Source organism: Tenrec ecaudatus, chromosome 9 (assembly GCF_050624435.1).
Source record: "Tenrec ecaudatus isolate mTenEca1 chromosome 9, mTenEca1.hap1, whole genome shotgun sequence".
Taxonomy (NCBI): Eukaryota; Metazoa; Chordata; class Mammalia; order Afrosoricida; family Tenrecidae; genus Tenrec; species Tenrec ecaudatus.
In genome coordinates this window covers 147,135,209-148,258,797 of record NC_134538.1, presented here as the reverse complement: position 1 = coordinate 148,258,797, position 1,123,589 = coordinate 147,135,209, and the positions used below count along the sequence as shown (strand labels likewise).

The window sequence follows — 1,123,589 nt, the reverse complement described above, 5'->3', positions numbered from 1 at the left end:
CCGTTTTGGCCACACTGCAGATCCTCTCAGGGTGGGGGTGGGTTAGCTGGACAGAAACTGGAGAACCTTTCTCAGAGTAACCCTGGGGTAGGGGAATGTACCTGGGGCAGGGAGAGCCCCCAAAAGCCAGCCAGGACACCTAGGCAGGACAGGGCTCAGGGTCAGCCAGGGAAAGATTGAATGGTGGTGACAGGGAAATTGAGGCACCCAAATGACAAGGTGGCCTGGGGGGTGAGGAACAGCTTTACATCGAGAGGTGGGACCTCCTGCGGCAGCATGGCAGACGTGCATTCCTGGCATCTTGGATGCACCTTAGTCCATCTTTCTGCAGCTTTCTAACCCTTCTAGGCCCAGTAAGTTTGGGGTAGCATATTGGGAGAGGGTCCGGAAGGAGCAGACCAACCCTTATATCACCCAACTGCCAGCAGGGTTGGCTGGGAGGCCAGGTCTGAGGCTGAGAAGTTTCTTCAAGCCAGCCCCCAACTCAAGCCTTGTGACCACAATGGCGGCTTTGGACTGTTCTGGGACCTGATGGGGAAATGGTCATACCCAGGCCTTCCCCTGTCCCCCAAGCTTAGTGAAAAGTAAGGAGATTGTGGGCATTTTGGGGGTATGTAGGGGAGGCTCACTCTCCAAGGGCAGAATGAGGTCAGTCAGTCTCCCTCATGGTGTTGAGAGAGACAAGTTCCAGGGCTTTGATGGCGGAGAGCGCCCTATCATTGTGAGGCCTACAAGTGGCTTCTCTTCCTCCTCATTTCACGAGATGGCAGGGTCCCTAGGGAGGGAGGGGGAGGAGAAGAGAAGGTCCCAGAAACAGAAAAGGGTCTTGCCTTGCCAATGGGGGAGGGGCGCTGGGGCCCTGATAGTGACAGGAGAGGTATAAATAGCATAGGCCCTGCCGGCTCATGTTCTGTCGGCTGCTGGTGACGAGGTGCTCAGGAATTCCACTCCCCTGCTGGCAAACCCTCTCCCCATCTCCAGAATGCTCAAACACACCCTTACCCCCCAAAGCCACCTTCATCTAGTGGCCCAGAGCAGCTGAGAGGCATTACGGCTACCCAGCTACTTGTCAAGTTGCGCTCCCCTAAGAAGAGACACCTGGCTCCCAGATGCCTAGCTCCTGGGCACACAGAGCGGGGTCTCTCCGGGGTTTGTGTGTGTAAGGTGCTGGTAGGGGGAGGGGAGATGGACCCTCAATCCTGAGGGTACAGGAGTGATGAAGCCCTGATGGAGAAACTGAGGTACACATCTGAAAACAGAGAAAGTCCCCACTCTGGGCTGCTGGGGAGGAAGTGGGGCACCTTTCCAACTTGAAGGGTTCATATGTCTGTTTTGTGGGCATCCCGATCCCCGTGCCCAGTGAGCTGGGGGCCTCCCTTGAGGGGAGGAGAAGCCAGCGACTCACTAACAGAGAATTCCCAAGTATAGTCTCCCCTCATGCCTTCCTTTGGCTCATGATGTCATTCCGGGAGAGACCAGTGGGCCTGCTCAGGAGACTTGAGTAAATGGTGGTGGTGGCAGAAGGTCTGGGGTGCCAAGAGATGGTTCCCGGCACCTACTGCTTCAAACCGCCCCCCCCTGGTTCCCCGAAACTTGAGCTTGTTGCTCTCCAGGATAAATCGGGGCCTGACTCAGTCCCCAGCCAGCCAGTCACAGTCAGCCAGACCCAGGCGCAAGCTGGTGACTCAGCCCTCAATATAGCACCATGAGCCCAGGCTCTATGGGCAGGAACAGACCGTGCACAATGCTGCCTCTCGACCTGCCAAGTGGGGCCCCCTCCCAGAGCAGAGCCAACAGAGGTGATGTTCCCCCTAGAGCCAGTAGGGGCACCCAGAGGGGTTTGCAGGGGCTTTCATCAGCTGAGAACTTGGGGCAGCCTTGGCTGGGACCACAGTCTGTTTATAACCCCCTGACTCACCACCCGCTGACCTGCCTCAGGAGACCAGGCCCCGGCTTTTACCTGCCCTGCCTCTCCCAGCTGGGAGCCCCAACAGGGGCCAGAGTTAACTGGGCTGAGCAGACCCCAAGTGAGCTGGTCCACTATGCCACATTGGAAAACCCCATCTTTCTGGAAGCAGAGGCCATTTCCACAGTCCCCTCAGATGACAAACTCACAGCAGGCACCTTGATGGATCTGTGGCCCTGACCCAGGTGCTAGGGACAGAGCGGAGGAATCTGCAGGCTGAATTGCAGCCTCTTCTCTTTGGCTCTGTAACCTTGGGCAGGTGACGTAGACATTTCTGGAGCTCAGTTTTTTCACCTATAAAACAAAGTTAATAGTGTTCTCAAAAGTTTCATCTTTTTTTTCCCCCCATGCGTGGAGATAATGTTAGGTTTCTGGGGTGGGTTACACCTCGGTTCTCTGCTTTGCGTGTGGAAAGAATTCACATAGAAGCATGTTGTGTGATCCACGTGGGTTTTTATGAAGGACAGGGCAAGTTTCAGGTTTTACCATCTCAAAAGGGTACATGCTATTGCTGGAAAGTGTGCCAAGCTGCATGGAAGGCGGGCTGGGGTTCACAATGGGTAACGAGAAACCACATGGAAAAGAGCACCCACACGTGTGGAACTGGGGGCGTGGCGGGGAAGGCCAGGAGGCCAGAAGCCCAAGAACCCTAGAGGCTAAGAGCATGTGGGTCAAGCGGCTGTGGGCCCCAAGTAGGCCTGGAGTGGGCACATGGGTGCTCGCACCGGGGAGGGAGACCCTCATCTTCCACCTGTCGCTGACCAGGAGCAGGGTAAGAGAGTGAGCCTCTGAGCCCAAGTGTGTGTGGGCCCTGAGCAGGCCCGGAGTGGGCCCTGAGGGGGCATGCCCGGGCAGCATGTGTGTGCCACCACCCTCCGACCTGCCACAAGACCAGAGCAAGGTAAAAGCTCTAGGCCTTCCTACAGCCAGGATATTTCAAACCTCTGGCTGGGGAAGCGTGGTTCATAGTTTGGTTGACCCTATTGGCTGAGTTAGGCCCACCTGTGTAACGCACCTAAGGTGGGTGTGTCCAAGACATTGATTTTACCTGGGCCTTCAGGGCTTGTGTCTGCGCATGCTCAGTGTGCGGTCTTCATAGGTGTCCAATGCTTGCCTGATTTCTTTCCAACTTCCTCTGTGGGGGCCGTTGCAGGCCTGGAAGGGACAGCCCCACTGACCCTAAACCTAGCTACCTAACAGTAACATGTACAATGTTTAGCATGGTGCTAGATGACCTGGTATCTAGTGAGTGCTAACAACTGTTGGTCTCTTGGGGCCTGGTGCACCCCTTCCTCACAGTTCTGTCTCTCCACCCATTGTAGAGACCACTGTGGGAATCTCCACACTGCTTGCCTCTTCCCTTCCCCAGGAAATCTGTGTGCTAACCCCCCACCTGCCCAAGCCAGTGCCCACCACACTTCTGAGCTCTGGAACCGTGCACGGCTTCCCAGGAGCGGATGGTCCTTGGCAGGCGTGGACGGCAGCATGCTCTACCCTGCACCCTGGGCTGAAAGAGTAGAGAGCATTGGTCGTCAGGGAGAGAGGAGGAAGGAAGCAGTTGTGCAAGGGGCAGCTGGGGGCTTGTGAAGGGGCTCAAAGTCTTTGGTTCCCTGGATCCATAGACCTGGCTGCATGCCTGCCCTAAAAGACATCCCGTACACTCCAGATCAATGTGTGCGCTCTTGTGGGGTTTTTCCCCTTAAACTAGATAAGGGACTGTTCCATACTAACTAAAAGGTTTATCGGTAAGACGAGGAGCCACCAAGTTCAAGCCAGATGAAGTCCACGAAGCTCTAGAACAGCGGTTCTCACCCTGTGGGTCGTGACTCCTCTGGGGATCGAACAACCCTTTCACAGGGGTCACCTAGACCACCAGAAAACACCTATTTCCGATGGTCTTAGGAACCGAGACACGGCTCCTCTATTGGTCTCCAGGCGGGCCTGCCCACATGCAGGTACACCCACATACGAGTATCTAGCATGAAGAGTGTTACCCATGCTAAATATTTCATAATCTATAATGACATTGTTTTGTGATGAATAACGATGTTTTCATTATGTTCAATTTGTAACAATCAAAATACATCCTGCATATCAGATATTTACAGGATGATTCATAACAGTAGCAACATGACAGTGATGAAGTAGCAATGAAAATAATGTTATGGTTGGGGGTCACCACAACATGAGGAACTGCATTAAAGGGTCGTGGCATTAGGAAGATTGAGAACCTCTGCCCTAGTGTGGGCAGAAAGGGCCTTATACTCCTCCATAAAGGCAAGTGCCCCCTAGGGAAGAGGTCTGTGTGGTTGTCGGGCACCATGGAGTCGATCCCCCTGTACAACAGAACAAAACACTGCCCCGTCCTGCGCCGCCCTCACAACTGCGCCCGTTTTTGAGCCCATTGTTGCGGCCACTGTGTCCATCTATCTCCTTGAGAGCCTTCCTCTTTTTTGCCAATCCTCCATTTTTACCAAGCAGGATGTCCTTCTCCAGGGACTGGTCTCTCCTGATGACATGTCAATAGTACATGAGACGAAGACAAAGAGGTCCGTGCTCTAAGTCAAAAGATGTAGGGGAGAGGCTGGGCCACACTCTTGGTAACTCTTTGTGTTATGGATGGAATTGTGTCCCCCGCCCCCAAATATGGGGGTCCTAGCCCAGATAGCTACCCAATTGGGGATAGGGTTTTTCTTTGGTATGCTAATGAGGCCATCTTCATCTAGGGCAGTGGTTCTCAATCTTCCTAATGTCACACCCTTTAACACATCCTCATGTTGTGTTGACCCCTAATCATGAAATTATTTTCATTTTTACTTCATAACTGCAATTTTGCTACTGTTATGAATCATAATGTAAATATGTGATAAGTAGGATGTATTTTCATGTACAGATTGAACATAATTAAAGCATAGTGATTAATTGCAAAAATATGTAATTATATATTGTGAAATATTTATCTCTAATTACAAATAAATGAAATTTTGTCTTGAAGCATGGTGTAGCATGGGTAACATTCTTAATATGACGACAGTAAATTGCATCACTACATTTTGCGACAGTATGCACAAAACGCCAACGTCAGGGTGAAGGTTGAGATAGCTTCTTTCTCACTAGATCAGAAATTCTCGGGGCAGTCTTTGCAAGAGCACAACAAAGGTCATCTTCCACAATGTCTACTTCTGTATTTAGACTTGATAACCAACAAGCTGGAAAACCCTGTTTCACAAAGATAGGTTGTTGGAATTGGAAGAAGAAGGCACGACACAGTATCAGACAGAACAGGATATGACTGCAAACATTTGATCCAGAATTTTGTAACTGGCATTGTAGAGAAATCAGTTCTCCCTGCATCACTGTTAATAAGGTCAATGAACTGCTCTTGTGCTGTCTCAGGAACATCTTCAACTTTGACTGTGAATAGGCTTCTGGCAAGTACAAATGGGATGTCAGGTATATTTGGAAAGTACAATGAAATTTTATCTGCAAGCACGTGCAAGTGTTCTTTCACAGAAATTATCATCGTAATCTTTTTGTCTGATTCAATGTCATGTTCCTCAAAGAAAGCAGATAAGACAGGCAACGTGTACATTTATTTTCATCCATTTTTTTGGTGTTTTTTTTTTTTGCCAAAGCTGGTTTCATTTGGAATGATTGAAGCTTTTCAGACAAATTGAGGCATGTTGCATTTGGTCCTTGCAGTGATAAATGTAACACATTCAAGGTGGCAAAGATGTCAACCAAGTAAGCTATTTTCTGCAGTTCACTTTTATTGCTGAAAAGGGCTTCAAATTATGGTTTTGCTTTCTGATTTGAAACGTTTGAGTTCATCACAAAGCTCAAAAACACATTTTAAAACTTTTCTTCTCGACAACCATCTCATTTCAGTGTGACATAGCAGGGCATTATTCAGCGCATTCAACTCGTTGCACAGTTGTGAAAACACTCAACTGTTTAAAGTGCTTGCCTTTACAAAATTGACAGAACTTATGATGCTTTTTATTACTTCTTGTAACTCTTGTGGCAGCATCCTCGTTGCTAATATTTGCCAATGAATCATATAGTGAATTCCAATGACTTTTGGTGATCCGTTCAGTACCAAACGTTGAAATCCAGATTGATATCCTAGCATAGCTGGAACACCATCTGTGCAAACACCACAAACCTTTTCCCAAGAGATCTTATGCTCTTTCAGAAATGAACCAACTGTGTCATACATCACATGTAGTTGTCGTTTCAAGAGGTTTGCAAAAAAGAAACTCATCTTTAAAGTCGCCATCATTAATTACCTCACGTAAACCAGTCACTGCGAACAGTTTGCAACATCTGTGGATTCATCTAGTTGGATGCTAAATATATGAAGTGGGGAAGATTTAATTTCAAGAATATCAGCAGACATGTCATCTATTCTTCTGTGGACAGTGTCATAAGGAAATTGCACTCAATTTCTTAACAAATTTGACTCTAATCATAACTCAAACAATGTCTTTAGGCGCTGGCAACAATAAATCTTCAGCAATGGTGTGAGGTTTCATAGCTTTGGAGATTCTGGGTGCCACCAAATATGAAGCTTCAACGGCTGCTACATTTTGTTTGTGTTACTTGCCACCAGTGTCAAGTCTGGCTTGCTTGAGTCTATCAGCTTTGCTTCTAAAATAGTTGATATCCTTGCTGGCAAAGCTAAGATGCTTGCTATCAAAATGGTGTTTCAGTTTGTTCAGCTTTATAGATTTGGCTGATAGAACTTCCCAACAAATAACACATTGTGGTTTCTCAATTCCTACTGTAATTATTGAAGTAAAACCATACTGTAAAAAAATCCTTGTGGGGAAGGAGGGGAAAAATGAGGAGCTGATATTAAGGACTCAAGTAGAAAGCAAATGTTTTGAGAATGATGATGGCAACAAATGTACAAATGTGCTTGATACAATGGATGTATGTATGGATTGTGATAAGAATTGTATGAGCCTCCAATAAAATGATTTTTTAAAATCCTCATTATATTTTCTTTTCTTAACATTTTTCTCAACATGGTCCATTGTCACGAGATGGTTTGCTAATGAAAATAATATATAACAATAACTTTAATAACACAAAAGATGATACATGGCATAGTTCAGTCAATACAGTTTGTTAAAGTTTCCTATGATTTACCATTCTCTGTGTTGGGTTTTTTTACGTACCTGTTACTATCACAAGGGAGCAGTATTCACATCAACCACAGCAGAATATAAAAAGACTGATTAGCATCCAGATTAAGTTCCCATGGTACAGATATTTTTTTGCAGTAGTTGATGATTTTACAGTACATGATTTTACATTTACCCAGTAATTATAATTCATGAAGTGTTTTACCTCTGATACTGCTACTTTCAACACAGCAGCTGCTTTCTACACAGTAGCTGCTCTCTATACAGTAGCTGCTCTCTACACATGTGTGACTAGTCCACATAAGTGCATTATGGTGCCACTCTGTCACATACACCTGTATTTGTATGGGGTGTACGTGATCGGGTTGGCGTGATGATGTCATCACGCTGGGTACTCTTATGTGGGCGTATCTGCATTTTGGCAAACCCGCTTGAAGACAGATAGAGGAGTTGTGTCTCGGTTCCTAAGGCCATTGGAAATATGTGTTTTCTGATGGTCTTAGGCGACCTCTGTGAAAGAGTTGCTTGACCCCCAAGAGTAAGGTGACCAGATTTGAACACTGGTAAAGCGGGACACCATTGACCAGGGGGCAGGGGGGTTGGTTCTTGATTAAAATTTTGGTCTATATGGAGCAACAAAAATTTTCATAGAATGCAAAAATAGTATTGTAATATATTTTTAAATTTTCAACATAAGTACAATTTGCATATATAATACATTTAAAAATTATGTATAGTATTATTTTATTTGGCATATTTCTCATTTGAGTGAATTTTTTTAGTAGATTGCTGTCGTTGTTTAAAAGGTCATGAAAATTTTCACAAGAATTTGTTAAACTATATTTCACACATAAAATGGCTTTCAAAGTCTCAACACTTAATTGTGATTTTTCTGATGTCCACACTTTATTTACCGCAGAAAAAGCACGTTCAGTCGCAGCATTAGTTCCTGGTAAGGACAGCGCGTATTCCACAATTTTTAGTGCATTATTGTATGGAACATGGTTTGTTTCAATATCATGAAATATTTCTAACCATTTGTTCTCTATTGTGATTTTTGCTGATGCCCAAGATTTAACCTTTTCCTTATCAATATATGTATTTTAAAATAATGATACCTCATTATAAAGATCATTTTTGGAAATATTACTATGTGGAAAATTTTGAGTAATATGATCGAATGACTTTTGCACATCATTCCAATTAAGTTCTTGTTTTAATGAAACCCAATGAAAATGTTCAATATCATTGTAATGTACCGTCCACTCTTCTAAACAATCTACGCAGTTACTATCGAACTTTTTTACGTGATTCAAGATATCTGCACGATTTATTGCACCTTGTTCTTCTAGCTGGTTTATATTATTACGGATAGTTAATGGAAGAAAATTATTTTCTAACCGCTCTCAACACTGAAATTTTAAATTATTAACTTCATTTGCTACTTTGATTACCGAAATTTTGTCACCTTCTCTGATATTTGACTTCCACAGTTTCACAAAATTCTTTAATCATTTCGACATGCACAGTGTATATATATAGAAATAAAAATATATTTTAATAACAATATTTTCCACATCTATGGGCAACAAATCAGCAGCTGTTTGAATGGCATTATGTATTATGTGCGCTGCACAACCAACACCAGTAATGATTTAAGGTTTTTGTTTAATTTATAAAAAATATTATTTGTACCTTTCTCACTTTTCCTCCAAAATTTACGTTCATGTTGTCTGCACAACATGCAATCATTTTATGTTTTAAATTTTCCCCAAAAGTATTAATGATGGAACTGAAATTATTTCAGAAGGTTCACTGGGCACAGAAACGAAATCTAAATTTCTGATTTTTATTCCAGTTTCTGAAACAAAAACTCTAATAATGGTTGGAAATAACTTTATATTCTTATGATTAGATGCATCAGAATACATGTATATAAAATTAATTTTTCTAGATTTTTATTTAATTCTGAAAATGCATATGGGAAAGCACATTACACACAATTGCCTTAGATTTTGTTCTAACACAGGCAAATTTTTTGTTGAGTAACTTTTTGACAATTTGTGATGTAGATCTAAAGGAATGATTGTGATTAATAGCATGAAAAGACATAAGTCCTTCTGCTAATGCTAATTTCTTTTCTTCATCTCCAGAAGATGTTTTCCAAAAAAATTCCTGTATTTTGGAGGAAGATACAGCAGTATTTAAATATCTTTTATGTTTCTGTGTCTCCAAGTGCTTTGAAATATCATTCTTCCCGCCACACGAAATAGAAAATTCACCATTACATTTCTCACATTTTACCATGTAATTGCTTTTGGGTTTTTTTTTAATACAAGAAAATTCACTTCTTAGATCATTGTTGAATTTGCATCCTCTTTTCTTACTTAATCATTATGTAAAAAAATCTAAAAAAATAATTTTAAATTATATTATAAATTATATACATATTGCTTAAAACACAGCAAGTAGGTACATATTATATGAACATATTTTATTGTTAGTTTATAAATTAAATTAATCTGATTGCTATAAAGTAACTATTTTTAAATTATTTTAATTTTAATCCTAGATTTCTTTCCTTTCTTTCATATCTCTTAAGACATTTAATTTATGTTAATGGTCCTGGGCTGTTATATATATATATATTTTATATGCATATATATTTCAACAAGTGTAAAAATTTTTAAAAAGAAATCACAGTCAGCACTCTTAGCTGTTACATGAGAAGGTGTTAGGGTTATTAAGGTGTCACTATTATGCTTCTGCAAATTTTGTAAAAGACTGAAAATGCCACATCAAGAAATGATGAAATTCTTATTAGATGTCCATTTCATTTATCTTATGAGTGATATGTCAAATCAATGCCTTTGATTCCCTTTCTCTTCGCTGAGTTTATCCTTTCTTTTTGGATCCAGTTCTGGGGTCCCTTCATTCTCTTGCTGTCCTTGAAATCATTTTCCCGGGTCAGTTAAAGATCAGGAAAGCGGCTTGGATCTTCCTTGTAGTCATCAGGAATAGTGAAGATCGCACTGTCAAATTCCGCATATTGAAACTCCTGAAATGTCACTGTGGCTGTGATCGTAGGAAACACGGGTATATCTAATTTTACAGGAAAGCCTGGAGGAAGCTTCATCTGAACACATTCTCTAAGTTTGTTAAAGTGCTTGAAGGGGGCTATTACTTCTAAAACATTCAATAACGACTCAATTCCTAAGGGAAATTCTCGGCTCATGGCTATCGTAGCTTTAAATGTTTTCTTACTCTCTTTGCACCCTAGTTCTCTACCCAGATGAGGAGCTTTTCCATTCTCAGCAGAAATATACTCTTCCCGTGTGATCGTGTTCTGAGGAGGAGGGGTAAGAGACTGTCTTCATTATGTTTCCACCTTTACTCAGACTCTCCACGATGGCCTTATTTCGAAGAATATCCTCTGCACTGAGATGTTCTCTTCTTTTTCTTGATTCCAAAACAAGTCCATTCACCAGATAAAAATCTGCCAAAAAATTTCCTTCTCTTTCTGTTTTATCTTCCCGAAAGAGCCATCCTGTTTGGGCCCGGGTGAAAGAAATTGGTTTAGTTGACAAAGTTGCAGAGTAAATATCGCTGCTCATTAAAATGTCAGCCTCTTCTTCTGTTTCCATCTCTGAGTCCTCCTGGTGTATTCACTGATAAACTTTCTGTTCAGTGTCTAATACGACAAAAGATTTAGAGGGCGCTGCCTCCCCATTTAAAATGAAGCTTCAATTCCCTCGCTGGCACTTCATGTCAGTAAAGTCTGTGAGAGTTGTGTCAAGCCTGATATCGATACCTTGTTTGTATATTTTACATGCATCAGAAGGCAGAATTCGGGAAAGTAAAGGCACCCAGATTTGAAAGTCCCAGTGAAGTTCTAAATAATAACAATACTAACTTGTTTTTTCTCTGGATTTGCCGTAATGTAAGTCATAAGTGTCACTTTCAAGGCTGGTGCTAGATTTTTTGCCGCCACGATAAAATATAAATAATACGAGTACTGTCTGCTAAATTCAAGAAAATTTATGTATTTATGAAATAAATAAATAAATTACTTGCCTAAATTATCTGACTAGCTGATTTGTTGACATCACTTGTTTAACCAGCACTAGCACGCAGTACGATGTGTATTGTCTGAGAGACAGTTACAAAATGTTTTCATCGTTGCCAATGCCAAAAAATGCCATTGTTCATTAAGTCCAAACAATGGTGGTTGCATTCTAACAGCTGATCAGCAATGTGAACTTTGATAAGCAGTTCTCGATAATCAGTTCTCAACAATTATTTGTTATTATTAAAGTTTAACATTATAAAATTAACAAAAATAATATAAAACTCATATCCTGGCAAAATAGCCACATGGCAGCCGAAAACCGTATATTCCCTTCCCGTTCTCCCGCCGCTCCCTAGCTTGTCGTGCATTCTTTCCCAAAATCGGGACTTTTTAAAAACGCTGTGGGATGCGGGACAAATTGTTAAAAATCAGGACATTGGTCACTTTACCAAGAGGGGTCATGACCCACAGGTTGAGAACCACTGGTCTAGGGCTTGTCTGAGACCTAATGACTTTGGGATATCAAATGAGTTCATTAGACACAGAGAGAAGCTGTGCAGATGGGGGAAGGATAGATACCCCCCACTCCGGCCAGGAAATGGCCAAGGAACTGAAGAACAAAAGAACTGAGGCAGATTTCACCTCCCCCAAATCCCACTGAGACCCTTTCTCTAGAGCTGGTGCCCTGAGCTCAGGCTTCCAGTTACCTAACCCAGGAGAAAAGATATTTGTGTTCCCTGAAACCATCCACATGTGATGTTTCTGCTACAACAACACTGTAGCTCAGAATTGGTTACTGCTAAGTGGCGGGGGGGTGGGGGGGGTTGGGGGTGGATGGGAGGTGTGGGGGTGCTGTTCTAACAAGTGTAGAAGTGGTTTTGAAATTGGGTCTTGGATGGAATTAGGAGGAAGTTCATAGTCAGGGCCTAGAGTGCTTTGAAGAGACTCTTGATGGGATTATGGGGCTAAAGGGCAATCTGAGGAGGGTTCAGAAAAATGAGCACCCTGTGGGGCCAATGTCAAATGCTTTGAACAGAAAGTTGCTGGGCATGTGGGTGTAAATGTGCTTCCAGGGACACGTCTAAAGGAAAACGATGGGCAGGTTCTTGGACAAGCAGGGACAGGGTGGTGCTTTTTCTAAGGTGCCAAAGAACCCATCTGAACGTTTGGGAGAAGGTGGAACTTTGTAAGGAATGAACTTGGATATTTGACTGAGATTTCTCAGCAAGACTGCTACTTACAGTAACATGTGGGAGGGGACAGAGAGAACTGTACAAAATGAAACCAGAACCTGAAAAGAAGGGGAAAGCTTTTGTATAAACTAAAGACACCTGTCCTGAAATTTCCACCAAGGGTTTGACCTGTGAGTGATGGGCTTAATAAGCCACCACAGCAGAAATCTTGTCCACTTAGACAGGAAGGGACAGGATGGTGCAGCAGGAAGGAAAGCTACTGGAGTCCCCCAAACGAAACAAGAAAACCAAACTTAGTGCCATTGAGATTCATGGAGACCCTACAGGACAGAGTGGAACTACCTGCCCGCCTCCAGGGTTTCCAAAGTCGTCAATCTGTACAGACAGGCTGCCACATCTTTCTCCCATGGAGCAGCAGTGGGGGGTGTGGGGGTGTGTGTGTTGACCTGCCAGTCCTTTGGCAAGTGTCTGAGTGCTTTAACCACTGTGCCATTAGGGATCCGTCTCCTGGAACCCTGCAGGTAGGAAATAGGTCCAAAGTGGCACAGTTGCAAACATCTGTTGTCCGGTAAGAAAAGGCACCATCCCAGAACAATTCAGAGATCAGCAGACCTGTTGGAGGGACCCTGGCAGGCAAGGCTGCCTTGTTTCAAAAAGTGGACAAATTGCCTCCTAGGATTCAAAGGGAGCTCTGGTGGCACAGTGGTAACATGCTAGGCTGCTAACCACAAGGTCATCAGTTCAAAACCACCAGCAGTTCTAAGGAAGAAAGATGAAGCGTCCAACTCCCGTAAAGAGTTACAGCCTTGGAAACCCACAAGGCAGTACCACTCTGTCCTACAGGGTCACTATGTGTCAGAATAGATTCGATGGCCGCGAGAGGTTTCAAAGAGTTGACCCCACCATCAGTTCTGGAGTCTGGGCTAAGAGGATGGGGCCCCTTATCCAGAGTTGAGGGGGAGGGGCTGTCACGCCAAAGGACCAGGAGAACAGAATCACTCAGGTCCAAAGAGTTGGGGGGTCGCCACTCAGGTAGATCAGGAAAACAGGGCTTCCCCAAAGTTGAAGGGGTTTCCATTCAGTGGGCCTAGAAGGAGGGGGCTGAAGCCCAGGGCCAAGAGTCCTATAATCCAAATCCCAGGAGTCTGGAGGTTGGGGCCATCGTTCAAATGGTCCTGGAAAACAGAAGATTCTTTTTAAGTCTTGAGAGCTAATGATGCTTACTCTGCCGGTCTTGGGACTTGTTCGGTGCCCATCCCCGCCCCTCCCCTCCAATTGCTCATTTGAGCTGGGAATGTCCGCCTTGGGCTTGCACAACATTGTCCCTGGGACACAGGTCACTTGTAGTCAAGGTGTTACAGGCCCACAAAGGAAAGAAAGCTTGTCCCAGAATGGAGCATACCCAGAGTGTCACTTAGCCATGCTGGATGAATGGTTCCCAAGCCAAGATTTGGGACTTAAAGGGTTCCACTAGACTGGGCTAAGGCCATGGGTCTGATGACCCACATAGTGATTGTGTTTTGCTTGTGTGAAGGGCATGGAGTTGGGAGGGTCCAAAGGGTGGACTGTTAGGGATTGGACTGTGCCCGCTTACAGTGTAATTAGTAAATCCTAGACCTGTGGATGTAACCCCATTTGGGGGGAGGAAGGTGTTCTTGATTATGCCCATGAGGCCCTATCAGGAGAGGGAGAGAGGTCACCTGGAGATGGATGAGGAATGCCGGAGACGTTGAGCCAAAGGAGGTCCGTTCCTCAGAGGGGACAGGGCAGGTGTCCAGAACTCGAGCTTTCACCAGCTCCACCATGAGAAAGTAAATGTATTCTTTAAAGCCACCTGCCGGTGGCATTGGTCACCGTCCTTGGTAGCTAAGCAGCAAAGGGGGCTCCAGGCTTGGTAGGGGTCATGTGTCTACCACATCCAAACCTCCCTCTTGGCTTCCAACACCAAATTGAAATCAGTGACCCTCAGCTGCAGGTCATCACCGCCCCCACCCACCAGCACACACCCCGTGGCTAGAGTGGACGTGGAGTAGCGGCCTTCTCCCGCACTCAAGCACGAGGGGCCCTGGGCACCAGGAAAGCGCCGAAGGAAGCTCCTTAGGTTACAGCGGAGAACATGGCCTAAGGAGAGGGACTGGACCAGGCCCCTCACACTTGACGGCCCCTGGACTCTGCAGAAGCGCGGGGTCTGTTTCGGCCTGCCTTTCGGACATGCTCCCAGGTGATGACGGGGCTGCTGCTCTGTGGACCATACTTTAGAGAGACGTCACTTAGGAGGAAGAGTGGAAGGGACAGGCCAGGCGGCACAGCCCTCCCTTTCCCCAGGAAGCTCCAGCCGTGTTTATAGGGCGAGGACTCCCAAGCTGGCCACCATTGCAGCAGGGTCTAGACAGGTCTCTAACCCCGTCTTGTCACTCCTCCGGGCGCCATGCAGTGTCCAGATCTCCTGATTCTCCGTGCCCTGCCGCTCTGCCCCCCCACCCCACCCCCCGCCCACGTAGTGCTTCAGGGCACCCGCCTCAGTGCACATTCCACCAACACGTGCTGCGTCAACTGTTTGGTGGAAAGAATCAAATTCCTTTGACCCCCTAGTATGAAGGAGGCACAAAGCGGGTTCCCTATGACATGCGGTGTCATGGGGCCCGCTGTGTCCTTTGTGGTGGACGCATAGCCTGGGGTCTTTTAGGAGGTGGACAACCAGTCACAAAAGGGGCCCTCCTGCATGAGTCACTTTCTTTGTTCCCACCTTTATTCATTCCATTTCTCTCTACCCCCAGCTCTGAGCTTGGGGGGGGGGGGGGAAGGGTCACCTCCAGAGATGCCGGAATACGGGCACTTTCACGCTCATACTCCTGGCTCACTGGCCAGGGTGGCACCGGAGGAAAGAACCTGGCAGGTGGGCAGGGAAAGTCTGGAATGGAGAAGCCCACTTCATGAGGGTTCTGGAGGGGGACTGCAGCCCCCTGCGGCCACCGTTCCTGTCTGGGGCCCCTCCCCAGGGCCTTGGCTTCCCATCGGGCCAGGGGTGGGGGCCTCGGCTCTCCACTGTTGTTAGTGCCCAGTGCTTCTCCCTCCATTGAACGCTCTTCAGTTCAACAGTCTGAGCGTGCCGTTAGGGGCTTGGCTCCTCAATGACTGGCTCCTCTGGCAGGGAAGCCCTAGAAAAGCCCATGGACCAAGCCGCAAAGGCTTCCACAGGGATAATTTCTCTCTTGGTGGCCATGGACGTGGGCACCCCAAGGGAGGTCATCTGCACACCTTCTCCCCTCCAGGGCACAGCTCATTCCATTTCTTCACGTGCAGAGTGGCTTAAGATAAGCTCAATGCAAGCCAATCCAGCTGGCAGCGAGAGGCAGGGAGGCAGATTCTTCTGTGAGGGACTTGGCTGGAAGGGAAATCGCTTGCTTGCTGGGTGTGGCGTGTGAGGCACAGAGCAAATGAGAGGCCACAGGGTCTCGTGTAATTAGGTTGACATTTAATTACAAGGTTGCTAGGCGGGGCAGGAAGAAGATGGGAGCCAGGAGCCTGCCACAAGCCTTTCCAGCCGGGGTGATCAAGGCTAAGGAGCTGGAGCGAGTGGGGCAGACGGGTGGGCTGGGGCTCAGGCACAGTGTCCTGCACGGAGCTGAGGGGGGTGGGGGGCACTGGGGATATGCCCCCTCGGCGGGCCCAGGTCTGCCATCAGTCCAGGAAGCAGAAATCCGTCTCCTGCTGCCGCATGCCGGGTAAAAAGTACAGAGCCACGGCTGCGATGGCCAAGAACACCACGGGCTTCCACATCCCAAACATGTTCTGTGGGACCAAAGGAGAACGGTGAGTGCCCAGCCCCCGGCAGCTTCTCAAAGCCAGACAGCACGGAGACCCCCTCAGGATCACTGGGGACCAGCCCCTCCTCCTTCCCGTCTAACTGTTGGAGGTGATGAGGCCTCTTAGCCCTGCACCCAAAGTACCTGAAATACTAGCTATAGCTATCTATAGATCTATCTATCTATCTATCTATCTATCTATCTATCTATCTATCTATCTATCTATCATTTCCTGTGATTGCCTCAGTGCGTGTTTCAATATCTCCTGATGAGGTAAAAGGAATGCCGGTTCCTACACGTGGAGAGGCAGGCTCAGGAGCCAGACCTCAGAGACCCTCCAAGTGGCCTCCTTGAGAAAGGGGCTGGCTGTCCTGTGGAGTCAGGCTTTTGGGAGAGCAGCAACTCTGGCTTTATGGAGGAGAAAGGACCCTGGAACCAGTAAGGATGGGGGCAGATAAGGTATAGGGGAAGTGAAGGAAGTACGCCCGGAGTCCAGGTCGATAGGGGACAGGGAAGGGTCATGAAAACGCCCTTTGTCGCCAGGTGTGTCGACTGACTCCATGGGGCGGGTGACCACCAGTGACGCCTGTCAGTTCCTGGGCCCATGGATGACGCCATCGGAAAGCACTCAAAGAAGCATCCTGTGGGGAACATGAAGTCTTGGACGCGAACAAGCGCCCTGGGGAAACGAGTTCTTGGAAGGGTGGGATCCGATTCCTGCAAAGACAAGCGCTGGCTCTGGAGCCACTGAGCATCAGCTCGAGAGAGCAGACAGAAGGGTTCGGGAGGGAGTGGGTCTCGTCGGAGCCAAGAAGGCCTGGGCTCCGGGATGACTGACGTAGAGAGGGCTGTTGAGGCAGCTATCCAGAGCAACGACGACCCGAGCGCTGTGGCCAGCGGCGCTGAGAACAGAGGTGAGGAAACGGAGGGGCACACAGACAAGCCCGTGGTGTGAGAAAAATACCTCACTGCAGACAGCTAGGAACGATATTGATGCGCTCCGATGTTTCTGCACTGATAGAAATGCCCGTCTGGTGACCTCACCGGAAGAGGGAGTTGAAAATCCCTAAATGTCACCAGGGGCGCTTCGCACTGGGCAGAGGGAAGGTTCTAGACTGGCTGAGTGAAGAGCCGAGCTGGGTGTCCCCAGGGGTAAGTCCTGCAGGACTTGGCTTGTCGGCTGGGTCCCTCAGCTGGTGGAGCAAGCCGATGAGTCTGTGGGGCTTAGGCAAGGCGTGGGACCAGCTCTCCCACGGTGCGCTTGCAGGCACTCTGAGAGAGCACGGGTAGGACAGTCGTGCACCTTGCTGGATGACTGTGGTTAGATGGCCCACAGGGGAGTGAGGAGAACCTGGAGGACCTGCCCTGACCCTGTGGAGGCTCAGTCCGCACCTGTCACTTGGCTGAAGGTCTGGAAGGTGGGCTTGGCCGCCCCCGAGGGCGACTTGAAGCCAGCAGGGAAACTGAGCAGGTTCAGTCTCCAGGCCGAGACGGAAGATGGAAATGTCACAGGTTAGGAGAATGGACAGCAGGTAATAGGATGAACGTCAAGAGGGATGAACGGGCATATTTCCACCCTTGGGTCAAGACAATCACCTGTGGGCAGCTCTCTCCAATTGAGCCTGGCCGAACGTGAGTTTGCAAGAGGTTCAGGCCCAATGCTTTGGGGCCCCCGAATCCCACAGCGGGGTAGCTATCTGGGAGCTCACAGAGGGAGGAGAGCAGGTATAGGGCGTGACCTCTGTCGATAAAAGCATGCAGACGGTCCACGTCCACGGGAGAGAGGGGAGAAAGGCTGGCAAGGGAGAACAAAGGGAATGGGGAATCAGAGAGGAGAGAGGAGAAAGTAAGTGTTGAGAAGCCCTTGTTACTCTTGCGCCGGCAGATTCGGGCACCTCACTCCTGTGGGGTGCAGGTAGGGGTGGGGAAGAAGAGCACAAGAAAGCAGCCCAAACAGGCCAAGAGGGAAGAGTTTGTCATTTCTAGAAGGCAGGAGGAATCCTGGGCTTCTACCTGAGACCACCAGCCACATGCTGTCTCCTGAATCCTGTGGGCAGAGCATGTGACATGGACAGAGGTCAAGTGGGAGGCTGCCGGGAGGGTATCAGAACGCTTCCATCTCTGGCTGGGGAGAAGCCAACCTCAGAGAAAGCTGGCCTCCAGCAGGGACAAACGGAGCCCTGCCAACGTTTCCCTTCTCGTTCTGATTTCTCCAAAGCCCCGAAGCTGAGGTTTGGTGGAAGGGGTAGAGCGGCCAGGACCGACCCGGAGGAGGGTTATAGTTCTCCAGCCCTCCCCTCCCCATATGTCACACACCCACTGCGAGAGCGTGGGCAGCCTCCGTGGGGTAGGAGAGCTTGACTCCGGGTCAGAGAGAGCCCAGGCCAGACCAGCCTCACAGACAACCGCCAGCACATCAGAAGTCAGGCGGCTTTGAGTGCGGGAGCCATGCTGGGCTCAGTCTATCTTTCCCAGCTCGGACATGTCTCTGGAAGCATCCCGGCTCCCCGGGCACTACAAAGGCATGTGCAGGGATTCTAAGGGTTTCGTGGGTGCCCGAGGGAAAGCCCAGGGCGATAAGCCAACCTGCTGTGCACTGACAAAAGCAAGAAGCAAGGAGCAGAGAGGAAAGGGACCGGGGGAGAGGCCAGGCCAACAGGCCACCCCTTCAGAAAGAGAGGAAGCTGTACCAGTACCTGTGTTAAGACGCCGTCTCTGCCCACCAGCACCAGAGCAAAGCCGATACGACCACCAGGCCTACGAGAGGCAGGGAGAAGATGGGGGGCTCGAGGGCAGGGGATGGCTGCAACACACGGAACAGGACAACAGCACGAGGAGTGGCCGGGGGGCGGGTGAGAGGTGGCGGTGAAGCAAGACGTGGACGCATGGATCCAACAGAGAATGAGGGTGATCAGACATGGGGGAGAGAGAGAGAGGAAGCGAGAGGTTAAAAAGCAGGTCAGCTTGCGCAGTGGTCCTTCTGCGAGGCCCCTACACGGGACCCTGGTTCTTCCCACGGACACCCATCAAAGATGCACCACGGATGGGTCAGGCAGTACAGTGGAGCCCAGTTTCCTGTCTCATTGAGTGCGTCAATCTTGCCAATCGCTTGGGGGCACGCACACCCAGACCCTTCATGCAGGTGAGTGACTCTGGATGGGTGGAGCTCCAGAGAAGAGCTTGGGGTGGGGTGGTGGCGGAAGGACGTGGCTTGTACATGTCCTGGCTCATTGAGGAGCTGGTCATGGGCCGGGCTGCTGCTCCGCTCACTTTGGTAAGTCCCACATTCTGATCTGCTTCCCTGCACCCCTCTGAGCACTTGGGGATTGGGTGCGACAGGCGGCTGAGAGCCTCCCGTGGTCAGGAAAGCGAGTCAGAGCCAACCAGGGAGAGGGGCTGGTGCTCTGTGTGCACCCTCTCCAGAGGGGGGATGGGAGCCGCAGCTGCTCATGTCATGTACATGTCATGGCAGAAGAGGTGGGGTCAGCCACCTGGTAGCTCTTCCTGAGGTATAACTCAAGTAGGCACTAAGTCAGCATTGGCTAGACCCCCTGGAGTTCAAGGAAATCCCATGGTGGGCTGGGATGCTGCCCTTGCTGAGGAAGGGCCCCTTCCCACGGGGTTAACAGAGGGCTGGGAGGCAGGCGCTGGGCCCTCGCCAGTGCTGCCTTGGACGGAGTTGAGGGAAAACTCGCTACCCCTCGGCGTGACTGCATTCCTGCCACCCGGGACTTGGTTTAGAGGGCAGACAAACACGCTTTAAACTGTCACCGGCAAACTGACCCCAGAAGTCGTCAAGCTCATCACAGAATCGGGGACCCCAGGGACTTCAAGCAGGGTGGGGACTGAGCTGGCACGTACCCGTACAGATGGGCCAGTTGCTAACACACTGAGAACACTTCTGCACGATCGGTAAACCACCCCTGCCATTCTGACACCTCTCCCAGGACATCACCCGCAGGCCAAACTGGCACAGATCCAGCGACAACAGAAGAGTGAGAGTCGTGGTGGTCTCCTGGGACTGACTGGCCTGGGTCCCCTGCGTAGACTGTGAATTACTCTGAATCTCTCCCTTGACCACCCCGAGGCTGGCCTCCTGTCAAACCTGCGAAGAGATTTACCTCCCTCCCCTGTACCCCTAACAATGACACTGATAACCAGAAGGTTTAAATCTAATAGGGCACAGCAGTAGAGCTGGCTGAGTGGCTTGCCTTGGGCAACAAGTGTACCCCGAAAGCTCCACACTACCCATGTACTTAGTGCAGGTCTAAGGAGGGGGTGAGGAGATGCCCTGACTGGAGTAAGGCAGCCAAGGGCTACCATGGAAGAGGAGGGAGAGAGGATTCCATTGGCCTGCATTGGCCAAAGCGGCTTTGCCAGAAGGTTCCACAGCAAACTGACCTAGGCTTGCCGCAGAAAGCATGTTCTTGGGGCCCCTCTCCACCCATTCCCACTGCCCCCCACCCCTCACCCCGAGTGCACACATCAGGACTCATGCCTGCCCTCTTTCCCAAGGGAGTCTGCTCTCCGGCAGGGCACCTGGAGCACCTGAGCCCCACAGCCATTTCCCACCTGGCCCAGCCTTTGCCGTCAGTTACCTTTCTGCTCTCAGACATTCTGAGAGGGTTTTCCTCGGAGCCTTCGGGGCAAGCGTTGTCACCCCCTTCCTCTTTGTTCTCTGGGCCAGGGAGCTCTTCCCTCTCTTCGGGATCCTCCACCGATGCCACTTCAGTGTCGTCTGTTGCCTCAGAGAGTTGATCCCAGGCCTCTTCCTTCTTCTCTTCCTCCTCCTCCTTGCTCCTTTCCTGCTCTTGCGGGGGCTCTTCTAAATCATTCTGGCTGGCCTTGTAGTACAGAACCACCTCCAGACTCTGCGGGGCGGATGCAGGGCGGGTGGGGATGCTGCTATCCAGACATGGCCTACCCTCTCATTTGTCCCGTCCCCCCCCCAACCCACCCCTGTGTCGCAGTGCCAGGGTGGAGCACTGTGCCCTGGGACTCTGAGCAGTCATCCTAGGATCTCTGGACTAACACATCTATTTGGTGATTAAGTGGTAGCCAATAGCAAGCAGAGCTCAAGATTCTTGGTTCATACCTCAATGGTACTTCCAATCTTTGCATGGCAACACCCATCTTACCCAGTCCACGGCTACTTGGAACATGTCCCCCACGCTTCCTAGATTTGGCTCTACGGGGCTCATAAGCCAGGAAGAACAGAAGCCCCGGCAAAGGAGAGTCAGGGGATGGAACCAGTGGTTGAAGCTGGGGCTGTGGCCATGGGGACGGTCCCTCTAGTCTGTACTCCTCCCTGTGGTGTCACAGGAAAGGGGAGCACCCCTTATCTGCTCAGGCAAACCCCTTCAGATGCTGCAGTCACGCCACCTCACTTGGGCGCATCCCTCCACTTACAGGGGGAGAAGCATCTCCCAGGCCCTCCTCCACCTTGCTGCTGAGCTGGCCACCCAGGCCATACTCACGCTGTGCCTGTCCTCACACAAGTCCAGATTGCGCGTCTTACTCTTCTCCCCGCTGGCGTTCTTGTTGGTGTTCTGATTGCAGTTCTTGCTCTGCAGGTCCGAGGAGAAGGAACACTTCCTCTCCTTGAGCTGCCGAAGCTCTTCTTGGCAGCACTGCAGCTGCCCCTCCAGCTGCTCCTGCACAGCCAACAGCCGCCCCTGCTCATCCATGCTGGCTTGGTACTGCAGCTGCAGCTCCCGCAGCTTGCTCTGCAGCTCTTTGATCTGCAGACGGTGGGGGGCTGGTTACCAGCAGACAGGCTGCCCCAGTGGTGGTGGTGGTTTGTGGGGGGGGGGGGTTCACTGCCTGGGATGGCTCCCAGCTCAAGCCTGCCCCAGGCATGGAGGCCATGAACACTCGGACCACAAGCCTGGGAAACAGATATCCAGATTGCTGCTCCCTACTGTGAGGCCTCGGTGATTTCTAACCTAACCAGCAGTGACTACACTTTTCCTGGGGCCTCGTGCGTGCGTGCGCAATGTCCCCCCGCAGGGCTGCCTTCCGCCATCCTTTGTTACGGGGTGCTTCCTTGACCTCATCCACGGCTGTGGGAACACAGGCCAGCTAAGGGGCTGTCGGAAGCTCCTGGGCCTACGGAAGGTCACGTGAGCCCGAGGCAGAGTTGCTAGGCCCCTACTCCCTACCCTGGTCCTGCCTGTTTTCACAGACGGCAGCAGACCAGGATGTCCTCAGCAGGCCCCGACGTGGACCAGTCTACACCCTAGGTGCCCAAACTTATTTGGGCTACCACCCCCTTTTCAGAAAATAAAAAAATCACTCCGTGCCCCCACCCTGGCAACAAAAAGGCTTTGCACCGAGGCCCGCCATCCAGGATCAAGTGAAGGCATCTGCTTTCGCAGCCCCCTGGGATTGTCCCAGCGACCCCCACAGGTGGAGGTGTCACACGGACGGAAGCAGCAAGCGGTTCCAAGGGAGGACCCTTGTGCCCAGTCGGTCTCTGTGGCTGGGGTTCCACGGCTCAGTGGGTGGCCAAGGTCAGCAGCGCCTCCCTGGGCCAGCGAGGGGCCCTCCAATGGTCTGGCAGCCAGGCCCTCCTGCCCGCTTTAGAGGCGGCTGCGCCCTCCTCTGGCTCTCCAGATTCCTAGAAGGCAGCCTGCCTCACGGCGAGTGGGCGGTTACCTCGTTCTTGTCGTTTTGGGGTGTCTCGGAGCCTTCCATGCACTCTGCAAATTCCCTTTCGCGGGCATCCAGCTCCTCCTTCAGCACCTTCTGCTTCTGCAGCAGCTTCAGCAGCTCCTTCTGCAGCAGGCTGTGCTCCTCCTGGCTGACCTGGTACATGGCCTGCACTGCTTGCAGCTTGGTTAACACCTGGGCAACCATCTCCTCAAAGTGCTGTGGAGGGCGGGGCGGGGATGGGGCGTGGGGTGGGGAGACTCTTTATTTCTTCCCAGAAAGAACACCGCCAGTGTTGCCAAAAAAGTCCCAAGTCTCAGGTAGGCCTCCATCCAGACGGGAGCTCCCCTTCTGGGTTGGTCAGAGGGGCTTGGGAAGGTGGCTTGTAGCCAGCTATCGGGCTCAGCTGCTGCACCCGTTCCCAACCTCCTCCTTGGGGCCTCCCTTGGGTGACCTGGCCACGTTGACCTCTGGCCGCCTGGCTGTCGTTACCTCTAGGTCTTCAGGCTCAGCGGTGTCTTGGTCAAGGCTGCTGGTGTAGCTCTTCTGATAGGAGACGCTGCTGCTGCTGCTGCTGCTGGTGTAGCTCTTCTTGTTGGAGAGCTCGCTGCTGTGGCTGCTGCTCTGGTAGCTCTTGGCGAAGCTCCCTGTGCTGCCCTCCTGCTCGCTGCTCGTGTAGCTCCTGTGGAAGCTCTCGGCAGTCTCGGGGGCGGGCAGGCTTTCGCAGCTCTTCCTGCACGACTCCAGGCTCATCCTGATGGCCGGGGACTGGTTTTGAAGCAGGTGCATTTCTTCCAGGCAGAGCTGCAGGTCGGCCTGCAGCCGCCGGCGCTCCTCCAGGAGGCGGCCCTGCTCCTGCTGCAGCAGCTCCTGCTGGGCCTCCCCAGCCTGGTACAGTGCCTGCAGACCCTGCAGCTTCTCGCTCAGCTCCTTGGACTGCCCAGCAGCAGGGGAGGGAGGGGCGGAAGACATGGGCGTTAAGCTCAGCCTGTTCTGCTGCCGCAGCCCCGCACGCCCCCCGTGCCTTGCAGTTGACCTCAGGAGGATGGGCTCCAGGGCTCGCACTGTGGTTACCTTGCTGGGATTGTACTTTGAGGACTTGGACGACTTGCAGTTCTTGGGCTTCTCCAACACCTCCTGGAAGCACAACTCCTTATGGAGCCCCAGTTCTTTGTGCAGCTTCATTTGTTCCTCCAGCAGGGCCCCTTGATTCTGAAGCAGGATCTTCTGGTCTCCCTGCATGCCTTGGCAGAGCACCTGGAGCTCACAGAGGTCCTGCAGCTTCTGAAGCAGCTCCTGACTCTGTGAGGGAGAGCAGAGCCCAGGAGAGGGGAGTGCGATGGGGACTGACGGGGGCAGGCCTCTGTTCTGGCCGAGGGCCTCCTGCCTCCCTCTGGGGCCCCATCCATCCATCCGTCCCTTCAGAGTCTAGCATGGCCATCTGGGGATGGGGAGTCTTTCAAGAGAGCTCTGCTAATGAAGCGGCAATCACTTGTGATACTGGGTCACACTGTCATTCAGAATTTACAAAGCGCTTGCCAAGACATTTCCTTCCGAGGGAGACCAGAGCGAGAAATGTGTGTTCAGCTCACAAACCCTCCTGAGAGCCACCCTGAAGGGCTGTCACTCTGTGCTGTGGTTTGGGGTGCCCGGGGGAGGAAGGCCGGGCAGGCGTGCCCAAGCAGTGGCAGGTGGGAACGTCCTTGGCCGTTACCTTCTGGACAAGCCCCGACTTGGGGAGGGGGAAGGTGAGCCGGTGCAGCTCTTCCTGCAGCTGGCCCTGCTCCTCCTGCAGCCGCCGCTGGTCCTCCAGGAGCTGGCACTGCTCCACCTGCAGCTGCCCCAGCTCCTCCTGGCTGGCCTTGTACTTCTCCTGCACCGCCCTCAGCTTGCACAGCAGCTCCTCACACTGCGGGCAGGGGTGGGTGGGTGTGACCGGAAAGGAGTCTCCCTGGTGCTGCACGGTGCTGTGTGGCGGGCCATGCGCTTCTGCACCCATGTGGCCACCTGCCAGTCACTGGGGCCTCTGAGAGCCCGCCCTTCCCGCCAGGCCAGGCCCAGATGCCTGGGGTGGGGAACCCCAGCTGGTGCCATGCCTTTGGTATTTCTCCTACTATCCCCTTTGGAGTCCAGGTGAGCGGCGCATTTTCCCTGCCCCCCCCCCCTCCTTTTCTCTGGGTACCAGCTGGGCATGGTTGCTGCTCCTCAGCCCCCACTGGCCTCTGGGCCTGGCCCTTCCTTTCACTCTGATGGCCTCGTTGTCATAATCAGCTCTTCAGTCTCTAGAAGTGACAGAATCACTCCAAGAATCCAGCAACCTACATCTAGCACCAAAGCGCCCTCAATGGGAACTAGAGAAGCAGCTGGTTGTGGGGCCAGCAGGCTCTTCTTCCCCAGGACAGGAGGTGCTGGCAGATGGGGTGTAAACCACCAAGTAGCCCAGGGGACCTGACTCTGAGTGGGGGTGGGAGTAGGGGAGAGGAGCCTGTGGAGGCTGAGGTGGCCCACTTCTCGATCCTGTGTCTTCTGCAGGGGCATGGTCATCGCGTGCTTCTGTCAGAATGGGCCGTGGAGATCATGTGCTTGTTCTCCCATATGCGCCCTGACCTCTCCATTTCCTATCCGTCACTGGGCGCGCCGCACGCCCAGCACAAGGTAGCTCTTAACGGCTTGCATGACTCAAGATGGATTAGGAGCCAGGGCTTGCTTGTCATTACCTCAAGCGATGACGGACAGGAAGTGAGCTGAGAGCCCGTGAAGAGGCTGACATTCGTGCTGAGAGAACTGGACTACCCTGAAGTCACAGGCTCCATCTCTGGCCGTGCCTCAGGAAACTGGACCTCTCGGCTTCCATCAGGACCATGTGTGTGGTATGTGGTGTGTGTGTGTGTGTGTGTGTGTACCCATTTCACTTTCTGGCCATCAAGGTGATTGACTCCTAGTGACCCCACAGGAACAGGGAAGAACAGCCCTGTACGTTTCCAAGACTGTAACTCTTTCTGGGAGTAGAAAGCATCCTCTTTCACCCCCAGAGTGGCTAGTGGTTTCAAACTCCTGACCTTGAGGGTAGCAGCCCAAAGATTAACCCCCTATGCCAATGGGGCTCTCTTATGGACTGATGCATATGTTCTTTTCCATGAATCACTCAAAGAAACGCACTGCCATCGAGTCGATACTGACTCACAGCAAGCCGGTAGGACAGGGTCCAACTGCCCCCATGGGTTTCCAAGACTTTAAAGAGACTTCTACTCTTGACAGGAGTAGAAAACCTTATCGTTCTCCCACGGAGCCACGGCTGGTTTTGAAGTGCTGACCAATGTGTCAGCACTTCCAGGGTTCCCAGTTGCCAACATGGTCCTACCATCAGTGTAGGAAGGCCTGCATACAGGGAGATCGCAGGTAAAGCCTCCGGTGGGTGTTCAGACTGGTGTCTAGATGTTGTGACGTCTGGACCCGATGGCTCTGGTTCGAAGCCCAGGCCAAGGCCAAGGGTTCACCTCCCTCAGGTGAGCCGCCCACGGCTCAGCCTCTGCTCCAGCCGTGCTCACTCAGTTGTGGCGGAAGCCGATGTGACTTGGCCTCTGTGACCACGTTCTCCTGGGGAGCCCTCACCCCTCCGGTGATGATTACCTTCATGGGACATTTGATCTTGTCCTCTTTAAGACCCTGGGTGCACTTGAGTTGCTGTAGCTCCCGCTGGCAGTTCAAGAAGTCCTGCTCCAGCTGATCGTACATGTGCATCTGATGCTCCCGCTCCTTCTTGCTGGTCTGGTACAGATGCTTCATTTCCTGGAGCTGGGCGTGCATCTCTCTGTTCTGGGGCCGGGAGGCAGGTCTGCCATCACCCAGGACTCTCTGTCCTCCCAGCCAGTGAAGGACCAAGGTGTCTGACCCTGGACTTTTCAGCCCCGACTTCCTCCCGTGGAGGCAGGAGAGCCCCACCAGGAACCCTCCTTGACAGAATCCCACATAGGTCGCCTGGGAGGCGGGGGAGGGAAAAGGCTTCCCATCTAGAGGCTGGTTCTCTGATTTAAAATCAAAGGAAGCGGAGACCGACCGCCTTTCTGGACAGAATCCTGTTGGGCTGTGAGTGTCTCCTGCATCCGCCTCACCGGCACACAACTTGTCCCCATCAGGGCCCTTGGCGGGAGACTGCCTCGCCTCACGCTCCTTTTACCTTCTCGTCACTCTCGCGGAAGGAGGCCTCCATGTTGCGGAGGCGCTGCAGCTCGGCCTCGAGGGCCCCCAGGTCTTCCCGCAGCTGCCGCTGCACTTCCAGCAACCTCTCTTTCTCATGCGTGAGGCTCTGGTACTGGTGCTGGAGCCTCTGGAGCCGGCACAGCAACTCCTGCGGGGAGGGGGCTCTGGGCAGTGCCTTCTGTCTCCCTCAGCCCTCTCTCCAGCCGGCCAGGCCCTGCCCGGCACCAGTGGCAGCAGCGGCTCCTCTTCTGCCCTAATGTAGATGCTCCTCAACCTGAAGTCTGCCTAGGTGAGGACTGGGGTTACTGTACCCCTCTACCCTGGAGGCTCAGGAGGGTGCTCTGGGACCCTCACCGGCCCTCTGCTTGCCTGTTACCTTGTCTGCTGGGCTCTCTATGACCGTGGGCTTCGCAACTCGCAGCTGTCGCAGCTCTGTCTGCAGCTGGAGCTGCACCTTCAGGAGATCCTGGAGCTCGTCCTGGCTGGCATCGTACTTCGTCTGCAGGGCACAGAGCTTGGTCTTCAGCTCCTCGTTCTGCAGGGGTAGGTCGAGGCAGAGTGGTTACCTTGGCAGCCACAGGCTCCCCCGGGCTGCCTGTCTCGCTCGCTGGCTCTCTTCTCAAACACACTGCTAGACGGTCCTCATGTCGGTCCTCAGGGCCCTCTGCAGCGCCCAGGGGGTGGGGTGGAGTGGGGCATGGCAGACGGCTGCCTTCCCCCGTCCATCTGTCCATCCATCTGTCGGTCCGTGTTTACCTGGGTGAAGCTGTGGCACGTCTGGAATCTCAGCACTTCAGTCTGCGCCAACTTGAGCTCCTTCTGCAGCCGCCGATGTTCCTCCTCGCTGGCCCGCCGCTGGTGCTGCATCTCCTGCAGCTCCCCGCAAAGCTCCTTGCACTGAGAGGGGGAAAGCCAGGCTGACCCGGGCGGGCAGGCCTCAGGCTAGCAGGCACCCCCTCCAGGGGACCGTCCCCAGCTGGCCATCCATCGGGCATGCCCCCATGTCCGCCCTTGGCCCCAGCCAAGGAGGCGTCCCAGCTAATGAGTGGCAGGCGGTGCAGGGGGCCGCCTACCTGCCCTCCGCGGGGCGCGGCCCGGCCTACCTTGCTCTTCATGCCCACCATCTGCTCCTCAGCGCCCAGCAGCCGCTGTCGCAGCAGGTGGGTCTCGGAATCAGGCTCGAGGAAGTCCATTTCTAACGTCTGCGACTCGACGGACGCCATCGACTTGAGCGTCTGGGACTCCAGCCACCTCTCGGTTGCCCGTCGTGTTCTGTAACACACAGGTCCAGGGCTGGGTCTGCCTTCACTTCGGCAAAAGTAGGGGCCGTGGGCTCAGGATTCCTGCCTCAAAGCAACTTGTCTAAGAGGTGACAGGAGAAGCCCTCAGCACTTCTGGCTGGCACTGGGAGACCCTGGGAGCCAGGCCTGCTGGACCTGAGGAGGGGACCAGGGGCCAGCCGCCCCAGCTCGGAGGCATGCTTTGGGGAGACTGCTCAGCTCTGTGCCCACAACGAAGGACTCACTCCTCAAATCTGCAAACCAAAAGCTCACTGCCGAAGGGTTGGTCTGCCTCGGAGTGGCCCGACAGGTCAGAAGAGACGGGCTGCCCGTGGGATCCCCAAGGCTGTACTCTGTACGGAAGCAGTCGGTCACATTTTTCGCCCATGCAAACAACTGATGCTTCGGTTCATGGCTGAGTGCTTAACCACTGTACCACCAGGGCTCCTTTAATACACTCCAGGCAGCTGTGGTGGGGTAGTGGTTATGTGTCGGGCTGCTAACTGCAAGGGCAGCAGTTCGAAACCAGCAGCCGCTCCTCAGGAGAAAGATGGGGCTTTCTAGCCCTGTAGGGCTACCGTCTCAGAAACCCACAGGGGCAGTTTGACCTTGTCTAAGGGTCGTGATGAATTGGCAGGTAGGTAAGCCCATGGCAGTGAGTTTGGCGTAGTGGTTATGTGTTGAGTTGCTTAACCACAGAGGCCACAGTTTGAAACCACCAGCCACTCCGTGGGAGAAAAGGGAGGGTACCTACTCCTGGGAAGAGTTGCAGTCTCGGGGCAGTTCTACCCTGTCCTATCGGGTCTCCATGAGGTGGCATCGACTGCATGGAGTGACTGGTATTTTGGAGGGCAAAGCAAACCAGAACTCAATGTCTAAAAGCTTTTTGGACTTACTCAACTCTGGTCCTAAGACAATGGGTTGTCCGCCGCCCATGCTGCTTCTAGGCCTTTGTCTCCTGAGAGCCCCATGAGAGGTTCGGCTCCCCAAAAGCAGAGGGATGCAGGCTCTGCGGGCTTCTGTCCAAGGCCGAGCACCTGGGGCCCCTGCCAGCCTCCTCCTGGCTTACCGCTCACTTTCCAGGTTGGCAAGTTGTCCCGTCAGGCTGCTGTTGCTCTCCTTCAGGGCCTGGTACTCCTCGTTCAGGTACCGGCAGCGCTCCCGCAGCTGCTCCAGTTCTTCTGCAGAGGACAAGCAGAGAGAGGTGAGGCCCAACTTCCCCACTGAGAAATGGAGGGCAGAGGCCGTGCTGAGGGAGCATGTGCAGGGAGAGAGGAGGCAGGGTCCAGAACCTCCCACCCTGCGAGGGGCTTTCTCTCCACCCTCTCCCAGATGGCTTTACTGTGTGCTCATGTTCAGAGCCCAAACCAAGGCTGGGACTTGAAATTGCAGCTTCGGAGGGTTTCAGTAAAGGGCCTGGTTGGTTGTGGTGAAAGGCTTACTGAGCCGTTTCTGACTCTTCTTCTTATGGCCTCATTGCAAAAACCCGAGAGCAGGAAACTGCCAGATGCCGCACTGCCAGGCCTAGCTGCTCAGAGAGGACCCAGGTACTCGGGGGGTCCTTTGTCACCAGGCCGAATACACTGGCCTGGATGGGCCCAGGGATTCTTTCCAACGGTCTTTCATCTGCTAACCGAAAAACCCACTGCCACCAGCCCCACATCTCGTCCTCCTTCTAACACTGACGCTGACAATGCCATCAGTATCTCAGGGATAGTCACTTGCTTTAGTGGTAGCGTGGTTACACACCTGGCTGCAATCTGCAAGGTCAGCAGTTCAAAGCCACCAGTCCCTCTGGGTAGGGGGGGCGGGGGAGAAAAAGGAGGCTTTCTACTCCCATATCGGAAACCCACAGGGGCAGTTCTACCCTGTCCTACGGGATCACTATGAGTCAGACTTGACTCGATAGCAGTGTGTGAGGACTTGCTTTAATTTGGACCCTTTACTTAGAATCTACCGTACCTACCATAAGGCTCAACACCCTGAAAGTTACCTCTACTGCGTCCTCTATAGTCCTCGGGGTACTGAGGTTGCCACGAGAGAGGAAGGAAATGAACCATGGAAACCAACCATGTGCTAAGCACGCAACGTGGCTGTTTCCGCCTCACATTCATCTCCTGTGCGAGCGCTTTCGACATGGCAGACATTGCATTCAGCCCCACCCCACCTAAGACCCGGGTGCCATGGAGTTGGCTCCAACTGGCAGGGACCCAACAGACAGAACAGAGCAGTTACAGAGGCCCCCCCCCCCCCCGACTGCCTCATCTGTTTCCTGCCGAGCAGGATGCAGCCCAGTGCTTCCCCCCACTGCACCACCAGGTCTCCTAAACAGCCCTCTGCATTCTCTTTTTCTTTTTTGAAACCATTTTGTTGGGAGCTAATACAGATACCATATGATTCCATAGTTCAATCACATCAAGCAGCGTTCGCTATTGCTGCCACAAGCAGTTTCAGAGTGTCTCTGCCTTTTTGAATTCCTTGGTATCAGCTCCCCTCCCTCTCCCTTCCCCTACTGTACACCCCCACCCCAGGAACCCTTTTTCTATTTGTTGTCTCTGTAGGGTCATCAATCCTGGGTTTCATATATCGAAAACCAGAAAAACATGTAACAAAAACTCAACATATAGCAAAATACACAATCCGATATAAAAACACACAGACATAGACATACAGAGAAAATGCTGACAACCACATCAGGCCCAACATGTATCAAGTGACAAAGTTTTAACTGTTCAGGTCAGGTTTATTATTTTGATCTCCTATAGGCATCTCTCCAATACTCGCTGTTGCCCCTCTAAGGTTTTAAAATATAAATGTTTCATTTTAGAAAATTTTTCGGTTTCTGGGAGAGTTCCCATCCTAGTTCTGATGGTTGACATTCTGTGTGCCTGGGTGCATGTGGCCCACCCACGGACTCGACTCTGGTACTTCATGATCGACCCAGATCCACTCTTGTCCCCATCTGGATTTCACACCATCTTCCCAAATGCCCTTGTCCTGTTCCTGAATCCCACCCAGCAGTGGTCTTTCGTGCAAGAAATCACTTGACAGGTAAAGACTAGCTCTAAGCCTACAGCCTCAGAAACTGAGGCTCAGCACGCTACCAACCAGATGTTCAACCTGCTAATTAGTGGAGCGGGCACCAAGCTGGGTCTTGAACTTGCCTGAGGCCTTTCCACTGTGCTAGGCTGCCTCTCCGAGCCCCACCAGTCCACAGGCTCCAGGCAGCTGGGAAAATGTGCTCTGCTTGGATGACCTCATCCACAGCCTCGGCTTGGTCTAGCCTAAATAGGCTTCCATTATCCCCAGATCATCAATCTAGCGTCGGAATAAAGGCAAGCTCTCCAACATCATGAGTCCTAGCAACTAGCCGGAGCCTCTCCGTCTGAACAGAGCCAACCCTTTGAGAGTCCATGCATTACTAGAAATAACATGCTCCCTCTCCAGCTGGCCTGTGCTCTCATCTGATGCTCCCCGATGTGTCTACTTCAGTGAGAACTAAGGGAGTCGAAGAAGTGGGGCACAGGGCTGGGGGCCCACCATCCAGCAGTCTGGGCAAAGGGCCACGTGCCAGAGCTGCAAGAAGGTTCCTGAGGTGACAGGCCCCTCTGGTCCCTCTTCCGGGAACTGGACACTTGCCCGGAAAGGACATTCTCTCGGTCAAAGAAACAGCCTGCTGACGAAGCCTGGATTCCCAGGCCATTCCACCTGCAACTCATCAGGATGAGTGAGACTCCTTCACAGTCTTACATTCAACCTGGGTGGTTTTTGTTTGTTTGTTTTTTGGGTTGGTTTTTTTTTTCCTTCTAGATGATTCTAACGAAGGGCCTAACAAACCACCGGCTGCGAAGGGCAGGTGGGACTGGCGCAGGGCAGGCCTCCTACCTTGCAGGTCGCAGAGCTCAGAGGCCGTGAGGCTTTGGGAAGTGTCCGGGGAGGAGCCCTTCATGTCCATTTCGGCTCGCAGGGATGCAATCTCCATCTCGTACTCGCCACGGATGCGGTCCATGTCGTCCAGCTCCACCTGCATCCGCAGCAGGTCCTCCTGCAGGGAGGCCAGGTCGCTCTCATGCTCCGTGGCAGAGTCTTCCGCCGCTTGCCGCAGAGTCCGGATCTCCGTCTGGGCCAAACGCAGCTCCTGCTCGATGTCCTTCAGCTCAGTATCCTTCTCCCTCTCGAGCAGGGCGATCTCCTCGCGGAGGGACCGCAGCTCACCTGGGGAGGGGAGGCCACGGTCAGAAGGCTCCGCTGCAACCCACCTAGACACAACCCCCTGCTTCCAGCCCCAGGGGAGGAGCAGCCTCCTCTGGTAGAGAAGGGAACCCCAGAGGGAGTAGAAACAACTCGAACTACTGCCAACAAAAAGTACAAGCTAGGGGCTCGTCAGACAGTTAAAATGCCAAACGTTATTTTACAGTAATTCGCTGGTGATGTCCTGAATCTTTGCAAAAAACTCGCAGATTCCAGAAACATTCACGGGGACAGAAAGGAGGAGGGATGGAAACCGGAAGCTCTGGGAGGAAGTGGGATAGTGCTGAGAGGGTCGCAATGGATGAGTTGACTCCGATGGTATATGAATTATTGAGTGTAAAACTGTGATGTGCTCTGAATACCTTCACCTAACTTTACAAAAGGCCTTTTGTTTAGTATGTTTTTTAAGTGGTAGATCAATAGAGAAGATATGACAAGATGCCCACGGTAGTCTAACTAGAAAGAAACAAGCTGGAAAAATAGATAGTCTTGTTTTTTTTTTGTTTTTTTTTTTGATAGTCTTGTTTTTAAAAATAATACATCTAGGATATGTATTGACAGAAATATAGAGACAGAGAGCGGTCTCAAGAGACCCGTGCCCCAACCATGATGAGTGGCTTCTTCTGAAAAGGCATCCTGGGCTTTAACTTCTACATCACATATGCCTGTGTTGTTTGTCCTTTCACCACATGCTAACATTTTATAATTCATGATTATTTTCTAAGTTATGGAGGGAACATGTCAGTGCATGTAAATCTCTGTATTTGTGGATCTGCTCGGGGCCTCTGAGCCCAGGTGCCCATCTGGGATCCGAGGAACTGAGAAAGTACAGTAAAGGCACCGCCACGGTACTGAGCTCAGGCATAATGCAGCTCAGCAAACATCTGCTGTCTGTATGCATGTCTCAGGCACAGGAGGAAGGCTTATTAACTATCTGCGAGAAGCAGATGACACAACCTTGCTGCTGAAAGCAAGGAGGACTTGAAGTACTTGCTGACGAAGAACAAGAACTGCAGCCTTCACCGTGGAGCAGAATGCAGTGTAAAGAAAACCCAAATCCTCCAACGGGACCAACGGACAACATCACGACAAACAGAGAAAAGACTGAAGTTGTCAAAGATTTCATTTTGCTTGGCTCCACAGTTGGTGCTCATGGAAGCAGCAGTGAAGAGATCCAACAGAGCCAGGAAGGTTGGGGGGGGGTTGGTAACTTGGAGGAGATTCAAGCTCCAGGCAGGATGATCGAGGTGGTTTGCAACGACCGTCTGGGGAAGAAGGTCCGTGTCAGATGCAGCATGGGTGACACCATCGGGGATCTGAAGAAGCTGATCGCAGCCCAAACGGGCACCCATTGGAACAAGATCGTCCTTAAGAAGTGGTACACCATCTTTAAGGGCCACGTGTGTCTGGGTGACTATGAAATCCATGGTGGGATGAACTAGGAGCTTTTTTACCAAAAAGGCAGAATTCCTTCCTCCTCCTCTGCCTTGACCCTGCCCTGCTCCCCCCTACCCACACTGGTATGGATGTTTGTTTTTAATAACTCAACATTAATAAACACTAAGATGCTTCTTAACAACAACAACAACAACAACAACAAAGAGATCCAACGATGAAAAGTTTGATGCACAAGATCGCATTGAAGTCCTGAAGAGCAGAGATGTCACTTTGAAAACTAACGTGTGCCTGATCCAAACTAGAGCATTTGCAATGGCCTCATATGCGTGTGAAAGTTGGAGAATGAGTTTGGAAGACTGCAGACGAATCGACATTTGAACTGTGGTGGCGGGTGAAGGAGATCGAAAGTACTGCAATCTGTCTTGGAAGAAATATGGCCAGAATGCTGCTTAGAAAGGAAGATGGTGAGACCTTGTCTCACAAACTGTGGACATGTTATCAGGAGCGAACAGTCCCTGAAACAACTTGATAAAGTGGAGGGGCAGTGAAAAAGAAGCAGACCGTCAAGAGATGGCTTGAGGCAGTGGCTGCCACAACGAGCTCCAAAGCAACAACTGTGTGCAGATTGAGTGGGACAGGCGGTGAATTGTGTGCAGATTGAGTGGAACGCCGGTGCTTTGTTCCATTGTACACAGGGGCCCTGTGAATTGGAACTGACTTGACAGCACCTAACAAGAACAACGTGTGGATAGAATTCAATGTTTGGTTGTTTTCTTTACGCTAGGATAGAGCACACACTTGAGAAACCAATTGTGGACAGATTGGGATATACTAGTGCTGAGTGGACAGGGGGCTTAGGGGGAGATCTCTTGCCCTTCTCTCTAGCTCACACGTGAAGTTCCAGGCACATCTGTTGCCCATCCTTTCTGTTCCAGAATATTCCTAGCTGCGTCTACTCTCTGGTTCAAACAGCGGTACTTATTGATCATCAGCTCAGTGCCACAACCGAGCTTCGTCACTCCATTTGGATTCTCAGACTTCCTAGTTCCAATCCTCACTCGACCCCAAGGAGCCCTGGGGCACAGAGGGTTAAGCTAACTGCAAAACCTGCAATTCAAACCCACCAGCCAATTGGGAGACAGAAGAGGCTCTTGCAGCTCTCATAAAGAGTCTCTGAGTCCCCTACCCTAAGGAGCAGTTCTGTTCTGCCTTACAGGGTCATCAAGAGTGGGCTTTCTCCCCGCTGTCGGGCACCACGCTGCGACCAAGACAGAGCTGATCACTCTCTTGGAACTTAGTCAAATGAGTCCACTACCTATTAAGATAAAGGTCCCAGAACCTAGGGTGGGCTTTCTGTGGGGAGCGGACCAGCATCTACTTCCCTGACGCTCACTTGACCTTAGATTCAAATGGTTCCCAGGTTCTCTGAAGTCTGGTTCCTAGAAATTGACCTTGTCTGGGGAGTGCTCAGAGCCTAGCCAGGGTGGTGTCGGTGTTATGTGGTCATGCGTTGGGCTGCAGACGCAAGGTCAGCAGTTTGAAACCAGCCGCAGCTCCGTGGGAGGGGAAAGACTGGGTTTTCTACTCTGTATGGCAGTGATTTGATTTGGGGGGTTTGATTGGGGAAAGGAGGAAGGGGCGAGTCTGGTGGGCGGGTGTCCACTCGGCCTGGGCAGACGCTTCCTTGGGGACGGGGGCGGGGTCTGGCCTGGACGGGGGCGGGGTTGGGACCGAGGGCGGTGCCTATCCGGAAGCCGGAGGGGGCGGGCTCCGGCGGGGGTTGGCTCGGCCGACCGGGCTGGGCCGCCGGTTGACAGGGGGGCTGGGACCGTCGGGGCGGGGCCGAGGGCCCGCGCGTCGTCGGCTTGCGGGCCTTATAAGTCGAGATCCTCACTCACTGGTTATAGCCTCCATCTCGTCGGCCCCCCACAAGCTGTCTTCCTGGGGGGCCTCCCGCCGACCGGCCGGTCCCGGCCCCCCGAGGGGCTGTGGCGGCCGGAACCGCCTAGCAACACCCGCTGCTTCTGGATGCGCGCGCGCCCCCTCCCGGCGGAAACGGGCAAAGCGCGCGCGCGGACAGCCAGAGGTCCTCCTTCACCAGCCCCACCCCCGCCCTCCCCCGCCCCCGGCCGACCAGCGGGGCTCTCGTCCTAGACGCCACCCCGCTGAGTAGCAGCCGTCCACGGACTTTTCCCAGGTGATGCATCTCCTCGTACAGCTCGGACTCCCCCTCTACCTGAAGAAATGCCCTTGGTCCTTGCAAAGGATCTTGCCTTTCCTGGTCTAGAGATGCACACAGAGCTAGTCTTGCTCACTTTAAAAAGACAAAGTATGGAGAGCAAATGCCTTGAGAATGATTGGGGCAGGGAATGTATGGATGTGCTTTATACAATTGATGTATGTATATGTATGGATTGTGGTAAGAGTTGTATGAGTCCCTAATAAAATGTAAAAGAAGAGGAAAAAAATGATTAGGGCAAAGACTGTACAGATGTGCTTTATACAATTGATGTATGTATATGTATGAACTGTGAAAAGAATTGTATCAGCCCCAATAAATTGTTAAAATAAATAAATAAATTTAAAAATAATTTAAAAAATAAAATAAAAAGACAAAGTACTCCCGGGGCCACACCTTACTCTTTCCCTGCTTCTCTCTCCTGGAAGCACTCTTTGCCCTGGACTTCAGGGGCTTCAGCCCCACGCCTGTCTATTTCGTTTCTTCTTCTGTACTGGACCTCAGTGTGCCAGGATGTCCCAGAGCCCGAGCCCTTTCTCCCCACTTCTTCTACTTCTCCCGCCATCTCTCCTAGATCCTAATCCATCTCTACTCTGACAACCAAAATTGTACCTCCAGCCCTGCTTCCTCCCCTCTCTTGGGTCTAGAGTGGACTTCCATGTTGACTTGGACTCTGATCTTCCAACTCAATTAGATAACTCACTGCCATTGAGCCGATGCCGACTCATAGCGGCCCTTACAGGACAGGGCAGAACTGGCCCTGTGAGTTTCCAAGACAGGAACTCTTTATGGGGTAGAAAGCTCCCCGTCTTTCTCCCGAGGAATGACCGTTGGTTCTGAACTGCTGACCTTGCGATGAACAGCCCAGCGTGTAACCACTACGTCATCAGGGCCCCTCAACAATTAGATAGCAATTCCTAATGACTCCCTTAGCAGCCCAATAAAGCCCCATCTCACTCTATCCAGGTTGTATCAGATTATTTTCATAACATTTATTGTCACTGAGCTGGTATCATTGTTTATCCATTTATTTTCTGCCTCTTCCCAGTAAACACACTCTTCATTCCCACGGGGATCTGATCTGCCCTGTACATGGCTGGTCTTCCAAGCACATCTAAAAAAAAAACCCACTGCCTTGGAGCCAATTCTGACTCATAGTGACCTTACAGGACAGGGTTGAACTGCCCCTGTGGGTTTCCAAGACTTTAACTCTGTACAGGACTAGAAAGCCTCATCTTTCTCCCACAGAGTGGCTAGTTGTTTTGAACTGCTGACATTGAGGTTAGCAGTCCAACTGGTAACCCACTACACCACCAGGGCTCCCTCAAGCATAGAGCCATTCACTAAATGGCTGATAAACAAATGAATGTACCCCATCTGAATGCCCCAGGTGAGAAACTGAGTCTCAGAAAAATACAAGCGGCTTTTCCAAGATTATCAAGCTTATGATCGGCAGAGCTGGGCCCAGTATGATCGGCTGAGCTGGGCCCAGGAATCTAGGGGACCTGAGGCCAGTGCCCAGTCTCTCTCTCTTCCCTCCCTCCTTCTCTTTGAGTCTCCACAAAGGCAGATTGTCAGGCGGCCTGTGCTCACATCTTCCCCCTTCCCATCGCCTCCCCAGGCCTCCTTCCTGGCTTGCCTTTCCCATTTATACTTCACTTTGGGCTTGATCTCATTTCTCTCTGGAGAGGCCCTGCTGTTTTCTAGGACAGCTCCCCCAAACCTTCTGGAAGCCCACAGAACTCATCAAAGCTTCCCCTGGATTTGGTGATGTGGTTGAATGCAGAACACCTGTCTTGCTGCTTCCCAGAGACAAAGGGCCGTGCGTGTCAGAGGAAAGGATTCTGGGCCACAGGCTCAGGACCTCAAGGCCCTGTTCCCCTTAAACAAACACAGGGGCTCCCTTAGTCACTTCGCATTGGCTCGCTGCCCTTTGCCATGGTGTCTTTGGTGGGACAGGAGAAGAGAACTGGGCTGGAATCGAACCTTGATCTCCCACCCCTGGCATGGTTCTCTGGGCACTGAAGTGGAGGGAAGAGGAAGCCAGGGAAAAGAAAGAGAAGCTGTGAGGTGACAGGGCAAGAAGGGGGAGGAAAGGATGGAAGAGTCAGCTAAATATGTCAAGAAGATAAGAGAAGTAGGGAAAGAGAGGAGATAAAAAATGGAAAGGAAGAAATAAGACTAAAGTACTGAATTGGGTTGTTTCTTTTAGCCAGTCAGTCAAACCCTCTAGAAACAAGTACTCGGCTGCCCACCTCCCTTCCAGCCCTGTTGCTGTTCTACGTGTCCCCCCTCCCCCTTTGACTGAGTAGAACATCCGATAGGGCATCTGGAGGCAGAGCACCAGGCTTCTCGGAGGAGTTGGGGATGGCTCGTAGTGCAGAGCCTGCGGTTAGCATCTGGGCGCCTCACTCCCGTATTCAGGGTCCCGGGCCGGCCTGGAGTTACCTTGCAGCTGCTGGATCTGCTTGGTGAACAGCTCGGCCTGCTGGGCGCTGGCCAGCCTCTCATCCTCCAGGAGCCCTGCAGGGGAGGGAGCCCAGTCACGCCTGCAGTCCGGGCAGAGCCCTCAAGCCCAGGTCCCAGGAGTCTTGGGCTCTCACCTTGCAGCTCCAGGGAGTCATCCTCATGCTGCCCGGCCAGTTCCCGAGTCTCCTCCAGTTCTGCCACCAGCTGTAGCACCTGCGCCCTCAGCTCGTCCAGCTCCGTCTCGGTGAGGCTCAGGCCCCGGTGCTTGCCGAGGGATAGGGAGCCCGTGCTGCCACCCTTCTGCACAGATTCTTCCTCCTCTTCTACCTCCTCTTCCTCCTCCTCCTCCTCCTCTTCCTCCTCCTCATAGAGAGCTGGGAGTAACACCTCCCCTAGGAGAGACACCCACCCAACAGGGGGTCAGGCCCAGGTTCTTCCTGGCCCCAAGGCACTGCCAAAGGCAAAGATGGTCTAATAGTGCCACCTGGTGTCCCCTGAGAAGCTCCTGGCAGGACCTGCACTGGTGACTAGTCAGGTGTGTCAAGTGTAGAGAGCCCTCTGCCCAGTACTGCACTCAGTGGCCCCCTAATACTGCCGTCCATGGGAAGCTGGCACAAGATGCCTGCTTCTTCTAGGCCTGGCCTCTGGGGATCAGGCCAAGAGGTCAAGCGAAGTGACCAGCCATCAGACAGATCTTTAGGCCAAATGGGCCAGGGTTTAGTTTGGGGGTGGGTGGGTAAAAACTATCCACTCCATGGTAAGAAAGGAGATGTGCTGGCCTAGCGGCTGTGTCGAGCTGCCAACTGCGAGTTAGCAGTTTGAAACCACCAGCTTCTCCACAAGAGAAAGACAGGGCTTTCTACTCCCACAGACGTCAGTGTCGGAAACTCACACAGCCAGTTCTAACCTGACCTGTAGTTGGCAGTGATTTGCTGTGTGTTGGGTTGGCTTCGGAAAGTCAGTAGTGGAAGAATGGAGCTGAAGTTGAAAAAGAACGGGGCGTGTGTGTGTGTGTGTGTGTGTATGTGTGTATTCATATTAAGAAAGGATTGCATGTCAATAGGTAAAGAGAGAATGCCGAACGAGATGATTCTAAATGTTCTGGATGCACACTGCAGCCCTTGCGGAGGCATATTAACAAACAGGCTTTTTGAAGTGTCCAACCAGGTCCTTCCTCCACTCCCTGCTCGGTGTCATGAGGTCTCCCTTCCCCTGTCCTGCCGGAGCGTTCCCGGGGCCTGGCCTGCTGGCCACATGGCGGTGCTCAGGCAAGTCTTAGGTCAGACTTGAATGTAACACAAAATCTGGCCACTTTCCTGTGTTCAGAAACTGGGGTGTGCCTGCCCTAGCCTCCGGCGCTGAGCACCCCTCCTTACTGCAATGCAGCTTCCCTAAATAGCAAACTCTTCTCTGCATGGCCCCTGCTTGCGCTTTATTTTAATCCGGACTCTCTGGCCTCAGATCTGCCAAAATCCAAAGCTCGAGGCGCATCTGGGGCCCCTTGGTCCATCTGTCCTCATGAGAGGGGCAGTGTTGTCCATACCGAGTCTGCAGAGGGGTCTAGGGGCACTTCGCAGGAAGTCCTAAAAACAGACTGGCAGCCTTCCAGAGGGGCATGGGCTGGCAGCCGCTGCCAAGTCACACGGTTGTGATAGGGACCGGTGGGGGGAGGCTGGCCTTAAGTGGCCTGGCTCAGGCAGCCCTTGCAGGCAGTAAGACTAGGGAGGACACAAGCCACAGGCCCCATGAAGTGCACAGGCCCCCAGCCCTGCCCTTTAGAAGAGACCTTTGGGGTCTGGGTCAGTGGCAGTGAGAGCAGTCCCCTGCCACAAGACCTCTCTGTCTGTCTGGTAGCTCTCCCAGGGAACATAACCTGGTCCCATGGGCCTGCCTGGAGCCCCCATGGGATGCCCCCCACTGGACCTCCCCAGGGAAGGGTGGGCTCAGGCCAGGGAGGAGGGGCAGGAATGAATTAAGGGAAGGGTTGTGTCCTGAGGCCAGGCTGGGGGGTGAGGTGGCATGAGGGGTCAGAGGAAGGAAGACAGATGGCAAGTGCATTTGGGGAGACTCACCCTCCATAGCTTGCATCCCCCGCCGTTCCAGGGACCCCCAGCGTTGGCCTTTCTTCCTGTCGCCTCCCTCAGAGGACTCATAGGAGCCCAGGGTGGTCACCGTGGCCCCTGTGAGTGGGGGAAGGAGCGTGTGGGGCCCAGAAATGTTTAACCCCGAGGAAGTCCCTGCCTTTCTCTGCCACCATCAGCACCCAAGTTCCAGGCGCCTGGCCCCGCACTGATCAAAGAAAGGCGTGTAGATTGAGGCGGCAGGCAGGGAGGGGGTGGGCCTGGGATGAGAGGGTGGGGCGGCTGGGGAAGGGGCGGCAGATGAGGGGAGCTGGAGAAAGGGCTGGGCCGTGCGTCAGAACCTCCATTCTCCCTCCGGACCTCGCTCATCCCGCACCTCCCCACTCTCAGGTGCAGGAGCCTCCGGGCCCGAGCGGGTGCGCAGGGGATGCAGGGTCGCACGGTAGGCAGATCCGGGGCTCTCGGGAGGGTGCGGTTGGGGTGGGGAAGACGGAGACAGGCCAGGCTGGGGGGTGCCCTACGGGGCGCAGGGTCGGGGGTCGGTGGCGGTGGGAGAGGGGCCGTGGCTCTAACCTGGGCCCGGGCAGCTCCAGCCCGCGGCTCCCGCGCCGGCCCCGGCGCCCGCCTCCATGGCCGCTCCGCCACCGCGCCCGCGCCCGCGCCCGCGCCAGCGCCGGGAGCAGCCGCCGCACCGCCAGGCCGGGGACCGAGGCCGGTGCGCAGGAGGCGGGGGCGGGGCCTGGCGGCCACCTGACGCCACCGCCCGGAAGCCCGCCCTCCGCGCTGCTCGGGGACCCGGGCTGGCGGGCGCGCCGGGTGGGGGCGCGACCCTGACCCGCCGGCAGGCCGCATTGTGCCGGCACCCAGGGGAGAGGGAGCTGCCGGCAGCCTTGCGGACGAGAGCTCCCCGCGGGGGGTACGCGGGCCCAAGAGGTCTGGACAAGCCCCCTGGTCCGAGCCGGGGATCTTGGGTGGCGCGGAGCCCCGGTGCGCCACGGGTCGGTAGCGCGCTGAGAAGAGCAAACCTGTAAACCGACAGTGCTCGCGGCCCTGACCACCTCCCCGCGCCCCCCGACGTCTGCACGTCCTGTCTCCACCCGCAGGCAGCGCAGACCCGGCTCGGTGGCCCCCCAGACCGGTGCTGTGGCCTCCCGGCCCCTGAGCACCAAGAGGGTTGGAGGCCGGGTAGCCTTGGTCTGGGACTTGGATGGCCCGGATCTCACCCAGCCTGAGCCAGGAACCCATCTAGGAGAAGTCTCCGGGGACCCCAGGCAGCCCTGTACCCTAGCCTCTGGGCTACCACCCCCACCCTGCTCTGAGCCTACACCCAGCTGGCGCTGCCTTTACACTCTGACAAAGGGAGATTATGGGGAGTCCAGAGAGCTGGTCTCACGTATTCTTTCATGCAGTGTCGCCCTGTGTATTTTGGCCAAGCACTTGTCCTGGAATCTCTGCGGGTCTGAGCCAAAGCAGGTGTGGGAATTTGTACATAGGACTTCCACTAGATACGACAAGTTGGGTGGCAGAGCAGGCCCATGTCGCCTCTCAGTTTGGGCGTGCCCTGCAGCTCTGGTGCGGGCCTCTCCCTCTGCGGCAGCTTCCGGTAGCTCCAGGGTCGCTGGGCTCACAGCTGTGCAGCTGCAGCGTCCCAGTCCCTATGTAGCATCTCTGGATGAGGGCCCACCTAACTCAGCTATGACTCCAGTTACCCCCACTGATAGCATTGTCAAAGACCCCATTTCCAAACAGGGTCCCACGGACAGCACAGCGTTTAGGGTTTCAGCATGTCATTTGGGGAAGATACAGTTCAATCCATCACGGCTTGGGAAGGGGGATTTCCCAACACGCCCAGAACAAATACTGAAACCAGGGGCATATCCAGTCTCTCCTCTTGCATATCCACTCACAAGACTCTGGGCATGTCCACCGCGACCTAGGCCCACAACCCTCCACACAAGAAAGATGTCTTCCCCTGGACGCCCCTACTTACTACAATGAGTTCCAGAATCAGCCTTCCCTAATGTCCGCCTGGACCCCATCAGATCCCCCACTCCAACTGTGCGCTCTTACAGTCCCTGACCTCTTCCTCCCTGGGTCTGGCTGGTCAGGTTCTTGAAGGTCTGGGGCATCTCTCAGCCACACAGTCCAAATTGTTGTTTACAAGATGACTTCACACTTAGGAATTTACTCTTTTGTCTGTCATCCCCACCACACCACACTGCCCCCAGCTGGGAGCTCCGGGAGACAGTGCTCTCCCACAGGACCAGCGACTGGGGTCTGGAGGAAATGTTGGGGAGCATCTTTGTAGACCTCAGGTCTGTGAGGACTTGGCTGGAAGGCGGCTCACCTGGGGCGCTGAAAGAGCACGCAGAACCCCGTGCTGGCAGCAGTGGTGGTTCATTCTGCTTTGGCACAGTGCCTCTTGGCTCAGGCTCCACTGCCATGGCCAGATGAGCTGCTGACCTCTTGACTGATGGAGGACAGGGCAGGCCACTGTTAGCTGTGATATCTGGGGACTCTGAGAGCTCTGACCCCGAGGATCAGAACCAGTCTCTCACTTGGCCCTGGGACATAGTGCATAATTCACGCTGAACCTGGGGATCATTCAGAGGAGACCTGAGACTGTTTATTTCTCAGAAGGGTGGTGAGTTGGGGAGGAAAGCTTAGCAGGGGTCAGGTGGGGTGAAGAGTGGTCTCCGGTTGCCTCCCTGAAGGACCAGGTAAAGTCACTGGCCATCAAGTCGATGCTAGCTCATCATCACCCGATAGGGCAGAAGAGAACTGCCCCTGTGGGTTTCCAAGACTCTAACTCTTCTGGAGAAAGCTGCTGCTTTTGAACAGCTAACCTTGCAGTTGGCAGCCCAACTTGCAATCACTACCCCACCAGGCTCCTTCAAAGGACCCTGAGAGTGGGGAGGCTATTAGCTGAGGGGAAGGATGCTCTGAATTAATCCCCATAATCCCTGGATCAGGATTCAGCCCTCCCTACTAATCCCAGAGGATCATCCTTCCTTAGGATTGAGGTAACCCTTTATGCCCCATTACCCTTATTTCTCAGGGGCCCTGGTGGTTCGGTGGTTAAAGTGCTCCACTGCGAGCTGAAAGTTTGGCTGGTCACTAGCTGGGCCACTGACGCAATCTACATCCATGAAGACTACAGCCTTGGGGTGGTTCTCCCCTGACCGACAGGATCTCTGAGTCAGAAGTCCTAACGGTCCCTTATGCTTGTAAGGTGTCGCTGTGTTTCAATGAGTCTTCCCAACAGCCCTGAGCAGTGAGTAGCATTTGCCCCATTTTGTCTAGGGGAAGCGGAGACTGCATTTTAAACTTAATCCTGGCTTTGGGACTTCGAGACCAGGGCATGCTGTAGCTGGGGTTTTATGTCAAGGACTTCCCTCTTGCCGAGTTCCATCTCAGGCCTACCTCCCATGTGCCCTGATGACTCACTCTTCACCTGAGGCCCCTGGGGAGGCTGCCCTTCCATTGCAGCCAGACACCAATGCCTGTCCTCTGCTGGGCATGGGCATAACAGGGCTCACACAGGCCAGGACTAATAGCGAAGCTGCCTGCCAGCTGGTCCTTAGGGCACTTGGACCACATACCACACAGCTACCGCTGCTTCTGCCCTAGAGGTGGTGTTTCTTTCTCTATGTGTGTGCTGGTGGTGGAGTGTGTGTGTGTGTGTGTGGGGGGCAGGGGTAGGCGATGGAGTTGGCAGGAAAACAGAAGTCATGGAAAAAACAGGGCTCGTCCGGGATTTGAACCCGGGACCTCTCGCACCCTAAGCGAGAATCATACCCCTAGACCAACGAGCCACTGGTGGATATTAGTGGCCAGAGGTGCCTACTCTGCCACATCAGCAGCAGCAGCAGTAGCACCAGCATTTGTGGTTTCTACAGGCTGCCTCTCTCCTCCTTCCTTCGGGCTGGCTCCCAGCCCAGTCGGGCTGTACTCCAGCAGGGCTGCCCCTCCGCTCCCTTGGCTCCTCCCTCAGTGCCTGTCCTCTGCAGAGCCACACAGACAGGCAGGGCTCATCCTTCCTCCGGCCAGCCAGTTCTCCCCCAGAGATGCCTAGCAGGGTGTGAGGGGGGATCAGGGGTGGGCTGCAAGCAGTGGGCTGTGCAGGAACGGGGGGGCCCAGCACCCAGCCCTTTCCAGGGTAAGCCCAGGGCCCAGGGAGCCTGCGTGGGACCTCCTGCACCCAGTTCCAACCTCATGAAGCAGTCCTCCAAACCCTGGGCAAATGTCCCCTGATACTGAGACAGTTGCGGAATGACTCTTTCTTCATGGACGGGGTGAGGCCGGGGAGACCTGGCCTGGCCTCCTTCTGGAGCAGTAGTGAGCAATGGTGAGGCGGGCACAGAGCCCTGGGCCAACGGGGAGGGCTGGACAGAGGCAGCAGGCCATCACGAAAGCAGTGGGCAGAGGAAAATGGCCATGGGGAAACTTCCAGAAGACACCTCCTGTGGGCCAGCTGGGTGCTTTCCACATGGAATTTGACCCTGAAAACCCTCTGGGAGGTGGCATTGGCCCCACTGTCCTATAAAGGCCCTTCCCTGATGGCAGGGCAGCTGTGGAGAATGCACTGAACCAGCAAAGGGTGGCAGTGTGGGGGAAAGGGAGGCCCTTCAGCCTGGGAGTTTCCCACATGAGAGGGAGTAGGGCAAGCTACACCTCAGAAGCACCATGTGGTGCCTCCACTATCCGGGCGCCCCCTCACCACTCTGCCCTCTCTTGGTTACCCAGTGGGCTGTCATCCGGGAACTCCATGGAATGTTTGCTGTTAGCTGCCTCCCCGTCTGCCCCTGACTCAGGACAACCCTGTGCCCCCAGGAAACAAAACGCTGCCTGGTCCCTTGCCAGCCTTTGATCAGATCCTGGGGAGCCATAGGGTCTACATCAGCGGACTCGGGTAGACGGGATCCAGGCCATTCTTCTTGGCCCATCCTCTTCTGGAAGCTCTCTGGAAACCCATGGAGCACCACTGCAACGTGCATGCCCCTCTGGGTCTCTCAAGTACAGGGTGAACATTCCGCTGCTGGACCCCTGTTGGCCTCTCCATGGGACAGAGAGCCACCACATCGGTTGTTGGGTGCAGTCCCGTGTCCACACCTGGCCATCCTGCTGCTGATGACAGCGATGCCCAAGAACCCAAGTGCCCCCGTGTTCCAGCCGCAGATGAGCACTTGGCTAACGCCCTCACCACTTCTCCAACGCCTGTGGAGGGAGGGGGTGGGCAAGTGGGAGAAAGTCCAGGCGTGTCCCCAGTCAGCACGGGCAACAGGCTCTCAGCTGAATCCACGGTACTCGGGTTAGCCTAGAACCAACAGTTCTAGACTGGCTCCCCCTGTCATTCTTCTCCAGGGGCTTCACCATGCGCCTTCCCAGTACCTGGACCTCATCCCGAACCTTCTGAGTGGAGGGTTGACAAACAAAGTGGATGGACGGGTGGAAGGACAGACACAGCGGCCGCAACGATGGGTTCAACTATAAGTGTCATGAGGGTGGCCCAGGCCGGGGCAGTGCTCCGTTCTGTTGTCTGTAGGGTCACCTTGTCTCTGACGGCACCTCTCAACCTGTCATGAACCTGTCACTCCCTCTTTTAAATGAATCAGAAGAACCCCCCCTCTGCACACCCCACTTTGGAGAATGGATTGACCCGCAGGGGAGTTTCAGTATTTCCCTCTAGAACAGTCAGGAACCGACAGCTGGCTCCGCTGAGTAACCGGGGCCAGAATGCCAGGCCGGCGCTCATCGGTCTCAAACCAGAGACTTTTTTGGGTAGCTGTTGCCCCGGCCTCCCACTGGCTTATAAATGAAAGTGCACTCAAAGCGTCATTCCATGACCTCAGCGCACATTCCCCACACGCCTCCTCTAGGGGCCACGCCAGGAGTGACTGGGCTGAAAGTTAGCACTTGTGGGGTGGGGTGGGGGGGGCGCTGAAAATGTTTCAGGGCTGAGACCCGCGCTGGGCCCCGCCAGTGCGCCTCGGTTGGGGTGGAATTTGGGCCCAGACAATTCTTTGTATGGCCTGCCTGGAGTGTTGTCCTGCCCACTGCATGCCAGTCATCACTGCCCGCCTGCCCCCTCCCGCCCCCCATTATGACAGCAGTGTGCCCCTCTGTCCACACCGACTTCCAAATGCTTCTGGCAGGAATCCAGGGGCCTTGGTGTTCTTGCTTTTTCAGGTTAAAATGACTGGCTTTGCCATAGGAGGGGGACTTAGTGCCTCGACCCGCTTGCCTGTCCGTGCCTTTCAAAGACATTTCTTAGAGAGACTCTTTGGGTAGCTGTTCCCCAGCTTTCAACCGGCCTCTGGGAGCCTTCTCAGACTCCCTCCCAGGGCCCAGGACTGCATCTCCTCAGACAGATCCGGGCCGGGTCCTCGTTTCCACAAGCTTGTGTCGGTTCTGCCCTCCTGCCCCAGTTTTCTGGAGAACTGGGTGTATGGGTGTGCCTGCATTGAACAAACAGCCTTGGAAACCCCCTGCCCCCACTATTTATAAGGAGCCCCAGTGGCATACTGGTTACGCATTGGGCTGCTAACCTCAGGGCAGTAGTTCAAAACCACCGGCCATTCTGAGGGAGAAAGATGAGACTGTCTACTCCCATAGTTACAGTCTCCGAGACCCACAGGGGCCGTTCTACCAGGACCCTGTCCTCTAGGGTCGCTGTGTGGTATCACCACTGACTCCATGGCCGTGACTTTGACTTGATTCTGCTCTTCCTAAGGTTTCCAGCGGCGAATTGTCTGTTCTTTCTTCCTAATGTGCTCTGCTTAGCCTGGCAGTTTGACTGAAATCTATCCCGTATGAGGGATCTGGCTGGCATTTGTAATACTGGTGGTAGCTTCTGACATCCAAGCAACAGGAAAGCCCCCACGGGACGACACACAAGGACATAAGGATGGCGATACTTCATCTCATGTTGGCAGGAGAGCCCCGTCCCTGGTGAAGGACATCAGGCTTGGTAGAATAGAGGCTCAGTGAAAACGAGGCTGACCCTTAAGGAGATGGATTGACAGTGGGGCTTCCACAAGGGGCTCAAACATAACCAGGATGAGCCAGGCACAGACCGGGCAGTGTTTCATCCGGCTGTACACAAGGTCGCTATGAATTGGAGCCAACTCGACAGCAAAGACAGTTACCAAAATACAGCAGCTCCGACTGCTGGTGTTGCCACTGGTCACCTCTAGAGTGGAGAACTAGGTGGCTGCGGAGGGAGGTGGCCGAGAAAGAAACATTTTTCACACTGTCAATTTTTGTACCTTTGACATTGGAGGCCTGAAATTGGCAGACAGACAGCTGCCAGCAGGCCCATTCCAACTCACAGAACCTCGCGCGCACTCTCCTGCGTCACCTGCCCGGTCGCCATATGTGGGAATCTGTTCTTGCAGCATCTCCCCAGGGGCTCCCACATCGCTCCTCTGCCTCAGCTGGCATGTCCTCCGCCGGCATCTAGCCCCTCCTGGTGACGTGTCCAAAGCCTGTGAGCTGGGCAATGTCTGCTATGGTCCATAAAGCTTTGATTGGCTGATTTTCAGAAGTCTGCCACGCCCTTCTTCATAGTAGAAGTTTTGGTGGGCGCGTACACACACACACACACACACACACACACACACACACACACATACAGAGAGCAATTGTGAGGATGGCGCAGGAGTGGACGGTGTTTAGTTCTGTTGACATAGTGTCGATATGAATTGGAGTCTATTGGAAGGCACCTAACAGTAACAACATTGTGTGTGTGTGTATGAAACCTACTGCCATTGAGTCTGTTTCAACCCATAGCAGCCTGTACTGGATTTCTGAGATCTCAAACCTTTATGGGAGCACATAGCCTCATCTTTCTTCCTGAGAGCGACTGGTGGGTTTGAACCACTGACTTTGTGGTAATGGAGATGATGCCAGAATCGCATGAGAGAATTTGGCAACACGAATGCCCTATTCAGGGCAAATAACGTCTTTCACGGCATCCTGGCGACCACAAATGTGGACCTCACCAGACGGACTGCAGGGGAGTGTGTGGAAAGAAACGACGAGGAAACTCAGTCTCATCAGTCAACAAAAGGCTAGGCACCAACTGCTAAGCAATCCATCTACTGTTCATATAAATATATATAAATGTAATTTTTTTTACGTTAAAAAAATCATTTTATTGGGGGCTCATACAATTCTTATCACAATCCATACATCCATCCATTGTGTCAAGAACATATGTACATTTGTTGCCATCATCAATCTCAAAATATTTGTCTTTTGATTGAGCACTTAATATCGGCTGCTCATTTTCCCCCCTCCTTCTCATTCTCCCTGCTCCTTCATGAACCCTTCATAATTCATAAATTATTAATATTTTGTCATATGTCATACTGTCTGACTTCTCCCCCTGCCCTCTTCTTTGCTGTCCATCCACCAGGGAGGAAGCCATTCACAGATTCTTGCCATCGGTTCACCTTTCTACCCCATATTCCCTCCACCAACCAGGCATCATCACTCTTACGACTGGTCCTGAAGGAGTCATCTGTCCTGGGTCCCCTGTGTTTCCAGTTGCTATCTGTACCAATGTACATCCTCTGGTCTAGCCAGATTTGTAAGGTAGAATTGGGATCATGATAGTGGGTGGTGAGGGAAGGAAACATTTAAGAACTAGAGGAACATTATATGTTTCATCTTTGCTACCCTGCACCCTGACTGGCTCATCTCCTCCCCACAACCCTTCTGTAAGGGGGTGTCCAGTTGCCTACGGATGGGCTTTGGGTCTCCACTCCTCACTCCCCCTCATTTACAATGATATGATTTTTTTGTTCTGTGGTGCTTGATACCTGATCCCTTCAACAGCTCATGGTCACACGGGCCAGTGTGCTTCTTCCATATGGACTTTGATATTTCTCAGTTAGATGGCCACTTGTTTATCTTCAAGCCTTTAAGACCCCAGACATTATATCTTTTGATAGCCGGGCACCATTAGCTTTCTTCACCACATTTGCTTATGCACATGTTTTTCTTCAGTGATTGTATCAGGAAGGTGAGCACCTACTGATATAATTTTTTAGTTCTTTTATAAATGTAATTTTAAAAATGAAGCAGAGAGAAGCGACTATAGAGATGCTGGGGAGAAATGCATGGCAATCTGTCAGACAGCTAACATTTATTTCCCCTGGCTCCAAGTGGCTCGCAGCCCGGTGCCTGGGAAATCGGAGTTTTCACATGAGGGGTTCTGGGCGGCCCTGCATGTGGTGCTTTGTGATGTTGATTCAGTCATAGACCATACCTGTGGAGCTGGCCCTTGGGTCTCTCAGGAATGTTGGTGAGGCCATCACAGGTCTGTCTCCTTTGCATCGTTTCGGGGAGATTTCCTTCAGTCTGCCATATCACCGTTGGCTTGGATCTGCTTTCTGGACCCTTGGAATTAGGAAGACGAGCATGGAAAAGCCTGGAGACTGGATGGCCCCAGGGCAGTAAGTGCGCAGTGTGGTCACCCCGCACTTGATTTCATGACTCCTTAATGCCCCACAGTTGTTTCTCCTTCTCCTCTTGCTCTTATTTTTGAGTCACAATTCCTTGTTGTGTCCCTGTATTCCCACAGGTCCACACTCCCCCCAAACAATGCCAGGGAAAGGTGGAGTCTAATTCACTAATCCAAAGCGAAGGGAGAATGAAACCCTGAGACTCTCAGAACACACCCACCTTTTGTAGGCCTTCCTTTTGGGCAATTACAATGGCTGTAGGAACACAGTTCTTGCTAGTTTTCCCTTCCGTTCTGGGTGTTTGTAAGTCTCAATCTAAATCAGTGGTTCTCAATGCCCTAAATCGGTGGTCTCTAGGGCACATTTTGTCATGTCTGGAGGCATTTTTTCAATATCATGACTTAGGTAGATGCGGGACTGGGGCCATTGACTCTAGGTTGAGTATGTCGAAGCAAGGGATGCTGTTAAACTTCTTATAAGGCACAGGACAGCCCTTCACCACACGGAATGATCTGGCCTGCTATGTCCATAATGCTGAGGTCTTCCAAACAACTGGTCTGAATACACCTGGCATAACCTTCTGCAAAGCCTTAGTGCGTCTCTTGTTCCTCCATCAATAACACGTGCCTCTGTGATGGAGATGGTGACAGAATCATGACATAATGTTGCAAGGCCAAATGACCTATTCATGGCAAATTCCCTTTCTTTCTTTTTTATTAGTTGGCATTTAATACATGTAGCATTCCAAATTTCAGTCACGTCAAGGTGAATTGTGCATTTGCTACCATAATCCGTTTCCAACCATTCTTTTTCTACACGGACTCCTTTGACATCACCTCCCTTCTATCCTACCACCACACTGTACACCCCCCCACCCCAAGCCCCTAATTTGACTTGCTGTCTCTACAGGCTCAGCAATCCTGGGTTGCGTATACCGAAAAATGGAAAAGTATATAACACAGCTTCCAGAGGGTGACTTCCGCTGACTCAGCACAAAGCCTCTGAGATACACGCTCCTGTGAATGAATGAAAACCACACAAAACACAAACCAAAACCACAGAAAAATTTGGAAAACAGATCCGGCTCAGCCTGCACCATAGGGGGGAATCTACTGACAAAGTTTCAACTGTTCAAGTCCTATTCATGCCTTTGATCTTCTATAATCTTCTCTCCCAAGCACTCTGTTTAGGGACCACGTTCCTCCCACCCCTCGATTTTAGACAGGGCGGGGTTCTCTGCAGGCTTATTTCCTAAGTAGTTCTACAAAGGACTCCTGGGCTCCCACTGTCACCCGTCGCCTTCTGCACACTGGAGTCCCACAAGTTAGGCTCTGACACTAATCCCTCCTCTGACTTTGGATTTGATATGGATTCCAATTCTTTGACTGCTGATGGTGTGCTTCTTCTAGGTGGCCTTAGTTGACATCTCTTGTAGATGGCGGATTGTTTAGAGAGAGGCCTTTAAAGACCCCAGATGCTATTTTAGCTGATATCTGGCCACCATCTAAAGTCTTTGCCACGTTTTGCTATAGCACCCATGTCTTCTGTGTTCCCTTCATGAGGGCAAGTATCGAGCAGGGTCATGATTTGGAGCTAGGATTCAGTGCGAGCCCAGGCAATACCTTTTCAACAACGCAAAGGCGACTACACATGTTGACCTCGCCAGATGGAATACATAGGAGTGAAATCAACTGCATCTGTGGAAAGAGATGACAAAGCTCAATGCCATCAGTCCAAACAAGGCCGGGTGCCAATTGCTAAGCAGTTGCAATTGTTTATATGCAAGTTCCTATCAAAGACAATTAAAACCAGTCCATGAGGGTCAAAGTGTGGCCTTGAGTAGATCTTACCTGGAGTTAGAGACCACCTCAAGAATAAATTGACATACTGTCTAGTAATGACCGAGGACCAGAGGAGTCGTGGGATGTCATCATTCACATCGTACATGAATGCAAATCGTCGTTAAAAAGACAGAAACAAACGAGCCAATGAATTGTCAGTAGAGACTCTGAAACTTGCTCTTGAACACAGAGGAGCAAAAGCAAATGGAATCGGTGAGGAAGTAAAGTCACTGGACAGACTATTTTGAAGGGTGACTTGAGAAGACAGAATAAAGAATTATACCGACGTGCGTGAAGACCCGGAGTGAGAAAATCAAACGGGCAGGGCAGACTTGGCATTTCTCCGTCTGAAAGAAGAAGAAAGCCAAGTCTTGGCTGCAATACTGAAGAGGTCGAACGGACAACACCTGAGATGGTGCGAAACACAACAAAGGAAGATGGAAGGAATAGACCAAGTCTCTACCCAAGTCTCTACCCAAGTCTCTACCCAAGTCTCTACCCAAGTCTCTACACCAAGTCTCTACACCAAGTCTCTACCCAAGTCTCTACCCAAGTCTCTACACCAAGTCTCTATACAAGTCTCTACACCAAATCTCTACCCAAGTCTCTACCCAAGTCTCTACCCAAGTCTCTACACCAAGTCTCTACCCAAGTCTCTACACCAAGTCTCTACCCAAGTCTCTACCCAAGTCTCTACCCAAGTCTCTACCCAAGTCTCTACACCAAGTCTCTACCCAAGTCTCTACCCAAGTCTCTACCCAAGTCTCTACCCAAGTCTCTACCCCAAGTCTCTACCCAAGTCTCTACCCAAGTCTCTACACCAAGTCTCTATACAAGTCTCTACACCAAATCTCTACCCAAGTCTCTACCCAAGTCTCTACACCAAGTCTCTACACCAAGTCTCTACACCAAGTCTCTACACCAAGTCTCTACACAAGTCTCTACCCAAGTCTCTACCCAAGTCTCTACCCAAGTCTCTACCCAAGTCTCTACACCAAGTCTCTACCCAAGTCTCTACCCAAGTCTCTACCCAAGTCTCTACCCAAGTCTCTACACCAAGTCTCTACCCAAGTCTCTACACCAAGTCTCTACACCAAGTCTCTACCCAAGTCTCTACCCAAGTCTCTACCCAAGTCTCTACACCAAGTCTCTACCCAAGTCTCTACCCAAGTCTCTACCCAAGTCTCTACACCAAGTCTCTACCCAAGTCTCTACACCAAGTCTCTACACCAAGTCTCTACCCAAGTCTCTACACCAAGTCTCTACCCAAGTCTCTACCCAAGTCTCTACCCAAGTCTCTACACCAAATCTCTACCCAAGTCTCTACACCAAGTCTCTACCCAAGTCTCTACCCAAGTCTCTACACCAAGTCTCTACCCAAGTCTCTACACCAAGTCTCTACACCAAGTCTCTACCCAAGTCTCTACACCAAGTCTCTACCCAAGTCTCTACACCAAGTCTCTACACCAAGTCTCTACCCAAGTCTCTACCCAAGTCTCTACCCAAGTCTCTACACCAAGTCTCTACCCAAGTCTCTACCCAAGTCTCTACACCAAGTCTCTATACAAGTCTCTACACCAAGTCTCTACCCAAGTCTCTACACCAAAAAGACAGCCCAGCCATCTCCAGAAGTAGCACATAGGATCAAGGGTCCTCAAGGAAGAAGTTCAAACCACACGGAAAATCTTAACAACAACCAAAACACAACACTAAAAACATCAAAAACTCTAAAAGCAGGCTGATTGCCATGGCGTTGATTCTGATTCCTAGGGACCCCAGACGGTCAAAGTTGGGGTTCCACTGTGTGGGGTCACTATGCGTCAGAATCCACTAAATGGCAGAGGGTTTGTTTTTAGCTTGTTGATGTTTCAGCTGTTTTTGTTGTTTGCTTGTTGTGTGGACCATAGCAAATGATGTAAACCTTGAGAAGAATGGGAATTCCAGAACACTTCCTTGTGCTCATGAGGAACCTGTCCATGGATCAAGAGGCCATTATATGGATAGAGCAAAGGGATGCTGCATCATTTAAAATCGAGAGGTGGGCCTCAGGGATGTACCCTCTCACCATGCCTACTCAATGCGTATGCCGAGAAAATCATCGGAGAAGTTGGATGTACGAAGAAGAATATGATAGCAGGATTGGAGGAAGGGTTATTAACAGCCTGCAATATACAGATGCCACGACCTTGTTTGGTGAAAGTGAGGACTTGTAGCACTTGCTGATACAGATCAAGGACTCAGCCTTCAGTATGGAGAGTTTACATTGCATTATAGTTACATTTCTCTACATTACAACGCAATGTAAAGAAGACCAGACTCCTCCCAACTGGATCCATATGTAGCATCATGATAAACAGGGAAAAGATTGACGTTGTCAAGGATTCCATCTTTCTTAGATCCATAATCAATGCTCCTGGAAGCAGCAGACGAAAGATCAAATGACACATTGCATTGGTGAATCTGCTGCACACGACCATTGTAGCGTGACTGTGGAAAAGCAAGGATGTCACTTTGTGGACGAGGGCATGCCTGACCCAAGCCATGGTTTTTTTTCAATCACCTCCTATGCAGGTGAAAGTTGGACATTGAAAAAGGAAGACCAAAGAAGAATCGAATTTGAATTTGCATTTGAATTACGGTGCGGGTGAAGATGATTGAGGGCACCATGGACTGCCAAAAGAACAGACAAATCTGCCTTGGACGAAGTACGGCCAGAATGCTCCTTAGAGGCCAGGGTGGTGAGACTTCAGTTTATATACTTGGACATGTCATCAGGCCAAACAGGTCCCACAAAAGAACAGCCTACTTGGTAGAGTGGAGGGTGATCGAAGAGAGGAAAGCCCTCAACGAGATGGGTTGACACAGTGGCTGCAACAATGGGCTCGAACATACCGATAATTGTGAGGATGGCGTAGGACGGGGCCCTCTGTCCTTCTGTTGTGCACTGGGTCTCTATGAGTCAGAACCCAGTCAACGGCACTTAACAACAATATCAACAATAGCAGGGTTTCTGAGACTGTGGATCTTACGGGAGTAGACGGTCTTGTTTTCCCCAGGGAGCTAGTGAGTGTGAACCACTGACCTTGTGGTTAGCCACCAACACAGCACCTCAGCCCTCGTTTAATAGACGAGCAAAGCCAAAGCCAGACTCTCTGCCCTTGGGTGCCTTCGAACTCCAGTGTCCTGTCAACATAACTTCCATGTGCACTGGGAAACCACAACATTCCTGTGACTTTATTCGATATTCACTTGATTGCAGAGCCTGGAACGAAGCCTTCCGTCTCCACAGCATGTCTGTAATCCAAGAAGCTGGAATAGCTGAAGGGCGCAGCAGCAAGGTTAGAGGAAGGTTCGTGAAAAAAACTAGGACATCAGATGGCAAAGCCTTGCCTGCTGAAAGCAAAAATTTGCAAGTCAAACCAAACAAGGATTGAGGCATTTACTGATGAAGACCAAAGATGCTGTATATAGCCTTCTGCATGGATTACACCATAACTGGACCGATCACTAACACCAGACTGGTCAAGGATTTCATATGACTTGGGGTCACCATCAATGACCATGGACACAGCAGTTACTAAAGCAAACGATGCATTGTTTCGGGCAAAATCTGCAAACAGTCTCTTTTACATGTTCAAAAGCCACTTAGATGACCCAAGCCGTGATGTTTTCAATGATCCACTGAGCATGGGAGGCACCCTAGTGACCTACGCAGAATCGACAGTGGTTTGCACCCAGCAGCTGCTACCCAGGAGAAAAAGGAGACCGTCTGCTCCTGTACAGGTGTGACGTCTTGGAAAGCCATGGGCAGTTCTGCTCGGCCCCACTGGGTGGCTCTGAGGTAGGACGGACTCAGCGGCAGAGAACATTTGGGTTTGGGTTTTCCTGTGCCTGTGAAAACTGGACCATTCATAAAGAAGACTGGGGGAGAACAGACCTCTTGGAGTTAGTGTTGGAGAAGAAGGTTGCCTGTCAAAAGGACACACCACGTGTGTTGGAAGAAGTACAACCAGAACGCACACGTGTGTTGGAAGCGAGGATGGCGAGACCTCCTCTCACACACACTGGGTGAGGTACTCCGAAAGAGCAGTCCTTGGGAAGGACATCCTGTTTGGTAAAGTAGGTGAAAACGAGGCAGGCTCTCACTGAGCTCCATGGACACAGGGACTGCGATGTTGCTCTCAAGGAGATCAGCGAATGTGAAGATGATGTTGGATTGGAGGGGGCAGAGGTGGGGGGGTGCTTTCATTCTAATGTATCAGTTGAAACTGATCCAGTGGCTCCTAAACAACAAATTAATGTGGTGAATTTAAATTGGAAAAGGATACTGTCTATATTAAATATATTAAAGCATCTCTAATTTTCCTATCATTACCCTCCTTCTTGGCCCCATGCCTTTTTTCAACACCCCCTGCCGCCGCCACCACACACACACACACACACACACACACACACACACACACACACACACCATGGCTTCAATGCCTGAAGATTTTTAGTCCCTGGCCTGAGTGCCAGTGAGATCCAATACTTGGGTAAGGTTCTTTCTGTTACTCAGGGACATATTCCTCACCCCATATGGGCCCTTTGGCCCTCCCTCTGACATGGGGATGCCATAGGGGGCAGCTGTCTGGGGGAAGTAGCCAGGGCAAGACTAGGAAAGACCAAGATGTAGCTGTCTGGCTGGGCAGAGGAATGAGAGGGTCTGGGTGTCTTGTCCACACCCCCATTGGGAGGCAGGCTCCTGTCAGAACTATGAGCAGAGTTGAGTGGACCTGCAGACAGCTGGTGCCACCTTGCTTTCCTCAGACACAAATGACTCAGCATGTGCCCTGCCCAGGGATGGCATCGTGAACACTGCTTTCAGAGGGGCTGGCCCTGGGGTCCGGGCCAGGGCAAAGCACCCACTTAGCTGACCGTGTTAGAATCAGGGACCCAGCCAATCTGGTGGAGACCAAGTAGTCTCGCAATCCCCGGGTCTTTGCAGGGTATTTCCAGGAATCTCTGCTGGTAATCCTACCTGCAGGTGAGTGTGTTTGTGTGTGTGCATGTGGGTGTGTGTGTGCCTGAGTGTTTGCTTGCATAGGGTGCCAGCCTTTCAGAATGGAAGACTAGTCTCTAGCCAGCCCTTCTAGATCAGGCTAATCAGCCCTTCTAGAGCCAAATTTTCTCCAAGAATTGGTCAAGGGAAATCAAGATATGTTCCAAGCCTGGGACATGGCCCTGTTCTTACTAATCCAAATCCACGTATCAGAAGAGACAGTGAGGCCGTGCAGAGGGGCCCAGGCTGGCTGATCGAACAGGCTCCTGCAGGTGAGGTGACTGGTCGGCTCTTGGTCTGTAAATGTAGAAAAGAATAGCTTCACTCATTGCTTTAGAATGCTTTTGATAGACCTAAGAAGATGGCCTTCTGGGACAGAAGGCATCTGGCCTTCAGGGAGGGCTTTGATCCATGTGCTCAGTGCAGCCGATGAACGTTAGCTGGCCAAGCGTAGGAGAGGAAGAACAAGACCCAGCGATGTGAACCAGGAGCGAAGACTTCAGTGGAGTGCTACAGGTTGGTTGTCTCTGACTCTCACGCTTGCGTTAAAGCTTTAGTGGAAGACAAAGATCTTGAAATCGCCTTCCATCCTCGCAAGGAGGGAGGACGAGGCTTGCCTTCTCTTCTGCTAGGTCCCAAGAAGATTAGGGTTATTACCATGGTTCATCTTGGGTTGACCAGTGGCCCTCGATGGCCAGGCTTAGATGTTGACCCTGGTCCCTTGTTTGGAGGGGACTGTGGCCAAGAGGAGGTGGGAAAAGGTGGGGGGCAGGGGGCTAGAAGGTATGAATCAGTGGGCCTCTTGCTGAGCAAGAGCCACTTGTCCTTGTTCGTGGTGGAGGATGTTCTGAGAAATACCTGTGCTAAGGATGAGTAAGGGGCCTGGGAAGGCTGTCCCTTTCGTTCCCACCTGGACTAGAGAGAAGAGGGAGAGGCTGAACCCCTCCTCTGGATGTCCACTGGGGGGAGCATACCAGCTCACCAGGAAGAAGTAGCAGCCAGGTGGACAAGCCTAGGGGAGGAGCACAGAGTGGCCAAGACCTTGCCCCCACCCCTCCTTACCCCCAGAGCATGCATGCTCCGAGCTTCCTGGCCAGCCTGGTTCCTCAGCCTTGCGGATTGGTCTCCTGTGTGCTCTGTAAGGACCTGGCCGAACTGGAATGCCAAGCGTAAGGCAGACTGAGCTCGGCACCAACCCGTAGCAGCAGTTATGGGGCCTCGTGTGTAGAGTTCACCAACTGGGAGTCCACACTGCTGGTGACTGCCAAAACCCCCTAGCACAGGCTCCGACGTGATAACTGGGCCACACAGAGGGGAAGCCTCCGTTGGATTGAGGTACCCTATTCATCAGCGGCTTAGTCAGTCATCAGCTGGAAAGACTGGTGGGGTTTCTAATGTTTGACTACTAGGACTAAGCCGATAGGATCCTTCCTGTGTAGGCTCGTGTGTCAATGTGCATTCATTTCTCTTGGAGTTATCCAGGAATGGGATTACTGCGTGGCCCCATGGACCCACCAATCTGGGATGGAATGTGGCCAGAGTGCCCCCTTAGAGGCAAGGCTTCGTTTTAACATCCTTTGGACATACTGTCGGGAGCGACCTGGCCCTGGAGAACGACATCCTGCTTGGTAAGGTGGAGGGGCGGTGACAGAGAGGAAGGCCTCCATGAGCTGGACTGACACCGTGGCTGCAACAACGGGCTCAGGCATGACAGCTGTGAGGACAGCACAGGACGGTGCCGTGTTGCCTTCTGTTGGGCACAGGGTCGCCAGGGGCCAGGACCAACTCGATGGCCCCTAACAGCACCACCCAGTGATGATTCAGCAGGTCCAGTGCCACAGTGGGCCACTCACTGGCTGCTAACTATAAGACCGCTCCACAGGAGAATGCAGAGGCTGCCTGCTCCTGTAACTATTCAAAAGTTTGAGAATCCAAATAGGCAGTCTGCTCCGCCTTAACAGGGTTGATTTGGTGGCAGCGAGTGAGACGGTGGTTGGTAGTTGCTGTGGAATCGATCGGTCCCGACTCGTGGACCTGCTCCGTGGAGGACAACGGGATCACCAGGCCAGTCTTCCCAGGCTTCTCTGGATGGGTTTGGCCTCTTAGTTATATGTTCAATTTCAGAAAAAGCAGACGGAGGAGCCTAACGTTGCCCTACCTCTTCTCTGAGACTTGGGATTCTCAGCTTTTGATGTGTTAGTCCTTTCAGGTGGATGTGTAGCGGTCTGAACGACTCGTTTCCTTCAGCAGCCTGTCTTTGGGGAAGGGTCTGTTTGATTCATTGGCACGTTTTAAGAGCAGTGTTGCTTTGCTTGAGTTTCAAGAGTCCTTTTTTGGGGGGCTGGGGTGCGATAGGGGAACAGTTTTATTGGCACCGCATCCACATATCCGACCACCAATAGTTTGATCCTATCAAGCAAGGCGGCACAATGATGACCACAATCCATTTCAGGTTTTCTTCCTCCTTGTTCTCGCTGTACTTCGTGCATCAAGGGGTCTTTCCAGGTAGAGTCTGGATACACGTCGTCGATTAGATGCGCCTTTTGCCAAGACCTCTTGCTATCAGCGACTTGTCTTTTTCACTTTCTCAGCGTATTGTCTGGCGAGCAGAAGTCTCACACTGGAATGAGAAACATACACTTAGGTTTCTTCTTTTATGGTTTGGGTGCTGTCCATCCGGTTTGCCTGAGAAACGTTTGCTTATGCCAAGGTCAGCAATACTTTCCCTTGTGGCTTCTTCTGTCAATTTCCTAAGCTTGACTCATCCTTCGGCCTGTCATCCACGTCTGTCCACTTTGGGATATGGTGTGAGGTGAGGGTCACGGTTCCCCACTCCCCTCCATTCTTCCTGGCATTTGGGAAGCTCCAGCTCCAGCAGCACTGTTTGTAATCCCAGTGTCCCCTCGCCAGATGGGTAACCACGGCATGTGTGTTGAAAGACAATGATACATGGGTTTTCTTCTGGCCTCGCTTCTAGTCCAAGTTTTATGTCTTATCTAGTTTTCATTCCGATTTGCCTCATCTTGATTACTGCAGCTGCACCGTTACTTTGAAAATCAGGGAGCCTAAGCCCCACAAGCTTGGTTTTCTATTTCACTTTATTTTCTATTTTAACATTGTTCTGGATAGACTAGATTCTCCGTTTCACTTAGATGTATTCTAAGCTTTTGTGTTTCTACAGAAAAAATTTTAAAAGCATGCTGGATTTTTACTGGGATTGTGTTGAATCTAGAAAGCTGTGGGGAGGGGGCGGGGCGAGAATCCACATCTTAATAATTTTCCTGTCCCGTAAACACGATGATCTAGCTTTCCATTTAGGTGGGCTGTCATTTCTTCCAGCAAGTTTCTATAGATGCTAGAAGACAGATGGAGAGGACTGGCCTCTAGAGCAACACTCAAAGGCCAGAAGGAAAGCCACGTAGTGGGACGCATCTTCATTAGGCATGGGTCAGGATTGCCCGGGCCCCCGGGAGCCCACTCCTGCTCACCCTAGCACCCAGCACTGCACTGCTGGCCGTCTGGGGCCCAATCTGTTCTCCTTTGAAGAACAATCGGCTTTGGGCTTGGTAATCGCCAACTTTGCTCCTAGGAGGCTTAGGATAAGTACTGATCCTTCCCAGAGCCCCAAAGTGGCTTTGGAGGAGGGGTTCTGTGACGGAGATGTGGGTGGGGGGAGGGTTAGGCAAAGGATAAACTATAAGAGGCATCAGCGGGGTGGGGGCATCCCATGAGCAAGATGTCAGGGGAAGAGGACTTTTATCTCTTCAAGAACATCTCCTCGGTGGGGCCGTGGGATGGGCCTCAGTACCACATTGCTCCTGTCTGGGCCTTCCACCTGCAGGCCGCTTTCATGGGCTTCGTCTTCTTCGTCGGGACACCACTCAACGCCATGGTGCTGGTGGCCACACTGCGCTACAGAAAGCTGCGGCAGCCGCTCAATTACATTCTGGTCAACGTGTCCTTGGCGGGGTTCCTCTTCTGCGTCTTCTCTGTCTTCACCGTCTTCATTGCCAGCTGTCACGGGTACTTCATCTTTGGTCGCCATGTTTGTGCTTTGGAGGCCTTCCTGGGCTCTGCAGCAGGTACTGTCGGGAAAAGCCCAGGGCGAGGAGGCAAAGGTCAGGCTCCAGGGTTGGAATCAGGAACAGGCTGTTGGGTTGGAGGGCGTCCCGAAAATGGAGCCAATGAGAAAGGGGCTGGGTGTTCTTTTATTGGGCTGAATAGAGGCATCTGAGACCCACATTTTTTTCCCCACCACCAGTCCAACCCTCTCTGACTCTGCTGGTTGAGCAGGGCTCTGTCTACTCCACTAAATCTCACCGCAGGTCTGGTGACAGGATGGTCCCTGGCCTTCCTGGCCCTTGAACGCTACCTCGTCATCTGTAAACCCTTGGGCAACGTCCGCTTCAGCTCCCAGCATGCACTGATGGTGGTCTTGGCCACTTGGATCCTCGGGATTGGTGTCTCCATCCCGCCCTTCTTTGGCTGGAGCCGGTGAGCAGGCAGGGCCGTGGTGCTGACTAGCTCCGAGCTTGGGCTGATGTGGGTGGAGAGAGAGCTTGGGTAGCAGGCCTTTGAGTCTCTGGCCTCCACTTTTTTAAGTGTTGATGGAGTAGGTGAGGCTATGGGGCTGTGGGAGACACACGCCAACATGTCCTCCACGGCTGGAATGCATCGAGCCCTTTGCTGGGGAGGACAGAGTATCCCGCCCGAAAGCTTGCAGCATCTTCGGGTTCCATGTGGAGAACGTGACGCGGGCCCCTCTCCACTGAGTCTTGTGTTGAGCCCCACAGGGAGCAAGGAAGGGCTTGCACTATAGCTGGTACCCTTGTCCCTCGCAGGTTCATCCCGGAGGGGCTGCAGTGCTCCTGTGGCCCTGACTGGTACACCATGGGCACCAAGTATCGCAGCGAGCACTACACCTGGTTCCTCTTCATCTTCTGCTTCATCGTGCCCCTGTCCCTCATATGCTTCTCCTACTCCCAGCTGCTGAGGGCCCTCCGAGCTGTGAGTGGCTGTTGTGAGGGCCAGGGGGGCGCAGGCCGGGGCTGGAGTGGGCGGCTCCAGGTGGAAGATGCTCCCAGTCTGGTGATGGGACGATGACACGAAGAGTAGGCTGGTGTCATCCTTGGTCCCAGGGGTGTCTAAATGTCAGGTGCAGGAGATCCCTTTCAAGATCACAGACCCAGAGAGCAGCGCCCCGTCCTGCCACCCTGTAAGAATATAGAGCCTAGGCCAGAAGCTGGCATGAGAATGCCAATTGGAGTAGATGGTCCCGGAGAGAAATGTCCAGAGAATTGGGACTGGATGGCCAGGGAGGAAGGACATGATGGCCTCACTGTGTGCTCTGCCCCAGGTTGCAGCTCAGCAGCAGGAGTCAGCTACGACCCAGAAGGCCGAGCGGGAGGTGAGCCGCATGGTGGTGGTGATGGTGGGATCCTTTTGTCTCTGTTACGTGCCCTATGCTGCCTTGGCCATGTACATGGTCAACCATCGTAACCACGGGTTGGACTTAAGGCTCGTCACCATTCCTGCCTTCTTCTCCAAGAGCGCTTGTGTCTACAACCCCATCATCTACTGCTTCATGAACAAACAGGTAAAGCGCCTTCCTCACACACCTGAAGCTTCCAGAAACCCTTAGCTCCCTTCTCACAGGTAACTTTCAACCAGGGCTCAGAATCGGTTCCTCCCAGTTCCAAACCATGCTTTAAACTCAGTCATCTTCCCAGGGATGGCTGAGGACAGGCTGGGCAGCCAATGGTTCAGCACAAGGAAAAATGGTCATTCTGACACTGCAACCAGGATAGGGTAGGGGTGGAGCAATACAAAGCCAAGTTGCCCCCAAGGGCAGGATGAGAAGTGGACTCTGGGGCTGGCCTTGAAATACGGATCTTTCATTGCCATCAAGTCAATGTTGGCTTAGCGGTACCGGAGACAGGGGAGAACTGCCCTTGTGGGTTTCTCAGGCGGTGACTCTGTGGGAGTAGAAAGTCCCATCTTTTTCCCGAGGAGCAACTGGTGGTTTGGCACAACTGCCCGTATGCCCAACGCGTCAGAAGCCCTCAGCCACTGGGGCTCCGGATGATCATTTCCCTAGATGCCCAGTCCTTTCATTGTATGAGCTTGTAATCTCTTCCAGCTTCTGGCCTGCAGCATGCCAGATACCCCTAGATCACAAGGCTCCATCTCGAAGAGGGGCTCATCTGAGGGGGGCCACACCCTGAAACTGGACTAAGTAGCCACCAAAGACTCCTGCTTCGAGTGCTTGGTCCTGTCATTCCCTCAATCTAGAGATGGGCCCGTTCTCATTTGAAACCCAGGTAGAAACCCGACTGGCTGTCCTTCCCAGTCAAGTGGAGTTGTGTGCCGTTGACTGGATCTCAACTCACAGCGATGCCATCGTAGACGGCCCCACGGGGCTCTCTAGGCTGTCATCTTCCCTGAGGTGGGCTGACGGGGCTTTCTCCTGTGTGGTACCTTACTGGATTTGAACTGCCAACCATAGGATCAAGTTCTGTTGTCTCACCAGAGCGCCTGTGTGTAATCTAGTGGTGGGATGGAGGGTCCTAACCTGGGGCCCCTTTGGACCGTGTGCTCATGAGGCAGCTTCATTAAGTTTGTGAGGTTCCCCAATAGTGTGGCCTCCAGAGTTAAGCAAGACCGGGATGATGGCAGACCCAGAGTAGCTCCAAGCTATGGCAGCTGGCTTTCACGATTGGGGAGACTCCACAGCACCCACGTACACTTTGGGAGGCTTTGCAGGGGGGTGGGGGGTTGTCTACAAATAAGCAGCCCTTCTGTCCACACTTGGTGGTGACGTCTCCCTAGGACTGGCTCGCCTAGAGCGCCGCCTCTGACTCTTGTCCTTCCCTCCAGTTCCGTGCCTGCATCCTGGAGATGGTGTGCGGGAGGTCCCTGGTGGATGAAGCTGACATGTCCAGCACCCAGAAAAAGGAAGTCAATACGCTCTCGTCCAGCCAAGTTGGTCCCAACTAAAGCACACACACAGGCCTGTTTGCAGCAACCAGAATCAGTCCCCTAAAGGTTCACTTTTTCTAGAACAACCTAGTAACGAAAGAGGGACCGTGGGTTGGGAATGTAGTTTTCCTTTGCTTCTTCTCTGCCCTCTTCTGCCCCCAGCGCACGCCACAGGACACTGAAACAAGCCCCTCTCCCCCCGGCAGCACCATCCCGGCCCCTGGAGGACTAACTAATCTCTGCACATAATGTCCTGAGAACACATGGGATGTCACATGGACTTCTGAGGGCCTGCTCTGATGGCACTCCTCATTACAACAAACTCAACACCTGCAAAATAGGCGAGACAGGGAAAATCCCCAAACCCTTCAGAACCCCCCAGGTACGAGTCAGAGCTTCTTGGTTTCTCTGCAGGGCATTAACTGCTGATCTGGTCAGGGTGGCCATTCCCATAAGCCCCTGAGCCAACAGGAATGATCCCAGGAACCTGTTTGGCCACCCTACTCCGGGGACTTCACAAAGGCATGGGAAAACATTCCATTACCTTTAAGTTCCATTTTTGAAGGCCCCGTGTATTAAGCCCTTGTGTTTCTCAAGGTCTTAAACTCCCCAAATATACTCAAGATGATTATGTACCTTTTAATATTTTTATTAAAGTTTATAACGAAACACTTACAAAATTGTTACCTGAAGTGTCACAGCCCGCCCAGTCCCTCCCCGCAAAGAGCCCTTGGAATAGAAAGCAGCGTGCGCGCCCGGAGTGGCTTGTGTGCGGCCACCAGATGATTCCGCACCGAGTGGAGTGGCTGCTGGCAGATCCCGGAAATCAGAGGAGCAGCTCCGTTTGGGAGGTGGAGGGGGTGTGGGAAGCCTTCTGGGCCATTTCACAACACTCCCCGTTCTAAGCGGGAGCCCCCTACCTCAGAGAATGAAGGACACACCCCGCAGGGAATGTAAACAGTTTTATTCAGAAACAGAGAAGAGACTGAATGGTAAAATAGAAAACGTGGTTTACATTCTATAAAAAATAAGCAGTATCCAAATTCAAGAAGGCTGGTGTCCATAGCAACCCCACCCCACCCCCCGCGGGCTGTGTGTCTGTGTGCACGTGGTGGCTGGCCTCTGGCTTGGTTTAAACCAGACCGACTCCAGGGAAGTCACGGGTGTACATACACGCTGCGGAGCACCTGGCCACCATGGCAGGGCAAGGTCTTCGTTCTAAGTGGGTGCCTCTCACTAAGGCCTGGGCTCCACGCTCCTCGCACCACGATTGACGACGCACCCCGTGAACTAAGTCAGGGCTGGTGGCGTGGATGCGCTCTCCTCTCTGAACAATACAAGTAGGAAGCTGGAAGGGGAAGGGGGGAGACTTTCACCTCCCTTCCTTGATGTTGGGAAATACAGGAAAGCCTTGTGTTTCCCCTGAAAACAGGGGCCCCCCCACTAGTGAGAGCCCATTTCCAAGGCTGTGGGGAGTCCCACGCTACTGGCTTCCCACCCGGCCGGGCTCATGGAAGAGCAAAGGGCAGACATAGGTTCAGATGAGGACAGTCACCCAGCACCGCCTGGCGGTGTGTCCAGAAAGATACATGAAGTAATACAGGTTACAGATACATACACTTGTCTTAGTAACCTGAGGACTAAAACCTTGTGATATCATTTATTTCGGAAGAGGCCCGCCTGTAAGAAAGGGGCCAGAGAAGACAAGAGCACCGGCTCTGAGATTCTCGTGGAGTGGCAGTGGAGAGTGCTGTCTCTTCAGCTCTTTCCACATCTCTTGGATGAGGATGGGCAACTGGATGGATCCACAGCAAACATCTGGGGGAAGAGCATGGGGCGATTCCAGGACAGGCAGGCAGGGGAGCTGTGGTCCTCAAACCAAGAACCCCTCACCTTGGAGAGCCGCTCAGCCAGAGGCCCGGGCAGGAAGTGGTTTGCATTCTGAGGTATGAGGGTCCCTGGGAAATTCAGCAGCACGTGGGGTGGACACCAGCCTGTAAGGTGAGAATACTGCACCCAGCTCCTAACTAATACTGCTATTTAACCACTGTCCACAGACAGAGGGAGGAGGGGAGTCTCCTTATGTGGGGGGTGGGGGAGCCTTCAGCTTTCATGGAAGGTGGTCCAAATGACTGTTCTACTTTCTCTTCGGGTCTCTCAAGAGAATTCTCCTTCGGTGATCGTTTCTCTTGTCACTTAAAGGCACTTTCAATGACATGATTTGGGAGAAGGAATTTTAATGGCCGTGAAAACAAAATTGACCCCTTGATCGTGGACGGCTGGAGCGGGAAAGAGGGGCCAGACTGGGCCCCTCCCAGCCATCTCGGCAGGCAAGACAATCTCTAGCATTTCAAAAGCTGCACGCCCAGGGGGAAATGTACACCCCACAGGCTTGCGTGTCTGAGTTTCCCGGCGGTTCCGATTTGTAACACGTAGAGCTTGCACTCGCCACTCACTGACTTTCAAGGCGCTGCTCGGAACTCTTCCCACCACAGCTGTGCCACGAGAGTAGCCACCGGCCAGGCCTACAGGGGCAGGGGCACTACAGGGAATTCAATCAAGCGGGGCCACGGTTTCTTCTGGCACAAAGATCACTCCTTGCCCAGATCCCTCCAGGAGCAGTGCTGGATCCATAGCCCGTGGCCCCGCCCTCCCCGGTGACAGGATCAGGGCAGGGGTTGGTTTTCTAAACTGGAACTCCGAGGTGTATGTGTGTGTTTTAATTCTTCTCTTTTGCACCCCTGGACATTTCTTCTTGTTCTCAGGCTGCCGTTCGAGCTAACCAACGAGAGCCACGTGAGGGGACGAGGAAGAGGGAAGCACTAGCCCTGCCTCTGCGTGTGAGGGGAGGGTGGCAGCCTTCCTGCAGGACCCCCAACCAAAGAGCAAATACAAAACAAACGCAGGTTCTACGTAATACAAGTGTCAATCTAGCCACACAAGTGTAAGGATTACGAGCTGTCCCCTCGGGTCCGCTGGGAGGAAGAGGAACGGGGACAGGACGGGACTGTTTTTGTTCCACGTCTGACAAGTCTGTGACAACAGTCTCAGTAGCGAACACAATCTCCCGGAAGCTGTCAAAATAAATTACTTGTGAAGAGAGGTGGGCTCCGCCGTGTGCAGCTCAGAACTCATCATGCCGGTTCAGCGCCTCCCCGAAGTCTGTGGCCTGGCTGCCCACGAACAAATCGTACTTGTCAACAATCTCCTCCTTGGTGAGCTTGCCGTCCTGAAATGAGGGCCGAGCAGTCAACGGACTCATAGTCTCTGTGTGTGTGTGTGTGTCTGTCCAACCACAGCTCAGGACCCCAAGTCCCATCACATGAAAAGCAAGCAGAGCCCTAACCCGGAGGCAAGGCCCAGGAGGGAAGAAAAAACAATTCACACATTTACCTCATCAAGAAAATCAGGGATGGGCACTAGAGGGGCCAGAGCCACGCGACAGACAGGCCAGTTTCCTACGGAAGACAGTCTACCTCCAGGGACACTGTGGGCAGCTCCACGTGGACTAAGAGGTGGTGGCCAAGAGCTAGACAAATTTTTCAATGTGAGTCTGCTGGGGCCCCTGCATCCCTTCTGCCCGAGGGCCCAGCTACAATCCCTGAGGAGGGCACAGCACTTACCCCAAAGGGGGGTCAGGCCAGGCCCCCAAGGGAGGGCTGAGTCAGCGGCCTTTTCTTGCCTCCCTTGGGACAGACTGAAATGACTGAGCAAGCACTCGGGGGGTGGGCCCTCAGCCAGGCCGCCCAGACCGGATGCAGCCGTTACCAGGCCGACCCTGTTAGTGCAGCACAGCCCTCGGGTCTCAGAGGGGAGCAGCAGCCCACTGAGGACGCCAGCACTCCTAATGCCGCTCAAGGACACCTGCAGCAGGCTCCAGGGGAAAGCTGGTTTCTCCCGGGATCGACTCGGAGGAAGCATATTTGATCTCAGGAGGAAATAATCAGCTTTCAGGGCAGACTGGGCCTGGAGTAGGTGTAACAGCAAAAGGAAGAGCAACCTCCACCCCACTCCCACCAAAAAGGGGCAAAGGAGATTTCCCATGGGTCCAGTGGTAACAGGCCAACACATGCAGAGCACAGGACAGAGGAGCTGCTACAAGCCCTGGACCCAGGAGGTCCTGAAATGAGATCAGACAGCAGCCAGTGCTGTGCCAAAAGGCTGCCCGTGCCAAACTTGGACTCATGCCCACTTCAGTGTTCTATGGTCCCTACAGGAATTTGCTAGGCAACCTCCGAGACCCGGCCTCAGTGGGCATGGCTTGTCTAGGTCTGGCCACTGTACCTTGTTTTGGTCGGATTCGTAGACCAGGTGCCGGGCTTCTGCCTCTGCATGATCGTAGTCTGAGGGGAGGATCCAGTCTTTGGTCTCTTCCTTGTCCATCTTCCCATCTCGGTTCTTATCTCGAAACTCCATAAACTGCTCTCGCTCGGTCTTCACCCACTCAGGTTCGTCGGCCTTTCCGTCATGGCTGTACATGTCACCTGTGATCACACCCCACCCCCCCGACAGTGTGTGTGACTGCTTTCAATGCCTGCGCCAAGCCAGTCTGGCCCCACCCTCATCCTCGGCACCTCTGGAACCTAGCAGCAGCTCCGAGGGCTTTACAGCCTGAGGGGAATCACTGGTCTTACGGTCCTTGGACAGGGCTGTTAGGGGCTTATCACGACCCCCTGCTCCCCACACTCGCCTCGCCTCACCACCTGCTGTGAGCTGACCGCAGAGGACACTGTCTCAATGGGTGAGCATGTCTTGCAAAGCACCCCGGCCTCTTCTAAGGGAAACACTGGGGACCGACTTACCGATGTACTCTTCCAGGTCGATGAAACCATCGGCATTCTTGTCAATGTCCTCCATCGTCTCCTACACCGGAGAGCGAGAGGGACAGGAGGAGGGGGAGGAGGAAAGGGGAGAGGAAGAGGACATCAGTCTCGGAGGGAGCTTGCCCAAAGAGTAGTGAGTGGATGGCAACTCGTCTGGGCAAATATTTATCTTTTAGTGGAAGAAACCCGAACCCACCACGCCCCAGGCTGGTGGCCTAGTCACACTGAAGTCACACCAGTGGGAGGTGTGGCCAGTGAGTTCGTCCACAGGTACAATCAGTGCCGCAGCTAATGGCCTCCCATGAGAGCGCTTCATTATTGCGGCATATCGCTCAGCATCTCATTCAACATCATGGAGTATTTTAAATAAATAGATGACCGCCCCCTCCCCATAGTTTTACACTGTAAAGCCACCCAGGAAGCTGCCACCAAGACACCTGAGAGGAAGGACTTGCTCCTGGCCACAGAGGGCCAGGCGGGCTTGGACACTGGATTGGGCCAGCACTACGCATGACCAGGTTGCTGTCCAGTGCAGAGAGGCACAGAGGAAGGGGGCTGGACAACAGGGAGCAGCCCCATGCCTGTCACACACGGCCTCCCACCCACCTGCACGACAATGTCTTTCATGTAGTCATACTCCTCGGGGTGCAGGAAGGCCGTGAACTCCTCCTTGGTGGCAATGAGGTCACCATCCTTGTCTGCCATCTTAAACCTCCGCTCATCTCTGACCATCATCTGCTTATAGTTAAACCCATCATCCGGGTCCGGATCATCTAGAGAACAAGATTCAGGTCAAATCCGCAGAGGCTTCCAGAACACACGAACACTGTGTGAGCGGGGGAATCAATTTCCAAGAAAGATGAAGCAAGCAACAATGAGGTAACACTGCCCCCCGCCCCTTTAAGGTAAACCTTTAAGAAATTCAGTTTGCTGAGATTTGACTCTATTTTGTCTTTGGAAAGTTTAAGAAGGCAGTCAATGGAGCTGGCAGCCCACGCTGGTTTTGAAGGTGAAGGTGGTGCACAGGGCACTGGCAGACGTGGCTTCTGTTTGGAGGGGGTCCGCAGAGGAGGCTGCGCTGCTCAGAATCCAGTGCTGCTGTCTTTTCCAGGGTGGTCTTCAGCCCATGCATTCCTTGTGGTCCCAGAGGAAGGGTGCAGTTACGGCACGAGAGAACGGCACATCTGCCCTCAGCCACACCTGCATTTGCTCCTCCACCCTTCCCAACGCTGCTTCAGCTACGGCAAGTGCAGCCCCACACTCACTACCCGGCAACCACCCCCAACCTGCCCCCGCTGCCTTTTCAATGTCAACGTTGACCATGTGCGGTCTGGCCAGATACTGTTCCAGAAGTTTGGGTTTTGAAAATCCATCCACCGTTTGCTAGTTCCTTAAGCCTTATTAGCTGCTCCGCATCAGTGACTGCTTGGGCCGGGCGCTGGAGGGAGGGAGAAGTGCCCCACGGCCACACCGGCAAAGCTCCAGCAGCAGAGACATGTGCCAGTCAGGTCCAGGCTGAACACAACGCTTGCCCATGGACATGGGAACCTGCACCCTGGACTCTGCAGTCCAACGTGGAACTCACCACCACCGTTGGCTGGTCTTAAGGAGGTCGGAGGGCTTCTAGTCTCAACGTGGGAGACAGCAGTGGTGTCAAAGTCACGCTGGGCCAAGCCCAAAGGCTACTACTTCTGAGCTGAGTGGCCTTGGGCAATTAACTTAATTGCGCCCCAGTGCTGTCACCTGTAAAATGAGGCGGTAAGTGTGCCCGCCACAGGATTGTTGGGAGGTCTAAATGCCACAGTACATTTAATTACCTGCTGTACAAAGGTTAGCCGCCGCGTCATTCCAAGTTAAAAACCACAAAAAAGCCTCAAACTCACTCTGGAGCAGCCGCGGTCTCACAGCCCAGACTCTAGCGCATGACAGAACCGCCCGTACAGGTTTTGAAATGTTGACTGTTTACGGGAGCAGAAAGCCGTCGTTCTCCCATGGAGCTGCGAGTGGTTGAAGACTGAAGCCCAAGGCATCCCCCTGCAACCATCAGGGCTCCTTCTTAAAAATTAGGCTCTGGTTGCGTTTCCACACGGCTACACCCGTCTAGTGCACGTTAGGCGCGGCTGGGATTCCCGTGACAGCACAGCACCACGCTGAAAGGCCACATCCCTGCTCCAGCCAAATCGGCTGAATTCCAGGGAAGCTCCTCCCCATGTCCGTAAAATTCCAGGCCACACAAACGGACCTAGGGTCCCAGAAAGTAGATCAGTGACTGCCTGGGGACAGGGACATTGGGACGTGAGGTGACTTCTTAGGGAGAAGGACAGGTTTGTGCTCTTGACTGGAGTGCTGGCTTCATGGTGTCTATCTCGGCCTACACTCGCCGTATGCACCCTTTCGATAGGCGCCGTTTGTAGTGTGTCAGTTCAACCCCCAAAATGGAGTGGTTTCGAGGCGTAACAAGAGAAACCGCATTCGACTGCAACCTAAGGGAACACCAAGGGCCCCGAGTCAAGGCTGAGCCTGTGCGGAGGAAGCCAGACGATGACGCTCACTGCGGCCGGTGAACCGTGGAGGAGGGCATTAAGGGTGGGATGAAAGCGCCGTCATCCGAGGACAACAGACAAGCCCTCCTATGCTGGGGGCCAGTCTCGCCCGACTCACAACTTTTAAAAGCCAGTGCTGTTCTGAGAGGTAGGAGCTTGTCGTTGGGTTCTTTTTACTTTGGGATTGAAAACAAAGGTGACTTCCTAAGAGAGCCCCTGGTCACACCTGGTGCTGGTCCTCGGTCATCAGGGATACCTCCTCCTTTGCTGGGTTCAATGATGCAGAAGGCCGGGGGTCCTTTCAAAACACTCGTGGGAAAACACTGGTACCTTTTAGTTCCATTTCAGCACGGATTTTCAGAAGCCTCCTTGTATGTACACTCCAGTCCCAGAGCTTTGGAGCTGGCAGGTCTGGAAAAGGGCCCCCTGTCTGGCTACTAAGGCCCCGCTCGTTCGCCCAGTGTCATTAAGCAACAGCAGGAAGAGATGCGCAGGCAAGGCTGCTTCTGAGGCGGGCAGCTCCCCTCCTCGGGTCACTCTAGGAAGCAGGGTGGCACGGCTGGGCACCATCTGTGGTGACTCCCGGCGGGCCTGAGCCCATCAGAGTTTAACTGTGGCAGACACAGGGTTGAATGTTCCTTCAGTGCACAGCTGCGCCCCCAAGGCCAATGTGAGGGACAAATGAAGAGGACGTATTCCTGACTTCACTCACTCAAGCCGCGACGTGTTCAAACACCGTGAGCGCTGTCCTGTAAGTTGCCTTACAGCCTTGAAGAGGCCGGCCACAGGCAGGCTCAGCCTGAGCTCACTCGGTACCCCAAGAGGTCAAAGGCTTGGGGCCATGTCCCACGCAGGCTCACAAGCAGAGTGGAAAGGCAGGTCATTCTGCCAGACCCCTCCACCCGCCTCAGATTCATCTTCTGAATTCCAAAGAAGCCAGAGGGTGGGTTGGGGCCAGGGTCAAGCAGCCACTGGCTTTGCCCACCCACATTCCTGATCGGGGAGGGAGAGGCCTGGTCTTGGCCGAGTGGCAAGCACTGGGAGGGAGTTCCACTTGCGCCTCAGAAGTGTCTTCCCCAGAAAGCGGCAGTTCTGCACTGAGCTCCAACAGCTGTCCATCTGGTGGGGTAGGGACCCGGCCACCACACACCCTAGGTGAGCACCCTTTCTGGGGTGAAAACGTACCCAGTCTTGTTTGTGCCCTCTTGTCTCCAACTGTAGCCAAGTGCAACAGAGGGACCTGGCCGGCCTGGTCAGCTTGCCCCCAAGCACTCAGCAGCAGGCAAGTGCCACAAGTGAAAGGCCGTTCCTAGCATGTGGCCCAGGCACCCGAGCCACCAGACCAACAGAAAGCAGTCAGAGCAACATGGATTTGCCTGGAAACATGGCGAAGCAGCTGGCAGACTCATTCAAGAGCCAGAGAAAACAAATGGGAACTTTTCAGTGCCAAACCGGAGCAAACCAAACGGTGCTGGGGCCACGGACTTTCACAAGGCGGGCCGTCTGACGGGCTCTTTGCAGTCTGCTAGCGCAGGACCGTCACTGTCCTCCACGTCTCCCAGTGGGGTTTCAATTTTGGGGCCAGCACTTGTGTGTGACTGTCTCAAGAGACATCTCGACGCCTCTCGACACACTGCTGGCTTTGAAAGACTGTACCCCAGAAGCATGGTACGAGGGGCAGGAAAACAAGAACCCAAAAGCCCACACAGAACATAGAAATGGGAAAATATTGAAGTCCTAAAGATGTAGGAGATCCAACATTTGGAAAACCAGAATAAAAAAAAACATAGCCCATGAGAGTAACAACAAAACTGAGGAGGATGAGCTCAGCACTGAACTGTGTGGAGGGAAGTACAATTCCTTTCCCGTCCTGTGTGACCCACTTGTTTCTCTGACTCAAGACCACGAGGTCTGCCAGGCTGCCATCAAGCCCCTTACCCAGGTAAGTGCCATAAGTCACGTTCCTGTACTCATCCCAGGAGATTGAGCCGTCGTGATTCAGATCAAACTCCTGCCACTGGTTTTCAACATTGCCATATATGTATTTCTTCTGGGCGTGCTTAATCCAGGTTTTCATCTCCCCCTCCGTCACAAACCCATCTTTATCGGCGTCTATTTTATCTACAATCATTCTACAAGACAAAACAGGTACGTTTCAAGGTGCCGGCTCCACAAGGCCCTTGCCCCGGGCCAGAGGGACCTACCTAAAACGTGGCCGTAGGTGGCATTTTTATACTCGTCCCAGGAAATGAGGCCGTCCTCATTGAGGTCATGCCCCTTCCACTGCCGCTCTACATCCTCGTAAATCCAGCGCTTTTGGGCAAACTTAATCCAGTCTTTGAGCTCATCCACAGTGACAAACCCGTCCTTGTCGTCATCTATCTTACTTACAATCTTTCTGTAGAAAATGCAGAGAAATCCAGCAAGAGGTTAAAGGGACACAGGGCTCTTGGCGTGGCCGTGTGTGCTGTGACCATAGGTACTGCCCAGGACTAAAGCATTAAAAAAAAATTTTTTTTTAAATCTCAACACGAAACTGCCCCAGAAGGCAAGGAACATTTTTCTGCCAAGTCTGGGCCCTGGTTTGTGATGAGCCCCCAGGGAAGACAGGCTCGGGGCCCAGCTGGCACACGTGGACCTAACAGCCACGTCCTCCCTTTCCAGGGTGGCTTCAGCCCTGGGTCAGAACGTGTGCTCAGTGGCTGCTCCTTGCTGGGCTCTCGTTCTGGCATCAAAACCGTGCCGGTCTTTATGGCTTCCTTCCTGGCTCTCAAAGGAGGATCCCAGGGGTGGCGGTAGGTAAGTAAGGTATAACCACTGATAGGACAGGATTTTCTAAAAAGGCCAAATTTTCCCATCAAACTTAACTGTAATAAAAAAGGGTGACATTTGTTGGTTAAAAAATGAATTTATTCTGCAATCTTTTGCCCAAACCATTTTTTAAAAAAGAAAAAAGAAAATCCATCAAAAAGTACAATATTTCATATATATATATATGTAACATTTAAAAAAAGAATAGATATCAAAAACCGTTCTGGGACCTCAAAACAAAAATTAAAGAACCGACCCCCCCCCACAAAATAAGAGGACATTTATTTTCTAATCTAGCTGGTAGCTCCCAATACACGAAGACATTGAGCAAGATTTTCCCATACAAGCATGAGCACGGGGCTCCGAGGAAGCAAGGTGGGGAGAGGGTATGATCTGATTATGAGAATGTTAATAAGCTGAGAGGGTTAGCACGCAGATGATAAATCAAAACAACAGAGCAGCGATATGAAGGGGCTTCAAAAAGGTCATGGAAAATTGTCAAGGGCCTGTTCGTTTGAGTTTGAAGTCTACCCCCGACAAGCATCTTTCTCCCAACTGTGCTAAGTAGCTGAGGAAGTCACCAACAACCTGCGACCAGCCACAGGAGCAAGGGCGTGGTACTAAAGCGAGCCTTCAACAGGAGCAAGCTCTTGGCATCCGTGCCTCCTAACTGCAACACGGAAAGGGGCTGCCATTTGGTGCCGAGAATGCCTTCTCCCAGCCTGTGTTCATTTCAACAACACCCAAGGACAGGGACGGAGGGCAGCCAGCGTGCTCGTGCCGCCGGGAAGAGTCATCTTGACAGTCACATGGGGCCAGTTCACAGCCTGTGCTGAACCAGCACGGCCTCTAAGACACGGGGGCTTCCAGCCTTGGCTCTCCCTACACTAACAGGCAAGGGGAAGCGGGAAGCAGCCGTTTCTCAGCCAACTCCTCTATCCCCTCCTCCAACAATGCAAACAAATGCAGGTTCTGTGATGGGATCCAGTCTGTGCCCAAATGGTGCCTTCCATTACGTCCCCGTGCGATCAAGAAAGAAAGAACCTCTCCCCCACCATGCTGGAAAGAAATTATCCATGATCAAAAAATAGTCCAAAGAGACTAGCCGGGATCTGGAAAAAAGCACATGACTGTGAAGCTGGGCCCTCGTAATGCATGTGGCTGGATGCCATGCTATTTATTCCACCAGAAATAACCCAGGGGCTAAAGCAGGGCACAGAAAACATTTCTCTAACGGGACACACCCAGTCACTATTCGGGGCTTTGCAGACCATATGGACTCCTGCACGCTGCTCTCACTTTCTAAACCCTTTAAAACTGTCAAAGACGGTCTCGTCCAGCTGGCCAACTAGCCTGCAGGCAGTTGTGCGCGCTCACTGGCGAGTCCAAGTCCTATCTCAGGCACGAGGTCTGTGAAAACTTGGGTATTCCTTCCTCCTGAGGACAGACACCGGGGCTCTCGCTGGACGCAGGGAGGCCGCTAAGTGAGCGTGTTCTCACAGGCAGCCCTCTGCTGTTCCTCCTAGAAGACAGCGCGCGCCTAGACATGTCAAGGGGCATAAAGCAACTCCTTTGTGTGGCTAAGCCGCCAGGTCAATACACTGATTGTCACCTTCAGCCCGTACACTGTCCTGCTGCTCTGAGGAAGCATCCTCAGTCTCCCCTACACTCCCAAAGGGGTTGGACGTGTCACCCGCACAGCAAGTCTCTCAAGGGAGGTGGGGGCAGAATTCTGTCAAGGACACGGGAATGACGTGTACTCAGTGTCCTTTTGGGAGGGGAGAAAATGGTTATATTCACATAGGTATTAAGATTGCTTGTATAACTGCTTCCTGTGGTCTTTTGGCTTTACTATTTAGGATCTGACAACACGGAAATACTTCTAACTCAAGTATTAACAATGACCTCACCCCTAATTAAGCTGTCTTATAGGTAGATGGAGTAAGAGGAGGAAGCCTCTTTAGGTGCGCAGTCACCAACCAACAGGACATAGAGATGCCCCAGGATTTAAATAAAGACAATGTGCCCGGGATGTTGGCTTCTCACAGCCTGGCACTGTAAAAACAAGGGCTATTTCCCACGATCGCCAACATTTGGAGAAAACCACTAATTCATTGTGCAGTTCATGAAAAACGGGAATTTTACCATTTTCTCCTAACAAACGTAGGGTCCGTGCTGTGTGGAATTTTAAATAATAGTGGCGACACCAAAAGGCCATCTTCTCGTCCCTGAGAACCGTTGGCAGAACCATTCAGGAGCCGCAGAGAGCCAGGGTTTCCTTTGCACTCCAGGCCCGTCTACCTTACAGACCCCTTTGTTCCTGAAAAGCAACCCTGTGAGGCGCTAAACATGGATGAAAGCCTGGGCTAGACACGCACGGGGTTAAGAGGCACAACACGGAGAACACGACCCCGCACGCAGGCCGATTCCGGAGCCTGGAATACTAGCCCAAGTTAACGCCAGCGTGAGCGTGGTCTGACAGAGAAGCAACTTAGCGCAAGACAGTCTTTCATTAGTTAGCCTTTCTCTGCCTACTTTCAAATGTTTGGGGTAAGTACCAGTCTACACAGCAAAGCCTTTTCATCCTTTCTGCCCGGTCAAAGGGTAAAAACATCGTGTCCACCAGCCAGCAGAGCCCGTGGGCTCCTCCAGCATTTCTGCCGCACGGCTGCCTGAGAAGCAGTGTATGGGCCACGTGGCCACACCAGGAGGAAAGGGCCCAAAACTTCTCTGACGAACCTCTAAAATGTAGTTCAGGAAACAGCCCCAAGGTGCCCAGCTGAGTAGACAATTATTTTTTCCTTTTCTCCCACCGACCTGCATGTGCTGAAAGAATCACGGGTTTGATAGAACCAAGAGTCCGAGACCCCCACCCGGGATTCTGTCAAATGGATTCTTCAGACTTGATTGTGGTAAGCAGCCACTGAGCCAACGCTTACTCATGGCGGCCCCTCGTGCGCAGACTAAAACTGCTTCCAGGGGTTTACAAGGCCAGATGACCTTTTGGAAGCACTCGCTGGGCCTTACTTCTAAGGGCCCTCTAGCTGAGTTCAAACTGTTGGCCTTTTCTTAGGAGCCTAGCGGTTAACCCCTGACGCCGCTTAGGGACTCTTCGTTCAGATGGATATCTGGAAGAAAGCTGCCTGCTCGCCAGCTTAGGTGGAGAGCAGATGTTTTAAGAATTATGAGGGCAATGAATCTACAAGTGTGCTTTACATATCTGCTGTATGGATTACGATAAGAGTTGTATGAGGCCCTAATAAAACGATTAAAAAAATTCTAGATCAGACAGATATATAAACAGGCTAAAAGGTAGATCCACCTACTTGGGGATAGGGATATTATCACCTGCTAACTCTGTAACCTTGAAAATATCAATTATACTTGCTAAGCCTCTATTTTTTCTGATAATATTCTCTTTCTGCTGTTGTGAAAGTTAAATTTAGCAGTTCATATAAAACACCAAGTATAATGATTGGAAGAGAGTTTCTTCTAAATTATTTCTAGCCACCACTGTTATAGAGCTATTTTAATACTTTTATGATATTCTATCTTTAGCTATAAAATAGGCCTAAAGTAAATATGCTTATGATTTTCAATGGGAAGTTTAGGTACCTGTATGTAACTACATCTTCCCAGTCCTGTGAAAGCTATTTGATTTTAAATTATTGGCCTAATTAAATGATGCTAGCATATCAAAAAAGCAAGCTGCCTGCTGAGTGAAGTCCAGACTGGGCCCTGGCCCAGCACTTCCTACATCAGCAGCTTCTGCTCGGACAGGCAGCCCCTGCACAGGGCCGACGTGCAGCGGGCAGGGCTAGCCGGCTGGTGAAGGAAACAAATATCTGAGAGTGAATGCAAAAGGGTCTGGGGAATCATACATCTCACAGAAGTCAGCCGGGGCAGGGGTGGAGCCGTGTGCCATGTCCTTGTCACAAAGACACACCACTATTGTGTTCTTTGGGGAGCAGCGCAAGCCGGGGCCTGCGATACTTGGCATGTGAGGTCAAAAGGGCTTTGCTGTGTAAAATGAGGTGCAAATCGTTATTCAGCGGAGACATGCATTAACGCAGGCTCTGGGTTAATCTGAATGGGTCGCCATTCTGTGGTCAGCTTTCAGAAGAGGCCATCTGAAGAATCAGATGCATGACACACACGTCCCTACCCGACCATCCCCAAGAAACGGCACCTCACCCCAGCCTCTCCTTGCTCTCTTCCTGTGTCAGCTGGTCAAAGGTCTTGGCTTCTTCCGCTCCTAGGAAGGCATCGTGGTCATAATCGAAGCTCTGTGCGTCATTGTGGACCTTGTCGCTGAGCTGAGGCTCATGGTGAACACGGTCCTTTTTTTCTGTGGGCTTGCTCAGGGCCAAGGCTGTGCACAGGGACAGGCACATGAGGAACTGCCGCAGGTCCATGGTCAGCGATCTGAGGGAAACGAGGGACAGCTCAAATGCCAGCAATGGTTAAGTGGACACACAGGCAATCTATGCAGGTCACTCCTGCTCTCCCCAGTAGTACTTCCTGGCCCACTGAAGCTCACCGCCGTTGCAAGCCTGCGGGTAGCTGTGCTCTGTTCCACAGAGCAGCTTTGCATCAGGGTGGACTAGACGGCCCAACAGCCGCAGGGTGTGGAAAGTAGCAAGGCAGACTGAGGCTCTCCACTAGCTTACCAAGCAGCACTATCAGTTTCTTCACCCGACTGAGCCAACAGAGGACTATAGGCAGAGTCCCCTTCAAAACCACCAAGGAGAGCTTGAATCTGGTCACCCAAGTTCATGAAGACTTAAAAGAGGCTGGACCAACATGTGCATCCATGTCCTTCCCTCTTTCTACCACACAGGGGTCTGCTCTCCACCCCCGGGTTTAAAACTGTTGCCCTTCTGAGTGGGAGCCTCTGAGGGGGACCCCAGGAAGCTGTGGGTTAAAATCCCTCCTCGGCAAGCCAATTAACCCGAGTGCACCCAGTGAGCGGTCCCCCACCCAGGCAACACCCTGGCTCAGTCTCCATTGACCTTCAAAAATCAAGCTACTTGATGGTTCTGGGCAAGGACCCCCTCATCAGTCTCTCCACTAGGGCTTCCCAAACCTGTTTGTGGCCACAAACCCCACCTGGAGAACGGGTTTTAAGTGCAGCTCCTGGGCACTCCTGCATATTGCCCCACAGCCCCCGTGGAAGCACAGAATAGTCTTAGGAACACGCACAAGGATGAAATCTTTGGCTGAAAAGCAGGCAAACAACCCTGCAGGAAGCTGGTGCAAGATACATGCAGGACACTTGACAGATGTGCCCTGGCGGTGTGCCAAGAGTATGATTGTAGAGGAAAAGGGGGACAGCTACAGTTCCATTGTAAGATGTCCCCCCAGGATCTCACGTGAGCTCATCCATGGATTGTGAGTTGCACCCTCATGCCCAACCTGGGAGAACAGGCTTTTGGAATGTTCCATCATCCCTAACTCATCTCCCTTGTAACCAACGGACCCCTTACTGATGAGCAGATGGCTGCTGGGGTGAGGCTCCAGGACTCAGGGACCCCACCTCACATGCAAGTTAAGTGGTTCGTCAATCACAGAACAGTCGCCTGGTCCTGTGCCGACTTCATGATCACTGGTGTGTTCCCCCTGGGTGGGGTTGCAGCATTTTGTCAGCCCTTTTATTGAGGTAAGGGCTTGGGGGCCACAATGGGCCTCCTCTGGCCACACAAAGGATGTTTCCAACAAGGCAGAGGCCAGACACACCTGTACCCGCCATCCTGATACCACCCCACCCCCCACTCCCACCCTTCTTTAGTGGGCTCAATAAGCCATTGCAATGGCCCCACAGAACTCACAGACAATACTATTACAACGTTTGCTAAAGAATCTAACATGTTAATAATTTGTTAACGTCACAATTCTTTTGTCTGCTCAATACTTCTTCTCAGCTATGCTGGCAGGCATGTCTCTCTCCGGTGCCTGACCTCTGCCTCATCCTGTGGGCTGGGTAGACCACCCCGTACTGTCTCCTGCTTTTCTGCTCTGGCCGCAGATCCTCTGCTCTGTCAAGCAGGGATCTCCCATGTACGCCACTGGTGGCTTCTTTCATGGTGGTCATGGGACTGCCCTTCCTGCTTTTGAAACGGCACACTCTCCTACCCAGCAGAACAACCCCCTTACACATGCTCCTGCCCCGTGGTTTGGAGCATTTCAGAGAGACAGGAGGCAAGCGCCATCCTGCATCCTTTCACTTCCCTGAAGAGGGCTGGCATTACCGAAGTGTCCTTTCCTAGGGATTGGTCTATTCTGGGGATATGTTCAAAATTATAGAGAAAGTACACATATCATCTTTGACCTCTTTGTTTTTATAACATTTTAAAGAAGTCTTGGAAAAGGAGCTGATACCAAGGGCTCAAATAAAAAGTAAATAGAAAATGATGATGGTAACGTATGTACAAATATGCTTCATACAATCGATGTATGGAATGTTATAAGAGCTCTAAGAGCCCCCAATAAATTGATTAAATACATAAAGAAGTCTTTGGCAGAAGACTGACCCAATGGAATATGTCCTTTGCTTTCTCTATTGCTGTTGCCATGGGCATTGTTAGTCCAAGTAGAATGAAATCCCTAGTAATTTCATTTCTTTTCTCCATTATGATGATGTTTACTGGTCTAGCTGTTGAGGACTTGGGGCTCCATATAGTTCTTTTCAGGTAACTTATTTAGCATATGAATCGCATAGATAAGGTGAAAAGATACAATCCTGGTGCGCATTTTTCCCTGGTGCAGTTTTGAATCAGGCACTCTGGTCTTGCTCTGGTCAACAACAGCCTCTTGCCCATGTACACGTTCCATATGAACACAATGAAGTGTTCTGAGTACACATTCTGGGGAATGGTGCCCCATCATTTCTATGACCCACATGGCGAATGCCTTCAGTGTGGTAGTCTCTGCTTCCAGTCAAAATCCACCCTCCATCACCAAGGATATCCCTTAGTCCCCCATCCTGCTCTGAGTCTGCCTGAATTTCTGGCAGTTCTTGTGTCAATGGCCGATGGAGGGCTGTCGTCTTTTTTGAAATACTGTCTTCAACCTATTTATCTGCTTTTTTCTGAAGATAAATGTACTACTACTACATTCTAATCAGCAGATAAGAGAAAACCAGCCAGATCTCCATGTCTCCCAGAAGTCCCTAGTGGAGGCCACCCATTGTCAAGTAAACCCTGACAAGTAAGAGCTCCTTCTGCACAGCTTCCAACTCAATGCTGTCACCCAGGCTGCATCCCAGAATCACCAGGAGTGGGTTGACTCCCGCATGCCAGCCCTCACCAACTGAGTAAGAGCAGCTGAATAAGAGAGCCTAGCCCCCGCAGAGATCCTTTTTAGAGTCTCGGCTCAGCATGGCTGAGCAGCACCAGTTGAACCAAAGCCTCAATCAGTCGTAGCAATAATAAATGTGAACTGACTCCCAAACTGAGCACCTTAAGGCATCAAGAGTGGCTTGAAAAAAAACCTTAAGAAATTTGAAAGTGAAAAAAAATTTAAAGTGATGTTACGCTGAGGGACTTTCAATGAATGAAATGCCTACAAGTTGTTGAACGTGACATTCATGATCTCTTCTGTAACCCATCATCTAATGAAAAATAAAAGCAAAGCCAGTTGACCCTCGAGTGTATTTAATGTGAATACACTGCAGGATTTGGTCCTCTCTCAAAATCTGGGGAACCAGACCGACGAGGGTGACTTGTGCTGGGGTATGGGCATAAGGAAATGAAATATGCCTATGGAGTACACGAGGGGGTGCACAAACATATTAACCTCAAGGTTGGTTCGAACCACTCTTGGTGCCTTCAGGTGCTCAGTTCAGGAGTCAGTTCACATTCGTGATTGCGGCAGCTGGTTGAGGCTTTGGTTCGACCAGTGCTGCTCAGTCAAGCTGAGCGGAGACTCACGGTAGAGCACAGTGCGGAGAAGTCTGCGCGACAGTTCTCCTCTGTAAACAGCTACGGTCGCAAGTCCCAACGGACTCGATGGCAACGAGCTGGGTTTTTAACAGAGGGCACAGGAGCCCCTGGAGGTTGGGAGGGGGCAGTTAAACAAAACAAGCCCCTTCTATCAAGTTGATTTCAACTCACAGCAGGCCATGTGCAGTGCGGCTGCCACCTTTGCAGAAGAAGGGTACCAAACCTCTCGTTAAGGCACCTCTAGCTGGATTCCATCACAGGGAGGAAGGACACACTGCCTGTGTCAGATGACAGGGCCCTGACAACTCTATGGAGCAGCCAGCCTTTGGCGACCGACACAGGAGGGGCCAGGAGTGAGCCATGCACGCCACTACAGTGAGGTGGTTTACACGGATCCCATGTAGCCACTCCTCTTCTAAGCCCACCAATAGGAGCCCTATGAAGTTACAGTGTATCTGCTTAAGATGGCAAAGCTTTCCATGAGCCTCTCTGTGGGACAGAAGGGGAACGAGTTTGGCTAGCAAAGTAAAGATCCCAGGCCACCTGGAGGCACTTCAGAAGAAAGGTCTGGCACTCTACTAAAAACCCTTGGAGCACAGTGCTACACTGCACACCGCACCCCACCCCCCCAAGTCAGAATTATTAGTCTATTACAGAATACCACCACCAAGTTAGAAAAATGAGGTGGGGCTACTTCACTGAAGCAAGAAACTTCTCACGCTGTGTTAGTGAACCACCCAAAAAATGCAAGTCGCAGAGCATTGTTGAGAGCTTATTTATAAAAAAAAAAAAAGGCAAAACAAAACCACCTCCCTGATTATTTCTAGTTCCTCCCATGGTGACATGCTTATGTTTGTATGAGATACAACAGGAGGTGAAGCTTCAAAAAGTGTATGGAAAAATCCCATTATCTTTTCATTCCATATTTCCCATGAACTTTTTTGAAATGTGCAGACCATCTGTACCCAGTGGTAGCCCAGGCTTTAGGGGAGCACACAGGGCCGGCTGGGCTCGAGGCTGGCGGGAAGGGAAACCTTTAACAGGAGGTCTGGCTCATTCAAAAAAAAAAAAAGTGAGCACGCACTCAGAACATTGCAGGACATTTTTCCAGAATGAAAACCAGAAATCCCAAGGGAAAAGCACATATTGCTATCCCAAAGACACGAAACAAACACTGTTAGGGAAATAATTCAACGGATCCAACCAATTAATGGAAGTGCCGAGAGCAAACACTCCTTACGATTTCATGGCTCACTTAATGAAACGTGGAGGCAGTATTTTAGGGCAAAACGGAACTTCTCTTTCAAACCACAAGTAATTCTTTGGACAAATAAAACTCTTTTGAGACAAGGTACAAGATTATTCCTTGTTTTCCGGTATCTCTAAGCACTATACTGGTAAGTAACAGAAACGGAACAGCTTGATCACTCTGCTATTTAGATGGAACGCTACATTTAAGTTGGAGGCTTAACCTCCCTTTACAAGAGAAGAGGTGAAGAGCGAAAACTGGGTGGTCTGACTTTACCATGCAGCCCCCTCTCTTCCGGCTCCTCCCACTGAAACTCTCTCTGTAACCCAGGGCCTGAGGATTGATTCTGACCCACAGCAGCCTGAAGGACAGGAGAGAACACCCCATGCCACATCTGCTCCTGCTTGGGCACCTGGTGGGGTTCAACCACTGATCTCTTGGTTATCAGTGGTGCACCTCAACCACAGCGCCACCAAGGCTCCTCACCAGCTTTCCTAGACCGTTGACCCTTCCTGCTGGCTCTGGACGGACGGCACCTCTGCTCCTCCACCTTGTCACTCTGAAACTTGCTTTGTCTTGCGAGCTCAACCCCAAACACAGTGGAAAGAACTGTTCCTGGCCAGGTGTCAAACTCATGACCACGGGTGCAGCATATCACCGAGTCATGCCATTTCCGTGGTCCAGACACCATGTTTACCAGGTACTTCTAGGTAGATGTGAAGCTCTGGTCAGTCAGTCGGTTAGGTTTACACCATCCAGGAGCTTTCCCCGTCACCACCAATGAAGCAGGGTGCCTCCAGGGGCACCCACGCCCACCCGGTAGACAAAGCCAGTAGTGGTCTTTGCTCACCTTCTACACCCGTCCGCACTGGGCAATGAAAAACTGCAGTGTAACACCTGCCTTTTAAAGTGTTATTTTAAATATCGGCTCTTTGTGCGCATGCATAACACACAAACTCCCAGTGGTGAGCCATGTTAACAAAAAGCCTCTTGTTTGATGACCTCAGACCCTAGAAGACACTGTCCTACACTCATCTGCCCCGTAGGTTCCCACAGAGAGGGAATGCTCAAGCAGAAAGAAGGGCATCCTAAGACAAAAGATGCTTTTTCATGTGGAAATGATACAAAATAACTTCGGACAGCATTAACCTAGTGCAGTTCACTTCTGAAGACTCATTCTCTTTCAGCCAAAATGAAGTCACACAACCCTTCTCTCCTCCAGCTCCTTGGCGCTTCCCGGCAGTGGCTGTGGGCATTAGGGGAAAGCGGAGAGCGTACAAGAACTGTGCCATGAGATCGAGAGGGTGGTGAAAGAGCCATCTCCCCACCTCCTGCTGCCCCAAGGACCTATGAGGGGGGGCCCTGAGTGGGCACTCGCACACACTGGGCAAGGGTCACACCATTTCTTAACGGAAAGTCTAAACTTAAGCTGTCCAGTCCGCAGGGGTGCCGCCTGTGGCTATAATCACTTGACATGTGGCCAGTGAGAATTAACATGTGGTATGTGTCACATCTGAAAGGGAGTCTTTTGGCTATAAAGATTAAATAAAACATAAAATTAAAATTAATTTCACCTGCTTCTTTTTGATGAGTGTACCTGAAAATTTTAAATGGTACACTGGCCAGGGTTGAGTGGCTTTAAAAGTTCAAGGAAAAATTCCATTGTCTTTCCATTTTTCCAAGAAAATTTTGAAGCCCCCTTGTATTTCTATTGGGCAATATTATTTTGGAAGTGTTTCCTAGAGTGAACAAGATTGCCCGAGGGCCACCGGGACAATCCAGTGGGTCTGCAAAAGCAGATTCCTACACTTTATGGCCTCGAGCACAAAAGTTTTCCACTGCCAGGGAGTGCTGAGAATATTTTATTATTTTTCTGAAAAGGAGGCAGTGGACCAAATAAGTTAGGATACACACTAAAACGTTAAAATAGAGAAGATGTTAAATAGGTAATACCCAAGGAGCCCTGGTTGTATAGTGGTTATGCACTGGGCAGCTAACTACAAGGTCAGCAGTTCAAAACCACCAGCTGGTCCATGGGAGAAAGGGACTTTCCACTCTGTGTAGAACTAGTCTTGGAAACTCAGAGGGGCAATCCTACCCTGTCGAGCAGGGTCACTAAGACTTGGCGTTGACTGAACAGCAGTGAGTTCTGTGAGTTGGTTTTTTTCATCCAAGGGCCCTGGTGGCACAGGGGTTATGTGCTGAGGTTACTAACCGAAAGGTCAGTGGCTGAAACCCGCCCCTTCATCTGTGGGAGAAAGCAGGGCAGTCTACTTCGGTAAAGGTTACAGATGCGACTCTGTCCTTTAGGGTCACTAGGGGTCAGAATGCTCGAGGAGCAAAGGGGTTGGGGTTTTTGGTTTATTGTCGCTTTGTAGTATATTATCAATAATCGTCTTTTGCAAAGAGGTTTTTCATGAACTGTTCCAAACATTTGCAAGAAGAAATGGTAGAAGGTTGAATTTCTTTTAATAGAGTGATAAATCTTAACCAGTATACTGTCTGTATTCAAAAATTTCTTTGAAAACGCTTAAGTTCCTATCATCCCTCACCCCCTTCCTTCCCAGTATTTTTGGTAAAAAGCCTTTGCTTCAAAGAAAACAAAGTGTCTGTATCAAAGCCAGTCTTCAAGAACATCAGGACACAGTGGTCCCACAGCTGGTTGCCTGACCATCATTCACTGCTCAGTGTGAACCCGGGAAGATTCGGAGCAGGACATTCAGCAGAAAAGGCATTTCTCTACTTCATAGCAGCAGGAGTCCTCTGGCTTAGTGCCCAGCAACTGCCCCTCCCCTGAGAGCAACAGCTTTCTGAAAGCCCAGGGCTGGAAAACCTACAAACAAAGGGTTCCTGGCTCTCCCCCCCTGACCAAGGGACTTCACTGAGACCTCAGTGCACAGACCACTCAACCAGCATGTTAAAGCCATGTCGTCACCTTTTCCAATTTGTCCTGGTGACACAATCTTTTGTGGCTTTTATTTACAAGGCAGTTGACTATATAGAAGTGCAACATTTGGCCAGGGAAGAGAAGCTTTGCTAGTGAGGGAAAGTGCTAATCCAGCTTTGTTAGCCCTACCTCCAGAACCACCCAATACAACCGGAAAATGGGTCTGGCTCCGGGAAGGCAAAAAAAAAAAGTCCTAGGAATTCTGAAACTCAAATACTTTTGGATGATGCAATATATTAATTGCCACACAAAGAGCTTTGGTTTTTCTTTTCCCCTTTTGCTTGTGTGCATGCATGTGTTTAACATGAAGTCCTTGAGAATTTGGTTGTCATTTTATTCAACCTCTCTTCAATGCAAATGTCTAATTGTCTAAGATCCTAGATGAAAAAAAGATCTACCTACTATGATCACTCCAGCTGGAAGTGATCTCTACCTACCCCACTAAATGTGTATAAAATTAGTTTGTACCACAATAACAGGCCACTTCAAGCTGTCTCCTTCACTCTGTTACAGTGGCATACTATCGGAAGGATTGGGTCTCAGTGCACATGTGTTAATGTCCCTATGAGGTCCTTCACACTCTCTTGTACTTCTTAGGTATCAATTCATTTTCCTAGATTGACTGGACAGTATTTGGCAGTAATGTGGTTCCTGCCTGCCTATGTTCCTCACACACAATTCTTCCCACCGGATCTGGCTACCAGCCAGCAATAGGCCAAAGTGTAATTTCAGCTGTCTTAATGCTAACACAAAAATCAGAGAAACAAGAGTTCAGAGAGAGCGAGAGCGAGAGAGACTATATATATGGAGGGCTTTGGGGTCTAGCAAGCATCTTTAATTCTGCCCAACACCCAGTACCCCAAACCTGTATCCCTGTGTTCTCAACAACGTACTGCCCTCCATGGCAGCCCAACTGCATGTCCACAGCCCTGGATGAAAGGAAAGCAAAACAGAAAAACTTTCACTGGCACGGAGTCAATGGCAACTCACAGCAACCCTGTAAGAGTAGAAATACCCTTGTGAGTTTCCATGACTGGCACTGTTAACAGTAGTAAAAAGCCCTTTCCCACACAGAGGTGGTGGTTTTGAACAGGTGACCTTGAGGATCAGAGCAACACATACACACTACTGCAGCAGGGCTCCCTGAATGAAAAGGAAGCAAACGAGTGATGAGGAGCTGGTTTCAAGGCAATGGAGTACCTACCATACATTCCCGACAGACCTTCGAGAGCACAGTTCTCCCTGCTACTTCACAGCCTGAGTTGTGACCTCACAAGAACCCTTACAGGAGACCCTGGATTTTGGGAATTCCCAGTTGTTATTACATGACAATTTTACTGCTCCCGGGGAGGGGTTGGTGGTGGTTCAATCGTTTCTGTTGATATCCCAGCACTTAATGCAACTCAAACCAAACTCCCAGCCGTGGAGTCAATACTGACTCATAGCCAAACATTTCCTCTACCCACTAACACAATGTAAGGGCTGTTTCTAGAGCGCCACTGGGCCTGTACTGCAATTCTTCAGCAATCATCGTGTCTGCCATCATCTGTCTGGTTTCCATGAACTAAACATGGTCAACCGTGTGTCCATCAAGTCCTACTCTAAGGCAAAGAAGAGGACCAAAGATTCCAAAGCCGGCCACTTCCAAGCTGAGTAAACTCAGCACAAAAACCAACCAGACGCGACCATAGGCCCTTTCTCCTCGACGTTGGGGTCGACGCTAGGACGTGAACCACAAAGAACTGTTCTACACACAGCGTGCAGATCAAGGGCCCAAAGTTTAGCAGAATCCCACCCAGGGAGCCCTGGCCTAGATGCAAAAAAAAAAGACAAACCAAAAAACATTTCCCCCACTTAAGTGCCGGCAGCTGTACGGAATTAAGCTGATGGGCCAAAAGTCAGAACTAGGCTCTGGGGTTGGAGGCCAGCCAAAAGAGGTCGTTAACCCAAGTTTTAGAGTACAGCCAAACCAATCATGAACGCACACGATATTTGGCTTTTCTTTTCAACGACAGAGTGGTTTCCTGAAGTATCACGCAGAATATCTTCATTCGGGCTTTTCTGCCCGGGTTCTACTACACCCTTCCGGTCATCGAACACGACTTTCTTGGCAGAAGCTCCCTCCCGCGGGGCTGGGGTCTTGGGGCGGGCCTGCCGGCTGCCAGCAGGGTGGCCGGCCGGAGGTGCAGGGGCCTGTACCAAACCGCTGCAGCGCCCGAATGCCCTCCGACCTTCCGGAGGCAAAGAGTGACCCTCTGGTCCGAGGGACTCGGGGAGAGGCGGGGCCCGGCGGGGGAAGGGCGAGGGCGGCCAGACACAAAACCGTGCCCAGCCGGGCGCAATGCCGGCCGCTGGCGAGGGGACCGGCCTCCAGACCAAGCGCGCGCAAAGCGACGGCGGCCTGCTAGCCAGGCGGCTCACCCAGGCCCCGGGACCCCGAGCGGGCTCGGGCCGCGCGCTCCCAGAAACACGAACCCCGAGGGAGGGACGCTGCTGCCGCGCCGGGAGCGAGGCCCAGAACCACGGAGAAGGCCGCGGCGGCGGCAGAGGGGCTGAGCTCCCGCGCTTACCTTTGCCCCACGGTCGCCGCCCGCTGCTGTGGCCGCCGCGCACCCACCGGCTCTGCTCACACGCGCAAGCACAACCCAACCGGAAGCGGTGCCGGGCCCCGCCCCCATCCGCCTCGCTTCGACATTCTGACCAATCAGCAACAGACTCGCCACTGACGTCGAGCCTTCCCGGACGGCCATTGGTGGTGCCATCGTGTAGCTGGGATTGGCTGGGAAGCGCCACGTCCCCGCGAGCGCGCCGGGACGCGTGGACCGGATTCCCGCCCAGCTCTGCTCGGGGCCTGTAGGGCGGCGGGCCCCGGCCCTTACTCGGGCGGCAGTGGGCGCGGCCGCACTGCCGCCACGTCCCCATTCAGAACGCCAGACTCGGCCTTCCCAGGGCGTCCACCCGCCGCCCCAAGGCAGCCTTCATCCGACTGTATCAGTCGCCGGGCGGCCTGAACGACTCCAGCCTCTCCTTTTCCCAGCACCCGCGGCCCGAGTCTATTTCGGCTTCTTTACACCACGCTCCCGCCCTTATCTTGCCCAGTGGCCACCATCGTTTCGCGCCCCTGAGAGCCTTACTTGGTCACTTGCCTCTGGGCTTTGTTCGGAGAAATAAATGCCCTTTCTCTTGCGCGTAAGCGCGAAGGAAAGTCCCCGCTCAGAAGGTCGCGTTGGAAACCTTACCTGACCCACCCAAAGACACAGAAAACAGCTGGCGTGGATCCATCCCGGTTCATAGCGGCCCTCTAAGACTGTGTAGAAGTAACTGGCCTATAAGGTTTTCAAAACTACATCTTTATGGAAGTAAATTCTCTCTCCAGCACAAGAGCTCATTCTTGACGCAGACATAATGACAGCACACTTGGGGGGTTTAGGTTTTTATTTGCTTCCCAAACCAACATTGTTTTCAGATCTTCATTACACTTTCCCAGCTTTTATTATAAACCACCGCTCTTCGATTCTTTACAGACTAAGGCCAGGGCCGAGGCTGCTTTAGTATCTTCATCTTTGTATGGCTCTGAGTTTACTGACCCCTTCAAAGTAAATGGTTAATTACCATGCCGTACATGAACTGAGGGGTGTGGAACCAGAAGTTGCCTGTCCATCGTTATAGACAACATACTGTAGATGATTCGCTCACTCATTCTTTTCATGTCATCCAAACAAGTATGTTTTCATGAAAACATGTTCACCACACAAATGGGTCATCAACCTGTAATCTAAGCACCTACATCACAGAATTTGAAAGTTGAAAATCCAGCAGGACGCTGGGACCAATTGAAGACTCATAAAAGAATCAAATACAATGCAAAGCTGTGTAATTTTTAAAAAAAACAAAGATTGGTTTGCTTTTAAAGTGCCAAGTTGAGAGTTCACAACCAAGGCTACCGGAATTCAGACAAAAGTGACTGTAAACTTTGGTGATAGAGCAGACTGCATGAGAAAGTATGACTCAGACAGGACCAAGAAAGTCCCAAGAAGATTGTGACAAAAAAGGTATGACAGGAACAAGAGCAAATGATTGGAAGAGGAGAGGAAGGGTATGTAAATTTCAGGCCTGGTCAGGCAGTGTGGTATGCTGAGGGAGATGGAAAAGAAATGGCTCTGGAGGGAAGGTGGCGTTCTGTGGAGAAAGGACAATCAACCTGAGGAACCTGAACTGAAAGCTAAGGGATTGGTGGGGCCTTAGAAGATTTCCAAGCTTGGGCTGTGTTAAGCTGGGTTCTCTGGAGAAACAAAATCAGTGTTGCTTAAATACATCTATAAGGAATTTTCTCTCAAAGATGTGGCTCACCATTGTTGACATGGGTAGGTCCAGTCCAATGCAAGTTCATGGGTCAGAGGTCAAGCTGGAGACTCAAGTAGCAGCTGGGGCTAATGAACCAGGAGGCAGGCAAACAAAGCCAGAAGGGAATGGCTGGTGGACACAGAGGCAAATGAGTCAGATTGGCAGGTCAGATGTTAGGCTCTGATGGATCTCAAGGTTGGCAAGCAATCTGATGGACCATTGGCACAAGTCTCAAGAACAGGAGGTTCAGGAGCCAGTTTCAGGAGGTTCCAGACCAGCAAGAAGCTCTCCGTAGTGCCAACTCATACAAAGCTGAAGGAAGCTTCCCTCACTATCTCTTACAACGAATCTTCTTACACCTGCTTGGCTGGCCACAGCAGAGACCATCATGAAGTTGATTACACTGTGTTGGCTCACATCATGGCGTATTATTACCAGGTCCTAACTGCCAAACCGCTGAGGACCCTGGTTGACCCGAAACCGAACCATCACGTGCTATGTGAGCCATGCCAGGAGGTTGAAAGGGGTTATTTCAGGGAGGTGTGTCTCCTAATAGGGATTAATTACAGGAACTGCCTATGTCTCTAGGTTATATATTTTAAAGACCTCCTTAAAATTAGACACTGGGCTTGGAGCTATTGAGACCATAATGAAGTAGACTTTGTCTCTCTTCCCAAAGGACATCTGGCTAGTGAGAGGGCCACTCATCCTGGAAAGGATGATGGAGGCTGGATGGGGACATGGGATCTTGGGAGAGATGGGGCCCTCCAGCCCTGAGCTTCTCTATCGACAAGCACCCGACCTAGGGAGGACAAGGGGCATATACGTGAACCATATGAACCATGACATACAAGATCGTTTCTAAACATAGCAATCAGTCCTGCACCTAAGAGTGCTTGGTTGAAGACATGGGAGAGAAGAGCACTCAGAAATGAACAGCTTGCTCATGGAAGGCTGAGAATGAGCCCAATGACTAGAAGATAAGGGAGCAATTTGCTGAGTCAACATCTGCCAGGAGAAAGAGCCAATAAGCAGCATGGTATTCTTCAACTCAGAAGCGGGGTCACTGACCAAGTAGCAACGGGTTCCCAGGAGAGAAAAACAGGCTGGGCTTCAAGGAGCCTTAGAGGCAGAGGGCCAATGGAAGAGCAGGACCCAAGGGTGGCCTCACCGAGCCCTGGATGCTGTCTCTGAGAGAGGCCCTAAAGGATTGGTTGTGGCAGGTCTGGTGGCTTCTATCTTCTTCAAATGCCCCAGCTCTGCTCATTTGATGCCGCTGAACACTCTAGAAGGCTCAGTGAGTGAAGCATTGGGATCCTCACAGCAAGGCCAGTGGTTTGATTTTACCAGTGCTCCACCAGAGAAAGAATGAGGCTGTTTGCTTCCATAAAGAGTTACAGTCTTGGAAACCCTGTGGAGAAGTTCTACTCTGTCCTATAGGGTCACTGTGAGTCCCAATGGACTCAACAGCCAGGCTGTGTGTGTGTGTGTGTGTGTGTGTGTGTGTGTGTGTGTGTGTGTCAGATGGAGCCCTGGTGGTATAGTAGGTTCTGCGTTGGACTGCTAACTGCAAGGTCAGCAGTTCAAATCCAACAGCTACTCCAAGGGAGAAAGATCGGCTTTCTATTCCCCTACAGAGTTCCAGTTTCAGAAACCCACGGAGGCAGTCCTCTTCTGTCCTGTAAGATAGAACTCTGAGTCTCCATCAACTCCGGGGCAGTGAGAGTTTTCTAAGTCAGAAACTGTAGGCACCAAGGAGATGGGCAGTGGACAAAATGATTTGACCTGCCTCCTGGTTTTTATCGTCTGGTGGGAGGGAGAGCTGCGCCCAGTTGGCTGTCAGTTGGTCGTACCGTGGTGACTTGTGTGTTGCTGTGATGCTGGAGGCTGTGTCCTTGGTGTTTCAAATACCATCAGGATCACCCAAGGGGTGGTAGGCCAGGTTGTCTAGAGAAACAAACCCAGTGGCCGACACGCGTCTGTGTACAAGAACTTTACATTAAGAAGCGACTTCACATGAAGAAGGCATTCAACCAAGTTGAACTCAAGCCCCTAAATCTGATGCTAGTCCATATGCTCCTCTTCAGTCCACATGCCAGTGACAGAGGATGATCACAGGCCTGAGGGTGCTGAGTCCTGGGCTCCAAAGTCAGTAGAAATGTGGTGCGGCACCCACAGCTCTTAGAGTTGGACAGCCCAAGTGGGGCCACCCTGAAGGCAGACAGAGAGTCCCAGGGAAGTCCCAGCGAAGAAGAAGGTGAAGTGGCAGGAAGAGAGGGATTGTCTCTGTTCCTCTAGCTCTTTTATAAAAGGTTTATGACATCAAGGAGGTGTTATCGGGCTGCAACTTGATTCCCAGGCTTGACTCCATTCCTAGTCAGGAATGCTTCATCGACCTAATCCCTAACAGCCACGTGAGGTGAACTGGCTTCAGCAGTTTCCAGCTGAGAGCTGACTATGAAGAAGAAATAGGCTGTTCGTTTCAGAGAGATTACTCACTGAAAATGTGATGCATAGCAGCAAAACATTGTCGGAAACAGAAAACTTCATGAGTAGCAGCCGAACATAGTCAGAGAGACTGCCAGAAGTTGAGGCCCTCAGGTCAGAAGGCACTCAAAACATGGCGGAGGAAACGCTGCCTTCTCTCACTCCCCTCTCACTGGCACTGGGATGAGCTGACTCATCGTGATCCGAGAGGGCGGGGTGGAACTGTGTGTATGGGTTTCTGAAACTTCAGCTCTATATGGGAGTGGAAAGCTTCATCCTTCTCTCAGGGAGCAGTTGGTGGTTTTAAACCACTGGCCTTGTGGTTAGAAGCTAGTCCATAAGCACTCCAGTGGCAGGGCTGCTCTCTAAGTATAGGCGACCATGTGTGCATGGAGCAAAAGCCTTTGGGACCTTCATTGGTTGTTGGGGCCTGACTCAAAGTGAGAAAAGAGCTGGAAGCATCGATTGATAATTGGAACTTGGAATGTATGAAGTATGAATGTAGGAAAATTGGAAGTTGTCAAAAATGTAAGGAACCACATAAAGATCAATATCTTAGGTTCTTTTTTAAAAATCATTTTATTGGGGCTTATACAACTCTTAACAATCCATACATACATCAATTGAGTAAAGCACCCTTACACATTCATTGCCCTCATCATTCTCAAAATTCGCCTTCTGCATGGGTTCCTGGAATCAGCTTATTTTCCTTTATTCCCTCCTCTTCCCTCCCCGCTTCCCTCTCCCTCATGAACTCTTAATAATTTATAAATTATTATTTTATCTTATCTTACACTGCCTGGTGTCTCCCTTCACCCACTTTCCTGTTGCCCATCCCCCAGAGAGGAGGTTATATGTACATCCCCGAGATCGGTTCCCCCTTTCTACACCGCCTTCCCTCCCGGTATCGCCACTCTCACCATTGGTCCTGAGGGGTTCATCTGTCCTGGATTCCCTGTGTTTCCAGATCCCAACTATACTGCTGTGCATCCTCTGGTCTAACCAGGTTTGCAAGGTAGAATTGGAATCATGATAGTTGGGGGGGAGGACATCTTAGCTTCTTATGAGCTGAAATCGGTGGACTGATATTGGCCATTTTCAATCAGGTAGTTGTATGGTTTACTGTGCCAGGAATAATACATTCAAGAGGAATGGTGTCACATTCATCGTTAAAAAAGGACCATTCAAGATCTATCTTGAAGTACAATGTTGCCTGTGATAGGATAATATCTATCCCCATACAAGGACATCTGGTCAAAACAGTCAATGCACCCATTGTGGTGATGCACCAATCATTAAAGATAATGATGAAGAAACTGAATGGAGGAAATGGAATCATTTTACCAAGGCCTTCAGTCTAAAATGGACCAAACATGCAATCAAGCTGCATTGATAATTATTGGTGATTTGGAATGCAAATGTTGGAAAGGTTGGAAACAAAGACGAAGAAGAAGCCGTAGTTGGAAAATCCAGTCTTGGCAACAGAAACGAAACGGGAGCTTGCGTGATAGACTTTTGCAAGGCCAACAACCCCCTCAGTGCAAGTAATCTTTCTCAACACCGCCAAAGGCAATTCCACATGTGACCGCCTCCACATGGAATACACGGAAATCAAATTGACAACATCTCTGGGCAGAGAGGATGATGATATGGAATGATAGATATATGTATTCACTCCAAATTGATAATAAATTTTAAAAGAGAGAGAAATGATAGCGAAACTTAATATCAGAAGCTAAAACCAGGCCAGGGGCTGACAAGTGTAGCACACCGTCGATTGCTCAAATGTAGGTTCAGGTCAAAGCTGAAGAAACGTAAAATGAGTCCACAAGAGTCAAAACACAACCTTGAGTCTACCCCTCCATAATAAACTATAAATAGCCTTGAAATAATGGGAATTCCGGAACACTTCATCATGCCCATGTGAAACCCGTCCGTGGATCAAGAGGCAATCGTGCAAACATTCGGCATCATCTCATGTGTTCATGAATCTGAAGAGGAATTTATGGATTGGTATCGGACACATGAGCTAGTATCGGACTTGTGGACGTGGTCTGGACGGGGTGGGGATGTTTTCTCAATGTTCAATTGCTCTTGTGTATGGAGCTCTTTCTTGTTCACATATGAGTCTCCCTGGATTTGTTTCTCTAGCCCACCTGGGCTAACACACACCGGCAGTTGGAAAGATTCTATATGAACCTTAGTGGGCCGTGAGTTAAGGAAGAGAAAGGACTCAGAAAGGGAAGGTGAGGATGTTTAATCAGTGTCACTGAACTATAAATGCAGAAGGGGCTATAGTGCATCCGTAAAGGACAATGATGAGTCTGTCATACAGCCCACGGCAGGGACATCAATGGAAACCATGATGCTCAGCAAAGTCAGTCAATCTCATCAAGATAACAATTTTATGACACCACTGTTATAAAGGAAGAAAGAAAAATGAAAGGTGATTTTCACCCCAAAGGAAAAGACTTGAAAGACTATGATAAAAACCGGGCAGGGGTGAGAGGAAGAGAGGAAAGAGACTGGTAGGTAAGGAGGAAGGGTGGATGGGAAAGAAAGGGGAAAAAAAAGAAGAAAAGCTACCCCATATACAGGGGATTTGCTGGGATACTGTCACTGTTTTTGATGAGATGGGCTGAGAAGCTACATACAGTGTGCTTTTCTTTGTATATGTTATATTCCACAAAGAAAAGGGTCAAGTGGAAATAAATTTTAAACTTTAAAATAAAGGAGAGAGAAGGGTTCACAGCCTTAAAGACACCCCCCCTCCCCGCCGATTGCTCATCCGTTAGTTCTGAACACCGGTCTGAGTGATTATAAAGGAGGGAAAATAAAATCGAAACCGTCTTCAATGCTCTGGTGAAACACCGCTGGTTTCAAATTACTAAGTAAAAGTAAAATACAGATCCGTGATTTCCAGCGACTTAGAGTTAAAAACTAAGAACTCGTTGGCATTAAGTCAGTTCTGAGTCATTAGATTCTGTGGGACAGAGCAGAACTGCCCTTTTGGGGTTTCCAAATCTTGACAGGAGCAGGAAGTCTCGGCTTTCTCCATCGGAACAGCTGGTGGCCACAGGAAGTGAGGCAGAAGTGAATATCGCTTCCAGGCCTGGCCCCACAAGCCTGCCACGACGGTTCTCCAAGCTCTCCCCCTTTGTGTGGCAACCCTGGCAGCCACGTACTGCAGGTGTCAGCTCTACAGACGGAAGGGGTCCTCATTCCCATCAAAGAGTTGCTCAAGGCTATTTAAACACCCTTGTTGGTTGGGGTGATTCCGTTCCACTGGCAGGTTTGGGGTAGAGAGTGATGAGATCTCAGGTGGTAAGAGAATGGTGTTCCGATAAAAGCGGGAAAGGTCCGAAAGGTCAATGCCCCCTTAGGAGGCATAAACAATCCAGGTGAGTGCTGGTGATGGCGTGGTTCAGAGTGGTGGCCGCGGAAGTAGTGAGAAGCCGTCTGAGTCTGAACCCAACGAGAGTAGAGTTGAAAGAATTTCCCAAGGGGTCAGCAATGGGGTGGGAGAGAAGACGTCAAGGATACGGCCAAGGTTCTGAGCAACTAGAGAACAGAGCCGGGAAGATGGGGGAAGAACAGATGAGGAAGACCGTCGGAGCCCGTTTTGAGGATAATTGTGAGATAGTAGTTGGGGACATGCTGAGATGTCGACTAGACAAACCAATGGAAAGGAATGGTTGGGTAAAGAGTTGGTTATGTATCTCTGAAGGTTGGAGAGGTCTGGGACAGTGATCGAACTCTGGGATCTACTGGTATGTATGTGGCACGAAAGCCATGCAAGGACTGAGACCAGGAGCGTCTTTAGGAATCAGCCAAGGGAAAGTCAGGGAGGGAGAGGAAAGCCAGGGGGCTGTGAGGTCCTGGAAGCCAAGAGAAGGAGGTGTTCCAGAGAGAAGGGAGTGACCACGTAGGTCACACAGAGACGGAGAATGGGACAGGCTGGCCATTGGCTTTAACAAAGTGGGGAACTTTGGTAATTTGGGGAGGCTCACAGTGTAGCGGTTACTAATTGGGCTGTGTGGCAGTTACATAATCTCTTGTCAACTTGAGAAGGGGTGGAGTCTAACCTGTCAATCAGGCCATAGCTAAAGAGGCCTCCATGTGGGCATGGCCTTCTCCTGAGGATTCTGGGAACTCCTGTGGTCCTCGTTGGAGGTGAGACACACACACTTTCTGCTTCCTGCTGGCAAGACACATGGAGCTACGATCTGGAGCTGGAGGAACCACATGGAGACCCACGTCAGTGGTGAGATGCTTCCACTGCCACTGGATCCACAAGGCTTTCCGCCCACTGGCCTGTGATCTTCCTGCATTTGATGTCATTGCATGTGTTGCCTGAGTCTGAAGAGAACTTTATAGATTCGTATCAGGCATATGGGCTAATATCAGACTTATGGACTTGATCTGGACTGGGCTGAGATATTTTCCTAATGTACAATTGCTCTTTGATATAAAGTTCTCTCATACACATGTGTCTATGAATTTATTTCTCTAGTCTACCCAAGACTAGCACTGTTTGCTAACTGCAAGGTCAGCAGTTTGAAACCATCAGCTACTCCAAGACAAGGCTTTCTAGTCCCATAAAGAGTTAGTCACACGGGCATTTCTACCCTGTCCTCTGGGGTTGCTATGAGTCACTCGATGGCAGTGAGTTTGGTGGTTTGGGAAGAGAGAATGAGGGGCAACAAATCAGAACCCCTTCAAGGACTTATTACAAAGGGTGGAACCCCTCTGCCTGCCTTTCCGTTTGAAGCCAAGAGCTCACTGGTGTTGCCAGGGCTCCTTCTCCTGACTTCTAGGCTATTTAAATCAAACTGAAACATCCAGAAACCTCTCTAGTTGGACATAGTCTGTCTAGCGGACATAGTCTGGTTTTTACTGAATGTGAAATACTGCCCATTTTAAAGAGGCGGGGCCACAAGCTTCTCCAGTTCACAAATAATTTGTCAGCCTCTGATGCAACTAGGCTTGGAGCCTGTGTTTTCTCTCTTTGCAATCAATGATTTAACGAGTGCTACAGAGCCCAGGTAGTGTAGCATTGAGCTGCTCACCACAAAGTCAGCAGTTCGAAGCCAGCAGCCTCTCCTTGGGAGAAAGATGAGGCTTTCTACTCCTGCAAAGAGTTGCAGTCTTGGAAATACTGGGGGGTGAGGAGGATGCAATTCTACGATGGAGGAATGCTGGCGGTGCCCTTGGTTAGCACTGGGTGTGGAGGGCAGCTAATCTAAAGGGAGGTGATTTGAATCTGGCAGCCCCTCCCTGGGAGAAAAAATGTGGCCGTCTGTTTCCATAAGGATTTCTATCCCCCCCCCCCCCAACCACCAACTACCATGATCTGAATTTTACCTTGCAGGACTGGATAGGGCAGAGGTTGTACACTGGTGTATATGGGAGCTGGAGGCACAGGGAATCCAGGGGGGACGATACCTTCAGGACCAGGGGTGTGAGGGGCGATACTGGGAGAGTGGAGGGTGAGTGGGTTGGAAAGGGGCACACGATTACAAGGATCTACATGTGACCTCCACCCTGGGAGATGGAGAGCAGAAAAGGGGGTGAAGGGAGACTCCAGATAGGGCAAGATATGACAAAATAATAATCTATAGATTATCAAGGGCTCATAAGGGTGGGGGTAGCAGGGAGGGAGGGAAAAAAAAGAGGACCTGATGCAAAGGGCTTAAGTGGAGAGCAAATGCTTTGAAAATGATTAGGGCAAAGAATGTACAGATGTGCTTTATACAATTAATGTATGGGTTGTGATAAGAGTTGTATGAGCCCCTAATAGAATGTTAAAAAAAAAAAGGATTTCTATCCTTGAAACCCTTCTGGGAAATGCAAGGGTTGCTATGAATTGCAGCCAACGAGGTAGCAATGGGGTTATTTGTGTGTGTGTGTGTGTGTGTGTGTGTGTGTGTGTGAACAAAGTATAGAGGTGCCCAGGTCCGTCCAGGCTTAGTTGCACATGCAAAGGTCTGTGGTTTGAACCCACTTGGTGTCCCACAGCAGAAAGACGTGGCCATCAGTTTCCCCAAAGACTGCCGTCCATGAATACTCTGAGGCAGGCCCGCTGCAGCCACCGAGACCCTTATGAGAGGGAATTGACACAATGGCCAGGGGGGCTGGGGGGCTTCTTTGTACAAGGTGTTTCAATGGTTCAAGGGGGGGGGCGGGTGCTGCCCATACCAGAAACTGAGCCAAGCATTTGTAGGATTGAGAAAGTAGGCAAGCTTCAAAAATTTGATCCCCAAAGAGAAATTCACCCCACCTACCAAGCTTTGTCTTATTGCTTCCCAAGGGCATTTTCCCCCTCCCTCCCACCTCAAGTCATCTGGGGATACGACGTCCAAGTCAGCAAAAGTGGGGTGTGGGGGCAGAGAGATGTGAGGGTGTTGAGGAGGACATTTAAGGGGAAGCCCCTGGCTGGGAGGATTTGTGCCCTCTCCCCCTGGTCCAGAGTGGCTTGAGCAGAAAAGAAAAACAAACTTTTTTTTGGTCTATGGCTTTACTCTTCCGCTCTAACCGAGATAAATAGCGGCTTGGTGAGGCCATGCTCAGCAGTGGATCTCTTCTATCAATCTCTCCATCTCTCCCAAGTCTCTTCGCTTCTGTTTTGTTTTCTTTTTCTTTTTTTCTGTTACCGCTTTTGGCATCTTGCCACTGACCTCCTCCCTCCACCGTCCCCTGCACCGCCACCGGCTCTGCTGGCGGCAGCCTAGCCTTTTCTCCGCTCTGAGTTCTGAGCTCGAGGCTTCCCAGGTTGGGCCCCCGGGGAGTGGAGTTGGCGGTGGGGTGTGGGGATGTGTGACGTGAGGACGTGCAGCTCCATGCCGCTGGAATACGCCTTCGATCCACGAGGCCTGCTTCTAGATGGTTCTCCGAGGCAAGGAGGGGGCTTGCTCTTCCTTAGTTGCATCTCTCTCCCCTCCTGGAGGAGGGGTCCCTCCGAAAGCTGAATGCCGCGGAGTGGCGGCCCGGGCTGTGTGCGTTCTCCCCTGCGGTGAAAGGATGGCTCAGATAGACTTTCCTGTGGGTCAAGGGAGAAAAATGTCCAAAACACCAAACCCTTTGCATGCTTTTGCGCAAGTCCATGTGACCTTAGAGGTCAGAGTAGCACGGCCCCCCTACCCCCACCCCCGGGTGCTCATCTTTAAGAAAGCAGTCTGCTACCTCTTTCTGTGTAGCAGGAAGTAGCACAACCCATCCCACAGTGTCTCACGGCTTAGATTTCAACTGCTGACCTTGCAGCTCGCTGCCTAGCACTTCAACCAGTGTGTTACTGCTCAAATCACCAAACCCACTGCCGTCGGGTTCATTCCAACTCAGCACAGGGTAGGGCTGTGCAGGTGGGTTTCTGAGACTGTTGCGCTTCAAAGGAGGAGGAACCCTCGCCTTTCACCATTGGGGTGGCCGGTGGTTTCGAACTGCTGACCTTGCGGTTAGCAGTCCAACGCATAACCACCAGGGCCATCCCCAAAGTGTTCCACGGGACGTAAATCACATCAAAAGCTCTTCTGCTGGCCCAGAGGGACTTAGTTACGTTTTCAAATTGTCCGCTACTAAGAACAGGTAACTTACAAGAACAAGTGGTTGATCAATCGTGTTTACTTTAGAAACAGAAAGCAGCCCTCCAGGACTCGGAGCACAGTTCAAGTCCAATGTGTGTGGGGCTGTCATGAGTTGGAATTGACTAGAGGTCAACTGGTGGTTACTCTCTTTCGGGATCTACCCATGGTCAGTCAGGCACATAGGACGAACTTAGCAAATATGCGTTGGATGGATGGATGGATGGATGGATGGATGGATGGATGGATCTTGGGACATGAGGGGAAAAGGATTTGGGCCCCAGGGAAATTGGGTCCCATCTCAGCTCTCCCAGGCTAGTTCCTTCGGATTCTGCACCCTGCAAAGAGAAAGGCCCCCTAGGAGCTCACGGAAGAGGAGATCCATCCGCTCACCCCACTAGGAGGGAGATCTCAGGAACCCCTAAAGGAGCCCTCTGTCACCTCCCCACACAGCAGGGAGAAAGCAGCTCTAGTCATCACAGTGACAGCCCCCACCCCAAGTCTCTACCCCTTCAGAGGTACTTGTAGGAGCCCCCAGGAGGCTCTGGAGGTGCCACACCTCAGGGCTTCCTTCGGCCAGTTGGAAAGAGGACAGATACAGAGGACAGAGAACAGGAGGAGTGCGGGGGCTATGGCTGGAGGCCATTGCAGCAACCAGGAATCAGAATCTGGGAGTCAGCCCGAGGACCCCAGGACCCCAAGCCAGGCCTGCAGTGGCACCCCAGGGCTACCCCATCACCGCACCTATGGGTGGGGCCAGCTTCGGCCCGGTGTAGGCTGCCAGCGTGCTGAGGAGCGAGAGGGGCTGCAGCCCAGAGGGGTTCTCCCGTTCCCACTCTCCGAAGGTGAAGGCATCCCTCCAGCTGAGGTCTCGGGTGCAAGGGATGCTCTCTTCGCCGGAAGAGTCTTTCTCTAGGTCAAGAAAAAACATGTGTTAGTTCGCTCTTTCAGCCCACGGAGCGCCTGCAGGCAACGGCCCACGCTCATGGGGTGCTTATGATGCCCTCTGACCCTCACAATAGCCCCAGCACCACAGTCACCATGGAGGCCCCAACAAAAAGCCAAACTCACTGCCACGGAGTCAGTTCTGAGGCATAGCGATCCGACAGGACAAGAAGAAAGTGTCTTGTGGGCTCCCAAGACAATAACTCTGTATCGGAGTAGAAAGCTTTGTCTCTCTTCCTCGGAGATGCTGGTGGTTTCAAACTGCTGACCTTGTGCTTAGTAGCCACATGTATAACCATTATGCCACCAGGCCTCTTCATGGAGGTCCAGCAAGGCTAAATAACTCACCCATGTCCACAGGAGGAGGCAGCAGAATCACTATTAAAACCCAGAGCCCATGTGCTCTACCACTACTTCCGGTGAGTAGGCAGTGCCAGGAAAAGGAGGGGGCTTGGACTGGTCAGGTTTAATGAGCGAATTCCCCCAGAATAGTCAGCTGGCTGAATGGGCCTTGACTTCAGATGGCTTTGTCCCTCTTGCACTTGACCCAACACTTTGATTTGACCTGGAAACTGCTAGCAAGGCAGACTCACAGAGCAGAATCTACATTTTAACAAGATCCCCACTGGGGAACACCAGAATTGCCTACTCCCACCCCCTATGGTGAGTTGGGCATTTCAGCCTAAAAGTAAGCTTTGGGCTGGTGGTTTTTCCAAAGGCAGAGAGAGGTGGCCCTCTCTCTTCTTTAAGACAAGAGTTCTGAAAGGTTGTACTTCCTGGACTGTCCTTCTTCAGCCCCCAAGGGAAGAGAAGGTTCGACAAACAAGACACATCTGGGAGTGGTCACTCTGAGATGTCACAGAGCTCGTGCCTCTGCATTTGTGGCTGTTCTCAGCAGTCGCGGGTGTAAGTGCGAAATGTCTCGTTTTTCTCAACCCTCACCTTTTGGGGTGTACTTAGAGGATGCAGGTGGGGGGCGGTAATTGTAAATATGTCAAAACAGATACATTCACCACCCCTGTATTCATTCATAGTCACCCAGGATGAGAAAAGACTTGGGAAAAACATGGGTCTGTCCTTGCCACTCAGAAACAGGGGGTGTGAGGGTAGCTTCCCAGCTCAATTTGGCCTGAAGAGTGCCCAGCCAGGCGTGGACCTATAAACCTGTTGCTGCGGCTGCTGTATAAACCCTGACTCACAGGGAGCCCTGAAACTCAGACCTCACTGTCGGTGAGACAATGCTGACTCATAGGGAGCCCCTGTGGGTTTCCAGGGCTGTAACTGTTTACAGGAGTAGAAAGCCCAGTCTTCCTCCCTCAGTGCAGCTGGTGGTTTTGAACTACCGACCATGTGGACCACAGCCCAACATGTAACCACCACACCACCAGGGCTCCATCTAGTAAGCTGCTCCAGGGGGTTGCTTAGGTTATGAGCATCCTGACAGCAGGAGGCCTCATCTCTACTCTCTGGAAAATTGATGGGATTAAATGGTTAGTGGCTGAGTACTTCACATCTGTAAGGCCAGGGCTCTTGGCGGGTCCATCATCCAACCAACCCATTGCTAGCGTGTCCATTTTGACCCACAGTCACCCTGTGTAGGGTTTCCTAGACAAATTACAAGAGGTCAGCCTCATTTCCCCCCTGAGGAGAGGCTCATGGGTTTGAACCTTCAAACTTAGAGTTAGCGACCCAATACCTAAGCCCCAGTACGACCATACCTGTGCTATAATGAACCCTAATTTGGGGAGGTGGTGGAAGGGTATATTACAAAAATTTCCAGATTTGGAGCTTCTGTTGAAAACTTAAGAGTATTTGACAATGTGTGGTCTACCCTGCAACACAACTGGCATAACCTGAGCACAGCTGGGGACACCAGGTCCCCGGGCCTCTGGCTCAGTGCAGCTGACAGTTCCTGGGCTCTGCTGGGTAGCCTTTACTTCCTTGTTGCCACTATGACTACCACTTCCCAGAGTCCCCCAGGACTGAAACCAAGTGTCGACTGCCAGCTGTCGTTTCACTTATGACCAAGCCAAGCGGGAAGTTAACCATGTCCTCTGGAGGAGCCCAAGTGGTTACACATTGGGCTGCTAACTACAAGGTCAGCATCTCAAAACCACCAGCTGCTCCTCAGGGGGGAACCACTCCCAGCCAGAGTTACAGTGTCAGAAACTCACAGGGGGCAGGTCTACTCTGTCTTAGAGGGTCACTAGGAGTCGGCACCAAGCCAATGGCTGTGTTTGGTTATTTCTAAACACAGGACCCCTGGTGGCCCGATGGTGAAGCACTTGACTGCCAACGGAAACGTTCATTTAAGCCCACCAGCCATGCCAGTGCATAAAGATGAGGCCAGCTGTTTCTGTAAGTATTTACAGCTTTGGGAACCCTCTGGGGCAGTCTGTCAGGTCACTGTGAATCAGAATCCACTCAACAGCAATAGGTTTTCTTTGTTGGTAGGTTGACTGGTTGGTTGGTTGGTTACATCCATGTCCCCCATAGTCTTTACTATTGGGAGCTCCTGCAAGCATTGGAGCATGTCATCCCTGGTGTGGGGGCGGGGGACATAGGAAGAAGCCCCACGGCTTTTCCCCTTGGGGGTTTTATATACGCTTTTACATTTTGCACTAGTGATGATATTCTGCCTGCCTCCTGGTCCAGTTCTAGTTTGGAGAAGTAAAGGAGCTCCTGCCGTGTTCCCAGCCCTTAGTGGATGACATTCAGAGACATGAATGACAAAGAAAAAGCAATCTTGGTCGAATAAACAAGATGTAGACAGCAAGAAAAGGATGTGTTGTCATGTGAGCGATATAGGAGAGCTTATGATGGAGGAAAGATTAGTCTGGGGAGGAAGAGTGGGGAGGGGATCCGGAAGGAGAGGTAGAGTTTAGAATGGAGGATGATCATGGCAGAGGACAGGAAGGGAAGGGAAGATGGCTAAGACAGGACTCCAGGGAAAGCTCTGGTCTGGAAAGGAAGAGGAAGCAGAGGGCTCCTGGTTCAGGGACTCGTGATCAGGTGAGGCTGGGAGTTGGAAGATGTTCATGCAGACCCATACATGCCAACGGGAGTAGGTTTGGGGTGGACTGTCGTTGTTTAGGTGCTATCGAGTTGCTTCTGCCTCCCAGCGACTCTGTGCAACATAAGGAAACACACGCAGGCCAGTCCCGTGCCGTCCTCGCAATTGCTGGTGTGTTTGAGCCCATCTTTGCAGCCGCTGTGTCACTCCATCTTGTCCAGGGTCATCTTCTTCTCTACCTTCTACTGTACCAAGCATGATGTTCTTTTCCAGGGACTGGTCGCTCCTGATAACCTGTCCACAGTATGTGAGGCGAAGCCTCTCCAGGTTTGCTTCTAAGGAACATTCTGGCTATTGTTCTTCCAAGACAGATTTGTTGTTTCCTTGTTTTCTGTTTTGCATCCTTCCCCATCATTCAAATGCTTCCATTCTTCTTAGGTCTTCCTTCCTCAAAGTCCAGCATTCACATGCACATGATGTGATTGCAAATACTGTGGGTTGGGTCAGACACACCTTAGCCCTAACAGTGACATACATGCTTTTCAAACCTTTGGAGAGGTCTTAGGCAGCAGATTGACTCAATACAATGTGTCCTTTGGGCTCTTGATGGCTGCTTCCGTGGACATGGACTCTGGATCCAAGCAAGATGAAACCCCTCTACAAGTTCAACCTGTTCTCCGTTTATCACGAGGTGGCCTACTGGGCTCGTTGTGAGCCATTTGGTTTTCTTTACAGTAAGCTGTCATCCATACGGAAAGCTGCCGTCCTTGATCTTCATAAGCAAGGGCTTCAAGTCCTCCTCGCTTTCAACGAGCAAGGTTGTGTCATCTGCATATTGCAGGCTGTTAATAAGCCTTCCTGCGACCCTGATGCCACATTCTCCGTCATGTAATCCGGCTCCTCTGAGGATTTGCTCAGCACACAGATGGAATCAAGAGGATACAACCACATTGACAAATACCTTTCTTGATTTTAAATCATAGAGTATTCCCTTGTTCTAGCTGCCTAGCTGTCTCTTGATCCATGTGCATGTTCCACATGAACACAATTACTCACTCAAAACTCATTGCCACTGATTCGATTCTGACCTGTGGGATTCTACCCTGCAGAGCTCTCCCCTGTGGGCTTCTGAGACTAACTCTACAGGAGTAGAAAGCCTTGTTTTTCTCCTGCAGAGGGCCTGGTAGTTTCTTGTGTAACCAGTACATCACCAGGGCTCCTTGAGCACAATGAAGTGTTCTAGAATTCCCACTCTCCTCAGAGCTACCCATAGGTTATGATCCACAGCCAAATGCTTTTACATAGTCAATAAAACACACACACACACAAATAAACCTCTTCCTGGTATCAACAATGATATCCCTTGGCCCACATTCTCTTCTGAATCCGGCCTGAATTTCTGGCAGCTTCCTGTCAATGTACTATTTTCAACCATTGTTGAATGATTTTCAGCAAAATTTTACTTACACGATGTTAATGATATTGTTCTATGGTTTGCACATTCTGTTGAGTCACCTTTCTTTGGAATAGGTACAAATATGGATTTCTTCCAGTCAGTTGGCTAGGTAGCTGTCTTCCATAGTCCTTGGCATAGATGAGTGAGTATTTCCAGTGCTTATTAAAACATTTCTATTGATATTCTGTCCATTTCTGGAGCCTTAGTATTTGCGAATGCCTTCAGCACAGCTTGGACTTCTGCCAGTTAAGAATCATTGGTTCTTGATTATGTCCTACTTCTTGAAATGGTGAATGTTGACTGGTTCTTTTTGGTACCATGACTCTGTATTCTTTCCATCTTCCACTGTTGCTTCCTGTATGAGTCGGCATTTGGCCCATAGAATTTCTCAGTATTGCAAGTTGACCCTAGAAATCACCTGGAGGACTGAGATTCGCCCTAACAAAGCCATGGTATTTCCAATCGACTCATATGGATGTGAAAGCCAGATGATGAAGGAGGAAGACCACGGAAGAGCTGCTGCAGTTGAGTTGTGTTTGTCGGGGAAGAACACTGAAAGTACTCTGGATTGTCTGAAGGACAAACCGATCTGTCTTGGAAGAAGTGCATCCAGCAAGCTCCTTAGAAGGGAGAACGGTGAGACTTTGTCCCAGTATTTGAACATGTTGTCAGGAGAGACCAATCCCTGGAAAAGGACATTGTACTGAGTGAAGCAGGCCATCGAAAAAAGAAGGCGGCTCTCAAGGAGAAGGCTTTGACACAGTGGCTGCCCCAATGAGTTCCAGCCTAACGCCAGTGGTGAGCACGGCGCAGGATCAGGCCGTTTTTCATTCTGCTGCCCACCCGGTTGCTCTGAGTTAGAAGCAACTCGACAGCACTTAACAACGACAGAACCGAGAACCAGAGATCCAGCCGCTGTTTCTGGGAGGCTCCTGCTCCCTCACCCCCACTCTGTCTCCACTTCCCAAGATGTCCCGCTGCACTAACCCATACTACCTCCTTTATGCTCATCCTCCTGTCCACGCAGAGACCAGGTCTTCCAGAGAGCCTCCTGCGCGAAATGAAGCCCCCTTTCTTTTTGGCTCCTTTGCCCCCCACCCCCACCCCCCAGTGTGAGCTTTGGATGTTTCCATGAAGCCGACTCGACCAAATCATCAGCTCCTTGGAGGAGGGTTTGTGACGTTCCTCACCGTAGCCCCACGTCCACCTCAAAGCTGCGGGCAATTACCTAGAGGTCCTCCCTGCTTGTGAATGGAGTGATGTGTGAGCGAGTTGTAGTCTAGGAGGGAGGTGATAAAGGCCCGGACTAGGGAAGGATCTATAGGCACATAAATGAGTGTAAGAAAGGGGGAGGGAGCGCTAGAACGGAGTGTGATTACCCAACTCATTTTGTAGGTGAGTTAACCATGGGACGGGGGTGAAGGGGGGATGCTCTGAAATTGATTGTGGTAATGATTGTACCCTTCTTTTTGAGATGATCGAATTATTGAATTGCTTGATATGTGGATTATGTGCCAATAAAGCTGTAAAAAGGGAATGTAAGCTGCCTCTCAAAGAGCCATTAGGAAGACTTGGTATCTAATTGAATCTGGTGACCAAAGAACTTAGAGGAACGCAAATTAAGGCATGCAGAGCCAGGGCCACCCTGACTCCCAATTCTCTGGCGGGTTGCAGAGCCGGAGGGACTCTTCTGTCTATACAGGTAGCGCAGAAGAGTCTGGAGACAGGGTGCCCAGGGCCTTCCTTTACCTGAGCTGTGCTTGTTGGTCTCCATCTTTTTACTGCTCCTGGAACAACAGCCATTCAGGTTCAAAGGAGGTCAAAGGGAAAAGAACAGCATTAAACTCTTATTTCAAACCTAGTGTGGTAGCTACATAAAGTGGTGTCAACTGGAGACTATTAAGAGCGAATGGGGTGGAGTTTAGCCTGTCAATCAGGTCGCAGCTTGATGACCTCATTTGGAGGCACTAGAGAGATAAATAGCTCACTGGAGGCCGGACCCCCACATGCTCTGCTTCATCTTCCTGCGAGACATTCCTGTTGACAAGCCACATGGAGCTACGCTGATGGAGCCAGAGCCCTGGAGCTGAAGGAGCTTTGTGGAGACCCACACCAGCACTGAGATGCTTCTACCACCACTGGATCCACAAGACTTTCCACCCACTGACCTGTGATCTTCCAGCATGCTGCATCATTGCATGGGTTGGGTGAGTCTGAAGAAGAATTTACAGACTGGTATTGGACATATTGGCTAATATCAGACTTATGGATTTGATCTGGACTGGGCTGGGATGTTTTCTTAATACACAATTACTCTTTATATAAAGCTCTTTCTTATAGACATATGAATGTCTCTGGATTTGTTTTTCTAGTCAACCCAAACTAACACACCTTACACTTTTACATCGACTTTGCCTGATGTACAAGCTTTAGAGACATATAGATGTAAATATGAAATTGGCTGGCTGGGGGTGCGATGTAAGTAACAAAGAAAGAAATAGGAAAGGGGGAGGTGGGGCGAGTGGAGGGCCGAGAGCTGGGTGTGGGTTGCTGGGTTTATGGAGGGAGAGTGGGTGTAACTCCATCTGCTCCAGCTGGTGTCTCAGCCATTGACTTTATTTGTGTGTTATATGTTGCTGCCAATGTGCAGAAACGGCTCTAATTGCAACCAGACCAGCTAGAATGTGCCAGAATGAGGACGGGGGGGGGGGGGGGGGGAACAACACGATTCAGGCCTTTGTTCTGGGCCATTAAAGAGAAGCAATGGAATGACTGTGTAAAGCAAAGATAACAGAGATGCAACAAGAGGCAATTTCCCTGGTTTCTTGGACCCCACCCTGGCCCGTTTGGGACATTCCTGTCCATGACAGCCCCCAAAAGCTTTCGTCCAAGCTATGAAATCATCTCTTGTCATCGCTTCCTTGAGCCTCTCCGCACCTCCCCACACCGACCTATCCCTCACATCACTGTCAATGCCGCGGCCAGGGTGGCCCCTGCAAAATACAAATGAGATCACCTCACTTCCTGTGCAAAATACAAATGAGATCACCTCACTTCCTGTGGAAGACCTGCTAAGGTTTAGCATCATCCAAGCCACAGAGTGGGATGTGTTCGCACTGGTGAATGGGAAACTCCTTTGCTCTACAAGCGGTCCCTCAACCTATCATAAAATATTGTAAAAGAATCAGAATAAGCAAAACCTGCTCAGGCTCCCATGACGCTTAAAATAAAGGCTAATTCATTCGTCTGGCTACTTCATCGGCCTGCCCACTTTGACTTATTGCTTCCTTCCCCAACCCGCGTCCCCATTGGCCGGCTCTCCCTCTCTCTAACTCTGTCTTCACTGGTAGGTCCCTTGACTTGTGAAGCTCTTCCCTACAGTGTACTTGCCTATTGTCTAGTCCTCCTCCAGGTCTTAGCCTGCTCCGACCTTCCAGTGCTTAACGTTGTTCTCCTTGTCTGCTAAGCCCCAACGTGTCCTAAGGTACTGGGTCTCCTTTTACCTTGGCTCCCTGGCCACGGTGTCCTATGGCTTAAGTGGACTCAATGCCCACCTCTCCCACACCAACCCCTCTCAAGACTCACCGCTAAGGGCTCCATCTGCACCCCCAGGGCCATTTTCTCTGGGAGGAGCCCGAGATGCTTCCGAACCATCAGGCTTTATCCAACCAGCTCTATGTTTAGAAAACGCCCACTGAGGTGTGGCCTAAGCCGAGACTAGCGGCCAATAGACCCCAATAGGTTTAAAATCCATGTTTGACACAGTGCTTCAGGGAGTTCTCTGCTGGACTGGGGGCCGCACTGGAAGTGACCAGTTACCAGTTGCCACCAAATCCATCCCGACTCATGGCCACCCAGGAGTGTAGAGCTCTGCCCCGTAGGGGTTTCAGTGTCTGACTTTTCAGAAATATATTACCAGGCCTCTCTTTTCAAGCACCTCTGGGAGGACTTGAACTTCCAGCCTTTCACTTAGCAGCCAGACGCCAGAAATTGCTGCCTTAAAAGTTAGCTTGTGCTTTCTCTCCTCTGTTACCAAATTCTTATTGGACAGTTACTTTTCTTTTTGAATTCCTCCCCTCGAGTCAAGCAGGTCAGTCCTTGCTCTCTGTGTGCAGGAGGGAGATGGAGCAAAGATGGAGGTGGGCTCCTGGGGGGCAGCGTGCTATGCCCCTTCCTGTGTTCAGGAACCAGGTGACTTGGCTTCTGGCACGCAGCCCAGACCATCTGGGTTGCAGGGAGTGATGTCCAGAACTGACCTGATGTAAATCACATACCCGTACTGGTTCTGCTGGTGCAAGTCGGCAAAAATCTGGGCGAGGGCCTCACTCTCTCCTTTCGCCATCAGCTGCATGAGGCTCTCGCTGGGCTGGGAGGCTGGAAGGTCCTTCTGGGGAAAAAGCCAAGCCAAGCGATTAAGACCTGAGGTTTAGGACCACGTGTTCCTAAGACCCTGAAGTGCTGGGACTCGAACTTGGTTCCTTGGAACAGTCGCGCCAGCTGGGCAGAGAAGCAATTCAGGACCATAGCCATTTCTTTATGCCCCCTCAGCGTGAATACCTGGTGGTGTGGTGGTTATGCCTGGGGCTGCTAACCGTGGCAGTTCAAAACCACCAGGTGCTCCATAGGAGGAAGATGACGCTATCTACTCCTATAAAGAGCTACAGTCTCAGAAACCACAGGGGCAGCTCTGCCCTGGCCTCTAGGGTCACCATGAGTTGGAATCGACTTGATGGGTGTGAGTTTGATAACGTGTTGTTGCCGTTGTGAGCTATCCAGCTGGCTCCAAGTCATAGTGACACTCACAGAGACACCAAAGAACGCACCCTGTGGATGTCCCAGGTGCTCACCTGCCTGAGAGCAGACTGTCACTGAGGGGAGGGGAGGGGCTTCCAACCGCTGCTCTTTGGGGCCTCAGTGTGATTGGTGACCTGGTAACATAAGCCTCAATAAGGGTTATGCTACTTCATCTTATTGTCCAATTTAGGGCTATTGTAGGAATCAAACGAATGCTTAAAATGCTAACCTAGCTGAGGATAAGCCTATATGGAGTTATTCCTGGGGAAAGTGGCTTTCTTCACTGCTGTCTGTCTGTAATACCCAGCTGTGCTCCAGTTGTGCATGTTATCTATACTCCCTCCTTCCTATTACTGGTAGAGATGCAAATGGGACAGCTGTTGTGGAAAGCAATGAGGTGGTCCCTCTCAATATTAAAGATATGTGACCCACCAATTCCCCTCCTGGGTATCGACCCGAAACTGAGATTCGACAAGAGACTTGCACTACAATGTTCACTGCGGCAGTGTTCACAGTAGCCCAAAGGTGAGACTCAACAAGTGAGTGGGTCAACTAAATGCGCCACACACAACACGCAGGGACTAGTCGTCTGCCAGCAGGAGCAACGAAGTCTTGACACACGCTACAACATAGATGGAGTTGGAAGGCATTCTGCTAACCGAAATAAGTGAATCACAAAAATGCCCTACGACCTCACTTATATAAAAAGACCAAGAGCAAGCAAGCAAGGGTATAGGGACTACCAGGGGCAGAAGTGAGGGAGAAGAGGGGGATTAAGAGTGACGGAAAAATCACCTTCGTCGAGGGCAGGGTTGTACCACTGATGATTATATTTGCTTAATCAGTTCGACACCCGCAAAAAGTGGAATTGGCAAAAGCTGTGTGATACAGTTACAACGACAACAAAATAGACGCCGAGGCTGTTGATGTGCACCCTGGGATTTGCTCCCTTGGTTTGGAGCTTCAGGGTCATAGTTTCCCGGGACAGTCCAGTTAGCTGACCTACTATGTGACCTACTATGTGTAGTTCTTCTAGTCTACTTCTCAGTTCGGTGCATAGTACCTGGCATCCGATGGCCATCCAATGACCGTCCAAGGCACAACCGTTGAGCTCTATTCTCCTGGAGCAACAGAGGAAGAAGGAGAATTGGGAAGCAAAGCAAGATAGGGAAGGTGTGGCTGTCTCCACCAACAACTTCCTCCTCCGCCTAGAGACCAGAAGAACCGGGCGGGACCCAGCTGCCATTACTGAACCTTTTCATCAATAATTCCACAGAAGCATCCTGATGAAAATGGAGAAAATGCAGAACAGAATGTAAATTTCTCCTGACTCTAGACTTCCTGGAGCCACGGAGAGTGGAGGAGCTCCTGAAATGATTATTGCCCTGAGATGTTTAAACTTTAAACCAAAAATGCTCCCTCTGAAGCTATCTTACAACCAAACGGTAGGGTATGGGAAGTTGTGGGGGAAAGACCGGGAGGTAATAGCAAGAAAGAAGATACTGTTTTAAAATTGATTGTGGTAATGATTGTGCAGCTCTTCTTGATATGATTGAATTGGATGAGATGTGAATGATGTGCCAATAAACTAAAAAAAAGCAGTAGATTAGCTTAATTAGTTAAAAAAAGGCTGCCTTGGGCATTGTGCTCTTTTGAAAGGAACTCTATGGGCTCAAACTAGCAACAGCAACTGGACAGACTACAAAAGAGCCCTAGGAAACAGTAAGTTCATGTTACTGGATGGAACAACTTGGAAAGAATGGTTACACAACTCCAAGATTGTGATCACTAGTCACGAGCATGTACGTGTAGAAGCTATTGAATTGGTGTGCATCTGACTGTATATTCTCAACAGAAACAACGAAAGAAAAACATTTAGGGGTAGCTACAACGGAAAGATGCTGCCAGTGTTGGCAAGAATGTGGAGGAACAGAAATCCTCGTGCCCTGCTGGTCGGATTGTCACCCTGAAGCACAGTTTGCCAGTTCCTTTAAAATTTACACAGAACCTCGTCCTATGACTCAGTAATTTAATTCCTTGAACTCCACCCAAAACAAATGAAAGCATGTGAGTAGTATGTTTACACAAAAACCTGTATAAAAATGTCCTTAGCAGCATTATTCACAATAGCTCCAAGCTAGAAACTGTCTTCCGCTCCATCAACAAACGCATGGATACACGAAACATGATCTACTTAGACAATGGTGTATTATTCAACAATAAAAAGGAATGCACTTAATAAAAACCCAAGATTGGAGGAGGGAACTGTATTAGAGCTTAAATTCTGAGCCCCTGATTTTCAGAGAACTATGGAAGATAACGAAAGCCCCCAAATCCACTTTACAGAGTTTCCAACTGGATTAAGCCTTGGGAGAATCGCCCGTGACCACTGACCAGGGGTGTAAATAGCCTTCTATCAGACAGTGTGCACTGGAAAGTGGAGTCATGAGGATGTCAAAATAAGACCAAACTCACTGGCATCGAGTCATTGCTCACCCTTAGCAAGCCCCTGTAGCTTTCTGAGACTTTAATTGTTTACAGGAGTAGAAAGCCCAGTCCTTATCCCTCCAAGCTGCTGGTGGTTTTGAACTGCCAACCATGTGGATTGCAGCCCAATGCATAACCACTACACCACTAGGGCACTCAAACAGATGTCGTTAGGTTAAAATTTAGCACCTAATTTTTATTCTCTTTTTGACCCATTTTAAATGTGTTCTAGTTTTTATTATTTTCGGCATTCTTTTGGATTAAGGTTTTTGTTTTATTTTGTTATTAATGTTGATTTGTGTATGTGTGTGTGTGTTTTTTATATGAAATCTAAGATAGGGAAATCTATAGAAACAGTGACTGGATTAATAGTTTCTTGGAGTTAGAGTAGGGGAAGTTAGAGGGGAGTGGGGAGCTAATAATGAGTACAAGAATGAAAAAATGTTCTAACTTTTATTGTGATGAAAATTGCACAATTCATTTCAATATATTTAGACCATTGAACTGCCTAATATGTGAATTATATGTCAGTAAAACTTTAAAAAAGGGAATGAACCTTAAAAGCATCATGCTAAGCGTAAGAAGCCAGGTGCAAAAGATTATTCATTGTACAATATTTGTAGTTTATAGTTGCATGGAATCGTTTGTTGGGAATACAGACCACGGGTTGCCTAGGACTCGGGAGAAGCCGGGAATGAATGCATTCTCATTCAAGAGGACTTCTTACGGGGCTGAAAACGTTCTACACTCCGTGTGCGGTGATGGTGCCCCAACTCTGCATTTACTGGAAAAGGCTCAACTGCACATTCACTGCGGGTTCTGTCTGACTGAGTGGGACCTCTATTCGCTGTTAGGAAAGAAGAGGCCTGAGGCAGAGCTCAGGGCATCCCCAAACCATCTGGACTAGCATTCCGCCCAGGCCCTGGCTGCCCCACTAACCTTGTAGTCCCCCGGTGGACTGCAGCAGCTCTTGGGGACCAGGCAGTGAGTGACCAGAATGCTGGGGTCCTTGGTCGTGATGGACAGACCCCTCCGCAGGATCTGCACCAGCCGGATCCAGAAGTGGAACACGGTCTCCGGGTGGTCAGGGTGGAGCTTCAGGTAGTAGATCTTCTCGGAGACAGTCCTCAACCGCAGGATGCGCTGCAGGTGGTCACAGACCTGAAGCTCCACGAACTTCAGGGGGAGAATCCTGAAGGTGCCACGGAAGACACCCACTGACGACCCTGCTGCTCCTCAGAAGACCCCCACCCTCATACAAACCAGGGGTGTCCTCTTCAAGACAGAGGCTTTGGGGGGTGGGGGGAGTTAGGGAGAGAGGGCTTAGCTCCGTGGGGATCCCATTTGGGGGAGAGTGGATTCCTCTGGAGAGCGTGTTTGAAAAGCAGGCACTTGACTCCCAGCCCCAAAGATTCAGACTCAGTAAGTCTGAGTGGGGCCCTGGAATCTGAATGTTTCATTCTCGTCCACTAGATCGGGAGTCTGAGATTGGTGTCCCCTGGACCCTGCTTAGAGAGACATAGCTGGGACGAGGGGCTTGGGGTCCTAGGGGTTGAGTACAGAGGAAGCTGCTCTTCGCCAAGGTTGGCCCCACTGTCCAGCTGGTCTGTTCATTGACCTTATCGACTCAACTATTCTTCCCCAAGGGGCTAAAGCCCAGGACTGGCTTTAGAGTTACTATTAGTTAACTGGGGCTGGATATACCTTGGCAGTAGGGAGAAAGGTTTGTCCTCATACAAGGCTTTCCTGGATTTTATCGATATCCTGATTCTTTTTTTTTTCTTTTTCTCTATCTTCTTCTAATAATAGTTTTTCCATTGTAAATCAGGTAAGGGGTTACCTTTCAGATCATCAACTTGGAAACTACGAATCAACCCGCCACATTAGTTTACTGGTCACCTGAATCTAGATTTCTCTTCTCCCTCTTGTTGGACTGCTAACTTCAACTTTATCCATCAATAATCCATCCCAGGGGTGGGGGACATCCGGCCTCCGGTCCATATAAGACCCGCAAAATCATCACTACCGGTGAACATCAATCACATGCCTCGGCAGTTTCCTTGTCACATCAGCGGTGGCGAGTCCATGACATGTTTGACCGTGATGGCACCATAAATAGACAAATGACCTTGGCTGGAAAAAGTCCCCCCCTGGAAGTCTAGTTCCTGGTTTTATCTTCCCTCCCAGGTCCCCCCATCCCCACTTTCTCTTGTGCTTCTTGAGCTATGCCGCAGATTACTTGAAGAGGCGCAGCCATCCCAAAGACACATTTGGGAAGCGTGAAGTCACTGCCCAGCCAGCGATGTCACCATTCTAAGAGCCATTCAGTCCCATTCATTTTAGAGAGGGGAAAGCAGAGGGCCATCAAGTAACTGACCCTTTTCAAAATTACTTGCATCTAACGAGTTAGTGGCATGCCCAGAACGAGAACCGGCGTCTCCCAACCAGGGCTCTGCCTGCCGGACCTCACTGCCTCCTGGGGCCCTGGCCAAAGGCGGACAGATTTCCAGCGCCTTCACTGGTCGAACATAGCAGGGGGGAAAGTGGGTCCACAGGCAGGATCATTTCCATTCTGTCCACTCAGTGCCATCCTGGCCCCTCAGCTACCCCGTGGCCAGGGCATTGCTGCTGGCTCCTCAGCTTTCTCCACGTCCCCTTGGGTTGTCACAACATGCCCCCCCTCCCCCAGCCCCATTCGCCTCTGAGTTGTTTACCTCTTCAGGATGATGGTTGGGGCTGTCGATGGCTGGTTCCATGTCTGGCTCTGTCCCTGGTGCCACTTGACACTGGCCATGAGGAGGATGTTGGGAAGGGGTAGGCAGGGTACAGAGGAGGTCACCCCCAGGGCCGTGGTGTTGGAGGCCTTGTAGACGTCTATCCAGTTTTTGCCCCTCCTGACCTGCAAAGCAGCCCCGCCCCCAGCACGGTCTGAACTGGGGCAGCTCGGGGGTCTAGCCCAGGGTCCCCTACACTCAGCTCCAAGAACGTTGCGGGTAGGGCACTTTCCCATTGCAGGGACACGGGGGAGAAGAAGGAGGCTTGTACAATATCCTGTAGCAGGATTAGCAGCGTCCTGACCCCTGCCTCCTCCTCCAAGTTGTAACACCCCAAAATCTCTCTAAACCATCAGTTCTCAGCCTGTGGGTCATGACCCCTTTGGGGGTCAGATGACCCTTTCATAGTAGCAAACAGTAGCAAAATGACAGTGATGAAGTAGCAATGAAAATAATGTTATGGGGTTGGGTCACCACCACATGAGGAGCTGTCTGAAAGGGTCGAGGCATTAGGGAGGCTGGGAACCACCGCCCTAAACCGAACTAAACCAACAGGAACGTCAAAGCCATCGCTCCATCAAGCAGACTCTAACCTGCGGGGACCCCCCACCTGTTCTGGGCTTCGCTCAGTTGTGATCTTTGCAGAAGGTCTTTCTTTGGCCTCGCTGACCTCTGGGCTAATCACCAAACACAAACAACCTTTGCACAGACCTCCCGGAGAGCAGGAGGGCAGATTCACAGCCAGGTAAGAACCGCTCCCCACCCCCCCACCCCTTAGCTTTAGCCCTGTATTCCTCCTCTGAAGGGCTCTCGCTTGGTCCACACCCCCACGGCACCCTGAGGTCCCTTTCATCTCCCAAGGGCTCTCTGAAGGTCGGAGAGCCTGGGACCAACATTCCGACAGAACTAATTCCTTGGCGCTTTGCTGCTGCTGCCTGTTGACCACCTCGACAGGAAGCCGTGGGACCACCCTGAGTCCCACGAGGCTACCGGTGCCATGTTTCCAGCTGCGCCTCTCGGGGTCACATTTGACCCTTGTCCCAATCCGTCACACGTTCCCACCCGTGTTGCCCACGTGATCGACTGCAGTCTAATGTAGCTGTCCCTTCTCTCTGCCCTGGGACACCGAACTATGGGTGACTTGTTTTATTGTAGTCTTTGTTTCATTACCCAGGTCTCGAACTGAACTCTAAATCCTTCCCGGGTCTGTCCGTACTCAAGACCCTTGTATTTGCATGTGACTCAAGGGACAAGTCAGCCCCTTTTAGAGGCTGTGGATGGCACAAGACCTCTCAAAAGCAGGGAGGTTGCTTTGAGGATGGAGGCACGCCTGACCCAAGCCCTGGTATTTGTGAGCACCTCAGATGCAGGTGTGAAAGTTGGGCATGGAATCAGGAAGATCAAAGAAGAATCGATGCATGTGAATCATGGTGCTGGCAGGAATATGCAAAGTACCGTGCACTGCTGAAAGAACAAACAACTTTCCTGGGAGGAGGACAGCGAGAATGCTCCTTACAGGCAAGGAGGGCGGGGCATAGTCTCAGGTCCTTTGGACATAGGATCAGGAGCGGCCAGTCTTTGGAGAAGGACATCACATTTAGCAAGTTAGAGGGGCAGCAAAGAGAAAGCCCTCCACAAGATGAATTGGCGCAATGACTGCAGCAATGGGTGCGAGCACGGGAAGCCTCGTGAGGATGGGGCCGGACTGGGCAGTGTTCCGTTCTGTTGGGCACAGGGTCACCACCGTGGGTCGGAACCAACTCGGTGGTGCCTGATGCCTCCCCGCCAGAGGCAACAGGCTGGAATGGGAGCCCTGGACTCCATCCCTAATGGCAGCATTTTGGCTTAACCTTCTGTGGAGATCTCATTTCCCCTCCTCTGCTCACCTACTTGGGCTGGCACCCTGAGCCAAGCGTAAATTGGGGGATCCCAGCACTCTATCCAAGAGTCCTGGTTTACGTAGTGGTTACATGTTGGGCTCTTAAGCTCAAGGTCAACAGTGTGAAACCACCAACCGCTCCGGGTGGGGGAGATGAGGCTCTCTGTTCCCCTAAAGAGTTACAGCCTCTTCTATAATGCTCACCCTCCCGACACAACCGCTGAAGACAAATGGGTGAATAAGCAAATGTGGAAAAGAAAGTTGATGGTGCCCGGCTATTAAAAGAGATAGCGTGTGGGGTCTTAAAGGCTTGAAGATAAACAAACGGCCATCTAGCTCAGAAGCAACAAAACCCACATGGAAGAACACACCAGCCTGTGTGATCACGAGGTTCCGAAGGGATCAGTTATGAGGCATCAAAGAATAAAAAATCATATCATTGGGTGCACACCTCCATGATACGATCGCTGAGGACAAATGGGTGCATAAGCAAATGTGGCAAAGAAAGCTGATGGTGCCCGGCTATCAAACGATATAGCATCTGGGATCTTAAAGGCTTGAAAGTAAACAAGCGGCCATCTAGCTCAGAAGCAACAAAGCCCACATGGAAGAAACACACCAGCCTGTGCGATCACGAGGTGTCGAAGTGATCAGTTATAAGGCATCATCAGAACAAAAAATTCTTACCATAGTGAATGAAGGAGGGAGTGCAGAATGGAGACCCAAAGCCCATTTGTCAGTGCAGAGGAGTCTAGGGAAGGAGACGAGCCAGTCAAGGTGCAGTGTAGCACCGATGAAAAATACAACAGTCTTCTAGTTCTTAAATACTTCCTCTCTCCTCCCCCCACTATCATGATCCTTGCAAGTCTGGCTAGACCAGAGGATGTACACTGGTACAGATAGGAGCTGGAGGCACAGGGAATCCAGGGCGGATGATCCCTCCAGGACCAGCGGTATGAGTGGCAATAGTGGGAGGGTAGAGGGAGAGTGGGTTGAAAAGAGGGAACCGATTACAAGGATCTACATGTGACCTCCTCCCTAGGGGAAGGACAACAGAAAAGTGGGTGAAGGGAGACGTCAGACAGGGCAAGATATGACAAAATAATAATTTATAAATTATCAAGGGCTCATGAGGGAGGGGGCATCAGGGAGGGAGGGGAGAAAAGAGGGCCTGATGCCAAGGGCTTAAGTGGAGAGTCAAATGTTTTGAAAATGATGAGGGTAAAGCATGTACAGATGTGCTGTATGTATGGATTGTGATAAGAGTTGTATGAGCCCCTAATAAAACGATTTTTTTAAAAAAAGTTACAGCCTCAGAATCCCACAGAGGCAGTTCTACCCTGTCCTATTCAGTGGCTGTGAGTCAGAATCAATCCAGTGGCAGTCAGTAGCTGAGCCCTCCGAGCTGAGAGTGCCTGACCTCTTGCCATAAAACGATTCATGGCGACCCCATGTGTGCAGAGAAAAACTCCACTGGGTTAAGGCTGGGACCTTTCCAAAGGAGGTTGCCAGACCTGTCTTCTAAGGCCCTCTCCAAGGGTTTGAACTAGCCATCCTTTAGCTAACCGCTGAGCCCTTGACCAGTAGTACTTTGCAGGGATGCCATCTGAGTTCTCTCCACGTGAAAACTGTCTGCAGAACCCCTGCCTAGGGCCCTGTGAAACTAGACACAGAGGCAGTGGCCTTGTGTGCTGGGCTGGCCAGCTTATCTGGGCCTCAGCTCTCTCTCTTGGGCTCGCCCAGGGATAGCTTGGAGCAGCCCGATCGTACCTGGACAAAATTGCTCTCAAACACCACTGAGTCCGGAAAGAGGTTGAATTCCGGAGAGCGCACCATCTGGCAAAGCAGACCCTCCTCCACACCGAAGCCCACCCCAGGGTTCGGCTCCTCATCGGCAGGCCAGCTTTGGTCCCAGGCGCTCAGGGGAGGGAAGACCGGATAGGATCTTGTGATGTTGACTGTCTTCTTCCATTTCCACCAGGGCTTTCTTTGTGGCGTGGATGACATTTCTACACATGCTCTGGGGCCTGGTGCGCGTGTGTCCTGGGATCCCTCTCTTCCTCCCGGCCCTGGGCTGCTGGCCTGGGCCTGGACCTGCCTCGCAGCTCACAATGATGCATGGGTGACATCATGAGAAGCCAGGCTGGCCTGCAGCAGAGGGAGGGAGGGGGCGGGGGTGGCCCCCGCCCTTGCCTGGAGGCTCTTGGGAGTGCTGACGCCCTGAAACTCTGCAGCCCTCCTCTCTCTTCCAGAAAGCGCTGAGACAGCTGGGAGCCAGAGCGGCTCCTTCCACTGCCAAGAGGAAGATACCCCCACTGCCTTCAACCCTCAACTTCCTCTTCAACCAGCCCTAAAAGTTTAGTTTCTTTCTTTTTTTTTTTTTTAAACATAATCATCATACAGTCTGTGGGAAGGAGTAGTGTGGCCAGAACCCCTGTTCCCCGTCTCCCCCTTGGTACTACCTCTCACTATTCCAGATTCATATCACAACCAGGATTTTGACAAGGCGGCCACTCACTGATCTTCATCACACCAAAGCTCCCTGGTACCTGGTGGGTGTAACGGGTCCCACCTTGGGCTGTGTGCGAGCCACAAGGTCGGCAGTTCAAAACGACTAGCCACGCCACGGGAGAACGATGATGCAGTCTGCTCCTGAAAGATTTACAGCCTCGGAAAACACAGGGGTAGCTCTTCCCTTGTCCCGTGGGGTCGCCATGAGTCAGGATCAACTGCACAGCAGCGAGAGATGGGTGTCCTCGGGCTGCAGACAAAATACCACAACTGGGGGTGGTGGGGAGGTGGTGACTCCGAAGAGATTTATTGTCTCACAGTTTTGGAGGTGGAGGGTCCAGATCAGGGTGTCGGCAGTGCTACTGGCTCCTGAGGGACCCCTAAGGGGAGTCAGCCCCAGACCACTGTCCCAGCTGACCTCTTCCGTGGTGGCAGGTGATCCTTGGTGTTCCTTGGCTCGAAAATCACTCCAGCCTCTGCCTCCGCCTTTCCCTGTACTTATCTGTCTTTTCTCCTCTTTTATAAGGAGACCTCGCAGACTGGAGGAGGATCCACCCTCCTCCATTATGACTTCACGCTTGCTGGTAGCATCTTCAAAGGCCCTCTTTAAAACAAACAAGGCTATGGGCCAAAAGATAAGTTGGTTTGGGGGTGGGCACAGCTAGTGACCTCCTATCTGTTAGAGGGGCCCCCTTCCAATCCGTGAGATGACCAGAGGGCACTGCTGTGGGGGCACCAACAATATCTGGGAACCACCGAGGCCCGGTCCTCTCTCCCTTTGACCCTCATTGGCTGGCTTCACCATCATCCCATGATCAACCGCATGGGACATGCCACTGTGATCCGGCCTCTGCGTGCCTCTCCCACGAGAGCCCAAGTCCCGCGAGGTCAGCGATGGTCCTCTTTCTGGTTCTCTGTCATATTCCCGGCCCTGGAACACTGCCTGATGTTTCCAATGAAGGATGCATGGGCACGCAGCCCTGCAGCATTTTCCTGAACTCCATTGTTTTTCGTTGTGGTCAATGTGTGGTGCGTGTGAAACATCCCCCTGCACAGATCGGTGACACTCATGACACTCATCACCTTGTCCAACCGTGACCGCTATCCGTCTGCGGTTTGCTCCAGGAGTCTTATCAGAAGATGAGCTACATTTAAAAAAATTCTGCTACCTGGGCTCATGGGTAGCCATCCGCTGAGAAAGCTGTGGTTGGAAGTGGCCCAAATTCCCTGCACCTGTGCGCAGCAGCCCTCCCCACCCCCCACCCAGAAGAGTTTGGAGACCTGCCTGGCCGTATGTCTGTCTGAACAGGGGTGCAAGCAGTGGGCCTCTTTGGCTGCCCATCAAAAGGATGGCGGTTTCAAGTTCACCCAGGGCACCTTGGAAGAAAGGCCAGGCAATCTTCTGAACCATCGGCCACTGGAAACTCCTTGGAGTGCCGTCCGAGGACGCACGCCTGGTACCGGACCGTCTGCTAGACAGCCAGCCTTGGTGAAGTTGCCCGCCCCTGGCTGTGAGCCGACCCCTTCTCTGGCTGTGACCAGAGTTGCTTGGCTGCTACAGCAGGGCTCCTGCCCCTGAGGAGTTCAGAGGTCACACAGAAATTATTTATTTCTTGCCCAGAGGCTGGTGCTGGGAGGGGGCCATCTGGGAGCCATCTGGTCATATCTCTGTCCCCCTCTCTCTAGCTCAGCCTTTCCCCTCTGCCCTGGGCTGGGGAGCAGGGTGAACCCCTGCTTGGCTAGATCAGGGAAAAGCAGCAAGGGGATCTATGACCTCTATTCCTATCCATTTCCCTGAGAAATGTATTCATTTGGGCCAAACCCTCGAGCTTATTAAATTTAATAACCCCTGAGGTCAAATGAGATAGATGGAGGAAAAGAACTTTTGACTAGCAACGTGGCAAAGTCCCCGAAAGGAAGGTTGTTTCTCCTTTACATGGTAACATCTGGGGGAGGGCTGAAAGGTCAGAGGCTCCCTGCTTCTGATGCCTTCAGCCCTACTGACAGGTCATCCCTGCTACTCCTCAGTTCCCAGGCCCTGCCAGTTACTGCCTGAACCCAAACCAAACTGCCACTCAGTCAAGACTGACTCACAGCGACCCTGGAGGGCAGGGGAGAACTGCCCCCCACCACCCCAACCCACCCCCGTGAGCTTCTGAGACTGTCATTCTTGACAGGAGTAGAAAGCCCCATCTTTCTCCCTGGGAGCGGCTGGTGGCTTCAAACAGCTGACCTTGTGGATCACAGCACAGCGTGCAACCCCGACACCACCAGGGTTACAAAAGCAACCCCCAAGCTCAGGTGCCTGGTTCTCTTCTGTGGACCTGTAGGGAAAATGTCCTATGTGGGACATGCTTATAAGATGGCACCACAGGCGAAGACCTGCGGTGTGCACCCTCACCCCCCCAACCCCCCACCCCCCCTGGGGAAATAGATCAGAAGGGATTTGGCAGCTCCCCCGGGAGAGAAATTACCCACTCATAGCTGCCCCAGCCGCCGGGGCTGGGAGACAGCCGGGGCTGGGAGACACGGCCGGTGACTGGGAGTGGGCGTGGGATGCCTCCTTCCCTGGGTGCTGAAAATGCTCTAAGGTGCTGGTGGTCATGGTTACACACTCCTGGAATTTATTCAAAAGCCACATCCGTAGAGCTTGCTGCAAACCCAGACTCCAGCGGTTTGCTCCATGTGCCCAGACATCCAGATGGACAGACCTGCGGCCATAGAGTCCATCCCAACTCAGAGCCGCCCTGGAGGGCAGTTTTAGACCTGCCCCGTCGTGTTTCTCAGGCCGTGCATCTTTTTTTTTTTTTAATAAATCTTTTTATTAGGGCTCATACAACTCTTATCACAATCCATACACACATCAATTGAGCAAAGCACCCTTATACATCCGTTGCCCTCGTCATTCTCAAAATTCGCCTTCCACTTGGGTTCCTGGCCGTGCATCTTTAGCGAAGCCGACTGTCACGCGTCTTTCTCCCGAGCTGGAGCTGGCTGCTGGTCTTGGCTTAGCAGCCGGTGCTTTCAGCCCGGTGCCACCGGCCTTCGCGCAGTCCCCTGCCATTGGCAAGCGGCTTCTTTAGCTTTCCATACGGTCTCTGGAGCCCATTGCGGGCGCTAGTCCCCATCCCTCTGTGCGAGCAGCGTCAGCACCCAGTCTAGAAAGGGGACTGGGAAGAGCCGAGATCGCCGTTTTAACACGGCGGGAAGCCATTATGTAGGACGCTTGCTGTCCAGTCAGTTCCTCCTCAAGGCGCCAGAGTAGAACTCCACCCCATAGTCTTTTCAGTGGCTCATTTTTTGCACACAGATCACCAGACCTTTCTTCCAAGGCACCTCTGGGCAGACTCAACCCGCCAACCCTTGGTGAGCAGAGCTGTCGAGCAGGCGGACTGCTTGTTTCGCTCCAGGCAATCTACAAAAGGGGTGCTCAGCCTCCCCTTCCATTTCTTCCCTACCCACCACCTCAAAAAGCGAACACACAGCATCTTTTTAAAAGCCATATGCCAGACACATCCATCTTCTTTAGTTATAGAATGCTGGCTGTCTCATTGGGAGCAAAGTCTCCCTCCTGGGACATCGTTACATGTGCAACCATGGCGCACAGCTGGTAAGGCCACGTGGCTAAGTCCTGGCAAAGAGATGTGAGCTGAAGTGTTAGGTGCAAGTTCTCTGAGGAATCCTTAAAGGGGGGGGGGGGGGGGGGCTGGGCATGGTCTTTTTTACTCCTCGGTTTTCCCTTCTGTCTGGAATACAGACATGACGGCTGGAACAACCTTCTTGGGCCACGAAGGAGCAACCTGTGCCTGGGCCTTCAGTCCCTTAACGATCATCAAAGCACCACGCTGTTGTCCAGTGGACCAAGGTCATACCGACATCTGTGCCCACAACCCTGAGGCCAGAAGAAGTAGATGGTGTCCAGCTACCACCCCCAACTGCTCTGAAAAGGATCATGTTAGAAGGATCATGTCAGAACAGCAGTTCTCAACCTGGGGGTCGCAACCCCTTTGGGGGCTTGAATGACCCTTTCACAAAGGCCGCCTAAGACCATCAGAAACACCTATTTCCAATGGTCTTAGGAACCAAGACTCCTAACCATCTCCAGGCAGGTCCACCCACATGCAGATACGCCGACAGATGAGTACCCCACGTGAAGACTGTTACCCATGCCACACCATGCTTCAAGACAAAATTTCATTGATTTTTCATTAGAAATAAAGAGTTCACAATCTATAATTACATCTTGTTTTTGTGATTCATCACTATGCTTTCATTATGTTCAATTTGTAACACTGAAAATACATCTTGCATGTGAGATAGTTACATGATGATTCATAACAGTAGCAACAGTGATGAAGTAGCAATGAAAATCCTTTGATGGTTGGGGTCACCACCACATGAGGAGCTGTATTCAAGGGTCGCGGCATGAGGAAGGTTGAGAACCCCTATGTTAGAGTGAAAGGAACATGTGGAGCAAGGTCAAGATTATAACAAGCCAGGCTTACTGGTTAGATGGAAACTATGGGGACACCCTCCTCCCTCTCCCACCCCTATCCTCCCCAAGACGATGACCTTGACCCTAAAGGGTCTGAAACTGAACTCCCTTCCATGTTAGAATAATCGACCATTTAAGATGCAAACAGCAGCCTTTACAGAAGGACAAAGTTCAGGGAGTGAGGAAGGAAGGGGGATGCAAACAGGAAGCGTTTCCTGAAGCGGACTAATGTGTGGAGCAGGATGTCAGGGATGAGTCGCCTCCGCGGTGTCTGACTGAGGGAATGTCAAACCAAGGTCACCGTCCAAGGTTCACACCAGCACGACCGGCTGCTGGGGTCTGTTCTTTTCCAGGCCATCCACTCTGCTCGTGCCACCTTGTGGGCACAGTGGACCGGCTTCACGGGTTGACAAGGCTGGGATCTTTCGGGAGCGGCTCACCAGGCCTGTGACACCGTGCCCCTTCTGGGTAGATGCAAACCTTCAGCCTCTGGGTTGGTCGTTGAGTGCTTAACTCTTTGTGCCACCAGGGACTCTAAACCTATTAGCCTTGTGGTCTCGAGTCTCTCCAGATTCACTCGAACACGGGAGAGAAATAAATGTGGGGTTTCTGTTCCATTGGAACCCAAGTGAGCTGCTGCGCCAGGAGAACTGGTGGCCGAAAGGGGTGTGACCCCGGTTCTGTAGGACTCGCAGCTTGTGCAGTTTGGGAGGGTCTTCAAAATACAGAGAACCCCGGGCGCAACATGGGCCTTGGCAGGGCCTGTGTCAGTGAGGGCCCTGAGGCTGAGACCTCCTTGCTGCTGGGAAAACCACCTCCTTCTAGTCCGTTTCCACTGCTTTGGAACAGGACCAAAACTTCGGCCTTTCACAAGCCGAGCATGTAGGTTAGAAACACAAAACTGACTCACTCCCTCGCCCCCCATCAAGGGGACGCCGACTCACAGTGACTCCATGGGACAGGGTAGAGCAACCCCTGAGTTTCCAATATGGGAATAGAAAGCCCCGTCTGTCTCCCGTGGATCAGCAGGGGGTTTGGAACCGCTGACCCTTCAGATCGTAGCCCATCTCGTAACCATTACACCAGCAGGGCCCCTCCGTATGCTATAGAAAAATTTGAAAATACAGACAAGCGAGAAGGAACCAGCAGCATGTTCCTACCACTCAGGGAATTGCCCTGTCGTAACGGCATGCGTGTGTGTGTGTTCAGAACGACTGCAGATGCTGAAACATCGTTCGTTGCGGCACGACTCCGTCAGCACGCAGCCCTGCTGGCACAGTCGTAGAGTCGTGGGCTGCCCAGCGAAAGGGGGGCAGCTTGACCCCACCAGCCACTCTCAGGGAGCACTTGCCTGAAGGTGACAGCCTTAGAAGGCCCGTGGGGGCGGTTTTACTCAGTCACCTAGGGGCACGATGAGTCAGAATGCACACCACAGTCCTGAGTTTAATTTAGTTAATGAGTGTTTCTGTGTATGGTCATCTCATCTGATCCCAGCGGTGATGAACTAAACGGCCTCCTCCCCGTAATACGCAGTGTGTCTTGAACCTGTACACATGATCCTGTTGGAAACAGGGCTTTCCTTCTGTTGTGCTGACACAGTCACACCAGAGTAGGATGGGTCCCAAACCTCATCACTTCGAAAAGAGGTCTAGTAAATGAACAGGAGACACACAGAGACACACACAGCAGGGAGACCGTGGCCACGGAGGACTTCTACACGGATTGCCGACAGTCACCAGAAACTCGGAGAGAGGAGAGGCGCAGAGAGGAATTGACACGGGCATGGTGCTGACTTGACAAGGGCATGGTGCTGACTTGCCTTTCAGCCGCCAGCACAGTGAGAATAGAAACGCCTGTTCTCTAAAGTCACTTGCTTGTGATATTTCCATCACAGCAGCACCAGGAGACTAAGATACCGTCTACCTTCTTGGCCCCATTAAAATTTCTTCAATGAATTCCACTTACTTTTAATGGTTTATCCAAATCAGTATCCACTGCAGGACCACACATATTCTTCTGGGCTGTTTCCCTCTAGCCCAAGCCTCTGTGAAGTCACCTGGGAGTGAAAGCCACTTAGTCTATTTGCCTACAGAGCAGCCCGCCTCCTGGACTTGCCTAGTTGCTTCCTTGTGTGATGGCGTGTTGCCGGCTTCTCTAGCCCCTGCCTCTTGTGAAACAGAAGTCCCGTTTAAGCCTCCCTGTAAGACAGAGGGCCTTAGAAAGATGGTTGCCACTGTGTTAGGTTAAAAGCCAACCCAGTATCCTTTCTTCTCCCTTTTGACTCATTTTAAATTTGTTCTAATTTTTATGCCTTTCTGTTTTCCTCTGGACTGACGTTTCTCTCTTGTTTTTGCTGTTGGTCTTTTTAAGTGTTTGAGGTGTTTCTCTTTATATGAAATCCAGGAGAGGTAAATCTACAGAAACTGTAGCAGGATTAATAGTTTCTTAGGTTCTGGCTGGGGAGGTTGGGGGACAATGGGGAGCTAATAACAATTGGCCTATAAAATGCAAGTCAGTAAAAGTATGAGTAAATAGAAACACAAGAATGAAGAAATGTTCTCCAGCTGGCCGTGGGAAGACTGCACAACTCTTGACCCTGTTTAAACCATACATCTCTGGTATGTGGACTATGTCATTAAAACTGTTAACACCGGGAGGGCAGGGAATGTAGAAAGGGAGAACCGATCTCGATCTCCGGGATCTGCTTGTAGACTCCTCTCTGGGGGATGGGCAACAGGAAGGTGGGTGAGGGGAGACGCCTGGCAGTGTAAGATAAGATAAAATAATAATTTATAAACTATTAAGGGTTCATGAGGGAGGGGGGAATGGGGAAGGAGGGGGAGAGAAAAAAAGGAAAATGAGCTGATTCCAGGTACCCAAGTGGAAAGCAATTTTGAGAATGATGTGGGCAACAAATGCATAAGGGTGCTTTACTCAATTGATGTATGTATGGATCGTGATAAGAGTTGTATGAGTCCCAATAGAATGATTTATTAATAAAATTTTTAAAATTGAAAAAAAAAGTGTTAACATGATTTTTTAAAAGGAGTTATATTTGAAGGGTTGGTGGATCGAAGCAATTTTCTCTTTAAAAAGTTAAAACAGTCACTATTTCTTAATGGAGATCTATAATGAAATGGACCTAAGATCTCACTTTCTTCTCCAGAAAGTCAGGAGGGAAATACTTGTAAATATTAATAATACATAACAGAAGAAGAATGAGTACAGGAAACAGAAGAACACGTGCTGAGCACCTTCCCTGCATTGAACTCTAAAATGGACCATGTGAAATAAAATGTGAAAATCAGAGATACAGGAATACAGTGAAAAGGAGGCTAAGAGAGGCAAGGAAAGAAACGGGTGAGAAACCTACTATTTGAGGTCACATTAGAAGTCACAGAAAGCAGAGGCAACGTGGCAGAAACCTGGGTGGGTGACACAGTAAGAGGATTGTGAAAGTCACACAAAGCCCATGAAGAAGGTGGGCCCGTGTGGGTGGACTAGAGAAACAAATCCACAGATCCTCATGTGTATAAGAAAGAGCTTTATGTACAAGAGCAATTGAATATTGAGAAAACATCCCAGCCCAGTCCAGATCAAGTCCATAAGTCTGGTATTAACCTCTATGTCCAGTACAAATCTGTAAAGTCCTCTTCAGACTCACGAAACACATGCAATGATGCCGAATGCAGGAAGATCACAGGCCAGTGGACGGGAAGTCTTGTGGATCCAGTAGCGGTGGAAACATCTCACTGCTGGTGTGGGTCCCCCGGGGCATGGCTCCTCCAGTTCCAGGGCTCTAGCACAGTTCCATGTGTCTCACAGGGAGTGAGTGAGTATCCACCTCCACTGAGCTATAAATGAGGTCAGTAAGCTGTGACCTGATTGATAGACTAAACTCCACCCCTTCACTCTTCAGTCTCAAGTTGGCAACAGATTACGTAACTACCACAGAAGGTTACAGAGGCAAAGTGATCCTGAAAATGTGGCCGAAGAGACATTTGTCAAGCCCCATCACACAGAGTCCCTGGTGACAGGCAAGCAAACAGATCATAATTTTAAAATCATGAAAAACATGAAAGAAAAAGAAAAGGCCTCTCCTGAAACAATACTAAAAATGCAGCTGGGCAAATGAACAGGATTTACTGTCTCTGAGTTACAGTAAGTCCCGTCAGGAAGCCACTGAGACCAGAACAGCTCTGGTGAAGTCCCATACCTAAGAGATGACAAGAGCGCCTTACCACCGAGCCAGGGGGAATAAAACGTATCTGGTTTCAGAAGCCTTTTAAGCCAGTTCGGATGAGCTAAGACAATGAAACAATGTGGAAAGAATGCTGAGGAGCAAAGGGTGAGATTAAATAATTCTGTAAATGGCTAAAAATTCATTCATGTATAAAAACTCCCCAAAACCCATCTGCAGAGATCTGAGTCAGACTGAGCCACGGGCAGATCCGCTGTAGCCACAGCAAGCGGCTCGAACAGCCTGACCAGCAGGCGGAGACCATTGTCATCTGGATCGTGCTGGTTTGAACTTGACACGCGGCCCGTGGACCACCCTAGAGACGCGACCTGAATCTGTTCTGGGTGCCAGTGGCTGACTGGTTCCACGACAGCCATTTCTTCCCTGGCTTTTTGAATGTGGTTGGGGGTTCTTCTTAGCACATCATTTGTATTTTTGTCTGTCTATCATGATGTTTTTAACCTTACCACCTCAATGCGATTTTTGTTATTGTTTCTGTTGGGTCTCCCAGGTGTGAAGCACAGGAGGAGTGGATGCATACTGATCATAACTGATACAAGGGGATATGGGGGAAACAGGGGTGGGTGGGGTGATAGGGAGGGAAGGGATTTCTGGAGTCAATATGAAGGGGGTTGGGGGAGGAAACACTAGAATGGATTGTGACTGCAAAACTCATTTTAAAGGCAATTTAACCACGAGGGGCGGGATGTTCTCTAGAGTGGATGTGGTGATGACTGTCCAGTTCTCCTTGATATGACTGAACGACGGGACTATTGAATTGTGTGCTATGTAAGGTATGTGCCCATAAAACTGCTAAAAAATTAACCACACTCACCTCGCTGCCATCGAGCCCATGCCCACTCACAGGGACCCTAGAGGGCAAGGTAGAACTGCCCCTGTGAGTGTCCGAGACTGTAACTATTTGCAGGAAGAGAAAATTCTATTGTTTCCTGTGGAGCAGCTGGTGGTTTGGAACTGATGAGCTTTGGGAGCACAGACCAGCATGTAGCCACTAGCATCAAGGGCAGTGGGGACAAAAATGAGCAAATACAGCCACAGCTGTCCCGTGGGGGGGGTGGTGAGCCACAGCTGGCCCGTGGGGCGTGGGGGGTGGGGAATGAGCCACCAGCTGGCCCGTGGGGTGTGGAGGGGGGTGGGAATGAGCCACCAGCTGGCCCGTGGGGGGAGAAGAAGGCGTGAATCAGAAAATGTGAAATAAGAAATCATAAGAGAAGGTAGAGGCTCTGGAGAAAAGGTAGCGGTGTAAAGCTGCAATCAGGAGAGTCCGTGTAGGTTGTGGAGAGACATCTAGATGCAGTGGGTTCAACAAGATAATGGCCTCCATCTCTGGGTTCCAAGGTAGCTGCACCAGCTCCTGCCATGGGCATCCCGGCCAAGAGGAATGGGGAAAGGCCTTTTAAAGGCCTGGCCTGGAAATGGCTTGAATCACATTTGCTCACATCCTATGGGTCAGAATTCAGCCACGTAGCCACACAAGAGAAGATGGAAAATGGAGCTTTTACCTGGTGGCCATGGGCCCGGCTAAAACGGCGGAGTTCCATTATGATTCAGGCATCTTTCGGGAAGAAGAGGCCCAGGGCTACTGAAGGCAGTCAACCCCTCTCGTGGCCTTTGCTAAAAAGCTAGGGCACTTTTCAGTGACTCTGTTACGTGCATGCTGAGTACACAGGCCATCTTTCTCAAGTACTTTGCTAGAAGAGCATGGTTATTTACGTATATTAAAAATCATTTTATTGGGAGCTCTTACAGATAGTATAACAATCCGTAATTCAATTAGATCAAATAAAATTACATAATTGCTGCGACCAAAGATTTCAAAAACATTTTCTTTCTTCTTGAATTCTTTGATATCAGCTCTGCTTTACCCCCTCCCTCCCCCACCCTATCCCCCAGGAGCCCTTGTTTTTAGTTTATATATTATTATTATTATTTGGCCATATCTTACACCACCCATTGTATCCATTCACCTATAACTCTGTTATTCATTCCCCTCGAGTGGGGTTATACAGTCATGATTGCTATCTGCTCCCCCTAACCCCATCCCCCCCTTTCTTCCCATACCCTCAGGGAATCATTACTCCCATTACTATTTTTTAAGGATTTATCCATCTTGAATGTCATGCACCAAACAATCTTTATTATACAAATGAACATACGCAAGTCTAACAAGATTAATGGGGTAAAACTAAAACCATAATAGTAAGGGGAGGAAATATTAAAGAACCAGAGGATAGTGATGTGTCTTATCAGTCCTATACTGGATAATCCTTTCCATGTGATCCTAGAAGAGAATTTTTAGATTTATAAACCAAATATGCAGAAAGCACAGAGAATTCCTAGACGCTCCACTCCCTCTGTATACAGCTTTTTCTACCATTGGTGTCTCGTATTAGTGTGACCAAAGTTTAGTGGTTCAAACCCACCACTTGCTTCAAGAGAGAAAAACTGTTAAGATTGAGTTCCAGAAGACCTCCATAGAGTGATCATGAGTTGGAATCAATTCGATGGCAGTTGATTTGTCTTGTTTGTATTGTGTTAAAATGAATCAACCCTGTGATCACTGTTATGTAAGCCCATAGCTTACATTAGAGTTTGCTCTTCGTGTTGCCTCAGTCTACCATTGGGACAAATTTGTGTCATGGCTCCGCCATGACAGTGGTATGCAGAAGAGTATGTCTGAGCAGGGAAACATTTCTGTTTCCTTTAAATAGCAAAAAAATAAACCAGAAACAACCTAATAAGTAAAAAGGCAACATCTGGGCTCGATCATGGGAAGAACAGTTCATTCTATGTGTTGGCTTGTCTGGGCTCTGGTGCCAGGTGTCTGGTCAAACACGACTGTAGATGCTGTGGGTGAAGTAGTTGCAGGTGCTGAAATCAGTTGGCTTTAAGTAAGGCAGATTGTGCCCCATAAATGGATGAGCCTCAGCCAATTAGTTGAAGGCCATAAGAGCAACAACAACAACAAAAAAAGGTTTTTTTTTCCTCCTGGATGTATCCTGTCTCCAGACTATAAATAGACATCCTTCCAGAATTCCTCTCTTCCCATCACCTGGCTTATGGAGTTTGGAGCTCAAGACTGGAGGAATTCCAGCTTTGGCAGGGACTTGTGGACTTTAGACTTGCCAGTCCTCTAGACCCAATGGGACGATGGGAGAGGCTCAGCTGGCTGGAGTAGGAATGGGGTCCTGAGAAGGTGTTGCAACTCAATGCTGAAAATTCAGGGCATGTTGACCTGATCCCTCACCTGATCCAGAAGAGACTGAAGATGAGGACTGAGTTGGGGGTGAGGGTGGGACAGGTAGAGACAGTGGCAGGTAGACCCTGAGCAGCCAGTGCTGACAGGGATGTATTTCCTTGAGAGACAAGGAGAAGGCGTGGGAAGGGCAAAAGAGGAGGCTGAGGGAGCAGAGGAGCAGTGAGGGGTCAGTGAAAATATCTCTGAAGTCAGCAGGAAAGGACCATGAAGAAGCCAGGGTCCCCCATGGGGTTCTCCACCCTGTCCAGCCCAGACCCCCACTCCATGACAAATCCTTGGTGGCACCCTTTCCCCCTCATAAAATGAAAGAAATGCACGTGAGTATTGTCTACTATACCCATCAACTAAAAAAATCAGTATATTGCTCAGTTGTAATTCAAAGGACATTTTATTATTTTATCTTAAAAATAGTTTTAGTGAGGGCACATCCAGCTCTTATCCCAATCCACCCATCCATCCATTGTGTCGAGCACATTTGTACATACGTTGCCATCATCACTTTCAAAACATTCCCTTTCTACTTGAACCCTTGGTATCAGCTCCTCATTTTCCCCTCCCTCATGAACCCTTGATAATTTATAAATTATTATTATTTTGTTGTGTCTTACACTGACCGATGTCTCCCTTCACCCACTTTTCTGTAGTCCATCCCCCTGGGAGGGAGTTATATGTAGATCATTATGATCGGTTCCCCCTCAAAGGACATTTTAATAGTAAAACCACATATATGTCACTATATGTTATGTGTTGTGGGCATGGTTCTACTCAAAAGCATAAATGTAATCGGATGTCTCCAGAATGCAACCGTGAAGGTGTATAGAATCGACTGCTCAAAGCAGTGAATCTCTACTCCAGATGGATAACCAAAGACCAAACTCAGTACCATTGGGTCAAGGTCAACTCATAGCCACCCTCTTTGGCAGAGTAGAACTGCCCCTGTGAGTTTCCCAGACTGTAGCTGCTAAAGGGCGGAGAAAGCCCCGTCTATCTCCAGAGTAGTTTCAAACTGCTGACTTTCAGGATTGCAGCCCAATTAATGAATGGAGTCCAAAATACTCCATCAGGTGATAAGGGAGGTGTAATGCTGTGAGGTTGATAAGATGCCTGGGGTTAGCCTGCTGAGCTCAGGGGCCAGGTTGTGTGGGCATTCCCTCAGGAGTCCAGCTGTGGTGTGGAGCCATCTGGTGGCGGTGGGTGAAGAATGGGGCCCGGTGGCTTCCTGCAATTTCCAAGACATCCACAGCCATTCAGGACCCTCTGGTTACTGGGGTCCATTTCCTCAGCTGATCTGAGGTGAATACTGGACCCAGAGGAGTGGTCTTCTGCCTCCAAGGTTTGTTGCCTACCTTTCCTTACACACTGCACACCTTGGAGATGAGCCTCTATTAAGAAGGGGGTTGGGTAAGGGGTGGGAACAATGGCCTGTTAGGTTTTATCTGCATTCTCTGAACGTGCAACTAAAGGCTCAGTGAAGACCACTGAAGGGGTGGGCCATCTGGGGGCTGATGCTGGGGGAAGAGGACCAGAGGCCACTGCTCTGTTGGCCACTGGGCTTTGAGAGGCACTTGCAGTGGTTCAAACCCACCAGCCTCATCGATTGAGAAAGACGAGGTTTTCTTCGCCTGTAAAATGTTACAGGGTCAGAAACCCACAGGGGCAGTTCTGGCCTGTCCTACAGGGTCGCTCTGCGTCGGCATCGACTCAATGGCAGTGAGTTGGGTTTGGGGAACCTCAGTGCAGTTATCAGCTCACGGTCACACCTGGGGCACCATCCTGTGTCATCTCCAGGATCATGTTCTGTGATCTGTGGGATCCACAGCCTTTTCATTGGCTGGCTGTCCAAAACTGAGCTTGAGTCCCCTAACTGGAAATTGAGAATTCCACCAGGGGTCACCAGTACCTCCCACCCGCTACACTCAGACCGTAGCTTTCAGTCCCCGTGGAGTCAGCTTCAATGCGTGGCGCCCCCTGTGTGTGCACAGTAGAATTGTTCCGTAGGGTTTTTTCAAGGGTAAGACTTCAGAAGCAGATCATCAGGCCTGGCTTCTGGGATATCTCTAGAAGGATACACAGGATCAATCTTCCTGTGGCAGTTACATTTATCTCCTGTCGACTTGAGGAAGGGGAGGGGTCTGGCCTGCCAATCAGGTCGCAGCTTGATGACCTCATTTGGCAGCATGGCAGAGATAAATAGCTCACTGGAGGCCAGACACTAACTCTTGGCTTTGTTTTCCTGCTGACAAGACATGTGGAACTAATCTGATGGAGATAAAGCCCTGGAGCTGGAGGAGCCACGTGGAGACCCCTGCCAGCACTGAAATGCTTCCACCACCACTGGATCCACAAGACTTTCCACCCACTGGCCTGTGATCTTCCTGCATTCTGAGTCATTGCATGTGTTGTGTGAGTCTGGAGAGGAATTTATAGACTGGTATTGGAATATGGGCTAATATTGGACTTAAGGACTTGCTTTGGACTGGGCTAGAGTGTTTTCTCTATCTACGATTGCTCTTTTATATAAAGCTCTTTCGTATACACGTATGAGTGTCTATGAATGTGTTTCTCTGGTCAACCTGGACTAACACCCTTCCCATTTGTACGTAACCATCTATGCCACCAGGCCCTCCTTCCCAACTCATCTCTCTGGTGCTGTCAAGGGGATTCTGACTGTGCAACGGAACGGAACAGCGCCCAGTCCCGCACTATCGACATGGTCGTTCTGATGCTTGCACCCACGGTCGCAGCCGCTGTAGCCTCGCATCTTGTCAAAGATCTTCCTCTTTTCTCTCGGTCTCTCGGCTTTACTAAGCACGGTGCTCTGCTCTTTTCCAGGGACTAGTCTCTCTGGAGAACATGTCCAAAGTCCATGAGACGAAGTCTCCTAGAGTCTCCAAACTCGAAAGGCTTACACATACATACATCAATTGTATAAAGCACATCTGTACATTCTTTGCCCTAATCACTCTCAAAGCATTTGCTCTCCACTTAAGCCCTTTGCATCAGGTCCTTTTTCCCCCCCTCCTTCCCCGCTCCCTCCTCCCTCATGAGCCCTTGATAATTTATAGATTGTTATTTTGTCATATCTGGCCCTATCCGGAGTCTCCCTTCCCCCCCTTCTCTGCCGTCCATCTCCCAGGGAGGAGGTCACATGTGGATCCTTGCAATCAGTTCTCCCTTTCCAAACCACTCACCCTTTACTCTCCCAGTATCACCCCTCACACCCTTGGTCCTGAAGGTATCATCCACCCTGGATTCCCTGTGCCTCCAGCTCCCATATGTACCAGTGTACAACCTCTGCCCTATCCAGTCCTGCAAGGTAGAATTCGGATCATGGTAGTTGGGGGGAGGAAGCATCCAGGATCTGGGGGAAAGCTGTGTTCTTCATCGGTACTACATCGCACCGACTGACCCATCTCCTCTCCTAAACCCCTCTATGAGGGGATCTCCAGTGGCCGACAAATGGGCCTTGGGTCTCCACTCTGCACTTCCCCCTTCATTCACCATGGTATACACACATATATACATATATACACACACATACACACACACACACATATATATTTTTTGCATGATACCTTATACCTGGTCCCTTTGGCACCTCGTGATGGCACAGGCTGGTGTGCTTCTTCCATGTGGGTTTTATTGCTCCTGAGCTAGATGGCCGCTTGTTTACTTTCAAGCCTTTAAGACCCCAGACACTATCTCTTTCGATAGCCGGCACCATTAGCTTTCTTCGCCACATTTGCTTATGCACCCATTTTTCTTCGGCGATCGTATCATGGAGGTGTGCAGCCAATGATATGATTTTTTGTTCCTCGATGCCTGATACCTGATCCCTTCAGGACCACGTGATCACACAGGCTGGTGTGTTCTTTCATGTGGGCTTTGTTGCTTCTGAGCTAGCTGGCCACTTGTTCACCTTCAAGCCTTTAAGACCCCAGACACTATCTCTTTTGATAGCCGGGCACCATCAGCTTTCTTCACCACATTTCCTTGTTCACCCGCTTTGGCTTTAGCAGTTGTGTCGGGAGGGTGAGCATCGTAGAGTGCCAATTTAATAAAAGAAAGTATTCATGCATTGAGGGAGTGCTTGAGTAGAGGCCCAAGGTCCTTCCGCCACCTTAATACTAAACCTATCAACATAGACACATAGATCTACTTCCCCATCCTCACATATATATTTGTATGTACATGTCTTTGTCTAGACCTCCATAAATGCCCCTTGACTCCTAGCTCTTTCCTCCATCTCCCTTGACTTTCCTCTTGCCCCACTACCATGCTCTGTCCCCACCTGGGCTACAGCTATACCTCTTCGAAAGGTTCATTTTAAATTAGGAAGTGGGACTACTCTCAGTGGTTGCTTCCTCCTTTGAAACCAGCCAGTAGGTTCCTAGACCTTGATGACCATGGTGGAGGGTTCATTAACGTACCCCTTGGGGGCTCCAGGCTGCAGGGCAGAGCCCCTTCATTCTGTTTATTGCGTTTCCCCGGTGTCTCTGCTCCCTGACCAGCTCTCCCCACAGGGTAGCAGAGTCTCAATGGACCAGCTGCCTGTTACCTTTCTTAAGACGTAGAAGGGCCATTGTCTGATCACATTTCCAATAGGTTCATCTTGGAATTAGTCCTTGAAGACATCTTCTCTCTTCCCTAATTCCAAACTGCCTTTCAATGGTTCTTTAAAGGGCATTTTGCATTGTGTGTGTGTGTGTGTGTGTGTGTGTGTGTGATTTCTGCCCTGCTGAGGCTTAACTGGCTCTGGGAAACCATTCTGTCATTCTTTTCTCATTGAAATGGCCTATTTATTGCCCAACAGAAGCGTTAGTGGTCTCTGACCTGGTGGTCTTTTTGTCTGAGAAAGAGGGCTGGAAAGCAGGGGAGGGGCTAAGTGAATTCAACAAAAACTCTAGTTTCCTCCCTTATGTGGGGAGAGGCACCACCTGGGCAGCCAGGGCTGGTCCTGGCAGCAGTGGATCTGCGGGCAGCATCTCATAGTGTCTGATAGGAAGTGGGCACTTTGTCTGGGGGTCCGGAGGTGATTAAAGGGAACAACACACTTTGGTTGCCATCTCTGTCTACACAGCATCCGCTAGTCTCTGTGTACACAGCATTCGCTAGTCCCTATAGGCCCCGCACCCACTGGGCTCCATGGTTATGTGGTGGTGAACACAGAAAGCCAAAGGGAACTTAATTAGAAGGTTCTGGGGCATTCTTGATCTCCATCAGCTGGAGGCTGAGGGAACCAGGCTTTGGGTATCAGCAGACACTAAAGGAGCCCTGGTGGTGTAGTGGGCTACAAGTTGGGATGCTAACCACAAAGTCAGCAGTTTGAGGCCACCAGGTGCTCCGGAGGAGAAAGATGAGGCTTTCTGCTCCTATAAAGATGCTCGGCTTCTGAACCCCACCGAGACCATTCTACTCTGCCCTGCGGGTCACTAGGAGTCAGTGTGACTTGAAGGCAGTGAGTTAAGTAATGGTGTTCTATGACCAGCCGTCTTGAGGCCCACCCGAAACCCAGTCGACCCAGTGAGGGGCAGGGAGGGTGAGAACATCCCCGTGTCAGCCCAGGAGCATTGCTTGTCCCGGACACAGCTGCTGATGTCTGAGTTCACACTGCCCTCCAAGGCACTGCCTGGAAAAGAGGCTGGGCTGGGCCTGACACCACGGGTTGTCGGCAGTGACAGCTGAGAGCAATGGGCGAGCTGGGCACTGTCACAGGGAGAAAAGGAACAGAAGTCATCGCCCCACTGCCTGCTGGGCTTGGAGAAGCATAACCACCCAAAGCCCCTGCCTCTCCTCATGCTGCTGTCAGCTGCCTTCGAGTTTGCCCCACTCTGGCAACAAGGAGCATCAGCCCTTTGTGACCCAGGGGTTTGTCATAGGCTAACCTTTCGGGCTTAGCTCTCCAGGTCTCTCATCCTAGGTTGTCTTAGTGCAGGAACTCCCTTGAAACCTGTTGTGCATCTTAGGACCACGCAAGACTCCACTCATAGACAGGCGGAGGCTGTGTAGGCCATGCACTGGCCAAGAATCCGTCACAGGCCTCCCTCTTGGAAGGCAAGCATTCTGCCGCTAACCGACCAGTTCACACGTCCACTGGCAACGGAAGTCAGGGAGCTCTCTGCAATTTCACCAACACCTGCTATTTTTGAGATGTCCGGAGAGACTCATCCTAATGGGGGTGAAGGGGCACAGGGCCACTGGAGGACGCACTGGTACACACAATGACACGAAGACCACAGGCCTGTCTTCCCAGGATGCCCATCTCAGCTCACTTTCCAGGAACACTGGCGGCGGCGTGGGTGGCAAGGTCAGCAGTTCCAACCCACTAGGCATCCCCTGGGGGAAAGAGGAGGCTTTCTGCTCCTGCAGAGATCTACAGCTTCGGAAACTTGAAGGGGCAGTTCTCCTCTGTCCTACAGGGTCCCTCTGAGCCCAGAAACCCAGGAGAAGGCAGCAGGGTTGGGTTGCGTTTCAGTGAGTTCATCTTGTAAATCACCAGCATCCGCACCTGTCGCTTGGATTTGAACACTCAAAGGGGAGTTTGTTTTGCTTTTATTTTTCCTGGGAACAGGAAGAAACACAAGCTCTCCTCTGGCTCAGACAGCTTTCCCAGGCCAGCCTACCGGAGCATGCGTAGACAAGAAGCCTCAACTCCTCAGACGTGGATGCGTCCTACCTTCTCAGAACAGGGCTGCGTATCCACATCCGCTTCCTAGGGCCTCCGTAACAAAGTCCCACAAACAAGGTGGGTTAAATAATAGCACTGTATTCTCCCACGGCTCTGGAGGCCAGAAGCCTGACATTAAGAAGCCAGCTGGGAATTCCATGGCCTAGGGGAGAAATCTGTTGCAGACTGATTTCCTCGTAGTTTCTTGCAGTAACCTAGCTGAACATGAGGAGCTCCAAACTGCCTTTAACCCCTGCTAGCAGTCAGCCCCGCTTCTCCTCGTCCCTCTCCCGGCTCTCCAAACAAGAGTTTGAGACGTCTCCAAACTCTGCCTGCCCCACCAGCAAGAGATGTCCACTCATTTGTAAGACCTTGAATCAATACCTGCAGCTGTTCTGTCCCCCCCACCCCGTTACCCTGGCAACCTGTCAACAATGCAACAGCCGCACTCTCTCCCCCTTTGAGCCAGCCCACTACCTTGAACTATAAAAGTCATGGAATTTCTTTGTTCTGGATCGAGAGGGTTCCAGGCACTAGCCTACCCTTGGCCCAGGCATTTAATAAAGGCTTTAATTAGTAACAGTGGGGTGGCTGATCTCGCCCCTATACAACACTCTGCTGGTGTCGGCAGTCCCTGGCGTTCTTGTCCCGTAGACTCTGGCCTCCACCCGGCCTCTGTTGTCACATGGCTGCATCCCTGTGTCTCTTCTCTTCCTCTTAGGAAGACGGGAGTCATGTTGGACCCGGGCCCACGGTAGTGACCTCATCCTAGCTTGATTTCACAGCCTATTTCCTAATAAGGTCGCCTTCACAAGTACTGGGGATTAGGACTAAACCAAACTTTTATGAAACACAAATCAACCCTTGACAGTGCTTCCCCCCAGCCCTTCCCTCTAAGGCAGTGGTTCTCAACCCTCCTCATGCCGCGACCCTTTCATACAGTTCCTTATTTTCATCACTACTTCATCACTGTTATTTTGCTACTGTCATGAATTGGGTGACCCCTGTGCAAGCGTTGTTTGACCCCCAAAGGGGTCGCGACCCACAGGTTGAGAACCACTACTCTAAGGCAAGTCCTGCATCTATCTCTCTGGCTCCCTCTCTATTTTCACGGGTATCAGCATGGTGTCTGGCACTCCACAGGCACGCAGTAAAAACTTGTTGAACATTCTGGTGTTACTTTTCAAGTAAACATTCTCTCCTTGTCTCAAGTCTGCCCGACATTCCCCCCTCCGCCCCCAACACCACAGACACCAGGTCTTCTAGGGAACTTCCCGTTGGCCTTGGGTAGGACCAGTCCTCTCAACCAGGGCTCCTGGTGAAGGTTACCATCGTTCTGATCAGAAGTCACGTCTTCATGAGCAGCCAAAGTCTGTGTGACCCACAGTAAGCCTTCGCTTCCACTAGCACAAGAGTGGGGAGGTGGAGGCTCTGTTTCTGGCCCGAGACAGATGGAACAACACAAAGGAGACTCCCAGTGGCCCCACCGTCCGTATACTGGTAGCCATCCTGCCTCTGTTTGCCTCAACACCCACAGGGAGATGAGCCTTACTCAGCTTTGTTTGCCTGGCTGGGGAGTTCACCTAGTAGGCAGAAACTACTTCTTCTTCTTTTTTGACTTATTTTCCCCAAAGAGCCAGCTCCTGCTCCTAACCCTGTCTCCCCTCAGGTCCCTACAGCACGACCTGTTACAATTGCAGCCTCCCCAGGAAGTTTATTGGTGGAAGTATGGAAGGTCCTTGCTGTCAATGCCGTCTGGCCTCTCCCACTTCACTTGGGAGAAGAGCATCATGGGTAGCGGTGGCACTTGCAGGGAAGCCCAGGAGAAGCCACTCTGGTTCAGCTGGCTGTCAGGGTCCCCAGAAGTTCTCCCCCAGGGAACTGGCTACAGGCGCCTCCCATATTTGCTCGTCGGAGTTCTCTTGCTCCCACAGGCTGTGGCTCAAGGCGGCTCTCATGGGTACGTTCGAGATGACTGGAGTCGGCACTGGGGAGGGGGTCTTGCGGTCGCTCTGGCAAAGGTCCATTTCAATGGTCATGCTGTTGTCTCTGTTGGAGGCCAGGGGGTGCAGAGGCATTGATGCAATAGGAGAAAAAAGGGGAGAAAAAATGTTTTAAAATTTAATTTTAAAAACCTCAATTCTAATCCAATCAGGGTGGTCTTGGCTATGAAAATCGACACGATGAGCAGTGATCTATGAAGCCCTGAGGGCCAAAAATGAGAAAAGGAGGGGTAGGCTGGCTCTGCCGAGCTGGATGGAGCAGACACCTTTCCAAACCCTAAGCCCTGCTTTCTTGCTTCAAGAACCTCACGACTGACAACTCAAAAACAAGCTCGGAATCCGCCAATACTCGGAGAACACCCACCAGAGGGGGCACCAGTCTCTAAGTACCAAGACCGGCTTAAACCAGTTCTTCAGAATCGTAACAGCTTCCCCGAAAGTCACAGTCACTTTTTTTGAGTGTGTTTAAACAAAGACAACAAAACAAACCCCAAAATTCTGATGACAAATAGAACATACGCTTATTGTAAAAGGAAAAACAGAGACTGAAGAAACGTAGCCCTGGACCAGTGGTAAATAAACGCCACTGACACTCTTGCCGCTCAAAGACCAATGCTGTTTTTGTGTTGCTTTTTCAATAAAAATAAGTTTGTCATATTGAACTAAAGGCTCGTGGCTAGCAATATGACCACATCACTTAGAAAACCTCATTGCTACAGAACGCCTAGAAATGCTAATTTGGTATTGTAGGCATAACTCTAAATACATTCTTGAACACACACACACACACACACAACCCCAGAAACCCTGAGGGACCAAAACCGAAGAGTCACCTAACGACCAAGAAGCAGGTGTGGGCTGAAGCTGAGGTTGCCCAGAGAGACTTGCCAGTCTCCGTAAGCAGGGCCTTGGGTTGTCATGGCCACAGAGACAGGCGAGGAAGTGGAGGGATGGAGTCTGACTGAGATATTTGCATGCCACCAGGACTGTCGGAGCTGAAAGGCTTGCTGAAAGGCTACCCTAGGAAGAAATCTATCCGGTTCCCCAGGGAAACTCCGTGGTCTCCAGCCAAAGGAACGCGTCTACCACAACTTACATCTCATGCTGGCTAGGGGCTTGCTCTTACACACGGGTCATCACCTCCCAAATTGAGAAATGAATCAGAACTGAACATGCTCTCCTGCGGCATCTGGCAGAAGCAAACCTAGCATGGCTCAGCAGGACCGGCCACCTCAATTCAGGCAAACAGGAGTCCTGCAGATAAAGACTCGTATGGGATCATCAAAACGTACAGCTACCAACGAACAACCACAAGGCCCAAAAGGCATCAGTATCTGGGTGTTGGGAAGCAGACAGAAGCAACAGGATAGAATTCAGTGACTGTAATGCCCATGAGCCCTCTCGGAGGCACCTGTGAAAAGACAGCCTTTGCATGGCGCCCCAACAGACTGGACTGGAAAACACTCCTAAAGGCCAACAAACGATCCTTGAACTAACCACAAGCTTTTCTTTCTTGAAAAAAAAAAAGCCTTCAAATAATCCAAATAATTGTATAAATAGCCATGTAAGAACTGAAATGTGCCCACACGTAGACCTAAACAGGAGAACTTCTAAATCTCAATCTCCCACCATCATCGACAGACACGTGACAGGCCAGCTTCGGGAAAGCGACACCTCTCACCCGGCAAACTCTGACTGGCCTGGACCACGATACCTGCCTTTGGGACTTTCTAAACCAGGCAGGACAGAGCCTCCCCCTAAGGACAAACCACTGCTATGGACTTTGAGCCCAGGTGGAGGAGGAACGGGACCAAAGAAGCAACGAGAAAGAAAACAGCGAGAGCGAGGACCTCGGGAAAGCAGAGGGCCACAAACATCTCACAAAAACAACACCCAAGGGGGCCCTCGGGTTGAGCGACACACTCTAGCCTGAGTTGCCCCTTCTTCCTATAGGCGCAGAGACACCCAATTCCATAAGAATCTCACATCAAAAATCCACAATCCACTGCCGGACCAAGTTCCGTAAGAACGCGCGAGGCACGTTGACTTGGCAGTGAGCACACTGGGGGCGGCGTGGGTAGACGCTGGCACCCGGCCTCGTAAGGCAAGCTGCAAGGAAGGAGGCCGGTGCTGAAAGATGCCAGAGGACACGAAGCAAACTGGAAAGGGCTTATCAATCAGGTGATAGACCTGAGAAAATCATTTTGTGAATTGTAGGAGTTCAAAATGGTGACAAAAACCAAGTCCAAAACGAGAAAGAAGAAGACAAGAACCAGCCCCACAGATAGTGCCTTTAATGGAACGAGATGGATGGGACAAGAGGTTTTTTGTTTTTATTTTTAAGATCATTTTATTGGGGGCTCTTCTAGCTCTTCTAGCAATGCATACATCAATTGTATCAAGCACATTTGTACATATGTTGCCATCATCGTTTTCCAAACATTTACTTTCTATTTGAGCCCATGGTATCAGCACCTCTTTTTTCCCTCTCTGCCCTCCACTCCCACCCTTGTGACCCCTTGATAAATTAGACATTATTATTATTATTTTCATATCTTACACCAACCGCTGTCTCCCTTCACCCACATTTCTGTTGTTTGTCCCCCTGGGGTGGGGGTGGGGGTATGGGGGGGGTTATGGGTTGATTATTGTGCTTGGTTCTCCCTTCCTCCCCTTATTCCCCCACCTTCTCCCTCCCTTCCTGGTATTGCTACTCCCATTTCTGTTCCTGAGGGATTTATCTGTCCTGGATTCCGTGTGTCCTGAGCTCTTTTCTGTACCAGTTCAAAGTATGGACAGTATAGAAGAGTCTTAGCATTGAGGTAGCCAGTCGTACCAACCTCCCAAATACAAACACAACAACAACAACCACAACAAAGGAGGATAAACCACACCAATGCAAACAAACCATGGCCTTGCTGTGGGGAAAGGGTGCCTGCTAGAATGCCGGGGTACTCACATGACGGCCGGGAGCGGCTCTGAGAATGGCAGGGAACTCCCACTGGTCTGCTCTGCCTTTAGCAGCCTGAGGTTTTCACTGGGCTGGGAAGACGGCAGGAGGCTGCTTTCAGTCTGTGCGGAGAAATTCAGAGCCGGGTTACTAGGTTTTCTCACTCGTGCTTGGCCTCCCGGGAGCCTCCCGGGAGCAGAACTTTGAAAGAACTCTTGGAGTCATGCCTGGGTTGTGTGGATGGATTGGTTTGTGGCCCCCTCCCCTAAACCCGCATTGAGTGCCTCTCCCTTGTACCAGGGGAATGTAATCCTCTTTGGAAATACAAGTCCTGGATTATGAACTCACGACGGAGTGCTGAGTTGACTGTTCAAACCCATCCAGAGGCACCTCAGAAGAAAGGCCTGGAAGGGCCTTGAAGCCCCTATGGAGTGCAGCCCCAGGAGGTCAGCAGGGGTCGGAATGAACTTGGCATTTGCTTTGGAGTTTGTGTTGCCCGTGGATGAGATATTGCTTGAAAACAGAGCTTTTTCTCATGTGATGGTATTAAATTCCAACCCGTGTCAGGTGGGTCCTCATCCCAATCACTTCTATATTATGTGGGGGTGGGGGGGCAGGGTGGGGAACAGGCATAGAAGCACACACATGGACGGTAAGGATCATCAACAAGCCAAGACATGCCAAGGAACCAAGGAGCCATGTGGTCTACTGACAAGAAAGGACCCCACACAGCTAAGGTCCTCCCCAGTTTGGACATTCAGCCCCAGAACGATGAGCAAATGAAGTTCTGTTCTTTAAAGCCTCCCACGTGTGGCATTTGGTTCCAGCAGACCCAGGGAAGGAGGACACTGGGTTTCACAGTGGAGCCCTGGGAACCCGGTCCTGGAACATTAGGCCCCAGAATTAACAGACCCCAAATAAGGCCCCAGGCAGGAGCCTGTCCTCTTCATGATGAGCTGCTGGGGCTCCTTTGAAGCATAAGGGCTGAACGTTAGGAACCAGTACAGGCAGGTTAGAGAACCAGTGGTCCATCAATGTGCTGGATTTTAAAATTGGTAGTAAGGCAGTTAAAGCATATAACTTGCATGATAGGAGGGGACTGTTTACATCTTGAAATCTGAAGGCTTCACGCCACCCCGTCTCGCAAGTGCTTCCTTTCCATCGTCCACACCGAGCAGTTCCAGGGAAGGCCTTGTGTGTGCCCAACAATGCCTTCCATCAACTGTAACCCACACCCGTTGCACTGAGTCCAGTCCAAGTCATGGTGGTACTGCAGGTCAGAGTATCCTGCCCCTGAGGGTTTCCGGGCTGTAAATCTTTGCAGAAGCAGGCCCAGGAAATCGCCAACCATTCGGTTAGCAACCAGTGGTTCCACCCCCGTGCCACACAGGCTCCGGAAGGGTAAAGCCCAACTCCTTTGGGAAATAGGTTGTGAGAGAATTGCAATCAATTGGCATGCTGGAGGCAAAAGAGCTTTCTTTGCTTGATAAGTCAATTTAGAAAAACACAAGAAGGCCAATGGAAAGACGGTCAAAGAACACTTTCACCAAACTCACTGTCCTTTGGTGGATTCCCACACGCAGCGAGCCCACGGGACAGAGGAGAACTGTCCCTGTGGATCTTCTAGGACGCAGGCAGTCTCATTTTCCTTCTGCTCAGAAAACACAGATGATGCAATAGAAAGAGCGCATTGATACAGATATGGATAGAAATGGTCAAATCCATTGGAAACCAAATAAATATCCCTTCTTACCTAGCACAATGAGAACACTGATCAAAAACTGCATATTGCTCAACACGATAAAGATCCAGTGATAAAGATGTTCACATTCCTGGTGCCAGGACCCTACTTTCATGCAGAGAAAGCATGTTTTGCCACCTGCAACTTCCCTTCAAGGTATTCAGTCAGGACACGATGCTAATTTTTTAACATGTTGCATAGATGGCATGCTTATGAAAATGCCCTAAGAGAGGGCAAAGTTGACCAGAAAAAGACAACGCGGGACTATCTATGTGAAAAGAATGGTGTATTCAGTCTGACAACAAGCATCAAGGCCCTCAAGCCTGTTCATGCCCTTTGAACTACGAATCCTACTTTCGGAAATTGTGCCAGAGGGATCACCACAAATGTGGCACAATGTAAGAAGCTTTCAAAAAGTTCCCGGAGATGTGGGATGGAAAGATAATGGAATTTCCCCCATGAACTTTTTGAAGCCCCTTCATATGTAAACGCTTGTGTGAAGCATTATGTAGGATGAGAACAAATCACAAACAACCCTGCATTTCTAATCTTTGGCGAGAGCGGTTCAGTATCTTAATTCACTCATGCAATTGAGTTGTCTGATACGTGCAAAGAGCTTTCGACAGGCAGGCCAAAACAAACCCAACCTACTGCCACAGGGTCAATGCTGCCTCATTGCAGCCCTGTAGGACCAAATAGAACTACTTCCTAGGGTTTCTGAGGCACCCTAGGAGCACACAGCCTTCTCTTTCCCCTGAGGAGCAGTTGATGGTTTGATCACCGACCATTAGCAACCCAATGGCTAACCCACTAAGCCACCAGGCCCTTAACAGACAGAAAAGTGCTTAAAATAGAAGATGGGAAAAGCAGCCATCAGAAATGTATGCAGATGTGATGTCTTCACGTATGCAGGTCAACATTCAGTGTGGCTCTGATCAGAGCTATTGGCAGTGGTGACTGGGCACCATCTAGTTCTTCTGGTCTCAAGGAAGATGAATCGATGGCTCTTGTAGGCAATTAGCCCTGTACACTACTTTCTCCTCTGAGACTTTGGCTTCCATCTTTCTCTTTTGGCCCCTAATGAGTATAGAATCTATAGACCAAGAGTTGTATACTATATGGCTGTGTTTAAAGATGACCCACCTAACTTGAATGTAGATCATGAACTTCGTGATGCCTATTGATTGAGATGTCCCATGAGATTACCTCAGACTCTTTTTAAAAACCTTTTATTGTGAATTAGTTGGTGGTTTATGTTCCAGATCATCATCTTTGTATTCAGCAACTTATCCACCCTCACAATAGCTTGGCCTGCTCCTGCTCTTTTCTCCTCTTCCCCCTTTTGTGGGATATAATCTCCCCTTCACCCAAGTGAATGCCCTTTGCCCTCTAGCCTCCTGCTTCCCCCTTCCTTCCCTTGCCCTCCTCCCCCACCCCATGTTTATATCAAAGTCTGTTTCTCATCGTATGAAAACCTTTATCTTGATGTTTTTTTCTTGTATAAAGTGGACATGTACAATACCTGTCCTTTTGTGGTTGAGTGACCTCACTCAGCATCATGTCCTTTAAACTGATCCAAGTCATGTGGTGTCTCTCTCTTTTTTTTAGGATTAGGGTTAGTTTTAGGGTTAGGGTTTGTGTTAGACTTAGGGTTAGGATTAGGGTTATTCTTAGGGTTAGGGTTAGGTTTAGAATTAGTCTTAGGGCTAGGGGTAGGGGCAGGGTTACAGTTAGGGTTTTATTTAGGGTTAGGGTTAGGGTTAGTGTTAGACTTAAGTTTAACTTTAGGTTGAGGGTTAATGTTTGTGTGAGGCTTAGGGTTAGCATTAGGCCTAAGGTTAGTTTCAGGGTTAATGTTAGGCTTAGATTTAAGGTTGGTTTTAGAGTTACATTTAGTTATATTTAAGGTTGGTTTTAGAGTTACATTTAGGACTAGGGTTGGTGTTAGATTTAGGACTGGGTTAGGGTTCTCTGCCATGACTCTGGAGTGATGCTCCATTCCCACTGGACATTTCTGCCAAATATGGAGGAGGGACCCACTTACTGTTGAATCGGTGGAGCTGCTGGACACCTTGGGTACCAGACAATGAGTGAATTGGATCCGGGGGTCTTTGGTGGTGATGGACAGGCCCTTTTGCAGAATTTTCACCAAACGGACCCAGAACTGGAACACAGCCTCAGGGTGTTTGTCGTGGAGCTTCAGGTAGTAGATCTTCTCCGTTACTGTCCTCACCCTCAGGATGCGCTGATGTCGGTCACAGACCTGCAGCTCCACATACTTCAGGGGCAGAACCCTGCACACGAGTGGGAAACCCGCGGCATGACTCAGGATTTGACTCAGCCTTGTTGGCGCCTATCTAGAGCCAAGAGCCTGACTCTGCTCACCCGCCTCCCCCTCTGCTCAGAGGGGGACCCCAGGGAGAACGCTCGGGAACCTCCAGGACTCACTTCTTATTAAAGATTAAGGAGCGGCTAATTCAATAGTCTGCCCACATCCATGACCATGGCTAACAGTTGGGCGATAGTGATCTCATGTCATCGTCCAACAACTTGTTGATGAAGGAAGAGGGAGAATTCATTCCGTTTCCCTGGTTGGGAAACAGGGGCTCAGAAGAGCTAAGTGATTTGCCCAAGTTGGATCTCAGTAAGAGAAGCGACGGAGGGTTTCGGACTCTTCTTCCTGGTCTCTCTCTGCTATCTCTTAGGACGTTTCTGTACACCACCACTGGGTTATCAGGGCCCAGAGAGGAGGGACTCTCTGCCTTCTGTCTCCTCAGTGTCGAATATCTGTTATTTTATATTTCAACGCCTCAAGATCCGGGGCGACTCTCACCTTCTGCACCTTTTCTTTGGAAACGCTCTAGAGCAGCGGTTCTCAACCTTCCTCATGCCTCCGCAAACCTTTCATACAGTTCCTCATGTGGTGGTGACCCCCAACCCTAAAATTATTTTCATTGCTACTTCATCACAGTCATGTTGATACTGTTATGAATTGGGCATGACCCCTGTGAAAGGGTTGTTTGACCCCCCCAAAGGGGTCTCGATCCACAGGTTGAGAACCGCTGCCCTAGACTATTTCGTCAATATAGTCTGGAGTCTATGTACTTGATCGACACAATCAATGTAAACTGAGCTCTCTAAGATCCTTGGAAACTAGACTCTCCCAAAGCAGACCGGTGCACCCTGCTCTAGCTCCAGCTCCAAGCACAGTGTTCAGTGAATTACTCACTGTCATCGAGTTGATTCCAATTCATAGTGGCCCGACAGGACAGGGTAGAACCGCCCCTGGGGCTTTCCAAGACTGGAACTGCTTATGGGAGTTGAAGGCTCTGCCTTTCTTCCTCAGAGCAGCTGGTGGTTTTGAACTGCTGCCCTTTCAAATCACAGGCCAAGAGGCAACCACGACACGGCCAGGGCCCCTTCAGCCCAGGAGGAGTGGCTAAATAAAATGTGTTGAACGAAGGAATTCCTTCTACACAGCGCATTCCCTAAAGAGCTCTGCCCTTCCTTTTTTATCTAAGACCCAACTGCAAAGCAATGCAGACCAGTCAGGTGCCCCGCCCCCTCAGGGTCCCCGCCCCCCCGCCCCCACCCCAGCCTTAAGCCTTTCTTTACCTGTTGAGAGTGATGACTGGAGCATCCGCAGGTTTTCTCCAGGGGGAAAAAGGACTCCGGGACCAGGTGACCTTGGCCATTAGGAGGATGTTGGGCAGTGGCAGGGAGGGCACAGAGGAGGTCACCCCAAGGACCATGGTAGTAAACCCTCCGGAGACAATCGTCCATTTCTCAGGCTTAGTGACCTAGAAACCAGCCCCCAGGCAGCCGAGTCAAAGAGAGGCAAAAACAAAGGCGGAAGGATGAGGGGGCCTGCAGAGGGACTAGATCTCCTCGGTGACACGCGTGGAGCCCCTGTGCCTCTTACAAGTGGGCAGCACACGGGGTGGGGCTGTGACCTATTAGCCATCCTTTCTGGTGGTGGCCCCCAAGACACCCCTAAGCTCATGGTGTCCTCTGCATTCCCTGACTGAATGCAGATGCACCAGTACCAAAGTCCAGGGGGCATTGCGACTTCCCTCCCCCTGTGTGGGGGGCATTTTGACTTCCCTCCCCCAGTGGGGGGGCATTGAGACTTCTCTCCCCCCGTGTGGGTGGCATTGAGACTTCCCTCCCCCAGTGTTGGGGAGGAAAGGCCAGGTCCTTTCGAAGGACCTGGAGGAAAAGTTGTACAGAGAAAGTTCCAGAAGGGGTGGGGATCGAGGCAAGAGCTGATGTAAGGTCCAGATGACCCACTTGGAGGGGGATTTGGGCACTTCCCCAGGATGAGGGGGTTGGGGGACTGTTGGACCCTTTTGATGTCCTCCCATCCCCACAATGGCATGCTGGGACAGGAGGATGGGACGTTTTGGCTAAGACTCTCCTCACTGTGCAGGTAGTGGAGAAGCACTGGAACACAACCTCTGTAGAGCCACAAAGGCCCATCAGAGTAAGGGCCATATGAGGGTGACCCAACGTCCCCAAGACGAGGGAGCCGCCTTCCAGTGCAAGGTCCCGGCCTGGCCTCCAGTGAGGAGGAGAGCTCGTCTAAAGGAATGAACTTCATATCCACCACATAGCGCAGGCAGTCCATGGGTGTTGGTGATGGTTCAAGTCCTTGCCTGCTGGAGGGGTGAGTGTTCTCCCAGGGGTGTCTTAGAAGAAAGGCCTGGCGATTTACTCCTGAAACAGCAGCCAGTCTTCCGCTGGCACACCTGGGTGCCCATGAGTCGGCGTCAACCCAATGACAATAGGCTGTTTTTCCATGGAGTATAGGGACAGGCTGGGCACTTGGAGGGAGGGAGGTGGCCCGTTGGTAAGACTGGATACATGTAAAAATGACCCCTCTCGGTGACCAGTGGCGTCAGGCTTCCCGCAGCCCCCAAGGTTCACCCCCACCCCTCAGAGCATCACTCTTCTGGGGGCTGGGAGAACTGAGCAGGGCCAACGTGCTCGGCGGGGGGGAGGGGGGGCTTGATTGTAACCAGCTCGGAGAGAGGGCATTGGGTTCAGAGCAGGGATTCCCTTTAACCATGCCCTTTGGGCCACAGGCCCTGCCCGGGCACTCCCGGACCCTGCTCCAATTGCCCCTTTTGCAATCTACCAGTCTCATCCCTGCGGGAGGCATCCCTGGGTGGCGCCATCACTGAAAGGTGAGTGGTATGAACCCACATACAGAGGTCTTGGGGAGCCCTGGTGGTGTAGTGGGTTATAGGTTGAGCTGCAACCTCAAAGTCGGCATTCAAATTGAAACCACCAGCCGCTCAGTGGGGCAAAGGTGAGGCTTTCTGCTCTCACAAAGATTTACAGCCTCAGAAACTGGCTGGGGCAGTTTTACCTGCTCTCTCCTCTAGGCTTGCTATGAGGAGGAGGAGTCAGAAACGACAAGACACCTTGGAAGTAAGGCCTGGTGGTTCTGTTTCTGAAAGGCCCCTGCCTTGAACACACTATGGGAGGCAGTGCTAATGTGCACACACAGTCTTGTCAGAAGGGCGAATGACTCCGGGACAGAGGGTCTGGATTTGGGAGGCTTCCATCTGCTGCAGGTGCCCCCAGGATGTTGTGGACACAGACTGAGGTGGCCATGCGACCCAGACCCTCTGACTAGGCTAGGTCCATCTAGTCGGTTCTGACTCATAGTGACCCGTCATGCGCCATTGTCACAAGTGCTCCTCTCTTGCAGCCACTGCGTCCGTCCATCTCGTCAAGGGCCCACCTCTGTTTCACTGCCCACTCCGCTTTAACAGGCCACTTAGTGGCTCCTTTCTGCCCCAAGGCTTTCAAAGGGCCCAGCCTCTCTGGCCTATGCCTGGGAGCAGGTTTTGGAAAAGCTGCCCCTGAGCTGCACGAGGGTACCTGGATGAAGTGGCTTTCGAACACCGCCGAGTCGGAGAAGAGGTTGAATTCCGGAGAATGAATCAGTTGACACAGAAGGCCATTTTCCACCCCGAGTTCCACGCCAGGGCCAGGGTCCCGAGTCTCCGGAGGGAGACCCCGAATCTTACTCATTGGTTCTTGGGAAGAAGAGGCTGGCAGTGCATTTCTGGGGCTCCACGCAGGCCCAGCCCACCTCCAAGGTGTTGGTGTGACTGAGGCTCCCAGCCTCCCCCCAGTCCATTTCCCATCCTGAGTATGGAGGGTCTGTGGGCTCACAATGGCTGGAATGACATCAAGGACAAGCAGCATGCAGTTGGCCTCATCTTTTAAACAGAGCCAAGGGTTGTGGGGAGACATCGGGGAGCTGGCCAGATGGTAAGAAGGTTCTCAGAGGAGGGTTTTCAAGCAACTCACAGCTTCTCATCTTCTCCCTCAGGGTGGTGCCTCCCAGAAATACTCTCTCACAAAGCAGAAATTCCCCACCTAAGGCCAAGCCCTTACCAGGACAGAGGAGTTGGGGACCAAAGAAAGCTGTTTATCCAAACTTCCCCTACCTTGTCTCATGAACTAAGGAGCCCTGGGGGGGGGTGTTATTTATTGACCTGCTAACCCCTATGTCAAAGGTTCAAGCCCACCAACTGCTATGATGGAGAAAGATGAGGCTTTCTGCTTCTGTAAAGATTTAACGTCTCAGAAACCCAAAGGGACAGGTCTCCTACAAGGTCACTTTGAGTCAGGTTGTGAGTTTTCTCTCTTGGAATACCTCGAGCCTGTTTTAAATTTCAGATCGTTAACAAAGAGGTTTGGTTAGCAGTGGCCCTGGGCATGCTCAAAATAGATTTCAAGAGCCAATTGGGAAAGTTTTAAGAGGTTTACAAGCTAGTTGTGAAACACCACAAAAAACCAAAGATGCCAACTCATAGCAACCCTCTAGGACAGAGTAGATCTGCCCTTGTGTGTTTCTTAGTTTAATGGAGATTGTAACTGTTTGTGGGAGTAGAAAGCCTTGTCTTTCTCCCAAAGACAAGCTGGTGGTTTTGAACTGCTGCTCTTGTGGATTTTAGCCCAATCTGTAACCGCTAAGTCACCAGTTGAATTCTATTTGTAAACCACAGGCACAATTAAAATTAGATTAGATACTCTTATAATTAAATGAGCTTATAAAAGACCATGGCAATAAATATCTAAAAGCTATCACATATATACATATATATTTATGGTCTGAGGTTATTTGCATCTGTGACGTCTGCCTAGCTACACAATATATTTTAAAATATTTTATTAGGGGCTCACACAACTCTTATCACAATCCATACATACATCAATTGTGTAAAGCACATTTTTACATTCATTGCCCTCATCATTCTCAAAACATTTGTTCTTCACTTAAGCCCCTGGCATCAGCTCCTCATTTTTTTCCCCTTCCTCCCCACTTCCCCCTCCCTCATGAACCCTCGATAATTTATAAATTATTATTTTGTCATATCTTACAGTGTCCAACATCTCCCATAAGCCACTTTTCTGTTGTCCATCCCCCAGGGAGGAGGTTATATGTAGATGCTTGTAATCGGTTCCCCCTTTGCACCCCACCTTCCCTCCATCCTCCCAGTATCACCACTCACACCACTGGTCCTGAGGTATCATCCGTCCTGGATTTCCTGTGTTTCCAGTTCCTATCTGTACCAGTGTACATCCTCGGGTCTAGCCAGATTCGTAAGGTAGAATTGGGATCATGATAGGGGGGGGGGGCGGAGAGGAGGAAGCATTTAGGAACTACAGGAACGTTGTATGTTTCATCATTGCTGCATCGCACCCTGAGTGGCTCGTCTCCTCCCCGCGATCCTTGGGTCTCCACTCTGCACTCCCCTTCATTCACAATGATATGATTTTTTTTTATTCTGATGATGCCTGATACCTGATCCCTTCGACACCTCATGAATGCACAGGCTGGTGTGCTTCTTCCATGTGGGTCATGTTGCTTCTGAGCTAGATGGCCGCTTGTTTACCTTCAAGTCTTTAAGACCCCAAAGGCCATATCTTTTGATAGCCGGGCACCATCAGCTTTCTTCACCACATTTGCTTATGCACCTGCTTTGTCTTCAGCGATCGTGTCAGGAAGGTGGGCATGATGGAATGCCAGTTTAATAGAACAAAGTATTCTTGCATTGAGGGAGTACTTGAGTGGAGGCCCAATGTCCATCTGCTACCTTAATACTATATATATATATATATATATATATATATATATCCCCATAGATCTATTTCCACATCCTAATATATAAATATATTTACATATGTACACGGCTTTACTTAGACTTCTATATATGCCCTTTGCCTCTTAGGTCTTTCCTCTATTTCCTTTGACATTCCTCTTGTCCCACTATCATGTTCAGCCTTCATTTGGGTTTCAGTAATTCCTCTCGGTTACATTACCCTTGGTTACGCCTTACCAGGCCTCCTACATCCTCTGCACCACTGATTTGGATCACTTGTTATTCTCTTGTTCCTGGGTTTGTTAACACCACTTCCTTTCCCCCAAGCTACACAACATTAAAGCGCAAACTTGTGCACGCTTTTTCCCGGTGTGTGTCCAGTAGGTTTATGTTGGTAGCTAGCTTGAAATACACCATGTTGAAATAATTTACACCCTGGCAATCAAATATTACAAATCAGGGAATGGTTTATCATTTTATTGACTCTCTAGACCACACCACCTGCCATCGAGTAGATTCTGATTCATAGTGGCCCTATCTGCATAGGGTTTCTGGGACGATAATTCTTTATGGGAGCAGACAATCTCATCATTCTCCCTTGGAGGGGCTGTTAAGTTGGCCCCCCACCTTGCAGTCAGCAACCTAATATCTAACCCACTACATGAGAGAATAATTGTTGGTTGTTTAAAGCTAGCTTTAGGAGCAATTTCTACAAGTAGACCACTGACACACTAAAAAAAGAAAAGATGAAACTTTACCATCATGGCCACTAACCAGACTAAACGGCTTTAAAAGAGGGAGAGGTTTCCATAAGAAGGGAAGTGGGAGCTGGTATCTCTTTCAATTACAGAATGAGAGTCTGCATTTCCTCACGAGCACGTTTAGCTCATTTCCAGTAGATATTGCCTTGCTTTCCTGAATTCTTTTTTCGTTCCCACGGACCTAATATCCAGAAAACTTGAGATTGCATTTATTTATATCATATTTTATTTGCTAAACAATCTTATGAGTATCATGATCTCCAGTATAGAATCCCTTATGAATCCAAATTGGCAGCCACGAACAACATAAAAGCATCTACTTTGATCAATGATCTAATTTCACATGTCATCATGCACTTGAAATTAAAAACAAACGAACAAACAGGAGAGTCCAATATTCCACAATATAGAAATGCCTTCATGGATGGATACGTTCTGGAAAGAAACATACGGCTAAGAGTAAGTAGGACAGCAAGATGGCACCCAGGTAAGCAGCCCATACTGGGAGCTCCGGGGTGATCAGTGAGCCCCCTAATCCCCCTGGCCTGGTTGCCACACCTGAGTCACCCATAGTCGTGGTTGTACCACCACACACCTGCTGTCCACCGCAGCACTCCCCTAGGGAAGGTACTCCCTTCTTCCATAGTTCACCTCTCTCCCACCGCCAAGGCCAGGTCCTTCCCACCACCCACCCGGGGCTCCAGGGGCCAACTTGAAGCACACCTGCAGTAAGTTTGGTCACCTGCAGCTCCTGGGGTCTCCACACCATTGCCTGAGACACAGCTGTGTCTCCCATGCCCGCAGGGTGCAGTGCTGGTCACGTCCCTGGCAGTGCAGCTCAGCACTGCCCCAGCCAATCCCAGCAGAGTGGAGCACTGGAGAGTACGTTCTTGGTACCGAAGGCATCCTCCTCCCACAGCTAGCCTCACTCCAGAACCCAGGGGATCAGCGACCTGGTCCCTGGGGCTCCTGAGCCCACTCTGGTCACACTACTTCAGACCCCAATGTGGCCACCATCCAGTGATTTCCCCCCACCCACCTTATCGCTGCACCTGGAGCCAGCCAGCAGTCATATTGAGTTCCCCACAACTGCAGCTGGACCCCCACATGGTAACAGTCTGCCCGCTGCACTCTCCACCGTGAGCTGGTCCTTCCCACCACCTACCCGTGGCCCCAGTGGCTGTGGCTAAACCCTTTCTGTAGTCGCCTGCAGGAATTTTAATCACCTGAAGCTGTGGCACATCTCCCCAACATTGCACGACATCCCCCACAACCCCATGGCAGCAGCAGCTCCTCTCCTCCCACCACCCAAACAGCAGCACCATGTCCCACACCTGAGTGGCACACCCCACCCACAGCAACGACACCTGCCCCTGCAGGTGCCCAGCACCCCCACCCTGTGGAGGTTTTCCCCTGTCATCTGCACCAGCGGCATTGGGGTTGTCCCCACCTTCTCTCAGCACCCCTTCCAGTGGCAGTGAGATCTCCTCCGCTGTTGTCTTCTATTAGGTGCCTTAAAAAAAGGCAGCAAATCGTGGCCTGATAGCCCAGACCAACCCCGCCCCCCCAGGGGCATATATACAGTCATCAGCCTCACCCCAGTCTCTGAAGCCCCTCATCATTGTTGGCCACTGAGTCATCACAGCACCCTGCCCACACAGCAGTCCGACCCACCACCATAGTAGGCTACAGGCATCCCTCAAAAACACTCTTACCAGTCACACAGAGAAAGAACCTAGGACCCTTTGGTCTCCCCAGTTCTACTAAAATGTCATGCAGACACCAACATACCGCAATACCCCCAACAAGAAAACAAGAAAGACAAAACACAACAGCAGAGTTAAGAATGCTAATAGAAAAATCAGACATGGGTCTGCCACAAAAAGAAATCTTCAGAAGGCTGCTTGAAGTAATACAGGAGATGAGGGAAACAACACAGAATAAGGGCACAATGATAGAGGAGATGAAGCCCACAATAGAGGGGATGAAGTCTACTCAACAAAGGGAAATACAGGAACTAATGGATGAGGCAAGAGAAGCTACACACAAGATCACAGATCTCACAAACAGACTAGAGGAGGCAGAGAATTGTACCAGTGATTTCAAGACATTGAGGTAGACTTCAGCAAATGAGAAAGACAGTCAAACAAGATAATAAAAGAGGCAGAAGAGAGCCTGAGATCAATAACAGATGCTATTAAGAGAAACAATATTCGAATAATAGGTCTACCAGAACAAGACACAACAAAGAAGCTAACAGCTAAATTAGCAAGGGAATTTCTGGATGAAAACTTTCCCACCTGAATGAATGAGAACCAGACACTCAAACAGGAAGCAGAGAGGACACCAATTAGACTAAACTCCAAGAAGAACTCACCAAGGCATATAATAGTTAAATTGTCCAACTTCGAGGAAAAAGAAAATGTTAAGAGCAGCATGAGAAAGAAAGGTGGTCACATACAATGGCATGCAGGTAAGAATATGCTCAGACCTATCAGCAGAAACCATGAAGAGGAAAATTGAGTGTAGTTATATCTTCCAAAACCTGAAAGGAAAAAACAAAACACTTGTCCAAGAATACTCTACAAAAAAAAAAAGAATACCATGCCAATTTATCTATTAAGCTAGAAGGAGAGATAAGGGTCTTCCAAGACAAGGAAAAACGCAAGGAATACACTGTAAGACACCCAACCTTGTAGATAATCCTTGCTGACTCACTATAGTCAGAAGACCAACATCCACCAAGCACAAGCAGGAGACCACCATATAGCCAACTCCATCCAGAAGCCAATGTGACAATAAAAATTACCAAGATAACATAGCCTCAGAGGGAAAAGAAAGCAAGAATGAAGTCCCACACACAAACACAGCACCCTGAGATGAAGGGAGACAGGAAAACACCCAACATAAAAGGCACAAGATGACAGCAATGAATGTGATAATAACTCAATGTCAACGGTCTCAATTCATGCACTAAAAGAAAAAGGCTAGCAGACTGGCTCAGAAAACATAACCCATCAATCTGTTGCCTGGAACAGACACATCTAAGCTCGCAGACAAAAATAAACTAAGAAGAAAAGGTTGGTGGAAAATATAGGAGGCAAACAACAACTTATAAAGAGCAGGGGTTGTAATCCTAATCTCCGACAAAATTGTCCTCAAGGTGTAAACCATACAAGAGACAAGGAGGGGCACTATATAATGCTCAAAGGATCAGTAAACCAGCAACCAGTGAGCATAATAAATGCACATGTGTCCAATGAGAGACCTGCAAAATTGGTCAAACAAACTATTCAAGAGATGAGAAAATAAATCACAGATTCAACAATCATAGTAGGTGACTTTAATACACTGCTATCAGAGAAAGACAGATCACTGGGAAAGAAGCTCAGCAAGGAGGCTACAGAGCTAACACTATAGTTAGGCAACTGGATCTGATAGACACATATAGAGCTTTCCATCCAAATGCAAAATAATTCACATTCTTTTCAAATGCTCAAGACTCATTTTTGAAAATAGACCGCATGCTGGGACACAAGTCGAGCCTGAATAAATTCAAACAGATAGAGATTACTCTACTGTCCTCCTTGGATCACCACACCATAAAGCTGGAGATTAATAAAAAGATGACCAGAAAAACAAGGGCAAACAATTGGAGGATGAATAACGATCTTTTGCGACAAGAATGGGCACTGGCCCAGATTAGAGAGGAGTTTAAGAAGTTTCTAGAAACTAATGAGGATGCTTCAATGTATCAGAACTTATGGGATACTGTGAAAGCAGTTATCAAAGGTAGCTTGATATCACTAAGTGTATATATGAAAAAGGAAGAGAGCCTTCTGGCGGATACGCTATTACAAGACCTCCAGCAACTAGAACAGAGTCAGCAGAACAACCCCTCTACTAGTGGGAAGACAAGAAACTTATTCAAAAGATGAATGCAGCAAAAAGCTGGTTCTTTGAAAGGATCAAGAGAATCGACAGACCACAGGCAAACCTAACCAAGGAAAGGAAGGCATAATCATCAATAGCCAGGATGAGGGCTGAAACAGGGGACATCACAACAGACTCCAACTAGATTAAAAGATGATCACAAAGTACGATGAAAGTCTGTATTCTAATGAATTCAACAATGTGGAAGACATGGATAAATACTTGGAAAAACAATCCCTTCCTGGACTGTCCCAGATAGAGGTCAAGAACCTCAACAGACCCATGGCAAAAGTAGAAAGATATGGTTATCCAAAAGCTACCAACCAAAAAAGCTCCTGGACTAGGCGGCTTCACAGGATAATTTTAATGAACATTCAGGGAAGAGTTGGCATTGATCCTCCACTTATTATTCCAGAGCATAGAAAAGGATGGCAAACTCCCAAACTGATTTTATGGAGCCAGTATAACTTTGATACTCACAGGAATAGAGAACTACAGACTGATATCTCTAATGAACATAGATGCAAAAGTCCTTAAGAAGATATTGGCTAGAGAAGGCAGGTCCCTCGGGCCCGAGGTGACTGCGGCTCCGGGGCCCTTGCGAGGCACGAGGCGTGCGCTGCGGCGGGGTGGGCTGCGGCACACAGGATCTGGGTTTCTTCGCCATGGGAGTGTGGTCCATCGGTGCAGGGGCTCTGGGGGCTGCAGCCGTGGCCCTGCTCCTGGCCAACACAGACCTCTTTCTGTCCAAGTCGCAAGAGGCTTCGCTGGAGTACCTCAAAGGCATAGATCTGAAAACGCTGGGGAAGGAACCTAGGACTTTCAAAGCAAAGGAGCTCTGGGCGAAGAACGGCGCTGTGATCACGGCTGTGCGCCGGCCGGGCTGTTTCCTCTGTGGAGAGGAGGCCGCAGACCTGTCCTCTCTGAAGACCAAGTTGGATGAGCTGGGTGTCCCCCTCTACGCAGTGGTGAAGGAGCACGTCAGGACTGAAGTGGAGGACTTCCAGCCGTATTTCAAAGGAGAAGTCTTCCTGGATGAAAATAAGAAATTTTACGGACCCGAAAGGCGCAAGATGATGTTTATGGGATTTGTCCGTCTGGGTGTCTGGTACAACTTCTTCCGGGCCCGGAACAGAGGCTTCTCTGGAAACCTGGAAGGCGAAGGCTTTATCCTCGGAGGAGTTTTTGTGGTGGGATCGGGAAAGCAGGGCATTCTTCTTGAGCACCGAGAGAAGGAGTTTGGAGACAAAGTAAACCCACTGTCTGTTCTGGAAGCTGCTAGGAAAATCAAGCCACAGACCTTCGCCCCGCAGGAAAAATGATCTTGTTGAAACAGCCCAGCTCAGGGATCACTGGGGCACTCACTTGTGTTCTTAGGAACTCGTGTTCCTGAGGAGCTAGAAAAGTATCCGTACCTTATTCCCAGCATGGACTCTTAATGTAATTTACAGGTGTCATCTGTTTAGGCCCCAAAGGCAAAATAGTTCCCAAGATAAGACTGACAAAAATCTAAGAAAGTGGTGAGGGTTACTTCAGCTACACCCTGAAAAATAGGAGGCTTAAAAAGTTGACTACGGCACAGCCTTACAGATGCACATTGTGTCTGAGTGCTGTCCATTCGAAATCAGAATATGGTTTTGGGCTTGTGTTTTATATTACTGACTTATTACAGAACACACGCATGATGAAATTAATGTGCTTCAGTATCATTTGATAAAGACAGATTATAAAGTAAAATTTATTTTTTCACTGTTTCCGTTCTTAACTTCAGAGGTTATCATTCTAGAAGAAATGACACCTCAGAATCATGCCTTTTAAGATCACGGGTTTTTCTGATAAAACAATAAAACTGTTTACCATTAAAAAAAAGAAGAAGAAGATATTGGCTAATAGAATACAAAAATATATAAAACATATCATCCACCATGATCAGGTAGGATTCATTCCAGGGAAGCAGGGATGGTTTAACATTTGAAAATCCATCAATATTAAACACCACATTGATAAGAAAATGTATAAGAATCACATGATAATATCGATAGATGCAGAAAAAGCATTTGACAACACCAAATACCCATTCCTAATTAAGAACTCAAGAAGATAGGAATGGGAGGAAAATTCCTCAAGTTAATATAAGCAATTTATGAAAAACCAACAGCCAATATCATAGTCAATAGGGAAAAGATAAAAACAATCCCACTGAAAAAGGGTACAAGACAAGGATGTCCCTTGTCTCCACTTCTATTCAATATCGTACTGGAGGTTCTAGCTAACACATAATACAGCAGAAGGTATTAAAGGTATCCAACTGGGAGAAGAAGAGGTGAAACTATTACTATTTGCAGACTACATGATTCTATACATTGAAAATCCCAAAAGCTCCACAACATGAGTAGTGACAGCAATAGAGGAATATGGAAGAGTGGCAAGATAAAAGATCAACAAACAGAAGTCTATTGGTTTGCTATAACCATCAGACAAGACTGTGGAAGAGGAGATCAAGAAGATATTACCCTTCACAATACCCAAGAACAAATTGAAATGTCTAGGGACATATTTAACCAACACACACACACACACACACACGGAAAGCTATAAGACTCTACTACAGGAAACCAAAAGCAACCTCCACAACTGGAAGAATGTCCCATGCTCGTGGATTGGAAAACTGAACATAGAAAGATGTCACTCTTACCCAAGGCACTTTGCAAATTTAATGTTATCCTGATTCAATACCAACATCCTTCTTCAAAGAACTGGAAAAACTGACCACCAATTTCATATGGAGAGGGAAGAAGCCCAGAGTTAGCAGAGAACTCCTCAAGAAGGAGGACAAAGTCGGAGTGCTCACTTTACCTGATTTTAACACCTACTATATAGCCACAGGGGTCAAAACCACTGCATTAGGGTCACAACCCTGCAAATTCACAAAGCATTACAAGACATGTTCCGGCGATCTCAGAAAGCTCCGCTAGAAGGCGCTAGAGTTCACCCCTCACACTGGAAAATTGAAGTGTGTGTTTCCAGTGTCCCTTGCATTGGTCTTGCTCCATCCCCTTGCTCACATTGTTCTCTTCCTGGGAAACTTTTCCTAACTTGGCCATCAGGCTCACAAACCTCCTCATTTAAAAAATGCAGCCAGTTCCTCTAGGAAGCTTTTTCTTAACATCCCCCTGTTGCCTGCAAAGAACTCATTGTCCCCCTGCCTTATTCAGACCCCTGCCTTATTTGGACTCCCTGGGTTGCACCGTTAGGTGCTTGACGATTCCTTGAAACAAATGTGGTGGTTCAAAACCAATCAGAGGTGCTTCAGAAAATAAGGCCTGCCAACCTGCTGCCAAAAGGTCAGCCCCCCCCAAAATAAATAACCAAACTCACTGCCACAGAGTTGATGGCGACTCATAGCAACCCTATAAGACAGGGTAGAACTTCCCCTGTGGGTGTCCAAGGCCGTAACTGTTTGCCAGAGTAGAAAGCCCTGTCTTTCTCCAGCAGAGCTGCTGGTTGGTTTGGAACGTCAGACCTTGAGGTTAGCAGCCTAGTAGGCATGACCATGATGACACCAGAGCGCCTATCCAAAGATCACAGCCTTTTTTATTCAAACAAGCAGCCATCTGAGCAAGGAGTCAACTGGGTCCACACAGAAGAAGCACCCCAGCTTGTGTGACCCAAAAGATGACGGTTACAAAATTTGAATATGGTGAGGAGAAAAGCATCAGAGATGCACTTCTGAACAACCAGTGTGTGGAGGGTTACGGGCGATGGTGGCAGCCCAAACCCCATCTGCAGAGAGCCAGTCAGACTGAGCCACGGGCAGATCCGCTGTAGCCACAGCAAGCGGTTCGAACAGCCTGACCAGCAGGCGGAGACCATTGTCTTCTGGATCGTGCTGGACTGAACTTGACACGCGGCCCGTGGACCACCCTAGAGACGCGACCTGAATCTGTTCTGGGTGCCAGTGTCTGACTGGTTCCACGACAGACATTTCTTCCCTGGCTTTTTGAATGTGGTTGGGGGGTCTTCTCATTTGTATTTTTGTCTATCATGATGTTTTTAACCTTACCACCTTAATGCGATTTTGTTTTTATTGTTTCTGTTGGGTCTCCCAGGTGTGAAGCCCAGGAGGAGTGGATGTATACTGATCGTAACTGATACAAGGGGATATGGGGGAAACAGGGGTGGGGTGTGTGGGAGTGATAGGGGGGAGAAAGGGGATTTCTGGAGTAAATAGTGAAGGGGTGAGGGAACACGAGAATGGATTGCGATTGCAAAACTCATTTTAAAGGCAATGTAATCACATGAGGGTAGGAGGTACTCTAAAAGTGATGTGGTGACGATTGTACAGTTCTCCTTGATGTGACTGAACGATTGAACTACCGAATTGTATGATATGTAAACTATGTGCCCATAAAACTGTTGGGGGAAAAAGATCAGCGTCCTGAAAATTCTCTGACACACATGGGGTGCTCAGGGCTCCATCGGGACTCAAGTAGTAGCTGTTGGTTTGGCACACTTTGGGGTCTTCCATGCATACAAGTTGTGTCTTGTTTTTGTTTTTCACATGTGTTTTCTTCTACTATATTAGGTACATTACCTGAGTGAAGTAATAGATCTCAGTCCATGTCTAGCAGCAGGGTTGTGTGTAACTTGCCAGACAGAATAGGTCATGCTATGCTGCAGTAACAGCCATGAACAACCCTGCCTCATTAATATAACACATCAAATGTCTCTTTCTCATAACACCCCCGCAAAAAAATTAAATAAAGGGGGAAAAAACGGTGGGTGGAACTTTCATAGTACCTATTTTCCCCACTAGGTGAACATCTAGCAACTCAGTCTGAGATAGTGCACCCAGTGGTGTCACCACTATGGAAAAACTCAACTGTACAAAGTGTACGAGTGTTTTTCTTGTTTCAAAAAAAAGTAAAATGTTGATTGATGACAAATCTCATTCTGGACATCTGTCAACTTTCATCTGTAACAGATGAAAATGTCAACAAAATTCGTGCACTTGTGCTCAAAGACCGATGACGGGGAAGTTATCTGGACTATCTTGGAGCTCAGGTCAGCTAATTTTAATGGGAAATTTGGGAATGAGAAGGGTCTCTTTGAAATTGGTGCCTCGGGTTCTGACTGAGCAGGAACCAGAGCGTTGAGTGGCAGCAGGTTGTGCTTTGAAAAAACAGTTCTGAAGAGACCCAGACTTTTTCCCTAGGGTCATTAGTGGTGACGAGACCTGGTGCTGTTCTTACAACCCCCAAACCAAACAGCAATCAGGTCAGTGGAAGACACCACCTTCACCTGCCCCCCTCAAAACTCATCAAGTGAAATCAAAGATCAAGATGATGTTCCTTTGTTTTTTTTGGATGTGAGGGAGATAGTGCATTTGTTGTTAGTCCACCAGGTCAGACTGTTAATCAAGCTTTCTAGTTAGACGCTCTGAAAAGATCGTGTAACAATGTATGACAAAGAAGGGCTGACTTGTGGCAGACAGGAGGCTGGTTTTGCCACTATGACAATGCACCTGCTCATGCAGCCAACTCAGTGCACCAGTTTTTGGAAAAAGACAACATGTCTCTCTTGCCCCATACACCTGACTCACCTGACCTCACTCCTGGGACTTCTTTTTGTTTCCACGAATGCAGAGGGACATGAAAGGACAGCGATTTGATGACATAGGGGCGAAAAGAAAAAAAAAAAAGAGGTGAAGAAAAAAAACAAGGGAGGTGCTGTCGGTCATCTAAAGGATGAGTTTGAAAAGTATTTCCAAGAATGGAATCGCAGATTTGACAAATGTATTAAGTGTAATGGAGAGTACTTTGAAGTTGATAAAGTTGCTTTGTAAAAATATTTAAATACATAGTTTTGAAACAAAAATCTGTTTTATGGGGGGTAACCCCCTTGTATATATAGTCTCGAATATATATGTATATATAGTCATAAACACACCCACATATATTTGACATGAGTCCCTTCCACTCAGAATTCATTGGGAGGAGCGGCTTACAAGGCTGCTGACAGAATGAAGCCTGTAGCGATGTGATCCAACCTCAAGGGTGTCAGGAAGGACAATTCTACCCTGTGCCCGGAAACCCTACCTAACCATCCCTAATGACGCTTTACATCACTCATCTGCAGCTCACTATCCCTCCTGTAAGTGGGGTGCACTCACTCTCCCCAAAAGTTACAACCTAAAGATTACATCCAAATTAAACTCCAAATGTAAGTGCCCGAATTTCACGTCCACTTTCACCTGCAACTTGAAATGGAGAGCGCAACATGAAGGTCAAGGCCTGCAGCTTTCAGTATGGATCGCAACTCCATGTCAGGAGGACCCAAATCATCCCAGGATAAATGGAGAACACACCAAAGTTGTCAAAGATTTTTGTCTGGCTTGCATCTCCAATTAATGCTCATGGAAGCAGCCATCAAGAGATCAAAGAATGGAGAGCGAGAGTGGGTGGGGGGAGAGAGATATCATCATTGCACTGGATAAATCCTCTTTAAAGTATCAAAAAGAAAGGATGTTAACTTTGGACATTAAGGTGCCCTTGACCCAAGCCATGGTATTTTCCATTGCCTCCTATGCATGTGAAAGTTGAATGTTGAATAAGAAAGACGGGAAAAGAATTGATGCATTTGAATTATTATGCTAGCAAAAATATTGTAATATCACAGACTGCCAAAAGAAACAATAAACCTGTCTTGGAAGAAGTACAGCCAGGAAAAGACTGAGAGTTCATCTCACGTGCTTTCGACTTGCTGTCAGGAGAAAGGAGTGCCTGGGAGAAGGGCATCGTGCTAGGAAGACCCTCGACAAGATGCACTGACACAGTGGCTGCAACTATGGGCTCAAACACAAGAATAATGATGAGGGTGGCACCGGACCGGGCAGTGTGAGTCGGAACCAGCTGGATGCCACCTAATGACAAACCTAAAGGTAGTCTCTGTGTTAGGATTCCAACATTTGGGGATAAAGGGGGCCCTGCTTGTGCAGTGAGTTAAGCAATGGGCTGCTGCTCTTAAGGTTGTTAGTTCAAACTCACCAGCAACTCCACGGAGGAAAGATGAGGCTGCCTGCCTGAGCCCCTAACAGTGTAGCCTTAGAAACCCTGTAAGGAAGAGCTCTACTCTGCCCTATAAGGTTGCTATGCATCTGAATCAACTCAGAAACTGTGAGTTATACCGACAGATGTAATCTTGTTTGAGAATACAAATACCAGCCCACTTATCAACTCTCTTATCATCAGACATTTCACTATTTACAATAGCCTGCTGTCTGTTCGGCACTTAACATTGTCCATCTGTCGAGAACACATGCCTGGGAGCCTGGCAAGAGTAACCCTGGTGACGATGGCTTTGAGCAGGTGTCAACTTAGCTAGGTCCTGTTTTCGCAGAGGTCTGGCGGTTACATGATGAGATGATGTGATGGCTGGTTATGTCATGATGTGAATGTCATCCTCCATTTGTATATTGTTTTTTTCTCATTAACACTGTGGTCTCTGGAACCTAACTCTGTTGGTGAGTGCGGCAGGGGTGTAGTGTGTTCTTTGCTGTGTTAATGAGGCCCTGGGGTCGTTACATGATTTTATGTCAACTCGCTCTGTATGAAAGCGTAAGGCAGGAATCTAACCTGTCAGCTGGTCTCAGTCTGATGATGCCTCCTTGGAGGTGTGGATTTCGTATCCATGGGAACCCTGGGAAGCACCCTCTGACTGTCCCCTTTGCCTCCCTGCTTGTTGGGACCCAACCACCGACCCTGAGAGCTGCCAGAGCCCTGCCATGTTTTCCCCAACCTTGGACCCCCCAACTCTGCACCCACCAGCCGTGATCTTTCCACAGGCCTTCTGCATCACTGCATGTGGCTGTGTGAGTCGGAAGAGGAACTTCAGGATGAGTAGCAGACGTATGGACGTGAGTTGGGCCGGGATAGGAGGTTTTCTTGATATATAATCACTTCTTGGCCTAAAGTTCTTTTGTATACATATATGAGTGTCACTGGATTTCCCTGGTCAACCCAGCCGAACACAAGCCCTATCTACGTAGAGTGTGTCTTAAATGTAGCCACTTTTGCTATAAAAAGAGCAAATTAAGCAGAGACAAGCCAGGAGATACCTGGGGCAGGCCTGGCACTATCTGAAGGTTTGGGAGCCAGGCCAGTCTACGAACAGAAAAAACGCCAAAGATTAGAAGCTACTAGAAGCTGAACTAGACAAGAATGGGGCTCTCCCAATATCCAGTACCCCGAACTCACACTTTGACTCTCTTTAATTGTAAAGAAGTAAATTTCTGTTCTGGAAAGCCACCCACTTGGGCCTTTGTATTGCTGCAGCATTAGAGACAAGATCACGGGCCCTACCCAGCCAATCTACAGTGGCCAGACAGGGACAGGGCAGCTGCAATGAGCAGGACCAAGGAATGGGAGCCGCAGCATCAGGGGGATACTGAAATCACACCGAGCATCGATGCTGAAGGTCTTAGTCTGGGAGGACACCTCTGGGATCCGGCTCCAGTTCAGCTCAGGTGATCCTAGTGTCCTTCTCCAGTATCGTCTTCCTCGCCTGCCTTCCCTAACACTGACATGGGCATTGGGCAACTTTGTAAATCAACTTCCTGCTCAGTCAGTGATCGGGGTTGGTTGAGTCCAGATTCCATGGGTCTGGATCCCAAAGTTGAGGACAACCGTAAGCAAAGCCTAAAGAGGGCCTGTGATGGGCGTGGAGCCTGCATCAGGAAACGGGTGGCAATCTGAAGGCGCCGCGAGTCCAGGGTTACATTGTTGCAGCATCGCCTAACCTAATGTGTCCTGCTCCGGAAACTGGAATCCAGAAGGGGAGTCAATACAACAATCACCGAAAGCCCGCATTCATGGGACATGAACCTAGTTGGAAGGCAGCAAAGACAAATATCTTGTTGGACGCTGGAAGGGTGTCAAGGCATGTGGTTTAATAGCACAAATGTCTGGCAGAACTGCCAGCTGCAGCAACTCAGACACCTATTGGGAGAGCTTGCAGAGGGAGAAACAGGCAAAGAGCAGACTGTCAGTGGCATCCATCAATTGGCTGTCGTTGGCTGTCCTTCACAAAGCCCAATGAGGGATGAGTTCAGAAGAGAACAGACCAGTTTGCAAGGAGAGCTCGAGATTTGGAGTCCTCAGAAATCAGGAGCCTCAGAGTTGACAGAAGCAACTGGGTCACTTCCCTCTCTGGTCATAGATGTAAGGCTGAGAATGGGCTTTTGTCTGGCGTCTAGTTTCAGCCTTGTAGGTAGTATGTTCAACCATCCTGGTGTGTGTAGGACGGGCCCTGGTTTTGCCCCCCCTGAGTCCCAGGAAAGCCCTCTCCTGGGCAAACCAGGGCAGTAGGTCACTCTGCCCACTTAAGACAAGATGAAAATGATCAGGCCAGTAGAGCTGTTGCGGAAATCTGCAAGTGAGTTATGTTGGAACAAACTTCCCCGCAAGGTCATGCCGCCTCATGAACCACCCTGATGACATACTTTGGGAAAGCCAAGGTGCAACTCAGGGGCACGAGGTTGAGAAAACACATCCAATTCCAGAAGCATGTCCAGAAAAGAGCTGTGCAGTAGAATTAGTCGCAGGCACATGAAGCTGCTTACAATCAGCAATGGACACAGAGGTACCCTGCACTTTCCTTCCCCATCATCCAAACACCAGGCTGGGTGCTTACAAGAGGAGGAGCAACACTGAAACGAACTTCAGCGACTTTGTAGCGCAAGAGCTAGTTACAAAGACACTAACAGGCAAAAGGAATGCTTTCGAGTTGAATGGATGCTACAAGGAGTCACATAAGCCCAGCTGAGCACAAAGGGGCAAAGTGGTAAAATTCTAACAGGTGCCCCAAAGACCAAAAGTTGGAAAGACCTGGTAAGCAGCATGAGTGCCTGCCAGGGTATGGAATTTTTAAAAAAGGTGTGTGTGTGTCTAAACCACTGGCTCTATGATAAAGGTTCAAGCCGACCCAGGGGGGGCAACTGGGCGAGCAGAAATACCTGTGGAAGCAGAGGGCTCCACGCTCCTTTCCCAAGCAGCCGTATAATGGCATACACGCTAAGCCAAGAGTCTAGGGGTTTGACTCCAGGCAAGGGAGTGAACTCGCTTGCCTGGGGTGGGGAGCGGAGCAGTAGTAAATACAAAAGGCCATTTCTGAGCACAGCCTACACTGCTCAGACCCGAGGGAGAGCGTAGAGATGATCCCGTGGCCTGCAGGCCTGACTAGTTGACCTGGACGTCAATCAGAATTAAGCTGTCACTTGGGTGAGTAAAGAGCACTTGTCTGTCCTCCACTGCCCTCTCTCCCACCCCAAGACTGAGGTCTCATTTTCCTTATTCTTTAGAGACGGGTAGAGTCCAGAGAGGACTGTCATCTGTGGTCTGGGCTCAGGCACTGCTTAAGAACAGAACCAACTGTATGTTTTAAATTAAGTGCTGAAAGCTCTTTGCTGGTTAAAAGTGGGACGATGTTAAAACCCGCCCCCGAAGAGTGAGGCGCCTTCCCTACCACTGATTTCAAGGGCAGAAGCCACTGTGCCACGGAGTGAAACAGACTCAACTTTTATTACATTGGAAAAAGTCATCTCAGCCACATGGTGGCCATCGCGCCTGTGTCCTGAGCAGGTGTCACGTCACCCCGTGCCCTTTGCAGACCAACACACACACACAGAACACATGTTGGATGAAGGACTTACAAATGTAAAGCATGACACTGCTTCATCCTCCTCCTTGCAGCCCACCAGTCACTGTGATCTCTTAGCAGAGAAGCCCAACACCAAATCAAATGGCCCCAAATCCCAACCAGCGCAGTATCTGGAAGACGCGTGTGGAGCTGGGGGAGACAGCACCACTTCCCAACAGCTGCAGCCACCGCCTCAGCAGCCCTCTGGGCGGAGCTGGAAGCACCCTGTTGGGGACCGCAGATCATGCAGCAGATCCTGAAGACTGGGCCTGCTGCTCCACAGCCACGGCCCCCACTCCCACTGTGGCCTAAACAAGGCTCTTCTCCTGGGTTATCACTCAGAGGATAACCCCTTTCAAGGGACAGTCACATCAGTACTCAGAGCCGTGCTGCTCAGAGTCTGCCTGCCGAGGCACCAGGGCAGCTGACAGGATTCATTCAGTGTGATGAGGTTCCGGTGGGTGGAGGAGGGTTTATCGCAGTCCTTTGGGCTGAGAGGGATGGTCCGGGAGGCCTTTGGGACCCTCTGCTCGGCCTAGTTGGCCTCTATTGGTCCAGGCACTCCCAGGCGATGGGCCTTCCAGTAAGCCCTCCAGTACCTCTATCAGTCTACCGAAGATGGAAAACAGGGTGAGCACCGCCCCCAGCAAGTAGAGCTTGAACACATGGTGCATGGCTGACGGGCCTCTCTTCCTCAGCAGAGCTGTCTTCTGCTTCTGGAACCTACAAAAAGAGAGGAGAGGTTAGCCTCCAGCCTTTGGGGACATGCCAGTGGCTGGCTCTGGTTTCCGCTGGTTCTCTCCCTGTGGACCCAGGAAAAAGGCTTATACCAGCCAAGGAGCCAAGGGCTGGCAGATGTCCCGCCACCACGGTGGACTCTAAGGCACTGCACAGCCCCCAGCTGCAGGGCCAGCCTGGCTTCCTGATGAGGTCCAGAGCATCTCTCCACCAGTTTCCTTCTCCTGCAGACTCTTGTCAGGAGCTAAACCCGGTCCCTGCGTGCCCAAGTCAGGGAAGAGTACCCACCCTCAGGAATAGACAGTCCTTTCTTAGTTGGTGGGGAGTGTAGGGGAACATGCGCCTGAGAAAGCCAGCTGCCTAGAAGTCTTCCAGATCTATCTCCATTAGAGCTGAGTTACATAGTAACTTTTTCTCCTGCTTGTGGCAAGTAAGTAACAACCACAGAGGCCAAGAATACCTCAAGCTCACTGCTATGAGGTTAAGGATAACCCATAATGATCTTGGAAGACAGGGTGGGTTTCCCAGATTGTGAGACCGTTGAGTGTAGAAAGCCTTGTCTTTCTCCCGGTTAAGTACATAAGTAACAGAATATTTACCATAAAAAAAAAGAATATTTACCATAAATGCCATTTTCACATGTGACAAGGGTCCTGTCCACCATGTTGCAGGACCATCACCATTAATCAATCCCAGAAGCTTAGTATTCCATATACACGATCTAATTCTTTAACCACAAACGTTTTGAAACTCAAAATAACCCCCAGAGGATCAAGTTCTTCTACAAATATTCCTACAACACAATTTGGGGGCACCCGGAAGGTTCTAAAAAGCCCGGTAAACCCAGCAACTATGACCCTTGCCGCGTGGAGCTTATGGTCAGTCCAGGGACCGGAGCGGCAAGAAAGCAGGCAGAGACCAGACCACTTCATAACAGGCCAAGTGCAGTGAAAGGACTAGGGCACAAGCGAGGTGCCGATGAGCTACGTATATTCCCACCCTCCCGGGAGAAAACGAGGCCCGGGCGGCTGAGGACCCAGAGGAGGGCGGGAATGAACAGCGGGTCCCAGCCCGGGAAGGAGCTCGGCCAGGTGGGCACTCGGCCTGAAGAGTGGGGCAGGGTGCCAGGGCCCGTGAAACCCCACAGGGCCGCTCACCTAGAGGACACAGGCTCCGGAGAGGTCCGATCGCTGCAGTAGCAGGTCGTGCAGGAGTCGGGAGGAATGTCGGCCACGCGCAGCGTCGGCTCTCACCAGCAGGAGAGTTGGAAGGGCAAAGGCACCGTGAGCAACGTAGCACTTCCCCCGGCCACCCACGCACCGCCCCTTTCTGCTCGGTCCGCCCCCGAGACGCGCGCACGCGCACACATTGGGTCCCACACTGCCCTTCCCGAAATGCGCGCACGCGCACCGCGGCCCCCATTTACGCGTCCCGACGCACGTACGCGGCCCCGCCCAGGGGCCTGGGGCTTGCCAGGCCCCGGACCTGTGTTTGACCACGCAGCCTGTGTGGTTGTGAGTCACGGAGGTCCTGATTAAACCTCCAAAAAACAAACCCAGGGCCACCAGATCATCTCTGAGTCATGTCCTTATAGGGCAGCCTAGAACTGCGCCTAATGGTTCCTGAGATTGAAAATCAATGGGAGCAGACTGCTGCATTCGAACCGCCTACCTGGCCAGTAACTGTTTTTGGTGACCAGATTTTAACATTGGTAAAGCGGGACACCAGCGGGACACCATTGGTAAAACTCAGATCCTGGCGAAATAGCCACATGGCAGCCCGAAAACCGTATACCCTAGCTTGTCGTGCATTCTTTCCAAAAATCGGGACTTTTAAAAAACGCTGAGGGACTCAGGAAAATTTGTTTAAAATCGAGACTGTCCCGCTCAACTGAGTTGAGCCCGATGCTTAACCCACAACACCACCAGGACTCCTTAGAGTGGGGTTATTCATGTGTCCCACTGACTCTTCCTGCTGTAGGAAACATTTGAGGGCGTCAAAAAGCACCTTCAAGCCCAGCCCCAGTCGGTGGAAAGTACACCTGACCCGGATGAATCCGAGTGCCTTGAAGTTCACCCACCCGAGCTTTAGACAGAGCATCAGTCGCCCGCATAGCCCCTGTTCTCCTTATTTCAGGGGTTGAAGAGACCAGGGCCCACTGCCTCACTTTCTTAAGGAACCAAGATTCCAGGCACCACCTTCCCGCATCATTCCAAGCCGAGGTTTCATGCCCCATGACGTCTCTGGGATGGTGACGCTTTTTGCAGTGGGCTCCATTCTGCCCAGCTTGCCGTCTTAAGAAACTGTGAGCTGGCCAGTTAGCTTTGGGGTCGGCTCCTTACTCCGCCTGGGCAAGCCACGTGCCCCCATTGGGCCTGTTTCCCTATCACACCTGGCACCGTTTCCCCATCGGGCCAGGCCACTGTGTTTAAGGACGCTTTCAGCAGGAACTAAAGAGCTAGAGGTCCCACCTCATTCCAGATGTGGGGGCTCAGAACCCTCAACATATTGCCCCACTTACAGCCCCAGCACCCCATTAAGGGGGATGTCAGAAGATGGGGCGCTGAGGAGACACAGGAATGGGGAGGCCTTTAAGAAGGAGCACCCACACCTTGAAGGGAAAGGCTGTTTGTTGGGGTGAGGGGGAGCCGGGGGAGGGTGGTCAGAGGTCGGCCAGGTGGACTCCGGCAGGTCCCTGGCCAGGAACCGTGGTCCAGGGAGGGGTGGGGGAAAGCAGGCGTCCCCGCAGCGCCCCCGGGGCTCTGCTGACTCGGGGAGGAAAGGAGGAGCCCCGTGACTCCTCCGCAGCCTTTCCCCCAGCTTTCCCCCAGTGCCCGGAAGGCGGGGGGGGGGGGGGGGGGGGGGGCGGAGGTTGGGGTTGGGGCCTTGCCAGCCAGTGAGCTGGAACCCGCTTCCCGGATCCGGCGGGCGGAATCTTTGGTTTTTCAATACACCGGAGTTTCCTCTGTATTTTTGGACTTGACCCAGTGAATCTTTTATTGCACTGTCTTCCGGAGCGACTCAGGCTCTGAAAGCTCACTCCATGCCAGGCTGTGGCATCACTGCAGGGGAAGTGTAGATCGAATGGGTGACACTCTAGGGTGTTGGGGGGGGGGGGTTGACATCAAAATGACTGTCTAAAAAATATTTGTGCACCGTTTCAGCAGAAATGTACCCCATTTCATAAAATTATCCCAAATTTTGTTGTTAGTTATAACCACAAAACACCTTTCTTAAGCCCACGTACTTGCATCAGTACACCTGGGATTGGTAGGTGCCAATCAACACAACAAAACACTGCCTGGGCCCTGTGGGGTCCTCACAATCCTTTCTACATCTGATCTTATCGTCGCAGCGGCTGAGGTCAATGGTTCTCCTGGAGGCGTCTTCCTTGTTTCTCCATCTTTACTTTACCAAACATGATCTCCTCCGGACCAATGCTTCCAAACAGCATGTCCTAAGTATGTAGGACCAAGGCTCTGGATGGTCCCTTCTAAGAAGCATTCTGTTTTTACTTCTACCAAGACAGATTGTTCTTCTCACGGTCCCTGACAACATTCTTCACCAGGATCATAATTCAAAGTCTTGCATTCTTCTTCGGTCTGGCTTATTCATTGTCCAGTTTCCTCAGATAATCCCATGGGTTGGATCAGGCTCACCTTAGTCTTCAAAGTGACATCTTGCCTTTTCAATACTTGAAAGCAGTCTTTTGCAGATTTGTCCATTTACAATACATTGTTTCTTTTCCTTTTTAAACGTTTTATTAGGGGCTCATACAACTCTTATCACAATGCATGCATACATCAATTGTGTAAAGCACATTTGCACATTCATTGCCCTCATCATTCTCAAAACATTTGTTTTCCACCTAAGCCCCTGGCATCAGCTCCTCATTTTTCCCCCTCCCTGCCCACTCCCCGTGGGGATATATTTTCATTGTTACAAATTGAACAGAATGAAAGCATAGTGATGAATCACAAAAACAATGTGTAATTGTATACTATGAAATATTTATTTCTAATGACAAATGAATGAAATTTTGTCTTGAAGCATGGGTATCAGTCTACACACCAAATACTTGTAGGTGGGTGTATCTGCCTGTGGGTGGCCCCACCTGGAGACAGATAAAGGATCCCTGTCTCCTTTCCTAAGACCATCAGCAATCTGTGTTTTCCGATGGTCTTAGGCCACCCCTGTGAAAGGGTCTAAAGTTGAGAACCGCTGACTTAGTGGCTGTGGATAGTCTTGCCCTCACGGACAATACCTTGGAGCATGGACCCTCTCCACCTTTCTCTGGCAGGCCCCAGGAGTGGCAGTCTCTTACAGGCTAGTTTAGCTGTGTCCTTGATGTAGGTCACCAGACAAGGGTGGAGGTACAGGGCGGTCACATAGTCATGAGTGTTTCCTATCAGTTGGGCCCTGGCCACCTTGTTCCTTAAGCCTTGAAAGTCTTTGAAGCTTTCCTATGATTAGAGGAATCCCAACCATGGCCCCGCCCGGCCCTGTTTCTGTAGTCCCATGTTACTGTGATAAATTGATCTGCCACCAATCATTTTATGATAGTTTAAACACACGTGCACACACACACACACACGCACCTTGTTTATCTAGAGCAGTGGTTCTCAACCTGTGGGTTTCAACCCCTCTGGGGATCAAACTCAAACAACCCTTTCACAGCGGTCGCCTATGGTCTTAGGAACTGAGGCACCAGGTCTCCAGGCAGGTCCACCCACAGGCAGATACACCCACCTACGAGGACCCAGCATGAAGATGGCTACCATGCTCCAAGACAAAATGTCATTTGTCATTAGAAATACATAGTTAACAATATAGAGTTACATTGTTTTTGTGATTCCTCACTATGCTTTCATTCTGTTCAATTTGTAACAATGAAAATACATCCCGCATATCAGGTACTTACAGGACGATCTGTAACAGTAGCAAAATTAGAGTTATGAAGTAGCAACAACAGTGTAAGATATGACAAAACAATAATTTATAAATGATCAAGGGCTCATGAGGGAAGGGGGAGCGGGGAGGGAGAGAAAAAAATGAGGACCTGCCACCAGGGGCTTAAGTGGAGAGCAAATGTTTTGAGAATGACGAGGGCAATGAATGTACAAATGTGCTTTACACAATTGATGTATGTATGGTTTGCGATAAGAGTTCTATGAGCCCCTAATAAAATGATTAAAAAAGAAAAAAATAAGTAGCAACGAAAACAATTGTATGGTTGGGGGGTCACCACCACATAAGGCACTGTGTTCAAGGGGGGCAGCATGAGGACAGTTGAGAACCACTGAACTCATTTGTGAACCCTCAGACGCCATGTGAACCGAGTGTTGGGGCCTCCCTCATGCAGATGGATTGTCCGTCTTTGCCTCTTTTAAGACCTACTAAATGTTCTCTTTATAGTACATTCACAATGGGGTCTCTTTTGTACCCTAAAACAAAATCATATGTCCTCCAAGTTATGTGAGTGGTTTTTTTTTTTTTATGCGGGTGTTTATGTTGCAGGCAGCCTAATGCTCTGACCCACCTCTGGCTTATTTTATCATAGAAAACTTTTAACTGCTTTCATGCCCTAAGACATGGCTTTTAAGTCACCAACAGGCACCCAGGCCCATAGTTTTATTTACAGCTTTATTAATCAACTCACTGTGTCCTATGGGGAAATCATCACCAGATGATAAACAAACAAAAACAAAATGTCAGTGTCATCGAATCCATGCTGACTCATAGCCACCCTGTAGGACAGGGTAGAAGTGTCCCCTTTGAGTTTTCCTGATGGTAACTGTTTGCGGGAGTGGAAAGCCGGTCTTTCTCCCAAGGAGCGGCTGGTGGTTTAGAACTGTCGGCCTGTGGATCGCAGCCCGACATGGGAGAAAATACCGCAAAGAGAAAAGAGCGATGGGAAACAGAATGACACCCCACCAAGGTTGTCTTGCTGAAACTGAGAAACCAAACAGGACTTGTTCTTATTCTACGGAGTTGGTGGTGGTTTGGTTCTTACACTAGAGGAGATAAACATGGAATGTAGTAACTCCTTCAAAACCTGTGTTCAAGGCTTTCTGATAAACACAGTCAGGGGTCTTGTGGATCCACCAGGCCAGAACTGGAGAGGACAAAGGAGCGGTCCCTGTCCTGTGTGCATATCTAAGTCTCCAGGAGGAACGTCCTTACAACTCACTGATCCTTCCTGTACGTTCCTCCTTCACCTGACTACTCTGCTTCTATGTTCCTGTCTGATCACTGTCGATTCCTCCTTCATCTATCTTTCCGGCCTGCTCCTCCCTGCTTTCTGGGATTACTGAGAAGACTGCTCAGCACACCTGTGCTTTCCTGTCTTCTGAACTTCCCTTTGGCAGCTTGGTGGTCAGAAAGTGAGGACTAATTTCAGTGCGTAGGATAAAACCAGGCCTTTGCGCAGGGAATCAAGGGCGGATGATGACCAGGGGTGTGAGTGGCAATACTGGGAGGGTAGAGGGTGAGTGGTTTGGAAAGAGGGAACCAATCACAAGGATCTACATGTGACCTCCTCCCTGGGGGACGGACAACTGAAAAGGGGTGAAGGGAGACATTGGACAGGGCAAGATATGACAAAATAATCATTTATAAATTATCAAGGGCTCATGAGGGAAGGGGGAGCAGGGAGGGAGGGGGAAAAAAGAGGACCTGATGCCACAGGCTTAAGTGGAGAGCAAATGTTTAGAAAATGATGAGGGCAATGAATGTACAGATGTGCTTTACGCAATTGATGTATGTATGGATTGTGATAAGAGTTGTATGAGCCCCTAATAAAACATCTTAAAAAAAAAAACAACCCCAAAACCCCAGGCCTTTGCTTTGAGTCACCTGCCTTCGAGTCCAGGCAGACTCGTGGTGGGTCCATAAACCTGCCCTTGTGAGTTTCCAAGACTGGAAATCATTACAGGAGTTTCAAACTGCTGATCTCACCACTACACCACCAGGGCTCCTGCTGCTACACCACCTGGGCTGATTAGCCATGAGACAACCACCACGGTAAGAGCCACTCCAAGATAAACTGGGTAATGAACTCATCCACATATTCAGAGCATGAACTGAAAATGAACGTATAAGAAAACGCCAGTAGCAGAGGTTCTGGTGGAGAAGTTTCCTAGCCGAGGCACTCCCCCAAAACAGGGGAGAACAGTGAGCTCAAAGGACTCCACTCCTTCCAGGAACCTGCAATCCACAGTGTACTGTGTGCTACCCAAGGTAAGGCATCTCTGAGTGCCCTGGATCTGACACCCAGAACCAAAATCGAAGAAGGCATGTGGCAGGTGCTCCAAAGCATGGTCGGGGGTGGGGAGGAAGGTATGCCTTTATAGGAAAGATGGGGCATACATGGTGGTCACAAAGGGGAGTATGTCATTCAAACAAAAAGGCTGTAGATCCATGTGACCTCCTTCCTGGCGGACGGACAACAGAAAAGGGGGTGAAGGGAGACGCCGGATAGGGCAAGATATGACAAAATAATAATTTATAAATTATCAAGCGCTCATGAGGGAGGGGGGAGCGGGGAGGGAGGGGAAAAAAGAGGACTTGATGCAGAGGGCTTAAGTGGAGAGCAAATGCTTTGAAAATAATTAGGGTAAAGCATGAACAGTATGTATGGGTTGTGATAAGAGTTTTGAGGCCCTAATAAATTGTTAAAAGAAAAAAAAAAGGCTATAGATCTTTACCAGAGCAGAAAGCCTCATCTTTCTCCCTCAGAGAGGCTGCTGGGTTAGAACAGCCAATCTATGGCTAGCAGCCGAACACATAACCCACTGTGCCACCAGGGCTTCTCAGTAGGTCCTTAGGAGGCTCAGAGGGTTATGCTTACATGTTGGGCCACTAACCACAAGGTTAGCAGTTCAAAATTACCAGTTGTCCCATGGGAGAAAGACTAGACTTTCTACTCCTGTCAGGTGTTACAGTCTTAGAAATTCACAGGGGTAGTTCTAACTCTGCCCTGTAATGCTGCTAAGAGCCAAATCGGCTCTAAGACAGTGAGTTTGGAGTTCCTTCCAGGAACATCTTGGGTAAGAGACATACAATCCCATTCCTGACCTCCACCCTCACTTACCAAAACCAAAACCAGACTCCCTGCTCTCGAGTTGAAGTTGTTGACTAATGGTAACCCTATCAGCACAAGGTAGAACTGCCTCTTTTTAGTTTCCTAGTCTGCAAGCAATCATGTTCCTGGCTTCCACCCTTATTTACTAAGAGTAGTTAGAGGGAATTCTTTAAAAACTGTTGATTTGGCACTTCCTCCACATCTCACACCATTCAATACAATTGAATCTCATTCAATTCAATACAATAGCTCAACCATATCAAGAAGAGTTGTACAATCTTTACCAGCAACAATTTTAGAATATTTTTACCCCTTTGGTACTCATTATCATTCACGTAATTTTGGCACAAATACAATAAAACCTCCGATTCAACAACTTCTACATGTGTAATTTAGTGCTATTGATTATACTCTTCATATTGTATGGCCATTATCATTTTCTCTCTCCAAACTATGCCAACACCATTAAAATGAAGTCATTGGCCCCTAAGCAAAAACTCTTCCTCCTTCACCATGGTAACCATAGGTCAAGTTTGGTTTATCTTTTTTAAGTAGTTTTCTTGATATAATATTCACATAGCATACACTTCCATAGTTAACCCACTTCTAAAAAGAGTTGTGAGACTGAATTTCTTAATGTACCCTATTACTACTTGGGCAATTAAAAAAATTTTTTTATTGAGGGCTCTTAACAGCTCTTTTCACAATCCATACATCAACCATATCAAGCACATTTCTATATATGTTGCCATCATCATTTTCTTTTAAAAAATGTTTTATTAGGTGCTCATTCAACTCTGATCACAATCCATACATACATCAATTGCGTAAAGCACATCTGTACATTCATTGCCCTCATCATTTTCTAAACATTTGCTCTCCACTTAAGCCCGTGGCGTCAGGTCCTCTTTTTCCCCCTCCCTCCCTGCTCCTCCTTCCCTCATGAGCCCTTGATAATTTATAAATGATTATTTTGTCATATCTTGCCCTGTCAGACATCTCCCTTCACCCCCTTTTCTGTTGCCCACCCCCCAGGGAGGAGGTCACATGTAGATCCTTGTAATCGGTTCCCTCTTTACAACTCACTCTCCCTCTACACTCCCAGTATTGCCACTCACACCACTGGTGCTGAAGGGATCATCTGCCATGGATCCCCTATGTTTCCAGTTCCTGTCTGCACCAATGTACATCCTCTGGTCTAGCCAGACTTGCAAGGTAGAATTCGGATCATGATAGTGAGAGAGGGGGAAGAAGCCTTTAGGAACTAGAGGAAAGTTGTATGTCTCCTCATTGCTACATTGCACCTTGACTGGCTCATCTCCTCCCCTAGCCCGACAAATGGGCTTTGGGTCTGCACTCTGCACTTCCTCCTTCATTCACTATGGTAAGATTTTTTTGTTCTGGTGATGCCTGACCCTTTGATACCTCGTGATTGCACAGGTGTGCTTCTTCCATGTGGGCTTCGTTGCTTCTGAGCTAGGCCATCATCATTTTCAAAACATTTCTACCTGAGCCCTTGCTATCAGCTACCTTCCTCCCCTCCCCCACCCTCGTGAACCCTTAATAACTTATAAATTCTTAATTTCATATCTTATATGGTTCACTGTCTCCCTTCACCCACGTTTCTGTTGTTCATCCCTGGAGGTGGGAGGGCGGTTAATATGTCGATCATTTCGTTCAGTTCCCCCTTTCTCCCCCCACATCCCACTACACTTATGGTACTGCTACTCCCCTTACTGCCCCTGAGGGGTTTATCTGTCCTGGATTCTGTGTGTCCAGAGCTCTTATCTGTACCAGTGTGCATGCTCCAGTCTAGCTAGATTTCTAAGGTAGAATTGGGGTCACGATAGTTGCGGGGAGGAAGCATTAAAGAACTAGAGGAATGTTGTGTTTCATCGGTGCTGTGTTCTACCCTGTTGGGAGCCGATAGCCATTAAGACCCTGGCCTCAGACATGTAGCAGAAACTTGGACGCTTTCTAACAGCAAGGCTTTGTTTCCTGCCCAACTTCGCCCCCACGTTCCAAACTACGTGCTCAGTAGTATGGGCAGTTGCGATAACTGGCCTTGTTGCCATTAGTCAAAGTACTGAGCACCCATTGAACTGCAGCTGTGCCACATTAGGAACATAGTGATAAGTTCACCCGGTAAGCCTTGATTTGCATGCGGACGTCACCACGGACGTTTTTGAGTACTGTTGCGCACCCTTTGTACCTTATTGGGAACATGTGGCTGCTTGTTTGTTGTACAGTGTGCGGTTGTTACACAGTGTGTTTCATTGGAATATGTGCCTCCCACTTCCTTCTCTGTTGTGAATATATACCCAGAGTTTTGGCGAAATAAACGGGCTTGATCAGCACTTGTCTTGCCCCATGTCTCTCTTTCTTTTTCCCATCCAGGTTCGTTGCCCCTCCGGGTCACTGTGTGAGGGTCTCGCTGGACGAGACCCTAACACTACCCAGCTGAAATAGTATGTCTTGAGGCAAGAGGCAGGCTGGTCAAACAAGAGAGACTTCCAGGTCTTCTGATCCGACTCACCCAGAGGCAGAACCACGAGCACCTGGATGAGAACCTGGCAGTGCTACATTCTCAGGAACGTGATCCAGCCCTTGTGTCAGCCGTTTCATTATCCCAAGCGCCTCCAATGTCAAGGTTTGCTAGCTCGGTGAGGCTGTGGAGAAACTGGAACCCCACACACTGCTGGTAGGGGTATAAAACTGTATCAGCTCAATGGAAAACAGTTCTTCAAAAAATGAAATGCAGAGTGACCATATGACCCAGCCATTCCTTTCCTAAGTATGCTGGAGACTAAGTCCAGAAAGTATTCCTGTGAATCGTAGAAACCTTGATGAAACAAAAATATCAAAATGTGAAGATATTGCTTCTCAACATACCTTCCATCTAGACTTGTACATCTTTCCGAAGGTGGTGTTTTCCTCGGTCTAACTCTTCCCCCAAAGAATTCTGCAAGCTCTTGATTTTGACCAAGTCAAATCCTCCAGGGATCCCTGGCACCTTTTTGGAATGTTCTTTGCATCTGGGGGGGCGGGGGGGCGGGGACATAAGTGAAAGAGCACAGGGGCAGGACTGTAGGGTGGATTGGGTTTTGCCAATGAACTTTTCATGGGACACAGATGAGCAAGTTCATTGTCATGAGGAAGCCAGGAAACAGTGATAAGGGAAAGCCTTTCACTGATTGGCCAAAGACAGAGGCATGGCTGCGTATTTCTACAAGCACTTCCAGACCAGCAGAGTGAGGTTTACGATCTCCAAATTGCTTCACGAATACAGGGAAAAGCAAGCAAGTTCTATTGAAGCAGGCTGGCCACAGAGATTCCATTTTGTTGACTGCTGAATTGTGGGGGTGACCAGCCCCTCCCAACTATCACGGGTTCAGTAGGTGCAACTGTATGGTTATGATATACAAAGATTATAGTGAAGTCATAGAGCATAGGAGAGATAGGAAAGAGAGTAAAATAAAGAAGTCAGACATGTTTCATGGTAGCATGCTCACCTCCTGAATGCCCAGGATCTCATCAGCCAGGTCTGCACACAGCACACATGGGCAGAGAGGGCAGGAGAGTCGAGGCTCTATTTCTGGCCAAGGCCCTTGCGGATGCCCTAGGGAAATGACTCCATATCCAGATCTGAAAAATGGTTCTCCTTCACTTTCAGATTCCATGGGGGGCGCTGTTGCTTCCCCACAACAGCATTCCAAAAGGCCCTTTGATTTGAAAAGTGGTCAGCTTTCTCAAGTACTCTTTCCTGATAGGTATAAATTTTAACTCTAGAAATGCAAGACATGGCAAAATAATAATAATTTATAAAGTATCAAGGGTTCATGAGGGGCAGGGAGGGAGGGGGAAATGAGCTGATATCAAGGGCTCAAGTAGAAAGAAAATGTTTGGAGAAGATGATGGCAACAATGTACAAATGTGCTTGACACAATGGATGGATGGGTGGATTGTGATGAGACTTGTACGAGCCCCCAATAAAATTATTTAAGGAAGAAAGGAAAAAGAAGTGCAAGGAAACAAAAATTGGCTTAAGCGATCTTCCTCCTTTATGAGCCACGGTATATCAGATATAATCACTGCCTCTATTTCTTCTTCATAATCTTGATTAAGAATTTCAGTAACAATCTGAACACTGAGAATTTAGGTTGGACTTTCTAATAAATGTCCTACATAGTTCTTTTAGTCTATCTAAAAGACCCCAAATACCATTCTTAATAATTGCTGGATTCATTACAGGTTTTGGCTTTCCTTCATAACGTTGAATAACTCCAGCACCAGTTTGAATTCCTTGAGTACTTAGGTTAAATTTCCTGGAAAAAAAACCGTATTTCTCTTTCAAGCATCAACAGGCTGCTGCCAGGGCTTCTGAGACTTCTCTTGGTTGGTCAAACTTACAGCATCCAGAACAGAGGCGGGGCTTTTGCAAGTTTGGTTAGGTCTGGTCTCCTGCTGTGAGGCTGGGAGATACCTGCGACTTCTTTCTACAATTTTCCCTGCTAGGCCAGGCGTTGCCTTCTGCTCTGTTGGGCGGGGTCTGGATCAAGCTCCCTTTAATTCCCTGCCGGGAAGGGTTTACTAATGGAAATATCTTACTGGTGTATCTTGAGGGGCATTGACTCGCCCAATGAGTTCCTTTCCTGAAGCGGGAGCAAAATCCAGGTACTTTTTTTTTTTTTTTGGTAGTTAAAAATTCCTTAATTTTTATTCCTGGTACCACTACCACAATTTACAGGGCAATATACCTGATGTAACGAAAAGACAAAGACAAAGCAATAACAGATAAAAGACCACAGGAATGTATATCTAATTGACACTACATTGCATTAATCAGTAGCTGTATTTTTTGCAGACTGTGGCTATGACAGTCCTGATCAAGAAGGGTTTCCTGTTGCGGCTGCCGTCACTTTCTGACTGTGGATCATCGCTCCTTCTGTGGCAGATTTCTACAGCTCCTCTAACGCATTTGGGACGACTGTCTCAGAGTAACCTGCAGCTTTCCTGATAACTCCTCGCTCTCTCTCCTGCTAAGAACTATAGCCCTTTTCTTCTGAATTGTTAGAACCTTCTGCTACCATATCCACCACTTCTACCTCCAGATCCAGAACCACTACCACAAGGAGTGCCAGAGCTTCTTCCACCAAAACTACCCACCCTTTCATGGGTCCATAATTTGATTGCTGTTGTCCACTGTAATTTCCAAAATCATTATAGTTCACACCACCACCATAGTTACCACCGCCAAAATTTCCTCCTCCATTGTAACCATCATACAATCCAGGTACTTTTAAACCTGAGCTCCATGGTCCTGGCCCAGGCTCTGGTGCAGGCCACAGCTCACTTTTTACAGCCGGGCTGATGGTCCTTGCTGTTTATTAATAATAGGAAAAGCCATTCTAATCTCTAAATCGCCTTCCTCTGCAATCTCTTTCTACCTTTGAAAGTAAAAGTGCTTCCCTACTCCGTGTCACTTCCCTGTCACTTCCAGAACCTCATCTTCTGTGTTAAATCTCTCCCTCCACCTCATCTTCTGTGTTAAATCTCTCCCTCCGCATTTCTTTGGAATTAATCTTATCTCTCCCTCCAGCACTGACTTGCTTGTTTCACAAGCGCTGGTCTTCTCTACACTATAGTCCAGCAGGGAGCAGATACTTTTACTACATCTCCTTCTGATTCAGGCTTAGTCTTCTGAGCCTTCTTAATCTGTTTAAGATCCCTTCATCTGCCTGATACCCATTCTGCCTGCCTCTCTAGTTTGGGTCTTTTAAAGACTTCTCACTACTTTGCTGGTTTTGTTTCTGTGCTTTCTCTCCCTTTGAAAGCATAGGCACTTTGTCACTGCTTAGGTTCCCCTGTGCCCTTATCTGCCCCCTTTGTTTTAAGATCTTCTGTCCTCTCTGAATTGCCTTCTTCAGGTGGGGTCAACGCCGAAGAAGAAGACAGGTTCTCTGGAGTGTTCCTAACAGAAAGCTTGAAGTCGGGTGAGTGGTCTTGAGAAAAAAGGAGAATATAAAAAAAGTAGGGTTCAGGAGGACCAAAGAAACATTCTCAAGCGTGAATGTATGCAATGGCACTTTATTAAAAGCTGAGTTTCTTTTTATACCCCATTTCTTGGCTTCTAACATATTCTTCTGAGACAACAGCCAAATCCAGACACCTGGATTTTGCAGACACTTTCTTGTCAGTCAAGGTTAAGCAAAATAGTCTGTTCTATCATATCTTAACAAAGACACACTTTGTAAGTCAAGGTTAAGCAAAATAATTTGTTCTATCATATCTTAACAGTTCCAAGAAGCCAAGTTATTTTTCTAAATACAAAAGTTCATTTAACCCCAAGTGAACTTTTTTAACTAAAAGTGAAGTCCCACTCTTTTTACCCATTAGGCCAGTTAGGATAGGGTTTTCACCCTCTCCGTTCCCTAAGACCATGGGGAAGAAATGGGAAATCACACTACAGGCCAAGGCATGAGCCATTAGGCTAGCCTTTACTTTTTAAAAATTTATTTTAAAAAATAATTTTATTGGGGGATCATGTAGCTCTTATCACAATCCATACATACATCCATGTGTCAAGCACGTTTGCAGATTGGTTGCCCTCATTCTTGAGACATTTGCTTTCTGCTTGAGCCCTTGGTATCAGCTCCTCATTTCTCCCCTCTCTCCCTGTCCCCCCTCCCTCATGAACCCTTAATAATTTACAAATTATTATTATTTGTCATGTCTTACACTGTCTGACGTCTCCTTTCACCCACTTTTCTGTTGTCTGACCCCCAGGGGTTATATGTAGATCCTTATAATTGGTTCCACCTTTCCACCCCACCTTCCCTCCACCCTCGTTGTATCACCACTCTCACCATTGGTCCTAAAGGGATCATCCTTCCTGGATTCCCTGTGTTTCTAGTTCCTATCTGTACCAGTTTATATCCTCTAGTCTAGCCAGATTTGTAAGGCAGAATTGGGATCATGATAGTGGGGGAGGGGGGGAGGAAGCATTTAAGAACTAGAGGAAAGTTGTATGTTTCATCGATGCTGTACTGCACTCTGACTGGCTCGTCTCCTCCTTGTGGCCCTTCTGTAAGGGGATGTCCAGTTGCCTACAGATGGGCTTTGGGTCCCCACTCCACACTCCCCCTCATTCACAATGATATGATTTTTGTTTGTTCTTTGATGCCTGGTACCTGATCCCTTCGACACCTCATGGTCACATAGGTTGGTGTGCTTCTTCCATGTGGGCTTTATTGCTTCTCATTTAGATGGCCCCTTGTTTATCTTCAAGTCTTTAAGACCCCAGAGGCTATTGTTAGATTGGGGAATGGAATGTGAACTCACCTTGGACGCATGGAAGAATTACGACCAGTTGAGATGCAAATATGGCAAAAGGAGTTTATTTTCTATCTCGAGCTAGGGCTTCCCTCCCTCCACTGCCCAGCACAGCGGGGACCCAGCGTCCAAAGGGAATCAACCCCGAGTTCTTTGTTCTCCAGTCTTTTATAGGGTTAGGGGGCAAGGGCAGTCCAGAGTTATTATTCTTTAAATTTATTGGAGAATATTTCAGGTGCCAGTCTCGTCCAGCAGTGACTGGCCAGTAGGGTCGCGTGTGTCCTCCCGATTGGTCTGCCAATGGTGGGTGGTCGCCTGTTGGACACTGTGTCCCATTGGTCAGCTTGGGTCAGGCGACATCAGGCAGTGGTTTACGTCTGTTCCAAGAACCTGAAACTGAACCTTAGGCCCTTTCCAAGAAACCGAAACTTAGGCCCACCTCAAACTTTGGTTTTCCACAGCCTATTCTAGCCCTAACCCAGTTGAATTATATTTGTGCCCCACACTTTGTCTTTTGATAGCCAGGTACCACCAGTTTTCTTTACCACATTAGCTTATGTACCCACTTTGTCTTCGGCGATCGTGCTAGGAAGGTGAGCATCATGGAATGCCAGTTTAATAGAACAAAGTGTTCTTGCATTGAGGGAGTACTTGAGTGGAGACCAAATGTCCATCTGCTACCTTAATACTAAACATATATATATATGTGTGTGTGTTTATATATATATGCACATAGATCTATTTCCACATCCTCATATATAAATATATTTACATATGTACATGCCTTTTTTTAGAACTCTATAAATGCCTTTGCCTACTAGTTCTTTCCTCTGTTTCCTTCTATTTTTCTCTTGTCCCACTATCATGCTCAGCCTTCATTTGAGTTTCAGTAATTCCTCTCAGTTACATTGCACTTGATCCAGCCCTACCAGGCCTCTTACACCCTCCTCACCACTGATTTTAGATCACTTGTTGTTCCCTTGCCGCTGGGTTTGTTAATACCACTTCATTTCCCCCACCTCCCCCTCTCTCATGTCCCCCCGGAATCATCAGTCCTGTTGGTTTCTCCTCTAGGTTGTTTTAATTCCTTCAGTTTTTTTTTCTAAAACCTTCTCAAGTATGTCATGCTCATTTTGGATCACTTGGGCCTACTTCTGTAATGCAGGGTAGTTTACTTCAGGCCTTTCCTCACCTATTCTGTCTGCAGGGGTTCTAGAACTATCTTAACTTGAGTCCACAGAGACCAGGTCTCCAGGGGATACTCTGCCCATCTCTGTAGGGCTTCTTTAAATGTGTACCTACTTCTTCTCAAGTTCATAGATCTAAAGTTCCTTTCTCTGGGAACCGTGGATTATACTTTTTCACCACTTGTAGAAAACCTTGCATCTTTTTATTTGTTACTGCTACGTTCTGTGTGTGTTTCCCCCTCCGCCCCCAGTAAATGCGCGAGAGTAATAGCAGAAGTCTTAGGTTTACTTTCGTCTTGCCCCATTGTCCTCTTTAAAATACGATACTATTATTCTTATTCCTGCTTATCTGCTAATCCCCCAACCGGATCCTCACTTCACACCATTTTCCCGATTCACTCTACTGTCCAGTGGGGCCATACAATTGTCACATGGGGTTTAACTGAAAAGAGTTATTTTCCTACTGCCACACAATGGGCACCATTTGTGGGGTAACCAGCCCCTCACAACTATCACGGGTTTGGTCAGTGCAACTGTACGGTTATGCTCTGCTAAGATTATAGTAAAGTCATAGAGAATAGGAGAGATAGGAGAGAAGGTAAAATAAAGGAGTCAGACACATTTCATAGTAGCATGCTCATCTCCTGAATGGGCGTGATCTCACCAGCCAGGTCCGTGCACAGCGCACATGGGCAGAGAGGGCAGGAGAGTCTCTCTCTTTATTTCTGGCCAAGGGCCATATATACTTAGGGGCATGATTACAGGTAACCACATATGTCACAGGAAGGGGCTGTCCAATAGACGTACACATCACAGGAAGGGGTTACACAATCGGCACAAGCGTGACAGGAAGGGGATAAGCCAGGGGTGTGCACATAATAGGAAGGGGAGGGACAAGGGATGCACATGTGACAAGATGGGTGGACCCTACACTCAATATGGCAGCCTAACCTTGGTCACCCTTGAGTGGGCTTGACCTCCCTGGGCTCTCCTTCAGGGAAACAATCTACTATCCTTAACAGTAGGGAGTGGGACCTACTTAGGGTGGGACAGACTATGGTCTGATTGCTCTAGATGGCTGATACGGGAGGACAGCATCTGATCTGCTTTTTTGTTCACCTCTAAGTGTATAGCCCTTACCATGTGTAGCAAGTAGTGTCTTAGGTTTGGCATACATTTGGGGGAGACAACTTGGGAGACATCTCTCTGTATCCCACACTGCATGACCTGCCTCCTTCCCTCTCCCATCCCGGAAAGTGCCACTAGTGACTGATTTTAGAGCGTGCTCAGGATCAGGACGTTGCAATTGATCTTGATTATTCTTCATATTGTTCCTTTTGATGTTGTAAGCAGTATATTATAATTAATGTTACTATTCTTATCTTGTTAACCAGGATGCTACAATCAATCCTGCCCTTGAAGTTTAATAGATGTATCCTGCGAAGCTTGTTTGCTTGAAAAGAATGTTGACAACAATTTTGTTTTTTGCTTTTGTTGTATACTTGCTTAAGTCCCTGACACATGATAAGTGAGTTTTTGTCTTTATTGGGGAAAGGTTGGAGATGGCGGCATGGAACAGAGATAGAATTTAGCCAGGAATGTGAAGTTGAGAAACATTTTATTGAGGCAGGGAAAGAACTCCAAGGAGGGGAGGGAGGGCAGGGAAAGGGATGAGGGCATATTGAGCCCCCGGGCGGGTTCCACGACCCAAAGAGTTAGGTCAGGGAAGTTGTACCTGGTACTGGGGCAGCAGGACTGATATACGGCATGAGCTTAAAGGCATATGAGCCAGTAAGGGGGAGGGAGGGTCTTTGTGCTGCGGTTCCAAGTTTCGGGCCAAGTGAAGTCTTGTCAGTAAATCATGTTGTTCCCAGGAAACAATGCTAGGGAGAGGGGGGCTGTGTTCTGTCTGGGGAGGTAATCTTGTTCTTAGGAAACAATGCTAGGGAGAGGGGGGCTGTGTTCTGTGCAGGGAGGTAAGCTCTGTGAAACCCTGAAGTTCAGGTGCTTTGAAATTCACCCAGGTCATTTGTCTTCTCGGGAAGCTGGTACAAGGGGCTGCCTTGGTCCGGACTAGCCCAAACAATTGGCTCGCTGAGATTTCCACTCAGGACTGCTCTGAAGGGAAATACTTTCAGTTGCTCAGTAGCCCACCTACCTGAATAAAGATTCTTCTAAATTTCAAGACATTATCGTGGCTGCCATGTATTTGAACTCACAACAATATACCTTAAATTATAGGACGTATGCTATTCTTTTTATCATAATCACTGGAAGAGATAGATGAGTTTTTACAATGTCACAGGTGCAATGGATAGTCTACGAAGCACGTTTTTTTCCCACTGATCATTGGGAAATTATCTACACCTATATTTCTCCAGGGGTCATTAGACCACCCTCCCTCCCTGAAGCTTCAGGTGGCCTTGTTTATCTCAATTGAGGGTGCTTCCAGGCCTGGCTTGACTACTTATCTGAATGGCCTTGCTAGCCTGCTTGCTGATTTAGGACCTTCCTACCGATTAAGCTTAAAAGGAGTTTTGACTGCAAGAGAAGAGGCTGTCACATTTTAAAAAACAAAAATTATGCTCTATTTCTAGTACTTTCACTAACAGCCAGTGCAAGGGCAGTGAGTTATTTAATATGGCTTTTCTAGTCAAAGCCTCTTTCCTGCCTGGCCTTGGGAAGAAGCGGGTGAGGGAACCTACCGATAGAATTCACCTGTGGCTAATTGTGAAGCAGATTCCTGCAATGCCGCCCTACTGGGTATAAAATGAGCCCTCAGAGAAGCAGGGAGAGTCAGGAGTGTGTTGTGTCCTCTAGACCGGAGCGCCGTGCACAGTGAACCTCTGGATCCAGATGACAGCTATCACATCAGAGGAACAGCAGCAGAACCAGGAGCCAGAGTACAGAACAGAGGGATGGACTCCCAACCCACGGACCAAGTAAAGCTGAGTGCTTTTGTGCAGGAGGCTGACTTTCAGAGTAGGCTTCTTCTTGGCACATAACTCTGAGAGCTGGATTTGCTGACCCGCAGAGCTTGAGTTGAATGTCTTTGGGTGTAGGCTCAGAGCCGAGTGGTGTGCCCGTTGGGCATTTAGTAGCAGGCCTGAACAAACTTTGTAACATGCCCCGAGAAACAGCCCTGACCATCTCTCACTGGCATGACAACTGTTCACTTCCTTAAAAACCCCTTGGATCATGGATTTTGACTGTGCTTTCTGGGAAGTCATTGCAGTGTCAGTCAGAAGCCATCGAGGTAAAGTCGAGAACATTAATTAAGGGCTAATTCTTTCACTCTCTGTCACTGATGGGGACCAAATTCCATGGAGCAACTTTCCTGACCTTTTTCTCACCACTGCAAGTTTTCAATTTCCCCAAAGTCCTTTATGATAAGCCCCTCTCATCATCCTGTATCCTTTGAGAAAACCTATCATGAGTTGGAATCCCCACCCACCCACCCCCAAACAGTCATGAGAACTTTCCAAGCTAACCTCTCTGCCTGGGCTTTGACGGATTAATGGATCTCCCTCAAAAGTCACTTTTTTTGGTTGGACTTTTTGTTTTTGGTTTTTTTTGAAGCAGCCTCCGGCAATGGAAATACAAGGATTGTTGAGAGCACTTGTCTGCTGCCATCCACTGCACTCGGAGACGCAGATTTTGCCACAGGTTCTGTGCAGAATAACCCCAAGCATGTATGACGCCTGGGAGCACTACATTTCACTGGCCCTCCTGTATCACAGCGAACTGAAAACATAGCTACCGACCCAGACTACATGAAGGGCATCGCAGCATTAGCCACAGCGGAAATCATCCAGACGCCCATCATCGGTGGAGTGGAGTGAGTACACCGCGGTGCTTCCCCACGATGGAATGAAGTCCTGATCCAAGCTGCACCCTAGACAAACCTTGAAAACATTCAGTGAAAGAAGACAGGCACACGTGACACGGTTCTATTGACAGGAACGGTTCAGAGAAGGCAAATCCACAGAGACGCAAAGCTCAGTGGTTACCAGAGGCTGGAGGAATGGGCTCAATGGCAGTTGGAGTGGGTGAGAGGCTAGAGGTGGCGGAGAGTGGGGAGTCCATGTGTTCTTTTAAAACTAAATCCTTTGCCGATGAGACAAGTCCATTCAGACTCATAACAGCCCTGAAAGATACAGTCAGCCACCACCGTATAGCTTTCACGCCATGTCTTCCTTCATCAGAACAACCAGTGGGTTCAAAGCTCAGAGCGTCCGACTGGCAGCCAACCATTTAACCGCTGTACCATCAGATTTCTTTGGGGGCTGATGAACATTTTCTGAAATCAAGGGTGATGGTTGCATAACTTTGTGAATATACTTAAGCCCACTTTAGGGGTACACTTCTAAAGGGCAAATTTGATGAGAGGTGAATTCTCTCTCAGTAAACCTTTTTAAAAGTGAGGGCCAATTCAAGACATCTTCAGATGACAAAAAGAAACAGAGTTCGCTATCAGAGGTCACCAGGAGCAGGTCGGCCCCTAAGAAAGAAGAAAACTGAACTTGGTCATGAATCCCAAGGAGGAATGGGGAGCGATCAGTAGACAATATCTAGATAAACCTAAACAAACGATCACCGGGTCGGGAAGAGGACGTGCCACGAGAAGGGTTGACACCGTGGCTGCAACAATGAGAGAAACACAACCACAGTGGTGAGGCTGGCACAGGACCGGGCAGCGTTTCATCCTGTTGTACTAGGATCACTGTGATTAGAAATCAACTCAGTGGCACCCAGCACCAACCACAGCAAACACATGACGACTACTCAAAACCATGAGAAAGGGAGAAGGACAAAAATGGCCAGACGGCCTTGTGAATCATTTTATTGGGGGCTCTTACAGCTCTTATGATAGTCCATACATCAGTTGTATCAAGCACATGCGTACAGAGATTGCCATCATTGTTTTCAAGACATTTTATTTCTTCTTGAGCCCTTGGTATCAGATCCCCTCCCCCCCCCACCTCCCCCTCCCTCATGAGCCCTTGATAACGTATAAATTTTCAGTATGTTTATCTCTTACACCATTCACTCTCCCTTCACCCACCATCTGTTGTTCATCCCCCTGGTGGCGGGGACGGGTGACGGGAGGGTTTCACATCTCTCTTCCCTGTTAGTTGGCTCCCGTGTGGTCTTGGCAGACTGCCCCTCTCCTTGGGCTGTATCGTCAATGCTGCCCTCTGAAGTGCAATATTCTGGGGAGGGGGTCAGCATAGCTTGGATTGGGGCCAGCCCCCAACCCCAGACTTCTTCTCTGTTAATTCGCTGCTTCATGCCGGTATGGTATGCTGCCCTCAAGGCTTGGTGCACCAGGTTGAAGTCTGGTCCCTCTCTCCCTTTCCTGTGGAGACATAAGCAATATCCTTCCCATCGGTAGGTTAGTGTCCTGTTCTGCCACTACCCACATTCTCTGATAACATTCCTTTTATTTGGAAAGATGCTGATTAAATTTAGACTTTTTAAACCTTCCCATTAGAATCTTTTAAAAAATCATTTTATTGGGGCTCATACAACTCTTATCACAATCCATACATACATCAACGGAGAAAAGTACCCTTATACATTTGTTGCCCTCATCATTCTCAAAATTTGCCTTCTGCTTGGGTTCCTGGAATCAGCTCCTCGTTTTCCTTTTTTCCCTCTCCCTCCCTCCCCACTAGAATCTTAAGAGTAGCTCTTCCTCTTCTCCTCCTGAACAATCTCAAGTATAGTCCATTCAGTGGAGCAGAGCAGGTTGTTGTGAAGGGGAGACAGTGAAGTGGGGAGTGGGGATCCAGAGTGCACCATGTCCTCAATGACTTCCACATGGTGTTTGCTCAATATTTGTTTCATTACTAAGTGAATGACTCACTTCTTCCTGGACCCTGACAGACGTCATTTCTCAGGAGGCCTCCCTAAACATGGTCTATAAGGCATGACCCCATACCAACACTCTCTGTCTCACCCTCCTTTCCCCTTACTCTGCTTCATGTTTATTCATAGACTCAATGCCTATTTTATATTTATTTGCCTACTATCTATCTGCCTTTCCCTAAATGTAGCTCCTTAGGGCAAAGACTGGGATGATTGAAACAATTGCTATCATCTAAATGTAGCCCAGTGGCTGACATAAAGTAGGTGCTCAACAAACATTTTCTGAATACAGAAATAATAGTTTGGGATATCTGAAATATGTTTTGATATATATATGCTAAAGTTCAGCTGCCCAATGACTCATTCTATGTATTTAGATTTGTTGCGGTACGACATCTTAATATTCACCATCTGCCTCCGTGTTCGTTTGGGCTCTCCAGAGAAGCCACACCAGTGATGCTTATGTGTGTCTATAAAGAAAGAAACTTTTATCAAGAAAATGGTTCACACAGTTGTAGAAAGGAGTAAGTCCAATCTAGTCCAGGTCAAGGTGGTGGGTCATATGTTAAGTTGGAGGCTGTTCCTGACCCCAGTAGCTACCGGAGCTGAGAAAACAGGAAGCAGGAAGTTGAAACCAGAAGAAAGAAGGTCACAGGCTAGTGAGGCAACGGTGGATGAGTCCAAGTCAGCAGGTTGGCAGGCAATCTAGTAGGCTACTGATAGCTCCCAGGGTTGTCAGGCAACAGGTCAGTCCAATTGACTCCAGTCTAAAGAATTGGATGTAGGGAAGACAAATGCAGGATCCAGACCAGCAGAACAGAGCAAGCGGCCCCACAAAGTCTGCTTAGATAAGAGTTGGCCACACTCCTGTGAAAACTTCCTTTCAATTGCAGCAAAGGCTGTGACCTGCAACCTCGCTAATCCTCTTATGACTGCTAAACTGCTGACAGCTGATTCCTTCATGGAGTTGATTGCATAATGTTAGACCACATCGTGGGGCACCTCACTTGTCAAACTAGTGAGAATCCTGGTCCAACCAAGTTGACACAAAACCTGACCATCAACTGGTGCACATTGACAAAGAGCTGCCAGAAATTCAAGCCAATTTCAGAAGAGGACTTGGCACAAGAGATCTCATTGCTGAGATCAGACAGATCTTAGCTGAAAGCAGGGAATGCCACAAAGGCGTTTACTTGTGCCTTATTGACTGCATAAAGGTATTTGACTATGTGGACCATCATAAACTATGGATCACATCGAGAAGAGTGGGAATTGGGAGGGAGGGGAAAAAGAGGAGCTGATACCAAGGGCTCAAACAGAAAGTAAATGTTTAGAAAATGCTGATGGCAACATATGTACAAATATTCTTGATACAATGGATGAATGGAATGTGATAAGAGCTGTAAGAGCCCCCAATAACATGATTTTATAGAGAAAAATTAAATTTTAAAAAAGAAAAAGAGTGGGAATTCTAGAACACTGCGTTGTGTTCATGGGGAACCTGTACCCAGACCAGGAGACATTCGAACAGAGCAAGGTAACTCTGCAAGTCTCCAAATCAGGACAGGTGTGCATCAAAGTTGTATCCACTCACCATACGTATTCAGTCTGTACACGGAGCAAGCAACGGGAGCGGCTAGCGTATCTGAAGAAGAACGTGGCATCGGGGCTGGAGGAAGGCCTACGAGCCACCTGAGTGAGGCAGATGACACGGCCTTGCTTGCTGGAAGTAAGGCGGACTTGAAGCCCTCTATGAGAAAAATAAAAGGCTGCCGCCTTCAGGAGTCTCACTCGGTGTAAAGAAAACCAAGGCCCTCACACCTGGCCCAATGGACAACCTCATAGGAAAGGGAAAAAGAGATCGAAGTTGTCAAGGATTTCATGTGGCTCAGCTCCACGATCAAGGCACATGGAAAAACCAGTCAAGACATCAAAGGATCTATTGGATGGAGCATGTGTGCTGTACGAGACCTTGGAAGTGGTGAAGGGCAAGGACATCATCTGGAGGACAAAGGCGTGCCTGACTCAGGGTCAGGACACGAACACTCGCAAATGAGCACACTTCAGCCTAGGTAGACATTCCCGGTGCATCCTTTAGCTCTTAACCCTGCAGGTAGCCCCGGGCATTGCTCAGCCAGACGCACCTGTGAGTGTTTCTGCCTTGGCTCTAATTACACTAGCCTGATGCATACTTGGCTGTGCGCTGCCCAGAGGGCTCTGAATGTGTGTGTATTAGGACAGGTGTGTGTTCCTTGGGGAAGGTGTGTGTACACTTGGGACCTTTGCACCTGGTGATGGCTCAGAGCCTGTTGATGTAATTGTCTTGGGGACTGGTGATGCCTGGGAGAGTCCGAGCTTGGGTAAGGGCTTTTGTTCGGTCTCCAGGTGCAGGTCTCATCTCCGTCAGAGCCACCTGATTGACTATGGATGTTTTTGTACCTGAAACCACATGCTGGGCACTTTGCTTCAGCAGCTTTAGGTGCTTTTATGGTATTAGTGAATCACCCAGGAAGTAGTGACCCTGAGCTGCCCGCAGCTCCCCTAATTTTCCCACGCCATGAAAGGAGAGTCCCCCTGTAAGCCCAGGGCTCAGCACACCTGAACAGCTTCTACCTAAAAGGGGTCCACCATGAAAAGTCACCCTAATCTCCTGAGGAGGGGTCTTTGCAATGGGGGTCCTTCACCCATTCATTGCTCGCATGTCAGTTCTGACTCGAGGTGACCCCACTTGGACGGAGCAGATCTGCTCCACTGGCTTTTCAAGGTTGGGGACTGGCCTGTCTCCTGAGGTAACCCTGGATTCAACTGCCAGCCTCTCCGGCCCCAACCACAAGGAGCTACATTCTCTGTTCTCAAGAAGCCAATTGATATAGACCCAGTCTATATCTAATTGATATAGACCCAGTCAAAATGAAATTGCTTAGGGGCAGAGGGAGATTGTCTGCCAGGATGGCCACCAACAACTGCCATCCCTACCCCTGCATGCAGTTCCTCCCATCAAGGGACAAGTCTATTTTCCCTGCCCTTGAGTTCTGTGTTAGTCCAGGTAGACTAGAGAAACAAATTCATAGACACTCATATGTGTATAAGAAAGAGCTTTATATAAAAGAGCAACTGTAGATTGAGAAAACAACCTACCCCAGTCCAAATCAAATCCTTAAGTCTACTATTAGCCCATATGTCTGATATTAGTCCATAAATTCCTCTTTAGACTCACACAGCACATGCAATGATGCTGAATAAGGAAGGTCACAAGCCAGTGGGTAGAGGTCTTATGGATCCAGTGGCTGTGGAAGCACCTCAACGCTGGTGCAGGTCACCGAGTGTCTCCTCCAGGTTTCAGAGTTTCATCAGCAGGAAAGGAAAGACAGAGATATAGGATCTGGCCTCTAATGTGTCATTTATCTCCGTCACTCCTCCAAATGAGGTCATCAAGCTGTGACCTGATTGACAGGCTAGATAGACTCCATCCCTTTGCTCAAGTTGATAGGAGATCATGTAACTGCCACAAGCTCCCACTGGCTTTGTGACTACCTGTGATCAATATGATGTGGGGGTGTGGCTGTACTTATCCTCAGCTAAGGTCCTGGCAGCCACTGCTTTAATTTTGTTGGATCCCTGCATTATCACATGGAGAAATCCAACTCCCGGGCTGGAGAGAGAGAGAAAGAGGTCAAGCCAGCCCACAGCTGTCCTAGCTCCCCCACCTGCAGTGTCAGGTCAACAGAGGCTAACCTTCCCTGATGGGTTCAACTTGAATATCTAACCCACAGAATCCTGAGCAATAAAATTGTTTCTTGTTTGAAACCACTGAACCTTAGGGAAGTTTTTTTTTTTTTTTTTTTTAGCAATAGATAACTGGAGCAGAGTCCGTAACTCTTTTACAAACACCCAGGCATTAGTGAGCCCCATACTCTCGAAATCATCAACCCCCTCAAATCCACAGCCATTGGGTAGGTGAGAGCTCATGGCAACTCTCTGTAGGGTTTCTGAGATTATAAATCTTTATGGAAGCAGACAGTCTCATTTTTCTCCCCCAAAGCGACCGATGCGTTTGAATCACCCGACGGTTTGGTTAGCCAAATGCCTAACCCACAGACCCACCAAAACTCCTTTAAGAAACCACCAGTTCTTCCAAATAATACAAATCCACAGTGGTTCTTGGTTTTCAGTGGTTCTTACTCCTAGCAAGCCTATGTACAACAGCAAGAAACCCCGCCCAAGCCTGTACCATCCTCACAATTGTATGGTTGAGTGCAGCCGCTGGGTCAGTCCATCCCATTGAGGGTCTTCCTCTATTGGTGCTGACCTTCTGGTGCATCAAGCATGATGCCCTTTTCCAGGCGCGGTCCCTCGTGACAACATGTCCCAAGTCCATGCGATGACATATTGCACCCTCTCTCCTAAGGAGCCTCCTGGCTGTACATCTGCCAGGATAGATTTGCTTATTCTTCTGGAAGTCCAGCCCATTCACTGTTCTTCGCCAACATTCTAATTCAAAGGCATCCTTTCTTCTTTTGGTCTTCCTTATTAATTGTCCAACTTTCACCTGCATGTGAGGTGATTGAAAATACCATGGTGAACCTTAGCTTTCAAGGGACATCTTTGCCCTTTGAAGAGGTCTTTTGCGGCAGACTTGTCCAATAAAACGTCTTTCGATTATTCAGTGGTTTTTGTGGTGGTGGTTAGGTACTATGGAGTTATTTCTGACAGGGAGCGACCCTATGCACAGCAGAATGCAACATTGCCCAATCCTGCGCCATCCTCACAAACGTACTTAAGCCCACGACCTCAGGGACCCATCCTGTGACACTGTATCGGCCAGTGTCCTGCTACTATTTATAAGGTAGTCAGTGGCTAATCCCTCAGAAGTTGATCACCTATTCCTTCCTCCTGGTCTGTTCGTAGTCTGAAAACTCTGTTGAAACCTGTTCTCAGTGGGTGATCCTGCTGCTACTTGAAATACCGGTGCCATAGATGCCAGCATCCCAACAACACGCAAGCCAACAGCACAACAAACTGCCAGACGGATGGGGGGTTAAGTGGTTCACTCACTCACACTCATTCACATTTTTTTTTTGCCCTCTGTGAGGCTGGATAAATTATTGAATTTTATTTTATTTTTTTTGTTTTTTTTTTTAACAATTTATTGGGGCTCATACAATTCTTTTCACAGTAAATTATTGAATTTTAAACGTGGAAATTACAGTAGATAAGCCCTGAAGGGGACTTCTGGTGGCATAAGGGTCATGTGTTGGGCTGCTAACTGGAAGGCCACCAGTTCAAAACCACCAGCTGCTACCTGAGAGAAAGATGAGGCTTTCTATTCCCGTATAGAGTTCGTTACCATTGACCATATGCTCACCTTGCTCAGGGAAGTGTCTTTGTGGTTTACATTTTTATTTAGTTATATTTCAGCTTTCCTTGTCAAAACTTTTTTCTTGGAAGGTTGTGTAGCCTCTGTGAAGGTGTGGCTCCTCCAGAGGTTTCCTTTCTTTCTCCCTTCCCCCTCGGGCTCTGCTGCTCATGGAAAATAAAGTCAAGTCAAGTGGGTTACCACAGGCAGCTTTGCAAAATTGCGTAGGGCACATGCAACTAGGTTAAAGTGTAACAGCTTATCATTTGATGGTACTCATCTTAAAGTTGTTTCCTCTAAAAACAAGTGAAGAGGAAATGCACATGAACTAATTCTGGTGAATTCCCTCTGACCTCTTTTGAGTATTGAAAAGCAGAGAGGTTACTATGAGGGCTAAAGTGTGCCCGATCCAAGCTATGGCATTCTCAATTGCCTCATATGCATGTAAAAGTTGGATATTGAAGAAGGAAGACCAAAGAAGAATTGATTTATCTGAAATATGGTGCTGGCGAAGAATATTGAAATACTGTGGGCTGCCTAAAGAATACACATATCTGTCTTGGAAGAAATACGGCCAGAATGCTCCTTAGGATGGCTAGACTTTTTTTTTTATTGTGGGGGGCCCATACTTTGTAGTCAGGAAAGACAAATACCTTGAGAAGGACATGCTTGGTAAAGTGTAGGGACAGTAAAAAAGAGGAAGTCCCTCAAGGAGGTGGAGTCACACCGTGGCTGCACTTGAATTTTGTTGCCTGGCGAAGAACATTCAAAGTACCCTGGACTGCTAAAAGGGCAAACTGATCTGTCTTGAAAGAAATACGGCCAGAGTTCTCCTTAGAGGCAAGAATGGCAAGACTTCATCTTACATACTTTGGACACGTCAGGAAGGACCCATCCTCGGAAAAGAACATCATGCCTGGTAAAGTGGAGGGCCACCGAAAGAGGAAGGCTCTCAACAAGACTGATTGACCCGGGTGTTAGATACCTCGGTCCTTGGCTTCATTCAAGAAAGAATTCACTCCGAAGCCTGGATCGTGATCCGAGTGAGTTTTAGGAAAGCTAGAAGAAGCTTCAGGTTCACACGGGCACCTGAGGGCCCTTCACCCCGCACGTGGAGTCCTGAGGCCAGAGGAGATCGCTGTCTCAAGGAGCAGCTTCAGAAGCAGAAGGGGCCTCAAGGCTCTGGATTCTGGCTTTTCAGGTCCTCCGCTGGGAGGCGTGGTGGGCAACCCTGATCCAATGCATTGGCTGAGTTGAAGTCACCTGGCCCAGATGGGCCAATCCAGGTGTAATGCCCACCTAAGTGGCCGGAAGCTCAAACCTCCGAGCATGTGCAATGGATGCCCAGTCCCTGGGCTAGCACCTAGCAGCAGTAGCTGCATTAGGCTCAATACAGGAACAGTTGTGGGGATGGCACAGGACAGGCGGTATTTTGTTGCATTGTGCAGAGGGTTGCTGTGGGGCAGGACCGACTCAATAGCACCTAACAACAACAATATATTACCCAACATGCAATTCTCAAGGGGAAAAGTCCCCACTGAAGCCCAAGGTGGGGAACCGGGCGCTCCAGGAGCATCTCTTCTTACATTCATTTTGGTTCTTCTTTGTCTTCTCTTTCTCTTCCTCCTCTTCCTCCTCCTTTCTTCTTTCTTCTTTCTTCTCTGCCTTTTTAATGATCTCTTGCTTTCTTCATGTATGATGTCCTCGATAGCCCGCTCCATGTCTGCTCTGGGCCATTCATATTCAATGCATCAAGTCCATTCTTGAAATGCTTTCTAAGTTCCACTGTGGGATATACTCAAGGCTGTACTTCAGGTAGAATGGGTTTGTTTTAATTTCCTTCAGCTTGAAACTAAATTTGCCTGAGCAATTGGTGGCCTGTTCCGCAGTCACCTCCTGGTCTGGTTCTGACTGAAGTGGCGCTTATCCACCCTCCCCTTCCACTGAGCTGGTCCATTCAATTCCCTTGGATGAGATGAGATCCCCGTGTGTAGTGACTGCTTCTATTGCTGAAAGTGGAATTTTCCACGAATGAGTCATTAGTCTTCCAGCTGTAGTCATGCCCTCGCTGGCATTGTGTCTGTCACCTAGCCCACATCTCCTACTTTCACATTCCAATCACCAGCAATCATCAGTGTATCTTGATTGCGTGTTTGATTGACGTCCTGCTACAGAGGTTGATAACAAGATTACATTTCTTAATCGTTGGCTTTTATGATTGTGTGTAAATTTCAATAAGCGTCACCTCAACTTGTCTTCCCTGTAGGTGTATGGGTATAAGTCTGTGACTGATCATGTGGTGCTTTGGGACAGACCTCGAAATGCTCTTTTTAATGAAGAATGCCATGCCGCTTTCCAGTTTGTCATTGCTGGACTAGTAAGCAGACCATGTCATTGTCTGATTCAAAGTGGCTAATGCCAAATCATCTCAGCTCACAGATGCCAAGGACATTGGTCTTGTGCCACCCATTTCTGACTGATCCAGCTGAGTGAGGAGCAACTCCCGGCCATTCACCAGTGTCTTTTTCCCCCTGCTGCCCCCTTCTCCTCTTCCTGCCAGCCAGGGAATTCCTATGCTCTTAAAAGGACTGCATTCCTAGCCTCATTCAAACTTCCCAATCAGGAGAATGCACAGTACTTTTACAGATTTAATGATTAATTATTCCTCCCTCCTCCCCCCCTCTCTTTTCCTCTCTCTCCCCCTCTCTCCTTCTTTCCCTCCCTGCCCCCAGACTCACTTGTTGGCCTAGGCGGCAGGACTGTTTTACCTCTTTTGTCTCTTTTCTACTTTGTCTGCTGTTTCTGTTTCCGTGTGCCCTCTGGGTCAGCTCCCTCCCTCCTTCTGTCAGCCCAGTTAGCCCTCTGGCTTCTGGCTTAGTCGGGGCTCTAACTTCCTGCCAGGCAACCACCCTAATTCCTTTCACCCTACTTTCTTTGATCTCCCTGTAGTTTGAATATAGCCCTGTAGGTCCCACTCCAAAATAAATAGATCCTATTACTGATACTCCAGTTCCATCGCTATCTCTAAAATCTCTTCCAATGTCATTTTGACAACTTCCCGTTTTTCTAGGGAAGATCCATCCTTCACACGTTCGGATTATGACTGGATGCTGCTGCTTCTCGTTTTGAGTCATGCCCAATAATCAAATGAAGGTCATTTCAAAAAGCAGGAACAGGGGGAGGGGAGACTACAACGGATGTCAGAAGAGATGCTGAAACTTGCTCTTGAACTTAGGGTAGCTAAGACCAATGGAACCAAAAATGAAGTCAAAGAGCTGAATGGAGAATGTCAAAGGGGGGTTCAGGAAGACAAACTAAGGCATTGTAATAAAACATGCCAAGTATGCAGTCAGAAAACCCAAGGGGAGGAACGCATTTGTCTCTTCTTGTGTTGAAAGAGCTGCAGAAAGAATTCAAGCTTTAAATTGGAATATTGAAAGATTCTGTGGTAGTGGTTCTCAACCTGTGGGTCGCGACCCCTGGGGGTGTGTCGAATGACCCTTTCACAGAGGTCGCCCGATTCATAACAGTAGCAAAATGACACAGAAGTAGCAATGAAAATAATATTATGGTTGGGGGGTCACCACCCCATGAGGAACTGTATTAGGAAGATTGAGACCCACTGGTCTATGGGAAAATTACTGACTAGCAGACGAATCATCATAAGAAAATGAGAAGATTAAGAGCTCTCAACACATGGAATTCAGGGCAGATCTAACCCTTAAGAACAGTGGTGGGAGCAGCGATATCTTGACAGTAGAGAGATGGTGAGGGCTGTGGTGGGGGGAGAAGGGGGAGAAAAGAGGAACCCATTATATATAGCCCCACCCCCACTCAGGAGGACAAATTAAAGAAATGTGGGTGGAGGGAGACAGCGGACAATGTAAGACACGAAAGAAATATATAACAATATATAATTGATCAAGGATTCATGAGCGTGGGGTGGGGACGGAGGGGGGAAAGGGGAGCTGATACCAAAGGCTCAAGAAGAAAGAAATGTTTTGGAAATGTTGACGACAACATATGTATGAGTGTGCTTAATTCGATTGAATGGTGGATTGTTATAAGTAAGACTTGTAAGAGCCCCCCCCCAATAAAATGATTTTAATGAGAATACACAGAGTCACTGTACCAAAAAGAACTGGTTGACATTTAACCTTTACAGGAGGTAGCATGTGATTCAGAACCCATGGCACAGAAGTCACTGAAGGTATTGTTGAAAAGCAAACCTCTGGAAACTGACTGAACAACGGAGATGTTGACACACACACACGTAACACCACGATTGGAGGAAGCTCATTAACTACCTGTGTTTGGCATATGACACAATCTTGCTCTCTGAGATCAGACAGGGCTGAAGCACTTATTTTAAAAAACAACAACAAAAACCTATAGCTTTCGGTGTGGATTATAGCTCCATTTAAAGAAAACAAAATCCTCACAACTAGAACAAGAAGCAACACCATGCTACAGCAGAAGCTAATTGAAATTGTCAAGGATTTAATTTTACTTGGATCCACAATCAATGCTCATGGAAGCAACAGTGGAAGGAAGGAAGGAAGCAAGTAAAGAAAGAAATCAGTGTGTTGCACTGGGCAAATCTGCTGCAAAGACTTCCCTAAAATGTTAAAGACGTCACGTTGAGGACTGAGGTGTAACCTAATTTAAGCTGTGGTATTTCCAATCACATCATATGCATGTGAAAACTGGGCAATGCCCAAACTATTAGGGCCACCAATGAGGGAATTGGGACCAACGTGAGAACTTTGGCACAGGGAATACATAGGCTATCAGAAATAGGGAAGGACACAAACACAGAGCAGGCACAAATTGACAAGTGGGATATACTGAAGATAAAATACCTGTGTACGGAGGGGGAAGATGGCCGACAGGGACACCCGCATACTCTGAGAGCTCCTCCAAACAAAGCGGGATTGGCGACCAGGTAGCTGAATAGTAAGAGTCTGGTGAGTGAAATATCCCCCTGGGACAGCACCCCAGTCCTACCCCACGTATTTGTCCGGAGCAGGGGTCTAGGTGAAAGAGGACCGGACTAGTGGGACATCTCTGGCCACTAAGCTGCCGTGAGCTCACTGGCGACCGGCTTAGGCTCCATCCCCAAACCGGACGCCAGCCCAGAGCCACTTGCCTGCCCTGCCTACTCCAGCGGCCCACTCCCCACTCCCCACTCGCGGATCTCCACTGGGAGAGAAGCTTTCCTCTCCCGCAGTTCCCCTCTCCCCGCAGGGCAGCGATCTGCCCTCGGGCCCACGTCCCTCCCTCCATTCATCCAAGCTCAGGGGAGCGGACCCGCGGGTTGTCTGGCGACCCCCACGGGGGACCATCCACCTGCACCGCTGCCGCGGACCTCTCCACCTGCCCTCCGTGCGCCGGCCTCCCACCCCCGCCCGCCCCCGCCAGCCCCTGGCAGCCTAGCGCCAGCTCCACTCCTGGCGGGGACCCTGCGCTGAGCACTTCCCGCCAACAGGAGCCATAGCCCAACCCGCGCCTGTCCCGGACCCTGAGCTTCCGCGGAGCGCCGCGCCCGCGCTGCTGAGTCTGCCCACCAAGGGCCCCCCCCTGCGCAAGGCACAAGAGTAGGTGCCCTCCCCAGGGTGCTGAGGGGACCCCGGCAGCCGCGACTCTGAGCCTGAGCAGAAGAAGGGCGCCATTGCCCCCTGTGGTTTCGCGCCAAGCCTCCTTTGCCAGCGCCATTACCCCCCCCCCCCCCCCCCCCGCGGTTTCGCGCCAAAAGGGCGGAGAGCGAACACCATTGTTCCCTGCAGTGTCCCGCAGCTGCCTGCGCAGCTATCCAAGGGGCCTCCCCGCGCCCACTCACAGCCCGGGCAGATCAAACACTCCACCTGCAGTGGAGCCTGGGTCTCGACTTTGCAGTCCCTGAGGAGCCGTCAGTGAGCTCCAGCCAGCTCTCACCACCTGGGGCCCTGTTGGGTCCCCAGTGCCAGCCCTAAGCCTGCCGCAGCCCGCCCCAGCCACCCCAGGAGACGGCACAGTGGCCTGAGCCTCCACACAATAAGGTTACTCCTGTCTCCCAGAAGCATGGGGCCTATTAAAGGATCAAGGAAAAATCAACAGACCACATCACTCCCAACAAAAAAATCAGAAAAACGAGGCACTTTAACAGACCTAACGTCACTCATAGAAGAAACAGATATAGATCAGCCACAAAAGGAAATCTTCAGAACTCTGCTTGCAGTAATACAGGAGCTAAGAGAAGCAAACCAAAATAAGGATGCAACGATAGAAGGGATGAAATGCACAATAGAGGGGATGAAGTCCACAATAGAGGGGATGAATACTATCCACCAAAAGGAACTGCAGAAACTAACAGAGGAGGTAGCAGAGGCCACACAAAAGGTCACAGAAGCTATATCTAGGCTTGAGGAGGCTGAGAACCGTATCAGTGAACTCGAGGACGCTCAAACCAAACGAAGCAAGCGAGAAAAACAATCAGATAGGAAAATTAAAGAAACAGAAGACAGCCTGAGATCAATGACAGATGCTATGAAGAGGAATAATATTCGAATAATCGGTCTACCGGAACACAACATAACACACAAATCGACCGCCAAGATAGCAAAGGAATTCCTGGAAGAAAATTTCCCCAACCTAACAAAGGAGAATCCGACTCTCATACAGGAAGCAGAGAGGACGCCGGCTAAGCTAAACACCAAGAAGAACACGCCAAGGCATATAATTGTAAAATTATCCAACTTAGAGGAAAAAGAGAAAATTCTACGAGCATCAAGAGAAAGGAAGACAGTCACATACAAAGGAGCGCAGGTAAGGGTATGCTCAGACTTATCAGCTGAAACCATGAAGAGGAGGAGAGAATGGAGCAGCATCTTCCAAATTCTGAAAGATAAAAATGCCTCCCCCAGAATCCTATACCCTGCCAAGTTATCCATTAAGATAGAGGGTAAGATCAGGGTCTTCCAGGACAAGGAAGAACTCAAAAAATATACTGCAAGTCACCCGACCCTGCAGAACATACTGGCTGACTCACTATGGCCAGAAGATCAAGCTCCAACTAGAACCTCCAGGAGACCACCATATAGCCCATCTCCATCTAGAAGCCAACATGCCAGCAACACGTACCAGGACAACACGGTCTCAGATGGAAAAGAGGACAGGATAGAAACCCTCCACTCAAACGCAGTACACTGATATGAAGGAAGATAGGCAAAGACCCAAAACATAAAACAGAATATGGCAACCATGAAGCCAGAGATTGTAATAATCACTTTGAATACAAATGGGCTCAATTCATATGTTAAAAGAAAGAGGCTGGAGGATTGGATTAGAAAACATAACCCATCAATCTGCTGCCTGCAAGAGACACACCTTAAGCAAGCAGACAAGCATATGCTGAGAATAAAGGGCTGGAAGAAAGTTTACCAAGCAAATGGTAACTCCAGGAAGGCAGGAGTGGCTATCTTAATCTCCGACAAAATGGATCTCAAGATCCAAAACATAAAAAGAGACAAAGAGGGACATTACATAATGCTCAAAGGCTCAGTAAACCAGGAAGCAATAAGCATACTGAATATTTACGCACCTAATAATGGTGCGGCAAATTTCGTCAAACAAACTATTAAAAAAATGACAGAAGAAATCACGGAAACAACAATAATAGTGGGGGACTTCAACACTCCACTATCAGAGAAAGACAGGTCACAGGGAAAGAAGCTCAGCAAAGAGGCCAGAGAGCTAAACAATGTAATTAGGCAACAGGGCCTGATAGACATCTATAGAGCCTTTCATCCAAAAGCAAAAGGTTTCACATTCTTCTCCAATCCACACGGATCTTTCTCAAGAATAGATCACATGCTGGGGCACAAGGCCAGCCTGAGTAAATTCAAACACATAGATATTATCCAGACGTCTTTCTCAGACCACCATGCCATAAAGCTGGAGATTAATAGGAGGGCACCCAGAAAAGCAAGGGTCACCAATTGGAGAATAAACAACGATCTCCTGCGACATGAATGGGTTAAGGTCCAGATCAGAGAGGATATCAGGAAATTTCTAGAAACTAATGAGAACGAGCATACAACATATCAAAACTTATGGGACACTGCAAAGGCAGTTATCAGAGGTAGCTTGATATCACTGAATGCATACATGAAAAAAGAAGAAAGGCGTATGACAGATATGTTAACACAAAACCTCCAACAACTAGAACAGAGTCAACAGAACTACCCCTCCAATAGCAAGAGAAAAGAAATAATAAAAATCAGGGCGGAGTTAAACCAGTGGGAAGACAAAAGAACAATGCAAAGGATTAACGCAACTAGAAGCTGGTTTTATGAACGAATTAATAAAATTGACACTCCCCTGGCAAAGCTTACCAAAGATAGAAAGGAACAATCATCAATAGCCAGGATAAGAGATGAATCGGGGGCAATAACAACAGACCCCAATGAGATAAAAAGGATAATCACAAAGTACTATGAAGGTTTGTATTCTAATGAATTCAGAAACCTGGAAGACATGGATAAATATTTAGAAAAACAATCTATCCCTAGATTATCTGAGACAGAGATCAAGAACCTCAACAAACCCATAGCGAAGGAAGAAATAGAGAGTGTCATCAAAAACCTACCAAGGAAAAAGGCCCCAGGGCCAGATGGCTACACAGCAGAATTTTACCAAACATTCAGGGAAGAGCTGACACCGATCCTCCACAAAGTATTCCATAACATAGAAAAGAACGGCAAGCTCCCAAACTCATTTTACGAAGCCAGCATTACTTTGATACCCAAACAGGGAAAAGACCCCACAAGTGTAGAGAATTATAGACCAATATCTCTAATGAACATAGATGCAAAAATCCTTAACAAAATATTGGCCAATAGAATACAAAGGAACATCAAACATATCATTCACCACGACCAAGTAGGATTCATCCCAGCGATGCAGGGATGGTTTAACACCCGAAAATCCATCAATATCATACACCACATCGAGAAGAAAAAGGATAAAAACCATATGATAATATCCATAGATGCAGAAAAAGCATTTGACAACATCCAGCATCCATTCCTAATCAAAACACTCATGAAGATAGGATTGGAAGGTAAGTTCCTCAAGCTCATACAAGCTATCTACGAAAGACCAACAGCCAACATCATAGTCAATGGAGAAAAGACAAGAACAATACCACTGAAAAAGGGTACAAGACAAGGATGCCCCCTGTCCCCTCTTCTATTCAATATCGTTTTGGAGGTTCTGGCTAACAACATAAGACAGCGGAAGGACATCAAAGGGATCCAGTTGGGAGAGGAGGAGGTGAAACTATCGTTATTTGCAGATGACATGATCCTATACATTGAAGACCCCCAAAACTCCACAGTTGGAATACTTACAGCAATAGAGGAATACGGAAGGGTAGCAGGATACAAGATCAATAAACAGAAGTCGGTAGGGTTTCTATACACATCGGACAGGGCCATGGAAGAGGCGATTAAGAGGGAAGTACCCTTCACAGTAGCCAAGAACAAACTGAAATACCTAGGAATATACTTAACAAAAAATACTAAAGACCTTTATAAGCATAATTATAAAACCCTATTACAGGAAACTAAAAGTGACCTTCACAAATGGATGAAGCTCCCCTGCTCATGGTTAGGTAGGCTGAACATAGTAAAGATGACAGTTCTTCCTAAAGCACTCTACAAGTTCAATGCTATACCAATCCAATTACCATCAACCTTCTTCAAAGAATTGGAAAAACTGACCACCAACTTCATATGGAGAGGGAAGAAACCCAGAATTAGCAGAGAACTCCTCAAGAAGAAGGACATAATTGGAGGACTCGCCCTACCTGATTTTAATGCCTACTACACAGCTACAGTGGTCAAAACAGCATGGTACTGGCACAATGATAGACACTCAGACCAGTGGAAAAGAATAGAAAGCCCAGGAGTAAAATCATCAGCATATAGACAACTGATCTTCGACAAGGGTCCCAAAAACGTCAAGTGGGAAGCAGATGCCCTCTTTAATAAGTGGTGCTGGAAACAATGGATATCCACATGTAGAAAGTTGAAACAAGACGTCTACCTCACCCCATGCACAAGAATACACTCAAGGTGGATCACAGATCTAGAAGTCAAACCCCAAACCATCAGGACCATTAAGGAAGGAATCGGGACTAATCTCAGAGCACTGGCCCAGGGAGCACATAGGCTCACTGCAACAGGGAAGGGGACACACACAGGTGATCTGGAAATCGACAAATGGGATCTAATAAGAATAAAACACCTGTGCACCTCGAAAGACTTTGCCAAGAGGGTGACAAGGCAACCCACAGACTGGGAGAAGATTTTTAGTAATGACACGTCAGACAAAGGGCTCATTACTAAAATCTACAACACCATCATGACCTGCAAAAAGAGGAAAACAGTTAACCCCCTAAGGAAGTGGGCAAAAGAAATGAGAAGAACTTTCACTAGAGAGGAGATCAATATGGCCAATAAATATATGAGAAAGTGCTCGAAGTCCCTTGCCATAAGAGAAATGCAAATCAAAACAACCATGAGATACCACCTAACACCCCTGAGGCTAGCCCAGATCAGTAAATCAGAGAGCAACAAGTGTTGGAGGGGCTGTGGTGAAATAGGAACCCTCCTCCACTGCTGGTGGTCGTGCAGATTTGTACAGACACTGTGGAAAGCAATCTGGCGATACCTAAAGAAAATGGAAATTGATCTACCTTACGACCCAGCCATCCCTCTACTGGGCATATACCCGGTTGAAGCAGCAAATAAAACACGACCAGTCATATGCGCTCCAATGTTTATTGCGGCACAATTCACAATAGCAAAGACTTGGAAACAGCCTAAGTTTCCATCGATAGACGAGTGGATTAGCAAACTTTGGCACATACACACAATGGAGTATTATGCAGCACTGAAAAGCACCGATGAGCACATGAAACACGTTATTTCATGGGAAGAGCTGGAAGGAATTATGCTAAGCGAGGTAAGCCAGTCCCAAAGGGACAGGTACAACATGAGTCCCCTGAGGTAAGTACAATCAGCATGACAGAAATGGGGCATTAATCCACCCAAGGGGAGGGTATTGTTTATATCTCCACAGGGAAAGTGGGACCAGACTTCAACCCAGTGTCGCAAGGTGTGAATGCATTATCCCGGCGTGGAGGACGGAACCGGTGGAGAGGTCTGGGAGGCAGGCCCCAGCACCATAAATTAAGTGGATTCATGCCCCTCCCCCGAAAAGAACTTGTTCCAAAGGACGACATTGACCCTGCAGCTATGGGAGATGGACATATTTGATCAGAGCAGATGAAGGGGCAGGAGGAGAGAGTGGAGCACAGCCTCGCCCACCAGGCCGTGATGATGATGTTCCTGAGTAGAGCAGCCAGTCCACAGAGAGAACAACATGGCTGGCCCTACTATGAGACATGATGCCCCTCAGTGACTAAGGGCGATACAGGGGACAGCACCGGAGACACAGTGTGGGAATTGCACCTGACCTGATCCCACCACACCGAGGCAATGCACTGGGGGAGTGCAGCGGAACAGCAAGGGAATGGAGTGGCAAGGTCCCCAGGGAATGCTGAAAGTGGACTTTGGGGCCAGGGCGTGGTGCCCCAACAGACTGGACTGGAAAACGCTCCTAAGGGCCAGCAAACGATCCCTGAACTAACTACAAGCTTTTCTCTTGTGAACTGTTTTGTTCTGTTCTTTTTCAGTGGTTTGTTTTGGTTGTTTTGTTGTCTGGTTATATACTGTTGCTTTGTGTTCCTCTGTCTAGTTTTCGTGCATGTTAGTGACTCCACAGGTCTGTCTGAATAGGACAGGCTGGATGAACTATCTGGATGAAAAACAACGGGACCGACAGTTCCGGGGGGACTTGGGGTGGGGGGTAGGGGGGGGTAAGGAAGTGGTGTTAACAAACCCAGGGACAAGGGAAAAACATGGGACCCCAAAGGGTAGAGAAGGGGGAGTGGCAGGCCTGGTGGGAAATGATCAAGGGTAAGGTTGCTTAGAGAAGAGGTATACTCTAGCCCAGGTGGCAATGAAGCATGGTAGTAGGGCAGGAGGAAGGTCAAGGGAGATGGAGGAAAGAGCTAGGAGTCAAAGGGCATTCATGGAGGTCTAGACAAAGACATGTACATGCAAATATATATAGGAGATTGGGGAAATAGATCTTTGTGTCTATATTTATAGGTCAAGTATTAAGGTGGCAGAAGGACCTTGGGCCTCTACTCAAACACTCCCTCTATGCATGAATACCTTCTTTTATTAAATTGGAACTCTATGATGCTCACTCTCCCGACACAACAGCTGGAGCCAACATGGGTGAACAAGTAAATGTGGTGAAGAAAGCTGATGGTGCCCGGCTATCAAAAGAGATAGTGACTGGGGTCTTAAAGGCTTGAAGATAAACAAGCGGTCATCTAGCTCAGAAGCAACAAAGTCCACATGGAAGAACACACCAGCCTGTGTGATCGAGTGGTCCCAAAGGGATCAGTTACCAGGCATCAAAGAACAAAAAATCATATCATTGACTGCACACCTCCATGATAGGATCGCTGAAGACAAATGGGTGCATAAACAAATGTGGTGAAGAAAGCTGATGGTGCCCGGCTATCAAAAGAGATAGTGTCTGGGGTCTTAAAGGCTTGAAGGTGAACAAGCGGCCATCTCGCTCAGAAACAAATAAGCCCACATGGAAGAAGCACACCGGCCAGTGCGATCACGAGGTGCCCAAGGGACCAGATATAAGGCATCATGCAAAAAAAAAAAAGTTATAAGTGTGTGTATGTATGTGTATTTATGTGTATATGTATATATGTATGTGTATATATATATTATATTAAATGAAGGGGGAAGTGCAGAGTGGAGACCCAAGGCCCAAGTGTCAGCCAATGGAGATCCCCTCATAGAGGGGCTTAGGAGAGGAGATGGGTTAATTAGGGTGTGAGGTAGTATCGATGAAGAACACAGCTTTCCCCCAGATCCTGGATGCTTCCTCCCCCCAACTACCATGATCCGAATTCTACCTTGCAGGGCTGGATAGGACAGAGGCTGTACACTGGTACATAGGAGGGTTGGAGATACAGGGAATCCAGGGTGGATGATACCTCCAGGACCAAGGGCGTGAGGGACGATGCTGGGAGAGTGGAGGGTGAGTGGGTTGGAAAGGGGGAACTGATTACAAGGAGCCACATGTGACCTCTTCCCTGGGAGAGGGACAGCAGAGAAGGGGGGAAGGGAGACCCCGAATAGGGCAAGATATGACAAAATAACGAGGTATAAATTACCAAGGGCATATGAGGGAGGGGGGAAAAGGGAGGGAGGGGGGGGGAAAAAGGAGGACCTGATGCAAGGCTTAGGTGAAGAAGAAATGCCTTGAGAGTGATTGGGACAGGGAGTGTATGGGTGTGCTTTGTACAATTGATGTATGTATATGTATGGATTGTGGTAAGAGTTGTTGGAGTCCCTAATAAAATGTAAAAGAAGAAAAAAAAAGATAAGATAAAATAATGATTTATAAACTATTAAGGGTACAGAGGGAAGGGGGAGCAGAGAGGGAGCAGGAGGAAAAAAAAGGAAACCGAGCTGATTCCAGGAACCCAAGTGGAAGGCGAATTTTGAGAAGGACGAGGTCAACGAATGTATAAGGGTGCTTTGCTCAATTGATGTATGTATGGATTGTGATAAGAGTTGTATGAGTCCCAATAAAAAGATTTATTCATTTAAAAAAAAATACCTGTGTACATCGAAAGAATTCACCAAGAGAGTAATAAGAGAGTCCACGGACTGGGAAAACATCTTTAGCAATGACACATCAGACAACGGCCTTATTACTAAAATCTACAATATTCTGCTAGCTTTCAAAAAGCAAAAACTAATTGCCCACTTGAGAGGTGGGCAAAGGACTTGAACAGAAGTTTCACAGGGGCAGAAATCTGAATGGCCAGCAAGCATATGAGAAAATGTTCCTGATCTTGAGTCATAAGAGAAATAAAAATTAAAACAACAATGAGGTACCACCTAACACCCTCAAAGGTAGCCCAATTTAAAAAATCCGAAAGCAACAAGTATTGGAGGGGCTGTGGGGAGACAGGAACTCTCATCACTGCTGGTGGACCTATAAGTATTTACAGCCACTATGGAAATCGATCTGGCAATATCTAAAACAGATGGAAATCGAGTTACGCTATGACCCAGCAATCCCCTACTGGGCATATACCCAGAAGAGGCAAGGAACAAACCAAGGCCAGACATCTGTGCTCCAATGTTCCTTGTGACACAGTTCACAATTGCAAGGATTGGAAGCAACCCAAATTTCCATCAACTGGTGATTGGATTAAAAAACTGTGGTATATACATTCAATAGAGTACTACGCATCGCTAAAAAGCAGTGATGAACGTATGAAGCACATCGCAGAATGGGAAGAACTGGAGGAAATCATGCTAAGCGAAGTAAGTCAGGCATAAAAGGATAAGTATAACATGAGTCCGCTGAGGTAAGTGTTAAAAAAAATGCAAAAGGAGCATGGGGAAAAGCTACTGTATACAAACATTCTTGGGGTGAGGACCGTGTAGTATGGCAGGGACCAGATAAAATGCAGGGGTGCACATGGTAGACAACTGGGGAGGAGGTGGGGAAAGGGGGGAAAAAAGGATGAAAATAAGGAAGAAATGGGTAGCGGGGCACGGGACACTAACCCACCCAAGGGGAGGGTATTGTTTATATCTCCACAGGGAAAGAGGGACCAGACTTCAACCCAGTACTCCAGGGTGTGAATGCAACATTCCAGCGTGGAGTAGGGAACCAGTGAAGAGGTCTGGGGGGCTGGGCCAGTACCAAATATGAAGTGGACACCTGCTCCTCCCCCCAGAAGAATTTATTCCAAAGGACGAAATTTAATCTGCAGCTCCAGGAGAGGGACATAGCTGATTGGAGCACATAGGAGCAGATGAAGGGGGAGTAGGAGAGAGTGGAGCACACCCTGACCCATCAGACCTTGAGGACAATGACCCCAATTAAAGCAGCCAGTCCACAGAGAGGACCACATGGCCAGCCCCACTGTGAGACATGACATCCCTCACTGACCCATGTCCCTGCAAGGGACAGCAACAGAGACACAGTGTGGGAATTGCGCCCGACCTGATCCCACCACACCGAGGCAAAGCACTGGGGGAGTGCAGCGGAACAGCAAGGGAATGGAGCGGCAAGGTCCCCAGGGAATGCTGAAGGTGGACTTTGGGGCCATGGCGTGGTGCTCCAACAGACTGAACTGGAAAACACTCCTAAAGGCCAACAAACGATCCTTGAATGAACTACAAGCTTTTCTTTCTTGTTGTGTTTTGTTTTGTTCTTTGTCAGTGGTATGTTGTTGTTTTGTTGTACATTGTTGCTTGTTTTGCTCTGTCTTGTTTTTGTGCTATCATCTCTGCAGGTCTGTCTAAATAAGATAGGCTGGATGAACAATCTGGAGGAAAAACACGGGACTGACAGTTCCGGAGGGAAATGAGATAAGGGGAGGTGGGGGGAAAGGAAGTGGTGTTAAAAAACCCAGGGACAAGGGAACAACAAGTGATCCAAATTGGTGGTGAGGTGGGTGTGGGAGGCCTGATAGGGCATGCTCAAGGGTAATGTAACGAAGAGTTATTGCCGAAACCCAGGTGAGGACTGAGCATGATAGTGGGGCAGGAGGAAAGTCAAAGGAAATAAAGGAAAGAGCTGGGAGGCAAAGGGCATTTATAGAGATCTAGACAAAGACATGTACATATGCAAATATATTTATATATGAGGATGGGGAAATAGATCTATGTGCCTCTATTTATAGGTTTAGTATTAAGGTAGCAGAAGGACATTAGGCCTCCACTCAAGTACTCCCTCAATGCAAGAATACTTTCTTCTATTAAATTGGCATTCTATGATGCTCACCCTCCGGACACAACCTCTGAAGACAAAGCGGGTGAATAAGCAAATGTGGTGAAGAAAGATGATGGTGCCCGGCTTTCAAAAGATATAGCATCTGGGGTCTTAAAGGCTTGAAGATAAACAAGCGGCCATCTAGCTCAGAAGCAACAAAGCCCACATGGAAGAACACACCAGCCTGTGTGATCACGAGGTTTCGAAGGGATCAGTTATGAGGCATCAAAGAACAAAAAATCATATCATTGTCTGCACACCTCCATGATACAATCGCTGAAGACAAACGGGTGCATAAGCAAATGTGGCAAAGAAAGCTGATGGTGTCCAGCTATCAAAAGGTATAGCGTCTGGGGTCTTAAAGGCTTGAAGGTAAACAAGTGGCCATCTAGCTCAGAAGCAACAAAGCCCACTTGGAAGAAGCACACCAGCCTGTGCGATCATGAGGTGCTGAAGGGATCAGATATAAGGCATCATCAGAACAAAAAAATCTTACCATAGTGAATGAAGGGGGAAGTGCAGAGTGGAGACCCAAAGCCCACTTGTTGGCCACTGGATATCCCCTTGCAGAGGGGTCTAGGGGAGGAGATGAGTCAGTCAAGGTGTGATATAGCACCAATGCAAAATACAACTTTCCTCTAGTTCCTAAGTGCTTTCTACCCCCCCCCCCCAACTATCATAATCTGAATTTCACCTTGCAAGTCTGGCTAGACCAGAGGATGTACACTGGTACAGATAGGAACGGGAAACACAGGGAATCCAGGGCGGATGATCCCTTCAGGACCAGGGGTGTTAGTGGCGATACTGGGAGAGTAGAGGAAGAGTGAGTTGTAAAGAGGGAACCGATTACAAGGATCTACATGTGACCTCCTCCCTGGGGAATGGACAACAGAAAAGGGGGTGAAGGGAGATGTCAGACAGGGCAAGATATGACTAAATAATATTTTAAAGATTATCAAGAGCTCATGAGAGAGCGGGGAGCGGGGAGGGAGGGGGAAAATGAGGACCTGATGCTAAGGGCTTAAGTGGAGAGCAAATGTTTTGAAAATGATGAGGGCAATGAATGTACAGATGTGCTTTACACAATTGATGTATGTATGGATTGTGATAAGAGTTGTATGAGTCCCTAATAAAATGATTTTTTTAAAAAGGAAACAGGACAATGAATAAGAAGCCCGAAAAAGAATTGACGCCTTGGGTTATGGTATTGGCAACGAATATCTCAATATTCTTTGATTCGATTATTCAATATCCATATGCCAGGGACTGCTAGAAAAGGAACAAATCTGTCTTGGAAGAAGTACAGCCAGAATGCTCCTTAGAAGGGAGAAGGGTAAGACTTGGTCCCATCTACTTTGGACCTGCTATCAGGAGGGACCAATCTCTAGAGCAGGACGCTATACATGTAGAAAATAGAGTGAGGATCCATGGGAAAGAGGGAGACCTTCAATGAGACTGACTGACACAAGGATTACAACCCTGAGCTCGTGCCCAGCACTGTTTGTGAGGATGGCACAGGACGGGCAGGGTTTCCTTCTGTTGCCCGGAGGCCCTCTTGTTCGGAATCTATTCAATAGCCCCTAACCATAGCAGCATCCAGACAATGAGTTAATCAAATACGAGAATGCCTACTGCTGTTAGGTGCGCAATGTGTGGTCACTCTGGGTAGCATAGAAACTGGATTCTAGGTTCTGACCCAGTCAAGAGCCATCATCCTTAAGAGGGGCTTGAAGAAGTGGGGCTGGCAGTAGACAGGACTTCCCAGACATGGGAGACAAAATCCAGTCTTTCTGAGAGCCTTGTATCAGTCACCCCACAGACCTCCACTGACACCTGATCCTCGGTCCATGTTTGTTGGCTGAAGGTTGGCTAATGAGTCACTGTACGTCAAAAGACAAGCCCTCTCTGCTTCCCTGCAGTTGACTTCCCTCTCTTTTGCCGCGATCAATACTCCACCCAAGGTTGGGGAGTAGTGCATGAGGTCATGGACACAGGGTAATGAGGGTGAGCGAGTGTGTTCCCAGAGTGTGACGGATGAGTAAGCAAAGGAACAATGGCTATACCATCTGTGACAAAGGAGCTGACCCACAACCTGCAGTCATTGTCCAGGAAGTCAAATGACAAACCTTGTCACAAGGTGCCCGAAAGGACCAGGGTTGATTAATCAACCTGAGACCCACTGGAGAAAACCAACTAGACTTCCTTAAGTAATTCCATCCAAATGCCCCTCCTAATGGGCCGGCCTCCAGCCCAGGTCACAGCCTCCCCTCAGGACGTACTGGAAGCCTTCCCTCTTTTCCCTAGAAGGCATTCCCGCTCCTTTGCCTACTGGACGCAGGTGATGGTGGTGGGCTCCCATTCCAGCAAGCTCTGGATAAACAGTCTTTGCTTGTTCCGTGCCTCTTTCCACAAAGGAAAGCGTCCTCTGCCGGGCGTCCTTGGGGGTAGATGGGGAAAGAGAGGGGTGGCCTGGTCCAGAGCTTACGCAGACACTGCAGGAAGTTATCACGGATATCGCTGGAGCACTCTCCCCATTCAGCAATTCCCAATAACCCTAGCAGAGGTCCGGCATGAGGATCCGATGTTTCAGAAGCAGTTGCCTTGTAGTGGAGTCTGACTCCCGGCGACCCCAGGTGTGTCAGAGTAGAACTGTGCTCCAGAGGGGGTGTTCCATGGCTGGGTTTTGGAAGGAGATAGCCAGGTCTTTCTTCCAAGGCACCTCTGGATAGACTCGAGCTGCGCATCACTTGGTTAGCTGCCGAGCAAACTGACCATTTGCCCCACCATCGTCTTGTTCACACATGGATCCGGTGCGACTGAGACATTGGGACGAGTGGATGGAGCTGGCATCCATGCCCAGGCAGCCCCGCTCTGGAGAGATCACACACTGAACGAGTCTGCCACAGAGTCTCGGTGGGACCTTGGTTCCTATACCCAGACCTGCATGCCGTTCCCTAGGGCACCAGGGTGTGTGGCATCTCTAAACCTTGCCCTGCTCAATCCCAGACACAACCCCAACCCTCCTCATCCCCTGACTGCCTATCTGACACTCGGTCCGCTGCATCTGTTGGAGATGTTTGCGTACCCCCAAAAAATATCTCTAGTTTGGATCAGACCAACCAGGAGAAAGAGAAGTTCTTCTTGGTGATTGGAAAAGCAAAGCAATGGATTTTGTTGCCTCCTGCCCGTGGCTCTGGTAAACAAACAATCAAACTCACTGCCAAACACTGTAAGAGGGGGAGCCAGGGGTCTGAGAAGCCCCGGAGTCTGGCTGAGGGTGAGGCGGTTCAGGAAGTGGCTCCATAGGAGTCAACCTGAAGGTCTGGGTGCTGAAACGCATGCTAGAATCGTCACGCTTCCTTCTGGGGTCCGTCATACGTACACCTTCCACGTGTCTAGGGCCTGCCATCACACCACCAGGGGAGAGAGCAGGGCCTTCATGGCAAGAGCCAGCCTATGCTTGCACCGTCCGAAGCCCGGGGAGTAGGGAGCTCTCCACACAAGTGCCTGTCTCCGGAAGGAAGGGGCAACTGAGCAGACACCTGGCCCTGCCCCAGCTCCTGCCTGCCGCTGTCCCCAGCCTGCAGGGCCAGGGGAGGAAGTGAGTCTGTCAGACTGAGCCACGAGCAGGTCCCAGAACGATGCTCTTCCTGCAGGGCTGGCTCACCCAGGAACTGCCCCGGTCAGCTCTAGCGGGAAGGAGCCTGTCTTCACCTTTACCCTGGAGCTGAGGTGTCCACAGGGGAGCACCCCGGCCACCGCAGGGACAGGAAATCCAGCTTGTAGAGGTTGTGAGGTAATAGGTCTGCCCTGCCCAGGGCACAGGCCAGGCTCCTAGTCATCTTAGAAATGGTTTTCTCAGGCCCCGGGGAGGTTTGTGGGACCCTCTCTGTGGCAATCCTCAGCAGGCAGGGTGGAGGGGCCCTCCAGAAGGCGACCGTCCTAGAACTCAGAGGGTATCAGCCTGACTGGGCATGTACCTACCTACAGTCACTGGGCTGCCACCGGCTGGGGAAAGGGCAAGAAGAAGAGATTTCTGTCCGGCAAAGCCCCCACCTGTACCCACGAGGTTGGCACACTCGGACTAGGCTGGTAGAACCAAAGGTCTTTCTTGCAGACAGAGCAGAGCAGAGATCATGCCCTGGTCCCCAGCAGGTCAAGGACTGAGCTGCCCGTCAAAGCCTCCAGCACCTTCCTAGGGCAGCTTCTCTTCAGAGGACAACTTCTAAGATGACTAATTTTGTTTATACTAAATATTCCAAGGCGGGGCGGGTGGATTATGTTGGGGTGAGGATGGGACTAGCTTGAGACATCAGGTCAGAAGCACCAGAGAGGAATGTGTTGGGGCGGCTGCTGTCACAACACCCACTCCTGCCCCCTGCATTGAACCACAGAGGGCTACCAGGGGTCAAAGCCACAGCCAGAATCCCTGCATCCACCCCAGAGACAAAGCCAAACACGCTCTTCCCTGCCCCCACTACAGTTTGTGTTGGAAACAGTGAGTTGTCTCCAAATCTCTCAAACTCAGATGAGCTGCAGTGCCACACGCTCTGCGTCACCAGACTCTGTCACCTGTGACCCATGACTGCAAGGTCAATGCAGGTCCCACTGAAGGCCGCACTTTCTCATTCGGGCGGATGGAATGCAAAGTATGAACCCAGCTGGCATGACTGCAAGACACCAGCCAGGTGGCCAGGCTTCCCTGGGGGGTTGGGCAGGGTGGACAAGAGAGAAGTGTGACCCCCCCCCTCACACACACTGCCAGGGAACTCATGTTCCCTGCCACCCTCGGGAGCTCGCTCTGTATTTGTCCAGAAGAAATTTGGAGCTCAGTGTTGGGTGTCGTGCCCTCAGGACTTGGACTCGTGGAAGGAGATTGCCAGGCCTTTCCTCTGGGGCACCTCGGGGTGGGCGCAGACCTCCCACCTTTGGCGTCAGCAGCCAAGGTCGTGAGCCCTTTGCCTCACTCCGTTGTGAGGTGTGTCTGGTTCCCAGAACAGACCAGGCCCTGCCATCTCTGGGCCAGAACCTGCCCACCTCTTTCACCTGGTCCATGCTTCCTGGGTCCCTCACTTCCTCCCAGATGCCTCTCCTGGCTGGTAGTGTTTGCCGACTCTCTGCGTCCGGGTTCCCTGTGCACCGCTAATGCCTGACCGTCCTTGCTGTACCAGCAGTTAGCATCTGGCATTTATAACAGCCTGCTTAGAGATTGAATTCAGTACCCTCCCCAAACCAAAGAAGTAGGTATCAATATGTTGGGTTTCAAATTGCAAGTCAGCCTTTCCAAACCACCAGGTGTTTCTGAGAGAAAGACAGTGGTGTCTACTCCCGTGACAGCCTCAGAAACCCACGGTAGCAGTCCTACCCTGTCCTACAGGGTCACTATGAGTTGGCATCGACTTGATGGCAGTGAGTATTTTTGTGTTAAAAAACCATTTGATTGGGGCTCTTGCAGCTCTTATAACAATCCATACATCTGTTGTGTCCAGCACATTTGTACATATATTGCATCATCCTTTCCAAAACCTTTTCTTTGTACTTGTGCCCTTGGTGTCAGCTCCTCATCTTTTCCCTCCCTCCTCCACTCTCCCATCCTCACAAACCCTTGATAATTTGTAAATTATTACTACCTGGTCCTTTCGTCATGGAACGAGACAATTTGGTATAATCCAATCAGATCCTCGGTGAGCCTTCCTATTCCTGTAGTCTCAGAAACCCAGGGCAGTTCTACTTGATAAAAAAAAAATTTTTGTAAATTATTATATTCGTATCTTACATTGTCCGCTGTCTCCCTCCACCCATGTTTCTGTTGTTTGTCACGCTAGGGGGTAGAGGGGGTGTTATACGTCGATCATTGTGATCAGTTCCCTCTTTCTCCCCACACCTTCCTCCTACCCTCTTGTTATCCCCACTTTCATTATTGTTCCTGGGGGGTTTATCTGTCCTGGATTCTGTGTGTCTAGAGCTCTTATCTGTACCAGTGTACATGCTCCGGTCTAGCTGAATTTGTAAGGTAGAACTGGGATCATGAAAGTCGGGGCAGGTGGGGGGAGCATTAAAGAACTAGAGAAATGTGTTTTGTCTGTGCTATATTGCACCCTGGGTGGCTTGTTCCTTCCTTGTGACCCTTCTGTGAGGGGATGTCCAATTGTCTACAGATGAGTTTGGATCTCCACTCTGCCTCTCTCTATTCCCCTTGAATCAGACAGTGGGTTGTTTTTGTTTTTTCAGTAAACCCCAACCTCTGAGCCTTTGCCTAGTTTCCCCTCTGCGCTCTGGAATAGGCTGTCTTCCTTGTGTTAATGAGGTAGGATTCCTGTAGGATGCGTCCTGAATGGATGGCTTCCGAGGCAGAAAATAGATTGAACAAGTGAGCAGAACGGCGATGGGGGAAGATCAATCTCCCCCACAAAGCATCGCACGGAGACCATGAAGGAGCAAAGGCACGCAGACGGTCACCAGAGCCAACAGAGCGGCAATTGTGCCCAAGCCGGTGCTCTGAATCTGGACTTCTAGCTCCACCATGACCAGAGAATGCCCCTGGGGGTGGTGGTGGTGATTAGATGCCCTGCAGTCGATCCCAGCGCAGAGCAACCGGTGTAGCACAAAGCAGTTCCTCTTTCTCACTGCCCCTCCACTTGACCAAGCATGACGTCCTTCCCCAGGACTGGTTTCCCCTGACAACATGTCCAAAGGACAGGAGACGACTTGCCATCCTCTCCCCTAAGGAGCACCGTGGCTGCACTTCTTCCAAGGCAGATGTGTTTGTCTTCTTGGCAGTCACTGGACTTCCCGTATGCTTCTCCAGCACCACCATTCAACGCATCGATTCTCCTTCTGTCTTCCTAATTCAATGTCCAACCCTCACAAGGATGTGAGGCTATTGTAAACACCACGGCTTGGGTCAGGCCCACCTTAGTCCTCACTGTGACCTCCTTGCCCTTCAACACCTGAAAGAGGCCTGGTGCAGCACATTTGCCCAGTGCCACGCCTCATTTAAGCTCTTGACTGCGGCCTCCATGAGCAGTGATTGTGGATCCAAGCAAGGGGAGACCCTTGACAACTTCCATCTTGTCTCATTTCTCGTGATGTCAACGCCACGGTCATGTGGTTACAACAGCCACGGAGAACTCAGACCAGCCTATTTCCCAAGCTGCCTGGAGGGCAGGGACTGGTTCTTTTTAATACCCTCGTGCACAGCACATAGTAAATGCTCACTAAATACTTGTGGGATGAATACTCGAGGGACACTGTTTCTTTTTCCCTTCCTCCTCAGCAGCTGATATAGGTGCTCAACCACCTGTTGGGTGAGGCCCAAGACTTACCTTTTCCAGGGAGAGGTCTATTGGATAAAGAACCATCAAGCCCAAAGCAGTTATTCTGACGTGAACATTCAGGCATCTAGACCAGTGTATGTAGGGCAGTTGGCTCTGGGGCTCCTAAAACCAATGGCTGAGCCCAAACTATGTTGAGGTGAGATGGGAGAGGATCTTTCTAGGTCACTGGCAACTAGGAAAGGAGGGGATATGGGCCCATTAAGTGGACACTGGACTGTGGACCACAGGACAGCAGTAGCTGTCCATAAAGGGTGTATGGAGAGAGAAGAGGGGGTTAAAGATTCATATGTATTTTTGCATCACTGCTCTGCCATTTTATTTGGTGTTGATTAGCCAGCCAGGTGACTGAGATAGATGGGTTATGGGTGTATGCATGGCTGTGTGCTTGAGGACTGGGCAGCGACAGAAGGTCAGATTGTGTGTGTTTTGTGTGTGTGTGTGTGTGTGTGTGTGTGTGTGTGTGTGTGTAGACTCATGTGGCTCTACACCTTTGGGGTGTCAGGGAAACCAGGGAAGAAGAGGTGTGAACAAACATTTCCTAAGTGCCTCTTCTATGCCGGGGGCTTGACAAGTCTTAGTCCCTTGAAGCCCCTCACAACCCTGTCGTGTAGATGTTGTCATCTGCATTTCATAGATGAGGAAAGTTATGTAACTTGCCAAAGAATTTTATAATAGCTGGTGGCTCTGGTGGTATTGTCCTGCTAAGTCAATGGGCAGCAATTTGAAAGATGAGGCTTTCTACTCTCATCGAGAGTGACAGTCTTAGAAACCCACAGGGCAGTTCCACCGGGTCTTACAGGATCACTCTAAGTTGGCATCGACTCAAAGGGAAGGAGTTGGGTTTCTTATCTCGGGGGCCATTGTGGTGTTCTTGTTACGTAGAATTGAGCCAGTTCTGATGCTTAGCAGCCTTCTTGGAACAGAAAAAAACTGTGTGAGGTGACAGCCTGAACGGGATTGCCCTGTCCAATCACCAGGCGCCAAGGGCCAGGGAAACAGACCAGGGGACACCGTGAGAGACATGGGCTGTATTACTTAGATGGTTACTTGTAGAGGTGGAGTACTGCCTGTCACCCTGTGACAGCTAATAGGGAGATGTTTCACCCTCCCCACCCCAGGCCTCCCCACCCCCAGCAAGAGAAGGTTTTACACTGTTTTAGGCAGGGAAGGCGATGGGGGCTGTGAGGCAGGCCCAGGGCAGCTGTGCTGGCTGAGGGCTCTCTGGGAATTGCTTCTCCAAGGCCGGCCCACAGTCGGTGCCTAGAAAGGCCCTTGGTGACAAGGTGTTCTGGTGGTCATCGCTATGCCTCGAAGGAGAGGGGGAGTCTGGGGGAGACCACGGGTAGATACCCAAGGATGCTCATTTATCCTACTCACTGTAAGCCCAGTTTGGTCGCAGATGATTTTACTGTTGGAAGAGCCAGTTTTGCGAAACATGGGGACATGGTTTGAAACCGCCAGCTGCTCCGTGGAAGAAGGACAAGGCTCTCTACGCCCATGAAGAGTGACAGTCTCAGAAACACACAGGGCCAGCCCTCCCCTGTCCTGCAGGGTCATTCACTCAATGGGAGAGAGTTTGATTTTTGTTTGTTTTTTGAGAAACATGTTGATGTGAAAGGAATATAGTGCCATCTACTGTAGAAATGGCAAACTACCCTGAGCTACTAATTCATGTGATATTCCCCAGTTGATGCTATTGATGCGTTTTGTTATAATTTTTGAAATTACTGGGGGAATCCCTAAGAATTCACTGTGGCAATCTGCATAATTGAGGGACCAACGTAAGGACAGTTTGCTTACCTTTAATTTCCACAGGCGCCCTGGTGGTGCAGTGCATACACATTGGGCTGCTAATTGGTAGGTCAGCAGTTTGAAATCACCAGCCGCTCCTCCGGAGAGAGATGGGGCTTTCTACTCCCATAAAGGGTTGCTATGAGTCAACATCGACTCAATGGCAGTGATTTTGAGTTTAATTTCCACATTGGTGGATTCGACTTACAGTGACTCTAAGGAAAGACAAGGTAGACCTGCCTAGCCGTGAGGGGTTCCTGGGCTGAAATCTAAGTAGCAGATCTCAGACCTAGAAGCAGGTGGGCAGGAACCTCTGAACTTTCAGTTAGCTGTCAACCACTTAAGCATTGTGCACGAGCGCCGCTCCTAGATGTAACATATGAATAACATCACCCGGCTGGTAGAGCTGTGTCAGTCCGGGCAGACTAGAGAAACAAAGCCATAGACACTCACATGTGTAGAAGAGAGTTTTATAGAAAGGGTAATTTTACATTAAGAAAGCATCCCAACCCAGTCTAGTCCAAGCCCATAAGTCTGGTATTAGCTCATATGTCCGATACCAATCTATAAAATCCTCTTCAGACTCAGGAAACACAGGTAATGACACTGAATGCAGGATGATCACAGCCAGTGGGTAGAATCTCTTTGGATCTAGTGGCGTAAGCGTCTCAGCGCTGGCAGGGGTCTCCACAGGGTCTATCAGTGTAGTGCCATGTGTCTTATCAGTAGAGTCTCCACGGGAGGGAGCCGAGAGAGAGAGAGTCTCTCCCACCTCCAAGGAGGAAATCCAGTTTTCAAAATTCTCAGAAGGCCATGCCCACACAGAGACCTCATTGTCTATGACCCGATTGACAGATTAGACTCCACCCTTTCTCTCTTAATCCTCTCAAGTCCCACATTGACACCAGGTTATGTAACTAGCACAAGCTGTGATGAGGTTGAAATCAAACCGTGGTTATAGAGACCCCACACACTGGCTCTGAATGCTATGCATCAGTCACCTGAGATGATTAAAAAAAAAAAAAAAGAACAACAACCCCCCAAAAAGAACAAGAGAGCACTGTTATCAGCCAATGTTATCAGTCAAACAATTCCCACTGCCATTCTGACTCACAACAACCGGAGTAGAACTGCTTCTTGGGGTTTCTGAGTCTGTGAAACTTTATGGGGAAAGAAAATCTCATCTTTCTTCCCACCAGCCAAACAACAGACAGATCTATGGGTGAACAGGGCAAGCAGGTCTGTAGAGACCATCTCTGAAGGAGCCCCAGGGGCACAGTGGGCTGCTAACCGCAGCCCTCAGTGTTCAAATCCACCAGCCGGTCCACAGGAGAGAGGCGAGGCTTTCTGCTCCCATAAAGGTCTATGGCCTCAGAATCCCACAGGGGCAGTTCTGCCCTGTCCAATAGGGTCACTATGGATGAGTTTGGATGTTTCAATAAGGGGAAGACCTACAACGGGAGGTCTGCACTCCTGAGAGCATTGGGATCACAGGGGCAGCTTTTAGCCAAGGACAAAGCTCAGAAGGATGGGAAGAAAGAATAGCAATGGGAACAGGAAGGGAGTGAGATGCCAGACCTTACCTGGCAGGGATTGTAATTCATGACTTGAAACTACATGTGTGTGAATGACTGAGAGGAAAACCAAAATGATAAAAGAAAAAATAGAGTCACATGCTGCAGATCAGTGGTTCTCAGCCTCCCTAATGCCGCGACCCTTTCATACAGCTCCTCATGGTGTGGGGACCCCAACCATAACATTGTTTTCATTGCTACTTCAGCACTGTCATTTTGCTACTGTTCTGAATCGTCATGTAAATCTCTGAAATGCAGGATGCATTTTCATTGCAACAAATTGAACACAATGAAAGCATCGCGATGAATCACAAAAGCAATATGTAATTATATATTGTGAAATATTTATTTCTAATGACAAATCAATAAAATTTTGTCTTGAAGCATGGTGTAGCATGGGTAACAGTCTTCACACCGGCGCTCGTAGCTGGGCCTATCTGCATGTGGGCGGACCTGCCTGGAGACAGATCGAAGAGCGGTGTCTTGGTTCCTAAGACCATCGGAAATATGTGTTTTCTGATGGTCTTAGGCGATCCCCAGGTTGAGAACCGCTGCTGTAGATGATAAAGCAGCAGGAAAAAAGAAAAGAAAGAAAACTTCTCTGTAAACCTACACAAAAAAGAAAAGAGAGAGAGAGAGGAAGAAAGAAAAAGGAAAACCAAACGGCAAGTGCCTAAGACACTCCACGCCAAGAGGAGTGAGTCAGTGAGTCAGGACGGCGCCCAGGCCCAGGTGTCTCTTGTGAACACGGTCTCAGGAGAGTTTAGTGTGAAGCCAAGGTTGAGAATCGTTACCATGGAGTCGATGGCGACTGACAGTGACCCTACAGGACAGGGTGGAATTGCCCCTGTGGATTTCCAAGACTGTAACTCTTTATAGAAGTTGAAAGCCGTGTCTTTCTCCCAAGGAGCAGCTGCTGGTTTCAAACTGCTGGCCTTGCCGTTAACAGCCCAACACATAACCACTATGCCACCGGGGCGTCTATCATGCATCTAGCCTTAGGTAGTAACTAGACCTCTTTACTTAAATGAGAGAATCTCCTCTTTGGCATGGGTGTGCTGATCCAGGAGCAAGAACAAAACCCAGAGGGCCAAAGACCTGGGTTCCAGAACGTCTTTACCCCTGCTGCGTAACATCATTCACTGCTGTGGGCTTTAGTAGCCGCCATTGATCAGCTCCCAGTCAAAGCCACCTTGTGTCTACCCAATGGGACACTGCCTGTCTGATGCCCTCGTCATGACCATTGGCAGGCTGGCACCCAGTGTTGTGTTGGTGTGTCAGTCTGTCTCCTTGAGGGCGTCCCTCATTTTCATGGACACAGTGCTTTATTCCGACCCGAGTCTGTCACACTGGTGGATTTATTCGGTCTTTCTCTAATGATTGGTCTTGCCTGCTAAAGCGTCCAAAGTACATGTGCCAAAGTCTCGCCCTCTTGGCTTCTACAGAGTACTCTGTGTTCTCTGTCAGATGTCCCTTGACTAGTTTTCAGAAGTGCGATCACCAGGCCCTCCTTTCTTCCTAGACTGTCTTAGTCTGGAAGCTCCACTGAAAACTGTCTGCCTGAGGGACTGTCTGCGTCGCAGCAATGCACAAGCCACCGCAAACTGGCAGACAGGTGGTGGGGCAACTCGCTATCTAGAACCCAGTGTTTCCCTAAGTGGGCGACCCTGAGCCCCAGGGAGCACTGGAACGACACAGGGGGGCTGCACAAGCAGATACCTACACTTTATCTTGGATTGTGGGCTAGCTAACAAATGTTCTCAAGTGCCAGGGAGCCACTCGGTAATGTTTTTTTCTGAAAAGGGAACAGTGGCCAAATAAGTTTGGGAATACCTGTGTGTATTCTTTTAAAAAAATCATTTTCTTGAGGGCTCTTACAACAATCCACGCATCAGTTGTATCAATCACATTTGTGCAGATGTTGCTATCCTCATGGTCAAAGCATGTTCTTTCTACTTGAGCCCGTGATGTCAGTTCTTCTTTTACCCCCCCCCCACCACCTATGTGTTTTCTTGCTTGTAAAATGAAAACAATAACTGGTGTCCAGTCTCAACAGTTATCACGAGGTGTGAAAAAATATCTGTGGAATGTCAGGGGAGCGAGCCCCTAACAAATCATCATGGGTCCGGTAGGCGCAATTGTACCGCGATAAGTAAAGATTATAGTAAAATCATAGAAAATAAGGAGAGAAGGGAGAGAGGGTAAAATAATGGAGTCAGACACATTTCATAGTAGCATGCTCACCTCAGTCCCGCTTGGTGGTCCACGTCAGGATGTGGAAGGTGGGAATTGCAGGAGAGAGCGATTTATTGCTAACCAAGGCTTATATATCTTTAGGGGCCTGTAGGCCCCCTAATTACAGGTAAAGACATATGTCACAGGAAGGGGCTGTACAATAGGCAATACAAACAATAGGAGGGGGATATACAATGGGCATAAGTGTAACCGGAAGGGGATGAGCTAGGAGTGTACACATGACAGGAAGGGGAGGGACTAGGGGTACACTTGACAAGAAGGGCGGACCCTAGATTTATGATGGCAGCCTGACCTTGGCCGCACTTGAGTGGGCTTGGCCTCTCTGGGCTCTCCTTCAAGGAAACAATCTACTATCCTTATCAGAAGGGAGTGGGCCCTACTTAGGGTGGGACAGACTATACACTCTGATTGTTCTAGATGATTGATAGTCCTTAGGGTGAATACCCTCTGACCTACTTTCATTGACCTCCAAGTGTATAGTCATTTACCATGTGTAGCAACTAACTAAGTTTGGCATATATCTGGAGGAGACAACGTGGGAGAAATTGTTCTGTATCCCACAGTGGAAATGCCTTTTCACTGCACGGCACTCTCCCCCTGGAAGACATTATTGAGAAGGACCTGGATATCATCTCTTTTCTCAAAGAATAATCCAGAAAGACGTCCCCAAACTCCTAACTTGTGAAGGCCTCTGACCTCGCTTGGCTGGTCTGTGGACCCTGGAGAAACCCGCACACCCACAGCTGGAGGAACCCCATTCACCCACTGCCTCCTCCCAGTCACAGAAGGTTGAGCTGACCAATGGAGTCACTTGTTGCTGCCAGATGACAAATTGGCTCCAATTCGTAGAGAGATTATGTATAAACACAGCAAGATGTTGCTGGTCCTGGGCCACCCTCCCGTTCTGGCTACGTTGGATGTCAATCCATCTCAATGCGAGTCCCCTTCTTTTCCCCTGACCCTCTGCTCTACAAGCTTGATGCACTTCTCCAGCCACTGGCCCCGTTCTGATGACCTGTCCAGAGAAAGCCAGATGAAGTCGGGCACCCTGGCTTCTAAGGAGCGTTCTGGTTGTCTTCCGCCAACATAGATGGGTTCTTGGTCGCTTGGAGTTATTGCAGTGCTGAAAAATCCCAGAAGGGGGCAGCTTTGTCTCAGCTCCAGACATGGGTTTGCATAAAGCCAATTTGTTTTGGAGAGAGAGGGGGAGGGAGGGAGGTAAATATTTATAGAGTCTTTTATTTTTATTAGCCACTGCACCCAGACCCACAAATTAATGATAAGCTCCCGGATGAAAACCAGCTGGAAGGTGATTCAGCCCTAGGAAGGAATATGGCATTTGCTGTAAGTCACCACCTGGCTCGCACACCTCTCAAACACTGTGTTAAATGGAAGAAGTCAGATGCCAAAGCCATGTGGAGGACTGCATGTATATACACTATTCACAATCTCCAAACCCACGACAACAGAGGACAGACGGCAGTTGTCAGAGTTGGGCAGAAGGAACCCGGGGAGAAGCTGTTTAATGGGCCGTGAAGGGGGTTTACTGCAGCGACGGGACGACTTGGGAAGCAGAAAAGGGACGGTGAGCAAATATTGGGAAGGCACTAAACACCTCTTTACAAGGTTCTTTGTAAATGTGCCGTGACGTTCACCTCGGTAAATTCAAATCCCGATGACAACCAGAGCCACAATGTAAAACGTGTGGGGAAACAAACCGAATACACGTTCAAGTTCCTTTTCCCTTCTTCAGATTCTTCGGCAGATGTTAGCAAAAAAGTTTCTCAGGATCCTTGATTTCTAATCGCCATTTAGACTTTGGATGATTATCTCTGGATTGACCTTGAGTTTATATCTCACCCATGCGAATTGGGTGTGCACGGAACAGTTGCCCGCTGAACTCCTTATTTCAATGGTTTAAGCGATAAAGCACTTATTGGGACCCATTAGCAATAAAAAAAAAAAAAAGAACACGTCGTCTTGCCCATAGCCCAAGACCCAGGGAAATCAAATCCAGGCCCCCCAAGTCCTTCTCTGGTATCTGTTTTGTGGAGTCCAATTAGCCTCACACATCCTGATGATGGAGCCCCCTAGTGGTGCAGTGCGCAAGCCCTTGGCTGCTAACTGAAAGGTGGGTCATTGGAACCCACCAGCTGGTGACAAAAGATTGCTGTTGTTGCTCGGTGACATCGAGTCTGTTCCAACTCATAGCGACCATATGTACAACAGAAGGAGATACGGCCTGGCCCATCCTCACAATGGTTCCTTGTTGGAGCGCATCGTCGCAACCACTGCAGTCAATCCATCTCATCAAGGGCCTTCCTCTTTCCCAGTGCCCCTGCACTTGACCCAGCATGATGTCCTTCTCCAGGGACCGGACTCTGCTAACAGCATGCCCAAAGTGGGTGAGACCCAGTCTCACCGTCCTTGCCTCCTTGGAGGCATACTGGCTCCCAGCAGTCTGCCTGTACTGCTTTCCAACAAGTTTGCTTGTTCTCTTGGCAGCCCATGGTGCTTTTAGCACTCTTCCCCAGCACTGTTATTCAAACACAGCAGGGCTTCTTCAGTCTCCCTTAGTCAATGTGCAACGCCCACTTGCATATGAGGTGCCGGAAAACACCACAGCTAGGGTCAGGCTCCCCATCGTCCTCAACGTGACCTCCTTGCTTTTCAATACTTTGAAGAAGTCTTGTGCAGTACATTTAGCCATGGCAACGCATCTTGTGATCTCTCGGCTGCTGCTTCCATGAGCACTGAGGGCGGATCCAAGCAAAACAAAACCCTTGACAACTTCAATCTTGCCTCCGCTTATCATGATGCTACCTCTTGGTCCAGCTGGGAGGATGTGGGTCTTCACTACATCGAGTGTAATCCATAGTGAAGACTGGCGTTCTTGGTCTTCATCGGTAAGTGCTTCGAGTCCTCCTCGCTTTCAGCAAGCAAGGTTGTATCATCAGCATATCACAGGCTGTTTAATAATCCTTCCTCCAGCTTTGATGCCAGCTTCTTCTTCATATAATCTAGCTTCTCTGAATATTTTCTCAGCATCTCAAAACTCACTGCCATTGAGTCTCTTCCAACTCGTGGCAGCTCTCTGGAACAGAGTAGAACTGCCGCTGTGGGTTTCCGAGATGGTAACTCTTTATGGGGGCAGAAAGCCTCAACTTTCTCCCACAGAATGGCTGGTGCTATTGACCTGTTGACCTGGCGATGGATAACCCAATGAATAACCATAAATATGGTGAGAGCATACAATCCTGAGACACACACCCCTTTCCTGATTTTAAACCACGCAGAATTCCTTTGCTCTGTTACCACAACTGCCTCTTGATTCATGTACAGGTTCTGGATGAGCACAATGAAATGTTTTGGAATTACCATTCTTTTCAAGGCTATCCATCATTGGTTATCATCCACCCAGCCTCTGCATCATCAAAAAACACAAGGAAGCATCTTTCTGGTCTTCTTTGCGTTCATCCGAGATCCAAAAGATTATAGCCTTAGAAACTCTGTGAGGCAGTTCAACTCTATTCAATAGGTCACTGTGAAATGGAATTACCCCAAAGGTCATTTTTTTTGCTTGGTTTGGTTGGTTGGTTTCGTCATGATGATAGGAGACACTGATGGTTTCATGGTAGAATTCTTCCTCCCACCAGGAGGCCCAGATTCCATTCCCAGCCAGTGTACTTTGTGTACAGCTAACCCTCGTCAACAAGTGGGGGGGGGGGATTTTGCTATGATGCTGAACAGGTTTCAGCAGTTCCCAGATAAGAGGGACAAGGAGGAAAAAAACCTGTCAATCAACTTCTGAAATTCAGCCAGTGAAAACCCCACAGGCCAAGGGGTCAACCTGGAAGAAGTACACCAGCCTGTGTGATCCAGGGGTTATAAATAATATCATCCAGATTCAAAGGAGAGAATGGTCTCAGCACTTCAATTGTGAACAGCTGGTTTTCAGAAGGTCATGGATGACAGAGGAGCCCCCAAATCCATCTGCAGGGTCCAACGTGGTTTGACCCTTCAGTAAATTCCTTATGACCATATGGATAGCCTCGTTACCAGACAGAGATCATTGTGAAGTCAGTTATGGCAGATATCGTTATGGTAAAATGCAAAATCTTATCATTTGATCGCCCTGGGGACCCACAACGAAGTTGCTTCAGTTAGAAAAAAGAAGCAAAGGAAAAATAAATGTGCCTGAAACCTCCAGTGAATCCCCTCTGACCACAGACCAGGGATATGCACAGTCTTGCTGTCATGCAGAGTGCCCTGGAAAGTGGATTGTTGCAGATACAGTTAGGGTAAGATGTAACACCTTACCATTTGCCTCTCTTTTGACCCATTTTACATTTGTTCTAGTTTGCAATATTTTCTACTTCCTTTTCGACTGAGGCTTTTTTCTGTTTTACTTTGCTGTTGTTCTTAGCTTTTTTCTTTTCATGTTTTCCTGAATATGAAACCCGGGATAAGTAGATCTATTGAGATAGTAATTGGACGAACGGTTTCTTGGGGGTGTGGCAGCGGAAGGTTGGGGTAGATGGGGAGTTAATAATGAGTACAACAAAGAAGAAAATGTTCTAAAATCGATTGTGGTGAGGATTGTACGTTTCTTGAGCTGACTGAATTGTGCGATCTATTACCGTATATACTCATGTATAAGCCGAGTTCTTCAGCACATTTTTAATGCGTTTTTTGTGGTAAAATTAGGTGCCTCGGCTGATATTCAGGTTGGCTTATACTTGAGTGTATACAGTATGTACCAATAAAACTTTTAAAAAGGGAACAAAAACCATGGATCCTAACGGTTCCATCTGGTCATGGGTGGACACAGGACTGGACAGCACTTTGTTCCGTGTACATGGATGACCAGCTCAGCAATAGCTACCACCACCATCGTGATGATACCTAAAACCAGACCCACTGCCGTCAAGTCTGTTTTGACTCATAGCAACCCAATACAGGGTCTCGGAGACTCAGTGTTTACGAGAGCAGACAGCCTCTTTCTCCTACAGAGTGGCTGGTGGATTCCGATCACAGACCTTGAAGTGAGCTGCCCAATGTCTAGGTCAGAGTGCCACCAGGTTCCCTATCATAATGGCCTGTGGTAGTTACATAATTTCATGTCAACTTGATAAATAGAGTGAAGGGGTGGAGTTCAGCCTGTCCATCAGGTCACAGCCTGATGATGCCTCATGAGGATTCTGGGAACTTCCTCTCTTTCTCCTTGGAGGAGGACCACACTCTCTCTCTCTCTCTCTCTCTCTCTCTCTCTCTCTCTCTCTCTCTCTGCCTTGGCCTTCTGATGGCAAACCACGCTGATGGCAGTCTGAGCTCTGGAGAGGCATCCACTGCCATCGGATCCAAAGATTGTTCACCCACTAGCCTGTGATTGTTCGGCATTCTGCATCATTGCATGTGCTGTGTAAGTCTGAAGAATTTATAGACTAGTATGAGACATGTGGAGCCAACATCGGACTTATGATCTTGATCCGGTCTGGGCTGGGATGTTTTCTCCATATACAATTGCTCTTTGATAAAAAGCTCTCTCTTCCTTACACACATATGAGTGTCTCTGGACTTGTTTCTCTAGCCGCCCTTTTGTTAAGCCATGACTGTGTGCCAGGTGCTTCATTTACAAGCTGTGATTCTTTTTTTATAAATATATTTTTAATTGTGAGTTAATACATGTATCATTCCATAGTTCAATCACGTCAACAGAATTGTTCAATTGCTACCGCAGTTTCCAAATATTCTTTTTCTTCCTGGATTCCTTGACATTGTCTCCCTCTTATGGCCCCCACCCCCAATGCACACCCACCCCCCGAAACCTTTATTCTACTTGCTGTCCCTATAGGTTCATCAAGCCTGGGTTTTTACATATTATAAAGTGGAAAAACATATGACACAGCTTCAAGAGGGTGACCTCCTGTGACATAACACCTCTGAGACACACCCTCATAGGAACAAAAACAAACAAAACAGAAGATGTGGAAAACCACATCAGGTCCAGCATGCATCAGAGGGGAGATGAACTGACAAAGTTTTAACTTGTCTCTCCAATGCCCTCTGTTCAGTAGCTACTCTCCTCCCATGCCTCAATTGTGGAGGGAGGGACTTCACCAGAGGCTTATTTCCTACATAGTTTCCACAGATGAATCTTGGGCTCCCACTGCCATCCATAGTCTTTTGCAAACCGAATGCTCACAATTTAGGCTCTGATACTAATCCCTCCTTCAACTTTGGATGATATGATTTACAATCCTTCAGTGACAAGCTGCTACTCTGGAGAGAGGGCCAATGTCCTCCCTAATTTCTCAGGTGTAAAACACCACCTGGCCCCAGTCACACCACTGGTATGGGGAAAAGCAAATATTTCAACAAGGTCTTTGCCTACCAAGTTCAGAGTCCCTCGGGGTGCCTCTCAGGTGTCCTAGTCCCAGCTACACTCTCTAAGACCTTGTCCAAGGCCCAGGCAGTGCAATGTGGAAGTGCCCATCCCCTCATGACCTACCCTATGACTTTATGAACCTGAAGCTCAGAAGGTACCAGTCACCCACCTCTTCAGAGAGGTGAAGGCTTTGCCCATCGTCCCTGTGGTCATTACATAATCTGGTGTCAATTTGGGACTTGAGAAGATTAAGAGTGAAGGGGTGGCATCTAGTCTGTTAATCGGACCACAGCCAATGAGGCCTTCTGTGGGCATGGCCTTCTCCTGAGGATTCTGGGAACTCCAATTTCTTCATTGAAGGCGGGAGACACTTCTCTCTCTCTGCTCACTCCCTTGGAGACTCTCTTCTGATAAGACTCTTGGCAGATAGACCCCGTGGCCTGGGAACTGGGGAAGCCATGTGGAGACCCATGCCAGCACTGAGATGCTTACAACGCCACTGGATCCAAAGACTTTCTACCAACTGGCCTGTGATTGTCCTGCATTCAGCGTCATTGCACGTGTTTCATGAGTCTGAAAAGGAGTTTATAGATTGGTATCGGACATATGGGCTAATATAGGACTTATGGGCTTGGACTGGACTGGGTTGGGATGCTTTCTAAACGTACAATTACCCTTTATATAAAACTCTCTCTTCTACACATCTGAGTTTCTATGGATTTGTTTCTCTAGTCTACCAGGACTAACACAGTCTCACCCCAGCCCTACCCTAATCCATCAAAATGGCTGGGGTGAGTCTATGAAGCCAAGGGATGGAGTAAGGGGCAGAAGGGGTTGGTGTGGGGTCTTTTGCAATCACTGCTTGGGGCCTCTTCCTGAGCCCAGGATGAGGCAGCTGCACAGCTTTGCTGGGGCATCTGTGTTGCTGCTCTTAGGTGCTGCCAGTCAGTTCTATCTTATAGTGACCTGTGTACAACACAGCACAACACCACCCACCCTGCGCCATCCTCACAATTGCAGCGATGAGCCCATTGTTGCAGCCACCATGTCAGTCCAGCATATCAGGGGGCATCCTCTTTTTCTCCATCCCTCCACTTTACCAAGCAGGATGACCTTCTCCAGAGACTGGGCTCTCCTGATGACAAGTCCAAAGTACACGAGATGAAGTCTCACCATCCAGAGTCCTCAGGAGCATTCCGACTGTCCTTCTTCCAAGAGAGATTTGTTTGTTCTTCCGGGGCCTGTGGTTCTTTCAATATTCTTTGCAGCATCATTCAAATGCATCGTTCCTTTTTGGGAGAATCCTGGGCAGAACCAACTTTCCGAATAATACCATGCTCTGTATGGATGCCTCTTTACACAGGGTTACCCACATCCTCTATGGCAGTGGTTCTCAACCTGTGGGTCTCGACCTCTTTAGGGGTTGAAAGATGCTTTCACAGGGGTCGCCTAAGACCATCGGAAAACACAGATTTCCAATGGTCTTAGGAACTGAGACACCGCTCCTCTATCCGTCTCCAGGCGGGTCTGCCCACATGCAGACATGCCCACCTACAAGGACTGGCATGAAGACTGTTACCCATGCCACACCATGCTTCAAGGCAACATTTCATTGATTTGTCATTAGATATAAATATTTCACAGTATATAATTACATATTGTTTTTGTGATGAATTGCTACGCTTTAATTGTGATCAATTTATAACAACGAGAATATATCCTGCATACCAGATATTTACATGATGATTCATAACAGTAGCAAAATGACAGTGATGAAGTAGCAGCAAAAATATGGTTGGGGGTCACCACCACATGAGGATCATGGCCTGAGGAAGGTTGAGAACCACTGCTCTAGAGGAACCTCGCATTTGTTGTGCATATGGTAGACAAGAAAGCTCTTCACCAAATGTGTCCTCTCTGCCTCTGGCCACCTGGGCACATTGCCCACTCTGGTCTCTGGTGTCTTGGTCCCTCTGATTGGGTATAGCAATGAGAGGGAGATGGAAAGGACGGCTGACTCCTAGACTGCTGAATGGAATAGGCCCAGTGACACCTCCCCAACGCTCTTTCTCTCTGCACACCAACTGAGTCCTGGAGTGACAACATGGAGCAGAAACCACATCTGTCGCACAGGGGACACATAGGACGTAGAACTATGTCATTGTTAGGTGCTGCGGAGTCCGTTCCGACGCGTGGCGATCCTATGTGCAACAGAACGACATGCCGCCCGGTCCTGTGCCATCCCCACAATTGGTCTTATGTTTGAGCCACTCGGTGCATCTGTCTCATCTTGAAGGGCTTCCTGTTTTTCACTGAGCGGCTACTCTGCCAAGCACGTTGTCCTTCTCCAGGGACTGGTCTCTCCTGACCATGTGTCCAGGCTCTGTGAGATGAAGTCTCGCCATCCTTGCCTCCCAGGAGCACTCTGGCTGTACTTCTTCCAAGGTCGGTCTGTTCTCGGGGCAGTCCATGGGACTTTTGATAGTCGTTGCCAACACCTTCATTCAAATATCGTGTCTTCTTTGGTCATGAGCCATCACCCTTAGTTGTGTGAAGCCACGGAGAGTTGAGTTTTGTCGCCATCATTCTGTTGGGGCAGTAGGAGGTGGCAGCTTGATGAGTCTGTCATCAGCTGTCATCCAGCCGAGGCATTCTTGTCAGAGACTGTGTAATCACCAACCCCGGCACTGTCCCTTGTTGCTGCTGTCCGTCCTGACTCATAGGGACCCCTGAGACAGAGCAGAAGTTCCCCCAGAGGGCTTGGTTGCTTTTCATCTCCACGGAAGCAGACCGCCACATCTTTCTTCGGCACAGTGGCTGGGTGGGTTTGAACCACCAACCTTTCTCTTGAATAACAGACAAGAGCTTAACAGCTGTACCACCAGGGTGCTTTCCGCCCTGCATTCCATGAATGGTGTGAGGGGCCCGATAAGCAGTAAAAAAAAGAGTAAGTTTTCATGACAGAGAAATGACAATGACAAAAACCGACATGGAAGCAGAGCAAGTAGAACTTTCAACTTTGCTGATTGGGAGGCACAGTGTTCCAGGGACTTTGAGGCAGTTTAGAGCAGCGGTTCTCAACCTATGGGTCGCGACCCCTTTGGGGGTGGAACGACCCTTACACGGGGGTCGCCCAATTCAGTAGCAAAATGAGAGTGATGAAGTAGCAGCGAAAATAATGTTATGGTTGGTGAGGGGTCAACACAACATGAGAAACTATGAAAGGCTTATGGCATTAAGAAGGTTGAGAACCATTGGTTTGGACATTTCTTAGACAGTTTACACATATACTTAACCACATCATCCACCAATTCCACTGCCATTACTCAAGAGAAAGGAAATGTATATTACGTAAAAATGTGCGTGTCCAAGTTTATCACACACACTGTCAGCATGGCCCCAAACTGGAAATTACCCAAATGCCCTTCAGTTGGTGAATGGATGAGCAATCTGTGGTCTATCCATGTCACTTCCTGCCACCGAGTCGATGCCAGCTCACGGCGACCCTATCTGTAGGACGGGTAGAAAGGCCTCTGTGGGTCTCCAAGACTATACCTCTTCACAGGAGCAGAAAGCCCCGTCTCTCTCCCAGTATATCCACATACTGGAACATGATTTGGCAATGAACGGAAGGAACTCCCTGCCGAGCCACGATACAGCTGGATTGTAAATGAATCATGTTGTGGAAAGAAGTCAGACTCAGTGGCTGTAGGCTGTATGGTTCCATTCAGAGAGCACTCTGGAGAAGACAGAATTATGGGAACACATAGGAGATTAGGGGTTGCCCGGGACTGGAGAGGGAAGGGTTGGCCAGAAGGGGTTAGATGATTTTAGGACAATGTGAAGATGTAGGAAAGCGTACAACCTGTCAATCAAGTCACAACCTGTTGATACCTCCTTGCGGGTGTGGTCTTCTTATAAGTGTGTGTGCAGGGGGCGGGGGGCGCGGGGGGCAAAGGGTAGAGGAAACCAGAACCTTACTCTCTTTCTCTGCGACTTTGCGTTCCTGCTTGCTGGGACTCTGCTAGGTACCTTGAGAGCTGTCAGCGTCTGCCACGTTCCCACCAACTTTGGAGCCATGGGACTCTGTACCCACCAGCCTGTGCTCTTCCTGCTTCCCCATTCAGCATTCGGGGCCACTGGCCCGCATCAGGTGAGTCTGGAGAGGGACTTACAGACTTGGGTTGCAGGGGGCTGGGGTGCCTTCTAGATATATAATCACTTCTTGATAGAAAGCTCTTTCTTGTACACAGATGTGCCACGGGGTTTGTTTCTCTAGAGAACCCAGCCTCACACGAGGAGCTAGTGGAAACATCTCCATTTGGATGGTGTGAGAGGTCAAAAGTCAGAACTTTCCAAAATTTCGGATTTGACTGGCTTATCATGTAGAACTAACGATCGTCTATGTAAAGCAACAAGATGGATGGGCACTGTGGCTGCAACAATGGGCCGAAGTGGAACAATGGTGGGAACGGCGCCATGGTTCGTTCTGTTCCGTTGAGCGGGGAGAGGCGACCGGTTGGCGGCAGCTTGTGTAAATAACAAGATTTGAAGTGGACGCGAGAAGACCAGCCCCACAGGCCACGCGGGGATGAGGGGCTTCCAGAGGCTTGTGGACACGTGGAATGACAAGACAGTGGGATGTGCCTGTGAATTTTTGGAAACCTCTGCCTCTGATGATTCCGTTGCTGTGAGATGTCTCCAGACTTGGCAAATCCAGGGAGACAGGAAGTAGATCAGGGAATGGCAGGGCCTTGGAAAGGAGAACGGGCAATGACTGTCAGCGGTGGCCTTTTTTTTTGAGCGGATGAACACATTCTGAAATTGGGTGGTGGTGAAGTTCACCTAACCTGTTGAATCTACTGATGCCACCAACTGGTACTTTGAAATGGTGACTTTGGGGTACATGGCTTATAGTCCAATTTTTAGAGAGGGAATGAAACGTTTTCTCCCAACCAGGGCTTCCTCGTCTAGAAAATGCATTTCCTTCTGGGCCAAGTTGTTCTGTAGAATGGGCAGCGCGTAAAGCAGGCACGTGCTCAGTGCGCCCTGCAGGCGAGGCTGCCTGTCCTGGGTTCTGGTCAGGCCTTAATTGTCCCCTGTGACCTTGAAAGAACCACTTCAAGTCAGTGCACCTCAAATGTCTCATTTGCCACATGAAGGCGTGGGACGAGATGAGCTCCAGGATCCAGTGGGGGCCTCTTGAACACTCTCTTGATTTATGAAAACAGCGAACATCATAGCTGGTGATTTGTGTCACCAGACGTTTGCCAGCTCGCTCTCAGGTAACTGACTTCATTGGTTGCCTTGCATAGCATCTCCTGTGTCCTGCAAGAGGACGAGCCAACTGGAACCTCTACAGTGCACGCCTGAGAAACGTTTGAAATGGCAAATGCTGCCTTCTATATATTTTTACAACAGAAAACAAACTTTTATAAAAAATGACAATCCATCTTCAGATAAATGAATGTTGAACCGCCAGGAAGCAGGAAGGTCCAGTGGGAGATCTACGGACGGGGCAGCACAGGTGCCCTCCCAGTCCACCTCCCAAGGCAATAGCCCCAGAGCCCTGCTCCCCTCCTCACCCAGCAGGCTCCTGTTTCTGGGGGCCACAGGGACCCATTTTTTCAGGTCAACAGTGATGTCGCTTTTCCAAATCCCTTCAGAAATCTCATGACTTTAGGGAAGGCCTGTTTTGTATTTTTTTTCTAGCTGAGAGTAGACAGTGGGTTACTTCCCCTCAGTTTGCCTGCAGGGTTGATGGCAGATTCTCTTTCTTTTATTTTCCAGTGCTTGTAGGGAGAGGAAGGAGCCCTGATAGTATGGTGGTTAAGAGTTGGGCTGCTAACTGCAAGGTCAGCAGTTCAAAACCACCAGCTGCTCCATGGGGGGAAAAAAAAACGAGGCTTTCTGCTCCAGGAAAGAGTTACAGTTTGGAAAACCCACAGGGGCAGCTCTACCCTACCCTACAGGGTCCCTATGAGTCAGTTTTGTTAGTTTGTTTTTGTATCAGAGTAGGGAGAGGGAGAAGTCTCTGTGTGGTGCACACTGTTGAGCTGCTTCTGCACCCGGCTGCTAATGGGAAGGTTGGGGGTTCGAATCTGCCGAGAGGTACCTTGGAAAAAAAGACCTGGCAAGTCCCTAAAGAGAATCATGTCCTCGGGAGCCATATGGAGTGCAGTCCCTCTCTGACACACAGGCGGCGGAACTAATGGGACAACAACCCGGACACCCATATGCACCCACTCACATGCGTACTCCTTCCTAGTTCAGCCTAGGAGCTGGCCTGTGGGGTGGGATTGCATTGAAGGAGTCTACAGCACAGATGGGGAAGGTGGGGATTTTGTTGGAGTACAGTGGGAGGAGGGTGGGGTGGGGTGGAGCAGGGAGGTATGCAGGCCCCCACACAAGTCACTGGGGCCTGGGGTTGCCAGGCCCATCCCTGTGGCCCCCGGGGGAGCAATGCTGCTGTCCCCTCTGCCTCCCCAGTTGCTCTTCCTGGAAACATTGTGCCAAGATCTCCCCAGAGTCTCCAGGTTGAGCCGCAGACGGCGAGCGGCCCAAGGGAGGGAGAACCAGCAGTGCTGTAGCTACAGCTCCTGGTTCAGGTAACCAGGTGAGGCAGAGGCCAGGCAGGGCCCCGGGGACGAGACAAGAGGTCCAAGTCTCCAGCCAGGAAGTCCTGGGCAGCCCCTTCTGCAGCGCTCAGGACTGAGGGACTTGCTGCCCAAGGCCCTGCTGCTGAGTCTAACGGCAGGGCCTCCAGCAGGTGCCCCGAGGCTCAGGGAACTCCAACAGAGCCCGGAGGCCAAGAGGGTCTTGGATGGAGGCAGGCCTGAAGGTGGGCAGTGGCACTCCCAGATGTGCACTTGGGCTTAGCAGGCACACTGGAGGTGCAAGCAGGGAGGTGAGGGGCTTTGGCAGAGATGGGTTGGGATGCCATCATCTCATTTCCCCTCCAACATCCGAGCCTTTGTCTCCAAGTCTCCAAGTGGAAGCCCCTGTCCCCTTCCCGCCCTGCCTCCTCCATTCTCATACCCAGCACCTGCTTGCAGCTGGCAGGGCAGAAGACAGGAAGGGGCGGGGCCTTTCCAAATTGGGGGCCCATCTGCTCTCCGAAAACTGGATCGAAACATCTTTCCTTTCCTGCCCACCTGGCACCTGGGGACTGAGCTGCACCCACAGCAGCCATTGCTTCAGGTTGGACACTGGGGTGGCCTCAGTTCTGCCCTGCAGCCCTGGGCACTGGCAGGAGTGGGCGGGGTGAAGATCAGTTTTATTGTGGCACTGAGGATGTCAGGGTCACGCAGGCAAGAGAGGGTGCGTGCTGCACATAGCTTACCTTTCTCTCCTGAGGCCAGCCTGGGGGACGGCCAGGGAGAGAAAGACAAGGGAGGGTGGGCATTGCGGTTCCCCAAGACAGGCTCCTGGCACACCTGGTGTCCCAAGGCAGCGGGGAGGGTGGCTCCGTGGGGACCCAGCCTAGGAGCACAAGGCACTCCTGAAGCAGCCATCGCCCCACAGACTGCACAGGACCCCTTCATCTTGAATGGGACACAGAAGCAGACGACAGCTGGGGGGAAGCAAAGAGACTTCCCAAAGCTCTAAAGGCCAGGGCTGGGGGTGGAGTGGGGAACCAGCAAGGGGCTCACCGGGATATGGTGTGGAGGGCTGGCTGGGAGTAAGACCACTTCTCATTCTACCTTACGCACTCCCCCAGTGCCAAGGCACAGAGAGGTGGTCAGGCAGCCCCCCAACCCTATGCCCATGTCAGCTCCTCCTTCCCTGTCTGCCCTTAGTTTTTCACTCCCCTCTCATTCCTCCACATCCCTCCTTCCCCAGATAGAGATTGGAGAGGAGGGGCGTGGCCCCCACACAGACTCTGGAGGTGTGTGAGTTCCCCGTGGACCTCGGCCCTCTCTCTCTGAGAGATGCAGCAGCCTTTGCCCTATCCCTCAGCACGCCTGCCAGGTGAGAGTCCTCCCAGCGTGCTCTGCTCCCTGGACCCTGAGCACCATCTGTCCCAGCACTTCCTTCCCCCGCTTCCGGTGCTACCACAGGCTTCTTAGAGCACTGTGACAACAAGGGTGAAGACGACTGGGATCACGTCCAGGGCTGTTCTGCTTCCATCGTACAGTGGGGCTGCTTCTGGACAAGTCTGTTCAGGATGGTCCTGTATCACTGATACATTTGTTCTCTTGAGAGCTTGATTCCATTTTCTACCAGCTCCTCCATTTCTTGCTGAGGGATGTGTGTGTGTGTGTGTGTTTGTGTGTGTGTGTGTGTGTGTTTGTGTGTGTGTGTGTTGTGTTCTTTTCAGATAAAGAGAGAGTGATGTCCTAGAGCCTCTTAGTGGTGCAAAAGCTTACCGTGCTCAGCTGCTCACGGAAAGGGTGGCAATTCAAGTTCACCCACAGGTGTCTTGGAAGAAAGGCCTGGCAGTCTACTTCAGAAAAAGTAGCCTCTGGCAAATTTATGGAGCACATATTCCATATGGACTGACTTCAAGGCAGTCAAGGAGACCTGAGGAACTGTGGGAGGACATCGAGAACATCATACGTGAAGAAAGGTAAAAGTCATTAAAAAGGGTAGGGTTCAAGTAGAAAATGTTTTGGAAATGATGGTGGCAACGTATGTACAAGTATGCTCAATACAATTGATGCATGCGATGTTATAAGAGCTGCAAGAGCCCTCAATAAAAAGATTTTTTTTAAAAAAAGAAAGACAGGCAGAAAAGATCAAAGTGGCTGTTGGAAGAGACCCTGAGATTTTCTTTTAATTATGGAGTAGTAAGGCAAATAGAACAGAAGACAAAGGAAGGCAAAAGAAGACAAAGTAAAGGATCATAATGAAATATGCAAAGGCCTAGAGTCAGAAAGCCAAAAAGTAAGAACACATTTAGCATTATCTTAAACTGAAAGAACTGGAGAGAAAAAAGCCAAGCCTCAAGCTGCAATATTGAATACATTTTATGGGGAAAAACTGAATGCTGCAGGAAGTATCAAAATAAGATGGAAAGAATACAGGGTCACTGTGCCCAAAAGAACTAGTCAACTTTCCACCATTTCATGCGGCAGCACGTGAGCAAGAAGCCACTGTACTGAAGGATGAATTCCAAGCTTTGAAGGCATTAGTCTCAAACAAGGCTCCAGGAATCGATGGAAGACCAGCTGCAAGTTTCAACAAGCGGATGAAGTGCTGGAAGCACTCACTCTTCTCTGGCAGAATCTTTGGAGGACAGCTACTTGGCCAACTGACTGGAAGAGATCCATATTTGTACCCATTCCAAAGAAAGGTGACCCAACAGAATGCTCAAACTGTAAGACAATATCAGCGATCTTGCATGCAAGCAAAATTTTGCTGAAGATCATTCAACAAAGGTTGCAGCAGTACATTGATGGGGAGCTGCCAGCGCTTCAGGCTGGATTCAAAAGAAGACGTGGAACAAGGGATATCCTTGCTGATGTCAAATGGATTTTGAATGAAAGTAAAGAATACCAGAAAGATGTTTACTTGTGTTTTATTGTGTTTTGTGCAAAGGCGTTCAACGGTGTGGATTAAAACAAACTCTGGGTGACATTGTGAAAGTTGGGAATTCCAGAATATTTAACTGGGCTCCTGAGGAACCTGTGCATGGATCAAGAGGCAGTTGTGCAAACAGAACAAGGGAAGGTCACATGGCTTCAAATCAGGAAAGGCGTGCATCACGGTTGTACGTATTCGATCTGCATGCTGAGCAGATAATCGGAGAAACAGGGCTCTATGAAGAAGAATGTGGCATCAGAATTGGAGGAAGGCTTATTAACAATTCGCAGAATACAGATGACACACCCTTGCTTGCTGAAAGTGAGGAGGACTTGGAGCATTTGCTGATGAAGATCAAGAATGGCCACCTGCAATATGGATTACAATTTAGAGAAAACCCACACATTCACAGAGTTGTCCGGGATTTCATCTAGCCTGGATCCACAATCAATGCTCATGGAAGCAACAATCAGCAATTCGAACAACACATTGAGTGCGTTAAGTCTGCTACGCAAGATCTCTTTAAACTAAGTGTTGAAGAGCAAGGATGTCACTTTGAGGACTCAGGTGTGTCTGACCCAAGCCATGGTGCTGCCAATCAACCGCATGTGCATGTGACAGTTGGACATTGAATAACGGACACCAATGAAGAATCAGTGCATTTGAATGACGGTGCTGGGGAAGAATGTTGAATATATTATGGGTTGCCGAAAGAACACACAAATCTGTCCTGAAGAAGTCTGGCCAGAGGGCTCCTTGGAAGCAGACGGTGAGACTTTGTCTCACGTACTTTGGACACGTCAGCAGCAACAAGTCTCTGGAGAAGGACATCATGCTTCGTAAAGTTGAGGGGCAGTGAAGAAGAGGAAGACAGGCTCAGACACAATAATTGTGTGATTCCCCGGGACCAGGCCGCGCTTCCAGCTGTTGTACATCGGGTCACTGTGCGTTCAAACGGACTCGATGGCACCGGACAATAGCAACCACGATTGATAGATTGTTCAAAGGAATGATGACAAGCTTTAATAAAATGCTCACATTCGTGCGCAAAGGGCCAGGAAAACGACACACAGGGATTTCTCCCATCCCGTCAGTGCCCTTGCTTGCTCTTTGGGGGCAGACTGGGCTGTCCAAGGAGAATTTTGTTGGGAAAACTTACCCCCATCCACCCTGACCTTGCCCCTGACTTTTTTTCCCTCCAAACTCCCAGAGCATTACAAAGGAACAAGATTTGAGCCCCGGGAGGAGGGCAGAAGGGCTAGTTGGATGTGGTGAGCATTGAAGAGCACAGAATTTCTCAAGGAAGTGGGTAAGAGATGGACACCCCTCCTTCCCAAGTGTATTGACCTAGGTGGTGACAATGTCGGGGAAAGAATAGCTTCCCAGTGTGACAGTTGTGTGTCATAAAGGTTGCGCTGATTTTGTAGCAATAATTTTTGACACCCCCTCGTATTATCTGTATCTATCCGATACACACAGAGGGAAGTCACCGAATTTCAGGGCAAATTGGCCCCTGCACTCTCCAAGACTAGAGCCTGGGGCTTACAGACTTGTACTTACCTTTGGCTGCCTCTGGGCACCCTGGAGGAATCCTGGTGACATGATATTACACATTAGGCTGTGACCCGGAGCGTAAAGCAGTTCAGACTACCAGCTGCTGTGTGTTTGCTTTCATCTCTCGGTCTCCTCCAACAATAGTGACTCATTTTTCCTCTTCACCTTTGCTAGGTGTTCAGTGCCTTGGTGGTGATGTGGTTATGCATTGGGCTGCAATTCCCATGGTGGGCGGTTCAAAACCACCACCAGCAGTTCCGTGGGGGAAATGACTGGGCTTTGTACTCCCTGAAACATTGACCGTCTCAAAATCCACAAGGGGCCATTATGAGTCAACATTGACTTGATGGCAGTGAGTTTGTTTTTTTGGTTCAGTCCTGGCTCACAATGACAATGACCAGATGACATAGGAAGAGGCGGGCTTTCCAGTCAGGCCAGGACCTTCAAGTGTCCAGCAGTACTCCCTGGTTATAGAGTACCCTAAATGAGGGGAAACAAAGTCCCCATCTTGAAAGGAGCTTGCAGGCTTGTCAGTTACTTTCCCAGGTATTGGAGGTAAAATCTTTTTGTCTCTGGTCTAAAATGAGTTTGCCCTCCTCAACACCCGCCACCCCCCCCCACTCACCCAACTAGAAGAAGTAGTCAGGAGCCATGGTGTTGCCGTGGGGTGAGCATTGGACTGCTAGCCAAAAGGTGAGCAGTTCAAATCTACCAGTGCTCCTCAGGAGAGAGATGAGGCAGTCTTTGGTAGAGATGTATGGCTTTGGAAAACTTAGGGAGTTCTACTTGAAAGGTCACTGGGAGTCAATCTATTCAATGCAAGTGGCTTTTTTGTTTTTTTGAAGGTAGAATCAGGGACCCCTGGTGGTGCACTGGTTAAGCTCCTCGGCTGCTAACAAGAAGGTTGGGGGTATGAAGCTGAGGCAGCTTCGAGGTAAAGAATGTGGCAGTCAGCCTCTGGAAGAGGTACACACACCCTGGGAAACCCTGTGGGAGAGGGCAGGTGGAGTCTGTGGAGGCACCGAGGCGAAAGGAGATGATGGCCCCCCTATCTGGCCCAAGTGAGGAAAGGGTGCGGACCAGGAGCTAGGAGGCACTTCAGGAGACCACGCCACTTTTGGTCCAAGCCAAGGAATCCCAGCTCCCAGGCGCCCTGCAGGAAGAAAGGAGTTCCTCTCTGGCTTTCCCCAGACAGGTTCCCCAGCCCCCAAGGCCGGTATAAGGCGGGGTCCTTCCCAGTTCTACCCTGGACGACACTTGCCACCTCCGCCTCCGGGTACCCCTGGCAGACCCCGAGACTGGACAGGAACCACAGCCCAGACTCTTGGAACACCACCGACTCCGGGCTGCAACCCAGCTCTCAGGCACCACCCACCCCCTGCCCTGTCATTGCGACCCCCACCTGGCCCTCCGCCGCGATCCACCCGAGCCCTCCAGTGGCCCCCGCTTGCCCCGCCTCCAGTCCCGCCCAGGAGATTCCGCCCCGCTACGCCTGGGTTCCGCCCCGGGATCCCGGCCCCGCCCCGGCATTCCTGCCCCGCCCCGCAGCCCGGCCCCACCCATCGGCCCCGCCCCCGGCCCGGGACCCCGCTCAGCGGCGCGCACTCCCCAGCGGGGCCCAGGGAGCCTCCAGGCGGAGAGGCTCCCGCCCACCCTGAGCGCGGCCTCCGCATGGAGGGGCCGCCGCCGCCGCCGGGGTCGGGGCCGCTGTCGCCGCCGCTGCAGGGAGGCGGAGCCGCCGCGGTTCCAGAGCCCGGAGCCCGACAACACCCGGGACACGAGACGGCGGCACAGCGGTACAGCGCCCGCCTACTGCAGGCGGGCTACGAGTCCGAGAGGTGACGCCGTTGGGCCAAGCGCGGGGAGCCTGGGGCGGGCGGCGAGGGGCACGTAGCGGGAAGGGTGGGCCGGCTGGCTAGGCACCCTTGCCTTCTCGCCCCATCTCTAACTTCCTGAAACGGGGTTGCAGACGCCACGCACCGGCTTTGCTTGGGGCTGCCGGCGGGTATTAGGCAAAGGGCTTGGCGAGGCGTTGCACTGGGGGCCCAGGGCAAAGGACAGGGAGCAGGTGGTAAAAACTCTCCCCAAAGCCTTAGCTCTGACTGGCCCTTCTACGACACCTGGTCCTTGGGTTTCAGTAGCGCTCACTGGAACTCCTGCCCAACTTTGCGGCCTCCTTAGCAGGGTCGTTCTGGAACTGCCCCCAGCCCTGCTTGCCGGTGTGGATGTCCAGGGCATCACCTCCTTGGCTTGGTGAGATCACTGCCCCATTTTTCTTAGTCCACCTTAGGGGCTATGGGTCAGCACCCCACCGGGGACTGTGTGGGAATATGTGGAGGAAGGGTGGGGTACTGGCCGGCCCTAGGGGACAGGCTGCAAGGAGACAGCGGCTAATCTCTGGGATTGTATCGCAGCTTGAAACGCAATCTCCTCTGGTCCAGCGGATTTGAACTTCTTTTTCTGCCCATCTGCTGGTGCTCAGCAGCTTGGGGAGGTGACCTGACAGCTGGGCCTGGGTGAGGGTGGGGGTGGGGTCCCTGAGAATGAGTTGCCTCTGCACAAGGGCTGGTGCTTACTTACATAAGAACTTTTACCGGCTTAACTGGCCTCTGGGTAGCCCTGGGCGCTCTCCCACAGGCTGCTTCTCCTGCAATGGCTCGCCCATCTCCTGCCCACTCTACAGCTCCAGCTTCTGTAGGGAGGGCCCCAAAGAGCTGAGGTACAGCTGAGCCCTTGGGGGCTTACAAGAGGCAGTCAGGTATTGGAAAAGTGTGGCCCCAGAGTTCAGGCCAGGGCCATGGCAGACCAGGGTCTTCCCTTGACCCCCCACCCAGGCTCAGGAAAGCCAAAAACCAAACCCACTACCATCAAGTGAATTCTAGTCTTAGAGAACAGCAGAACTGTGCCTACACATCCGTCATGGGAGCGGAGTCTCATCTTTCTGCCAAAAAGCATTGGTAGTTTTGAACCACCAACCTTGCAGTTAACAGTCCAAATAACCCACGATGCCACCAGGACCTGTGCACAACCTGAGCTCGTGTAATGAAGCTCAGAACTACCAGCTAGTCCACCACCAATCCAGAGATGTTGGTTCTATGACAAGTCCCGGTTTGGGGTGACGGGATTATTGCTTCTGGGCTTGAACTTGGGCAAGCTTCTCCCCTATCTCAGCACCATATCCCCTAAAATGTTTTTATATTCCTTCTAACAGCTTGAAGGACCTCCCTGCCCAGTGGGGTGCTGTTCCCCCAAACCTGAGGAAGGGACCGCAAGGGGCTTAGGCCTGCCCTCATCCGCCTGTGTCCCTCAGCGGCCAGGCCAGGTGGGAAGCCTCAGGGGACCAGGCCTTCTTAGGTTGCAGCCCACTGGTTGCCTGGGTGTCTCCTCCCAGAGGAGGAAGCAGCTGGGGAGGATCAGGAAGGGGGGCAGGGGAGGAAGGCTGGGCCTGGGGTGGGGGTGGTGGAATCAGGCTGTGGAGAGGACAACTCAGCCCTCAAAGGAGCCTACAGCTCAGTATCAAAGCTGGAGGCTGGCAGAGGGGGCAGGGGATGCTGTGAGGCCTGGCCACATCCTCTCCTGGGTCTCAGAGTTCCAGTTTGGGGCAGATGACACATTAAGGTCACCTGAGATGACAGACTCAGCACTGCCCTGGTGCAACCCTAGCCTTTCCTGACTTTAGGGGGTATGGCCCCCGAGCAGGTCCTGTAGGGGACCACAAAGGTTCAGGCACCTCCATGCTCTGTCTGCCTAGTGACCCAGCCCTGGCTTTATGGCCAGGAAGCAGTTTGGGATGGCCAGGAGCTTCCACGGGCTGCTTTCATGGCTGGGCAACTCGTGGCCCCAGGCCCCTGAGTGTGTAGAGAGGAGTGCTGGGGAGTCAGGGAGTCTGCCCACGTGCTTCTAGCCAGCTAATCAAGCACCCACTCTGCAGACACCCCCACCCCTGTCCCTAGCCAGCTCCCTTCTCTCCCAGGCCTCTGAGGGGGGGAGGACATCTGTAAGCATCCTCTACCACCCTGCCTCACTCCTAGCTCTGTGGGAGTCCTCCCATTTCTCCCCTCTGCACACAGATGGACCGGCCTGTGTTTGCCTGGCAGGGTCCCGGGGGCATCACTGGAGGAGGCTGCCATCCCAGGGAGCCTTGTGGCTTGGAGGCAGAGGCCCTTCTGGTCTGGCTGCCTCCACACCACTAAGAGGTAAACAAGCTCAGCCTCTTGGGGCTGAGGAGGGAGGAGCCAGGGCCATAGGCTGCTGCCATGCCAGGAGGCCTGTGCCCCTGGCTTTTCCTCCCACCTCAGAGGAGCCCTAGGGCTCTCTGGGTGGAAGCTCAAACCTAGCATTTGCTCCAGGGCAGTATTAGTGAACCTGGCTACAATGGGAAGGGTCTCCCCAATCAGCCCACTCTATCCACTTGTGAATCAATTTGCGGTCCCCCCCCCCTCGCAGTCTTACCACCCGGTACAGAGCTGGGTCTTGTTAGGCACACAGGCCACCACACTTCTGCTTAGGGTCGTTTTCAGAAGTTCCCCAACATTGCATTGTATGCTCTACGATGCCCTCCTAAATGCAGATCCATTTGACTGAAAAGGAGCCCTGGTGACATAGTGGGCTATCTCTTGAGCTAATAACTGCAAGCTCAGCGGGCCAAACCCACCAGTGGCTCTTTAGGAGCTGTTTGATCCTGTAAAGACTTAACGCATTGGAAGCCCCAATGGGCAGGGCTGCTGTGCCCTGTAGAATCGCTATGAGTCAGAATGGACTCAATGAGTGGATGATTTAGTGAGTGAACTTCTCTGGAAGGAGTCCTGGTGCGACCGTGGTTAAGTACTTGACAGCTGGCTGATAGGTCAGCCCCATTCGATCTCACTCTGTGGGATAAAGACGAAGCAGTCTGCTCCCATGAAGATTACAGCTTTGGGAACCCTTTGGGGACAGTTCTATGTCCTTTAGGGCCCCCAATCAAGAGTCAGTTGTAGCAGGCTTGCCACCCATCTCCCCATCACAACCATATGCTCTGCACCTGTCAGGGAAAACGAAGCAAAAAACTTCCCTGCCATCAAGGAAGTAGGTTCCGACTCATCCGGACCTTATGGGACAGGGTCGAACTGCCCCTGCAGATTTTCAAGGCAGTGCATATTTCACTGAAGTGGAAAGCCTCATCTTACCCCCCTCCCCCAGAGGCTGGTGGATTCCAACTGCTGGCCTGGCAGACAGCAGCGCACCAGAGAGGTTCCCAATAACTGGCAATTGATAGATTGTGGAGTAAGTGAGCTCATCTATGAAAATGCTTCGGGAACTGCAGAGGGCTCCAAGGCCACTCAAAGGTCAGCGAGTGCCATTGCTGAGAATGCTCTTCCCCAGAGGTGATAGGGGAGGGGTGGAGCCAGGCTGCACTGCTGGAGGGTGCACCCTCAGCCCAGGTGCTTCAGGGGCTGATCCGAGCCCGGGGATTCTTTAGTGGAGGGGGCGGTGGGGTGGGAGAGGCAATGCCTTGGAGACACCCCTAGGGGTGGGGAGACTCACGCCGCCCGGGCGCGCTGCTGCTCCCCTTCACCCCCACTCCAAGGCTGGACCACGAGGGCAGAGGGGCGTGTCCGGCCTGGGCCGGCCCCCTCCCCGGCCGGCGGGTCCCAGGGACTGCACGGTGCGCCGGGCGTGCGCGCGGCGAGGCTGGCGGCCTTTGTGCGCGCGGGAGGGGCGGAGGAGGGCGGCGCCCGGCCCGCCCGCTGCCGCAGCCCCCGCCCCGGCTCGGCCGGCCGGCAGCGGCAGTGGCGGCGGGGTCGCGGCGTCAGCGGCAGTAGCGGCAGCGGCAGCAGCGGCGGCGGCGGCGGGGCGGCCCGCGCGGAGGTTTATGTCGGGCCGTGGTGTCTCGCAGCAGCATGGCGGACTACCTGATCAGCGGCGGCACCGGCTACGTGCCGGAGGACGGGCTCACCGCGCAGCAGCTCTTCGCCAACGCAGACGGCCTCACCTACAAGTAAGGGCCGCGGCCCCGGCTGGCCCAGCACGTGCGCGCGCCCCTGGCCGCCCCTCCGATCGCCGCGGTCCGCGGCCGGGCGGAGGGGGGCTGGGAAGGCGGCTCACGCCACGAGAGAGACGTGGCAGATTGACATCGTGGCCAGGCTGTCATGCCCTATCCTGTCCGGGTCTGCTCAGGCCTGCCCCTTTCCTCTTCCTCGTGGGCATCTGCTTGCAGCCGGGGGCTGAGGGCGTCCGGGGTGGAAGGGGGGCAGTTCTAAAGCGTGGGAACTAGAGGTGTGAGAGCAACGGGGAGACTTTTCCCAGACCTTCGTCCAAGGCGCCTCTCCTCCCAGGAAGGCAGAGTAGTTGATGCTCCCTGCTGCCTTCTGAAGAGGCCCCGCTGGGTGGATGGGATGGTGCCCTCGTTTCCCCACCTGTGCCCCTGGCTGCCCACAGGTGGGCACTGGTGCCCCCTTGGCAATGAGGGTTCCGTGACTGCCACCTCACCAGGGAGTGGAGAGGAACACTCTGGGCCTTGGCCGCTTGTCCCGCTAGCTGCAAGCAGAGCATCAGCCCTCCTTCTGGCTGCAGGCCCGTGCTCATGCCAGGAAGGGGCATCTGAGCCTAGAGTTGATGGGATGCTGGGAATCTAGTGACTCCTGCCAGCCCCTGTCCCAGTCCCAAGCCTGGGGATGCCCAGTCACTCCTGCAGAGCACCTCCTTGCCTCCCTGTAGCTGGATGTAGGCCAGGTTGGCGGGGGTGGGGATGAGGGAACAGGGCACAAATGCCTAGAGAATCTGGCAGCCCAGCAGAGATCCCTAGACCCCTGGTGAGCCCAAGGCTTCCCCTCCTTTTGGGGGCCTTTGGTGATGAAGAGAGGTGTGGCTTTGGGATACTTTTCTTAGGAATCTCTTAGAGAAACCCTGAGGGATGCTCCCAGGAGATCATCTGCCTTAGGGCAGATTAAAGATTGCTCTCTCCCACCCTTAAGTCAGCTCCTCCGTGGAGCCCTCCCTCCACTCCCTTCACTGGGGGAGCTGAACTGGTGAGGGCACTGGCCACTGAGTGTGTCTGTCCAATAGGGCAGTTTGATTCTGTCCTGTGGGGTCAAAAAGGACCAGTTGGCCCCCCTCTATGGCTGTAATTTCAGGCAGATGGGTGCTGCTGGGCCCCCTGACTCAGTGCTGCACCTAGACACACTCCCCAGTTGGGAGTTCGCAGGGATGCTGGTGCGCGCTGCTGTGGGCAGTACGGCAGGGGCTCCAGTGTCAGCCAGGGCAGGGGTCCCAGTATCTGACTTTAGTGGTAAGGCTTCCCTTCCCCTTGGCCCACATCTGTTGGCTGCTCCAGTTCAGCTCAGCCGATGCTCCCCAGGTGCTGGCTGTACCCGCACATGCCCGCATTCAGCCCCCTCCTCGCAGTGTGATTTGGCCCATGCTCTGCGGGGCCACAGAGCCAGCTGGCTTCCCCCTCCCCGAGGCTTGCTCTCTCCTCCTTCAAGAGGGGGAGATTTGCATGGAAGGTCAGGCCCCATGGCTGCTGTGTGAATTCCACCCTCACCTAGAAAGTTCTGTGTCCCTCAGCAAGTCTGGGCCTTGAGGCAGTGACTGTGTGGGGCAAGTGACCCGGGTCCACAGACCCTCCGCTGTCCCTGGTGGAGGAGGAGCGGGAGCTGTAGCCCCTCTGCCTTTGCCCCCTCCCCACCTTGCAGCCCTCGCTCTTGTTTCTTCCAGCGACTTCCTGATCCTGCCAGGCTTCATCGACTTCATAGCTGATGAGGTGGTGAGTGCCCCCTTCCTCAGGGGGAGGGGGGATTGGAGTTGGGACAGGTGGGGTTGGGTGGGACTGGTGAGGGAAGGCATGGGAGGAGGCTGGCTACTTAAGGGCAGGTGTGTGGGGGGTAGATGTGTGTGACATTTGTTACTGCCTGAGAAACACTGCGGGCTGTGCCTCGGGGCAGAAGCCACCCTGTGTGTGCCTGAGGTGGGGGCTTGGAACTGGGCAGGAGGACCCCCTGACACTTATGGTTGGGTCCCTTAGAAACACTGGCTTTGACTGTGACTATCATTCAGAGTCGTACCTGAAAAAGAACTGGATTTTATCTGAAGCCTCGAACAAGGACCAACCCCACCTAGCCACCCAAACTTCTGCCATCCATTTGATTCCAACTCCTAGCAATCCTGTAGGACCGGGTAGAACTGTCCCTTGTGTTTCCAAGAGTGTAACTCTTTAGGGCAGGAGAAAGCCTCATCTTTCTCTGGAGGACCTAAGCGAAGCCGGGGAATTATTGACACACTTGGTCACTGAGTCACAAAGTGTAAGATGAGCACAGAGCCTGGAAGGAGCAAGGGTGGGACAGACCATTAACATGCTTGGCTGCTAGGGGGTTAATTGACCAAGGTCACCCAGAGCAGTGGTTCTCAACCTTCCTTGTGCCGCGACCCTTTCATACAGTTCCTCATGTTGTGGTGACCCCCAACCATAACATTATTTTCATCGCTGCTTCATAACTGTCATTTTGCTACTGTTAAGAATTGTCATGTAAATATCTGATATGCAAGAAGTGTTTTCATTGTTACAAATTGAACATAATGAAAGCATCGTGATTAATCACAAAACAATATGTCATTATATATTGTGAAATCTTTCTAATGACAAATAAATGAAACGTTGCCTTGAAGCATGGTGTAGCATGGGTGACAGTCTTCACACCGGGTGCTCATCGGTGGGTGTCTCTGCGTGTGGGCGGACCTGCCTGGAGATAGAGGAGCGGTGTCTCAGTTCCTATATTAAACATATTTCCGATGATCTGAGGCAACCCCTGTGAAAGGGTCGTTCAATCCCCAAAGGGCTCTCAACCCATAGGCATCAGAAGCAACTTCTGAAAAGTCAGGTTGGAAACCTTATGGAGCCTCGTTTCTCTCTGACGTGTGGGGGGTCACTGGGAGTTGGAGCTGACTCCCCACAATGGCAAGGCTTTGTCCATGTGAGGAAACAGGACCCCGGGTTTTACTCTAGCTACAGCCGTGGCTCCCAACCTGTGGGTCTCGACCCCTTTGGGGGTCGAACGACCCTTTCACAGCGGTCGCCCGATTCAGAACAGAAGCAAAATGACAGTGATGAAGTAGCAATGAAAATAATGTTATGGTTGGGGGTTGGGGGTGGGTCACCACAACATGAGGGACTTTCTGAAAGGGTCACACCATTAGGAAGGTTGAGAACCACTGCTCTACAGAAAGGGCTTAGCAATTAAGCCAGTTAACAATTTCCTTTGTCAGTCATCCCGACTACAGGAGAGCCAGACTACAGGACTCTCCTGTTTTGCGGGTGCTTGCCTGGTGTCTGCCTCTAACTGGGTTCTCAACTGCTTTTCTATTGGAAAAACTGTTTTTCCTCTGACAAGTTTCCACTTGATATAGGTTTCTGCTTCGGAAGGTTTTCCCATGCAGTGAGTTGAGGATCAAGGCCTGGTGTCAGGCACAAATCATTTTAATCAACTCTATCTGGAAATCATTGACTTTTAAAAGGAGCTGGTTTCTTGGCGGTAGCTCTTCTCGATGACAGTTCCTGCGCCCCTTCTGCACTGGGGACACTCAGCTCCTGTGGCCTGCGCTGCCTCATCCAGTCTTGATGGGAATGGTGGGCTGTTCTGGGTATTGTCCTCATGACAGCAACCAGAAGCGTTCACAACTCTGTGCTGGACTCTGGGACTGGGTGTGAGGAGGAGAGGGGGGACACGATAGCCCCGCCTGGCTGCCAAGGTCCCCTTGGGCCTGTACGACTCTCTTGGGGCTGGTAGAGGAGAGGGGGAGGTGGAGGCTTTTAGACTCTGGGGCCTAGGCCCTGAACAGGTCCTGTGGATGGACTTTGAGGGCCTGCAGGTACCCAAAGAGGATACAGGTAGCACAACCCCAACTTAGGACAGGTCTCATTCTGACATTTTCATTTTCATGATGGCTGTCTTTTATTAGCAGTTGCTTTAGACGCCTGGCCTTTATTTCTCTTTAGGGCAGCGGTTCTCAACCTGTGGGTCTCGACCCCTTTGGGGGTCGAACAACCCTTTCACAGGGGTCGCCCGATTCATAACTGTAGCAAATTGACAGTCATGAAGTAGCAACGAAAATAATGTTATGGTTGGGGGGCCTCACTACAACATGAACTGTATGAAAGGCTCGAGGTAGGAGGGGGGTTGAGAACCACTGCTTTAGGGTCTAGGAACATTATATACAAACATACAGATGCATTTTAACATGTACGTACGTGTATTTTCAAATGCACCCTCAAGAAAATAATAAAGCAGCTGGGACTGGCCTACCTTGTAAGTCAGAGGCCTGCCTGTATCCCAGCGTCCCATCCCTGTGTGTTATGGGGTGAGGATCCACAGCGCAGCCCCATGGGGGCCGGGGAGGGCTGTGCCCCATGGGATTTTCCTGGTTGTTTCTTCTGTAGATAATCAGGCCTTTCTTCCAAGGCACTTCTGTGTGGGCTTGAGCCCCAAGCCTCTTGGTTACCAGCAGGGTGCTACCCAGAGAGCCCCTCAGGTACAGAGGACTAGCCCACCCCATGTGTATTTGTTCCTGGTTTCTCCCCAGAGCACCAGGTCCTCATTTTTCTGGGCGCCTGTCTGGAGAGGCCACCTGGCCAAGTGGCCTTTTTTTTTTCCCCCCAAGTGGCCTTTGTAGAGCCCCGACTTTCCCTAAGTCACTCTGTGGCCAGCCTGCCCTTATTTTCCACCCAGGGCCCCAGTGTGCACAGCTCTCTGCATACAGGACACACTGGGGCCCATGGTTCCTGCGTACCCTCTTTCTTTGTGATGAGAAGGTCAGCTCCTTTATAGGGAGCAGGGACTTGCCCTGGCTCCATCCAGGCCCCACCAGGCCTGACCCTCTCAGCCTCGACCTGTGGCTGAGGGTGGGGCAGAGTTTCACAGGGCGGGGCCTCTGCCCGCAGGACCTGACGTCAGCCCTGACGAGGAAGATCACCCTGAAGACGCCCCTCATCTCCTCGCCCATGGACACAGTGACCGAGGCGGATATGGCCATCGCGATGGCGGTGAGTATGGGGACTAGATGTAGAGGCAGGGGCTGCAGAGGGATGAAGGGCAGAGTGGGCTGGGCTGGGTGGAGGGTGCACCCTGACCATTTCTTGTCCCCCACCAACACCACCCCAGCTGATGGGAGGAATTGGTTTTATCCACCACAACTGTACCCCGGAGTTCCAGGCCAATGAAGTGCGGAAGGTCAAGGCAAGTACAGGGCCCGAACCCAGAGGGAAGATGCTGCCTGGTGGGGGCACCCCCTATACACCAACCTCCCTGTCCCCATCCTTGCTGCCCCACGCCCCACTGTGGGCCTGGCTGCTGGCTGAAATCCCCAGCGCCCCATTCCCGGTCTCCTGCAGAAGTTTGAGCAGGGCTTCATCACGGACCCAGTGGTGCTGAGCCCTGCGCACACCGTGGGCGACGTGCTGGAGGCCAAGAGCCGGCATGGATTCTCCGGCTTCCCCATCACAGAGACGGGCGCCATGGGCAGCAAGCTGGTGGGCATCGTCACCTCTCGAGACATCGACTTCCTTGCCGAGAAGGACCACACCACCCTCCTCAACGAGGTGCCCGAGGGGGAGGGAGAGGGGCAGGCCCCATTCACTGGGGGCCTCTGACAAGGGACCGGAGGGGAGGCCTGGCTCCCTTCTCTCTTTCACCTGCCAACCTTCAGGCCAATGTTCCCTGCCCCACAGGTGATGACACCTCGGAACGAGCTGGTGGTGGCACCGGCAGGCGTGACATTGAAAGAGGCAAATGAGATCCTGCAGCGGAGCAAGAAAGGTGCTGGGAGTGGTGTCGGGCAGGCCCGGTCCCGGGTCCCCAGGGCCTCACCTAGTCCCCAGGGAGACTGGACAGGCCCGGGCTAGAGCATGGACCCTGAGGACCGACCTTTTCCCGAGTTAGGAAGACCTGTCCTTGACACCAGAGTCCTGCTGGCACGGTGGTTGTGCGTGGGGCTGCTACAGACATGGCTTTCTGCTCCTTTAAAGAAGACTGTCCCGGAAATCCACAGGGGCAGTTCTGTTTGGCCCTGCGGGTTCAGTAAGAGTCCAAGTTGACTTGACGGCAGTGAGTCCCTGACTCCTCATCCTCACGGCAGGGCTTCCAAGCCGTAACCGGAAAGCAGACGCACTGCCATCAAGTTGACTCTGACTGATGGGGGCCGGACAGGACAGGGCCGGGCTGCCCGTCGGCGGGTTTCCAAGGTTGTGCTCTCGACTTACAGGAAGAGTTGTTTGTTGGCTCATCGGGTTGGCAAAGTGAAGGGTACTTGATTCTCATTGCTGTTAGGTCCCATGGGGTACTCTGATAGTGACCCGGGGTGGCATGGCACTGGCCATGGGCTCCCCCTGCAGGACAACCTCATGCTTGTACCCTGGCTAGATGTGTTTGGTATTTGTGGCCCAAACTCACTGCCAGTAAGTCAATTCTGACTCTTAGGGACCCTGTTGGGCTTACTGTCACATCCGCATGGGAGCGGCGAGCCTCATCTTTCTCCTGCGGAATAGCTGGTGTTTTGATCTCTCCGTTAGCTGCCTGAGACATAACCCACGATGCCACCAGGGTCTCTAGATGGAGCCCAGCTGGTTGAAAAGTGGCAGAAAGGGCCCAAGAGCCCTGCTGTCGCTGCCATCAAATCTGCCCTGACTCACAGTGACCGTACAGTGCAGGGTAGAACTGCCCTGTGGCTTCCCAAGACTGCAAATCTTTGTGAGAACAAAAAGCCTCATGTGGCTGCCTCCACCAGGCCGCTGGTCAAGCCACTGGCCAATTCATAGCCCACTGCCCTCCAGCGCTCCCTGAAGCTCCCTTGGCTGGTGGGTGGTTTCTTTGCTTCCTGTTCTTGGGGGGAGGTCCTGGCCCTCAGGAGTATGCCCTCAGTGGGTGCTGTCACCTAGTGGCAGGTCTTGTTACTTCCAGTGACCCCTGCAAACAAACAGCCCATCCACCCAGCTACTGGGAGGTCTGGGACAGAGAGACTCCTGCCCCCTCATCTTTGCTTCTGCTTCCCTCGACAGGGAAGCTGCCTATTGTCAATGACCGAGACGAGCTCGTGGCCATCATTGCCCGCACCGACCTGAAGAAGAACCGGGACTACCCCCTGGCCTCCAAGGACTCCCACAAGCAGCTGCTGTGTGGGGCTGCCGTGGGCACCCGCGAGGACGACAAGTACCGCCTGGACCTGCTCACCCAGGCGGGCACCGACGTCATTGTGCTGGTAGGGCGCCCCCTGGGGACGGCTGTGGGGAGAGCCCTGGGGAGACCTTTCTGCAGAGGAGAGGCTTATAAAGAGCAGGCGTGTCCTGGATCCATCTAGGTGCCTCCCTCAGCTGCCTGCACTGGTGTCTGAAGGACTGCTGCCCCGTGACAGCTCAGACTGCAGGGAGCCCCACTCCTTGGCTGACAGGGACAGCCCAGCTCAGGGGCATGGAGAGCCTGCCAGTAGCCAGGCACCACGCCCACACCTTGATGAGTTTGAACTCATTCAATCCTCAGCCCCCAGAAAGGGACTGTTTATGGGACAAAGGAACAAGGTGCAAAGGGGTTGAAAGACCTTCTTTTCAGTTTGTGAGTTTCTGGGACCAGGACCTGACAGGACCCACCCTCGGGGTCTCAAAGCTCCTGCAGCAGGAGAGTCCTGTCAGGTTTGTTCAGGGAACTCCACCAACAAACCCCACGGCCATTCAGACACATAGCACCCCTGGGTAGGAGTTCTGTAACCCCTTTAGAGCATACAGCCTCATCTTTCTACCGAGGAGCAGCTGGGGGGTCTGAACCACCAGCCAGTGCCCAACCAGGGCTCCCCCAGCAGCCAGTGGAGCTTAGTCTTTTGGAGAAAGCAGGTCTGAGTCGGGAACCAGCTGTAAGCACTCCAGGATCTTCCCTGAGAAGGAAAAGAAAGTCCTGTCCTGGCCATTGTCCTGGCTTCCAGGGCCCCCTCCCCTGTCCACTCATCAGCCTCTTGTCCCCTCCTCACAGGACTCCTCCCAGGGGAACTCGGTGTACCAGATAGCCATGGTACACTACATCAAGCAGAAGTATCCCCACCTCCAGGTGATTGGTGGGAACGGTGAGTGCGGGGCCCCTCGCCGGGTCATGTTTTCTGTCCTTCAGAGCTCTGGGTGCCGGCATCACAGTGGCACGGGGGCAGGGCTGGACGGGCATGGGGTTTTGTAGGGGCCCAGGCAGAGCGAGGCATCTTGTGCTCACATGGTACTCCTCCCTCCCCTGCAGTGGTGACGGCAGCTCAGGCCAAGAACCTGATCGACGCGGGTGTGGATGGACTGCGCGTGGGCATGGGCTGCGGTTCCATCTGCATCACTCAGGAAGGTAGGTGCCAGACTCGGAGCTTTCCAGGGCCAGTGGACTGGCCCAGGCACAGACCCAGCCCCATGGGCACCAGAGATCAAGGGAAGGAGGAGGGGTAGGCAGATGCATCTGGTCCAGGCTGCCCAGTCCAGTCGGGAGGCCCCAGGCTTCTCCGAAGTGCTGGTGGGAAGTCAGGTGGGAGGCTTGGATGAGATCCTTGATAAGGAGTGGATACTTAATGACCAAGCCTGAGACAATGGGGTCCTAACTCTGTAAGGTGGTGCTGTGGACCTTGGGGCTGTATCAGGTTCATGTGTCTCATGGAAGAAAGGCCTGGCAATGAAATGATGAAAAGCCAGCCACTGAGATCCCTAGGATGCATAGGTCTAGGTTCACACACAAGGAACTGCCATAAGTTACGACTGATGTGATGGCAACTAGTTTTAGTGTGTGGGAAGGGGCATAGTGGGTTCAGCATTGGGTTACTGACCACAAGGTCAGCAGTTTGAACCCACCAGCTGCTCCATGAGAGGAAGATGAGGCTGTCTGCTCTCAGGAACCCACAGGGGCAACTCTGTTATCCTATAGGGCTGCTATGAGTCAAAATTGACTTGAAGGGTGTTCAGTGTTTTTGGTTTTTCGTTTTGTTTTTTGCTAGTGGTGGGGTTCCACTGAGCTCTGAGGCCTTGGGGGAGTGTTCTTGGCACACAGAATGGGGAGGGAAGACCCTGCCATGTGTCCCTCTCTGGCTTGAGGGAGGCTAGTGCCTTGAGATAGGGGGACTGAAGGAGGTGGGTCCCCTCTTGGGTAGAGTGGGTGTACCTGTGGCCTCTAGGGAAGGATCCCTGTTCCTGAATGCTGAGTGACCCCCACCCCGACCCCCTGGGTCTTCCAGTGTGGCTCCCTCCCCCTCGCTGACCTTGGTGGTAGAACATGCCTCTCCAGCTCCCTGTAGAGGCCCTGCTCTGCCCTCTGGTGGGCCCCTGCAAGCCTAACTCACCCTGCCAGGCCTCAAACCGTTCCATGTAGAGAGATGTAAATGCTTTAGAGAGAGACCTGTGGCCTTAGGGATCCTTAAGAGACCCATAGTTCCCTAACCCCAGCCTCACAGAAGAACCCTTCTGCCTACAGCAGGGGAGGCCGGGGTCGGGGGGGCTGTCCTGTCCTTGAAGGGTGCCCTGTCCCCATCGGACTCCCCTAGCTAGCTGCCCTACGCGGTGCGGCCTTTGTTGTCATCCACTCGCCTGTGAGTGGCCCTGGCGGCACAGTGGTTATGCACTGGGCTGCCGTCCTCAAGGTCGGCAGCTTGAAACCACCACTGGAGAAAGAAGGGGCTTTCTGCTCCCATAAACAGTGTCCGTCTTGGAAGTCCAAGGACCAGGTCTACTCTGTCCTACAGGGTATATGTATATATGCATTGGTCTTCAAAGACTCCCTGGGCACCGTCAGGTGCTCAACTAATAAAGGAACCAGAGGCTGGCGGTGGGAGCCCCCTGGGGAGGCAGCTTGGAAGAAAGACCTGGCAGTCTCCTGCAAACTCAGTCCCTGAAAACCCCAGAAGCACAGAGCAACTCTGTCACCCGGAGGCCGAGTCCATGGTCAGCCCACCCAGTGTGGAGGCAGTGTGCCCGGGAAGGGCTGACGGGGCCTGTGTTGCTGACAACACATCTTTGCCTTGTCCCCCGTGCCTGTCCCTAGTGATGGCCTGTGGCCGACCCCAGGGCACAGCCGTGTACAAGGTGGCCGAGTACGCCCGGCGCTTCGGCGTGCCCATCATAGCCGATGGCGGCATCCAGACGGTGGGCCACGTGGTCAAGGCCCTAGCCCTTGGCGCCTCCACAGGTAGGGGGCTGTGGAGTGGAGGGTGGGGAAGGAGGCGGCCTTGGGCTGCTGGCACTGACCCTCGCCCCCTGCAGTGATGATGGGCTCCCTGCTGGCTGCCACCACCGAAGCCCCCGGGGAGTACTTCTTCTCGGACGGGGTGCGGCTCAAGAAGTACCGGGGCATGGGCTCGCTCGACGCCATGGAGAAGAGCAGCAGCAGCCAGAAGCGCTACTTCAGGTGCCGCCAGGACCCCGATCCTCTGCCTGCCTGGGACCCCAAGCTGGGAGGGAGTAGCTGGCGGGGACCAGCGCTCGGATTTGTTTGCTGCTGTAGCCCAGCAAGTGGAGGCTTTGAGGGGTGGGGACACTTGTGGGTGCATCCCTCTGCCCGTGGCCATGAGAGGTGTGTGGGTGGGGGTGCTCCCCTGAGCCCCAGGCTCTAGTTCAGTGAACCTTGTGCTCCCGCAGTGAGGGGGACAAGGTGAAGATTGCACAGGGCGTGTCCGGCTCCATCCAGGACAAAGGCTCCATCCAGAAGTTCGTGCCCTACCTCATTGCGGGCATCCAACATGGCTGCCAGGACATCGGCGCGCGGAGCCTGTCTGTCCTGCGGTGAGGGCCGGGCATGCGGGGCCTTCCTGCTGCTGTTTCCTCCCTTCCTCTCCCTCCCCAGGTTGGGGGGGTGGGTAGAGGGATGGCAGACGACTGTTCCACCCTTCCTTCAGCACAGGGAGCCGGTCCCATCCTGATGTGACAGCCCAAGCAGATAGGAAGCTCCTGGGACCTTCCTGCTGCCTCCTCCCTCTCCCTCCCCGGGATGGCGGGGGTGGGGGTGGGGGCGCTGACCACTGCTCCACCCCTCCTGCCAGGTCCATGATGTACTCAGGAGAGCTGAAGTTTGAGAAGCGGACCATGTCGGCGCAGATCGAGGGGGGCGTCCACGGCCTGCACTCGTAAGTGGGGTACCACGGCTGGCTGGGACTGGGTTGGGCAGGTGGGGCCCTGGGTCAAGGTCCCCCCACCTCATGCAACATGTCCACAAGGGACAGAGGCTATTGCAGATTCCCGCTCTCCCCGCTCTCCCGCCTTGAACCTGGACTCAGTCCCTGTGGGCTGGCTTGGAGGTGTGGCCACTATGCAGCCCCACCCAGCTCCTTGGCCCTGGCTTGCTCAGAATCATGGTGGCAGGGGCTGTGGGTGCTGGGTTCTCTCTCGTTGGTGGTGGCACTAGGCAGGTGGCAGAGGCAGGGGGCCTGGCCCTCAGGGCAGTGAGCTGTAGCTGTAGTGCCAGGCCCGGGGCCTCCCCTGGCCAAGAGGGCCCGTCTCCCCTGCGTGGCGGGCATCTAACCTGTGTCTCTTTCTGCCCCACCCTCCCATAGCTATACCCTTCTGCCGTGTAAGTAACCTCGCTGCCCGGACCAAGCGTAGAGTAGAGCAGGGGCAGTCTGGGTGGGACCTGGGCCAGGGTGGTGGGTAGTGGGCTGGGACGGTGCTCAGGGTGGGCTCTCCTGTTCCCTGGCCCAGCACCATGGTGGGGGACACCAGCAGTGTCCCCTTGTCCCCTTCCTTCTGGGGTACAGAGGTGCCCTGGCCACAGACCTGAAGCTGCCTGTCTGGTCTGGGACCTGAGCAGCGGGCCAGGGAGGCCCAGAGCTCTGTGTGGGGTCGGCTGAGGCTGGCAGTGCCTTCCTGGGCTGACTCCGTGGGGCACCACCAAGGCCACTCAGCTCATTGGGGTGCCCCAGTCCTGCCAATAGAGGCCCAGGGCCAGTTCTGCCCAGTGCTGCCGCCCATGGCTCCACCTGGCTTCTGTGGCCTAGGCCTGGGCAGGTGGGATGTGGGAAGGGAGCCAGGTCCACATGCCCACGGCTGCCCCCTCTCCCCCATGCCTTGTCCTGCAGTTACGAGAAGCGGCTGTACTGAAGATACCAGTGGCAGTAGTGGTGGCCAACGTGGTGGGGGCGTGCCCCCCAGCCCTCCTTCTGGCCCCGCCTCCCTCCATAACTGAGCAGCCCACAGACCTGTGCTACCGATTCCCCAGCTCCTGCCGGGGGAGAGGAGGGGCTGGGGCCGTTCCCTGGGCACCCCGGAGTCAGGAATACTCCTGGGCTAGGCTCGCCCTCACCCACAGGGTCCCCCGTCCAGTTCCCAGCTCGGCTGCCCAGGCTCTCAGGCCTAATGCCTGCCTCAGGTCTCTCACCGCAGCCTGCTCCAGCCAGCTCGCAGCCCGGGCAGGTGGCCCCTCCTGGCTTCCGTAGGCACCCTCGACCCTCCCAGGAAGAAATGGTGCTCTTCTGGCCCTGCCTCTGGCCCGTCCCCGGGCTGCTACCCCCTCAGGCACGTGGCACTTCTTCTGGGCTCTTGGCCCAGGCCAGGGGGAGGTCTCTGCCCCCTTCCCCTGGTCACCAGGCTCTCCTGGGCACTGAGCTCAGGCCACCCTCCTACCCAACCTCCACCCAGGGGAGCAGGTTGCCCTGGCCACGGCTGCCTGCCTTCACATCCCAATGTCCCTTTCCTGCCCTCTCCTCTCAGCTGCAGTCGAAGGCTTTAACTTTGCACACTCTGGGGTCCCGTTGGCATCATTGTATATTGAATCTGAATAAATCAAGCTGGTCCCAATGCTGCTCTCTGCTGTTGTTCCTGTCGCCATCCAGTGGGCCATGACCCAGGCCCCATCAGAGCCGGGCTGGGGGAAGGGCCAGGCCCAGTCTCCCCAGGAAGGTGGTGAGGGCCTCTTGGTATTCCCGGGGGTGCTGGCGCAGGTGGGCGGCATGGCGGGAGGTCTCCCAGGCCTGGGACCACACAGGTATGCCTGCCTGCCGCCAACTAGCCAGCAGCTCCTGCAGGCGAGCAGTGTCACTGAGGGGATCATCATGGCTGTAGAAGACAAGCGTGGGGGGCCTCACGGGTGGCTGCCAAAAAGCCCCCAGGGCCGCCTCGTACTGCCGGACGGTGCAGCGGGGACACAGGCGGAAGTAGAGCAGGGCTGTGGCCCTGATGGCGGAGCCCAGGGCGCGAGGACCCGTCAGCTGAGAGACACCTGAGGAGGAGACAGGAGTGAGGCCCCGCTCATGGTCAGTGTAGGCTTCCTCCCAGCCTCACACCCTTCCCCTTGAGGGGGCGGGCAGCGCTGATATCCAGGCTGCTGGAGACCACCCCCCACCTGAGTTGGGGGTCCTGGGATAAAGCCTTCTTGCGTTGCTCTTGTCGCTGAGCAGTGGGCACGTTGTCGCTGTGAAGGCAGATGCCACTCCAATAGGCATAAGCCAGGAACGGGGCCTGGAGCCTCCCATGGATGGCAATGAGCGGAGTGGTGGAGAGGCCCTCATCTGGGACCCCGAAGAGCTGGGACAGCCTACTGCCCACACACCATGCTGATACACCCTCCCCAGGCCAATCCTTGGTCAGGGGCCAGCGGTCTGTGGACCTTGTCTGAACTGACCTTTCCTGTGGCAACTCCAGGGCTGAGGAGGGCAGGGCTCGGCGGCGGGGCTGTTGGGTGTGCTCAAAGCTGGTTTAAAATGAGTGAGAGTCCCTGGGAGGCCAGAAGCCTGTGGCCAACTGAGCCCTTGCGGGAGAAGGAACTAGGATCCCGGGCTGGTAAGAGGAGATGGGCTACAGAGAGGCCACGCTGGACCTTGGTCTTGTTAGGTATCGGGTGAGTTTGACACTGACTCATAGCGACCCTGTGTCCAACAGAACGGAGCACTGCTCGGTCCTGTGCCATCCTGACCATCGTCCTGAGCCCCTGTGTCAGTCCACCTCTTGGGGGACCTTCCCATTCCTCCAGGAATGGGTGCCCCCTGGTGACATGACTAAGTCTCACCAGGCTATCTCACATCTAAGGAGCTATCTCCCCAGACAGATTTCGTTGGTTCTTTTGACGGTCCCGTGTTATGTTCAATATTCCTCACCAGCACCTTAATCCAAATGCATCTTCTTGTCCTGTCTTCCATATTGTCCAGCTTTCTCCTTCTATAGGAGAGGCTTGAAGATATCATGGCTTGAGTCAGACACACCTTAGTCCTCAAAGTGACATCTCTGTTCTAAAACAAGTCAAAGAAGTCTTGTGCAGCAGGTTGGCCCAGTGCAGTGTCTTCTTATTTCCTGGTTGCTGCCGTTGAGTGTTGTTGATTATACATCCAAGTGAAAGAAAATCCTTGGCAACCTTGCCTCTGTCGTTATGTTGTCTGTCGGTTCAGTTGAGGATTTAGGTTGTCTCGATGTTGTCATCCATACGAAAGCGACCTTTGGTCTGCACCGGTAAGTGAGCCTTCTTCCCTTTCAAGCAAGTTTGCGCCATCTGCGCATGTAAGTCGTTAAGGGGCCTTCTTCCAATCCTGATACCACATTCTTCAGTGAGTCATCTGTTCAGAACACGGGTGGAGTACAGCACCAACGTACACCTTTCCTGATGTTAATCCATGCGGGATCCTCCTGTTCCATTCGAACAAGAGCCTCTTGGAACGAGTACAAGTTCCATATATGCACACTGAAGTGTTCTGGAATTTCCATTCTTGTCTACGTTTGAGTCCACACGGTCGAATGTCTTTGCTAGATGGCAGCAAGTTTGTCAGAAACAGCTGTCCTAAGAGACGAGCAAACGTCCTTCCAGTATTCTCTTTCAATCCAGTTCCATCTGATGGTTCCTGATATTCCTCGTTCCGTGTCCTCTTCTGAAAGCAGTTTGAGGTATCCCCTGCATGACCTTAAAAATACCTACAGGAAGCAGCTTAACTCGAAATCAGGGTGGGATGAACTAAATCCTTTATCCAATGTCAAGTCTCTGCATCAAGGGCATGAGCTGACTTACAGGGCTCAAACCCACCTGGCTGCTGTTGAGAAAGGCCAGCTGGTCCACTTGGTAGCAATGATGAAAGATAAAACACCAATTCACTGCCATCGAGTTAAGTCTGACTCATGACCCTATAGGACCTTATAGGACAAAGTAGAGCTCGCTCTCTGGGTTTCCAAGACTGTAACATTCCGGCAGGACTTTCAAACCACTGACCTTATGGTTAGCAGCCCAACACGTAACCTGCTCATCCATCAGTGCTCCTCCACAGATAAAGCGCACCCTAGAACACCCTAGGCTGTTCTACTCCCACACAGGGTCCCTATGAGTTAAGAATAGGCTTGACTGCACCCAACAACACGTGGGCTAGGTGAGTTTGTAAGACAGAATACTCATTCCTTGAGGTGCACTTGCGTGATCTGACCGGTGTAGAGGGAGTATGATGCTCATTTGGGGGTGGTGTCAGAACCACAGGAGTGTATTAAAATCATCCAGAGAGCGGTCAGAGCCTGGGTGGTGCAAGTGGGATGGGGCCTGCACCCTGGACTCAGGCCTCATTCCTGGCCACGGAAGCTGCTCCCAGCTGTTCAGAAGCCCTGTTTCAGAGGAAGTCCCTGTATTCCGCTGTGTGACTTCAGAGGTTCTTTCCAGAGCTGGTATTCTGAGTTTCAGGGCACCCCACAGCCTCCTTGAAAGGATAGAACCCGCCAGAAGGAAGGCCACAGAGGGTGATCAGCTGGGACGCAGGCAGAGAGGGCAGGTCTCTGGTGTCTTGCCTGAGTGTGGAGCCCGCCTCCTTCCCCACCCCCTGCCACACTCACCCAACGCCATTCGCTCCAGGCTGCCCACCACCAAGCTGTCAAAGATGTGGCCCCGAAGCTGCTGCAACACGCTGCTATGGCGCCCCAGGTCTTGGCTCATGAGCAGCAGCATCTGAGCGAAGGTGTAGCCTCCCAGGGACAGGGCATGCACTACCAGCGGGCGACCAGCCAGTGCCCCCGGGGCCTGCAGCAGTGCCAGCAGGCGGGCCGCGTGGCCCAGGCCCCGGCGCGGGCACAGGAAGTGGCCTAGCGCACTCTCAGCAACCAGCACATCGAAGCCGCGTGGCAGATACAGCTCCAGGTACTTGGCCTGGGCTGCAGGCCGAGCCCCCAGCCAGGGCAGGAGCAGGAGCAGCGGACGCGGGCCTGGGGAGCCGGGTGGTCCTGGCAGATCCGGCCGGCTGTACAGGCAGGTGGAGCGGGAGAGGCGGGCCACCGTCACATCAGGGGGCAGCAGCGGGGCCACCGACATCGCTGGAGCTCCTTGGGAGACAGAAGGGAAGTGTGGCAGGAGGCTGGGCTTGGAGTTCCGAGGGGCTAGAGCCACGGCCCCTTTCTGCGCCTGTGATCGGCTGCCAGTCAGGAAGTGGGCAGACGGCCCAGAACTGGGGCAGCAGGGTCAGTGACCTCTGGTCTGATTGGGGGGCACTCAACCCTCTCTCTTCCCCTCTGCACTAACGGGAATGGCCCAGGAGGGACCAGCTGTGAGGAGAGGTCTATGGGCCCAGGAGAAGGGGGAGTGGAGGGTGGAGGGCCAGGAGGACTGCGCCCCCAGTTCCCTGGCCCCTCCAGCAGGGATCTCTCTGGACTTGCGAAGACACACAGGGCTCCCCTTTTTAGGGTTTGGGGACACCACCCCACTCCCTGGCTCTCCTGCTTCCCTAGAAGAGTTTGGGGGCAGGGATCTGGTTAGACCGTGGGAGTAAGGGGGGGGCAAAAGTCCAGTCTCTGCAACCTGCTCTCAGCCAGCTGTTAGCCCTGGACCCCAGCCCCCACCCCCGGCCCTGCTCACACCTGTGGTCCTCAGGACTGGCTCCCTTCAGGCGCAGGAGCCTCCGCCATCAGCTGCCTCTTCTCTGGCTTCTTCGTTTACCTTCCGCCCCGGCTCCATAGGGAAGAGAGGCGGGGTCGTCCCCAGGCTCCAAGCCTCGCTCTTAATCTCATTGGCGACAAGGGTTTCTGGGCTCAGAGCCAGGGTGTCTGGCTCCTGGGTCAGCCATGCCCCCAGGCCAGCCAGAACTGGGAGAGTGCCCCTGGGTAACGAAGTCCAGAAGTAGTCACCCCCTCCACCACCTCCACCCCACCCCTCGTGCCTCAGTTTCTCTGTGATCGGAGAAAGAGGAACATCCGTCAGAGCCGCCCCAACAGCGCCCCATCTGCTGACCCCGCCCCTGCCTCCGATGCTCAGGCTCCACCTCCCGGGGCTGGCTGGGCGCAGGGTGGTCAAGGGGGGGGGCGTGGGGGCGGGGCGCCCTGCCTCCGCCCCGCCCCCTCCCGCCCAGTGTCTTCCTGCTTCTGCGGTTGCCCCTGGTTCCCTCTGGGAGGAGGTTCCGCGGGGCTCGTGCGACCAGCTGCCTTCGGTGGGTGGGCTGGAAGGCTCTCCCCAGAGCAGGCTGGGAAAGCAGGATCTCGGGAGCCCAGCTGGAGGGGAGGAGCGAACCGGGAGGGGGTGTTGTGACCCCACGTCACGCTTTCACCGCCAATGTTAACCTCTTCGTCCCCGCCGCTCCCTCCCCGGGTCCGCACGGTGCAGCCCAAGCTTCCCGGAAGACCATTGGGGACGTCCTTCCAAGGAGTCCCCGCCCCCTGCCCTCTTGCCCTTTTTTGGGGGGTGTGTGGCAGGACTTTGTTCCCACCGCCCCGGGTGCCCCCTGCTTCCAGCTCCTGTCCCGGCCGCGGGTCTCGGGAAACGCCGGGGATGAAAAGGAGCGGAGACCGTTAGGCTAGGGAGAGGCCGGGGCGAGGCCCGGGCGGGCCGAGGGGGTGGGCTCCTGCTCCCGCGCCGGGCGCCCCGCTCCAGTCGGGGTGCCTCGGCTGCAGTGCGGCATCGCGTCCAGGAGATGGCGCGAGGGCCCGCGAACCCCAGGCCCCGGGGAGCCCAAAGCGGGCCAGTTTCCCAGGCAACAGGCTGTTTTTCCGAACGCCCAGGCACGAGCAAGCAGAGTTGCCCCCAAGCATAGAAGATCTGGTTTCTGGAGGAAAAGGGAGGGAGGGGGCGCAAGGAGGTAAAAGGATCCAAGTCTCAGAAAGGAGAGAGGTGGCTGGGCTGCAGGAGAAACGTCTTAAAGACCCCAGGGTTCCAGTGTTCCACGCCGCCGTTTGCGGTGACTTTGCACCAGTCCACTGTTGGGGCGCATCTGCCTACAGCGACCCTACCGGGAAGTAATGAGTGTCCCATATCGCGGTAGCGCAAACTGAGACCCGGAGAGACAGGGATGTGCTTGAGTTGCCAGCTGGTTAGAGACTGGGCCAGCTTGGGTGTGTCCTCTCCATACCACCCCATCTCAGGGGGTGTAAATGTTCCCGAGTGCATCTAGCTCCAATAGGACTAGGGTAAGTCTTGTTGGTAGACCAGGAGCAGAGGCGGTGGGTACACAGCAATGAGGACAGATCCAACCCGTTCTGGTGAGTTATTTTCTTGCTCATCCTGGGTGGGCAGCCCCCCTGGTCAGGGTCTCCAGGACCATGCTCCGGGGTTTCCGCCTGTCACAGAAGGATCACAGAATCCAAGGGAGATGAGTTAGGAATTCTGGAGACTACTTGAACCTGCCTCCTCCGCGACACCTCTGAAAGTTAGGGCTGGAGAAACTTGAAGAAGGGTGGGAAGGGCTGTATTCTGGGGAGTGGGGAACCAGACAGGGCTTGATTTCAGGGTCGGCCAGTGAGGCATCGACTTCAGCTGGGCTGAGGAGCAGAGATTCAGAGGATTCTGATTCAGCCCCAATTTGGAGTTCCTACTCGCGCTAGTTCCTACTCATCTGTCTCCCCAACCCCAAAGGTGGCAGCCCCTGTTCACCAAGCAGCTCCTCAGAAGAGCTGCAAAAGCAGTCACTGCAAGCCCCGTGGCGCATAGCTCCCCTGGGACACCCGAGGGGTCACTGTGAATAGAGTCCACTCAATGACCATGGGATCCAGTTTGGGGTTTTCCTCACTCCTGAAGGATCCTCCCGACCACCCGCCTGCTCTGCGTCTCCACCTGGATACGGAACAGGGTGCTCACATGTAATCAATACAGACTTCAGGCACCCTTGCCCCAGCTCCTGAAGGCTACCTCACCTCAAAACACTGGGATCCTTCTTCCAGCTGCGCAGATGAAGCCAGCCAACCCACCCACCTTGAATCCATCAGCAAATCACTGCCCTCAGGATCCATCCCAGCCTGACCACTTCCTCCCACCCCTCACCCAATAGCCCCACCCATGTGACCATCATCTCAGGCCTGGTCACTGTGAGGGGCTCTGGCTTACCAGCTCCGCACTGTGGCCCCTTCTAGAGTATTTTTAACACAGCAGGCATGGTGAGCCTTAAAGTCGAAGAGTCTTTGGTTCCTCTGCTCAGAAGCCTTTAGCAGTTTCCCATCACCCACAAAGAGCAATGCTAAGACTTGCCTGTGGCCTACGTGATCCAGCCATCACCATCTGAGGCCTGTCCCCACCCCCCAAGTTGCAACCCTTCCAGCCAAACTGGCCCTCATGCTGGTCCTCAAGGCCCCCCCCGCCCCCCCCCGTTAGTGCCCTCTCCTCCCATAGACACCCCCATGCTCCCTCCCTTCCTGAGACCTCAGCTCAAGTGACTGACTTGTTAACCCTTCCCTGCCCACATTAACCTCTTCATCTCTGTACAAAGTAGTAGACAACTCTCTCTCTCTCTCTCTCCTACACACACACACACACACACACACACACATATTCTTCTATGGTGGATTGCAAACACACTCTTTGGTGACATGTATAGCATGCCTGGCTTTGGCTTCATTGTGCTTCCCGGATAATGTGACTTTTTGATATATATAGAAACTGGAAGTTTGTGGCCACCCTCTGTCAAGCTAGTCTAACGACACCACTTTTTCCAATGACACATGCACACCTCGCATCTCTGTGACACCTTTTGTTTATCCCACAATTCTTCAAGCATTTTCATGATGCAGTTGCGCACTCCAGAGATTGCAGTGTGGTGGAAACATCATTTTCATTTACAGTGGGAAAGCACAATATCCCCGTGACTGGCTTTTCTACAAGGAGTCCTGGTGGCATAGTGGTGATGGGTTGGACTGCAGGCTACAAGGTTGGCAGTTCAAAGTTACCAACTGTTCTGAAGGAGAAAGATGTGGGCTTTTTACTCCCATACAGAGTTATAATCTTGGGACCCCCAAATCCACCTGCAGAGTGTCGAGTCAGATTAATCCTCTGGCAGATCCCTTCCAGCCATAGGCAAGAGACTCAAACAGTTTTACAATCAGACAGAGATCATTGTAAACCTGAATATACTGGATCCAACTTGATACTTGGTCAGTTGACCTTCCTCTTGACCCAACCTGAATTTCGTCTAGGCTCAAGTATATCCAGCTTGTTCCATGACAAAAACTTCTTCCCTGGCTCTTAAAATACTGATGACAGTCTTTTCTTTCTTATTTGTTATCTGTATTTTTATCTTTCTATTATTATTATTTTATCCTTGCCATTTTATTTAGATTTTTAGAGTTTCTGTTGGGTTTCCCAGTTTGTGAAGCGCAGACGGAGGAGATGCATACAGACAATAACTGATGCGAGTGTCGACAGGGCTGTGTGGGGCTGGGAGGGGGGTAGGGAGAGTGATGGGGATTTGGGGAGCAAACAATGAATGTGGGAGGGGGAAGGAGCACTAGAACTGATTGTGGTGTGTATGCAACTCATTTTAAAGCGATTTCGCCACGGAAGTGTAGGATTTGTGGATACTCTGTCAAGGAAATGGTGAGAAAAATACAAGAAAGGAACCAAACTTGACCAATAGGTAGCATAGGTGAAGGGAAAGCGTTGCTGTGTTGGTGGCATTGAGTTTATGTCAATGGTGGAAGAATAATTTGGAAAAGGACATCAAACACGGCTGTACAAGATGAGGAGCAGAATCCATAACACTGAATTATACAGGTAGAAGTTGTGGATTTGGAGAATGTTTTGTTGCGTATATTTTTGCCACAATTGAAAAAGAAATTACATGAATAACAATGATGACAAAGACAAAGAAAATGCTCTAGAATTGAATGTGGTGACAACTGTACAACTCTTTTTTGATGTGGCTGAATTATTGAATTGTATGACAGGTAGATGAAGTGCTAATAAAACTTAAAAAACCAACCAAACAAACAGAAAAACCGAAGTTACAGTCTCAGCAACTCCCAGGCGCAGTTCTACCCTGTCTTATGGAGTCACCATGGACTCAGTGCCAACGAGCGCAGGGTCTGGGTCTGGGCTTTACTGTGATCCTCACTTCCTCACCGTGATCTGGAAGGAGGCCCACCATACCTCCTTCCATGTTGTGTGCATTGCTGCTTCTTCATCGCCTTCAAACACGTGCTCACCACCTGATGTCCGTGGCCAGCGCCCCTGGGAAGTGCAAATGGTTCAGTGCTTGACCACGACCTGAAAAGATTGAAGCTGTCAAGGATTTTGTCTTGCCTGGATGCACAGTCAACGCTCATGGTAGCAGCAGTCGGGAGATCAAATGACACTGCATTGGGTCAATCTGCTGCACAAGACTTGACAATGTTGAAACGTGAGGATGTTACCTTGAGGGCTAAGATGCACCTGACCCACGCCATGGGATTTTTAATGGCCTCCTGGGCATGTGAAAATTGGACATTGAATAAGAAGAGTGAAGAGGAATCTAGATGCTGGCAAGGAATCTTAGTGCCAGGGAGCCAAAAGAACAAACAAATGTGTGTGGGAGAAGGCCAGCCCAAAGCTCCTGGGAAGCTGGAATGGCGAGGTTGCGTCTCACCTACTTTGGACATGTTGTCAGGGGAGACCAGTCCCTGGTGAAGGTTATTGTGTAGTCTGGGTGGACTAGAGAAACAAATTCATAGACACTCATATGTGTATAAAAAAGAGCTTTCTATACAAGAGCGATTGTAGATTGAGAAAAACATCCCAGCCCAGTCCAGATCTAGTCCAGGAGTCCCATATTAGTCCTATGTCTGATACCAGTCTACAAGTCCCTCTTCAGACTCACACAACACATGCAATGATGCTGAATTCAGGAAGATCACAGAGCAGTGGGTGGAAAGTTTTGTGGATCCAGGGGCGGTAGAAGCATGTCAGTGCTGGCGTGGGTCTCCATGTGGCTCCTCCAGCTCCAGGGCTCTGGCTGCATCAGAAGAGCTCCACGTGGCTTGTCAGCAGGAAGGTGAAGCAGAGAGTGTGGGTCTGGCCTCTGGTGAGAGTTATTTATCTCCCTAGTGCCTCCAAATGAGGTTATCAAGCTGCGAGCTGATTGACAGCCTACACTTCACCCCTTCACTCTTCAGGGTCTCAAGTGGACACCAGCTCTGGCCTGACACCCTGGAGTCTCCCGGAGTCAGAACCAAACTTGGGCAGCTGGTTTGGGTTCTTATAATTCATTTCATCGCAGCGTGGAGTCATGCAGAGAGCGCAAGGTAAACAGGCCTCGTCCCTGTGGAACCCAGCAGGCTAGATGCAAGCTCCTCCCATGCATGCGGAGGTACAGCCCATGCAGGACTGGCTGCCCTGGCAGGCTTCCTCTTGCCTGATGCAGGGTTTCCACAGTTTCCCTCACCGAAGGCAACCCTGTGACCTGGGGCCAGAGGTCATCCTCATTCCCAGAGGAGACAGCAGACCCAGAGAGGCAAAGGAGGTCACTAAGGTCACAACTCCATAGCCACAGCCAGATTTCTAACCCCCAAGTCCCTGTGCCTCTTGTGCCCCCAGGCTAAGGCTCAGGTAAGCCAGAGTTCTTTCAAAGGGGAAAGACAGGAGGAGGAGAAGGAGAAAGAGGAGGAGGAGGAGGGGGTCTCTCCAGAGTCACCTTCCAGGAGGGTGCTTCATGGACAGCAGGAGAGGTGGGCTGAGATGACAGGAGGCCAGGTTATAGGACACCTCACCAGTCCTTGATGGCCTCTGCTCTCTACTCAGCTATCTTCCTCTCTGCAGCCCCTAAGAGACACTGGGCTCCCTCCCCTGACCTGGCCTTCTGGGACACACCCCACTGCCACAGGGCCCCTTTATGACTCATTCAGCCGTGGATCCTGGGCTGACAGGCATCTGTCCGGAAGCCAGGCGGCTGTGCTGGCCAAGGGTGAGGTCACAGGCTGAATGCCGCCTGCTGCCCCATCGTTGCCCCATCCAAGGTGGCTCTTTGCCCTGACGACTGGCCAGCCCCCTCAGTCCTCCCTGCCCTCCCTGTAGCCTCTTTCTACAGTGACCCCCACCAACGCAGGGCTTTAGAGCTACACGCTGTTATTCTCTTAGCATCCTGGAAGTCATCAGTACCCATGCCCTTTTCCAGCTTCTGCAGTGTTTCCCAGAGTGGATGAGAGCACCCCCTGGAGGCACTGAGCCCACCCAAACCTCGCTGCCACTGCGTCAGCCCCGACTCCTAGTGACCCTGTAATGGCATAGTGGGTGTGGTAGTTACATAATCTGGTGTCCACTTGAGACCCTTAAGAGTGAAGGGGTGAAGTGTAGGCTGTCAATCAACTCGCAGCTTGATTAACCTCATTTGGAGGCACTAGGGAGATAAATAACTCGCCAGAGGCCAGACCCACACTCTCTCCTTCACCTTCCCGCTGAAAAGCCACATGGAGCTCCTCTGATGGAGCCAGAGCCCTGGAGCTTGAGGAGCCCCGTGGAGACCCACACCAGCGCTGAGATGCTTCCACTGCCACTGGATCCACAAGACTTTCCACCCACTGGCCTGTGAGCTTCCTGCATTCGGCATCGTTGCATGTGTTGTGTGAGTCTAAAGAGGGACTTATGGACTGGTACCGGACATGTCGGCTAATATCGGACTTGTGGACTTGAACTGGACAGGGCTGGGGTGTTTTCTCAATCTGCAATTGCTCTTTCATATAAAGCTCTTTCTTATACACACATGGGTATCACCGGATTTGTCTCTCTAGTCCACCCGGACTAACACAGTGGTTACGTGTTGGGCTGCTAACCACAAGGCCAGCCCATCGGAACCACCTGCAGCTCTTCAAGAAGAAGCCGAAGCTCTCTACTCCCGGGAAGAGCTAGTCTTGGAAACTCGCGGGGCCAGTTCTATCCGGTCCCAGGGACCAAAATCCTGTGAGTCCGCATGAGCCGTGCCCACACTTTATCCTGGACGAAGGGCTGCAGGACAAACCGTTTGCACGGCCAGGGAGGTGCCCAGTCTTTTTCTCTTTCTCTCTCTGAAAAAGGAGTGTGGCGGGTTAAACCAGGGCACCTATGTGAGCTGGTAACTCTCAGCTGCTCAGGGAAAGTCAGGAGCTTAGAGTCCCCTCAGAGGAACCAGTGTCGGAAGATCCCACGGAGCTCAGTGCTCCCCTGCAGCCTCGCCCTGAGGCCTGCTCAAACTTGACAGTGACCTTTCTTCTCCTTCCTTCTTCGTTTTTAACCACCTGTGCATTTCTTTACCTCGTTTTACAGCAACTAGTTTGGTCGAGGGCCTGGGCCCACCTCTCGCCCTTTGTCCTCCTCATCCTCACCCGATGATGCAGTATTCTGGGGGCTCTGTAGGCAAGCCACCTTCCTCTTTCCCTCCTGTGTCTCCCTGGCAGAGCCCGTCCCGCACCCAGGTACCAGGATGGTGTGGACTCGGCTTCCCACCCTGGGTTCCCCGACACCTGCTGAGGTCCGGCCAGCCCGAAGCTCCAAGGTCCGGCCTTCCATCTTCTCCTGTCCTTGACCCAGTAGACAAACCCTCACTGGGCAGAAGCCACGCCCAGAGAGAAGGGAGTTCATCTTTGCAGCTTTGCCCCCAGGGCCGATCCAGGCAACTCATGGGTGTTCCAGGGTTTAGAGATGGGGCTCCAGGCCTGGCTTATGTCACCTGGTCCAACAGCAAGGGTGTCTTCAGCAAGTGCTCCCAGCGCCAGAGCCACTGCTACTTCCGGTTGTCCCCTGAGCATAACCCAGCTCAGTCAGGACCCACCTTGTGGGGGGTGGATGCAAAGTAGTCCTTAGTGGGATCTCCCTCCGCCTGCACCGTGTCACACTCGAACCACCTGCCCTGGAGCGTGAGGGCCCTAGGGGAAAATCAGAGTGTCTAGCATTGGTGGGAGGGGCAGGAGGAGCTGGCCTCTCTTCTAAGCAGGTTGGTGACTTTTCGCAGGGACCTGGGAACCAGGACAGTCCTCCCTGGAGCCTTGTGTGCCCTACAAAACTTAAAAGCGACGGCATGGTGGCTGCTCCCAGCCCCCAGCCCACTCCTCCTCGGTCTACAGCTCAAAGCGCTCCTGCAAGCTCTGCAGAGAGCACTCCTCTCTCAGCCACCTGTTTGCCCTGCTTGTGAACCCCCCACTACGACCACTGCCACCATCACGGCTGACCCACCCTCTTCCAGTCTCCTCTGTTCCCTGACCCCAGCTTGTCACCCTCCATCCCCGCATGGGGCTTCGTTTTTCACTTCTGGCTCATCACACCACAGACGGTCACGGTCACAGCAGACACCTAACTCGCGTCTGTAGGCCCCAGAGACTGCGCCAAGTCTTCCCACGTCTCCCCTCACGTAGCGGCCTGGTCACTCGGTGAAAGCTGGTTCCTACTAAGTCCATTCCAACTGCCGGTCGGAGCAGAACCGTGCACCACGACGGGGTTTCCAATGGCTGGTTTGTCAGAAGTGCACCAGGCTTTCTTCTGCGGTCAGGATGAGCAAGGGCATCCTCTAGGGAAGCGGCCAAGGGCACGAAGCTGCACCACGTCCAGACACCGAGAGTCCCACCATTGTCGCTTCTAAGGAGCACACTGGCTGTATACTTAGAAGACAGGTCTCTTTGCCCTTCTGGCTGTCCACAGAACTGTCTGATTCTTCGCCGGCCCCACAACTCAAAGGCAGCCATTCTTCCTTTGTCTTCCTTCTCCATCGCCTGGCTTTCATGGACACACGAGGTGATTGAAAGTGTCATGATTTGGGTGTGGCGTACCTAGATCTTCAAAGCGGCATCCTTGCTCCTCAGTATTTTATCTATCTATCTATCTATCTATCTATCTATCTATCTATCTATCTATCTATCTATTTTTGCTCCTCAGTATTTTAAAAAGGTCTGTCTCATGCAGCAGATTTGCTTTGCAGTTTCTGCACCTGCTTCTGTGAGCACGGACTGGGTTCAAGCCAGGTGAAATGCTCGTCTCTGAGTCAGAGGCAAAGGCAGTGAGTTTGGGCTTTTGAGTGTATGTTCACGGTGGTGGGGTATTTTGGAGAAGAAGACCATTAGCGGTGGTGCAGCGTGAAAAATATAATCAGCACCATGACTGTCAATTCGGGTTGGTGAGTTGGGTGTGTACATTGTTACCACATTAAAAAGCAAACGAGAGTGACCTACAAGGGGCTTCAAAATGTTTGAGGGAAAATGGAATTGAAAAATCATGGGATCTTCCCACAACCTCTTTAAAGCCCCCTGTATGCTCTGGCAAGAAGATCAAGAAAGCGAAACATATCCAGAAGGACGTGAAAGCCATCTAGTATCTTAGCAACCTAAGACAACCACCGGATGCTTTGGTGTGTTTCCTTCCTGTCGCTTTTCTAGATGTGTCCACCTAGAAGCAGACAAATGTAACATAATTATGATACAATTACAGAAATGCTTTCATCCTCCCACTTTGTTCTTTTATTGTTGTTGATTTTTTAATTCCCCCTGCTTCCAAAAATTAACACTGTAGCCTGAGTATCTTCTATTACAGATCTGTATGGTTAGATTAGAGATGTACCAAAATGTGTTTATCCATTTCCCTGTTATTATTTTTTATTTCCCTATTTTTGGACCACGTATGAATGCCCAGTGCTCTGGTATTATAAATAATGATGTCATGAATATTCATGCACAAAGATTTCCCCTAAATATCTGGGAGTCTGTTGTCTTTGTCTCACACAGAGGAACAATTCTTGCATCAAATATTATGCGCATCTTAGAAGTTTCTGCTGCCGGCTGAGGAATTACATTCATGCATTACATTCATCCATTACATTCATGCATTACTGACCCAGTCATGCAGGTATGTACTTGCTTAATTATAGGCACCACGAACTCTAGAAGGGACCCCCAAAACGTGATCCCTTTGACAAGAGAACATAGTGTTCAGTCTCATATCCACTCTTCAGGATTTTGTTGGCCATGGCTATGTCTCTAGAGGGTTGCCTAGTCTTCTCTACAGGATCTGAAGCCAGACCGCCTGGATTCAGATTCTGGCCCTGCCACGTCTTGGGTTTAGGGCCTTAGACAAATCACCTCACCCCAGTATCACAATGCTCACACCCAGCTGTAAAATGGGGACAACGTTCTGAGGATTGATGCGCTGATGCATGTAAAGCACTGAAAACACTGATTGGAGCCGACCCCCCAAATGAGTCAGCATCAAGTGGATTCTGATGCATGGCGACCCCGTGTATCGCAGAGTCTAACTGCGTTCCATAGTTTTACATACTTTGGACATGTCATCAGGCGAGACCAGTCCTTGGAGAAGGACATCATGCTTGGTGGAGTGGAGGGGCGGCGACAAAGAGGAAGGCCCTCAAAGAGTTGGATTGACACAGTAGCTGCAAAGACAGGCCGGTGTTTTGTTCCCTTGTGTGTGAGGTCGCTGTGGGTCGGAGTCGACTTGATGGCCTCTGACGGCCACCTCGCATGTTCATGGTTTGACCTTTCAGAAATAGATCACCAGGACTTTCTTCCAAGGCACCCCTGGGTGGGTTTGAACAGCCAACCTGTCAGGAGTAATCGCTAGCACTACTCAGGGACTCATGCAAACGAAGCACCCAGTAAGATTTGGTTGTTATTGCTAATTTGGTTGCAAGGAACAGAGATCCACAAAAGTTAGCCCAATGGCAGGGAAGTTTGAGGAAGGGGCATATGTGAGCAGGCACTGGAGCCTGGTGAGAAGCAGGATGACTCTGCCTATTTTCTGTTCTTCTGTCTGTCTTTCTCCAATGCTCTCTGAAATTATGCACCCTCTTCTGTGAGAGTGGAGGTGTTGTGTCAACTTGGTTGGGCCAGTATCCTCAATGGTTTGGCCCTTAGCACCTATGAGTCCCCATGACTTGACCTAACACAATGTAATCACAGTCAATCAGTTGTAAGCCTCTATAATGGGATAAGATTAAGGTGAATGGCAATATCAAGTCACAGCCCTGGGCAATTCACAGTCTCAGGGGTCTGAGCTGCTTCCAATATAAGTGGATGGTGTGCAAAACTTGTTTGCTTTGTACCTGGTCTGGATCCTGCATCTGGCTCATCAAGCTGTGGCTCACGAACTTGAACAAATGGTGTATGATATTGCCTGCCAAATTGTCAGCAACCTGTTATCTAACCTATGGATTTGAATTCATTGTCTCTGCAGTCACAAGTCTAACTTGCTGACCTCGAATTCATTCTCCTCTGTCCTCACCAGCCTGTGTCTACCTGCCAATCATCAACCCCCACAGCGACAAAAGTCAGGAAAAGCTTCCAGCCTAATATCTGACCCACGGACTTGGAACCTGCCTGGACTTGGACTTGCCTTCTTCAACAACTACATATAGTTACTCTATCTATGTTATATATTATCTCGATATGTTATTCCATATATTCTCTCTCCATAGTTATCCTGTCATACTTCTGAGATAGCTAAGGTTTATTGTGTCAACCTGGCCAATAAACATGTGGGATTAATTGAAGGGCAGAGAGATAAATGGCTCAGTGAGCCTCGCATTTCTAGTTTTCAGGCCTCTTGCTTTGTGATGGTCGGACCAGGATGCAGCTGCCTTAGTCAGTTCCCTGCTTCAGCTGGCAAGGCTCACTTCCTGCAAGACATCCCTGAGGAGAGGCCACAAAGACTTACTCTGATGAGCCCTGGGTGCTGGAGCAGCTGTGTGGAGACCCCTGCCAGCGTTGAGATGCTTACACGCTTACTGATTCAGCTTTCCCCCCGCAGTCGGCATCATTGCGTCTTTTGTGAGATGGAGGAGGACTTTGTAGATTGGTGTCGGACACATGGGCTAATTTTGGACCTATGGGCTTGGGCAGCACTGGGTTGGGATGCTTTCTTAATGTACACGTACCCTTTATATAAAACACTCTCTTATACATATGAGTTTCTGTGGATTTGTTTCCCTAGTTTAGCTAGACTAACACAACTTTACAAGAGTAGAGTATGGGTTTCCCAGAGAAGCAAAATCACCGATATATAGGTATATGCGATATATATGTGTGTGTATATATATGCATTATATGTGTGTGTGTATATATATATATATATATATATATATTACACACACACATATCAGTGATTTTGCTTCTCTGGGAAACCCATAGCCTACTCTTGTAAAGAGTTACAGTCTCAGAAACCCACACAGCTTTCAACCCTGTCTTACAGGGTTGCTATAGATCAGAATCGACTTGATGGCAGTGAATTTTTGGTTTGGGTTTAGAGCAATATAAAACACCTGCTAACTCAAATGGCCTGGTTTGCATGTGAAGAACATGAGCAGTTTTGTACAAACATAGGGGATGAGTGGAGAAAGTGGAAGTAGGTTTTCAACAGGTCAAGTCTGAGGTGCCTATGAGACTGCTGAGAGGATGCATCTAATGTCAATGACTGGCTAAACACGGACTCTCACTGGGAATCCTGGCAGAGTTCAGTTGCTAACTGCAAAGTCAGCATTTCGAAACCATCAGCTGCTCCTTGGGAAAAACACGAGGCTTTCTACTCCCATAAAGAGTTAGTATCTCCTCCCCTTGCAGAGGGGTTTAGGGGAGGAGATGAGTCAGTCAGGGTGCGATATAGCACCGATGAAGAATACAGCTTTCCTCCAGTTCCTAAATGCTTCCTATCATGATCCGAATTCTACCTTGCAAGTCTGGATAGAGCAGAGGATGTGCACTGGTGCAGATAGGAGCTGGAGGCACAGGGAATCCAGGGCGGATGATACCTTCAGGACCAGGGCTGTGAGGGGAGATACTGGGAGGGTAGAGGGTGAGTGGGTTGGAAAGAGGGAACCAATTACAAGGATCTACATGTGACCTCCTCCCTGGGGGACGAACCACAGAAAAGGGGGTGAAGGGAGACGTCGGACCGGGCAAAATATGACAAAATAATAATTTATAAATTATCAAGGGCTCATGAGGGATGGGGGAGCAGGGCGGGAGGGAAAAAAGAGGACTTGATGCCAAGGGCTTAAGTGGAGAGCAAAGCTTTGAAAATGATGAGGGCAAAGAATGTACAGATGTGCTTTACACAATTGATGTATGTATATGTATGGATTGTGATAAGAGTTGTATGAGCCCCTAATAAAATGTTTTAAAAAAAAGAGTTAGCATCTCCAAGACTCACAGGGACAGTCCTACCCTGTCTTATAGGGTCACACGATGAGTCAGAATCAAGTCAATGGCAGTGATCTTGTTTATGTTTGTTGTTTTGAGTATCCAAAAGATCAGGCTTTCACCCTGTAACCTGTTGACCATTCTTTTTCAAAATGTTCTAGGCTATTTTTGCCTGTTAGTCTTCCGTATATGCATCATTAGAATTATCTCAAAAATTGGAAGGAAATCTCATTACTGTTTTAATGACTAGTACTAAGCATGTAAATCAAATCAGAAAGGACGAATGGCCTTATAAAATATTGAGGAGTGAAGCAAGGATGACCTGCCGGCACCTGATGACACCAACATCCAGAAAGAAAACCTGGTCCTTCAATCATTGTTGGCAGGTTTGATTCTGTGCTCCTCCCCACTCCCCCACCCCAAATACATTGAAATCCTAACCTCTGTGCCTGTTAGGAATTGCGGTTTACTTTTGTTGTGTTCATGTTCATGAGGACCCCCCGCCCCAAGTACGATGGGTCCTAAACCTAATCACTTCTGAATGGTGTCTTATAAGATGAGGACACAAACAGAGAGACAGACAGGGATTGAGAGAAGTGAGGAACCGTTTAGAAGCCAAGGAATTCTTGAGAGTACAACAGGGAGGGGTGCTCACGCACACACACACACACACACACACACACACACACACACACACACACACACACACCCCGCCAAGGCTCTGATTGGAAATTGCAGCATCCCCAGCCGTGGGACAACAGCTTTCTGTTCTTTAGGGGTACTTGTTTGAGGTATTTCTGCTGCGGCAGTGCTAGCCAATGAAGACATTCGTCGAGGTTTCTCTTGTTATCCTTTCCTCCCGTGGGTTCTTCCCATTTCTTGATAAGTTTCTTCCAAGTGCTTCACAAAAGAGTTTGGCTTCTCTTTTATGCTTTTCCAATACTGTATACTCATTCATTCTCTCCCTCCTGCTGCCTCTCCTTCCTTTTCTGCACCTCTTCATCCATCTGTCTTCTTTGGGTTGGCTGTGACTTGCCAAACAAAGTTGAATGTCAGCATGTGTGTTAGTTGGATGATGTTGAGTCAACTAGACATCCCCGGCTAGGGGTAGAGGCAAACCTGTCAATCAAATGGAAGTGTGATGACACCTCTGTGGCAGTTACATAATCTGTCAACTTGAGGAAAGGGGTGGAGTCTTGCCTGTCGATCAGGTCATAGCCAATAATGCCTCTCCTGAGAAGTCCTGTCATCCTCCCTGGAGGCGCGACACACACTCTCTCTGCTATCCATTCCTGTAGACGAGCCACATGGAGCTATGCTGACAGAGTCAGACCCCTGAAGCTGGAGGAGCCACGTGGAGACCCACACCAACACTGAGATGCTTTCACTGCCACTGGATCCACAAGACTTTCTACCCACTGGCCTGTGGCTTTCCTGCATTCGGCATTGTTGTATGTGTAGCATGAGTCTGAAGAGGAATTTATAGACTGGTATTGGACATGTGGGCTAATATCAGACTTATGGACGTGATCTGGACTGGGATATTTTAATAGACAATTGCTCTTTGATATCAAACTCTCTCTTACACACATATGAATTTGTTTCTCTAGTCAACCCAGACTAATACAACCTCCTTGGGGGATGTGGCCTTTTGTATGTGAGTGAGGGTCTCTGGGAACTGCCTCTCTCTGCCCCTAGCCTTCCTGTCTGCTGGGACTCTGAGGTGACCCGTGCAGGCTGCCCGGCCCTGGGAGCTGTCAGCACCCTGCATGGCTCCAGCAAGCTTAGGCCCATGGGAGTCGGCACCCACCAGCCTGTGATCCTCCTGCTTCCTGCTTTACTTTCCTGCATCACATGAGTCGGAAGAGGGACTCGCGGACTAGCATCGAATTTATGGACTTGATTGAATTGGATTGGGCTGGGATGTCTTCTTGATATAGAATCACTTCTTGCAGTAAAGCTCTTTCTCCTTTTTTAATTCTCCATCGTTCATTTTGCTTTTGCCAAGCTTTTGTCCGAAGCATGGCTGATCTGTTAGGCTGTCTCATTCTTGTTCTTGTTTATTAGGGAATGACATGTTGATTCCAACTCATAGCGGTCCCCTGTGTGCAACAGAACCAAACACGGGTCCTAGGCCAATTGCAGCCACTGTCTCGGTCCATCGTGTTGAGAGTCTTCCTTCTGCTCGGACACCCTTCAGATTGCTACACATGGTGACCTTCTCCAAGGATGAGTTTGTTTGGATTCTAGGCAAAGGATGCGTGGTACGAAGCTTCAGAAGAGCATTCTCATCTTACTCCTTTCCAGAGAGATTCGTTTATTCGTCTGCCACACCATGGCATATTTAGTATCCTTCACCAAAATAACAATTAAAAGGTGCTAATTCCGTAGTCTTCCTTATTCATTGTCCAGCTGTTGCATTTATATGAGGCATTTGAAAACCCCATGGCTCGAGGCAGGCAGCTCTTTCTGATACTCATATGCCACGATGTTTCTTTGGGCAACCCACCTCACACAGCGTGGATTTCAGAGTCTCTCTTCAGTGTGATTTTAATAGGAATTCTCTTTGTGCTTCACCATTTGGGATGGGATTGGCTGCTCTTTCCACATCGGTTTCATTATTATTCATTGAGAACGTATCCTTCCATTCCTCACTTAAAAAAATCATTTTAATGGGGGCTCGTACAATTCTTATCACAATCCATACATCCATCCATTGTGTCAAGCACATAGGTACATTTGTTGCCATCATCATTCTCAAAACATTTGCCTTCTACTTAAGCCCTTAATATCGGCTGCTCATTTCCTCCCTCCTGCCCCCCCCTCCCTCATGAACCCTTCATCATTCATAAATTATTATTATTTTGTCATATGTTACACTGTCTGATGTCTCCCCCCACCCTCTTCTCTGCTGTCCATCCCCCATGGAGGAGGCTATACGTAGATTCTTATAATCGGTTCCTGCTTTCTACCCCACATTCCCTCCACCCTCCAGGCATCGCCACTCTCACCACTGGGCCTGAAGGAGTCATCTGTCCTGGATTCCCTGTCTTTCCAGTTGCTATCTGTACCAATGTACATCCTCTGGTCTAGCCAGATTTGTAAGATAGAATTAGAATCATGATAGTGGGGGGAGAAAGTATTTAAGAACTAGAGGAAAGTTATATGCTTCATGGTTACTACCCTGCACCCAGACTGGCTCATCTCCTCCCCACAACCCTTCAGTAAAGGGGTGTCCGGTTGCCTACCAGTGGGTTTTGAGTCTCCACTCTGCACTCATTTACAATTATATGATTTTTTGTTGTTTGATGCTTGATACCTGATCCCTTCGACAGCTCGTGGTCACACAGGCTGGTGTGCGCCTTCCATGTGGACTTTGTTGCTTCTGAGCTAGGTGGCCACTGTTTATCTTCAAGCCTTTAAGACCCCAGATGCTATATCTTTTGATAGCCAGGCACCATCCAGTTTCTTCACCACCTTTGCTTATGTACACATTTTTATTCAGCACCATTCCTCACTTTTGAAATTTAAAATTTTTATCCAATATGAGAGCTACTTTTTACCAAATACTGTTTGAGTATCTTTTCAAATAACTATGTCATTTTATTCTTTAACCTATTGAGGTGAAGAATTTTATCCATGCATTTTTAAAAGTTTACTGTGATATGTATCAGATATTCAAGAACGTTCATAAAAAAATACACCAAAGAAGTATGTATACTTTTTCAATCATAAAACGAACATCCAATTTAAAAAAAAAAAAGCAAATGCTTTGAAAATGATGAAATGATGATGACAACAAGTGTACAAATGTGCTTGACACAATGGATGGATGGATGGATTGTGATAAGAGCTGTATAAGGCCCCAATAAAATTATTTTTAAAAACCACAAAAATGAACATCTATGTATCTATTGCATCAAGGCCCACTGCTGCCCAGTAGAATCCAACTCACAGTGACCGTACAAGACAGAGGAGAACTGCCCCACAGGGTTCCTAGCTGTCATTCTCATGGTATCAGACTGCCACATCTTCCTCCTGAGAAGTGATTCGGGGGTTCAAACAGCAGACCTTTGGGTTAACAGTCTAGTGCCCAATTGCTGCATCACTGGGACCCCTTCACCATCACATATGTGGTAGTTACATACCCTGGTGGCAATTTGAGGATTACGAGTGAAGGGGTGGAGTCTGGCCTGTCAATCAAGATAGAGCCAATGAGACCTCTATGTGGGCATGGCCTTCTCCTGAAGATTTTGGGAAATCTAATATTTCCTCCTTGGGGGCGGGAGACACCTCTCATTCTCTGCTGACTTCCTGTGAGACATCCCTGAGGAGAAACCACATGGACCTACCCTGATGCAGCCCTGGGAGCCGGAGAAACCACGTAGAGACCCCTGCCAGTGCTGAGATTCTTACAACGTCACGGGATCCAAAGACTGTCTACCCACTGGCCTGAGATCTTCCTGCATTCGGCATCATTGCATGGATCACGTGATTCTGAAGAGGAATTTACAGCTTGCTATCAGACATATTGGCTAATATCGGACTTATGGACTTGATCTGAACTGGCCTGGGATGTTTTCTTGATGTTCAAGTCCTCTTGCGTATAAAACTCGATCTTATACATATGCGTGTTTATGAATTTGTTTCTCTAGTCTACCTGAACTAACAACATAATTACAGAAACAGAACGTGACCGATTCCTATGAGCCAGACTGAAATGGAACTCACTGGCCTCGAGTTGATTGCAACTCATAGGGCCCTTCCAGACAGGGTAGAACTGCCCCTGCGGGTTTCTGAGATGGCAAGTCTTTTCCGGAGTGGAAAGCCTCATTTTTCTCCCATGGAGCCACTGACTTTGCGGTTGGCAGCCCAATGCATAACCCACCACAACAGCGGTTCTCAACCTGTATGTAGGTCACGACCCCTTTGGGGGTCAAACAACCCTTTCACAGGGGTCACCTGATTCATAATAGTAGCAAAACTACAGTTATGAAGTAGCAACGGGAATAATTTTATGATTTTGGGGGGGGTCACCACAACATGAGGAACTGTATACAAGGGTCGCCATGAGGAAGGTTGAGAACCACTGCACTACACCATCAATAAACCAAAAACAACAATAACCAAACATTCACTGCCATTGAGCTGATATTGACTCAGCCACCAGCTGCCCAAATTTCCACCTCAATCATACATAGCCACTCCTTCCTTGTCTCCTCCGCCCTTGGTTTTGAAGTTAACCCTTCTCTGGCTTTTATTTATAGTTTCACCACAGATGTGTGTGTTCCTAAACAATACTGAGAAGCAACACAACTCAAATGTGAAAGGCCAGGGCCATTTTTCACCCATCCAGCAAGAGGGACGCGGGGACAGGATGGTGCTCTTGGGGAGGCTTTAGGTCAGGAGCCCTGGTAGCATAGTGGGTTTCCAGTTGCCCTGATAACCTTAAGGTCAGTCGTTTGAAACCACCAGCTGCTCCTTGGGTGAAAGATGAGACTTTGTACAATCTTGGAATCCCACAAGGGCAGTTCTACTCTGTTCTATAGGGTTGCTACCAGTCCAAATCTACTCAATGGCAGTGAGTTTGGAGTTGGGTGGGTGGGAAGGTCACAAGGGCAGCAGTGAAGGCATTTGGAAGGGCTGTCGTAGTGACCAGAACACTGACATCTGGCTGGAATACGGCACACTGTCAGAGACAGTGGGTTGCTCTGTGTATTCTGCTTTGGGGCTCATACCTATGCCCCTGTCTCAGGAGGAGGTCAGATCAGAACACTTCTGTGCAGCAAAGAATTCGGCTTTCCCAAAAGGAAGGTGGAGGTGGCCTTTGACCTTGGCTCCTGAGAAATAACCTTTGAGGGACTTGGAATGTGTTGGCTGTGAACTTCTAGACCACATGGCTAATATGTGCTGACAAGTGCGGGACCAGCCAGACAGAAAAGACCCCCCCGGGAGACTGGTTGGTGACACTGTCCTCTGGGAGGGGGTGGCGCTGGAATGATATAGGGGGGCTGCAAAAGCAGATACCTACACTTTACCTGGATTGTGGACTATAGTGCAAATGTTTTTAATTGCTAGGGGATGCTGAAGTGTGTGTGTGTGTGTGTGTGTGTGTGTGTGTGTGTGTGTGTGTCCAACAAGGGAGCTGTAGGCCATATAAGTTTGGGAAACCTATGATTTAGCCTATCAGGCAGGACTGGCTGATACACGTCCCAAGCATGAAGACTGGGAGAGCTTTCTGGTTGGCGGAAGACATGAACACATCTGAGAAGGCGGTATGCTCTCTGAGACGAGGAAGCTCTGTGTTGGGGACCCTCCTTGCCCTTGCCTGTATGTCTTCTTTGTGATGGTCCTGCTTTGTGTCCCTTTGCAGTAATAAATCTATAGTCTAGTGCTCTCGTGAGTTCTGTGAGCCGTTCCAGCAAATTATCAAACCCAAAGGAGAATGGGGAGCCAATGGGTGAGGTGGGCGGGGCATCTGCTTATCCCTGGTGGCATTGAGGGTTACGAGTTGGGCTGTAAACTCAAGGTCAGCAGTTGGAAACCACCAGCAGCTCCAATGGAAAACAGTGAGGTTTTCCAGTTCCGTCCAGAGTTATGGTCCAGGAAACCCACGGGGGCAGTTCTACCCTGAACGGTAGGGTCACTATGAATTGAAATCAACTCTGGCAGTGAATTGAAGTGTGTTGTTGTTGTTGTCTGGTGCCATTGAGATGGCTCCAACCCTTATCAGCCTGGACGAAACCCTGTCTGGTCCTGCACCATCCTCCCCATTGCTGCAGTCACTGTCACCCCCTTTCCCCAGAGACTTCCTCTTCCTCCTACTTTGCCCCTCTCGTTTCAGTATGTGCCAGCAAGACGGGTTTGAACATATAACAGGTTGAGGTCCCTTTCGCCTGTGAGTTCTGCTCTAGTGCCAAGTGACTAAGGTCAGGGAGTGTGCCCTGTGGACAGCTGGTGTCAGAAGGGATTAAGAAGTAGGAAGGCGAGGGTCGGATCTAGCTCCATATTTTGGTGCACAGCAGCCTCCAAGCACTTGGTCAAGACCAGGTAAGGACAAGGGAGAATCTGGGCCAGGCTTCCGTAGACATTCTGACCCGGGATCCCCAAGACAAGTCAAGATGACAGCGGTCCATATAGCCACCTCCTGAGCTAGTTGCACTGTTCCCATCTGGGCGGTTCCCCTATACACGCAGTGCGTGCTAATGCCCTTCCAAGGGCCATCTCTGTCCAGTCCCCCGTCCCCCCCAGCATCTTGCCTGTAACAGATCTCCTGCTTTCTGCATTCCATACCTTCTATATTCTTGGCTTCTTCTGGGTTTCAGGTAACATTTTTCCCTCTGGTCACTTCTTTATAAACTACACGTGGGAGGTCATCAAAAAATTATTTGATTGGTAGCTTGGAGGATATAAATTCTAAGCCCAAAGCCCGATTGCTCAAGAATTTTGAAGGCAATGCTTCTAGCTCCCAGGGCTGCTGCTGAGAAATCTGAAAACTTTCTGATCAGGGATCTGTCATATCTTGCGTGTTCTTTCTCCTGCAGGTTTGCAGGATGTCCTCTTTAATTTGCCCGAGTGAGGGTTGATTTGTATTCCTGGTGTTGGGAAGTGGAGGGGCCCAGCCTTACACTTTCATTACTCGTATCTTTCACTTGCAGAAAAATCTCAGGAATTAGTTCATTGATGAGTTTCTTCTTTTTTTGGAAAAATCCCATTTTGAAGTTGCACTCGAAGACTGGCATTCTCCTGTTCTCTTTGTTTGATTCTCTCCTAAAATCCCCACCTCTTAGACTGCTAACTGCAAGGTCAGCGGTTCAAAGCCATCAGCCGCCCCATGGGAGGGAGATGAAGCTCTCTGCTCCTGTTAAGTTTTACAGCATCGGAAATCCTAGATAGGGTCACTATGAGTCAGAAGCTACTGGATGGTAGTGGGTGAGTGCATTTGGTTTAGTCTGTTTACTTCTGAGGGAGATTTAATTAATCTTATCTTTCAATCTTCCTAAGGAAGTTTTGGTTTCTATTATTGTGATTTTCTTTTCTAAGAAGCCATTGTTAAAGGAAATAAAAAGATGTCATTGTTGCTCTTGCCCCTCTCCGATGTTCCTTTGCATAGCATCCTGTTCTTGTTTCATCGATTTGAGCTAAGATACCTTCTCTTATCTCTCTAAGGATATTAACATTTTGGGGGAAGCTTTTTCTCTCTAAATAATTCATTTTCCCTGGATCACTGACAATTTGTCTGATGTGTTTGTCTTTCTCCCATGTTAGATTTCCTGAATGTCTGCTATCCTTATCTGTTGGCCATGATCAAGAGGAGCTGGTCTCGGGGTGGACTTGCTGCTTTAGGGTGATCCATCTATTGCTGCAGTTCTTATGTCAGTCGGTATCTTCAGGTCTGAGGCTGGAGAAATATCCTGGGGTAGAGTCTTTTATTTCGACAAGTTGTGAGTCCAGAGTGCCCCTGCTTTCCCCATTTTCAGTATGGTATCTCCACTCACAAATTGTGCCGGAAGCTTCCCTCAGCTAGAAGAAACCGCCAGAGGAATATTCTCCATACTGGCATAGGGCCCTACCAGTTGCCCAGGAGCTTGGAGTTCGGGAAGAGATCGAGGGCCCTAACATCCCTTCTCCAGTTGCCATCAAATGCATTATTGCTCGTGGCAACCCCATCTGTGTGTGTCACAGTAGAAATGTTCTCCGTAGAGTTTTCAGCGACTGGATTTTGGCTGTAGAGGGTCAGGTGTTCTTTTCCCAAGGGGTCTCCAGGCAGATTTGAATCTCCAACTTTGAGGTTTATAACCAAGTACCTTAACTATTTGCCCCAGGAGCTCCTGGAATGCCTAGTTTCCCACCCTCTCTACCCACAGTTCTGGAGATACCTTGAACTACCAGCTCTGAACCTCCCCAGAATCTCGCCGTGTCAATCAAGCTGTCCCTCATTTAAAAAAAATCATTTTATTAGGGACTCATACAACTCTTATCACAATCCATCCACACATAAATTGTACAAACCATATTTGTACATCCATTGCCCAAATCATTCTCAAAACATTTGCTCTCCACTTAAGCTCCTGGCATCAGCTCCTCATTTTCCCCTCCCTCCCCGCTCCCCGCTCCCCTCTCTGTCATTAACCCTTGATAATTTATAAATTACTATTTTGTCATACTGCTGCTTTGGTCTGTCTTTTCTTAAACTGCAAAGACAGTAGCCACATGGCTGTCCCTCCCCACCCTGCCAGCGATTCCATTACTGTTGTCCCCTTTCGTGTCTCCCTATCCGCAGACGCTTCTATCTTGGTTTAAAAATCTCTTTACTGGCGTTTTAGTGGAGTTCTGGGAAGGACTAAGATGAGATGAATGTATTCAATCTCCATCTTAACTCAGAACTCTGGCTTCCCGTTGCGGTACATATTGGAGTGTAATTCCCGGGTAAACCCTGCTTGGCCAGGAGGAGTGCCTTAGCATGCACAGGGGGTTGTTCATGTCTTCCTTTCCACTTGCAAGTCTTTATTGAACATGATTAGCAGGAAATGAACCTTTCTAAGAGAAGGATTCAAGGAAAATGTCTCCAGCAGGAGAGCTTTTATTAAGTATAATAGAGAAACACCGGGGGCTGAATCAGAGCAGACAGCCCCTAAAGGACTGGGGGTGGGGGCAGGGGTGAGAAGGGACCTACTGAGACCCCCCCCCCAGGAGGCTTTGTTTAGGGACTCAACATAAGCTCCAGGCTGCACCACTGACAAACCAGTGGGGGGGGGCATAAGTGCTCCTTCCTAAACTGGGGGACTCTGTGACAAGAGACTGTCCCACGGGCCTTTCTGAACAACAATCCACTGTCCAAATGGGGCCCAGAGTCATGCATTTATTTATTTATCAAATATCCAATGGGTAGCAACCATGAGTTAAATGCTAGGCTAACGAAATCAAAACAAAGATACCCCCCATCCCCCACTGTGTTGGGTAGAAAAGAGAAACAAATTCATAAACGCATATGTGAATTCCAGATGAAGTCCATAAATCCGATACTAGCCCATGTGTCCTTTACCAATCTATAAAGTCCTCTTCAGACCCACGAAACACATGCAATGATGCCAAATACAGGAAGATCACAGGCCAGTGGGTTGGAAGTCTTGTGGATCCAGTGGCATCGTAAGCCTCTCAGTGCTGGCAGCGGTATCTGCGCGGCTTCTCTGGCTCCAGAGGTCTGGTTGCATCAAGGTAGGTCCATGTGGCTTCTTGAGCTCCCAGGCATTGCACCACGTGTCTTGTCAGTAGAGCATCTCTCAGGGAGTGAGCAGAGAGAGAAGTGTCTCCCGCCTCCGAGGAGGAAATACAGGAGTTCCCAGAATTCTCAGGAGAAAGCCATGCCCACAGAGAGGCCTCATTGGTGATATCTTGATTGATAGGTCAGACTCCCCCCCCTTCACTCGCAATCCTCTCAAATAGACACCAGATGATGTAAAGACCAACCCACCTCCCACAAAACAAAAACAAAACCATGGCTATCGATTGGATTCTGACTCCGGGCAGCCTGTGTGCCCCAGAGTTAGACTGCACCCTTCTTCCTGACTCCCGGTGACCGCGCTCCATAGACTTTGCCGTGGCTGCGATAGGGTGGGGGTGGATTCCCCTGCTGGCCTGTAGCACACTCTGCAGCACCCCGCAGGGTGCTAAGCTAGCCCTCACACAGTAGGACAGCTGAGCTTTGAGGACAACTTTTTTTTTCTTTCCCGATTAAAGAGTGGTGTGGTTATTTAAGAATCGAACAGGTTCCCACAGACTGCCACAAGAACCCACAAATCTGTGTCGGAAGAAGTACAGCCAGAGGCCCCTTCGGTGCCAGGCTGGCGAGAGGCTTTGTCTTACGTACTTTGGACATTTTGTTAGGAGAGACCGGTCACTGGAAAAAGGACATCGTGCTTGCTAAGCAGAGGGGCAGTGAAAAAGAGGAAGGAAGGCCCTTGGCAAGGTGGATGGACGCAGTGGCTGTAACAAAGGGTCGAAGCGAAGAGCAATCATGAAGGCGGTGCAGGACTGGTGGTGCTACGCTCTGGTGTACATCCGGCGGCTGTGAATCAGAATCGACTTGATGGCGCCTGACAACTGCCAGCATCAGAATACAGTAAGGACGCAGTCATGGGTCTGAAGCAACACCTCTCCTCAGCCAGGAGCCACGTTTCAATGTAGTCCTCAGCCCTATCGCCATGCGGTCCCCTGGCTTCTGTCTCTGAGCTAGGAAGTAAGTGGAGCCTGCTGCTTTGCCTCATAGTCCCAGCATGGCTCCTTTGTTCTGTCTCCTCGCCTCTGCCACTGGTGCCTCTGGGAGGCTCTTCTTCCAACCAAAACCAAGCCCGATCCACTGCCATCGAGTGGATTCTGACTCATAGTGACCCCTGTAGGACCAGGTAGAAAGCCTCCTTCTTTTCCTGTGGTCCTGGGATTTTGGTCTCAAGAGGATGGCTTTTTATGGTGGTGGGGGGGGGGTATTCTTAAACACTTGAACTTGGGTGGGACTTTTGAAAGGATCTGAGCCTCCAAACAACATAAAGGAACCCCAGCACTACTTAGCCCAGTCACTAGTGCAGCCCCACGGGGTCCATGAAATGCCCCGTGACCACGTGTTCCACGCGTGTCATGCTTTGCCCGTGACTCTGGTCCAGTGAGGCTGTACACCATCTGGGGATATTGTTCTCCAGTACACCCTGTTGGAAACAGGTGGGACCCCTCCTCTCACCAGCAGCTTAGTTCATGGTTCCTCCAGGAAGACACGTGGGCACCTCCAGGGACCTTTGAGATCAGTTGGAGTAGAAAGACGTGCTGCACCTGGATTAATACCTAGCAGCTCACCTGTGAGCCATCAGAGGGAGGGTCCCTGAGGAGCAGTACAGTGAAGGAAACCCATCCGGGTAGGCAGAGACTGGGTCCAAATCTCTCTGAGCCAAGCTGGGTCCTCTTGGGCAAATGCGGGCATTTCCCTGTCTGCACAGTGGGAACAGTGTCAGCCGTCCACGGGGCTGTGGAGACGCGGAAGAAATAAACGCCCTTTGCCTCAACCCCTGGCACTCAAACCAAAGCCTTGCTAGCTAGTTGGTGGCGAGTTGGGGCAACCCCGTGTGTCCAGAAAGTGGAACTGCTCCCTAGGGCTTCTCTGCGGTAACCTTTCCGGCTCTCCAGGTCGATCTTCAGTGGGACGCTGGGCTGGTGGTTTCGAACTGACAGCCTTTAGGTTAGTGGTCAAGCGCCTACTGCGTGCGCCATCCAGGGGGCTCTACCTGTGGTGGTTGTGGCTTTAGAAACCCAGTGGCTTTTAGCGCCAAGGTGCCATCTGGGGCAGACTGGTGGAGGGGCGGGGGAGAGGTGTGTGCGCGCGAGCGTGTGTGTGCGTGCCTGTGTGTGTGTGTGTGTGTGTGTGTGTACCCACGCGCGCGCGCGCGCGCGGGGGGGCGCGCCTGGGCCTGCGGTGTGTTTCCCAGGAAGCGTGCGTGGGGCTGAGCGCCCGCCGCCCGGGCGTGCGCGGCTGCGGTGCTGGCTGAGCCGAGCGCCCGCTCCGCCGCGGTGATCAGCGCGTCCCGGTGGCGGAGCGGAGCCGGCGGACCGCGGGCGGCGGGAGGAGGGAGCAGGGAGGGCGGGCCGGGCGGCCGCGCGCGGGGCTGCGGAGCCGGGAGGCGGTGCCGCGCGAGGAGCGCCGGGCGCCGCGCGAGCCGAGGGTCGTCGGGGCCGCGAGCTGCAGCAGGGGCTCCGGAGAGGACCGGGAGGCTCGGCCGACTCAGCGCTGCCCAGCCGGGCCCCCGGGCCGCCGCGGCCGCCGCTTCACCGAGGAGCTTGCGGGAGAGCGCAAGCGGAGCAGGTTGGGGGCCGGGCAGGGGGGCGTGTGTGTGTGTGTGGGGGGGCTCGCGCGTGTAAGTGGGGTGCGGGGCATGGAGGGGTGTGCGTGTGGGGACGGCAGAGTGTGGCTGTCTATACAGTGTGTGAGTGTGTAGGGGTGTGCTTTTTGGTGACTATGCTGTAGTCTGCCAAGGCGCGCACGCGTGCGTGCTAGTGTGTGTGCGCGTGTGTGTGTGTATGTGTGTACACGAGCGAGAGGGACAGTCAGCAGACACAGAGAGAGGCTGCTGGGAGCCTGGAGCTTGGGTCAGAACCTGTAAGTGGGGGGGAGGACAGAATGCGCGTGCCTGTGCGTGTGTGCGCGTGCACGTGTGCGCAGGGGGTTGTGAAGGGTGAGTGGGAGAGTGTCACGGGTGCTAGGTGTGGCCCTGTGTGTGATTGTATGGGTGCTGGTGCATGTGTGCTCCCTGGCTCTCCATCCCCTCCCCCCACCAGATGTGTGTGCTGGGGCTCTGGTGGAGGGGATAGGGGGCTGGGAGGCCTCAACCACAGCAGGCCTGCCTTTTCCAAGCTGCCCCTCCCCAGATACGTCTAGGGTCTGGGGTAGGGGCGTGGTTGAGGGGACCCAGCCCTGCCTACCAGCGCTCCCCTCAGCTCTGCAGACCCTTATCTCTGCCCTCTGCCCTCCCAGGGTCTGTGACCAGTGGTCTGAGCCAGCTCCAGGGCTAGGTCTCAGATTGGGGCAGGGGGTGGGTGGGGGCAGGACTAGGTTTGGCCCTATCAGGAAGTGAGGTTTTGTTTGTTCACAGCATGCAGGGTGCTCCTCTGCCTCAGTGGAAATTTGGGGATGCAGGAAGGTGGGGAGGGAAGGGGGACTGAGTTTAAGCCCACCCCGTGGGGTAATTATATCCAAGCTCACGCTGTGGGGTAATTGAGCAATGCAGTCTGGCCCAGCCCCAGGCCAAGCAGGTGGAGGCAGGGGTGGCCAAATGCAGAGCCAGCATGTCACCCTTGCCTTAGACAGAACTTTGTATGCCCCCACCCCCTCACCAGGCCGACATGGGATCCTGGAAAGGGAAGGCCCCAGCCAGTACTCATGAGTCTCTCCTTTATCCAGGACCCTCGAGCTCAAAGGTGCTGAAGACCTGCGCCCACCCCACCCCCTCCCCACCCCTGGTGCTCCCCCCACCCCCAGGCCTGGCTCCAGCTAGAGGTGTAAGGCCATGGCCAGCTGTGGCTGCCTGGGGCTAGGGCTCTTCTGCTGGGCCCTGCTAGCCGTCCCTGTGGGCCCCCAGCTGGCCCCCCCAACCCCAGGTGTCACTCTCACCACCTTGAGCCCCCCACCTCAGAGTGAGGCCTCGATGCTGTCGCTCAACCTGGGACTTAACTTCAAATTCCACCTTCGGGGCCCGGCTGCTGCCTGGGGGAGCCCTGTCACCGAAACCCAGCGACTACCTCCTGGACTGGGCCGGGAGCCTGAGGAGGAGGAAGTGACCAGTGGGCTGAGGATGGATCCCCTTTGGGAACTGCTGATGGGCTCTCTGGGGAACTCTCCCCCTGAGTGGGGCTCCGCTGAAGGTAGCTCTCTGCCCTGGGCCTCCTCCCTGCCCTTGGCATCCACATCCCCACTCTCTGGGCCCCAGGCCCGGCCCACAGCTCCCTCCCAGCCCCAGATGGGCTCTGTGACCTGGGGCTCTGCCCTGACAGCCACAGCGCCTCCATTTAGTGCACCCAGGCCCCACCAGAGTGAGCTGGAACTGAAGTTTGATATGGCAGTGAGAGCCGGTGCTGCCCCCACGCTTGGGCACCGGACGTTGCCCCTGCTGCCTAGCCTACGGGCCAGCCTGGCAGAGATTGCTGGGCGCCTGGGACCCTTTGGTGAGTACTCTCTACTCCTGAGGGGGAGCTCCTGCTAGATGGCCCTGGCAGCAGCTGCTTCAGCAGGCCTCCTTTGGCAGGGTTCTTTGGCACCACTCTATCACCCCTCCGGAACGTCTCAGGGCCGAGCCTCCCAGGCGCAACGACATCCCCAAACTCTGCCTCTGGAGTTTCAGAATCCCCAGGTGAGTGTTGGTTTCAACAAATGTTTAGGCAGCCCGGGGCCTCTGCCTGCTGTGGTGGTCTGGTGGTGAAGTCTGTGTCTTATATGCAGGGGACCCTGTTTGATTCCCAGACAATGCACCCCATGCACAGCCCAAACACCCCCATCTGTCAGTGGAAGCTGGAGTGTTGCTCTGATACTGAGCACATTTCTGCAGAACTTCCAGACAAAGACAGACTAAGAAGAAAGGACTGGGGACCTACTTATGAAGATCTCAAACCAAGACCACAGTCACTGCCACTGGGTCCATGCCAACCCACCATGGGGACCCTTTAGGGCTGGGTAGAACTGCCCCTGGGACTGTAACTCTGTACAGGAGTAGAAACTCCCTCCTTCCTCCTGAGGAGTGACTGGTGGTTTCAAACTGCTGCCCTTGAGGTTAGCATCCCAATGTGGAACCACTGTCACTACACCATCTGAGCTCAGCCAAAGAAAACCGGGAGGAGGATTGTTCATAATGGTCGGATCCTGCTGTTTGTGCAGTCCCATAACAACAGCAGCCAACAATGACGGCTGCATGCTAAGCCCTGAGCTTGGGGCCTGCTCAGCCCCGCCCTTTCCTCTGTGCCTCTGTGGCCGCCTGCATTGTTCTCTTGACTGGCACACGGGCCACTGCTCTTGCAGGGTAATGTCCTCCCTGCCAGGCCCAGGCTGGCTCCATCCTTGCTGGCTGAGCTCTGGTGTGCATGCAGCTAGCCTTCCTGGGATAGTGGCATTTGTGGGACCAGCACGAGGGCAGGATGCTCTCCGAAGTCCCAGCCCAGCAGGGAGGGTGGCAGCTGATCCCCATGTGCTCCCTCCACAGGGTTCTTTGGCACCACGCAGTCCCCGTCCTCCCATCCTCCAGAGAGGAAGCTTTCCAGGCCGAGCCTGCTGGATCCAGCTGCCTCCCCGAGCTCTGTCACCGTTGCAACGGAGTCACCAGGTAAGGGTTCCTTTCACGGGAACTCGGCACTTTGTGACTGAGCACGTATTATGTGCTAGCCCCTTTGGGGACTCTTTTATTTCATGGCCATCACCATGTCATCCTCATTCTCTTCCTCCTGACCATGGACAGAAATATTCCTGGTCTGAGACCCAGCGTGGCTGGAGAAGGGCCTCAGAGCTGGGTCAAGGGTCCTCTGCAGGCTTCGCAGTCACAGGCCGACAGGGCAGGGGGTAGAAAGTGGATTAGGGGCGCACAGCACTGACCTCACCCTCACGACAGTCAGCCTGGCCCACCTTTCCACCCCACCCCACCCCCAAGGGGCTCTCTCCTTTGCATCTGATCCGACTTGACATGCTATTGGCTCTGAGCAGAGCAGGGCCTAGGCCACTCACCTGGAAGACACTGAAGAGAGTGCCTTAAACAGACAGGTGCCTCCCTCAATCAAGGGAACCTCCCAGAACATGCATGCAGACAAGCGAGCTGGCGGTGCAGAGGAGGTCCCTGCGCTCTGGAATCTTTTTTTTTTTTTTAACAATTTATTGGGGCTCATACAATTCTTATCACAGTTCATACATATACATACATCAATTGTATAAAGCACATCTGTACAGTCTTTGCCCTAATCATTTTTTTCTCCTCTTTTCTTTTTTTATATTTTATTAGGGACTCATACAACTCTTATCACCATCCATACATATACATACATCAATTGTATAAAGCACATCCATACATTCCCTGCCCCAATCATTCTCAAGGCATTTGCTCTCCACTTAAGCCCCTTGCATCAGGTCCTCTTTTTTTTTTTCCCCTCCCTCCCCTTTCCCCCCTCCCTCATGTGCCCTTGGTAATTTATACATCGTTATTTTGTCATATCTTGCCCTATCCGGAGTCTCCCTTCCCCCCTTCTCTGCTGTCCCTCTCCCAGGGAAGAGGTCACATGTGGATCCTTGTAATCAGTTCCCCCTTTCCAACCCACTCACCCTCCACTCTCCCAGCATCGTCCCTCACACCCTTGGTCCTGAAGGTATCATCCACCCTGGATTCCCTGTACCTCCAGCCCTCATATGTACCAGTGTACAGCCTCTGTCCTATCCAGCCCTGCAAGGTAGAATTCGGATCATGGTAGTTCGGGGGAGGAAGCATCCAGGATCTGGGGGAAAGCTGTGTTCTTCATCGATACTACCTCACACCCTAATTAACCCATCTCCTCTCCTAAACCCCTCTATGAGGGGATCTCCATTGGCCGACACTTGGGCCTTGGGTCTCCACTCTGCACTTCTCCCTTCATTTAATATGGTATATATATATACATATATACATATACATATATACACATACATACACACACTTATATCTTTTTTTTTTTGCATGATGCCTTATACCTGGTCCCTTGGCACCTCGTGATCGCACTGGCCGGTGTGCTTCTTCCATGTGGGCTTATTTGCTTCTGAGCTAGATGGCCGCTTGTTCACCTTTAAGCCTTTAAGACCCCAGACACTATCTCTTTTGATAGCCGGGCACCATCAGCTTTCTTCACCACATTTGCTTATGCACCCATTTGTCTTCAGCGATCCTATCATGGAGGTGTGCAGTCAATGATATGATTTTTTGTTCTTTGATGCCTGGTAACTGATCCCTTTGGGACCACTCGATCACACAGGCTGGTGTGTTCTTCCGTGTGGACTTTGTTGCTTCTGAGCTAGATGGCCGCTTGTTTATCTTCAAGCCTTTAAGACCCCAGTCACTATCTCTTTTGATAGTCGGGCACCATCAGCTTTCTTCACCACATTTACTTGTTCACCCACTTTGGCTCCAGCCATTGTGTCGGGAGAGTGAGCATCATAGGCGCCCTGGAATCTTGCAGACCTGACGTTGAGTCTTAGTGACTAGCTGAGGGGCCTTGGGTAGGTTCCTTAACCTCTCTGAGCCCGAGTCTTCTCATCTCTACAATAAGCCTATTGCCATCACGTCGACAAGCTCACAACAAACTCAGCAAACTCACGTGTGTCCGAGGAGACCTGGGCTCCTTAGGGTTTTCAAAGGCTGAGTTTTTGGTGGGGGTAGTGGGGTTGATCATCAGCACTTTCTTCTGAAGTGCCTGCCTCTGGGTAAGCTTGAACTACCAGCCTTCCTGTGAGCAGCCAAGTAAACTCACCATTTGCACACCCAAGAACTGCCTTTTGTACAATAAGGTTTCATGGTTAGCAGCTCTTCTGCAGAGTTATGGTCATGCTTCCAGACATCCGACCGGGCACAAGTTAAATGCTCACTGAATGATAGCCATTGACCGTGGTCTTTCTCCCACATACCCTTCCAGACCTCACACTCAGATGCCCCCACCCTGGGGCCCAAGGCAGCAGTGGGACTTCTTGTCTACCTCAGAACGCCACCCATAGTGCGAAAGGCCCATCTGCGGTTGGTGGGTGGGCAGGGGGCGGCTTTTGACAGGTGAAGGTGTGTGCCCAGGGCCTGCAGAGTCCACTTTGCTTCTGCAGAAGGTTGACTGTGGCTGGGAGCTCAGCAGTGGAACCCCGTGCCCCCTGCTCCCTTCAGCAACAGATTTAACAAGGCACCGGCGAGCTCACTGGCTCTAGCTTGGACTCTCTATGGTCCCTCTGGTTCCCATGCACCCTTAGTGGGTCACAGTTTCGAGTCTGCTGTGGGGTGGGGGGCTGGCTCTGTGCCTCAGGGGAAGGATGCTGGTAGCGGTGTGTCAGCCTGGGTGACAGAGATGGCTAGGCAGGTTTAATGAGTCTGGACAGTGTCAGAGCGAGCCTGGCTTGGCAGGTTGGCATCCTCCCCCCTTCACTGGGGCTGCAGGAACCCAGCCTCTTCCTGCCTTCTCCTCTTGGATAAACCCAGGAGGACTGGACTGCACCCGTGGGAGCAGAGTGCCAAGCAGATAGGGGACCGAGTGAGTCTCCTCTAGGTCCTCAACAAGGTAGGTGAGGTTAGCCTTCAGCCCTTGGGGGTTCTCTCACATTAGGTATGCATGGACAGAGCTGGGCTCTGCCAGTACATATCAATCAGGGCAGCTGTCCACTTGGCTAACGTACTGAGACACTTCCAGACAAGTTGTTAGGGACCCACTGCCTTTAGTGCTCTGACACTCCTCCCTGCCCACCCCCGCCTCCCACCACCCTGCCTGGCTCCTTCTGATTGATGGGTGCCCATGCCATTCTTGTTGTGAATGATGCCACCCCCACCCCAGAAGGATATTAGTCTCAATGACATGGAGGTATTGGGGCTCCAGTGGGGCGGGGATGGAGACAGCTGAGGCTTCACAGTGGAGCAGGGACACCTCCCCCCACCCCGGCCCTGTGATCCAGGCTGCTGGCAGATTGACCCTAAAGTAGCTTGTCCCAGCCCACACCTCTCTCCAGCCTCCTCCTGCCTCACTTATGAGATCACCCACATAGACATCCCATCTGTGCCCCCCCCACCCCCCAGAGGTCAAGAGGGGCTGCAGGGCCACCTTGGAGGGAGGGTTGTTCAGGAGAGGGGTTCTGGGAATGGAGACCAGAGATCACTGTCTTCTGTGAGAAACGGAAGGCTCCAGTGGGGTGCCAGGAGACAGATCAAGTGAACCCCTCAAAGACAAAAGCTGGGGTTTCTTCTCCCTGTCCCCACCCCCAGCTCACCTGCCCAGCTCTGGGCACCTGGACTTGCTCTGAGCCCTGGCAGCAGTGCTTCCCATTCAGCACAGCCTTCCCTGTGCCTGCAGGCTGTGTTTGCGGTTTGTCAAGAGTTCCTGGTAAACGGTGCCAGGGGGTTACACACTTAACTACTGAACTGACAGGCCGCTGGTTTAACCCCCCCCCCCCCCCCAGAAGTGCCGCAGAAGAAAGGTCTGCTGATTGGCTTTCAAAAGGTCCCACCCTGGACAGCCGTCCACGCTGCAGCAGGCTTGGTCCACTTTCTGGTTAGAATTCATTTCTTTCCTGGCTTCCAAGGAATGTTGACGTTTGTTCTAGCCGCCACTGTGCTCTGGGACAGAGGTGAGAGATGGGGCTCCCTGTGGGCCCTGGTGAAAAGTGAGGCTGGAAGAGGGCAGACCTCTGTGGATTCCAAGAGCCTGGACACATCATCTCACTGAGCCTCTGCACAGTCCTGTGCGCTAGGCCTCCTACCCATTTCTGATGTGAAGAAGGTGATGGAACCGGACCCGGGCAATGCTGCCATATTCCTCTAAGAGGCAGTGACAGCTGGCTCATTGTTGACCCCGCCTTGTCTGCCTCCCCTCATGTCTGATTCCATTGTCTCTTCTCTCCAAGCCAGAGCTCTCTGGCCCTTCCCTCCTAGTCCCTGTTCTCAGGACTGCTCTGTTGGGCGTGTTCCCAGTGTGAGCTGGTCCCACCTGGGGTCGGGGTGGAATTTCCCTGGGGCTGGCAGGACAGGGCCAACAGAACAGGCTTCTCCAGCACTCCCCATCTGCCTCCAGTCTGCAGTCTGCCCCCCGCCCTGCCCTCTGAGGCTGCCCCCATCCTTCTCTACCTCTCTTTCTCCCTCCATTCTCCCCAGCATCTGCAGGTCTGCAGAGAGAGGCTCAGCCTCCAGCATCTTCCCTGACTTCCTGATTATGAAAAGAACCCCTGATGTCACCCTTTCTCACTCCCCTCTGGGCCCAGGCATCTTACTCTTCACCCTGTCTCATCATGGTTGATTCCCGCTCCCCCCAAGTGGAAGGTGCTGGCATCCAACATGGGGCTGAGGGGCTGAGTGAGCAAGCCCCAGGGTACCTGAGGGACTCACTCAATCGCCCAAATTGCTCCTTCCTGAGGTTCAAGGGAAGCCTCTTTGGGAAGCTGTTTTTAGGCTAGTGAGTCCATCTCAATGTCACCTTCTGTAAAATGGGCTAAGAACCAAAGGGCTATTTATACACACAGCCTTTGACCAATGGCTTTGTGGGTGAGTCAGGATCTGATCCACAGCCACAAGGTTGAGAGTTTAGCAGGCAGGAAGGCCAGTGAATAAGGAGAAGTGTGTTCTCCAAGCACTGGAACAGGAGTGGCTTCTCTCTCCTGCTGTGTGTGTCTGTCTGTGTGTCTGTATGTGTGTATGTGAGTGTGTCTGATTGTGCCTGTGTGTGTGGATGGATGTGTGTATGTGTCTCTGTGTGTATGTCTGTATGTGAGTGTGTCTGCTTATGCCTGTGTGTGTATGTATGTGTGTATGTATCTGTGTGTGTGAAGGGGGCCAGTGTTTCCTGGCACCAGGGTTGAATGTTAGGGGCACAGAACAAGAGATGGGCAAACTCGTAGGGAGAGGTTTGGAATCATTGGACCAGCGCTCAGGCCTGCAGGCTAGCTATGGTCCTGACCTTTTGCTATCCTGGACAAGTATTTTGCCTCTTGGAACCTCAGCGTCTGCATCTGGCGAACCGGTTTATTCGTGTACTTAAACCCTTGAACCGTTTCAGTGAGAGAAGTCAGCTGAGTACAAACCCTTGTTCTCCAGGTGGGGGCGGGGTGGGGGCTGTAGCAGCTGTACAGTCCCTTTCAGTTCTAGAATCCGTTGCCTTCTTTAGGAAATGCACCCTGTTCTGCGCAATCACATTGTGATACGGGGAAGGAACAACACAGGGAACTGAAGGGGGATGTGGTGGGAGTTCACACCACAGCAGGAGCCTGTGCAGCGGCTTGCCTGGGGGTGGGGGTGGGGGGGGCAAGTCCTGGGTATCCCTTGCTTCCACGGGTTCTTTTCCCACAGACCCGATCATCCCCACCTTGGGCCCAGATGACCCTTCTCCCACCGACCTCGACAACGCTTCTGCGCAGCCAGAGTGTGGGCCAGAGCCCTGCGACCTCGGACAACCACAGGACTCGGAGCTGCAGCCTCCGGCGGCGCCGCCTCTGCCGCTCTTCTTCCTGACCCTCGGGGCCGACTGGGCCGAGGCCCGGGCTCGCTGGGGACTGGCCTGGGAGGCCCACGTGTATGGGGTGGGCGCGCTCTTCGGCCTGGTGGCTCTGCTGGCTCTACTGGCTCTAGCCCTCTTGCCCTGGCGCTGCCCGCCCGGGGCGCCCTGCCTGGCGCTGCTGGACCTGCTGCTGCTCTCGGCTGGGGCCACGCGGGCCTTCCCGCTCTTCTACGACGCCTACGGGCACCGGGCCCGGCTGCCCGCGCTGGCCTGGCTGCTGCTGCAGGACCTCCCGCTGCCCTGCCTGGCCTCTGGCCTGGGGCTGGCCTGCCTCCTGATGGCCCGGCCGCGGCCGCCGCGGTGCCCCGGAGGGCTGGCCGCGCTGCTGCTCCTGGGCCTGGGGCTGGCGGCCGCCGCTGCCCTGGGGAGCGCCGCGCACCGCCCGCTGCGGCCCCTGCGGCTCGCCGCCCGCGGTCTGCACGCCCTCCTGGCCGCGCTGCTCTCCGGGCTCCTGCTGGCGCTCTCCTGCTTGCGGGGCCGGCGGCGGAGGGCTGGGGCGCCCCTGGGGGGATCCGGCTTCAAGGGCGCCACCCCGCTCCGCCAGGCGCGCAGCCCCTTCGCCCCGCGGGAATCGTGGCGGCGCGCGGCGCGCACGGCCCCAGTAGCGGGCACCTTCGGGCTGCTGAGCGGAGCCTTGCAGGGCTATGAGGTGCTGCACGCCCTGGGCTACGGCGGCCAGCCCGGTCTGGAGGGGCCCTGGCCCTGGTGGGCCTTCCAGCTGGGCCTGCGCCTTGGCGAGGTGGGTGTTGCCCTGCCCTTGGCCTTGCTGGGTCTCTACCCGGCGCTCTGCAGCCCGCGGGTGCCTCCGCGCTGCTGGGCCAAACTCTTCCGCCTGTCCCCGGGCCATGCGGCGCCGCTGCTGCCCGGGAGCTGGGGCCCCGGCCTCCCTGCCAAGGAGCCCCTGGGCAGCACCCTGGTGCGCGGCGGCGAGGCGGAGCTGCTGCAGTTGTGCGCCCTGGCCGGCCCGGGCCCCGACCTCCTCCTGCAGGGAGGCGGCTGCCTGGGCTTGGAGGGCAGGGCCGCCCACCCGGCATCTTCGCACGCCTCGTCCCCCAGCAGCGACTGCACCGTGGACTTTCGGCCGCCCTCCCCGATCAACCTGCGGCGCAGCATCGAGGAGGCGCTCTGCAGTGAGGCCCTGCTGGCTCCCGGCCTCTTCCAGGGGCCCGCCTTCGGAGAAGCCCTGCCGGGGCTCGGCCTCTACCGCGCTGTCTCCCTGGGGCCCCAGGAGGGGTCCGCAGCCAGCGGGAAGGCTGAGGAGGAGGCCCCCACATCCCCCACGTCCCCAGAGCCGCCCTCTCCTGGGGCCTGGCCAGTGGGCAGCAGCGCTTCGTCTGGCTCCCTGTGCGGACTCTCCCGGGACAGCTCCTCCATGCTGCTCTGCTCCAGCCCAGACAGACCTCCGCGCTGTCCGCTAGTCTGCGTCCTTAGTCCCCCACGGCCAGCCGCAAGCAGCCCCAGCCTCCCCGCCTCAGGCTCCTACCAGGCCCTGACCCCTCCATCCCGCGACTCCCCGGAGCCTGCCCGCCAGCTGCGGGCTGAGGAGGCCTTGCTCCAGGAGCAATTCCTGGACGCCTGCCGGCAGATCGATGAGCTGAGCATGGGCAGTGACACTGTTGACCTGTGAAGGGGTGGTCTCTCGCCCCTCATCCTGCGCTCCTGCTCCTTCCCCGCGCCGCCCTGCCTGAGACCTGCACACTGTAAGCCTCCCCAGTCCCACTGGGCTCAGATGTTTACCTGCCTCCTCCTGCATTCAGGGACTCCTGGATGGTGGAGGAGGCCCCGTCAGCAGTCAGGCTCTGGTGATCGGAGACTAGTGCCACCTTCTCTGGAGCCCTGGGCACGGATGCCCCAAGCTGCAATTCTTGCCTGGCAGGGGATCCTACTGCCCTGGCCAGTCACCAGCAATAAAGGTCCAAGGTGCTTCACTGGCCACTCTGGTGCTGAACAGGAGTGGTTGGTTTCTGGAGGCTGTACATGCCTCAGTTCCCACATCCACCTCCTGGGGTGAGCACCACCCCTGGTCCCCCAACTGACCCCTCCCCAGAGGGCCTCGAGACCCACCAAGGAGCTGTTGCCCAAGTTGGGTGGGAGGCGAGCGCATTCAGAGTTAATTTATCAATAAAATATTTTCAGAGGACAAAGGTCTGATCTTTATTGGGAAGGCTTAGGTAAGTCAACAGCTGTGGGAGAGAAGCAACCCTTGGGTGGGTGGGCCACCTTAGACTTGCACTCCCCGCCAGCAAGTAGATTCTGACTGGTAGCGACCCTGTAGAACAGAGTGGAACTGCCCCCGTGGGTTTCTGACACTGTCAATCTTGATAGTAGAAAGCCTCATCTTTCTCCTGCCTCTGAGCAGTGGCTTTGAACTTGTGGATAGCATCTCAAGGCCTCACCATTATGCAGCCTGACAGGAGAGAGGAGCCTTGTCCTGTGGCTGAGATTCGCGAGAGTCCTGGACGTCCCCCCTGAGGACCTTCTGACTATTTGGGAAGGGGCTTTTTCTAGAAATGGGTCACAACTCCCAAGAGACGAGATCTTCGGTGGAAATACCTGTCCTGACTTCACTTCCTGGTGGACACCTGGCTAGAGAATAACCAGTGGCTGTGGTGCTGACCCAAAAGAACCCATATAGGTCAGAACAGAACTACTGTTCCACGGGGTTTTCAGCAGGTCACCTGCATAGGCATCCTGGTGGTCTCAAATCTCCACGCTGTTGTACCTTCAAGGCCAAGTGCTTTAACGGTTTGCATGCTCCTCCCTGTCTTGGGACTAAAACCCACTGCTCGTGCGTCAATTTTGACTCATAGTAACACTATAGGACAGAATTTCCCAGGCAGTAACTCTTTGTGGAAGCAGATGCCTCATCTTTCTTAGGTAGATCCAGAGGGTTTGAACTGTGGATCTTGAGGTTAGCAGCCCAATGGAAACCACTCCACCCCCAGGGCATCTAGCCCGACAGGCTCTAGTCTAGAAATCAGTGAAGGAGACGTGGATACACATGCATGAGGGCCAGGTAGCCCTGAGCTGGGATTTCCCAGCAATACCCCTGCCAGGTTTGCACAGCTTGGGATTCATAAAGAGGAGACCTTCTTCAACACCAGCAGAAGCTCTTCAAGGTAGGTTGGGCACACACACACACACACACACACACACACACACACTATATATATATATATATATATATATATATATATATATATCCAGCAGCAGCAGCAGCATCTCCCATGGGTGCTGGTCCTTTCTGGAGAAAACCTGCTTTCCCAAGCCTCCTACTCCCAGTTCCCAAGCATAACTCCCAGTGCAGAGACCCATGGTCATGCCAGCCACTAGGCTAGGGCTCCATCTCAGAGCATTTGGCTCTGAGCTGTGTGAACCAGGGTGGAATGGACAGCTGGGCAGGGCTTTGACAGGTGAGCCCCACAGCACGGGACCCTGCAGGGCACACACACTGGGCCTGATGCGGAAGGACAGGAGTCCAAGTGGGTGTCCTAACTCTGCATGTCAGGCTTTGGGAAACCTGGAGGCAGACCAGGGGCCACTGCAGGGACTTGTCAGGGAGCAAAGCTGCTGCTCCCTTGCAGAGGAAGCTCCCTCCCTTGCAGAAGAGGGGGAGGAGGGTCAGACAGTGGGGAGTGAGGGAGAGATGGAGAGGCGCAGGCACAGCTGAGGAACCAGGACTAGTGTCTCCTCTATCACCCGGCTTGGCTTGACTTGCCTCAGAAATTCTTGCTGCATCGCCACTCTGGGCTGAGGCCCAGGGAACTGCCAGACTCCTAATTATGGGTATTTCTCACTGGTGTCAGAGTGGCCGTGGCTGGATGCTTTGGCACTGCTTCCTGTCATGGAAGGAGCGCTGGTGCTCTGAGCAATCGCTCCTTCTCTTTCCCACATCTGCCTCTGGTTAGGACACTCCCTTGGGCCATGCCATCCTGTCCTCACCTGAGCCTCTGTACACTCCTCACCAGGGGTCTTGGTTCTCTCTCTCTCTCTCTCTCTCTCTCTCTCTCTCTCTCTCTCTCTCTCTCTCTCTCTCTCTCTCTCTCTCTCTCTCTCTCTCTCTCTCTCTCCTTTTCTGTCTGGAAGCTCTGGATGGGGCTACTTAGGGCTGTGTGTAAGTTGGATGCAGGATTTGGCTGCTAAACACAAGGTGCCCGTTCCAGCCCATCAGTCTGTCTTGGAGAGAAAGAGGCTGGCACAGGCTTTGGAAACCCCCTGGGGCTGTTCTCTGCCCCTCAGTGTCCCCATGAGTAGGAGCGGCCTGGGCTGGGTGGTGTTTGTTTTTTGTGTGTTTGTTGGGTGGGTGGGTGGGGATTCCACATCCATCTTCACCAGCCCCAACACTCCCTTTACCTGAAGCTGTGGTTTTCCTCGGCAAGCATGACCTCAACCCTGGGACTTCACGAAGAGGCCAAGACTTTGGTTAAGCAGCCTCTTGTTTCACACCTCAAGCCTCCTGCAAAGCAGCTTTCCCAGGCAACGCCCAGGTAGATTCTAATGCGTGCGTACACGCCTCTGTTCCAATCCTAAGTACTTCGGGGGATGGAGAGGCACACTCTCATTCATTCAGTTGCCTAATAAATATTTGGGAATTTTTTTGAGTGTTTAGAATGTGCTAGGTGCTGACACCAGCCTTGAATTTATGAAGTCGAAACAACTCATGGCATGAATAATGAATCACAATGGTGCAAGCAATTAATTGCAGTTGTGAGGCATGCTGAGAAGTCCTGGCTTGTAAGAGAATGGGGTCTGGGAGAAGCTGGCTGCACCAGCGCAGTGACGCAGTGACGGATGAGGGGGTGCCGGCAGTTAATTTTCCCTGGAAGTCACGTTGCTAGTGTGGGGCAGGGCATGCTGGCTCCTGCTATTTAATAAAGGACGCTGCATGAGTCCTAGGCAGATGGATGAGCATATATTCTTGATGGAAGAATCATGTGCCCTCCTGCATGTGAATGGATGGGAAGGGGTGGGACTGAGGCGGAGGCTGGGAAATAAGATGGGGAGGGTTGAAGGGTCAGCTATACCGCGGTCCTCCCCTGGGAGCTAGAACTCCACACACAGTGGGTGGCTACTGGCCCCTGATGGGCACAAGGACACAGTTTGGTTTTCTCCTCGAGGGAAGTGGGTCCAAAGCATTAGGGGTTAGGAGCCAGTCAGCAGTTCAAAACCATCAGCCACTCGGAGGGAGAAAGTTGAGGCTTTCTATTTCCGTAAAGATGTACAATTCTCAGAAACCCACAAGAGCATTTCTACTATGTCCTATCGGGTTGTTATGAGTCTGAATCGCTGGGTTGGTGAGTTTGGTTTTGGATGGTAGCCCGGTGGCAAAGTACTGGGTTGCTAACCACTGAGTGAGTAGTTCAAACCCAGTAGGCAGTTCTTAGGAAGCCTATGTGGCAGTCTGCTTCTGTAAAGATTCACTCACCTCAAATGCCTCTGGAACCATTCTTCTCTGCCCTATACGGTTTCTATAGGGTCACTAAGAGTTGGAATCAAGCAGTTAGCAGTGGATTTTCTTTTTAGGGTGAGTATGGCTTGAAAAGGGATATTGGAACAGATTTCTTGGGGTTCTATGCAAGAACTGTTCAGGCCTTCCCCCACAGCTAGGGCCCTGAGCTTGCCTTCAGCCTTTGGGGATGGAATTTTGATTCCTGGGGGGGGGGGGAGGGGAGGAGAAAGGAGAAGAAGAAGAAGAAAGGGTGAAAGTTAGAACCCCAAACCAACTTTACGCACATGACCTGCTGCTCCAATTTCTTTGTCTATTTGTCTATTAACCCAGTAGCCTTAAAAACATGTTTGCAATTTCAATGTTGCCCCTCATTGTCATGTGTTTCAAAAGAAAAATAGCTGCGGCATTCCCTTTGTAAGCATACACTCCTGACCTGAAGCTAGATATTTATAAAATCATGGTCAGCGCTTCCCACTTACGCCTAATCGTCATCAACTATTATCAACCCGTCCATTCATCTGTCTTGGACAAAATGGGCGCATAAACCAATATGGCGATGAAAGCAGATGGCACCTGAGTGTTAAAAGATACAGCATCCGGGGTCTTAGAGGCTTGAAGCTAAACAAGCAGCCATCCAGCAGGGAAGCAAATAAGCCCACATGGACGAAGCACACCAGCCTGTGTGATCATGAGGTGTCGACTGGATCAGGCATCAAAAGATCCAAGATAAACATCGATGCGAACGAGGGGGTCAGAGTGGAGACGCAAAGACCATCTGTAGACAAGTGGATATTCCCCTCACAGTAGGGTCACAAGGAAGGGACGATTCAACCACGGGGCAGCATAGCACCGATGAAACACACAACTGTCCCTCTAGTTCCTGAACACCCTCCCTTCTTGCCTCCACTATCATGGCCCATCTCTACCTTACAAATCTGGCTAGACATTGGTACAGACAAGAGCTCTTGACACATGAAATCCAGGACAGATAAAACCCCCAGGAACAGTAGTGGGAGTAGCAAAACCATAAGGGGAGGGGGGGAGGAGTAGGAGAAAGGGGGAACTGACCACAAGGTTTGATATATGAAACCCACCCTCCCCTCTGAGGGGGACAAATAATAGAAATGTGCCTTAAGGGAGAGAACAGGCCGTGTAAGATATGAAATAACCATATATGTGGTCAAGGATTCACAAGGATGGGAGAGTGGAGGAGGGAGGGGGAAAAAGAGGAGCTGAAATCAAGGGCTCAAGTAGAAAGAAAATGTTTTGGAAATGATGATAGCAACCTATGTACAAGTGTGCTTAATACAATTGAATGATGGATTGCTATAAGATCTGTAAGAGCCCCCCAATAAAATGATTAATAACATTATTTTTAAAATGTCTTGGAATTGGGTGGGGTTTGGGGAGAGAGCTAAACTTCCATTTCTCAGTATCTTTCATGGTTTGTAAATGTTCTACTCTCCGTATTAAGAGCCCTGATTCTCAGTGAGCCATGTGTAGGGCTGCTAACTGTAAGGTCAGCTGTTAGAAACCAACAGCCTCTTCATGGGAGGAAACCTTGACCTCTACTCCTGTCAGGGTTACAGTCTCGGAAACCCACAGGGACAGTCCTCTGTCCTCTGGGGTCTCTTATGATTTGGAATTGACTCGATGGCAGTGTGCTGAGAGACTCACCTGGTAGCTCACTGCCACAGTGAGTTAATTGTTAGGCTGCTAACTGAAAGGTTAGTGGTTCAAGTCCACCAGCACTCCAAAGGAGAACAATGAGACAGTTTGCTTCCATCAAGATTCACAGGCTCAGAATGCCGGTGGGGCACATCTACTCTGTCCTACAGGGTCGCTATAACTGGATGCCATGGATCTGGGGCTCCGCACACTATGTGCTCACACAACTACCATGGAAAAGTAATAAGTTTAGAAATGCACTGAATACTTTCATCAGCTAAACATCCTGTGGGGTTCAGAGGTATCCCCCAGGGATGGGTTCCTGAATGTGTTGGGATGGCAGACACCCTCTGTGTTCCAGGACCATGAGCACCTCAGACCCAGTCTGAGACTCAGATCTTGGGTCTGGCTGATAAGCTGACCTGAAGGTAGCTCTTTGTCTGTCTCTTGGAAAGACCTGGGTATGTTTGCTTTGGGCATGTCAGATGTGAAGTCCCCAAGCTGTGGTTCCTGTGTAACGTTAATGCCTGTCCACTCCTACTACGCTGTGTTATCCAGGATGGCAGGGACCAGTTTTAGCTCACCAATTTTCTCCCTCAGGACCTAGCACATAGTGGTAAATAATTACTGAAAGGATTATTGTGACTGATATATGTCTATGTGTACTTTAACATCTATAATTTTTTCATCCCCTGAATTGTTTGCCTGATCTTGACAGATGCCTCCTATTTTCTGAGACTAGACTTGTCTGAATGATACATGTGATATACTGGGTCTGAACCTTCTGGCTGCTTCTGGTGCTTGTAATCTGGGAAGCAGTTTGTGTGTTAAACTGCTAACCGAAAGATTGGAGGTTCAAATCCACCAGGGGTGCCTTGGAAAAAAGGCCTGGTGATCTAATTCTGGAAGAAAACAAACAAAACAACAGCCATTGAGGGCCCTGAGCAGAGCTGGACGACAAACTGAAGCGTCGGTGTTTCAAACCCACCATCGGCAGAAGTAAGGCCTGGAAGTCTGCTTTTGTAGATTATGACCAAGAAAACCCCAGGAGGCAGGTCTACTCTGTAGCGCATGCGTTACCCTGAGTGGGAATGAGTTTTGGTTTAATCTTGAAATCTGTTGGATTTGCTTCAGAAAAGTTAAAAAATAATTTTATTGGCATATGATTTACATATCATACAATTTAACAGTTCCATCATATTAAAAAGAGTTAAAGTTATCACCACAATCCATTTCAGAACAGTTTCTTCTTTCTTGTCCTTATTGTTATAGCTGCCATTCCTGTCCTCCCAACTCGCCCTGCTGTACCCTCAAGCCACTATTAATCCTTGATGAATTGTTACAAGATTTGTAAGAGCACCCCTAAATAAAATGATGAATTAAAAAAGGAAGAAAGTATTAATCCAGTTAGTGTCTCTCTAGATTTACCGATCCTAGATTTCTTTTTTTTTTAATTTTAACAATTTATTAGGGGCTCATACAATTCTTATCACAGTTCATACATATACATACATCAATTGTATAAAGCACATCTGTACAGTCCCTGCCCTAATCATTTTTTTCTCCTCTTTTCTTTTTTCACATTTTATTAGGGACCCATACAACTCTTATCACCATCCATACATATACATACATCAATTGTATAAAGCACATCCATACATTCCCTGCCCCAATCATTCTCAAAGCATTTGCTCTCCACTTAAGCCCCTTGCATCAGGTCCTCTTTTTTTCCCCCTCCCTCCCCTTTCCCCCCTCCCTCATGTGTCCTTGGTAATTTATACCTCGTTATTTTGTCATATCTTGCCCTATCAGGAGTCTCCCTTCCCCCCTTCTCTGCTGTCCCTCTCCCAGGGAAGAGGTCACATGTGGATCCTTGCAATCAGTTCCCCCCTTCCAACACACTCACCCTCCACTCTCTCAGCATCGTCCCTCACACCCTTGGTCCTGAAGGTATCATCCACCCTGGATTCCCTGTACCTCCAGCCCTCATATGCACCAGTGTACAGCCTCTGTCCTATCCAGCCCTGCAAGGTAGAATTCGGATCATGGTAGTTGGGGGGAGGAAGCATCCAGGATCTGGGGGAAAGCTGTGTTCTTCACCTAGATTTCATATACAGAAAAATATACAAACAACAAAAGCTCAGGAACAATAGCAAAACAAAACAGAGAAAAACAAGACGAAAAAAAGCAGAAAATATTAAAAATTAGAACAAATTAAATATTGGACCCTCCAACACCAAATTCAGTGTTATGGAGTCAATGCCAACTGACATCAACCCTATAGGGCAGGGTAGAACTGCCCCCAGAGAATTTCCAAACTGCATCGGAGTAGAAAGTCCCATCTTTCTCCCACAGAGCAGCTGGTGGTATCGAACAGATGACTAAGCGGTTAGTAGCCCAACTCAAAAACCATGAAGCCGCCAATCTGCGATGCTGTGTTCCTCATTGAGATGGGGCAGGTAGGGAATCAAGGGGGCGGGGCGGGGCTGGGACCGGAGGTGGAGCCAGGTCCCAGGAGCTCCGCCTCCCGTCCGACTACGTTTTCCTTCCGGAACCTTTGTGCTGCGCGCCACTCACTTTCCTCCGGACCCTTTAGAGCCACGAGCACGTGCGCTTCCGGTGTCTCCGGGCCACCCAGCGTGGCCCTCGCGTTTTTTGGCTCGCGTGTGCGGGCCGGTTCCCTCGCGGCCTCACGCGCTTCGGGGGCCTAGAGTCATGGCGGGGCTGACGCTGTTTGTGGGCCGCCTCCCGCCCACGGCCCGCAGCGAGCAGCTGGAGGAGCTGTTCAGCCAGGTGGGGCCCGTGAAGCAGTGCTTCGTGGTGACTGAGAAAGGTAGGCGGGCGGCGGCGGAGAATCGGGCGCGGGGAGCCGGGGAGTGGGGCCGGGTTGACGATCGCGTCTCCACCTTAACCTGCCCTCAGAAACGGACTAGGACTTCAGATTCTGTTCCAGACGGACTCTGCGTTAGTTATGACGGTCGGTTCATTCGTGCAAATGAGGGCATCCTTTTGCGTTTCTAAAGCACTTTCGGTTTGTTACTCACCTGTTAACGCCTTCCTTGATAGTAATGAGAACCACCCCCAGACCCGCTGGCATCGGGTCATAAATCACGCATAGCAATTCACAGTTAAGGGGACTAACTTTATGAGAGCAGACTGCCTCATCTCCCATGGAGGGAGGGGCTTGTGGGTTTGAATCACTCACCTCGCAGTGAGGAGCCAAATGCTTATACTACGGCGCCACCAGGGTATCCTAATAGGGATTTAATGAAGTGCCAGAAAAACTTCTTGATCGAGGTGGGTGGTATGTTGAGCGGCTAACCACCAAGGTCGGGGCTCAAACTCACAGCTCCTTGATGAAGCGTTCTGCTCTCTAAAGGTTTACAGTCTCAGAAACCCATGGAGACAGTTCTACTCTGCCCTTGTAGGGTCACTATAAGTCAGAATCAACCCAATGGCAATGACCTTGCCTTTTTTTTTTTTTGGTGGGGTCAGGTATATTGAGAGGCAGTTGATTGCCAGACCCTGGGCTGAAGTTTATATGTTTAGCTCATTTATATTCTCAAGACTCTTGTTGAGTGGAGATGCTTCATTTCACAGATGAGGAAACGGGGGTTTAGAGAAGTTCAGGAACTTTAAATCAAGTGTTTATGATAACTAGTACGTAGTAGACCTAGAATTTGATCTCCAGACTTAAAAGTTCTTAACCATTTGTGCCTCTGTTTATTCTGAAAATGATAGCCTACTGTGTGGCAGGCGCTGTTCTCGATCCTGGGAATCTAGCAGCAAACCATTGCTTTCAGGTTTTCCTGGTGGGGAAAGCTCCAAATAAAGTAGAGCGTGATAATGATAGTTGCTCAGGAGAAGGAACAACCCGGGAAGAAGGATCAGGAGTGTGTGCATTTGTATGGGGGTGGGTGTGAAGTGACAAAATAGATAGGGTGGCAGGGGAAGGCCAGAGGGAATGAATGAGGTTGAGGGAATGAATGTGTACAGCTCTCAGGGGAAGAGCCATCCAAGCAGAGGAAACAAGTTCAAGGACACTGCAGCAGGCGTGTGCTTGGTATGTTGGAGGTATAGCATGAGTCCAGGTGTGGAGTGGAGTGGGTAAAGGGAAGAGAATTAGGAGCTGAGAGCAGAGCGGGAACAGGGTACCAGATCATGTAGGACCTTATAAGCTACTTACTGCGTGCACTTTGGTTTTTCCTCAGAGTTGGAAACCAATGGAAAGTTTTGATCAGAGAGTGCTGTGTAATAACTTAGATTTTGGAAAGTTCTCTGGGGCTGCTGTGTCGAGAGTAGAATGGTGGAGAATAGGACCGAAACAGATGGCGGGCTTTTGCAGTCATCCAGGGGAGAGGTCACGGTGCTTTGAACCAGGGGTGGTAGCAATGGGAGTAGTACAAAGTGCTTGGAAGGCTGATGCTTTTGAAGGCAGGACTGAGAGGATTTGCTGAAGGGTCAGAAGTGGGGGGTGACGGCAAAAGAGGACTCGGAGCTGACTGCTGCACTCCCCTCTGGCCTCCCCACCCCACTGCCTGAGTATATGAATGTGCAGGCTAACCCCCAAACCACACCCACTGCCAGTGCATTGATTCCAACCTAGCAACTCTGTAGGACAGAGGAGAACGACCCCATGCGGTCCCTAAGACTCCTCGTAATGGAAGCGAACTGCTACTGCTGTCTCCTGCAGAGTGACTGGGGTTGACACTGCTAGCCACGTCCTTAGCCACTGTGCCACCAGGGATCCGGAGGGATAACAGCTTGCTAATCATTACGGAACAAAGGAATGCATGTGGCTCAAAACAGGAAAGTTGTGCGCCAGGGTTGTATCCTTTCGGTATACGTACCCAGTCTATCATGAGCGAATACTCAGGACCTGAAGAAGAGCATCGCATCTCAGGATTGCACAGCCTTCGATCTGCAGGTGCTACAACCTTGCTCATCGAAAGCAAGGAGGACTTGTACTTGTGGCTGAAAGTCAAAGACTGCAACCATCACTATAGACTGCAACTGAATAGAAAGGAAACCCAAATCCTCACAACTGGACCGACAGACAGCTTCATAATAGATGAAGACAAGAATCCGTATCAGTCATCAAAGAACAAAAAATCATATTGTGAATGAGGGGAGTGCAGATTGGGGACCCAAAGCACATCCGTAGGTAATTGGACATCCCTTACAGAAGGTTTTCAGGAAGGAGACAAGCCAATCAGGGTACAGTGTAGCAACTATAAAACGTACAACTTTCTTCTAGTTCTTTAATGCTCTCCCCACTATCATGATTCCAATTCTACCTTACAAATCCGGCTAGACCAGAAGAAGTACACTGGTACAGATAGGAACTGGAAACACAGGGAATCCAGGACAGATGAACCCCTCAGGACCACTGATACGAGTGGTGATACCGGAGGGTAGAGGGAAGGTAGGGTAGAAAGGGGGAACTGATTACAAGGATCTACATATAACCTCCTCCCTGTGGGATGGGCAACAAAAGTGGGTGAAGGGAGACGTCGGACAGTGTAAGACATGACAAAATAATAATTTATAAATTATCAAGGGCTCACAGGGCGGGAGGGAGGGGGAAAATGAGCTGATACCAAGGGCTCAAGTAGAAAGCAAATGTTTTGAGAATGATGAGGGCAACAAATATACAAATGTGCTGGACACAATGGATGTGTCTATGGATTGTGTTGAGTTGTATGAGCTGCCAATAAATGATTTTTAAAACATAAATGGAGACAAGATTGAAGCTACCAGGAATTTCATCTTGCTTTGATCCAGTCATTGCTTCCAGAAGCAGCAGAGAAGAGACCGAATGCCATTGCACTGGGCAACACAAGAGCAAGCATATCATTCTGAGTGCCTGACCCGAGCCACGATACCTTCACTCCCCTCAAATGCGTGTGTGACAGTTGGACAGTGAAGGAAGACCATAGAGTGGATGCATTTGAATTATGGTGTTGCATCTCAGTGCTGGTACCGGTCTCCACGTGGCTTCTCCAGCTCTGAGGCTCTGGCTGCCGTCAGCCTGTCTCTGTGTGGCTTGTCATCAAGATTGTCTTGCAGGGACTGAGCATGTGTCCCACCTCCAGCAAGCTATTCATACCCTTAGCACTTCCAAATGAGGTCATCAAGCTGCGACCTGATTGACAGGCTAAACTGCACCCCGTCACTCTTCAGTCTCAAATTGACAACAGATTATGTAACTTCCACAGGCATCTTGCTTGGTAAAGTAGCACATCAGCACTAAGAGGAAGGCTGTCCAGGAGATGGATCGACACAGTGGCTGTCAGGATAGGAGGGTGCAGTACTGGGCACTGCTTCATTCTATTGTCCATAGGATCACTGTGAGTCAGAACCAACTGGACTGCACCTAGCGACAGCAATCACTCCATCCTCACATTTTCTTTGGTTGGCAACAGAAACTGTAGTTCAGACTGTTGGGGCTCTGGTGGCTATGCAAGCATGGCCCTAGCTTGGGTCTGTCATTTCAAAGAGAGAATGGAATGCTGAGCCTCACCCAGTGGTAGATCAGTCCTGGGTCGTGACTAGATAATTTTTTAATGAACCAGGCTGGAACAGAAGGACTGTCCCCCACACATGGCGCGAGACTGTTGCTGGTAGGTGCCGTCAGGTTGGTCCGGTGGTCCTGCATCATCCTTGCATTCCTGTGTCTGCCTCATTTGGTCTCCGTCGCCTTTTAAAGGAGCCTGGTGGCATTGACTCCGTAGGCAGTGAGGCTTTCTTCTTTACCAAGCGTGTCAACTGCTATTAGTGGCCTGTCCATTTCCACTGTGTTCAGACACTCGCTGTGTGTACCAGATCTGTTTGAGGAGCGCTGCTGGACCCTGCCCTGTGTTTGGTTCCAGGAAACGCTGCCCGGGGTCCTCGGAATCCAGGCTGCCTGTAATCGTACACTTGCTGTGCGTGGTGTCGGTCCTTAAACCCTTCATTCCTTCTGTTACAGTCCTCTTTGCTCGCCAGATGGTGTCCTATCGGGAAGAGTGCTGGAGGGAGGGATGGAAGGAGGGAGGGGGGAGTTCGCCCTCACTGGTGGTGACTCAGGCCCTGTCACTGCGCCATGAGGCGGGGCTCACTTTCTCAGGTGGGGAGGACTTGAGAAGGGGGTGTGTCAGTGTCGGCATCCACTGCGCAGCACTCAGTGAGCACACCTGCGCTTTTTTGTGGGGTGCTGACCGCCTTTCCAGTTGACCTGCTCGGGGTAGGGCCTTAGTTTGATTGTTCCTGTTTGCTGAAAGACGAAGGAGTAGGCTTTGTGAGAGAGAAGCCAGCTCTGGATTTCCGTAAGCTTTTCCTGGGCCAAGGGCCAGCTGTAATCCGTCCACATCATTATTTCCCAGAGTGGCTGATACCACCCCCTGGGGGCACTAGCGCCATCGGGGGTGCTGTGAAAGCAGGCACCTACACTTTATCCTGGTTATAGGGATTGGTGTGGGGGTGGGGCAAGTCTTTTACTTTCTGAAAAGGGGGCAGAGAAGTCTGGAGACTAGGCTTCGGTGGCTGGGCAGGGTGTCAGAGGGCGCACCCCCAGGCAGACACAGGTGCAGGTGAGAGCCGCGGGTGCCTTTCCTTTCTGCTGAGTTTGGTAAGAAAGAACAAAGGGAGGTTGCAGTTGGAACTTGAAGCTGTTCATCAGCTTGTCCCCACTTCCTTCCCTGTGGCCCTCCTGTCAGTCTTGCTTCTTTCCCCCGTGAGGCTGGCCGATGCTGCAGTGGCCTGAAGGCATCTGCGCGTTTGCTGTTAGCTGCCATGGAGCCAGACCGAGTTTTCAATGCCAGATTTTCCCCTAGTCTGCCCTGAACCTCTTCTGAATCTGGCCCTGGTCCAGCACCATAGCCACTCACAGGCCTTCCTTGGCAGACAGGTGGGAACGGAGCCCACCGCTCTCCCCGCTGATTTGGGCTTTAGAACTTCCTGCCGTGGGGCTCTTATTGAGACCCGTTGCCCCCACTGACGTGTATTCCCCACCTGCTGCAGGGGGCAAGGCGTGCCGAGGCTTTGGCTATGTCACGTTTTCCATGCCGGAAGATGTCCAGAGGGCCCTCACTGAGGTCACCACCCTCGAAGGCTGCAAGATCAGCGTCACTCTGGCCAAGAGAAAACTGAGGAACAAGTCCAAGGACAAGGGAGAGGGTGAGTGCCTGGTCTTGGAAGGTCTTCCCTGGGTGAGCAACAGCCCTGCAAATAAGAGTGTGTGGCAGCGGGGTCTTCTAGAATGGGAAGCTGCCTCTGTTTCTCTGTCAGGCCCCAAATCAGCCTCTGCCTTTTGCCTTAGCCCTCGTTCACTTCCCAAGTCTGGATACGTGGTGTTCCTGTGTGCTGCTCCACTTAGCCCCATGGCCAGTGGCATCTGTAGCTAGGAGCTGTAGCTCTTTTCCTGGGATGCTCAAGGACTAAAGGTGGGTGTTTGGGAACACAGACTTTCTATTGCTTCTTTTTAAAGAAAAACTGGAGTCCCCAAAGAAGGCACCGAAACCCCCAAAAGCCAAAGTGGCAGATAAGAAAGCCAGATTAATTATCCGGAACCTGAGCTTTAAGGTAAGTGGCAGTAGAAAAGGGGGCTGGGCCAGCATTCGAGGTGCTGGGATGCCTTACCAAGATGGCATAATGGCCTGCCTCCCTCCCTCTCTCCCTCCCTCCCTCCCTCCCTTCCTTCCTTCCTCCCTCTCTCCCTCCTTCCCTTCCTCACATGGGTTCAGAAGAGTGGGCCTGGGTAAACGAGACTGTTAAGGATACAGGTGAACAGTGTAAGGATGCAATGCTTTCTGAGGGTGACTTTGGAGAAAGGGCATGAGGCTGGGGGCTCTGTCACTTGTGCCCTTTTTGCCTTTAGAGATGTTGTAAGTTGTCCTCTGTCAAGCCATGTCACCGGTGCCCTAGTCTTAAAAACGACAGGGGAACCAAGCTCTCTGGCTCTTGTTTCGCGGTGTTGGCTTGCTTGTCTCACGCTGCCCTTCCTTCACCTTTGCCTCAGTGTTCAGAAGACGACTTGAAGACGGTGTTTGCTCAGTTCGGAGCTGTCCTCGAAGTGAACATTCCGAGGAAGCCAGGTACTGGCAGGCCGGCCTTTGGTCTGGAGAGAATGAGAAGGGTCTGACGTCCCCTCAGCTAAGCATCACATGAACTAGAAGTGCGAGCTGAACGGGGCTTCCTTGTCAGAGTGTGGGTATGGCCTGGAGACAGTGAGTGAATGTGATTACTATTATGAACTAAACCCTATTTGAAATAGAAATATGAGTGAGGGGACATTCAAAGTTGTTGGGAAAGTGGAATTAAAGGCTAACGGGGCATGTCGCTCTCCTTGTGAGCCCGGGTGGAGGTGGTGTGGACAACGTACCCGGCACAGTGCTTGTCCAGTAGTGGAGACTCAAGTTATAGTGCTCACTCCCCAGGGGAGTTCTAGCTCTGGTTTGATCAGAAGTCGCCTGAGAAGGCTCCCCGCAGTGCGAGGAAAGCCCTGCCTCCCCGGGCCTGAGTTAGGGGTTCCCGGCTGGTTGATGGGACTCTGGCCATCCTGCCAGGCCGAGTGAATGTACTTTGCCTTTTCAATCTCAGTGTTCTGTCAGCTCCCCGCCTGCTAGCTCTTAACTTCTCTGTGCATATGTCTGCACACAGATGGGAAGATGCGTGGCTTTGCTTTTGTTCAGTTCAAGAACCTCCTAGAAGCAGGGAAAGCTCTCAAAGGCATGAACATGAAAGAGATCAAAGGTAAGCTCTCTAGACCACGTCGTTGGCCCAGATATCGCTGGTGTGTAGGGGAACTGGCACAGTGACCCACTTTCTACGTGGCCCGAGAGGAGTGCTTGCTCTGCTGAGAGCCTGGAAGCCGTACTGCTCTTGGTCCCAAGGTCAGCAGGGTCAGGACCCATTGTGGTGTTCCTTGCCCGTCCTTGGTGATGAGGGTATGGCTGAAGAAAGCTGTCCTTGGAATACTCAGGGAAGGTGAAGGTGCAGGCGCAGGTGCAGGCGGGAGTTAGGGAACATGGGTGGCAGGTTTCTCTTTGGGCTAAATTTTCATAACTTTGCCCCCTGCGTGCGCCACCACATTCCTGGGTATATTTGCAGTGAAGGTAAATACCCGTTTCCTAATATCCTCTCTGGAACCTGGAAGCATGTGTAGGCGTGCTCCCTTTCTCTCCCACACCACCTCAGTGTACCTGCCTATCCTGCTCTGCGTCTGCTCAGAGTGCACTGTTGTTGCAGGATGGTCTATGTAATGTGGAGCCCTAGTGGTGGTGTGGTACACATTGGGCTGCTAAGTACAAGGTCCGCAGTTTGAAACCACCAGTCTCTCCACAGGAGAAAGATGAGGCTTGCTACTGTAAAAAGTTAACAGTCTCAGAAACTCACAGGGGCAGTTCTACCCTGGCCTGTAGAGGTCAGAATTGACGCAATGAGTCAATTGACTCACGACGGCAGTGAGTTTGGTCTATGTAACAGTAATCCCCCCTGGGAAAGGCAACATTTCTGTTCTTGGATGAATGGGTTAAGGGTTATCAGATTAACTCGATGCTGGGAGTTTGATTTAAGGACTAGCATTCCCTGACCTGCCACTGTCTTTGACCACACTGGTTCCGTTGCTGTCTTTGGTGGTCAGACATTGGCAGGAGGACAGCTTTCCAAGTGACGCTTGTGTCTGGCAGGGCGGACAGTGGCTGTGGATTGGGCTGTGGCGAAGGATAAATATAAAGGCTCTCATGCTGCCCCCGCCGAGGCCGCAGGTAAGATGTGGGCTGGGATGTGGACACATCCCGTGGCTGGATTCGAGGTTTAAGGCAGCAGTGGGCAACCTGCAGGTCAAGACTCTTGGTGGGAAGGAGGGGGTGTCAAACACCCTTTCATGGGGGTCGCCAGATTCATAACAGTAGCAAAATTACAGTTATGAAGTAGCAGTGAAAATAATGTTATGGTTGGGGCGGGGGCACCACAACATGAGGAATTGTGTTAAAGGGTCGCGGCATGAAGAAGGTTGAGAACCACTGGTTTAAGGGAAATTCTGGGCTGGTGTCCAAAGCACAAGATTCACCAAACCTGAGAGAAGAGAACAGGCGTTTCTGTTGGCCCAAGCGTTTGTCATGCAGTCCCTGGCCTCCGAATGTCGGATCCTCTCAATGGAAAGCCACTCCTTGAGGGTGGGCACTGCAGAGAGCAGGGTCTGAGTCATGGTCCCACCAAGCCCTGCCCGTTCCCAGCATCATCCTAAGAGAGAGCGATGGAACATCAGGGAGAGGGAAACTTTCCACTTGAGTGCCACTCAAAAACCAATTGGCCTTTAGCACCAGAATCCAGAGAAGCTCACTGGTTTCAAGCTGACAGCCAGGCCCCGGTGTGAGCGCCATGCTGGCCCTGAGCCTCAGCCGGAGCCAGAGCTGTGGATGGTGGCGGAGGGCTCAGTGGCTGCGTCTCCCATTCTGGGCCAGGTAGCCTTTAGTCTTCTTTCTGATGAGGGCACAGACACCAGAGGTGTGCGGGTGACGACAGTTTTGTTGTCGGTCCTGCTTTCCCCTGATGGTGATTCCTGGTATACAGAGTGAGGTCTGTCCATCTCTTATGACAGTAACCTTATTGTGATACCCAGCTTTCTGGACCTTCCTCTGTAGGAGACAGACGGAACCCTGAACCGAAACAGCAAGGGTCAGGAAAAGAGAATGGCAGGGAGGAGGAGGAGGATGACAGTGATGATGACGATGATGGAGATGAAGCTGAGGAAGAAGAGTCAAAGCTGCCCAAGCCGGTGCAGGTTCAGAAGAGGTGAGCAGCTCAGCCTGGAGCCACAGGGGACGTCCTGAGATGCTCTTGTCTCTGAGAAGGCACAGGATCCTCTCTGTCCCTCTCTCCCCCTCCCCCCCCTGCAGTGTGCAGCCACCAACAGCAGGCACGCGGTCAGAACGGGGAACGCTCAGCAAGCGGACCCCGAAGGGCTTGCGTGGTCTGCCAGAGCTCTTAGCGTGGGCGAGTTAATTGTGGGAAAATGTGGAGTGCGGTCCTGGTGCCAAATGGGCTCCTTGGGCAGCCCGGGTCCTGAGTCCTGGCCTTGCCGTTCCAGGGCCGCCAAGAGAGCTGCACCTGCAGAGAGCAGCGAAGAGGATCCCTCCGACGACGAGGACAGCGACAGTGACCTGGAGCGAGGGGACGGGACCGATGATGACGGCGAGGACACTGACGAGCAGGAGGATGAAGGTTTGTCCCCCATCGCTGACGCTAGAGGCCTCTTGGAATTGGCCCCATAGTGTTCTATCTTTGTGGAACGCTGACAGTGAAGCGGCCTGCCCCTCGTTTCTTCAGATGGCTGGTTTGGAGTACTGCTTGAGGGTTCGGCTCTTGTCTCAGAGAATTGGACACCTAGGCCAGTGCTGAGCCCCCGGCCTTTCTTTCTGGGGTATCCCAGTTGAGTGAATCACAGGATGTTGCCTCTCAACGGCAAGGTGGATTTTAGGCAATGTGTGTTGCGTTGGAAGGGGGGAAAGACGAGCAGGGCCATTGTGAAGAGCTGTAACCAGTCCCTCTGGTGCCATTATGGAGACTAGGGGTGTGCACGTGTCACGCACTGAGAAAGGCAGGCTGCTACCGAATGAGGACTTGTGTGGGGGAACCCTCTATTCAGTTACCTGCTTCCGTTTTTGTAAGAAGCTGAGCTGCGGTGACGAACCCCCGCCGTGAGGAGGTGGTCTCTGGTGAAGCACCACGCCGCCCCTCTGCAGGAGGGCGGTGAGGCCAGGCCGGTTGCTTCAAGGTTTCCAGCTCCGGGTCCCTGCGGAGCAGTTCTGCCCTGTGCCGTGGGCCACTGCGCCCTGCGGCAGGCTCCATGGCGGCGGGTTGTGGAATGGAAACTTGAACCCTGCAGGGGCTGAGAGCCTGCCCTCTGTTGCCCACTCCTTACGGGCTTGGATACATGGTTATGAGAGGAAGTTGGGGTTTAAAGTTACAGTGTGGAGAGTGTCACACAGCAAGTCAGCGCTCCTCACCGGTCTCCCGGCAGCCTCCCAGGCACCCTTGTTTCTTGTGTAGTCTTCCGGAACATGGGAAATGTCTGTTTGTCTAAGCAGAAATGATGTCTCTTCTTGAGGGGAAGCAAGTATCCTGTCCCCCAGATTCCCACACTTCAGGCCCCGACCCCCCCAGAAACCCCCACTGTTACAGCCTTCCCCTGTGTGTGTGGACGTGAGTGTATGCATATATATATATTGCATATAATATATATATTAGCAAACGCACACATACACACATGGATGCGGTAGGACATTTTAAATGACCTTTTTATTGTCTGCTCAAGAGTTTAAAATTATATCAAACTAGAATTACATTTCAAGACATGCGTCTGCTCCCAGCAGCGTCTGGGTCTCCCCTGCCTTACCCTGGGGCTCGCCTGGTCTGCTCTGGTTCCCCTGTATGCAGCTTTCCTTCACGGGAGAGTGAGTTTGAGCCTCCTTCCATTAAGAGTTGCAGACCCTTCATCCGTTAGAGTGGTTTTTCTTACTGATTTTAACGAGACCTTTAGAGATTGAGGCGGTTAGCTCTCTGTCTCTGTGGTTTGCACTGTCTTCTATCCCCGTTTGTTGTTTGTCTTTTCCCATTAGATGTTCAAATCTCCAAGAAAAAGCAGAGGACACTGCCCTCTGATGTGACTGAAGGGAAGACTGTCTTTATCAGGTACGTGTCTGCCGCCAACGTCGATTCCTTCCCTTGTCCCTCCCTCCCTCCCTCCTTTCCTTCCTCACTGGGCGTGGGACCCAGGCCAGGGAGCACCTCTGATCCCAGGAACATTCCAAACACTGAGAAGTGCTTGGATATCCAGACCGCCAGGGTCCGGATATCTTGTTCTCATGTGGATTTCATTGAAGCTGGTGACATCACTGGGACAAATGGTCCTGCGGCGCCTGCTGTGTTAGGGAGGGCCGGTTGGGGAGTGGCGCCCTTTGCCCCAGACATCCTCTTCTCCTGTAATGCGTGTCCAGAACAGAGGATGCCTTCCCCGCTGATTCTCGGACGCCTGGGCCTGGGAGTGGGCTGACTGCCCTGCCAGTCTGCTGGCTTCCCGAGGTTGGCATAGTTCTGAGTCAGGACCTGTCAGCGCACCTGACTGTGAGCGCCCAGCTGCTTGAGCAGGCCAGGTGGGTCTTAATTCAGAGGTTTGTATTTTACCCTCTGTACAGAACAGTTAAAACTAGGCAGTTTTGTCATGCCAGTAAGCTTGTTTTATTTTTAATTTTAGAAAATTTAGAGAATAGGTGAGCAAAAAAAAACCAACCCTTCCAAAAATAACCACTTTTCAGAGGACCCCTCACTCTGATCCCCATCACCACCGTTTGACTCTCGGGCCGTGCTCAGCCGTTCAGTCTCTCAGCAGCATGTCTCGGAAGAAGGACCATGTAAATGACTTGACGGGAGGCGGAGGCAGTGGGGGGGTGGGCGGTGAACTGGATCTTGAGGCTCAGAAAGAACACAGGGAAACAGGGATGAGAGAGAGGCCACGAGGTTGGCGGTGGGGCAGGCTGGAAGACATTGTGCGGCTAGGAAGTGTCTTAGACCACTTTTACCTGGCCTGCTCTGTGAGAGGTAGGACCATCTGAGAGAAAGGGGAGGAGCTACGTGTCAGGGGCTGTTTGTCTTACTCCTGGGGGAGGTACACAGCAGGGATTGAGGACCTCTCACTGTGGGTTGACATTTCTGACAAATTCGCCCTCACGTCTCTTGGTCCCTCTGAGAGCAGTACGGAGAGTCCTCATTTTGCGTTGGCTAGAAAGCCGCTGCTTTTCCTTGTAAGATTTTAACTGAAATGCTGATTGGCCTTCAGAGCCACCCAAAACAACAGCAAGCCTAAACTCCATGGCTGTCGAGTCTGATCTGACTGAGAGCGACCCTCGGCAGGGTTTCTGAGGCCGAACATGGTTGTGGGCGTGCACAGCCCCGTCTCTCATCCGGGGAGCAGCTGGGGGTGAATGGCCACTTTGTGGCTCTGAGCCCAAGGCTCACCCGACAGCGCCACCAGGGCTCCACAGCGCCGAGGGGAAAATGGTGACGTTAATTGTTCACGATGTGTCATCTCACAGGCTGGAAGGTGGGGGCCCAGTTGAGGGGGCTGGGAGCTTTCTCTCCGGGTGGTGAGCACCGTGCAGAACCTGCTTTGTCTTGCGCATTCGCCTTCGCCCACAGCTCAGTGAAATGTCTCACGTGTGCAGCCCCTCCCCCACCGATCAGATGTAGCACTGCATTCGCAGCACCCAGGGATCTCCTGGGGGGCCCTGCTCTTCTGAAGTGAACCTGAGTCCCTAACTTGGGGGTTCTCTGTATGGCCCCGTTTCAGATTGCTGGGAGAGAGATTCGGGTTCCGGGGCGGCCTCATGCGGCACAGGCCTGTCTGTTGGGCGCCACCCCTGCGTATGGAGCTGTGCCTGGGCAGTGGAACGTGGTGGCGAGCCAGGGACCCCTGCTCCAGATGTCGGACTCACTGAGCCCATTCCAGAAGCCAGGCTCTCACTTTTGAAATGGGCCTTGCCTCTGAGCGTCTGGTTGTCTCCCACAGAAACCTGTCCTTTGACTCGGAAGAAGAAGACCTTGGGGAGTTGCTTCAGCAGTTTGGGGATCTCAGATACGTCCGCATCGTCTTGCATCCGGACACAGAACACTCCAAAGGTAACGGCTGCCCACGGGCCGGGGGCCCTGCCGGAGGGGCCCTGGCCCTCTCGCCCAGGCCTCTCTCCTGTAGAAGCCTTGTCAGCCCTGGCTGACTGCCGTTGGGGTAGTGGAGCCCATGTGGTGTTTCACGTGGGTTTCAGTGTAAGTTCATCTCGGGAATTCAGCACTCCACAGTGCTGGCGATTCTTGGCGTGCCTTTTGGTTGCTTTGGTGAGATGGGTGCTGCCAGATCCCGTGTTGCCGTGGCAGTCGTCAGGGGAGCTAGGTGGCAGGAGGCTCCTCTGACCTGCAGCTGGCAGGTCAGCAGCTCTCTGCTCGTCCCGAGTCTGATTTCACCGACTCCAGTTCTCAGGAAGCAGTGAGTCCAGACTTCTGACTCCTGGTTCCTGGGAAGTCTAGCAGGAGGGCTGTGAACTCCAGGAAGATGCCCCACTGCTGGGTCCTTGCCGGGAATAAGAACCTCCTTCCAAAAGCCTCGTGTTGAGATGTGGCTGCTGGTTTTCCCCTCAGCCCTCTAGGATGTGCCCAGGAGGAATGATGGATGGAGTACAGAGCCTTCTAGCCCGGCCAGGCTGTGGACCAGCTCCACCTGGGGGCGCCTCCCTCAGGTGCCTGTACTCGTGAATGTTCAGTTACCCATCTTGGACGTCTCCATTTTCACTCTCATTTTCTGAGAACAGGACTCCTGAGTTGCACAGTGTCCCCAGTACTGGCCGCTTGCCGCTGCCCCCTGCTGACACCCGCACCTTTGTCTCGTCTCGGCTGCCAAGGGAAACGGGGTGGACTGACTTGCTGCATCTCTTTCTTGGTCTCTTAATGTGAGCTGAGAGTTCCTGGTTTTCATAGCTGCTCCCGCGCTGTCTTTCCTGAGCTCACATGAAATCTCCCTGACACCTCTCTGCCTGGGGCTCCTCCAACGGCTCCTCTGCCTGCCCGAGCTCAGTGCCACCTGGTGGCTTTCAGTGGAACAGTAAGAGAATGCTGACCCGTGGAGATGGCACGAGCACAATTCTTACCCACTCGAGAAGGCCCTGCTGTCTTTCTACAAACAGTCTGGTTGGCCTGTTAGGGACACTGGCCCCACATTGCTATCACCTTGTCTCTTTGTATAAGCCAGGCACTGGGCCAAGTGCAAGGAAGAAAGGTCCTTATTCCTGAGCTGTGCCGTCTCTGGAAAGTTCCCTCCTGGCTGGCAGAGCTGTGGATGAGGGGACTCAGAAGGGGGACCCTGAGGAGGGAAGGCTGCCCAGGTGGTGACCTTTGTCAGTGGGAGCCACTCCTTGGGCAGGAGGGCGGTGCCTGAGCAACTCCAGGAAACTGGCGTCAGGTCCGTGGGGGTGTGAGAGGAGGCACAGGGTAGAGATACCGACAGCGTACGAGACTGTCTGCTGTCAGATGGACTTCTGGAGTCCTGCTCTCTGCTGAAAGCTGCTGCTTCATCTCCTGGCCGAGGTTGGGGGTGGAGAGGCCAGACTGTGATCAAGTGCTCAGCTCCTGCCTCTCTGATCCCTGCTGGAGGCCCCCAATCTTTCTCTGGACTTCCTCCCCCCGCACACACCCCCCATGCCCCAGTTGCGAGTGCTGGCCTGTGCCACCAAATATCACTGTTGTCCCCACTGGGCACCCGGTCCCGCTTCCTGTGGAGAGCGCGCAGCAGGAGGGAGGGGGTGCCTTCGCCCTACAGTGCGGCTGTGCAGAAATGTACTTCCCAGTCAGGAAGCCTGGTCTGAGTTCAGGGTGCCGGCTCTGTGGGTGCACTGCCTCTCACTTCTGGAGAAAAGGCCTGTTTCTCTGGATCTTTCCTTTGCGGTGGTCGTGGATCTGGGCTTCCAGCTTCCCTCAGCACTGCTGGCTTCGTCTGCTTTTTAGACCTCAGAGGAGAGCGAGTCGAGACAGGCCCAGACGAACACTGCGCCCCACGCATAACACGGGGAACAGCACACTGGCATATTTGGGGAGGAGCATGATTTAGTCCATAACCGATGGCGAGGCTGAAGCTCGAGGAAGCGCTGGAATCGACTCCAGAAGTATTACGGTTCCACTGAGAGTGCAGCTCCTGCTGCCGCCCCCCGCCTGTCCAGTGGGCCTGACGGGAGGAGCCTGCCCCTCTGCCCCGTCAGGTGGCCCGCCTGTAGTGTTTGCCTTTGGCCTTCGGGCAGGTCAGCAGAGCGTGCATCACCTGGACTGTGTTTTTATGCAAATAGCGCCCGTTCCGTGCACGTGCTGTGAGCAGGTGCCTCAGATGTCTTTCATGGTCTTTCTGCAGGCTGTGCCTTTGCCCAGTTCCTGACTCAGGAAGCAGCTCAGAAGTGCTTGGCTGCTGCTTCTCCAGAGACCGAGGTAAGGAAGCCGTGGGCCTCCAGCGTCCATGCAAATGGCTCCGGCAGGCCGCGGCTGATGGGCACACAGGGCCCCCTCCAGTTCTCCCCAGGGATGATGGCGAGTGAATAAACTAGCTTACTGAGCACTTCGCCAGAGTCGGCACGGCGCTCAGCGCGTCTCCTGCCTGCCGTGGGCAGGCCTCCCCGCAGCCATGGGCTTAGGAAACAGGTGTGATAATAGTGTCTAGTGTGCTTGGATTGACCTGGGCTGCAGAGATGAGAGACCGCCATCGGGGAAGTGCAGCGAATGTCGGAGAACGTGTGGCCCACAGGGAGTTTTTCGGTGCGGCCTCTAATCCCACAGGTTCCGTGTTTGGGGCCCTCACATCCACAGAGCTGTTGTGACACACATCCCTGAATGGCGTCAGCACGCAGCCATTTCAGCTTTCTTAGGAGACAGGAGTCCGCTTGTGCCCAGAGCATTTCCCGGAAGTTGGGGTTAGGTGGGCACCGATCAGCCCCAGGAAAGAAACCGTTTGCTGCTGGCTGCCGTGTGTGCTCACGGGTTGTGTATACAACTCTCCTCAGTGTTGCAGGCTCTGTGACCCAGGAGAGTGGCCTGGCAGCCCGTTGAGCAGATGCATCCTGGGAACTGAGTTCTGGAGCAAAACCGGGGTGGTGGGGTGTGCTATGACATCCTTGCGGCTCTTTGATTCTCACTGGTTCGTACTGACCGATGGGGTGGCTCTCTTCCGCAGGGTGGCGGGCTGAAGCTGGACGGCCGGCAGCTCAGGGTTGACTTGGCCGTGACCCGGGACGAGGCTGCAAAGCTTCAGACGAAGAAGGTGAAGAAGCCCACCGGCACACGGAACCTCTACCTGGCCAGAGAAGGCTGTGAGTAGCGCAGCGAGGCTGAAGCACGCACGGCCTCTGAGCTGCTGGCACGGACTCTGGCTTTCCGTGAGGGAGCCGGGACCTGGTTGTCAGTGAACCTGCCCCGCTCCCGAGCCTGCAGAGCAGCAGGGCAAAGAGGGAGGAGAACCCAGATTATCTTGGCCTGTTTCATCCCAAGGAAGCTCTCGGGAGGAGTTGCAAATGATGATGAAAGCTGCTGTGTGGATATTCAGGGAGGGGAAATTTGCCCCCAGCCTCAGAGTCAGAGATAAGCTCTCACTACCCCAAAAAGCCCATCTCCTTGGTCACACCCACTGGTCAGCCTGCCTCTGCCCAGCTGCGCTGGCTTCTGGCACTGGGCCCTGAGGACTCTGGGCTCTGGGGCTGCCTTCAGCACAGTGATGGCCCCTAGGGCCAGGACAGGGGCAGCCTCAAGGGGGATCTGCTGACGCCTCACAGCCGACAGGGAACCTGTCTCCAAGCTCCTGGGCCTGTGTGTGGACTCGGGGTATGTACGTGAGGAGGAGGGCCAGACAGAGTACAGAATGTTCACCCTGCGAGCACCTCAGGGCCCAGGTTGGTTTCTGGGCCTCCCCAATGCTGCTGTGTCCTGGCCCAGAGAGTCCTCTGGATGCTGGACAGGGTCCAGTCACCTGTTGTCCCCGTGAAAATCCTGGCTGACAGGCCGTTCTTTCTCCTGCTTGCAGTGATCCGGGCTGGGACGAAGGCTGCAGAGGGCGTGAGCGCTGCGGACATGGCCAAGAGAGAGCGGGTGAGTGGGCGGGGCCCCGGCCTTGGGCTCTGTACAGCTTAGCATGGCCCCTCACAGAACCTCCAACTTCATGGTGCCCTCAGTAGGGTGAATTTCCAAAACGCTACCCTGCTTCCTGTCTGTGTTAAAGAAGCCACCGGGCTGCTGGGTATTGCATCCGCCGTGAGGCCACTGCACGCACAGGCCAGGGTCCCTTGTCCCAACAGTGCCCGGCACTGCATATTTGCTGAAGAGTATCATGGGAGTGTCCACGTCACGGAATCCAGCTGGACTTGCTACTGTTAATTGGTGCCTTTCCGATCCTCTGCTGTTCGATGCTGTTAGTTCCCGCTGACTTATTTTCACCCGTAGAGCTTACCTTCTGAGGACTCTGGGTGATGTAGAGGTTACGTGTTGGGCTGCTAACCACAAGGTCCGAAGTTTGAAACCACCAGCCGCTCTGCAGGAGAAAGGGGTTTATTTACTCCCGTTTCAGTCTTAGAACGCCCAGGGCAGTTTTGCCCTGTCCTATAGGGTCACTCTGAGTGAGCATCCACTCAGTGGCAGTGGATGAGAGCTTACCTTCTAGAAGCTAAGGCAGATGAGAATAGTTAAGATGCGCAGGCGTTCACAGAACTAATTTGCTTGGAACCCTAAAGTGCAATTGATGCTGAGCAGGGAGGAGACAGTGGTGGCAGCAGGAGGCTAGATACCTTCTTCATGGGCCTCAGCTCTAGGTGAGGTTTCCGAGCCTTTTGGAGGGACAGGGGTCCTAGGAATTGGGCGCCTCACCTGGGGCCTCTCCAGCCTTTTTCCGATCATAGTGACACTATGGACAGCATAGTGACGTGTGGTGTTTCTCTTAGCAACAACTTTGCCAGCGAGAACACTCTGGTAGCTATGCTCTGCAGGGAGCCAAACCATTAGCCGAGGCCTACTGGGTCCTCCGGTCTGGATCGGCTTCCAAGGGCTGGGGGTCAGTAGTGTGTTAGCACCTTATCAAACACGGTGCAGCAGGAAGCAGGAGACTTGAGCAGAGGGAACGACAGATATATTGAAGGCCTTTATCTGTGAGCCTTTTTAAAGACAAGTCGGCAGAAGGACGCCGTCCTTTGGCTGTAGACCCAGATCCGCAGCCCTGGGTTGGGCGGCAGCACAGTGGCAGCAGGGTATCAGGGCAGAGTGCGCTTCTGTGGTGGTGGAAAGAAAGCCCTTGGCCTCAGGGTGGCAGCACTGAGGCGAGACCCTGTTCGCTCACAAGATCTTTGAATAAATTCCATTTCCTTGTGAAAGGACTAGGTTCTGGTTGGAGCTGGGGGGTGACTAAGGTCTGGCACCCAGCTGTGTGCCGTAGCAGTCTTGGGCCTTTGCTTAGAGCTGGGTTTCCAGCGTGTTCTCACTTAGGGCTCCTGGCAGGCTGGGAGGTGGGCATGTGTTACACTTGGAGTTACAGTTCTGTTTGGTAGGTGGGAAAATTGATGCTTACTTGCCGCTTCTGCAGGGAGGGCTGGATTTTGACACCCACCCCTTTCTTCCCATGGTCTCCCCTCTCCCCACCTTACCTCCTTGTCCCGTGGCTCCCCCCACCCCCAACCATGTGAGCACTCAGGCTGGGCAAAGCCCTCCTCTTCTGGCGCGTTTGGTTGTGGCGGGACCTTGGTGCTCCTCTGCAGAGAGCTGGGTCTGCCGCCAACCGTGTGTTCTGCTTTCAGTTTGAGCTGCTGAAGCACCAGAAACTCAAGGACCAGAATATCTTCGTCTCCCAGACCAGGCTGTGTCTGCATAACCTCCCCAAGGCCGTGGACGACCAGCAGCTGCGGAAACTGCTGCTGAGTGCCACCCGCGGACAGAAGGGGGCGCGCCTCAAGGAGGTGAGTGCTGCCCACCCGCTGCTGCTGACCGAGGCTCCTTGGACTCTTGTCGGGTTGGGAGACGGGGTTGCCGGTTCTCACCTGTTCCCACATGAGAACTGCCTGTCATGTCCCGAGGGCCGGAGGCACTGCTGTCTGCTGGGCATGGAGTGAGCAGGTACCAAGTCCGCTGTGTACACTGCCCTTCTGAAGGGCATTGAACTCCCTGTTAGGCTCTGACCCCATCAGAGGGCTCCTCGGAGCCACCCGAGTCTTCAGCCGGGAGCAGAACCGTGGCTGCACACAGGCCTCCCCTGCCCAGCTCCTGGCTCCTGTCCTCAGTCAGTGTGTTCAGTACAGTCACCGTCAGCCTCACTCTGGGCCTCACGGGAAGCCCCCTTCAGAGTGCCTGGCTTGGGGTCTGGGGGAGCACGGAGCAGACACAGCCCAGCCCACGGCCCACATTGCTGGTGGACAGCTGGGTGTGTGACTTCTTGTGTTAGCGTCCACGTCCTTACAAAGGGGCTGATGTTGAAACCTGCTGGAATTAGAGGGGTGTGTTTGTCTTCGATCGTGGCATGGCACCAGGTTTGCCTTACGTGTTTTGTAGGTATAAGTTTATTTATTTTGAAATAAAAAACCAAAAACAAAGGCTGAGCACCCCTCCGCCGGCCATTAAAAAAAGTGTGTGCATACAAAACCCATCCTTAGGGATGAAGTGTAGGTGGTCTACTCTTGCGGCCCCAGCATCCTCCCAGCATCCACCAGGGGGCAGTATCGCCCACTCTGGGAAACTGGCTCAGCATCTGGGGAAGATTGCACCCTCATTCTCCCTGAGGGCAAGGCCTCCGTTGGGCAGCGCTTGACCCCCCTCGGCTCACACCTCAGTTCCAGGCCCTGAGCAGGCCCCCACCCGCAGGCCCAGACCCTGAGCTGCTCCAGTCTGCGAACAGCAGCTTCCAAGGGCAACAACATGTCAGTGAACAGTTTTCCCTAAGCGCCCTGCCATGCCTGGCCCCGGGATGGGCTGGGGGCGACGCTGAGCACCCCGGCCTGCAGTGTCTCTGTCTACAGCTGCCAGGCCTCTTCCACCACCCCACTCCCTCAGCGGGCAGCAGGAGGTACCAGCGACCTCTCAGCTTGTCCACACATGGAAAGGAAGTGTCTCTCACTTGGGTGCATATTTGTAGTTCTGTGCTGAGAGCCGTGTGGACCGGGAGCCTATGGAAAGCAGGCTCCCTGTTTGGTGTGCTGGCCACACTCAGCACAGGCCTTCCTGACCGCCCTGGACCTGCGCTGGGTGCCCCGGGCAGCTGCTCACTCAGTAACGACTGCTGTCTGCTGCTTCGTTGCCCAGTGCAGGGTGATGCGAGACCTGAAAGGCGCTCATGGGAACACCAGGGGCCAGTCGCTGGGCTACGCCTTTGCAGAGTTCCAGGCCCATGAGCACGCCCTGGCCGCCTTGCGCCACCTCAACAACAACCCTGACATCTACGGGCCGCAGAAGGTGAGCCTGCTGCTTGTGAACCTGCCTCTTCAGTCAAGGGGAGGAAGCCTGTAGTGGGGCTATTGGGGGGCAGCTCTGTGCCTTGGCTGACGGCTGGTCCGTCTCCCTCCAACAGAGGCCGATAGTGGAGTTTTCTCTGGAAGACCGGAGGAAGCTGAAGGCGAAGGAGCTCAGAATCCAGCGCAGCCTGGTAGGAACCCCCCTCTCCTTCCCCGCAGCCTCCAATTCTGCTCTGTTCAGTGGGCGGCTCTGCCTCATGGACTAGACCCCTGTCGGCTCCTTCAGGAGGTTCTTGGCCACGGTCACGTGCTCTCGGGGCCCTCAGACCCCCTCTGTGGCCTGCCTTGTAATCGCCAGGAATCTGTTCAGGAAGGGATGGGGGAGTCAGACCCCTCAGCGGGGCCCAGAAGGAGGTTGTCCATCACCCCATGGAGAGTGACTGTGGGGAGCCCACAGGGGCAGTGCTTGGCCCTGGAAGGGCTGTGAGTCAGGGTGAGCTGTCGTTCTTGCTTCCTCTTGGATGGCCTAGGAAGGGTGCTGCCCCAGGGCATCAGCCCTGTTCTTCATCCAGTGTGGGGCCAGGGCTGTACCCATACCCCGCTCCGCCCCTTTCTCACTGCGTGTCCCTCTGTGAGGTAGGACCTCTCTGTGTGTCAAACCTGGGTTTTCAGGGAGATTGACGTCAGTCACGCTAGGGTTCCAGGAGCTAATACATGGAAGGAAGGTGCTCGTGTCCCATGTGGTCAGCATTTCTGAGCCCAGGACCCTCGCATGCCGGCTCACCAGCACAGAGTGCACCGCTGGTGCAGGGTCCTCAGAACAGGGCCGCAGAGGGGCGGTTGCCGTGGCGAGCGTGGTGGCTGGCTGTTACAGAGACAGCGAGCTGCTTGCTGCCTTGCGCCTGCGCCATTGCTTCCAAGGAGATACCGGACTGTGCCTGCCTTGGTTCTTCCCTCACAGGATGAAGCTGGGGTTGTCGCTCCCATCCTCTGTTCCCCGGCGCTCTTGGGAACTGCTTATCATCTCTCCTGTTGATGAGACGTCCCCTGTATCCCACTCACAGAGCTTCTCTTCTGTGGAATGTTTCTATCAAAGACCCCTTGTCCAGAAACCTGACTGTGTCTTCTGGTTTTGTGCAGCAAAAATCAAGGCCCGAGCCTGCCCCTGGAAAGCCGGTGCCCCCCAACCCTGGGAAGCAGCAGCCTCAGAAGCCAGCTCCCCACCAGGCCCACGGCCAAAGCCAGGCCCCCCCGGAGCAGGAGGGGACGGCGTGGGCGGGCTTCCAGACCAAGGCTGAAGTGGAACATGTGGAGCTCCCCGGTGGGAAGAAGAGGAGGAAGGTCCTGGCGCTCCCCTCACACCGAGGCCCCAAGATCAGGTGAGCGGGGCCGGGCACCGCGGGGTGCTGCGCTGCGCCACACCTCTTCTGCACCGCTGGCTTGGTGCCCTCCCGCTCCCACACCGAGGGGCCGGCAAAGCTGTCGCTCAGGTCCCTGTTAGCTGGGGGCTCCTCCCAGGGTGTCCGTGGGGGCCACACTTGGGGGATGCCCAGGAGGGGACCTCTATCTGGCTTGGTGAAGGCCCCGCAGGTGTGAAGGCTGGAATCAGGTGCAGAGGCCTGCTGAAGGCACTCCTTTCAGGGCTCAGCACTTCACGGAACAAGAGGCCCTATCGGAGCCCTGACCGCTGTCTTGTTGCAGGTTGCGGGACAAAGGCAGGGCGAAGCCTCTCCCGCCCAGTAAGCTGAAGCCCCAGACCAAGCAGAAGCGGCAGGAAAAGCAGAAACTGCCGTCGAAGCAGGTGAGTTCTGTAGGAGGTGGCTCCGGGCTGGCAGCCACTCCGTGTCCCAGCTTCTGCACAGGTCACAGCCAGAGTACAGGCCGGCCCTGTCACTGTGCTGCCACCAGGGCTTAGTTTTCCCGGCTTCCCAGATGGGCTCACCCTAGAGCATGTTCATGCCGGCCCAGTTCATGTGACCAGGCCTCAGAAATGACATCAGGTCATGACCGGATCAGAATCAGAATCCGTGTGTTCAGGAGCCTTGGTGGCATAGCGGGTTACAAGTTGAGCTGCCAACTGCAGGGTCAGCAGCTGAACCCACTGGGCGCTGTGTGGGAGGAAGGTGAGCCCTTGCTCTCCCGTAAAGATGTGGACGTGATCCTGGAACTCCCACGTTGCACAAGCCCAAACCCAATCGCACACCTGATGCGTTTCTATGCCAGGTACTTCCTGTTGCCGCTGTCATGGGGCACCTGGTGTCCAGCTGCCTTTTCTCTGTGATGCCGAGATCAATCAGAAGCCCTAGTGATTGCCTGTCTTATCCCTCCATTGATCATTGCCTCGGCCACCGTCCCCTGATGGCCTGAGTGTTACCTGAGCCCCCTGTTTCCTTACAGGCAGCAGAATAATGCTTCTGAGTCTGTCATTCCTTTTGCATTTTTCAGCTGCTAACCGCAAGGTCAGTGGTTCAAAACCACCAGCCACTCCAAGGGAGAAAGACTAGGCTTTCTACTCCCATCAAGAGTTACAGTCTGCTCCTGTGTGGGAAAGAGACATTCCAGATAATGAGGAAACAGTATCTTATGATCCCAGCTGAGGCGAAATGAATATCTCCTACATGAAAAATAAATACTGAACGTTACTGTATATACGTAGTTTCTGAGTTAGTTACAGTCTCAGAAACCCACAGGAGCAGTTCTGCGCTGTCTTGTAGAGTGCTTGTGAGTCGTCGGCATCGACTCGGGGGCAGTGACTGAGTGCGCGAGTGAGCCAGTGTGTAGAATTCAGGAAGCTCTCCCTCGTGAACGTGGTGACTACCAGGGGTCAGCAGCAGACGTACCTGCCTGAGCCTCCCCGCAGCCCTTGCAGAGGCATGAGTTGGGGCCTTCTTCCGCGGTGACCAGGGAGATTTCTCAGTGCCGGGTGTTGCTGGGTTTGTAGAAACCTGACCTGTGTCGGTCAAGTGCAGTCTTGTTTGCATCCCATCCTCGGCCAGCAGGAGCCCTTCAGGCTGCGGAGCTCTTGGACAGCTGTCTCTGAAGGTGTCCTTGCTTTCCAATGCCACAAGGAGGCGCACCAGAGTGGCTCCTCCTCTGCAGGTGGTTCCTCCCTGAGTGGGTGGGCAGGCGAGTGGGCAGTCAGCCTGTGTCCTAGCAGCTGAGGTCCTCTCAGCAGGAAATGGTGGTCCTGAACTCGGCACTCTGAGATCAAGCTTGCTTTAATGTGAGTTGGCATCGACTCAATGGTAGTGAGGTGGTGTTTCTTTTCCCTTCCCCAGCCTGTCCTTCAGAGGTCAAAGCAGCCCTCTTACCTCTCCTGGGCACAGATCTGTGGCCTCTGCATACCCTGGGCCATGTGCTTGGGGCGGGAGAAATTCACAGGACTGGCCCGGTGACTGCTGCCCTGGCTAGAGTGGGCCCCCAGCTGAGGTCACCGGTGGGTGGCTCCGCTCCGCTGGAGTTTTTTTGCTGGAAGGCCACCTCCATCTGGTGTATCTCTCTACCGGCTAGGCGTCATGCTACCTGAGACTGACCCTTGTGTGTTGCCTTCCCTTTGTAGGTGCCCAAGAAGAAAGCCAAGGGCAATAAGACAGAAATCCGCTTCCACCAGCTGGTCGAGCAATATAAGCAGAAGCTGCTGGGTCCTTCCAGAGGTGTGCCCCTGGCAAAGAGGAGCAAGTGGTTTGACAGTTGACCCACCAGCAGCCTGGCCCCGAGCCGCGTGCATGAAACTTGGAAGCCCCGGTGAAGGCCCAGCAGCCCGCCTCCGCGTGTCTGTCTGAGGGCTGCTTGCGGAGGATCCTAGGCTGTGCCCGCCTGGACCCCGTTCCCCTCAGAGGCCCGGGGATGTGGGCGCCTCAGGACATGCCGGGAGCAGTGTGTTGGGGTGCCCCCGGGAAATGGGGCGGACTTTGAAGATGTGTGTTCTGGGTTTTTTTTCTGCCTTTTGTTCTTTTTAAATCATTTTATTAGGGGCTCATACAACTCTTATAGCAATCCACACATACATCAAGTGTGTAAAACACATTTGTACCTTCATTGCCCTCATCATTCTCAAAACATTTGCTTTCCACTTACGCCTTTGGCATCAGCTCCTCATTTTCCCCTCCCTCATGAACCATTGATAATTTATAAATTATTATTTTGTCATATCTTACACTGTCTGACGTCTCCCTTTACCCATTCTTCTGTTCTCTGTCCCCCAGGGAGGAGGTTACATGTAGATCCTTGTAATCAGTTCCCCCTTTTTACCCCACCCTCCCTCCACCCCCCTGGTATCGCCACTCTCACCACTGGTCCTGAAGAGATCATCTCTCCTGGATTCCCTGTGTTTCCAGTTCCTATCTGTACCAGTGTACACCCTCTGGTCCAGCCAGATTTGTAAGGTAGAATTGGGATCATGATGGGAGGGGGGAGAGGATGCATTTAGGAACTAGAGGAAACTTGTTTCATCGTTGCTACACTGCACCCTGACTGGCTCGTCTCCTCCTGTGACCCTTCGGTAAGGGGATCTCCAGTTGCCTACAGTTGGGCTTTGGGTCTCCACTCCACACTCCCCCTCATTCACAATGGTATGATTTTTTTGTTCTGATAATGCCTGATACCTGATCCCTTTGACACCTCGTGATCACACAGGCTGGTGTGCTTCTTCCATGTGGGCTTTGTTGCTTCTGAGCTAGATAGCCACTTGTTTACCATCAAACCTTTAAGACCCTAGATGCTATATCTTTTGCTAGCTGGGCACCATCAGCTTTCTTCACAATCTTTGCTTATGCACACATTTGTCTTCAGTGCTCTTGTGGGGAAGGTAGGCATCATGGAAAACCAATTTAATAGAACAGAGTGTTCTTGCATTGAGGGAGTACTTGAGTGAAGGTCCAATATCCATCTGATACCTTAATACTAAACTTATATGCACATCGATCTATTTCCCCATCCTCATACATACATATATTTACATATGTACATGCCTGTATTTAGACCTCTATAAATGCCCTTTGCCTCCTACTTCTTTCCTCTATTTCCTTTTACTTTCCTCTTGTTCCACTATCATGCTCAGTCTTCATCTGGGTTTCAGTAATTCCTCTTGGTTACATTACCCTTGATCATGCCCAACCAGGCCTCCTGCACTCTTTACCACCAATTTGGATCACTTGTTGCTCCCTTGTCCCTGGGTTTGTTAACACCATTACCTTTCCCCCACCTCCCCCTTTCCCATGACCCCCCGGAACTGTCGGTCTCGTTGTTTTCTCCTCCAGATTTTTCATCCAGCCTATCTTATTTAGACAGACCTGTGGAGATAGTAACATGCACAAAAACAAGACAGAGCAAAACCAAGCAACAATATACAACAAAGCAACAACAAACCAATGACAAACAAAACAAAACACAACAACAAGAAAGAAAAGCTTGTAGTTAGTTCAAGGACTGTTTGTTGGCCTTTAGGAGTGTTTTCCAGTCGAGTCTATTGGGGTGCTAAGCCCTGCCCCCAAAGTCTATTTTTGGTATTACCCAGGGACTTTGTTGCTCTGTTCCCCTTGCTGTTCTGTTGCACGCCCTTGGTGTTTTGCCTAGGTGTGGTGGGATGAGATCAGACAGAATTCCCACACTGTCTCCAGTGTTGTCCCTGTAGGGCTATGGGTCAGTGAGGAATGTCATGTCTCATAGTGGGGCCGGCCATGTGGTCTTCTCTGTGGATTGGCTGCTCTGAGCGGCAACATCCTCCTCAAGGCTTGGTGGGTGAGGATGTGCTCCACTCTTCCTCCCCCTTCATTTGCTCCCGTGTGCTCTGATCAGACATGTCCCTCGGAGCTGCAGATTTAGTGCTGTCCTCTGAAATAAATTCTTGGGAGAAGGGCAGGGGTCCACATAGTTGGGACTTGGGCTGGCCTTCAGACCTCTCCAGAAGATGTGTGCTCTGATAAGCAAAAGGGACCCTTTTGTGACTTTTTAAATAAGAGCCCATCTCATGTCTTTTACGTGCGGGTCCTTTGTCCCTTACGAGCCTTTGGAGCCATCTTCCCAACTCCTTCGGTGGCGAGGTCCTGCAAGCTGTGGGAGGGAGCCCAGTCAGGACCCAGACACAGGGTTCCTGTGACCCCAGCAGGACCTGTGGGAGGTGGCTGAGGGCAGCAGAGCCTGAGAGACCAATACTTGGTCATTGTTTGCCACACAAGCCCTGACTAGTTCCACTCTCAGAGGTCAGGGATGCTGGTCTGGTCTGTGCCAACCCCCTGTTCTCTCGTGAGCCCCAGGTGGTCACTGGCGGAAGCAGGAGGCCCCAGCTCCAGCCTGGCCCACTGTAGCTGCTGTGAAGACTGCATCAGACCTCACCTCCAGCCTTGCTTGTTCCTGGGGTCTTGTTGGGTGCGGGGCCTGGCTGAGAGCACTAGGCTGGGCTCGTGGTTAAAGCTGCTTGTGGTCCTGCTGCCCTCTTCCCTCCAAGCTTTCCATAACCGAGCAGGCAAATGACTGACTGGGGAAACTGGTGCGGACTTGTCTGGAGGGGCTGGGGAGGCAGATGGACAGGCGCACGTGGAGGCAACCTTAGATGGGGAACGGCTTGTGAGCGGACCTGCCCGAGGGGCCTGAATCCACCTCCATCGGTGCAGGTCTGGGCGGGGTGAAACCATGGGAAATCACATGGGCCGGGAAGGTTGCCAGCTCCTTGCCGCTTGGCCCCAAGACAAGCGGAAGTTGTGCCTCCTCCTCTACCGGGTCCCTGGGCCCCTTCCTGGAGTCTTCCCTGACCATTGGTCTGGCCAGTGCCCCTTGGTCAGCTAGCTCCTGCTGAAAGCCGTGATGAGCCCTTAACTCTCCTGGGTTGACATCCTCTCCCGGAACGGGCGACAGTGCCCTTGGTGCCCAGCCTTAGCTTTCTCCCCGCCCCCTCGCCCCCTGGCTCTGCCCTTCACCGTCTTCTGCACAACAGTATCTTTCTGAGGTCTCTTTGTCTCCCCCGGTGGGGAGGGAGGCTCGGGGGCTCTTTTTCACACAGTAGACACGGCACCAAGCACTGGGGACCCAGGCAGTATTGTTTGGTTGGACCAATAAGGGTTGATGATGCGCTGACTGGTTTGGAGATGGAAGAAGGGCCCATGAAAATACTGAGAGCTGCTTTAGGAGAAAGCCACAGGCAGGGCTGTCTTCAGGCTCACCTGGCTGATGGGGGCAGTGAGGGGCTCAGACTGTTTCAAGGGTGGCGGTGGCCATAAGCTGCCTGTCACTTGACTGCTTTTCTCTAGGCCAGTGTTCTCCACCAGCGATACAGTCTGTATAAACACACCTAACTTAGCATTCAAACAGTGAACACAGGGCAGATAGCAGTGGTCCATTCAGGTCATCTCCTGGTTCTCCCAGGCCCGGATGTATCCCTCCTGCTGGCTTTCGGTGGCGTTGGAAATTGCCACCCCCGTCCTTGAAGAGTAGTGTGGGGACACACTGTCCTCTTGGTCAGCAGCCAGCTCCTGGGGGACCCCTTCCATGCTCACATCAGGACCCTTGGAGCACCCTGTCCCGTGAAGTGGGGCTTTCTGAGTTCACAGGACGTTTGCAGCAGGCTGAGTTGTAAGGACAAATGTCTTGTTTACCTCTAAGCCTGAAGACCGTCCGTCTCTGTCCAGCCACATCCCATCTCCAGCAGCTTCCCCCCCATCCGGCCTCACGGAGCTGGCTCAGCCCGAGCTTGCTCCGTTAAATAAAGGAGCGTGGCTTCTCTGCCAGCTGCGTCTCAGCTTGTCTGGGTGGATGGGAAGACCCTGCAGGAAGTTCTGTCCTCTCTGAGAGCCAGTTGGCAGCAAACCTTATGCTTCCCTTGCCCTGCGTGGTGTGCCGTAGCATTCCTGCTGCAGAGTGAAACCAGACCACGCAGCCACCCTGTAGGACATGGCGACCTGCCCCCTGGTTTCCCAGTCTCGCGGGTTTGAACTGCCAACCGTGCCATTCGCAGCCCAGCACTTCGCCACTGTTTCACAAGGGCCTGGGAATTCATCCTTCAAATATACCCCAAAGCCCAGAATGCAGGGCCCCAGAGAGCCCCTTCCCACCATGCCCATGCATTTGGCCTTCAGTGCCTGAGAGGCAGGAGCTCAGGCGGCCTTCCAGCCGTGTTGCAGCCTGCAGCGCGCCATGACCAGCAGCGAGCAGCATCTCTCAACGCCAAAGCCAATCCATCAAGTCGATTGCAGTACAGAGCTGCCCTGTGTAGCATTTCCGATACTTAGCCTTTGGATGTTTTGTTTTTAATTTAAGCAAACTTTATTGTCCAGCAGACAAGTGTGCAAGCATGTTCTCTGTGGTCGTGAAATGAGGTCAAGTAAGAGATGTGCTTGCGGTACACACCCCTTGAAGCATGGAAGCGTTCTTAAAATCCCACCAAGCAAAGACCTTGAACAGCTACACCGGCAGGATGTCGTTTTGGGTCCACCTGTAGTTGTCATCTAGCGGTTTCTCCATAGCCATTCTTCCTGACACATTTGTGATGGTCTTGATGTATCTTCAACGCTCAGACTTGGTTGCAGATGGAAGAGGCCGGCCGCAGGGCCCACGCGCTCTACCTCCAACACCCAGCCGCATGGCTGAGGCTGTGCAGGCTGCCAAAAAGCTCAGAGACTGAGTCTGAATGGGCATAGACAGCCGCCAGCCTGCCGAGGACCAGCTGGTGGATTTGAACTGCCGCTCTTAGGATGAGCAGCCCTGTGCCTAGGAGCGGCAAAGGTGTTGCCTGCTCTGTCAGGTAAGGAGCCACTCTGCCTGCACAAACTCGGGGCGTTCTTGGAGAACTCTGCTCTCTGGGGAGATCACGGTGCCAGGGGACGGTGGAGCCCCGCATGTCCCTGGCGTTGCCCACTCCTCCCCCTGGCTCTGCCTCCCCTGGCTTGGAGGGGTGGGGTGGGGTTTCTCACTGCCCAAGGCTGCCCAGTTTAGAAGACACCCAGTGTTTGCCCGGCACCCCTCCCTCGTCAGCATTCTTTGCAGTCAGAACCTTGCCCGTGGCGTGTCGGTGGCCCAAAGAGGAGGCCAGTTGCAGTACAGGCTACAGGTGGTTGGGCTACGCATTCTGCACAGGTTTATGCGGTACCGTTTCCAGGAGTCCCGCCTTCACCTTAATACCGCCTAGCAACAATGCGGGGAGCAAAGTCCACTTCGTCCTACCCAGCAAGCAAAGCAAATCCCAGTGATGATGGTGTTCAGTTTGGGAGCGAATTGGCCCAGGGCAGGCGGCAGGTTCTAGAGGGCTAGAGTAAGCCTGGTGTGAGCCCTGGGCACACGGCTGCCAGCCTGTGGGGTGCTGCCAGACCCACTCGCAAGAGCCCACTGCTGACAGTGCAGCCACAACACAAGTCCAAAGCGTTGCTTCAAAACCACAGATGCTGTCGCTCAACAGAAGCGTCAGCGTGGGAAGCTGTTGTCTCTGGACACTCCATCAACCTCTCTCCGCTTCTGAAGGTGGGGTCCACGCTGGAAGGCTTCCCCCAGAGAATTCTGCACTCTGGTTATACCAAATGGTCAAAATGACAGTTTGGGCCAATTGTTCCTTTTTTAATATTGCTAGAATTGGGTGCACAGAGAAGTCTGCAAGGACAAGATCAGGACTGTGGTGGATGAAGAAGGTTCTCGAAGCACAACACTTGCTGCGCTCAGTGAGCAGGTGCTTGTGATGGGAAACATCCCTGGGCACTATTTTGGGGCCTTTTACTCAAACAAATTGACCGCCATCGAGTCATTGCCAACTCATAGCGACCATATAGGACAAGGCAGAACTGCCCCCATAGGTTTCAAAGTCTGCCAATCTCAACGGGAGTAGAAAGTTGTGTCTTTCTCCCACTACAGTTCTCTTAAAAGTTATTTTTATTCAACTCTCATGTCCCCACCCCGTGCCCCTCAATAATACCGATCACCATTAGCCTTTGGAATTCCACCCCCAAAAGTCACCACAGCTTGATCTGGCCCCTGTCCCTTGAATGCCGCTGTCCCTACAGATCCCACACGAAGCCACGGTTTAGATCAAACCTCATTTTTGATGGTACCCTGAGGAGACTAAGATACCCGTGTGGCTGAGCGAGCTTGTCTGCACCCATCCACTGACTGAGAAGACACGTTGACACACGTTTTGTGCAGAGCAAACCAGTGCAGACACATTTTGTGCCGAGTAAATAGGTGCGCGCGTGGACTGGGACCTTAACAGCCATACCTCTTCACGTAACTTCTATAAAAGTCTGTGTTTGGTGCCACCGAGGTGGTCTGGCCCATAGCGGCCCCATGCACAACGGAACGAGACACTGCATGGTCCTGCACCATCTTCCCCATGGCCCCTGTGCCCGAGAGCACTGCTGCAGCCCCCGGGGCAGTTCATCTTATTAAGGGTCTTCCTCTCCTCCGCTGCCCCTCCGCTTTACCAAGCCTGGTGTCCTTCTAGAAAGCATGGGGCCACTTTAAAAACAAAAAACCAAGGTCATAAATCCCGATCACTTCCGAATCTCTAGCTCAGATGTACTGTCATGGTCATGTACATGTCATGCTTCGTGGCCATGAATGTGGGGCCTTCAGGACAGAAACCATGCACGTGCTGCCTCCACTGCTGCTGCCCATCTCTTCCCCGCCCGGGCCGATGCCAGGCACGCGGAGAGCCTCCCAACAACCAGGGAGTGGAGGTTTACACCACAGCGATTGGCACCTGCTGCGAACTGGGGGCGTTGTGAGTTCCATCTTTGTCTGGACGGGGGTCAGCAAACTTGAGATTCAAGAGCCATTCCTGTCCCTCACCACAATTTACAAATTATCCTAGAGCCATAAGGCTATGTGTACAAACAAATGGAATCACCATGATCTGAACGATAGCCTTTAAAAAGGTTATAAATGAAACAGTTTTATTTTCAATTTTATGCCAGATCCACACGTAGGTACTGAAAGAGCCGCAGTTTGCCGACCCCCAGGGCTAGACCTAAGAAAGTGGTGGAGAAAGTGGTAGCCATGCAGCTGCAGCTTAAGCAAAGGACATGCCATTATGTCCTGCATAGTAAAAGGGGGATAGGGTGGGAGTGGGGGCATCCTTCCCATTCAAAAACTCAGCAGGTTTTGGCCAAGGGATTGAGACATCGCTGACAGACAAATGCAGTTGTGACTCGGGTGTTTACCGCCTCACTTGTTACGTCAACGAACGTCAGCCAACATCCACGGCCACTGACTCATCCGTCCATGTCCCTGCGGGATCAGGCGGTCACCCGACACTTGCTGTATTCTGCTCTGGTCACAGCATGGTCCAGTTGCAAGCCCATCGACCGGAAAGCCAGCCAAGCCACCGTGCTAGAATCAAGAGCACTGTTTGTCTTAATGCTGCTTGTACATGAAGGGCTTCAACTCTTGAATGGGTAACACCATCAGATTTATGTATGGGTGCATATCTATTATTGTGGCAGGACATCAAGTCCTTTTCCCTCAGCAGCACCATGTCTTAGAGTCCGGCAGCCACGTCGGGGTTTCCGGCTCTGATCCTCACAGACATGGGATGCCCAGGTCTTCCTTCCCTAGAATCACGAGGGGGTTTGAACCACCAACCTTTCGGTCAGCAGCCAAGCACTCAACCCATCTGCACCATGAAGGTGTACATAGCTTCTGTTTCCCGAGACCAAGCTGTGAAACCCCAACCTTTACACCCTACCACACACCTTGGCCTCCTCATCCCATCTTTGCGGGGCAAACGGCTTTAAAACTGCCTGCCTGGAAGCAGCAGGGCCCAATTGCTATGATAAATTATGATGTAGAAAAGCAAGTCCTTTGCTGGCCAAGCTCTGCTCCGCTGTCCCAGGGCAAGAGTTTTGCTTTTTACCTTCTCTCCCGGTGCCAACAGAAGCCAAGTGCGCTCAGATACATAAAAATTGGCGAAAACCAGCTCTTCTGTGAGCTCCTGAGCAGCAGCCAGGGCTCACTACCTGGCTTGGTACTCACTAGACTTGCCAACATAGAGAGGCTGAATCAGCTCCTCTGGGTTTCCTGACAGTCTTTCCCAGAATCCTGCAGGCCCCTTCAGTCCCCTGGAGTTCATATAATGGCTATTCATTTTCTGTAGATGTGGAGCCCCCCTGGGGAATGCCAGGGCAATTTGACGAGGACTATTAAAGGGACATTAGGATGGAAGTGGCTGCGATCTCTGTAGGGCCAGTGGCCAGGAGGAGCTCACAGGCTGGCTTTGCCAGCTGAATGTGGGTGTGGCCAATGCCCATGCGCTGGAGCCGCAAGGCTGCTGTAACAAGCACCCCAAGGGGGTGACTGACAAACCACTGTTTGCTCATCGTTTAGGAGGCTAGACATCTGGATTCAGGGTACCAGCCCTAGGAGAAGGCTCTGGAGGAAAGGCTTTGCTTCTTGGAGCTCCTGGATGATCTTCATGCAGAACCTCTCCCCATTGCTGCTTCATTAGCCTGCTTGATCTCTTATATCTCAATAGATGTCAACTCAATGCACACCCTGCATTAATCCTCCCTGGATAACATAATGCCGAGAATCCATTCCCGAGTGAGATTAGAATCACAGGCATACCAGAAACAAACAAAAGAAGCAACCCACTTCCATGAAGGTAACTCCAACTTTGAGAGGCGCTCTCTGGTGCTTCTTTTTCTTCTTCTTAAAAAAAATTTTAAAACATTTTATTAGGGACTCATACAACTCTTATCACAATTCATACATATCCATACATCAATGGTATAAAGCACATCTGTACATTCTTTGCCCTAATCATTTTCAAAGCATTTGCTCTCCACTTAAGCCCTTTGCATCAAGTCCTCTTTTTCCCCCTCCCTCCCCACTCCCCCTCCCTCATGAGCCCTTGATAATTTATAAATTATTATTTTGTCATATCTTGACCTATCCGGCATCTTCCTTCACCTGCTTTTCTGTTGTCCGTCCCCCAGGGAGGAGGTCACATGTAGATCCTTGTAATCGGTTCCCCCTTTCCAACCCACTCACCTTCTACCCTCCCAGTATCGCCCCTCACAGCCCTGGTCCTGAAGGTATCATCCACCCTGGATTCCCTGTGCCTCCAGCTCCTATCTGCTCTATGGTGCTTCTTGATGGAACCGTGAGGCCTCATCTTTCAAGAAGAAGCTGGTGGGCTTGAACCACTAACCTTATGATTAAGAGCCCAGCACCTAACCCACAGTTCCACCAGGGCTTCTATGCTACAGGCATACTCACTGCCATCGAGTCGATGCCAACTCATAGCGACCCTCTAGGACTGGGTAGAACTGCCCCTGCGAGTTGCCGAGACTGTAGCTCTTCATGGGAACAGGAAGCCCTTTCTCCCTTCGGAGTGGCTGGTGGTTTCAAACTACTGACCTTGAGGATCCCAGCCTGATTTGTAACCATTATACCACCAGGCCTTCTGATATGACAGGGATAAAGGGTAGAATTTACAGCACCTAGCTTGGCAGGGGCAGTGGACTGGGCAATAATTCAATCCATGACATTGTACTCTTGGCCTCCCCCAAATTCATGTCCTGTCCACGTGTAAACAATCCATCGTAACACTCTGAAAGTCTTACAAATCAACTTGACCTCAAACTTTCGTCTTCCAAGTCATCTAAAGATATGAGTCAGGTATTTTCTATCTTGGTGCAAAATTGCCCTTCATCTGTGACCCTGTGAGCTCTAGATGACGGTTTATCTGTTTCCAAACCCAGGGATGGAACAAGCACGAGGCAACATTTTCCTTACAAATGAGAGAAGTTGGAGGAAAAGAGGCGTAGGAGGCACCGTGCGGGTGGTGTGACACTCTACGTTAGCTCGCGGACTAGAAGGCAATCCTTCGTTCACCGAGACCGTGATGCAAAGGCCCAGCCCTCCAGACAAGAATTTGAAACAGCTAGTCATGGCCCACTAACTAAGTGGGACCAGAACAGACTTGACCATGTAAAATGTGGGTGGTTCAGAACACTAACCAAGAATTGGAAAGCATTCCAGGGACCAGAGCCCTGGAATGAGAGACTTCAGTGTGGTGGGGACCGTTCGTTTAGACACTGCTGATCAAGAGATTTGGTTGCTATAGAACGTGGGTGCTGCCCTTGTTTTCTCAATTAAGTTTCTGATGGCTTTGACCCATAATTTTTTCCATTCTTGTTATCCTTCCAGATCATCCACTTAAAAAAAAAAGAAAAGAAAGGTCTAATCTGGTGTTGCTTCTCTGTTATGACTAAATCAGGCTGAACTGGTTTGGGTTTGAAGCCCTGTCTTCAGACTCTGGGTACTAGCCATGCTGTCTGGATTCTGGGTGGAGATCTCTCAGCCCTGGACTTCAGCTTCACATTCCAGGCCTACGGGGTGGGTCCTTCTGCTCCCCCAACTTTGGGTGGCTCATTCTCCCGGTCTGTCCAAGTGGCAACCTTACACCCTCCCTGCCCCCCCCCCCCCCGTGGCCCCAGCAAACCTCCTTTTTCTGTCCCTTTGGGCATGGCAGCCCAACTCCCACCTTAATGGGAACTCCACCCCTTGGTTATATTGTATGTCAATTTGAGAGGATTGAGAGCGAAGGGGCAGAGTCTGGCCTGTCAATCAGGTCATAACCAATGAGGCCTCTCTGTGGGCATGGCCGCCTCCTGAGGATTCTGGGAACTCTGATATTACCCCCTGGAGGTGGAAGACTCTCTCTCTCTCTCTCTCTGCTCATTCCCTGGGAGACATTGCAGCTGACAAGACACATTGAGCTACGCCAGTGCCCTGAGCTGGACAAGCCACGTGGTAGAGAGCCCTGCCAGCGCTGAGATGCTTACAACACCACTGGATCCACAAGACTCCCCACCCACTGGCCTGTGATCTTCCTGCATTTGGCGCCATTGCATGTGTTTCATGAGTGTGGGGAGGACTTTATAGATTGGTATCGGACATATGGGCTAATATCGGACTTATGGACTCAATCTGGACTGGGCTGGGATGCTTTCTTAATGTATAATTGCTCTTGGATGTAAAGCTCTTTCTTATACACATGTGTCTATGACTTTGTTTCCTTAGTCGACCAGGACTAACACACGCTGATGAAGATCTGATTCATCACCAGTGGTCCCACCCTTTGAAACCTGGAAAGCCCCGTTTCCCATTCTCCCAGCAGTTCTGCTGAAGGCCAAATTGCTCCAGGGATGGTCCTTTGATTTTCCTGGAGGACAACAGATGCAGAATTCCAAGAGGCAGACAGCCTTTTATTCTTATATTTCCTCTCATTCTTGCTTTCCCCCCTGCAGTCTAAACTGATGGTTTCTACTGTGTCAGCCCCATCAATCACAGGCTTCCCCTCTTTAACAAAAGGTCGTGTAGTCGCGTCCTTGGTGAACATTATGAGACACGTGTCCATAGTTTGTACAACGAAACTTTCCAAGGCTTTCGGTTCGGTTTTCGTTTTGGCCCATTCCTCCGGAAGCCTTACCTCTTTTCCTTCACGTTTTACCGTGAGTGATGCGGAGGGACCACATGACCTCTTTAAGGTGTCGCTTACAAGCCCCATCAGCTAGCTAGTCAAGGCCATCACTTACAAACTCTACCTTCCACCAAGCAGTCGAATGGAATTCTGACCCGTTCTTTGCCACTATAGAAAGCATGGCCCATAAAAAAAAAAAGAAAGAAAGCATGGCCCTTCCACTGTCCAGTCACACATTGATCATTTTCCTTCAAAGCCTGTCCTGAAGCACATTTAATGGCCACCTTTCTGGCAACATTATGTTGCTGGAGTCATTTGTATGCCCTGAGAGGATGCTGTCCCTCTTCCTCAGCTCAAGGGTCTTTGACCTCCGTAACCCCACCAAGTCTGTCCTAGACAATCTAGACTTTTACTATAAGACACCTGAAAACTCTTCCAGCCCCCACCCATTGCCCAATTCCAAAACCACTTCCACATTTGGTGTCTGTTATAGAAGTACCCTGCTCTTCCGGCACCAAGTTCAGTCTTAGTTCTCTAGTGCTGCTGGAATAGAAAAGTATTTTCTCGCAGTGTGAGGGAGCTAGTCATTCCGATCCAAGGTATTGGCTTTAGAGGGGGGCTTTTTTTTCCCCTGTGGCCTCTGGAGGAAGGTCCTTGTCTGAATTTCTGCTCCCAGGTGCTCTGCCTCTGGCTTGGCACCTCTCTTCTCGCCCCCCTCTCCCACCCCCACCCGTCTCTGCTCTGCGTGCTTCTTTAAGTTTACAAGAGGGCTGCGTTAAGAAGGAGGCGCTCTGGTGGTGTAGTGGTTACATGTTGGGCTGCTAACTGCAAGGTCAGAAGTTTGAGACCACCGGCGGCTCCGCAGGAGAAAGAGACGGCTTCCTATTCCTGCAAACAGTCGAGTCTCGGAAACTCGGAGGGGCAGTTCGACTCTGCCCTATAGGGAAGCTGAGTCAACATTGACTCCGTAGCAGGGAGTTGAGAAGTTCAGCAGTATTGTACACATCCGTGGAAACCTTCATTAAACAAAGCAATCAAGGTGTGACTGTTTATTGACGGATCCTCCACCTAGGGCTACACCCTTCTGGGCGTGGTATTTCTGTCTCTCTAACGCTTCCCGGGGGATTCAGCACTCCTTCATTGACACCAGGCCCAATGATCATTTTGGCCCCTCAAGGGACTTGAATCACATTCCTTTTACATGTTCTCTGAGATTCCTGAGTAGAACGAAGTTGAAGGGATGAGAGCAGAGCTGTGGGGGTGGATGGGGTCAGGTTTTCCAATGCCATTCCTTCAGGACAGCCCGTGACACCCTCAGAATGAGCAAGTGCATTTTTTGAGATGGAAAAAAAAGGGAAAAAGAGATTCTCAGAGCAACTTTCCTGGCATTATTGCCCCTCACCAATGTCGTTTTCAATTTCCTTAAAAAAAAAAAACCCTTGCTAATAAGTCCCAATGATCATCCTGTGTTCTCTGGGGGAAAAAAAATCTATTCGGCTCATCCCTTTGGCATTTCAAGAGGAGCCACCCTAAGCACTGAGCTGACCTGTCTGCCTTGGATTAACTGACCCAGCTGATCCTCCTGGGAGCCATGGACTTGACTGGACCACAGTCTCTGCAGTCACCTCAAGGAGGCTAAGAGGAGGGTGCTATTTTGAGAACTTGCCTGCAGCCGCCCCCTGCTCACGGAGAGACCTGTCTTATAACCCCCCCTGCAGGTAGGAACTGCAACTCCAGTAGCAACACGTTGCGATTTATCTTTGAGCTCAAAAGCACATTGAGTCAGGGTATACCGACACAAATCCTGCCTCACAAAGACAGCCAACCCATCACCACATGGAATTCTAACAGGGGGGCATCCAGGTGGGGGTGTGGAGCCCATACTTTGAGGGACGCAATTCACAGGTTTTTAACAGGAAGATAAGTTCTTGGATAAGTCCTGACCCTCCCCAGTGGAATGGGCTCTCATAAACGGAATAAATACGGCGATGACTAGTAGGATGGGCCAACTTAGCCAGGTCGCCATGCCTAGTGTGGAAGAAGTCTTCCCTTTTGTGACCTGATGTCAGTATCCTTCACTCTGTGGGGTTCATCCGAACCTCTGGATCTTGATGATGCAGGTTGAGTGTGGGGGGGTGTACCTCGAGCCACACCCTTAAGGTAGACCTTGACTCAAGTGTTTGACACGCGAGGACTTCCTTGAGGGGGTAGCCTGCATCCAGTGTACATAAGGGGCTTCGAAACGTTTGTGAGGAAATGGAAGGGAAGATAACGGAGTTTCCCCTGAAGCTTTTGGTGGCCCCTGGACTGGACGTTCTGGCAAAGCTCTGGGTCCAGCCTCTGACTCATCATCCATCCCCTGACCTTCAATTCTCGGCTCGTGAGATTTGAGTTTGTCAGCCTTCTGATTTTGAGTTTGTCAGCCCCTGCAAGGAGCCATGGGAGAAAGACCAGGCTCCCTGCTCCCGTAACAATCCCCAGCCTCAGAAACCCATTGGAGTGAGTGGGGTCGCTCTGGGTCACCATTGACTCGATGGCAGTGAGTTTGGCGTTTTGGTGAGTGAGGAGTCAAGAGACACCTTCTGCCTGACACCTGGCCCATATATTTGGGCTTTACCAGCCTCCACAAGTGCACGAGTCATTTCCTTGAATTAAATCCCCCCCCCAATATGGCTATGCTTAGAGAGAAAGAAAGAGGAATATATCAATTTAAATACACGCTATAATGATTTTGCTGCTTGAGTGAGCCCAGCCTAAAACATATAGTAACTGCCTTTGTTTTCTAAACCACTTAGCACTGAGCCGACACTGGTGCACAGTGAGCCCATGGGACCCAGAGTGCACCATCTCTGCACAGGGCCCTTGTTGAGCAATTGCCTTCTTGCGTTTTCAGTGAAGGTGTACCCTGCAGTCTAGGTTTCCGTGTGAAATTTTCTACTCCAGCCATTTGGCGCTCCTTTCTTCTCGATGCTCCAATCTTCCCCACATTTCTGTTCCGGTGGTCTTGTTTCCCAGTCTTGTTTGGCAGTGGGAAGCCAGGCCTTTATTCTGAGGCACCTTAGGGTAGACTCGAACCGTTAACCTTTTGGTTAGCAGCAACGTGTGTTCACTGTTTGCACCACCCAGCAGCTCCACTTCATAGATAATGGGCAGCGAGAGGAAGGAGATGGAGGAGACCTCATTTCAAGAAATATATTTGTTCCTAGGGCAGCAGCTTTGTGCCTGCGGTAGTTACATAATCCATTGTCAATTTGAGAGGATTAAGAGTGAAGGGGGTGGGTTTAGCCTGTCAATCAGGTGGCAGCTTGATGACCTTATTTGGAGGTGCTAAGGAGATAAATGAGTTTTCTGGAGGTGGGACACACACTCACTCCCTGAGAGACATTGCAGCTGACAAGACACATGGAAGTATGCTAGTGCCCTGAGCTGGAGGAGCCACATGGAGACCCCTGCCAGTGCTGAGATGCTTACAATGGCACTGGATCTGTAAGACTTCCCACCCATTGGCCTGTGATCTTCCTGCATTATGCATCAGTGCATGTATTTTGTGAGTCTGAAGAGGACTTTATAGATTGGTATCAGACATATGGACTTGATGTGGACTGGCCTGGGATGTTTTCTTAATGTACGGTTACTCTTTATATAAAACTCTTTCTTACACACATGAGTCTCCCTGGATTTGTTTCTCTAGTTTACCCAGACTAATCAGTGCCCATGCCTTCTGACCCCCCAGAAGTGCAGGAGGCAGAGGCTGCATGCAGGGACCCAGCAGGGCCATATGGGCTCCCAGGGACCAGGCACAGCAGGTCTGGGGTTTGAGTCCTAAGTGAGATTTAGCAAAATTGAATCTTAACAAGGGGCCAGTGTCCATCCTTGCCAGGGAGGCAGTGCAGGGACCAGGGCTGCTCTAGAATGACAAGGAGCACAAGCGGAAATGGAGCGAGAGGTCAAGTTGGGAAGCATGGGAAGCACAGAGTTGGCAAGGCCAACTGGTGAGCAGGTGTGTGATAGTTTGGTTTATTGTGCCAACCTGGCCAATAGGAACATGTGGGATTAATCAGGTCACAGTTTGGAGAGCAAAGAGATCAATGGCTCTGCAAGGCCCGCCCCCTCTCTCTTGCTCTCTGGTGGTTGGAGCGTGCTGGAGCATGCGTGCTGCTAGTCCTCCGCCTCAACCTGTGAGCTCACGTCCTGTGGGCCAGGCCAACCCGTGGATCATGTCACTAGAGCTAGAGGCTCCTTCGAGGCAGGCTTCACCATGGTGCTGGTGCGTCCTAAGTCCTAGAGCGTGAGGCTGGTGGATCCTGTGGCCTTGCATTAGTTGAGTGTGACATCCCATCCGGGCCTGCTTCACGGAGCTCCCGAGCCACTGACTGTGGGTGACCCTCCCTGCTGCTTGTTGCCTGTGGGCAGACTGCTTTCCTTGCCCTTGGGAGGACTCTGCTGTTTCCTTGACCTTGGACCCGGCAGTCCAAGTGAGTTGAAGGCCTTCCAGTATATTCACTGTTCCACAGAAGTGAGTTGAACTGAGCTCTCTGTACTGCTGTGTGGACCAATTAGCTGTTATAATCCTTCTTGCTGCATAAATAAATAAATAAAATCATAAGTGTACTGGGTTCCTTTCTCTAGAGAACCCTGCCTAACACAGCAGGGAAGAGGGAGGGGCTATGACTAAGCACCTCCCAGAGACTGAAGCTTGGCTCCGCCCACCTGCCAACCCACCCTCCCCTGGAGCCTGCGAGGAGGTAGGACCAAGGCCAGGGGACAAGGATGTGGCCTTGGGCAAATCACTCAGACCCCCCCCCCCCAATGGCAAAGCTTTATAGAACTGTTACCCCAAAAAATGTTTTTAAGCCTCAACACAAAACTCCTTGCTGCCCAGGCAGTCCTGATTGATGGCCACCGTAAGACTGCCAATCGCCACTTTTCCAGAAATAGATGGCTCGGCTTTCATCCTAGTTCCTCTGGGGAGACTTGAACCTCCAGCCTTTTGGCGAGCATGTTGACTATGTACCTGAGATGGATTAGCCAGCCCATCTCTTCGACAGGAAGGTAATTGGTTTCCAATTTTGTGCACTTGCTAACTGCTGCCAAGAGAAAGCTTGCCTGGATGTCATTTTGTGCACATTCAGCCCTTAGTTTCAGTTAAAGGGGACACTAATGAGAAATCCTTTGCTTGGCTCCTGGGGACCCGGTGCCTGACGGTGGCGAAAAGAGAGAAAAACATCTAAACAGAAAGTTGTTCATTTTTCCTGATTAAGAAAGTCATAATACAGGCTCAAGAGTGAACATCTATAAGAGTCAGAAGAACATTAAAATTTTTTTTATTTTAATAAATCATTTTATTGGGGGCTTGTACAGCTCTTATCACAATCCTTCCATCCATCCATTGTGTCAAGTACATTTATACATTTTTTTGGAAGGTGAAACCACCCAGGAGTCAATCTTCCCAGAGGAAAGATAAAGGTTTTGACTCACGTTGACCCCTGTATCCCCTGCAGGGGCGGCTTCCTCAAGTTTGCATGATGACACACATGGAGCGGTGTGCTTTCCCATGCAATGGGTTTATTTTGACGGGTGGCCTGGTCATCAATGATACTGAGATGACCCCTGAGTTTTTATCTTGCCGGCATTTCCCTTGCTTTCCCTCCTCCATTTCCCTGTGACCATCCAAGCCCGCTTCTCTTGGTACGCACCCTTTTGTTCTTGCTTTCTTGCTGAGCAGTGGTCTCATGAGCATATTGGTCTTTGTGGGATTGGCTAAGCTCCGCATATCTTCCAAATCCATCCTTGTCCTGAAACGGTAGACGCTTTCACCCTTACTCTTCAGCGATGTGAACTATCCCCTTGTGGGCATAGACCAGAGTGGACTTTCCCATTCCTCCATCCAAGGCATTTTGGTTATCTTCGTCTTCTCACTATTGTGGATAAAGTGTGTGGTTATGGGTCAATTATTGCAATCGGTGCCCCCTTCCTCCCCTCCTCTCCCCACCTTCCCCCTCCCCTCCTGGTATGGCTACTCCCATTTCTGTTCCTGAGGGATTTATCTAACCTGGATTCCGTGTGTCCTGAGCTCTTATATATACCTGTGTACATGCTCCAGTCTAGCCCGAAGTGAAAGGCAGGACTGGGGTCATGATAGTGGGGGGGGTGAGAAAGCCTCAAGGAACCAAAGGAATATTGTGTGTTTCATCAGTGCGATTAGAATTGGGCATTTCTAAACAAGGGTTTATGTCATGCTATCTTCTAAACAATGGCTACTATGTCATTCATCAAATAACACTCTCTGCTCATAACTGCCATGTTGCCTTCCTTGGACACTAGATTGCTGCCCAGTAAGTTCTATCTGTGAGGCTGATCCACCTATGTGTCTCTCGGTTCTTGCCTCAGTGCTACACTCTTTCCATCAATTTAGCTTTGGCATACATTTTAAGATTGGTATTTTAAAAAATCGTGTGGAAGCCACATCTCATCTCCTTTGACTCCCAAGCCTGATTCCCACACGGCAGAGGTGAGACATGCCTCCTCTCTCTATCCCCTATTAAGCCTATTCTGACATCAACTGTCCCTCCCACAGTGCTCTACTTCTGTGGCTGGGTTGGAGAATCCATTGCAATGGCCACACAGAGCTCACAGACTGTGGGGTGTATTAGGGAAGTTAACAGGTTACAATTCAGGTGAGAAATGCCTGGCCTACAGCTCCTCAGTCAGGACAGCTCCTTTTCTGCAGTGCCTGCAGTCAGGCCTCTCTGGATCTTCACCACTGGCCTGGTCTCTGTTCTGCTCTGGCAATGTTACAAACCTGTTTTTTGGACCTGCCAATAAATGCCCAAAGGGCAAGATACTCCGCTATAAATCTCAAACCAAAGACACTGAGCTCCAGGTCCAGTTGAGTCAGCAAACGAGCACCCCCAATTAAATGTCCAGAGGAACCCTACTCCACAAGCCAACTTCCTTCCCCAAAGCACTCAGCTTCCCTTGCTCTGTGGGCTGGAAGTCCACTGCTCTGTCTCCTGGTTCTGCCACAGCTGTGCCTCTGCCACTCTGGTGTCACAGCTGTCTCCTGGATCAAGGACAGTCAATGTGTGGGAATCTCTAGGTCCAACGGACAACCTTGACACCTGGCTCTTTTCTCTGGGTGGTAGTGAGCATCCCCTCCTGCTTCTGAGATGACTCATTTTATACCCAGCAGGATGACAATCACCATGAACCCTGGCACCAGTCCCTCACAGCTGAATCCTGTCATCTTGTCAGTCTCTTCATCTGCCGCCTTCTTCAGACCCATCAGGAAAATGAAAGTCATTTGATGGGAGTCCCAAAGGTGATGTCGAGAAGAGCCGTATTAAATAATTCTCTGCCTTGCAATAGGACAGGACAATATTCCTCCTCTCCCACGGTCTTTGTTTACTACTGTTACTACTACTGTTACTACTTTGTTACTACCATGTGTCTACCGCTCATCGTGATCCTATATACAACCGAAGGAAACGCCACCGGCACTGCCATCTTCACCACTGTTCTTATGTTTGAGCCCGCTGTTGCAGACACCATGCCAATCCATCTTTTTCTTGCTGCCCACTCTACGTTAGCAAGCACACTGCCCTTCTCTGGGACTTCTCTCTCCTGGCAGCATGTCCAGGGTCCGTGGGGTAAAACCTTGAAACATTCTTGTCTTGAAGGAGGATTCTGGCCTTACTTCATCCAAGACAGATTTGCTTGTGGTTCTGACAGTCCGAGGTACTTTTAACATCCTTCCCCAGCACCATAATTCAAATTTGTTTCCTGCATCTGCCACAAAGCAAAAATACCACAAAGTGGTCACGTTAAAGGACGTAGATTCCCCTTCTCTCAAGTCTGTCACCCCCAAACCAAAGTCACTGCCATCCATTTAATGTGGACTCACAGCGACCCTACAGGACAGGGTAGACCTGCCCTGAGTTTCCAAAACTCTTAACTCTTTATGGGAGTAAAATCCTCATCTGTCTTCCTCGGACTCGCTGATGGTTTCCAACTTCTGACCTTGCAGTTCGCAGCCCAATGTGTAACCACAAGTGGCGCCCCCCCAACCGGGTCCCTTCTCTGTAGCTCTGGAGGGCAGCAACTCAAATCCAGGGTGTCAGACAGGTTACGCTCTCTTTCTCTGGGCTGAAGGAGGACAGTTCTTCCGTGACTTTTTCAGTTTCTGGTGGCCTCAGGCATTTCTTGGTGCTCCGTGGTGTTAGCGGTCTTCCCCTTGGGAGTGACAATTTCTGTGTCTGTCTGGTTTCCTAAGATGCCACTCAGAAGGAGCTAGGATCCACGCCAGTCCTGTCTGATCCCACTAACTTAACGGGTACCCAAAGGAAACCCCTGTTCCTAAGCAACTTCACATCCAAAGATCAAGATTGGCAACATATCTTTGGGGGACATGGGGTGGCGCACAATTCATGCAGACATGCAGACCACCCATCTTCAATGTTTGCCCCCTTATCTATGCTTGTAGATCTATCCTTATCTCTCTCTCTATCTATCTATCTATCCACCCGTCCATCCATCCATCCATCCATCCATCCATCCATCCATCCATCCATCCATCTATCCATCCATCTCAGTGTATTTCTTCTGAATAAAGCACAGCATCACTACGGCATGTTGAACAGCCCCTTGGCCTTTTCAGTGGAACTTCAGCCCAACGCAGCGAACTCTTCATTTAAAATTTTATTTATTTGTTTGTTTGTTTGTTTGTCTGTTTAAACACCTCTTGAGGGCCTTCAGCCTGCCCATTTAGAAACCTGGCACGCCTTTCCAGGTCATTGGGGATTTGAGGTGTTCGTTTCAAGCTTTCAACTCTGGGTGCAGTTGTGAGTGCCGCTCATGCTGAGTGTTTTTGCTGTTATTGTGACTGGTGGGGGCCGGGCCCCTCCATCAGCCAGCCCCTGTTGTATTTTCTAATTGGCTATTGCTAGCTGATGAGGAAGCTATTGGATTTTTGCATCCAGCCACTCTATTAAATTCTCCTGTTTGTTCTAATAGCTTTTCAATTTATTCTCGTGGGCTCCCGGGGGCCTTTTGCACAAACCAATTGGAATAAATAATTAACTCTCCAGCCAAATCAATGGCCTTCCTCAAATCAGGCCTCTTGTAAACATAGGGGTTCAGCGGGAGGAGAATCATGGGTAAGCGCAATGTGAAACTGGCGCCTTAGAAGGGCTGGTGAACCTCAAGAATGCTCGTGGTCTTTGACTCACCATTTCTCGCCTCTGAAGCCTATCCTAGGAAAGGTGATTGGAACCGTGAACCAAAGCACAGGGGGGAGGGGGGATTGGGTCCTGTATTGTTATGTTTTTTAATGCATAGCAAGGAGCACTGAAGACAGCTCAGATGATGGCTACTGGTGCGTTGGTTAAATCATGCTGGAAACAGCAGACTTGGTTTTCCCTCCCAGGGAATTTCACCCCGCCCTTCCCTGCTCACAGGCTTGGGCCACTCCCTCAACTCTTTGCCTCCCAAATCCAGCTGCTCGGAAGCCCTTCTAGATCCCCGGAGGGGCTCATCTTCTTCCTCCCTTAAGCCAGCCTGGCCATGCTCCTGGGGAAACCACTCTGAGACAGAGGTTTTTGGGGATGGGGGCACTCTTGGAACAGCAGCCATAAGCGGGGTGGCAAGTGGGGGCGGCGGGGGAGAAGCATATTTGGGCAGAAAATGATGCAGCCTCATCAGGAGCTCCAGAGCTGAGGTAGCTCCACATTTATTTTTTAAATGTTTATTTATTTTATTAAAAGATCATTTTATTGGGGGCTCTTACAGCTCTTAAAACAATCCATACATCAATTGTATCCAACATATTCGTACATATGTTGCCGTCATTTTTTCCTAAACATTTACTTTCCATTTGAGCCCTGGGTATGAGCTCCTCTTTTTTCCTTCCCTCCCCACCCCACCTTCGTGACCCCTTGGTAAATGATAAATTATTATTATTTTTGTATCTTACACTGACCGCTGTCTCCCTTCCCCTACTGTTTCTGTTGTTCGTCCCCTTGGCGGGGGGTGGTGGTGGTGGTGGTCATTATGTGTCGATCATTGCGATCGGTTCCCCCTTCTTGCCCTCCTCTCCCCACCTTCCCCCTCCCTCCTGGTATCGCTACTCCCACTCCTGGTCCTGGGTTCTGTGTGTCATGAGCTCTTATCTCTTATCTCCAGTTATTCTTGAACGTCATTCCCTCTAGCCACTGGATGCTGGGAGAGGGTGCCTGTGGGGGTGTGGGGGGTTTGTTTTTTTGGGGAGACCATTCCTGAAGAAGCCATAACTGTGAGCTTCCCTCAGTCCTCTCAGGGCCAGAGCTCTGGGGGACTGGGTGGGGGTTCGCGCTCATCACTGAGGTAGACTACACTAAAGATGGTGGTGGAGAATGGACCTCGCTCCTTGCCCCACATCACCTGTTCCAGGTTGGGGCACCCCAATCCACCGATCATCCAAGCTAGACACCTTGAAGTTGACTCTGTCTCCTTCCTCCCCAAGGTCTGCCAAGTCTGCCTCCTCTGTCTTCAGATGGCCTCTTCTCTCATTTCCTGCTGCCACCAATGTGTGAGCACAGACCCTTGACATCCACACTCTGACAGGTGTCATGGTAGCCACACGGGCCACCTCAAGTAACGTCCTTGGCTGGGCGGATGTATGACCCCTTCTCCTTTCTTCCTCTCGTCCTGATGAATCTCCGTCAACTGTGGGATGAAGGCCCAGCCTTAGCCAGACGCACTACAGGCTCTTCTTAGTTGGCCAACTTGCCCACAAACTTCAGACCTCAGCAACACAGAACTCATAGCTCCGGCCACTCACGAATGTCTTCTCTTCAGAATGCCACTTCCTCTCTCCTCCCCCCAGATTCTCAGGGCACACCCCCTTTTCTGGAAGCCATTCGCCCCCTCATCCCCAACATCCACTGCACATACCGGACTGGCTGCTCTTCCAGAATGTTCATTATTCTCGTTGGAGTTACGTCATATCGTCGTTTTGTGTCATTTGTTTCCTCAATTAGGACAGGACCTCCTGGAGGGAAGAAAACGGAGGCTTTCTAGTCCCAGCAAGTGCTCTAGCTGTCACTTTAAACCGCTGGTAGACCCCTCTAGCCACGGTGAAGGTCTGGAACAGCCTTACTGGCAAACAGACCATGGCCATCCTGATTAGGCTGGATAAACCTGATCCTTGGCCAGTTGACCTCCCTCTGGACCCAACCTGAACTGTTCTAGGTGCAAGGATCCATGACAAAACTTCTTGCCTGGTTTTTAAAATATTGATGGTGGACCTTTTTCTTACTCATTGTTTGTATTTTTATCTTTATATTACTATTGTTTTATCCTTGCCACTTCATTTCATTTTCTTTATTGTTCCTGTTGGTTTCCCAGTTTGTGAAGCGCAGAAGCAGTGGATGCACAGAAATAATAACTGATGTGAGGGTTTGTAGGGGATGTGGGGGGGAGGGGGTGGATTTGGGGAGTAGACAATGAAGGTGGGAGGGAGAGTGAGCACTACCGAAGTCATTAAAATGGTCATTAGGGCAGGGAACTGGTTGTTAAATTATTTGAATATCCCCCTTCCCCACTGCATTATCCCCTATGCTTAGTTACAGATGAAGACCATGAAGAGGTAACTCACCAACCCAAGACTGCTGAAGGTCAGTAGGAGAGAGAAGATTTGGACGCCAGAGCCTGCTGTGGAGTCCGGGTGTCTAACAAAAGCAGGACTGGGCCTGGGGCATGAGTTTTGCCTTCCAGGTGGGAGGCCTGGGTTTGATTCCACATGGATAGGCACCACCTACCTATCTGCCCAACGTTGCTATGATGCTCAGTCGGCATCAGTAGGGCTTCCAGACTAAGATGCCTTGCAACATGTCCAAAGTATGTAGAACAAAGTCTCCCCATCCTTGCCTCTAAAGATAGATACACGGAGAGATATGCCTTTTAAAAACATATACAAATTATCTAACATTCCTGGCAACAGCTGCCTCCAGGCAGACTATTGAATGGTGCAGGAAGCATCACAGACACAGAGTCACTGTACCAAAAAGAACTAGTTGATGCTCCACCATTTCAGGAAGGAACATATGAGCTGAAGGAAGATGTTTAAACTGCACTGAATACATCAGCCAAAAACAAGGCTCCGGGAATTGATGGAACACCCACTGAAATGTTTCAGAAAGCTGAAGAAGCACCGGGAGCACTCCCTGGTCTATGCCAGGAAATTTGGAAGACAGCTACCTGGCCAATTGACTGGGAGAGAGCCATATGTGTGCCCATTCCAAAGGAAGGTGACCCAACAGAAAAATATCACACACAAGTAAAATTTTGCTTAAGATCATCCAATAGCAGTTACAGCTGTCCATTGACGGAGCTGCCAGAAGTTGAGGTGGGATTCAGAAAAGGATGTGGAACAAGGGACACTGCTGATGGCAGACGGATCTAGGCTCAAAGCAGAAGGCTGTTTACTTGACTATACAAAAGTATTCGACTGTGTGGACCATCATAAACTGTGGATCACTTTGAGAAGAGTGAGATTCCGGAACGCTTCCTTGTGCTCACCAGGAACTTGTACACGGGTCAAGAAGCAGTGGAATGGATCGGGAACAAGGGAATACTGCATGGCTTAAAACAGGAAAGGTGTGTACCAGCATTATATTCTCTCCCATATTTGTTCACTTTGTATGCTGAGCATGTGCGTCAGAGAAGCTGGATTATATGGGAAAGAGTGTGTCTTCAGGATTGGAGGAAGGCTGGTTAACAACCTGCAATATACAAGTGACTCAGCCTTGCTTGCTGAAAGTGAGTAGGACTGAAGCGCTTGCTGATGAAGATGAAGGGTTGCTGATGAAGATCAAACCTTCAGTGTGGATGACAACTCAATGTCAGGAAGACCCAAGTCCTCACAACTGGACCAATGGTAACACCATGATAAATGGAGAAAAAGTTGAAGCTGTCACGGCTTTTGTCTTACTGGGATCCACAACCAATGCTCAGGGAAGCAACAGTCAAGAGATCAAAAGACTTACTCCATTATTGTGGTAGTTGCCTAATTTCATGTCAACTTGATAAATAAGTATAGGAGTGGAAACTAACCTGTCAATCAGGTCACAGACTGAGGATGCCTCCTTGTGGGCGTGGCCTTCTCATGAGGATTCTGGGAACGTCCTCTTTCTTGATTCTACCCCCAGAAGAGGCGGACCACTGTCTCTGTCTTTCTGCTTTCATCCCCCTATTGATAAGCCATGCGGCAGAGACCGCCAATGGACAAAGCCCTGGATGCTTCCACTGCCATTGGATCCACAAGGCTTTTCCCCCACCAGCCTGTGATCTTCCTGAGTTCTGTGAGTGGCAACGTGGGTCTGAAGAGGAATGTATGGGCTAGTATCAGTCATATGGGCTAATATTTGACGTATGGACTCGATCTGGACTGGGTTGGGATGCTTTCTCAATATACAATTGCTCTTTGATATAAAGCTCCCTCTTACATATCTACGAATGTTTTGGGATTTGTTTCTTTGGTCAACCCAGCCTAACACCATTATGTAAATCTACTGTACGAGACCTCTATAGAGTATTGAAGACCAAGGATGTTCCTTTGATGACTAAGGTGCACCTGATCCAAGCCATGGATTCTCCATTGCCTGATATACATGTGACATTGTACGTTGAATAAGGAAGACCATAGAAGGGTGGATGCATTTGAATTGTGGTGCTGGAGAAGATGATTGAAAATACCATGGACTGCTAAAGGGACTCAACAATCTGTCGTGGAAGAAGTAAGGCCAGAGTGCTCCTTAGAGGCAAGGATGTAAGACTTCATCTTACATACTGTGGGCATCTTGTCAGGAGAGACCAGTCCCTGGAGGACATCCTGTTTGGTAAAGTGGAGGGGCGGTGAGAAAGAAAGCTCTCGACGAGATGGATTCCCACGCTGCCTGCTTCAATGAGCTCAGTGAGGTGAACACCTTTGAGGATAGTACAGGGCCATGCAGTCTTTCACTCTGTTGTGCATGGGGTCACTAGGGTCAGAGCCGATGGCAGCTCACGCCAACAACAGCTTATCGGCTGATCCTGGACCGTTAAGAAAATACCAGCCCTCCACAAGTTTAAGAATGCAGCCTTGTCTCATCAACGACAAGACAGAGCAAGCTGAGAAGCTTGGAGGACAACAGGGTCACTGTGACTGGCGGTTGTGTCTGGTTAATGGCAGGTCAGTCTGTTGTTCTGCGTCTGTACATTTCCCAGCACCTCTCGTATTGTCACTCTGAGGAGGCCCATTGCAACCCTCAATGAGATGGATGGCCACCGAGGCCACAGCCATGGGCTCAAACCTAGGGCCAATTATGAGGGTGTCTCAGGGCAGGGTAGCGTTTCGTTCTGTTGTGCACAGGGGCACCGAGTCGACGCCGACTTGATGACACTTACCCACAACAATGACCACTGTGATAAGGAAAAGATGTAAAATAAAACACACCTCAAGGGCTTGGACTGCCTTCTCTCTGATGCCCAAGAGGCGGTCCAGGGAGCCTCAGCTGGGCAGTGCCCCACTGCCCCCTCCTCAGTGGGGAACATCCTCTTCAAAGAGGGAGGGATCAAGTTGCCACAGGTCCTACTGGGCCTGGGGTGCCAGAGGTCCCCCCACCAGGACCTATCCCAAGAGTACTGAGCACATGAAAGGGAGGCAGAGGGCATGTGTGTGAGTCTGGGTACATGGGGGGCAGGGAGGTGACCTGGCTGGTGGGAGACCAAGGGAAGCCAAGAGCAAGGGGATCCTGCGCACACCCTTCCTGCCCTGGAGGAAGTCCAGAGGGAAGTCACTGTAATGAAATCTGTACCCACAAACACCGTCAAAGTCCAGGAACCTCTTGACCGCAGACACTACCCCACAGGACCCGGGCCTGGGCATGTTTTGGGCTGCCGGCGGTGAGTAAGCTGGAGGTGGTTGGTGAGCCCGAGGGGCAGACAGATTGGACGTGAATCTCGGCCCAAACGAGACGGGTGGTGTGGGCAAGTCTTTTCCTGGTTCAGTTCCAGGTGTTGGGGAAGAATGCGGCTTCGAGGGCCTAAAGCAACATTTCTCAACTTGTGGGTTGTGACCCCTTTTGGGGTCGAACAACCCTTTCACAGGGGTTGCCTGATTCATAACAATAGCAAAATGACAGTCATGAAGTAGCAACAAAAATAATGTTATGGTTGGGGGGATCACCACAACATGAGGAACTGCATTAAATGGTCGTGGCATTAGGAAGGTTGGGAACCACTGTCCTAAAGGATGCCTTCTCCCTACCAGCTCCAGGAAGAGGCTGGGCCTACTTTAGCCAGGAAGGAGAGGCCCTCTTCTCCCGCCACACTGGAAGTGATGTAACACTGTCCCCACCCCCACCCCCAGCCCAATCTGCCCCTGGCCCTTATAATTTTACCCTGACTACCTACTTTCTCAAGGTGCCCAAGGGGGCGTAGTAGCTACGTGTTGCTCTGTGCAAGAAAGGCAGGGCTTTCAACTGCCGTGAAGAGTCACAATCTTGGAAATTCACAGAGCCAGTCTTCTAGACCCTGTCCTGTAGGGTTGCTATGAGTTGACATAGACTTGGTGGGAGTGAGTCTGGGGTTTTTGGACCTACCTACTCAGTCATGACCCTGCTTGGCTGCTCCCCAAAGGGTTGGTGGTTCGAACCTGGGTTTGGAAAGGGTCATTCTGGTTTGACCCCCTGCGGAGAACTTGCATTTCCATCCAGGATGTACTGAGTCAGAATCACACTGTGACAAGATCCCCAGGTGAGTCTTCAGTGTTAACCTGGACACTTAGAGTCAATGTATCTGGGGGGGGGGGGTCGAAAGGCAAATTCTCAGCAGGGGGTGGAACTGGAATGAACCCCTCAAAACCAGTCTGAACCCGCGAGGTGCTCCCATGGAGATGACCGCTTTGGAAACCCAATGGGACGGGTCTCCTCTGCTTGAAGGGGTCACTCTGGGCTGCAGTCAACTTAGTGGTCAAGCTTTTGCTTTTACCCAGACCACGGGACCCAACAGACAATTCAGGGGCCCTGAGGTGGTTATTCTGACAAATCTGGGTCTGCCTTAGGCCTGGTTGAAGTGGTAATAGTATTTCATGTGGAGGGAGAGCATTCCGTGGCTGTGGCTGTGGTATTCAGTGGCTGGAGTATTGCGTGCCTGTAGTATTTAGTGCCACTGAGTATGTGTAGCAGGTAGTAAGGAGCGCTGGCAGTGTCATGGGTTGCATGTTGGGGGCAAACAGTGACAGTCTTGGAAACACAGTGGGGACACTACGAGTCAGCACGGACTCAATGGCAGTGAGTTTTGTTTTGAGCTTGCTCACCACAAGGTCAGCAGTTTAAGCCCACCAGTCACTCCATGGGAGGAAGGTGAGGCTGTCTCCTCTTGTAGAGATTTACAGTCTTGGAAACCGTGACTGGGAGGAGGGCCAACATTTCAAGCCTCTACACTCCTCAGTTCTTGTCTTGCTCCCAAGAAAGATTTCAGGCAAGGGATGAAAATTCAAACCAGAGTCTGAGAGAAGGTCTGAACAGAAAGAGTGAGTTTATTGAAGGGGGTACTTTGGGGGTGGGGGTGGGGGCAGGAATGTCCAAAGGGCCCTTAGCTAGTCTAAAAGACCCGGCAGAATGTGGAGCTGAACCTTATGTTCTGCTACTGGTGGACACCGCACACCCTCCCCCAACACACACGTACCATAGCCAGGTCTCCTGGCAGCTCTTCTGCTATTGGCTGGTTCTAGGCAGTGTCCCTCCTCTTTCCACACGTGTGCATCCCAGTCCTCCAGTCTTTACGTGGAGCCCTTGTCTCAGATGCCAAACCCCAGAGTCTGTTCAGGCATTGTGGGGGGAGTGTGAAGATCTTGTCTTTCTCCATCCAGATTTTCCACTCTCTCTGCTCTCACCCATTGATAAGGAAATGTGTCGTCTCCACCCTTCACCTTCCTTTGTGCTGGACAGGTATTGAGGGTGCCTTAGGGGTTGGCTTGTGTCTCCACCTTGACTTTGTGTTACAATTTCTGCCAAAATTCCTGCCATCCTCAGCTCGTCTCCCTTTGCCAGCCTCTGTCTACCTAACAGGAACCACCGGGTAAAGTGCCGCAGTGTCCTGCAGGGTCACGATGAGTCAGAATTGCCTCCACGACAGTTGTTTTTTGTCTTTGCTTTTTATTGTCGGCAGGCTCTGTTGTAGTTAGTAGCTGGCAGGTTAGGGGCTGTAATATTCAGTGGCAAATAGTGCTCACCTGGAGCGTTCACTGGCTGTAGGATCGAGTGCCAGAAGTGTCTAGTACCTATAGTATTTTATGTCACGTTTCATGGACGCAGTGTTTATATCGTTTGTATTTGAGGGAACACATAGTAAGTCTTAAATGGGACAGGGACAAGATAACCACAGACACTTGTCATCCAGAGGAGGGAGACTGTCAGCTCGAGGTTATAATGGGCTCCAAGTGTTTGCTAAGATACTGAACTTTCAAAAGGGTTTAGGATGTCGTGTTAGCGGCCATGACATGCAGTGGCTGCAATGCTCAGTGGCCGAGTGGTTGTTGTGCTTAGTTCCTGTAGTTTTTAGCACCAGTGGTAGTTAGTATCTTTAGTAATGCCGTAGCTAGACCGACTGCGCTCAGCGACTCAGTAGTGGCTGTAGTGTTCGGCGGCTGTCGTATCAAGGACTCATAGTATTTACTATCTACAGTAGGTAGTTCATCGTACTTGGGTCCACAAGCGGTGTTCACTGAAGCAGGCATCAAGAAATCAAACAGCACGTTGCTTGATTGGGCCAATCTGCTGCACAAGATCTCTTTAAAGTGGGGCCCGGCAAAGGGGTCACTTGAAGGACTAAGGTACATCCGACCCGAGCCCGGCTATTTGCTTTCTTCTTCTTTTTTTAATCGTTTTATTAGGGGCTCATACAACTCCTATCACAATCCATACATACATCAATTGTGTAAAGTACATTTGTACATTCATTGCCCTCATCATTCTCAAAACATTTGCTCTCCACCTAAGCCCCTGGCATCAGCTCCTTATTTTTCCCCTCCCTCTTCCTCATGAACCCTTGATAATTTATAAATTATTATGTCATATCTTGCCCTGTCCAATGTCTCCTTCACCCACTTTTCCCAGGGAGGAGGTCACATGTAGATCCTTGTAAGCGGTTCCCCCTTTCCAACCCACCCTCCCGCCACATTCCCAGTATCACCACTCACACCACTGGTCCTGAAGGGATCATCTGCCCTGGATTCTCTGTTTCCAGTTCCTATATGTACCAGTGTACGTCCTCTGGTCTAGCTGGATTTGTAAGGTAGAATTGGGATCATGATAGTGGGGTAGGAAGAAGCATTTAGGAACTAGAGGAAAGTTGTATTTTTCATCAGTGCTACATCACACCTTGACTGACTCGTCTCCTCCCCGAGACACTTCTGCAAGGGGATCTCCAGTGGCTGACAAATGGGCTTTGGGTTGCCAGTCTGCACTCTCCCTCACTCACTATGATATGATTTTTTGTTCTGATGATGTCTGATATCTGATCCCTTCAACACCTCGTGGTCGCACAGGCTGGTGTGCTTCCTGGACTTTGTTGTTCTGCTTGTTTACCTTCAAGCCTCGAAGACCCCAGACACTATATCTTTTGATAGCTGGGCATCATCAGCTTTCTTCACCACATTTGCCTAAGCATCCATTTGTCTTCAGCGATTGTATCAGGGAGGTGAGCACATAATGATATGATTTTTTGTTCTTGAATGCCTGATAACGGATCCCTTTGGCACCTCATGATCACACAGACTGGTGTGCTTCTTCCATGTGGGCTTTGTTGCTTCTGAGCTAGATGGCTGCTTGTTTACCTTCAAGTGTTTAAGACCCCAGACGTTATATCTTTTGATAGCGAGTCCAGCTATTTCAATCGCGTTCTCTGCCTGTGAAAGTTGGACATTGTACAAGGGAGACCACAGAAGGATCAATGCGTTTTGAACAGTAGGACGTGGCTGGCGATGAAGACGGAAAGTGCCGTGGCCTGCCAAAAGAACACACCAATCTGTCTTGGGAGAAGTCCCACCAGCGCACTCTTTAAAGTCCAGGATGGCGAGACTGTCTCACATCCACTGTCGTGTCATCAGGAGAGATCTGTCCCTGGAAAAAGACAGCCCGCTGGGTAAAGTGGAGGGGCAGTGGCAAAGAGGAAGGTCTTTGACGAGATGGACCGACATGGCGGCTACATCAATGGGCTGGAATAGACCAGTTGTGAGGATGGTGCGGGACTGGGCAGTCCTTGGTCACTGTCAGCGACAACAGCAGCGTAGCATTTCCTTTGTGGCAGTGGCTGTTAGTATCTGTGGGCTCCACGGAGTGGCTGCCATGCCCAGGGTTGCAGTGGCCGGAGCACGGAGTGGCCCGTCCCTTAGTGGGGTAGAGACGAGTGACCTCCTGGAAGTGGGTGATTAAGAGGGTGCTCGGAGCTGCCTTGGCGGCTGTGCACAAACTGTCCTCCCAGCAGTTCCCCTGTCTGCCTGTCAGCTGAATGGCTCCCCGAGCCCATGTCCTCTGCGCATAAGCAATTTTTCAGTCCCTTGGCACGGCTTCATTTAAAAATGCACTCCTTTGCAGCGCCCGAGAGATTTTTCTTCAGTTTTTCAGAGTTCAGCTGTTTCAGAATCATTTCATAGCATTTTCGCCCCCTTGCCCCCAAGTGGAGGTTCTTTGGAAAGTGGATTTTTCCATCCAGCAGAACGTGAGGAGTGATTTGGCAGAAACTCTGTGACCAGGTGTGGCAAGTGCTGTGCTCAGGGGTCAGGGGGAGGGCAGGTGCTTGTCCTGCTGGGCCACCTGGAGGAGCTCGGCACAGGTAAGAGAGGGCGGCCAGCTTGGACTTCAGCCCCTGGGGGTGAGGAGCAGGTGTGGCCATGGGTTTAACCCTGCCTCGGGTGAGCAGGGGCGCCCTGATCCTTCTGAACCTGAAGACTGGAGACAACCATAGCCCCTTTCTGAGAGGGCCTCGGTGCGACTGAAAGGAAGTGGGTTGTGGTGCAGAAGCAGGCACCCCTAGTTAGCTCATAGCGGACTCGCTGTGCTCCTGAGGGGTGCAGGCCTGTGCCCTGGTGACATTTGAAGAACCCACGGAGGGGTCTCCCCATTTGTTCTCTGCCAGCAAGCAAGCCCCTGCTGAGGGCCCACCTTCCAACTCTCCTGCCTCTCTTATCTGCACGGGAAATCTGGCTGGAGGGGGGCGGGCATTTCATCCTAGTTCTCTGGTTCTAAGGAGCCCTTAGGTGTAGTGGTTACACATTGGACTGCTACCCACAAGGTCACTATTTCGAAACCACCAGACTCTCCAAGCAAGAAAGATGAGGCTTTCTACTCCCATCAAGAGTTAGTCTTGGAAACTCGGAGGCAGTTATAGGGTTGCTATGAGTCGGAATTGACTGGACAGCGGTGAGCTCTCTGGTTGGGGTTTCTCTCATTAGCAATCCCATCAAGTCTTCCCGTGTTTACTGAGCACCTACTATGCCCTAGTCCCTGGACTGGGCTCAGCCCATCACATTTGAGTAAGAAAGGTATGGTTTCTAGAACTTCCCCTGGTCTGGGTTCAGTCAATCACATTTGAGCAAGAAAGACATGGTTTCTAGAACTTGAACTTCCCACCATCCTTCTAGTCCACAGGCTCGAAGGAGGGCAGTTTCCTGGGTCCCCATTTAGGCCCGTGGAGGAATCAGACTTTTTTTTCCCAGTTGAGATTGAGTTGGGCCTCCTCTGTTCTGGCTCAAGTTGCTCTGAAGAAGCGGTTCTCAACCTGTGGGTCGAGACCCCTTTGGGGGTCAAATGACCCTTTCACAGGGGTTGCCCGATTCATTACAGTAGCAAAATGACAGTGATGAAGTAGCAATGAAAATAATGTTATGGTTGGGGGGTGTCACCACCCCACGAGGAACTGTACGAAAGGGTCGCGGTGTCAGAAAGGTTGAGAACCACTGCTCTGAAGCCGCTTCCTTCAGACCAGCCCAAGAGCGCCGGGCAGCTGCCACAGAACAGCCAGCGCTGGTCCCAGGGAACCACGAGGACGGTCCAGGCCTCCCTTCGTGTCCCGGAGTTCCCTCGTCCTGTGATTTGGCATGTTCTCTGTCAGTTCCAACAACTGTAGATTGACGCTGGCTCAACTCTTGAGGGCAGGCGCTGAGCCTCATCTCTGGGGTGGTTTGTCATCTCGATCAGGCTGTTAGCCACTTGGACTCAGCGGAGAGGTTGAAGGAGGCCCCACCGTGTCCTCCAAGTCTGCCCGTCATCACTCACCTGGCCTCCCCTAAGAAGCCAGCATTTCTTCCTGTTCTCTTGTGTTCCCCCACCTTCTCCCCGCTCCTGTGCTCCACATCCGCCTACCACCCCTGGCCTCTGGGATCCTTGGCCTCCTCTCCTCAGGGCCTCTCCCCCACCTACTCCCCACTCGTCCCGTGACCCCGTGGCCAGGCTGTAGATAGATGCTGGCCTCCTGGCACCATGCTCTCTGCTGCCCTCATTCAGTTCTGGCTCTCACCTGCAACGCACCTGCACGCAGTTCCTTTTGAACCTCATCCCTGATGTCCCCATGGCCCCCACTCTGCTCCTTTTTTAGCCCAGCCTCTGGACTCCAGCATCAGGTGCTTCAGTCTTGCCCTTCCTTCTGCCGGCTGTTCTTTCTGGGCTGGGACAAACACAACCAAGACTCTCAATTGTGCCAAGCCCACAGGCCCACCATGCCTGTGTCTGCCGTCCACTCTTGCTGCCCTCTTCCAAGATGGTACCACTTCCACGGACGTCCTCATTCGACACAGGGCCCCCAGTTTGCACAAGAGGAAGCCAGGACTCTGAATGTTTGGGATTGCCTGACAACACGGAGCTGCGGGCAGAATCGAGGATTGTTGGTTCCAGTCTTCTTGGGTTGTGAGAGTGGTGGGTGTCATGTCAGGCAGGACCCCTCGGCTCGCTGTGGGGTGTGGAAAAGGCTTGAGGAAGAAGCAGCCCCAGAGTCTGTCCACGTTGGTGGGATCAGTGTCCCTCAGCCCCTGTCCTAGGTGGCCACCTGCAGCAGGTTCTTCCCCTAGGGTAGGTGGGCGGTGGCCTCTGAACTTGGGAACATTCAGAAACATCCTGGGTTGGTGCACCTACTGGAATGGGGCAGAAATGACGTTCCTCCAGGCTCCCCCACATCTCAGGGACCTTCTGACATGGGCCTTTGTGTTAGTCTGAGTAGACTAGAGAAACCAATTCATAGACTCTCATGTGTAAAGGAAAGAGCTTTATATACAAGAGCAATTGAATATTGAGAAAACATCCCAGCTCAGTCCTGATCAAGTCCACAAGTCCGATATTAGCCCACATGTCCAATACCAATCTATAAAGTCCTCTTCAGACGCAGGAAACACATGCAATGACGCTGACTGCAGCAAGATTACAGGCCAGTGGGTGGGAAATCTTGTGGATCCAGCGGTTATGTAAGCATCTCAGCACTGGCAGGGGTCTCCATGTGGCTTCTCCAGCACCCAGGGCTCTCGCCGCCATCAGCATAGCTTCACATATCTTGTCAATAGAGAGTCTCTCAGGGAGTGAGCAGAGAGAGTGTGCCTCCCACCTCCAAGAGGAAAATAGGATTTCCCAGAATCCTCAGGAGAAGGCCATGGCCACACAGAGGCCTCATTGGCTATGACTTGATTGACAGCCTAGACTCGACCCCTTCACTCGTAATCCTCTCAAATTGATAACAGATTATATAACTACCACAGTCGTCTACAGGCTGATGTTGGCTGGGCCTCCAGTGCCAGCTTAGCAGCTCCAAGAAGACCACCTGCTCTACCGTGGTGTTGGCAGATCCCAGGAGAGACAGATCCCTGACCAGGGCAACTGCTCTGATCTGCCAGCACCTTGGAGGAGGCCAAGGCAGCAGGTTGGTGGCGGTCTCCACCTCAGAGCCCACCTAGAAGCATAAGCTAGGGCTGTCACCAGTGTCCACAGACCCCAAGTCTGGACAAGCAGAGCCCGGGTTTTATTTTCCCTACTGGCAAAAGCTGGGCATCCTCAGCAGGCAGGGCCCAGAGAGCAAATAAAAACAGAGCTCCCAGTTAAGTTGGAAGTTCAGGTGGAGAATGGAAAATTCTTTTAGCGTATGTCCCCAGTTAACAATAGTTTTTTTGCCTCTTAAGTAGAAATCTCTCCCCAATATTGCATGAGATATACTTGAGGACAGTGCAGACTCTTCTGCCCAAGTCTGGACAGCAATTTCTTCCAAGGAAAGAAGCATGCGATAGGTAGGAACATGTGGGATTAATCAGGTCACTGTTTGATTGGAGGGAAAAGAGATAAATGGGCTCAGCAAGGCCCACTCCTCTCTCTCTAACTTTCTTGTGATTGGACTAGAGTACTGCTGCTTTAGCTAGTTCTCTGTTTCATCTTGTGAGCTACACTACCGGTGGGACAGCCAACCCATGGACCATGTCTCTAGAAGTTGAGGTTCCTTTGAGACCTGCTTGGCCACGCTGGTGTATACATTGCTTGAGCTTGAGGCTGGTGAATTCTGTCACCTTGAGTTGCTTGCATTATCCCATCTGGGCCTGCTTCGCTAAGCTACTGAGCTGCTGACTGTTGGTGACCCGCTTGCTGTTTGCTACCTTTAGCCAGACTCTGCCTGTATTGCCCGAGGGAAGATTCAGCTGTCTGCTTTCTTGACATTGGACCCAGAAGCCCAAGTGAGTTGAAAGACTTCCAGTATATTAACTGTTCCACAGAAGTGAGTTGAACTGAGCCCTCTGAACTGCTGCGTAGCCTAATTAGCTGTTATATTCCTTTGTGCTGTATAAATCTATCCATATATATACAATCATAACTGTCCTGATTTCGTTTCTGTAGAAAACCCTGCATAACACAAAGCAGGAGTGGTAGATCCTTAGACCTGAGGGTAATACTTTGTGTGGGCAGAGACCTTCCAACTCTCCCTTCAAGCCTTTAAGCTCCGGTGAAAATACAGTTCTCTCTCCTCTGCTGTCTGAGGATCACTTCTTGGATTTAGAGCTGATGATGGCCACCCATAACAACAGCAGGACCCACTCACAGAGGGGAGCAAACTAGAGCGCTTACAAAGGGTCTTAGTTCCTGCAGGGCCCTTCCCTGGGGACAGGAAGCCTGGAGGCAACAAGGTAGTCTTGGCATCCACCTTTGCCCAGCGCCAGTTTCCATTGGTCAGGTCCCCTTGGCAGACACTAGGTGGCGTGGGTGGAAAAGTGGCCAGGGAACGAGGATCCTGGGGCAAAGGGAGTCACTGAGCTAGGGCCTGGGGGAACCCAACAGGTCTCAGGCCCTCAGCCCCATCTGGTCCCTGGACTGGACGTTGCTGACCTGGGAAGAGAAAACCAAGAAGAGTGGGGAGGCGACAGCTAGCACCAGTGATGGAGAGAAAGGTGTCACCCACCCCCTGCGCCCACCTCTTTGCCAGTCTGTCCGAAAGGGCAGAACTGCCCCATGCATCTCAGGCAAGCTCACTGTCACCTCTTTCTCCTGTGAATTGGCTCATTCCCTCCAACTGCCCATTTTTGGTTAGCGGCCAAGCACTTAACTTCTGCGCCACTAGGCTCCTTGAGTGGGTGGAAGATGTTTTCCCCACATCCAGTGGGGCTGGCTGGCTGGGTTCCGGCACACAGTAACTGGCAGCAGAACTGGACCAGTGAGTCCCAGGAGACTGTACTATGAGAGGGGGCACAGGGGCAACCCCCCAGGAAGGGGGGAAAGATTCAGGAGCAACTCAATGGTGTCTCTGTAGTTTGGCAGGAGCTTGGGCACACCATGGTGGCTTCTCATCAGAGTTGGCCCAACTCAAATCTATCACATGGGTTACCGAACAAGATAACAGGAGGGAGAAGACTCTCTCGGAACCATCGCCACCTTTGCCGGGCACCCTACTCCCATCCTCTGGGAGGCAGATAAGGCATCGTGCACGCCTATGCTGAGGCTTATAAGCACAATCCCACTCTATCCTTAAGCAACCCACAGAGGCAGGCACCTCCCAACCTGGCTCTAGGAGGTCAAGTCATTTGTCCAAGGACACACAACTGGCAGTGGTACCCCTTGGGTTATATATAGCATCAGGTTAAAATCCCCATTGCCAAGGAGTCGATGCTGACTTACAGAGACCCCACAGGACAGGGCAGGACTGGCTCTGTCTGGGGTTTCCGAGCTGGTCTATTTTCACGACAGACGACTGCCACACCTTTCTTCCACGGAACAGCAGGTGGGTTTGCACCAACAAGCAGAGAGATGCTTCGCCTACTGTGCCACCAGGGTTCATTTCTGGGGGTCCAGTCCATCTGTTAGCCCTGGAGCAACCTTCTCCCCCCCCCTCCCCCCGCTGACCAGAACTGGCTTCAGGCTGGACAGCACATCAGTCAGTCAGCACAATTAACAGAGCGGATGTTTCAAACTAGTCACCCAGGCAGCTTGACCTGGATATCCGCCTCGGACGCACCTACTTCTCACATGGCCACCTAGATCAGAAGATGTAGCCCGAACAATGATTGTTCTGATGAGAAAACAGGCCCAGAGAAGCGAGCACATTTGATCAGCGCTGAGCGCAGCAGGTTCATTCTCTCCCCTTCGGGCAAGTCCTGACCTTGACTGTCAGGCTCAGCGGGACAGGAGGTGGGGGGATGGGGATGGGGCGTGGGGCGGGACGGGAGGCGGTGAGGAGGGGACTTTCCCCAGAGATCTTGGAGTCTCTTGCCCTGTCCATGCCTCCCGGTCGCCCGGCTGCTGACGCAGTTCCGGGACTGGCCGGAGGGGGGCGGCAGAGCCGCTGGAGAGGTTCCCCTCTGGAGCTCGGAGGGGAAGTGGGGCTCAAAAGGAGAGGCCCCTGCGGCTCAGTTCCTGCGGCATCCAGGCTCCTTCTGGGGTTTGGGGAGAACATGGGGACATGAGGAGTTGTTTTCTGGGCAGCCACCTGACACAAATCAGGGGTGGGAGGTCAATTACCTGACCCACGCAACGGGGGTTCTGGGTAGTCCTGTTGGAGAGAACCCTGAAACTGCCTTTTCAGACCCCAGGGCCCTTGTGGCAGTCACAGAGACCACTATGCCTGCTTGCACCGCATTCTTCTCTGCACTACCAGTGGACCACCTGGCTTCATCGTGTAATGGTTATGGCTGGCTCCTTCTGAGAAGGTGTGGGGGGCAGGCAGGGACACCAGGAAGAAGCTCCCTTGTCCCTCTGCACCTCTACCAGGCCACCAGGGCACGGTGCACCTCTGTTCCGCTTCTCTGCAAGCCTGCCTTAAGAAAACTGTTTGCCAAACAATTGCCTTTGCCCCAGTCCCTCGCTTACCATCATGCAGGCTGTCCTATTGGTTTCCATTTGCCCCCTTCCCAGCACCCCCTTCTCCCAGCAGTCCAAGGATGAGCAGCATGGCAAGGGAGGCCCAAAGCTCCCTCTCGAAGGGCATTCGGGGCTCCAGCCAGGGACTTGGGACTTCCTTAAACAGCTACTGTGCATCTGCGCAGAAACACTTGGCCTGCCAGCTCCCAGCATGTCTATTAAAGACATCCATCACCTCTCGCTCCGGGCTGGGCTGGGCTGGGCTGCCCCAGACCGCCAGGTGCTGGACCAAACCCTGGGGGGCGGGGGCTGCTCATCCCCACTCAGGACTCCCTGCAGGTCTCAGCTGGTCCCCTAGACACCAGCGGCTCACTCTCCCTCTTGGGCGGAAGGCAGGGGCGGGCACACTCATTTGGCAGTGCCCAGATGAATGCCTATTACCTCCCTTGCTGACTGCGCAGGAACTGAGCAATTCCTCCAGTCCCCGCCCCCATCCCCTAGGACCCCCCCCCCCCCCCCGAATGTTCCTGCAGCCAATGGCCTCCCTAAGCAAGGAGCTTATGGCTGTGTCAGGTTCTAGGAGAGCGCTGCCAGAGTGCTGTTGGGATCCCACCTCGCCCACAGGGGGCTTGTGAGCCAGGCTGGGACTTCGAAGTCCAATGTGAGCGAGGGTGGGGAGTCGGGGAGGGCTGGCGGGGAGGGGGGACCAGGAAGCAGGAGGTGAGCTTCTTTTGCAGGAGATTGTATTGATTCCTCTCTTCTTTCAAGCTAGACTTCAAGTGCAACCAGGAGAGAGCATCTGTGAAGAGGCAGGGAGGGGAGACGTGGAAGCCTCAGTCACAAAGAAATGTGTTTCGAAGCTCAGTGGGGGACCCTTGACCCCACACCAAAGGCCAGAAGCCTGGAATTGCCCCACCTTCAGGGACCCATTTTGAACTTTTGATAGAAAGTTCATCCTGACAGCAGGGACCCTGGCTCTTTGTCTCATGTCTGTGTCCCCGGCGCCTAGTACAGAGCATGGCATACAGAAGCTGCCCAGTAACTGTGTGCTAGGAGGCCCTGGTGTCATAGTGCGGCACATATTGGGCTGCAAACCACAAGGTCAGTAGTTTGAAACCACCAGCAGATCCACAAGAGAAAGACGAGCTTTCCACTCCCACAAAGAATTCCATCTCAGAAACCCCTAGGGGCAGTTCCACTGTGTCCTACAGGGCCTCTATGAGTCAGCAGTGAGTTTGAAGAGCTATCTGAGCCCTGGCGGTACTGTCAGGTAAGCGTTGGACTACTAACCTCAAGGTCGGCTGTTCAAACCCACCAACCCCTCTGACTGGACTTGACTGGAGGCTGTGGGCAGTGCTCGGCTAAGGTGTTCAGTTGTTAGCCAAAAGGTTGGTGGTTTGCGTGTGAGTAGTCAGAAGCTCCTCAGAAGAAAGGCTTGGACAATAAGAACGTGTACAGGGGGATAGAAAGGGGTTTTAAATGGATGTCGAGGAGGATGTAGCTTTTCTGGTGTCTGATCATTAGAATTGTCTCTGAGAGGGATTACTGAGAGGTGAACTATGGGTAAACATGATAGTGAGGCAGGAGGCAGAAAAGAAAAAATATAGATATACATATATATGTAAATGTATAATTATTTAAATATAGATATATATGTTTATATATGAATGGTACCCCCAACATTATTTCCCTAAAGTTATGTATTTATATATTTTATACAAAACAACCTTATCCCCTTCAAAGTACTTTCCATTACACTTAATACATTTGTCAAATCTGTGATTCCACTCTTAGAAACATTTTTCAAACTCCTCTGTTTGAATGGTTGACAGCACCTCCCTCATTGTTTTTTCTTACCTCTTCTACGCCATCAAATCGCTGTCTTTTCATGTCCGTTTGCATTCTCAGAAACAAAAACAATTCCCATGGAGTGAGGTCAGGTGAGTCAGGTGTGTGGGGCAAGAGAGGCGTGCTGTTTTTGCCAAAAGCTGGTGCATGGAGATGGTTGTGTGAGCAGGTGCACTGTCATGGAGGCAAAACCAATCCCCTACCTGCCACAAATCAGGCCTTTTTTGTCATACACCGTTAAGCAATTATTTCCAAACCTCTAAATAGAAAGCTTGATGAACAGTCTGACCTGGTGAACATAAAAAACAAAAACAAATGAGCATCAGGTTTTTGGGGGTACCTCCTCATATGTATATAAATTAAAATGCAACAAGGAAGCAGATGGACTTTGGGCCTCTACTTAAATCTTACTTCAGTTCAAGAATGTTTTTTTCCCCCCAATAATGTGGCATTGTATGATACTCACCTTCCTGACATGGTCGCTGAAGACAAAATGGGTGCATAAGCAAATGTGGTGATGAAAGCTGATGGTCTCCGGCTATTAAAAGACATAGTGTCTGGGCTCTTAAAGGCTTGCTGTTAAACAAGTGGCCTTCTAGCAGGGAAGCAACAAGGCCCACAAGGAAGAAGCGCACCACCTTGTGTGGACGGGAAGAGATATCATCTTACCTTTTCACAGACAATTCGAAACGACTGTCCTCATTTCACAGATGAGGCTGTGGAAGCACAGAGAAATTCAGTTGCTTGCTCACTGCCACACAGCCGGGAACCAGCAGGGTTTGAAAGCCTGCGCGTGTCTTCGCCACGCTGCCCCCGTACAAGAGTAGAAAGCGAGAAGACCAAGCTGTTCTAGATTTCAAAGAGGCCCTGGATGCTATCGAAACCAACTCCTCTTTCATTGATTTCTTTTTCTTTTTACTGACTGTGGGCGAGAGAAGGGAAGGGACTTATCCAAGACCCTTGTCACCAGCTAGCTCCTGGCAGGACTGAGATGAGAACTGGCATCTTCTAACCCCCCCGCCCCAGGAGCTCTCTACTTCACCGCCTCATCTGGGACAACAGCATTCAGGGCCCTGCAGGGTTTGTAAACTGACCTCCCCACAGGATGAGTGCCACTTAGCCTGGGGAAAGGGCCAGAAATAAATGGCCTCTTCTCTTCTGGTGGGCAGGGGCTCTCGTTGAAGGAAGCAGCTAAGTTGGTGCCCAGGAATCAGGGCTCTGAGGCTCCATCCTGGGGGGTAGGGGCCCATGCTGGGACGGGTGGGTGCCCGGTGTGAACTTTCTGGGTTTGGAATACAGCCCCAATCCTTCACATTGCCAGGGTAACTTTGTCTCCCAAGGTGTTTGTTTTGAGCACTAATGTCTAGTACATAGAACCCGTTTTTGATGAACATATTTAAAACTCCTTTTTCGCAGAGATGAGACAAATTGAATCTGCAGCTTCCCAGAAGGGGATTTTCAAAGAAATTGTCGCTGGGACCCAGTGGGGCCCCTCAGTGATGCCATCTGATTAGTCCAAGCCTTCTTTCCCCACTTCTGGGAGGGGGAGTGTAATTGCACGTATTCCAGCGGGAAGGCAGTGATTGGGTTTGTCTCCTGTGGGGAAAACAAATCCTATCAGATGAATGACTTTCTGGAGTGGTTTTCTCCGCTGCCTGTCAGCACACACAGCCTGCTCGTCTGGGTACGTTGGGCATCTCTGCCCAGGAGGGCGCCCGGCGTGAGCCGACAGCCCCGGTCCGTCTTCCTCAGCTGAGTTTCATTCATCTCCAAGGACGCCTGGTGGCGCAGTGGTTGTGCATTGGGTTGAGATCTGCAAAGTCAGCAGTTCTAAATCCCCAGCCACTTCCTGGGAGAAAGACAGAGTTTTCTACACCAGGAAAGTGCTATAGTCTCAGAGACCCGCAGGAAGGCAACATAGCCTCAATGGTGGTGAGTTTGGCTTTGGGTTTTTATTCACCTTGGAAACACAAAGCTGGAAGGAGCTGTGGGCTACTCAAAGACCAGCCTGGGCCCCAGCAGCTTTCCCAGAGAACATCTGGGGCAGGTCATTGCCCATCTGGCCAGTCAGGTCTGCAAAGCTACCAGGACTTCCACCAGAGGCCTAGGGACAGGGCAATGCGGGGGTGGGGCATACCCCCCAACCTCGACCATCCCTGGCCCATTTATGTCGTGGGTATCATTTTTCCCATTAGCAAGTCCAAGGAGGCCAAGTGGCCTAGTGGCTTAAGGGTTGGACTGCTAACCACAAGGTTAACAGTTCACAACTACCAGCCCCTTCCTGGCGAGAGATGAGGCTTTCTACTCCTGGAAAGCTTTACAGTCTCGGAAACCCCCAGGGGCAGGTCTCTGCGAGTTGGGAAGGACTCAATGGCGGTAAGTTTGGTTTTGAGTTTGAGGGGTTCATGCTGACCGAGGCAGAGTACCCAGCAGACAGAGAGCTGGTTGTAGGCTTCTAGGGGTAGGGCAAGGTACAGAAAGGGGCACCCCGTTTCCCAAAGGCTCTTCCTCCCCAAGAGGAGAGACTGCAGGCACACTGCCTCCTCTGGCTCCCTTGGCTTTCTGTTCTTCTTAGAGGATGTCAGTTATGTGGAAACCCAACAGGACAGCCAGCTCTCCTGGCTAAGCCACTTCTGGGCAGGCCACTGACAGAGAGGGAGGTCAAGGGGATTGCTGGGCGAGAGGAGGGTCCTCAGGGAAGTCCCCGGTGCACCAGATTCTAGTGTCCATCCAGCTCTTGAGATACGGCCTGAAGCCAGGGAAATGGTAAGATGCTCAGGCCCTGGCAGAGAATCCCTCCCTTCTCAGTGACCTTGGAGGAGAGGCACTCTGCAGAGTCCCGGCCTTGGTGTGGGCTTCTGAGCGCTTGTGCTGGGCTAAGGACTGCTCTCCAGGGAGTTGGGTGAGCCCAGGCTGGCCCCTGGGCCAGGCTCCAGCCGAGCTGTCACGGGCATGGTATTTGTGTGGGGGTCTTTCTGAGCTGCTGTAGTTTGGCTAGTGCTGCCACGAGAAGTGGGGCCGAGGCGGTATCTCTGAGGAGCTCCACAGCTCTAAAGCTTGGTCTTGTTCCATAAACCCTCGAAGAAAGGCTTGCTTTTACTGGCCGGTGCTTTCCTGCTCCCTCAGACAACAAGGCTGGCCGGCCCGGCAGTCAGGCAATTAACCTCTCTGAGTCTATTTTCATATCTATGGAAAATGTGGACAATACTATCTGCCCTCTTCCCCTCTGGTTATTAGGGCTCAGAGATAATAAGGTGTGAAAGGCCTTTATAGACGGTCAGGTGCTGATCTACAGGGAGCGATCATGATCCGCCGCATGCTTTCTGCAAAGCGACCAGAACAGCCGTCCCTTATAACACAAAGTGTCAGCAACCTGAGCTCCATTATAAAGGAGGTTAAAAAAAAAAACCCAAAACAACAACCAATTTTCTCAGTGGAAAACAGTGACCCCGGACGAAACCGAGAGAGCAGGGAACAGACTTCAATGATCATTTGATTTAATATCAAGGCTGGCCCTGTGAAACCAATAACAAAAACACTCCCTGTCCTTACGAGAAGTGGCTCTCAGAGCCAGAGACAATCATCCCACCCTCTTTGAAGCCCAGGGTCAGACGTGGTATTTTATGTGATGCTGTCTGGCTGAGGGGAAGAGTCAGCCGCGGCGGATGGTGGTTCTCAGCGTGAAAGGCGACCTTTTCCCTCTCTCCGAGGGAGGAACGGGTTTTGCACGGTTGCCAGGAATAAGCAAGAGCAGGGAAGAGAAACTTTGTGAATTCCTGGAATGGCTCTCTGTTGTTTCTGTCCTTCCAGAATCCCTCCCCGTGCCCCCTTTGGGCAGTACAAACCTCTTTTCCCTTGAGGACCTACCCTGGCTCTATTCTTATTTCAGACAGGATGGATCTCCTGTGGTTTGGGGGGCAACTCAAATCGGTTCCCTCTGCAGTGACTGGTTCAGTAAGAGACATGTGATCTGCACCAGGCCAGTGAGAGTCAGCCCTGCTACTTTCGCTGGAATAAGGAAAGGCCAAGTTCTCTTTCCTTCAGAGTGGCTGAGCTGATGGACTGGAGCTCACGGTGGTCACCCTTTCTACCGGCTAAGCATGACTGTGCCTTCATGGTGGATTTCTTCCCTGCCATTGGGGAGACTCACGCTTCAGTTCCATCCAAGGCACCTGGGGCCGCTGCCAGCTGTCTGTCAGTGGAGGCTGGCATGTGGCTGTGATGCTGAACAGAAGCTTCCTGAGTAAAGCAGATGAAGAAGAGAGGCCTGGCAGCCTACTCCCCTCAGATCAGCCAACGGAAAACTTTAAGAATCTTGAATGCCTCCAACAAGAACAATGATGCCAACATTGAAGGAAGTGGAGCTGAGAGAGAGAGAGAGAGAGAGAGAGAGAATAATTCCTATTGGTATTGTTTGAGTACTGGTTCATTGGAACCCAGACATCTGGAATTTTTAAGTCTTTGTGCCAATCAATTCCATCGTAGATGCTTCAGCCACTTTGATCCAGGTTTCTGCCACTTGCAGTGTAATTGTCAGTGGCCATGGAGTCAGCGCTGACTCGCAGAGACCCCGTGTGCAACAGAATGAAGCCCTGCCTGATCCTGCACCAGCCTCGCGGTTGTTTGCGATGTGCGAGCTCGTTGATTTGCTTTGTGTTGTTAAGCCCGTTGATGCAGCCACCATGGCAGTCCACCTCATAGAGGGTCTTCCTCTATCTCAGCGACCTTCTATTTTTCCAGACATGATGTCCTATTCCAGGAAGTGCTCTTTCCTGATAATATGGGCGACCAAGGCTCGCCTTCCTTTCTTCTAAGGAACATTCTGGCCGTCCTTCTTTCCTTCGGGACAGATTTGTTTGTTCTTCTGGAAGGACACGATACTTTCAATGTGCTTCGGCAACATCATAATACGAACGCATCAAGCCACTGACCAGTTTTCATATGTGTACAAGGTGACTGAACATACCAGTGCTCGGGCCAGGTGCCCCTTAGTCTTCAAAGTGGCACCTTGGCCCTGTCGCACTTGGGAGAGGTCTTAGGCAGCGGTCACGTATGCGGTGACACACATCATTTGATAGCTTGATGGCTGCTTCCAGGAGAGTTGCTCCATCCGGATTATTAAAATTGACTCGACGTTGAGGAGCCAGCTCTTCCCCAGCCATAGTTTGCGTGCCTTCTGACGTGAGGGACTCATCTCCCGTCGCTATATCAGCCAGCGTTCTGCGGCTGCTCAGTGACTAATTCCTCAGACATGGACCGATTCCATTTGCAGTTTGGAAGCTCTGCTGGGACCTGTTGATCATGACCGACCATGCTGGCATTTGGGACACGGGTGGTTTAGCGGCTGGCATCACAGCAGCACGCCACCACTGTGTGACGAAAGAATGGTGGCGAATGAGAGTTCTGATCAGTACAGTCCCTACCTTGTAGGCATGAGGTGCTGCTTGAACATCTCCATAAGCTCAATAAGCTCACTGTCTCAAAGAGAGCTTATATTAGTTAGCTTTTCCTGCATACCCCAATACCTCCCCCCGCCACACACAGACACATACCTTCAATGGCTCAATACAACCATCATCTATTATCTCTCCCTTTAGCTCACGTGGCTGGGTGGTTCTTCTGGCCTTGGCTGGATTGGCTGGGAGTGGATCATCTGGCACAGCCTCACATGACCAGGCATCTTCTGGCAACAGTTCTAATTCCACGTGGTCCCTAGCTTCTGTGCCTGGTCCGGTTGTGACTTGGTCACATGGTATCTGAAAGGTCCCCAGCAGCAAGAGTAGACAAGTCTCCGAGAACAAGCACCTTTCTAGCCTCTGCCAGCACCAAGTTTGCCATTGTCCCCCTGAGCAGCCTCTCCCAAGGCCAAGCCCAGAGCCGTGAGGGAGGGGACTGAGGGGGTGGATTCCAGGATACATGGCTCACGGGCACCACCATTGCTGTAAACTACCCCTGGTTCTTTTCCAGGTGTGGCATTTGTATTAGAACTTAAATTCTGAGCACCCCAATTTGCAAAGGGCTATGCGTGGCAGCAACAGCCCCAAACCCATTTGCCGAGTCCCCAAACAGAAGAAGCCTTGACTGACTTATTCTGATCATTAACTGAGAATGTAGATGATGTTGTCTTCAGGCAGAGTCCATGCGGGGAGTGTGTGTGTGTGTGTGTGTGTGTGTGTGTGTGTGTGTGTGTGTGAGACTGGGTTGACCAGAGAAACAAATCCAGGGTGAGAGGGAGCTTTATATCAAAAAGCAATTGAATATTGAGAAAACATCCCAGTCCAGTGCACATCAAATCCCTGAGTCCGCTATTAGCCCAAATGTCCAATACTAACTAGTCCATAAATTCCTCTTTAGATTCACGCAGCACATGCAATGATGCCGAATACAGGAAGATCACACGCCAGTGGGTGAAAAGTCTGTGGGTTGGATGGTGGCAGAAGTATCACAGGGCTGGTGCGGGCCTCCGCCATGGCTCCCTCAGGTCTCAGCTTGTCTCCACATGGCTTGCCAACAGGAAGGAGAAGTGGAGAGAGAGTGGAATTTCCCAGAATGCTCATGAGAAGGCCACGCCCACAAGGAGGCCCAATCAGGCTGTGCTCTGATTGACAGCTAGACTCCACCCCTTCACTCTTTTTAAAAAATCATTTTATTAGGGGCTCATACAACTCTTATTACAATCCATACATACATCAGTTGTGTAAAGCACATTTGTACATTCATTGCCCTCATCATTCTCAAAACATTTGCTCTCCTTTTAAGCCCCTGGCATCAGGTCCTCATTTTCCCCCTCCCTCCCTGCTCTCCCCTCCCTCATGAACCCTTGATAATTCATAAATTATTATTTTGTCATATCTTGCTCTGTCCCACTTCTCCCTTCCCCCACTTTTCTGTTGTCTGTCCCCCAGGGAGGAGGTCACATGCAGATCCTTGAAATAGGTTCCCCCTTTCCAACCCACCCTCCCTGTGTCCTCCCAGTATCGCCACTCACTCCACTGGTCCTGAGGGGATCATCCACCCTGGATTCCCTGTGTTTCCAGTTCCTATTTGTACCAGTGTACATCCTCTGGTCTAGCCAGACTTGCAGGATAGAACTGGGATTATGATAGTGGGCGGGGGAGGAAGCATTTAGGAACTAGAAGAAAGATGTATTTTTCATTGTTGCCATACTGCACCCTGACTGGCTCATCTCCTCCCCGAGACCCTTCTGTAAGGGGATGTCCAGTGACCTACAAATGGGCTTTGGGTCTCCACACCACACATCCCCCCTCATTCACTATGGTAAGATTTTTTGTTCTTTGATGCCTGATAACTGAGCCCTTTGGCTCCTCGTGATCACACAGGCTGGTGTGCTTCTTCCATATGGTCTTTGTTGCTTCGGAACTAGATGGCCACTTGTTTACCTTCAAGCTTTTAAGACCCCAGATGCTATATCTTTTGATAGCTGGCACCATCAGCTTTCTTCACCACATTTCCTTGTTTACCCTCTTTGTCTTCAGTGGTTGTGTCAGGAAGGTGAGCATCATAGAATGCCAATTTAATAGAAAAAAGTATCCTTGCATTGAGGAAGTACTTGAGTGGAGGCCCAATGTCCTTCTGCTACCTTAATACTAAATCTATAAATATATGGACATAGATCTATTTCCCCATCCTCATATAGAAATATATTTGTATATGTACATGACTTAAATGCCCTTTACCTCCCAGCTCTTTCCTCTGTTTCCCTTGACTTTCCTCCTGTCCCACTATCATGCTCAGTTCCCACCAGGGTTTCAGCAATTCCCCTTGGTTACATTACCCTTGATCATGCCCTACCTGGCTTCCCACACCCTCCTCACCACCAATTTGAAACACTTGTTGTTCCCTTGTCCCTGGGTTTGTTAACACCACTACCTTTCCCCCCGCTCCCCCTCTCCCATGTCCCCTTAGAGCTGTCAGTCCGTTGTTTTCTGCTCCAGATTGTTCATCCAGCCTATCTTATTTAGACAGACTTGCGGAGATGATAACATGCACAAAACCAAGACAGAGCAAAACCAAGCAACAATATACAACAAAACAACAACAAACCAATGACAACAAAACAAAACAAGAAAGAAAAGCTTATAGTTAGTTCAAGGATTGTTTGTTGGCCTTTAGGAGTGTTTTCCAGTCCAGTCTGTTGGGGCACCATGCCCTGGCCCAAAAGTCCACCTTCAGCATTCACTGGGACCTTGCTGCTCCATTCTCTTGCTGTTCTGTGGCAACCCCTTAGTGTTTTGCCTCGGTGTGTCAGGATCCAATCAGGTACAATCCCCACACTGTGTCTCTGGTGTTGTCCCCTGTAGGGCTATGGGTCAGTGAAGGGTGTACCCCTTCACTCTTGATATCCTCAAGTTGACTCCAGATGATGTAACTACCACAGAGTGGCAGTCTCTTTCTTAGGGCCCTGCTGGAGGTCAGCCTTCTGGAGATAGGCTGGGTGGGGGGGTGCGGGGGGTGTCTCTTGAACCATGTCCTATCAGTCTCACCTCAACTATCTTGGTCAGAAGGTCCTGGACTGATCCTGTCAGCTCTTCTGTCTAACAATGTTACTCCCACGCATGGCCCTGTGCCTGCTCCTGCTGCTGTAGTCCTACTGTGTGTGATGCCGTGATCTGCTGCCAGTCATGAATTTGTGACAGTTTCCTTTGTTCCATGCCTGATTTAACAAGTGTCCCCACTTGAATCTCCATTTTGACCTTGGGTTGCCGTGTCTGTTTTTATGTTGTTTTTTTTATCCCTCTAAGACTTAGTAATAAATTTTCTCCTTAAATCACATTTGAAGATTGGGGGGTCTCTTTTGTACCCAGTGCACGTGAGGGTTCAGTTCTTGGATCTGGGCATTGATTCAGTTGATCCGTATTTGCTTCAGACCCACTCTGTGCTGAAGTTCCTGGCTGGCACTAGGTGGAGTATGAGGTTAAAACCAGAAGGCTGACTGCTCACAAAGGCCTGGCAACCTGCTTCTGAAAGTCTCAGCCACCGAAACCTCATGCAGCGCAGTTGTACCTGGACAGCTGGGGTCGAGCTGGCTTGGCATTGATCTGTAGGTAACTGGTCCTGGTGTGTTCCAGGGATCTGGTGCAGATGCCATGGCTACGACAGTAGCCCCCACAGCCCCACCTGCTGCAGCTGGCGTGGGGGAGCAGAGCATTAATACATGTATTGACAAGCCAAGTCTATGGAGATGAGGGAGGGCAGATGGGTGGGAAGGGGAAGTGATGCTGGGGTTAGAAGTTCCCATTGTCCCTCGAGGACTTCGCAGGGCAGGAGACTAATGGAGAGGTTGATAGGAGGGGTGATGGGAAGGCAGGCAGGCCTTCGCATTGGTGCATGTGTACGGGTGTGTGCAGTCCAACTGACCTAGACTGCGTGCTCCTTAGCTTGAGGACAGTGATGAACCAGCAAGTGTTTTCCTGACAGCTTCCCTTCTGATGGAGTGAGGCAATGTGGGATAGTCCATAGAGAAACCCACTGCCTTTGGAGTGGCTGGTGGTTTTGAACTCCTGACCTTTTGGTTAGCAGCCAAGTGCATAACTCCCTAGGCCACCAGAGCTCCTATAGACAATGGAAGACAGCTAAAATGATGTGTGTGTGTGTGTTTAGGGACAGGGTAGAAAAAGACAGGACTAGAGTACCTGGTATTGCAAGTCCAGAAGTTCACGTTCTATTGCTTGGATGTGAGTCTATGGGCAGGCCTTTCAAGGCCACTAAGCCCCATTTCCATCATCCAGTAAGTGGGGTGAATAGTAAACGCCTTTCCCAGGGTGGGAAAGACCATAAGTCTCTCCATCCTGAAGCACAAAGGGAGGTTCCTCATTGTTTCTCATGGGTCCCAAGTCATCACTGGGCTGGGAGGACCAGTTACAGACTTGAGATTAGACACCTCCTCCAAGGCCAAGTGAAGTGGGGTACAGTCCCCGCCTCCACGAGTGTCTCAGGCTTGTGTAGGGGGTGTCAGTTTTGGGGGTGAAAGACTGCTGCCTGTGGCTCACACTGTATCTGCTAGTTAGTCCTCGGAGACCCCAGAAAGCCAACCAATGCGGCTTTCCTCTGATCCATTTTGTCATTGTTGGTGTTTGTTTGCGTGGTTGTGTTTTGTGTGATTTTCTGTAGAGGAAATTCAGGATGGGTACTTTTATAGAGACAATCATGGATCACTCATTCCCTGGGGTCACGGCAGGGGAGCTTAGTGGGAAATGAATACGAGAAAGAGAACGCTCTAAAATTGATGGTGGTGGTGCTTTTAGACCCCTTCTTAGTCCAAGTGAACGATTGGATTGCGTATGTGAATTCTATGCCAATAAAACCTTTTTTTTTAAAAAAAGGAGAGCCACTGAGTCCATGCTGAGGCTCGAGGCCCTGTAAGACAGAGAAGCGCTGCCCTGGAGGGTGTTCCAGGCTGCAGTCTTCACGACAGACGCAGACGGCCACTTCTTTCTGGTTTGGAGCAGCCGGTGGGTTTGAACCTCTTGGTGAGCAGGCGGTGCTTAGCCACCGTGCCTCCTGAGCTCCCCAGCCCTGGATGCACACACCTGCTTGACAGAGGAGATGGAGCTGTGAGGTTTGGCGCTCAATGCATGAATACCTTCTTTTATTAAATTGGAACTCCATGATGCTCACTCTCCCGACACAACGGCTGGAGCCAAAATGGGTGAACAAGTAAATGTGGTGAAGAAAGCTGATGGTGCCCGGCTATCAAAAGAGATAGTGACTGGGGTCTTAAAGGCTTGAAGATAAACAAGCGGCCATCTAGCTCAGAAGCAACAAAGTCCACATGGAAGAACACACCAGCCTGTGTGATCGAGTGGTCCTAAAGGGATCAGTTACCAGGCATCAAAGAACAAAAAATCATATAATTGACTGCACACCTCCATGATAGGATCGCTGAAGACAAGTGGGTGCATAAGCAAATGTGGTGAAGAAAGCTGATGGTGCCCGGCTATTAAAAGAGATAGTGTCTGGGGTCTTGAAGGCTTGAAGGTGAACAAGCGGCCATCTAGCTCAGAAGCAAATAAGCCCACATGGAAGAAGCACACCGGCCAGGGCGATCACGAGGTGCCCAAAGGACCAGGTATAAGGCATCATGCAAAAAAAAAAAAAGATATAAGTGTGTGTATGTATGTGTATATGTATATATGTATGTGTATTAATGTATATATGTATTAATATATCATATTAAATGAAGGGGGAAGTGCAGAGTGGAGACCCAAGGCCCAAGTGTCGACCAATGGAGATCCCCTCATAGAGGGGTTTAGGAGAGGAGATGGGTTAATTAGGGTGTGAGGTAGTATCGATGAAGAACACAGCTTTCCCCCAGATCCTGGATGCTTCCTCCCCCCAACTACCATGATCCGAATTCTACCTTGCAGGGCTGGATAGGACAGAGGCTGTACACTGGTGCATATGAGGGTTGGAGGTACAGGGAATCCAGGGTGGATGATACCTTCAGGACCAAGGGTGTGAGGGACGATGCTGGGAGAGTGGAGGGTGAGTGGGTTGGAAAGGGGGAACTGATTACAAGGATCCACATGTGACCTCTTCCCTGGGAGAGGGACAGCAGAGAAGGGGGGAAGGGAGACTCCGGATAGGGCAAGATATGACAAAATAACGATGTATAAATTACCAAGGGCATATGAGGGAGGGGGGAATGGGGAGGGAGGGGGAAAAAAAGAGGACCTGATGCAAGGGGCTTAAGTGGAGAGCAAATGCCTTGAGAATGATTGGGGCAGGGAATGTATGGATGTGCTTTATACAATTGATGTATGTATATGTATGGATTGTGGTAAGAGTTGTATGAGTCCCTAATAAAATGTAAAAGAAGAAAAGAGAAAAAAATGATTAGGGCAAAGACTGTACAGATGTGCTTTATACAATTGATGTATGTATATGTACGAACTGTGAAAAGAATTGTATGAGCCCCAATAAATTGTTAAAAAAAAAAAAAGAAAAAGAGGTTTGGCGCTTCCTTGGATCAAAGCCCCAAAGCCTGCATTTTGGGGCTGTCAGTCACCACGATTTTAGGGCTAGTTTTCTAGATCATGGTACTTCTTGGGGCCCTTGGATACATATGAAAACATATTTAAATATATAATAGAGGTAAATCGTTGGGTTGATCTCTGTTGCTGAGACCTCGCGCAGCCCAGCATACCGCACTCCAGCAGTTCAGGGACGTTGAGAGCGTTCTGCCTGAGCTGAGCTTCCTGAGCTGCGTGTGTGGTGGGGAGGGTAGAAGGTGAATCATGATCGCCTCTTGGCCCTGCGAGAGGCTCTGGTTGCTGCGAAGGATTAACATGCTCAGCTGCTAACGGAAAGGTTGGAGGCTAAAAGTCCACCCAGATGTGTCTTGGAAGAAAGGCCTGACATCCCCCTTCTGAAAACACAGCCATTGAAACCCTCACGGAACACATAGGCACTTGGACACACGTGGGATTGCCCTGAGTGGGAGGGGGCTGACGCTGCTCCTGACAGCTGCCAGACCCAAGACCCTGAGGACTGGGGTTTGGAAGGTGGGGGTAAGGGTCCTGTTTTACAATACAGGGGAAAGAGAGGAAAAAGAGACAGGTGCCCAGGTCCCTACAGGGCGTCACTCCCTCCTCTGTCTGTCTAGTGGAGGAGGCTGCCAAGCCACAGCTTTACCAGGCCCCTGGGGCAGGGACTGGGGGGTTGGCATCCACTTGGTCCCTTGGGACTCAGCAGAGAAGGGCCAAGCCAGGGGCTGAGTCTCCTTGGGCTGTTAGGACACGCCCTGAAACGTGCCGCTGGCTCCTGCCACTCGTTTCTTGTTTGATCTGCTAAGTCGTGGTTTTAATTCACCATTTCACATCCAAACCAACAGTCTGCGGTCTCCCCAAGGCTCTGGGACATCTGCCAGGCAATGAAATCCAATTATAAGTCAAATACAACTCAGCTCCTCTCCCACCGCCTTCCCCTTTCTCCTTCCTGCCCAAAGATACCAGCTGCCGGATTGTGGTGGGGAGGTTGGGGGTAGATCCAACTTTGCTTCCCCCCAAATGGTTGTTCTGGAAACGTTAGCCCTAAGTTGAGGGCCTTGCAGTCCTAACCTCCAAACCAAAAGAACTCCCAGCCACCTCAAAGCCGACTGGAGGGCGAAGTCGCACTGCCCTGTGGGTTTCTGAGACTGTAATTCTGTACGAGAGTTGAAAGCCTCATCTTTCTCCCTAGGAGCAGCTCGTGGTTTGGAACTGCTGACCTCACAGTTGGCAGCCAAATCCATTCCCACTATGCTACCAGGGCTCCTACTCCAGCTCGCACAATATCAATGGTTTGCTGCTCGTGTTTATCGAACCCGTCACGTCTTTTCCTTTTTCAGCTTAAGTATTTGAAGTAAATCGCAGACACCCTGCCCATGTGACCCCCGAGACACTTCCATCTGCATCTCTAACAACCAAAAAGGCATTGACAAATAATTAAAGACTCTGCCAACATTACACCTACTAGATTACCTCCTACAGTTCCCTGATATCATCTAATAGGGGATTCATATTCAAACACGCGTCCTTATCTTGAGGTTGTATTTCACTGCTGGTTTGGGTCTTTACCTTCGAACTCAACAAGAAAGGGTGTGCTGACAGGATTAAACTCCCAAGAAGTTTAGTCTTTGAGTGACCAGAATCAGCTACAGCTTTTTCTGCAACCTTGCAGAAAGAATGGGCTAGTTATGCAAGCACCTCAATTCATTTTTGGATCGCTTTGTGTGCCCTACAAAGATATGCCAAAATTCGAGCCCCTGCATCTGTGACTGTGACCCTGTTTGGGGAAATAGGGTTTTTTCTTTGTAGCTGTTAACCTGGTCATACCGGAGCATCCTTCACCCTGATCCTACACCTTTGGTCGTTTGACAGCTTAAGAAGTGGTTGGCAGTTATAAAAGAGGGCAGATGAAGAAACAGAGTGACATGCATATGAGGATCCAGGGAATGCCAAGAATGGCCAGCAGCCACCAGAAACTAGGAGAAAGGCATGGCTCAGTTCCTCTCTCAAAGCCCCTTGCAGAAGTCAACATGGCAGAGACCCTCATTTGGATGTCCAGCTTGCAGGACTCAGAGAAAAGGCATCACTGTTGGCATAAGCCAGGCACCAAATGGTGTTTTGTGGTGGCAGCCCCAGCAAACCAAGACAAGCCCCCAACAGTAGTGGGGCCTGAAACAGTGCCAGATACTGCAAACAAGCCTCAAGGGCTCATGGTCTCCCCAAGCTAAGCCAGAAACGCCACAGCATTCCAGAGAACATGACATGTTGTGGTGGGTATAAAAATTCACACGACTCCTTCCATTCTTTGCCCATGGGGCTCACATAGGACTGTCCCATCCGTGGCAATTGTGGTGGGCATGTGATCCAGGCCTGGCCAACAAGAGCCTTCTTTAAAACTTCTGTTGGGCCTCCTGGGAAACACATGCCTTCCCCTGAGGTCAGAGGCACCAGCTGAGGACACCATAGCCGCAAGATGCTGGAAGATGTCTTGGTCATCCCCGGGAGAGAGAGGCTGCCTGGGACAGAAATAAGTGCTGATGAAATAGCAGAGCTGTGATTTGACAGGTCCAGCCTGTCAGCCACGTGGGCCAATGAGCTCTCTGGTTTTGCAAGTGTGTTTGCCTGGAGTTTCATCATGTGCAGCTCTAGGAATCCCAACTGGTACCGCAGCCAGCTCCTTCCTCAAGATGCCACGTGATCAATTTAGGCTGCTCCACTGAGTGCCCACTGCTGTGATCTCGTTTGGGACCTCGGTGGACCACTCCTCCACTCCCATTTCATCCACGTTCTCACTGCAAGGCAAGAGGAACTTGGACCTTGGGTGCCCTGGCCCAGAACCAGACCCTTCAAGTTGTTGCTACTTGTGACACAAGAAAGACCCTGACGTTCTGTTGGGCCACTGTCTCATTTTATCTTCTGAACAGCCAGCAACCAGGGGTTTGGTTCTGTCTTACACAGCTTCTTGATTGTGAATTAGGTGTGTGTGTGTGGTGGTGGTGGTTACATTTCAGATCATCAACACTGTATTCAATAGTTTAAAATGCTAACACCTACCTCCCAGGGGCTCACCCTCCCCCTAATCCTTGATTTCTCTTTTTCCTCTTGTGGACCACCATCTCCCACTTCATCTGAGTAAACACCTATCGACTGTCTAGTCCATTGCATCTGGAAAACTCCAAAGTCTGTTTCTTTCACTGTGGCAATCTTTATTTGTCTTAATTCTCTTCCAGCAGTGGTCTCATAATGTTTTCCCTTTTGTAATTGGCTAATTTCACTCTGCATAATGTTCTCCAGAGGAGCCCAGGTGGTGTAGTGGTTATGCGTTGGGCTGCTAACTGCAAGGTCAGCAGTTCAAAGCCACCAGGAGAAAGATGAGGCTTTCTACTCCCATAAAGAGTTACAGCCTTAGGTCTTATAATGTGACCCTGCTCGATACTCGCCTTCACAAAGAGACCACTGAAGATGAGCATACACAGCAAAGCGGCGAAGAAAGCAGATGGTGCCCGGCTGTCAATCGGAAAAGCGTCTGGGTCTTAAAAGCTTGTGTGCAAACAAGCAGCCATCTAAGTCCACATTGAAGAAGCATACCAGCCTGCGGGTGATCCAAAGATGACAGCAACAAAATCCAAATATGACGAAGGGAAAAGTAGCAGAGCTTATGTCGTAAACACTCAGTTTGTAGAAGGCTATGGGGTTCAGTGGGAGTCCAAAACCCGTCTGCAGAGCATCCGGTCACGTTAAACCTCTGGCAGATCCCCTCTAGCCACAGGCAAGGGACTCACACAGCTTTACTCTCAGACCGAGATTATTGTAGACTTGATTATGGTGGATCAAATCCTGGTATAACATGGACCTTTCTCTGGACCCAGCCTAAATTTGTTCCAGGCCCAAGTATTTCTTACTTGTTCCAGGACAGAAATTTCTTCTCTGGCTTTTAAAATATGAATGGTGGTCTTTTCTTACTCTATATTTTAAGCTTTATATATATTTTTTCTTGCTGTTAAAAAAATTTTTTTCCTGTTGGATTTCCCAGTCTGTGAAGCACAGAAGGAGTGGATGCATAGAGACAGTAACTGATGAAATTGTTGATCAGGGACACGGGTGAAGGGTGGAGGGTAGGGAGGGTGAGGAGATTTGTGGAGCAAACAATGAATGTGGGAGTGGGGAGGGAGCATTAGAACTGATTGTGATGATGTATATACAACTCTTTAAAAGCAATTTAGGGAAGCGTATGATATGTGAATACTCTATCAAGAAAACTACTAAAAAACAGCAATAAAGAAACTTAACTTGACCAGTGGTTACCATGGGTGAAGGAGGAAGCGTTCTTGTGTAGGGCACTGGGTTTGCGTTCGTGGTGGCGGGGTGATTTGGAAAAGGACCTCAATGATGGATGTACAGCGTGAAGCGTGTAATCAATGGCACTGAATGATATGTGCAGAATTTGTGAAGACTGTTTTGTTGCGTATATTTTTGCCACACTTAAGAAATAATGATTACATGAGTAACAAGGAGTACAAGGAAGAAGAAAGTGTACTTGGATCAATTGTGGTGATGACTGTACAACCCGTCTCGTCGTGATTGATTATTGAACCGTGTGGCATGAGGATGAAGTGCTGATAAAACTGTGTGAAAATAAAAAGAGAATTGCAGGCTGGGAAAGCCTCAGGGTAGTTCTATGCTGACGCTGTCTCACACGGGGTTGGCGTGAGTCAGCCTCTATGTGACGGCAGGGGGCTGGCGGTTTCTGTCATGCCCTCCGGGCCAATCTGTACCAGTGACTGCTCCGTGGTTTCATCCCTGCTTTGTTGGGCTGTTTGCATCTTCTTTCCGTTATAAACGATGCTGCGATGAACACGGTGTCTTTTTTATTATTATTTAATTAGTCATAGTTTAACTTTCCATTTTTTTCTTATAGTAGTTTGCAATCATTTAAAAAAAGAAGAAAAAACCAACTACGATAGAGTTTATGGTATGCATGTTTGACCTTCCATCAATGTTGTTGGGTGTCCTGGGATACTGCTGAGTCTCTGCCCACTCACAGCGACCTCATGCGTGGAACACGGGAGATGCCCCCTGAGAGTGTCCAAGGCTGTGATCTTCACAGAAGCCGGTTCCGGCTCACAGAGGCCCTGTGCACAACAGACGGAAACACTGCCTGGTCCTGCGCTGTCCTCACGGTTGTTCCTGTGCCGGAGCCCATCGATGCGGCCACTGTGCCCATCCATCTTGTTGGCCTCTCTTTAGCTGCCCCACTACTTTACCACGCATGATGTCCTTCTCCAGGGGCTGGTCTCTCCTGACAGCATGTCCAAAGCCTGCGAGACGAAGCCTTGCCACCTCCCGGGTCAGTTCTACCCTGTCCCGTAGGGTCGCTATGAGTCAGAGGTTACTGGTTTGGTTGGATGGATTTACTTGGACGTGATAGTTGGGATACATTGTATGTGACATGAGCACTGATTCTTTTTTTAATTATTTTATTGGAGGCTCGTACAATTCTTATCACAATCCACACATCCATCCATTGTGTCAAGCACATTTGTACATTTGTTGCCATCATCATTCTCCAAACATTTGCTTTCTACTTGAGCCCTTAATATCAGATCCTCATTTTCCCCCTCCCTCCCCGCTCCCCACTTCCTCACGAACTTCCCTCATGAACCCTTGATAATTTATAAATTATTATTATGTTGTCATATCTTACACTGTTCGACATCTCCCTTCACCCGCTTTTCTGTTGTCCATCCCCCAGGGAGGAGGTTATATGTAGATCCTTGTAATTGGTTCCCCCTTTCTACCCCACCTTCCTCCACCCTCCAGGTATCACCTCTCTCAGCACTGGTCCTGAAGGGATCATCCACCCTGGATTCCCTGTTTCCAGTTCCTATCTGTACCAGTGTCCTCTGGTCTAGCCAGATTTGTGAAGTAGAACTGGGATCATGATAGTCGGGGGGAGGAAGCATTTAAGAACTAGAGGAAAGTTGTATGTTTCATCGTTGATACCCTGCACCCTGACTGGCTCGTCTCCTCCCTGAAACCCTTCAGTAAGGGGGTGTCCAGTTGCCTACAGATGGGCTTTGGGTCTCCACTCTGCACTCCCTCTTATTTACAATGATATGATTTTTTTTTTGATGCCTGATACCTGATCCTTTCAACACCTCATGGTCACACAGGCTGGTGGAACACTGATTCTTGAAGCCACCCTGGAAATGATTCTTTGTGACATGTGTCTTTGCCAGCCAAGTCCTCTTGAGTCCCACTGGCCCGACGACTTAGTCTGAAGGGACCAGGTCCCAGCGGTACTGGGAGACAACTTGCTGTGCTCTATGCCTGTGGACCTGACGGACACTTGTCTCTTTGACTCTACGGTCCGGGCTGGGTGTGTGACTGGGGGGCTGGGGTTGGTGTGAAATTGCTGGGTACATCCCGAGGCTGGGCTGCAGCACTCGGGGTGTGTGGAGTTGTGGGGGTGACCCTTTTGTCCCAGAGAATTGGTGGCTGACTGTGACCACATTGGGGGTGGACGGAGGGGAGCCATGACCTGTTACACACAGATGGCTCCTCTGAAGCCCCTCTGGAATGGTCACAGAAAGAAAAGAGCAGGGGCCAAAGGAACTTTATTGACGGGTTTTTATTTTTAATAAACAATAGACATGTTTATTTTAAGGTGAATAAAGTAGGCCGTTGCTGACATGTGGGAGGTTTCAGAGCATGGGAGAAACCCCCAATGGCAGGTGCTGTGAGGCTGACAACACGGAGAGGGGGAGAAAGAAAAGATGGAAACGAGGCAAGCTGCGGGGAGGTTGGTGAGCTACTGAATACAAAACGACCTCACCCCCACCCGATTCATAATAAAAAGTTTAAAAAGGAGATCTCATCTGTAAACCTTCACCCAATTCATAATAAAAAGTTTGAAAGCGAACAACAACAAAAAAAGAAACCACTTCCTCCTGACTCGGGGGCCACAATCCAGGCCATGCCCATCAAAGCAGGACTGGCTGTGTCCATCCCACAAGACACTGTTCTAGAACTTTCCATGCAATGTTCTCTCAATAGCCGACTTGGCTGTCCTTCAAGATCACCTCAGTACAACCACGTCCCTCTCCTCACTTTCTCCAGGAGGCACCTCACAAAGCACAACAAAGCTTCCTGTTAACCAGCCTCCCTCCTTCCGGGCCATTGCCAATCCTCACACATCCGCCTCCAAGCTCATTCCTTTTGGAAACCGGTCCTCACCCAGCTCGGTCTGCACCACCGAGAGCATCTCTGGGGGTCGGAGGACCTGAAGCTTCTTCCTGCTTCCATCCACCCATTGGCTGCACCCGTCTAACATGCTTTCTTACCTCGAAATCCTCAGTTATCAAGCTATCAAAGGAAATATGGCTACATAGTAATCAAGGCAAATGTGCCTTGAACACTAACAATGCTAAGAAGTGCAAGCAGGGATGGCCTGTGGGCCCTGGGCACCGCCTCCCTCAGTTCACACCCTCTCCCACCTGTGGGGGACCGTGACCGCTCTGTACCCCTGAGGCGGGGTCAACCGTGTGCCATGCGGGTCCCTGAGGGCAGGATTGACTCTGTCAGGACTGTTTTGTGAGCGTCTCTCGCCCATAGCACCAGTCAAAGCTGAGCACGTGGGAGGTGCTCAAAGTTTATTGCTTTAATTTGAATTTCTTTGGAAAGGTTCGGCACCCCTGTGCTATAGAACAACGCCCACCTCCTTGTCCATCCCTCTGGACGGCCCACCTGGGTTGGGGTCCTGCCTCATCCAGTGGCGCAGGTGCCGCCTCTGGCCCCCAGACTCCAGGCCCTGCGTCTGCTCCATTCAGAATCTTCCCAGACCAGGTGGGGAATGGGCCAAACAGAGGAGAGCCACAAGGCAGCATGCAAATCTTAGGTGGGACACCGCCATTAAAACAAAACAAAGAAACCACTTGCTCTGGCTGGTGGTTGAGGAAGACCAGAGCTCACCACTGCCTCATCCACAGGCTCTGTGCCAGCCCCAGCCTCCAAGGACACCGGCTAGACCCCACGTCCCCTCAGGAGAGTCATTCTATTTCCACAGAAAGCTCCCTTCACGTAGCTGCAGAAGATGCGAAACTGACCTCACCCCAGCTCTAGGGCTGGCTGCAAGAACCCTCAGAAGACCAGCCTCCAGCCCATGCACATACCTACAGGGTTCAGCTTCTCCTTCGGACAAACAGCCTTGGCTGCCCGCCCAAGGCCCTGGCCTGGCAAACACTTGAAATCAATTCCAGTACAAACAAAGGCGACACCTCAATGGTTGGCTCTTGTCTGGAAGACTCTGACCCTCAGGACACGCCACGTGAGTTTGTGTCCTCGCCTTGGAAATAGCACCCTAGAGAACCCTGCTCTTGTCTTATTCGGAATAAAATACATCATCAAAAATTTTAAGTGTTTCCAACTTGTGTTGCTGGAGAGTGTCCAGTGCAGAGAGGATCCAGAGGGTGCCCCCCAAGAGTTCTCAAATGGAACCTGCTTCCGTTCTGCCGAGGCTCTGTTACCCTCTCAGCAAGCCCCTGGATCTCCCCAAATGGAGTGGCCAGAGACGAGCAGGATGGGGAGGGGACAGAATGCTCCCTGCAGGTGACCGGAGACTGGTGAGACCCACAGAGAGAGAGTGTCCAAGGGTCGCTGGTAGGGCCCAATGCCGGTGACCGCGGAATCGTATTTATTGATCTTTGGTTTCAAGCAACAAACCTTGAGTCTTACGCCTGGGCAGTGTTGAGAGGAGTAGCAGAGAATGGGCTAGAGCCCTAGACTAGGCACAACCGCCCCAGCTTGCCTCTTCTCTGAGCGACGCAGGCAGGCAGCGGGGCTTCAGCACTGGGGGCTGAGGTCAAGCTGCCGCAGCATATCCTGTAAAAAGCCCTGCAGCCGGCTCAGGGCCACCACCTCGGTGGAGTAGAGCGAGGCCTCCAGGACCCCATCGAGGGTCTTCAAGTTTCCCAGGCCATTAGCCTTGGGGACAGGGCAGCTCTTGGACGCCGCCAGCAGGTGTAGCAGGTCACGGAGGTTCTCCAGGTCGTTGGTTATTTGGATCATGCTGGTGGAAGGCAGATTGGCGAGGACCTGCTGGTAGATCGCCAAGGTCTCGCCCATCTTTGACAGGCTCATGACAGGGTGGGGCCCGGGGAGGAAGTCCAAACCGGCGACCCTGGGCTTGGAGTAGACGGACTGCTGTGGGAAGGAGAGGGAGGGAGAGGACTCAGCACAGAGGGGGGAAGCTGTTCTGCCATACACCCTCACCCCTGGCCTTTCCCATGAGATAGAGATAGCAGGCCACTGCCCCGGCTGCCTAGTGTCCATTACTCGCCCTCCCAGACCCTGAGTTGCTGCACTCAGCTGCCCGCTGAGCACCTCTCTGTCTTCCCGACCTTCCCAGACTGCTCCCCCTCCACCTGCAGGCCTGTCTTCCTGGGCCGCTCCCATCTCCCAGAGTCCTCTGCTGAAGAGCCCTCATGATCCCCTGTGTTGTACTTCAGTCTAAACCCATTGCCACTGTCCAGTCTGGCTCCTGGTGACCCTACGCACGACAGAGCACACTGGTCCACTGGCGTTTCAGGTGGCAAACTTCATGGAAATGGGTAGGTGAGCTTTTCGTCCATGGTGCCTTGAAGTGGGTTTGAATCGCTAACCTTTAGGTTCCTGGTGGAGGGCAGACTGTACTACTGAAGGACCTTTATACAAGGCCCTCAACCCCCACCCCTGTCATTCCCATTGGCCTTATTCCTTCCCATCCTCAGCCAACCGCATCCCTCCCCTCCAAACCCCCCCCCCCCAAGCCAGGTCCTCACTGCTCCATTCTCCAGGAAGTCCCCGCAACTTGGGAACTTGGGGATGAAAGTCTAAACCCACAAACAGCCTGCTTCCTTTCTCTGCATCCAGAACTGCACTGACACGGAGGGCTTCTCCCTCCCCTGACTCTGTGCACAGGGCTGCCTGGGCCCCTGGGGTGTCACACTCTGGGCCCAGGACGGGTAGCCATGATGGGCTATTTTAAAAGCAAGGAGACTTAAGGGTTCCTTCCTGTAAGATGTCCAAGAGTCTCTCTGCTTCTAAACTCTCTGTGTCTCTGGAGATCGTCCTTCTCCCGGGCTTCCCGTTGGACACACACAGTGGCCAGGAGGCATGGAGACCTCCAGACAACTCTGCTCAGGATGGACCTGTCAGGGGGCCACCGAAATCCACAAGGGCAGGCTCTTACCCAAGGTGCACTCTGTTCTGGGCTTCATGGGGGCGGGAGGGGGTGCGGTGTTCTCACATATTTCACCTAACTTCAGAGGCCCTAGGTGTGCCAATGACTAAGGCTCTTGATGGCTAAGCCAAGGTTGGATGTTTGAGTCTACCCTGAAGCAAGTGTTTCTGAGAATCAACCATCGAAAACCCTCAGGAGCCTAATTCTACACACACACACACACACACACACACACACACACACACACACACACACACACACACACACATGGGTTGCCATGAGAAACAACTGACTTTCTGAAAACTGGCTGATTTGGTTATCTACCTTAAGACTCCTAGCAACCTGGGGAAGGGCTCTGTTATAATCCCAGTCCCTCAAAGATGCAACTAAGACTTAAAGACACCAGGAGACTAGTCTGAGCTCTCACTGTGCACAGATCTATGAAGGCTCACAGGCTTCCTAATTCCCAATGGGGGCTATAGGCGGGGAAAGGCTGAAGGTATAGGTCTGTTGACCTCAGAGGAACAATCTAGGTGGGTGTTGGGGTGTGGGGAGGGGGGAGCTGGATGCAGGGGTGCAAATGATAGAGGCAGACTCCATCTTCTGTGGGGCCTTGGGAAGCAAGGCTAGCAGTAATGCGGGGAGCCGCATGGGTCAGAGTTCAGCTCAAAGGAGGAAAAGTGGCCAATGATAAGGTCAGATGGAGCCCACCTGGTGAGGGTCAGGGAGGGTGCTGCTGGGGTCTGGTTTCCACCCCTGGGACACAGGACCTTTATAGATCCCTCGGCTCCTAGCACTAAGGTTTAGGGGAACAAAGTCAGAGATAAGGGGAGCGGGGGGCAAGGGACAGAGGGCGTAGGTGTCAAGGCCACCCAGGACCGCTTGTGTCAGTACACCTGCCACCACTAACCTCTGAACACAAGTGAGCATATGCGGGCCCATAACATCAGAGGGTCATGTGAGTTTTAGTGGAAACATAGCAAAGTTAAACACTTTCAGGGTGGCTTAAAATGGGGTCCTCTTGGGCCTGGAGCCCAGTAGGAAGGCAGGCTATGAGGACCACTAGAGAGAGCAGAGGGCGCCCTGAGCTGGGTTTAGGAGACGCTCAGTCTGTGCTTCTTGAACAATCTGCTTCTAGCCCCTCTGAGAATCATTGCGGAGTTAGGGTTACTCCAGGTCATGGGCCCTGACACCCCCAGACTACCCCCTACCATATGGGAGATGTCATTGATCCTGGTGACGATGGTCTTGATGAGGGTCCTGGTGTCATCTTGGACCCTCTGGATGGGCACCGAGTGGATGTTGGTCAGGAGGGGCACAAGCCACAGGAGCTGGAACAGGGTGGCACACCGCATCTTCTCAGATCTGGGGACAGAAGGAGCTACACATCACAAGATGCTGGCATCTCAAACCCAGGAGCAGAGCACACGTCTGCTAGGGGAGCACAGGCTTCCGTGTGCTTACTTCCTAGTCTGCAGTGGACAGTTTCCTGTGGGTCTCACCACATCTGTGGCGAAGAACATGGGCCACTTTGTATGACACAAGGAAGCCTGTGCGCACCTGGCTTCCTGGCTCCTCCATCCCTGTCGGTGCCTGGACACTTTGAAAAGAGGCTTTGATTCTGTAGAAGGTGCTGCGAGGTTGAGAGAAGCAGACTCTGAGAGGGTGAAAACTATGTGACATCATTCACTACAGGTGAGTAAGTAAACACAAGCCAGCTCATGCTTACTTGCTGGCTGGAGAGTCAGCACTGCTCAGAGCACCCCCACACGCTCTAGCAGGAGCCACATGACCAGAAGTGGAAGACACAAGATCGGCCTTCTGTCCTGCCTACCTTCTCCTCAATGCCAAAGGCAGGTCATTGTCCAGACATATGTCAGGGAAATGCTTTCTCTCAGAAGAGGCAGGGCCCAATGGGCACCCACAAGGCCACCAAGCAGTGTGCTAGGGGTCACCAGGTGCACGCCATGGTGGCCGGGTGGACTTGACGGTGTGCTTCAAGCAAAAGAGAAGAGGCTACTGAGGTCTGGTCTGATTCCCGCCCTTTCCTGGCTGCCCGGCTGTAGGTGTTTTGCATAATTGCTAGCCATCCACCTCATCCCCTGGCAACATACCCATCTCCTGGGTTTATGAGGACCAGATTAGATAATACATGTGAATGAGCTTGAAAGGCTATCGTTAGAGACCAGTGCCTGGCCCCATTGCTCGCTGCAGTCCCGTGACAGCAGCAACGCAGAGTAGTGTTATTGCTCCCTCTCTGCTCCACTGGAGCAGGCTGAATCCGACTCTCATTGTGAGAGGGTCCACTTTGCAGTCCAACTCAGCGGTAGGCAAAGAGGGTGGAAGAACGAACAAGATTATAAGTAGTTTTGAGTTTGGTAGAAGAGAAAGCCAAGTCAATGAGAAACTCTTATACTGACGGAGAGAGTTTGGCTGGGATTATAAGATGCCTTCAAAACCAAAACCAAACTCACAGCCATTGAGTTGATTCTGACACACAGTGATCCTATAGAACAGGGTTGAATTGCCCTTGAGGGTTTCTGAGACTATAGATCTTTCCCAGAGTAGAAAGCCTCATCTTTCTCCCACAGAGCAGCTGGTGGTTTCAAACTACTGACCTTGAGGCTAGCGGTCCAACAGGTAAGTCACTCTACCACCATGGCTCCTATAAGACATCATGGGGTATGGGATTATAAAGAGACTTTTCCCCAGCTTTGTCTCCCCCAAAAGACATGGCAAACAGAGACTATTTGCCAGCATATGGTGGGAGGCTAGATGCTTACAGACATACTCCCTGAAGCCAGTCAGTTGCCAGACTGCTGTCTGGTTCCACCACAGGTAGGCCTGCTCCCTGCTGTTAAGGACAATGGGCTACTTCTCCCTAAAGGCTTGCAGTCATCATTTGGTTCCTGTACTTGGGGTTTACACCCAACTGATAATGGTTTCTATGGAGATCCAGAGAACAGGTTAAACCTGCTCAGTGCCATCCAAAGTTAGGCTGCTATTCTGAATCTAGGATCCGCCCTTCTTGTCACATGTATACCCCCAATCCTTCCTCTTCCTATTGCATGGATACCCCTAGATCATGCCCCTCCCATTACTGTATTACCTGTAGCACAACCCTTTCCTGTGTGGTATGTCCTCACCTGTAAATAGTAACCTTGCATGCCCCCCAAAGGTATATAGGCCTGGGTTAGCAATAAAGATCTCTCTCGGGTTCCCTCCTCTTGGCCTCTCTTCAGTTCTCCCTCTCCTCTCCTCTCCTGGCTCCCCTGTTCCCTTTCTCCTTGTCCTCCCCCTCCCCCTATCTCTATGTGGACCACCAAGCGGGGCTGACGTGAGCATGCTACCATGAAATGTGTCTGACTCCAGTATTTGAATCTCTTTTATCTCTCATGCTCTCTATGACTTTATTATAATCTTTATATATCTCAACCGTACGACTGCACCTATCGAACCCGTGATTAGTGGTGGGGGGCTGGCCCTTCCCCCACAATGGGGGCCCCCCTGAAATAGGTGTCCCCTGAGTTGAGTATGAAAGACAGTAGGATGTTGTGGTGGGTTCCATGTTGGGCTGTCAGCAGGTGTGCAGACAGGGCTGCCTGCCCCTATAAAGAGTTACAGTCTTAGAAAACCCAAGGGCAGTTCTACTCTGCCATTTTGGGGTGCTAGGAGTCAGTGTCGGCTGGGAGCAGTGGGTTTTTGGAGGCATTCATAAGAGCACAAGGCAAGCGGCACCTGGTGGCAAGCAAAGGGCTTGTTTCAAGACACGGTTGCCAAGAACACTGCGTGTTCACCCGGAATATGCCAACCTCTCACAGTCATGGCACCGTGAACTCTAAAAGGACCATGACGCAGAACCTTGATTAAGCAGCAGTATCGTGATGAGATCCCCGGGGCCAGTGGCAATCCCATTGAATGTGTGGGTCTGTGGCCAACGGTCCATGCTAAGGGTGAGTGCGTGAGCCTGGCATCATAATGACACAGAAGCAAATATTAGGAAGAAGACGCTGAAGAGGGTAAATGATGAACATCGGCTCTTGTTCATCCTTCAAGTGGGGGGAGGCAGTATCTTGATAGACACAGGGAATATGGTTTCTTTCCAAAAGGACCTTGGGGGGAAGCCTGAAACTACCCATTTTGGGATCACTGTGATATTGGGTCTCTGCCAAACGCAGCCAAGCACAACGCCAGCTCAGTGCACCCTGTCACCATCAGAACAGAGTGGCTGTCACGTCTTTTTGGTTCTTCAGTGAGACATACTGTATGTCTCCCTACTTGCACCTGAGCCAAAGTCCCTGGGTAGGGCCTGGTTATGGCCCTAGAAGGCAGGGGGTGGGGAAGGGAGATGGTGGAAAGGGAAGGGCATAAGGTCTGAGAAGCAGAAGGAAGGGGTCATTGGAGACGACAAACACAATCCCACTTAGCACAGTGCCAGCCGGCATGGCTTCCCAATAGCTATTTGACCCCTGACAACGAAATGTTCTTGTAATTACCACCCATTGTGGGCCAGGCACAGAGATGCCATGGAGACAGGAAAGTGGGCCTCAGGAGTGGGTAGGAGGCTTCTGGCTTTCCCAGGAAGCTTGATAGCATATTCATCTTATTAAACCAGGATTTGATCTGGCCGATCACTTTCATATATTATTTGTAAAATCAAATGAATATTTTCTTTGAATCATTGCATCCAACAAAAGTATAAAATCAAACTATGCTCTCAGGGCACCGGCTTAAGAATCAGCTCTGTATACAATTAACCACAATACAAGGGAAAACGTTTAAAGAGATGAAATGCCTTGGGCAACTCACAGGAGGGAGTCACCAGGCTCCAGATGAGGAGCTCTCCAGTTAGCAGAACTGCACCTGAGCTCCAGGAGTCCTGGTGGTGGTATGGGTTTTCTTCTAGGGTCAGCTGTTCGAAACCACCCACCTCTCCTCAGGAGAAAGAGGAGGCTTTCTGTTCCCGTCAGAAGTTTGCAAACTTCTTGGCAGGTTAGCAGTGTTAGCTGAAACGGGGGTGACACACATGCTAATTGCTGGATGTGGCCGTTAGGGGGGGAACCGAGACCACTACCTCTGCACTTGGATCGAAGAAGGCAGTGCTGTGCTGACGATCCAAAGGGTGTCAGTTCCATCCAATGTGCTTTGGGAAAGATCCCCAAACCCCAATCGAAACCTGTTGCCATCAAGCCGATTCCCACTCAGAGCGACCTGACAGGCAGAGTGGAGCTGCTCCTTGGGGTTTCTGAGACTGCGAATCTGTACGTGAACGTGCAATCTCTCCTTTTTCCCACGGGGTGGCTTACAGGTTAGAACCAGGGACCTTGTGGTGAGCAGCCCAACACTTAGCCCACAGTGCCGCAAGGGCTCCTTCCTAGAAAACCTGAGAAGGTAGTTCTCCTATGTCCTATTGGGTCACTGCGAGTCAACGTGGACTCAGCTCACCAGATTTTGGGGGTTTGGTTCACAGTCAGCCCCAATAAAAGTTAGCAGCCATCACAATGGTGTTGTTAAGAGAGCAGGGAGACTTCCTGGAGGAGGCAGTGCTTATGAAGACCCCGAGAGTGAGTGGGGGCTTGGGCTACACTGGCAGGCAGTGCAGAGGCAGAAGGACCTAGCGGGGCTCAGTTGGCATATGAGGTGTGCCTGGGCTGGGTCGGGCAGTAGGGGGAGGAAAGGATTGGGCTGGGATTGCTGAAGGCTGCCAGTGCAGGGGAAGGAGTGAGATGGGGAAAGAGACTCAGAGACTGGGATGTTTGCAGCCAGAAAGGCTGGTGACAGATGTTGGGTGAGGCAGAAGAGATTTGGGGGAAAGGGCCTTCAGGGGGACTGTGGGATCTGGAATCTGAATTCAGCTGCACGGTGGGACTGGGGAGGGGTGGGCTGAGTGGAGAGATCATGGGGCTGGGGGAGGGGAGGAAGGAGAAAGGATGCTGTCAGCTGTCAGCCTGGGCTGCAAAACCCTGGAAGCTTCTAAAGTGGTTTTAAATGTTTGAGAGCTGTCATTGTATAAGAATTAAAAGATAAAGGCACTGAAACGTTGGCCCAACAGCACCCTGTCTCCTAGGTCTCTAAGCCAGCGGTTCTCAACTTGTGGGTCTCAACCCCTTTGGGGGATGAATGACTCTTTCACAGGAGTCGCCTAAGAGCCATCGGAAAACACATATTTCCGATGGTCTTGGGAACTGAGAAACCGCTCCTCTATCCGTCTCCAGGCTGGTCCGCCCACATGCAGGTACGCCTACATACGAGTACCCAGCATGAAGACTGTTACCCATGCTACCCCAGGTTTCAAGACAAAATTTCATTTATTTTTAATTAGAAATAAATAGTTCACAATATATAATTACAAATTGTTTTGGTGATTAATCACGATGCTTTCATTATGTTCAATTTATAACAATGAAAATACATCCTACACATCAGATGTTTACATGACGATTCATCACAGTAGCAAAATGACAGTGATGAAGTAGCAACGAAAATAACGTTATGGTTGGGAGGTCACTATAACCTGAGGAACTGCATACAAGGATCGAGGCATGAGGAAGGTGGAGAACCGCTGCTCTAAGCAGAGCCTGCAGGGGCAATGGGAAGCCTGGAGGCAGGGGTGTGGCAGGAGGAGAGAGGAGGGGGACTGGCCTGCACCCTGCAACCACCCCTCAACACTCAACACTCGCTCTCCTCTGGGGCCACCCTGATGACCAGGTCATGCTTCAGGCGCCTCCCTTCTCCCGTCATCCCCACCCCCATCTCTGCCATCGCCCCATCCCCCGGGGAAGAGAAACCAGATCCATAGGGCAACATTGGGAATGAAACGCAATGACAGGTGTGCTGGGGCCATCCATGGTGCTGGTGTCACTCTGTCTAATTTCATGTGGATGGACCCCCTTTGTTCAGGCTGGCTGACCTCCCTGCCCCTCCCCACCCCACCGCTGCTCCCCCACTAAAAAAAAAACCTGGCTTCCCAATTCCCAGAAGCTGACAGTCCTCAAGAGGTGGGCTCCCTCAACTTCCCTCCCCGACGTGTCTTTCTCCCACCCCAGATGCTGAGGCGGACAAAGCCGGGCCTCTTGAGCAAGGGTGGGACAGGAACAGAGTTGTCTGGATGATTTGCTAGCTCCTGGGAGAAGGGCTTGTCAGCCCCTCCTGGCCTGGTCCTCCCACAGCCTTTTGGCAATGGTGGGGGTGGGGGTGGGACCTCTGGATCACAGAGTGGGTTGCTGGTGGTTGCCGATAGCCTTGAGCTTGGCCCAGACCTTTGGCAGTCTTCTGCCGGACGTCCCTTCCCTTCTGTGTAAGACAGGCAGGCTTTCTAAACTGCTCTCTCTTGGTAGTCTTTTGCATGCTTGTGGGAATGACACCAGGGGGACTGTGAGTCTGACTCAAGCCATGGTGTGTTCGGCCCCTAGGTGCATGCGAAGGCTGGACCTTGAGCAAGGCAGGCAGGAGAAGGACGGACGTAACTGCACGGCAGGGTGGGTGGAGAACACTGAAAGTATGATGGAGTCGGAAGAACAAACACATCTGGGCCGGAAGAAGTGCACTCCCCATGCTCCTTGACAGTGAGGATGGTGTTTTGCCTCCTGTGCTTGGGACATGGTATCGGGTGGGACCACTTCTGAGGCCAGTGAAAAAGAGGAAGACCCTCGTGGAGATGGCTTGGCACTATAGTGGGCCCAACAAGAGTTGTGAGGATGGCGCAGGATCAGGCAGAGTTTCAATCTGCTGTACGGAAGGTCCCTATGAATCAGAATCGGCGCTCTGACACCTGATGACAGCAGGAGGGAAAAAATGTGTTTGGTCTAAGCCATAGGTTCCCAACCTTTTTTGGGCCGACCATCCTCTCTTCAGAAAAAAAAATTACTCAGCCCCCTCCCCAAGTAAAACATTTATACTAGGGAGCCCTGGTGGCAGAGTGGTTTCAAACTGGGCTGTAAATCTGAAAGGTTGACAGTTCGAAACCACCAACTGCTCCCCAGGGAAAGACGAGGGTCTCAACTCCTGTTTACACTTTCAGAAACGGACAGAGCCAGTTCTCCCCTGTCCTGTAGGGTCCTTAGGAATAGGCGTGGATCGATGGCAGAGAGTTGGGTTGAGTACAGCCCATAGTTCCTGATAAACTGTAAACATCGGCTTTTGCAGCCCTTCCTGGGTCATTTCAGGGGTCCCCACGGGGTGATACGCCCCACTTTGGGAAACACTGGTTAAGCCTTCTCCCCACAGAGACTCTCCCTGGGACTTCCTTTCTCACATAGTTCCAGTGGAACGGACACTTGAGGATGGGGACAAGGCAGACCAAGGAGGAAACAGACGGCTAGGCGTGGTTCTTAAAGTGACCCAGGTCCTGTGGAACAGGCAGAGGTTTCAAACAAATCATTTGGACCCAACGGGGTAAAAATTATGAGGTGGGAGCCCAGGGCCAGGGGAGACAGAGGAAGGGTTGGCAACTCTGGGGAGGAGAGGAGGAGAGCTTCTCAAAGTGGCCTGATGGGCAGGATTCTCCAGGGAGGAGGCGGGAAGCAGGGCGCCCCAGGAAGAAGGGCAGAGCTTGCGTGGCTGCAGAGCTGTCCCCAAGCAGTGGTTCTCAACCTTCCTCATGCCACGACCCTTTCTTTCATACAGTTCCTCATGTGACCTTAAAATTCTTTTCATGGCTACTTCATCACTGTCATTTTGCTACTATTATGAATTGGGTGACCCCTGTGATAGGGCCATTCAATCCCCCAAAGGGGTCGGGACCCACAGGTTGAGAACCACTACCCTAGGGCGTCTTGAGTTTGATTCCCTGGGTAGGAACACGTGCTGGAGGATCGACGTGACTCTAAGAGACCAGGCTGTACCGGCGCACGCGCACACGCATGCACACACGTGGAGTACGCTGGCCACTAGGCTCTGTGGGGGAGGTAAGTGAGAATCCAGAATGCTCTTCTCTCCTCCCTTGCCCCACCCTTCCTCCTCCAGTCCCGGATAGAGGGTTCTAGGGGTAGCTTCTGATGGAGAGGAAGGGGGTCCAGGGCGACCTCCTGAGGACTTCAGGGTTCAGTGGTTTCTGTTGAGGGCCCGGGGCCCCCACCCTTCCCTTTGAGGTCCGGAGCGCTCACCCACCTCGGGCTCCAGGGTGATCTGTCTTCCCCACTCAGCCTCACGTAGGTAACGTTTGGCTTTCTGAGTGTGTTTACCTCCCAGGAGACTTCAAGAAATGGGGTAAAAGCCCACGGGTGGCTGGGGCTACGTGGGAGAAGTGCTTGAGGTGGGCTTTCTGGGCGCTGCTGGTGGCTTCCAACTGCCAAGTCTTCCTTTATAGTCTTCACGGCACCCACTGCCCTCCAGCCGATCCCGACTCTCAGCGACCCAACAGCCCCACCCTACGGACAGAAGGGGCGTCAGCGGCTGTAACTCGACTGGAGTAGACAGCCCCATCTTTCTAACACGGAGGGCAGCTGGGGTTGAACTGCTGACCTTGCTGTGAGCAGCCCCCCCCCTATACGCTATCAGGGCACTATTTTCTTAATAGTAGAGTGCTTACATTTGTGCACCCAAGGACCCGGAATGAAACCAGGGTCCCTGTAAGCATGTACCCTTCCTGTGGGGGCATGCACACGCTTGGCTTTGGGTCTCTTTGGGTCATGTTACTCTCCACATACATTTTCGAAAATGCTGAGTTAACAGGACGGGGTTCCTGTTTTCATTCATTCTGAACTGATAAGTGGGGTGTGGGCATGGGGGTTCGATTCCTTGGCCCATCTGAAACGCTCCCAAGAGTTTGCCATCAGGGATGGTAAGTGGGGGTCCATGCCTGCCTCCCTGCTGGTCTGAGGGCAGCGGTTCCCTGAGTGCTGTCTGTGTGGTGGAGGTGCAGATCTGACCTCTGTTCAAACGCAGCGGGACAGGGTGCCACAATCAACTAATACTGTCTGCCTAGTGTAGGGGACCCCCTCCCCACCCCCACCCCAGGTGATACATTTAGCAGCCTCAGCTGCTCACCCAAAGGTTAGTGGTTCCAGTTTGCCCAGCAGTGCCTTGGAAGAAAGGTCTGGTGATCTACTTTACGATGACGGTTCTTGAAAACCCTGTGCAGCATGACTCCATTCTAACACACGTGAGGTTGCTGTGCGTCGGTGTTGACTCCATGCCAGGAGAGGTGGACACACCCTGCATGCCACCATCCCCCAGTTCTTCAGTTAATGGGGACCTGGCACAGAGCAGGTGCTCACCAAAAAGTGCAGGGCATACACGATCCGTTTCCACCCTTCTGTCACCAGGTCAGTCTCTGAGATGGCTCAGCTGCACCCACCCTGGGCTTCATGAGCCCAGGACGCATTCCGAAGATGCTTTTTCAATACGGAGAGGAAGACTTCAATGGCCAGGTTTCTGGTCAGTCCTTGTGGACCCCATGCCCCTCCAGCGTCTGAGCTCACCTCTGCCTTTGCTGTCATGCAGGGTGTCCTGCTTTGGCCCCATCCTTGAGCCTGGCTCTTGACCTCCAGGGCTGCTCCTACTCTGCCCTGTGGCTTCGCTGCTCTGCGGTAGGGCGTGGGGAGTGGGAGTGTGCACTCCCTGTGCAAAGCTGGGACTCTTGTCTGACTAGGCGACACTGCCCCAGGGCTAACCGATGGAGCAGGGAGCTGTGGGAGGCCGTTTGCTGGGAAGCCAGGCTGGTCTGTGCTCTTACATGTCATGGGTGCATGTTCTGGGGCTCAGGCACAGTGTGCCAACTGAGCAACATGTCCCCAGTTCTCTGGGACAACTGTGTGGACATGCGCATCCATGTGCTCCGCAGCTACTGGAATCCCACCCCCGTGGATGAGGCCCAGTGACCCCCTGTCCTCCACCTGAGGCTTTGGCTCCCTTTGCCATGCAGCCACGCGCACGCTGGTCCAAGGAGGCACACTCCACCAGCTTCTCCCTCCCGCAGTCCCCTCTCTCTCCCTGACCCCCATGCTGCTTTGGGAGGCATTTAGCGAGGGAGTGGTTGGATAACCGACTGGGCTCTGTGAGGAGAGCTCTCCCAAGGGGCTGCCACCATTCCTGCACGGGTCACTCAGCCACGGGAGGCATCTGCCTGGCACCCCATTGCAACCGCCTTGGCTCAGTCCTGGGCACTTGGAGCCAGTTCCTGGAATGGAGGGGGAGGAACACATGACTCTAAAATACCAGGAAGAGTTATTTTGGGTAAAAGATGTACACAATAGGAGAAGGGTGCTCCTTTGGCCAACACGGTCTTGTTCCTCAGCCAGTGTCCTCGGGATGCTTGCAAAAGGGAGTGGGGGACCTGCCCCCAAAGTGGTGCCCTCCTGCCCAGAGGCCCGGAGGGGCAAACTGTTCATGCACCGGGCTGCTAACTGAGAGGGCGGCCACTTGCGTCCACCCTGGGGTGCTTCGGAAAAATTTCCGTAGATCTGCTTTGTGAAATCCAGACCCTAAAGACCTCTCAGGCTACAGTTCCACTCAGACCCACGGGGGAGGGGGGAGGGTCAACTCAGCAGCAATAGTTTTCTCTCCTGCCCACACGGGACGACTGGTCAGCTCAGCCTTTCTGTCCATGGATGGGGAGGGATAGGCTGGCTGTTGCAAACCGCCCTCCTTGGGTGTGTGGTTCGGCAGCGCTTCCTCGTAGGAAAGAGAGGAGGACCCTCTTGCTGACTGGTCCCAGTGGGTCACTGCCCATCTGGGAACTCTATGTGAGGAGATAGACGCGAGAGCCTACCAAGAGGCATTCCTACTCCGTCAGGGGTAGCTGGCAGCCTGTGCCCCTGGGCTGGTTCTGGAAGCCCCCTGCCATATCCAGCTCATAACCTGGCCCTGGCCCAGTCTCCCCTGAGGCCTATGTGATCAGCAGGAATGGCTGTGCGTGAACCTTTCAGGTGACAGATGGGCCGCTGTCTCTCTCAGATCCAGCCGGACGAAGTCCCTTTTCCAAAATGCCACCATCTCGAAATGCCAAAAACCAGGACAGCCAAGGCTGTACCACCAACAAAGAACCAACCCAACCCACTGTCCTGTGGATTCTGACTCCTGACGACCTCCAGTGGGTCCCAGGGAACAGCATGCTCTAGGTTGTTCAGTGGCTGTGTGAACTGGAAGGTCTGTGGTTTGAAACCACCAGCCGCTGCTTGGGAGCAAGATGAGGCTTTCTACTCCTGTAAAGAGTAACAGACTCAGAAACCCACTGGGGCAGTTCGGCGCTGTCCTATCAGACAGCTAAGAGTCAGAATTGACTGGGTGGCAGTGAGTGAGTTTTGTGAGTCTGAGTGACCCTTCAGAAGCTGGGTCCTAGACTCCTCCCCACCCCAAGAAGCTGTTGGGTGGTTTCAAACAACTGACTTTTGGGTTCATAGTCAAAGGGCCCTATTTGAAGAGTTTGCCACTAAATTGACAATCCCGAGGAGCCCTGGGGGCGTAATGGTGACCGGTTGAACTGCTAACCTCAGGGCCATGGGTTTGAAACCACAAGCTGCTCTTTGGAAGAAAGGCGGGACTTTCTACTTCAGTAAAGATTAAAGCGTTAGTCTCAGAAACCCCACAGCGGCAGTTGCTGAGTCAAAATAGACTCTATAGCAGGGAAATTATTTTTGTGGTGTTTTTTTTTGCGGGGGGGGGGGGTGTTAGAAGTTGGCAATCTTCAGGGCTCTGAAACCAGCCCATCCAGGCTCAATTTTGCTGGACGATTTCGAGTCTTCTTAAATGTTTCATTGCCCTCTGCTCTGCCACCATCCTGTCCTTAGATTCCAGCAGCCCCTCCAGGCTCAGAGTCCAGAGGTTAGACCCTCACTGAATGTTCAGGGCAAGGCTACATCTCTCCCTGCCTCTCTCTCTGTCCAGCCATACCCACTCACAGCCACCCTACAGAGAGGGCAGAACTGCCCGCCTAGGTTCCCAAGACTGTCACTCTTTAGGAGAAGGGAACATGGAAAGTTTTATCTTACTCCCGAGGCTGTATCTAGTGCTCAGAAACGAAGCCTGGCAGCCAGCACCCTCTCCAAAGGGAATGGGGCTGGGGGCGTGGGGAGATCCCTGGTCTTTGGGGATGTGCACAAGGCTACTTCCAGAGCATCCCAGCCCCGCAGTGACAGTGACAGCGGTCTCCCCCGGCTCAGCTGGTGGGATGCTGGTTGTCTTAGCCGCTTCCCCTCGGGTGGAACTCAGACAAAGTTACCTTGTTCTCCAGCCAGTCTATCAGCCTGCCTCCGTTCCCAGGGTGCCGTGGGGGAGCCCAGCAGGCCTTCCTTGCCGCCGCCGGTGCAACACCGCCTCCGTGCTCGCTCCATGCATGTGGACTCCTCTTATAACCACCCGCACCGCTTGCGCAATGGCTGGGCGGCCTGCCCCCAGCCTCTGCCCCCGCCCCACCCAGATCACTGTGGATAGCGACCTCAGGGAGGCACCCTGCGGCGCTGGAGCCCGTGCGCCCTCCAGCCCATCTTAGGGAGGACAGGGACTGACGGGGGACCTGGCAGCCTTGAGAGATCCTTCAGGTCCCCCGAGGGCCTTGAAGCGGTGTCCCCACCAACAGATGACGGACGCTCAGGCTGGCCTGGCCCTTCTGGAATGCTGGCAGGTCCCCTCGTGGGGTCCCCTCACCCCGCCCCGCCAGACAGCCAGCCGGGCTTTCTGCAAGCTCAGCTCCGAAGGGGCACGGGCACACACACAACCTCTCCTCGCCCACCCACCCCCAGGGCAACCGGCACTCACTCCCGGATAGGGGCCCTGCAGCCCGGCATGTGGAGAACCAGGACCCCCAGCTCTGCGGCGCATTTTCTGGTCGACACTCCCAGAGACAAGAGGCTCTTGGTAAGAAGCCATGTGCAGCAAGGCCATTGGCGAGGCGCAGCTCCAGAGCCTGGGCGGAGGACCCTGGATGTAGGTTTGGGGCCCTCTGGAAGCCCCTCTAGGCTTGTTGCACATGCGCAACCCTTACCTGGAAGTGAGCCTGCTGCTTCACAGACCAGGAAACAGGTACAGCGAGGGTGAGGGTCTTTCCCCAGGCCCCCGTGGGGTAAGGGGTAGCTATTGGGCCAGCAATCCCCAAGCGAACAATGAAATCAGGCCTCGATCTGTCCAGTCATCACGGCCAACAAGCAGCTCAGCAAAGGAAGCCATGTCTTCAGAAGGAGCGCATCTTCAAAGGCTCCCTGGGTATCCAGTTCCCGGGAGACAGCCCCGACCCATGGAGACCCACGTGTTTCAGGGCGGAACTGCCCCAGCGAGGATTTGACACGCGGCTAGCACTGGGGTGCCTAGGACCCCTGGTGGAGTAGCGGGTTACTCGTTGGTGCGCGGTCAGCCTCGGGCACCCTACTTTTGGGGGGTGGGGTAAGGTGCGGCTTTCTTCTCCCTGACAGTCTCAGAAACCCGCAGGCGGCAGTTCTGCCCATAGGATTACCATGCGTTGGAGTCAGCTCAATGTCAACGAGTTTGGTTTTTTGTTTATGTTCAGTGTTGTGCCTAAAGTTTGGGGCTTTGACCAACCTTTTTTTCCTCCATGGGAGAAGGACCCCTACTATTCCGGGAGAACAGCCCCTGTGCTGTTCGAAGCCTGCCTCTCTCTCCCGGGGCAGCTGGTGGTTTCAAACTGCCCACCTGGTGGTTAGCCCAGGTTGCTGAGCCAGCGCTCCTGAAGGAAAGGCAGGGGTCTGTAAGGAAAGATGACAGAGAGACTTTCTTTGTGATTTACTGACCTATCACACGTCTTTCATTTTCCTTCTTGGGCTGCAAAGCTTAGAATATTTAATACTTAGAGGTAAAGGAGACCTTGCCCACGCTGAGCAGAGGGACAGGGACAGCCATTTTCCAAGTCCTGGCACCTTCGCAGTGTGGGGGCAGAGGGGCCCCCAGGAAAAGTCCCAGGGAACAGGCTTTGGATGGTTGTTAGGTTCCTGCCCAGGTCCCCATGGGGCAAACAGGGAGGCTAGAGGCAACTGACAGCTGGCGTGTGCTTGACCTGTAGGACTGTGCCTCACACTTGGGGGATCCTGTGGCCCAAAGACCCTGGGGTTGGGGGACACCTTATAAAAACATGGAGAAATGTGGGAGCAGAGATGCTGATGGGGGCAGAACAGGAAGACATCTGCAGTGGGTCAGGCAGCGGCCATCAGCGCCCAAATTCCTGGCAAGAAACTGGGCTCCCCCACACTGCGCCCCACTGTGGGGTGGATCTGTTTGTGCCACGGCCCTATTTCTAGTTCGAGGCACAGAAAAGACATTTATTTATTTAGTCATTCATTCCTTTATTTATTTGGTCATTTATTCCTTTATTTATTTATTTGGTCATTCATTCATTCATTAGTTCATCCATAATTTATTTGTTCATTTAATGAACCATTTAAACATAAAGTAGCACAATTTAAACATAAAAGCTGGTACAACATACCGATTGTTGTACAACAATGAAGTACAACATACCGATTGTTGTAGTCTTACCAGTTGGCTGCATTTTACTGATTTATTGTTCCTTAAAGGACCCGCGGCTGCCCAGCAGTTACTGGCTGCTAATAGCAGGCAAGGCTGGTGGTTTGGACCCACCCAGCAATGATCTCTCAAGATTTGCAGTCTGGAAACCCCCACAGGGAAGTGCTGCTCTCCATTATTTGGGGTCCTTACAGGTCAAAAATCCGTCCCCCTAACGTAACTTGGTTCGCGCCCCTTTTCTGGCTCCACAATTTTAAATGGCATGTGCTGACAAGATGGCTCTTCTTTTTAGTTTCTCCCCCTCCATTTGGGACTTGCTGTCCTGGCTTCCCTCTGCCTTATCAGCTTCGTAGCCCTGCATCAGAAACAGAAACCAGTGGCCGCTAGTGGATTCTGGCTCCCAGCGACCCCACCTGTACATCAGAGTCCTTCTGGAGCTTGATCACCAAGCCTTGCTTCTGAGACGCTTCTGCGTAGACTTGACCCTCCAGCCCAGCGGTTCTCAGCCTTCCTAATGCTGCGACCCTTTCATACAGTTCCTCATGTGGTGATGACCCCCAACCATCAAATTGTTTTCTTTCTTTAAAAAAAATCATTTTATTTATGGCTCATACAACTTTTATCACAATCCACACATACATCAACTGTGTAAAGTACATTTGTACATCCATTACCCTCATCATTCTCAAAACATTTGCTCTCCACATAAGCCCCTGACATCAGCTCCTCATTTTCCCCCTCCCTTCTCGCTCCCCCTCCCTCATGAACCTTTGATAATTTATAAATTATTTTGTCATTTCTTACACTGTCCCACTTCTCCCTTCACCCACTTTTCTGTTGTCCGTCCCTAGGGAGGAAGTTATATGTAGATCATTGTAATCAGCTCCCCCTTTCCAACTCACCTTCCCTCCACCCTCCCGGCATTGCCACTCGCGCCATTCGTCCTGAAGGGATCATCCTCCCTGGATTCCCTGTGTTTCCAGTTCCTATCTACCAGTGTACATCCTCTGGTCTAGCCGGATATGCAAGGTAGAATTGGGATCATGCTAGTGGGTGGGGAGGAAGCATTTAGGAACTATAGGAAAGTTGTATGTTTCATCATTGCTACCTCACACCCTGACTGGCTTGTCTCCTCCTGAGACCCTTCTCTAAGGGGATGTCCACTGGCCTACAAATGGGCTTTGGGTCTCCACTCTCCACTCCATCCCTCATTCACAATGATATGATTTTTTGTTCTGATGATGCCTGATACCTGATCCCTTTGACACCTCGTGATCGCACAGGCTGGTGTGCTTCTTCCATGTGGGCTTTGTTGTTTCCATCAAGTTATTTTCATTGCTACTTCATCACTGTCATTTTGCAACTGTTAGGAATCGACTGATCCCTCTGAAAGCGTTGTTCAACACCCAAAGGGGTCTTGACCCACAGGTTGAGAACCGCTGCTTGAGCCTTTGGCATGGTTAACGATTCGCAAAGGCTTTGGCTGACTGGCTTCAGGAGCACCTTTGCTAGAGACATTATCTATTAAACACACACACACACACACACACACATGAGAGAGACTACCCGCAAGACTGTCCATTTTTTTCCCTTTAATTTTTTAAAGATAATTTCAGTCCCTAATAAAATGTAAATGAAGAAAAGAGGAGAAAAAAATGATTAGGGCAAAGACTGTACAGATGTGCTTTATACAATTGATGTATGTATATGTATGAACTGTGAAAAGAATTGTATCAGCCCCAATAATTTGTTAAAAAATAAAAAATAATTAAAAAAAAAAAAAAAGAAAGAAAGAAAAAAAAAAGATAATTTCAAATACCTATTTATAAGAAAAAAATGACTCAGGGTTTCATAGCCTATTGTTGTAAGTACTGTCAATAAATTGTAGACCAATAAAAAGCTGAATTAACAAAAGTTGAATTAGTAAAAAGTTTTTAATGATGACAAAATTTTATTAATTTATTTTAATAAATCATTTTATTGGGAGCTCATATCAATCCATACACGAATTGTATCAACCACATTTGTACATAAGTTGCCATCATCATTTCCAAAACAATTTCTTTCTACTTGAGCCCTTGGTATCAGCTCCTCTTTTTTCGCCTCCCTCCCCTCCCACCCTTGTGAACCTTTGATAATTTATCAATTATTTTTATTTTCATAGTATACGCTGTCCGCAGTCTCCCTTCACCTACCTTTCTGTTGTTCATCCACTGGGGGGGGGGTGTAGTCAATCATTGCGATCAGTTCCTCCTTTCTCCCCCTTTTCCCCCTGCCTTCCCACTAGCCTCATGGTATCGCTACTCTCAATATTGATCCTGAGGGGTTTATCTGTCCTGGATTCTGTGCATTGGTAGCTCTTATCTGTAGCAGTGTATACAATCTGGTGTAGCCATATTTGTAAGGTAGAACTGGGGTCATGATAGTGGGGGGGGGGTGGTTTAAAGAGCTAGAGGAATGCTGTTTTGTTTCATCAGCGTTATACAAGACCTGGCTGGCTTGTCCCTTCCTTGTGACCCTTCTGTGAGGAGATGTCCAATTGTCTACACTTGGACTTTGGAGCTCCTTTCCGACCCCTCTGTTCACATCAAAATGGCTCTTTGTTTTGGGTCTTCTGATGCTTGATATCATGACTAAAATATAAAGCCAACCACTGCTGAGATTTTTTATGTCCAGCCAGACACCTCATGGTATTTGGTTCCTTGGTTTGGTAGTTCAAGGTCATCATTTCATGAGCCATCCCAGCTAATTGGCCTAGTGGTGAGTACTTTGATCAATGATTTTATAAACGAATCCTGGGCAAAAGGGGAGAAATGGAGAACAGATGTTCAAATTCTGGCAGCTTCAGCCTTTCCTGGAACTGTGGAGGCTGGATGAACTCCTGAAACTACCGTGCCAAGATAGTCTTTAAACCTTTAACCAAAAATATCCCCTGAAGTCGTCTTTAAACCAAACAATCATTAAACTTCACTAGCAGAGAATGTAAAGAGCCTTGGTGATGATGCCATGGATTATATGCTGAGCTGCCACTGTAAGGTCAGGAGTTTGAACCCACCAGCTGCCTCACGGAAGGAAGATGAGGCTTTCAGCTCCCACGAAGGATTACAGCCTTAGAAACCAAGTGAGGCGAGTCACCCTGTCCTATGAGGTCACTATGAGTCAGAATGGACTCGATGGCAGTGAGTGGGTGAAGAATGTCTGTCCTGAGCATTGTGTTCTTTCAAGATCTAGTTCTAGGAGCTTAAGCAGATCATAATACGAGATAGCAGTGAGCTCATGTCCGTGGGGGAGGAACAACTCAAGGAAGTGAGAGTAGTCACCCAACTCACAGACCACAGTCCACGTCACTACCTTGTACGCGTGGAAACTTGGTGTGTGTTCTGTTGTGTGTATTCTTTTTTAAAATTTCATATTTTTTAGAATCATTTTTATTGGGGTCTTTTACAGCTCTTATAACATTCCATACATCAATTGTATCAAGCACATTTATACGTATGTTGTCATCATCATTTCCAAAACATTTTCTACTTGAGCCCTTGGTATAGGTCCTCTTTTTTCCCCTCCCTCCCCCACCCTCCTGCCCTCGTAAAGCCTCGATCAATGATATATTGTTATTATTATTTTGTATCTTACACTGGCCGTTGTCTCCCTTCACCCACATTTCTGTTATTGATCCCCTTCTGGGGGTGGATAGATATCCAACCTTGTGATGGGTTCCTCTTTCTCCTCCTTCCCCCTCCCTGACCATGCCCCTACCCTCATGATATCATTACTCCCATTACTGTTCCTGAGGGGTTTATCTGTGCTGAATTCCATGTGTGGAGAGCTCTTATCTGTGCTAATGTGTGTTCTCCGGTCTAGCCAGATCTGTAAGGTAGAACTGGGTCATGGCAGGGGGGTAGAGGGAAACATTCAGGAACTAGAGGGATGCTATATATTTTGTTTGTGCTGTACTGTACCTTAGTTGAATCATCCCTTCATCATGACTCTTCTGTGTGTGTGTGTGTGTGTGTATCCAATTGTCTACAGATGGGCTTTGGGTCTCCACTCCAACCTCCCTTGTTTGCATCAATATAGATATTTGTTTTGGATCTTTTGTGTGTATTCTTTTTTGGGGGATATTAAAAAATATTTTATTGGGGGCTCATACAATTCTTATCACAATCCATCCATACATACATACATTGTGTCAAGTACATATGTACATTTGTTGCCATCATCATTCTTAAAACATTTGCCTTCTACTTGAGCTCTTAATATTGGTTGTTCATTTTCTTCCTCCCTCCCCACTCCCCCTACCTCACGAACCCTTCATAATTAATAAATTATCATTATTTTGTCATATGTTACACTGTCCGATGTCTCTCCCCGCCCTCTTCTCTGTTGTCCATCCCCAAGGGAGGAGGCTATACATAGATTCTTGTAATCAGTTCCCCGTTTCTACCCCACATTCTCTCCACCCTCCAGGCATCACCACTCTCACCACTGGGCCTGAAGGAGTCATCTGTCCTGGATTCCCTGTGTTTCCAGTTCCTATTTGTACCAATGTACATCCTCTGATCTAGCCAGATTTGTAAGGTAGAATTGGGATCATGATAGTAGGGGGAAGGAAGTATTTAAGAACTAGAGGAAAGTTATATGCTTCATCGTTGCTACCCTGCACCCTGACTGGCTCATCTCCTCCCCACAACCCTTCAGTAAGAGGGTATCCAGTTGGCTACCGATGGGCTTTGAGTCTCCACTCTGCACTCACCTACCTTTACAATGATATGAGTTTTTGTTCCTTGATACTTGATACCTGATCACTTTGACAGCTTGTGGTCACACAAGGGAGCAACAAGTAATCCAAAATCAGCAGCAAGGAGGGTGTGAGAGGCCTGGTAGGGATTCAGCAAGGGCAAGGTAACCGAGAGAAATTACTGAAACCCAAATGAAGGCTGAGCATGATAGTGGGACAAGAGGAAAGTAAAAGGAAATAGAGGAAAGAACTAGGTGACAAAGGGTATTTACAGAGGTCTAAAGACTGGAATGTACATATGTAAATATATTTATGTAAGAGTGTAGGGAAACAGATCTATGTGCATATATTTATAGGTTTAGTACTAAGGCAGCAGATGGACATTGGGCCTCCACTCAAGCACTTAATAAATGCAAGAACACTTTGTTCTATTAAATTGGCATTCCAGGATGCACACCTTCCCGACACGATTGCTGAAGAAAAATGTGTGCATAAGCAAATGTGGTGAAGAAAGCTGAAGGTGCCCGGCTATCAAAAGAGATAGCGTCTGGGGTCTAGGAGGCTTGAAGATAAACAAGTGGCCATCTAGTTCAGAAGCAACAAAGCCCTCATGGAAGAAATATGCCATCATCATTTTCAAAACATTTTATTTCTACTTGAGCCCTTGGTATTAGCTCATTTCCCCCCTCCCTCACTCTCCTTCCCTCATGAACCCTTGATAATTTATCATTGTTTTTTCATGTCTTACACCAACCTCTGTCTCTCTTCACCCACTTTTCTGTTGTCCGTCCCCCTGGGAGGGGGTTATATGTAGGTCATTGTGATCAGTTGCCCCGTTCTCCCCTCACCTTCCCCTTCCTCTCCTAGTATTGCTACTCTCATTATTGGTCTTGAGAGGTTTATCTGTCCAGGATTCCATGTTTTGAGAACTCTTATCAGTACCAGTGTACATGCCGCATTTGTAAGGTAGAATTGGGGTCATGAGAGTGGGGCGGGAGTGGGGGTGGGGGAAGGAAGCATTAAAGAACTAGAGGAAAGTTGTATAGCACCCTGGCCTGGCTCTTCTCTTCCTTGAGACCCTTCTGTAAAGGATGTTCAATTGTTTACAGATGGGCTTTGGGTCTTCACTCCATGCTCCCCCTCATTCACATCAATGATTTTTTGTTCTGGGTCTTTGATGCCTGATACCTGATCCCATCCACACCTCGTGATCACACAGGTTGGTGTGCTTCTTCCATGTGGCTTTGTTGCTTCTCAGCTAGATGGCCACTTGTTTATCTTCAAACCTTTAAGACCCAAGATGCTATGTCTTTTGACAGCTGGGCACCATCAGCTTTCTTCACCACATTTGCTTATGTACCCATTTTGTCTTCAGCAATGATGTCAGGAAGGTGAGCATCAAAGAATACCACATTATTAGAATAAAGTGTTCTTGCATTCAAGAGCGCTTGAGTAGAGACTCAATGTCCATCTACTACCTTAATACTTAACATATAAATATATGTACATAGATCTATTTCCCTATTGCTATATATAAATATGTTTACATATGTACATGCCTGTATTTAGACCTCTATAAATGTCCTTTGCCTCCTAGTTCTTGCCTCTATTTCCTTTTACTTTCCTCTTGTCCCACTATCACGTTCAGCCTTCATTCGGGTTTCAGTAATTCCTCTCGGCTATATTGCCCTTGGTCAAGCCCCACCAGTGTGTGTATTCTTAACAAAAAATAAGCGGAGCACAGTCCTAGTCTGACGCTCTATGAAAATTAATTAACAATATCATTATTATCACATTTGAGTAAAATTTTCCTGAAGATGATTTGAAAATGGTCGCAACAGTCCCTTCACTGAGAGCTGGGTTCAGAAGACAACCCGGGACCGGGGGCATCATTGCTGATGCCAGAGTTTGGCTAAAAGCAGAGACTTACCAGAGAGACGGTGACTTGTGTCTTACTGACAATGCAAAGGCATTGGGCAGCATAGCTCGCAGTGCATTGTGGACAACATTGCCATGCATGGGAATTCCAGGACACTTAATTGTACTCATGTAGAACCTGTACACAGACCAGTAGGCAGTCATGTGAGCAGAACCAGGGCGTACTGCCTGGTTTAAAATCAGGAAAGGCGTGTGTGAGAGTTTTCTTCCTTCGCTGTGCTTACTCAGTCTCTATGACGAGCAAGTCATCCAAGAAGCTGGACTCTCTGGCGCAGGAAGCGGCATCAGGAGGAGCCGAGGGCTCATTGGGAAACTGTCATATGTACTTGCTTGCTGAAAGCAAAGAAGACTTGAAGCGGTTATTGATGGAGATCCCAGACTACCGCCTCCGGTTTGGATTTCGCCTCCGTGAAAGAAAACATGTAGCCTCACTACCGGACCAAGAAGCAGCATCCGAGGTAGAGAAAAGGCTGGCGCTATCAGAGATTTCTTTCTACTTGGATCCGCAATCAACGTCCAAGGACACTGCACCCAACAGATCAAACGATGCATTGCATTGGGCAAATCTGCCGCAAAGTACATCTTTACAACGTTAAAAAGCAAAGATGTCATGTCGAGGATGTAGGTACGCTGAAACCCAAAACCCAAATCCACTGCCACTGAGTTGATTCCCACGTTCATCAAGCCCTGCTCTTTAGGATTTGGGAGACCATAAATCTTTATGGGAAGAGACAGCCTCATCTTTCTCTTACACTCCCGATCTAAGCTATGACGTTCTCAACCACCTCCTAACTAGGCAGGTGCTAGACAATGAGTAAGGAAGTCTGGAGAAGAATTGATGCATCGGAATTATGGCATTGATAAAGAATGTGGAATCTACCATAACGGAAGGAACAAAGCTGTCTGGGAAGAAGTACTGCCGGGATCCTCCATAGAAATGAATACGGCAAGACTTCCTCCTATCATATGTCCTTTGACCATGTTATAAGAAGGGACCGGTCCCTAGAAGACAAGTAGGTAACAAAAAATATCAGAGAAGAGCAGAAAGCCCTTTAATGACATAGATCAGGGGTCCTCAAACTTTTTAAACAAGGGACCAGTTCACTGTCCCTCAGACTCGTTGGAGTGCCAGGCTATAGTTTTTTGTTTTGTTTAAAAAAAAAAAAACTATGAACAAATTCCTATGCACACTGCACATATCCTATTTTGAAGTAAAAAAAAAAGGGGGGGGGGAAACACCCGGCTGGCCAGATAAATGTCCTTGGTGGGCTGCACGTTGCCCGCGGGCCATGGTTTGAGGACCCCTGACAGATTGACAGAGATGGCTGAAACCAGGGACTGCACCATCACCGCGACAATGAAGATGACATGGGCTGCACCATGTGTCATTCTGTGTTAAACCGGGTCACTAGCAGCACCTATCAATGACCACGTGAGCAAAGTTCTACTCTGATCTTCATGAGACGTCATGCAGTAAGTGGGAGCGTCCAGTGGAGGGGGGACATGCTGGGAAGACTGGATGGCGCTCTGAGCCGGTGCAGAGCCCCCGTGGAGTTGAGCAGGTGGCACAAGGTTGAGCCAAGAGCCCTGTGAGGAGCAGAGAAAGCACAGCAGCTCTTCCCTCCCTCTAATTATGTAATTGGCAAAAATCACCATTCTCATGGCAGAAAATGAGAAAATGCAAAGGAGCGGAGCCATGATAAAAGTCGCCCCTAATCCCTCCACGCAGAGATAACCCCTGCGAATACGCTTGTGTTGATTTGCCCAGACTTTAGAAACAGCCTCTGACATCCCGCCTTGGAACCCAGCCTGGAAACCCTGCAGGAAGAACTGGCAGCCAAGAGGTGGCCCCAGCAGGCTCACGCCCGGCTGCATGCAGTTTCCCACCTGAGCTCTTGCTGGAGGGAAGGGTGGGGCCCGTGAGCCCCACAATAGAGCCCACAATAGACAGCTTGGGGTGGACGCCACCCCTCTTCCTGCAGTTAGAGGAAGAAAGAAGGTGGGCTTCAGGGGCCCAGACCACAGGTCTCTGAGAAGTCTCGTGGACCCACCCTGCGTGGGATTCTGTGTCCATGGAAGCGAGAGTTGCAATCTTCCACAGAAACGTGGCAGCCGTGGCGGAAGCCATGTCTACCAGAAAGGCTTCAAGGCCCGGCCTCCGTGAGTGCTGTCACGTTGGCAGGTGCCATTGAGTGCATTCTGACTCGCGGTGTCCCCACGTGCTCAGAGAGGACCTGCTCCACAGGGTTTCCAACGCCTTTGACGGTAAGCCACCAGGCCCGCCTTCCAAGACTCCTGAGTGGGTTTGAACTGCCAACCTCCCAGCTAGTTGTGTGGCATCTACCCATTCGTGCCACACAGGGACTCACGGACCCCTTATTAGTGCGTGAGTTACTTTCACTCTCTCTGCCTCAGTTTCCTCCTTTGCAGCCATAGCGTTGCAGCTCTACCTCCCAGGAGGACCTTATGGGAGACTTGATACCCATCTGGTACCCATCTGGTAGGTACTCTACAAATGTTCACTGTTCATTATCAGGGCGGGGCCATACCAGACACCCCCCCCCCACCCGCCTCCCCCCTCCAGAGAAGCTGTCTGGCTGGGTTTGCATGTCAAGGGGGAAGGTGTTCCTATGCGCCTGCTCAGCGGTCAGGAATGCGGTGAGCGGCCAATCCATCCGTCCTGCTTACACAACCACTGGCCTGGGGCCTGGCTTGTCCCATTGTGGCCTGAGACAGGACCTCGAAGCTGGAAGGGCCACTTGCCCAGGGCCCAGGACACCCCTCCGGGAGCGTTTCTCCTCATTGCACAAGTAGGTTAAAGCGGATTGCTGCCCAGCGCCCTGTGAGGAAGCAACACAGAGCAGCGTGCTCAGCCCCGGAGCTTGGGGGACCCTGCCGAACTGGGCTCTTTGTTCCTGACAGTGTGTTTCCCACCTGGGCATGTCACCTGAAAAGAAATCGTATCGTTTATTCTGATTACACAAGGACTCAACATTTCTTGTAGAAACCCCCAGAGACAATCATTTCAATTTCTTGTCATTCTACTGCCCTGTAAGCTCCAAGATTTGTATGTTTGCTGCATAGACTTTTCCGTCTTCCTTATGTCCATGTATCTCTCTCTATTTTTTTCCCATCAGAAGTAGGCTCACACAGTCATACTGTTTTACAGAGCGATATTTTCAACACGCTGTTTCATATCTTTAAGTGTTCCTCTGCGGTGTAATTTATAATGGCTGCTGTGTGTGGCGGCACCATCAATTATTTAACCTATTCCCTGTCGTTGAACATTTAGATCGTTTGCAATGATTTTCTTTCCTATCATAAACAATGTTCTCATGCAGAGTCTTGGAGCGAAATCTCTGCAGAGAGCCACGCTTCTTTCCCGAGGATCATTTTCAGAGCTGGGTCTGTAAATGTGCGGATAACTGCGGTCTCCGGGGTCTGCTGCACACCGCCTCCCTAGTCAAGGGCTCTGGTTCCTGCTCTCCTGCCTTTTGCGGAGTCCCTGGGAGGTGTAAAGGTTACAGAACTCAGCTGTGAACCAGAAAGTTGGAAGATCTAGTCCAGGGGCCAGCAAACGTTCGAGACGGATGCACCAATCCTGCCCCTCACAACAGTTTAAAAATGATTTGAGAGCCATCAATGCATTTTTACAAACACATGGAATCACCATTACCTGAATAATATCCTTGAAAATGTTTCCGTTTCACTTCAGAGCCACATGTATGTATCGAAACAACCACACGTGGCTCACACGTCCAGAGGCCCTAGGAAGAAAGGCCTGGTGATCTCACTTCTAAAATCAGCCACAGAAACCTTTATGGAGTATAGTCTTCTGCTACCCCCCCAGTGGGGGAGGGGATCAGGTATTAGGCGGTGTCTGTAGGGCAAGTGGTTCACTGCTGCCAGGAAGTGACGCCAATCGAAAGGAAGTGGGCAGGAGCCTTGGTTGTGCTTTGGGCTGCGATCCACATGGTCGGCGGTGCGAAACCACCAACAGCCCCATCACCAGCAGCTCCTCAGGAGAAAGACTAGGCTTTCTACTCCTGTAAAGAGTTACAGTTCTGGAGACACCCAGGAAGCCATGATGCGTCAGCATTGCCACGTTGGCGGTGAGTTAGATTTGGGGTTGGGTCATCCTCCCCACACCTTAGAAATGCCTTCTGAGCTGAGCGAAAGTAGCTGGACTGGACCAGGAACATGTTGGAAAACAGGGTCAGCCAGTTGTCATGTGTGAAGACAGTGAGACCAATGAGCACACCCACCTGGGAGAGAGGAGCTGGAGTGAGATGCTCTGCAGAGGGCCCTCGGGGCTGCAGAGAGGAAGAAGCCCACCTGCCAGGGAAGATGCTTTCCAGTTCAAAAGGCTGCTGGCTTGTAACATGTCAGGGAGGACCGAGTCATCCGGGAGAGGAACTCCGAGTCCACCGGGCTGTGCTCTGTCTCCCCCAGCAGATTGGAAGGTGCCCCATTAATCCCTGCCCCAGCCTGGGGATCTGGAAAGCTTACTGAGCTGAATGAGAAGCTGCGGCCCCTGCACTGCCTACTGGTGCTTTTCAGATTCAGACAACTGACATCCGACGGCCTGACCGAGCGGATGCCAGAGCATCCTTTCTGGAGGCCACTGGGCAGTGTATGCCCAAGACCCCAAAATACACACACCTCGAGAGAAACTCTGTCTCTGCACGCACCCCTGCCTGCCTTCCTACCCCTGCCCTGAGAACCGGAACCACCTCCTCTCCACTCACCCCTGGGCTCCTGGGAATCCTTGATGTTGGGAGGTCGGCATTTCAAACCCTGCTCCTTGAGGGCTGTGAGCGTGCCACCCTGTTAGGCTCCAGGGAGCCTGTCTGTGCTCTTTTACCTGGGTGTCGCTTACCGGCACTTCCAGACCCGGCTTTTTTGAGGCCAGCAGGCAGGTTCTGGGAGTCTGATGGACAAGTACATTGAGGCAAAGGGCATTCTTCCTAATGCTTCCAAGTCCCACCCTGCAGGCTTTTGGAACTTTGCTCTTGGTGGCATGTGCCACGGAAATGGAGCACCTGGGATCGGGGGGGTGGGGGGTGGAGGTTGTGAGGCTCTGTGCAGTCGGAGCAGCCCTGTGTAGAACAGCGTGAGATACTGCCCGGTCGTGGCCTCACCATATTGGCTCCCTTTGAGCCCATTGTGTCAGTGCATCTCACCGGGACCTCCACTGCCCTTCCACCTGACCGAGCAGTGTCCTCCAGAGACTGCTCCCGCCTCATCACATGCCCAAAGTGGGTGAGCGGTCTCACCATCCTGGCTTCTAAGGAACATTCTGCTTGTGCTTCTCATAGGACACATTTGTTCATTCGTCTGGCTCAGCCGTGGCAACTGCGCAGGGTGGAGCAGAACTGCTCTTGGGGTTTTAGAGACCAGACAGTCTCATTGCCTTCCCACGGGGTGCATGGTGGCTTCAAACTGCTGGCCGCGCAACTCGCTGCGTCCCCAGAGCTCCTCCGGCGGTCTATGGAAGCATCCATTCTCTCTCAATTCTCTTTATTCATTTTCTAATTTTCACACGAATGTGAGGTGCTTGAAACGATCATGACAAGCCCCCTTCGTCCTCCACTTAGTTGTTAAAGTGACATCTTGAACAGCACGACTGTCCACGTAGTGGTTGGTGGTGGGGTGGCAGTGGTCGTTTTGGTGGTACGAGCCGGGGTGGCAGTAGTCGTTGTGGTGCTAGAGGTTGTGGTGGCAGTGATGGTGGTAGGGGTGGCCATGGCCGTAGCAATGGTGGTGGTGGTGTGGGTGTCGTAGTGATAGTAGGGGATGGTGGTAGTAGTGCAATAGTGGTGGGAGTGGTGGTTGTCGTAGCAGTGGTGGTAAGAGCGGTGGTGGTGCTAGTAATGGTGGTAGCAGTATAATAGTATCATATAATAGTGATAATATTAGTGGCAGTAGTAGTAGTGATAATAGTGGTAGTAATAGTAATAGTAGTTGTAATAGTGGCAGTAGTGGTGGTAGTAGTAATAGTGGTAGTCGTAGTAATGGTGGTAGTAGTAATAGTTGTAATAGTGGTAGTAGCAGTGGTAGTAGTAATAGTGGTAGCAGTAGTAATGGTGATAGTAGTAGTGGTTGTGGTAGTGGTGATAGTAGTAATAGTAGTAGTGGTGGTGGTGGTAATAGTGGTAGTCATAGTAATAGTGGTAGTAGTGATGGTGGTAGTAGTGGTATTAGTAATAGTGGTAGTCATAGTAACGGTGGTAGTAGTAGTGGTAGTCGTAGTAATAGTGGTAGTGGTAGTAGTAGTAATGGTGGTAGTAATAATAGTGGTAGGATACTAGTGGTGGTAGTAACAATAGTGGTAGCTGTAATAGTATCAGTGGTAGTAGTGATGGTGGTAGTAGTAATAGTGGTAGTGATAGTGGTGGTAGTAGTAATAGTAGTTGCAATAGTGGTAGTAGTGGTGGTAGTAATAGTAGTGGTGGTGGTGGTAGTAGTAATAGTGGTAGTCGTAGTAATAGTGGTAGTAGTGGTATTAGTAATAGTGGTAGTAGCGGTGGTAGTAATAGTGGTAGTGGTAGTCATAGTAATGGTGGTAGTGGTGCTGGTAATAATAGTGGTAGCTGTAATAGTATCAGTGGTAGTAGTAGTGATGGTGGTAGTAGTAATAGTGGTAGTGATAGTGGTGGTAGTAGTAATAGTAGTAGTGGTGGTGGTAGTGGTGGTAGTAATAGTGGTAGTGGTAGTAGTGGTGGTCGTGGTGCTGGTAATAATAGTGGTAGCTGTAATAGTATTGGTGGTAGTAGTAGTGATGGTGGCCAAGTGCTTGTGATGATTTGGTTTTAAGTTCAAGGTTAATTCTCTGACCAAATTGCTCCATATTTATATTATGATACAAATGCAATTCTTTCTAATAACTCATTTCTTTACAATAATATCTAGTCTACATGGCTTTGGAGCTCTGGTCATCCCGTTGGGTCAGCAAGGCCTGCTAACCACAAGGTCAGTGGTTCAAACTTTCCAGCTGCTGTGCAGGAGACAATCGAGACTGTCTGCTCCCATTAAGAATTGGCAGGCCTAGAAATCCGAGTGAGATAGGGTCCCTATGCGTGGGATGTGCCTCCATGGCAGTGGGGAGACAGGACTTGAGTTACATACGGAGTTCCCCTCGTGAGTTTCAGTCAGGATTAAGAACTGAAGCTTAAGTTCAAGTGCCAGTGCCCTGAAGTGGAGTTTGATGAGCTAAATGCCTGCAATCCTGATACTTCCCTGATCCTGGGGGACAGGCACCCCTTTTTCATGCCCACCCCCTGCCCAGAGCAGCACCTTTTTATTGATAAGAACTAAATGGACAATTTGCCATAGACAAGGGACAATCAAGGCTGAGCAAGGGGTGCAGATGGCATCAGTCCTGCCAGGAGGTGTGTGTGTGTCACATCTTCCTGACATTAGAGATAGGAACATTGAGAAGTTAGTTGACCTGCTCAAAGCCCCCAGCAGAGCCCCCTGGCCAATCTGGCTGCAAAGTCAGGGTTCAGTCCTGTTCTGGGGCATCGCACCACCTGGTTGTTCTCAGGGGCTCCCAGTGTCCCTGCCCAGCCCACTTAAATCAGACCTGCAGGGCTTGGGGCCGGGCAGCAGTCTCCCTTAAATGCAGCAACCAGTGTGACCAGCTGCTCTAAGACCTCACAGAAGTGGCAGGGACTCCTCATTCCACCTTTAGAGCAGGGGTCCTCAAACTTTTTAAACAGGGGGCCAGTCACTGTCCCTCAGACCCGTTGGAGGACCGGACTATAGTTGCAAACAAAAAATAAAAACTATGAACAAATTCCTATGCATACTGCACATATCTTATTTTGAAGTAAAAAACAAAACGGGGAAAAAACAGCCGGCGGGCCACATGTGGCCCGTGGGCCGTAGTTTGAGGACACCTGCTTTAGAGTGACCCGGGGCCAGAGATGACAGAACTCCTGGGGTGGAACCTGAGCCCAAGCAGATAGCCTTGCAAAGCTCCTGGGGGTGGGGTGGTGGTGGTGGTGTTAATGCAGCTAGTCCTGGTGGAAAGCTGGCTCAGGTTTCCGGTGCCCAGGTTCAGCCTCACTGCCTGTGTGGGCTAGCGCAGAAAGTGGGCCCCTGTCCTTCCTGGGGAGGACAGGGAACAGGGTCCTGGTGGGGCAGAGGGCCCATCTGGCTGGGGGCAGGCAGGATGCAGAAGAAAAGCAGGCAACTCCACCCACCCAGCACCAGTTGCTGAAGTTGCCTTAAGAGGCTGCTCTCAGACACTGGAGGCTGCCTGCTTTCCTCGCAGAGAAGCAAATGGGCTTTTAGGCTGGTTTAACGGGGGACCAGAAGAAAGAGGTTGCTGTGGGTATAAAGGGTGCCCAGGGGGCACAGGCCCCACCTCCACCCTTATACAGAGCTTGGTGCCCAGCCGAAAGAATGCCAAATGGGAGAGGGAAGGAAGATGGGAGGGCCGAGGCTGCCCTGGTCCCGGGGAGGCTTGGCTCAGTTTCTTCAGGTTCCACCAGGCTCCCAAAGAGGCTGACCTTGATGGAAACCCTCATTTCTATTCCCACCCTCTGGCAGACCACCTCCTCCCAGAGCCCGAGCTCCGGGAATTCCAGCTGTGTGGCCCTTCTGCGGTGCCTGCTGGGTAAAACCACACAACCAAACCCTTTACCTATTCTGATTCCCCGGAGAACCCACGTGTCCCTGGGAAGACCTGGGCTTTCCAGGCCCTTTTGCTGTGACTCCCCCCTCCACCCCCCACCCCAACAGGAGCCCTGGTGAAAGAGGGGCTTTCTACTCTCGCAAACAGTTATGGTCTGGGAAACCCACAGGGGGCGGGGCTGTGAGTCCGCCCTGACTCAATGGCAGTGAGTCTGTTTGTGGGAGTCCTGGTGGGTGACTGGCTACTTAGAAAAGGTCCACGGTTGAAACCCACCACCCTGGGCGGGAGAAGGATGGGGCCGTCTGCTTCTGCAGAGACTTACAGCTTTGGAAATCCAACCTAATGGTCGCAGTAGACTTGAGGGTCATGGGTTTTCTGTTTGGGGCTTATCCTCAGTGAAGCAAATTGTCATTCGGTCTTTCCTGGTGCCACTGGGTCGGTTCAGAGGACCTACCTGGGGGGTAAAGTGAGTCGTGGAGCCAAGATAATTTGCCATTTCTCCCCCCTAGAAACGGAATCAGACTGCACTTTAACCAGCTCCCCAAGAGATCCTTACTGATTACCAGGCATTCTTACCTGTACCCGGGAGCTTGTTAACATGGGGCCTCGCATTCAGTCTACCTGCGGTGGAAATGTAAATTCTCAGCAGTGGACAGAAACAGAAACGTGCAGGAACCTTTCCAAAGTCTTGGATCGACCCCAGGCCAGAGCCCTTCCAGACTTCCTGGGCTGGGCTGGGCTAGGCAGTTCGTGGTGATGGGACGTCGCTCTAACCTGACCCTGTCCTCCTGCCCACCCCGTGCCCTGTGTCACTGCCACCACACACACTCGGGTGCCCCTCAGCTCCCTCTCTAGGAGGAAGGCTGGTTTGGGACCCTGGACTGGAGTGGCAGCAGCTTGTAGTGTCTTCTCTCCCCCGACATCCTAGCAAGACTCCTGAATTCTCCACTCCAATTAGACTCTAACCCACTGGCAGCTGCCGCCAATTCGGTGGAAAGTTCAAATCTACAGGGACTTCATAAATTAGCCTTCCCAACTAAGTGCTGGCCAGAAAAAAAGATTGGGGTGAAGGGAGGTGGCAAAGCCCAGCCCACTTGCTGCTTATTCTTCCCCGGTTGTGTGGGAAGGATGCAAATGATCAGAGTAGGGCCATCCCAGCCTGCAGGCGATGGGGTGGGGTGTGGATGCCTGGAGCGATAACTGGCAGAGGGGGCTGGGTGACTGGGCAGGTGGGGGTACAAGTGTGGGTGTGGGGTGGGGGGGGATGGACAGTTCCACGGTGCTTGACAGCTCCTGAGCAGGACCTCTAGTTTTGTGTGCACGCACGCGCACACGGGGTTGTATTCCGCTTGTTCCGCAGCGCAGGCGTGTGTCCAAGCATGTGTTGTGTGGCTGGCCGAGTGTCCTGCATGTATGGCTATTCTTGTACTAGGTGCAGAGACCCTGTGCCAGGTGCCATGGGGCCTAGTGTGAGTCCTGCCAACCTTGCATGTGATGGAGAAGAACTGGGCCCGACAAGTTTTCCTGGCTGATGTTTGGGAAGTGGATTGCCAGGCCTTTCCTGTGCGGTGCCTCTGGGATCCATGTTCATCGAATGCTAACCCCTTGCACCACCTGGTGTCGCGGGGAAAGGAGCCTAGTGACTGGTTTGAGCTTTCTGGCAGTTCCCTTCTGTAAAAACCCCCGGCCACCCTGAAGGGCATTTGGACTCTGTCCTCTGGGGTCTCTCTCTGAGTGGGAATGGACTTGACTGTAGTGAGTTTGGTGCACAGGGGCGGAGTGTCTGTGGGCCCTGCCTTGTGCACGGTGGCCTGGGCAAGTTCAGGTGGGTAATAGTCTGCGCCGAGTGGGAAGGGGTTATGGGGGGGGGGGAGTCCATTGGCTGATTTTCTCATCTCGCAGAGACTGCACCTCCTGCAGGAAGCCAGCCCCAACCCGGCAGGATACAGTCACCCTCCCCAGGGCTCCCAGTGTACCCCAGCACATCTGTCACAGCCCTTAACACACCTACAGTATAATCAGGGAGTCTGTGTGTCTGTCTGTCGGACCCCCAAGCTCCTTGAGAACAGATTACATCTCCCCTCCCTGCATGCCCACCCCGGGCGCAGCTGCAGGCAAAATGTCGGGTAATCTAACCCAAACCAAGCCCCAAGCCAGGAAGTCCATGCGAGCCAGCAACCTCACAGGACGGAGTGGGCTTCCCAGGCTGTAAAACTCTACAGAAGCAGACTGCCACATTTTCCTTCCAGAGGAGCAGCTGCTGGGTTTGAACCAGGGTGGACCTTTCAGGATCATTGCTGAGCACTTTGACCATGGCATGACTGTTGTTGGGTAATTGAGACAAACACTGCCATCCGGTTGATCCTGACCCAGCGTGACCCACTAGGACAGAGTGGAACTGCTTCTTAGGCTTTGGGGCTTGAGGATGGGGTGGACAGGAGCATCTTTCTCCTAAGGAGCAGTTAGGGAGTTTGAACAATCAGCCTTGTTGTGGGTATTGCCCAGCGCTTAGCCTGCTGCACCACTAGGGTTCCTTGGGCAGTGGCAGCTCGTGTTTGCACTGCTCTTGTTTATTCACCAAGCACTTCCACATATGGCCTTCTTCCTGATTCTCCTAACCCCTGCAGGGTGGGGTGGGGGGGGGCGGCGGCTGGAGAGACTGATATTTCCATGGGCTCAATGGGGATCCTGAGGTTGGAACGTTTAGCTATTTCCCTATGTCTCCTGATCCCTAAATGCCTTACGATCATACCACCTCTGGGCTGCTTTCTGGCCCAGAAGCTGTCTTCACCTTGGGGCCAGGGCCCACGGAGCTAAGGTGGCTGTGAACTGGGACAAGCAGACCAGGGGTGGGGCTGGGGAGCAGTACTCGAAAGCCCCAAGCTCCAAACATTCTCATTGCTAGGCTGGGTGGACCTGGTTCATGTTCTCGGAAGTAGATAGAGGAGGATGCCCATGATCCTGTGCTGCTGTCCCTGTGAGATGCCCCTGGGCGGGCGCATGTGACCTATCACACTCTGGCTCAGGGACCTGGGCTACTTTCCCCTGGGAGCTGCCCCAGACACAGGCAAGGGGCGGTGACCCGCTCCGTCCCAAAGACTGTTTCAGCTACTCTGGCTCCCTTTGGAATGAATCAGAAGCCAAATGGACAGGATGATGCCAGGGAGGATGGGTGGATGGGAAGATGAGAAAATGGGTGGGGTGATGGGAGATGGATGGATAGGGGATGAAAGGATGGGTGGGTGGGTAGAAGGATAAGAGAATGGTTGAATGAGAGGTTGAAAGGATGAGCAGACAAATGGGTGGGCAGAGAAGGTAGCTGGGTAGACTGAGAAAGAAACTGATCTTGGAAACTAGTTACTTGTCAATCAATAGACTGGAAACATTAAAGAAAGAATGTTTCATAACGACAAAGCCCAAAGTTCAACTTGCCCAACTCTAAATTCCTACCTGAGGAGCATGAGACCCGGAGAAGGATGGCTTTCTGAAGACCAGCCAGGGAGGTGCTACTAGAGGGTATGTTGTCCCCTGATCTGGCGGCCGAAATGGACACAGGTTTGGGGTATAGCTACATAGGATGACAGGGGGCTGAACTCCAGGAGCCCATGAGCTCTGAAACGGGGGCACTGTGCCCTCTGAGGAGTAGCACTCAGCTCACCCTGCACCTCCACTTGTGGTCTCCGTGGCCCCGAGGGGGAGGAGAGGAAGTTGGGGTACCAGCTCTCTCCATGCTCCATCCCAGAAGCAACATCTGCCTCTTCTAAGAGCCACGAGCCCAGAAGAGAGGGCCGGACTGGAACAGAGCACGTGGACACTTGGCTGGAAAGGAAGGCGTGTGCCACATAAACCTTTGCTATCTCTGTGGGGATGCCACGATGCTCTGCAGTTTGGAGTCCCCAGGGACTTCGTGAAACCCCAAGCCGCTCTTTGGCCCCTGGACTTCCCATGGTTTGACCTTTCCCCGTGGCAGAACCGGGACGTGCTTTTCTCTGTGTGAGGCTCTGGGTCATCTTCCTTTCATCTCTTCCATTCAGACAGATGACGCCCGCAGAGGGGTCCCCAGGAGTCCGCCGTCCCCATGAAGGTGCCGTCTGAACCACTGTGTTAGTCTGGGTCGACTAGTGGAACAAATTCACAGACACTCAGATGTGTATAAGAAAGGACTTTGTATACAAGAGCAGTTGAATATTGAGAAAACAGCCCAGCCCAGTCCAGGTCAAGTCCATAAATCCGATCCTAACCCATATGTCCTATACCAATCTATAAAGTCCGCTTCAGACTCATGCAACACAAGCTATGATGCTGACTGCAGGACGATCACAGGCCAGTGGGTGGAAAGTCTTGTGGATCCAGTGGCGGTGGAAGCATCTCAATGCTGGCAGGGGTCTCCACATGGCTCCTCCAGCTCCAGGGCTCTAGTGTAGCTTCATGTGTCTTATCAATGGAGATGTCTCACAGCTAGTGAGCCTGCGTCCTGCCTCCAGAGAGCTATTTATTTCCCTAGCGCCTCCAAATGAGGTCATCAAGCTGGGACCTGATTGACAGGCTAAACTCCACCCCTTCAGTCTTATTCCTCTCAAACTGACAACAGATTAAGTAACTACCACAACCACTCAACCTCCTTTTTGCCTAATGCAGCAAAACAGCATCCCTACTTTTCACCCTCACTGTTATGTGTGGGTCCTTAGGACCTTGGCTTTCCACATGTGCAGGCTTTTAAACCCTGCAGTTTGTTAATAGGTATCGACCAAAGTACCTTATATACTCAAATAGAAGCCAACCCCAAAAAGCAGCCGAGGCACCTAATTTTACCACAAAAACTGCATGAAAAAAAATGTGCTGAAAAACTCAGTTTATGCACGAGTATATACAGTTTGATGACAGATAGGACCACTTTATAGGCTTGTATCATTCATAAATAAACACAGGCTCTTTATTTCCTCTGAGGTTCCTTGACAGTAATTAGAACACACCATTATGAGCCAGAAGTGACTGAAGGGCAGCGTGGAGGACCAGGCATTTCCCACGGTCACACACTGCCATTGAGTTGATTCCGGCCCCTCTGGGTTTCTGAGACTGTGATTCTTCACTCATAGGAGTGCAAAGCCTCATCTTTCTCCCTTGGAGCAGCCGGTGGTTTCAAATTGCTGACCTTGTGGCCGACAGCCCAATATCATAACCACTAGGCCAACGGAACTCTTCTTAGCTGGGATGACATGGTTTGGCTTCCCAGAGACATTAGTCATTGACACCCACTTTTCTAGTGCCATCGACATGATTTGCAGCTATGGAAATGGGGTTCTATTAAAGTAACCAAGAGCAAAGGCTAATGCATGGGCCTCTGAAACAGGTTTTGCAGTGGCAGCTGGACCCGAGGAACTGTGGTCTCCTGGACGAAGACCAGCTTCAGTGTTCTGGTTCTCCTTCTGAGGTGACTCTGACACTTCTACCCTTTGCTTACTTTCAGCCTGGTGTTTCCTGGGCGTAGGTAGAATTGACCATATGATTTTCTTCCCTGTTGGCCAAATCTAGTTGGATGTGTCAAGAGTCCTGGTAGGCCGTTTCTCTCCAGTCTAATCCAAGACCCCCTTCCTGACCCCCCAGCTCCTCTGAAGAAGACCTTGATTTCTCTGGAGAGAGGGAGAGGGAGGAAAGTAGAATGAATGTGATATTTCCAGAAGGTGAAACATGTGACCACCTTTTTTTTTTTTTGAGTCAGCAGGAAGCTAAGCCCTGCCCCGCCCCCACTCCTTTTCCACCCTCAGCGCTTTGCTGAGTTTTTTTATCACCCATCTCCACCCAAAGGTCCCTTAGCAACCAGCTCCCCGATGAGATGAAGTGAGATTGTAAACTGCCCGTGAGTGTTGCCCGTTCTGCAGAGCTTACTCTTGGGGAGTTACACAGCCAACCGTCCCACGAACATGACTTTCTAAGCACTTTTAAGCAGACGGCAACGCAGTGACACAGAGTGGCTCTGACCTGTGCATCCAGGGTGTCCAACAAGACCCCAGGAGATAAGAGAGAGTAAAGTGCCATAGGAGTTCTCAGTCAATTTAGGGGTCCTCCCGCACCCCAGAGTCAGTACAGGGCCCCCTGCCCTAAGTGTCACAGAGTTGACTCAATGTGACAAAATCCAGCATAACCCAGGTCCTCATGCTTCTCTCAGACCACCTGTGGTGGAAGACTCTGCTCTGGTCCAAACCCTCCTGTCAGGAGCCAGGGCACCTGCCAGCTCCTGTTCCCTCCCCAGGCTGCAGTGCTCCTGCCGGGGGTTGGGGGTGGAGGGGGGGGTGGCTAAGGAGCTTGGAGGAGAGGGGAGCACAGGGCTGAGCCCACTCTCTGCAGATGTGACAGGAGGCCAGGGACTCAGGAGGCAACTTCCCTGGTGGGTTTCACCGGGTCCGGATGTAGCAGCATTCTGGGGGAGTCCAGCCTGCTGAATCCTGGGGAGCTCAGGAGGGCTGGGGGAGGCCTTTGACATGAATGGAGCTCTTCTCCCCAGTGAGACGGCCCGAGTTGGTCAATAAAGTTACTCAATGCTGTTCCTATCAGAAGTGTCCAAATTAGGCCTCAACTCTGTGTCCACAGCTGCGCTTGGGAGGGAGGTCGGGGGTGGGAGAAGGGTAGAGCCTGCTTGTGAGAATTGTATATACAGAGAGCTGGCTGCGATCTGTTAAAATGTTGCTTGATCATCTTTTTTTGTGATGGTGATTTTTTTTCCTTTTTTTTTTTAACAATTTATTGGGGCTCATACAATTCTTATCACAGTTCGTACATATACATACATCAATTGTATAAAGCACATCTGTACAGTCTTTGCCCTAATCATTTTTTCTCCTCTTTTCTTTTTTTACATTTTATTAGGGACTCATACAACTCTTATCACCATCCATACATATACATACATCAATTGTATAAAGCACATCCATACATTCCCTGCCCCAATCATTCTCAAGGCATTTGCTCTCCACTTAAGCCCCTTGCATCAGGTCCTCTTTTTTTTTTTCCCTCCCTCCCCTTTCCCCCCTCCCTCATGTGCCCTTGGTAATTTATACATCGTTATTTTGTCATATCTTGCCCTATCCAGAGTCTCCCTTCCCCCCTTCTCTGCTGTCCCTCTCCTAGGGAAGAGGTCACATGTGGATCCCTGTAATCAGTTCCCCCTTTCCAACCCACTCACCCTCCACTCTCCCAGCATGGTCCCTCACACCCTTGGTCCTGAAGGTATCATCCACCCTGGATTCCCTGTACCTCCAGCCCTCATATGTATCAGTGTACAGCTTCTGTCCTATCCAGCCCTGCAAGGTAGAATTCGGATCATGGTAGTTGGGGGGAGGAAGCATCCAGGATCTGGGGGAAAGCTGTGTTCTTCATCGGTACTACCTCACACCCTAATTAACCCATCTCCTCGCCTAAACCCCTCTATGAGGGGTTCTCCATTGGCCGAAACTTGGGCCTTGGGTCTCCACTCTGCACTTCCCCCTTCATTTAATATGGTCTATATATACATATATACATATACATATACATATATACATATACACATACATACACACACTTATATCTTTTTTTTGCATGATGCCTTATACCTGGTCCCTTGGCACCTTGTGATCGCACTGGCCGGTGTGCTTCTTCCATGTGGGCTTTTTTGCTTCTGAGCTAGATGGCCGCTTGTTCACCTTCAAGCCTTTAAGACCCCAGACACTATCTCTTTTGATAGCCAGGCACCATCAGCTTTCTTCACCACATTTGCTTATGCACCCATTTGTCTTCAGCGATCCTATCGTGGAGGTGTGCAGTCAATGATATGATTTTTTGTTCTTTGATGCCTGGTAACTGATCCCAGCTTGATCGTCTTTTTATTAAGGCGCCACGCTGTCCAGAGGAAGATGGGGTCTTCCTGTTTGAGAACAACCAGAAGAGGTAAGAACTCCACCAGGGACAGGCCTCGGTGCCCCAAAGTGCTATCTTGCCAAGGTGACTGTTTGCCTACAGTGCAGGTCCCCGGGTGATGGCAGACCCTGTGGCCTAGGCTTCCTACAACCACCCAGTCTCAGGCCCGTCTGCTCGTCTCCAGTCAGGCAGCGCCCAGGCTGGCCATCCTTCACGAAGGATCATTTGCTGAGCAATGTCCTACACGCTTCTCATCACTTTATCTCCGTGGACCCTCACCATAATCCTATGAGAGAGAGCTGTGCACGTACTTGGAGTCTGTGAAATAGGCATTGAAATCCTAACCTCTGAAGGTGGCCCAGTTCGGAAACAGTGTCTTGCTGTGTTAATTAGACCTGATCTGTATAGGGTGGGTCCTAGCCCTAGTCATTTCCAGGTTCCAAAGACCAGAATGGACACACAGAGACACAGGGAGACACATGTCATGGAAGCTAAGGTTCGCTGGCAAAGAGGAGAGAGACCTGTAGAAAGGATTGGTTTATCTATTACCTATCTATTTTAATGGTTTTATTGTCATGTCTTCCACATACCATACAATTCGATAATTTAATCATATCCAGAAGAGTTGTACAATCATTACCACGATCAATTTTATAATTTTTTTCTTTCTTGTACTCATGGTTATTTGTGTAATTATTATTTTTTAATTGTGGCAAAATATCCATGGAAAAATATTCTCCAATTTCTACATGTAAAATCCAGTGCTATGGATCATACTCTTTGTGTTGTGAGACCATTATTGATATCCATTTCCAAATTATTCCACCACCATTAACATAAACTCAATACCCCCTGAGCAAAAAACTTCCTCCTTCACCCTTGGTAACCATCAGTCAATTTGGGTTTCTTTTATTTTTCCCAGAAGTTTTCTGGATACAAATTTCATATATCATACACTTCCTTAGTTAAATAGCTTTTTAAAAGAGCTACATATACATCATCACAATCAGCTCTTGTGCTCTCTGCCCCTCCCACATTCATTGTTTGCTCCCCAATTCCCTTACCACCACCCCATCACTAATAAACCATTGCATTAGTTATTGTCTCTATGCATCCACTCCTGTGCTTCATAAACTCAGAACCCTAACAGAAACAATACAAAACAAAATGAAAGAGAAAGCAGAAAACAATAGGAATAAAAAAGATAAAAATTAAAAGTAAGAAAGGTCACCAACACTATTTTAAAAGGAGTTCCCACTTTCCCCCAAAGCTTCCTACAAATTGGGTGTTCACAATTTAAGCTCTGATACTTTTCCCTTTGTCATATTTGGATTTTGTTATTGTAAGACCTTGTGTTAGTCTGGTAGACAGACTAGAGAAACAAATTCATAAACACTCCCGGGAGTATAAGAAAGAGCTTTCTATACAAGAGCAATTGAATATTGAGAAAACATCCCAGCCCAGTCCAGATCAAGTCCATAAGTCTGATATGAGCTCATATGCCTGAGACCAATCTATAAAGTTCTCTTCAGACACATGAAACACACGCAACGACACTGAATGCAGGAAGATCACAGGCCAATGTGTGGGAAGTCTTGTGGATCCAGTGGCCGTGGAAGCATCTCTGCGCTGGCAGGGGTCTCCATGTGGCTCCTCCAACTCCCAGGGCTCTGGCTGCATCAGGGTAGCTTCATGTGGCTTGTCGTCAGAAATGTCTCCCAGGGAGTGAGTCTGTGTCCCACCTCCAGTGAGCTATTTATCTTCTTAGTGCCTGTAAATAAGATCATCAAGCTGCAACCTGATTGGCAGGCCAAATTCCACTCTTTCACTCCCAAGTCTCAAATTGACACCAGATTATGTAAGTACCACAGACCCCGATTTGGACATTGAGCTTCCAGAACTGGGAGGGAATCAATTTCTATTCTTTAAAGCCTCACACTTGTGGTATCTCTCTTAGGGCAGCACTAGCACACTTGCTTGTTTTGGACTTTCACTCAGTGAGTTCCAACTCAGAGAGAGCCTGTGTACAACAGGATGAGACACTGCCTGGTCCTGTGTCATCCTCACAATGGTTCAACCCATTGCTGCAGCCACGGGGTCAATCCATTTCTTTGAGTGTCTGTCTCTGTCTTCTCTACCTTACCAAGAATGACATCTCTCTCCGGGGTCTGCTCTCTCCTGATAAAATGTCCAATGTACATGAGAAGAAATCTCACCTTCCATACTTCTAGGAGCATTCTGAAAGTGTACAGAACTGTGGATTATATTTGATCTTCATCGATAAGTACTTCAAGACTTCTTGGCTTCCAGTATGCCAGGTAGTATCATCTACATATTGCAAGTTGTTAACGAGTCTTCCTCCGGTCTCGAAGCTGCATTCTTCTTCATAAGTCCAGCTTCAAGGATTATTTGCTCAGCATACAGATCGATTGATTCTGGTGAATGGATTCAACCTTGACATACACCTTTCTTGACCTCAAACTGGGTAGTATCTCCTTGCTCCGTTCCAAAGGCTGCTTCTTGGTCTATGTATAGATTCTATACGAGTACACTTAAGTGTTCGGGAATTCCCATTCATCGACATGCTGTCCATCATTTACTAGGGTCCCTTCTGTCAAACGTCTTTGCGTAGTCAATAAAAACACAAGGAAAGAGCTTTCTGACATCCCTGTTTCAATAGTGATTAACCTGAGGCGATGATACTTCTCATTCCCGGACCGCTTCAGCATTGAGCTCAATTTATGCACGTTTCCTGTCTATGGATTTTCTCCAGCAAGCCTTGACTTATATGTGAAATTCATGCCACTGTTGAATACGTTGTGCATTCCGTTTGGGTCACCTAATTTGGAATAGGCACAAATAAGGATCTCCTCCAGGCAATGGCCAGGGAGCTGTCTTCCAAATCTTGATGTAGACGAATGGGTGTCCCCGGCATTACATCGTTTGTTGAAACAGCTCAGTCGGTATTCCCTCGGTTCCTGGAATCTGGAGCCTTGTTTTTCACGACTGCCTTCGTGCAACTTGGACTTCTTCCCGTGATATCACCAGTTCTTGAGATGGTTGAATGCCAACCGATTATGTTTTGGTACGGTGACCTGGGGTAGTCCTTCCATGGTCTACTGATGCTTCCCGCGCCCATCACTCACTTTCTCCCATCTCAACCCAAACTCATTGCCATCGAGCCAATCCTGACTCATCTCAACCCTAGATTCCTTTTAATGTCGCAACGCTCAGCTTGAACTTGATCTTCTGTCCTTTCAGCTTGAGAAATGCTGAGCACATTCTTCTCTTTTGATTTTTCTTTTTGACTCCAAGCCTTTGGGCGTCTCATTCTCATATTTCACTTTGTCTTCTGGAGTCACCCATTGAAATATTTATACAGCTCCTCGGCATCATCATTTCTTCCTTTAGCTTTAGACACTCTCTGGTCAAGAGCAAATATCAGAGTGTCTTCTCTCTCTCTCTCTCTTTCTCTCTCTCTCTCTCTCTCTCTCTCTCTCTCTCTCTCTCTCTCTCTCTCTCTCTCTCTCTCTCTCCCTTCCCCCTCCCAGAGTCTCGATGTCTTCCTACAGCTCATCTGGTCTTTGGGAGTGTTCTATGTGTCAAATTCATGCTCGAGATGATCCCTCAATTCATGCCCGATTCAAAATGCTCAGTCCATTTAGCTCACTAAGGCCTTCTGCCTCACTTTTGACAACTTCTTGTGTTCCTAGATCGATACTGTGTACATCCTGCTTTCCAATGATTACCCTAGGTTTGCATCTGTTTCTTCTCACTGCATCCCACACCGGCGAAGGGACCTTCTGGAAGCGTTCCCCTGTCCACACTGTTAGGGTGGACTCCACTTTGGGGCAGTACCTCTTCCTTCGTCATGTTTTGAGTGACTTCCAGCCTGAGAGGTGTATCTTCTAACAGTGTAGCAATGCTCTGCCACTGTGCATAAGGTTTTCATTGGCCAGCTTTTTAGAAGCATGTTGCCTGCTCCTTCTTCCTAGTCTGTCTTAGTCTGGAAGCTCCGCTGAAACCTGACACCCGCCCCTTCCCCCAGCATCTCCAACCCCCAGGATGCTGCTGGTATTTGAAAGACTGGTGACATGGCTTCCAGCACCACAGCCATGCAGTCTGCCAGCATAAGACAATCAGGAGCGAGGCGTGGTGATGCAAATGAAGCCCAAGGGGAATATTTTTGCTCCTAATTTCCAGAGGACACCGAGGCCCAACGGTCCCACAGCCAGAAGGTGGGGCGACACTTGTCCCACTCAAGTTCAATCTGCCCGCAAAGCCTCGGTCCACCCAAGGCTCACCTGCCGAGGTTCTGCTTCGGTCTGGGTGTCCCCCCCCCCACTCCATCTGGCCTCAGAAGATTGGAAGAATTCTGTTATGTCTTCAGCCATCCTATAAAAAACGACGAGTAAAGGGACAAGAATGCGAAACCATGATGTCACCTTTGCACAGGCAAAGCCACAATTGAATGAAAATCTCTCAAGAGAGCGCTGTGTCCCTCCCCCCCTCCCCAGCAACCCCATGGCCTCAGCACTATCAGCTGCAGATCGGGGCCCATTGCAAGGGGGGTTGGGGCTGCGAAACCCTACCCCTGGGAAGCTACGTCAGTGAGATACCACCGTTCACTTGACAAGCCACTAAAGGCCTTTCCAGAGCATCACTGTAGATTCCTGCAGCTCTACCCAGTCTTACCTTCCCCCTCCAGCTACAGCTTGGCAATGTACAATCTCAGCACAGGGACCCAGCTACAGCTGTCTTGTCAAATTTCTCTCCATGCTAGAGGCTTTTTGTTTATGTTTTAAAGAGTCCTTGACATTGGCTCAGGCTCCAGAGGGCTGCTTCTTTCCCGTATAAAACGGATCTCATCCACAGACTAGCAGGCTTCTGTTTCAAGGAAGGCAGTAGCTTTCCCAGAAGCCATGTTGATCAATAAACACCCTGACTTGCAGGGTTTGTCCATGCCTGTGGCGCAAACACCCCAACAGCAGTGGATCACAGGCTGCCAGCAGCTTAATATGTGGCTCACAACATTTCTGAATAAACTCAACTCCCAGGGACCAGTCAGATTCTCATCCAGCACCCAGAAGGCCATCTCCTGGATTCTAACCTGGGACCATCTGTATCACCTCGGATCTTGATCAAAATGCGGTTGGGCAGCCACTCCTGGGCTCAGTCCCACAGTCTGGTTTTCTGTACCCATGCTGCTGGAATTCCCTGAGCACAGGGCGTTGTTGGATCTGGATCTGTGTGTCTTGCATCCTTGTGTCTGCTAAGCCTGCCTAACTTCAAAGAGTTTCCCATTGGCTGAAAAGCAGACTCACCACCTTGGCCATGGGAATTCTATGTCACCTTTGCACAGGCAAAGTCACAAGTTGAATCCAGAGCGAGTCAGGGTCAGCAGGTGTAAAAGCTCTTCGAGCAGATGGTGCTCTGTCCCAAACTGGTCATCTCTTCCTTTGTTCATCAGCAAAGGCTGTGGGGGCCTCCACCATGGTCGAGGCCACGGCCAAGAGTGTGTTCTCCGTGTTGTGACTACAGTCAAGGAGTTTCCACCCTGGAAGTATAACCGAGACATGACACAGAGCTGTGTGGCATATTACTCTGCTCTGCAGAAAGGGACCAGTGGTCAAGCCAAGGTCATGGCCACACACAACAATGATAACATGACGGGGCGGGCCACCGAATGCTCACCATTCCAAGTCCATGGCCAGGAGGTGGCATTTCAGAGAAGAAAGATATGGGAGCGGACCCTGAAGAAAACTGCATTTAGGGGTGACATACGCCAAGAAGTTAAATGCAAGTGGAAGTTGAAGCAAGCTTTGGTCCCGGAATATGACAGTGGTAAGGAGCCAGTGTGGTGGGGGGTAAGGACACTCAGAACTGGAATGGTTTCCCCACCTCCTTCCCTGATGGTGCTCCTGCCAGGCCGGGTGGGGCAGGAAGAAGACAAGGTCAAGCTTGAGGACACGAAGAGCCCCTGAACTTGCCCTGCCCCAGGCACATGAGTCAGCCAGGGTGCAGCATAGCACCCATGGAACACACAACCTTCCTCTCGTTCTTGAATGCTTCCTCCCTCCACTATCACGATCTCAGGTCTACCTTACAAATCCGGCTAGACCAGAGCACGTACACGGGTACAGATCTGAGCTGGGAACACACGGAACCCAGGACAGATAAACCTCTCAGGAACAGCAATGGGAGTAGCAATGCCATGAGGATAGGGAGGAGGTGGGGTGAGAAGGGGGGACTGATCACAATGATCGATGTATAGCCACCCCCTGCCTCCCACAAGGAGGACAAACAACAGAAACATGGGCGATGGTAAACAGCGGTCGCTGTAAGATATGAAAACAATAACAAGTTATAAATTATCAAGGGTTTGTGATGGAGGAAGGGAAGGAGGTGTAGGAGGGAGGGGGAAATGGAGCTGATAGCAAGGGCTCAAGTAGAAAGAAAATGTTTTGAAAATGATGATGGCAACATATGCCCAAACGTGCTTGATACAATGGATGTATGGATTGTGAGAAGAGCTGTCAGAGCCCCAATAACATGATTAAGAGAGAACTCTCCAGGTCACTCCCCGGTCCCAGCAAGCCCGTTGAAGCAGTCACGGCAATATTGATCATACTTTTTAGAGCTGACCTCCTTGGACCTTTGGGAAAGACCGGCACTTGCTTTGGTGAAACTAGCGGGAAGCTTAGCCTCCTCTTCCACACAGGAACACAGTCTGGAATCACTCCTGGGGGGTTGTCATATTTCCTCTGCTCCCCCATGCCCACCCCCTCCAACCTGTGGGTTGAGACCCGTTTGGGGGTGGAACGACCCTTTCACAGGGGTCGCCTAATACATCCTGCATATGCATCTCCAATATTTACATGATGTTTCATAACAGTAGCAAAAGGACAGTGATGAAGTAGCAATGAAAATAACTTTATGGCTGGGGGTCCCCACTACACGAGGAACTGTCTACAAGGGTTGAGGCATGAGGAAGGTTGAGAACCGCAGTTCTAGAGGGAGGGTCTCAGAGCAGACCCTCAGGCTCGTCTTTCTCCCACGGCCTGGTTGGTGGGTTTGGACGGCCTGCCTTGCACTCAGCAGTCCTCTGCTCATGACAGGACCAGCAGGGTCCCGAGAAGTTAAATGGACCCCCGAGCCTCCTTTCCCGTCTGGTTTCTCTGAGTTCAGGGAAGGGTTTACACAGGACAACTCCACACAGCCTCTTATGCCCGGCATCTCCCGAATGTACCGTGTCATTTTAAATGTCAATCCCGAATTGGCTTTCTCTGACACGATACGGTTTTGCCACGTCTCCTTGGGGATAATGGGAAGAATGGATAAGATAATGCTAGTAGAAAAATGCTAGCCTTACAGATACTGTGTCTTCTAGATCCTCTCCCCAAAGCGCCTAGCATAACGCACGGGGATGCGCGCTGCCATTTTGGAGGCGGAGAAGCTGAGACTCAGAGAAGGCCCGGGAATGGTCCAAGGTCAGGGAGTGCGGATTAGACCTTCATCATCCTCAGGTTCGCATCGGCCTGCTTTGTTACCGTGATGTGTAAAACATTGTATCCGTCAGCACAGGCTGGGTCTTGCTACACCCCTGATGGCTTACATGACACGGACGTTTGACTTCATTTTCGCACATGCTTCATTACACACATGTGTGGGGCCCCAGGGGCTTTGCTCCTCAGTAGCACCCCAAGATTCCAGCCGATGATGGACGAGCCACCAGGCTGTTGCTGGGCCCTGTGGTAGAAAGAGAGGGAACCTGGAAGGTTGACAAGGAACAGTTACCTGGCACCGATTTGCCTGCCACTGATGGCTTTGGCTCACTGCTCTCAGCCCGAGCAGGACTCGAAATCCTCCCGGATCCCAGCGTGGCGGAAGCACACATACGGGAGCAGTGTTAGGTGGGCCGTGGGGATGAGAGTCTGGCACGGGCTCCGCACTTAGATACTCATTACATCGCTTTCATACCCTTGCCTTCCCTAGCTAGGATCAGATGATGGGAAGATCACCCTTTTGGGGGCCAAGAGGCAGGCATGGCTGAAGGGGCCTTCAATTTGTCACCTGCTGGCTTGTGACTGGATCGCAGGATGCTGGGGAAGTCCGCGTGTTCCCCCTTCAGCCAGGGCCTGACCGCCCCCCCCAACCCCCCCGGTGCCTGAAGTCCAGCAGCTGGCAGGACTCTCCATCATTTTCCTTCGTGCCATGCTGCAGGCTATGACTGACATTCACTTGAAGGTCACACGACACCTCCCTTGGGCACCCCCACTGGGCTTAGGGTGACAGGCAACCCCTGCCTGCTGGCTGGACTGCCAGAGGGGAAACTTGAGAAGGCAAGAGGATGGCAGAAGCATTCTGGAGGAATACACTGGGTCTGTCTTAATTGATAAACAAGCCCTCAGTCATCCAGGGAGCTCAGCAGTGGATTATTAATAGCAAATTGCCTGTGACACACCTCATAAATGCCCCAGGCATGCAGCCTGTCAGCCCACTGCACGGAGGCACGGCTGGGCATGGCGCTGCCAGAGGAACGCGTTGTGAAATGGGACGCCGTGTCAATTTGCCGCTGGTTTGTCCACAGGGCGCCAAAGAATCGGTTGGAGAGAACATTCTGTCCGCACTGACTGAGCAGGCCAGTGGTCATGGCACTGAGTGGGCCCCGCCTGGGCAGGAAGAGGGCCTGCCTGGTGGCCCCAGGTGTCAGACGTCACCGGGAAGAAAGTGTCCCAGACAGCTCCCAAGTGACAGAAACTGAGGGGCAGCCAGGTACAAAGATGTTCTTCCAAGCTCCACGGGTGCCTCTTGTTTCAGAAGGGAATTCATGAGGGTCCACGGCATTTTTAACATTTCCAGAGACGGTGTCAGCCTCCAGTGGTGCGCTGAATAGCACCGCATACTTTCTAAAAGTAGACAGGAATTTGAGAAACGCCCGTGGGGCAACCAGCTCATTGCTTAAACTCGCTGCTGACCCATTTGCCCTCCTCCACGTCTGTACCAACCCGGCCTGGGCCTTCTCACTGTAGCTGGCGCACTTCCCCACCTTGTCTGGGCTGGGAAACAGGACGGACAAGGTGATGTCATCTCCGTACACCCCCATTGGTGGGGGAGCCTCAGGGGAGGTCTTGATGGGATGGCCTTGGCCTGTACCTGGGCCTCCTGTCCTCCAGCTGAAACCGCTTGGGTCCATGAGGCCAGACTCTTCAGAGCCCAAAGGAGTCCGAGGGACAAGGCAACCCAGGGCTTAGGGCTTCGCCCATTTGAGAAAGAGCATCACGCCCCCACAAGTAAATAAATCCGTGAGCCAGACATGCCGTGCTCGGGCACAAAGTCCCATTCAAAACTAGTCCTGGGAGCTGCTACGAGCAAATCTCCAGGTTGATAAGGCAACATTGACTTGGTGGCTGATATAGTTAAAGTTTATTGTGCCAACCTGGCTGATAAATACATGTGGGGTTAATTGAAGGGCAGAGGGATAAATGGCTCGGTGAGCCTTGCCTTTCCAGTTGTCAGGTCTCTTGCTTTGTGATGGTCGGACCAGGGTGCAGCTGCCTTAGCCAGTTCCCTGCTTCAGCTGGCAAGGCTCACTTCCTGCAGGACATCCCTGAGGAGAAGCCACATGGACCCACCCTGATGAAGCCCTGGGTGCTGGAGCAGCCGTGTGGAGACCCCTGCCAGAGCTGAGATGCTTACACATTCACTGACTCGGCATTCCTCCTGCAGTCAGAATCATAGTGTGTGTTTTGTGAGATGGAGGAGGACTTTGTGGATTGGTGTTGGACATATGGGTTAATGTTGGACTTGTGGGCTTGGGCAGCACTGGGTTGGGATGTTTTTTTGATGTGCACTTACCCTTTATATAAAACTCTCTCCTATACATGATTTTCTGTGGAATTGTTTCTCTGAAGTACCCAGACTATCACAGAGGCAGTGAAAGCGATGTCCCAGGGGAATGATTGATCATATCTTCTAACATAAAATGACAACGATGTCTCTAAGGTGAACCAGAGACATAGAAACCTTAGAGGCACCAACAGATTTGGGGCTTGCACTCAATTCTAACCCCAATCTAAGAACAATTGGTTCTTATGACATGATCCTGCATGATGCTCCCTCTAATGAAGAGATCACTGAAGATACAGGTGCTATAGCAAAGTGTGGTGAAGAAACTTGATGGTGCCCGGCTATCAGAAGGAATAGTATCTGGGGTCTTGAAGGCCTGATTTCAAACAAGCAGACATCTAGTGAGACATCAACTAAACCCACCTGGAAGAAGCACATCAGTCTGTGTGATCCAAGGATTGTAAATGACAGAATCCAAATCTAAAGCAGGGAATGAACTCAGAGCTGACATTGTGAGCACCTGGTTTGCAGAAGGCTATGGATGACAGCGGAAGCCCACGATCCATCTGCAGGGTCCACACGTGGATCCAGCCTGTGGTGAACAACCCTCCGATCATCGTTGAGGGATGGGAACAGGCCTGTGAGCAGAGAGACGGCATTGTAAAGTCGATTTGGGGAGATGTAGTTAAGTCATAATGTAATGTATTGTCATTTGATTTCCACGTAGACCCATTTTAAAGCTGTTTCAGTTCTTTATAAAATTAAGGACGTGCACGTAGATGAAGCACCCCGTGAACCCCTTTGCCCACGGGCCAGAGATGCAAACAGCCTCGGACATTCAGGATGCGTGGGAAAGCGGATCGCTGCTGGTGCAGTTAGGTAAAATTTAAGCCTATGATTTGATCTTCCTCATGATCCATTTAAATGTGCTCTAATCTTTAGTATTTTCTGCTTTCTTTGTGATTGAGTTTTTTTTTTAAGTCTGTTTCAGTTTGTTATTCTTGTTTAGTTTTTGTTGACTTGTTTTTCTGAGTATGAAACCCAGGATAAGCAAATCTCCAGAGACAGTGACTGGATTAATGGTTTCTTGTGGGGGAGGGGGGTGGCAGGGGAGACAGGGGGGGCGTGTTCTAAAATGGTTTGTGGCAATGGTACAGCTCTTCTTGATGTGATTGAACTATTGAGTTGGATGATATGGGAATCAGATGCTCATAAAACTACTGGAGGAAAAAAAGATCCTTAGACTGGGTCCCTCCACATGGTGGCTCGATGGTGAATGAGATACCTTCATTCACTTCAGTTTCTTATCTCCCGAAATGTCTTTGAATTGAGATAATTTTGTGATTGCCGAATTTCCTCTAACTCTACTCCCCACCGTCGCGTGCAGAGGCCTGGAAGCCACCTTTCCCCAGCCCCCACCCCCATCTCAGGGTCCTGAGGGAAAGAACTCCAGACTAGATCTGTAAGACCCTGGGCTGGAGGAGCTGGGCTCTCCGCTCTCACTGTCCAGGTCAGCACTTGGGCAGCTGTGCCCAGCCCACAGGCTCCGATGCCTCCAGAGGCAGCCCTTGGGGACGCGCAGGGGGCTTTTCGGCAGATGAAGCACGTGAGCTTGTCCCTCGAGCCCACAACATCCCTCTTCCTCTCTCCCCTGCGAGAGAAGTTGTTTGGAGTCTGACGGCAGAAAGAGAGTGGGGAGGATGGGAAGAAAGGGAGCTTTTCAGGGGCAACCCCACCCTGTCACCCCGCTGGATGAGAGGAGGGGAGGAGAGGACGACAGAGGCTTTCTGAGTCACCCCGAATAACTCTGTCTCCGTTTCCTGGGTTCGCTGCATTACTGAAATGATTCTGTAGAAAGTCTAGTCCAGGCCTTTATTCTTGCTAGCTTTGGAACAAACACAGCCGCAAGTCTCTCCCACATGCCTGCTCGGCTCGCACGCACACGTAGCCTCCACTGCATGGTACACAGACCAGGTACCGCCAGGCTTGGCTTCTGGAAAACACGATGGGTAGGAGAAGTCCCGGTGGAAGGTTTTAAGAAAGGAAAAGCAGAATTTGAAGAGCAGAGATCCGTCATGAGCTAGCAAAATCCTTCAAACTGGTTTTGCTTTCAAGGACCCTTGGCGGCACAGCGGCTGCACGTTGGGCTGCTAGCCACGAGGCCAGCAGTTCGAAACTACCAGCCACTTCTCGAGAGAAACACGAGGCTTCCTACTCCTTGATCTACAGTCTGGGAGAAACCCACAGGGGCACGTCCGTGCTGTCCTGCTGGGTGGCCGTGAGTCAGAACCAACTTGATGGCAGAGAGCCGGGGTCGGGTGGTTTGCGAGCACAGTGGAGGAGCTCACTGAGGACAGCGTGTTGTAGGATTTACTGAACGCACCGGGGAAAGAATGAAGTGGCCCAACCACACTAGTGGGCAGTTCGGCAATGTGCCCTTGTGGTCACCTGTGGGGTTGCGATCCACAAGGGACAGAGTTGGAAACCACCAGAGAAAGATGGGGCTTTCATTTGTAGGCCACTGGACACCCCCTTACAGAAGAGTCTCAGGGAGGAGATGAGCCAGTTGGGGTGCAGTGTAGCAACGATGAAACACACAACTTTCCTCTAGTTCCTAAATGCTTCCTCCCCACCCCCCCACCCCCCACTATCATGATCCTAATTCTTCTTTGCAAGTCTGGCTAGACCAGAGGATGTACACGGGTATAGATAGGAACTGGAAACACAGGGAATTCAGGGTGGGATGAGCCCTTCAGGACCAGGGGTGTGAGTGGAGATACCGGGAGGGTAGAGGGAGAGTAGGTTGGAAAGGGGGAACCGATTACAAGGATCTACATGTGACCTCCTCCCTGGGGGACGGACAACAGAAAAGTGGGTGAAGGGAGATGTCCGACAGGGCAAGATATGACAAAATAATAATTTATAAATTATCAAGGGTTTTGAGGGAGGGGGAAACGGGGAGGGAGGGGAAAAGACGAGGAGCTGATGCCAGAGGCTTAGGTGGAGACCAAATGTTCAGAGAATGATGAGGGCAATGAATGTACAAATGTGCTTTACACAATTGATGTATGGATGGATTGTGATAAGAGCTGTATGAGCCCCTAATAAAACAATTTAAAAAACAAAAGAGATGGGGCTTTCTACTCCCTGAAGAGTCGCCATCTCAGTAACTCACAGGGCGCAGTTCTACCCTGTCTCTCACGGTCGCTGTGGCAGGGCATCAATCCGGAGGCACGGAGTCTGGTTTGAGTGGATGTGGAGATGGTGGACGTGGATGTGGAGATGGGAACTGGCGTGGCCCAGCCAGTGGGCACTTTGGCAATGTGCATCCTTGGGATCCTGTCACAAATGTAATTCCTTGCATCTCAGAGCCTGGGGGCATGCTGGGGACTGTTCACATCACCATCCCATGCTGTAGGGGCAAGGCAACACTAGGGGCATGCTCTAGGCTCAGGATAAGCATATTCAAAAATGTCCCACCCCCCAGAATCATGTGTGCCAGTGAAAAACGGGACCCCACTCTGATATCCATCAGACAGTGAGTGCATAAAGCATGCTCTTTTTCATATTCCAGTGTTTGGATAATTGAATACTCTTCAGGAGTTACAGCAGATGAGCTCGATCTACACCCAGCAGCACGGACAGAGGCGAACAACAGAGCCGCAGGACGGGCCCAGTGTGGCGCCGTTTATGTGAATTAGGCAACTCGGAGCATGGGAAGGGGGGCTGGACGGGCACTTACTAAGGATGCAGAGAGAGGAGCCCGGGCAGGAAGGGCATCGCCCAGTTGTAGGGCGTTGCTGAGAAGGGTACAAAAGGGACTCCAGTTTTATTTCTTTTAAGTCATCTGCCATCACTGTGGCGAGGATTGTCAGCTGCTGTCGAATTGGCCCGAGCGGTGGCCTCCCGCCGGAAGGCACTGCTCCCTGGTCCTGTGTCATCCCCAAGGTCAGTGGAGGACTGGACCTTGGTGCTCTGTACAGTGAAGATTGGGTGGTTTGGGGGGAAAGTAGATCACCAGGCCTTTCTTCCTGGTTCATGTCCGTCTGGAAGCTCCTCTTCAACCTGTTTGGCAACCTAGCAGCACTCACGCCGCCACTGGAAACTGGGGGCTTCTCATGAAGGACCTTGGCCAGGAATCGAACCCAGGTCTGCTCTCTCGTGGAAGGTAAGACTTTGACCCTGAAACAACCACTGAGGATCAGCCCAGGCTGTTTCTGGGTGGCAAGTCCATGGTTTTTGTTATAACCATGCCTTATATTTTTCTGTGAGGTTGGAAATAGTTTACAATTGTTAAAAGAAAATTCCCAATGGCATTTTTCACCTGAATCATAATGGCTAGGTGTGTTAGTCTGGATGGACTAGAGAAACAAATTCATAGACAAGCATATGTGTGTGAGAAAACTTTATATCAAAGAGCAATTGTACATTAAGAAAACATCCCAGCCTAGTCCAGATCAAGTCCTGAAGTCCGATATTAGCCCTTATGTCTGATAGCAATTTATAAAGTCCTCTTCAGACTTCTGAAACACATGTAATGATGCCAAATACAGGAAGATCACAGGCCAGTGGGTGGGAAGTCTTGTGGATCCAGTGGTGGTGGAAGCATCTCAGCGCTGGCAGGGGTCTCCACGTGGCTTCTCCAGCTCCAGGGCTCTGGCTGTATTAGTGTAGCTCCATCTGGCTAGGCAACAGGAATGTCTCCCAGAGAGAGTTTGTCTGGTCTCCAGTGCGCTATTTATCTCCTTAACGCCTCTAAATGAGGCCATCAAGTTGAGACCTGATTGACAGGCTAACCTCCACCCTTTCACTCTTAATATTCTCAAGTTGACACCAGATTTTGTAACTACCACACTAGGGTACTGTGATTTCCACTTCCCATCCCTTTTCTGAAAGCAACGTCCCAGGACCTGCTTCCTTGCCGCTCCAACAGGAAGCCTATTGAGGAATGCGCCTTTCTTCACGGCAGAAATATGCATCCTCTGGATTCCGCGAGAAACAAGAGCACTTCCAGTAGGCTGCATCCAGGCTGCTGGGCAGCTTCACCTTCCTTTTCATCCCTGGGCTATTTCACCTTGCGGGGAAGCTTCCTGAAATTTGCTGGGAGGGAGGTGGGGCTGCCCTCTGCCTGGAAGGCCCCTGCAGTCTGATTGACTGTCCCTGTTTCACTGCCTCCCCAGGCTTCCTGGGAAAACTCTGCCCCTCTGACAGCCCAACATCCCCCTCTCCCACCCTGGCTCTTTTACCGAGCTCCCCCAGAGCTGGCCCACTGGAACTGTGGCTCCCAAACTCGAGTGTACATCAGAATCACGTGGAAGGGAGACTTACTAAAACACACCTTGTGGGAGGCCCTCACCCAAACACAGGACTCTCCGAAACAAAGAAGCGCTGACATGTTGCGTTTGCCAATTTCCATGGTGTAAGTATTCCCACCAGGGCTGATTTTCTCTCTCTCTCTCTCTCTCTCTCTCTCTCTCTCTCTCTCTCTCTCTCACACACACACACACACACACACACACACACACACACACACACACCCTGGTATGCCTGTCCCTAGACCATCTCTAGCGCATCCCTGGTTCTGAGGCCTGAGATTTTGCATTCCTAACAAGATCCCAGATTGTAGCGGATTTTATGTCATTCTGAATGTATATGAACATGTGGGATAGAATCCAACCTGTCCACCAGGTCACAGCCTGATGATGCCTCATTAGGGGAGTGGCCTTCTTATAAGATAGACACTGGGAATTTCTCTCTCTCTCTCTCTCTCTCTCTCTCTCTGCCCTTTTGCCTTCCTGCTTGCTGGGACTCTGTGTCTGCCTCCAGGGGTGGTCCCACTGGCTTTGTTCCTCTGGACCACCCAGCCTGACCCCTGATGACACTAAAGCTGCTGCTCCCAGAAGCACACTTCCACACTTCCAGATCCACTTCCATAGAAGGCAGCACTGAACACAGGTACACGGGAGCGGAATTCCTGGACCTCAAAATCCCATCCCCTTAAAAGGTGCTCCCTGGCCCAAGAGCACAGCCCCAGGAATCCTGGGCTCTCTGGAGGTTAAAGGCCTAGCCCCTGCACGGAGGAATGTAACCCCATTTGCAGAAACAGGGCTTCCCCTGGGAGATGCCATGAACTAAATGCACAGAGTCTCACCAGCAGAAAGAGCCAAGGATCTTCCACTAGAATGGACAGACCAGGGAGCAGAGCCTCTGGGGCACCGAACTCAGCCTCTGAGGCATCTGGAACTCCAAGAAAGAAATTCCTGTTTAACAAGAAGGAGACTGCCGGGACCCGGGGCGCTGTGGCCCAGAACAGATCTCACCCCCAGGGCTCAATTCTTAGCCGAACAATAGATAGGTCTATAGGGAGGTATGCACACCTTCGGTTTGTCATGGCAGCGGGGGGGGGGGGGGGGGGGCGGGGGGGCGGGGGGGGGCCTGGGGGGGGACAGGACCAGGAAAGTAGGTGTGAGGGAGAGAAGAAAACCATGGGGAGGGGTGGTGGTGGCTTCCAGGGGCTTTAGGCTAAACCCCAGGTTGGGCAAAAATGAGTCTCACCCACTCTTTTTGGGGACTCCCACTCCGCAGCCCTGGTGACCCCATGCATGGAAAGAGCCAGGGAAGCTCTGTGGGCCCTGCTGAGATAGCTGAGGGCATCCTGGGGGGGAAAGGCAGTATGGCATGCCCTGGCACCTCAGGTTGCATGTCATTAGCATTACAGGGAGTGACAGCCCCGGGTGGCTTTGGCAGCCCTATTTAAACTGTCCTTGGGGGAGACCTACAGGTTTTCCTTGCTGCTAATTGCTCTGAAGTGCTCCCAGACTCACAGCCCCCACAGCAGGGAACTGAGCTGGGGCTTCTCTGGCCTCTGGTGCTCCCCCTCCAGGACACTCTTGGGGCTGCAGCCCTTGCTGCCAACCCCAGTGGGAGGTGAGGGTGGAGGGCAGAGGGTGGAGGGAGGAGGCGACGACAGACCTCTGCTGCCCTGTCCCACTTGGGCATTCTTGTCTGTTGGGGCAGGAGCAGGACAAACAACTTCGGCTTCTTCCAAACCAGCATCTCCTTGATCGGTCAAGCACTGTTGTTCACTGATGAGTGGACGCAGACCCACAAATGTAGTCCCAATCAAACAGACGTGCCTGAGGCTGGCTGCCCGGCCAGAGCTGGAGTCTTCCTGTGCATGACTATGACCATTCTCCGAACCTGGAAGTGGGCATGATCATGGACTTGTTACAGACGAGTCCTTGGAAGCGCATAGAGGGTGGGGGACTTCCCCAAGGTCACACCTGCGATGTGAACCCCGAGCTGAACAGTTCTCACATCCACTCTGCATGAACTGTGGGTATTAGAACCTCTTCTATGGGGAGCGATCGTAGGCAGCGTGTCCTCTCCCCGGGTGGAGTGGGGGTGGGAGTGGGTCCATCCCAGAATGGGACTCAAGGGACAAGAAACCTCAAGACTGGAGCTCTGTGGCGCACTAGCCCACTCTGGCCACACAGGGTCACTCTTGAGCTGTGCACATATTCCCTGAGCGCAAGCAGGCGCCCCTGGGCCTGGAGGAAATTTGCTCTGCCTCTGGATGGGCTGGGAGGGCCAGAGGGGAGGGGGAGGGGTTCTAGGTCACAGGATGATCGCCCCCAAATTGAAGCCTATTGCGTCACCCCACCGGGCTCTTCGGTGGCCTCACACTCCACAGAAGCTCCAGATCCCAGAGACCCAACTCTGTCCCAAACTCGCAGGGACCACACTGGCTCACTATGCCTGGGAGTAGTGCCTTGCTCTTTGGGGAGGTGGCTCCTGAGTGGCAGAAACCTGAAGCCAAGGCCCCATCACAGGTGAGGGATTGAGGGGCCTGACTTGCCCGCCATCGTAACCTCCCTTCCACCCCCTCCTAGAAAATCAGCTCCCATCTCCCTCGGTCTCCACACCGCCTGGGTCCCCTCTGGCCTTTGGTGTCACCTTTGGAAAATGTTCCTTGAAGTCAACCCCAGCCCTTGTATGGGACGGGACAGCCGCCCTCACCTCGAGACTGCAGCTCCAACCATGGCACGGGACCTCTGACCCGTTTTCTGCTGGGCCAGCAATCCCACGAGCGCTCTCTAGAGGGCGCTGAATCTGAGGCAAGCAATAGCATGGACTCTGCTGAACTTAAGCAGTAAAGGCATTTATTCGAAGGATTATGATCACAGGAAGGAAGGGTGGTGGGAGGCTGGATCAGGGAAGGGCCGATGCCAGACATTCAAGGGGCTGTGCAGGGCGGAAGCTTGTTGCCAGCCTGCCAGTGCAACTGCAGCAGGAATCTGCTTCCATCATTCTGAGCCCGATTTCTAGCCTCTGGACAGAACTCCAGCTCCCAGGGTATCCTGGGTCCGTGCCTGCCCAGTAAGTGGAGAGATCAAGGCACCATAAGTGACCTTGAATGATGGAGCACAGGAAATGGGAGAGCCAGTGTCCTGTTTAGTGGTCTCCTGGATCGAACCACCCCTTCCTTGTCTGATCACCTGGTGGCACAGCGGGTAAGCCTGGGCTGCCAACCTCAAGGTCAGCAGTTCAAAACCACCAGCCAGCTTGGAGGGAGAAAGATGAGGCTTTCTACTCCTTTAAAGAGTGACAGTCTTGGAAACTCACAGGGCCAATTCTGCCCTGTCTTGTAGGGTTGCTACGAGTCAACATGATGGCGGGGATTTCAGTTGTGAGTTTTCGTGGGGTCTCCCACTGGGCATTCTCCCAGTCAATTGTTACAGATTCGGCTCAACACTCTGAGGCACAGAGAGGCTCTGCACATCACCAACATGAGGCATGCCAACCCCACCCCATTGCTTTTGGGTTTGCTGTGTGACTCCGCCGGGGCCCTCGCCGTCTGCCCGTGGACAAGGCCTCCCGCAGATACTTTTTGGGGTAAGGGCTTCCTGACTACTGTGGAGAGGAACAGCAAGCCCAGACCGCAAAAAGACCCAAAGGAGACAGTAGACCTGCGCCAGGCAGGGCTCGTGGAGCACTCCGGAAGCCGGAACCAGGACCTGGGAGAAGAGAGGAGAGATGAGTGCTCAGAGCGTCCACAGCTGGCATCCCGATGGCTGTGGTCCCTCTTCCCCACCCACCTACTGACCAGCTGGTAATGGGCAGTTCAGCAGAATGGAAGAGCTGTCCTGGGCCCCCAGGTGAAGGGGCTATTTGAATCTTTCATGTCTCCCATTTTCCAGTTCTCCCCACATTCTCTCCTACCTCAGAGAATGTTCTAGTCTCCTATGAGTTTGGTGGCTCAGTCTGATATTCTCAGCTGGGGGGGTCTTTCTGAGACCTTGGTAGTACCAGGAAAGGAGAGCACACACAGCCCCACCCAGCATCAGCTCCCCCAGGGGACTCTCCCTTGATTTACAGCCAGCCCAGAGCCTTGTCGTGGGGTGAGTTGTGTCCCCCCAAAATGGTGGGCTGAACTTCTAATTCCCAGGACCTGGGAATATGACATGATTTGGAAAGTGGTTCTTGGCAGATATAATTAGTTAATATACACCCACACTGGACGGTGGTAGACTAGGAGCCCTTGTGACACACTGGTTACGCATCAAGGTTGTAAACCACGACACTCATATGTGTGTAAGAGAGAACTTTATATCAAAGATCAGTTTTATATTGAGAAACTATAGCAGCTCAGGCCAGTTCAAATCCATAAGTTTGATATTAGCCCATATGTCTGACACCAGTCTATAAATTTCTCTTCAGACTCACGCAATACCAGGCAATGACGCTGAATGCAGGGAGGTCACAGTCCAGTGGGTGCAAAGTCTTGTGGATCCAGTGGTGGTGGAAGCATCTCAGTGCTGGTGGGGGTCTCCACGTGGCTGCTCTGGCTCCAGAGCGCTGGCTCCATCAGCATAGCTCCATCTGGCTTGTCATTAGGAATGTTTTGCAGCAAGTCTGTGTGTCCTGCCTCCAGGGAGGACCACAGGAGTTCCCAGAATCCTCAGGAGAAGGCCACACCCACACAGAGGCATGGTTGGCTATGACCTGATTGCCAGGCTGGACTCCACCCCTTCTCAAGTTGACAGGAGGTGATGTAATTGCCATAGGCTTGTTGCTGCAGCCACTGCCTCAGTCCACCTCAGGGAGGGACCTTCCTCTTTTTTGTTGACTTCTATCTTACCATGCATGATGTCCTTCTCCAGGGACTGATCTCTTGGACATGTCCAAATGATAGGGGATGACGTCTTCAGGAACATCATGGCTTCGATATGTACTGAGTGAGTGAGTGAATGAGTGGGACCCCAACTGAGACTGGGTTGGCAAGTTCCACCAAAGGGGCCCCGCCCTCCCTCTCTCATGACCCCTTGTTTCAACTGCACTCCCAGATCAGGTCTGGCCCTGGCACTTCCGGCTGCTCCATCAACGGAAGGGCTCCAAGTGGCATCCCCCTGCTACAGCAAACTGGACTCACAGCCGTTCCTCCAAAAGCATTCATGGTGTGTGTGTGTGTGTGTGTGTGTTGGTAGTGACCGGGTCTTCACAGAAGGGATTGATTTCCTTTCACCCCCCAACTCCCACTCTCCCAAGCTCTGCTCTCCCACCTCAGCAGGAGCGTGGTGCCCCTCTCTTGGGAGGGGTCAAGAAGCCTAGTCTGCAGCCCCTCCGGTTGAGGTGCTCAATGGCTGACATCACGGTTCTCCCTCTCCCAGCTCAGTACAGTTTTGCTGGAGAGGAAGCGAGGAAGGGGCAGTGGGGCCTGAAGCCCTGGGGTGGGATAGGACAGGCGCTCGAGGAGCCAGGCATGTAGACTGCAGAAAGAGGCTCCACTTCCCTCGGTCAGCACTGTGCCACTCTCTAGTGGGCCCTCCGTGCCCCTGCTCTGACACCAGTGCCCTGCAGCAGGATCTGCACACAGTCCTGGCCCCCGGGGTTGTGCGCTTTGCTGAAATTCTCAACATCCCTCCTGGGACTGCACAAACAGAATACAGGAGCGGAGAAGAGGTTTCTACTTCCTCCCCATCTCCAGCTCCATTCAAGCATTCAGTGCACCCAGGCTGGGCAGCATCTCTGGTCCAGGGGGCTGAGGGTCAGGATGACCCTATCCTCCCAGCACTTCTGTCTGACATTCTCTGCCCATCAGATATCCCAGGCCCCCTAATCTCCTCCAGGTCCACCCAGAGCGCCTCTGCTGGCCCCTCGAGGCAGTTTCGCTCCCCTGCCCCTGCCTCTCCTTCTCCCCAGAGGCCTTCCTCCTTCCCCTCTGGTCCTTCCTGACCCTGCTCCATGCCCACCAACTCCACCTCCTTCAGGAAGGGACCCTAGAGGCCTCCACCCACCTGCGGGCCACGTGCTCCATGAGCTGTTCACCTGGCGGACACACGGGACACAGGCCTGCCCTGTACCACAGGTCTCATGATACACCAAGGAATACACCTGCCCTCCAGTCCCCAGTGGAGCCCAGCCCCTTAGCCTGAGCTCTGCAGGGCATGGAGCGCTCCGCCTCTCCGGCACCCAGGCCAAGGTGGTGGGAGGCTGCACCGAGGGGCAGGCTTGGGCTGCAGAGCTGGGAGGAGAAATGGGTGGTCTGAGTGGACCCTGGCAGGGATGGGGAGCTGGCTGTGGGTGCAGGAAGGGGGAGAAGTCAGTTTGGTCTTGGGCCTCCTGAGGCCCTGAAGTGTTCTGAGGGGGGAAACTTGGTACTTGACCAGAGGCCATGCTGAGCACTAACTCTGTAGGCAGGGGCTGGAGGATGGAAGTGGGAGGTGGCAAATTCAAGGACTCTAGACAGGGTCGTCCCACCCTCCCCCTATCCCCCTAGGGAGGCAGGTGGTCCCCTCCATCACCACCTAGGTAGCGAGTTCATTGGCAGACATGAAAGTCCCGCCCTGCCCCACCCCTCTCCTCCGTGCCTCCAGGGGGTCCCCGAGGTGTGGAAAGGGATCCTGATGAAGTCCCGCAAAGGGTAGGAACAGGGACACAGAAGTGGGAGATGAAGCAGGTGGGAGGGAGCCCCCAGCCTGGCTCTGTTGGTGCCTGGAGACCCTTCCAATGCGCCCTGATCTGGAGTAGGCAATAGCAGGGCAGGCCTCAGAAGGGTAGGCCTCAGAAGGGTCACCCAGGTGTGATGCAGGACACGCCCACTACAGGTGCGATGGACATGGCCTCTAGCTGCCAGCACAATTCCAATTCTGCCATCTGGCTGGGTGCTGGATGCTGTGGCAGATCCCAGCATCCATCTTTAAAAAGGTCATGCTACCTGTCCTCAACTGCCCCCCATTGCAAGCTCAGGACACACAAAGGGGAAGGTGTCCTCACCGCTCTGAGTAGAGCCTCCCCACCAGACCCTTCCTGCCCCAAACCTAGAAGTCTCCACAGGCACCCGACTTTCCCCACCACACTCCCACATCCAACCTATTTCAACCTCCAGCGCCTAGATGTCTTGAATCTATTGCCAATCAAAGAGAGAAAGCCGGGCTTGCTATTCCTGTGCAGACTTACACTCGCAGAAACTCACGGGGCGATTGTACGTGTCCTGCAAGGTCCCTAATGAGCCGGAACAGACTTGATGGCAGTGAGTTTGAGCCCCCAACCCCAACCCCACTGTGCCCTCTTTAGGCTACCCTGCACCTGTGTCTGACATGAAGCCTGCCATGGCTTCCTCCCTGACTGTCCTGTCCACTCGCCAGTTTAAACATGCAAACACGCAGTCACAGCTGCTTGAAACATGCAAATCAGCTCATGTCCTTCCCTTGCTTAAAACATCCCTTACATGGTTTCTTCTCAGTCTTACAAGTAAGCCACACACCTGTCCCTGCCTGGCTCCCTGGGTGCATGCCGGTATAGCTTCCTCTCCCTGTGGCACCCCAGCCACACTGGCATTTGACCGGTGCCTGGAACCCACAAACCTGGCCTCAGGGTCAGCCCCTCTGCCAGGATCCTCACCTCTCCCACCCAGAACCTTCCCCGACACCCAGACGAAGAAGTCCACCCTATGATCTACTGCACAGGGCCTTTGGTACATCTCAGCCCGCAATGTCCTTTTGCAAATCTGTATTTGTCGGTGGTTTTCGTTGATTTCATTCCTGTCTGTCCCACAGAGCCAGACACAAGAGCAAGAACGTTGTCTGTCTTGTTAAGTGCCGTGTCCCCCAACATCCACAGTGTGGAGGGAATGAGGCAGGAAGAGACAAGGAAGGGGAGGGGAGGGTTGGAAATGGAGGTGGAGACTGAGGCTGGAGGCTCTCGTTCGGAGCAGAGTCTGTCAGGATGTTGAGATTTGTGCTTCCAGGATGAGGCCCATTAGTCAGTGTCCACAAGGAAACCCACCCTAAGCAGCCTGCCCTTCACCACGAGGACCCAGAAGCAGGGCTGGGACGCAGGCCCTGGGCCTCTTCTCGGCTACTAACTCTGGACTCTTTCCATTGGGGCCTGGTCATGCTGCAGGGGTGGGGCTGGAGGGGAAGGGGAATCCGTCACCAGGAGAGACCTCGGAGGGGCAGCCCAGAAGTGTGACCAAGAGAGAGGATGTAGACAAAGACAGACAGACAGGTGACCGCAGGACTGACAGGAGTCCTCAGGACCAAAGGGGCAGAGTCCAGCAGGGGAGCTGGGGCCCCAGTCCGCAGAGAGCCACACGGCTGCCACCCAGAGCTGCTTCTCTGCTTGGAGCTCTGGAGTCGCCTGCTGAGCGCTCCCCCAGGACATGCTAACTGCTGTGACCCAGATGACCTTTCTGTTGGTGCCCAGAGCATTGTGGAGAGGGATGCTTCAAATGTCCAGCCATCCCATACCTGGAGGGAGAACGGCTGTGACCTCACCACCTGCCGCATCACCTGGATTTGCCACCTTCTAGACCAGTAGCCCCTGGTCGTTCCCTTCAGCGAGAATAGTTTCTCCTCAACCCCAAACCAAACCTACCCCCCACCCCGCGGAGCAGATTCTGACCCATAGCAACCCAGTCTAGGGTTTGGGAAACTGCTGGGTGGTTTGAACAGCTGACCTTGCTGGTAGCAGCCTGATGCTTACCCAGCCTCCTTAGTATGCTCATTCCCATGTGCGTGCTGTTCATTCTAGGCCCCCCTCCCCCAGTTCACATAAAATAGAAACGATTCTTATTCAAGCTCTTGTCATTAATTTATATACCGGTATTTATATTCTTCTTATCAGCAGGGTAATAATATTTTCCAGATCACTTATAACTTCTTATTGTCCTCTCAGTCTCATTAGCCAGAAATGAAGCGAAATCAAGCAACAGTTGTTCAGTTTAACATCTGAATCTTATTCTTATTCAGGAAATAATTTAGATAAAAATAACCATTGTATACCCTGAATGGCGTATGAATCGGGGTACTGCAGTTTATAGAATTCCATTCTATTAATAATGGAGGAGTTTCCGGATTTGTTTCTTTCTGACGCCCACACCCACTCACCCAGCTGAACTTGCAAAATCAGGGAAGTTCGATTCTGAGGGGAGGTCCTTCCAGATCCGAGGGCTGCCTCGTGTCTGTGGGATGCCCCCGGAGCTGACCTGCAGGAAAAAGAACCTTTTCCCAAAGGCTGACGAGTCACGCGTGCAGAAGACAGGAGTCGGGGCCAGTCCCAGAAACATCCCATGAGCTGGAAGAGAACCAGAAGCCACATCAAGACCTGCACAGGCATGCGCACAGCCGTCCCGGGTGCAGTAGCTCACAGTGCAGTAACCAATGTCCACCAGCCACTGGGTGGGTCTCCATACACATTGGGATGCCAAGCTGCAGGGTCAGCAGTTCGAAACCACCAACCACCCATTGGGAGACAGAGGAGGCTTTCTACTCCTGAAAAGGGTTGTGGTCTGGGAACCTCACGAGGGCAGTTCTACCCTGTCCTGTAGGGTTGAGAGGTGTCAACTTCCACTTGATGGCAGTGAGTTTGGTTTTTTTGTTTTATATAAAAATGGAAAGGAACCCTGGCAGCACTATGGTGAAGCTCCCAGCTGCCAACCAGCAGGTCTGTGGCCAAACTCACCAGCTGGGGGGGGCGGGGGGGTGGGGACGTGGCTGGCCGCTTCTGTAGAGATGACTGCTTGGGAAGCTCTGCGGGTGGTTTTGCAGATGGTTGTGAGTCGGGATGGGTCTTTTTGGAGGGGTGGTTATAAGACCTAATGAAGGACCGCTACATGCTCCACCACGGACGGACCTCGCAGAGAGGATACAGAGTGTAAGAAGTCAGGCAGAAAAACCCACCTCTGATTCCACGCGTGAGAGATGCCCAGATGGTCAGAACAGCCGGGTACTGGTACAGCAAGGGATACACAGACTGGCGGAAGAGAATAGCGAATCCAGAAATAATTTCACCCACCTACAGACAACTGATACTTGACAAAGCTGAAATCCTAGTAAGTGAGGAAGAGATTGTCTCTTTTAACTAAGATGCCAGCCCAACTGGGCTTCCATCTGCAGAAGCCTGAAGCAGGACCCACACCTCACTCCATTTACCAAAAAAGTGAACTCAAAGACCTAAATGTAAACCGAAGGACTGTCAAGATCATCAATGAAGAACTAGGGATCAATCCAGGGGCCCTAACACACACGACAGACATAACAACCACAAGACACACACCAGAAGACAAACGATGACTGGAACTTCCTACAAAGAACACGCTGATGCGCATCAAAGACTTCACCAGGGAGAAGAGAAAACTCAAAGAGTGGGGGACATTTCTTTGGACAATGACTACTTGTCACTGACGGGCAAGAGCCAAGTCTTGAACATGTATAGAATGTGTCAACACCTCCACAAGAAAAAGATGAGCTATCCATGGGGCAGAACGGGCAGAAGACACCGACAGACAGCTGGTCCACTAAGACGTCAGGTGTCCCACAAACATGAAGAAACGCTGAGACCCCTAGCCATCAGACAGACGCAAATCAAAACACCGCTGAGCTATTACCTCACCCCTGCATTGAAACAAAGTTAAAAAGAAAAGAAGTAACCAGAATAAAACAAAACCAAGAGCTGGAGGACTTGTGGTGAGATTGGAAGCCTGCTACACTGTGGGGGCGGGGGGGGGGTACTGTGAAACAGTCACATGTGTCAGGCGGAACCACCTGACAGGGATGGCGTGGGAGGAGTTCTGCCCGGTGCATCAGGCTTGGTAACAGAGAGGGGCAGCAGAGAGAGGCCAGCCCTCAACAAGCTGGGTTGACACCGTGGGTGTAAGACGGGCTCAGGCACAGGAACAATGGTGAGGATGGTGAGGATGGCGCGGGGGGAACGGCCTCCAGGACACCGGACAGCCACGGCAGGCTGAGTGCGATTGATCAACCACAGGACAACTGGTCCATGAGACAACTTACCGAAAACAAAACAGGAAAAGGTTTTCACTCCAAAAAGAAATCGATTTTGATGGTTACCAGGGAAGGAAGGGGAGAGGCCATCACAGGCTAGAGACTAGCCAGGGGCTCCCTTGGGTGAAGGGGAGCCAACAGTCCAGAGGACGAGGGGCAAGAGGAGGGTGGACGCAGGGCAAGCCGCGGGCAGTTTGATGTGCTGTTGAACTTGAAACTGACAGTCTGCTCTGTGCATTCTCACCGCATCCACAAGAAAACAGGTTAAAGAAAGAAACCTTTCTAACAGGTAGCTCCACACAGACGTAAAGTGGATAGGTGGTTGTTTAAGGCAGAGAGCATGGGGGAGAAGGGGTTAAGAGCTAAAGGGAACAGGGCTTCTTTTGGAGGTGATGAACATGCTCAGAAATCGATCGTGACACTGTGAAAATTGCACTCAGTGTCCCGAAACAAGATGTGTATGAATTGTGGAATGAAAAACCAATTCGCTCTCTAAACTTCCGTTCACATCACCGTTCTCGGATCTGACTCACAGCGACCCTGTTGGGGAGGGTAGAGCTGCCCCTGTGGGTTTCCCAGGCTGTCACTCTTCACAGGAGCAGAAAGCCCCGTCTTTCTCCCGCCAAACCACAATAGACCGTCACAGTAATGTACCACCGGAAAGCCCCCATCCCTCTTATGCATTGTTTTAGCTTTCAAATCACAACAGAACATTTAAAAATGCAGTAGATAGTGGCTCCAGTGCCCCGTGACTGTCAAGATACGGAGAGCTGGTGGGTTGTATATTCTAAGTGGGTCAGTTGTCTGATGTACGAATTGTATATCAATATTTTAAAAAACCTCCCGGGATTGAGTCCAACTCAAGCAATTCGATAGCAACCCTCGGAAGTTATTTACATAAGGAAAGAGCCAACACAAAAGGAGCTGTCTTGAGAGCATGCCACCCTAGGGGTTGTCTAGGGGGACCCCCTAGGTGTGGCACGGGGCGGAATCTGCAAAGCCACTCAGGGGGCTGTAGGGAGAGGTGAACTGAGTGACCCCAGGTCCCAATGGCCTGGGAGACGGAGTTCTAAGACTGACTCACAGCAAACACCTCTAACATTTGACAGGCTGCCCCAAAGGCCACCGCTTAGGAGTAATGCCTTGGTCCTGGGTACAAACCATACTGCAGACCAGGAAAACCCACCAAACACTCCTAAGGAAATGGGGCAGGGGGTAAAAAAACAAGCAAATAAGCCTGACGGGATCGAGACTTTCCAATTATTCTTTAACTACCCCCCACAGCAGAACCCAACAGCCTGCAAAACAGCGGTTCTCAACCTGTGGGTCAAGACCCCTTTTGGGGTTGAACGACCCTTTCACAGGGGTTGCCTGAGACCATTGGAAAACACATCAATATTTCACAATATATAATTACATATTGTTTTGTGATGATGCCTTAATTAGGTTCCATTTTTAACAATGAAAATACAGCCTGCGTATCAGATATTTACATGATGATTCATAACAGTAGCAAAATGACAGTGATGAAGTAGCAACGAAAATAATGTTATGGTTTGGGGTCACCCCAACATGAGGAACTGTCTGAAAGGGTCGCAGCATTAGGGAGGTTGAGAACCACTGCTTTAAAGGAAACAACATGCACTGGACTAACCTACAACGGACCATCCATCGGGCCAGCATACGGCCCCAAGTGAGTAGGCATTAGAAGAAGCAGGCTTCTGGAGAGGGGAGGGGCACAGGGCCACCAAGTGCGGATACTCCGCCCACATGCTCCTCCCCTCTGAGATGGTGTGGGGCAAGTACCCACATGGCACTGCTCGCCACGTCAAACCATATGAAACCGTTTCTTAGTAAGCACAAGTAAGCCCGTGCTTACTTTCCTTTCGGGTGCTCCACCCTGTGGGCCAGCAGGATGGCGTCCTGGAGACAACTGAGCTTCCCCCACGGATGAACAGGAGCCCCCGGTGGTGGAAAAGGTTACAGCGTGCATTTGCTAGCCAACAGGTTGGTGAGGCACCTCTGAAGAGAGGCCTGGTGATCTCCTGCCCCTTCCGGAGCTGGACTCGAGAGCAGCCGCTCTGGGTTGGGTTGGTCTGGACACACTGGCTTGTTGATCTGGGAAGGTGCATTTGCCTTGAGGCCTGCATTCCTGCCGGCCTGAGGCAGACAGAGAAGCAGTCTTGCTGGGGCAGGGGTTGGGGGGGGGCTTGCCCAGGGAGTGATTTGGGGAAGTCTGAGGTGACAGGAGCTCTTCCTATCAGGCATTTTTCTCAGGGCCCTAGGAGCACGCCCCCTGCCATCAGGACTGGAGTGGGGAGCAGAGCTGGGCACCCCTGGCTCTGAGCTCTCTGGCTAAGGGCATCTGGTGTGTCGGGAGAGGCAGACACGAGCAGAGGACGTGTGAGGAAGAGACCTCAGGAAGCAAGGGATTCTGGTTTATGAAGTACCTGCTCTGGCCCACACACATAAAGGGTGTGTCCCTTACCCAGCGCATTAGCCCACATCCAACGTACAGTGCCAATTCGTCCCTGTCACAGGCTGGCCCAAGGCCACAGAAAGGGCAGGAGATGGTGGGGGCAGGCCTTAAACCCGGGGTTCAGTGCCACATGGAGCCCTGGTGGCACCGTGGCTTAGCTCTCGGCGGCCGTTTGACCCACCAGCTGCTCTGTAGGAGAACGCCGTGGCTGCCCTCTGCTTCAGTCGGAATGACTGCAGTTCCGGAACCGCTTTGGGGCAGTTCCACGCTTGGAAATGGCTCACTAGGACTCAAAGTCAACTTGAGGACAAAGGTCTTGCTTTGACGTGGGCGCCCACGTCCTCCCCTGACCCTGCCTTGGTTCCTTGGCTCCGCCCGCTGGCATTCCCGAGGAGCAGGGGGTGCTGGGTAAGGAGATCCCAGGGACCCAGAGGGAGCTTCCCTGAGGCAGTTGGAGCACGGGGGCACATTCTCCACTTGGAAAGTGACCATACAGTAAGGATCCCTCAACACCGGCATCGCAGAGCCCTTTGGGAAACATGAAAATGGGACTCCCCCACCTAGCAAGGATGCGCAGACGTTTTCATATGACATCAGGGGTTCGCAGCAACCCCCTCCCCACAGCAGGTCTATGCATGGACTGAGACCGACTGGCTCTGACGCTGACACTGTGGTGAAGGCTCAGCCTGGGTAGATGCTTCATGCTCAAGTTCAGGACTTCTCTGTGCTGACGGACTCACCGTCCTCACTGAGGGTCTATGAGCCAGGAAGACTGCAATGCTTTTCTGGAGAATCATCCTTGACCAAGGTCATGTCTCTTCAAGGGCAATGCACATGTATGAGCACACTGCCCTCTCCTCAAGCAGCTCAGGCCTCAGCCTCAGCCTCGGGGTCCTGGGGGACCCGCTGAAATCTTCAGGGCCTGCATGCAGCCTGTACCCTCCCCTCCCCTCTCCTCCTGGTGCTTCCATGCAGATCACTCCTCACCAGCAGTCCAGGGGTGCACGAACGCTCCCTCACTCATGCCAGCCTAGCTGGGGAAACAAAAGAATGATGGGGATGCCATCGATCCCATTTTACAGTGTAGCAAACTGAGACTCGTCCACGGGGACCTGTCAGGATTCGAACCAAGCGCCATGCACACCCAGCTGTGAGGACAGCCCCACTGGATCATGCTTGGAATGTGTGGACCACCGGAAGGGCTGGACCACCTGTGCGCTGGTGATGCGGCCACCTCCAGGGCCCAACTCCTTTTCTGGGATCAGAATGATGGGCAGAGGTGCCCACATCTCTCAGGACAGGTGAAGGCCACCTGCTGGCTCCATGGGGCCCAGACCTACCTGAGTTTGTGTGTTGACCCTTCTGTTTACTGGTCCCTGCTCAAGTGGGGCCCCATTTCCCTCTGGAGGCATCTCAGGCAGGCCGCAGGCAAGTCAGCATTTTTCTGAAATCCCCACTGCCACCTCCCACCCTAACCACCTCCTTTGAAGCCCTGCCTCCAGCCTCCCTGTGCCACCCTCCCAGGGCTGCCCCCCCTCCATCAGAGTGCCCGGGCTCCCTCCCTCTCTCCTGTCTACTCTGGGCCCAGGCATCATTTAGGAGGATTCAAGATCCACACACACACACACCCCCGCCCCCAGTGGTAGCTGCGTGTTGCGGAATGCTGCTAGTATTTCAAAGACCATTGAACGGAGCCCCCAGACTAAGGCAGACGAGGAGGAAACCAGGGCTTAGCAATCCGTCAGTGAAAGAAAGCCCCGTGGGCCCCAACAGAAGACCCTCAAACATACAGTGGGGCCAACGAAGGGCTGGAACCCACCATGACTGTGAAGACAGCACAGGGCCAGGCCAGGCCTCATTCTTAGGGTGGGGCCCCCACGAGTCTCAGCACCAAGGACAAGGGCCGGGTGGGCAGCTCATTCTGCACACCCTCCAGCCCCTCACTGCCCGCCTGTCCCCTTCAGCCACCCACACCCTGAGCCCATCCTGAGACGGTCCCCGGGCCAGCGCCTCTCAGCACCCCACCTGCCCAGGCCCCTCGCCACTGTCCCATTAGCCCTCTAGCTGCCCTCTGTGGAACATGGGGCTGCCCCTCCCCAGCATGGCGTTGGCCCCCTATTAGAACAGGAAGCATGTTCCTGTTGTCCCAACACAATGCCCCAGGCGCCCAGAACACAGACGTTTTGTAACTGTCAGAAACGTGGCAGGGCATGAAATCCGTTACATAAGTTAGGGAGCTTCCACCACGGTGCCTTCGGTTTGCTGTTGTGACAGAAAGAGGGGACTTTTGCCTCAAGGAGGCAATTGAAAACGAAGACAAACGGGCCACCGTCCCTTGGAGAGGCCTACTGGTCGGTGCGTCCTCCCCTGGCACCTGCCACAGCAGGACTCCCTTGGAGGACCTGCTCAACGCCTGCCTCCCTGTCTGTCACACCTGCCCCTCAACCACCCCCCCGCCCCCCGCCTCGCCCTGTTCCACCCCACAGTGCTCCTAGAAAAAAAAAATTGCATAATGCTCAACCGGATAACACACGAACTCCAGGTCTCCGCCCTCAGCCCGGCCTCAGCACCACGTGGCCATCCTGTTCCCGCCCCCACGCCCCAAATTCTCTCAGCAACTGCTCCCGACTTCCACAGCTCACCTCTCCCTCCCATTTTACCAGACAACCCCTGGCCTCCAGGTGCAGCGCTGACCAAGGTGGCCCGTCTCCCCTCCCCTGCCCCCTTCTCTCTGGCCTCAGACCACAGCTGCCCCTCAGCCTGCTCAGGGCCACTGGTTGGTCCCCGGCTTGCTTTTTCTGCAGGGGCCTTGTCTCCGGATTAACTCCCTCTGTGGCTTATCATCCAAGTTCTCGCTCTCTCTCCTGGCCATGACCCTGAAGCCTATCGATGGGCTTGCAAGCTGTCTTTTCTTAACTGGGAGTCTTTCTAGGGCAGGGATTCTCCACCTTCCTCACGCCGCGACCCTTTCATACAGTTCCTCATGTGGTGGTGAACCCCCCCCCCAACCATAAAATTATTTTCGTTGCACTTCCTGTCATCTTGCTACTGTTATGAATCGTCAAGTAAAGATCTGATATGCAGGATGTATTTTCATTGTTACAATTGAACATAATGAAAGCATAGTGATTAATCACAAAACAATATGTAATTATATATTGTGAAATATTCATGTGCTTTCCAATGGTCTTAGGCGACCCCTGTGAAAGGGTCTTCTGACCCCCAAAGGGGTCGCGACCCTCAGATTGAGAACCTCTGCTCTAAGGCTTCCCCTCTCTCTTCCTCCCCTTTCCAGCTACGGTTCTTCAAAGAGCCATTGGTCTCTCACCGACATTTGTGGAGGGGATGAAAGCAAACATGACCCACATGGATGAATGGATGGATTGCGATAAGAGCTATACGAGCCCCCAACAAAATGAATTATTTTTTTAAGAATAGGAGACTTGACCAAAGCAAGTTTGGCCGAAGGGTATTAAACAGGAGCATATCAGTGGCAAAGTGGACGAGATCTGAAAATGGTCAATGTTAAGGAGTCCTTCATACAAGGTATCTCATGACTAGATTACAGGGAAAAGCCACACGCAGGTATTCAAGTTACTGCCCATCATAATTAGGACCCTCCGCTTCGTTCCTTTTCCATATCTTCTCGTGGGTAATATTGAGTAGTATGCACTGTGTACCAGGTTGCAGGGAATAGCATGCCAATGTTATTCTTCTCAGATGTTGGCTGGCAGATGTTCAGTGTCAGAATGCTGCCGTATGGCAGGCTGGATGATACCGCAAACAGAGAGAGATGGAGATGTGACTTGCATCAGTACCTACGTGTGAGGGGGTGGTCAGGAAGGAGCCTCATCCTCTGTCAGGGTCCTCACTTAAAAGACATCAAAAAGGCATTTGATGGAAGCTAAGAGGCATTAAGGAGAAATCCTCTTAGCGAACTAGGAGCAGAGGAATTGCTCCAAAGTGAGGCATAGACTGGCTCTAACCCCGGGGCTAACGTCACACTCACAGATGAAACCCGAGCCTATAATTGCCCAAGATCATCCTCGATTAGAACTATCATGAAGCTATCATTTTGGAAACAAGTTCTAGCCAACGTAATCATAAAAGAGAAATTAAGTGAAATATAATCATTGGAAAGAGAGAGTAAAAAATCTGATTGAATCCAAGAAACCTCAGGAGGATCCAGGGAAAATTATTATAATTAATAAGAAGGCTTAACAAGGCAGGCAGTTACAAAAGAAATGTAGAAAACTTTGATAGCTTTTTCTATATAGTAGCAATAACCAGTTTAAAGTATATATAATGGGGAAAAGGGTGGTATTCACAACACAGCCAACTCTCTGGGAAGAATCTTCACAAGAAGATGACAGAACCTCATTTAAAAAAAAAGCTATAAGACTCCACTGAACAATGCAAGCGAAGGGAGAGCCCCGGTATACTTTGAGATCAAGGGGCTGTTTTGTAAAAATGTCAATCTGCCCCTAATTAATCTATGCATTTCCCATCATGGTAATCAAAGCCTCGAATTTATGGGTAGAATTCGATAATGAATCCAACATTAATCTGAATGAGGTCATGTGGGTGAACCCACAAGAAAACTAGAGGCAGACACTGAATGAGAGCAGGGGACCCCTGCCATGTTAAAAATGAGCAACACTCACGTGGACCCTGCAGCCACTGCAGTATCAAGTGCTGGTGTGCAAATAGATCCAAGGAAGAGGATAGAAAATCCAATTGGCGTTCCACATCAGCGGGGAGAGAGGGGGTTAGTCGAGAAAGGCGGCTGCGTGGTACAGACGGCTACCTTCTGATTTGATTTGATTTGATTTACTGAAGCATTAAGAGTTTCCATATATCAAAACGACACCTAACTGAAATATTTACAGATAAAATAATGATATGATGCCTGGGATTTGCTTCCAAATAATAGCGGGGAATGGAGATGGGACAAGCTCAGTACTGTGGGACGACGGTTGAAGACGGTGACGGGTGCGTAGGGGTGGATGACAGTGCTTGAAGTCTCTAGGTGGTACAAATGATTAACGTGCTGGGCCACTTACCAAGCACTGTAGAGAAGTTTGAGCTCATCCAGAAAGGTTAGGCAGTCTACTAAAACGATGCTGGGGTGCGGTCGCTGTCTTCCTCTGACGGACGTGGCCCCTACACTGTTTCCTCCACGGTCTGGCTGGCTATTCCCCCAAAGCCTTTCCATGGCAGTTATACTTCCACATATGAGAGAGCTGAGCTTCTTTATGAGAATTTGCTAGACGCTCATGCATGCTTATTCTTCCGTTAGGAACTTGAGAATCGGCTTATCTGGTTCCAAGAGGGGTGGGGGCTAGCTAGGTGTTTTTATTGGCTGACTGCTGGGTGTAAAGCATGAGTTAGGGAGAAGCCACATCTTTACGACACTTAGAGTCCACATCTTCCCATCCAAGAGCCAGGCTGTTTGGTCCCTCCCCTCCGTAATATAAAAACCTTCCCTTGGACGCTGCAGTTTTAGTACTAATACAGTCCGTTTTCCTCGTCCATCCTATTTTTAAACCGCAAAAAAACCGTTGTGGGAAAATTCCATGATCTCTTCGTAACTTTTGGTTGAGAACTGGGTGAAGGCTGACAGAGTGGATCATCAGCTCCACGTCCCACGATGCAGATAGCTTTTGCATCATTGCGTCCACTGCAATCTCCTCCGTGTGACCTTCCGTCTCCCTCTCCCTCTGCTCCCTGTCTGGCCCTCCTTATCTCCTGACTCTTCTGAGCTCTGCCCTTTGGTACACGCTGCCCTTTGGATCTCAAATGGTTGGCATGCCAAGGCGTGCATAGCTCACGAGTGTGACTGCCATAGACCTGCGTGCTGTCTGCCTCAATGTGGAGTCTTCAGTTCTAGACTTAAGGGATGTCTAAGGGCCAGCTTCTTGGGGGTTCCACCAGCTTCTCTCTGACTACTAAGCCTGACCTCTTCCCACTATATTTTAATTCATTTTCCCATGACCCTGGTATATGTGTAAGACAGAACAAGGGACGTGTCCAGTTAAGTTCACCTCAGGGGGCCCCACATGGGTCAGCGTAAAACTGCATTTGAGAGCATTTTTCTTTTTTTAAAAATCATTTTATTGGGGGCTCGTGCAACTCTTATCACAATCCATCCATCCATTGTGTCAAGCACTTTTGGACATTTGTTGCCATCATCATTCTCAAAACATTTGCTTTCTGCTTGAGTCCTTGGTATCAGATCCTCAATGCCCCACCCTCCCTCCATGCTCCCTCCTCCCTCATGAACCCTTGATAATTTATAAATTTTTTTTCATGTCTTACACTGTCCAACATCTCCCTTCACCCACTTTTCTGTTGTCCGTCCCCCAGGGAGGAGGTTATATGTAGATCCTTGTCATTACCCCACCTTCCCTCCACCCTCCCGGTATCGCCACTCTCAGCACTGGTCCTGAAGGGACCACGTGTGCTGGATTTCCTGTATTTCAGGTTCCTCTCTGTGCCAGAGTGCATCTCGAGGGCACTTAGCAATGGTGGGCTTTTGGGATGTAAATCACCAGACTTTCCTTCTAAGTAGCCTCTGAACCCCCAGTAGATCTGAACCCCCAGCCTTTCAGAGGGTAGCTGAGTAGATAAAAATGCTAAGAATGTGCCCTACTAATGTCTGATCAGCAACCTGACAGAATTCTTACTATTTGTCCTTTATTCAGTTCTTGGGATTTCAAGTTATGTAATCAGATCCCTTCGCAGTAATGATAAAATTTCACTTCCTGTGTTCTCGTTTGATGCTTTATTTTTTTTCTCCCATTTACCTGCTGTCGTTAGTACTGCATCTAGCCGCTCTTCACTCTAATGGGACCCTTTCAATGTTTCCGTCATTAAGCTAGAAGACAGCTTGGGTTAGAAATAGCAAAGTTCCCCAGACCCATGGATAGGTACCTCGCAAAAGAGGGAGTATAAATGGCTCCCACCAAAACCAAACCAAGCTCTCTGTCATCACATTAATACTGGCACATGGCAACCCATAGGCCCGGGGAGAACTGTCCCTATGGGTTTGCAGGACTGGAACTCTCGATGGGCATACAAAGCCCCATCTTCCTCCCTCAGAGCAGCTGATGGATTTGAACTGCTGACCTAGTCAGCAGTTGGAGTCACCACTATGCCACCAGGGCTCGCTAGAAATGGCTCGTACGTGTGTGAAAAGGAGCCGAGTCTCATCTGGACCACTATCTGCTTGTCCTTTAAATGCGCACCTCTGAATCTTGTCCTTGCTCCCCTGCCTTTCCAAATGGCTGGTGACTTCATTCCATCGCTCCAGGATTCCCTGATCCCGAGAGCACACCATCCGCTGGATCCTACAGATCTCTAGGCCACCCCACCGTGTTTCTGGCCAACACCTCAAAGCCAGCGCCTTCTGTGAAAGGCACTGTCCTTTCTTCTGGAAGGTTCCTACCAGGCCATCTCGGTCTCTCCCGGCTCCTCCCCAGCTGCCAGCCTGCCACGGCTCCTTACTGCTCTCCCGGTCTGAGTCACGGCACCTGCCTGTCTCAGCATCTGCCTCCTCAATTCTGCAGAAGCCTTGCCCTGACCTATCTGAACAGGTCTGTATCACACTCGGTGACGAAATCCCTTGAGATTCTATTTTCTGGGAGCTTCCCTCAACTGCATCATCCAATTTCTTTGAATCTTGATTTTCTGTTTCCTGCTCAGTAGAGGGTCAGCACAAGAGAGACAGGCCCTCACATGGGCTGGACGGACGCGGTGACTGCAGCCATGGGCTTACCCGAGGCAATGCTGGGAAGGGTGGCGCAGAGGTGGGCAATTGTCCTTCTGTCGCCCACAGGGCTGCTGCGAGCTGGCACTGTCGCCACAGCATCCAGCAACAGCTTCCTGAGAGACTTCCTTCGCCTCATCTCCCATGCTGTTGAACGCTTTTTTTTGGCAGCTATTTTTTTTAATGTTTCCATTTCCAAGAGCCCATTCTTGGCTCGTCAGTGCTCATCGCCTCTCCGCAGATGTGAGTCAGAGGCTGCATTGAGTCTGCTTGGAGTTCTTCTCGGTTTCTGTGCCATCCTGGCTCTTCTCTCAGCCTCGAGCGTGTTGGAGCCTTGCTTTGTGAGTGTGTCAGACTTCCAGCTCCGAGACATGGCCAAGACACTCACAAGTCATGTGGTTACATGGGTGGGTTGTTTTGGGTTTTGTTTTCCAGTGGCTTGGATATTGGATGTTCACCAGGACCTGGGCCCTCCCACATGCCTGCTTTCTGTGGTCATTCAAGTTTCCGGAGAAGAAGCCTCCAATCGCCTGTACAATGTGGCCATTGTTTTTTATTGGTGGGGTGGGTCGATTGTTGTGGAAGCGGGCTTGGTGGAATTGCCCTTGTGGGTTTCTCAGACCGTAACTCTTTATGGGAGTTGGAAGCCTAATAGTTCTCCTGCATAGAGTTGAACTGCTGACCTTGCAGTTAGCAATCCAGTGTGTAACCACGATGCCACCAGGACTCCTTACTGTTCATATATGACTGTAGATTTTAAAAATTAAATTCTGATTGTGTGTGTGTGTGTGTGTGTGTATGAAGCGGGCTTACAAAACGGCCCTTATTCTAGGTATCAGCTCGCAATCCTGCCTCTGGCCCCACAGGGACCACCCTTCAGGGCTTCTACAGGGGGTGGGGAGGGGGCAATAAGCCTTTTCTGTTTTTCCACTTTGTGAGAAAGCGCTCGTTTTGAGTGCTCTCCGCTGATGAAGATCAAGGACTGCAGCCTTCCGTATGGATTACGACTCAATGTAAGGAAGACCCAGCTCCTCCCACGTGGATCTCAGAGTTCCACTGTGATGAACAGAGAGAAGGGCGAACGTCTCAAGGATCTCCTGTTGCTTGGATCCGCGAGCAACGCTCCTGGAGGTAGCCGTGGTGAGATGCAGACAAGCCACCGCATTGGGTAACCCTGCTGCACGAGACCTCTTAGAGTACTGAAAAGCAAGGAAGTTTCTTTGAGGACGAAGATGCACCTGACCCAAACCATGGAATTTTACATGGCCTCATATAGGTGGGAAAGTTAGACATTAAACAAAGAAGCCAAAGAAGAAGCCGTGCATTTGAATCGCGGCGCTGAAGAATGCTCAAAGTACCATGAACTGCTAAAAGGACAAACTGCTCTGTCTTGGAAGAAGTATGGCCAGAGAGCTTCTCGGAGGCCAGGATGGCAGGACTTCATTTCACATACTTTGGCCATGTTGTCAGGAGAGACCGGTCCCCGGAGAAGGGCATCACGTTCGGTAAGGTAGAGAGGCAGCAGAGGATGGGAAGGCCCTGGGGGAGAGGGATTGCCACCGTGGCTGCAGCAATGGGCTCGAGAATATAGGGACGATTGTGAGGATGGCGCAGGGCCTTGCAGTGTTTCTCTCTGCTTCACATACAGTCGCTAAGGGGGTCGGGACCGACTAGACAGCACCGAACAACAAGCCGAGAGTCCTCCCCCCTCCCCCGGGCCATCCCAGGCCTCCGCCTGCCCTTAGTCTCCCGTGGAAACTCTCCATTTGCTGGTGGTCTCCCTCGCTCTCTCCATCGTTGCCTGATGGTCGTGTTTGGTTTTCATTCTGTTTCTATACGTGAAGGGAGTCGGGAGAGAGAAGAGGAGGTCGGAGGGTATTCCGTTTGCAGTCTCATCGGTTTTCCTGCCGGGTGAGCTCCCAGGCCCTCGAGTGTCTCCTCCTCATCTTTGCATACCCACAGCTGAGCACAGTGAAGGCCCAAGGTCAGTTGTCCTGTGTGAGAATCACGGGACGGACTTGAACGTACTGTTGTTGTTGGATGCCTTCGAGGCGGTTCTGGCTGAGACCCTGTGCACAGCAGGAGGAACCCCACCCCCCAGCCTGGTGGCCCCCTCATAATTGTGACTATATTTGGAATAAGGCTTGCCGTCAGTGTGTCAATCCATTTCCTCTGCAGCCTTCCCGATCTTTGCTAACGCTTCACTTTACCAGGTGTGATCTTCTTTTCCAGGGACTGGTCTCTCCTGATATCATGTCCAAACTGCACAAGTCTTGCCACCATTGATTCTAAGAAGGATTCTGGCTGTACTTCTTCCAAGACAGACGTGTCTGTTCTTCTGGCAGGCCGCAGTATTTTCAACATTCTTCACCAACGCATCAGCCCCTTATTCATTGTCCAATATTCACGTGCGTGTGAGAGGACTGAGAACACCGCGACTAGAGTCCAGCGAACTTTAGTCTCCAGAGAAACCTCTTTGTTTTTCAAATATTTTGAAGAGGTTTCGTACAGATGTGCCCAGTGAGATACGTCATTTGATTTCTTTAAAAAAATGTTTAAGTTTAAAAACTGTTTGATATATTATCATTATTAATATAGAATTCTAATTAGAAAAACTGAAGTGTTGTTGAAACATAATTTGTGCATCGCCCAAGTCAATGGCTAGACCCTATTTAAAAGAGTCTAGACCCTATTTAAAAGAGTCTTTCATTTCCTGACCGCTTCTTCCACTGGACTCCCTGGAGCCCGAGGTGTAGTACAGAGCCTGGTTGGCCAGGATCACAAAGAACAGAGATCAGGTCACCTACCGGCCGGAGGATGAGCGTGGCGTTAGGCTGTGTGGAGAAGAGAAGGTGGCCGAGGGGCAGGGGCCGGTGTGGGGTATCTGTTGGGCATCTCCCTGATCAGGGTGTCCCTAGGGTGGTGCCAACAAGGAATAAACGTGCTTGGCTGCTAACTGGAAGACTGGAGGTTCAAAGTTCAAGGGTCCCCCAACTACTCTGACCAATCAACTCTTGAAGACCCTATGAAGACCCCACTGCTCTGCCACACAGAGAGTTGCCACGAATAGGAATCGGCTCAGAGGCCACTCTTTGGTTTTCGGTGCGCATGCTGTCAGCGAGAGCTCGGATAGAGAAAGGATGTACACTCTCAATGTGGGGGAGGGAGAGGGGGATGTGACAGTGAGAGCGGGGAGATACCCGGTGACAAATTTGGCTCCTTCTATGCATTCACCTGTTAGCAGCCAGCTCCCTGATGCTGGAAGAATTTTCCTGGAAAGACCTTGAGCTCCCTGCCCTGGAAACACACACCAGCAGACCTGGTCAACCAGCCAGTAGAGTTGCTGTCAAGGGAATTCAACTCACCGGTTGGGGGACTGAACTAGTCCCTATAGGGGTTAGAGTACCCTCTTTGGGAGCAGTATTTACAAGACCCCTTTACTATCAGACAGAGGAACGATTTTGAGGATGGCACCGGGCTGGGCTGGGTTTCATACACAGTCGGAAACCGACTCAGACAACAACGACCGCATCCGGCCATGAAATAGAACTTACTCCTTTAAAAGGGGTATATATGTATGTGTGTATATTAAAATCCATGCAATTTCCCAAATACGGGTCATGACATAAAGGCAGCATCGCAGCATCGTGTATAGTGCAGGAGTACGTGCTCCCACATGCACATGCCCGGCCACAACCACGTCTGCCAGGCGGGGCATCAGATGCTCGGCCCTCTACGGATGCACGATCGTCACACCCGGAACGGGTGCAGATGCAGGCTGATCCCAGCAGGCTGTGTGGGCGACTCAATTACCACGGGGAGCTTCGCCTCCAGATGTGATTTTTTACCAAACAGCTCTTAGTAAAATTCTGAAGTACAATCTCCCTTGATTCATAGGCAGGAACATTCCTAGAAAACTCCACCATGTTTACATGTACACAGAGTTCACCGGTAATTTTTGTTGGTCTGTTTGTGTTTTATGCTTGGCAAGACACCTGGGAGTCAGAGGACGTGTGGGGGGCGGGGGCACGCAGAATGATTTTGTGTCTTGCACAAGCACCGTCATACTTGGTCTCTGTCTGCCTACTGGATCAGTGGCCCTCCCCCAACCACGCTGACAATCCGGAGTCCTGCCACATTATTTCCCAACAGGCCACTACTGCGCTTGCAAGAACTGATAGGCTAGATGTTCACTGACATCCCGTCAGGGTCCTCGGAGTGTTTTAGGAGCATCAGGGAGTCGGTAGTGGGGACAGATGGGCCCGCAGGCATTCCCTAGACTCCAGAGCCATCTGGTCGGGTGGACACAGAGCAGGCTCTGCCAGGGTGTGGGAACTTCTTTCCACACATATCTGGAACCGTCCTCATTGCCCGTGGACTCCAAGTCTTCCCAGCTACCCTACCCCCATGCGTGAAACCTTCTCCATGAGAACAAAGGCAGGAGGGCTTGGCCCCCCGCAAGGATGACCTCGCCTGTGTTCTGCAGCACCCTTGATGTCCCTCAGCCAACCAATCCCTAACTTGGAAGGACACTGGCCACCTTCATTCTCTTGCAAGAGGCGCAGATTGAGGAGGCCACTGCTGAGGGGGCTCCCTTGGCAGGTTCTCATACCTCTCTCCACTCCCAGAACCTCCCTGACCCCTCAGGCTGCCCACCCCACCGCCTCCTCCCCGCTCGCAGCTGACAACCTTGCTTTTTGTCAGAGAACCTGGATGAGCATGACAGGAATGCCTGTTCCTTTAGGACAGCAGTTCTCAACCTGTGGGTCGCAACCCCTTTGGGGGTCTTAAGACCCTTTCACAGGTGTCGCCCGATTCATAACAGCAGCAAAATGACAGTGATGACTTGGCAAGGAAAATAATGTTATGGTTGGCGGTGGGGGGTCACCACCCGTGAGGAACTGTATGAAAGGGCGGCGGCATCAGGACCGCTTCTCTAACCTAATGGTCTAGTCCCTTTTCTGACCCATTCGGCCTGTTTGTCATTGCTGGTTGCTCTTCACTTCCCTAACTGCCTTCCTGCCTTCTTCTGTTCTCTGCCTCTCCAATCAACCTCTCTCCAAACAGCAAATCAATCGCAGTGTCTGTCTCTTCCTTCCTCCCCTTCCTGGCTTTACGTGGTCGCCCTTAGGGCTTCAACAACCTCTTGGATGTTACTGTCTCCCAGATCCACACCGGCCCTCAACTCCGCTCCTGAGCTTTTATCTTTAAGGCACCGCTGCCTGCCCAGCCCTCTCTCTGCACCCTGCCTCCTTCCCCTGGTCATGCTCAGCCTCTCCTCACCATCCCCACCGGAGGCAATCTGCCTCTATACCCTGAAGATTCACTCCTAAACTGTCTCCTGATCCAGGGCCTCCTCTCTGTGCCCTATGCCCACCACCCTTCACATCGGACCTCTACACTCTTTGCACGACAGTTCCATCTAACCCTCATGCCCCCAAACACAACCAAACTCACTGCCACCAAGCCCATTCTTACTCAGGGCAAGCTTATCGGACTGGGCAGAACTGCCACGTGGTTTTCCAAGACTAGAACCTATTTATGTTCGTGGCATGCTGGTGCGCAGGAGCCTGTGTGGAAGCTTGGAAGTAGGCTGCAACCAGGAAACAGTGGCCTGGAGACAGGCCTGTTCTGCGCTGCACGATATGGCACCAGCAAGGAGCGAGAAGGCAAAGTAAAATATTATGATGAAATGTGCAGACACCTAGTTCGAGTTAGAAAACCCAAAGGAAGAATATGTTCAGCATATCTTCAACAGGAAGAACTCAAGAAAAAATTCAAGCCTTGAATTGCAATACTGAAAGTTTCAATGGGCAAAACATTGAATGATGCAGGAAGCATCCAAAGAAAATAGAAAGAAGACACCGCATCACTGTAACAAAAATAACTAGTCAGCATTCAACCACTGCAAGTGGTAGCCTGTGACCAAGAGGCAAAGGTCCAGAAGGAAGTAGTCCAAGCTGCACCGAAAGCATTAGCCCCGAACAATACCCACTGAAGAAGCATAATAAGCTGATGAAGCACTCATCTCTGCCAAGAAATTTGGAAGACAGCTAGCTACTTGACCAACTGATTGGAAGAGATACATATTTGTACCCATTCCAGAGAAAGGTGGCCCAACAGAATGCTTTAAATTATAGAACAATGTCATTGATATCACATGCAAGTAAAATTTGCCTGAAGACCATCCAACAATGGTGACCACAGTATATGGACAGGCAGCTGCCGTGGGCTCAGGACAGATTTAGAAGAAGACGTGGAACAAGGGATACAAATCATCGCTGCTGTCAATCGGATCGTGGCTGAAAGCAGAGAATACCAGGAAGATCTTTACTCGTGTTTCATTCAAGGCGTTCGACTGTATCATAACAAACTGTGGATAGCCTTGAGAAGATTAGGAATCCCAGGACATACACTTGTGCTCATATGGAAACTGTGTGTGGATCAAGAGGCAGCTGTGCTGACAGAACGAGGGACTACGGCATGGTTTAAAATCAGGAAAGGTGTGTGTCAGGGTTGCATTTTCTCACCATACTTATTCAATCTGTATGCCGAGCACGTCATCAGAGAAGCTGGATTGTAGGAAGAAGAATGTGGTATTAGGACTGGAGGAAGGCTTCTCAAACTGTGATCCACAGCTAGCTTAACATCCTGTGAACTGCAGATGCCATAATTGTGCTTGCTGAAAGTGAGGAGGACTTGAAGCATTTGCTGATGAAGATCAAGGATAGCAGTCTTCAGTGTGGGTGACCACTCAATAATGGAAACTAAAAACCTCACAACTGGACCAACATCACGATAAATGGAGAGATTGAAGTTGTCAAAGATTGGATCTCACCTGGATCCACAATCAATGCCTATGGAAGCAGCCGTCAAGAGATCAGAGGACACGTTGCAATAGGTAACTCTGCTGCACAAGACCTCTTAAAAGGTGTTGAAGAGAAAAAGTGTTACTTTGAGAACTTAGGTACCCTGACCCAAGTCATGCTATTTTCCATTGCCTCATATGCATGCGAAAGTTAAATGCTGAATGAGGAAGAGTGAAGGAAAAAAATGGATGCATTTGAACAATGGTGTTGACAAAGAATATTGAAAGTGCCGTGGACTTCTGAAATAGCAGCTACATCTGTCTTGGAGCAGTATAGCCAGAGTGCTCCTTAGAGGCCAGGCTGGCAAGACTTTGGCTCACATCCTTTGGACAGGTGATTAGCAGAGACCAGTCCCTGGAGAGAGACACCATGCTTGATAAAGCAGAGGGGCAGCAAACAAGAGTAAGGCCCTCCATGGCGTGGACTTAGAGGGACACGGTGGCTGCAACGATCGGCTCCGACTGAGCAGGGCACGGGGCTGGGGGATGTTTCGTTCTCCCGTACGTAGGGTTGCTACGAATCAGAGCTGACTCCCTCAATGGGGCCGAACAATTCCCTGGAGTTCTTTCCCAAAAAGACCAGGCTGACTTGGAACTTCTTCTTACCTGAAGTCTCCACAGGCACCTGTTTGTCCACAATGAAAGCCCACCCTCCTCTGAAGGCAGAGAGCACCCTCCACCATCCTGCCCCACTCATCTCTTGGGCAGCCGTGCTGAGCCCGGGGGCTCGGAAGGCACTAGTCCCTCACCTGTTCCATGCGCCCAGAAGGTTCTGATGCAAAGCCTTCCTGTAAGCGTCATCCCATTCCCCAATTGCCAGCTCCAGTGTCTCCTGTGCAGACGTCTGACTCCCAGGGCAGGCCACTCTCGTGCGTGCCCTGTGCTCTTCAGGCCCCTGCCCTGGTGGCAGACTGCCAGCCACACTCCTGCCTCCCCTTGCCACTTCCTTCATCTTTGCCAACTCAGTCTGCCGCACCTTGTGAGCACGTAGCGGGTGCTGGGCGATTATCTGTAAACTGAATGAATACATGAAGGTACAGATGGATTGATTTAAAAAATCATGCCCTTGTCCGCCTCTTCATTACCTCGTTCCCTGGGCTGTATTCCTCACATTTTAATATGCACATGCAAATTATCTGGAGATCTTGTGAAGATTTAGATTCTGATTCAATTTAGGTCCAAGGTGAGGTCTGGGAGTGCACATTTCTTTAAAAAACAAAACAAAACCCTTCCAAGGTGATATCTGTGTGGTGTGCCTGCCGACCAGGCAACCAGGCGTGGAGAGCTGGGGTCCTCCTCTAGGGTCACTGGTGTCCACACTTGGTTGAATAGCCGAGTCCCCTGGGCAGCTTTCCAAATCCCCACTAATTCCATCTGAATGTCTAGGGGGGGACAGCCAGGCTCCCGTCGTTTTTCAAAAGAGCCCCAAATGATTTCCGAGCACTGCAAAGGCTGCGAGTCACTGCCCTCCATCACCTCTCATTCCATCAGCCATTCTCCGCCCACACTGCACAGGGAGAATTGCCTGGGGGAGCTTTTAATATCCCGGGATGCCTGGGCCCCACCCTGGTTCAATTAAATCAGTCTCTGGAGGCTTAACCTGCTCCCCAGATGATGCTAATCTGTACCCAGGGAAGTGAGTCATTGTTCCCAGGCCCCAAGGACATCAGGGCCTCAGAGGGGCCCTGAGTTGAGGCTGCTGAAAGATCTCCAGAGAATACACAGAGAGCTGTGAAGTCAGGTTCAGTGAGCCACCCGCCCCCTCCCCTTCCTGCCCAGTTGTAGATTGCCTCATCTTGAAGATGTTCCTTTAGCCTCATGGCTACAGTGAGCTTGAAAGGATTTCCTACGGCCCCAATTTTAGTGAAACTGCATGCAAATCCAGGCCAACATGCAATTCTGGAAAGCCTGTCTTTGTCTATGGCATATACAGGTGCCACCTCTCTCCCACACCCATCAGCTTGGCTCCACAGGCCCTGTCCCCTCCGGAGGGGGTGGGGAGCCTCTCCCACACCGCGGGCTCCCTGATGCAGGCCCACCTGGAAGCAGATGGCTCTGTCACAACCCAGGCCACCAAGGGGAAGCCACAAGGCCTTCCACCCACAGGCAAGCAGAGCGTCCTTGCAAAGCAGCCTGGCCTGCAGCCTGGACACCACATGGCCAGCCCTTCACCGGGACAAGGCACACTGCCATGGGCCACACTCACGCAGGGCTGCCACCTGACCGTCGCAGCCAGGCTGTGTCTGCAGCAGCCTCCCTTGCTGTAGCCAACTGCAAATGTGCATGGCTCTGTGCGAGAGCTGAGGGAAGACACAACACAAGTTCAAGTCCTGGCCTCCTCGCGCAGCATCCTCACATGACACCTTGTTCCTGACATAGCTGAAGTTCAAATTCACATTTGGCTGGGCACCCTGCACACACATGTGCTAAATCTGACCATGCTCCATAGGAGGGAGAGGGGATACTCTGGCCGGTTCTGGCTGAGCTGGTGGGCACTGAAAGACAGATAGAAGATGACCCCAAGGTCTCCAGGCCCAGAGCACCTTTTAGAAATGTTACAGTGTGTGCAGTGTCAAGTGGATTCTGACCCACAGCCACGCTACAGGACAGGGCAGAGCCACCCTCTGGAGTTCCCACAGCGGCCACATTTGCAGAAGCACACTGCCACGCCCCTCTCTCACAGGCAGCTGGTGGGTGCTAACTGCCTCCATTCCGTTAGCAGCCAGGCACTTAACCTCGGCACCACCAAGACTCCTCTTTCTAGAAACAGGTGTTGGCAAAGCCCAGTCAATGCCCAGAGCCAGGCAAGGGCTGGGGCTGGAGACTACGGCCGAGGGCAACCCTGGTGGGACCACTCCTGGCATCCCACCACTACTGCCCTCAGAGGGGCTAAGTCAGTTTGACCCTGCACCTGGCCACCTGTCTGGGTGCCCCTTGCCCCACAGATGAACCCCCAGACTGCAGTTGGAAAAACTCATCCGGTGGGGACTTCAGCCAACAGGGCCCACTTAGAGATTTGCAGCTGCTTATCCTAAGCCAAGGAGCCACTGAAGGGCTGGACCGGAACCTACCTCTCCTCGACTGGCAGGTGCAACCCCAGGCTCTGGTCATCATCATGACCTTCCGAATAGAACCAGAAATGACTTCATACGCGGGTTTATTGACCAGCTCTACAACTTACGGTCAAATCAGAGAGGCTTAGGTTACTCCAGGTGGCGGGAGTCCAAACCTCCAAGGACAATGGGGGTTTTACCTCCTGGAGGCCAGGCTGCGGGAGCCCCCAGGTGCTGCCTGGAGGAGGAGGAAGGAGGGTGATGGGGTAGAGGTAGGGTGGAGTGAGCCTTGGGGCCCACATTGCTGGCTCCAGGCCTGATCTGGACATTCTGGGCCAATTGCCCAGCCTCAGTTTCCTCCTCTGATGTGTCCCTGGCCTGGGAAGGCTGGGTGGCAATGAACCAACAGAGGTCAGGCAGGTACCGTTAGCTCGGTGGACTGTGTGTTCTGCAAGTGCACAGACACTGGAACCCAGCCATCATGGTGTTCTTGAACCCAGCACCTAGGCTTGGAGGAGGCAGCACGGGCAGGAGGGCACCTGGCAGCGGGGAGCTTGGAATGAGGCCATCTGGGTTCAACTGGGTCTGTGCAAGGTCAGCAGGGACACATGCACCCCAGCCATACACCTCTCCATCTCTCTGAGGGGATCCAGCAGCCCTTTCTTCTGTCTCCCTGATGGGAGGAGAAATAACCAGCCCAAGTCACAAGACAGCTGTGCCCCCTACATGGCTCCAGCACCCCTGGGAACACAAGCACTGCCCACAGGGCTTCTTCTTCTGCGGAGGCAGAAGACAGACCTGCCTGTCGCCCCAGTGTCACCTTCTGGAAGGTGCTAGGAGCCATCTCCTGCTGAGAGAGCCCCATGAAGTACAGAACCAGAGGCCAGCTCTGGTCTGTGGTCCACAGCCTGCCTGGAGAGTCCTTGGGGACTCCCCGTGGAGTGCAGGATGGGGTGGCCCTGCACTAGCTCCCTCAGATTTGGAAGCCCTCAAGCTCCCCAGGACCAGAGTCTGGCTGAGCAGGAGGGTCTACGGCAGCAGTTCTCACCTGTGGGTCACGACCCCTTTGAGGGATCGAAGGACCCTTTCACAGGGGTCGCCTAAGACCATTGGAAAACACATTATGGTCTACATTACAATTCATAACAGTAGCAAAATTAGTTATGAAGGAGCGATGAAAATAATTTTATGGTTGGGGGTCATCACAACATGAGGAATGGTATTAAAGGGTCGAGGCATTAGGAAGTCTGAGAACCACTGGTCTACAGGAACCCCTGCAGGAGGGAGTGCCTGGGATGCTGGTCCTAGGCGTCAACTTCTGGATGGTTGCCACTTTGCCACAGGCCCACTGTCCCTTGTTGGAGGGCATCGAACGGCCAGTGGCAACCCTGAGTTGGGAGCCTGGGCTGTGGGAGCAGTTCCTCACCCACTCTGAAGTCCTAGGTTCCCGAATAGTGAGGCCCAGAGATCCTGGCAATGGGAGACCCTGGTCAGGAGCTGGCAGAGTGTACATTGCACCTGAGGTCAGCCTTTCCCACTCCCAGGAATCTAGGTTGTCAATAAACAGAGGGGAGGGCTCCCTGCTTTCTCTGACTTCAGATGCGGAGGTAAGGTTGAAGGTGGCAGTACTTCAATGCCCCACTGCTAACCGGAAGTCCTCCCTTCCAGCTCACCAGCTCTTCGGAAGGAGAAAGATGTGGCAGTCTGCTTCCTTCAGGATTACAGTGGAGCCCTTTTGGGGAGTTCTACTCTGGTCCACAGGCTCTCGATGGGTCGAAATCAACTCGATGGTGGTGAGTTTGGTTTTTTTGGGTAGTACACATCCATTCTCTCTCTTTCCCTTCTGCGCATGCGTTCATCGCCAGGAGCCCTGGTGGTGTCCTGGTTAAAGCACTCAGCGACAAACTAAAAGCCCACCAGCTACTGCAGCTCTGGAGAAGGGCATGGCAGTCTGCTCCTATCAAGATACAGCCTTGGGAGCCTGGTGGGGCAGCCCTGATCTGGCCTATGGTTGCTGGAAGTTAGAAAAGACTCTAGGGATCTATTTGGCCCTAAGAAGCATGGTTCCGTTGGGGAGAACATCTTCAGCTACTTGCCAGTATGTGGATGGGGAAACTGAGGCTCATCTCAGATTCCCAGACTAGCTTAAACAGTTAGCTTGGAGCACAGGAGAAGTTGACCCTGGGCTGGGAAAGGCGCTGCATCAGACAGCTCTCTGCTAAGCACCTGACTCCAGACTCAAAACCAGCAGTGCCTCTCACCCATACACACAGCCTGGGCATAAGCAGAGGCCCTGACTTTCCCCTCGCCTGGGCAAGGTCACACGCAAGCTTCCTGCAAGGGTGGGGTGGCATAGAGACTCCCTGGTTGTCCTCTCTGGGGTCCCTGCTGCCACAGATGGGGGCAGAAGGAGAGGGCAGGAGACCTGGCTCAGAGCCACGGGGTAGATATTCCTGTACCTGCTCACCTTGGCCAGCTACCCCCACCCCTAGCCCCCAACACCATCAGAGTCCACAGGCAAATGCATCAGGAGGGTGGAGAGCAGGCGCTGGGAACGTGAGCGGGTGTGGGCCCAGGGGGAGAGCAGCACAGTTACATCTTGGCTGCAGTGACCCCAGCGAGGCTCCATCCTCCCGTGGAAGCGTGCCCCCCTGCTGTTGGCCTGCTTCACCCACACACCTACTTCCTTAACTGGGTCACAGCAGCTCTGCTTGCCATGGAAATAAACAAATTTGGGAGCATACCCATGCTTAGCTCCCCTCGAGACCCCAGAAAATCCAGGATGTCACAGGACCTGGGCTTAGGACTCCACCCTGCGAGAAAAGGGTACCACCCTCCCTTCTGTGTCACCAGCCCATCAGCAGGCAGGACAATGGCCGTTTCAGAGAAAAGGCCTTCTCCAGGCTGCAGGGCGCTCCCTGAGCCCAGACTTCCTCTAGGTCCCTGGGGGCCAATGCACAAAGCCCACACCTGCGTCTGCCCTGGGCCACCTACTGGGCTCACTGGTATCCACTGCCTGCCACAGGGGAGTGGCTCAGAAGAGCAAGTCTGGGTCTCATGGAGGGAAAGGGGCTCACGGGCACAGTAGACCAGGGGTCTCAGAAACAGAGGGTGAGGTGGGACAGAGAGGTGACAGCTCCAGGGTTTGCTTCACCCATCCTCCAGTCAAATGGGAGTGCGGTGGGACATCACCTTTCTGATCTTCCTGAAGGGGTGGGGGTGACAAGGGAACAGCTGAGCAAAGAGAAAAGCGGTGTTGGGGGAATATTCCTGCATCCTCTCCGGGTACTTCATTGGCTAAAGGGGCCCAGGTGCTGAGAGGAGCTGTAGGTCAGCCAGCCACACGTAGTTCCAGCTGTGGTGGGGGCCAAGGGACACTCTTTCTGAGGCCCTCCCTGTGACCACAGCCCAGCAGAGGGTCTCTAGGGGGCTTTGCCATCTCAGAAACCATGCTGTATCTCTCGCCTGCCTCTCACAGGCCAGGCCAGGGCACCTTTCAGGTGAGAATTCACAGGACATCATTCCTCACCTCCCCACACACACCCAGAGCCCCTGCAGGGAGGGGAGGCTCTTGACCCCTAGGAGGAGCTGAGACAATAGGGTTCCTCCCATCCCTGGTCCACAGGCACAGGACTGAACTTGGGGAAACGGGCCTGTGCTCAGGGTCCAGAAGGGGAGCTTCCTCTTTGGGGGAGGAATCTAGCTCTGTTCGCAGCGGCATGAGTTGAGATGGCGACACGGGGCTTGTGACAGGGCCTTCGCAGTATCTTTTCAGAACTGCTACCTCTCAGAGGCAGCCAGGCCCCTGCGAGTGACGAGTGACGCCTGCCAGTCAGCCTCTGGAGATTTCGCAGGCTGGTCTCGCCCCTCCTCTCTCAACCGAGGTCCGGGAGGCGGGCGCAAGACTAGTGGGGGCGGTAGGAGACCCCCCCCCGAGATTGGACTGGAGTCGGTGCCCAAGCTAGCGAGGAGCCGGGAGGCCAGGACGGGTGCAGAATCCCCCAAACCCAGCTCCATGGCTGCGAGGACACAGAAGGAGCAGGGCGGGCGTGGAGCTGTCCGGACAGGGGTGCTGAACCCGAACGAGCCGGCGGCGGCGGCAAGCAACCAGCCAAGAGGGGGCGGACGGAAAGGGCTTTCCCCCGACCCACCCACCACCTCCCGCCTTCCACTCACGCTTCAAGGAGAGAAGGGCACAGGGTGTGGGGCAAGAAGACGGGCTGAGCTCTGCGAAGTTGCCAGCTACTCGAAGCTGCGGACGGCGCGAGGAGACCAGCGTGGCAGGGTGGGGGTACAGGGCCATCCGGGCAAGCTGCAGGGGGTCGCAGAATAGGGAGAACGGGGGTGGGGGTGGGGGGGACGCGTTCTTCCGCCTCCATCGGCCCACAATTCGGTCAGGTACCCAGGGCGTACGTCGAGGAGGGGGCACTGGCTGTCCTCACGCGTATGGCACAGAGACGCGCACCCCGGACTCCGTGGGCGCATACGCACCCCCGCGGGTAGGGGGGAGACACAGGGCGCGCTCCCAGTCCGGTACACACCAAGCACACGTTAGCAGTCCCGACACGCGCGCCCCTCCCGCCGGCCAGGTTTCGCCCCGCTTGCTCCCGGCTCGCACCCACACGGCCAATCTGGCGTGGACGTCTCTCCACTTTGGTTTCTCGGCTCCCGACGGTGTTCCCAAGGGAGGCATGACCAGTGGGAAGCCCCCAGGTCTGACCTGTAGCCCCCAAAGAGGTTGCACAGGAGCAGGTAGAGAAGGCGAGACAGGTGGAAGGGACAGGTCGCACACACCCTCCTCCTACATCCCAAAGTAGTTCTGGTGCCAGAACCCGCCAGGAGTGTGGCTGGGAGTGTGAGCGTGAGGGTCCCTCCCCCCCCCCCAACCGAGGGCACCCCGAAGGCCAGCGCGTACCTGTGCGTGGGGGGCCTCGCGTGGGACCCCTTAGCGGCACCAAGCCTGCTGGCTCCTTGGGGTGAAGGCAGGTGGGAGTGGGGGTTACCTCACCTGCCCTCCGCGCCGCCTCCGGCAGAAACTCCGGCCTGGGCGGCTGGAAGTTGCCAGGGTCTCGGCGTGGGGAGCGGGCGCCCGGGCGTCCCGGGGTCTGGCCGGGGCTCCGCGCCCCCGCGCCCGCCACCCTCGCCGGCACCCGCCCGCCCGCAGACTGCGCGGAGCCCGCGCCGGGAGCCCGCGCGGCCGCCCGGAGAGTCTGCCGCTGACCTGCATTGACGTCATTGCGTCATTAGGTTTCCCCTGGAAACACTGGCGCGCCCGAAATAGTAACATATTAATTCAGGCCGCGGAGGCAGGAGACTGTTTGTAACCCTGCGGCTCCCTCCGCGAGCCCCGGCCGCGCCGGCGACTATTTTGAGAACAAAGGCTGGGGAAATCGAGCCGCCCGGCTGGGGCGCGGTGGACGCCGAGCCCTTCTGCTCGCACGCCGCACACACCCGCGGGCACGCCACACCTAGGACTGTCCACGCGGGCGGGCGGGCGCGCCCAGGTTCCGCGGCCCACGACTGCGCCGGGTCAAGGTCCCCGCCCTGCTGGGCAGAAGACCGCGCCCGCTCCCAGGCCACTCGCCTCCGCCCCCATTCTCGGGGGCCCGCAGGCCGCCCTGCGAGCGGAACTCCCTTTGCTGGGCGCACCTGCCCCTCCCTGGTCCGCCTGGACCCCGTGCCAGGGACCCCGCAGGACGACAGCCGCCACCGTTCCATCCCTGGCTGCGCGCAGGCCGGAACCCACTCCGCACCGCACGCCTTTGGCCCCAAGGGGGAAGGACAGATTCCAGATCGGGTCGGGGTGGCTGTCACAGGTTCCAAGGTCTTTGGGCCTGGGAGCTGCCAGCTCTTTAGTCGTGGCACCACTCGCTATGGCCACTGCCTGGGCGACAGGAGTCCCATGCCTTAGAGCGCGGCCCTGGGAAGGGGAGGAGCCAGAGCAGCCAGGGAGTTGCTGCCCAGACTCGGAGCCTCAAAGCGGGCAAGGTGCGCCCTGAATGTTAGTGGGGGACGCACACGGGGTCACCTGAGCGGTCTCTTACTCGCCTTACTCTGAGACCCCGTTCGGGACCCCGGAAAGGACGCGGAGAGCTCTGAGTTTGCTTTCTCCAGGGCCTGGTCTGTCTGGCTAGAGGGCTGTGGGGGGAGTTTGGGAGCACGTCACTCACTCGCGGCCTTTGGCTTTTCCTCTGGGGCACAGCCCAGGCTGTGATTTGGCTCACAAGCACCTCTTGGCCTTTGTCCCTCTGCCCACAGAGTTGATGGGCGGACTCCAGGTGGCCTTTGCAGACACACCCAGATCCTGGCAGGTGAGAGCCTGGGAGACGCTCACAGAGGGCCTAGCTCTGGCCCCAGTGGGCTGCTGTCTCTGCAGACGCTTTCCCCTCCTCCACCCGCAGCCCTGCAGCGACCTGGTGTGTGAAACATGCTGTCCTGAAGGTTGCCAGGATGCGCTATCGAAATGGCATGATTCCGACGCCTCCACCTTTGGGTGGCTCTCTGAGCTGTGAGTGAAGCTACCCACCTATCATGTGCACACTCCCTGGGGACATTTGGAGGGATCTAGCGTCATGGTCCCCAAAAGGATGTCACCCACCACACCCTCAGCCTCTGATCGGCAGCCGTGCCACAAGGAAAGCTGCTGTGACATCATTCCAACTAAGGACAGCCTGGCCTGTGGAGTTGGGCACCAGAGGGTTCCCGATGGCTGATTTTTCAGAAGTGGAATCCCAGGCTTTTCTTCCAAGGTGCCTCTGAGTAATCGACTCGAACCTCCAACTCTGTTCATCAATAAACACCCTTCTCCACCATGAATTCCTTTCAGCATCCAGAACCCCAGAACCCCAAAGCAGCTCTAAATGCTTTCCAAGCCAAGCCCTACAGCAGCAGGGCGGTGCCCTGGCTCCTCTCTCCAGGTCTTATTTCCCAGCAGGAACCAACTTGAAGGTTGGTGAAGCGAAGATTGACACTGTGTTCTTCCTTTGGGGACCTCCTCCCCAGCCCCTTGGCTCCCACTGGCAAAGTCCACCCCATAGCAAAGTCTACCCAGCCCCCAAGACCCAGGTCAAAGGTCACCTTCCCTGGAAGGTCTTATCCTACCATTCACCTTGGTCAAACCCGAGTTACCTTGAACTGCTGTACCTCTACGCCCGTTCTTGCTGGAATCCTCACAGCTGGCAGTTCAAAACCACCAGCAGCTTCTCCAGAAAAAAGACTGGGCTCTTTCTACAGGTACAATCATGGTGGTGGTGGTGCAGGGGGGGAGGGGGATGTCGCCATGAGTCAGCATTAACTCGATGGCAGTGAGTTTGGTTGTGGTTTGATTTGAGGAATTGGAGTCCTGGTGGCAGAGTGCTTACTCATTGGATAGTCAACTGTAAGACCAGCAGCTAAGAACTACCCTCTGCTCCTCGGGAGAAAAGCCAGGCTGCCTACTCCTGTAAAGAGTGACAATCTCAGAAACCCACAGGGGCAGTTCTACCCTGTCCTGTAGGGTCATTATGAGTCAGTTTCAACTTGATGACTGAGTTTTGTTGGGTTTTTTTTGTTTGTTTGTTTGTTTGGTTGGTTGGTTTTGGTGTGAGCAGGACCTTCCCCTGCTCAAAGGAAGAACTGGGTCTCAACCACCCCGCATGGCCCATGTGAGCCCAGCCTTGCCCAGCACAGCACATTGTAGGCCTGCTCCTTCTCTCTGCTAAGGGCCTTCACCAAGCTGTAGAGTGAGCTCTGGAGCGATATTGCTGCAGACCTGGACCTGGATTGATCCTGACCCCAAAGAGGCAGGTCCTGGAGAAGGGCACGTCTTGCTTTTCTTCCACCCCGGGGAAAAGTGCCCAGAAGCACCTCAGAAGAAAGGCCTGACTACCAACTTCTGGAAAAATCAGCTGCTGGAAAGCCCTGTGGAGCACAGTCATATTCTGACGCCCAGGGCTTAGCAGAAGCCAGACATGACTTGATGGTAACTGGTTTACTGGCTTGGGGGGCAAATAACTCGTGGGTCTGGCAACCTTGCAGGAGGAGGGGAGAAAGGAAGAGGAAGAGGGGTTCCTTTTTCCCACCAGGGTCAAGGCTACAACCTGCTGTAGACTAGAGGGACGTTGCGGGAGCCATCCGGGACCTCTGGAACCCGGAAGATTATTCCTTGTACATTTGACTCCTTTGATGGACTAGATCTCTCCATGGCCCCATGCTCCGGGACCCGACCTCCCCAGACTGTCTGTGTCCTCCGCTGGGATTGTTCACTGCCTGCTTCCTTTCCTGGTGGAACGAGATCATTAAACAGGCTTGTCAGCTCAGACCCAGAGACCTGGCAACACCTCAACTTCAGCAGAAATGGCCCAGCTAGTGGGTGTCCTGTGAGCCTCCAGCCTGGAGCTGCTGGTGCGCCGGTGGCAGAGTGGCTTGCTCTCTTGGCATTTAAGCGCTGGTTAGCTGGACCTTGGTGCTGCCTGCCCTCCTCTGCCAGCTGGCCTCTGGTGCCCTTGTAACGGTTCTAGCCACTGTTCCAAGTAAGCGAGTCTCAGGCCTTATGTGATGAGGCCTTTCACTTGGTCATTCACAACCTGCATGGGTCAATTCCACTTTTCTCCACTCATTCCCTCCTGACGCCCGTTCCCTGGCCACTGGCTGTGTCCCCAGGCCCTGCCCAGGCTTTGCTCTGTATTTCCTACCCCAGTGGGTCCAACCTGACCCCTACAGGCATCACAATCTCCATCACCTGCTCACCAGACGCCAGATCTGCATCTGAGAGGCCCGGACATCTCCATCCGGACCATGTTCCACCATGCCGGTGCCCCTGCCACTCAGTGATCTGCTTCCCAATGTATCCACTGCCCACCCACCGGCTTCCATCCAGGTAAGGAATCCTTGAGCTAAGGACTGCACACTGCAGGTCCCTGGCTCCAGCTCTTCTTTCTGATACAGGCACAATTGTGTTTGTGGCCCTGTGGGGCAGAGGTGGAGGTAGCTGAGAGTGAAGGGTCATGTCAGGAAAGCCTGCCCAGGCTGAGCCAAGAAGTGCTAGATTCAATCTCAGGGTACCACGCTTGGCTGGATGCGTTTAAGTTTTTGCAACTGGAGTTCAGAAGAGAGGGACGACTGTGACAGGCTGAAGAAAGGAGATGGCATTGGAGTGAACTCCAAAAGACAAGTCAGACCTCCATCAGGAGATGAGGATGGAAGAAACAAGGCTCCCCATTGCTGTTGAGTTGATTCCAACTGAGTAACTTTCTCCTACTGAGAGGCTGGCAGCTTGTCTTTTGGCTGGCAGCTGAGCACTTAAGCATGCCACCAGGGCCCTTTGCTATGTTAATTAACCCATGGCCAGAGTAGGGTGTGTTCTGAAGCTTATGAGTTTCAAAGAGAGCAAATTACAGACACACACACACACACACACACACACACGATAGGTGCCATACGAGGACGGCCAAGGGCTGCCAACGAAGGAGAATTGACCCAGCTGAGACTTTGGTTTGGACTTAGAGTGTCCTGATTTACAAGAAAACTGATTTCTGTCCTTAAAAGTCATCCCCTTGTGATGGACCTGTTGGAAGTGAAGACACCCAAGCACCTTAGTGTTTTCAACATTTCATTCGTACTTTGTGCGTTGGGGACAATGTGACATGATTTTTGATTTGTCATATTGTTCAGGGGATTATAGAATTGCAGTTCAGAGCAAAGCTTCCGGAGTCTTCTCCCCCAGAAGCCTGGCTCCCCACTCACTGACCATCTTACTCAGATGTTGATCAAATAGCAATCTGGATTCCCAATCTCCCTACATTTCTTGTTTCCTCCTCTGGAAGCTGCTGACATCACGATCTCCCATCTCACAGGGCATTTTGTGGGTCGCAAGAGAGGGTGCATTTGTGATTACAATACGATCATCTGGGCACCGGAGACGTCTAATGGCGCCCAAATGAGTCTAAATGTGCAGCTGGGATTGAGAACCTCTAGCAAAAAGCTAAGGCAAGAAAAGATGGGGACCGGATGGGCAGGGGAGCAATCTTTCCTGGGGGCTGGGGAAAATCCATAGCAGAAGGAGATGAAGCTGAACCATTAGGTCGGAGCTACTCAGAGGAATGGTGTGACACGGTACAAGGCCGGGACTTCCCCTGTGAGGCAAACCAGGAGCCTGCGTGTTGGAGGCTGAGGACAATGATGAACAGAATGAGGCATGATGAATGCAAGGCCTCCAGGATCTGGGGTAATGCAGCCTGGATGCAGGGAGGAGGATGGATCAGGAGGGCCAGGGCAGACGATGGAACCTGGAAAGATGGGGTGAGAGCCTAAGAAAGAGTGTGAAGGCAGAATCAACAGGCGTCGGGCGAGACCTTCAGGACATACGAGCTTAGAGATACAGACGGAATGAGAATAAATATAGGTAAATGTTTAGGTCTGAGGGACTAAGAAAATAACTCCTCTCCTGGTTAGGATTATAGTTAGCCAGGAGTGTCAGATGGCTCAGATCAAGAGAGCAAATGCTGGTAGGCAGCTGTGCTCCCCAAGCCCTCTGAGAGCCAGCTGCTTTCCAGAGCCATCACCTGCCGCTTTCTTCCAACTATGTCCTAATCCTCCACACCTGCTGTTCTGACCGCTGCGGCCCGCCTGCAGCATTTTCACTTGTTGCCCCTTTTTCTGACGAACCCCCAAGCCCCTTCCCTGACTCGGCTCAGACATCACACTTTTCTGGGAAACCTTTCCCATCCCCAGGGGCAGCTGGATGTCTTTCCATTGTACCCCGGCCACGTGAGCCCAGCTCCATCTCTGGAAGTATTCAGTGACCAGAGTGTCGCCTTGTGTCTGAGTTTGGAAGGAGCCCTGGTGACACAGTGGTTAAGGATCCAGCTGCTAATTGAAAGGTCAGCGGTTCAAACCCACCAGCTGCTCTCCTGGAGAAAGCGTGGGCACCTGCTTCTGTAACTGTGGCGCCCTTGGAAAGCGCTTGGGGGTACCTCTAGTCTACCCTAGAGATTGCCTTCTTTACAGAGCTACACAACGAACCAGTTGTCCTGGAGTCGCTCCCCCAACTGGTGGTGACACCTTGCGGATTAGTGTAGAACTCTCCTCCATTGGATTTCCAGGGACAAATTTTTCAGAAGTAGATTGCCAATCTTTTCTTCCAAGGCACCTCTGGATGGATTCAACCCTCCTACCTTGTGGTGAGCAGTCAAGTGCTCACCATTGGCATCACTGAGTTCGCATCATTTGAACTGACTGGAGTGGGGGAGGCAACAATAAAGCTAGTATTAAATCTAAAACATAACCACAAATCTCAACTGTAATGAGGGGCTGTCCGGTTTTGAGGAAGGATTTGGGGTGGGGGCTGGGAGGCTCTTTCTTTCTCCCAGTGGTCAAGAACGCAAACAGTTGCATTGGGGGTAAATCTACACAAGATCTCACTAAAATGTTGCAAAGCAAAGACTTTGCTCTGATAACTAAGGTGCCCCAATCAGTCGCCTCATATATATGTGAAAACTGGGCAAGGAGAGGAGGCTTTAGAGGAAAGGATTGACTCTTTTGAGTGGTGGTGTGGCAAGGAAGGTTGACTGTGCTGCAGACTGCCACACAATCGACCAATTTCCCTTTGGAAGATGGATAGCCAGAATGCGTCCTTGGGAGCAAGGAAGGCATGACTTGGTCTTGCCGACTTTGAGCGCGTCCTCAGACATGGCCTAGAGAAGGACAGCTCGTCTGGTGAAGCAGCGGGTCAGCAAAAGCCCTTGGGGAGATGGACGCATACATTTGTCTCAAACATTTCCAAGGTGATTAAGAAGGCACGGGGCTGGCGAATGGCTTGCTCGGTTACCCAAACAGTCACCAGGAATAAGAACAGACTCCAACCCAAACCAAACGCATTGCCAGTGAGTCGCTTCTGACTCATGGTGACCCTGTAGGACAGGGTAGAGCTGCCCCGCCCGTGGGTTTCTGAGACTGTGACTCTTTACTGGAGCAGAAAGCCTAGGTTCCTCCTGAAGAGCAGACTAGATGCAACCTCAGTTCAAGTCAATCCTGTGGGGCAAATATCAACGGATAACCTACTGTGTGCTAGAGTATTTTCTGCTGCAGAAGCCTGGCCTTAGGGTACAGCTGGGAACAAGATGAGTGCCGGCTCTGGGCTCATGGGTGAAGGAAGACAGAGAGTAAAAAGCAGCTTCCGTGATTGAAGTGTGATGAAAGTGGTCCATTGCCACTTTCCATGGCCTCCTGGGTCTCCTGTCCTCCATCCATCTCTGACCTCAGCCACAGCTTTGGCGAGCTGTTGTGGTGAGCTTTCCAAGGCGGTAAATCTTTAAAGGAGCAGACAACCTCTTCTTTCTCCAGTGGAGTGTCTAGTGGATTTGAATTATTAATCTTGTGGTTGGTAGCCCAATATGTAGCAAATGTGTCTAGGGCTGCCTGCCTCTTTTCACAAACGGAGCTCATTCATTCCTGAGTAGTCTGTCTGGCAAGGCCCACACATGCAGTCATTGTTGTTGAAAAAGGTATTTGCAATGATGAAGCCTTCATTAGTCATGCTAAATTCTTTCGTGCGGTCTGTAGCTTCATCTCTATCACCAGGGCCATACTGTCCACTACGGAGCCTTCCTCTTTATTTCTAACTTCCACACTCTGATCACCGGTATTGATCATGCAGCTTGAGTGCGTGCTTGATCAAGTTCAGGTTGAAAAAGCTGGTAGAGTTTCCCGACTTCTTCATCGCCAGCTTTAGTGATTGTGACATAAATCTGAATAGCAGTTACCTTAGCTGGGCTTTCTTGTAGGCATACAGATACTGTCGTATCCCAGACAGCATTGTACTTCAAGACAGATCTTGAAAAGTTCTTTTGGATGCTGAATGTGACAACATTCTTCTTGAATTTGTCATTTCCAGCATCGCAAGCCATATGATCAGAATGGCCAATTCCAGTTTATTCATGCCTACACTGTAAATCTTTTATGTGTTCCATTTCATTTTTGATAACTTCCAATTTTTCTAGATCCATACTATGTACATTTCATGTTCCAAATATTAGTGGATGCTTGAAGCTGTTTCTTCTCGTTTTATGCCATGCCCCACCAGTCAATGAATGTCCTGAAAGTTTGCTCCCACCATGGCCTTAAAGTTGACTCCACTTTGAGGAGACGGCTCTTTCCAAGTCATGTTTGGAATGCCTTCCAACCTGACAGGCTCATCACCCGGCGTGACATCTGGCAATGTTTTGCTGCTGTTCTTAAGATTTTCCCTGACTAATCCCTCAGAAGTGGACAGTCAATTCCTGCTTCTGAGTCTGTTGAAGTTCTGCTGACCTTGAGTGACCCCACTGGTATCTGAAATATGGTGGCATAGCAGCACCTACAGTATGACACACTGACGACATTGCTTTGGGGGAACCCAAACCATGGCCATGGAATGGCAAAGTGATCAGGAAGAATGTAACAGAGACTTAACCTGGTGGATGGGCCAGAAAAGGTACCCTGGGGATGGGATGTGGAGCCGTTGCCCAGAGAAAGAGTCGAGGGTGGGAAAGGGACAGAGATTGGCATGGGCTAAGATCCAGAGCCCACCCTTGCCTGATGCCTTAGAAGGGCTGAGCAAAGTGGACTCTAGCACTCTCTGAAGGAAGAGAGGAAGAGGAGGGGAGAGGAAGAAGAGGGGAGAGGAAGAGGAGGGGAGAGGAGAGGAGAGGAGAGGAGAGGAGAGGAGATGGGAGGCAGAGCAGTATGTGTTGGAGAACCTTGTGGCCACAGTAAGAATCTTAAACTTAATCCTGGGGCAGCGGGTAGCAATAGAAGGGTTTGAAGTAGGCATGAGACACAGCCAGAGTGTTTTAAGGGTCATGCCTGCAGTACAAGAAGAGATTTGGAGCTGGGGAGATGTGAAAACAGTGAACAGGCTGTGAGAATAATCCAGGGGAGCGCAGCAAGGGTCAGGCCGTGGAATGGAGAGACGTGAGCAGACTCAAGGAGACAGGACTGGAGCACTGGTGTTTGACTGCATGTGGGTGGTGAAAAGGATGGCGGAGGGATAACTTGGGCTTCTGACTCAAGGAACCAGCGATTCAAAGAAAAACACTGGCCAAGAAATTGGGTTGAGAGTGAAGACTACCGGCTTAGGGTACGTTGATTTGCGGTGTCCCCAAGAACACCAAGCGGAGAGGTCCTGGAAACAGCTGTCTGGAGGGATGACTTTGGAGGCTCTTTCCGCTCCACCTTTATGTCCTCGTGCGGCCATAACAAAAATCCCCCAAAGAGTGGCTTGGCAGGACAGGAGTTTATTCTGGAGACCAGACGTGTGAGCCCATGCCCTCAGCAGGCCTCTGCACGCACTCAATGGGCTGTACGGGAAGATGCTTTCTGGTCTCAGCGTCTGGTAGCATTTCTTGGCATTCCTTGACTTGTAGATGGAGCCTCACGGGGTGTCCTCCCCTTGAGTGTGATTGTATTTCCGTCTATTTTGTAAGATGGCACTCAAAATGGGGTGGGGGTGGGGGTGCTGTGTGGCCTAGTGGTTAGGTATTGGGCTGTCATGCGTGAGAACTGCCATGTAAAACCATGTGTCACGTTGTGGGAGAAAGATCGGGCTTTCTACTCATGTAAACAGTCGTGATCACAGCGGTCCACAGGGGCAGCTCTCCCCTCTCCTATGGGGTCGCAACGATGAGTCAGTCTCAGCTCCAGGGCAGTGAGTTCGGAGATTTTGAGTCAAAATGGGTTAGGACAAGGACCCACCTTGTTCCAGTAAGACGCAATTCTGAGGTCTTCAAAGAAAGGCCTCCTCTCCTTGAACCATGTCACAGTCACAGATGCAGGGCCTAAGTCAGTTACCCATCTCTTGGGGGACACAATTCCATCAATAACACACACACACACAAACACACACACACACACACACACACACACCCCTTTTTTGGTCAATGAGCACTTCCGTGGGGCGGCAAGTCTGAATTCATTCACAGGAAGCCTGGCTCCGCCTGCAGCCCAGTTCCACACAGGGCCTTTTCTTTCGGCCACTGCCTGGACCAGAGAGCTCCCACCTACACAGAAGCGCCTTCCTTCCCTGTCTCCTTGGCCCACCCCGAAACAGAACCGTGTTAAGATGGACCCAGTGCCTCTCAGCCCGATGGTTCCAGCTCATTGTGTCCATCAGGCTGTGTGCAACAGACTCTGGGAAGAAGGCGCAGGAAGCCATCTGTTTTTAGCCTGGAAGGGGCAGGCGGAAGAGCTGGTACCGGGAATGAACCTGCCCTTTCCCTCAAGGAGGCCAGAGAAGACAGCAGTGGGTGCCCACTGGCTCTTTGCAGGGGCAGAGGGGTGGTGAGAGAAGGGAAGCTGGTGAGGTTGCCCACAAGGGGCATTTAGTAGCATTGAGAGACAATTCTTTCTTTTTTTTTTTTTGTCGGAGGTAAGGGGTGCTACTGGTATCTAGCGGATAGAGGTCAGGAATGTTTTTTTTTTTCAATTAAATAGCATGTATTCTGCATATATATTTATTTTTTTAATTATTTTATTAGGGGCTCATACAACTCCTATCACCATCCATACATACATCAATTGTGTAAAGCACATTTGTATATCCGTTACCCTCATCATTCTCAAAACATTTGCTCTCTACTTAAGCCCCTGACATCGGGTCCTCATTTTTCCCCTCCCCCCTCCCTCATGAATCCTTGATAATTTATAAACTATTATCTTGTCATATCTTGCTCTGTTCAACGTCTCCCTTCCCCCACTTTTCTGTTGTATGTCCCCCAGGGAGGAGGTCACATGTAGATCCTTGAAATAGGTTCCCCCTTTCCAGCCCACCCTCCCTGTGTCCTCCCAGTATCGCCACTCTCACCACTGGTCCTGAGGGGATCATCAGTCTTGGATTCCCTGTGTTTCCAGTTCCCATCTGTACCAGTGTACATCCTCTGGTCTAGCCAGACTTGCAAGGTAGGATTTGGATCATGACAGTGGGGGGAGGGGGGGAGCATTTAGGAACTAGAGGAAAGTTGTGTTTTTCATCACTGCTATATCGCATTCTGCATGTCTCGTCTCCTCCCCAAGACCCTTCTGTAAGGGGATGTCCAGTGGCCTACAAATGGACTTTGGGTCTCCACTCCGCACTCCCCCACGCATTCACTATGGGAAGAATTTTTTGTTCTGATGATGCCTGATACCTGATCCCTCGACACCTTGTGATCACACAGGCTGGTGTGCTTCTTCCATGTGGGCTTTGTTGCTTCTGAGCTAGATCAGGGATGCTTCTGAACACCCCACCGTGCACGAAGACAGTGTGTCTGCTCAGCATGCTGAGAGAGCCTGGACTAGAGGGATGTGAGTTACTTCACTTCTAGTACAGCAAAAAACAAATGATCAGGGTCTACCTTAAGGGAAAAAATACAGTTCTCTAAAGGGAGAAACAAACAAGCAAGCTCTGATTCACGGAAACCCACCTATCTGCTGGTCTGTTAATGAGCATTAGCCTCTCCAAGGTATCAGGAACCCAGTTCTTCTCCCACAATACCTTTGATTGTCTCTATTTGCCTGCTCCCACCTCCTCTCAGTGGTGAATGGCCAAACCTTTTTAAATTCCGAAGGAAGAGCCTGATAGATTCAGCCAATCATCACTGCTCCTACAAAGACTGCTGACCGACCACCTCCCCTGGCTCTGGCTCTGCTGTAGATGGAACATCCTCTGGTCAGAAAACACCCCCACCACCACCACCACTTCACCCCACAATTCCTTTACAAGCCGTTCTTGTACAAGGGTGCTTTGGACATGACATGTTGTCAGGAGAGACCAGTCCCTAGAGAAGGACATCATGCTTGGTAAAGTAGCAGGGCAGAGAAAGAGAGGAAGGCCCTCAACCCAGATGGACGGACACAGTGGCTGCAGCCAGGGGCTCCAGCACAGGAACGATGGTGAGGATGGTGAGGACGGCGCAGGACCGGGCAGTGTTTGCTTCTGTGGTGCACGGGGTTCGTATGGGTTAGCACCGACTGGACGGCACTAACAACCACAGTCCAGACCAGCGGTTCCCAACCTGTGTGTCGAACGACCCTTTGGGGGTCGAACGACCCTCTCACAGAGGTCCCTAAGACCATCGGATAACATATTTCCGATGGTCTTAGGAACCAACACCGCTCCTCTATCCATCTCCAGGCAGGTCCACCCACATGCACATATGCCCACATACAAATACCAGGCGTGAAGACTGTTACCCATGCTACACCATGCTTCAAGACAAACTTTCATTTATTTTTCATTAGAAATAAATATTTCACAATATATAATGACATATTGTTTTTGTGATTCATAACTATGCTTTAATTATGTTCAATTTGTAACAATGAAAGTACATCCTGCATATCAGATATTTACATGATGATTCATAACAGTAGCAAAATGACAGTTATGAAGTAGCAACGAAAATAATTTTATGGTTGCGGGAGTCACCCCAACATGAGGAACTGTACTAAAGGGTCACAGCATTAGGAAGGTTGAGAACCACTGCTCTAGACATCTCCCCTGGACCAGAGACTGAGTTAGGCAGTGAGTTAGTTAGCTTATTGTGCCAACCTGACCGATAAACACATGTGGGGTTAATTGAAGGGCAGACGGATAAATGGCTCAGTGAGCCTCACCTTTGAAGTTCTCCAGTCTCTTGCTTTCTGATGGTCAGACCAGGTTGCGGCTGCCTAAGCCAGTTCCCTGCTTCAGCTGGCAAGGCTCACTTCCTGCAAGACATCCCCAAAGAGAAGCCACATGGACCTATCCCGGTGCAGCCCTGGGTGCTGAAGCAGCCGTGTGGAGACCCCTGCCAGCGCTGAGATTCACTGACTCGGCTTTCCTCCTGCAGTCGGCATCACGGTGTGTGTTTTGTGAGATGGAGGAGGACTTTGTGGATTAGTGTTGGACATATGGGTTAATGTGTTAATGTTGGACTTGAGGGCTTGAGCAGCACTGTGTTGGGATGTTTTCTTGATGTGCACTTACCCTTTATATAAAACTCTCTCTTATCCATGAGTGTTTGTGGATTTGTTTCTCTAAAGTACTCAGACTAATACATCATGGTACCTTGGGAGTGGGGTACTGGAGAAACAAATCATAAGATGGAGAGTAGATGTTTGACCTCTCCCTCATGGTAGTTTTTCATTGTCTAGCCAGAGGTCAGATAAAGCCACACTTTACTCAGTTGTTTTCTGGGGGAAAATATGGGAAGTAGGAAAATAGAAAGTTTGTAAGCCCACTTATTTTCAGCCATTAAAATTTGATCTTTAGATGGGTTTAGGTTATGCCTGCAAAGAAAGCTTTGAAAAGATATGCCCTACCCAGTGCTTTGGAGTACTCAGGAACCAGTAGTCTTTGTCAGAAGCTGGAAAACATCTGGAACCATGAAGAAAACTCCCCTCTAGGACTGAATGTTAAAGGGAGCCTGTGAGCAGGCTGAGATGCTTGCTAGGTGACCACCTGGATCTACTTGTTGAGTGGAAGTGGGAGAAATGCAGCAATAAAGAGACAGGTTGAGTTTGGCCACTGACACCTGAGGACTTGGTTTACAGGGAAAACAAAAGGAGAAGACGAGAGCAGGTTGACTGGTCTACAGTTCATAACCTAGCACGAGGGGGCTAGGCTTGTTGAGTATCGGTGAGAGCCCATGGTCTAAAGGCACGGCGACCAATGGGAAGCCTGTGGAGGCTGAGTGAGGCAGCCCACATTGAGTTGACCAGAACCCCACCAGATGGAGAGTTTTGAGCCTGTGAACTGGTGCATATTGTTGCTGACTTCATGGATGGCCTGTCCAGATTTGACTTTGCTTATGGATGCAGACTTCACAAGGTTCCAACTGGAATGAAGACTCTTGATGTCAAAAAAATATGACTGTCTTCTCAGAGAACTGGATTGACATAAATGGGCAGTATATAAATTGGCTAGTCAAAATTGAGAGGATAAAGGCATGAAGTGGTTGGCTTACAAACTTTCATAGGTAGGGGAACATATTCACAGGATTATAGAATTAAGGTGTAGATGTTACTTAATTGCAGTTGTGAGGCTACATGATGTGCAGGTGCCAGGTTGGCAAGGGGTGGGTTGAGTTAGTTTATTGTGCTAACCTGGCCAATAAACACATGTGGGATTAATTGAAGGGCAGAGGGATAAATGGCTCAGTGAATCTTTCCTTTGGAGTTCTCTGGTCTCTTGCTTTGTGAGGGTTGGACCAGGGTGCAGCTGCCTTAGCCAGTTCCCTACTTCAGCTGGCAAGGCTGACTTCCTGCAAGACATCCCCAAGGAGAAGCTGCATGGACCTACCCCAATGCAGCCCTGGGTGCTGGAGCAGCCTTGTGGAGACCCCTGCCAGCACTGAGATGCTTACACATTCACTGACTCAGCTTTCCTCCTAAAGTTGGCATCAAAAATCACAGACACCTTTACTAAAAGAATAATTTCAAAAGGTGACGCTATTGTTTCTCAACATAGTCTCCAATCTAGGTCCCTGCCATCTGAAGGCCATGTGTCCATCTCGCTACCCTCCCCAAAGAACCCCGTGCCCTTCCATTCACACCATGTGGAGAGGATAGGACTGCATCCCCAAAGGACTCAAGTCACATCACTTTGCAAGGCTGTTTGAGTTCGGGGAACCCAAGGAAGTCTGATGGGGCAAGGTCAGGGCTGTAGGGTGGATGGGGTGAGGTTTCCCAGGAACATTCTCATAGGCTAGCCCTTGGTGCCCTTGAAGAAGAAGCAGGCACATTATCGTGAGGGAAACCAATTCTTCAGGCTGCGTTCTTGGACTTTTTCTCACCGATACAGTTTTCAGTGTTCTTAAAGCTGCTTCCTAACAAGCCCCACTGATCCCTCTCCATGTCCTTTAAGAAAATCTATTAAGATTATCCCTTTGATCCCCTCAAAACAGCACCAGAACCTTCTGAGCTGACCCCTCTGCTTTGGATTTAACTGTCTTAGTGGCTGCAACAATAGGTTCAAACATAAGTACAACCTCAACACTAGTGTGGGACCAGGTGGCGTCTCCTTCTGTTGTGCTAGAGACCTCCATGAGTGGGACTCGACTCGGTGGCACCTCATAACAACAACAACAGAGATGTCCTCAGAAACGGTGCTTTGACTGGATCTCCTTCATGCGTGGAGACGTCCTCAGCAGACAAAGACGACTGTGTGACTGAAGCACCATTGATGACAGAAGCATGTTTACATGGGTTTTGTTGGGAGGAAGCCCACGCATGTACGCAGTGGAACCCTAGTCGGGATATGTTTGGACTTAACCTCGTTGTTCTAGCTCAAGGCCATCTTTTGGCTGGCTTGGCGAAAACAGGGGCGAACGCTTTTGTGTCTTCGCATTCTGAAAAATGCGCTGTCCAACCTGGTCGCCAGGAGCTGTGTCTGAGAGTTCCTGGTAGTGCAAGCAGTTCACATGCTCAGCTGCCACCCAAGAGGTTGGAGGTTCGAGCCCATCCAGAGGCTCTTGGGAAGCATGGTCTATGATCCACTTTCCAAACAACCACCAGCCCACATATGGCGGTGCCATGAGTTGGAATCAACTTGACAGTCACTAGGAAACTGGAAAGCCATATTTAAATAACATACAACTAAACGCGATGAAAACCTCTGTCTCTTAGCTGTCCCAGGCAGAGGCACAGGTGGCTCCTGGCTACCATTGAACAGCACAGGCATGGGACATTCCACCTTTGCAGCCACTGCTCCAAAGGACAACACTAGCTAAACGGGAATGGTAGGACATGCATGGGAACGACAGTTTAGGGTCAGCCCCAGAGAGAGAGCCAGGTCCCCGTGCATTCCTTCAGATTCCTTACTGTGTGCTCTGCAGGTTAGAGTCCCTGCCTTCTTTTGGTCTGTGAGGGCTCTAAGCACTGAGACCTGAGCTCAGAGAATGCTTTCACCTGGGGAGGCGTGCAGAGACTTGCCCATTCAGAAGGGCGTTGGGACCCCGGGGCCGGGGGTGGACTACACTGGGGGCCCCCAAATGACCATTGTGCACCGCATTCTAGCAGAAATCTCTGGTCTTTATCAGAATCTCCTCGCAGGGAAGCAAATGTTCTACCATTGATTGTAGTGATGATGGCATGATTCTCTTTAATATGATGAAGCCAGTGAGTCGTATGCCATGTGAATTATACATTGACGAATGTGATCAAGGCTATCACTGGAGTCAGAAATGCAAATACATATTTTGTAAGCCCAGCTTATGTGCATCAAAAGACGTGGACACCTCTCTGCTCATGTGCTTCTTGAGCCTGCTGCAGCCTTCTGGTGGGAGCTGTCACTGTGGCCCAGGTACAAAGCCCTTGGCGGGCCTGGTTATGTCCACAGGGCCCACACGCACGGTTACTAGGGCCATCGATGCCAGGCTTTGTATCGTCGTTGATTTGGTCAGATTTTCTGGTATTTAGCTGCAATTTTGCAGTAATTAAGATTTGTTAGCCTGTCTCGAGCACTTGGGGTGGGGGTGGGCGGATGGGCTGGTCATGAAAGGAAACGAAGGAGAAAATATTTTTTAAAGACTTCTGCTCATTTACGAGTGAGACTGACACTCACCGTGTTATCATGCAATCGGAGCTCTAACAAAGCAATTTTGTGGTAAGTATTCATGTCATCTGAGGAATATTCCATTTGAGCATTTACGGCTCCATGACACATTATTCTATGATTACGATGTATGTTCAACTACTGAGAATTCTATTTGGTCTTGTGCCATTTATTCCATCGGGCCCATGTGTAGCACAAGGCGAATCGAGAGTGTTGAGAAGTAAGGGCAAAGGTGGACCTGCCCCGAGACATGGTGCTTTCCATCGCCTCCTCACGCACCTGTGGAAGCTGGACATCGAAGAAGAATCCATGTATTTGAAGCCTGTGGCTGGTAAAGAATCTTGAGAGTACCATGGGCTGCCGAAAGAACCACCAAATCTGTCTTGAAAGTACCACCAGAAGGCTCCTTCGAGGCAAGTTTGCCAATCCAGGCCCAGGGCCTTCTGCTTAGTCATGCTCCTGGACTAATGCCTATGATGCTACAATTGGGGTGTTTGTTTGTTTTTAATCTTTTTTTAAATGCTATTGTTTCTTGCTATTTAGAAAAACAAGTGGGTTGAATTTTTTTATATGTGTGTGTGTCTGCCAATCACTAAACGTGGATGTTTACATGACTAATCTTTTAAAATTTTGTTTTCAGTCTCCTGGATCTTTTGATTGTAGAAGGGGCTCCTTCATCTGTCAAAAAGGAAGCATTTCCTCCATCACCTGGTTAAGGACCAGCTGTCTGATGATTCCTTGTAGAAAGGTCTGCAAGCTGACAGGCTTCTGGGGAGAGAAACACCCAGTGGTTCAGAACTGCAATGGGTCTGGGAGGAGAATAAGACTCTGGTGTTATCCCAGGAGGAGCCCTCCTAGGGTGAGGTAGTTCGTTTATTGTGCCAACCTGGCCAATAAACACATGTGGGGTTAATTGAAGGGTGGAGAGATAAATGGCTCAGTGAGCCTCACCTTTCAAGTTCTTGGTTGTCTTGCATTGTGAGGGTAGGACCAGGGTGCAGCTGCCTTAGCCAGTTCCCTACTTCAGCTGGCAAGGCTCACTTCCTGCAAGACATCCCCAAAGAGAAGCCACATGGACCTACCCCAATGCAGCCCTGGGTGCTGGAGCAGCCGTGTGGAGACCCCTGACAGCGCTGAGATGCTGACACATTCACTGATTCGGCTTTCCTCCTGCAGTCGGCATCACGGTGTGTGTTTTGTGAGATGGAGGAGGACTTTGTGGATTGCTGTTGGACATATGGGTTAATATGTTAATGTTGGACTTGTCGGCTTGGGCAACACTAGGTTGAGATGTTTTCTTGATATGCACATACCCTTTATATCAAACTCTCTCTTATCCATGAGTGTTTGTGGATTTGTTTCTCTAAAGTACCCAGACTAATACATAGGGGAAGGACACTTCACTCTGCCCAAGAAAGGCCTGTGTCCATTCATTCATTCATTCATTCATTCATTCACAACGGTTCATGAGCAGCTGGAGGTGCTCTGCCAGAGAGGATTGAGGTCCTGGTGGGAGTCACTGGAAATAACAAGGAAATAAATCTGATAGTGTGAAAGCCACCAGGCCTGCCATGAAGGACATGCACGGGGACGGCGATGGAGTAACGGGGGGGGGGGAAGCCGGCGACATAGAAAACCCCTCTGAGGTGCTGATGGCCGAGCCAAGAGGTAGAGCAAAGAGAGCCAGTCACACACGGAGCAGAAGAGCCTTCAGAGAGAGAGAGAGAGACTGTGGGAAGAAAGGGCTTCGCAGATATGCTCCGTGAGGAGAGAGCAGCACCGGGAGGTGCTTTGTATGGTTGTCCGTCGTGTCCCGATGAGTCAAACCAACTCAACGGCAACAACCACGTTCCCTCTTGAACGAAGTACAGTCATACTATACCTTCCACTCAGTGGCCGTGAGACGTTGTCACGCACACTTCAGCCATGCGATCAGGGGAGACGAGACCCGGGCAAAGTAAGTCGAAGGGCAGTGAAAACGAGGAAGCCCCTTCAGGAGGCGCATTGAGGAGTTCACAATAAGAACGGTCGCGAGGCTGGTGCAGTGGGTAGACGGGCAGGGAGTTTCCTTCTGTTGTGCACAGGGTCTCTCTGGGTCGGAACTAAGTTGATGGGGGCACCTCACCACACACATGTGCTCATGTGATCCAGCCTTCTGGTTCGGGATGCATAATCCTGTTCTGCCACCCTCCGTCAGACTTCCAGATCTGGTCATCCGTGTCTCCGAAGCAACCAAGGGGAACCTAGGTTCCCAATAGGCCGCCTGACATCAGCTGCAAGGTGAAGCCTGGATTGGAAGACACGCAAAATACAAGCAGGCTTCAAAAAGTCCATTCCACAATTGTGTAATGCCATTTTTCCACGAACTTTTTGAAGCCCCTTGGAACACAGTAGCGGCAGCAAGGGATTCGAGCTTCTCCGTGATTGGGAAGATGGCTCAGGACACGGTGGCATGGGGTCACCATGAGTTGTCACCAACTCCACTGCCGCTATCAGCCACAGTCTTTTGCTGCCTGTTAGTGACAATCACTTCCCCCTTCTCTCCCCTAAAGACCTTCACAAACCGGCCAGGCAAAGGCCTAGGGCAGGTGATGGAGGAGTCCAGCCTTCTTGCAAACACCTGGAGCTCACTGCTGCCTTGAAGGACCGTGGGAGGGGCTCGCTCTCCAGAGGTTGCTCAGCTGTGAAGCTGTTACTCTATTGCCAACGAGGAAGCCATGGATCTAATTTGCAGTCCGGCCAGCACCGTGTGAGGGCGCTCTTTCTTCACATCAGCGGCCACCCTGGAAATTGTCAGCCTTCCATTTTTCTTACTTAGCCTCCTCCATCCAGGAGCCCTGGTGGTGTACTGGTTATGCGTTGGCTGTGATCCACATGATCAGTTCAAAACCACCAGCAGCTCCTCAGGAGAAAGACTAGGCTTGCCACTCCTGTAAACACTCACAGTGACTGCGTGGCAGTGACTTGGGGAGTTGTGTTATTGTTTTGTTTTTAATCTGCACATCAGGGCAAAACAAAGCATTAATAACAATCTGCATCCAGCTCTTACACAAGTCCAAATCTAAAATTATCATCCCTTCCCACTAGCCTCTCCCCCGCCCTCCAAAACACCCAAACCTGCTGCTGTCCCGTTGCTTCTAACTCATGGTGACCTCAGGTGTGACGGTCTAGGTTTAGAACTGAGCTCCACTCTAAGAGCAAAGATGTCTCTGCTGCCATCTTTATGGCAGGAGATTGCCAGACCTTTCTTCGTCGGAAGCAGCCTTTTGGCTGGTGACCCCTGGTCCCTTTTGTCACTCACAGCATCGCAAAAACCACTGGCCGACCTGACGTCCTTCTAATCTGCACTTGAGAAAGTGGAGTGCTTTTTCCAAAATGACATATTTCCAAAATCAAAACAAGTGAGGAGAATAGCGTATAAAACACCCATGTGGCCGCTCCGTCAAATTATTCAGCCTGATTCGTGTTTAACATCTTCTTGTATTTACTTCCCAGGCATGTTTTTACACCTTCTCTACAAATTTATGTAGCAATATAACCATAAATAATATATAGAATTGTTTTACATAGTTTAAAACTTTTTACAAACGGCATCATCTAACATGCATCCCTTGGCAACCTGCTTTATTCAGACACTGTGGGTTTTGATGCTTCCACCTTGATATATGTGGCTTGTGTTCTTTTGCTCTGACGGCCGCCTGGCTGCTGTGAGGTGATGCATCACGCATGGCTCATCCATCCTCCTGGGGCTCTGCTTTCTGCTTATCACCAACAACGCTGGGGGAGCATCCCTGTCCACGGATTCCTTAGGAATATGCTAATCATTCCCCCCCCACCCCCGGGAGCAAGCCTGCAAGTGGAATGTGAGACACCCCTGCGCTGCTAGACTTTGCGAATTGTTCTGGAAAGGGGCTCAGCTAGTTTAGAATCCTCCAAGCCTTGTACGAGACACTCCATTGTTCCACAGCCTCATTCATACTTAATATTAATATCAAATATTTAATATCGGACCATAAGACCTGGGTGGGTATTTAATACGTGGCTTCCTGATTGCTTTTGGGGTCAAGCAGCTTTACAGATGCCTGCCAACCATGTGAGCCTCCCTTTCTGGGAAATGCCCGATTGTGTCACGAGCCTTCATCCTCGTCATCGTCATTATATCTTCTAAAATGGATCCGTATGATTTTTAAATGTATTCTGGATAGCCAGCTCATTCTTGGTTATTTGTATTGAAAAAGCTGTTTCCTAACCTGTGTCTTGTCTTGAACTGCGTTTCCTAGCTTTGGGGGCTGTACTCGAGTTTTCGATGCAAATGAAGGGAAGTTACCGATCATTTGTAATGGTTGACAGGTCTGAATGCTTTGTATACATCTTTTCTTTCCCAAATCGAGTTCACAAAGATAGTTTACTATGTTTTGTTTTCTGAAAATGAGAAAGTCTAGCTTTTCACATTAGAGTCTTTGGCCCACATGGAATTTTGTATGATATTCCTAGAGATTAATCACCCCATAAAGATGATCATTTGTCTCATCATCAGTTATTAAGCAGCCTTGTTTATGGATCACCCCATCCCCAGCAGCCAGACAAGTGTAATACCAACCCCTTCATAGAGCCAGTTTCCACCTAGGATTAGGCTGTTGGGGGTCTCTAGTCTATGGCATTGTGGGTCACTCACTGGATTGCTCACCCTAAGGTCAACAGTTCAAATCCACCAGCTGCTCCGTGAGAGAAAGATGAGGCTGTCTATTCCCCTAGGGATTTACAGCCTTGGAAACTCCCGGGTACTATTCTACCCTCATCTTATAGGGTCATTAGGAGTTGGGATTGACTCAATGGCTGTGAGTTTGGGGTGTTTTCTGGTTTAGCCTATTCGAATTTACGGGCCTGTCCCTGGATCAAGATCACATTGCTTCAGTGTAATTTTACACTGAATCTTCATGTCTTGTAGGGAAAATGCCTCTTCCCATACTTTACCATAGGCTTAGCTCTCTTTCTCCCTTTGTTCTTCCTCATTAATATTAGAATAAGCTTGTCAAGTTTCACTTACAAAGTCTGCAAAATTTTCGTGGGTTTACATTGAATTTATAGACTATATGAAGAAGCCCTGACACCTTTATGAGAGCATCTTCCAACCCACAAATGTTATCCAGGAACATTTAAAAATCTCCATTTATCCTGAGCTTCTTTTATGTCCCGTGATTTTTCTTCATAAAAGTCTTCCTTGTCTTTTGATGGAATTATTCCTAAGTGTCTTAAGGTTTGGTGTCGGAAGGATCTCGGGTAGTCCAAGTGGCTACAGTTTCTTGTAGCTGTGAAGATGACATTTAGCTTCTGATTGATATGAAACTGCTGGGCTGACCTTTTTCAGCAACTTTGCCAAATTATTGCCCTTTCTTATTTGTTTCTTCCTGAATATTTGTGGGGTAAAGAGTTCCCAAGGCTTCCACTTCTGGAAGTTGTGGCCTAAATACGCTGATGAATTGTACTGCCCCAATCCTACTGAAAACGTGGTTCTTACTGCCCAGCTGTCCCCGTGCAGAGTAACCGGAACCAAAGTGACCAGTTGACGCATCTAGGGAAAGCAGGTTGCCTTGAGTGTCAATGTCCCTCAGGACAAGTGCAGGGAGATAAACTCTGAGCCAGCAGCAAGGAGCTGAATGCAAGACGCCTGCCATAAATGGAGACCCTGGAAGGTGGCTAGAGTGGTCTCAGGTGGGTGCATGCTTTAGAATCCAGAAACAGCAAACAAAATCTCTGGAGAAAGTAATCCTCAATGAAAGTCCACACAATCCCTGCGAATCAATATCTTCCAAGGTGAACAAACAATCCCAAATCACTAAACATACAAGGAACAACCTTCCAGGAGCAAGAGTCTGGGGAAACAGTCAACAGTGGAGTTGGGTCTCCAAGGATGTCAGGTATGGAATCATCAGCTCGAGCGCATAAATATTCCTATGTAAGGAGGGTATAATAAAGATTAAATTCTTAAACTGGACCAGCAATGAAAAATGATCAAATGTGGGTATGAAAGACTGAGAAGTAGAACTTTAGAGATGGGGGGGGGGAGAAGAAAAAAACACTATAATTTTTAACTTAAAAAGTCAGGATTGGGTGGATAGCAGGTTAGATCCTAATGACATAGTTGAAGAGAGAAGTAGTGACCTGGAAGATAAACCTGAAGGAATTAGCAATAATTCAGTAGAGACTTGGACACACAAACTGTGAAAGAGGTTGAGAGATATGAGATAATCTGATATATGTCTAGTAAGATTCCCAGAGTAAAAAATAGAAAGGATGGAGGGAAGACAACAATTAAAGAGATGATAGCTAAGATTTCTTATAATTGTTGCAAGATATCAACCCTCCTTTATCCCAAGCACATACATTAAAATATATCCACAGGGGAACCAATTATAAGGATCTACATATAACCTCCTCCCTGGAGGTCGGTCAACAGAGAAGAGGGTGAAAGGAGATGTTGGACAGTATAAGATATGACAAAATAATAACAACTTGTAGATTATCAAGGGTTCATGAGGGAGGGGGGAACAGAGAGGGAGGGAAAAAATGAGGAGCTGATGCCAGGGGCTCGAGTGGAAAGCAGATGTTTTGAGAATGATGATGGCAACAAATGTGCAAATGTGTTTGACACAACGGATGGATGGATGGTGATAAGCGTTGTACGAGTCCCCAATAAGATAATTAAAAATGAATTATAAAGTATATGTGTGTGTGTGTATGTGTGTATCCACAAAGTCTTCTACACTTCTTTCAAAAGCTGGAGCCAAATTCCACCCCTCCCCCATCCCTAAGGAGCCCAGGTGGTGTGGTGAGATGCTGAGCACAAGCTGTTCCGGGAGAAAGATGGAGCTGCCTGCTCTGGTAAAGATTTCCAGTCTCAGAACCCACTGTGGACATTCTGCTCTGTCCCATAGGGTTGCTTCAAGCTTGAATTGACTCGATGGTCATGAGTTTGACTCAGACCCTCCCCTTGTATGAGTAGGGGATTGGCTTCATGACCTCCAGATCTCTGAGTTTTTCTTTCTATGTATTTGTCCTTTCCTTCTCCTGTCTTACAGATGTCCCCAATCTGATCTTCTACGTCACTCCTCAGCCTTTGATTATCCTCTTGATTTTGCTGTTCATTTTAGTGATGACATTTTCCACATCTAATGTGTGATTTCAACTATTGTAATTCTCCCACTACGTGTCAGTCTGTTAGTCCTACTGCGGTGGCTTGTGGTCTCTGGGATGTCGGAGGCTGTGCCACTGGTATTTCAAATGCCAGAAGGGTCGCCAAAAGCAGATAGGTTTCAGCAGAGCTTCCCGGCTACGAAGAGATGATGAGGAAGGACACAGCTCCCCACTCTGGAGGAAGAAGTGGCTAAAACCTTCTCAGAGCTTCGAAGCATTTCCAAAGACTGAGAGCCTCAACAAAGGAGACGGGACATTGCCGGAGATATTGCCGGCAGATGGGGCCCTCTGGTCCGAGGGCACTTGAAATGTGACTGCAGAGGAGACGGTTTCTTGGAAGGGAGTAGACCACGTGAATCCAGTAAAGGCTGTGGGAGAGGACCCTTTGGGGTCTTCATTTGCTGATGGGGCACAAATCAAGGTCAAGAGAAACAGCTGCCCCCCCAAATCTTCTAATGATTGGAACTTGGACTGTACAAAGTACAGATTTAGGAAAATTGGAAGCAGTCAACAATAAAATAGAGCACATGAAGATCCATAGTCTAGGCATTCGTGAGCTGAAATGGACTGAGGTGGGCTATTTTGAATCAGAAAAGCAGCTGACTTACTACGGCAGGACTAACACAAGCAAGAGGAAGGGCATGGTGTTCACGGTCAGAAAAGGTCTTCCTAAATCCCCCAGGAAGCACCATGCCACCTGTCACCGGAGTATACCTGTCTGCCTTCAAGGAAGTGTAGCCCAGACAAATATTACTCAGATTCATCACACAAGCTAGTGATGCAAAAGGTGACGAAGTCTACCGACGACTCCAGTGGGAAATTAATCGATGCAACCGAGACGCAGTGATAGTTATCGGTGATTGGAACGCGAAAGTTGGAAACACAGGAAAGAACAGTAGCTGCCGAATATGGCCTCGGTGATAGAAATGAAGCTAGAGATCGCATAATAGAGCAGTGCAACCCCAACAGCTGGTTTGTAGCAAATGTGTTTTTTTCGACAACACAGAAGGCAACTATACGTACACACGAACTTCCCCAGATGGGATATCCAGAAATCAAGTGGACTACCTCTGTGGGAAGACACGCTGGAGAAGCTCAATCTCCGCAGCTAAAGCCAGACCAGGGACCACTGTGGAACAGACCATCAACTGCTCCTATGCAAGTTCAGGATAAAGCTGAAGAACATGAAAATAAGCCCACAGAGCCAAAATATGACCTTGAGTCCAGCCCACCTGAATGCTGAGAACCCCTCAGGAATAGATTTGACGCACTGACCACTAAGGACAGAAGACCCGAGGAGCCGTGGGAGGACAACAGGACCATCCATCACTCAGGAGGAGAGCAAAAGGTCCTTCGAAAGAGAGGGAAGAAAGAAAAGGTTCGAGAGGATGTCCTATGAGGTTCTGAGCCTTGCTATTAATCAGAGAGCAGCTGAAGCAAAGGGAAGGAAGGGTGAAGTCAAGGAGCCGAATAGAAATGTTCAAAGGGCAGCTCGAGAAGACAAAGTAAAACCTGACAACAAAAACGTGCGCGAACTTAGAATGAGAAACCAAAAGGGAAGAACAGGCACAGCAGATCTGAAACGGAAAGCACTCTAGCTCTCCACTGCATCACACGCGTGGGAAAGTTGGACACGGAACAAGGAAGGCCAAGATGAATCGATGCATTTGAATGGAGGTGCTGGAGAAGAATATTGACAGTACTATGGACTACGCAAAGGACAAACCGATCTGTATTCAAAGAAGTAAGGCCAGAGTGCTCCTTAGAGGCGAGGGTGGCAAGACTAAGTCTTACATACGTTGGACATGTTGTCAGGAGCAGCAAGTCCCTAGAGAAGGACATCATGTTTGGTAAAGTAGAGGGACAGTGAAAAAGAGGAAGTCCCTTGACAAGACAGACAGACTCAGTGGCTGCATCAAAGTCCTTAAGCACAGGAACAATCGTGAAGATGGCGCAGAACCGGGCAGAGTCCATTCTGTTGTGTAAGGAGGCGCTATGGGTCGGAGTCAACTCAACGGCACCGGACAAGAACCACCACCACCTTGTGGTTTTCACACCTAGTAGTGTGTTTCTGCTTGGTTTACAATATATTTTTTGTTTCATATTGGCAATATTTTTGACATCCTACATTATTAGGCCAACTAAAATCTTTTAGTCTGTCATTCTAATATTTCCTCTCCTAATGGAATTTGAAGTCCAATAGGGCTGTTTCCCCTACTGATATATTTGCGTTTCTCAGCGTTCATTTTCCCTTGAGGCACTGGCTATCCTGCCAAGGGCTGCAGAAGGCCAGCCCTGTGTGATTGTCAATCTTCATGAGCTCCGTGGGGATGTGGTGTGGGGCTGATGAGATTTGGAATAGGGAGTCCCAGATATCAGAAAACCTCACCCATGTCACTTTCATGCCTCCCCACCCCCCTCCCGCCACCCCCCAGCTCTAGGGGAAAGAAGGATTAGTAAGCAATGCTCTTCGATGATAATTCAACAGCCTTGGGGATTTGGAGGGTCAGGGATGGGAAACAAGCTACCAGGTGTGACTGTTTTGAGATTCCATCCAGTCAGTTCCAACTGAGAGCAACCCCATGTATAAGAGAATGAGGCCCCACAGGGCCCTGCGCCATCCTCACGATTATTCTTACGTTTGAGCCACTGTGTCGATCCATCTGTGGGAGACCGGGTTGACTAGAGAAACAAATGCAGGGACTTCCATACATGCATAGGAACGCGCTTTAGCGCAAACAGCAATTGTATATTGAGAAAACATGCCAGCCCAGTCCGCATCAAGCCCATAAGTCTGATATTAGCTCATATGTCTGATCCTGGTCCATACATTCCTCTTCAGATTTACGCAGCACATGCAATAACATCGAATGCAGGAAGATGACAGGCCGGTGGGTGAAGTCTTGTGGATCCAGTGGCAGTGGAGGGGTCTCAACACTGGCGTCCAGGTGGCTTCTCCGGCTTTCTGAGTGGCTCCTCCACAGGAGGGTGAAGCAGAGAGAGGGCGTGGCTTTCCACCAGGGAGAAAGAGAAGTTCCCCGAATCCTGCTTAGAAGGAGGTATTATCAGGCTGTGACCTGATGGACAGACTAATAGACTCCTTCCCCTTCATCTTAATATCCTCAAGTTGACACGAGATTATGGAACTGCCACACCATCTCATACAGGGTCTTCCCCTCTTTTGCTGCCCCTCTCTTCTCCAGGGAATATGTCCAAAGCATCCTTACCACTAAGGAGCATTCTGGTTGTACATCTTCCAGGATAGATCTGCTTGTTCCTTTGGCTGTCCGTGGTTCTTTGGATATTCTTTGCCAATGCCATAGTTCAAATGCATTGATGTTTCTTCAGTTGTCCTTATTCAATGTCCAACTTTCACAGGCATGTTGGGTAACTGGACATTTCCATGGCTCGGGTTCAGTCTCTTTTTCTCAGTTTCCCACAAGTTTAAGGCCTCTAGTGTTATTCAGGAGGGACCCTGAGCAAGGCGATCTGAGTCCCAGCCGATGTGCAGAGGACAGATACACTGATCCCTCAGGAGTGGTAGAAGAGAAGCAAATGACAACACCCGACCGTTTCTAGGAGTCCCTTGGACTTGTCTCAGTGTTGTCTCTCATAGAACTCCTGATAAGGAGCCAGACACTGTTAGTTTGGTATCCTGATAAGACATGGACTGCATCCGGTTCTCATTTCATGGATGAAATCTCTTCTATTTTGTCTCTGCATTTATTTACGATTGCTCTCTCTTTTTAAAAGTTTTCTTTTGCTTTGATAGTCTCTGTCTCTGTCGGTCTGCTTTGACATGTTGGCTTGATCCCTGTCTTGTTAGAGATGCTCGTGGTCATCCTTAGTTGTCTGTTTCTCGTCAAGAGTGAGAGACCACAAAGCTGTTTGGAAACTTGGAGCCCAGGGGAGGGGGAGGGAGGCCCATTGACTCTGAGCCTCTTCATGGCGTCCTCAACTGCATGGACTCCATCACTGTCTGTCGGGCTTCCTTTTGGGGAACCAGGAAGGGAAGGCTAGGCAGTTTCAACATGCATCCACTTAAAAATGCATGTATGTACCTATAGTCTTCACACCCTTGCTCTTGCTTCCTCAGATCCCAACATAACCCCCCAGATTTCTGCTCCTATGGGAGGGGCGATGCTCAGTACTGAGATGTCGGGGAGGGCTGAGATCCAGAATCTAACCACTTCCTGAACAACTTCCAACCAATTCCCCCGCCCCTCCTCCCCTCCCCCCACCACAGTGCCAGGACTGACAATTCTTGTGCCTTTTGAGGTGTCTCAGGTGGTGTCCCATTTGACCACTGTCAGTTTCGGATATGGCTTTCATGGATCTGCTAAGTCAGGAACTTCTTGACCATCTGCTTCCAGGTTCTAAAATTACTGCTGTTCCCTCCCCTCTTTCTCTTCTTGTCCTTATGTAGGTTGATGTCTATTTCCCTAAAGCCCTCTGCCATTACTGGGGTAGCCTTTTACCAGGAAGTAAAATTAGATCCAAGTGGGCATCCTTCATCTTTACCCGGAAGCCGACGTTTTCTATGTAGATGTTATGACATCTGCACCTGAGAGCAGTTTTGCTCATTCATTCTCTCTCTCTCTCTCTCTCTCTCTCTCTCTCTCTCTCTCTCTCTCTCTCTCTCATTCAATTCCTACACTTCTCCTCTTCTCTCAAACATTTTCTAACTACTTGGGCCTTGGTATCAGTTCCTCTCCCACCCTTGTGACCTCTTGATAAATGATAAATTATCATTATTTTCCTATCTTACACCATCTGTTGTCTCCCTTAGCCCACGTTTCTGTTGTTCATTCCCCCGTGGGGGCAGGGGTGGTCTTCACTTGGTCGATTCTTTCTATGGTTTCCTTTGCTTTTACGCTTATCTTGATGAGGCCTTCCAACTTTTAAAGTTTCCAACATGTCTTATTGTGCGGTTGAGAAGAGCCACAAGAAAACATCCACCAATACAACTGTTTCTCCACGTACAGTTCAGTGGGATTGATTGCATTACTGAACTGTGGGACCCTTCTTACTCCCCATTAACATACGGGCATGCTCCCTAAGACGCCTGCCTAGCTGTTGTCAGTTTGTGTTCTATTAACTGTGCAGAGGGACCTTAACAAAGTATGGGCATCATCGAAAATAATGGGAATTCCAGAACGCTTCATTGTGCTCATGGGACTTGTACACGGATCCAGAGGCAGGTGTGCAAGCAGAACAAGGGAATGCCGCATGGTTTAAAATCAGGAAGGTGCGTGTCAGGGTTGTATGAGCACATCATCAGAGAAGCTGGAGTTTATGAAGAAAAAATGTGGCATCAGGATAAGAGGAAGGCTTATTAGCAACGCGCGGTATGCAGATGACCTCACTTTGCTTGCTGAAAGTGAGGGGAACGTGAAGCACTTGCTGGTGGAAATTAAGGATGGCAGCCTTAAGTGTGGACTACAACTCAGTGTTAAGAAAACCCAAATCCTCACAACTCGCCCAACAGGTAACATCATGATAAATAGAGAAAAGATTAAAGTTGTCAAGAGTTTCGCCTTGTGTGGATCCACAGCAACGCCCAAGGAAGCAGCAGTCAAGACGTCACAAGGCGACTTGCATTGGGTAGATCTGCGAAAGAAGACCTCTTTCAAACATGGAAAAGCAACTCTGGTGCTTTGAGGACCAATGTGTGCCTGACCCAAGCCATGGCATTTTTAATTGGCTCATGTGCATACGAACGTTGGACGCCGAGTCAGGAGAATCAAGGAAGAATCACTGCATTTGAACGAGGGCGCTGAAGAAGAACATTGCCAGTGCCGTGGACTGCTAAAAGGGCAGATAAACCTATCTCGGAAAAAGTGCAGCCAGAATGTTCCTTAGAGGCAAAGATGGTGCGACTTCATCTGACATACTTTGGGCATGTTGTCGGGGGAGGTGAGTCCTGGAGGAGAAACATCGTGTTTGGTAGGGTAGAAGGCCATGGATGAGGTGGACTGACAGCGTGGCTGCGACAGCGGGCTCAAGCATAGGAGCAGAGGTGAGGACAGGACAGGACCGGGCAGTGTTTTGCTCTCTTGTGCCTGGGGCCCCTTGATGGCGCCCAACAACAAAACCATAGTTCTTAAAAGAGCCTCATGTTCAGGCAGGTTATTTTTGTTGTACTTGTTAAAGTTAAAGAATTTTCTGGCTTTAAGATGATTCCAGGGATATTTTTTATTTAAGTTGAAAAGATTATCCCAGGGTAGACGCTTAGCTAGACATACAGCTGAACACGCGTGGGAGGAAGAGGGGGCGTATACTCATGAATAGATATAGGTTTGACAGAGCATATTTGTGTGTGTGTATTTATATTTGCTGAAAATATATTCATGAGTGTGAGGGAGCCTACAGGAGGCAACGTTATCAATATTTCTTCAACAGAACCGAACTCTGAGGGAATGAGTCGCCGAGCTGGAGGAGTCAGGACCACAGTCTCATACGGCACCCCAGTCTGTTGGCGCCCCATGGCATAGTTCACAAAGACTGTTCCATATGCTACTCAGGTGACTGCTCTTAAAAACCCCAGAGCAGCCGTCCAAGGTGCAACCATTGGTCTCTCCCTGAGATAGTTAAGGTTCATTGTGCCAACCTGGCTGATAAACACATGTAGGATTAACTGAAGGGTGGAGAGATAAATGGCTCAGTGAGCCTCGCCTTTCTAGTTCTTGGGTCTCTTGTTTCTGATGGATGGACCAGGGTAAAGCTGCCTTAGCCAGTCCCCTGCTTCAGCTGGCAAGGCTGACTTCCTGCAAGACATCCCTGAGAAGCCACATGAACCTACCCTGATGCAGCCCTGAGTGCTGGAGCAGCCACGTGGAGACCCCTGCCAGCGCTGAGATGTTTACACATTCACTGACTCGGCTTTCCTCCTGAAGTCAGCATCATTGTGTGTCTTTTGTGAGATGGAGGAGGGTTTTGTGGATTGGTGGTGGACATATGAGCTAATGAAAGCCAGAAGACATAGGGAAACAATTACAGTCCAGTACACTAACAGACCAGGCACACACCCGCCTCCACACAACCCTGAACCCAGCAGAACTGCGTGGCGTCTGCCAACTGCTCTCAAAAGATCACATGAGAAGGTCCTGCATAGAGTGGGAAAAAAGCCCAGAACAAAACTCAAAATCATAAAAGAGACCAGACTTCGGGATCAGATAGAGACTGGTGGAACCTCAGAGACTGTGACCCTTCACCTCCCTTCAGGTTCTGGGCCTGAAGTCACCCCCTTGGTAGAATCATCAGCCATTTCAGACCCCCAGAGCAGCACGTCCCAATGGTAAGAGTTGAGAGGGTTAGCAAAGAAGGAAGAGTGGGCCCAGGAAGTACAGGGAGAAGTCGGGGTCTGTGACGGGATCCAAGTGGAAGGGTTGCAATGGATGTGCTGGAACAAAGAGTGTATGGATGGTTGAATGTGGGACCGATGAGCTGCTCTGTAAGCCTTCACCCAATTCACAATAAAACATGGAAAAAATCACCTCTGGGCAATAGTCTCGGGGGTTCTCTGGTCCTCGTGGGTCCAGCAGTCAGTTGTTTTCTCATAACTGAGTTTGTTTTTTGTTTTTCAGTTAAATGACATAAACATTTTAACTCATTTATTATTGATCCTTCTTGCTTCTTCATGAAGTCATTTAAGGCGATAAACTTATCATTGAGTATCGCTTGAGCTGTATCTCTGTCTTAAGTTTGATATGGAGCGCTGTTATTTCTATTCCACTCTAAATGCTTTCCTAAATCTGTTTTGTTTTTCTCATTGAGCCAACATTACATAGGGGTTCATTTTAAAGTTTTCAAAAACGTGAAGGTCATATTTGCTCATTTGTTGTTTTTGTTTGATTATGTTTTAGTACAGGGCCGCTGTGAGCTCAAGAATGGACTTGATGATATTGAGTTTGCTTGCTTGTTATGCTTTCAATAATGGTTTAAAATCTGATTGCATTGTGATCAGGGAAAGTAGTTTGTAGGATATAAAAAAATTGCAATTCATTTAAAATTGTTCTTGTGTTCTTGAAAATAATGTGCATTCTCTCTTTGCTTTGTACAGAGTTCTGTTGAGTCCCCTGTTAATTCAACTACTGATTTATTAGTTTCTACAAGAATTATATTAACATCTCACCGTATGATTACGGTTTTATCGTTTCCTCCTTGTAAATGCTGCTAGACTGTACATATGCGGGGCTGTGTTGCAAGGTGCACACAGAATGTGGATTTCAAACCTTTGTGGATGACTTGCTTCTGCTATTATACGATGCCTTTCCGTACCCCTATGAATAGGTCGCCATTAAGACATATTTTGCCTGACACTAGTTTTGCTATGCCAACTTACTACACTAATATTTCCATCACTTATCTTTTTCGATCTTTAATATCCCATGTCACTGTTACTGTACGGCCTCGTTTCAAGAGGGCACTTACAAGCAGTGTAAAGCTAGCCTTTAAAAAATTAAACCCAATGAAGTTAATCACTCACATTTAATTTTAATCTTCAACTTAAGTTGAATATTTCATTTGAATTCATTTCCACCACCTTATTTATCATTTCTATTTGTCATCCCTCTCCCCGATTAATGCTCTCCAGTGGATTGATAATATCGCCTACAGTTCTTCTGCTGCTTTGGAAGATGAGAGTTGCATTCCTCTTACTAAGTGCCTTTATATTTTTAATATGCTTGCTTGTCTGTAAGTGATCAGCACCAGGTCAAAGTTGCACCGCCTCTAGTCTCCTTCTAAACACAAGCCCAACATCATGCCAGCTGGTGTTTTCATTGACTTCTTTTTTTTGCCCGTCCCTCTCCTCATTGTCTTTTTAGAGTTGGTGCCTGACCTTTTTTTAATGACAAAAATGTTCCTCGCTGAGGTCAGCAGTGAATTACACGTGTGAAGCATTTTATCCATATCTGTGCTCACTGTAGTGTATTTCTCCCCCCCCCTCCCTGCCCCGCTTCCCTTCTGGTTCATTTCTCATCTTGCTATAATCGTTCTTCATGCAGCGAGCATCTGTGGGGGGTAAACCTTCTTAGTCCTTGTATGCCTGAAAAGATGCCTATTTTGTCTTGGCTTATGAATGATCATTGAGCGGCATGTGAAACGGGGGCTTGGAAGATAAGACTTCATTGTCTGTGGCAGGTTTTGCTGCTGATGAGGTCTGCCAACAGCCTAATGAGCATGCCTTTTGGGGAGCTTTATCTTTTGCCATGAAATCTTTTCTGATCATCTTGTAATCCTTCGTGTTCTGTAGACTCAGGTATAGATTTGTTTATGTTTGCCTTGCCGTCACCTTGAGTACACTTTCCACGAAAGAATCCCTGTCCTTTTCCACCTAGGAAATTCCCACCTATCATGTCTCCAAATATTACGTCCTTCGGACCTCCGTTCTCGTCGAAACTCCCATTTTGCGTATGTTGGGAATGCTCCCAATCAGTCAGCACAGGTTTATGTCTCCATCTCTCTGCGCTGCAGTCTCAGCTTTTTTGGTCAATATCCTCAAATTTTACTACTTGACTCTGTTTTGATGCTGAATCTTATCCTGTTGCATTTTGCTCCCCAATGGTTTCTATCTATTTATTGCCAAGATATGTACTGTTTGGTCAATGTCTGCCTCGTTCAACATCTTGTTACTTTTTCCACATGTAGTCTTGCCTTCCGTGATCTCCTTCAACCTTTTAAACATAGTGATTTTAAGAGATGTGTCCAATTGTTTAGGTAGCTTCTGTAGTCTGTCTTCCCAGCACTGGAATTCCTCATGGTGGTAGTGTCTGGTGCCCTGGAGTTGATTTTTAAAAATTTATAGTGATTCTATGCGGCCGAGAGCAGCCCCGTCATCTTCTGGAGGCTGGAGTCTTTCTGGGAGCAGATAGACTCTCCCATGGAGCCGACAGCCTTCTAGCCATCAGCCAAGTGCTTCACCACTGTGCCACCCAGCGCCCTGGAATTCTTCATCTTGTCATTTCCGTGGGAAATGTTGTTCTTTTTGTCTCTGTCCCTTTCTCTGTACTTCTCTCTCCTTTCTCTTTGGCATTTGTCGTTGTTGTTGTTGTAATGTCTGCCTGGCACCCTGAGGGCTCCCAGCCCACCACTAGATGGTTTAATAAATCAATGTCCCTGCTTTACGGGGCTTGAATGTGAATGGAGAAAATCAAACAATAGACAAATACCTACATGTCTAATGCATCCGGTGGCCACAAAGGTTACGGAGAAAAATAAGGCAGGGAAGCGAGGTGAGGATTAAAGGGCTGGGAGCACGCTGGAACAGCGACCTGAAGGAATCGAGTGGTGACTGGGGAGTGGGGTGGGAGGCGTGAGCATACAAAGCAGAGAACAGATAGATGAGTCAGGGATTTTCTTGGGCAGGGTGATAGAGGAGGTTCAGGAGGTTAGAGGCTAGGGAGCATCCGTGGAATGTGTCAGGCATTGGAAAGACTTCTGGTTTTACGCTGAGGAAATACATTTGGTGTATTAAGCAGAAGAGCGAAAAAGCCTGCCTTGTGTTTTCAAAGGAGCTGATCACGACCCCAGTGGCTTCCCATCTTCCTGACCTACATGATCAGACTTCTCCAGTTCCAGCTCCCGTCCCTTGCCCCAGCATCCTCTCTGCTCCAGTCTCCCACTCGTGTCTCTGCTATGGCTTGAATGCTCCAAACGCCTTCCCGCTCATCCACAGGGACTTTCTGATCCACCTTACTCTCTCCCTTCGTAAAACCCAAACCCACCGTGATCAAGGTGATTCTGACCCATGTTTCTATTTCCTCTAGCACTTAGCACAAGCAGTTCCGTTTTCTCTACCTGCTATTTGCTCATTGTTGTTCTCCCCCAACTAGCCTAGGCTTCTGGTTGGCAGAAGTCAGCTGGGTTCTGTTTGTTTTGAAACTACAGCATTTAACAATGATGTATCAATGGGCCGGTAAATGGGCTACATGGACAATGAGCAAGAAACTGAACGGTGAGTAAGGGAGACTGAAGAGTTATGGCATGGGTGAAGAACATTAAACAGCCCACGAACCACCATAAGAAGAAACCAATCTGTCCTGGAAGAAGCCTCACCAGACGGCCCCTTAGAAGGGAGGATGGTGGGACTTGGTCTCCCGGACTTTAGACATGTTAGACGGAAGGACCATTCCCTGGAGAAGAACATCTTGCTTGATAAAGCAGAAGGTCGGCACAAAAAAGCAAGAGGAAGACCCACAACGAGGTCAGTTGGAATAGTGTCTGAAAGGATGGGCTTCGATCCAGTTTAGAATGGTTACTGCTATTATAAGCAAAAGTCCCATGTGTACTGCAGAGCAACCAGATCTGCTGCCCATGGTATTTGGACCGAGTTAAGAAAAAGGAGCCGTGGGAGTAGAGTGGATCACACTTTGGACTGTTAACCACAAGGTCAGCAGTTTGAACCCACCAGCCACTCTGCTGGGGAAAGATGAGGCTTTCTGTTCCCATAAAGGTTTACTGTCAAGAGGACAGTTCTACTTGGTCCTGTGGAGTGGCGATGGGTTGAGATCAACTTGATAGCAATGAGTTTGTGCATTTATTTTGGTTTGAAGAAACAAATGTCCCCACTCAGAGATGGTGGCCGACCATGTGACTCTGAACGTGTGTAGCTCATCAGCACGTCACTGACAATGTTCCTCTACAAGAGTCCCAACATGGTCCTTCTCCTGGAAAGTCTCAGGAGCCTGTTGGGAGAGATTGGTTTATTCCCCACTAGGGGACTTCAATTATTTGTGGGAAGATAATTCCTTATCTTTTCATCCCATTTTCCCACAAACGTTTTGAAGCCCTCTTCTACTTGGATCAAAACACTATGGTCAACTCACTTTCTGTGCAGCGCCCATGTGGCCCTCACTTATCGTAGCAATGGGCTGAAAGGCCTCGCTCACACAGAGCAACCACTGTGAGAATGGCGGCCAACAGAGCAGCGCTTCCTCCCCATGTTCATTGTACACAGTGTCACTACGGATGAGTTCCCAGCTCCGAGGCACCTAACCCCAACAAATGGTTGAAAGAACACAGAGGCGAGGTCTCTAAGAGCCGGGCTCTGTATGGAGATTGTTTATGGCTGAAGTTCAGGGTCCAGAGCATGGATGAACCTCCAAGAGGGGACGCAAGACTCAGTGGGTGGTGGCCCCTGGTCCTCACACAGGGGACTAGCAGCAGTGGAGACCATCGCCCTATCTCAGACTCAAATCACTGTCAACCAGAAGTATGCAGTCCCTCGAGAGCAGTAAGGCCAGCCCGCTCTCACAGACCCCGGGGGCAGTTTGTCATCCCAGACTGAGCCCTGGGACCCAGCTGTCTCTTTCCTGGAAGAATGTTCCATGTATACAGGCCTCTCTCTTCCTGGAGGGCCCCACCATGTGTGCCCTTGGCCTCCAGGTCCAGTGCAGTGGCCCAGAGATGACAGGAAGCCGCCGAGCAGAGGCAGCAGTGTATCTGCTTCAAACGTCCTGGGGTACCCTGGGGCAACCAGGGAGCTGTGGCGGAACTGCTGGTGTGGCGGTAGCTCTCTGAGGATACAGGCTGGGATACAAAGGATGCTGCGGGAAGGGCCAGACCAAAGGGCCTGTCGTGCTTCCAGGCCCACCAGTCCTCTCAGCCCTCCCAGACTCCTGGTTCCTGAAGGGAACATTCCTGAGGCCCAGGAGCACCTCAGCGTGTGCAGGAAGAGACAGCGAAGGCCATCGCAGCAGACACTTACAGTGGAGCATGGGCGATGAGGACGCCCTCTGGGCCAGGGGTCCCCTTCTAGGACCTTCTGCTGCCTTGTTGGGCAGCGCGGGGCCAGGAGGAGGAAAGAGGAGGAGACGGGATCTCAGAGGAGAGCTGAGGTGGAGGGCCCTCGACCAGGCCCAGAGGACTCCACATCACAGGTAAGTCTCCGGTGAGCAGCTGGGAGTGAGACCAGACGGGAGCCTCGCTGGCCTGTCTACTGCACTGGCGGGAGCCAAGGTCCTGGTGAAGGGGTTCTGGGGAGAAGCGTCCCTGGGGGCTTGAAGCCGTCGCCCTGTCCAGGTGTTATCTCCCCCTCACCCGGCACCATCCCAGGAGACCGTCTGGCTAAGGAAGTATACACTGGGGCTAGGGGTCATCTCCGTGGGCCTTAGAGTCAAACTGGGCACCCCCTGACCTGTGGGCACAGCTGCCCTGCCCGAGCTGGGATGCCCCCACGAGGGCGCAGCTGCTCCCTGGGCCGCTTCTACTTGGTGACCTTGGGAGCATCGGGGCCCAATGGGGGGCTGGGGTTTGTCGGTGTAACTGGACGCCTGCTACGGGGACGCGTGGTTTCGGGGACCCGTCGGGTGCGGGGCGGGGCGCGGATGGTCCCCCTCTCTCCTTCCCGTGCCCTCGCCGGGGCCTCGCGGGGCTCATGCTGAGATCGCGTGCCCCCTCGAGGAGCCTCCAGGCACTGCGATGAGCCGAGCCGAGCCGAGCCGAGCCGAGCCGAGCCGAGCCGAGCCGAGCCGAGCCGAGCCGAGCCGAGCCGAGCCGAGCCGAGCCGAGCCGAGCCGAGCCGAGCCGAGCCGAGCCGAGCCGAGCCGAGCCGAGCCGAGCCGAGCCGAGCCGAGCCGAGCCGAGCCCTCGGAGCGGCCCTGCACGCGGGGTGGAGGGGCAGGGCCACGCTCAGAGCGCGCTGGGGACCCGATCCGATCCGCAGCATCTCGTCGTCCGCTTCCAGGACTTGCTGCCGCAGAAGGCGGGGTTTTGGAAGGAGCAGCTTTTCAAATCAAGACCCCCAAATTAGGTTCCTGCTTTCAGATCCCTCCACCGCTCTACCCCTCTGTCCGTCTGTCTATCCTCCAGGTTCTGTTAGGATCTTTCGCTTCTCTCTAACTTAGGAAAGAAGCCTTCTCTTCTTGAAACGACAGAAAGGGGCAGGCGGGGGTGGGGCTGGGGGTGGGGTCGCCCCGGGAGGCCTGAGTGCCTGGGCATGGTTGCTCAGCCTGGTGGGCGTACATAATTAATAGCACCGAGTTACACACTGAACGTGGGCGAAATGCCCGTTTTTATCATATGCCTATGTGGTTGTTATTAGTACCGTCAAGCCCAAGAATGACCCCACGCGACAGTAGCACTGCTCCGTAGGGTTTTCTCGCCTGTCATAACCGTTAGGGAAGCAGACTGCCAGGTGCTGTCACCGCATCTCTGGGTGCGTGCCAACAACCCGCCTTTCCGTTAGCGTTTGCACCTTCAGGGAGCGATCTCCATACGTTTACGTAAAAGCCCTTCCCCAAACATTTTCCTTTCCACCCACTTAAACAAAAACAGAAACCAAGGGATGGGAAGCTGGGCATGGCTACAAATACAGCAGAGTTTAAATAGCTCATTAGAGAACAATGCCAAGAATTTAAGGCACTACATTTGCTAACCTGGGCAAGACCTGAAACAAAATAGCAGCAAAGCAAATCTAGCAGTGTTTTCAGAAGACTTCACCGTGAAAATCAAACCCTGCTGCAGCTCAGAAACACCATGCCAGTGTAGCAGAAAACGTTACCAGCGAGCAATCGACATGCCATGCTGCTCAGCCTCAGCCCCCCACCAGTGACCATAGCACACCCACCAGACTGGCCAAGCTTAAGATCTGGCAATTCCAAAAGTTGGCAAGAATGGCGTTCAGCAGGGTCTCTGCTGTCTGGTTTCCCTTCGTGTTCATGATCCAACCCAAACGACCAAACCCCTGACCTCCCAGTCTCTTGTAACTCACATTATCACAGGTGTGTGCTAGAGCAGAACTGGGCCCCGCAGGGTTTTTCTTGGCTGTAATCTTTATGGAATTACCAGGCCTTTCTTCTGCGGTGCCCTGGGAGGCTCCAACTGCCTGCCTTTAGGTTAACCGTGGAGCACAAACCATTGATCCCACCAAGGGCCTTTTTCTGTTTCTTGGTTTTTGTTTTTTGTTTTTGGCTTTTAGGCTGACTATTCTTACTTGAAATTCCTGAACGCAACCCACTCGTTCCTGCCATGCCGCCTACCATTCCCTGTTGGAGTCTCTCTCCCTGCACCCTCCCAGCGGAACCGTTCTCACCTGCTCCCCCAGATCTCCCAGCACATCCCTGCCTCAGCTAACGCAGGCCCTCCACCGGGATCTCACAGAGGAGATGCAAGAAAAGGTTTGGGGCTGAGGGTGGGGGTATGAAAAAGCATGGGATTTATCCATGAACTAGTTGAAGGGCTTGTGCAGAATCCACTGGGAGAGGGTTTCCCCACTCTCACAAACCACTTGCACCTACATTCAGTGCCCTCTGGCTAAACTGACAGGCAATTATCCTTGCTTTCTTCCATCAACAGGTAGAACCGGTCCATCCAGCTCTGTTCAATTCTGTGCTGACAGGAACCTGTGTGCACTACTTCTTCCCCTGCCCCTAACCAACCGAGCAAAGTCAGATCTCACATGCCAAGGGCGCCTTCCAGTTTTCCATGTGGGCCCCAGAATCAGAAGCCAGCTGCACGCTTGCCCCCATCCCCCCAGCGCCCACGCTTCTGACCCGCTGACTCTCGCTACTCCAGGGCCATGATTTATTAGCACATGCACAGGACTCAGGCAATCGCCTGATCCCAGTTAATTACGGCAAAAAAGGAGAGGCAAGAAGAGCAAAGTCCCGGATGCAGACCTTGCATGTCCTCAAAAAGGAACATGTCCCCAGTCCCTGATGTCCTTCACCAACCTGGTAGCCCACAGACATTCGGTGTCCAGCACTGTTATCTTGCGGTCCCGTGATGTAGGGACCGTGTGATTGAAGTCCATCTCCGGCTTCCCTCCCTCGAGGTGGGGCTGAGACCTCGGGAGAGGGGAGTGCTTTCTAACGTGGCTAGCCCCCACTCAGAGGTCACCCTGCTAACATAAACTCTCCAGTCCAGAGGCTTCATAGACACCCATCTGGGGAAAGTCGAAGGATTTGGAGTTTATCGCTCAAGAACCAAGGACAATGGTTGAATTCTTTGGGTAAAGTTAATCGTAAACTCCCTGATCAGTTATAAAATTTCCTGTCTACTGGATCTTTCCTAGTTGCATAAACTATGCCCTAATAACCATTATTTAAAAAACAAACAAACAAATACTCCCTTAACCCCATAACCCACCTCAAGTTACGGTCCTTCTCTGATACTTTCTGCAACAAAAGAGTCACCCTCCGTGGCTTGCTCCGCTGTTTCTGAATTTATTCTTCCCTTTCCCTTGATTTTGGAACCTTGACAAATGTGAGATTGTGGCATCGTGAACCCCCGCGTGCTTGACATCAAAGTCCAATATCTGTAAAGGTTTCCTCTACTTGAGTGGTCTAGTCTCCTTGTGTTCCAAAGTATTTTTTACAGCCAGTTCCAAACCTCATGTCATTCTGTTCCCAGGTGCTGATGTATGCATATGGCCTTGCTCATCTGCTGCTGCTATTACAGAGGGACCCACGTGAATGGCTGTAACCAGCAGACGTGCATTCTCTCACGGTGTGAACTCAGGAACTCACTCACTGCTGTCGAATGGCCACCAACTCACAGTGACCCCGTTGTAAGGTTTCCGAGACTGTAACTCTTTCTTTTCTTAAAATGGGTCATTTTATTGGGGGCTCTTACACATATTCTAACAACCCATAGATCAATTACCCCAAGGAACGTGTACAGAGGCTGCCACCATCATTTTTTCAGAACATTTCTTTCCACTTGAGCCCCTTGATATCAGCTCCTTTACTTCCTCCCTCCCCAACCCTACTACCCTCATGAACCCTTCATAAATTATATATTATTAGCTTTCCATATCTTACACCATCCAATATATCCCTTCAGCCACAATTCTGCTATCTGTCCCCTTCAAGCGGGGTTGCATATCCATCATTGCTGTCAGTTCCCCCTTCCTCCTACTCCCTTCCCGTATCCTCACAGGATCATTACTCCCATTACTGCTTCCGAGGGGGTTATCTATCCGGGATTCCATGTGTCAAAGGGAGCGGGAGGGGAGTAGAAAACTCCATCTCTTTCCTTCAGAGTGACTGGTGGTTTCGAACATGTAACCACTAGGCTCTCATTCAAGAAGATAAAATCCTTTATAATTTTAAGATTTTCTCCCGTTATCATGATGGTATCTTTGCGTCCAGCTGTGATTCTTGAATTATAGTCCATATTGTAAGCTGCCATCCTTGATCTTCATCAGCAAGTGCTTCAAGTCCTCCTCGGTCTCAGCAAGCAGAGTTGTGTCAGATGACAAATGTGTCATCTGCAGGTTTTTAGTAAGCCTTTCTCCAATTCTGGTGCCACCCTCTTCTTCATCTGATCCAGCAAGTATGGTGACAGAATACAACCCCGATGCGCACCTTTCCTGTTTTGAAGCCACGCAGCATTTCCTGGCTCTGTTCATGCAACTGCCTATTCGCTCATGAGATTCCACATGAGCACAGCAAAGAGCTCTGGGCTTCCCAGTCGTCTCAGTGTGACATAGTTGGCCAGGATCCTCACAGTCAACTGCCTTGGCATAAATAAAACAAATGGCATTTCATGCTTTTAGTCAAGAGCCTTTTGATGTCAGCCAGGCTCTACCTTGTGCCATGCCCTCGTCGGAATCCAGCATGAATTTTGGCAGCTCCCTGTCAAGGTGCTGCTTGCGGCCCTTGTTGGATGACCTTCAGCAAAATTTTGCTTGCAAGTGCTTTTAATGATAGTCTTTGATAATGTCCACATTCTCTGGGGTCGCCTTTCTTTGGAATAGGTATAAAGATGGATCTCTACTATTCAGTTGGCCAGGGAGCTGTTTTCCAAATTTTTGGTTGGCAAACTGGGACACTCTGGAGCCATATTTGGTTCTTTCAGTGCAAACATGTGACTCTGATGTAAAATCGAAAAAAAATCAAAGGACATTATTCAGATAATGGTGATTTTATTTGTTATGTATATATATATGTATATATATATATATAATACTTTTAAAATTGTGAGGGACAGGCCTGGCCCTTCCATCTCCAAAGTTTGCTGACCCCTGGACCAGGTGCGTGAGCGCTTCCAGTGCTTCCGCCTGTTGGAACCTTTCAACAGGAATTCCTTCAACTCCTGGAGCCTGGCTTTTTGACGGATGCTTTCCGTGCAGCTTGGACTTCCTCCTTCGGTAGCATCAGTTCTTGATCATATGGTATCCCTTGAAATAGTTGAATGTCGTCGGCCCCACTATGAGCCATGACATCCCTCACTGACCCATAGCCCTACAGGGGACAACACTGGAGACACAGTGTGGGAACTTCACCCTATCTGACCCCACCACACCGAGGCAAAACACTAAGGGCATCAACAGAACAACAAAAGGATCAGAGCAAGGAAGTCCCTGGGGAATACCAAAAATAGACTTTGGGGCCAGGGTATGGCACCCCATCTGACTAGACCTGAAAACACTCCTAAAGGTCAACAAACACACCTTGAACCATTTACAGGCTTTTGTTGTTGCTTTCTTTTCTTTTGTTGTTTTGCTATCTTGTTTTTATGCATATTATTATCTCTGCAGGTCTATCTAGATAAGATAGGCTGGAAAAACAATCTGGAGGAGAAAACAATGGGACCCATGGTTCCAGGGGGGCATGGGAGAGGGGGAGGTGGGGGATAGGAAGTGGTGTTAACAAACCCAGGGACAAGGGAACAACAAGTGATCCAAAATCAGTGGTGAGGAGGGTGTAAGAGTTCTGGTATGGCTTGATCAAGGGCAATGTAACCGAGAGGAATTACTGAAACCCAAATGAAGGCTGAGCATGATAGTGGGACAAGAGGAAAGGAAAAGGAAATAGAGGAAAGAACTAGGAGGCAGAGGGCATTTATAGAGGTCTAAATACAGGCATGCACATATGTAAATATATTTAAATATGATGATGGTGAAATAGATCTATGTGCATATATTTTAGGTTTATTATTAAGGTAGCAGATGGACATTGGGCCTCTACTCAAGTACTCCTTCAATGCAAGAACACTTTGTTCTATTAACCTGGCATTCCATGATGCTCACCTTCTCGACATGATCACTAAAGATAAATGGGTGCATAAGCAAATGTGGTGAAGAAAGCTGATGGTGTCTGGCTACCAAAAGATAATAGTATCTGGGGTCTTAAAGACATGAAAGAAGCACACCAGCCTGTGTGATCATGAGGTGTCAAAGGGATCATGGATCAGGCATCAAAGATTAAAAAAAAATCATATCATTGTGACTGAGGGGGAGTGCAGAATGGAGACCCATAGCCCATCTGTAGGCAATTAGACTTTCCCTTACAGAAGGGTCTAGGGGAGGAGATGAGCCAGTCAGTGTGCAGTGTAGCAACGAGGAAACATACAACTTTCCTCTAGTTCTTTAATGCTTCCTCCCCTCCACTATCATGATTCCAATTCTACCTTACGAATCCAGCTAGACCAGAGGATGTACACTGGTACAGATAAAAGCTGGAAACAGAGGGAATACAAGACAGATGAACCTCTCAGGACCGAAGGTGGGGTAGGAAGGGGAACTGATTACAAGGATCTGCATATAACCTCCTCCCTGGGGGCCGAACAACAGAAAAGTGGGTGAAGGGAGACATCGGACAGTGTAAGACATGACAAAATAATAATTTATAAATTATCAAGGGTTCATAGAGGGGTGGCGGGGAGGGAGGGGAAAATGAGGAGCTGATACCAAGGGCTCAAGTAGAAAAAATTGCTTTGAGAATGATCATGGCAACAAATGTACAAATGTGCTTGACACAATGGATGGATGTATGGATTGTATGAACCTCCAATAAAATGATTTGGGGAAAAAATAAAGAAAGAAAAACAATAATTTTGAAAAGTGAAGTACTTCCCAGAGGGATAAGACAAGTCTTAGTCATGGCCATCAAGTGGCTTCATAGCAGCCTGTAGGACAGAGCAGAACGACCCTTTTGACTTTCCAAGATTGTAACTCTTTATGAGTCGACTAATCTTTCTCCCAAGGAGCAGCTGATGGTTTCAAACCGGTAACCTTAGGGCTAGCAGGTCAATGTGTAATCCACTATACCATCAAGACAAAAATCACCAGAGAGCGTTGGCTTTCTCTCCTCTACTCAGGACAAAGAGAAGATGGTTTACCTGAAGACATGAGAGGGCTGGAAGTGGGGTTTTTATTCTCTTTCAAAATAACTGGCCAATTAAAACACATACTAATGAATTGGGATAACTAATCTTTGAATGTGAGCCAAAGATAGGAAGGGCAAGACAGAAAATTTTGAAGAAATTTTCCCAGCTAGGTGCAGTTATTTTAAGAAATCTCTGGATATGAAACACAGCTTTAGGAAAGTGGATGAGAGTTTGCATGAAAAACAGCATTTTTGAACAAATAACTGCAGCAGTCATTAGGTTTTGTAATATGTTAAGTCATTTCGAGATCTTTATGTAATTGGTATTAATGTGGGATAGTGGTGGTCTGTCACTGGCGTTTGTTCTGAAGGTCACCCTGAGCTGCCAGCATTTTCAGGGCGGCTTTAGGAGTCACCACCATGGCAGAAGACATCAAGACCAAAATCTAGAACTGCCCAAGTGCCCCTTTTGATAGCCGCTTCCCCAACCAGAACTACCTGGGGGTCCACTGCTGGAGAAGGAGATGAACCAGCGGCGGTATCTGTGTGTACGAGTCTCTGCCCCTTGTCCTGGATGTCTGCCTGGAGAGACCGCCGGCGAAAAGGCACATTTCCTGGGAAGGTCGGAACTGGTCTACTTCTCTCCTGGATTCTGACTCATCACTTAACTAACAAAACAACTCACTGGAAAAGTGTACAAGACAAATAACTTGAATTAGTGAGAAAAAGAGAGAAAGAAATAGTTGGCTGTCAATGAATTCTTTTTCGATACAATGACTGTGTTCCTCTCATCTCCTCTTGATGCTTGCTTTGTTCAATATTTATTTCCGATAGAACCTTTTAATGTTGCAACTCGAGGTCCACTTATTTTCTTCAGTCCTTTCACATTGAGCATGTCTTTCTAACTCCAGGCCTTTGCGCATTTAATCATCTCAGAGGCGAAGACCTAGGACACAACAAACAGAGGACAACCACAGAATACTTGTTGGGAATCACAGCCTAGCCACCACCGTGACACATCTCTCGGTGGGTGGGAAAGGGTTGCTATTCAATCCCTGACAAATACTTCATTTTACTTAACCACAGGGACTTTCACACACTTTCAATATTAGTAGTAATAATTACTTGATAATATCTAGCACTAGTTCCATTTACAGACTTTCCTGAATGTCTTTAAAGTATCCTCAAACTCACCTGTAGCCCCTGAACTTAAGGCCCAAACCATATGGTATGAGAAGAAACAGCAGACAGCTAGACCAAAGGCACAGAACTGGCGGGTGTTGGACTAACATCTACTTACTACTTCAATGCCCTTCTTGCTTTATGAAGATTCATAGTGATCTGGTAGGCCTGGTTCTGTCACTGTCAATGAACATGATTGGAAGTTTTGTCTTCCCGCTCACCCCCATTGCCTGTGTAAATAGTGTCTAGTCACTTAAGCATGTAGTCTGTACAAGTCAATCGCTCATGTATTTGACTCTATAACTAGCCTACACCTGTATATTCTTCCTTTCTCAACTGTGGTTTCAATTCTTTAGCAGTGGCTGAATTAGTGACATTATCAGCAGAATGACCTTATGCTCCAGAGAGATGACTGACAATGCCCCCTGGAAGGACAAACCGATCTGTCTCCGAAGAAGTAATGCCAGAGTGCTCTTTAGGGGCAGGGACAGTAAGCCTTCGTCTGACATACTTTGGACATGTTGTCAGGAGAGACCAGTCCCTGGAGAAGGACATCTTGTCTGGTAAGGTGGAAGGGAGGCGGGAAAGAGGGAGGCCCTTGAAGAGAGGGATGGGCACAGTGACTGCATCGGTGGGCGCGGCTATAGGCACCATGGCGAGGCTGGCACAGGGCCGGGCAGTGTTTCGTTCTCTGGTATATAAGGTCACTATGAGTCTGAGCTGACCCATCTGTGGCACTTACATAATCTGTCAACTTGAGCGATGGGGTGGAGTCTAGCCTGTCAATCAGGTCATAGCCAACGATGCCTCTGTGTGGGCATGGCCTTCTCCTGAGGATTCTGGTAACTCCTATCTTCCTCCCTGGAGGCTGGACACACCTTCTCTCTGTTTCTCATTCCTGTTGACCAGCCACAAGGAGCCACGCTGATGGCAGCCAGAGACCTAGAGATATGTCCACCATCCTTTCCACCCACTGGCCTGTGATCTTCCTGCTTTTGGCAGGCTGTCACATCTCTCTCCCAAGTGACTTCAAACCACCAACCTTTCGGCCAGCAGCCAAGTGCTTCACCACCACACTGCGCCCTTACTGAACTAAAAAGCAGTTTTTTTCCGGGAGCAGGGACCTCTCCGTTTGGGTCCATCTGATGCTTCCTCTGATGAGATCCCGGTTCTGCTCTTTGGCAGGAGTGCCACGGAAGGGATGCCAGGGCTCGTCAAGCACTGGCACGTGGTGCGTGGCTTCAGCGGGTCCATTGCTGATGGTGTTTGCCTTGATGCGTTGAATGGGCGGGTGTCTGCCAGGTTTCTCCGCCGAAAAGTCACTCTTTCCCCTTCGTAATCAGTAAGTATAGTGCAGCTGTGTAATCGCCGGCCACCCTTCTAAACCTTCCCTTGCTACTTTCAGCCTCCACTGATGTTTCTTGACTGGTTTAATTATAATTATGAAGCCTGCCAAAGTTTTGGATCCCGTCTCTCCTACCGTATTTATTAGCTGGCATTCTGTTATAAGGAAAAGCTTTGTCATCTCCTTATCTATTTATGTAAGTGCAGACTCATGGATTCCTATTGTATTGACTGGGTCGCAATTGTGATTTACTTTGATGCTCAAATAACCTGACACTTGACCTGGGAGAGCCCCCAGCCTAGCTTTGGGGTCCTGCTGACAAGCTCTACTCATTCTCAGAGTGTGCCCTGGATGTCTGATACACAAGAGGCTCCAGGCTTGTCTTAAGCAATTCATTCCCCAGACCTGGTGCCAGCCTCTTCTCTAAGGACCTCTGGTTCCTTTTCAAGATGGTAGTGTTTCGAAGCCATAATCTGGGCACTTGGTGCACCCTTTGCTATTAGATATCACTGCTCCCAGGCTCTCTCTGTGGACAGGATTAACAAATGAACCTCTTCCTCTGTACAAAAGTTTACCTGTGTTTATTTTTATCGCTATCTCTACTTGCAGATTGGAAACCATTAATGATATGTTCAATTCCAATCCAATATCATAGAGTTTGCTCCCCCGTTCATAACTCCTTTCTCCAACAGCTAGTACCCTAAATCCCATCGTCCTTAATACACTTGCTTCTTTGAGCAACGCCCGTAGGTACCCAGCCTCAGGTTGACGCTGCACAACCGCTCCCGTACAGATGCCTTCTGACCCTTCCCAGTCTACCTCTAACGCTTCCCAGTCATGGCCAGCTGACTGGTCCGGGCACACCTAGTGGCTCTCGGACTGAATAATTCAAGAAGGAAGGAAACAGCAGAGGGAAGGCGGGAGAGAGATATGGAGGGAAAGAGGGAAGAGAGGAGGGAAGGAAGGTGGAGGGAAGCAGGGGCGGAAAGCAAGGCTCCATTGGTTCTTGAATCTACTCGAAGCAGAAAACAGTGCAAGGCCACCAGTCACTTTGCTAGGGTTGGTTTCTCCATCCTCGCCATCCCTGCACTCGCAGCAGCTGTCCATGTGGTTGTCTCCGCCCCCTTGGTCCTCCATCACTGGCAGGACCTCATCTTCATGACCTTCACCTGCCGAGGGCCCAAGGCTGTGCTTAGATCTCTTCTCTGCCCACACCTGGCGCCTGATTTCTTCCAGTTCCAAGCATACCCTACGGCACGCCAACGTTGTTACCCAACCCCAACCTCTCTCCTAACTCCAGACGCAAATATCCAGTGGCCTTTCCTTCAATTATATGCTTAACACAGCCAAAGCCAAACTCCTCATTGTCCCTCCCAACATGGGTCTTTCCACGGCATTTCCCATCTAAGGAAATGACCCCTTCATCCTCCTGGAGGCTCGATTGCTTGATTTTCAGCTCCCATCCAGTCATACCTAACTTAACAAGGGGATGGCTAGGTTTATAAGCGAACTTGACCGAGTCATGATCCTCCGTGTTATGTGATATCCTCCATTTTGTGGATTCGAGGCAGTTGTATTAATGAGGCAGAATACGACCTATAGGATTAGTATGTATCTCGAGTCTGTTTGTTTTGAGATATAAAAGAGATTAAACAAGGCAGCAGATACCAGGAGGCTCTAATCACCACTAAGAAAGAAGAGCTGAAAAAGAAGCCTGTCCTTTGGACCTGAGGTCCTTGTACTGAGCTCTTCCTCCATCCTGGGAAGAGAGATGCCAAGATACAGGTAGAGCGCCAAGGAAGGATGCACTCACAGATGTTGGAATGGGATAAGGACCTTTCTCCAGGGCATGCGTGCTGCTAGAGTCTGCACCCTGAATTTAGACTTGGGCCTCCTGAACTATGAAAGAATAGTGTTTTGTTTGCTAAAACCACGCACTGTTGTTTCTGCTGCAGCAGCATGAGATAACTAAAACTGAACTTGGTACTGGGAGTGGGGTTTGAATCCATGTGGGCGCACAGCCACGCACTGGCCGGTCATCGTACGGTCAAGTGGTTGGGCAGCCTGGGTGGCAGCCTTAGCTTGTTGCAGCACCTTCTCTTGCTCCGGATCCCATTGCAAACCAGCAGCTTTTCACTCACTCGACAAATAGGCTGGAGTAACACACCCGAGTGCCGCCTATGTTGCCTCCCAAATCCAAAGAGTTCCACTAAGTATTGTATCTCCTTTTTGTGTGTACGACGCAATACCTCGACACGCACGTGCCTCACACCACTGTACTCCTAGAGATTTCACTGAGGTGCCTGAATTTGTGTCTGGTTAATTTTCTACCCTCTATCATGAAAGTGCCTTACCAATAAGTCGAGCGCCATGGTACTTCTTTCCTGTGAGGTGATATGGGCATGTCAGCCTTTTATGAGAATGACTGTTCATTTGGGAAAAGGAAATCATCAGAGTTTTGTGTGATGGCTGGACGTTGTCTCTGAATTGATACTAATCCGAAGAGACCCAGTATGTCACTGTAGCTTGATCGTCAGAACGGGGATGTACATTAAAAGAGGCTTAGCTTGTGTCCATTTCACAGTCAGTGCAGTGGACCCAGGAGCCCATCCAGTAATGAGGTCCCTACCCTACACTGCATAATTGGAATAGACACACTCAGCAAGCAGCAGAACCCCCCCCCCCCCACACACACACACAGGATCACTGGCACCTGCAGTAAGCTATTAAGGGGTGAAAGGCCAAGCGGGCATCATTAGGACTGCCCCTGCCTATGGAAAGCATAAACCCAAAGCAATGCACCATTCCTGGAGGAAGTGTGGAGATGACTGCACCATCAAGGACAGGAGGGATGCAGTGGAAGGGATCACCATGCCACCGTTCAACATGTCTACTTGGCCTTCGCGAAAGACAGAGGGAGCTTGAAGAATGACCATGGACGCTGTAAACTTAACCAGATGGGACTCCAGTTGCAGCTGCTGTTAAAGATGCGGTTTCAGTGCTTGAGTAAGTGAAGACATCTCCTGGTAGCTGATATGATTTCCGTTTGGAAGGAATGCCAGAAGCAACTTGCTGGCAAGCCCAACAATACACATCAGAAGTATATCAACTCTTTAACCCTAGGTCACAATTTGGTCCACAAGGACTACTGCAAACAAGAAGGAAAAATTGGGAGAAGAGCACTTCCCTTGGACCCAGAGCCCCTGTGCTAAGAACCTCCTAAACTGAACTTAATCATTGAAGTCCAAATTCCTTGGGCATTAAGTGTCCAAGGAACACTGGGTCCTCAGATGTTGAAAGGAGGAAAGGACCTTTTTCTCGAACCAACAATATTCTCCTAAATTTGGTGCCCTGATCTCTACTCCTAGCCTATGATATATAAGACCATAATTTCTGTTGGTTAAAGCCATTGGCCTAGGTATTTGTGTTACAGCAGCAGTAGGTCACTAAGACAAACAATATATCATGTCTGCTCTTGTTAGGTGCCATTGCATTGGTTTTGACTTGTAGCAACCTGATGTACAGCATCTGGTCTTATACCATCCCCACAATGATTGTCATGCCACCACTGAGCCCATTGTTGCAGCCACGGTGTCAATCCACCTTGTTGAGGTCTTCCTCTTCTTCACTATCCCTCTGCTCTGTCAAATATGACATGGTAGAATATGATATCATATCATATCATGTAGGATATGTTTTTCCAGGGATTGGTCTCTCCTGATAACATATCCGTATGAACTAACATTTTTCAACATTTAAATAGAGATAGAAATAAATACAGTTAAATTTTGTGGCGAGAACGAGTTTGATTTGTTAACAACATCCACAGAGAAGGTGTGTTAGGCAAGGTTCTCTAGAGAAACCAAAACCAGGACACTTATGATTATATATGGATATATATGGATAGGTTTATTTAATGAGAAGGAATACAACAGCTAATTAGTCCACACAGTAGTAAGGAGGGCTCTCTTCAACTCACTTTCTAGAAACAGTTCATTTACTGAAGGTCTTTCAGCTCACACTGACTGATGGCCAAGGTCAAAGAAGCAGACAGTGGAATCTGCCCTCAGGCAAGATGAGTAGAGTGGGCCAGCAGGCAACAGACACAGCAGGATAGGGTGGCAACATCAAGAAGATGACAAGTTGAGGCCCAGCAGAGGCCAGAAGCTCGGGAGCTTAGTGAAGCAGGTCACAATGGAGCTTGTGCTGCACAGCAAGGCAACACAATCCACGGGTTGGTTTGCCCACACGTAGTGCAGCACATGGTTGAGACAGAGGACTCACTCAGGCATCAGCACTCTGGTCCCATCAACCAGGGAGAAAGACAGGAAGACGCCAGCCTCAGAGAGTCACTTATCTCAGTCACCCTCCTATCAAGCTTCGACCTGATGAAACTCTGTCCACATGTTCCTATGGAAGCCTAGTGGGCACAATAAACCTAGCTATCACAGAGGGCCTGCAGCAGTAAAATCTAACAGCAAAGAGTGCGCTAACTGCCCAGATCATAGTTTCTAAACATCAGAAGAAAGGTCTGGAGATCTCATTTGGAAAAATCAGCCACTGAAAAGCCCAGAGGGCACAGTTTGCCCTGCCACACATGGGGCGGCCATGGGTCAGTTGGCTTAATGGCAGCTGGTGTTCCAAAGGGATGAGGTAGTAGTGGTTCAGGGGTAAGAGCCTCACCATCAGTGCAGGAGGTCTGGCCAATACACCTTAATGGGCGTCACCTCCCGTCTGTCCCTGCACAAGTGTCAGCGAAGCTTCTAGATTAAGAAGGAATAGAAAGACAGGTCTGGTGGTCGACTTCTGAGAATCCGTCTGTGAGAGCCCCGTGAGCGCTCAGACATTGCTAGGGGCCTGTCGAATTTTACGACCACTGTGGAAATCAGGATGGCACTTCCTTAAACAAATGCAAATGCAATTACCTTCTAATCCTCCATTCCTCTACTGGATATATTCCCTAAAGAAATAAAGAACACAACACAAGCAGACACAAGCACACCTATCTTTATTGCAGCAATTTCCCTAATAGCAAAAAGATGGAAAAAACCCAAACTCTGACTATGGAGGCATGCATAAAACGTCTCTGCTACATTCAGGTAACGGAATATTGTGCATCAATAAAAAACAGTGCTGACACTCTTAACCACCACAAGATACGCACAAATCCAGCGAACACTGTGTTTGGCAAAGCAGTTGATCTTATAAAGATGAATATTTAATGGTGCCATTATTGTAAGAAGAAGAAAAGTGATTTTCACACCAAAGGATAAAATCTTTAAAGGCTACGAGGAGGCCAGGACCAGGGGCATGTCTCTCCTCTCAGGGAGGGACAGGGAATTAGGGAGGGAGGGAAGGGGAAAGATGGGAGGGAAAACACAACACATTTATGGGGGTTTCACGGGATACAATTACTGATTTGATTTGATGAGATGGCTGTGCAACTACACAGAATGTTTTTCTTTAAAAACCCAAATAAAGTGATTTTTTTTTGAGTGAAGGCTCAGAGGTTTTTGGTTTTTTTAACCTTCAGATTCCTTCCCCATTCCTATCTAAACATTCGTCTGAGTGGTTATCAAAGGAGGGAACGTAAAACACGTGGCCTTGGAGTCCTTAATGACGTACAAGCCAGAAATAAATCAATAGAGGCAAAGAAGAGGGAAGTCTGGTGCCAGGGTGGCGAACGTGTCCCCATCCCTAAGCAATCCTAGAGGGCAGGGGGCGGCGGGCGCCCAGGCCTGGACGTGTTTAGTTGCCGGTAGGTGCACCGGGTCGTCTGGCGTCCCTGGCCCACTCAGTGGCAGCTATCAAGGACACTCATTCAAACCCGTGGCAGTACTCCTACTATGGCCTAGCGGGTGCATGTCGCGTCCTCAGGGCCCGAGACGCGTTTGCACACGGAGGGAGGCACGCACATGCACACTGGGCATTCCCCGTAGTGATTCTGACATGAGTGAAACATGGAAACGGAGCCACAAAGTCTCACGATCCACATGAAATGCAGGAACGCAACGCAGGTGCTGTGAGGTGCCCTTGAATGGATTCCGACCCATAACAGCCCTGCGGCAGCAGAACGAATGGAGCCCAGTGGCTCCTGCAGCCCCCACACCAGCATGGTTGGGTTGGCGCCCCTTCTCACGGCTCCGTGTCAGCCCAGCGCCTTGAAGGCCTCCTCCTTCTTTGCTGCCCATCTGCTGAATCAAGCACGATGTCCTTGCCCCCTGGCAACACGTCCAAAGTACATGGGTGGAGTCTCGACATCTTGGCTCGAAGGGATCACTCTGGCCATACTTCTTCGGAGGCAGATTTGTTTGTTCCTAGGCACTCCGGGCACTTTCAGTGTCCTGACAGCACCACCCTCCTAAGGCGCCCACCCTCCTTCGCGCTCCCTCCACACGGCTGTTTTTCACAGGCACAGGAGGCCGTTGGAAACACAGTGACACTCTTGCTCGTCAGCACTGTCCTGTCGCTGCGTAGGCAGACGTGAAAAGCGCCATCGAGGGAAAGGCTAGTGAGCATCCACACGGGCCATTCCTCTCTCTTAGCAGAGTACACGCCCCAAACAATGTACATTTCTGTGGCTAAAGCTGCATGGATTTAAAACACACACACATATTTTTAGTAGAAATGTTCTTTCTTTTTCTCATGTTTTTCATAAACCACTTTAGTGGGGGCTCTTACAGCTCTTATAGCGATCCATCCATCCATTGTGTCAAGCACATTTGTACATCTGTTGCCATCATCATTTGCAAGACATTTCCTTTCTACTTGAGCCCTGGGTATCAGCTCCTCTTTTTCCCCTCCCTCTCCCATCCTCTTACCCTCGCGACACCTTGATAAATTATACATTGTTATTACTTCCGTATCTTACACCGTCCACTGTCTCCTTTCACTCATGTTTCTGTAACTCGTCCTCCCAGGGGGGTGGAGTGGGGGGGTGGTTATACGTCGATCACTGCAATCGGTTCCCCTTTCCCCCTCCACCCTCCTGGTATCGCTACTCTCATTATTGTCCCTGAGGGGTTTATCTGTCCTGGATTCTGTGTGTCGAGAGCTCTTTCATGTCTGTACCAATGTACATGCTCCGGCCTAGCCGGATTTGTGAGGTAGAACTGGGTATGCCTATATTTTAATACTGGAAATTTTTACACTAGAATCACAGTGCTGGCCACTCTGGAGAGGCGAGTGGAGCCAGAGAGCTGGGTCAGTGGCGCCTTCAGAGTGACTTGTGCTGGTTGGCAGGTCGCTCGCTCCCGTACTGAGGAATTCCACTGCGTGAGAAAACACGCCCGGACAGGCTGGAGGACGACTGTGCGACCCTCACAGCTCCTGGCGCTTGACTGCGTGGCAAACGGTGGTTCTCCAGCCGGCAAGTTTCTTTTCCTTCTGAAAATTTATTTTATTTCTGCCGTGGTCGTCCTTGTTGGGATCAAACACTGATTCAGCGGTGGCTCCGTGCACGGGGCAGAGACACGGGCGGCATCCTGACACTCCGATTCTGAGTTGTTCTTCTGTGTGAGCATCACCTCGCTACCCACTAGGCTCCCCGGTAAACCAGGCGTGTTCAGTGAGCCCTTGGCTGTCTACTTAAGGGCCCCTTCTCCCACTGCTCCTTTATCGAGGGGCTCTGGGCTGGCCTGGGGGTTCTGCCATCTCTGTCTCAGGTTGAGCCAGCCCCGGGCCATGGTGGAGGGTCTGCTAGTGGCTACCTGACATCCCTGAATGTCTCACCCTCAGGGTCCACACAACCTCAGAACCTCTGCAGCTGTCCGCCCTGGTCAGGAGCATAAGCCCCCCAATGTCACTGCCCCAACTGGACCTCAGTATTCTCTGGCCCACCTTGTCTGCCCAGTGCCAGTGCGTGGGAGGAGCCAAGCTGGGGAAAGGAGCCCCTCAAACCATAAGGTGGGGTGTGCGGGGAGGAAGGTGCTGGACAGGAAGGTGTCATGAAGTCCAGGGGGTGTGACCCACTCACCTGTCCCCCACTCCTGGTCCAGACCTGTGCCTGGGTCTGAGGAATCCCCAAACAAAAGTCACAAGCTGGGTGGCTTTTAATAGCAGGCCTGGAGGCTGGGGTGTGAGGCCAGCCAGCAGGGGTGTAGATTCCCCAAGGGCCCCGAGAGTCTGTCCCATCTCAGCCTCACTCACAGAAGACAAGAACCCACCTGACTTCAGGGGAGGAGCCTGGGGGCACAGTGGTCACATGGTGACTGCTAACTGCAAGGTCAGCAGTTCCAAACCACCGGTCTCTCCCCCAGACAAAAGCGGGGCTTTTTCCTCCTGGACATAGTTGCTGGCAACAATATATAATTGATCGAGGATTCACAAGGGTGGGGAGGGAGGGGAAATAAAGACGAGCTGATACCAAGGGCTCAAGTAGAAAGAAAATGGTTTGGAAATGATGATGGCAACATATATACAAATAGGCTCGATACATTTGATGTATGGAATGTTATAAGAGCTGTAAGAGCCCTCAATAAAAAATGATTTTAAAAATAGTTGCAGGTTCAGTAACTCACAAGGGGCAGTTCTACCCTGTCCTACAGGGTTGCTATGAGTTGGCATAGACTCAATGGCAGTGAGTTTGGTTTTTTTTGGGGGGGGGGGGTTATTCTGGGTGATCTCATTCTCACCTCACTGATCTCCACGCAATCAACAGAGCTGCCATGTGACCATGGACAGAGCCCAGCCCTCGCCCCCTCTACCTGCTCTCTCACCAAACCAAACCCAACCCAACCTCTGCCACCTGTTCCATGGGGAAAAGACCCTAAATTAAAGTGGACCTTACAGAGACCCCTTTGTTATTGTTCTTGGTCCTGACCCAGGGCGACCCTGCGCACAACAGAATAAGACACTGCATTCCTACGCCTGCGCTCATGGCTACAGCCCCGGCATCAGTCCATCTCAGTCTATCTCAGTCCAGAGGGCCTTCCTCCTTTTTGCTGCCTCTCTGATAAACATGATGTCCTTCTCCAGGGGCTGGTCACTGCGGACAACATGCATGTAAGCATAAGTATGTAAGACAGAGTCTTGCCATCCCTGCCTCTAAGGAGCACTCTGGCCGTACTTCTTTGGAGACAGATCGGGCTGTCGGTTTAGCAGTCGCGGTGCTTTCGATGTCCTTCCCCAGCACCACCATTCGCACGCATCGATCCTTCTGCAGTCTTCCGCAGTCAGTGTCCACCTTTCACATGCCGAGGAGGCAACGGAGAATGCCTCTAATAAGTCTTCATCGGGACAATGACAAAGACCATCCAGTTGAGGGAGGCCACCCGCGAGAGGCCATAGTGGTGTGGGAGGAACTCATAGGCATGCCGCTACTTCTCTGGAACATGACGTGCCAGGGACCTGGGCACATCATCATGCTAGTCGGGAGACCGATTTATTGTAGTCACAGGTAGGCAGGACTACGCGATCAGAAAAGGGACCGTGGCTGGGAGACGCGCATGACTGCCGGCTTGGCAAGTTTATGGGACTGGTGCTGAGGCCCTCGGGCCATCTTGGTCAGGGCTTGACTCATAAGCTGTTGATCCTGGCACCCCATGTTCCAGGAGCCCTGGTGGCGTAGTGGTTACACATTGGACTGCGATCTGCTCTTCGAGCGGCAGTATCGGAAACCCACTGAGCCATTCAGTCCCTGGCCTGTCCTATAGGTCGCCGTGGATTCAGATCTCTGGCCTCTCAGAGCTGAGTGCTTTAACCACTGGGCCACTCTCTCACACCTCCCCTCCAGTGCACCCTAAGCCTGGGCCTTGAGGGGGAGCAGGAGCCCGGACTCCCCCAGCCCAACCCAGTCTTGGCAGCTTTAATTAACGCCGAGAGACACTCACCAGGCCTGGGTGGTGGGGCTATAAAAATTGCCGAGTCTGATTAAAAATAATGAGAATGCCTATTGCCCATTAGCCTGTGCCTGCGCCCTTAATGAGGGTTAATTAATTAATCAGCCTTCTTAGCCTGGGAAGGGGGCAGGGGTGAGCGGCACCCTCTTTGACTAGGGTGGGGGAAGCTTGGACTAGACAAAGGGCTGTGCTGACTCACGGCAGAAGAGCTGGGGGACCCGCGGGGCGGGGGGCACCGTCAGCCCTGGGCCTTCTCCCCTGCATCGTGAGAGGCTGCCCAGGCTCCTTCAAGCCGGTGGCTGAGGGGTGCGTTCCTGGAGCAGGGCCTAGAGGGCAGCCTGGTGGCCCGGTCCGGCCGTCACACAGTAAGATGCAGATGTGTTGAGCCCTGGCGTCTGGGTTGTCCAGTCAGAACTTGTCTTCTTTCTGAGTCCAGTCTGGTTTGAGGGGTGGCGAGTGTGAGGGAAGGGGTAGGGAGGACAAGGGTGAGATCTGGGGCAGCAGGGGTGCCCTGGCTGGTGGGGCTGCCAGGTCTGTGGCGGCGAAGAGCCAGGATCAAGGGGCCCAGCCTCTGGGCCTGTCAGTTTCACTCATTGGTGAGCACGCTAAACCATTGCAGATGAAAATAAACACGCATATATTATGGAGCAGAATGCAAAGTGCACGTGAATGCACGTGAAATGTTTCACTCAATAGGGAGACTTGAAAGGAAGCGTGTGCTGCTGGCATATGGTTTCCCACTCACCTAGAGGAGAGGGAGTCTGGAAACCTGACTGGCTTTGGCGGGCAGCTGGGGCAGCCTTCGGGCAGGGAAGGACTGGGGCCCCGGGGGCAGAGGGGCAGGCAGCACTCTCCCCTCCCACACAAACACACTCCATATTAGGGGGGGAGCCTAAGGGGTTAAAATGGCGTAGGCCTGGTCAGTGGTACACAGGGTTTGTGCTACTCGACAGCCTAGCAGGGTCCTCAAACTTTTTAAACAGAGGGCCAGTCCACTGTCCCTCAGACCCATTGGAAGGCTGGACTATAGTTTTTTTTTAAAGCAAACACTATGAACAAATTCCTATGCACACTGCACGTATCTTATTTTGAAGTAAAAAATCAAATGGAGCAACAACACCCAGCGGGCCAGATAAATGTCCTCGGCGGGCCACATGTGGCCCATGGGCCATAGTTTGAGGACGCCTGGACAGGTTGCCCGCTTAACCACTGCCCCACCCTGATGGCCTGGTCAACTGCATCGATCAAAACTTCGAACCAGGAAAGTCCAACCTCATTGCCTCAAGTCGATGCTGACTCATAGCAACCCTACAGGACAGGGTCGAACTGCCTGCATGAGGTTCCTAGAGTGAAGCTCTTTATGGGAGTAGAAAGCCCTGTCTGTCTCCTGGGGAGCGGCTTGGGGTCTCGAACTGCTGACGTTGCAGTTAGCAGCCAAATGTGTAACCGCGACATCATTAGGGCTGGTGGAGCATCACGGGGCGGCTCTGTGGAGGACTGCTCTCAGCCCCGCACTGTCCAGAGACCTTTTGCTGTGGGCAGTAGGTCCTGGGTTAGAGTCTAGGGTGGCAGGGAGGTGGAGGTGAAAGCAGCAACTTGGAACCTCTGCTCCCCAAGCTCCTGACAGTTGTCCTCCCAGCCAGGAAAGGGCCCGCCCCAGGCCTGGTCTCAGGGGGAGCCACACCAGGGCCAGAAGCCTCCACGATCTTGGCCTGAGAGATGAGGACCAGAAAGCTGCTGGTTTAATTTAATCTGTTTCAATTTAATTTTAATTTAAGCTATTCCACATTTGCTCCCCCAGCTATCTTTTTTTTTTTTTTTTTTGGCTCCCAAGGTTGTTAAATGACTGCAGCTTGTGAAGAAAGAGAAGCTGAAAACCGGAGGACCCCAGGGCATCCCTGGGGGGGAACTGTCGCCGCGTCTGGCCAGACCCTCAGCTCCACAGAAAAGTACAATGCCGCTGCGTTAGGAGTCCTGGCGGCCTAGTGATTGGTTGCGTGCTGGGCTACGAACCTCGTGGTCAGCAGTTTGAAACCACCAGCAGCTCCTTGGGAGAAATATTGGGCTTTCTGCTCCTGTAAACAGTTAGTTTCCAGCCCCACAGCGGGGTCCCTGTGGGTCCGCATCAACTCGATGGCAGTGGGTTTGGTTTTTGGTTTGGGTGCGGGGAGCCCAGCCAGGAGTCTTCACCGCGGTGCCCTGCCGGGACGCTGCTCCCATCCTCAGGGGAGCACTCCAAGGCTCCGACGGACTCACAGTCTCAGGTCGCTGGAAGGTCAGTTGGAGGAGTCCCGCCTTCCTTGTGGGACAAGCAGGTTCGATTCCAGGCAGAGCCCCTTGTGCACAGCGCCGCCCCCACCTCTGCTGGTGGAGGCTTGGGGGCCCTGTGGTGCAAAGCCAAGGTGAACACGACAAATGTGGCTGCAATGGAAAAATTCTGGAGCTCAGGGATCTGACCCGGAGCTGGTGCTGGAGCTGGACGGGTCAGTGTTCTGATCCAGGTTGTATTGGTGGGGAGCAGGAGCGGGGGTGGGGATGTGGTTGGGGGGTGGTGGCGACAGGTGCAGAGAGTGAGGGAAGGAGGGAGCTGGAGGCATGGCGTGAGGGCCTGCCAGTGTCTGGGGGTTTGCGAGTGGCCATCGCTGGACCCTGCAGGCCTCTTCCAGAGCTCCAGATGCCCTGGGTGTGGGGCTCCTCTGTCTGCAGAGCCCCTCTATTTGTAGAGCTCCCTGTCCCCCTTAGCCTGGTCCCCGTGACCTTACCCCAGCAGGCAGGCCTGTTGTCACGGGGACAGGACATGTGGCCACGGGCCAGGTGGCTACTGCTTCTTCTCCTATCTGCCCCCTGCCGCCCCCAGCACGCCAGCATCCCTACCTTCCCCGAGTGTTTTAGCTTCATAAGTGGTGGGACTTCGTCTTCTTCAGTTGGTCAGGGAGGCCTGGCCTGGTCATGTACAGGGTAGTCCCTGCACCCAGGGTCATTTCCACAGGGCCACGCGACAGAGTGCCTTAGGGACACCTGCAGAGATACCTAGCAGAGTGTGTGTGTGTGTGTGTGTGGTGGGTGGTGCTTAGGCACACCTGCGGAGATGGGAGTGTGTTTGTATGTGTGGGGGGGTGCTTAGGAACAGCTGCAGAAATACCTGGCAGAGTGTGTGTGGGGCGGGGGGTTGCTTAGGGATGCCTGTCCTGATCATTTGCATATGAAAGGATGATCACAGCACCTCTGAGCTCTTTTTCAAGTGGCCACGACCCACAGGTGTGTGTGTGCATGCATGTGTGTGACCTCATGTGACTTCGGAGGCACTGTCATACAAAGCCATGCCTCGTGGGCCTTGCTGGCTGGAACTGGTTCTTGCTCTGGACATAGTCCACCGCCACACCAGTTGTCCCACTGCCCCAAGGCTGCCATACTGTGAAGAAGTCACACTGACCCACACAGAGTGACCTCAGGAAGGCCAAATGGCTAGCCAGATGCTTCCAGCCCCCACCTTCTGGTCCAGTGAGGCCAGGACACTAGGCCACAAGGCTGCATTCAGAGGTCTGGCTGCTCCTTGCTGTCCCGCTGCCCCTCAACCCCTCTCTCTTCCTGCCTCCCCCATCCCTTTCTCCCTTGCCCCATCCCTCTCTCCCTGCCTCTCTCTGCTGCCCTCATCCTCTCCTGTGGCCCCCTACCTTGGTTTGAGGTCTCCAGACAGGACAGACACCCCCTCAAAGCTGACCTGGGAGGGCTGCATGGGTCTGGCAGGTGGGGACAGTGGATGTCCAGGGCCCAGGATGCCAATGACAGCTGAGGCCCCACACTCAGACCCAGCCAGCACCAGGCAGGCCTCAGGTCTTTGGAGCTGCATCTCAGAACAGACATGAGCCAGCACCAGGCTGTCCCCTGCCAGACTCCCTCCTGGGGACGGCTGAGAGCCCAGGGACTGAGAACTGTTTCCTGTGGAGCTGACCCTCCTTAGCCACCCCTCAGCCCAGCCCCCACCTGGGTGCTCAGGCCCCCAGTCTCCTGGTTTGGGCTCATTCAGCTGTCGCCTGCTGTTTCCTCATCAGGCTTCAAGTGTCTCTGGGTCAGCCCTCCCCCAGCCCCTCGGGATCCCACAGGTCCACAGAGAACAGTTTAGCAGAGTATGAGCAGGAAGAACTAGCTGGCGCCCAGCTCCCACCGCCAAAGGCTCTGAAAAGGACCGCATTAGAAGCTCCTGGATGGGGAGGGAGAAAACATGCAACAAAACCAAAAATCATCAAAGAGACCAGCTTGATTGGTCAGAGGGAGAGTGGGCGAGGGGGCGGGGGCAAGACTACAGCCCTTAGTCACCCTTTGGGTCCAGAGCTGATCTCCCTGCGTGGTAGAAAGATCAACGGCATCAGATCCGGCACACAGAGTCCCAGGCCAGGAAAGCAGGAGGAGCCCGGGGAGGATCAGGGAGACTTGCTGGTGCTCTCAGGGGGTGCCAGGGGGTGAAGCAAAATGTACAAATTTGCATATGAATTTGTTGAAAGTAAAAATGATGATCTGCTCCACAGCCTCTGTGAAATCCACAATAAAAAGTTAACAACAAAACACACTTCGACTTCCCAAACAGAAACTCACGGGGAAGCACTAGCCTTGTGGTAGAAGCTCATCGGAAGCCGGGGACAGGGAAGCCTGGGACAGGAACCGAAAGGGCTGATCCTGCTGGGGTGAGCTGGGAGAGGGGGTCCATGGGAGTCTGGAAGCCCTTGGAAGGCAGAGAAGACGGGAAGGGGATTCCAGGAAGCCAGGGCGGCCGTGGAGCAGGCCCAGGGGTGAGCAAAGATGGAGCCTGCGGACAGTGTGCAGGGGGAGGGGGTGCTGGCTGCAGACTGCCCAGGGTCAAGTCCAGCTGTTCAAGTCCCCCCCCCCAGGAGTGTAAGCTGGAGGGCACTGGGTAGGGCAGAGGCGGTGCTGCAGCAAGCTAGTCGGGACACAGCCGGTGGGGCAGGCAGTGCCGGATGTGTGCCCCGAGGGCGGAGGCGGTGGAAGCCCCTGTGGACCCCAGCAACCTAGGGGACGCTCTGTAGGCCGCTGGAGATTCCTCACTGGGCCCACACTGCCCACTAATCCATCTGTCACTCAGACATTTGTGTTTGGCTGTGCAAGGCCTCCTGCTTCCCCATGTAGCCACATGTGCCGGCTGGTGGCCCTAGGTTGGGGAGGCCCAGAAAGCCAGCCCAGGAAGGGTCTGCTCCCCTAGCCGGACAAGTGGGTCCTGAGCCCCAGCTCCAAGGGGGCCGCTCAGCACGAGTCCCTGCTGGTGAGAGTTGGGGGTTCAGGGCTGTTGTGCTGGTGCTGGGTCATCAAGAGCCTCAGCAGCCTCCTCCACATCCTCCCCTTCCTCTCTGCCAGCACTCTCTGCACCAGGATCCACCCCCCCCCCCCACCTTGACCCCCTCATTGCCCCGCTGAGCTGCTGAGGAGCAGACAGGCGGCTGCCTGGAGGGACAGGAGAGACCCACATCTCGGCCCCAGCAGAGCACTGCGTCAGGGGCAGGGTGTCGATTTTTAGCCAAATTATAGGGCCTTCCTTTGCTATGAGCTCCTCAGGCTGAGTTCTCCCCCCAGGGCTGGGGATCAGCTCCTGCCTCCACTCACCCACCCACCCCAGCGAAGAGCACAGGCCTGGGGACTCTAGTAGTTTCACCACCCGCCCGCCTTATAGAACCTGGAACCAATGTGAACGCTGCCAGGGCTGCTTCGGGGAGAGACGCTCAGGAGGTGGCTGACTCCTAGAGGGGCGGTCCCAGGCAGCTCCAGCCTCTGACCCTGGCGCAGACACTGGGGACTGCAGTTGGAAGGAGGCCTGGTCTCCAGCCTGCCGTCCCAGCCTGGTCAGGCCTGGCTGGTGTTCTAAGCTCTCCAGGCCCAAGGGAGCCTAGACAGCCGGTGCCTCACTTGTTCTTTTCTGTGATGGGGAGGGACAATGGTCCATGGTCCCGGCAGGGGCTTTCGGTCACAGAATGGTGCTCTCTCACCATCCTGGACCCAGAAACCCCAAAGCCAAGCATTGGCGGGGCCCATTTCTCTGAAGGCCCCATGGGAGACTCCTTCCCATCATCTCCTGCTTCAGGGGCTCCTGGCTCTCCTCGGCTTCCGGCCACCTGTCCCTCCAATTTCTGCCTCTCAGCCTGCACCATCCACAGGGCCCCCATCTGAAGCATCCTCTTCTTGTTCTTATTGGACAGCAGTGACTGAGGGCAGGCCCACCCCAAAGCCAGGCTGACCGCATCCTTCACAGTCTAGTCGTGTCTCCAGGTACCACGGTTTGGGGTCTTGGGGAAGCATTAGGTAGCCCACTCCTCCAGGCTCTGATTGGAGGGTGCTATTGCAGGCCACGGGTGGCAGGGCCCGTGGATGCAAGATGCCAGGAAGAGGCTGTCAACCAGACCCTCATCATGCTGCACGAGGCCTGAGTGCCGAGGCAGGGCAGGAAATAGGAAGACACCCCCCCCCGCCCACCCCCTTCTGCACTCCCCGATCCCCTGGTCTACCCGCTGGCGACATTGTGGGGGCTGGCATGTTGCTGGCACACTGATCACTGTGCCACTCCAGGCTGTAATACCAGCAGCATCTGTCTTGGGAGCAGGTTCAGCAGAGCTTCCAGTGGTTCTCAACCTTCCTGATGCCGCGGCCCTTTAAGACAGTTCCTCATGTTGTGTTGATCCATTAACCACAGCATTATTTTCATTGCTACTTCATAACTGCCATTTTGCTACTGTTATGAATTGGGTGACCCCTGTGAAATGGTCATTGGATCCCCAAAGGGGCTGCGACCCACAGGTTGAGAACCGCTGCTCTAGACTAAGGCAGACCTATTCCCAGGGCCAGTCCATGAGGGCATGCGGAGCCATTCTTACCCTGTTTGAGTAGGAAGAGGTGCTGGAAGCCGGGGCCCAGGACAGAGGGCGCTTGTCATGTGACCAGCAGTGGCCACAGCGATGTGTTGGAGCAGACCACAGGGGACATGGAGTCACCCAGAGGTGGAGATGCCACACGGTCTGCAGTCACTGAACAGTGAAATGGGAGGACTGAAGGGAGGAGGCCAAGACCCTGAGCAGAGCAGGGGAGGGCAGGACCTCCCAGCAGCTCTTTGTCAGCCCCTCCCCTGTCTCCTCCAGAGACCCCCTTCCCTTGAGAGCCTGCCCCCTGCAGCCGCCAGAACACAGTGCTACAGCTCCCTCCCCTTTCTGACATCACACTCAGCAGACCCTCCTCTCCTTCCCTCAGGCCTGTTTTCTCAGCTTTGCAGGTGACAGCGAGCTAATCCCACAAACAATTTCAACCAACTTGGGAGTTAATGATGGAAACTGTGAACGACTGCTAGAGACAGACAGTGAGCGCGTGACTGGGAGGGAGGGAGGAGGGAGGAGGGTGTGTGTGTGTGGGGGGGACCCTGGCAGTGCTATTGGGTAAGCCTTGGGAGGGAGGGAGGAGGGTGTGTGTGTGTGGGGGGGCTGGAGCCTGCCAGTGCTATTGGGCAAGCCCTGGGAGGGAGGGAGGAGGGAGGGTGTGTGTGTGTTTGTAGGGGAGGGGGGGACCTGGCAGTGCTACTGGGTAAGCCTTGGGCTGCTAGCCCAAGGCTGGGAGTTCAAACTACCAGCTGCGTGCTCTGGTAGGTCCCCAAATGGCCTCCAAGACCAGGGGGTCCAGTTTGTTGGCCGGTGGTTCAGTGTCTGCTCGGTGACAGGATTTTCGGGTTAGGGGCCTGGTCCGAGTTCTCCAGGCCACCCTGCGGCTGCTGGTGGCTCCGCTCCCACTTCCAGGGCCTGGGACCCTTGAGGTCCCCACCTGGGAGCAGGTCTCCTAGGGTCCGAGGCTCAGCCTGGTGACAGAAATATGCCTCCAAACACAACTCATGCTGGTTGTCACCAAGTTGACTCGACCCATGGTGAGGCCGGGTGTGAGCCCGACTGAGCTGGTGGGGGTTTCAGTTAGCAAGTACTTGCTTCACTCTTTGCCCCACTCCCCTGCGTCTTACCCGGGCCTTGGGGTATGTGTACTCCTGGACCCCCTAACCTACAGAAGGAGCCACACAGGCCCCCAAGACCACAGCAGAGCTTGAGCGCTCTCTTGATTTGTAGAGAAGCCAACAAACCCCTCCTCCCTGCAGGCGAGTCGACCCGACTCATGCTGTCCGTGTTGTAGTTCCGTGCCGTTGGGTCAGTTCTGACCCACAGGGACCCTGTGCACGGCAGAACAAGATGCTGCCCGGCCCCAGGCCATCCTCCCCGTTGTTCCTGTGCCTGAGCCCATCGAGGCAGCCCCAGTGTCCGTCCATGTCATCAAGAACCTTCCTCTCTGCCATTGCCCGTCTTCTTCACCACATGAGAGGCCTTTCTCCAGGGACTGGCCCAGCTGACAAGAATTCCAAAGTGCGCCGTCCTGGCCTCTCCGGAGCTGTCTGGCGGTCCTTTCTCCAGGCCAGATGTCTTGTCTTTTTTGGCAGTCTGTGGCAGTTTCAATATTCTTCTCCAGCGGCACAATGGAAATGTACCCGTTCTTCTTCGGTCTCCCGTACTCAACGTCCAGTGGTCTGTGCAGCAGAGTCACCTCCTGCAACACATCTTCAGCTCTCTGGGCTGCTGTTCCCGTGAGTGCCGACTGTGGAGGCCAGCGAGACAAAACTCAACACCTTCCGTCTTTTCTCTGACTCCTAGAGACCCAATACAGGGTTCCCGAGGCTGGAAATCTTTCAGGAACTGGTTGGCCCATCATCAAAGCCACAGCCGCTGGTAGGTTTGAACCACCGACCTTGTGGTTTGCAGCCCAGCGCCTGCCCCACAATGCCCCCAGCGTTTGTGTTACTTATACGCTGCTTATTTCCATGTCCCCTTTGAGCACCGCCGCCTCCCTCTCCTCTCAGAAGCCGATCTTTCCGAAGTGGGGCGGTGTGTAAGCCGGGTCCATACCCTCCCACCCGCCGTCAGCCTGGCTCTAGGAAGCCCCTGGGCTGTGTGACCGCGCACCGTGTCAAGGCTGCCACTGAGTCTAAGCTCCGGGGAACCACACGGTGACACGTGGACAAGTGAGACGTCCCTGTCTGTTTAGGATCACTCCTCCTCATCCGTCACTGTGTGTCTTACATTCCCGCCTGGCCTCTCATCCAACGCTGGTCTCTGTGGGCGGCACCAGCACCCTCTCTGGTTTCCGGCTGCCATGGCCCTGGGGGGGGGGGCACTGGTGGGGTTACTTCCCCCTGCCTTATTTTCACAGCTTTCTAGGAGGTAGGGACATGCATGGGGTGTCTCCAGGCCCGCCTCAGGGTCTCCTCACCTGCTTCCCTCCAACCACTCTCCAGGCTGAGGGGCGGTAACAGCTCCCCTTTCTTGCCCGTCCTGCCCCCCAGCATCACCTCTTTCTCACTTCTCTCTGTCCTTTCCCGGTGTGCCCGCATGCGCGTGCACACACACGCACATGCAGTCCGAATGTGTCTGTTTCCTGCTGGGATGCCGACTGGCACAGGGACTCCTGGCGGCGGTGTGGTTATGCGTTGGGCTGCTAATCACAAGGTCAGCAGTTCGAAACCACCTGCCAGAGAACAGTGAGGCTGTCTACTATAAAGAGCAGGGGCAGTTCTACCCTGTCCTATGGGGGGCGCACTGAGTTGGCATGACTCCGTGGTGGTGAGTTTATGGTCAGGACCATTCTGTATCGATAGTTCCATGGGAGAATCCGCACCTTCCATGGGAGCCTGGCCAGCGCACCACCACCTGTCAGTGGACGCTTGTGGGCTGCTGTGATGCTTTAGTGAGCTCTGACTGAGAGACTAGGAAGAAAGGCCTGGCAATTCACTTCCAAACAGCAGCCACAATGGTCCACTCTGCAGCCGGCCATGGGGCTGAAACAGGGCTGGGCAGTGCTTCATTCGGTTGTGGGTGGGGTCGCCTGGACCCGGGGTCACCATGAGATGGGGATGCTGACATGATGGTGACTAACAGCAGCCACAACCACGTGTTCGGACGGCCTGGCTGCCCCAGTCAGAGACATGACCAGACTTGCATGCAGAATTCGGACCCCACTCCTGCCAGCAGGAGCCTCGGGCAATGCTCCCCCCACCTGGTCCAGTCCTGCCTTGTGGTTGCCACCTTGTGGTTGCTAGGTCCAGACAGTAGCATCGCTGTCTGGGCACAAGGTCCTAGGCCCAAGTGCTTGCCTGGCCCACAGCTGGCAGCTGGTAGTTGAGCCTTGTTGGCCTGTGGCATTGAGCCCATGGGGCTTCTCCTTGGCCCCACAAGGCCAATGATCAGTGTTGGTCTGACCCCTTCACCACCCTGTCCTGGTCCCATTGCCACCTTAGGGAAGGCCTTGCCAATGGCAGCTGGAAGGTGTGGTTGGGAGGCCCGGCGGGGCCGAGAGCTAGCCCTTTAATTGCATAATTATTCCCTCTGCACCGATGGTGCCCAAGGATGGATGGTGTAAAGACGGCTGAGCTATATTTTCTCAGATAAAAACGCCGATTGCCTATAAACTCTGATTCTGCCTGATGGAAAAGCCGCTTTATGGTACGCCCAGAAATTACTGCCTATATAAAGGTGCATTATTGTGATGTAAAAATAGATTTTCATATGATTTTTTTTTTCATGCCGCCACCTTGTAATTCCTCATTTCCCAGCACCCTGATTGCACGGTCATTTGTTTTTCTCTTTTAATTTTTCTCCATGGCATGCCAACTTATGCTGAGATATTTGCATAGAGATCAGGACAGGGCAGGAGAAAAAATATCAGCCCTCTCTTCACGGGGAGACGTCCGGCCCCATGATGTCTGTCACCTCTGCTTCGCAGGGGCTGGAGTGCCCTGCTCACCTGAAACCTTCCTGTAAGCAAGCAAGGGGCAGGGCTCCATCCCTCCCACGTGACCCGGAGATGACCATGCCTCTATGGGCTTCCAGGGCCTGACACAGCCCCCCAAAACGTGTGCCCCCATGGCGACCTAAGTCCCACTGGCCTGGCCCATCTGCTTCTGGGGATGCCCCTCCCCTGTGTTCTCACGGTACCCACTTCAGAACTGCGACCTTGTCCAAGGACTCTTCCCAGGCGCACCCCTCATGGAAAGAAATCTGCCCAGCCAGGGGCCTCCCCTCTACAAATGGCAGACGCCTGATCCCAGACACTGTCCTCACCAGCGGGGCAGGCAGAAGGTCACCTTTCAGTCTTTATGCAGTTACACGTTGAATGGGGCCTATGAGCCAGGGCAGCCCCCAGCCAACCCCGCAGCCCCCTCATGCCTGCCCACCTTCCTATTCCCAGACCAGACCTCCCAGTGGCTCTGCCTCATCCCAAAGCCACTGTGCCTCATCCCGAAGCCACAGGACCTGAGGGATGGTCAGCTGGTGTGGCCGGGCTAACCCTCCCCTGGCAGCACTGGGCAGGTCAAGGGAAGAATCTACTTGGGTGTGTTTCAGAAATCACCTGCTGAGCCCCACCCAAGTCTCCCTGGCTCCACCCTGAATTTTTAACCTGCTGCTGGTGGTCTGGGGAGCGCTCTTTGGGAGCCGCCAGCCCCGCTAAGGGCTCAGGTGTCTCTGCCCTCCAGGGAGTTGGGAACTGTAATATGATCCATTGAGAGGTGGGCAGCCACTTGGACCTCCCTGGGGACAGGGCTGGGGAGGGTTGTTAGGTAAGGACATTGGGCAGGAAGTCTCCAGAGACCTCGGGCCCTGTGCAAGCAGGTGCCGGTGGAAGGACCAAGGGACTGGGTGACATCCGGGTCACCCCAGGGTGTGCGCGCTTCCAGTCCCCGCGGGTTGGACGTGTACCTGCAGGCTCTGCCACTAAGCCGTATGAGGGGTGGCGAGGAGGCCGGTATTGCCCCCCCTAGCTGCCAGGATGCTCTTGCGCCCAGCAGGTAGGTGTCCTGGCTTCAGACCCAGGTGTCAGGGCACAGAAGGTGGCATGGGGGCTGGAGGGAGGCTTGTCAACCTGTGCCCTGCAGATGACACACCTCCATTTGCTCACTTGAAGCACTTACTAATGAAGATCAGACTATCGCTTCCGTGTGGTGTACAGAAAGCCCAAACCCTCAGCACTGGACCCCTTGGGGCAGCGGTGTCTGTGGAGCAGATTGAAGCTGGAAGGATCTCCTTTACTTGATCCACAACCCCCACCCCTAGAGGCTGCTGTCAGAGATCCAAGAACACCCCGCACTGGACGGACCTGCTGCCCAAGGCCTCTGTGCAGTGGCAAGAAGCAGACAGGGCCACCTGGAGCACGAAGGTACACCTGGCCCAAGCCCTGGTGTCTAAGTTGCCTCATATGCCTGTGAAAGCCATGTAAAGAACATAGATGGCTCGCGAAGAACTGATGCATGTGCATGTGGGTGTGGGTGAAGAATATTAAGTGTATCGTGGACTGCCAGAAAAACGAACAAATCTCCCCCCACTATCATGATCCCAATTCTACCGTACGAATCCGGCTAGACCGGAGGATGTACACTGGTACAAACAGGAACTGGAAACAGGGAATCCAGGGCAGATGATTCCTTCAGGACCAGTGGTGAGAGTGGTGATACCGGGAGGGTGGGGTAGAGAAAGGGAACCGATTATAAGGATCTACATATAGCCTCCTCCCTGGGGGACGGACAACAGAAAAGTGGGTGAAGGGAGACGTCGGACAGTGTAAGATATGACAAAATAATTTATGAATTATGAAGTGTTCATGAGGGAGGGTTGGGGAGGGAGGGGAAAAATGAGGAGCTGATATCTGGGGCTCAAGTAGAAAGCAAATGTTTTGAGAATGATGACGGCAACCAATGTACAAATGTGCTGGACACAGTGGGTGGATGGATGGATGGTGTTAGTCCTCGTATGTTCAGGGCTAGGACGGTCTTTACATTAGTAAACTCTGTCTTTTTTTGGCCAGGCCCCTGGGTGTGTTGGAACCACCAATCACCACACAAGGGAGCACTGTGTGCAGGCCATTTGCACCAGGCAGCACTCCTCTCCCGACAGGGTGCTCCGTGGACTGTGGAGCTGGCGGGATTGCCCCGAGGCCCAGTGACCCAGCAGGACTTGCTGGCTCTAGGTAGTGGTCGTTGTGTTCTCCTGACTCCAAACTCAGGCCATGGTCAGATCTCACAGGAGAGGGCTGTGGGGCCTGGGGCCTTCTCTCCCTCCCTCCGAGACCCCTCTGGACTGAATGGGGGCTGGGGCTTGGCCCAGGAATGGCCCAAGGCCCAAGTGCCTCCCTGGAGCGCCCTGGAAATGCAGACAGTGGCCCTCACCATGGATTCTGAATTTGAGTCGGGCTTCATGGCAAGGTGTAGGCCCAGGCTGCCTCAGAGGCACATGGGGAGGGAGCAGTGCTGCCCTAGAGCCTCCCTGTCAGAGGAAAATTCAGCCTCCAGCCATCCCTCTGCAGAACAGCAAGGCTTGCCTTCAGGGGCCACACCTTCTGTAGAAAAACGGATGCCACTAAGATTGACCAGGCTCAAAGTGCCCCAGTTGGCTGGCGCAGCGAGGGTCCTGTGCCCAGCCCAAGTATGGGCTTCATCTCTGCAGGCCATGGTCACAAACTCCGCAGCTGCTGCAGGGTGAGAAGGGACAGGTCTGCACCAGGGCCTGCAGGGAGCGTTTCCAGTTGTCAGGGAGCTGTGGCTGTAATCTGCTTTGGTGGGGCTGGGCTGTGTGTGTGTGTGTGTGTGTGTGTGTGTCGTTGCACCCCCTTCCCAGGGAAACCCAGGCCAAGGATCACAGGTGTCAACACCCACATGCCCGCCCTGTGCACGCTCTTGGCAGACATCACTAGTTGGTTTTGCTGTCTTTCTGTCCTGACTTCTGAGTTCTTTCCTGACCCTCTAGGGGGCCACTCTCCATTGATCTGGTGACTCTGCCTGGGGTCCCCACTCCCCCTACTATGTCCTCTCCAGGCCCCACAGCTGGCATTGTGATTTCACCAGCCCCTTCACTGGTGGGGCTGGACCACTGTGGGGGCCTCATGCCTCTCAGCCCCCCGGGAACTTTGGCTCCAGCACGGCCCCTCCAGCCTCCACCCCCCTGTCAAACAGCTTCCCCAGCAGTCATAACAGGGTCTATGAGGGGCCCCCGCAGTGTCAGTGGGCCCTGCCTGGGACCCAGGGACGTCTCCTGCCCAGCCCAGCTCTGGCTCCGTTCTCCTGGCCTGAGAACCACATTTCTGAACAGTGGCAGTGGCAGGGGGAGAGTTGGCTAGGCTGGGCACCAGGGCCAAATGGCTAGATCATGGCCCCTCACACTCAGCTGACAGGACCTGAGGCACCTGGACTCCCGGTCTGTCTGTCTGCAGCCACCTCACTGCCCTGCCAAGAAGCTCATCGCCAAGTTGCCCACCTGCAGCCATGCACTACTGACCTGGCTGGCTTTCCCCCTCCTTCCTCCTCCCTCTCTTGGTGCCGCCAATTCATGCAGCACGCAGCCTAAGGCCTGGCAAGGAAGCCTTTGAGACCTGAACTCTTAACCAGCCTCTGCAGCTCTGCCTGAGAAGAGAACAGCTCAGAGCCCCCCACCAGTCCCCCTCACCTCCCGTGATACTGCCTGCAGGTGGGAGGACCAGCTGCTACCCTCTCCTCCACCAAGACTCTGCATGGGAGGCTTGGGCAGGTGCCACATCCCACAACAATCCTTGTAGAGTAGCAGCAGCCCCGGCCACCTTCCCTCCTGGAAAAATGAACTGCAAATGCCACAGGCTGTCTCCTCAGGCATGCACCTGGCAGGACCTTGGCAGCCCAGTGCATCTGTGGCAATCCCCTCCACCCCCATCCCCAGCAGAGGGACAGAGAAGGGCTCTCTCTTGGTCTATCCCCCCCCCCCACCGCTCCCACCTAAGACTTGGTGGTTGGAGCCCCTGGCTCACTCCCTGTGGTGCCAGGAACAATTGGTCATGGGGGTAGGGCAGGGGTATATGGGAGCTCAGCCCTCAGGCTGGATGGAGCGGCCTCCTGTGGGCCTTGACCAGGCTCCTGAGGCAGCTGTGGTGGGCTTGGAGGCAGAATCCTGCAGGGTGCAAGCCAGCCACTAGCCCCACACTTTGTGGGTCCCTCATCCCACAGGGTTGCTTTGAGGAAAATGTCTCTCTCAAAAGACACTAAGCGTTCTGCTTGGGGCTGTGGTGGGCATCAAGGGCCCTTTGGTGAGGTCTCTATCCTGTTCTGAGTGGTGGTTTCCTGGATGGAAACACACACACACACACACACACACACACACACACACACACACACACTCACAGCCACCAAGTGATTCCAACTCATCATGACCAGAGAGATTGTAGATCTGCTTCGGTGGGTTTTCAAGACCGTAACTCTTTGCAGGAGTAGAAAACCTCATCTCCCAAGGATCGGCTGGTGGTTTCAAACTGCTGACCTTGGGGCTGGTAGTCCAATACACAATCAGGATGCCACCAGGCAGTTTCCCTTCATGGGTGAAGGCTGCAAAAATCCCTTGAAGCCAAGTGGGGGTCTAGGCAGCTCTCCTCAGCTCCCCGCCTGCCATGGCCAAGGGGAAAGGAGCCTTAGGGTGCTCCCACCCAGGGCTGCAGAGGGGGAGCCCAAGGACACAGGGACCCTGGGGCCCTGGTCAAGAGACCCACCGACCATGAAGAGAGGAAGGAGGCTAGGAACAGTGATGGAGGCGAGGAAGGCCACAGGAAGGAGGGTAAGAGTGACAAGCAACAGAAGCCAACACTGGCACCTGGGCAATCCTGCAGGATTGGGGTCCACAAGGAGATGTCTGGCCAAACCTGCAGGCCGAACAGATTGGGTGAGTGGGGACAGACCACGAATAGACACAGGTTCGACAGAGGATGTGTGTACATGTGCTTACCTTCGCTGCAAATAGAGCCATGAATGTGATGGAGCAGACAGGAGGCAAAGTTAGGTTGATGGCTGGGGTGTGACCAAATACTGAGGGAACGTGTTGTCGGGCTGGGGCATCTGGACTACAGTCTTGGGGAGCACTAAGGTCAAGGACCAGAATACAGTTCCCAAGTCAGTTTTCCGACTCCTCCTTTGGTGAGAAGTGACCGGAGTATTTAAAGTTCGTAAGCAGCCATCTAAGCCGCAAATATTGGCCTCTCCGCATCTGGAGGACAGATGAGGCATGAACATTCGGAGATCCCATTGCAAGCATCAGCCTGTAGCCCCAAGAGCAAAAGTAGACGGGGCCCCGTCCTCACTACCACAGGCTCTGAGGCGGTTCCCAGTAGGCGGCCGGACAGGGTAGAGAAAGGCCACTCCGGAGACACCACTGACTGGTGTCTCAGTGGCCCCCTCCCCCTACAGCTACGGCCGAGTCACCCTTCAGGCCTGGGACTGAGCTGAGCCCAGTGGTAGAATAATGAGCCGGTTCGGATCTAGAGGGCAGCAAGTACCCAGGGAGAGTTCAGGGGTCAGAGAGGAGGCCTGGATCGGGGGAAACGGGGTGGAGTGGGGGTGAGCAGGTGAAGGTCCATGGAAAGGACTGAAAGGGATGATGTGCTCCGAGAGTTCTCTAAAGCACGATAAGTTGGAGGGGCCCTTGCACCACCAGAAAAAGTTGGAGGGCTTTGTCCAGGTGGCCCCTCAACCAGAGCAGTGTGGCAGGCGTTTGTGGGTGTTGTCACACCCTGACTGTGAGACTATGGCGCTGACCTTGGAATTCTGCCCACTCTCGTGGGCGCAGGGCCCTTTAGGCACACAGCTGGGGCATGGGCGGGGGGAGGCGGGGACTGCTGGACCTGGAGCAGGTGCACCAATGGACAAGTTGACTCCCTGCACATGTGCAGGTAACTTTCACGGTAAAGTGGGTTGTTTTCCCTAGGGTCCGGCAGCCCCACGAAGCCTGGGTGACCCGTCTTTGAATTCCAGCTCTCGGGACTCGTCATCACCATGGTGATCTGGCAGTGCCATGGGCACTTGGGTTTGCCAGGCTTGGACCCGCTGGGATCAGAGTGGTTGTGTGGGTTGGAACCGATGACCTCTCGTGGTTTAACTGTTTTGACGTCCCATTTGGAGCCCTGGTGGTACAGTGGTTGCGAGTTGTGCAGTCAATAGCAAGGTCAGCGGTTCAAATGCACCAGCCACTCCTCAGGAGAAAGATCAGGCTCTCTACTCCTATCAAGAGCTACAGTCTCAGAAGTCCACAGGGGCAGCTCTACCCTGTCCCATTGGGTCACTAGGGTCAGCATGGGCTGGATGGCCATGAGTATTAGGAGCTCAAACCCTAAACCAGGCTACAGTGACCCTGCAGGGCAGCGGGGAACTGCTCCACGGGGCTTCCTGCGCTGTCACCTTTACAGAAGCAGACCGCCTCCTCTTTCTCCTGCGGGGGTGGGGGGGTGGGGGGACAGCAGTTGGCAGGTTTGAGCCAACAAACTGAATAGTGGGCCACCGCTTAATTCAGTGTACCACCAGGACACACACACACACACACACACACACACACCCTGCTGAGGAGATGAAGGTGGCAGCGGTGCCCATCTCTGCAGAAGGCTTGTAGACAGCTAAGTGCCACCAACTAGGGGTCCAAGGAATCTGCTCATGCGGGGCTCTGGACCACTGGTTGAAGAGCTCTGCTCCCTGGATCCAGGCCAGGGAAGCCTAATCGCCCACAAGTCTACCTCCGGGGGTCAGGCCCTCCAAGATGGGCACCCACCCACCAGGGTCAACTGCCACAGTGAAGGGGAAACCATCTCAGCTGGCTTTTGGCCAGGAGGCCCTGCCTTGAATAAGCCAGGGACCTTGGGCCAGTAACTTGGTCCCCACCCACATTTTGCCCAGTGAGTTTGGACAGGGATGGCTGGTTCTTGAAAGCTCGTGGGAATGGCTGGGAGGGCTGGGTGGGTCCCTAGGCCCCACCCAGAGGTGTTCTGAGGTTGTAGATGGGCCCAGAAAGGCACTCATTCATTTACCTGCTGGGAAATCAGATATATTAAGCCATCAGATCAGAAATGCCGGCAGGTGATAAGAAGCCACGAAGCTGCTCCCCCTATAGGCTGCCACGATGACTCCTGTTCTCCATTTCCAGGGTCCCGGCTTACTGCAGGGCAGACCAGCTCCCCTCCCGCCGCCCCTCCTCCTCCTGCTACAATGGGTAAAGAGTTGGTATCCTGCTCCCACCAGTCCTGGCACTCTTTTTGGAAGGGGCAGTTTAACACACAGCCTGGGTGATCCTGCTGCTGTGGCAAACTTGAGAGGCACGGGCCTGGGGACACTGGGGGTAGGGGGCACCCACACTTAAGCCCCTCACACCTTCCCTTCAGCCCCTGGCCCCACCTAGGGGTGCTCAGGAAGGCTGGGCATAGGAGCTATGCTTGCCTGGTGTGGGTGGAGTTGCCCTTGTCAACCCCCCATCCCCCAGTCCCTGGGGTCACTAGGAGGCTGAGCTGCTTTCTCCTCAGGGAGGGGCAGGCTTGCTCTGGCTCAGCTGTCCGATTTCTAAAAGCTGAGAAGGCCAGCCACCCAGCGGCCTGCACACGATGCGCCTGTAGAGCAGCACTCAGTGGCCCAGAGGGGCCGCAGGCTCCTCAGGGTGAAAGGCAGGTACACAGGAGGGTGCACACTGGGAGCCCAGTGTTCAAATATCTCTCTCTCTCACACACACACACACACACACACACACACACACACACACACACACACACACAAAATCTACTAGAACCCAGGTCTAGAGGCCGTGGGGACTTCCCAAGCTGCTTTCCTCCCTACCACCCCCTGCCCCCGTTAACCAAGCCCTCCCTGCACCCTGGCCCTGTCTGTGTTGGGGAGGGCAGGGCGGGGCAGCGGCCAACTTGGCTGGTTTGATGCAGCTCAAAGCACCAGCATGGCTGGCATCCCACAGTGAGGCGGCCTGCTGGGTTGAGCAAGTGGCTGGTAGTGAGGCCCAGGCGTGGCCCCTGGGAAGGGGGTAAGATAAAAGGCGTCCAGGACTCTGGTGCCAGGTTCCCCACCTGCTAGCAGCCCAGCTGTCTGGAGGGAGGGTGGCTATGAGCCCCCAGCCCACTTCCCCAGGCTGCTGGCCAACCTCGTGTAAATATTATTATACTCCCACGCATCCGAAGGACGTTCATTACTAAAACACACGCCACCCAGGGCAGCCGCATGGTAATTAGGTTCAAATTAAATTAGCATCCTCTTGTAATTAGGACATCAATAACCACTCTTGAAGCACCAGACCTCCAGCCCCTCCCTGTTACTTCCCACCCACCACAGGCGGATGCTTGGGAGGGGTCCACTGACTGGATCCCGGGGCATGGGATAATCAAACCCGTAAATAAGGTGTGGTGGCCATGCTGGCTTCCAGCAGGTCCCTCGGGCGTGGGGATGAGGGCCAGGGTCCTGGGGAGCAGCCTCAGTACATTGCTGGTAACCCTTGGGCCCTGTGGAGATACCCAACATGTGGCCAGGGAAGCCATGCTGCCCACCCCCTCCTGCACGTTGTCTTCCTAGCCCCCCAGCTGGACCACTGTCTCTTTTAGATCCCTTGGCCTTCTGTCCCTGCTGCGTGGCTCCTGGACCACACGGCCCAGAAGAGCCCCCGTGATTGTCTGCATCTCTGTGGGAGGGTGTGTGAGGGGTGAAGGGAGGTGGTGGGTCAGCTGGGAGGGATGGTGGGCAGAGTGAGCCCTAACCCAGGGCGACCTGACCTGCGAGGCTGTGCAGTGGCCCCCGCTTCTTGGACTCCGTGTCAGAGATCGAGCAGCCATGCAGCTGGGCTGCTCTGTGCACAGGTGTGCCTCTTCTCAGAGCACCGGGTGGAAGGGATGTGGCCAAGACAGGGACGCTCAGTCGGGGTCCGAGTGGACAAGCAGCTTCACCAGCGCCTGCCTCGGGCCCGCGGACCTCTGTCCACAGCAGCCTTGGAAGCGAGAGGAGTAAGCAAGGCCTTCAGTCCTCATTCCCATGAAGGAGAGCCTATCCTGGGGCATCGATGTAACCACGGCAACCACAGAGCCAGTGAGATGATTTCAGACCCTTTGACAGAGAAGGGGCTGCCCTCTTGTCCCCCTGCCATCTGAGCTCAGGGTGGGGCAGAAAACAGAGAGGGCGGGGTGACTCCTGCTGCCCACTGCTGGCAAACAGGCCGAAGGAACGTCAGGGTCCCACTGTGGAGCCGGAGTGCCTGGCACTACCGCCCGGGCACAGGCAGCTCCATCTCACTGGGACCAGCAGCAGACGATGCAGGGGAGCCTTGGCCACAGCGTACTGGGAGGGGCGTCAGGCTCAGGCTGGCTGGCCACACCTGCCATCTGCCAGCTTCCTGAGACCCTGGACTGACGTAACAGGACAGCCTGCGTGGGAGTGGGTGGGGAGCTTGACTGGATGGACACCAAAACTCAGTGGCTCGAGAGGTGCTGCTGGCCAGGGGTGTGGGTGAGACCTGGCCCTCGAGGGTCAGTCACAAGGACTGTGCCTGGAGGGACAGAACCACATGGAACCTGAGATCCACTGCTGAGGACAAGGAATGGGCCCCAGGGACTGCTGCCCCCCCCACCCTGCCAAGCCCAGCAGTGGGGTCCCTGCCCTTCCTGGGAGCTAAAGGTAGCCCGGGGTTTCTGAGCATGGGGCCCACGCAGCCTTGGAGACCTTGAAAGCTGAGCAGAGCAAGGATGGCCTGCAGAGACTGGTCCCTGACCCCAAGTGCTCTTGCCTTCCTAGCACCTCCTCGCCCACCTTGGGCACAGGACACAGGGACATCACACCTTCCTCAGGGAAGCTGAGGACAGCCCACGGGTACAACCAGGCTGGCTGTGCATGCTGGGTGCATGCTCCCTGCTGTGTCTCGGCTCCACAGCGTGGCGGTCTGGTGACCAGACCTCCAGCCTCCTGAAGGGTGCGTATGGCCCCTAGGGTGGCCCCTCCCTCCCCATCCTCAGCTCTCCACACTTGCAGGGGACATGGCTAGTCACCTGGGTGATGACCTAGGGGTCTTTTCAGAGCCAGGGCCCCTCCTTGGCCTTGGGCACCACAGGGAGAGAGGCCAGGGTGCTGCAGACGCACAGACGGCTTTATTGGGCCTGGAAAGCGTTAAATACAGACCGAGGGGAGGGCTGGTGAGCAGGCAGTGTGGACACGCTGGCCTCTGGATGCACAGAGAATCACAATCAACAGGGCGACAGAGGGCAGGGGGCAGGGGGGCCTCGGGCACCACCTTGGGTGGCCGGGCCACCCTCCATGGGGGCTCTGACACGTTGCTTCCTGATTTGAGGACAATTTAAAAAACCACAAAATCGCAATAAAAACACGAAACCAGAAGGTGGGCTGGTGGGGGGCTCTGCCCGTGACCCCAGGAGGCTGGCTGACCCCACCCACTCGCCAGTCGACGAGACGATGCTGCCATACAATGAAGCAAAGCTGGGCCCGCGGCGCGGCAGGGTCTGGACCGAGCTAGGGGCACGGTGTGAGCGGTGCTGGGGCCCACTCGGACCTCCTTAGCGGCTGTAGCCAAACTCGTCCGCATCGTCGGCGCGGAAGTCTCCGTAACGCCACAGGTTCAGCTGTGAGAGAGAGCAGAGACCGGTCACCTGGGCCAGGCAGCCCCTGCCCTCAGCACCTACTGAGGCTCCGAGCCTGACACTCACCCTGGCGCTCTTGGCCGACTCCTGGGCGTTCAGGTATTCTGTGATCTGCAGGGGAGACGGGGACAGACTGTCACCTAAGCAGCCAGAGGCCTGGCCAGACCCTAATGCCACTGTTCAAACCCTGCCCCCCATCACTCAGGAGAACCCCAAGTCCCCTATGGAAAATTCAAGGGGCATAGCCACATCAGGGAGCTGGGTAGCCCCACTTTGCACCGGCTCTTCCATCTCCTGGACATCTTGGCCCCCCTCCCCACATCCCACCCCTCCAGATCATCTTACGGAGCCTCCAGTGACCCCCCAGCATCAGGCCCACCCGCCCTGTATTCTGCATCTAGCTCTTTTCCCCCCGCTGTGTGTCCACGCGTGATGTGTGTGCTGGATTTATTTTGCGTGTTTATCCCCTCTGCTCCCTGGGACTCAGGCTGAGTGACAGGGACACTGCAGTCATCACTCCATCAGGGCCATGCCCACCCCAGGGAGCTCCCGTCCGTGACAGGGCTTCCTCAGCGGTGGTCTTTGTGGGGGCGGGTGCCCAGGTCTTCTGGTGGCAGCTGAGTGCCTGCTTAACCACGGTGCTCCCTGGCCTTGTCATGCAGGACCAGATCTCTCTCGCTACAGGGAATGGGGCATCTATGGGGAGGGGTCCAAGCCCCTCTACAGTGGGGTCCACACTGGACTGTTCCCCAAATGGGTCTCAAACTGGACAACCAGTGCTGCTGTGGACCCATCAGGCCTCAGGAGGTCGACAACTGGGGAGCAGAGGATAGGCAGAGGGCCAGCCACAGGCAGGGGGGAGAGGGAGGAGATGGAGGAGGAGCCGGGTACTTTTCCCATAGCCTATCCACCCTCCCTGCTTCACCCTCCCTGCTTCACTGCTACCCTCTGTCCACACTGCTTCCAGACACCTGTGCTCCAGGTGACAGTCCTGTCCTGACTGCGGGCTGGGGACAGGCCAGGAAGGGCAAGGGGTATGAGGGGCCCAGCCCTGAGAAGGCCAGGTGGGCACAGGGACCAGCTGTCCCAGCACCTGGAGCAGTCCTGCAGGTGGTCAGGCATGCCAAACCAAAACCCGAACTCCTTGCGGTCGAGTCGGTGCTGACTCACAGTGACCCTGTAAGGACGGGGCTATGGGTTCCTGAGACTGGAGCTCCTCATGGGACTAGCAAGCCCTGTCTTTCTTCCCTGGGGCGGCTGGTGGTTTCGAACTGCTGACCTTGGAGTCAGCAGCCCAACACGTACTCACTACACCACCGGGGCTCCTTGGCAAGGAGCATCATGGAAGGGATCTGGCACTGACAGGGGGACTAGGCCATGGCTCCAGCCCCCATCCCAGGACCTCCCCCGCAGGACTGGGAGACGGTGGGTTAGGGTGGTGGGGTGGGCTGTGGCCCCTGCTCGTCCCATCCGTCCACCCCACAGGAGCCAGCAAGGACTGGGAGGTGAGCAGGGCCATCTGCACTGTGCTCCCCCAACCCCTCCCCCACAAAGGCAAACTTTTCGCTCCAGTTTGCAGCTACACTCTTGCTCCCAGCCAGCCCCGCAGCCAATTAATCTGGGAAGTAATTAGCTTTTTTCTTCTTCTTTTTTTTTTTTAATCCAACAAACCCAAATCCATTATCTTCCCCCAGCAGGCGTGTAGGACAGGGGTCCCGGGGCCGGGGCTGCCCTCCCCCTGGCGCACGTACCACTTTCTGGAACTGCTTCTCCTTGCGCACCTCCACCATCACCAGCCCCTCCTTCACCAGCCCTAGTCCCACGTCGCCCTTGGAGTCGGCAAACTGCAGGGTGACGTGGGGGCAGCTGGCGCTCAGGTGCTCCACGTTGAGCAGACACTGCGTGTTCTGGATGTCCCGAACTACACTGTCCACGGCGTCTGTGCGTGCGTCTTCCTGCAGCAGGGGTGAGCGCCAAGCCTGTCACCTCCCCTCTGCAGGGTCACTAGGCCCCTATCAGGCAGGGTCCGGCCCGGGCTCGGCACCTCCACAAGACCCTTTCCGCGTGGAATGTCAGTGAGCCTCCAGATGCCCCCTGGGGACACCTGTCCCACAGCTCCCTTCCCCACAGGTGGGAGCAGGGAGTCTCCAGTGGCACACCCGCTCATTCCCGCCCTCTCAGGACCACCTCCCGCCTGGATGGTGAGGTGGTAGCCCAGCTATTCCTCCAGATCTCCCTGCTCAGCCACCAGAACATACTTTGAAGCCCCCCTGACACCCCGTCACACCTTTGCCAGGAACCTGCCAGACCCAGCTCCCCCCTCTCTGGGCTCCTCAGCAGCCCTCTCCTGGGCACGCCGGCTCCTGACAGGGCCTCATGGGTGGAGCAAGCTGCCCAGGAAGGAAGACATCTAGACTCACATCTTGGGGCACCTGGATGAAGGCGAAGGCGTACTCTGTGGCTTGGGCGGGCAGCGTCCGTGTGCTGAAGGCGGGGGGCAGGGCTCCCAGGCGGGTGGACGGCAAGACCTCTCTCTGCAGAGGAAGCCAGGGGCAGTGGCACCACTCACGGCTGGTCTCAGCTAGACCACCCTGACTGGCTGCGCTGCTCCTGCTCGCACCGAGAGGTGGCACTTCTGGAAGTGCTGATGACCAGAGCTCTGTGTCCTTCCAGGACCGGTGCCTTGGTGACTTTTCCAGAAGCGGGGTGCTCCTGGCTCAGGCTTGGAGCACAGACCGAGACCGCCCAAGGTCCCGCCTGCAAGTGTCAGCCCAGCCCTCAGCCCCTGGGGTCCTGCTCCTCATGTGTTCCTGCAGTCCTGGGGCCCCCTCCCCCGTGCTCCCAACACTCACGTTGCCGTAATCAATGTAGAAGACATGCACTTTGGCAGGAGACTCCACTTTTTCTATGCGGGCACGGTACCTGTAACGGCAACAGGTGGTTTCAGGGTGCGCCCAGAGGGGGCTGATTGCCTTGGCCACTGGGATGCAGGCTCAGCGTGACACCAGGGCCTCTGTGGCCACCTAGGATGGTGCTGGAGTCTAGCAGGGAGCAGCCAACGCTGCCCTTGGGGCACAGGCAGACTGCGGGGTGTGTATCCAAACATCCATCTGGGACATCTGTCTGGGAGGTCTCAGCAGGGAGCATGCTCCAGTCGAGTTGTCACCTTGGGAAGGCCACGGCCCGCCTTCACATCACACCCGGTGACCACTTCCTGCCTGCTCACATCCCAGACAGGCAGCTGGGTGGCCCTGACACCATCTTCTCATGTGGGAAAGGGGAGTGCCAGAGGCTCCTGACTGCCAGCCAGGGTGCCCACCCCAGAGGGACCCCACCTCTGGAATGCAGGGGGCTCCCAGGACAGCAGGCAGGCCCTGGGGGTGGGGTGGGGCTGTGGACAGCCAAGGGGACACTTGGAGAGCTGGCCTGGAGAAAGGCAGAGTTCTCAGGCATGGGCCGTGTGCATCTCGTGAACGTGAGGGCAGTCCCTGTGCAGGCTGGCCTCTCTCCGTGGGTTCTGGCTCACCACTCTCCGTCGATGAACTTGGCGATGCAGAACTCTCCGCGGCGTGGGGCGTAGGAGCCCTCCACAGGGGGGTGGCTGGCGATGTCCGTGCGCATATTCTCCATCAGCTTCTCCAGCTGGGTGCCTGCGGTTGGAGGGGGTGGGTGGAGGAGGGGGTGGTGAGGCCAGGGCCCGGGTTTCCTCTAGTCCGGTCTTGGACTCAGGCCTGGTAGCTCACTGACATTCAGGCCTCGCTATGAGAGGCCCTGGAACTTGCGTGGCTGACCACAGGGGCAGAGAAGTGGATGGACCTCCCCTCACGAGCCCAGTGGGCTTGCCGGCCAGCATGCCACTCCCATGAAGGCCAGTGAGGTGGTGTTGGGCGGCAACCACTCCTGAAGGACAGGCCCTGACCCTGTGGGAGGGGGCCGGCCTCGGGATGTGCTCCTCCTGACAACACCCCTGCCCCCCCCCCAACCCCACGGTCCTCTTCTCGGGGCAGGGTCTCCTCTTAGGGAGTTGGACCAGGAGTCGCAGTGCCCACTGCCCCTGTGTGCTGTGTCAGGTCAGGTCTGCTACCATGTAAGGCTGCCCACTGTTCTCCTTTTTAAGGCATCCACCTTTATGACTGTAACTCATAGACTGTCGGAAACAGAATGCAGCACACGGTTAGGGCTGTATGGCAGAGAGCAGGCTGTTGCGTCTACATCTGGGTAGGACTTTTTCCCATCAGGCACAGCAGCGAGGGTGCCCTTTTTTCCCGTCGCAGTGTAAGTGCTCCGGGACCCCCACTCCACTGAGCACCAGCTCCCCGCGGTGCTGCCCTGGAGTGGCGCTCAACTTCAAACCCCCTTGCCATGCCCCTTCAAACCGGTGAGGGGAGACTGCGCATGTGGGGCCAGCACTAGGCCGAGGCTCTGTGTTGTGTACAAGCCCTGGGCCGCTCTGTGGGGCTGAACGGAGCTCCACAACCCCCTGCGTGGCACTGTCCCCACCCACACCGGGGACTGCAGAGCCTGCTGCCAGACCTCCCTGGCTCCCGAGAGAAGCCCCTGCAGACTCGCCCACCCCTCCTGGCTGGAGAGGGGCAGAGGCAGGGCTTGGCCTCCAGGGAAAACCTGGCCCAGGAGGGCATTGCCCGGCTGCTGGTCATGTGGCCATCCTCTCATCTGGCCCTTCCCAAAGGCAGATGGGGTGACAGGAGGCCCCAGGGAAGTGGGGGTGAGGGGATCAGAGGAAGGTGCTCTGTGGCGCCCCCATCCCCCTCATCCAGGAGTACAGAGTGTACTCTCCGCCCACCTTCTCCCCCTCCTCTGAGACACTCATGCCCAAGCCCTGGGGACAGGGCTGTCAGGGGGAGCCTTTGAGGCCAGAGCCCTGGAGTCCCTCCCTGCCAGTAGCCCTGGTCCTGAAGACACCAAGACAGGTCCCCCTCCACAGGCCCAGTGGCCAGGGTGGCCTGCCCCAGTCAGTGTGCCTGGACAGGGCACAAACTCTGGGACTGTCCTGCTGGCCACACAGGGCTCCTTCCCTGTCACCACCCCCAGGCCCAGGAGCAGGCCACCCGCGTTCCCGCCAGGCAGGTGCTGGGGTGATGTCCACCAGGGATGGGCGGCCTCAGAGAGGTGGATTCCAAAAGTTCCTCAGTGCTGCCCACCTTTCCCCCAGGGCGAGGGGCCCACAGGGCAGCTGTGCAGGAGCCGCCTCCCACCATCCCTGGCTAGGGGATCCAGGCCGCAGGCATAAGGCGAACAGGTTAGAGAGGGTCCTTCAGAAAGGCTGCCCGTGGGATGTGCGGCCGGTTTCCATGGAGACAGGCTACCACTTGGCTGTGCTAACCTCTGGAGAAGGAGACAGCTCTGGCATCCCTCATCCTGTTCCCCCAGAAAGCTGGGGGCTGGGGCCTGATGGTCAAGGGTACCACGTCCTGACCACACACAGACTGTCAGTCCACTCACTGGTGGCTTCCTACGGGGCTCAGAGGCCACATACCCCACCGTCCACCCAGGCAGGCCATCTGGGAGCCACACGAGTCTCCAAGGGGCACCCAGCCCAAACCTGGTACCTTGCCAGGCCTCAGAGGGGCTGCCGGGCAGTGCCCCTTGGGCTGCCCAGGTCCCGGTAGCAGGGTGGTAGGCGGCACTCACCGGTCTCCACGTCCTGCACGTAGAAGTGGAGGTCGTCGGTAATCTCGGTCACAAACACGGGCTTATAGCTGGCCGAGCGCTCCTTCTCCTCCAGCACGGGCACCTCGTCCTCCACAGGCTGCTCCTCGTAGTGGGCCCACACCTGCAGGCCGGCGGACAAGCAGGGCAAGGGCTCTGAGCAGGCTGAGCTGGCCTGCTGCTGGGGGTCTGGGGGGTGTCCTGGAATTCTGGCCTATATCAGAAGCAACTACACAACCTGTTACTAAGATCCTGGAGAGACGTAACCAGGCACAAAGGGCGGCCCCCAGGCGCTGCTGGAGCGCAGGGGATATGAGAGCAGGTGAGCAGCCCCGGGTCACACCTCTGCACCCTCAGGCCCAGGTCCTGCTGTCTTCCTCACCTCACCTGGAGCAGGACCACTCCGCCTGCCTTCTCCCAGCTCGGCTGCTAGGGTGGCAGCCACCCAGAGGCTGATTCAGCAGGACAGCTCTTCAAGTCCAATCCCGAGACCAGCGGATTACTCAGGTAGTGTGCCGGTCAGAGCAAGGCATGAGGTGGCTGCCAGGCAAGCAGCAGGCAGGGTGTGGGCTGGGGACTGGACCTGGCACAGGGATGGGACAGTGGGAGCCCAAACCTCTGCCATGGTACAGTCCATCTGATCCTCACAACTGCTGAGTGGGGACTGTCTTGTTGGCTGCCTTGGAGCCACTGCCACCACGGTAGCCACCACGGTAGCCACCACGGTAGCCACACACGTGAGACGAAGAGTGGTTGAGCACGAGGTGCTGGCCACTGTGTGACTGACTGCTGTCAATCATCTTAGGGAGGGCTGCCCTTGGTTTTGCTGTTTTGCTTCTCTGTCAAAGTGGTCATGTGACTCCACCCTGGGGGACTGGTGGCCTGCAAGCCTGCCCACGTCACCGTGCCAGGCTGTCCAGGACTTTCAGGGGCCTCTGGGAGGAGGGGCAGCACTGAGTGGTGCCAGGCACTACCCCTTGTAACCCTTCATCTGCCCAAGCAGAGTCCTCTCTCTGGGCCTTTCATCCCCAAGCTCAAGAAGGGGGCTAGTTTGACTCCGTCGCTGAGTCTGTCCCTGGGGGCACATGCAGGTTTCTGGGTAGCACAGGATGCAGCTGAAGAGAAGGAAGATGGGGATGGCTGGCTGGTTGGTCTTCCGCTGAGCAGGAGTGAGGGGGGAAGGGCTCCCACCTGGAAGGCTGTAGGTGGTGAGATGACCCAGAAGGGTAGAGACTGCATGTTGGCCGTGGGGCTGTGGTGGGCCCTAACCCACCTCCTCCTGACCCCACTCACTGTCCAAGCTCAAGAGGCACAGTCCCATGCCCCCTCCACCCCCAGAGGCTGGTGCACATTCAAGTAAGTGCTAGGGGCTCCAGACAGACTGCAGGCCCCAGGCCCTGCCCGCCCATAGATGGACTTGACCTTTTAGACTTGCCCAGAAAGAGCCTCTGGGGACACCCCGTGGCCTCTCCGGCTGGGCGCTCCCATCGATGTCTAGTCCGCCAGCCAGAACATGGATATCTGTGCTCCCAGTCCTTGGGGATGGACAGGCTTCCTCCTCTCCCAGACACTGCCAGCACCTCCTCCCAGGAGCTGGAGCTGTGCCTGCCCCTGCCCTGCCCAGTGGGTGCCAGCCTGCGGCATTCCCTCTGCTTTCTGTTCCACCCTCGCTACCCCTGCCTCATTCTCCTGGTGCCCCACTCGAGGCCCAGGCCTCCCGAGAGGGCTAGGATCCTGGGAGCCTCTGGGGGTATGCAGGGAGTCCCGCTTCCCCCAGCAGTGGGGGAGGGGGCGAGTCGGCTGGGAGAGCTGGGAACAGAGTGCCGTGACAGGGTGAGAGCAGAAACCGCTAATGGGGCCTCCAGTACCGGCGCTGGGCCACGGGGGACCTCCTTCTCAGGGGAGGGCTGCGGCTGCCTTCTGGGAGGCTCTGCAGGGCAAAGCCAACCAGGCAGGCAGTGGGGCTCCTTGCCCAGCCCGAAGTGCACTGCCAGGTCTCTCCACACAAAGTGGAAAGGGACTAGGTGGGGGTGGGAGTGGGGCCAGGCAGCTTCCCGGACAGAGAGCACAGTGGGGTGGGGAGGCAGCAGGCCTTCTTGTTCCCTAGAGCATCGGTTCTCAAGCTACGGGTCTAGACCCCTTTGGGGTTCAAACAACCCCTTCATAGGGCTCGCCCGATTCATAACAGTAGCAAAATTACAGTTATGAAGTAGCAACGAAAATAATTTTATGGTTCAGGGTCACCCCAACATGAGGAACTATATTAAAGGGTCTTGGCATTAGGAAGGTTGGGAACTACTGTCCTAGAGGATGTGGTGGCCAGCTGGGACGGGCAGACAGAGGCTCTGGCAGTGGTAAAGGCAGTGGCGGGGGGGACACTCCCTGCTATAGGGGAGCCAAGGGCAGGCTGCCATGCCCTGCGCACACGTCTATGATGCTGCAGAGCTAGTGTGTGGGGCAAGCGGCTTCCCTAGGCGCCACCCCTGACCCCATGGCTGGCGTTCATCATCGTAGGCCTCCGGGGACCCTGTGGGGACAGCCCTCCGACCTGCCAGAGGGTTAGTGGGCAGAGGCCGGGACCCTGAGCCTCTGGGAGCAGCCTGGAGATGCTGGGGACCACCATGAGGGCCTTCCCTGCTCTGACACTAGCTCCAGGGCCACGGAGGGGGCTGCCCATGGACGATCACTAGGGCCTGGTGAGTGGCCAGCAAGCCCATGGCCTGTCCCGGGCACAGCGCAGTCCCTGCTATAGACCGGTGATGTCTGAGACACACTCCCCCTCTCCCACCCCCTGGCCTCTGGCTGCTCTGCCTCAAGTTCCTGGCTGGCACAGACAGCCCTCCAGACAGGCTTCTCCCACTGTCCTTCCTGGCTGGAGCCTGTCCTCTGCAGCCAATGTCGAGGCTCTGGGACAGGGCTGGCATGGTGCCAGGTGGTGGAGGCCTTCAAGCCACAGTGGGAAGAGCCCAATAAAACCGAATCAATGGCTTACCCAGCCTGTCCAGGGCCTGCTGGGATCCAGGGGAGGGGGAGCCCAGGCAGCAGCCCCCCCGCCCAGTCATACCGACATGCGTTTGTCTCTCCTGGCTAAGGTGGCCTTCGCGACACAAAAGGGGAAGGGGTGGGCTCTGGGGACATCCCAGCTGACCACTGAAGCTTGGCTCCCAGTGCCTCAGAGGAAAGAGGAAGCCCCATCCCCATCTTCTCAGAGGTCACGCTGGAGTGGAACCCACCCTGAGACCCTGCCTGGAATGGGACCAGGTGGGTTGGTAGTTCTTCTCATCGTGTCACATGCAGGCAGTAACGAATCAACAGCATCGGGTCCCACCTTGGTTCCCTTGGCTATTTCTGAGCGGAGAAGCCTTCCGTGCTGCAGGGCACTGTACTCTCCTAGCCATGGTCTGTGTCATGCCCACCACAGGGCCCTCCCTGATGCATCTGGGCAAGGGGCTGATAGGCTTATAGGATCCCAGGAGGAGTCATTAGAAGGATTTGTGGGGATTGCCACCCTGCTGGGTACAAACGCAGTCCTCTCAGATGTTACTGGTGGGGAAGAGCCCGGTGTGGAGTGTGCTCTAGGCAGAGAACGTGCGTGATTCTGGAGCAGCAGCAGACGGGGCCAGCTCGGGTCAGCACACGGAAGAAGAGAAGCCGGTGCCGCAGACAGGAGGCTGCCTGTGGACAAGGGTCCCTCCAGGCACTTATAAGGGGACCTCAGCTTGCTGCCCCACGGAGCTAGGGCTGAGGCTTACGGCGGCGGCGGCGTGGCATGGTGGCATGCCCCTTGCTCATTTATTCGCAGCCCTAAACAACCTTTGCAATATTGACCCAGCAGGGCAGAGGCCAGGCCAAGAGGCTGAGGGTCAGAGAGAAGGCTTGCGGGGGTGGGAGGTGGGGGGCGGTGGTGCATAACCTCGACTGTGTGAAGGTCCGCTGATCATTCTCAGCTGAACGGTAACTGTTAACCTCCCTAAAACGCAAAAGCCAAACTCACTGACGTGGAGTCAACGCTGACTCACAGCGACCCCACAGGACAGGGCAGAACTACGTTTAAGTTTCTCAGGCTTTAATTCTTTATGGGAGAACACAGCCCTATCTAAGTGCCCCACAATCGTGAGCATCGACTGTGCTGGGTGGCCACGTGAGTTGCAGTGTTACCGAACCCAGCCGAGCAGCAGAAAGTACTCTGGGGGGCATGGCTGCCGGACAGAGGCTTGTCTGACCTGGATTTCTTTCCCCTTTGTGTAGCTGGAGGGGTCAGATGTCCCCCCTATGTCATTTCTTTGCTACATAGATTCACTTGCTGGGCAGCCGGGGGCTTGTCAGGCTCAGGCCCCGGGTACCTCAGAACCTGGGTCTTCTGGCTCGTGCCTGCCACACTGAGCCACTGCCAACCCTTCTTGAAGGTCCAGCCTGTGCATCCCAGGCATTACCTCTCCCGCTCCCACTCCCACTCCCACCACCCCCTGAAGCAGGCAGACAGGACTCTTTTTCTCAGAAACTGCAGCAGATGGAACCCCAAGAGGGTGCCGTGCAGGGGCCGAGGCTGCTCTAGGAAGGTGACATGGAGGCTCCCAACGGCTGCACTTCAAGGTGGGGACCCTTCAGACCCCTGGATTCCTCCCACAGCAAAGGGCTGGCAGCTTGTGCCAAATGCCAGGAGCAGGAAGGAAAGCTGCTGCAAGAACTGGGGGCAGAAGCGAGAACAGAGAGGTCCTGAGAGGCGGTGGCTGCTCAGACAGGCCTAGAAGGCTCCCGGTCATTTCAGTAGGGTCTGGGCCCCGGCTTGGGGTCTCCAGTTTGGACCCACTGGGCAGCCCGAAGTAATGAGCTTATGGCTCGACTGTCCTACAGAATCCTCCTCGGGCCTGGAGGCCCTGACAAACAGGTGGTTTGCTGATTTATCCCTGTCTTTGGGACTGGGCCCCAAGTCAGAGGCGACAGGCTGAGGGCGGTAGTGTCCAGGCTGGCTCCCACTACCAGACAAGTGGCTTCCTTAATCGTCTATTTGCTTCCCAAAGTGCCCCCCTTCCCCCTCCTCAGTGCAGTGTCTGCAGATACTGATGAGTGGGGAATCTGCCTCCCAAACAGCTTTATTCCTCTCCCGGGGCAGCTTCCAGAATGGGCTTCCCTTCAGGGCCAGGGAGGGAGGTTCAGATGTAGTGAGTGTCCAGTCCTCCGGGGCCTGAGGCAAGATTGTGGCAGGTAGGAGAGTGTCCCCAGGGCTCGGGCCCCGGGGGTTCCCTGTAGCTCCTCACTGCTCCTATGACACCCCTAGGTCCATCCGAGCAGGGAGGATTGCCAGTTGGAGCCTGTGTCCCACTCAGCTCTGAAGAGGCCCAGCCAACAACACTCGCAGCCAGGCCCCTGGTCCAGGGTCCGAGATGACCACCAGCATAGCCCCTCTGAGGGGAGAGCGCAGACTGGCCACCTGTCCCAGGGAGGCAGCAGAGATTCGAGGGTGAGCGAAGAGTGGTGCCCGTGTCCCCCTGCCCCTCCCCACCCCCCATGAGGCCGACTTCCAGGCCTACCTTCTCCTTCTTCTGCTTGGCGGCATCCTCAGCAGACAGCAGGGACTTGTAGTAAGCGCTGCGTTCGGCCGTGAAGTGGACCTTGGAGAGCGCTTGCTCCACCAGCAGGACAGACAGGTTAGAGCCCTCGGTGTGCAGCCAGCCGATGAAGTTGCCGGCCTTGTCCATGCTTTCCACCTCCACCTCCACCTGGAGTCAGGAGAAGGGCATCAGCCGACGGCCTGCAGGGGGCAGGCTGAACAGGCAGGGGCTGTGCGCACAGGCACGGGGAGGAGGGAAGGCCCAGCTGAGGCTGTACTCCTACAGTCTTGGAAGTTGGGTCTGAGCTTCTTAGCTCCTCACTTGATAGATCTGTCCACGAGGAACCCTTCGAGCGCCCCTCCCTTGACAGACCCCTGCTCTCCCTCTCTCAGGAGGGTGCTTCTGGGACAGGACAGGCCTCTCAGAGGGTCAGCTGGGAGGCGGGAGCACCATGCACTGTGGCACACGGCCCGTTTTCAGCACCTCCCCGCCCCCTACCCAGCTCTGAGCTGGAAGAGGGGCGGGCCCCAGGGAGAGGGTGCCTGTGTGCAGCCTTAAGAACAGAATGAATTTCCGTTTAATGAAGGTAATTAAGGAGGTTGCCATGAAAGCCAGGCTTGGAGGGCAGAGGAAGGGGGTGGGGGGCAGAAACCAGGCAGGAAGACAGCCACCCTGGGCAGGTGTGCTGGCTCTAGCAGGGCACGTGGAACATAAGCCTAGCCTGTGGCTGTCACACTCCCCAGGGCTCCAAGGGGGCCCCACGGGGAGGGGCCCCAGTCCTGCTGGCTCCCAAGAGGACAGTCATTATGATGACGCACCTGGGCAGGGTCCTACCCGCTACCCCCTCCTCTGAGAGCCCACGCCGGCAGTGGCCCAGGCAAGCGACTTCCTAGATTCTTCCCCAACTTCTCGCCACCTCTGCTAAAGGGGACAATAAACGAGTTTGCTGCTGAATATAAAAACTTGTATTAATTTAAACAGCTTCAAGCTCCATTAAGCAATAAACTCAATGTCTAAATATCTGGGCATTCACTGGAGCCTGGGCCGGAGCCAGTGACACTGGCCAAAGGCAGGGGGCTAGGGAGAAGGCATGGGGGTGAGCAGTCCACCTCTGCCTGACAGAGCAGGGTACACAGGAGTCCCCAAGAGGGGACAGAGGTGTTTGGTGCAAGCGGCCAGGGCCGGGAGGCAGGACTCTGGGCCTTCCTGTCAGGCCTGGGCATCCTCTTCCCAAGGTGAAGTACTCTGGTGGAGATGCCCGGTCTACAGTAACTGCCCCGTGCTGCGGGTACAGGAGGTGAGATGCGGGGCTAAAGGGCTATAACAACGGTGCTGTAGGTGATACGACGCTTACACTGTGGGCCTAGGATCTAGTCCAGGGTGCTGTTAATGGGGAAACTGAGGCGTGCAGAAGGGACGCACAGTCAGCAAGAGGCAGGCCTGAGAGCAGAATCAGGCCTGCTTACTTCCAGGCTGTGGGCACCAACTGTTACCATGCTGGGCTGCTCATGGAGGTTGGCGTCCACCCAGAGGCGCTTCAGAATAAAAGCCTGGCGACTACAGAAAGTCAGCCGAGAGTTGGAATCGACTGGGCAGCCACTGCCGCAGCAGCAGCCACCCGCTGAGGGGCACAGCCTGACTGCCCATGTAGGGAAGCCACAAGCCAGCAGGGTTGCTGGAGAAGAGACGGACTGGACAGCCGGGCATTCGGCTCCCATCCCCACCCTGCCTCCTCGTGGGGCGACAGCACACCTTCTCTCACCAGCCCCTTTTCCATTGCCTTCTGCTTTGGACACAGCCCTCCCTGCCCTCAGGCCAGCTCAGGGGTGGGGATTCCGAGGCTGGGACCCTGGGCGCTCGCTGCCTCTCTGCTGAGCGGGGTCTACCCAGCACCAGGGCTGTGGGGCTGGCGCAGGGACACGTGAGCATGTTCTCTGGTCCTAGGTTGTGGCAAGGGCCTTTCTGCAGGTCTTGTTCCTGTGGGGAAATGGAGGGAGGCCCTCACCAGCAGGGAAGCGCCTGCATTCAGTGAGGCGAGGGGAGTGGACACCCAGGCTGGAGGGGAAGCTGGCCACGGGGTGGACAGACCCAGTCGTCCTTCAGGAGGAGGGCCAGGCTGCTGGGCAGCATGGGTGAGACGAGAGTGGCACATGGCAGTGCTCTGCTGGCTTCTCTTCACCGGCCCAGCTTTCTCAAACAGGCGCAGGCCCTAGAGCAGCGGTTCTCAAACTGTGGGTCGGGACCCCTTTGGGGGGTGGGGTGTGTGTGTCGAATGACCCTTTCACATGGGTCACCTGATTCATAGCAGCAGCAAAATTACAGTTATGAAGTAGCAAGGAAAATAATTTTAATGGCTGGGGGTCACTACAACATGGGGAACTGTAATAAAGGGTCGTGGCATTAGGAAGGTTGAGAACCACTGATCTAGAGCAATGCTGGGAAACTAGAGGGGCCTCCTGCCTGCACTGGGTGAGCCACATGGGCAGCTTGTCGCCACTCTCCTGGACACCCGGCTATGAGGACTGAGGCACAGGACAACCTGCAAGCCCTCCACAGTGAAGGCTGAGGTCACAGAATGCAGCAGCTCGCCCTGAGGCAAGGGGCCCATAGCTGTGCCTGGGACCGCTGGAGCCAGCAGCAGCACAGGCCTCTCCAGCAGGTGAAGGCTGGCCTCGACAACCCCCCCCCCCCCACCTGCGATCCATGTACTAATTTGGACTTGACAAGTCCCTGGGCCCGGCCCTCCACAGGAAACCGTCTCTGGCCTTGGGTACTGTGCTGGCACAATAAACTACTGCACCGTTATATCCATCTCAGGTCGTTCGTAGAGGGAGACAAAGCTGTCACTGCGTGCCTCAGCTTCCCTTTATTACAGCCACCCAGCTGCCGCCACAGTAATTTCTCAATTCAAGCCAAGACTCTTGGGAAGGTCGGTTGAGTGGGCGCTGGGAATCCTCCCCCCACCCCGCCTCCACCTTTTGGACATGCCTCAGCTTTGAGAACCACACAAAGGTCAGGAAGACTGAAGCATACGCTCTGCTCAGCTCTGAGGTCGCAGGGAGGGTGCATGCAGAAGGTCAAGCAGGGACTCCTGGTTCCAGGGTGTCCAGCTCCACTGCTTCAGTAGCCTCAACCAGACACCAACGGGAGGCCCATTGGGGCCATGGTGATGCATAAGCGGGACTGTGTAGGAGCTTGTGGTGCAGAGGGGAGGGGAGGGGAGGCCTAGGGGGAAGTCACTGGGATACGAGAGTAACACATGTCTAAATGCAAACCATGTGTTCTTGATCATATGGACCTCTGGGAATCTGCAACTGACCTAGGCTGCTGTGGGTCCACGCTACCCCTGTCTGTCTCTGACACTCCCCTTTATCACCATAAGTCCCTGAAGGTGGCCTGTCAGAATGGAGCTGGTAGAACTTCAGTCCCGCCAGGAAGCCTTTTCTCTCCGACGAGCAGGTCACTGCATCCACCCACGGAGGTGTGGGGGTGCTGGGTAAGCTGGGGAGTGCTGTACAAATGTGCACAACATTCTACCTCACTTCTTGGTGTCTCTGTTTACCTTTCTGTCAAACTGGACCCCCAGTCCTATCAGCGTCAGAGGACTTGCTGTGACGACCAAGCGCTGAGCTGCAGTGCGCACCTAGGAGGAGCGCACAGGGGCTCTTTCACCCTCGTGAGCGTCCATCACTTGCTTCCTGCTGGGAGCGGATGAGGAGCCGAGTGGTGCCCCAGACAACGCTGGACTACAAACCCAATCGGTGGAAGAGAGGCGGTCTGCTCCCGGGAAGACTGCCGTCCAGAAACCTTGCGTCGTTCTGTTCTGTCCTACAAGCTCGCTATGAATCACATTCGACTCAGGGGCAGTGGGCTTGGGGTTGTTGCAGCAGTGACTGCATTTTCAATGTCCTTGTTCTTCAAGGGACGGAACGCCATGAAGAATAAGGACATTGCAGAGAGGAGCCGCATAGATTCTGAAGCCTGACAGGCTTGAATTCGAATCCTAGGTGGGGCGGGGGGTGGGCTGTGTGTGTGCATGTGTGTGGGGGGGTGTCTCACGGTCTCTCTCCTACCGTGTTTCCTTAGCTGTGAGATGAGGAGAATGGCCTCCCCCTGAAGGGTTCTGTGAATTAAATGAGGCAGTGCAGAGCTGCTTCCTCTGCCCATCAGCGACTGAGTCGGCCTTGCCAGGTCCTGTGCCCCTGGATGGCGCAGTATGCAGCCATCCTGCTCGGCCTGCTGCGTCCTGGGATTCACCCACCTCGTCACCCTTCTACTGAGCAAACATGCTGGCTTCTTACACCCTAGTGTCTTCACACTGGACACAGGAGTGGAAACTGGCCAGAAGGGCTGGCTATCCCCACCCCCTTACCCCCACTATGGGCAAATGCCCTCTGCTGGCTGAGGAGCCCACCGTGGTATCCAAGTAGGGGGTGGGCTGGGTGGCCAGGGCCCTGCTGCCTCACAGTGGGACACGTCCTCCTTCTCCTAAGCACATTAATGTTGCTAATGAAATTGTTCTGGCTTATTTACCAAATTAATACAAACGGTCCAGGCTGTTAATTTGCATGTCTCCTAATTGCCGAGGGAGGAAGAGCACTCTGTGCCCGGGCACCATTTGCCCCTCAGGGCCCACTGGCCAGGATGGGTGGGTGAAGGGGGGCGGTGACGTGCAGAAAACCAGAGCCCCCCCAGCTTTCCAGAGCTGGGGTGTTGGAAGAGTTCATGCAGTGCCCTTGGCTCCAGGACTACAGACCCACACTGCCCCTGTCCCTTTGCCCACAGCTGCCCAGCTCCTTCCAGCAGGCCATTGAAGGTTGGGGGTGGGGTGGGGTGGGGGGATGAGAGGAGCCCCAGGCTTCGGATGTACAGATATTACACCTTGAGTGCACATCTCCCCCAAGCCCATGGCCCGTGGGGTTCTGGGTCTCCCGTGGGACGTGGCGCTGTGTGTGTAGGGGGGGCGGGGGGGGGCGACAATGAACTCCCTGAGGCAGGGCTAGCCACCTGGGCCTTTGTTGCTTGCCACTCTGGACCCTCAGTGCATCTCAGCTATAGCTGGAAGACCTCCCCAGGTCAGGCTGAGGCGGGCTGAGGCAGCCAGGAGCATTTTAAGGTGAGGGCCCCTGCTGGGGCTCAGGGCCCTAAGGAAGGGTTCCACACAGGTGCATACCCACAGACCTGGAAGAGGAGGGAGCCCTAGCTTTCCCCAGGGTGCTGGCATGTCTGAGCTCGGCGCCTGAGGCTGCACAGGAAATGCTGCTGCTGCTGCGCCAGCCTCAGCCTGCAAACAGCCTGGGGCGCTCCCGGTCTGCTCCCCAAGCCACCCCCACTGCCCCCAACGAGGCTGTCCCAGGAGAGACAGAGCTGCAGCACCTGACACCCCTCAGCCATAGTGCAGGGGACTTGGTTCCTTCTGTGGAGTGAACCAGGGCTCCAAGACCGGGACCCCCCAAGGCCCAAGCCTCCGTCAGCAGTGGGCACTGCCGGGCCTCTGAAGCTGGGAGTAGAACGGGAGTTGTGAGCTCAGGTAGCAGTTTCCACCTTCGCCCCCTAAAGGCTGGCCCTGCACAGCTCTCTGGGCGCTGTCTCCTCATCTATAAAGCGGGAGGAGAACCCAGGTCCTCGGCAGCCTCTCTCTGAAGTGCAGGAAGTGATAGGTGGGAGGCCAGGGCTTGGAGCTGGTGAGGAGCCAGAAAGGACAGTGAGGTGTCTTGTGTGAATGTGAGGACACACTGGGGGAACCAGGAGGAAGTGACTCCCACACTGCTGGATGTGAGATGCTGGGGCCTCTTCACAGCCTTCAGCCTGGCCTGGCTCTCTGAGAGCACAAGGAGCTAGTGTGCGCGCGCATCCCCCCGCCCCACACACACACACTTGACTCCTTCCTGTTCACGGGCAGGGCCACTGCCACAGCTGGAGCTGTGGTGGACCTGCAGAGACACCACCTCCGCAAAGTGGCCGCTCCAGTGCCGGCTCGGCTCTCCTTTCCGGGCCACACGGGCTCGGGCTTTTCTCAGCGGATGAGCAGTAACACCACGCAATTAATAAGGCAGTACTAAGCTTGAGGGGGCGTGCTCTGGGGTGCTGAGAGGCAGCACCTGCGGACGGACGCCTCCTGGGCCTCACAATACCACCCCAGGGGGGCCAGAGTGGGTCTTTCCTGGCTGCCCTTCACTGCCATATCACAGAAAACTTCTTTCCTATGTCCACTCTGCTCTGGCCCATCCCAGCTCTAAGAATTCCGGAAGCCAAGCTCAGAGTGGCACTGTCACAAGAGGGGCTTTCGGGCATGAAGAGGCAGCTGGCAGCTGGGGGCTACCTTCCCCCCAATTTCTGGGCTGAGGGTGGGATGGCGGTGGGGTGGGGGCAGGGAGCGCTGGTCCTGCTTGGGGCCAGGAGGCACAGCCAAGCACAGGAGGAGTCTGCCCTGCCGGGAAATGCAAACCTGCTGACTGCAGGCCTTTGCAAGCGAAAGCACAGTTTACAAACTGATGCAATCTGATCCTCCGTGCAGACAACCAGGAGAGCAGGCTGCTAGCTGCCCAGGAAAGCCAGGGGCTGGGGGCTAGAGGGAGATGGAGGAGTCTCTCTGCTGAGAGTCAGGCTCGGAATGAGGCTCCACCAAGCCCTCCTTCAGCCCTGGGCCCCGGGGGGGCCACTCTCTGGGCCTCCTTCCCCAAAGGCTTCCTGAGCTCAGGCTTGCGTTGCACTGCCTTCTGAGAGCGGCCTGCTCGGGAGGCTCCAGGCAGCAGGCTTCACCCCAGACCTCCATGGAGGCCATGGAGTCAGCCAGGAGCGAGCCCCCCGCCCCCCACCGTCTGGTCAGAGGACCTCTCCCTGCAGGGCCTGAGCTAGGACTGAGGAGAGGAGTGGTGGTGGTGGGGGTCTCTTTGGTGTCCCTGTGGTGGGGGGAGTCAATGCAGGAGGCTGCGGACCCTGGACTGGCACAGCGACTCAAACACAGGCGGGAGGGTGAGGAGGCACAGGGCGGGCAGCGTGGGGTCTAGTTGCACATGGGGTTGCTGTGGGTTGGAATCAACTCAAAAGCACCTACCGGAACCACGTTCTATCTCGGACCTGGGCTGAACACACCCACATCTTGTACAACCCGTTCAAGTCCAAGTGCCAGTTCCCCTCCACAGGCGCCCCTCTGCGTCATGTTGGACCATCTCCGGAGGAAGATCCGCAGCCTTGGAAACCCACTGGGGTTCTACTCTGTTATGTAGACAGCAGTGGTTTCAGCTGCCACTGTTATCACGGACCCCACGGCTTGCTTCTAAGACCCCTGCCCTGTGCACCTCACTTCTCCATCTTCTCTACCTGGACCACCCTGGGTTCCCACGCGTCTCACAATTTCTTCCCCTTGTCTTAACAAGCTCTTTGGCTGAGATCCATAATGACTTCTTTCCCTGCCATCTTGGAAAAAATATTTTTAATTAACCTGGGCTTAGATGGCACCCATCCTCTGCTCCCTTGGAAACCAACCTATCTGCATCAGCTATCTTATCTCTTATCACTGTCTTCCAATCTCCTTTCACCAGGTGTCTTTCTTCCTGTAGGAACAGCTTGCTCACTACGTCTGTCTCCCTTCTCTCGTCACTTGTGTAGTATGTCATCCCACACCCTTTGGAACCCCGTCAACACCCTACCATCACTACTGTTCCAAAGGTCATGGAGGACCTCTTAGTCACTAATGTCACCATTTCTGCCCAGAGGCCACCACTTCTGACCTTCAAATGAGCTGGCAGAGCTACGCTGCCCCTGTTGGTACGGAAGCCCTCGCTAGACTTCCATGATTCCCAATCTTGGCTGCGTCTCTCTGCTCTTTACTGCTTTGGATTGTGACCGCCTCTCCAGCCGCATCTCTCTCTCTCAGGGCTCTTACCCAGGACACCAGCCTCCCACCTCCAACCAGCCCACTTTCCCAAACTCAGCACCAGTAGACCGAGACCAAAGGCGGGTCCAACCCTGAACACACTGCCTTCGCCAGGAAACCTGCTCTCCCACCAGCCTTTCTCGTCCCACTGGTGGCAGGGGCAGCTTGGGAGCCACCCTCGGTGCCCCATTTCCAGGCCACACGGCTTTGACAGCCTCACCGCTGTGTGGAACAGTTTCACTCCAAGGCAGAAGGTGGGAGTCCACCCGGGCATGCCTCGGAAGAAAGTCCAGGGGAGCTGCTTCTGAGAAACCCGTGGAGCCCCTCGTGTCAGTCCTGCGGACACACGCAGGGTCGCCTGGAGTCACGACGGACCTGACAGTGCCTGCAAACTGGCTGGCCCTTGTCCTTAGTGCCCCTCCCTGAGCTGGCAGTCCTGTTGGTGACCCTCCGAATGGTGTCCCTGCTGCCGGCTTTACTCACACTCTATCAGGAGCACCCCAGTCTCAGGTCCTGCTCTTTGGCTTACGGCAAGTTACTGAACCTTGTTGGGTCTAGGCTTGTTTCCCTGTCTGTCAAGGGGGCACAATCATAGCACGTACTACCTCAAGGGGGGTTTGTAAAGATCAAGTGAACTGATTCAAGTTAAACACTGCCTCTCACTCAAAAACTCACTGCCATTGAGTCGATGCTGACTCAGAGCAACCCTATAGGGCAGGGCAGAACTGCCCCTGGGAGTCTCTGAGCCTGTAGCTCCTGACTGGTGGAGAAACTCTGTAGCTCTCCTGAGTAGTTGCTTGCTGGTGGTTTGAACTGCTGATCTCGCAGTTCACAGCTCAAGGGGTAACAATGACACCAAACCCTGCCCGGCACATAGTAAGGGACAGTCAGACCCTCCGACGAGGCGAGGACAACGAGACCTGGTCTCAGGTACCTGGCGAGGGACACCATGCTCAGCAAAGTGGAGGGGCAGCGAGAGGAGAAGGTGGCCCTCGCCTAGATGGAGGGACACAGTTGCTGCAACAACGGTGAGGACAGTGCAGGACCGGGTGGTGTTCCACTCTGTTGTGCATCAGGAGCGGCTTGAGGGCACACCTAATAGCTGCAGTTTACCATAAGGGCTCAATAAGTGCTATCTTGGGGGGAAATCCCAATCTGACCCCTTCTCTCTTCTGCTGAAACATTTTCCTTGATCCCTGATAAGAGTTCCAACCCCCAAGCACAATGCATATGCTTCAGTCTCGGCTCTCGTTGGCTCTCGTCACACCAAAGGGCTCCCCGACCGCCCATGCCATTCCACCCTCTGGACATGCTAGTCTTGGGGGCTAGAAGGCTTGTCCGACTACTTCCACACCAGCACCACCCATCCCTCCATCATCACAGGGGTGAGTGCATCCAAGTAAGGCCGTCACACTACAGGTTGATGTCAGGTGCAGTTTTCCTCCTCAAATTCTGCTTCGAACTGACAACCTTTCCGTTAGCAGCTGAGCTCACACCCATTGTGCCACCAGGGCTCCTTACTGACCTAGGCGGTGCTTTCCTCCCACCACTGTGGCCATGCCATGACAGGGCCTCGAAGCAGTCACTGACACATGGCACGTGGCAGGCATTTGGAACAGTGATGAGAGAGCTGAGACTCCCCAGCTCACAGCTGTGGTCCCGGAGAAGGAACAGGCCTGGGACAGAGCACCTGAGTGGGACCAAGCTGCACCAAAGAGGCCTGCTCCCTGTGGCTCGTGGGACCCCTGAGGGACAGAGCCTCGCGTCGGCTGGGGCAGCCAGCCATACTGACTCCAGCAGCCCAGGCCGATGGGTGGCAGGGCTGTGTGCAGTCAGCTATATTTTGCAAGCCCGGGCCCTAACAGCGAGGATGGGCGCCTCTCCTCCTCCTGGCCCAAGTGCAAGAGCAGTAGCCACAAATACCCTCTAATCTCTTACTGCATCCTTCCCTCAGCAAGGAAAGGTGGTGGGCACGATGGCCCCGGGCAGCTAGAGGAAGGAGTTAAGGGGGCAGGAGGCTGTGAAGGCCAGGTCCTGGGGCCCACACCCTCTAGCACATGGGACCCTGAGTCTGGCCTGGCTGGAAGGGGTCAGGTCCTGAGGTGGGGGTGGGGTGGTGGTGGTGAGCAGCTGCTTGGCATTAGTGGAGGGAATTTGGCCTGGGTCGAGAAGCCCTGCTTGATTGGGGATGGGGCAGGGGGAGCTACTCATAAGCTGGGGGCTGCAGGACAGCTGTCCCCTTCCTTCACTGACACTTGGTCACTAGGAAAGGGGCCCAGATGCCTATCCTGCTTGCAGGTCAGAAGAAGCAGGCAATGTCCTTGTCTCATGACCCTGACCCCAACAGATGGCAATCTCCATGCACCACCCTCCCTCCCCCCATGCCCCCTGTAGAGCAACCCGGGGAGGGGGTGGGTTGAGACAGGGTGGCATGGTATTTGGGACCTTTATCCCCTTTCCTCTTTTGTCACCAGGCTTTCCCTATCTCCATCAGACCTCTTATGAAGCCCCTATCCCTTTGCCCTTCCCCTTCCTCACACTCATCCTTCCCTGTCTGTCAACCTGGGTCTGGGATGGCATCTGAGGAGGGCTGGCACTGCCACAGGCTGGCAGCAGCTGGTGAAGCCTTAACCCTTGCCTTGCCTACTGATTTTGAGTACAGGGGACACTGGGCACCGAGGGACCGGCCTGTGTCTGCCACAGATATGCTCCCAAATTCGGCTCCTGACTGGCCTGCCAGAGCAGGGTGTGCACCTCATTTTTCGAGGGGCTGCTAAGTCCTAGATGGTGACCTCTGGGCTCTACCAGCAACTGACGGGAGGGAGAGGAGTTCCTGAGCACAGCATGGCGGTGAATCCTGTGACTGCCTTCTAGAGCAGAGAGCCTGTGGGGGGAAGCCAACCTTCGAAGGTGGGCACACACACACAGGCGGCCTGCGTAACTGCAACTGTCCCCGGGCGTCAGCGGGGGCCCGGCCTCGGCCGCTGGTCTCTGGTGCTGACCACTGGTTTGTTAGTGCTAACAGCAGTTAAAGTCTCCCACCTCTCACTCACTCCCGCCCGTCTCTGTCTCTGCCTCCTAGTGCCCACGGCCCATGCGCTGTCTGGCTGCTCTCTCTGCCCTGTGATCAGAGGCAGGAAAGGCACACAGGATGAGCCAGTAGCTCACTGCTGATCCTGCTCTCAGCCCAGCCTATTGATGAAGAGGAGGGGGGCACTAACTCCCTCTAACATCTCAACCAAATGATCCGCGGTCCCAGGAGCACCTGGGTGGCCCCTCAGGCCATGGTCTGGGCAGGCTGATTGCATCCCTTCTCCAGAAGGGTGAAGGGTGATACCGAGCGGGAGGTCTCATGGGTCACAGGGTGAGGCTGCCAGGGGGAGTGTCCCAGCACCACACAGCCTCCGGGGAGCCCGCCCAGATTCATGCTTCTGTCAAAAGCACTCCACGGAGCATCATGCCATCCTGGTGCCACCTGCTCTTCTGAGCCCACTGTCTTCTATACAGGATGTCCCTGGATGAGGCCGCTTCCCTGTGTCCCCTGGCCCCAGTACCCTGTCTGGGCAGTGCTGGGAGGTGTGCCTGGCAGAGCTCCTTTGCTTCTGGGCAGTGCCTGCCCTGTGGCAACATTCCTGGTTGCTATCCATAGCTCTCCTCATGATGCTCCCAAGGCCAGGCAGGCAGCAGGAATGCAGACCAGCCTTGGGATGGAGCACAATGCGCTCTGCGAGGAAGGGCTGTTGTGCTGGGAGCATCAGCTCCAGAAGGATCCAGCAGGGCTGGAGAGGGGCCAGGGAGGCCCAGCGGGGCAGATTACAGAGCCGAGAACGTCTCACGGTGATTAGGGTTCTTCAAAATGGGGAGACAAATGCAGAGGCGTGGAAATGCTCAAGAATCACTGGGGGTGTGGACAGAGACGTTGGCCCCACTGCCATCAACTATGCAGGGAAGAGTTCTTTGCATCTGTGAAGTAGAAAAGCATGGCCTTCCACTGCGGTGGATGGCAAAAAAGGACAAAGACGGGCCTGCTGGCTGTAAAGAGCTTGGATTTAGTTGAGATGACACGACAAAACTGCAGCATGTCTGCCGGTGACAAAGGCTGCATAAAACCCATGACCCTCGAATGGTCCAGGCAGCAACTACGAGAGCGAGGTAAAGGAGAGCCATTATCCTAGGGCCGGTGAGTCGTGAAACTCCTCAGGGAGGGGCTGGCCCTAAAGGAGAAGCCGGGAGTCCCAGGTGGAGAGAAAGGCAACCTCTTCCCGCAGGTGGAATGCCTTGGGTCTTGCTCTGGGAATAATGAGAGGAAGTGGAAGCTTGCCACTCTCGTGAAGAGGCGTGGTCTTGGACAGCCAGAGAGGCTGTTCTATTCTACCCTGCCCTGCAGGGTCGCTGTGCGCAGGAGTCCATCGATGGCAGTTGGGTTTGTTGGGTTTGGGTTTGGTGGATAAGGGAAGGCAGTCCCACTGCCACCAAGTCAGTTAGGACTCAGAGCGACCCTGTGTTGCTGAGGTTCCCAAACTCGGCTGGCCATGGGAATCATCTGGGGATCTGGTGAACTGCAGATCCCCGGGCTCTGTTTGCAACCCAATGAATCAGAATCTCTAGGGGGAGGAGCCCAGGGATCTATTGTGTCACCAGATCCTCGGTGACTCCAGTATCAGCCAAGTCTGGGAACGCTGGCTATGCTGGGTTTCCTAGGCTGTAAATCTTTTCAGGAGAAGGCAGCCTCCTCTCCCTCCCATGGAGTGGACTGGGGGATTTGAAGCGCCAGCCTTGTACTTAGCAGTCCAGTGCTTACCCAGCAGCACCACCAGGGCTCCTCGGGAGAAGGAAAGGGGCGGCGTTTAGGTGAGAAAGATGGCAGATCAGTGGAGGGACAGGCAGCGGTTGACCCAGGTCAGCCCTTGGGATATAGATCTGTAACAGACCACCCAGGGGGTGGAGTTGGCACACAGAGGAAGCGGGGTGTGGCATGAGGGAAAGACGGCGAACACCTGAACAAGGTGTCTAGGAATGCTGAGCAGTGATGGCCGTGGGAGGCAGGAATGAAAGCGCAGAGTGGTAGCTTTTAATGGACTGTTCTGAACTAGCACCAGCATGCAGAGATCACAGGCGAGTTTTCTAAGCTCAGGCAGACAGCGTGCCTCGCCACCGCTCCCCGTGCAAGAGACTGGCAGGATGCTGTGCTGAGCCACCGCTCCCTTCACCCACTGAACCCAACGTCCTCCCCTCCTGATCTGGGGTGGAGAAGGCACATCCCCTGGCACACTGGCACAGGCCAGACTGTTGCTGTGCAATCCCACCGAGTCAGTGCTGGCTCGTAGCAACCCTGAACACGGCGGTACCTGTGGATATAGTGGTCCTGTGCTGTCCTCACACCCACGGCTATGCCGACACCATTGTTGCAGCCACTGTGTCAAGCCATCTCCTTGACGGCCTTCCTCTTTTTGGCTGACCCCCTACTTTACCCAGCCACGCATGATGTCCTTCTCCATGGACTAGTCTCTCCTGGTTTCATGTCCACAAAGTTCCCGAGATGGATGCCTCACTGTCCTGAATTTGGAGCACTCTGGCTGTACTCTTCCCCCAAGACTGATCCACTTGTTCTCTGTCCATTGAGGCCTCACTCAGTGTGCTCTGTTAAGACCACAAGTCAAGCAAATCACTTCTTCTCTTGGCTTCCTGACTCACCGGTGGGCTCTCACGTGCGAATGGGAGAACACCGTGGCTTGGGCAGGCACACCTTTGTCCTCAGAGAGATCTGCTGCAGATCTGCCCAATGTAATACATTGTTGGCTTCTTGGCTGCTGCTGCCACGGGGGCTGCTTGCGGGTCCAAGTGAAGGGAAAGCCTTGGTGTCGCAGCAGGAAAGCAAGGCTGGGGTTGGAAGCCACCCACGGTCTCTGGGGATCTATCTGCTTCCATAGAGTCCCAAACCAGCCAGGGAGGGCAACACTGCCAGAACAAGCCACCACACAAAAGGGCAGCCTTTGCTGGGGACAGCACACGGGAGGCAGGAAGGGGTAGAAAGAAAGACAGATGGACTAACCATAAAGACAGGGCAGCAGGAGAAGAGTATGGTCACGTGACAGGGTTTTCACCCAAGGCCATGAACCAAAATAGGTATGAATGGTTCAAAGGAAAACCTACCTGTGATGTACTCTTGAACAAACTCAGTACGCGCTTTCAGAATGTAGACATTGGTTAGCTTTTAACTTTGAGTCTGAGAACTTCACAAGGATCGGGTTTTATTTTCCATAAAAAAAAAAAATGAAGATTCTAAAACCACCACCAAAAAAACCAAACTCACTGCCATCGAGTGATGCCAACTCACCGCGACCATATAGGTCACGGAAGAACTGTCTGGGGTTTCTGAGACCGTAACTCTTTACAGGGACAGAAAGCCTTGTCTTTCTCCCATGAAGCGGCTGGTGGTTTTGAACTGCTGACCTTGCAGTTAGCTGCCCAATGCCTAACTACTGCACTACAGCCTAGGAAATTCCATGGGGATACTTGGGCTTTGCCACGTGGTGTCACTGATTGAAAATGCAGTGGATGTCACCTAAAAGCCACAATCTCCTTTCTACTGTGCTGGCTGGGGGTGGAACCACAGCCCTTTGGGTCAGTAGACAAGTACAAACTGCTTATGCCACCCAAGGGAGCTTGACTGATGCCTCAACCACTCAGAGCCACTGCGTCGATGCCAATTCATAGCAACCCTATGGGGCAGAGCAGAAGTGGCTCTGTGGGCTTCAGAGACTGTCACTCTTCCCAAGCGCAGAAAGCCCGAGCTTTCTCCTGGCTGATGCCCACTCCTCCATAGCAACTCAGCAGTCTTTTCTGGCCCCTGTGGGTACTCTGAGCGCCTCCTGTGGGCCCCCTTCAGGGTGGGGGCCATGCTGCACTCTGCCTGCCTGTGGAGAGCCCAAGGCTGCAGCAGAGAGCAAGGCGGCCCACCTGCCTTGCTGGCCCCACAGTGGACGGTCAGTCTGAGTTTGCTAAATGGACAGAACCACCAGGAAACAGCTGCCAATCACTGGCACTTGCCTATCGATCTGTCTTTTTGTTTGAGTCACAGAACATAAAAGCCAGTCAACCTCCGCGAGGCAAGGCCGCTTCCCCTCATTTTGGTGACGTGGGGAGGCACAGTGAGCTGCTGACTTTGAAGGCAGTGGCTTGAAGCCACCAGACACCGAGGGAGAAAGACAAGCTCCTGCGCCGGTAAAAGATCCCATGTCTCGGGAAACCCAAAGGGGTGGGGTGTTCCCATGTGTCCACAGGTGGCCGTGAGTGGACTGGACCTGGTTCAGACCACGCAGGCACATCAGAAGAAAGGCCTAATGGCCTGCTTCAACAGTGGACATAGGTGGTCGCCACAAATCAAGAGCCGATTAGTTTAGGTTTGGATTTAAGCACAGTCCCTGGCATCCTGGTTCTTGGAGAGCAAAGGCCCCGCCCCAGGATGGCTGAGGACTATAGCCTTGCGGCAGCTTCCCTGACTCAGATGCATCCAACAGGCCGGGTCAATGGGGAGGAACATGGAGGGCCCATGGCAGGCCTCGTGATGGGCTGAAAGGGAAGTGCCTGCCTCAGATGTGTGTGTGTGTGATATGCGCTTATTGTTAGCCCCTTCTGATGGCCAGGTTTCAGCACTTGCCCAAGGCCATCGAGAGGTGGAGATGCCAGCCATAGAGCTTTAGCCCCTCTGGGCACTAACCAGGGGCTGCTGAGCCGGCTGGCACCTGGGCGTGTGATTCTTCCAGCTGCCTCCAGTTTCCCCAGGAGGCTGAGGTGGTGGGGAGATCCGCCGGTGCTGTGGGTAGAGGAAGCTGGCCTGGCCCTTGTTGGGCAGGGCAGAGGGGTGCTGTGTCATATGAAGACGACGGGAAGTCATTAAGGGCACTGTGACTTCCCTAGCTTGTCCCGAGAGCCCACGCTGGGCCGCCAGTTAGCAGTGTTCTGGGCTCATTACCTCTGGGACTTGGTGCCTGCTCTCTGCAGGGCACACAGCAGGAGCCCATCCTGGGGCACAGCTTCACCTCCTGCTGCAGCCTGTCTCTGGGGCCCTGGCAGGGGGGGCGGGGGCTGGGATCGACTCCCCTTCCTTCCAGGGGGCTCTATCAATGTCCTTGCTCTCTGACAGGGGGAGGCTCTGGCAGCAACCCAGGGCGGGGCTCGAACCTTTGAAGTCAAGCCTCTGATTCTACAGGACTCCTGCGGTGGGATCACGGGCCATGAAGATGAAGAGCAGGGGCGCCTGGTCCCACAGAGCTACCTGCAGAGAGCCCTGGCACACGGGCCTGCCTGCTGCTGCGCCTCTCTGATCCTTTGGTGGGACACAGTCCTCCCTTCCAGCTGGCCCACAGAAAATGGAGTTTGCGACTGAGAAGCCCTATGGATGAGGCACTCCCAAGCGCATGACCACGCTGCCGGCCCTCCCTCATTCAAACGGCCCTCTCCTGCAAACCTCCAGCTTGCTGAGCTGGGGGGCGCTCAGGAACCTGACTCTTGGCTAGGATCAGCTCGCCTTCCAAGGGGTGTGTTCCTGGACCTGCAGAGGCTGAACACGGCCGGCCTTTGAATCACAAACTGTGGACGGGCAGCTGGAGTCTTAAATTAAGCATTCACCATTGCAGGTGAGCCTGGGATGATAGCGGGTCACCGGGTGAGCAGGCAGGCTGGGGAGATCTAGAGGCTCCTGGGGGGAAGAGCCAGCCTCATCAACCAGCCTGCAGCCAGGCCAGCGGCTGGGGCTGAGGGGCCCTCGCAGGGAGAGCTGGGAGGATAGATATAAACACATGCTCTGGTCAAAGGACCCAGACATGCCACATGACAAAAGGAAAATTATTGGGGACTTTAAGTCATGGCTAATGCTGACCTCCATGCCAGGCATAAATATCTGCTGTACAGAGAAATGTGGATTGGGCCCTGGTAGGGCAGCTGCGTCCCTGTGGGCACTTACAGGCCCATGCACCACCTCTTCCAAGGGGTTGGCTGTGACAGACACTATGCGATGCTCTCTGCCTTGCTAAGGTCGGGCTATGAAAGCGCACCCCCCACAGCCTCATGCTTTTCCACCCAAGTGACACCTCGTGCCTGTCCCTTCACCACTGGAGCGGTCCCTGGAGTGCAGACCGATCCTGCCCCAGCTGACCCTCATGGGTCACTCACTCAGGCCCTGGGGGCGGCCCAAGGGGCCCTCGGCTGACTGGACAGTGAGTGGTCTTAGCGATAGTCTGGGCAGTGGCTGCCCCACTGCACCAGCCACCCACAGGACCTTGCTGGATTTTCCTGTAGTGCAGAGTGGCTCCTGCGGGCAGGGTACGAGCTGATGGAACTGGACATGCAGGCGGATACAGACAGGGTGGCAGGATAGCAGGCCATGCCGGAGTAGGTCCTGGCAGTGCATCCCCAGGGAGCAGCATCCAGTCTGGAAGGTCCCTGGAGGACTGGCAGGAAGGAGGCAGAGCCCTGGGTAGCTCATCTCTTTCCGGGCTGCTTTCTGTCCTCACCTCCTCACCCCAACCCCCTTACTCCCATGGCCTTGACACCCCACTCTACCTGCAAAGTGGTTTTATGTTCCAAGGTCTCATCCCTTGTGGAACCAAGATCCCCTTCCACAGAAGCTGGCCACCTGCAGGGTCACGTGGCACAGCCTGTACAGACAGGGTGGGGGTGGGGTGGGGCCGGCCGCCAGGGAATGGCAGTGCTGGAAAGCGAGGCGAGGTCTTCTTGCTGTCTGAGTACAGACTTGTATGGGATAAAAGAGGCTTTAGCCAGGCGAAAGAGACGCAGCTACTGGCTTATTGCCAAGACTCAGGGTGACAAAGCTTCCAGAGCCCCTGCTGACTTAAAAACACAAGACCTGTGGCCAAACGTGTCCTAGTCAATTCTGAAAGCCTTAAAATGCCACAACTGCCCTGTGGCCCGTGTCCTCCAATGAGATCCTTCCCCCAAGCACTGGCGACACACTCACATAGCCTGGCATGCCCTACTCAAAAGACAGCCACACCTTTTGTGTGTTAAGGTCCCTTGATTCAGACTCCAGGTTGTACCTGACAGTCCTTGCCTTTCTATCAGCAGAAGAGGCCACACCAGACCCGCATAATCCACACAGCGGGCATTTGCTGGTCCATTTGTCCACATCATTTTATTGCCTCCAATTATCCTGCCCCAGGGGACCCATCACATCATGTAACAGTAGCCCCCCCCCTCCCAGGGGGACTGATGCCCAGGACACTAAAGCAGAGTGGGCGCACGAATGCCCATCTCTGACACAGCCCCCAGGGCCCTGCCGCGGACAGGAGATGGATTTGGTCTGATTTCCGCTGACTGATATGTGTGTTCAGCAAACAGCCTGGCTGCAGCTGCCACTATGTGCGGGGCACTGACAGCCACGCGCGGGCCATGTCAATGTCGCTGGGAGAGGCAGCTCTGTCTGGGGCCAGGGTGGGCGCAGGGACAAAAGGAGAGGAGGCTCCTTAAATTGCCCTTGGGGGCCTGCAGACAAGCCACGGTAGCGGCAAGCAGGAGCGCCCTTGCCCAGGTGAGACCTGCTCCCGGGTCTAAGCTGAGTGGCTGGGGGTTTGAGCTAGCTATTGCCAGGCTGAGGCATCTGTATCTGAAATCTGTTTGTCTGAGCAGAAGAAAGGGCTGGCTGACACACCAGCCTTCCCTCCCCGCTGTTCTCAGGAAGCCAGAGGGCACAACACCCTGATGGAACCAGAGATCCGGTGGCTACTCTCCTGGCCCCTCCAGCTGCTTCCCTAGAATAGGCCAGTGGCAGGCAGAGCTCTGCTTCCGGAAGCACCCATCCTGATTTCATAGAACTCTCTTTCCACGTGAGGCCAGGGTTCGATTCCTGGCCAATGTATCTGATGTTCAGTCACCACCCATCTAGCAGTGAGGTGGCTTTCAGCCGACTATGAAGTAATAGGAAGGAAGATAGGTCAAGCCTTCTCACCGAGGCCTGGACATAACTGATCATGATCATGGGCTAGGGAGCATTTCATTCCCTTGTGCACGGACTGCGCCAAGTTGGAGCTCCACTCAATGGCTGGGAACAACGGCAACTTTGGAAAAGTTCTCTGGGCCCAGATAGCACTGAGCTCGGCGGGAAACGCTTGGTGAGGCACTAGGCACCGTGTTGGGCAGGAGCAGGGCACACAGTCCGTGGCTGCCTCCTTCCACCCACTGTCATTCAAATGACTCGTCGCCATTGCCGCTGGCCTCTCCCATCACTGCTGGACCTGGAGCCCATGCCGGCCACTACCCTGGGCCCTTCCTAGTGCTGCTCCTCGGCTGATCCAGGACCCTCTACAAACACAGCACTTCCGAGCCAAGCACAATATCCCAGATGTTGTTTAAGCAGAGTAATTACCTCCTTCAATCCATACTATTTCTCTATTAATGCAATTTTTATCAGTCACTTCACACTGTTGTTAGCGCACACAGTTTGTAGTAAACAAAACCCCCTGGGGTAATTTTCAAATGAATTGCTGCCAAGCTAGGTCACCTTCAACTTGTAATTGAGTAACTGCTTTTTTGAACTTAATACAGGACTGTGCATTTGTTGCAGCTGGTAAATTATAACTCAGACTGGAGAGTGCAGCCCATCTCTCGCCATTCTGCTCAGACACTTGGAGCCTTGACTGTTCTGTTCTAACGCCCTTTATACCAATTTGCTCATCGGTAACCTGGGCCTCCACTTGGGGCCTTGGCAGGGTGGGCTGAGGGGTTGGACCACAAAGGATTTCATGGACACCGACAAGAAGAGCTGTACCTGGTGGGACTGTTCAAGCGCGCGGCTGCTAGCTGATAGGCTTCTGCACACCCGGCCACTGGAAACCCCCTGAGCACAGTCCTGCTCTGACCCCATCGGGCTGCCATACTCAGAGTAGACTTGATGGCAGCTGGGGGAGCCTCTAGGGGCGGGTCACGCTGGGCAGAACCAGAGAAGGGCAAGGTGCCCGTGCCCTCAAATCTACAGGACCTGCGGCTTTCTAAACCAGAGGAGCGACTGCATCCTTGCCGTGGAACCGGGTGGACGTGGGGAAGAGGCCACTGTGAAAATGGAGATGAGAGAGCAGAGCTTGCTGATATCCAGGAAACGGCGCCCTCCCTCCTCTCTTTGTCCCTTCCCAGCAGCTCTGCCTACCTCTTGGAACAATGGCTCTCTCCAATAATTAAGGAGGCTCTCTGGGGAGGGCTGGGAGGTCACAGGTAGAAAGACAGCACGGTGAGGAACTTGGCAGAGGCGCAGCCTGTGGACACGCAGGCAATATGATAAATGGGTGAGGGATTTGGGCCCAAAGGCCAGGGGGAAGCGGTGTGAAGAGGTCCAGGAAGACAGGTAGGGGCTTAAGGCTGAACGCAGCCTTCTCAGAAGCTTGATGGTAAAGCCGCAGGGCCCCATGCGATAGGCCGGGCCGTGAGAGTCCAGATGCCCAAGGTCAGCAGCCACTATCTCCCCACTCTGGGCCAGTGCCTGGACTACGGAAGTTGGTGGGCTCAAATGGGGGTGGGGTGGGGGTGCTTTCTTCCCCCCCCCCCCGCACAGTGAGGTATCTGGGGAGGAGGGGCAAGGAGAAGATGAGGTGTGGGACGCTGGCCCTAGTTTGTTCTTCAAGACCTGCGGGGCCAAGTGTGACTCCACTGTCTGCAATACAAGGGGGAGTGATCTTTGCACAAATCCCTGATCTCCTCAGGGCATTCAAAGGCATGGGTGCAGACAAAGGCTCCCCATGCCCCAAAGTGGAGAGCATGGTGAGCTGGGTGAACCAGGGGCTGCAGGCAACTTGCAGGCAGGCAGGGTTTTGGCCTAGGACAGCGACCACACTGAGGTCAAGCCTTCAGACAGCATGCTGCGCCCTCTGGAAGCTTCCCTATGCCAGTGCCGACTCTGGCCTCCCCTGCTTCCGCTGACCTTCCCAGCCATGGGCTCCAGACCTCCCATCTTCATGTCTCCCCAGGGACCCCTGCTTTCCTGACCCTCCTCCCATCATTGTAATTCTCCCCATCACCCCCATTGCTCGGATAAGGCTAAAGGATTAAGTGCCTTTGAGCACCTAGACCCCGGCTCAAAGCTCACAGCATGCGTGCCACCTGCTGGTCTGGCTGACACCTGGGAGGTGGTTTCAGAGCTGGGTGGGCGCCACAGGGGACTGGCAGGAAGGAGGGACTGCCACCAGGAAATGGGCAGGTAGAAGCGGGCTGAGCCGAGCCGGGCCTGGGCTTCTTCCCCCAGAGTGGGAAGGGACCCTGGCCCATTGGGACTTGGTCAAGCAATCGGTCAACAGCAGAGCCCTCCCAATCCTCCCGTGCTGTCAGGGCAGAAGAGATTCTGGGGTGCACATGAAGCTGGCTGTGTGGGGGGCAAAGCAAAGGGGGTGATAGGAAAAGAAGACTGGGGAGGGAGCCGGCTTTCCAGGCCCATGTCTGACCCCACATCTCCCCTTAACAAAAGTTTGGGGCTGTGAGGGGTGTAGTGGCAGGCTGCCACAGCTCTGCGAGGAAGACCGAGGCCCGCGGCAACAGGGGAACCCCACCTCTAGCAACCAGTCTGTACGGTGGTGGGGTGGATGGGCTCTGGGTGGAGTGGTGCTTCCTGTGGGGGATGAGCAGCGGGGTCAGGGCAGCTGCACCTGGAGTTGGTTGGGGACTGGATACTACCTCGCTCCTAACAGTCTGCTCTCGGGCCGGGTGGCTCTCCTCAGGCACACAGCTGGCCAACCCCCACTTCCCCAGTGGCTTTCCCAGCAGCACCTTCCCTCCACCCCCCAGTTCCCCAGGATGTTACCAAACAGGCTGTGTTTCCCCAGTTCATCCCACTCTTTCCAATCAGTGCTAATTGAACCACTTAACTCAAAGACAATAACATTTGTCGTTTCAAACCATTAAGAGAAGCATCTCAGCTGAGGCGTTATGCAGGCGGCCCCCCTCGGGGAGCTGGGAGTCCACACCCGCATACAAACATGCACACAAATGCCCTGGAGGCTGGCTCTGTGCTGAACACACGCAGCATGCGGGGGCCCTCACTGAGGGATTTCGCAAGAGTGAAGTCAGCAAGTCTCTTTCTCAACAGGGGATCCAGAGTTAAAGAAAAAAAAAAACAACTACAAGACAAAACTGGGGATCCAGAGTTAAAGAAAAAAAAAAAATCAACCATAAGACAAAACAAACCCCAACCCCTGCCAGTTCTGACTCAAGGCCTGGAAGCTGCAGCTGCAGCTGATGGTCCCAGGCCTGGGGTCCCCATTCCGCACCACACACGTGACTGGACTCTGCGGGTGGGGCAGGGTGGCACTGGCTGGACATAAAAGGTGCCTGTGGGCAACAGCATCTCCCCCAGTGAAGGACCACAGCACACAAGGACTTACAGAAAACACCCTCCCCTCCAGAAGGCTCTGGAAGGCGAGGAGAGGTCCTGGGAGAAACAAGGCTACAGGTGAGGCAGGGGCTGAGATCTATGTGCAGGTGAGGTGGGAGAGGAAGTGAGCAAAGGAGGAAGGAAACTACGATGGGGGATGGGACGGCGGGGAGAGACCCCCTCCTCACTGACAGAAGATAACTGAACTTTATCAGGGTGGACCCAAGGAAAAGCGTGCAGGAGCTAAGTCAGAAAGTCCTGCCGAGGGCTCCGGTCCGAGTCCTGCACTGGCTTGGTCCACAGCAAGTGGGTTTAACATGCCTCTGCCAGCAGGGCTGGGACCAGGAGCACTCACTGGTCTCTGTCACGACAGCGCCTTGTCAAAAGGGCCAGTCCAGCAGTGGTCCCTGAGAGGCAGAGAGGTCAACTCAGAAGGTGATGGTGGCTGGTCTTTAGGATTCCCAAAGGGTCATCGTGGTGGAGCTTCTCAAAGGACATCGGTGATCATGGAAGCTTATTAGGAAGAAGTTTTAAATAAAACGGAAAACTGAAGTGGTGAGAAAAGGGCCAGCCAAGTTGTATGAGGAATTCCTCCCCTGCCCCACCCCCTCATGGCCACACCCCTGCTTTATTATTGGACAATTCCATGGGGAGACCTTGTCCCATCCACCCTACAAGTCCTGATCTCTCACTTCCAAAAAAAAAGCATGCAGAATTGGGGGTGGGGGTGGAGGTGGGGACAGAAACCGCCTTCACAAGTGTCTAGATCGAGATGGAAGACGTGGAGAACCCACAGCCGTACATTTTAATGTATATTCATCCTTTGGCTGTGAATGAGCAGGTTTACAGAGCTGCTCTGTGGGGCCCTGGGGTTTGGCTTTGGTGCCCTGGGGTCTGCAGCAGGCCTTGTTTGAGCCTCTGCTGCTGTGAGCTCCAAGGCGGATTCCTTCTCCAAGGCCCGCTAGGAGCGTCAGCCCAATCAATGAACCAATAGCTGCTGAAGCCCGGCTGCTGCGGTCAGAGAACAGCAGAGATGCCGCTGGAATGCAGACGAGCAAATGATAGTCGACCTTTCAGGAGAAGGAGGGGGAAAACAGCACATGGGACAGGGGAGGCAGGGAGTTCATGACCCAAAGGCAAGAGGGCAGTGTCCATCCGTCTGACCTGGAGGAAGCCTCAGAGAGCGGTTTCTGGTGAGCAGTTGGTGCGCCCTCGGATGAAAGCCGTTAGTCAAGAATGCTCCAGGCGCACCCAAACTGGTGATCGTCAGATTTCCAGGAGGGGCCCTGAGTCCGTACGGTGAGCAGGCACCATCTGGGCTTCCTGAGGGGTGGGGAGGTTTTAGCTGAGCGATGACAGGGGCGGAGTGGCTCTGAGCACACACTGACGGCTCCCTTTCCAGTAGACGAAGGGGGCTTAGGGCCCTCCCAGCCCCACGCACTGGAGTAGGACTGCCTGGGGCGGCGGGGTGTTGGAGGATGCTGTCTTCTCTTGGCAGATCAGAGTCTCTTCCCCTGTGGCGCCAACAGTTGAAAGCCATAGCATTCTGGCTAGTATCTAAGCACCTGACCCTTGGGCCACCAGGGCTGCGACATGGGTCCCTAGCACTTCTCTAAGAGCGACCAAAAGAGGCAGCGCACTGGCTCTGTATTTACGTTTATAGTTTCGTTTCGTCTATGGTAGGTGATCTATTTCCATTTAAGGACATTTATTTCTTTATTTTTTAAAAAGTTAATTTCAGCCAGAACAAAGTGATTTAAATAAAACTATCAAGGAAATAATCTCTCAGCGAGTTGGCCGACTTGGTGAACGTTGTGTGGGTGAACATAAGTGTGCCCGAAGGGTGCTGTGAATGGAAGGTGGCAGGGCAGTGGCAGGGGTGGCCGCTCATTGACCACTCCCTGCTGACAGGCGCCCATCGGTGTGCCCTGCACTATCTGTGTGTAGCTAAGGTGAATGTGGACTGGCTTTGGCCATCTCGTACATAAACCCCTTCCCCTCCCAGAATGACACACTTAAAACACTGGGACCCAGTGTGTGGGACTGTGCAGGAAGGAGGAGACTGGTCATGCTGAATACAGATATTACAGTGCTTTTAAAATCTAGTCCATCAGGATCTAGTAAACATGCCTGCCCCATGATTGACATATGAAATAATAAGATTCTGAGCCCTGGCTGCTAACCAAAAGATTGGTAGTTTGAACCCACCAGCTGCTCTGTCAGAGATAAAATATGAGTCTCTGTAAAGACTGACAGCCTTCTCTGGGGGTGAGTCTGCTGTGACCCTACAGGGTTGCTACGAGTCGCCATCAAATGACTCAACGACCACGATGGTCTGAAAACGACTGTAATTTCAAGGTGGTGATAAGAATAAGCTGAAATTCATTCCACCACTTCCTGCAATGTGAGATGAAAATGTCTGGTTTGACTGGGGACAGTCACAGGCACACAACTTGTAGCTAGAAGTTCAAAGTAAAGGTAAGATGTCTTTCGAGGTAAGATAGGAGGGAGAAACAATTTGGAAATGAAGGTTCCAGGGGGATATGGAAGAAGTGGAGGTGGGAGAAAGGATGTTGGGGGGTGGGGGACCCAACCCAGGGTCAAGAGAACAACAAGTGAACTAAAATCAATGGAGAGAAAGGCATAGGATGCTTAGTGGGGCTTAATCAAGGGCAATGTAGCAGCAAGGAATTACTAAACCTGAATGAAGATCAAGCATAATGGTGGGACAAGAGGAAAGGAAAAAGAGGAAAGAATCAGGAGGCAAAGGACATTTATAGAGGTCTAAATACAAGCATGTACATATGTAAATATATTTATATATAACAAGAGGGGAAAAGATCTATGTACTATATATGTTAAGAATTAAGGTTGCAGATAGATATTGGGCCTCAACTTGCATACCTCCCAACACAAGAACACTTTATTCTACTAATCTGATGCTCACCTTCCCAACACTATCACTGAAGACAAAATGGGCGCATAAGCAAATGTGGTGAAGAAAGCGGATGGTGTCCAGCTATCAAAAGATATAGTGTCTGGGGTCTTAATGACTTGAAGATAAAAAAGTATCCATCTAGCTGAAAAGCAATAAAGTCCACATGGAAGAAGCACACCAGCCTGTGTGATCATGAGGTGTCAATGGGATCAGGCAGCTAAGACCCTGAACAAAATGTGAATGGTGTGTGTGTGTGTGTGTGTGTGTGTTGGAAACCCATTTGTAGATAATTGGACATCCCCTCACAAAAGGGTCACAAGGAAGAGATGAGTCAGTCAAGGGGCAGTATAGCACCGATGAAACACACAACTTTCCTCTAGTTCTTTAATGCTTTCTTCCTCCCACTATCATGACCTCAGTCCTACCTTACAAATCGGATTAGACCAGAACATGCACACTGCTACAGATAAGAGTCCACAACACAGGGAATCCAGGATAGATAAACCCCTCAAGGTCAACAATGAAAACAGAGATACCAGGAATGTGGGGAGAAGGGGGGAATCAATCAATCACAAGGATTGATATATAACCCCCTCCTAGGGGGACAAACAACAGAAAAGTGGGTGAAGGATGATAGAGGATGATGTAAGATATGGAAATAATAATCTATAATTTATCAAGTGTTCACAAGGAAGGGAGGGAAAATGAGGAGCTGATATCAAGGGCTCAAGTAGAAAGAAAACGCTTTGAAAATGATGATGGCAGCATATGTACAAATGTGCTTGACACAATGGATGAATTGATTGTGATAAGAAATGTAAGAGTCCCCAATAAAAGTATTCAATAAAAAAAAGAAAAACAAAGGTGTCATGGTTTGTGCTCATCCAAATTCATGGTCCCTGTGGATCTCTGGTCTCAGCCAATTACTGGGAAAGGGGTGCTCCTTTCTCACCCCCACATGTCAGTTTAGGGGTGGCCGTGCCGCTCAAGTCTAAGCAACAAGATGGAGGGAAGTCAGTGGGGAGGCTGTGCACAGGCTCTTTTGCTTTTAAAACAAGATGCATAAACACACACAAGCACCAGTGACTCTTCGGCCTTTGGAGAATGGTGTGCGCGCAGGCAATGGCTGGGGCTTCGGCACGCAGCCAAGACAGGCAGGCAGCGCGGGTCATGCAGCCAGGAGGAGGCAGAGGCCAATGACAGAATGAAGCAACAGGAGCCTGGCGTCTGCCCTGGGCGCTAGTTCCGTTAAACCAGGCCACCCTGGAAATGCCTCACCTGGAACTGATAAAGTGTTAGATGAGACCATCAGCCTCATGATGTATTGGGTTGCTTGGATTTCCTAGGATTTGCGGTAGAAAACAGCCATCTATCACCTAACGTGATGACTAACCAGGAGCCTTTCCCAAAGTTACTAATGTTCTTCCAACCCTCCAGAACAAAGCCAACTGACCAGATCCCTGAATACGATAGAGCCACGGGGGAGGAGGGGAGGCCCACCTCTGCCTTTTCCCAGCCTCTAGGGCGCCTTGTTGTTGAACAAAAGAGCTGACTAATGAGAACTGACAAGACAGAGACTGCAGGGACGGCTGGTGACAGCTGAGCTCCCAGCAGAGGGCGCTGGCCTGAGAGCAGGGCTGTGGCTTAGGCTCCACTCTGGGTGCGGCGACTGGGGTGGGGAGAAGAGGGCAACATCTGGGGGCCCCTGCAGCCAAACAGGGCTGGGATCCTAGGTTCCCAGGTTCTTAGAGAACTGACCCACGCTCGGGGCAGATACCACTCCATCTTTCCCTGTGTCTGCCTTTGCTTTCCAGCTGATGGACATGCTAAGTCCTAATTTTGTAGCCACCAATCTGATCGAAAGCTACAAGACGACATCAGAGAAACCCTATAATCTCTGCTAACCCTGTAATCGGGAGCTAAACCCAGGACACAAGTGGATTTGCAAAATAAGGATTTTAGAAATGTCAATGGCATTAGCAGCTGCAGAGACAAGGAGACCATCCGTGTGGAAGTGGACACTCTTCCTACCCCATGTGAACTGTCAGGGGCAAGGGGCTGAGTGGTGAATGGTCAGAACACGGCTGAGCACAGGGCGCAGCCCCTCCTTCCTGGAGGCCCTCTGGGTTGTGTGTGCTGGGTGAACTGAGAGGAGATGTAAACGGCGGGAGAGGGGAGGGCAAGGATAGGGATAGTTTTGAAACCACAAGCTTGTTGCACACGCACGGAGCCTGGGCAAAAACTCTGAGGCAACCAGCATTCTGGTTCTGTCCCTGGTTCTAATTTTCTGCTCCCCTCCCCCCCACCCTTTACCCCTGCTCCCGGACAGAGGTCTGTGGGAACGGGCAGGGCTGTCCGGCTACTCGAGCCTGCTCATCCCTTTGTGGGTGGGCTGGGGTCAGTCCTTGGGGCAGCCTGTTAGGGCTGCCAGCTTTTAAGAGTGCATCTAGCAGTGGAGGTGTGAATGACACCCATCAGGCCACTGGGGGGGGGGGTCTGGAGAGGTCTCCTTTCTTCAGGCATACAGAGAAACGTCCCTGCTTTTCTATTCTCCCCAAAGTTTCCACCTGGGAAGCATGGGTCTGGGGGGCTCCTGATGGGGGAGGTGAAGGTTTTCCCTTCTTTCCAAACCCTTTGAAGAGCGTCTGAGATGAAATGAAAGCACAACCCCAGCAACCGCAAGGATCTGTCCCGTTCAAATGTCCGACCGGCTGTTGGGGTGGTCTCTGCCTTGTGGCAACCCATGCGGAATGATGGCAAATGAGATGCAAAGGGGCGTTCGCTCTAGCAAAGGTGACATCCTCAGGTGAGAAGCCTAGCAGCACTGGAACTTGGGGAGCCCTGATGCCATCATGGGGCTGGGCCACCTCCGAGCCCCTTCTCTGGAAAACGCCACTCTGCTTGCCCGAGCTCGCATCCTGCAGGCGCACAGTGGAGGGACCTGAGTCCATTCTTCAACCACCGCTTCTAGCCGTTCCTAAAGGCAGCACTCCTACCCAGATCGGTCTGCTTCACCCGTGCAAATGAGTCAAGGTTATGTGTTTAGATGCCACATTCATAGCAAATACCATTCGAAAGAGACAGGCATCCCTCCAGCACCCTGAGCCGGGGGTGGGGGGGTAGGGGGTGGGGGTGGGGGTGTATGCCTTAGGGTCTTCAGCTTGATACTGAACTTCACCCTGCAATCGCTCAGTGTGCAACACCAAGGGTCTCACACCTCCCTTCTCAGACAACAGGAGCCAAAGACTGCCGTGATTGGCTTGAGCATGTGGCCCAGAGAAAAATGTCCCTGACCCCGCCCCTCCCCGGCAAAGGCCACACCTTCCTCAGGCCTTGGAGGTTTCCAGAGAGAAACCGTGAACTGTCCCAGCCTATCGGCTGGCTGGTTGCTCTTCTATCTCCTCGTGGCCTTGAATGGCGCCTCCTGACTGGTGGGTGGGGGCAGGCAGCCAGAAGCCAGGGCAGGAAGACCTGAGCACAGGCTGACGGGTAAATCTGGGACACCAAGGTGGTCTCCTCTTGGGGAGGGATCCCCGATGGCTCAGGGACAGAGAGGCAGCCCCTGTCCAGCCCTGTCACTCACTCCCCACACAAAGCCGGCCTTCACAGTTAGAGGCTGGCACAGCCCCTCACAGGCGCTTTGTCCTGGGGCCTGTGCCGGGCATACAAATCAAGCAGCCTCCCTGGCTGCTACAGACTGGCCCCAGTCACTGTGGCAGCAACACAGAGCAGGGCTCCTCTGGCCAGGCCACCAGCTAGTGTCCAGGCAGTGCTGCCAGAGCCCCACACCCCCAGCTGATAGCCCATAGCTGGGGCTTCGGCATTCCTGCCCAGAAGCAGCCATCTCAGCCTGGTGTCCATCGGAGAATACTCTGAGACCAACACACAGGCTCAGGAGAATACGGTGCTTAGCATTCCTGGCTGGCAGCAAGGCAGAAACCAAAGGCGGGTGCGGAACTCCTGGTCAGGGGCGGTATCCTGGGAGAATGAGGTGCAGGGCAGTAATATTGTGTCTGCGTGAAACAAATACACAAAGCAGCTCACTGATTCTGGCCAAATTCAGAACCTCGGGCAGTCAAACCACGTGGGAAACACCGAACCTGGCTCTGAGCAGGTCAGCCCTGAGGAGGCCCTGCGGGGCTTTTCTACCACCTCCCTCACAATCGGATGGAGAAGCGGAGAACACCAGCTCCTGCGCTTCATGGCCACCCATGCCCAGCTCCTCCAGAGGGGCAGCGAGTCCCACGGATGCATTTAGACGGTCACCCCTAAAACCACAGACCCAGAGCAGGCTGGAGAGCTTCATGCCATCTTGAAGCAGCCAGGAGCCCGGTGTGGCGGATGATCAGGGTGGAGCCAGCGGTATGAGCTCCAGACTGGCTTTCTCCTGACATTCCCAATGCTGCACCCCATTGAGAGCGGAGGGTAGGGCGCTTGGGTGGGGTGTGGTGGGGTGAGGATGGTTCCTTTAGCAACTGAGACAATCCAAGTCCACGTGTCCTTCACAGGCCCTGAAGGTCCCCCCGACATTCAAGAGACCAATGAACACCCTGAGGAGTCCAGATGGCTAGAACACAAGTGAACAGACTGGGGTCATACCAACTGGAAGTGGGGAAACCTAGTCTCTTAGCTGGAGCGGCAGCATCCACCCAGACCAACGAACAAACTGTGCGAGGCAGGCAGCCGGGGGCCACAGATGCTGAATCACAGAGAGACGGACCAAGTCGAGGAGATGGGAAAAGTGAGAAGCAGTGTCAACGTGACACGCCCGACAAACTCGGGCACGGAGGCCACGGGCGAAGATGCCAGAAGAAACCACGCAGGGTACAAAAGGTCACGAGCCAAATCGGACCAATGAAAGACGTGGACAAAGTTCTGAGCCGTTTCGTGCACTGGAGTCCCCCAAACCATGTGTCAACTTGGCTAGGCCACGGTTTGCTGTGATATGTAATCATCCTCCATTTCGTGATCTGATGAAATTAACCCCTGCGTTACAGTCCCAACTGCAATGATGCTACGGAATTAGGATAGACGCTGTAGAATTAGGTTATACCTCAAATCAAATTTCAAGGCCACAGAGGACTCAGTACCAACTAGAAAGCCAGGAAAGCAACCTTTGAACCAGGCGACTGTCCTGAGAGGCTCCTAGATCCAGAAGAGAGAGAAGAGAAGTAGAGGGGAGGGGAGGAGAGGAGAGACCAGTAACACACACACACACACACACACACACACACACGCTCGTACACGCACAACCTTCCCCTGTAGTACGTCAGGGCCTGAGTTCAGACTTCTAGCCTCCTGGATGGCATGATAATAGAGTTCTGGTTACCCACACCATCCACTTGCAGTATTTCTGTTTAAGCAATGCGAGAGTACTGTGAGACGGAGGGTCCCAAGTCACGTGACTTAAAAGGAAACCGGTCTGTGCTGTACCAGGTGGGGGGAAATGAAACCCACAGGAAGTCATCTTCGCTCAAAGCAAACCGGGAAGGCAGTGGAGGGCGAGCTGGAGAAGGACCCAGGCAGTCGGGCTCCCAGTTTGTGCCACCACACAGCTGCTGGCGTTGGCTCCCCAGGAGCGATTCAAATTAAGAGTTTGCTAATGGAATTGTTTGTTCTTTAGGCATACAAAATTTGGAGAGTGACAGCTAATAGAGTGGAGGACCCTGGGCATGGGTGGGGGGGAGAGATACCCAGAGCTCCTCTCCTTGGCCATCTAGCCCCCCCCCCACTGGCCCACCCACTGTGTTGGAGCTCGGGCACTCAGTGGGATATTTATAGCTGCCTTTAAATTTACCCAGCTCTCCATAAAGCGAGGTAATGGGGCGCCCTTTACTGCTGCTAGTGGCGATTGTCCTAACATTCTTTAATTAGCAAAAAGCGTTGGCACAGCCACTTTCAAAGCATTTGATCTTACTGTCCTGGTGTTCCCTATCTCAGGCTCCAAAGCCCCCACTCCCTCAGGGGAAAATTCACTGGAGCAAATCTGAATGACAGGCATAGACATAGACACACGTGGGCACAGATGTGTGCATCTGTGGGCCCCCTCACTCTTCTGCTTGCTCCTTGCATAATTCAACTGCCAAGGACCCGTGTATCCCTGGAGACCTCCATGAAGCTCTTTCGTACACCGATCTTCCAGGGGCTTCCCTATGTCATCGATTCCAACGCAGGGTGACTCTGTGGGGCACTCTGGACAGAGAACAGGGTACGGCTGTCCTATAGGGTTTCCATGGCAGCAGACTAAGGTGGCCCAGTAGCTGGTGGGTTCCAGCTGCCAACCTTCCCGTGAGTGGCCGAGTGCTTGATCTCTGTGTGACTAGGGCTCCTTTGCACGGGGGTTGGGCCAAGACCTGGAAATAGGACACACAGGGAGGAGGTAGAAGGGATGGAACCTTGAAGGGATTGCAATCGAAGAGTTCAAACAGAAGAATGTATAAATTGTTGAATACAGAATTAATGACTTGCTCTCTAAACTTTCACCTAATAGTTAAAAAAAAAATCCAATACCCCCCACCACACATTTTTGTACAAATAAGATTATCCTTACTTTACCCAGGCCTAAAAACCAAAACAAAATAAAATTGAAAATGAAGCTATTCACTTTGTACCTACCCTTCAAAGAACCAGAGTAAGGCTAGGGTTGATTCGATCGGCTATCTGCACTCGGAATCACATGGGCCATCCAAGAACGGCCTTGTTTCCTCTGAAATAATGAATCCACACAACAGATGTGCACCCCTCATGACCTAGATATTGGAAACCAGACAGGGCAAACCTCTGCGCTCACACACAAGCAAACTCCTGGAAAAAGCCTGAGAGAGAACGGAGAATGTTCGCTGTGAGATGAGGCCATGGTGGTTGGCAGAAGGGGGGAGCCCGGGTGGTGCATGGTCAGCAGTCGTGCTGAGAGGCTGCACTGTGCTCCACAAGGATTCGGCCTTGGCAGCCCCGCCGGACAGTTCCTGCTACTCTGTTCCGAGCCGGCACCTGCTCGATGGCAAAGATTTTAGTCATGGAGCACCTCTCTGAGGGGACCTGCTCACAGGAGAACATTCCAGACAGGAGAGGGTGATGAAAGCCCTCGTGGGCAGAAGCGGCTCAGATATTGCAGGAGAAGAACCAAGGTCAGCAGAGCTGGGGGCGAGCTGGCAAGGAGAGAAACGGACAGCACCGGAGCTCCGGGGTGTAGGGCAGGAGGATTCGGGTCCACAGGCGATGGAGCCATTTGGTTTCCACTGACATGAAGAAACGCAAGCACTTTAAACAAACAACAGAATCTGATGGAAGTGGCCCAAAGAGCACCCTGGCTGCTTTGACAAATAGATTCTAGGGAACAAGAGCAGAAACCTATCCCCTAAATAGGTTCTTTTCTGAACTCTGACCAAGGTTCTGTGGCTATGTGAGATGTGAATGTAACAGAAGGCTGGGGACTGGGTCCCCGGAACCTCTAGTGGTTTTGTACCTCTAAATCCAGGGACTACCTCAAACACATAAGACGATCTCAAAGATACAGCACCCTTTGAGCACAGAATGAGCAGTTCTAATGTAGAAGCAGTGCCAAGGGCAGACGAGTCAAAAACATAAGCAAAAGCCCAGGTCCTCTTACTAACTCTGGACTGAAGACTGTTTCTGCGTTATTTTCAAATCCGAACCGAATAGCTCCAGCTACTACTTGTTGTGACTGCCTGTGAAGCCCCTCACTTGTTTCTATCCCGCCACCATCACCAGGAAAGCAAGAAGCGTGTTAGCAGCCCATGTCACACACAAAGCACCTGAGGCTTAAAGAAGAAAGTGTGAGGGTGCGTCAAAAAGTACAATGGGGGTGCTCATACTCGCAGTTTACGCCAAACAAAAAGCATTCACACGTTTCTGTGCCCAGTGGGTGGCTTCAGACAGGTTCGCTCAGTGATCCACTTGCTGCTAGGTGTCCTCAAGGGCAAAGGGCCTGCCAAACAGTGGCTGCGAGGGGACTTGCTGGGCCAGTTAAGCTCAAGGCAGTGAAGTCAGCTCAGAGGCCATGGAGACTGCTTTTCAGGACCCCCAGGGGTCATGGTGATAGATTTCCTTAAAGAGCATAGGATTCTGGGGGTTCGTTATCAGGGAAGTTTAAGGACAAGGAAAACAGCATTGGCGAGAGAAGGGCAGGACAAGATCTGTTGGAGGAAGTCCGTGCGCCCGCTGCCCCATCACAGCAATGCGCATGCCCATTCTTTAAGAGCAGCAAGGGCGGTTCTACAAGAATTTCCCTAGGGAACCTGACCGCACCCACCCTCCCTCCAGGCCCGCTCTTGCCCCTTTAGATGCCTTTTTGGTGCCCCCAACTCCGAAAACATTCAAGGGATACGATTTGCGTCCCTTGAGGATGCCCGTACTGCCCCTTTAAGTGAAGCAGACTAGAGAGCATGGTGTTCTTTGGGGAAGGGTTTGAGAGATGGGAATACTGCCTTCAGAATTGTAATGGGTTGAGCCCGGGGCACATTGAGAAACAATAGTTCACATTGTGATATTTTTGTTTAAAAAAGGCTTCTATGATTTTGTAGTAATACATTTTTGACTTCCCTGGTAAGTTACAGAAGTATGTGCTAGGCTGAACTAGAACTTGAGCCGTATTTTCAGACGCCAGAGATAGGTTCATAAGTACTATGCTGTATTGTTTGATAGACTAGGCATAGGTTCCCAAATTTACCCTTTTCTGGGAAAAAAAATTCTGTGCCCTCCAGACAATTAACTTTTGTACTACAGCCCACAATCCAGGATAAAGTGTGGGTATCTGCTTCTGCAGTCCGCTTGGTGGTTCCCGCACCAGCCAGGGGCGGTATCGCCCACTCTGGGAAAACACTGAGCTCAAGGAATCACACAGAAGGTATCACTTGTGTAGCATCAGTTTGTAAAAATCAGGCTGAGGGGGGAAAGGTTTGTGCTTCCTTAGCCAAATATGAATTTCTACATACAGCGTGAGTGAGGGGATGTGTGGGTGCTGGTAGGTACAGAGCCCTAGATTAAAGATCACACGTATGGATGAGGGATTTGAAAAACCCGATCATACATTTCAGTTTGACATCTATGCCTGCTGCCTCTGATCCTGAGGGGACCCCCATCTCCAGTGAACAAGCAGCTCACCATTGCTGTGACTTAGTTGTGTAGCAAGGCCAAGAGGTATGTTTCTGACTAGTATGCTTGATGCTTCCCTCACTGTGGATAAAATCTAGACATCGTGAAAGAATGGGGACAGGACTGAGAGTGTCAAGAGAAAGGGGCAGTGTCCTCTCTGTCCTGCAGCCCGCTCCTTCTGTCATCTCTGCATCCTTTTGTACCGACTGCTGGTCCTCTCACTTCCCGGACAGAAGACCCAAGGGCATCATGGCTCCCACTGGACCCCCAGGAGCATGGGCAGCAGTCATCTGCTGTCTGTCAATGCCCTTCCACTTCCTCTAAGAGGGCACATCACAGCGGCTTCCAGATTCGACTCTGGACAGATGAAACTAACCTGTCACTATAGTGGGTTGGATAGTAGCAAAAGACATGTCCCCAGCCTTGTAACCTGTGTGACTCTTGAGATGAGATCATCCTGGAATATCCAGGTCAGCTTTAAATTCATCATCATAACAGAAATACTGGGGTGAGGGGGGGCAGTGGCGGCAACTGACCACAGGAGCAGGGACTGGCGTGACGCAGTCACGAAGCAAGGAGTGCTAATGGGCACCAGAAGCTGGAAGAAGCAAGGAGTGGATTTCACTCACCCTACCCCGGGGTAGAGTATAGCCCTACTAGATTTTGCATTTTGAACCCCAGAATTGTAACAGAATGTTTGTTGTCTGAAGCCACCAACTATGTGGCAATTTGTTATGGCAGACTCAGGGAACAAGTAGTATCCCTCACTTGTTTTGTGATCTTAGGAGAGATCCTTCTGTCTGCCAATAGGGGAATCTCATGGCGATCACCTCGCAGAGTGGTTGGGAGAGTTTAATGTGAGGAGTTGGGGAGGGTCATGTGCTTACAGGCCCAAGCACCTAGCGACAGCTGTGTCCGTGTCAGCATGATCATTGACTCCCATACACAGACCAGGTAAGTGACGGGCAAGCCCCATCCATGACCTGTAATTGGCCAGTGCCCTGCAGAGGTCAACACTTTCAAAGCTCCTGTTAGAGCATCCTGGGACTGGTTAGAGGCCTCGGAGGGAAGGGACGGTTGGAGGCTCCCCCTTCACACAGGCCTGGCGGTCCGGAGTGCACCAACAGAGCCTAGGAAATCAACCTCAGAGCAGAGGGCAGGCCCTTCCATCCCCCAGTTCTTTGCTCTTCTTTCTCATCAAGCACCCCACCCTCTTTTAGCCAAGGTCTTTCAAAATGGTTCTGGGCGGGACCTGTGAGAAGGATGTCTTTTTGTTTCATCCCTTCCCACTTTCTTAAGAGCCTTTGGGGGTAGGCACAGCAGCTTCAGGGGGCACTAGGGAGATGGGCAACTCTAAGGCAGCAGAATTGTCTTTCCCTTTGTGATATGGGAGGGGGGTGGCGTGAGTAATTGCACAGCCATAACCTCAGAGGGGATCCCAGGCGAGGGAAGGAATGCTTTTGTGACAGTGATGGGGCATTTCATGACTGTGACTCAGAAGGGGTACTTGTACATGTAGATGACATTGAGATGGAAATTCCTCCCTCCCTCTCTCTCTCACACACATATGCAGTGTATCCACTAGCTTAGGTAGGAGTGACTATTTCCATGAACATCATTTCTTAACAGTTTGATCATTACTAATTCCCCAATCAGCTGGCCTCAGTCCTTCCCCCTGAGGACAGTCTCCACACTAGACTTTTCCCTTCTAACTTCTTAATTGCCCTTTTCTTCGTTCTGTTCTTATCTCAAACAGAAGCATAAGAGAGAACAAAAACGGGAAGAGGCACTTGTGTAGGTTGTGGCAATCCAAGACGACCGCAGATGGGGATTTCAGGGTATAGGAGCATGCTCTCTGCCACCATGGGCCCAGCTTAAGGGTCACCCAAAGCCATGGAAAACAAGCTGCCAAAGACAGCTCACCTGGGGCAAGCCTTGGAGGGCACCACAGACATCTAGTGGCTACTCAGGAGATGGGGAGTGGGCCAGTCTGCGCCTTCCCAGGTGCCCCAGTATCTTGGCGGGATCCAGTAGGTCTGGATCCTTTAAGAATTGGCCCTTGGATGGTGACATTTCTGCTTCCGATTATGGATTTAAAGTTACCTAGGATGATAGGCTGGCTCTACCAGACCCATCTTTATCCCCACCCAGCAAGTAGAACCAGAACACCTTCAGAAGACAGGCACTTGGAAACTGCTCCAAGCCTCGGCTTTAAATGCCAATTGGCCACACCTGGTCTGTCTCCTTGACTTAGAAGCTGAGCTTGGAAGCCAGCCTCTTCCGTTAATTATGTGGCTTCAGAAGTCACCCTGGCTCTCTGGGCTTCATTAAGGGAACCTGTAAAACAAGAGGTTAAGTCCTGATGATCTCCTAGGTCCTGGGGAATGTGAATGTCCTGTGATCTATGAGCCTTTTTAGTAGCTAGGAAAACGGCAGGGTCTGATTTGCTTTGGCATGGAGGATCTCTTAAGTTCAGTGGTTCTCAACCTTCCCAATGCCGCCACCCTTTAATACAGCTCCTCATGTTGTGGTGACCCCCCCACCATAAAATTATTTTCATTGCTACTTCATAACTAATTTTGCCACTGCTATGAATTGGGCCACCCCTGTGAAAGGGTCATTTACCCCCAGGTTGAGAACTGCTCTTAGCTTAACCTGAAGGAAGCACTCCCTCAACTCCATGGCTCACTTCCAAGCCCCAAGGACCAGCTTCCCTTCACAGAGCAATGCATCTGAGGAGGGGGAACTGTGGTCTGAAGGCGCTTTCCAGTCCATTGCCTACGTTTGCAGATGAAGAAACTGGTGCTCAGAGCCATGTTAGGATTTGGTGCTTTTTTCCCCAGTGGCTCGAAGGGACCAGCGCTTGGGCTTCCCCATCCTGGCGCCAGGGTCATCCCGTGACACCAAGCTTCAGACTACCTACTAGCCTTGCCGTCTCCGGAGCCCTTTCCAGCACTCTGGGCGCTGCCGACCCTGTGTTTCTTCCATCTTGTCCACTTCCCTTTGTATTCCTCAGTGGCACCACACCAAGACAAAGAAGTGGTCTGAAACCAGGGCTGGCGCGGAGTTAGGGACCATGTCCAGATGGTCCTCGGGTTACAGTGCCACTTGCCGGTGCTGCCACGGGCTGTTTCCTCTGGTGCTCTACTTGCTCAGTGGGCCCACAGAGGGCAAAGCAGAGCCCCCCCTCACCCCCACCGACGGCCTGCACCATGCCACCACTATCAGCCTGTTCACAGAGAGACCAATGCTTTATTAAGTGCTGGCTTGCCCCAAGTCAGCCCATCCTGCTATAACCTTCACTGTCCAGGGGCAGAACCTTTCCTTTGCTAAGACTGGAGCTGAACAGATGGGGCCTGAGTTTGCCTGCACCAGCAGGAAACCAGCCCAGGCAGGGCCCTCTCTGACCCAAGGAGGGGCTGCCAGTGGCACTCGAGTGTGTCAGCCAGATCCTGGCCAGTCTTCTCTGGCACCAGACCACCTGACCAGCTCAGGGCCAGGTGTGCAGAAGGAGGAGCTGCTTGCTAGCAAGCGTCTGCTCTTCTGTTAGGCTGGGCCCACATGTCCTGGGCAGACAAGTGGGCCATGTCCTGCTTGAAGGCGAGCACCTACAACTGCTTTCTTTAGTGAAGGCTGCAGAGAGCTGCCCAGAGCCCGGATGGAATGCAAACCCATCTCTGGCTTTGACTGACTGCCATCTAGCTCATTTTTGCTCGTACTAGGGAATGATGACAGAAACAAGTGACTCGAGTTGTCATTTCTCAGCCCATCACTCCTATCCCTCACTTCTCTTCTCTCTCTCCCTGCCAGCTCCTCACTGCACAGACCCTCCACTGACTCTGCAGAGCAGAGACCTGGGCAGCTTTTGCTACAGGAATCAAACATTGGGTTCAGGGTCTGAAGACCTGTATTGAAACGCTAGTTTTGTGTATGACCTTGAACGAGTGACTTGCTTTCCAGAGGGTCAGTGTTTCTTCTGCAAAGTAGAGACCACTATGAAAGTTAAACCTTTCAGAAAAAAAAAGATAAAGTTATACCTTTCATCTACACCAAACTTGGCCCCCAAACTTGGCTGACCATTGGTGAACCGACAACCTAATGAATCAGATTCTCCAGGGGAAGAGGCCCAGGCACCTGTGGTTTCACTAAATCCTCAGGTGATTCCAATGGTCAGCTAAGTTTGGGGACCAAGGATGTACAGACAGCTCCGAGTGGATTCTCAGCACGTGGACAGTGCAGAGTGGATAAACACAGTTGTACGCGCTGAATGAAACCCGAGTTCTCATCCCACTGGGACAGACTATGGAGTCACATCCATGTCCTGGTTCCTAGACAACTGCGCCCTGCCAGGGTTCCAAGCCCAGCTCTGTGACTCCGGACAACATACCTTATACGATAACGGGTGAGTGACACACAGAGAAACAGACCAGTAGCTATCATCACATGATGCAAATGTGTAGTTTAAAAGATCCTGGTAAAGAAGGAATTCTGACTTGCTTACAATGGAACCGTATCCGGGACGTCACGAATTCCATGACAGATTTAACAAGGTTCGGGTTTCTGGACCAAATCCCCAGGGTTTAGCTACAGACCGCCCCGCCCCAACCCACCCGCTAGTAGTAGCTTTTTTGGGTGCATCGTTCCACTGCTCTTTCACTGGGATCTGTCAAATGCTGGGGTCTTCTCCAACTAGAAACATGGGCTCCGACACCCTTGCCCTTCCCAGCAGGCGCTGGCTACTCCAGATGGCCAGGCACCTGTCGGAAGACCCTCCGAGGTCTCTGGGTGCGGGCCAGTGGAAAGGGGCGGCCCTGCGAGGAGTGAGACCGCAACTCCGGGGAGTTCACCTCCATCCTGGCTGGCGACCGGCCGCCGCGCGGTCCCAGCTCGTCTTCCCCCGCCCCTCCCCTCCCCAGCTTCTCGCACTTGGTCGTTCCTTCCACTGCTTCCCAGCCCCGCAAGCCTCCTTAAGAAAACTAGTATCAACAGCCTAGTTAACCCCAAGGAGGGGCGAGGAAACCCGCGGGTGGTGGGGGGCAGCCGTGCCGCAAGCTGCGCCTCTGCCCGGGGTCCCCAGCATGCCGCTCCCAACTCCGAGTGGGCCGCCCGGGCTGCGCGTCCAGGCGCGCCGGCAGCGGGCGGGCTTGCGGGGTGGGGTGGGGTGGGGTGACGCGGTCCTGCCGGCGGCCGGCCAACTGCAGCCGCCCCGCCGCGGCCCTCCTCGCCCCGGGGCCCCGGCCCGAGCCCAGTGCGCTCGGAGCCGGAGCCCCAGCCAGCGCGGGGCGGAGGGCGGGGGCCCCCCAGGCCGCACCAGCCTATCAGCGGCCGCCCAGCGGCTCCCTCCGACCGGACCAAAATAGCTGCGAACGCCTGCGACTTGCGCGGCCCTCACTCGCCGCGCGCCCGGCCCGCCGCGCGCCTCGAGGGGCGGAGGGCCGCGGGGGCGGCGCGCGGAGGCCGCGGAGGGAGGCGCGGGCTCGGCGGGCGCGCTGGCCGGCCCGCGTTAACCCCTCGAGGGCAGGCGGCGGCGGGCGCGGCGGGCGCGCAGACGGGCGAGCACTGCATCACGCTAATCTTCTCCCCGAACAGTATGCGTCAGCAGTACATTCACGTTCCGACTGAAGGACAAAAGGATGAGAGAGCGGTCTGCGCGGCTGCCGCCTGCACCACCGCGAGCCCGGCGCGAGGAGGAGACGGTGGGCGCCGCGCGCCGGGGGCCCGCTGCTGCCGCTAGCCGCCGGGGACCATGTTCTCGGGCTCCGGAGCGCTCCCTGCCGCCGCGACCCCCGCTGCTCACGCCGCAGCCCGCGCGCAGCCCGCCCTCTGAAGGCGCCGCGCTCGGACGCCGCGAGCTCGCTCCCTCCGCCCCGAGGCCGGGCGGGCAGCGCGCCGAGGGCCCGGCCGTGGCGGGGGACGGCGGGCGGCCGCGCGTTCTCGGGGGCCGCCGCCGGCCCCGCGCCCGCCCCCGGACTCCCTGAAGGCCTGCGGTGCGGCGCGCTTCGCCGCGCGTTTCCCGGCGCGGACCTGGTGCGGCGCGCCCTGCCGCTCGGGGCCGCCGGGACTGCTGCTCCCCGAGCCCGGAACGCGGGCTGGAAACTCCGCCAGTTTCCCTTTTTAACCCTTGCGCGCAGGCCCAGGCCGCGAAGGGGGGGTGTGTCTGGGGAGGGCGCGGAGCCGGACGCCTCCTCTTAACCCTCGCGGCCCCGCGCGCCGACGACTGCAATCCGCGGCGCCAGGCGAGCGGCCGACAAAGGAGAGCGCAGCGCAGCGCGGCGGCCGGCCGGCCGGCTGGCTCGGGCCTCGCTCCGTCCGCGGAGCCGCGGGCTGGGGGCGCCGGAGGCGCACTTTGGCGATGAAGCGGCTGCCCCCTAGGCTGGCACGAGCCGGTGCCAGGGTCCAAGGACAAAGCAGGGAAGCGCTGGTGGCGCTGTGCCCCGGGCGGAGGGGGGGGCATGCACCTGCATAGCCCGCCGGGCCTCGGCTCTCCCGGGTGCGCCTCAACTCCGCGGCTTCGCCCGATCTGGCTCGGGATTGACTAGAAGCCATTTTGTCTCCCCCACCCCGCCCCTCCACCCTCCCTGCCCCCACCACTTCCCCCCGTTTTGTTAATTAAAACTAAGAAGTGAGAATGGGAAGGAGGTGGCCGGGCCCCGTGGAGAAAGCTTGAGGAAACCAAGCCAATCCCTTCCTTCCAAGGTAGGTGCCGGCGAACAGGGTGGGGAGGGTGCATGTGGGATAAAGTCCTAGCTTTGGGGGCCGGGGAGGTTGGGGGGTGGGGGGATTGGCCGAGCTAGTTTGGCGTGGTGGCAGTGGGCTGGTGGGTCAGCTCCATCTCTAATCGCCCCCTCCCCACCCTTCTCCAGATGGAAAGAGGCGCTCCTAGCTGGCTTAAGCCGGGGTAGGGCTGGTTCTCCTTCTCGGGCCACAATCCCAGGCGATGGTGAATTATGAACGTGCCACACCATGAAGCTCTTGTGGCAGGTAACTGTGCACCACACCTGGAATGCCGTCCTGCTCCCCGTCGTCTACCTCGCGGCGCAAGTGTGGATTCTGTGGGCAGCCATCCCTGCTGCTGCCTCCGCTGGGCCCCAGAACTGCCCCTCCGTCTGCTCCTGCAGTAACCAGTTCAGCAAGGTGGTGTGCACTCGTAGGGGCCTCTCTGAGGTCCCCCAGGGGATCCCTTCCAACACCCGGTACCTCAACCTCATGGAGAATAACATCCAGATGATCCAGGCCGACACCTTCCGCCACCTCCACCACCTGGAGGTCCTGCAGCTGGGCAGGAACTCCATACGGCAGATTGAGGTGGGGGCCTTCAATGGGCTGGCCAGCCTCAACACCCTGGAGCTTTTCGACAACTGGCTGACCGTCATCCCCAGTGGGGCCTTCGAGTACCTGTCCAAGCTGCGGGAGCTCTGGCTCCGGAACAACCCCATAGAGAGCATCCCCTCCTATGCCTTCAACCGGGTGCCCTCCCTCATGCGCCTGGACCTGGGGGAGCTCAAGAAACTGGAATACATCTCCGAGGGGGCTTTTGAGGGGCTGTTCAACCTCAAGTACCTGAACTTGGGCATGTGCAACATTAAAGACATGCCCAACCTCACCCCGCTGGTGGGGCTGGAGGAGCTGGAGATGTCCGGGAACCACTTCCCTGAAATCAGGCCTGGCTCGTTCCATGGCCTCAGCTCCCTCAAGAAGCTCTGGGTCATGAACTCGCAGGTCAGCTTGATCGAGCGGAATGCCTTTGACGGGCTGGCCTCGCTTGTGGAACTCAACTTGGCCCACAATAACCTCTCCTCTCTGCCCCACGACCTCTTCACCCCACTGAGGTACCTGGTGGAGTTGCATCTGCACCACAACCCGTGGAACTGCGATTGCGACATCCTGTGGCTAGCCTGGTGGCTTCGGGAGTACATACCCACCAACTCCACCTGCTGTGGTCGCTGCCACGCTCCTATGCACATGCGAGGCCGCTACCTGGTGGAGGTGGACCAGGCCTCCTTCCAGTGCTCTGCCCCCTTCATCATGGATGCCCCTCGGGACCTCAATATCTCAGAGGGCCGGATGGCAGAGCTTAAGTGTCGGACCCCCCCAATGTCCTCTGTGAAGTGGCTGCTGCCCAATGGGACAGTGCTCAGCCACGCCTCCCGCCACCCGCGGATTTCTGTCCTCAACGACGGCACGCTGAACTTTTCCCACGTGCTGCTCTCGGACACTGGGGTATACACATGCATGGTGACCAACGTGGCAGGCAACTCCAATGCCTCGGCCTACCTCAACGTGAGCACGGCCGAGCTCAACACCTCCAACTACAGCTTCTTTACCACGGTCACGGTGGAGACCACCGAGATCTCGCCTGAGGACACGACGCGCAAGTACAAGCCCGTCCCTACCACGTCCACTGGCTACCAGCCGGCGTACACCACCTCCACCACGGTGCTCATTCAGACCACCCGTGTACCCAAGCAGGTGGCGGTACCCACGGCAGACACCAATGACAAGATGCAGACCAGCCTGGATGAGGTCATGAAGACCACCAAGATCATCATCGGCTGCTTCGTGGCTGTGACTCTGCTCGCGGCCGCCATGTTGATCGTCTTCTACAAACTGCGGAAGCGGCACCAGCAGCGGAGTACAGTGACAGCCGCCCGGACAGTTGAGATCATTCAGGTGGACGAAGACATCCCGGCGGCAGCGTCGGCATCATCAGCGGCTCCTGCCGGTGTATCAGGTGAGGGGGCGGTAGTGCTGCCCACAATTCATGACCACATTAACTACAACACCTACAAACCAGCACATGGGGCCCACTGGACAGAAAACAGCCTGGGGAACTCTCTGCACCCCACGGTCACCACCATCTCTGAACCTTACATCATTCAGACCCACACCAAGGACAAGGTACAGGAAACTCAAATATGACTCCCCCCGCCCCCAACTTACAAAATGCAATAGAATGCACACACATACATGCACACAGTCACACACACAAAGACAACAACTTTTGTACAGAGCGGGGAGAGACTTTTTCTTGTATATGCTTATATATTAAATCTATGGGCTGGTAAAAGAAAACAGATTATATTAAAATTTAAAGACAAAAAAATCAAAAGAAAACCTATTTTCTAACTTGTAAGTTCTATTTAAAGGGGGTGGGGGCAGGGGACCGGGGCCACCTTGTGGGGTAGAAGCCACAGTCAGTTTGCTCTCCCTGCTGCCGGCAGGGACTTCTGGCAGAAGGGGGAAACTGCTTAAGACAAAAACCAACAAGCAACATCCCCAAAGAGGTGGAGCGCGGGGTGCCGAGGGGGCGGGCTAGAGAGACGGAATCGGTCCTTTTTTAGAAGCTGCTCCTTAGGATACAGGAAATACCCATTTCTACAGACATCTTTCTTAAGCCGAAAGCCGTCTTTGCAAATTTATCTTAAAAAAAACGGGGGAAAAAATTACCCAAAAAAAAGGGGAGGAAAACCCCTCCAAATCCATTAAGCATTTGTACTGTGCCAAAACATTGACAGGCAATAATTTATTTCCCCCCCCCTTTAGAGACCAAGGGGCAGATAAGTCTGTAAGCATGTTAGGTAGGAAAGCACCTAGATTTCCAAGACTCCGTGCAGGGAGTGAGCGGGTCTGTGTGTGCCCATGTCGCCGGCTAGAGCACTGGGGCACGCATGTGCCTCGCCTGATGGAGCTCCAGGGAGGAGGACAGTGCAGGCTCAGCAGCCGCTCCCACTGCACCAGATCCTGCAGCTGGCTTAACCCCCTCTGGGCAAGGCCTAAGTGGAGTTTCCCGTCCCCCCCCCCCACTCCCCACCCCAGGTGGCAGCCCCTGAGAGGGCAGGGGAGCAGAGGAGATGTACTCTGGAGGCCCTGGATGAGCCCCCGGGGTCACGTCCACCTGTTGTTCTGGGCGTCTGACAAATGATTGTAGACAATGATGGCATCTGATGATTCTTTTAAAAGGGTTTGTTGGTTTTAGGGTGCTGCGGGGGTCGGAGAGGTGGGGAGCTTGGGGGAGTGGAAGCTTTTCTCATGCTTTCCATTTGGTGACTATTCTAAATGCTGATTCATTAGGGGTTACTCCAGCTGGTATCAACTGGTTATGGGGACTGGCTGGGAGGGGACTGCCCGTGAGACCACCAGAAAGGGCTCAGGCGTGTTTAAAGAGAGGCCGCCTTTCTCAACCAGGAGGGTGTACAACCCACAGTGCCAAGTGGCACACGTGTGTCCCGAAGGGGCTGCAGGGAAGGCTTCCCTCCCCCAGGCCTCCTCCCAGGAGGGGGTGCAGCCAGGGGCGGGGGCGGGAAGGCAGCGCGTGTGCTCTTATTCTGGTCCGTTTTATGATGTAACTTCTTTCATTTATTATTTTAGCTTTAAAAGGAAATAAAGGGGTCCGTTTTGAAAGGGGGGATGGGAGGGGGGAATGCCAACAAGAACACTGATTGTAATGTGAGAAAAGTGTATTTTTGTATTTTAATAAATATTGTTCAATTTTTAATCCAATGTCCCCAAAGGGTTAAATTGCATAAGACCCTACATCCATAGGTTCTCCTAAGCAACCAAGGCATTTGTTTCCAGGCTGAGAAAAAAAGAAGGGGAGGGCAGAGGTGAGGTGTGAGGGGGAAGGACATGCTCCTTTGGGAGGAAAGCCCTTGGAAAACCCTACAGCTGTCGACACCGTGTCCTTAGGGCAAAGAAAAGCGCCCTCCCCCAGGAGCTCAGGGTCTGACCCGTTTTGTGAAGTGAGTGAGTGAGTGAGTGAGTGAGTGGGTGGGTGGGTGGGTGGGTTGGGGAGCAGCCACATTCCCTATGCCCTGGAAATGCAAGGGAAGTGGGTCAGCCTCAGCTCCTGGGACCTGGCCAGAAGTTAAATGCCACCTCAGCAGAAGCTGCTGGTCAGGCAGCCTGGCTCTGCCCAAGGACCCTGGGGGCCTGGATCCATGAGGGCCGCAGTAATGTCGCTGGGCTGGAGCGTCCACCCCATGGGTGGGGTTGGTTCTGTTGTCTGGGTGCTAGGCCGTCATCAGCCTCATCTTGGTGGTGGGTGTCTATCTCCTGATGCTGACTGAGGCGTGACGTCCAGGAGGCTGCAGGCGCCGAGGCCCTGGGCTGCCTTAGCGTGTGGTTTCTACCAATGCAGGGGCTGGGGCTGAGTGGGTGTGAGCCGGCCAGGCTCTGCTGTGGGGGAGAGACAGGCAGCGCTTTGCAGCAGGTAGGGAACAGCTAAGGGCAGCCCGATGGAGTCTTCATCCTCCAGGGGTTCAAGCTGCTTCTGGGCCTGGGTGGCTGTGGCAGCTTGGAGGCACGGGCATGTGTCGAAATTGCCCCTGAGATTTCCAGGCTCCATATCTGGGCCCCTTTCTGCTCTCCAGAGAGACACAGAGGAGAGAGAGAACTGCATCAGAGGAGAGGGTGGGACTTGCTAGGACTCGTTAAAACACCAGGAAATTACCCATTTTACTAGTGCCCCAAGACGGTCTGGCCTTTTCCGAGCAGCCTTCTGGGCAAGCTCTCGGGGGCCGAGGTGGGGGCTAGCTGCAGGCGGGGAGCCAATTTCCTAGCATTCCTCCCTCCTTTATAGGCAGCGATGGGCGGCCAGGGCTGCAGTGCTGGAAGGATTGGGTGCTGTGCTGAACAAGGTCTGAGGGGAGCTGGAAAGAAGGGGGCCTAACAAGAGGGGGCAGGTGGAGCTGGGCAGAGGAAGCTGGCATCTCCCTATTATGCCAGTGGTCGTAGGACTGAGGGAGAATTGCTCCCCTGAAAGACCGATCTCAAAGGACCCTGAGCCTCGGGAAGACTCCTCAGCCACAGGGGAGTTTCTTTTGCACAGGGCCCACCCCTAGGACGGGGCTCTGCGCGGCTCCAGCCTTGGAAGCAGTGACCCTCCTCTGCTGAAATACGGGGAGGGTCGGCATGTGGGAAAACTGTGCAAGAAGGCATCCCATAAACACCTGCGTGCAGCCCTTCTGCTGAGGGGGCACCCAACTGAGGCCTGGCCACACTGCAGGGCTTGTTACCTGAGCAGGGAAGATGGGCTGTAGCTCGTCAGTGGGGTAGTTATAGCAACACGTTACAGAGAAAGACGGCTGCTGACTGCACCCAGTCCGAGACTCTTCCTTTCGGAATTCTGTTAAGGCTGTGAAAAAACCATGTAGTCTAATCCCTTCACATGTAGCGGTCAAGGAAGCTGAGCCCCAGAGAAACTGAAAGACACATCCAAGGTCACAAGGCTAGTGCGTGATGAGGTAGGACCGAGGTCAAGGTCTCAGCCTCCCAGGCCTCATGAAGGTTCTGCCCCAGGCTCTGCCTGACCATCAAGAACACATTTATTTCCTGGCCAATAGACAGCTAGTAAGGGGACACTCCTCATGCCCCTCCAGTTCCCTTCAGAACCAGCCCCTTCTGAGCCAGCCTGAGCATGAGCCTAAAGGTGCCTCAGCCACTGTGCCTGCCCAGGGGTCAGGTTCTCAGATCACACACACCAGCTTCCTGACCCCCAGGCCTGGTGGCAGACAGAAAGAGGGTGCTAGCTACATGGGGAAGGAGATCAGGCAGCTGGGTGGCAAAGGTGGTCTGCCCTCCCCCTGCTTGGCCTCGGAAGATGATTGACTGACTTTGGTGAGCAAGTTCTCTATAGTGTAGAGAGGGGTGTTCTGCTTATTTGGCTCAACTAGTGGGGCTCCCTTCTGCAGTGTACCCCAGCTGTCACTGCAGAGCTGTGGCTGCAAATCCCATGCTCCACCAGACCCTTGGGTGCCAAGCTGCTTCCTACTGGCATGAAAGCAGAGACAGGCGAGTTTTTTAGGTCTTGAGACATGAGCTGTATCTTGGCTCGTTTGCATGTATTGAGGCCAACAACGTGGGGCATGCTGAGTGGGGGCCATACAGCCGAGTCCCTGTAAGACCATCTGTAGTTGTTGGGAAGCAGGACAGAGCCCGTGGCCACTAGTTGCCAGACTTCCCTCAGGTTCCACCTCAGGGGCCACAATTAGGCACCAACAAAACAGCAGGGGCTTAAAATGAGAAGAGGCGGGGAGAGGGCGAAAGGAGACCTCTCTATCCCCTTTGCCGGCACGGGCCACTTGGTGCCACTGGCTACTGTAGGCACTACTCACGCCATTTCTAATCCTGCCTTGGCTAAACTGAAAGGTAGCTTTGGGCTCAGAGGGCCTTTCCTGGCCTCCCAGCCCTTCAGAAATCTCCCTTCTCCCTTGCAAGAGGGAACAGTGGTTTGGAAAGTGCCCTGGGATGGTTTTCAGCTTTGCTTCTGGGAGCTGGGCTAAAGGCTACCGAAAGCAGAAAATAGGACCTACGTGCCTGCAGGGTGTGTAGCCTGGGCACCACACGTAAATGTAGGAGCCCAGCTCCTGGATGGGCTCCAGCTTTGCTGCTTGCTCCCTATGCTCACTCTGGGCACACTCTTGACCTCTTGGTGCCTCAGCTTCTTCATCTGTAAACTGGAAACAATATTGCTATCTACCTCACCACTTCAGAGATTAGTGAGTGCAGGAAAACCAAAGTGTAGATTTTTTTCATGCTCAGAACCGTCCCTGGCAGTCAGAAGGTCAGGCGCTATCTCAGGGGCATTCTCATGACTACGGACACAGAGTGTGTCCTCCATTAACGCCTCTCTTGTTGAATGCCATTGTCGGTGTCAAAGAGAAGGTGCCGAAGGAACTGCTCCAGGCACAAGTCCAAGTGCTGTACGTTCCTTCCCAGGAAGGCTCTGCTGTGTGTGCCCATCACTAGAGCAGTTCTGTAGATGGCCCAAGGGACTGTGTGTGTCCAGCAACAGCCGCCTTGCCCTGGGGTAAGCCGGAAGAAGAATGTGCTGTGCTGGGCAGGGCAGAGGGCTGGGACAAGACACAGTTCCTCTGGGAAGCAGTGGTCCTTTACCAATGAATGGTATGCTTTAGAAGGTCAGTGGGGTGATCCTCCCCAACTCAGAAGGATTAGCAGGAGAAGGTATGGGCAGGGCAGGACCTGGAGGAAGCAGTTAGCTCAGAGGTGGCTGAGCGCTTCTTTGCAGTGGAATTAAAACCCCCTAGAGTAAGCAAATGCGAGAGAATGGGGTTCTATGGCAGATACAAGCTAAGGGTCTGCAATGCAGTTGAGGAGGCAAGCTGGGAGCTTTCTCTATCTTAGCAAGCAAGAAGGCTGCTAGCCCATGGCTGGGGGGTTTGCATGGATGGTAGAGCAGAGAAGAAAAGCAGGGAGGATAAACTCCCCGAGAGGAACCTAGAAAAGAAGGCATCTGATTTCCTAATGAGAGGCTGGAATTAGATTTTAGGATGATCACTGGCTTGGTGTTCTGTACGTGCCAGCTCTGCCGTCAGTACTCAGGCCAAAGCACCTACCCAAGGCCGCCCAGGCTCTCCCAATCCTGGAGTTGGTCCATGCTGGGGAACACACGCTGGCCCTCGGGGCTGTAATCTAATCCTGCCACTGCCAGGCTCGCTTCATGCCAGGGTCTGCTCTGGACCTTCCGTTTCATGCTTTGAGGCACACTCTTGGGGGAGGCACCCCCTGTTTACCCTGGATGAGCATTGTTGCAGAGAGAGGGTGTTATATAAACCAGGTTTTCCCATCACAATGATGACGACTCTGAGCTCTGTGCACGTGGACCCTGGTTGTGAGTCAGAGAGGTCTCGGGGTGGCGGGCGGGAGAGAGTGTGGAGTGTGTGTGTGCTTCCCTGGAACAGCTGGACTGTCAAAGGAGAAGGTGGCCTTGTCTTCCCTAGTTTATCTCATGAAGACGTGTGACCTGACGGCCAGGAAGCACTGAGCTGTGGGGCTATGTGCATGCCAGGTGTGGGGGCTCTCAGCCTGCCAGGTCCACTCCTGGGTACTGTAGCTAGCACGAATGGTAGGCCAATGGAGCAGACCTAGAGCAGTCCTGGAGCCCACCCTCTTAGACCCCACCCCCACTAATAACAGCTACTCTCCAGTTAAGCCTCATGCCAGCTCTTCTCCCCTGGTCCCCACGTGGACACAGGCCTCGGGCATGACAAGGCCAAGGGCACCCCGCAAGAGCCTCCTATTCCAGAAGGAGGTGGCTCGTCCGTCCTTCAACAGTTCTCATGCTGGCTTCTCTCTCCTCTGTGGCTCTGGATGGTTCCTTTAAGGTCTCCAAGTCGAGCCTCGGAGCTGGTGCCAATTTAGTCACTGGATAAGTCACTCTACCTGTTCCGTGAGTCAGCAAGGAAGGCCGGGAGGAGCTTTCACACACTGTTCCTTGGGCAACGTTTGGTTTCCTGGCCTCCGGCTACTCCTTTTGAGTCTTCTAGGCCTGGCTTCCTCCCTGTATTACCTGCCCACTCACCCAGGTTCATTTAAGACCGTTCGGGCCGCTTCTCTCACTTGGGTTCCCCCTGTAGGTGAACTGAGCAGGCTGCAGGTGGTGTGCCCCGGAGGCAGGCCCAACAGGGAGGAGCCTTCTGTAGGCCTAGCCCAGACCAGGAAATGGAGCCCAGGCCTGGACACCAACAGTTAGCCAGCCAGCCGCAGTGGTCACAAGTCATAATCTATTACAATTTGGAGAAGACTTAATTTCTGGACTTAAAGGAAGTCCACTAATACTTGATCCTATTAGTGTCTGCCTGCGTGAATTGACAATGGTTTCCTCCTGACATGACAGCATATTCTTCTAATTCATCTTCTTAAGGCTGTGTAGAGGGGAATCTGGAGGAAGTGGGGAGGGAGGAAGAGAAGCGCCCAAGGAATAGACTGCTAAAGGCACCGGGGGGGGGGGCTGTCTGTTTTCCTTGCCAGATGGTTTTCCTATTAGGAACGGAGACAGGGGCCTGGGGGGGACGAGGTCTGTGTGAAATAGGTCAGCGAGGGCACTGGAGAGGAGGGGAGACAGCAGTGGCCTGGTGTGTGCATGTGGGTCAGAAACACGGTTCTCTGGCCATCCACACTAGGTTAGTAGTTCAAGCCACACGGTCAGCAGTTCGAACCCCAGTAGCTGTTCCGAGGGAGCGTGATGAGGCAATCTGCTCCTGCGAAGATGTACAGCCTTGGGATCCCCACTCAGGTTCCCTGTGGGCCTTGGTGACTCAACTTGGCAGCAGTGGGTTTTGGTTTGCTTTGGGGTTCTCATCTGTTGTGCCTGCTGGAAGGCCGTCTCCTCTCTTGACCTCTCCTCCCCCTCTAATGGGAACATCCACATCTGCTCTGACTGGGGGGGGGGGGTCTCATGGCAGCAGAGGGCACCTTCTTAGCTGAGTGCCACCAGGGTTGGCTGACTTTACCACCATTGATCCCAGAATGGAATGAATGAGGGCTTCTAACTTCAGGGATGTGGAGACAGTGGAGAGCACTGCTCTGTTGATTCTGAAATGGAGTTGAGTCTCTCTCTTTTCTGTGAGCCGTGTCCTGTGAAGGATCAGGCAGCAGGGCTCTGGATTGGAGCTGCCACATTCGGATATGGCGGCAGGATGTGTGCCCCTTGGAGTCTGCTAGTGGGTGCAGCCCTTAAGTTTACTTCCAGGGAGGAAAGCAGAGCAGAATGCCTCTCAAGCCGGCGAGAGCCCATGCATTGGTTCCAGCCAGCCAGCTGCAGTGGGGAAACGGGCTGTGTTGGTTCTCTCTTCAGCTCCCAGGGCTGCTTTCCGGGGCAGGTGAGGCCCAGCGGCAGCCCAGCCGCTCATCTCTACAGGGAGGCCTTGCTGTTTCCACTGCCTCGCCTTCTCCTGCCCGAGTGAGGAGGCGTGAGTCAGGTAAACCCTACCTACCCCGGTGGGGAACGTGGAGTAGAGACGTCTAGGTCTTGGTTGGCTGCCCTGCTGTCATGAGAGAGGACCCTCACAGGACCGTCAGCTCCTTCCCCACTCAGTAAACCATGCGTAGGAGAGGGGCCAGGCCCTGGCTATCCCCCGACACGTTTGCACAGACCCAGTCTCCTTCATGATGGTTTCAGGTGCAGTTCCAATAAACACCCTAAAGGACACCCCTTTGTGGCCCAGGATCTCTTTTAACCAAGTTAGTTTAGCAGAAATTTGCCATCTTGGATTGGGCGGAGTTGCGGGGAAGAGGAAGGCGGGTGAGTGCAGAGAAATGAGGAGGGCGGGGGCTTCCGCAGATGAGTTTCCATCTCCTAGGGCGATGAGCTGGCTGGCTGGAAGCTTCCCTGGAGACTGGTCCCTTCCACTTGAACACTCTCTCCTCCACAGCGACAGCCTGTGTGCTGCTGCTGCTGCTGCTGCTCAGAGGAATGCTGCCAGAGAGATTTCCTCTCAGAAGGGCTGCCGTCCACTCGCCCCTCACCCCCAGGGGAGACCAGGCAGTGTGAGGGTGTGCTCCTGGAGGGCAGAGAGCCCAGCAGGCTGCTGCATCCTCCCGGCTGTGGCCGAGCTGGAGCCACCGTGTCCGTACATCTCGTGGGGGCTTCCCTACACAAGAGACCACTCTTCCCTAGCAGGTGTGGCGCTGCTGCTCCCAGACATGGGGGGTGGCGAGCAGGAAGATGGAAGGACAGCCACTCTGGACAGAGGAAGGGAAAGGAGAACGGGTCAGCCCTGAGCCCTCCTGGTTGGGCAAGAGGAACTGGCTGGTTGGGAGGTAGTGGTGCCTTGGGGGAGAGTGGCCCTGGGCGAAGGACATCAACTGCCAGGCTGAGAGTAGAACATGGTACTAAGTTCACTGGGAGCTGGGGGGTGGACAATCACTCTCAAGTGCTGAAATTATGCTGATTCACAGGTGAGGTCCAGGGCAGGGGGCTGATTCAGAGGGAAGGACCAAGGCAGAAGCTAGCGGAACGCCAGTATTCCCTTCCCTTCTTATAGACTGCACCCCAGAAGACACTCATGGGGCGGCAGAAGTTACTGCTGACCCCAAGTGGAGGGCAGGGTGGCCCTGAGGCAGAGGTGGGCTCCTTCCAGAAGCTGCCTGAGCAGATGTGCCAGCAAGCAGCTCCGCCAGAGAGCCTGCAGTGCAGACAGATGCCCGGGGCCGGGCTCGGGATGGCAGGCCCCTTTATGGCACTGCGGCCTGGTGCTGGGGCAGTGCCAGAGCAGCAGGGCAATGTGCTCGGCCAGGCTCATGCCCCTCAAACCTCTGCAAACATGTGGGCCAGGGAGAGAGGCACATCTAATTAAATTACTGGGTCGTGGACTGCCCTGCCTGGGCCAGGACACAAACCGGACTCTTGCCGACTCGCAGAGCCATCTGTGTACACAGAGCAGGCGCTCCTCCCGGCCGGGCAGCCAGCAGCTGATGGGGCTGGTGGTGGCGGGCCCAAGGCCCAGAACCACACCAAGTCAGAGTCAACACTAATCCAAGCCAGGCCCCCTATGGCCCTCATGACCTTTCCTTTCCACTTAAAGAGATGACCCAGCGGCACTCTCCCTTCCGACATCAATTTCTCCTCAGAAGCCTCTCCTGCTGGCAGCCAGGGCTTTCCCGTCAGAGCAGCCCCGCCGTGTGATGCGAGGGAGGTGTGCTCGGTTGGCCCTGGGGAGCTTGGCAGGGGACACAGGGGTCTCCCTGGGGACTCTTTGTCCCAGCTGGAGTGCAGTGCCGGCAAGACAGCAGTTCTCAAGTGCCAGAGCGGAGGGGCAACGCTAACGCGACACCACGCCACAGTGCCTCCATGGGCCTGGGACCTGACCACCAGGGCCCTGGGCACGTGGAGAGCAGCAGCTGAAGCAAATGGTGGCTGTGGCTGTGGCCCTGCTGACCCCACTGGGTTCATCCTTCTCTGTCCAGCCCGCCAGGGCCTTGCGCTGGCACGAGTTGCATGCTATGATGGATCCGCTGGGGTCTTTGCCCAGCAAAGGACAGAGCTGTGTCCAGGCAGCCAAAGCTTCAGTGAGTGCACCACGTGGACCTGTGAGCCCCTGGCTGGGACGGGACACACTTCCTGGGCAGCCCTAGTGGCTGGGACAGCCTCCACTAGGCCCCTCTCTAGCCAGGCGAAAGGCAGGGGTGCAGGAGTGGAGGATCAAGGACTAGGCAGGATGGGGAGATGACACTAGCCTAGAGCTATAGCCTCCTGACTACAGGGGTGACCCAGGCGGCCCTGCACCATGTGTAACAGGAAGAGCAAGTGGGCACATGATCATGGAGGTCATCTCTCAAATGGTTCCTTCTGGGGCGCTCACGCAGGGAAGGCGCCTTTCTTCCTTCCCTAGACCCATGGGACACAGCAGGCCCCATCCCGCCCCACCTCTTCCATAGCAGGCTGCCACACCCACCAGGTCACCAGGGCTCACTAAGGCAGACAACCAGGGACCTCTTCAGGCAGCCTCTATCTTTAGTAGGCATGGTATTGGTCCTTGGAGCCAATCAGGGCATTTGCTTACAGATTAGAAGTCAATATTCCGAGCTGTTTCTCGAGAAGATAATATATCCCAATCCTGATAAGGGTTGCAATGAGTCAGGGTTTGGTCTGGGGGTAAAACCAGCCACTGCCATCAAGTTGAGTCTGACTCCCAGGGACCAGGCAGGACGAGCACGACTCCCAGTGTTCCAGGCCTACATCTTTACAGAAGCAGACTGCTATACTGTTCTCCCTTGGAGCAGCTGGTGGGTTCAAACTGCCAGCCTTCCAGTTAGCACCAGAGTGCTTTAACCATGGTGCCACCAGGACTCCTTGTTTTCTGAACAGTCCCTTATAAAAAGGTTAGGTTTGGGGGACTTAGATTCTGTGCTTTTTAAGCAGCTTAGGACCGAAGACAGCTTTCTCGAATGGGGAAATTGCCTGAAGGCATGTGGGGACCGGGCTGGCATGGGGGAGGCGGAGGCAGGGAATGAGCTGAGTATGGGCAGCCCGGTTCCAATGGCATTCCAGTGGCTGCTGGGCCCTTGGGCTGTCGGAGGGCTTACAAGACCAGGGCCAGCTGACGTGTGCCCCATAGGCAGGCCAGGTGAGTGGTGGTCTGTATGCTGCCACCGAGGCCCTCTTTTCCTCCTGCTGTCACCAGGACACAGCTGTGGACTCTGTAGGGCCTGCTGGGTGGGACATCCTGATCCTAGCGGCTGGCTGCAGCCCCAAGCCCCTCTGCTCAGCAGGATGCTGACATGATGGAAAGAGCAGAGGGGCACCTGAGGGCCCTTGACCCTCACACTTGTCATCAGTCACAGAGTGCCACCTTGCAGCACCTTGACCCCAAGTCAGAAGCTGAGAGCAGGTTGGGAAGGTGGAAGTCTGTGGTAAAAGGGGGGAAAGGATGAGCTGATGATCCAGCTGGCTGCCCGTTCCCTGGCTACCTCACAGAGACAGACCTCAGAGACACGGCAGGCTTGGTGCAGGACATCACCCTGAAGTCAGCACAGCAACCAGCAGGTTCCTCAGCCCAAGGAAATGTCACGCTCACCCTCCTGTGTCACCTGTGCAGTGGATGCTATGGAAAATCTGGGAATACAGCGAGCAGGATCAAAAAGCTCCCCAGTCACATGAAGTGGGCCCTCGCCGTTGGAACCACAGTGCCAGGAGACTTTGGTGGCGCGGGCTTTCTAGCAGCCTTTAGTTAGTAAAAAGGCAGTTCATCTTCACAGTGCAACATGGTGAAGCCCAGTGAACCACAAGATTGACCAAGGGCACAGTGGTGGCCCAGCCCCGAGATCACTCACACACGGACCCAGTGCCACACAGCTGCAAATTGTTCCCCGCCTGAAGTTGGGCCTTGCTGTGCCCTGCCTGACCTCTGTGGTCCAGGGGAGTCTTTTTGCCACGTCACTTCAGTGAAGATGATGCCAGAGTCTCGCCTCTTGCCCCCGTGAGGCAAGCCTGGCAGGGGATGGGAAGGGAGTGGCAGATGTCACCAGGGGCTATGTGCACTCCTGCGCATCAAGGTTGGCTCTGACAGAAGGCGCCAGGGAGGAGGTGCAGCTACTGCTGGCTTGAACCTGTCCCGGCAAGCACAGTTAGCCAAGCGGCGGAGCACCAGCATGGACTCGACCAGAGATGGAGGGCACGGAGGCCGCTGTCGGGGCCAGCAGTGTGGACTAGCCTGGCCCATGGGGTGGGGTGGTGGCATTGCCTGAACTCAGATTTTTCAAAACTTCATTTTTGGAAACCAGCTACAGAGGCAGCCCTGGACCGCTCTCCTTCACTGAGGCTTCTAAACGACATTACAGCCTGCCCCGAGAGGGCAATCTCCCCTGCCCTCCCCTGCTCTGTGTGCTGTGTGGGGAGGGGGAATGAGAATGGAGGGATGGAGTGTGTGTGTGTGTGTGTGGGGTGCCGCACCATCATCATGTGGTACAGGGGCCCAGCTGGCTGAGGAGGGCAGGGCAGCACAGGGTGCTCAGCCCCTGGAATGGAGGAATCTGTGGTAGCATCTGAGATGGCCGGCTGAGTTTCACTGACTGGAGGCCGTGGTGGACAGCCCTCAACAACCCCGGGCTGGGGAAGTGGGAGGGCAGAGGGCTCCAAGGCCTCTGGGTAGTAGTAAGTGGAACAACTGAGGCAGAGAGAGACTGACCACCAGCCAGAGACCTTCCCTCACTAGTCCCTTGAGCATGCTCAGGCTTGCAAGCCCAAACGAACGGGGCCCCTGCTGAGTGGCACATGGACCCACACGTGCTTGCTTATAGCCAGGACAAGGGGCTGTGGAACTGCCAGGAGGCCTGTGGGCACAAGAAGACAGGGGATGAGATAGGAACCCTAGAGCACTGGGCAGACAGCTAGGCTGGTCAGGGATGATGGTTCTGAGGAAAGCCAAAGGGCAGGAAGTCTCCGGCTGGCATTCTGATGTGGGCCGTGTGTCGGAGAGCCCCATGACTGACTCAGACCCTGGGAGGGAGACCACAGGGCTCCCCACTGGAGCAGGAAGGGGTATGGCATTCTTGCCAGTTCTGGGGGCAGCAGAGCGCCAGACTGGCCCAGTGACCTGAGCCATCTGTAGTCACCCTCCCCTCTGCTTCATCAGCACCGCAAAAACTCGCTCCATGTTCAGTTCTTTTGAAACAACACCTGCCTGCCATGGAGTGGATGCTGACTCACAGTGACCCTATAGGACAAGGTAGAACTGTACCTGTGGGGTTCAGAGACTATCTCTCTTGACAGGAGTAGAACACCCGCCTTTGTCCTATAGAGTGGCTGGTGCTTTCAAACAGATGACCACACGGTTAGCAGCCCTATGGTGTAATCACTAGGCCAAAATCAGAAAGCCCCTGAAGAAGAGAGGCGGAACCAGGGTCCTAAGCAAGGTTATGGCAGGCAGAAGCTTCCAGCCTCAGCTCCAGTGCACCATACAGTTTGACTGCAGCAAGCGCTCACCTGCTGTGCCGCCAGAGCAGAACGCTGAGCCCCGAGGTGGTGGTGGGCACTCAGGGTCTATTTCCCTGGTGGATGTGTGGCAGGATGTTGCCTGCAAATAGAGGCAGAGGGCAAGGCAGGGGAGTACGGGACACAAAGGCTTTCCAGGCTGTAAAGGAGAAGCTCCGGAGAAGGAGCTGTCTAGTTGACTACTGCTGAATTCCATGCCCCACCTGACCGAGGGGACTGCTTCCTGAAAGCCTGGTCTTGGGTCAGCAGGGCCAAATGTATCCCCTTAACCCGGGGTTCTCAGTCTTGGCTGTGCATTAGAATCATTTCAGGAATGTGTGTAAAAATCAACAAGTTTAATATAAAACTGTGCAAACACTGGAAGCAGAAGAAGAATGAGCTCCCACATACCCATCACCCAGAATCAGCACCAGCCAGCATGATGACCCCGGCTGAGGAGTTCTCCAGCACCCCCAGACATGATGTCACCTCATCTGACATCCCTGAGCTGCATCCCACAAAAAGTCCCGCCATTCCTTACGTAACTGCGAGGCTATTATCACAAATCGTGTTAACAGAATTAACAATTATTCCTGTGTCGCCTCATAGACCCCAAACTTGGGCACTTAGAACTAGAGGCTGGTGCCCAGCAAAGCCAGCACCCCGATGGAGACCTGGGCTCACTTTCCTAAGCCACCTCCCTCCCCTTCTCAGCTGGACCCCGCCACTCCAGGGGCTCTGATGAACAGCAGGGTTAAGAGCTACTGCCTGTCAGCCCAGACACCCACATCCCTGGGTGTCCCCCATTATGCGGCACATAACATAAAAGTCAAGGAAATGGTGACAAGTCCCAGAATTGACTGAAGGGAAGAAAAAGTGGGATCTTGGGAACCAAGAGCGCCAGGGCCTGCTCTCTGGTCGAGTCCAGTCCACAGACTTGCTCCATCAGGCCAAATGTCACCCCAGCAGTCTGCAGGGCCAGCCCACACCTCCTCACCTCCATCTGTAGCCCTTCTACTTCTGCACACAGTCTCCCAGTCCTAGGATTCCAGTAAACTCTGCACCTTCGCCTCAGCGCCTGCAGAGGACCCATTACCCAGGTCTGGTGAAGGGGTGCTCTGAAACTTCCAGGGTCCTAGCACTGGGGTGTAGGGACCAGTCTTCAATTCTAAATTATTTATTTCATTTTGAAAAATAACAAAACATCCTGCAAAAAGACGAGGCTGTATCATCACAGCTAAAAATACCTCCACTGAGGGCGTCGGCACACCAGCTCCTCAATTAGAGATGCTACAGGGCCCTTTGTGAGCCATGCAGTGTTGGCAGCTCGGCAGGGGCTCTGGGCGGCTGGGGACAATCCCTGGAGCAGTGACTAGTGACTGCTGGGTGGAGGGGGCTGGCAAATAGCACAGAGCCGCACTCCTCCTCAGGTAACGCCCAGGCTGTTCTGCCTATGTTCTGGAAGAAGGAGGCCAGGTGCCCTCTCCCAAGGATGACCCACAGCAGTCAGGGGCTGTTGGTGAGTTCTTGGAAGTTGACGTCAACACAGTAACCAGGAGTTGGCCCTGCACTCCAGTCTGGAAGCGTTGACCAGCCTTGGGGAGGCACAAAGAGTTTGTCAGGGTCACTGAGTTTGGAAATGGAGGAGCCAGGACTAAGCATGGGGTCCCCCCCACCTCTGGCACTGTTCTTTGTCATCCTGCTGAGCTGTCCCCATGAAGGCCCACACTCCACAAGTGCTCAGAAACAAATGGGAAAGTAGCCTCAGATCTGGTGCCAAAGGGACCATCGAGTGCCTGTGGGTGAGCGCTCCGGGTGACTGAGGAATGGTGTGTGGGCCCAGACTCAGCCACGGAGTCAGTGGCCGGCAGCAACAGGGAGGACTCTGCAGCTCGCCAGCCCGAGATCCAATGCCCTTGCCTTCCTTTCTGTTGGAAGAGTGGGAAGCCTGGCCGGAGCGAGCGGGAGGAATGGGGGGTGGGGGTGGGGGTGCGGTGCGAGAAGGCCGATCCCCTTTCTTGTGTCTTGGCAGTCTGTGTAACCTTCATGAGAACACACAGCAGCTCACCTGCATGTGGGTCACAGAGCGGGGACTGAGGAAGGGCACTCAGGTGTCCGGGAAGGTGCAGAGCTGCTGAGGCAGGAGACGGGGGTGAGCTGAACGTTCTCCCAGTGTTTGCTGGGGGCAGTCCCCTGTGGTCTGAAACAGTGGCCGCTAGCGACACGGGGCCAGTTACTGAAATAAAAGTTAATGAAATTCTACTAAAAGTTCTCTTCCTTAGTTGACCTAACTACTAAGTCTTGAGTGCGCAGTGTCTGTATGCGGCAGCAGCTTCCGAACTGGCCAGGGCGGACCAGGACCTTTCCCAGCAAGGATGGCGGAAAGTTCTACTGGACAGCACTGGGCGCCCCGGCAACACTCGCCTGTTCTTGCCGGCCCCAGTGAATGGGTGCTTAGACTCCTGTGACGAGGAACTACCTGCTAAGCCGGGGGTCGTGGAGAAGTCAGAGCAACTGGCACGTGGCCCCCCGGGCCGGGCCCTAACCCTTCTTTCCCGGGGCCCTCTGGGCCTGTTCAGTCACTCTGACCTTTGCATCGTTTACTCAGCTTCTATTTTACGCCGTTTTAATTGATGTTGAATATAGCTTAACTCTGCATGGTGTTCCAAGCCCCTCACCAGGGGGCCGCTCACAGGCAGAAGCACAATTAATAGCAATCCCCAGAAAATTATGCCCTGCATCAGAGTTGTCATTGCACCATATAAATGCTTATTATGACTATTGAATTCTCCAGCCCTGACACCTCCCTGTTTACTAGGTAGCAGAACCTCTGTTGGTGTCTTCCCTACACTAGCACACCACCACGGCTAAATATAGCCTGTGTGTGTATGTTTAGCTCCATTTAGCTGAGTTTTGGGAAAAGGCTGGGGGTGGGGGTAGGGTGGGATCTGAGTTAATAAAATTAAATTGTCGGAAAATGCGATATGGCCCTCCCCCACTGCCAACCCCTGAGAAGCTGAGCAGACATCAGTGTGAACAAGGTGGGTAAGCGGCTTTACTGACTGGGTTTGGGGAGCAGGTTCCTGTGATGGGGGAAAGAAAGGCTTGGGGTTCCTGGGTAGAGTGTCCAGTTTGAAGGCAGACCCTGTTGAGAAATCTGACTTTCCCTCAGGGGTCTCAGTAAGACACAAATGTGACTGACCCTTGAGTAAAAGAAACAAACACACATCTATATATTTCACTGAAAAAGGGGGTGGGCGGGAACCCCTGGATAACGTAGGAGTCTTTAGCTGCCTTCCTCCATCCCTTTGGGCTCCTCTGGAACTTGCTCGTGACAGAAGAGACGGCTACTTTTCCAGGCCCTCCGATCTGGAAAATTCCGGGTGTATCAGCCCCCTTGCATACAGCGGCATTGCCGCCCTGGCCCAGGAAGAGGGGCCTCTCTAGATCATACAGGACCTAGGGGCTTCTCCCTGGCCCATTCTCAGGACACCGCTTGGGAGAGTTCGCCTTTCTCTCTTCTCTCTGCCTCGTTCACATGCAACTGCCCTGAGCGTACCTTCCAATTCTGACTTGTGTTCCTGGTGGGCGGCTAGCAGGTAGTGGCTGTGGTCTGGGCGGGGGTGGAGACTGCAACAGGAGCTCTTCCCTGGTCTGCTGGGTGGATCAGTGCAGTGATGAACTTCCTCATGCCCCCATCTCCTCAACTACTGTGTGAGCGCTTGGATTGGCATAGGAAACCTCTAGAGCCCTTATAGCTCCAATAGGCTCTAATTCAGTATTAGGAGGCTGTGTACGCAAGTCCTTGGAAACGGAATGGGTCATGCTCATTTCTATTTATATTCATTTCTATGTGGCTTTTTTGCACTTGATACTCTGTGGAGAAATGTAGACCGCAATTCTGAATTTTTCTAGCCGACAAAGAAAAACCTCTACGTCATGCCTGTTTGCTGGGGAAATGTGTCTAACCAGATTGAGCGTTTTGTGTTACAAGGGTTTTGCTTTCTTCCATCTTTGCTGAAAGCACAAGTTTCTGAAAACTCGGAAACACTCTCTGTACTCAGGCTGAGCAGGAGCAAGCTGCCTTGGTGGAAGGGAGAAGATGGTGCGACCGGGTCTCAGTGGAGTGGGGCTGTTTGCCATCTGCTGCGCTGGTTGCCTGTCTCCAAGCAGGTTTGGCCTTCAGTTTGCTGCGCACATTAGGAGCCAAGCCTTGAACTCTTCACACTCCAGCTGCCAAACCCGAGGCCACGTTCCAGCTCAGGAGAAAAAACACACGTCCGATGGGAATGGGTGCTTGCAGCCCCCAGTCATTTTTAAAGCTGTAGACTGAAAGGAGGAAGACCTGGCTGACAACGGCGGGGAGGGTGATGGCCCTGCTGGAGACGTCTCCCACGACACCTAGGTGGGCCAGGACTGCTTATTCATGATCTGTCGGAAGAAAACCATCGCCCTGCTGGCTGCTCCACATGTCATTAAGCAGCCTCACAGAGAGCTGGCTGGCTTTGCCAGGCCTGGCCTCAGCAGACTGCAGAGCGGCCTGGAACAGCAACGAGGGGTTTCTAGAGAAACCTCCCCCGAAACAGGGGCCTCACCCTGGTAGGTGCCAAGCCTGGCTGGGCTCTGTCTTTGCTGGCCGCTGAGACCCCCTTGGGGCACTGGCGACCTGCCTGCTCAGGTAAGTGGCTCCCTCTGCTGGGAGGGAGGGAATGCCAAGCAGGGGCAGCTTCCAGGCTGCGGGGAGGGGCCCAGGGCTGCCAACCTGGCTGGAGAACAGCTGTGCTTGAGTAAGTGTGTGCACTCCAGAACCAGCAAACTCCACATGGGCTGGCTCCAGAGAGCAGCAGCAGCTGGGCGGCCCAAGCTGGCGGTCATCGCCAATCTCTCCCTTCCACCAGCCTTGGGGCTCAAAGAGCTTGTTCTTCCCACCCACCAGGGGAGTGAGGTTCCTAAGTGACTGTCCTTCAAAAGGCCGAGATGGAGGGAGGAATCCACATGGAGGAAAGTTTAGATGAAGAGATGCAGAGTTTTGAAAATGAGCTCTCTGCTATGTGGAAGCTGAAAGGTCATTGGCGGTGGGGGGTGGTTTGCGGGAGGAGGCCACATTCAAGGTGCTGACAAGAACTGTCTCCATCATTCGTCCCCGGGTGGAGACGGACCCCCTTCTGTGCATAAGCCCTTCCTTTAACCTGGGCAACTCAGAGCTACTCCTGAAAGGTTCATGCACCTTCGGCGAGATGGAGCCAAGTTCCCAAGGGTCGTGGACTTTTCACTCAGTACACTGAATTTTCATTCTGGACAAAGTGCAATCACGGGGGGCACTGCCCTTTTGAGAAACAGGGAGGAGGGAAGTGCTGGGCACTGCAGCAGGATCCACAGGGCAACGTACTCTCGTCTCCCCAACGACCCACAGAAAGCGCCAGAGCCAGAATCCCGGCTCCACAGCCAATTTTTTTGCCAGCTTTGATGATGGCAGCCAAGCACAGTGGTTCTCTGGCTCCCATTGGGGCAGCCTGAAAGCTGGGGAGACCCCAGGTGCAGGGGACCATCACTGGCAGTGCAGGGGGTGGGGGGCAATCTCACGATACAGGAACCCGTGCTGCCTGCCATTTTTCCTTGCCGTCACTTGGATCAATAAGGGAAAAGGTGAATTGCTATTGATCCCTTCAACACCTCTCAACGATACTGTACAAATTACAGAAACACAAGGGGGAGGGCCAAAGAATGAAAGAAGAGGAACAAATGAGGGCATGTTTGGGCAGGGGGAGGGGTATCCCTGGAGCCACTCGCCCAGGCAGTGTGGGCTGCCTCAGGGGCACATGCCACGAAGAGTCACGAAGAGCCCCCTCAGCCCTGTGGGCTGGCCATGGAGCAGGCCCAGTGCTCCCCCTGTGCCTCAAGTGTTTATCTGATCACCAGAGCTTCAAGGTGCAGGCAGCCAGGTGGGGTTTCTTACTGCAAGGCGAGAGGGCTGAGCCTGAGGGGGGCGGTGGAGCCCAAAGCCCGTACATGAGTGGAATGGGGCTGGGCTAGTGCAATGGAGTAATTCCTAGAATCAAAAGCCTGCCATCTCTAACTGTCTTACCAACCTCACCCCGTATCGCATGCCAAGAAAAGCTGGGCAGCAGCAGACAGGGCAACACTCTCGTGCTCGTCAGACTGGATCGCAACAAAGATCACGGCTCTGAACGCAGAGGCCTGTCTGCTGAGGAGACAGGGCCAGGAGGCCAGAGGCCTGGTCCACAGCGGTCGAGGGCTGATCTGAACACTGAGGCCAAAGGGACAATGGCCACGCTCTGCCAAGATGACAAACAGCATGTGGACACGTGATCTTCCCCGAGAATCAGGAAGCAGGACGCAGCTCCTTTCTTCAGGAAAACAGAGCATTTGGTGCCTGGGTTCAGCTTCCCCTCAGGGCTTAGTCCAAGCAGGTGGCTAGCAGGCAATTTCAGAGAGCCCGGCAATCCTCCTCTCGGGATATGCTGCTCCCTAGGAAGCAAAGTCTGGAGCCTGGTCAGGGCAAAAAAAGGGCAAGGGCCCAGACAGACACTTCTGCAGAGACCAAAGACTGAGTGACTAGAGAGCTCAATAGGGTAAAGAGTGGGCAGATCTGCGGTCTAAGACCACCGCCCTCCTGCACTTTCAGGTGGTGGGCCTAACTATTCAGATGCTGGTAGAGAAGACCCTGCCTGGCTGCAGGGCCCTTTCCAGGCCTCAGGCACCCCCAGCTTGTGTACAGTGCTTGGCACCCCTTTACTTCATTGGGAGTCACCGGGGTCTCCTGCTCAGGAACCTCACACGACACCTCAGTATGTACCGAATGCCTCTTAAACAATCCTCTCAGTCTTCTCCAGGCAGAGCAGGACCTCGTGCCCCCATTGTGCAGATGGTAAAACCAAGGCAGGCAGTCACTGAGCACACCAACAGCCTCCCTCCTGAAGAACCCATGTGTGCAAACAGCGAGGGCGCGTCAGGAGGCTCCTGGCAGCCCCGTTCGGAGGAGCCCCCAGAGGCGATGACTCAGGGTGCAATTGTGTCATTCTAAAACCAGTGACAGCCCCGCTCGCCAGGCTTCCTCCCACAGATACCTGAAGGGCCAAAACACAGAGCAAAATAAAATGCAAGTTACAAAGCTGCTGATGTGTTTGGAGTGGAAGTGCTGAGATTAGGAGGAAGTGGTTAGGTGCACCCTGGCCATTTAGAAACGGCCACGTCTGCAGGCCTGTAAGCTGATGACGGATGAGCTCTGGCCTCTCCGCCGGGTGGACCAGGAGGCCAGCCCTCCGTCCAGGAAGCGGGTGGCTCCGCCGTCAGAGGAGACAGCGCGCTAAGAAACCATGCCCTCCGACAAGGGATCTTCCAATTCCAAGAGTGACCCCATTCTAAAATTACCAAGTGGCAGGTGGCCAGGCCCAAAATCCATATCCAATCAGTGGTAATGGATTATTTGTTGTATTGCTTCATCTACGGTCGCAGCACTGCTGTCAGAGCCCTGGGTCAGTGGTTTCAGAATTACTTAACTGGAGAGCCAGCACCACAGGCGGCCCCGCTGGCTCCCACCCGAGTCTTCGGAGGAGAAGTGAGTGGGGGTGCAAGGCACCTACTGATCGTCTTTGTGTGGTCTCCCACCTCTAGCGCCCCGTCCAATGCCAGGCTTATGCTAACCTGGGAGGACAAAGGGACACACGGGAAGTGGTTTGCTGCTAAACCTTTGATTCCAGGCTTGGTGGACTGCTTTTGTTCCCACTGCACTCCCTGTACCTAAGGCTGCTGCTTGGAGAGTCCTGGTGAGCATGTAGATCTTTCTTAGGGCTCCTGCCTGGCATGCCACCATCTTCAGATCTTCCAATTCCATAGTGGTCAAGGGCAAATCTAGGGCGATCTTGAGCTGCTCTGGTCATGGCTTGTCCATCAGAAGTTTTGGCAGTCTGGGCCTGCCAGATAAGCGACCCCATCTACCTCCTCCTTCATTAGGTTATGGGGGCCGGGAAACGAGTGGCGCCAGAGGCCCCGTGCAGATAGGGAGCTGAGCCTTTGGGGTTGGCAGCCTCATTTGCCAGGTTCCCCCAAGGCACAGGGACGGGGCCCTTAGTTCTTAGATGTCTATGAGGTATCTGAGGGGTCCTGGCCTCGCCCATTGGTGATGGTTGCTCTCAGTCCTTGTACACAGTGAAGGCTCTTGGGGATCATCCTGGACCTCTGCTTCTCCCCAGAACACACTCTGGTTCCCTGTAGACTCGGCAGCAGGCGGCAGCAGCAAGACTCTGGCCTTTAACTCACTTGGGAGAGAGTGACTGACCCCTGATAGGATACAGACAAACGCTTTCTGGAGAACGTAGACTCAGATGGGCAAATGGGCTTCAATGCATGCTCCAAATCTCTGGAGACCCTGCTTTGAAAAGGATCCGAGCCCCTGGCAGTGGAGCAGTGGGCACCTGAGCCTTTGTGGACGCTGGCTTCACAGCCAGGCATGGAGAGGGAAGAGTCACTGCTCATGGCACATGCCTACCCTCTGTCCAGCCTGCCTCCTTCCTGTGGGCAGGTCTACCCAGAGTGCCCATCTTAGATTCTGCTAAACTCTGACGAGATTTTCATTAACAATAAAAACGATGATATTAAGTTGCTGTTTATGGAGTGTTTAATACTGGCCATATTCCATGGTGGATGATTTATATGTACTTGAGTACAGACGAGGCCAGGCACTGCACAGCAACCACAAACACACCCGTGCACCCAGACCTGTGCAGCCTATCAGCAGCAAAGTTTGAGGCACATATACGGGCTTGCAGTAACAAAAGGGTGCTACTTGGCGACGAATATCAAAACATTATTGCATCATTACTGTATCATTAGGTTAAAGCTGTCTTAATGTATGTGGATGTCTTCAATGTTTTCTATGCATAGAAAGGTACACTGCAAACTAAGACCCAATTGTCCTGACTTATATATATAAATTCGACTTTAAGATAGAACAAAGCTCGTTAATCATGTGGGAATGGTGTATACAATACAGTATTAGAGCGACTTTGGAACTGTATCACGCCCTATTTTATAGAACGTACGTATGTATGTGTGCACGCAGGCCCACACGCCGATGCACATCCCTTCATACTAACCCTAGCAACAAAGCACTCTCTTCAGACAGGGGAGGGAGTGGTGGCTCGGCAGGCCTGTTGCGTCTTACAGCCATCCCTGGGGCGCCAGGCGCACTACATCCTTTCATGCACCCCAACTGCCCAGGGTTTCAACGCTGAGGAACTTGTCCAGGGCGCAGAGTCTACACTGAAGCTGGAGTGAGAACACAGACTGAGTCTTCCCATGTGGCTCTGTGAAGTGATGCGGAAGGGACAGAGGCCCTAAACTATTCTGGAAATGTGTCTAAGAATGAGCTCACTCTTCCTGAAGATGGGACACAGGTGGTCTCGTCCAGGTGAGGCCAGGGTACCAATGCTGTTAATTCTGAAGCTTGCTCATAATCTTATTTCACGCACCGCAGCATTTCCTAACAGACTATTGGTCACTTTCACTTTTAAAATCCATTTCAGCTCCGCCGACCAGGGACCGTCACGGGTAGAGGGGCACGGGGGAAGTTCATCAGTAAGGCCAGCGTTGGAACGCAGAGGTTCTCTCGGAGTCCTTGGCCACAGACCCAGGCGGTGAGTGTAGCCATGGCCAGATGAGGGCAGGGTTAAGGTCGGCTCATTCACCAGCACAGTCACTCCCGTGTCCTTGGGGGAGTCACATGTGAGACACTAGGAGGATGTGCACATTAACTGGAGGTCAAATGCAATCTACAATCTGCTTACTCTCTGCCTGTGGCTCAGGCAGCCTTGCTAGTGGGAGACAGTAACAACCCGTCCTAAAAACGTATCCGTTCAATTATGTAATTCCCAGGGGAAATTAGTAGCAGCCAGGCAGTAGGTGTGGCTGCGAATGGGCAGGATAAGCACAACGGGTGGAGGTGGGCTGGGGAGGGGAGGCTGAAGCCACCCCAGGCAGGCCAACATCAGGGCTCACTCTCAGGCTCCAGCTGTGCTGGCTGGGGTCCCGTTTGTGAAGCTGTCCTGGAGACCGATTTGGGGCAGGTCTGTTGTGAGGACATGCTTACTTTGGAAGGAAAACCTGATCTGCTTGTCAGGAGGCATTTGTGAAAGAGAACTGTGTTCCAGGTTCGGCCTCCAGAAGGGAATGGACAGACTTCCTAATAAATTAGTTCACTTTAAAGACAAACATTCTGAGCCAACTTTCTGTAGCCCTTTATTATTTATATTATAAACATCAGCGTCTGATCCTGTTAGAGAAGCCTCGCCACAGGCCCAGAAACAGCGACTCTTCCGGATGATTAAAGAGCTAGGAGAACCCAGGAGCCCTTGCTGCCGGGGGCATCTGATAATCGAAATGAAACTAAATGGTGCCCAGCTCTCCTAGCACCATTCTCACTCCAGAGTCCAGCAGTTTCTTCCTCACCATGGCAATTCTGCATCTGTTTGGGGTCACAAGGCCTGCAGCTACAAGGGAGGTAGGTCAGGTGGCGGACCGCCTGACAATAGCTGTCTTCCACAAGGCTGGCTCATAAAGAGCATATTCCTTTGTGTCGGACAGGTGGATCGTATCAAATACCATGGGGGTAGGGGTTTCTTCTTCTCGGGGGTCTGTGAAGGATTTCCATGACCTTGTGTTTGTTAGGATAATTGTACCGTGAACTGGTAATCACTGCCCACTAGCCTCAAGAGCCCCCTCCCCACCTCAGTTCAGATGGGGTTCAATGCAAGTACTGTGGACCATTCTAGGAGAAAGTTAGATGCAAGAGGAAATTTGCTGTCAGCCTCTCACATCTCTCCTCTGGTATTGGTCTGGGTCAGAACTAAAGGAACACTAAGTGCCAGGGACACCACTGGCCCAGGCTTCTACTGCTTTTACTTGGGGAAGGCACCAAAAGTGTTGGGTCCAAGAACTATTCCTTTTCATTTCCTTTAGGGAAAACCAAAGTGACCCAGCAGAGAGAGAAAATCAGCGAGTTTCTTTTACAGTAATAAGGAGTTCCCCAGGAGTGGGGAGGAGAGATTTCTACTGAAAAGGATGTTCTTTCCTAGGGTGGAGTAGAAAGCTCTAAACATTCGTGAGATCTTCTCACATGTCCCAAGGAAGCCAAATCTGGATGGTCTGGAATAAGCCCGGCTTCATTCCGCGTAGTCCCACAGCCAGAGTGGGCTGGTGAACACTGGCCTCTGGAGGGCAGTGAGGCCTGTCCAACCAACACCAGTCAGCCAGCAGGACATCACTGCGGGTAACAGGATCTTGGCCAACCCAATGAAAGATGAGACCCAGCAGCTATTTCAGAAGAACGGATGCAATCCTATGTTTGACTGGCTATCAAAGTTTCACACAGAAGCACAGGGAAATGGCTAACAGGCTAGCTGAGCTGGCAACGTTGAGAATGGAATCCCACTGGAGCCAGGCTGGGGTTGGCACCCATGGGCACAGCCTACTGAGTGAACTTGGGGAAGGCCACTTGGGGAGCTTAGCTCAAGCTACTGCAGGATGCTAGAAGCTGACAAGGGAGACCCAGCATCAGGGAACCTAAGGACTGGAGGAGGGGTGGGTAAGAAACGGGCTGAACCGGGATTTGAGGGCCCTCTGGACCATCTTTGGGTACCTGGCAAGGACCAGGAAGCCTAGAAATGGAGAGACTGTAACTGGATAGGTAGCAACCTGGTATCCACATGGCACTTATAACCCATCTCCAAATAGGAATTTGTTGGCTTGAACTACGAAATAATCCCTTCGCCTCAGTTAACAGTCTGAGCCACGTAAGCAGGGGATATGGGAAAGCGCTGGGGGTGGGCTGGACGATGAGCACCCTATATTAGGACACCAGGTGCCGGGGCACTACGTTTTCTACTGGAACACCGGCATTGAAAACAAACACGTGAGTACCCCATCTCCCGCCTTTCCAGGATCGTGGTTGGGCAGGCAGAGAGGCCCAGGGAAGAGAGGCCCCACAATAAGTGTACCGTCAGGCCTTGGTTCTTGACTTTTTCAGTGAGTAGGTACTCAGCCAGAAGCTGTGGGTCCAGCCCTCCCAAGCCCTCTGCCCGCCACCAGACACGCGTAACTTTGAGAGCTTCGCCAGAGAACTGTAAAGGGCACCCAAGGAGGAGGTCTTCCCAAGCTCTTAAAGTCAGCCACAGGAATCAATGGATTGCTTTGACAACTGTCCACTAAGCATGTCTCCTAGTTAGCAGGAACTGGAAACACATACACACCCATGGTGATGTCCCGAGGGCTTGCAGTCCAGGGGGTGGGGCCTGCACACAGGCAGATCCCTTTGGTACAGCTGCTAAATGCACACCGGGTACACACAGGTGTACAGGTGCCAGAGGGCCAACAGAGGGCATCTTACCAGCCTGGGTAATCAGAGGAAGGCTTCTTGGAAAAGACGATGGATCCTAAATGGCAGGTAGGCACGGGCCACACAAGGACAGGGGCTAGATGACGTTCCAAGTGGCGAGTAGGGGCTGACCTAGCAGATGGGTACGATGAAATGGGATGACACACATAGAATTGCTGGTGTAACAGGCCGTTCTCAGAGACAAAGGGAGTAATGGAGAAGGAGGGGAGAGGTTGGAGAGGCAATCGAGGGGCTTCTAAACATGTCATGGGAAAACCCCATTGCCTTTCCCCCACCAGTGCGAACTCCCAAGGCAAATAAACCTTATCCCAGAGACGAGGGGAAACCTGTGGTTTGAAACAACACACGTACACAGCTTTGTCTTTTGGGAAAGATGAGAGAAAGTTGGAGATACATGATCGGACTGAAATGAAGAGGCTACCAAGCAGTCAACGCACGAAAGGCGCAGACCCAGTAAGGTCCGGCCACAGACTGGCTCGTGACTGGACGGTCAGAGAGTCAAAGGTGGGAGGCCTGTGACCTGAGTGGTGCCATGGCCACCACAGGGCCCTGAGCCTCCCTGCAGCCTTGAGAACACCCAGAGGCAGAGCCAGTGGTTCTCGTCAGTGGCAAGCCTTCAGGGAGGCCCTTCACAAATGGACTAGTCCCAGGGAGTCCGCGGTTGAGAAGGGTAGTAGCAAAATGGCCACGTGGTCTGGAATGCAGAGACACTGGAGTTTCAACGTCTAGCCTGCAGGTGGCTCTGGGCAGAGGGGTGGTGGGGTCATGCCGTCTGTGCCACCAGCCTGGAAAGTACAATGAGGATGGGATTCTTACAGGTTTGCTGTGAAGCAAACACGGAACCTTGGTCATGGAAACACTTTAAAACTAGAAAATGGTACATGAAAGTAAGCCTGGATCAGGACTGAAACAGGAGTTCTTCCCCCTGCCCTGCTCGGAATGCTAATCCACGCAACAAGGTCTTTTATTATATACGCCACCCCCCCCTTTCTTTAGTCTCTCCATACACCAACAAATAGAAGAGCGCCATTCCAACACATCCTCCCACAACAGGGGTCCTTACTCTCAAAGGAAACCGCCCCAACCAAGCTCCCTGAGTGCGGAAGTCTGGCGGCTGATGAACTGCCAAGAGCACACGTGTGGGGAGGTGAGCAAGCCTCACCCACCAGGCCTGGAAAGTCTCCAGGATCAGAGGGCTGTTAAGGAAGCCGCCATCACGCATTCCCTCTGTCCTGGGCGGTGGCGAGATGCTCTACAATAAGGTGTCTTTGTGCAAACAAATGAAGCAAATTGCCAGGCGGCCTACTTGCTTTTCCAGCAGGTTCTTAATAGCAGTTCAGCAAAGGATACCCAGGAGAGGCAGCCAGGGAGTCAGGGCCAAGATTGCCTGCCTGCACCCTGACCAGGTGTCCTGTGCCCTCCTGGTCTCCTTGGCACTTGAAGGATCCTGTCACGGTGACCCAGAGGGACGATGGTGCTGCTGCACCTCCTCCTGCGTCTTCTCAGTAGGGAGGGGCCCCAAGCAGGATGCAGCCCACAAACCTCAGTACTTAAGGGTCAACATGGGGATAATACAGGAGGGAAAACGACACATGCACACACACACCAGGCCCACTTTCAACCACTTAAGATGGCTAATCCTTGCCAAGTAGGATGAGTGGACTTGGTGCTGACATGCAAAGGGCAGTCACTTTCCTTTCCGGTTCCCTGCGAATATACCCCAGCCTCCCCTGCCGAGCCCCCACGTCCCTGCAATACAAGGGGCACGCTCCTCAGGCAGCACTCTGGCTTGCGGTGCTCTTTCTGAGTCCTGGTTTTACAAAGCAAGGGGCGCAGTGGAGCAGGATCCAGGACTGTGGCCTGGCCGGGGTGCCTGCAGGCAGCAGGAGCTCCCCTGGGGACCAGGTGCCCATTGGATGCCAGCAGGCAGAGGGAAATAGGTCAGCGCCGCGGCTGCGAGCTCAGCTGGGCTGTCCAGTAGGCGGGCACTGTTTCCCGGGCAGCACTGAGAGGACACAGGGTCATGGAGAAGGGGAATATCCCTAGTCCACCCCCTCCCAGGGTGGCACCACCACAACTGGGAGCCGTGAAGAGAGTTAAACTGTGGCATCGATCTTCCAACACCTCGGGTGCAGGGTTTCTATCTATCGCAGTGGTGATGCCAGTGCCTGATGGGCGCCCGGGAGCTGCTCCGTGGGTGTGAGCGGGCTGGGCTGGTTGGCCCTTGGTGACTCGGGAGGTGTGATCCCAAGCGGTTCTCCCTTATTCCCAGGGAGGGGCCCCCCGAGGAGAGGATGCCGTGGGGTGCTGGGGGGATGTTTGAAACAGGCATTGCAGGGTAGGAGAGAGCCCTTAGCTGGGGCCACTTGAGACTGGAGTGTGACCGCCTGGCAGTTCTCACTCTGAAGCCACCCCTTAGCTAACACTGCCTCTCCCACTGCTTCTGGAAGATGCTGACGGCGGGCACAACTCCCCATCTGGGAGAGGCCGCCAGCGCCTCCTGTCCTTGGCAGCATGGCAGCGACTCGCCTGAAAGAGGGGCAAGGAGGGTCACACGAAGCCTGTGGGGCACCGTACTCGCAGCTCAACAGCACCGCCCTATCGGCAGACCCCAGAGCTGACTCTCATTTCTAGGCTTATACCCTGCCTGAACCCATTAGTGCCTTATCTAACCTCAGTTCAGCATCCCTTCCACTGCAGGGGCCGGCAGCCGGCGAATACGGTGTATCAGCTAGCCACTGATCCAACTACTCGATTCCGAGGCTGCAGGGTGCTAGCAGTCGCCGGTAAATCCAGGAATGAATTGGTGTGGCTGTTTCAATAAACTTTTACTCACAAAAACAAGCGGTGGGCCGGGTTTGCCCACTCCTGCTAGACACCAGCAGAGTCAGGCTGGGAAGAGATGCTGAGCATATTGGATAAACTGGGAGTTGAAGTGGAAGCTAGGTCTAAGGTGACCAGATGTCCCGTTTTTTGGCAGGACAGTCCCAACTTTTGGAAAGAATGCACGGTGAGGGTATACAGTTTTCGGCTGCCACATGGCTATTTCGCCAGGATCTGAGTTTTATCAATGGTGTCCCGCTTTACTACTGTTCAAATCTGGTCACCTTAGCTAAGTCCCATGGGCTGCTTTGGGCTTCGAGGCCACAGAGAAGACGATGGTTAAGGATACGGCAGCCCCGTGCCCTGGAGCTGACAACACCGCCACATCTGCCTCAGCTCCCAAGGCAGGGGAGGAACAAACACCAGTACCACGTAGAGAGATGGAGAGACGGCAGAAATGCAGTGAAATGTGGCAGGTGAGAATCACAGAACGCAGGGCGCGTGATGCTGGAAATGGCAGCCGCCTGGTGCTGACTACTGCCAATGTAACACAACTCGAGGGAGGCAGCAGCACGGTCTCAGGTCATGGGGCCATGTCCGCCCCAAGCTTCACCACTGGGCAGGAACTCCTGGCCCGGCCGAGACGAGGCCCTTAGTAAGCATGGCGTCACTTTTTGGCATCACGCACCCTGCCTGCTTGCTAGCTCTCTGTCCTCCTTCTGGCAGGGGCCACAGTCCTCCCCCTGCTGGATCATCCTCCAAGCAGTCCGAGAAGAAACCATCGCAACAAAATTTTTAAAAAGAGGGAGGGGGCAGCGGGGCAAAAGCAGTCACAGCTGCATCATCCAGGGCTCATCTGAGTGACACCTGGCTCCCAGGGTGCTCACCTCCAGCTCGATGGTGGTCACCACAGCAGCAGCCCAGTTCCTGAAGTTCAAAGTTGTGCTGCGGAGGCCTACCTATGGATAGGCAGCCCAGGGAGCAGGATGCCACTGGCCCACACTCAGGTGTCCATGCAACCAATCACACTCCCCTTGGCAGTGGGCTTGGGGGCCCCTTCTTGTCCAGGGGTGGCATGGGTCAAGAGCACCTGCAAGGATGCTGTGCAACCAGGGTGGGGATGGGGGGGTTCCTTCTATTGTGGACAAAGTCGCTGTCAGTGGGAACCAACTTGGCTGAACTTAAGGACAATGGGGTGGGGGTGGGGGTGGGGCAGGGCAAAGAAACACCCAGCAAGTCAACTTCCAGGAGAAAACAGAACGAACCAGAGGGAAAAGCCAATCAGTAAACCCTACATAAGACAAACACCTCATCTCATCCTCCCGCTGTTCATCCACGACGTGAAGGGACGTGCCTGGTGAGTGGACTACAACGGACTCCTTGGGTCAAAATCCTAAATTGTCCTTATTTTGGCCCCCGCTCCTTTCTTCTGGGGAAAGGCAAAAGGGAAAGGCCTTTTGCGACAGGCAGGCCAAGTGATTGTGTGAGCATCTAAGAAAAGGCCAAGAGGCTCTTTACCTTGACACGCGGGCACAGGGCTATGACTGGCCAGGTCACCACAAACAAGAACACCAAGTAGTAACGCGGGATCAGAGCGAGGGTCTGCCAACGCCCCCTCAGGCCCAGGCCATCAGAGAAGAAGGCAACAGCCTTTCTTTCCCAACAAGCAGAAAGCAAACATGCAAAGGTGAGGTCGCAATGCCCAACAGAGTCAGGGCACAGTGGGCCCTTCCTGCCTCTTAGTGGTCAGTAGTCTTTGCCTCCTTGCACTTTTGGATGTCACCAGTGAGTCAGAAATGTCATCAGGAGGAAAAGCGGGTGGGGACACAAGAGTTGGAGAAGAAAGGGGAAAGAGATGCAAAACAACAGGAGGCGGAGCCAAGTGAGAAACGGTGGCCAACCAGGAATGTGATTTTGACAGGACGCGGTGGGAACAGTGCCAGCACACTCCAAGGGCACCGATGCATGTCTGTCATCTCTCCCTGTAATTAGCTCACCCAGCCAACATAACAATCAAGAAATGTGACGTGTTGTACAGTCTTTAGGAGCCCTGGTGGCATCGTGGTTACACATTGAGCTGTTAATGGCAAGGTCAGCACTTCGAAACCATCTGCTGCTCCATGGGAAAAGATGGGGCTTTCTACTCCTATCAAGAGCGCCAGTCTTGGAAACCCACAGGGGCAGCTCTGCACTGTTACCAGGAGTCGGAATCAGCTCGATGACGTGGAGTTTGGTGTGTGTTTACACTCTGGCGTGGAGTGCACCGGACCTGCCTTTCTCAACATGGCCACTCACCACCGAGGATCGGAGCAGGATTCCCACCATCGGCGCCATGCCCCCTACTCCTCTGTTCCTGCTCACACTAGAACCACCAGGGGAGAAGGGGGCTCCCAGGCGCCTTGTATTCCAACAGGCTAGTCCGCAACTGAAAATGCATCAGCACAGAAACAAACAGAGAAGAAGGCAACAGTGGGGCGACCATCAAGGAGCGGGGCCTCCTCTCAGCTGCACCGGCATGGGAACCGAAACTTGATGTTCCTCTACAGGGAGAACTCAGCTCTGTTTTGCCACATAACTTACAAAATGAGCTCAAAAAGCAGAGGGCCAGTCCTGAGCAGGACCTTCCAAAGAGGGGGAGGCCAGCAACAGCGCAGGCACTTGAATCACCCACAGAAGTCCACACATCCAATCTCAAGGATTCACAGGACCATGAAACCGAAACTTCTCGGGCCCCATAATCCTACCATGACCTGGAGGCTGAAAGGACCCCATGGATTCAACTGTAAGAGAAATTAAGACAAAAGCCCACCCCTCAGACCCTAAGCCTGAGCATAGCCCCCCCCCCCTGCCCCATCTCCCATTGGTTACTCCTGGAAACAAGAGGGAGCTGATGGTAGCGATGAGAAGGAGCAGGTAGAAGGGCCTGGGTGCCTGGAGCCTGACTCTGCCTGCCAGAGCCTGCCCAACAGGCAGAAACAGAAATACAATTAAATTAAGTCAGAAAACCCGCTACAGAAAATGCAATTACTCAAAGATACAAATAAATGTTCAAAGAAAATTGGCCCCTGACAGGGTTAGTCAAGCTTCTAAATCCAGCTGGCTGCAGGCAGCGGGGGCTAATCCACCGAAGCAGGGCTGCAAAGCAGCAAGTGCCCGGCACGCGGACGCTGCCAGGGCTGGCCTGGTGGCTGCCACACAGCCGGGTGCTGAAGGTGAGGCGCACCGGCTCACAGAAACGTGCGCACTGTGGGCAGGAGCAGAACAGATGTGGCAGTGAGGCGCCCCGCTCCCACTGTCCCCAGCCCAGACCAGCGGTGCCCTCGGCCTTACCTCTCGCTGCAGAACCAGCTCCTTGGTGAAGAGAGTGGCTTCCTCGCTGAAGGGCTCGCCCTCCTGCACCAAGCCGGGGAGGTTCCGGGCTCCTCGGGGGCACTCGATGCCTGTGTCAGAGAAAAGGAGAGTTTGTGACGAAAAGGGACCACCAGCTCAGCGTTCGACCTGAAGTTCCTCACAGCAGAGATTGAGGAAGCCACGGGGGTAGCTGTGGAGGAGGAAAGCAGGCCCCCAGGTAGGGCAGCGAAGAAGAACAAAGCCCTCAAGGAGATGGACTGACCCAATGGGCAACAATGGTCTAGGGCACAGGAGCAACTGTGAGGCTGGTGCAGGACCGGGCAGTGTGTCCTCCTGTTGTACATAAGGTCGCTGTAGGTCGGAGCCGACCTGACGGTACCTAACAGCAACAAGGTGGACAAAGCCAGGCTGCTCGCAGCAGCAAGGGACAAGGGCTCAGCTTGTGCCTCAGGGAGTCATCTGACACACTCAGCCTCTGGTCTGGGACAAACTCCCTGGTCATCATGTTTCCATCACTTACATAGTAACCGCCTCTCGATAAGGAACTATATGGCCCTAGCTTCATTTGGACAGTAATACCATGATGGTTGTTTTTCCCACTCAGGAGAGAAAACAAACTTGATTCCTGGTGAGGAATCAGGTGTCTGCAGTCAGACCTGGGCTCACGCCTGACCCTTGTCACTTCCAAGCTCTGTGACCTTGGCTGAGTTATGCAACTTGTCAAATCCTCAATTTCCCTGTTTGTTGTGCACACTAAGGGAGAAGAAGCGTGTGAAAACCTGCCCCACATGGAAGGGCCCAGGGCACTATCGCTGTTGCTCTTAGCACCCCCCTATGGTCCCCACCCGACACCCCAACTAGTGTGGGAGATGCCTGGAGATGCTGGTTGTAGCCCAGGACAGTGTCGTCCAAAGCAGGTGCTCACTGACCAACTTTTCTTTCATTCAGTCTCTCATTTCACAACTATTCACCATCAACGCAGTTATCTGGCACTGGCCAGGAGCTATGCTGTGTTTTCTTGTAGGAACAGGACTTGTAAATGCTCAAAGATATTGAGACTGCAGCTGTGAGTGTAAGTCACAAACACAGAGACAAAGGAAAAGGCGCACTTCAAATACGGGGAAGGATTACGCATTTAGGGCAGGAACCTGGCTCTTGCAGGTCTCGCACTTAGTAATCTGGGATAACTGGGAGGAGCCCTGGGTGGTGCATGGCCACTAGCCCAAAGATGAGCAGTTCAAATCCAACCAGGAACACCTGGGAAGGCAGGTACATTTGATTCTTCTGACAGGTCACACGGCCTTGGGAATCACCCTGCATGGTTGGATCACCACAGTAACCCCTTATTCACAAAGCACATCAAGGAAAGGTGGGGAAGGAGGCACCATGAGGCCTGGCACAAAGTGACTACCGCCACTGGCTGCCCAGTGGAGCCTCTCAGTCTCTAGCCTACTGCCCCCACTGCGGGGGCACAACACAGATCCACTGCTGCAAAGCTCCGAGGAGAGGGATCTGGATCAGGGGTTCGAACATATGGAGGCTTCTCTCTGAGCCTCAGTGCCTGGCATTGTACCAACAGGCAATGCCAATGCAGCAGGCAGGCCTGGCTAGTCCTATCAACATGGGGCATTTGAGGGCCCTACTCCAGCCACCTGGGTCAGAAGCTCACCAGGGTTGCCATGCCAGGCTGAAGAGAGCCACCGAGCCTGCGATTAACCTGAGAGGGAGGGACAGGGCTACGGCAGAATGGAAGAGAGCCTGTGACTTTCACAACATCCACAGCCAAAACCACTTTTCATTTCCTATCTGCACACTAAGCAGGAATAGAATTGTCAGGAGAGAAAGAAGAACACAGCTTTGAACGGCCCTGCCACACAACCAAGAATAATACTTAAAAAAAAAAAAAAGATTTTCCGATACTAAAGATACTGGCCCTTAGAATCCACTTGGTAGGAGAGCGTCCCAGTTCCAGCCTTCCAGGTAGGGAGACCTCAGTGTAGTTCCATCAGAGCTGAGAGTTGACAAAGAATGTTCACTGACGGGACAAGAGATTTCTGCGTCTCCCTGACTGAGCACAAGTCCCCACTCTGGTCTTCTGCCACTCCCTTGGTATTCTGAGGTTGCAAGAGGTGCCCAGTGGGCCCAGGGAACGAAACCAAGGCAGCCCAATTGCCCTCTGCAGACCCAAAGGGCAAAGCCAGGTCAAAGTGCCAGAAGGCAGAGAGGGCAACAGTGACTATGCACTGAGAAGCTGTGACTGTCTACAGACGGAGACTTTGATTTTACAGATGAAGAACAAATGGTTGCAAATCACACAGCTACTAAGTGGAACAGCTGCACCGCAGAGTCTGGCGCCGAAGCCACTGAGATGCTCGGTTTAGAAGACTGAACGCTGTAATCAGAGAATGTCGTGACCTATACTTCAGGTGAGGGGCCAGACCCCGTGGGACCCCAGTTACTTATTGGGCAGGCGAGGAGAGTCAGAGAACCAGGCATAACTGTTGCTCAGAGGCCCCAGGCCTGGGCCAGCAGAACTCTAGCTGCTGTCCTGGGGCTGAGAGGTGAGGCCGAAGTCTCTAGGTAGGGGAATGACAAGCTAAAGCATGGGGTGTGGGAGGGAGGGAGGAGGTACGCCAAAGCAGGGTACCAAGACAGGCACCCTGAGAGACCAGGTTCCCAGTGAGGGCCAGGCGGGCACCCTGGGTTTTGTGACACTGAATGGGTGGGTTTCAGCGATCTGCTGAGCCAAGCTACTGTGAGAAGGAGGAATGATGTGGACCTGCGCCAGCCGGGGTCTTCCCTGTGCCCCCACCCCTTTACATGCAGGCATATGGACCTACTGTAAGTAGGCATCAGCTCAACGATAAGAATGCCGCATCATGACTGGAGGAAGACTCATGAACAACCTGTCAGATGCAGCTGACACACCTTGCTTCTGGAAATCGAAGCAGACCCAAAGCACTTAGGATGAGAACCCAAGCAGCCCCTTCAGCCAGGATGACAACCGTCACACTAAGACGGCCCAAACTGCACACTGGGCCAGTAAGGCACACCATGATAAATGGAGAAAAGACTGAAATTGTCAAGGACTTCATTTCACTCAGAGCCATAATCAGGGGCCACGGCAGCAATAGTCCGGAAACCACTGGGTGCACTGTGGTGGGCAAATCTGCTGCCACAGAGCTCTTTGGAGTATTAAAGAGCAAAGATGTCACCTATAGGGCTGAAGTGTGCCTGACCTCAGTCGGGGGCTTTTGATCACCTCACCTAAGCTAAGCAATGAATCAGGAAGACCGGAGAAGAACCGACGCACTTGCGTTGTAGTGTTGGCATAGAATACTGAGAATGCCATCCACTGCCAAAGAATGCTTCTGTCTTAGAAGTACAGACAGAGGGTTCCTTAGAAATGAGGATGGTGACACTTAATCTCACATGCTACCAGGCATGATTGGGTCATAGAGAAGGACTTCCTGCTTGGTAGTAGTTGTTGGGTGCTATCGAGTCAGTTCCGACCCATAGCAACCCTATGTACCACAGAACCTGGCGCTGCCTGGTCCTGCGCCATCCTGTCATTCCTATGCCCACTGCTGCAGCCACGGTGTCAGTCCATCTCCTGGAGGAATTTGTCGCCTTCACTGCCCCCTGAACTGTACCAAACGTGATGTCCTTCTTCAGAGACTGGCCTTTCCTGACATTATGCTCACGGTATAGAAGGTGAAGTCCCGCCATTCTTAACTCTAAGGAGCACTCTGGTCCTATTTCTGCTAAGAATGCTTGCTGGACAATCAGTAAAACAGAGGAAGGCCTTCACTGAGATGGACTGGCCCAGTGGCAGCAACCACTGGGTCAAACACAGTGATCACTGAGATGGTGCAGGACCTGGCAGTGCTTTGTGCTGCTGCTGTACACGGGGTCGATGCTGAGTTGAGTTGATGGTACCAAAGAGGAGCCTTCAGAAAGTTCTTGAAAAAATCCAATTACCTTTTAATTCCATTTTCCATGAACTTTGTAACGCCCCCTCATATACCCTTATATAATAATGTCTGCCGCAAAGGTTATCTTGATTACATGTGATATATTTTGATGCGTGCCCATCTAGTTTACTTTATTAAAGAAAAAGAAAGAGAAGCTACAACTATACGTTGATTTGAAACCTCAAGCCAGCATAACCCCCAACGAAACCTGCTAATTCTAACCCACGGCAGTCTGTGTGGCTGTGATCTCCATGACCCACGTCAGTCTGTATGGCGGCGATCTCCATGACGCATGTCAGTCTGTATGGCTGTGATCTCCATGACACATGTCAGTCTGTATGGCTGTGATTTCCATGACACATGTCAGTCTGTATGGCGGTGATCTCCCTGACGCATATCAGTCTGTATGGTGGTGATCTCCATGACCCACGTCAGTCTGTATGGCTGTGATCTCCATGACGCATGTCAGTCTGTATGGCGGTGATCTCCATGGAAGCAGATCACTGGGTCTTTCTTTCGTGGCAGCATTGGGTGAGTTTGAACCACCAACCGTTGTGAGTAAACCGTTTGAACCACTCTGCTAGAGTACAAACCCCAGGCTGAAAAACTGGTGCTGGTGCGGAGAGGAGGCTGGGAGAGATGGAGCGGTCCCTGCTGGTCTTCTAGGAGAACTGGAAAGTCGCCAAAACCCAGTGCTTACCAGCTTCCAGGTTTGCTGACGTGTCCTTCCCTCCAAGGGACCAGGGAAAGAAACATGCCATCCACTAGCAGAGAGGAGACCATTCAATGCCCACACACCAGGCAGAAAGACAGCTGTCACTGGTAAAAGTCAGGTGACACTTGCTGTCGGTGAGTAGTGCTCTGGGCTCGAGTCGGGAAGCTAGGACCTCGCAAGTCGAACCCCAGGTGTAAGAGGCTGTGCTGGGTGGGCAGGCGGCAGTGGAGCCCTCCCAAGCTGCTGGGGCTGTCAGGACGAAGTGAGGAGCTGCCATCAACTGGGGGCACGGACTTCCCAGAAGGCACTGGTGCAGAGCTGCCTGCAGATCAGGGCACGCTGGAACTCTGCACCACTAACACTGCCTCCCCTGACACTTGCAAGCCATGCGGAAACAAAGACAACTCTAACTTTCGAAATGAAACCACCACCACCACTGCACCTCAGTCTCCTCCAGCAGCCCTGCGCGTTTCCTCTGCTCCTGTGAGCTGTGTCGGCCGAAGAAGTCCGGCAACAGCCAGACGCCCAGCCCCACCCCGGCCCCTCACAGACCACAGGCTGTCGCTTACACCATAGTCTCTTTCAACCTTTCCTGGGATTCAGAGTTGCCACAGTCTACTTAAACCAAAGTGATCTGCCTGTGGGCCCGGCTTTGGCTGCTTGGCGGCAAGCCTGGCTAGGCGGCCTGCAAGGCGCCTTTCGACACCCTCGCCCTCGCTGGGCCGCTGGATTCCTCACCGGAGACGTGACTCGCATCCGGGTGCTTCTTTTCAAACTGAAAATGTGGGGTTGCCCAGCAATCTTTCTATTAAAAAAAAATTATACATTTGGAGACATTGACTAACTAGGTCAATTACCACCAACACTTTGGGCGGTCAGCTTTGGAGGCAAGAAGGACAAATTCTTGTTAATGACCTGCTAATGGTGGCATCAGAGATCCTAGGGGGGGGGGGGGCGCGCTCCTGCGGGTTCCCAGGGCTGCTTGTGCTGGCTGCAGGGCAGTGAAGGCTCTATTCGAGAGCACCCTTGTCTTGGCCTTCACTGGGGAATCTGCCTGGGCTGGCGTGACAGCTGCAGCGAAAGCAAACCAGTGGCATGTGGTCCAGCACACAAGGGACCAGGCAGGCACTCGTCAAAGGAAATAAAAACGCAGTAGAAAGAATAACCCACCTAAGGAGTCATACATGGTGCTTCTAGTAGGTCCACTGGGTTCCAATGATGGTGTGAGACGCCACAGAGGTAGCGGAACATTGTTCTTGTGCCTGTGCAGGACACTCAACGTGCCACTGTCCCTGTCACAGACCTGCCTGCACCCACTTTGGAAATACTTGGTGCCCCTCAGGGCTAGGTGCTGTGCTAGAAGGTGAGATTCCAGGCAAAAAGACTTGGAGTCGGTGAAGCTTAATTAGCTGTCAGAGGCTGTCTTCTGCCATTGTACAAGGTACTTTACCAGTGAACGAATTTTCCCATGCAGCCACAGCTGGCCAGAACTGGACGTGAGAACGTCCAGAAGGCTGGAGGTGAGTCAGTCAGTCAGTCCCGGGCTCCCATGCCGCACCCCTTGCCCACCCTGGTCTGGAGAAAGCAGGCCACAAGGAACAGCAGGAAAAGGTGGGAGAGTGACATCAAGGCGAGTCAAGCTACAGGCCTGCTGGCCGTGGCCAGGACAGAGTCATAGCAGAGGAACTAAGCTCAATCTTGGAACAACTGTGTGGACAGCAACCTCAGCCCCAGCATCACCCTCCAGGTCCCAGGAGTCGTGCGGTCTGGGATTCTGTTAGGTTGTTCCCACAGATCTGCTCGCTCCAGCACCGCTACCATAAGGCAGTGAGGTGGGTGTTAGGCTCAGGAAGCCCGTGAAAGCCAGAACCTGACAACTCAGGTATTTCCCAAGGGGAGCAGAGTGGTCAGACGGCACCCCGGCAAAGCAGGGAGCGGAGGAGACCTGGAAGAACAAGGCAGTCATGCAGAGCTCCAACTTCACTGCAGCTGCCACACCCAGGTGCCACTCCTGCCAGCTCCCGAGACTCTCAGCAGACGCTGGAAGGATGGTGCTGATGAAAATGCCCCTCGCTCCCGCCCCAAATGTGCATACCCTAATGACAGAGCCTGCCTTGGGACCGGGAGTTCTGGATGCAGCCGGCCAGGCTTTTCTTCTGTGGTGCTCTGAGGGGGTGGAGCTGAGCCTGTAACAGGTGATGCCACCGGGGACTGCTTCCTGAGCGGCTGGTGTGCTGGCAGAGGAGAGGTGGTCAACACACTCCCTGCTTCCCCCGGGTTCCACGACATGTCAGTCAAGGAAGAACAGAGCAGCTGCACCCATTTAGCTCTCCGGCCTTTACTTGAGTACTTCCTGGCCGGCATGCCAGAGCCCAGAGCCAGAACACAGCGAGGGCACTTGGTTTCCACTGGGACAAAAGGGGAAAGAGGGCCCACTTGCCACCCCTCTGGCAGCTCTGGAAGGTGGCTGGCTACATGGAAACTGCAAAAAAGTGGAGCAGAATAAAAGAGGATGGGGCGGGAGGCCTGCCTTTACAGGGAAGATAAAAGGTGCTAAATCTGTAAGCTGGCAGAGCAGTGACTAAGCGGGACACGACAGTCTGCGAGGAGTGTGAAAGGTGTAAACACAAGAAAGGAGGGAAACAGCTTAGCCTGAAAACAGGGGGTGTAATTATTAGGGGAAAGAAAATCTGGACTAACTACCAGGAAACAGAGCTCGGGGATGAGTCCTGGGTTAAAAATAAGTTCCCAGGTGGGGCTGCAAGAGGCCCGCCATGTGATCCTGGAGCTGAGCAGTGGGCACAAGTGCACCCCTCTGCGGATGGTGACAGCAGCTAGCCCGAGCCGTCACTACGGTATTTAGGGAAAGCCTTCCAAAAACACACCCAACCCACTGCCATCGAGTCAATTCCAACTCATAGCCTTCATGACCCTAAATTTCAACATTGTGTTTCTGGTTCAAGCCACAGGAGACAGAACATGGTAGATAAGGGTGGGACTTTCAGAACAAAACCAGGCTTTAACCAGTGTGGGTGCTGTGAATTATGTAATGTGGCCCAAATGGCGGGGGCTACCCAACCAGGTGCTGGTAGCTCATCAAAGGGATCAGAAAGCTTGCTAACAATGTGCATGGCCACCGGTGGGGGTGTGTTCCTTAGGGGCCTTTGAGTTGGGTCAGACTCACAGTGACCCCTCAAATAACAGAGTGAGCAACTGCCTGGTCCTGCGCCTCCTCACAATTGTTTTTACGTTTGAACTCAGTGCGGTTGCCATGGGGTCAACCCACTGTGTGCATGGGCTTCCTGTTTTTCACTACTTCTCTGCCTTACCCAGCATGGTGTCCTTCTCCAGGGACGGGCCTTTCCTGACAATCATGAGCAAAGTATGTGAGATGAAGTCTTGCCATCATTGCCTCTAAGGAGCACTCTGGCTGTACTATTCTAAGAAATGAGGGTGGGACCATGGAAATAAGATAAGCCATTTAAGACGTGAAAAGACGACCTCCTGATCCCCAAGAAGGAAAGAAAACAGCATAATGTCCCTTTGGATCCAGGGTCCCTACATTGAGCACTTCCAGCAACCAGGAGACACACAGAGCTGTGACACTAGATGGTGAAGTGATGAGCAACAGTAGGAGAGAAACTGGGGAAGCAGAACCAGGGACCAGCAGGAGATGGTACTGTGGGTTTCGTGGCTCACAGATCAAGCTCACAATGCTCACAGTTGGGCGTTTTCAGGGCAGGAGGCTTTCTGGTGAAGTAGGGTTCTTTGGCAGAGCTTTTTAAATGTTGCCCAAGCAGGGCAGGGACTGAGGGGCTAAGGGGCAGAGAGAGGTGTGTGCACAGCTGAGGAGAAGCTATTCTGACCAAGGAACTGTATCCTAAGCTGTTCCTGATCCTGACTTGCACAGTATTGCCCTGAGCAAGCCCCATTAAGTGTGAGTATTGTCTGTGAGTTCTACGTGCCATCATACAGAATTATCGAAGCGAGTAGAAGGAGAGAGTGCTGTGGTAGGAATGCTGCTGTGGTAGGAATGCTGATGTCAGAGTGAGTGAGTAAAAAAATTTCTTTTAAATGGTGGGAGGGTGGGGGCCTGCTTGACCTCGGTCTCCTAGGAATCAGCTTTGGGCTGATGTTGATGGTGCTTCTCTCTGCGTCTGGTGAAGGCAGAGGAGGTCAGGCGAGGCGCCTTCCCACCACGCCAGTTTTATAACCTGGTAGCCGTCTGCCTAGCTGCCAGATAAAGTGGGGCTGAGAAGACCCGGGGACAATGGCTAGGAAAGAGACTGCGGCTAGAGCGGGTCACCTTCCTCTTGGGTCTCTCAGACCCTGGGGGTGGCCCTTCTGGCAGTGGAAAAGCTTATGGGCTGGGAAATACGAGCCCCTCTCCCTGCTGTCTATCCACACAGCCCCCTGGAGTAGACGTCAAGGGTTAGACACAGAAAACACACCACAATTGGCTTCCGTTACACTCCTGACACTCTACCGGTCTCCTGAGCTTCTGCTGCAGCAGCTAGCCAGCTGAAAATCCACAGGCTCTCTCAGCAGAGCTTGACCCCTAGACTCAATTAGTTCTGTTTTAGTTCCCGTGCCCAGACCCACCCTCCCTAGAAGACAAACCACACCACAATGAAGAAGCCCACCACACACAGAGAGATACCTAAATCCTGTATGTAGTCTGGGGAAAGCACTATTTGTAGTGATTTCCAGGCTGACTGCAACTGTCACTGGCTTAAGCAGTGTCAAGGCACTCTGTCCACAAGCACCGAGGACATGACCAGGCACTCCCTAAGCTGTCAACCAGGAAATGCAGAAGAAGACACGCACCCCATCAGCCCCAGCTGGAGTGGATGTGGTTATTGTCCAGAGTGACGCACAGCGCGCTCTATAGTCTTAGAACTAACTGTACCACCATGCTCTGAGCACTCACCAGATGCTTTAAAGCAGAGAAGAGAGTGTGGAGGTCTCACGTTGTAAACGAGGTCAACGAACTAGTCAGCAACGGTGACCTGCAGATCAGCCCACTCTGACCCAGCTGGTTTGGGATCATTTCAATGCTCCCAAAATGGCCCCAAAGAGTCAAGCCAATGGTAGGTCAGTTGGTTCTTATGAGTTAGTTCTCCATGGCATGAAGATGCAATTTGTTTTAAAAGGTACAAGGGCTTGGCTTTGTCTCAAATCCTTTCTTCTCGGCCTTGTTCTCTAAACCTCTACTTGGGTACCTCGCGGGGAGGCAGCATCTTGTGGCCAATTTTGGAACACGTCTTTGCTAAAGCTTTTTCAGTGATCAGAGTAGAGGGATAAAAGAACGAAGGGATTCTAATTAAGAGGGATCAGGCTCCTCAGGTAATTGCAGGCAGGGGAGTTAGAACTGGGCAGACTCGGAGTTGGAGGCTGGTGGTGGCTTGTCGTTCTAATTTTTTTAGGGTCTACTTTGGAGGCTGCTCTGATTTCTGTGCTGTTTGATGCATTTGTTGAAAGACCAGAAACCGACATTAATTGGGAAAAGGAGCAAGAAGAGGGAGTCTTCACAATGGGGTGGGCACCCCGGCTCCCTTTGAAGAAAGGAAGCAGGGAGGGTAGGCAACCAGGAAGGGAGTGCAGTGCTTGGCTTTAAACAAGCCTTAGTTTCCCTGCTCCACGTGGTGACAGTGCTGCCACCAGGGGCAGGGAGATTTCCCAGGCCCCATCTCTGGGGGTTAGCAGTCCCTTAGTAGCAGATGCTCAGGGTGGGCCCCTGGGGCACAAGATGTCCCAGGTCTCTCGGTATCCAGGGTCGGGTACCCAGATGCTCAATAGCTGTTTGCAACACAAATGCTAGAGAGGAGAAGACCTAGTAGAAATAGATCAAACCAACTTGTTGAGGCAATCTACTAGCTCCTCGTGCAAACTCATTCCTGCTTTGGGTGGGCTTTGGTGGGATTCCAGTAATGCTCTTTCCAGGAATTTAAGGTCAGCGAGACTTCAATGTGAATGCACTCTCACACTGCCCAAGGAGGAGGCCGGCAGGGAAGGTGTCCGTTGGACTTCTGCCTCTTGGTCCAGTCAGGCCAAACGCAGAACCAGCTCCCCAAAGCCTGAGTTCTCACTGGCTGTAGTCCCTGCAGTCAGTCCCCAAAGAGAGTAACAGCTTTTCAACCCGGGGCTGGTGCAGCAGATGACAATCCGGCTGGCAACAGAATAACCTTTTATAATTCTCTCCATTGCAGAGCAAGATCTGAAAACAATGATTTTTTTTTAAGGGAAGAAAAAACCTCCTGCTGATTAACAAGTCTGTCCCTGGCCCTGCCCCACGCTCTCCTGTCATGTCCTAAGATCATGACCATAAAAAAAGCCAGCCAGGCTGCCTTTGGGGTGCATATGGGAAGGAGGACGGATGGAGGGGACAGGCAGCCTGCTCCCCCATACATACGCACACTCACGTTAGGTGTGCTGGAAGCGGCAGCTGCAAGCCTGTCAACTGGTAAGAGGAAGCAACTGGGCGTCAGGAAAAGTGGGGCCACCAGATCCTGTCCCCAAGGTTCCCATCAGTGCTCACACAAAACATCATACTTTTATCACCACACTCAGAAAACACAGCATCCGTGGTTACAGTCTTGGGGCAGGAAAGCTCTATGCGGCTCTGGCTTTTATGCAACCCAGCAGCCTGCCAGGAACTGGGGCTTCGGACCAGTTTGTCAGTCGTGGCTGAGGAAGGCAAACTGGAATGCACCCACATTTTCAAAATATGGGTGAAAACCAGAAAGGAGAGTAATTATGGGCTGATGCCCTGCTGTAAACGCAATCTTCCTGTTAGAAACCAAGGGCAGCGTATGCAGTGCCTCGCATGGAATCTCTTGCACAGCAGAGTCAGAGTCAGTGGTCTCCTGCTCAAAGAAGGCAGCCAGGCAGCAGCTGACTGCAGTGCTCGGAAGGCGAGCTGCTCTCGGCGGCCTGGGCAACAATGCGTCTCCTGCAGCAGGCTCCTCGAGGTGCTCACTCGGGTTCTTCTTCTGAGTCTGCTGTCGGGACGTGGACCCACCGTTTTTATTTGTGTTCCAGTTATTTTAATGCTTCACTCAAAAAGTTTAAAAATTTAGGTCTGCTCCAATTTCATTTCATTGGTCAAGACTGAGTTAGTCTAAACTGACTCAAAGTTCTGAACAAATCCCCCATCTGAGCAACAATGAGGCGTTGGTTTCTATAAGAACCTTTAACTTCTGCTCCCGCCCCCCCTGACTTATGTTAACATGTAACGTTATATTTGATAACACAAATATTTCCCTTGCCTTTTCCATTTTCAGCATTCAGGAGCTCCCAAGCATGGTCTCTTAACAACACCATGTTGAAGGCTAACAAGAAAAATTTGAATCTACTGTCCAGGTTGGTAGAGATCAGCTTTGGGGTGGGTGGGGAGGAAGTCACTGGGAGCACCTGCCAGTACAAGTTCCCAGAAGGCATTCTGGAACACACCTGGCAACCGAATGGAAAACTACTTACTTGCATAAATTTAGAGCAACTTCTAAACTAAGCTGTGTTATTTGAACAAAAGGGTTCTGAGCATACGTGGCGTGCACTTCCAAAGTGCTTACTGCTTTTCTGGAACTTTCTTTCCCAGCAATGTTAGTGAACCGAAGTGTCCAGAGTCCCGTCTCCTTGGCAAGGAGAGCTGGCGAGAGAAGTAGCTCGTGATGGGAATATGCAAACCCAGGAACCAAAGAGAATGAGTAAAAAAAATGAGCACTGAGGAACTCTTAGCAAGGGGCCCTTTACATCACTAACTTCATTTTAAAAAAAGAAAAAGGAAGGAAGAAAGGAAAGAAATTCTGAAAAGCGAAGGCTCTTTAAGAGCGCAGACCGCTCTCGGGCACACACACACATTCTATCAAAATGCCTAGCTTGCATTCCAGGCTGTGGGTAAAAACATACGTACGCACGTGTGAGTGTGAGCATACAACAGAGCAAGGGCCAGCAAGCTGCTATCTGTGAGCTGTTGCTTTCTGTATGAGCCACGAGCCAAGAGTCTTTACAGTTTTAAATTGTGTGCACGCGCGCTCACAGGAACAAACAACAAACAACACATCAAGAGTGATGCTTTGTGGCATATGCGAGTTGTCTGAAATCGACATTCCATCAATCACAGCCACGGCGGTGGGAGAGCACAGCTCCACTCCCTGGGTGTGCACACGGCCCCGGCCCCCAGACAACGGCATTTACTCCCCGCACCTGTACAGAAACAGTCTGGACTCTTAACTCCACAGGATCCTGTCTGTTGGTTCACAAAACAAGCAAGTCCAGGGGAAGAATCTCGCTTCCTGTAACTGCAACATCAAGCTTCAGGGCAGCTAAAATGACAAGAAGCTGGTGGCCAAGGAAGCCAGCAGGGGAAGGGAAGCACACTTCCTGGGACACACTCTGTGGCAGGTGACAACAGCCCAGGCCCGCATGCTCAATCCTTCTCGGCTGGATCTGTTCTACTAACCCCATGCCCCGTTCTGCCCCACTTCCACAAACTCACCACAACCACAGGCAGAGAACTGCCCCTGGGGGTTTCTGAGACTGTAAGTCTTCACGGAGTAAAACGTTCTCTCTTTCTCCCACTGAGTAGCTGGCTGGTATCAAACTGCTGACCTTGCGTATCGCAGACCCACCAAGCTGCCAGGGCTCCCAGACAGACTCCGCCTTTCCCACTGAAAACTTCCAACCCTACAGTTGTCCTTCATCCTAATGGCTTGTCCCCAAACCCCGGCAGCATCCTTCCCTCTCCTCCTGTGTGGGACTCCGCGGAGCCTCAGACCTCAGCCTTCCAGTCCTGACATAGCTCATCACCTCCTCTCAGTAGACATCTGACCAGAGCGCTACCTGGCATTCCACATGGTGCACCACCTCAGAATGACCTACTTCAGGTGCCTGGTGCCACCTGTCCTCCCCCCCCCAAACCCCGATGCAAACTATGTATGTAACCAACACTTGCCATTTCCACAATCTTCACATGTACGAGGGGGTATCCCTGAAAAAACTCGGAACCCACCTCCCAATCTATATATTTAAATATTTTTTTACCAAACAATGTTATCACCTTTAAGTACTCTCCATTACACTTAATACACCTGTCAAATCTTCAAGTCCATTCTTGGAAATGCTTTTTCAAACTTATCTGTTTGCATGGCTGAGAGCACCTCCCGCGTTTTGTTTTTTCACCTCGTCTAAGTCATCAAATTGCTGTCCTGTCCTGTCCCACTGCATTATGGGAAACAAGAAGCAGTTGCAAGGAGCACGGTCAGATGAGTAAAGTGCACGGGGCAAGAGATGCATGCTGTTCTTGACCAAACGGGTGCACTGAGATGGCTGTATGCATGGTCGTGGTGGCAAAACCAGTCCCTCGTCTGCCACAAACCAGGCCTTTTCTGTTGCACTCGGTTATGCAATCTTTTCAGAACCTCTACATGGGAAGCTTAATGACCAGTCTGACCTGGTGGAATGAACTCCAAAGGCACTACGAGTCAACATTTTCATCTGTTCGGGAAGTTGATGGACGTCCAGAATAAGGTTTGTCATCAATTAACATTTCACCTTTAAAAATTTTTTTAAATCATTTTATCGGGAGCTCTTATAACAATCCATACATTAATTGTATCATGCATACTTGTACATATGTTGCCATCATCATTTCCTAAACATTTACTTTCTATTTGAGCCCTTGGTATTGTAACTCTTTAAAAAATTCTTAAATCATTTTACTGGAGGCTCGTACAACTCATCACAATCCATACATACATTTTTCACTTGTACACTTGAGTTTTTCCTGTAGCGCTCTGTCCTTGTAATCTGTGTTCAACAGTTTCTGCAGCATGTTTTCACTGAGCAGGAAACAAAATTTCACAGTCCCACACTGTTCTCTTAAATGAGCCATCACAAAAAATGAGGTTTGAGCAAAACTGCTTTCATGAAAAAATTCACTGTGACCAGAAAGAACCTTCCCAGGAGATGCCACTGGGTGCACTAACTCAGAGTGAGTTGCTCAATGCGTGACCTCCACACTCTCTTCTCTGCTTTAAAGCATCTGGTGAGTGCTCAGAGCATGGTGGTACAGTTAGTTCTAAGACTATAGAGCGCTCTATTCCAGCGCTGTGCGTCACTCTGGACAATAACCACATCCACTCCAGCTGGGGCTGATGGGGTGCGTATCTTCTTCTGCATTTCCTGGTTGACAGCTTAGGGAGTGCCTGGTCATGTCCTCGGTGCTTGTGGACAGAGTGCCTTGACACTGCTTAAGCCAATGACAGTTGCAGTCAGCCTGGAAATCACTACAAATAGTGCTTTCCCCAGACTACATACAGGATTTAGGTATCTCTCTGTGTGTGGTGGGCTTCTTCATTGTGGTGTGGTTTGTCTTCTAGGGAGGGTGGGTCTGGGCACGGGAACTAAAACAGAACTAATTGAGTCTAGGGGTCAAGATCTGCTGAGAGAGCCTGTGGATTTTTGGCTGGCTAACTGCTGCAGCAGGAGCTCAGGAGACCAGTAGAGTGTCAGGAGTGTAACGGAAGCCAATTGTGGTGTGTTTTCTGTGTCTAACCCTTGACATCTACTCCAGGGGGCTGTGTGGATAGACAGCAGGGAGAGGGGCCCGTATTTCCCAGCCCATAAGCTTTTCCACTGCCAGACGGGCCACCCCCAGGGTCTGAGAGACCCAAGAGGAAGGTGACCCGCTCTAGCCGCAGTCTCTTTCCTAGCCATTGTCCCGGGCACTAAAAAAATGGAAAAAGCTCTGCTGGGCAGAGCTTTCAGAATCTGCATTTTTTTAGCATACCCCTCATATACACTTTGGGAAGAATGGGTTCATCACCTTGTCCAAACCTCACCCTTCAGCATCCTCAGATTGTTCCAGCCTCCTTACCAGAAGGTCAGTGTCCCCTAAGAAGGCGGCTTTCTGTTCCCACTCCTCCTTCACTGTCCCTGGTAACCACTGAAACACTTCAATCTTTGTACACTTGTTGACTGTAAATACTTCACATTGATGGGGTTGTACCGTACAAATCCTTTTGTGAGTGATTGTACTCTATTGTATATGGAGTCAGAACCCTGTGGAAAATTTCTCCTTCTCTTTAAATTGCGTTTTTCTATGAACTAACTACTTGCAGCCCCCTTGGATGCCTGGGCTGCACTGTCGGTGTACCCAGGCACCGGGCCTGTTTCCGACTGAGTTCTCCTTTGGTGGGTCCACCATTCTCTTGCTTTCTATCACCCAGGTGACGCAGAACCCATAGGCACGTCGTCTGAAGCCTCCAGAAAGCTGCAGACCCAGTCCTCACGTCTGCCAGACATCCTGCCCTACTTCAAATTCTTCTGATCTACAGCCAGCTCTTTTCCCCAGACCGCCTCCTCTTGTATTTCTCCCTACTCTACCCAAGGAACTCAACGATGGCGGCATCCTACCAATTCCATTAGTTTCACCTTCGTCAATGTTCTAATAGTCCATTAAATACTCCCAGTCTTCAATGCAACCCTGCTTGTTCAGGCCACAAGAACTTAATACATCTGGCCGCAAGAACTTTCTAATCGATGGATCTGCCTCCAGCCTCCCCTATTCTTCGTCTTAGCCCCAGCTACAAGGTTAATATTCCTGAGGCACACAATACAGGGAGCCTAGTGGTTAAGTTCTCAGCTCTCAACTGAAAGGCCGGTTGTTCAAATTCACCAGCTACTCTGTGGGAGAAAAAGACGGCAATTTGCTTCCCCAAGGATTGCAGCCTTGGAAACCCCACGGGGCAGGCAGTTCTGCTCCAACTTACAGGGTTGCTATGAGTTGGCACAGACTTGATAGCAACGGTGGGTTTCAAGGCAGAATATTCTGTTCAAAACCCTTCTGTGACTTGTTTACCAAACAAAACCAGAACTGTACCATCTGACATCCCAGGCCTCTAAGATCTAGTCTGATTTCTTGGGACGGCATAAAACATCCATTACCCACTTGACAGCACTTCAAATATTTGAAGACAGTTACAACATCTATTTTCTCTCATCCTCATGTCTTATTTTCTTCAGGCTAAACATCCCCAGGCCCTCGCGGGACAGGGGTTTTGATCTCCTACGATTCCACTCCTCTCCCTCTTTGAATCTAGAGACTGCAGAGGGTATCTGCAAATTGGAACTAGCTTTCTAGCTGATGAGCTGAAAAGGTCTGATGGGGGTGGCGGGTGGTGCAGTTGGGAACAGCCCTTCTGGTGCACAGTCGGGAGCCAATGCAGGGAGCTTGGGTAGTGAGACAGGCTGCCTTGTTGGAGACACGGGGAGGGCTGTGGGGAGACTCCGGGGACCATGCAGGACACTGCAGCAGAGAGAGAGGCAGACAGCTCCATTAGCACTGAAGGACTCCCTGGGGGAGGACAACGGGAAGCCCTGGAGGACTGTGGGGGAGGTGAGGCTGTCCTGTCCAAGGCTTCGCCCCGCTGGCCTCCATTCCAGCCCTCTTCCCTTCTCTGCTCTCTGCAGCAGCCCCGGGCACTGTGGAGATCCTGGTGGTGTTGTGACAAGCGGTCTATTCATTTCCTCCTCTCATTCACTGGGCTCCGGGGGATAAAAAGAACCAGCAAATTCAAACCACCGCCTAGAATCCACTGTGCAGAATTCAGGGGCAGGGTTCTGTGGAAGTGATTTCCTGGCCTGTTTGGGAGACCAGAGGGAACAGAAAGGATTCCCGCCTCCATCCCTCTCCACTGTGCAACATCGCTCAGCCATCCTCGCGGCCAGTGGCCAGGGGACAGGAGAGGCCAGGCTGGCACTGAATGGAGGCCTTGTAGCTCCTGTCAGTATGGTTCCGGGCACTGCAGCACAGGGTTTGAACTGTGGCTCTGGGCACTGAGCTCGGGTTGAGAAGAAGAAGAGGAGGGAGGAAGGAGGAGGATAAGGAGGCTGTCTGGTACCTGAGGGACAGGCTTTCAGCTGGAAGGTATTAGCAGTCCTACCAGGCCAGCCTGACTTGAAGGGACGGAGGACTGCCCAAGGGAAGGACGGCAGGATCCTGGGTGAGATGTTGGCCACGAACCAAGATTTCCACTGAAGACAGGATAGCTGATGAATGGCGAGGAGGGCAGGGCACTCCCCGCAACAACTAGGGGGAATGCTGCCTGGGCGCAAGGCACACTTGTCTGTGCTCCCTCCCTCAAAGGAAGGCAGGGATGAGGGAGAGCCTGGGGGGAGGAGGGAAGAAGAGGGAGGAGGAGAAGGAGGAGGGATCGCTGGAAAGCGCAGCACCACTCCAAGAGCCAGTCACAGGGGCCAGCCTATGACAGGAGCTGGCAGCAGCCATCAGGACCCAAATCAGAAACTCGCATCTGTGGGAAGAAGGGTACCGGGCTGTGCCCCCACTGGTGGGCACAATCACACTCAGGAGGAGGAGCTGAAGGGAAGGCTCATTGGTGGGGGGGGAGGCTCCCAGAGCCCCCTATCCCCTCTCCTTCTACCGCACACACAGTCCATGGAATGAGAGCCCTCTCACTTCCCTCTGTCCCTTTTTCACATGCCACCAAGTTCTCTCCACTCCCTAGCGGGCTGCTCTGATCCAGTAGAACAAGCAGAAACCCCACCGCCCTCACCCTGGAGTCTGCTTCCTCTTCATCTTCTGACTGCCCAATGCTGGGCTCTCTGAGGTCTGGGACAAGGGCTGCCCGTCCTTGGGGGGCAGGCTGGGCAATTTGGGAAGATGCATGCTCTGTGGTCTCATTTCATTTAAGGAAATCTGTTTCCATAAAATTTGCCACTAAAGTCGTTGTATGTCCCCTTGTGGTACCATGAAATGCTTTCATTCGGTCCTTCTAGCCACAGTCACATGATTCGCAAAGGAGGCTGGGCTCATAAGTAGGTGGGACTCTTGCCAATAAGGTGCTTGGAGTCTTGAAGCATGGACAAAGGGAATGTAAATAAGGTGTATGACATCGTTGTGAGGGTGGGGCCATGCAAATAAGGTACATGGGACTCTGCTAAGGAGTTTTGCCAACAGCCAAGTTTACAGGGAACAAAACCCAGAGGCTGGAGAGGGACATTCATTGTCATTAAGAAGAGAAGCCAGGGTCCCTGTGCTGAGAACTGCCTAGACACAGGCCAGAGAAATGCAGTGCCAGGGAAGGTGTGAGATGGCTCGAAACTGGGCGAGCATGGCAGTCGGACCAGGAGATGACTAGGTTAGTAGAGAGCTGAAGGCAGGAGGCTGGCTGGAGGGAAGGGGCATTTGTCTGTGAGCTAGAATCGCCACACCTGCTTGAGCAGCGGCAGCAGCAACAACTATCCTGATGGAGAACAGAATCCTCAGTAGTTCCCGTTATTTCCGATTTGATCCTGATCCTAAATTATCACTGGTTACTTCCCAAATGAACCTTGTAACTGTGAGTTCTGGCGTGTGAGCTTGTGAGGTCATCAAAATGTGCTCTCAAACTCAGCAGAAAAGTAGGGAGGGGGGGCGGGTGGCACAGCTGATGAGAAGGCTGGCATGGAGCTATGTTGGTGTTGGGCTGATGCTGGTCTGCATGACTCTCCTCCCCACTCTTGAAGTCGGCACAAGAGGCTCAGTGCTTGGGAAGCACTAACATGACCTGACCCGAGTGGGCAGGAGGCAGGTGCTTCCTCTCTGGGCCTGGGTGCCCTTTGCCTGCATGGACAGTAGGGACTGATGGTGGTTTCATCGCCCGCCTCGTCCCCTCTACAGCTCAGGCCCAGGGGGACAAAGGGACAGGCCCTTTCCTGTGGGTTGGCCATGCCGGGAGGCAGGAAGGTGGGGTGCAGGGAAGGCAATGTCACAGGAAACCAATCAAGAACAAAATAACAGCAGCAGAGTGTTTCACAGGGAGGCTGCTGCCCTAACTCATCGGAGATCCAAGATTCAGGAATTTGCCCCCCTACCACTCACTCTTCAGCCTGAGCTGGGAGAAAAGGGGAAGGCTTTGGAAAGGGGGGGGGGGGAAGCAGTCTCCCAGACATCTGGGAACCCCAGTCTGGGACAATGACAGTGTTCCAGGCAGCCTGTAAAGTGGGGGTGCTCCTCTCCATTGGGAGCCTCCACAGTGACCTGGACAGGAAGCGCCCAGAGAGGCACCTTGCAGGCTCCTTTCCTTCAAGCTGGATCCAGGAGTGCATATGGGTGAGACCCGAGGCCACTTAAGTCCCCTTGGGAGGCCCGAGGACTGGCACTTCTAGTTTGATGGGCTCTCCATTTCATATTTCCCTCTCAGCACAGCATCTGGCTGGGAAGCAGCAACGTATCACTACAGATAAGTGATGTGGTTGAAAATACTGCAGGGCTTGGCTGCCATTCTCTTCCCCAGGGTCTCAAAATAACTCCACACAAATCATTTCTGCTAAACACTCCCTCTTCCCTGCCAGACACACACGCCTTACATAAGTGGAAGAAGGCACCGCATGGCAGCGGAGGAGAAGGGCGAGAAGGGCGTGCCCAGCGAAGCGGCCGGCTGGTGGCCCGAGGCTCTGCAGCACAGCCTGTGCTCTGCCAAGGCCAGCTGTAGCCAGGCTTCCTCTGAACCACAGCCCCTAGGAGTACAGGGAAGGTCACCCAGTTCAGGCTGCCCTGGAGGCAAAGGCGACCCTGCCATCTACTGACCATTTCCTCCACGCCCCCTGCCCCAGGCAAGAGTCTGCAAAGTAATTAGAGGAAGTATTCCGGCTCTCTCCTTGAGGGGCTGGCCAGTACAGACAGAGGTAAGGCCGAGCCACAGGAGGTGAGGCAGGTAGTGAAGTCAGAGGACAACGAAGAGAACGGGGGCTGGGCAGTGCATCGCACTGTAGACAGTAGACACCTTGGCTCCCCTGGCCCAGACCCCAGTCTAGGGACAGCCACAGTTCTACTGTGACAGACTAGCCAGCTCCCAAGCTTGGCTCCTGTGTCCACCTTTCCTCCTGGTGCCCGCCCCGAGCCCCCAGGACAAAGTCCCTGCTATGAGATGAGACCCTGTAAGCCTCTGAGTGCCACGGTGGCCTGTTTTAGCCGCCTTCTACTCCAAACCCAATCTCTAAGCTGTTGCCTTCATTCCCTGGATTTCAACTTCCACAGAAACTTCTGATCTTCCAGCTGAATCCATCCACACGCACAAGCACCCATCAATTAAGGTGTCAAAATGTGACCTGGTCTCCTTGAAAGCCTCGCATTAGTTCCAAGGCAGGAAATCAAGTGCCCCTCCCCCGCCCCTCCCTCTGTTCAGGAGATCCAGAGCGCCTCAACGGTTCAGGCCGAGCCGACCTTTCCTCTTCACTTAGCATCAGGGCCAGTTGCCATGGCCTCCCAATCACTCACTAGCTTCAGCTCTGACCCTTTCCCCTTCATTCCCACACGGCGGCCCGCGGGATCTTTCAGAAAACACAGACTACAATAACACAGGGATGGCGGCTGGATCCGCAACATGGAAAAACCTCATAGAAATTGAGTGAAAGATCCCGACTCCATTTATGAAGCTTTCAAACAGCCAAAATGAATCCGGAGGGCTGAGGGTGGCTGCTGGAATGGCAGAGCGTTGTGCACCTGGACTTGGGCCTGCACACGTACAGGCACTGAGCTGCAAACTGCAGCTGCGCACCTGAGTGCATTAAGTCGTGGTGCAGTGGTTAAGCATCCGGCTGCAAACTGCAAGGCCAGCAGTTCAAAATCACCAGCCGCTCCATGGGAGAAAGACGGGGCGCTTTCTCTACCCGTTAAGAGTCACCGTCTTGGAAACCCACAGGGCAGTCCTTAGCGGTCATATAGGGTCACTGTGAGTCGGCATCAGCGATATGGCCCTGAGTGAGGGCATCAGAAAAATAAAATGTAAAGTCTTCCCAGAAGTCATCTCTTACATGGCCCCTCTAAGCGACATCAGGAGTCCCTGGAGGGAGGGATGGGGCTAGCGTTCGTGACCTAAGACAAGACAAAAGTGAAAGAAACACCAGGGGCTCAGGAGACGAAGGAAGGGTGACAGATTTAACAACGTTCATGTGCGTTCAGGCCATGAAAACATACGTGTGAACGTGGCTTTTCTGGGAGGGCACCCTATTAGCTTCTTCTTCAGATGCAGTACTCACTGAGCTTGTCCATGGCCCAAAGAGCCACCACCAGTGCACTGCTAAACGAGGGGCAGTCGGAGCAGCCATGCACAGCAACGAGGCTCTTCCAAGACTGCAGAAGTAGCCGACTTCTCATATGAATTTTTAACCAGGTCCCTGTAGCAGTGGGCATATGAGCGTTATTGAACATGGTGCCCCTTTGAATACAATGCTTTCGCCTGCCCTTCTCTCTCCTTTTTCCCTCCCAGTCATCTAGCTCACACCTTCTGGAGAGAAGGCGTACAGCTTTCCAGGGCTTGTAAAAAGGTCAGTGACCACCCCCAAAACCAGAGAACTGAGCTTCAGGGCAAAGTGACATCTCAACAGTCCTGAGCTGATGCCCAGCACGATAATTTATTTGCAAAGATGCCAAGGGTGGCCTGGTGCCGAACAGAAGCTCAGTGGCTATTGAGCACCTGCACGCCTGTGAAAATGCCCCCATGAAGACAGTCCGGGACCTACGCTCAGTCATTTTATTATCACCGGAGACAGACACACTGAAGGCCTATGTAGAGAATACCTATCTGAGGGGCAACCAAGCACTGAGCTGGAAATGGCCAGAATCGGAGGTCAAAGTAATTGACAAGACATGATGGACCAGGCATCCCACGGAGTTCTCAGCAGAAGATGTGGGAGGACTGACATGGCCGGACCCAAAGTTCACAGACACAGAACCAAGAACATCCATGCACTGGATGTTCCATGACCCACAGAAGCCAAAGGAGAGCCTGGGGAGAGATGCTGCTTGGTGTTCCAGCTTCGCTGGCTGCTGGAGAGAGGTAAGAACGCCCTGTAGCAGTCAATGAATCACTGAGCCTCACACATTGGGAAAGAACTCCGCCTACAGGGAGGGCACTGGCCCTGGAACCTTGCTGAGGAAACAGGGCAGGGCAGAGGGGAGAGCAACTGGCAATGGGGAGTGCAGGGAGGAAGCTGGAGGGTGCTGCCACATGGAGGGACTGTAAGGAACTCAGGAAATCAAATTCACACAAATTGTTGACCAGGAAACAAAACCACTGGGTAAGTGGTTCACCCAAGCTGCTCTAAGTGCTAAAGACTAAACCACCCTACTCCCTGGAAAAAAAGAAACAAGCGAAAGAAACCCCCCCCCCAAAAAAAAAACCCCAAACGCTTGAATGATCCCCAAGCCCAATCTCCCTAGTCCTTCAGAGGTGGGAACTGGAAATGTCACATGACCTACCCAAGGTCAATGGCACTGAAATCCAGAATAGAAGCCTGGACGTTTGACAGTGACTGTAGGTAGGAGCCCTGCAGGCATAGTGGTTGCAGGTTGGGATGCTAACTAACTGCAAGGTTGGCAGTTCAAAACCACCTATGGCTCTGCAGAGGAAAGACGTGGCTTTCTCTTCCCTTAAGGAGCTACAGTATCTGAAACTCATAGATACAGGGTGGTCTACCCTGTCTTATACAGTAGCTATGAGTGGGTACCAACTCCATGTGAGTTTGGTGTGATGTGGTTGGTTTATCGGTTTAGGGCGCATGGGCTTCATCTGCCTCAGGCTGGCCTGTGAAATTCTGTTGCTGGATGAATCATCTGAGAAGCTATGCTGAGCTGTTTTTGATGGGGACTTTTGCTGTTTCATTTTTGTCAGGGAGTGGGGTGGATTAGTTTTTAACATTTTAGGGATTAGGGAATCACTGGAATTATCAGAGGGGGCTCGCCCAGAGAATATGTAGTCTGAATATGAAGAAGCAAGCACAACAAAACTGTCATAGTTTGCTGCTAGCCGATGCTGCGCTGGGCGCAGGGCCGAGCATTTCTTTATCAAATGGCCACCATCCTTAGCGCATGCCTTGTCCCACCTCAAACCATTGGGGGGGGGGGGGTTGGCACAGATCTACAATTTGATCCCAGTAATTCTGAGAGCCCAAGTCGACAGTGGATACTGTAAGGCACCTTCCCCACAGAAGGACACATCACGGAACTGCCCAATAGAGAGTGAGGCAAGACCCTCAAGAAGATCTTGGCCCATTTTCATGTCTGATGGAGTGGGGCCAGCAACAGACAGCTAGTGTCCTATTTCTGCGTGCCGGTCCTTTCGCTCACACACTCACAGGTCCAGAGTGCACTGGATTCATCACCTATTTAGTGAGTTGCTATTAAGTGCCAAAATTTCAGACACAGTGGTGAAGCAGGGGGCCCTGGTGCAGAGAAGGGGAGAAGGTCTGGTAGGTGACTGAGCCACAGGCCACAGCAACAGGCATCCAGGCACACACGACAGTCTTCCTGTCATCTGCAAGTGTACAGCGGGAGAGTGCCTTGGTGTTCAGGAGGGGAGCACCAGCCTCGCTCAAGAGCGGCCCAGCTGAGATACCACCGGTGAGGTCTCAGCCAAACCTCTCCCTCCCTGTGATACCTGCTCCTCCCCAATCAGAACAGCAACTGGTATACTAAAAATGCACCGGCCCCTTCTGCGTTCTTCCTCTCAACAGATTTTGTTATAATTTCACAGACACCCGAAAAGGTAATTATTCAAACTCTCTGTACATATAACTGCTATCTGAACACAGCTTTTCATGTTACCAGTCAGATTTCATTTTAATTAAAATTGTGATCTATTCGAGAGCCATTACCATAGCTTTCTTCTCCTCTGTCAATGTCTAGCTATCAAACATTCGGCACAGAAATTCAGCAGGGGCTGAAAGAGTGAAGGTCCTACTGCTTTATCCCGCTGCCCCACTGGATAAAAATCTTCATCTCTCTGGGAGTACAGAAGCAGGGTCCCCAGCAGCTCATGGGAGTCCCAGCCCCACCAGGAACTGCAGATCTGTGCTGCAGAGACACGTCTCAATTTCAAGAGTAGAATGGGTTAAAGGGGGACAGAGATGTTTTGATTGACAGGAGGTCACAATTCTCTGGCAGAGGAATAAAGAACTTGTCTCAATGGAAGATCAGAATTGAAAAGCTTAAAATATTCCTTTAAAAAAAGAAACATTGTCTGACATCCAAAGAGGACAAACCAAATTGGTCTCTTCCCTCAGTCCCTGAAAAGGAGAGGGAGGAGATGGCGGAATAAGAAGTTCCCATTGCATCTTTAATTAAGCTGTGTGACCTTGGCCCAGTCACAACTTTCCTGGGCCTCGAAGTTTTCACCTGTGGTGATACTGTCCGGCACCCCGGCACCCCTGCTGTAAGTACCCAGTTGGGGGGTGGGCAAAATGTGAAGACACCCCGAAGAGTGCTGTTACACAAATTAACACTCTGAGAGGATGTTCCTCTGGACAGGTTGGTGTGTTTCACCCTCAGCTGGTGATAGACTAACAACGGGATGGGAGCTGCAAGACCCACTGACTTCTGGTAAAGGTGATTAGGAATCCCAGGCTCCTGACGGAGTAACTATGCCATGATGGGAGCCCTGTTGGTACAGTGGGGTTTGCCCTGGGCTGTTAACTACAAGATCCGCAGTTTGAACCCACCAGCCACTCCAAGGGAGAAAGATGAGGCTTTCTGGTCTGGAAAAGAAACATAGCCTCAGAGACGGACACGGCCAGTTCAACTTCATCCAAGGGTTTGCTTGAGCCACAATGGGCTCTATGGTAGCGAGTTTGGAGTGAGTTTATCACAATGTGAAAGTAGGAGTGTCACAAGGCAATTTAGCACGGATCCGTACAGCAAAGCCAGCTGCGAGGCTCAAGCACATGGCAAGAGGAAGGGTCAGCGAGGGGTGCTGCAGAGAGAGGAAGGAAGGACGGGCCTGACTCACTCAGATCCTGGGAGCACGAAGAGCAGGCAGCAGCTGGGAACCCAGGAAGGGAGTCAATCGGGCTGCAGTTATTCATGCTTCCAGAAGGGCAGAGCAAGGCAGCAGCAAGTGGCAGCGAGTGACATGAATGCGGAGATTAAAGTCCTTGTTGGGTTGTTCCAGCGTGATTTCCACAAGCACAAATTCTGTTTCCATACTTCCAGTCCCATCACTAGCTTGTGCCGGGCAGGTTGTCCCTGGATGCCACTCTACACAACCAGTGATCCTGCTAAGCAGGAAACTGCTGACTTCCACCCACACCAGGACAGATTTCCACTGTCTCCTTGGAATTGAATGATGGCAGTGAGTTTGCAATTCCTCGGTTTCTTTCTTTTCCAACTCAGCTGCCAGCCAACAGATCCAGTGGTTCTCACAGTCCAACAGCTCCAGGGAGCGCTTGGCTGACTGATGCGTCCAGTGTGGACAATGGTAGAAAGGTGATGAGACAGCGAAGATGCTAACCATTCTGCCATTCATGGAAGTCCTGCACCGGGAGTACATCTCCCCTCCTGTGCTCCCCCACCCCACACAGCGCCCCAGGACAGCACCCTGGCTGAGCAACATGGCAACTCAGGAAGCCCCTAGGGTGTTCTAATCCTTAGCAACCCTCCTCTACAGTCAAGGGCTTGCTGTATCTGCCCAAGCCTCGCATTTTCATACTGCTTGTGATATAGCAAGCGTCACCTCCTGGCTCAGGTTGGAACACAGTGATTTTGGCCTAAGGCTGCTGAAAGTCTTAGAGAAAAATAGACCAGAGAGGATGCAATCCTGAATAAACTACAAAGTAACTGTTGATTTGGCTCGAGGTTCCAAGAAGGAAAAAAGTTTCAGCTCCCAGTTAGCTATAGACTCCGCGAGGCCCCAGTGTCTTCTGAACCGATGTTCCAGCTCTGAGTGAGGAGCAGTGGGTTCCTAAAAGGTGAGTGGATGTGTGCTTGTGTCAGAGCTGCCGGAAACAGCCCCTGCCTGGCCACTGGTGAGCATGGCAATGGCACTCGGTTTCCCTGGACTTCTGTTACCCCATCAGTCAAATGAACAGAGAAGCGGTTTTCCATACCGACTCTGGAAAGGCAATCAGAAGCTGGAGAAGAACCAGGCTGGGCTGACTCATGAGCCACACCAAGCCTGAACCTTCCAGGATTTACATATGAGGCAATGTTACGAAACAAAACTCAAATACATATATAAAAGACATGAGAAATCTGGGGGTCTTTGGTGCTGGAAAAGCCACACCATACCTGGCTGGTATTGGCCGAAAGGCTTGGCTACATCTGGTCACGCTTGCTCTTCGCCGATGGGGAATGTTTTGGTTCCTGCTTCGTGGATGGATGCTACTTTCCCCGAAGATGACGGCACGTGTCAAGAGGAATAGATACATCTGGACAAAGAGGCTGGCTTTGTTCACCCTCAACTGAGGCCGGCATTCTTCAGCAAACACACCTCTGTTGGATTTGCAGTCTGCTTGCTTACACAGCACTATTTGGGTTTAAAGGCTTAATTTATTTGACTATATTCACTCCCTTTCCCCATCTTCCTTCTAGCACAGCAATTCCAAGGAGTGAGAGAATCCATTACACTCCTTTATGCAAAGGGTGCTCTGGCTTTCTGGTGGAACTCTCTGGAATTACTTGGTGAAAGTAATGAGAAAAAGTATAAGTTATGTGTGCCACATAGTTATCCAGCCTTTACGATCGCTTAGTAATCCCTGAAGTTACGCAACACAAGAGTACTATGCTGGCGGGCCAGCTTACTTCCACTGGTGGGCTCGGGAACGGGCAGGCCAATGGGCTCTCAGGGCACTGGGCAGATGCCCTTCCGCTTCCTTTCAGAGGGCAGTGCTGCTGCTGGGAAGTGGCCTCTCTGGTGCTCTTCCACCTCGCTGGAGAGGATGTCCTCTTTTCCTTCCAAATAGGGCTCAAGGGCCTGGCCAGGGCGCAGCCAACAGCATTTGCACTGATTTATGGTGGCTGAGAACAATCACCATAGGGAGTGGTAGACAAACTTGTTCCAACCCATCTGCTGTCCTCAGCCCACAGAGACTGCGAAGGAAAGTGTCAGGACAGAGAGGCGCTGATGATGGCCAGGGATGAAAAGGAGACTGATTAGCCCTGCACAGGCCCAGGTGCTGATTCGGAGGCCGGCGGCTGGGCTTTCCGTCCAGCTGGCCTCCTCCTGACTTTCACGGCACTGTGGCAAACGCTCCATCAGAAGAACTTCACGTTCCGTGTTTTGCTATCACCCTAAGCGTTCTGCCATCCCCAAGCGTCTGCTGCTTGTCCGAGTGGCACCAATCAGAGATTTAGAGCCCACCACGGGCGACCCATCCTTGCGTAACAAGATGCATTTGTAAGTAAATACCATTTGTGGTTAACGTGTGAAAATATGTACACGGATGGAACCTATTGATGTTACTTTAGAGATCGACTTGGTGAATGTTATAGATGGAATTGTAATCAAAGGTCCTAAGTCAGTGGTATCATTAGGGCTGGTGGTCCCCCCTCCACTTCCCCCTGGACCTCCTCCTGTACCAAACCACAGAGACCTTAGTACTGTTTATGCTCACTTTTGATCATAAACTCATAGGTGACAACGGTACCAGTGGGTGGCTTAAGTGGAACACTCCATAGATTGTAAGCATATCAACAAAACTGGCCGTAAGAAGAATGCGGGGGAGGCACCTGAACTCCTCTGACTCGACAGAAGGGGAAAGCGAAGCAAACTCAACAGCAGCCCAGGGCCAAGCCCTGTGAAGCCGAGGCCAGACAAGCCTCCTCCCTGCAATCTTCTGTACCAGTTCTGACCCCACAGTCCCTCCCGCGCACCCTGGTCTTCTCGGCTGCATCCGACAGTGCAGTAGCTACCCACACTCACAGAGGACACGTGGCACAAGGGCATTTATTTGGACTCTAACAGGCTGCAGCTCAGGATCAGAGGTGCTCTAGAGAGCTGTTCCTAGTAAGGTCGGGAGTGCCTCTCCTCAGCCATCCCTGGAGGCAGGCTTCTCTCGGGTCCTCGGCCTCACAGCCCCTCTGGCCTCTGCCCTGCTGTCACTCATGTCACCAAGCTCTTGTAGCCAAAGGACACTCTGTTCCAGTAGCTGCAGCATGTATGCACTCAGCTCTATCCCCATGGGTCCACACAAGCAGCTCCCCGGACAACGCCCAGGAGCCACCCAGCTCCAAAAGCAAGCCTCGTGCCTGCGGCACTCTCTCAGTTCTGCCATCTCTGCGGTCTCTGGTGTCTCTTGGATCAAGAAGGATCAGCGCATTGGGATCTTGGGCATCACATCCCAAACTGCACTCACTCCAGGCTCTTCTTTCTTATTTGCCTGCCCCCCCAACCCCCAACGCGTGTGCCCAGTCTTGTGGTTGGAATTACAAAAATGATGACTGTATCAATCCACCGTTCTGTAAAGTCTTTCTACCGTGAGTTACAACTCTATTCGTTGCAAGGTTATTAGTAACCCCAGGCAGAAGCCATGAATTTTTTCTCCTTTTCCTGTAATTATTGATAGAGGTTCACAAATATTAATAACTACAATATTGGAGTTACTCCACCAGAAAAGGTGACATCATCAACAACTACGGAAATGCGGGCAGCAAAGGTGATAGCAGCTTGTAGCATGTGCAGCTGAAACCCCAAGATTCAGTGTTGCACTCTGGGTAACAACGCCAGCGCTGCCCAGAGCCCGGGAAGAGGTTCAGAGGAAATGGCCTAGATTTTTAGCCTGACGTATGCTGGGATACCGACGTATGCTGGGATACCGACGTATGCTGGGGTATTTGTGGAAAGTATTTGAGTTGTTATGACTATCAGGTTACTTTTATTACAAGGCTACACAGTTTGCTGAAACACCGCAAAATTGTAGGCAGTTGTTCTGGTGTCACCCCCTCTGATGTGCGTCACCTGGTGGGGTCTGTAGTCCCCAGACCCACCTAGCTATGTCACTGTTCTGTGGGACAATCAAGGAGCCCCGGGCAACAGTAGTTAAGCACACAAGCGTTCACCAGCCGTTTGAGCTGACCAGCTGCTCTGTGGGCGAAAGACATGGCCGTTTGACTTGGTCCTACCGGGTTGGTTTACACCTCTGACTATCATCCCATTGGGGAGTGGGTTTCGTTATGCCAGCGAGGCGGCACTGGTGTGAGGCATGTCCTCTAAGTCAGTCATGTTTTGCGATATCAAAGCAGAAGCAGCCAGCAGCGAGCTAGCGAGCAGAGACAGTGGAAGAGAGCCGCTAGGCCACTTGAGGATTGCTGGGGAGCAGAAGCTGAAGAAACAGGCACTTCCTCCGGAGCCGACTGACAGAGAAAGCTCCCAAATACAGCCGGCGCACCCAGCCTTCTAGCTTCCTACGGTGTGGGAAATCGATGTGTTACAAACCACCACCTGGTGGCATTTCTGTTAAAGCTGCACCAGGTAACACGGCAGTTAGTATACGCAAACGTGAGGGTCCTAAATTAACCACGAAGCTTTAATTCTATAGGGCAGGTAAGTGCACATTCCCTATATCACCTGCAGATCAAATACTCTTTGGATAAAACCCACAGAGGAATGAATGAGATGGTCTCAGAGTCTCTGAGGCGCATGAACAGTTACGCACATGACTACAGGCCACATGGATGGGTGTCTGAATCCATGCAGAGGCCCCTCGGAAGACCGGCCAGGTGATCAGATTCTGAAAGGTCGAAGTCTTGGACACTGGATGGAGGGGCTGCACGCTGCAACCGCGGGTCGCCATGAGTTGCCAGACTCAATAGCAAGGTAATCAGAAAAATAGAGAAGCATTTAATTGATGACCTTCCTTGCCAGGAAGAAGCAGGCTGATTCCCCTCCTCCCCGCCAATGTTTTGGGCCTCCTTACCACAGATCTACACCTATGCTCCCAAGTCTAGCTGGGGTGGAAAGGTCCCACGTGACACTGGAAAGTTCTCCTCTTAAGACCCGACTTCCCTTGGGATTCCCCAAAAACTCATCCCTGGATGTTCCTGGGTAACTGGCAGGCCAGTATTGAATCTCATAACGTCAAGTTTTCATTCCAATTTCACTGTATACTGCAGCATCTGATATAATCCCTTAAAGGCTCTCAGAGTCTGCCCCTAATCTCCCTTCTAGAATATAACTCAGAAGAGATCTGAATATAGATGGCAGCCTGGCCCATTTTTTCGGCACAGATCCACACAGAAGGATCATGGTGAATACAGACTTAATGTCTATTTTCTCAAGCATGGAGCCCCTGGGGCTGCGGAGTGGCGTTAAATGGAAGAAGTCATGGAGCCAGGCTGATCTGACTTCACTATTAATTCATCTTTACTTAACCTTAGCTGGGCCTCACTTTCTCGCGACAAAACTTCTGCACCCTATCGCACTTTCTCAACGTCCGCAGAAATACCATTTCTGCCTCCTCCTGGCAGTGAGTGCGATCAAGTCCACAGGGCATGTGCAGTTGTTGCAGTGCCTGGGGTGGGCCGAGGGGTGCAGGATCCTGGCACGGGGTGAGCAAGAACCATGAACACCAATGTGGGTGGGCCTGCCCAGTGAATTCACTAGCTGACCGGGGGGGGGGGGGGGAGGCGGGCTACCTGCTTGTGACCCCTGCATGGAAACTGGAAAAACTCAAGGAGGGACAAAGAACTGGGGTGTCTCTTGTAGCAGGTGTAATGCTAGTCCACACCCATCGCATGGGGCTGGGAAGGAAAAGGTGACAAAGCAAAGGTGCTGGTTAGCTCTTCTTCCTGCTGCTGTTCCAAGGGACTGGGCGGCTCAGCAAGACGGGGGCCTGAAGGACCAGCGTATCCCTCGCCCGTCAGGGGGTCTGTGATCCGCAAGGTCAGCAGTTCAAAAACACCAGCCACTCTGTAGGAGCAGGGCTTTCTACTCAGAAACCCTGTCCTACAGGGTTGCTGTGAGTGGGTACTGCCCCAGGGGCAGTGAGAAAGCCGGAGTGTAGTCTTCCACGGAAGCACACGGAGAGGTTTCCACACCACAGGGAAACACGGACTGTGGCTATCAGTCGGAACTCATCCAGTCGACACGTATGTACTGTGCTGTGAGTGTGGTATGTGCTGTGGGCCTGCTTTTATAGGGAGCAGCAAATAAAAGACAACAAACTCTTGCCTTCTTAGGACTTAACCTTCTGGTGGAAGGAGACCGACAAGTACCTGAGGAGAGTGCAGTCCGTGCGAGGGGAAGGAGAATGTGCGCTGGTTCTGAGAAGAGGCCCAGAAGAGACCTTACTGTGGAGGTGGTATCTGAGCAATGCCCTGCAGAGATGGCAGCCTGGGGACGCCTAGAGCGCAGGGGTACCTGCAGGGGATGCGAGGGGGGAGGGGGAGGGGGAAGTGGGTAGAGTAGGCACCGAGGTCGAGTGGAAGAAGACTCGCAGTAGCAAGGCCACAACACAAGCTGGCTTTTCCTCAGAGTGCAATGGGCAGCTCCTGTGAGAAAGACATCCCACAGACTGCGACCTGGGTGGGGCCATGTCCGCACATGACAATGGTGGCCTCTGCTAGGGGCAAACTCCTCAGTGGGGGCCCAGTGGCTCAAGCAGGTCTGGCTCTCGAAATGCAGGGTCCCAAGGGCCACTTGCAGCCGATACCCCAGTGCTGTTCACCTGTGTCCCTGCAGCTCCACTGTCGGAGCTCTGGGGAAGTCACCCACGTGCCCCTCAAGCCTGGCTGCTGCAGCTCCAGCACTGCCGTCTAGTGTGGTGTTCAACCAGCCCGATTCACAAGGGTCCTGATACAGCATGCCTCGCTCTCACCACAGCTTCCATGGGGGCCTGGGACACACCGCACAGGCATCGAGGACTCGGGATGGAGCAGGCACTGTGTGTGTGTGTGTGTGTGTGCGCGTGCGCGCGCGCACATATGGGAGAACTGGGTGTGCACTCAAATGGGAGCCCGGGGAGCACCCCAAGCCTGGCAAATGTCCTCCTGGGAAGCCTAGGATTATCTCCAAAAAGAAGATGAGGATCACATTTGATTCTTTTTGTTTTCCATGTAAACGTCTCCCCTCTAAACAGCTCCAGGTAAAGCTGACTATCAAAAACGTCCTCTCAGCATCCAGTGGTCTCCTAGGCTACCCCCCCCCCCCCCCGTGACCCTGTCTGTAGCACAGCCTCCCACAGACACGGTGACCCTGATTAGGTAAGCACGTCATGCCACCTGACACAGAAGGATCGTTCCCAGGGAACCCTGCGTGCCCTGCTGGGCTCAGGGTTCAGGAGGCAGGCATGGCTGGGGAGGAAGGAGATGGGAGCAGAGAGCTGGAGGTGGTGATCCAGGGTAGGAAGTCAGGTGTGACGTGCCAGGCCCTGTGCAGAGGAGCGACACGCAGAGAAACATGGATGCACGGGGCCATAGTCAGAGGCAGCTAGGGGCAGAGGATGGGAGAACACCCAAGGCCAGTGCTTCTGCAAATGCTGAGCACCCCCGCCCACCCCCACCCCCAAGGGAGAGGGTTGGCGGAGCTGCAGGAGACCAGGCTCACAGGTGGACCAGGCCCAGGATGCGAAGGGCCTGTGTGCTTTTTCGGAAGGGGAAGGACTCCCAGGAGAACAGCACAGCAGGTGTGCATTAGGAAGGTCTTGTGTGTGTGGAACGAAGACTGGACAGGTCAGGAGGAGAGACGCAGGTCCCCAAAGAAAGGCCAGAATAAGCAATTCTATAAATACGCAGAGATCCCTGGCATCATACCCAACAAACACGGTGGGTCCTATTCACCCCTAAAAGTTCAAAGAAGGTCCTGAGTTTCTGCCCCCTACAAATTCCAACAGTCAGGATAACAATGGAACTCGGCCTGTGTCCACTCCACGTCTTACCCTCCATTCATAACCTATATTCAATTCTTGAAATTTAACAGGTAAGCGATGAAATACTAACTGCAGGGTTCATGGTTCAAATCCACCAGTCGCTCCATGGGAGAAAAGAGGTGCTATCTGCTCCCATAAAGATGTACAGCCTCTGAAACCCAAGTAGGGTCGTCATGAGTCATTGTTCACTTTGTGTTATTCTGAAAACTTCACGTATTCCTGAGTAAGAAGTCCTTCTTTAAAAAACGAAACAGAAGGAAAATGAAATGTTTCTTTTAAAATGTAATGTATACTGTTAAAAAAAAAGGGAGGGAGGGGGCAATGCCAGGAGCATGTGGCAGCAGGCAAGGCACCTGGAACAGCTGCAGTATCCTCTTCCCCATTTTGAGGTTTGGATAACATTACCACCAAAGTCCCCTGCTTCATATTATCATGTCCCACACTCAGGCCCCCACTGGTTCGGGGGTGAGTGGCCCCCACACTGACAACCTGGTGCTAGAGCTGGCTGAGTTATGGGTGCACTCTCATCTCTCTCCGGTAAGATAAGGTGCAGCTCTCCATGGGCGACGCCGGCAGATATATATCAGGGCCCTAACCAACAGAGATAAATGTCATAACTCCAGCCCCTGTCCATAAATAGATGCGGCAGCTACAGCCGGAACCAGCCCACTGTGCTCAGAAGAGGCAGGATTTAGTGGGCTCCGTAACATGCTCGTGTGCTGAAAGCTCTTTTAGGAGGGAGGTAAATAGTCACATTACGCAAGATCATGGACCCAAAATAAATAAGGCATCCTCATTCTCCTTCCTGGACTTGGCCTGCACAGAGGCTGTGTGCCCTGCTCCCCAGGAGCAGCGCAGCTCGAGGCTTCTCAGGCCGAGTTCCTGAGGCAGTGCCTGCTCAAGTGGCCAGAGGCAGGGGAGGCATGGGGTGCTGGGCATGGCACCCACCAGGAGCCTGGACCAAGGAACTTGCTTGTGGGGGGAGGTCAGAGCTTGCAGGCATCTTCCCTGAGGGCCATCAGTTGCCAGACTGCAGTGGGCCCTCTCCCTGCTATTAAGGACAATGGACAGACCTGCAGTCATCAATTTGGTTCCTGTAGGTGGAGTTCACACCCTACTGATAATGGTTCCTATGGAGATGCAGAGAACAGGTCAAAGTTAAGCTGCCATCCTAAATCTAGGATACGCCCATCTTGTCACATGTACACCCCCAACCCCTCCTATTCCTATTGCCTGTATGTCCCTAGACCACCCCCTCATTGCTGTATAACCTATAGTGCAACCCCTTCCTGTGATGTCTTTACCTGTAATTAGTGGGCTTGTACGCCCCAAAGGTATATAGGCCTGAGTGAGCAATAGAGAAGGCCTCTCGCTTCCTTGGCTTCCCCTCTCCTATCCCACCCTCGCTCCCCTGTTCCCTTTCCCCTGTTCTCCTTCCTTTCCCCCTCTGCACATGGACCATCAAGCGGGGCCGAGGTGAGCACTGCTACCGTGAAATGTGTCTGACTCCATTATTTGACCCTCTCTTCTATCTCTAATGCTCTCGATGACTTTAATATAATATATATCTCAACTGTACAATTGTGCTTACTGAACCCGTGATTAGTGGTGGGGTGCTGGCACCACCCCAACTCATACCACAAATGGCGCCCAACGTGGGGCACCATATGCCAGGGTAATCCAGCCCCCAGCACCTCATCATGGGTCCAAAAGGCGCAATTATACAGTGATAATAAGTAAAGATTATAGTAAAGTCATAGAGAGCAGCTCACTCTCTTGGCTCCTCCCCTGATCTCTCCTGAGCTCCCTCTCCTCCCCTGTTCTCTCTCCCCTTGCCCTCCCCTCTCTCTCTCCACGTGGACCACCAAGCAGGGCTGAGGTGAGCACTGCTACCATGAAATGTGTCTGACTCCATTATTTGACTCTCCTAACTCTCATGCTTTCGATGACATTAATATTTGTATATCTCAACTGTACAATTGTGCTTAATGAACCCATGATTAGTGGTGGTGGGGGCTTTCTCCACCCAACTCCAACCACACCTGCTGCTTGCTTGTTCAGCCTGCTGCGAAAGCTGCTGTTTCTGGAGGTGCAATTGGGTGCAGCCCATGCTGAGCACAGCTCTGGCTGTAGGGGTGGCAGCATCGTCCGCTCCCAGCTCCATGCCACTGAGGCCAGCCCAGTGATGGGGCTTTTCATACTAGCGCTGCTCTGAACCAGCACTGTGCTCATCTCTCCCAACCCATGATGCTCTATGGCTTTCTGGAGAAGGACATATTAAGTATCAATCATGTGAATTATATTACAGCATAATCAGGTTGGCAATTAATCCATCAGAAGTGTTGCACTCCACAGCCGAACTTCTGCCAATACAAATACAAAGCTCTTGGAGAGTGGTCACATGGATGGAAATTGGGGGGTGGAGGTGGGGGGTATGGCTGCTACGCTCTGAGCTGAAGACAAAGGAGAGTAGAGGAGGAGAGCAGTCTCCCCAGGGTTTCTTTCAATTCTTACTTCAAGGAACCAGGCAGAGCCAGCTGGCCAATCACATACAAAAAGGAGTCAAGTGGGGCTTGGTGAGTGACTGACATCTTACCCGGCTGAGTAACAGCAAAGCCTCCTGCCTTCAGGAGCCTTTCCTTCTGCAGGTTGAGGGAAGGGAGGACATGTAGGAGGGGTCTTCCAAGAGTTTGTGGGAAAATTCCATTTCCTGTTCATTCCATCTTCCCCATGAACCTTTGGAAGCCCCTCGTGTTTCCATAAGTAAGATGTTCCCATGGCATCTCAAAACCGAAGCGGTCAGCTGCCAGGGCCAACACTGTCCACGTAGGGGGGCTTTGTCTCCGTCAGCGCTGCATCCCCAGCACACAGTGCATGCTGCTGCAGGGGGCTGTTGGGTCGGTTCCGACTCCTACCAACCCTATGTGTACGACACGGCCCGCTCCTGTGCCGTCCTCACAATTGTTCCTGTGTTGAACACAAGACACACTCAGCATAACTTCCTGTCTGCGGAAGGAAGGAAGATGGGCTCCGTCCATTTCAAGGAAGGCTCGCCTCCCTGAGAGGCGCTCGCCCACTCACCCACAGCCAGTCCGTCTTTGCTCACAGTGCCACAGGGTGCCAGTGAGATCACCCTCCTAACAAACAATGGGTGTCAAAGTAATCGCTGCCACCCCCAACCTGATGGTTGTCAGATTTTCCGTATTGCCTCACAAATAATTTTATCAAATTAAAAAAAAAAAAGGTGGCAGCATTTAAAGTGTATTTCCTCTCCCCTTCTTCTTTAAGGAGGAAGCTAAACAGTGAAAAGGCTAAGACATGAGGAGCAGCAGGAGAGAGCAGAGAAGGAAGTGATAATTGCCAAATTGGATAAGCAGCTTCTGAATAACTGAAAATTAACGAGACTTGTTTTCCAATAGCTTCCAGTCTCACTGAGGAGGATTTGCTGATTGGGATGAACAGATGAGGGGAGGAAAATAGTTCATCAAAGACACTGAAAAGTTTTCCCTTTTCTGTGGTCTTTCTTTTGCTGCCCCAATTAGTATCACTATGACAACAAATTAAGTGAGGGGCAGCTTGAGAGCTCAGAGAGCCAAGCTCTTAGGACCCTCTGCTCTGCCCAGGAGACCTCGGCGGGCAGGGGCTGAGGAAACGCTGGGGCTGGCGAGAGCCCGTATCACGGAACGCCCCCACTTTCTCGAGTGGCGCTTTTCTGACTTGTACTACAATCATCTGCGGGAAGACAAAGAGTTGAGATCCTATCAATAGAGGAGAGATGTTTTACAGGCATCTACATGAGTTCAAAATGTTCGAGTTAATTACTGGCCTCAAAATATTGGGTATCTGACACATTCCATTTTGATAAACAACTTCAGGAGGAAAAAAACCCAAATCTGGATTGTTGTCGGCTGTCATGTCAAAAATGAGTTAGTAGCACAGACAGCGAAAGCAGAGTGCCATGCCATCTAACAGCGTGGCTCTCCGAGGTGGCTGCTCCGGCGGGGCTGTGGACCCCACAAGGTCTGACTGTCCAGCCGGGAGCTCAAAGTTTTCCGGGGATGTTTGCTTCTCTTGTTCCATCCACTGGCATCCTTGTGCCGGATGTCTATCCTAGGAATGACACACGCAGAATTAGTGCACAGGCACGTGTGAGGCCCGGGAATGAGGGGACCCACCAGGGAGGAGGGGCACTTCCACCAGAAGGCAGCCAAGTTCTCAGGGGAGGAGAGTACTGAACCTGAGGGCTGAGTAGGGGCGGATCTTGTGTCGGTGTGGAATTTTCAACCAGAGGGCCTGGTTTCCCACTTCCTGCATTTCTGTGCTACCCGGCAGCCCTGGTGGTATTATCTGCTGAGAGACAAGGCCTCCCTCGCAGGAGGCTCCTCACCCAATGCACACTTCCACCTCCCGTGTTCTACCACCACGTTCACATCCGCACACATCGGCTTCACCACGAGAAGGCTCCCCTGGTGGAAGTGGAATCATCGCATCTTAGGAGCCTGAAAGCTTACACACACCTGAGATGCAAGCAGTAACTATCCTGCGCCTGGAGCCGGGGGAGGGTAGCCAGCACTCAGCGGGGCAAAGTCACAGAGAAGGCCTGGCTGCAGGCATCAAACAGGGGGCAGCCAGTCTACTCCCGAGACTGCTCCACCGAGGGCTCACCTGAGAGAGGGGGGCTGAAACACAGCAAGACAGAAGGGAAGGCTGCTGCAGAACCAGCTCAAGGGCACGCTCTAAAACGTCCCTCACCCGGGAGCTCCCCGACGATGGCATTCGTGTGGACAGGGCTCAGGCCAAGCAACGGGTTATGGCTCCGAATGGCCACCTCAGGCTTTGCTTGAATGATTCAAGTGCTGTCCTGCAGGACCAGTGTGAGGTCTCCCGTGGCGTGCGTGCGGAGAGGGCGTGTCTGTGTACTTGTCAGCAGCCCAGCTGATGGATGGATGGAGCGCTCCAGTGCTTGGGAGAGCTGGGAAGGGGGACCGGGGCGTATGGGGCAGGTCCTCTCAGTTCCATAGCCATCCTTGCCCTGTCCTGTATGTCCCAGACTGGGTTGAAGACAGCATCTTGTCACTTATGTCCTTTCCACCCGTCACTCAGAACCAAGCTAACTGAGGTATTTAAAGGGAGGCAGCCTCCACAGGAACACCAGCCTCTGGAACAGGCGTCCTCAACCTAAGGCCCATGGGCCACATGAGGCCACTGAAGACATTTATCCGGCCCGCTGAGTGTTTTTGCCCCATTTGGTTTTTTACTTCAAAATAATTTATGTGCAGTGTGCATAGGAATTTGTTCCGTTTTTTAAAACTATAGTCCGGCCCTTCAACGGGTCCGAGGGACAGTGAACTGGCCCCCAGTTTAAAAAGTTTGAGGGAGGGGAAAAAAAAGAGGGCCTGATGCAAAGTGCTTAAGTGGAGAGCAAATGCTTTGAGAATGATTGGGGCAAAGAATGTACAGATGTGCTTTATACAACTGATGTATGTATATGTATGGATTGTGATAAGAGTTGTATGAGCCCCTAATAAAATGTAAAAAAAGAAAAGGAAAAAAAAAGTTTGAGGATCCCTGCTCTAGAACCTTAACCACACACCACCCACCCACCCCGAAACAAGCAGCACTCATTCGTGGGATACTCTCCACAGATTACATAACAGCAAGGTCCCCCCCCCACCCTTCCACCACTCCCCCCCACCCCCCGGCTTCAGTGCGGGCCCTGGGAGTTGCACAGTGGCTGCTGAATCGCCCAGCAGTGGATCTTCTCCTCTGGCGATCGCAGCCGAGAAAACCTGATGGGGCAGCCCACTCTACTCTTGTCTGATCGTTGTCCTTAGGTGCCATCGGGTCAGTTCTGGCTCACAGTGGCCGACGTACGACCAAACCCAACACTGCCTGGCCTTGTACCATCCTCACAGTTGTTGCAATGTTTCAGCCTTAGAGGCACATGTCAATCCATCTCCGTAGGGGTCTTTTTGGCAGATCTTCTACTTTGTCAAGCATTATGTCCTTTTTCCAAGGACTGATCTCTCCTGATAACACGTCCAACGTATGGGAGACTGAGTCTTGTCATCGCACTCCTAAGGAGCATTCCAGCTACACTCTGTCCAAGACAGATCGGCTTGTTCTAGCAGTCCACATCCTTTGAGCGTTCTGTGCCTACAATGACATTCAAATGCATCAATTCTTCTTTAGGTTTCTTTATGCAGCATCTCATCCAACTTAAGCGTGCGCGCGCACGTGTGTGTGTGTGGAGGGGTGGTCAACTGAAAATGCGAAGAAGACCTGAGTCAGGCGTACATTAGTCTGCAAAGTAAGCTCAGACTCTTCAACACTGCAAGGGGCCTTACGCAGCACACAAGCCACACGCAGTTTGCTTGCTTTCTTCTCTGTTGCTTCCAAGAGCATTGATTGTGGATGCCAGCAAAACGAAATCCTTGACACCTTCCACCTTTTCTCCATCTGTCGTGAAGCTGTCTACTGGTCCAGTTGGGTGGGTTTCAGTTTCCTTTATATTCAGTTGTAATCCTCACTAAAAGCGGCCGTCCCTGATCTCCCTCAGCAAGTGGGTGAGCCTGCTCCAATCCCTGTTAACGAACTAGGGAAGCTTTATGTGTGCTGGACAGTCATAGTTCCTAAAGCTACTACTATGCCTGCCCCGGAGAATAGGTGAGGTCTGCAGACCTGGAAGCCTGTGAGAGCGGTGAGCATTCGGGTCCTCCTCCAGGCTTCCAGACGGGAGGCAGGGCACTGGCCTAGAACTCACCGGGCAACAGTCACCTGGAACAGGGCTAGGACACACGATGGCCTGTTGGCTACAGTCCCTCTACAGCGTCACTTCCCAGCAGCAAACAGCCCATTTCCAGGCCAGTCTTCGAGTTTCCTTTCAGGTACAACTGAGTGGGGGAGGACGGCGAGGGAGGGGCCTGAACACTCTTACTTCAAATTCAGCATAAAACCAGGCCCACAAATAACAAGGGCAGGCGAACACAGAGTGGGAGAGCAGTCAACACAGCTGCGGATTCGCGCTGACAAAGGCTGAGGGAAGCACCTTTTCCTTCTTCAGAGACTTGAACCCACACTTAGCCCCGTGCAGGGAGGGGGCGAGGCGGAAGGGGAAGGAGCTGGGTAGGGAACGGGAATTTATTGGGACAATGCGTATCTGAGCTACTGAGGGCAGTGTGTTTGCTGAGTTTTTTTAAAAATTCAATATTCCACACTCAGGCACATGTTGCAGATGAGATGAAATGCCTTTTGGCCCCCATCTCCCACCAAACAAAATAGCAACAACAAAAGAAACCCATGCAAATTTTTGTTTGTTTGTTCTTAAATAATGCTGCTGGCAGAGTGATTCAGGTTCCCACGTACTCGATGCCGTCAACGCTTTCTCACCCTGTGCGTGTACATCTCCTTCCACACACGAAGAGATTAAAATCCACCTCCTCCAAACTTGGCTCATTAAAGGCAATCTTCCTGCTAAGTATTGAACTTGAACTGCTTTTAAGCTTGATGCAAATAAAGGTCAAACTATTTCATTTCCTCCAAACAGAGGGAAGGAAAACAAAGGCCACAGGGGGGCTGGAAGGGGAAGAAAGGAAGGAGCGAGACCTCACCATTCAGAGTGGTGTGAGAGAAGTGATTTCATTTATGCCAGGCCCTGTCTTCTCACCCCTCCCCTTCAAATCTCTTCACACTTGCATTGTTCATGTAAAATGAGTCAGGGAATGCAGAAGGGGAGGTTCTCATAGCAACTGTTAACTATCCCACTCTGAGCATAACCAGGACTGGCACCTACTAATCGGGCTGCTGTGAAAGGTGAAGCCTTAATATACCGCAGGTGTGAAGTGGGCGCAGGTGTGAAGTGGGCGAGGACCAGCACTCCAGCAGCACTTGAATCCTCTGCCTCTCTGGGCTCATGGGTTTCAATCTGCAGCCTTAAAAAAACGGGCACGTGACAAGGAAAGACAACTCCCAGATGAAGCTAATTGCTCAGAACAATGGACCTACCATCCCGCCAAGAACAGAACAATGGACCTACCATCCAGTCAAGAACAGAACTAGGAGCATGAGAGGGCTGGGCTGCACTGGGGAAAGGGTGGGAACTGGGAAGCACCCAACCAGCAGGTACCACAGTTTCACCCAGCGCCTGGACTGCTCTCTGCACCATCCCAGCCGCCCAGAGTCCTCAACTCGTTAGGTCTCTAACTGTTCTTTTAAGAACTGGATAGAAGGCATTAGCCCTTGGCTAGCTCACCTTTGAGCCCAGGGTGCGTAAACACTGAGCTCCCTCATCCAATTAGTGTTTATCTGATGAACTGAGCGAAGACACTGAAAGGCCTTCTCAGTTGAGATTGCATTTATTATAACGGGGGAAAATTTACTGGGTCAGCTGACTTGACTGCAAATGCCAATCTAAGAGTAAGGGAAAGTGGTCTTAAGATCATTTCCGTGTTTGAGAGTATCAGGCGGGATTTTCTGAACCCAAGGCCCGTAGCTAGGATTACAACCCAGAGTTACGGACCCTCGGGGCAGAGCCTAGGAGAGAGCACAGATAAATGGGGGCAGACACAAGGATGAGCCCTGTTTCAGGACACACAGGAAGCCATAGAGCTGGGTATGAAACAAAGCTTTCGACCTCTGTCAACTTTCCTTTACAGTATTTCAAATCCTTCTTTCATCCTGTAGTCTCCTTAGTGTGGGAACCCTGTGGCCCTAGGGACTAAGCATTGCCCTGTTACGTGTGGGGTTAGCAGTTCAAAGGCCAACAGTCACCCCGTGGAGAAGGATGAGGCTGTGTGCTTCCATAAAGGTTTCCAGCCTGGGAAAACCCAAGCAGCAGCTCTGGAAGGTCACAATGAGCCCTGTGCGGTGGGTCTCACTTTCCTGCTAACGGAGTCACCTTGTCTGCAGCCCTCAATGGGTCAGGGAAAGCAGTGGAGGCAATGTTGAGATGGAGACACGGGGGCTAACAATGGTGGCATCATTCTTGAGGTAATTCCTGCTGCTGAACATCAAAGGGCGGCCACTACAGAATGAAGAGAAACAGCCTAGCTGGTAGGTTTGAAAGGAGTCACCTTAATGAAACTTCAAGGAAGGCACAGACAGGGAGAAGTTGGAGAAGGGCAGAGGTGGTCAATATTTTGGGGGGACATATTTTTCATGTGGTGTTTTGGAAAAAAAGTCATCCCTTTACTGTCTTGTGCCTGGAAATGAGCGCAGAGCAGTCGGGGTCCCTGGACACTGGGGGGTCACACTTTCCAGTTGGCAGGGAGGGAGCACCTGCCTTCAGACTGTGTCTGCCTTGGTGTCTTACAGTGTTCAAGGAAATCAAGAAATAACCGAGGCTCTCAGAGCACTTTGAAATAATAGAAGCCACACATGCTTGGAGGTGACTATGAATAAATTGCTTTGCTATATTTCTGACCCATTATTAACTGGAATCTGAGCTGAAATAAGATGATATAGCTGCTATCATTTCTATCGACTGCTTCAGTGGAAAGAGATGATGGAAAAAACTCAATATCGGTCAGAACAAGACTGGGGGCCAACTGCAGCCTGCACCATCAATTGCTCATATGCAAGTTCAAGTTGAAGCTGAAGAAAATAAAACAAGTCCACGAGAGCCAAAGGAGTATATCACACCTGAATATAGAAACCATCTCAGGAGGATATTCGACACACTGAATACTATTAGTGAAAGACCAGATGAGTTGGGGGATGACATCAAGAGCATTATACATTAAGGATGCAAAAGGTCATTAAAAAGCAAGAAAGAAAAGACAAAAGTCAACATGGATGTCAGAGGAGACTCTGAAACTTGCTCTTTGACATAAGAGTTAAAACAAATAGAAGGAATGAAGTAAAAGCTGAACAGAAAGTGTTAAAGGGCAGCTCAAGAAGACAAAGTATTTTACTGAAATGTGTAAAGACTTAGGAGTTAGAAAACTGAAAAGGAAGAATACACTAAGTATTTGAAAAAAGAACTGAAGGCAAAAAATTTAAGCCTCAAGTTGCAATATTGAAAGATACTATGGACAAAATACCGAATGACAGGAAACATCACAAGGGAGGGAAGGAACCCACTGTACTGAACAAATCAGTGGATGCTGCAACATTTCAGGAAGTCGGATACCACAGCCAATGGTGTGGAGGGAAGGCGGCACTGGTGCAAAGCAAGGTGCTCTGGATAGAGAATATTCCACATGAGAGGCTTACACAAACAGCTGCAATGCCCATGTGTCTGTGCCAAGGAACCGGAAGACCCAGCACCTGGTCAATCGACTGGAAGAGATCCAAATTTGCAACCACTGCAAAAAAGGATGATCGAACCGAATGTAGTCATTAATAATGTGGTCATGGGAATAATTTTTTTTTTGCCGAAGAAAATGCAGAAAGGCTCTAGCAGTACACTGACAGAAACTGAGACTAATTTAAGCCAGATCCAGATGTCTCACTCAGAGCAAAGAGGGCGTGACACAGTTACTGATGAAGCACAAAGACACACCCTCAATGTAAAGAAAACAGAAACTTTTACAATTAGATCAGTAAGCGCCATCATGGTAAACAGAGAAATGATAGAAGTTGTCAAGGATTTCGTTTGACTTGAATCCACATTCAGCACCCATGAAAACAGACATCAATAATTCAAATGACATGGGAATCCAGGACAGATGATCCCTTCAGGATTCTCTAATTCCTAAATGCTTCCTGCCCCGCCCCACACCCCGTCATGATCCCAATTTTACCTTACAAATCTGGCTAGACCAGAGGATGTACACTGGTAATAGATGGGAACTGGAAACACAGGGAATCCAGGACAGATGAACCCCTCAAGACCAGTGGTGCGAGTGGCAATACCGGGAGGGTGGCAGGGGAGTGGGGTGAAAAGGGGGAACCGATTACAAGGATCTACATGTGACCTCCTCCCTGGGAGACCGACAACAGAGAGGTGGGTGAAGGGAGACGTCGGACAGTGTAAGATATGACAAAGCAATAATTTGTAAATTATCAAGGGCTCATGAGGGAGGGGGGAATGGGGAGGAAGGGGGAAAAATGAGGAACTGATGCCAGGGGCTTCAGTGGAGAGCAAATGTTTTGAGGATGATGAGGGCAATGAATATACAAATGTGCTTTACACAATTGATGTATGTATGGATTGCGATGAGTTGTATGAGCCCCCAATAAAATGATTTAAAAATAATTTTTAAAAAACCTTAAGTAAAAAAAAATTTCAAATGACATATTGCATAGATCTGCATCAGATCGCTCTAAAGTGTTAACAAGCAAAGATATCAGGTTTTAACCGCCTCATCTACGGTTGAAAATGATGCTTTTGAATTATATGAAGTTGATGAAGAGGACGGACTATACCGTGTACTGAAAGAAGGAACAAATGTATCTTGGAAGACGTACTGCCTGAATGTTCTTCAGAAGCGAGGACAGTGAAACTTTGTTTCAGGTACTTTGGCCATGTCCTCAGGAGAGACTAGTCTTTGGAGCAGGGCATCACGTTGGTTGAAGGGTCAGCAAAAAAGAGTAAAACCCTCAACGAAATGGATTCACGATGGCTGCAACAAGGGGCTCCGATGTAACAAAAAGCTGTGTGAATTCCGGATGGCGGGGTGCTGTTCCGCTGAGTGGGAACAGAGTCCCTGGCATCTGCCGCTGCCGCCATCATTTCTAAGTGCTGCATGAAAACTGTCCAGACCGGGGCTTTGCCGCTTCCACACCAGCAGAAGCTGGAGGCTTGCTAGGGTGGCATCTTTTGCACCGAGGACTCACGGGCCTGACCTTTGAACAAGAGACAGAGCGGGGTCTCCCTGCAAAGGCTGGAGGTGCAGGTGCCACCGCGGGCACGAGTGTGGACTCTGCCCTGGAGCAAGGTGGTGCGCTGGTGAACAGGCTGGTAACAAGCCTGTTCCATGTGGGGTGAAAACCAGCGGTTGACACTACTGTTGGTACAAGTGAAAAACATCGCGGCAAGAAGACTCTCACACAGAAATATCCAGAGAGAGAGAGAGAGAGAGGTACAGCGCATAAGTGGGGCAATAGGTTGGCAATTCGGAGAGGGTAAGTGCAGATCTTTGTTCTATTCATGCATTTCCCTGTAAATTAACAATTTAATTAAAGTAAAATCTTTTTGAGATCGAAACAGCCACTTGGTGCTGCTTTGCTGTTGGACCCCCGGGTCCATTTAGTCACCGAGTCACGAACTTGGGCAAAAGGTGCCTCAGATGCCAACAGTCTGGGCACCTGACCGTTATTTTCTGAAAGGGAACCCTGCCCCTGTCGGCCTGCCCTCGCTTCAACACCTTCTCCCCCAAAGCGTGCGACTCAAGCTTGCCCCGTTAGCCTTTCACCCGGAGCCAGACAGGACTCCCTGGCCGTCAGCAGCCTTTCCCTTCTAAGCTATATACTTAAGCATCACCAGGACGAGGCAAACCGCTTGGCCTTTTATTAGTAAAGCAACTGAATAATTTATAAGCGTGGCATAGGACCCATTAGAAGTGCCAGAGCAGTAATAACTGGCTTAGGACTTTGCTTACTCAGGGCGCAAGTTTAATTTGTCCATAAACACCCCGGCTCATAAACCCATCCCATAGGCCTGACCTGCTCTCCCTCCCACAATCACAGGCCCCAGCCATGTTCTCCCTTCCACAATCACACACCCCACCTGTGCTCTCCCTTCCACAGTCCCATGTCCTAGCTGTGTTCTCCCTTCCATGTCACATGTCCCAGCCATGTTCTCCCTTCCACAATCACACATCACAGCCGGCTCTTGTCTCAGTCATGTTTCTAGCAGTGTAATCTCTGGGGCCTGATGACATGACTAAAAGCTCACACCCTCCTGCAGAGGGCCACTACCACGTCTGAAGCGCAGTGTCGGGCCATCCCAAAGGACGAGCAGTGCCAGGCGGATTGGTACTCAGAAGAGCCTGGGCAGAGGCAGTGAGCTGAGGGATGATGGGCAGCTGCGGCCCCTGTTACCTGAAGCAACTTCTGAGGCTTGACCTTGGAAACCATACTTCAATGTCTCCACAGGCCCTGCTGTGTCAGCTATTTACTGGATGAGTAAATTAACTTTCTGAGCCTCGGTTTTCTGATCAATAAAATGGGCACTGCTGTGGAAGGCTGTAATAATGCTGAAATGGGTTAAATATGCATGAACTGAACTGTGTCCCCTGCTTTGGCAGCGATGTAATGTGGTAACCCAGTGCTATGCAATGATGTAACACCCCCGCCCCCGATGTGATCTGCCAATCAGTTATAACAGGGATCGGAGTAGGTTGCACCACCCGTATCCAGGTCAGAGCCCTGATAAAAGGAGGAGAAAAGCCAGCTAAGGAGGGACCTGACTACCCCCAAGAAAGAAGAGTAGGGAGCAGAAGGCAACCTTTGGACCCGCTTCCCTGTGCTGAGCACTTCTGAGACCCAGGGAAGGTTGATACCAAGACACGCCTCCAAGGGACGGTGGGCCCACAGGTGTTGCAGAGAAATAAGGACTTTCAGCTGACATGAAGGAGAAAGCCTTCTCCTTGGGGCCGGTGCTCTGAATTCGGCCTTCAGCCTCTAGGGAGAGATAATGGCGTCCTGCTGACTCCAGCTTACGGCATTTCTGTTACAGCAGTGCTGGATGACAACATCAAAATCCACGGTTGTCAGGTTGATTCCAACTCACAGCAACCTTGTAGGACAGTGGAACCACCCCTAAGATTTCCAAGGCTGTGCCTCTTTCAGGGGCGCAGACGCCACATCTTTCTCATGTGACACAGTTATTAGCAAGTTTGAACCACCAGTCAGCAGCCGAATGCTTAACCACTGCACTACCAGGGCTCCTGGTGTAAATCACAGTGCATGTAATAACTTTAGCAGTTCTGTTAATTCTGACATATGGTTCCTCCACATGTGTCAGAACAAGGTTTCCAATGGCTGATTTTTCAGCAGCAGGTCGCCTTTTCGTCCAAGGTTCTTCTCAGTGGACTTGAACCTCAAACCTTCCAGACAGTGGCTGAGTGTGGTGATCATTTGTACTATATCCAGGGACTCTGGATCATAAGTACAGCTCAATCCTGGAATAACCCTCAGAGAACTTAATCTACCTCCCTCGTTACATTAAAACAACAACAACCAAAATAAACCCCAAAAAACCAAACCAAACAAATCAAAACACAAAAGACTTGAAGCCCAGAGAGGTTCTGACTTGTGTGGGCAAAGTGCTGAACCTACATCCCAGTGTCCTAAAGGATCCAGTTTGGAGCTCCTGTGGGTGATGCCAAGGCTGCTGGACCTCCAAAGTTCATTGTTTAGAAGGAAGGGGGTGAGGGAGGGGGTGCTTCATTTTCTTAGTTTTAAAATAACACAGGCATTAGCTAGCCCAGCATGACAGTGCCGAGTCACTTCACAAACAATCTGCTTCAGGACTCTTTGGGCCACTCGAGACCCTGTCCCTAGAAGGTTCAGGGGTGACAAGACAGACGAAGTGCCTGCATCCCCTGCTCTGGCGGCAGAGCCAGGGAGAAAAGAAACCAACGGGACGGTTTCCAGAGTGTCGGCGCGGTAAAGGACAGGACACTGAGTGAGCAAGTGGTGGGGCTGGGACTGCCCTGCAATCAAGGTCACTCATTCCACTTGCTTTTCAGTTTCATCTCTAGAAAAACAGCCTTCTCATGCTGGTCTCACCATATGCATACATGAATATGCATGGAATGTGATAAGAGGAAATTATACCAAGTGGCACCATGCTCTAAAACATGTCTTTCTGGGGCCACCTTCTCAGAAAGCAAGCCAGAGGCCACTGACTTAACCTGGATCGGCGTCTCTTCCTAGGCTTGCTGTGCACACACACAGGTGGGTGGATGCTGAGCCGAAGGGCATTTCCTTAGGCTCTTGGGGTGGAGCCTTGGCATCTGGGCTGTGTGCCCTCCAAATTCCTGGCCCAGGACTGCTGGCTCAGGGGATCAAAGAGCTATTCTTAATGTCTCCCTTTAGACCAATTGAGGGAGGGCCTGGCGGGGGGAGCAGGCCATTTGCCCCTCCATTCAGCCATGCTCCTCCACAACGGGGCCATTGAGCCGGCGCGACAATAGAGGGCCGGGAATAAAAGGCCGAGAGAAAGCGTACAGAGGCCTCGTGCACAAACTCGGCCATTCATCACCAGGCAAGTGCCAATATCTGGGAACAGCAATCTCAATTTCTGCAAATCCTCCAACCTGCAACAGCTGCTAGTGACTCTGGTGGGCGGCTTTGCTGCTTACGCGCATTTCCAATACCGAGGACTGGCCCGGAGCCAAGGCGACATTACTTAGGTTAGAGCCACGCGGGCTGCAGAGAGCAGCACAATGGGCTCCCAGCTTAGAAAGCAGCTTACAAAGGGCTCCCGCGTATTTCAAAAAGCACTTCAGATAGCTGGGGAGAGAAGCTATCTGCACAAGCATTCAAGCAGTTGATTCCTAACCCACTTAATTCAAGGTCTCTGTCAGAAGCCAGAGACAGCAGAGGTAGGTGCTTCGAGCCTCCCGAGGGCAGGCGGCCTGGCAGCTGGGGGCACCGGCCCGCGGGTGGGGAAGACCGGCAGCAATCAGCCTCTCACTTAAGTAACAAATGGGAGGCAAACCCAGGCCAGGGGGCTCGCTGTCATCGGCGCCGCTAAGCAGCATTTACAAATGCCACTGAATGAAGTCTCCGCGAGCCATCGAGATGCCTGCTGCCACATATCCGTGAAGGCGCAGGTGAGGCAGCAGCCAGGGCAGCCTCTGCTCGGCTGGGCCTGTCCACATCGCCAGAGAGCTCTCAACTCCTCCCTGCTGGCCAGGGTCTCCATGCTCCCCGTAGAGCCTAGTTTCTGGGGAGCAATTTTGCCAGTAACAGCACAGGGAAAGGCTGAGGCCCAGGGGCCCATGTTCAGAGCCTGCAGCTCTCGGAAGCCACCGAGTGCGCCCATAATCACCAGAGAGCAAACACAGAGGTAGGTAATGATTCTCGTCCATTCTGTCTTGTTCACCAACGTTTCAAAAGAACTTCACGAGTGCTTTCCACATGGAACATGAACTAACTGATGTGTGGACATGAGGCAAGAAGTGGCCTGGGATTCAGAGCCAGGGCAGGGGAACTGAACGTCCCTCAAATAATTCTGTCTCGTAATCTGGGTTGGGTTTCTTAGACAACGTTGCTCCGGCCGAGACTCTCGGTAAGAAATTATTACAAGAGTAACTAACGCCATCGGAGGGCATATAGAGAGCCGTACACGGAGATGTGGAGCTGCTTGCTCCCCGTACTGCAGCGCTGCCAAGGAGAGCTACCTTCTCCCCGGCCGTCATTGCCCTGAGTGAGACCGCACTGAGGGCGGCCAAGTGAGCAGGGCTGGCGGTGCTTACTGTGAGGTCAGCCTCACACGTAACAAGCATGAAACTAGGCCCCAGCCGTGGGGACCCAGACCGGACACCTTGTTTATTTTGTAAGAAATGCCCTGATGGCTTAGTGGTTATGTGTTGGGCAGCAAACTGCAAGGTCGGCAGATCAAAACCACCAGCCATTCTGTGGGGAAGAAGAGGATTTCTACTCCTGTTCAGTTAGGGTCTCAGAACTACCACAGGGGCAGTTCTACCGTGACTCATTGGCATCTACCGCATGGCAGTGAGCGAGCCCTGGTGGCAGTACTTGGTGAGCGTCCACAGGTTTTCTGGTGGCTGGAAGTAGATGGTCAGTCATTCTTCCTGCGTGGAAGGAATTCCAACCTTGTGGTTGGAACACATGGTTTAACGGGGTCAATCTGGACCAGTGTCTCATCTGTACTTGGATGGGTAGCCTCAAAGGCAACCTAAAGGCAACCCTTCACGTCCTGCTTATTCCGGCAGTTAATGAACAGTCCGAGGATGGCGTGGAGGGCTATGGATCGTGAAGCGGGATGGAAACAAAAAGAATTTCCCTCGATGGCAGAATTTGCTTTCCTACCCAAAGGGCACATCCTCAACCTCTGATGTAACTTCCCTGGGCTTGTCACGATAGGCGTCGAACAGGAAGACACTTCCCTGTCAGAGAACTCAGACAACCAAGAACACAGAGAAACCGCACAATGGCACATGACGGGCCTCATCTGTCAGAGTTCTTTGCCCCAGACGGCTTCCACAGCCAGTCCAGGGCTAGGGCTGGTGGTGCTGGGTCAGCGAGCAAGGTGCCACCCTGCCCAGGTCCAGATCCACGACACCGCCTCTGATGGGGCTCTTGTGATGTACGAACAACCGCTCACCGATGAGTTGCTCCTGGCAACTCTCACTTGGGAGTTCTAAGATGGTGCCTGACCGCCACCTAGCACGTGATGCTCTGCTGTCTTGTGGGACACGATGCCAAGGTGGCTGGTCAAAAAGAAGCTCCTGGAAGCCAAACACTAGTTACTGGGCCCCTAGCCCCGCACCGCCAAGCAGCAGTAACAGGCACTAGTAAATAAGCACCGATTAAGCAACTCCAAGAAAGAGGGAGTACCAGCTCTAACCAGAGCCGTTACCATGTCTTCCCACCCACCAAACTGCCAGGAGAAGCTCCCTCCTCCCGCACCGAGCAGGCGCGCAGGCGGCTGGCAGGGAGCACCACGTGAGGCGGCAAAGATGGCCACGCTACGCAAGCTGCCTATTCTGATGTGAAGGGTTGGTCTGTCGTTAGCACTTCCCAATCAGCAGCGCTCACAAATAGGTCTAAACTTGGAAGGAGAAAAAAATCAGACAATGAGAATCAAGAGTAAAAAAGAAACAGCAGTTTGCTGGAGAAGAGACGAAAATACCTCGGGGCCTCGAGGAGTTATTTCTGCATTCCCTGCACATGCGACATCATTCATGAAGAAGGCAGCGGGACAAATATAGCATAAATGTCGTCTGCTCCAGCTTGTAATTTAAAATGCAAATGCTAATGAGCGCACTGGTCTATCAGTGGAGTTAATAACCGCATGCCTAGCACAGGGGCCGTGTCCAAAACACACACAGCGAAGAGACAGACACCATGTTCCAATTTAAAAATAAAAACACCCAAATTAACCCTAGAAAAATCTCTAGCAGATGCGCACGATCAGGAAAAAAGGCACAGGGGCAGGAAAACGGGGACTTGGCCGCGGGCACAGACCGACTGGTCGGTTTAAATGCCATTCTATGCATAAAGGAGGCCAAGTACAGTAGTTACCAAGCAGGGTTTCTTCAGGCCTAGCGCCATCAAGCAGGCGCACACGGAGAATGAAAAGGAGCCCAGAGACTGCAGAAGCTGTCCATCTCTGAAGCCACTCAGCCTACTGTACAGAAGCCACGGGCCAAGAGAGAGGCGCAGATCCCACTGGTGTCAACCCCAACAGAGCGCTCAAGCTGAGGTTGAAACACCAACCAATCCAGACGGAAGAGATCTGGCCCAGGTGGGTAACTTGAAAACCTACAATGGAAAGAATGGGGCTGTGTCCCAGACATATTCCAGAGACAAAGGAACTTCTGTGGATTGGCTTTGCTCCCCAAGGTCTCGGGAGGCGCACATCAGAATCTGGGAGCGGCCCTGTGGCCGAGGCTCTGAGAAGCTTCCTCAGAGACCGGAAGTATACACTGAGAGGAAGTACATGTGGGGCCAGGGAGCCTATTACCCAGTTCCTTGAAAATTCTCTGGTGCCTGTGCCTTCTCAAGGTCACCCCCCAAAAAAATCAAAGCATTCCAGCGCAGGAGTGGATGCAGTGACCATACAAGACACAGCAAAAGGGCCCCGTGGGGTTTCAGGGCTGCTATCTGAAAATAGACGGCTTGCTATGCTTTCCACCGAAGGGGTGGCTGGTGGGTTTGTGCTGCCGACCCGGCGCCTAGCTGAGCGCTCTAACTACTGTGCCCCCAAGGCCAGCCAGCACCCCGCCACTGAATCGCTTCGCACTCACAGAGAGCTGGGGTTGATGGTGCAGTGGTGAGCACAGCTGCCCCACAGGAGAGAGCAGAGTTGCCCCTTCCTTCTCACGGGGGTGGCCAATGGGCTTAAACCAACTTGGCAGTTAGCGGCATAGCGCTTAACCCGCTGCGTCACCGGGGCTCCTTTCAAGGCTGACAGGAGTGTAGTATAATGAGGCTGGTTGCCCACAATGGACACGCTAAGCAAATACATCAAAAAAGCTGCTATCAGATCAACACGGGTGACCGTGTCAGACTAGAACTGTGCCCCCCCCCCCCGCCCTCCCTTCCCGGTTCAAGGGCTGTCTTCACAGAAGTAGATGCCCAGGCTTTTCCGCCAGCTGCCTCAGAGTGGATGTGAACCTCTGAGGAGCAGCCCAAAGTGCTAAGTGTTCAGACCATCCAGGTGTCCTATGGGCACCTCATACCCACTGCTGCCCAGGCCACTCCCCCGCATCCTGCCAACCATAAGCTAACCCACAGCACCACCGGGACTCCTGATTCCCATGTGAGTGTCACCTATCCAAGTGGTGGGCAAAGCATGAGGCACAGGCTTGGTAATCCTGCCCATCAGTTTGGGGAAGCCAGGGAAAGCTTTCCAGAAGGGTTTCAAAGTGAGTCCTAACCTGGGGTCTTGGGGGAAGGGAGAGTGTTTTTTTAATGATAAAGAACTATTTTGTTTTGTTTTTTTTCAAACCCAGCCAAACCTCTGTGTGAATGGGGGCTGGGAGCGGTGGTGGTTCCCATGGAAACAGGATTAAGTCCTATAGGCAGTGTGCAGTGTTCACCCTGGAGCTGCCCATTACCAGATTTCAAAGCCCTTCCCTTTTATTTCAAATTACCAAACCATTTACACCCTTCTCTTGCCCCCCATGTACTGCCACTTACTACTGTTAGCATGGCCAAATGAGAGACCCCCGCAGGGCAGGGCAGGTGGGGAGCAGCCTAGGCCCTGCTGCCGCTGTTGGCCACCCTGACAGCTCAGTGGCCAGTGGAAAATGCCTACAGGCTAACAAGATGGAGCTGGGAAACCCACAAGGAGTTTTATTCTTCTGGGAAAGCCACATGAAGGGCAGTAGAATGGAGGTGCCTAGGCACAGGCAGAGATCAGTACTTGCACTGGAGCCGCTCCAGCAGAGAAGAGGCCCTGGCTCCTTGGGGCTCCCCTTGCTGCCCCAGCAGCCTGGATGGGACATCGCTTCACAGCCAAGCCCAGACCTGGTGTTCCAGGGGAGGAGCGAGAGGAGGCGGCTCTGCTCCTACCCTTTCTCCCCACTCTGCTGAGGCCCAAGGCCAACGGAAGACTGTATCCCACCAGGGACAGATGTTTCTTTGCTGAACAATTTGGTCTGTAGCTCATCTAGATTACACCATGGAAGCAGTCGGAGTGAAAAGTCCGAGTAGGAGGCACGGGCAGGAGGAGGACTCTGGCCGAGCGTCTTCTCTAAACACCCCTTGGTAGATGGGAGCCTGAGAAGCAACAGGCCTCCTGAGCTGGTGAGGCCCTCTGACTCCACCTGGAGTGGTGGGCCTTAGGACTTCCTCTCCCTCCGTTACAGGAACCTCTGGACAGGCCAGCAGGGAGCTACCCCCCAGCATGCCAGCACCACATGAAGATTAGCAAGCCCATCTGATGAAAATTAACTTGAAGAGAGAGCATGGATTTGTTTTTAAGTGTTTCTGCCCCAACGTCTGTGACTGCCATTGAAACATGCTGAGCAAATCGTATTTGTAATGATGACTATTTATTACTTTTTATCAAAGCAAAACCAAACCAACTGGAAATGGCAACTGAACAAATCAGACCCCTTCCCCCGTGATCCCTGAACACACCAGCAGGTCCTGGAAGTCACTCGTTTGATCCCAGCGAAGGCGTGGAAAGCCTCAAGCAGGGTGGAAGAACTTGATGGCCTCAAACAAGCTGCCCCCTCAGGATGCTGCAGCTTCAGGCAAGGTTTCCTCTTTGTCCCGGATAAAGCCACCCCAGTCCAAACTCTAGCCTCTCTAGCACCTAACACCTCGATGGCCAGGCCACTGGAGGTCTCCTCTCTCCTGTGATCCTTCCCAGTGTGTGGACATCCCTCCTAGAATGGCCCATCTGCCTCAAGCCCGCACTCCCCTGGGCTCAGACTGCAGGCTGGTGCCTACACTTGTGGGTGGGGGCCGGGGTGGCCATGGCCTCTTGGACCTCCCACCTCACTCTTACTGCGTGGTAACGTCTCTCCGTGGCTTTCACTCGTATGGCATTTACGGCATGCTTTCCCTACTCTTATTCTTAAAAAACCCTGTCTTCATACTTATAGATGCTCCGCTTCAGTAGACAGAACTACATCACATGCACTTCTGTATTCCTGCAAAACTCCTCCTGGATATAAAAAACACAGTAAATAACCATGCTGTTGACTGACCCGCAAGTATAAGGAGGCCCACTCTGGCAATGATTCACCAGCTAAAGACGGGAGGTAATCCCGCTCTAATCAAAGGCCTGACCTTCCGCCCTGCCCACATGACCAGAGAGGTCTCGGCTCCATGGGCCTCCCATCCCGTCCAGCAGGCTGGGTGGTGGTGGTTTGCCTGCAAGGACTGGGAGCCCAGGACTCAGAAGTGGGGCTGCTGAGATGAGGCGAGCCTGGGCCAATCCAGAAGCAGAGGAACATGACTGATGAGCACATGCACTTCTGGCAGTGACACGTGCCAAGATACATCACACCAGCCTGCCCAGAGAAAACCTGCCGGGCTTCTTGGAGGCTCCCATGCCACCTCCCCCGGAAGGCTGTTCCAGTCCTCAGCGAACTGTTTCCTTGGAAGTCTTGGATGGCTCGTCTCTTGCCGGCCTGCCTTTGAGTCTTTTGCATGGCCGTCTCTGTGATTCAAGAGCTTCGCCCCCAGTGCTCTACCAAGGATCGCAAGAATCCTGGGGGCACTAAAACACTCTCCAAAGCAGGCTAATTGTTTCCCACCAAGTGACCCTCTGTGGCCTCCTGACACAGACAGAACCATTACAATTTGCATCAATCACTTCGTGGGAGTTGATAAACCTAAAAAAGATGGGGGTATGGAGGGGGGCGGGGCACCGGAAAAACCTCATGGCAGGCTGCTCATTTCCAGTAATGGGGCCCCGCTGGAAGCAAGTCGGCAGTGGAGACAGAATCCAACTGGGAAGTCCCAAGAGAAAGGATACCCCACTTCACAAATATCCATTAAGTTGCAATTCAATTAAAGCATCGGAAAGGAATTCATAAGTATCAGCAGACCCTGTAATTGCTTAATTAAGGATAGGCGCCCAGCAAACACAACCACCATAACAGCCTGATTCATTAGCACCTCTGTGATTGTAGAATGGGATTTCTCACTTCAACCTGCACTGGTGGTAATTGTGTCATTTGGTGAGGCGCTGGTAATCAATGGGGATACACCATTCCTGGGGCCAGGAGATGAGCCAGCTATTCCTGCTCACTTTCCCTCTGGAGGCTCCCCCCTCCTCTCATTAGAAGTTGCTGAGCTGTTGAGGCAGGCAGTTGGTAGACCTGATGGGACTGGCTGGAGAAGAGACATTGAGGAGGAAGCGGGGGAACGAGGGCCCGTTACTTCAAGGCATGCAGAATGGAAGGACACACAGCCAAACTTCAGCGCAGCATGCACACCACCAATGCACATCAAATCTCCGACGCCCAGGCCCTGCTCACTGCCTTGTCATATTGTAGCTCCAGAAGGGGGTTCTAGTCAGAGAGAGACAACACCAGGGGAGTTAAAGATGGCAAAGGGCAAAGAGAAGCCTCATTTTCTAGTCTTGATTCATGTGACTAGGTAACTGGCTAATTTTAAGTCACCGGCTGGGATCCACATGGGAACCCCCTGCAGCCCGCTGCCCCCTCCTACGGATGGTGTACTTGAGTTCCATCGAAGGTGAATGACATCGCCGCTCCCCACCACCGCCTTGGTGAGTCTATGATCCATCACACCTCGCAGAATAAGGAAACGCAAGCTATAAGACACCTCCTGTGATCTGACACAGACTTTGCATTAAACTTCAAATGAATTCTCTATCGACTCAGGAACAAACCACTTGGTTTGCTGACGAGATTGATGCTGGTTGGGCCAACTGGGCAAATTCCTGAACGTGCCCTCAGCACGACCCTGACACCCAAAGAGCTGAGCAAGCACTTCAAGGGAAACAGACAGAATGGGAAGGAGTCCTACTGACTCCCTAGGTCAGTGGCTTGGTTATGAATTAAAAGGTTGCCAGTTGAAACGTACCAGGCAGCTCTGAGAGAGGAAGAAGGTCCTGTGATCTGCTTCTGTAAAGATCCCATCTGGAAAACCCCAGGCCCTGTCCAGGGGGCCGCCAGGAGTCAGGATGGATGCCGCAGCACGGAACAACAAACGCAAAGGTCAGAGCAACAGGATTACACGCCACCGCGCACTGCTGAGCCAGACTGCCTCAGTCCCCCCTTCAGACACCATACCCACTATCCCCACTGCCATCGATCCCATTCTGCGGCATCCTCCTTCCCAGCGCAAGTCAACGTAAGGCTGCAGGTGAACCCGGCTGCTGTTCTCGTGGCAGGGGACCTGAAGGCCGGAGTGGGGTGCTGGCGAAGCAACACAGGCTGCCGGGGGTCCTGGCTTCCCTGATAGCTCAGGACGAGAAGTGACTGATCTCCTTCCAGGGGAAAATGAGTCTGCAGAGGCTGCGGCCACAGACGGTGGGACCTTGAATGTCTCTTTTTAATGGTGTAAGGTCACCTGCTCACTGGCCAAACTGAGCCAGGTGCTCAGAGAAGTAAAGGACAAGTGCTTTCAGGAGGCGCTGACCTGTTAGCTGCAGCTGACTTCCCTCAGCCACACCTGCCATCCCATCTGACCAGGCAACCGCTCCGCATACAGGGGTGCAGGAACCGTGACAAAGAGGCCAGCTGGCTCAGGCCAAATGCCGCTCCCTATCAAGCTGTGGGGCCGTCTGCCCCCAAAAAGGCCACATAACAATGGAAAGCGTCCACCCCATCTTGAAGTCCACAGGCTCTCCATGAGGCTGGGCTTAATGAAAGCAGCACATCGGGGGCAGCTCGTCACCACCCTTCCGACCTGCCCCTAAAGTCGCAACCCCATGCCTTCCGGCTGCAAAGAGGTAGCATTTCTGGCCACATGCCAGTCTCCTCGGAGCTGCTGGAATCCCTCAGGTATCTGCAAAGCTGTACCAAGAGGCTGCTGTCCTGGCAGACAAGCCACAGCAGGAATGTCCGGGTGCAGAGAACCAGAAGACACCTGCACTGGACAGCCGCCCAGCACCTTGACGTGGGAATGGAGTTTCTGAGAATTTTCTCTCCACACAGAATGATAAAGAACAGACACTGCTTACAAAGACGCAGCAGTTCCTGGGGGTGGGAGTGGGGTGTTGGCTGTGCCCACTGCAGGAGACGGTGGAAGGAAACCCAGGTGCCGATGAGCCATGTTGGAGCGGTTCTCTCCTCCTGGCCCAGTGGAGTCAAGTCATTACTGGGAAGGAAGACTTTGCTCAAACACACCTACGACTTGGAGCAGAGGCCATGTCCAGCAGAGGCCTCTTCTGCCCAGTCTCTAGTTCTCCCCCAAACAAAAGCTAACAAGCAGTGGCGACCCAAAGCCCTCGCCTCATCCAAGTGTCCACAGCATCTCCATGCCCTCAGACGCATCCTGTTTGGATGAAAAATGCATCTATAGGATTCGTGAAGAAAAGCAAGACTAGCTTAATGCCAAGCACCAAAACCAAACCAGGGCAGGGTGGAACTGCCCTACAGGGTTTCTGAGACTGCAGTGCGTGGAGAGCTCGAACCATCCGGCTTGCTTAACCCACTGTACCACCAGGGCTCCTTAACAAGTGTCATAGTGTAGTTGAAACTCAAGAAGTCTTACAAAGATCTTCAAACCAGCCTTCACCCTAATAGTGACAGAATGGTAGGTGGACAGCTACCACGGCCCAAGGGCAAACCATGTACGTATTTCTTTGACAGAAACAAACTCCCTGTGTATCCGAACCTTTCCAGGGGGATTTCCTCTACATCGCCTGTTTCTCTCGTGCATCCTAATGAAGATTGCCAGGATGGCTGTCCAGGCCTCCTGGCTCCTGCCTCGCACCAGTCTCCTGTATCTGTGCAGACACCCAGCCTCTGTGGCGGACTGCACTGGCTTTAAGATGCTTCATTTCATGCTGTCTCTGCGTTTGTTCTCCACTCTGTGGTGTACCAGGTCATCCTTTGGGGAGTCGTGGTGGCACACTGGTTAGGTGCTTGGCTGTGAACTGAAAAGCTGGTGGTTCGAGCCCACTATTGGCTCAGTGAGAGATGAGACCTGGGGATCCGCTCCTACGAGATTACAGTTTAGGGAACCCTAAATGGCCTGTGCAGTTGGAAGAGCCATTCGATCTCCCATTGCTTCTAGAGTCCCAGGTGTGGTGCACCCTATCCATGGGGTCACTGTCGACGGACTCCCTGGACACACACCAGCAGCTGACTGACCTGGCACTTGGAACAGTCTTGCCTGCCTTTCTTTCAGACTGGATTATTTCAAGATACACCTACATTTTTAATAGCCACTCTTGTAAGTACCAAGTGCAATGTACTGACCATCTACCAGGCACTGAGACGGGTATTCTATAGACAGCACACATCTTACCTTTAATCTCAACATCCTTGGCAAGGTATGTGTGGTCATGCTCATTTCACAGATGAGAGGACTGTGGTACACGGGAACCGTTGCAGGTAAAAAGTCAAGCCCTAACTAAAGCTTCCATCCTGCGGGCTCCCTGCTGCCCATACTTCTACGAGGAGAGCCTCTGGTCAGGGGGCTCCTCTCCTCCATTCTTGTTCATCATCCCTTCTCTGGCCTCCCTTTAGTCCCAGGAGCCCAGAGCTGAGTACTCAATACCTATGAGCTGTTAGCCGTCTTCAAAACTCTCCATTGAGATCCACTCCCCTGATTACCACAGGAGCAGTAGCGAACACACGCACCGTCGGTCATTTGTGCTGCGGATTCAAAATTTCCCATCGCAGCCGGCTCGTCAGCCAGCTAGATTTTCTGCTGGCCTCAGGCCAGTTCAGGTCCTGTGCCCCTTGGCAGCTTTTCCAAGCCCCGTTGTCACTCTCCTCAAACCACTAATCCTCATGCTGAAAACCAAAGCCATCACGTCTGTACCTACATTCACTTCCAGCTTTGTCGTTAGTCTCTGAGCACTGGGAATCTCCTCCCTCTCTGGTGCTCCCTCCACCCCCTTCACTCATTCGCTCTCCCCCTGGGCCACTGGGCCATTAATTATCCCCTTGCATCCTTTCTCAGTTCCTTCTCCTCAGAATTCAAGCCAGGGTTTCTCATTTTTAACCCGTGCGCTCTGGAATATTTGCTCACTCCATCTTCTTTATATCCTCATTTGCCAAGGAGACTTTGCCGAGTTTTACATTCTGTAAGAGGTATTATGAAAACAATCGGTAGACCGAATGGCTTTGCCAACTGCACATGTCATGGTCTGCACCAATCTCGAGTAACAATCACTGCTATAAATATACTCAAGAGGCCGACATCCTTAGAACGTTCCCTTGACCCTTTCCCTCTGCTGCTTCCTTTTGTCCTTCGAGGCTCAGTTTTAATAAGCTTTTACATTTGTCTCCTGCCACACTAAGAGAATTCTGCTCTCACTTCCCACCTTTTCTCCCCAAGCACCCACCATCTGCTTTACGTTGACTCAACCCCGTGAAGCTGCGCATGGGTCCCAGGCGACTGACTGGTCTCCGGTGCACAGCCACGCCATCGTTCTTACCCCTACTTGGCCTTCTTGGTAAAACCGGACACCGCTGGCTCCCTGACATCCTTTCCTTCTCTGGCTTCCAGAAGACCACTCGCCCGTGGTCCTCGTTCACTCACACCACGTCTTCTCTGATCCGATGGGAATCCTTACAGTCGATCTCCAAAGGCTGGTGTTTTCCAAGGCGTTTGTTGGTTTCTCCTAAACTTGCCCTCTAAGCATGGAAACAGGGGCAACTGTCGCCTGGAGGCTGCTGACCCCTGAGCAGAATGTTTTAACAGTCTCAGTTACTGAACTTGAGCTTGGGCATTCTTTAACTGGGCAGTCCATGAATAGCTTAAATCCTTGATACTTTAAAAATCAAATAATCTGTCTGCTCATAAAAGCTGCTCAGATGTTGGTGTTAATAATCATTGTGACATCACAATCTACCGATGACTCCAGCCTTGAGCGCTCCACCTCACCCCTGAGCCCGTGTAGTCCTTCCTCCTTCCCTGAATCCTGGCAAGCCTACGTCCAGTGTACGTTTCTAATCCGCCTTCTCTTCACTGCCAGGCTCAAGGTTCTATCTGCTCACCTTTCAACAAGTCCCCAAAGCCTCCGGACTCACTTATTCCAGGGTAACCACCCTAAGGAACTTTCTCAAGTCTGAGCAGTGCTCCGTACTTGATAACTTGCAGCGACTGAGGAGCACAGAGCAGTCTAAAGGAGAAAGACAAGCTCCTGTCTGCATCTCCAGGCTTGTCCCACCTCTCCACCCTCCCAGCTCATTAGGCTGTCCCCAAATCAAAGAGGTCATGGTTGCCCACACAATCAGGATATATCACACCTCTAACAATGTTACCTGCTCTCCAGCTCCCATAAAAAAAAAAAAATCAAATAACAAAAAAAAAACCCTTCATTTTTCCTTCAAAACATAGCTCAGGTATCATCTCCTCAGGGAAGCATTCTCTGATCTCCACTTAAAAAACAAATCACTCCTCCTCCATGTTATGTCTGGGTCAGGAAGATGATGCTATTCTCTCAAGTGCCCCAGCACAGCACTGTTTACATGCCTCTCTTCCCCCTAGGGCTTCCTGAGACCTGGCCGGTGGCTTGCCTCTGTCTCTAGTCTCTGTGACAACGTTTCAGGACAACCCAGGCTTCCTTGTTCCAAACTCTCAAAGGAAAAGCTAGGAGCCGAAGTTTTAGCCTCAATGAGGAGGCGGCTGGATTTATTGCCTGGACCTCCAGGGCAGAGCCATGGTTGTGTGCAAACACACTGCTACATAGCCACATTGTCCATGTGAGAGCCAAAGAAAGCTCTGGTTAGAATGTTGCTAACCTTTCTTGAGGGGAATGAAGCAAGTGTTTACTGATTATCTACTTTATGGCAGGCTTGTTCTGGGTCCTTTACCCCTCTCACTTCACTAGATCCTCCAAACCATCCTGAAAGAAAAGCAACTGTCACCGGAGGAGGGGACAGAGCCTCCTGAAAGGTAGAGTATACAGCCAGGATTCAGACCTGGGTCGGTGTTCTATCGAGACGTTACAATACCCGCATATCCTTGTCAGGTTTCTAAAGAAAGCACAAGATGCATAATCTAACAAAACACGTAGTATGGCAGGAGACAAATGTAAAAGCTTATTATTTTTACCATGAATTTGCCTCGGTGTAATCTATCCTTAGCAATGTAAGCTAACTCGGGGAATGCCGTTGGAATTGCTAAGCTCAGAGAAATGCCAGGCACAGAGGAGCTAGCTGCCTCGGAGTCTAGTGATCAGACTGCTTGTGTCGAAGCCAGCGAACACGAGAAGATTCTGCAGGAAATCTCATGCCAAGATGAGAGGTCTGTGCTTGGAGCCAGCTCCATTCAGGGATGTTTGAGTTCAGAAAGCAGAACTTCAGTGTTTTCTTTCCCCATAGGTCTGTGGCCAAGTTTCCCAGAAATAATGTAATTGTTTCACTTTCCACACCTTGGGGAGAGAGCTCCACACTACGAGGGAGCCTTCTCACAGCCGGCCCTGTGTGTGGTGTCCTCAGTTCCCTGCAGAGCATCATGTCCTGAGTCATAAGCGAGGATGGAGGGCCAGGGCTCGGCAGTGAGCGGGCATCGTGATCTCCCTGGAGGAGGAGGCAGGGCAATGCGGCCCGGGACAGCGAGCCTGGTGCCTGTTTCTCTTCTCCAGTAGTAAATTCTATTCACGAATTCAACGGGAGAAGTGCCGAGGAAACAAGAGAGCCACAGAAAGTGACACGCTTCGGGAAGACACGCAGGAACGTGTCCTTTGTGAGCGAGAGAGTGGGTGTGCAGGCCTTGGGGTGGTGAAATAAAATGACAGCTCTCTCTCAAAATCCCTCGGTCTCTGCAAGGCGCGGGCTGTAAATAAATAACTTGATTATATGCCAGCAAAGAAGACACGAAGCCGTTTGCTCCCTGAATGCACAAGCGTAAAACCGCTCCAAGAGCCTGGTTCAGATGCAATCTTGCTGGCTTGTGAAACACGAAGCCACGAGACAAGGTGGGAGAAGAGAGATGTACACTCAGTGAGCAGAGGAGGATGGCTGGCGCAGGGGCAGGGAGCGGAAAGAGGACCCCTTCGTGGCACAGAAATACCTTAGAGATGGGCACTGGAGAAGGTAACACCCGGCCAGGCTCTCCGCCCAAATGCTCGGGAAGGAGGCCCATGTGGTCTCCAGGATGAATGTTGAGGGTGACAGAGAACATGTAAGACTCACCTGCAAGCAGGAAGGTGATAAGGCAAGTTTCCTTTGGCAAGTAGAGTTTGAGACGAGAGCCGCTGAAGACGTACTCCACCACAGCTTCAGAACGCCCGGCCCGCTGAAGAAAGGGCAGGAACTGCTTGGCTTTCTGGGTATCCTAGTGGGAGAAAGAAGAAACGGGTCACTAGGGAAGCAAGGGCACCTAGGCGAACACTTCTTGTGCTCTGGCCTTCCATGCAAAGTCAAGCGGAACCCTGAAGCTAGGCAGACAACTGCACCAAAGCGCCCATTTCTGGAGCCATCATGGAGGCACAGTACCGACTGACCTCATCAGGGGAAATACAGTTCTCATCAACAATGTCCACAACATTCTCCTGGGCTCTCTGCTTCCCTCTGCAATCACTGGACGGATGAGCTTGGGTGGTGCCTTATAAATTAGCACCCCCCTCCTTGTTCAGGGCAGGAAGAAAACACTGAGGTCAGAAGAACAATAGCAACCTTCTAGGGAAGGCACCCTTTAATCGTGCTTTAACAAAAGACAAGGTGACCCCCAGGCTCTTCCTCCGGAAACCCAGAGTGGTTCATCTTTGGTTGGGCAGTTAGGTGAGACTTAGGGTTCCTGGTTGCTTCACCCCAGCTTTCCTGGGGCACCGACACAGCAACCGTTTGTGGGATGGACAGGGGATCCGAGGCCCACAGCTGCAGTTCCCATCCAGCAGGAGTGCCCGGGGAGACAAATGCCACATCACGGCAAGTAAGTGACTATTGGAAAGATCACAAACCACAAGCCCACTGTGGTTGAGTGGCTCCTGACACGGCAGAGAGAACAGAGGAGAACCCCCCCCCCCAACCCAGGTTTCCACAGCTACGATCTGTATGGAAGCAGAAGCCACAGCTTTCTCCCACAGAGTGGCTGGTGGGCTGGAACTACTGGCCTTTCAGTTAGCAGCCAAGTACCTAACCACTGCACTACCGAGTCTCCCTGAAGAGCGACAGACACCATGAAACTACAGTAAACAACACAAACCCTCGCAGCACCCTGGCGGTCCCCACCTTGGGGCTCTCCACTGCAGGGGCTCTCAGCCTTTGAGACCTTTCAGCCCCACAGCCCATAATGATGGTGCCGCATGTGCTGGGGAAACAAGTAGTCACAGGGTGCCAGGATTTCCGGGGTTTCCAGCCCAGCCAGCAGAACCGCAAGCTCCCTGTGAGGACGGTGAGTTAGACGCACTTTCCTGACTCGGCTGTCACCAGCAGGCTGCACTCCACCGAGCACTGCCTCCCCAACTCTGCTCCTAGCAACCGGCTATTGTATCTGAATTAATGCACATTAGATAATGAAAATTTAACAAGCCATCAAGTATTTGAGAGTTTCCACAGCAGCCAAAGGGGCTTCTCTCATTCAGCAGCAGGGAGGTAGGCTGGGATGAAAACCGTATTTATAATAATGAGATTCATCCTTCTCTTCAAACAACTTCTTGAAGAAAAGAGGAGACAGTCATCCGTCTTGGGGCCCTAATGGCACAGGTACGGCACCAATGAGCATTGGTGGGTTGAACCCGCAAGGACTTGGGCGACACACCTCCTAGGGCAGCTATACAGCATGGAGTGCTCTCGCCGGCAGCTGGTTGAAGTCCAGACAGGCAGGCGAGACAAATGCTCTATGGGAAAGATTAAAACCCCTTTTCCATACTAGTCCCAAACTGGGATGATGTTCATGAAGCGAGCTAGCAAGCCAACAACAATGATCACATTGATTATTGTAAATCACGAGGCTACTTCACATTCTCTAGAGAGAAGGCCCTTGCTGCTTCAGACTGCAGCGATTCTTATTTTCTCTAAGAGACATTTTGACATTCTTGTGTTTTTAAATCCACCTGATGAACATTAACAAAGTTGCTTGGAGGAATAGCAGTAGCAGCGTGCGTGCGGACAGAGACCCGCAGACTTTTCATGCGGACCCCATCCCAGCGAGAAGGACCCTCTGACGAGTGGGTCGACTTGCTGCTGTGTGCAGTGTCCTCTTTGGCGCTTCCACGCGTTCTCGCCAGAGGTACCTACTCAGACTGAGAAGCAAGGAGAAGCAGCAGAGGGCCGTGCTGTGCCCTGTGCCATGAAATCAATAGATGCTCCCGACTCTTCTTCAGGCTTGGCCTACAAGTCAACAGCCTGGCTCCTGAGAGGCTGGATGGAAGCAGTGAGCAGGCGGCACACCACTGATCACGGCAGAGAGGAGCGCTGAGAGCCTACGGCGGCAACAGAGGCAAGAAAGCAAACTCGGAAACACCCACCATGGCCGGCCTGGTTTACTTCTGGGGCAACACGACAGGATGGGATATGGGGGCTCCCTTCATTTCTGGAGGCAAGTGTTGGAAAGGCCCACTTGCTCAGGGAAAAGATGGCGATGCCATCCTTGTTGATGGGATTTTTTTTTAAAGGAACAGAAAATCCTTACAGAGCCAATAATACGGATTAGCTCTTTCAAGTCCCAGCTCTAAGCACACAATAGGGCCTGTCTGCCACTGTCCACTCACACCCCATCCCTGCTGCATTGGCTTGGAGTGCTCTTTCTCAGTACACAAACTCGGAAGCCTTGAATAGCTGTCGCAGTGGCAACATGAAAAGGTCGATGGACAAGTCCCCCCAGGTGACAGGGAGGTAGCCAGAAATCTCTCCCTGCTAATTGAGTTAAGGAAATTATTTACTTTAAGAATGCTGACTGTATGACTAACAAATGGACTGGTTGGGGCCCAATAATTTGCTCTCCAAAGAGGCCATGCAAAGATAGTGGCATTCTTTGGTCTCTTGTGCTCATCTCTAGGGTTTGGCAAAGGTGAGCATAGAACGCCTGGTTATGAGAGACAGAGCAAGCACAGTGGAGTCCATTGGTATACTCCGTCTTTCCGAAATGTCTTCCTTATTCATGGTCCAGCTTTTACAAGCATGTGACGGAATGAAAACACTATGGCTTGGGTCCACAAAGGAACATCTTTGCCAATGCAAATACTCTGCCTGCTTGAGTATTGCTTTCATGGGTGTTGACTGAGGATCCAAATAAAATGAAACGCAAATAAAATGGAAACAACTTCTATCTTTTCTATCATGATATTGCTTATTGATCTAGCTGTGGGGTTTGTTAATGTTAAGATGTAATCGATAAGGAGGATGAAGTCTTTGATCTTCACCAGTAAGTGCTTCAAATCCTCTTGCTTTCAGCAGGTTAATGAGCCTTCTTCCAAAGCTGATGTCACATTCTTCAGAGAGTCAGCCCAGCTGCTTGGACGATGCTCAGCATACAGACTAAGTGTTGTGAAAGGACAACTCTGATGTGTACCTTTCCTGATTTTAAATCATGCAGTGTCCCCCTTTTATCTTTTGTTTTTCACACAACTGCTTCTTGGTCTATGTCAATGTTGTGCACGAGCATAATGAAGTTTTCTGGAATTTCCATCCTTCAACATGCGATTGTTATGAGCCACACAGGTGCAGGCCTTTGCATAGTCGACAAAACACAACCAACCATCGTCCAGGCCTGTATGCCTTCAGCCAAGAGCCATCTTAGCACCCAAAGACTGCCAGTTTGGCCCCCGCAAGCCGCCATGTTTTCAGGCCGGGGCTCACTTAGTCTGCCCCCGCAAGGAAATGGCCGGGGAGCCCCCGAAAACGCAGACGCTGTTGCTTCGGCTGAACCCGCGCTGACGAGTCAGGGCAACAGGGTAAACCAGAGCAGCTCGGCGTGGGGTGGGAAGGCCATGGCGTCCAGTAGTAACTGGCTGTCCGGGGTGAATGTCGTGCTGGTGATGGCCTACGGGAGCCTGGTGTTTGTACTGCTATTTATTTTTGTGAAGAGGCAAATCATGCGCTTTGCAATGAAATCTCGGAGGGAACCTCATGTCCCTGTGGGACACAATGCCCCCAAGGATCTGAAAGAAGAGATTGATATTCGACTTTCCAGAGTTCAGGATATCAAGCACGAGCCCCAGCTCCTTGCAGATGATGATGCCAGACTGCTACAGCTGGAAGCCCAGGGACATCAAAATCGCTACAACTATCTCCACAGGATGAAAGCTCTGGATGCCATCCGCGCTGCTGAGATCCCATTTCACACTGAAGGCCGGCATCCCCGTTCCCTAATAGGCAGGAATTTCCGCTCTTACCTGCGCGATCATCGGAACGCTAGTACTCCCTTCAAGGGTGTGCGCAAGGCCCTCATCGATAGCCTGCTGGATGGCTATGAGACAGCCCGCTATGGGACTGGGGTCTTTGGCCAGAGTGAGTACCTGCGCTATCAGGAGGCCCTGACTGAGCTGGCCACCGTGGTCAAAGCACGAAGTGGGAGCTCTCAGCGATACCACCAGTCCGCAGCCAAAGACCTTACCCAATCTCCTGAAGTCTCCCCAACGACCATCCAGGTGACATAGCTCCCCTCCAGTCAGAAGAGTAAGCGTGCCAAGCCCTTCCTGGAACTGAAGAGCTTCAAGGACAGTTATAATAGCCTGGAGAGCACTCTGTGAGGGAGCCAGGAGGACAGTGTGCTTGCCGGGCAGTCCTCAGGTTACCTGGCTGTGGGCCTGCACTCTGTTGCCGACGCTCCCAATGTGTGGATGTGTGCAGAGATCATGCTTGGAAGCCCTTGGGGGGATATTTCAGAACAACGATTAAAACTATTTTCCCCAAAAGCAAAAAAAAAAAAAAAGACTGCCAGTTTGTCGTCTTGTGGTAGCTCGTTGTTGTGATGGTGGAAGCTAAACCTCTGATATTTCACGTGCTGGCAGGGTGGGTCACCTATGTTGGCTCGGTTCCAGGGGTGTGACCAGACAAAGACACTGGGGAAAGGACTTGAAAACCCAAACCAACCATACAGAAATCTTTTCCTGAGCTCCCAGGAAAGCTCAGAAGGTTCCATTAGCTGCATTTAACCTGCTATTGTGGATAGCATCTAAGGAATGTTTGTTTTCTCCGCCCTCAGTGCCCCTTGAAACTGGGAAAGTAATGATGTAACAAATATGCCGGGGTGACTTCATTTCAAAGGATGCTAATGTCTGTTACCTCAACCTTCCAGGAGCAGCGTGGAGAATGACCATGACGAAAAACAGTGGGATGCTTCGAGAAAGGAACGGGCTATAAAGACACCTTCCTGATGCGCCTCCAGTTGCAACCCTCTCTCCCCCCCACTTCAGGTCTTCAGACTAAATTGCTCCCAAATGTGGGCCATCGCTCCTTGCCAGAAAAAAGATTCCTTTCAGTGGCCAGGCTGCAACTTACCACAACAAAGAACTTTGCCATGTGTACAAACACATTGCAATAGTTAGGCTTCTCCCGCTAACCTGGACAATAGGAAGATGTGAGTGGAGATTAATCAGGTAGTAGTTTGATTGGAAGGCAAAGAGAGATATGGCTCTGCAAGGTACGTACCCCCCACCCTGCTAACCCCCAATGTCTTTTGCTCTCTGGGGATTGATCAGTGTGCTGTTGCTGTAGCTAATTCTCTGCCTCAACCTGTGACCTACACTACCAGTGGGCCAAGTCAATCTGTGGATTGTGTTGCTAGAGCTTCAGGTTCCTTCAAGACCTGTGTAATGGACAGGGTTCTCTAGAGACAAACCAGATTGCTAGTAATTATATATAAATATATTTATAAAGACAGATATATAATTCAAGAAATAAACCGTTAAATAATATACAGATAGATAATACAAGAAATTAACAGTTAAATTATAAAGCAGTGAGACACTAGCAGTCCTTCAAATTTTGAGAGCTGCCAGGTGCCAGTCCCCTTCTGTAGAGAGAGCTGGGCTATATATATCCAGGCAGCAAACAGCAAGGCAGGTCCCCAACTGTCATCAACTGTCAGTCCCCAGCTCCAGAGATGAACATTCCAATCGTGTGGGCTTAAAGGGACCTCTACTTACAGCGACACAGTCCACAGACTAGGCATCCCACAGGTAGTGTACCCCTTTAAACTGAGGCACAGAACAACCAAGGTGAGGCTCACCGAGCCATTTATCCCTCTGCCCTTCAGTTAATCCTACTTGTGTTTATTGGCCAGGCTGGCACAATAAACTATAGCAATCCACCCCTTGCCAGCCTGGCACCTGTACACAATTCTTTACCCATACATACTTATATAATTTCCAGATATTAATGAAATCATACTTATACTTATCATCAATCATCTATCATACATATAAATGAAAACACACTGAGTCAAATTACATCTGATATAACATACTTGAACAAAGGAAATATATGCAATAATCACATACAAAGAAAATACATTGACAATTATAAGCCTCGCTTTTGCAATTGATCACGTGGTCGTAATTGATAGGTAGAACTACCTTCTACTGCTACCCATTCTGTATTACCTTTGCCTTCAGCAAGCACCTGAGCTGGCTGTGGTTTTTGGCCTGGCGGGGTGACCCAGACCTTCATTGCTGAGGGGTCTGGGTCATTATAAGTCCTGTTAGGATTGGGTTGCTGCAATTTACCATTTACTTTAATAACAGGGCATGGTAGTACTAAGAGTCGGCCTATGGGATCTCCTGGATTCCAGACATATTCTTCTTCACCTCCATTATGTAGTACCAGTCCAATTTCTCCTTGGTAATCAGGATCAATCACACAACTTAGTACGGTGACACTCTTCCTGACCTGTTGATCCAAAGGCATGAGAAGTCCAAAGTGCCCAGGGGGCATTCTCAGCTGCCAGTTCAGTGGAATCCGTGCTGTGTTTCCAGGTGGGAGAGTTCCTTTCTTCAGGACCAGGACTTCCAGGCCTGAGGAACACAGGGTTGCTGGGACAGGAAGCAAAAATGCTGCAAGGGGATCACTAGGAGTAATAGTGAGTGGTGCCACTCCAGCTTCCACCCCTTGGTTCCTGGACCCATGAATTCTGGCTATTGGAGACACAGCACCATATATCGGCCACTGGTTTAGAGCGTATACAGCTTCCTGGAGAACATTGCCCCAGCCCCGCAAGTTGTTGCCACCTAGTTGGCGCCGTAATTGTGTCTTTAGGAGCCCATTCCATCGTTCTATCAAGCCAGCAGCTTCAGGATGATGAGGAACATGACACAACCAGTGGATTCCATGGGAATGGGCCCATTCCCGCACTGTATTTGCTGTAAAGTGAGTTCCTTGATCTGAAGCAATGCTATGTGGGATGTCATGCCGGTGGATGAGGCATTCTGTAAGTCCACGAATAGTAGTTTTGGCAGAAGCATCACGTGCAGGGAAGGCAAATCCATATCCAGAGTAGGTGTTTATTCCAGTAAGAACACAACGCTGTCCCCTCCATGATGGAAGTGGTCCTATGTAATCAACCTGCCACCAAGTTGCTGGTTGATCTCCCCGAGGAATGGTCCCATATCTTGGACTTAATGTTGGTTTCTGTTGCTGGCAAATGGGACACTCAGCAGTGGCAGGCACAATAAACTATAGCAACCTGCTTCACCATGCTGCTGTTGGTGGTGAGTACATCACCTGAGCTTGAGGCTGGTGGATCCTGTCACCTTAGTCACCTGACATTGCTTGAGTGCGATTTCCCATCCAGGCCTGTTCACCGAGCTCCCATGCTACTGATTGTGGATGCCCCACCCAGCTGCTTGGTGCCTGTGAAGACTCTGGGGTCTGCCTCCTTCACCTGGGACTGAAGCCCCGCCTCGAGTTGAAGGCCTTTCAGTATACTGTTCCACAACAGTGAACTGAACTGAGCCTCTGTACTGCTGTGTGGACTAATTAGCTGTTATAATCCTTCGCACTACATAAGCCTATCCACACATATATATTCATATATAATCATGTGTCCTGGTTTTGTTTCTCTAGAGAATCCAGCCTAACGTGGACATGTTTGAAATAATTTTGTACACAGCATCACCAGATTGTGGAAATGGGACAATGGACTGGGGGCAGGGGCAGCTGAACCCCAATGTGGCAAAAACTGGACAGAAATGGCCAAGAGAACACTGCTCTGACAGCCAGGTCACCCACATTCTAGAAGAACATAAGTTATGTAAATAACAATTCTACGAATTCTGGAAATTCTGTCTGTTTATACTAAACCAAACAACAATTGGCTGCCAAAGAGTGGATTCTGACCCACAGCAAGCCTATCTAGTGTTTTTGACATTGGGAATCTTTATAAGAGCAGAAATTTCCTCCTTTTCTCACAGGGCCACTGGTGGGTTTGAACCACTGACTTTGCAGTTAGCAGCCCAATGCCTGACACATGGAATTGATGGTAGGAAAGTGAGTTTGGTGATTCTTCTACAGAACACCCACCTGGGGTAGGCGTCAGAACTGCTGGCTGGTGAGAGGTAGGTGTCAGAACATGCCAAGGAGCACAGGAAAGGGGATGCAGAGCGAACCTATTAGTTAACAATTAACCACTCAGGATTATCATGTTCGTTCAAGCCTCAGATGGGAACAGTTAATAATGACGCTCACTAATTAGTTCTCATCACCACAATCACTCTTTGATTAACCTCATAGGGAAAGAAAGGAAAACAAATAAATGCGAAGCTTATAATGGTACTGTGGGGGCACCTCTGCAGCACGTCAGAAATGGGGCTCAGAAGAGGCCCTTTCAAGCCAACAAGCCTTCCTGGACGTATGGTCGGGTTGAGTACACCTCTTCCCTACAAGGTCCCCGTGGGGGCCAGCCCTAGGAAGGACTCCAGACAATGCTGTTTGGATCTTGACACCAAGTCAGCAAAATCCTGGTGGTCAAGAGGTGAGATGCCTAAAGAAATGGAAAAACTGATTACCAACTTCATATGGAGAGGGAAGCCCAGAATTAGCAGAGAACTCCTCAAGAAGGACACCGTGGGAGGGCTTGCTTTATCTGACTTTAGCACATATTATACAGCCACAGTTGTCAAAACCACATGGTATTGCTACAATGACATACTCAGACCAATGGAAAATGAACTGAAAACCCAGAAATAAAATCATCAGCATACAGACAACTGATCTTTGATAAGGGCCCCCAAAAAATCAAATGGGAAGCAGATGCCCTCTTTAACATGTGGTGCTGGAAAAAAAATGGACATCTACCTGCAGAAAAATGAAGCAAGACCCTTATCTCACTCCATGCACAATAAACTCAAGGTGGATCACAGACTTTGAAATTAAACCCCCAACTATTAGGGCCATCAATGAGGAACCTGGGACCAACTTGAGAACTTTGGCGCAGGAAATACATAAACTATCAGAAACAGGGAAGGGTACAAACACAGAGGAGGCACAAATTGACAAACGGAATATACTGAAGATAAAACACCTGTGTACATTGAAAGAATTCACAAAGAGAGTAATAAGAGAGCCCATGGACTGGGAAAACATCTTTAACAATGACACATCAGACAAAGGCCTTATTAAAATCTACAATACTCTGCTAGCTTCCAAAAAGAAAAAAAAAACAAATTGCCCACTGAGGAGGTGAGCAAAGGAGCTGAACAGAAGTTTCACAGGGACAGAAATCCAAATGGCCAATAAATATATGAGGAAATGTTCCCACATTTTAGCCATTAGAGAAATGCAAATTCAAACAACAACGAGGTACCACCTGACACCCTCAAAGATAGCCCAATTCAAAAAATCAGAAAGCAACAAGTGTTAGAGGGGCTGTGGGGAGACAGGAACTCTCATCCACTGCTGGTGGACCTGCATGTACAGTCACTATGGAGATCGATCTGGCGACATCTAAAACAGATGGAAATGGAGCTACCATACAACCCAGCAAAGCCCCTACTAGGCATATACACAGAAGAGGCAAGAAACAAACCACGGCCAGACATCTCTGCTCCAATGTTCATCGTGGCACAGTTCACAATTGCCAGGAGTTGGAAATAACCCAAATTTCCATCAACTGATGAGTAGATTTTAAAAACTATGTATACATACCCACACTGGAGTACTATGCATCGCTTAAAAGCAGTGATGAACGTATGAAGGACATTGCTGCATGGGAAGAACTGGAGGAAATCATGCTAAGCGAGAAAAGCCAACCACAAAAGGACAAGTACAACATGAGTCCGCTGAGATAAGCTTTTTAAAACAAAATTCAAAGGGGACATAGGAAAAAAGCTACTGTATACAAACATTCCTGGGGTGAGGACCAGATAGTATGGCAGGGGCCAGACAAATCCAGGGATAGATATGGTAGCCAACTGAAAAGGAGGGGGGAAAGAAAAAAAAAAAGAAATGTGTAGCAGGGGGCACAGGGCACTAACCCACCCAAGGGGAGGGCCTTGTTTATATCTCCACAGGGAAAGAGGGACCAGACTTCCACCCAGTGCTCCAAGATGTGAATGCAGCACGCTGGCATGGAGTAGGGAACCGGTGGAGAGGTCGGGGGAAGGGGGGGGCAATCCCAACTACTATGTGGACATCTGCCCCTCCCCCCAGAAGAATTTATGTCAGAGGACAGCCCTGAAGCTGAAGCTCAGGGAGAGGGACATGTCTGATCAGAGCACATGGGAGCAAATGAAGGGGGAAGACGAGAGAGTGGAACACATCCAGGCCCACCAAGTCTTGACAATAAGATTCTCGCTCAGAGCAGCCAATCCACAGAGAAGATCATATGGCCGGCCCCACTATGAGACACAATATCCCATAGCCCTACAGGGGACAACACTGGAGACACAGTGTGGGAATTCCGCCCGATCTGATCCCACCACACGGGGGCATAACACTAAGGGTGAGGAACTGAACAGCAAAGGGAACAGAGCAACGAAGTCCCCAGGGAATACCAAAAATAGACTTTGGGGGCAGGGCTTGGCACCCCATCAGACTCCACCGTAAAACATTCCTAAAGACCAACAAACAGTCCTTGAACTAACTACAAGCTTTTCTTTCTTCTTGTTGTGTGTGTGTGTTTGTCATTGGCTTGTTGTTTTGTTTATTTTGTTGCTTGGTTTTGCGCATGTTATTATTGCCGCAGGTCTGTCTCAATAAGATAGGCGGGATGAACAATCTGGAGGAGAAAACAACAGGATCGACAGTCCTGGGGGGACATGGGAGAAGGGGAGGTTGGGGGAAAAGGAAGTGGTGTTAACAAACCCAGGGAGGGACAAGGGAACATGTGATCCATATCGGTGGTGAGGAGGGTGTAGGAGGCCTGGTAGGGCATGACCAAGGGTAATGTAACTGATAGGAATTACTGAAACCCAAATGAAGGCTGAACATGATAGTGATACAAAAGGAAATAGAGGAAAGAACTAGGAGGCAAAGGGCATATATAGAGGTCTAAATAAAGGCACGTACATATGTAAATATATTTATATGAGGATGTGGAAATAGATCTATGTGCATATATCTATAGGTTTAGTATTAAGGTAGCAGATGGACACTGGGCCTCCACTCAAGTACTCCCTCAATGCAGGAATACTTTTTTCTATTAAACTGGCATTCCATGATGCTCACCTACCCGACACAACCACTGAAGACAAATGGTGTGCATAAGCAAATGTGGTGCAGAAAACTGATGGTGCCTGGCTATCAAAAGATATAGAGTCTGAGGTCTTAAAGGCTTGAAGATAAACAAGTGGCCATCTAGCTCAAAAGCCCACTTGGAAGAAGCACACCAGCCTGTGTGATCACGAGGTGTGAAGGGATCGGTTATCAGGCATCAAAGAACAAAAAATCATATCATTGTGAATGAGGAGGAGTGCAGGGTAGGGACCCAAAGCCTATCTGTATGCACACTGGTCACCTCTTACGAAAGGGTCTTGGGGAGGAGCTGAGCCAGTCAGGGTGCAGTGTAGCAATGATGAAACTTACAACTTTCCTCTAGTTCCTAAATGCTTCCTTGCCTGCCCCCCACCACCCCACTATCATGATCCCAATTCTACCTTATAAATCTGGCTAGACCAGAGGATGTACACCGGTACAGATAGGAAATAGAAACACAGAGAATCCAGGGCGATGATCCCTTCAGGACCAGTGGTGCGAGTGGCGATACAAGAAGGGTGGCGGGAGGGTGGGGTGAAGTTGAAAGGGGGATCAATTACAAGGATCTACATATAACCTCTTCTGTGGGGGACAGGGGGGGGATGGAAAACATAAAAGTGGGTGAAGGGAGATGCCAGACAGGGCAAGATATGGCAAAATAATAATTTGTAAATTATCAAGGGTTCATGAGGGGGGTGGCGGGGAAATGAGGAGCTGATGCTAGGGGCTTAAGTGGAGAGCAAATGTTTTGAGAATGATGAGGGCAACAAATGTACAAATGTGCTTTACACAATTGATGTATGTATGGATTGTGATAAGAGCTGCATGTGCCCCTAATAAAATGATTTTTTTAAAAAGGCCAGATGCTAATCATAGAGCCTGGAGATCAGACCAATGTGCTAAAGATGAGGCCGCACACACAGCTCCCGGCGTTCGTGGTGGCCCCTGTTCAGCACAGCGTGCTCTCCTGGGCGATGCCGGTCTGGAGATGACTCTTGCAGCCAAGCCAACACAACTACCTCTCCTCCCACCGGGAAGGCCTCGCTTCCCTCCTGCCCACCCCCGGGCTCTAAGCCCCCGTGGTATTTTCACTTTTGGAATGGGCTTATGATTCTCTGCGAGGCGCCAGCCAGACAGCGAGGTAATCTCTTCAACTAAATGGGACCCTGGGGGAGCCACCGGCGAGATTTCCTCCAGCCCCAGCACTACCACAAGGCGAAGACGCTTTTAACGGCCCTTCCCTGGGTGCTTATCAATGCTTCATGGTGAGGCATGTGTGTGCGCGTGTGTGTGTGTGGAGTGGGGGGCCTGCAGGGAGAGCTCAGTGACATGCACCTTTAGCACAAGTGAAGTGATCACCGAGAGCATCCCAGAGAAAAACACTCTGACGAAAAAATAAAAAAGGAAGACAAATACATCAAGAGGTGAAGCTGGGGTAGCAGTCATGTTCTTTTATGATGTGCTGTCTGCAGTTTCCAGGTTCTTGCGTGGTTTCCACGTTTGGCATGGCACCTTGCCCAGGCCTTCAACATGTCAGGAGGCAGGAGGAAGTATAGGAAAGGCTGGGATCCCACTGCCAGCAGCCCACCCCAGGCTGGCAGCGAGCCTGCGCACGAGGACGGGCTTTGGATCCGTGGCGTCCTCCACAAGGAGAGCTCTTTCTGCCGCCTTCTCTGGCTCTGCTCCTTTACCAATTACTGTGGACGGGAGGACTGGACGCGAACAGCTTCCAAGAGGAACTTGCTAGAGAAGGACAGACTGAAGGGCAGAAGGAGCCAGGATGAAAAGCTTACCAAAGTGGAAGGTGGAAGCTGCCAGGGTCTGTTAGTGCAAACGGGGTTTCAGCTTTCAAATATGGAAAAGACAAAAACAAAACCCCAAAAAACACCACGAGGTTTTCACTCTGCAATCAGTCTTATAAAAATGAAATCTTCCACAGCTTTCCGAGTATGTCTGCCCTCATAAGCCCTATGAAGGACAGGCTTCTAAAAATATTTTTTCTGTAGCAAAGCAGTCCAACTAAAAAGAAAGCCAATTATCTAGTGGGAAAAGGTGGTGGCTGGGCACTGTTGTGTGGCGGACCCCACATGATCAAGCAGAACTACCCTGCAGGATTCTTTGTGGGAACAGATCTCCAGGCCTTTCCCGGGTGGAGCCCTGGGCTGGGTCCCAGCAGACAACCTTGTGGCTAGTGGCCAAGTGCTTAATCACTGCACTACCAGGGCACCTTATAGCAATAGGTTCGGAAGCCCATAACCAACTCATTGCCATCAAACCAATTCCAACTCATAGTAACCCTATATAGTGTTTCTGGGACTAAATAAATATATTGATGGGAGCAGACAGCCTCAGCTGTGGACCAGCAGGTGGTTCATGCCTAGACTACGGTGCCACAGGTATCTTCCAGAATAGGTGACCCAAACCCACGATGGTCAGTCTAGTCCGACACAAGGCAACTCTATGGGACAGAGTATACCTGCCCCCTGGGTTCCCATGATGATGAATCTTTACAGGAGCACCCCATCTTTTCTGTCTTTTGCTGCGTGGCTGGTGTTCAAATTGCTGGTCTTTCATAATCAACCAGGCTGGCAGGTCTCTTGAAAAATAAACCAAAAAAAAAAAAAAAAAAAAAAACCAAATCAAAGAACCCACCAAATCTGAAAACCAAACCCACCGAGAGTAGGTCAATTCCAACACCTAGTGACTGACTAGTGTTTTGGAGGCTGCAAATCTTTACAGGCGTACACAGCTTCATCTCTCTCTGAAGGAGCTGATTGTGGATTTGAACCAATGAGCTTGGAGTTAACTGCCTGAGATAGTTAAGGTTTATTGTGCCAACCTGGCCAACACATGTGGGATTAACTGAAGGACAGAGAGATAAATGGCTTGGTGAGCCTCGCCTTTCTAGTTCTCAGGTCTCTTGCTTTCTGATGGTCAGACCAGGGTGCAGCTGCCTTAGCCAGTTCCCTGCTTCAGCTGGCAAGGCTCATTTCCTCGAGACATCCCTGAGGAGAAGCCACATGGAGCCTGGGTGCTGGAGCAGCTGCATGGAGAGCCCTGCCAGCACTGAGATGCTTACATGCTCACTGATTTGGCTTTCCACATGCAGTCAGCGTCATTGCATGTGTTTTGTGAGATGGAGGGGGACTTTGTAGATCGGTGTTGGACATATGGGCTAATGTTGGATTTACAGGCTTAGCCAGCACTGGGTTGGGATGCTTTCTGAATGTACACTTACCCTTTATATAAAACTCTCTCTTATACATAAGAGCTTCTGTGGATCTGTTTCTCTAGTCGACCCAGACTAACACCCAGCCCAGTGCTTACCCAGCAGCGTCACCAGGGCTCCTTCTTGAACAGGTTAGGTATTCCAAAAGCATGGCCTAGATTGTATTCCCTACTGCCCCACAAAGCTGAGAACAAGCCAAATAGCCTTCCCTGGGGAACAATGAACTGCAGCACATTAGCAGATGTGGAATCATATTCTGCAGTGAAAAGGATACAGCTACACCATGGACGAATTTCTAATGCATGGATCCATGAACTCTTACAGAGGCTAAACTACTGGGGCAGAAGACAGGTTAGGGGTTGGCTGGCACCAAAGTGAACAGAAGAATCAGGGGGATGATCGAGCAGTCGTGTATCTTTATGATGCTGCTGGTTACACATGTGGTGTGTTTGTCAAAATGCCTAGAATTACACACAGAAGGTGATATAAATGTTTACCACAAATGATATCTTAGTTTTAAAAATAAGTTAATAGAGTATGCAATATTTAACCCACAGGCAACTTTCCCCCCAGCCTTGAAAGTAACTCAGAGAAAATGACTTAAGTACAAAATTAAACAGTAATCCTGCATTAGACAAACTGCTTTAATATAATTCACATTTTTAAGCCGAATATGGCTTAGGAGAGAAAGCAGGAATCAAGAGTATAGAAAGCTATCCTCTCTGTTTTGAAAGCAAGCTAAGAAAGTGTCCATTCTTTGGAGATGGCGAAAGGAAAGTCCCCGAAGTGGGCTGCCACCATCAATTAGACAAAGGGAACCTTGTGTTTCCACAAAGAAGAAATTCTCCTAAGTCCACAGGCCTAGCAACAGTTCTTCTTCTACCTTGAAATACAATCATATGATAAGCTTAAAGTGAATAAAGTAGCCTCCAATTCTCAATCACATGGAAATGTTAAATAGGCTCAGAGAATATGCTTTCATTGGATGACTTTCTGTTCCCCACATTGAAGCGCCTGAAATGATATGATGAGACCCAAACAATTTAACCTCTAAGAAGGGAAGTCATTGTCTCCGAGGGGGAAATCTGCAGTTATCAGCATCATGGAACACAATGCCCTTGGCTTATACTACAAGACTGTCTTTTCCCCCCAGGACTGTGAATTTAGCATGAAAAGAGCACATTTAGCATGAAAAGAGCACATTATGTGTGTGTCTGCCACAGCGTAAGCATGCACTGAGAACAACGGCAAAGCCTCAGCTTGCTTTCTTCCTGTCCTACATGGTGCGCAATTCCGTCCTTCTTTAGTGGGGGTGCCGTGAGCCCATCAGGGCAGTGACAAAGGGGCCAGGTGCTACGTTGGACTGAAGGCCCTAGATCCAGACCATCCTCTTTCTTGGTTGCCTCCCCACCCCCTGTTCTTTTAAGGGGACCTGATGACCCAGTGCACGGTGTGTCGGGCTCACCGCAAGATCCGCAGTTTACACGCACCAGCCAGCCTCTCCTTGGGAGAGAGACAAGGCTTTCTGCTGCCTAAGAAGACGCAGAGCCTCGGAAACCTCATGCCGGGGGTCGCTCTCGGTCAGGATCGAGTCCAGGGCAGTGAGTCTGTTTTGTAGCTTACTCTTCTTTTAAAGGCGCCCAGGTGGCGCTGCCAAGGCAGCACTGAGCTGCTACCCGCCACCTGCTGAGGCAAAAGACCAGGCGGTCTGCTCCCAGCAAGTTTCACAGCCTCCTAGACCCCCCCCAGAGGCTCACTTCCCTGTGAGTCCGGATAGGAAAGGAGACAATGTCTGACCTTTCTGAAACCAGGTAAGCAAACTGACGCCTGTTGTGGAGTTTGAGTCATGAGAATGCAGACATCGACAGATACATCCCTTTTATGATCCATCAGCACAGTATTTAATTAAATTTTGCCACCACTGGCTATCTAAGGTACTATGTGAAAATTTGTTTTACTATGAAACTCAATTGTAGCAACTCAAAAATATAGTAATAAGCGACAGTGCTTCCCAAACACCAATCTCTAAGTAGTGATAAGCCACAAGCTTAAAGAACTGGAGGGGGGGGGGGAATGCATTCTAATTGTTTCAAGGTTAACTATTTCTCTAAACACATGTAAGGTATTGAAACCATAAGCATTCCAGTCATATCAGGGAAGCCATTAAGAAAATAGGTAAAGGCAACATTTCAACTTTGAACTGGTAACAATGAACATAACCAATGTGGGTGGAAGGAAAAGGCCATTTAGTTAAGTATCAAATGACCAGCAGTTTTTCTACCACAGTAAGCACCATGTGCTTATCAGGAAGGAGCCAGGAGACTGGCCTGGAAACGGGGCTCACACACGTTAGGTGGCAGTGAGGACGCAGAATCTGGCACATCCTTCAGGCTCTAAAGTTCTGGACCCCAACACAAGGTGGGATTGAAAAAAACTATGTCAGAAACATTCTTTCCCCCGAACTTCTATCAAATTTTATCACTTTCAAAGTGAGGTAAGAATTTATTATAGAATCATAAAAGTGACTCGAGAGATAATTAAAATAATATGTGTTGAGTAAAGCCTTTGAAGGATGGTCTTGATGAAGCACAAGTTTTCATTTCACGGGCACATCAAGAACTCGGGAGCAAGGAAATTGATGCCATGCTAAACCCCACCCGAGACAAGAAGGAATTTCTGAAAAGGACGGTGAATATAAAAAATTCAGCAGGCAAACCATAAAGCATACAGTTTTGGCAATCAAAGTAAGAGCTAATCAAAATGAGAGATGGCTGGAGTAGTTGCAAATGCCCTTACAAAGACTCCCAGGCTTCATTTTTGGTTCTGACTCGTGGTATATTATGTACAGCAGAACCACCACCACCCAGTCCTGCAGCATCCTCACAACTGTTCTTACACTTGAGCCCACTATTGGAGTCACTGTGTCAATCCATCTTTTCAAAGGCCTATCCCTCTACCAAGCATGAAGTCCTTCTCCAGGGTCTGGTCCTTCCTGACAACATGTCCAAAGAACGTGAAACGAAGTCTTGCCATCCTCATGTCTAAGGAGTCTTTGGTGTACTTCTTCAAAGACAGTTCTATTTCTTCTTTTGGCATTTCATGGCACTTCAAATATTCCTTTCCACCAACAAAGTGTTCAAATGCACTGATTTTTCTTCAGTGGTCCTTAGCCTATGTCCAACTTTCACAAGCATATGAGACAATTGACAATACCACGACATGGGTCAGGTGTGCCTCAGTCTCTTTTAAAACCATAGATTTTTAAAGAGAGTTAATAAAACTTTGGAAGAGCAAGTTTTACTCAATGGAGATTTACAGAAATGCGATGCTAAAACATATATGCTATTTCCGGTTATATGCAGAGGACATAACCCTGTTTGCTGAAAGGAAAGAAAACTTGAAGCACTTACTGCCTCAAGATCAAAGAATGCAGCCTTCAGTAGTGATTACAACTCAATGGAAAGAAATAAAACCCCGACAGCTGGGCCTTTTTAGAAAACTGAAAAGCAAGGATGTTCCCTTGAGGACGACGGCACATTCCACCCAGGCCCTGGCATTGTCTATGGCACCAGCAGCAGGAGAAAGTTGGGCCTTGAATCAGGAGACAGACGAACCGATGCATTTGAATTGTGGTGCAGAAGAAGAATATAAACAGTACTATGGACTGTTACCACGGACAAACCAGTCCGGCGTGGAAGAAGTAAGGCCAGAGTGCTCCTTACAGGCAAGGACGGCAGGACTACAGACTTCGGACGTATTGTCAGGAGACTAGCTCCTGGAGGAGAACATCAGGTTCGGAAGTGTGGACGGCCCTCGACGAGCTGGACGGACACAGTGACTGCACCCATGGGCTCAGGCACAGGAACAGTTGTGAGGACGGGGCAGGATTGGGCAGTGTTTGCTTCAGGGTCACTAGGGTCACAGCTGACTACATGGCACACCACCACAACATGTGTATAAGAGATGTCTCAGAGTGAGAGAGAAAGAGAGAGAATTCTAGGACCATCAAGGAAGAACAGCCGTCAGTGGCGCACATGCACACCCCTGCCTGATGTGGAGAAGGCAGAGTAGAAGCAAAGGGGCCAGGCTGATAGCAGGGCAGAGACTGAGCTGGTGAGGCAGGGGATCAGTGAGAGACAATTGGCCGAGGAGAGGAGCGGCTATGGACCCAAGACTGGACTGTATCCATAAGGTTCTCGTATGTTAACTTTAGAAACCTAGCGTATCCCTGAGGAACCCCCACAATCCTACCGTCTGTGAGTTCGGTGCAGTCGTTGCAAGGGACTCTGGTAACCAGCAGAAAGAGAGAGTTCCGAGGGAAGGAACAGCTGGTGCTAGAATCGGGTAAAAGAAGGATGGAGGGGGGGGCCATAGCTGACCTCTGTGCCTTGTGGCATCGGCCTTGGGCTGGTGTGGAGATGGACTCCCCTTTCTCCTCACTGAAGCTAGACTAGGTCAGATGTGGCACCCACACATTCATTCCTTTGGGGCTCAAACATACTGTGCGGATGGTGCAGGTCTGGGCAGTTTCCTTCTGTTGTACAGAGCATCACTATGAGTCAGAGCCAACTCAATAGGACTTACATCATCAAAAGCACTTTGGGCCCAACATTCTGCTTTATGGAATTGTTCAAAGAAAATAATTAGACTATGAAATGATTTATCTGTCGTTAGGACAGGAAGAAAACCATCCAAATAACACAGATACTAATAACAGAGACTAATTAAATCAGCCACAGCATAAATGTAAAACAAAATTCTAGGTGGCTGTTATGATGGAGGATAAGAGGGGGAGGCAGGGAAAGGAAGTGAGTGCTAACAAACCCAGGGCCAAGGGAACAACAAGTGATCTGAAATCGATGGCGAGGAGGATGTAGGAGGCCTGGTAGGGTTTGATCAAGGGCAATGTAACTGAGAGGAATTACTGAAACCCAAATAAAGGCCAAACATGATAGTGGGACAAGAGAAAAGTACAAGGAAATCGAGGAAAGAACTAGGAGACAAAGGGCATTTATAGAGGTCTAAACACAGGCATGTGCATATGTAAATATATTTATATGACAATGGGGAAATAGATCAAATATTTATAGGTTTAGTATTAAGGTAGCAGATGAACATTGGACCTCTACTCAAGTATTCCCTCAATTCAAGAACACTTTGCTGTATTAAATTGGCATTCCATGATGCTCACCTTCCTGACATGATCGCTGAAGACAAAGTGGGTGCATAAGCAACTATGCTGAAGAAAGCTGATAGTGCCCGGCTATGAAAAGATATAGCATCCGGGGTCTTAAAGGCTTAAAGATAAACAAGCGGCCATTTAGCTGAGAAGCAACAAAGCCCACATGGCAAGAAGCACATCAGCCTATGTGATCAAGAGGTGTCGATATGATCAACTATCAGGCATCAAAGAACAAAAATATCTTTATCATTGTGAATGAGGGGGAGTTCAGATGGAGAACCAAAGCCCATCCTGTAGGCAACTGGAAGGTCTCGGGGAGGAGACGAGTTAGTCAGGGTACAGTATAGCACCAATGAAACCTACACTTTGCTCTAGTTCTTTAATGCTTCCTCCCCACCCCCACCCCACTATCATAACCCCAATTCTACCTTACAAATCTGGCTAGACCACAGCATGTACACGGGTATAAATTAAGAGCTGGAAACAGAGGGAATCAAGGACAGACAAACCCTCAGGGCCAATATTGAGAGTAGCCATACCAGGAGGGGAAGGTGAAGGTAAGGGGATGGACAACAGAAAAATGGGTGAAGGGAGGCATTGGTCAGTATAAGACATAAAAAATAACAATAATTTATAAATTATCAAGTGTTCATGAGAGAGGGAGGGTGGGGAAGGGAGGGGGGAAAAGGCTGATACCAAGGGCTCAAGTAGAAAGAAAATGTTTTGAAAATGATGATGACAACAAATGTACAAATGTTCTTGACACAATGGATGGATGGATGGATTGTGATAAGAGTTGCATGAGCCCCTAATAAAATGATTTTAAAAAAGGGACAGAGGTTAAATAAAAAGTAGTTAACCACATGGAAAAATATTTCTAATTTTGAGGGAAAGGTTAATTTACAAAATGCACCCGTCTACAATAGTGAAGCATCTACTATGCTGTAGGTACCTACACCAACTGAGGTGCTGCCATGTGCAGTGAAGAGTGAGAGAGAAGGCCCCAATCTTGAAAAAACTCTCATCAATTTAAAAAATGGAAAGTGAGGGGTGGGTGGAGTTGGAAATCACATTTGGTGATACTTACATTTGCCTTAAAAAATCTGTGATAGCCTGCACACATGGAGCAAAACAAGGGGGGAGCGCAACGGACCGCTGATGGGAGCGTAGCCACAGTCTCCCGGTCGTAGCACTTGGCACCCCATCTGAAGTGGTGGGGGATTACTCACACGGGAGACACACCGAATGTCTAAAGGTGTAATTGGGGATGGGGGGGGGGGCGCGCGTTTCACTAGACCGCTTTATCCCTGACTCAGGAATAGCAACAAGGACCTTTAGGGTGGTTGCCAATCAGGCACGGACGATGAACACTAACAGGGTGCAAGAGTTGTTGGGTAAGTGGGACCCGGGACATGCAGCTCTGGAAGACAGTGGGATGGACTGATGGTTTATAACATGTGCGCCTCTCTATTGAACAGGGAGTCATCTGCTCCATGTCAGGATCCTTGTTAGTCTTGTGACTGTCTGTATGTTAATTAATTGATTGATTTTTTTTCCTTTTTGGTGTTTATCTATACAAGGCAGGCAGGATGGGCAATCGTATGAGGGCAGTGACTGATCGTGGGGGCCATGGGAAGGAAGGGCGGGAAGAGAGTGGGGAGCCAACAATGCACAGGGGAACAGTAAGTGTTCTAAATTGATGGCAAGGAGGGTGCAGCTTTCTGGTTGAGTTTAATCTACCGAATTGTATTTGAGAGGAATCACTGAGAGATGAACAACAGGTAAACCCATAATAGTGGGGTAGAAAGAAAGAAAAAAGAGGAAAGAAGAAACTATGTATGTATTTGTTTAAGAATGTATATATATGCAAATGCAACAAGGAAGCAGATGGACTTTGGACTTTTACTTAAATCTTACCCCAGTTCACGAACAGTTTGTTCTAATAATGTGGCACTGTAAGATACTCACCTTCCTGACACGACTGCTGAAGACAAAATGGGTGCAAAAGCAAATATGATGGAGAAAGCTGATGGTGCCCAGCTAGTAAAAGATATAGCCTATGGGGTCTCAAAGACTGTAGTCAAACACACAGCCATCGAGAAGGGAAGCAGCAAAGCCCAGATGGAAGAAGCACACCAGTCTGTGTAGAAGGGAAGAGGTATCAGAAGTTCAAATACAAGCAAGCAAATCTATGTAAAGGGGCGTGGAGACCCAAACCCCACCTGTATGGTAACTGGACAGTCCCTCTCAGAAGGGATGAAAAATCCAGGGTGCAGTATAGGGTGCACATAACTACCCTTTAGTTCTTTAGTATTTCCTCCACTTACTATTATGGCTTTTGTTTTACCTCATTAATCAAGTTAGCTTTGTGTACATTCATTTGCATATTTACAATGACTAGGCAGCGCATGAAAAGATAAGCCTTCAGAAACAGTAACAGGAGTGACTGCTCCCTGGGGTTATGGGAAGGGGGTGGGGAGAACAGGAGCTGAGAGCACTGATGACAGTATAACCCCACTTGATGGGATCAAACAATACAATTTTATGTGAATGGTTATGTTGGATCGAGTAAGATATGACAAAAAACAAAATATGAAAACCTATTATAGGGTTGGAAAACAGGGTTCCTGGGAGGTGGGATGTGGGAGGGATAAAGGGGAGCAGATATCAAGGAGTTCAAGAAGAAAGAAAATGTACCGAAACTAATTGTGGTAGCAATTGTTCAATACTGCGCAATGCGGTGAACTATGGATTGTTATGATACCTGTAAGCGCTCCCAATGAAATGATCACAATTTCAATTAAAAAAAAATCTTGTGATAGCAGTACATATGATTTTAATTTTATTTATATTTGATGTAAACAAAACCAGGAATTGTTATGTTTTAAGGTTAAGTTTCTGTATTTACAAGAAGAAAATGTGCTAAAACTCAAGGTGGAAGCAGCTCTGTGCGGCTACAGGGACCCAAAGAGAGCAGCTTCTCTAATATCTTGGTCAGTCAGTGCTCAGCAGTCTCCACAGCGGACACCGGCTCTTGATGCAAATCATGCCTGTGTCACATGGTCACTTTTATTTTGTGTCTTGCAAATCACACCCCCACCCCACCTCTTGAAGTGGTTTCTCATGCTTGCTATGTGCATTATGTGTTTGTGGATAATTTATGTGGTATGCTGTAATGTGGAGAAAATGCCATTCTTTTACGTGTTGTGAGACAAACATACATTATGACCCTGTCATGAAAGTCTGTAAAGGAACAAGGCAAACATCCTGACCCCAGACTGCATGTGCAACCTGCCTGCCATCCCGTCAACACCCCGCGCTTCATGGCACCGATGACCTCAATCAAAGCGGCCCTTCTCCTAAGCACGAATGTACTTATGATTCAGACTTTTTAAAAGTGTGGACAAGAAATAGAAAAGCAAACAAAAACCACTATTAGTGGATGCAAGAAGAAAATGTGTTCCTAGGGAAGCTGTGACTATGTTCTAAAAGGCCTCATAGTCAGGCTCTGAAATACAGCGAATAGAGTGTACCCCCAATTCTATGCACGTGAGAAGGATCTATGATCACCAGCTTCAACAACAATGAAACTATTCTTGCACAAAGAATAGCTTTTAGTGCTGTGAGGCATGGGGTATTTGGGGTGCACTGAAAAGTCTAAGGATCAACAAAGAACTACCAGCGCCCTTCCCCAATGGGCTTTACCATTTTGGGTATGCTAGATCCACAGGTGGACCTTGCTTGGGGGCGGGGGGGTGTCCCAGCATTAAGACTCTAAGGACGTAGCCTATCACTGGAAACTAGGTCCTCCTAAGAGCATGAGCGAGGGACACAAGACAATAAAGCCTGGGTGTGAGGCCGCGGGTTCAACATGTTGCTCATAGGTATTGTCAAATCCGTTCCAACTCACAGCGACCCTATCTATGGACAGCAGAACGAAGCACTGCTTGTCCCTCGCCATCCTCACCATCATTCCTGCCACCATGTCAATCCAGTTTGCTGAGGATCTTTGTCTTTGTCGTTAACTACGGGCCCTCTCTTAAAATGTCTCATTAACTCAAAACCACATAGACACGATCGCTACAAACATTTACTTAGTTACTATGGGTACTCACAGCCATCAAGTCAATGCTGACTCAGAGTGACTCTATAGGACAAGGTAAAATGTCCCCTGGTGGTTTCGGAAACTATAACACTTTACAGGAGTAGAAAGCCTCATCCTGCCCCCTAGGAGTGGTTGGTGGCTTCAACTGCTGACCTTGCATTTAGCAGCCCAATACATTACCCACTATACCACCAAGGCTCCAACAACCATGGTCTTTTCAATCGTTTGTTTCATATGCATGTGAAACATGGACATTAAGTAATGAAAACCAAAGAAGAATGGATGCATTTGAATTATGGTGTTGGCAAAGAACAATGAAAGTACCCACAGACTGTCCAAAGAAGAAACACATCTGTCTTGAACAAAGTACAGCCAGAACGCTCCTCAGAGGCAAGGATGGCGAAACTTCATGTTTACATACTTTGGACAAGTTACCAGGAGAGACCAGTTTCTGGATCAGAACATCATGCTTGGTAAAGCAGAAGGACAGGAAAAAGAAGGCGGCCTCGAGGCAATAGACTGAGGCTCCGTGGGTGGCTACAGCAATGGGCTCCGACATAAAAACCAGCTTGAGGCTGGGCAGACCTGGGCGGTGTTTCGTTCTACTGTATGTACATTGGGCCACTGTGAGTCGGAACCTAACGACATCACAGACATTCAATTCACTGACTCTCAGTGACCCTATCAGTAAGAAATTCCTGAACTATAGAGATTGAAGACAAAGTCCCTGCTTACAGTTGGGAATTCTATCTGACCTTACATCCCTATCTGTGAAGTGCCTGGGCACCTCTCCACCTTTCTCCTGACCTCGCAGAGCCGCACTGATGGCCCTCTCTGTGTCTGTGTCACATTGCCTGGCTTTCTCCTGTAGCTCTGGCAGCTCCTCTAAGTTTCTTTGGCCAGTGGCTCCCACCTGTGCAATTCTTCAATTATGGAGATAAAGGGCTCAGCCCAAGGAGTCATCTTTCAGTATTTTCTGGGCAATCTTGCTCACTCACATCTACATGCCTAATAGTCCTAAATGTATACATGAAACCCACGTGGTTCTTTTAGGGTCTAGACCGATCAATGTCTCATAGGGGCCAATTTAAGCGTGTGCTGAAATTCTTAATTTTCCTCCCAAATACACACCCCCAGTTTTTACGATAGAAGAAAACATTGTCACTAGCAACCAGTTACCAAGGAGAGCTGGTTTATAATACCCATGTCTTATACTCAATTTTACATCTCTCCCTTGATCATCAAGCTAACCAATAACCAAATTCCACCAGTGCTATCGAATGAAAGCCCAGCTTTAGCTTTTGACCGTCAACACCCAAGACCCGATTGCACAGCCAATCGGTCCTCTACTAGTTCTCTTCCAGTCCTTCCTACCCACTGTCCTTCCCTTGGCACCTCATGGTCTACCTCCACACAACAGCTGGAATGAGGCAAAGAGCCAAGAAGCCGACCTAATGACTCCACTTGGTTCAACGGCTTCCCACAGTACTACCTGCAAGGTGCCCTGGAGTCAGGTCTGACTCAGTGACGCTTGTACCACAGAATCAAGTAGCGCCAGGTCCCGCATCGCCCTCACAACCCTCTTGCACTCAGGGCAAAACCAAGAATCCTGCAATAATGTGAACGAACATTCACCCACTGTGTCAAATGGAACCATGTCACTGAACAAACAGTGTAAGAAATTTGTTGCATGGAAACCTAATATTTGTTGTATGAACTTTCACCAAATACCCAATAAATATTTCATTCCTAGCAGGATGAGAGATTGAACTCCTGCTATAGCGCAAATTTCAGCCCCCCCCCCAAAACACACAAGTAAGACAGGCATAAGATGAAGAATAAAACCAGGGAGCTCATACTCATGAAGCAACCCACCACTCGAGATCAATGCATAATCCATCGAGGCACCGACCCTCCTCATCAAGGAGTTGGTGTGAGCTGGAAACCACTCCAGGACAGTGAGCATCCTGAACAACAAAGTCCACACGATGCGCCGTTCTGCATCCCTCCCCTCGCATCCCAGCAACGCTGGCCTTCCAGGGTGAACACAGGCACCTTTCCACCTCAGGTTCTCCCTGCACAGGGTCTATCCCTCCACCTAGAACAAGACTATAACCCACTGCTCCCCAGACCTCGCTTGAAAGTCAGACACCCTCTGACAACCTAGACTAGGCTACTCCCGTCCATACCCACCCTCGAAGGCCTCCGTACGCGTGTCACAGCTGTAATTTTAGGACTAGCTGTGGATGCACTAAAGGCAGTATCCGTCTTATTTAACATGTCCTCAACACGCAGCGTCGTGTCCGGCACATAATGAGCACTTGATAACTACATTGTTTGATCATTAATTCACTCATTTAACAAGGCAGAGATGGCATATTTAAAAAAAGCCAGAGAGGGCACATATTAAATGTCAAGTGAGGTAAATAGGTGAGAGAAGAATTCAGGAGAGGGAGGTGGCCGACTGGAGGCTTGAAGTGGATAGAGTTTAGGGTACAAGCAGAACTGGCGATGATGACGGCAGCTGTCTATTGCAGAGGATGTTCAAAGTGTGTTGTGTATGTTTCTGTACTGATCTTAAATCCCACAAGATATTATTATGCTTTTAAAATACATATGTGAACCCATATTGTGAATTCAGAAATAGAAATGTGTATTATCTTTCCAAGGCTCTCTGGCATTACCTCGGAGTCACTGGAAAACGGTAAATTGTGAGAAAATGATGTAGAAAAGCTCTGAACGCAGACACAAAAACCTAGAAGCATGTGAAGAACGTGACGAACAACCTTCAAGGTGACCCTGACCTGACAGGCTGTGATCAAAAGAAACAAAATAGTTCATCTCTGTAAACTACCCTTGAGACCTAAGTCTATGAAAAAAAACCAAAAACCTCCTCTCATCTTTAATACCAGGAAAAGTCATAACCCTGGCCCTTGCCTGGTGGAGCCAAGGTGACAAGTTCACACGTCAACCCTCCATTTCTGCCCACTCAAAGAAGGCAGAGGCAAGACACCAGAGCCTGCTGAGGCTCTCGGAGCACCAGCACCAGCACCAGCACCACCACCACCACCACCACACCTTCAGCTCCTGCCAGGAGCTCAAGCTCTGCCATGTTCAAGCTGTGCTGAAGCCTTTCTCCTGAGACCTCTTTTTTTTTTTTTTAAACATTTTATTAGGGACTCATACAACTCTTATCACAATCCATACATACAGCAATTCTATAAAGCACATCTGTACATGCTTTGCCCTAATCATTTTCAAAGCATTTGCGATCCACTTAAGCCCTTTGCATCAAGTCCTCTTTTTCCCCTCCCTCCCCCCTCCCTCGTGAGCCCTTGATAATTTATAAATTATTATTTTGTCATATCTTGCCCTGTCCGACGTGTCCCTTTGCCCCCTTTTCTGTTGTCCGTCCCCCAGGGAGGAGGTCACATGGAGATCCTTGTAATCGGTTCCCTCTTCCAAACCCACTCACCCTCTACCCTCCCAGTATCGCCCCTCACAGCCCTGGTCCTGAAGGTATCATCCACCCTGGATTCCCTGTGCCTCCAGCTCCTATCTGCACCAGTGTACAACCTCTGCTCTATCTATACTTGCAAGGTAGAATTCGGATCATGATAGTTGGGGGGCGCGGGTTTGGGAGGAAGCATTTAGGAACTAGAGGAAAGCTGTATTCTTCATCAGTGCTACATCGCACCCTGACTGACTCATCTCCTCCCCTAGACTCCTCTGCAAGGGGATCTCCAGTGGCCGACAAATGGGCTTTGGGTCTCCACTCTGCACTTCCCCCTTCATTCACTATGGTAATTTTTTTATGACGATGCCTTATATCTGATCCCTTTGACACCTCATGATCACACAGGCTGGTGTGCTTCTTCCATGTGGGCTTTGTTGCTTCTGAGCTAGATGGCCGCTTGATCACCTTCAAGCCTTCAAGACCCCAGACACTATCTCTTTTGATAGCCGGGCACCATCAGCTTTCTTCACCACATTTGCTTGTTCACCCGCTTTGGTTTCAGCAGTTGTGTCAGGAAGGTGAGCATCATAGAATGCCAAATTTAATAGAAGAAAGTATTCATGCATCGAGGGAGTACTTGAGTAGAGACCCAAGGTCCTTCCACCACCTTAATACTAAACCTATAAATATAGGCACATAGATCTATTTCCCCATCCTCATATATATATTTGTATGTACATGTCTTTGTCTAGACCTCTATAAATGCCCTTTGCCTCCCAGCTCTTTCCTCTATTTCCCTTGACTTTCCACCTGCCCCACCATCATGCTCCGTCCCCACCTGGGTTAGAGCCTTTCCTGTGGCTGTGAGGTGCCATCTTTCTGACTCATAGCGACCCTACACACAACAGACCCAGACAGTGTCTTCCTCACAATCCTTCCTGTCAACTTGCCAGAAGCATGCAGGAAGAAGTCTTGCCTCCGCACTCCTAAGGAGCATGCTGGCTATACGGCTTCTGAGCCAGATCTCTTTGTTTGGTTTCCTGGCACCCTTGGCACATTCAATATTATTTCCCAGCACTCTAACACAAACCCATATTGTCCAGGCCACACATGCACCTGAAGAAAGCAGTGATGCCCTGGTGTGGGGCCAGGCGTAGCTCAGTCCTCAGACGGACAATGTTTACATTTTACACCTTGCAAAAGCGAAATGAAATGATGCACAACAAATCTGAATCTCCAGCACCTTTCTAAGATAAGCGCCCTCAGAAGTGTTCTAGCCAGGAATGTTCTCTGTGCAACTTAGTAGACAATCAGCATCACCATGTGAACCCACTGCTCTGTGCTGAGCTCTTACCATGGCAACTGTTCGAAATACTTATCTGCTAGCTCACTGGAGAGCTTCACGGTAACTTAGCGGGGTCAGTACGATTATGATACCCACTTTATACATGGGAAATCTGAGGCACAGAGATATTTACACAACTTCTTCACAGGGACAAAAATAATAAGCAACGGAGCCATGGTTTGGAACAGGGCGCTCTAATTTTAGAGGTTTCACATCTACCCCATATTCCAGAAAACATGCACCCTCCCCTCTCTGGTGCAGCTTCCTAGCTGGTCCACATCTCAAAGGGCTGCAAGCGCACATCTACCTCCATATTCTAGAAAACACGCACCCTCCCCTCTCTGGTGCAGCCTCCAAGCTGGTCCACATCTCAAAGGGCCAGCGAGCGTAGCCGAAGTAATTTTTTCCCAAACACAATTTGATTCATTTTACCTCACCAATGGCAAATCCAATCTGACCTGGGAATTCTATGGTGTTCGCCCTCAAGCTGAATCTGACTGCCCTATAGGGCAGAATGCCATCAGGGCTACTTACAGAGTCACCCAAAAAAAGATCTACCTTTATCAGGGGTTTAGAAACAAATGACGAAAACCACTGTACCTATATCAAAATCACTTGAGCCCCAAACAATATGGGGCTCACCGTGCGATGGAATCAACCCAACAGCAATGATCAACAACAAATACCATCAAGTGTGAAACTGATGAGGTAGTCATTGTGCAAACCCCGGTCAGACCGCTTGAGAATGAAGCTGGGGAGTTGCCAGGGAGAAGAGACGTGCTGGAAGGGGAGGCAGTGGCAAGATGAGGACTCAAGAGAGCATCCGGAGAAGAAGAAATGCCACTCACAGGGCTCATTAGCACGGCAGTCGGGGCCAGTTGGGTGAGAATCTTGAATAGTGGAACAGACTGGATTTCATATAAAAGGCAATAAATCCACTCTACCGTGGGTGCAGCCCACAGGCCTGCTGCGGAGATGCAGCCACAGAACACAGCCGCTCCACGACGCTCTGGGAGTAACTTCCGTACATTCCCAGCCCCTTCCAGTGTGACACTGTGCGGGTAATTCTGTAATTTCTTCCTGCCAACAGCACATTTCCTCAAGGACCGAGGCGCCCACTACTAGGGTGTTCCAAAGCCACCCTCGGCTCCAATTCTAGACGATCTGCCCGGATAGCATCATTGCAAGGAGTGTACAGCATAGTCCGTAGGGAGTATGTTGGAAGCACGCTAAGTAAAGCCTTAAACTACAAGCAAGCAGAATGTGTGCGTTGGTAAAATGACTTACTTTGAGTGGTTTACATAAGCAATGGCCACAGGACGCTATGCGTGCAATCTGGGGCTGAGGAGGGTGATGATGGTGAAGGGGAGAGAGCGGCTATGGCAGGGCAGAAGTAGTTCACGTTTATCACATCACTCAGCAGCCACGGGGCAGATGACACGGGGCAATCACATACTTCAACCTGGGAATCGGGAATTTCATCTATTGCCTTCAAAAATACCTGCACATTCATTTAGCTGAGCTGTAATGGGCTCATTTGACCAATTTGGACCCATGAAATAGAATCACGGTGCGATATTCACATGCACCCAGAGAGCGGGAAAGGGACGAGAAGGGCAGGAAACAGCTAGCAGTAAGGATGCAGGTGGCAACCCTTCTTTGGAGAGTGGCATTCCTGGATTCCCCTAAATTCTTTTTCTCCTTTCTCTGAGCAAACAAAGGAAGACAGGCAGCAACAAGAAACACCAGGTACAGCTCCATACACGTAACCATAACCGCAAGCTTGGCCTCTGTTTCTAAGGAGCTCATTTACATGGATTCTTGTGTGTGAAGGTGTAATTAAATAAGGGCTAAGACGAGCCTAGAAGCATAGGGAGCAGAAACATTATGCAAACAGAATTCACTGCAGTGTCCTGTCAAGTCTCCTGACTGTGTCAGGGAGGAGGGTGCGGCTCTGAAAAGCCGCTCTGCAGGGAAGCCACGCGACCACACATGACTTCCCAAGCGCCATCAGAAGACTCGGTGCCCTGTCTTCAGTGGCCACCCGACGTGAATGGTGCCTGGTCGTGCCCCAATTAAAGCTGGCCACTGAACAAAACAGTAAATCAACTAAGGTGCAGGCAGGCACTGGGCACTCTGCTGGTGAGAGAGACACATTTGCTTTAGAATGTTCTGGTTATTTCTTAAAAACGAATGTTCAAGACCAAATTGTTCTTCACCTTTCCAGGTACAAAATAGAAAATAAAACAGACTTCCAGAGCACAGAATTATGCGATCTCTTAATGCCCACTGTTCTAAGTGTTTTTGTATTTTTCTCATTTCAGAAATGGCTTCCCTGTTAAAAAGTTGTTTTCAAAAGTGTAACTTGTATAAAGTAAAAATGCCAATGTTTCTATTTCAACTAATTATTATCTGTAATAAAAATCTATTACAACTGGTCTAAAGAATCTGAACACACACACACAAACACACACATACACACACTGCTGAAGTGAAATTGTTAGAGAAGCGAAACTAGAGTGAAAAACTAGAGGAAAAATTAAAAATTGAAACCAGTTCTTTCATTGGATGGCTATCAGCAGTCTGTCCAGGGCCACATTTCTTAAACAGGATTCATTCGCACAAGTTCACCTGTATCCCTAGAGGTGCAAAACAGCCACCACTAAACCAAAGAGCAGGCCCTAAAGCATGAGGGAACCCTGAACACTCAATTGGTAGGCGGCTATGGAGAGCAGGGGGAGCCCAAAACCCATCTGCGGAGTAACTAGTGAGATTCAGCCACTGGCCGACCCGGATCAGCAGTACTAGCAGACAGCGACATTGTAATCTTGATGCCGCTGGATCGAATGAATGTGTAACTTGGTCAGCAGACCTCCCTACTGACCCAACCTGAATTTCTAGGTGCAAATATCTCTTGTATGTTCCACGACCAAAATTTCTTTCCTGGCCTTTTAAATATTGAGCGTCTTCTCTTTCTTACTTATTATTCATATTTTTATCTTTATATTATTATTACTTTATCCTTACCACTTTATTTCAATTTTGTTTTTAATCATTTCCATTGTGTTTCCCAGTTTGGGAAGCACGGAGGAGTGGATGCACAGATAATAACTGATGCACGGGTTTATAGGGGAAGGAGGGGCGGGGAGTGGGGGCTTGAGAGGGTGAGGCGGTTTGGGGAGTGAACAATGAAGGTGGGAGGGGGAAGGCGCACTAGAACTCATTTTAAAAGCGACTTAGCCATGGGTGGGGAGAAGGTTCCAAAATGGTGGTAATGATTGTACAATTCTTCTTGCTACAATTGAACGATTGAATTATATGATATGTGGATCAGGTGCCATGTAAAAAAAAATTTTTTTTTAAAGAGAAAAGAATCAGAGCCTCCCCTAGGTTTCCTAGACAGCACCTGCCATCCTAGTGGAAGGACATGCAGGAATCCCCTCACCCACTTTAGATCTAGTAGTTTCCCCTGAGATCATTTGCTATTTAGTCCACAAAACACAATGGACTGAAATCTTTAAACGAAGACACTTAAGACGCCATTGGGTGCCCACGAGTTACTTTTTACACAATGAACAACAGAACAAAATACTGCCGGCCCTACCCCATCCTCACAACCCTTCCTGTGACTGAGCCCAGTGCTGTAGCCACTGTGTCCTGCCATCTCCTTGCCGGGCTTCCTCTTTTTCACTGACCCTCTACTTCACACCAAGCATGAGGTCTTTCTCCAGGTACTGACAACTGGCCCTCTTGCTAATATGTCCAAATACAGGAGATGCAGTCTTGGCATCCTCATGCCCAGGGATTATTTTGGCTGTACTTCTTCCAAGACAGACCTGCTTGCCCTGCTAGCATGGCACACTCAAAATTCTCCAACAATACCATACCCCAAGGGCACGGACTCTCTTTGCTCAGCTTTCTCTTGCATAAGAGGCAACTGGGTCAGATTCATCTTAGTCTCACAGTAACACTTTTGCTTTGGGACACTTTTTGGTGGGGAAAGAGTTCTTTTGAAGATTTACCCAATGGAATATGCCATTTGATTTCTCGATGGCTGGCTTCCAAAAGTATTGGTTATGGATCCAAGTTCACTGACATCCTTGAGGATTGCACCCTCTTCTCTGCTTATCACAATGTGGCCTATAGGTCCAGTCTCCAGGAGCTGGGTTTCCTTTACTGCTGCCGTGTAATCCGCACCGAAGACTGGCACCTTCGATCTCAGTCAGTGTTTCAAGTCTTCTTCGATTTCAGGAGGCAAATTTGTGTCCTCTGCATATTGCAAGTTGTTAATAAGTTGTCCTCCGATCCTGACGCTGCATCCTTCCCCACCAGCCAGCTTCTTGAACTATTCGCTCGGTCCACAGATTACGTTTGGGGAAAGGATGCAACAATGAGACGTGCCTGGCCTGATTTTAAACTCTAAAGTACTCCCTCTTCCTTTGGTTGACTGATGCTTGTTCTATACACAGATTCCACAAGAGCATAACCAGTCCCACTCTTCAGTGTTATCCACACAGTCACATGCCTGTGTACAGTCAAATAATCAACGACCACAACAAGATCTGAGAAATTCGGAGTGTCCTTCCCATTTTGATTTTCTTATTCCAAGTCTTACACAATCATTATCATATGTTGTCGCTCTTAAATCTTCAGTTCAGTGCCTGCAGTTCATCATCTCTTCTAGTAGCTTTAGTATGTTCAAGAGCAGCTTCAGTCTCTTATGTCCATGTTCTTTTTCTTTCCAGTGGCCTGGGGGTAGTGGTGGCAGCAATGCGCCTTTCTTTTTAAATCACTTTTACTTTTTTCATGTAAGATGTCCTTGGCACCATCTACAACTCAGTGCTTTAGTATTCAATGCAGCCAATCTATCCATGAACAGTCTAAATTCAGGTGGCATATGCTTAAGGTAATATTTTGGCTCTCATGGACTTGTTTGAATTTTCTTCAGCTTCAACTTGAATTTGCACAAGACCAATTGATGGCCTGCAGTGAAGTTGGTTGCTGGCTGGTTCTGAATGCCGATACCGAGCTTCCTGTCGTTCCTTTCCACAGATGTGGCCAATTTGATTCTGTGTATTGCATTTGGCGAGGTCCAAGTATGTTGCTTAAAAAATATTTCCAGTGAATAGGTTATTGGTCTTGTAAAATTTTATCATGTGACCTCCAGCATAATTTCTTTCACTAAGGCTATATTTCCCAATTACCAAGCCTTGTTTAGGAGCCCTGGTGGTGGCGTGGTTACCCAGTGGGCTGTGATCTGCAGGGGCAGCAGTTTGAAGCCATCAGCCACTCCAAGGGAGAAAGAAGGGGCGCTTGCTATTAAACTGCCGGGGTTTCTATGAGTTGGCATCAACTTGATGGCAGCGGGTTTGGATTTTGCTTTTGGATCCTTCCTTGTTTCCAACTTGCCCATTCCAACCACCAATAATTATCAATGTATCCTGTCTGATTCCAGACAAATAGAATATGGTAAGAAGCTTCGATTTCTTCATCTTTGGCATGACTCGGTTCTGTGCAAATCTGAATGTGATGCATTTCTCTTCTAGGGTCATTCCCAGCGTAGCAGAGCAAATACGATGGTCTCGTTAAGGATGGCCAATACCGGTCCATTTGAACTCACTAATGCCTAGGGTTTTTCAGTTAGCTCCAAGAGTTCCTTTCATTTGTGACAACTTCCAATGTGTTGAGATTTATACTCTGTACATTCCATGTTCTGACTACGAATGGATGTTCGCAGTTTGTCACGTTAGTGGCTTGTGTGTTGCTGTGGTGCTGGAGGCTCTGTCACTGGGATTTCAAATATTAGTAGGGTCACCATGGTGGGCAGGCGTCAGCGGAGCTTCCATACTTGGAAAAAAAAACAAACCACAAACTACCCAGTGGCAGCAGAACACTGGCTGGTGACCGAGTGCTGAAAGATGAGGCCCACAAAGCCAGAAGACACAGCTGTTGCTTACGGTGTTTTGGTTGTTGATTAGGTGACATTTAGTTGGTTCTAGCTCATGGCAACGCTATGTACAGCAGAATGAGACACTGCACTGGGTCACTGTCACAGTCATTCCTATGTTTGAACCCCACGGTTGAAGCCATGTTGTCAATCAAAGACAACGACCACTAATTGTGCTCCATGTCAAGATGCCATCTCAGAAACATCCTGGCAGGTCCTTCTAATTTGCATTCAATCTGGGGAACATAAACACCCCTCTTAATCCCAAGGAAAGGATGAAGGCCCTCAGAGTCCCCAAGAGGGAGAGAGGTAGCCCTGCCCTGCAGTTCTGGGGGTTTCAGAAGAGAGCATCTCTTCACAGGAACCGGCACCAAGCTGGGGCCTGCAAAGATCGTGATGCTAAGGGGGAGGAAAACCGGCTGAGGAAGCACTCTGGTACAGCAAAGGTCCCTTGAACATCAACCAACACGTTTCAAGTACTTTCAAGTCCCCTTGGTAATGAACTCTGTGCAGCAGCCTCATAGACTTAGCCCGTCATCTTTGACAGTTACTTTAGGACCACTCGGGGGTGAAAAGGTGCCTACCTGCCAGGCCAGCAGCCCCTTGGGTCCTGATCCTCATGAAGCTTGTCTCCCACCTTTCAAACTTCTCAAGGTAAGTGATGTGGGGCATCACTGACGTGGCCCTCACCTGCCGGCCTTTAGGTGACAATCTGATTTCCTGTCTGGCCAGGGCTCTTCCCGGTGCCATGTGAAGCCAACTGAGACCTGACCGCCTTGGTGACAGATCCAATTTGATTTGGAGGACAGCTTGATGACGATCGCTTCACGTTGTACAGCCATCTTTTCATTCTTTGTGGCAGCTTCCCCTGGTCCTGTCTCAGTCCCCTCCCTCACCCACGGAGAAAAAATGGGAATGTGCAAGTCAGTGGAATGAGCACAAGGCTGTTCTGTATCAGGGGTTTATTACTGCTTTTCCTGTAGCCTACTCTGTAATAAATACCATCTCCTGCAGATACAGAGTGTAAGGCAGGCAATAAAGTGGGGCCCGTGCATGTCTTTCTGTTGTTCTGGTAAATCAGACAAATCAATTATGGTTCCCAGGCAAGAGAGGGCTCCCCACTCCTCAGGTTGCAGCCAGCACACACCTCACCCTCTGGCGTGTGGTGAATGCTCATGATTCTGGGGGCCGCAGAGGGCAGTTGTAGGGCTGCCTCTGTCCTGGCCTTCCCCGTCTTGTCTTGCTTGTCTGGCGATGACAGGGGGAGAGACTCGAGCCTGGGCTGGCCTCCTCTATGGTTCTCATTCCCTGAGTCTCTGAATGGGGCTTCGTCTTCTCCATGCCTTCCCATCTTCTCCGTGTCCTGATCTCTGCTCCTGTGATATACTGGTTGTTTGGTAACCTCCTCTATTCGTGGTTGATTTTGTTACAATGCATGGTTGTTGCTTGCCATGGAATTGATTCCTGACTCATAATGGCCCCATGTTGACCCAGTAGAACTGTCCTGTTGGCAGGAGGGGATCACCAGGTCAGCTTCTTCATCAGCACCTGAAGGCTGGATGGCTGCCGCGTGGGGCTCCTTTGGAGGAGGTGCGTTGCATTACCAACAAACAAGAAGACTGTGCTGAAGTCATGGGCTGCAGTGTGTCAGAACTGGCCCGGGGGCTGGGGGACGGGGACATTTGGGTCCCTGTGCTTTTAAGTTACTCAGTTTGGTCTGAAACAAAGTCTTACAGAGTTAACCAGTGAGATTCCCTCCTGGCCCCCATGATTATAGGATTTATTAGGAAAATTAGCAGGTTACAATTGAGGATTAGAAATTTCTGCATATAGTTCTCAGTTGAGACATGCTTGTCTTGGCCATACCCTCAGACATGCTCCCTCTAGTCCTCTTAGCCCGTGGTCTTGGAGGGGGTCAGAGAGGAGATATGGAGCAGACACTCAGCCCCCAAAGTCAGAGGCTACATGGCCTTTCCTATCTTCTAGTTGTGAGATAACTTCTTCCAGACAGTCAATCCATTTCCCAAATTTCTTCAGGAAACCAAATGTGAGCTTGTGTGTGGTGTATTGACAGGGGGAGGACAACAGGTGTACGACGCACAAATATTCTGGCAGCACATTGTACCATCATGTCAACAAAACTGAGACGGAGCTCCACCCAGGGACGACGGAAACAACAACAAACGTCAAATAAAGATGAAGACATCTTCCTGAGACCATTAGTGGAGCCCTGGTGGCACAGTGGGTTATGCACTGGGCTGCTAACTGCAAGGTCAGTGGTTCAAAACCACCAGCCAAGCTGCTGGAGAACAATGAGACTTTGTGTCCTCGTAAAGACTTAGTTTGGAGAGACCTTGGGGTGGTTCTATTCTGTCCTATAGGATCATAATGAGTTGGAAACAACTCAGTGGCAGGGAGTTGGTGTATGTTTTTATTATTATTTTTTTTGTTTGTTTTTTGTTTTGTTTTGTTTTTTTTTGGTGTATGTTTTTAATAGATGAGATTACCTCGCAAAACCAAACCCATGGCAGTCAAGTCGATTCTGACTCATAGTGACACGAGGTAGGGTTTGAGACGGTAAATCTTTTATGAGAGCAGAGAGCCTCGCCTAGCTCCCTCGGTGCAGCTAGTGAGCTGGATGCAAGGACCATGCAGTAGGCAGTCCACTGTGTATCATAAGATTATTAAGTATGTATATTACAGCGCCTCTACTTCAGGTGCATTTTATCTTTGTCAAGCTGTGGGCTGTTTGCCTGTCTGACCCCACATGCCTACCCGTCCCTCAACAGCCAGATCCCCAGCATGCTTTGAGAGCAACGAAACCCATACATCTCACTTAAGCGTCACAAGGGCACCCAAAGCACCCGCACTCACGAAACTAACACAACACAGTGACGGGAAGAAGGGAAGGTTAGCCGGGGAAGTGACAAAAGTCCTCCATTACTGAGGCTCACTGCAAAACCCGGTAATCGAGCTGAATAATGTGTGATCCAGGCAGACAAGGTTGAGTCTGACATCTATGTAAATGGAATCAGTTCTTCACTTCCTGCCTCCCAGTGGCTCATGCTTTCCTCCTTTATTTATGTGCTAATGGAGGGAAATCTAACAGGCATTTATTTTTAAATAACTTAAAAAGAAAACCAATTCTCCAATAATGCAGACAGAAAAGGGATTAAAGCTATGCCTGGGACAAAGCTGCAGTTGTAGCAGGTGGCAAGAAAGCGATGGGCAAGACATGAAGACAAGTTTACCAAGATCCCTCCTTGATCAAAAATGAAAACAGAGGAATAAGAAAACATCAAACAACACCAAGGTCAGACATAGCACAGACTCTGAAAGCAGTCGACATGGGCGCCCCAGGCTGGGGGTGCACATACATGGCTGCCCACCTAAAGGGGAGTGGGTGGAGTCCATCTAAAGGTGCCACGGAAGAAAGGCTGGGCGGTCTTCCGAAAGACCTGCCAGTACAAGCCTAGGGAGCACAGATCTACACTGACCCACACGGGTGCAGCGCACCAGCAACTGGCTGTTAGGACTCCACACTCACTGCAGTTGCCAAGGGGAGGCCGCACGGGCAGGTGGCTCTCTACCTCCAAGGCTCTGTCCTACCTGGAATCAGCAGCACCTGGTGAGTGAGAACACAGGGCTGAGCCCCATCGCTTAAATGAACCAGCTGTGGCCCCTGAGAGGTGAGGACGCTTTTGTAGTGCACAATCACAGAGAACAGGGCTGGGAACACCACCCACACCCAAGGGCAGGTAATCCCTGCTCATTCATCCCTGAGGGCTTGATGTTAATGGAGAGTAGGATTTTCTTCAGGGTGCACCACTTCATTTCTGCTTGGTCAGAGGTGCTCGGGGCATATGGCGCAGCTCTAGCCACGGTGTCTCAGAAGAGAGGGCCAATGGATAGATAGGTCAAAGAGCTGTCCCTACCTGGGGTTGCCATTGTGTCTCATATCTGCTTTTGTCCTGGGTTCTGTCCTTGATGTGAGCCGATGCTAGCCTGGAGTGGGCACCAGAATAACCAGACCCTCTCAACTACCAAAGGGGCCTGTTGAGCACAGAGAGGACCTACCTGCATAAGGGTGAATTCTCAGCACCAAGCTGTCAGGTGTGCCTGGCTATTAGGGCGCCCTTTGTATTCTATTATCTGTGTGCTAATAGAACGTGAACTCACGCTAACACGCCCTCTGCTCCACCCATGAAGGCAGGAGAAAATTCACTGTCAGAAAGCCCATACCTGACCTTCACCCTCCCCTAAGATGTCCCACACACAGTTATAATCACACAGGGAATTCAAAAATTTCCTTTTAAGTTGATCTTAATGTGACTGGGAAGAAAAAGCTTCTAACGAATCATTGAAAATCACAGAGCAACCTAGGGACAATTTGGGAAGGAAGGTGGAATGTGATTTTATGTCAAAGTTTGAATTCTGATTTTCCAAAATGAATAAATGGGACTGCTATAGTTGCATAAGCCGAAACCCCAGAAATATTCACGCCCAGAGCCTGCAGCCCTTTGGGACGAGACTCACCCCGGAGATATCTGCCACGCGGTGGATGGGCACTTCCTTCTTGCTGTGCAAGCCTTTGCCATTCTTAATAGCTCTGTAAGAAAGAAGAGATAGGTGGGTAAGAGAAAATCACCAAGGGGAAGGGCAGGGTAAGGGAGGGGAGGGGAAACGTGCACACATCTGGACGGGGACTTATATCTGCACAGGCCACCCCAGTTACCAGGACTCATTGCTAGTGCCAGTTAGCGGGGCCTGGTATCAGAGAGCACTCCTCACCTGTTTCCAAATCATAGGCATTGTTCTGGGCACAAAAGAAGAATCAGTTGGAAGAGCACGCGGGTAAGAAACAGAGTAGTAATAACCTTTCTTTCAGCGTTTAATCACATTAAACATTTAAAATGCAAAATATGTAGCCAGTGTTCCAATTCTAATGGAAATAAGTTCCTCGGAGGTAAAAAGTTACCCTGAATAAAGCAATATTGAACGGAAAAGGCATTTAATGTGTGTGTGTGTGTGTGTGTGTGTGTGTGTGTGTTGGGGGGAAGGATGCTACATGACTGACATTCACTCGGCGGCACTTCTGTCACATCTGAGGTTGTCGTCATGATGGGCAGAACAGGCCACTCTGGGACTCCATGTCACACCTGCCCACTGGAGGGTTGGCTCCAACCTGCCACCTTCTCTCTCAGTCCCTAGACGGGTGCCCTGAGGGCCAGTTGTGCAAGCATGCCTCAGCACCACTCATGGCCCCACAAAGGTCACAGTCCCCACCAGCCAAGCAGATCTCAGCCGGGCCAAGAAGGGCTGCCCCTCCACCTTTCCCTGCATTCCAGGCTCCAGGAGTAGGGGTGAAGGGCCTCCCACTAACAGTTTGCCTCCTCCCTTTCTCCCCAGCAAAGCCCCAAGGGTCGGGATGCTCTTGGTTCTATGATGCTATGTTCAGGACCCCAACTTCTTAAACCAGCCCCAAAGAAGCCAAAGGTGGTGAAAATGGCATATATCTGGGCCTTTATCATCTTCTCTCCCCTTCTTCCTTCCGAGGGGTTCTGGTTGTCTCAAAACCGAAACCAAACCCACGACCAGCGAGTTGCCTCAGAATCACAGAGCCCCTGTGTAGGGTTTCCGGGGCTGTCAATCTCCCCTGATTCAGCCAGTCTCGTTTTTCTCTGTGTCCCACTGGTGGGTGTGAACCACGGATCCTGCGGTGAGCAGTCCAGTGCGCATCTGACAGCACACCACCGGGGTGGGCCCACCAGCTCGCATGTAATGCCCGTGGCTCAGAAATAATAAACACTCTAATTCATTATCCATGTTCCCTCCACAAAGGAGGGAAATCAATCAAAGGCCAGGCGTAACAAGGAAAAAGCCCATCTACCCACTTACTCACTGACTCGCTCAGGGATCTGAAAGGAAAGATCACGTTCTTTGGAGCCCACGTTCCCGCTATAACGTGAATCAAGGATGTCGCTTTAGAACTTGCCACGGAGTCAGCATTGTTCCCTTCTATTCCTCAGATTCTGTTAAAGATGTGTGACTTGGGATGGTTCTTAACATTTGTCCTGGGTCCTTGGGACATTCAGATTAACGTGGAGATGGCTTTTATGGGAAACCAGCAGCTGGAAGGAGCCCTGGATGGTACAAACCGCTAGGATGGTTGGTGCCAACTGGATGGCTGGAGGTGGAAATCCCCACGGAAGTCCGTGGGAAGCAAGGCCCAATGCCTGTGACTGACAATGAGCCACTGCAAAGCTCACGGAGCCCCACTCTACTCGGGCAATGGCAGGGCCATCATGTGTCCACGGCAGGGCAACCAGGCTAGACAACAACACATAGTCGACTTGCCAGCACCCTGCTTCCCTATCCCTGGCATCCTATCTCCATAGGCTCTCCCCCCCTCCCCCCTAATCAACAGGTCTCCTGGATTTACTCAACTCAAGGAAACTGCCTTAGAAAGGACGTTTCTATGAGGTGAGGCAGCTCACTGCCAGCCCAACTTAACTCGCATTCCAGCAAGGCCAGGCAGGTCTGCTAAGCTCGTTAGCTCCTCTGGGGCAGACACTGTCTCCAGCCCTCTCTTCCGACAGCAAGGACAAGGAAACTAAATGGGTCTGCCCCAGACACAGACAGGCTGATGCTACAGCACAGCTGAACTCATGGCCTTGCCTGGGTTACGAGCATCTGGTGCCGTGTGAGGGACGAGCAAGGCCCACGCAGCAGGAAGGGAGGGAATACCGGCTCTGCAGGCAGGAGCAGTGAGGTAGCCGGCTTAGACACTGCTTTCTGTAGATGAGCCTAAATAGCTCTTTGCCATAAGCCGAGATTCAGGACTTCACAAGACTGAACGTGCTAACAGAGGGGACATGCTCAGAATGGAATAGTGCGCACAGGACATTAAAAAACAAAACCGGATTCTTTAAGTTTAAAAATTTCAGACTATCTATGTTGACCTCACCAGATAGAATACACAGGACTGAAATGAACTACCTCTCAGAGATGAGACAATGGAGAAGTTCAATGACATCAGCCAAAACAAGGCTATAGCCAACAGTGGAACAGCTCATCAATTGCTCATATTCGATGTGAGGTCAAACCAGCAGAAAATTAAAACAAGTCCACAAGAGACAAAATATGACTTGGAGTATATCCCATCTGAGTTTAGCGACCAGCTGAAAAACAGATCTGATGCACTGGGCTCTAACGATCAATGACTTGACAAGTTGTGGGATGACATCAAGAATGTCACACACAGAAAGCCAAAGACAAGAAAGGGAAGTCAGCAGACACCCTGAACCCAGCTCCTAAACACCAAGAAGTAACTGGAAGAAACAATGAAGACAATTTAAGAAGGTAGCTTGAGAGAGACGAAATATTACCATGTAGTATGCAAGGACTCAGAATTGGAGGAGCAAATGACGATCAAATGCAGCACTTCTGCAGATGAAAGAGCGGAAGGTAAGTTTCAGGTCTCAAGTTGAAATATTGACTGTTTCCAAGGGCAAAATATTACACGAGGCCTCATGCATCAAAAGATGAAGGAAGGGACACATCGAGTCACTGCACCACAAAGAACTGGCCAAACTTCAATCAAGAGGCCACGCATGGTCAAGTTCTGATGACACTGGAGGAAGATGTCTAGGCCGCACAGAAGACAATGGCAAAACACAAGGCTCCAGAAATGGACTGAATATCCGCTGAGATGTTTCCACAAACTATTGCAGAGATGGAGGTACTCAATAACCTATGCCAAAAATGTGGAAGACAATTACTAGGTCAGCCAACTGGAAGAAATGTGTATTTGTGCCCATTCCGGAAAAAAAAAAAAAGATAACCCTACAGAATGCAGAAATTCTCCCTTTGTTCAAGCTTGTTCAATGTATATGCTGAACAAATTATCCACAAAGTTGGGCTGCATGAAAACAAACATGGCTTCAGGGCGGAAGAAGGCTTAGTGATAATAAACTAATAAACTTCAATACGCAGAGGACACAGCTTGCTTGCTAAAAGCGAGGTAGACTTGAAGCACTAACTGATGAAGATCCAGGAGCACAGCCTTCAGTATGGACTGCAACTCATTGGTAGGCATGGTATTTAGATCATTTCATATGCATGTGAAAGCTGAAGAACTGATGCGTTTGAAGTATGGTTTTGGCAAAGACTATGGAAACTACCAAGGGCTACCAGAAGAACAAACAAATCTAGCGTGGAAAAGGGCCAGCCAGCATGCTCCTTAGAAGTGCGTAAGGTGAGACCTTCAAGGCTTGATGTTCTCCCATTTAAGATGCAGTGATTACATTTAAGATACATTCAAGATGCAGCTAGAGCAACACTGTAACACCTTAGGTAAACTGAGAAATACATTGTTATCGCCTAACAAACAGAAGCAAAATTGGTTGGTAATAGGTAGGTAATCATCAAGTTTAAATTAAGCCCACTGTAAAGCTACCAGCCCCAGGCAATCAAAGGAAAGGCTAGGAGGCCCAAGAAATCCGCAGAAGAGTCAAGGTCAGCCTGGGACACATGTCCTGGTCCCAGCATCGATGTGGCTTAGAGTTGGGCGGGGGGGGGGGGGGGGGGGGGGGGGGAGGAGAATAGGGGGGTGGCGAGGCAGGCAGCACTTCCCAGAGAGCCTCTCTTAGCACTCCAGAAAGCCGATTCTTTAGCAAGAGCTTCTCCCCCCAACACAGCCCCTAGGGACCCCAATATAGGACTTTACAGGTGCACCTCAAAGAGGGAAAAGCATAAAGCAAGAGTGGTTTGCAGAGGGAAGAAGAGGCCCCATGTACCTACGGGAGACCATCAGACATGGCTGCCAAAGAGTTGTACAGGCACACGCAGCTGACGCCCGCTCAGGCAACATCAGATCATGCGTCCACTCAAGGTCCAATGAGTTTCTAATGCAGTTCAGAGATCCAGAGCAGGTAGCAGGGTGGGCAACACAACATGTCTCTTGCATACAAAGTGACTGGACTGACAGTCATGTGATAGGATAGGACAGTCATGTGATAGGATGGTGTGTGTGTGTGTGTGTGTGTATGTGTAACCCATGATGTATAGGAGGGGGGCTACAAAAATCCAATGGGAAAATGGAATTTCCCCACCAACTTTTAGAAGCCCGCTTTGAATATCTCCACAGTCAAAATGAATGTCTACACTACCAGGTTCCATACACACTGTACGTTCTAACTAAGCCGCTTATCGTGTAAGCGCTTCCGCCTCGACTGGTGGACAGGGACAGCTAACTCGCTCCTCACGCGCTGTGAGTGTGGCAGTGTTCACTGTTTCTTTTGAAACTACTGCAAAACCAGTAGTGGTGACAGCAGCAGCAGCTGGAGGCACAGAGGAGGATCAATTTGGAATTGAAGCAAAAGTTTATTAAACAACACAAAAGTGGAAAAGCAGCACACGTTACTGTTTGTGACATAAGCATGTAGCTCTCGACAATCTTCAAACACAGGGGAAAACGCCTCTCTCGCTGCAGTGAAAGGACCAGATCCTCTGAGAGCTTCGAGGCTGCGGGAAACGGGAGCTGGATGGGGAAACTGCTGAAGGCAGGGCGTGAGGACCGAATACAGAAGCAATCTTGCTCAGCACGCTGAGGCACGAAGCTTGTTGGAGACACCTCAAGAAAAAGCAGGGCCAGGCCACGAAGTGGCTTTCACAAGTGTCCAGATCACAGAGCGTCCTGTTTCAGAGAGAAGGCTGACCCCGTAAAGGGCTGCAGATGAAGGTGGGCTCTGCCTGGCTGGCACTACTTCTGCATGGAGCTTTCCCCACATCTGACATAACCTGGAGCAACAGGATGGTGGCCAAGTGGCCAGGCTCGCTGCCTCTGACACTCGCTCCCAGAGCCAACACTGCGCTTCCCACCACACACGGCCTCTCTCTGCAGGCCTCCACCACAGCTCTGCAGCCCTTTTCTGAGGCAGGGAATGAAAACTCCCGGCTCCTCAACTTGTCCTGCTGTGTCTGCTTAATAGCGGCTTCCTCACAAAGGCAGGCTGGAGCTCGGGCTGGCCAGGAGAAGGGAAGCAGCAGGCCTGCTCCTCTCGAAGCTTTCTTCTTCAAGCAGCAGAACTACAAAGACGGCCAAGACCAGCAATGGCCAGAATGGGCCCTAACCACTGCCAGCCAGGAGAAGCTAGTCCAGCTCCTTGTCCAGACAGAGAGGTTGGGGCCAGCAGAAGGGCGCGTCACCACTCGGCTCGCTGGGCTGCTGAGGGGAGCCCTCTTAGGGTCTCTGGAATATCCCCCTTCTGTTCAATGGCAGAGTCGGAGATGCCCGTGTCTGAGCTGCCAGGAAAGAACACCTACAATTCAGCAGGGGCAGGAAGGCCGTGGTTAAGGCACCTTTAGCCCACTGCGCCGGCACAAGCAGACCGGGGATTCTGAGCACATTCTCCAACTCTGGGCACTGGAACAGAGTGTGTTCTTAGTTTCCTCGGGAACACCATCGGGATGCTGAGCAACCTACCCATGGCTGGCTGGGAGCTGCCTTGGGAGGGAACCAAACACCGCCCCCAACTCCCTGCCATGGAGTCGGTTCCGATTCAGAGTGACTCAGTAGGACAGAGTAAGCTGCCCCTGGAGTTTTCTGAGCCTGTAACCCTTTTCGGGAGCAGAAAGCCTCATCTTTCTCCTGGGGAGCACCGAGTGGCTTGGAACTGTGACCTTTTAACCACTACGTCACCAGGGCTGTCCTGTTCTTATAAGGGAACAAGATGCAAAAAGGAGGAAGGCCACAAATGTAGCAGTGCCACAAATTACCACCAGTAAGCAAGCAAGCAAGCAAAAATCCCATTATTTCAAACACCAGAGAAAAAAGGCGTTTTTCTATAAAATTTAACCTAAATTTCCGAATTCCCTCAACTACGCAGAACAAAATAACAGGCTCTGAAGGCACTTAAAAAGTTCCTAGAGGAGCATGGTGATGGCAGTGAGAAGGATTACCCCGGTGGAGCAAGGGGTAAGTACTTGGCTGTGAACTGAAAAGCTAGCAGTTCGAACCCCTGCAGAAGCTCAGTGGGACCAAGACCTGGAGATCTGCTCCGGAAAGACCCGAGACAAGGAAAGCATAGGTTTTTGTTGTGCACATTCTCAATGAGCAATAAGAGAAATAAAATTACTAAAATCAACTGACCAACACAACCCTACGGGGGCAGTTTGACTCTGTCACATGGGTTGCTCTTGGCCACAAGCTACCTAATACACCTCACAACAGAAGACTAAGGTGACTTAACGGTAGAGGTCAAGGGTGGAATCCCTGACAGCCAGCGCATAAGGAAGGTTGTACTGTATCCCACACCCCCAGGCCCAACTCCTCCCAGCTGGAAGCCTCAGCACTGTTGATATGTGACACGAACCCATCTCGGGCTCACCAAGAAGCCCCTTCACCACCCTGATTCTGTAACAGTAGACGGAGAGACTGTGGAAATACACTTGTCAGTTTACAAGGAAAGCCCAAAGCAAAGAGGCTGATGGCTGGAGCCAACCTTGCCATACACGATCAGTGTCACATTTGGAATGTGCTGGCCGGAACCCTAGGAGGCTTGAGGTGGAATACTGGGAGCAGGAAAAACAACTTGGACATGGTGACAGGATCACAGGTGTGTCTTTTCCCGGGAGGTGAGGCCTTTCATCAGATGCTGACAAAAAGAACTGTCATATATCAAAGGGAGCCAAATAAAATAGAGCAATGGGAAGCAGAAATGGCACCCAATAGGGAGGTAACGGGACAAAGACCTGGCTGGGGAGGAGGCCATGGAGCACAGAGCCCCGAAAGCTGCCTTTGTACCCCTACTTTCCCTTCAATGATAGTTTCCTGGTAACCAGAGAACAGCTCTTCATCAGCCTCAGCTCCTCTCCCTCCCCCCCCCCAACCTCGTTTCCGTCCCAATTGTGCTCATGTAGCCCTTTGGGAACCATCCTGGTCCAGGTCCCCACCACTAATTCCAAGGTGAAGATTTCAACTAGACTCACCTGATCCCTCTGGACACTAGAGCCCACTTGGATCTGAAAGCACATACCCTGGTCACACGATGTCTCCATAGCAATCCATCTCATCATCTGCTCCCATGATCCCGCCCAAAGATCGCCAGCCTGCTGTATCCAGCCGAAAAGCTTAGGTGGGTTGTGTGCCTCTTCAACATGGTCTCAATGTACACCTTCACCGGATTTCCTCATGACCACCTCTAATCCAGCTAGGCCCGGCTGCGCCCACCATGGCTACCAACATGCAGGGTGTCTTTTATGTGTGTCACCCGGACCACTGTTCCACCGGAGCCTCTGTTCTTACAAGTCTGACTACACACACAGAGTTGTGCGTTCCTGTAGAACCCTGCAGCGGAGGCCCTATTCACGGGGCACCCAGGGCAGTCTGGCACAGACATGGCAATAGGTCCCTTTCAAAATGTTTCCTGGGTTAATCTCAGCTCTACGGCTAGACGACAGGCCCTTTGAGGGTTAGGATTCTGTCCGTCATCTTCGTTATAGCATTTCACACAGAGCCATGTAAACACAGGGTCGTCTGGTTCCATTACTGTGCACCTAGGAAAGCGGAACAGATGCTGCGACTGACATGCTGATGTCGAAATGAGCATACTTCCAACCAGAGAGGGACACAGCCAAGTGACAGCGGGCAAGGACGTGGCTTACTGCTGCTTCTGGACACACAGGCTCCCGGCTGCTCGGGGTCTCAGCCTGGCCAATTCCCTCCGGGGACTGGCCGACCTTGCTTCTCTGACCCTTGTGTTGAGCAGAGGAGTATGGGCAACAAAAGTATCAACCCCTCCCACCCCAAGAAACCATAAAGAGCCTTGTGGGGAGCTCCGAGTGCAGACGGAAAGATACTCACCTGGGGAGAGAGAAGGGGATGAACTCCCCCCAAAAGGCTCGAAAGCAGAACAGAGGGCTTCGGATGTGCGCACTCAAAGGCCTCTCCCTGTGACCCGGTGACCGTGATCAATGCCACGGGCCAGCCAGAACCCAAGGCAGATGCCAGTGGACCTCAGCAGCGCCAAATCACCACTCTGCCATTTCTGCTGGGCCTGGGCCACCCAGTGAAGCCACAGGGACCCGCCACTCTCAGAGCACTCACAGGTGCGAGTCCATGGAAACCAAGAGCTACTGCTGGAAGGGCAGGTTAGGTGACATCCATGGAGCCCGGACGTGAGGAGAGAGTCCGATGATCTAGAGGAGGAAGGTGGACTAACAGGCCAGCACCTCGTCAGAAAGGAACCTAAGAAGGAAATGGTGGCAGGCATGCCAATGGACTGCCATGGTCGACCAGGAGAGAGGGCAGAGAAATAAGTTACCAACCAACTGACCCATCTCCACTCCTGTGGGCTCTCGGGGAGAGAAGACAACCGAAGTGCCACCCTCATGCTAGAGCGACAGGAAATGACCTCCAGTCGCTGACCTCCAGTCGAGCACCCAAAGGATAAGGTGATGGCCAGCCTACAGGCCTTGGGGAAGAACCCGTCCTCGGGAAGGGGAGATTAGATGCCGCGGGAACTCAGAAGGGCCACCCAGACCCTGGATCCCCAGTTTTTGATGTCCTGAAGACTAAGGCAAACAAGCCCGTCAAAGGAAAGAGCTGGGGAGCCTTTCCTTGTTCTACACTTTCCGAGCGCTCCGGCCCACGTACACACCGACAAGTTTGGACCAGTGGAAAGCAGTTTGTAGCCAGTGCTCCTCGGGCGCAGGGACAGTCGGTCAATGAACACCAGTAACTAAAGGGACACTTCCCTCGATCACGCCTGCTTTCACCTCGTGCTTAAGCAGTGACCAGCTATCCTACTGACGTATGCTCCATCACTTAACCAACCGATGGCTGCTGGATATTCAGGAGGATGCCGTTTTCTCCCCAATTTTAGATACTGCCAGGAGGAAGAACTTCCAGGCAAGCTGCTGGGCCACAGGGCAGGGAGACGGCACTTGTACTTCCCGGTTCCCTTTCCAAGGCGAGCCAGGCAGAGCGTGGCCTGGTCAAGGACTCTATTTGTAGATGACCCTTCGATCCAGGCCCTCTCCTTAGGTACCTCTGCGACCCACAGATCTCCCCCTCTTGCCATTATATTTGCAATTAGCTACCTGCTCACCCAAATCCTTTCTAGATTAGCCACTTTGGGGTTTTATTCGGCATAACCTTACAAAGCAGCCCCGGTGGTGAAGTGGCTATACAGTGAGCTGTTAACCGTAAGGCCAGCAGTTCAAACCCCCCAGCTACTCCAAGGGAGAAAGCCGAGGGTGTTTGCTCCCATGGAGAATTACAGTCTCGGAAACCTAGAGGGGCAGTTCTATCCTGTCCCATAGGGTCACTATGCACCAGAAGTAATTCATTGGCAGTAGGCTCGGGTTTTGTGCACATGATTTGTTGCTGTTGCATAACATTAAGGAGTCCTAGTGGCTCTGTCAGGCTCCTAACTGCAGGGTTGGCAGTTCAAATCCATCAGCTCCTCCTTGGGTGCCTGACTCCACAGAAATTTACAGTTTTGGAAATGACTCAATGGTAGTTTGTTTGAATGTTTGGTTACAAAAATAAATTAATGACAAGAAATTCAAACATGACTTCTGACAGAGAGAAAGCCACAGCTCTTTGACTTCTGGTTCGGAGAACGACATGTCCCAGTGGTGCTTTATGTCCTGGGACCTACTGGGAAAAGGTCACTGAGGACATGGTGTTGTGAGCATGAAGCAAAAGCAGGAGGTCTTGGAAACATCCCTTCTCAACATCTGGGTCCAAATCTGGAAGGGGAGCCAGAGGCAGCTAAAGATCAAAGAGGGAGGCACAAAATGGACAGGCAAAGCCGCCTACAAATGAGAGAGAACTGGCCCCCGCACCCAGGGGGTGAACACAGAAACATGGGTGATGGGAGACAAAGGTCCATGGAAAACATGAAAACAATAATAACATAATTTATCAAGGGGTCACGGGAGTGGGAGGGAAGCGAGGGAGAGAAAAAAGAGGAGCTGATACCAAGGGCTCAAATAGAAAGTAAATGTTTAGAAAATGTTGATGGCAACATATGTACACAATTGATGTATGTAAGAGCCCCAATAAAATGATGGGAAAATAAAAAGAGAGTGAATTGGGATCAGTTTTCCCTTCCTGAGGGTTATAAACTCTCTGGCAGTGGGGTACCAGTGAGTCATCATTCGGACTGTAGTCCCCCTGAGAGATCCCCCAGGATCAGAGCAGAGGATGGGCAGTTGGCCACACTCCATGGAGAACTGGTTCTCCGACCATCGAGTCACCTAACACAGCAGATGGGCCAAAGCCAGCCAGCGTCACAGTACTCAAGGAGAGGCCACACAACTCAGGCACTCTCTTGGCCTGCTCAGAAGGAATCCATTAAGGAGCCCAGAATGCAGAGGCTGAGGAAGGGGAAAGGGCAGAAAGGCAGCGAGACGAAGGGTGGGTCTGAAGGGTTTGGTGGAAACAAGATGGCTGGGATCGTGGGGAAGCTGCCACCGCCACCCCTACTTCCACAGGCAGCCCAGGCTTGTCCAGTCCATGCTGTGGTCTGTCTTTCTAAGACTGTAACTCCAAAGAGAGTTTAACATGTGTATTTGTCACACAGGGACACATGGTGGTCTGGGAACTATTGAGGAACAAATTAAACTCTGACTCATAGCAAGCCTATAGGATAGACCAGAACTGTCCCTGTGGATTTCTGGGATGAATTTTTGGGAGTAGAAAGCCTCACATCTCTCGAACAGAACACCTAGTCACTACACCAAGGTGGTGAAGGCAGTGGTTCTTAAATGTCAGTAGTAGGATCACCTGGAAGACGTGTTAACAGATTGTGGGCAAACAATCCCAGAGTTTCTGATGCAGGGGAGACTGAGCACTCTACCAAACAGCCAATTAACAGGGACCCTGTGGCCTAACAATCCCACTTGCAGGACCACTGGTCCAGGGCATGGTGGTGGTATGGCAGAGAGTCAAGGTCCAGCGTAACAACTGGTTCAGGACAGAAAATCTTGCCTAAGCATGATCACCTTCAAATACACTGAATACTATGGCCTGTGTGAAAGGTCAAGAGTCTCTTGGCCAAGAAAACAATGAGGAGAGAATGGACAAGGTGCTCTGGGCAAATGGTCCACAGCGGAGCCATATAGAGGGAGCCACACCATCTTGGAAGGTTAGCCTGGAACACTTTCTCTGGGGGAACACAACCACGAATACCAACCAACTCATGATCCCAGAAGACTGCTCACAAAGAACATCTTACGACTACCAGTCCCTCTTCAGACCGTAGCTACACAACTGTCCACGGCTTTCTATGCAAGGTGGTAGACGAATCTCATAGGCCCAAACTTTACTCCGTCTCCCTCCCGTCAGTCATGAAGACTCAATGCGTGAGTTGGCTCAGTGGGAAGTAGGGGCGGGGGTGAGGGAAGAGGCAGCTAAGATCAAGAGTGTGAACAAATCCTCTTAATATCCTGAAGGAGAGAACTATTTGGAAATGGAGACATGATACAGCTCTGCAGAAGTGGCCATTTGTGCTGCTTTAAATGCAGATTGATTACTGCTATTTGGATGTTGAGTGCATCATCTTTTCTGAAGAAAGGGAAAAGCTAAATTTCCCCACATTCAGCTGTACCTCAAATCACTTCCCCATACCAGCTCCTTTAATGCATTTTCCTGTTCGCACATTCGCTTGCAATAGCTGCTCCACCCTGCTCGCCAACACTGCAGCCCCCCACACTGAATCGCAGGAAATCCCATCAGCGGCCTCATGACACAAGTGCAAAGTGCATCCCCGAGGTAAAGAAGAAAGGTGGCCATTAGCCGCGTGGGGAAGGCCGCCGCCGTGTGATGCTGTGAGGCCAGGTGAGGAGGCGGCTGTCCACTCGCATCCCAACAGAACACTGGTGGGGCAGGGGCTTACGGTTAGGCAGTGAGGGACAGGGAGCCCCTTCACAGCAATCCACAGGTTCCAGTTACGGTCAGAGTTTCACTGGTTGAGGTCATTAGACTGAAAGTTAAAATTCCGGTTTGTTTAAAGCGGTGCCATTAGACTATCGAGAAGGTAAGAAGAGAGGCTGGAGAAGACAGGACTTGGCGGAGAGCTGCTCTCCCGGGGAAATTCAACAGAGAGGAGAGCGGGCACGATAAAAGGCAAGCCCGACTGGGCTGAACAGTGGAGAGGGGGAAGAGGAGGGGGGGCAGGCAAACAGGTGAGAGGCCGGGGAGAACAAACAGCAATATCCGGAGAGGCTGTCACAATGACTGCCGGCCTTTCCTCCTGGACCGGCTGCTTGGTAAGGGCTGCGTCTGTTATGGTTTTTGTTCACCACTATGATCCCCAGTGTCTGGGGCCCAGGACACACTCAAGAAAATGAGAATGTCGAGGGCAAATGGAACACAGTCATCTCAGGCAAAGGAAACCCATGTGAACAATTGTTCTCGACAGGCTTGTTCTCCTGAAGAACTGATGGGTGAGCCTATGCGCTCAGAGCCAAGGGGCCGTGGGGGCGCCGCAGTTCAGCACGCAGCTGCTGCTGAAAGGCTGGCAGCTTGAACCCAATGGGCAGCTCCACAGGAGAAAGGCCTGGCAATCTCAGGCTAGGAGACGGCAGCCCAAGAAAGCCAGGGGGAGAGCCCTCTGGGCATCACACGAGGTCACTGCAGGCTGGAATCACCCCAAGGATGCCCAACAAGGACCAAACAACAGAATACAATAGGTTCAGAGCACAAACAGTCAAATTCAACACTGATTTTCTTGCTGTGTTGACATGGAAACATGGAGTCAACCAACCTGAAGGGCTGTTAAGACTCAGTGGTACTGCCCCTCCCCCCAGGAGAATTTACTTCGGAGGACAGCACTGAAGCTACAGCTCACTCAGGGTGAGGGACATGTCTGATCTTAGCACATGGGAACAAATGAAGGGGAAGGAAGAGAGAGTGGAGCACATTCTGGCTCTACCAAGCCTTGAGGATTATATCCCTGATCAGAGCAGCCAATGCACAAAGAGGACCATATGGCCAGCCCCCTATGAGACACAACATCCCTCACTGACCCATAGCCCTACAGGGGACAACACTAGAGACACAGTGTAGAAATTGTGCCCGATATGACCCCACCATACCGAGGCAAAGCACTAAGGGCATGCAAGAGAACAGCAAGGGGAGCAGAGTAACGAAGTCCTACGGGAGTACCAAAAATAGACTTTGGGGCTAGGGTGTGGCACCCCATCAGACTCAACCGGAAACTACTCCTAAATGTCAACAAACACACCTTGACCTATTTACAGGCTTTTCATTCTTTGTCATTGTTTAGTTGTTGTTGTTGTTGTCGTCATTATTTTGTTTTCTTTTGTCCCTTTGTTTTGCTGTCTTGTTTTTTTGTTCATATTATTATCTCTGCAGGTCTATCTAGATAAGATAGGCAGGATAAACTATCTGGAGGAGAAAACAATGGGACTGACGGTTTCAGGGGGCATGGGAGAAGGGGAAGTGGGGGAAAAGGAAGTGGTGTTAACCAACCCAGGGTCAAGGGAACAACAAGTGATCCAAAATCAGTGGCAAGGAGGGTGTAAGGGGCCTGGTAGGGTGTGACCAAGGGCAATGTAACCTAGAGGAATTACAGAAAACCAAATGAAGGTTGAGCATGATAGTGGGACAAGAGGAAAGTAAAATGAACTACAGGAAAGAAGTAGGAGGCAAAGAGCATTTATAGAGGTCTACATACAGGCATGTACACATGTAAATATATTTATATATGATGATGGGGAAACAGACCTATGTGTATATATTTATAGGTTTAGTATTAAGGTAGCAGATGAATATTGGACCTTCCCTCAAGTACTCCCTCAATGCAAGAACACTCTGTTCTATTAAATTGGTTTTCCATGATGCCTGCCTTCCCAACACGATCACTGAAGATAAATGTGTGCATAAGCAAAGATGGTGAAGAAAGCTGATAGTGCCCAGCTAGCAAAAGATATACCATCTGGGGTCTTAAAGGCTTGAAGGTAAACAAGCGGCCATCTAGCTCAGAAGCAACAAAGCTCACATGGAAACAGCACACCAGCCTGTGTGATCATGAGGTGTCGAAGGGATCAGGTATCAGGCATCGAAGAACAAAAAATTCATATTGTGAATGAGGGCGAGTTCAGATTGGGGACCCAAAGCCCATCTGTAGGCAACTGGACATCCCCTTACAGAAGGGTTGTGGGGAGGAGACGAGCCAGTCAGGGTGCAGTGTGGCAATGATGAAACATGCAACTTTCCTCTAATTCTTAAATGCTTCCTTCCCTCCACTTTCATGATCCCAATTCTACCTTAAACTCCAACTAGACTAGAGGATGTACACTACTACAAAACTGGAAACACAGGGAATCCAGAATGATCCCTTCAGGATCAGTGGTGTGAGTGGCGATACCAGGAGGGGAGAGGGAGGTGGGATAGAAAGGGGGAACTGATAAGGATCTACATATAACCACCTCCCTGGGGGACGGGCAACAGAAAAGTGGGTGAAGGGAGACGTTGGACTGTGTAAGATATGACAAAATAATATTAATTTATAAATTATTATTAAGGGTTTATGAGGGAGGGGGGACAGGGAGGGAGGGGAAAAATCAGGAGCTGATACCAAGGGCTCAAGTAGAAAGCAAATGTTTTGAGAATGATGAGGGAAACAAATGAACAAATGTACTGGACATACAATGGATGGATGTATGGATTGTGATAAGAGTTGTATGAGCCCCCAATAAAATGATTAAAAAACAAGACTCAGTGGAACTGACCCCATGTATGTTTCACTCAGTAAGAGTGCTGGCAAGTGAGTGTTCACATTTTTAAAAAATCATTTTATCAGGGGCTGAGTGTTCACATTTAAGATATGTTCAATATCAGAAATCCACACAAAGTATGAAAAAAAGATAAGAAGACTCCTATCAAAAAGTATTTGTTTTTACCTAGTGTTTAAATCTTCTGGAGAAATCCTTCTACAAACCAGAACAGCGGCCCGAGGAGCTGCCTTGGTAAAGAGTCGGGGGCTGATAGCTCTTCTTCCTCACTGGTATGGGGCACACGTGGGAGAAGTAGCAGAATGGAGCTACAAGTGCAGACCCTCTGTGGCCCCAGGCACTGCACCACCCAGAGAGATTCCTCATTAAGACCACTTCCCTCCTTTAAGGGAATGCATGGCTGACTGCCTCTAGGAACACCTGCCTCCCTTTCCAGGAGACCAGAAGAACTGCAAGGGTGCCCAGGACCAATGCTGAGTGCTTTGATTCAAGATTGCACAGAATAATCCTGATCAAAATGAGGAGAAAGGGCAGATTGTAGTTTCCATTCCCATGGAATCTAGACTTTCTGGAGTTGTAGAGGCTGGATGAGCTCTTGACACCATTGCCCAGAGATAATCTTTACCTGAAACCTTGAACTGAAAATATGCCTGCAAACTTCTTTGAATCAACTACCCATCTACCTATCTCTCACCGAGTGACTGCCCTTCTTTTTAAGGCAGTGATTCTCAACCTTCCTAATGCCCTGACCCTTCAATACAGTTCCTTGTATTAAAACTATTTTCATTGCTACTTCATCACTAATTTTGCCACTGTTATGAATTGGGTGGCCCCTGTGAAAGGATTATTCATTCCCCCAAAGGGGTTGAGACCCACAGGTTGAGAACCGCTGTTTTAAGAGCTTTTCTGTGCGGGATCACACTGAGAGCAGTAACTTGAACGGCTAGATAGGAAGGATGTCTCAGGAAGAGCACCACAGAGACAAAGGAGGGTAAGCACTGGCTGCCCAATGTGAAGAATGTAATCAATGCCCCTGTATTGTTCGTGTAGAAATTGCTGAATTAGGCTATGATTGGAGGGGGAAGAGTTATTACAAAACAATCGAGAGAGCCCAGTTTCTCTCTTAACAGTGACTGACTGATATTGTACTAGGGCAGAAAATGCTACAGCTTTTTTTCATCAAAGGCTGTAATGCAGTCTCAGGCTGCCTAGAGCATGGGGTTGGGGGCGTGGGGGAGCGGGAAGGGAAATGGCTGGCCCAAAGGCCACAAAGTCATCAATATCTGCTAACATCACAAGTCTGAGCAAAGACAAGCAGTTCCAGCCACATTTGTGGGTAGTTAATGAAATGTCTGACCAAATATAGCAGGCTAATTTTTTAAGTCCCTAGTTTTCTATGGCCGGGGAATGATGTTATAACTGTCCGATGGCCCATTGCAGAAAGCAGGTTCCCCATCCATGGCGTGGAGGCTCCAGCAGATAGCAGTTTCCAATCAGAGGCCCTGTCATGCACACTGGGGGTGGGCTGGAAAGAGCGAGCCAGAGATATGTGATAGGTTTTAAAAGCAGGACTGGTGCTTACGGTGTCTGGAGTCTGGTGAGGTAGGAGTCAGCAGACAGGAGTGCTCGTTTGGTTGTTTTAAAGCAAGGGGCGATTGAGTGGTTTCTGCGGTCAGAAGAGGGTCCCTGAGGGAGCCAAGGGGAAAGCTGAGATACGGGCAGGCCCAGGCTTGCCTCCCAGGCAGAGGGCATCAGCACAGATTTCTGGATCTGCATCATGTGGGCAGGAATCAGGGGACCGATCAGCAAGAACATGTCCTTCTCTCGCCTCCCCTTCTGGGCTAGCCCTAACCTCATTATGTATGTCTGGGATGAACTGAAATTCACTGAAATCTGCTCTGACACGAATTTGTTCTAGAGAATTGTTTCCCAAAGTCATGCTGGGGCATCAGTTTCTCTCCCGAATACACACACTCTACACCTTGGTCACAAGTCTTAGAAGACATCTTTAAGACACCATAAAGGAACACTGCTGTTGAGTATTCTCCTGCAGTAAGCCATAGATTCTCAGAGTTTCTAGGCATTCTTAAAACATCACCTTTCTAGATAAGTCTACTGGTAGCTTCAGAAGGCACACAGAACTGCCCTGCCTGTGGCCCAAAGAAGAACCTGGCACACACCTACAGGTTGTGAGCCAACTCCAACCATCATTCACAAACCTTCAATGTCCACAACACACGCCACCAGAAAGGCCACCGCCAACTGAAGGGCTCCCATTGCTTCCTTCCCAAATCAGGTTGGGGATATTATGACATCTACCTGGCACAGGGCACACAGGAGCTTTTATAGAAACCTGAAAAGAGAAGGAGGGTCCTTCTACTCAGAAGGCACTTCCTCAGAGATAGCTCCCCCCCCTTCAGCTTCCACAAAACAGAAATGCCAGGGTGAAATGAGAACTGGAAGTCCCTGGAGAGCCATCATGGGGTAAAATATAAGGATGGTACAGACAATGATGTGCTACACTCTCTGATCTGAGCAGCTGGTGCTTCTAAAAATGGGCTAAGTCAGGAGGGTCACTAGCAAAGTGTGGGTCAGCTGCACCTCAGTCCTTCCCAATGAAAACAAAGGGGATACACAATGGAGTGGCCCAACCCTGGGACAAAACCAAGGACTTGCCAAAGAGTCCCCAAGAGCAGCATGGCTGGAGAACACATGCCAAACAGCCAAGGTCTTATCTTCCTAGGACACCAGGTAGTGAGGGAGGCAGCAGCCAGTAACAGGCAGTGGAAGTAGAAAGGAAGCCACCTTTGGGGAGTTTGGGGTATATTTGTTTTTCAAATACAAGATGGGGCTTGCGCTGGAGGCATCCTGAGGGCTGCTCAGAAGCGGATGGGGGAGAAGGGGCATTAAGCTGCACACAGCTCATTTCCGGCAGAAAGACATGCCTGAGTGCCATGAGCCCACTGCTGTCTGTCTCATCTGGCATCCCGGTGAACGCCTACCCACCGCGCCCAGAGCTCTCCTCAGAGGCATCTGAGAAAGGTTGCAGCAGATCAGGCTCTCAGAGGCCGGAGACAGCTCTCCAACGCCTGGCCAGGCAGCTGCGCCAGCCCAAGAAGTCGGCCGAGTTAAACGGCTGCCCTTACCCCAAAGCTCCCGGCATTTCCCTAAAAGGATTAATGGCCAGGCAGTGCTCTGGAAAGCCAAGTCAATGGAAGAGCACCATGGACCACGGTTGACATCCCTGGTGACGCCCACAGAGCAAAGCGGGTTCCCAGGGGTCAGAGGCAGAGAAATTATTGGAATCTCACCCTGGAGGCGAGGGCCAGGGAAAAGGGCCTGACAACAGCACCCTCCCCCGCCTCCGCCCTCACCTAGAAGGCAGCAGATGGCATTAATTTGGCCTTTGCAAAAGCATTAGATACAGCAACTCAAGAAATTTAACTTGGGAAATGAAGTCAAACTGGCTTGGTTCCGTAGACAATCACTGGAGATTGACAAGCGGTGGAGAAGGATAAGCAGAAGACCGCTAAGGGACCGTCCGGACAGTGAGAGGTGAGGTCAGCACCAAAGAAAGCCACTCTGGATTTGGGGCCTACTCAGGGTCCAGGAGCAGAGGAAGCAGCTCACTAACGAGACCTGCAGAGGACACTAGGCTGGGCAGTGGGGGAACCGTGGTGACAGAGGCGTAACATTCCAGGGCAGAGTTCAACTGGAACAAATGCAGGTAATCTATCTAGGGGCCAACAACCCCTAAGTCAGATAATACCCCAGAGACGGGCCGTGGAGAAAGAGCTCCCGAGTGCTGGAACTTGAGGAAAGTCGGGAGCAGGCTCAGGGACTGGGGAGCTCACACCAACGGAGTCAGGAGAGAAGTGGTCTGGAAAAGAAGTCAAATCCTACTTCCTCAGGCCCGGAAAGCCTAGCCAAGGTCGTGGCAAGGCTTTAAGAGGGTGGTGAGGCCATAGTCCTACTGGCAGGCAGGTGGCCTGTGTCTTTCTGGAACTTGCTTCAGCTCACTGGGGGTCAGCTTCTGGAAGATGGAACCAGGCCACTGTCCCCAAGGAAATCACCCTGACGTTCACGTGGGCCATTCCTCCCAACTCTTCCCGAGGTCTGTGCAGCTTGAGGTAGAACCTCCCAGGCTCATTCTTGACTCATCCAGTAAGCGGCCAATCGCCCTCAAGCCAGTTTTCCCAAGATCAATGGGAGAGCCATGGCTGGCTGCTAGCAGGCAAGCAACTTGTTTCAATCCTCCTGCTCAAAATGAGCACTAGACAAAAGAGGCGGTTTTCTTCTTAGAAACGATAACTTAAATTAAAAAAAAAAATAGAAAGCAATTCCAACATCTTTGCACTCATTAAACAGGACAGCACAACATAAGCAGAATGAAAAGCCGCGCCATGGCCTCACTTCCCAGAGCCATCCGAAACATGCTCTCCATGCTTACTGGCTGGTCAGGATTCAATACTCACCGGAGGCAGTGGGAACTGAGGCCAAGAGACATGACTACATTGCCCTGTCCCCTATGACTAAGGACGAGCCAGTGTACAGAGAACGGACTCCCCAAGTCACGAGTCGCGCAGACTGAACTGGCCACCCTGCACCCTGGGCCCAGCTTCAGGTTCTGTTTAAAAGCGGAGCCCATTTCCTACAGCAGCAGGTCATGGGAAACCCATCCCCTGGCACGATGACAACTCGGGCTGGCTGCGTTCTTGTCAGGAAGAGGAGGATACGCTCATCACGGGCTGGCTAGCTCCCCTCAGCCTTGCTGACCACTAAGGAGGCTTGAGGAGGAGGATCGCTATGTTCGCTGCACTTTGCGCTTGAGACTCGGGTTCTAGCCAGAGTTTATGAGGAGCAGCCCACGAGACAGAATCCAGAAAGCCACCAGTCTGACAAGCGGGCTTCTCAGCTGACACTCGGTGTGACACTCTACAGATGCTCTCTCCATCAGAATGTGACATGGTGCTAGAGGTAAATGTCACGTATCAGGGTGATGTGCTGGGCCTGAGAGCAGTCAAAGAGGCAGACTGAGCCGCGTTCTGAAGCACGTGCCCAAGTTCTAACAAGTAGTACACAGCCTGTTAATTACTCAACTTCCAGGACTCAGCAGGCCCTCGGCCACAGAGGAAGGCTGAGTGAGGCCTGCCTTGCCATGACTTGGGGCAAGTACTTTGGTCGGGTCAATTCAGTAAGAGCAGCTCAGGCGGCTGGGAATCCCTCCACTCCCAGCACTGCCCAGTGACAGTGGTCACCCAGAGTCAGAGCCTCGAGGCATGGCAGCAGCAAGACACAGCACAGAGCAGTGTGCGTCCTTGGGGCAACCAGCCACAGGGAGGAAGGACAAAAGCAAAATGTCACAAGGCTTCTCAAAGGCTCTCCTGCCAGCTGTCAGAAGTGCAAAACCAAACTCATTTCCTAATAAATATTTTCATTTCCTCCAAACACGACAAAAGGTCTCAGGTGACAGACGGGAGGGGCTGGGCAACAGTGGTTTCGGAGGCACGAGGCACCCAGCAGCAGGTGTCCCTGCTAGGTCCTGGGAATCCCAGGAAAGAGGGTAGTAGTGAAGAGCTGTATCATAGTCATTGTCATAGAAGAAGTCTACTTATCCCATGCCTCAGTTGGAGGCCCAAATTCACCCAGTCAGGGTGATGGGGCAAGTGCGTCCTTCTTCCTGTAAGGGAAAAGGGGGACAACGAGAGGCTACAAGCTCTCTGTGCATATTTGTTTCCAACACTCAGTGTCCAGCGGGGTTTGGGGTTGGGGTGGGGTGTGTGTGTGTGTTGTGACCAAGAAGGGATGTGGACCCCCACGTGAAGTCACCAGTTGCCTCACCTGGCCTCGGCCGCAAGCAGTTCGTCATAGTGCGAGGACCGCTGGTCGTCGTCCTGGCGGTACCGGATCACTGTGGCCAGACCTTTACTGACAAGCGCTTCTGCGATGTTTCTGCAACAGAACAGCAAGGCAAGTGAGCACTGCGGGTGCATACCAGGGCTCAGTCAACAGAAATAATCAACGCCCGCCGGACCCGGAGGGCCTGGCACACGTTGGCAGAGGGAGGGACACAGCAAAGATATCGAAAGCAACGAGTTGCCAGCTAAAAATCCAAATAAAAGGCTGAATCACCAAGTTCCCTGGCTCAGCACTCTCCGGGCTGGCTTGTGCAGTTGGATGCACCATCAATCTGCACGCAACACCTAGCAGCACACGTCTGTGAAAAGCCCGCACCGGGCCGGGCTGTTTATACAGTGCTACACAAACGAGCCACTACCCTCAAGACAAGTCAGGTCTACGCTACTGGGCCCACAGATCACAACTCAGCACATCAAAGCCTGCCCTACATTTCTCCAAAGCTCCTTTCTAGCCTAGTCTGTGACGAGAGAATGCCTGGTGCGTGTTTGCTGATGGCAGAGCAATGGCTTAGCAGAGGGGTGCCCTACCATGAGGGGGCATGGAAAAGGAATGAAGGGGGTTTAGGGGGGTGGTGAGAAAGGGGGGCAATGGTAGATAAAACTTTCAGATTAGACTCTGCTTCCAGCTACTCTCAAGTGCGCTGAGCATCCCATGCTGGGAGCATGAAAGGTACAGGGATGCATGCACTGGGCGGAGGCTCTTGGAAAGCTGAGCAAACGGGCTCGCATGGCCCTCCCCAAACCTCAGAGTCTGAAGCACATGGCAAACAGCCCTTTTCACAATGCCCCTGTGGTTAAGCAGAACGGGTGTGCGGTGGTTATGTCTTGCTTTGTGTCTGTCATCATTACACCAAAGGCCCCACTCAAACCATCTGGTCAGCTGCCCCTCGGGGAGGGGGATAGTAAGCAGTAAACTACTGTACCATATGCTATCATTTTGAGCTAGTGGAAACCATAGTTAACTCTTTAACCCGCTAGAGATCGGCAGAGGCTAGTGCTTTGGTGGACCCTGGAAGCTGACTAACCAGACCCTGTGCGCGCTTCGGCCAGGAGAACAAGCTTCTCGTTCTGAAGAAGCAGGGGCAAGAGATTTGTGGGTAGGGACAGGGGAAAAGATGCCGTGGCTGGTTCTCTTCTCAATACATGCCCCTCGGCTGCCTGTTTATCTGTTGCCAGCACGATATTAATATCTCCCCATCACCACAGAATTAGCACTTCTCAAAATCCACTCCCACAAAGAGGCTGCTCTGCTGGCCACCGTGTCTCCTGAGTCACTGCTGAAGCGTGCTGGCAAACACTGTCATTATCACCGAGTTGGTTTTGGCAATGGAAAGGCCACCACCACCAGATGTCTGTACGGATGCTTGGGAAAGGGGGGCGCGGGGGTTAGCCACGGGGCAGGGTCCACTTCCAGAGAGCGAGCGGGAAAAGGGGAAGAGGCAGAGGGCAATGCTACACTTGACAGGCCAAGATGTCTCAGTGACTTGAAATGCCAAAAGAACCAAGCCCTATTTGCCGTTGCCTTTGCTGTGCATTGGCATTTGACAGTCGGTGCGGTGTGCGCAGGAACCAGAGGAGAGAGCTGGGACGGCAGAGCGGGCACAGCAAAGGCTTCTTTCTGTGTGGAAAGTAAGAGCGCACCACGCTGATAGAAGACACTTTCAGGAGCCACCCCTGTTAATGCAAGGCCCAATCCCAGCCCCAACTCCACCCTCACCCCCCCCCCACCCCGTCTCCATTCTTCCCTTCTTTATCCTCTAGGCAAAAGTCCTCCAAGTGCTGGGGCCTGCAGCCCCCAGAATTGCCAAGTATTTCCCAATCACTCTACCCGCCCACTATCCTCCCCTCCTGTCCCGCCCCCTAGAGCTTCCTGTCTCAGCAGCATCCTTTTAGCTGTGTCATCCCTAATCACGGAGCCCCTGGAGGAACGGCAGTGGTGTATCATGGCCGTCATTTATTGGACATTTACCAAGTGCCAGGCTAAGAATTCCACCATGTGCATAGTGTGCTTGGTGCATGCTCCCCTCCGACAAGTCTTCACACCACAAGGTAACGACTGGCTTTCTACCTTTCCAGCAGGGCCAGGTCTTTCTTGCTTATTACCCTGGTCCTAGAAATACAGTTCTACAAACAAAATGATTGGTTCCCAAACTTATTTCTCCTACCATGCCCCTTTAAGGGAAAAAACCTCCCTGCTCACTGGCAGTTAAAAAACGAGTAGCTCTCTTCTTCAACAGACCCCCAAATCATCCAGCGCCTCCCAGAGGGCAGTATCACGCACTTGGGAAACAATGCTTTAAATAAATCATCTCTAAAGGGGCATGTACTGAATCATTCCAGTCATTTAGGATAAACGTGATTTTTTAAAAGTTGTCAAGATGCTTTCAACTTTGTTTTAGGAAGCCCTGAACGTTTTCAGATGCCTGCATTATCAAAAACAAAAAAACAAAACCAACCCTAATTGTTGGACAAGACAGCGCCGGGACCATATTCATCGACCTCAGCTTGCCCAGCAGAGAGCTGAAGACAAACGTTTACCAGCATTCACCTCGCTCATTTCGACTACCTACGACCTGCACTGAAAATGAGAACGAAAGGAAGACAGGGAATTATTAGCCTAGATTAATTTCTTTTGCCTGCTAAGAAAAGGCCAGGTACCAGCTCATCCATCTGTGCCGCTCACCCCCACCTCGAACTGGACACGGACACTAGTGCGCTGACTAAGTGTCCAGCAACCCTGCGGGGCAGAACAGAGTTTCTGAGACGAAATCTTCAGGGGAGCTGACAGTTCCCTCCTTCTCCAAGAGTGACTCATGGATCTGAACGGACTCTAGATTGATCAGAGGCTCAGTGCGGAACCCGCTACCTTACCAGAGCTGCTAATCCGAAGAAGGTGCAGCATTACATTGTGAGCCATGACGTTATGTCGCTTTAAACAAATTTGCAAGTTCTGCTTTCTTGTGTGTATCAGTAATTCTACTCCAATTACACATGTCTGACACGAGTGGATAATTCACAATCGGCATCTTAAAAGGCATCTAACAGACTTGGGAGTCTAACAGAAAGCTATCTCTCTCCGAATCAGCTAGAAGCACAAAGAGAATGAGTGCTGGGATTGAAATGGCTTCTCCAAATTCAAAGGGAAATTTAGGGAGAACTGTTGGAGGAGAGCCATTGTCACTGAGGCCCGCCCCATCACATGTCCCTGACAGAACCATGAGCGACCCAGATCTCACACACAGACTTTGTTGAAAGAGCTACAAGTAGTTGACATCTCCCATCTTCCTCACACAGACTTTGTTGAAAGAGCTACAAGTAGTTGACATCTCCCATCTCCCTCCAGAGACAGCAGTCTGTTAACAAGCTCCTTGTTCTCATTGTAAGATGCTTATGAAGTCCTGGGGCTCATTTTCTGCCAACATAGAGAAAAAGGGGTTCTCCATGAAAAGGAATCACAAGAGTTCCATTTAGCAGGCTACAATTATTTGCTCACATTTTGGTGGGCTTTCTCAGACATCCCCAACTACCACGAGATCGAAAGTACAGACAATATGAGGCATTCTAGTCCCATAAACCGGCTCCGAAACCCACAGGGTAGTTCTAGCCTGTCCGAGCGACTCTACCCAGCAGTGAGCTACGCTTACAGAAAAACTGCCTGAACCATGACAGAATATGCCCACTCTTGACTCACTAGAGAGGATGTGGTCAACCTGGGTCTTAACTTGAACATACCAGTACCACCAACCCACAAACTGAGGCTTTTTCTTGTTGAACTTGTATATGGCCCCAGGAAAGATCAGTGGCTAGAAGTGTGTTTGATTAATGAAGCAGAGTCAGCAAAAACAAGGGGTACCCTCATCAAGATGGATCAACACAGTAGCAACACAGTGGCCACACACAGACAAACCTCACGAAATTGGGCGAGAGCTGGGTGAAGTATGGTTCTGCTATCCATAAACTAGTCATGAGTCAGGGCAGAGCAACCCGTACAGCCTACTCAATGTTATCGACTGTCTCAATACGACCTGGGTCGGAATCAGGCATACATGTAGTTGCGGTGCAGCCGCTTTAGTGTGAAGGGTGCATTAGCCGTTCCTTTGACTACCGTGGCCTTCACTCCCCAGGAGAGCCAAGGTCTAGTTATTTCGTACATTCTCTCCATTTTGGTCGGTCTGGTGGTTCTAGATGACTGGATGTCAGTTAGGAAATCTGTGGCGGGAACTTCACACAATTGATGATGCCTTGCTCCTTCTGCCTCCTATTAAATGATGCATTGTTTACGGATGAGGTTTATTTCAACCACTCAATTAGGCTCCCCCCAGGGTGAGACCATCAGCCTTCTCCCCTGTAAATGTACTCTGTTCCTCTGCACAGTGAATAGATAGAGTCTGAGACATTTGAACGGCCCTCTCATCAAATTCCAAGTCTTTCATCCAAGCCTCTGTTAATATCAGTGACCATTGGCTTATAAATCCACTATCATTCATATTGAAGCTCCAATCATTCCCAATTTTCCCAGTGGGTGCACCATAAAGCTGGCTTTTGTGACCTTTGGAAATATCCTTGGGATAGCTAGGTTTATTGTGCCACCTGGCCAATAGCAACATGTGGGATTAATCAAGTTGCAGTTTGATTGGAGGGCCAGGAGATCAATGGCTCTGCAAGGCCTACCCCCCTCTCTCTTGCTCTCTGGTGATTAGACCAGCATGGCCACTATAGCTACTTCTCTGCCTCAACCTGTGAGCTACATTACCTGTGGGCCAAGCCAACTTGTGGAACATGTTACTAGAGCTTGAGGCTCCATTTAGACCTACTTTGCCACACTGCTGGTACGTACACTGCTTGAGCTTGAGGCTGGTGGATCCTGTCGTTTTGAACTGCTTGAGTGTGATATCCCAGCAGGGACTGCTTCACTAAATTCCTGACTGTTGCTGACCCACCCTGCTGTTTACTGCCTGTGGACAAACTCTGCCTGCCTTGCCTGAGGAAGGACCCTGCTATTTGCTTCCTTAACCTTAGACCCAGGAGCCCATGAGTTGAAGAACTTCCTGCATATTAACTATTTCACAGAATTGGGTTGAACTGAGCCTTCTGTACTGATGTGTGGACTAATTAACTGTTTTATTCGTTCTTGCTGTAAAAACCTATCTATCTATCTATCAAATCATAAGTGTCCTGGTTTTGTTTCTTTATAGAACCTTGCCTAATGCAATCCCCATCATCCCATGGAGCACATCCTTGCTTTCTGATTTAAGAGGTTCCAGGCTTATCATGTACTGTCTTCCCCAACACTGAAATGAGTTCCTTATCTACAGAGCTCCTTGGAGAGTAAAATGGGATTTAGAAGCCAAGATCTGGCTGCTAGTATGCTCACTGCTAGTAGGATGCTGCTGCTTTCAGGCCTTCTCTGTGGACAGAGCTAGAGAATACGCACAAGCAATACATTACAACCAGTATACAGGCACAGACGCTTATGCACCCACACTTGCCGTTATTTTGACATCTATTTGTTACAATACAAAACACGGGTTGAGTCAGTGCCAGTGTTTCTCTCCAGTCTGTGGCCGAGAGGCCCCCTGAAATCCAGCATGGCTGTCTCAGCCCAAGCTCTGCTTCCCATCAGTTACTCGAGTTGATGACCAAGTACAGCCGGGATGCTAGGGCAGGCCTGTTGCTGGGAGACAGGGAGGGGCTCCTGTGGTGGCAACGCTAGCGCAACGATTCCCAGTCGGTTCCGGAGATCCTTCCTTCCTGAGAACCGTCCCAGTTTGGCTTTTCCTATCCAACCTTTCTTCACTTTCTCTCTCCTCCACAGAGTTAGACCTGCATTGCAGCCTCAGCAATCTCCAGCCTCGCCCCTGCCCACTGTTCTCTGAAGACTCTCCTCCATTGAATCCAACCTTGCCATCTGCTTCTTGGAGAACACGAACCAACATACCATGAGCTCACACAACGACGCCTCTAGGCCAACACTACAAGCTTCATTCATTCCAGTTTGCTTCCTACCCATACTTGTAACTACCTTCCCTGGCAATGCAGAGCCCAGCTCTGTAACACTCTAACACGACCAATCACGTGGTTGGTAACTGAGCCTGCATCACTGCTGCCACGCCCCCCTTGGGGGAGACTCAGGCTCTAACACTGTCACTGAGCCGCCTACCCACGTGGATGCTCTTCTCTATTGACTTGGCCTCTGCCATGCTGTGCTGATACCCCACACCAGGAGAACCCCTCTGGCTGGTGTTCACTTTGCTCTGGGCCAACAACTTTGAAGACTGAGTTGTGTTTCCCCCATCCCCTAAACACCTTCCACTACACTTCTCCTGAAAGCCAAACTAGGCAGGGGCAGGGAGAGGTTATCAAGGAGGCTTCAAATGGGTTCTGCAAGTGTCCGGCCAGTGATACTCATAGCAAGGATAATACGTATTTCAACAAGGACAATAAAAGGACCACTCTTTTCTCTCTCTCTCTCTCTCTCTCTCTCTCTCTCTCTCTCTCTCTCTCTCTGATAGAGGCATTCTGCCATGATCTGGTGTCTATCTATACAGTGAATTTAAAGAGAATATGCCACTTGATAAAACAGAGCCTGGCTTAGATGAATAAAGCCACCAAGGGGGAGGGGGGATCACAGAATAACTGTTTCTCTCTCACACCTCCTTCATTCTCTGTCTGAAAAAGGGTAACAGGTAACTGTCAATGGCCCTGGCTCATCAATCTCATTTATCATGCTATTTGAATTTAATATTTCCCACTTAAAAATCATCTACATTTTATCAGTTGCTGAAGTGTCCATGGAGATTACAAAAGCAGAATTTTTTTCCTAAAGGCAAACACTCAGGTGGGTGGAAATTCAGTAGAAAGTAAACCTGCAAGAAATGCCTCTGCAATATTTTGCCGAGGACGTTAGAGGAAAGGGCTGGAGGACAGAATCGTGGCACGATTCAATTATAATTGTCATGGTCTTGACAGTACAGGGATGCCTATCACACATGTGCACGCATATACAGACACACAGCATACACTCATGCCACACACAATCGTTGTATAAATAACTCCACACTCTGAGCAAAAAAATGTGCCCCGGGGCCTTTTCCTGCGGAGGAACAAGTCACATGTAGCCTGGTCATCTCTGACCCTCAAGTGCTCCAGGATCTTGCATGTGTGCTACCCCCTCTACAAGGACAGGCATCCCCACCACGCAGAGTGGAGACCCCAGCTACTAAGGTGTCAGTACCGGGTGCAAGTGCACTACGGGGCTGACCTCATTCACCCCCGGTGGGCTCTTCAGGGGCTGTTTGTCTGCAGGCTGAACTGCTGGGAAGCTACAGGGTCCTAATGGATTTCTTTGCAACTAGATTAGTAACAAATACAGAGCATTAGAATATCATCTTTTCCCTGCTCCTGTGGGCCCACACTCACCAAGACAGTAAAAAATGTGGTAGTGGTGGTGGGTTGAGTTTGCCCAATGGCATTCAGGGTCCCGAGCGAGGATTCTTTCAGATCTTCTCTAGAACTTCACACCAAGACCTCTAACATTCCTGATCTTTGAGGTAGGTACCTGGCAATTTCAGGCTTTAGATAACACTTGGATTTTACAGGCTGGTAAACAAACAACAAAAAAACCCAACCCTATAAAGGGCAAGAGAGAAAGTTGAGACCAGAGTGATGGAGAGGTGATGGACAAGCATGAGAAAAAGTCTCCCCAAACATTAAGTAGTTTCCAAAAGCTAGCCTGGATGTCACCTGTACTTTTCCCAACTCAATTTCCATGGGCTGAATTCTACTTTCCCCTCCACCTACAACCAGGAGCGTCCCACTTGAGCAAGCAGCCTCTGTCGATGCATCTCTGGGCGCAGTGTAAAGACATCAATAACCAGAAAGGGCCGAGGCGGCCAGCATGCTTTATAGATTTGCTCAATTTCCCTCCCACTGTCTCCCCTTATTTTCTCACTTCCCCCTTGAACCTGTGTATTTCTAAAAATGTCTCAAAATTGATTGTTTTTATTATTTGGGAAATCTTTGTGCTTAAGATGTCTGTTTCTAATTAACAGGCCCCGTCACCAGGAGGGACATGATGCCCTGGTGGCAGGGCACTGTGGAGCAAGCACTGAACTGCTAGCCGCAGAGCAGGCGGTTCAAACCCACTGCCTGCTCCCAGAGAGACTGACAAAGGCCAAGACACCCTACATGGGACAGGAATGAGTCGGACTCAAATCGATGGCTGTGGTTCGGGATCTGGGTGGGTCACCATGGTCACCACTAGAGGACCTGGGCAGTGGCTGGGCTCCTTTCCAGCACTCATCACACAACTCACACACAGAGAGGAAGATTCAAAGCTGAAATGTGCCCAGCCCAGTTTAGCAATGAGGGTGATGGGGAGGTGGGGGGGTGGGGTGAAGAGGGCACGAGTCAATGCTTATCAGAACCAGGGCTATTTGAAGGTACTTGGAATCTTAAGGGCAGGGCATCTCTGCTCCAGGCTCTGGGAGTCCAGGATAACTGCCTTTGACAACCCACCAACTCCACAGTGGCCATGGCAACAGAAGGCCTAGCATGACCCACAGAAAGCAGTCAGCCAGACTCCCAGATGGGCGAGTATGGAAGGGAGCTGCTCTGAATAGCCTTAGAAGCAAATAGAACATTTAACAAAGTGTTTTCCCAAACAACACACAGCAGTAAGCTTTCAGAATATGTATGAGGGGGGCTTCAAACAGCTCGTGGAAAAACCCCGCCATCTTTTGGAGCACACGTCAGCGAGTCTATACAGCCTAAACCTGCCCTGACAAGGGGGTGTTTTCTGGAGATCATGGTTGAGACCAAAGACTGTATGCTTTCTCTGTGTGATTTATTGAGTCCTCGCCATTCTTTCTCCTGGGAGAGGAAGTGGAAAGAAAATGATGAAGACAGCTACGAACCTAGTCCAGTGTTCAGAACACAGAGAGAAACGGATGGAGGCACATAAACAAGGCCAGTAGAAATGTGAAAGCTGGAAGAAGGAAGAGAGCGAAAGGGAAAGAAGGGAGGAGAGAACAAGGGGTGTGTGTGTGTGTGTGTGTGTGTGTGTGTGTGTGTGTGTGTGTGAGTGGGGGTGTGTGTGTGTGTGTGTGAGTGTGTGGTGGGGTGGTGGTGGGGTAGTTTATGAAGGTATCACTGTTTTGTACACAAATCCTTACTCCTTACAACACTTACCCACCTGGGATTCCATTCATCTCTAATAGACTTCCTCCTGAGATCTGGCTACCCTCTGCTTATCAGCACTCCTGGGTTTCAGAAGATGAGCGAAAGGCACAGCCATTTTAATCAAACTTAGCTGCCGGCTCAATTCTGACTCCCAGAGACACCATATAACAGGGCAGAACTGCTCCCCCGGGGTGTTTCCAAGACTAACTCTTTTAAAAAAAATCATGTTATTGGGGGCTCGTACAAGACTTATCACAATCCATACATCCATCCATTGTGTCAAGCACATTTGTACATAGATGAAGACTAACTCTTTATAGGAGTAGAAAGCCTTATCTTTCTTCCCCTTGGAGTTGGCTGGTGGTTTCGAACTGCTGACCTTATATAACCATGATGCTACCGGGGTTCCTCACAGCTATTGTGGAACTTGGATGTTAGGAGATTGATGAAGAGATATTACTTCATATCCAATCTCCTAAGAGCAGCCCATCCCCTCCTCCAAAGTGTCTCGGAGCCTTGCCATCCCCATGGCCTTATTGCTGTTCATGCCCTATTCCCGGGCGAACCCACCCCAGGGCTCCCGAGAGGGCAGCTTAGCAGGTGGACGAAAATAAGACACAAAGCTGCTTGGAAAAGGCAGAGTCAAATGCTCAGTCCCTTTCATAAATCTGGCTAGTAGAGAGTTCAGTGCTGAAAGGGGCAGCTTAACATCAAACCGTTTTATCAAAGATTTATGTTTATTAAGCAGACGATTTTATTCTGCCCCCAGGATTTTGGCAGCACTGTAATCTTATCGCCACCTCTTCTTGGTGAGTTTCCTTTATTGGGCAATACCAACGGTCATGGCTTTGTCAAACAAATAGAACCGTGGCTCCGATGCGCCAGCTCTGCTCTGAGCCCCTTCGACCCCCAAGTCAGCAGCGTTTTGGAGTTATTAGGACAATGATGAACCTTGCCTGAGAGACGAGGGGCACATTACATATGAGGTAATAAAACAATGCCGCCTTCAAATATAGAATACTTTCCCCAACCTCCACACCTCAAAATCAGACAGACAGAAAACACTGAAGGAAAACAAGGACTGTTCCACAGGAAGAAGCTGTATGGACCGACGCCAAGCGCCTGGGTTCTGAAGGACAGACATGGCGCGTGTCTAAGTGACACTCTCTGTAGGAAAAACATGCTTCTTTCCCAGAAGGAGACAAATTAATCCTTCAAACCCAATTAAGGTAACCAATTAAATATTAGCTCTGGCTGGGAGAAAATAAACTGTCTAACAAATATGTACTTTCTATCCAGCCAAACTGGTCCGCTCACTGCAAAATAATCCACCTTGCCAACGACTTGCAGGACACGTGAATCTGCCTGCGTCATCATGCAGGCCTCCTCACTTCACAAACAAACCTCTGCCCTAGAAGCAGCTTTTCTCCCGACAATCCTCACTGCAGGCTGGTGAGTTCCCAGGAACCCCCTGATCCCCGAATCTGCCTCAAGCGGAGGCTGAATGTGCTGCAACCCTTGAGGACCCATCGGTAGCATCCCCACCCCTCCCCGTTAGTTTCCTTCCTCTCCATACCAAGGGAGGATCCCACCGATCATTCAGACCCAGCCTGGCCGCCCCGGCCTCTTTGCAACTGGCCAATCCCCAACCTGGGATGTTTAATCGCTGACTCTACACAGGGCTGGTAAGGAGCATATTCACAAACTCATCACTGATCACAATATGGAGAGAACACTAGCTTCCTATCTGACGATGAAGGGGAGAGGAAGAGAGAGTGAAGAGGTGGGGATGGGGAAAAGGGTAAAGCAGGGTGCAGAGAGAAGAACAAGGTGGGGCTAGAGATGGAAAGCTACTGAGCACCGTATAGAATGCTTTATCCTCGCCGCCGCAGCGAACCTTCCACACAAAGCCCCCGCTCTTCTGTCCGTCTGCCATGCTGTGGGAGGGTGCACCTTGCGGAGACACTGGGGAATACCTGCAGGGGCACCGAGGGTGAACAGGTTTCAGCAGAACTTCCAGATTAAGAGAATCTAGGTAGAAACCAAAAAGGGAAAACTCACGGCCACCGAGTCCGTGCTGACTCATAGGGACCCTGAAGGAGAAGGTAGAGCTGCCCCGTTCAATTTCCCGGACTGTAGCTCTGTAACAGGACTAGAAAACCTTATCTTTCTCCTAATGAGCAGCTGGTGGTTTTGAACTGCTGACCTTGAAGTCGGCAGCCCGAAGAGTAACCACATGGTGATTTACCCCTAAAAGCCAGAGCCAGTGAAAATCACAAGTAGTAAAACATTGCCTGGTGTAGCACCTGAAGAGGAGTCCTTTAGTTTAAAAGGCCATTTGATATCTGACGCAAGAAAAGTTGTCTCCTCAGAGGTGACCTTGATGAGGTAGATGGAGTACAACATGCTTGGTAAAGGACCAGGGAAGAACAGACCTGAAAAGAGGATTGACAGATACAGTGGCTAGAGCAATGGGCTCAAATTCTACAGTAATGATTGTGAGGATAACAGAGAACTGAGCAACGTTTTGTTCTGATGACCTGGGAAACGCAACAACCATCTTTACAAAACCCCAGTGGGGTCACAACTGTTATCACCCCACTAATAAAGTTCCAAAGTATCAGAGCTGTAACTAACCAGGATGGCTACACCAAGAGACCTGGAATGAAAATAAACTAGTCAATCATCCCATCCAGCCCCTAAGCTGCAGCCGTCCAATGACAGAGAACTTCAGATTGAACGAACTGGGAATCTACTTCAGGGTGCCAGCTCCATGGGTCTTTCTAGCAGTACAGAGATGGTTAGAACAAATGCCTTCTGCAAGAAGGGTACGTCGTTTCAAATTTGCCACAAATTATCCTGTTGGCAAATGGCAGGGCCCAGATTAGGAGCCAAGCTTTCAGATTCCAAATCGTTTTCTTTCAACTGCACGGTGTCACAAATGTACAGGGGAGCAGACTATTCCACAATCCAGCCTTTACCTATCTTCCTAACCTTATGTCGCCTTTATGCGCTTGAAAGCTGGAGAACAAATAAGGAAGAGCCGAGAAGAATTCACGGATGTTGGTCAAGTGCACTGCCAGAAGAACAAAGGGGTCTGTGACGGAGGAGTCCAACAGGGAGGGCAGCGCTTCCTCTCCCGAACTTTGGACACGTTTCTCAGGAGAGGCCAGTCCCGGAAAAGCGCATCACAGTTGACAAATTCGAGGGTCACTGAAAGAGAGGAAGCTATCCTCAACCAGACAGAAGACAGCAACAGTGGGCTCACACAGAACAGCATGATGCAGGGCAGTGTCCTCTTGGACAAACGAGCCCATGACATGGAACCAAGTTAACGGCCCTTAACAACTCTTTGTCAATTAAATATGCTCTTTATTTAGTCTTTGTTGTTGTTTTAACTGCATTTTGGGTAAAAGTTTATGTAGGCAATTAAGTTCCCACATAGTAATTTTTACCCATATTGTTCCATGACCCTGGTTACATTTCTCATTATTAACATTTTTCTCCCCTTTATCAACATTCTGGCTGTCCAGTTTCCTTTAATATAGCTCCCTTGCCCACCCACACACACAGCCTGCCCCTCGCCTTTTCATCGTTGCTCTGTGGTAAACATCAACCAGTTGTCATCACAGAGCTGGATACTTAAAAGGCGCACAATACACATGGGTGATACTGTTTACTGCCTGCGTTAATCAATATTTTGACTAAAAGATGCCTCTGAGAGTGACTTCCATTTCAAACCCAAAGGCTATCTGTGGACAATAGTCTTGGGGGATGCGCTAGTCTTTATCCATACAGTAAGCCTGGCCTTTCTGAGAAACAGTAAGTTCTTTTCTATATTCCGTGCCCCTCCCCCACCCTGGGACCATGAGTTCATCTGGCCTTAGCGTACAGGAGGCCACAGGTGGTACAGTTATGAGTGCAGGCTGATTTTCTTCTCTCTTCTGCTACTTGGGGGTACAGACCAGTAACTGTAGCTTGGCTGCTTGGCAGCCTATAAGACTCTACAAACTAGGCTGTGGAACTCTATCTTTGTGAACTACATTGTGACATTTAACCCCGAAAGCCACAGTCCTAAGTTCTCAGACTCAATAAATCCAATTTACGAGGTGTTTCATTATGTTGAGCAAAAATCCGTAACCGTGCTGCCTCTGAACTTTACCACACATGACTATATATATAAAGCACATATACAGACCCAGTCCTGAAGCTGTACCTACGCATGTATGCCCACACACTCACAGGTGTCTTCAAGGCACATACGCATGTCTCCACACACTTGATCTTAGCCAAAACGCCAAGAAGCAATACATATATCTCTACTTACGTAACCACACGCGTTTTGTTGCTATTAGTATTGTTGCAAAATTATGTATGCTACAGCATCTCCCCAAATTGCCCCTTCTTCTCTAAAGTCTCAGTGTCATCCTTACCTTGGTCAAACTGCACAGATGTCACCTGCTGGGAACGACACTTCTCCCGTTACCAAAAATGACACATTTACTATCTAGAAAGTGATCCCCCCACCACCTGACCCCCCTTTCTTCTCCAATCACTGGCAACCATTAATGAATACTGCTTTCACCAGTTGTGTGATCATGAGGTGTCGAAGGAATCAGGTATCAGGCATCAAGAACAAAAAATCTTAATGTGAATGAGGGGGAGTGCGGATCTGTAGACAACTGTACATCCCCTTACAGATGGGTCGTGGGGAGGAGACGAGCCAATCAGGGTGCAGTGTCGCAACGATGAAACATACAGCTTTCCTCTAGTTCTTAATTGCTTCCTCCTCCCCTCCCCCCAGTTTCATGATCCCAAGTCTACTTTACAAATCCAGCTGGACCAGACGATGTACACTGGTACAGATAGGAACTGGAAACACAAGGAATCCAGGACGGATGAACCCCTCAGGACCAGTGGTGAGAGTGGCGATACTGGGAGGGGAGTGGGAAGGTAGGGTAGAAAGGGGAAATCGATTACAAGGATCTACATATAACTTCCTCCCGGGGGGAGGGGCAGACACGAGAAATGTGGGGGAAGAGAGGTGTCAGACAGTGTAAAACATGACAAAATAATAATTTATAAATTATCAAGGGTTCATGAGGGAGGGGAAAAATGAGGAGCTGATGCCAGGGGCTCAAGTAGAAAGCAAATGTTTTGAGAACGATGATGGCAACAAATGTACAAATGTGCTTGACACAGTGGATGGATGTATGGATTGTGATCAGAGTTGTACAGACCCCAATATAATGATTTTAAAAAAGAAAAGAACACCGCTTTCAATGTGTCTACCTCTTCTTTTTTATGGGGGGGACACGGTACAAATGGGGTTATGCACGATTTGTTCTTTTGTGATGGACTTCTTTCTCTTGGCATAACGTCCTCCAAAATCACCCATGTTATAATACGTTTCAAGACCCATCATTATTCTTCACAGCCACGGTCTGTCTCCCTGGCAGTCTTCAGTCATGTCTTGCATCTCTTCATTATGACTCTGCTTGTGCCACCGCTGGATGTTAGCACCTTCCTCGGTCTACCTATTTTTGCCTTCCCAACTAGATCAAATTCCCTGCTGGTCTAGGAAGAATCAAGCGCTTAGTAGGCACTCAGCTAAGTATTTACTGGCTAGCTGCTTGATTTCACTCACTCAGTTCCCAAGGGATGCTGTGGGCTGTCGGCTGAAAACAAAGTAACAGCTGAGTCATACAATGTTTGCGCAGAGAGATCACAGAGATACACTCATCTACATCAGGATGAAAACAGACCCAGAAAGAAAACCAGAACATTTTAAAATGACTTGTCTAAAGCAAAACCCCGTGGCGCCTTTAAAAGTGGCTGTTTATGAGCTTTCCCAGGAGCTTTCATCACACCGCTGTGATTTTAGGTTCCTGGACCTATGTTTATGCAAGAGCTCCAAAGCACTCGAACTCACTGCCAACAAGCTAGTGCTGCCTCACAGTGACCCTTTAGGGCAGGGCAGAACCCTATAGGGCGAGCCCTACCGGGCAGGGCCCCTGTGAATTGCCAAGCTTTAACACTCTGTTATGGGGGTAGAAAGGCCCATCATTCTCCCTCAGGGTGGTTGGTGTAAGTGCTGACCTTGCGGCTATCAGCCCATCACATAACCACAGGTCACAGGGCTCCTTAGCGCAACCAACTCTCCTTTAATACATGAACAATCCGATTACAAATGCCACCACCCTACTACGAATATGGAGTGCCATGGTGGTTCCAACAGTGAGTGCACTCCATTGTTAAAGCTAAAGGTTGGAGGTTTGAATCCTCCCCGAGGTGCCTCGGAAGGCATGGCTGGTGATCCCCGTCGGAAAAATCAGACAGTGAAACTCTAAAGAGCACAGCTCTCCTCTGATCCCCGTGGGTGCCATGAGTCAGAGCGACGCCACGCCAAGTGGCTCGTTGGTCTGTCAGCCAAAATGCATACTGAGCATCAGTTACAAGACCTTGTCTGCTGCAGAGAGACTCAAAGGCCTTTTGGGGGTTGGAGGGCAAGAAGGAAGGATGTGAAAATATCGGATGACATCTTTCCCTCTAAATATACTTCCTAACACAGAGCAGAAATGTTCATTGTAGACCTAAGTTGGTTTGTCTTCATCCAAAGTTGCCTCTGTTTCTCTTATTACCATCAAGCATAACATTGAAAAGGAAAATTTTACCAAAAAGCAGGTGACAGGTGTAGGTAGAGATGTAAAGTGAGAATGCCTTAAAATGCCTCCCCCCCCTCCCCGCCCAGGATGGGAAAGGGTCTGAGCCAATAGTGGCTGCAGGGTTCCAATCAAGTCTCTGACTAGAGGAGGCCCCACCGTCACTCCATACTGTCGTACAGAATGAATCCGAAAGCCGATATCCACACGCCAATCAGCAGGTATAATAGACAATTGGCACCCCTGTTCTACAAAGGGCAGTGACTCGAAGTTGCCATCTTAATGAGGTGCAGTGCACCAAATCATCCACAACAAAGAAAGGCTTCTCAGACTCCAGGGTCAGAAACCACAGAAGAGAGGCTCTAGCCTGGACGTGCTCCTACCATCTGATTGCTGCCCAGAGAAAACGAAAACCAAACTCACTGCCAATGCGTTGGTCCCGACTCACAGCGACCCCATAGGCCTGAGTAGCACGGCCCTGGTGGGTGTTTGAGACGAACTCTTTTGAGAAATAGAAAGCCTCACCGTTCTCCCATGGAGCCACTGGGGGGTTCGAGAAGTGGGCCCTGTGGTTCGCAGCCCTATGCCATCCACCAGGGCTCCCCACTGCCCAGAGCGGGGTCAGCATCCACGTGTGACTGTGCGGCACCTCTGCGGCATGTCTAGGCCGACTGTTCCTAAGCGAAGACCTTCATTCTGCTTCCCAATCCTTGGTACTGTGGAGCTACCCCGGTTCCCAAGGCCTGACACGTGGCAGGATCTTCCAGAGCCGCTGCCGTTCCTTGCACCCAAATCACCTTCTTAGTCCTTAGATTTCTTCTATGAACCAGAATGTACCCAACGGCAGTGAGTACGTGCTTATAGTATGAGGCTTCTTACTCAAGAGTTTAAGAAACAAAGCAAACCCCAGACCAGAGAAAGGTCCCATGCTGGAGTTCAGTAGGCTGCTCACCCACCTCTCTACAGCAGGAAGCCTGAGAGGCAGGCCCAGGCCCAGGCCAGAGGCAGGTGCCGTCCTCAGGCTGGCAGGGTGAGGGGCCCAACAAAGACTACCTCAGGCTTTCTCTTTCCAGGGTTCAACTGTAGCAGCCAATGCACCTCCCATCACAGGGCAGGTGGCTGGGCAGCACCAACTTCTGAACCTCACTGGGAGTGAGCACTGGGGAAAGACTCCCTCTTCTGGGCCAGCTCACTCTTAGCCCAGTGCAGGCTTCTACCTGAACACGATGCCCAGTCTGCAACAAGCGCAGTGAGACATGAGAAGACAGGGGGCGGTAAGGCGGCTTTCAGGACATTGGTTCAGGGGGAGAGTGGAAGCCAGTTTAGGATTATTCATGAGCCACCTAGGAAATGGACATGTCAAAGTCAAGAATTGCCTAACTTTTTACAGAGACTCCGCTATATGCAGGCAAAGGGGTCAAAAAGAATGACAAGAGTGAAGGAACGAGGCCAAAGCAAAGTGATCTACAGCTGGTGGAAGAGATGTTCTCCTAAGTGGCATACTTCAGTCTCTGACCCCAAACGCTGCCCAGTCCATTTCTGTTCGTAACGAAGAAAACAGAGACAGTGCGTGAGCTACTTACCCATTCAAACAATTTCATAAAGTGCCCAAACGGCATTGGGTTTCAGTTTCGTTTGATTTGTTACCCAAATCCATACCAGGGAAAAACCAACTCTCTAGAACATTTCACAGGATGGCAGACGAATAAAAAAAAAGAAAAAGAGGGGAGGGGGGGTGTGTCTAATAAGAGGTATTCTCTCATGTCAGCATTTAAATAAACTCATAGAATCAATTCTGACTCACAGTGACCCTACAGGACGGAGCAGAACTCCCCTTTGGGGTTTTTGAGACTGTCACTCATAGAGAAGGAAAAAGTCTCATCCCTCTTCCTAGGAAGAGCTGGAGGCTTCAAACTGCTGACCTTGTGGTTAGCATCCCAACTCGGAACCAAGTCCACTGCCAGGACTCCTCAGCCTTGTGAAATAGGGGGAAATCTCCCTTACCGAGACGATTTAAATAAGGGGAGAGAGAGAAAAGTACAGGGAAAGAGATGGAGATGGGCAAACAGGAAGGTTAAGAACCAATGTTGATGGAGTCTCCAGGACACTGCCCGAACACGGGCGGGAGGCTGACAGCACGCACAGCGGTTCCTCAGTGGTGAAAGCCACTAATGCTCGCCCGTTGCTGCAGCCCTTTCGGGTCAGAGGGAGCAAGGACCAGCTGGCGCGGCAAGCCAACCAGCTCGGTGCAGGGCTTCAGGTGGAGGGCCTGGGTTCCCCCACCCTCTCAAGTTCCCCCACCCGCACCGCTCAAAACCAGCCAAGTTTCCATGCCTATCAAGCGAAGGGTCAGGCTTAATGCTATACAAGAGACTGCCCAACCCAGTGGACTGGGATTTACTGCTACTTAGTCATGGGATGCATATTCATCCAGGGCATTTCTGTCCTTCAGTCCACACCTACATACTCGGCACTCACTGAACAGTCACGGCCAACTAGACTGCATGATGACAATGAGGATCCTGTTCTGGTTGTGAAGTCCCCAGTGGCAGGAAGCATGCCTTCCCACCTTCCAATGAGGGGCTCTGAGGTGGCAAAGGGCAGGAGGGAGGCCGGCTGGACAAGTGGAGGGGAAAGCATCTGTTCTCCTCAGCTCCTCCCAAGGACAGGGCACTCCCCACAGCTCTGGTGCACAAGAGACCAGGAACAACAGGTCATTCAGAGAAGAGGCAAGTGGCCTTAACCCAGGAACATGCAAAGTCCAAACGTGGCCATCTGCTCTAAGTTTGTTCCTCTTTCTTATTTTCTTTCCTTCCTTCCTTCCACCTACCTACTCACCCACCCACCCTGCAAGACTTACTTATCTCATTAGTACAAAAGTGCTCAAGGAACGGAGTGGAGGACGAGGAACTGGCAAGAGAGGAGAGCTGACATTCAACAGCGATGCATCACGTTTTGCATCTCGGCGGCGCACTCTAATATGCAGACGAGGAGGCTTACTGCTCTATCTTCACAGCGCAAATGGAGAAAAAGCAAAGACTAGCTTTCCAATTTACATAGTTTCCCAAGTACTGTTTGCCAACCACGCTTATACTTGAGAAATTCGAGTACAAGTGGCAAAGGCTCATTAATAACACGTTGAGGAGCTGGGAAGGCTGAGAGGAGACGTGGGTGCACAGTCGGTTCTAAGACGGGCAGTGGACTTTACGACAGCAGTCAAGAAAGACTTCATGGAACAAAAGACTACACTGAGGCCCACACATGTTCAATAACCAATAACATGAGAGGGCTGGATTAAAACTCAGGGTTGAACCATCTTCTTACCAAAACATTCTGCCTCCTCTTTGCACAGAAAAGCCTGGAAGGTTGCTACAAACCAACTATTGATCCGTGCCCAAACATAGCTGGAACTCAAGGGCATGATGCAGAATGAAAACGTCCATTTCAAAAGACCACATACTGTATATACAATTCTCTTAAATGAGAAAGAAAACAGATTAGAGATCGCCCAGAAAAGCGGGAGGGTAAGGGCAGGAGGAAGATCTTTTTTATTTTTTAGTTTTATTAGCACTTCATCCACATGTCATACAATTTAATAATTCTATCATATCAACAATAGTTGTAGAATTATCACCACATTCAATTCTAAGACATTTTCTTCTTCACAAGGAAGATATTTGTGATGACTGAATAGTTTTGTATCTTGTGCTGATGGTAGTTACATGAATACATACATGGAATAAAATGCTATAAAATTATATGTACGTGCACACACACAACGATGCTAAATTCATAATGTATAATATAAGCAAGAAAATTACTATACACTAAATAAGCAAATCGTATATGTACTATATACTTATAAACAATAAGCAAGAAAATGCAATCATGGGGGAAACTGGGTGAGGAGTTGTCTGTGTACCATTCTTGTAACTTCTTGTGAATCTATCATCAAATACAAAATTGAAAATGAAAAGCACTGGTAATATGAACTTAGTAAGAGGAGAGAACAAAGTACGGGAAGACTACCCTCCCATAGCAGCCACGATGTCCTTTGGAGACGCAAGCCAACACACCTTACCACTCCTTTCTTTACCTTCTGCAGGGACTCGTGTGTACTGGCCTGGGAGAAGCTATCTGGTCTGTGGTCCTCAACCTCAGCTCCATCTACCCTACACTCCAGTCCCACTGTCTTATATGTACAAGACCTTGATCTTTCTGGGGTGGGTCCTTTTATTTATCTACCACTGGTTCCTTCATCTCCTTCAGTCACTTCTGAATGTCACCTTGCTGCTGAAATATCCTTGACTAACCTATTTGAAAGATGAACCCCCTCTCCACCCAGGAGAACCCTCTGTATCCTTTCTCCACTTTGGTTTTTCTCTATACTGCTGTCACCACCTTCACATACTTTTTTGATTCTTTATCTTTAGATGACAATTCCCACTGGGATTTCCACAATTAAACAGACTTTTGTCTATTTCAGTCATTGCTCTACCTGTAGTGCCAAGAACAGTGCTTAGCGTATCGCGGACTCAGCAGATAATCTGTTGAATAGAATAAATGGGTGGCGGGAACATTTGCTGAAATGTAAATTATTTTTAATAAAAAGTAAACTGAATATCTTTTATGTTTATGCGGCCTAAGGAAAAGATGCAATCTGGGGATTACATGCAAATGAGGTTGAGTGACACTTGGGATTTGTTATCACCAGGCTAAAATTCCGTTATGGCGCTAATTAGATGAAACTGGGAGACAAAACACATTTGTCTCTTTAAGTCCTATTTTCCTGTTCTATCAAATCAAGGGATTCCACTGAATGACCTTTAGGGTCTCAGAGAAATCTGCAGATCTAAATGATTCCTCAAGGAGCACTGGATATTCCCACTTGAGGCCTGCGTCTACAATAATGAGCTAAACCATGGGGGCTATGTAGGGGTGTCTGCGCATTTGTTGACTCAAAGACTCTCTACGTAGTGGAACCTATATTGTGCCTGGAGACATAGGTGAGCTGGCCCAGGGTGCTGAGGAAGCACACACACAAGAGGGTAAACGTCAATCTTGATTCTATGGGTCCCTGAAGACGATGGTAGGCTGAGGAGAGGACAGAAGGACAAAGGCATTGGACAGGTGGATTGGCCAATCAAGTCAGGGAGAGCAAGTGGGTTGAAGTGGGAATAGAAGCTGTGTTTCACAGAAATGATGGATGAGAGGAGGGGAATGTTGACTTATAAACAAGGAGAGGTAGACAGGGGCAGAACACGGGCTTATGTTAATCCAGGCAGTGTAGACAGAAAGGATGGAAGATGTATGGCCTCTGTTTTTGGCATTTGGGACAGCCTGGTCTGTTCCAACTTAGCGTGACCCAACGTACAACAGAACAAAACATCATACCATCCTCACAATTATTGGTTTGTGTGAGCCCATGGTTACAGCCGCTGTGTCAATCCATATCCTAGACCTAGACGATTATCCTCTCTTTGGCTGACATGCTTCCAAGAATTATGTCTTTCTCCAAGGACTGGTCACTTCTGATAACATACCTAAGTATGTGACATAAAGTCTCTTCATCCTCACTTCTAAGGTGTATGATGGGTGTACCTGCTTCTGAGACAGATTTGTTTGTTCTTTTGGCAGTCGATCCATTCAAAATTCTTCCCCGACACTGTACTTCAAATGCATTATCAATTCTCCTAGGTCTTTATTTACTGTCCATATTTTTGTGCATATGAGGCAACTAAAAAGACCAAGGTTCTTGGGGTCAGCTGCACCTTAGTCCGCAAAATGATATTGTTTGCGTTCATCACTGTTTCCATGGACATTTAGAATCCAAGCAAAATATCCATGACAATGGCAATCTTTTCTCCACTGATCGAGATGTCACCTATTGGTCCTTCCAGTTGTAAGGATTTTGGTTTTCTTTATACTGAGTTTTACACTGGAGGTTGAAGTCTTTGATGTTCATCAGTTAGTACTTCAAGTCCTCTTGGCTGTTAGCAAGAAAGGTTGTGTCAGCTACATACAAGTTCTTAATGATGCCATGTCCAGCTTCTTGGATTATGTGCTCAGCATAGAAATTGAAAAAGCATGCTGTTTTTAGATTAATAATTTTGGGGGGGGGAGGGGGCTCTTACAAATCTTATAACAACCCATCATTCAGTCGTCTTAAGCACACTTGTACATATGTTATCAACATTTCCAAAACACCTCTTTCTACTTGAGTCCTTGGCATCAGCTCCTCTCCCCCCTCGTGAACGCTTCATCAATTACATATTATTATTGTTATTTCATATCTTACACTGTCCATTGTTTTCCTTCACCCACATTTGTTATTCGTCCCCCACGGTGTAGGGGAGGCATGCTATAGATCCACCTCTATGATAGGTCCTCCTCGCCTCCTTCCTCTCCCATATTCTCTCCCCCACTTCCCCCACCAGTCCCACTGTTTTCTCCTTGGGATTGTTTGTCCTGCCTTGTATAGCTAGATAAAGCATGAAAGAAAAGGGGAAAAAAGATAAATAGTTCCTGCGAACCATTTATGAATATTTTCCAATTGGGTCTGATGAGGTACCAAGCTCTGCCCTCCGAGTCAGAAGTCTATTTTCAGGATTCCTCTGGGACTTTGTTACTTTGTTCCCCTTTTGCATTCCCTTTGTATTACACCCAATTGTGAATGAGGCAGACGGGGCACACTTTCTGCACAGTGTCTCCAGTGCTGTCCCCCGTCGCGATATGGGTCAGTAAAGGATCGTAGTGTCTCGTTGTGGGGCCTGCCCTACAAACATGCTGATTTTAAACCATGTAGTATTCTCTTGTCCTGTTAGAACAAACTGCCTCTTGGTCTATATGCAGGTTCTGAAAGAGTATGATGAAGGCTGTAGAATTTTTCTTCTTTGCAATGCTATGCAGAGTTTGTTATGATTCACCCAGTCTCATGCCTTTGCATAGTCAATAAAACACAAACATCTTTCTAGTATTCTCTGCTTTTAGCCAGACTCCATCTGACCTTGGGCAATGACAGTCCTTGTTCCAGGACCTCTTCTGAATCCTGTTTGAATTTCTGGCAGCTGTTCACTGATGTACTTCTGCAACACTTGCTGAATCGTCTTCACTAAATTTTACTTGCCTGCAATATTAATAACATTGTTCAGTAATTTCTGCATTGTGCTGAGCCACCTTTCTTTGGAAAAGACACATATGGATCAATTCCTGTTGATCAGGTAGCTGTCGTCCAGATTTCTTGGCATAGACTAGGAAGTGCTTCCAGTACTACATCTGTTGGTCAAAATATTTCTGATAGTTTTCTGTCAATCCCAAGAATCATGTTTTTCACTAGTGCCTTCAGTGAAATTGGACTTCTTCCTTCAATACCATCAGGTCTTGATCATAGGTTACCCCCAGAAGTAGTTAAACTTCGACCAGTTCTTTTGGGTACTCTGTATATTCCTTCCATCTTCATTTGGCTGCTTCCTAGATAGTCAATATTTTTGTTCATAGAATCCTTTATTGTTGAAACTCAAGGCTTGCATTTTGTTGTTGCGTGCTTGAGTAGCACTGAGTATATTCTTCCTTTTTGATTTCCCAATGCCACGTCTTTACAAATTTCATTATTATACTTTATCTTCTTGAGCTGCCCTTTGAAATTGTCTAGTCAGCTCTTTATTTTGTCATTTCTGCTGGCTGCTTGAGATTCTCTATGTAAGATCAACCAGTAGGTAATGCGGTATGTGGAGGAAGAGGTAAACGTGACTCCTGAATTTTGGGACATTACAAAGTAAGCAGATATAGCTTCAATCAAGATGAGATCATGCAAGTGGAAGAACAGCTTTCAAAGGAGAGCCCGTATGTTAAATTTTAGCCAAATTAAGCATTGATATCCAAGTGGTTATCAAACTGGATGTCCAGTTCACAGTGGATATATTAATGGGAGGGAGCTCAGTAGGAAGAATTGGGCTACAGACACACATCTGGGATCAGTAACACCTACATTAGAGTTGAACCAGATCACCAAGGAGACTGATTTGAGCTTAGAAGAAAAACAAGAACAGAGACTGCTGTAGCCTAACAAGGTATGGGAGTCTATTTTCGACTCAAAGCAACCCCACAAAGTGTTGGCTGCTGGCTGAACCACCAACCTGCGGTTAGCAGCAGAGAGTGCTTAACTGTTTCAACCGGAGTATTCCTGACAGAAGAGTAGGAAACACAGTATGTAGGGAGCTCTCTAAAACGCCCACCAAGGAGAAATCATCAGAGTTGTAGAAGGAGGCACAGGAAAGGATGCTGTGCCAACAGGAAAAAGGGAGATGGAACAAGTCTCAAGAAGATGGGGATGTGAGAGATCAAGACCAAGAAGTCTCAATGAAGGGTGCTCCGTTTTCATGGCACCAAGGGGTCAAACCTGGGCGGGAAAGGAGCGACCAGCAAAAGAAGACAGTGTTTTTAACTCCATCACTTCACGTAAGAAGAAATGACAGGAAAGAGAAAAGTTGACTCAATAAGATGGGGGACTAAAAGGCAACTTTTAATAAATTAGCTTAGAGAGGGGCTGACAGTGGCAAAACATCCCCCAAAGCCCCAAGCTATTGAGAACTAGGGCATGGATGGCGCCATGGGTGTGGAAAGGGAGTGAACCACATCTTCCACAGAAGTGGGCAGGGAGGAGGTAAGCGAGCCAGCAGAGGAGTGGAAAAAGAGTTGAGGCCATTTTCCTGATAGCCTATATTTTCTCCATAAAGTAGGAAATGAGATAGTCTGCTGTGAGTGAGGGAAGAGATAATAGAGTAGGGGCATTGATTGAAGGCAGTTGTGAAAGTCTGAAATAGCTGTTGTGGTGAAATAACAGCATGAAAGGGGCATTTATGGAAGATTAATCCAGCAGCATTATGCAGGCAGAATTGGACAGAGGGAAAGCGTGCAGTTATAACAGGCAGAGAGAAGGTATTGCATTAATTTAGAGCTGAGTTGTTGAGTTTTTGGAGTGATGGTTTGGTTAACAGGAAACACTTGATATATCAACAACTAAGCCACTCACTCCTAATTAATCTGCTTTCCCCCAACACCTGAACTGTCACTTAGGCAAGACCACACCACCTCGATTATTTCCTGGTAGGAACCAACACATCAATCTGAGTTATAGACGGGCCATCCCTAGCTTTCAGACCTCCCACACCAAAAAGCTTGTGCTACCTCCTGAGCCATAGTGACTTCCTGCCTTCATGTGTCATTAAGCCTAAGTGACCATGCCTACTTAAAGCACATCTGGAACTCTCTCTGTATGATCAGCAATCATTTCTGATAGCTGTCCAATCAACCCAGACAATTCTGCAAAATAACCTTAGTCTATATTCTTGGCTTGTCTCCAAGCTCAACTACACACCGTGGATTGATACGGAAAGGAATGAACTCGGTTGAGAGGAGAAGACTATAATTGAGAGAATACTACAAAAGCTGGGTCCAGTCCATGGCCCGGGGTGCTTTTTAATAAGCCACACGGGTGCTTCTGGGGCACACTTGAGTTTGAAAGGCACAGTTTTTTAATCAGCACTAATATTAAGCATGTTGGCTTTGGGCTGAGAGAGGGACAGGCGAATGGAAATGAAAAGCAGGTATGTGGTAACTGTGGAGTAGAGATAAGCAAGGAGAAATAAAAGGTTGATAATCATCAGCATACAGGATAGGTGAAAGGGAATTAATAAAATACAGAAAGGAAATCATTTACAGAGAGGATCAAGCCTGACCCTTAAAGAATGTGAGGCCCCAGGGCTTTCGAGTATATCCAATTTCTGCCACTCATTTCACCTCTGAAGTCCATTTCTAAAGGCTGATAACCAACAGTGCGCCTGCTGTGTGTGTGACACCTTTCCTTTGAAGAAGAAAACTAAGGGACAGTAATGCTTTGGGTCCCATTTACCTATGTCCAATCTTGACCTTCTGAAATCTACCAAATGAAAGAAAAACACCTCACATTCTTTACAGATAGGAACGAAGGTAATTTAGGAAGGACCGGGATCAAGAATTTGTCGACTACAGAGAAATTCAAGAATGCCAGCATGTGTGCGGATGTCCTCAGAGCAACGGCACTAATGCGGCCACCAGTCCAGTTTCTCTCCCAGTGGAATTCCCACCTGCCGGCTGGTGTGGGTGCGAGCTAATTCCCGCTGGTGCAGACTGCTGCTGGGCTGCAGAGCTCACCCCCACCTGTTAGCTGAAGTTAGCCGAAGTTATCTGATCCCTTACATTGAACCCAAATAAGTGATGCTTTCACAAAACCCAGTTCACTGAGAGCCCCACTCATAAGGCTTATGCCCATCCTGTAAACACTGGCCCTCCCACCCTGCTGGTGGTGAATCTGGCCCTGAATACACCCCTAGTCTGGACAAACAGTCCAGGGGCGTTTGCCCATGAGAAGCGTTCCCAACTATTTCATTCAGGAACAGGAACGCCGCTGTAACCCCAGTGGCATGGGAAATGGGGCGTGGCTGAAAATACGGGAAAACCTAGCTCTCGGAAAGCACCAAAATCCACAGCGCAGGGCGGCAGCGTGTTAAACTGCATCGCTGTGAGAATGTCAGCAGGATAACAAAGAAAGGGTTACATCAGTGCTGAAGCAGTGAGACATAGTAAATGACATAGGTAGCAAAGTACAGATTCCAATAGGAGAGACCACTTTACAGATTCAAAAGTGTTCTAGATAGCGAAACCCGGGTAGCATTTGAGTCAAGGAAGAGAACCAAATACCAAATACCAAAAGCAAAGTCCCTAAGAACCCCTGGCTACTCTTGTGCAGACACTGCTTGCTGGCCACTCAATCCCAACTCACGGCAATGGTTAGGACTTACATGTTTCCCCCAAAACAAGTATCAATCTGGTGGGGAGTATTGTGTAATTTTCTCCAATTTGTGACTTGATGCAATTATCCTATGTATTGTAAAGCTCCGTGAAGATAATGCTAATGAGGCAGCTTTGTTAATAAGACCATCTGTGTCTCCTGAGTGAATGGTTTGGAGATGTATCCAAGCCAAACTTACTGCCATGGAGTCAATCCTGACTCATGCAACCCTACAAGAGAGCGGTGCTCAACCTGGGGGTCGAACGGCCCTTTCACAGGGGTCGCCTGTTTCATAGCCTCAGCAAACTTACAGTGATGAAGTAGCAATGGAATAATTCATGATCGGGATCACCACCACATGAGGCACTGTTAAACGTTGTGGTACCAGGAAGGCTGAGAACCACTGCTATAATAGGACAGGCAGGTCTGCCCTCTGTGGGTTTCTGAGACAGTAATTCTTTATGGGACTAGAAAAGCCTCCTCTTTCTTCTTTTTATTAATATATTTCATTTATTATACAATTCCACAGTTATAAGCTCAATAGATATCATCAACTCACTACCATCGAGTTAATGCTGACTCATCGTGACCCCTGTGGGTTTCTGAGACTGTAACTTTAGAGGAGTAGAAAACCCAGTCTTTCTCCCACGGAGCTGCTGACCACGTGAATCACAGCCCAACCTGTAACCACCTCGCCACCAGGGTTCGATAGGAATGGTTATAATAGCATGACTCCGCTGTTCACTGTCATGGAATTGGTCTCCAATTCATGGCAACACCATGTGCTACACACGGAGAGTCCTTTCACTGTGTGTTTAAGGTTGTCATCTTTGGGATCAAACGACGCTAAGTTGGAAAGGAGCAAGGAATGTTTTTTAACATTTTATTAGGAACTCATGCAACTTTTATCACAATCCATACATATATCAATTGTGTAAAGCACCTCTGTACATTTTTTGCCCTCATCATTTTCAAAGCATTTGCTCTCCACTTAAGCCCTTTGCATCAGGTCCTCTTTTTTCCCCTCCCTCCCCGTTCCCCCATCCCTCATGAGCCTTGATAATTTATAAATTATTATTTTGTCATATCTTGCCCTGTCCAACGTCTCCCTTCACCCCCTTCTCTGTTGTCCGTCCCCAAGGGAGGAGGTCACATGTAGATCCTTGTAATCAGTTCCCTCTTTCCAACCCACTCACCCTCTACCCTCCCACTTATCACCACTCACACCCCTGGTCCTGAAGGGATCATCCACCCTGGATTCCCTGTGCCTCCAGCTCCTATCTGCACCAGTGTACATCCTCTGCTCTAGCCAGACTTGCAAGGCAGAATTCGGATCATGATAGTTGGGTGGGGGGGGGGGGAGGCGGGGGAGACCCTCATCTTTCTTCCTCAGACTAAGTGGTGGTTTGGAACTGCTGACCTTGGGCTCCTCTCTTGAGAAACACGAGGGAGAAAACAAATAAGCAGAGGGTCCCCTCAAAACCAACAGGAACAAAGAGTCCATAATAGAGCTCATCATCCTTTGGACCCAAGGTCCCTGCACGGTAAAGTTCTCAGGCCCAGAAAAAGTTGACTACACATGGAGATCTTGACGCAATCTCGTTTGGGGCCGTCCAGTCCACTCTGATTCATAGGGACCCTGGTAAAAGAAAGAAAACTCTGCCTAGGCCCAGAGGTACAGTGGCACACAGCTACCGGTTAGGCAGACTGACAGAGGGGCCGTGGAGCGCTCTTTCAGGATCTACACATCATGCTGCCAGCAGACACGCTTTCCTGAAACCACAAAGATTCATTTCCATGGCAGGTTTTATCATTTGCTCGTGGCTTAGTTGGGCTGGGACCTATGAGATCAGCAGTTTGAAGCCACCAGCGGCTCTGGGGAAACTCATAAGACAGGTCTACCCTGTCCTATCGCGTAGCTATGAGTCAGCATCAACTTGATAGCAGTGTGTTTGGGGTGTGTGTGTGTGTGTGTGTGTGTGTATATATATATATATATATATATATATATATATATATAAATTTAGGTCTCCACAATGTCTTTAGAACAAGAGTAGACCAACTAACTCTTTTTAAATAAAGTCCATTTTACTGGAACACAGCCACGCCCATTGTGTACCTAACATCCATGGCTGCTTTTGCACAAGGACAGAGGTGGATTGACACCAGCAACCTATGGTCTGGCAACGCTGAAAACATGCGCTAGGTGGCCCCTTAAAGAAACAGCAGCCTGCTGACACTTAGGCCTCGTTCCTTAAGGTGGGTGGTTACAAGTCCTCTCCTGGGGCACCTAACGCTTAAGAGCTGCGGGACAGGAGTCTTAACACTCAGCTACTAACCGAAACACTGGCAGTTTGAAACTCTAGAGAAGACACCGGGAACCTGCTCCGGTAAAGATTTCACTCTATGAAACCGTCTTTATGAGTTCGACTCTGTCCCACAGGGTGACTCTGCGCCGGGGACGACTCCATGGCATGTGACAACAAAGAGTGAATTATTACATTCACGAGGAGAAAACACTCTGGTTTCTTCTCCATAAGAGCACCATGTAGTGCAGCGTGCACTTGCCTGATGTTGTACCAGACTAACTGACGGGCATGGGTGAGAGCCCTCCAAAAATACGAGCTTCTAAGAGTTGTGATCGACTGTGGCAGTGAATGGGGGATGAGGGATCTGCAAAGGATGAGCGTTGCCATAATAGAAAAATAATCCCTCGACACTTCTTTCTCGGCCTTCTTCTCACCAGTGCAGCTTTGAATTTTCTGAACGATTCTTTGGCATCCCTCTGTGTCCTTCGAGAAAATCCAGCAAGAGGATTCCGTGGAATGCAAAATAGTAGTCTCCATAACCCTCTGAGCTGACCCCACTACCTTGAAATGTACCAACCCAGCAGATCCCCTTGGAAGCCGGTTCTTAAGGAATTTTTTAAAGGCACCCGAAGGAGATTAAGGCAAGTGCGTTACCTGGAGAACGTATCTCCAGCTATGCACTGATGGCAGAGACACGCTTTCATATGGTTTGTTTGGAATAAACCACGCATGCATGAACTGGAGGTGGGGTGGGGATAGGTTCTGAGTAGAGGCAACTCAAGGCGTCTTCCTGCCTTGGAAGGTGGGAAGGAGAAGTTAACGCAACCATCACTTCTTTGGGGATATCAATACTCTGCCCACAAGACTCGACAGCAAGTAGCTGGCAGGATCTTGTCCAGACTTACACAAAGAGTGAGGAGAACACCAGTTACCTCAGTTTCCGACAGCAGCAGCCTGTACAGAGAGAGTGCCAGTGGAAAGCTGAGCTTAGGCACAATGTCCCTGGCCTGGGGCTTTTGAGCAGAAAAAGGCCGTGGCGACATTTAGTGCTCGCTGGGCACAAATCAGTGTTACCCGTACCGTGTATACCACTGTTGGGGCTAACTCTGTTACCACCAATGCTGGCCCATCTGCACCACTCCGCCCAGGCCCTGCAGCCTGTTTGCCAAATTAGGGAGGCGGGCAATTTGTCCTCTCAATGTCTCCTTGGTAAAGCAGCCTATGACATTATTAAGGGGGAAGGGCTGCGAGTGAGCACAGATGTTGGACCGGAGTTCTCCAAGAGCTCTATTAGAAAATTCCTGGAAAAGGGAGGAAGACAATAAACATTTTATTTGTGAAAGGAAAAAAAAAGAAAGAAAGAAAATCTCTGAAAGGGGGAAGCCTGGCTTTACAAATCCAGAGATTGGTCTGGTTGTCAAGGCCATTGGTGCACATTTTCATGTCAGGAGTGGCTGCGTCTTGACTCGAGGTCACCCTGAGCTGATAGAGATGTCCCACTCACCTCCCCCGGGGCAGTGCTAGGCCTGGGTGGGCGCCATCCACCCGGCGGCCCTCTCAATCACACAGGCAGTCACCGAGGCAGAGATTCATGGCGCTGGCCATAGCCCCGTGCGAACCAGCAGGCATGAAATCAACGTTTTCATCATATCCAGTGGTCAGAGGCCAGTAAGTGTTAAATCCCAGAATACCAGGATTAATGAAGGAGTCATTAAAAACCCAGCATTAAATCACTTCTGCAGCCAATGCTGAGACTGGTGTCTGCAATCCATTACCGGGCTGATTAGAAAGAAACAAGTTCCAATTTAGAAATGAATTACCTGACTTTTTTTGGTAACTGGTAGGATTGGAATCACAGCAATTTTGTCATTACAAGGGCAAGGGGGAGGGGTGCTGCACTAGTTTCATCCAGAATGGCAAGTGATGGCCCTAAGATCAGAGTCCCAGGTGCATTCACTCCTGTGATCTGTCAAGGGGAAAGGCAATCCTCCTTCGGGCAGACTTCACGCCTTTCTTGTTTCTGTTTGTGAAGGTGGTGTGGGCCGCTAATGCCACCTGCCCTGGGCACACCTTTGAGCTGGAGCACTTTCCCAGTCACCTTTCTTAGTTCCACCAGCCCTGGCCTCACCAGACTCTTGGAGGTGAACTCATTCTTACCTGCCATAAATAAAGCATACTTTTCAGAAAAAGTCCATTCAGCTAGTCAATAGGAGGCAACCTGAGGAGTGGGCTGGCTGTGTCCTTGGGGGATGCAGGAGTCTGAGCACTTACCCTGAACCTAATGAACTCTCTTCCAGCCCACAGTGAGCACCGACTTACTGCTGAAGCCCATCTACCAATGTAGGAAACAACAGCCTCAACCAATATATTACAGATAAGGCCTCCTGGAAAAAACATGACGCCCACGCCAAGCACCCACCCGCCCCACGCTCCCTTTTGTTTTCTGGATGGGAAAAGATAGCTTCTAGCGATTTCTCCGTACAGTTATAGGCTCTATCTTGGGGGTGGGGTGGGGTGTAGGTGTGTGGGGTCCCCAGGGAGTTAATGCTAGCTAAAAAATCAAACACCAGGAGGGAGAATCGCAGACTGAGAGAGTGCTTGTGCGGGCATCCAAACCCAATTCTCAAGCACCCACAATGGATCAACCATGCAGGGCAAGGTACAGAGCAACATGGTTCCTGTTCGGAGAATCCGAAGGGAAGTGAGAGGACTCCTTGTGCTCCACTCTCCACTCTCTGCCAACGCACTAGCCACACAGAATTACCCTCTTTTCCTACAAACGATTTGGATGGGTTTTTTCTGAGACCTGGTAAGATAATGCTTAGATCCTCATGTATTATAACCAGACACATGTAGGATACTTAACATGATGGCACGGGCTGCCTAAAAAGCATGACCCCATCCCACCACCACACATAGACGGACAGACAGACACACACACACACACACACACACACACACACACACACACACACACACTTTAAATTTAAAATAAATACAAAGGTGTGAAAGCAAATTCTATGCAGAAGCACATCAATACAACTGCAAGACTCCTCCAGGACATTGGTGATGACTAAAGGCCGCCAAGGAATTATGCTTTGGCCCTCAAAATACATATGAATTTCAGAAACATCGGTCTACCCTCCAAAACAGAACACAATAAACGCGAGGGCAGCTTAGCTATTTAACTGTGGCCCAAGTCTTTAAGAAACCCCACAACCGGCAGGTATGGGGCCCCACGAATGGATACATTAAGGTTGAATTTCTTTGTTCCCCTAAGCAATTACAACTTAGAGAGAGAGAGAGTGAGTTCAGGTTAGTTACCAACAACAAAGACAGTTACATCAGCAGGTAACACCTTTTAGAATCTAAACAGTTTCTGATGGAGAGGGGTGAAAAAAATAATTTTATCTTAAAAAAGTTTTTTTGAACCCTTCACAAGGTTGGCTATACTGCCCTCCGGGATAAGAGAGAAAGATGGGTAAAGGGGTACAACGGACAGTGTAAGACATGAAATAACAACAACCATATAGAATTGATCAAGGATTCCCAAGGGTTAGAGTGGGGAAGTGAAGGGGTAAAACGGGCTCAAGTAGAAAGAAAATTTTTGGAAATGTGCTTAATACAACTGAATGATGGACTGTCATAAGATTTGTAAGAGCTTCCCAATAAAATGATTAATCAAAAATGTTTTTTGGACAAAAAATTTTAAGCAACAATAAAACAACAGCTCTTAACCAAACAAAATCTACTAATTGATGATCACTAACACATAACCCCACTGTAAACTGTTCCCCTCAGGTAAGCAAGTAAAACTCCTGGTCTGGCTTACCAGAGTCTACTACAGTGGTTCTCAACCTTCTGAATTCCTCGACCCTTTAATACAGTTCCTCATGTTCTGGGGACCCCCCCAACCATAAAATTATTTTTGTTGCTACTTCATAACTGCAATGTTGCGAGTCATGAATCGTCATGTAAATATCTGATATGCAAGATGTATTTTCATTGTTACACATGGAACATAATTAAAGCATAGTGGTTAACTGCACAAACTATATGTAATTACAGATTGTGAAATATTTATTTCTAATGACAAATGAATGAAAGTTTGTATCTGCATGTGGGTGGACCGCCTGGAGACAGGCAGAGGAGCGGGATCTCGGTTCCTAAGCCCATCGGAAATGTGTTTTCAAATGGTCTAAGGAGACCCCTGTGAAAGGGGTCATTTGACCCCCCAAAGGGGTCACAACTCACAGGTTGACAACCCCTGGTCTACTTGCAGTAAGGCTACTGAGTCAACTAGTAATGCTCACAAAGAGTTAACTGTTTAGGAGTGGTCTGATTGCATTAATGAAGGACCAAGGACTTAAGCAGATTTTCACAAATCCACTGATTTCCAAGTCAATGATCCAGCATCTGTGGAGAAAACAAAAATGCCCAGGGCTAGACTTTAAAGTCAATGGAAAACTGTCTTCCTGGATAATGCTTCTCTCAGACCAAACACAACTCCTATCCAAAGCCCCTTCTCAAAAAAACAAAAACAGGTTTAAAGGAATGTACAGCAATTTTAAAATACTAAAGATATATATTAAGAAAGCATAATATTGGCAGCATTGCTTATGCCACCTTCTCTTTCAAAAAAGGGCAGATACAGGCCTTGGCAAGGTCGCACAAAGAGCTGGAGGCAAAGCTAGAAATAACCGCTACCATCTCGGCCCTCCACTGCTCAGTCATGGGGTTCTCAGCAGAGTAGGTATGGCAGCAATTAAGGGAGGTAAGAAGCTGTGTTGAAGAAAATGGTCCAAAAAAATAGATACATGTTTTCTTCCTACTTCCATCGCTTGCCTATATCCCTTCTGCAGGTCTTCTCTGAGGATAAAACAATGTGGGTCTCTGAGCCACCTGCCCCCAAAGCCATCCTTTCACCCTGGCGGTCAGAATGGTCTGCATATTAAAGCCACCATTCAGATGCAGCCCAGGCCTTCCACAAGACCAATTACACCAGAATCTCTTAAAGGCGAAGATCAACTATTTTTAAAACACAACATGCCAGTATATACATTGAAATACGAGGGTAGTTTTTTTTTTTTTAACAAGTCCCAGGTTTGTGGGGTAAAAAGGAGAAGAAAAAAGCCAATTGCCCAGATAGAAGAATTCCACTAGTAAACTCTCTCGGACTTAATATACCAAGAACGACTGAACACAACTTAAGGCCCCAGACTCACAAACGTGTCCTCAAAACTCACCTTCCTAACCTTCCTAAAAGACAAGAAGTTAAGGATTGTGGGTGGGGATTACACCAAACTTGGGGAATTCTGTTTCGAGAATGGCATACTCATTCCTCCTGGGTCTATCCAGGTCGCTGGAAACCAAGTGCTGTGTGTAGGTAGAACCCGAAGATGCCTCATCTTTGTCCCTTCAGAATGGGGCTGCCCGCTGCCATGCTGTACCTCTGCCGCTGTGATGGGCATCAGTTGGGGGGGGGGGGGTTCCTCGCCTCTCAGAGGAATAAAGGACAAATAAGTAAACTCGTGCCATTATGACAAAACCAGGCCTACATACCCAGTTTATTATTAGCCTGACATTAAACACCACTTAAAAACAAAACAAAACCACCCGCCCACACACACACACCCCAAGACGGAAAATTACATAATGGCATCTGGAATGATCTGCTCTGACAGTGAAAGTAGAGCCAGCCGCACCAGAGAGGTCTATTAAAGACCCAAACGGGGCCGGGGTAGCCGGGGAGCGCCGTCTTCAACTCCCCTATGGTTTCCATAAAGCACACTTGGTCACCAGAAGTTCATCCAAAACAACAGTGTGCGCTCTAGAGGGCTGCCATCCTGCTCTGTACAGCGCCAAGTCACCCTCTCTACGGGACGGACACCAGAAAAGTGGGCGAAGGGAGACGTTGGCCAGGGCAAGATATGACAAAGTAATAACTGATAAATTATCAAGGGCTCATGAGGGAGGGGGGAGCAGGGAGGGAGGGGGAAAAAAGAGGAGCTGATGCCAGGGGCTTAGGCAGAGAGCAAATGTTTTGCGAATGATGAGGGCAATAATGTACAAATGTGCTTTACACACACATGGTGTATATATGGATTTTGATAAGCGGTGTATGAGTCCCTAATAAAACAATTAAACAAACAAACAAAATACCAAGTCACTACTAACCAGATAGCTACCTTCTCCTCTGAAGACCTGTCCTTCCAGATGAGTCAGAAGAAGACTGTTTGGGTACAAGCTCGTCCCTCAGGGTGAAGGCCTGGAGGTTTGTCTTGAGTTAATGAGAATCCTGAAGCAGGGGCACAAGATGGCAAACGGTGCTACTACCCTGCTATGGCTTAGAGCCCACACCTGAGCCAGTTGGCATCACCAAAGAGGAGAGGTGTTTTTGTTCCTTAAGGTCTATTAGCATCTGGACTAAGCCCAATGGCACAGTTGAGGAAGTCTAGAATGTAGCAACAGCTTTCCACTTTCACTGCATAAACAACGTCCAGGATTTCTGCAGGCAGTAGTTTCAAAACTCGCCACCACTTATGAAAATGATGAAGCCAAGGCAAAAATGTTTTCTGAGAGAAAATCAACATTTCCCTAAGAATTGGAAGCCAGAATATTTTCTCACTTGACTGATTTTCAGTTCTAGTAAGAGCAACAAATAAGTCCCCCCCAAAAAAGGCTGCCATTGAGTTGATTGGGACTCACAGGACCTTCCAAAACCCAACTCACTGCCATTGAGTTGATTCCAACGCATAGTGATCATACAGGGCAGCGGAGAATTGCCCCTCTGGGTTTCCAACATTAAATTTTTAATGTTGTACAAAGTCTTTCAGTGGTGGATTTGAACTTCGGATCTTGGGGTTAGTCACACATTACGCCCCAGGGCTCTTTTATAAGGACTTTGTTGTTGCTAGGTGCTATAGAGTTGGTTCCAACCCAGAGCAACCCTCTATGCACAGCAGAATGAAATACTGCCCGGTCCTGTGCCATCTCCCCAAACACTCTCACACTGGAGCCTATTGCTGCAGCCACTGTGAAACCCATCTCCTTGAGGACCCTACTTTTGTCCTGCCCCTCCAACTTTACCAAGCACAATGTCCCTCTCTAGGGACTGATCTCTCGGGATAACGTGCCCAAAGTACTCGCGACCACGCTGCACCATCCTTGCCTCTGAAGAGCATTCTGACCATACTACTCTCCAGGCAGATTGGTTTAGAATTTTTGGGGCAGCCCATGGTATTTTCCATATTCTTTTCCGGCACCACAATTCAAATGCATTGATTCTTCTTTGGTCTTCTTGATTCAATATCCAAGTTCATTTCACATGCAGATGAGGAAATGAAAAATACCATGGTTTGGGTCGGGCGCACCTTACTCCTCAAATGAACATCTTTGCTTTTCAACACTGCAAAGAGCTCTTGTACAGCAAGGTTTATCCTACGGATTTTAGAGTTTGGGAATTTCTTAGTCTCTCTACTCCTTTGGGAGGGGAGGGGCTGTCTTGGCTCCTGGTTTTGAAAAGCAGTGATCCATCAAGGAGATTCAGCAGTCAACCCTCACTCAATGGCTCATCTTCCCCTAGCCGCAGGCTGTGTGCTAAGTGACATGAGAAGGAACACAAACACTTCAGAGAACATGACTGGGAAAGTAGTGACAGGAATAAATGTTTTGCATAGTTGCTTCTTAGCTCTTAAAAAAAAGGAGGGGAGTGAAAAGAGTTGTAATAAGCCCCAATAAAATGATTAAATAATAGTAATTTTTTAAATGTCAAAGAGCAAAAAGAAAACCAAAAAATGAGGGGGATTTGCAATCAATGGCAAGATGATTGGGGGGGAGGGTGAGGAGGGGGATGGTATAAAAGCTGCAATAGAGTTCCCCTTGCTATTGACCTGATGTGTGATGGCTTATAAATTAATCACAATTTTAGCGTTATAGAACCTCACAGTCAGCCAACAATCCACACCGTCCCTGTAACTTTGATGGAGCTTGTGCTCTTCAGCATCTATAAACTCCTGACATACATATTCACGTCCAAGGTCCAAACAGTAGCTAAATCCTTCCAAGTTCCATTTGTTTCTCTGTTGTAAAAACACATTTTCAGGGATGGCAGGGAAATTCACACAGGCATCGCAGCCAAGAGGATCATCATAAAGCTACACAAACTGTGATGGTCCGTGAGCCTTGTTGGTGGGGGAGGAGAGAACACGCCCCGCAACACTAAGCCTGTGCAGCGCTTTGCTAAGTCATCACGTCACATACGTGATGGGGCCTCAAAACGTTCCTGCCCAAACGTTTCTGAAGCCTCCTTGCAGGGTGTCAACAGTGGGATAACTAGCTAAAACCCTGAGGGGTTGTTGGCTTTGAAGGTATGAACCAATAAATTGCTTTTGGTAACAAATCAATCATGTCTACTCTTGTTTTAAACTCTTAAAGCATAACAAATTCTAGATGAATATCAATTACTTCTACCTTTATGCAAATAACATAGTAGCCATCACTGCCTTTAGGTAAAAAGAGGATACATTCACTAATTAGGGGAGAAATGTATTATAATGTAGCCACCACAACTGACAATGTAAGTGAGAAGTTAAGTCCCAGAAAGATCCATTAGAAAAATAACAGCACAACAAACAGCACAATAAAAAATAATCCACTGGGGATTTCTGTAGATTTTCCCCTTTAACGTTGGCCATCTAACACATACTAGGCATATTCTTTATCTTCCTGTTGGCAAATCCTTGAACTTGCGCTAAAGCTGTCGTATTTTCAGGTCCATATTATTGGAGAGGATGGTGAAGAATTACAGCTAAATAGATAATCCCGTGGGAATGAGGCTGTGTGTGACATTCTTGACAGTGCACCCAATTCAACAAAGAGAAGGGTAGTAATCTGGAAGTTTCTGAACAGAGCGTGGGAATATAAATATCAATCTCTAAAAGCCAATTATAAATATCAAGAATAAAATTTTTTAAATTGTGCTGGAATTCAAGATGGATATAGAGTACAGTTTCTATTCCTGTTTACTGGTAAATTGCTTAATTTTAAAATTCAGTTTGCCATTGTATTCTTATTAATAATGCTCTTGAGTAACCTTATGAAATGTGTCAAATTTAATGTACTACTTGAACACTGTCTAGTCTTGGGTCATCCTCAAAACCGTTGCTGTGTTTGAGCCCATTAGTGCAGCCACTGTGCCCTTTGCTGATCTTCCTGTTCCTCTGACCCTCCACCAGTCACATCGAGCTTTTCAAGGGACTCATCTCACACGTCCAGAGCACTTGAGGCAAGTCTCCTCATCTTCCCTCCGAAGAGCATTCTGGTGGGCCTTCTTCCAGTCAAGATTTGTTCATCTTCTGGCAGTCCATGGCATAGTCAAGATTCTTAGCCAACACCATGATTCAAAGGCATCGATTCTTGCTTGGTCTTCCTCATTTGTTATCTAGATTTTGCATACCTATAAGGTAATTCACAATATCACGTTGGAAAGTCCCCAAAATGCAATTGACACTTTTAATCTGGTGCCAATTTGAGACTATTAAGAGCGAAGGGGTGGAGCTCAGCCTGTCAATCAGGTTGCTGGTTGATGAGCTCATTTGGAGGCAGTACAGAGCTAAATAGCTCACTGGAGGCAGGACACAAAGACTCTCTGCTTGGTATTCCTGATGACACAACACAGAGATACACTAGCGCCCTGGAGCTGGAGGAGCCATGTGGAGACCTCTGCCAGCGCTGACATGCTCCCCTTGCCACTGGATCCACAAGACTTTCCACCCACTGGCCTGTGCTCTTCTGTGTCATTGCATGCGTTCGTGAACCTGAAGATGAATTTTACAGATTGATACTGGACATATGGGCTAATATCCTACTTATGGACTTGATCTAGACTGGGCTGGGATGTTTTCTTTCTTTTCTTTTTTTTAAACCATTTTATTGGAGTCGCGTACAGCTCTTACTACAATCCTTACATCCATCCATAGTGTCAAGCGCATTTGTACATTTGTTGCCATCATTTTCAAAACATTTTCTTTCTATTTGAGCCTGATATCAGCTTCTTATTTCCCCCTCTTCCCGCCGCCCCCCCCCACAACCCTTGATAATTTATATATATCTTCAAGTCCCACAATTAACGATGTCACCCTTCACCCACATTTTTGTTGTCCATCCCCCTGGGAGAGAGTTATAGGGTGATCACTGTGATCGGTTCCCCCTTTCACCACTCACCTACCCCTTACCCTCCTGATATGGCTACTCTCAATATTGGTCCTGAGGGGTTTATCTGTTCTGGATTCCCTGTGTTTCCAGTTCTTATCTGTACCAATTTACATGCTCTGGTCTAGCCAGATTTTCAAGGTAGAATTGGGATCAAGATAATGGTGGGGAGGAAGCATTAAAGAACGAGAGGAAAGTTTTGTGCTTTATCAGTGCTACACTGTGCCCTGACTGGCTCCTCTCCTCCCTGCGACCCTTCTGTAAGGGGATGTCCAATGTCCACAGATGGGCTTTAGGTCTTCACTCTGCACTCCCCATCATTCACAATGATATGATTTTTTGTTCTGGGTCATTGATGCCTGATACCTGATCCTATTGACACCTTGTGATCACACAGGCTGGTGTGCTTCTTCCATGTGAGCTATGTTGCTTCTCAGCTAGATGGCCACTTATTCATCTTCAAGCTGTTAAGACCCCAGACACTATATCTTTTGATAGCCGGGCACCATCAGCTGTGTTCACCACATTTGCTTATGCACCCGCTTTGTCTTCAGTGATCATGTCGGGAAGGTGAAAATCATAGAATGCCAGTTTACTAAAACAAAGTGTTCTTGCGTTGAGGGAATACTTGAGTAGAGGCCCAATGTCCATCTGCTACCTTAAATACCAAACCAATAAATATTTCCCTATTGTCATATATAAAAATATTTACACATGTACATGTCTGTATTTAGACCTGTACAAGTGCCCTTTGCCTCTTAGTTCTTTCCTCTATTTCCTTTTACTTTCCTCTCGTCCTAATATCATGTTCAGCCTTCTTTTGGGTTTCAGTAATGTACAATTACTCTTTATATAAAGTGCTTTCCTATACAGTGTGTCTATGGAGCAGTTCTTTCTCTAGTCAACCCAGACTAACACAACATTTAAAGGCAATTTGTTCCACGTATAACACCTCGCTTGATTTCTTAATCATGTGCTTCCATTGGAGTTGATTGTGTATATTAGTGAAATCAAGTTCTTGACAATTTTAATCTTTTTTCCCCTTATCATGATGTTTATTGGTCCAGTTGTGAAGATTTTTGTTTACTTTCCATTGATGTACTCTTTGCTCTTCATCCTGGTTTGAAGTCTTCTCTGCTTTCAGCAAGCAAGGTTATATCATCTGCATACTGTTAGTGAGAGTACAATCTCACGCTGCATTCTTCTTCATGAGTCCAGCTTCGTAGGTTATTGACTCAGCATACATATTTGAATTAAGTCTGGTGAAAGGGTAGAGCTGTGGAGCACACTGTTACTGATTTGAAACCACAAAGTATCTCCTTGTTTTGTTCATCCCCTTGTTCTGTTGAAAGGGCTGCCTCTTAGTCGCTGTTCAGGTTCTCATGAACACAGTGGAGAGTTCTCATTCTCTGCAATGGTACTCTAAGGTACTGTGGTCCACACCGCCGAATGCCTTTGCACAGTCAATAAAACACACGCACACGTCTGTCTTTGTGGTAGTCTCTGCTCTCAGCCAAGACCCCGACGCCAACAGGGTCTCTAGCTGGGCCTAACAGCAGAATGGTCACCCCGATGAAAAAGATCAGGGGAGGTGACGAGACAAGAGTAGAAACTAAGCAAATGTGGGAAACAATGAAGGACTTAAAATATTTATATAATGTACAAAATAAATATCACAAATCAAGATGCATATGAACAAGTGTCCTTCTCATCAGTATTTAAAAGAAATAAACTTAAAAATGACTAGATGTCACCTAATAAATTACAAACTTTTAAATGTTAATATTCATGACTGCCAAAGGATCTGGGAAGCTCAAACCCTAACGTTTATTGAAGAACAACGTGATGCATAACAGAAGTCTTAAAATATGCATGCCCTTTGCCCCATCAATTCCAACTCTAATAATTTACCCTAGAGATAATCTAACAATGAATCTTGCAAAAGTATAAGTTAATTTAGTATTGGCTCTGCAAACAAATGAGTTTTGCTTAGAATGTTGGAAATAGACAAAATATGGATTTTTAAGGTTGCTATCGAGTTATTTAATGACCTGAAGGATGCTTACATTATTGAATTTTTTAAAAAATCAAGCAGGCAACTGTACAGTACGTAGAGCACCATCCACCTTAATACAAGTGCACATATCTGCACTCTAGTAACAGGATTATAAGGACATATACCAGAGTGTCAATTAGCACAGTTTCCTTGTGTGTTAAACTGCAGACGTGAGAGAAAAGAACAGAGAGGACTACTGGATCTGAAATGAAGTCAATGGTACCCAGTTCAGCACTTGTTACTCTCCAAATGACAGAAGACAAGACTAAAGGACACGATTCCCCAGCTGTGGAATAATAACAGTTGAGATTTGGCCCTAGTCTGTTTCCCTTCAAATGCAACTTTAAAAAAGAGAGAGAGAGAGAGATCCAAAGATTCTTGCGATCCAAACAAAAACTTGCTTTAGACTGCACCGCAATTCTACTCAAGAGAGCAAAGGTTCCCTGTCCTCCGCTCTTTGAAAACAACGCACATGTGAACGGGGCATCTCCAACGTCATCGTTTGTTAGGGACCATGGAGCTAGTGCTAAGTCATGGCAACCCTATGTAGGAGCCACCACAGTATGACCAACTGACATGTGTGTGGGGTTCAGCATATTAACACAAGTGAATACCGAGTAATTCCCCATTTACTAAGATCTCTGTTAGGGCACCACCAGTACAGCTACTGCACTCCTACTTCCCTTACCGGCGTGTGCTACGCCAGCCACAGAGAAAGGGCGAAGAACGACTTATAAAAGACTTAGGATTTGTGCTTATTGGTAACCAGGTCAAATGCCTGCTCCTTATCACATCAACTGCACTTTCCAAAGGAATAAAGGAAAAATGCTCGTGATCAGAATGGCAGAGTGAGAACTTATGTCCACATCCCACCCTTTACAAGGTCCCAGGGAAATGACAGAAAAGACAGGCATGGGTAAAATAGAGCCTTAAGGGGCCTGGGAAGCAAGAAGGCATGCTAACAGGACCTCAGATAATTTGTGCTGATCCTGAAGGACAGGATGCAGACGGGATCTGAGTGGCAGAGGGCGGGCTGCAAGGACTGGCCTTTCTCTACAAGCACAGAGCACCAGAGAGGGGCCCTAGGGCTTCCTCAGAGCAGTGCTTCAGTAAGTACAACAAGAGGACCTGAAAAGCCAGCCTCTGCTTGCTTCCGAATGCACACAGTGGCCAGGAGCAGAGAGCTTTGACCCCTGGCTGAAAGTCAAGAAATACTCTTAAGTGAAAATACAGGAATTTCTGCCATTGAATGTTGTACATTCTTGGAATTATCACATTCCCTGAAGCTCCATCCATGTAGCCCTAAGAGACAAACAACACAAATCAGACGCACAAAAATGGCTTGCGGGGAAGATCAGGTTATGGGCACACCACTTAAATCCTACTGAGTTCTGTATCTCAGGTTCTATGTTTTGTGAAAGAGAAGAGCACATTACATTTCTAGTGGCTAAGCAGTCTTCCAGATGGGGTGCTAGGGGGAACAGTTTCTAACAGAAAACGCAAACCCACTGCGGCCAAGTCGACTTTGACTTAAAATGACCTTCTCTGGGGTTTCTGAGGCTGTATCTTCACACGAGCCGGCGTCATCTTTCTCCAGTGGAGTGGCAGGTGGGTTTGAACTGCTGCTCTGTGCTCAGCTGTCCAAAGCACACCAAGGCTCCAATGAGAGCACATTGTAATTATAACTGAAAAATCAGATTCATGATCTAGGCTTCTATCTCGCCTACTGTTTTTCACTGGAGATATCTCACAGTATTTCAGAGCGCACCTGAGCTTGCAACTGAACCTGGCATGGCAGGAAGGGAGAAAGAGTTCAGAGGCACTTACGAGGTCACGATTCACAGGGCAGCAAGTCACCATGGCAGGTTTCCCAGGTCAGACTTCCAGATTTGTAAAAGCTCCATCTTAGATGACAGAAAGCACATCCTACTCCTAGTACTTTCAGGTTCTGGGGACTATTGCTTTGAATGGCTTTTTACACCAAAGACATTCTCCAATTTACCACTGTGTTCTAGATCATTGGCTTCAAAGAGGCATGTATTGGAGTCAAAGAAAGGCTGGGAGACTTCACGGGGAAGTGCCATCGATGGACGCTGTGGACTGATAGAAACAGAGGCCAAAGGCATGAGGCAGCTTTGGTTGAAAATATTAAAACTCCAACCTGTGGGATGGGCCCCAGCTCGCTGCTGGTGGGAGAAAGTTCCTTGATCTTGATAGCGTAGGGATTTACAATGTGCCTGCTTGTGCTCTAGGCCCAGACAGTGTTGGGTACCCTTCAAGGAAGGCTGCCTCAGGTTCACAGACATTGCTGCCCACTTAGGCCTTTCCCTATAGAGACGGTGTTTTAGTCCGGGTGGACTAGAGAAACAAATTCATAGACACTCGTATGTATAGAAAAAAGGACTTTATATACAACTGCAATTGAATATTGAGGAAACATCCCAGCCCAGTCCAGATCAAGTTCATAAGTCCCACATTAGCCCCTATGTCTGGTACCAATCTATAAAGTCCTCTTCAGACTCATGAACACATCCAATGAAGCAGAATGCAGAAAGATCACAGGCCACCAGTGGAAAGATCACAGGAAAGTCTTGTGGATCCAGTGGTGGTAGAAGTATATCAGCACTGGTGTGGGTCTCCATGTGGCTCCTCCCATGTGTCTTGTCAGCAGGAATGTGTCACGGGGTATGTGTATGTGTCCCCCCTCCAGTGAGCTATTTATCTCCTTCGTGCCTCCAAATGTGGTCATCAAGCTGCAACCTGATTGACAGGTTAATTCCATGCCTTCATTCTTAAGTCTCGAGTTGACAACCGATTATGGACGGAACTTCCAGAGACCCTCAAGAAGGCTGACACTCACGACTGCAGAGGAAGGCCATGCGAACCACCAGCCGGAAGCAAAATCACTTAAGACGAAGGGTTGGTGGGAAAGGGGGCACAAAACGAGAGGCAACATCTGTTAAGCACGGGGAGAGACGGATAACACAGGCAAGAGAGGAGGGCTTGCTTTTTCTCTCCTCTTTTAGGAGCTTCTGAATAAAATTCTCAGGGCTGTCAGTGAAAATACTGTATTGATAAGCTAAGAACAGGATGCTACTAAGGCAGAACAATTGAGAATTGAACTACGCGTGTGAGGGTACTCACGGAGAAACAAACAAACAACCTAGGATAGATTGAGAGAACCATCTCTATGTATGTTCTGTGTGGAAACTTTTCTTGTTTTGAACCTACCAAAGTAGACCTGATGTTTTGTGCCTACTTCCTAGGCATTCTATAAATACTTGTAAATGAACTAATGATTGGGACAGTACCAGAATGCGAGAGCTCAATGAATAAGGAAGAGAGGCATGGCAGAGAATGAGGCCAGACACATGGACAGCTGGCTAAGCAAATCACCTGGAAGAACAAGGTAAAGATGTTTGTTTTTGTTTGTTTGCTTAATGAACACAACATTTACAGTGATAGGAAGCATAAGGAGGCCGACTACGGAATAAAAGGGGGAGGTGGGAATCTCCATGAAGAATGCTCAGATTTAAAAGTGGGACATGAGAAAGATGTGGTAGTTGACTAGCATAAGGAACCAGCCTTGGAAACAATATTGAGGCAGTTCTACCCTGTCCTATAGGGTCACTGTGAGTCGCACTCAACTGTCTGGCAGGGAGTTCGTTTTCAGTCTACTCAGTCTTATAACAGTGCTTCCCAAAGTGGGTGATGCTGCCTCCCCTCGGGCTACTGGAACACTCCAGGGGCCTGCAAAAACAGATTCCTACACTTTATTCTGGGTGATGGGCTATCCTGTAAAAGTTTTCCACTGCCAGTGGGGTGGCAGATGCTGAAAAGTCATTAGGAATTGGAGTCAGTACAATAGCAATGGATTTGGTTTGTAGTTTGCCAAAGTAAAAATGAAATGATTTAGAAATAGATAAAATTTCAGAAAACAAAAGATAAATAGAACATTATATAAGCTTCTGGAGCAGAAAAATAAAAATTACAGTTACAGAAACAAACTGAATTTCTCATAAGCAATGATGAAGCAAGAGAATGCACTCAAAGTTAAAGGGGGGAAAATCAATTTTTAAAGCTACAATTTTACAATTAACTAATAAGAATACAGGCAAAAGAAAGGCATTTTCAAATACACAAGATTCATAGTTCACCTCCCACGCTTAAAAAAGTTGCTAGAAGTTCATTAAATTTGGAGACCAAAACATACCACAGAGGGTGGCTTGAAAAACAATTGGCAGCAACATTATGAAGAAAAACAAGAAGGACAAGCGAGAGAGAATATATTGAATATGTTTTGCATCTTGGATAGCACAAGTGGTTTGCAATTGGCTGCTCACCTGAAAGTCGGTCATTCAAACCTACCCAGTTGCTACACACACACACACACACACACACACACACACACACACACACACAGTGGGAACAGATTATATAAATATTATAGCTGTGAAATCACCGTCAATTTGACTCTAACATGGGGCTACCATTTGTTTGTATCAATGAGGATGGTCTTGTTCTTTGGTTTGGGGGATTTAGCAGTATAGGATCGTTTCTTTCTTTATAGTGATAATCACACTATCTTGGTCCAGCAGGAAGACTTAGTTGATCAAATATTGTAACTCCAGTTTTGGTGGGGAATGATTAAATTTTTAGTAGCAGCACTAGAAGATAATTACAAAAGGAGAGGGGAAATGTAATAAGTACTATAAATCACGATGATAGAAAAATAATAATAAAACATTTTTAAAATGAGGGGGATGAAATCGTTTAAATCTCCTTACCTTTAAGAATTGAAAGTAGATGAATAGTGTATAAAGTTGACCAGGCACAGATTAAAATTGAGCATTATAAAGTTCGCTATTAGGGAGGCTAAGATAATACGACGAGACTTGGGGTTAAAGGGCTGGAAGTAATTGTACAAATTCCAAAGCATTACCCCTTCACCTCAAAATGTAAACTGATACTGCTTTAAAAAGTGGTGTGCACTTAGAAAGTCACACAGGGAGCCACCAGACAAGGAAAGGGCAGAAACCACAAGGAAGGTAGCGAGAGGTGTGCATTCCGTTTGAAGTGGACGAAAATACAGGTTCACGAGAGCCAAGATATGACCTAGCGCAGGGGTCCTCTAACTGTGGTCTGCGGGCCACATGTGGACTGCCAAGGACATTGATCCGGCCCACCAGGTGTTTTACCCCGTTTTGTTTCTTACTTCAAAATAAGATATGTGCAGTGTGCATAGGAATTTGTTATAAGTTTTTTTAAAAAAACAAATAAACTGTAATCCAGCCCTCCAATGGGTCTGAGGGACAGTGAACTGGCCCCCTGACCTAACGTATACGCCACCTAAATTTAGTGATTATCTCAAGGACAGATTTGATGCACTGCACACTACTGACTGACGACCTGTATGACAGAAGTACGAGCTATTAGAAGACATCAAGAACATCATATATTAAAGAAAGCAGAAAGTCATCTATGAAGAAATCAAAGCAGATATTCAAAGGGGCTCTGAACTTTATCCGTCGCTGAAACTAGAGGAAAAGCTGATGATGTAAAAGAGCTGAACAGAACTTTCAGAGGGAACATGAAGGCGGCATTACAATAAACTGTGCAGAGACTTGGGCGTTAGAACACCAGAAAGGGAGGAACATGTTCAATAGCTTGCAAGCTAAAAGAAGTAAAAATTCAAGTCTCAACTTGAAATAGTGAAGGATTCTATTGGAGAAAATATTAAATAATACAGGAAACATCACCAAAGGTAGAAGAACTACACAGAGTTGTCACTGTAGTCAAAGGAATGGTCATTATTCAACCATTTCAAGAGGTAGCATATGATCAAGGACAATGGTATTGATGGAAAAAACCCAACCTACACTGAAGGCAGTCCTAAAAAACAAGTCTTCAGGAACCCACAAAATATCAAGGGAAATGTTTCAACAAACTGATGCAGCGCTGGAAGCTTGCCAAAAATTTGGAAAACAACTATCTAGCTAACTGACAGGAAGAAATCCGTATTTGTGCCTCGTCCAAAGAAAAGTGGCCCAACAAAATGCAAAAATCATCTCTTAATATTAACATTGAAAGCATGTAAAATTTCGCTGGAAATAATTCAAGCTGGATTCAGAGGAGTATGTGAAACGAGGGTAATCATTGCTGATGTTTGATGAATGTTAGCTGAAAGGAGAGAATACTAGAAAGATGTTTACCCAACCAACCAAACCCACTGCCATTGATTCAGTTCCAACTCAGAGCAACTTTGTGTTTTACGGGCTGTTTAAAGACATTCAACCAAACTATGGATAAGATTCAAACAGAACAAATGAATACTATATGATTTAAAATAAGGAAAGGTGTGTTATGAAGGGTGTATCCTTCCATCATACTTATTCATCTGTGAGCTGACCAATTAATCTGTGAAGCTGCAGTCCATGAAGAAGAATGCAGCACCAGGCTTGGAAGGCGGCTCATTGGCAACCTGCAATCTGCAGGTGCCGCGACTTTGCTTGCTGAAAGAGAGGAGGACTTGTTGGTGAAGATCAAAGACTTAGGCCCTCTCAACGGACTGCACCTCCAACAAAAATCCTCCTAACTAAACCAAAGACAAGAATGAATGTCAAGGATTTCACTGTAGTTGGATCCAGTCAAAATGCAGGGAAGCAGCCATCATGTAATAAAACGATGTGTTGGATTGGGCCAATCTGCCGCACAGACCTCTTTATGGTGTTTCAGAACAAAAAAAGACATCACACTGAGAATGAGGTGTGCCTGATCCAAGCTTGACCCAAGCCAAGGTCTTGTCCATTTGTATGCGAATGCTGGATAATACAGCAGACCAAAGAAGGGTGGATGTTGGAAAAGAAAATCACAGACTGTTAGAAGAACAAGCAAATCTGTCTTGGAAGAAGGGCAGGCGAAAAATGTTCCTTAGAAGAGGGTGGGTGGGGAGGGTATGGTTTATATCTCCACAGGGAAAGTGGGACCAGACTTCAACCCAGTGTCGCAAGGTGTGAATGCAGTAGGGAACCAGTGGAGAGGTCTGGGAGGCTGGCCCCAGCACCATAAATTAAGTGGATTCCTGCCCCTCCCCCGAAAAGAATTTGTTCCAAAGGACGACATTGACTCTGCAGCTCCGGGAGATGAACATATCTGATCAGAGCACACAGGAGAAGATGAAGGGGCAGGAGGAGAGAGTGGAGCATAGCCTGGCCCACCAGGCTGTGATGATGATGTTCCTGAGTAGAGCAGCCAGTCCACAGAGAGAACAACATGGTTGGCCCCACTATGAGAAATGATGCCAATCAGTGTCTAAGGGTGATACAGGGGACAGCACCGGAGACACAGTGTGGGAATTTCACCTGACCTGATCCCACCACACCGAGGCAAATCACTGGGGGAGTGCAGCGGAACAGCAAGGGAATGGAGTGGCAAGGTCCCCAGGGAATGCTGAAAGTGGACTTTGGGGCCAGGGTGTGGTGCCCCAACAGACTGGACTGGAAAACGCTCCTAAGGGCCAGCAAACGATCCCTGAACTAACTACAAGCTTTTCTCTTGTGAACTGTTTTGTTCTGTTCTTTGTCAGTGGTTTGTTTTTGTTGTTTTGTTGTCTGGTTGCATACTGTTGCTTTGTTTTCCTCTGTCTTGTTTTCCTGCATGTTAGTGTCTCCACAGGTCTGTCTGAATAGGACAGGCTGGTTGAACTATCTTGAGGAAAACAATGGGACCGACAGTTCCGGGGGGACTTGGGGTGGGGGGGTAGGGGGCGTAAGGAAGTGGTGTTAACAAACCCAGGGACAAGGGAAAAACATGGGACCCCAAATGGTAGAGAAGGGGGAGTGGCAGGCCTGGTGGGAAATGATCAAGGGTAAGGTTGCTTAGAGAAGAGGTATACTCTAGCCCAGGTGGCGATGAAGCATGGTAGTAGGGCAAGAGGAAAGTCAAGGGAGATGGAGGAAAGAGCTAGGAGTCAAAGGGCATTCATGGAGGTCTAGACAAAGACATGTACATGCAAATGTATATAGGAGGATGGGGAAATAGATCTATGTGTCTATATTTATAGGTCAAGTATTAAGGTGGCGGAAGGACCTGGGGCCTCTACTCAAACACTCCCTCAATGCATGAATACTTTCTTTTATTAAATTGGAATTCTATGATGCTCACTCTCCCGACACAACGGCTGGAGCCAAAGTGGGTGAACAAGTAAATGTGGTGAAGAAAGCTGATGGTACCCGGCTATCAAAAGAGATAGCATCTGGGGTCTTAAAGGCTTGAAGATAAACAAGCGGCCATCTAGCTCAGAAGCAACAAAGTCCACATGGAAGAACACACCAGCCTGTGTGATCGAGTGGTCCTGAAGGGATCAGTTACCAGGCTTCAAAGAACAAAAAATCATATCATTGACTGTACACCTCCATGATAGGATCGCTGAAGACAAATGGGTGCATAAGCAAATGTGGTGAAGAAAGCTGATGGTGCCCGGCTATCAAAAGAGATAGTGTCTGGGGTCTTAAAGGCTTGAAGGTGAACAAGCGGCCATCTAACTCAGAAGCAAAAAAGCCCACATGGAAGAAGCACACCAGCCAGTGCGATCACGAGGTGCCAAGGTACCAGGTATAAGGCATCATGCAAAAAAAAAAAAAAAAAGATATAAGTGTGTGTATGTATGTGTATATATATATGTATATGTATATATGTATATATATACCATATTAAATGAAGGGGGAAGTGCAGAGTGGAGACCCAAGGCTCAAGTGTCGGCCAATGGAGATCCCCTCATAGAGGGGTTTAGGAGAGGAGATGGGTTAATTAGGGTGCGAGGTAGTACCGATGAAGAACACAGCTTTCCCCCAGAACCTGGATGCTTCCTCCCCACAACTACCATGATCCGAATTCTACCTTGCAGGGCTGGATAGGACAGAGGCTGTACACTGGTACATATGAGGGCTGGAGGTACAGGGAATCCAGGGTGGATGATACCTTCAGGACCAAGGGTGTGAGGGACGATGCTGGGAGAGCTGAGGGTGAGTGGGTTGGAAAGGGGGAACTGATTACAAGGATCCACATGTGACCTCTTCCCTGGGAGAGGGACAGCAGAGAAGGGGGGAAGGGAGACTCCGGATAGGGGAAGATATGACAAAATAACGATGTATAAATTACCAAGGGCACATGAGGGAGGGGGGAAAGGGGAGGGAGGGAAAAAAAAAAAGAGGACCTGATGCAAGGGGCTTAAGTGGAGAGCAAATGCCTTGAGAATGATTGGGGCAGGGAATGTATGGATGTGCTTTATACAATTGATGTATGTATATGTATGGATTGTGATAAGAGTTCTATGAGTCCCTAATAAAATGTAAAAAAAAGAGGAGAAAAAATGATTAGGGCAAAGACTATACAGATGTGCTTTATACAATTGATGTATGTATATGTATGAATTGTGATAAGAATTGTATGAGCCCCAATAAATTGTTAAAAAAAAAAAAAAGAAGAGGGTGGGTGGTTGGATCTGTGAGTAAAAACCGCAAGACAAGCGTGTAGACAGTAGGAACAGTCTAATACTTGGTTTTGATCCTAGGTATTGGTGTAAATCTGCACATTTCCTAGGTAAGTTTAAACTGACTTCAAATGTCATCTTTCAGCATACTGGTACATATAGTTCATGTGATGAATTTAACTATTCAACTGCTGAATGATTCAGACATGAACTAAATCTTCATTCTGATTGAGCTGGGGGAAAAAAAAAAAGAAGAGGGTGGGACTTCGTCTCATGTATTTCAGAGATGTTATCAGGAGAGACCAGTCCCTGGAAAGATGTAACGAGCTTGGTAAAGCGGAGGGTCAGTTTCAAGGAGGATGACCACTGAAGAGATGAACTCACACAATGCTTACACAGAACACAAACTACTGTGGGGATGGGCGTGTTGACTCTGCTCGACGGAGGGCCACTGTGAGTGAGAACCCACTTGACGGCACCTAACAACAACAACATGCCTACTGCCCAGCAGTCCGGCTGAGTGAATAATTGCTGAATATTTAAGTATGCAGTTCTACGGTTCTCAGCAGGCTGCTGTGGGGCAGCAGCCTGGCCCCTTGTCTGGGTCCAGTGGGTCTGTGAGCTACTCTGAGTGCCTAACAAGTCGGAACAGGTAACATTTCTATTCTTTCAAATAGGCTTCCAACTTATATTACCTGAGCACTGTAAATATAAACATTTTAGATTCTCCCAGCCTCATGATGATCTCTGATCTGTAAAAAGAAATTTCCTGTTCTCTTCTCCCAGGCTCTCTCTGGTATATAATTTCAGTAAATATTGGTAAATACTTCAGAGTCACTCACCGCCTGGCACTCACAATTTTCTTTTTTCTTAAGGGTGGGCGCATGGATGAAAAGTTCTGACGTATCTCAGCAAAGAACATTAGATGATTTGCATGGTCCCAAAATATCACTAATAAAAGCAATAATAATTTCTCAGCTAGGCTGAAATTCCACACCAGAAACATGGTGTAAAACAATCTGGAAACCAAGACATTTCTATAGGAATAGGCATGGCAGCATGCGGTTTCCATAGATAACCACATGAAACATTTGGATGACGTTTCACTGCAAAGTCACCGGATTTTCCTGACTCCAACCTGGAGTCCTATGTAACAGCCAAGGTCCTTCTTACAATGCCTTCTGGGTGAGCTCATGACAATGGCCTGAGCTAGCAGGAGATGAGTCTGCTGAGTCACTGCTTGCAGACTAAATGCCACTGTGTCCCAGATCCTCAGAACGGCGTCCTTCTGTGTAGAGCCAGCATGGCAAACCACGACGACGATGGCTTCTAGAAAGCCATCTGAGCTGTTGTTTCTAGATAGGGTGGGTGGGGCTGACACCACGTTAGATGAACAGATAAACAAGGTAAGCCTGATCTTACTAACCAATCCTGAGTAACTTCACATTCTTACACTGCACCAAAGATGGCTGGCATCTGTCTCTCTCCCAAGCTCACAGCACCTTCTGCGATAATTGAAGCCTCTTTTCAAATTTACCACCTCTGACAAGGGAGAGGTATCCAGTGAGCAAGGTCAGCTTGAGCTTACTTGGGCTTCCTTACTGAGCTGTAGTGAACTCTTTCACGTGAGAAAACTCATGTGAAATTGCTAAACAGACTAGTAAGCACAAGTCAGCCCCTATTTACTTTGCTTACTGGGTACTCCATCTTTGAGTTGACCAAGTGTTTCTGTTTTTAAGAACAAGACAAGGTGGCCAAGAGGAATTACTAAGAGCTCAATGAAGGTTGGACATGATAGTGGGACAGGAGGAAAAAGGAAATAGAGACAAGAACTAGAAGAGAAAAGACATTTGGGATATATAAATACAGGCATGTAAATATATTATTACCACATATACTCGAGTATAAGCCGGCCGGATTATCAGCTGAGGCACCTAATTGTACCACAAAAAAGGGCATTTAAAATGTGCTGGGAAGGGGGGGGGAAAAAAGAGGACCTGATGCAAGGGGCTTAAGTGGAGAGCAAATGCCTTGAGAATGATTGGGGCAGGGAATGTATGGATGTGCTTTATACAATTGATGTATGTATATGTATGGATTGTGGTAAGAGTTGTTTGAGTCCCTAATAAAATGTAAAAGAAGAAAAGAGAAAAAAATGATTAGGGCAAAGACTGTACAGATGTGCTTTATACAACTGATGTATGTATATGTATGAACTGTGAAAAGAATTGTACCAGCCCCAATAAATTGTTAAAATTAAAAAATAAAAAAAATGTGCTGGGAAAATGGCTTATACACGAGTATATATGGTAATAAATAATGATAGGGATATAGGTCTATATACATATATTTGTACTAAGTATTAAGGAATTAAATGGACATTGGGCCTCTGCTCAAGTACTCCCTCAACTTTGTTCTAATAATCTGACCTACTATTATGCTCATATTTCCAACACGATCGCTGAAGACAAAGCGGGTGCATAAGCAAATATGGTGAAGAAAGCTGATGGTGCCCAGTTATTAAAAGATATAGCATCTGGGGTTTAAAGGTTTAAAGATAAACAAGCAGCCATCTAGCTGGGAATCAACAAAGCCCACATGGAAGAAGCACACCACCCTGTATGATCATAAGGTGTCAGGTATCCAGCATCAGAAGACCCAAAACAATCATACTAATGCAAACGAGTGGGGTAGTGGTGGGGACCAAAAGCCCAACTGTAGACAACGGGACATCCCTTCACAGAAGGGTCACAAGGAAGGGACGGGTCAGCCAGAATGCAGTATACTACCAACGAAACACAAAACATTTCTTTTCCTCCCCTGACTATCATGATCCCAGTTCTACTTTACAAATCCGGCGAGATCGGAGCATGTACACTGGTACAGGTAAGAGCTCTCCATACACAGAATCCAGAACAGCTAAACCCCCCAGGGACAGTAATGGGAATAGCAATACCATGAGGGTAGGCAGAAGATAGAGGGAGAAGGAGGAACTGATCTATAGAAAACCCACCCCAGGAGGATGAACAACAGAAATGTGGGTGTAGGGTGATAGTGGATGGTATAAAATATGAAAATAAGTTATAATTTATCAAGGGTTCACAAGGAGTGGTGGTGGATGAGAAATCCATACCAAGGGCTCAAGTACAAAGAAACTGTTTTGAAAATGATGATGACAACATATGAACAAATGTGCTTGAGATAGTTGATGTATGGATTGTTATAAGAGCCCCCGATCAAATGATTAAAAAAGAAGAAAAACCTTTTCACTTTTGTATCTTATTTTACCTTCAAAGCAGAAACAAAGTGAAATGTAAAAAGCAAAAGAGAACAATCGAATGTGATTAGATACAGTGACGTACAAGCAGTCAATCTGTGGAGAAAAGGTTGGCTACCACCCAGATCCTACACAGTGGCCGAGTGACTGACAGGGTTGCTGCCACCACACTGCCCCAGAGCAGGCCGGAGGGGCCTTCTGGCTGCTATAGACCAGGCTGCCTCAGGACACTAGGGCCGAAAGCAGGGTTTAAAGAGGTCACTTTCTTCCTGGGTTTAGACTGAAAGTCAGATGTTAGTATGTTTAAAAGATTTAAAAACCTTGAGTGAGCTTGTTTGGCCTGACAGAGAAAGCCTTAAAGCTACGGAACTCCAGCCAGGAAAGCTGGGATCCTATGACACTTATTCCTACTGTGGCGGAGAAAAACGGAACTCGGATTAGAAGAGGATTATTGTAGCAGAACAAGGACAAGACCTGAGCTAATACCTCGGTCACTAACAAGTGCTGGGGGGTGGGGAGGGGTGAGGGGGTGGGGGGGAGCCGTATCCCTGCAAATTGGAATCCAAGGAGAAAAGCAAAGGCAGCCCCGTGCCCTTACAAGTTTAATGCCTGCCTCTATCAGTAAAGCCAAGCTCCGTGAAGAAGAATCTGGGTCCAGTGATGATGAATCACTAGAGCAAAGGGGCCACCTAAGATGCCCCCACCAGCAGGTCTTCCACAACACCCTATGAGCGTGGCCACACACGGACAGCAACAAAGCTCCAACATACAAACTGCCTCTTGAAAGGCCAAAACCAGCATTTTCCAATTGTGCCCAAGCCCGTGCCATCTCTGTGCCACTGGCCGGGCCTGTTCTTCCTACCACTGAGATAGCTCACAGGATGGGGACGAGTGGGGAAATGCATCAGTGACGCTGTCCCTTGCAGCTAGGTGACAGTTTTTCAGGGGCATGGGGGAGAAATGGGAGGGGGAGTTTGACTGTGTGTGATGTTTGACCTTGCTTGAAGGTTGACCCTCAGTTCTAGGTCTTAGGTGTCTTTGTCAAACATGACCATATTCCTTCTTAAAACTCTTCTTTGAAAACGCGATCCTGGCGACCTGCTAGTACATGATCTGTGTTTGTCAAACCAGAGCTCAAAGTAATTGGCAAGTCCAGCCCAGGGAAAGGTCACCCAGAAAAATCTGCCTCCAAGAAGTGCCGGCAACAGCAAGAGAACGCGATTTTAATCACTGGAGCTAATTACAGAGAAGACTAAATCACAAGAAAAGTTATTTAAGTGTCTTAAATACAATAAAAAGTAATTAGCAGGAAGCGCCATCTTGACAGTTCCATGTCACAAACCGGGCCTGAAAGGCTCGGCTAATTCCCTACCCGGGAGCCAGAGAATGAGAAACCACTCAGAGTTTGATCTTTTTATTTTTTATTTAAACTGTTTTGATTAACGGATAACAACCCTTGCCAAATCCACAGTGAAGTTAATCAAGAAAAAACTTTTAATCTATTAGAGGAACCATGAGCCTCATTCTCATAGATTCCCCAAGGACAGGGAGCTGGGGCCAGCGTCACAGCAAGGAGCCTCCAGGATGCTGACTCAGCGACCACCCACGCAGCTGGAGGAGGAGCGGCAGGACCAGAAGGAATCCATCCCATGGAGGACCCAGTCAGGGCTGGGGCAGGCGAAATGCACTGAGCAATCTGCTTGGCAAGAACGCAGGCAGACTCATCTCACCTGCCTCTTCTTTCTCTCTCCCAGGGAATCACCAGCTTCCCAGCAGAGCCCCGGCTGTCGGCTGAGATGACTGGAAAGCCAACAGGCCGGAAGAAGAACTGTACGATGGAATCTCACAGTACACGCTATGTCCACAGATTATGACGATTAATTATGCTAATTCCTCAACATTTCAACAAGCTCAAACAAGGCCTCCTCCTCCCTTTCGGGGGCAATGCGGCCCCCAAAGCGGCTCTCCTGGCTAACTTGACCTCAGCTGGCCCCCTCCAGTCTGATGCCCACCAGAGAGGGCCTCTCAACATCCCCCTGTGCGCTTCTGTTCCCAAACAGGAGTCCTTTGTTTTTGTGCCCAAGTCTGCTTATCCTGGGGGAGGCTCTATTTAATTAGATACTTCATTAAGGATTGCATTAATCATTGAAATATGAGTACGCAAAGAATGAGTCTGTGTTCAGGAAAAGACTTAAATGCTTTAAAAAGATTCAATAAAGAGGCAAGGCTTATGAAATGGCTCAAAACAAACAGGCCAGGTGACTGTTAACAGGAGTGGGATAGAAAGCCCAAAGCTCAAGCACTCTCTTCTGGCCCTCATCCACACCAGCAGGTGTGCACAGAACAGCCAGTGGTTGACCCACACTGCCCAGATGCCAAGGATTTCAAATTTTTGTTTCAAATGAAAGTAAACTGAAATTTTAACCACACTTTCCTTCTGTAATCAATGTTTTAAAATAACTGCTTCAACAGGGAGTAGGCTTCTCTACCAAAAAAGCAAACTTGTTCCCAGGCAGTTGATATTGACTCTTCTCAACCCTCCAGGACAGGACAGAACTGCCCACCACGGGTTTCAAAGACTGAAATCGGTAAGGAAGCAGACAGCCTCGTCTTTCTCCTACAGAGTGGCCAGTGGGCTCAAACTGCAGATCTTTGTCTTGGCCATCAATTGCTTAACCATCGGGGTTCTTAGAGGACTTCTGTAAACCAACCTCCCTGCCACGGAGTGGATTCTAACTTCTACCAATCCTATCTATAGGGATTCCCGGACCGCAACTCAATACAGGAGCAAAAATCCTCGTGTTTCTCTCTGTATAACAACAGCTGGTAGATTTTGAACGGCCAGACATGCAGTTAGCTTACCCCACTACCCACCAGCAACCTTCTAGTATATTTTAATTTGTGTGTATGTTGGACATTTGAAATTTCTTCTTAGCATCTCAACTTTTCTACAATCATTCAAAGTGATTGGCAAAAGTATACAAAGAAAAATATGGTAAAGAAAAATATAACCATGTGTCGCAGAACATCTGTGATCTCTATAAGGGCTATCATTAGAAGTTCCATATGTACATATGTACAATGTACGTGTATATGTACGATTGCTCGTTTGGGACAAACATTAATATCACTGTGTCATGTTTTAGTGTATCTGGAAGGGCTTCTCTAATGCCTTTTATTCATAAAAAGCAACACTATAGGTTATACGTTAAGACACTTAACTGACATTAGACTAAAGCCACACCAAACTGTTTGATTTGCATAAAAGTTCAACTTCAAAACAGATATAGCAAAACCATTTGTTCGTAATTCAGGGACTGCACAGCCTTCAAATCTTGGAACATCCTATTTCGCAGAATGTTTCCTGAATGATAGGCAACACATGGTAACGTGTTCAACATGGTAATGGGGTACGATTTAGAAGGCTATGAAGGCAGAGAGAGCCCAGAAAGCACCGTACTATCAGAGACGGTCAACCTTTGGCACTGGGCTTCAGTAACCAAACAAAAGAAGAAAATAATCAGTTATAAACTTTCATAGCCCCGATCGCTTTTTTCAGGGAGCTTTCTTTCTAGCAAGAGATGGCCCCAACAGTAAGGTCTCTGCAGCCGGGCGATTTATGAAGACACCTTTCCTGATAGCACCCGACTGGTCTAATCCAGACTGGTCTAATCCTAGGAGACGATGGAAGCATTCAGAGGAATAGGGACAGTGAATAGTCCTCCAGTAAGTCACACAGAGGAATAATCTTACAGGACTGAAGAGCCGGAAGGACAAGAACCTGGAGTGCAGCTACCTTCAATTGTCAATTTAGAGGAATCAACGAGCTGACCAACCTACCAGAAAACAGGTGTCGACAGCCGGTTTCGTCGTCTGGAGAACCACCCAAACCCTGGCAGACACACAGAGTCAGCCCCACACTGCCAACTGCCAGGTTGAAGACGTCATCTCAGTCACGGTCAAGACCAGCACAGTCTGGAGTGCAGCCATAGCAACCTCCCGTGAAAAGGATGTAGATCAGCTGTCCCACATGGCCCACTAATACAATCCCTATGAAACACTCCCAGAATGCCGAATCTTAAGCAGTATAATCTTGCTTAGGTAAATGAGATGATCTCGTTTAATGGCTTGTTAGATAAACACTGGTGGTGGCCACCTGCCAAAACCAAAGACACACGTTCCAGTTGTGTCATCCTTTTCCCTGGCAACTACGTGGCAGGGGCCCTGATCCATGGACCTGTCTGTGACAACACAATGCTTCATATCGGGGATGGAAGCATGAATCCACTTCTGCAGAAGTGACCATCAATTGGCCATAAACCATTAAGGTAAGGTATACAGCTAGGCGAATGACGAAAATGTGCCCTGGTACTTCAGATTTCAAAGTATGATCCGCTTTGGCAAGAATCTGCTTCTAACAACACCCGGACCTATACTGGGGGACTAAGGTCCCGGCAGAAACCATCCAAGAGAAAACCCGTGTCTGTTGTACGGACATGAACAGCATGGAAAACCCAGAAGTGGTAGCTCCCCAAACTAAAGCTACTACGCAACCCACAGTGACGGGAGAACAGTAGAATTGCCTCACGGTCTCCAAGGATGTACGTAAATCTGCACAGGAGCCGATGGCCCCGTCTTTCTACCACCAATTGAGCAGAGACTGAAACAAGTCATCTGCAAAGCGACAGAAAAATGAGGGCGAAGAGGCTGTTTGCTGGGTGAGCTTCCTCTGGGACCCCACTCACTCATCTGGAAGGTCCTCATGCCCTTTGCAGGCCGCGCAGCGTCAGAGGCAGAGTGCCTACGGGGCTTCTCTGGCCCTGGACTGAGACCACCCCTGTTTGATGAGGACCTAGTTATCTCCTTCTCCTCCGCTGGTCCCATAGAAAAAATATAAAAACACCAGTGTGGTAACGAACAGCACTTAAGATCCTTACACAGAGAAAGAAACAATTACCATACTGATATATTTTATGCAGCGTAAGAATTGCTACAGGGGACTTACTGATTGTTTAATATCTATTGTGAAAGCATGGTCCAGCGGACTTCCTCCTCCCTGGAAGATTCTGTTGATCACCTGAACTGAACAAGACCCTGGGATATAACCAGGATCCAGCCAGTCCAGTAGACGAGGAAGACCCCACCTGTCACCTAGTGATCACATCTCTCTATGCACAGCAAGTGTGTGTCTACATATGAACCTCCTAAACCCACGAGCAGAGGCTCTAAGTACATCTTGGATAGTACCTACAGTCTGGGTGACACTCAGTAAATGGCATTATTAACAGCAATAACGTGAGTGAAATGGCCCAATAAATCATAAATGATAACCAGCCAAGGCAATTAAATCACTGTGCAAATCTACAGCAGCATACGGGCACATGGGCAACTTTAACAAGAGTGAGGAGGGCAAGACCAAGAGACAGCGAAGCAGGCAGGCGGGCGAGGCTGGTCTAAGCCGTGGGACACTCACACTCCTCCAATGGTGACAGTGGCACAGGTCCGCTCCGAGAAGGCAGGCACGGTCTCGGTGGCTGGGCTGGCTGGTCTGATGTAGTCTACAGTCACGCTGACCTGGGGACAAAGAAGCAGACATCAGAGCCACACGTGCAGGCATATTTGCGAATCTTCACCTCACAGCTCGATTTGCTGAGTGTACGATCGACAAAACAAGGATGAAAAGGTAGCTGATCCCTTAAGAGTAATAACTGGCTGACCATTTCAGGCTGGACAGAGAAAAGGCTTGCAACCCATATGCAGGAAGGACTTTCGCGACATTACAGGAAAGCCATTCTTTAGCCTTTTCTGGGTCAGAACCTTTCGAATATGCTTGTTTTAAATGAAAGGCCCCCAGAGGAAACCTGTACATAATTTCAGTCTAACTTTTCCAGGAGCAGCTTGAGTAGAATCAAGAGAACTAACCAGAGGGGAAATAGGCCCAGGGCCAACACAGTTGCAGTTAGCAAGTTTAGAAAACAGACAAGGCCAGGACCAGAGTTCTGAATGATCAAATCCTATCTGCTATTGAGTCCTTCTCCAGGACATGGTCTCCAACTGGGAAGAAATGCAGAACAAACTGAGTCTTCTGCCCAAAGAGCATGAAGAAAGGCTACGGTTGATCTAGTGGTGGCCTAGCTCTCAAGGAAGTGACAGGCGAGGCATACTAAAATGAACATGGCTGTGTGTCAAAAGAAACCAGCACAGGCAACGAGATCCAGTCCTAAGTGTCTCATTAAGTCCAACTGGTGTGTGGTTCCTGTTTAAACTTACTTGAGTGCACGAGTGACTCCGCGTCTTTGGAATGATTTAAAAGGTGATGGATTACAATGAAGAATGTGTTGTGTTTCACATTAAAGAGACATGCACCTAACAGTAAGGGGCAAGAGCCAGTTGTCCAGGAGTTGGACACTCATAGCCTGGGGAGCCATGAGCAAACATGCCCAGGTTGGACAAGCTAACGTCTATGGTGAAGCTTGAGTCGTGGCCAAACTGTGTGTTGAAGGGCTGTGCCGTGCAGCTGTCTACAGCCGCCCAGTGTCTCTCCTCCCACAGCCGCCCAGTGTCTGTCCTCCCAACGCTGCGCAGCTTCGAGGCAGCAGCCCGTCCCCACTGCTGGCAAGCACCATTCAAGTCAGTTCCAACTGCCAGCTCCTAAGAAACACGTTTTAAAAACTCCTTGGAAATTTGGGAAAGGACAATTGCCTCAAAATTCCCACTGCCACATCACTCACTTGAACACTTCAGCTCACCGTGTTTCAGAAACAACTGAACGCCACTTCAGCGCTGAGCGAGGGAGCTCGTGCTTTCTCTGCGGGGCACAGTCATAACAGCACAGAAGCGAGGGCAGTCAGAGATGACCCTCACACTGGGTTGGAAAGTGGCCTCCCTCTCCCCTCAAAAACGAACCAAAACAAAAACCTAGGCACACCTTCTGGTGGTGGGATCGTACTTGAAATGAGACTCTTTCATGAAACCAAGTCAAGATCATACTGGCTTGAGGAGGCTAAGTCCAATATGTCCTATGGCAGAGGGACACTTGGGCACAGTGACCGGAAGCGCCCAAGTGAGGATGGCAGAAGAAGAGGAGCTGCTGTAGCCATCAGCCGAAGAACGTGAAGCCAGCAATCGCAAGAAGCTAGGAGAGACAGGAGGAGCTTTCCCTAGAGCCCTTGTGGGGAGCGTGGTTCCATAACCAGGTTGACCCCAGGCTTCTGGCCTCCAGACCTAGGAACACACATGTCTGTTGCTGTGAGCCACCGTTCGTGGCACCTGTGATGGAGGCCTGCAGTGGAATTACTGCGAGGTTTCATCGATTACTCTACAGCTACAAGCGAGCCACGTCAGCAAGTGGGTTTAGGTTCAACAACTACCACCGCCAACCAAGAGGATTGATTTCTCAGTGGTCAGCTGGCCAGAAACAGCCAGGAAGGGAGTCAGGCAGCTGGCTTAAATTCTTGGGGGGAGAAGTGCACTCTCCAGATCCCTTATCTCCACACCTCCTGCACCTCTTCTCTGGCAAACCCTCTTGAGGGTGTTTGCTCTATTGAGCGCCTGTTTCTAGCACCAACGCGCCTAACCGTCCAAAGCAGGAAGAGGATAGGAGATGTGTTGGGGCCATGGGAAAATCACAGAGGAAACCAGGAGGGTCGAGATGTCAAACCTCAAGAGTAGCCAGGCCGTGGAACGCACAGTGTCTCAAGTCCACCTTAAGAAAGGGCATGACTAGAGGGTGGGGTCCAACCTGGGGCCTTTGGGAGAAACTCAGCAGAGACCTGGAAATGAAGAAAGAGGTTCACTGACCGTTGAGCTTTAACTCAACCCATAAAAACAAGCTCTGGCCCCTCAATTCTAGTGTGTGTGTGTGTGTGTGTGTGTGTGTGTGTGTGTGTGTGTAAAATGTTTCGACTCTCAAGGTGACGTTGCACATGCCAATGCCAAGTTTTCTGGGCACATGGACAGGTTGGGACAGCAGCCCGTCAGCACAGACACGTACAGAACAACATCATCTCTCTACCCAGGGTGATACCACTCCATCCAGAAGTCTACATGGGTCCTAGTGCTGGGGGTGGGGGTGGCTGGGGGAGAGAACACCTGTGGCTCTTCCAGGTCAGAAGACTGCAATGAAGCAGCACCCCAAATGGTCTTCCAGGAAAATCAATGGGGAGGAAAAATAGTAATTTTCAATAACTAAGAGAACCAACGACGGCCCCCTTGCCAATTACATTTTTCCTGTACCCAGAGAAAGAGATTAAAGAGCTCTGAGTGGAAGCAGTATTATTAAAGAAAATCTCAAATACAAATGAGGCCCTCAGAATAGCCCATAGCCAAGATACACACCTGCAGGCTGCTATGACAAACCAGAAATTAAAGTCGATGTGTAATTAGCATTTATGTCCCTCTCCTGTGGATTCTGAGAACTAGTCCCTTACCTCAGAGGTTTTCCTGTCTAGGTACTCATCACAGATCTGTCAATCACTTGAATCAGAGCTGCCTTTTAAACAGTCTCAATTAAAACAACTACAAATCTTGCCACTTTGCCAGAGTCAATGGTATCCTGAAATTTCTGTTTGTGGGCAAGTGTATATGGAAGGACCTGAGTTAAAGAGAAGAAATGAATTATTAAAAGATTTGCTCTTCACACTCCAGACAGAGGTATTCCTCGAGGGTTGGCTAGATAAGTCTTTTCCATATGCATGACACTAAGACCAGAAGGAGCCCTGGCTGCCTGCCTGCTGACATCTCATCACCCCCGTCCAAATGAGTCACCTCGGATCTTTAGCTTCTTGACTTGGAAAATGGCAGCGCAAGAGGAGAACTCTGTGTGGCATCCAGTCAGCTACCACCCGTAGAGACCGTGTGCACAACAGAATGAAATACTGCAAAGCACTGCCTGATGCTGTGCCATCCGCACACCGAGTCCTCTGCTGGAGCCCACTGATACAGCAACGGTGTCAATCCAGCTCACTGCGGGGCTTCCCTCCATGTCACTGTGCAGGATGCTTCAATCCGCGGACTGGTCTCTCCTGACAATATGTCCAAAGCATGTTAGACGACGTTTTGCCATCCTTGTCTCTGTCTGTCTTGGTCTGTCCTTTTAGCAGTCCATGGTACTGCAATAATCTTCTCCAGCACCACAATTCAAACGCATCTATTCTTCTTCAGTCTTCCTGATTCAATATCCAACTCTCACGTGCATGTGAGGCAATAGAGAATTCTTTGGCTTGGGTCAGGTACACCTCAGTCCTCAAAGTAACATCTTTGCGCGAATGCAGTGGTTCTCAACCTGTGGGTCGCGACCCCTTTGGGGGGGGGTGAGTGACCCTTTCACAGGGGTTGCCTGAATCATAACGGTAGCAAAATGAGTTATTAAGTCGCAATGAAATTACTTTTACAATTGGGGGTCACCACAACATGAGGAGGGCTGGGGCATTAGGAAGGTTAAAAACCACTGCTTTATGTATGCAGATTTGCCTAATATAATGTATCTTTTGATCTCAACTGCTGTTTCCATGATGATTATAAATCCCAACAAAATCCTTGGCAATTTCAACCTTACCTCCACTGACCAGGATGATACCTACTGGCCCAGTTGTGAGGAACTGGGCTTCTTTACACTGACTGAGCTGTACACCACACTGAAGACTGTGAGCTGTGAACTTCATCAGCAAGTGCTTCCCGCCTCCTCACTTCCAGGTTGTGTCCTCTGCAATCCGCAGGTTGTTAATAAGCCTTCTTCCAATCCTGACATCACAGCCTCTTCACGCAAGCCAGCTTCTCCATTATCTGCTCAGCATACAGGCCAGGAAGTATGGTGACAGGAGAGAACCTGACATACTCTAGGGCCTGCCTTGACTCGAAGGCTACTGAAGGCTACTGAAACTGACATGGCCGGCTTACCCGACTATGAGTGCGGTCAGTTGCACTTGAGGGAACCGGGTTCACGGTGACCCCTGTGTCGAGCAGGGTTTGCAAGGCCAATGACCTTTGGGAAGCACATCACCAGGACTGCGTTCCGAGGCATCTCTGGGTGGGTTCGGTGCACCAACCTTTAGCTAGAACCTATACACTTAACCACAGACACCGCCAGGACGCCAGGAGGTTTGTTTTGTTGTGGTTAGGCACGGTACAGTGGATTGTGACTCACAGCAACCTTACCAGACAGAGGAAAATTACCACTGGGGGTTTCCTAAGCTGTCAGTTTACAGGATCCGCCTGCCAAAGTGGCTGGTAGGTTTGAACTGCCAACCTTTTGGTTTGCAGTCAAGATCGTAACCCCACGTCAACCAGGGTTCCTTACACTGTAATTCCTACCTCACACTCAGTGCACCCAAGTGAAATACACAGATTGTGAACTCCGTCAGAGTCGAAGCCAGGCCTTTCATTCACTGGAACAGCTGGTTCGGGGCCTGCGAATCGCAGGAGGGTATGCAGGAAGCAATTGTAGGAATGAATAGATGAATCAGAAGGCCTTTCATCAGACATGTCTGAAGGACACATTTGAAATGAGATGGCCAGGCTTTCTCAGAAGCACTCGGCCCAGCTGTCGACCGGGCTGCTGTTTCACTTGAACCACGTGTGCGGAACATTTGTGGTGGGGCAGAAACAGAACTGTGGTGTTGGGAGAAAGTGCAGGTGAGAGCTGCCTGAACGGAAAGCACCCCTCCATGACAGATTTGACAAGTGGCTTATAGATAAGTGATCCTGCTATTTATTACTTGAGAGTTTCTCCGAGGTAAGAAAAGGTAGCAGGCCATCTGATTTATCCTTGGCCCATTCAATTATGGAATTTTCCTTGAAAGCAATTTCAGAAACTCTTCAGAGGAACGATGACGAAAATTTAAAATACAACCAAGATCACATTTGAGTTAATGAGGCCCGGAAATAGCTTGGCAAAATGGAATAATGGTAGCTCTGGGCCCCTCTAAGGAATTCTGAGGATACGTCATACCAGAAACAGGGCAAAGCCATGAAGGCATTTCAGACTTGAAGCTGCTGCTGCTGCTGCTGCGTACTTAAACGCTGAAAGGTGAACTACCTGCGCATCAAAGATGAGACAGGGAGCAAACAGCCATGTGTCCACAATTCCAGGCCGCAGTCTGAGTGTAGTCTGAATAGTAACTGGGCTACTATGTGAGGTTCTTTTGCATAATCATTACATAACCCTCCATTACTCCACAGAGTCAATCCTAAGCCTCTCAAAATCCCCCCCTGCTATGACCACTGACTCTTTCCACAGACTTTCCAGGGATTGGGGAAAGCCTGGAAGACCACCAGACACAAGAGAAGACAGCATCACCTGGCCGAGGGTGACTGACGCAGCAGCCCAGAGGCAAAAGCAAGTAACAAAGGACTTCGCACAGTCTCCATGAGAAGGTGGACACGGAGCAGCCAGAGGGCAGGTTTGCTTCTCAGCAAGTATGAGCATGAACTGCAGACCCTGCACTGAGGGACCTGACGCTCTTGGGCTTCCACACAGCACGGCAGCTCTACCAACCTCAGGGTTGTTAGGAGGAGGAATTGCATTAATATAGATAAAGCATTGAGAACGAGCCTGACTCATAGTAAATTCTATATATGGCAATTATTTTTGGATCAATGTGTACTGATTTTCTTAGCACAGAGCTTGGCAATAAATAAGCACTAAGTTCCTATCTGTGAAAGAAGTCAATAAAGACTTGCACACGTACAGCCCCACGTGCGTAAACAGACATGTTGACTCAGGGAAATAGGCACGAAGACCCAGTCAAATAGTCTTCCTCCCAAAGGAGTCACCTTAAACAGGAATTACATCCCTCAAGCCTATTCATCCCACTAAGAGAGGGTCTATTTTAAAGAATGATGTACTATTTAGTACTTATTTAGACATTTTCCTGATTAATTCTGAAGGGACTAGATAATGGTTAACTTTTTGTTTACCAATAGTAATAGAAGCAGAGCAGTGTGAACCTTATCAATGAATAGGTTGGCTGCAGATAGGCTGGGCTGGGCAGGAAGCACCTTACTTTAACAATGAGCATGGAAGAGACAAGGTTCCACTTACTTCGGGTCTAACAGACGCTTCTATAAGACTCCTAGATAGTGAAATTGGGATTTCTGGACCCTACTGAACATAATTCCCTGAAATCTGTCAGAGAAGTATAGATTTTTCCTGCACTCCTCCATTCCCCTAAGTAGAAGAACTTCCGATCCGCTCTCCAGGCCCTCTTTGGGCATGGCCTGGGCTGCTGGGCCCAGTCACCATGGACATCCCTGCTGAGACTGAGGCCCACACAAGCCCTGATGGAGGGATTTGAACTTCTGTCCTCCTGGACAGGCTCCTTCAACTGGATACAGCTGAGAGCCACACTGCAGTCACCATGGACAGGTCTGTCTGCAGTGGCAGCAATGAAAATAGGAAAAAGCAACATGGGAACTTATTTTTTTAAAAGCGGGGGCTTCGAAACATTTGTGGGTAAATGTCAGTACAGTTTTGAAGCCTCCCAGTACTTATTTAATACAAAATACCCAAAGCATCATTTGAACACACAAAGTATAATCAATATATAAAAAAAAGGGACTGATATTATTTCCACTCAGTCACCACTCCCTCCTTGAAATCTAGTGCATCTTCACACTGACAACACATCTCAATTCGGACCGGCCACATTTCATTCGGTATTTCAGTGCAGTCACACATGGCTCGGAGCCTCCTTCTTAGATCATGTGGCCCTCGACTATCCGCTCACAGCCCAGTCTGCACGGTTCTTCCACTGCGTGACCCCGTCGTTTGTGCCTTTATTCCCCCTCCCTCATGGTTATCTTATAGTTCATGATTCCTTATAAACACTCATCTCAGGTTTGCAATTTTTAAGGTATGGAAAGCCAGATCTTTTAAAAATGTATTTCCCAGCTAGAGTAGGCAGTGTTCCTGCCTGGTACAAAGGGTTAGCAGACTCGGGCACTAAGCAAAAATCAGCCACGAACAACAGGTTGGACCAGCTCTTTGACACAGATGGGATAGCCTTGAATCTGAAAGGATTCGATGGCAACTCATAAAATGATAAGTGATCAAATATGAGTTACATGCTTTTTCAAGTCCAAAAAACACTTTAGGATTTGAAAATAAATTTGTACGTAGGATTTTTTCCTATGCCCTCTAACTACCATTGTTAAATATCTTCTCTCCAGTAAGTTGGTGAATCAAGATACTTTCTAGTGACGGCTACCAAGTCAATGGCTGAATTCCATTAATTCTTGATTTGCCAACATCATTGTCCACTTTTTGATTTCAGTGCTTGAAATGTGTTCTAATACATGAACAGTAGTTGGCTGGCTAGAAAACCCCTGTTAGAGAACTATCTGCTTGACAGGAAATGTAAACACAGGAATCCAGGGCGGATGATCCCTTCAGGACCAGTGGTATCAGTGGTGATATTGGGAGGGTGGAGGAAGGGTGGGTTGGAAAGGGGGAACCGATTACAAGGAGCTACATATAACCTCCTCCCTGGGGGACGGACAACAGAAAGTGGGTGAAAGGGAAACGTCGGACAGGGCAAGATATGACAAAATAATAATTTATATATTATCAAGGGTTCATGAGGGAGGGGAGTGGGGAGGGAGGGGAAAAATGAGGAGCTGATACCAGGGACTTAGGTGGAGAGCAAATGTTTTGAGAATGATGAGGGCAATGAATGTACAAATGCGCTTTACACAATTGATGTATGTATGCATTGTGCTAAGAGTTGTATGAGCCCCAAAACGATTTAAAAGAGAGAGAACCATCTGCTTTTATAGTTAAAAATTAATGCTTCCGTTGAGTATGGATATTATTTAGAAAGAAGATGACCAATTACTGTTGAGAGATGCCATTGAGTCGGTTCCCACCCAGGGCAACCCGGTGCACAACAGGACACAATGCCTGGCCCTGCTTCATCCTCACGGGTTTTCCTGGGCTTGAGCCCATGGTTTAGCCACTACGCCAACCCATCTTGTTGAGGGCCTTTCACTCTTGTGCTGCAGTTGGTATAGAGGCAAACTATCTTAATAACTACAATCTAAAGCTGAATTTTTGGGGGTCCAACAGGACATCTTGAGCTCTGATAGATCTTCAGCAGGGATAACCTTTTCAGATCCACTCACCCCAAACCGTGTATTTTTGTTATCTCAGCCACACGGCACAGATCAAGTCATAACCCATGCTTGCTCCCTACCTCTCCATTCCAGTCAGGATGCACATTGAAACACCCCTTCCAAATCACTGGCATTAGGTGTGAAGCCTGGTTGTTTATTCGCATGTATTTATGCTGTTTTCTCCCTCCTACAATCACCCTGACCACTCCCCCTTCCCCCCCACACACACACACTCTCTCTCTCTCACAACTATTGTGAGACCATCTCATTTTTATCAATAGAACGTTAGCCTATGGTACCTACAAACCTTCCTAAGGCCATGCTGACAAAATGGACCACTGGCGTCCACTCCCAGCCCTGCTGCATGGGCAGGTACTTGCATCTGTTTTGAGGGTAGAGGTAAAAGTCAGCTTCTACAGGGCCCGTGGAGGTGTTGCAAATCACTAGATGACACTAGGTATTCATTTAAGTGGCCATCACTACTCCCAACCAACGTTCAATTGAGGAAATGTTTAATTAGAAGCACACACAGGAGCGCGGATCCACAGATGGATGCGAGAACAGTCTTTAGGAGGGGCTGGATAGCAGGGCCAAGATTTCTGAAGGCAGTGACAACCACGCACTACATGCCAGATCAAATGCACTGTCCACGATCAGTGTTGCGTGGAGGCAAATAAGATTGGCACGGAGGAAAGACAATGATGGGAATCCAGTGTTGACTACTGACAAATATATATTCCAGTAAACCTGATCGCGTATCTCCGAAAAGCACAGCAAAGAAACTCTGCCACCGGGGTGTCGCTACATCACTGGGTTCCGAGACTCATACTATGAAGCTACAAATATGTGCTGATGCTGGGGCCAGTATTGTCCTTATTAGAATGTATGTTAATTGCATAATTCACCAGTATCGTGACTCGGATCCCACAGTGCTTGTCCCTAAGAAGGTGTGACCCCAGGGTCTCACAAGTACCTGTGTGCCCTGCATGTGCCTTCTAACTTGTTCCTCAAAGCCACCACCTCCCTGGCCCAGCCTTTAAGAGGCTGGACATTGAGTGTGTCAATCACAGTCCCCTCTGTCCCAAACTTCCAAGGTCAGTGGCAGTCAGGGGAAATTAAATCACTTCACCAAGAACTCTCCCTGGAGGAGTTCAGCGACACGGGCGGCACAGCCACGTGGTGATCCCTATGCCTTTGTGTAGACTGTATACAATGTCACCCAGTCTGAAAATGACAGCAGAAAGGAGCCCATGGCGGCGGGGGCCCAGGGAAATGAAGAAAGGGGTTGGCTCAATGGTCTCAAAAACTACTGGGGGAAGAGGGGATGCTTTAAAAGCAAAAGGAGGCATGCCCCTTGCTCCACAGAGACCAACCAGACTCCGAAGGGAGAGCCTCCTCCCACCCGAAAGCCATCACAGTGGGATGAGAGCAGCCATCCTCCAAGAGGCCCAATCCATCGCCCTTGTTTGGGGGCTAGGTGCGGCTGGGCTGAGCGGAGCCATCCTGCCTTAGAGACAGTTCAGAGAACACCCACGTCTCCAGCTTGCCCTGAGCTGGCATTCAGAAGCCACTCAGTGAAAAGTCGAACGAGAGAATGGGGAGCTAAGCTAATGGAAGGCCAGCATGACCTTGGAGGAAAATTATGAAGAAAAACATATTCATTTTTAAGGAATGCCTGCCAGTGGCACAAAGAGAGCTGCCCAAGGATACAGCACTTACAGTGTTACATAAATTATTCTTTGTGGCTTGGTGGCTAAGAAAAGTTTCCAGGATAGCCAGGTGTCAACTGAAGAGGCCTTCTCCCCTATAGGCAGCCTACCTTCTCCCTCTACTCCACACAAAAGACAGAGAAAAGTGGGGATCTGATAAAAGAGCACCCTGAACTTGTGTCTGATTCCAAATCCAGGTCTCTCGACTGGCTGCTACTACTCTTGGGCACAGAGACACCCCACATGTAAGCATACTGGAAAAATCAGGTGCTAAGCTGTACCCCAAGTTCACAAAACTAGTTAGGCTGGTTCTGGCAGCCACAGAGACAACCAAGCCTCACTGCTCCTCAGCTGCCACTCCGACGACGACGGGAACTCTTGGCGCTTCCCGGTTATCAGAGAATCGAGCACAAACATCTCTCAGAGGGTTCACCCACACACCACAACTTAGCAGCATGAGCCGGGGAGAGGAGAGGCAACCCTCCTGACCCCAACCCCAAGCACCGCCCAAATCTCTCAGCTCCTTCAACAGAACACTTCAGCACATTGCAGGAAAACAGATGGTGCCACAAAGGCAATGATAATTAGAAGTCATGTTCAATAACCCATCAATAAAGGAGAGAGGTCCCAGATAGGGGGGGTGGACAATTAGTCTACCTTTCTCAGGATGCAAAATGCCTTCATGTGTCCAATTTCCTGCTTCTGAAACCTAGGGCCAACACTTTAAGGGTGGAAGCTGCATGTTTCGGTTCCACGAGACGACTGCCCATGCCTCTCCGAGGCAACTGTAGGAGGACCAGGTAAGCGCTGGCCTGTGGCCAGAGAGGCTGGTGTACAGACCGACCCAGAGGCACTCCAAAAGCCTGACCAGCTGCGTCCGACAGGCCACAGCCTTAAAAACCCGAAGGAACGCAAGTCTGCTCTGCACACTGGGGGTTGCCTTGAGTCGGAATCGACATGAGGGCAGCTAACAGTATCACGACATCCCATCGCAGCTCAGCAGATCCCCTAGCACAGTAGTTCTCAACCTGTGGGTCATGACCTCTTTGGGGGTCGCCCGATTCATAACAGTAGCAAAAGAACAGTTATGATGTAGCAACGAAAATAATTTTACGGTTGGGGGTCACAACAAGATGAGGAACTGTCAAAGGGTCACGGCATTAGGAATGTTGAGAACCACTGCCCTAGCAGAAGGGACACTAGTTGGGTGTTGAGTTTGCCTTCAGATTTATTCTCCTCTATGTGGACAAGACCACTGGGAAGCCTCTCACCTGCAGCTCTATGGGGGAATCGCCACTACTTCCCACCATCATTTTCTCACCTCCATCAAGTTCTCCAGTTGCTGAATCTAATCACTGTTGTCCATGCTTTTCTCTAGTGAACCTTCCGTTTTCAAGTGCATCTCTCGGTGGTATTTTCAATGTTGACAGGGACCTAAATTGATACATCTTTGGAGGTCATACTTGTGATTCTACTAACATCCTGTGGACGGATACCCTTTGATCAGCCAGTCCATGCTAGGAATGACAGTCCCTAGAAGAGTGATGGTTTAACATAAATGCATAATCACGAGCCAGAACGCTCACTCTCGCGCTGGACCAGGAGGGCCGAGCTGTCAGAGATCATGTCTGTGCTTCTCTGGTAATGAGGCAGCCATTCTCAAGTAAAAGACCATGGTGCTATTGCAAAAAAAGGAGAAAGAACTATATATTCCGGTTAGGAAAGATGCCCTCCTCACCCCCCCTCCCCACCTGAATCAAGATGCACAACACAGTGCATCATCTATAATCCTGATGGAGAAGTAAGAGCCATGAACACATGAGGGGCTGTCCAAAGAAACAATTCCCTCGTCTTTTAATTCCACTTTACACGAAACTGTCCCGCATGTCAGAAGGGCTGGTTTTCAAGGTGCAAATAAAGGAAATGTTCCACTTTTCTCACCATCCTCCTCTGCTGAGATGAACATTTTATTGGTTGGGCAAGGGGGGAGAAACAAGAGCTGTTTGAAGACAAACAGTGACACGGTTAGCCAGATTCCAATCTACACAGAAAACAATTTGAAAGCAAAAACAAAACAAACAGGCACAAAAACAGGCCTGCTGACAACTGGGGTCTTCAGGGCAGAGGTCCCATTTCAGCACCGGGTTCCCAGGCTGAGCCCACAGTCACCGCTCAGCAGTGTGCTGCAAAAGCCAGTTAGGATTAAGCAGGGCATGCTAAACACTGTGAGCAGCACACAATCATGAGGGTTTCCGGGTGCCCAGTGGTGCACCGTTGCCATGGCAGGAGGGCATCACTACCTGCAAATGAACTGCCAATCTCACTGTGGGCTGATAATGATGCTGCCACCGCCACCTGCCTGCCATATGTTTTCTCTGCTTGTTACGTAACAAGGACTTGCATTCTGGCATGCTGATCACTGGCAGGCTGATACTACTGGTTGATGTTGCTATACCTAGCTGCAGAGGGCTGGGGAAGAGCGGCTGCACTACCAACCACAATACGTTGGCCAACTGAGCATTCGCCACGTCCAAACATTGCAGATGGACTAGTCAGTGGCTACTCCTCTAGCTTAAGGCCGGGAACTGCTAATGGGGTGTGTCAGGGAGAGAAAGCATTGCCCCTCCATAAATTATACCCCATGACCCCACCACCACCTCCACCTCCACCCACTGGGCTCACCCAGCTCTGGGAATCACCAGGACATAGTCAGTCACTGAAGGACTTGGCATTCAGAGTCAAGAAGAGGTGGGGGTGGAACCCTCTGTCCGAGAAGGTGATCCAGTCAAATATTTGGGGAGCCACCAAATCCCTCCACTCACTGCCAGGATTCTCAGTTACTCATACCTCTAGAGCAGCGGTTCTCAACCTTCCTCATGCTGCAATCCCTTCATACAGCTCCTCAGGTTGTGGGGACCCCCCCGCCCCCATAACACTATTTTTGTTGCTACTTCATAACTGTCACTTTGCCACTGTTATGAATTGGGTTACCCCTGTGAAAGGGTCATTCGACCCCTAAAGGGGTAACAACCCATAGGTTGGGAACCGCTGCTCTAGATCTACCAGAGACTTCCTGCAGAGAAGGTTCAAAAGCCACACCTGTCTACAAACCAGAGCACAGGATCAGCAGAGAGGGCGGCCAGGGACCGACCTTTCAGTGCAGCCTTTAGGTAAAGCAGAGTGAACCACTAGGGGACTGGAAAAGGACCTGGAATCGGCCAGGCCTGATCATCAAACCTGTACACTCCCATTAACTTTGAGAACTTCTGGGTGATTCGCCATCAGCACTTTCCGTGAGTCAGCAAGCCGTGGGACCAGTGCCTGCTTCTGCGGAGGGGCCACTGTCCACATCTCAGCTCCCACCCTCCTGACTCTCACCACCACATGGCTCACTCGGTAAAACACCAGCCAGCACCAAGGAAGCCCTGGAATTCCTTCGGCAACATTCCACCACCCTGCTGAGGAGCTTTCCCTTACCAAACTCAGACCCAACTCGCCAACTAAACACTCAAAGCACATCACAAAGATTTTAATACAGCCATCATCTAATTTTAGAACCCCCATCATCTAATTCCAGAACATTCTCAACAGCTCCCAAAGACACCTTCTACCAATTAAGCAGCCACTCCCCATTTCCCCCATCCTCTAGCCCTTGTCAACCACCAATCCATTTGTCTCCATGAATTTGCCAATTCTGGAGATTACTGACAAAAGATGGCCTTTAGTGTCTGGCTTCGTTAAGAGCATAATGTTTTCAAAAATCACTGTGACAATCAGTGTGGCAGTTACATAATCTGTCAAATTAAGCAAAGGGGTGGAATCTAGCCTGTCCATCAGGTCATAGCAAATGAGGCCTCTGTGTGGGCACGGCCTTCTCCTGAGGATTCTGGGATCTCCCTTTTTCCTCCCTGGAGGCAGGACACACACCCTCCCTGCAAGTTGACAAGCTCCATGGAGCTAGGATGATGGAGCCAGAGCCCTGGAGCTGGAGGAGCCACACGGAGACCCACATAAGCACTGAGATGCTTCCACCACCACTGGATCCATGACTTTCTACCCATTGGCCTGTGATCTTCCTGCATTCAGCATCAATGTATGTATTACTTAAGTCTGAAGAGGAATTTATAGACTGATATTGGATATATGGGCCAATATCAGACTTGTGGACTGGGATGTTTTCGTAATATATTATTACCCTTTGATATAAAGCTCTTTCTTACGAGTGTCTCTGGATTTATTTCTCTAGTCTACCCGGACTAACACAGTCAGGTTTAGTATCGACTTGTCTGGGCCAGGAGTCTTAGTAGTTTGGCAGTTGAGGCCACCTCCAAGATGTGACCGAACATAATGTAATCAACTTAATGCTGAGATCTTCTGTGAACAGTCATGCAGTGGTAAGGAGACAGGGTGGAGTACACCCCCGAACTCAGGAGACAAGCCTAATGCATTAGAAAGGACGATCCCTCAGGGGCGTAGCCTATTCCCTATAAAAAGAGACCATGTGAAAAAGATGTCTTGCTTTTTGCTGGACTGGGTCACGGATCTAAATCTTGCACGTGGCTCTTGACTTCCAGTTCTTTAGACTTAAGCCAACACGGCTGCACACTGTCTGTGGGCCCCGGGAACCGTCAGCGGCCTGCCATCTGACCTGCTGACCTTGGCTTCCTCCTCCTCTGCACGCCGCGAGTTCCTGCGCACGCTGGAGGCATCCGCCCCTGAAGCGGTGTGGGAAGAGACGCCTCCAGACGAACATCTGACCCCCCGACTTGAAACCAGGTTGTACTTACCTGCTCCTACAATTGTGTGAGCCATTTTCTTAGTATGAATTTCTTTTTCTCTAGATAGACAGGATACATAGATCTAAGTACAGAGATCTATATATCTAAGCTATATCTAGATATAAATATATAGAGAGAAATCTACAAGGTCAGCAGTCGAAATGACCATCCACTCTGGGAGAAACTCAACTTGCTGCCAGAGTCTAAGCCACTCATGGTGTCTTGGCTTTCTACTCCCATAAAGAATCAAGTCTCAGAAATCCAGAGGCAGTTCTACCCTGATCAATAGGGTCACTCCAAATCAGGATTGACCAGATGGCTGTGAATTGAGGGGTGTGAATCTCACTGATTCTGCTCCTCTACAGAGAACTCAGCCTCCCACACCCACCTCTCCTGGGAGCTAACAGAAGAGCATCTATCAGTACTTAATTCGTTCTCAGTGGCAGAGTAAGGGTAAACCATATTTTGTTTATCTAAGCTGATGTACCGTGGAGATCCCAGCCATGTAGAAGAAAATGGCTTTAAATAAATTAGGCAGGTCCAAGTGTCGTATCAATTCCCCAAGGGTCACAAGGAATTACGGGGACGGTGCAAAACTCCCACACAAAGGCGGCAGGCAGTACCAGAGGTCTTCAAAATGTTGGTGGAAAAATAAAGAACATTAAAAGCGAGTAAGATTTTTCTTTCCTGTTAACCGTTTTATTGGCACTTTGTTCATTCAGCATGAATTCAACCGTTCAATCTACCAAGAGGAGTTGAATGATCTTTCCCACAATCCACTTTAGAACCTGCTCTTTAGTCCTCACACTCAATCGTGATGCATGTTATTGGGAGGGGGGGATGACGGGCAAAAATAAACACACACAAATATTTTCTAATTCAACAACTTCTAGTATCGCTCAGTGCAACTGACTATGCTGTGCGTACTACACAACCATCATTGTTATCCCTTTCCACACTGTCCCACCACCCGTAGAACGAGTCAATGCCCCCCAGCAAAACTCTCCCTCCGTCCCCCATGGAGACAGCCACAGACCAAATTTGGTGATAATAAGATTTTTCCACAAACGTTTTAAAGCTCCCTTTAATACAAAAGGATTCTTCAGATGTTTTCAGACAACAGCCTAAACACAAGTTTTTCATTAATGAACTTTTATTTAATTCTAAATTTACTTACTGTCAGTATCAATTCACGGGAGTAGAAAGAAGGGAGTGGAGAACTTGACAAAAAACAAAACCCACAAAAGCTTGCCAGTTACATTTATACACAAAGGACATATGTCACTAAAAACAGTTTGCCAAGAACATGTATCTCCTCATTCCAACAGAACACAAAGTCGTCAGCCCTTCTATTGAACAACCTGGGGACAGACGGGCCAAGGACAAAGTCTTTGGAAGCATGGAGGTTTGCGAACAGTGAAAGAGTACAGGAAGCCAATGGGAGGAAACAAATTCTACAATGGAGATGCTGCTCCCCACCCCAAAACCTGCCGCACCCGTCAAGGCCACACACACACACACACACACACACACACATACGCACACGCACACACACATGATGAAGAAGAACCAGGAACAGGCACATTCTAGGCCATTCATTGCTTGACTCGCTGGCTGGAGAGTCCCCACAGCACACTGCGGGGCTCAAATCAGGAGGAGCCCACATGTTCCTGGGCACAGCATACAGAAACCAGAGGCTCTCAGTCTCTAGCAACAAAGGTACGGATGAGGCTGACCTCGCTGTAATCACAGGTGGCGCCTCCTCAAGGTGCTAAGAGTGAAAAGCAGTCCTTTAGAGAAGACAACTGGAAGTATAAGACCTATCAACAGGAAACAGACTGAGCCATTCGTGCCAGGCACATACAAGAGAGAATATGTTCATCTCCTCATCTGTCAGAGAACCTCAAATGAATCCAGTAAACCAAAGAAAAGAAGCCCCCCCACCCCTACCACCCCCCGCCAATCGCAGAATGAGGAGGAACTCTCGAGGCGTAGGTTTCCGGGTGTGTATGTCCACATCATGATCCCATCTAGCAGATCTCTCTGAGAGCTCCTGACAGCGCACTCCTGTCGGGACGGACAAGTGATACAGGGACTAAGGAAAATCCTTGTCAAGGTTATTTTATGGGATGCAAGGCAACACCCACAGGCTTCTGCCATCACCCTGCACACTCACTTGCTTAAAACAAACCAGAATGCACTTCCACTGGGACTCTGGAATCCCGCTGCCCCAGCCTTCCAGCACCCCCCTGGCACGGAGCATGGCTTCCCTGCAGAGGTGTCTGTCCCCTGTGGGTGTTCCTCAGCCAGCTCTTCAGGTCAGCTGAGGTGTCCTGCTCCTGGCCTCACCTCTGAGAGCCCAGAGGAACACCTAAGCATACATTATGCTCTGATGTGACAGTGGACAAATACAAGGAAAGGGCCCGTAATGTCGAAGACATGACACTGCTAAAAAAAGGGGGCAGCTTTCCGGTAATTACTAATAAAATCATAGCATGACTGGTGATTTCAGTTTCCAGATAAAATTCCTAAATAAAAGCATTTGAATAACAATTAGTAAGATTTTGCAATCGTCCTGAGCACTAAGGAAAAGCCACTGTGGTGTAGTGGTTACAGTTTGAAATCACCAGCTGCTCCAAGGGCGAGAGACAAGGTTTTCTGTTCAAGGAAATTACAGTCTCAGAAACCCACAGACACAGTGCCACCCTGTGCTCTAGGGTTGCTGAGTCAGAATCGACTCGATGGCAGTGGATTTGCTATGTCTTTTAGGGTCACAGACAAAAATGCAGGCTCTCCAGAGGGGAACAGCTGTGCTTGCCTATTTAGATAACTTCTGGGGCTAAATAATAATTATCCTCATCATCAAATGCACCACAGAGTCACCAGAGAATGACTGTGGGAGGAAGGCAAGCAGGTCTAGAGAAGGGGACATACATGCCCAGGGAGTGAGGTAGGTGTCCTGACACAACAACCCGGATCACACCAACAGCAGCAGCAAATGGGGCTTCCAACAACAGATGGGGCCTCAAAGCAATCGCTGCCCATGGGCTTCAAGTAAGCTGCCCTAAGGAGCGAGGTGCTGACCACCTGAAAATGCTAAGTCGAAGAATGGATCCGAGGCCAGAGCCTTGAAGAATGTGTCTCAGAACAGCAATCTGAAGAGAAAAGAGCTGCAAAGAAACTCGTGAAAATAGAACAAAAGCATGCAAGAAAGCAAACGGAACCACATAGATTCAAGAACTAAACAGAAGAGTAGGGCCAATAAACAGAGTGAGTAAGGATAAAGGAATTGCAGGCTAATTATCTACTGAAATAAAAAGAAGGGAGCCCATGATATACTGCCCCAATTTTCTCTATAACAGACAAACCAAGACATATAAAGCAGCCTTAGATGAAATCAAATGATGCACTTATAAATTGACCCCGCATAATAAATGCTTGCCAGAATAAGATGAGCATTCTTCTGGTGACATCAGATCGGAACTACTTCCTATGACTGACTAAGTATCAAGATAAGCAGGAGAATAAGGCAATCACTGATAATATATTCAATGATAAGCATGGACAGAGGGCAGAAACTTAAAAAATAAACAACTTTCCTCTAGTTCCTAAACACTTCCTCCCCTCCCCCACCCGCCACTATCATGATGCCAATTCTACTTTACAAATCTGGCTAGACCAGAGGATGGGCACTGGTACAGATAGGAACTGGAAACACAGGGAATCCAGGGCATGTGATCCCTTCAGGACCAGTGGTGTGAGTGGCGATACTGAGAAAGTGGAGGGAGGGTGGGTTGGAAAGAGGGAACCGATTACAATGATCTACATATAACCTCCTCCCTGGGGGACGGACAACAGAAAAGTGGGTGAAGGGAGAGGTCAGACAGGGCAAGATATGACAAAACAATAATTTATAAATTATCAAGGGTTCATGAGGGAGAGGGAAGTGGGGAGGGAGGGGAAAAATGAGGAGCTAATGCCAGGGCTTAGGCGGGGAGCAAATGTTTTGAGAATGATGAGGGCAATGAATGTACAAATGTGCTTTGCACATTTGATGTATGTATGTATGGATTATGATAAGAGTTATATGAGCCCCTAATAAAATGATTTTTAAATGCTATAAAACAAAACAAAAACCAAAAATACACCCCACCCAGCCCCCTAGTTAAAAGTAATTTATTTGGAGATGTGTCAGGGGACAGTCTATGAACTGGAGCCAATAGGGCAGAGAAACAAGAACCAAGTGGTGTTGGTCTAGCACAGGTGCCAAACCGGCAAAGGGTACAGCACCGCACAATCGCACAAGCGATCATAGTATTTTGTTTTGTTTTATTGTACAGTTTTGTCTCTTTTGAACATGGAAAGAATCTTATTTTAGTTACTTAGGGGTGTTGAGGGGGTGGAGCTGTTAGCAGAAACTCATAAAACACCTATAACAATAATAGTTATTAGTGGCTCAGAGAGGTTAACTAATTTATCCAGAAATTATGCAAGGGAGTCTTCTGCAATACAAAAGAGCAGAAAAATAGATGGCAGAGTTATACAAATTGGAATTAAGCTAGCTTACAAAAAACAGGGAACGCAGGAAAAAAAATCTCTATGTAACAAAAATTGCTTCCTAGATGATTAACATTTAAATGTTTAGTGTATAATTATATGAAGATTTTGTATTTTCTTCCAACTCTTAATTAGTAAGCTAAGCTTTTAAAGGAGAACTGACATGAATGACCTGTATTTAAAATCACCAGGAAAGGAATCAAAACTATCCCCCCACCTACAACAAGCTGACGCTACTATGAAATAGAAAAGTGAATCAGGAAGTTGAAAGACTCTCCCAATTTTAAACAGCCAGGGAAAGAGTTATGGCTCAAATATGAAACATCAGAGGAACCGAAAGTGAAGTGGAAGGAGAGGGACGCAGAGCAGAAGGGACAGGCCCTCCATCATTTCTGTAAATCAAGTTGGTTACATGCCTGAAGAGAATTACAGTCGAGGAGGGATAGCCCAAGGTCTTGCCAAGGCTGAGAAAGTTTAGAAAAATCAAAAAACAAAACAAGCTCACTGATATGAGGCGATGCCGACTCACAGTGACCCCATAGGACAGGGTAGAACTGACGCTGTGAATTTCTAAGACTGCAGCTCTTCAAGGGGGTGGAAAGCCCTGGCTGGGGCTGATGTTTTGAACTGCTGACCTTGCGGGCCAGCTTGTAACCACTCTACTAACACCACCCGTGCAAACTGCTGACCCACACTTAGGCCACACCACCACCAAGGCTCCTTCCAAAACACCACACTCAGGGCCATCATGACGGCTGGTAACGACCCTAAGAGTGCATTTGAGTAAAGTTTAAGTTTAGAAAGAAAGGAAATTAAAGCATAAAATGAGAGCAGTAAAAGCCAGGAAACATAAAACACGGAATATTTAAATGAGACAAAATACACAGGACTTAAATGGAAATCAAGAATGTAAGGTACTATTGTTAAATACTTAAAAAATAGAACTCACGATTATCTAGATAATTTTTATTAAGGGAAGTGGGGGACGACACTAGGGCTATATATGTATCTTTCAAGATAAAATCCCAAGAAAGTACTCTAACCCATCAATTAGTAAGCATAAGAGGTCTCTCTTAATTTTCAGGTCCTACCAGATCTAGAAGTTTTATAATTTGGTATAACTCATTGAATCTAGTTGATTCTATTGCATATTGTGGCTATCATGTGCATTATATTTATTGAAATGTAAAATCTTATCACTACATTTCAAAAAACAATGATGCAGATGATTTAAATGATCATACAATCATAGAATAGAATTACATATAGCCATTAAAATTACTTCAATGTTCATTTAAGGATATGATCAGAAATTGTTTATGCTACATTATCAATTTTTTAAAAGGCCACACAGATTGATTCCACTATAAATATATACGAATAACCAAAACAAACAAAGCCAAAAAACCCAGTCCCAATACCACTGAGTCACTTATCCTAATCCTAAAGGACAGGGCAGGAATGCACTCTGACCTTGTGGTTAGCTGATTAATTAATGCTAAACCCACAGCGCCAGCAAGGCTCCTTATATGAAAGCAGAACACTTCAAAATGTTATCTGAATTGCTTTTAATGTTCTGTTATACTTTTCAAATTTATTGCAATGTGTGTATCTTGCATTTAGCCTTGGGGGTGGGAACAAAAGGAATATAAAGGATCAGGACTATCGTGTGATCACCGTACATTTAGAAAAAAAGGAAATTAAAGTATAAAATGAAAGAATTAAAAGCCTAATGCTTAAAAGGTAAGGCCAATCCTTAAAAGGAAGAACCAATCGGTACATTTCACCAACAATAAAAGAGATTCGATTTCCAAGGTGTACCATATATACCCAAGTATAAGTCAACCTGAGTATCAGCCAAGGCACCTAATTTTACCCAAAAAACTGCATTAAAAAATGTGCTGAACAACTTGGCTTACACAGGAGTATATGGTAATTCTTCAATAGGCTTGTCATTGTGTTGTATAATCAATCAGTTAATTACTTAGTGTGAGCATGATCTTGTTTCCTTATTAAAAAAATAATTTACAAAACGATTGTGTACCCAATGTTCCTTGCAGCACAGCCAAAAGGTAAAAACAACGTAATGTTCATCAACAGAGAAATTGATAAACAACACATGGTATAAACACACAGTGAACACTGTTGCACAGAGAAATGAAGTCACCAAAGAGCAAACAGTCTATGATCCCCCTTCATGAAACAGGCACATATATAGACCCAAGCTTATCGGGGGTCATCAGGGGTGGGGATGGGGGTGGGGGAAGAGGTGGGGGTGGGGAAAACACAGGGAGTTGCTGCTTAAGGGACACCAAGTGTTCGTTAAAAATGGTGGCAGGAAATGGAAATGGAGTGGTGATGGCTGCACAATATAATGAATGCAAACAATATTACTGAATTGGCTATGTACAGATTACTGAATTGGCAACTGTATGCGACATATATTTTTAACAAACACAAAAGTTGCATACAAAAAAAAACAACAAAAAACCCCAGACCAAAACTTGGACAAATACAGTAGGTGAGGTAGAAGTCAAGAGTTTTCTTCATAAAAGAGAAAGGTCAGAGTGCATTGGAAAGGGGGTTATCGCATGTGTAGTTAAGTTAAAATTTAACATATTGTCATTTGCTTCCTGTTTTGACCCATTAAAATTTGTTCTAGTTTTCACTATCTTCTGTTTTTTCTTGGAATGAGGATTTCTGTGTTTTACCTTGTCATTGCTTTAGGTTATGATTTTCTTTATGTGAAATCCAGGATAGGTAAATTTGTAGAGACAATAACTAGACTAATAGTTCCTTAGGATTATGGGAGGGGAGGTGGAGAGTAATGGGGAGCTAATAATAGTGGGTACTACAAAGCCCATCTGTAGGCAGCTGGACATCCCCTTACAGAAGGGTCATGGGGAAGAGACGAGCCAGTCAGGGTACAGTGTAGCATGATAGAATATACAACTTTCCTCTAGTTCCTAAATGCTTCCTCCCCCCACCCCCCTATCAGGATCCCAATTCTACCTTACAAATCTGGCTAGACCAGAGGATGTACACTGGTACAGATAGGTGTGAGAAACAGAAGGATTTCTCTCAAGTTGTCTCCCCCCAAATATATGCCAAACTTAGCTGCTTGGGAATGACTATACACTTGGCGGTCACCAGGAGTAGATCAGGGGTTATTCTCCCTAAGAGCTATCAGCCATCTAGACCAAGCAGACACCACTGTTTATCCCACAACATGTAGAAGCCACTCCCTTCTGATAGGGATAGTAGTTGTCTGTTTCCTTGTAGAAGACCCAGAGAGGTCAAACCCGCCCAAGGATGACCAAGGTTAGGCTGCCATCATGAATCTAGGGTCTGCCCATCCAGTCACATGTTTACCCCTAGACCTTCCCATTCCTATGGGCACATCCCTAGCTCATCCAATTCCTGTCACGCTTATGCCTATCAGACATCCCCTTCCTGCGATGTGTATGCCTATTGTACTGCCCCATCCTGTGACCTGTGGTTAGCTGTAATCATGTCCCCCTAATGAGATATAACCCTTGGTTAGCAATAAAGAGGGGACTCCCCCCTCCCCCACGAGGACCACCAAGCGGGGCTGAGGTGAGCATGCTACCATGAATTGTGTCTGACTCCTTTATTCCAATCTCTCCTCTACCTCTCATGCTATGACTTTACTATAATCTTTACTTATTATCGCTGCACAATTGCGCCTACCGGACCTGTGATGATTTATTGGGGACTCACCTCTCCCCCAAGATAGGAACTAGAAACACAGGGAATCAAGGACAGATGAACCCCTCCAGACCACTGATGAGAGTGGCGATACTGGGAAGGTGAAGGGAAGGTGGGGTAGAAAGGGGGGAACCAATTACAATGATCTACATATAACCTCCTCCCTGGGGGATGGACAACAGAAAAGTAGATGAAGGGAGATGTCGGACAGTGTAAGACATGACTAAATCATAATAATTGATAAATTATCATGAGTTCATGGGGGGGTGGGGCACGAGGAGCTGATACCAAGGGCTTGAGTAGAAAGAAAATGTTTTGAGAATGGTGGTAGCAACAAATGTACAAATGTGCTTGACACAATGGATGCATGTATGGCTTGTGATAAGAATTGTACAAGCACCCAATAATTTTTAAAATAAAAATAATGGGTAATAATGAAACTAATCATAATAGCTAATAAGAATAAAGAAACTGTTCTTAAATGGGTTGTGGAGATAACTGCACAATGCTTTTTAGAATATTTAAACTACTGAATTGTATGATACCTGAATTATAGGTTAATAAGGTTGTAAAAAAATAGATTAAAAAGTATATAGGAAAATAAAAAAGAGAAAGCTCAAAATTAGGTTTTCAAAGCTTCCCAAAGTAAGCAAGTTGGATATTGCACAGTAGCAGGATCAGAACTCCACTGCTTATCAAATGATTTTTAAAGCAATCTTTAAAGAAATTAAAGATAAAGAAATAAAAGGATTTCCCAAGAGATTTGTATCTGTGCAAAATGTAAAGGGATCCTCTGGCATCTTTTGCAAGAAATGGAAAGTATCCCCCACACCAAAGTGATGAAAACAGATAAACCGTTCCCACAAGGAGATGGGGGTCAAGGTCAGAAGTCGCATTCTGTGGCACAGTTGACGTGAACCCTAAACCTGAAAGAAAGGTCTAAAGAAATCTCAAGTAGCATGAAGATGGTCAGAGGTGGCCGTGAACACTGGTTCTGTCCCAGACAAACAAGCAGAGAGTCTAGATCTAATCTCCATCACAGAATGTGGTTCAGGTGTGCTCCTAAAAACAAGATAGTCCCTGGGCATGGAGTCATCCACCTGGCTCATGGAGACTTCCCTGTGTTTCAGAAAAGAACTGTGCCCCACAGATCCATGGTTTTTAATGGGGGGACTTTTCAGAAGTGGATTGATTACGAAGCCTTTCTTCTGGGGCATTTGGGGCGGTGGGGACACACACACACACACACACACACACACACACACTAAAATCCCCAACCTTTCGGTCAACATCCAAGAGTGTTGGCCATCACCATCGCCCAGGGACAAATGAATAAGCCACTGACTGCATCTCCATAAAATCCATGAAGTGGAGTGGCAGGTCATTTCCCTGGGATGACAAATGACGGTAATGCTGCAGATATATATAACTGCAGACCTTTTGTTTCAATCGAAATTTTGGTTACTAGGCACTTAATTTTTAATAGGCTAACATTTAAACCAGTGGAGATGTAAATGTAACTCCAGGGAGATGGAACAGTTTGATGCTGGACCACTGGATTTGTACAACGTCTGCCTACATTTGTTTTTAAAAGCAGCATATCTAGTCCACTGTTTTCATTGCATTCCATAATTAATACTAGAGTACATCCTTAATTAGTTAAGTGGTGACTATGACATTTGCAACCAAGAATCACTACTCTGTACGACAAATCATACCGAATCGCTCACCTGGAGTACCAAGATGAAGCACTGTAAACAAAATATGCTGCTTTGGGGCTTAGAAATAAATCCACTTCATAGTATTAAGCTCCAATTTAATAAGCACCTGAATTCATCAGTGACTCCTCAATGAGCAGCCTAGCTTTTAAAAGCAAATGTGCCCAACTGATACATGAAGAATATCTTTTAAAAAAAAATCTTCAAAGCTGGGTTAATTAATTGCGCGCTCACTTGGGGAGTTGAAAAGCAGAAGGTCCCAGTTTTTGTTTCTAACTGAAGATCCAAGAGCTCTGGCTGGAGAAGAGACTGAGGACTTTTAGACTGAAGTTTTAGAAGGCAGACTGTACAGATAAAAACAAAACGCCTCCTTGAGGGGCACATGCCGCCCTTTATTGAGGGCCAACCTGGTCACAGGTAATTCTCATCGAATGTCCTCCACGTACCATGGGAACCCTCATCAGGCCGGAAGAGGACCTGGCCTTTCAGAAAAGAAAACTAGAGGTGGAAAGGGCCCCTCCCAAACCCACTGCGGGTCAGGCAGAGCCAAGTCAGGCCCCTGTGCATCTGGGGATCCATTGAAAAGACTTCATTAGGAAGGATAAGCAGTGGAGACTACAATCCAGTTGGGTGGTGCTGGTGGCAACAGGGTCGATGAAAATAAAAGGCCTTCTGCATTCACCCTCTCTAGAATAGTCTTGAGCTGCCCACCCCTGCAAAGCTGACCAATCTCCCCTCTCTTTCTGCCTTGCTTGCTCTCCACCGCATCAAGACGTAAAACAGGCCTGGCTCCTTCTATTTGACATAGTACACTGCTCCCTGGGCTTATTTTGCCCAAGTCCTGACTCAGTAGTTTGCAGTTATCGATTGAACTCTTACGTGGGGCCCAGAACTGCACCAAGTGCTGAGCATACATTAGCTCACTTAATGTTCCCGATGCTCCTGAGGGTGGGAGAGGGGCGAACAGCCCCAGACTTCGTCACTTGTCCTCTCCGTCCCAGGGCCTGTCCTTGATGCCATGGGGGCATGCATCACATTGAAAGTTACACAACAGTACTTACTACCTATGTATCGTTTGATTACTAGCGAAATTGACATTTCCCAAGTACATTTGCAGGGGGTGGGGAGCATTGAAGGATTAACAGATGCTAGCTATCCTTGACTGTAAGAACTTTTCTACTCTTTTTGTAAAAAATACTTTCTCAAACAAGTGCTGCTTTTGTGGCCAAGAAAAGCGTGCAGAAAATAACAAACAGGAAAGATAGCACACGGTATCAAAAACAATAGGAAAACAAACAATGCCCCATATTTGCCGACTCTGTCCCTATTTTTCCAGGTGGGCAATTTTAGCCACAGACCATTGGTCTCATACTGTGAACTTTCCTTCACTTATATAGGTTAGAAATGACAATCTTTTTTTAGTCAAGAAGTAAAAATGACTAAGTACAAGGAAATTATTTTTCCTGTGGTGTCTGGAATTTTAACTGTATTTATGAGGTTAACATGTATATAAAACGTAGCAATACCTTGCCACCCACAAGCATATCATCCTTTATAAAAACAAGCCCAGTGTCACTTAGTTCACTCTGGCTCAAGGTGATCCTATGAACAGAGCAGGAGAGCTAAGGCTGTCACCTTTAAGGAAGCAGATCTCTCTAGAATATTCTCCTAGGGACTAGCAGAAGGCTTCCAACTACCACCCTGCTGGACACCCCACCACTGCCCCACCCAGCCTCCCAATCCGCCTAGCAGAGGCCCAAAACATCCAAGGGAAAAGTCACAATGGACCAGATGATACTGGCTGCTTCTGGGAGAGGGGCTGGGTAGGTGAGGGAGCAGGGCTTTAAAAGAAAGATCCTGAACTGTATGCCCTTTACAGTCATTTCCACTGGGAATCCAGTAATTGCATTACCTACTCAAAGTAAAATAAACTACAAACCAACAATGCACATACTAAATGTGAAGTGAAAAACTTAAAAGCAATGGTACTGTTTTCCCAAGAAATAAAAATGCCGAAAAGATTTGTTACAAACACCCCACTGTTGTCTTGTGGACTCCAGCCACAGTGACCTGAGGACAGAGGCGAGCGAGCACGTGGGCTTTCGGGGGCTGCTCAGTCTTCAGGAAGGCGGACTGTCACACGGCTCTCCTGTGGTTACCAGCCCAGCACTTAACCCACAGCTCCACCAGGGCCCCTTGAAAGAGAGGTTAAATAATGAAAATGTTTGCCTACTTCATACAATACTCTGCCAGGAAACACCATTTTTCTCTACTGGCTTTCCTGCCAAGTGACTCCAAATGAGTGCATACAGCAAATAAAACCACCAAAGTCATTCCACTTCTTGCTCTGGCTTTGAAAATGCAGGAGAAACAGAAAAAGAAACACGGCGGTAGCCATACATGTTCTTTCTATAAATGAGAGCTACAGCTATTTTTAAAATGTAAAGAACATGCTATGTTATATAAAGCAGCAAGTTTTAAAGCACAGAGCCCTGTTTGAAAATCAAATTGAAAGGGGGGCAGGGTAGGAATTCTGTAAGGAAAGTCTCTGCCTGGAATCCCTGCAATGCACAAGGCGGCCTCGTGGGAAAAGGGAGCCAGGGGTGTAGAGGGTACACCGCAAACTGCAAGGTCAGTGGTTCGAAATCAAAAGCAGCTCTGAGGGAGAAAGGCAGGGATTTCTACTCTGGTCAAGAGTTACAGTTCCTGAAACCCACAGGGACAGTTCTGCCCTGCTCTACAGGGTTGCTATGACCTGATGGCAGTGAGTCCAGTTTTGAGTTGGTGAGAAAAGTGGTCCAGAGACAGCCACTCTGTCTCTAACACACAGGGTTCTGTGACCCAGAGGAGGTATGGAGCCAGGGAGGAAAGAGCACATTCAGATGTAAAGCCTTGGTAGTGCTAGTGGGTGTGGTATGCCCTCTGCTGCCTAACGCCTTGGAGCTGTGCCTCGGTGCCAGCACCCCTAGAGGGCTGAGAAGAACCGCTCCCTTGATAGCAGCAGCAAACCTCGTCTTGCTCCCACGGAGCAGGTGGTGGGTTTGAACTGCTGAGACTTTGTGGTGGCGTCCCCAAGACCAATGGGGCAGGTCTGTCATGTGGAATCGCTGTGAACACCATCACGCAGGAAGGCATACCGCCCACAGACTGTGAAGTAGATCATCCACTAAACCCACTGCTTCCACGATTGTAAATCTTTACAGCAGCAGATTGCCTTGTATCTCTCCTGTGGAGCAGCAGGGGGGGTTGAACTGCCAGCCTTACAGCTAGCAGTCCAACACTTCCTCAACAGTATCACCAGGGCTCCTGGAAGCAGGTTGAAGTGAGTTATTGAGCATCTCGCCCGAGCACCTAGTGCGCTCCTTGTGCCTGGGGCAGCATCAAGCTGACAAGCCGTTTGAGCGCCCTGCAAGGAAACATCCTCTGGCTCCGGCCCATCAACAAGACTCCTCCTTCAAAGGAAAGGGGAATCCTGACTGCGTGGGCTGGCACTGAACTGCACAGGCCAACAATATTAGCCAGCGTGGAAAACTCTGAGTTCATCCCAAAGAATCCAAGCCCCTAGAAGAAACTGGAACCACTGAGCAAAAGACGTGGACCTTGAGAGAGAGAGAGAGAGAGAGACAGGCAAATGCTGCCATCACTGGGACGGAACCCAGTTCCATGCTGCTCCAAGGCAGGGCAGAAACAAGAAAAAAAAATGGCATTTAGCAAATTACTTTCTTCCTCTTCCGGCCAGAAAGATCCCAGGGATTGAGTGTCACGCCAAGTCAGGTGGTAAAGCAGATCAGGGGCTGGGAAATGAGAGTGACTGCAGGCGCAACTTGGGCATTTGTGCCAGACAGAAGGAAGGCCTAACGTCTCTGAGGAGGGGGGAAAGGGGAGGGCAGGGAAAGGAAGGGAAAAGAGGAAGGAGTCATCGTGGAGGCAGGGAGAAGACAGGAGCAGGCTGGAGACCAGGAAGGAGGTATGATGGAATGTCCCAGAGGCCTCCAATGCCAGTCTCACTCTCTAGGAGCCAAGGGAGAGGGCACACAACCGGCTGGATTCGTGGTCTGCGCACCATTTCCCCCTTCAAAAGCTGGGTTCAGCTGCCACCCAACCAGAGGAGCAACACACTCGGCTTCCTTCTTCATCTTCAGAACCTCTCCCCAGCCGTGGAGTTCAGACTGCACCCTGGGTCCCCTCTGCTCTGCAGGCACTGTGACGGTGGGGATGTGAAGCAGCATCTGGCAACGTCAAGGACTCAATCATTCTGATGGATTTCCACTCCGAAGTCATTCTTCCTAATTTGAGTGAGCAGATGAATGACGGAGGAAAACAATCACCCATCCTCAAATCAGGACAGCCCATTAGAAGTCATAATAGGCCCCAGAGAGGCAGCCTGCGCTACAGCCCTAACTGGAACAATGCTGACGGTTTGGATGATTCCACAGAAAAGACTCTCTGACCCTGACTCAGTAGCTTACGCAGGGATAAACCCAAGCACCTGGCTTTTCAGGTGGGGTGAGACGGGAGGAGGAAATTGTGGTAGATGTGAGATCACTAGCAAGCTCTTCAGAGGTGGTAATGGCCGTCAACAAACAAAGTGAATCACTCAGAGAAACATCAAGGCTGTACTTGATGCACTTGGTTTCCAGGTACGGGCTCTGAGATTCTCCCACCTTCAAACCATCTGTGGGGAAACAGAACCGGTAAATGGGGGCAAACTCCCAACATCCATAGGTTAAAAAGGATGGGAGGCCAGGGCCGCCTTGGAAGGAAACCTTCACGTTTGTTGGTTGGAGATATGAACTACTCATATTCTCCTAAAAGTCATTCCCCTCAATGTCCCCCCATAACAATGGCAATTTTAAGGTGCTCTTTGTCAAAACACATGGTCGCTGACTATACCCCTGAAGGTACACTGCTTGAAGGCTATCTGCCTGAAGGTTGTCTGCCATGGAAAGCAATCAGACTCTATTGTCTTCCCCAGCCCAAGTAGGGCCCACTATCTTCTGATAATGCAGGGGTTCTCAACCTCCCTAATTCCTCGACCCTTTAATAGAGTCCCTCATGTTGTGGTGCCCCCAACCATAAAATTATTTTCCTTGTTACTTCATCACTGTCATTTTGCTACTGTTATGAATCTGGCGACCCCTGTGAAAGGGTTGTTCGACCCCCAGAGGGATCGCGACCCACAGGTTGAGAACTGCTGTGACAGTGGATAAAAGCTTGCTGCTCTGGAGAACAGCAACCTAAGACACCTAAGTTCAAGCCAACTCAGGTACAACCAGCTTAGGCTGCCATCTTGACTCTTGAGCCCGCCCATCTTGTTCCATATGCGCCTTTCCATCACATGGATGCTTCTAATGCCCCCCCCTCCTAATGTGTGTACACCCCTAGCTCGTCCCCCTCCTGTTATGTGTTTGCCTCTTGCCCAACCTCTTCCCGTGACGTCTGATGTGCCTGAAATCATATCAACTCGTGAGATTTTATTACGATCTCGCTCTCTGCTCATTCTGGTTGTCATGGAGAGGTGAACCTATGCTTTATTCTTGTCTGATGTGTCTTTAATTTATGCCTCAATTATATAACTGGCCCTTGGTCCAATTCAGTGTGGGAGGCTGGTCCCCCAATGAGCAACTACCTGTCATTCCATGTTGACGCCCCCCAGGGTCACTCCTAAGAAGCCATACCCAATCTTGCTACAGCAAATAGTCTGATTAGGGGTGTCGAGGTGACCGATTTAACTTCTCGGGATTCTTTAGTAAGACCATAGTTTTAGAAGATATTCTTTGGATTCCACAAATTAAGAAACTAATTCAGATCCCAAGTGTACGAAGGTGAACATATGCAACCCTCAGTTGCTTCTCCCCACCCCCCACTGCCCTTCCAGCTCGGGAATCCTAACCCTTCATTTTCATACAAGCTACAAGTGCACACAAGGCTCCAGGGCTGCTCTGGAACTACTATTCCGTTTCCATCCAGAGGAAGGGAACCAGCTCCGTCCTTCCCGCCCTGCGCAGCTGCCCACATCCTTTTCCACAGGAATGACGGCTGTTGGATGGGAAGCCTGCCTCATCAGTAAAGATGCAGAGACCTCACGAGGATCCTGACCGTGCCCGTTGGTTCACCCTTGCAGCTTTGAGTGGCCTTTGCAAGAGAGCACTACGCTCCCCACCCGCACAGGCATGGCTGCACCAAACCTGGCTGCTTCGCCTTGCTGCAGTGCCTGCCGCCACTGTGGGGTCCCCCTAGCCTCCCGACTTCCCTGTGCTTCTCGGCATTTTTAAATACAGGGAGACTGGAAACTCAGAGGCGGCAGAAACCTGGCCTGGTTGCGGGAGGCCGGTGTAATTAGCTGGCCACTCCTTCCTCAGCACTCCACCATGCATCAAAGTCCAGCCTGCCAGGTCCGGAGGAGCTGTGCTCAGCACCAACCTGCCAGAAGTGGCAAAGTGGCGCGGGGCACTGATTTATTTCCTTCCCATCCGTTTGACCGTTACTGGGGAAAGGGAAGAGAGTGGAGGGAGCCTGAGCCTAGGGGCAGCAGGGAGCAGCCAGGCTGTACCAGGCTTAGGACACGTCGAGCTTTTGGGAAATAATGAAGGGTCCGGGGCAGAACGATGAATTTACTGCTTACTAGCTGAGTAAAACCTTCTGTCATGTCGTGTTTAAAATGAACAAATTACAATTGCTGTGCACTCTCAATTAAGGACAAAGAAACCGCCCCCAACTAGACCTGAAGCAGGAGTACGGGCACAGGCTGCTCAGAAACACCTTCAACCCGGAGCCCAAGAATGAGGCAGTGACTGCATTCAGGCCAACTGTCACCCTCTGATGGTGTGAGCAAACGAATAATTACACTCCGTACCCAAAGCCCACCACTCATCTCCCAGTCTGTCCAGCTGCGGAGGCTTGCACATTGCTGTGGCGCTGGAAGCTATGCCACCAGGATCTCAAACACCATCAAGGTCACCCAGGCTTCAGCAGAACTCCCAGACTAGCACAGGTAAGAACCTGGCAATCTATTACTGAAAAATCAAACAAACAAACTGGTTCGTGGATATCAGGGGGGCACTACTGTCTGATATGGTGGGAAGGGGTATTTGCAAGGAATAAAGTCATTGGGATGGCAAATTTCTGTCATGTGATCTCCAGCATCATTTCTGGCACCAGTGCAACTAGGAAGAGCAGCCTCCTCAAAGACGAGTCCATTGAACGCTGCAGACAGAGCAAGCGCCCGGGACCTGCATTTGCTGATGGGGCACGACTCCAAGTGAGATGTAACGGCGGTGAGCATCAATTAAAAATCAGAATGGGACATATGCAGAGTATGAATGAGTTTAGGAAAATTAGAAGAAGGTGTCAAAAATGAAAGAGGATCCCCACCCCCCCCCAGGCATTAGCGATCTGAAATGGACTGGCCGTGAGTGGCCAGTTTGAATGGTCTTCTTTGCTGGGAATGACAAATTTAAGAGGAATGGTGTCACATTCATTGAAAAAAAAAAGAGAGAGAACATGCCAAGGTCTAGCCTGAAGTACGATGCTGCCAGTTACAGGATAATATCCATACCCCAGACCAAGAAACTCAGTCAGTGCTACTACGGCGATCCATAGACACACCACAAAAATAAAACCAAAGGTTAAGAGCTGAATACATTCATGAACTTCTTCAGCCTGAAATGGATCAAACGTGCAATAAAGACACACGGACAATTATTAGTAATTGGAATGAAAGAGTTGGAAACAAAGAGCCATAATTGGGAAGTATAGCACTGGTGATAAAACGTGTGCCAGAGGTTAAATGACAAAATTTTGCAAGATCGATAACTTAGTCATTGCAACTACTTTGCAGAAGCATTCCAAGTCCAACTCACTGCCATTGGGTCAAGTGCAACTCCCAGCGAGCGACCCGCTAAGACAGTGCAGACCTGCTCTACCTCCTTATGACTAGAAAGCCTGGCCGCCCTCCTGCTCCAGCAGCATTAATGGTGAGGAAAGCGTGCATCGGTTCTCTCCTTTCTGAAGATTTCCTCGATCTGCATGCAAAGCAAATTAATCCCAGAAACTGGACTACATAAATAGATGAACACTCTATCAGGATTGGAGAAAGATTCGTTAACAAGCTGTGATGTCCAAATGACACCACCTTATATATTTAACATGAAGATAACTGGAAGCACTTACTGACAAAGATCAAAGACTACAGGATCAAAGATTATATGGGTTTTATCTCACTATGAAACAAAATCCCTCACAACTGAACCAATAAGCAGCATCACGAGTACAGCAAACATTGAAGTTGTCAAGGATTTCATTTTACGTTCATCCACAATTAGCACAAATGGAAGCAGAGCTCAAAAAAAATCCAGTGATCCCTAATACTAGACAAATCTGATGCAAAAGACTGTTTTAAACTATTCAGAAGCAAAAACCATCACCTTGAGGGCTAAGGTATGCCTAACTCAAGACATGGTATTTTCAATCACCCTGCAGGTCAGCAAAAGCTGAACAATAAATAAGGAAAATTAAAGACGACTTAATGCCTTTGAATTATGGTGCTGGCAAAGAACAATGAGTTTGCAATATACTGTCGGAAGAATTAACAAATCTATCTTGGACGAAGTACAGCCAGAATGTTGATTAGAAGAGTGGATGGTTAGACTTCATCTCAGATACTCTGGACATGTTTTCAGGAGGACTGAGTCCCAGGAGCACAAACAACATGTTTGACAAAGGGTCAATGCATGTCCCTTGATGAGGTGACAAGAGTAGTTGCAACAATGACCTTAAACAGAGCAACAACTGTGAGGCTGGTACAGTGCAGGGCAGTGTTTCATTCTGTTTACAGATGGGGTCCGCATGAGGCAGGACCAACTCTTCCTGGCACCTAACAAAAATATCAACAAACACAGAAAAACACACACACAGAGCTACGGGAAAAAAACGAAATGCCCCCCCCCCCAGTTATATATTAAGTCTTTTTAACAAAACAACTATCCCCTTCAAAGTACTCTCCATTACACTTCATACATTTGGCAAATCTGCGATTCCATCTTTGGAAACATTTTTCAAACTCCTCTGTTTTGATGGTGGAAAGCACCTTCCTCGTTTTTTCTTGACCTTTTCTACATCATCAAAGTCGCCGTCCTTTCAGTTCCCTCTTCATTTGCAGAAACAAAAAGAAGTCGCACAGAACAAGGGCTGGGGAGTAAGGTGTGGTGGGCTAGAGAGGCATGCTGGTTTATTTTGTTTTGCCCCAAATTGGTGCACTAAGATGTCTGCGTGAGCAGATACACTGTCGTGGTAGGAAAACCAATCCCCCACCTGCCACAAATCAGGCCTTTTTTGTCACATACTGTTACCCTATCTTTTTAGAACCTCTAAATAGAAAGTTTGATTAACAGTCTGACCTGGTGGAATGAACTCCAAATGCATTATGAGCCGACATTTTTGTCCATTTGGGAAATTGACTGGTGTCCAGGACAGGGTCAATTGACATTTCACCTTTTTTGAAATGAGAAAACCACTCCTACACTTGAATTTTCCCGTAGCCCTGTCCTTGTAAGCTGTGTTCAATAACACAACAGTTTATGTGGCATTTCCCCCGAGCAGAAAACAAATTTCACAGCAGCACACTGAATGTCCTCTTTAATCGGCCATTGCAAAAAACAAGGTTCGAGTAAAACTGCCTTTATGAAAAAGTTCCCTGTGACCACAGAAAACCATCCCAGGCAATGCCACCGGGTGCACCAACTCAGAGCAAGTTGTTCAGTGCTCACCTCGGGGAATAATGCAAACTACTACAAAAGCTCAGCTCCACCCAGTGCAATTCCGGGTTTGGTGGGGGTACCCACTTGTGTGTATGCGTATATATACATACATACCTATTTTTAAAGCCTTGGTTTATGCTACACTTAAAGTCTTACTTGAAGTGGGACCCAAAGGCAATGTTAAATTGAGGAAAATTAAATTAGCTAAATGACAAGGTGCATTGTGTTGAATTACTTAATATGGCTCTTCCAATCCTAGTCTCAGAAACCCTGGTGGCATAATCGATTAGCATTGGGCTGCTAACCTTATGGTTCAGAGTTTGTACCCACCACCAGTCACTCTGCCATGCAAAGATAAGGCCTTCTATGCCTGTAAAGATTGACCACTCCAGAAACTCAAAGTGGCAGTGCCAGTCTGTCCTACAGGGTTACTCTGAGTTGAAATCAACTCTGGGCAGGCAGTATGGTTTGAGAATTTGAGCCATGGCCTTTGTGACTCCAAACACCAAACAACTGGGTGGAACTATGCCGATTGGGGAGCTTTCCTCTCTTTCTGATGGGGCTGATTAAGAGAAGTCTGGGAAAGATGCTGACAAGATTATATGATTCGGTTGTGGGTAACTGTGTTAACAGGGCTAATTGTGGTTGTAAAAACTTGCAACTCTAATATGGGATTGGTCAATTTTGCTTGGCTGTCTTAAAGAGGGTTCTTTAGAGAAACAAAACCAGGACAGTTATGAAGATAGATAAGATAGATAGATGATAGATAGATAGATAGATAGATAGATAGATAGATAGATAGATATAGTTCCACACAGCAGTACAGAGGACTCCGTTTAACTCACTTCTGAGGAACAGTGAATATTCTGGAAGTCCTTCAACTCACTTGGACTGCCAGGTCCAAGGTCAAGGAAACAGACAGCAGAGTCCTCCCAAGGGCAAGGAAAGCAGTCTGCCCACAGGCAGCAAGCAGCAAGGTGGGTCACCCACAGTCAGGAGCTCAGGAGCTTAGCAAAGCAGGTCCATATGGGATGTAGAAAGCAAGCAATGCAAGGTGACAAAATCTACCAGCCTCAAACTCAAATGATGTACACACCTGAAGCAGGTCTCAAAGGAGCCTCAAGATCTAGCTCAGCACTCGTGCCCCTGCACGCCGATCACCAGAGAGCAAGACAGAAGGGGAAGGGCCTCACAGAGTCATTTGTCTCTTTGCCCTGCAATCAAACCGCGACCCGATTTATCCCACTGACCAGGTTGGCACAATAAACCTAACTTAGGCATAAAATGAACCATCTCAGAAGCAGGAAGGGAGTATTTTACTAACATCAAGAAAGAAGGGCCAAGAGTGGAGCACAAACTGTGGACCTCAAGATTCCTGTGTATAGAATCTTCTTAATCCACGAAACAGAAAGCCATGACCCTGGAGTAGCGGCAGAGGAATGGCAGGAGAACCAGCGCTCTTCCTGGCAAACAGAGCGAGGAGAAGCCAGCCAGTGCCTTTGGCCAGAAGGCTCATTTGTGGAGGGAGGAGCTTCCAGACAATCAGGAAGCTAGGTCTGCTACAGCAACACTGAGTTGGAGTCAATGGCAGCAACGTGAGTTGGAAGATTACTGACCCATAGTTAAGAGTCCAATGTCTTCCGGTTGAGGCTTATGGCCAAAGTGGAGTGCCCCTTGGGCATTTACCTGCCGCATTCAAAGCAGGGCAAAGGTCAAGCCAGGGAGCAAAGGGCTAAAGAGAGGCCTGCCCGTTTGCATAACTTCGAAGAGACTGTGCTGGCAAAGCATGTATCCTGAACTGTTTACTATTGACTCCCCTGATGAGCCTCATAAGCATGAATCTCCTTTGCTTCTAGAGAGCCCTTGCAGTGCAGAACACCACGGGGAGGATGGCAGTGCTGGAATTTGCAAAGAAAAGGGCGCGGGCACGCCTGACCTCAGGTCCCTAGGAATTGGCCTTGGGCTGATGTGGAATTTGATTCCCCTTCCCCATGTCAACTTTTACACAAAACACCATCTCCTCAGCTTAGAGCTACATGATGACCGCTCCATATCTCTTATCCAGATCTAAATACACACACACACACACACACACACACACACACACCCTATCTTTTTAAGACTTTCATGACCCAGGGCAAATCTCACTTCTTCTGTACTGAGACCCTTAGCCCGATCCTAACCTAGGCCCAGTTTCAGGTGCTATGAGATGACCAGAACAAAAATTAAAAAAGAAGATGGAGTCTTTCCCAACGTCTACATGTGGGAATGGGTAAGGGGAGGGAGGGAGGGAGGCTAGAATTGGGAGCTGGTATTGTGAAATGAACAAAGAAGAACTCTGGGAGGACAGAGCACCAGCCTCTTCATTGGGAGCCAAGAAGGCATCACTGAAAAGCCAACGAAAAGACTCAGGAGGCTCGTGGCTGGGAGTAAGTCTCCAGAAACACACGTTTGAAGGCAAGGAAGGAGCTGTGAGAGAGCGGGCCATCAGGTGGGGGTGGAAAGGAAAGCAAAAGCCTTGTATCGGCAGCTTTGTGGTGCTGTCGCGGTCGCTGCGGCCCTCGTTTCATTTCTGCAGGCACCTGGTCTCACCAGAGTTGGTGGCACTGACAGGACTGCACCCACGGAAGCAATTCTGCCAGGGACGTGAGAGCCGGCAAAGACGGGGATGGTGAGACTGTTAGGTAGCTTAGCCTAGGGAATTGGGAAGTCCATTTACGCGTGCCCAGGAGAGCAGCAAAGGACAAAAGCTGGATTTTCCCACGGGTGGGCCCAGATGGGCGTTACACCTGGAGCAGCCACCTGGGCCAGGTGATTGCAATTCAGCAAAAGGGATCGACCTGGGGTCGTTCACCACACCTCCCCTGGGAACCCTTAAAAGGCAGGGACCGGAAGGGAGAGGCTCTTGGTCTCTTGGTCTTGTCTTGCTTGGGCGGTCTGGTCGTCTTCGTGGGAGGGGAAAGAGCCTTGCGTGTCCCGGAGCAGTCTCTGCCAGGCCGCAAGGTCAAAGGAATCCTATGGGTGCCGTGTAAAACCTGATGCTTCTTTGAACTTTCATTAAATTCACTTGGGTCACGAGCCCGGCTTCGGCATGAAATCTTTCTCGCGCGGAGCCAAGGACCGAGGATGAGATTTAGGCCGAAGAGAGAAACCTAACAAGACGACCGAAGAGGCAGTTGCCATAAGCACAGAACGGGAGCTAATGAGCCCCCAGATTCGACGAGAGGGCCTGGAAACAGCATGAGAGAACCTCAGGGAGAGAAAGGAGGCTGAATCAAGAAACTTGTTACAGAGAAGACTGGGGGGGGGGGGGGGGTGCCGCGGGGGCAGTTTGGGTATCGGAGAGTAAGCACAGGAAACCTTGGGGAATCGCTGCCAGCCAGCTTGCCAGGCAAGCAGCAAGAGGGGACGGCAGGGGGCATGTGCGGGAGCGAAGCCACTCTAAGGCCCAGGGTCACCCAGAGGCGAGACCTCTCCTCTCTGACCAGTCATTCAAATGGGTTATTTTTCAACTTCACACACGTGGATGTAATCTTACCTCCATTACACTGTGATAGGAGTGGTAATTTCATCTTTATTTCCACTCCAGAAAGGTCCCTAACCAAGCCAAACCCAACACTCCCAAGTTGGTCATGAGCCACAGCCATTCAAGCCACCGACATCAAGTGGACTGTGCCTCACGGCAGCCCTCGGCCAGAACACAGGAGGAATGCTCCACAGGCTTTCCTGGGCCATAGACTTGATAGAAGCCAGCTGCCACCTCCTTTTCATGAGGACCACCCAGGGGCACCAACCACGGGCCTGTGGGTTAACATGCCAGGGCTTCGGCAGTGTGCCGTCAGGGCTACACAGAACGCTTCTAAAACCCAACAAGCCCTCCGCCATCAACTCCGCCTCATAGCGAGGCTACAGGGCAGAGTGGAGCGGCCCCTGTGAGTTTGTGACGTTGTAAGTCTTTACATGCACAGAAGAGTATCCTCTTTCTCTCTTGGAGCAACTGATAGACACAGCGACTGACCAGTGATGCACAGCCCAGTGCACACTTCTCTGACCCCAGGGCTCTTCAGAAACTCGTCTACTTCCCTTCTGGACTACCGAGTTGTAACAAATGACTCAACTGTGCGCTTTTCATGAAACTTGAGTTTCGTGAGGCTCAGACCCAATGCCTGGGGCAGAGTTGGGCACCGAGTAATTGCTCCGTACGTATTTGGTGAATGAATAATGAAAAGCTGATTTCACCAGGCAATCATATTGCTCCGTACGTATTTGGTGAATGAATAATGAAAAGCTGATTTCACCAGGCAATCATATTGCTCCGTACGTATTTGATGAATGAATAATGGAAAGCTGATTTCACCAGGCAATCATATATGGACTTTTTAGCATACCAATTGCTTATACAGCCCGAAAGGGACTGACCAGCTAGATGATCTTATCGACCTGCTTAGTGAAGCCAGAGAGGCGAGGGAGCAGCGCTGCAGACGAATACCTTGTTCAAAAGAGTTTAGAATGGAGACAGAGACCTTGGATTCCTACAGCTCTCCAAGACATTTCCTGCGTGTCTCAGCAAATTTCTACACAAAGATCCCTCCAGGCAGGCAAAACAGTAGGGAGCGGTGGTTCTGCAGAAGCCAGGCTAGGGCTAGTTACTGCTAATGTGTTCCCTCCATCAACCCTGAGTGGGAACAGCCTGGATCCTCGAGAGCTGCTGCCTCGATCGAATCTGCCCGTGGTGGGGGGCGGGGGGGGGGTCATATTTCAAAAAGCTGCTAATATCAGAACGGAAGAGATGGAGGCACTGTGACTAGCTTGACCCCTGGGACAGGATAGTGTTTTCAGATGGACATCAGCACTCCTCCTTCAAGGGAGGGGAGCCAGAAAAAGTCTAAGAGGGGTGAGCCCACTGGAAAATGTGGCACTGTCAATTACTGGACACAAACTGTCAGCTGGTATTGAGAAGAAAGGGCCTCGACACCCAACAGGCCTAATCACATAATGAATAGACTCCAATAAAGAAAGCAAGACAACTGAGTGCCCCCTGCCCCGGGCCCGGCTGGCGCTCCCACCTTCTACCATGCGAGACTCTTGTTAGCATCCCAATCTCCACCATTTCCCCTCTGGATACCTATAGAGCTATAGGAAATTGTTGGGGTCCAGCCACAACTCAAGTAGGGAATGTGGCCAGAGAGAGGAAGTAACTAGATTGCTTTCTATCACAGTTGCCATACATGTGAGGATTGTCCAAGCCAGCGACCCTCCCTCACTGGACAGAACTGCAGCATCCGAGGGAGCTCCGAACATCTGCCGGAGAAGCGCTAGGCAAAGTCACAGTGCACTGTCTCAGACAACACTCGCTTACTTTTATTGCTGGGTTCATTCCTTCATGGCAATGATCACGCAGCACTCATAAACAATGCTCACCATTATGGGGCTTATTTTGGAAGTTCGCAGGTGGAAATGTTCACAATAGAGTAGTTCAGATAGTATATGATAGTATTAAATGCCCAACGGTCATGCCATTCCATTGCAGGTCTCAACCCAAAGGCACAGCGCTCTTGCTCCCTGGTAAGTGAAACCAGCTCCCTGAATTAAGTGCCCAGAGGCACCCATTCCTGTCAGCCTCAACCAGAGGCACTCGGATCCAGCTCCCCCAACTACTTGCGTAATGGCACCCTGCCCTAAAGCACTCAGCTTCACTTGCTCTGTAGACTGAGAAAGTCTACCCCTGCGTCTCATTCATGCTCCGGCTCCGGGTCCAGCTGCTGTTCCTCTGCCAGCGTTCTGATGTCACAGCTGCCTGCTGGACCATGGAGGTTCACTACTCAGGGATCTTAGGGTCCAGGGCACACTCCACTCCTGGCTCTTGCTGGTAGTGGGATTTCCCCCCTGCCCGCTTCTGAGCAGACACATTTTATATGCAGCAGGACGAATCACAATGAATCCTGTCAGTATCTTGTCCCACCTTCTCCTACCCAGACCCACTGGGCAAAGGTCACTGGTGACAATCACAGACGGTGACTAGAAGACTCACTGTGACTAATTCACTGCCCAGAGAGCAGAGATGACAGGTTAGGTGTCAATAAAAGAACTTGTTCCAATTGGGAGTCAAAAGCTTTATATCATAGGAACTGGAAACACAGGGAATCCAGGACAAATGATCCCTTCAGGACCAGTGGTGAGAATGGTGATACCGGGAGGGTGGGGTAGAAAGGGGGAACCGATTTCAAGGATCTACATATAACATCCCTGGAGGGCAGACAAAAGAAAAGTGGGTGAAGGGAGACGTTGGACAGTGTAAGATACGACAAATAATAATTTATAAATTATCAAGGGTTCATGATTGGAGAGCAGGGAAGAAGTGGGAGGAAATGAGGAGTTGATGCCAAGGGCTTAGGCGGAGAGCAAATATTTTGAGAATGATGAGGGTAACAAATGTACAAATGTGCTTTACACAAATGATGTATGCATGGATTATGATAAGAGTTGTATGAGCCCCCAATAAAATTATTTTTTAAAAAGGCTTTAGAGCATAAACATATTACAACAAGGAACTTTTACTTTTTAATTTTCAACTGCAGGTCCCTCAAGTACAATTTTCAACTGCAGGTCCCTCAAGTACAAGGTTCTATCACCAGGAATCCAGGGCAAAGAATTAGAACTTCAGAAGCGGCACGCTACTTACTGCATGTACCACAAAGGCCGTCCAGGAGGAAGTACTGGAGACACTCAGGCTCCCAGGCACAACTTCACAAGCCCGACACCCACAGAGGCCACGCAGGGAAAGGGTGTGCGAGCCCTGTGTTTTTCCATGGGTCTTACTGCCTCTGAATGACATGTTTCTTTGCCCGTATATACAAATGGTTGGGTCTTGAATTTTTTTCCTTATTAAGAAAGTGATACATACTTCTCTTAGACCCTTATAAAATGATTTGGTGGTGCAAAGGTTAGGTGGTTGGCCATTCAAATCCACAAACTCTTCCCCGAGCGAACGACGGACAGTGTGTTTTCATAAACATGGCAGCCATGGGGCGCTAGGGAAGGTCCCATCGATCCTACAGGGCCCTAAAAGGAAGAGGAACCAGCACACAGGTGAAGGGGTGTTGTTACTGTTGCTGCTGTTTTTAATAAAGAGCTTCATAAGAAAATAAACACTATAATTTTTAAAATTTTTTAATCGGCAAGAGCCCCTAGCTGAGCCCCTCGGTCTGTCTCCAGCCGGGCTCTCCACTCCACGACACCCAAGACTCTTGGTCCAGTATCTTCAGGCCTGAGTGCCACCAACTTTCTCCTCTGGAAACCGGGAGCAATAGGAAGTTGAAGGATGTGCAATTCAGCACATTTTATAGGGTTTTTGGCACAAAGGGGTTATTTTTAAAGTGGGGAAAAAAAGCCTGTCCTCTCCCTACCCCCAAACACAGCTGAGCTGATTCAGCACAAATCTCCCCTAAAATTAAAATTCCAGTTTGCAGAGAACAAGCATGGAAAGTTCCAGCCCCAAGGATGGTATTTCAGAAACGGAGCTGAAAAGCTCAGGAGTGGGTGGCTGAAGACAAGCTGACCACAGATCACCTTACAAATGCAAGAACTTTCACCACCACACTGTAAGCAACCTGGGAGGCAAGGGAGGGAAGTCTTTATGAAAAGCAAAGTAATATCAGAGGCTTACCCAGAGATGGGAGAATCTCCAGATTATGGGAGCTAATAAAAGATTTGCCACCGGTGAGAGCATACAGCAGACATTTCCAGGAATGCGGTTGGCAATTCTAGTTTCTGCACTTACCTTAGTGAGGCTTTCTAAGGAGGACATTAAAATATGCATCATGCAAAGACACTACACCCAACAACTGTGTGTTCAACCCTCTAAGGGTCCCCCAAAGCACAGAGGGGCTTTCCACAGTATATACACACCTCCATTTTTTTTAAAATCAATAACTCAAAAGAGTTTTTCTGTGGTGACAGGAGGCTAACCAGCTTGCCAAGTGTCTTGGCTGTCCAGGACTGCTGTCACAGAATCCTGGTAACAGGTGGGCGGCTAAGCAAACAGAAACCTGTACTCGCACAGCTTAGAGGACAGGCTATCCTAACTCAGGGTGCTGGCTCCCTCTGCCAGCTGAGGAGGCAGATCCTGGTCTAGTCTGAGCTGCTGCTCCTGGGTGATTATCATGTGGCTTCGAATCTGTTGTCCCCCTCCTCTGCTTCTTCCACGTGCTGAAATCTCTTTGGCATCGTGATTTTCACTCACTCACTCACTGCCAGAGTCAATGCTGAGTCACAGTGACCGCTGTGGGTTTCCGGGCTGAATGGTTCATGGGAGTAGAAATTCCAGACTTCCTCCCTCAGAGCTGCTGCTCTGGTTTCAAACTGCACACCATGCGGGTCACAGCCCAACTTATCACCCCTACACCACCAGAGCTCCTCCGCATAGGGGTTACATTTGCTAACTTAGAAACAATCATCCATTAAACGCCCAAGTTTCCCTAAAAAAAGCCTTGGTGATGTAGTGTTTATGCATTGGGCTGGCAACGTCAGCCGTCTCAAACCACCAGCTTCTCCCTGGGAGAAAGCTGAGGCTTTGTACTCCTGCAAAGAGTTACGGTGTTAAGAAACTCACAGGGGGCAGTTCTGCCTTGGCTGTGGGGTCACTGTGAGTAGGAACTGGCATGAGTTTGGTTTTGAATATACCCCCAAAGAGACTGACTCAAGGCATACCTCACGCCTCAATCGTGTGGCATTAACATAAAGAGACAGCCCATATCCAAACGGGATTTTAACCGCAGGAGTAAAATTTAGGCTTCATGATATTTATGAGGGGGTGGTGCTGCTGCTGCTGGGAGACAGACTCAATTCCATTCATAAAAGTGGGAACAACTGAACTTTCAGAAACAGGCAACTCCACTGTCAATTCTGTTAATCACCTTCACCAAACAAGGGAGCCAATAACTGGAGGCGTGAAAGGTGAAGACCAGGACACACAAGAGTAGCTATGTGACCCTTCAGTCGCTACCCATGCCTGTCACTTGGGCAGGGCCTCCCAAATTGCCCTGGCTTTGGTGAACAACGTCAGTCATTTTACTCAAAAAACTTTACAGCCACAACTGATGGCAACAGCTGGGACGGCGAGAACAAGCAGCCTCCTATAAACCTGCCTATTGAAATCACGAGCATTCACAACCTCCAGGGCCGGGTTTTCATCATTAACGGAAAGGACTTTTCATAGCCCGAGGGATTCAAATTAGGGTGAAGTGTAAAATGTGGAGATGACAAAAAAAGGTTTATAAAAACCAAATCAAACCACACCAGCTGTGATTAAGAACAAGGATCTGTAGACTGCCCGCTTGTATGTGAGCGCGCTGATTAAGGAACACACTGCAAAGGGCAGCCCGGATAGAGAGCGGGAGACCAGAGTTCACCAACACCCCGCCCTCCCACACCCCACCCAAGCGGTCCTTGTCCAGGGAAACAAGTAGCTCCACTGAGCCTCAACCTCTCCCTGGTTCTGGGCCAATAAGACAAAAGGGCACCACCTGTCCTTTCCTCACTTGCCCAGAACCTTCACTGAAAGAATGATTAGGAAGGAAAAGCATGTTTCTACACAGGCTTCACATTACCTGTGACCTCACATTGTCCAGGTAGCTAAGCGCGGAACACGGAGTCTGACTCGGGTTTCTCTGAAGAACAATTTGCTGAAACATCACTGCATGGGGACATCTCAGAGACTAATGAGATAATGTCTAGGGGCTGAGTGCTCCGAAGCCTGATACATGGGGCTATTACTGTCTGCTGATAAGCCAGGGTGGGGCAGCTGGAGAGACACCATCTCTGCTGTCAGGTAAGGTACAGGCAATCCATAGAACGGCCTTATCCCCCAAAGTACCAAGACCCTGCCTACTTGCACCTGCCTCAGTCTCTACAACAGGGAAGCAAACCTGTCTAGAAGCATGGTTAAAAACATAGGCAATTGGGTCAAAGGCTTAATTTCTACAAGTTCCTATTTCTTTATGAAAATAGATACACAATCAAGATGAGGGGAAATTAAGACAATGTGAAGATACAGGTCTTCATGAGTTCCGTGGGCCTACCTCCTCAATAAATGACAGCCTGGGCCTTTAAGATGGAAGAGGCCTTGAAAATGAGGAGGGTCTGGTGCACGACAGACTGACTGGCAGGAACATCAAACCAAAGCAGCCACCAATTACAAATGAGCCCATTCTCCCAGAATCAGCTCAGAAGTCAGAGGGTTGCATTCCACATACCCGAGGCATGAACAGCCCTGGGGGCTGCCAATCTGGCTCACCAGGTCACAGGAAGCCAGAACAGGGAGCACAGACGACCCACCAGTGCCAGACAGACTGCAGTCTGAAATGAAAAGGCATTCGCTCGCTGCTTCCGGTGGGGCAGAATGCCGGTTCCTTTTCTGCAGCCTTATCCGGTACACCGGCTCTCCTCGCTCTTTACTGCAGCACTTTTCCCAGTTGATTCTGTGGAAATTTGTTGAGCACCTACTATGTACCATAAACTACTTGGTCCTGGGGGCAGTGAACAAAACAGGTGTGAAATCCCATCTCGAACTCTTAACAAACAAAGAAGACACTACAGTAAATATATTCTGAACAGATAAGCTCTGAAATGAATGATCACAGGTTGTGAAAGCAATGTCCAGGCTAAGTTACTGGAAGGGAGCGGCCCGGGAAGACTTCCTCCATGAAGCCGCATTTAACTTGGTCTGGAGAATAAGTAGAAGGCAGGTAGGGGCAAGGGAACTAAAAGAGGCCAGGGATTTCCAAGTGGAAGCAACTCTAAGGGCAGCAGCCCGGAGGTGGAGAGAAACTAACAAGTGTTGGTGAGGATGTGGAGAAATCAAATCTTCAACCACACTGTAAGAACATAAGGTGGTGGACCACTAGGGAAAAGTCTGGAGGTTCCTCAGAAGGTTAAATAAACATAGAATGAGTATCCGAGGCAACAGTTCCACCAGGCCTACCTGCAACCGATGGAAAAGGAACAGGGACTCAGCTACTTGGACATCACCACTCGCTGCAGCGTTGGTAACAACATCTCAAAGGTGAAAACAACCAAGTATCCAAGAAGAGATGAATGAACAATGGTATCCTTCCTAATCAGCCAGCAGGAAAAATCAAGTCCTAAAATACAGGCAAAGCTAAAAGACAAGCGGCTGCCTGTACAATGGTGGGCTGGCCGAGTGGCTGCAAGAACGGGCTCGAACCAAACAACAATCGTGAGCACGGTGCAGCAGGACCGGATAACACACCACCCGGCTACACACAGAATCCCTGTTACTGGAACCACCTCAGCAGCACCCAACAACATGGGTCACAAAGGACAAAGATGCCATCGGAAGTTTTAGAGCAGGTGACTGCACAGAGACACAGACCACAGTCCCGGTGGTATAGTGGCTACACAATGGGCAGTGATGCCCAAGGTCAGCAGTTCGAAACCGCCAGCCCTTCTGAGGGTAAAAGACGAGCGTTCTAATCCGTAACCAGACTCAGAGGCAGCTCCACCCTCGCCCTGTCCCATAGGATTGCGATGAGATTTTTGGTGGAGTTGCCAGAGGCTGTGGGGTAGGGGCAGGTGTGTTGCTGTGGCAGAGACGGGCCCCTCTGCCTCCACTCCGGAAATCATAAGTGGTGCTGGCGGCACAGCACAACATGCATAATCACTGTCGATTATTTATCTGCTTAAAAAATGGCAAACTGTAATACCATATATACTCAACTATAAGCTGACCCGAATATCAGTCGAGGCACCTAATTTTACCATAAACTGCATTAAAAGTGTTCTGGAAAACTGGGCTTATATACGAGTATATATAGGACAGCCCCCAAAAAATACCTCCCTGAAGCTCCCTTTACAAGGTGCAGAATGGAGCAAGAACTAGTGCAGAGAGAATGTGTCTGAACGCTATGAAGAACACGATAAGGAAAGTGTAAGAATGCTATAATATAGGAGTCTCCACTAGAGGTAGGGGACAAGGCAGCGGCACTTCCACGAGGAAGAGAGGTGACCTGCAGCAGCAGGCCTTCGAGGGGCACTGGAGCGAAGGGGGGAAGGAGCAGGGGGCTGGTGGCGTGCCCAGAGCACTGGAGGGTTCGGCTCTGTGACGGAAGGCAGTGAGCTCGGTTTGGCTTATGCAGATTTCTGGGCCTGCTCCAAAGTCTTCCACAGCCCAGAGAACACAGGATCCCTTGGACTGATAAGAGAACAGCAATCTGAAGCCATCAGGATGTGAAGGAACTCACATGATTCAAAGCCCTACACCTTTCCAAATGCCTGCACATGGTAGCAAAACTGCCTGATATTAAGTGCCAAATAGAAAATAAAAGGTCAGTCAGTCTGGCCACAAACCACTCTTGGTTTGTCACATTGCTGTGGCTTGCATGTTGTTTGATGTTGAAGCTATGCCAGTGGTATTTTATTTTATTTTCACTCATTTATTTTCCCCTCCCCTCCCACCGATATTTTAAATGGCTGCAAGGTTACCCAAGGCGGCCGGGTCACATGTGAAAGGTTGGTCATGGAAAACCTCAGGTATAGTGGCAATGCCTAGTCGGATATAGTCTGCGACGGTGAGCGCCTCCGCCTGGAGGACAGAACAAATCCGAGGGGGGAAGAGCTGCCTCCCTGCGGCCGCAACAACGGGTGCAAACACTACAGACAGGGCAGTGTTTCCTCCTGGTGCACAGAGGCTGCTAGGAGTCGGACACGGCTCATCTGCACCCATCCACAAAAGGAAACAAAACAAACCAAGTGGCATGAAAATTACACAAAGGCAGCCATTTGCTTACAAATAAGTCACAGGCCAAATACTTGTTTACTGAGCAGAAATGGTGGCAAAACAAGCATAGGAAAGCCAGCGATAGGACAGCCTTGGCCCGAGCTGCCATTCACAGCTTTGTGAAGCGTCTGTCCACTCCAGACCCTAGAATTACCTCTGCTCCACCACTTCTGACCCCTGAATTGTACACACAAATTCCAACTTTGAACACAATGGTTCCCATGGTGATAGAAAGTCTGCAATTAAGAGACAGAAGTTAAAGGAGAGATGCATTTGTCTTCTGTAAAATGCTGTGTTGGTTGCACAAAGAGAAAAAAAACATTTTTATGCTTTTTATATACTTAGATATTATAGGCGATGATTGGGAAAATTCCAATAAAGATTCCACGGAGAGCAAAATCACTTAGGCACATGAACGCCGGCTTCACTAAGCAGCAAAAGTGAAAAGAGAAACAACTCCACACAGAAAGAAATGGCTCCAGCTGGGAGGCCCTGCTCTTTCGGAAGTGCAGTCTCATCCAGCTCTGCCCCACACCTTCGGGAGCACTGCACGACGGGAGGGACTTCACTCCTACTACGGCAGGCCGTGAAGAAGAACTCCTGAGGAAACGGGCCAGAATGTTCTTAAGCAAAAGCATACCCTACTCAAGGACTGAGGGAAGGAAAAGATGGTTTATGTAGGGAACAGTACTCTACACCAGGCAGGCTGGCAGCTCAGGCGGCTCCTGAGACACCCGTAGGATCCACAGGTGGGAGCAGAGGTGTATGCAACTAACTCTCTCTCTCTCTCTCTCTCTCTCTCTCTCTCTCTCTCTCTCTCTCTCTCTCTCTCTCTCACTGTAGAAGCTGAAGCCCTGGCGCTACACTAACCATCTACCCGGCAGATTCGTGCCAGGGATTGAACAGGCACAGGTCCGGGTCAGCAGAAGGAATGCACAGGCTAGGGGGAAATGCCTCACTTCGGTTGCCACTCCAAGTGGCTGTGTCCTTACTTGTCCTTAATGAATCACCACCAGGGTTAAGAAAACAAAACAAAAACAGAGCTGGTTCTGAGCCTATTTGGAAGCAACACAAGGAGGCAAAAACAAACCCCACACCCGCCTGGTATCTGACAATACATGGCAGGCAGCCACCACCCTGGATCTCCTGCAACCCCCGAAGGACAGGGCAGGCCTCAGGCCCCAGTTTGCATGTGAGGAAACATAGGCTTGACGAAGGGCGGGGTTTTCCTAGTCAGGACATCTGGCTAGAGTTCAATCTTGGGAGTAAATCAAAACGCAAACTTCTACAGCTGGACTAGAGACCGCCAGGTGCAGCAGAGCCCCTGAGAAGCGGTCAGTCATTTCCGTGTTCTTAATGCCCCTCAACAATGTCCTAGTATGGATTCTCTGGGATGGTCAGAGAACTGACAGGCTGCCCTCGTCAGCTACCATGCACACGGTGCACTCTCGGTGCCTCTTAATCACCATGTGCCATGCTGAACAGCTGGGAAGGGAATTGGCAGAAATGTGTGCTGATGTGCTAGCCACCCCCCGGAGGCAGCAACTGCCCTGCCTGCTGCTCCCGGAAGCCATGGCGCCCGGGCGTTTGCTGTCAAGAGTTGATGGGCCCAGAAAACAGCAAGGGGCTTCAGGTGGGGAGTCAGGGAAGGCTGTTTGCATCAGGAATACTCCGGGGAGCAGAGCTGAGCTGAGCTGCATCCACTCCTGACTCGCCCCCTGAGGGGGGAGATGCGGGGCTCATCAACTCCGACCCGGACACAGGAACCAGTGAGGGGAGATTTACTCCAGAAGGACCTCTGAGGCCAGCCCTTTTACTGCCAGCGGGGAGGGGGGGGGGCGCTGTACGAGAGCAGGGCCCTGGGCTGGACTTCCAAGACAGCTCAGCAGCTGCAGCAACCACCTGTGACCCTGGAGACAAAACAGGATCGGAGTTTGGCACCTTTTGCAGAAACCAGTTGGAGGCGGGAGCTGCTCCTTTCAAAGCACGGCTTCCAGAAGAAACCTGCCCTTGGGAGGGAATTCTTTGTTTGTCTGGACTCGGTTGTTTATGAGGCAGTAAACGAGTGATGTGATATCAACTTGGTGCGATAGAGATGTCAGACTTGAGAGGAGATAACAGGAGATGGAGAACTGGAAAGAGGCTGAAAGCCACCCTTTGCACCACACATCATGAATGAAAACAGCCGTCTGTCAAGTTTTATACAATGACAAATGAGCCTCCTCTCTGAAGGGACGGGCAGAGGCAAGCCTCACTGTGCAGAATCCAGCGTGGTTTCCTGGTCTCAAGATGGGTAACCTCATCTCATGCCCACCCCCAATACCTTCTGCCGCCAGTTCTCATCCTCGCCGCTGTGGCATGTAATCAAGCTGGCGCAGTTACAGTGAGGACACTTGACTGTAGCATCAAAGGCAGAGCCTTACTTACGGAACCTGTCGCACATTGCTACAAGTGGAACACTCTGCATTGCGATGGGGTCAGATGGCCCTACCTTTCCAAAGATAAAGGAAAAATAATAACCCCAACATGGGATCTTTCCCTTAGAATCGCAACAAAGCAAAGTAAGCAAGAGACGCTCAAGTCCTCCCTCAACAGAGGTTCCTCAATTACTATCCATGAAACCGGCTCCTTCATTTCCTTTGTTTACCCAGGGGAGGGGGGGGGAGAGGAGGGGGTGCTGCTCAGAGACTCACTACCAGCCGCTCAGAAAGGCAAAGCCTGCCGCAAGTCACTGAACACAAGGAATGCCTTTGGAGCCTCCAGGCAGCCGTGCGTGAGAAAGTCAACATGGTGCACAACACTCTCCCACAGACTTGCCTCCGGTCCCTTCCCCTGCAGTGTGGGCCAAGGGGAATTGTACCGCCTGAAGCAGAAGCAGGCACACGGAGCTTGGGCTTGAGCCAGCATGCTTCTTGCTCCCCGTGCAGCTCTCCGGAAGGTGAAAGCAGCAGCCGCCCCACCTGCCCAGCAAACCCCATTGCTCTCAGCTGTAAATGGAGGCGGCTGGAGAGAAGAGGAAGCCAAGGGGAAGGCGCTTGGGGTGATAAGCAATGATTGAATTGGAATTGAGCCTCCACCCAGGAAAGAACATGCTGGAGAGAGCTCTAGCAATCACACTGGTTAGGGCCCCAATTTAAACCTCTCCCGAGGGGCACCAGCACCTGACACCCAGATGCACCTCTCTTCAAGCAAAGTCACCTGGCCAGACTGGCCTGACGATGGTGTGTGGGGGGCCCTGGGACCCCATCACGGGTAAAGGGCCCTTTACCCGGTTCCAAGAGTCCCTCCACGAGAGGAGATAAGCCGGCAAGCTCTGTCACCACTTACCTTCTTCCCAATCAGCTTCTTTCGAAGGAATTCCCGGGCCTCGAACATGTAGGGAATGTCATACAGGGGACGTAGCTTCTTGTTCTTATCCTAAAAGCAGAATAAAGTATCACATCAAAGAAGAGGCAATAGCCAATGAACACACCAGCCACATGAGCTACTGGACCTCATCTCACACCCATTCTCTACCTATAGGATCAGTGGATTGATTTGTTTATTTGTTTGTTTGTTTCACACCCTGGCTCAAAAAATAAGTACTGCAACGCGCAATACTTCAAATTGGAAATCCCCCTAAACACTCGTCCCAGGGAGACATCCGTATAAACTGGAGCCCAGAAGAAGCTTCAGCAAGCCTGGTGGCACAATGTTGAAGTGTAGCTTCGTATTTCCCAGGGCGGATGACACCTCTGCCTAGTGGGCATGGGAACCATCCAGGAGGCTACAGAGTAGATGCATACATTTTATCGTGGATTGAGGGCTATAGTACAAAAGTGCTTCACTGTCCTTCGTTTTTGAAAGGGGGCAGTAGGTCAAATAAGTTTGGGAGCCTAGAGTTTAGATATTCCTTAAAAGGCCACCGGTTCAAACCAACTAGTTGTTCTGCAGGAGAAAGATGTGGCAGCTGCTACCATAAAGATGACCACCTGGACATCCGATGGATGAGTTCTACTCTATTCTGTAGGTTCACTAAGCATGTCAATCAACTCATAAGCCTTTAATGACCACCTACCAATTATCAGCTACCTTGAAAGCATTCTGTAAATACCTAAGTTCTAACAGACGAAAAAGTCTGGCCACCTAACATGGCATTTACTGTATAGAGTTGTGTATGAGCCAAGTTTTTCAGCACATTTTTAATGCAGTTTTTGTGGTAAAATGAGGTGCCTCGGTTGATATTTAGGTCAGCTTATACTCGGGTATATACGGTAACAACTTGAAGAATCCAACAAAAGCAAGATTAGTTTGCAACACAGAGCGGTTTGGATTAAGTGTTAAATTATGTGACTAGGGACTGGACGTAATAAGAGTTTGGGAAAGTAGAAAAAAATAAGTTCTGAGGACACAGGAAATAAGTTCCCTGACAAGATGGGACTTTAAATATGAGTTTGAGGATAGACAGGAGCTAGAAAGAAAATTATGCAGTTGGGTAAACACAACACATACAAATAGAACAAGTAAAAGAGAGGCTGGGGAAAATATATCAATACACACACATTTCATTATTTGTCACATGGACCCCTGGCTCCTCCCAAAAGACATACTGCTTTAAGCACTGTAGGTCTGAGATGACGGGAGAGGCTAGAGGACGATGACAGGCAGGAGAGGGGATAGGCACTAAAGGGGTGTGAGTCCGATGTTGCGCAATGAATTAATAGGAACTGACAAGTGAGTGGATCAAGGGGATACAAGAGGAGAGATACAAGATTCTGAGTCATGACAGGCATGAAAAGTCGAGAGGGCTGCCTCTTGGTAGGGGTGTCTAGGATGGAGGATGCTACAGGAAATGAGGAGAATGTGGCCCTTTTAATGTCTTCAATGTCTCTGTCCCAATAAAATAAAGCTCTAGGACAGTGGTTCTCAACCTTCCTACTGCCGCGACCCTAACACAGTTCCTCGTGTGTGGTGACCCCGCCCCCAAGCATAAAATTATTTCGTTGCAACTTCACCATTATCATCCACCTGACTTCTCCTTTATCTGGATTAAAAGGGGAGGGGGGACAGAGGGAAGGGGCACCACCATCATTCCAAACCTCCTGTAAGAAGACAACCGCACCTAAGGGAATGAAGGGCAATGTCCACTCCTTCCCTCGATGGTACATGTGTAGAAATTCAAGGTCCACAGGAACAACTGGGCTGCCAGGCTATCCCCACAGTCCTGAGGTATCATGATCACTGGCCTACACGATATCAGTTTTTCTGATAACTAAGACCCTAACCATGAGAATTCCCCAGATTAACCATAACCCGTTATGATCCACACAGGTAAACAGAAATTCCAGAGCATGCAATTGTGCTCACATGGAACCTCTACAGAGATCAAGATGCATTCTTTAAAAAAAAAAAAAGGAATATTGCATAGTTTAAAATGAGGAAATGTATGGGTCAGGGTTGCATCCTTTCCCATACTGATTCAATCCATGTGCTGAGCAAATAATCTTAAAAGCCAGACAACAGGAAGACAACAATGAAGGCATCAAAACTGGAGGAGCCCCATTAGCAACCTGCTCTCTGCAAATGGCACAACCTTGCTTGATGAAAAGTGAGGAGGATTTGCAGTACTTATCGAACAAGCACTTACTGCCTAGAGCCTTGTGTATGGATTACACCTCACAAATATGACAATCCTTACAACTAGACCAAGGTCAATAATCCCATGATAAACCGAAGACCAAGGTCAATAATCCCACGATAAAAGATAAACGGGGATGACATTAGAGCTGTCATTTTACTTGGACCCACAATCAACGCTCTTGGAGGTGGTAGTCAAGAAATCAACGACATTGTGCAATGGGCAAATCTGCTGCCAAAGACTTCCTAAACTATTACAGAGAAAATTTGTCACTTTGAAGATTAATGTGCATCTGATCCAAGCCATGGGATTTTTAATAGCCTCATATCTATGTAAGAGGTAATCAATCAATAATGAAAGAGCTGAGGCGTTTGGATTATGATGTTGGCAAAGAATACTGAAAGCATCATGGAATGCCAGAAAAACATACAAATGTATTGGAGGAAGTACAACCAGAAGGCTCCTTAGAAGTGAGGAGGGCAAGACTTCTTCCCATCTATGGACATATTATCAGGAAGGGCCCATCCCTGGAAAAGAACATGATTGATGAAGTAGAGAAAGCCTCTCAATAAGAAAGATCGATTGACACAGTGGCTACAACAAGGAGTTAAAACATAGGGGAGTGTTTCATGAGGTCACTGTGAAGTGAACCTGACTCCAGGACATTGAACAACAGACTGGAGACTCTTCAAACAGAAGAAGCATAACTTTTCTTATTAGAGGAATTAATAAGGAAAAAAGAACACGTGGGAGGTGTCATGTCAGAAAGGAAAGGAGACAACTCACGGGACAGGGGAGCAGGATTAAGGAGCTTTACAAACGCCTTGGAAGCCAAATGACAGCAGCTCCCAGCTCGGAAGACTTGAGTAACAAGTTCATTGTTTCCACTGTGAAGCTAAATGACTCTTTATTGAGGAGTCAAGTGAAACCGAAAAACTCTAAAATCAAGTTTATGTTGACTCTCAATAAAAGAGAGAACATTTGATGGGTAAAACTTGCTGGGTATCAGTAATGAAAGTATTTTTAATAAAGACAAAAATCAATGGTTATCAGAATCGCCCTCAGGAATAAAGTGGTACCGATGTATTTCTCGTCTCCAAGCAATAGAAGACAATCCGTTTACAAAGTAGCTGTGCAATGACACAGCCCAAGTGAAGAGCATTTTAAAAATGAATTGAACAAAAATATCGACATCTACCTTACGTAACTTTGTAATTTGCCACAGAACTTGAATTTCTGATTCTTACCATTTTCTGTGAGATCACACATAGATTTAAGAGAAGGCACGTTGCCTGGGGGTCTAACACTAGGAAAGACAGGAAAGAAAGACAGTTCCAGCATGCATCCCAGTAAAGGATGAGGGAAGAACACCTGAGTGCACGGAACTGGCTGTCAAAACAAGAGTCAGTTCTGAAAACACTCCCACAGGAGGGGGCCACGCCAAAATATCCTCAAAAGAATGAAAGAAAATAAGTAGTACAGCAACAAACACCCCGATAAAAACAAGGTAACTGCAAGGTTGGATTGTGAGTCTCCCGTGCAGCTGACAAAGAACCAATTGCACAAGCAGAAAACAAGACGTCACAGTGGAAGCAGAATGATCTTGTTACTCAAGTCTTCAGAGCTAGGAGCTATTGACATCTGCAAACATCTTAGAAGAGAGATATCAGAAGTCCCCAAGAAACTACAAACTGAAAGCAATTCCTCCAAATTACCAGGTACATAAAAGCCTTTCAAAGCTCTGAGAGGCAATTGAGGCATGGAACGTATACTGAGAAAACAGGACTTTAGCGGAATCTTGCCTGCTAAAAGGGGTTGTCAAGTTTAGATTCTAATTTACATGGAAATATTTTTTTAAAAATAAATACAAATAGAATGGAATGCTTGCTTTATCTGGTAGGTGGATAATACACAAAAAATATGTGCTGCAATCACTGTTCATCCTGAGAGAGGACACTGGATGTAGGCCCTGCAATGACTCACATTAGCGGCAGGAGCGATAACTCCAGTCATCTGTACCTCGCACCAGTTTGGGAGGGAGCCCCAACACCCACATCTCGGCATCTGAAGCGACTCTTGGTTGGTCTCACTTCACCAGTGACAGTGGCCCTTGCCCATGTGGGGAGAATGTTAGGGGCTCCAATCATGTCCTTTCCCTCAACATCTGCTCAGGTCTACTCTTAAAATTTTCAGGAAAGAAATTTAATGATCTTGGGATAGGGCAAGATTTCTGAAACCAGGCTAAAGAAACACAAATTACTGTAAAAAGGGCGAAGAATGTGGCTCCACTCAGATTTTAAAAGCTCCCACTGGGCAGGCATCATGAACACCACGAAAAGGCACAGGCTGTTGGCAACTGATAAAGAAAAGGTAGGACAGGGTGAAAGGAAACAGGGGTGGGGGCCAAAGTACTAGAAGTGATCAGAGAGGGCTCACTGGAAAAGCATCTTGTAAGAACAACGCCAAGGCATCCCAGGATGCAGTGATTAGGAAGAAAGGTCGTGAGAACAGACCCCGCAAAGACCTGGTGATTCGGAACCAACCACACAGCAGCACACAACAAACAGCAGCTCAATTTTTGTTAGGCTCACATCCCCCCAGAGGTTCTTCAGGAAAAGACCTGTTGATTTGAGTCTAAATGATGTGTACACATGGGGTCCATTTCAAACCAATTCAATAGCCACTGGCACAGGTGGAAAAGACGCGTATGGAAGCAGACTCTGCTAGGTGGGAGATATCGTGGGAGTCAGCAGATGACACAATCTTGCTTGCTGAAAGTAAGGAGGAGCTGAAGCTGTGCCGATGAACATCAAAGACTGCAGCCTTCAGAATGGACATTGGCACGGACAACGCAAACCAAAATCCTCACACCTGAGCCAATATATTAGCATAGTGATAAATGGAGAAAAGACGGAAGTTGTTGAGGATTCCATCTTGTTTGGATGCAGAACCAATGCTCCTGGAAGCGACAGTCAAGAAATCAATTGGACTGCAGGAGCTGCTTCTTCTTCTTTTTTTATTTTTTAACAAGCTGCTTTAAAGCAAGGATGTCTCTTTCTCACTAGAGTGCCTGACCCAAGCCCTGGTATTATCACCTGATGTGCATGTGAAAGCTGGACATTTTGGATCAGGAAGACTGCAGACGCATTGATGCAGTTGAACTATGGGGTTGGGAAGAATATGGAAAGTACCATGAACTTGAGCCAACAAACCAATCTGCCTTCGGGGAAGTACAGCCAGATGATGCTTAGCATCGGTGTTATCAAGAGAGATCCGCCCCTGGAAATGAACTTTGCTCTTGGTAAAGTACAAGGGCATGGAAAAGGAGGAAGACTATTAAAAAGACAGACTGATGGAGTGGTTGCAGCCATGGGAGTGGGGCAAGGCTAAGTTTTATTCTGTTGTACACTGTCCTCAAAGCCACCTAAAAACAAGCGAGAAGCAGCATTACTGAGCAGGGATCACAAGTTGAAGAAAGATACACATGATGCCCTGTGAAATACAGGCTATAAATAGACATAAGCAATATGCTGTTAGTTATAAAGCTGCATAAGTAGCAATGAATAAGAATACACAGAAATGAAAGAGCAGATCAATGTAACTGACGTGGATTGAGTAAAAGAAAGAAATAGAGAGAAAGCAATGGGGCTGGGGAGGCAAGCACTCAACTGTGATGCTTTCTCAGTTAAAGGGGAGGAAAGGTTCTGAAGCAAACACAGTACAAACTCACAGCTAAACAGGAGGCCAGAGGCTTATTATATTATTCTATACATTTAGGGAGGTTTTCTAAGCCAAAAATATTTAGGGAAAGAAACCCCCAAACCTTGTTTGGCCACCTCTCCCTGTCTCTCACAATGTCACATACCTTACTTTTATTCCTCTCTGCAAAAGAGTAGCTGGCCATTTCCTTCCAAGAAATACATTCAATTGCCATCTTTTACACACACACACACACACACACACACACACACACACACACCCTCACGCTCACAGCTGGCCATTTCCTTCCAAGAAATACATTCAATTGCCATCTTTTACACACACACACACACACACACACACACAGACACACCCCACCTCACGCTCACAGCTGGCCATTTCCTTCCAAGAAATACATTCAATTGCCATCTTTTACACAGACACACACAGACACACACACACACACCCTCACGCTCACAGCTGGCCATTTCCTTCCAAGAAATATATTCAATTGCCATCTTTTACACACACACACACCCTCACGCTCACAGCTGGCCATTTCCTTCCAAGAAATACATTCAATTGCCATCTTTTACACACACACACACACACACACACACACACACACACCTCAAGCTCACAGCTGTAGCCTTTAGAGGTAGAGGGAATCATTACCTCTGAAAACGCCCTCACGCAAACAGGGTCAAAAACAACTTTGATTTTGTTTTTGTTTTTAAAGGAAACTCAAACTATAACACAGTAATTAATGTCGCCACGTAGAATTAAACGGCAGGAAGATCTGAAAACTGGCTGGTGAATTAAAATGTAAAAACCAACAGACATGATCAAATTAAAATGGATAAGATTTCAAACAGTAAATAATGGGCCAGTCCCAAGTGGCCCTGCCAGGAATGGCATTTAAAACAAACAAAGGCTCCAATTTCCATTTGAATGATAGACTTAGAACAGGTACATTACTACTGCCCTGGTTATATTTACAATCAGGAGCCTCAGTTCCCTAGACAGCCAGGAGACTAGACAGAGGAGGACAGCCCCTGCTTTACTGTCTTTAACACATCCAGTGCCCCCCCCAGGTCCCCCCACCCCAACACACAACACACACACACACACACACACACACACACACACACACAGTAAAAGGCAGATTTTTTCCCCCCTAGTGGAGAAAGCTACACGTCAGCAGCTGATGACAGGTTTGAACTTGCTTGGAATCTTCGGGGTGATCTCGGTCTTTCAGTATTCTGAAACGTCTATACAGATAACTTGGAACATTTTAGTAAACATGAAAATCAAGACTCCCAAATACTCCTCAAGCTCCACTCTTAGAAAACTGGGAGTGGATTCAGAGAAACTGAGTGGAGCAACCTGCTCTTACCAGGGCATGCTGGAATCTGGGCATCCAACTCCCCCTCCCTGTCCAGACAGCCAATGGTCAGGCGGCCCAGACGAGCCATGGTGACAGCAGAAAGGGAGAGGAAGTGGCAATTCCAAGAAGCAGTCCAGTTATAAATGTTTCCTGGCGACCTCCCAGGATCAGAACTGTTCCATGGGATCTGAAGAGGAAGAAGTGCAGCCAGGACTTGTGTCCTTGAAGGGACTGGCCCCTATCTGGATGCACAGCATCTGAGTCTAATCCATAGGAACTTGCACACACCAAAGTGAAGGCCATTCTCAAGACCATCATGTAAGGAGAGAATAAAAAAACAAAAAACCTCTGACTCCTGAGAATGCTCTTCTACTCAATTACACTAGCTACTATGATCGCTTCCAGAAGGACTTGCTATTTATTGCTCAGATGCAGTAAGGTTGGAGCAAGGAAAATGGAGAGAGGGGGAGAAAGAGGTCAAGCACTGGGTCTTTCCCCTCCTACCACCAGGTCAAGACTTGCAGAATAAATAGTTTAAAGGCTCAGAGGGCTCCAACACCATTATCCAACTAACAATCGGCACGGGGTCCTTTCACGTGGCTGCCAAGTGCTTCAGCGGGCACGGGCGAAAGTAGAAAAAAAGAAGAGCACCACCCCTCACCGGCCCACTGCCAAAGAAAGCGGGCTGGCAAGTGAGACGCTGTGGCAGCAGCAGATAGCCGCTCTTAGACCCAGAGAAGAAAGCTGAACACACAAAAGGCTCGGGGGTCCTGCCTAGTCTCCCTTCCCCTGCCCAGAGAGGGCTTCCCACAGGACCAGAGCAAACGTCTGAACATAGAGACTCTGCTCCCAGGTGGGAGAAGAGCACAGTCTCTGCCCCCTTGCCCAGCAGAACAGTAAGGAGTCAGCAGGCAAAACTGGGATGATGAGGCCGAGAGGACCTCGGGCCCTGAAGAGAACAAAGCTCAGGTTCAGTCCCTCCTGTAGGCACCGATGACAAGGGCTGGCAGGGACCCTTGAAGCCCAACATCCCTTGAGCACCTAATGGAAACAAATGAGCAGCTTGTTGCTAATTAATGGTGTCATTCTTGCCTCGGTTTCCCCTTAAGGACCAGCGATGTCAAAACCACCTGTGAGTTTGATGGGAACACCAAGCAAAATTATTTCGAAACCTTATACACATTAGAAACGAGTTAAATCTGCTAGGACAAGCGATGGCCAATCTTAGTTCACAGTCAAGGAGCACTTAAGCAGTGTGAGCTCCCTGGGAAAGCCAAATCTACTCTTTCGTGTTGCCAAGAAGCAAAGCTACTTGGCTGAGTTAAGTTTTACAACATCGAGCAGGGAGGTTAACAAGAGCTAAAATGTCAGGCGACAGAGGAGATAAGACGAAGTTACAGGAAGTTCCTGTGCTAATGTAATGGTGGTCTGCCTGGTATGGCCCCTGTTTAATTACTCACAGGCAGACCTTATCTCCTCTGCTGGCCTCCAGTGGGAAGATCTACAAGCGAGAGAGGCGAGGGAGCAGCAGCAAGTACCTAGCCGAGTGCCCGGTGCTGACCAGGGCGAAGGCACTGAGAGGGCAGCTTCCCTGAAGGAAGGGAGTTGGAAAGCTCCGACAGCAGCCTGGGAGCACGGGAATGAAACGAACACCCCAGGACAGAAAGCTGAGTGGGGCTGGGGTGGGAGCAGTGTCACCTTAACTTCCTGCCATGGTGCAAACACGCAGCCCACGAACATGGCCCCCGCAGTCTGCCCACTCCTCAAAACAGAGGAGTTGCAACAAGGAAAAAAGATGTTAGGGAGTAAAGATGGGCAATCTTCTGGATGAAGACCCCCATGCAGCATGGCCTCCAGGGTGCCTGCAAGCACTGACGTGACGGCAGTCATCCCCATAGTTTCTCTGTACCACAGTGAGGAAGACCCGAATTTACAAACCCAGCCATCGGCATGTGCTCTTTCGCTCTGGCTACAGAAGGGGGCTTCAGAAAGTCGGAAAAGGGTGGGGGTTGGGGGGAGAATGGAATTGAAAAATAATGGGTTTGTTTTTGTCCCCCATGAACTCTTTCAAGCCCCTTCATAATAACTGACTAAATGAATCCTATTACATGTGATCAAGACCACAGTGGCCGCAATCTATTGTTCTGAGCTGATCAACATCTGAACACGTACAGTCGCAGGCAAAGTTCAAGTGTAGCTGGGCTGTTAGGCTGAAAATATCTCAAGGCTGTACGCTATTAAACTGCAATGCAAAACAGGGTAATTTCCTAACAGAATCAATGACTAGTGGAGTAAACACCCTTGGGTGGAGGGCTGTGATAAGCCAGTGGGGCTTGGACAGAAATGCCTGGCAATTCACATCTGAAACCCCAGCCCTGGGGACCCCGGTGGGGCACAATTCTTCTCTGGACAGTAACCGGTTTCATATCTTTCCATTCCTTAGTGCAGAGTGAAGAATATCAGCTTCTCCCAAAAAAATCACATGAGCTAAAAACTAAGCCAAGAGAGGCTGCTCATTTAATATTTAGAGGGTACACAGTGTGTGTGTGTGTGTGTGTGTGTGTGTTCAAGGACAGTGCAAAACTATAGTGCCTTACCTGTGTTCTAGAAAAGAATAATCTACAATATCAACAGGCATGAAATTCGGCTGGCTGAAACCTAATCATCTTCTGCAGTTCAAGAGGAGAAATTTTTTAAAAACCATAATTCTCGTCTTGGTAGAGGGCTTCGTTCTATGCAGCTAATAGTTCCGAAGATCAGTTCCAGAGGTAAATCGATGCTAAAATGGGAAAATCCTTTTTCGGAAAGGACACACACAATCTACAAATAAGAGACCAGAGAAGAAAGAAAGAGGGGAGCACAGAGCAGGGACACCCCCCCTCCAAGAGGAGAGCAGGCTTGGAGGCCTGCAAGGTAACGAACGGTGTCCACGTGAGGCGGCGTATATCATATCACATCGGGCTCTGCCCTCCTGGCACTCGGCCCCCTTGCACAGGAAGCTCATAATTAACCAGTTGGCCCCAAATCATGTTTTCTAGTAATGGGGAACTCTTCCCTCGTATCCCTTCCCCTTCACACCCAGGCTAAAAATGGAGTGCTGGTGCCCTCAGAAGAGACAGCCCCGTTACTTAACACGCAGGCGACCAGCCAGATGAAACCCATCCAGCAGCGAGGGCCCACAAGCCCTCCCACAGCTCTCCGAGGGGAGGCAGGAACGCGAGGAGAAGAAAATAAATCTCGTACAATGGGAAACCAATTTTCTCTTTAACAGACAGCAGGGCCGGGGGAGCCCATTCAGCAGAGAATATTACTTTGCTTCTTTGTGCGCATCTTTTCTTTCTTGCGCCATATTAAAATACAATAACAATTATTAAAGTTAAGAGAAGATGATACTGTGGGCCTGTGGCTGTCAATGCAGCCGGCTTTCCAGTCACTTTGGTGCAAGACTGCCAGCCGTTTGGAAAAGCGGGGCTGAGCAATGGAGGCGCCCCCGTGGAGGGGGTCCGTCTCCCTGTGCAGGCAGGGACAGGGCCCCGCCTGGCTGCTGTAGCACTCCACTGTCTGAGGCCGGCTGGCCACACACAAGCACCACCACAGTTTGACTGTCTTCTGCGACAGTCCCTGGCTGGGAAGGTGTTTGTCTTCCAGAATTGCCTCTGCTGCCTGGATCACCCGGAACCCCGGCGGTGAATGCGGGCAAATGAAGTTAAGAGAACTGCAAGCGGTGCGTCCAGCCAGGCTCGGTACCCAGCTGGCAAGGCAACTGCATTACCTGAGTGCAGGCCGCTCTGGCTGTGCCCAGAGAAGCCCTTGGCAGGCCGGCAGCCAGACCTAAGACCGGCTGACAATTCACCAGGGCACACTGCCCGTGAGCAAGTAAACTCAGGCTTCAGTGTCCGTGACCAATTTCATGGGGCGCTGCACCACACCCCAGGTGAACTGTGTAAGCACAATTAAGCCCGTGCACCTTCGAGTCTAAGCACCACCCGGAAGCACACTCAGCTGTCTACCTCGTGGCTAAGCGGACAGGCGGGGAGAAGACGGGACAGGAAGTGAAAGACCTGTCACCACAGCCATCTGTGTTTAAGGGGGATGACTAGAGACAGGGGTGAGCCTCGGTCTGGATGCTATCTGCTCTCCTGTTTTATTCTCCCAGACATGGACAGACTACGACCTTGAGTTGGGCCTGATGGCAACATTCCGACGTCAATCTCCACCCCGGCCTGCGCGGCACCCCTTCCCACGGAGGGCTGGCTCCACTCAACGCTCCTAAACCCTTCAGGAGACAAAGCACAGCCCACTAACCATGTGAGCACCCACTGCATACTTGGCACGTTGAATGTCTTCATTCAAAACCCCAAAACAACCCACTAACGCGGCAAGTACTGACTTTTCTTCTTAAGGATGAAAGAAGAAGGCCAAGAACACACGTGGAGGAGCAAGAGACCAAAGACCTGCCTCGCCTGAGAGCCCAAGCCAGTCTCTCTGTATCACCTGCCTCTCAATTGATTACACTGGCGAGAAGGGCTGAGCCCTTACCCTCCACACCCACTTCCCCAGACACTTGGGAAGGTCACCCACTGCTGAGGTGAGCCGTATGCCCTTCAGAGCTCTCTGCCCAGGGAGAGGCAAGATGAGTTGGACACACCAGGTGGGCTACTTTATTGCCACTCAGTTCCACACTGGAAAATTCTACGTTGTGATGCTGGGGTGGAGCTTAGGCAAATCCATCGCTGCTTTGCTAGCTGCCCCCCATTAAGCTCTGCCAATGGGGGTAGATGCTGGACTGGACAGCGAGGGGAGGAAGAAGGGATGCATCTTTTCTACTGCGGCCAGCTTCGTCACAGCAACGCCTCTTGCATCAACCAACAGCTGACTCCATGAGTACTAGCAGTTGCCTCGTTCGTCCTTTCCCCACGCGCCCAGTCTCACCACACCTCCCCAGAGGAACCAGGCCCTCCCGGGAGGTCTGAGACCCAGCCCATTGGGGAGCGTCAAGTCACAAGCATCAGTGGGACAGACCACAGAGCCTCGTCCCAAGGGATCCATCCTCCATGTTTCTAAATTCCGGTTTATTGGTCCTCCAGCCCCTCAGGGTGGCAGGTGCTGCTAAGAGCTAATAATAGTTCCATGCCACTGCGGGGTCCTCTTTTCAGTCTTATCACTATTAATAATTGCTTGTGGTCAATTCTCTCTGTTAAACTAACCTGGTATGCTTTCTATCTGTGGACTGCATCCCAGACACTAGGCAGAAGCATCTTCTCTTATCGAAGTGAACCAAGAAAACTGCAACCACCAGAGCGTAGCACCCCAGGTCACTTGAGAGCTAACAATTCTCTCCTGAGAGAATGCAGTGTCTTACCCACACCAGCCCACCTCTGCTTGGCAACCTCACAGGTGCACAAAAGACCCAACAAAACTAAGAGTCTTCATAGTTAAAACGTGGCAGCAGAGAGAGGTAGGGAAGATTTAACAATGGAAAAACAAAGCACCCTCGAAAACAAAGAAAAGACTTTCAAGAGGTGCGGGTCTAATCCACAAATTCTCTAAGATATAAAAACTAGACAGGAAGAGCACACTCTAGCCCATAATATTGTTTTCTAATGGAGATATGCTTTCAAACATTCTCATGGGGAGTGAATCACTTTGTGGTTTCCAAACCCAACCACAGCGAGGCTCCATTCATTCATGATTTCTTAAATCAGAAACATAGTAAAGACAGAAAAAGAAGAATTGGCTTCAACGTGCCAAAGTGGTTACTGCAATACAAAAAGAGGGAGGTGAATATACAGAGGAGTCATGGGGATAGCAAAACTCACAGGAAACCAGAAACACCAGCAACGCCTCATGTTTTTACTGCAGCAATGTGGAAAAAAGGAAAAAGACCTCAGGTTGGTTCTTACATATCTGGCCATGCAACATTCCTTATTGGACTTCTTGTTGGGCGCCATCAAGTCAGTTCTGTCTCAGACCAACCGTAGGTGCAACAGGACAAACTGCCTGGCCATGCATCCTGCGCAATTGTCTTATGCCCGAGCCCATTGTTGTAGCCACTGTCTCCATCCATCTCCTGAGGGCTGTCCTCTCTTCACTGCCCCTCTACTTTAGCAAGCAGGAAGTTCTTTTTCAAGGACTGGTCCCTCCTGATAACATGCCCACAGTACGTAAGACAACGTCTCACTATTCATCCATCTAAGGAGCATTCTATTCTGGCTGTACTTCTTTAAGACAGATTGGGGGGAGGGGTCCTATTGGCAGTACATGTTATTTTCAATATTCTTCACCCAGCACCATAATTCAAATGTATCAATTCTTCTTTGATCTTCCCTTATTCAATGTCCAATTTTCACAATTAAAAGGACCATGGATTGGGTCTGGTGTACCTTAGTCCTCAAAGTAACATCCTTGCTCTTGAACTGTTTGTAATCTCAGTAGTGTCTTAGAAAAGTCAATTTATAAGAACTGATTTGCTCATTCAAGAAAATATCATGAATTCTTTAGACAGGGAGATGCAACAGGATGCTTATCAAAGTCAAATTCCAAGGTCAGGTTTGAAGAGTTTTCACCTATGATCTTGATCTTTGGTTGCCTCCTAAAAGTGATCATGTTGTTACTATTTCTAGACATAAACAAACATGCTAACCAGTTCTGGTCCCTACAATTAAATTCCAGATAGCCAGATTCCTGAACAAGCCCCATGACACAATCTTCAGTCCTTTTGAAATGCTATTTCCTCTGCCTCAACGTGACTACTGACCACAGATAACAATTTCGTCTTCTAAATGCCAAACCTGCCAGGCGTGCTGAAATGCCACCCCCTCTGAGCACTCTAATCAGGCAGCCACTCGCGGCCCCTCTGACTCATGTCCCTGGAGAAGCTGCTCATGTCCCAGAGGTGGTTGGGAGTCATTCTGGATCAGAAACAGCACCGTACTCACCTTCTTGATACCAATGTGCCCGTTTAATCCTCAAAACATTTCCACAAGGTCAGCAGTGCTAACGTGACCCGTACAGATGCAGACAGAGCGCTCACACTGGTAAGCACGCTTCACCGAGGCCACACGGGTAGAAAATGGCAGGGTCAAAAAATTAGCACGTATCTGGCTTACTCCCACGGGCACTGGATTCTGAGACTAGCCGTCTCACAACACTACGGCACCTCTGAAAGCTGGAGCAAGAGGCAAGCCAGCGCTGCAGTGCTTTCCAAGCGCTGACTTCTTCACATTCCCAGGGTGGAGGTCAGGCAGGGCAAAGACAAGGAAACGAGCGAGTCCTGCGCACTCCCCAGGAAGCGGCCCCTCTGGGAAGACCCAGCCAAGGTGACCTACTCACCCAGAACCCAAGCTCTGTCCCACCACACAATCACAAGAATGCCGAGGCCCCTAGCTGAATGTGAAAATAAAACCAGGCCAGGGTCACAGCTAATGAGAAGCCAGAACATCCTGCCACTGAGCTACAAGACGTTCACCGAATAAATCTTACACATCTGAAGACAACCCAAGACTGGAAGTTACTGGACAAAACTAACAAAGAACACTTCAGAGCTGTCAGCCTAAAACTCTACTATCACCACCTCCATGCTTCCTCCAACTATGGTACAGTCATCAGGATTTGTAAAAGGATTAAACAAGTGAAAAGGCTACATTAGTAAAACCCCAGTAATTGCTTCCTCAACAGTTGGGCCCATTGTCACTGACTGCTGAGATAACTCCTCTCTTTGTACCTTGATTCATTTTATTGATTGAATTTTGATCAAAGCGAAGAGCACAGCAAAGGATGAAGGGTCAACAGCCTCATGAAATGGGGACTCAGAAGAAGTGGGTCAGTATGATGCCAGGCCCCCAAAAAGCCCTCGTGTCCACCCAGCAAGTAGATGACTGGATTCCAGGGAGAACCGGCACGCCTTTTCTTTCACCTTTCACCACTCGTCCTGAGAAGCTGAGCTGCACCCTTTGTGTGGTGGGGGCACTGCCCCAAACTGCGGACCACCGACGTTTGGGCAGCAAGACAGACATTTGGAGCTTCATGATGTAAGTCCGAAAGCCATCACCATATGGAAGAGTGTTTTCTACAATAGAGAGAACTGGATAGTTCCTTCATTTTCACACACACACACACACACACACACACACACACACACACACACACACACTCTCTCTTCAATTTTTGTCTCACACTAATTATAAACTCAGATTTAATCAGACCAGACTCAAGTTTATGCATGCATAATTTATGAATTTCAAAAATGGTTTGCCAATCGATTTGAGTAACTATGGGTTGTGTTTAAGCTTCTTAACAGAATTAATATACTGACACAAAATGGATAGAACTATAAATCTATCATTAACAGTGGATCGCCATGGGCTACTTCTTGGCAGTAGTTTGCTGCCTGAGCTTGCATGGCCCAGTTGAGGGAGGGTGGGGGGGGAACAGGCAAAGAGGCAGAATGTTGGGAGCACAGGGGAAAGGGGTGCATAGAAAGACCACCCCTCAAATTCACCTAGCAAGTGTGAAGTAATTATTTTATTTTTTTAATATTTTTTTGTAATTAAAAAAAATTACATTGAAAAACAATAGTATAGTTTTATATAGAAAGTATTGTTACTAAAAATAAAAGTGTCCCTGTTCTAAAGAGAGGGAAAAGTTCAAAGGAGAAGTATGCCTTCCACAAGGACGGGGCTTGGAAACAGACACTGTGTTGTGGTCAGAGCAGAGAGAAGGGTCATGTGTGCTTTATGAGAAGATGCTGTAATGGATGACCAATCAATTGCTACTCATTCACAACCATCCAGCTGATTCAGACTCATAGCAACACTATCGGACAGAATAGAATTGCCCCTTTGGGTTCCTGAGACCTGTAAATCCTTACAGGAATAATAGCCTCATCATTCTCCTGAGGCGTGGCTGGCAGGTTCAAACCACTGACCATGTGGTTAAGCAGCCCAATGCGAAAACCCACTATGCCACCATAGCACCTTGTTCAAATGCTACAGAGTTGTACAGAAGTATGGCCCACCTGCCTGACAGGTGGGCAGGTCAAACTCTAAGGGCAACCACAAAGCAAAAAAGGGCAGCAGAATCAGGATACCAGTGATCCAAGGGTTCTTTCTAGAAGAAGGATATGACTACAGAATCCAAGCATTCCAAGAGGACACAAGGACGGCAGTGTGCCCACCAAAGGCGTCTGTGTTAGTCTGGGTACTTTAGAGAAACCAATCCACAGAAACTCATGTATAAGAGAGAGTTTTATATAAAGGTTAAGTGTGCATCAAGAATATATCCCAACACAGTGCTGTCCAAGCCCACAAGTCCAACATTAACCCATATGTCCAACACCAATCCACAAAGTCCTCCTCCATTTCACAAAACGGATGCAATGATGCCAACTGCAGGAGGAAACCCAAGTCAGTGAATGTGTAAGCATCTCAGCACTGGTAGGGGTTTCAACACGGCTGATCCAGCACCCAGGGCTGCATCGGGGTAGGTCCATGCAGCTTCTCCTTGGGGATGTCTTGCAGGAAGCCAGCCTTGCAAGCTGAAGCAGGGAACTGCTAAGGCAGCTGCACCCTGGCCCAACTATCTCAAAACAAGAGACCTGAAAAGTAGAAAGGTGAGGCTCATTGAGCCATTTATCCCTCCACCCAGCAATTAGTCCCACGTGTTTATTGGCCAGGTTGGCACAACAAACTAACTCAGTGGCAATCAATGTAGTAAGAGTAGTGGCAGCCAGATTGTGGTGGGTCGAGAGGCTGGCAAAATGGGGTGTTCAGAACAAAGGAGGCTACTATATTTGGGTTCGTTTTTCTTTTAACAAGAGAAAAATTCACTTCATTGAATGAATAAATTAAGATGTAAAAGGAGGGACAGGAGGTGAGCTCATTTCTGTCAAATCAATACAGAAAGGCTTGATTATGAATGATTCATACATATTCTCCTCCATGCCCTGCTAATTGCAAACTGTATGCTCTGGGAACTATGCGTTTGTCTACAACAGGGATTTAAACTTCTTCATCTCTGTAGCCCCCAGCACCCAGTACTGGGTCTGACATATGGCACATGCTCAATTAATGTTTGTTGAATAAAATTATTTAATTTCTCTCGGCTTCGATTTCCTCTTCTCTTAAAAAAATAATAAGTGCTGAATGTAAGATGCTGTTCCTTCTAGCTTTCAATGTCCACCGGTCTGTGAATGTCACATAAAATGGGCCAATGCCTTGAATATGTGCCCTGTTGTAGCATCCACATCCAACCAAGGGCGGGTGAATATCAAGGCCCGCCAGTCTTCTAGGTAATCTGAGAACTCAGGGTAGGCCAGGATCCTCCTTGGAGGTGGAAATATCATCATGAAATCAAGTGACACAGCGGAAATAAAAGGCAGATCACTTCGGAAAATGTTTTGATGGGTGGAACTCACTTGCCCTCCCCTCCCCCCACGTAACTGCCAGTCTGAACAGATTCCAGCGCAACTTGACGACCTTAAAAATATACAAGGACCCTTTACAAGCTCATTTTTAAACATCCAAAGGTAATAAATCTGCAACTGTGAAAATGCCTTATGTCTTCTGGGCTTAAACTGTTTAAGTTTTAATTCCAAATTGGGATCTAGAGAGGCAGGAAGGAAAGGGCAGAAAGAAGGGAAGTGGGATTGGTCCCTGGGTCTGCAGGGAGCGGGCAGGAAGGAAGGCTAACCAAATGAACTCAGCAATCAAATAACCAGCCTTGCTATTGCCACAAGGCGCCACGGGGGCTACAAAACTGCTGTGAAAACTACAAGTACCAGGAAAACGCCTCCCTGGCATGGACCACCACCACCACCACCCCAGATCAACTACTCAGGGTGGGGAGGGGAGCAACAATCAGATAGAGCTAGTATTTCTTCAGGTGTAGTCAAAGGTATTGACCTATCACTACGAGCAAACCACCCCCCTTCACCCCTCCCACCCCTACCCCCACCACCACTGACAGGTAGATGGATTCCGGACATAGGGAGTTGTCTACACCAAATGCCGGTCCTGAACAAAAATCAGCTGACCCTGCCAGACTAACAGGGTTGGGAAGGAATCAGACACCCTAATTAAACACCTATGGGAAAATCCAGAACTGGGCATATGCAGACCCGGGGCCACCTAGGCCTAGGTGGAAGCCAACCTGGGCACACCCACATTAGGCACCAACAATATTACATCACACAGATGGTTGCTTAACCTCAGCCAATAGGTCTATGAGTATCCTCAACCACGCCCACACCCCCAAGAGGGGATAGGAGGGGATACATAGGCTGAGGGCAAGTGGAACCTGGGCTCTTGTTCAGATGCTCTCTTGGAGTGTGTGTGGGGGGATTGTTCCCATGTGAGAGGGGCATGCATGCGCCCTCCCAGGGCGCCACTCTCTTGGGATTTTTTTGTGCTGTTAGTTCCACATTCCGGTATTCCTTCCCCTTGGGGTTTTTGCGCTCTCCTCAAGTGGCCTTCTTCAGTGGCGAACTCTTGCAGGATCTCTAAGCGGCCCTGCATGCTTTACAGAGGGAGCATGTACTCTGAGACCGTAATGCCCGAAACTTCCCTTTCCCTCATGAAAGTTATTTGAATTCCAAAAGTGCTTCTGCCATGTGAATCCCTTCAGCCTTGAGAAGCACGGGCCGAGGGAAACCACCGCAGAATCCTACCACCACCACCACTTTCACTCAACCTGCACATCGTCCTGACCTGTTCTAGCACACCTCTTCACCTGCAAAAGTCAAACTAGAATCATAAACCAACTGGTGCCATCCAAATGGGGTGAAAGTAGAATGAGGATCAAACTTGGATCTACTCCCAGGCAATAGCTAAATTACATGTTTAGCAACAAAATTCGTGCCTGAGATCATTTTCTAAGAAGATGGATTCCATCACTGAATGGTGCTATGTCGCGCTCTCACTTGCTAGATTATATCACTCTGTTCTACCTCTTTTCTTCGTACATGGATCTGCAAACGTGCAGGGGGCACCGTTGTGTTGATCAATCCAAAATGGATACAAGCGGCATTACAGAAAATATTTCTCTGTGCATCAGAACTGTTTCTTTACACGGTGAGCTTCTCAGAGCATCTAACACAAAAATTGATCTACTAACAGTGACTTGTATTTGCAGCATCCGAGACATTATAGTTAAAAGATAAACCTTTTCCTGTTGAGCCCGCAATACTTTTAAAATACATCTTTGTAAATTCAGCAGATTATCATTATTTAATTTAGGATCAATAAAAAATAAAGCGTTCTAGCGGAAAGAAGATATAAAGGCACCCTTCCTAATGCCGCAACCCTTTAATACAGTTCCTCATGATGTGGTGACCCCACCCAAAAATAAAATTATTTTTGTTGCTACTTCATAACTACAATTTTACTACAGTTATGAATTGGGCTAACCCGTGAAAGGGTCAGTAGATCCCCCCCAAAGGGGTCTCGACCCACAGGTTAAGAACCACAGAATAAAAGATGAAGCAAACACCTTCCCACAGTGTCCATGATTATGGAGAATGTCTCTCCCCACTCCAGCTGAGTGGTGGGCCAGCAGACTTGGTAAAAGTGTCCAAATATCTCCACAGGGAAAGAGGGGTCAGACTTCAACCCAGTGCTCCAAGATGTGAATACAACATGTCAACAAGGGCCAGACTTACGTTGCAAGTCTGGCTAGACCAGAGAATGTACACTAGTACAGAGAGGAACCAGAAACACAGGAAATCTGTGAGTGGCGATACTGGGAACATGGAAGGAGGGTGGGATGGAAAGGGGGGCCTGACAACAGAAAAGTGGGTGAAGGGAGACGTCGGACAGGGCAAAATATGACAAAATAATAATTTATAAATTATCAAGGGTTCATGAGGGAGGAGTAGTGAGGAGGGAGGGGAAAATGAGGAGCTGATGCCAGGGACTTAAGTGGAGAGCAAATGTTTTGAGAATGATGAGGGCAATGAATGTACAAATGTGCTTTACACAACTGATGTATGTGTGGATTGTGATGAGATTACATGAGCCCCTAATAAAATGACTTAAATAAAAAGTGGCCAAATAGGCAGATGGGTGCCAGAGCAGTGGTAGGAAGTTTAAGGCTGTACACCAGAGGCTTGTTCAAATTTTAAAAGGTGGGAAGGATGAAGCAACTGGAGGAAACTATGCAAATCTGGGTCTATCATTCCAAAATTTCTTGTAGTTTAACACACATGTTCTTTGGGGGAGGGGGGCGCAGGGGATACAACAACAACAAAAGCAAGCAGCTTTTCCAGCTAAAGATCAAAGGAAAACTGGCAACAGATTAAAGAAAAGGCTGAGACAAACCTGTTCACAGATCTTGTCTTGACAAGGGAGTGCTTTTACCCTGAGCCCTGATACCAACATCTGTTTTAACTCTTAGGGAAGTTCAAGTAGGCCAAAGCAGCAGATGCACAGTTAACAAAGGGTGGGCAGAGAAAGTGTTCCAAATGATATTTTAAGTGAGTCATGCTCGGTAACCCAGCCGATTTCACTTACTTATCTAACTGAACAAATGTATTTTATCCAAGAAGTCATTAAGAAGCCACTGCATGTGCCTAAAATACATAGTGATCAATTTAAAATGGAATTCAAGAGAAAGTGATACACGCATGAAGCAATCCGCCCCCAGCCCCCTGACCCAGAGCTCAAGTTACCAAATTTAGCCCCCAAGTTTGAAGATGAAATATGGTAAAAAAAAAAAAAAAAAAAACCATAGGTTTTTGAAGGATAATCCGGGAGGGTAAGCATTAGAAGAGAAATAAAGGGAGGGAAAAAGTCAACAAATCACATTAAACTGGCTAGGCTCCCAGGGCCGGGCTTTAAGAAGTGTCCTGAAAACGTCCCTCACATTATTCTACACATCTTCCCTAAATGCAAATAGATGTGGTGGTAGAAACCAAAATGGTTTTTATTTTCTTTTATACCTGCTTGGAAAGCAAAAGGGACCAGAAATGTCCTAGGCCTAAATAAGCATGCTTTATCGCTTGGGTTATGAAGGCAACCACATCTTCTGCAATCTCAATACAACTTAAATCCAATGATCTGTGTCAAGAGGCAGATAATAGAAACATTTTAAGCATCCAATACATATTGTCCTTAAACACTCTCCTGTCGGCCACCACTACATACCATTTTGCTGGCCTCTGAAAGGGATATTTCACATCTGGGGACTGTACAATGGATAGCTGAGCAGACACTCTAGGCTTTGGACACGCATTTGAGGTTTTGCAAATAAACATCAGAAATCAATTCAAGAAGCAAGAATGCTAACTGAATTTCATGACTATTGAACACCCAGCAATTACAGTCACCCAGAAAGAGAATGGATTGTTAAATTTCTTTTAGGTCAAAAGACTTAAATGGCTCACGTTCCCAGTGGCCACTGAGTATGATAATTGTTCAGGAATCTCATCTCACCACTAATCAGTTGGTATAAAGAATATGCTTTCTTTCCTTCTTTGAATCGCAGGCATCAGAATGCACCAGATGAAATCAATTGCATGTCAGTCTCGATAGCATCCGGAAGCAACTCCCCAAACGCAAGCAGTCATTAAGCAATCTCAGAGGAGCCCTGCACCTCCCCCTTTCCATTCTCTCTGGCTCCAGTGTCCTCCCTTCTCGCCCTCCACCCTCCTGGGGATGCTTCATCAGGCCTCTGGCCCTCTTCTGCTGGAGGCTCTCTGCAGAAACCACTCTCTGCCCATTAGCCACATTTCAACGTCCAGACCTTTCTTCTCTCCTCACAGTCCTAAGCGTTCGGCCGATTTCACTAAATACACACAAACAAAGGTTCGGAAAACGCAGGTCTGTAAGCCTGGGCCAATCTTGATGAAGTTTCCCCTGGTTCTCACAAAATGAGAAAGGAGAGAAGAATGTGGTGGGTCTGAGCATGGGTACATTTACTGTAAATTACTCCAAATTGAAGGATGGTTTATTTTCGGAAACGATGCCTTTTTACTTGGGGGCTACTGGCTGGCTATTCTTTTAAGAAATAATGATGTCAGAAGCTGGGGCAGAGGCCCTTCTCTCGACCTTTCCAATGTGAAGGATGAGCGCGAGTTTTCCAGAGGGAAAGGCGAGAGGTAGTCAGGCAACAGCACAGAATAGCAAGTTCAAGGAGTGTGACAAGAGGCAATGATGGATGGCGAGCCAGGGGGCAGATCAAGGGCCTTGCAATATTTGCCAGGCAGAGATATTAACCTGTAGGATGTAGAAATGGCCAAAACTTTTGGGGAGACGGAGTGATGTGGTATAAATTTTACCTAAAGCAGCTGTGTGGGGTGACAGACTAGAGAAAGTGAGGCTTAATACAGGCCGCCAAAATGCTTGTGCAATCAATGAGACAAAAGATTTCAGTTATGAAACCAGCGGTGGGGAGGTTGAATGGTGAGAGAATGTTAGGCAACTTACTTCCATCAGTTGATACAGATGACCCACAAGTAGAAGCCCAGGAGCGGTCAGCCCCTCCCTGTTTCCCTTGCTTTCTTTACATTCCAGAACATCCATTTGGCTGTGGTCAGATTCAGTAACAAACAGCCAAGAAGCCAAAGGTTTTGGCCTATCAGGTTTCCAATGAGCACATGAAAAGGGCAAAATAAAATTACTGGTTCATGGCCCCACCTTCATAACCACTAATTCACCAAGCTCAAACTATACTGTTTTAAGCCCAGCTAAAGTCACTACCAGACTAGAGGAAATGTAGTCCTTCTGGCTGCAGATCTGAGTACAGTAGGAGTTCAACAAGTACTTGCTGTTTAAAGAGAAGTTATTTCTTTCTCATCAAATGTCACATGAAGCAAAAGAGCAAAGGGGCTCAGGTGAAACTCAAGGGCACTGGGAGTATACCAGGAGGCTCAGCCTGTAACCATCCCCTTGAGCTCTAGCAACAGGGGTGATCCAGGTCTGAAGAGCACCAAATCTCTCTGGTAATCAGCGTGAGCTGATATAAATCCATCTCCCAAAGTCAGTCGCCAAGTGACTTTGCTGGAGCAGAGGGCTGTGGTTAGTCTGTTAAAATGACACATCACCGCGGGAGACCAAGAATCGCAGCTTTCTGCTAAGCACTGTCTGCTGACCAGTATCTTGTCAGTCACCACGGAGAGGAAGACTGTTCCCTTGGGCAAAAATTGCTCATATCTAATAAGGCCTCAAAAATCTAAAAAGGCAGAAGGAAATAGAATAGGCGTATTAAAGAGGCTAGGTAACAGCTGTCAGGCTTCGCTTCTTCAAGAACACGCACATCTGGTTCCCCGTCTGCTGGCATCTGTAGCCACAGCGTTACACACCCAATGAAAAGGCCGGCACACTGGAAGATGGATCGTGCATGCCTCAGATGGATGTGTGAGAGCGTCCTTCTAAGCGGAAAACTGCTGGGGTTGACTCTCTTTCCAAGCCCCTGCAACAATATCCTTGGGGGAATTAAAGAGGAAAGCCTATGGCCAGGCCTGGCTGACACGGATGAACCTTAAAACCATGATGCTGAGTGAACTAAGTCCACCACGAAGGGACAAACGCTGGCTGCACTCACAGAAACCAAGTGGGCAAATCTGCAGGACCAGTGGATGCGGCGTTCTGCGGTGCACAGGGCCATTGGGAGCCTGAGCCCCAGGGGCCGAAGCACAGGAACAAGAACAGAAGAAATCCAAGGTCATCGGTGGCTTGCTTACACGGGAGTGGGAAGGAGGGCAGTTTTTGTTGTTGATCAGTGTCTCCATGTGGATATGTCTACAATAAGAGGGATGGGGGTGAATCAGGTGCATCACTATCTCACTCTCACTAAGTCGCTGTGCTGTTTAGAAAATGGTAGTGGACCAGAAGTCAGCAGGGAAAAAAGAGCCTGCCTCTTCGGCAGGGCAGCTGGAGGGTGGGTCCCGTGCACAGCGAGGCAGGGAGTCAGTGGAGCTGGAGCAGCTCTCCCAGGAAGTGGGGCGACTCCCCTCCCCTCACCCCTCCACTGGAGTCAGAGCCTGGTGTGCAGACTCCACCTGCACGGTCCTAAGTTAGCAGAGGGAGGAGCCTAATGTTCCAAGAGGAGGTCTCAGCCACTTCCTTTAACTTCCGCACCATTTTAAAGGTCTAATAGGCTGATTGAATTATGGCTCTCTCGCCAGATTAAAAATCATTACTCTGTACAGTAGCCAATTAAAGTCTATTTTCAGCAAACTAACAACCCATATCTGCCCCCAAAGGACTGTAACCTATGACAGAATGAGGCTTAAATAGAAAAATAAGCTCCCCAGGCAGTTTAAACGCCATAACCTCCAAGGAATTGCACATCTCATCCCAAGACCAATAGCTTCTGAGGCCCCAGCAAGAGAGTCAGGCCAATGTCAGAACGCAGGAGCCCTGCAATTGGCTTCCAAACACTTCTATCACACAAACCACTATTCTGATGAAGAGGTTTTTGTTGTTTTCTTTTTTAATTAGCTTCCCTTTTGCTCCTGAACAATCAGACTCCCGCTGTGCTCATCACCCACAATCACAAAGGCAGGTCAGTGTGTTTCAACTCCTCCCTAAGTCAGGCTTGGGAGAGGCAATCAAGGAACTGCAGGCACTGAGGCAGGTGAGCAGGATCCTGGACCAGTCTGGTGACAGAGGCGCCCCTAGGCACAGGTGAGCCTCCAGGAGCTACTTCCTCCCCATCCCAAGGTCACCAAGGCTCACCAAGGGGACTGGGCAGGGCTTGTGCATGGCCAGGTCAAAGATGGGTGGGAATTTCTTTTATTTTGGTACCTTGGGTTTTCCCCTCTGCAAAATAATTATTGTGAGTAATTCGGGCAATTATTTCCATGTCCTTTAAGAGATTACAAATCAGAACATGCTTCGGACTGTTTTCATTACTACTGGAACGGCATTTCATTATGATTGCTTTTACTGTTAATTATTAATCAGAGATCTGAAGCTCTATCAAATACATAACCATCTTGCTAATTTGCAGAAAGGTAAGCCATAAGATATTCCTGGGAGAGAGGGTAGGGCTAATATACCAGGCCCTGAAATAAGGTTCAGACCCTGATTTCTACACTGTGAGAATCAAAAGAGCAAAAAAATGTTTTCTTCTTCCTTTCTTGATTCCTGTTACCATTGCTGGCTGATGGAAAGTCAGCTCTGACCCACAGAACCCGGTATGCTGCAGGGCCCTGTCCCATTTTCATGATCGCTGGTAATGGTCAGTCAGGTCCACAGCTGGGATCCTCAGGGACTCCAAACCCTTGCAACCCCTGCCTGGAGATCAGGGTTAAAATTTACAGGGAAAAATATCCCCGCAGGGTCTCTTAAAGTGATGCATTAATTGATTAGCTTAACTCTTGAATAGAGGTGTGGAGCTTAACTCTTTTTTAAAAAAAAATCATTTTATTGGGAGCTCATACAACTCCCATCACAATCCATACATACATCAATTGTATAAAGCACATTTGTACATCCGTTACCCTCATCATTCTCAAAATATTTGTTCTCCACCTAAGCCCCTGGCATCAGCTCCTCAATTTTCTCCCTCCCTCCCTCCCTGGAGCTCAACTCTTTAAAAAAGAGGCGTGGCTTGAACACAATGTTCTCTTCTGAACTACTAAATGAAAGCAACTGGAAAGAGTAGATGGGGAGAAACTGGTGTGGGCCCTGCTGTGTGAATTCTCAACAACCAAAACAACAAAGCTCACTACTGTGGCCGCTGTGTACACTGAGTGCTTTGTAAGCCAGGGGGCTCCCGGTCAGGGCTATATTGGACGATGGTCTGTCAGAAACACAGGCTTTTCACTGGTTAATTTCTGGAAGTAAACGACAGGCTTTTCTCACATAGTCTGAAGTTCACCTGGTGTCTGGAATACGGTGGCATCACTCTCAGCATCAGTCACATGGAGGAAACTGACGACAGATGGGCGGTGTCTCCAACACTGGCATCGTCTCTGCCCCAGCATTGGCAGAAATGAAATGAGTGACAACAGTGGGGGAAGTCCACTGTCGACGTGAACAAACCAGTTTCTATTTTTCCTCACAAATTCTATAGTTTAATCCTTTCAATTAGTATGACTAAAAAGAGACAAAGCCAGGGTCGTCGCCATATGGTATGGGGAGCTTCAGGAAGAATCGACTGTGTTGCTTCTAATGAGCAGACTGGGAAAACAAAACCAAGTGCACTGCCACCGAGTGGATCTCAACCCACAGCGCCCTGTAGGTCAGAGGGAACTACTCCTGGGTCCTACGGCTCAGATTCTGAGGCCGTAAAGCTTTAAAGAAGCACACTGACACCTCTGGAGGGCTGGAACCAGAGACCTCTTGGACAACAGCCAAACAATTTAACCATGGCGTCACCACGGCTCCCTGAGCATCTGGAAATAGGGGGCGGGCACATGATTTTTGTGATGAATTAACAGGCTTTATCGGGGCCTAGTGGTTAGGTGTTGGGCTGCTCAGCACAAGGTCAGGAGTTAGAAAGCTCCTAGGGAGTACAACAAGATTATCTGCTCCCATCAGGAGTTCCAGTCTTGAAAAACACGGGGACTGTGCTATGCTGCCCTATAGGATCACTGTGACTTGGAATCGACTTGATGGTGGTGAGTGGTTTTCTTTTTCATCATTTTCATGGAAAGGGCACAGCATCACAGGGCCTGGGAGTTGGGTCAGAACTTCAAAGTTCCCCAAGTCCAGACTCCCACCCACTCCTCCCCCCCACCCCACCCCCAGCATGCCTGCCATATGGCAGCTCAGCACAGGCCCATCTTCAATGACAGGCAGCTACAAGTGCACTCTCCCGAGGCAGCCCACTTCCCTGGGCGCCTTTCTCAGAAGCTGTTTTGACAGTGACGCACCGATGCGAGGTTCGCCCTCTGGGGCCTTGCACAGAAACCTGGCACAACTGCTCCCTCCATGATGAGGCCACACAATCAATCGTCTCATGGCCATACCGCCCAACAAGGTCTAAAGCTGAGCGGATTCCAAATGTGGCCAGAGTCACAAATAATTTGCCTTTACGAGAGCCCAGTGTATTCTAAATCCCATTCTCGTTGGACTAGCCTGCCTGGTGCTCACGTATTCTCCACTGGGCCCCAAATAATAATCATTTCTTATTACTTACTCTGCCAGTTAAGGCACTGAAACAAACGTGCTATTATGATTAGTGAGTTGAATCTACAACCGGCATAAAAGGCTTTTTCTTTCTTTTCTTTTAAATCATTTTATTGAGGGCTCGTACAACTCTTGTCACAATCCATACATACATACATCCATTGTGTCAAGCACAGTTGTACATATGTTGGCCATCATCATGTTCAAAACATTTGCTTTCTACTTGAACCTTTGGTATCAGCTCCTCATTTTTCCCCTCCCTCCCTCATGAACCTTTGATAATTTGAATTATTATTATTTAGTCATGTCTTACTTACACTGACCGACTTCTCCCTTCACCCACTTTCCTGTTGTCCATCCCCCAGGGAGGGGCTGTATGTAGATCCTTGTCATTGGTTGCCCCTTTAAAAGGCTTTTTCATTAGCCAAGAATCATCACTAAGAAAGCCACCATGGAAGTACTAAACTCAAACCAAACCAAACTCACAGCCATGGAGTCCATGCCAACTCACAGTGACCCTACAGGACAGGACGGAACTGCCCCTGTGGGTTTCCAAGACAGTAACTATTTACAGAAGTCAAGGGGGATTCTGAACTCAAATCTGCAATGTCAGAAAATGCTCTTTGTTTGTTTGCAGGCACTCTCAAAACGGAGCTCTGGTGGCACTGTGGTTCAGCACTTGGCTGCAAACCGAAAGCTAGCCCATGGAAGCCAGCAGCCATGCTGTGAGAGATGTGCAAGGGCCTGTAAGGACGATCACAGTCCCGGAAACCCTGTGTGGTCATGCTACTCAATCCTCCAGGGTCCTCTGAGCCGAAAGCAACTTCACCACAGTGGTCTGGATTTGGGTTAGGCCTCAAGTGAGCTCTGTACCCTCGAGAGGCTGGACTTCTAAAAGAGTTAATAACCAGTGAAAGGTCTTCAACCTCAGGTACCCATCGGACCACTTACTCCAAAGATAGAGAAATCTCCTACTTCGAGTTGGTTACATTTCACAAGCTGGCAATGCCACATTTTAGGCACGAGAGCTAGTGTGATGTGAACACAATTATGTAGCATCTGAGCAGCCAAATGACCACTGAAGGATGTGCAGTTCCTGAACATCATGGCTTCAGGGCAGGCGGAGACCTCCTCATCCTCACGACCTGTAAAGCAGCATGTTGCATGCTGGGACATCATAACTCCGTACTCAACCCTGAAGCCAACCTGAATGCTAATGTCAAAGTAGCTGAAAATCTACTTACAGAGACAGGACGAGAGACACGTGACCACAATGCCAAACGGGGAATGAGACACGCGGAGCAGAAACACATCCAGACTATAGCAGCTCAGCCAGTGAGAGATCGGCAAGTTTCATGGGGGGGATTCGCCCACACCTGAACACTTTAGGGTGTGGAGTTCTCATCCACGGACAGAGCGGAAAGAGCAGGTCAGGTTGAAAGCAGAGGAGAAAGTCACGGGGCGGGGGACAGCAGCCCGTGAAGCATGTATGGAAAAGTACCCTCCTGCTTGGCAAAACTACTGCATCGCTTGACAGGTGCCATTTGGGGTCAGTCAGACCTTCAGCAGTTGCATCTGCCCCACTCAACACTTTAGACCATTTGTTAAATGTCATTAGTGCCACCCCATGGGCACACATGTCCTAACTCCCCTGTCATGGACTACTCCTCAAACCAATAGTATACAAAAAGGAACTCGCACTAAGGAAGTTTAGAAAGGAAATTCAGGCCATATTAGGGGGAGCCATAATCTTCTGTGAAATGAGAAGCTTTTAAATGCTTCAGATAAGGAGAGAGGCCAAATCAGAAGTCTATTTCTAGAAGATTCCTCTAACAGCCATACAGAGCACTGGATTAGAGGGGAGGACAACTAGAGATAAGGAGGCGGGTGAGGAGGCTGTGATAGTGCTCGTGGGAAGATGTCACTGGGAGCAGAGCTGCACCAAGGTGTGCTGTCCAAACCAATTCTAAATGACTCCACGACCATGTATCCCCAGCTTTCATGATTGACTCCAGTGTAATGTGTCACTACCAGTCATGTCAGCGAGAGAACAAATTTCTTCATGTACTGCAACAACCCCCCTCCCACCCGCGCCCCATGGCACAAAGCTGAGCTAAGGGTTTTCTGAATAGAAAATTATGCATGGAAGTATGCAGGTGGGTACCTCGTCTTATTACATATGGACTAATTAGGAAGCACATTATTTGTTAAGTCATTAGCATAGCAAATCAACTTAAAATGACACTTGAGAATTGGCCATTCAAAATGAAAGCCAAGATTATTAGTGTAAGTCTTTCGCCAAGAGGAAAACCCACGGAGCGTCTTCGGGGAGGCAGCTCTCGGGCTGGTGAGGTGGACGTGCATAATGAGGAGCTTGGGGCTGCTTTTAGCCACCTACTTATTTAGGGACCCACAGTGAGTCAGAGCTGCTAAATAAGCTTGACTGACAATAATAATTATTAAATAACCGCAGAACATTTGGATGCCTACCATGCACAGGCACGATGTGAGACCCATTTAAAGTTCACCGAGATGGGGAAGAGCGCCATTTTGTAGAACAGGAAGGCAGAGCTCAGAAGGGAAGCATAATCGCTGCAGGGTTAACGAAGAGTAAGCAGCTGCTCAGTCCCAGAGCTAGCCCAGGACACCCCGACCAGTCTGACTCAGCGTCTCTGCATCAACCTGGGAAGCCTTCCAAGGCCAGGGGCCAGCTTTCCCGAGCCACACCTAGCGGGGCTGGCCAGGGGTGGGCGCCAGTGAGGGTCTAGAAGTACTCCTCTCGATGAGCAGGTTCCAAAGTAAAGGGGAGTAGGGCTTGCTGGGCTGAGCAAGTTTGGCTGCTGAGACAGGGAAACCTTACTTCAACAAAGCATGAACGGGTGAATCTACGGAGACAGCAACTGGACTGATAGTTTATTGTTGGTTCTGGCTGGGGAGGTTGGGGGAAATGGGGAGCTAATAACAATGCGTTCAAGAAAGAGGGAAATGTTCTAAAAGTGATGCTGCTGATGAACACACACCTCTTTTTAATATGTTTACAGGATCAAATAATGTCTGAGTTATATGTCAGTGGAACTTAAAATTCAAAAACAAGAACGAGGCTTTGGAGGAGCTGCCTGCAAGGTGACAGGCAGAGCAGGAGATTACAGGCAACGAAGTCACAGACTTTCAGGCTCTTTGTCCTCTTGCTCCTGATCTATCTGAAGGCTCATTATGCTTCTGCTACGGTCAAAAACAACGTCTGTCTGTGGTATATAAATGCCCCAAACCAACCACTTTCCCTGTGTAAGCTGACAAACAGATGGGGCTTTCCCTGTGCGCACTCTGGGGTACACAGGCAGTCGCCAGCATCTGAGGAGCCTCGTTCCAAAGCTGTCCTAAGTTGTGTCTGCGGTAGTTGGACACCTCTTTTTTTCAGTTGTTACGTTTTCCTTATTATTGCCTTTGACTATTGGGATCTTTATAAACCCAGCTGTGTTTGAGAAGTAAGTCATCACACTGAACATCTGCAAGTGAACATCCAAGATAACGCACAACATATTACCAACAATAAGCTGTAAAACAAACAAGCCCCACCCCCACCCCCCAAAAAACAACCCAGATGGTCTCCTGTGTCACTGACTATTGCATGAGGTCATGTGCTTTGCAATGAGAAACATCCTATCTGCCCTGAACTAGGAGCAGCCATACATTTCCTGCTGCTCCATCTTGAAGCAGTTACAGCACCCGAAATGGATGTCTGTCCTGTCTTTTCTTCCCCTGATCAGTGAGTGCTACAGGACCAGAGCAGCTGGTCCCCACAGCAGCCTTCTCCAGGTTGACCAGTGCTAACAACCACTGTCTGTGGATTTGGGCATAATGTTCTGCAGACAATGTTACAAGACCAAGCAATGTAACAATAATACAGACTTTCTTAAAATTCAGTCCTTTCTGTTATCCTCTTGGGATCTGCCTCCACTGTTACAGGGAGGATGGGCAAGGGAGGGCAGAGAGCAGCTAGATCACAAGACAAAGCAGCAGCAACTGCAACTTTCCTTTGGACAACCTTTGTCAGTGAGAAACTTCTTAACCTCGTGGTTGTAAAACTCACTGTGTGCGACTGAGATAAAGAAGGCCCTAGTAACTGCAGGAGCAAAGAGATGGAGGGGGATTTGCACACAAAGCAGACAAAAGATGGATTGTACCACAATTCTAAAGGTGACAATAGGCCTAAGAAGGAATGTGCCTATCCTGAGCCCACCAGATCCCCAAGGACAAAAGCCTGGTGCATTCTTAGGAGGAAGCAGTTCCTGAACAGAAATCTATATACTGATGTGTAATCGTACCTCACTTGCTTATGCACTAAACCAGAGAAGGTGAGTATAGAGGCAACACATTTCTGTTGCTGGCCACGTTCCAAAATGTCTGGGATCCTTGGATACAGGGGTCTCCAAGCTGTCATACCACCCTTGCATTTGGATGCTGACATGAGCTAATTGGAAGTACAGACACCAACACTCTCTCTCCTCAATTTCTTTATCCAACACATATGCACACACACTACCAAGGTCAGGAATTCACAATATTTAGAGCTATCAGCTCTCGCTCCACTAACCCCAAGAAAGATCTGAAGAAGGGGAAAGAGTAAAATCCTTGGCTGATAAAGGAGAATCCATTATAAAAAAAACATTGCTGTTTTACTCAGAAAAATCCATATACCAGTCCTTAATATCTAACTTCACCACCATACATACACATTTTCTAACTTACAGCTCCCCTGCCCTATCTCCCATCTTCTCAAAGCAAAAACAACCCCCCAAAAAACCAAACCCTACTCACTCTATTGTAAATGAAAGGAGAAAACTTAAATCAATTTTGTTTCGATGGATAATCAAACGTGACACATTGAAATGACAAGGAAAACTGGCAGCTCCGTTTATTGGAGCGGTTCCAGGAGTGTGGCCATGTGTTGAAGGTCGACCCAAACAAACGGATTACTCAGACTCCAGCAGGGCCGGAGCCAGGACGAGCAGGGCTTCATGTTATTTGGCCGAAAAGATGAGAAGGTCAATAGAAATCCATGTGCTGATTAGAAAGCAGAGTGAGAAATACCTGATCATTATGTAGACTGGGACATTTCTATTACTCAGAGTTGTAAATCTTCACTAACTGCATACAGATTATGGCCCTAACAACGTCCTCCTGGTTCATGAAGTCTCTCCAGCTTCAGAGGGCAACCAAGCCCGTTTGGAAACAAAGGTACAACGTCATTCAAACCACATAGGGTATCGGTAGCCTCTTCTTCATGTTTGATGGCCGAAGGAGACCTGGGGGTGCAATAGTTAAGCTCTCAGCGGATAACTGAAACAGCAGCAGTTCAAGCCCACTAGCAGCCCCTGGGGAGAAAAGACCTGGCTTCCCTATAGATGGTGGCCTCAGAAACCCTGTGGGGCCACAGTTCCACTCTGTCCTACAAGTTTGCTATGCATCACAACCAACTGGAGGACAGCCCACTGCAAACCCTGCAACGTCATGGCACCTGTGAAGCCTATTTCTCTTTCACGTCAGTAAATGTTCGCTAACGGCTATATGCATTCTACGGCGATACACCAAATAGGATGCGATGCCAGAGATACCGCTTTTCCTTCCAACGGACTAGCTGCCTCTTACGCTGGGACGTTTTATTAGCCATCTCTATCTCTACCTCAGTTTCCTCATTTATACTGGGGAGAATAAAGCCCGTCAGTCCTAAACAGCTGCCAGTGTAAAAATCTCTGAATAGGTAGCCCGCACTCAGCAGGACCTGGTACCGGGGAAGCCATCAACACACGTTTGTGACTGCTGTTCAAGCCCAGGCCACCTGGTGCTGTTAGAAGTGGCTACCATGAACCCAGGGCAATGTCCACACACACTGCACCCAGACTTGGGCTCAGACCAGCCAGATCGTTCACTCTACACAAAACCCATCAATGTCAGTGTGAAATCCTACTTTCATTTTCAGAGAGGCTGACCTACACCACTGAAAACGACAAAGGCACGGGGTGTTATGGAAAGGGGTCCACAACACCACTGGTTCAAGGAGGCAGCTTTCAGACTTTAACAGCAGTTCTGGAAGGACGTAGAGCTGGATTAGAAAGAGACGGGATTCCACTCGCTACTGTATCCAGGGAGTGGGTTTCTAAAAAGAACATTGCTTTTTTTTTTTTTTGTCAGGCATAGCAATAAACAACTAGCTAAGTGTGCTGGAGAGTGAAGCATAAAACAAACAAGGGAGAAGTCTTTGTGGTGAAATGGTTAAGCAATTGTCTACCAACCAAAACGTTAGCAGTTCAAATCCATCCACAGGAGAAACTCCTGGTGACCTGTTCCTGTAAAGATTACAGCCTAGAAAATTCTTCTGATCTGCTCTACTGTCATACAAGGCTGCTACGAATCAAAATCAACTTGACAGCACCTAACAACAAACACAGGGAGCCCTGCTGGCATAATGGTTACGCATTGGGCTGCTAAACACAAGGTCGGCAGTTTGAAACCACCATCTGCTGTGCAGGAGAATGATAGGGCTTTCTACTCCCACAGAGAGTTACCAGTTTCGGAAACCCACACAGGCGCAGCCCTACCCTACCCTGTAGGAGTCACCACTGATACAACAGCCGTTAGTTTTGAACAAAAAGTACACAGAAGAGAAAGATTCAAGGCCGGTTGCAGGAACACCGTAAATTCTTGAACGCAAAAGTGGTACGCAGCATCAGGGACAAGAGGAATGCTCTAGCATTGAAAAATAAATAAGTTTTTCAAAATGAAATATATGGAAAAACCAAATACCCGAATATCGAAATATAAACAAATGGCTAAAACCATCTAAAAAGACACAAGAAAAATACAAACATTCAGCCCATCAATACTTTACTTCTTCAAAAGTCGTCAGAGGGGATGAACAGCCTGCCAGGGGGCTTGTAGCCAAATGTGGCAAATACAAATGCACATCCCTATTAATAATATCACCTGGGAGTTTACATGAACCTCAACTTTGGTGAAGGAGAAGATGATATTCTAACTACAAAAGGGAAAGAGAGAATTTGGGGTTTGGGGGAGGGGGACACCTGGGAGGTATGATAAGTTGTTTACAATGGTGAATGCAGAGCAATGGTCTCATATAAAACCTCCCACCTAATTCACAATTTGGGACCCCTGAAAGGTCGATGGAGTTAATTCACTGCACAAGAGGGAGATGTGGACGCCTGCATGGACTATGACAAGCTATGGGCAGCTTTAGAAGGACAGGGATCCAGAATACTACCCAGGGTGCTCATGCAGACCTGTACATGGATCAGGAGTCAGTTTTGTGAACAGAACAAGGAAATACTGCATGGTTAAAAATCAGGAAAGGTGTGTATCAGCCTTATAACCTCTCACCATACTTATTCAATTTGTATGCTTAGAAAATCATCAGAGAAGCTGGCTTATATGAAGAAAAATGTGGCATCGGGATTGGAAGAAGGTTTATTAACAACCTGCTATGTGCAGATGACACAACCTTGTTAGATGAAAATGAAGTATGCATTTGCTGAGAAACATCAAAGATTGTAGCCTTCAGTATAGATTACAACTTAATGTAATAAAAACCCAAATCCTGACACCTGAACCAGTAGGTAACATCATGGTAAATGGAAAAAAGATTGAAAGTGTCAAAGATTTTGTCTTGCTTGAATCCACAATCAATGCTGATGGAAACAGCAGTCAAGAAATCAAACAAGGCATTTCACTACATAAATCCACTGGACAAGACCTCTTTAAAGCGTTGAAAAGCAAGCACTAAGGTGCCTGACTAACCCATGGTGGTCTTTTCAATCACCTCATATGCATGTCAAAGTTGGACACTGAAGAAAGTCCCAGGAAGAATGGGTCATGGTGCTGGCAAGGAATAACGAAAGAACCATGGACCACCAAAAAGCAAACAAGTCTGTCTTGGAAGAAGTACACCCAGAATGTTCCCTAGAGGCAAGGATGGCGCAACGTCTCGTGTACATGTTGTCAGAAGAGTCAAGTCCCAGGGAAGACCATCATGCCTGGTGAAATCGAGGGGCAGCAAACAAAAGGAAGGCCTTTGACAAGATGGACTGACACTGTGGCTGCACCGATGGCCTCAAACATAAGAACAACCGTGAGATGGCACAGCGCCAGGCAGTGTTTCGTTCTGTTGTGCACAGCGGCACTATGAGTTGGAGCTGACAAGCCAGCACACCTACAACAATTCACAATGTCACTAACTCATGGCAAAGCTGGGGTCTTTCAGAAGCTGATCTCTAGGACTTCCTCCCCCGACGCCTTCAGGTAAGATTTGAATCCTCAACCTTTCAGTTAGTAGAATAGTGCTTAGACATTATCGCCATTTGGGAGACACCTTAAGACAATTCTACAGTCCTGTTAATTTAATAAAAATAGCAACAAAACGAGGATCTGTGTAGGAAAAGTTACATATTTATCGGACACAATCTAAAACTCAGTTATAGCCTTTGAAGTATTAAACTATGTTAAGTACACAGCTCTACAAGAAATAACCCTTAATACAAAAAAGTATGCATTGCATGCAGTGCTATTAAGAACACTGACGAACAATAATCTCCAAGAGTTGAGAAGCAAATGGAGTCGTAGACAGCCCAGAATGTGGTCTGCAGGACGAGGGCAGGGGAAGGTGCAGACAGGGAGGGGAGCAGGGATAGTCAATGTCATGGGGGAGCCAGAACAGTTCACGCTCACAGCAGTGGACCCCCAGGTCTGCTAGGTGTCCCAAGAACAATCAGCAGACAGGTGGGCAAAGCATGAGCAGGAAGAAAGTACCAAGTCCCTGAAGCCAGAAAAAGAACCACCAGACAAGAGTAGCAAAAGCAGTATCCTATACCTAGTGCGGGAACCAGCATTCCACTCCTGGGTGCTACCCACAAGGCAAGAAAATTGATCTCCACACAAGGCTAACACACAGAGGTTCAGAGCACTTCAATTTGCTAAGAGCCAAAAAAACTGCAAAACGAAAAATAAATAAATAAAATTAAAAAAAAAACACTGCAAAACGGTGAATGGATAAAACAAACTAGTAGAATGTGAGTATAAGGGAGTATTACTTAAAGATAAAAAGAAATGAATACCCGTCATCAACTATGACATGGATGAGTCTCGTCGTTTATGGACAAAAGATGCTAAATTAAAAATATTAACTACTATATGATTCCCAAACTCTAGAATATGCAAACTAACCTATACTGAACCGAAGCCTATCCATTGTTTGGGCAAGAAGGAATAAAGAGAGGACAAGAAACTGGGGTGGGGGTGGTGGTGGTGGTCATAGATTAAATCCTGATGGTAGTACTGGATTCATGGGTACATGCATTTCTCCAAACTAAATAAACTATACATTTTGATGGTTCTAGGTTACATATAAGGGGCCACTTTTCTTTCCCAGAAGCAGGAGTTTCAGGACAGTTTGCCCGTGGGCCTGCGAGAAGACATGGAGCGAAGGGAAAGCGAGGTCACACAGCTCCACACAGGCTGACCTCTGTCCAACATGAAAGAAGATGCTTGGAATGTCAGGCTGCTGGGGAAGGCTGCTTGGGAAGTAGGAGGAGAAGCGTTTCCCTGGGGCTGGGAGGCAGGACTCTTACACAATAGCATTCCTCCCAGGTATTGAGGGAGCAGGTGGACAATGCAGCCAGAAGTACCTGCACTTCTTTTTAAAAATATCATTTTATTGGTGGTTCGTATACCTCTTATCACAATCCATACATACATGCATTGTGTCAAGCACATTTGTAGCCATCATCATTTTCAAAACATTTTCTTACTACTTGAGCCCTTGGTATCAGTTCCCCTTTCCCATCCCATCCCTCCGTCTCCCTCATGAACCCTTGGTAATTTATAAATTATTATTTTTCCATATCTTGCACTGTCCGATGTCTCCCTTTAGCCCCTAATCTTTTGTCCATCCCCCTGGGAGGGGGTTATAATAGGCTGGTCATTGTGATCAGTTCCCCCTTTCTCCCCTCACCTTCCCCTTCCCCTCCTGGTATGGCTACTCTCAAAACTGGTCCCGAGGAGTTTATCTGTCCTGGATTCCCCGTGTTTCCGGCTCTTACCTGCGCCCATGGACATGCCCTGCTCTAGCCGGATTCGTAGGTAGAATTAGGGTCAGGAAGCATGGAAGAATCAGAGGACGGGAGTATGTTCCATCAGAGCTATGCTGCCCCGACTGTCCGGTCTTCCCTGCACCCCTCAGTAAAGGGACGTCCAAATGCACCAGACTGCGCCTGCACTTCTTAGACAGTTGTGTCCATTTCACACTGATCCAAGAAAGCTCAAAGTGGTTTAAAAAATGTAAACTTGTTTTTCTTTCCTTTCCTTTGTAAAATTTCAAAATGATTTTTGCAAAAACATTATGGCTCTTAGTTCATGCATAACCTCTATTCTATAGAATGGGAGGTAATAGGAAAGAATTCTCACTCTGAAATACATTGCTTGAATTTTGGGAATCGACATTGCTATTTTAACCAAAACCCACCCTGCTGTCACTGAGTCCATTCCTACATAAAACAGAAGAGAACTGTCCCACAGTGATTCCAAAGCTCAAGTCCTCAGGGGGGCAGACTGGCCTGTCTTTCTGCCACGGAGCAGCTGGCCCATTCAAAACCCAGAGCTTTCTGTTACCATCACAAAGGAGAGATGAGGAGGGGAACAGAGCTGTCTTTAAAATCTGTCAGACATGAATTTGCTCCGAAGGGTGTGTTAATCTTGTCTCCCCAATTTTAACTCGCAAATACACACAGTCCACTCCCCTCCTGTAATGCCTCTCTGCATTGTCAATATTTGTGACGAGTATGCTTTGACGCAACTAACTTAGATGGCGTTTTGCCATCCCTTGAATTCTCAGATGTAACACACATAAACCTCTTAGTGTCTGCGACCATGACGCAAACATTCCCCTCTACACCAGTGTATACAGACGTGCACCAACCAAATGAGGTCAGCACAACAGAAGACAATACAAACCTGCGTGCCCGTCCTCTAAATATTCAAATGGAAGACAAGTCGACGTCTCATTATTAAATAGGGAAGTATACTGGTGAGTGGAAAATAAATTATTTGGTCTATTATATCACTATGGAGGAAATTGATCAAAATATACACCATCTGAGATCCAAATGAATGCGCAGAGCTTGAGACTTCTGTGAACGATGGCTAAAGGTTCATTCTGCTGTAAAAGCTAATGTATCGAACAAATGTCCTTAGTTCACTTGATTTATTTGCCAGATAGTACCTGGAGATGTATATTTAGTATGTGCTAGGTAATTTAAAATAACAGCAACCACGTCTTTCCTGATTTAGTTATTCATGGTAGCATGTAAACAGCAGTGCCAAAATGGCCCTCTGAAAGTCAGACATACTTTTTGTGTGTGTCAGCATTGTGCTGGTACAGATAAGAAACTGCGGCGTTATTTTTTGACGACTTCTATTAATGGGCATATTTGCTCAGAATACAGATGGCAAAAAAAAAAAAAAATACAGTGAGAGGATACAACCCCGATGAATTACTTCCTTAATTTTAAGCCACACAGTATCTCCATGTTCTCTACCTAGGAACAGGTTCCACATGAGCAAATTTAAGTGCTCGGGAATTACTATTCTTTGCTATGTCATTCATAATTTGCCATAATCCACATAGTGGGATATCTTTGCATAGCCTGTAAAACAGAGGCTTTAGGATTGGTGCAGGCCTCGTTAACAACCTTACTTGCTGAAAGCAAACAGGACTGAAGCACTTACCAAAGATTACACCCTGCAGTATGGTTTGTACCTCAAAATAAAGAAAAACAGAAATCCTCACAACTGACAAACAAGCATCAGCAGGACAAATGGAGAAGAAATTGAAATAGTCAAGAATTTCATTTTCACAATCAACTCTCATGGAAGCAGAGTCAAAAACTAAAGGACATAATGCATTGGGCCAATCAGGAGCAAAAGATCTCACTCTGAGGAAGAAATTAAACCAGATTCAAAACAAGGTATATTCAATCTCACGTATGTGAAAGCCACATATTTGGGAAGAACATCGACCAGCCTAGGGACTGCCAGCAAAAGAAACACTCCTTGGAATAAGCACAGCAGAAGTCTCTTTAGAGGTGAGGACGGCAAGAGTTGTCTCACACACTTTGGACATGTCATCGGGCGGGATCGGTCCCTAGAAGGACATCACACTTGGTAGAGGGTCCAATGGTATGGATTGACACAATGGCCTCAAATATAGGCACAATTGTGAGGATGGCACTGGATCCAGCAGTGTTTCATTCTTCTGAACATAGGGTCGCTATGAGCTGTAATCAATCAACCGTAGCTAACAACAACAAGCAATAAACAAAACACAGTTCAGGAGTGGATCTATAGCTAACATAAATGCTTTATTACTTCCAAACCTAAACATTACATTTATAAAGGTGTGTGTGTGTGTGGTGGTGGTGGCTGGGGGGAGGGGTAGGCGAGGGGGGGGGAAGAATCAAAACAATTAGACTGATTTTTAAAAAAGAAAGCAAAAGCTCTCTTTCTAGAATTGAGGGCACAAAATCCATCACCTGCAGTTGAAAGGGGTTTTTTAAAAAAAGGCTCTTAGAGAACAGGTGAGGAAACATTCAACCCTTGTTCACATGGCCGGGAACCATTCATCTGCAATGCTTAAATCTAATTCTGGCCAGTTAGAAAAGACACAGATTCTCCCCATCTCCTTCAAGTCTAAGGCTCTAAGGCTCAAGGACACAGCTACTTTGCTTCCTTTATCTTGGTGGAGGTAAACAGCAGTAAATCTAAATGAGTTTTCACTGAAATACATGTTCCACTCCCCTCTTTAATGTCCCTCTGCATTGATTATATTTGTGACGACTCCGTTTCCGATGCATTGAAATTAGACAGCATGTTTTCCATCGCCCACTATTTGCAAACGCTACATAAACGCTGAAGTGTTACATAAATTATCCAATCGGTAGGGAAGCATCAATGATGAACAGTGAACAGAATATCTTTTTTAATAAATGGCCAAGGCAGAATCACAAGAACTCAAGAGTCCCAAATCTGCTGAGCCATCTCCCAAATCAATAGCAATAGAGGAGAGCAGGCACTAGAACCAAAGAGTCATGCATAATGGAGCTGTTCAGTTCCATCACACCTAAGATTCAGCTCTTTGAAAAAGATACACAATTACTCAATATGCCACTTAAAAAGACAATAATAACAGTCAATTGTGACTAAGACTTCATCCACAAATGAGAGGGGTTAAAATTTTAGGATTAATGAAATATGGCACCCCAACGGGGTCGAGTGTGCAGGGTATCATTTTCTAAAGGTAGAGTTTTTGTTTTCTTCCATCAGAGCCAACACTACTTGACAGGTCTTCCCACCTCTAGTGCTCATTCTTTAAGCTTCTTATCAAGGAAGATCATTCCACCTGCATGTGGGCCTCAAATGGTCAAGACTATGCTGTGCCAACCGTCTGGAAGAGAAAGAACACAGAAGCCCCCTACCAATTTTACAGTGTGGCCGCTTGTCACCCGTCCAGGTTGCTTACAGCAGTCGAGGGAGAGCAAACCCGAAGGAGGCCCTTTGGGCCGCGGGCAGGGGGGTGTGCGCCAAGAACTAGCCTGTGGCCCCTGAGCTGATCATTTTCTTTGCATTAACTTGGGGTGAATAATGATCGGAAGGCAATTGGCAGACACACAGCTCCCGGCTCCGTTTGATGTATGCTCCTGTGACAATACGATTAGCAAAAACCATTTCTCTTACACCCAATACTCGGTCCAGATGTCACGGTGGTGCCTGGAATGATGCTGCCCGGTGACAGCTGTTTGGTGCTTCGTCACTGAAGAGCTGCATTCTGATCAGACACACATGTGGGCGAGTGAGCTGGCAGGGCACCCATGAAGAGATCATTACCCAAAAGAACTCTCGCCACTGACAGGAAAAACACCAGCACTCACTTTCTCTTTTTGGTCTGAGTAAATCACAGTAAATAAGGGCCTACTTTGCAGAAAGATGATAAAGGGACGACTGCATTTGATGTAATTAAGCAATAAGCATATAGAAGCAATTAAGTGTAGAGCATGAAATAGCAATAAGCATTACACACAACACAAATAACTCAACGCATTCATTTCACTGCACTTTTTTTAATTGAAAGACTGGTGACCTAGAAAGAGCAATGAATTGAAAAACGGCGGAATTTAAACAGTAAAATGTAGTGGCTGTTACAGCCTCTGGGACAGGCCTCGCTTCTCGTCCCCAGGGTTCCGCATCCTGGCGGCCTGACCTTGCACCAGGACCATGACCTTTCCAAGCCTAAGTTTCCTTCTGTACAGAATAAAGATAACAAAACCTCGTCAATCAATGACACGGGGCAGGCAGGTAAACAAAGTCTATGACCAGAGCCTGGCACAGGGTAGTGGGGTCGTAAGTGGTACTTCCGACTTGTACTATTTATGATCTGTTCCAGTTGGGAGATCCGCCAACACCCCCCCACCCCACCCCAGTCCGTCGAGGTTTTCTGTTGCTATCGTGCTAAATGGGTTTCAGCGGGGCTTCCGGACCGAGACCGGCTGGGAAGGAAAGCCTGGTAACCTACTTCTGAAAGCAGCCGACACACCATGGGTTACAAAGGCCGAATGCTCAGTGGTGCGGGAGTCGTCCTGTCCCTTTGCACAGGGTTTGTCGGACTTGGCGTCCATGTAGAAAGCAACAGTAGCAAGAGTGCTTCCAAAGCACATCAATTCCCCTTTCCCTCAACTTCTTTCTTCCTCCCAAGTTCTTGGCCATTTTGCTTTAGTGCTTCAATTCTCCCTTGCATCTTATCCTGGCTCCCCCGCCTGCCCCTACCCACTGTCTGAAACACCTCGGTGCTGTCAGGAACCAACAGGCACTGAAGGAGCGGGGAGTTCTACGGAGAGCCTGCAGCAGTGCAGTGTCCGCTCCACGGGCGAGTGCACCATGAATGGACACTGTCTTTGGGGCTTCCGACCTGTTGGCTCTGGGAAAGGTAGGTGACACAACGGTGTGTGGCACAGACAAGAGATCCTGAAGCCCTTCCGTGTCCCTCCATTCACAGGGATGCCTCCACACACCACGGAAGACACGAATATGCTTCCCATGGAACTCTGCCGGCCTCACCCATAAACATCCTTACAAGGAAGAGTCAAAAACGATTTAATTCATTACAGGCTGGGGGTTTAAAAAGCAAGAGGATGAAGTACTACACACTCCAGTGGTGGGCTACAAACGGGCACTGTCCCAGTTAATACAGCTGCCTTTGGCACAGAAAAGGAAGAGGGAAGATACAAAAAGATACAATTAAAATGGTTTTTTATTCCCCATTCTCCTTGTAGTCTCTACCTGCATTGTGCAAGGGAAAGAACGGACACCAGGGAAAGGTGGCCAGGAAAAGGCGGACCCAGAATTAACTGGGAAGGTGTTAGACAGAATCTAAAAGAGCCTTCAGAATTCAGCAATACGGCGAGCCTCCATGACCTTGAGATCAGAAAAACCACGTGGTGCCCAGTGACCCCTCAGGATAGCCCAAAAGAAAAATGTGCAACAAAATTGAAAATCATAAAAGGGACCAAGCTTACTAGTCTGCTAGAAACTGGTGGAACGAACGAACGAACGAACACACACACACACACACACACACACACACACACACACCATGGCTACAGCCTTTAAACACCCTTCCAGCCTGAAACTGGACTCATCCCCACAATGCAACTCTCAGCCAAACACAACACACAGGCCTAACACCAGGAAGAGATACACTCCTTAGAGAACAACCTATAAGAAATCAGAAGGGCAGTATTTGCCGAGGAACGAGGCTGGAATGAAAGAGGAAAGGAAATGGTAAGCACAGGAGGAAGTGTGCTGTCACAAGGCAGGGCTTGCGACCAATGTGCTGAAACAAAACGTGTACGAATGGAAAACCAATTCTAGTACATATTTTACCCAAATCATACTAAAGACGTTTGTTTTGTTTTAAAAGCCCAGCCACAGCGCAGTGCATTAGGTTGGGCAAGTCAGCCTGCAGTAGCAAAGATTTCAGCAGAGGAAAGCACGCCTGCCGGCATTCCACCCTACTGCCGTGTGGTACTCAGGTCTGTGTGAACTTGGCAGGGCTGAAATTCTCAGTGGTTTGAGTGTTAAACCAAAAACTAGAGTCATAACCATCGACTCATTATTCTGGTTTGTAACAACCCCTTAGGGCAGAATAGTGCTGCCCCCATCAGTTTCTGAGACTATAACTATTTTTAGGGGAATAGAAAGCCTCAAATTTCTCCCTCAGAGTGTCTGGTGGTTTCGAACTGCTGATCTTGCAGGTCAGAGCTCCATGCATTACCCACTATGCCAACAGGGTTCCTCAAGATTCGACAGTTAAGGCCTGGTAATTCCCCATGATGTGACCTAACACAATTGAATCATCTCCTTAATGGGATCTGCTAAGGGCAGACAATCAGTTGAAAGCAGATCAAGGTGGGATATACAACATCTTTAGTCAAATCATAGCCTTAATACAATTAATTACAAGGAAGTATGGAGGGAGGTGCATGGAAGGTGGGTGCGGGGGTGCACAATGCTGATTCTGATCTAAAGTGAACATTCTAGAAAAGCTCACTTGATTTTGTTGTTGGGTCTGGCTCTTGCATCTAGTTTTCTGGACTTGAGCCAAGAGCCTGCCATATTGTCCGTGAATCGTGGTAGTCATCAGCAGCCTGCCATCTGATCTGCTGACACTGGATTCACTCCCTTCTGCAGCCACAAGCCTGCAGTCTTCCTGCGGACTGTGGGCTAGCAGATTCTTCATTTGCTGAAACTACACAAGTCAGGAGAAGTCTCCACCCTAACATGTGATTCAGACTTGAAACCCACCCAGACTTGGACTTGTCAGCTTCTATAAACATTTAAGTAACCTTCTTGCTAAATCTCTCTCTCTCTCTCTCTCTCTCTCTCTCTCTCTCTCTCTCTCTATATATATATATATATATATATATATATATATATATACACATATATACATATATATACACACACACCCCACCCCACCCCCACCCCCCACTGCTTTTGCTTCTCTAGAAAACCCAGCCTGAGATGGGCAGGAAAAACCCATGCTTCTGATGGAACCCACTGAAAAAGCTGGGTTTGGGGTTAACAGCACTGTTGTTGCTTCCAAACATGCCACCAAGAAATGGCCCACGCTCTTTCTCGACCACTCTTAAATCTGGGCCTGCAGCTGACACATTTTCACTGGTACAGCTTGCCCATCCCCAATCCAATTTCTAATATCTGTCAGTGTGTCACAGGGGCAATTTACTATGAACCCCAGAGGGATCCTAAAGGCAAAGGATGTGCCCCGTGCACATATTTAACTTACTGAAATTTAACAATAGCCTCTCAGAAAGAAGGATGGAGAAGCAGGAGGGAAGAAGGAGAAAAGAGATATAAGCAGGGAAATAATATGGATGATGCTCTACCCAACCGCCCCCCGCCCCTCCACTCCTCTCTAAAGAGAAAGGACTTGACTTTAAGCTGCTCCTGATCTTAGACAATGCGTCTGACAGCCTGAAGCACCTTGGTGGGAACAAAATGACACTAAAGGGAGGTTCATGGGCAATTTTCACTCGATACAATTTTCATCTCATACTCTGACCTTAGCCTCTAGTCCCCAGTATAGTACCATTCCAATGTAATTTGTCATACTGATATTTAAATTAAAAAAAACACACTCCATTATTTGATGGGCTACGAAGTATACGAACACTATCTTCTTCGGTTAGAACCAGAGGAAAAATGCCTCTTCCAAAGACAGGAACACCTCCACACAGGCAAGTCTCATCACCTCTGAAGTGTAAAGTCAGTTTTTTCTTTCATTTAAAAATATTCTTCAAATATCAAGATCACAGAAAACCTCGGTGCTTCATAATAGTCCCCAGTGATTCCACACAGATGGCTGTGGAGACAAGGCCAAAATCATGAGACAAGAGACAGCAAAGCTCGTTCACAAAGCAAATGTGCTGGCCACTGAGTGGCTGGGAGTACCCGGCATGGTATTCCCCGCCCGTGCCATCCGCCCCCACAGGGGAGGCATACGCTGCCTCACAAGTCTGTCATGAGGGAGAAGAGACAAAACAAACACGTCAGTCCTTTGAGAATGAACAGTGAACGTGGTAGAGAACTATACAGTGAGAAGACAGATTGTATTAAATCAGAGAGAATACAAACAGAGCACTCCAATGAGGAAAGATGGAGGCTGTCACGGAGGTGCTGGGGACCATGGCAGCCCAGCCCCGATGGCTCTTCGGGCACCGCGTGTGCCCCACGCTACGCTGGCTGTGGAGTTTTAGCATATTTAATTAGCTGGCACCATTTTACCAGAAAAATTCTCTTCCGTGCGGTTCCTCAGGCTGCCAGGTGTGTAGGGAGGGAGGAAAAGGTCTAAAGAGACTTCGCATTCCCTTAAGAAACTAGAGTTCAATTCTAGGTCAAGGTTTATTCTGCCCCTCCCTTCATGCACCACACACTGCTCGGCCTATTCAATGCAGATGCTGAAGGCCGTTCCAGGCATAAACACTTAGTTCTCTGATGTGCTAACACGGAAAAAGCGCAAGTGGGTAGCCTTAACACACAAGCGCACGGATTCTCTCTCAGGTTAGGAGGCTTGGAGTCTAAGGCAGGTTGCTGGCTCTCGGGAAATGCTTTCTCTTCTGGAGGCTCTAGGGAAAGTCCCCGTTCCTTTGCTCCAAGTGATCTTCAGGAGGTGTGGCAGCTCTCTGCCCTCATCTCTGCTCCCTCACTGGCTTCTTGAATCTCTTGTATCTCAAAAGAGAATGGTTTCAGAAACGCCCACCAGCTGCTCCTCCAGAGGAAAACCAGGCGCTCTACTCCTTTAAGGAGTGAGTCTCAGGAACTCGCGGGGCCGGTGTACCCTGTCCTAGAGGGTCCCTGTGAGTCAGCATGGACTCCGCTGGGTGGCAGTTTGGTTTTCTGTCTCTGTGCTGACATGGACTTAGAAGCCTAGCAAAGAAAACACTTTCCCACAGGGGATTATAAACACTCAAATCCACCCCAAATCACTGAATCAACTTGGACCTAGTAACCCAACAGAAAATTCCTGTAACTGTGAAATCTCTACAGGGCAGACTTTGAATGCGCAGCCCAATGCCTAACTAGCCCAGTAGAGCTCCTTAGTCAAGGGTACAGGGGTCAGTATTTACCACATACACTGGGGGAGGGGGCATAATTAAATCCAAAGTGCCACTTACACTTGGCTTTACACAGACCGGGAGTCCCTGAGCTAGCACACTGGACTAATGGCAAGGTCGGATGCTTGAGTACTCCAAAGGGACCTCAAAAGAGAGGTGCCTAACCTCTGCAGACTCAGTCTTGGAAAGCTCTCTGGATTAAGTTCCACTCTGACACGGTCACTTTGCATTGGAGTCAGTCCTGTTGGTCCGTACAAACCGCGATTACAGAATGATAGGAACTATGCGTGGCTCCTGCTGACGCCTTAGAAAGCAGACATCACAAGCTGCCTGGCACTCAGGACCCTATATGCCAATGCTACCCAGCAAGTGCCTTCTCCCCATGCCCAGCATTGATTCCAGCAATGGAAGAGAACAAATAGGTCTGTGAGAATCATTATTAGAACTGAAGAGTTATTAGACCCTCATTAGAAGACTCCAATTACAGACAGAAAACCAAGCCGTTTTAACAGAACCCTCATATCAACGGAACAAAATAGAGCCTTCTTAATCACTTTCATGATCAAAACCGACTCCCTGCTGGAGCCTTTTAATTGGAAGTCTACCATTTTAGCGACATTTGCATTTTATCAAACTCTATTGACAGGCCTAACAGAATTTCCGTCCAGATCCTAGCTTCCCTTCTCCCAGACACGGCATGGCATCTGCGGTGATGCACTGCTACAGCCGAGGAAGCAGGGGTGGAGGGGGTGGGTCGCAGGGCCCTGGTAGGACTGCATCTGGCTGGGAACCTCGCCATGCTGGGAACCAGCCTTCCTCCCACCTTTCACCTCTAAGTCAAGAGGAGGGGACCAGCACCACACCGCTTCTCTAGATTTAAAATACCCTCAAATCAGCAACATTCTGGTGAGGATGGGCAACGGGGAATTTTGCACACCAGACATTTCAGAGCCCAGTTATGTTTCCCCCGCCCCCACAGCAGCCCCAGCTTTCTCTAGCACACGTTCTCAGACGTGGAGGGTGCCATGAGCCATGTTGTGTATTTATAGAGGCTATAAAAGTACACAGCACTTTACAAACCACAGAACACAGGCACCGAAGCCCGGAGGAACTGGGCCTAAATTAGACATGGACAGAGTGGCAAGGAAACGGGGACCCGCACCAAAGTGGAGGAGGCAGCGGAAGGTGGAAGGAGGGACTATGAAAGGGGAAGTTCACACAGACCATGTTCACCGTCGACACTCAAGAGCCTGAACTCCTGGAAGGCAGAGTTGGCATCATCAGAACAAATCTACAGCAGGGTCCGTCTTTGGCAATCAACAGAAATTTTGACTTCAGTCATCAGAAGCCCATTCAGCACTGGAGGTTAGGCACTGAGCTGCGAACTGCAAGGTCTGAAGTTCAAACACACTAGCTGTCCTTGAGAGAAAAATGAGGCTGCTTCCTTCTGTAAAGATCGACAGACAGTTCAAGAAACTCCTAGGCCAGCGGTTCTCAACTTGTGAGTGGTGACCCCTTTGGGGGGGGGTCAAAGGACCCTTTCACAGGGGTTGCCCAATTCATCACAGTAGCAAATTACAGTGATGAAGTAGCAACAAAAATAATTTTATGGTTGGGGTCACCACAACATGAGGAACTGTATTCAAGGGTCTACATTGCATTCCGGGTTTGGTTTACTTTGGGCTTAATCACAGGATGCCCAGCTAGGCTAAATGGTATTACGATGTACATTCTGGAAGGCATTCAGATGAAGGGCAGGGGAAGAGAAAAGAGTTGAGAGAGAATCTTGTGGTGGGTCTGAGAGCATCAGCTCTGTAATTAATCCCAAGCCCAGTCCTAACAAGTGATGGTTACACAATTCTTATCAGCTAAGGGAATCATGAGGCGCCCCGGTGGTTGGTGGGTTACATGTTGGGACTGCTAACGGCAAGGTCAGCAGTTCAAAAGCAGCCCAGCCACTCCAAGGGAGAAAGATGAGGTTTTCTACTCCTGGAAAGAGTTAAACTCCCAGAAACCCATTTAGGCAGTCCTATGCTATCCGTTGGGACCACTGTCACTCAGCATCGAGTTTTTAAGTTACGGACACCAATAAGTCCTTTATTGTCCTTGATACATGCAAGATGTGAGCTTTTACATAGGAATCATTGCCAAAAGACAATCCAAGAGACACAGAGAGCGAGAAAGTTCTCTCCGCCCAGAGAACACACAGAAAGTTGTATTCCACATAACACAATGCCCGCAGCCACACATCCTTGTTTAAGGATTGAAGCTTGGTGTTTACTTCAGTGCTCTCTGTGCAGGTACTCCCAGAGCTCCCGCCGGAGGATGTTAGTAACGGCACGCTACCCTGGACCTGATGCGACTACACATTTTGTAGTCCATTGGCAGAGTTTAAGTGACTTCCTCAAACATGTGTTTGCCATCGACATAGCCCAGGTCATCAAAATACCAAACAAATAATTTCATGATGAGCTGTCCTCTAACATATCTTAATCTACAAAAACCCATCAAAACCAGCTAGCATGCTTTTTCCAAATGCCAATCAAAAATGCTCAGGGGTGGATTATTAAATAGAACTGAGAAATAACCTGGGTATGATTCAACTCTCAACCTCTGAGCTCACCCAAACTTAAAGACCACAACAAGGTTGCTGGTGCTACTTTTCTGGTAAAAACTACTAGCACGTCCGATGTCATCGAGGTAGGTTCTTAGCTATAATCTGTGGCCAATATAAAAAAGAATCACCTACCTGATTCTGATGATCTTTTCATAAATTTCTCTTTAGCTTCTCAAAGGCATTTTACCAACTCATTGCAAAAATTGGGTTTTTAATCTCCTCCCATTCATCAACAGTGACGCCAGCCCCCTTCTCTATTCAAGGGGGAAACCATCTGCAATAGTTCTGCCCGATTTCCCAGGGAATTTTAGCTTCGACTGCCTGGTTTCTGAACCCTCAGCAATGGGAGCAATTTACCTCGATCGACTTCACCAGTCACTGGTGCAATTTAGCTAAGATATTTCCCAGGGGGCCATTAGAAAAGGTTCCAATTTGAAAAACTCACATCTGATCCTACAAGCCAGTCCTGGAAACATCATTTGGTACCAACTCACAAATTATTCCTTTTCAGATTCTAAATCCTCTACTGTGACACAGCAACGCCAAGAAAATGAAAAGGACAGGAGTTCTGGAAACCCATCCCACGCTAAGTGCAAAAGACATTCTGAGAAAAACCACAGTCAAAAGCTTGTGTAGCCATGCTTCTGGTTTGGATCTGGTTTTGTTAATCTAGTCTACAGTAAGCAAGCAGAAAATGGCGGGCCCAGGGTGACACAGCAAGACCAGGAACCTAAGTTAAGAGCTATAAAAGCAAGCCAAATCATGTCACACAGACACACACGTCTCAACTACTCAATGGAGCTAACCAAAAGAAAAGGGAAACTATGTTACGAGAATTAGTGGGATAGAACTTTTCTGGCCCAAAACAGGGTAAAAACATGTTACTGTCGATAGGCAGAAAGCAACAACCTTCAGAATGTGACAGCCATAATGCCATTTGGCATTGAAAGCTATCCAGTAAGTAATTCTATCATGATTTGAAACTGACAAAATGCAAAATATGCTTTCACAATGTACTGGAATAGTTCTTAAGCAATACTCTTAGAGATTATTATTGGTCCTTCTAAAATTTACCTCAAGAAAAAGTGACATCTTTGCTACCTTAACAAACAAGTAATAATCTTGTTACAAAAAATTATGTTAGTAAATAGATTATTATTCTCGTAGGGTGTTTGCCCAAGTTTTTCCTTTACCTAAAAAGAACGTTTGCTATCAAACACCAATAAATCAGTGAACAAATTACTATTACTGGAAGTGATGGGGATGGGGGGAACAGATCTAAGCTTCATTTGGTTACCTTTTGGTATATAAAAAGATTTTCTTATAGATAACAGATACCCATTTCCTACCAGGGGAATTCGTCCAGATTAAATAAATATAAGGGGGCTTCCAAAAGTTCTTGGGAAAAGGTATAAAATCATCTTTAGATTTTTGCCACCAGTTTCTGAAGTGCCCTCATATTTCCATGTGCTTACAACTGCAGCGTGTATCACCTGGACACACTTGGGGGTCAGAGCTCTGCAAGCATAAAGCGGGGAGAGTCCCAGTGGTCAAGAAACACTGTGGGCCTCACCAGACACACAATTCAAGGCGCAGCCCTTGTCCTTGCTGGCAGCAGGGCTGCAATTTAGGCAGTGACGGGACTGCTTCTCTTCCCCACGCAGGTAGAGAGCTCCTTTGCTGCTCGCGGGGGTTACTTTGTCTCACATTTCCATTAGTAAGTGACCAAGGTAAGTGGCATGTCAGACCATAAGAATTTTTAGATGATATCTTTCCTTTATCACAATAACACCCACAATCTATAGCGCCACATATACTTTCCAGTCAAGAGATATTTTAGGGGTCCAGAAGCAGAGTTCAAGTTCAAGGTGATTCCCAGAGTCCACTGGGGACCACTGTTGTATTAGGACTACACCTCTCAGCTCTTAAACCAAGAACTCATGGTCTCCTCCTCCTCCTCCCTTCTCCTGCTAATGCTAAGGGTAAGACCCGAATAGCTTCAAATACTTCAACCAAAATAACCTGTCAAAGGACCCTTACTCTCCAGAAAGCAAAGAGGATGTACCAGCTATGTTCACCAACCCACGTATTAAACATTGGAAATAAATGCAGCGTCACGTGTTTTCTGGAAACTATGAGGTGGTATATTGTTGCAGTTGCTTTAAAAGAACTAAATACATGTTTTTAATTTCTAATATACTAAATCCTGGAAGATTGAACCAACAGCAACTTGCTGGCGTTCCTCAGTAATTTTTACTAATAAACTAGCTCTTGAGCAAACAAATAACAACAACAAAAACTGAGACCCACGTTTAAAAGACTACAAAAGCGCCTCCTGTAGTCAGTAAAGCGAAGAGAAACCCAGGTATAAAGGGTTTAATGTGAATTTTCTTCATTAAGAAAAATCTTCATCCAAGACAGAGAATTCTTTATCCAGCCAAAATTAGTAAAAAGAAAACCTTAGGGAAAGTTAAAAAGAAAACAGCCACTCAACCCTTTATACATAATACAACTGTTTAACTCTGCCCTAAAAACAGTTCCCTTTGTCTAGGCCATATGCTCACTTACGAAGTTTACCCAATTATAGCATGAGTAAAATGATCTTTGCTTTTTTAACATTGGATCCTAAATAATCTTTATTGCTTTGTAGCTGCAGATTCAGAATGCATAGCTAAATACACTGGAACTGTAAACTTATGATTTCTATACCTTTACCAAGCATTACAATGCTTGCATACCCCCCTCCAAAAATATCTTAATGGGACATTATTATTCCATAATTAACTCTTTCGGGTTATTTAAACTATGCTGCTTCTGAGATATGAAGCGTATTCAGTACCCTTAGTGGCTTTTACTTTGACTTCTTATCTTAAATAGTGAGTGCCTTAAGAGGGTGATTACTCCAATCAAGATGTGTGTGCATTCTATGAAGCCACCCACATCAGTCACCAGTTGGACTCCTTGGTCCAACAGCGAAGGATATTATGTCACTGCACAAGTTTGCTTTCAGAGTTATTCCTTGAAAAATAAGAGTTAGATTTTACTGATGTGAAGTTGAAGTGGGCTATGCGTTCATTTTCAAAGTTACTTAAGAGTGTCAGCTTGACTCAAGCAAGAGTCAGTCAGCACTGTGTGGCACGCTCGGGGCTCAGTCACAGCTGTACACATAGACTCTAAGACAAAGACCTATTAGCCTCTTCCAGACCAGGCTAACTCAAACACGTGGGTCACCAACCTGAACCTGGAAGGCATGTCCAAGTGCTCCTCTTAATTGAACCTAAACCCTTCAGACGGTGAACTCAAGTTCCAAAAGGTAGACGGGGTCAGTGAGTAAGAAGATGAAAGAAGAGAATGGACGTCTCTGCCTCACGTGAAAGCTCCTTCCCCAACCCTACAAAACCACATACGGGCATCTCTGAGCATCAATATCAAAACCGAACACCTTGCTCTTCAAGGAATTAACTCCTGGAGAACAAGTCTTCAGAATGCTCAGAGCCGGCCAGGAGGCTAACCACAATACAAGACACAGGACTTCAAAAATGCTATATAAATCACACTTGTTCTTAAAAAAAAAAAATGCACCTTCCAGGAGAAAGTGAAAAAAGGTAATTAAAAAAAGAAGATGAACTTCCAACAATGAAGATGTTTGCTTCTGGCAGGTGTTAAAGTTAATGTAACAATTTTCAAATGGAAAGAAAGTCACTAATGAGGCCAAAATGAACAATGTATAAAGAAATATTGTCAAAATTATAATTTTCATGCTTTCAAAGCTGAAGACTCAGAAAAGTATGGCGTGTTCAATATGGCGTTATTTGTTTATTTAATTATTAGTATTTGTTTTCCTTGTTTGTATTAGAGGTCTACCCCTTGATAACTCTTCTTTCACTCCAGGTAGTACAGAGGCTTTGGGGTTATACTTTTCCCTTAGTTAGCACTTCCTTAGCTAATGAAGGAGGTAAATTAGCCCAACCTATGGGGGAGGGTGGGGAATCGTGGCCACAGCTTTATCACTTTGGAATTCCAATAAAATCCGCAAAACCGCTCACCAGTGACCACTATGGTCCGTTCCTTCAGGACTAAGGATTGGCTTTATAAGGAAATTTAAGTGTGAAAAGTACTCCCTTCCAGCAACGTGGATCAACAAAATATGATCTATACATGCAATGGAATCATAGTCATGAAGAGAATTCTTAATAAGTACTACCACATTGATAAACTTTGATGACATTATGCTGCATAAAATAAGCCAGAGACAATTACCATCTGCTCTCACTTATATGAAATTTCTAGAAAATGTAGAATGTAGATGTGAAGTGATCAGAGGAGCAGGAGACACGGCTGATGAGATCTTCCGTTTCTTTTGGGTAATATCAAACTTTTGGAAATGGTTGCGGGGGTAGGGGTGCGCCAGTTTGCAAGACATGGTGAAAATTATGTAAATGCATGGTACACGTAAAACTGATTATGATAGCAAACTTCTTGATTATACACACACGAGAGCTTTCAAAAGTTCATGAAAAAAAATTTAGTATTATATTTTAATTCCATTTTCCCACATTTTGAAGGCTCCTTGCATATTTTTTACCATAATTTAAAAAAATTTTTTTTATGTACTCCCCTCCCCAACATCTTCACACTCATCACACAAAAAGAAACATGTTTGGATTTCAGGATGATTCATTTAGTCGAAGTCAGAGAAGTTAAACCGCAATTAGATACAGGCACAGTATTCCGGATTCCTCAGCCTGCTAATCCCGCAGCCGATGGTCAGAATGATTGAGCTAGGTGGCCTAGAAAACCAGATGGAGATGCGTGCTTTCCAGAAGTCCTAGCTAAAAGTATATGTGGACGGCTATAAACCACTTAAAAGTCTATTTCTGAAATCTTTCTACTGCCTAAATATGTTCTGAAACTTCTATTTTGCTCTAAGCTGAAACTCTGATGACCTACAAATTTATTTGGATCTAGCTGGGATTAAAATGCACGTTCTAGTTCATCGGGTCCAGAGCCTTATAACACCAGCAATTAGCCCAGGTCTGGACACATAGGAGGCCTTGGTTAGAGAATGAATGAGGAGCCATGAACGAAGGGAGAATCCGCTTGGCACAGAGCTAGCACTCAAAAGGACTAAGAGATACCAGGGGAGCTTTCAAAAAGTTTATGGAAAAATTCCATTATCTTTTCATTTCACTTTCCCACACACTTATGGAAGCACTCTTATAAAGAGATAATTAGGTTAAAAGTAAGAGTCTGTAGAGACGAGTTGCTTAAAATGGCAAGAAGACAGAAGACAAAACATCAGAGATGCCTTTTGAGACTCCTGAAATGATAGATTAATGCACATAGTTGATTTTCCTGAGGAAAAACCATACAGTTCAAAATGAATAACATCAAAGTCAAAGACTTCCCTTAATGGATCTGTGAGAGTGATCAGATTTCACTACAAGGAAACAAGGAGAGAAATGTTATGAAAATGTCTTCTATGCTTAACACATTTCATCCTACTCAACCTCACTGACTATCCAACAGCCATGAGAGGTCAGCACCACTATGTTCATTTCACTGGTCCAAACACAGATTTCAATTGCGTTAAGCTCCTAGCGTCTTAGAACTAGGGGTGGACTTGATTTCAGACGTAAAACTAGCCCAAATTTTCTAAGTCCACCCACTTTCCATTGGTCACCAACAGTAGATAAGCAGAGTAGATTCAAGCTATAACATCAACGAAGTCTGTCCATGCATGTGAGCACTCTCAGATGACATGCTAGGTACTGTGAGAGCCCGCCCAAGTTGGCCGAGGGAAGCCCAGGAGAGGGCAACTGTGATGAGAAGCCAACACTCCCGTACAGCAAAGAGAATGTGCACACCAGTTGGTGGGACTTCAGGAAGTTGAGCAGAATGGCCCATGTATTGGTGGGGAAGAAGGACAAAGGGGGCTGACTTGGTTACACAAATGAGGACGGGTCAAATAAGTAAAGGAAGATTCAAAGACTCCAGTTTCTGACTGCGACATGCACAGAGAGCGTGAGAACTGGCTTGATAAGTAAGCCCTTCAGGGTCCGACTGGAATTTGAGGTGTGTCGACCTGAACTTCAGGTTTTCAACCTGAGGACAGTTGTGGAATGTCCACGTGTGCACTCACACATCCGCTCACTCCAGCTCTGTCCACTGAGAGGATCCAGGAACAGCAACACCCACTAGGAAGGGCAGCACGGGTCTAGACTTCTGACTGCCATTTTCTACAAAAAAGCACACGATTCCTTCGAGAACTAGGTGATTCGAGGGTTGAGGTGGACAGAGTACAAGATCAGCCTGGAATATCTCAAGCCAGAAAGCAAAGAATGATGTCCAAAAAACACCCCAAGCCCACAGCAAGAACAAGAGAAATCACCTGAGCCACCTTAAGAGCTCCTATTGGTGAAACCATGAGCAACTTGAGTATTGAAACAAAAAGTAATAGTCACGGATTGTAACTTACCGGATAAAGAAGGAACCCATTAGTCTATACTGAAACAAATTAAAGTTTACTGAGAAATGAGAATCTACACAGTTTCAAAGTAACCTCCACAAAATTACTTCACAGTTGAAAATCACACACTGATTTCAGATGATTCTGATGTCTTCATTAAAACCTGTCCTTCAAACGACTATCAAGCAGTCAATGAAAACCTGCTGTTGGCAACTATGAGAGGAGAACTTCCCAGTGGGAATCCTGGCAACAGGCTGCAACATCTTTCTGCAGTGGGTGGTAGGTCTGAACTGTGATGACACCAGCTGCCGTCGTCCAGTCAAATATAAAAGAGGGCGCCCCCCACCCCTCCCCGTCCCACGAGTAGAGCCATGTGCCACTGGGTTTTTGGTGGCGGCTTTCCTATAAGTACAGTCCCAAGGTTTGAACCCATACCAGCTGTATCAGAAATTTAAGGTTTGTTAAGTAAAGAAAGAAAAATACTTTTCATGTGTACACAGTTATAGTTAAATAAAATAAGCCACTTGATAGATCGTCAAGGCCTAGCATACCGGTGGCAAAAATTCACAGTAGGAATGGGACATGAAAAGGAAATTCCACAAAGGTGAGAGCTTGGTTCACACTTGCACTCACCTTCCTGTGACATGCTCTGCACACACTACATGCTAGGAAAATAATTATGGGAAGGAGAGAAGAAAAAGAGTAGGGGGAGGGGGGCATGCCCAGCTATGGGATGGGGTGAAGACATGATGGATCGTGTGCAGAAGGCCCTCAAACCCACCTTGCGTCCAGTACAAGCGTCTTCACTCTCTGTAAATGACCTGACACAAGTATTTTAATCCTTGTGAGCTTTAGACACCTCGTTTGTCAAAAGGATCTAAGAGCCTGGTGGTGCCTTCCAATAAGCAGTGATTGCAAACCACAAGGTGAGTGGTTTCAGACCACTAGTCACTCTGGAGAAAGGTGAGGTATCTGCTCCCCTAAAATACATTGCCATGAGTCAACAGCAACTCAATGTCAGTGAGTTTGGGGGTTCGCCAAATGGGGAGAGTAACCAGGGAGCAGAACCAGTTCATTTGGGTTCTCGGCCCCCGCCCCCACTAGCAGAGAATTTGTCTTTCTGCCCCAGAGCCCCCAGTGATTTTGCAGAGCTCCTCAGGTAAGTGTTGGGTAGAAGTCTTGTTACAGGTTGATTTGGATTCAACACGTCTAGAACAGAAATCCAACTTCTTGGCAGTGGGGCCACACTGGGAATGAATGGGTTAGAAGCCCCGGCAGTAGCAGCTCCTTGTTTACTGGGCACTTTGACAAGGTGAATGAAGAGTGGATTTCTGTGAGGAGCGCCCGCAGGGTACATTCCATTCTGTGGTGACTGCTATCATGCCTGCCTCTCCGGGGTCGTGTCACTTTCTCTGATTGAACTTCGCGTGGGTGTCTTCCGCAGCAGCTCCGGGTTCATCGGCAAAGCAAGCCTACTGCATGCAGGCCAGGAGGACTCAGCCACAAGAGGATTGTCCCACAAGCTTGCATCCTGCCTGTTCCACAGCCCGGCGAGGGCACCGACCACGTGACGTTTCTCAAAAATCAAGTGAAGAAAGCAAAAGAGACAGCAAGGGCATTGCAAATGTGAAAGCAAGGACCAGGGGGACACCTCTAGGAACCTGTCAGAGCGGAGACATCCCTCCAAGCGTAGAAAGATGAGCACAATACACAGGTGCCGAGAGGCCCACCCAGAATGCCTGAAGATTCCCACCCAGCAATGAGGAAACAATGAACAGTCTGACCGTGTTAGTCCGGGGAGACTAAAGAAACAAATGCATGGACACTGGTATGCGTAAAGAAAGAGCTTTAAATACAAGCGCAGTTGACTATTGAGAAAACATTGCAGGCAGTCCAGATCAAGTCCATCAGTCCAATATTAATTAGCCCGCATGTCCGAGACCAATCTATGAAGTCCTCTTCAGACTCACAAAACACATGTAATGATGCCAAATGCAGGAAGATCACAGGCCAGTGGGTGGAAAGTCTTGTGGATCCAGTGGTGTAAGCATCTTATTGCTGACAGGGGCCTCCATGTGGCTTCTCCACAGGGATGTCTCGCAGGGAGTGAGGAGAGAGAGAGAGAATGTCTCCACCTCCAAGGAGGAAATACAGCAATTTCCAGAATCCTCAGGAGAAGGCCACGCCCACAAAGAGGCTTAATTGGCTATGATATGAATGACAGGCTATACTCCACCCCTTCACTCTGAATGCCCAAATGGACACCAGGTTGTCTACCACACCAACTTAAAAAAATATGAAACCATCTCAAGACTTGAAGGACTGCTTCACAAAAGACATTCACATGTCTTAAAGCCTTCTGGAAAGATGCTCAACACACAAGTTATCAGAGAAATGTGAATTAAAGCCAAATGGAATTGCCAAGCCAAACACCGACATGGATATAGATGAGCCCAGGCAACCACACGTCTACACCATGGCTGTATCTACGCAGGTTAAATGTATCTACCCTGTTGCGGTTAGGTGCCATTGAATCGATTCCAACTCGCAGTGACCCATAGGGTTTGCCTGGCTATAATCTCTACTGCTGCAGATTGCCAGGACGTTCTCCCTCAGACACTGGACTGGCTCCAGCAGACAGTGTTATGATTAGCAGTCAAACACTTAAAGGGTTTCTATCACCGGGACTCTTTCATTCACCCCTAGGACCCAGCATGCTTTGATTGTGTCCATAAAGTTTTCCATGACCAATTCCTGAGAAAACCAACACCAAACCTACTGCCATTGAGTCAGTGCTGACTCATGATGACACCCCCTGGGTTTCCATGGCTGTCAATGTTTACGGGAACAGAGAGCCCAGTCTCTGTCCGAGCTGCTGGTGGTTTCAAACCATGTGGATCGGAGCCCAACACATACCCACTACACCCCCAGGGCTCCACTAATTCCTCAGAAGAAGACAGAACAAGCATGATAAAAAGATGTTACCTTGGGGACTATGGTACATCCGACCCAAGGTGTGGTGTTTTCAATCAACTTGTGTGCCAGTGAAAGTTGGACACTGAAGAAGGAAGACCAAAGAAGAAACGATGGATTTTAATTATGGTGCTGGTGAGAAATAGTGAAAATGCCGTCAACTATCACAAGAACCTATCTGTCTCGGAAGAGGTACAGCCAACTTCATCTCACATGCTGAGGACATGTGGTCGGGGGAGACCAACCTCAGGAGAAGGGCATCGTGCTTGGGAAAGGAGAGGGGTGGGGACAAGGAGGCAGACCTTTGACAAGATGGACTGGCATGGTCACTGCACCGATGGGCTCAAACGTAAGAACAACTGTGAGGACGGCACAGGACTGCCAGACAGTGTTTCGTTCACGGTCGCTATGAGACCGAATGGACTAGATGGCACCTAACAACAACAACATAAGCCTAGCAACGCCGCTCCTGGGCGTAGCCCAAGGGAAATGGCTGCGTAGGTCCATCCGTCAAAATACAACAGAACAAAAAAATGAAATGTTCTAAACAGCTTTATTGTAATATTCAAGCTGGAGACAAGCTGTCTGATTTTCCACCAGCAGGAGCATTGTTGCTTATTCATATATTGGGATACTAACACGGCAAAGAATGGGGGTGGGGCAGAACCACCACTGACACCCACCCACTGAAGAGCAGAAGTCAATCTCACATGCATTATGTCGCCTGAAAGAGTTTAGACACACCACAGGGTGCCCGAACAGCGATGGCGTTCATGTGAAATTCAAGAACAGGGTAACCAGAGCAGTGGCTGGTTGCCTCCAAGTATGAAGTTGCTGGGCATGAGTACAAGGGAGCCTTCTGGAATGCTCAGTGGTTGCTACATGGGTCTAATGCATATGTGAAAACGCACCCAGCTATACACCTGTGATCAGCACACCACACAAGCAGGACTGGTGCTAGACTGCTGTATTTAAAACATCTAACAAAGGTAGGCCGAGTAATTCCTTCTAATTTAGATGGAAAATAACTTTTATTAATATTGAGAGTAGAATCTGGAAATAGCTTACGATGTGTACTGCTGTGCGAATCTATAGCTATTCCTGTTAGTAGCTGGCAAGTGTATCTCCTAAAAATGAAGAGGCTGTATAACCACTGTTTGGGGGCAGGTACAAAGGTGCAGATGACAAGATTCTGTGTTAGGGGGGTGGAAGAATGGCTAAAACAGAGGCTGGCAGGGAGGAGGAACTCATGACCTGCAGGAGGTACCACCAGGTGACAGAGCCAGGGCCCTGGGAGACCTGGAGACTCAATCTTCTGGAACAAGGCATCCAGAGACAGGCCTAGGAAACACCCCTTCTCACAAAAGAGGAGTGACAGTTTTAATGACGTACGTGAAAGGCAGAGGAGTGACAGTTTTAATGACGTACGTGAAAGGCAGCACTCTGGCCCTGGCCGGAAAGACAGCTGTGCACACGAGGCTCAAGGGAGAGCAGAGAGGAGGCCAGCAGGCTGTGCGCCACCACTGTTGGGCACTCAAGGGAAGAGCCCCACACCGGGGCAAGTAAAGCGGACACTTTATCCCTCCCTGACTTGGATTTAGTAAGACCAATTTTTAAAAGAAGTGACTTATTTTATGCCAGCGCCCTAAATTCTCCATTGCCCGCCACACAAACTTGCTGTGTACAGCCTTGCCTCTCCACAGAGCTGCGGGGAAACAGCGGGGTGGGGTGTGAACAGGGACAGCAGCTTGCTACTTTCCTGCCCCAGTGCCCATGAAGGGGAAGTCCACTGGCACTGCCCCTGCAGGTCTGAAACAGAACCACTCCTGCCAAAACAACCCAACGTGGGGCAGGGTGGGCGCTCCCCTGCCTTCCTACTGGGTCCTCTTCCAGGCTGGTGGCAGCCCCCCCACCTCAGATCTGGAGCTCAGATTGTCCTGCACACACCCGAAACCTCTTCCTTATCTACTTGGCCTAGCCTGGCTTCTCTTGGATGATGAATTCCCTTCTTAAACATGGTTAATCGATCCTCGACTGAATCCAACTCTCTCAAATCATCCAGTTCATATATAAAAACGTGAGAGAATTTGAAATTAATGTTCTGCAGATCAGAGGCCATAAAGGGGACATATAATCCATTTCCCCACAGGCCCCGCACTCTCCCGGCTGAAGATCAAACCCTACACATATCGAAGACAAAGGCTCCTCTAGCTGTAATTGGTTTGTAAAAACCCAAAGTTTATCTTCTGCCCACCGGCGTGCACCAGCACCAGGACTTCAAAGAATGATACAAGTGTTCATTTTAGTTGAGCTCCTAAATCCCTAAATGCTCTTAAGTATTTTCCAATTCAAATCAAACCGAATATTATTTTATTGGAGAACATCACTTAAAAAATTAATAGGCTATTCCCATTCCCAGACCAGACTCTAAGGGTTGGTGGGGTGGCACACTCTGGTATTTGTGGAGAAGGCTCCTACATTCATAAAGCACAGCTAGCCCATTAGCAGCAGGCTTAAATTAATAAAATTGTTTGTCTTGTCAGCTTGTGTTACACGTTGTGCAAACTTGTTAGATAATCAGCAGAAGCATGACAATTCATTATCCTACAGGGAGCCGGTCTGAAACCAGCCGCTTCCGCTTTCAAAGGGAGCCACCACCATCAAATGAGACCACATCTGCAAGCGGCTGCTGCCCTCTCTGAAGTGTGTGCGTGCACACACACACGCAGGCTCGCGGTACATGCTCCTGAGCCTACAGCAAGTTCACATTTCAGTGCCCTCCACAAAGCACGGATGGCTGCCCAGCTCTGGCCCCAAAACAAACCCCTTATTCACTGTCACTGAGTCCATTCTGACTCCTATCGACTTTACAAGATAGAACAGAAGTAAAGGTCCCTTTGGGTTTCAGAGGATGGTAAATCTTTATGGGAAGAGAAAGCCTCATCTTTCCCACTGAGGGCAGCTGGTGGTCTCGAACTGCTGAGTGTGACCTAAGCAGCCCCAGCACATAACCTGCTATGCAGTCTCCGCAGAGCAAGGTCAATTCAAGGTTTTCGGGTCCTGAACTTCACTGGCAAGGGCAAACGACACAGTCAGAATGGACACGGGGCACTCACCTCAGTACATCTCAAACTACTCAGGGTGGTCTCCGGCCAGAGGGCAGGTCACCAAGGAAAGAGACACCCCCTCTGAACAAGACCCCCATATCCATCAGCACCACCCTGAGGTTGGCATGGAGGCGCTGGCTCCAGTAGGGTGCAAGGCTACCCTCTTGGTTCCATGCTGGCCAATGTAACCAATGTCGCCCTGAATTAAGTTAGCAGGAATCAATGTGGATATTTCAGGTAACAGGAAATAGATGTCACTTACAAAATATACTTCATGGCGTCATTTACCCAAAATACAAATTGGTGCAGCTGGACAATCATGTGCCAACTGCCTCTATACGTCACAGAGATCACCCCTCCAACTTGGCCCCAAAGCTGGAGAGAGCCATGCAAATTAGAGTAAGCCTGTGGGCCCACAGGGATTTATTTAGGGCTGAAAGAAATGAAGCTTTTTGGAAAAGTGAATATGCTAATAAAAATACAACCCACATCTTGAATACTATCCTCCCGGAGGCATTTAATGCTGTGAGATTCCTGACCTATCAAATCAGTGGTATTTCTGCAGTCTTAAAGATATGCAAATAGTTTTCAACTTTTCTCTCCAAGATAGACATATTCCAGCCCTTCGGAGGTTGAAAACTCTAGACCAGGGGTCCTCAAACTTTTTAAACAGGGGGCCAGTTCACTGTCCCTCAGACCCGTAGGAGGGCCCGACTATAGTTAAAAAAAACTACGGACAAATTCCTATGCACACTGCACATATCTTATTTGGAAATAAAAAACAAATAGGGCAAAAACACCCAGCGGGCCGGATAAATGTCCTCGGTGGGCCGCATGGGGCCCCCGGGCTGTAGTTTGAGGACGCCCGCTCTAGACCCTCATCACATCTGTGGTCGACTGTGCTGTCTGAAACTCCGTGGGAAATGATGCGTTCCCTACATCCATGTAGCAGGTGGCTCCCAGTGCCCCTACATTAATAGGACCCTACGTAACCGGCATAGCAGGTTGAGTGCTGGGTAGCTAAACGTGAAGAATGAGTACACCAGCCAGGGTAAGTCCAAAAGTATTGCTGTGGAATTGTAAAAATCTTTATGAACCAAAAAAAAAAAAAAATCAAGAGAGAAAGGTTTTGTTTCTCAATATATCCTCCATCTCCATCTACACACTGCTGGAAATGATGTTTCCCTCTCGCTACCCCCACCCCGAGATTCTGCCCTCGTCAGTTTGTGGCCCGGCAATCCGGGCACCCTTGAGGAATTCGAATCGTGTTCTGTTGTCAGTGTTCTGTGAGTCTGGAGGACAAAAGACAACTGAAGGGGCTGGATCGGGGCTCTAGGGCGGAGGGGGTAAAGGATGCCCAACAAGATTCTCAGAGGACAACCGCGCCGCCTTCAAAGAATGAGCAAGGTGCATGGTGCGATGGGGAAAAATTCCTTGCCCAACTGTTAGCCGTTTTTCTCACCAAGGCAAGCTCCGTCGGGAAAATCCATCAAGAGTCTCCCCTGGGACTCCCTCAAACCAGTCACCACAACCTTCTGAGTTGACCTCGTTATTGGCCTTCTTTCGGAAAGCAACCTGAGACTAAGACAAATGTATTGTTAAGAGTACTTGTCTGTAGCCATCACTGATTGCAGAGACATGTTTAAACATGCTCTGTCTGGAATAAAATTGTGCAAGTATGAACTCAACTTTTGTAGCAATATTTATTTATTTTAGTCTTGTACAGACCGGGCGGTATTTCGTTCTGTTGTATGTAGGACCACTATAAGTCAGCACTGACTCAAAGGTACAACAACAGCAGCATCTTTGTTCTGGTGAACTCAAAAGCTGCCGTGTGACTTGAGCAGAGACAGGAAAAGCAACCTGAGTCCGCTCTTGGTTGCCATCTCTCTCTACGGCTCCCTCCACTAGTGGTCAGGTCCTAAGTGGAGAATGAGCTGCCAGGCTAGAGCCCCAGAGGAATCCAACAAGAAGCTGAGCCACGGCCTCCCGATGGTAGGCACACGAGTGAGAACAAGTCTGTAGTGTGTTAGCCACTGAGCTTCTGGCAGTACCACCGAGCCAGAGCTGCAGGAAATGAGGCAACAAAACAACCAATCAACCAGGCAGAAGTTCTTCAGGAGTATGGCCACTCTCTTAGAAAGCAAATTTCCTTTCCTCTTCCTAATCGCCTCAAGCCTGCGCCCTGTTTTCCCACACGATGACCATCCTAGACAACCTCAACAGTGGCATCATCTTCTGTCCTCAGAACAGAAAAATGGCACATCGTATTCCGTCCAGGACCTGCCTTCCTTTCTCTGCTGCCCATGCGCTGTTCAGGCTGCTCGTTCCAGCCATGTCCTTCGGGCTGACTGAGAATAACGTGAATAAATGTGCTCGGATGTGCTCCGGTGAGCTCGAATCAGAGGGAGGCTAGTTTGCAGGGACACACTGATTTTGGTTCAATAGAGGCAAAGATGTACCTTTCTCCTCACTGTGATCTGGACAAGTGAGGTGTACGGGAAAGAGGCCGCCAGTTCCTCTGAAATTAATTGTTTACAAAATGATATTAGCTGTGTGGGGTTCCAAAGATTTGAAGCTTACTTACGTTCTGAGTCCCAAGAAACCAGCAGAAAGGGCCCTGGTGGCACAGAGTGCTCAGCATTGGACTGTTGGCTGGGAGGTTGGTGATTCAAACCCACCATCCAGATCTGCCAGGGGAGATGTGACTGTCGACTTCCTTAAAAGCTTTACCATCTCAGAAGCCCTCCGGGGAGGTCTGCTCTGCCCTACGGACAAAGCCCTCCAAATTCACCGTCCTCAAGGCGATGCTGACTCATAGCAACCCTAGAGGACTGAGTAGAGCTGGCCCTGTGAGGTTCCAAGACTGTTAACTCTTTACAGAAGGAGAAAGCCCCGTCTTGCTCCCAAGCGGCTGGTGATTTCGAACTGCAGACCTTGCGGATCGCAGCCCTAATGTGTAACCACTACACCACCAGGACTCCTAAAAGGTTGCTCAAAGTCAGAACTGACTTGATGGCAGTGGGTTTGGGGTCTTAAGAAGCCAAGCATAATAAGGAGGCGAGCAAAGTCCAAAAACCCACCTGACTTTGCTTCGACTTTATGGGTTTTCCTGCTGAAGCGTCATTCGAGGTCAGCTGGAGGAGGGAACCCAGGAGTCTCTTTGCAGTACCCTAGCTCTGTCCTGCAGGACAATCACTATGACGGGAATTGAAGGACTTGGTTGGGGCTTGGGATTGAGGGTGAGGGGTAGAAGAATGGACTTGTCAACTTGATTTTATGTGCTTCATTAAGTTCAGGAGAAATCAACCTCTGCAGTCGTGCCACACGCACACCTACAGACAACATCTGGTTCTAACCCACCGCTGCTTCTGCACATCCTCAGCTGCGCGAGAGATGAAAGTGAGTTGTTTCCTATTATCATCATGCTGCCTGGTAAAAATTTCCATCCAGATCGTCCACCCCCAAGCACAGATGACTCTGCTCAGGATTCAAAACATCTCCGCCGGAGCCTAGTTTCTTCTGCATCAAACTCTGAGTCCAGACACTTGATAGGAATTCTTTACTCAGAAGCAAGCACTGTGCCTTCGGTCCCTGCAGCTCCAACAGGAGTAAGTGAATTAGAATCACTGGTCAATACTATGTTTGTCTCCTTGGTGCCAAACCACACAAACAAAGAGTTCAGAAAAAGCACCACCTGATCAATGCTAAGCAGGCAGCTGTCTTGGAAGAGACACCAGCGGAGGCCACTCACCCAGAGGAGATGGAAAGGTGGCCAAGGGCCAGATCCAGCCAATCAGCAACCAGAACTCTTATAATTTTATCCTGGTCACAAGAGAAGTATGTGAACCTCAGATCTGTGTCCATCAATAAAGTTTTATTGGAACACAGCCCCACCCATCTGCTTAGCTGATGTGTCTGGCTGCTCTCTGCCACCATGGCAAAGCTGACTTGCTGTGGGGCTTGCACAACTTAAAACGGACTTAAAAGGCTTACTAACTGACCTTTTGCAGAAAACCAATGCTAGTCCCTGCCTCATCCTCTCTAATTTTGTCAAAGGATAGAGAGCTCGGATCCCAGAGTTCACCACTGGCACTGCCAATGAGGCCAGGGCGTGGCCCGTCAGAAGAGGGTGTCAGAGGACCCAAGCAATGTGGTTTTTTTCCTTCCTATTTCCCATGTCAGATAACGAGTGGGCATTCAATATCTGTATGCTGGTGAAAGACCGGTGAATAGCAACCAGCTTTATGCTGGCTCCACAACTCACAGCCAAGGATTTCTCAACATGTCCAGCCCAGCCAAAGCCACACCGCCACGTTTAGAAACCACCAGACAGGGATGGCGGGGCAGAACGCGAGCTGCTCAAATCATCTAATATGAAGGCCAGCACAATTCTTCCTGGAATAAACTCCCAGGCTCCGTGAGGAAGTCACTGTCCTAGGACAGTGACAGAAAGGAAAGGATGAGACAGCCGAGGAGAGGGGAGCTGAAATGCCAATCTGACAGTACGGCGGGCTTAGCTGGGTCCCAGCTAACGCACGGCCCCATCGATCAGACGTTCACAGAGCAGCAAGAAGAAAGGAAGGGGAGCGGGCCAGCGCCAGCCTCACACTCGGAAGCTACTTGTGATTCAGGCAACAGCTGCACACTGGGTAATGCTCCGGCGAGCAGTCAGCTGGGGAAGCGCCCGGCCGCAGCCTCGCTAAGAACCATGGCTGCAAACCCACACACGCTATTTGGACAGCCAATTACCCATGACTAGGCCAGTGTCCAGAGGGTGCTGAGTAACCAGGGAATGCGATAGGGTCATTTGTTCGCAGCAACAGTCCTGGAAAACTGCAAGGACACTCCTTATTTTCCGAATCCTGTGCCGGCCAAGGGTGTGCTCTAGCAGGGAGCTTATGAGACTCTCAGAAGCCCCAATCATTGTCTCTCAAACGACAGCAGCCTGTGAGACCAGGCTCTCTGGAAAGAACACCACGAGGCCAAATGAAGGGACCTCATGGTTCCTTTTTAAAGCAGTCCATTGGTCTGCCTGGGCAAACCTTCCCCGGGGAGCCCTCTCTGCGGTCACAGACACACAGCGGGGGGGCCTCGGGGTGGTACCCAGACTTATCTGGGCAGCACACAGGCCAAAGGGAAGGTCAGTCCCACTCCCTCCTGACACGCTTGTCAACCACCTGGCCTCGGAGACAGCCAGAGGACGGCCCTTTTGGCAGCAGTGTGCTATCTAACAGGATGCAATACCAAGCAGCACAGGGCACCGGTGCCAAGCCAAAAGGGGCGCGAGAGTGCTTCTTTTGAACCACAGCTGGACATCCGTACCGGGGCCTCGCCCTCTACTTAGCTCAACAAATGGCTCTGACCCAAAGACACTACCATGGTACACACTTAAAACGGGCTCGCTCGTGTACACTGTCTAACTTGTTAGAACTGCCTCAACACGATCTCTAAAGCTGCCCATCTGTTCTGCCGCTTCGGAGGCACTAGTGAAAGAGAAATGGTCGAAGACAGCACCCAAACAAGCAGAGTGCATACCACCGTCACACAGCCCTGGGTGAAGACTAGCTTAAACGGAAGGGAAGAAAGGGCAGAGTTGTTTTCTCAAGTCCAAAGAAACTAGAACCAATTACTCTTTATAAAAGAAGTTTCTGGATACAGATGAGGGATGGCGTCATCCTTTCCTGAGAAAATTCCCGAACAGTGAAATAAATCTCAAACCACAGTTCCACTATGCCGTGGCCACCATTGTGAAACCGGAGACTGTCTTTCTAACAACCCAACCTAAAGTGCCGGAGGGCTGGCCTTATCTGCACTCAAGAGAAACCCAAGCCCACGCTAAATAAGGTTTCTGAGACTGTCGATCTCCACGGAGCAGGCAGCCTCTTCTTTCTCCCAAGGAGCAGTCGGTATGCTTGAATTGTCAACCTTTCACATGGCACTCCAGGGCTTATTACCTAGGGCTCCTTGAACAGATAAGATGTGACTTTAAGTCTTTGGGTCTCCTCATTTCGTGTGACTTTTCATGTTTCACTGCATAAATATTAGTGTGCTTGATTATGAGGTTGCTGTCCACAACACCACCGGGATGTTAAGCAATTAATATTCCATATACATGTCATATAAACTTTCTAAAAAACCCCCAAACGTCTACACTCTGAAGCATCACTCAGGCTTTCTGAAAGGGGAATATGGAGCCTTGGTCTTCCTCGTGGCCTACCTGTGACACACTCCCTACTTCTCCAAACCCGTCGCCGCACTTATTCTTAGACCCGTCTGCAGCGTTCGTGGCCCTTTGCTGGACTAACAGATGGAATCTCCACGCAGCTAAGTCAGAAATTTGTGGCACACACAACTTCACTGAGCTGAGCCTCGCTTCTTTCCAACTCTCTGTTGGAACATTCCGATGTGAGTTAGCCTTCCAGCTCAACATGCCTGAAGCTGGGCTTCCTGGAGTTGCCCATCCTCTCCTGAAATAGCTCCATCTCTATGTACCTGCCTTTCATACGAAATTCCTATCCTCCTGGGTCAAAATTGTACCTCTCTATTGACAAATTCATTCATTCCTCTACAGCTGAGTAACCCTGCACAAACGCAGTCCATCAGCAAAACGCTGGCCCTGATGTGGACTTTCTTGTATCCTTCCCTCCTTTCCACAGCCAACCGTATATGTACCATGGTGTACCGTATATACTCAAGTAGGAGCTGACCCAAATATCAGCAGAGGCACCCAATTTTAGCATGAAACTTGCATTTAAAAAATGAGCTGAAAAACTCAGTTTATACAGGAGTACACACGCTATTTCAGACTCACCACAGCTCATCATGAATACCACCAAAGCTCAAGTGTCCAATCCAGCCTTCCATTGAAACCACAACTCCCCACAAGATGGATGCTCTGAACACTTTGATCACATCAACCCCCTGCTCAAAACCTTTTAATGACTTCTCAGTCTCAACAGAATCAGGCCAAAGCTCTGTGAGATTATAGCTGGCAAGACCTTTCCAAGTCGATTCCAACCTACCTTTCTAAGGCTAGTTGTTCCACAAATAACATGGGAGCTTGCAAAAACATATTCATGTCTATATGCCCTTCCATCCCAAGTGCTGTTGACTTAATGAAAGGAGGTGAAGCAGGTGGGAGCTATTTTGTGGGATGATTCTTTTTGTTTCTGAAAGCTACTCCATGATTCCAAGGTTGCTGTGGTGTGAGGACCACCAAGGAAGAACAACTCTTTACCCGCGCTCCCTCAGACATCCTGCACCTTTGCCTTCAGTGCTGTCGCCAGAGGAGACCTGCCCAAATCCGCTAAGCTACCTCGAAACACTTTCACCTACCTGACGGAAACAGCAATTACCAACAAACCACTTCCTGCACTCTCGCGAAATTATTCACTACTAAAGTAGGGATGTGGCTGATAATGTTTACTTTCCCTACTTTCCCTACTCACTTTCTAAAGCGTTTTGTGCATTTAAGTTCATTACTCAACTAGATTACGCAGGCCTTTAGGAGAAGCCAACAGACTGGATGTCTTTTCTCCTGTCACCGGGGACTCACAAGCAGGGGTGTGGTCTGGAAGAACAGTACTATGCACACACACTTTGGTTCCCGGGCACACCCAGGAGTGCCTGGGCAGTCATGTTACCAATTCTCATGAGCTTTTGTTGGGGGTGTGTGTGTGAAAAGGCAAGCTGTCAACACAAAGATAAAGACAGCCAGGCCAGGGGAGCAGAAACAGAGTCCTGGGAGCAGGCCATTCGAGATGAAAAGATTTCCAGGAGTGGCAGGTGCCGGCTTTGGATGCCACATGTGTTCACATAGCGCCTGCAGTGCCACTGGGCCAGACGCAGACTTCAGTGGCCTAAGAACAAGGAACAGGTTTGGCACAACACTGGCGGGGGCAGTCAATCATCCAAGATAGAAACAACCAACAGGACTCCTGATCCTAACCCGGAGCAATAAAACGCCACTAGAAAGAAAGGTGGCACAATGCTAGTGGGAAATAACCGCGGTTGGGTCATCACAGAACGATTTGCTCACATAAAAAGATTCTCACTCATTGGGCAATGATCAGATTCACTGCTCCCCCGTATTATCTACCACGGCTGGTTTCCACGTGGAGTCCAATAAAAGGCAAACGAAAGAGGTGACAATACACCCTAGTGACACTGTTAATGGAAAGGCCCAGGGCGCCTTCAGCTAAAGTACTGCTAAACACCATCAGAGTAGCAGGGCCTGAAAAATGAGTCCCTATAAGAAAATAGCAGCTATGGGCCTGTATAAGTACCAGTCATTTCCTCAAGTCACTCATGTGCAATCTTGTCAAATACATCAGGACTGGGCCCTGGTAATGGGTGTCAGTTGAAACAAAGCAGTGGGGGGCATTTTTCGAAAGGCTTTCTAGGCTAGACACAAAGTTTCCAGGTGACGGCTCCATTCTAGAGTCTAGGAGACATTGGACCCCAGCACCGACATAAGAGAAACCTGTGGTCTATTCCCACAAGAGAAACCAGAGGTCCATTCCCACAGCCGTGTCCCAGCACACCCAACGTTAAGAGAAGCACCACAACTTTCCTAACCATCAGGTGACACAGTCCCATGACCAGTCCTCGTTACACCAGCCATGCCTTGCACAGAAACGATGCATCGTGGCGCGGTGCCCCGTTTGTGCAACTAACTGCTGCTCCCTGTGAGGGAACATCACTGTATACGTCATTTCAAGTCCCTGGGTCCTCAGAGGCACAAGGGCAGGATCGCCACTGGCAGCCCGGCACAGCACAGCCCTTTCTTTCTACGGCCACACGTGCTACTTACACCCAGAGCGTAGGAGCCAGGGCCTTTGCCGACACATTTAATGATAGGGCACACCAGCATGTCTAAAATTTTCAAAGAAATAGAGAGGTTTGTCACTTTGAAGCACGTGGCCGATCTGTAAAGTAGCCTTACAAATCTCCTTTCTATGGAAACTAAGTTTGCCACCCAAGTAACATGCAACATACACACACACACTCACAAAATCAAATCATTACTCCAGTCTACTCACGGGGCGTTTACTCAACAATTCCAACCTACGTTTTTCAAAGCTACCTTAACAACAAAGAAAACATCGGAGAACAAGATGTGCTAGCAAAGTATAGAACACCTTGCCTTCAAGTAAAATCGAATCCAGTCAAACATCAAGAGCAGAGGATAAGCCCTCGGCGGGCACAAAGTGGCCAATCACTGCAATGGCCCGAGGGGAGCAGAGACTGGGCAGAAGGCACACTGCTAGGGTACAAATGCGTCTTTCTACACGACCAAGGCCAGGCAGCCGCTCTCTGGCCTCTACCACTGCCACACGAAAATGAAATTTCTGAGTGCCTGCAGGTGACCCACTCCGAAGGATAAATGTTCACAGGAAGAAAGGAATAGAAAGAAAAAAAGGGCCAGCCACAGAAAACAACCAGAACCATCTCCCAATGAAATCAGGCAGGGAAATTGGGAAGGGGGGAGCTGCTCACGCCACCAGCAGGCTGACCGCAGCTCCACTCTGCCTTCCCATCCTCGTGCCTCCTCTGATGCGGCTGCGACATTACATAGGGCTCTCATTTACGCATTCCATGGTTCCCGCTACTCACTCTCACCTCAAACCACAAACCTTGGAGGCGGAGGCCCAGCAGCCCATTGTTATGGAAATGCGGAAGACCACAAAACCACCTGCTGGAAAGGCAGGTGTACCTGGCAACAAAGAGCCCAGTGAAATCTCTAGCCATGAACCCTGCTGCTGGAAGAAAGGAGAATTGAATGAAAACTTCTAGTGATTTCTGTAAGACAATGAGATGGCCAAAGTTCGGGCTGGTTTGTTTCTGAGTCCTTTGAAATGATCGTCACTGACGGCAGGGAGAGTTGACTCTGTAAAATGAGGCAAGAGAGCATTTCTAACCTACAGGCAATTCTCCACCATTGCCTGCAGGTACTCCCAACTCCAACCCACTTCCCGGGGGTGCTTCTGAGCAAAGATGCACACACTGCCACACCCGTGTGGACATGACCGGAACACACGCACAGGCGTGCATGCCCACAGCCTCCTCACGCAGAGGGAGGAACCAAGTACTTCAAATGGCCTCCACCAAGCCTTCTATTTTCTTTCTCTTTTTTAAAAAATGAACTCTATTTCCACCTTAATTTGGTGCTTTTAAAAAAGTTTTATTGACACTTAATCCAAATATCACACAAATCAATAGTTTAATCATATCAAGAAGAGTTGTACCATCATTACCACAATCAATTTTAGAATGTAAGCCTTCTAATTTCTGAGTGAGCAGGACAGGCCTCTGCTCTGCTGCAGTGCCCTTGCCCCGACATCTTGCTCTCAAACACTCAGACCTTGAACTGGCCCGGGCCAGGGCTACGCAGGGCTTCTTCGTGCATGAGGACGGCTACCACAGACCTAAGTCAATGGTGGAGCGCCTAAGTATTCAAAAGACAAGATCATTTTTAGGAACGTTTATGGCAGGCCGTGGAAGGGGAGGAGGTTGGTGCCCATCACAGTTAGAGGTATTCAAAGGTTCCTATCAAACCTTACCCTGAGATCAGCATTCTCCCGGCTTCATTATGAGTTTCAGAGAAGCTTCCGGTAACTAAAACAGTACAGCTCTGAGGATAGAGCACAGCAACAACCTGGAAACTGCCTACAAACAGAAAGGCTGGGAAGGGGCAGTGAATTATTCAACAGGGCTCATCTAGCCAAAGCCTCTAACTCCCACCAAATGACCTTTTAAGTGGAGGGTAGGGGTGGTGGTAAGCTACTGATAGGATTTGGCTGTAATTGTGAACAGGATTCACTGCCCTGCCATCTGCTGTGTATAAAATGAGCCCTCTGAGAGGCAGGAAAGGGGGGTCTCACTATTCGGAGGTCTCTGAGACGCCTGTGCAATAAATCCCCTAGATCCGGAAGACAGCTGTGACATCAGAGGAGCAGCAGCAGCAGACCCAGGAGCCAGAGCTCGAGACAGCGCAGTGGACTTGACTGCCCAGGGCGCAGGTAAAGCTGAAAGCTCTCCGGCAAAGGCTGTGGAAGAGGATGCTTCTGGGCACTTGATTACGGGAGCTGGGTGCCTTCAGACAGGGGCTTATGGCAGTGGGATGCCTCTAGGCACTTCTTTCTGGGATCTGGGTTTGCTCACCCAGGAAGCTCGAGCTGAGTGTCTCCAGTAGAGGCTTACAGGGGAGTGCCATGCCCTCAGGCCACTGACTAGCAGCCACGAGAGAGCTTGTATTGCCTTCTGATGAACAACTCTGTCCTGCGCATTTCTCACTTGCATTGTAACTTGTTATGGGTTTATTAATCATTAATATTGGCTGAATTCTGTGTAGTCATTGCAACGCATATTAGAACCTAAATGAAAAAGTAAATGGCATTGAGACAACTCAAGCTGCATCTGCAGGACAAAGCAAAGCCCTTGTTTCTGGTCTTTCCATGAAACTCCATACATCTTCCCATGAGTGTATTTCCTCTTAGTAAAGGTGCTTCAGGACTAGCAACACCCTTTTTATATGGTGGCGGTTCTAAAGATTGGTTCTAAGTATCTAAAGACTGATTAGAGGTGGTCTGGTGGCACGGTGAGCTTCAACATTATTTGAGAGGTTGGCAGTTCAAACCCCACCAGTGGCTTTGGGTGTGGGAGGGGGCAGTGGGGATGAGGCTCCCCCATAAAGATACACAGCTTGGAACCCCCTTTGGAGCAATTCCACTCTGACCCACAGTGTCACTATGAGTCAAAATCAACCTCACAGCAGAGAGTAAACATAAGTTCACAATTGAATTAAACCTTTGAGAAAGGAAATCCTGCTCAGGGTCATATGACTTGCAAGATCTGAAAGGGTCAAGCCCAAGGGCAGACCAGAATAAGCACTTTTAGCTGCGCTCATGTTGGAATTGGTTCCAAGTGGCCAATGAAGCAGAAGTATTTCTTGTTTATCTCCAAACTCTCTTTCAACTCTTTATTTTGCACCTTTCAGAAGGCATATATATCTGTGCTTTGGAATTGGGGGGGGGGGGCGGGAAGGAGAGGGCAGGATGAAAGCTCATTGCCTCCAAGGCACTTCGTCGAGTTTATGTTTTCCTGAGCACACACACGGGAAGAGGTTCAGTCAGGTGATTTCTTTGAGAGAAAAGCAATGGGCAGCTCAAGCAGGGTAAGCTTCTCATAGCTTACACACATTCTTGGGGACCCCTGAGTGACCCCATTTCTACTGCACTATGATATTCACAGGAGAGGCCAGTGCCCAGCCATGTGGCCTGCTCAGTGCACATCCACTGGACGCTCAACAACTCTCAGGACGGCAACAAATGCATGTTGAACATGCACAAAAATGTCAGTTGACTCAGCAGCAAGTACTCCATCAGAGAACACTGGCTTACAATGCTTTCAAAATCATGATTCATACAAAGGGCAAGAAACAGGAGTACAGACAGTCTTCCACACCACTGAGGTCTGACGTTTAGGAAATCTTCAGTTCCGGCCAAGAATGAATTAAAGAGCCCAGAAGAAAACAGCAACGGTGATGAAGCTAAATATATTTAGCACACCTTCAATATCTATTAATTACAAATATAGATCTTCCCTAAATCAGCGCTAATTGCAAAGGGAATATTCATGATCACTTTGCTTAAATAAACAGATGTTTGACTAAACTTACAACTTAATCATCAGCATGATATATCATAATCTAGTATCATTAAAAATCACCACATACAAACTCAATTTGAAAGGAGTTTATGGCAACTCCAGGATTTTCATTAGAACTAGCATCATTACGCACTTGAAAAATATTTGTATTTATGCACAATTTACAAGCCAGCTGATAAAAAACAGGTGCAAGGCCTGAAAAATTAAAAATTCTACCACTGAAACCGTCGTGTTCTTTTGGCCAATTTCAATATGACAGCTATGTTCAAGACTACAACGGCTCAAGCTGTAAAATAATCTAAACACTATTATGCATACAGGGTTAAGTCCACAGTATCTCCTAGGACAAAGAGGGGATAGAAAAAGAACAAAAAAATCAATAGTATTTCTTCCCACGTGCTAGAAAACATAAATCATGGGCTTCTTTCTTCCCAAGGAACAAGGTGACCGTTTCGAGCTCACAATCAACACTAGCCCCTTCAGAGGCCCTGAAGCCAGTGTCTTTCCAGCACGGCTCCACTGCTGTTTACAAAGCAGCTTCCAGAAGGGATGGGTTAGCGAGATGACAGTGAGCACAGAGGAGGCAAGAGAAAGACAGAGCGGGTGCTGACCTTTAAATGTAGTGCCACTAAAGGCCGGTGGCGATTTTGCTAGAAAGGAAAGGCATCGTCTCCTTCCCTGGCATCAGTAAATGCGTGCTGACACTCAGCAAAACGACAGGGGCTGCCTGAGGAGCGGCCTTCCCCAATGTGTAGGTGAAAGCAGGGCTCCAAGGGACACCATCTTGCAGACGGAGGTTCTTGAACCTGCACCCTGCAGGTTCCTGGAGCTTTTGGTCAGCTTGCTCCAGGCCCAGCCTCGGTACTGAAGGCCCATCCATCTGGGGGGATCGTTCTAACTTAGGCGGTCGCCTCTGGCAGCACTGAGCACGACTGCAGCATTCAGAAGAAAGCGAAGAGAAATCCCCCAGAGGAGGGCTAAAATGGAGCGAGTGTTACAATACTACCTCTCCCGCCGGCCTGCCCAGTAGCGGCGAAGGGTCTCTGAAGGCCCTTGTGCTTTGGTGTCGACCTTAGGCCAGGGACAGCCAAGCCCACCACCCGAACACCGTGAGGTACGTGACAACGAATCAGATGAGCTCCTGGCTCGGTGCGGCCCCACGGGGCTTGGGTGGTGGACTCCCGGCCTGGGGCACCAGCTGCCTTGTTTGATGTGCGGTGGGAGTTATGCCCACTTCCACACGAACTTTCTGCGGGGCTGGGGAGCCCTCCCCTCGCACACTTCTGCACCCGTGCTCAACCGCAGCAGCCTGTTGTTCGGAGGCCAGGCTGAGCAGACAAGACCTCTAGCCCATTAAAGTATAACAGACAGAGGGTTCGCGAGAACGTCTTAGCCCTGGAGTTTTAGGTTGGTTGGTTGGTTTGCTTAAGGCAGCAGTGCAGAAAATACAGGGATCAGCAAGAGCGGCAACTCTTCTCAAAGGAGAGGCTTCCTGCCTCTTCAGAATGTGAGACACTCACCAAGCTCCGACCCTCAGTGACCCTCCCGGAGAGTGACAGTCCCCGCCGCTCAAAGCTGCTGAAAATGACACTAATTCTGCCCTCTGGTGACACCACCATGGAGAATGAGAAATACCCTTTAATTTGATGCAATTTAAGCATCAGCCAAAGACACATCTTGGTGGCACATGTTGTCCTCCGGTTCCACTGGTTCTGCCTTGGATCAAGCTCGTCTTTCATGCCCACATCCACCCTGTAGCCCTACACTACCCTTTTTCTAAGGCTACCACTACCTATGGAGTAGATCACTCCACCAAAGATCAAAGCAAGTCTCTCCAAAGTCCTTCACAGCTGCTCACCTCTGGCTAGGAAAGTTAGGAGGAAAATCTCGCTGCGCCGGTTACCAAAAGGCATTCTGGGAACCTGTCCAACCCCATAAGGGGTAGCATTCAAATTGAGAACAAGAGAGCAGAGCCCAGTAATTTCAAGGTATTCGATTTAACAATAAGGAGTCCCTTACCTGACTCTAGGGACACTGGAAGGATTAATAACAAGGCTTTTAAGGAGACGTGAGCGCCCCCAAAAGAACACTAGGTAAGCACAAAGTGTTATCATTTATTAGAAGCAAAGTTCAAGAAGTAGAGGGATCTACTGTGCTCCATTCTAACAAGAAGAGCTTTCAAAGTCGCTGGCAGGAGGGAAATGATTAGGTCTCTCTCCCCGGACCCATAACAGTCAAGTGCAATTTTAGCAAAGAGCAAGGAGGCTGGTCAAGAAGCACCACCCCCAGGAAACCGCTAACCCCAATGTCTGCGACCCTTTTGGAGATTTACAATCATTTGTGCTACACGGCCTGCATGCTACTCCTGGAGATTCTGGTGTAAGTTTGCTATTTCGGAACTGGGTTGTTTACCTTTGTTGCTTTAAAAGTCCCCCAGATGATGCATTCCAGGCAAGGCTGTACCAGTTAATGCTAAATACAAAAGGATGCCAAAAATAAAAAACAAAGCCGGGGGACAAGGATGAAGGGTTCCAGATAAAGGCATTCCAAGGGCCCTCTTGCAAAGAGGAGCAAGAAGAGCCACACCCCGTCCGTGTTAGGTCTTTTCACTTCTCGAGCACAGGAATGGTCTACAGGGCATGCTGGGTCTGCGCGGACGCACGCAGAGAAGCCTCCTGACGAGGTCATGGGCATTCTGAAGGAAGAGCTTCCGTTTCCTCCAGCAAGCCTATTGCATGAACAGCAAGGACCAGGCAGGCACTGCTGCTGTGGTAACCGTTTTTCTCTCTACCTCACAGGAGACGGAATCAATAAGGAGCTTTCCAGACAGGAAATATTTATACTCGTCATTTAGGACATGAGTGGCTACGACATCTTTATTATGGAATAAGTGAAAATTCCCCAAGGTGTGTTCAGGGCAGGTGGGGGTTGGATGCTACTTGATGCAATTCTTAAGGCAGGCTAAACAATATTTATTAGATTATATCTGGGTCTGATGCCATCACTTTGGAATGCCAGAATCAATTCTATCATATATCTACTACCCAAACTAACCCCATTTGCCACGATCATTTCCAACACATGCAGGCCAATGTATTGGAGGGCAGAACTGTCTTCATAGGGTTTTCAAAGCTGTGGCTTCTGAGAAGCTGGACGAAACGAATTTCTCCCTGGGAGGGTTCAAACCACCAATCTTTCAGCCAGTTGTTAAGCACATGGCTGTTTGTGTTTGCCAAGGAGTCCTCCAGGACTGCCCCAAACCCAGCGAGATTGCCTTCCAGGCGATGCCAAAGCACGGCAACTCTATCTAGGGCTTCCGAGATGAGGCCGCAAATAGCCTAAACTTTCTCCCACTGAACAACTGGTCGGCTTGAGCCGCTCACCTTGCAGGTAGCAGGTGCAACGCTGCCATTTCACTACCCAAGGCATATAAGTGGGTTCTTATTAGCCCTGTTAGCACCCAAGCAGCTTCAGGGCAGAAAAAGGGAAAAGCCACCAGGGACCCACCCTTGGGAATTCTACCTCAGTGCACCTGGTGGGTGCCTGGGCCTGACGATTCTGAGGTGCCTCGGAGGGGTCAGTGCCTCCAAATTAGCACACCAACACTGAGCATCTGTCCCCTCGCCGCTCTGCTGATGGCGTCACATGAGCCCGAGCGAGACCTGGGCAGGTGCGTTAAGGGCTCCGCGGATGAGCGAGCGAGGCTCTGGGCGGTCATTTCGTGGAGCTGTGGCGACAGCTATTTCGCGGCTTTGTTTCTCGGTCATCGTCCTGTGTGTTCTAAGTAGCGTGTGCTTTCCATTCTGTGACTCCAAATCGCATTAAAAAATGTAAATGTTTAAGATCTAACTTAGCTGCTCCCTAAGAAGCGGGCCTCCTTTGCGTGAGCCCCTAGGGGAGCCCCATGCAGCCGGGCTGGCATGTGTGTGAGCCCCTGGAGCAGGCCACATGACAGCAGCCTGGCCGCTCCCAGACACCACCAAGAATACCACCAGGGGACAAAGGCTGGCACACTGGAAGGGGACCGCGGGGGGTGCGCTGTGCTCGGGGTCTCCCACTCATGGGGTCTCTTTCTAACCAATCTTTTACCACCATGATTTTAAAACTCGGGCCCCACGGTCCACTGTCGACTTCAGAACATGTCAGAGCTACCCTCGGCCCCGTGGCCCACTTCCTTGTGTGGAATGAGGCCGGTGCTGGGGGGCTCCCAGTGCGGCCTGGCAAGAGAGCTCCCTCGGCCAGAGAGCAGATCCCAGTGTGAGCCGGGCGTCTCTTCTATGCCCGTCCATGATGAACTGGGGCCTCGCAGGAGGCCAGAGTGGCCTTTCGAGTGGATTTACTGCCACCCACCCGAGAGGCAGGGCAGCTGGCTGCTTCATTAAGTCAGGAGAGCTCCGAGGGTCCCTGAGGACACAGGGCAGGGGAGGGCGGGTGATTATTACCAGAGAAATCATGGTGGCTTGTCTGGGCCTCCAAAAGCACCCAGCACTGGGGAGAAGCGAGTTATTAAAGAAGACAATAAAATAAATAAATCAGCCTTTTGGGTTCACATAAATATTTCGCTAATCAGTAAAAGGACAGTAAAGGGAATATAGAAAGAGCGCCTAACATTTAATGGGATTTGGGTAAAATATTACACTTTCCAAAAGTTACTCAAGTGTGGCAGGGAGACCACAAGCGAAAATTACCTTTTCCAATGGCCAAGATAACTATTTCTCCAGCCGAGCCACAGGTTAGGGCCCGTCCAGAGGACTCAGTGCTGCTGCACGGGAGCCCCAAGCCCTCGCCTCCCCTTTCTGAAACTGCCGGCCCACTGCAGCCCGAAGCACCGCTCTCCGTGGCGTCAGATCGCATCAGCAGGAGTCCATGTCCAGCCACGCAGCACGCCTCTGTGCAAATCAGATGGCTCCGCTCACACTCCCCGCACAAACACACCCACCCCAACTAGGGGTCCTTCCATGTTCCTACAGCCGCTCTCACAGGGACCTCTCCTCAGCTGGGGACCCTAAAAGCAGTAGCTGTCGGCGTGGCGGGGGTGCCTGCTGTGGGTTGAGAGGGTGTTCTGGGAGAGGGCTGTGTGTTGGACCTATGTGGAGGAGGGAGGGACGGGACATGACGGGACATGACACTGCCCTCAGCAATCACTGACTCTTAGACACACATACAAAACCATGAACAAATAAAAATGAGTACCAGAGTGAAGAAAATGGTGTTTTTTTTAAAAAATGATTGATGGCCCAACTCTTTTTAATAGGTTTAAACTGATTGTTTGGTATACCAATTACATGTTGTAAAAAATACTTTTAAAAAGCATCTGCAAGAAGCATGAAGAGACGTGCTAGTGAAGGGCCCAGCGGCCAGCAGTGTCTCTGGATCATGCCCGCTGGTTACCTACAGAAGATCTCCAAGGGCTTCAGAGCTAGGTCACCCTCTGCCACTCTGCACTCACAGGGGTCCTGGTGGGGCAGACAACTTTCACGTGGCAGCCAACGAAAAGGTGGGTGGATTGAAGCCCATCCACCGAAAAACGGCTTGGCACTCTACTTCTCTAAGATTATAGACAATACCCCAGGGATCCCAGTTCTCTGTCCCACGCTAGTCAGAGTTGAGCAAAGGACAACAAGCTTCCTTTGGATTGCCTGTGCTCCCAAAGGCACAAACCCTAAGTGGTCAGCTCACCTGCTGAGCGGCAGGAGGAGCCGGTGTACTGTGCCCACCCTGCCTGCCTTTCCCAGCGGCAGCCTTTGTGCTCCCCGGGATGCTTGAGATGTTGACTCTAAGTTATTATAGAGCCCTCTGCGTTTTGATTCTTAACTTATCACACTGTTACTTACGATACTTGATTCTGAGTCGTGGGGACCCTACAGGACAAGGTGTCTGAGACTGTCACTTTACAGAAGGAGAAAGTGAGTGGCTGTTTGCAGCCTAACTCATAACTCGGCCGCCAGGGCTGGTTTGAGCCATCATTGCGGGTAAATACCTGACCACCTCTTCTTGAGCTCCAAGGAGCCCCAACGGGCAATGCTCAGGTTCCATCCACAGAAGAGATCCTGGGGTTGCCTCGTGTCCTGCCACCCCTGAATTGGAAATATCCTAGTGCCAATATCCCCCTCAAGATGGAGACGTGGAGTAGCTCTTTAAATAAACGCAGGTGATTGTAACAGCCACTGCTCTGCTATTAAACACAACAGCCTCTGACGCACTGGCTTGGGAGTGCTTGTTTGTATCGCAATCAGGTGCTGTTTAATAGGCTGAAGTGTAGTTTTGCAAATACAAGTGTGTGGCCTGTGGCCATCATGGACAGAGCAGTGTGTGTGCAGGCTCAAACCTGCCACGCCTCTTCCAGCCAGGGTGACAGACGAGAGCAGCACTCCCTGGGAGGAGAGTCACCCACTTCATCTCCTCGGTGTCTCTGGAGCAACAGAATTCGCTGCTGGGGGAGACGGGAGGAGCATCCAGGTGACAAAACACAAAGGGCCAGAATCCCAGCCTGCTTCTAAATACCATGGACAGATAAGGAATTGGGTGATTAGAGAGTGTGCTGCCGGCAGGAGTGAGCGTCAGCCCCTCCGGGTGCGAGTATCTAGTAAGGATTTCACACATTTGTAAGACAGCACAACTCACCTAGGAGCCACCTCGGCATGCCACTGGGATCTTTTCAGCCGAGGAAATCACCTTTTTTTTTTCTTGAGGAAATCACATTTTTTTCCTGCTTCAAGGCAACTTTTCTCTTTGAAGAGTGAAGCTATAATAATCTTAAAGACCCAGAAAGCGTGTACACTCCCCAAAATAGGCAGAAACCGGTTAAATAAATTATGGCACATCCACGTTATTATGAAAACCTACCTCACCATTAAGAACTACATCTTAGGAGAGCACTTAACGGCCAGGGCACTGCTCAGTTACAAAACACAAAGGCCAAGAGACTTTCCTGGGGATGCTGCCTCTGAGTGGTTCCAATGAACCATTTCCAGCGCAACTGGCTCAGCGTTGACTTTTTTGTTGAAGCTGTGTGTGCTCAATAACGGAAAGGCATTTTGAATGAAATGAAAAATAAATATTTTTAGGTACTCTGTTTTTATACATATATGGCCCAGAGGGTCTCTCGTGTTGGGCTTGGTGGGATGAGGCTTGTGGGGAGCAGAGGATGGGAAGGTAGTGTATACGGAGGAATCCTTTATTTTCGTATCTCAAGAAGCCTGGCAGGCTGGATTTCTGGGGTGAAGGAGGCCTTCACCTTTGTGAAGTGGAGGGGACTTCCAATCACATCCTCATAATTGATACTGTTCCCCACTGTCTCCTCCCGTAATAATGCTACCTTAAGGTACCTCTTACCAGCATGGGGCTGGTGGTGCTGTAGAGACAGACAAATGCTATTGCTCTCGAGGCTCTGAAACCAGCCGCTCCCCCTTACCGGCACTGGTGGTAGGTTACTCCTTCAATATACTCAGGGGCCTTTAGGGTTCGGGTACAACCCACTTTGTTACGTACATGGTTACCTGTAATTAGGGAGGCCTGCACACCCAGCCATCCTCTCCCTGCCCCCACTGAGTATATATGTAAGCCTTGGTTGGAAATATATTCTCTCTCTGTGAGGACCTGGATCCTGAAGTCAAGGTGGTCCCAGAGGTGAGCGCTTGCAATGGTTGATCTTGTCTGGTGTCTCTTTAATTTTACCTCTCAAAGACACAGCCGCCCCTTGGACCCATTTGATTGTGGGGGCTGGTACCCACCGCGGAAGTTTCATCAGTCACAGGTACGCAGGCCTTCATCGGATGCTAGCATGCACAAAAATGAGGATAGGAGCTTCCCATTACACCCAGAGGTAAAACATGAAAGTGAGCACTACATGGTGACAAAAGTGTTACATAGTTTATATTGTCTTCTTTATAATTTCCTAAATGAATAAGATGAATATGCTAGTTTCACATGCAGGGAAAAATGTGCAGGGTAGACCCACAAGTGCCAGTGGGGTTACTGTATCAAAGTAATGGGGGGTGGCAGTAATAAAGTAACTAGAAACCTGTACAAAGGTGACTAATATTAAGTCTTTGTTTTTTTTTAAAAAAAGATTCTTTATTTTAAAAGGTGAATCCAAGCTCTTCCCAGAATTGGCTTGACTGGCAAACATGAGGTCACTGCCAGGAGACAAGGGAAGAGATTCCACTTGCCCTCTAATTTGATGTAAAACACCTATCAGAAATACAAACAAGAGTCTCTCCCTTGATGTAAATTACGGCAACTCCAAAAATGATGGCAGGAAATACTTTCATTTATAACAGTATTTCAAAATTTTAAAAAGTAGTTACACTAATAAAGAATTCCAGCTAGAGTTTCTGGCAGGTAGATAGTGGAGATTCGGAAAACCAAGGGCTTGGAGAGACCATTCAGCACTGCCTGTCCAAGCACAGGCAGGCCTCCCACGCCGCGCCCGGGGGCCCTGGGCTCCTCTGCTCACCAGAAGGATCCTTGAGCACGTTATCGAATCTTCTCAAGCACTGCTTCCTCCAGAGGCGGATCTATGAAAATAGTGCCTGTAGCAATTCGTTTTAAATTGCTGAATGATTTCCTGCAGCTGGTGAAATTGAAAGTGTTCACTGGGGCCGCCCCTTAAGTGGCGCCCAGACCACTTGCGATACCTGCCACCCCCCAGATATCCCGAGATCCGCCTCCGGTTTCCTCATCAATTAACAGGACAAGAGAAGAGCTCAACACTTCCCCCTCAGACTCTAAACAGCAGGCAAACCTAGAGCCCGCCCTGGCCCATCAAAACTGGCTGGCCCGCCTAGCAGTTAAGACATTGCATCACAAATTAATAACTTCACCGGCTGACTTCTAAATCCCCCATCTCTGCGAGTTCATTTAGCACCGATCAGTTAGCCAGGCGAGCAGGCAAGGCTTCTCAGAACTGCTCCCTAAAAAAAAGGAATAGAAGCCAGCGGTTGCCCAGGCCCTCGAGACCACTGGTTTCCCGCCCGTCCGTCCGTCCGTCCGTCCGTCCGCCTGTCTCACTGGGAGTCATCAGCAACACTACACCGGCACGATGGAGCTGTGCCTCTGCTGTGCTCTACCCGGAGCCACTACCTCCCCAGCAGCCGCTCTACCACAGGCACCTTAAAAACACCTGTGTTTCAGTCATTACCCAAAGGGCAGGGGGGGGGGGTGCGCTGTCTGGGAAGTGTTGGACTATTAGCAACCACAAGGAGGGTCTTTATAAGCCCACCTGCCGCTCCTGAGAAGATGAGACCGTCTGCACCTATAAACGCCTCAGAAACCCTCCCTGGGTCACTGTGGGTCTGAATGAAGTAGATGGCAGTCAACCTGGGGCTCGGCATTCTGCACCCTTAATCCTGCCTTACCACGTTTAGTTGACGGCATATGAGGTATGAATTCACATCGCCCAAGGCACTAACCACTTCTTAAACCTTTTTCCTCTTCGTCATGATATGAAATTCACCAGGGGATAATAAGAGGCCCCCTAAACAAAGCCTCAACTCCGCCACAGAAACTCCACCATTCCCTAGAGCCACCGTGCTCTGACACTGATAAACTTCTTCCGCAGAGCTCGCATACCTCCACCCAGTGTAATCCTCGGGAACTTGTCTAGTTAGCAGTTAGCTATGGGACCTGGGGCAAGGGGAGGCGCAGACAGGAAACAGCAGAGATGTTACTGTGTCACATCTGGCTCAACAGAGGAAAACTACAGTCAGAGACCAAATGCTGGAGAGAGTCTCTGCACACTCCCACCTCCCAGGATTAGAGCCAGCAGTGGATCTGGGAACTAGGAGAGATTCGTGTCCAGGCTCCACCCACAGAGCTTAAGAGGAAAAAAAAAAAAAAAGAACAACCTCTCACTGCCATCAAGTCAATGCCAACTCATAGTAACCTACAGGACAGGAGAGAACTGTCCCTGTGGGTTTCCCAGACTCTTCAATCTCCCCGGAAAAGAAAGTCTTATTTTCTCCCATGAAGAGGCTGGTGGTTTCTAACTGCTCACCTTGCTGTTATAGACCAACCCCTAAGCCACTACATCAGCAGGGCTCCTACAAGCTTAAAAACCACATCTTAAAATACTGATCTCACCTGTGTTCTTGGTGGGTGCTATCGCGTTGGCGAGACTCATCGGGACCCCATGATAGGTCTCTCTCCCAAGGGCTGCACCATCACAGTGCCACCAGGCCTCTTTCATTCACTCAAGGGGACGCAGCTCACCTAGAGTCACTGTCACAGACTTAAGCCATGTGGTGGATTGGGAGGGGCGGGGTGTGGAGGGAAGGCCGTGGCAGTGGGGGAATGGGAGACCCTACCCACACCCCACACGGTGACTGCTGTTCAATCAACATATCAGTGGGGATCAGTGCTTAATCTCTGTCTGCCGAGCGGTCCTGTGCAAACCCAGAAAGCTTTGAGCTCATTTGTAACAAATGAGAGGAAATTACATGGGCAGCCATATTTGCGGTGAAGAACAGGTAACAATGAAATGATTTGCCCTTACAGAACGTCCCATCAGGGGACACTTTAGACCCATACATATGGGCATCATGTTCCTAGAAGTGATGGGGACAGAGGTTGAATGAGGATGCACCAAGGTCAAAGGCAGAAACAGTAACAAGCCCCTACTCCTCGCCTGCTTCTGAAGTCCAGGTCACTTCAGCACACTGCAATGCTCTCAGCTGCAAGAGCGCACTGACAGGGAAGTCCAGCGCTGCAGCTTTAGACTTGGACCCCCACCCGACCCCCTGCGCCCGCGCACACGTCTCCTGGGGCTGGAGGCTGCCTCACCCTTTCCGCCACAGGGAGCTTGACATTCTGAAATCAGCCACTGCAATAGGCTGCAAATAAGCTGCGATCAGGGTCTGAGAACTGGTGCACTCTGCTCGTCCCTGGCACTGTCGAGGGAGTAATGTATGGACCAAGCTAAGGAAAGGGGCCGGTATGAAGAGGGCAATGGATGAGGGATGGCGACTCCGCCTGCCATCAGTGAGGTAGGCGTCTCCTTCAATCCTTACATTCAGAGATTTTACCAAGTCAAGCGCTCCCATCTCTGCACATTCCACTGTGCAAATGTGGCTTTCTAGACCATCAAAGTCCATCTAGTAAGCCTAAGACCAAAAAACCGGAGCCATCCAGCTTTGTTATTGTTGAAGTTGAACCCAAAGCGGGAGCCACAGACGGCGATGGTGAACTTCAACACACTGACGACTCACTTGCAGGCTCCCGCAGCATCCCAACCACTGCCCAGAGAAGTGACGCATGGCATGCATGAAAGGAAGGGTCCAGGGGCCGTCACACGGGAATGGGCTGACCACAGTGACCTTGGCATTCAACCCAGAGTTTACAAACACTGTGGAGCAGCAGGTGGAGGGGGAGGCAGAGGTGAGCATTCAAAGAAATTTAAATGAAAAAAATCAAGTAGCAGGAACACAGAGATAAACTCTCACCATCAGACACTTCCAGAATAATCTCATGTCAGAGAAAGAAAAAGCAGAAGAGAACGGGGGGGGGGGGGGGGGAGACAAAACCCAGCAGCAACAACCAAAGTCCTGAGAGAAAGCACTTGCATCTGCTTGTATCAGGACGCAAGAGCACGACAGTGGGAAGACAATGCTGCTGGGAAAAAGGCAGCGCTGTCTCCATATCAGACACCAGGAGGGAGCCTGCTCCCCCCTGGGAATATTCAATTACACGCCTGGCCAGAGAGACAAGTCGCGGAGATGAGGCTCGAGCAGCATTGGCCCTCTGGATCCATTTCTTGTGTGATGAGGGTGAGAGATGAAAGACTGTGGGATTTTATTACACTGCATTTTCAGTTTGTCAGGTTCTATCTACTCCATCAGGCACCCTGGGACCAATTTGTATCCTGAAGGATGGGACATCTCTCTCGGCCAGAGCCCCTTGCCCATTCCGTACCTGCTGTAGTTTATGGCTCTCTAATAAAAACAATGGGGCCAAACACTGCCACATACAGAAGCTGTTAATAGCTCCTCAATGGAGGAGCTAGCATTTTCCTGACCCCTGAGGTTCTGAGTCTGGGCGTCTCCAGAGTAACTCTCACTTGGCATGCACATGGGAGTGCCGGGCCGAAGGAAGCACTCCCGCCCGAGAGGAGAGGGCTGGAGGAGGAGAGGGATAGAAGGGTGAGGCCACAGAAGTTGAAAGCAAGGGGGAGAGGTGGGCACCCAGCACACTGGCACAGGCCGGGCGGAGCTGGCTCCCCTGGCAGGCAGGATGCCCAGCCAGTTTCCAGAGGAAAACGCTGAGCTATTAGTTTAACACACTCTGACGGGAATACCAAAGGGCTGGGGCAGCTTCAGTTGCCGTATAAGAAATAAGAAATAAATAAAATCATCGGCTTTGAGTGACGTCAAGTCTCCTGCCTCTTAAAGTACAAACTGGCCTAATAATCCTGGCCGTCCCAATGGCCAGACCCACAAATAAAGAGTTGGCTGCCTACTTCCCCTGGCAGAAAACGGCCCACTTCTCCCGGCTGCTGCTGCTGAGAGGGGAGATGGGGTCCACCAGGAACAGGGAGGGGGACATGCTGCCGCACCCGCCTCGGGCCCGGCCCAGCGACCCCTCAGCAGCCCCTACACGGAAAGCCATCTACGGCCTGCAGAAGCTAAAAGCAGCCCCTCCAGCTGGGTGAGCAGATGCCAACGCAGCTCCGTATGACTAAGAGCACGGCTCCTCCTCATCCCCAACCACCTTGCAAAACACAGCGAGCGGGGAAAAGCCAAGCCTTCTGCCCAGCCTCCCCAGAAGCGACAGAAATGTCCCCAAAACGGGTAGGGTGGCAGACTCAGAAAGCGCCCATCCCCCACCCCTAACTGAACAAGCCAGGAAGACAGGGGACAATTATGCAACAAACACCTGCGTGTCAGCTCTGGGCTGGGCAGTGAGGGCGTAACAGATCTTTCCAAAGCAGCCATCTTCTTGACCCAGAAAAGCAAACTGAGTAGGGAAGGAGAAATAAAAAGCATTTTAAAGCAGAAACTAAAAACTACAGGCATCCATTATGCGGTTATCCAAAATCAGCAGGACAGCAAGGCAAACCAGATTCTAGGGTCCCACGTCTGCACAGAGATGAGATGGCACAGACGCCCCACATGCAGGGAACGTTTCTGCTTAGCCATGCTAAGCACCCAGTGTGGAGAAACAGGGATGGAGGCGATGGCATCAGCTAGCTTCCAGCAGAACAGCGAAAAGGTGAGGGACACAGCATCTCCAGCATGTGTCGGGACAGAAACCCTACTGTGAGGCGGCGGCAATCCACCCAAGGGGGCCACTGACCCAGCACGGCACCAGGAAGAGGCCCAGGCAGCACCAATCAGGACGGTGGCATTGGACTCAGTAAGACAAGAAGGAACTTGAAATGCAAAGAACCCGCCAACTGACTGCAGATTTGTTCAAGGAAAGCCAAAATGAAAAGTGACGTCGGAAATACGCCTAAGCAATAGATCTGTCATTTGCTGGGGGCGGCTGTAGTCAGCATCTGTGTCCTTCAGCATCCCATTCTTGACTCGAGCCTGAAACACTGCTTCTAAAGCAGAGGCACGAACTGAGGCTACTTCATCTGCAATCCATCATCCAGTGGGAAGTCCACCTGGTGACCACTGTACACACGCCATCTTTAGGATTAGAGTTCATTTCTAAAATTATAAACACCTTAATAATAAAAATAACTGCCCAGACCCCCAGTGCCTGTAACACAGAAGGAATATCAGATACTTGGTGTTTGAACTGAACAATATTTTCCCCGTACAAAGCTAATTAGTCCACCAAGGAATGAAACCCTCCGGCCGGGCCCTCCAAAGTGCACAGCACTGGCTGACTACATGAAACTCGCCTGGAATATAAATGGTATGCGAGCAAAGGGTGTGGGGGTGGGGGAAGTTAATTTATCTAAACACAGTGTAGGTAGCTCTGCAATCAGTATCTCATAAATAAAGAGAGAAAGATGAGGGGAACGCTCTCTAATTGATTTTCAAATTAGTCCCAAGCAAAGAAATAATCTGACAACCAACAAGGTCGACAACAGCAGAGGAAGAAAAAAAAAAAAACCTCAGGAAGAAAAAATAAAAAGGCACCGAGAAAGTGCAATGATTCCAGATCCCTGGGCTGCTTTGGAAGAAGATTCTGGGGAAAGCCTGACTAGGAATTGAGGTATTCACAGTAAGTCAATTGGGGACCAATCTTCAAAAGCACTTAGACTCCTGAAATTAACCCCTCTGGTGGACTGAACTCAATCTGCAGTATGTTAATGGGATGCATATTATGAGGGACCCACCATCAGTGGGGGGGAGGGCTTTTCAACTGAGTGGAAGGAAGCAAGGCACTGGAGATGGGACGTGGGGAAGGAGAAGTGTCCATGGAAAACTAAGCCATCTGTGACAAAGCCACCAAAATAAGCAATCCAATTAGGAACCGTAAAAAAAACAGGAGGGCTTAACCTCCCTCCTGGGGCCCTCAGCTGCCAGTCCACTGGCTCCAGTTGGAATGGCTATCAGAAGCAGTCTGGAAGCTTGGCGATGACTTGGGTGTAGGTGCAACAAATGGAGCAGACCTCCCACCTTAGCATATATTCTGTCCCAAACCAGTTTGCCATCAGCTGATAGCCTGACGCTGGGCAGCTCACACCCACCCAGTGGCTCTGAAGAAGAAAGGCCTGGCAATTGGCTTCCAAAAAGAGGGCAGCCATGCATAATCTCCGTGGCACTCTGAGTGACAGCAAGCCTAGACCACCCTGAGGGCTACAGGCTTGGTATTGGTATTCACCACCCAAGATTCTGATGGAGCCCACACACCTCAACACTCCACCTTCGAAAAGGAGGCCCCACGTGGGTCCAGGATGGTGGGGAGAAGGGCAAGACTGTGCGTGGAAGTCAGGGACCTGTGGTGGCAAGCAAGAGGGTCATCTCAGCACAGCAGGTGTGTTCTGTGGTCACAGGACAGTAACTATGACATTGTTGCCAACTCCAGAAACCACGGGAAGTACTGCAGCTCAGGGGACCAAAGAGAGGCAAGAAGTAAGAACAGGCCCGCTCTGGGCAGATTTAAAGAAACCGAAAAGCACAGAGGATTGTGGCAGAGTGGTGACTGGATGAAGAATGGATAGGAAGGAGGATTAAACGTGGTGCCTGCACTCGTTCAGGGAAGGATTAGCTACCAGCCCAGCCAGGAGATTGTAAATCCCACAAAGATGACTGCAAGGAGGGAGGGCAGACCATGAGAGGGGGCGGGGACATTAACCAAAGGACATGAAAGAAAATACGACTGTACATGGGGAGAGGGAGGCAATTGAAGGGGCATGAAGACAGGCCCGTGGCGTCTGCCCCAGTGAAAAACCCGTCCCAGTGACCAGGAATGTGCCCGCTTGCAGGCTGCCATCTCCCTGGCTCAGAGGTCCCAAGTTCATCACAAGAAGCCGGGCAAAGTGTTGACGGAGGCCCAGAGCGAGTCATCTCCAAAACTGAGGACGTAAATATCCTGGAATCTTAAGTATGGTTGGGGGATGAAGACACCTCACCATGTCTCCTAATACCATAGTAATTTTCCTCAGTCTCCACACAAAGGTGGCTCCAAGTCTTCTTCACCAAAATGCCCACATCAAAGAGCTCTGAACTGGTACAGATCCAACCCAGGGCCTGTCTTTTGATCATGTTGCTGCAGTCCCGAATCTCCCCGCTGGAAGCCCGTGAAACACTGATCCATTTCAAAGAGCGTTTGTTTTTCTCCAAGGGCCTCAATGCCAGGCTGGAGTCCCTCTCTCATTTGCTACTTGCCTTACGCCCCCAGTCACCCACGTGAGATCACAGGCAGCAGGTTTACTGGTTTGCTCTTGCCTCCCCTGGGGCCTGGGCCCCCCCGCTGCCCCTCGGTTGATGCTTTGGTGCAGAGGGACCAGTCATCTTGCTTTGAGAAATCCACACTGGAAGCAATGGGTGAGGAACAGCATTCAGTCATCTGTAAATGGCAAAGCACCGTGGGGCCCTGATCAACCATGTGGTGGCTAGCACCCATGGCTGCCCTGCCTGTGACGATGCCCTGGAGCCATGATTCTCAACCTGTGGGTGGCGACCCTTTCGGGGGTTGAATGACCCTTTCACAGGAGTCACCTGAAACAGCAATGAAAATAATTTTATGGTTGGGGGGGGGGGGATCACCACAACATGAAGAATTGTACCAAAGGGTTGTGGCATTAGGAAGGTTGAGAACCACTGCCCTAGAGCATCTCTGGGAATCGCTAATTCTGCACCTACCAGGAGGGTGGAAAACAGATTGAGTAGGCCCTTAACTGGAGGAAGCAAGGACACTAGGAGACTCACCAGGCATTTAGTGTCCTGGTCTGAATAGTTAAGAGGGTCTGCTGGGAATAAAGTTTATGTGGTAAATAAATTCCCAGTCGGAGGCCAAAAGAGAAAGTAAGGGAATGGACACAATTGACAGATTAGGTGAGGGACGGGGTTCCACCATCGAGGTTCTGATGATAGGTAGGCAGGTCAGGTAGGTTGAGCAGACACACACACACACACACACACACTCAAATACAAACACATGCACGAGAGGTGGGAGAGACCAACAAGGCAGGCCAAGAAAATGGCTTTGAGAGAAAATGCCCTGCAAAGTTTCCGGCTAACAGCCTGGGTTTAAGTAAATTACTGGTTTTCAAGGTGAATTTCCACTCTCGCTCTCTGCCAACTACAGTAGCACAGCCTGAGAGGACTTCCCAGGGAAGGAGTCAGCCCCTTCCCAGGATGCCCAGGGGCTGGGTTTCCTTTGTCATTAGCACGCCAAGTGTAACACAAAGCCGGCCGCAGCCCGGGGCGATGGAGAGGCTGGCTTCCCAGTTTCAGATCAAAGCCGAGCGCTCTCTAGGAAGTCCTAACTGCACAAAGTGCTATCTCCTTCAAGGCAGCAGCTCAGAAAACCCAAAACCTTTCTCCAAGACTTAGCACTTGTCTCTGTATGGCCAGCACTGGATAAAACAAGCTCCGCCTGTGGAGGATTGCAGACACACGCTCCAGCCCAAGAGGGCACCGCACACCAGAGTTCCACACTAGCTCTGGGCCGGAAAAAGTTCACATCTCCGGGAAGAGAATGGGTTTGTCTAATTCACAGAAGCCCCAAACTCCAAACGTACAATCACTGCCATCAAAGTCCATTCCAACTCATACAGGACAGGGGAGAACTGCCCCTGTGTGTTTCCAAGACTGTAACTTGTCGCTGGACCAAAAAGTCCCATCTAGCTCCCACAGGGCAGGCTGGTGGTTTTGAACTGCTAATCTTGCGCTTAAGGGTTAGCAGCCCTTAACCACTATGCTACCATGGATCACGCTACATAAAAAAAGCCCAGGGTCACAAAACCCCTGTTCCCAGCAGCATGTAGCCACCCTCAATTGGAACTCTTCTAGGAGAAACATACCCACCCCTGGAGCCCTGGTGGTACAGGAAACGCATCAAGCTGCAGAAGAATGATGAGGCCCTCTGTTTCCATGGAGATATCTAGCCTACTCTGTCCTAAAGGGTCTGCTAGAAGTCAGCACAGACTTGATGGCAGTGGGTTTGGCTTGGTCTTGGCCTTGAACTATAAAACCTCACTCCCCCACAACTAACTGCTGCCCTAGCCACAACTCAGGAGGAGCAGCTACCAGAATGCCTGGGTGATACAGCAAAGCAGCTGCGCAGGGTGAAAATAGCTCCTTTCATCACGCTATCCAGTCCAAGGGCCTTCTTTTGGCTGCAATTAGAAAGTAGCTCAAAATGAGGCATGGAAACATAGTTAGCCTTAGGCAAAACCTCCTTGTGTCTAAGTATAATTTAAGAGAAACGAACTGGTGTTGGAGAAATTCAAGGTCCCCTCATAGCCCCACACATTGAAGGCTTTCAGAGGAAGCTATTAGAGGTCTTAAGGGAATGGAGTGAATAAATAAGCAAAGAGGCTCCCCTGCCTTGCTTGAGGGCCGGCCCCATTGGGTTGTCACCTGGGGCCTCAGAAGGAGGCCCACCCCCTAGCAGGGGTCACCCATGCCATCTGCTGCCCTTGAAAAAGCTCATGCCAACGCCTTTCCCTCTTCCCCAACTCATCCAGCTCCTTAAAATGCACCTTCTTCCACATTGCTCTCCCAATTTTTACAAGTGCTAATGCTACATGCTCTTGGATGATTTTCCTCTCCATTTCAAGGTCAATGACCTCCAGAAGTGTCAGGGAATTAAACGGAGGGCCTCCACAATCCAACTATCACATATTTTCATGTCCAAACAATACCCAGTGTTTCACCTAGGACAAGGCCACTCCCTAGTCCTACAAAATGTCCTCCCTCATTAGCACCAGGAAGTCTATCATTGCACATCTTGCATAAGGGCACCTGGCCAAGAAGCAAGGGGAGCAGAAATCCCACCCACATTCTGCTTGCCAAGACCTAAGGTTGCCTAGAAGAAGGGATATTCTACTCTAGTTTGCACGAGGATGCCATATGGACTAATGGGTGACTGCACGCCAGCACCCATGCCTTAAACACATGACTAGACTCCCATAGTACCTGTAAGAACACTGGCATCTAATACATGGAACTAGACACTCACAACTCAAAGGGGAGGCCTGGCTGTGCAGTCTTCACATGCACACACTCATAGTCACACCAGAATGGCCGGGTGGACTTTATTCCTACAGCCCGCTGCAAATCTCAGGTCACTGTACGGCAAGCACAGTGCAGAATCTACCACAGTGGCGCACTGGCTAATGGTTCCAAGTCACTAGTCACTCTTCAGGGGAAAAGACCCAGCAATAGAGGCTTCCAGAATTTCAGTCTTGGAAACCTTACTAGGTAGTTCTACTCTGTCTGTGATAGGTAGGTTTCTTGTGCCAACCTGGCCTATGAACACATGTGGGATTAATTGAGGGCAGAGATAAATGTCTAGGCAAGCCTCGCCTTTCTGGTCTCTCGCTCTTTGATGATCGGACCAGTGTGCAGCTGCCTTTGCTGATTCTCTGCCTCTCAACTTGCAACTACACTACCTGTGAGACACCCAACTCATGGGCCGTGTCGCTGTAGTTTGGGGTTCCGTCGAGACCTGCTTTGCCACGCTACTAGAGTACACATCTCTTGAGCTGGGAACTGGTGGACCCTGTCATCTAGCTGACTGTTGGCGACCTGCCTTGCTGTTTGCTGCCTGTGGCCGGATTGCCTGAATTGCTCTACAGAGGATTCAGCTGTCTGCTTCCTTGACTTGCACCCAGCACCCCTCAAGACTTGAAGGACTGCCAGTGTATTCGCTGTCTCACAGAAATGAGTTGCACTGAGGCATTTGTACTGCTCTATAGACTGATTCGCTGTTTATTTCTTATGTTGTATCTATTTATAAATATATATAAAACCATAAGTGTCCTGGTTTTGTTTCTCTAGAGAACCCTGTCCAACATACTGTCCTATAAGGTCCCTAATGAGTCAGGACTGACTTGACAGCCCACAGCAAGGAAGACTTTCTGGCCATGTAAAACTACTTACAGTTCATCATGTGCCCCATATGGTCTCTACTTTCATGACTACCCCAAGATGTTCACAGGCTCTGCCTATAGTTTCAGACAAGCTTCATACCACTGCTGCGCTCTCTGCCAGAAGTTCCTCCTGCTCACCCTGACCCACCAACTCCAAGTCAACCTTCAGCATCGACTTCAATGCTGCTTCCTTGCCAGGGCAATGCATCTTCTAAATCCAAAACTTTTCTTTGGAAAGTCCTATAAAATGGTTTGATATCTCCTACCAGGTTTCCAAGTGACCCTCGGGGAGAGGCAGTGTCTGTGTAGTTCCCACTGAGCCAGCACAGTGCCAGGCTCAAAGTGGGCGCAGAGCCATCAAGGACGACTGGCCACTCATGTGAACTGCTACCGCTATGCAGTCTGTTACAGTAGCCCCCAGACACTGGTGAGCCCCCAAAACGGCTGGAACACACTGAGGTGCACAGCACTGCAACTGTAAAATACACACTGGATTTCAAAAACTTAGTACCAAAAAAAAGGTAAAAGTTCTTATCAAATTTTTATATTCATTACATGTTGAAATAGTAATACTTTAGCTCTATTAAGTTAAATAAAATATATCAAAATTTCTAATGCTTCTTTTAATTTCCTTTTTAATGTAGTGACTAAAAACCGTAACAGATACAGCTGCCCGAGTGGCGGTCATTACCTCTTCTCTTGGAGAGTCCTGACCTAGGGAGCCCACAGAGTGGAACTGCTCCTGTGGGTTTCGGAAACGGCTAACCCTTTCCGAAAGTAGAAAGCCTTATCTTCCTCCCTAGCTTTCTTCCATTCTAGATCCTTTCATTTGCCAACCCCTGTTCATTCTGGAACACTCCAGACACACAACAGTTGCTCTGGAAAGAACCAACCCCACACCCCACTCCCTGCCCCCCAGCTCTTCAGGGTGCCCTCTACCACTGTATTCAAGACCTAGCATATTAACACGTCATTAGATGCTTTCAAAGGAATTTCACAAACAAGTAAGAAAATCATTTCTCATTTCACTAAGAAGCCATATGTTGTCAACGCCCTAACCTTCACTTGGAGTTTTCTTAAAATGAACCAGGATCACAGGAATGAACAACAAAATAATCCAGACTCACTGTCATGCCAAGTTCATGCCAACTCAAAGCAACTCTATAGGATGAACCTGAGCACAGTGAAGAAGTCCTGCTGGTGCAGTGGCTATGTAATGGCTGGCTAACCCTCAATGCCAGCTGTCCGGAACGACAAATCATTCCTTGGGGTAAAAATGAGGCTTTCTACTCCTGTAAAGAATTACAGGCTCTGAATCTCACAAGGCAGTCTGAAGAGGAACCCTGTTGGCACCGTGACCCCTAAGGCCAGCAGTCGGAAACCACCGTTCTCAGGAGAAACAAAAGCCCTCTACTTCCATAAAGAGTTAACATCTTGGAAACCCACAGAGGTAGTTCTACCCCGTGCTACAGGGATTCCATGAGTCAGAATGGACTCAATCAATGGCAGTGAGGATCCTGCCCAGTGAGAATATACATTCAAACATCTTCCTATCAGCCAGGAGGCTACGGGAAGCCCATTCTTTACCCCTTAGGAGTTCCAACAGATCTGGAACAAACTTAAATTTCTCAGTGGTAGGTTAGTTCTTACTCCAGGAAATCTGTTCTCATCCTAATGCCCCCACCTCCTGAAAGCTGCTTAAAATGCAGTGACATCGTCTGTATTTCCATAACGCTCTGGCGGGTGATGCAGGCCCAGAAATTAACGCTCAAGAAGCTCAAAGTTGTGGTTGCTGTGGGAACCTAATTCCCACTGTACGGCACAGATGCAGGAGCATGGACTCCTCCCAATGCTGATAAAATTGGAGATGGGTATTTACTCTGTGCAATGAGGCAGAGCTACCGTTACTGCAAGAACCTGATTTTGGCGTTTTTAGTCTTTCATGCATTTTAAATTCTCAACCTCACCGCAATCCTGCTCGCTGCATCAAATTCCCTCCTCTGTGGAGGGAAAGGGGGAGCTGCCAAGCCCATCCTGTATGGGTTTTTTATGCACGAGCTGATTCAAAAGACAATCATGATATTTTTATTTTACTCTTACAGGCTGTCTATAAACTCTCACACAAATGAAAACCAGGCATGAATTTCACCTTGTGAACGCGCCAAGACATGCATACGTGCAAAACATCAGGAAAGGGAACTATGCCTCTTTGGAACAATGGGAGAGAACCACAAAATGTAGTGACCTGGGCGATGGACTTCAATCACGCTGGTGAAACTCCCACACGTACCCAAGCCCTTGCCTAGGGCCCTGGATCTCACTGAGGACGCCACTTGGGACTGCTGCAGTGAGCCAACACAGTCAGATGCAGGCTTCAGTCATCCGAGGTCAAGAAAGCCACAGGCACTCCAGACTCAAGCAGACAGACAGAAAGATGCTGCGTCTTCCACCCCTATTCCCAACCACTCTTAACTCACAAAGATGGAAAGAAAACGAACAAAGAATTTGAAACAGAGTTGCTACCTGCAGGCTGAATAGCAACGCTTGGGAGTTTTCAACCAAAGTCTAATTTCTCAAAAAGGATCTGAATCGTAGGTGTTGGTCAGGTGAGAACACCCCCGAACCCGCAGTGAAAAGATCCAACTGTTGGCCCAAGCAGTGTAAGTATGCATGCTGGTTGCAGAAGGGGCGTGGGGGGCCTCAGGGCTCACCAGGTTTCGTTCCTTCAGAGAACAAAGGCACCTGGAACTATTCAACCACGACCACCTAAAGAAACGGAGCCTGTAAGCAGCCATGCCAGCCACAGACGTTCTCGAGTCCTTGTTGGCAAAGAAACACGAGCTTGTGGATAGGAGGGGGGGCTGCCCAGTGGGGGCCACGCTGCAAGCGCTGGGAAATCTGACTTGAGAGGCTTACGCTCCATGTCTCCTTACACTCCCATCTGTACATGGCACTAACGCCACAGCTTCTGGCTTCGGGCTGTTAAGGAAGACGTTGCTGCCTCCCCCTGCTTACCTGGGTGTTCTCCCCCTCCAGCCTGGGTGGTCGGATGCTAGACAGGTGGATGGTCTTGTAGTCCCCAGAGTTCAGCTTCACCACAATGGCATCAGCATTCAGCACCTGCATCACCTGTGGGCAAGAAAGCAAAGACACTGAATGTGGCAGTCCCCGACTCACAAGCGTCAGACTTACTTCCATCGTGGCCGGGAAGTGCGATCACCAGCCATTTGCTGGAGCATCAGGGCCATCCCTGATGATACAACCACATCGGAGAGAACTCTGCTGGCATTTCCAGTGCCTTCCTCCAGTTCCTCAAGAAGTCAGAGTCTACAGAGCATCTCCCAAGATGGGCACTCTTGTCTTGAAGAAGGCCTGTGGCGAGCGGAGTGGAAGAATTGGAAACCCAGGCTCTCCGTGCCACTGAAACTTTGCTTTTCAGTAGCTATTGAAAGCCTTGCCTTGAAATACGCTCTGAACTGAAATCAAAACCCCGGTCTCAATGTGAAGCTGGGAAAGAGGCAAGGGTTAGAGTGGAAGAAGGTACCAACCGTAGAGGAGAGGGAACCAAAATAGGATGCCCAGTGGAGATCAGACAGCCAAAGGCAAGTGAAGGGCAAAGAGAGCTGTCATCTCAGCGTGGGGAAGAAGAGGGCAGCTGTTAATCTCACGCACACAACATTAACTTGCAAAGATATTACTTGGGCTGTTCTGAAAGTCACCTCTTTTCCCCGCCACCCAAGCACTAATTTGGGCTTCTGTCTTAGAACCCAACATCAGTAACACTGAGTCTCATGCTCAGCTGAAACGAAAAAAGAGGGAAAAACAAAAGAGTAGCTTCCAGGCTGGGGTAACTTACAAGGCCATCTGTACGCAAAGAGCAAAGGCACGAGTCTCCCCTGTGGATGCCGTGAGCACACTAGCAATGGGTCCCGAGTACAGTTCTATTCCGAGGAGGCAAGGACCACCTCGGGGTTATTCCTGGGACCCGTAACTCAACGGCCTCCAATGGCCTCGATTCCATTCAGAACCCGTTGTCTCCAGGCGGTTTGGCTTTTTTGCTGGCAACACATTGTTCTGAGGTACAACTACAGACTACAGAATGCGGTCACCATCCACTTCACCTACAGAAACAAACTCCACTTTCCTGGGCATCAAGCAGGCTCCTTCAGGGGCCACTAGACTAGAGAACAAACTCAAGGGGTCAGGCAGGCCCCCTGGAAAAAGCCCCTTCAGCCTTTATGCCTAAAACAAAAGGAGCTAGACTCTGCCCCTTACTTGTCAGGGTGGGGTTCATACTAATCGGTACCTGAAAGGGCACCTCACTTACTGCTCCCTGGAAGGATCTTTTAGCATCCAACATAACCATTCACTTGCAAGATCCACCGAAAATCGTTACTCCCTGCCTTTCCCAAGGAAGCTGCCAACTGTCCACCAAAAAGAGCAAAGAACGTTTTGAAGGAGAATCTGAAAACCAGGGAAAGATGACGCATGCCGGGAAAGGGCAGGTGGTGCGTGCCGTCACACAGAAGGGATGGAGAAAGACGGGCAATTGTTGGAACCCAGCTCTTAGGGCCACACAGGCTGAGTTGGCCTGACATGGGGGAGGGGGTCTCTCTGGGGTTCACTACTGTGCTGAGTGAAAGCAGTGGAGGGTACAACAGTCTAGTGAGGAAACGCAAGAAAAGGCTTGAAAAAGAGCTGAGTAGGAAGGGCAGGGGGCGAGGGGGAATGAAATATAATGCCCTCCCCGACATAAGATTAACCTGCAACCTTGGCAATAAGCACAGCAATTTTATATGAGAGTCATGAAGATTCAACACTAAATCCCAGATAGCCTGAGCCCACAGCTCATCTGGCCAGAGAACTTTGGGAGAGCTCAAGAAGAGCCAAAGGCCCGATCTACGAGCACGTGAGGGCCAGGCTCAGGGCTGGCTGTCCTGTCACAGGTGGTAGTAAAGGCTATAACCAGTAACCAACCAGGTGTCATCAAGCTGACTCCTATGCACGGCGAACCTCTGTATGTCAGAGTAGAACTGTGCTCCGACGGGTTTTCAATGGCTGGTTTCTCAGAAGCGCATCTCCTGTATTCTGACCTCAGGAAGACTAGCCTTTCAGGTAGCAGCCGTAAGTGGACTGTTGGCACCTTCGGTGGGCTCCACTAAAAGGTAGAAACCGAAAATCAAGCCAAAGGCCATCCAGTTGTTTGTAACTCGTGGGAGAACTGCACACTGTGGGGTGTTCAATGGCTAGGCTCTCTTGGAAGTAGATCTCCTGGGGAAAGGGGGTGGATTTGAACTGACAATCTTTTTTTTGGGGGGGTTAGTAGCCAATCACGTAACAATTTGTGATACCTTGGGTAGGAGTTCTCAGCCTTCCTGAAGTCTCGGCCCTTTCATACAGTTCCTCATGTTGTGGTGACCCCCCCATCATAAAATTATTTCCATTGCTACTCCATAACTGTCATTTTGCTACTGTTCTGAACTGGGCGACCCCTGTGAAAGGGCCGTTTGATCCCCAAAGGAGTAGAGACCCACAGGTTGAAAACCGCTGACCTAGGGACTTCACAAAAGGGTAGAAGCCCAAACTCAAACCCATTATGTCACGTCTATTCCTATCCTCTGTAGCTACCTACAGAACAAAGGAGAATCTCCCCCTGGTGTTGAACCACCGGTTAGCAGCCCAGCGCTTCACCACTGAACCAGTAGGGCACCTACAAAAGAGTACACCAAATATCAAGCCCACTACCATTGAGTTAAAAGCAACTCAACTTTAGGACAAAATCTGGATTTCCCAGATTTTAAAATCGCACGAGAACAAACAGCCTCACTCTTTCTCACTCAGAGGGACGGGTACACTCAAGCTACTTCCAAGATGCCAACAGGACTTGTTACAAAAGGGCACAAACAGAACCCAAACTCACTGCCATCGACTAATAGCAACACCCTGCGGGTTTCCATGATTGTAACTGTACTCGAAGAGAAAGTCCAGTCTGTCTACCAAAGAGCTTCTTGATGGTTTCAAACTGCCAACCCTTCAGCTCAGAGCCCAACACATAACCACTGCACCACCAGGGCTCCACACAAAAGGGTAAAGGGCCCTCTAAATCAGCGGCTCTCGACCTGTGGGTCGCGACCCCTTTGGAGGGTTGAAAGACCCATTCACAGGGGTCGCCCGATTCATAATAGTAGCAAAATGACAGTTATGAAGTAGCAACAAAAATAATTTTATGATTGGGGGTCACCCCACCATGAAGAACTGTATTCAAGGGTGGCGGCATTAGGAAGGTTGAGAACCACTGTGCTAAATCAAAGAATCCTTTAAGGCAACCAATTCCTTCAACCCAGCCCCAAGGAAAAGGGGTCCATGAGTACAGAACGTATAAACAAAAGCATAGGTTCTGTCATTGAAAAGAAGGGGGGACCGTGAAAACCAATAGTATTTCCCTTATTATCTTGACAAAATAATGCCCAGTAAAAGTGTTCCTCATAATGGAATCTCCCTGCGACTCCTTAAGAGATACCTGCATTGGTTTCCACAATTAGCCTCCTAGAAAGGCCCGGCTAATGATTTCTCTAGCCTTCAGAACCCGTGTTTGGATAAAAGGAAGGTGTCACAGAATGGATGGGAGCACATCTGAGGAGGGGGAGCCGGGGGGTGGGGGGGTTTGCCCATGGCCCGGGTTCTTGACTGTGTGAGCTTCGAACCAGAGAGGAGAGAAAATTCCACAAGGCCCTATCACGCAAACAGCCGGTACATCAAATCGATACTGTCCCTCTCTCAAACCAACAGGACTACTGCCACAGGGGGGTAGAATCCTCAGGCCTTTCCAATGCATGCCTAATCACCAGGTCTCCAGAATCCCAATGCTGGAGAGACCTATGCCCTACACCCTACACGGGCACCAAAAGGAACTCTTCTTCATCTGCCAATCGCCAGAAGCATTCGGGAAGCTCCTCTCATGGAGCCTCAAGGACTCTCGACAGCCTCCACTGGGAGGCGCAGAGCCAGGAAGGGGGTCTTCGTGCTCACACCTCGCCCCCGGAGCCCAGGTGGGAAGATCTAAGCATGGCCCAGTCTCCGTCACCCCTCCAATGTGCTAGCAGCCGCCGTGGCAGCAGACAGAGCCTCGGAGCCATACATTTGAGGCCACAGCCACAGCCTCTCCCTGATTAGAAACCTCCTCTTCAGGCACTGCAACTAAATGAGGGCTGGCTCTCTGCTGACGGAGCAGAGGGAGGGAGTGTGTGTAGTTTGTACAGATGTTTTTTATGCCCCTGTAAAGGGTGCCATTACTATCCAGAGAACAAGCAGCTCCAGAGCAGAGACAATGCAATAAGCAATCAAACCCTGGTTGCAGCCATGTTCTGGGCTGCAAGGGGATGCAGCCTGCTCGTTGGCTCCGTCAGGACCGAGCTGGGAGAAGTCATGGCTCTTAGAACTTTCCTCAAGAAAACGTTTCAGTCTGTCCTCATGGCTCACTTTCGCCACAAGCTGTGGATTCTTAATCAATCCCACCCACATCCACCGCCTGTGCAACACAGACGAGGGCAGTCATAGGCCTCAGTCGGAGCCGAGCCTCAAGGCCAAGGATCCCCATTTCTTGAAGCCCAATTGTAAAGGCTTCCCGATGACAAGGCTACGTCTGCCACACATCAAGAAGGGCTGAGTCGGAGAGAGGGGATAGCTGTCCCTCCCTCTGGCTTCAGGTCACACTCCGTGCCTGCCCGTAGGGGGCCACTAGTGCCCAGCCTCTCAAGAGCCTTGCAATGTGCATCCATCAAACACAAAGAGCCATACAAAGCCTCCTGGGCTAGAGCACCTACAGCAGCTCCCACGCTGCCCAAAGGTGCAGCACCACACCACACAGGTTCTCCAGGCACTACAAGGGACGTGTCCTTGATGAGACCAGTCATACTGGGACAGCAAATGCCTTTTATTCAGAAATTATTGACAGTCAAATGCTGTTCTACTCCCAGCAGCTGGATACTACATCAGTCATCCCAAAATCCACGCTGAAGATATGATGGCAGTACTAAAAGTGGATGGAATCCGAAATACACCACACCCATCCCAGCAGTGTCCTGTGCTCAGTACCTGGGCTCCCTTCAGACCCCAGAAAACACAGTTGCCACCCGTGTCTGTAACACGGAGCCAACCATGGGCAATTCTCCAAGGGAGACACCACCCAGCCCCAAGCGCAAGCAGAGCAGAAGGCAGACATCAGACAGGCTGTGGTGGAGGACTAACTTCCTAAACCTCTGGCCAGTGTTCCCCCAAGCTCCTCCATGAAAACGAGGGAGGTCTGAGGGACTGTCACCACCAAAAGAAGCAACCTGGGCAATGGAAGGTAACAGGACTCCCCAGATGGGGCCCTGGGGGCAAAGAGACATTGGGGAAACACTAAGGAAATTCAAGGGGAAAAACGTACTGCCACTGCATCCAGTCCGACTCCTGGCTGCCGGGTAGAACTGCCCCTGTGGGTCTCAGGCTGTAAATCTTTACAGGAGCAGAAGGTCTCAACTTCCCGAGCAGCGGCTGGTCCATTCAAATAGGTGACCTCATAATTAGCAGCCCAAAACAAAACCCACTACCCCACCAGGGCTCCTTAAGGAAACGCTCACTAACTCACTGCCATCAAGTCAAGGCTGGCTCATAGAAACCCCTGTGCGTTTCCAAGACTGGAACTTGTTTACAGGAATAGAAAGCCCAACCTTTCTCCTGCAGAGCTGCTGGCAGTTTTGAACCGCTGACCATGCAGATTGCAGCCCAATTCGCAACCACTACCCTACCAGGGCTCCTTTGAAGGAAATTAAGGATGTTTAATTAATGATGATGTAGCTATATTGGCACATGTACTGTACTTGATATTAACAGCAGAGAAAAGAATTGGACAGGGGACTTATGGGAAACTGTACTATCGCCCAACTTTTCTGTAAATCTAAAGCTATTCTGAAGAATAAAAATGCTTAATAATAATCAGGGGAGGTACATTAAATATGTATTTGTAAATATATGTTAGACAGACATAATCCTCATAATTCAAGCCTAACCTGTAAAGCGAACCTTGGTTTCTCTTGGGCCCGACCATCCTCAGAGGACTTCCTTCTCACTTCAAAGTCATGACCAGAGTTCAAGGAAGTAGATTTTAGTTTTTAGTTCTCTTGCCAAATGGAAACACCCTGGAGCAATCAGGAATATTAAAATGTAGCCCTCTTTAACAATCACCTCAAAAAGCCAACTATGATTAGAAAGGCAGCGTACACGCGCACGCACACACACACACACACACATCATGGCCAAACACTAAATACATTCTAGAATGTCCCCACTCCATGGGTAGCTTATAACCTGACCTCTACAAGTAGGCACGGCCTCCAATGCCAGACTAGTAACTACTGAGACCAAACCCCCACCCACCCCCGCAGAACCCTAGGGGGTAAGCACCTTGAGGGCAGGAACCACTTCTTAGTCTTTTGCACCTTTCTAAGTACCCAGCGTGGGCTCTGTGTGTTTAAGCCGGCTCCCACTGGAGTCTCCCAGCAGGCAGTGCAGCCAGGAGGCGGTATCTCTTGAGGACATGCTCCACTCCACCCCCGACCGTGCTATTCGGGTCTGTGAAATCCACAAGGCCCAAGGACCCAGCAGCAGGGACAGGGAGCCAAGCCACGTGCTCAGGGGACCATATGGCCACAAACAGCACAGATCAGCTAAAACGCCACAGGGAAAGCAGGCAGGAAGCTGGCAGGCCACGACAGGCACCAAAGTCTCAAGCAGGCTCAGCTAATCACTGTGAAGTGAACATGCTTCTCTGCTAACCTGGAGCGACAAGAGCCCTCCCTTGCGCTTCCGTCCTTAAGCAGGAGAGCTGCTTAAGTCAGCGATGGGAGCGAGTCTTTCAACAGGCCGTGGAGATTCAACAGCCTCAGATGCGAGCCTCCAGGCAAAGCATCCACAACCTGGCAGCAGCTCCAGAGGTTAGCGTTAGATGGGGCAGAGGTCACCTTTCCCTGGCTTGGCCAGCTACTTAGGCTGTGTCCAGTGCAATCACACAGGACCTCAGCAACACACAGCTGTGACCTCAGCATCACACAGCCCTGAGAGACTAATCGACTCCTCCCCTCTGAGGACTGGGAAGACTGAGTGTTGGGAGGCACAAGGAACTTGTTTCGGTGTCCTTGAAAAAGTCATTCCATACTAAAAGACATTTTTAAAACCAAGAAAAATGCCCACAAAAACTACGGCTAGGTTCTCGAGGATGAAAAGCAGTACAGGGTTTTCCCTTCTATGCTGAATACTGACACAGGCAGCTTTCCACACCAGGGGACAGCAACCTCAGGCCCGAGGGTCATCCTCCTGCCCACTACCCAGCTATAGGCAAAATTTCATTCCAACACAGCCAACCACTTTCACCCATATTGTCTATGATACAATGGCAGAGTGGAGTCGTTTCCCCAGGAGATGCACAAGGCACATAAGGACCAAGCATGTTCATGCCGTGACCCTCTAAGAAAACGCTCGCCCACTTCGGCTCCACAAAACATCAGGAAACCAATGTACTTACTGGTCTCTCATGGGAAATACTGCAGGAGAACTAACTGGGGAGAATGTCTGTAAAGATTCCTAAGGAAGTAACCGCCAGTTACAAGGGCACTCAGTGAAAAGAACATTCCACAACCCGTCTTCTAAAAGGAAACGTCCACTATGTGAACTAGCTGCCTCCTGGGAAAAGTGTGGACTAAATTATGGGCACCTTTACAATGAAATATTATGCACCTATTAAGGAAATTGACTCAAATGTTTACTCTGATTCTCTCCCTAACCCTTGAAAAGTGAGAATTCCGGGATTTATTGGCTGTTAGGGACCCAAGCCTAACAGGATCGAAGACAATGGGAGAGGAGAGACCAGTCATGAAACTTTGGGATCTGGAAAGCAGATGGCAAGTGGCAAATGGCCCCACAGACTCACAAAAGCTGAATCCTGAGCCAGCGGCAAGAAACTCCAGAACGGATCCAGGTCACTGTAAGCCCATCACCCGCAGAAGACTTAAAAATGGCCGACATCCTGTGTCAGATGGTGGCGACAATGGGGCCAACAACGAGGCTCCAAACCTGTGCAAGCAGCAGCTGGACTCCCCAAGTCCCATCCACACGCTCAGTGCTGCTAGGGCAGAGCTTCGAGGCCTCGTTCTTAAATAAGAGGGACAGGCAGGACTCATGCGAAAGCTAAGGAAGGATGGACCGTGAGAGCTAAGAGAGCAATAGCCGAAGACAGACAGGCAACGTGGAGAAGACCGACAGTGCAGGGAGCAAAGAACTTCAACACAAATATCATTGATTCCTGAGACAGCTAAAAGATGACTGGCAACTAGGAAACCAGAACTGGACGATGAGAGTTTAATACTATTAATAAAAAGACATCCTGCAAACAACAACAAAAAAAAGAATTTGGAAATTAAAATATACACTATTATAAGTGAAATGTTCACTAGGAGGGCTGAAAGATAAAAATGAAGAAATCCACAAAATAGAACAGAAAACACAGAGATCCAGTAGACTGGTCCATAAAGTATGAGATCCAAATGGTAGGAACTCCTGCGAAAGAACACAGCAGGCCCAGCTGGGAAGCGATGTAGAACTGAAGCCGTTAGTCCCGGGACCCAAGACCTGACACAGGAAGCATAGCACGCTGACACGGAAATGAAGCGCCTGTCCCACCTGTCCGGCGGGACATTTCTGAAAACTGGGATCAAAAAGAATTTGCCAAAAGCTTCCAGAAAGGAAGAAAAAACAGATCGTGTAAGGATGAGGAAGTGGGCAGGCTACAGACATATTTTTTTTTTAAAAAAAGGAGGCGGCCTGGGACACAACGGTGAAGCCCTCCGCGTACAACCCAAAGGCTGGCAATGCCAAACCAACTCTGCCCGGGCTGGCAAACTCATCCCAGAGCTCAGCCGGAGGAACGCTTGGGCAGCCCTACTCCTTCTTGTAGGGTCACTGCGTTGGAATCAAGACCACAGCATGTCATGACACACATATAGACGCACACACATACACACATTTGCTCAAAGACAGCAGAGCCAGCAATGTCTTCGCATTCCTGAATGAAAGCGGTTCCTCACATACAGGTAATTCTACACCCAACTCTGGTGAGTCTAACTGTAGGGGGGAAACGCCTCCGAACTTGACCTCCCACGCACTCACTCCGGAAAGCTCCAAGTGGGGTATCATCTCAAGAGGAAGCCACGAGACATTGCAGCGGGTTCCTACCCAGGAGCGGGTGCAAGGACTCCCCAGGATAAGGGTGAAGCGATTCCAAGACGCCAGGTGTGTTCACAGGCAAAGTGAAACACTCCTCCAGATGGGGGCTGGGCAAAAGACTCCAGGAAAATATTATTGGAAAAGACAGTACTGACAGACTGAAAGAGATACAATTTAGCCAACGAGCAGAGTCTGGGGGTTGAATTGAGAAGTATGTATGCGCAAATTCATGAATTAAAAAATGATTGCCTGCAGGGAGAGCAAAAAATTGTATAGGAAATGAAAAGTAATCATAATAATTCGACATGGCTCAATGGTGTTTAGCATTTACTAAGTTGTAAACACTGAATATTAATGGAACCAAAATTACGATATCATTATATTGGAAGGATTGAGGGAGAGCATGTGTGCTGATGTGACTATGTCTGCATGTGGGGGGGGGGACCCTAAATCCACATCTTCCGCAGCGTGAAGGAAAGAGATCATGCTTGAAACTGGATAATCAAGTAACAGCAATATAAACATTTTCTCAGCGATGTGGATTAGCTGCGAGTCCAAAGTGGCTGCCTCCAGGGAGAGAGAATGGAATGCCTACATTTCCTAATACATATGCCTCTGAAAGCCCTGAAACGTTTAAGTACTGAAAATGAACATTTAAGAACTTCAAAATCATACACACATGAATCCTGACCACTGCTACTCAGGTGCTGCCAGTCTGTAAAGAGATAAGAAACTCCTGCCAGAAGTAAATCCGCGCCACCACCAAGCACACGGCTGATGTGTGATTCTGCAGTAAACGATCCTTAATGAGGGGAGCGATGACCTTCTGGCACGAGGCGCTCTCTCTCCCATCCAGGTACTGCGAGTGGGGCTCGCAGAATCAAGAGCAGGCAAATGTCAGACTGTTGGGACAACCCAAACTCTGCTACTAAACCACAAAGGCAGCCAGGGACAACACTACGTGAATGGGCAGAGGTGTGTTCCCATTTACTTATAACACTGACATTGGAATTTCATATACTGTTCATATGCCAAATGATAATGTTCTTCTTTTGTCTGGTGTTCAACTGTTTACAGATGTACAATCCACTCAGAACTCCCAGGCCAAACAAAAACAAGTGAAGGCTAGAACTTAGCAAGACACCCCCCAGCTATGGTTTGAGTCCTGGTTTAGAATCAACTTTGGCTTTGTTCGTTTTACAGTAGCTTCGGCACAGAGGCTTTGATCTGGGTGGTAAGAATGTGGGTGTTTCTTGCTTGTCGTCTTTGATATCCTTTCCTGCATTAAAAAGTAAAACAAATACTGGAGGAATCTCACAAGCTCAAGACAATTTTAACACTTATTTGCATTTTTTTTCACTCTCTATTCTTTAGATGAACCTAAATTTACACCTAAGATTCTACTGGAGACCAGTTGTTCCTTATAGTCTTAAGTTAGATGATTCTCTGGGTAAGCTTCTCTATTCAGGAACTGTAATTAATAAAATGCCTCACCTGGACTTGAAAACATACACACACACACACACACACACACACATACACACACACACACACACACACACACACCCCTCTCCTCATAGAGAGACTAAATGACCCCACAGCCAGCTCTCTCTTTTCTAGTTACCAGTGAAGTAATATTTCAGACCAGAGCAAAGGTACTGGCTCAGTCATCTAATCCTATTTCTTCAGCAATGCCTGAGTGTCTCAATTAACAAAGCCTCAACACCCTTCAAAATCTTCAGTTTTCCTCCAAATTCGGTTGCAGCCAGTGCAAGAGGGAGGGACTGGCAGAGAGGTGGGTCTGCTCAAGCTTCAGCAGTCACTTGACACACCACCACAGAGACAAGAATGAAGAGCAGAGAGCCTGCCTTGTACAGTGAGTGAACCAATCTCCCTTCGATGGTGTGTGTAGTTAAGAGTCCTGTAACACAGAGCAGATGACGAGACACAACCCCCCCCCCCCCATGTCCATGTCTCCCAGCTCCCAGGCAGGAAGCAAAGGGCCCCTATGGTCAGTGCAAGACCTGAGACTGCTGCCACTCACGTCCAGGAACAGAGGTGGTGGTGAGGCTGACAGCTGCTGGGAGCCCACCTCCAGAACGTGGGGAGAGAGAGCACTTGAGCACACTTTGACCTTCTGCCCTGGGGATGATGAATCAGAAAGTTTAGAAGAAACTCAGCCAGTTCCTCAGAGACTTTGCCAAAAATGTTACCTTTCAGAGAGAAACAGCTTCAGGATTTCTCAGGCTGACGGTGCCACCTAGTGGCTTTCCATCCCAAACTATCCATGGAGCTAACTGGCCTGGCCACCGTAGAGAACATGGCTATTTTAACCACTCTTACTTCACCTGTCGAGACACCAGCTTCCAGCATCTCTTGACAAAAGTGAAAACAACTTCTGGACAACAATTTTACTACTCAAGGTTCCAAACCCTCCAACTCAGGGTTAAAAACCCCGCAGTTTACAGTCTGTCTCATACAACCAAGTAATTCTCTACCTGCCCCTTCAGAACACTTCACAGAAAACTCACCTCCATCAAGTTGATGTTGATGCGCGGCCGGCCAAATAGGACAGGTTAGAACTGTGGGTTTCCCAGACTGTCACTCTTTAGTAGAAAGCCCTATCTTTTTTGCTGAGGAGCAGCTGGTGGGTTCGAACTGCTGACTTTGCAACAGTCAAAGAGTAAGTAACCACTACACCACCAGGGCTCCATGCCGTCTCTAACAGGACACACGAAGGGAGGAAAGCTCTCGATGAGAAACACTGTGTCAGGCAAAGTTCAAGATGATGAGATTTCCAAAACAGAAAAGAAGCTTCGGGTCATCTCGCTCGGCCACAGGAAATCTCAGGGAATGTCATTTACTAAGCAAAAGGAAGCCCTAAAATTGAGAAATATGGCAAGGCGGTAATGTCTACAGCTTTAGCTCATTAATTCTAATGAACTTGTGTTCACTTGCAATGGACACTTTTTAAAGTTCTATGGCTTCTACACAGCACTTACAACACACCAACACACCAACACACACACACACACACACACACACACACACACACACACACACACACACACCATGGCCTGACTTGAAGTAATCAAGAGCGGAAGCACTTTTTTTCCCTCCTCTTTTCTTTTTTTACATTTTATTAGGGGCTCCTACAACTCTTATCCCCCAGATCCTGGATGCTTCCTCCCCCCAACTACCATGATCTGAATTCTACCTTGCAGGACTGGATAGGGCAGAGGTTGTACACTGGTGCATATGGGAGCTGGAGGCACAGGAAACCCAGGGTGGACGATACCTTCAGGACCAGGGGTCTGAGGGGCGATGCTGGGAGAGTAGAGGGTGAGTGGGTTGGAAAGGGGGAACTGATTACAAGGATCCACATGTGACCTCCTCCCAGGGAGATGGACGGCAGAGAAGGGGGTGAAGGGAGACTCCAGTTAGGGCAAGATATGACAAAATAACAATCTGTGGATTATCAGGGCACATGAGGGAGGGGGGAGCGGGGAGCAAGGGCGAAAAAAAAGAGGACCTGACGCGGAGGGCTTAAGTGGAGAGCAAATGCTTTTGAGAGTGATCAGGGCAGGGAATGTACGGATGAGCTGAAGCACTTCTTTCTGATTGTTCTCATCATTGCACATCACTACCACTCAACGGCCACAAGGCCTGTCAAGATGCAGAGAATGACTCACCTTGGCAACAAACTGCTTGTCCTTTTGGTCCAAATTCGCAGTGGGAGGCACATAGTCTCTCCATATCCTCAGCCTGCGCTCCTTGGCAAACCTGACAACAAAGCAGGGGTCCAGATCAGGAAGACAGGCTAGCTTGGTAAACAGAACCCCCCACCACCTCCACGGGAGCAAACAGCATAGAGCCCTAGACTACCTCGTGGGTAAGACTCCCCAGGAGAAAGTCCAGGCAAAAGAAAGCGTTAAAGCCAAGATGCATATACATTACAAACCCAGGGCTCAGAGCTCGGGGTCTAGCATGGAACTTGGCTAAGCCTGATCATTACAAGGCCACTGTGGCAATACAATCGGAGAGGCCTGCAGGAGCTTCTGAGGGACCTCCTTTTGCCCAGCCTTTAGATTACAAATGCAGAGCCAGTGTGCTCTGAAATGAAAGAATATACTTATCCATCTAAACAGTCTGTAAAAAGCGTCAGTCTGCTCGTTTCCGTTTGAACTATACACCCATGTCTCAGGTGGGAGACAAGAAAATTGGTTATAATATTGCATCCAAAAAAAAAAAGAAAAAGGATATTGCATCTAAAGAATGCGAAAAACAGGTTCAAGTTCACTGACAAGGATCGTAAAAATACCACATTGCCAATAATTTTCTTAGACACCTTTTGGGTCCAACCATGAGAAAGAAACGGAATATGTGCAAAGTTTAAAAAAAAAAAGCCAATGAACTGTCTGAAAGTCTAAGATACTTGGTACAATGGGAAAGAACTGATATTACTAATAAATATATTGTTAACCTCCTTTTCCAAGAAACAAGGAGTCGTGATGGGGTAGTAGGCTACTTGTTGGGCTACAATCCAAAAGATCAGCAGTTCAAAACCACTAGCCGCTCCTCGGAAGAAAGAGGGGGCTTTCTACTCCCAGAGATTCACACTCTCAGAAATTCACAAGGGCAGTTCTACCTCGTCCTACAGGGCTGCTGTGGGTCAGAAGTGACTCTGTGGAAGAGTCAGATAAACAGTAAAATGAGAAAAAGACAAAGTATGCACTAATTGTAAAACACATGAAGGACTTTGAACAACAGGAGGCAATAAGAGCATTCTGTGTCGCCGCCTCTGCACATCTGCGTGACCACAGCACACCAAGCAGGAGACAGGCAGGTAGATAGTACTGCGATGTAGTTTGAAATCTAAACCTGTTGGATATCTTCCACTTTGAGCGGTGGTCACTCTCCAAAAAAGCCATAAAGTCTTCTATGGATACTATTTTTAAAATGCAAGGAACTACTTTTATAGTACCCACTTCTTTCAAAGCCTGGTAGGAACGGAAAGAATGCCAAGATAAATTACCAAGTAAACTGGTACTTTAGAAGAGTAGTAGACTCAGGTAACTTTCGAAACCAAAACTACGGCTTCACAGAACATCAAAAAGAATTTGGAGCCCTGTCCAGAGGTGGCTTAAGTAGACAGACAAATCATTACAATGGGACATGCCAAGTTAGAGAGTAAAACATGCTCGGCATTTCTCAAGCAGATCTGAGAAACTGAAGAAAATATTCATGCCTCCATCGTAGTGAAGGATGCGAGGGGCAAAACCACCAACTGTCTGTCAGCCGATAACACGGCGGCGGCTTGCATGTTGCTGTGATGCTGGAAGTTTGAAATTGCTTTTCAAGTACCAGCAGGGTCCCCAAGGTGAACAGATTTCAGTAGCGCGTTTCCAACGAAGAATTAGACGACAAAGAAAGGGAAAGGCCGTCCACTTCTGGGGAATCAGCCACTGCAAACCTTACAAGTAGCAGTGGGTCACTGTCAGGCACTGAGAACCTCATGGCCGCAACGATCGTTCAAACCTAACAGCTGGGAGGAATGCTGTGAGACACAGGTTTGCTATGCGTCAGAATGGATTTGACCGTGCCTAACCACGAGAACTATGGACAAAAGACTGAGTGATGCAGGACGCACCAAAAGAAGAGGCAAGGTATACACAGTCACTGTGCCAAAGAGTCAACATTCAACCATCTGGGGAGGCAGCATGTGACCAAGAGCCAAGAGGACTGACAAAGGTACGCCATGGCACTACGAAAAACAAACAAACCCCTGCCGTGTCATCACTGCTGACTCAGAGAGACCCCTGTGGGGTTCTGAAGCTGTCCCTGTTTCCAGGTGGTTTCACACTGTCAACCATGTGGATTGCAGCCCAACTCGTAACCACTACACCACCAGGGCTTTAAAGGCAGGGACAAAAAAAACAAGACTCCAGGAACTGGTGGAATAAATACCACTGACATTTTTAAAAACTAATGTAAGAGCCGACGCATTCGCTTATCTATGTCAAGAAATTTGGAAGCCAACTACCTGACCAATGAAATGGAACATGCCTATTCCCCAAAAGGGTGACCCAACAGGTTGCAGAAATTATCGAACAATATCATTAAAATCATTTTAATTTGTGAAAGGTGATTCAAAAATGATTGCAGCAATATACTGACAGGGAATGGGCGGGAACTCAAGCTGGATTCAGAAGAGAAAGTGGAACAAGGGCAATCTGGCCTTCAAGCAGATAATGCCAGCAAGATGTTTACCTGTGTTTTATTGACTACAGAACGTCATTTGACTCTGTAGATCATGACAAGTCATGATTGTAAAGAATAGGAATTCTAAAGCACTTCGTGATGTCTGTAGGAAGCCTGTACACAGACCAGGAAGCAGTCTCTAAAAACAAGGGGACACTGTGGGATGTGCACATCAGGGATGTGCCCTTTCAGCGCACTGATTCCATCTGCATGCTGAGAATACTCTGAGAAAGCAGACCATGGGCGGAATGGAGGAAGACCTCGTGGGTCTGCAGTCTGTGGCATGCAGATGGCACACTCTTGCTTGCTGAAGATCCAGGACTGCGGCCTTCAGCATGGACTACAATTGCACTCACTGTGAAGAAGACCGGGGTCCTCACAATTCCATCAGTAGATTAATTAACATCATGATGAATGCAGGAAAAATTAAAGGTTATTTGCATCCACAGCCAATGCAGCAGTCAGGAAATCAAATGGCATATTGCGTAGGACAGATCTGTGGCAAGACCTCTTTAAGGATGTCACTTTGAGAACTAAGGTGTGCTTGACCCAAGTCATGGTGTGTAAATCACCTCAGATGTATGACAACGCTGAAACATGACTGAGGATGCCTTTGAACTAGAATGTTGGTGAAAAATATGAATGCACCACGGGCTGTCAGAAGAATAAACAAATCTGTCTTAGAAGTACAGTCAGAATGTTCCTTAGAAGGTGGCGTCAAAGCATGTCACACGTCATTCCTTATTTCAATCATGACAAGTAGAGTTGTGCAATTGCTACCACAATCAGTTTCCAAACACCCTTTTTCTACACGGACTCTTTGACATTGTTTCCCTTTTACCTGCCCCGCCCCCCCCACCCTCTACCCCTCTCCCCTCAACCCCTTATTCTAATTGCTGTCCCTATAGGTTCATTGTGCTTTTTTATCAGACAGTACACCTTTCTTGTTTATGCCATATCAAATGTCCCAGATAAGAATGTGTTTTTATAAATGCTTCCAAGTATTTGTGTATACAGGTAGAGAAGAATGCAAAAGAGCTAAGAAAAGGAAAGACGCCCACAGTCATGTCATTCATGTTCTCACTAATCTCTAGGATCTAAGTCTCAACAACAAAAATATACAAAATGGTTTGGATTTTATAAAAAAAATTTTCAGAACAGTTTATCAGGGCCATCATGGTTTTAGGGTTCTGAAATACACTGCACAGCCAATCGGGCAAACATCAGCATCAGAGATTCGTTGCCTTCTGCTGTCACTCAGACCCGGAAGTGGTGCCTGGGACCTCCCAGAGCTCCAGCTCCCCTGGTCTAGTTACCTGCGTTGTACTCTTCACACATGTCTACAAATAATGGAACATGACAGTTGAATGTTTGGAGTGTGCCTGCCTTCTTTCTTGAACATAAGCTATTTCTACTCTACAACAATAGGATGCACCAAGCAAAAACCATGACTCTGTCACCTCAGAACTGCATGAACACTTTCAATTAAATCACTTTCAAGTAAACTGGAGCGCTGGGCCTGACATCAGCAAGGAATGGCCCTGATGTAGCCCCCACAGGCTCCGTGCTGCCAACAGACCTGGTTCCGAACCCACGCCCCAGCGTCCCACACAGGAGAAGCCAATGTCACCTTCCTCCCACAAACCTCCAGTGTATTTCATTCTAAATCCCTCAAACCCAGAACGGCAACGAAAGACTTTGGGAACAGTGACCTGAAAACACGGAACAGACAATCCGGTGAAGAATCATGTCTGAGTGTAGCCCAAAGTCTTCCCCCACTAAGAAGGAAGCCCCTGCTCTGGCAGAGCCAGGATGCTAACGTCCCCAGGCCTGGACTGAACTGGCAGGCCAGGGCCACAGACAGAGGGGCGAGGGAAGGTGGCTGGGTGTCCTTCCCCCTTCCGTAAGAAGGCGCCACACTTTTTCAGGGGCCAGGTTCTGTTGGGTCTTACCTCTCAGCTGCCCTCAGCTTTTCTGCGCCCCGAGTGTAAACGGCGATGGACCAGTCCACACAGCGGGCAAAGCCTTCCTTCAGCAGGAGTTCCGTGATATTTCCGTTCTAAAAGACAAAACAGGAGATTGCGGAAAGAGAACACGCTTCTCCCAACTTCGGCAGTCAACAAGGCCACAATGCAGGCCGCAGGTAATTTTTTATAAAAGGTACCGTGGTTTTCCTTTACTAAGGGTAACACCCACACACACTCAAAAAATGAGGCCCTGCCCTGGTGCTCCTCTCAACGGCCTTGGCACCGTCTCCCAACACCCAGCGCAGTGGCGTGCATGTGAAAAGAGTCGGAGGAACGTTAGTGGCCCTGAATGGAACTGACATTTCAATAGCTCTTCTTGCGGGCAGAGCCAGATGCTCCTATGTAGTAGAGAGTATGCCCATTCTTGCCTTCCTGAGATCAGCACTTCCTCCCCTTTCACACGGGGAACGCTGAAAAGCAGGCTGAGTAGGGAATAACTAAAGCTACATTTTGTCCAGTGAATTATAAGTCACATTCTACTGTGACATCGAGCCATCTGGCAGGGCACAGTCAGGCAGCAAGCACTCCCAAGCAGCAGACCGGCCTTTGGCACATTCTAAACCGAGCCTGCGAACCTGTGCACAACTGCATCGTGGAGGAAATTCTACCGCCCAAGACAAAGGGACAGTCCCTTAACTCCGTGTCAGACAGTCCTCGGCAACCTGGGGGCCACAAAACCAATTATAACCCGCCTGTCAAGGGGCACACAGGGTTACCACTCCAACAACCATACCAAGAAACTATTTCTTAAGTGGGTGAGGGAAGACAGGACAGTGTAAGACATGACAAAATAATAATAATTTATAAATTATCAAGGATTCGTGGGGGGGGGGCAAAGGAGGGAGGGGAGCTGATAACAAAGGGCCAACAACTGTACAAATGTGCTTGACACGATGGATGGATGGATGGATGGATGGATGGATGGATGGATGGATGGATTGTGATAAGAGTTGTACAAGCCCCTGAAAAAATGATTTAAAAAAAAAGAATCTGTTTCTTACTTAAAAGCAGAGGTAAATGCAAAAGCCCTGGAACACACACAAAAATGTTCTTTTTAGCAAAAATTTTCCTTCATCACAGTTCTTCTCAAATCAGCTACTCCTTCCAAACTACACACAACGCCCCACCAATTGTATCCACCAGTCTCACTGCCACTTCTACAGGATGTTACAGCCTCCCATCCTTTCCTATTGGCAGCCTTGAGGACAAACACTTTTAAACCCACGACGATCTGAGAACAATTTTCTGGAGTTGAGAAGTTGCACAGGACAAGCCAATTCTATCAGATCATTGATGCCACACTATAAAATGCTTCAAAGTCAGTCCAAGCTAACTCTGCTGAGACAGAGGAGTTCTGGTGACATAGCGACTTCTGAGCTGAGTTGATAACTACAAGGTCAGAGGTTTGAACCCACCAATCACTCTGAGGGAGAAAGATGAGGCTGGGTCCATAAAAATTTAAAGTCCTAGAAACCCAAAGGGGTAGCTCATCTTTCCTAAGGGTCATTATGAGTCAGAATCACCTCGGTGGGCCAATAAGAGAAGGGGAGTGTTGGGAAGAGGAAGGGACAGGATCGCCCGGGTTGCTTCTAAGTCCAGGCCATTTCTTGTGTGCAGTGAGGAACTGCTCCATGGGGTTTCAAGGCTGTGACCTTCCAGAAGCAGATTACTAGGCATTTCTTCCAAAGCCCCTCTGGTTCCGTTCAAGCCACCCACCCTCAGGCCAGTGGTCAAGTGCTAACCTTCTGCACCGCCCAGGCACAGCTCTTCAGCCCCCAGACGGACAGTTCACTTACTGGGTGAAGGATGGTGCCCAGAATGTTCTGGTTGTGGCAGCTTTCCAGGATGATCTGAACATCTCTCTGGAGCAGTCGCGACTCGGTGAAAAATTTGGCTTCGGCAGCAAAAGGCTCTGGTGTTTCAGTGCCATCTGCTTCCCGTCGGAAACTTGGGCACTAAAGCAAAGGGGGGGAGGTGAGTGCCAGGGTCTGCAGGTGGGTGCCGGCACACACACAGGACCACACGAAGAAGCCCAGAGAGCACACCCAACCCCACCACCCCAACAACACCAGGTTGAGGACGTTCGCTCAAGTCTGTGAGGGCCTTTGAAAGACCAACTAGAAATGCCACCATCTCACACTTCTCAGTAAATAAGGTGAAACTGCCACATTATCATGGGGGACATGATTTGTATTATAACATAAGATGGTTCTTGGCAAAGAAAAAAATTCACCAATGCCTATCTTTAAATCCTTAATATTATTTTAAACAAAATGGATGTTTCTAAATGGCTAAAAGGGCAAGTTTTAAGAGTTCGAATTGACTTGGAGGACAGAGAGCTTTGTTTTGTTATTTATATATATTACCACAATTTTAAAAACTGTGTTTTAAATAGGTTCGAGATAGGGCTATTCAGCTGGCTGTGAGTGTCCCATCTCCCTCCCCAGGTCTAGTCTCAATCTCTCAGCCCAGCCACTCTAAACAAGCCCTGAGAACTAAAAACAGAAGGCCTCCTTCATCCAATCAGAATGATCCACATGTTTACACGCAAAACATGTCTGCAGCCCTCCACACTGACCCTACTCAGGAGAGAGAGGTAGGTCCTGATGGCATTCTCAACCTATCATCAAGTGCCTCCATCACACCCCAGCCCCACCCTGGGTCCTGGGTGGTCTGACCTTGATCCCTGACAGCATGACCGTGACCAGGTAGTGGTCTGGGAGGAGCAGGGCCCTGACCACACTGCCGTCCCGCACGTGCTCGATGATGGCTGCGTGAAAGAAGAAACCGCTTGAGTCATTAGCAAAGTCCTGCCCACCCCCCCACCTCCAGCTCCCTCACACCTTGTCCTACAGAGACCCCCGAGATGACCCCATGCAGTACTGGTGGGTACAACTGACTCTCCACAGAGTGGTCATGGGAATTCAGACCAGGCTCCCTTCTGTGTCCTCTGACCCTTCCAGAACCTCACACCTCCAACTTTGTTGTCCACAAGCAGGGCTGTGCATCTGAGTACCAGGTGGCTAGAAGGGGACGTGCCCCAGCAGATGTTCATTAATAATGGTAATAATGTTATTTCACTGGCACTGTGGTTAACAAGGTCATAGGGAGGGAGGGCCAAAACTATACAGCGTGTCACTACGAGGGGGCAGCAAAAGGTCTTGTAAAATTCCATCATCTCCTACTTCCATTTTTCAATACTTTTTTAAGCGCGATCATAGAAATAGTGTACACGTGTGTTCCTCCCTCACATTTCAAAGGTGGTATTTAAATGTTCACCTCTCAGAGACCAGGAAGACCCCGAGGTGCAAAAGCCTTGTCACAGGAAAAGCCCGCCCTGCCAGATAAACATATGCTGCATCTCTGCCAGCTGGGCTCCAGCCCCCTCCCCTGGGATACTAACAAAGCCAAAGGAAGGCTCCCGCGGTCTTCTGCGTCTCGAGAGCCAGAGAGCAGAAAGGAGAAACCCCCAGTGGGCAGCCGTGTGCCCGCCAGCCTCACCATTGACGGGCTTCTGGTGGTGGGAGTCCACAAAGTGCCTGGGGTTCTCAATGGTGTACTTGAGCTCGCGGATCGTGTGTGACCCGCTGCCCTCGCTCCACATCCCTTTCTTGGCTGCCTTTGCTTGTTCCTCACATTCTGAAAGGCGGTTCTGCTCGGGGCTGGAACATGAGACCCAGGAAAGGGAAGTTAGTGACAGCACCACAGGAATCCGACCTCTTTCTTCTCTGATGGGCAGTTTCTTCAGCCTCTCCTCCCCTGAGAAGACCAAGGCAGCCATTGCAGACGCAAGGCTGAGGCCTCGATCCACCGGGAGTGCAACTGCCAGCGGCCACACTGGCTCCCTCGCGCGCCCGAGGAAATTCTAAGGGCGTCTGCTGAGATGATCTGCCGGGAGAGAAAAAGCCCATCTCCTTACAGCCAGCACCAGTGATCACTAGACAGCAAGCTGGTGCTCAGAGGGGAGCCACGCCAGGGGGCAGAACGGCAATTAAGCACCCAGGATCCAGGAAGTAAAAGCCTGCCCCAGCTCAGCAGGACACAGAGCAGGGCAGGTGACTATAAGCCATCTTACTCTCTGCCAGTCTGGGAAACGGGGAACCTGTGTGTGGGAACATGAGTGAGCAGCATGACACTGTTATTACAGATAATGAATGACACCCCACACTGTTCGATGAGGCCAGCTAATTAAAGGCAGCTTGGAAATGGAAGGGTCCACCTTCACCTCAAAGGAAGCCAAATTCAGTTACGGCTCTAGGTTGCAAATACTGGACTGGGGACAGCTCATCCTTGTGCTTTCTTATGTAGACTGGCATGATCTATTGACTCGATCACCTGCTGAATATGGGGCTTTAAAGACTGTGCTCTCCTTGAACAAACATAACTGAAAATCCACCACATCGAGTCAATTCTGATTCGCAGTGACCCTACAGGACCGGGGAAAGGGCCTGTAACTCTTTACAGCAGGAGAAAGCCTCCCACGGAGCGGCATTAGGAGTTTGAGACCCACTGCTCTAAGGTACAGATTTTGCCTTGCATTCTACATGCTCACCCCACTTTATTTCTCACTAAACTTAGCCCTCGCATCTGATACATTCCTAAATGTCAGTGGTTCTCAACACTCCTGATGCCGCAACCCTTTAATACAGTTCTTTATGTGGTGGTGACCCCCCCGCCCCAACCATAAAACTATTCTCGTTGTTGCTACATAACTGCACTTTTGCTACTGTTATGAACTGGGCGACCCCTGTGAAAGGGTCGTTCAACCCCCAAAGGGGTCGGGACCCACAGGTTGAGAACTGCTGCTACATATGCTTGTTTAGTGACTTACTGCAGCCCACAAACAGTGGGCAGAGGCTAAATCTGTTCCTGGCTCTCTTCTCAGTGCCTGGCCCATAGCTTGGCACCTAGTAAAGTGTGCAACAGATAGTTTAGAATGGATGGGTGGGCAAACACTGGGGGACTGAGTTATCTACGGACTGGACTGTGCTAGAGCCCCAGTGAGCTGTCTGAGTATGCAGAACAGAACCAGCTGCCGGGACTCAAAGGCATTGCAGTGGCAGCCACCACCCCAGAATGGGAAGTGACTCCTAGCTCAGAGTAATCCACACCAGTGCTCGAATGTCCTGGAGGCCGCGAGAGCATCTAAACCTCCCCGGCTGTGGGGAGGAAGGCGAAAGGGATGAGAATTCAGCAAAGCCAGTTCTGCCTCCCTTGAGCACACCCAGCTCAGACCGGGTCTGAGAGTACCCCGGACTTACTTGTTGGCTCTCATGCCTTCTCGCCGAGTGGCCAGGCCCTCTGCCACCAGAGACTCTGCGATGTTTTCCCCGTTGGTATCTGCAGCAGGAAGCAGGGGAGAGAAAGGGGATGAAAAGCAAGGCCCAAACCAGCCTCCTGCAAGAGGGACCAGTGTAACCCTGAGCTCTTCAGGAAGCATGTTGCCAGAGAACCGGATCGGGCAGAGCTGCAGCTTGGAGTTTCTCAGGAAACCTCTTCTCTCAGGATGTGGAGACTGGAGAACCAGAAGTTCTTTAAACCTGCTTCTTCAGAGGGTTTCTAGTTTTCTAACCAAAGGCAGTCTTGGAGCTGCAGGAGAGCAAGTCCCAGGCAGCCCAGGAGAATAGGCAGGCCGACAATGGGCAGAAGCCTGGGGCTAAATAAACATCCAGCCAGGGAGCAGCTGCGGGTCTTAGAAAGCAGGCTTCGATCCCTCTCCACATCTTCCGTTCCCCACCTATAAAAGGAGGTCAGGACTTGCCTGCTGGGGTTTTGTGAGAAGTAAATAACAGACATACTCCTTGGGCACAGGGTCCCAGACACATTAAGAATTTCAACTACTGCCTGCAGCCTGCACAACCAACTAGCCAGGTTCATTTACAAAGGGAGCCCAGAAGGTTTGCCCTTGACGACTGATCTAAAGGTTAGTGGCTCAACCCCACCCAGGGGTCTTCTGGAAGAATGGCCTAGTGAGACATTTCTGTTAAACCATTTACAGCGATTCCTACTCTGTAAAAGCGCGCATGTGTGTGTGAGAGAGAGACAGATGTCCATGGGGTATCCCACCTAACAGGCTGGCTGCTGCCCTCAGAGGTGCTGCAGGGCAGCACCTGGATCTCACCGCACACATAGCAGCCTTCCAAGCAGGCGGGAGAGATGAAGCAAAGCCTAAAACCCCACCTGGCGAGGTCCTTCCTACCTGGGCACTTGAAACATTAATGCATTTCCCAGCTACTGAAAAAGCTTTTAGGCTCTGTGCAGTCCCTTAAATCTCTGTCAGCCAAAACGATAAAAGAAGACATCTATGAGGAAATCTCCACATAAAAATCTTTAATATGGCAGAAAACATACTCCCAAGTAAATGCAAATGCGGTGATGGAACTGACAGGGAGTATCAGCACAGAATAATTATGCCGTCTACACATCTACTTCTGCAGACAGACAAGTGTGCTCACCCCCACCCCAACCCCCCGGCCCCAGTGTCCCATGCTCCTGCCACAGAGAAGAGTGAACCTCGCCCCCTACCAAGGAATGGCCCTGGGAGAGGAACCATGCACCCCCCCCCCTCCACAGAGGGAAGAACAACAGGAAACACGGGGAAAGGAGACAGTGGTCGGTGTGAGAGATGACAATAACAACAGTGCACAATCTATCAGGGGTTATGGGGGGGAAACTGGTACCGAAGGCTCAAAAGAAAGTAAATGTCTAGATAAGAATGAGGGCAATGTATGTATGAACATGCCTGATTCATAAATTGATGTATGATTGTGATCAGAGTTGTGTGAGCCCCAATAAAATGATTTTTTTAAAAAAAGAAGAAAAAGAAATGGCCCTGGGACACTGGAGAGGCCCGTTCTGGTTCAGGGCTGAGTGTGGATCACATGACCCTCCCTGTTGCGGTCACAGCTGAGGCCAGACACAGACACACAGCTGTCTAACATTAGTGGAGAGTATCTGGGTCTTTCCAAGTGACAGGAATTCCAAGGAATGGAAAGTTACAAGGAAGAATTCAACAAAGGGAAGAGCTTTGTGGCATGGGGCCCAGGAACAAAGGTGAACGGCCACAAAAGCAGCCAATCCACAGTCCACCCGTCAGCCCATGGGCAGAGTTCTCAGAAATGGCGGACCACCCCTGCCACTGAAGGGAGGTTCCGAGTGCACCTTCAAAAAAGGAGGAAATACATTCGCCCGCCAAATGTCTTGAGAAATACAGGGGAAACGGGAATTTACAGACCAAAAATTCTTAATAAGGCGTGCGTGTGATCGAGTCACAGTGGTCTCCTGCCTTCCCACTGGAGGGCAGCATTCAGAAGAGGTGGATGTCTATCCATAGGTCAAACCATTTTTTTTTTCCTTTGACCTCCAGGTTGTCACCAATTCTCAAATTCCACCATTCTCCCCCGTCAAAAAAAAGTGGGTGGCCAGCACAATAGGGACATGCGAGGGACACTAGTTCCGGTCTGAGCCACTTCTGCCTTTAGATTCATTTTCAGAGGTTGTTAAGCTACCTGAGTGAAAATATTCAATGTGGACAGCCATTTCTTTAAAACCAGAAGAGGTCATTTTAATCTTTCCTTCAGTACACACTTGCTGATCTTTACCTGACACACTTAGGTTTGCTTTTAAACATTATCATGTTAATGTGCCACATTATATCTCATTTTGGTCACTTTAAAAAATCTTTAAAGACCATTTTAAATGTCAGCTACTCTCAAGATAAGCCATTTGGCCATTCCAGTTGAAAACCAAGATTACTTATAAATAAGCTCTTGGGGGTCGGTTTCATCATAGAAATATTAGAGCCAGCAATTATCTGGGGTCCAATGAGGTTTCTTGTGGGGTTCACAGAAGACAGGCCAGCTATTAAGATGCTGAAGTGCTTTAGATCATGAAACCTTTAAACACCTGCATTTTGAAGACAAGGTGATTCCATGTGTATTAGATTCTTTTTAACCAGACACTACCCAACAGGAATGCATCCGTGTTTTATTTTCTATGCTTTGGAATCATGAGTAAACAACTTTTTTTATTATTTCCCTTTATGAAACAACTCCAGGTGTGTCTAAAAGTTCCCTTTCAGTGAAGCAACCCAGATTGTTTGATTAGGAGACTGAAGGGTCATTTCTCTGCTGGGTAAGAAACTGGGCAAGACCCCACCATGGTCATTCCCAACTCACTTCTCTGAGACTTCTACAACCAGCCTCAGACTCCGGCGGAGATGCTGTGAACCTGCCAATCTGTGGGCTCTCTCCAGCGCTAACCAGCCAGCTCAGCATCACTCCACAATGAACATCGCCATACTAACTCCAGATGGACATGCCTTATTTCTTGTTCATCTGACAATCTATCCATTCACTTCAGGTTCTATTTCTGTTCAAACTTCACAATCTTTCTACCCCCTCCACCTAGCACTTCACAATCTTTCTACCCCCTCCACCTAGCACTTCACAATCTTTCTACCCCCTCCACCTAGCACAAGAGACCAGAGCACCTAATACCCATCCCATCAGCCGTCCTGCCCAGCTAAGCAACCAGCCATGTTGAAAGTGTGCTCACACACAAATGCATTTCTGGAGCACAGGCTCTGCCCCCCGGGCTAGGTGCTGCAGAGATACTGCAGTTGTGCAAAGAAGACAGACACGGAAATCTTCATTGTCTAAGGAAGACAATTACAATGAAGAAACTCCAGTTAGGAGAGGGTCCACGGGAAGAAGCCAGGGTTTTAATCCACTGCTATGCCACCCCAATGTCTGTGTTTCTTCCACCTTACTACAAGAAAGAGGGTTTGCAGGAAAACCACAGTCCCACACAAATCGGTCCTACAGAGTCTCCAGGAAGAAAAGAGGCCACGAGCGAGACGGGAACAGAGGGAGTAATAGGAGATCGATGGCATTCAATTAGCATCCTGACCTAGAAGCTCCACATCACTGGGTTCAGTGAGGTGGCGACCTCAACATGAGGAAGCGGGCAACACGGCACTCAGAGCCCAGGCCAGAGAAGCAGGCGGGGAGAGTGTGGGAGGCAGTGCAGGGCGTTCCTCTGCAATCGCACAGAAAGAGACCCATGGGCTTCCCATCACAGCTGCAGCCAGCCAATGGTCCCAGGCTCTCCCCACATGAGCCGCACCCCCACCCACACGCCGCCCCCTGGGCCTTCCACCAGCTGAAATCCGTTTGGAGAGGAACTTTAGACTTGGAGAGAAACAGATCTGCTCTCGGCTGTGACTCACCTTTGCCAAGGTAGATCATGCCGTACTCGCGTCCCAGGTTGGTCTTGTTTTCTATCGTGAAGCACACCTCTTTCCCGATGAGCTTCTTTCGAAGGAACTCCCGAGCAGGAAAGGCCCAGGCCTGAAAGACAAGGCAGACGTGTCGCTGGAGAAGTGCCTGCGTGGTGGGTGGTCCACACCACACCCAGCACTTGGCTCTCACATGCCCTGGGAGTCCCCGAACCCCCACGAGCCCTGCGGAGATAACGGTGCAGACACACAAGACTGCAACTGGTGGGGGGGCTCTGGCCAAGGTTCTCATGAGCAAGGACCTTAGAAACAGTCCTCACCGCTTCCAGACACTGCCAGTGGCACTCATCCCCCGTCACTGTCTGCTCAGTCCATGAATGCAACAGCCAGCACTTTTCTAGCCGGCCACCACGCTCAATGCTCGGGACTTGTCAACCCACTCCCACAATGGGAAGCCCGGCTCCAGAAACGCACCCAGCCCAGGACCAACCGTGAATAACAACTTCCATCACCACAGCTGGCCTCACTCCAGCAGACGAGCACCTTCTCCGGCCCTTAAACCAGCGAGGTCCGGAAGGTGTTCAATGGTGACAGAGCCATAGGGTGGGCCTCCTGCTCAGGGGTCACACTGCTTTGGTCAAGACTGGCAGAAGCCAGGGCAGCCTGTGCATTGCAGAGCACCCAGATCTCTTACACGGCGGGCTTTCAGCCCAGTAGGATGCAAACAGCGGTGCCGTCTCCTACACTGGTCAAAACCCCATGCGCAGGAGAGTTGGTTGCTCTGCAACACATACTCTGCCCTTGTTTCCATTGGCCATGACTGAGTCACTCAGAACCTGTTGGCAGACCTGCTCTTCGTCTGCTCTGGGTTCTGTCCAAGCGGGAACAAAGTGCTGTCACTGAAGGCGGGCCTCCTGCTGAAGGAATAAGGTATTTCCAAAACAGCCACAAAGGGGAAAAGGGCAAAACTATTTTCTCTAAAATACTTTCACCTCTTCTACTTCAATGCAGCACCCTGGGGCCCTCCATGAAGCCTGGGAGCTTGGGGAGCACGGCAGTTGCCGCCCATGGAGAAGGGTCATCTGGACAACGGTGACCAACCCTTCACCCCAGTCCTGGACACTGGCACAGGAGGTGAGTCACACAGCTGGGCAGCAGGAAGCGCTCGTGATCAAAAGAACATGCACGGTACCCCACCCGACCCATCACTGCTAAGAAGGAGGGAGAGACAAAGTCAAAGAGGCCTGTCACAGTCGCTATTGGCACTTTCGAGTCTTAAAATTATATTCTGGACTAGCTCGGTTCCCCCAGGTTCCTTCAGGACAAGCTGGGAGAGAGGAGGGAATGCAAAACATGAAATCAAATACAATAGTTTAAAAAGGGAAAAGTGGCAGGAGATGGGCGTATGTTGTCTGCTATAATCTCTCACAGCCCCAGATCTTGGGATGCCGAAAAGCCAAACGGTGAAGTGATGTCCTGGGCAAGGAGGCGCCCTCAATAAGCTTTTCTCAGACAAAAATGCCACGTGACTTCCTGGAATTCAGATGCCAATCAGAAGGTGGCCAGCCCACCAACCTACTGGACTGGTCTTCCACAATCCTGTAACACACGTCGGTTGTCCGGAGTTCTAGGAGGCAGTGATCCAAAGCAAAGGCTCTCAATGACACAGAAACGCACCACCCCCTCACGTACACGCTGTCCTCAAAGCACTAAAAAGCAAAGGAGCCAATCACTCACTTGCCATAAATGCCCCGGCCCTAGCCCCTGCCCCACTCCCTAAAAGTAGAAGTAGACACCTGACACCAAAAAGAAGGTGCTGGTTAGGAGTGTGATTACCAAGCACACCACAGAAATGATAATTACCCAGCCAGCACCACCTCCTGACCCTGCACTACCGTAGTGACCAGTTTATTCTGAAAGCATCCTGTTATTGATATGTTAAAGGTTCAGTCCCAAGTGCCCACTAATATCTAAAACCCAGAAATACATTGGTTTCCCAAATATCTTAGCAAAACTCTGAGACTCGGGTGAAAATACATCTATCAATGGTCAACTGACTCTTCATCCTGTGGGGAGTCTCTCTTCTTACCAACTAGGCAGAGCGCCTCTAAAAACTTTAAAGGCTTGCTGAAGGGCCTCCTGTTTTATAACTGGTCAGTCACAGGAGCAAATGAGAGAGAGTTGAACTGGAGCCTTTGTGAAGAATGTACATCTTACTCCGTAAGAAAAAGGAACCCAGTGTCTGCAGTCTCCTTTCAGTCGCCCACCTCATGTTGTTCCATCAGGATTCAGGAATGCAGTAACTGGAGGACAAGCTATTAGTTAAGAAGGGAAGCAATGTGAAGGGTCAGGGAGCGATGCTGGACAGCAACTGACCCCAGGTGGCCACGCTGTGCCAGAGGATGGACTCCTGGTCAGAGGCCGCCCTGGGGAGCTGCCAGCACAATCTAAGAGGCAATCAGAGAGAATTCTGCTCAGAACATTTATCAACTGAGGTCCCAATGGCTCAGAGCTTTAACCAAGGTGTCAGTGCCCTGTAACTGGTTGAGACCCGACTCTCTTTAAAACAGACGGCAGCTTCTCTCCACTCCCAGACCCAAGCATGGCTCAGACAGTGACCGTGGTGCAGTGGAATTTTCTTTCCAATCTTCTCTCTGGACCAGGAAGGAGACTGGACCCAGAACAATTTAGAAGCTTAAAGCCAACTATTTCTAGATATAACCTAATGTGCAATATGTCTTGTCCCCCACCGAAAATGCCCCTATACCTGACCTGTATCTGCCACTTCCCCTCTCTGTTCTCTTCTCCACCATCGCAACCTTAAAGCGCTCCACTGAGTGTGGACGCTCACATTCATTCTCTAATTCCCACGAAACCAACACACAGCTAGACACACAGCAGGAGCTCAATAAATCTGTGGGAAATAAATATATAATCCCCACAGCGCCCATCAATGCCGCATCCAGGCTGCCTTAAGTAGCTAGGCAACGCCAGGGATTAGCTGCAACAGGGCAGTGGTGGCTGGGGACAGACCGTGGAGTTGCTTTCATTGCCACAGGACTTAGGAGAGAGCCGAGTTTCTTTCAAAGAAGAGGTCTTGATTGAAGAAAGGCAAGGAATAATCAAGTGAAGGAAATTTGGGACAGTGATTCAAAGGGAAGTGTGTGAGCAACAATACCTGACGTGTCTTGACTGTGTGCAGGGGAGACAAGAGAGAAATGAAAGCCCGCGAAAAAGGCAAACGCAAGCATCTCATTGCCCGCTTCCCGCCCCCCCCCCCTGCAAGAGAGAGAAAGAGGTGCACACACACACATACACACACACACACACCACCACCACCACCACCACCACCACCACCACCACCACCACCACTACCACCACCCCTCTTCCTGCCCCGAGGAGCTCACAGGCTACAAGAGAAAATGAGCGCACCTGGAATGAACTGTCATGCAGGCTATGGGTCTGAAGGGAGATGCCAGGTGTGACTTGGCAGGTGCTCAGCAGGCTACATGGGTTGGGGGGAAACTCTGGTGGTGGAAGCAGCCCAAGGGAGGCATGAGAAGGCAGGAGAAGAGCAGACACTTCAGCTTGATGAGGCTTAACTCCCAAAGAGATGACTCCAGGCCACCTCAAAGGTAGGCGCGCAGCCCACAAGAGTGATGAAGGACTAATACTGAGCAAGGGAAGAGGTGAGTGAGGGAAAGTAGGTTTCTGATTCGGGTTGCCAGTTGGGACATTGGTGACTTGTCCCAGAGCAGGTGCAAACACCAGGTAGGGGAAAAAAAACAACATGCCAGCAGGTGAAGAGCGACCAGCCCCTCAAGAAGGTATAAACTGGCAGGGGAAGGTGACATCTCAGATCCTTCCTGTCACCGAGGTTTCTGGGATGTTACTAGGAGAAGCTGAGTAGGGTCGGGTTGGTCAGGAAGGAGACAAAAAGCACAGCAGACCGTGGACAAACGTCTGCCTGAAGTGCGGAAGGAGGGCCGGCCGGCCCACGACACACCGGCCTTGCAGCTCTCCCAGTGCTGCTGACACGCTGCAGCCCTGCTTCGTGGGACACAGCGAGGATAGTTCACAAGTGCCCGCTGGCCTCCCGTTTCTCTGTCCTAGATTCTCATCCACGACACAGAAAATGAATACCCAGCCCTTCTTTCTCAGAGGTGGCACAACTTCAGCCTTCTGGAAACGTGCCTGGTGACCAGTGCCAGCCGGCCAGGCAGGACCATGCCCACGGAAGCAGCCAATGCGTCACACATCACACAAGCAGGAGGAAAAGGCCAAGTGACAATGCGTGAAGCCTGAGAAGTGCTGAAAGGGACTCAGCCTCCGAGGCGGGAATTAGCGAGTAGCCAGGGTGGTTGCCCCAGCTAGCACTGACTGGGCATTCTCTCAGCACAGGCTTGGCCTTCACTGTATCTTGTTTAGTCACCAGTGGAATGCCTGGAAGTACGGTTATATTCCCCAAATCCGCAGTCATCAATGGTGAGCGAAAAAACCATGGGGCACTGTAGGCTAAGCATCAGGCCGCTCACTACGAGGCCGGAGGCTCACACCCACAAGCTGCTCTACAGAAGAAATGTGAGCCTCTCTGTTCCCATGAAGGTTTGTAGACTGGGAAGACCTAGATAGGGTCCCTATAAATAGGAACCAACCTGACGCCAGCGGTTTTGTTTGGGGTGTCTATAGGATCGCTATGAGGCAGCACCGACTCATGGCAGTGAGTGAGAATGAAAAAGGGAACTACTCTTGCTCTATTTAGTCATCATTCCAAAAATCTACTGGAGTCTGACTTTCAGAAGACTGATGGGTCGTTTTCTCTGATTTATAAAATGTTGCTTCACTGCCTTAATTCAAGCAAACTACCATTTGTTTCTTTGATTTATTGTGATTGGCTGTTTTGTTTATTACGGATCATTATGCATAAACAAAATGTTCTGCTGAAATGAAAGGCCCGTGAAAGCTCCTGCTTCCGCACCCCTACCCCAGCAGGGAACAGCAGAGGTGGGCTGAGGGCCCAATGTGCCCAACCAATGCCATCAAGTTGGGGACAAGACCAATAACTGAAGCCAGAAAGCTCATGTCTGACATGCAGAGCATTATGGGAGCAGAGCCAGGAGCTGATGCTTTCTGGCTGTACAGTACAGGAGCCAGGACAGCGAAAGGAGGTCTCACAGCAGCCGGCAGGTCACGAAAGGCGGGGAGAGTTCAGGGGGGCTTTGCAAATCACTACAACACTGCAACTACTACTGAACCTTAAACTGCCTTGAGAAACTGATTTGAAAAAGAAAAAACGCCTACTTCCTCTTCTGAAAAAGTCTCCACAAATCTCACAGTGTCATGGGGTTCAGAGATGTCTTCAGAGAGCACATGGGTGGCAGGGCCTCAAGCATTTGTGCCACTTTCACTCAACGCCACGCTGGCACGCGGGCACACAGGGGGAGGCTAACTACTAGCTCGGCAATTTGAAACCACCAGCCTGACTGAAGGCGAAAGACAGGCTTTCCACTCCCATCACGAGTCAGTCTCAGAAACCCACAAGGGCGGTTCTACCCTGTCCTTCAGGGTCACTATGAGTTGGAATCGACTCGAAGGAGTCAGTTTGGTCTAACCATCTGTAAAATGAACAGAGGCATGTGTGCGTGCATGCATGTGTCTGCTTACACAGGCGCGACTCCAAGAGGAGACGTAAGTAACAAAACTTGCGTCTGCGGGGAAGAGCGAGATACTTCACTGTACATCTTCTGGGATTTTGAGCATGCATGAATAGTCATCACAAATAAATTAGAAATAAGAGAAACCCCGCCTCAACCAATGATGACCTCAAATAGCTGGGACTACCTTGGATATGCTTCCAGACTCCTGTAAGGGTGGAGGGAAAACTCAAATCCCCTGCCATCAAGTGGACCTTGGCTCATGGGTTTTCTGAGACTATAAAGCTTTATAGGCGCAGACAGCCTTAGCTTTCTCCAGCAGGGGGTTTGGGGTTCAAAGTGTAGATTCTGCTGCCAGCAGCCAAACACCTAACCAGCAGTACCACCAGGGTTCCTTAATCTAAGAGGTGTGGAAACGGGCAAACCCAAGAGGGTCTCTCAGCCTGCAGGAAAGGCATGAGATAAAGCCCGGAGACTGGATTTACTGAGAAAGGGATTGACTATATAAACAACGGGTGCAACCCACCTGGAGAATATCCTGTGACAAAATACTCAAAATACAGGGGGGGAAAAAAATAGCATACCCTTCGGAAGAGACAGCCAACATGTGGCACCTTTGTACAATGAACACTCACTCAGCCCAAAAGAGAAGTGAAATCCCCCAGGCATGGTGACCGGTATGCCAAGTGAACTGAATCCAGTTAAAAAAGGGGAAAGACTGCCTGAGCCCAACTGTCTAAACGATCTAGATGGAGCACACTGCCCATGGTGGGAGGGAGGGAACGGAAAAGAAGGGCTTTCTGGTTAGGGGAGATGGAACGTCTGTGAACAGTGACAGGGGACAGTGGAGACATAGATAAAAGTGACGGTTGAACAACATGATGGACACAGACAAGGTCGCTGGATGGCACATGGGAACAAAATTAAGCAAGAGATTGTTGGTGTGTGCCATGAGAGACTGGGTGGGAGCGGGGCCACAGCCTGAGGGCAGCGCAGGGAGCACCCACCTCGTCAGGAGTATCCTTGGCCTCAGGTTGTGCCACAGCTGCCCGGCGAGCCAGGTTCCCAGCTCGAATGTTGCTAAGGTTGATCTGCCGCTCAGGAGGGGGTCCACCGCGGGGCTGGCCTCGGACGATGATGGCGCACCCTGAAAGGACCTGGGGGGGGGGTTGAAAAGAGAGAAGATTAGAGATCTAGAGACGCTCCCTCTGTAGTGCCAGTCCTTCAGCAGCCCAACCACTCAGCAGCATTTGGCACCTCAGAGGTAGCATGTGCTGAATGACTACAAAAAATAGATAAAAAGGGGGGCTTTCAGGTTTATGAGGGAAATATCTAAAGGAGATCTTGGGCCAGATTTTGAGAGGATGGATCCAGAAACACCAGTGAGACTTCAGCAAATGATGGGAAGGTCGTAAAATTCACCATTGGGGTGAGGAAGCCTGAAGAGCTGTGGCAGTCTTGTTTCTTCCCAGGCACCCAGACATCCAGTTGTCTCCCTCCCTCCGCACAGCCCCCGTGGTCCCAGGAAGTGCATGCAGTCAATGTATTTGGCTACTCACTAACTGCGGAGTGGTCCAGCTTGACCCAGAGGTGCCTCAGAAGGCACACCCAGGGACCTACTTCCCTGAAAACCCTACAGAACACACAGGGGATCCCCTGTGAATCAGGAAAGACTCAGTAACTACAGGAAAGACTCAGTAACTACTGGTTCACTCCCCTGACAGAAGTCGTAAGCCAGAAGGCGGGAATGTCCAGCCCAAGGGCCGTATCAGGCCCACAAACTCATGAAGCGCAGCTAACATCTCACACCTCACCAAAGAACAGCCATTCCAGCCATGACACGGGGGGAAATTCATTACATGTCTGACCAGTATGGCCCCAGGATGATGACATAAATATCCAAATGGCCCTTGGCAAAAAAAAAAAAAAGAAAACAAAAGGTCCCCACCCTGCCCCATGTGAAAGTGGAACAGAAAGAAGAGGAATCCACTGAGCAAGCAAGAATGGATGTGGAAGGCGAGGTCAAAGTCATGCTGCGGCCCCGCGGGGGCACACTCGTAATCTAGACCAGCAGTTCCAACGACCCTTTCACAGGGGTCAACTAAGACTATTGGAAAAACACATATTTCACAATATATATGTTTTGTGACTAATCACTATGCTTTGTTTAATTATGTTCAATTTGTAACAATGAAAATGCATCCTATATATCAAATATTCATATTATGATTCATAACAGTAGCAAATTTACAGTTATGAAGTATAAACAAAAATAATTTTATGGCTGGGGTCACCACAACATGAGGAACTGTATTCAAGGGTTAGTAAAGGCATTAGAAAGGTTGAGAACCACTGAGCTAGGATGAGCGAGCAAAGCCCGGCCAAAGAGAAAGAATCTGCTAAGGCTCCCAAGTTCTCCAGCTCTTTCCATCTTTCTACACAAAGGTGCCGGGCGCGGAATCCACTCGCCAATGGGAAGAGAGCTCTCAAGCTCTTGCAGGGGAGAAGATGCCGAGACTGCACCTGAGAGAGAAGAGGCCATGAGCAGGAGGGCTCAAGCACTGGCTTCCTTGGATCTGGAAGACCCAATTCCATGCTTACAAGAAGGGCTTGTGGGAGGAGGCTGGCCAGTTCTGGCAGTACAGAACTCTGGGGCAGACAAGACCATGAAGCGCTGGGTAACGGCAGCTTAGTCAAAGACTGGAAGGAACACCAAGAGGCTGGAGAACATGCCTACAGACATCCCCGTGGCCAATATTGCTCCTCAGCACGCTCCACTTTAAATGCTGCTGTAAATTATTCACTACCACTCGCCTACGGAATCAGTAAATGACTGAGTCACCACCACCCAGGTGAGCTAGGCAAACATGCCAGCACCTTGGGCTCCTGTCAGGTTTGCACTCCACTGACAGCCTTCCCTCCCCCGCCCACCCACCCACCCATCCTAAGCATGGCAAAGGCCCCTCCTAGGCTCCACTGCACAGCTTCTCCATCTCAGCATACACCCTGAGCAGCAGGGCGGTGTTTTCCTTCCCAGCCTGACCGCTGTATAAAGAGACCCATACTGCGGGCTCTTCCAACGCTTCCTTTGTTTCCCACACCACCCCTTTTTGGTGAAACTCCTGTTGAAGAGTTGAAACAAAGTGAAGTGAAACATGTTAAATAAATCACTACAGGTTACTCGCGTTCGTTGCAGTGCAGGCACGGACCACAATTTATTTACCCATCCTACTACCTCTAGATGCAGACTGACAAATCCATGCAACCCAATTAAAAATAAAACAGTAAGCGGTGACTCTCTTGGCATCCCCTGGATCTTACAGCCCACACCATGGGCTAAACAGCCCCCTGGCTCCCCCATGACTGTCTGCCAAATCTGACTTGTTCTGCTTCTCTCTTTTCTTTTCTTGATTAAATGTTACTAGCAATTAAACCCATCAACTTCCAACTGAACAATCTCTGTAACAGTCTTTAACTGCAGATATGCCCTGGGCATCTTCCCAAGGAACTGACATCCAAAAAAATGCAGGTTCTCACACAAAGGCAAGCCAGGGATACAGGCCTGTCAGCGCAAGGACGCTTGAAGTCCCTCAGAGGAGAAGGACCCAGACAGAGTCTCTGCTTTACAAGAAAAATGGGGGTTTGGGTCTGGCTCATACATCAAGGATTCATCCGCACAAACTGCAGCAACAAAACACACAAAAGTAGCAGACAACACTGCAGAGTGCCTGCGCGGAAACCACCATGCCCATACACCAAGCTGGGCCGAGGAGAACTGGCTTACAGGATGCAGACAGATAGCACAACTCTCTCCAATGCCTGCTCACCACGCCAGGCAAACCATCAGCCCGTGAGTCTAACTCCCGGAGACCTGGGACCCACAGTTTACTGCAAGCAAGGTTCCTTTGGGCTTAGCTGTGCTTGCTTACTAATCCAGAAGAAACTATTTCACTTAGACCTAGGTCAAATTGTTTCCTCTGGATTAGTAAATTAAGTACAATTCCCTGGTGGTGCTATAGGGTAAGAGTTGGACTTTCAACCTCAAGGACCGTAGCTCAAAAACACCAGCTGCTTCCTGGGAGAAAAATGAGGCTGTTTGCCCCCATAAGTATTTACAGCCTCAGAAACCTTTTATAAAGTCAAGATCACCTCAATGACTGTGGATTTGGTTTTGGACCAAATGCATGCTGGGTAATTGTCTCAGCCCGAAAGCCTCTGGTAAACCCTGATGGAAAACTCACCAGGGTTGACTAAGGGAAACCCTGATCCGTGAGTGCTGGCCGCACCCAGGTGCACTCACCTAATGTTCTGTAATGTATCCCCAGGTTCTTCTATCCATTGCAATGGCTACGCTAGACTCACAGACAAAATCCCTGCTCATTTTATATGCAGCGGGGTGCCAAACCAGGGCATCCTGTTCGCAAGCACTCACTGGTGAATTCCATCAGCATCTTCCCTTACATTCTTAGCAGAGCCAGGTCGTTTAGTAAGAGTTAGAGACTGCTAGAAGGGCCACAGTCAGTAATTAATTCACTGTCCCCGCACCAGGAAACCAGCCTTACTCAAGTCTGGCAAAGGCCACCGAAGAGCTCGCCAGCGGAGTGCCTGGTAAGAACGCCCTTTCTCCGGCACAGCAGAAGGTAGTGCCTCCACGGGCTCTGCCTGGGTCTGTGAGTACTCTCCTGGCCCAAATACACACCCTGACAAACATATGGTGCATAGTAGCTGTTCACTGCCTCCTCCCCCTGCCCCAACAGCTACCCTAGGGCTACTGTAAGAAGTTCTTGGCACCAATTACCATATATACTTGTATATAAGCCAAACTTTTCCCAGCACATTTTAATGCCGTTTGGGTGGTAAAATTGGGTGCCTCGGATGATATTTGGATCAGCTTATACTCGAGTATATACGGTATACCATTCAAACAGGTCAATGCCTGAAAGAGCATGAGATAGGTGAGCTTCGTACTGCTGAGCTTACAAATTCAAGCGGGAGTCTCGGCTCAGCCATCCAAGTGACAAGTGGGGCAGTGGCTGTGGCCAGCAAGGCTCTTCTTGTTTGGGGACGGTCACATGAACATCTTTCCATGGGCAGAGGTGAAAGGCAGCCAAGACTTTGAAAGCAGGTGAGTAAAGACATGAGAAAGGGCATATGGCTAAGCGCTTACTGACTGAAAGACTGATGGTTCAAACCCACTCAGAGGCGCCTTGGAAGAAAGGCCTGGCAATCTGCTTCTGAAAGATCACAGCCTTGACAACCCTCCTATGCACCCGTGGGCTTGCTATGCTTGGATCTGACTCTACCAAACCTGGCTCGGGTTTCTAGTTTGGTAGGCAATGGAAGAACCACTTCCCTGCCATCGGCAGGAGTGGAAATCTTCCAGCACACCACACCTTCTTTTCTTTCTCACCGTTTTATCTTCCAAGAACTGCTAAATGCCCTTCCCTACCCTCCTTGCCAGCAGCCCTTACTCCAAGGCCTTCCTGAGGAGCAATATTTCAAGGCGCCTTCAGTTAAAGGTGGGTTGCTAAGAGAAAGGTTGGTGGTTTCAGCCGCTCCGCTGGAGAGAGAGAGAGATTTGGCAATCTACTTCTGCAGTGACTGACAGCCTCAGAAGCCCTGCGGGGCAATTTCCCTCTGTCCTATGAGATGGGATCGATTCGTGGCAATGGATTTGGGTTTGTTTTCCCCATCAAATAAAGTGAAGGAAAAATAGCCCCAAGGGGAAAAATACTTAAAATGCCATTAGGTAAAATATGAAAAGGCTGAAGGGTCTATATATCAGAATTAACATCTTTCATATCCATAATCGCAGCAAGTCATTTTTCCTTTCTGAAAGGCTTGCTATCGAAGTTGATTACTTTTATCATTTTATTCACTGACAGATTCATTCCCTCAATTCTAGCCAAATGTACTGAGTGCCTACTATGTACCAGGGACCGCACCGCTCTAGACAACTAGCTCACGGAAATCTCTGCTCGCGGGGAGCTGGCTTCGAGTGAGAGGCCCACAGGAAGTCAAGATGGTATGTGGCTTGTTGATCAGAATCTTAATTCCTAACAAGTAATGTTAAGATTGAGAGGAAAGTGTCACAGGAAATTGTTCTGCCAAAGCAGTACTGATTCATGTTGCAAACTTCCATGGATGCAGTAATTATCCTTAATTGCTAATTTATAGGGCATGGAAAGCAAGTCATATGGTAACTGCTCTCTCAAATTGTATTAATAAAATGACACGTTCTAGAAAAACGATCTTCCCCCTACCTGCTTCAGCGGGAGGTTTGTGAAAACAGCTGCCACAACCAGTCCGTTTGAGATTATGGATGAGACATTTCCCAGCTCTGCCAATAAAAGTGGCAGTGGACCAGTGGGGGGCGAAGGACCCAGCTCTGGAGCAGGCAGGGGGGTGGGGGGAGGGACCAGCAAGGGCTGAGAGCAACCAGCTGGGAAGGAAAATGGAACTCCAACTGTTCGAACCCTTCTCAGAGGCTCACGGGAGTCGACGGACAGTGAGCACTATGGGCCCCCACTCCACTGCTGCTCACCAACAGGACCTCACATGACCGCTCAATTCTGACATGGGCTGATTTAACTCCTCAACTCCCAAGACCCTGACACCAGGGAATCGAAACCAAGGCACCAAAAACCAGCCCTACTTGATTTAAGACAAAGAAACTGATGATTTCAAGTAGGCCAACAGAGCCACTATTTCTCCCCAGCCCAAGAGCAAAAATCTCCTCTGCCTGCGGATGGAATGGTACTGGCTCCGCCAAAAGAACGAGCTCCATGGGTAGAAAAACAGCCTCTGATCATATACAGACCGGAGACACTATAGACTGTGGTAAAATGAATGAGTACAGCCACCAGATGGAATATTGCCCAAAAAAATGAGACTCAGAAGAAACCCACTCACTGAGGTCACGATATTTTCCAGTAAAGGTTCCAGGACAAGTTGGTAGGGAAACCGTTTTGCTCAACGAAAGGTGCTAGGACGAGTGGAGAGAGAGGCACAAACACAAGAATGAAGGTAGACCCTGCCTCCCACCGGATCCAAAGAATGCACTAGAGATCTGGATGTCAGAGCGGAAACTATAAAACTCTTAGATGCGAAGCCCAGGTGTAAAATCACTATGTCCTTGAGTCAGGCAATGATTTCTCAGCTATGACACCAGGAACACAACCAACCAACAAGAGCAATCAGTACGCTGCACTTCATGGACACTGACACTGTTATGTTTTGGAAGACAGCATCAGAGAGCGAAAAGACGAAACACAAGAGGAAGAACTGTTTTTGCAAAGTTTGTGTGAGAAGATTCAAGTACCCAAAATTGACAGAGAATCATTAGAGCTCAACAATAAAGACAAATAGTCTGATTGGGAGGGGAAAAAATGGAATCGTCATTTTCCCAGGGAAAATAGACATCACGGCAGGGACCGTGAGAAATTGTTCACCACCATTACTCCTCAGGGGGAGGACCGCATCGAAACTCTGCAGACACCACTGACACGCACCAGGGTGGCGTTCCTCAGAAAGACAGACGCTAACGTGTGTGGGAAACGCCGTCCATAGATGTTGGTGGTGTGCACTGCTTTAGAAAACAAGCTGGAAGTTTCTCAAAGTTACACACAGAATCGCCATATCATCTAGTGATTCCACCCCTCGGATATACCCAAGAGAAAGGAGAACCTCTGTCCTCCTCATCAACTACCCAAGCACACGGGTGTTCCCAACAGCGTTACGGAGAACAGCACAAACTGGAAGCAACTCCAACGTCCACCAGTGAACAAGCAGATACACAAAAGGAGGCACATCGATACAATGGAACACCACTCAGCCCACAAAGGGCTAAGCTGCGCACAGAGACTGTGAGGTGGCCGAGCTCAGAACACTGTAAGATAAGTGACAAGAAGCCAGACACGAAAGGTCTCACCTGACTTAACTCTATTTATATGAAATGTGCACAACAGGGAAATGCAGAGAAAAATAAATTAGTTGTCAGGGGCTAAGGGAAGAGGAAGGTGGGGATGAACTGCTAATGAGCACGGGGTTTCTTTTGGGGGTGACAAAACTGTTCTGCAGCTAGGTACTGAGGGTGATTGTGAATACAGCAAAAATCGCTGATTGATATGCTAAGTGGTCACATGCCATGGCATGTAAGTTATAGTACAATATTTTAAAAATTAAGGCCCGTTATAGAAGACCAAAAAAAAAAGACATGGAAAAGGAGTAAATGCTCAGCGGAACCACAGAAGACAAGGGAGCAAAAAGAAAGAAAGGAAGTGTACTCAAGCAAAAAGTCCGGCTTGATGATTCATCACCACCAAACGCAGGGCTGCGCCCCCCCACCTACCCCCGGCCTACCCCACCTACCCCACCTACCCTACCTACCCCACCTACCCCACCTACCCCACCTACCCCACCTACCCCACCTACCCTACCTACCCCACCTACCCCACCTACCCCACCTACCCCACCTACCCCACCTACCCCCCGGCCTCCAAAGGAAGAAACCAGAGGAAGCCCAGCTTGAGTAATCCGCAGAGCAGTCAGAGGTTAAGAATGGACAGAAATGATAGGAGGATTTACTGAGAAAGAATATGGCAAGCAAAATAACCTTTTCCTCTGTGTCGCTGAGGCACAGAAAGGGGAAGCATGGCTGAGGCTCCCGAGTGCCACCTGAAAGCTGGCAATGGCCCCGACCCAACGCGGGCAAGTGAGGAGGACTGTAGGGCAGAGTGGCAAGAAAGCAGGCCAGGCCCTCTCTGGACACACTGCTTTCTACACCTGAAAACACCGTCAGGGATGGAGAAGCTGCTGGACAGGTTAAGGGAGGTTTGGACCTTTGCTGCTGTCGGGTGTTCTGACTCAGTGACCCAGCAGAACTGCCCAGAGGCTGTCATTTGTAGGCTGTCATCTTGCGGACTGCACTCTGGAGGCACAGTAGGGTACACAGTGAGCTGCTAATCCCAAAGTCAGCAGTTCAAACCCACCATTAGCTCGAAGGGAGGCAGATGAAACCACAAAGATCGAAAGTCTCAGAACCCCAAAGGGGCAGTTCTACTCTGAGCTGTAGGGGCGACATTGAGTTGGATCCAACCTGGTGATGGTGGGTAACAAGAGATTGGCAGGGCTTTCTCCCAGAGCTACCAGGCAGGTTCAAATCAACCTTTCAGTTAGCCACTGAGCACTTAACTGCTCTGCCACCAGGGCTCTGTAACTAGTGCAATCAAGGGAGAGATTTAAAAAAAAAAGAAACAAAAAAAAAAAGGCAAGGATAAAAGCAAATTGGAAAAAAATCTCAGTCTCTCCAGAAGCTTCCTGGCAGCCGGAGATGGGAATTTTAAAAAGTCACTTAGACAAAAAGCAAGCAATCCCAAAAGCACACCAGCTGCATGGCTCAGGAGGCCTAGCCCAGAATATTCGCCAGGCCCATCAGCTCTTTTCTTCTCTTTGTGTTCTGGGAAGAGCAAGAGCCAAGCCTAAATTAGAGGGACAAAATTACAGCGAAATGAAATGCAAGCCGGTGATCCTGTGGTGTGCCATCTTGCCCATCCGGGGTGCAGTGGTACACCGGGCAGATGAGGAAGAGCAGTGTGGTGGCACTGAGAATTGCATGTCAGCGTCAGATCAGTAGCAGCAGCGACTGCAGTAGCTATGCCAATAGCTTATAAAAGATGAGGAGACTGTCCCTAGTGATGTGATGAGGCCAACACACGAGAGGGAATCACGGAGGCTGGCCCACACAAGAAGCTGCAGACATGGCAGTTGCCACAGAAGTGGCTCCGAGTGTGGTCTGCGGCAAGGCTACGTGGAGTGTGGGAAACCGAAAAGGATGGCCATTTCTTTTGGAGGTGGCCACGACAAACATGCACACCACGGAGCTTCTCCCCACACTGAACAACTCAGACAGGAGGAATCAAATAAATACTCTTAACTTTGAGTTTTCCTGATGAATCAGCTAAGACAGTCATCTTAAAAAAAAATTTTTTTAATTAAAAAAGACAGCCATCATCCCGGAAAGCGGCCTTTAGTGCCTCGGTCCGAGCGCCACACTGCAGAGGCCTCAGAAGTCACAGCCTCAGGTGGCCTGGTCACCTGAAGCCCACGAGCTTTGAAAGAGCTCTGCTGGAGCCCTCTAGCCTGCAAGGGCTGGCACGCCAACTGCCGTGAGCACTGTGATGTGCCCTTATCAATACAGTTGTGGGTGCTATAGAGTCAATTTAGGCCCAAAGCAACCCCATGCACCAGAGCAGAGGTGCCCATAGGGCCTGTATCCTTTACAGGAACGGAGCGTACTGTTGATGGGACAGTACTGTTTAAGTACTCTTTCAAGCAGGTCATCAGATCTTTCTCCCACAGAGCCCGAGTGGGTTTGAACCACGGACCTTGTGGTTCGCGGCTGAGTAACTGTCCTGCCACATCCATAACTGATAATACTGCTGCCACCTTCTCTAGAATGTTCTGGCTAGTGAGCACAGTGCCCCGCAGCGCCCGCAGGGTAGATTCTCAGCGAATGCGCCCTCCTCCGCCTCTCTCGCCTTTTCTCAACAATGTGCTGGGTGGGCAAGCAGACAGTGTCACAGCGAGAGCTGTGATATACCACCTGTCATGTGCCACATTTCAGTGGGCAGTACGAGGGAGAGTGCGTCACAAAGTTCACAGCAAAATGAAGAGTTAACGGAATTCTCCCAAAGGCAGCGAACTCGCACGATCAAAGGCACACGGCAGTCCTGTCACACCGGCTCTCACAGCTTTCCCTGGACCCCCAATTTCACAGGTGAGGAAAACGGAGGTAGGTAGTTCGCAGTGGCACCAGGGCTTCTGCACAGGAGACTTTGATACCACACTTGTGAGAAGACAAGGAGGTTGGTGGTGGGCAGTGACCCACCCCTGAGCCCATGGCTCGAGGGCCATACACACTGAGCCCGAAGAACTCATCCCAGCTCCCGAGAACCGACAGCGGGCCCCGCTCCAGCCACAAGCCCTCACTGCCTCACACAGAGCCAAGTGGCTGCCAAGGGTCCCGGAGAGCAAGACAGAAGCATTTGCTCTGAGACCAGAGAAAAGAACTCGGGGAGAATGTGACCAGCCTCACTTCTGAGAGCCCTGTCCCCGCTGCCACAGGAAAACGTGGCAGCGTGGGGGACAACAGTCATGCACAAAAAATTACCCGGGGAAGAGGCAACATTAATGGACTCCAGTATGTTAGGAAATACGAATCTTATTACATATCAAAAACCATGAAGTTCATTGAAGAAATACATGAAAAAAAAGCAAACGGCCCTAATCTATGGCCTGAGCAAAATATCAAACCTATCTAAAAATGCACAAACAGCAGATGAGAAACTAGGTAGCTGACCTGTTAAAAGCTTATGCGTATCAAAACACTTCACCCAAAGAGTAAAAAGAGAACCTATAGAATTGGGGGGGGGGGGATTGGCCATGATGGATCTGATAAGGATCTAACCTCCAAAATTTATAAAAATTCTAGCACTTCAACATAAAAAGACAATCCAAATCAAAAATAAGCAAAAGTTATGAGCAGACACACTAACAAATAGACTCACTGCCATCAAGTCAATTCTGACTCAAAGCAACCCGACAGGACAGGGTAAACTGCCCCTTGGGTTTCTGATGCTGTTAATCTTAACAGAAGCAGAAAGGCTCGTCTTCCTCCCAGAGTGGCTGGTGGTTTCAAACTGCTGACCTTGCAACTAGCAGCCCCACACATAACTACACCATCAGAGTTCCTCATGAGCTAGTCTCACTGCCAGCTAGTCACTGCCAAATCATGGTGACCAAGTTGGGTAGGACAGAACTGTTCCTGTGAGTTGCCAAGACCCTTTATGGGAGTAGAAAGCTCCATCTTTCTCCCTCGGAGCAGCTAGCGGTTTTGAACTGCTAACCTTTTGGATCACGGTCCAACGCATAACCACTGAGCCACCAGGACTCCCTTCATTAGCTACTAGAGGTGTCAATCAAAGCTACACTGAGATACAACAATGGCATGGATTGTATACTGAAAACAAATACTGGCAGACTGGAGAGAGGCTGGAACAGTGCTGGTGAGAACACAAAATGCTACGAACCACTATGGAAACAGTACGGAGCTTCCTTTAAAAGCTACACAGAGAACCCTATGCGCTCCGCCAACGCTAAACCACCCGAGCTAGATACCCCAGTGAAACATGAGCCGTGACACAAATAAACAGACAAGGTGCATGCAGACATTCATGAGAAAATTCCACTATCTTTTCATTCCATTTCCCCCCACAAACTTTTTGCAGCCCCTTATATGTACACCCATGTGCCTTGCAACATTATTCACAGTAGCAAAAGACCACCTTTTGTCTATCAACAGGTGAGTAAACAAAATGTGATACACGCACACAATGGAATTCAACACACTGATCAAGAATAAAGAATAATGTTGAAGTCAGGAAGCATCGCAAACATGGGTGAATCTGGCAAACACGGGATGCGCCCACTGTTTTAAAGAGTCAGGAGTAAGCTGACACACAGAAAGACGCATTCCTTGGCAGTTACCAGGAACGGGGGATGGGAGGGGTGGGGGGGGGGGGAATCACTAACTGGATAGGAGACCGCTAATTCTGGTGAAGGGAGAAGTTCTACACAACGTGGAAGGAGTCAGCACCGTGTGACCACAGCAAAGCAGACATTGAGAGGTGATTAAGAATAAAGAACAACCACGGTAAATACTGCTAATATAATCCTGCCCCAACAGTAATTAACAAATAATAATTAGCAAGCGGATATACAAGTAGCTATGTATGCTAAATAGGTGTGGAGGTCACAAGAGTCTATACCTGCAAGCTTAAACGGGTCTGGCTGAGGATTTTTCTATATGCACATGTGCTGCATCTATGTATAGTCATGTATAATGGAGCAACGTTATGGTAACTTCTTAGACATAAGCAAATACCAGACAGGACTGAGCTACCGTGCTGGAAGGATAAAGACCATAGTCGGCTAGCATAACAGAGTTCATAAAGACCATGTTCTACAACCTGCTTTGGTGAGTTACTTCGGGGCTCCTCAAAGCACGCCACTGACCATCTGAGATCAAGCTATCGGGGTCTTTCCGCCCAGAGCAAGTGAGATGAAAGCAATTAGTCCAAAGATCTATTGGCTCACATGAAGCACAATCTAGTCTATCTTGAGGTCACAACTGGATGGTGCCCAGCTACCACTACTGACCATGCCAACTAGGTCCTAGTTAGAATGGGAGAGAAATGTAGAAAGTTCAAATTTGTTTTTTAAAAAACAAGCAAAAGAGACTTACCTATCTGACAGAAACGGGAGAACCCTCCTTCCCCACTGAGATTGCGACCCAAAATCATCCCTTTTGTTTTCTTAATCATTTTATTAGGGGCTCATACAACTCTTATCACAGTCCATACATACATCAATTATGTAAAGCACATTTGTACATTCATTGCCCTCATCATTCTCAAAACATCTGCTCTCCACTTAAGCCCCTGGCATCACCTCCTCATTTTTCCCCTCCTTCCCCACTCCCCCCTCCCTCATGAACTCTTGATAATTTATAAATTATTTTGTCATATCTTTCCCTGTCCAACGTCTCCCTTCACCCACTTTTCTGTTGTCCATCCCCCAGGGAGGTCATCACATGTAGATCCTTGTAATCAGTTCCCCCTTTCCAACCCACCATCCCTCTACCCTCCCAGTATCGCCACTCACACCACTGGTCCTGAAGGGATCATCCGCTCTGGATTCCCTGCGTTTCCAGTTTCTATCTGTACCACTGTGCATCCTCTGGTCTAGTCAGACATGCAAGGTAGAATTAGGATCATGATGGTGGCGGGTGTGGGTGGGGGTGTGAGGGAGCATTTAGGAACTAGAGAAAGTTGTATTTTTCATCGTTGCTACATCGCACCCTGACTGGCTCATCTCCTCTCTGAGACCCTTCTGTAAGGGGGTGTCCAGTGGCCTACAAATGGACTTTGGGTCTCCACTCCGCACTACCCCCTCATTCACTATGGTAAGATTTTTTTGTTCTGATGATGCCTGATACCTGATCCCTTCAACGCCTCTTGATCACACAGGCTGGTGTGCTTCTTCCATGTGGGCTTTGTTGCTACTGAGCTAGCTGGCCGTTTGTTTACCTTCAAGCCTTTAAGACCCCAGACGCTATCTCTTTTGATAGCCAGGCATCATCAGATTTCTTTGCCACATTTGCTTATGTACCCATTTGTCTTCAGTGACCATATCATGGAGGTGAGCACATAATGATATGATTTTTTTTTTGTTCTTTGATGCCTGATAACTGATCCCTTCAGCACCTCATGATCACACAGGCTGGTGTGCTTCTTCCATGAGGGCTTTGTTGCTTCTGAGCTAGATGGCCCCTTGTTTACCTTCAAGCCTTTAAGACCCCAGACACTCTCTCTTTTGATAGCCGGGCACCATCTGTTTTCTTCGCCAAAATCATCCTTCTAATGTAGAACTGAAGCTAAGTCTCAACTCCCTAAATAGGCCCACAAAGTAAACAGTAACACCCCCATGAGGCATGTGTTCCTTATAGGAATCAACTAGACAAACCAAAAGAGCAGCATTGGCCCCACTGCAATGATCAAGGGTCTTTATTAGTATTCTTCCCATGTTTTTGTTTTGCTTTGTTTTAAAGGTGGTGCAAATGTTAAGTTAAGCACTAGGCTACTAGGCAAAGGGTTATTAGGTTCAAACCCACCGGAGCACCTCAGAAGACAGGCTTGTGGGGACCTGTTTCCGAAAGGTCACAGCCTTCAAAACCCTATAAAGCAAAGTTCTTCTCTGACACACGTGGAGTTGCTATGAGTCTGTATAAAAAGGGAACAGAAGCCAATGATGTCATGCTTATAATGTGCAGGGAAAGGGTATAAAGCAAGAACAGAGTAGCAAACCAGACAGACAATAACAGATTAAGCCTCTGGCAGATCCCTCTGGCCACAGGTGAGGGACTCTAACAGCTTTCCTATCAGATTATTGTGAACTTGAGTATGGTCGATCGAACTACAGTATAATAATACTTGGTCAACTGACTTCCTGCTTAACTCAACCTTAATTTGTTCTAGGCTTAAATATTTCTCACTTGTTCCACAACAGAAATTTCTTCTCTGGCTTTGTAAATATTGCTGGTGGTTTTCTCTCTCACTCTTTATCTTGATACATTTCTCCTTCTTTTGTTTCGTTAGACTTCCCAGTTTATGAAACGCACTGAAAGACTGGATACATAGACACAATCACTCACACAATAGTTATCTGGGATGGGGGTGGGGGTAATTTGGGAGCAACAATGAATGCAGGAGGGGGAGGGAACAATACAACTGACCGTGATAAGCATATACAGCTATTTTTAAAGGCAATTTAACTCCAGGAGGGGTGGGGGAGATCATATAAAAGACATATGTCATGGAGAGCAATGAGGGAAGAGGTACAGGCCGGAACATCCAGGACACGGGGCCTGTGTCTGAATACAGATACTGTGTGCCCATGAGGTTGGACATGGAATGGCCCAAGAGCCTGGTAGAAGAAAGGCATCAACTACATTGCACACTGCAGGGCTGGCTGAATGCAGACACTGCTTGCAACAAAAGATGTTTCCATCGGAGGTAGGGGGGTGTATTTTCTTGTTGTTTTAACTACATAAGCTACCAAAAATTTACAAATTATTTTTTCCAGTTGTTAGCACATACTAAAAGCACTTGGCATCTGGGGGTGGGGGGGGCGCGCAAATCCAGCTCCAGAATCACCTGATAAGAAATTTCCAAGTTGAGGTGATTTTAAGAAAAGCAGCCTAAAAATGGAGCACCTTTCTCTCTGAACCCTCTATTTCTTTCCCCCAAAGCTCATCACAATATTAAATAGCTAAAATGTTAAATTGTTTAATATCGGTCTTCCTTGCTATGCTGAGAGCCTCACCACTATCGTACTCACCACTGCAGACCCGGAGCTCAGAAACATCCCAGAGACAAAGTTAGCATCCAGTAAACAGGCAGTGAGCGAGTGAGTGAACCTGTAGCAGGGGTTCTCCCCCTTCCTAATGTTGCGACCCTTTCATACAGTCCCTCATGTGGTGAACCCCCAACCATACAATTATTTTCATTGCTACTTCATAACTGTAATGTTGCTAGTTATGAATTGGGCAATCTCTGTGAAAGGGTCATTCAACCCCCAAAGGGGTTGCGACCCACAGGTTGAGAACCGCTGACCTATATTCTGTATCAAGCATAGCACAAGATTCTGGAAAGAGGACGTGGAAATCATTAAGATACACGCCTCATCCTTAAGAATCGCTCACTCAGTGGCCGGTGCGGAGGCCAGTATAAACCCTCAGATGCTGACCTCACAGCTGTGTTTCCTTCTTCTCTGCCAAGTGTCCTTCTGAGCCATCTCCTCCCAGCCTGACCTACTGGCAGGCACTTGCAAGTCCTTGGCCTAGTCCCTCCCTCACCTAGGACATTCCGCTCTCGGTCCTGGGCCAGCCCAACACGTTCCTGCCATCGTCTCCCATGCCATGCCAACTCTCCTCAGCTTCATCCCATTCTCCCTTGGAGTTCGTGTCATTTCTGGCAAGTCTCTCCAGTTGGCTGCCTCATCCGCTCTCTGATTATGAGTTGTAGGATTTCCCTAGTACCTCCTTCAAGGATGTCTTACCTACCTCCTTCCTAACCACTCAACTGTTTCCTGTGAGCTGCCAAGGCGACTCTATTCTCAACAGAATCCACTTCAATCTATAGCCCAGACCACTTTTGGAGACTTTCCCGATTAACTGTTCAATCATCAGCTGTCTGCCCACCCTCAGCTGCCACTACCTAAATCCCCCACGGGTTGCTGTGTGTCTGAGCAAATGCTACAATCTCTTGAGGCATCATATTCTCCATGAGTCTTCTATATGTTGTCTAAGAAACCACCATCTCTTAGTGGCTTCATCCCCAAAAAATCTATATCCAAACAGCACCCAGGAAAGCACACACTGAATGGCGGAGTAGCAGGAGAATGTCATCCCCTTTGTTCCCGGGGAAGGGGTAGCTCCAGACAAGGAGTTGGCAGGCAGGAGGCGTTACTCAGGACAGAAGGCACTAACATGCTTAGGCTCCTAATGAGGTAGGTCACACACCCCCACCCCCCCACCCCACCCCACCCCCACCCCCCGCAGAAAAGAGCTCACAGTGCGGTTCACAGAACGGGAACAAAGAAAAATCCAACAGCATCCAATTCTGGACTCTGGCTTTGATGGAAGGACTAGTTCAGCACTGTACACAGAGGCTTCAGAAAAATTCCCTCATCATTTTATCCGTTTTTTCCACAAGCATGTTGCCAGCCCCTTGGGTGTGCACAAAGTCGGAGTTTGTGGCCTGCAGGGAAGGGGGGAGTGGGAGCTGTCAGGACTGAGCTGGTCTAGCTGGCTTTGGGTCTGGCCAGTGTGTGCTCCAACGCCTAGGGCCTGAAGCTAAGGCCCCAGGGTGGGTCCTGGAAGGACCTGAAATTATAATGAGTTCCAACATTGTTCTTAAAAGTAGCTGATTGTTTCCTTAAACACTTCTAGGAAACTGGCCCCAGCCTGTCCAAAAGTTTCAAGTAGCTGGTGAGGGTTGTGTTTTCACGTCCAGGAGGGTTTTCAGAACCACTCCCCAATTCTCCCCAACTTCTGTGCTGGCGTTGCAGGGCTAGGTGGCTGTTCCAATGGCAAGGGGACAGAGGCCTGAGGTCCCATCCAGCGTTATTCAGGTGATGAGGCTCTTATGAGTCTCCAACGCCATGGGTGCCCAGCTCTGCTGTCCACGGCAAGTCTTCAACTTCCGAGGAGGGTGGTACATATCACAAACTCACAGGACCACTTCAGAGTCTTTGATTACCTCCTTCCCAAACCTCGGAGAATCTCCTTATCACGCTGCCACTCCAAGTCCCCTGAGGCCCTCGAGAAGGAAAGGGGAAGCTTCTCGTTCTCTGGCCAGGCTGGAGACTTCCAGAAGACCTGATCCCTGCTCCTCAATGACCTGCCTCCAGCCCCACCATAAGGCAATTCTGATCCTCACCAAAACAGAAGGCAGTTTACCTGCTCCCTGGATCTTCCTTGGGATACCTTTAAGACAGGCACTGCCCATTAAAAAAAAAAAGTTTTATATGTTGATCATCGCAATTGATTCCCCCTTTCTCAGGCCCCACCACTTTCCCCCTGCCCTCATGGTATCACTCCTCTGAATGTTGGTCCTGAGGGGCTTATCTGTCTTGGATTCCATGCATTGAGAGCTCTTATCTGGATGCTCGTACATGCTCCGGTCTAGCTGGATTTGTAAGGTAGAACTGGGATCATGGGGTTGGGGCCGGGGGGCAGGGGGGGCATTAAAGAACTAGAGGAATGTTGTGTGTTTCCTCGGTTCTATATTGTACCCTGACTTGTCCCATCCTGGTGACCCTTCTGTGAGGGAATGTCCAATTGTCTACAGATGGGCTTTGGGTGTCCACTCCGGCCCTCCTTGTTCACATCGATATGATTGTTTGTTTTGGGTCTTCTGATGCCTGACACCTGATCCTGTCGCCACCTCATGTTCACACAGGCTAGTGTACTTCTGCCATGTGGGCTTTGCTGGTTCCCAGCTAGATGACCACTTATTTATCTTCAAGTCTTTAAGACTCCAAATGCTATATCTTTTAATAGCCGGGCACCATGAGCTTTCTTCACCACATTTGCTTATGCACCCATTCTGTCTTCAGCGATGTCAGGAAGGTGAGCATCACAGAATGCCAGGTTTTTAGAACAAAGTGTTTTGCACTGAGAGTACTTGAGTAGTGGCTCAATATCCATCTGCTACCTTATTACTTAACATATAAATATATGTACGTAGACCTATATCCCTATCGTTATATACTAATATATTTACATGTATACAGGCCTACGTTTACACCTCTATAAATGTCTTTTGCCTCCTAGTTCTTTCCTCTATTTCCTTGTACTTTCTTCCTATCCCACTATCATGTCTGACCTGTATTTCCTCTCGGCTACACTGCACTTGGTGAAACTGCACCAGGCATTTCATATTCTCCTGGCCATCGATTTTCATATCTTGTTGTTCCTTTGTCCCTGGGTTTGTTGACTCCCCCTCCATTTCCCCCACTTCCTCCCCTCCCCTGTTCTCCCTGGAACCGTAGGTCCCATTGTTTTCTCCTTGGGATTGTTTGTCCTGCCTATCTTATATAGACAGACATGAGGACAAAAAGAAAAGGAAAAAAGAGCCTATAAATAGTTCCAGGTCTGTCTGCTGACTCCCGTATGAATGTTTTCCAATCAGGCCCACCCTCACCCCCCAGGAGGAAGAACAACAGAAATGTGGGTGAAGGGCGACAGAGGATGGAATAAAACATGAAAATAAAAATAACTTATACATTACCAAGGGATCATGAGGGCGGGGGAGGGAGAGAGGAAATGGGGAGCTGATACCAAGGGATCAAGTAGAAAATGTTTTGGAAATTATGAGAGCAACATATGTACAAATGTGCTTGATACAATTGATGTATGGATTGTTATAAGAGCTGTAAGAACCTCCAATAGAATTATTTATTAAAAAGAAAGAAAAGAACGTTTTAAACTGTCCCTCCATTCCTACTTTTTTTAATCCATTCACTGTATTGTATCTAAGGATCCTAAGTGGTGAGACAGTTAAGTGTTTGAACCAAAAGATTTGAACCTGTCCTGCGACTCTGCAGGAGAACGACCTGGCAGTCTGCTCCTGGGAGGATTAAAGCCTAGGAAGCCTTGTGGGGCAGCTCTCCCCATCACATGGGATTGCTGAGCCAAAAAGTGACCAATGACACTTAGCAACAGCATGTTCCCCTTCCCTATGCTATGAGGTGGGAGCCCTGTGACACCGTGGTGACGAGTTGTGCTGCTAACCACAAGGTTAGCAGTATGAAACCCCCAGCTGCTCCAGGAGAGAGCTATGGGGCTTCCTAGTCCTATCAAGAGTTAGTCTCAGAAACCCACAGGGCACCTCTACCCTGCCCTGTTGGGTCCCTACGAGTCAGAATCAATTCAGTGGCAGTGAGTTTTTAGAGATGCGATCAGCAAAGCGAGCCTCTATAGCTCTTCCCCGCACCCTCCCTCTTAATAGGCAGACAATGCCCAGTGGGTAACCAAGTTAATGAACTTCTATAACAAGCTAACCCTGGAAAATTCAGGCGAGACACCTAAGGGCAGCTCAGACTCAGGGTGCACCCGCCTACACTGGTGCCATCAACCACATTCAAAACCCATTTTCTGAGTTTCCCCCCAAAATCATGGGAACCCTAAGCTTATCTGCCTTCAGCAGCACCTTGTGGCTGGTGTAAGACTAGGAGAGGCCCTGTCACCAGAAGCACCACCCTGCACTGCCTCCCCAGTCAGGGACCCTTCAAAGCCCGCCTGCCGGAAGCTGGGCCTGGGCAAGCCGAGAGCCACGGTGGCCTCGGGAGCGAGACCTTTAACGAGACAACTCGGTGTTGAAGTATGTAACAGAAGTTCCTCCTGGCATCTGGGCTGCCAAAAGGCTCACCTGCCAAGTGCAGGAACACACATAATTAAGGTGTTGGGGATAATAGATCTCCGTGGGATTCCAGGACCCACGGGGGCTGGGCAGAAGCCTGATCAGTCTGCAGAACCGTTCTGCTTGGCACCAGGATGTGCTGCTTTGGGTTGACACCAAAAATAAAAATGCCGCTGGCTTCCTACCCACTTTTCTGAAACATGTCATAAGGTGTAAAGTTCACAAGCACCACACTCAAGCAATCCAGAGATGGAAAATTCAAGCATGGGAACCTCCTTTCTCTACCCTGCCCTGCCACCAACTTCCCACCACCCTCTTAGGCAACTGCCTCCAGCTGCTGCCTAGCCCCTCCTTCAGGCATCCCACCTGCATGTCACTAGGCAGCTGCTTTGTCTTACCTTTTTATTCCAATGCTCTGTCAACACCTGTCACCTGCACTATCACCCAGAGAAGATGGTTAAAACAAGGAAAGTGATCCAACAGTATCACCCCTGACTTTCCCTGCCTATTATCCATTCTCCAGAAAAATCAGACTAAATTCCCATGTCCTGCACTCTATCCTATGCTCCATCAGCACTCCCACCAAAAAATCCCATCTCTTCCATCGCATCAACTCAGACTCACAGTGACCCTACAAGGCAAAGGAGGGCTGCCCCTGGAGGTTTCCAAGACTCTAACTCTTACAGGAGTAGAAAGTCTCATCATTCCCCGCCCCCGCCCCGCCGAGTGACTTGTGGTTTTGAACTGCTGGCCTTGCAGTTAGCAGCCCAACTGGTAACCACTACACTACCAGGGCTGTTGCCCAAAATCAAGCTCATCACCTCAAGTCTAAATCACCTCCTTTGAACTCAGCCCCGAGCACCTCCTGTGCTCAAAGCCATCTGAGACTTCAGGAAGCTTCCTGCTCTGCGCTGAGCTAAGGAAGGAAGCTACCTTGGGCCCTGGGCTGGGTGGGAAAGGGCTACCAGACAAGAGTGCCTGCACGCACTCAACCTCATAAGCAAACATCTTATCACTCAAACTGGGGCAAGTCTCAAGAAGAAAACGAGATGTCACTGAAAATTACCCCAGAGCAACAGATGTGGTCGCCAACAGTCCTGGGCAGGCTGGGACACACATCACCCTGCCCTCCTGGAGATGGCCAGGGAAGGGAGTGGGCGGTGGGGGAGGCTTACTTGCTAAGATTTACACAGCTGCTTCTCTGGGCTGGTCTTCCCTTAGACACGGGTGATTTGGGAGATGGCAGAAAGGACTAGAAGGCGCCCCTACAAGCAATGTGGGTTACCTAGGGATTCCTGGGGCAAAAGAAATGAGAGGTGTTTCACATTATGGGGAGCACTCTGTTGTAAATACACCCATCTCAAGTTCTGAGCAGTCTTCTTCTTATTGTTGTGTTGGGGGTTGAGGGTAATGAGAGTGCTGAAGGAGGGGTGCTGATGAGTAGGGGGACATGAGGCAGACAAGTACTGTTTGCTTGTTGTATTTTTCACCCTAGTCATTACGAGTCGGTCACGATTTGATGGCAGTGAGTTTGGATGTTTGGGTCACCACTATGCTGCTGAATACAACTATTCTCACACACACACACACACAGCTGCACTTTCACATGCAACGCCCCACCAATCACCAATCACGCCTGTAAACCTCACCATCACATGGTTGCCAAGGACAACCGGTCCCACAATCCCAGGGGTGCCCAGGCATTTCCATCTCACAGGCCAGTAAGCTCTCCCTACCATGATGAAGGGCAGATGTAATGCCAAACACCTTTTTGTCAAAGACATTATTAACAAGGGCCACTTATGACATTAATCATGAGTGCTATTTTAATGCCCACTCCTGGACCAACTGCTGCCGAGTCGATTCCAGCTCATCGCAGCTCTATTGTGCAGACTGGAACTTCTTCACAGGGTTTCAGAGGCTACGAATATTTATGGGAGCAGACTGCCTCATCAATCTGCGCTCCCCTCCCCAAAAGGGAGACTGAACAGAATTTCACAAGTACAGCCAGTCCTATCGGTTGAATAACAACACAAAGGCTTACATGGTGGCCTGATTTCTCTCACCTGTGACGTGGGGGCCATTGGCTAGAAACTACTGGCGCACTAGGGACAGCCAATGGTTACCGAGCGTGGGTCTCATCTGACATGCACTCTCTCAATTCATCAGCAGGAGTCCTGGGGGTGAGCCCAGCTGCCATACAGTTTTCCCCTTAAGGCTGAAACCGGAAGCTGTGTAAACCAAGGTTACGCAGCTCATTGTCAACAGAACCAACGACATGGATCACAGCCTGTCCAGAAAAGCCGTCCCATTCTGCCTCAGAACACAGGTCACTGTTCCCTTGTGTAAGCTTTCAGATGATGCAGGAACCCCGCATCATGCACCCCGGATCAGTAGCTTGCATGCAAGGATGGCGTCCTCTCTGTGGCAGTTACCTAATGTGCCAACTTGAGCAAAGGGGTAGGCTCTAGCCTGTCAATCAGGTCGCACGCAGCTTGATAACCTCATTTGGAGGCTCGAGGGAGATAATAGCTCACTGGAGGCCAGACACTCTTTGCGAAACATTCCTGTTCACAAGCCACATGGAGACACACTGATGGAGCCAGAGCCCGGGAGCTGGAGGAGCCATGTTGAGACCCCCCACCAGCATTGAGATGCTTCCACAAGCCTTTTTCACCCACTGGCCTGTGACCGTCCTACTCTTGACATCATTGTATGTGCTGCGTGAGTCTGTAGAAGACTTCATGGCTATATGAGCTAATATTGGACTTATGGACTTGATCTTTGAGTGTGGATTTAGTTCTCTAGTCAACCCGGGCTAACACATTCTCCAAGACGCTCTCACTCCTTCTCATTCAAGAAACCATGGGAAGTTCCGCAGGATGCTCGGAAGCCTAATTACAGTGATGACGTGGCAACGGAAATAATGTTATGGTTGAGGGGCCACCACAACCTGATGAACTGCATGAAAGGGTCGCGGCATCAGGAAGGTGGAGAACCGCTGCTCTAGCACCTCTCCACTCCTGTGAACTTGTGGGCTGGAGCGCACAGGGGACAAGCTGCGGGTCTAGCAAGCACCCAGCTAGAATTCAGACAGGGTGTTTGTTTCTGTGGTGGAGAGCTTACAGATAGTTTCTCTTTATGGCAAATAACGGGTCTTTCCATTTTCAAGATTGAAATTGGGTTTCCTTTGAAGCTACTATTTAAGTCTTCAGCTTGGTCAACTGTTGAAAGGGTTTTCTGAAAATGAAAGTCAAACCAGTTCTGGGAAATAGCAAGCCATGCATGGCTAGGACACCCTGTGTCACACCTGGAGCCTGGGAATGTCCCTGGGCTGGAGGCCTGCCACTTGGCTGAAAGGCTGCAAACCAGGCCCCCCTAGTTGAGTGGTGCCTGCCAAGAGTGCAAACTGATGGGGTGTCTCCACGAAATGGTGTCAGATTGACTACTACCTAACAGCCCACCATTTCCCTCTTAGTCAAGAAAAGCCAGGTAAAGGGGGGTTCATGCAGCTGGGGCAATGGCAGACTGTTCTCCCAGGACACACTGGACATTAATGCTGACGCAGGGGAGCGAGAATGGACGGTGCTCGGCTCCCTGGCTGTAGCAGGCAAGCACGCATGTTTCCTCAGGCTTGGAGCTCTGGAACTCAGAGAGCTGCTGTGAGCACACCCAGAGGCGCAGCCCACTCTGCCTTCCAGCACTTAAACAGTCAAGGCCGAAACTCTAGAAGGTCTTCAAGAACTTACAGTGTAGCCCTTCCCTAGCCCCTGTGCTCAGCCCACCCTCCACCAGAGAGAGGAGCTTCATCCTACTTCCAGCGGCATCTGTGAAACTTGAAATAGCCAATGAAGAAGGAGGGGTGAAGTAGTATTCTGCCCTTTTACCTAAGAGGGGACCTAGAAAAAAACAGATTTGTAGAAGTACATATAAAGCCCCACCAAAAAAAGGTTCCACTCATAGGGCCCTGTAGCAAGGGCACCATAAGAATAGAAGAGACATGTAAAAGACAGTTCAGTCAGCGCCCCATGGATTACCAAACCAACCGACCCAACTCACACCCACTGAGTCAATTCTGGCTCACAGCGACCAAGTCCCTATGTAGGGGCAGTGTGCGAATCATGCGTGTTGAGCTGCTAAACCACCAGCCACTCCATGGGGAAAAGATGAGGCTTTCTGTTCCCATGAAGACTTACAATCTCGGAAACCCACAGGGCAATTCTCATCTGTCCTATAGGGTCGCTAGGACCAGAGTCGACTCAACAGTGATGGGTCTGGGAATAGTGTTGGAAATCCCACGAGTAAAGTTGCAGGCCACAATTTAAATAGCATACAAAGGTTCTAAAAGACTTCAGGGCAGACATGGCAAGTGTTGGCCCAAACTGGCCACCAGGGGCCCTGCTAATGTAACCCCTAATCACAGGGACTTTGCAGACCTAAGGCCAGGGCAGTTTGAATCCCACGATGGACCAGCCAGTGGAGGGAAAATAGAGATGAAGCCCACCAAAGAGGTCACTTGGGTCTTTCATGGTTGTTGAGAACAGAGCTTACAAATTAGAAGCAGGACAGGCATGAGCGAGCGGTTAAACCAAAAGGCAAGAGTAGGCAGCCTCACAGCGTCTCTAAGACAGCAAGGGGAACACTTAGCGTCTTCCCATTCAAAGCTGACACCCCGATTCCCAGAGTCATGATGTGCCAAGACGGTGGTGCCAGATTACGGTGAGATGCTGGGAATCTCTGCAGAGAGAAGGGAAGTGGCAGATGAGTGTTCGAGTGAGCAGATGGTCTAAGTCAGACACATAAACAACCACCCGGCAGCTGCCAGTTCTGACCCAGGAGAAGGATCACATGGGAATGGACCCTGAGGACATCGGTCCCCTGTATCACAGCCACAGACTAAAGGCAGAGCAATGTGAGCGTGCGTTATTTACACCAGTGGGGGCGTGGGGGTGGACACTGCCCTGGGAAACAGTCAAAAGAATAAAATAAAAAGCAAAAAAAAAAACAAAACAGGCAAAGAAAAAAACCACTAAAACACTCCCTCCCCTGGCATAAAATCCCAGGGAGGCGGCCCCAGACATACCCTTCACGCATCACTTGCACCCTGCCCTTTCACCCATAGCCAGTGAAGGTGTTGAACAGGATCAGTGGCTCCCTGGGGTGCACTGAATTACTTGGTAGGGCTCTTCTAGCCGCTGTCTTCCAAACTCCCACCAAATAACTGAATAGGAAAGACCCTGCAAATAGGCCATGTTGAACTGTAAGGTGGAGATTGGTCAGTTTTGCCACCCCAAACCCAAAACCATCAAAAACTCGCTGCCATCAAGTGGATGCTGACTCATAGTGACCCCACATTTTGGAGAACACTCTTTACAGGAGTAGAAAGCCCCGTCTTTCTCCTGCAGAGCAACACATTATCACTACAGCACCAGCACTTTGAAATAGATCATCTCAGTCACAGGAAGGGGAACTCACACCCATCAAGAAGAGCCAGGAGTGGAGAGCATCCTCTGGACCCTGAGGTTCCTGAGTGTGAACCTTCTTGATCCAAGACAGAACTGTGGCCCCAGAGGAGCACTAGAGGAGTAGAGAACGCAGAAACAACAGCCAAAGCAGTGGGCTTCCCAGCCACAGAGTAAGGAGAGCTGAGTGCCTTTAGGCAGAAGGCTCACTCATGAATGAGATGCCTGTAACTCTTGCCTAAGCAGGGGATAGGCCAAGGGGTCTGTGGCTGGGAGGACCACAGAGGTGTACCTTCAAGAGGTGCTCCTGAGCAGAAGAACTGTATCCTGCACATTTCTGATCATGAATCGCAACTTGTTAACCTTCCTCACGTGTTATCAGGAGAACCCAGTCCCTGGAGAAAGATAGCATGCTTGGTCAAATGGAGGGGCAGCAAAAAAGAGGAAGGCCTTCGACGGGCTGGACTGACGTTGTGGCTGCAACAATGGGGTTAAGCATCGGAATAGCAGTGAGAATGGTGCAGGACCGGGCAGTGTTTGGTTCTGTTGTGCATAATGTCACTGTGAGTCTGCATCCACTCAATGGCAGTGGGTAATGCACATTAATATAAGGTGTTTTACCCATCACAGCCTTTTGGGCCTGAAAGGGGCTTAGAGACAATGAGCCTAGAGTGCAGGGAAGAGTCTGTGAGGGGCTACCTCATCCAACTTTATCTAGATGGAGATGTAGTACCCAGGGAGGTCAGGTGACCCCTGGCCCACAGCCAATGAATGAGCTCTCTCCTCCCAGCCGGCTGCTTCGCTGTGACAATGGTGATAATTAGACCTGTAAGCACCAATCATGGGCGTCTCCTCAGCAACTCTGTGACATGTGAGGCTGTGCTAACAAGTCTGCCCCAAGCAGAATACTTCCTTCTCCTCTGAACATAACTTACAGCCCCTCAGCAACTGTGGAGAGCGGAAACTGGGCCCAGAAATGGGGACAGCATAGCAAGTCCCCAGGTGGACTGACACCTGAAAGACAACATCTGAAAATGAAATCTCAGCTTTTCTGAGGTGTAATTTTCCTGTCGGCTGCTTAGCTTGCGGGTTTGTTTGTTTGTTTAATGCCGATTGTAACCACTGTTCTTTTTCTCCCACCCCCCTTCCCCACCCTAAACATTAGCACTAAGTGAGAAAAACATAACATTGATTTATCACGTTGAGGCTCACTGGAAATAAATGAAATCCCACAACACTCCATCTGCACCAAATGTTCAACCTGCAAATCCGAGCCTGTTGCTGCTGTAGAAACAAAAAGCATATGTCAGTCTCCCCAGGGAGGAAGGAACAGGAGAAAGTGGGTGTGCACTCACCCCCCAGCAATGAAGAGGAAAGCTACCTGGCTGCTCCTTTTCCCCCAGACAGCACCAAGGGTTCCCTAGTGGGTGACAGGCTTCAGAAAGTTCGTGGGGAAAGCCCATTACCTTTTAAGTCCATCTTTCTGAAACCCCTCCCTGGATAAAGAGTAACATAAATCCAGAGGGAAGACTCCAAATGTACCTACCACACCCCCACCCCCTTCTAGGCCTCACCTATCATTTGGATAGCTAGCCTGTGCCAAGAAAGGAGTGCCCACGGGCCTATGAGCCTTCTCACCTGGACCCAAGTCCCCTGTGAACCTACCAATGGACACAAAGATGTCCAAAATTTACCCTCCAAGGAAACTGGAACATACCCAAACCAGCTGCCCCCGAGGTGAGTCCAACCCGTGGTGACCTTGCGTGTGTCCAAGCAGAACTGTGAATGGTTCATCAATAGTACATTCCCAGGCCTTTCTATGAGGTGTCTCTGGGTGGACTCAAACCACCAGCCTTCTGGTTAAGGAGCAAGTGAATTAACCACTCACACCACGAAGGGAGACTTCAAACTGAAACAGGCAAACCCAGAAACCAATAGCCGTCAGGTCAAGTCTGTCTCCTAGCTACCCTACCAGGCATAGAACTGTCCATATGGTTTCGGAGGCTTTTCCATGGAGGACTGTCAGAGCTTTCTGCCATGAAGTGGCCGGTGGATTCGAACTGACACCTGTTGGTCAGTAGCCAAGGTCTTAGCCACTCATCAAATCACTTACTCTCTTTTTCCCTGCAGCGGTCTGCCTGGCCTCAGGGGCTCCCACCCATGTTAACTGAGCCTCTCACTGGCTTCCTCACTCCCAATCACCGACCACTGGCTGGGTTCTGAAGCATGTGTCTCCGCTTTCCGCGGACAAAGGCTCAAAGTGCAGCCAGGGGCCCAAGCAGCAGCCAATTCCCTGTGGCAAGCAAATGCTAACAGAAGCACCAGCATCGTGGAGTCCGGGATGTTGCTCTGCTTACAGTGAGCCCACTTAGTATCTGTGTTTCCACCCAGATCCCTTCTCTTGGAAGAAAGGCAGCAACCTTGGAAATATGCAGGGCTAACAGGAAGTCGTAAAACCTTGGTCTTGGTCAGACACCTGCGTATGACTAAGAGCACAAAAGGTTCTGGGTGGTTGTTGTTTTTTTCCTTGTTACTTTTATAGTTTTTTTTCAAGCCACGTTAAGCTTTTTCCTTGTTACTTTTATGTGGTTGATGCAATGCCAGTTACTGATCTCACGAGGGCACCAGATCAACGACTGCCCCCACGGCCTCTCTGCCCTTCCCACTCTGACACACTGTCAATTAATATGACCCTTCTAGCCATAAATCCTTATGTGATGTCTTAAAATTCTAGACTCCGTGCCTGTGGCTATAATCCTAGTTTGAAGGGTGTTCTGTGTGACAGGAGTAGGGTGGGGAATAGCTTTAGACTCTAACAGAAAGTGTGGCTTAAGTTGCCGTTCTTGGGAGGCTGGCCCTGCTAAAAGACAAAAGCCCCCCCCCACACACCACCGCGCATCAAAGCCATTCCTCTGTGTATAAGAGCCATCGTGGGCAGAGAAAGAGGAAGTCCAGGGCTTCAGAACAGCATGTTCCAGAGGCCAAGACCCGACGTACCAGAGAGAGTGGCACGGAGACCCAGAGGAGGCAGCATTAAGAGTACAGGGTACCATCTCCTCATCTGACCCAAGACTGTGGGTCTGTGAGAGAGTGACAGGAGAGCTGGCTTCTGTCCCACAGAGGCAGAGGCCAAGGGACCAAATGGCTGAGGCTGAGGACCAGCAAGACACTTGGCAGTTGGCTGAGAAGTATTGCTGTGGACCAATGACTGTATCCTTACAGTTCAATGATCTTAACTTGTGATAAGTCATTAACTTCCTTAATAAACCCCATCAATGGCAAGTATGGGCTCTGGGTTCTGTGTGGCCACTGAAATTTATGGAACCCAGCACCGAAGCAGAGTGGTGGGTGCGGGGAGGGGGGGCAGAGAAGAAGGATGGAGCAGGAAGCATGCCTGACCTCTGCCTCTTGGCAACAGGGAAGCCAGGGGGTTAGACATGGCCTCCCGTGCTGTTTACTGCAAAAATGAACATTCACCACCCAGGCTAAACCCATTCCATGTAAAGAAATGGAAGAGATAGGATATAAACTCACTGAAGACTGCTCATTACCAGAAACTTCCAGCCTTAACACTGGCTGTTCCCGCTACCAAGAACACACTTGCAGTAGGGTGGTTCTTTGGTATCTGTCAGACGTCAGATGAAAAGCCAACTTCTGAGAGAAACCTTTCCCAAACACCCTATAGGCAGGAGCCATTTCTTGCCCTACCCCAAACCACCCTGTCCGTCTCTTAACTCAAATTAAAAGAAAAAAAAAAGGCACCATCATTTGACCTGTCAATCCCAACTCATAATGAGCTTGAAGGACTGCTGTAAATCTTTATGAAAGTCGACTGCCTCATCTTTATCCTGAGGAGCAGCTGCTAGGTTCAAACGGCTGACCTTTTAGTTAGCAACTCAATGTTTAACCCGCTGTGCTACCTCGAATCCCACTCTTCAATGCTCAGATTTACTGTCTGCCCATAAGCCAGGAGGGCAGGAATCTCAACTTTTTCTTTTTTAAAAACCACTGTTATCACCAACACCCAGCATAGAGCAATGAGATGCTTATCAATAAATAACTGTTGAAGAGAGAACTAAGAATGATGATTTCTCTTTCAATTTGCCTCGGTTGGTGCATGGGAGCAGCCTCAGTCGGCATAACCATTGCCAAATAGCCTCTCCCTTCTCCCACAGAAAGCTGGCAGAAAGCCTGTAAGATCCACAACAGCGGTCCTTTACTTCCTCTCTTGACTGAAAGCGAACTCCATTTGCCTGCTGGGAAGGGGCAATTTTAAGAATACAAGGAAAAGCCTTCCGTCCAGTTCTAACTACTTTCTTGCAAATGGGCCCACTCAAACAGCCACTCAGCTACCTTGCCCAGGGAGTACTGAGATGAGGAGATTTTAAGTAGCCGAGGAAAGGGTTTTTAAGATCCTGTAATGGCCTGTGTGAGCAGATCTACTACCCTGACTTGGCTGGGCCCCTTGAAAGGCAGACTTCTCAGCACAGACCCCTCTAGAGCCCCTCAGCGGCTATGAGACGGGTAGCATTTCCTACAGCTGTGCTGCTCGCCAGGACGTCTACCAGCTTCCCTCTGGCAGCCCAGGGCCTTCCCCTCAAATAAGATCATTCTGGGCCCACCTCTTCCTCCTCCTCCTTCAGGTGCCCCTTGGCTTTGAAACCTAGCAAGAAGCACAGGTTTCAGAAAACACAAGGCTGGCTAAAGGCGCCCACCCCTCCAGGGTGGGTAGGTGGGTTGCAGGTAGTTGCAAACTGAGACTTGGCTATGTCTCCTCCTGTGAGCATTCCACAACCTGAGCAGAAGGCAAGCTGCTTCCATGCTTGCCTGAGACACCAGGAAGATTCTGTGTCTGAGCAGGCAAGGGCTCGATCCCCCAAACACCAAGCAAGTAAAACCGAGTGCTGTCCAATGACTCTGACTCAGTGCAACCCGGTATGTTCTCGGCGGGAAAGGGGAGGTACAATGGCTTTTATTTTAAGAAATAAACCTGCAAGCCTTTCTCCTGCGGCACCTCTGGGGAGCCTTGACCCGTCAACCTCTTGGTTAGCAGCCAAGCTCACTAACCGAATCTATGGCCCCTGAGATCCTAACAGAAAGTAAGCCAGGGAAAACAACCAATTCTAAATAGTTGATCAGTAGGGTGATAACTGTAGAGTAAAAACGGGTGAAACACCTTGATCCCCACATTCTTTCTGCAAATTAAAAAAAAAAGGGGATAATATGGGCCTTACTAGGCTTGAGCAGCAGAGATCAGACAGCCTACCCCTCCAAGAGGCTGTACATAGACTTCCTGGACTAGCAATCACTTTACTAGTCCAAACACAAGCAGTTAGTGCAAAGTCACCCAAAGGTGCCTTGAGAAAGAGGCCTCCCCGGCAGCAGCAACCCCACAGGGCAGTTCTACTGGGCACTCATGAGGTCACGATGAGCTGGAACCGCCTTGCCCGCAACTAACAAGGGCCCCGAAGCCCCTTCTGCCAAGAGGAAGGACTATTCCTACCCACCACAGCAAACCTCAACCTCAGGCAGCCTGCGGCTTCATTCACGAGCTGTTCAGTCCTGTTCCAGTTCCTGCCTCTCACCCCGAAAACAGAAAAGCACGGACTACCATTTTCCCCCTCATCAGTCTCTCTTTCGCTCACTCGCCTGTCGGGGAGCTCCGTCTTCCATTGCAGTTCCTCGTTCCACTGGAGACAACTACTCTCCAGGAAAATACGACTTCGCTTAGCGGAAGCGCTTCACGCTGAGCAATTTCCCAGCAGCCGATTTTTCATTCCAGACACGGCTTCTAAGCCAAGCACGAATCGGCCAGCCACTCAGCCGTCCACCTGCCTTCCCTCCCTCCACGCACCTCCCTAATCCTTGCCTGTAACTCACCCATCCAAGCCCCTCCAGCCTGGTCATGGAAAAAACCGTAGAGATGACTGCCAACACCTCCTCTTCCACCCCACTCCTAAGCACACAATGACCATCGGCACCAAATGAAGCCACAGCAGCAGTCCCCAGACAGACAAGGAGTAACATCTACTAGCTTCTCAACCCAATTACAGTCAGTCTCACTTCCCTGCGATTCTGTGGCTGCTTTGATAACCCCTCCCTTCTTCCTGTTACAGTCAGACCCTGGAGTCCCGGAGTCCAAGACAGCACAGTCACATGGTTACCAGCATGTGCTTTGGCAGAAGGGACGGGGGGTAAAGCCCTGTTCTGCCTTAATACTCATGAAAAATACCAGTCCTTAGGTGAGCAACTTACCGTATATATTCGAGTAGAAGCCGACCTGAATATCAGCTGAGGCACCTAATTTTACCACAAAAACTGCATTAAAAATGTGCTGAAAAACTCGGCTTATACACAAGTATATATGGTACCCTGTTGAGAAGTCAGATTGCACATCTGTGAAATGGAGCCAACAAATATTACCTACTTGTTAAATATTATATATGACACAATAGAACTAGAATGTTCAGCACAAAACATGACAACCAATAATGGAGCTGATTGCCTATGGGGCAATCTAAGGAGTCCTGGTAGCACAGCGATTAAGCGCTTGGCTGCATACCAAAATGGCCCATGACTGGAACTCACCAGCTGCTCCTCAGGAGGAAGTACAGGCAGTCTGCTCCCATGAAGATCACATACAGGTTTGGAAACTCCAGACTTACAGGGTGGCTCTGAGTTGGGACAACTTAAGGGCAATGGGATGATCTGAGAGCAGGCACTGTCACTTCGTAGAATCCAGACACTCTACAATCCACCTACAAAAAGATGTTCCCCTCCTTCCAGCCCACCCTGAAAATGTAAGAAGATCCCAAACATCAGCAAAGGATGAAACTAAGGTGATCCACTCTGCTGTCAATCCGACCACTCGACCATCCATAGAAACTTTGTTCTCATGGGGAAGGGACAGTTCAGTGCAATATAAAAGGTAAATAAAAAGAAACCACCCCAGGATAATCCTTTCCTGGGGCAGGTCAGTATTACAGAGTTAAAAAAAAAGGGGGGGGACCTTTGAATTTCCCTTCTCTTTCTATTTCTGATACATTGTAACTCATTAGACATAGTAAATGAAGAAAAAAAGCAGTATTGAAAACCTCCAGGATTTCAGCTTGTGGTAGACTATTTACTCAACTATTGGAAAATCAAGGATGAAACATACCATGAAATCTAATTTACACTCAGAACACGCACGCGCGTGCACACAAGTGATAGCACATTGGGCTCCTTTGAAAGACTACAAAGAAAGTAAGATGTTTCTTCAACGCTCTACAACAGCAAAGAAAAGTGAACCTTCAGGAAAAAGTGTATCACGTGGCTATTTGCAGTTCCAGATGGAAAAATCCCCACTGCCATCTGACATGATATAGAGATGTGGTGGGCCATCTCCACCACAAAACCTGGTAACAACCCAGAAATGGCAGGTTCAAATGTTTGGGAACTATTGGTGAAATGACACCAGGAAGCTAGTGATAACTAGAACTTATACTACAAAATCCTCATGGAAGCAAGGGTCTTTTTTTTCTTTTAATGAAACTCACAGGGTCTTAAATCCTAAACTCACGAGTATTAGGAGCAGGGCCGGGCGAGAGGAGGGCGCGGTGAAATCAGGCCCAGGACAGGGGGTCAAAACGCTTGAGCTCTCTAGTCCTGGCTCCAATCCAAACCCCAAACACCATACGACCTCAAGTAAGTCTCTTGCTCTCTTTTAAACCATCAGGGAAGGGCTATAATGATTCCTTGGATCCCTGCGGGCCCAACAACGTAGTCCACGGGAGGAGGAAAACAAGATCGGCTCTTGGGTCAGAAAACTACAAAACTTGTATGAAAGTCACTAAGCTGGCGGGTGGAAGGCGCGAAGCCTCGGCTGTCCCAAGTACTATTAGGGTTTCAGCCAAGACCGGATGTCAGGCTCTGAGAAGTAAAAGCACCCCCAAAGAACAGCAAACTGATCAGCAGATGTCAAAATGGACAGAAAGACAAGCTGGGTGGGGAGGGGGAAATACCCACGAATTATGTCCAAAAATCAATCGGCAATCGATCTGTCCCGTAAGCAGCCAAGAGATCGAGTGCCGCGACCACGGAAAACCCTTGACCCCTTAAGTCAGTGACCAAGAGGAAAGGGCCATGGAGCGTCTGGGTCGGGGTCCGTCAAGAGAAGGAACAGGAAGGGGTCGACAGCGAGAAGGGGTCGGAGGAGAGGGGATCCCGGAGACTGTGAGGGTTGACCCGAAGGCAAGAGCAGCCAGAGCCCGACCTCGCCCGAGGGCGGGCGGGGTGTCCGGTGTCCAGGGCCCCGTTCTCACCATCTTGACGATGCCCCGCTGCACGGTGGGGACCGCGGGTCCCCCAGAGGAGCCGCCGCTCTGCACGGAGGAGGCCATGTGTGGAGATGGGAAGGCGGTGAGTGGAGAGGCTGGCCGAGCTGGAGGTGTCACTGTGGGTGTTGGTGTGGGCGAGAGACTGCCGCGGCGAGGGGCAGGCGGGCGACGAGCTGCAGGCGATGGACCAGACAGACGCACTGGACGCACTCCGAGCAGCAGCAGGACCAGGAGCGAAAGAGGAGACGCGTTCGCTACAGTCGCCGCCACACGTTCTATTCGCCGCGCAAGCGTGCCAGGGCGCCACCGCCCTCTGCCCAATAGGCATCCAGAGCCCGCCGGACCTCAAGCCAATAGGCGCCCTGTTCTCGAAGCCCCGCCTCCTGGTCCCGAAACGGGTCGGGAACTCCGGGAAGCGCTGAAAGAGCTGATTTGCGGTGCCGGGCTGTGGATGGGGCGGGACTTCCGGGACAGCCAGAGTAGGTAGTGTCCGGGCTCGGGAGGTGTAGTGAGAAGGAAAGGACACGTCAGCATCTGGCCGCGGGGCGCGGGGGGCCATGGGAGCCCCGGGGGCGGGGCCGGTCTCGCATTCCCGCCAGGCCCCGCCCCCTGCACCCCGCCCCGCGAGCCGCCGAGAGTACACGTGGACACGGGCGCTCCAGGTGGACTCTGCGGGACTGGGGAGCTCTGCGGGACTGGTGGGATTCTCCTAGGCCGACTTCTGGAACGATAGCACACCCACATCCGAGATTTTCCGTCGGCTAAAAAGTACGGGGAGAACTTGGGGAAGTCAGTGTATGTTTGCTGAACCCCCACTGACGTTGGCCTGGAGGCAGCTCGCGGTTGCGCGCCCTCCGTGCGAGTGGGAGTGGATGACTCCGAAGTATTGGTGTCACGCTTCTCAGTGCTTGATTGATGTTTGTTGATGGAAGGAATGCATTTCTCTTAGAGGGGAATATGCCTTGTATTCCTGAAGAAAATGTCCCTCGTTCTTACCCTTCTTCCTGTGCTGGCGGGTGGAAGCGAAGTTGGGAAAAGCCTCCCTCCCGGCTCTCCCTAGACCGTGACTGGAGGCCGCCCCTGAGCGTCTCCTGAGTCCCCTCACCCAGGTCAAGCTGTTCGAGGAAAGAGAGGGGGCAGGAGAGACGAAGGCAGCTCCAGGCCAGGGTATTCAACTATAAGTGAATGTTCAGAACTAATATTTGTTGAGGGCCCACTATGTGGAGATGTGGAGCCCCGCACCTTGCCTGCACAGTGCTATGTCGTTGATATATATATATATATAATTTTATTGGGGTTCATACAACTCTTATCACAATCCATGCATACATCAATTGAGTAAAGCACCCTTATACATTCTTTGCCCTCATCATTCTCAAAATTCGCCTTCCACTTGGGTTCCTCGGCCATTGATTCTTAAAATCTAGCTCCAGGCTGGAGCTCCACTTGCCCTGCAACTTTCAATATAGGGTGGTTTGCCCATTCTCCCACACTTCGCATGCCCTGAGAGCAACATCTGACTAGACTCCTAGTGTCCCTTCCATACATTTAATTACCATTCCCCTGGGAGGTACTAAGATCTGCACCCATGCATGTTTACTATGCTCCTCTCTGCCATTAACCTTCCCTGCCCCATCTCCCACTCATTAAAATTGATACCTGGTGCACACATCTCCTTGCTCTGCAGTGATCCTGTTAGATTTCTCGGGTGAAAAAATACCTCAGTCCTTGGCTTGCAGGAGAAAAATAATTCAGGCTGAAGCCTGGTTTGTAATCCAAGTGGGGTTTTATTAAGGATAGGAATTTCGGGTTTTATACAGACACCCTCAGGGCACTTCACACCCACATGTGGAAACCTGAGACCAGGGAAATCCCCAGTGTGGCCCAAAGAGCAGCTGAGAAAGGACAGCAGTGGGCTTCAAATCCTGGCTTTTCAGGGTCCTGTTGGGAGGCATGGTTGATGATACTGGTTGACCCCATTGACTGAATTAACCTACCTGGCCTAGACAGGGCCAATCCAAGAGTACTGCCCACCTAGTTGTATCACCCCTTCCTGGCTCAGAGCCTGAATTTGGAGTGTGCCCTCTAGCCTTGAGCAGCTTCCAACTTCCTGTAAGCGGGGCTCTTGGCATGGAGAGGAACAATCCCCTATCTGGCTACCTAACAATCCCCAAAGATGTCAAAACTTAGAACATGACCTATCCAATACCTTAGACTATCAGGGAAGTCCTGGTGGCAGAGTGGTTACACTTGGGACCTTGATCTGCAAGGCTATGAGCCATTCCCCTGGAGAAAGATGAGGCTTTTCACTCTTGTGAACAGTCACAGTTCCACCTTTTTGTGTGGGTCAGAATCGACTCACTAGCAGGGAGGGAGTGAGTCTTGGCTCACGCAGCTCCAGCCGAGCCACCCTCTCTAGCACAAAAGAAGCATTGCAATGTAAGGTGCCTCTGGACTTGTGTTACACAGGGTTCTCTAGAGAGACAAAACCAGATAGCTAATAATTATATATATGTATATATATACATACAGATAGATATATAACACACAAAATGAACAGTTAAATTATAAAGCAGTACAAATGGCTCAGTGCAACTCACTCCTGTGAGAGTTGTGAGACACTGGCAGTCCTTCAAGACTTGAGAGCCATCAGGTAGTCCTCTGTAGAGGAATCAGGCTATCTCAGAAGGCAGGTCACCAGCAGTCAGTCCCCAGCTCAAGAGATTGTAAATTCCAAGTATGTGGCGAAGCAGGTCTTGAAGGAACCTCAAGTTGGAGCGACACAGTCCACAGGTTAGGTGTCCCGCCGGTAGTGTAGCTTGCAAATGATAGGGGGCATTATACAAAGTTGGAAGTACAAGGAGGTGGAATTCATTGGAGATCATCCTAGAGACTGCCCTCTGTAAGATGCCCACTCTGTTCTTTGACTTTCACTAGAACTCACAGTCTCTAACCCTTTCTGTTGGCTCCCTCTGCCTTATTCTGGATGTTGGCAGGTCTCCATGCCCCGTATCATTTTAACCCTCCTCCCACCTCCAGGATCCTCTAATCGCCATGGTCTGCCATTGCACCTACTAGTCCTAACCCCACCTAGCTCTCTGCCTTCTCCAAAACCACCCCTTAGCTAGAGAAAACACCCAGCTGGCCACGTTGGGGCCTCAGTGAATCTCTGAGCTCTCACATTGCATGGAATACCTTCTATTTCCTCAATCACTTCTGTCTCCAAGCCCACTGGGTCTTTTTAACCTGTCTCTGTTCTCGTCTTAATTCCTACTGTATTATCTCTCGTACTCAAATCCTGACAACGTCTCCCACTTCAAACGGAGAATGGAAACCATTAAGAAGAACTTGCACCGTTTCTCACCACCAAATCTGAAAATTTATTCTTTTCCATTGTTACAAAGCAAGTGCATCCTCCTGCGTAGCCTAAACTCCCAAGTTCTATTCTAGATCCCTGTCCTCTACCCTCAAAGATTCAATTTATTTAATTTTTTAAAAATCACTGTCATGGAGTCAGTGCTAGCTCATAGCAACCCTAAAGCACAAAGTAGAACTACCCCTGTGAATATAATCTGTTGTCAATTTCAAGGGATTAAGAGTGAAGAGGTGGCATTTAGCCTGTCAATCAGGTCCTAGCTTGATGACCTTATTTGGAGGCACTAAGGAGATAAATACTTTGCTGGAGGCAGGACACAGGCTCACTTCCTGGGAGACATGGCAGCTGACAAGACAAGCCACGCTAGTGCCCTGAGCTGGAGGAGCCACGTGGAGACCCCTGCCAGCGCTGAGATGCTTACAGTGCCAATGGATCCACAAGACTGCCCACCCACTGGCATGTGATTTTCCTGCATTTGGTGTCATTGCACGTGTTTCGTGAGTCTGAAGAGGATTTTATAGATTGGTATCAGACATATGGGCTAATGTCAGATTTATGGGCTTGATCTGGACTGGGCTGGGATATTTTCTTAATGCATAATAACCACAGGGTTAGTCAAGTTGGATTTTTGGTTCAACTACTGAGCAAAGTTAAGAACACCAAACACATTTTTTTAACTTTGGCATTGCAGTAGTGGAAAGTTTGAGCTTAGAGCCATTTAACAACTGAGGTATCACTGTATATGACCCACTGCTATTATTGCATCGATTCCAACTCGCCGTGACCTTAGAGCAGCGGTTCTCAACCTCCCTACTGCCACGACCCTGTAATACAGTTCCTCAGGTTGTGGTGACCCCCCCCAACCATAACATTATTTTTGTTCCTACTTCATAACTGTAATTTTGCTACTGTTAGGAATCGTCATGGAAATATCTGAAATTCAGGATGTGTTTTTACTGTTGCAAATTGAGCATAATTAAAGCATAGTGATTAATCACAAAAGCAAATTCATGAAGTGTCATTTTACCTCCAATACTGCTGCTTTCTACACAGTAGCTGCTTTCTACACTTGTGTGACTGGTTCATCTAAGTACAGTATAGCACCAACTCTGTCACATAAACCTGTATTTGTACTGGGTCTATGTGATGGGGTTGGTGCCATGATGTCATCACACTGGGTACTCATTGGGCGTATCTGCATGTGGGCGGACCCGCCTGGAGACAGAGGAGCAGTGTCCCGGTTCCTAAGACCATTGGGAAATACGTGAAAGGGTCACTCGACCCCCAAATGGGTCACGTCCCACAGGTTGAGAAGTGCTGCCTTAGAGGTTTTCTGAGACAGTGAATTTTTAAGGGAGCCTTGTCTTTCTCCCACAGAGTGGCTAGTGGGTTTGAACCACTGACCTTGCAGTTAGCAGCTGTGGTAGTTACATAATCTGGTGTCCGTTTGGTACTTGAGAGAATTTAGAATGAAGGTGTGGAGTCTAGACTGTCAATAGGATCATAGCAAATGAGGCCTCTGTCTGGGCATGACCTTCTCCTGAGGATCCTGGGACCTCCTGTAATTCCTTCCTGGAGACAGGAGACACTGTCTCTCTGCTCACTCCCTGTAAGTCATTGCAGCTGACAAGACACATGAAGCTACCCTGAAGCAGCCAGAACCCTGGGTGCTGGAGAAGCCACGTGGAGACCCCTGACAGTGCTAAGATGCTTACAATGCCACTGGATCCACAAGACTTCCCACCCACTGGCCTGTGATCTTCCTGTACTCTACGTCATTGCATGTGTTTTATGAGTCTGAAGAGGACTTTGTAGATTAGTATCAGACATATCGGCTAATATCAGACTTGTATACATGATCTAGCCTGGGCTGGGATGTTTTCTCAATGTTCAACTGCTCTTGTATATAAAGCTCTTTCTTACACACATATGAGTGTTTATGGATTTGTTTCTCTAGTCAACCCAAACTGACACAGTAGTCCAACACCTAACTTAATCATACCACCAGGGATCTGGTAAAGTCTTTCTATTTCAAGATCCTTATGTCCAATGATAGGATGTTTAGTCATAGAAGTCACCTAGAGGATTCAAATTCAGCAAATCTCTCAAGAAACTCATTATCTTGTCTCCTATACTTGTTCTTGCCTGGGGAATAGGGGTGTCTCAGCCCCAAAACAACATCATTTACAAGCCAGACACCTGTACACTTAACTGTGACTCCTTCCTCCCCTTCCCTCACCTCTTCTTAGTCAGTCTCTGTTGGATCTGCAGCAGATCACAGAAGCACACAGGCCTTGGAACCAAATTACCTGATTTCATATCCCCTATGCTGTGTAAGCTGGGCAGGTTACATAGCATCTGTGAGCTTTATACTTCTGACCTGTAAAATGAAGATGAAAATAGGGCTTACCCCACTAGAGTTTGGGGTTTAAGAAGGATATGAATTAGCCTACAGTAAACACTTAGAACATCACCGGAATCTACATGTTCCTTTTTTTTTTTTAATGACGATGATTAAATACCTCCTGTTCCTGGAACCTGGGTTGCTATACTAGTCTTCTTACAGAACATCTTGACACCAGCTTTCCCACCTACAGCCCACTCATTCTCCTTGCTGCAGACAAAGAGATCCTTTGACAGTGCAGAGCTGAGCATGTCTTTCTCCCCTGAGCCCTTTCCTGAGTTCTCAGTACCACATCAGCCTTCCCTGCACCAGGCTTAGTCCAGGTCTTTCTGTTTAAAGACGCCATGTTTTTCTCTAAGCCTTTGTATAAACTCTTGTGTTTGCCTAGAGCAATCTTTTCACCCTTCTGCCCTACTCCCCACCCCACTCCACTACCAGGGTACCTCTGCCCTCCCTCATACCCTGTTCTTGGTCTAGCAAAGCACTGTTCCGATTATGATAGCATCTCTTTGTCTGCTAGGACATGAGATGTAGTCAATTACTTAATACAGGAGCTTTCTACTCCCATAAAGTTACAGTCTCAGAAACCCATAGGCACAGACAGTTCTAGCCTGTCCTATAGGATCGCCATGAGTCAGAATCAACTTGAGGGCAGTGAGCTTCTTGTTGGAGCCATAAATCCGTGTGTGATGTATTATAAATTCTGCCTTCTTCACTTGTAGCTGTCATCCCAATTTGGAGGGAGCTATCTGAGGTGTTAACAGACAGGATTAAGGTGGGATTATGTCCCTAGTTCAGTAGAGGGTGTGAACCAAGTGACCACCCTTCGTTTCTTTGGGGATAGTGTCTACTGGAAGATGGAGGGGGGGGACAAAAACACCTCCATCAAAGCTATCCCTCTGTGTAAGAGACGTTTCAGAAGCAGAGAAAAGTCCCAGCGTCATTAGAAGAGCCATAAGTGAAGCCCCTTCAAGATCACAGTTTAAGTGCTGGGGATAAAACCAGAGGCACCAAGGGTGCGGCACACAGACCATGGGACTGAGCAAAGGAGCCAGGCCAAGAGCAGAGCTCAAGGCAGAGGCCATGAGATAGAGCAGAGGAGCAGCACTGAGACTGTGGGACTGTGAGACAGAATGACACGCTGGCTTTCTGGCCCATGGCGACAGGCCAAGAGACCATGTGGCTGAGAGGCTAAGGACTGGACAGAGACTTGACTTCTGGCTGAGGAGAGACATTGCTGTAGGCCATGATTGTATCCTTACTGTTTACTAATCTCGATGTTTGGTAACTTAGTAACTTCCCTAATAAGTCCCCTTTATCATGACCGTTGTCTGAGTTCTCTCTGACCATCGCAACAAACTATCAAACCCTGCCCAGAAGTAGAGTGCGGTGGGAGGAATGGTATTCTCATAACAGGGAAAAGAATGGAGAGCGGAAGTGTGTCTGACCTCTGCCTGTGGCAATAGGGAAGCCAGAGGAAGTCAAATACACCCCCCAGATACCATCGGAACTGTGTCTGCTTTATTTACAATGCAATTCCTAGCCCCTGGCCTTGAACATAATCACTGCACAATAAGTATTTTGAATAAGCAAATGAGAGGGAAGTAGTGTTATACTCAATTTACCAACCAGGGACTGGAGAGTCAGGTTGGTTATTTGTTGCCAGCCACTCCACTAGTAAGTGGCAGAGCCAAACTATAACCAATTCCTGGGACTCTAAAGTGCATCGTCTGTCCACTGTGTCTCTCTTTACAGGAAAGAAAGGGATTCTGAAATTGTTGAAGGTGACTCCTTTGGTGTGGCAGAGAAAATGCATGCACCCACACATGCACACAGATAGAGACACACAAAATCTGATAGACAAGATTATATATATATAATATATATATATAAAACACTGTGCCAAATGCTTTACCTAAATCACATAAATTAAAACTCTCAGAAGAATTCTACCAATGTAGAATGTAACTAATCTCTCTCTAATGAGGAGCTGATGCCTGGGGCTTAAGTGGAGAGCAAACGTTTTGAGAATGATGAGGGTAACGAATGTACAAATGTGCTTTACACAATTGATGTATGTATGGCTTGTGATAAGAGTTGTATGAGCCCCTAATAAATTATTTTTTCTAAAGAGGACAATTAAAGCTTAGAAAAATTGAGCAGCCAATTGCAGGTCAACAGTGTATAAGAGACGGATTTGACCCCAGAGCTTTCTGACCATAAGTATTTTCCTCGGAATTATTCGACTAGACTGATTTTCAGATACCCAGACTGGCCCCCTCGTCTTGGGCCTGGACTGGTACAATCCAGAAGCACTCAGCCCTCTATCCAGTACGCTTCCCTTGGGAAAGAGTAGAAAACTCAACCCTTCCTGGCCTCGTTCTCCCCAGCCCAGCTCCATCCACAGGGTTGGCTCGGGGTTCTTCCTGCCATGCACACCTGAACCATAGCACTTCCTCCTCCTCAGCTTCTGGGTAGAGTTTCAGCGCGTTCCTACTCAAGGTCCATGCTGTCTGGCCCTGGCCTACTTTTGTTCTTCTTTTGCTCGATATTTATTTAAAGAAAAGCCCCACAAACCCTATTTGTCGAGATCACCACTGTCCAAAACAGGGTTGTTGTTGTTTTGGGTGTTGTTGTTGTTGTTTGTGAGGATGAAAATGTTCTACATCGCTCTGTCCAACAAAACAGCCACCAGCCTCATGTCACTACAGAGGGCTTGAAACCTGACTGAGGGGTTAAATTTCTCATTTTATTTATTATTCCTTAAATTTCACCAAGCACACTTGGCTCTTGGCTGGTTTCAGACTCACTGTCATTGACTCTATTCCAACCCACAGCACCCCTTGAAGACTGTTTGTCTTTATGGAGCAGACAGCCTAGGGGAGCAAACAGCAGGGGGTGGCGTGGGGTTTGAAGTCACTTCCCCGTGTGGTTAGGAGCCCAGAGCCTAACCCAAACACCATCAGGACTCCTGATTGAGCAGCATAGGACAAGGTCATTACCTTGAAATGCTGCTGACTTCCTGATACCATAATCTCTATGTTGTGCTTAGGTGCCATCAACGTGGTTCCAACTCATAAGCAACTAACTCTCCATACAACGGAACAAATGCTCTCCCCTCCTGCCCTAGCCTCACAATTGTTCTTATGTTTGAGCCCATCATGGCAGCCACTGTGTCAAGCCATCCTGGTGAGGGCCTTCCTCTCTTTTGCTGTCCCTCTACAAACCTTGATGTCCTTCTCCAGGGACTGGTCTCCCGACAACTAGTCCAACAAAGTCTCACCAACTTTACTTCAAAGGAACATTCTGATTGGACTTCCTCTAAGACAGATGTTTGTTCTTTCGGCAGCCCATGGTGATTCTTCCCCAGCACCCTAATTCAAATGCACCAACTCTAATGTCTTCCTTATTCGATGCCCAACTTTCGCATGCATTTGAGATGATTGAAAACGCCATGGCTCTATAAGCTTTGGATTATTTCTGTATTCTTTCTGAAAGACCCTGGGGGGCATGAGCTGTGTGCACTTGGTTGCTAACCTAAAGGTTGGCAGTACCAAGCCACCCAACAGCTCTGCCAAGGAAATGCCTGGAGAACTATTTCCACAAAGACCATAACCAAGAAGAACCCGATGGAGTAGTTCTACTCCCAACACATGGGGTGTCCTGGGTCAGGGGCCAACCCAGCAGCAGCTTCCAGCAGCAGCATCAGGCTGAACGGGATTGAAATGCTGCCCATGGCAAAGCCAGTACTTTAAAAAAATTTTTTAAACATTTTTCAGCCGCGACACACACAAGTTTATAGCATTAGGAGTAGAAATCAAAGCCTCTTAAAAAGGTAAAAAAAAAACAACATATCCTGCGCTTGAGGCTTGGGCATCATTTCTCAAACCTTGCAAAAGAACACAATGTATATCAGCCCAGGGATGTTCACAACCGTGTTCCCAATGCCTCCCACCTATCTAGTCAATAGAGGTAAAGAAATAAAAGGTGTGCGATGCATTTATACAGCTATTCTGATCTGCATGATTGTCATGAAACCTGTGGGTCAGGGCTCAGCCTGTCCGTCCAGCATTTTGTGATGAACAGCCATCCTTCAATCCATGCTTCCTGGATGTCATTGATCAGTGCTTCTGGGTTTGCAGTCACCTTAAAATACCCTGCCTCCCTGCCCCACAAAACCAACAACAGTTGCCTTAGATAATTGTATATTGATTTCCTCCTGCCTCAGCCACTGGCATTAACCACTCTCCAGTTTTGCCACCCTAGACCCTGCCAGCCTCACTCAAATACCTAAGAAAAGGCTCAGGGAAGCTTCTGCTGACTGTACCCCTTTCTCACCAGGCTCCATGTGCTCCCAAGTCTCTGGCTTCTCTTCACAGAGGGGCCGCCAAGCAGGATGCTGGGGCTTTCTTTCTCTGTGGCCTCAGAATGCGGTGTCAGTGGCTAGCAAAGGCAGAGGTGGGAATGCTGCAGCCAGGAGCAGCAGGCTAGCTTACTCACAGTCACTGAGTACTTTCATTCCTGTCTTGGGATTGGAAGTGTTTGTTGGGAAGGCTCGCCAATGTCAGGACGGCATCTTAACCATCCTCTTAGCACTTTCCTTGTGGTTGCAAACCAAGTGCCAGAAACCTTTGACCTTGCTTAACAGGTAAACAAGCACAAGGCCCAGAAGTGTCCATCAGAAGGCTCACCCCACTGAAGGGGGAGGTCCACAAGACTTTAAGACTGGCTTAGGAGGAGGGGGAGGAGGAGGAGGATGCTGAGGGTTGGCCTCAGCACTGGGCCTCATCTTTGGCTTGACCCTGCTCTGGCCTTCTGAGAACCCCAGCCTACTGCCAGGTCCCACTCCTGCCTTCAAGGCAGGATCCTGGTCCCTTGATCCTTCAGAGTAAACTGGCAAACAGAGTAAGATGAAAGCCTAACTTTCATCTGCTTTCTCTGGATCTGCTCCTTTACCCACCCACCCACACCTGATAACCCCCCCGCTGCTATAGGCCCTGCCCGCTGTCTTTGCCTGAGTTTCCTCCCACTTGGCCTCCATGTGGACAAACCGTCAGCTCTGGGCACAGTAGAAAACTGTCCACAATGCTTTCTGCATTTTTGTCTAGTGCATTTCCTTCATTGGAATATCCTCTGGAGCCCAGTTAAAGCGCTTTGCTCCGAAATCCTGAGCGATACTTCCAAACCGAAGTGACTTCTCTCCCTCCTCGTATGCCTAGACCCCTGGTTTCAGACCTTCCAATGCCCTCCCCGTGTCTTAGTTACCTGTGTAACCCCAGAACTGGCTTGGAAGCTATTTTATTAACAAACTCCTATGGGTCCCCACAAGCCTGACACTGCCTGGTTAAAAAAAAAAATCACCAAGTTTATTTGAAATTAAATTGAAGTATCCCTTCTGTTTCAGTGTCTAAGATTAGTTACCTTCTCTTTTCATGTCATGTACCCATTGTCTCTCCTGAGTGTTTTCTAGAAAGTGTGCTTGTGTATGTAGAAGGTATTTGGCGTGAAAGTTAGAGACTATAGCTTATCATGAGAAAGATCCAGACATGGAATAATTGATCCAAATCATGACTTTTCATTGAACTCCTGCCAACAATTCTTTGCTTCTCTTCTACTACTTCCTGAACTCTGGGAACCACACATACCTTAGACTGGAAACAAAAAGGACCAAAATTTAGTTGGTGACTCAAAGAGAAGGTTTGGTTTGGTTTTCTTTCCCTGGTGGAACAGCCCAGGAGGTTGCTGTTGGTGTTAGGTGCCATCCAGTAAGCCCTGACTCACTGAGACCCTAGGGCAGTGGAGCGAAGCAGTCCTGAGTCCTGCACCATCCTTTCGATCTTGTTTGAGCCCATTGCTGTGTCAATGCATCTCCTTGATGGTCTTCCTCTTGTACTTGCCTCCTACTTTCCCAAGCATGATGTCCTTTCGCAGACACTGGTTTCTTCTGACAACATCTCCGAAGCACACGCGAAGAACTTGTTCCATCTTTCCTTCTACGAAGCATTCTGGCTGAACTTCTCCCAACATAATTTGTTCTTCTGGGAGTCCTGGTACCATTCTTCACCAACACAATAATACAAATCCACCCGCTCTTCTGCAGTCTCCTCTATTGTCCAACGTTCACATGCATACAAGACAATCAAAAATACCGTGGCTTGGGTCAAGCCCACCTTTAACCTTCAAAATGATAGTCTTGCACTTCAACAATTTAAAGAGGTTTGTATAGGAAATTTGTCCAATGCAATCCATCATTTGATTTCTCAACATCTGCTTCCATCAGCATTGATTGTGGATACAAGCTAGATGAAATCATTGACAACTTCAATCCTTTCTGTGTTTATCATGAAGTTGTCCTTAGGTCTCGTGTGGACTGGGGTTTTCTTTACATTGAGTTGTCATCCATGCTGAAGGCTACAGTCCTTGAACTATATCAGCAAATGCATCAGATCTTCTCTTTCCGCAAGTAAGGCTGTGCCGTCGGCATGTTACAGATTGTTAGTAAACCTTCCTCTAATGCTGACACCAAGTTCTTTATCATATAATCCAGCTTCTCAGATCATTTACTCAGCATACAGATTCAATAAGTATGGTGAAAGTATTCAGCCTTAATGCACACCATCCCTTGATTTTAAACCATGCCACATTCCCTTGTTTAATCCAACAATGGCATCTTGCTCCATGAATAGGTTCCTTATGAAATAGTGAAGTGTGCTGGAATTCCCTTCTTCTCATCGTTACCCATAGCTTATTGGGATCCACACAGCTGAATGCCTTTCCTTCAATACAATACAATGTTTCTGTGGTATTCCCTTCTGAGCCACACATCCATCTGAAGTCAGCAATGATATCACTTGTGTCACCTGCTCTCTTGAATTCAATTTGAATTTCTGGCAGCTTCTTGTTGGTGTTTTGCTGCAAACATGGTTGAATGATCATCAGCAAAATTTTACTTCCTTGTGATGTTAATGATATTGTTCAATAATTTCCACATTCTGTTGAGTCACCTTTCTTTGGAATGAGCATTGTGTTAGGCTAGGATCCCTAGAGAAGCCAACCAATGACGCATATTTGTATATGTATAGATAGATTTACAGCAAGAAATGGCTTACATGGTTGTAGAAGTAGATAAGTCCAGTTCAGTTTGAGTCTGTAGATCAGATACAAGGTACATAAGTCTCCTGCCTTATGTAGCTACAGAAGCTGATAACAGGAAGCAGGATGAGGAAGTGGGAGGGCCACAGGCTGGTGGATGCAGAGGTAAATGACTCAGAGGTCGGCCAAATAAATCAGGGTTAGCCGTCTGTTAATGGCACCTGAGATCAACGAACCAGACGCAAGTTCCAAATTCAATCGAAGGCAAAGGGGCAAGATCACTCAGCCCTGCTCTGGGGGTGACATGAAAACCACACCCCAAGGAGGTGTTGTTCAGGCTGCAGCTTGACTGATAGGTCGGGCCCCTCCCTAGCCTCCACCCAGGAATCTAGTTGACATCATCTCTTCTCCCAGAAGTGATCAATTTGATTCCCATGTACTTCGTCTGAGGGTGAACATGTACATTGATGTTGTTGAGCAAAGAAAGTTATTTGCAATGAAGACGTCGCTGGTCTTGTGAAATTCCATCATACAATCTCCAGCAGTGTTTCTATCCCCAAGGCCATACTTTCCAACTACCATATCTCCCCATTTTTTCCTACTTTCACACATTGGACATCAGTTACCAGTGCATCTTGATTACGTTTGGTCCGTTTCAGACTGAAGAAATTGGTTGAATTCTTTCTTTTATTCAGCACTGGTTTTGGTGGGTCCATAACATAAATAGCTATGTTAACGGATCTTTTTTGTAGGTACACAGGTACTACCCTATCACAGGTACCATTGTACTTCAAGAAAGACCTTGAACTCTTCTTTTTGTTAATAAATGCAATATTCTTGTTGAATTTGACATTCCCTGCATAGTATATAAACTATGAGAATATCATTCTTTTGTCCCCGGCACCTCTTCTCAGTCATGCTGGTAAACACGTCTCTCTCTGGTCCTTGGACTCTCAGCCGCATGGTGCCTTGGCCTCAACTCTGTCCCAGTAAGTGTCACAAAGCTCCTCTGGCACCAGTAAATATCCAAAGGCCACCTCCCACTGCAAGCCAGCCTCCTGCCCAAAGACAGCTTTACTCCTGTGGGCCCACTGCTCTGTCTCTTGGTCTCGGTGCTGCCTCCACCACTTCCCACAGCAATCTTGCATGGCTCCACTGGAGACTCTTCTTTCTTGCTGGGCAGAGGCTTCTAAGATAGCTCACTTATACTCAGTGTGATGGCAAAACTGGCTAATCCTCCTCTACACATGAACTGCATGCTCCCACGCAGTATTTGGTGGGAGTTACAAAGACTACAGCTAGAAAAGCAGACCTAGTCTTTTCACTTCACTGGAGATGGCCAGACGGAAGGACCAGATTCCAGGCAGATGCATCATTTTAGTAACAGGGCAGGGGTGGGGCTGAGGTATGAAGCCAGGACTCAGGTAGCAGCTGAAGTTGCTCACGTAGACTGTCTCTTAGACTCGGTACAGTCTGTGCATTTTTTCCCCAGGTACCACTCTCCAGAGTTTCTCCAGCTTAATTCACGCAAAAGATGAAGAAGGAATTACACCCCATTTCAGCCAGAGGCACCCTACTCCAATTAGCCTCAGACCAAAGGCACTCAGCTCCACTTCAGTGGGTCGGCAAGCCACTCCCCCAATTAAGTGTCCAGAAGCACCCTACACCAAAAGCCATTCTCCTTCCCCAAAGCACTCAGCTTCATTTGCTCCCTGGGCTGGGAAGTCCCCCACTCTATCCAGAGCATTTCCCACTTGCATTACAACCTGTTAACTTCCTTAATAAAGAGTTTAAGCATGAATATTGTCTGTGATGGCTGTATAGCCCATGTGATGGATATTAGAGCCTAGCTATAAAAGTAGAGAATACTAGTTAAGGCAGCACAGTATCCCAAATCTGGCTGCCTGGCACCCAATGAGCCTGAGTAGCCCACTGCTCCTAAGATTGTATTTCCATGCTTCCCATATAAGAAGAGACATGACAAGGAGCAGTGTTCCTCCAGTCGACTCCACAGTACACAGGGGCCCCTAATACCTCTCTAGAATGACAGAGATTAAGGAACCCTTTATGTAGACGATTCGATTTGATTCCTGGCTGTGATAGTTAGGTTTTGTGTCAACTTCACTAGGCCAGGATTCTCAGTGGTTTGACAGTTAGCGCCTAGTCACCCCCTTGACCTCACCTAAAACAATGTAAAAATGAAATGGAACACACAAATGTTAATGGTGTAGGCATTACTGAGCTGAAATGGGGCTATTTTGAATCAGAAAACCCTATGATTTACTATGCCAGGGCAAATCCCAGAATGGTGTCGCATCGATCATCAAAAACAACTTTCGAAGATCTATGTTGAAGCACAATGCTGCCTGTGATAAGCCCAGTTAATGTAACTATCATTCAAATTTACACATCTCACCACCAAAGGTCAAACTCACTGTCATCAAATCCATTCGGATTCATAGTGACCCATAGAAGAGAGTAGAACTGTCCCTGTGGGTTTTGAGACTAAACGTTTACAGGAGTAGAAATTCTGCAATGCAGTGAGTGTTTTCAAACTGCTGAATTTGTGATTAGCAGCCCAGTGCATAATCCGAGACACCACCAAAGCTCCTCACTAAAGGTACCGATGAAGATGTTGAAAAGTGGACAAAATTAAGGGCCCTACTGCAGGGCATACATAAACTACCAAGTATGATAGAGGAGGCACACACAGCACAAGACGAGATAGATGACTGGGACATGCTGAAATTATATCAATTATGCACCTCTAAAGACGTCATCAGGAGAGTGAAATGAGAGCCCACTCTCCCAGCTCAGGGAGCAAAGAAAATTTTGTTTTACTAACGACACATCAAACAAAGGGCTAATTACCAAAATATACAGAACTCTAAGACAGCTCAATAAGAAAATAACAAAAGACCCAATTAAGAAATGGGAAAAAGACATGAACAGACAGTTCACCAAAAATGAAGTACAAATGGCTAGCAAACACATGGCATAAAAAAATGCTCACAATCACTAGCCATCAGGGAGATTCAAATTAAAGCCACAACGAGGTACCACTTTACACCCACAATACTAGTACACATAAATTTAAAAAAATCAACCCAGGTAACATTGAATGCTGGAGAGGATGTGGAGAGATTGAAACTCGTGTACACTGTTAGTAGACTTGTAAATACATACAGCCATTGTGGAAAACAGCATGGTGATACTTAAAGCACCTGGGAATTGAAATCCCATATATCCTCCAAAACCACTATGAGGCATATACCCAAAATAAGAGACACAACACAAGTGGAGGTATGCTCTCCCATGTTCATAACAACACAGTCACAACAGCAAGAAACTGGAAGCAGCCCAAATGCCCAACAGTGGAAGAATGGATAAAGAAACTATAGTCCATAAACATGATGGAATACTACGCATCCCTAAAAAACAGTGATGAAAGCATGATACACACATGCCATCGGAGGACCTAGAAACTATGATGATGAGCATTGTATGAATCCACTATTATAAGGAGAAACACCAATTAAACAGATCTTAGGAACCAATTCCTGAGCAAAAGGGGAGAAGACTCCTTACTGGCCATGAACCATACATCACCTACCTTTTGGACACCTCATAAGAGCCATCTTGAAGGAGGAGACCCCACATGGTCTGGGATCACTCTTTCAAGAGGTGGGTAATGGGAGACCAGCCATTGGAGGCCATACAGCATCGAGACAAGGCTGGGACAAAGCAATGAGCCCCCACAGGAATGGGGGGAGAACCTTTCTGGAAAATCAAGTCAACACCATGATGACCCTGACACTGACCTTGCAGGCAGCATGTCATTACACCAGGGCTACACTAGAAGGACTTAACATAAAGGTCCGGCTGAATGAACTGAGCCCTTTATCAAAGCTGCCTTGGACTGAGGACTGGGGTAATCTGATGGGAGAGGAAACAGAGTGGCTGCCCTGGGGCCATGGACGTGGCAGTCATTGGACCTTGTGGGGAACCCCCAACTCAGCGGGTGTCCCATGGAAAGGGACCCAGAATCACCATATATTTAGTACCGCAACGCCTCCCTCGAAGTGACGTGACAGATTTTGATCTGTTGGGTAGGGAACTACACTTGGAAGAACTGTTCCAGGAAGTTTCCTTCTGGCACCAATCGCCACACTGAAGGTGAACAGAGCTCAATCGAATGGGAGATCACACTGTGTGGGGCAACAACTCATGGGCTGCGCCTCAAGGTGGAGCTATGCTCACCGAGACTCCTCATGCTGACAGTGTCCGGCGTGCTGTGTCATTGGATAAATGGATGTTATCAGTGCAATCACTTTATACCCCTTATACTTTTTTGTTTCTTTTTTTCCCCTTAAAAACTTTTTTTTTAATTTTAACAATTTATTAGGGGCTCATACAATTCTTATCACAGTTCATACATATACATACATCAATTGTATAAAGCCCTTAAAAACTTTTTATTGTGATTTGGGTGAAGGGTTGCAGAGCAGAGCAGTTTTCCATTCAATAATTCATACACATTTTATTTCATGTCTTTGATGGTAATCCCCACAATGTAGCATCACATCTTTCTAGTGTTTCCCATCTCCATTCCTCTTTCTTCCTTTCCTTTTTAAAATCATTTTATTACAGGCTCGTACAACTCTTATCACAATCCACACAGCCATCCAGTGTGTCAAGCACATTTGTACATTTGTTGCCATCATCATTCTCAAAACATTTGCTTTCTACTTGAGCCCTTGATATCAGCTCCTCATTTTCCCCTTGCTCCCTGCTCCCCCTCCCTCATGAACCCTTGATAGTTTATAAATTATTATTATTTTGTCATATCTTACACTGTCTGACGTCTCCCTTCACCCAATTTTCTGTTATCCATCCCCCAGGCAGGAGGTTATATGTAGATCCTTGTAATTGGTTCCCCCTTTCTATCCCACCCTCCCAGTATCGCCACTCTCACTACTGGTCTTGAAGGGATCATCTGTCCTGGATTCCCTGTGTTTCCAGTTCCTATCTGTACCAGTGTACATCCTCTGGTCTAGCCAGATTTGTAAGGTAGAATTGGGATCATGATAGTGGTGGGGTGGGGGTGGGGGTGGGCTTTTAGGAACTAGAGGAAAGTTGCATGTTTCATCATTGGTATACTGCACCCTGATTCGCTCATCTCCTCCCCACAACCCTTCCATAAGGGGATGTCCAGTTGCCTACAGATGGGTCTTGAGTCCCCAGTCACACTCCCCACCATTCACAATGATTTGAATTTTTTGTTCTTTGATGCCTGATATCTGATCCCTACTTTTTTTGTTTCTCTGGAGTTTTGTTTTCCTGCCTTTAGTTTGTTTGTTTTTGTTTGTTTGTTGCTGTTGTTGGTATAGTTGGTCTTATGCGGTTTTGATTTTGTCATAATATGACCACCAAAGTAAACCTGAGTTGTGCATATCCTGTGGACAACCTGATGGATTCTGGGCTCCCACTTAACTCTAGCCCCAATCCAAGAACAGGTAGTTTTGATAACATGGCCCTGCTCGATATTCACCTTCATGAAATGAACTCTGAAGATTAGGATGCTACAGCAAAGTCTGGTGAAGAAAGTAGATGGTACCGGCTATCAATCATATATATATCAGATAAAATAGCATCTGGGGTCTTAAAGGCTTTTATTCAAACAAGCAGCCATCTAAGTGAGAAGTCAACTAAGTCCACATGGAAGAAACACACCAGCTTGTGCGATCCAGAGATGACAAAATTCAAATATGACAAAGGGAAAAGTATCAGGGCTAAAATCATGCACACCCAATTTGTAGAAGGCTGTGGAGGACCGTGGGAACCCCAAACCCAACTGCAGAGCATCTAATCAGCTCAAGCCACTGGCAGGTCCCCTCTAGCCACAGGCCAGGGTCTCGAACAGCTTTACTATCAGACAGAGATCAATGTAATCTTGATTATGCTGGATTGAACTTGATACTTGGTCAGTTGACCTCCCTACAGATGTAAGTATTTCTTCCTGGTTCCATGACAAATTTCTTCCCTGTCTTTTTAAATATTGATGGTGGTCTTTTCTTTCTTAGTCATTATTTGTATTTTTATCCTTATATCATTATTGTTTTATTCCTACCACTTTATTTTATTTTTGTTTTCTATTGTTTCTGTTGGATTTTTTAGCTTGTGAAGCACAGAAAGAGTGGATGCATAGAGATAATAACTGATACCAAGGTTTATAGGGGATGTAGAAGTGGGGAGCAGGAGATAGGGAGCATGAGGGGATTTTAGGAGTAAATAATGTATGCAGAAGTGGGGTGGGAGCACTAGAACGGATTGTGTGTGGTCAACTGAGGGGCTGGATGAGAATGTAATGCAGCTGAGGACTCTCATGGTGGTGAGATGTAAATAAATCTTAATATACATTCTCATGACTAGACAGAGTCCCTCCAATAACTCCCCATAAAGGCACCATCATAAAGGTGAATTATTTCTGTGTCTGGCTACTTCACAATGCCTAAAGGTTTTCTGTAGATAAAAGCAATCAGGTTCTAGAGCCAAGCCACCATAAATGTAGCATCTCCCTGGGGAGGGCTCAGGGGGGTTGAAGTCAACTAGCACTAGGTCAAGACACTGACTCATCTTGTTTATTATGTTACCTGCTTATGATATTACCTATTAATTATTCTTCCTGATATTAGCTGAATGACATGCATGCCTTAGGAAAGATCTGCAAGTTCCACTATATATATATATATATATATCTCCATTGAAAAATACATGCTCACTCTCAGTCCTGACATGGGACGAGGAGCACCGAAGCCCCACTCTCTGTCTGTCTTTAGTATTTTCCACAATCCCAAAGTCACTCCTGAGGACTCAGGGGGTGTTGGGGACCCCCTAACCCAGACAATTGTGATTGCACAATTCACTTTATTTATTTATTTATTTTTGCGCAGTTCATTTTAAAAGCAATTTAACCATAAAAATGTTCTAAAATTAAACATGCTTGACACAATGGATGGATGCATGGATTGTGATAAGAGTTGTACAAGCCCCCAATAAAATGATTTTTTTAAAGAAAAAAGTTCTAAAATTGATTGTGGTATTGATTTACAATTCTTCTTGATATGATTTAACTTTTGAGTTGTATATGTGGATTATGTGCCCATAAAACTGTAAAAGGAAAAACATTGAAAAATTCTACCAACTTCTTCAGTCTGAAATTGATCAGACATGCAATCAAGATGCATTGATCATCATTGGTGATTGGAATGCCAAACTTGGTGGGGGAGGAAGGAACAGTAGTTGGAAAATATAGTCTTGGTGAAAGAAACTTAGCTGGATATGAATTACAAATACCTTTTATCAAAAACATAAGTGGCAATTATACACATGAACCTTACCAGCAGAATACACAGAAATCAAATAGACTACCTCTGTGGGAAGAGGTAATGGAGAAGGTCGGTATCAGCAGTCAAAGCAAGGTCAAAGGCTGACTGGCACAGACCGTCAATTGCTCAAATGAAAGTTCAGGTTGAAGTTGAAGACCATTAAAAGTCAACGAGGGCCAAAACATGGTTTTGAGTCTATCCCACCTGAATTTTGAAAACATCTCAAGACTAGACGTGACACATTAAACACTAATGACAGAAGACCCGACAAGCTGTGGTACGACATCAAGAACATCATGCCCGAAGAAAGCAAAAGATCACTGAAAAGACAAAATAAAGGGAGAAAAGATCAAAGTGAAGGTCTGAAGAGACTCTGAAGCTTGCTCTTGAACATAGAGGAGCTAAAGCCAATGGAAGAAACGATGACGTTAAAGAATGGACTGAAAGGATCGCTTGAGAAGACAATGTGAGGCATTCCGCTGGAATGTGTAAAGACCTGGAGGTACAAAGCCAACGATGCAGAACATGCCTGGCGCATCTCAAGCTGAAAAAAAAAACTGAAGAAAAAGAGTTGAGCCTTGGAATGCAATATTTAAAGATGTTATGGCTAAATATTGAATGGTGTCGGAAACGCCAACAGAAGATGAACGGCATACAAAGATTCACTGTCCAAAAAGAAAACAGAACTGGTCAACAGTCAGTCATGCCAAGAGCTAGCATATAATCAAGAACCAGTGATACTGAAGGAAGAAGATGTCCAAACAGCACTGAAAAAAACCAACCAACCAACAAAAAACCCAAAGCCACTGCCATCGAGTCGATGCTGATTCATAGCACCCCTATAGGACAGGGTAGAGCTACCCCTGTGAGTTTCTGAGCCTGTCACTGTTTACAGGAGTACAGAGTCCTGTCTTTCTTCCTCTGAGAGGCTGGTGGTTTCAAACTGCCGAGCGTTCGCAATGCACACAGCCCAACGCATGGCCAGTGGCCACCAGGGCCCCTTGAGGCACTGAAAGCGTTAGTGAACCAGGCGCCAGGAATTGGCAGTATACCAGTTCCAACAAGCTGGTGAAACATTGAAAGCACTCACTTGTCTATGCCAAGAAACTTGGAAGATAGCTACCTGGCCCACCAACTGGAAGAGATCCATATCTGTGCCCACTTCAAAGAAAGGTGAGCCAACATAATGCATAAATGATCACTCAATATCATTAATATCACATGCAAGTAAGGCTGTGCTGCTTCTTCTCAACAGCAGTTGCAGCAGTATGTTGGCAGGGAGCTGCCAGAAATTCAAACAAGATTCAGGCGAGGTTGCGGCGCTTGCAGCTTGGCTCATCACTCAAGGGGAAGAAAACAAACAATCTTCACACAGGCATCATTATGACAAAGGGAGAAGGGACTGATGTTGTTGACGACTTCACCTTGCCTGGATCTATAACCAATGCGCACGGAAACAGCTGCCGGGTCATCAAATGAGGTATTGCATTGGGCATATCCGCTGCACAAACCTCGTCACACTGTTGAAGAGCCAGAGGGTCACTTTGAAGGCTGTGTGCCAGACCCAAGTCATGGTATTTTCAATGCTCTCCTAGGCGTGCGGACGTTAGCTGATGAATCAGGAAGACTGCAGCAGAACTGATGCCTCTGAAGTCTGGTGCTGGTGAATACTACTGAGGGAGCCATGGACTGACAGACGAGCAAACATCTGTCTTGGAAGAAATCCAGCTAGAATGCTCCTCCGAAGCAAGGATGCTAAGGTTTCCATTTCACTTACTTTGGACCTGTTGTCAGGAACAACCAATCCCTGGAAGAGGACCTCATGCTTGGTAAAGTAGGAGGTCATCCCCAAAGAGAAAGACCATCCAGGAGATGGGTTGACCTGGTGGCCGCAACGAGGAGCTCCAGCATGACAATTGTGAGGGTGGCGCAGGACATCATGGTGCTTCATTCCGGTGTCCGTGGGGCTGTGCTGAGTCAGAATGCACTTGCCATCCCCTAACAAGTGACCCGTCGCTCATCAAGCACACCCATCGCAGTGGGGGCTCCAGTGTTCCTGTCATGCCCAACAGGTGTCAGCGGATCTCCCAGACTAAGAAACTAGGAAGACGGACCTCACAATCCACTTGTGGAAACCAGCCAGCAGCTCACAACAACAACTCGACCTGTAAGAGTGGAACAGAGGCAAAGAAAATGAGAAACCAATCATGAGAAATAACAGCTGCTGATGGAGCACTGAGCATGTCCTCAGCACAGAGTACAGCACAGAGAACAGATAAAATGGACCAAGCTCTCCGCATTTGGGAATGTACAGTGTATAACCCAAACTCAGGACATGATCATTAGGGTGATTCGGCGTTCATTTTGGCTTATAAGCACCCCCCACGCCTCTCCCACCAAAAAAGCCTTGTGATTATATAACTCTTACAGTCTGATCAAAGGTAGCACGGGAAGAGACGCAATGTTCTCAAGGCAGTGAATTTCATTACCCGACTCTTTACATAGAGAACAACGAGTAACACAATAGGCAATGTTTTTAGCAGAGCTTTGCTAGAGATGCAGAAATGTGACTGTTCCTTATAAGAAGCTCACACGAAACTGAATAAAATAGTATTAGAGTGTAGCTCAGTGAACGTTTCCTTGGTTGGAAATGTCAATCACTTAAAAAGAAATAAAAATTGTAAAGTAGAAGGGTAGGGGGAAGGTGGGGAGAGGCGAAGAGATAAAGGGGCAGCAATTGCAATGAATGAAACATAACCACAGACCCCCTTCCAGGGGGGAGAACAACAGAAACCAGAGGGAAAGGGAGACAGCGTGTGAGATTTGAAAATGATTAACAATCTACACCCTATCAAGGGACCACTAGGGGTGAGGGTTAGGGAGTATGGAGGGGAAAAAAGAGGAGCTGATCCCAAGGGCTCAATGGAAAGTAAATGTCTAGAAAAGAATGATGGAATATATGTACGAATATATCGGATATAATTGATGTATGGATTCTAACAAGAGTTGTAAGAGCCCCAATAAAATGATTATCAAAAATTATAAAGTAGAACAATTGTATAACAACAGATCAGAACCTTTATATGAAAGGACAGAATCCTAGAACGACACAAGCTATCAACGCTGACTTAAGGGAAAATAGACCATTAGAAGAGATCAGCAGAAAATTTAAATATTAATCAAGAAATGTCCCAGAAAGAAGAGCCTGAAACTAGATGACTTGTTTGGTGGTTTCTATCAAATATATAAAGAAGAATTAACCCCATTCCTTCCCAAACCCTTCTGAAAAACAGGAGGGAGGCCTTCCCAACTCACTCTGGGAGGCCAATATTATCCTGATACCAAAACGAACAGTGAATGTGCTGTCGAAGCGAGCACAGCCCCAAACAGATAAAGACCGAAGGATAGTCTACAATTGATTGTGGCAATGAAACAGATAAAGACGAAGGATAGTCTACAATTGATTGTGGTAATGATTGTCCAACTCTTCTTGATATGACTGAAATATTGAATTGTGTGATATGTAGATTAAGTGCCAATAAAATATTGTTTTTTTAAAAGGCCTTGTCCAGCAGATTTGCCAATGCACCAAAAATAAAAAGACATCATGAAATAAAACTAAGGACCAATATTTTTTATGAACATTAGCATGATTGTTCTCAACAACATACTAGCAAACCGAGTCAAGCAACGTATAAAGGCCTCTGTATTACGACTGATGGAATTTATCCCAAGAGTAATGCTAAGTGGGTTCAGCATAGGAAAACAATCCACTCAGTTGGATTTCCAACCTAACTTTCTTAACGGGTGTCGCCAATGTCTTATTCCCAGCCAGGACAGACTGAAGAGAAATCTTTCAGTTACCCTAAGGCTGCAATCAATGCGTTTGAATTATGGTGCTGGTGAAGAAGATTGAAGTACCTACCGTGGACTGCCAAAAGAACAGACAAATCCATCTTTGGAGAAGATAGCCAGAATGGTCCTTGGAAGCGAGGATGGTGAGACTTTGTCTTATATACTTTGGGCAAGTTGTCAGCAGAGACCAGTCTTTGGCGGGCGGGGGAGGGAATCATGCTTGGTAAAGGAGAGGGGCAGCGAGAAGGAGGGAGAGCTTCAACAAGAGGGGTTGTCATAGTTACTACAAAAGTTGGATCAGACATGAACAGTTGTTAGGGAGCTGCAGGACTGCGGAGTGTCACAGGGTCACTATGAATTGGGACCAGCTGACTGCTCCCAACAGCAAGGCTACAAGGACACCAGGACTCATGTCCTTCTTCATTTTTCCCTGATCCCAGCCATTTCGTCCCCCGAACTGAAATAACCCATTATTATGAAAACATCTCCCATACAAAGTCCAGCTCTCATGGACATTATTCCTTAAGGACTTCCAGCCTCCACCTGTCAGAGTAAAATGTCAGAATATGCAAAAGATAGACAGCAGGTCAGAACCTACAGGGAAGAGCGTAACAAATGCTCCCCGGGAAGGGTTGTGGTTGGTTGAGTGGCTGATGAACTTTTCCTCCAACTGTGTGTGGCAGGTCATCGCCTCCCTTCAACCGACAACCCCTGTTGTTGTTGTTGTTTGTTGTTGTTGCTAGGTTTCAGTGAGTCCTTTGGATTCACAGCCACTCTGCAGCAGAGTAGAAGGGCCCTCTAGGATGTGCTTGGCTGCAACCTTTATGGAAGCAGAAAGCCACCGTAGGTACAGTCTTTCTCAGGGGCAGTGCCCCACAGGAGCGAGTCTAATGCCAGGGAAGAGCCCAGAAGTTCAGTTTTAATTCCTCATCCAGGAAATCACGTTGCTGCAGTTCTGCAGAACTGGCTCCCACCGGCCCAACCTACTGACCAATAGAACCCAGAGTGCACCCGGAAAGAGGACAAATGGTTTCTCTTTGGTGACGGTGTGATGGATGATGATAGCGGTCTAGTCTCACCTAGATGAGAAAAAAAATGTGTGGGTCCCAAGTGGCCATAGGCCAACAGCCCCCAAAGTAGCAGATGGCTCTTTCCTAGTTGAGTTTTTGCTTAACCTTGTTGTGTGGCACACCATTTCAGAGGCTGTCTAGAAATCCACATGCTTATCATTTCTTAGAGCTAAGAAGCTAAGCATCTCTATTGGTGCTTAAGTAAATTACAGTACCTAGTGCTTATTCAGTGTCTACAACAAGGCAGCTACAGCCCCACAAGTGCAGTGCCATGATTACAGCACCAGGAATAATGGGTAATTAGAGAGGCAGATAAGACCTAGCTAGATAGGTGGCTCATGAAATTGCCACAGGTATGCCATGGGGGATGTATTGCTGCTTCCAGTACAGCGACAATAAGACCAAGGCTCAAGGGGACAGGCTTCCCCTCCAGGTCTATTTGACTTCCCCTCCAGGTCTATTTGACTTCTAAACTCAATCTCATTCCTTATTTCATTCAAGAGGGGTGCTGTTTGGAATCCTTTTAAAGATCATTCTGACCCACCTAAATCTTCAGGATGGCTCAATCACTCATGCCACTGGAGATGTCCGTCAGTTCTTCTCTCACAAACTCTCTCGTCCATCCAGCTTTTATTTTTCTCACCAAATAATCTTTTTTCTTCCCCCTTCTGGAGAGAAAAACAAGAGCGGGGCGAGCTGAGTCATGACTTGTCTCTGTGTTGCTCCCACAGACAAAGAGCAGGGGAGTGAAGTCATGTTTAAGAACCCTATTCTCAGATCCCCAATTTCTAACAGTGTCTGATCACCCCAAGAATTTTACTCTCCAGGATTCCAGAGCCTGTAATTTTCACTGCTCTCACCAGCCGTCAGGAACACGGTGCAGGGGGAGCGTGTGGGCAATGCAGTGTTGGAAGGGAACTGGTGCTCAGAGCGTTGCGTTGGACGACTGTTCACCCCGACCTCTTCAACCTCTTCCATCCTGGTACTGACCCCCCTTCTGATTACTATATTGCCCTGGCTCTCGGGGGAGAAGTGGAGAGGAGGGAGTCTAAGTCTGTTACTGACAATTGATAAATAAATTGGCCTCCTCTACAAAATGCAGAGCCCCTGTAAGCCTGCAGGGGGAGCCCGGGGGCCACCCCAGTGGGGGCCACCTTGATCTTCCAAGTGACAGCTCCAGATGGCGGTGGCAAGCAGGTCTAATTGTTTGGTTGAAACAATTGCAATTTTACATTATATTTGAGACACAATGGGGACTCCTACGTTAAGTTCAAAAGTATTGCTACAAACGCATTAAACAGCCTCGTGAAACCCAATGATCAAAATCCGTAGATTTGAATTATAGTACTGGCGAAAAATATGGAAAGTTCCATGGACTGCCAAAGGAACAAAGATATCCGTCTCGGAAGAAGGACAGCCAGAATCCTCCCTGGCCAGGATGGAGAAGCTTTGTCTTGAATACTTTGGATCCGTGGTCAGGAGAGACCAGTCCCTGAAGAAGGACACCGTGTTTGGTAAAGAAGAGGGACAGAGAAAAAGAGGAAGGCCGTCAGTGAGATGGACAGGCACGGTGGCTTCACCGACGGGCTCAGACATAAGAACAATTGTGAGGATGGTGCAGGGCGGCCAGTGTTTTGTTCTGCTGTTTGGGGTCCCTATGAGTCTGACGGCACCTAACAATGACGATGACAGCATTAAAATATGAAGCTACTGTCTCTTACTATATCTCCCATCTAGGTCTGAATTCTGCATTCTTCGATTTATGCCATGTCAAAGTGGCAATTTTGGCTTCCTCCAGGGACTCAAATTGAGTGTCCTTTGAGTGTTGAGAGCAAAAAGAAGTCTGAAGGGGCAAGGTGCGGCTGCAGGTTGGGTGGAGTAAGGTTTCCATGCTGGAGCATTGGGTTTGCTATGTGGGGCCGGTTGCTGACTCGTTTCAAGGATGACGGGAGCAAATGAATACCGTCCCTTCTCACTTTAACCTAGGCCAGGCCATGAATCCCCAACCTTCAGAAAACGGCCTTGAACCCTTCTCCTTCGTAAAAGAAAAAAGTCTTGGTAGCTCTCCAAAGCAGAAGAAAGTAAATCACTCAACTATCTCCCAGGTAAGGCAGCTCTCTGTCAGTGAAAGTGTTGTGGATTAAAGTGTCCCCCCCACTCCCCTCCCCAAACGTGTGTTGGAATCCAAGCCCTCACACTTGTGGATGAAATCCCGTTTGGAAAGAGGGTTGATTTGCTTAGGCTGATCAGATCCTACCCATGTCGTCGGGGTTCCAGATCGAACCACTTCGGAGTTGTGACACATTTAGACCAGACGCAGAGAGGTGCACAGGTGCAGGAAGAGCGTCGCTGCATGAAAATCACCAAGGAAATAATGGACACGGGGGCTACTGGGGAGCAAAAATCGACCCAGCAGATACTCTGCATTTTTAGCCATCAGAGCTATTAGAAGACGAATTTCTGTTCTTTAAAAAAATGCGTGTCCCCTTACAGAAGAGTCACACAGAAGAGAGGAGCCAGACAGGGTGCAGTATAGCACCGATGAAACATACAACTTTCCTCTACTTCTTTAATGCTTCATCTCCCCCACCCTCCACTGTCGGGACCTCAATTCTACCTTACAAATCAGACCAGAACATGTACACTACTACAGATGAGAGTCCACAACACAGGAAATCCAGGACAGATAAACTCCTCAGGGCCAACATGAGAATAGTGATACCAGGAGGATAAGGGAAGGTGGGGAGAGAAAGGGAGAATCGATCACCACGGTCAACATATAATCCCCTCCCAGGGGGACGAACAACAGAAAAGTGGGTGAAGAGTGACAGAGGACAATGTAGGATATGAAAATCATAATCTATAACTTATCAAGGGTTCATGAGGAAGGGAGAGCAGGGGAGGGAGGGGGGAGCAAAGAGCTAATATCAAGGGTTCAAGTAGAAAGAAAATGCTTTGAAAACGATGATGCCAATATATGTATAAATGTACTTGACACAATGGATGAATGTATGGATTGTGATAAGAGATGTAAGAGCCCTCAATAAAAGTATTTAATTAAAAAAAGATACTCGTACACTGGTGCAGATAAGAGCTGGAAACACAGGGAATCTAAGCAGATAAACCTCTCAGGGCCAATAATACCAGGAGGGGAAGGGGAAGGAGGGGGAGGGAGGAAGAAAGGGGGAATGATCACAATGACCTACATATACCCTCCTCACGCAGGGACCGACAACAGAAAAGTGGGTGAAAGGAGACCTCAGTCAGTGTAAGACATGAAAAAAATGTATAAATGATCAAGGATTCATAAGGGAGGGAGGGGAGGGGGGGATGAGCTGATACCAAGGGCTCAAGTAGAAAGAAAATGTTTTGAAAATAATGATGGCAACAGAGGTACAAATGTGCTTGACACAATGGATGAATGTATGGATTGTGATAAGAGTTGTAAGAGCATCCAATACGATGATCTTAAAACAAAAGTCAGATGAAAAAAGAAAAATAAATGAATAAAATGACCAAACAGCATTAAAAAAAAAGAAAAAGATACTCCCTTGTTCTTTCATGCCACCAAGCCAAACTCACCGCAACTCATAGCAACTCGATAGGACAGAGTAGAACTGCCCCATAGGGTTTCCGATGGGGTGCATCTTTGTGGTCAAACAGGACCGATACCTTTCTTCTACTTGTGAATTCTGACGCTTGGCCATTCGGTTGCCGGCCATGTGCTTAATCTACTGTGCTACCAGGAAAAGAAGCCTCGTTGTCATCGAGTCCATTCCGACTCATAATGAGCCTATCGGACCGGGTAGAACTGTCCCTGTGGATTTCCAAGACTCTAAGTCTCACTTCTCCCTCGGAGAGGTTGGTTGTTTTGAACTGCTGACCTTGTGGTGAGTAGCCCGACGCATAGCCCCTATGACACCAGGGATCCACCCAAGGTTCTCGTAATCCTACATGGGTGCCATATAATGGGCTTAATGAGCCAAGGGATCGAAAGGGCCCAACTGAAGAAACAGATGGACCTGAGAGGAACGCAGAGTTAGGGCAAGGAGGGTGGGCAAAAGCTGGCGTAGGCTGTACTTGACAGCTGAGAGGCCTCCAAAAGGTTAGTGGAGAAATATAACCGCAAGATAATGAATTCTGTACATGACATTCAGGATAGGTAAATCTCTACAGAGACAGCAGGTGGCTTAAAGTTTCTGTGGGGACATGACAAGGGATGTTGGGGGAAATGGGAAGCTAATAACAACAGTGAGCTCAAGAATGAAGAAAATGTTCCAACATTGATTGTGGTGATGATTGTACGACTCCTCTCGATGTGATTAAGTCATTGAATTGTATGATATGTCAATGCATATGCCAAATTAAACTGTTATTTTAAAAACGATAATGGAATTTTCCCCATAAGCTTTTCAAAGTACCCTTGTATTTTCATGTCTGTAAACACTCAAAATGAACATTGATGGTGCACTGGTGGAGCCTCTGGCTGCTCGCTGCAAGGTCGGAGGTTCAGACCCATCAGTCACTCCATGGGAGAAAGGTGAGCCTGTCTGCTCCTGTCAACATAGACAGGAAACTAGGGAGCAGTCCACCCGTCGCACGCAGTAGCTCAGAGTCCAAGTCAACCCAGCTGGCGAAATCGGACAATGTTGGACCGCTAGTCACCACAAGGTCCAGGTTCCAACCCAAAGAGCTGCTCCTCAGCAGAAAGGGGGGACTGTCCCCATACAGATTTACGACCTCAGAAATGCTATCTGATGGCGCTCCAGTTCTGAATCAATGGGTTGGCAGTGGGATGAGTCAGAGTCAACTCAATTGGCAGAGGGTTTCGCCTTTCGGTTTTCATCACATTCAAACCAATCCTACAAAGTGGGCCTTATAGCCTGTTAGCTAAGAATGGCGGTGAATCAATCAGGAGACTCTCAAATATCTTTGATTTGTATTCAAAAAGGAATATCATTTTCTACAGCCTTTCTGAAATACTTATGTACATTTAATATTTGATTCTTTCATTCAGTGCTAGAGTATTCATTAAAGTTTTGTATTTAGTGCAAATTAAACTAGACGTTTTATTTTATTTACTTACCTTGTTAACTTAAAACAAACTTTATTATGAATTAGATGCCAGTTTAGAGAGCAGTTCATAGTTTCACATTCAATAATTCATGTACATTCTGATTTAACCCATCCATTGAAATCCATTCAATATATCGTTGATTATCCTACTTTCTCCCTGTGTTTCCTGTTTCGGTTCCTCCTTGCCTACCCCTCTAAACTTTGTCTTTGGGCAAATGCTGCCCTTTAGATCTTAAATGGTTGGTTATTCTGACATGAGTCCATTCCACATCTGAACAATGACTAAAGACCATGGTCTTGGGGTGGGGGTGGGGGATCCCACCTGTCTCTATCCAACCAGTAAACCTGAACTCTTTCATGGTTTTGAGTTCTGTAACACATTTTTCTCCCACTCTCTTCTGAACCACTTTCTCCTCCCCCTCCTCCTCCTCCTCTTGTTCTTCCTCCTCCTACTTTTTGTACCCAGGACTTTCTGATGCAATCCTTTTCAGAAAGTTTGTAGTGGAAGCCAAACACCAACTAGTTCTGGCCTCGGGGTGTGGAGACTGATGTTGGTGTGGTCCATTAGCCCATTGGACTGCTTGTTTCCTTGTGTCTTTCAATGACCATTACTCTGCTTTCTTCATGCCTCTTGTCCAGAAGCAGCTCTCAAATCTACAATTGGTCCGGGAAAACAGGAGCAAAGAAAACTGTTCTGTCTTCTGGGATGCTTGCTTCAGGCCCCAAATTCATCGTTAGTAGGATGGTCTTTGACGAAGAATGTGTGCCATCTGGTAGTGTCTGCTCCGCCACGTCAGACTGTACCGGGAATGTTGAGCAGAGTTGCAAAAGCAAGCTCAGTCAGCAGATTTAAGGAGCTGGAACTTCACCCGGGACACAGCAGGAGGAGATTGTGCAGCAGAGAGAAGCTTTCTTCAAGTTCACATCCCTCAGGATGACTGCTCTGGGACTTCAAATTGTACTCTGAAAACTCATGGATGGGGTTCCATTTTGCTAAATGCGTTTTCTCCTCCTTTGGGGTCTGGAGTGCTCTGGAGGAGAAGCCTTGACCAACTATCATCACACCATCAGGTGGTCTCTTACAGGAATGGTCCCATGTTGGTGGTGAAGAGTCGTCGCTTATCAGGCTTCTCATTCTTCGTACAGAGAGCCAGAGAGACCACTTGCTTCTTTCTGTCTTCCCTCCAAACAAGGAGCCCTGGTGGCATGGTGGTTATATGTTGAGCTGCTAACCACAAGATCTGAAGTTCAAAACCACCAGCCACTCCCTGGGAGAAATACAAAGCTCTCTACTCCTGAAAAGAGTTAGTCTCACAAACCTACAGGGGCTGTTCTCCTTTGTCCTATAAGGAGGGGGGTGGGACGACACAGACTCACTCTCTGAGAGATATTGCAGGTGACAAGACACATGGAGCTACACTAGTGCTCTAAGCTGGAGGAACCATGTAGAGACCCCTGCCAGCGCTGAGATGCTTCTACAAGACTCCCCACCTACTGGCCTATGATCTTCCAGCATTCAGCATTATTGCATGGCTGTGTGGTCTAAAGAGGGATTTCTGAACGAGTATTGGACATATGGGCTAATATTGGACTTACAAACTTGATCCAGACTGGGATGTTTTCTTAATGTACTCCTTTATATAAGGTGCCGCCTTATACACCTATGCGTCTCCCTGGATTTGTTCCTCTAGTCTACCCAAACTAACACATGCCATCACACAGGTTCTGCCTCACAATGACCCCACGTGCAGCGGAAAGAAGCACCCCCACTCGTGTGTCATTCTCACTATTGCTGTTATACTTGAGTCCATTGTGGCAGTCGCTGTGGTAGTCCATCTTGTCAAACAAAGACCTTCTTCGTTTGTCCATGCCCCTCTACTAAGCACGATGTCCTTTTCCGGGGACAGGTTTCTCCTGGTAACATGCCCAAATACATGAGGTAAAGTCCCCTCATCTTTGCTTTTGAGGAGCATTCAAACTGTCCTTCTTCTAAGACAGATGTGTTTGCTCTTTTGGCAGTCCCTGGTATTTTCAATATTCAGCACCAGCACCATAATTCAAATGCATCTTTGTTTCTCAGGCTAATCACACATGCTTGATAACCCCTGTACGCATCCTAACTCAGTCTGTGAAGTCAGAGTTATCCCAATACCAAATGAGAAAAAGACATTTAAAGAAAGGAAAACACAGATCAATCTCTTAAGAAAATGGATGCAATCACTTCTCGGCCTTTTGGCTAAGATCAAGTGTAGTATCTGTTCTTATCAGTTTAATATCTGATACGTCCTCTATCCGAGGACAATATATTAAATGGCTTTTTGGAATTAGGAGATGGAATAGGAGCTTGCTCTGTACACTCCACGCATCGACCTGGTATTGCAGTACTTCCAGGAACGGTGCACGAAAAAAAAAGCAAGAAAATGGATGCAAAAATTCTCAACAAACTATTAACCAAGTGAATGAAATAATGCATTTTAAAAATTGCACAATAAGCAAATACAATGTATTCCAACAAAGCCAGGCTGAGCCAACATTCATATATCGAACAATGCAATCCACTACATCAACAGGCTAAAGGGAAAAAATGTCACAATTTATTTAGAAAAAGAACATTCAACAAAATCTAACACTGAACCATAATAGAATAAACTTGAGGGATGGGAAGAAAGTGGTTACTAAACAGAGTGCATTGGAGAGACGAGGGCCGAAGATCAAAGGGACAAAACTCCCTGGAACAGCTTCAACTTTGTCAGTTGAGCCCCTCTCTGAAGCACGCTGGACTTGATCTCAACTTTTTCTGTATTTTTGTTTGTTCAGATTAGGGTGTATCTCATAGGTGTTATTTAGTGGGGCTCACCCACTTGAAACTGTGTTCTGTGTTTTTCTGGATTTGGGGTCTATGACACCCAGGACTGACGAATCTGCAGGCACAGCAAGTGGACTAAGGGTCTGGGAGTGGATAAAAGGGAGACGAGGTCAAGGAGTCCAGGAAGGGAAAGAATGTTTGGAAACCGATTGTGGCAGCAACTGTATGACACACCTTGACGTGATTGAACTACGGGATGATATGATGTAGGTCTTAACTCCCAATCAATAACAAAATAAATGAATGAATGCTCAGCACACCAGGAATAGCATGCGACGTCAATTTAATTTTAAAAATCTACAAAAAACCTCTGGCGCTGTGAGGTAAGCATTGGACAGCTAACAGCAAGGCAGTGGTTCTAAGCCACCAGCCACTCCCAGGAGAAAGGCAAGGCGTCTGGCAATCGTCTATCGGGTTGCAGTGAGTAGAAATGGACTTACTGGTGATGGGTTTCTAAGCTTATGTTTACTGGTGAGGAACTGGATGCTTTCCCCCTGAGATCAAGAACAAGCACATCGCTCCCACTCAACACGGTAGTGCAATTTCTGGCTGCTGTAATAGGACAAGACAACAAATGAAAAGAAATACAGATTAGGTAGAAAGAGCGACAACTATCTGTTCACAGGTGATGTGATTGTATATCTACCAAATCCCCAAGGATTTTTTTTTTAATTTAAGGAAAGAACTAAAACCTTCAGGACTAGTAAGTACAGCCAGGCTGGAGAGCACAAAGCCGATATCCGAAGTCAATTGCCTTCCTTTATACCAGGAATGAATGGTTGCAATTGGTAGCTTGCAATAGCACCTTCCCGGAAATGAAACACTTGGGTCTGTTGTTGTTAGGGGCTGTCAAATACGTTCCGACTCATAGTGACCCGCTGCACAACAGAACAAAACACTGTCTGCTCTGGGCCATCCTTATCATTGTTCTCATTGTTGAGCCCCTTGTTTCAGCCACTGTGTCGACCCATCTTCTCCAAGGTCTTCCTCTTTCTAGCTTCTGTGGTAGTTACACCATCTGGTGTCAATTTGAGGATTAAGAGTGAAGGGGTGGAGTCTACTCTGTCAATCAGATCACAGCCAAAGAGGTCTCTATGTGGGCATGGTTCTCTCCTGAGAATTCTGGGAAATCTGGTTTTTCCTCCTTGGAGGCGGGAGAGACTCTCAAGAGCCTCACTGGGAGACATTGCAGCTGACAAGACACATGGAACCACACTAGTGCCCTGAGCAGGAGAAGCCACAAGGGCCAACCCTGATGCAGCCAGAACCCAGGCCCTGGAGAAGCCACGTGGAGACCCTAGCCAGCGTTGTGGTGCTTACAATGTCACTGGATCCAAAGACTTTCTACCCACTGGCCTGTGATCATCCTGCATTCGGTGTCATTGCATGTGTTTCGTGAGTCTGAAGAGGACTTCATAGATTGGTATTGGACATGTGGACTAACATTGGACTTATGGGCTTGGACTGGACTGGGCTGGGATATTTTCTCAATACTCAACTGCTCTTTTATATAAACCTCTTTCTTATACACATATGAGTTTCTATGGACTTGTTTCTCTAGTCTACCCAGATTAACACACTGTCTATCTACTGTTCCAGACATGATTGCCTTCTCCAGGGACAGGTCTCTCCTGACATGTCCAAAGATGTCTTGCCATCCTTGCCTGATTTTTTGTATTCTTTTGATAGTCCATAGTATGTTCAATATTCTTTGCCAGCACCATAATTCAAAGGCATCAATTCTTCCTCAGTCTTCCTTATTCAATATCCAATTGTCACATGTAAATAAAGTGATTGAAAGTGATTGGCTTGTGTGAGGTGCACTTTGATCCTCAAAGTAACAGCCTTGCTTTTCAACACTTTTTTCTTTAAATCATTTTATTGGGAGCTCTTAGAGATATTAAAACAATCCATAATTAAATTACACCAAGCATAATTGTACAATTACTGCCACCATCACATTCAAAACATTTTCTTTCTTCTTGAATTCTTTGATAACAGCAAGAGGTCTTGTTCAGCAGATTCACCAATGCAATGTGTCCTTTGATCTCTTGACTACTGCTTCCATGAGCATTGATTGTGGATCCAAGACAAAATCCTCGACAACTTCAATCTTTTCTCCATTTATCTTGGTGCTACCTACTGCAAGGAATTTGGTCTTCTTTACATTGACTTGTCATCCACACTGAAGGCTGCTATCTTTGACCTTCATCAGCAAGTGCTTGAAGTCCTCCTCACTTTTAGAAAGCAAGGTTGTGTCCTCTGTTTATCACAGGTTGTTAATAAGCCTTCCTCAATCCTGATGACACATTCTTTTTCATATAATGCAGCTCTCTGATTATTATGTTCAGCATACAGATTGAACAAGTATGGTGCGAGGATAAAACCCTGACGCACACATTTTCTGGTTTTAAAACATGCAGTATTCCCTTTTTCTGTGCCTCTTGGATCCATTAACTTTTTCCACAGAAGCGCGACAAAGTGTCTTGGAATTCTCATTCTTCTCAAGGCTACCCTTAGTTTGTTATGATCCACATGATTGAATGTCTTTGTATAATTTTATAAAAACAAACCACAAGTAACATCTTTCTGGGATTCTCTGCTTTCAGCCAAGATCCAACTGACAACAGCAATGCTTTCCCTTGTTCCACATCATCTTCTGAATCTGGCCCGAACCTCTTCCAGTTCCCTGTGTATGTATTGCAATCATTATTGGATACTCTTCAGCAAAATTTTACTTGCATGTATTATTGACGATACTATTCTATAATCTGTGCATTGTGTTTGGTCAGCTTTATTTGGAAGAGATACAAGTATGAATTGCTTACAGTCAGTTGACCAAGTAGATGCTTTCCAAATTTTCTGGCATAGACAAGTGAGTGCTTCCAGAGTTTCATCAGTTTGTTGAAACATTTCAGTTGGTATCTTATCAATTCCTGGAGCTTTGGTTTTAGTGAATGCTTTCAATGCAGCTTGAGTTTCTTCCTTGAGTACCATTGGTTCTTTCTTATATGCGATCCCTTGAAATGGTTGAATGTCGACTAGTTCTTGGCGGTACTGTAACTGTATATTCTTTCTATCTTCTTTGATGTCTCCTGCATCATTCAATATTTTGCCCATAGAATATTTCAATTTTGCAACTTGAGGCTTGAATTTTTTCTTGAGTTCTTTCAGTTCAAGGTATACTGGGCACATTCTTCCTTTTTGGTTTTCTAATTCTAAGTCTTTTCAGATTTCATTATAATATTTGACTTTGTCTTCTTAAACTGAGCATTGAAAATTTCTATTCAGCTCTTTGACTACATCATTTCTTCCCTTTACATTAACTACTCTACTATGAAGAGCAAGTTGCAATGTCTCTTTTGAAACCCACTTTGACTTTTTCTTTCTTCTCTGTCTTTTTAATGACTTCTGGTTTCTCCATAAATGATGTTCTTGATGCCATCCCATAGCTCATCAGGTCTTCTGTTGTTAATGTTCAATGTGTCAGGTCTGTTTATGAGATGTTCATGAAATTTAGGTGGAATATACTCAGGGTTGTATTTTGGCTCTTGTGGATTTTTTCCCCCCATTTTCTTGATGGTCTGTTCCACAGTCAGCCTCTGGTCTGATTTTAGTTGCTGATGTTGAGCTTCTCCGTCACCTCTTCTCACAGATGTAGGCAATTTAATTTCTGTGTCTTACATATATGGAAACCTGGTGGTGTAGCAGTAATGTGTTGGGCTGCTAACTGCAAGGTCAGATGTTCAAAACTACCACCCACTCCTTGGGGGAAAGACAAAGCTTTCTGTTCTCCTAAAAAGCTACAGTTTTGGAAAACCATAGGGTCAGTTCTACCTTGATCTATAGGGTCACTCTGAAACAGAATCAACTCCATTGCAGTGAACTTGGTATTACATCTGGAGAAGTCCAAGTGTATAGTTGCCTTTTGTGTTGTTGAAAGAGGTTATTTGCCATGAAGAATCCATTGGTCTTGCAAAATTCTATCATGTGATCTCCAGCTTCATTTCTATCACAAAGACCATATTTTCCAACTACTGGTTCTGTTTCTTTGTTTCCAACTTTTGCATTCCAGTCACCAATAATTATGAATGCATCTTGATTCCATGTTTGATCAGTTTCAGCCTGAAGATGTTGCTAGAATTCATCAATTTCTAAGCACTAGTTTTAGTGGTTGGTGTGTAAATTTGAATAACAGGTGTATTGATAGGTTTCCTTGTATGCAGATAGGTATTATCCTATCACAGAAAACATTGTACTATAAGATAAATCTTGAGATGTCATTTTTAATGATGAATGCAACCCCATTCCTCTTGAATTTGTCATTCCCAGTATAATAAGCCATATGGTTTTCTGGTTCAAAATGGTCAGTACCAGTCATTTCAGTTCACTAACACCTAGAATATTGATCTTTATGAGTTCTATTTCATTATTTACTATTTTCAACTTCTCTAGATTTGTACTTTATACATTAAAAGTTCTGGTTATTCATTGAAGTTTGTAGCTGTTTCATCTCATTTTGATTTGTGCCGCATCAGTAAATGAGTGTTATGGTAGTTACATAATCTGGTGTCAATTTGGGATTTAAGACGATTAAGAGTGAAGGGGTGGAGTCTACTCTATCAACTGGGTCATAGCCAATGAGGCTTCTGTGTGGGCATAGCTTTCCCCTAAGGATTCTGGAATTCCAGTGTTTCCTCCTTGGAGGCGGGAGACACTTCTGTCTTGGCTCACTCCCTGGGAGACATTGCAGCTGACAAGACACATGGACCTGCACTGATGCAAACAGACCTCTGGAGCCGGAGAAGCCATGTGCAGACCTCTGTCAGCACTGAGATGCTTACAATGCCACTGGATCCAAACACTTTCCACCCACTGGCCTGTGATTGTCCTGCATTCAGTGTCATTCATGAGTCTGAAGAGAACTTTATCAATTGGTCTTGGACATATGGGCAAATATTAGACTCATGGACTTGGACTAGACTGGGTTGGGATGCTTTGTTAATGTACAATTACCCTTTATATAAAAGTCTGTCTTACACACATACGCGTTTCTATGGATTTGTGTCTCTAGTCTACCCGGACTGACACAAGTGTCCTGGAGGACTCCGTCCACTTCCTTCTGGTCGAGTCTCCTTGAGACGGCAGCTCTTCCTCTGTTATACTTTTCCCCTCTTTTTCTGTTTTGTTTCCTCAGTCATCTTCCGAGTGTTAGTGCTTTCCGACAGAGCAACTCATCTGACATGATGTCTAACAGTGTTCTGCTTCTATTCATGAGGTTTTCAGTATCTGACTATATTTCAAATCTGTCCATAAGGTATTCAGTGGCTAATTCCCCTGAAGTGGACAGCCTATTTCTTCTTTGCAATGTGTTCGTAGTCTGCAAGCTCTGCTGAAGCCTATTCATTTGGGGTGGCTTTGTTGGAATTTGAGATACCAGTGACACTGCTCCTAGCATCTTAGCAACACACAGGGAACCACAGTATGACAAACTGACAGACCAGTGGTGCATACATCTAACAACATACTAATGGGAGCTGTATGCGAACCACCAGAGGACTTGGATGGAAACCTTGAAATATGTGTAAATAGAGAGGTGGTTCATGCTCACAGATTTGAAGACTCAATAAATATATCAAGTCTTCACCACCTGGTGTACAGATTCCACGCAGCCAAATAAAAATCCCAGCAAGTTATCTTTACAGATATCTACAATCTGACTGTAAAATGTCTACAGAGATGTGAAAAACAGAGTATCCAGCACAATCCTAAAGAAGAATAAAGTGAGAGGATTCACACTAGCTGATGTCAAGACTTACTATAAAGCTTCAATTCTGCTGTCTTTTCAACAAATGGTGCTGAAACAATTTGGTGCAAAAAAAAAAAAAAAAAGAACCTAGACACAAATCTTGCATCTTTCACAAAAATTAATCCCAGATGGATAATAGACCAAAATGTAAAATCAAAACTATAAGACTTCTGTGAGAAGACATAAAAGAAAATCCAGATGACCTGATTGAAATTTTAAGTTCAACACCAAAAGCATGATCCATCAGGGAATAAATTGATAATCTGGACTCCATGAGCATGAACAATGTCTGCACAGCTCCTGTTAATATGTTTCAACCATTGAATTGTGGTTTGTGCCCACCAGAGACGCAAAACAGACAAAAAACATTGAATTGTATGATACATGAATTATGTGTCAATAAAATTGTCAAAAGAAAACGAAAATCTTCTTTTTTAAAGACACAGTTTAGAGAATGAAAAGACACGTCACACAATTTGGAAGAAAATATTTGCAAAACACAAATCTGATAAAACCCTTTTACCCCACATATATAACCAAGCCAAACTCACTGCCATGGAGTCGTAACTGACTCATCGCCTCGTATACGGTGGGGGGAACTGCCCCTGTGGGGTCTGAGACTCACTCTTAGGGGTGTAGAAAGCCTGTTTCTCCTGGGGAGCAACTGGTGGTTTCCAACTGCTTGTAACCACAATGCCCCCAGGGCTCCTGAGAGGAGGAAAAAAAGACCCTAAATTCTAATATAATTTATAGAGACCTGCAGTCCTAACCAGGAAAAAGACAAAACCACAACAAAGACATATCGTCTGGCTGAGAAAGACCCTGAGCATGAGACTCTAAGGGTGTCTGAAGACTCACAGAAATCTTAAATAAAATATGGAGAACAACATCATGCTTGGTGGCAGATCAATTCATCATAGATGCAGACGGAACCACAGAAGCAGGCAAGGAACCATGTTTGGGATACATACACGTGCCCTCTTGCAGGTAGAAGAGCTGAAGAGATTGGTTCAGGGCCCCAGTGACTATGTGGACTCTCAAAACTCACAGTCGCTACCATCGAGTTGATTCTCGTCCATAACAGCTGTGTAGGTCAGAGTGGAACTGCCGCTGTGGGTATTGCAGTCGTCTTTAAATCTTTACAGGAGCCAAAAGCCTCATCTTTCTCCCGAGAAGTAATTGGTGGTTTCAAACCACTGACCTTGTGATTAGCAGTCCTTCCTTTACGAAGACTCTGGCACTTTAAATTCCAAGTCTCCAAGGCCTAGGAAGCCCCTCCTTAAGCTGGCTAGGGGAGTGGTAGCAATCCACTTTCCACCACCAACTGCCTGAGGGCAAAGCTACCCACAAGGTCAGATAATGCCTACTCACAGACACCAAGTTGATAGGAACTCTTAGCGGTGGAACTGCCCTGTGGGTTTCTGAGACTCTAACTCTTTGTGGGAGTAGAAAGCCTTGCCCTTCTCCCCAAGGTCAGTTAATGCTCAGGAAGAATTTCGTGGAGGCTGAATCTAAATGGAGATTCAAAAATGTAGTCCGGCTTTCAGTGTGAATCTTCTGCAAACACCCTTCAGGAGGTGGAACTGCACCCCCGACTCTTGAAGTGATTTGAGCTCACTGATTTCCTTCAGCAGAGTACAGCATGGAAGAAGGGAAAAAGTAACTCACAGTGGATAAACACCATCTTAGCCAGATAATCAAGGTCAACATCAACACCAATAAGTCATGTTGATACTACGTCCCCTTGACTTCATATAGAGAGCCCTGGAAGTAAAGAGTTACAGTCTCGGAACCCCCCTGGGCCCAGCTCTACCCTATCTTAGAGGGTCCCTATGAGTTGGGGCCCATCTACTGGATGGCAGGGAGTTTGAGAGTGAGTTTCAACTTCATCTGATGAAAATGGTACTTGGTGACCGTCTTCCTTCCCAGAACCCATCATCCCAGTCTATTGCTGAGAAAACAGGAGACAAATCCCACTTGAAGGGTGTGCTACAAAATATTTGACCAGGACACCTCCAAGATATCTAGCTCATCAAAAACCAGACTGAGAAAACTATATCAGTTCAGTGGAATTTACGGAGCCATGGGGACTGAATGTACGGTATTAAGAGACCCTGGTTGGAAGGCCTGGAACAGAAAGCGGGTGTTATAGAATAACGAGGGAATCAGAATGAAGCACGGGCTGTATTCATGATAATGTGTCAATAGTGGTCCAAGAATTGTAAGAAATGTATCATATTAAATGTAAGATGTTAATAATAGGGCAAAGTGGCTATAGTCTATATGGGAGGTCTCTGTTCTTTTCAATTTCTCTGTAAATCTAAAACTGCTTTAAAAAATCTTTAAGTTAATTAAAACTAACACCCATAACAACAACAACAACAACAACGTGGTTGTCTCTCTAGGTTCCCCACTGCAGTCAAGCCTGGGGGGGGGGGGGGAGGCAGGTAGTTTGGGGGAGAGGGGAGCTGCCAGCTCCTGAGGGCTAGATGGAGGGTTTTCAGGTTGGGTCTGGGGAACCAGAGCCAGGTCCAAGGAGGCAGTCTGTGGGTGGCTTCTAAGGAAACTCTCAGCCGGCCCCGTGCTTCCCTGCAGTCGAGGGGATACCCAGAATGAAACCGGTGTCCCTGGGCTGGGTCCTGCTCCGCCAGCCCTGAATTCACAGCACTGCGGGGCTGCCCTCCGGCCTCCCCAAGGGCCTTTGACCCCAGCCGCCTGGACCTCTCCCAGATCTGAGAGTTGTTGTGTGATGCGGTGCAGACTAACCCCCATTTCCCCCCTTCTAGTGTTGAGAGAAGCAGGAGTCAGGATTGAACCCAGAGGTTAGACTCTCATTATTATTTTTAAGAACATTTTAAAAAGAGGGGGTCAGTGGGCTTTGGCTTTGAGGCCCTTCATGAACAAAGACGAGGCAGGGAGGCCTGGAGCGCTCCGAGGGAAGGAGCCGGGTCGCCAGCGCTTCTAACTCAGGAGCCCAGCGCGCCCCAACGCTGGGGTGTTACAAGGGGGTCTGCGCTGGGATGATTGTTTGAAGCTGGGGTGGGGGTGCCTCCACTAGGATGCATACCCTAATTTCGAGATTATTCAGACCTCCTGGTTTTAGAGCGGAGGAACAGCTGAGACTGTCAACGGGGAGGCGCGCACTTCCAGGGAGCAGCTTTGGAGAGGTGTCGCGGTGCGCTCCCGCAAGCGGAGGGCTGGCGAGATGGTGCTCTCCGGAGGGAGGGAAGTCGCGGGCAGAAGTCCCCTGCCCACCCCAAGGAGCCTGGAGGGGCAAGTGGGAACAGGTTGAAACTGTTTCCCCTCTGCCTGCGGGTGCGGAGAGCCCGAGGCGTCGGCCCCAAGTCCACCGCTCCCCTGCGCGGACTGCGCCCTGCCCGCTCCCGCTTTACGCACGGGCTTGGCTGGCCTCCCGGCCCCGCGGGAAGGGCAGGGGGACGCCAGCCGCCTCTCGGGAGGACAGACCTTCTCCCACAGCCAAGAGGCTTTGTGCCAGCGACCCCCCAGGGCAGTAGAATCCAGAGGCCAGGGCTCTACGCCAGGGCGAGGAACAGACTGGCATGGCAAAGGCCAGACCCTGAAAGGGGCGCACAGTCTGGTTGGCGGGTGGCAAGACCTCTGAGTTAATGTATAATTGTGAGCAGATGGCGGGGGCTGGCGACAGCCTAGGGCCTGGGCCCAGCTAATGAGGGACAATTAGCCCTGAACCCGGTGGGGGCGGTGGAGAGAGTCGGACAGTCAAGGTAGATATTTGCTTCTCAAACAGTCTGCGCGCTGGGCAGAGGGCTGAGTGGCTGGCTAGGCCCCCCTGCCAGTGCCCTTCCCTCGCTTTTCTACCCCCATCACCTTTGGGTCGAAAGCCTCTGTTTGTTCAGACTCAGAGCTCGCTGTAAAGGCAGGGGGGAGGGGGTGGTTTATGGGGGAAATCCGCTGCCACCACCATCTGCCAGGGCTTGTAACTTTCCCCCCTCCACTCCTGTCCCCACCCTCACGCAGCTGTCTCCCAGGAGGAACTGTGGGTCAGGGCTTGGAGCCTTGCGCCCCTGACACAGGGGCAGTTCCAGAGGAAAGGAGAGGCAGGGAAAGGGACCAAGAACAAGCTTCTAGGACAGCCCATGCCTTCCTGGGGACTTTCTCCTTGGCGAGGCTGGGCTGGGTGACTGGTAGTGCCCAACTGCCTGGAGCTGGATGGGCTCTGCAAACCGTGGGGGGCTCCTCTGCCACCCTGCTGAAACCTCCTGCTGCAGCCTTGCTCCTGAGCCTGAGCACAGGATGCTGGGAGAGGCTGGGACAGGAGGGGCTATGTGTAGGGGACATGTGTAGGAGCAAGACCACTTCTTGACACCAAAGTGGATCTACTTTTGAGAGCGAGAGTCCCAGCTTTAAGTACAAGCCCCATGCACAACAAACACCCTTCCTCCCACACTAAAGCATGTCTCAATGAACTCTTTTCTTGTCCCGCCCCCTGGGACTTCTGGCTTGAGTCTTATGGTTCCAAACTCTTCTGGCTTCCAGCCTGATTTTGTTAAGGGCTTCAATGAATCTGAGGTGTGGAATTGGGCATAGATCCAGGGGGCTCCCTGTGCCCGTTCCTTTACACCCACAAGGAACATGCCTAAGATGGTGTCGACAACACAGTTTCCAGGTGCGGTGCCATTGCCTTCCCCGCCTCCTTGTGGGAACCACCGACCCGACTCCTGGTGTCTCCCACTCTCTCAAGAACCTCCAAACAGCGAACCAGACAATCAGCGATGTCCTTTGTGGCAACAGAAGTGTGGCTATTGACTCAGCGACGAAAAACACCCATCTTTAAAATCCTTGGACATGGCAGTACCCAGTGATGGAAGAAGTTAAAGTAGACCATAGAGCACACTAAGACCGAAACCCCAAACCAAACCACCACCACCACCACCACCACGACCATAACACTCACTGCCATCCAGTCAGCTGGGACTCACAGTCACCCTAAAGGACAGGGCAGAACTGCCTCTGTGGGTCTCCAAGACGGTAAATCCTTACAGAAGTCGAAAACCTCATCTTTCTCCCGCAGAGTGACTGGTGGTATCAAACTGCTGACCTTGTGGTTAGCAGTCTAGTGTGTGAACCGCTACACCACCAGGACTCCGAGTAGGACGCAGGGCTCTCCTTAACTCCTTAAATCTCCCACACGCATCTCAGCACTACATCCCACCACCACCACCACCACCATGGTCAGCACTACAGAGTCCAGGATCCCCCTATTGCCAGGAGAGAATTCATCCTCAGCATCACCTCCATAAAGAGCCCACTGGAAAACCGTGGGGGACGCCCTCTGGGCAGAGCTGGTGCTAGGTGCTCACTCCTATCCACAGAGTCTCATCCACCCAGAGTTTCAGGGGACACCTTAGGCATCAGTTATGTCTGTCTATATAGTCATCGATTACTTATAGCAGTGCATACCTGGCCCAGAGTTGACCCCAGATCCCAGTTGGAGTCTGGGTCTGGGGGTCTGGACACCACTTTTGTGCCCTATTTTACTCCCAGCTTGGAGGGCTCATTCTGAAGAGGGGGAGAACTATGGGTCTGGGGACTTTCCTGTGAGTGGTTCTGGACCAGCTTCAGGGTGGTAGGTGGGTTCAGAGTGAATTCTGAGGACTGGTCATGGAAGGACACAGGGGGCATTGGCTGTGGCTTGTCCTGCCTCAGGGCCAGTGTCAGCCAACCCCATGCTCTCCCCTCCTCCTCTCTCCTCTCTTCATGGCTTGTGACATCACTAGCTGCTCCCAGAAGGCTGCCCTCTGCTCCTGAGCACAAGCTCTCTGTAGCTCTGGACCCCCTGGCAGGGCAGGAGCCGGATCAGAGCGTGGAGGCTATCACCAGAACCAGACCACCACCCCTGGTGGTCCCAAGGGTGTTCAGGAGCCCGGCCAGAGCCCCTGAGAGTCTGCCACTGGAGCGCCTGCCTGGCTGCCTCCACACAGGTAGCTCACCTGCATTGTCTGCTCTGTCTCCCATGCTGTCCCCTTGTCTTTGTCCCCTTTGTGTGGCCAAGCCCAGTTTCTCTCCTGGATCCTGTGCTGCTATCTGGCCTCCTGCCTCTCCACCCCCATCCCTCTTTCCCTCCTGTGAGTACCCCTTCCCCACTGCCACCCTTTGGGATTTTTGCTCATATACCAGGCAAGCTCACATGCCCGTGGTGGCAACCGGGACTGGGGTTCCTGCTTGTGATTTGGGGTCTGGAGAGGATGTTGGTTTAGGTTTGGTCCTCAACACCCAGGTGGACAAGGACTCGAGGGTCAGGCTGATAGTCTGTGCTCCTCCCCTTACCTTGGTTAACCCTGTGTGGCCTCAGCTGGACTCTTCTCTCTCCATTGCTTTGGTGGCAAATACCCAAACATGAAGCAGGGTTAGGATAAGGCAGGGGTAGGGGTTGGAGCTGGAGTAGAGACAGGGGTAGGGGCAGGGCTAGAGCCCCGGATTTGAAATCTGAAATGTTGGCTTCTGGTGAGGAACTGACTCCTCGACTTCCCTGTTTGGCACATAATTGTGGGAACTCCAATTCGATCTGTGCCTTAGTTGTTTCTTTAAAAAACAAACCCTGCCTTGCTCCCCAAGATTCTGGAAAGATGAGTACTTGAAGGGGACCGTGACTCTCCCTGCCCATAGAGGAGGGAGGTGAGGTGCATTTTGCCACAGAGCGAAAAAGCCAGGTTCTGGTTTTCATAGTCTGTGCGTCTATTGTTTCACCCTGCTGGTCTCCTCACCCCAGCCGCCAGAGGGGTCATCTCTTGGAGAGCAAAGACTTGTCCCTTTCCTTTGTACTCCTCTCCCGAATCCCCAGCAGCGCACTCGTGATCGATATCATGTTCACTGAAGACATGCAGGTGAGTTACCTGAGCCAAGACCCCATAGTTATTACAGGAAAGATCTATGAACCCGCAGCTCCCTGGGGTGACCCACCAGCCTGGCTGGGGGTCCAGTCATGAAAGGAAGCTGCTTAGAGTCCCATTCATCACTTTTAAAAAGCAAGAAAGACAAGGTGGCCTGTGACCGGGTGTCTTGCTGCTCAGATGGTGTTTGGCTAGGGTGGCTTGTGTTGCCGGTAGGCAGCTCTCGCCTGCCTCTCAAGCCTTTCCTTCAATAAGTGCTTATTGAGTGGCTGAGCCTCTGATCTCAGGGAGGTGGTCTCTGGAACTACATCCTTGCTGGGAGAGCCAGAACTCTTTAGAGTAGGAACCAGCCCCCTCGCAGGTTAGATGGTACCAAGAGATGTGCCTTTGGACCCTGCTCATCTCTACTTCCAGTGTGGGGAAACATCCCCAAAGCCTGAGCTAGAGCTGAGCATCTTGAGTGCCTTAGAGGGAATGTTTTGCCTGTTGGTTTGGAGCATCTACCCCAGGAACTGCCTGATAGTGAAGCCATCACTTAAACTTGGGGTCTCCAGCCTCCAACCTGGATAACTTGAGCTTCAGTCACTGGCTGCTTTTGGCTTTTGCCCCTGGTGAGTCTGAGCTTAGGAGCCACGAGCCCTGGTCCCAGAATGCCAGGCAAGGCTGAGAAGAAGGTCTATGCAGGGTCAGAGACAGGGGTTGTTCACTTGGAAAGGGGGAAGCAAGCACCATTCCCTCCACACCTCCCTGACCTCTTGTCCTAGACGAGTGGTGAGAGCCTTTGCAGCCCTTTATCTGGACACCCAGAATGACCTAGCCCTCAGAAGGCCCATGGTGTTTCAGTGAAGTCTAATGTTCTTCACTTTGATGAGCACCTAGCAAATTGTAGAGCCCCGACACCCTATCACAACACAACACTCAAGACCATTCCAAGTCAGAGGCGTCACTCAACCGCCTACCGTTGCAGGTTCATTTACAAGGCCGGAGAAGGAACTGCTACAAGGAACGCCCTTTCGAAGTTCTCCCCGGTATCGCTCGCTCTTGGGGGAAGCAAGTCCACCTGGAACATGCAGCAGGATGGTAAGCAGCTTGGGAGCCGTGGGATGAAGCAGGGACAGGTAAGAAGAGCAGGAAGAGCATCTACCTTGGCTCTTCTTCAGAAGTCTTGGAGGAGAAGGGGGGAGTAGGAGAGAAGAGTTTTGAAGGAGGGGTGAGTTCATCTCTCAAATTCTTTTCCCTCTTTGTATTTTATCAAATAATGTTTTAAAATCATTGTGGCTCACACAGCTCTTCTCACCACATATACATGCGTCCATTGTATCCAGCACATTTGTACATTTGTTACCATCTTCATTTTCTAAACATTTTCTTTGTACTTGAGCCCTTGCTATCAGCTCCTCATTTCTCCCCTTCCCTCCCCGACCTTCCTTCCCTCACGAATCCTTGATAATTTATACATCTTTTTTCATGTCTTACATTGACTGATGTCTCCCTTCGTCCACTTTTCTGTTGTCCATCCCCCAGGGAGGGGGTTATATGTAGATCATTGTGATCGGTTCCCCTTTTCTCCCTGCACCTTCCCCTCCTGGTATCGATACTCTCATTACTGGTCCTGAGGGGTTTATTTATCCTGGATTCCCTGTGTTTCCTGATGTTATCTGTACCTGTGCACATGCTCTGGTCCAGCCAGATTTGTTAAGTAGAATCGGGGTCATGATAGTGGGGCGGGGGGAAGCATCAAAGAACTAGAGGAGAGTTGTGTGTTTCATCAGTGCTACACTGCACCCTGTCTGGCTCATCTCTTCCTTGTGCTTCTGTAAGGGGATGATCAGTTGCCTACAGATGGGCTTTGTGTCTCCATCCTGCACTCCCCCTCATTCACAATGATTTGATTTTTTGTTCTTTGATGCCTGATCCCTTTGACACCTCATGGTCACACAGGCTGGTGTGCTTCCTCCATGTGGACTTTGTTACTTCTCAGCTAGATGGTTGCTTGTTTCCCTTCAGGCCTTTAAGCCCCCAGATGCTGTATCTTTTGACAGCCGGGCACCATCAGTTTTCTTCACCACATTTGCTAGGCACCCGCTTTGTCTTCAGTGATTGTGCTTTCTCCTCTTTCAGACGACAGGAGATGGGGTGATGATGACGTGAGGAGAGGTCGGGGTGGGCATGTTCGTTTTATATAGAACTCCCCTTGTAACGGCAAGGTCAGCAGATGGAACACACCGAAAGAGGCCTTGGAAAGCAGGTGTACTGATCTGCTGAATACTCTATAGCAGCGGTTCTCAACCTGGGGGCCAAACGACTCTTTCACAGGGGTCTCCTGATACATCACAGTAGCAAAATGACAGTGATAAAATAGCAACAAAAATAATGTTAAGGTTGGGAGGGCACCACAGCATGAGGAACTGTATGAAAGGGTCGCGGCATTCGGAAGGTTGAGAACCACTGCTCTATAGCCTTGAAAATCCCAAGGAATGGTTCTACCCGGCATACATGGGGTCGTCATGAGTCAGAACCATCCCAATCACGGTGACAACAGTAGCAGCTGCAATGACAACTGCCAACAATGGGGGGCGCCTTCTTTTCCATGGTTCCATCTGCGTCTGCTCTGGGCCAGTGCTCTTGGAGCTGTGGTTCCACTCATCCCTTGCTGCTGTGTCCTGCTCTCCCCCTTAGATCAGGAAGGCCAGCACCCCTGCACCAACTCCCAAAGGAAATGGTACATTGTGTGGTTCCAGGAGGTGGGAGGGGAGAAGGGGAGAAAGCTACTGGGGGAGGGATTTCTGAATGGTGGGAAGTCAGGCTGGGTGAACCTGAGTCGACTTCTCCCAGGGGGGACCCTCTACGCCACCACTGGGTGGGGGGTGGGGCAATGTGGTATAGACACCTCCTTCTTCTGCCCAGGGATCAGCAGTGTGAATCAGCTAGGGGGGCTCTTTGTGAATGGCCGTCCCCTGCCCCTGGACACCCGCCAGCAGATTGTGAGGCTAGCCATCAGTGGGATGCGGCCCTGTGACATCTCCCGGAGCCTTAAGGTAGTGTGCCAGGATCTTCCCCCAGGGAGGAGGACAAGCCGACCAGAAGATAGGGCCCCCTTTAAAGCAAAAACCTAGGGCTGTTCCAGGCTCTAGGGGCCTTCCTAGAAGATCCTCTTGGATGTTGGGATGGGGAGCTGCAGGCACCCAAGGGTGAGGCTGGACTCCCAAGTCTGTGGGGCCTGCTCCACTTATTCTCGCTTTGCCTGGTAGTCCCTTTCTGTCCCAGAAGCACTCACTTCTTTCTACCCATCTACCTCACCTGTTCCTGTTTCTCACCTGACCAGGTATCTAATGGCTGTGTGAGCAAGATCCTCAGGCGATATTATCACACAGGTGCCTTGGAGGCCAAGGGTATTGGGGGCAGCAAGCCTCGTCTGGCCACACCCCCTGTGGTGGCTCGAATCGCCCAGCTGAAGGGTGAGTGCCCGACCCTCTTTGCCTGGGAGATCCAGCGCCAGCTGTGTGCTGAAGGGCTTTGCCCCCAGGACAAGACTCCCAGTGTAAGTGCCCCCTCCCCACTGGGACTGGCAGCTGCGCTCACTGGGAAGAGCAAGGCCCCTGGGTGGTACACGCAGTGGGTACTTGACTGCTAACCTAAAGGTTGGCAGTTTAAATCTACCCGGCTGTGCCACGGAAGCGAGGAAGGATGGTCTGCTTGCATGAGTGATCAGAGATGAGACAACCCGGGGAGGAGCTCTGATCTGCAGGGCATGAGATCGCCATGCGTGGGAATGGACTTCTTATTGCTTGGGGGGGCGGGAGTGGGATTCCAATGAGGGTGCTTCAGGGGAAAAGTCAGGGCTCACTCCTGGGCTCTCTTTTGGTCCAGAAGTTTCTTGGGTATCTGTAGAGATGAGAGATAAGGAGGAGGAAGCCCCAGGGGAGAGAGGAGGCTGCCCTTAGGAGAGATGCGTAGGGGGGCGGGGAGAGGATGCAGGGGGTGGGGTCTTCTCAGGATGCACCCTGACTGATGCACCACCCACCCTCTCAACACCCAACGCCCTCAGGTCTCCTCCATCAACCGAGTCCTTCGGGCACTACAGGAGGACCAGGGGCTGCCCTGGACACAGCTCCAGCCGCCAGGTGGGTCTTAGCGGTGCCCCTGGGATAACCCGGGTAAATAAACCTGCCGCACTGTAGACTTACAGGCACTTTGCATGGTGGTTATTGTGACGGACGGCCGTTCACAGAGCAAACAGCTTCCATGCCCACGCTTTTAGCTCCGTGACCCTGGTTTCAATTCCCACAAGCTGCACACGCTCCCCCCCCCTTCCTTCCAGGGTTTCCGTCGGTCCTGCTGTCCTCTCCCTTCCTGCCCTGTGATCTTTATCCCTGGACAAGCGCTGTCCCCCATCACCCCCACCCTTTCTTAAATCGCACAGGGTTGGTTGTTCTAAGGCAGGCTTACCTCCCTGGTGGTGTTCACCTTCTAGGCCTGTCTATAGTTTGGCTGAAAGTGGAGACAGGGCGAGTTCAGTTCCAGGCATCTAAGGGTTCTACCCACCTCTATCAGATTGGTTTTCCTGGTCTCACGTCCTTTTTAGTTCTCCCTGGCATCATGTCCACAACAACCTGAAAGGAGGGCCTCGCTGGGCCTCCTATTCAACGGAGGTTCAGAAAAGTGAAGGGGTTGACCCAAGGTTACCACGTCCTGATTGCAGAGCCTAGAACAGAATCCAGGGTCCCTAAACCGGAAGTTCCTAAGACCAGGGTCAGCGCTCCACCTTCCATGTCCTTCTCGGTCTCATGCACAGCTGCTCAGAGCTTCATTTAGCAACTGTGGGGTTGGGCCACCCAGCTAGTTGGTCCCCCAGAGCACGAAGTATACACCCCACCTCATCACTGAGCATGCACCCCACTGAGGGCTCCTGCCGCCATCTCCCCAGAGGCTCCCCTCTGTCTCAGCCATGCCGGCTCCCACTGCTGCGCTTCCTCCCAGGGCCGGGAGCTCTGTAACTAGCAGAAGCATCACTGCAAAGCATCACAGGCCAGTGTGGTCCTTTGCAGTTGTTTTGGCGCCAGCTCCTCCCACTCCTCACTGTGGCTTTGAGACTCCCCGGGGTCCCCACCCAGGGACCGGCCACCGGAATCGGACTATCTTCTCTCCAGGCCAAGCAGAGGCGCTGGAAAAAGGTGCGGGGGCAGGGCAGGCAGGGTGTCAGAGGCCTGAGGTGTGAGGGATGGATGGAGGCAGTGGTCCTAGGGCACGGCATGGGGGCAGAGATTGAGATCGGTGGAGGCTATGGTAATCTCACCTGTGGCAGGAGCGGTTAAGGGCCGATGTGGAGGATGGGCGGGCCTGAGGGGAGACCTTCTTCCCCCCCATGCCCTCCATTTGTAAGCCTAATTCATTCCTGCACAGAGTTCCAGCGTGGGCAGTATCCTGATTCAGTGGCCCGTGGAAAGCTGGCTGCTGCCACCTCCCTCCCGGAGGACACAGTGAGGGTGAGTGAGCTTTGGGACAGAGTCTACAACCTCCCAAGGAGAGAGAGTCCTGGCTGGGCAGGGCTTTGGGTTCCCGTGAAGGGGGGCAAGAATGTGGAAACAGAAATCAGAGGCCTGGCCCCCGAGTTCCCTCTTCTGCTAATGGTCCTCCTCTTTCCTCCACCCCAAGCTTTTGAGTTGAGGGACAGGGTAGAGAGCAAAGACCCAAGAAGGGAGGGAAGACACCAGGGAAAGTCTGGGAAGGCTCTGTGCTCTGGCTTCAGGCTAGGAACCCATGGTGAGGGCAGCAGGTGGCAGACAGCTGAGAATATTGTCCCTGCCCTCCTGCAGGTCTGGTTTTCTAACCGAAGAGCCAAATGGCGCCGGCAAGAGAAACTCAAGTGGGAAACACAGCTGCCAGGTGATTTCTCTGTACCTTTATCCCTCCGCCCATCAGCTGAGATCAGTGAAGGCTGTGGGAATCTCACCTGTCCATCATCCATTCATCATCCCTCCATCCCTCCATCCATCATCCCTCCATCCATCATCCCTCCATCCTCCCATCCACAATCTTCAAGTTTTTACTTGGCACCTCCATGTGCCAGGTGCTGCAGTAGCTGCTGAACACACACAATCCCTGTCCTTGTGGGTTGCACCGGTCCTGATTTAGTTCTTCCTTTCTAGAGGTTGCCCCTTCATCTCTCCCCACCCCTGCAAGAAGATGCTGCCGTTCCTAGACCCTGCCCCTGCCTTCTCTGACTCTCCATCACCCTTCCTTACCTGCCTCATCCTCTCTCTCTCAGTGGTTTCACTCTCTCCTTCTAGGTAGTTCGCAGGGTCTGTCGGAACCAGGTGCCTCCCCAGGAGCCAACATGGTACAGGTACTTGGGAGGGGCAGACCTTTGTGAACTCACTACCCCTCCTGCTCCTCCTGAAGGTCTGAGCTGGGATCCCCCAGCTCTCTAAGGAACTCACAGGGCACACTTCCAGAAAGAGCCAGCCCCATAATCTGCTCTGGAGTTTTTCAGGATACAGACTGGGTTGTGGGCAGTCCCGGGCCACATCCTGCCAGTCAGAAGGCACGACTAACAGCTGACGTCCCCCTTGATTTTTCTAGCAGCTTCCTGGCAGAGTGCCTGCGGCAGCCTTCCATGCCCCAGAACCGTTGGGTCCCTCCTGCTGTCAAGTGTACTGGGGGACAACACCAGACAAGTGTTTGAGTGGCAGCCCACCCCAAGCCTGGCTTGAGTCCTGTTGGGGTGAGAATCCAGGCCAGGCTTTCATTTTTCAGGGTTTGGGGGGGAGGGGGGGCTGGCTGATCTTTGACTCACTGGCAGGCTTGGATTTCCAGTTGGGAACTTGAAGTGAGCTCTACTTGCTCCTTGCATGGCTGCCAAAGTTGAGGACACTGTACCTCCGGAGCCTGTAGCACCCCTGCTAGCCAAAGCAGAACAGAAGTGGGATTCAGCTATATCTATTCAGGGGAGGGGATCAATGTCTTGGCCTCTCTTCTGCTAGTGATGTTGAGGAAGGTTGGGGGGAATCATGCCCCAGCTTAGCTTCTCTTTCCTCTTGCAGGCTGCTTGCCCCCAGAGCTGAGTTCACTGGACCCTGTTCGGCTTTGCCATCCTTGCTCTTCCTGCCCCTGTCCCTGCTGCCAGGCTTGGTGGCCCCAAAGCCCTGCTCTTGCCTGGCTCCCCACCACTGTAGCCCTGGAATGAGAGAAGAGGACTACAGTAGAAGGGAGACGGGATGGGAGAATATAACACCGCCTACCCAGGCAAGTCGCTGCTGCTTTGTCCTGCCTACCACCTCCCACACACTGGTGGGCCCGGCCTGCCTCACTGCCCCTCCCATGGATCGCCTGAGGGGAGGGGCTGGTAAAGGATATTGGACATAAAAGGATTCGTCTCCTCAGTAATAAAAACTTTTTATTATTAGCAGAAGTTCCTGTTGTCTTATGCATTGCTCATGAGCACCCACAAACCCATTCTTGTATTTAACATCTATAAACAGTTTGCTATATTGATTGCCCTGTCTATCTTTCTATCTATCTATCTCATCTACTCTCTTTTCCTCTTACCTCCATCATCCATCTCTTTATCAGCCAAGTATCTTGGCATGGGAGTGCTCCTCCACCCACATACACACACACACACACACACACATATATACACTGACACACACAGTGTTATTACATGTCGCTTCATGCACACTTCTCCAAACCCCAGAACCCCCTCTTAGATGACTACAGTGTTACCACATTTAAGAAAGTGGAGAGCACTGTCAGAATCTGTGGAGCCCTGGTGGTGTAGTGGTTATGCCTTGACTACCGAATGCAAGGTCAGTCGTTTGAAAGATACAATTTTCTATTCTTGTAAAGAGCTACCGTCTCAGAAACCCACAGGACTAAACCCATAGGGTCTGTATGAGTCATAATCGGAAATGCCATTTTCATATTGCTTTTTAATTTGTGCGTGTCCCTGGGGCACATCTTCTTGGTTCTTCTCGGCAGTTCCAAACCTTCTCAGTTGTGTCCCCTTGCAGGGAAAGCTCTAGGCTCCTCCTAGGAAGGCAGGGGACTGGGAGAAGGGAAGATGATGGGGAAAAGAGGATGTGGAGCCTGAACGTGGGGTGGGCTCATCTCTGAAAATTTCTCCTTTGAAATGAGAAATGAGGATGGACAAGGTGGGTTGACATGTGGGGGATCGACATGTTTGTTTTGTTCCCAATTAGGGTACCCAAGGATCCAGCAACTATCCTTCCAGAGATCTATGCTATCCAACACTCTAGAACGATGCTTTCCAGTCAAGTGGCCACCAACCACTGTGTCTATCCAAGTGCACACAAGGGAATACAATGAATAATTCAGTTCTTCAGTCAGATCAGACACCTTTTAAAAGCTGGGGCTCGCAGCTACTGTACTGTGGACATTAAAAATGATAGACCATTTCCATCATGGTAGAACAGTCTGTGGGGGCAGCACAGCTCTAGGGTGACATTCTAAGGGTGATCCAGTGCACCCTGACCCCCATCCTGCCCTTCCTAAGCCCCCAAATAGGGGCCTGACTGGACAACTACCTGGAAATGCGAAATTTTGTCAGCTGACTATCCGCACAGAATAAGCCAATTACTTTGGTAACAGGACTGGCATGGTGTAAGAAGCCTTCTTAGCTGAGGCCTGTTGGCTGTGCACATTCTAACAGAAGATGGAATGGCATGTGTGGGAGACAGGGCAATGTGAACATAGATGTACATGTGTGTTTGTGTACATGCATGTGTGCTAAGCATGCCCAGCACCTGAGTGTGTGTATGAACTTAAGGAATCTTGCAGAAGGGACTACATCAACAGACAACTCCCATCTCCCTGAATTCCACCCCACATCCTGGCCTGTTCTTTATTCTCTCTCGGAAAGGAGATGCTCTGGTCCCATCTGTTTTCAACTTTGACTCATTCAATCAAACCTCTTTCCATCTGGTCTTTTCTAGCTCATAAGAAGAAACACAAGGGAATTTATAGAGGTCTAGACAAAGACATGTACATATGCAAATATATATGAGGATGGGGAAATAGATCTATGTGCCTATATTTATAGGTTTAGTATTAAGGTAGCAGAAGGACATTAGGCCTCCACTCAAGTACTCCCTCAATGCAAGAGCAATTTCTTCTATTAAATTGGCATTCTATGATGCTCACCCTCCCGACACAACCGCTGAAAACAAAGTGGGTGAACAGACAAATGTGGTGAAGAAAGCTAATGGTGCCCGGCTATCAAAAGAGATAGCGTCTGGGATCTTAAAGGCTTGAAGATAAACAAACGGCCATCTAGCTCAGAAGCAACAAAGCCCACATGGAAGAACACACCAGCCTGTGTGATCACGTGGTTCCGAAGGGATCAGTTATCAGACATCAAAGAACAAAAAATCATATCATTGGGTGCACACCTCTATGATACGATCGCTGAGGACAAACGGGTGCATAAGCAAATGTGGCAAAGAAAGCTGATGGTGGCCGGCTATCAAAAGAGATAGCGTCTGGGGTCTTAAAGGCTTGAAGGCAAACAAGCGGCCATCTAGCTCAGAAGCAACAAAGCCCACATGGAAGAAGCACACCAGCCTGTGTGATCACGAGGTGTTGAAAGGATCAGGTATAAGGCATCATCAGAAAAAAAATCTTACCATAGTGAATGAAGGGGGATCAGATAAGCCCGTCTTTCTCTTGAGGAAGCCCTGTGGTTAGTAATCTAATGAGTAAAGGCCCAAATCGTAAAACAGTTCAAGAATGACAGACATTTTGGAAGGCCCACTTTGATGGACAGACTAATGAACATTTACTTAACTGCCAACTCACAGTGACACTATAGGACAGAGTAGAACTGCTCCTGTGAGTTTCTGGGACTCTAACTGTTTATGGCAATAGAAAGCTTCATCTTTCTCCCACAGAGTGGCTGATGGTTTTGAACTTCTGACCTTGCGGATCACAGTCCAACGAGTAACTGCTACGCCACCAGGACTCCTAGTGAACATTAGGGTTGGAAGAATGGAATCAGTGGCCCAAATTTGTTGTGATTAATCACAGGACCTTGGGTAAATGAATTCAGCTCCCTGAAAAAGATGGGACATTGGGGGAGGGGTTGGTGCCTGCCACACACATCTTGTTGGATCAAAGGCGAAGATATCTAGGAATTCGTAGGGTGGGAGCCATTATGCATAAGATGTGATTACTACTCCCTATTCCCATAGTATTAGCCATCCTTCTTCTTTCTAGACCAAGGGGTTATAGGTAGAGTCATCCTTAGATTCTGAATCCCTGAGGGCAAAGCTGGCTCCTCATGGTGTCACAGGGACTAGTAAGGGCCCTGCTGGAAGGGAGAGGGTCAATGGAGCACCAGTGGCCAGCTCTCTTCTGGGTAGAACTTAAAAGGAGCCTGCAGCCCCCGTAACCACCCACTTCTAGATCCCCTAGTTTGTACGGAATCAGAGGCACACAAGGACTTGGGGGTGGCCTGTTGTGATGTATTGTCTCTTGAAACAGGTGTTCCGCTAAACTGGGTAGGAAAAGTTGTGTAACAGATAGTCTTCTCATGGATCTTGACTCTGGGGTTCCTGTTCTGCTTAGTACATGAATTTCTCCTGGAGGTATTGGATTTCGGCAAGTGTCGTCCCGCTGACCTGGGGACAGAACAGGACAGAGACACTTTTACAATTCATCAATTAGTGATTGATGTCTGGGTGCTGGGAGAAACTTCGTAAGATCCTGTAAGAGAAGAGAGAATAAAGTCATGTCCCATTCTTTTTTTCTTTTTTAGTCATGTCCCAATCTTGATGAGAAATCAACCCCAGCAGGGAAAGCTACAGAATTGGAGAAGGCCGTATAGCTTAATTAGAATATCAAACAAACGGTGCAAAAACACCTGAGTTGGATTTACCTAGAGCTGGGACTGAGCTGGGGAAGGCTTGTGGTGGACAACAAGCACATTAGAGGGCCAGGCATGTCACATTCATTATCTCAGGCCACATTCACAACCTTCTGAGATAGATGCTATCTATCGTCCCATTTAATGAGGAGAAGGTGGCCTTAAGAGGTTAATTTATTGAGGGTCAAACAATAAATGTACCCCATAAAAATCTAACTAGAGTCCAGGTCTTTCTGAATCCCAAACAGCTCTGCAGCGCTCCCCACAAAATAATGAGGACGCTTCAAAAGTTCATGGAAAAATCCACGTATGTCTTCATCCCATTTCCCCACACATATTGTGAAGCTTCCTTGTGCTGTTCTCTGAGAATGAAGGAGCCTGAAAAAGTCTCTCAATCCAGACTCTTAAGAAAATGAGGCACTGAGGGATGCATTTTATTTGTCACAGTTTGGCCACTAATTAAAAGACCCAAACCCACTGCCCTTGAGTTGATTTTAACTCGCAGTGAGGCCCTAGAGGATTTCTGAAACGAAATCTTTACAGGAGCAGGCAGCCTCAACTTTTTTCCTCAGAGTGGCTGGTGAGTTTAGAACTGCCAACCTTGCAGTTAGCAACTCAATGCCCAAGACTTGGCGTCACGAGGGATCCTTAGTAGGCCACAATAAGGTGTCTATGCAGACAATTGTAGAAAATGATGACAATGGAGGCAATAGAGGCAAGGCGTACCTAGGTATGGAAGATCTATATTTAGATTCACATTGTGATGGAACCTTCACAACCCTCTAAGAACTAGATCGTATTACCAGTTTTCAGATAAGGTCACAGAACTAGTAAATTAATCTTATTAGCTTTGAATTTAGACAAAACCTAAGTTCTTCTTACAACCAACCCCCCTTTGACCCTCCAAATCAGGGAAACCAAACTCAGTACCACTGAGTCGATTCCGACACACAGCGACCCTCCAGGACAGAGAAGAGTTGCCTCTGTGGGGTTCTGAGACTGGCGCTCTTTACAGTAGTAGAAAGCCTTCATCTTTCTCCTAAGGAGTGACTGGTGGTTTTGAACTATGAACCTTGTGGTAGGGTAGCTTCAGATACTCACTACATCACCAGGCTCCTTCAAGTCAGGTCAATCGTGAAGGAGCAGAACTCACAGTAACAGGAGGCCCTGAAGAGTTGTGAGCAAGGGAGTAGAGGCAGCATTTTCAGCTGGTAGCACATGAAAGGCAGAGGTGACTCCGTGGGAGAATTCTCACCTTCCATGCAGGAAACTGGGCATGATCCCCATCCAGTGGACCTCCAGTGTAGCCACCACTCACCTGCCATTGTGAAGGCTTACACATTGCTAGGATGCCGAGTGGAGCTTCCACACTAAGATAGACTCGGAAGGCCAACCTGGGGATCTACTTTTGAAACCCCCAGGAATCACAGTGGTCCTCTCCCACCTTGTATGAGTTTGGGGTTGACTCGACGACAGCTTACAAAAATGAGGGGTGGGGTGGAGAATAGATTGCATGGGAATAAAAGCAATGGCCAGCCCTGGAAGCAGTGCAGGGCCTAGCCGTGCAAGTGAGCTGAGCAGGAGCCAGTCCTCTAGAGACAAGGCTGGGGCAATATCCAGCAATGTGCAAGGTGTGGTGGCGCGAAAGGGAGAATGAGAGACAATGCTGAGGGCTTGAGTGTCCGGGAGGATGGCCGAACTCCAGGTGGTCTTGGGAGACCAGGAAGCAGAGAGTCAGTTCGGGAAGGAAAGATGGGGAAGTCTGATTTCAGCTTGCTGAGGTTGTGACAAGGTGCACTGGAGTGAACGAACTGCCTGCCTGCAAGTTTTGGGCTGAAGAGAAACATCTGGGGACCATCAGCCCCCCTCCCCCAGAGAACCAGGAAGGGCGGGGATGAATAGAGCACCCAAAGCTGGAAAGCACCACCTCACAGCACGTCTTACATCTCCATCCCCCTCTCCGAAAAGCAGGTGACCGTCTGCATCTTACACGAGAGAACTAAATGCGCAGGCGCATTTCACCCCATCCAGCCCCCAACCCCAGGTGTGCTCAGAAGCACATGCCAATGTGGCTTCGCAGCGAAACCTAGATATGATTCCTCACCTTCTCTAGCAACTCCAGGTTTAGACGCCCCGCGTGGAAAGGCACAGCCTTGGACTCCATGTCGCCGGGTGATCAGGCCACATTCGGGCCTTCCCGTCACCTCCCAACCACTTCCACTTGCCTTTACCTAAAATTCCCAGATACACTCTTTGGTAATGTCTTCGCTGTCAGCCAATAGGGTGCCGCTCCGGTCGGCTCGCATGTAGAAGCCATTGGGTGCCAGGACTGTGAGCAAGTTGCTCCCTCGAAGCTGGATGTAGAAGTTGAGGGCAAACTTGCCCCAAGGGCGAAAGGTGCCGAAGGATGTAATTGACCAGAAGGAGCCACTCTGTGCTGGGGTCGGGTGTGGGGTTGGGAAAATTTGGGTTGGTAGGTTGTCTGGGAGGACGGTCCTCTGACCCTGCAGCTTCTAGGAGCAAGCCCCACCCCATGGCTGCCCTGGCCTAGTGCTGTGGAAGGGCTCTCTGTGGATGTGTAGAAGGCCAGGAGGAAGCACCATTCTACCAACCTCCTCTGGGGGTCTTGGTTGGGTGAAATCTTGTTTTCCCTTTTATGATGAGCAGGCCCTTATGTCTGGGTCTAGGTCCAGCAGGGGTGGGGGCGGGGGCTTCAGTGAGCACCCTGGGACCGAGAAGAGGGGCTCCTCACCCTGGAAGTGGTAGACGCCCTGACGACAGGGTAGCAGGTGGATGCAGTCCGGCTGGTCCATGTTACACTGTATGAGGTCGTGGTCTGATGAGGTGCCCACATACCCATAGCGCCCCCGCAGTGCCAGGAAGGGGCGGTTGGCTAATCGAATCCCAAATTCCTCATTGTGGCCTGAGAGAAAAAGGAAGGGTTTGAGTGTGAGAAAGAGGGTGTGGGGAATCGCTGAGCTGGTCAGTCCTGGCCTGCCAGGAATCCAGAAGATGTTTATCCAGATGGAAGCAGAAGGTCAAGGCTAAGTGTGAAAAGATGTGCATATGAGCAACCCCCAGAAAGTTCATGGGAAAATTCCATTACCTTCTCGTCCCATTTTCTCAAGAACTTTTTGAAGCTCCTCTTGAAAACGGAAACGAGGTGTCTGGCCTTAAAGCTGATGCTTGTGAAAAGAGGCACCTCGCACAGGGCTGAGCTCAACAGATGGGGAGCATCTTTCTTCTTCTGAGATATGTGAGTGAGGTCAATGTTGGGGAGAAGCCCACGAGGCAGACCTGGAGGATGCCATCTGCTTTCCCGAAGGAAACACTCTGGGATGGGATGAGCGCACAAGCCCTGAGCTTAGGACGCGGCTCCGAGGTTCTCTGTCACCCCTGCACCTTCTAAAAAGCATCCCCGACTGACTCAGAGCGACCTGCAAGAGGGCCTGGCTGCTCACCTGGAACGCTGGCATTGGCTATCAGCAGGCCGTTGGCGGTGACACCCACGAAGCGCCCGTTGGAGGCCTGCAGCATGATCCGGCCGCAATTCCAGTGCATGCGGAAGAAGGTGTCCGACTCCAGAGGGTGCCCATCAGCCATCACTGGTCTGTGGCGCCGCTGGGAACAGAGGGCAGGAGCAAGGGCTGAATGTCTCCTCAGCCCTTCTGCCATTTTAATCCCTAGAACCTCCTCCCCATGTCCTCCCCACATCAGCCTTTCATCACTCCCCCATCCTTCCGCACCCCCACGCCTGTATATTTTGTATTATCTCATCCTTTATGAGAATGGATTGTGCCCCTCAGTTCCCACGGCCAGGCTGTGCTGTATCCCAGCGAGCCTAGCATCAAAGGGGATGGCATACATGTACAGAGAAAAGGGAACTTTAGCCTTTCTGCCAAGGGAGCACTGGTGGTGTGTACTGGTTACCCATTGGGCTGCTATCTGAAAGGTCAGAAGTTTGAAACTGCCAGCCAGCTGCTTCTTGGGAGAAAAGCTTTCTACTCCTGTAAATAGTTACAGTCTTGGAAATGCATGAGGTAGTTCCACACTGCTCTCTATGGGTCACTATGAGTCGGCATCGACTTGATGGCAATGAGTGAGAGAGCCTTTCTGCCAACTTCATGTAAACTAAGCTACGAAGCTTCTAGTAGAAAGACCTTGTGATTTGGGGGAGGCATTGCTCAGGTATCCATTTTTTAATGTAAAAATTATTAGCCACTTAAATAAAAATGGGCAACTTGAGCATCATGAACATAAAATCTTTTGTTCTCCCAAAGACGTCATTAAGCAAATGAAAACACAAGCCACAGACCAGGAGAAGGTATTTAGAATATAGAGTTTGGGGCAAAGGACTTGACTGAACAGACTAAGAACTCTTACAACTCCAAAATAAGACAAACACCACAATTAAAAATAGGCAAAGATTTAAGACACCACTTCAGAGAAGATATACAAATAGGCAACAAACACATGAAAAAACAAACACATTGCTTATTCGAAGAAAAATTCAAATTAGAGCCATGATAAGATGCCCTTAGAGAGGCTAACATAGAAAATTCAGACAATACCAAGTGCTGACAAGGATGGAGAACAATTAACCCTCACACATTCCTGGTGGAAATGTAACCTGATACAGTAACTTTAGAAAACAGTTGGACATTTTCTCATAAAATCAAACATCTATGAGTCATATGACTTAGTAATTCCATTTCTAGAGATTTACCCCAAGACACATGAAAATGCAGTATATAAATATTGATGGAAACTTTATTCATGACAACTCAAAGTGGATACAATTCAAATGTTAATTTGTAAGGGAGTGGAGAAACAAATGCTGTTTGTGTTTACAGATAGTAAGAAGCTTGAAGGGGGCAAATGGCTTGTGACTGGCTGCTCACCCAGTGGTTGGTGGTTCAAACCCACCCAGTGTCTTGACAGAAGAAAGGCTTGTGTAATCTGATTCCATAAATATCATAGCCAAGAAAACCCCATGGAACAAGTTCTGCTCGGTTACACCTTGGGGCCAACTACATGGGGACAACAACATGGAACACTATTCAGCGATGAAAAAGGAATGTCTAACCAATACAGGCAATATTACAGATGTGTCTCAAAAACACCCCTCCTCCCCCAAAAAACCACCCTCCCACCATCACCAACACACCAAACTCACTGACTCGCTGCCATCAAGTTGATTCTGACTTGGAGGCAGAGTAGAGTTACCCTTCCGGGTTTCCAAGACGGTGAAGCTTTACGGGAGTAGAAAGCCTCATCTTCTGTCTGCAGGGTGGCTGGTGGTTTTGAACTGCTGACCGTGTGATTAACAGCCCAACGAGTAACCTACTATACTGCCAGAGCTACACACTCAAAAACACAGAGGTAAAATTCTTGAGGAAGCAAATTTGTTCTATGTGACAGAAAACGGATCGATTGTAGCCTGGAGTGATGGAAATCGTTTCTAGGGTGATTGTTTACGATTACCTTGGTGTACATAATTGTCAAGCTTTTATTGAAGTGCACACTTGAAAATGAGTGTGGTCTGTTGTATGTAAACAGGCCTCAATAACATTAACTAAAAAAAAGGGAGGTTCAATTGGATGCACATGACCATTTAGACACTAGGGAATTCACAATGACCCTCACCAGTCCACAAGAGAAAGCTTCAAGAGAGAGAGTTCAGGGGGCTTAAGACTGAGGCTTAAGAATTCAGGTCTCACCTGGACTAAGTAGCAGCCATTGGTTGAACGAAGCTGCAAGTGTGGAGCCTCCTTGTTACATTCAAACTGGAACAAGGACATTGGGGTTAGGCGCTCTACGGCAGCATAGACCTCAACATCTGCAGAGGAAGAACACACCAGAGCAGGTCAGAGCCCCAACCCCCGCTCAGTCCCACCCCTGCCTCTCTGCTTTGTCCCTGGGCCCCGCACTTGCCGTAGAAGACGGAGATGTACTTCCGTGCTCTGGACTTGAGGGTGACCCAGGCTGGGCAGTGCTGCAGGACGAACCACTCCTCGCCCCGATGGGGACTGGAGCCCAGGCCCAGGAGCTGTCTGGCACCCTGCGGGTAGAGCATTCCCCCCTCTCCATCGCTCAGTGCCACCAGCCCTCCTGGCCGGATTTCCATGTGAAAGGTGGTCTGGGGCGAGGGCTGGGCCACCAGTCGATCCAAGTGGGACAGGAAGAGGTGTGTCGAGGTCTCCAGGTGGTAGCAACCATCTTGGAAATGCATCAGGAAGCCGCATTCCTCCAGGCAGGGGACTGGCGTGTCCACCCAGACTCGGCCGATGGTGGGGTCAGCCCGGGCGAAGCAGTGGTAGAGGGGGCTGTAGAGGGTCACGTGGACATGCAGGGCTGGCCGGGGCGCCCACATGTGGTAGGCTGAGAGGACCCTGGAATTGCAGAACACATCCTCGCCGTCCGACTCCAGATAGCGCCCGCTGAGGATGCACTGGAGGGTCCACTTGCCGTTGCGGTGGAAACGCAAGAGGAAGCACCCGTGGTGGCTGCTTCTCGGCCTCCCGTAGCACACGGAGCCGTCGCCCTCGGACAGCAGGTAGAGGCCCTGCAGGCTTCGGAGCCGGACCACGGCCTGCGACTCCTGTTCATTGCTCACCAGGAGTTCCCAAGTCTGGCACAGCAGGAGGGCGGGGTGGAGATGGGTATCACCAGGTGAGTCGAGCCAGGAGCCCAACCACCGCCCGGCGCCCCTGGCTGTACCGCAGCACCGCCTGCCCTCCACACCGGCCCTGCCACCCTCCCAGCTGGCAGCAAGCAGGAGCGTCTCCGGCCACATCCATCCCTGGAGCCACAGAGCTTCTCGCTAGCTAAGTCTAGCGGGCCGTTCCTGCACCAGACAGAAGGTAAGCCTCACTCCCTTTCCGGCACCAGTTTGCTGAGAAATGCTTTGGTTTCAGTCTTGCTTCTCCCCCCCTCCCCCCCCCCAGTCCTGGAGAGAGTGTTGGAATACTCAGCTAACGCCTCTAGCCTAAGGCCAGCTCCCATCGTGGCAGGGGGCGCAATGAGAACCCCACAGTCTGCTTGAGGTGGCCACCAGCCTTGTGACAAGCGAGAGCACTCTGTGCCTGCCTCCCTCATCCAGGCAGCCACCCTCAGGCGCCCCTAACTCTCTCCAAAAGGAACGCTAGGCCCTTCATTCTTCCCAGATTGCAAGCAGAACAGAGCCATAGGCCTTGCTGTAACCCCGCTAGTCCAACTTTCCCCTGACGCCCTGTGTCCTGGGCCCTCCAACTCTCTGTGACGACACCATCCTTCTGTGCTGGGGTGGAGGGTAGGGGGAGTGAGAACCAGGGAAGGTAGGAAGACCACGGCTGAGGCCTCCCCTCCTCGGGCATGTTTAGAGCGGGGACACTGAGCAGTGAAAACCTAGGGGCTAAAGTCGAGCAGGTGGTGATGATGGAGACTAGATGGGGCATTAGGCTGAGAGTGCACCCCACTTCCCACCCCAGAAGGAAACCTTGGCCACTTGGAAAGTTGGCTCGCGTACAGGTTGGCTTTATTACCTGTCTCTTGCCTAACCCCTTCGCTGAAGCAGTGACTGTATTCTTATAGGCCTCGAAAGTGAGGTAGGTCCCCGCCCAGCTGATGAGCCCAACTCTTAGGTCCTCGGACTTGGGCTGCCTGTGTGTCCACTCCGTCTCCTCCATGGGGTCAGTGCTACAGGTAATGCCTTGGTCTGGCCCAGCCTTCCCCCCAGTGGCGAGGTGCCCCAGGCCATAGGGCCCATCTGAGCCCTGTAGTACCTGCCAGAAGAGGTCCCCCAAGAGAGCTCCCGGCCAGAGGTTGGTCCAGGGGCCAGCGCCTCTGTGACCCGGAAGCATTGTGACTGTGAAGGCTGCCTCTTATCTGGCCACAGTGGGGAAAGGACATTGGCACAGCAACACCCATGACCCAGAGGACGTGGGCTTGGGACCACGGCCTTCCCCCTTGCCCCGGCTCCAGGCAGGTGAGACTGGAATCAGAACTGTAGCCCAGGCCAATGCCCACCTGTGACTCCAGGTAAGTCCCTCCTCTTCTTCACTTCTTACTCATTTTGGTAACAGGAGCAGTATCACCGCCTTTGCTCCTTTCAGAAGGGGGTTCTGCCTGGCTCCCTGGAGACTCGGTGTTCTTTTGTTTTGTTGGGAGGTCAAGGCATCGAAGGAAAATCTATTTTGTTTCAAGGTCCTTGGGAGGATGACCCCAACAAATCTTAAGAGTTAGTTTTTTTAATTTATTTGTAAAATCATTTTATTAGGGGCTCGTACAACTCTCACACAATCCATCCATCATCCATCGTGTGTCAAGCACATGTGTACATTTGTTGCCCTCATCATTCTCAAAACATTTGCTTTCTACTTGAGTCCTTGGTATCAGCTCATTTTCTCCTCCCTTTCTACTCCCTCCTCCCTCATGAACCCTTGATAATTTAGAAATTATTTTGTCATATCTTGCACTGTCCAATGTCTCCCTTCACCCACTTTTCTGTTGTCCATCCCCCAGGGAGGAGGTCACATGTAGATCCTTGGAATCAGTTCCCCCTTTCTCCCCACCTTCCCTCCACCCTACCACAACTGCCACTCTCACCACTGGTCCTGAAGGGATCATCTGTCCTGGATTCCCTGTGCTTCCAGTTCCTATCTCTACCAGTGTACATCCTCTGGTTTAGCGGGATTTGTAAGGGAGAATTGGGATCATGATAGTGGCCAGGGTGGGGGTGGGGAAGCATTAAAGAACTAGAGGAAAGTTTATGTGTCATTGTTGCTGCACTGCACCCTGGCTCGTCTCCTCTCTGCAACGCTTCTGTAAGGAGATGTCCAGTTACCTACAGATGGACTTGGGTCTCCACTACGTACTCCCCCTCATTCACAATATGATTTTTTGTTCTTTGATGCCTGATATCTGATCCCATTGACACCTCATGATCACACAGGCTAGTGTGCTTCTTCTATGTGGGTTTTGTTGCTTCTGAGCTAGATGGCTGCTTGTTTACCTTCAAGCCTTTAAGACTTCTGATGCTATATCTTTTGATAGCCGGGCACCATCAGCTTTCTTCACATTTGCTTATGCACACATTTGTCTTCAGCAATTGTGTCATTGTGTCGGGAAGGTGAGCATCATGGAATGCCAGGTTAATAGAACAATGTTCTTGCATTGAGGGAGTACTTGAGTGGAGGCCTGATGTCCATCTGCTACCTTAATACTAAACCTATAAATATATGCACATAGATCTATTTACCCATCATATATATTTACATATGTATATGCCTGTATTTAGACCTCTATAAATGCCCTTTGCCTCCTAGTTCTTTCCTTTATTTCCTTTTACTTTCCTCTTGTCCCACTATCATGCTCAGCCTTCATTTGGGTTTCAGTAATTCCTCTTGGTTACATTGCCCTTGACTAATCCCTACCAGGCCTCTTACACCCTCCTTGCCACTGACTTTGGATCACTTGTTGTTCCCTTGTCCCTGGGTTGGTTGACACCACTTCCTTTCCCCCACCTCGCCCTCTCCCATGTTCCCCCGGAATCATCAGTACCACTCTTTTCTCCTTCAGATTGTTTATCCAGCCTCCCTTATCTAGATAGACCTGCAGTTTTTACTTTTTTAACAATGCATTTTTTTTTCTGGTTTGAAAATATACAAGCAGTTTTCAGAGAGTTGGTGGGAAATGACTTCTTGTGGGACCTTTCGGATGCCCTACACAGAACACGAGGTGGCCTTGATCATTCTTTAGAGCTGTGCCATCGTGCCCATCCGCCTTCTCCAAGTTGTTTCTTCTCCCTTGACACCAACTCACTGCCCCAGCCTCCCATTAGCCTCTGGAGTGGCTCTCAATGTGATGCTAGGTAGATAAACCAGAAGACTGGCAGTTCAAACCCACCAGTCACTCCGTGGGAGACAAAGGAAGCTCCCTCCCATGACCATTCTGCTTCAGCACCCTGAGGAGCAGCTCTGCTCTGCCCTGTGCTAGTGCAAGGAGTGGGTGTTAACTACAGGGCAGTCCCTGGAGACAGATCTTAAAGGCTACAGTTGGTTAAAAAGGTTTCGGGGAATGGCTTTCATTTACGGTTCTCTCAGGGCAGTCGTTCTGGAGGGTTATCCAGCCTCTGTGGCTCTAGAATGTCTGGATCCCATGAGGATCTGAAATTCCACTCTGCCTTCTCTTTTTCAGAAGAGTGGGAGGAAACCTGAGAAAGGTCCCCAGTGAGGATCAAGTTACTCTTCTTAATCAGGAAGGGTGCTCCGGAGCAGGTAAGGAGCTCCCTGGAGGAAGCAACCGCTTCCTCCCCTGGGGCAGGCCCTGGCTAGCAGCGTCCTGCAGAGTTCACAGAGAAGACCCAGTCCGAAATTGTGAGGCTGGCACGGGAGAAAGAGGGAAGAGGCAAAATGGAGTGGTGGTGGTGGTGGTGGTGGTGGTGAGGGGTTTTCTGGAAGCTTTGCTGCGAAGGCAAAGGGGAAGCAGAGGGAGTCAATGAGCCTGGGACAGGAGCCAACACTCTGGCCCCTTGCATGCCCTCTCCTAGTCCCCAGAGCTGGGGTCTGGATGGATGGAGAGCCCCAGTGGTGCCCAGCAAGGAACTGTAATCCCCATGCGGGAGGGAAGTTTAGTCAAATAAAATTAATGGATTACTAGTGCCAGCCTCCCTGGGTGACTATAAAGATGCCCTTTCCTGTCCTTCAGGCCAGTCCGCAGGCATCCCGGTGTACAGCACAGGACTACCCCCCACCCCCTACACTCCCAAATTTCCCTGTGCTCTTTCTCTGGAGGAGACCACTGGGGAAGGTGGCTCCTGCCACCACCGACAAAGGCTTCTTTCGTGGAGCTGGGGCAGGAATGGGGTTTTCTCCACCAGAAACCCTGCAGCTTCCCCAGACTGAGGAAGGAGAGCCGAGCTCAGTGAGAGCACCTCTGTGGGGAAGGGGCTGGCTCTGCGTCTGAGTCTCCCCCATATTGTCTCTTGGCTTCCAGTCACCCATCCCCTGGTCTCTAGGTGACAGACAACACTGTACAAACCACAGCAGATTTATTACTCAATATCCAGTGCCACATCATAGCACCACCCGGAGCCCTCGCTGCCCCCCACCTGGCCCCAAGGGTACACGCCAAACAGAAAACAAAAACAAAAGCAAACTCAGATCCCTGCTCCTCCTGTGGCAGCAGGGGCCTTGGCCCCGGGAGGCCCTGGCACAGACCCCAGCAGGCAGGGGCGGACCCCTTTGAGCCCAGAGAGCAAGGCCCCAGGCCCCAACAACAGAGAGAGCATGCAGGAGGGAGCGGAGCAGAGGCCCGAGGCGGTGGGGGGACGAGGGGAGGGAAAGGGCACTGCCTGAGGAGTCCGGGAGTCAGTCACCCCGGGAATGGATGTGGGCGCTTCCGGGCAGCAGGGGCCTGCCCCTGGCAGTTAGCGCTTTGACAGCTCATGGGACAGCCAGTCCAGCCCGTCATACAAGCCTGTGCCCTGGGTGGCACAGGTGGCCTGGACGTACCACTGCGGGGAGAAGAGCGAGAGGTCAGTGGTGGGGAAGGGCAGAGGACAGGAAGGCAGGCCCCGGGGGCAGGCGGGCAGGCACTCACCGTGCGGCTGCGTAAGTGCTGTAGCCCCAGCTTGTCGGTCAGCTCGCTCACGGGCATGGCGTTGGGCATGTCCTGCTTGTTGGCAAACACTAGCAGCACCGCATCTCGCAGCTCATCCTCCTGCAGCTGAGGGGGCAGGAGAGGGGGTGACCTGGGGTTCCACCCCCAGACTGTGCTTGGGGGAAGGTCCCTAATTCTACCTTCCAGATTATTCTGGAGGTAGAAAATACAGTATCGTGTCATTTGCTGCTGAGTGAGAGAAGCTGAGTTTTAAGTGAACTGGGGGGGGGGGGTGCTAGAAGACCCAGGGCGGTGCAAATGATGAAGGTGCCCGTTACTAACTGAAAGGTGGAAGGGTTGGGTCCACCCAAAGGCAACCGGGAAGGCATAGTACTCTACTTCTGAATGCCATCTGTTGAAAACTCCATGTGTCGAGTTCTGGGGTCAACGTGAGTCAGAATCAGCACGTCTGGTGGGAATACCTGTCCTAGTCAAAGGGGCAAAAGTCCACATGGATCTAGTCACCCTTGCCTGCCGCCACCCACTTCTCCAACTCAGACAGGAGGAGAGGAGAAATCAAGGGGTGGAGGTGGTGGTGCAGTCTGAAGCTTTTATGGCTCTCAGACTGACACAGGGGAGACAAACGACGTGTCTATGCGCCCCCAGGCCCCCACACCAGCACAGAGACCCACTATCCCCTTGGAGGGCTCTGGTCCAGGGCGCTGGGGGCTCACCATCTTCTGGAGCTCATCCGCCGATTCCTGGACCCGCTCCCGGTCGTTACTGTCCACCACGAAGATGAGGCCCTGAAAGGAACGACCACTTGGCCCTGGGACACGTCCCCATGAGGTCCCTTTCCTCTTCCTGTTTTTACCATGTTGGAAAAGTGGGCTACATGTTGGGTGGCTGACCACAGGGTCAGCAGCTGAGAACCACCAGCCACTCCTCGAGAGAGAAATGAAGCTTCCTGCTCCTGGCAAGAGTAACAGCACTGAAAACCCACAGGGGCAGTTCCACCTTGTCCTGTAGGGTCGCTGTGAGTCAGAACCGACTCCGTGGCAGTGAGGTGGGTTTTTTTGAGAAGCCCTCCTTGTCAGCAAGCAGAAGTGCTGGCACAAGTCAAGTGAGAGACATCACAGAGATGGGGACAGTGTTTGCCCTCTGGGAGCAAGCTGTCTAGCTAATTTAGCTGCTGAAAGAGGTGCAAAGAACAGGGATGGGAAGTAGGTGGTGACTGGTAGGCCAGGCCTGTGGACCCTGCTTCTTGGAGAAGTCAGTCATGTAGTTCTGAAGGATGAGTGGGCAGAGGCTAGCCAGAAACTGGGGGGTGTGGGGAGGAAAGGGTTATTTTCTGTCCTAGGGGTCCAGTTCAGACCAGCATCTCAGTCCCACCCACACCCACCTGAGTATTCTGGAAGTAGTGCCGCCAGAGAGGCCGAATCTTATCCTGGCCTCCGACGTCCCAGACTGTGAAGCAGATGTTCTTATATTCTACGGTCTCCACGTTGAAGCCTGAAGAGCATTGGGGGGAAGTCCTGTAACTGCTTGGTTCTCTGCGGTGACACGCGGCTAGAAGGCAGTGGCCCAGGCCCAGGGGGCCAGAACCTGCTGGGCGGGGCTCCCCACATCCACCCACCTCGGGCACCACCCTGCACATCGAGATATGGTGTCCCACTTTTCAAGTGGCCGTGTCTGGTGTCCCGGTCAGCTCCCAGCACAGAGATAAAGGCGCCCGCTTCGCCCGGCCTCGCCCCCACACTCACCTATGGTGGGGATGGTGGTGACAATCTCCCCCAACTTCAGTTTGTACAGGATCGTGGTCTTGCCAGCAGCATCCAAGCCAACTGCAACGGAGAGGGGCACAGGGCTGGTGATGAGAGCGCGGGAGCCCCCTAGAGACCAGGGACGGGAGCGGCCACGACGGGGGCGGAGAGCCAGCGCCTCCAGGTGTCCGTGCTGGGTCCGCAGCCCTCGGGCCTGATGGGCAGTCTGAGGGCAGGCTTGCCCCCAAATGGGCTGCGGAGGGCGAAAACTGGGGGCAGGGGGCAGAGAAGGCCGAGCGCCTGGGCAAAGCCGCCGCTAAGGGCGGAATCCTCCCTCCTCACCAGCTGGGCAGAGGCAGAGGCAGAGGGAGCGACAACCCACCCAGGCTCGCAGCTCCGGGTCCAAGGCCCGGGGGCGGCGCTGCGGCCAGGACCGCCCGCGAGCAGCGGCCCGGGAGCCGCGGAGGTGGGTGGGGCGGGGTCGGAGCCCGGGGAGCGCCGGGCCGGAGGGAGCGGGGGCGGGCGGGCTGCTCGGGGCCCGCGCCCCTCTCCGGGCCGCGCGCGTGGGCTGTCTCACCCATAAGAATCCGCATCTGCTTCTTCCCGAAGATCCGCGAGAAGAGCGCGGACACCGTGAGGCCCATGGCGGGGCCCGGGGGCGCGGGGTGCGGGCTGGAGCCGGCCGGCCGCGGGGGAGGGGGATGGGGCGCAGCAGCAGCAGAAGGAGGCGCCGCCGCCGCCGCCGCCGCCTCCGCGCGTCCCGGCCCACCCTGCGTCACCGTGGGCCGCCCGCGGGCCCCGCCCCCTACGTCACGGAGCCCCGCCCCGACCCCGCCCCTGCTGTCAGGAGACCTGCGGCTGCCCTCCACGCGGGTCGCGCGCGGCCTTGCAGGAGGTCAAGGCTCCTTCTAGGTCTACTCGGTGCCCGGAGCGCGCCTGGGGCTGTCGCAGAGCCGGCAGCACGAGCGGACGGTGGCAAGGCTGCTGCTTCTGCAGCGGCCCCCGCCCCGTTTTCAGCGGCGAGCTGGTAGGACTAGGTGCGTTAGGTCCAGAGCCCGACACTGGCCTCTGGTTCAGCCCTTGGCAACCAGCAGCACCGACCAGCGCACCACCGGCCGTGTTGCTAACTGGTGCCTCGGAGCTCATAACGCCCCATATGAGCAGCCCTGCGCCATGCTCACAGGCGTTGCTATGGTGGTGTGCATTCTTGCAGCCCCTTCGACAATGCATCTTGAGGGCGGTCTCCCTCTTTTTCTCTGACTTTCTCTCTACCAAGCATGCGATCTCTCCAGGGGCTGCTGCTCCTGACAACACGGGGGAAAGTACACGAGACCACGTTTTGCCGTCCTCACGGGGAAGGGAGCATCCCGGAAGGCTGCCCTTTCCCCGAGATAGCATTGTTCCTTCATTTGGTAGGCTGCAGGAGCCTTGGTGGCATAGTGGTTAAGTGTGGGCTACTAACCACAAGGTCAGCAGTTTGAAAGCACCAGTTGCTCTGCAGAAGAAAGATCAGACTTTCTACTATGAAGAGTTACATCCTTGGAAACCCACAGGGGCAGTTCTAGCCTGTCCTGTAGGGTCACTGTGAGTCGGAATCCACCTGATGGCAAGTGAGCTGTGTGTGTTTTCAGTTTTGGAGTTTATGATGGTACTTTTGATATTCTTTGCCAACACCATAATTCGAAGATAACAGTTATTTGGCCTTTATTATTCAGCTTTTGTGTGCATTGTGAGGTGATTGGAAATACCGTGGCTGAAAATAATAATAATTTATAAATTATCAAGGGTTCATGAGGGAGGGAAGAAAAAAATGAGGAGCTGATACCAAGGGCTCAAGTAGAAAGAAAATGTTTTGAAAAGAATGATGGCAACATATGTACAAATGTGCTTGACACAATGGATATAACAGCTTTAAGAGTCCCCAATAAAATGATTTTTAAAAGGAGAAATAATATACCGTGGCTTGACTCAGGTGCACCTTAGTCCCCAGGTGACATCTTTGCTTTGTTAGCACTTTGAAGAGGTGTTTTGCAGAAGATTCGCTCAGCGCAATGAATGTATCCTTTGATTCCCTGACTGCTTTCATGAGTGCTGATTACGAATCCAATTAAAATAGAATCCTTCACAGGGTCAGTCTTGGCCCTGTTTATCATGGTATTGCATAATGGATCATTGTCAGGATTTTTGTTTTCTGTATATTGAGATGTAAACCATACTGTCCTCGATGGTGTAGTGGGTTACATATCTGCCTGCTAACTACAGGTTGGTGGTTCAAAACCCACCAGCTTCTCCTAGGGAGAACAATGAGAATTTCTGCTCCCATAAAGATTGGCAGGCTCTGAGACCTATGGGAACAATTCTACTTATTCCTACAAGATTGCTGTGAGCAGGAATCGATTCGACGACAGTGAGTCTGGTGTTTTGGGAATCCATTCAGAAGGCTGTGGTGTTTAATCTTCGCCAGCAAGTCCTGCCCGTGTTCAGCAAGCAAGATTCTGTCATTTGCAGGATCTCATTTCTCCCCTTTGCCCTCTCTACTCCCAGTTAGAGACTTTGCACTTCGTGGGCGGGGTGTGACTATGGACTTGCCTGAGGGGTGTGGGAGAGGTGAAGGAAAATGTCCAGGAACCAGTAACCCATGTGGTTGGTTAAAATGCCTGCTTCACAGCTCTCCCATGGGCAGCGCCAGTGGATGATTTTGAGCGTGGATGATGGATCATTCTACCTTCACCTACAGCACCAGGGATACTGCTCTTCAGTGTGGGCATTGGCAACCATTTTGACCATTCTTCCAAACTCTTCTACAGACCTTGGCGGATTGCCTCCCTAGACTGAAATAACTTCACAAGTCATCCCCACCCTTCATCTTGGAGGGGCATGACAAGGCAGGAACAAACATACACTTTTTTTAAAGGTAGAGGATCGCTCCATGCTTGTCATTTAACCTATGTTCAACATGCTTGTTGGGTTTCAGGACCTAATGGAAGTCCTGTGGAATAAGGGCAGGGGTTCTGTCAATTCTGGATTCCCAGTGAGCTTCTCAGGATCAATTGCTTATGAACTAGATACAGTGAGATAGGTTGGACATCAGAAAAAAACATCACTCATGCAACAACAAAAATGTATTCGGTGCCCACTCTGAGCCAGCACTTTTTTAGGTTTTAGATTAAATCTCATTTCGGCCATCTTTGAGGACATGTTTTGAATAATTCCGACAAGCATTCTGCCACCCTCTCATCTATGTTGTTACTGTTAGTGGCCATCAAGTCAATTCCTAGTTGTGGTGATTCCGTGTGCTGGAGTGGAACTGCCCTGTGTGGCTTTCTTGTCTATGATCCTCATGGGAGTAGATTACTAGGTTCATCTTCAGAGGTGCTGTTGGCTAGGTTTGAACTGCCAGCCAGGACATTTTATCTACCTGCGTTAGTGTGGGTAGACTAGAAAAACATCCAGAGGCACTCGTGTGTGTAAGACAGCTTTATATCAAAGAGCAATCGTATATTGAGAAAACATCCCAGGCCAGTCCAGACCAAGCCTGCAAGTCTAATATTAGCCCATTTGTCGTATACTAGTCCATACATTCCTTTTTAGACTAACGCAGCACATGTAATGATGCCGAATAAGGAAAGGAAGCTCACAGGCCAATGGGTGGACAGTCTTGTGGCTCCAGTGGCGGTGGAAGCATCTCAATGCTGGCGTGGGTCTCCACGTGGCTCCTCCAGCTCTTTGAGTGTCTCTTCCACAAGAAGGTGAAGCAGAGACAAAGTGTGTGGCCCACTTCCAGGGAGAAAGACAGGAAGTTCCCCAAATCCCAATGAGAAGGAAGCATCATGAGGTTGTGACCTGATTGGTAGGCTAGACTCCACTGGTATACTTATCTATCAAATTGACATGAAAAGATGTA

General features: G+C 50.4%; 16 protein-coding genes, 3 non-coding genes and 5 pseudogenes across 27 annotated transcripts; 12 read left to right on the top strand and 12 right to left on the bottom strand.

The window, feature by feature from the left end:
• Nucleotides 1–9,881: 9,881 nt before the first annotated feature.
• LOC142456190 (ankyrin repeat domain-containing protein 13C pseudogene) lies at nt 9,882–13,698 on the bottom strand (annotated as a pseudogene).
• A 2,153-nt stretch (nt 13,699–15,851) lies between these two features.
• Nucleotides 15,852–41,998, bottom strand: CCDC136 (coiled-coil domain containing 136). Its single transcript, XM_075557388.1, has 19 exons — nt 41,327–41,998; nt 41,114–41,270; nt 40,745–40,852; nt 38,807–39,064; nt 38,652–38,726; nt 32,201–32,530; nt 29,385–29,496; nt 28,139–28,307; nt 27,792–27,932; nt 27,412–27,570; nt 27,013–27,183; nt 26,466–26,651; nt 24,550–24,744; nt 23,910–24,137; nt 23,328–23,771; nt 22,842–23,054; nt 21,662–21,925; nt 20,783–21,055; nt 15,852–16,170 (listed from the first exon to the last, which is right to left on the bottom strand). Exons 1-19 carry the CDS (start codon nt 41,996–41,998, stop codon nt 16,060–16,062), a joined length of 4,266 nt encoding a protein of 1,421 aa, XP_075413503.1. The 3' UTR covers nt 15,852–16,059.
• LOC142456575 (ubiquitin-like protein 5 pseudogene) lies at nt 33,805–34,008 on the top strand (annotated as a pseudogene).
• A 2,498-nt stretch (nt 41,999–44,496) lies between the features above and the next one.
• TRNAP-AGG (transfer RNA proline (anticodon AGG)) lies at nt 44,497–44,568 on the bottom strand. Its single transcript has one exon. It is a non-coding gene; the product is annotated as a tRNA-Pro (tRNA).
• Nucleotides 44,569–60,832: 16,264 nt separating this feature from the next.
• OPN1SW (opsin 1, short wave sensitive) lies at nt 60,833–64,101 on the top strand. Its single transcript, XM_075557725.1, has 5 exons — nt 60,833–61,187; nt 61,431–61,599; nt 61,947–62,112; nt 62,462–62,701; nt 63,982–64,101. The coding sequence occupies exons 1-5, from the start codon at nt 60,833–60,835 to the stop codon at nt 64,099–64,101; spliced, it is 1,050 nt and encodes a 349-aa protein (XP_075413840.1).
• A 927-nt stretch (nt 64,102–65,028) lies between these two features.
• CALU (calumenin) lies at nt 65,029–89,089 on the bottom strand. 2 transcript variants are annotated; one of them, XM_075558640.1, is made up of 7 exons: nt 88,967–89,089; nt 78,455–78,685; nt 73,654–73,847; nt 69,513–69,679; nt 68,886–68,946; nt 68,368–68,567; nt 65,029–67,312 (listed from the first exon to the last, which is right to left on the bottom strand). In XM_075558640.1, exons 2-7 carry the CDS (start codon nt 78,673–78,675, stop codon nt 67,208–67,210), a joined length of 948 nt encoding a protein of 315 aa, XP_075414755.1. In that variant the 5' UTR covers nt 78,676–78,685; nt 88,967–89,089; the 3' UTR covers nt 65,029–67,207. The 2 variants fall into 2 exon arrangements, with proteins under 2 accessions (XP_075414755.1, XP_075414756.1); XM_075558641.1 differs by lacking the exon at nt 73,654–73,847 and adding an exon at nt 73,388–73,581.
• A 10,651-nt stretch (nt 89,090–99,740) lies between these two features.
• On the bottom strand, nt 99,741–120,282 carry GARIN1B (golgi associated RAB2 interactor 1B). Of its 5 annotated transcripts, none has more exons than XM_075557719.1 (7): nt 119,923–120,282; nt 116,214–116,398; nt 114,439–114,691; nt 110,493–110,605; nt 107,968–108,005; nt 101,549–101,716; nt 99,741–100,234 (listed from the first exon to the last, which is right to left on the bottom strand). In XM_075557719.1, exons 1-7 carry the CDS (start codon nt 120,157–120,159, stop codon nt 100,146–100,148), a joined length of 1,083 nt encoding a protein of 360 aa, XP_075413834.1. In that variant the 5' UTR covers nt 120,160–120,282; the 3' UTR covers nt 99,741–100,145. The 5 variants fall into 5 exon arrangements, with proteins under 5 accessions (XP_075413834.1, XP_075413838.1, XP_075413839.1 ...); XM_075557723.1 differs by having other exon boundaries at nt 114,439–114,642; nt 116,214–116,285; XM_075557724.1 differs by having other exon boundaries at nt 116,214–116,285; nt 119,923–120,260.
• A 19,619-nt stretch (nt 120,283–139,901) lies between these two features.
• On the bottom strand, nt 139,902–152,081 carry GARIN1A (golgi associated RAB2 interactor 1A). 2 transcript variants are annotated; one of them, XM_075557717.1, is made up of 5 exons: nt 151,908–152,081; nt 149,655–149,839; nt 148,084–148,333; nt 144,344–144,420; nt 139,902–141,442 (listed from the first exon to the last, which is right to left on the bottom strand). In XM_075557717.1, the coding sequence occupies exons 1-5, from the start codon at nt 152,079–152,081 to the stop codon at nt 141,196–141,198; spliced, it is 933 nt and encodes a 310-aa protein (XP_075413832.1). In that variant the 3' UTR covers nt 139,902–141,195. The 2 variants fall into 2 exon arrangements, with proteins under 2 accessions (XP_075413832.1, XP_075413833.1); XM_075557718.1 differs by having other exon boundaries at nt 151,929–152,081.
• Nucleotides 152,082–159,453: 7,372 nt separating this feature from the next.
• Nucleotides 159,454–160,305, top strand: LOC142456571 (peroxiredoxin-like 2A pseudogene; annotated as a pseudogene).
• Nucleotides 160,306–169,407: 9,102 nt separating this feature from the next.
• Nucleotides 169,408–171,591, bottom strand: HILPDA (hypoxia inducible lipid droplet associated). The gene is made up of 2 exons (XM_075557716.1): nt 171,447–171,591; nt 169,408–170,274 (listed from the first exon to the last, which is right to left on the bottom strand). Exon 2 carries the CDS (start codon nt 170,223–170,225, stop codon nt 170,025–170,027), a length of 201 nt encoding a protein of 66 aa, XP_075413831.1. The 5' UTR covers nt 170,226–170,274; nt 171,447–171,591; the 3' UTR covers nt 169,408–170,024.
• A 74,473-nt stretch (nt 171,592–246,064) lies between these two features.
• On the top strand, nt 246,065–263,253 carry IMPDH1 (inosine monophosphate dehydrogenase 1). Of its 2 annotated transcripts, none has more exons than XM_075558637.1 (15): nt 246,065–246,320; nt 250,361–250,459; nt 252,178–252,226; nt 255,395–255,496; nt 255,615–255,689; nt 255,845–256,051; nt 256,181–256,268; nt 257,507–257,706; nt 258,468–258,558; nt 258,723–258,818; nt 260,496–260,639; nt 260,714–260,858; nt 261,089–261,232; nt 261,490–261,573; nt 262,522–263,253. In XM_075558637.1, exons 1-15 carry the CDS (start codon nt 246,154–246,156, stop codon nt 262,541–262,543), a joined length of 1,713 nt encoding a protein of 570 aa, XP_075414752.1. In that variant the 5' UTR covers nt 246,065–246,153; the 3' UTR covers nt 262,544–263,253. The 2 variants fall into 2 exon arrangements, with proteins under 2 accessions (XP_075414752.1, XP_075414751.1); XM_075558636.1 differs by having other exon boundaries at nt 250,358–250,459.
• Nucleotides 263,234–267,850, bottom strand: LOC142457297 (uncharacterized). Its single transcript, XM_075558639.1, has 3 exons — nt 267,251–267,850; nt 266,237–266,719; nt 263,234–263,660 (listed from the first exon to the last, which is right to left on the bottom strand). Exons 2-3 carry the CDS (start codon nt 266,706–266,708, stop codon nt 263,296–263,298), a joined length of 837 nt encoding a protein of 278 aa, XP_075414754.1. The 5' UTR covers nt 266,709–266,719; nt 267,251–267,850; the 3' UTR covers nt 263,234–263,295.
• Nucleotides 267,851–294,774: 26,924 nt separating this feature from the next.
• PRRT4 (proline rich transmembrane protein 4) lies at nt 294,775–304,124 on the top strand. Of its 2 annotated transcripts, XM_075557715.1 has the most exons (5): nt 294,775–295,429; nt 295,510–295,614; nt 296,458–296,577; nt 302,290–302,519; nt 303,557–303,631. In XM_075557715.1, the coding sequence occupies exons 1-5, from the start codon at nt 294,775–294,777 to the stop codon at nt 303,629–303,631; spliced, it is 1,185 nt and encodes a 394-aa protein (XP_075413830.1). The 2 variants fall into 2 exon arrangements, with proteins under 2 accessions (XP_075413830.1, XP_075413828.1); XM_075557713.1 differs by having other exon boundaries at nt 302,290–304,124.
• Nucleotides 304,125–312,214: 8,090 nt separating this feature from the next.
• Nucleotides 312,215–336,752, top strand: RBM28 (RNA binding motif protein 28). Its single transcript, XM_075558635.1, has 19 exons — nt 312,215–312,447; nt 317,616–317,771; nt 318,082–318,176; nt 318,613–318,688; nt 319,254–319,346; nt 320,282–320,359; nt 321,239–321,389; nt 321,685–321,818; nt 323,216–323,288; nt 325,162–325,271; nt 327,541–327,614; nt 328,354–328,489; nt 329,197–329,261; nt 330,953–331,111; nt 332,448–332,597; nt 332,713–332,787; nt 333,737–333,975; nt 334,298–334,397; nt 336,156–336,752. The coding sequence occupies exons 1-19, from the start codon at nt 312,330–312,332 to the stop codon at nt 336,288–336,290; spliced, it is 2,217 nt and encodes a 738-aa protein (XP_075414750.1). The 5' UTR covers nt 312,215–312,329; the 3' UTR covers nt 336,291–336,752.
• Nucleotides 336,753–394,126: 57,374 nt separating this feature from the next.
• On the bottom strand, nt 394,127–411,654 carry LEP (leptin). Its single transcript, XM_075558634.1, has 3 exons — nt 411,561–411,654; nt 399,613–399,766; nt 394,127–397,383 (listed from the first exon to the last, which is right to left on the bottom strand). Exons 2-3 carry the CDS (start codon nt 399,754–399,756, stop codon nt 397,024–397,026), a joined length of 504 nt encoding a protein of 167 aa, XP_075414749.1. The 5' UTR covers nt 399,757–399,766; nt 411,561–411,654; the 3' UTR covers nt 394,127–397,023.
• A 120,865-nt stretch (nt 411,655–532,519) lies between these two features.
• On the top strand, nt 532,520–533,049 carry LOC142456188 (cytochrome c oxidase subunit 6B1-like; annotated as a pseudogene).
• Nucleotides 533,050–565,416: 32,367 nt separating this feature from the next.
• On the bottom strand, nt 565,417–1,049,950 carry SND1 (staphylococcal nuclease and tudor domain containing 1). Its single transcript, XM_075558633.1, has 24 exons — nt 1,049,641–1,049,950; nt 1,016,340–1,016,489; nt 1,009,670–1,009,790; nt 1,005,702–1,005,780; nt 1,003,942–1,004,102; nt 1,003,119–1,003,210; nt 1,002,237–1,002,395; nt 1,000,366–1,000,472; nt 995,845–995,935; nt 982,910–983,023; nt 885,864–885,953; nt 834,856–834,956; nt 775,292–775,402; nt 754,217–754,289; nt 714,977–715,118; nt 652,242–652,351; nt 577,144–577,332; nt 571,595–571,736; nt 569,469–569,592; nt 568,795–568,864; nt 568,363–568,476; nt 567,694–567,897; nt 566,009–566,053; nt 565,417–565,924 (listed from the first exon to the last, which is right to left on the bottom strand). Exons 1-24 carry the CDS (start codon nt 1,049,716–1,049,718, stop codon nt 565,859–565,861), a joined length of 2,733 nt encoding a protein of 910 aa, XP_075414748.1. The 5' UTR covers nt 1,049,719–1,049,950; the 3' UTR covers nt 565,417–565,858.
• Nucleotides 617,724–620,597, top strand: LRRC4 (leucine rich repeat containing 4). Its single transcript, XM_075557712.1, has 2 exons — nt 617,724–618,162; nt 618,330–620,597. The coding sequence occupies exon 2, from the start codon at nt 618,430–618,432 to the stop codon at nt 620,383–620,385; it is 1,956 nt and encodes a 651-aa protein (XP_075413827.1). The 5' UTR covers nt 617,724–618,162; nt 618,330–618,429; the 3' UTR covers nt 620,386–620,597.
• On the top strand, nt 718,588–719,476 carry LOC142456567 (protein C1orf43 pseudogene; annotated as a pseudogene).
• On the top strand, nt 826,267–826,338 carry LOC142457663 (small nucleolar RNA SNORD5). Its single transcript, XR_012786361.1, has one exon. It is a non-coding gene; the product is annotated as a small nucleolar RNA SNORD5 (small nucleolar RNA).
• A 32,182-nt stretch (nt 1,049,951–1,082,132) lies between the features above and the next one.
• On the top strand, nt 1,082,133–1,082,323 carry LOC142457407 (U2 spliceosomal RNA). Its single transcript, XR_012786154.1, has one exon. It is a non-coding gene; the product is annotated as a U2 spliceosomal RNA (small nuclear RNA).
• Nucleotides 1,082,324–1,096,527: 14,204 nt separating this feature from the next.
• Nucleotides 1,096,528–1,102,635, top strand: PAX4 (paired box 4). The gene is given in 11 exon segments (XM_075557387.1): nt 1,096,528–1,096,540; nt 1,098,368–1,098,498; nt 1,098,786–1,099,001; nt 1,099,509–1,099,584; nt 1,100,509–1,100,634; nt 1,100,864–1,100,946; nt 1,101,277–1,101,346; nt 1,101,751–1,101,806; nt 1,102,043–1,102,184; nt 1,102,504–1,102,574; nt 1,102,576–1,102,635. Coding segments are annotated over 11 exon segments (1,044 nt in total).
• Nucleotides 1,102,636–1,108,074: 5,439 nt separating this feature from the next.
• Nucleotides 1,108,075–1,114,009, bottom strand: FSCN3 (fascin actin-bundling protein 3). Its single transcript, XM_075557711.1, has 6 exons — nt 1,113,866–1,114,009; nt 1,112,277–1,112,973; nt 1,112,063–1,112,181; nt 1,109,804–1,109,963; nt 1,109,095–1,109,265; nt 1,108,075–1,108,779 (listed from the first exon to the last, which is right to left on the bottom strand). The coding sequence occupies exons 1-6, from the start codon at nt 1,114,007–1,114,009 to the stop codon at nt 1,108,574–1,108,576; spliced, it is 1,497 nt and encodes a 498-aa protein (XP_075413826.1). The 3' UTR covers nt 1,108,075–1,108,573.
• Nucleotides 1,114,010–1,117,354: 3,345 nt separating this feature from the next.
• On the bottom strand, nt 1,117,355–1,120,428 carry ARF5 (ARF GTPase 5). The gene is made up of 6 exons (XM_075558632.1): nt 1,120,263–1,120,428; nt 1,119,686–1,119,766; nt 1,119,325–1,119,434; nt 1,118,657–1,118,728; nt 1,117,923–1,118,048; nt 1,117,355–1,117,836 (listed from the first exon to the last, which is right to left on the bottom strand). Exons 1-6 carry the CDS (start codon nt 1,120,327–1,120,329, stop codon nt 1,117,750–1,117,752), a joined length of 543 nt encoding a protein of 180 aa, XP_075414747.1. The 5' UTR covers nt 1,120,330–1,120,428; the 3' UTR covers nt 1,117,355–1,117,749.
• Between the last annotated feature and the right edge of the window lie 3,161 nt (nt 1,120,429–1,123,589).

Excerpts from the sequence above, each read along its gene's own strand:
- SND1 (XM_075558633.1), bottom strand. The coding sequence starts at position 1,049,718 with ATGGCCTCCTCCGTGCAGAGCGGCGGCTCCTCTGGGGGACCCGCGGTC. Across the intron at positions 983,024-995,844 it reads ACAAGCAGTTTGTTGCCAAG|GTGATGCAGGTGCTGAATGC; the intron begins GTGAGTCATTCT and ends TCTTGCCCACAG. Across the intron at positions 577,333-652,241 it reads AGCTGGTTCTGCAGCGAGAG|GTGGAGGTGGAGGTGGAAAG; the intron begins GTAAGGCCGAGG and ends TCCTGACTCCAG.
- OPN1SW (XM_075557725.1), top strand. The coding sequence starts at position 60,833 with ATGAGCAAGATGTCAGGGGAAGAGGACTTTTATCTCTTCAAGAACATC. Across the intron at positions 61,188-61,430 it reads CTTCCTGGGCTCTGCAGCAG|GTCTGGTGACAGGATGGTCC; the intron begins GTACTGTCGGGA and ends ATCTCACCGCAG. Across the intron at positions 62,702-63,981 it reads ACTGCTTCATGAACAAACAG|TTCCGTGCCTGCATCCTGGA; the intron begins GTAAAGCGCCTT and ends CCTTCCCTCCAG.
- LEP (XM_075558634.1), bottom strand. The coding sequence starts at position 399,756 with ATGCGGTGTGCCACCCTGTTCCAGCTCCTGTGGCTTGTGCCCCTCCTG. Across the intron at positions 397,384-399,612 it reads TCAATGACATCTCCCATATG|CAGTCCGTCTACTCCAAGCC; the intron begins GTAGGGGGTAGT and ends TCCTTCCCACAG.
- CCDC136 (XM_075557388.1), bottom strand. The coding sequence starts at position 41,998 with ATGGGTTCCTGGCTCAGGCTGGGTGAGATCCGGGCCATCCAAGTCCCA. Across the intron at positions 41,271-41,326 it reads CTGGAGCTGCCCGGGCCCAG|GGCACCCCCCAGCCTGGCCT; the intron begins GTTAGAGCCACG and ends TGCGCCCCGTAG. Across the intron at positions 32,531-38,651 it reads GCAGATCCAGCAGCTGCAAG|GTGAGCTGCGGTCCCTCCGC; the intron begins GTAACTCCAGGC and ends TCCCCTCCCCAG.
- GARIN1B (XM_075557719.1), bottom strand. The coding sequence starts at position 120,159 with ATGTCATCCACGCCACAAAGAAAGCCCTGGTGGAAATGGAAGAAGACA. Across the intron at positions 116,399-119,922 it reads TTGAGAGCAATTTTGTCCAG|GTCAGGAGGGGCAAAAACTG; the intron begins GTACGATCGGGC and ends GCTGCTTTGCAG. Across the intron at positions 101,717-107,967 it reads GACCAACAAGCACAGCTCAG|AGAAAGACTCTTCCGGCGAA; the intron begins GTAAAGGAAGGC and ends TTCTTGACCTAG.
- IMPDH1 (XM_075558636.1), top strand. The coding sequence starts at position 246,154 with ATGGAGGGGCCGCCGCCGCCGCCGGGGTCGGGGCCGCTGTCGCCGCCG. Across the intron at positions 255,497-255,614 it reads ATATGGCCATCGCGATGGCG|CTGATGGGAGGAATTGGTTT; the intron begins GTGAGTATGGGG and ends ACACCACCCCAG. Across the intron at positions 257,707-258,467 it reads GCACCGACGTCATTGTGCTG|GACTCCTCCCAGGGGAACTC; the intron begins GTAGGGCGCCCC and ends CCCTCCTCACAG.
- PRRT4 (XM_075557713.1), top strand. The coding sequence starts at position 294,775 with ATGGCCAGCTGTGGCTGCCTGGGGCTAGGGCTCTTCTGCTGGGCCCTG. Across the intron at positions 295,430-295,509 it reads TGGGCGCCTGGGACCCTTTG|GGTTCTTTGGCACCACTCTA; the intron begins GTGAGTACTCTC and ends CTCCTTTGGCAG. Across the intron at positions 295,615-296,457 it reads TGGAGTTTCAGAATCCCCAG|GGTTCTTTGGCACCACGCAG; the intron begins GTGAGTGTTGGT and ends CTCCCTCCACAG.
- LRRC4 (XM_075557712.1), top strand. The coding sequence starts at position 618,430 with ATGAAGCTCTTGTGGCAGGTAACTGTGCACCACACCTGGAATGCCGTC.
- LOC142457297 (XM_075558639.1), bottom strand. The coding sequence starts at position 266,708 with ATGTCGGTGGCCCCGCTGCTGCCCCCTGATGTGACGGTGGCCCGCCTC. Across the intron at positions 263,661-266,236 it reads CCTGGAGCGAATGGCGTTGG|GTGTCTCTCAGCTGACGGGT; the intron begins GTGAGTGTGGCA and ends TCTCCTCCTCAG.
- GARIN1A (XM_075557717.1), bottom strand. The coding sequence starts at position 152,081 with ATGAGTAAGATTCGGGGTCTCCCTCCGGAGACTCGGGACCCTGGCCCT. Across the intron at positions 149,840-151,907 it reads TACCCTCGTGCAGCTCAGGG|GTCACTAAGCCTGAGAAATG; the intron begins GCAGCTTTTCCA and ends GCTGGTTTCTAG. Across the intron at positions 144,421-148,083 it reads GCAGCTCCACCGATTCAACA|ACTGAAAGCAGCCTCCTGCC; the intron begins GTAAGTGGGTCC and ends TTCTCCGCACAG.
- CALU (XM_075558640.1), bottom strand. The coding sequence starts at position 78,675 with ATGGACCTGCGGCAGTTCCTCATGTGCCTGTCCCTGTGCACAGCCTTG. Across the intron at positions 68,947-69,512 it reads TGAAAGACATTGTCGTGCAG|GAGACGATGGAGGACATTGA; the intron begins GTGGGTGGGAGG and ends TCTCCGGTGTAG. Across the intron at positions 68,568-68,885 it reads CGACCTGGAAGAGTACATCG|GTGACATGTACAGCCATGAC; the intron begins GTAAGTCGGTCC and ends GTGTGATCACAG.
- FSCN3 (XM_075557711.1), bottom strand. The coding sequence starts at position 1,114,009 with ATGGAGGAGACGGAGTGGACACACAGGCAGCCCAAGTCCGAGGACCTA. Across the intron at positions 1,112,974-1,113,865 it reads AGGGGTTAGGCAAGAGACAG|ACTTGGGAACTCCTGGTGAG; the intron begins GTAATAAAGCCA and ends CTGCTGTGCCAG. Across the intron at positions 1,112,182-1,112,276 it reads GTACATCTCCGTCTTCTACG|ATGTTGAGGTCTATGCTGCC; the intron begins GCAAGTGCGGGG and ends CTTCCTCTGCAG.
- RBM28 (XM_075558635.1), top strand. The coding sequence starts at position 312,330 with ATGGCGGGGCTGACGCTGTTTGTGGGCCGCCTCCCGCCCACGGCCCGC. Across the intron at positions 321,819-323,215 it reads TGACGAGCAGGAGGATGAAG|ATGTTCAAATCTCCAAGAAA; the intron begins GTTTGTCCCCCA and ends TTTTCCCATTAG. Across the intron at positions 328,490-329,196 it reads CTACCTGGCCAGAGAAGGCT|TGATCCGGGCTGGGACGAAG; the intron begins GTGAGTAGCGCA and ends TCCTGCTTGCAG.
- HILPDA (XM_075557716.1), bottom strand. The coding sequence starts at position 170,225 with ATGCACCATGTGTTCAAGCTCTACTTGCTGGGGGCGGTGCTCACCCTG.
- ARF5 (XM_075558632.1), bottom strand. The coding sequence starts at position 1,120,329 with ATGGGCCTCACGGTGTCCGCGCTCTTCTCGCGGATCTTCGGGAAGAAG. Across the intron at positions 1,118,729-1,119,324 it reads ACTACTTCCAGAATACTCAG|GGCCTCATCTTCGTGGTGGA; the intron begins GTGGGTGTGGGT and ends CGTTCCTTTCAG. Across the intron at positions 1,117,837-1,117,922 it reads AGCACTTACGCAGCCGCACG|TGGTACGTCCAGGCCACCTG; the intron begins GTGAGTGCCTGC and ends TTCTCCCCGCAG.